The 1,132,818-nt window shown below is 34.6% G+C and overlaps 23 protein-coding genes, 5 long non-coding RNA genes and 1 other non-coding gene across 57 annotated transcripts; 18 read left to right on the top strand and 11 right to left on the bottom strand.

Annotated features, from left to right (window-relative positions):
- The first annotated feature begins 4,084 nt into the window (after nucleotides 1-4,084).
- Nucleotides 4,085-12,488, top strand: pink (WD40 repeat domain-containing protein pink). Of its 2 annotated transcripts, XM_065359004.1 has the most exons (7): nucleotides 4,085-4,262; nucleotides 4,350-4,457; nucleotides 4,530-4,640; nucleotides 4,719-4,961; nucleotides 5,038-7,886; nucleotides 7,979-8,090; nucleotides 11,013-12,488. In XM_065359004.1, the coding sequence occupies exons 2-7, from the start codon at nucleotides 4,362-4,364 to the stop codon at nucleotides 11,292-11,294; spliced, it is 3,693 nt and encodes a 1,230-aa protein (XP_065215076.1). In that variant the 5' UTR covers nucleotides 4,085-4,262; nucleotides 4,350-4,361; the 3' UTR covers nucleotides 11,295-12,488. The 2 variants fall into 2 exon arrangements, with proteins under 2 accessions (XP_065215076.1, XP_065215075.1); XM_065359003.1 differs by having other exon boundaries at nucleotides 4,085-4,457.
- Nucleotides 12,457-21,147, top strand: LOC135841811 (uncharacterized). Of its 2 annotated transcripts, none has more exons than XM_065359007.1 (4): nucleotides 12,457-12,593; nucleotides 18,632-20,320; nucleotides 20,476-20,658; nucleotides 20,763-21,147. In XM_065359007.1, the coding sequence occupies exons 1-4, from the start codon at nucleotides 12,543-12,545 to the stop codon at nucleotides 21,069-21,071; spliced, it is 2,232 nt and encodes a 743-aa protein (XP_065215079.1). In that variant the 5' UTR covers nucleotides 12,457-12,542; the 3' UTR covers nucleotides 21,072-21,147. The 2 variants fall into 2 exon arrangements, with proteins under 2 accessions (XP_065215079.1, XP_065215078.1); XM_065359006.1 differs by having other exon boundaries at nucleotides 20,736-21,147.
- Nucleotides 21,148-23,692: 2,545 nt separating this feature from the next.
- LOC135841813 (MIP18 family protein galla-1-like) lies at nucleotides 23,693-25,159 on the bottom strand. The gene is made up of 4 exons (XM_065359010.1): nucleotides 24,867-25,159; nucleotides 24,679-24,758; nucleotides 24,399-24,582; nucleotides 23,693-24,315 (listed from the first exon to the last, which is right to left on the bottom strand). Exons 1-4 carry the CDS (start codon nucleotides 25,021-25,023, stop codon nucleotides 24,218-24,220), a joined length of 519 nt encoding a protein of 172 aa, XP_065215082.1. The 5' UTR covers nucleotides 25,024-25,159; the 3' UTR covers nucleotides 23,693-24,217.
- Nucleotides 25,160-25,249: 90 nt separating this feature from the next.
- On the top strand, nucleotides 25,250-27,425 carry LOC135841812 (alpha-methylacyl-CoA racemase-like). Of its 2 annotated transcripts, none has more exons than XM_065359009.1 (6): nucleotides 25,250-25,613; nucleotides 25,690-25,825; nucleotides 25,883-26,026; nucleotides 26,130-26,367; nucleotides 26,467-26,677; nucleotides 26,819-27,425. In XM_065359009.1, exons 1-6 carry the CDS (start codon nucleotides 25,506-25,508, stop codon nucleotides 27,110-27,112), a joined length of 1,131 nt encoding a protein of 376 aa, XP_065215081.1. In that variant the 5' UTR covers nucleotides 25,250-25,505; the 3' UTR covers nucleotides 27,113-27,425. The 2 variants fall into 2 exon arrangements, with proteins under 2 accessions (XP_065215081.1, XP_065215080.1); XM_065359008.1 differs by having other exon boundaries at nucleotides 26,112-26,367.
- Nucleotides 27,426-61,790: 34,365 nt separating this feature from the next.
- LOC135841803 (uncharacterized) lies at nucleotides 61,791-68,741 on the top strand. Its single transcript, XR_010557998.1, has 4 exons — nucleotides 61,791-62,135; nucleotides 62,386-66,704; nucleotides 66,987-67,082; nucleotides 67,158-68,741. It is a non-coding gene; the product is annotated as an uncharacterized LOC135841803 (long non-coding RNA).
- A 14,682-nt stretch (nucleotides 68,742-83,423) lies between these two features.
- LOC135841788 (uncharacterized) lies at nucleotides 83,424-365,645 on the top strand. 3 transcript variants are annotated; one of them, XM_065358976.1, is made up of 9 exons: nucleotides 83,424-83,775; nucleotides 133,368-133,450; nucleotides 195,344-195,593; nucleotides 259,511-259,555; nucleotides 266,779-266,893; nucleotides 347,769-348,632; nucleotides 353,916-354,306; nucleotides 360,954-361,138; nucleotides 364,198-365,645. In XM_065358976.1, exons 6-9 carry the CDS (start codon nucleotides 347,990-347,992, stop codon nucleotides 364,545-364,547), a joined length of 1,569 nt encoding a protein of 522 aa, XP_065215048.1. In that variant the 5' UTR covers nucleotides 83,424-83,775; nucleotides 133,368-133,450; nucleotides 195,344-195,593; nucleotides 259,511-259,555; nucleotides 266,779-266,893; nucleotides 347,769-347,989; the 3' UTR covers nucleotides 364,548-365,645. The 3 variants fall into 3 exon arrangements, with proteins under 3 accessions (XP_065215048.1, XP_065215049.1, XP_065215047.1); XM_065358977.1 differs by lacking the exon at nucleotides 266,779-266,893 and having other exon boundaries at nucleotides 353,940-354,306; XM_065358975.1 differs by lacking the exon at nucleotides 266,779-266,893.
- On the top strand, nucleotides 185,523-188,222 carry LOC135840628 (uncharacterized protein K02A2.6-like). The gene has a single exon (XM_065357252.1). It carries the CDS (start codon nucleotides 185,523-185,525, stop codon nucleotides 188,220-188,222), a length of 2,700 nt encoding a protein of 899 aa, XP_065213324.1.
- Nucleotides 188,261-189,709, top strand: LOC135840627 (uncharacterized protein K02A2.6-like). The gene has a single exon (XM_065357251.1). It carries the CDS (start codon nucleotides 188,261-188,263, stop codon nucleotides 189,707-189,709), a length of 1,449 nt encoding a protein of 482 aa, XP_065213323.1.
- Nucleotides 365,575-368,236, bottom strand: LOC135840626 (pseudouridine-5'-phosphate glycosidase-like). The gene is made up of 9 exons (XM_065357250.1): nucleotides 367,792-368,236; nucleotides 367,569-367,709; nucleotides 367,412-367,487; nucleotides 367,187-367,329; nucleotides 366,869-367,070; nucleotides 366,649-366,780; nucleotides 366,495-366,573; nucleotides 366,324-366,405; nucleotides 365,575-365,736 (listed from the first exon to the last, which is right to left on the bottom strand). Exons 1-9 carry the CDS (start codon nucleotides 367,969-367,971, stop codon nucleotides 365,575-365,577), a joined length of 1,197 nt encoding a protein of 398 aa, XP_065213322.1. The 5' UTR covers nucleotides 367,972-368,236.
- A 233-nt stretch (nucleotides 368,237-368,469) lies between these two features.
- Kap3 (kinesin associated protein 3) lies at nucleotides 368,470-371,693 on the bottom strand. The gene has a single exon (XM_065358972.1). It carries the CDS (start codon nucleotides 371,428-371,430, stop codon nucleotides 368,812-368,814), a length of 2,619 nt encoding a protein of 872 aa, XP_065215044.1. The 5' UTR covers nucleotides 371,431-371,693; the 3' UTR covers nucleotides 368,470-368,811.
- A 512-nt stretch (nucleotides 371,694-372,205) lies between these two features.
- ebi lies at nucleotides 372,206-375,435 on the top strand. The gene is made up of 11 exons (XM_065358978.1): nucleotides 372,206-372,440; nucleotides 372,579-372,724; nucleotides 373,245-373,368; nucleotides 373,438-373,606; nucleotides 373,682-373,823; nucleotides 373,896-374,057; nucleotides 374,140-374,322; nucleotides 374,398-374,600; nucleotides 374,674-374,839; nucleotides 374,916-375,017; nucleotides 375,091-375,435. Exons 1-11 carry the CDS (start codon nucleotides 372,383-372,385, stop codon nucleotides 375,115-375,117), a joined length of 1,482 nt encoding a protein of 493 aa, XP_065215050.1. The 5' UTR covers nucleotides 372,206-372,382; the 3' UTR covers nucleotides 375,118-375,435.
- A 294-nt stretch (nucleotides 375,436-375,729) lies between these two features.
- RpL30 (ribosomal protein L30) lies at nucleotides 375,730-376,622 on the bottom strand. The gene is made up of 3 exons (XM_065358918.1): nucleotides 376,462-376,622; nucleotides 376,199-376,344; nucleotides 375,730-375,945 (listed from the first exon to the last, which is right to left on the bottom strand). Exons 1-3 carry the CDS (start codon nucleotides 376,480-376,482, stop codon nucleotides 375,768-375,770), a joined length of 345 nt encoding a protein of 114 aa, XP_065214990.1. The 5' UTR covers nucleotides 376,483-376,622; the 3' UTR covers nucleotides 375,730-375,767.
- A 344-nt stretch (nucleotides 376,623-376,966) lies between these two features.
- Nucleotides 376,967-401,402, top strand: Ythdf (YTH domain-containing family protein). Of its 2 annotated transcripts, XM_065358974.1 has the most exons (5): nucleotides 376,967-377,419; nucleotides 377,612-377,676; nucleotides 377,871-379,643; nucleotides 394,854-394,946; nucleotides 395,025-401,402. In XM_065358974.1, exons 1-5 carry the CDS (start codon nucleotides 377,389-377,391, stop codon nucleotides 395,148-395,150), a joined length of 2,088 nt encoding a protein of 695 aa, XP_065215046.1. In that variant the 5' UTR covers nucleotides 376,967-377,388; the 3' UTR covers nucleotides 395,151-401,402. The 2 variants fall into 2 exon arrangements, with proteins under 2 accessions (XP_065215046.1, XP_065215045.1); XM_065358973.1 differs by having other exon boundaries at nucleotides 376,970-377,419; nucleotides 394,854-401,402.
- A 7,352-nt stretch (nucleotides 401,403-408,754) lies between these two features.
- Nucleotides 408,755-409,872, top strand: LOC135841754 (uncharacterized). The gene is made up of 3 exons (XR_010557995.1): nucleotides 408,755-409,085; nucleotides 409,194-409,293; nucleotides 409,372-409,872. It is a non-coding gene; the product is annotated as an uncharacterized LOC135841754 (long non-coding RNA).
- A 238-nt stretch (nucleotides 409,873-410,110) lies between these two features.
- Nucleotides 410,111-437,042, bottom strand: LOC135841753 (MYND-type zinc finger-containing chromatin reader ZMYND8-like). Of its 13 annotated transcripts, none has more exons than XR_010557992.1 (19): nucleotides 436,887-437,042; nucleotides 436,628-436,751; nucleotides 436,351-436,421; nucleotides 435,503-435,575; nucleotides 434,707-434,797; nucleotides 431,259-432,171; nucleotides 431,000-431,178; nucleotides 428,564-428,648; nucleotides 427,698-427,878; nucleotides 420,790-420,923; nucleotides 420,592-420,707; nucleotides 420,048-420,144; nucleotides 415,712-417,508; nucleotides 415,475-415,628; nucleotides 415,185-415,381; nucleotides 412,791-412,880; nucleotides 412,104-412,280; nucleotides 411,729-411,811; nucleotides 411,097-411,234 (listed from the first exon to the last, which is right to left on the bottom strand). XR_010557992.1 is itself a non-coding variant. In XM_065358909.1 (18 exons), exons 6-18 carry the CDS (start codon nucleotides 432,084-432,086, stop codon nucleotides 411,034-411,036), a joined length of 4,233 nt encoding a protein of 1,410 aa, XP_065214981.1. In that variant the 5' UTR covers nucleotides 432,087-432,171; nucleotides 434,707-434,797; nucleotides 435,503-435,575; nucleotides 436,351-436,421; nucleotides 436,628-436,751; nucleotides 436,887-437,042; the 3' UTR covers nucleotides 410,111-411,033. The 13 variants fall into 13 exon arrangements, 10 of the variants coding, with proteins under 10 accessions (XP_065214981.1, XP_065214972.1, XP_065214982.1 ...); XR_010557993.1 differs by having other exon boundaries at nucleotides 411,099-411,234; nucleotides 411,702-411,811; XM_065358909.1 differs by lacking the exon at nucleotides 411,729-411,811 and having other exon boundaries at nucleotides 410,111-411,234; nucleotides 420,790-420,920.
- A 1,159-nt stretch (nucleotides 437,043-438,201) lies between these two features.
- Nucleotides 438,202-439,958, top strand: LOC135841752 (uncharacterized). 2 transcript variants are annotated; one of them, XM_065358899.1, is made up of 5 exons: nucleotides 438,202-438,916; nucleotides 438,999-439,106; nucleotides 439,190-439,337; nucleotides 439,419-439,528; nucleotides 439,862-439,958. In XM_065358899.1, the coding sequence occupies exons 1-4, from the start codon at nucleotides 438,406-438,408 to the stop codon at nucleotides 439,510-439,512; spliced, it is 861 nt and encodes a 286-aa protein (XP_065214971.1). In that variant the 5' UTR covers nucleotides 438,202-438,405; the 3' UTR covers nucleotides 439,513-439,528; nucleotides 439,862-439,958. The 2 variants fall into 2 exon arrangements, with proteins under 2 accessions (XP_065214971.1, XP_065214970.1); XM_065358898.1 differs by lacking the exon at nucleotides 439,862-439,958 and having other exon boundaries at nucleotides 438,203-438,916; nucleotides 439,419-439,720.
- LOC135841751 (uncharacterized) lies at nucleotides 439,864-650,823 on the top strand. Of its 2 annotated transcripts, none has more exons than XM_065358897.1 (22): nucleotides 439,864-439,958; nucleotides 479,380-479,636; nucleotides 524,379-524,542; nucleotides 537,692-537,824; nucleotides 569,557-569,748; nucleotides 618,283-618,809; nucleotides 619,978-620,144; nucleotides 623,514-623,668; nucleotides 623,809-623,905; nucleotides 633,530-633,626; nucleotides 633,939-634,133; nucleotides 634,240-634,323; nucleotides 634,435-634,611; nucleotides 638,048-638,207; nucleotides 638,306-638,455; nucleotides 638,617-638,929; nucleotides 639,113-639,305; nucleotides 643,275-643,446; nucleotides 643,592-643,684; nucleotides 643,831-644,008; nucleotides 644,113-644,124; nucleotides 644,208-650,823. In XM_065358897.1, the coding sequence occupies exons 2-22, from the start codon at nucleotides 479,411-479,413 to the stop codon at nucleotides 644,935-644,937; spliced, it is 4,215 nt and encodes a 1,404-aa protein (XP_065214969.1). In that variant the 5' UTR covers nucleotides 439,864-439,958; nucleotides 479,380-479,410; the 3' UTR covers nucleotides 644,938-650,823. The 2 variants fall into 2 exon arrangements, with proteins under 2 accessions (XP_065214969.1, XP_065214968.1); XM_065358896.1 differs by lacking the exon at nucleotides 439,864-439,958 and adding an exon at nucleotides 440,832-441,162.
- Nucleotides 590,645-599,814, bottom strand: LOC135841724 (uncharacterized). Its single transcript, XM_065358856.1, has 5 exons — nucleotides 592,807-599,814; nucleotides 592,610-592,723; nucleotides 592,380-592,521; nucleotides 592,084-592,251; nucleotides 590,645-591,954 (listed from the first exon to the last, which is right to left on the bottom strand). Exon 1 carries the CDS (start codon nucleotides 599,722-599,724, stop codon nucleotides 593,485-593,487), a length of 6,240 nt encoding a protein of 2,079 aa, XP_065214928.1. The 5' UTR covers nucleotides 599,725-599,814; the 3' UTR covers nucleotides 590,645-591,954; nucleotides 592,084-592,251; nucleotides 592,380-592,521; nucleotides 592,610-592,723; nucleotides 592,807-593,484.
- On the bottom strand, nucleotides 599,858-612,355 carry LOC135841725 (uncharacterized). Its single transcript, XR_010557989.1, has 4 exons — nucleotides 612,084-612,355; nucleotides 611,896-612,011; nucleotides 601,846-601,888; nucleotides 599,858-601,770 (listed from the first exon to the last, which is right to left on the bottom strand). It is a non-coding gene; the product is annotated as an uncharacterized LOC135841725 (long non-coding RNA).
- Nucleotides 650,824-653,242: 2,419 nt separating the features above from the next.
- On the bottom strand, nucleotides 653,243-1,060,109 carry LOC135841720 (acetylcholine receptor subunit alpha-like). 4 transcript variants are annotated; one of them, XM_065358853.1, is made up of 13 exons: nucleotides 1,059,937-1,060,109; nucleotides 960,080-960,288; nucleotides 824,470-824,514; nucleotides 817,192-817,301; nucleotides 760,577-760,757; nucleotides 709,696-709,811; nucleotides 704,224-704,392; nucleotides 682,267-682,403; nucleotides 672,682-672,828; nucleotides 667,558-667,728; nucleotides 660,413-660,659; nucleotides 659,415-659,562; nucleotides 653,243-659,156 (listed from the first exon to the last, which is right to left on the bottom strand). In XM_065358853.1, exons 2-13 carry the CDS (start codon nucleotides 960,275-960,277, stop codon nucleotides 659,131-659,133), a joined length of 1,695 nt encoding a protein of 564 aa, XP_065214925.1. In that variant the 5' UTR covers nucleotides 960,278-960,288; nucleotides 1,059,937-1,060,109; the 3' UTR covers nucleotides 653,243-659,130. The 4 variants fall into 4 exon arrangements, with proteins under 4 accessions (XP_065214925.1, XP_065214926.1, XP_065214924.1 ...); XM_065358854.1 differs by lacking the exon at nucleotides 760,577-760,757 and adding an exon at nucleotides 777,165-777,345 and having other exon boundaries at nucleotides 667,561-667,728; nucleotides 1,059,937-1,060,108; XM_065358852.1 differs by lacking the exon at nucleotides 760,577-760,757 and adding an exon at nucleotides 770,948-771,128 and having other exon boundaries at nucleotides 1,059,937-1,060,108.
- LOC135838765 (putative uncharacterized protein DDB_G0292636) lies at nucleotides 664,169-666,133 on the bottom strand. The gene is made up of 2 exons (XM_065354521.1): nucleotides 666,044-666,133; nucleotides 664,169-665,128 (listed from the first exon to the last, which is right to left on the bottom strand). Exons 1-2 carry the CDS (start codon nucleotides 666,131-666,133, stop codon nucleotides 664,817-664,819), a joined length of 402 nt encoding a protein of 133 aa, XP_065210593.1. The 3' UTR covers nucleotides 664,169-664,816.
- LOC135841722 (uncharacterized) lies at nucleotides 831,886-833,736 on the bottom strand. 3 transcript variants are annotated; one of them, XR_010557986.1, is made up of 6 exons: nucleotides 833,288-833,720; nucleotides 833,114-833,188; nucleotides 832,861-832,989; nucleotides 832,646-832,764; nucleotides 832,377-832,497; nucleotides 831,886-832,234 (listed from the first exon to the last, which is right to left on the bottom strand). It is a non-coding gene; the product is annotated as an uncharacterized LOC135841722 (long non-coding RNA). The 3 variants fall into 3 exon arrangements; XR_010557987.1 differs by having other exon boundaries at nucleotides 831,886-832,497; nucleotides 833,074-833,188; nucleotides 833,288-833,736; XR_010557985.1 differs by having other exon boundaries at nucleotides 831,886-832,497; nucleotides 833,288-833,721.
- Nucleotides 842,954-845,214, bottom strand: LOC135840529 (uncharacterized). Its single transcript, XM_065357124.1, has 3 exons — nucleotides 844,162-845,214; nucleotides 843,721-844,023; nucleotides 842,954-843,374 (listed from the first exon to the last, which is right to left on the bottom strand). Exons 1-3 carry the CDS (start codon nucleotides 845,015-845,017, stop codon nucleotides 843,355-843,357), a joined length of 1,179 nt encoding a protein of 392 aa, XP_065213196.1. The 5' UTR covers nucleotides 845,018-845,214; the 3' UTR covers nucleotides 842,954-843,354.
- On the top strand, nucleotides 852,274-861,756 carry LOC135841713 (uncharacterized). 3 transcript variants are annotated; one of them, XR_010557984.1, is made up of 4 exons: nucleotides 852,274-852,522; nucleotides 853,224-858,307; nucleotides 859,073-860,380; nucleotides 860,874-861,756. XR_010557984.1 is itself a non-coding variant. In XM_065358841.1 (2 exons), exons 1-2 carry the CDS (start codon nucleotides 858,283-858,285, stop codon nucleotides 859,597-859,599), a joined length of 552 nt encoding a protein of 183 aa, XP_065214913.1. In that variant the 5' UTR covers nucleotides 857,602-858,282; the 3' UTR covers nucleotides 859,600-859,765. The 3 variants fall into 3 exon arrangements, 1 of the variants encoding a protein (XP_065214913.1); XR_010557983.1 differs by having other exon boundaries at nucleotides 852,277-852,522; nucleotides 859,053-860,384; XM_065358841.1 differs by lacking the exons at nucleotides 852,274-852,522; nucleotides 860,874-861,756 and having other exon boundaries at nucleotides 857,602-858,307; nucleotides 859,073-859,765.
- LOC135841712 (uncharacterized) lies at nucleotides 865,773-871,825 on the top strand. Its single transcript, XR_010557982.1, has 2 exons — nucleotides 865,773-866,621; nucleotides 871,024-871,825. It is a non-coding gene; the product is annotated as an uncharacterized LOC135841712 (long non-coding RNA).
- Nucleotides 915,854-929,845, top strand: LOC135841709 (uncharacterized). Of its 2 annotated transcripts, XM_065358837.1 has the most exons (11): nucleotides 915,855-916,593; nucleotides 921,344-922,128; nucleotides 922,527-922,733; nucleotides 922,821-922,996; nucleotides 923,129-923,420; nucleotides 923,499-923,644; nucleotides 925,447-926,277; nucleotides 926,347-926,469; nucleotides 927,461-927,583; nucleotides 927,649-927,765; nucleotides 927,835-929,845. In XM_065358837.1, exons 1-11 carry the CDS (start codon nucleotides 916,525-916,527, stop codon nucleotides 928,077-928,079), a joined length of 3,114 nt encoding a protein of 1,037 aa, XP_065214909.1. In that variant the 5' UTR covers nucleotides 915,855-916,524; the 3' UTR covers nucleotides 928,080-929,845. The 2 variants fall into 2 exon arrangements, with proteins under 2 accessions (XP_065214907.1, XP_065214909.1); XM_065358835.1 differs by having other exon boundaries at nucleotides 915,854-916,593; nucleotides 925,447-926,469.
- Nucleotides 931,458-931,532, top strand: TRNAA-GGC (transfer RNA alanine (anticodon GGC)). Its single transcript has one exon. It is a non-coding gene; the product is annotated as a tRNA-Ala (tRNA).
- Nucleotides 945,861-950,301, top strand: LOC135841707 (uncharacterized). Its single transcript, XM_065358833.1, has 3 exons — nucleotides 945,861-946,046; nucleotides 946,562-946,692; nucleotides 948,551-950,301. The coding sequence occupies exons 1-3, from the start codon at nucleotides 946,004-946,006 to the stop codon at nucleotides 949,073-949,075; spliced, it is 699 nt and encodes a 232-aa protein (XP_065214905.1). The 5' UTR covers nucleotides 945,861-946,003; the 3' UTR covers nucleotides 949,076-950,301.
- LOC135841706 (uncharacterized) lies at nucleotides 951,767-957,834 on the top strand. The gene is made up of 3 exons (XM_065358832.1): nucleotides 951,767-951,988; nucleotides 952,498-952,628; nucleotides 957,204-957,834. The coding sequence occupies exons 1-3, from the start codon at nucleotides 951,946-951,948 to the stop codon at nucleotides 957,741-957,743; spliced, it is 714 nt and encodes a 237-aa protein (XP_065214904.1). The 5' UTR covers nucleotides 951,767-951,945; the 3' UTR covers nucleotides 957,744-957,834.
- Nucleotides 1,060,110-1,132,818: the final 72,709 nt, after the last annotated feature.

The following is a 1,132,818-nucleotide window of genomic DNA, read 5'->3' as shown; positions in this document are numbered from 1 at the left end:
TCATCGTCTTTAAAATGGGCGTTTATCGAAAGCTCTACATGCAACCGTTCAAAAGTTGTAGAAGTTTAAAGTTGCGAAAACAATGCAAAAACCAACCGCGGATGGTAAGTATTGAACTTTGAACTAGAATTACTCAAAATTTTCAACGAACACATAGGTATATTAATACAGCAAAACGTTCGTTATTTTATCCTTTTTTAAATGGGTCTTTACCGAAAGCTCTACCTTCTACCGTTCAAAAATTCTTGAAGATCAAAGTTGCGGAAAATGTTCTACAATCAACACTAAGTGACTGATAACAGTGATAACACAATTTGAACACTTTCCGCAACTTTGATCTTCAAGAATTTTTGAACGGTAGAAGGTAGAGCTTTCGGTAAAGACCCATTTAAAAAAGGATAAAATAACGAACGTTTTGCTGTATTAATATACCTATGTGTTCGTTGAAAATTTTGAGTAATTCTAGTTCAAAGTTCAATACTTACCATCCGCGGTTGGTTTTTGCATTGTTTTCGCAACTTTAAACTTCTACAACTTTTGAACGGTTGCATGTAGAGCTTTCGATAAACGCCCATTTTAAAGACGATGAAATTACGAACATTTTGATATATTAAAATACCTGTGTGTTCACTGAAGATTTTGAGTATTTTTAGTTTAAAATTGACACATATAGTATGAAAAAATCGGTTAATAGAAGTATTCATAAAATCGTCAATTTTTCGCGAAATAACAAAAATTTAACATCAATCGATAGGAAATTTCATTGTCTTTAGCTTGAAACTACTTAAAAATTCACCTGAACCCGCGAACAATCGAAAAAATTGCATTTTTTACTCGTAAGATTGTATACATACATACGCTTTGATGTTGTTTACATCCGTTGTGTCGAACCAAAATGGCGTATGCGTATACTTCCCTAATCTAGAACTTTAGTCTCTCCAACAGCCAGAAGCCAATTACAGGAGAGACCAATTATAACTAAGGGAGAATAAAAACTGAATATCGTTTTATAAAAAAGAAAAAGACAAGTAAAAGTAAAACATTAATAAATGGTGATTCATAAAGAGAAGAAAAAACAAAGAAAAAAAAAGAAAAAAAGAAAAATGAAATCAACCAGGAAAATAAAAAGCAATAACAAGGTGGCTCACAAGTAACTCAAAGGCCTGAGCGCTGTTTTGTGACGTCATCGCTAAGAGGGTTACTTACGTATCTATTGTATCTAAAATACACTATGATATGAATGAAAAATACACTCGAACGAATTAATTCCTGTGAAAATTTTTATTTTTCATATTTTATTCACATGAATAATGAATTTAAGATCACTAAGGAATGATTTAAATGAAAAAAAAATGAAAAAATGAGGTGATAAACAACACTGTTTTTCAACATTAAAGATGAAAGTTATGCATAGACATGACAAAATTATACCTTCTGGAAGATATTACAAAACTCACTGGTGAAATATAATGAATAATTGTCGAATTTGTCCAAATCCCACTAAATTAAAATGATATTAACTCTAATTCCAATGTGTGTATTCCATTTCCATTTTCAACTACAGGTAAAAAACCACAGGACAGATAACTGTTTAGTTTCTTCAGCAGTGATATGATCGATAAAAACAATTTCTCTGCTTTTGCTGACCAACTTGAGTGATAAAATTGATGATTCGAACACTTTCAGCAAATTGGTTTGAGATTTTGATGGTTTCTTGATCAGATATCCATTATAGTTGGATGGTTGTATTCACTATGCAGGTTTCCAGGTTTAAAACTCATTGTAGATTTTATGGTGCACTATTCATTTTCACTGCAACATTATTCAAGTAAAACACAGGCACTAGTACACATCAGTTTTCATTTTTATTCACTTCACAAGATATCTACACATCCAAATCACACAACAGTCACAACACAAACAGATCGCGAAAAATTCACTTTAGTACAAAAATAAATGTAATCCAACACCACCAGTAGATGAAAACAACAATATTTCATCACTGTACCACATTTTAGAACGAATTTAATTAATTAGTTATCATTTTAATAACTTTTTCAACGAAAGTTTTACTCAATTTCACGAATTCGCCATTTAATCATACGTTAAAATTCAAATGGTAAACACAATCGAGTCCCCTTAAGGTGTGACGTCAGAAGGTGATAACGATTCAGCGCTCAGGCCTTTTACTAGCTGTTTTCTTTTCGCATACTCCGAGTAACTCCAGTAAAAACGAGGTGTCGATTCCTGACATTTTTGCACTTGCACTGTAGCGTAAATGTGAAAATGTCAGGAATCGATACCTCGTTTTTACTCGGAGTTACTCGGAGTATGCGAAAAGAAAACGGCTAGTATAGGTGGTATTGGTAACTCCCAATGCACCCATTCCCCTACTCCCATGCCCTCGGCTCCTCACCCCACGCCTGAACAGGGCTGTTAATACGAAACGAAACGAAACGAAAGACACGAAACGAAACGGAAAATTTTCCCTTTGGACACGAAACGAGACACAAAACGAAACGAATCAAAAAAATTACACGAAACGAAACGTTATAACGAAACGAATCATTTCTGTTTCTTCCATTTTTGATTTTTCATTGCAAGTTTTTTTGTAAATTTTGACCAAATTTTGTCAAATTCACTCAAATTTCATCCATTTAGAGCCTCTAGAGGGGTTCTCTTCTTCATTTATTAATGAAAATGTCCGCTTTTCTCACTTTTTTGGCTGAAACGAAACGAAACGAAACGACACGAAACGAAATGATACCACTTTTATGGAACGAAACGAAACGGTATAACGAAACAGTTTGGTTCAAAGAGCTCAACCGAAACGAAACGATACGTTTACGTTTCGTGTCCAACAGCCCTGCGCCTGAAGGCTGACCTACCCATACTAAAAATTTCAGCATCTTCTGCACACCTACACAGAAAATCATCTGAGATGCCCATGACGTTATTCATAGGAGACACCTTCATCCTAGATGTATGGTAATTGCTCAAGGAGTCTAGAATGGATTTTGGGGCCCAAAAATTAATTTTTCCCAAAAGGTTACTATCCTTTTATATTACCATGGATATTGGATAACATCATATAGGAACATCAGTGCGATTATTTCTCTCCTTTTTTCTAACGACTTGATTTCAAATCCTTCTAACCGTTCTTTTTGAGTCAAGTCATGAGGATAATATTCAAAAGTCTTCAAATATAGGTATTTTAGAAATCTGTTTTGAATAGTTATAGGTTATAGTTCTTTTATAAATTTTTTGGTAGATATGAGGAAACCAGACTAGTAAGTATACCAAACTCAAGGATTGATCTTATGTACCTAGTTATACCGAATTCATAAAAAAGAGTACCTATAATCGCCCTCGTTTCGCTCGGGAAAAAACTTCCAAAATTGATACCTAAACAAAATTTTGACAACAGGAAAAAAATTTCAACTTTTCGCAACGTAGACTGTTGAGTGGATCTGGATATTAAGGAATATTTTTCTAATTTATTTCTATTTTTTATTTTTTGATTTGAGAAAGAAAAATAATGAAATATCCATAATATTCCTTATTTTATTTTCCTCCAATTTTATTTTTGAAATAAATAAACCCTTCGGTTGCCTACTTGGCTACTCGCAAGTTACTCTGTTTTCAAAGCTTTTTTATGCGAAAAATAATTGATAATTTCAAAAAATCGCTACATACGCGGCTAGATAAAGGAATCAACGTCGTATTAAAACAAACTCCATTGAAATCGGTTCAAAATTCGCGGAGTAATTACTAGTTATTAGTCTAATTAGGTGAAGTTGAACGAATCAAACCTACTGATGACGTCACCTAGTTCCTTAACGTCACACTGCTTCAGTTTGTATAATTTTAATTATTATTGTTGAAAAATGCTTTTTAAAAATCTTCTAGAACTAATTTTATTACATGAAACATTCTTAAGAATTGAGCGTTTTAAAAAATGATGAATAAATCATAACTAGAGCTGAAACTTGAGGGGAATTTTTTAAAATTTTGAAAAATTACTCTCTTTCATCAACTGAAACTGAAACCGTAGAGGAGATCAGATTTGTTTTTGTTTGTTTGCATGCACAACTATTGATAAAAAAAGTCATATGTTTCAAAGTGGTTGAAATTTTTTCAATAATTTTAAATTAAATTTCAGTTTTGAAATCATCTTATATTATTTTCGAACATGTCTTCGTGAAATATAGGAGTTCCTCAATCCTCACAAAGTAAACCGAAACCCGAAGAAGTTACTACAAGTAAATGCTTCATAGAATTTTCAAGTTGACTTTTTCTTATCAAGTACATCCGATGTGTTATGTGTTTGGGTCCAAATACTTTTCAAGATATCGTTTAACATGGCTGTGAACCAAAAACAAGAAGTAATTCTGTTGCATACAGAGAATCACAAGAATACTTTTTATTTACCTCTGAAGAGAAGTGAACGAATCAAGGTACGTTAGAATAACTCTTTTCCATCTTGTGATCGCTGATCTATCTATATGAAATGTTCATTTTTGATGCAGTACACTTGCTTCACGGTATCGAAGAATTATATCGTGTTTGGAGCTACCAGCGGAGGTCTATATGCATTCAAAAGAAATCCTTGCAGCTTTTGGCAGCTAATCCCTAGCAAAGTAAACGCCTACTTCAAATCTTCAAATATCGTTGTATCATTATCACAGTTTTTTTGTGATGAAATTCTATCTTTTTAGGAAAGCGCTGTCACTCATGTATCTATTTCATCTTCGGAGAATTTTATTGCTTTCTCGACCAACAAAGGCATCTTGTGTATTTTGGAACTGAACGAGATCAACTGCGGTAAACTAGTTATACGATCTGATGATCTGAGCGATTCGGAGATTTCAACTTTATGTTGGACAGATGATAACAACAAACCTACTCTTTATGTGGGTGACAGTACCGGACGAGTTTCGTTCTTAAAACTATCTTTTCTGGTACGTTCGATGCGTTGTATTTTTACTATCACTCTACATTTTGATCCGAGTAACTTGTACGTTGTTTTTTTTTCAGAGTAAAAACATTCTTCACCTGCCTACCACTATTTTCATGACTCTGGATTCGAAAATCATACAGTTATGTTGGCTTAGCGATTTCCTTCTCGTTTCTACGTTATCGAGATGTTATTTATGTGATACGGTCAAAGAGCAATTTAAACAGATCGGTCACCAATTACGTGACGGTATGTACGGCGCGTGTTTCACGAAAAATGCCAACAATATTAGAATTTTCTGCGCTCGACCAGGATCCAGATTATGGGAAGTAAATCTCGATGCTGTCGTCCATAGCACTCATCAGTTCAAACAGCAGTTGGCCATACCTCCATCTTCGTTCATCTCAGTCTACGAAGAACCGAGAATCATCGGTAAAGAGCAGAATAAAACCGAATGGTCGGCTCAGTCGTTCAATTTCATCAAACTGTACGATTTACTAGGCCGATATATATTCACGTATAAAAAAGACGGAATATATATTCTGAACGTCGACATGGCCAACATATTATTTTGGAGTAATTTCTTCACAGATATTGTCGACGTTCAGTGTATCTCTAACAATATCTTTTTATGGACTGCTCAAGGAGATCTACACGAGCTGGTTTTATTACCGGTGGAAAAGTGTCTGCTGAGCTTATACTTGAAGAAACAATACTCCTTATGCGTCGATGTAATTTGCTCGCACTTCGATCGATTAACGCAAGAAGAACCGCTGGCAACATTACATCCTTTACGTGACTTCGAATACCCTGAAATAGATTCGGAAAAGTGTGAAATTTTTCAAAACTTCAAACAGAAATTGAAATCTATTCCCATCCAAGGCGTCGAATTGAGTTCCGGTATTTATATGGTGAATAACGCGCATTTATCCAGTCGCCTGTTGGACGATAATCGTTTACAATCGACGCACAAGCATCGCTCTCTGAACAGATGCGATTCCGAAGAAAGTCGTCAACGATCTCACAGTTTACCTTCGAATTTGAAAAAGACACACGAAAACGATACGAAATCCAGCACTTTTACAATCTCTTCGTTCGCTCAAGATTTGCAAGCTTCCGAAAACCTATACTTGGAAATGGGCTTATACAGTTCGCCTTATTTGACGTTAGCATCTTACGAAATACTTCAAGATAGCTTCGCCGAGTTGGGAGCCAGTTTTTCGGAAAAATTCACCGAAAGCTCTAAACACCTGAAGGAGAAATGGCAGCTGTTTGAAAATAAACTAAATTCTCTTCGTAATAAAAAGCCAGACGAAAATAATCTTCTTCGGGATCGTCTCATGAGCCAATACGGTGATATGAAAGGAGATCGTACTGACGATGACGACGAACCAATCGTAGAAGTACGTAAAAAGAAAACCGTCCAAGTGGAATTTGATTTCTCTCAGATAATCGATAAATGTAACGAAATAGACGAAAATTCGCCGGATGTCGATTCGGATAAAGTCATTAATTTACTCAATACCATTATCGAGGAATTTTTCAAAGTATCCGAGAGGCTGGGATTCGATGTAAATTCGTCGTATTCGTGTTTTCCTTTCAACTCGATGCCAGATAAGGAAGTTGTCAAACTCAAAAAGGTTTTCAAGACTTTCTTCGCTAAGAATAATCTGCTCGATTGGTTCGACAGTAGATCGTTTCCTCTACAAATCGATAATGTGAATTGGGTCGAGAAGCATCCTTCGTTACTCAGACAGATATTTACAGCCGATGATTTGAAACTAGATTACCTGCTTAGCAAAGTGTTAGCAATATTCTCCGAACTTCTAAACGTTTCGTCGATATTGGAAATGATCAAATCGTTCGAATTATCCTGTTATTATTTATCATTCTGCTACATTATAAAATATTATCAAAACGGAGACGTTCGACTGGAGAGGAATAACCATACGAAAACGAAAAACAATCAGTGGCCTTTACCGGTATATTTGAACGCTATGTTATTAATGATCAGCGTAGATCAATGGGAAGCATTTTACGAAATGGGATTGAAAAATAACATCGACGCTTGCGACGTTGCCTACATGATGTTACATCTAGAAGCCAACATAATGGATAGCGGTGATAAATATAAAGAAATTTGTCTAACGTATATCCAAAGACTTTGTCTAAAGGATACCAGCTGTTTGAAGAATATCAGCATCGTGTACCTCGCCATCAAACTGTTCGTTTACTTGAATGAGAAATTCGAATCGTGCTGCGCCTCGTGCTGGTTCCTACTTCCTCAGCAAACATGCAGAGTGAAATTCCTTCCATTAGGTCATCTGTTGATGGCTCATATTTGGAGTATTTTCGAGGATCAATATCTAAGCGTGACCCATTCCAACGTAACGAAACAATTATTACCTTACGAATCGTTGTTATTTTTCGAAAGATTAGTCAACGAAAGAGAATACGAACCTTTATCCAATATATGCTACAAAAATGCAGACAAATGTGTTCACGCTGTTTGTGAAAACCTGAAAACATACGTCCAAGATATTTCTGCGGATAACCTTCGTTCTTTGTTATTATTATTCCATCTTATATGCAGCCTATGCCATCGTATCCCTGAATTATGGAAATATCTACCGTCCTTGCAAAGAAATAGTAAATTGAAGCTGTTCCACGTGCAACATTTCTTGCAATTGGGAATGATCGAAGAGATCGAATCGTATTTCGAGATACTTACGGTCGAAGATGCGCAGAAAATATTGACCATGAATGCTAGCCTCGGTAATGGTATTTGTCTGAATTGCGGTAGTAAAATGCCCAGCTGTGGGATCCTATCGTGGAATAAATTAGCTGTATTCATACTGAAACGAATAAATGTCAGAAACACTCTGAAAATATTGAGCGAATTTTCTGAAAATATTCAATTAGATAAAAGGTGAGATATAATAAAAACATATTTTCGTTTTGAACGACGAATTACTCAGATTTTGTAAATTAATAATTCTGAATGTATTTTTTTAATTTCAGTTTTTATCGATCAGCGATTTTAACGTCTGTACCTGGCATTGGTAACGAATTAAGGGACCAAGTTCTGGCTTCTGTTGGCGATCATTTTGACGTGAATCGCGTTTCATTGGACGTAAGTTTTACTAATTGACTTTTGAAATTTGCAGGGATTGTACTCAAATCTTTCTCAAAAAATTTAACTTTAGTAACCAAAAAAGCCGGAAAAAGTAACCAAAAAAAATGTTGATGTAAAAAAAAAGTGGCAACCAAAAAACTTCAATGCCTTACAAAACATTACATCCTATTTCAGATTACAAAAAAAAAAAAAAGTACCTATATAACGAAAATTTTGATAGCAGTTTTTTCAAAAAACACAGAAAAAAACATCAAAATTCGAATACAAACCATTTTTGATAAAGAAAAAAAAACTAGCAAAAGCTCAAAACAGATACCTAATTTATCAAAATTTCGAAAGCAAACTACTCGTAGATCAAAATACAAAAAGAACGTATGAGAAAAATTTTGGATTCCGGAAACATAATCGAAAAATGTGTTGAACTACTGAAAAAATTAAAAGAAGAGATCAAACTCAAAAATACCAATCGTAAAATAGCAGAAATGTTGACATGAGCAAGGATTTGAGGGGGAAAAAATGATTCTAGTGTTAAGAAATAATAAACAATAATTTTTGAAAAAACTTTCATAAGAAAGAAGAATCAGTTTAGATCGGGAAACTTATTAAAATAAACAAGAAAAAAAGGAACGGTGGAGGAGAGGAGAGGAGAGAGCAATCCAAATTTGGAAAAAATGTGATGTGTGAAAATCATTTTAAAACTTAGCATACAAAAAAGTGTACATGCCTTCAAAATGAAAAAAAAAACTCCATCAAAACTGTCGAAAATTGACACGATTCAAAAAAAAAATGGAAAAAAGATGACAAAATTATTGAAATTTAGAGAAAATGACCAAAACAGGAAACAGAGCAAAGATCAAGATCTGGAAAGAAAGAAAATTAATCGAAAAATAATGTTGAAAAACCTCTTCGTGATCTTCTTTTAATAAATCAAAATCGCGAAATTCAAAATAACCAAAAAACAGAGTTTCTTCAAAATTTCAAAAGTTGAAAAAAATCACGAGGATTCCAGAATAAAAATTCGATTAGAAGTAGAAAAACTCCACTAAAAAAATTAGGGTAAAAAGCATTAAAATTCAAGAAAAAACATTGCAACAATTGAAAACAAAATTATTTACGAAATTCAACGATAAAATTGCGAAAACTTGACAAAAATTTATACACAAGAGAAAAACACGAAAATTCGGGGAAAATCGTCAAAAAATTAAAAAATAAAATCTACGAGAATTCAACAGAATAAGACTTGAAAAAAAATCAAGAAATCCTCAAAAAAATTATAAATAACATCATCAAGTCTCAAAGTCCAAAAAACTCTCAAAAACTCAAAAAAAAATCTGTAAACGGGAGAATTCCTCAAAAATTTAAGCAGAAAAAATTACCAAACTTTGGGGCTAAATTAGGAGAAAATTTTATAAAAAAATTCAAGAAAAAACGTTTCGCCGAAATTACGAACAAAAATTTGGACAGAAAAACGAATCAATAAAATTCAAAACAAAATTATGCAAAATGATGGAAATAGAAAATTCTCGAAAATACAATTCAGCAAAAATCATTAGGTGAGAATTCAGAACAGAGAACTCGCGAGAATTAAAATTAGGTATAAATTCGGAAATAAATCGATAAATTTTTGAGAAAAATTTTGTAGCAAAACTGAAGAGAATTCAACAGAGAAAAATAATTCGAACTTGAAAAAAAAAACTGTTCAAAGAGATAGGAAATCCGGAGGACCTTCCCTCATAACTGGAAGGGAAGAGGAAAAGAGAGAGAGGGATCAACGAATGAAACATATCAAGATGCAGAAAAGTCCACCACAAAAGGTGAAAATAAAAAATAATAATTTCATCAAATCTTGAAAAAGCTTCCCTTCTTTCTCGAAAAAAAATCGAAATTTACAGGAAATTATGATTTTTGGAAGAAGAAAAATCACAATTCTACAAAAAAGTGAGCCAAAAAAAATCACTTGTTTTTTCAAAGCACAAAACTCAAAAAAAACTGTCGAAATAAAAAAAATGCAGTCAAAATTCAGGCAAAAAAATGACCACAATTTAGAACAAAAACCACAGAATCGTGTGAAAATTCAAAGTTGAAAAGATGAGTCAAAACTGTAGAAACTTTGCCAAAATTTGAAAATAGAAAAAAAGGAAATTCTGAGAAAATCGTTGAAAAACTCGAAAAAACAGAACTCGCGAAAATTCAGAAAAATCATACCCGTTAGAATAGGGAAAAATGTACAAAAATTCAAAAGAAAACTCACCAAATCAGCGAAGAAAAAAATTCACAAAATTCAAAAAAAGCCATCGAATCAAAATTAGGAGAAATCCCCACTATTTGAGCAATAAAATCACACAAGCTAGAGGGAAAATTTTTATGAAAAAATCACGAGAATTCAAGGTGATAAAATTGGGAAAAAATTCAGGCGAAAGTCTTCATCAAAATTCAGAGCAAAATCATGGAAAAATTATTTTGGAAAAAAATCACCACCAAAATTCAAGATGTGAAAATCAATCAAAACAGGAGAAAATCCACTAAAAACCATCGAGAAATTCAAAAATATATGTACCTGTTGAAATTAAAAACCCCCTAAGTACATAGGTACATTTCAAAAAAAAAATCATCAAAATAAAGTTTTGAAAAAAAAAAGGAAATTGGTGAAAGATTTCGGAAAAAGTAACTTTTAGTAACCAACATTATTAAAAAGTAACCATAAGTTACTATTAGTAACTTTAGTAAGAAGTAACCGAGTACAATCCCTGAATTTGAAATCAGATTTATTTTATTCTGGAATATCATCTCGATCTCCTAGAGTTAAAAATTTTCATCACTATTCATTTAGATGTCAAGATGCTAGCCCTATTTTTATTTTTTTTTCGAAGAATTATCTTTAATGATGACCTAATGTTATGCTTATTTCATTAAATAAAGGTCCACGAACAGCTCAGCGAAGCTTTGAAAAAGGATAAATTGGAGAAAGCACTGAAAATCAGACCATCGAATGCCAACCATTGGGGAATTTCTATAAACGTCGATGATACCAATCAAGCGATTTGTTACTGCTGCTCATTACCATTATTCTCGCAATCACTTATCAAAGAAGATAACGGTGGCATCATGGTGTTCTCGTGTAATCACACATATCATACCGTATGTTTGAAAAACAAAGATTGCACTGCCATATGTTTAGTTTGCGATAGATTTTTACGCTAGACTATTTACTTATAATAAAGACACGATCGGTGTATCGATTTGTAATATTTCGAATGCCATTCCACTAGTCATCATATGTACAAGCTATAAATATAATAAAAAGTAATCGGTACTTACGATATTATGATAGGTTCATAATATATTATTATCTTAATATGTGTGTACTTCATACGTTGAATATTTTCGTTGGTTATTTTACATAATTTTGTGTTGTTTTTTTTTTACCCATCGTCTTAAAAACAAGTTACCTATCTCCTCTTCTTTCTGTATATTTTAATTTTTTTTATCATTTTTATCATGTTTTAACGCTTCTTTTTCGGCGCATTTATCGTTACGAATTCGTGGTATACGTTGCTTCCAATAATTTTATTATTTTTTATTTTTATTTAGTTACTATTTCAATTTTCTGTATAATTTTATTTTTCTATTTCAATTTTCTGTATAATTTTATTTTTTGTAACTAGTCAACTGCGCGTCTCTCGTATGAGCTCAAACCACCTTGTACACTGTGTGCCTTCGTGATAACAAAATTTTGATTTTTGTAAATTCGTCTACTCGTTTATTTTATATACCGTTCATTCGTTCTCATCGGGTAAGATTTTTCGGCTTACGTAACACGGCGGCGCGATTTCACCTAGAAATTGTTCACGGCGATTGTTTATTACGTGGAAAAATTGTTTTTAAAATTCAAACACATAGGCATATTGATCATGATGGAAAATGTTTGTGAGAGAGCTTGTTTGTTCAAGTGCTGCAATAACGTTCGTACATGAGTCGTCAGAGTATTGCGTTGATTCGAGCAATATTCAGAACTGAATCACATGCGATATCCTGGGTGGGGTTAAAAGGGGGTACAAAGGGGAATCTGGAGGTAAAAAAATTGAACTTTCCAATCACTGGAAAAAGCATGTCTGTATTGAACATGTTGTGATGTTGAGAGTATTTTCACTATTATTTTTTAATATAATATTTTGTCGTTTCTCTTCTCGTTGTTTTGTTGTTTATTTTACTTTTTTTTTTTTTGTACCGAAAAGAATTTTTCCGTGTTATATATTAACTTGATGTGAAACCTAGTGATAGTACCTATACGTAACGTACGTATTGTATGTATGTAATTAAGTGACAAAAGCAAATAAGTAACGCAGATGTTTCTGTTTGTTTTAAAATGGTAAATTATAAATGGGATGTATATGATTTTAGTTTGAAATTCATTTCGTTAAGTTTATTCATTCGATCAACTCATTCAAAATGTACAAGTTTATTGTTTTTGTGGTTTGCGTTTCATGTTACTGGAACCAGGTACGTCATTTTTGAACATTCCGGTGTACTATTTTGTTATTCTATATACCGCTTTTTCTTCGACGATTTCTTCAATAAATGTGTCTGAGATGATTCGAACGAATTGATTATTATTTTTTTTTTTTGTAAATGGAAAAGCACAAATTATTGTTGGTAAAGTTTAGATTTTAAATAATAAATCGTAAGAAGCCTTTGATGGTTTGAATGTGGTTTTGGAAAAATTCAGGTAGTATTTTTCAAATTTAGTTTTCTTTAGAAGCTTTTCGAGTTTTATATTTTTGGTATTTCTTTCCTCTTTTATCAAATGGTTCATGTTACCAAGGGCTCTCTATACAGCCAGTCCATTATTTTTATCAAAAAGGCAATACACAATTATATGTATCTCTCATTAATGGCGTTAAAAAAATCGCATGCAGAATGAATCTTTCAAATCTCATTTCAAATGACGTAATAAACCCGCCAACTGCTCATTCAATCAAAAATATTCGAGGAATAATACGAGTATTATTCAGGGCTCAATTTGACAAAAAACGACGTCTGCTCGCTGATTCTGTCGAAAGCAATTTTATGAAATTGTTCCTCAACATGTCCTCTACAACGTGGTCATCTTCAATTTTTGTTTGGAACAACAACTGTTGAGCTTGAAAGTTCAAAAAAACGTTCTCAAAATCCGTTTTTTTGATTTTCTATCGGAATTTACAAAGATACGTTGAAAAGTAGGTACGTATAATAACAAGACGTGTTTCGAATTAAATTTGCTTTCAAAAGACCAGTATCACAACCAATTTCCTACCCCCTCCCCCGATTTTGTATAAGGCCCACCGCCTTCTTGCCATATCCACCACTCAATTTTGGATTTTTCCCCCGCTAGTTACAAAATTACACTTTTCTATAATACCTAAAGAATTGATTAATGGTTGAAAATAGGGTACTCGTATAATTTACATGCCAATCATTTCTCGATTTTTGCTGAATTTTCAAAACTTCAAATTTGGCTCGTTTTCCATGAAAAAATATCGTAAGTTTGATCAGATTAACCAGGGAAAGTTGAAATTTAATTTATACTCCACTCTCGATTAGTCATGATCTCGAACCATTTGTGATCCCTCCAGAAAATTTTTGGACTCTGGTTTTCTAAAACATGGTATCTAATGGATTTTTTTTTTTTGAAAAATCACTACTTTTTTCACTACCTGTCTTCAACCAAATTTTTGGAAAACTCTCCACGCAACCCCTCCCCTCCCTCCCAACACAGAAAAATTTGAAAAATCAAATTTTTTTCAAATTTTTCACAGGTAAAATTTTTTTCAAATTTTTCACAGGAAAATTTTTTTCAAATTTTTCACAGGAAAATTTTCAAAAAATTAAATTGAAAGAAAATTTGTACACAAAGGATTTCTTAATTTCGATCAATTTTTTCAATAATTTGAAGGTTTTTGTTGCGCGTTCAATTTTTTCCCCATTTTTTCACTACCTTTTTGACTGAATTCATTACTTTTTTCAATACTCTCCCTACCCATTTTTAAAATCACTACATTTTCACTACTTTCACTACCTGTTAGATATCCTGTATTTTGAGAAAAAAATGACGCCAAAGTGAACTTGAACGGTTTTTAGACCACTTTTTAGAAAATCTGAAATTCCCAAAATATACTCAAAGCCTTCACAACAGCCTGAAACCACCTACAATTGAATCAGCAAATTGGAAATGGAGTACTAAGTTGATTTCATTTCATTTCAACAACTCAATTGGATAAAATGTTGTGGAAATTTCAATTTTCGAAAATCTGCTACGGTGCTTAGGAACTACCACTCAAAATGGTTGGAAACCGTTTCCAATCGATTTGGAGGGTCGAAAACGGGGCACACACCAAATTTCAGGTTCTTTGGTCTATTTGGTAAAATTTTGTTTTTTCTTTTTTCATTTTTGACCCAAGTTTGGCTTCTTAAAAATTCATTAAAAATCAAAATCGTTTGTAAACTTGAAAATTTCATTTACATTACTCATGATAAGAAAGTACACACTTTCGCCCCTTCTATGCGGGGCGAAAAGCCCTCTTTTCATCCCGGCACTTTCGACCCGCGTCAACTAAACACGTACAGAAGTTTTCCACCCGCGTTAACCAAACACAAGCCGAAACCTATCGAAAAGATAACAAACGCGAGTAGGCTTACATGAGTAACACATTGTTATGAGATTATTGAGATTTTTCTGGGTTTTGCGTTAATCAAGCATTGAATTATTTTGTTGTTTGTGAAGTCAAAAGTGTGTGGTTATGGTCAGTTCTTTCGTCATGTGCATGTGCTGTGTTTGTTCGAATTTTGTTTGAATAACGATTTATTTATCTTACATATTTCATTACCCATGTAATTAAAATTAATAACTTGCACAATATTATACTCTGCATTCTGCAGAGACTCAAGACTCAACTGAATACCATGGTCCCCACATACTAGCAGCGACGAATGCGTATACTTTCTTATAATTCGTAATGTAAAATATCTTACATTATAAGGTGTGAGAGTGAACTTTTTAACGACGAGTAAATTTTGCTTCACTCGCCTTCGGCTCGATCAGCAAACTTTTGCTACCTCACTCGCTTCGCTCGTTCGGTAGCAGTTACTTCCCTCACCTTCGGTTCGTTCAGTAAACTCGTCCACTTCACTCGCCTTCGGCTCGCTCAGTGAACAATACTCGTCGTTAAAACGTCCACTTTCGCCCCTTATGGTGTAATATACTATTACTGTTTCCAAATTCGTATTCAGAAAATCAAATTACCTCAATTCAAACCAGACGGACAATTATTTCAGCTGTTTTCAAATTCCACGATTTTAGTTTTTTTTTTTTTTTTGATTTGCCATTGAAAATAAAAGGTCACAGGTGTGGAAATGACTTACGTACCTTTTCTCGTAAGGATTATAAAATTAAGCTTACTTATATTCTCACGCGAGTTCATGTTCTATACTTTATGGAAGGAAATTTGTACTCACCTGAAACAAAGAAAAATTAAGGTGGATTAGTTAGTTATAAAATTACTAATCTATCAACAAATACATACATTAAAATAATAATGGTCGAAGGCCATTAAAGCAAAAATTCTGATGATCTCGACGTTTAATTAAGCGACAGAAATGAACATTCACAAATTAAGTTCGAGATAAAAATTTCAAAATTGATTGTAAAAATCGCTCAAAACTATCAAAAATTTGAGAAAATGTCTCATTTGGGTAGAATTTTGCATAGATTGCTGAAGTGCTTGGATTATTGAAAAATACCAAGAATTAATCGGAAAATTCTCAAAATTGAATGATGATTTGTCAAATCTGCAGAAAGTGTCATAAAATTTGTCAAACTGCCCCCCTCCCCTCAGTAATTGAAAATTTCCAGAAGTCGATCGATTACGGTATTTAGTAACGGAATTTTTTTTAGAAAAAAATCACCACTTTTTTCAACCAAATTTTCAGAAAGCTCTCCACTTGACCCCCCCCCCCCTCCACACACACACAAACACGAAAATTACCTAACGATGAGAAAAAAATTCACAGGAAAATTTTCAAAAAAATTGAAATTTGAAGAAAATTTGTATATGAAATATTTTTTTATTTCAATCAAAATTATACATCTATTTAAAAAAACAAAACAATACAAATGAATCTAAATAATCCCTTTTTTCTACATAACCCCCTTTTCAAGAAAAAACCATTGTTGGACCCCCAAATGATTTTGGCTCTCTTGCATGGAGCCCCTCAAATTTGGGAAAAATAAAAAAAATATTACTACAAATTGATGTCTAGAAATTTTTTGAAAATTTTTTAGTTATGTGCAGAATCTTTCTGAATAAGCATTTTTTCAAGAAAAACCTTCCCCCCGGTCTCCCAAATCATGTTGGTTACCTTTAAAGCCCTCAAAGTTGAAAAAAAAACAAGAAATTACAAATTCATATCTCCACAAATTTTTTAATAATGTTTCATTTCTGAGCAGAGTACTTTTAGATAACCACTTTTTCAAGAAAAGCACCCTTTTGACCCTTTTGTCCTCCAAATGATGGGGGTCCATTTTTATGAGACCCCCAAAATTGAAGAATATTGAGAAAGATGAAAATTGATGTCTATAGGTATAGGTACTCGTAATTGGGTGAACATTTTTCATCTCTGTGCAGAATGCTTCTAGATAATTCTTTTTTCTAGAAAAACCTTTTCTCAGTCCCCTTTGTAATTCTCACCACCTACATAGATGATAGAGATCCACAAAGTTGATTTTTTTTTTTTTGGAATGGAGGTGAAGACTCCTCTGCAAAGATATGTAGTTTCAAGTCATGGAGGATATGGTTTTTTTTTGCTTTAAACTTGAAAATTTAATCTCATTGATGGGGATTCTTGAAGATGTTTTTCAAGTTTTCAAGTCTTACATTACAAAATATCAGAACGTCATTAGTCTTCTGTGAAAATTTGACACGAGTTGATTTTATTACAAAACGTTCGCTTCAATGTTTCTCAAAGTCAAAATTCAGAAATTAGTCCTTTTTCTACAAGTTTTTAAAAGTCTGACATAGGTAGTGCTTTTCTGATGAAGATCGACCAAATCCAAGGATTAGAATATGGGGGAAAAAATGTAGCTTAACTAATAATATTCATCTTTTTTCGTTTTCTGGGGAAGGAGACATAGACAAGTTCTACCTTTTCATTATGTAGACAGGTCATAAAATATTTAACAGTATTTTTAATGAAAATGGACCAAATTCAAGGATAATGATGTGAAAAAAAGTAAAAATTTCAATTTTTCTGATTTCTTTTGTATTTTGAGATGGGGGAGGGGGAGGGAGAGGCGTGCTCCCTAGCACGACTCATTTTTACTAACGTGATTGAAGAAGTTTTTCTCGTGAAACCCGACAACAATTTAGGGCGTCATCAAATATTTTTTCACTAGTACCTATGTAGGCATATGAGCTCTCCTCTAATAATCCACGGTTAGTCTTGGGTGGAGATAGGGGGCTAAAATTGGTATATACTTAGGTTGATTTTACGTAAGTAGGGACTCAACTGAGGTGTTAGAACTAGAAAGTTCACAATTTTAAAAATTTTGCCTGATACTTCGATTTATACCTATGGGAAGATTGGGGGGCCCACCGGCACGACCTTTTTTCACCCGGGGCCTGAAATTTTCAGGGTATTATTTGCTCACCCGAGGTCATGTTTTTGGGGGGCGAGAGCGAAAAAAATCGATTTTTTTTTCACCATACAAATAAGGAACCACCCTAAGGTATATGTAATTTGCTAATAAACTTTTCATTTTCACAGAACAATCCTAGTTTCGACTATTTCTATGCCTTAATCAACAACCAAATTTCAGCATTATTGAATGAAAACAAACAATTTTTATGAAAGTTATTTTCAATTGTCCCTGAAGTCAAATACTGGAAACTTGGGAACAGGGGTGGGTCCTATGGAATCGAGGGGGAGGAGAGGAAATTGGTTGTGATACAGGTCTTTTGAAAGGAAAAATTCTAAACACTTTTTGTTATCATACTTTTCAATGTATCTATCTCTGTAAATTTCGACAGAAAATTTGTTTTTTGTACGACCAATGGGTGACGAGATAGACGGATTTTCAAGTTAGGGGGTGGATCCTCGGAAAAAGGGGAGGGAAAAAAGGGAATCTCGGCTAAATTTTTTGTATCATAAAATTGCTTTCGGCAGAATTGGCGAGCGGATGACCAATTGAGACCTGACTATGTATCCTATGACGTCATACTATAAACCGTACTTACCTTCACTATTACAGTTTTCCATCGCCATAATCAAGGCCATTTTTTACATTTTTATTTTACAGAATAAACAAAAATCTCATATCGAATCGAAATCTCTAACCTTTTACATGTGTAGTACAGTCTTTTTAGGCCTGAACCATAAAAAAAGACAATAAATCTGAATTCTCTTAATCACTGCCTTCTGATTATTTGCTGTTTTTTAGACTTTATTTGACTTTGGCTCAAGGCCCTACCATAAATATCCTAGCTTTAATAAATATCCTTTTTCAGAATAATGCTTATGTAATACCCAATGCAGGAAATGCTGCAGGATACGGGGCAGATAATTCGGTGAGCGATCACCAGCTTGATAAAAAAAATCCACAATCGTTTTTCCCAGACTTTCCCTTTGATTCGGTTCCACAGTCGCTTAACACCAATGACGCGCTTTTCCCAGCTAATTTACCCCAATTTGGAATGCAATTCGCCACCAATGGCTTACAATCTGGTTTATCCACCGGGTACAATGTACCATTCCAAAGCGGTAACATGCTCGATCCGGGTGGAAATCAATTCCGCGATATAGGCCAAGATATGTTTAATCAGCCTTTGCCACCGAACGGAGTAGTGACTGGAACGATGCAGTCGATGAGTCAGGCAGGCAATCAACAGCCTGTTTTTAAAACAGAAACTTTCAATATTACTCCGGATGGGCAACAAGTATACGAGAATAATAGATTGGTCGAGGAATCTCTACGCAATCCAACACTGCAGACTCCGATGACACCTCAAGGCACACCTCAGAATTTATCCGGTGGAGTTCAGAATGTAACTCCTCAAGGGCCAAGTGCTACCGGAACTCAGCCAAATACCAACACTGTTCAGCAACCAATAACTTCGTCGACTCAGCTGAATCCAAATCCTACTAATCCTAATTATTCGTCGCAAGTTCAACAACCTGTTATGCCTTCTTTGCAAAACCAACAACCAACTTATCCTTCTCAAATGCCACAACCTGGTAGTAATCTTATGCCACAAATGCAACAACCTGGTAGTAATTTTATGCCACAAATGCAACAACCTGGTAATCCTATGCCTCAAATCCAACAACCAGGTAACCCCATGCCTCAAATCCAACAATCAGGTAATCCTATATCTCAAGCACCTCATCAACCTGGCTATCAAAACCAGCCCAATCCTGTACTGAAAGTGTCATCCACCGGTGCAAACACGAGCACATTTATTAGCTCCACAAATGGCCAACCTCCCCAGATGGCACAAAATGGAGGCGCTTATAATTATAATTACGATTCGACTCAACCTCAGCCAGAGAGCGGAGGTTATTTCGCAACTGGCGGATATACTCCGAATATGAACGACCCTAATCAAGGAACCTACCTTTACACTCAAGGATCATTCCCAACGCAACCAAATCCCAATGTTCAATCTTCCAATCCTTTTATTCCTACCACCAATCAAAATAACCCAGGAATGAATCAACAAATCCCTGGAAGATTCAATCAACCAATGTTTAATCCCAACCCTAGCAATCCCAATTATAGACAAGGTCTTCAAAATCAACAATTACCGCATCAGCTACCTTTGTTCAACAATCAGCAATACAATACTCAACCCGGCCATTTCTCAATTCCCGGTCAAATTCACCAAAATATCAATCGACTGAATGGTCAATTAAGTTCGTTAGGTATGCCTCATGTTGATCCGTCAGCTGTGGTAGCACCTATGACGCAATTCATGCAAACATTCCCAACGTTGGTACGTAATGCAGCCAATCAAGGATTACAAATATCGAAAATGCCATTCGATATGTTGAACGCTGCATTAGATGCATTTAATACCGATTTAAGTAACGTACGAGTAAACGAATTCGTACAGATACCCACCGAAGGCGGTAGAGCTATTGTAAATAGTATCGAAGAGATGATAAATCAATTTCAAAGAAATTTACAATCGTATCAGGTAATCCCTTTCCATGATGTAGGATGTTTGTGGTTTTAACCCATATTGTTTTGAAAATTTAGTAAAAATACGAGTTTGAAAAATGTCACTTCATTGTTGCCATCAATAGTATACCTACCTCTATCTATAATACTAATTGTTGCGCAATTTTTCAGGTACCTGGGTCTGGGTTAGCTCGTAGATCACCAGAGCCATGGATGCAGTTGCCAAATTTCGATACGAGCCAAATGAGTCAATATTATAACAGCATTCCATTCGGTACAGCTCAGGAAAAACTCAATACCATGAAAAGCGACATCCTCAGTAAAATACAAACACCAACGTTTTCTCAATTGAATGTAAGATTTTATTTTTTTACACTCTCATTCCTATTTCACGTTGATGAAACCATTCTGAGTTGTGATTTTTCCAACAGCCTTTTAACTACTTCTCCCAACCACAGATGCCACAAATGCAAATACCTCAGATGCCGAAAATGCAAATGCCTCAGATGCCAAAGATTCCACAATCCTCCAATGGTGAACCGGTAGTTAAAATGTACAGCTCTTCTGTATCAGAAAGTACCTCATCTTCTTCTAAAAATGGCGGTCCTCCAGAAGTATCCTATCAAGCAGCTGGTTCTAAGTACGACTACGATTCAACCAAAGAAAATCCAGTTGAATCAGATTTAGTTGCCATGAAAGGATACACTCCAGATGCAAGTGACCCGAATGCAGGAAATTACGAGGCATATGAGAATTCGTATCCATGAAGCGATGAATGAATTAATTGTAGAAATGTAAGATTTACTACGTAATGGTTTAAAAATTAAACAAACTTGAAATTTAGCTTATTCAATTATAATATCTACCTATTTGTAACTTGGAATGTTCGCGGGGAGCGGGGGAGAGGAAGGATTTAATGGACAGTACATGGACACAAATTTCAAGTACCTGCTGCCTATCTACTTTTTTATGTGGGGAATGTTTTCAAAAAAGTAAAACGTCAACATATAACTGCTGAAAACTGTTCTTGACAAAAGCTCAACTAAATGCTCTGAAGTTATCTATACCTATACTCTACTCGTCCCTCTGTTTTTCGACCCAGCTCAGCTCATCCCAAGTCACAAAAATCTGACGGTTTCCAGATACTCGAAATACCTATTGCAACCAATTACAGCGTTGTAGGTACCTATGTTTCATAGCTGTTTATCTATGTTGAACATGCTACCTGTTATCATAGTTAAGAATTAGTGTTAATTAGATTTAATAAAGACGGAATGAATGAAAAAAATTTCGGAATTTTTATTTGCATGGCACATTTTTCCAGGCTCAGGAGTGAATCAAATGCTCAAATTGATCAAGTCTGATTTTCCCAAAAACAGCATAGGTCGTTCTTACAAGGGAACCTAATAAGACCGCGATTTCTGGAAAGAGCATAGTCTAAAACCCCCAAAACCATATTTTCAGCAGCCCAAGTTCATTTTTCGAATTTTGGTGAATTTTTGAAAATTCAAAATTGACTGTTTTTGGCAATTTATGCATTTTTTTAAAAAGTACGTAGGGTTACTTGATCATAGTAAAAATGGTCAAAATAAGTCCCAAAACTAATATCAATTACCCAAATCCAAATTTCACAATTTCCAGCCATTCTGCAGCCTCCAGCGCGATTTTCAATTTCTCCAGAATTTTGAATTTGCTCCGGAAGGCGTGAATATGAAGTTGGGCAGCTGGGCAGCTGAAAATCGAGTTGTGTATTATACTACATAGACCTGTTTAACGAGTTTATCCACATTTGAGCCGATTTTGGAAGTGACACCTCAAGAGTAGTTCTTTGACCAGTTTTTTTCAAAATTAAAAAATCCAAAAAAATCAAAAGTTTCCCATTTGCGTGGAAATTTTTGAAATTCATGCGAATCGCTGCATTTTGTCCATAAATTAAATAACTCCCCAAATCCCAATTTCGCCATTTCCAGCCATTCTGGAGCCTCCAGCGCGATTTTTCAATTTCTCCAGAATTTTGAATTTGCTCCAGAAGGCGTGAATATGAAAATGGGCAGTTAAAAATCGAGTTGTGTATTATACTGGACATGTTTAACGAGTTTATCCACATTTGAGCCGATTTTGGGAGTGACACCTCAAGAATAGTTTTTTGACCAACTTTTTTCAAAATTAAAAAATCAAAAAAATCAAAAGTTTCCCATTTGCGTGGAAAATTTTGAAATTCGCGCGAATCGCTGCATTTTGTCCAGAACTAACACTCCGAGGACAAATCTCACCATTTCCAGCCGTTTCGGAGCCTCCAGCGCGATAAACTTGATTTTTTAGATTTTCCAATTTTGAAAAAAACTGTTCAAAAAAACACTATTGAGGTGTCACCCTCAAAATCGGCTCAAATATGGATAAATTCGTTAAACAGGTCGAGTGTAATACACAACTCGATTCTAAGCTGCCCAACTCCATATTCACGCCTTCTGGAGCAAATTCAAAATTCTGGAGAAATTGAAAAATCACGCTGGAGGCTCCAGAATGGCTGGAAATGGTGAAATTTCGATTTGGATAATTGATATTAGTTTTGGGACTTATTTTGACCATTTTTACTAATCATGTACGTACTTATTAAAGAAAATTCATAAATCGCTAAAAACAGTCAATTTTGAATTTTCAAAAATTCGCCAAAATTCAAAAAATGAACTTGGGCAGCTAGAAATTTGGTTTTGGGGGTTTTAGACTAAGTATGCTTTTTCCAAAAATCGCGGTCCCGTTCAAATCGGAGTGCGACATCTCAAGAGGTTCCCTTGTTAGCTTCGTTCCTTCGGAATGCCAGCAATTACAAGTTTCTGGAGAATTGATAAAAAATCGCCGGAGGCTACAGAATGACTGGAATTGAAGTTTTACGAATTTCGAAAGTCGTAAATGAGTTAGGAACGCCATCTGAACCACTTCCCGAGAAAATTCCATTTTTCATCAATATTTTCTATTTTTGGTATTAAATAATTGTTAAATTTTAGGATTTTTTAATTTTTAAAAATTCGCCAAAAATTGAGAAATCAAATTCTGCACTTGAAATTTTGGATTTGGGGTCCTGAGGTGGTCCCTTTTCGATCTAGCCTTGATTCGTTCATTTTCGTTTCTGCCGGTTCAGGTAGTTTCTTAGTACTTCTGGTTTCTTGGTACCCACGATAATTTTTCACTAATAATGAGTTTAAAACTTAATTTGACGACTGATGAGTTTATAAATTAATATACCTTATACCGACACCATATTCAAAAAAATCAAAAATCCGATACCTAAATTTGAAAAATGAACTTTAGGTAGGTAGTAAATGTAATATTGTGGGTTCATTTGGTATAGTTTAATTGGATCGTTCTACATATTTCAAATAATAACCAGTTTTCGTCAATGAAATTATAATTTTTCTTTTGATTCCATTCACATTACAGACTTGAAGGCTTTACACAGTCATGAAAAATTGAAAACAAAAAACTACCTATCTTCACAGTTAACACACAAAAAAAAAAAAAAGAAAACATCGAATAGGGATGATAAATTTCTATTACCGTAATTTATATTTTCAATTTTGAAAACTTGCAAAAACTTCCAGAAAGTTACTGAAAATTTATATTTTTTCAAAATGAGGATGGACCAATTTTCATTCTACAAATAAATAATGAAAAAAAAAACACATAATTGCACAATATAGGTGGGTATGCACTTACTCATCAAAATTCAAAAATTAAAATTGAATACAAATTTTCAAGTTGAAAATAACTTGATTTCAGTTTAGAAAAAACAATAGATAAAAGTCAACAACGTATTTTAAATGATATAACCAGGTATAAGTTATTACAAAAATTAATTACAATGGTTTATCATTATCACAAATGAAAATGACACTCATTAGGTACATATAACAAATTACTCTTTTTCTTCGATACAATTTTCAACGATTTTCAGTAAATTGGGATTTTCCATGGCAGCTGCAACTCTTTCCTTATCGTTGACTTGTTTATTAACTGAAAAGCAAAACACCATGATTAGCTTTGATTGAACCAGAACTCAATACAATAATTATTTAATTTTCATCTCGATATCTTACTTTCATCTTCTGTCGAATGCGTGCCTTTCTTAACATAGATATCCAACTTATATCTTTCAGCCAGGTTTTTTTCTAATTTTACTCGTATACATAATCCAATCAACGTAGCCAAACTGCAGTGAGGTACAGTAGGAGTGAACTCTATTCGAATCAGTCGGGTGCTTTGCGTTGGTGTTTCAGTCACCTAATTTGTAATTTCATTCAATTACTTTCAGTGACTAGATTCTTCAGAGCAATGAGAAATCCAGTAATAATTAACCAAGCAATATTTTCAACATACATAGATATCTTCTTCATGAACCACTTCTAGATCTTCCAATGTTGCAGGTTTTTCTGGATCTTTAATGGTCTTGATGATGTCTGAAACAGTAGATATATGTACAATCAAAAGATTATACTCCATTCTTGTGAAAATATTCCACGCTAATATGCAGTTCAAGATTGGTGATACAATTGATATGTACAAACCATAAACTAATTCTTCGAGTGGAGTGACGTTACTTTTGTTTTCGTTAACATTTTTTCGATGAAATGAGAGAGCATTTTGGTCCAGTGTCCTATTTTCTATCATTTTCTTCGTCTTTTGAAGAAACAAATTGAACATGGTCAACAAGAGAAAAATCATTACATAATATATTCACTGCTCAATTCTTAAAACTAATACAAAATAACTGTGAAACAAACGCTTCTACTTTCTAAATTCTGAAACCATAAACCAAAACTACAACCACCTCTTGTTGTTATCACTATTCACAAAGGGTACTGATAAGAATTTTTGTTGTTTCCATTAGTTTCCATCTTGGCTACACTGTAAGATACTTGATAAGGATTTTTCTTATCTCTCTTTAAAAAAAAAAAAACTTTCAACTTTCAGGTAGCTAAAGTAGCTTCATTTTGCTCGATTTGAATAATTAATCGAGCTAAAAATCTTTATTGACTCATAACTCGCGATTATAAATTCAAATGAGTCGTTTAAATATAAAGTGTTCACTTGCAACGTTTATTTCATGTATAAACAGTATCGAAGGAAAGTTCTTCAGTTCATGAGGTTGCCCTAGAAACAATACTTGATTATTTCATTCATAAAATTCATCTCAGCGAAAAATTATGCCTTTGAAAGGAGTAAAAGTTATAGAATTGGCGGGGCTCGCTCCTGGGCCATTTTGTGGCAAAATTCTGCTTGATTTCGGAGCCACAGTTATCAAAGTGCACAAAGTAAGTTTTCTGCATCTTTATACTCCTAAAAATATCATCGAAAAATTCACAATTTAAACTTAAAATAATGTTTCAGATGGTCGAATCGATTCCAGATGTACTATCAAATGGAAAAAAGTCAGTTGGTGTCAATTTAAAGTCCAAAGAAGGCGCTGAAGTGTTCCAAAAATTGTGCGGTTCTGCTGATGTACTAATTGACCCATTTAGAAAAGGTTTCTATTGAATATAAATTTTTTTCAAATACCATTTTTTAAATCGGGTTTTTGTAGGTGTTTTGGAAAAACTGGGACTCGGACCCGAAGAATTGTTGCTGAAAAATCCAAAATTAATTGTCGCTCGGTTATCTGGATTTGGGCAAAATGGTCATTTTTCATCTATGGCTGGACACGACATAAATTATTTAGCTATAACAGGTACCTATGTGTGAGTTTAAAATATGCAGAAGAATAATTCCAAACTAAAGCTACAGTACGTACTATTATAATGATCATTAATTAGCATTCTGTTTCTTGTTAGGTTTATTATCTATGTACGGATGGCGAGGAAAACATCCGATACCTCCGAGTAATTTCTCAGAATTCGCCGGAGGCAGTTTAATTTGTGCATTGGGAATTTTACTAGCTTTGTTTGAAAGAACTAAAACTGGCACAGGTCAAGTGATAGATAGTAACATTACCGAAGGAATTTCGTACGTTGGTTCTTGGCTGATGAAATCTAAAAATACTTTTTTTGCGGAATCGCGTGGAAATAATCTGTACGTACTGATTCCTCAATGGTTCATTATTACCTACTAATACTTACATATTTATATTGTTGTACTAGACTCAAATTGAAAGTCATTTTTATAATGTAGGCTAGATGGTGGTACTCATTTTTACGACGTTTATGAAACTAAAGATGGAAAATTCATGGCTGTGGGAGCCTTAGAGCCACAATTTTATAACGAACTTATCGTTAAATTAGATTTTAGTCCGGAAGAGCTGCCTCAATTGGGAGATTTTGAAGAGAGTCGGATCAAACTTCAAAATAAATTCAAACAGAAAACGCAACAAGAATGGTGTGAAGTGAGTAATCTACGAGCTTTTTTTCATTTTCACACTTTTCAATATAGGTTTTCATTTTATTTCACCTGCTCCTTCAAATTAAAATTCATATCGTCGCCCAAATGTGAAAATAACGATAAATTTCATTTTTTCCCCCACTAGATCTTTGATTTATCTGATGCGTGTGTAACGCCCGTTTTGACGTTGGAAGAAGCATCGAAACATCGACATAATAGTGATAGAAAGTCCTTTCTTAGAGACTGCGATGGTGATATTATGCCACTTCCGGCTCCTAGGTTGCAAAAAAATCCGCCCACAATGGATAATTTTCAGTCACCTTCTCCTTTGGGGGAACATACTATCGAGGTTTTGTCCGAATTAGGATACTCGATCGATCAACTTCGGCTATTAGCTGCCAATGGTGTTATTTGGAATCAAGAAAGAAGTAAATATTGATCGTGTGATTCATCATTTATTCATTGTTATTTTTTTTTTCTTATTTTACGTTATTTTCATATTAATCGATGTTACATTGTTACTTATATTTTGTTTCAAATCATGGAAATATGTATTTGAAAGTATTTTTTGGTTCTGGGAAATGAAAAATAATGATGTACTTACTATGTATTCTTTGAATCACATTTCTTTGAATGGAAAAATTTTACTTTACCAACGATATGTAAATGCAACTAACTGTGATACAATCATGATATTTTTGTTCGCTTTTTCAAAAAAAAAAAAAAGGTTTTTATTAGTATGAAACTCGTTATTTATTGTTTCTATTTTCTCTTGAGAACAAACGCCTTCATTTTTCATGAGTTGTTCTTTGATACATACATTTAGTGTTATATCAATTTTTTCTGGAACTCTCAAAGTGCAGTCAGTTGATTTGCTGTCAGTAACCATCTTTTTCTGGTGGAAAGCAACATTTTTGAAATTAAACTGAATATCACTGGTCTCATTGAGTCTACTGTTTTAGAGCTTTCTCAATCCAACATTTCGTATTCGAGGTTAAGAAATTCACGAAGGTAAAAATCATGCTGTTTTTTAAGATCCTTTCTACTTTCTGTATCTATGTACTTCATGACTGTACAGCCCTGCTCCGAAAAATGTGATTATAATGGAAAAGGTTGAATCTAATATGAAGTCCCAGTTTTCTGGATCATTGAAAGAGGTAATTTGTGGTTCTCAAAATTTGTTTTATTCAAAATTTCTGATAATTTATTGATAAAATGTTGAGAGTATTGTAATGGTATAAAAAATGAGAAAAATGCAGATTTGAAGCGTTATCGTTCATGCGACATTTAAAAGAAATACAATTCAGTGAATCTCAACTCAATTGCATTTCAATTTCAGGTATCGTAGTAAAAATTTTTCTAAAAAAAGTGACTTTAGTGACTTTTAGCAGCGAAAAAAGTGACCAATTTTTTCTGTATTCCTGAGTTCAGGAGAGCAAAAAATCGTACAACAAAAGTAAAAAACGTTAATAAGAAATCGGCATTGTATTCAATTAAATCACAAACCGACATAATACCTATCTCACCTGAAAATCTTACTTTGTTCTCCCCAGCTCCACAGGAAAATCAGTTTTTTTTTGTTTTTTTGTTTTTTTTTTAAATGTAAAAACGAGTAGGTAGTTTATTTTTTTTGCTTTTAAAATTTTATATTTTGAATTTCGAGAGGCATAAAAACGATGTATTTTTGTAAGTTTATTTTCAAAGGCTTTCGAAAAGTACAAATTTGTGTTTTTTATAAAATTCTAAAAGTTGTTTAATGAAGAAAATTCGCATAAAATCCTTTGAAAATTAGTAAAAAAAAAAAAAGATAAATTTGATGAAAAACGATAAAAAGTGACTTTTTAGGAAGAAAAGTAACCAATAGTGACCTTTTGATGAAAAAAGTAAACAAAAGTGTCTTCTCGTGAAAAAGTGACCAAGTCACATAAAAAGTGACCCGCTACGATGCCTGCAATTTATAAACATTTCTAGATTAATTCTTGCAAATTCCATTCAAGTAAAGAATTTAAAAAAGTACGAGAAAAATTGAAAATTTTCAATTTTATTATAATGTGTAAAGAATGAGCAGAATTTTCTAAGAAAAAAAATAAATAGGCTATAAAATAGCCAATAAAATAAAAAAAGGACAAATATTTTACATTTTATACACAACCATATAAAAAATTAATTTTATTCAAGTAGAAATATTCAGTTCTCATTAAACATAATTGTTTTTAAAAAAATGGTTACATTGAATCCGAAAATCTGGAAATCATTACCCCAATAACATTATTCTAGATTAATTCTTGTCAGGCATCGTAGCCAAATTTTTCTAAAAAAAGTGACTTTAGTGACTTTCATCAGTGAAAAAAGTGACCAATTTTTTTAAAATTCTAGCATTCAGGAGAGCAAAAAATCGAAAAACAAAAAAACGTTCAATAATATCTCACCTAAAAACTATTACTTACTTTATTCTCCTGCCTGGCCCAACCGAAAAATCCAGTTTTTTTTAAAAAAATGTGAGAACGAGTAGGTAGTTCATTTTTTTATTTAAAAAATTTTAGAATTTTGATATTTTCTTGAAAGAAGTTGATTTTGAAAATGAAAAAAGATAGGCTTAATCGAGGACGAAAGCTCTAGAAAATTTGTATTTTGAGAGGCATAAAAACGATGTTTTTATGTGAGAAGTTTATTTTTTGTCTTTAGAACTTGATTTAAAAAAAAATAAATTTCCATCATTATTTTGAAAAAAAAAGAAGGGCAAAAGCTTTCGAAAATTGATGTTTCGAAAAATAAAAATTTGTGTTTTTAAAATTCTGAAATTGTAAAGAAAATTCGCATAAAATGCTTTAAAAATAGATAATTAGGATGAAAAACGATTTTTTTTTGTTTAAAAAACGAAAAAAAAATTCAAAAAAGCGACTTTTTTGGAAGAAAAGTGACCAATAGTGACTTTTTGATGAAAAAAGTAACCAAAAGTGACTTTTCATGAAAAAAGTAACTAAGTCACTATAAAAGTGACCCGCTACGATGCCTGTCTTGTAAATTACATTCAAGTGAAGAATGTAAAAAAGTTTGAGGAAAATTGAAAATTTTCAATTTTATTATAATGCGTAAAGAATGAGCAGAATTTTCCAAGAAAAAATAAATAGGCTATAAAATAGCCAATAAATAAAAAAAAGGACAAAAATTTTACATTTTATACACAACCGTACAAAAAAATTAATTTTATCTGAGGGAACGGTCAGAAGTGTTGGTTGCCGGTTGGACCGAGCGGTTGCCCACATGTAGCATATGAAGGGGCTACCTACACGGTATATTCACTTTTTCTGAAACGAGCCTTGTTTTGGAAATTCAGGGTTGCTAATGTTAAAAATTTAAATTTTTTCAATTTCGAAAATTTCAAATTTTTTCAAAACTGATTAGCGATTTGGATACAGGACATCATCAAGACGATCAAAAAATGTTATTCATACTTTTTGCCTAACTTTAGAACTGAAGGGGCTTCGTAAATTTGAAAAAATTTATTTTACCTTAAAAAATTAAATGAAGAACAGTACATTTTTTCAAATTTACGAAGCCCCTTCAGTTCTAGAGTTAGGCAAAAAGTATGAATAACATTTTTTGGTCGTCTTGATGTCCTCTATCCAAATCGCTTATCAGTTTTGAAAAAATTTAAATTTTCAACATTAGCAACCCTGAATTTCCAAAACAAGGCTCGTTTCAGAAAAAGTGAATATACTGTGTAGGTAGCCCCTTCATATGCTACATGTAGGCAACCGCTCGGTCCGACCGGCAACCAACACTTCTGACCATTCCTATAGAAATATTCAGTTCTCATTAAACATAATTGTTTTTAAAAAAATGGTTTTATTTTTTATTGAATCCGAAAATCTGGAAATCATTACCCCAATTAAGCTTTAAAATTCTTCAAAATTGCTCAAAAAATATTTCACCGTAATAGTTGAATTTTTTGAAAAAATTTTAACCTATTTTGTTAATTTGCATAACGAATTGAATCAAAAAAAAGAAGTTGATATTTTGTATTTAGCAATCGAGAAAACCTAATAAACTATATTTCACACCATTTTTTCAATTTTCAAGATTTTTTGGTGGGGGGGGGGGGGTGGGGCGTTGGAAGGGTCGAATTAAAAAAATGAGTTTGTATTTGTATTTAACGCTCTTGAAAACGTAAGAAATGATGTGTCGCATCACACTCTAATCTTCATTTTTTTACAGTTTGATCAAAATTTTGGAGTTCCGTAAACCTCCTCCCTCCCTCCACATACCTACACCCACATGGTTTTTTTGAATCTTATAACGAAACATTCAATCATTCATATTTGTAAATAAGCTCCAAAATTTGATAATTTTTGAAAATTGAGTTTTCAAAAAAGTTCATCTTTGAAAACTTTCAAATTTTGGAAAATATTTTCGAACTACTCCAATCAAACTGCCCCAAGGAGCATTGGAGGCCATATCATGTCCATTTTATAAGGAATCTACAGGAAAAAAACATGTCAAATCGGAGATTTTAATCTCAAAACGTGAGTGATTTTACATTGAATGACCATACCCCATAAATACACTATACAGTTGTCGATAAATTGTAGATAAGTACAAAATGGTTCAAAAGTGGACTTGGATTTCAATTTTCAACAGGTTAATGCTTTTTCAAATACTTGCCATCTTTCACAGACGAGGACCATTTTTTCTCAAACCAGGTTGGGCAGTAGTCAGAGTAAAAAAGCAAGATTTTTTCAGCAGTTTTTGAGAGCTCGTATTTTCTGTTTTTAAAAAATTTCCTGAGCTAAAATTTACTCTGAGGAAAATCGCGACTCGAAATGATATGGTTTCCATTTTTGATCAAAATACGTATTCCTGGCTCGCTTTCAAAGACAAAATAATCAAGTCATGCGCTCGTTCGTTGACAAAAATCATACCAACCATTAGGAAATTAAATTTCACAATTATCACAAAGTGAAATCTCCATTAATTAAGATAGGTTATCGTAAACAATCCCCGCAAACATTACTCGTACTCGTATGTACAAAATATCGTGCTACGAACCTAATACCTACTCGACCAAAGTTTCGAATAAAAATTATCATATTAAATTACTCGGCCTATTTACAACAATAACGTTATCCTCAAATACTACACGCTAATTGAATTGAAGTAACAAAAAGAGTTCGTTAAGGAAAATGTTAACATTTTGCAAATTGAGTGTTATGCTGAGTTGAAACTCTTTATGGAAATTATAACGTTGTGACTGTCTTTTGGCAACCCTTCGTTGGAAAAGAATAAACTTACATTAATGTCGCTTGTAAGACATAAGGCATAGTAAGGAAAAAGCAAGGCACGTTATCGTTAAGACGAGCAAGAAGAGAGAACAAGTATAAAGGGGTAACTACGGGGAATTTCTTAAGGAACCGCCCTGTCATAAATATTGGCAACCTAAAGCCTATCCTTTAACTCTCGAATGCTTCCACATTATGTTCTTCGTATTATAATCTTATCTTATCCTTTTCACAGAAGCGGTGCTTAATATTCATACACCTCTAAACGGCATTCCTTTCCGTATCGATTGTAATAAATTATTTATTTCGACTTTTTCGCCTTTACCTAATATTCCTTAATAATTTTACTGCGTCGGAATATTCAACTAAACGTATTAGGGTAGGTACTGGAATAGAGATTTTTTATGCCATGAACGTTTATAGCAATGAGGGATTCAATTGAAAACATACACTGCTGGCATTTTGTACCTTGATAAATACATGGTACTCCAACTCAGCTTGAAAAAATACCGCTGGCGGGGAATTGGGAATATTTCACTCATACTTTCTTTTTTGGAGATTTGGGTACTTAGAGGAAAACTCATTTCCTTACATTAAGAAGTATTTTGGACTGAATTTTGATAGAAATAACGAGGTAGGTATCCAGGTGAAACCTTCATTCACGTGATGCACCAAGCACTATCTACAATACGGGACTGCTGTCGTATATGATTACCAAACATTTTCAATGATAAATCATAGGAACTTCTCAGACTGGGTGAGATGAACTTTGTTATTGTTTGGTTTGGGGGGTATAATAATTGCTGGTTGCATGGTATTTTTTTGTCAAAACAAGTGCGGAGTGGTTTATTTACATTACATAATGTATGAATGATAACAATTTAAGAGAATTTTCTCAATACGTATTATAAATATTAGGTATTTATAGTAATATAATAATGAAACCACATCCAATTAGTCCGGCATATGACAATAGGAGTAATTGCACCACCCCCCCCCGCCGATCCTCCGGGACAACTTTTTTCTTAAAGGGGACATCCTAAGGAACATTTTAAAGCAAAGTTGCCAAAAAAAAGGCTGGCTTTACTTACAAAATGCGGCCATTTTGATTGACAGGTCAGACGAAATCGCAGATTTTGCGTTTTAACATAGGACTTGCACGAACTTTTTCAAACTTTACAAAGGTAGATCGAAAGATCATGCAAAAATTTATCACCTGTCAAAATTTCAAGTGCTAAAGTGGGTTTTTCGATTTTTGGTGAATTTTTGAAAATCCAATTTAGGCCAAAAATGAGGGAAAAAATCAAAATTTCACCAAATTGACCAAGAAAGCTGAAATTTGGGATACACCCTATTTTCGTCATGCCAAATCGATTGGAAACGGTTTCGACTCGTTTTGAGCAGTTCTGGAGCCTCCAGCAAATTTTCGAAACTTTAAATTTTCACGAAATTTCATCAAATGGAGATGGAAAGCTGAAATTTACTCTACAATTCAATTTCAACACCCTCTGAAGACGACTTCAGGTGGGTTCAAGTAATTTTAGGGCCTCCAGCGACTTTTTTTGAAAATTACTGGAGCCTCCAGCAGATTTTTGAAGCTTTAAATTTTCACAAAACTTCATCAAATAGAGATGGAATGCTGAAATTTACTCTACACTCCAATTTTAACACCCTCTGAAAACGACTTCTGGTTGATTTCAAGTCATTTTAGAGCCTCCAACGACGAACATTACTGGAGCCTCCAGTAGATTTTTGAAACTTGAAATTTCCCCAAAATTTTATCAAACCAAGATGGAGAGTTGAAATTCATTCTGCAAACTCATTTCAATACGCTACGAAGTTGACTGCTGGTGAATTTCAAGTCGTTTTGGTCCCTCCAGCAACGTTTTGAAAGGTTGTATGACTTTTTTTGGAAAATTGAAATTTCCTAAAAGTGGCTGGAAGCTTCAAAAGGCTCCAGTAATTTTCAAAAAAAGTCGCCGAAGGCCCTAAAAGTACTTGAACTCACCTGAAGTCGTCTTCAGAGGGTGTTAAAATTGGAGTGTAGAGTAAATTTCAGCTTTCCATCTCCATTTGATGAAAATTTTGTGAAAATTTAAAGCTTCAAAAATCACCAGAACCAGAAATAATCACATTGTCAGATGATTCAAAATCAGAGAAGTAATGTTGTTTTTCATAATTTTAATTTTATAATTTGTTCATTTTTTTTTTATTTTATTGTTAGTGAACAGATTCCCATGAGTACCAAGTCAATCATTGCTGAAAATCAGAATCTTACAAATGCTTTTCAAAAATTGAAAAAAACGTACGATTATCTCTACAATAAGGCTTTACAGGTCAGAGATCATAGAAATGATTTGAAAAACGAAAACAATAAATTGAAGGTGATTGTCCGACGATATCGCGCACATTTCAAGTCGTTGCAATTCAATTTGCAGAGTATTGCAAAAAAAATGAAATTGATTTTTCAAAAATTGAAAATGTTTGATTTTAGATAATTATAAACTTTATATTTTTTGAATAGTAAGTAATTTAATATAAGTATGGTTTCCTGATGAAAAAAAATTACAATACAACAATTACTGATGAAATATTTGAAAAATTGGTCAAAAATAAATTAAAATGAAGTAAAAATGCTAAAAATTTACAAAATGTAAAATTTTTGGTAAAATCGAATAAAATACATACTTACGAAAAGGGTTAAATTATGGAAAATCACGCATAACAAGTAATAACTTGGTTCGAAATTTTAATTTCATTATACTTTATCAAAAATTCCATTACCAATGGACAGATCAAATTTTAGACAAGGCATCTGCCACAATGGAATATGTTCTTTTTGATCAATTGGTTTATGTTTGTATAAATCTTTTAAAATCATGATCTAATTCTGTTTACTCCAATAGTTCGTTCCTGCTTTCCAACCATGTGGAATAATGCATTATTTTGTTTTTAAATAATTTTTGTTGTAATCTATAACATAGTGATGAAAATTTGAATTTTTGCAGGTCTAGTTACATGTTTTGAAATAAACATGTATTGTGATGAAAATACCTTCTCTTTTTCATATAATGCGGAGGTTTCTTTTAGTCTACATACACATCTGTTTATAATATACACATCGTTGTGTGATGAGCTGTAAAACAGGCACATAATTATGTAATAATTATTTGCAGGAAAAAGGATAGAATGAATGCTGTGTTTAGTAGGTATACCAGTATTTAACATTATTAAAATGCTGTGACATCTTTTCAGCCAGTTTGGGTAGGTATTGCAAATATTTTAATTGGAATGTACAATTCCGATAACTAAATTTTTGTGAAAATATTTATCATTACTGTTCAATATGCAAATTGTAGTTAAATTATAATGAATTTTCAATTACAGGTCTTGATTTGCAGGATCGCATTGTTGAGATGTTGTACTGACGTCGAATTCATGAGAAAATTCTTCAATTGTTTCTAAAAGTCATGGTTTTTCTAATTCTGATATAGTTACTACTTATCATTATTGAGTAAATTTAGCAATTTTTACCACAATTTCAACAATTGATGGCTGTCAAAAGTGTCAAAAGTAGCTGTATTGTGATGTGACGTGTTATCATTTTTGTCATTTTTTTTTCTTCAAAATAATCCTGCATCTAGCTATCTATACTAGAGAGAATTTTACCTTCATTTTTAAAAACTTCTAAAGGAATATTTTTACTGGTAAGTACCTTATTCATTTTATATTCATTCGTTTTTTTTTTTCAGAAATCGGAGAGGAGAAATTCGCTGTCAGTGTCACCGCGCACAATATGCTGATTGTTGGAGACGGGCACGCTGTGGGTCTAACTCGCTTCATTATACGAAAAGAAACGTACGCTGGAGATATTGATAATGAGACCCTGCGCTATGACATGTCGATCATCGATTTGATTGTGTTATTCGAAAAATTCAAACAAGCATCGAAACGCATAGCGGTTAAAGTGTGACATTATAAATTTGAAGAAAAATCAAAATCTCAACCTGAAGAACTGAAATCGATCACAAAACAAGTGGAATCAGAGTGGCTTACGAAGGAAGAGTACGATGCCATAAAAAAGAAGAAACGGGAAATAACGGAAGAATTAGGCCTAACACGTGACTACCGATGTACCTAGCAAATTATAATTTATTTTTGAAATTAATATAAATTTTGTAAATATTTTCACTTCTCAATTTTTCTATTTACAATTTCTGAATCGCTCAAATTAATGCATAGTTTTATACCTACTTGATTTTGATTCATAGGTATAGATAATGAAAAAAAAAACATAATTTTTTTCGCAGAACAAAAACCGAATTATTGAACCGTTTTAATCCAAAAAAAGAAAAAAAAAACCTGAAAACCGAACCAAAAACCCGGAAAATTTGTGAAACGTATTCAAGAACCAAATAAAAAACCTGAAAATTTTGTGAACTGAATTTCAGAACAAAATCAAAAAACCAAAAATTTGTGAACTGAATTCAAGAATAAAATCAAAAAACCAAAAAATTTGAGAACCGAAACAAAAAGAACACAAAAACCAAAACCCGAAAAGTTTTTTATTTTCATTTTGGACAAGGACAAAGGCTATTTTTGCAATGAGCTCGTCAATTGAGAAGGAAGTTTCAACACGTGTTCGGATACATCATATTAATGACCTTGAAAATAAATTAGACATATGTACGTATGAAAAGAATAAGTGATTTGGAGAAAGATAAAGAATTGTAATTATTTATTTTATCGCTATTAGGTAAAGTACCTAATTTTGTTTTTTTGATAAATTCATACCCAACAGATGTGATTGGATGCTTTGGGACCTCAATGAGGATTTTATAGATGTGTGTAAAGATAATGAATTATGATAAATTGTCTGAAGATCAAACAAAGCTGAAAAAAGAATGTGGCGATTTAGTTTCCCAATGTCGCAAACAAAATCAAGAAATAGAGGTATTAAAGAGCCTTCTTGAAATTTATAAAGTGCATGCACTGTGCATGTACAAAAAGTCCACAATGTTTTAATAAAGCTTGGCAATGGGTCCGCCCAAAGTTTGCAAAGGTTAGATGTGCATGAAGAAAATTACAGGAATTCAATAAAAATAAAGTCCACCCAAAATTTGCAGAGGTTGGATATGCAGGAAGAAAATTAATTGAACAAATAGATACCTAACTGAAATTTTCTTCAAGCATTACTATTATGCCATTATCAAAGTCTAGCTTTATTATCACAACATGGTTTTTTTGAGTGTGGATTTCATTTACGTTATTTTTTCTTATAAATTTAATTGTTTTTGAATTATTATGATATTGTTACGATATCTACGCTAGTGATTTCTGTTGAAAATTAGAATAGCAGAACTTGAAGGTAAGCTTGCAGCAGCTAAATCTACTGCAAAACAGAATTACACGAATCCAGCTACGATCCTTAATGATTCAATCGCATACAAAACTTGGCGTCAGATCATAACAAACGAAATGAAAGCCATGAGGTTGTATTTTCTTTTGGAAGAAAATTCGTAATATTGTAACACTTTAATGGCACTGAAATCGAACGATCGGAAGCGAGTGGTATTTCTTTAGGGTTAAAAAGTACCTTTTTTTTTTTGGCTATATTATGATCTAAAGTGGTAAACACTACATATCAAGGGATCAAACTTCGAACTTTGAATACTTGAAAACGGTGATAGCTAGAGCTTCGGAGAAGAAACGATTATGAAGAGGATGAAGTTTCACGTTGAAAATTTTTAGTAGGTAGGTACCTAATCCTTTGGAGGCTCTCTAGGTTCCCATGTTCAGGAAACAAATTGCTTTAATGGGTGTTAATAGAGTACCCTGCTCAATTGACCAAATCACAAAAAAGTTGAGCTTTCAAAGCAAAATCGTGTTGGAAAATGAAAGTTTTGAAAATGCTCAAATCTTTCATTTCCAACAAAATACCTAAATGAATATGAATTGGAAATTTTTTTCAAAAATAATTCAACACGAGTAAAGAACATTAAACAAAAGCATTTTTTGAAAATATTTTTATAGAATTAATGAGGAAAAAATCGTAATAACGGTAGTAAAAAAAGTCGTCATGGCAGTTCACAAGTTGAGCAAAAATAAAAACTTGATGAAAGAAATGCCTTCAACCAAAAAATGAAAAAAACAAAAATCTATGTCATTAAGAGAGGATTCTTCATTATGTCACAAAATTTTGCTGGAAATCGGACACAAATATGACAAAGTATTTGTTATCCCCACTACAAAGCTCGCAAATTCGCCAAATTTTGTGTCATATTTCGGCCGGATTCCCGACAAGATTTTTAGACTTGATAAAAAATCCTCTCTTAGCGGCATCGATTTTTCTTTTCTTCATTCTTCAAACAAAGGCATTTTTGCCAACAAGATTTGATTCTCACTGAAGTTATGAACTGCCAGATTTCCTTTTTTCAATCTTGTTTTTTTATATTTTTTCTAATTCATTTTTCATTTTCTTTTTTAAAGAGTGCTTTTATTCAATGTTTTTGACACATGTTTTTGATCCATTTTTTAAAAAAAAAATTCAGCATATATTCAATTTTTATGTTGGAAATGTCACATTTGTGCTTTTTGGAAGCTTTCATTTTCCAACAAAACTTTTCTTCAAAAGCTCAACTTTTTTGTGATTTGGCCAATTGGGCAAGGTGCCCTTATTACACTCATCAAAGAAATTCAATATGCTAACCCTACAACCTAGAGAACCTCCAAAGGGCTAATCTTGATTTCAATTTCTTTGAAGCCTAAACTAAAATTACTCAAAATTTTCAACGAACACATACATGTTGTTGGAAAAATTGGTCTCGTAACGTTAACGGTAACGATATTATTCGATAACTTTTTAGTTTTTATTTTTAATAAAAATAAATTTCATCTTCACGAGTTTGAAATTTTGTTGGTTACGAGTTATGTGAATTTTATCCTCTTTCGTAAAATCGCGTAATTGTTGGCTATTGATTTTTATGAGTTAGTTATAAGTTAAAATCGTTATGTACGTATTTGCGACGCGTTAATATTGATTTTGTCCTCGTGTAAGAAAGTTGTCGAGCTTTTGCTCAAGTCTATTCTTGTTTTGGTTCTTTGATCTGTTAGGTCAATGACCGAATAAAATAAATATTTTTTCATTTTATTGAAGTTGTTATGTTAGTCGAATTGTACGACGAAATTAATATTCTTGAGTCAGGTTTATCGATTTGTTCGATTCTCCGTACATGGTAGCGTGAGCGTAGTTCGAAAAAACGCTCTGTTTCGTAATTCGACGATCTGTGTCCTGTGTGGAATTTTCTGGCTTGTGTAGCTGCAGCGTACTGGTTCGTGTAGTGTTCGACGAAGTAAATGTCGACGGTCCTGTCCTATCTAAGGTCAGGCAAAGTGGTTAACAACGACGACGACGAAAGTGGCAATAGTTCTGCCAAGCGTAAATCGAGTGCTGAGTTTCGTGGTTTTTCTGAAAAAGAAGAATCACAACAAAGTATACCTAGGTCAAAAGGTAAAAGTAACGTAACGTTAAAGCACGTATCTGAGTCATCCGGTGATTCGGAAGCTGGTCCCAGTTCTGCAGGTTTTGGCGATTCGACATCTGACGATTCGGCGATCCCTGTTGATTCCGTTCCTCCTCCGTCTAATCCACCGTCTGGTCCTCCACCTCCTCCACCTCCTGGTCCATCCGACGACGACGAGTCCGACGATATCGATAGTAGCAACGACGAGTCCGACGTAGTTGTAGATCCGCGTAACGAGTCTTCGAGTAGTTCGTCCGACGAAAGTATGTTTGGAGCCCGTGACGTGCGCGTGCTGGAATCGATGGTCTTTCGAGGAACAGGCTTCGTGTCCTGGAAGAGAAAAATCAAAGTAATTCTCTCGGCCAAAGGACTACAAACCGCGATTTTACAAGTAAATACGTTATCGCCGCGTAAAAAAGCGAAAGCTCTCGAAATTTTAATTAGGCACGTAGCTGAGAACGTTTTCCGATTGGTCAAAGAGACAGAGGATCCGTACGTATTTTGGACCGAACTCAACTCCTTGTACCAAGCGGAAAACCAAGCAGCGATAATCGACTGTCGAACCAGAATTTCAAAGATTGTAATCGATTTGTACAAAAGTCCGAAGGAGTTCCTCGAAGCATTTTACACGTTGGTCAACGATATGGAAAGTCTCGATGTAAAGTTGACCGCTTCGGAGATCTATACGTATCTGATCAATGCCTTGGGGAATTCCCCCAGGTATGAGTCAGTGCGTATGACTGCTCGAGGATTAGTTCACGTTACAGCCGGAGATCCCAATCCAAAAGTAATTTCATCGTTACTTGTGAGTTTAGAAGATGCTTCGAAGAACCCTTCAACTTCGAAAGGTTCGACTAGTGCTGGGTCCGCGATGGCCGCCGCCGATCAGTCCGGTAACATTAAGCGTAATAAGAATAATCGTAATAAATTGCGTAATCGTAGTTAATACATGAAAATGTGCGAAATTTCATCCTCTTCACAATGGTTTTTTCCTCATTGTCAATTAGGTTGGTCAATGGTCAACTTATTTCTATGGTTTGCCATTCTTACCACCCAGTGAAGTGGAGGATGGCTTCACCGACCTAATTTCCATCGCACCTAATAATGAATGTCTGTTGTATGCTGACTAAATTATATTGAAGTATCTATTAGGTATATAGGAGAAGAAGCTGACGCTCCTTCCCTCCAGAAATTTGGGCAGAAACACCAGGAACCCGAAATAGGACGACCAACGTGGCTGAAACATTCCATCGGGCCTACAATGCTGATTTTTACAAAAATCATCCTTCCATTTGGATTGTGATCGAAATCCTTGAAGATATACAGGTGGAATTAGAACTAAAAATCACGAAAATTTGCCAAGGCATCGATGAAGAACAGGTGAAGCAGGATGCAGGAAAATGGAAGAAAATGGAGAAAATTTGGACTCAGTTACAGCAAAAGTTGATGTTACGATTTTGAAAAGTTGAGATTTAAAAAATACATATACATGTATTTACTCGAATAAAACGATTGATAAAAACTAAAAAAAAAAGTAAGTATTTTTCATATTTTTAAATAATGTAGTAGCCTTCAGAACCGGTATAATACCAACGTTCCTTATTAATGTTGAATTCAATTAGTGTTAATAAAATTGCCTAACTGGTTCGCCGCAAATACGAGTACCTACCTAGACCTATCTAGTACCCAACACCACGAGCTCATTTTCGCTACTGAAACTCAATGAGCTTTTTTTTTCAACAGGCTCACCTTCGTTAAAAAATTACAAAGGCTTGATTGAAACCTAAACCTTTTAAAAACGACCAACTCGAACACACAGGGTTTTTACCTCGACGAGCATTATTTTTCAACCGATAATTTCAAACGTTCGAAACAGACGCGAGTCGATTTTTTACCTCATCCGAAGTGAAAAAAAATACCCTCAAGGTGATTACCGTTAAGTAGTCTCATTTAAAACTTAATCTGCCACATTAACCAATGACACCATACCTATACCTACGAATTACAATCAAGATTCACAGTTTCAGGCAGCAGCGGCAAAAAATACCACCATTTCTCGAATCGATTTTCTGGTTACGATTTATCGTACAAGTCGGCAAATTTATATTTGATAAATAGGCCATAAATAAAGTCGCAGACTAGTTTGTATTCCGCAATAATAAAGCCGTCTATACTAAAATTGTTCTCGCTGAATTTAACTCGATATCAAAAATAATAGAAATGGGAATATAAACTGGTCAAGCGAACTGAAATACCATTCACTGGCAATGATTCAATATTGAATCAAATTCGGTTTACTTCCGTCATATCGAATATATTTATCCTCTTCCACGATGTAACGGTCATTTAAAAACAAACTACTCAACGCGCAGGAAAAAAAACACTTCCATTGTCGAAGGAATAGAAAATACAAGTAAGTATATCTTACGACGATATTTCGAGTCTCTGTTTTAATGTACAGGTATAGAGGTCATAATCTTCGATGAAAAATTTGCCAAAATACGAAAACCCTCTTATATAGTGAACATTTCGGCATTTCAAAATATCCTGCAACTTTTTTCTCTTTTTTTTTTCTTCCTTCTACGGATACCAGTAAAATGAAAGTATACAGTAACAACGGTATTAGACTTGTTAAAATAGCCCAAACAAAATAAAACCAACTAGTTTTTTTCCTTTCTCTCTCATTCTGCCTGGTTTCTAACCAAGATAAATGACGGAGTTTTTAGAACTTCGAGCCTGTGAAAAAATCACGCTCATTAATTCTTTTGCTCGATAGTGGACGTCGTTTTTTAGCCGAGAAGTTTTGATTTTTTTTCAACATTTGCGACGCCTTACGTCGCCCTATTACCTTGGCAGACATTTTTAAAACATTTGGTACCCCGGTACACTGCAGCACTGTACTTCGTCGAGTACTTTTCAAATAGGATATTTTTTCGCCTTCGTCGTATATTTATAAAAAGCTTTTCCAATTTAGCTTGGCATTTTTTTTTTTTTTTTTTTTGTAAATAACGTGTTTAGATGATAAAATTAAACGTTAAATGTCGCTTTTTGAATTTAATTCGAATTTTTTCCTTTTTCTAACAAGATGTCAACGTAGACTAGGGTAAAAAAAAATATAATCGCGTTTCTATTAGAAATTCTGTGCCTATGCTATGCTGTAGTTACCTCGTATAACCATGGCAGGGAGGGTTGTTACTTCTCATATTATAAAAAGATATCCCAACAAAGCGAATTATAAAATCGTCAATTAAACTGGAAAAATAAAGCAGAAATAATAATATAGCTTCATCGCGAGCAAATACAGCAATATCTTAGCTTTATATCCACATCCAGATTACATACGTTCGAAATGAAAATTAAATATACTCTAACACGTTGCCACCTATTCTTATCTAAATGCTGTTCGTATTGTACACAGCTATAAAAATCCTCATACGAGTACACGAAGCTGGGCGAGATGAAAAACCTAATAAAAACCATTCAAGTCACCTTTATTCGTATTTCGTAGATGCTACAGGGTGTTTCGGAAATCGTCTCATAAAATTCAACTGCAGGAAACGAACAAAAAACGTTATCATGACTGTTGCCTATCGTGTGAATCGAAAGAGCTGCGTAGGTACTTCACAAAACTAGAAATTTACTTATTTTGAAAAAACAAATCATAAAAAATAAGTAAGAAAATGCTTGAATCATTCAAATGATATCTAAAACCCATGGTAGGTACCTAACCTACTCAATAATTGGATGAATAAAAAATGTATGTAGCTGGGTGTCCCACACATTGTTCGGAAATGATTTTCCCTGACTTTTGCAGGTTTTCTAGACCAATTTCTCCAATTCTCCAGACCCTTGAAAAATAAATTACACATGCGATCGAGTGGTTGGGGGGGGGGGCAAATTTTTTCGAACATCATGAGCGCAAAATATCGTTAATAGGTCTACAGTTGGGCCCTTTTTTTCCAAGCACGACGCGACTGTGTGTTCAATGGGTGGCCCTTATTTGAACTTGGTGAGATTTTTTTTGTTCTTTAGTGGGACCCACTTCTTCTTACAAGGGAACCTCATGAGGTGTCCGTCTCCGATTTGAACGGGATCGCGATTTTTTGAAAGAGCATGGTCTAAAACCCCCAAAACCAAATTTTCAGCTGCCCAACTTCATATCTCGATATTTGGCGAACGTTTGAAAATTCAAAATTGACTGTTTTTGGTGATTTATACTTTTTTCAGAAAAGTACGTACATGATCAGTAAAAATGATCAAAATAAATCCTAAAACTGATATCATTTCTCCAAATCCAAATTTCGCCATTTCCAGCCATTCTGGAGCCTCCAGTGCGATTTTTCAATTTCTCCAGAATTTTGAATTTGCTCCAGAAGGCGTGAATATGCAGTTGGGCAGCTAAAAATCGAATTGTATATTACACTCGACCTGTTTAACGAGTTTATTCACATTTGAGCCGATTTTGAGAGTGAAACCTCAAGAGTGGTTTTTTGACCAGCTTTTTTCAAAATAAAAATATCCAAAAATTAAAAGGAGGCCCCAGAAAGGCTGGAAATGGCGAAATTCGCTCTCGTGGGGTTAATTAATGACAAAATACAGCGATTCGCGCAAATTTCAAAAATTTTCTCACAAACGAGAAATTTTTGATTTTTGGATATTTTTATTTTGAAAAAAAGCTGGTCAAAAAACCACTCTTGAGGTGTCCCCTCCAGAATCTGCTAAAAGGTGGATAAATTCGTTAAACAGGTCGAGTATAACATACAACTCGACTTTCAGCTGCCCAACTTCATATTAACGTCTTCTGAATTAAATTAAAAATTGTGGAGAAATTGAGAAATCGTACTGGAGGCTCCAGAAAGGCTGGAAATGGCGAAATTTGGATTTGGGGAAATAACATCAGTTTTGGGATTTATTTTGATCATTTTTACTGATCATGTACGTACTTTTTTGAAAAAAGTATAAATCACCAAAAACAGGCAATTTTGAATTTTCAAACGTTCGCCAAATATCGAGATATGAAGTTGGGCAGCTGAAAATTTGGTGTTGGGGGTTTTAGACCATGCTCTTTCAAAAAATCGCGGTCCCGTTCAAATCGGAGGCGGACACCTAAAGAGGTTCCCTTGTTAGTTCGGCATCACTCCATGAGAAAATAAGACATAAAAAGTGTTAACTCAAAGGGTTATTCCACACGTCAATTCAAACAACAAAATTTAATTTCAAATCCGATGACAATCATTTAAAACCGTGGAGAGGGGCAAAATTTCGCCCAACCAAAAAGTTGGAACCGGCGTTAAAGAAAGCAATACGCAAAATGCTAGCGAAAGGCATCATAAGACCATCACACTCTCCGTACATCAACACGGTGGTTCCAGTCATTAAAAGCAACGGTGATATCCGGCTATGCCTCGACGCCGATGAATTAAACAAATTCTTGTTAGTAATAAGGGGGGTCGGTGACTTTTTTAAAATGTCTTCTGAGGAAAGATCTTCCGAAGGGATGACCAATTGCGCAAATCGCAGCCCTCTAGCCGTTTTTTAAAGGCTGCTAGGGGGTGTCAAAGTTTTCAGTGAACTTGAAATATCATCCATTTCAGCAGTGGATTACTCGATAACCGCGATACCTACCAAAAAGGAAATTTTTCCAATACTTAGGGATTCTGGGTGAGCAAAAAAAACTGAAGGTGGTGTAGATGAGACGCAAACATCATACATATGATGCATTGACACCCTTCAAATCCCGTGCGTGAGAAGATGTCCGTTTTCTCAACAAGCAGCAGAAAAATCCCATAAAGGTTGGTGATTTTTCAGAAGCGGATATTGGTAAAATACTACATACCTATTTCTAGGGAAAATGAAATAAGCTTACGTATAAGACATAAGTATTTGTAAAATCTCTTTATAATGCTTTTGAAATTAATACAGTCCACTACTAAAAGTTAAATATTTTGTTCCTTGTGTATCTCCAAATTGGTCCTTCGGGCCGGATATGTCTTTACCTCCACCATCCAAAAATGGAGATCATCTCCAAGCAAATATAATCAGCGACGAAAGTGACATTTGATGGGTTGAAAAAGATAAAAACTGACAATGAGCCCCTCTCTGAACTACCTGAAATTATTGACAAAGAACTGAAAGAATTGCAGAATTTAAAAAAAAAAAAATCCCACACAAAATCAATCGACTGCAAATTGGATAACAACTTCGACTTGGAAGAACGAACTGAATTTCTGCAAATATACAAATATTTTCGTAATCATTTAATTGCCCATTGTACTCTCTAAATTTAAAGCAGTCAAATTTCACTGCTTAGCAGTCACGACATTTTGCCTTTTTAAAGCAGTAGTTTTTTTTACTGCAAAACAGTGAAAAATTACTGAATTGGTCAGTCAAAATGATTTTTCACTGTTTTGCAGTAAAAAAAACTACTGCTTTAAAAAGGCAAAATGTCGTGACTGCTAAGCAGTGAAATTGACTGTTTCAAATTTAGAGAGTACTTCGCTAAAAAAGATTCAAAATCAACAGACTTCGTGAACTTGACTTCCACAATCTGATCTGCCAAAATTCAACAGTGTACGGTGTACAAGGTACATGGATCAACTTTTGAAACATCTTTATGACAATGGTCCATAAAAAAACAAAAATATGACCAATCTTGAGAAGAACATTTCTCTGCATAATTGCCTTGAAGATGATGCGAAAGATCTTATAAAGAACATCGATATTAGTGAAAACAACTATCTCAGTACCTGGCGCATCATCAATAAACATTACAACTACCTATATCCGTTCCAACAATTGGCTTCTCACTTGTCAATAGGACAGAAAGAAGGACCCGAACTCGTGAAACCGCCAATTTACTCGTCATTTGAAGGTATGACACTTTGATGGCATTTTCTACGTGGAACATACCGAAACAGCCGAACTACCTACTACATAATCAACCTTTGATGGAACGTAAAGCTAGTCTTCATCAATTAATCTCAGTCTTCCAGCAGAACTTCACAGCATTCCAAAGTACCGTACAAGAAAATGAACTTGACTCAGTTTCTCAAGTTATGATATGGCTGTTCTTTACAAAAATGTCAAAAGAAGTAAGAACCAACTGGGAGAAAGAGCTGTCTTCAAAAAACAAATTCTATACATTCAACTAGTTCCTGGAATATATTTGTAGCTAGTATCATTAAACATGATAACGGTTTGTATACTGTAACTTTTAATTTAAAAATAAAAGGAGATCCTTACCAATAAACTCAGAATCAATATTTATTGCATATTTGTATAATGATTGCATAACTTTAAATCAGAGTACATATTATTTCACCCTGTATTTGTTTCATTAACAGGGAGCAGACTATAATACATTTTGAATATTAATACTCTCGCATCGATAAATCTCATCAAATCAATTAATTATAGTTTTGACCTAAGCTCATAATACAGTTGAAAATTCATATTTTCAATTTTCAAAACTTCAAAAGGAAAATGAACACTGTTCAAATATTGACAAGAAACTCGTACGTCAAAAACATTGCTTGAAGAAAAAAATTGGGAAGAAATTGGTAAATTGCAAAAAAATAAATCGCTTCCCGGAAATTCAGCTATAATTATGGATCAAATTCAATTTTCACGATTCAGTTTTTTTTTTTTTTGAATTGGATTCTTAATCGGATTCAGAATTGATTCGAAGATAACCTAAAGGAAGAAACGTTTTTTGAAATAACCTAAAAGAAGAAACGTTTTTTTAATTACCTATTTATCTTCAATTTTAGACGAATAAAAAAAGCTACACCCCAGCAAAAGGAGTACTTTATTTCATACTTGGAACGACATCCAGAAATGGTGACTCGGCGGTTCAAGATCAAACTTATGAAATATGTACAAGGAGGATCCGTGAAAATTCTAGGTATCGAGAAAGTAATATTTTAGAAGTAGTTTTGAATAACAGAAGTATCACAACATATCGTCAGGATATACAAATTCAATTTCCAGATAATTTTATTGAAATTAAAGATATATGTATACTTACTAGAAAGTACAGAAAAAACAGTATCAGTTATGGTTGTGATGAAAGATATTGGAGAAGAAATAAAATACAGTACTTGCTTGAAGATAGAATGTATAAGTATTTTCTATCCTACAAGTTAAATTTAGCGATTCTTTGGAAAAGTCCTCTAGCTTTTAAACTCAATCATGAAAAACCATTTAAATAAATGATCAAACAGATAATAATATTTTGCGAAGAGTTGGAAAGGGAACGGTCTGAAACCCTCAAACCAAAATTTTAGCAGTCCAAATCAATTTTTTGATTTTGGGTGAATTTTCAAAAAATCTAAATTAGCTATTTTTGATGATCTACATAAGTACACTTTTTTTAAAAAATCTACCTTCCTGATTTATTTATTTAAAATAATGTATGAAATATTAGTTCTGAAGCTAATATCAACTCCCCAAACCAAACTTCACCATTACAGATAATACAAGAGACTCCGGCGCGATTTTCTATTTTCCAGCTAGAAGGTTTAGAAATTAATTTGGATAGCTGAAGATCGAGGATTATTCTCGAATTCGAATTTATTCACATCGGAGCCAATTTCCAAGAGCTGGAGGCTTTAGAATGCCTTAGTTGGAAAATTCCCGAGTAAGGGTTGGTTTTAGATAAGATAGGCAATTTGGTAAGTCTACTTTTTTCATAATTTACAAAATCTGAAAATTCTTTTTATTCTTTATTCAAAAATTCGAATTTTTTGTTTTTTAAGCATTTTTAAAATTTCAAAACAGCAATAAACATTTTGTTCCACAAAATTATTCGCACAAATTTCATAAATTTCGTTATGAACAAAAAATTGTCAATTTTTGAATTTTTTTCCTGATAAATTGGTAAACAAAATTTGAAGTGTCCGCTTGGAAATAGACTCAAATATAGATACACGACAACTCGATTTTTAGCAATGCAAATTAATTTTCATACCTTCTGAAGAAATTCGAAAATCGTGTTGGATACTTCAGGAGGTTTGTAATGGTGAAAACTGGTTTGTAACAGTAATATCAGTCTCAGGACTGATTTTCATTTGATACGTAAAAAACAAACAAACAAATCACCGAAAAAGATCAAATAAAATTCTACTTTTAAAAATTCGTCGAAAATCGAAAAATTAATTTAGGTAGCTGAAGTTTTTAATATGAAGGTTTCAGACCATGCCGTTTCCAAAAATCGCGGTTTTGTTTCAAATCGAAGGGTAACATCTCAAGATGTTCCGTCCCTTGTCATCTGTAAAACCTTTTTCCAAAAATTATCAAAATTTTGATGATCATACGCTGAGGAAATTCGCTGTAATGAACAATACAAAAAAAATTGGACTACGCTTTGTATCAGCAAGATCTGAACGCGCTGTTGAACCTGAGCCCAATAAAAGCAGAAGAACCTGCGTGAAAATCGAGACTACTGCCGCGCCGGTAGAGGACAAAAAACTGCCCATGGCCCATGTCGGACTATTCGAAAGCATTGGTTATGCATGGTGCAAAGAACAGCTAGATCTGGGAAGGTGTTGAGGCTTGAAAGTAATATCTCATCTCCCTAGAAATTTTGGAAAACATTTATTGATCCCAAATTCATTCGAGAAATTAAAAAATCGTTAATGTTACAAGTGTAACAAGTTTGGGCATATGGCGTCGAGTTGTCGCTCTGCGGGCGGATCGTATCGCGAAAATTCGAACCCGCGTGGTCCCATTAATTGTTATCGATGTAATCGAGTAGGTCATATCGGGAAATAAATTAGACAAATGTAGAAATCATTTTTTAAAAAAATCAAAAAATGTCAATCCTATGAAAAAGTACTCATAGAAGAAGAATGCTTACTTCGGACTTCTGCACATGCAAGGTGTTCAATTGATTAAAATTATTACATCAATGAAGAAACCAATAAACCAGAAATAGTCTTGATTTAAATTTTAAAACTATATCAACAGTGGAACTGATGAATTCAATCAAATGTGCAAAGCTTATACGGGTGCTAGAAAGATGAGATAATGGCCAATGCGCAACTGCTACGCAATATTGGATCATTTGGCAGTAAACTCCAATATATATACACATGAATGTACTTCATTTGTTGAAGCTGGAAACAATAGCTCAACGAGTCTACCTAAAAGAACTAGCCTTTCAACTGGCAAAGAATCTTCACAAAACAAGCCTAGCAATTCCAAGAATGAGAGAAATTGTTTTAGAAAAATATTAAATGTCGAGAAGAAATAGGCATCATGATGACGATCAAGGTGGTTCAGATCAGTCTACATATCAATGACGACGAAAACAGAGATAAATAGACTGAAGCATTCAGTTGAAAACATGCAGATACAGGTTAACTCATCGCATACTGTGATAACAACTTCCACAGCATCAAGTAGCAAAAAATATAAACTTTCAAAAGCAAACAGGTCCATGCTCAGGGTGCCCATAAATTGAAAACCCCATTTGGTCAAAAAATTAAATTCGGGTTTTCATTAGCGCAATGTACGTATTTTCTACACACCAAGGCGACAAAAACATGATACAAATTTTTTGAAACTGGTTTATTAATTTGCAACCAGGTATCAAAAAAAAAAAACATAAATTAGAGATAGAGTAAAGACCCTGAAACAAAAGTTGGAAGATAATCACACAATTCTAATCACTTTTTGAAACCAGTTCATTGGTTCGCATTTACATAGCAACCAGTTTTTGACAATCACCAAAAAATTTGAGGTCGGTACAGGAAAAAGCTTGAAACCGACTGATTGACAAAAATGGTTCAATTTTTCATGCTCTATAACTTCTGTTTCAAGCTGTCAAATTCTTAGGTGATTATCAAAAACTGGTTGCTAAATATGAACCAATGAACTGGTTTGAAACTGTGAGTAGAAAGAATGTGTTATAATTTTTTAAAACCCAACAACTTTTGTTTAACGTCTGTTTCTATATCTCCAATTTTTGAGTATTTTATTTAACTGGCTGCAAATGAATTCACTGGTTTCAAAAAATTCATACCAAGTTTTTGTCATCTTAATATTGTGTATAAAGCATCTACAGTTGATGATAGGTGACTTGGTAATGTGAAGTGACAGTCATTGGCGTTCGTTGTTAAAATTAAAAAAATCATTGAAATCAAATGTAACCACACGTATACCGACCATATGTAAAAATAGACCGACTCACCAGAATCAGAAAAATTGTTGAAAGATTCGTCGATCACTGTCAAGAATGCTGCTCTCCAAGCAACTCAGTTACTGTCAACAAGATGCTTTGGCGCTTCAGAGGGCAATGCAAATTCAGGCAGTACATCCCAACAAAAAAACAAAGTAGTTACGGCATCAAAAATCATGTAAAGGCTTAACATGTTATAAATGCCACAAAAAAGGGCATATGGCGAGTAGTTGTAGGAACGACACAAACCCAAGGAACCCCATTGTCTGTTACTGCTGTAACCTAACGGGCCACATAGGCAAATTCTGTCCTAGGTTTGGCAACGAGGTGCAGAATAACAATGGTGGTGGTAACAATGGTGCTTCGTCGTCGTCTGGTACGTCGGGTAACGCTGGGCCTCGGCCGTCATTGGCTCTCGGTGCATCTTCGTTATACTCTGTATAATACAAGAATGATACAGATAGGCTTTCTGAGAAATCCAATTAGAGACTGGGAGGTGAAGCCTGATGAATGATGATGTGGAAGTATTAGAAGTGGAAGAAATCCTTAATGATGGAAGATGATGATGATGATACAATAACGTGGTGGTAGTAGAAGAAAATGACCAAGTTGAAGGTTGATAATTGTAAGTTGTACACATTCAAAATTCAAATATGTAATTGGCAAACCAAACATTCTTTTCAGATGAGGTAGTAATCAGTCCACCTCAATGGCACACACATGGCAACTGAGAAACAGTTTTCTGGAGCCGATGTTCTGGATATACCACATTAAAAAAATGCACCTTTGACAGTACCTCCGAGGTGGTGTGAAAATCTGTCTGGACTTGCACCTTTCACTGCATCTGCCAGAAGATGGTTCGATGAGCGTATACTGCCACGACTATTGCATCTGTGAGAACTGAATTCCAAATGAATATTTTGGCCAACTTCAAGTTATGTACAAGTGATCAGCTGATGAAATATTGAATGGAGACTTCCAGAAGAAATTACCTAAAACTGATGGCTCATTGTAAAACAACAAGGACACATTTGCAGACATTTTCAAGTTGAATTTTCTGGTTATACAGAAACTTCTCACTATATTCTCCTTCTTTGAGAGTGTTCCTTGAGGCGTAACGTTTTGATGAGACAGTTTTACTATTGATTATCTGTACCAGAATTCACAGACACTTTAAAGCAAACGAGCCAGTGTTATAGGCTCACTTCTCGCTAGACTGTGTTTCATATAACATGCAGTGTTTGTTAATTTGATTCAATATATGTAATTTTTCTTGCAAGTATTCTGTGTAATTGTTTTTTGTTTAATATCGCTGATTAAGTTTAATTAAAGGTACCTATTTCGGTGATTTGCCATCCTCGATTCGAAACACAGTACAGTTTCCTGCTTTTCAACCACTCCTCACATTCTTACATTCTTTTTGGAGCGTTTTCCATGTCACAACGTTTTTTAATTGACAATATAACATCAGATGAAGATAAGTATTTGGAAAAAGTGCTTTATCAAATTGTTGATTGCAGAGATTGAAGTTTTCTAATGTAATTTTGAAGATCATTACCTTAAAGGCAAATCTGTGTATGTCCAAAAAAAGTACAATTTTACACATCACTGATAAGGTTTGGATATGCTCGGAAGGAGTTGTTGAATCCTGATTGAACATCGGTTAGCTTTATGCATCTTTTGTGGTGCACTTCTACAGCACCTAGATGCAAATTTTCCAATTCACAGCATCTCAGAGTCTTATCAGTGACACATAAAAGCGATTTTTCTTTATGGACATACATGGAATTGCCTTTAAGATTGTTGGTAAAATGTTACACGTTTTTCATTTTATTTTATTACTAAAATGTATTTTTACCATATTAGGTAGGTACCCACCTGGATACTGCTACAAATATAAATTCAGTTACCTATGGTTACATAATATACATATGAATTCTCATGCACTAAAATTATTACTTCCTTTTTCCTAGAAAACATACTCCAATCCATCAATGAAATCAAATGTAAACTGGCTTTTGATGGTGAAATTGTGAAGAAGAATTCTGCAACAGAGATTAAGAAAGATACTGCTCCAATAATTGTGAAAAATAACAGCAAGATGATTGTATGGCGAAAAAAACTTCATCTTCCGATATACAACGAGAAGGACGTTGAAAAAGTGGACCAACTATTATATAATGATTCAACATTATAGAGAACAGTTTGTATAAGTAAAAGCGTATGACATGAGAGTTTCTGTATTGCACTTGGTTTTCCCTTTGTTTTGTAAATTTAGAACTATGATTTAGGAGTCAATGTTATTTTGGAGCTCATCAAGACATCAAAAGCTGGAGTCGAAAATTACATCCATTTTAATCGAAGTATTTCACGAAAAGTCAGCTCTAAAATTCAACATGACTGGAGATAAGGACAAGTTCTGTGTATTGGAAAGTTATTGTTGTCAGTGATAAACTCAAAAGGTGGCACAGTGGATTAGGTCACGTAAATTATTTTGATTTAAAACGTCTTAAAAATGAGAGGATATTGGATTTAGAAAATGTAAAATTTGATAGACTGAGGGCAGAAATTGCAGACTTAAAAAAGCACCTGATGGAGAAAAGCTTACGTACCAACAATCCTCCAACTATATTGACGAATTCGACTTCCTATAACGTTTGGAAAAATGTTTTGTACACGGAACTCGAAGCTTCAGATTTGTATTATGTAATCGAAGAAAATGACAGGTACACTACCTAATTTAAATGACTGTGATAAACTTAGGGTCGAAGCTACAGTGGTATCTGAAACCATGTTTCGCGAAGCTGTATGAAGTTTAATTTTTCTTAGTAATACGACTAGACCTGATATTTATGCTGTAAATGTTGTAAGTATAGGTATCAGCAAAACCCAAAATTGGAAGATTTGTTGAAAGTTGTTTATATTTTGAGAGTTGAAATAAAAAAAACATACAGGATGAACACCGGTGAAACAGTCTGCGGTTTCTGTTATGTAAACGAATTGTACCCTCATTGGCTGAGTGTCGGTACCGCCACAGGAATTGTGTACGGAGTTAAAGGAGTTGAAGCTGAAGGAAAAATTGATTGTTATGTATATAGTCGGGGAGCCCGCCTAAGGATCTATTGCACCCCCCCTCAATCCTCCAGGACAACTTTTTTCTTAAAGTGGGAGTCCTAAGGAACATTTATAACCTTGGTCTTCAAAAAAAAGTGGCCCAACTCACAAAATGGCGGCCATTTTTATTGACAGGTTAGCCAAAATTGCAGATTTTGCGTTCCAACATAAGACTTGCACAAAATTTTTTAAACTGAAAAAAGGTAGATTGAAAGATAAGGCAAAAATTTATCACTTGTCAAAATTTCAAGTGCTAAAGTGCCTTTTTCGATTTTTAGTGATTTATTGAAAATAGAATTTAGGCCAAAAATGAGGGAAAAACCAAAATTTTACCAAATTGACCTAGAATGCTGAAATTTGGGATATATCCTATTTTCGACCTGCCAGATCGATTGCAATTGTTTCAAACCGTTTTGAGCAGTTCTGGAGCCTCCAGCAGATTTTTGAAACTCGAAATTCCCACAAAATTTCATAAAAATATGGAGTTGGAAAGCCGAAATTCATTCTGCAAACTAATTTCAATACGCTACGAAGTCAACTGTAGGTGGATTTTAAGTCGTTTTGGAGCCTCCAGCGACTTTTTGAAAGTTACTGGAGCCTCCAGTAGATTTTTGAAATTTTTTGGAAAATTGAAGTTTCCAAAAAGTAGCTGGGAGCTTCAAAACCATTTGAACCCACCATGCAGTCGACTTCATATCATATTTCAATTAGTTTGCGAAGTAAATTTCAGCTTGCTAACTCCATTTTATAAAATGTTGTGGGAATTTCAAGTATCAAATATCTGGTGGAGATTCCAGTAATTTTCAAAAATTCGCTGGAGGCTCCAAAACGATTCAAAATTCACCTGCAGTTGACTTCGTAGCGTATTGAAATTAGTTTGCACTTTGCAGAATGAATTTCGGCTTTCCAACTCCATTTCATGAAATTTTGTGGGAATTTCGAGTTTCAAAAATCTGCTAGAGACTCCAGAACTGCTCAAAACGGTTCGAAACAATTTCCAATCGATTTGGCAGGTCGAAAATAGGATATATCCCAAATTTCGGCTTTCTACGTCAATTTGGTAAAATTTTGGTTTTTTCCCTCATTTTTAGACTTAATTTTATTTTCAAAAATTCACCAAAAATCGAAAAAAGCTCTTTAGCACTTGAAATTTTGACAAATGATCAACTTTTGCCTGATCGAAAGTCCTATGTTGGAACGCAAAATCTGCAATTTCGGCTGACCTGTCAATCAAAATGGCCGCCATTTTGTAAGTAGGGCCACCTTTTTTATTGAGGACAAGGGCTAAATATGTTCCTTAGGACTCCCCATTTATGAAAAAAGATGTTTCGGAGGATCGATGGGGGGGGGGGGCAATAGATCCTTCGGCGGGCTCCCCAACTAAGATACTTCGTTAGGAACGAATGAAGAAGAAGGTAAAATTAATGTAGTTTTGTAATATATTTGAATAGAGACATTATATCATAGGAGGCTGAATTTGTAAGCATAAGTAAGAATGGCGTGTATAGAAGTTGTAAGTATGAAAGAATTATGTAAAAGGATACTCAAAATTTTTATTATTCCGATGATGTATGAAGATAACAAAGCAGCTATCAAGATGGCGAAATACTAAGAGACCAACACTTTTAAGCACGTTGTAAAGTCGAGTTACCATTACATAAGGTATGAACTTTTGTCAATATCTCCCCCCTTCAGGGAAGGGGCCAAAGGGTCCAACAAATGTTGACAAAATTCACGTTGCTAGACTCATGTCTCCTCAATAGATAAATTTTGGGTGAATTCAAATATTTTTATTCAAAACCCGTTGAAATATGATCCCCCCCGAAAATGTGTTTTTCACCATTATGGGCAAGGGGGCGGGGCGGGAGAATTTTTTGTGACTCCAACATTTTTTATTTTAAAGGAACACAACAATGTTTCATCAAACTTTCAAAAATCCGAGGACAGGGACATTTCACCTATTTTACCCTGAAATCCTCTTCGTTGAAAGTCTTTCGGAGCAAGTGGAGATGCGAGTAGAGCTATTTATGATCATATTGACAAAAATCATGAAAATTTGTCGCTTCGATGTATCAACTGTTAAACTAACGAATCACCTTATTATGTATTTTCTCACAAGGGTATAGTTCGCATTAAAATTCAAGTATCACACTTTTTCGATATTCGTCGCGTACAAACTCGTATACTGTACACAGAAATATTCGCGACAATAAGCACACGACGAAAATGGTAAACATTTGACAATACGTTAAAGTTGAAATTCTTGTTGTAATTCTATAGCATAAGACGTTTTTGTGCATTGCTTGAAAACTACATCGCAACGTAAGCTGAAAAGTTGAAAGTTCTATGTGCTGTGTACCTACTTTATAGCAGACGAAAATACAAGAGAACAAAATAAGAATAGAGATTTGGTAAATTGTACATTTCAAATCACGATCACGAAACTGTTTTCGAATTAATTTCACTTCTATGTGTGTTTTTTATCCCAATTTTTCCCTACCTAGCTGTACGTTTATCTTGTTCGCAGGTAAAAGAAGGTAAAATAATACAAGTACGATAGCCCGACCCAGCATTAAAATCGTTGTCAACATTGTTTTACCTCGGTATAATTACGCTAGGAAAATTTAGCACTGAGTTTTGTGTGTATTCTCGCGTATTTTAACGTCGCACGATGTACCTAGTACCTACCTAGCTCTAATGTTTAAAAGAAATCGTATACAAAGATCAAGGTGCGACGAAGGAAATATAAATCCGGATTACATACAGTTCACAATCAACGTTATACTTACCGTCGTCGTTGTCATAGAGATAAAATTCTTCCAGCACTGGGGCGTGGTTCGTTAACGTGGAAAAAATTTTCCTACCCCTCTCCCCCTGTTCCAAAAAATATTCGAGAAATAAGCCCGTTTGGTAATTAATTTTTTGTTAAATGGTCAATATAATTACTACCCAGCGAGTGAGCTTTTCATCTACGTAGCTATACTTTCTCTCGTAAAACGTCATTTTTATTTTTCTAAACGAGATAACGTCGTTGTTGGCGAACGACAGTGACGAAATATCAACAGCAACAGATTTACTCTTTTCAAACAACTTTAACGAACACGACAGTTGCCAAAATACTACAAGATTAACATTAATTAACACACTCGGCATTGTCACGTTCGAAATATTTTCCCAAGTGATTAATGCAGCCAGCTAACGTGTGTTTTATTTACGATAATTCGTCTATTCGTCTCTCTCTCGCATTCTTCCTCATCATCTCGTCAAACATCCTACCAGTGTTGTATAAACATCTGTAGTATTTATGCTAAGCTCGAAACTATGGGAAAAAATGCCAATGTACCGGATCCAATTTGTAATTTCGAACGAAAAAAATTCAAGGATGATGCAATTAGCTCTGAAGAATTTTTCCAAGAGGCAGAGTAATGCTGTCATTATCTGCGCATACTGCATAAGCTCGAAAAAGCTTCACTTTTTTCTTTCATAATCTCGAAAATTGCTTTTTGAAAGCCATACGTGGGCTTCAGTTTGCTGGTATAGCGTCTAATGGTGGGAAACGAAGGCAATGGTAGAATTTTATGCTGACGCATCAATGTGCGATTAGGCGATTATTTGTCGAAATCAATTCTCAGATCCTAGAGTCCTATGTATCAAAGGAAAGTGAAAATAGTATGACCAGTTCGTCATTTTTCAACATCGTCTACCAAATCCAAGATGCTGAAGAAGAATTGCCACTTATTGGCTGTAATCAACATCAGTTGGAATTTTCCACACAGATAATGCAGTTTTATATCATTTGTAGGCTGCACATCATCGATAAAATATAGAGGATTTGGACCGAATTCAGCGGAGAGCTTTATTTTGAATTGAAAGTTCGTTAAAAAAATTATTAGCTCTAAAAGTACCCCCAGGACAGACAAATGGAGAGGTTACAATGATTTAGAAAGATTGGGCATGTTCTATCGTCATTCTACAGCGAACCATTCCGAAAATTTTGTAGATCTGGTTACAGGTGTGTGCAGAAATATTATAGAAAGGTAGGTAATGATGTGTATGTAAGACGTCTTGTAATGCATTCACCTCATATCTATTCATAATACTTATTGATGAATTCCAACGGGGCGAGAATTTTATAAAGGTAGGTATCCAGGTGAAACCTTCATTCACCTAATGCATCACCTACAAGCGTGGGAAAAGTATGGATTCTAAAAAAAATAATAACCCTATCATTTTTTTAATAGAAACTATAATATACTCATCCAACTCTAGTAGATTTCTTTATAAAATTTTGTCAAAGGAAATCATCGATATAAGTTCGTAGAAAAAATTATTGGTTATCCAATATCCATCCAAGCATGCAAACAAATGCATTTCTTATATTTTTATCTGATTTTTGTTAATTGATTAATTGTCTATGAACCCTCCTTGTGTGTTCTGCGGCTGAGTGCACCACATAGGCGCTGATTGCGAACACTTCAACATGTGGAGTCTTCGTAAGGAGTTTCTAGACAAAAATCGTCGTTGTCTATTCTGCGGTTCTGAATTTCCTCAGATGAAGACGATGAAATTGAAAACCTTTTATCGGCTTTAATAATGATCATAAATCAAACTCTGAGGCAGAAGTTGAATCTGAACAGTAAATTAATTTCATCAATTGAGTATTTCAAATTTTAATATTCATGGTAATATGTAATATATAAAATCCCCCCCCCCCATGTGACAACTTTGAAGAACTCATGACAGATGAAACAGACCTCATCCTGACAGAAGAAATCAAAGAGGAAGTTTCAACATGTGTTTGGACACATATGTACTATTATTGACCTTGAAAATGAATTGGACATAGCCATGAAAAGAATAAGTGATTTGGAAGAGGATAAAAATTGTAATTATTTATTTTATCGCTATTAGGTACCTAATTTTGTTTATCTTATAGATTTATACCCAATCGAGGTGATCGAATGCTCCAGGCTCTCAATGAGGATTTTGAAGACGTGTGTAAAGATTATGACAAATTGTGCGAAAATCAACAAAGCTGAAAAAAGAATACAGCGATTTAGTTTCTCAATTTCGCAAACAAAATCAAAAAATAGAGGCATTACAGAGCCTTCTTGAAATGTATAAAGAGCATGTCCAAAAGGTCCACGGTGTTTTAATAAAGTTTGACAATGAGTCCGCCTAAAGTTTGCAGAGGGTAGATATCCATGAAGAAAACTACAGGGATTCAATTGAACAAATACCTAACTGAAATTTTCTTCAAGCATTATACTATCCCATTATCAAGTCTTAAGTTCAATTATGTATTACAGCATGGTGAAAAAATCAATAAAAGAGAACAAAATACAAAGCATTATAAAAAGAAAAAGAATGAAAAGCCAAAAGTGATTGTGGAGCACTGTTGTTTTGGGATGAAAAAGGTAGACTGAAATCAAAATACTATCAACTAACAATAGGTACTGGCAAGTCCATTTAAAATACTTTGAGCGTGTTTATCACAACAATAGCGCGATCCGAACGGCCTGGGTTGAAACTAACTCTCATCAAAAATGCTCTGATTGGTTGGTTTATAACTGGTTTGAATCTCGCGCATCCGTGAAATCCAAATCAGCAAATCAGATGATTGTGGTAAAATTCAGTTTCACCCCAGGCCACTAGGAGGATTAAACACAATTTTTCAATGGAGTTGCCAGTGTTGTTAGTTGATAGCATTTGATGAAAAGGTGTTGTGGAGAGGGTCGAATTGACGTATAATTACTTAAATTAGATGCAGATTTTCACAATACATAACAATGATAGGTATTTTATAAAAGACTGTATAAGTTATAATAATTTATTCTCATTTTTGGCTATAGGTGTGACCGAAGGGTTTCAAACCATGATAAATGGTCCCTCTTTGGTTAAAGTTCAAGGATGTATTTATCATAGGGTGTTTGATTCAAGTTACTGCAGCTGAAATGGTGTAAACAGCACAGTATTATATATTGATGATGCAAAACAGTGACTGAAGACTGCTGAAGTTCAAAAATTGAACACCGATATAGTTAAAAATATTTATGATTATCTAATCTTGGTAAATCCATTAAAACCTACTTTATGAAGCAGTTGAGTTCGGAAAAAAGTGAAACAGCTAATGTTGTTTTTGAAAAAACAAATAGAAGGACTCATGGACCTGTTTTAGGGCCTAGGGGACCAACCAAAGTGTGGGAAAATTAAAAAATGATCCAAAGGTTGATCCAAAGGCAGACCTAAGAAAAATTGTCAATTTGGAAAAAAAACGAAAGGCAACCTCAATTTGTTTATTATTTAGATCCAGCATATGAAAGTTTGCAACATCCTTTATTATTTCCACATGCTTCTGCAGGGTGGTCAATTGATTTGCAAGATGTAAAAGGGGCTAAATTTCACAACATACGTATGTTAATGTTATATGATCTTAATAAGAAAACCCTTCCATCCGAGAAACCCGAATTTCCGAGATAACCAAAATTACCGCGGTCGTTGTCCTAACCAGCATTCGAGGAATAATAGAAACTATTGTAATGATAGGGTACTGTAAAATGGGTATGATCGACGTCCACCATTTTGGTTGTCTCACGTTGTTGTGTACAGTGAATGTTGTATAAGTGTGAGTAAATGTTACCCACACTTATACAACATTTACTATCGATGAATATACACAACGATGTGAGACAACCAAAATGGTGGACGTCGATCATACCAAATGTAGAGTACCCTAGTAATGATAGAGGATATTATTCCAAGAAAAACTGGCAGACGGATCGACGAAAACCCCCAAAAACCTTTTGGAAAAAGAAAGGAAATGGATACCAAGGCAAAAACTAAAAAGGACCCGAAAAACAAGCCACCCCAAAAAAAGGATCCGAAGACCGTTACCGACAATAAGAAATAAATGTTTCTTTTTCAGAGTTTGAGATGCCTGAAGACCTGATGAGTCTTTATCATGCTGGGATGATTACAGCCGAACAAATGATTGGATTAAAGAAGAAACGCGAAGACTTTCCCAACTACTCACCTGAAAAATCCAAAAATCATCCTGATAAATCTTATGATGACAGGTCAAGACATCGTAATTGTAGCTGCGACCATGACATTGATCGCTGTCAAACACGAAACTCACCAGATGGACGTGAAAATCGTTGTGAAACTCGTCGCTCACCGCACCCCCATGCTGATGACGTTCAAGTCTCCCACCAGCGAATCCCGATTAATGAAGTCACGCCGCCTGAAAGCGCGCTTAAAGCTCTCGACTTGAACCCGCCTGAGCCAATGGAGACCAGAGGCAGTGATCCATTTATGGATTTTATGATTTTGGAATTTCCGAAACTACCTATAAGCGAGATGAGCTCAAACGCTGTAGCCGAAGTCTATAACAAGGTTTACCAGCTGGAACACTGTTTGGCGTGCCTGAAAAAGAGGTTGGATCTACGTATTCAGATCATTGACGTCGAGAACGAAGCCGCCCGAGAACTGGTTCCGCTATTTCCGTCAAACGAGCCTATCCCCATTCCATTAATGGATGCGATTGGCTCAGTCATTCTGAATCACCCATCGGTTCCACCGCTGTCAAACTACCAAAGCTCGTCAAGCACAAAGTCGACACTGAAAAAGTGACAACCGACAAAGGCTGAGTTAAAGGAAGAGGAACCAGTCGGTGAAGAGATTCTACGAACTGAATCCTGATGAGGGAAAAACGCCGCTAAGAAAGTTCCAGAATAAACCATTTGACCCGCAGGCGATCGCGAAACCACAGAGTAAAGAAGAAGATGAACTGAAAAAACTCACAAAAAGTAATTATACTTAATTGAATGATGTTTTCCCATTGTTGTGTATGCCAATACTTATCCCCCCCTTTTATTAGGCATGTATTAGAAATGGATAAACATTTGATGCTGTTGAATAAAGTACGAGGGTTGACAATTTAAAAATGATACTTTTGCCATGGATTTTAGAAGTCAAGTTACATTTGTGATTTGAATTTAAATATGTACTGAATACACCTGTATTTCAGTAGCTTTCTCATATCAATACATCAACGAAGATGGAAAACGCATTCGAGATATGGAAGTGCGCTGTAATGGTATCACTCAAACCCATTTGATAAGAAGATCGACGTTTAGATACATTCTTAAAAAATTAAAGATAAATCCAAGCGGATACGTGTAATTATATGTGAATTATTCATCATCGTTATCGTTAGCAGATGTAACGATAATCAAGTGGTAAATCTACGCAAAGTTCTACGTTCAAAATTGTGGTTTCATGAAGAGGTATTCCAACTTATCCTTGAAAAAGTCCAATAATACCAGTGTAGAAAGAGTTGATGGTTTCAATGAGGTGACATTAAAGGTAAGTATCTATTTTTAGATAATCTGATCCAATTATTAGAAGAATATCAATAAGAAATCAAAATTATTGCCCGATCCGATTCGCTGAAATGATGAAACTAGACAGCCATTAATTACTCAATTTTACATTTCAAATTCCTCGAAATAAAAAAATTTATGGTTTTTTGAAAATTCATGATTGTCTGTAATGTAAACTATTTTTTTAATTTGTCTATTTGTTCTCAATTTTAATTTAAAACTCATTATTTTAGATTGTTTCCTTTAATTATTGTTTTCCCACGATGATCGTACGTGATTTCAAATGGAAAAATTCCTGGATAAGTGAGCGTTGCAGGGTGCCCTATGGTACCTTCAATCATAACGGTGGTGCATTCAAGACCCTATAGGGACATCTCAGCTGGATTCAAACCAGCATAGCTGCAGAATAAATGGTGTGGAATTAATATTTCAACTTGAAACCATTGAAAAATGTGGTCTAAATTACTATGAAATCACGCACCACTGCTATGAACATCGCAGCATTATGTAATTGGAAACAAGATACGCATATGACTCAAAAATGAAAATAATACCTTCGATGAAAACAACAACCTTAAAACGTGAAAATAAATTTTGATTTGTGAACTTGACCCATTTCACCTCTCTTTTTACGTATCCGTTGAAAAAGTTGAAAACGTCCTTTTCACTCGATGAAATGAACTCATCACAAAAAAACCAAAATTCGAAAAAATTTCCAGTTTCAATTTCAAACACCAAAAAAAAGTTTAAATTTATTCAGTTGTCTTTTTTGACCTCTTTCTGACGTATTCCATAAAAAAGTTGATAAAAATCACACTCATGGCAAAAAATAAAAATTTGTTTCCTTATTTTTTGAATTTTTTCGAATTTTGATTTTTTTTGTGATAAGTTTATGTAATCGAGTGAAAAGGGGGTTTTCAACTTTTTCAACGGATAAGTAAAAATAGTGGTCAAATGGGTCAACTTCACCAATCAAAACTTTTTTTAATGTTTTAAATCAAAAAATCGCATTTTTTTCAATAGACTTTACGAAATAATGCCATCTCAATTTCTTAATGTTGTTCAGCATGAAAAGTTGTCCATAAAATAATTTTTTCAGAATTTTTGAGAGTCGGAACGACCGACATGAAAACTACGTTTTGAAACTTTTCGAGTCAATGTTTCATACGAGAAAAAGTGGCAACACTGGTTTTTATGATATCACCAAAAAGCTTTTCAAAACCCCTAACTATTGGGAAAAGTTCCATTTTGGTAGGTATCGCGGTTATCCAGTGATCCACTGCTGAAATGGATGAATTTTAAGTCCACTGAAAACTTTGACACCCCCTAGCTGTCTTAAAAAAAGGGCTAGAGAGCTGCGATTTGCGCCTTTGGTCATTCCTTCAAAAGGTCTTTGCACAGGAAAAATTTCAAAAAAAAATCTCCGACCTCCCCCCTGCCACTTCTTGGTCGAATTGACGTGGAATGATTTGTAGGAAAGTAGGTATTTCAGTTTTATAATTTTTTTTTTCATTTTAAAGGCTTTTTAAAAAAATTTTCAAGCGTGTTTCAAGCAAAACTCTTGATTTTTTCACGACTTTGATGACCGTTAAGACACCCTGAACCATTTCGTAAAATGTATCTTTTCCATCTACAAGAATAACAAAGAAGAATGCATCCACACGATGCACTGGTTGCTCTAATGTTCGATTTTCGCTGCGAATAAACATCGTACGAACATATCTCCATTTTCTCGATTTAAAAAAACTCCTGCTCGAGAGCTCGAGTATTGTTGAAGAAAAACGAGTCTTGAAAATACACCATCGTTTATATAAAATCGTATACGTACACGTAACACAATGTATGCATATGCATTTCTCAACTATTTTATTGTATACTTTCAGAGAATTATTCTACAATACGTTATTTTATTTCGTCTTACGTTCACTTTGAAGTTTGTGTACTTTATAAAAGCTATAAAATTGCTGCTGGTAAACTGAAAATGTCATTTTTATTTGCAAACCACCCAGAAATACATTCACGAATAACGGTCTGTACGAGAAAATTTACAAACGTACACAATATTACGAGTATTAGCAGATAAAGTCCATACGATGTGTTGAAAGATGGTTTGAGAATCGACAGACGTAGAAAAAAATAGGAAAATGGAACATTGAGATGGATAAGTGAAATGCTGAGGAGGGGGGGGGGGGGTAAGAAATCTGAAAAATTTGACAGAATATGACAAATTTCAAAATTCTCATTGGTCAAACGACTCCAGTGAACTCCTTTTGTAAAAAAACCCACAATTTCAGAAGACTTCAATCCCTCTTCACAGCTCACTCAACCTTAGACACGTGAATTTTCACATTATACAAGGTGAATGCGCGCATATCATCACGAACAAAATGAGCTGAAAAGTATGGCACTTAAACCAGCAAAATACGCGATCATAACCTTAAAAATAATAACCACCGCAGAGCAAATAAACGAAAATTTTTATTCTTTTTCTAAAATATGCATAAACTAGCAAAGTACGTTATTTCGCTACACCAAACACCTCGTAAAATAGGTCGTTGATTTTTACGCCCTCGAAACCCATAATGTAAATTTACAAAAGACAAAAAAAAAATATCCTCAAAGAAATACTCACACTCGTACCCGCGAATAATTTTTTTTTATGGATTTTACGCTCGAAAAAATCTGTATTAGGTATACAAAAGCGATGGAATTTTCGTTCAGAATTAAAAACTTTTTTTTTCTTCATTCTTCATTTCGTTCAAATTTTTAAATATACGTCGAGTACTGGTATAACTAAGTATACCCAACAAACTCTCTTTTACTTAATAAGAGAGACGAAGAAGAGGAGGAAAACTGAGCCCGAAATTGGACGAATCAAAAAAGCAAAAGTCGTCTGGTTTTAAAGCTGCTAAAAAATTAATTAATAAAAAAGAAATGTTTGGAAGACGAAAGCGGCGGCAAATTCTCTATAGAAAGTTTTATGTATACTACTTCCTATTGATACCAAAAATTTATCGCGAAAGTACGAATAAAACTGACAAATGGAGAATTCCAATTCAGCTAAATGTAAGCTGCAGGCAATGCTTAAAGTCTTAGTTTCAGTTATAAAACTCGTATACACGAATAAAATCTGCTACTTAAGGGTTACGCAGAGGGACGCAGAGTACGCAGCATCAGTCGATGTTGAAATTTCTGTGTTTTTTGGATTTCACTACACAGCAGAAAATAATGCTGCACGAATGATATCTGTTGCGGTATAGGGTGGTATAATTATATGGAAAGATTACAGTTAGGGGAAATTCGCGCGGAAATAAGTTTTATTCGAGGGTGGTGACTTTTTAGAAGACAACGAAAGTTCATACGTTCAAATGTGCCGCAAGATTTATGTAGTACATGAGAAGTAAGCGATATAAAATAGCATCCCTAGAAAAATACACAAAATAAGCAACAGTTTTGAAAATTTTACAACACGGATTCATTAAAAACAGAGTAACATTTTCCAATTTCCAATTTCCAAAAAATAAAAAAATATATGCGCTAAGTGTTGAGGCGAATCGATTCGACATCTCATTTTTATTAAAACAGGTAAAATGTTTGTACCAAAAAATCTCACGTTAGAAAGATTTTGAGAATTTTTCGGTCGAATATTCAGTTTCTCTCCAGCTCCTTCCCCCTCTACCACGACAAAGGTTCAATTAATTTTTCGACAATTTCATGTAAAATAAAACTCGGCTCGCACCCCCCCCCCGCAAAAAAATGAAAATATTTCTCCTGAAAATTCAAAAATTCAAAATCCCTAAACAACTCTGAACGATTTCCGCAAAGCGAAGAATTCCTCTACTGAGGGAGAAATCCCCGCATCTGGCAACCCTGGCGTAGCCATGATTGTTCCTTGTTCCTTACATATATACAACCAATACAACCCTGAAAAGAAACCAGTTGATGTAGTAAGTAGCAAAGTTTTTCATTAAAAATATGGGTTGGCAATGTGAAATAGATGCATATGATTGGTGGAATGTTATCTCTCCAGTCCAACAACCAATCATGTGCTATCATTATTATCATTCACTGTGACCAACCAAAGTATTTTAGTAGAAAACTTTTTTACGGGTACTCGATATTTCTGGGCACCCTGTATGATAGGTGGAATGTTATCTCTCCAGTCCAAAAACCAATCATGTGCTATCATTATTATCATTCACTGTGACCAACCAAAGTATTTAATAGAAAACTTTTTTAGGGGTACTCGATATTTCTGGGCACCCCGTATAGTATAGTTTAGTGTAGTACCTAAGTTTTAGGTAAAAAATTGCGTTAAAACACCAACAATGGAATGTCTATTGATAAATTGTGTGTTTTCAGGCATTGTAAGCTAATAAAATTTCCAAAAAAAGAAAAAAAAATTTCATAAAATGTTGGCCCTTGCGCGACTCAATCCCTGGACTCACACGTCACATGATATACAGTCATCTTCGCCACGTGCTTAACCCACTGGGCCACGACGCTTCATGTGGAGAATGGGTTTATTTGTGCATATATTCTATATTTTTAGGTCTGGACTTATAAAATTTTCAACTTTTTGATTTTTTTTTTTTAATGTTACAAAGTATAGGTGTTTTTGAAAGTTGATAAAAATTATTCTGAGTACCATATGATGAATAGTTTTAGATACATTGAATAAGTGATTAATTTGGGTACCTATGTATGTAGTATGTAATACGAATATTAGGCACTTGAAAAAAAAACTCAGCTAAAATTTTGGTATAGTGTGATAATTTAAAAAAAATTAACATCTTTTTTGCCAAAATACCTGATAAAAATGTTACACCTGCAGGTTTATGGAGCAAAGTCCTTCAACAGCCTACAAAAAAATGATAGAGACATTACAATGATTTTAAGTATGCGGAGCCGAATTCCTATATTGTGCTTTGTAAGTTTCACATTTCTTTCCATATCTGTATCCAGTTGCAGAATTGTAATTATATTTTGTTTCAATGTCTTTCAGGAAGCGGTACAGATCGAATTGTCATGGTACCTCCGCATCCATCCGAAGCTGTATGCTATTTCTACATATGATGTATGATGTAAAGTTGTATGTTTGCAATTTTTCCCCGAATTTTATAATAAATAAGTAATGTTAAAAATTGTGAATGATTGATTCCAAGTTCTATGATTGTATTGACACACCAGACAAAATATTGTCAAAAAAGTTGCTGGTGATAGGTACACCTTGTTTGAAAACTTCAAAGTCCTTCAAAAGCCTACAAAAAACGATCTGAATTTGGAAACAAAATGTGTGTCAAATTTTTTTCTCACAAATCGTGTCATAAATACTCATGTCCTCAAATAAAAAACATGTTTATCTTTGATTTAAAAAAAAAAAAAAATGATTTTCACCGTAATTTTTATAAAATTTTCGCGAAATTCTTGTTTTTAAGGTAGTTACTATGGTTGACTACAAAAATTTTCATACTTAGTATTGTTGACTATGAAAATTTTTGTAGTTACTTTAGCTGACTATGAAAATTTTCATAGTTACTACAGTGGACTACAACTTACTATGTTGACCACAAAAATTTATCGTAGTAACTATAGTTCACTATAAAAATTTTCGTAGTTACTATAGTTGACTACAAAAATTTGCATAGTAACTATAGTTGACTTTAGTCAACCATAGTATTTTTCCATATGGGAGTCTAAAGATATTTTGTTAAAAATTTAATTTGTTGTTTGTTTATACTTATTTGTTCGGTTATACATATGGGGCTGTGCCAGGAGGAATTCTTTACTTTACATACATAGTTTTGCTTAAACTCAAATATCTCTGGCTATAAAGAAAATTGTAACTAAAAATTTTTAACTCTTTGTTTATTTTTACTCGGGTTCATTACTCCGAAAATGTTTGATACGATAACATTGTTATTTAACTCGTGATTATTGTTATATATCGAAGACAATTCAATTGTCAAATATTTTCATGTTTTGAAATTTTTTCATTTTTAAGTTGATAAAAAATTTCAATTCTTCGAGCTGTTATTCAAGTTCCACGTTATTTTACATATCTGTTAATGACGATTTATTCAGATTGTTATATGGTAGCAAGAGCTATGGTTATTTAGCTCGAAATTTAACTACGTTCGTTATTCTTTTGAAAAGTCGTCGATGTTAAGTTCAATTTTAGGCACGTCGTTGACCAAAACTAAAAAATATATTAATGTAAATTTCGTACGTCATCGAATTAAAATATAAATATAAGTATATTGCTTTCATTCTCGTCTGTAGATTTTTGTGAAATAGGTAGGTAATTAGGTATCGTTGTATTCTTGTATTATAGTCTCAAATTTGATTTTGAATTCTGATTCTGGTTATAATTTTTGATTCTCGTTCAAATTGGTCATTGTATTTTTTTCATTCTATTTTAGGTGTCTTTTAAGGAAAAGTCGTACCAAATAAGATCTAAAATTAAAATGTAATTCTTGTCTCGTTAATTCAATTTAGAAACTTACTCAGAAATATTTCTGAAACCCACCTTTAAATTTCAGGTACTGCTACTAATTTATTCCGATTCAAATATCTAATAATTTATTAAACTCGTTAAACTGAATTATTATTTTCTATTTATACATATTCACTTTGTATTTTTGTATTTATAATATTTTCATAAATAAAACCCTTTTTCTTTTCGTGTGAATGATTCTGTTATTTATGTTATCGATCGATTCAATTTCGTCTTATACTTATGTCGTTCTTTAATATTTAAAATTGAACTTTGATTCTTCTTCTGTGTTACTCTGATAGGGAAATTTTTGAAATGGTTATTTATTCAAAAATAACAAGAATAACGAATTGATAAATATATTATGAGAAAAGTTGAACACGTCAAAGTGTAACATAAGAAGAGAGAATTACGACTAAGAACTAAAAATAATGCAGTTAAACAAAAAGGTTTCTTAAATATTAATAATTAGCAACCAGCTATTTCCTATTTATCGAATATCCTTTATTTTATATTTCAACACTCCCTCGTCGACTGTATATAATATAATGGATGAATAATTCAACGTTGAAAAAATGATAAAATGTGACGGCTAGATTTTGGATGCAGAATCTGGGAAACCTTCTGCTCATGCGCCAAACATGACGCTTACGGTGCTGGTGGAGAGAGAGATGCTTTGGAGAGAGAGACGGTTTACTGGCTGAACATGGGTTGAACCGGGGAACCATCTCTCACTCCACCAGCGCCGTAAGCATCATGTTTCGCGCATGTGCAGAACGTTTCCAGGATTCTGCATCCAAAATGTGACCGTCATTTCCTGCGATTTGAATTATTCGTCCATTATATACGCCATACAGTCGACAGGAAAAGTAAGAAACAGAATTGTGTTACCACTACAGCTGATGAGGCAGAATATGTAGCTTTAGCTGACTGTTGTAAACAAATTGTGTTTTTGAAAGGATTGTATGAAAGACTGACTGGAAAAAAAGAACAAATTCCAATTGTTTGCGAAGATAATGAGGCTGTATCAACTTTAGTTAAATTGTCTAGGATAGGAAAATTGAGACATGTAGATGTTAAATATCATTTTATGAAAGAATTATTCGAATGGGTTTCAACCAAAGAGCAGGTAGCAGATTTTCTCTCGAAACCATTGGGAGAAAGTGACTGTATAAGATGCAGAGATAAATCTTTATTGTCTTGCAAATTGAAAGAAAATTAATCTTACTGAGTAATGTTTTATACGTTACTTTCCTTGTTTTCATTTTAAATTAGGTTCCTCCGATGATAGTTCTGATTCAGAAGAGCTGAATGAAAAATTTGGAAATCCTAATTCCTATTTATAACGAATGGACCCTATCGATGATGCATACGCTTTCGCCAACATTTTCGCCATCTTTCCGCCTTGATTGCAGCGAAAAGCAACGTTTTCGCTACGCTGAAGTCTGAACCAGTTAGGCGCTAACGAAATGTAGAGGATTCGCGATGGCTTTGTTAGCGGCGGCAGCAAATAGTGAAAAATTCGCGATCGCCAACTTGGTTTTTATTGCTGATTTAACAATAAAATTATCTCGCAGCGATTCGCCATGTATTCGTCACAAGTATTCGTCAACATTTGAGATGCGAGGTGACGTCAACATCCGGTTAGTCGCTGGTGTTACAGATAATCTATTAATAACTTCGCATTCTTCAACTGATTACCCAACTGTCGATGTGTCGAACTAGTTTTACAGTAGTTGTGACGAACATCCAGTGGTCAGTTCTGAAGTTGAGTTGATGCGAACGCGTGTTAAAAAATATGATTTTCGGATACATAGTGTTGATTTTTTATTTATATTTCAATCAGACTCAGTGTACTGTGCTATGGTGTAAAAGTGTAGTGCAAATGTGTGGTGTAAAAGTGTGTGGTGAAAGTAATTTTTGACAAAAAAAAATAAAATTGTGCATAGACCTACATGTTTTCCTCCAATTATCTACTCACAGAATAAACGTTTTGCCATGGCACCTCCTCCCTGGGCCAGCGGCTTCCCTACACCCTTTATGGAATCCCCTGGGTTTTCAGGTATTTAAAGGCAAGGTTAGGACTTTGAAAATTTTTGGTTTGAGTGGGACAAGTGCTTGTGAGTTGGACTAAGGGATTGCGTGAGGTTAGTGTGATGTGTACCTGTGTGGTATAGATTGTAGTGGTTGGTGATTTTTAATAAAATGAAAAAATGAAGAAAAAAAGTGTAATTTTGGGGGAATTTTTCCTAGCTAAACGAAAGCGAAATGTTCGCGAATCACTGATGATTTGTCAACAGTTCGCTAGCGGTTCGACAATCATTCGTAAGCGAATTCGCGAGTAATGCGCTACGTACTGAATCTGGGTGAAACGAATACATGGCGTTTCGTCAGCAAAATATAGGCGACTTTCTGAGACTGGTACGCCAGTGAATTCGTGTATGAAATATCGTCGATAGGGGAGGGAGTGCGTTCACCATATACATATAATGGACGAATAATTCAAATCGCAGGAAATGACGGTCACATTTTGGATGCAGAATCCTGGAAACGTTCTGCACATGCGCCAAACATGATGCTTATGGTGCTGGTGGAGTGAGAGACAGTTCCCCTGTTCAACTCATGTTCAACCAGTAAACTGTCTCTCTCTCCACCAGCACTGTAAGCATCATGTTTGACTCATGAGCAGAAGGTTTCCAGGATTCTGCATCCAAAATCTAGCAGTCACATTTTATCAATGTTGAATTATTTGTCCATTATACGTATATGGTCGACGACTTTTCCATGCAATTGTATTTCCCCAAAATTTAATTAAATACCCTGTAGTGGATTTTCGATCAACCAAATCCGATGCGTAACTCGCATCAACCATACATTTGATACCTTCAATTTTTGTGTTATAAATTAATCCCAAATTTGAAGTTTCAATTAGATAATTTAAAATTTTTCTTGCATTAACCCAGTCTTTCATTTGTGGATAGTCTTGATTTCTGCATAAGTAATTTGTAACTATAGAAATATTGGAATCGGATCCAGTACCATTAGCAATGTATAATAAGCTTCCCACTGCTACTCTGTATTTAAATCTTTCATATCCAGCAATAAAATCTTTCACTTTTTTTCAGCTCCGCAAACGCAGCTGTTGACCAGTGGCGAATCCAAGCCCAAAGGTGCAGTTCAATTAGAACGCATAAAGCTGCCCACATTTTCAGGCGAAAACATTACGGAGTGGCCTTCTTGGTGGGGACTGTATCATGTATCGGTCCATGGGGATCCTCAACCAATCTGGTGAGTATAGAGGCTTCAAAGTCTGGAAGCGCTTGTACAGCAAGGAACCATAAACGCAACGCTCGAAAGAAACTTTAAAGAAAGTCGCTCGAATTAAAAGCTGCAGCAAAATTCAATTCCGCGAAGAGGTGATAGTTCAACTCCTCTTCAAATCCCAAACCGTCTGTCGCCAAACCCCCTGTAACTCCATTGATTGCTGAAACAAATCCGTCAAACATTGAAATTCCGGGAAATTCGCCGAATACTGGTGCTGGTGAAGAAGAACGTCGAAACTGTAGTTGTAGCAGCAGCAGAAATCGTTCCAGCAGTCGTAGTAGTCGTAGTTTTCTAGTTCTTCGTGTGAATCGTCCAACAAATACGTAACCACTATGTCAAGTGATCAAAAAGAGCATAGCCTAGCTCAATTTAGAGTGGGCCATAATTATAATATGTTTAAAAAACGATTAACAATCACGTTACACGCTACAAAATTAGAAAAGTGCATTTTAACCCCCGCCAAATGCACAAATGAGCTTAAAGATAGAGCTTTCAATTTTATTTTTGAACGATTAGATGATTTGGTAGCTCAGTTAATCAAGATAGAACGCTGTCCCAAAGCCCGTTTAAAAGAACTCGATGATTTGTATGGTCAAATCGACGGAATCGCACTCATAGAGATATAGACCACTTTAAAACTTGTCACAATTATCTTGATGAAATCCAATTGTTGGTGAACAAATTGGAAGCTGCCGGAGTAATCGTTAGTGCCGCCGAAAACGGGTATAAAGGACGAAAAACTCTTCGCAGTAAGCCGGAGGATCCAGATTTGCTATCCTCCTTATTGAAAGATTTCAATGAGAGAAATAAGTCGTCGTTGAAAGAATGGTCGGTTACCTAGTCACTAAAGGGCGCAGCATTGGTAGTCCCTGGGCCCTCCAGGGAACAGGGAAAGAAAAACAACTTGTTGTCAAACTCATCCTTGGAAAATCATGAGAAAAAGGATAGGTCTAATCAGTGTTACAAATGCCGTAAAATAGGCCATATGGCAAATTCTTGTACAACCAAGTATGATGACACGAATGGCAATCCAAATGAGTTAATACGTTGTTATCGCTGCAATGGCCTCGAGTACTCCTAATTTCAATTATTACAGCGCAATCGGGATAACTCGGAAACTCCGAGGTATTTTTTCTTCAACTTCCATAAGACTCAAATTTACATAGTTAACTTGAAAACTACAATAAATCGAAGCAACTTTCACCCTTCAGCTTCGAGTTATCGCGATTCCACTGTATTTTTTTTACGAACTATAGTTGCAAAGATACTGTGTTTTCCGCAATCACTGTTCTATTCTCGGGTACAATAATGTGTTTCTTTTTCAGCTACAATCCCAATTCTCTGAAAATTCAAGCAGCGGATAAGATTTTAGAAAGAACATACTTATTGGTGGCGTTGGGTTGTCTATTATCCCTGGCCATATTATCCGTTCATCAATACCAATATCAATTGTAGATGATTTGATTCAGCGCGAAATGGAGAAATATTGGACTCCTTGTTGAGTAGACTGGGCTTTTTCTTATATTTATACTTATAAATTATTACGCATTTCCCCAATGAAAAAACATCGGAACCTTTTTTTGAGCCAAAAGCAACTCCATGTGTATGTGAATTCGTTTGCGTATGTGCTAAATGTGTAAGTTAACTTACACATGATATACTCACCTGTTCCACACATGTAATACAGACCTTGTGTAAGTGAACGCATAAGTACACGAACCAATTCACATATACCTGGATTTACTCTTCAGATGTAAACAGACGTTGTTGATTTTACCGTTTTTTTTTTTTTTTTTTTTTTTTTTTTCAGTCAACAACAAGTGGCACTGCGACGCAAAGTGGCTGACATCTAGCGGCGAACGCTCGAAATGCTGAAAACGGGTCCAGTTGTACAGAGAGCATAGGGAGAAATCGCGTTTTTTAATTTTTACGCAAAAACAGTAGGGTTTTTTACCAATTGTATAGGGCATTATTTGAAGGGAATTTAATTTCCGATTTTTTGGTGTAAAAAAAAATGAATTTCGACCATTTCCAACGCGACAAATTCAATTTTCGTGTAGCAATTTTCACCCGTTTTCAGAATTTCACAAAAAAATATATCGGTAAATCCAATTTTTTTAATTTTCTCAGTAATCAGCATTTTCTCCTCTTTACATTAATATAATCACCAGATTTTTAGCTTCAATACTCGCGGAGAAATTCAATTAAAAAGTTGTGAAATGCTGAAAAGGGGTGAAAGAAATTATCAAAATTCAATTTTTTTTACACCAAAAAATCGGAAATTAAATTCTCTTTAAATAATGCCCTATGCAATTGGTGAAAAACCCTACCGTTTTTGCGTAAAAATTAAAAAACGCGATTTCTTCCTATGCTCTCTGTACAAGTGGACCCGTTTTCAACTTTACGTTTCGGCGCGTAGCAGCGCGCTCTATGTATGCGTCGCACAGCCAAGTAACATACTTTACTCTCAATCCTGTGTGTCCCTACGTAGGGTGGAGTAGCCCCTCCCTTCACCCACAATACGCTTACCGCAACGATTATGAAGATTTAAATAACACAGGGCTAATGCCATTGAAATATTTTTATAATGGTTTTCAAAATGTGTAAGCTTTTTTCATCATTTGTGTGCTATTGGTAGTGTATGTGATTGTAATTGTAAACGAATGAAAACTATCGTTTTAATTTTAATATAGCATTCCGTCACAATCACGATCACATACATCATCAGCAAAATTTTAGTGAGTGTATGTAATCGTAAACGAATGCAATATTAGACTGGAAACGATAGTTTTCATTCGCTTGCTTTTTTTTACGTTTTGTTTTAATCACAATAAGAAATGCCAAGAAGAAGAGGAGTAAGTAAATGCAGATCAGATGTAATTGTTTAAAAAATTTTGAAAATTTACTGACATCATTTTTTATTTTTACGTAGAACGGAAGACCAGTCCCTTACAATGCAGTTGATAGGGTTAGAAACCCTACCCCCCCCCCCCCCCTGAAATAGATACACACATTCAGTTCCGCGAAAACCAAGTGCCGCGAGGCAACCTTTATTACGGTCAATAATTTTTAAGTTTCATATTTTTCAAAAAAATATGTTGTTTGTTTCTTACAACGTTTTTTAAATAAATTTAATAATTTTCTATTTTTACTTTTTTATCAATTTTCATAGATATATATATTTTTTTAAAAGTGGGCGGGACACTTTGGCCGGCCCCGGAAAGTATAGGACCCCCAAAGTGCCCCGCTTACTACTATTGTTAACTCAGAATCCCAGCCAAATGCGAATCTACCTTGGGATGATCTGCAGTTCTGCACCCCAGTTTATACAGACCTGACTTGAGTATTGTTGAGCTAGTAAATTTTTTGTAATATTTGCTACCAGGATCAGGTAGTACATTGGAAAATAAACAAATCTTATCATTACAAATTTTTGACCAGCTTTGAAATTGAAGGGGCTAGAAATATTTTGAGAGAAAAAATTGAGAAAAACGTGTTTTTGACATTGGGAATGAGCAGTACTTTGGAAAATAAACTTTGGTAATTATGAATTTGTGCCCAACTTTGAAATTAAAGCGGTCAGAAATATTATAAAAGAAAATAGGTACATTTTTAAAAGAAACAAATATTTCTGGCCCCTTATATTTCAAAATTATACAAAAATTCTAATGACAAAATTTGTTCATTTTTCAAAATAACTGCCCAATGCCCATTCCAAGGTCAAAAACACCTTATCTCAATTTTTCCTTTTAAAATGTTTCTAGCTCCTTCAATTTTAAAATTGGGCGAAAATTCATAATGACAAAATTTGTTTCTTTTCAAAAGTACCTATCTACTACCTGATCCCAAGGTCAAAAATACGTTTTTCGCGTTTTTTTTTCAAAGCTCCGTTGCTCCTTAAATTTTAAAGATAGGCAACTTGGGCATATGAATGACGTTTATTCAAGTCGTACTAGTTGATTCGTGGGTGTCACGTAAAGATTTGTCAATCTACGAAATTCCTGGTAAACAGATCGAAATTGTTGTGTTACCAGAAGGTTCAACGTCGTACATCCATCCTCTTGATGTTGGTTTTATGAGGTATTGGAAGGCCATGGTAAAAGCTTACACTGAACTGAAATTTTTACGAGATTAGCCCCAGGATACTGGATCAAGAAATGCCATCATTCATTTGAACAGTGCCATCCATAACCAGTTCATCGCTCCTTTGTTTCAACCCCTTTGGAAAGCGGTGTGACAAAATTCATTCGGATTTAGCATGGATGAAAATGAACAACCTTCATATTATGCAAGCCTCAACAAAATTTGTTTCGACCCAATTACGTATAATATTTGATACACAATGTGAGCACTCGAACATCAGATGCCATAACGTACCATTTATTCAGTGTGCAATTGTGCATGGTGCTGTAAATTTTTATGCACTGACCACTTCATCCCCCATTATCTCGCCTCTGTTCCAGTTGAGTCGGAACGTGTTGAGGAAGAGGATGAAGAGTCAGTCGATAATCCGGAACCACGAGCTGGGTAGTAGCCGAAATAATATGTAATATTTTATTCGAATTCGAAATCATGATTGTAAAATTAGGCTAATAAAATCTTTCAAAATTGAAAAATTTATAAAAATTCAAAAATTGACCAATTTTAAAAATTGAAGTGCTCAAAGTGTAGTAAGTAGGTACTTATCAAGCTGAACAAAAAAATTATTATTTAAAGTTGAACAAACTTTGCTAATCCAAACGAAGAAAAGTTCAAAGAACCTGAAGCCCCGATCTCAAAATCTTCTACGTAGAATTCAAAAACATTCAAGCAACACGCAACGAAATCGAGAACACACAACAGATGATCCAGCTAGCGATTTATTATATTGAAGAAGTCGACGCAAATTCTAAACGAGTTCAATTACCATGACGATAACCCTATTTTTTAATGGTCGAGCTGACCTTTTTTGTTCACCTTGAAGAGTACCACACTTTGGGCACTTCAATTTTTAAAATCAGTCAATTATTGATTTTTTACAAATTTTTGAAATTTTAAAATTTGAAAAAATGTCAGATTACGAAAAGTTGATAACAAGTTGCAAACGTGAGTTAGAAGAATTAAATGAAACAGAATTGAAAATTCAAGTGAAAAAACAGAGGTTAGAGTTAGAATTAAAAACTTTGGAAAGTAAACTATTTTAAAAAAGTAATCTTTTGAGAAATTAGAGATAAATTGAACTTTAGAAATTTTTATTGATAATTGATTCGGTTTTCTAACATTTCTTCTGGTTCAGCTTAATGAATTTTTTGGTTTTAGTTTATATAAATTTTAATAACTGACTAGTAGCATGGTTTAAGTGAATATTAATTTTAAATAAATTTAATTTTAATTATTGGTAAATATCAAAATTTTCAACGACATCAACATTTTTATTATTTAGTATTTTTTTAAATTATTGTTTTGAAACGAATGGTCACATCCCTATTATCTCTAGGTAATATTAATAATTACTGGTTGGTACATAATACTTTGTGATAAAGTGTTACCTATAACAGAGAAAAACATTTTTTTATGGTGTGATTGTGTGATATGAATATTATGCTTGTTTCTTTGAAGTTTAATTTTTGTTTTTTGGTAAAAAATGAGTGATTTTATAGCAAATTCTTCTGAAAGTTCAACATCAAGTATGAATTCAGTTTCAGAAAGTTCTTTGTCATCTTATATAGAACCCACATAATTCCGCATAAGAAAGGTAAACCCTTGTTAAAAGGAGAAAAAATCCTAATTTATAACCTATACGATGCATTTACTGAAATGAACCCAAGAAACACTGTAAAAGAAATAGTCAAAATGGTACGTGATAAATCAGGAGTTGGGGAAATGAGCGTCAACAAGATACTTAGAGAGAAAAAAATGTATAGTGATTTACAAGATGATATAATCAGTATAAAAAAGAAAAGTGCTTTTTTAGAGTTGAGTACCTCAGGACAGGATGGGATCCGAGAAATCGTACATGATTTCTTTATACGTAATGAAAACCCCACAATTAAAAATTAAAAAGATTTTACAAGAAGTTAATGATGAGATCCTTCCAAACTTCAAGCATAGATGTAGGAAACGAGATTGCCTAAAAACAACAGATGGCAACCTTTTGGAATGGAGACGGCAATATATTGAATCCATACGTCAATCAGATGAAACGTGGCTGAATGCTAATCACTCATTGAAAAAAAAATGGGATGAAGGCATTTGTCAAAGGTCTATCTACTGGTTTGAAAGATCCATCTGGTAAAGGAGGAAGGCTAATAATAAGTCATATAGGTAGTGAGGAGGGATTCCTTGAAGGCGGCCTATTGTGTTTTGAATCCAAAAAAATAGCAGTGACTACCACGACGATATGGATAGTGAAGTTTACGAAACTTGGTTTGCGGATATTTTGAATTTATTGGAAACAGGTAGTGTGGCGGTGCTTAATAATGCGCCGTACCACAGTAGAAAGGCCGAGAAAATTTCAAATACAAGTACAAAAAAGGACGATATTATTGCATGGCTGAAGTTGTATATAAAAAATGAATTAATTTACGTACGTGTATTTAGAAATTTACAACGACGATTTCGTATCAATTGGTAATCATCTTGGCTTAATGATTCTCAGTCTCAGATCAGGTGTTAAATATTTCTTTCTAATTAGAAGATAGGTATGAATTTTAGCAAATTTCGAATAGGTACAAATTTTCTTGTCTCTCGCTTCGTAACGTCTTCATGCTTCCGTTCTTATAAGGAAATTATATTTCGTGGCTAATAGGGATAATAGGTGTCAGGTTAATTAGGTATTATTCTCGGTAGATTTACAACTTACCAGAATCTCGTATTCTGAAAAACGTCTTTATATATTACAGGTTTCCGCCATGGGCAATGAACCCTTTCGATCTCGATACGACATGTTTGAGTTACGACTGAGTCGCGAGATATTTATATAATAATTATAGGTTAAATTTCTTTATATTCTATATAATAAATCCGCTTGTATTTCTCGTAATAAATGTTAGGTTCATTCGCTCTTAATTTTCAGCAAAACTGAAAAATAATTTTCAGTTTTGCTGAATATGAAAAGTAAAGGTATCTCCACACTAAACAACATAGGAAAATCACATGATTTTGGTAACAACAGCAGTATTTCGTATGGTAAATACGCATATTATTTCATTTCAAATTTAATAAATAAATGGCAGATATTTTATGTACTTTTCTACATTAAATAATGTAGAAATCTAGAAATAACTCTTTACAGTTCTTGAGTGGTTTACGTTTACTAGTTTTAAATTATTATTCGAAATGGACGACATATTCGACCAATTTATCCAGGAAGAAGAAGTGGAAGTGACTGTGCAAAAAAAAACTTATTGTAAGTGGGATATACCCCAGGAGAACCTTTTGCTAGAATTATATTCTACGAATTATGGATCCTTCGGACCAAAAAAAAGGTTCAAAAATAAAGAAAAATTTTATCAGTGTCTCACTGACGAGATAAATAAACTTAAAAATTATAATTTCAGTGTCGTTCAAGTAAGTAATTCATTTTATTTATTTATTTATCTTCGTATGTAGATGTACAAGTAGGTTACTCATCGTTTCTCTCCCCCCAGGTACGAAACAAAATTCAAAATTTCGAAGCCAAGTACAAAGCTCAAGTTGACAACGGCAACAGCACCGGAAGAGGAGCGTTATCTTTTGAATACTTTGAGTATGTACACATAAACCTATTTATTAGTCCGGCATATGACAATAGGAGTAATTGCACCCCCCCCCCCGCCGATCCTTCGGGACAACTTTTTTCTTAAAGGGGACATCCTAAGGAACATTTTAAAACAAACTTGACCTTACAAAATGGCGGCCATTTTGATTGACAGGTCAGCCGAAATCGCAGATTTTGCGTTTCAACATAGGACTTGCACGAACTTTTTCAAACTTTACAAAGGTAGATCGAAAGATCATGCAAAAACTCATCACCTGCCAAAATTTCAAGTGCTAAAGTGCGTTTTTCGATTTTTGGTGAATTTTTGAAAATTGAATTTAGGCCACAAATGAGGGAAAAAATCAAAATTTTACCAAATTGACCAAGAAAGCTGAAATTTGGGATATACCCTATTTTCGACATGCCAAATCGATTGGAAACGGTTTCAACCCGTATTGAGCAGTTCTGGAGCCTCCAGCAGATTTTTGAAACTCGAAATTCCCACAAAATTCCATCAAATTGGAGTTGTAAAGCTATAATTTATTCTAAAAACCAATTTCAATACGCTACGAAGTACTGCAGGTGAATTTCAAGTCGTTTTGGATCCTCCAGCGACTTTTTGAAAATTCCTGAAGCCTCCAGCAGATTTTTGAAGCTTTAAATTTTCGCAAAATTTCATCAGCACTCCACTTTTAACACCCTCTGAAGACGACTTCAAGTGGGTTCAAGTCATTTTAGGGCCTCCAGCGACTTTTTTGAAAATTACTGGAGCCTCCAGTAGATTTTTGAAACTTGAAATTTCCCCAACATTAATTTATCAAATGGAGTTAGCCAGCTGAAATTTACTTCGCAGACGACATGGTGGTTTCAAATGGTTTTGAAGTTTCCAGCTACTTTTAGGAAATTTCAATTTTCCAAAAAAACGTCATACAACCTTTCAAAAAGTTGCTGGAGGCTCCAAAACGACTTGAAATTCACCAGCAGTCAACTTCGTATCGTATTGAAATTAGTTTGCAGAATGAATTTCGACTCTCCATCTTAGTTTGATGATATTTTGGGGAAATTTCAAGTTTCAAAAATCTACTGGAGGCTCCAGTAATTTTCAAAAAAGTCGTTGGATGCTCTAAAATGACTTGAAATCCACCAGAAGTCGTTTTCAGAGGGTGTTAAAATTGGAGTGTAGAGTAAATTTCAGCTTTCCATCTCCATTTGATGAAATTTTGTGAAAATTTAAAGTTTCAAAAATCTGCTGGAGGCTTCAGGAATTTTCAAAAAGGCGCTGGAAGATCCAAAACGACTTGAAATTCACCTGCAGTACTTCGTAGCGTATTGAAATTGGTTTTTAGAATAAATTATAGCTTTACAACTCCAATTTGATGGTATTTTGTGCGGGAATTTCAAGTTTCAAAAATCTGCTGGAGGCTCCAGAACTGCTCAAAACGGGTTGAAACCGTTTCCAATCGATTTGGCATGTCGAAAATAGGGTATATCCCAAATTTCATCTTTCTTGGTCAATTTGGTAAAATTTTGATTTTTTCCCTCATTTTTGGCCTAAATTCAATTTTCAAAAATTCACCAAAAATCGAAAAACGCACTTCAGCATTTGAAATTTTGGCAGGTGATGAGTTTTTGCATGATCTTTCGATCTACCTTTGTAAAGTTTGAAAAATTTCGTGCAAGTCCTATGTTGAAACGCAAAATCTGCGATTTCGGCTGACCTGTCAATCAAAATGGCCGCCATTTTGTAAGTAAGACCAACTTTTTTTTTGGCAAGTTTGCTTTAAAATGTTCCTTAGGATGTCCCCTTTAAGAAAAATGTTGTCCCGGAGGATCGGCGGGGGGGGGGGGGGTGCAATTACTCCTATTGTCATATGCCGGACTTCTCATTTTTCAATTTGTTCCATTATTTGTAGGTACCTATCTCGTTCGTTGATTTGTCCTGTATATATCTATGTATATGTATTTTCGATTTTACTCTTGTCTAGTACCTACAGTACTAGTATCAGTTCTCGTTCTTGTGATTTAAATTACCGAATTCTCGTCATGTAGGTATCATTATGTGAGCATAAAAAAACATTATTCGTAGTTCCTACTTATTTGTTTATTTTTCAATTTTTTCCATTATTTATAGGTACCTATCCTATTTGTTGCTTTGCTCCTGTATATACTACATATATAGAATTCGCTCTTCTTGTATAGTAATATCAATTCGCGTTTGTTATTTAAATTACCAAACTTCTCTCCATGTAGATATTATATCATTATGTGAGTATTAAAAAAATGTCTCCCATATTATTGGAAATTTTTTTTCAATTTTTTTCAATAATTGTAGGTATCCTATTTATTGTTTTCGGACTGAGTATCCTACATCTCTAAAAAAAAAAAAAGATTGAATTCAATCTTTATTTTACTCATAGTTGCACATTTTATTAGTGGTGACGAACCTCGAGTGTTCTGTTTAGCGGAAGGAAGAATAAATATAATATGTACTTGGCAGCAGAATAGAAACTTTCAGTTGGAGCGTTATGCTTCTTATGTGGAACAGACTATAGGTACTTTTGAATTCGAATAAAAAAGTTCCGAATCGAAATACCGGACTTTAATGAAAATTCATGAAGCAAGGTCAATAAGAAATCATTGAAATGTGAGCTCGCTTGAAAATTAGAGCTCGAAGCTCCTCAAATTTCAAAGATAGGCTGCTCTATGTATTATAAAACTTTTTTGTTCGTCTTCGAAGGTTACAGTGGAATTCACACTGAAAATATTACTGCATGCTCTTGGGAAATCAATGCCCCATCACCTCTGTTGCCTGACAGATTTCAATCAATAAAATGTGATTTTCAGGGGGGGGGGGAGTCAAAATCTTCTCATTTCTGTTCACAACACGTAACCATCGAAGATGATCAGTTGATCACTTTTGACTATTCTTTTGTAAATTGAATTGTGGGCCACTTTTACAAGAAAAATCAATGAAATGTCATTTTGGAGAAGCACATGGCAAAAATTTGAATAACCTTAAATGCGAAATCGGGTCTTTTTCAAGTACTAAAATCACGGGTAATAACCTCTTTTCAATAGGACATCGATCTTCTCGCCATAATTCATTTGTTCAAAATTTCTACATATCTTAAAGGCTCAACATTTCGTAAATTTTTCGAAAAGTAACAAGGACACGAAATTCTCTCGTTAAAAAACATACACATTTCAACAATCTCATAAATTCCCCAACAATTGCCACAACTTTGAGAGATAATTTCCACTTTAAAAAGAAGAAACACCGCGAGTAGAAAATTTTCTCATCCTTCCTAGTACTAGATAAGTAATTTTCCTCATTCGACCAAGGTCAGCCGAGAAATAATAAATTCCGGCAAAGGAAATTTTTTACCTAATTACTAAATTTTGCTATTAAGCGAGGAACCATTAATCTTCCGGCCCGAGTTACCTTTTCGTTAAACTTTAAAAGTCACGACAAATTTTCGACTCGTAAACTCCCCCATCTCAAATTCGGATCTATTTAATCACTCTCATTTTCTCAACCACCCCCACACTTTCTTCGAATGATTATTTTTCTTTCAAATTATCACTAGCTGTCGATGATTATACGGCGTATAAATGACGTAATTATTTTATTTTTACCTTTCGATGAGAGGCTCAGGTTAAATTTAACCGTTTCTAGTCTTTATACAGCTGGCAACACTGCCGGCATATTTCGAGTTATGCTGCGCTCTCGTCTCGACGTTTTTCACGTTTCCCGCAGTTGATGCGCTGAAGACGTCAGCGATTCAAGTAAACCGCGCCAATTTCACCCAGTGAAAGCTTTTCAAGACTATTTCGAAAATTTTTTTACTGTGTCGGTGAAAATTTTTCGCGAATTGTTCGAAAACTTATTCGAGGAAAATTTTTTTTTCGCGAAGAATAATTTTTTTTCAAATAATTTTTTAACGTAATTTTTTCCACATCTTCCCCGGGGAGGATTTTATTTTCAGAGTTGAATTTTATTTTTTTTTTATTTTTTCAAATGTCATGTGTGTTTTAATTTAAGCCATGTGGTACCCTGTAACGTGAGAATAACTTCGTGTAACCGAGGTAAGATCATTTTACAGCTAGGTTTCTTCTATTGTGTTCTGTTTCTGGCTTCTGTTTACCTTTGCAAAGGTATATTTTTCATAATTATCGCACGTATAGTGCGCGGTTAAAGGTGAAAAGCGAGTAAGAAAACCCGCATAGTAGAGCAGGAGCTGATAACGAAACTAGCAGATTAGACAGCTCGGTGTTAATCCTTTAGAATTAACGTTCAAACACAAGGTACAGATTTAAAGTGCTTCGAAATCGTTTATGGAAACCCTAAAAGATCAGATAATTCGTTCATCGTTGCCTTATATTTCTTTTACAAGATGCATTAACACAATGCCCCAACTTAATCCTACCTGCTCACACACACCGAACCAATAGACTCGCATTTCAGACAAAAAGAGAAAAAAAATCACTATCCCAAATCCACCTTCTTTTCATGTTCGATAAATCCAATACAAAATACACGTTGAGAGGGGGGCTTATAAAGTACATACTCGTGTACTCACTCTAGTGAGTTATACGTGTAAGAAGAAAAAAAAACAATAAAAAACCAGCCGTATAAAAATACAATAATTCTGGCAATTTTTCCTATCAATATTTATACCTAAATGAAAAAATAAATATACACTTCTGTCGAATTATTCGCGTATTTTTATAGCATTTGGATTATTGCCGAATTTCAATTCTTTTTTACTCTCGTATTATACTGGTAAATTTTTTAAAACTCGAGTGCTTATTTTTCACCTCATCGTCACACTCTTTCCACGAATTCTCCAACCTTGCAACTCACAGCACACACTGGCTAAAAGTTTAACAATCTTACATTCAATTTTACATACATCAAACTCGTGCGAAAATTATCGTCGAAAAATTCGATCAGATGATGAGAAAAAAAACACGAGCTACGTAGCTCATTACTTGATGGAGTTTTTTACCCGACGAACATAAAAAAATTAATTTTTCGCCTTCTCGTGACATTCGAGGGAGGAAAAAACTCCTCGAAGTGGCAAATTCGGTTAGAAAATCCGGACGAAAATTATTGCAGCCGATTTTTCAACGTTGTCCTACGATAAAAGGATTAAATAAAAGGCCAGCACGAGGCAAAAGTAACACAACACGCTGAATAGGGATAGATAAGGCGAGGTCGATGCTGATTTTTTAAAATACATTTACACTTTTCACGCCATTTTCTCATTTTTAATTTAAATTTTCCAACGTAAATATTTTTATAAAGATTTCATACGTATTTTTCCGCCTTCTCTATCTGTTTTGAAACATCGTCAGTCGATGGTGTAGTGATGAGAATGGAAATATACCATTTTTAAAAATCTTCGACTTTTATCGTATAACGAGCTTTTACGTGAAAATATAAAAATACATTCGGTTCGCATCACCGTACCATACCATGGCTTTTAAACTCGCGAACCATTAAATTTATCAATACTTAAGGAATATTTATAGCTGAGAGAATTTTGTCAAAAATTAGAAGAAAAAAAATTATCGTTTAGCGAGTATAAAACTGCGGTAAGAGTTGAAGATAAACGCAGTTTACAACTTTTTTGGAAAAGTGCCTGAATTCAAAGGGTTGAAGAAAGCCCAACCGTATGTACTCTAACTTCCAAGAACACTCGAGTCAAGATCTACTACATAGTTCTCAAGGTCACAGAGAGCGTGAAAAATATCCATATTTAGACTAAAGTATTCCATAAGCCTTTGGCTACGAATAAGGCTAGGGGAGAAGAAGAAGGAACGAGCAGGAAATGCAGGAATAAATACACACGATTGAATCGCCAACCGAAACTTTAAACCAATTTAAGTACATCGGTAGGTACTTTCGATTCTTTACAAAGGCATTCGGTTATTTCTTTTATGGTTTCAAAAATCATATGTCTGGGTGGCTAATGTTTTAGACATTGTGAAGGACAGGGAACTGAAAGCAATGGGAGGCATTTTTCTTCTTTAAAAATTTGTAGGATTATTTCAAGAGGCGAGGCTAATTGAATTCGAAATTTTGATTCAAAATTTCACGTCATTTCACCCCGAAAAAAATTATTGATTCGAGTTGATGAAAATTGGGTTGAATAGTTGAAGAGGATAAGTGAGGATTATGAAAATCGAGAACTTTCTGTTTGAGAAAGGAGTGGAATTTAGATTCTTCAAGTTCATTTCAAAGTTTATCGTTCATCTCACTTTTTACTGATAATTTTTAAATTTTAGACTTCATTGTATCATGCATGAGAAAAAAGTTTTTGAAAAGTTTAATATTTTGCTTACATTATACAAATGAAAGACTGACAAAAAGGGGACGTCGGCGGTGGAGTCCCCCCCTTTTTCGAATCTCTTCATTTAAAGCAGTTTAGAATATTACTTGAATGAAAATTCAAAAAATTTATCGCCAGTTTTCTCATAAGAATTTTTGAAAGTTAGGAATACAACAGGAATTAGACTGAGAGAATTCCTAGGAAATTATTTACAACATTAAGAGCATTAATATTACAAACAATTGAGGGGTTCAAGGCATATGCAAAAGTGGGAGTAAATATTAACAACCGTGGCTCGGATACAGAGTGCAAAAAAATAACAGAACCTAATTTTCCTCCAGCCAGAAATATTAGTCAAATTGAAGCATAAAATCAACAAATTGTCTCATTTTTCTACAAAGTGAAAGTGATCCTAGGCCTATATTCATTTTTGACAGCTGTCCAAGAGTTTATTTTGCAGATGATGATTAGCTATCAATTTCCAAAATTTATAAAATTGTATGCTATTTATTGCATAATTATTAAGGAATCATTTTTTTTTTTTTGGTACCACTATGATGAGCAGTTACCCTCTCCAGAGGTTGAAATCACTCTCAATTTACTCCAACTGGTGAACTGGAGGTCTCCTTTACCTCGAATCAGAAAAAAACTAGTTCGCAAAACTTGTACAGGATACCCAAGATTTTTCAGATTTCCTTCTAGATCTTTCACATAAGAGGTACGCTAATGAATTTTTGTAGCACCAACTTGTACGCGTATCTGCATAAATTCAAAATCAGAAAAAAAACAATTTCGTTTGTTATACTGTTCAGTTTTTTTGGGGAAGGGCATGGGCAGGGCTGAAAATTAAACTCGAGAAGGAATGAAAAACAAGCAGAAATTTCATATCCGAAGAAATGAGTACACACAAGTTATCAATAGATTTCCAAAGTCACAGAGTAAAAAGGAGAAAATGAATTTATTTCAAAAGAGCGTGATCAAATTTTCATCCCTCAAACCTTATGGATTTTCCCTCCACTTCTACACCCCACCCCCAAAAAAATTGATGAAATTCCATAATTTTACATACATAGTTTCAAAAAAATAAAAATCAGGAAATCGCAAAAATATTTTGAATATTTCGAGGCCACTTCATTATTCACAAATTCTACATTATTCTTTGCTCAAACAATACAAAAAATAGTCAAAGATTAAAAAAAAAAATGAATGTTTACCAATCTATAATGTGAACATACATCTTCAAGCTCTGGTAAAGAAGCTATACCCACATTTTTTTCATAAAAAATGAGTATAATGGTCCTAGAATGAAATTATTTCCATAAATTCAGCGTATAAAATGACAAAAATTATATTTTTCACAGTCCTTTTTTTCAGATCCTACGTGTTACTTCATGGGCCCCGAAAATTCCTTAATTTTCACAGGTTTTCCAAAGAACTGCACATTAGAAGATAGATAAACATTAAGTGTCAATTTTTAAAAAAAATGAAATCTTCATGAATCGAAAAATTACCTCTCGTGCATCACCTGTTTTTTCAAAACAACAATTATCAATTTTTTCAAAAAAAAAAAACTCATAACTAACTTTTGCCCTTGGTTAATTCATCTTTCTCAGAAAGATTACGGCATAGCAAAGATAGAAATACTTCAAAAAAATATGGAAGAAAAACATCTGAAAAATTTTCTCAAAAAAAAATCGATTTGACAAAAAAAAAATTAAAAAACGAACAAAAAGTTGATCAAAATTATAGAAAGACGAAAAAAGTGAAAAAATGAATACCCTAGTACGCAAAGAGTAAAAAGTGTTCCATAAATTGAGAATTGAAATACTCTTTTTTATCAATTCTTTTTTTTTTAAATATTTTTTATTTTTTGTAAATTTTTTAACATGAAATAATGAGACCTCTATGTCATTTTTTGATGTTAAGAGCAATAAAATATACCACCAGGGAAATATATTTTCATTTTCCAAAGTACTTTTCAATTGAAGCAATCCTATTGGATTTCAGAATTCGATTCCAAAATAGGGTATCCCAGTCCAATAAATAAGACGACATGCAAAAGTAAGAAATCAGCAGACTTGTGCAGAAAATTTTCCCCAAGTGTTCTCAATTTTCATTGCGACGAAGAGGGGTAAAAATTTCCTATTCGAGACTAAATTACTTCAGGTTAACATTTTTTTGTTCTCAAAAAAAATTAAATTGATAAAAATTCAAAATTGAAATATGTACTCGTACTTTGCGGAAAATTTCTAATTTGAATCGAAAAAATGTGATATGTACTTGTACATAAATTATCACAAAAAGCAAGACTTTCGGTGGAGAATTCTCACATACGGGTCAATTTGGAAGGAAGGAAGGGGGCAAGATGAAAAATTGATTAAAAATTTATCCCAGTAACAACAATTTTATAATTTCAAAGAGAAAAAATTAAACAAAAAATTCCAAAATTTCGAATGGAAAATTTCAAAATGGAAGAGAATGAAAGTTGACAGAAATTAATTTTTTCGCAATTCTGGCAAAGAAGCTGAAAGTAAGATTTTTTGAGACAAATTCTTCCAAACTTGTAATTTTGTTGGAAAGGATTGGGGATTAATTCAATGCCTTTATAATTAATTTTAGACTAACCCTCACCCCCCCCCCATCACATTCTTGGCGGGATTTGCCACAAAAAATCTTGCTTTTAGATTTTTTGCCTAAATTGCAAAAAAAAAGTTCAATTTCTGTTCATTGCCATCCTTTCAAACTTCGAAATTTTCTATTCACTTGTTATTCTTTTGTGAAAATTTTGAGAATTTTTGTTTTTATTTTTTTCTCTTCAGAATTACAAGTTGAACCAACTGTTATTCTCTCACTAACAAAAAAATGTTACTCATAAAAACTCTAAAATCGTTTTAAAAAAAGGACAGAATAAAAGGGAAATTTCGAAGTTGGATTAAAAGAATGGGGAAAACGGGACTTTTTCGCAATTTTGTCAAACGGTAGGATTTTTTGAAAATCTATTTACATAAAAAAGGGACTTTTTTGATAACTATCCTTCTGTAAAACATGTACTTACATTTTTTTCAATATTTAGGGTACATCTTTCTCGTATATTAAGCTATGGAAAAAATTCATCAGAATGTCTCTCAGAAAGTGGTTACCTACCTTACTAAAAGCCACTCGCTATCTCTTCACATCTCATCGAATCAATAGCTCATTTCATTTTATATTATCACTATCATTTTTTTTCATTATACCTACCTCTACCTAACCTACACATAAAGCTCACTTCAGCCATTCAAATGATTCACGAAACATACTCCTCCCCTCACCAATCATTTCCATTCCCTCGCCCAAGAAGTCGCCTCACTACAATCATGCATGTTACAGATTTCACACGACAATAGTAAAATGTAATCAATCAGTAGGAAATTTCGGAAGGCAGACAACTAAACGAGTAAAAATGTGTTTTTGAATACCCGATGACACAGGTATAATAAATTGAGCGATATTTTCGCCAAAGGTTTCACTTTCATCCCGTTCCTATAATAAGACTGGAGTTATGTGAACTTTCAAATAAAAGAATATAAGGGGTTCGTCGTTGGGTCAAGGGAATTAAAAAATCGTGACGAGGATGAAATGAAGCGAATTTCCAGAAAAGAAAAAAAAATAAGACAGGGTCGTTAACCTACGTCAATGTCGTCGTAAGCATGGTCTTGTTACGTACCTTCTTTTACTTACATTAGCTTACATGATTCTCGAGCCAGCCAAGGGAAAAAAATTGTTATCCAAACAACACGTCTGCGATGCTTTTGAGCTCAAATGAACGCGATTTTGTACATAACGTCGAAGCCATCATAGAGGATGAACTTGGCCAATGACCTGAGACGATGAGGCAGATATTGATGGAGAAATAGTACGACGAGTATTTCGAGCCATTTACTCGGTATAGAGGGTAGGTATCGGTAATTCGGGTTATAAATTCGGTGTATACGAGAAGATGGCATAATAGAATAATTTTATCGGTTATTTACAACCTGACGACACGATATTAGACAATGTATTGGACTACTTCCAGGCCAATTGACGACTACGCGACGGTAATGGCTTATTATTGGTTATTTGTTATTTTTATTGAGGTATTTTTTTGGCCTTTTTTCTTTCTCGGGGGGAGGGTTTTATAGGTCACATTGTCAGTGTCCAATATCCGGCCGTTAGCCAATAGCTAACGTGTTTATTGATTCCCTCACGTGTAATAAACTAAGTCTCGTAGTACATAGAGAGGGGAGGGGGAGGAAAGTCGCCGAGAAGATAACTCAATGGAGGATTTGAAAAGCTTCACGGAAAACCTCAAACGCCGGCGAAATTACACGCCGACAAAGGAGCTGGAAAAAAACGACCGTGTTAACCACACAGGTTATTTGTTTCTAGTAAAGAAATATTTCACTATTTCGATGACGTCAAGCAAACTAAGCCCTGCAGCAAAATGCCCGTACCCCCGCAGCGCGTACAATAAATTCAACTCGCTTGAATAATGTGAGAAAGAAAATTAAGAAATGGAATTTTACACGTGCGAGAGGTGTGTGTAGTTTATGGGTTTATTGTGATGGTTTTTCTCTCTCACTCTCTCATTCGCTTTCTTTCTTCCTTTTCCTTTGGCATAGAATTACCTCGCATACTACGTAGGTAGGGTAAAGTATACACAATGTACACGTGCTTTTACATAAACGAGAAGGCGCTTTTACCAGAATTTGTCGTCTAAACCGAAACAAAGTAAACCACTGGGGCGTTTTGGTAATCCTTTTTAGTTTTTTTCCCCGTTAATAATTTCGAATAAATGCGAGATATTTAACGATATTAATTCAGAATATGATTCACACCGAGATGAACGTTTTGGATATAGTCCAGATTCAGCATATGTAATATCACATATGCCAGTAATTTTGTTCTGCTAAACGGTATCAATTTATAAAAATTATATAAAATTCTCGAGAACTTTATTTTCACTCGTACCAGTCCAGGAATTGTAAATGTGGAATTTCGAGATCAAAGTGAAATTTCAGCATCACCGCAAGCAACATATTCGTTCCGCGTTTAAACTTGAAAGCTACTCAGGAAAAATTATAGCTTTGGATATGCATGCTCCCATGAAGAAGTTAAGGGTGGGAAATTTTGAAAAAACCGTGGTTTATCTCCAGTCCCTACCCAATCTGTTTTGGGAAAAAATTGTTCAGTTGCAAAAGATATAGAATTTTAAAATTCAGCGTTGATCTAGACCATTGTGGAATCAAAATTCAAGACCATTTTCAGGGTACTACTGAGAAATTGAAAATTCGCAAGCCAATTTTTTTGGGGTAAATTTATATTTAGAAACAAATTTCTCCTCGAATATTTCGATTCACCTACTCATGTCAAAATAATAGAAAAATATAATTTCTGAAACCGAGGAAATATTTTGAAATACCCAGGTTGACAATTTTTTGGTCACTATTATTGATACTGAAAAATTGAGAAAAATAGTCTAAATTTTCTACATTTTTACAAGTTTTCAAAATTGGCAATAATGATGGAAAAATTGGCACCACTGTACATCAAAATCTTCTTGTTTCAAAAATTCTGATTTTTGATGTTTTGACATAATTAAACGCGCGATATTCGAAAATGATATATTTTTCAAACACAAATTTAAAAACATAATCAATTTGAAAATTCTCAAACGCTCAGTAGAATCAGAAAGGGGGTTTTGGATTTCAGAGGCAATGGCCCAAGTTGACATAGAATCTAGAATACTATGTTTTGAAATTAGGCTATTCTTCCCAAAATAAATTGGAAGGAACTGGAGCGAAAAAACTAGCTTTTTGAAAATTCATTTCTTTGAGATATTTTCTATCAGAATTCCTGTCCAAAAAACAGCATTTCTCTGACAATGGATGGTTGGAAGAGTGTGGCAAGGGACTGGAATGAGATAATTATTTAGGGTTTATTTTAGAAATTCTCCCTTCTATGAGATATTTGTTATCAGAGTTACTGTCCAAAAAAAGCATTTCTCTGACAATGGATGGTTAGAAGAGCATGGCAAAGGACTGAACTAACAGCCTAATCCAGTGGTCGGCTCGAAGTCCTGATATAACCCCACTAGATTTTTACTTTTGGGGTGAACTAAAAAGAATGGCTGGGTCATTAAAAAGCTAACAAGTAAACCGAACTATTTGAAATCATAAAAGAAGAAGCGTAAGTTTGCTTATTTGGTATTTCAAGCAGGAAGACTAGGAAGAGGATAGGTGAATATATGCACACCACATAATTTATTTATAAAATTAAGAAAATGCACTAGAGATCACAGGAAAAAACTGGAAGAGCTTCTTGAAGTGGCGTTTAACGTGATTTCTTTGAAAAGTAAGAACAGCAGTAAAAAAAACTTCATTAGCTATAAATACACTATCAGAAGTGGTACAGAAAGTAAGAAACAGTGAACAATTCACATTCTCACCCGGGTAAGAAACACAGGATTACACAGTGATTTTATGCTGTAATATTTCTAAATTGCCAGCCCTATCTACACTCTGAGCAAGGGTAACAATCTACCAGAAGCAGAAAAAAATAGCAACAAAAGCCTTGGAGAACCTAAAAGAAGAATGTTGTAAGGACTTCAGATTGCAATAACCTCCAAATGATGACAACCTGTAAGAAAAACTCGATCAGTAAAATCTGAAAGAAGAAGATATACAAAGTACTTAGTGTACTGACACAATAAATGAATAATGAATGAATGAATTCATGATTTTAGAGAAGTTGATTTAATAAATATGTATCTATTATTTCTTTTATCCTTCTTTTGACAAAAATGGTATTCAACCAATAAAGGACATTTGGGAACCTGAATCAGCACACAGATAAAGACCTCAAAATAAAATTGTGTGGGAATGATATCACCATCAAGATAGAGATAATCGAGCCAGTTAATCAAGCTGCTACTCTACAGGGTCTGGTGTAGGACAAATTAAGCCCCATGGACAAGAAACTGTAGTAAGACATGGTAAACCCTCTACTGACTTCCAGTGTATGCTTCAAGGCTAGATTGAAGGAGATCTGAACAGGTCATGAAAGAATGTATGTGAAGAAACGCTCGAGTAGTGAGACAACAGTAAAAGTGGCGCAATTTGGAATGTGTAAACTATCCACCAGAATGCAAATCATTTAGGTAGCTCTGGGTAATCTTTTACATGCAGCTTCGATGATTACAATGCAATTTAGTTGAAAGTGATTTAGAAATCTATTTGTGATGAGTAAGAGTGAGAAAGACAATTTTATGTATGAGAAGGCTCAGGCTGTTAGTGGAGTGGAGAGTAAGCAATGGCAAGCTGGGATTGATGAAGAATTACGAGTGATGGAAATAAAAGATGTGTGGTTCTCTAGTACACCGGAACAGTTGAAAAATTAAGATTATTCAATGATGGATAGTAAGAGGGTTTTAAAAAAGAAAATTGATACAAATGGGGTGGAGGGAGTTCGCATAGGGCCCTTAGTACACTCAACATGATAGTGATAGATTTCATGGGAGTCACTTTCAATGGATTAAAAACATTTATAAGCAATGTATATAGTGGAAAAGCATCTAACAACCACATTTTCACATCGGATTTAAAAAAGAAAATTGATACAAATGGGGTGGAGGGAGTTCGCATAGGGCCCTTAGTACACTCAACATGATAGTGATAGATTTCATGGGAGTCACTTTCAATGGATTAAAAACATTTATAAGCAATGTATATAGTGGAAAAGCATCTAACAACCACATTTTCACATCGGATTTATGAGGAAGTGGAGATGTGATCATGGCTGACAAAGGTTAAAGCATTGAAAAACAAGTTTGCAGAAGCAAATGCACACATAAATGATTCAATTTTGTTTCAAGAGTATTGTACATCACTGTAAGAGTTGTGGAATGACCGCAAACCTGACATCTCTTTGAGTACAGTTATTTGGTTCGGTAGCTAGGATGTACGTACTACGTATACCTACCTTTGGAAAAAAGAAGTAAAATGGATGAGAAATCAGAAGATTCAATTCATTTACAATGTATGAATGTAATTAGTGCTTACTGCTTAGTTGTAAAAACAAGTTTGCAGAAGCAAATGTACATATATGTAAGTGAGTCAATTTTGTTGTAAGAGTAGGTATTGTACAAACTCAACATCATGTTTGTACTATTGAACTAGCTGTGGGATTGCACTCACAGAGGTGGTGCATTTTTGTATACCTATGTAGATTCAACGCGTTAATAAGTATATGATTATTTGTTGTATGAGAATATTATAGTCGAGCATTTTAAGCTCATCTTGTTTTTGTTTCGTTATGTTGAACCTACGGGTCAACGAACCTATTTAAAAATAAATTTTTATTTTTATTTATCGAAATGTTTTATAGAGTTATTCAATTCGTTTAGTTCGACAACGTTTTGTAGTCAAGTTTATTCCAGTATTTGGGATATTCTGTTCCGCTGTAAGTTACTATACTTCATAATCCTGCACAATTAATCGCACACCAGAAGGAAAATGAAAAAAATTGAAAAACGAACTAAAGATAATGTTCAACAACAAAACTTGATAAATATTAATTAAAATATTGGTGATCTGATCTTAAGCATCAAAGTTGTGGAGCTACAGGTAGAAGCAGTGAAAATGTGTACAGACCCTCCTGTTGTAAATACTCCCACAGAATCTCAGGCTGATAAAGTTAGAGAAATCTTTAACAGGCCTGTGCCACAGTTTTGACCTCATGAACCACAACTAGGTATGCCCAAATACTTCCCAGAGTTCCCAAAACCTTGCATAAAAATTACAAAGTGATGTGGATCCACTTGAGTATTTGGTGACTAGAAACCCCTTCAGATTGTTCAAAGACATGAACGATTTATTTGAAAAATGGCAGGAAGTTGCTAGAAGACACAAGGACAATGAAAACAATTAATGATACACTTTTTTTCATGCATGTATGTGCGTCCATTGGTAATTGTTTTGTAATACAGTGAAAATCACGGTAACTGGAAATCTCCATTTAAAGGAAAGTGTTTCTTTTAGCTTTAAATTCCATTGAATGCCTGAGCAGCTAATCGTGATGGACAGGCAAAAAAAATAATAATTATGTACATTGGCATTCTGTAGTGTTTCATTAAGTAGGTATACAATCCTTCTTCAAATGAGCTTTGATCGACAAATTCCAATTTCATGTTGTACTGTACTTCATAATCCTGCACACTTGCACAGTCAGTCGCACACCAGAAAACAATGTCTATACAATCCTTCTTCAAATGAGCTTTGATCGACAAATTCCAATTTCATGTTGTACTGTACTTCATAATCCTGCATACTTGCACAGTCAGTCGCACACCAGAAAACAATGTTCAATTTTGTACTGTCCTTTATAATGCTGCACAGTTAGTCGCACATCAGAAGGAAAATGAAAAATCAAATTGAAAAATGAATTAAAAATAATGTTTAAAAACAAAATTAATCAAATATGAATTAGAAGAATTAATGATGGAATGATCAATAATATTGAAAAAATAATTATGTAATCACTTAAATCAGAGACCAAGGCTACTTGTATTTCATATTTTGAGAGTATACAGTAGAAAGCAGTGATCAAAGTTGAATTAGATGTGATGCAGATTAAGGATGATTTCTTTTCGGCAAAGCTCCATGATTTCAACACCAAAAACACTTGCCAAAAAAGATGCTGCAGATTCCTTCAAAGAAGTACTGAAAAATCCTGCAGATTTGTTGAAAAAGGTACCTGCTGATTCAACAAACAAGCAACCTCAAGATTTTGTTAGAAAAAGAAATCAGAATTCTAAAGTTGATTTAAAGTGGATTTTGTGTAAGAAAATCAACATTAATGGTGGTTGTTGTGGGAGGGAGGGAGGGGGGGGGGGGTGAAATTCAGAATTCGAATGACCTTTTTAGGAAGATCTCGAACCAGATGCCTTAATATCTTTGAATTGGCAATTTGGCCACAAATATTCCACATGTGTGTAGTGTAAGATAGGTATCTGCTTCACCAACCTAGAATTTGCAATGGGTATAAGGCTTTTCTGGTTCTTTGAGGGTATCAGGATCAACATAACTACGAGTTAAAAGAAGTTTATGACCAAACGCCAAAATAATCCCTTTATTCTGTCGATAGCTGATCTTGCAATGATACATACATCAATGGCAGCTTCAACACTTTTCATTAGAAATTACCTACACTTAATTGTTCTATTATGAAAAAAGTATTTTTGAATTGGTTTATTTTATTTTTCATTTTTAAAAATCTGAAAACAGTAAAAAAAGAAGTATGCAAACACTTCAAAACACAGCAGATTCTGCTTCAATTAGGCCACTGTCATCAAAATCCAAGACCATTTTTGCCATTCTACTGAGCAGTTAAAAATTTGCAAATTGCACACTTTGGGATAAATTTGTGTTTTGAAAAATTTTTTCTTCTAAAATATGTAGGTACCTATTTCACATTAATTAGGATACCAAAACATGAAAATATATCATAAGTTATTTGGAACTGAAGAAATATTGTGGAACGCAGTGCAGCCAATTTTCTGGTCATTATTGTTAATTTCAAAAAATCAAGTAAAACAGCCAAAAAAGATCTAGGTATTTTTTTGGATTCTTTGAAATTGGCGATAATTAACAAAAAAATTGGCACCACTGCGTTCCAAAATATTTCCCTAGATTTAGAAATAACATCTTTTCATGTTTTGACCTGATTACAATGCGAGATATCTGAGAAAAAAAAAAATTTTAAAACACAAATTTATCCAAAAAAAAGTAGGTAGGTCAAGGTACATAAGTGATGGGCAAATTCTCAACCGCTCAACCACTAAAAGTGGTCTTGGATTTCAATGGCAATGGCTTAGGTCGACGCAGATGTAATCGACAAATTCATTTTCCAATTTTACAATCGAAATACGAAAAATAGAACGAGCATCAGTGCAGCTGTATGGAAATGACATTGCAGGTGTACTCCTCTCTAGACAACGCTTGCCTGAATATGTTCGCCTTGGATTTTCTCAAAAATGTATTTCTGAATGACTTTCAACTCAAAATGAAAGTACACACTGAATTTGGTCAAAATCCTGTGACATTTTTTTTCACGATCCATACGCATAGATTCGAGGATTTTTTTTGTTGCCATAATTTTAATCCCAAAAAATTCATAGGTACGAAAGATGTCACTTAACGTCTATTTATACACCTATCTCTGGAATATATATGCTTGCGCATACCTAAATCCTTGTTTCGCAAATACCTTCCCTATATATTATTTTACTGGAATTATGTAATATGACATTCAAATTCCGTAACCATACCCTGCGTGTATAATTTAACGTGTAAATACATCCGTTTTATGCGAATAAGCATAGAAAAATAATGTGGAAAATAATTTCCACTCATTTGAAAATTCTAGCAACTACGTAATACATACATAAAACGTGGATAGGATGTAGTCGTACACCGAGTTTCCACGTAGGTATTTCCATCTGCCATGTCACACGTATTATACAATCGTGGGTTATAAAATATCCTAACCGTTTTAATATCTTTACCTGTGTTTTGTTACACAGACACTAAACAGACTGAAAAATCGTGTTTTCGTATGATTTTTTTTTAAATTTACAAGGACAGGGTGTTTCGAGAAAAAAACTCTCGGTCCAAAATGTCAAGAGGAATTTGACCAAATTTAGTGCAAACTTTCATTTTAAGTGGAAAGACTACCAAAAACACGTTGTAGCTTCGAAGGCGCTCTGAGGAAGGGAAATATGGGCTCTTATAGAGGAGGTATTTTCCAAAAAATCGTGTTTGTTTCGCTCTAGTATCTACTCAACCTGCTTTGGGAAAAATGGCCCCGTTCTAAACGATATAATTTGAGATTCTGCGTCCAGTTGGGTCATTCACATTTAAATCCAAGACTGAATGTAATTCCATTTCTGAATTCAAAGGGTTGAATTACATTCAAGTGCCACCAACAGCTTCAACTCCAAAAACAAAAATTCCGGAAAATCTCCAAAATGAGCGATTTAAAAATTTTTAACGCTCAGTAGAACCCTACGAGTATTCTTGTATTTTGATGGAAATGGCCTCGACCGATGAAGAAACTCAAAATACTGTCTTTTGGGACCGGAGAATTTTTCCCAGAACAGGTTCAGCAGGGAGTGGAGCGAAAAACCCACAATTATTTTGAAAATTCTTCATTTTTGAGAACTCGTATCTCCCCTTCAGGGACACCTCAAAACCTAAAATTTCTCATGAGTGACTTTCGAACTCAAAATGAAAGTATTCGCTGGTTTTGGTCAAAATCCTCCAACATATTTTTTGTCAGTGTACCCTTATACAAGTTAACATATTTCTGGTTTAAAAAATCAGAAAAGGGTACTCCTAGGTGAGGTAGGTGAAATGGCCATGTTCCCAGATTTGGAAAATCATGATGGATTATTGTTGGGTACCTCCAATAAAAATTTTCGAGCGGAATTTCCGTCCCCCAACCCACCCCCCCTTTGGGCAGTATATCCAAAAATGCGTTTTTTGCGAGAAAAATTCTGTATCCATGAGTTGTGGGGAGAAAATTCTAATACCACACGGAATGTGTAGGGGAACAGTGGGCCTTTCAACATGATTTTTTTAAACATTTTTTATCGAGTGGTGGGGGTAAAATTGACAAAAGTAAACTTTGAACCGCCAGAGCTCCGAATTGAAGGGTTGGGCACCAAAACTGTTTTCGCCAAAATGTGTCTTTTCACAAGTACTTTCTTCCTACCGATTTATAAAATTGAAATTTTGTCTGCAAAAGGCTCATAATTATTTGCAAAAAAAAAAAGGAAAAAAATGCGTTTTTCGCGTTTTTATTGTTTGCCAATTTACCCTAGAAAACGTGTTTAAAAGGTTGTCAAAACGCTCATCTACTGAAATTAGTAGGGATAATCATGAGCTCTGTAAATAAAAAAATACCAAAAAATTCAAATTGAGGTCAGAGCAATTCAGTTATAATTCTCACATTCTTTTCAATTTAAACACATTTCCACAATGCCATGGTGAAACAAAATCCTTCAAAATGAAAATATCGCAAGCCAAACTTACTAATAGTTACCAAGAATGGGCAAATTACCCAAAAATTGTTCAGAAGTCTAACTCAAATTCAGTCATTTCAGAAAATACAAATTTTGATTTCAATTTTAATTTTCAAAAATGATAACAAAACCTTTTTCAAATCCAAAAGGTACCATACAAGTCATCTAAAATTCGTTTTAGATCATGGATTGGTTCAAAATCAGATTTTTGTCCCAAAATCAAGACGTAATTTACACAATTATAGAAAAATCAGGTTAAAGTCTCGTGAAAGTGAATGAAAAAAAGTGATTCCAAAAATAATCGAATGATGAATTATACAATTTATATTTTACAATGGAAATTACAAACCATAAAAAATTGACCAACTTAATTCAAATTTCGCTTGACAATGAGGGGGAAAAATCAATTTTTTTAGCATTTTTGAAGGTCCTTTACCCATACTGAATAATTTGAAAAAAGTAGGTATACGTTGTGTATTTTACCTATCTCGTAGATTTGATAAACTTAGGCATCATTAAGAGAACTAGAAAAAATGAATAGAAAAGGAAATCGAGAGAAAAAATATAAGATTACAAACATTGATTTCAAAAATTGAAAAAGCAGCACTTTTTAGACAAATTCAGACAAACGTTAGCACATTTTCTTTTTGACAATTTTTTCAAGAGCTGTACATTCAGACTATTTTTTTCTGCTCATAACAAGATTTTACTGACCATTTCGGCGTAAATCAGAATTTTTTGGATAACTTGTTGAAAAAAAGTCTGCCCATAATATTTTGTAAAAAAAGTAGAACTTGAAGACAATTTTGACAAAAAGCAGGAGTTTTGGAAATTTTTGCTAAAAGCAAAAGTTTTTTTACAATATTCAATTTTATTTATTTCGGCAAAAGGCGTTTTTTTTTTTTTGATAACTAAGGTACAAAAAAATTCAGTTTGACAGAAGTTGGAATTTCTTAATAATTTTTTTTGAAAAGAAACTTCTGTACAATTTTGGTGAAAATGACACTTTTTCGACAATTATTTTGGCGATAACATTTTTTGAACGTTTTACCAAAAAACAGGTGCTGTTTTGACAAATTTTACAAAAAAAGTCAAGATTTTTTGATAATTTTGGCAAGAAATAGGTTTTTTTTTGGTTCATTTTTACAAAAAATATAAGGACTTTTCTGATAACGTCAGAAAAAAATCAAATGTATTTTCGACAGTTATGACTAAGAACAGTCAAAGAGTGCTTTTTCTCCCCACAACTCATGGATACAGAATTATTCTCGCAAAAAACTCGTTTTTTGGATATACTGACCTAGGGGGGGAGGTGGGTTGAGAGGGGCGAAAATTCCGCTCGAAAATTCTGTATCGGAGGTACCCAACAATAATCCATCATGATTTTCCAAATCTGGGAACAGGGCCATTTCACCTATCTTACCTGGGAATACCCTTTTATCAAAAAATTAAACAGCATACTGCATACTTGATAATATTATAAGAAGTTTTGTCAATTAATGAATTCTCCAAAGTTGATTATTTTGCAGTAAGTTTTTCTTGGAAGACTTTCTAGTTTCTTTTGGCAGAAAAAAATACTAAGTATATCCGGTCCAGGTCAGTGTACTGTACTGCTACAGCTCCTAATCTACCTACATCGTTCAAACATAAAATAGGCTATGCTTCGATTTAATTTTACTTTGGAACATTCGTGATGGTTTTACGTAAAATGATTCATATTTTATTACTAGGAAATTGGTGGTATCCTGAATCTCCTTTTTTTTCAACAATTCACTCTTTTTCACAAATACCAAAATAAATCTCTTAAATTCAAAACCCCCAAAAAACTATCCATCACAAAAACACACCTCTTCGCTAACAAAATCTCACCAATCACTCAACATTCTACCAACTAAGGTATAATCAAATAGTAATTACACAAGACGACGACGACGTTCAGACTTCAGACCGCGCCCAACTACACTCGAGAAGGCGACACGACGATGGAGAGAAGGCGGTCGCCACCATCACCATCCACAGCGCCACCTCATCGATCCTTCAAAGCGAACAAATTCCGTACAAATTAAGTTTCGAAAAGTGCCACCTCGGCGAAAATTTGAATTTCTCGAAAGCCTAATGAAACGCGGCGCGAGATAAACTCGGGCGCGCGAGATTATACCAAAACCTCAAAAATGTTCTAGCCGTGTATTGTGTGTGTATCTATAGAAAAAGTTTTCGTTATTCGAAACAAACAATATAAAAAGAAAAACACTTCTTCGCAGCTTTGCTATACGTACGAGTTTTTAATGGGACGCATCCGAAACTTTTCCTAATTTTTCTTTACTTTTGGAAATGCAAGAATCAGACTATAAAGAAGAATAAAACTCGATATAAAATAAAAAGAGAAACGCTTTGTCATTTAAAACTTTTCTCTGCACACTTTCAACAATAGTTGCGTTTTTTTTCTCAGTTTTCTCTTTTTGCCTTTTTTCTTACTTTTTTTTTCAGAGGGAAGAAATTTACTACTATTAGGGGTTTTTTACACGAAACTAAATTTTCCACGTATGGTGAAGGAAAATGAAGTGAAAAAAAACTTGAAAGGAATTGAATTTAATGTTATTACATCGTGAGTTTTTTCTTTCTTATTATAACCTCGATAATTGGAAAAATTACGTCGATAAATTTTCTTTCATTTTTAGAAAAATTGATTTTTCGAAAAAAAAAAAAAAAACTCAAAAGCTGTTCCAAAATATTTTCAAATACGATAAATGCCCACGTATTATTCGTATACCTATATTTTGTAATACATATTTTCTAATATTAGATATAGGTACGATGAGTTGAACCATGAATGACACAGCGAGCTTCATTTTTTTCCCTGCTTCATGAGCATACGAAGGTAGGTGTATGAGAAGAAAAAAAAAACATTATGGTTCAATTCACCGTGAAATTCGTCGCTGAAAAAATACAAAAAAGACCCTTTTTCCGCTTTAGGTACCTTGTACCTCATTATACCTATTTTTTTCCCATTTTTACGAATAAGGTTTTCAAGAGAAGAAGAGAAATTACATGCGACTAAATTATACACACATATTGTTTTTGTGTACCTACTTTTTTTTTTACATTGATTTGTAATGATCCGTTCTCTATACAAATACGTATAGGTACCTACTTATCTTCGAGATATTTATATTGTCAAGAAAACACGTGGTTGATTTCGAAAGCAATTCATACACACGAGTAGTTTGTTGACACGAAAATCGTTTTCTTGGCTGCGTTTTAATTTCATCAAATACCTAATTCGAAAAATACAACGTGTAGGTTTTAAACGCGTGAGCGCTGGTTATTGTAATGTGGCGCTTGATGGGATGAAATGTACATATTCGAGCGAGGGTGGTTTTATTTATACGATTTTATTTATTTTATATATATTTTTTTTAGGTTACGCGCGTTATTTATCGTAATATATAATTCTATACTGTATTTGGTCGTGTTTCATAGAACCGTAAGTCCGGCAGAATGTACAGCGACAGCAGTATAGACCTTTGAGAAAAAAGAGAGGATATTTGTATTTTTTTTTTCTCTTTCAAAAATAACACGAATAACCTCTTTCGCCTTTGACACAATGATAGAAATTCGTATAGTTTATGAAAGGAAACAAAAGATTTGTCATAGTACCGACGACCAGTTCCTTTTTTTAGATAAAATTTTGTAGCTCGAGGAGGATTTGCGATTGTTGAAATGTGTATAAGGCGAAATTGAGGCGATTTTTTTTTTTTTGTTACTTCTGGGCGTTTTCATCGTCCTTGAGTCGAGATCCCGAATTACCAACATGGATCATTTCAACATCGTTGGTCTACTTTTTTTTCTGCGGTAGATTTGAAGAAAAATAGAAGATGAGTGATGTGCCCGCGTTTTTTCTGGATGTCTGTTTCATTGAAGAGTATTATGTTTTGTTTGATTGTTTCAATTTGTGAAACAGAAATATTTTTTGCGGGACATGTTCGTTGTTTCTACTGAGAAAAAAAATCAAACAGGGAATCCACCAAAAAGGAGGAGTTGCGATGATGGATTGCTTCACTGTTGGCCACTCCAGTTTATCCAGACCACACCCTAGTCTTGGTACTGCTATCTTTTTGATCTTGAGTTGGTCGCATTTGGCAGCAAGTGCTTTCATAGTTATTACAAAGTCCTTGATTGACGGCTTATCATTGTACTGTTCTTTGGTGATGGCGTTAAGGATGTAATTTCCATCTTTTTTGAGTTCAACTACTTCACCAACTTTAGCACCCCTTGACCACAGAGTGTCTTGGTTGCCGAAGGCTTGTTTGAACAAGAGTGCAATGCCCTTGGACATCCTGAAGTCTCAGCTGACACAATGGACCAAGGCAAACTGTGGGTATTGCCTCATCAGATCATCCTCTAATTCCTCCAGGGTGAAGATCCCATTTGATTCTTAATGGTAACAACACTTATGTAAATAGGTAATTTAACCCTTCCAGCACCGTTCGGTGATGTGGTTGGTAACAATGACGTGGTCAAGGTGCCAAATAAGCCTTCCAGCTTCTTTGGCAACTGGACCAACTCGTAGTTCGTTTTCGCAAGTCTTCATGCTTCTAAGTTAATGTGTCCTTAAACAACGTGAGCTCAGGCTCACAGCTTAAGAGTTTTTTGTATAGTTTTAATTTATTGTTTAATTAGTGTTAACGTAAGTCCCCCCCAAATAAATATTCTGTTTATTCCACTAAAACTTCGAGTCAGTTAAGTGTGTCGTTTATGACAATAAACATTCGTTATTCATGAGTTGATGTATGATAATGTATTGAGTGTATTGTGTGTGTCAAATCCTAGCCGAGGTAAGTACTTAGCATATTCAGGTATACAAGTAGTGCACACAGTAATACAAAGTAGGTATGAACGAACGTACATACGTAGTTGACCGTGTTAAATTCTTGTCAAGTTTACATTGAAAACTGTGTTGGTGTTCATTTCTGTACGTACAATATTGATATATACGACTCTTTATTATTTCATCAATTTGGTCTCTATCTTTCCCCAGTTGGAGTGTTGGATTATCTTTTCTAGTTCCTTCTCAGCTTGTTTGAGAACTTTCTCCATCCCAGCCAGGGTTATTTGGCCCATCTGTAGGTAATCACTGTAGGGCAGTAGATGACCCACAGTGGCCCACCCAACTAGGCGGTAGATTCTCTCTTTTATCCCTCTTAGTACAAGGTACCACATTGTGGGTTGGTATACATGATGTGAAAATATCAGAGAGTAGGGATGGCCCAGTTCACCATCAGTGATCAACTGATCTATCGCCTTGTCAACTATGTTACACCATTGCCTTAGTTGCAAAACCTTGTATCTCCAACTCCAAGATCACACCTTGTGTAAACCATTCTTTTTACACTGTAGCGCTCTCTATTGGACTTTAATGCTCAACTAAAAGATAGATAACAGAGGGGGACCACCCTCTCCTACCTACCTTTTAGCTGAGCGTTCAAGTCCAATAGGGAGCGCTACAGTGCAAAAAGAATGGTTTACACAAGGTGTGATCTCAGAGTTGGAGATACAAGGTTTTGCAACTAAGGCGACGACATGTCACATTTTGGTTTTCAATATCAGCAAAGTGTTTACCAAGGATTGATTGTGGACTAATAGGATTGTCCAACCTTGGTTTTCACGTGTGTCTAAAAGTTGTTCTAACAAATAAGACACGTAAGGCCATTTTTTGGCCCCAGCTAGTTATCGACTAAACCACTCTTGAAATGTTGTAATAAATGCCTCAAATGCTAATCTGTGGTTAGTTAACCCAAAATTATCATTTTTTGAGCTCCAAGGGTTCCCAAAGTTGTGAATAAAAAAAGAATTTTAGGAACCACTGAGTATTATTTTCAAAACTTTATCAGCATCTGTTCGAGCACTATAAACAGTATAAACGTTATGCGATGAGCTTTTTCTATTTTTGACTGTACATGGATTTTTCCAGTCAAACCATAAGTGTATACGGATATGGAATTTACGTCACTTTCTCTAACGCATAGTCTCAAACACAATTTTTTTCAAAAGACAGAATTTGCAATGTAATTCTGTATTGCCTAGCGGCTAGCAAAGAGGAATTGAAGTTTAAAACGTCTGCAAAAGAACTGCAGAAGGAGCAAGGATTCATGGTAATCTGCATCAGTGAACTGGCAATGGGGAAGAAAGTAAAAACAGCACCATCAAAGACACGGATCGATTTGCAGACTATAGGTTGGAATCCATTGCAGCTAATGTTAATATTTCGTAAAATAAAAATAATTTTTTGGGTCAAAATTTTTCTATTTTCAAAAAGAACTGAACTAGAAAACATTCGAAATTCTAAAAAAGAGAATGAATGAAAATTTTCAAACCTCGATTTAAAAAATGGAAAAAGGACCATAGATGATTTTGGTGAGAAATGTGACTTCAAGTTATCATGCTTTGAAATATGGCTTAGAGAAATTGATGTTTTAGAAAAAGAATAACATTATCAGAATTTTTCCATTAGAAAATATGCGTTTTAGAGAAACTGACATTAGATAAATTTTCTATTGGAAAAAATGTGTTGGAGAAAAAGTCGCGGCACCCTTGGGGGGGGGGGGAGGTTCAATTTTTGAGAAATTTTGGAACCACCATTTTAAACCTACCCCATTGAGCCTCGCTAAAAAGATTTTTACAGTTCATTAATATCTTAAAGACCTCCAATACCTCCATCCTACCAAATTTTGAGCTCCATAAATTTTGTACAAGGTACTCGAGAATCCAATTATCCTAATTAATTAATTACTTAATGCGGTCTCCATGGATGAGAACAATATAGCCAAAGTGATAGGGTATCCGGGGGGGGGGGGGAAATTACTACATATTACTTTCGAGATTAAGAATTCCGTATCAATAAACGATTAAGTACAAAATAATACCAGGCAGCTGAGATGCACCGAACCGGGATGCGGAAGAATGATTAAATCAGAGCGTACCACTTTAGGCACCCCTAAAAAAGAGGTTCGTGTACATTTTTCAAATAAATTGAAGAATTTACATTTAAAATACACTAGTAAGAGCTCGATAATTATCCATTTGATTTTTCCTGTAACATTCAAAATTGAACTATTATGGGTCAAATTCCAAATTGCTCAAGATATGTACATATGTACTTAACGCTAAAAAAGGTTTTGAAAATGATACTCACGTGGTTCCTAAAATTTTTCTTTTATTTACAACTTTGGGAACCCTTGGAGCCCAAAAAATAATCAAATAGCTCAAGATATGTACTTAACGCTAAAAAAGGTTTTGAAAATGATACTCAGTGGTTCCTTAAATTTTTCTTTTATTTACAACTTTGGGAACCCTTGGAGCCCAAAAAATGATCAAATAGCTCAAGATAATATGTACTTAACGCTAAAAAAGGTTTTGAAAATGATACTCAGTGGTTCCTAAAATTTTTCTTTTATTTACAACTTTGGGAACCCTTGGAGCCCAAAAAATGATCATTTTGGGTCAACTAACCAAGGATTTGTATTTGAGGCATTTATTACATTTCAAGAGTGGTTGAGTCGATAACTAGCTAGGGCCAAAAAATGTCCTTATCGCAACTTCTCCTTTGATATAAAAGAGTTTTTTTCAGTACCCCCCCGGCCATTTTTCAAATGAAAAAAGCTGGTCTCCGAAAAAATTCACACTTTTTTATGAAGTTTTCGGCCAACTTCAATGACCTAAAAAAATAGTAGGAAATATGTACATACTCTGTAGTGAAGAAAGTATGAAAAAAATTGGAAACGTCATTTTTAATTCAATGAACTGAACATTAGATATTAATAAGAAGTACTCCAGATCATTGAATAATAATAATAATAAGAGATTTTTTTAAGCATTTAAAGTCGGGACGATTTTCAATGACCTTTTAATGACTTTTGGTAAGTAAGCATCGCGACTTTTTCACGACTTTCGCGATCTTTTCCCGACTTTCGCGACGTGTTACACACCCCGTCAAAGAAAAGGAACAAAATCAAGAGACTCTCCGGCAACATGCCCACTCTGCAATGGTGAACACCCTGCAAATTACAAAGGCTGCACTGTGTACAAAGAACTTTTAGAAGCCAAAGAAATATTCAATACTTAATTTAATCTGAAACGCATTCTGAAATAATGTGCCCAACTTCCCCCTTCTTTTCATGGTAATATTCAAGCATCAAGCAGATTTTTTGCTCAAAAAAGTTTAATTTTTCTCCTATAACCATAAGATTATTTTTTGAAGAGGGCTGAAGGACTTTTTGCAGGATGGCAGTGGAGAAATCTCCACTGTAGTGAGTTGAGAGATCATTCGTTTTTTATTTTTTGGCGAATTTTAGGAAATCAGATTGGAGTCTCACAAATGAGAAAAAAAATCAAAAATTTAATCAAAATTAATCTAAAAAAGTAAAATTTAGTAGGTATATTACTCTATTCTCAACCACCTAAATCGATTGGCGATGGTTTTGAACAATTTTTAGGAGCTCTGGAGTCTCCAACAAATTTTTTAAAGATGAAATCTTGACTAAATTTCACCCAGTGAAGTTGAAAAGCTAAAAAATTCATTTCATACCTTCATTTGAATATTCTGAGCGGGATGTAGATGATATTGAGCCGTTTTAGAGTCTGCAACGACTTTTCAAAAATTCCTATTTTTGAGGGGAAAAAAGTCCTAAAATCTGTCCAATTCAACTTCAACATGTATAATCGCAATTAATACTCGTTAGCGACCTATTTGACATATTACACACAATTTTTTCAAAATCCGTTTCTGTTGGTCAAATTCCGAACCGAATTTTCAACATTTTCAGCAATGAAATCGCAGCAGAAACTGATTATAGAAAAATTGTGTAAAATTGATCAAGTGGATCATCAACACACATCGAACACGTTTACAGGGGTCGTAGTTCATTTCGACAGAGTTCATCAAGGCATTTTGAAAAACTGGAATTTTCAAAATATGAATTCAGGCTCCTGAACAGCTTGAAATCATCTCCAATCGACTCAGAATGTCGAAATTGACACGTAAAGTGAATTTCAATTTTCCAGATTGATCGAGTGAGATTTCAACTTTCAGAAATCTGATGGACAGGAAGTTCCAGAACTGCTCTAAACTGTTCAAAATGGTTTTCAATCGAACTGGTAGGAGAAGAGGAGGAGGTGAGATTGAAAATAGAGCACATAGGTACCTACCTAATTTCAAATTTCAAATTTAGAAGTCAAATTGATAAAATTTCGATTTTTTACCGTTTTTGGACCAAATTTGATTCTCAAAAATCCATTTTTTTTTTTTGAGAAAGATCTATTTAGGGCCACTTATGCTTACTTTCGAACTTACATCGACAGAGAAGGAATGACGAACAATTTAAGGACAGTAATTCCTTTCAAAAAGAAAACACGTATTTCTAAATGTAGTACTGGCAGACCTAGCGACGAGGCTAAAGAAGTGAGAGAGAGATTTGCTACATACTGTGACAAACATCGAATAAGATGGCCCAGGAATGGAGTCAATTTACATGGCTGCTTAAGCAAATGTTTGCATCATAGATGAATTTTTGTACTAATTTGTAAATAAAAGTAAATAAAAAACTCGAGAGTTCAATTTTGACGTCTTGAGCTGAGCTTGAGCAAAATATTCAAAAAAGATACGGTTTGTCATCATTATTTTTCACGTGCTTTGTTCTTTTTTTTCAAATATAAATTTCTAACATGAATTCTTTACATCGTTTAAAAACTGGAGAAAATTTAAAAAAAAATGCAAAGAAAACATGCGAAAAATAGAATCGAACGCCCCCAGAGAGTTAATTCAAATCCGATAGAGACTTTGGACGATGCAGAGTTTTTATCACGTTACCTTTTTGCAAAAAATAATAAGTACCTATTTAAATTAGAAATTAATTTCTTCAAAAATAATTATAAATTTTAAAAACACGAATCTGCACTTTAACAGAAAATATAAACATGATGAGAGTTGGCAAGTTTCAGAGTGAAAATGTTCTTGAATTTGAACAGATAGTTCGAGGTTTACAAGAATTCAAAAATTTTCCAAGCTGGAAGAAAACATGTCATTAAACTTTGGAAACGACCTGCGCCAAAATAATGTTTCTTAGAAAAATTGCACATTTGAGTGTTGGAGAAAATATTGCACACGAGTAAGTAGGTATTTGAGAATTAAAAATGCCTGAAATACATAAGTTTGGTGCTGTATGGGGTACCCAAGGGCTGAAGGACCATGAAATGAATTGTGGTCAGATGAAGGGTGCAGTGGTATTTTGTAGGTGATGTACTTACTCTTATTCTACCTACGAAGAATTGCTGTGCAATGCCCTCAAACAAACGTGACGAAGATTTCTTCAATCAATATCCAACTCTTCTATCCCCCTATCGAAACCTTGATCAGAGTTTCAAAACCTTTGAAGAATATTCATGATTTCGAGAAAATATGCCATGTTTTTGGAAAAAAATCCAACCTTTTGACTTTTCCAGTGCTTTTGGAGAATGCATAAAAATCTAAATTTTTCCATAAAACATCATTAATTTTTTCGAAATTTCAAACATTTTTTTGAAACATTGAAGTTCTGCCAAAGGGAGAGGGTGGGTTTTGATAATACAGACTAAAAAATCTTCACCACATTTTCTAGAGGTAATTTCACAATAATAATTGTTTGTTACGCCCCGTCAAATTTCATAAAAAGTTGAACAACGCCTATCTTGGTACAAAAAAGTGATAGTAGAGGCCGACGCCCTGTGAGACTGTGAACTGTTGCTTTCATAGTTTCATTCTATCATTTTGTTCATCAGTTGCATCTGCGTGATCTTTACTTTATTAAAGTTTTATGTACCTATTATTCTTGCGAGTGATTTATTTCTAAGCTGCTGTGAAGACGTGAAAACACGTTGGTAAGTTTCATAAAAATCTGTTTAAAAAATGTATTTTTGAGAACTGTTAATGAAAAATATGTAAGTTTTCGAAGTGTAAAGTGATACCTGAGGTATCAGAATTTTAAATCAGTTGAGCAGATGCATGCATATTCATCTAGCACTGAAAAAACACCATTTCAACGCGACACAATAATTATAATTCAAAAATTATAAGAAAAATTGACTGATTATAGCACGAAATAAGGCAAAAAATACGTGTCCAGTTCCAAATAAGATTTGATGCTTATTCCAACTAAAATTGAAAAAAAAATACAACTTTGAACTTACTGAACTTCAAGAAGGAACATGCAGAATAATAACCCAAGCGGATGAAAAATAATCCACCAAATAACATACCTGAAATTTAAAAACAAATCAACAAATTACAATAAAGCAGGTACACAAACATATAAAAAAATTGAATCAAAAATTCACTCAAATCGACACTTGGCATTTTACACTAAAACAATAACGAGATTTCAGCTCTCTCAACCAGGGCTGGTGAACAGAACACTAAGTTATGAATCAAAGATTAACACTAAAAATTTCCTCTGAACGTTACCCGAATAGAACGATTCAACATTCTGAACAAAAGAACAATATACTCAAATTTTTCACTATATCTCATGTTTCAGACTTCATTTATTTTATGATACCATGTTTCGTTTTGTCTTTCAAAGACTCAATTTTCAAAGTAGAAAACTTTCTATTATGAGAATCAATCATGAAAGTGAAGAAAAAACGAATGCAAAAGTGAAAATAGAACAGAACCAATTCAACGCGAACGGTTCAGGCATGAAATCCACTACATAATTTTTTTTTAGTGACTTTAGTGACTGAAAAATAGCAAAAAAGTGACCAAAAATTTGAAAAAGTGACCAAAATTTTGATGAATAAGAGTAAAGTATATATTATGTTAGTCGGGGGGGGGGGCAAATAAGAATATATTGCACCCCCCCTCCGGAGTCGATCCTCCGGGACACCTTTTTCTTCAAAGGGGGAGTCCTTAGGAACATTTCTAGCCCTTGTCCTAAAAAAAGTAGCCCTAGTTACAAGCAAAAATTTCACCTGTCAAAATTTCAAGTGCTAAAGTACCTTTTTCGATTTTTGGTCGACCTGCCAAATCGAATGGAAACCGTTTCAAACCGTTTTGAGCCGTTCTGGAGCCTCCAGCAGATTTTTGAAACTCGAAATTTCCACAAAATTTCATCAAATGGAGTTGGAAAGCCGAAATTAATTTTGCTAACTAATTTCAATACGCTATGAAGTCGACTTCAGGTAAATTTCAAGTTGTTTTGGAGCCTCCAGAAATTTTTTGAAAATTACTGGAGCCTCCAGTAGATTTTTGAAATTTGAAATTTCTCCAAAATTTCATCAAACGGGGTTAGAAACGCCACGAAACCTTTCAAAAAGTCACTGGAGGCTCCAAAATTACTTGAATTCACCTTAAGTCGTCTTCAGAGGGTGTTGAAATTGGATTGCATAGTTAATTTCAGCTTTCCATCTCCATTTTGATGAAATTTTAGGGAAATTTCAAGTTTCAAAAATTTACTGGAGGCTCCAGTAATTTTTAAAAAAATTGCTGGAGGCTCTAAAACGTCTTGAAATTTACCTGCAGTCGACTTCAAAGCGTATTGAAATTAGTTTGCAGCAATAATTTTGGCTTTCCAACTCCATTTGATGAAATTTTGTGGGAATTTCGAGTTTCAAAAATCTGCTGGAGGCTCCAGAACTGCTCAAAACGGTTTGAAACAGTTTCCATTCGATTTGGCAGGTCGACCAAAAATCGAAAAAGGTACTTTAGCACTTGAAGTTTTGACAGGTGATGAAATTTTGCCTGCTCTTTCGATCTACCTTTGTACGGTTTAAAAATTTTTATGCTAGTCCGATGTTGGAACGCAAAATCTGCGATTTCGGCTGACCTGTCAATCAAAATGGCCGCCATTTTCACGTTTCAGACTTCATTTTGTCGATACCATGTTTCGTTTTCTCTTTCAAAAGCTCAATTTTTAAAATAAAAAACTTTCAATTATGAGAATCAATCATGATTAGTGAAGAAAAAATTACTGCAAAAGTGAGAACAGAACAGAACCAAATTAACTCGAACAAAACAAAATGATTCAAAATCAATTTGAACAAAACCACAACAAGACAATCGTTTCGTTCACCAGCCCTGCTCTCAACATCATCAACACCTACATAGATTCGACTCGTACAAGTTTCTCGATAATATTCAAAATACGAAGCAGTAAAAAGTGTAATATTTTACCAAATTGATTTTTACACAGTTGAAATATACGACTGAAATTTCAAACTGCCCGTCTTTATAAAAACATTGGCCGCGACATTTGCAGAAGACATCATAAAATTTTTATACCATTCGATAAAACGTCGGTTGGCCATAAACTATGTCTAGAATTGGATGTCATTTCGCGTAACATTTATAAAAATATACTTTTTATCAAACGATACTCGCGAAATTACGATGAAAAAAAATTTATGCCCGAAAATGAGCGTAAAAACATGGACGAGGAAAAGGGGTAGGGGGGTAAACGTTTCATTAATGATTGAGAAATATCCCAAGATACGATCTAGATATAGGCAAGCTATTTGTACACAATTCCAATACCTATATATATTCCTTATTCACAGAGTTATGTATATTTGGGGGAAAAAAATTTAATAATGAATAAAAAACAGCCCTGAGAAGAATTCATCTGGAAGCCTGAGAAATCCGTCATCTAAAAAATTAAACGATTATTCGAGCCCGAATTGTGGAGTATAAAAAACAATGTTATTTTTTAATTTTTATATTTGTTGCGTGTGCTATATACTTATATTCTCTGCACATATAATACGTCTATACAGCAATATTTCGAAACACAGCGTAAAAGAATAAAGAGAAGGGTGGAGGGGGGGGGGGGAGAAACGAAAGAATTTAAGTTTTTTCCTTCAATTTTTCGTTTATTAAATTACGTCGTATAAAATTTTCAAACTTTCGCTTTTATTTTTTTTTACGACTACGCGATGATAAGGGTTGAAGGAAAGACGACGAACGTTACCATACACATACGATAGGAAAATTCAGCCCACAAGAGGGATGGGGACGGGGGGGGGCTTCTAGATTATGAAAAAGCCACCACCACCACAGCACACAGCACCTTTGTCGAACAATCGAGTACGATTTCCAAGTGAAAAAAAGCTTTCTGTTCTTAGTACCATTAATTCGTTTTCTCTCTTTCTCTCTTCTTCTTTTTTTTACCCTATTGATTCGGCCAAGTTATAAATATGTATTGAATATAACTTTGTACGCGAAGGTTTCTGAATCGTTTTAAAAGAAAAGGTTTCCAAAGGCAGCCGATAATAAAGAATGTCGGATTGAAGAATGTTCTTAATAAATTCCCAATACCTAATGCAGGCCTTTTTTTTTCACTATTCTTTATCTGTAATGAAATTCGTATATAGGATTAAAAAACAAACATACAAATCGAAACCGAACCGAGCGAACTCGACGTGACGTATACGCAAGAATAAAAATCTAAATAATAAGCCGTATAGCAATCGATGTGAAAAAATTAGATTGGAAAATTTTTTCCTCTATCGTTACGTCGTCGTAGTCGTCGTCATTGTGATTAAGGCTACGTATAGCATGAGTCACTTTCCCCAGCCCCTGGTTCTTCAGCAGTCCTCTTTTTTTTTTTATCGAAATTTACTCGTAAACGAGTTTCCAACATAGTAGAAAATTCCCAATCATACACCCACATTTTGAGGGTAATTTTTTCATCGTCTAGACATACGTATTACCAATCAAACGTTTGAATTTTACATTAGAATCCAATTTCTCGTATATTGTTTCAACAAATAGTACGTATAACCCTAGGAGCAGTTCGTAGCACTTTGATCCCTTTATGGATGTGCGTGCACGTGTTTTTTTTTTGTTTTTCGCACCACGACTAATGAAGGAGTGAAAAATTTATTATCTTGGAATATTCTCAATCAACCGAACCCAGCTTGTGTAGGTACCTGCAGTTTTACGTATGTACATCATTTATGTATCAGGGCCAAACGTGCCTCGTGTCTCTGCTATATACTGCAGGATGAGAGGCGATAACTTCACCATTTTAATCTAACCAGTGACCAACACAATGGCCTTACTCGATTGAGTTTTCAAAACACCCTACACGTCTATGTCTAATTTACGAACCTGGCACGAAAAATGTACGACCTATCATCGTGAATTTTGCTCGAATTCACTTTATACGAGTACCTACGTAGAGTCGAGCGATTTTCCACTATTTTTGAATTTAATTTGAAAGCTTTCTTATTGCGGTCCGAGGCTTCGGGGGCTTTAAAAATGGTAAATTTAGAATTACAATTCATTGTGTGAGGTTTATACTCGTACGTATACGTATAGAAGATCCAAATGGCTAGAACAAAAATTAACCATAATAAATCTTGGTTAAATTACCGCCGCGCCATTTCTCGCTGGTTTAAAGGCTAAAATGTGTCCCGCGGTTAGCCACAGTTTACCATCGATGTTGAAAACTTTTTAATAAACAACGATTCGACCACCGGTCACAATTTTAATTTTACAGTGTGTGTGCCTGTGCGAGTGTGTGGTGAGATGTTTAACGTGTTGTTGTTGCTGCTGCTGCTGGGAAAAAAGTTCACGCGGTTATACGATTTCGATCGAAATAACACGCATTCCTTCGTCGTTTATTCGCGTAGAAAACGACGTTTTGCCGAGTACTTTTGGACTTTTTGGTTGGAATCGTACGAATTCTTAAGCTGACCCCTACAAGTACAACTCTCTCTTGCAAAAACCGACATCAGTCTTAGAAAAATTCAAAGCGTTTTTAATGAGTTTTTTTGGGGAAGAGGGGAAAGGGGAGATCATCGAGAAACAGTTTTATTTTGTGATTTTTGATCGATGAAAATTCAAAAAATTTATGAATCGAGATTTGCTGACTTTCATCTTCAATTTTGATGGAATTTTTATAAAAACAAACCAAGATTATAAAAATTGGTATTTTTTTTAAAAAAAATTTCCAACAATTTTTCAATAGTTGAGAGTCTAGAAGTCAAATACACAAAAAAAAAAATAATATTATGTTTTTGGAAAAATTAGAAAACAAACATAATTTTGCGAGTGCATATTCTTTATTCAAAGTCAAAATTTAGTCGATACCTATTTGTTGTGATGTAAGGTTAAGAAACGAATAAATAAATGGCTAAGCCAATGCTCATATTTGTCGTCACAATATTTGCGACTCAAATAAAACAATGTTATTGTTGATGGAGTTATTTTTCGAGTTGTTTTAGAGTATTCGAGTATGTTTGATTCGAGTACGGCCATTTTCCCATCATGGTAGCAGAGCGTGGTTTTTGGTTTCGATCCAGTTCTCTGGTTTTCGACGAATGAGTACAGTTCTTTCGTATTTACTCGTACGTTCGGGCAAAGTAGTATAAAACGACGACGATGTATGTAGTGTAAGATCCGGCAAAAGGAGAAAAACCTTTTTGTAAAAAATCAGACGACGGCGACGTATGTACCTATAAGTAGTGTAAATCCGGTAGAAGGCGAGAACCTTTGTATCAAAAATCAGATGAGAGTAGTGTAAATCCGGTAGAAGGAGAGAACCTTTATACTTATCAAAAATCAAACAATGAAAGTAGAGCGAATCTGATAGAAGGACAGAACCTTTGCATGAAAAATCAGAGGATGAGAGTTAGTGTGAATCTGGTAAAAGCCGAAAAAGTAAGAACGATAGTAGGTATGAGTGTAATATTTTTGAGTAATGATAATGTTGAAAACTTCAGATTTGGATACAACCGGTTACGCCTAAGAAAAACAGTTAAGTATGTGAATATGTTGCCCATATTCAATATTGAAGGGGCAAAATACGATTTTCAAAATCTGAGAGCCAAAATCCAATTTCAACCATGGGGGTTGGTACTGGTAGTACTTCGAAAAATGAACGAAATTATGTAACATGGCTTTTTGCCTGACTTGCAAAGGGGCTATGAATGATTTTTAATTTTAAAAAATTATGATGAAAAAAAATTATCATAACAAATGTTTATTTTCTATACTTTTTCCATCCGAGATTTTTTGAAATTAAAAATCATTCATAGCTCCTCCAATTTGCAAGTTCGGTAAAGAAAGATGAATGATGATCAGGGATGAAAAGCAAGCCGAAAGCTTAAAGCCGAAAGCTGAAAGCTAAGCAGATTTTCACACTAAACCAAAAGCTAAAAGTTTGCAAGTTTAATTTTTCCCAAGCCAAAAGCTACCCAAAAGTTTCATTTTTTTTGGCTTTTCAAAGGCTTTGGTTATCTTCCAGAGTCGTTAGAACGAATTCCTTATCCAATTTTTTTGGCGGTTGTCGATTGAAATTCCTTTTTGGTTATCGAATTGTTGTCTACGCTTCTTGTTGAATAGTAAAAATTTGGTTATCTGCGTAAGTTGAAATAATTTAATTGTTTGGAGAACTTTTAATTTCCATCACCTATCTATTAGAAAAGTTGTAACAATTTAAATTATAAATTATCATTTTTTAGATAATGATAAAAATAAAAGATCTAAAAATTGGTCTTCAACCATAAAAATCGGTGTTCTCCGAGCTATGGTCACTCAAACGAATTTCACGAAATTTTCTTCTCAAATTAAACCTAATACACAATTTGTAATTAAAAATGGAATTATAAGTCAGAACTCATATAAAAAAAATATGATGGAAATAATGTTTAATTCCTTAACAACATTGACAACGATTACGCCAGGTACAAAAAAAAACTATTTTTTAAAAATAAATATCAGTTAAGTAGGTATCATTATTTTTAAATATCACTAGTTTTTTTTCAAATTTACCTACTTTTTTAACAGCTACGATCATAGAACACGAACCATTAATTAAAATTGGAGATCTGCCTCAAAGGGAAGATATAGTTGTAGCGGTGTTAGGAATCGTAAGATCAATAGAATCGAAAACTGTAATGGTATCGGGAAGTCAAAAAGAATTGACAGAAATAACCTTACAAGACGAGTCAGCGCAAGTAAACGTTTCCATATGGGACTTGTCCCTAATAAAATTCAGCAAAGACGACACGATTGGTATAGAAAGTGGTGAATTGCACCTTTTTGATTTACTGTAAAATTTTAAAAATCATCAAAACTTTTCTAGATTAAGGTGCAAATGGTTAAAAAATTTCACTGTTGCTTTGTTTAAATCTGTTTGTAGTTAACGTCTGATAAGACAGGAGCAAACTCACTATATAGAGCCATTGTTTCTGCAAACATCCTCCTTAGAATGTCATTTGGAGTAATACAGGGTGTCCGGAGAGTGGATGGAAATACCTACTTCAGATTTGGACACAAATCGGTACCACTAAAAAAAAGGTCATGTGAAGGTGTGGCCTGTATCTTCAAAATTGAGCGGGGCAAAATACGTTTTCAAAATCTAAGAGTCGAAATCCAATTTTGACCATGGGGGTTGGTAGTAATTTGAAAAATGAACAAAGTTATCTATGTATTATGACTTTTCACCTAAGTTGCAAATTGGAGGGACTACAAATGATTTTTAATTTTAAAAACGGCGATAGAAAAAATGAATGCAAAAATGAATAATATACGTCAAAAAATAAACAAATTTTGTTAAGCTAATTTTTTTCTAATTCTAAAATTTAGGAAGTTTTTGAATCTCGACAACTTTCGATTTGCTAAAATTTTCATTAAATTTACAATTTTCGAGTTTCAAAAACTTTTTGAATTTCAGAGTGAGAAAAAAATTATCATAACAAAATTTGTTTATTTTATATTTTTTCCATCGGGATTTTAATTAAAAATCATTCATAGCTCCTTCAATTTACAAGTTAGGTAAAAAGCAATGATAGAATATTTTGTTCATTTTTCAAAGTACATATGTACTACCAACTCCAACTCCCATGGTCAAAATTGGATTTTAGCTCTTAAGATTTTGAAAACGTATTTTGCCGCTTCAATTTTAAAGATTGGCAACACCTTCACACGCTTTTTTTCTTGTTGATACCTGGTTATATTCAAATATGAAGTATTGCCGTTTACTCACCGGACACCCTGTAGAAGAATTCCACCCAACATCGGGAAAAGCTGTAGAAGGATCCACAATTAGCATAGGAGGAGAAGAGAAAAAATTAAAGATAAACAAAGATTTGGACAACACTGACACCTTGCAGGTGATAAAAGACAAACCAATAATGCAGTCTGATCCGAAAACAAGCAAAAAGAAAGCCATAATAAATAACAACAGCAGAGGGGGGCCTTCGAGATACTGTGGACAGAGGATGCCACTAAATTCAACGAGTGCTCAAGTCCACAATTCTTTCTGTTAATGCACTATTGCTTTTTTTTTTTTCAAGTAAAGAACAAAGAAAATTAATGGGAGCAGAAGATCCAAGTAGAATGGAATCATTGTTCCTAGAGATTTGCAAATACGCTTTCCTCGCGTCGCTATGAAGAGAGTTAAAACTCGGCGAATGTCCTATCTTTTATAGTGAGAAATATTTCAATTATCCAGAATGGAGCATGCAATTATTAGTAAAAATGAGTCCGTATAGCGTGAAACTGCATTTTGCCGTACTATATGGCACCTAGATTGAAGGAAGGAATTTTCATCACTTCTTCACCATGAATGCTAATGGAGATGTTTAATGCCGCATCGACAACTCTTGGGTTGTGTTGTACTAGGTAAATCAAGAGAATGGATTGGGTTACCCTAAGATCCTCTGATGACTCCATGACAAGAATTGCCGTTGCAGACAGTTTTCCCTCGAGATTCGACCAGCAAATGATTTAAATTTATTAAATTGCGCAGCATTATCAAAAGTGATCTTATTAAGCATGTTTATCCCCGCAAAAAGACGATGAAAAATAATTTCAAAAAACTGTACATATACTTTCAACAAGTTCAAGATGAATAGCTCGGACAGATCGTGAAAGGAGCTTCTGTATCACAATTCAAATTCAAGCCAAACCTGCACCTGCCAAACCGAATAGGCGCAGAAATGAAGATTCGAATTGGAGTGTCAAATGTGAAGAGACTTTATAGAATAGAGAGGAACCCTCATAAGAGGCCGGGTATCAAAGATGAAGTACAAGTGGAAGATGATGGGAAGAACCCGTGGAATGCAATGAATTGTCACCTAGAAGAAACGTTGCTGAAAGAACGATGCCTATATAGCTGAAGAAAAGAAATATTTGCTGAGAATTAGAAATCCAAACAATCCGTTTGCACCACCTCCAGAAGAAGATGCTACATTTCCGAAGAAAATACACAAGAAAAATATTCTGCAGAAAAAAGTAATATTTTCAATCATATTCTAAGTACATATATTAGTGTTGATTTTACTAATATTTACAAAGGAATGAACTAATCAAATCAAAGCAATGATGTAGGAAGTTTGGAAACAGAGGCTTTCGAGTAGCCAACAATAACTATAGATAAAACTAACAAAATTCAACTTGATACTTCTCAACTTGGCCCTTTCGAGGTTCTCATAGTTTGAGTGAGCCCAAATTGAAGATCTGGTGATTTCATCATAAAGCATCACTCCAAGATTACAAAACAGAAAAAAATCATCTTAAAAAAATGTTTACGTCGGTGTCGGAAATGAGGAAATTTGAAAAAAGTTTATGCTTATTTGCGACCAAAAAATGTGCAATGGAATGAAAAAGGGGTGTAAATTATAAAGTAACGGCAACTAAAAATAGAAATTGTAAGAACTGCCCTGCACGTTACACCAGGAAAAGGCTGCACGACCAACACGTCGAACTCCGCCACCCAGAATGGATTTCAAACACCCGGTGCGATGGTGAGTTCTATATCAGATGCGATTTATGTCGCCGGCTGTACGGTAGAAAGGATACTTACATGAGGCACCGGGCAAAAAGACATCAAGATGATAACCGGGAGATCCATGAACGCCATGTAGCGATGCACTCAACGTGCGTACCATGTTACCAATATCTAGAGTAGGTACTTGGATGGCCATCTGGTAAAAAATGCATCAATGCGAAGTACTGTTGCCAAGAGGTTTCTTTCCATAGATTGAAAAATAGCATCAGAAATCTAAAGGCAACAGCTTTTTGGTACCTAGGCTAGGTACTTGATTAAATTATTTAGAAATGAAAATATACCTACAAGAAATGGTAATTTATCTAGTGATTTCTGAGGCCAAAACATAGCTGTTGTTTGAATAAAATTTTCAGTCAACACGTAGAGTCGATAACTGAGTCGGAAATCAGACATGAAATCCAATCTACCTATGTAAATCTCAGCCATAAAATCATCAGGTGAACCTGGAAATGCCTGATTTGCAATCCAATAATCCATTCCACGAGCTGTCTGAAAATCTCACTCAAACAACAGCGATGTAATGTATTGGCCTTAGAAATCACCAAGATTAATAACATGTTTCGAGTTTTTTTGGTTTGAGAATAGGATTACAAAAAAAATAAGTTTTTGGATTTTCGACGTGATTTTGCAATTTATTGAAAAAAACTACCTTGGCAACATAAACTCAAATTTAATTTATTCATTTTTCACCAGATGCATATTCCACGTTCTCTGGATATTGGTAACTTTAAAAAATGTGACTCCCCCTTTTTTGGCGTTTTCATCTATTTTTCCCCCTGAAAATTCATTAAGTAGGTATTGTAAAATGTTTTCAAAATATCTGATAAGCTCTATTTTTATTGGCGTTACTTTATGATGCACTCACTTTTTTTCATTCCATTACACGTTTTTCTGGTTGAATAAAATATAAACAAGAACTTGTTTTTCAAATTTTCTCTTTTCCAACTTTTCAACCTTTATTATTAGCTACCTACTTCATTAATCAATGAAACTTCTCGAAAATAAACTTCATTCGCGCATTAGACTGTAAAAATCAACATCATCATTTGACGTGAATAATTTTTATAATAATAATTATAAAAAACAAAACAGACCAGTCAACCATTGTGTTTTTTCCAACTTGGAAAATAATTACTCTAAATTTCTTTTCGCCTGAGAACAATTTTTTTCGTATATTTGACTAAATTATCGTTTCAATTTACATAAGCTAATTCAAAGTAAATTAAGTCGTTCGCATCGTTAAGTACATTTTTGAAATTAACTAAAATAAAACGAACTAAAAACAGGAAAGAATGCAAAAAAATGCAAAAAAAAACTTGGCAAATTATCCAATTCATCGCTCCTGTTTCAGTCAGTAGTGATACGACAAACAGCTGAGAAGCTTTTTTTTCCTTTTCGTTTGATTTAACGTTAATCTTCGGGGAATAAGAAATACGTAGGTACTCCGGTAACGATCATTTTTTAAATTTATTTTTATTACACCGAGAGCTATTTTTCATTTCTTAGATGTTCTTTTATCCTCGAGTAACCGATTGTACGAGTATCTAAGAATAAAAATTCCGAAACGTGGAATACGCGCCCCTCGTATTTTAAGTAGATGTATAATCAAGGTAGTAACCTTATAGCTGGCGAGAAAGCAAATCATACGGCTCAATTAACCAATTAAATAGTTCGCTTAATTCCTCGAAACTACCCGCATTATAAATTACGCAGCCCTTTAAGAAATTATCGAAGGAGATTTAACCTAGAGCTAGGTGGCCGGAGGGGGCAAAAGGGAAGACTATAACCAAGGACAAAATCTTACCGTGTAAAAGTTTTCGAAAAGTTTTTTTTTTCGCGATAAAAAAAAACCATTATACGTTATATTTTCATCGGAAGGAATATAAATGTTCTTACTATACGGTTTGATGATTTTGCGAGTATTGTTTTTTATTGACTTTAACGGCGCGACTGTACTTTTGCAGGATTATGTGAAAGGTGAGCGGGTTAGAGGGTAAGGGGAGGGGTTTGTTTATTCCTTATTCAATGCCAGTTCGCAGTGAACGAGCTTATTTCAACAAATCAATCAGACAATTATATTCATCCATCAGTTGTTCGGTTGTACGAATGTCTTGTTGTCTGCGTGTACGAATCGGCGATGTTTGAAAATACAGTAAAAAATTTCAGCCCAATTTTTTCCTCGTCGTAAACATCGATGGAAATAAATTCGGTGCCAAAAATGTTTCGTAGAATGTTAAATCTATATAAATGGCGCGAGAATTAACGTAAATTTTTCACGTCCATCAAAAATTCACCATGTACGTTCGAATACGCGAAAGCTACACGAGTATACTACAGAGCACGAGCTTTTTACATATAAAATACAGTACACACGGCGAAGCTATTGTAATTTTTTGTTAATATACAAAGAAGAGTCTTTTAAATCCTCTCGAGAGTCCATACCGTGTACTGGATTACTTGGAATTCGAATTCAACTTTACAAAGTACCATAGTACCAGATAGATATACACACGAATACGAGTAATGTTTTATTTATCCGTTTGTCCTTTTATAAAATTATCTCGTTTGTTCAGTTTCCACTTGGAAATGGACTCTGTTTGCCTTCGTTGCTAAAGCTATAGTCGTAGGCTGTATGTTTTGATAATTTCTTTCTTTGATCTGAACACTGGTAGACCGACAAAGCGAAGCAATAACCTATTTGTTGATGAAATTTCTTCGTAGGTATTTAGAAATTTTTCCTGAAAATTCAAGATTTTTAGTTTTAGCGAAGGAGTTGAATAAATGAAAATTGTGCAAAGTATTACAATCTTTCACCATAAATGGAGTGTCAGAATTTTAAATACGAGTAGTTGATAAAATGTGTCTGAAAACATTGGATGTTCAAAATTAAGTGTGTCCCAAACGCAGGACACGTGCTGAATATTTTCCAAAAAAAAAGTACATAACTTAAAAGTAACAAACAAAATCCAAAAAGTAACCAAAAAACTTTCAAAATCTGAGAACATGAAAAATTTTATTAAAACATCAACAAATTCAGCAAAAAGCAGGACCTTTGGCAATTACTGACTCATAAATGATGACCTTTTCCAATTTTTTGTAGAGGGTAAGACTATTTGTATTTTGCAATTTTTTGGGGATAAAGCACGACTTATGACAATTTTTTGACATCAGAGCAAGAATTTTTGGCTCTTACGCAGTTTTTGGGAAATACTTGAGAATTTGTAACAACAGATCCCTGTAAACAAGGAAGATATTGAAAAAACTGCTATAACTACTCCTTTTGGACTTTTTGAATTTCCATTCATGCCTTTTGGGTTACGTAATGCAGCTCAAACCTTTCAACGTTTTATGCATGAACATTGAACTTACTAGGGGCCTGGATTTTCTTTTTGTACACATCGATGATATTATTGTGGCTTCTTCATCTGAAAGCAAACATCTCAAATATCTGGAAATTTTATTCAAACGGCTCGAGGAATATGGTGTTACTATCAATGTTGCAAAATGTTGTTTTGGTGTACCGTTGGTGAAATTTTTAGGTCATGAAATTTCTGCCGAAGGTATACATCCTTTGAAAGAAAAAGTTGAAGTTATTTCAAATTTTTCAATTCCTACCCGAGTTGATCAATTGAGAAATTTTCTAGGAATGATAAACTATTATCATCGCTTTATTCCTTCTATGGCTGAAATCCAGATTCCATTGCAAAAACATGTTGCTGGAAGTAGGAAAAATGACAAATCACCCATTGTTTGGAATAAAGATTCAGACATTGCTTTTCAAAAATTAAAATCAGCTTTAATTTCCGAAGTGTTACTGGGACATTGCTCTCCCAATGCTCCTTTATCTATTATGGTAGACGCCTCTGACATTGGAATAGGTGGTGTTCTGCACCAACACATTGATGGTAAAATTCTACCGTTAGCATTTTTCTCCAGAAAATTATCATCCTCTCAACTAAATTACAGTGTTTATGATAAAGAATTGTTAGCAATATATGAGACTATTAGACATTTTCGTTATATGCTAGAGGGTAGAGAATTTCAAATTTTTACAGATCATAAACCATTAATTTTCGCATTTCAACAGAAATTGGAAAAAGCGTCACCTCGTCAACTGAGACAACTTGATTTTATATCTCAATTCTCTACCGATATTCGCCATGTATCAGGAGAAAAGAATGTCGTAGCAGATACATTGTCTAGAATTGAAACTATTTCTCTATCCAATAAATTTGGTTTGGATATTATTGCAAAAGAACAAAAGACTGATGTTGAACTGTCTTCTTTTTTAAAATCTGAAAATAAAACTTCTTTAAAATTAGCTGCTATTCCGATTTCAGATTCTATTTCTGTTTATGTTGATTCTTCAACAGGAATTGATAGACCATTCATTCCCAAATCTCTTCGTTATGAAATATTCTTAGCTTTTCATGGTATAAGTCATCCTGGTAGTCGTGTAACAAAAGGTTTAATATCTAAACGATATGTGAATCGGTGGGTGCAGAAAGGGAACAAGTCCATTTTCGCACTTTTCAGGAATAACAAAAAACTGATTTATTTGAAAATCAAAAATTTTTGGTAAACATGCTTAAGGTCATTGAAAGAGGACCCCAAGACACAATTTTTAGCACTGTTTAGAAAAAAAAATATTCTCGTGTGCCGGCGCTGTTGCTGCCTAAACAAATGGGACTTAGACCCTTTCTGCACCCAATCGACAAAATTTTTTTTGAAATTGCTCGGGCACGAATGGGGCTTGATTCTACATCTAAGTACATCATTTAGACTGCTATCTCGTTTAAATTGACCAAAAACCCCTTGAGTTCTAAGACTTTTTGCCGAAGTTGGTAATTTTTTCATCATTTTTCAGTTCAGAGATTAACTTAAATTTCAAAAAATGGTCTTCTCAAAAATGTTAGTTATGTTTCAAGGAATTTAAAAAATTTTACAAAAAAGTCATAAATGCGGAACCGCCCTTTTTCTGCGCCCAAATACCACTTTCCCGGCAGTTTTGCGGAAATCTGACAAAACCAGTCGATCCGCCGTACTTTGAAACCCCTATATCCGTGAAAAAAAAAATTTCCAAAAATGTGACTTGTTCCCTTTCTGCACCCACCGATTCATGTATGGCCTTCAATGAGTAAAGATTTAACAAAATGGACTAAGGAATGCCTATCCTGTCAAAAATCTAAAATTTTTAAACATAATCACAGCCCTTTTGGAGAATTCCCTATTACTTCAGAACGATTCGATCATATTCATATCGACCTGATAAAAGTAACTCCATGTAAAGGAAACTCGTATTGTCTTACTATAATTGATCGTTTTTCCCGTTGGCCTGAAGTTATTCCAATTCAAATCAAGAAGCAGAAACAGTTGCTTCAGCTTTATTACAGGGTTGGATTTCGAGATTTGGTTGTCCTTTAAATATCACTACTGATCAAGGTAGACAGTTTTAATCGAAATTGTTTCATGCTTTGGCTCAGCTTTTAGGTATCAAGTTGATAAGAACATCTTCTTATCATCCTATTGCAAATGGCTTAATTGAAAGATTTCATCGTGGACTCAAAGATTCTATCAAATGTGTTGACTCAAAAAATTGGATTGATGCTTTACCCCTCATTTTATTAGGATTGCGCTCTTCTATAAAAGCAGACACTAATGTTAGTCCTGTTGAAATGGTTTAATTCTTTTAGCAAACAAATAAATCTTATTATAGGTAGCAATTTTTAGAAAAAAAAAGTGAAGACTTTTTAGCATTTTTGAGGAAAACAGCAAGACTTTTCAACAATAATTTGATAAAAACAAAATTTTTGTCAATTTTTGGCAAAAAGAAAGACTTTTTGGGAAACTGAATCACTTTTTTGGAAATCGTTGCCGAGACAGTGGGTCATTTTCGTAACTTTTTGGCAAATAGCCAATAGGTGAATTTTTCAACGAAAACGTAGACAAAAAAAGACACTTTGACAATTTCTGCAAAAATGCAGGACTTTTGCAATTTTCGACAAGGTGAGACTTTCGGTCAATTTTTTGGAAACAAATTGTGACATTTGGAAAAGTAGATCCATGATTTGGAAGAATTGAATTTTTGAATATATTTTTTAAAAAAAAGGTAAAATAAGACCTTGATACTTTTAGCAAACAACAAAATTTTTCATTAAAAAAGTGAGGATCACTCCATCCCTCAACCTCTCCAAATTCTCAACTGTCACGAACCCAATTGCATTCCTCTTCTAAACGAAAATTCAGTAACAAATTGCCAAAATTTGAAAAGTCAACTATAATGAAGGTAAATCCGTCATGTCAACACTTCCAAGGTCCATTGAAAAAAAAAACGGTTCGAAATATCCGTATTAAGTAGAACTTCAGATACCTTGTTCGTACAGTATAATGAAAATCATATCGAGGGATTCGACTAAAGCCATCATATTTTCCATCACCTTTTCGTCGGCTTGATAAATGCGTTGGTGAAAATTTCACTCGAATAAGTCGACAAGAAAAAGGTTAGGTAACTTGGTATTCAAAGTTTGTCGTCGAATTGGAAAATCAACTCGTATGTTGCAGGCGTGTTGGGTGATAACCTTATATTGTAATATTAACTTTTTTGGCAAATGAAAAATTATGAACGAAGGGTGCCTATATAAGAAGTTTGTAAATTTATAAACATCTGCTTCGAAAGTAACCCGGCTAAAGACGATTTAAGCGACAGTTCTTTCGCAGAATACAAATTCGTCTCTCGTATGCGTGTATGTTTGGTATGGAGAGACGTTACTCTACCTCTTGCGGTTCGAATCAAGTTTAGAGAAAGATGAGGAAAGGGGGAAAAAAGTAATTTTTTCAAGTACTCGGTGCATTCTACTGTAGGTACCTTACCTACATAATATACACATAGGCCACTCTACACTCTACAGAGTAAAAATCATACACTAGAAATTGGCCTAGTGCCAAGAAAAATACACAACGTTTTATTCTAATTGGTAATTACTTTGTAATACGTAGGTAATTACCAGTTTGCCAAGCTGATTACATTTCGAAATATATTAAACGCCGAAGCGTGAACGTAAACTTTAGCAAGTTTTGATTCTTCTTATCGGTAGGTAGGTATACGAGAGAAATGAATTATTCATGTTGGCAGAAATAAAAAAGTCTCAATTTGCGTATCATTTAAAATAGTTTTCTATTTAGGCCGAGCCGAGCAGAGCCACGTTAGGTATGTCAACACGCCTATGCAAATTCAACTTTTAAACGAATAAAATGCAACTTGCTTCGCGTCGCGTGGTAAATATTGATAATTTTCAACAATAGCGAAAAAGTTGGATGTCATTTTTTTCGAGCAAAAAAGTACTCGATTTTTTCTGTAAAATGAGTATAAAAGGGTTGAGGTGTTCGGTGCCTTTGTGATGCAAATACAAACTGATTGTTATCTTTTCGTTGCTGCAGTGCCTTCGACGACAAAGTTATTCATTGAATTGCTGTAGCAAAAAAACCGATGGCGATGGCGGCGTTTGTTTTTAATCATCGTTTTCTCCGTGTGTTTTTTTTTGTTTGCGTGTCATTGCTCCTGGTGATTCGAAAATGTGATATTTTTTCGTATATATTTGGTGGCTGTGGAAAGATTTCTTTCAATTGTGGATTCTGGAAAGATCTGAGAGGGCACTACTCTGTCTGAGGAAGTCTCCAGTCAAGAAAAGTGGCATAGAATTGGCAATAGGCTATGTAGTGCTGGGAACATACGTAGGATGAGATGTAGAGTCGGTAATCTCCGAAAGTAGTAGAGACATTCGATTTCTAGCTGCCCAAATCAATTTGAGCAATGTCTTTTTTAAAAAATTTTTTATTCTATTGAAAAGATTTCAAAAATGTACTAAAAGTTCAAAAATATCTACATTAATATTTTCTAATAAAAAAATAAAAAATAAAAAAAAGGGCGGACAAAATCCCTTTCCTTATTTTTTGTATCTATATATTAGACAGAATTTTATCATTTTTTTCACGAATTAAGTTATAATAAAGTGTAAGGCTTTTGTCCGCCCTTTTTTTTATTTTTTATTTTTTTATTAGAAAATATTAATGTAGATTTTTCTAAACATAACAAATTTGAATCATATATTTTCATCAATCAAATTATAAAAATTGTTTTATTTTCTTTGACAGTGAATTCATCATTTATGCAGTCATTATTTTACTGAATTATAAAAATCCATATTCTCATAATTAAATAATTTTATAATGCCTTAAATGGCGGGGTCACACTCTCTTTATATTAGTAAATTTTATATTGAAATTTTTATTTTATTTCAATTTTTTTTTTTTGATATTGTTTTTCAGATTATTTCTATTTTTAGAATACTTAAATGTTTCCAAAGTGGGTGGGCGGGGGTTGGAATTCTTTTCCAAAGATTTTTTGTGGATATCAGTCATTTTTTTAAATGAAGTAGTAAGCACATGTGTATAATTCAGTAACGTTAATTCGCATTTAATCACATTCATTTTTTGGGAATACGGATGCTTTAAGGTAGTTCGGAAAATTCTGAAAAAATTTATATTGTGATCAATTTAATTTACTTGTTTAGTAATCAGTTTTTCTGTCTCACTTTTTCGCTCTTTTGTTTTATCATACAACGTTTTGAGAAATGCTTAGAAAATGAGAAATACTCGGCTGCGAATTTGTACCCCTCTAATAAACAAAATTGTTATCAAATTGTTATCAAATCATATATGGGGAATGAAAATACGCCTTGTGCTTTTATTTTTAACAAATAAAAGAAAATAAAGCATTTATTTATTTTTAAATAAAACAGGGCAATTCTACACTGTTTGAAGTGTATTCAACTAAAATTCCATTATAATTGGTGCAATATTCGAAGCTGCAGGTATGTCTAAAGTGCGGTCAAAAATGGGAAATCATTACCAACAATATTTCGAAAATCAAGTACTTCTTTAGACAAATGTACATCTACGAATATGGCACCAATAAGGCTGAAATTTGAATCAAATATACTTCGAATATCGCAGAAGTGCCTTTTCGTATTCTTAAACCTGTAAGTATTCATTTTTGGTAGTATTTTTAATTAGTACAGTGATGATTTCTTTCAAAATTGGTCATTTCTTACAATCTTTAAACATGTCTAAAATTTTAAGTAATTGAATTACAAAACTGATTTTTTGGAGGAATATCCCGATGTGCAAGCGTGTCCGTAAAAATCGGACACAACAGTATACAAATCCAGTAAAACGGACATTTTGTGTCTGTTTTCAGAACAATACCCATTATGTTGTGAAAAACAGACACAATGTGGCTGCGGAACGTTCACAATGTGACCGCCTGCTGATGGAATGGTTGCCTATACGAGTACCATGCTACATGGTACGAGTATAGTAATGTCAAATGTATAAGTTGCAGATTGTTTTCGTGTTACTATTAGTGAAGTGAAATAGCCGGGGGGGGGGGGAAGAAGATTCAAAGAGGGGAGTATAGGCCTACCAGCTAAACTTTGAATATTCAAAATTAGTCGGCAAAATAGTCAATTTGCCAACAAAATCATCAATGTACCCTAAAAATTTTTAGGTAGGTATGTTTTGTAGGCCTCGAGCTTTAGCCCTCGCGTTGCTTGAGCTAAATTGTTGTTTTCAATTTTTCAAATGGTGCTTGAAAGTTGAAAAGTATTTTACTTCATACTTTTTAAATTGTCCATGGTGAAACAATGGCTTTTCACATAAAAATAACAAATTTTCAAAAGCTTTTGCCCTCGCTTTGCTCGGATCAATTTCATTTTCTTCTTCACGCTTAAAATTTCAAGAAACCAAAATTTTAAAAATGTCAAGATCAGGAAAACTGAATTCTTACATTAAAATTGATGTTGTTCCAGTTACAAATTGAAGAAACTTACGAGTATAATTGAATTTGAAAAACGTGGAGATCAGAAAAATAGATGTTCTAAATTTAAATTGATGTTCATTTCCGTAATCACAAGAGAAATTACCAAAAATTTTGTTTTTTTTTGTGTCTAAAAACCTGGTCCCTTACACACCACTGCTGTTCAGCACACTATAATTTTAATTTTTGTCAGATCACCCATAATTTTATTTTTTTTATTTTTCCAAAAAATAGTTCATCCTCATAAACTCATCACACACTGCTCAAACACGCATCAATAAATTTGAAAAATTATTCGCTGCACATTCATATTTTGGGGGGAATAAATAAGTCAAAATTGATGAAAAAAAATTATCTCCTTTAATGAGGCTCGATTGGCATATATGCACAATTTGGTACCTATTTCTAAACCTTCACTAGTGGTGTACTCCTGTAAATGAAGTTATGAAACATCCCTTACGCGCGGGGTAGAGGAGACTAGCATCAACCAAACTATTTAAATAAGTAGGTATACATCCAAGAGAAAGTAGAGATGCAGAGCAGAGAAAACCGGTTCTGTCACTATACATTTCTGTGCAACTACCCTAAACAGTTTATAGTACAGGCCAGGTTTTGGGATGGAATTCACCTTATTGTTATTGTAGTCCCACACAAAAGAATATTTTCTTTTGTTAGGCTACATAATGAGAACTACTGTGGTGAAATATTTTGCCTACACGTATATGCATTAGGAGAAACACAAAAAACGGACACAATGTGTCTGAAAAAAACCGGTTTAAACAGACACAAGCAGTCACAAATCCGCAGACACAGCAGACACATTGTGTCGACGTTTTTGCACATCGGGATGTAATTGATGATAGTGAAGAGATTTTTGATGTTTTAAACAAATTTTGAAAATTTTTAAGGGGCAAAAAAGGGGGGTGGAGGGTCAATTTTCAAAAATTTTCAAATTCTTTTGTTTTATTCCGTAATGGATGGTAAATCAAAGCCACATTTCAAATTTCAGAAAATTTGGTTCGGCCAATCTTTCTATCTTCAAGTGAGTGTGTAAAATGAAGTTTACCAAAATAACTACAAAAATGGTATTTTTAACTTGCAATTATTCATCAGAGAAAAATGGTTCTTATGTATTCTAAAAGTTTTTTAAAAAATAAGAAAAACGGTGTTCTTACTTTTTAAAATAAATGTATAGTTTCTGAAAAAATTACATTGGCGTAATGCTTCAATAGTGTCCCAAATAATTTGAGAATATAACTCCGCGGTGTTGCCCTCGACCGAGGGAGGGCGGGGGGCAACACTACCGCGTCACCTGATGTACGCAAGTAGTCTATCTTGTGAATTGAAGTCCAGCCACGTGCTGCACAAAACTAGAAATTTACCAATTTTGAAAGATTCATCAAAAATTAAAGAAATGTTTGAATCATTCAAATAATGCCAAAAACCTATATAGTACTCGGAGTGGACGAACAAAAAATGTTATTATGACAAATTGCCTATTTTCGAAATTGAAGGGACAAACTTGATCCAAAATTTCCAAATTTGTTGTGCCCTAGATTTTGAAAATTTTGAATTTTCAAATTGTGTTTTTTGCACCTTCAATTTTGAAGATAGGCGATTTGTCACAACTTTTTTTGTACGTCCACTCAAATACTTTGAGTTACTAGAGTGTCCAGAATAATCCAAACATTTTTTCCATTTTTTGACAAATTGTTCAAAATTGGCGTAATTTCTTCAATTCACAGATGGTAAGAAAATCTTCAATAACCCATAGTGCTCAAATGGACCTACAAAAAAGTTATTATGACCAATTGCCTATCTTCAGTGTTGTCAGTTTAAAACAGACAGTGTTTAAAACAAAATTCTGTTTAAAATATTTTTTTTTGTTTTAAACAAGTTTTTTTTCAACTCCAATTTTTTTTTCAATTTCTCGTTGAAAAAGTAGTGAAATTGAAGGAACTGAATTTTTAGATTTTCATTCTTCTTCCTATACTTTTTTTCAAAGGCAAATTTTGTGTTTTGATTTCAATTTTTTAATATTTCTTGAGACTTATAGCTATTTTATGACGTCGCATCTTAAAAATTGATGACTGGATAACATATATTTGAAAAACAATCCAAAACAAACGAATTTGTGTTAAAAACGTGTTTAAAACACGATTAAAACACATGAGGATCCAGCAGTTTAAAGCATGGAAATTTTGGGTCAAGTTTGCCCCTTCAATTACGAAGGTAGGCAATTTGTCATAAAAACATTTTTTTTGTTCGTCCACTCGAGTACTATGGGTTTTGGGCATTATTTGAATGATTCAAACATTTCTTCAATTTTGATGTATGTATCTTTCAAAATTGATAAATTTCTAGTTTTACGCAGCACGTGGCTCCTTAAATTCACAAGATAGACTACTTGTGTAGATATAATGAATTTTGTTCGTCTCGCCGAGTACTATCACCACACGCCAGCTTTTCGATCGAAGTTGGAACACCCTGTATAGGTGTATACAATCCACTACTTAGTTGAAATCTTCGAGTATATTGAAAGCTTCTTCAGTTTTCTGGACAATACTACTCGAGTTGACATTTCTCATATGACTTAACGCTGAATCAAGTAAATAGTTGAGGGTTTTAAACTGAGTGCAACAATTTTGAATAAAGGCTGAATTACAGCTGTTGGGCGGAAAACATCGAAGATTTTCACATTCATATCGACCAGATGCCGAATTTCCACAATATTCCAGAAGAAATTGGTACTGTCTTCGTAGATGTAAACGGTCCCTATCATGATCCAAGATACTACGAAAGGTCGGTCGAGCAAATACGTGAAAATTATGTACCAATCCCTATATCAATGGCGAAAAACTGCAACATGAATCAGCCAATCACAGCTGTATTATGCGAGAGGAGTACTGGTTCAGGTTCAGGTTCAGGTTCAGGTTCAGACTCAACCTGTTAAGTAATTCATTCCCTTCGGCCAAGCGACTTCCATCTCTTTAAACCATGTGGGACCTGCCCCCTCCCCCCTCCCGAGAATTGTTGAAATTCACAAAAAATAGATAAAATACTCGTACTACTTACATTTATAAGAATCAGGTGGGGAATAATTTGTTTTTTTTTTTCAAATCAACATGATTCATACACTTGACATGAAAATCCACAAAATCACAAAAAAATCAAGTATGTAGTATTCACTGAAATTTTGCCAAAACGGCATAAAACGTCGTTAAAGTCGTTTAAAATGGCATACAAACCATTGAAAATCGACGAAATATCAATCACGTAATTTGCGCAAAAATCAGCCTTCGTATTCTCTTGCCACCACTTGAACCAAAAAGGTTACCTATTCGAATCTGAGCTGCGTAGGAGTGCACAGATCCACACGAAACCATCCATTTACCTTTCTAAGACCCAGCAAAGCTCCACCTTTCAATATGTAAAATTTCGAAAACAAATAAACCCAATACCTATCTATACAAGAAAACGAGAAAGAATAAAAAAATCCTCGCAATACCATTACTAATCACAGGCATTTTTGATATTTACAGAACACTGACAACTCGACGCGGATAACAAGATATGGTAAAAAATGGCGATGGCGTACCGGCAAAAAGCGAAGCATAGCGCAAAGGTAAACAAAATTTCGATCATTTCAACAATTTTTTACCCTCTTACCAGCACAAACAAAACCGTTCGTCGGCAAAGAGAGCATCACTCATATTTCTCGTTCGAGCAAACACCACCAACAGCAAAGCAACATGGAATCGACACGTAGAATCCTACGGTAGATTTTTCCGCTCACTCGGGTCGGGGTCGTCGTTGTCGCACCACCAGACATTTTTTTATAACTCAACCCACGTCAAGTTTTCATTTTTCACTGAACGTTTCATTTTACTAATACAACACGTATTCGTATACTATAGTCGCCTGTATTGTATACCCAAGTCAGATGGGAAAAAAGTACCCTGGTCGAGTAACCTAATACGCGTTTCGAGTATAGAAATAATGAATCAAAGGAACATGTCATCGGCAGCTTTTTTTTTTGCACAAAGATGCGTCGCTTCGCTCATGTGTACACGTTGGGTTACGCGATATAGAAACATTTTCGAGTGGATTGTTCTTTTTGTCACCAGATTACGTCAGCGTATTCGAATTATATATCTATGTAAGAAAAATAAATCTTTTAGAGTTCTTCAAGCTCTCGTGATAGAAAACCTTTAGATGTAAGTTTCAAAATCCTATATCTGTACTTTTTCCCTCTTTTTCTTTCTTTCTACATTCTTTATCTCGAAAAAGTAAATAAAATTCGCGGTAATACTTTGCTTCATAAGCGATGAAATTCGTCAATATAAAACCTTTACATTTTACAAGGTAGGTATTGATTTAATGCGCCAGGAAATGCTTTCGAATTGGATTTACCAACTTATATAACTCGTACACGCGTAAAAGAATATTAAACATATTCCTTGAAAGGATGTTCGCTATATTTTCAGCCGAACCAAGGTTCGCGTCTCGTTTCATTTTCCATACTTTAATAATAACAGCAACAACGAATGTGCTGAAGATGAAATCTACGATTCTATTTCTATATAGGTACCCTACCTTCCAGAGGCTGTATCATTACTGACTTGTGGAATGCTCGACCATCATACGTCGGAAATATTCGGTTATCGCGAGTCAGTTTTGACAGCGTGAATTTCAACTACCTACATAAGTATTTCAAATATCGACTCATCTGTACCTATAAGAGGAGTTAAAGTCATGCGTACTATGTTATTCGTATCAATTTTTTGACTGATGGCAAAGTTATATGAAAGATGCCATCGTATTCTTGAAAACCCCCACTTATATGAAATATCTACGTAGGTACCGTATGTGAACGCGAAGAATAAGATTGATGCTATTTCATTATACCTACAGGGTGTTCTTGTTAGAGGTGTTGAATAATTCGTATGCAAATAAAACAACTCTAGAGTAATGGAGGAATTCGCAATAATTCGAACGACTGTAGAATTCCGCAACAAATTCATATCTGGACGTGGACCATTCACAGACTTTGGAGAGTTGAGATGGACCGAATTAAATTAGATTAACCATACCTATTTTAAATGTAATTTATTTTTCCTATTTCAAATTCAATTCGATTCAATTTATTTTCAATTGATTCGATTCGTTCATGATTTTCAATTCTAATTCCATTCAACATAATTCAGTTTCAATCTAATTAATTTTATTTTAGATTCAATGCCATCCAATTTTCAGTTAATTTATGATGTAAATCGTCAATAGGGCTGGTGCATCATCATTCGTCACTCACCAAAATCCATGAATTGTTCAGGTCCAGTAATTAATTTTATTTTAAATTCAATGCTATCCAATTTTCAGTTAATTTATGATGTAAATCGTCAATAGGGCGGTGCATCATCATTCGTCACTCACCAAAATCCATGAATTGTCCAGGTCCAGGTATGAGTTTGTTGCGGAAATCTACAGTCGTTTAAATTTAAATTAAATCAGTTTTTTACGTTCATTTTTATTAAAAATTAAAAATAAATGAATCAAGATTGCAACTGAATTATGTTAAATTGAATTAGAATTAAAAATTATGAACAAATCGAATCATTAGAAAATAAATTAAATCGATTTAAATTGAAATACGTAAATTAAATTAGAGTAAAAATAGATTATTTTTTACGTTCATTTTTGTTTTCAACCTGAAAGTTACATACAAAGGTAGTGGTGACTGAAGGAGAGAAGAGTCAAGTTGAAAGATTTCTAGTGTGGAATTCTTCAAAGGCCCTAGGCAGGAGGTGAAACTTATGTGATCAAAAATCGAAAATAGTTTTCAATTTTATTCTGAGGAGGGTCATTCCACGTCAATTGCACCAAGAAGTGGTAGGGGGTTCGGCGATTTTTTTGAAATTTTTCCTGTGGAAAGACCTTCCGAAGGGATGACCAATGGCGCAAATCGCAGCCCTCTGGCCCATTTTTAAAGGCAGCCAGGGGGGTGTCAAAGTTTTCAGTGAACCTAACATATCATCCATTTCAGTAGTAATAATAGAACATTTTCCCATAGTTAGGGACTTTGAAAGGCTTTTTGGAGATATCATAAAAATCAGTGTTGCCACCTTTTTTCGTACAAAAAATTGGCTCAAAATGTTTCGAAACGTAGTTTTCATATCGTTCCGACTCTCAAAAATTCTGAAAAACATATATTACGGATAACTTTTCATGCTGCACAACATATTAAAAAATTAGGATGGTAACATGCTGCAAAGTTGATTTTAAAAAATTAAAAGTTTGCGAAAAAATGTGATTTTTTGATTCAAAACATGAAAAAAAGTTTTGATTGGTGAAGTTGACCCCTTTGACATCTATTTTTACGTATCTGTTGAAAAAGTTGAAAAAACCCTTTCACGCGATGAAATGAACTCCTTACAAAAAAATCAAAACTCGAAAAAATTCAATTTTCAATTTCAAACATCAAAATAAGTTTTAATTTATTCAGTTGTCTTATTTTGACCTCTTTCTGACGTATTTTCATGAAAAAGTTGATGAAAATTACACTCACAAAAAAAAAATGAATAAAAATTCGTTCATTTTTTGAATTTACTCAGAATTTTGATTTTTTTTTTGTGATGAGTTCATTTCATCGAGTGAAAGAGGTTTTTCAACTTTTTCAACAGATACGTAAAAATAGATGTCAAAGGGGTCAACTTCATCATTCAAAAGTTTTTTTCATGTTTTAAATAAAAAAATTGAATTTTTTCGCAAAGTTTAAATTTTTAAAAATCATTTTTGCAACATGTTACCATCCCAATTTTTTAATATGTTGTGCAGCATGAAAAGTTGTCCATAATATATTTTTTTCAGAATTTTTGAGAGTCGGAACGATATGAAAACTACATTTCGAAACTTTTTGAGCTAATTGTTTGAACGGAAAAAAGTGGCAACACTGATTTTTATGATAACAGATATCTCCTAAAATATCTCCAAAAAGCCTTTCAAACCCCCTAATTATTGGAAAATGTTCCATTTTGGTAGGTACCGCGGTTATCGAGTAATCCACTGCTGAAATGGAGCGACACCCCCTGGCTGCCTTTAAAAATGGGCCAGAGGGCTGCGATTCGGTAGGTCTTTCCACAGGAAAAATTTCAAAAAAATGAATCGAAATTTTGGAGGGGAAAAGTGGGGGGAAGGGTGAGAGATGTCATATTGGCCTGGAGAAAATTTCAAGGACTTTCGAGCAAAATCTCGGAAGTCGTTCAACCTTTGGGAATAGTAGCAACCGCCACTACCCCACCTCCACCCAAGTGAAGAATAAACAACTGGCGCGCGGTTATTTATTTATTTCGCTATTGACTATCAATTTTCTCAATTATGTAAGTGAATTTAAACTTTATTTTTTCGTTTAAAATTTTTTCACGCGTTTTTATCGTTCGTAAAATTAAACGTAAATATGAATCCGGAAAATTTTTCATTCACTCCGATTACCAACTCGAACGCAACTCCTAGTGTAAATCTAGAGAACCTACCGGACGAACATGGGAATTTTCAAGATTAGGAGAGGTAACGTGGTCCACGTGTACGGTTCAGGACAATATGATGTCTCTTGTGTTCTTCCGAGCTTTCTCCCATGCGAATTATTCGTATGGATTAAAGTTCAGGGGGGCATATGAGAGATGTCATATTGGCCTGGACTGTATATGTGACATTATACAAATCATTGGCTAGTACACTTGTCTTGTTTACAAAGCTGAGCTCATCATTATGTCTTTCAAGCCGGCACCATTAACATAATCGCGTTAATATTGAATCAATTCTAATTTCTACAGTTAATACATTTAGGGTCGACATGATTTTATTTTATAATAATTGTTTGTTTTGTTTTATTTAATAAGTGAAACCTTTTCTCGCATTTGCGATTAATAAATAATATTTCGACTCTATATTTACCGGATTCGTTTATTACAATCAGTGACTTATTATTCTCGTGTAGGCCTACTTGATTTTGAGCTGATTACATGATATACAAGTGAATACTTGATAGTGTGGAATTATATTCTATTCATCAGGGAAAACGTATCATCACGTATACATCAGGTATATTCTCAGAATAAACTTATCAAGGGGCTGTTGATTTTTTTGGGAAAAGCCCTTATGCATATGTACACTTTGGTTCAAGTTTGAAAAAAATCGACCCAGTCAATCCTGAGAAAAAAATTGAAAACGATTTTCGATTTTTGAGGAATTACTCAAGAACCACTCAGAGTTGAAGTCTGGTACACACGTTCCAATATATTTGACAAACTCTCGATTTGTCAAATCAAATTGAATTTAATCAAACATATTTGGTTGTGTGGACGCTCTGATGATGTCTTTCTCAAATTTTGAACGTTTTGTTGATCGGAGACACCATAGACACCAACTCTGAGAATAATTCTGAAAATAAAAATAATTTCTATTTTCAGAATTGGTGTCATCGATCAACAAAACGTTGAAAATTTGAAAAAAAAAACTTGGATTATCAGAGCGTTTACATGATCTAATTATTTGACTTTCCATGCAACCAAATATATTTTGATAAATTTTATCAATTTGACCAATCTGGTTTGTCAAATATATTGGATCGTGTGTACCAGGCTTGAGGTCCAAGACTTGGGGAAAATACTCATCTTGGGGGAACCTATACATCACATAAGTTTCACCTCCGAAGGTGACAGGGGCCGCTCGACCACACTTATCTGCCTAGGGCCTTTTATTAGAGAAATAGTTGGCTATGTTGATAGTTGAAGTTGTTGACGCGCATATCTTACAATCTTACGATAATAAACATTCATTCTATGACTGTCCACAATTGAGTAAACTTCTTTTCTTGTAATATAAATGTTGATGTGGTAGCAGAGAATTTTTAAAGACATTTATTTAAAATAAAAATGGCTCGAACGAGAACAGGCGATGCGGCAACGGCGGCTGCTGGTACTGCTGGTACTGCTGGTAATTCGGAGGTTATGCAACAGGAGATTTTAAGTCTCAGGCAGATTGTCCAACAATTGCAATCGCGACTCCTCGAAAATGCAGCAACTACAAATCGTATTAATAACCCTCCGACAATTTTAACAAGTAACATTAGTTATAGTTTATGGCGTAATATCGTAGTTAACGAACTGAAAGCGGCTGGTCTGTATATATTAGAGAAATAGTTGGCTATGTTGATAGTTGAAGTTGTTGACGCGCATATCTTACAATCTTACGATAATAAACATTCATTCTATGACTGTCCACAATTGAGTAAACTTCTTTTCTTGTAATATAAATGTTGATGCCTTTCATTGGTACTATCTTTTCAAACCTCACCGGAGCATGTCTGTCTTGTGCCTGATCATATCCCTGCGTTACTCGCACCATAGAACAAAAGCTCCGGGATTGACGACAGAAATGTCACTGTGGACAATACCGATACGGCATCGGATCAGTCGTTCGTAGATGCACCGGAATCTCCACAAAACCATCCTCGTCCAACTGCTAGCAATCTGTTCTACAGTAGCAAGGACAATACGCTACGATGGAACATTCGCCCATTTCCTGCAGACCAGGATACCAAAGAAAATTGCAACTCACAAACTCTTGCACGTGAACTTGTATATCATTACGCTAGAAGTCGATTGGCGGTTCAACAAACGCCTCCTGATGTTAAAGATGTAAGAATCAATTCCCGAAGAGGCAGGAAGACCCCGAAGAAGCTTGGCCAGCTCGAAGTCCTGATATGATGCCAATGGACTTCAGTGTTTGAAGCTATCTATTTGAAATCTGTTCCATGCTGCTTGTGACGCTCTCCGAGCAGACGAAGAATGTTATTTGATGTGATGACCATTTGGAGTGGATTCTTCTTGAGTTAACTCTTTGTAAGTTGCTCATACATTCAAACCTTCCCAACATGAAAATGAACTTATCTTTCAGCAGTTCTTGGTTGTCTACAGAATAATAGTTATCCGCTATGGCATTAAAAATTTGTGAAAATACTTCATTGATCGGCATAACGTCTTCATGACGAGATTTTCACGAATTTCTCGAATTACGAATGAAGCAATAGGACCCGCCGAACTATGTTTCAACAACGATGGGGGCCATTTTGAAAGTTATTTATGAATGTTATCATCTTGAAACTTTCAAAAATAAAAGTTTGATTTCTAATAGGTGTGTCTTTTTGATATAAAACAGATGAAATGAAATTTTCAATGATGACGAAATGCCTAATTTGGAAATTGAAGGGGCTACGACCACATTTTCAATTTTAAAAAAATCAGGAGGAAAATCAATAGCGGAAATGGATTCTACATTCAAAATTGATCAAATTTTGTTCTCTTCAATTTTTGGCTCAGATCAAAATTGGAGGAGCTACGCGACATTCAAAGTATGAGAAATTTCAAAAGTTGCTCAACGTTTTAGAATAATTTATTGTACTTTAAAATTTGTCGCATAGATCCTTCAATGTTGACTTACGGAAAAAATCGCAGAGAACAAAATTTGATCAATTTCGAATGTGGAATCCATTTTTGCTATTGATTTTTTCTTCGAATTTTTTTTAAAATTCTAAATGTGGTCATAACTCCTTCAATTTTCAAGTTGACCAAACATTTGTACGGACAAAATTTGCTCAGTTTTCAAATACCAGTTCCTACCATAAAAATTTTCATATTAGGTATCTGTTTTTCCCTGGACACCGGTAGAAAAATTATACAAACGTAATGACGCCCCTGAAGAAGAGGATGGTCAGGAAACCGATAATGCATACACAATTCGAAACATCTCTGGGAGGATGAACCTTTCGACTGGCAGTCTGGCACTTCCGAAGCCGTGCACTCGCCGCTGTAAGCAAGACGGAGCTGAATTCACATTATGCAGCAAAGTGCATCAGCGTTTTACGGTGATTGCAACAAGCTCTTCGGAGAATAGTCAAGTGTTGAAGAAGAAACACTTCAACTGGCCAACGAGGGTCTATACTTCGGGAATGGGATGATGAAAGTAGAAGATTTCTGGTCAGACTACAGTCAGAAGAAATGCAAGTGATTGCTCAAACAAAATTTTTATTCATTTTTTTTATTTTTCATTCAAATCAGAAACGATGACTTTTTTGGAAACGAATTATCATTTTGGAATTTCACAAAATTCCAAAAAAAAAATCCTCGAGAAAGTCATAATTTGTGGTCTGATCAACGAAGCAAAAAGCCAGCAATTTCTACGAGACATTTTCAACAATTTTTATAATAATTATTAAAAAATTCATTTTTGCCATTTTTTAAGCTATAGCAGGAGGTATCGCTCGACAAGCACCAGCGATTTGTTACATGTATTACCCCAGAACCAATTGTCCCTCTGACAATTAAATGCCAGTTAGCCAATCAGGTGTGAATTTTAAAATAAAAGAACTATTGAAAGAAAAAGTTATGTATGTAAGAATGTAAGTACCAGAAAAACATCGTTGGTTAGGTCGTATTCATAAAAGTTTCAACAAGAGCAATTTGGCCAACCATAATTGTTCGTCGAACACAGAACGAAATGGTCGTTCAATTGTTCGAGCTGCCCGAAAGTTGGACAATACCAGATGATACTGAATTTATCGATACTTATAGTGCGGTTCGAAAATGAGAAAATCGGACCACAGAAAAGTCACATCATGGAGAACACATTGAAATGGAAAAAAAGATCATTCTGATCGCACAATGTCTCCCAATCGCGCATGAGTTTTCAATTTTTCAAAAATGGCGAGAACAAATTTTTCAAAGATTGTAAAAATTGCAAAAAAATTATTCTGACAAAATTTCATTTTTTTTTCTTTTACATTTAAACCAGAAATTATGACCATTTCAAAAACGAAACATTATTTAGGAATTTCACAAAAATTTCAAAAAAAAAATGATTTCCCTTCAAGAAAGTAATAATTTTTGGACTGATCAATAAAGTAAAAAGCTCACAATTTTATCTGAGCCGTTTTCAAGAATTTTCATCAATTTAAAAAAATTCATTTCTGCCATTTTTAAGCTGTAGCAGGAGGCATCGCTCTGCAAGCACCAGCGACTTCTTACCTATCGACGCAGAACCAGTGGTTCCTCTGCCCATTTAACGTCAGTTAGCCATTTGTCGAGCTCCTGTTGAGATTAATGAGAAGAAAAACTCACATTCGTGAGGATCATAATATTCAAAATTAAGCCGAATTCTCTGTTTCCAGAGTTTGTTGAACTTCAAGTTCAAAATATTTACATCGTGAATTTTACCGGTTCACGTTAAAATAAAATTCTTCAATTTTTTTTGTTATTCGTTTTGTCGATTAATTCGACTGTATTAGATGAATTTCGGGTCATTCCACCTCGACTCAACCTACGTTTTTGAGTCATATCCTTCGATTTTGCTCAATTTTTTTTTACAAAATCTACCCACTCAATAGGTAAGTAAGAACCTAAGAAACCCGCAATCAGTTTGGTCCCAGCCCCCTCAGGGGGTGGGTGGGTGTCGCGAATTGCGATTAATTTAATTTAATTTAATTTAAATAAAAATAAAATATTTCGAATATTGAATATATTTGGCTGTATTTTGTAGGTAAGTTTAAATGTTTTGTTTATAGTTATTGTTTGGCCACTTCAAACTTTTATCATTTAAATTGCTAAAATTATTGTTTACATTCCACTGTGAATATTGAACTGAGAAACATCTCAAATTATAATCTATTGAAGTAATAATGAATATTATTTCAGATTTAATCTTATTACAATTTTTCTTAGTGGGGAAGGGGCTTCCATTAGTTTCACATTGTCTCGAGGTACTCAACTTCAGCAGCGCATTCCTCCAAAGCTATGATACTTCCATCTAAACCGATTTCACAGTTAGAAAGGGCATTACAGTTAGAAAGGGCATTGCATTTTGAACTTTTCAAGCATTTTGAAATTTTCAAAAGTTCAAAGCTGAACTTTCAAATTTCAAATTCAAATTTTACAATGGTGCTGTAAATGGGAGCTACCATTTAAAATTATTAAAAAAATTCCAAAGATGTACATTTCGATGCTTTTTCGAAATATTCAATTTTTGAGATGGGGCCTTTCAATGGAGGGGAGCACCCCCTCCCCCAAATTTAGGTGAAATTTTCAAAAAAAAACTTAGGGCATGTGATATATCGAATTGTATGTTTTTGATGAGGCTGGACACGAATATGATGTCAGATTTTCAATTGGACCCATCCACGACCCCCCCACCTCCATAAGGGGGGTAACCTGAAAAAAAAGTAGTTTCATACGGGTGACACATTGTTTCATGTGTCACCCGAACGGAAAAAATTAAAATTTCACTAAATTGACCTATAAAGCTGAATTTAGCACAACAAACAAATTGATCGTAAACTGTTTGAAAACGTATTGTTTTTTGAATATACGTTAAGTTATTTGCCTATGGAAAGTTTCTTGGAAAGTCTCTATAAGAATATTAAATCTTATGAATTGTACTTTGACTGCAGTTTTTCGTTTATAAAAATAGAAAACCGTTAGTGTTACATTTTTTAACCATTTTTATTTCCAGAAAGATGCGAACAGTGGAATTTGATAACATGGGTCATGGAATTGAGATAAATTTCGAAGCTCCAAAAGAGACAATTTATATTTCAAATCAAAATACCAACTTGATAATTTATGTATTCCTGTACAATCTCGACGCATTTTAAAATTCTATTTCCTAATCGGTTTTCAGGTGATAAATTTCCGGTAAATTTATATTTACTTTTTTTAAAAAAATCGAATCAACTTTTTTCGAGCAGAAATTCCATTTGAATTAAAATTAAAATGTATGGTAAGTAGGTACATATGCGGTATACCCATTCGACGAAATTTAAGTTTCAATTGAAGTTAATGTAATGTCATCTCTTTGAAAGCTTACCTATTTTATACTCCACAGAGGCACCTTCGGAGCTAAATAATAATTCCCTTAAAATTGCAAGAAATGCTCTAAAACGGAACAATATTCTCTAACGATATGAGTATTTTTTCAGGGGGAAAATCATCTACGATTTTAATGATACGAGTTATGATTTTTTCATTGAAAATCAGTTGAATTTGAAATTTTAGAACATTATTTTTCCTGTAAATTCGATCCTAATGGTCGGTGGTTCGATGCCACGGTGCCTACTAAATACATATAGCTGGTTACCTTGGAATGAAAATTCTATTACTGTACTTCAATTTTTTCGTTCATCATTGTATTGAATTTTCGTTTTAATAGTTTGCAAAAGGTACAATCTTCAAAGTACATTTGTACAAAATTCCAGCGTGATTCGTGCCCTATTTAAAGCTGTAGCTTTGTTTAAAGAAACGTTTTCGATATCGCTAAACACGAATATAGCCTTGGTTTTTCAAATTGACCCCACCCATGGCTCCAAAAACCTTCCCCAATGAGTAAAAGTCCAAAAAAATTGTTGGGAGTCGTGGATGGGGTCAAATCAAAAATCTGATGTCATATTCGTGTTCACTGTTCAGCGTCACCAAAAACATGCTATTCCATGTGTCGAACGAACAAAACACTTTTTGAACTTTTACCCCTTTTGGGGAGGTACTAGGGACCGTGGATGGGGTCCAATCAAAAATCTGACGTCGTATTCGTGTTCAGCGTCACTAAAAACATACAATTCAATGTATCACATGTCCCAGCTGTTTTTTTTGTTGAAAATTTTGCCCAAATTTAGGGGAGGGGGTGCTCTCCCTCCATTAAAAGATCCCATCTCGAAAATTGAATATTTCGAAAAAACATCAAAAGTTACATCTATGGGAATTTTTTCAGAATTTTAAATGGTAGTTTCCACTTACAGCGCTATTTAAAATTTGAACCTTCAATTTGAAAGTTCAACTTTCAACTTTTAAAAATTTCAAAAAGCTTAAAAAGTTCAGAATGCAATGCTTTTTCGAACTGTGAAATCAGCTTTGATCAAAGTACATATCATAGCTTTGGAGGAATGCGATGCTGGAGTTTAGTACCTCGAGACAATGTGAAAATAATAAGAGCCCTCCCCCACCCCCCTGAAAGAGCCGGACCCAAACTGATTCCGGGTTTCTTACTTATTGAGTCGGTAGATATTGTAAAAAAAAATTGAGCGAAATCGAAAGCATGACTCTCAAAATCGTATTTTTTTGGTCGAGTTGACAATGAATGACCCTTTCCTGACATGGTAGCAGAGCTCAGGCTTTAATTTTTTTTACGTATTTTCGAGAGCCAATATGCTGTCAAGAATTTCGAGAATTATCGGAGATTCGCGAAAGGTTTTTGGGTTTCCACTAATGCAACGAATTTTTCGTTGTTGGAGAAGCGATAGCATTTTATTAAATTATTATTGAAAAATGACTCGAACAAGAACTGGCGATGCGGCTTCAACGGCGAGTGCTGGAAATTCCGAGGCATTACAGCAGGAAATTTCGAGTCTTCGACAAATCATTCAGCAACTGCAGTCGCGTCTTGAAAATACGAGTACGTCAACAACGAATCGTATTTCGGTACCTGTTCTAACGATGGTGTAAATGTTTGTGACGACAAGTCCGAATGGTTCTTCTGGTATTTTTATGCGAAAGTAACGACAATTAGGTGCTCAGTAGAACCTTACAAGCGGTCTTGGATATTGATAAAAATAGCCAATAGGTCGACAAAGTCGATACAGATTCTCAAATTTTTTCTCAAAGTAGGTTAGGTCAAGGCTAAAGTGAGAATATCATCAATTTCAACAAAAATACCCTCTCTTCGAAGGCACACGTTTCCCTTTCGGGAGTACCATGAAACTAAACTTCTATCTGGATAACTTTCAACTCACAATAGGTAAAGATTTCCGCTAAATTAGGTCGAAATCCTGCGAATTTTTTTTCTTAGCACATACGAGTATCAAGTAGTCCTCTCCTCCTCTTGCAAAAAAATCCAAATCGATGAAAAATAAAAATAAAAACACACCAGAACACGATATCATGAAAGAGGTAACATCTTCAAAGAATGCACTTCATTGTTGATGGTGTTGTTCATTTCTCAATAAAACGAAAAGCGAAGAATAATCGAGTGTTTATTCTCCAGAGAGAGACTCAAAGAGAAGAAATAATTCCATCACAAATGAAACACAACTCGAAATATAATTGCGATCGGGAAAAATACTCGGGAGAAATAATCGAAAACGGTAGCAAAAAAAAAAAAAAACGTGGGTGAACTTTGTTTAAATTCGTGTTAGCGACGACGAGTAGGTACGATAAAATAAAAGAATTTTCAAGTTCACCGTGCAGAATAATAGGTAAACAATATCACACAACTTATCCTATTTGCATTTCCATCAAACCTACTATAGTAGTATAGTTCGTCTCGCTTGCTCGATGTATAATCCCAACATATTATGAACTTTAAACAACATCTTTTTTCCTACTCGAGAGTCGTCGGCACAGGTTGAACTTTAAAAAACGTTAAGGATTCTGGAAAAATTACGTAATCAATTCGAAAGCACGTACGGTATATTCTTTCGGAGAAGAAAACTCCCATCATAATTATTTTTCTTTGTTAAAAAAAAGGAAAGTCGTTTAAAATTACGCCAATTACTTCGACGTCACGAAGTACCTTAAATTCATTTTATATAGACGAACGTCTTAATTTTTCACTCAACGAGGTACGAAGCGGAGCAAAAAAATGATAAAATAACTAGCAAAGTTATAATTTGCAGCATAAAAACATATAAGAAAGGTTACCAACACTCGTAAAAAAAAACTTCTTAATCAGCAAGAAAATTAACTTTTACTGATTACTTTAACGTTTTTATATCGATAATTTCTTTTCTTTTTTTTTCTTTTTACAACGAGTCGAGTACGTATTATTACGTGCAATTTTTTCATCATCTCTCTCGCTTTCCACCTTGAATTTTTTATTATTCGAGAAAACTTGAAAAAATTCTTTTGTGAAAAGAATTGATTTTTTTCTCGCTAAATATCGTTTTATTATTTTATTCGCATCTTGAAGAAGCAGATTATAAAATAATCCTGTACAACGCGTGGAATATTCTCTATTATAAAGGAAACTACGGAGTAGGGAGGTGGAAGGTGGTGGGGGAAACATCGACGGTATAACCAACAACGCGACAGTCGTGTTTAGACGTTCGTCGAGGTATAACGTACGCGCCAATGCATTCTGTAAAATGTTCTTATAGTATAGAGGTATATAAAACCCCTTCTTTAAAAAATAATACGACGACGAGTTCGTCATTAATTCATTCGATTCGCAATCATCCGTGGTTGATAATTTAAACAGATTTTGTCGAGTTATAAAAACACTTTTCAATTTCCCACGCTCCGCTCGCTTGAGCTCGATGCGATGTAACGGTTTCTCGAAATTACACCATCGTTTCGAAAAATAATTCATTAGCGAGCGGTCGGAGTTGGAAATTATTTTTACATCGTTGTTGGGGGCCTCGATGATAAGATTTTCTCATTTCTGTATATACGAATAAAAAGATGACAAGAGTACTTTGAACTTCGAAGCGAAAGGGTTTCCATCTTTATTAGTTTTGAGCGCTTTATCGAGAACCACGAGTTTAAAAATTTGCCATCGGAAACCATCTCTTGGTAAAATGTACTTGTACTGTATTTTCGTTTTCGCGCATCTCGTCGTCTAAAACGACGTTGAAGTCGAATTCCAGTAAACGAATTAAATTTTAATAACGTAAACAATGTCTGACACGTGAAGAGCGAGCGTTTCATTACGCTGACGGCTTCATATCGACGAGCTTTTTCTTCATTTTAAATACATACGAGATGAATAGTTAATGGTAAGATAAACATCAACAAGCAAATGTAGGTATATAGGAGGTTCGGTGTGTTCGAATTTTATTCTTTTCGATAACATTTCGCTGTCAAAATACCTAGTCCCTTATATTTCGTATTTTAGTACATGAAATTTTCAATCGGTTAAAAATAACGACGATAGTTTTCTTTCTCGGTATTGGGAAACTCTATTCTAATGTAGGTAGGTATTTCATACTTTTAAATAACCGATCTGTTGGATTTGAGGACGAGCGAAAAATTCCTGGGATGGATAATAATTTCTAGTTTTTAATAAGTAGCATCAAAGTACTTACATACATAACCCTACATTTATGTTGAGGATGCATTTTCTTTTTAAAAAAGTCAAGAGGTCAAAATCATTCATCTTCCTCGTCTCAAAAATTGAACATTTCAACCTAAATTTTGTTTGGCTTGAAAAAATCTTGATCAACCCCCCCCCCCCCATTTCGATATTTTTCAAAGAATTAATCAAATAAAAAATTTTAATTTTTCACCAACTTTGCCAGATGTTGTCAGAAACTTACTCAGAATGTCAAATTCTGAACCATTATTTAAATTTCAGGTGGTCGTAATAACAGAGGAAATTAGATAGTTCTGGAAGAACCAAATCCGCTAAAATTCGAAATAAATGTATTACTTAGATTACTCGTCGGTCGTTTTGAGTATATAATAAAAATATGTATTTTCTATTATCTAATATTAATAATATTTGTTTAAAATAAACTGTGTTTTCTCTCGTGTTGAATTCACTGTTAATTTATCGATATATTGTGTGTAAAAGAGATTCGATTATCGAAATCGAAATTGAAATTATAAACTCGTATATGAATTTTTGTTAGGTCTCGTAGGGAAAATTTCTCTTCCAAAATCATCAACAAATCTAGAAATGAGCCTTTTGGGGCAACTTCAAAGAGAAAAGGTAGTTTTGAGAAATTTGTATTGCAAAAATTGACGATTTCGGATTTTTAAAAATGATTTGAGACTTTCCAAATTTGTCAAAAAGGACACTAACTTTTCATTTCGTCTCTTCGGATTCGCCTACTACCTGCCCTAATAATGAATTCGAAAGGTTGAATTATGACAGGATTAAATTCTCAACTGTCGAAGTTGATAATAATACCTACTGAAGCGATTTGAAAATTGCTGAAGCAAAGTTAGCTTTCGCCAGAGACTCCAGATGGACTCAAAAATGGTAGCAATCGATTCAGGCGGTCGACTTTAATAGATTTGTAAACCGAGTATCGGATTGTTATCTCTTTATTTTTATTCTTTTTTAACTGGTTACACTTCTTTTTCAGCTTTACTGTTACAAAAAGCCCTTCCTTTGACAAAAATTTTCCAAGTCTCGCTTTGTGCCAAAACAGCAAAAAGTTACAGATTTTATCAAAATTGATGAAAAATGTCGTAAAAAGTAACGAGATGTGAGCAAAACAGTTTACTCCAAAAAAAAAAAAAAAAAAAAAAAAAAATGCCAAAAAAGCCAGAATATTTCATTTGAAAAAGTGAAACAAACTATGGCAATCACTGGCAAAAAAATGACACTTTTTCTGCATTTTTGCCAGATTTGTGAGCCTTTTCGGAACTTTTTGGCAATCAGCAATTCTTTCAAACACTTTATGGCATTTAAGTAGGTATTTTAGGAAAATTCATTACTTACAAAATGTAAACATGGACTTTTTCGCAATCAATGGCGAGAAAATGATACTCATTCCAAATTTTGGTCAGAAAAGTGCATGAGACCATTTTGGAACTTTGAGATAGGCAATAAAGCATGACTTCAGCAATTTCCAACATAAAAGTGAGAATTTTTGGCAATTTTTGGCAAAAAAAGCGAAATTTTGGAAATTTTTGGCAAAAAAGCGAAATTTTGACAATTTTTGCAAAAGAGGGGGCTTTTTTAGGTACGTTTTGGAAAAATATAATTTTTTTAGAATTTTTGGAAAAAATTATGAGAGGTGTCATATTGGCCTGGTCTGTATACGTGATATTATACAAATCATTGGCTAGTAAACTTGAGAATCAGCTTTGTAAACAATACACTTGTCTTGTTTACAAAGCTGAACTCGTCATTATGTATTTCCGAGCCGGCATTAGAGGTCATAATCGCGTTAATCAGTATTACATACCAATTCTTCGGTTAATTCTATTCAGGTTAAAACGACAATTCTTCTTAAAAGATTGTCGTCTTTATTCTCTTATTTTTATAATAAGTTTTTATCGATTCTATAATCATAATAAACAATTTCAACCGTTTTGTGACCAATTGTTTATTACTTCGCGACTTATTACATTTACGATGACGTTTCCTTGTGTACTTGGGTGAGCTGTTTACGGTGAAACGATAGTTCTTCGTAGAGAGGGATTACAATCCATCTCCAACACAAATACTTAGGATCACATAGACCTCAGGTACATTACAAGAGTTAATCTATCATTTTGGCGCCCAACGATCAGTGCTTTTCCTTTTCGCAACATTTGTTACAAAATTAAGAAAAAACTCAACTGCAGAATATTTTTTGATTACACCTGTAATCGAAAATATTGATAATCAAAATTTTTCAAGAAAATTACTCGAATTTTGAACTCGTTTCAGAATTACTTCAACTCTTTGAGATTTATTTTTCAATTACTTGTAATCGAATAGATCTCACTGCATACCTTTTCGCAGAAGAATTTCAAGGACTTTCGAGTGATATCTCGGAGGTCATTCCACCCTTGGGTCTAGTTGCAACCGCCACTACCCCACCTCCACCCAAACGAAGAATAGACTACTGGACGCGGTTATTTATTTATTCGTTATTTACTGGAGAAATTCTCGATTACGTAAGTAAATTTCAACTTTATTTTATCGTGTGAAATTTTTCTATCGATTTTTTCCGTTCGTATTTACAATCACGATCATGAATGGTGAAAATATACCCGTTACTCCGATTACAAATTCGACCATTATACCCAGTGTAAATCCGGAAAACTTGGCTGACGAGCATGGAAACTTTCAGGATTATTTTGGGAATTATCCAACCCAAAATAAAGAAAATCACGATCCCATGTTAATGGATCACGTACATACATCCGGTCCAGTTACGATTTAGTGTTTATACCTACTAATAAAAAATCGTCTCGTAAAGCTGCTTTTAAACCTAGCTTAATCCCAACTAGTCTCATAATTGACACGGGTTCTTCAATTGTAGAAGGGGATGTGTCCGTAACTGTAGCCGACATCGTTAAATCTACCGTGGTAGAATACAAATTTAAATCATCCGACACAGATGTATCGGATAGTGCGGCGAACCCAGGTAGGCGTGCAGTGCGGTTAGCAGCGAGTTGAAGAGCTTCCTCATCGAGTGTGAGTTTCTCCTTTTTGTGAGAGAGACGTGGAGATGATCGAACGGGAGATTTCTTGCTCTTCGATTTCTTTGATGATTTCTTCAGAATGTTTGCATCTGGAGCTTTGAAATCTTGATTTGACGAAACAGATGTTTTGTCAACATTGCGTTTGGTACGGGATTTCGATGAGCTTCTGGACGAGTTCTTTGACGAAGCATTTGTCAATGTAAGGTTGAGAGCATCGTGTGAGCTTGCAGATTTTAACTCCTCGACAGCTGTGGAGATTTTATCCGAATTTGCTTCAACTGCTGCGATGAAGTTGATGGCTCTCGCAACCATGTTTTGTGTGTTTTCGATGTCGCGATCGCTGGTTAGGATTACTTCTTTGAATGCGGACATCTTGTGAAAATCGAGTGCTCCAGTTTTGTCAAAATGTCTGTTGAATGATTTCACGAATGCATGTGGGAAAAATTTCTTGGAATCGTCGAAATAATATATTCCCGCCGATTTTACTGTTAACGCGTCAATTCCCACCGATTTACCTTTAGGAGCAGAAGGTGCGGCTCCCTGTACGATTTGTGGTGGATTTCTGGCCATATTTTGGACTGTGGTCTTGACGTAATTTAAATCATTGCACATGCGTTCGCTGTTTTGGTTGATTCGTTGAACTTTATCACCATACTTATTGTCCAAATGAACAATATCAGCCGATAAAGCGATCTTTACATTCTCGACATTCGTATCCGTAATGGTTTGGTGGTCTTTGATTTCCTTAATCTCAGCGGTATTGTTTGATAGGATTGTACATTGCTCGCTTACCATCTGGTTCACGTCGCTATGCCATCCGTCTATATTTTTCATGAAGTCGGAGTTGTTTCGTAACTGAACTTGAGCGTCTTCGTAAAGTTAGGATTCTGGAACAGCCACAGCATCCACTCTCATCAATGACTCCACACAAATCACCAAATAATAGCAGACACTGAGGAGCCCAGTCTCCAAAGGTAGAAAAAGTGGTCGAAGACATTGGCTAGCACTTGCAGTCAAGTTGATGAATAAAAAAAATTTTGACACAGTATCGTCAGCATTTGCTGGCGAGATAACTACCTCTTCACGAACGTCATCGAGTGAAGATAAATGATAGATTAACTCTTGTAATGTACCTGAGGTCTATGTGATCCTAAGTATTTGTGTTGGAGATGGATTGTAATCCCTCTCTACGAAGAACTATCGTTTCACCATAAACAGCTCACCCAAGTACACAAGGAAACGTCATCGTAAATGTAATAAGTCGCGAAGTAATAAACAATTGGTCACAAAACGGTTGAAATTGTTTATTATGATTATAGAATCGATAAAAACTTATTATAAAAATAAGAGAATAAAGACGACAATCTTTAGAAAAAGAAGTTTTCACTAAGAGGCTGGTTAATGTAAGTTGAAAGTATTCAGAGCGGCTCGACTTGCACCATCGCCGCTATAAAAATTAACTTCGACAAACTCTATTCACGTAGCGATTACCACCACACCGTAAGCTGGTGGAAAAGCAGCCACAAACCCAGGGGTGCTAACCTTAATTATTTTAATTAAGGTTATGGTTTCACTCCAATTTTTTTGTTGACATTTTTCGGTTTTGATTTCGGTTTCGGTTTTGAAATTCAAAATTTCGGTTTCAGTTTGGGTTTTGGTTTTACTCACAAAAATTCCGGTTTTGGTTTCGGTTTTCGGTTTTTTTGGGTTTTACATATTTTTTAAAAAAATTTCTTTGCAACCCAAACAGCAACACCCAAGGTTCATTATATTTATCAATTTCCCTGGATTTCGACTTTCGAGTCTCAAAAGTCAAAAATTAGAAAAAATCTCCCCAAAAAAATTTAAAAAACCGAAAAAAACCCAAAAGAAAACCTTAAAAAACCGAAAAAAACCCAAACTGAAAACCGAAAAAAACCTAAATAAATTATATCGGTTTAGGTTTCGGTTTCACTCACGCTGCTTCATTATTTTCGTTCTGGTTTTTTACGGTTTTTAAAAAACCTATGAAATTTCGGTTTTTGTTTTCAGTTAGGGTTTGAAAATGGCTAAAATTAGGTTCTTGTTTGGGTTTTGGTTACGGTTTTCGGTTTTTTGCGGTTACGGTTAGCACCCCTGGTGTGACCATCGAATTTTCTACATCAACCATCTCAACTTATATCCGGACAAAAATCTGTAAATATCATCATGGGTTTTTCCCAAAATTGTAAATATTTTTGAATTTATTTTTTTCGAAATGTTATCGTTGTGTATATTTTTTTTTAGAATTTGTTCCCATTTTTTCGACATTCTACCCTACGTAACAAGGAAATCATAAAGGCACGAGCGGACAATCTACAACGGCAAATGACGCAAATGGATGCGAATTGGAAATGTAAACTGGAGACGATGGACCAACAATTAAAGTGGTACCGTGAACAATTTAGAATCACCAACGAAGAGTTACGAAGATACAGGCAATCTGACCGAACTCCAGCCGACTTGTTCAGACTGGAAAACATCGATTTCGACACAACTGTATCGACTTTGACAGCTCAATCTGTGGCTACGTATTCACCATCGGTCAACTCAGTGATTACAAATGTAACCACTGCAACACCGATACAGACTCCTGCCTCCGTCAGTTTTTCATTCGCCAATATTTCGACTACCACTATCGCATTGTCATCTACACCGATTTGCTCGACATTATCAGTAAGTACACCGCCTGGTATTCGAGCACTAACCGAGATTCCACCGGCAAACCACTCGATGCAAGATCGACCACAGCCATCTGCAGCGATGAATTGTTTCTGGAATCCGCAGGCTCCGTCTGAGCGCTTACAAGCTCAGTTTCGATCATCAAATGGCACGACTAAGTTCCTGTTTAACGCAAGACAGCAGGTTTGCCAACGTACTCCCAACGCCACCAGCTCCGACACCGACTGTTCCGAAAGCGACCGAAACTGTAGCTGCGACATCTGTCGCAATTACTAATGTAACATCCTCAGTCTCGACAAGCAAAACAACGTCGACGACCAAGACGACATCCACCGCTACGTCAAAAACCACGACTAAAACGACGATACCGTCCAAATCATCTCCGTCATTATCGAAGAAAACAACAGCAACCTACCATAAATCATCAGCTGCTAAGTCGACGTCCCAGAGAAATGTACAGCAGGCAGTCAGGTGACTATCGTCGTGACTCACCATTAGATGGTCAATACCCGGAAACTCGTCACCCTGGGTATGATCGACGACGGATAAATTCAGGCGCGTATCAATCCAGCTACGATAATAGATACATTGCTAACAGATCGAGAGAATCTTCGTCAAGAAATTCCAACAACCAATCGCGAAGTTCACCAGCGCCGACTGCTAGACAAACAACGCCACAGAGAACGTTAAATAACACTACGTCTTCGGGCACGCCGTCGCCTAATAAGCAAGTCAAAGTGCGCGGTACGCACGCAAATATTCAGAAGTATCGAAATAGATATCTAATCCGTTTTGGCGCCGAATCAACTGAATTGGCGCTATGGCACTCAAACAACTCGTACCCGCTCCAGTTTACAGCAATCGCTCGTGAAATTGGAGTAGAAAAATTCGCCGTGAGTATCACCGCACACAACATGCCGATTGTGGGAGACGGACACGCCGTTGGCCTAACCCGATTCATCATTTGCAAAGAGACATATGCTGGAGACATCGACAATGAAACATTGCGTCACGATATGTCGATTATCGATCTAATTGTGCTTTTTGAGAAGTTTAAAAAAGCATCAAAGCGAATTATGGTCTCGATCGGAAATTATGATGTATTTATGAGGATGCCAATCGACATCTTCAGAAAACATTTTACTACTTTCCTGAACACGCTGATGTCATACGGTGTAGAAGAAATCTTATTCCTACCATTAATAAAATACCCGGAACAGGACGCCCGTTTCTTCGATGAAGTTACAGATGTAATTTCAAGTAATTGGGACAATTTATCGAATGGATCGATGAAAGTCAAAGCAAATTCCCAAAAAACATGCCCCAATTGGAACGTGTACGAGTTAATGTGATGGGACCTTTCTACGCTGAAGAGTACTATGAACAACAGGCTCAATTTATTCGAGAAAATTACGTTCCGGTGCCCATAAATATGTCGAAAAAACACGGTCTTAAGCAACCACCGTACCAAAATATTCCTCCAACCATGGCGTCACACTTTGGAATTCAACCGACCGAAAATACCGAAAATTCCGTCAGTTAAGAACTAGAAGCGAAAATCGACGCTCGCGTGGAAAGTTTATTTTCAAATGAACCTGTGACTACCTTCGAACCGAAGCCTGTCAATGAACAAATACCGACGTCAAACCAGCCGACACTCGCCACTGAGCCGACATCATCGATCCCTACAGTCGTAGAATCTATGATAATCTCGCCAATACAATTGTGTCTGACGTCGACATGGAAGAAAATATTCATACCGAATCATATGATTCGAACATGGAAACTGAATACGTAAACCCGCTCGATTTGTCCTCCGGCTCCTTACCTCAAGACATCCATCGTGAAAAAGAGCTGGAAGGAATGAAACTCATAAACGAGAACCAAAGCGCAATCGATGTCGAGATTTCATCTGAAACCTCGAGCAACAACGAAGAAAATCTTGAAAATTCAAGACAATCATTCGACCACGATATGCGCAACCGGTTACACCTGTCCTATCTTGAGCAAAAATATTTGAACAAAACGCAACAGGACATCAAAAACACACAAAACATGGTTGCGAGAGCCATCGACTTCATCGCAGCAGTCGAAATATTGGCGAATGAAAAACTGACGGAGGCAGGAGTCTGTATCAGTGTTGCAGTGGTTACATTTGTAATCACTGAGTATGTTTCTCTGGGTGTAGAAGAGGTTTTCGGCACAGATGTACCGTCTGCCTTTCTACGATCGGCGGAACATTTTTCATGTCTTGTACAGTCATCTCGGAAATCGTGATTTTCTTTTGAAGATTCTCTGCGATTGCGTGATTCCGCTTCACGACGATGACATGACTTGTCATCTCCTGAAAGTACTCCGCCGAAGTTTTCTCCTTGGAGCGACTGCGGTTTGAAGAATTCGAACGATGATCGCCTTTGTAGTTTTCATTGCGGCTCGAATACGTACGTTGTTCGTCTTTACTACGATCATTGGAGCCCGTTGGTTTGGAGTTGCCATCGGTTTTAGTAGCTGTGGCGTACGAATTGGAATTTGATTTCATCGATGATGACGATTTAGATTTTTCACCGGACATCATAGATTTTGTTCGGTCAAGTTTCGGCGAACTAGAAGTTTTGGGTTTTTTGAGCTTTGTATTATCGGTACTTTTTGGAGTTGGCTTCGGCGACATTTTTGGTGATGAATGTACCGATGTCGTAGAGGTGGACGTCGACTTAGCAGCATGATGATTTATGGTAGGTTGCTGTTGTTTTCTTCGATAATGACGGAGATGATTTGGACGGTATCGTCGTTTTAGTCGTGGTTTTTGACGTAGCGGTGGATGTCGTCTTGGTCGTCGACGTTGTTTTGCTTGTCGAGACTGAGGATGTTACATTAGTAATTGCGACAGATGTCGCAGCTACAGTTTCGGTCGCTTTCGGAACAGTCGGTGTCGGAGCTGGTGGCGTTGGGAGTACGTTGGCAAACCTGCTGTCTTGCGTTAAACAGGAACTTAGTCGTGCCATTTGATGATCGAAACTGAGCTTGTAAGCGCTCAGACGGAGCCTGCGGATTCCAGAAACAATTCATCGCTGCAGATGGCTGTGGTCGATCTTGCATCGAGTGGTTTGCCGGTGGAATCTCGGTTAGTGCTCGAATACCAGGCGGTGTACTTACTGATAATGTCGAGCAAATCGGTGTAGATGACAATGCGATAGTGGTAGTCGAAATATTGGCGAATGAAAAACTGACGGAGGCAGGAGTCTGTATCGGTGTTGCAGTGGTTACATTTGTAATCACTGAGTTGACCGATGGTGAATACGTAGCCACAGATTGAGCTGTCAAAGTCGATACAGTTGTGTCGAAATCGATGTTTTCCAGTCTGAACAAGTCGGCTGGAGTTCGGTCAGATTGCCTGTATCTTCGTAACTCTTCGTTGGTGATTCTAAATTGTTCACGGTACCACTTTAATTGTTGGTCCATCGTCTCCAGTTTACATTTCCAATTCGCATCCATTTGCGTCATTTGCCGTTGTAGATTGTCCGCTCGTGCCTTTATGATTTCCTTGTTACGTAGGGTAGAATGTCGAAAAAATGGGAACAAATTCTAAAAAAAAATATACACAACGATAACATTTCGAAAAAAATAAATTCAAAAATATTTACAATTTTGGGAAAAACCCATGATGATATTTACAGATTTTTGTCCGGATATAAGTTGAGATGGTTGATGTAGAAAATTCGATGGTGGTTTGTGGCTGCTTTTCCACCAGCTTACGGTGTGGTGGTAATCGCTACGTGAATAGAGTTTGTCGAAGTTAATTTTTATAGCGGCGATGGTGCAAGTCGAGCCGCTCTGAATACTTTCAACTTACATTAACCAGCCTCTTAGTGAAAACTTCTTTTTCTAAAGATTGTCGTCTTTATTCTCTTATTTTTATAATAAGTTTTTATCGATTCTATAATCATAATAAACAATTTCAACCGTTTTGTGACCAATTGTTTATTACTTCGCGACTTATTACATTTACGATGATGTTTCCTTGTGTACTTGGGTGAGCTGTTTATGGTGAAACGATAGTTCTTCGTAGAGAGGGATTACAATCCATCTCCAACACAAATACTTAGGATCACATAGACCTCAGGTACATTACAAGAGTTAATCTATCAATTAAACTTTACTTACAGCAATTTTCAGTGAAAATTGAGACTTTTTTTTGCAATTTTTGTAATTTTTTGACAATTTTTGCAAAAGAGAGGGCTTTTTGAGGTACCTACGTTGTGGAAAAATTGAATTTTTTTAGAATTTTTGGCAACAAATAAAACTTGAGCAACTTTTAGTAAAAATTGAGACCTTTTTTTTCAATTTTTGGCATTTTTAGGCAAAATAGTAATTTTTGCACCAATTTGGCACAAGACGAGAATGCTGTCAATTTTTGGCAAGAAGTGAGATTTTTTGGAAATTACTGGCAAAGTTTTTGTTTTCATTTTTTTGGAATCAAGGAGCTGGTTTGAAAAAGTATCAATGTCAGAACTGAAATCGACACTTGAAAAAAAAAAATAATCAGCAGATTAGTGAAAGTTCGCAGCCACGTTTTGACAACACAATTGTAATTTGAATAGTATGTACAAACAGACCCTACAAATATGACAAATTCTGATTTTTTTTTCAAGTGTCAAGTTTCGTTGTGACATTGGGCACTTTTTAAAATCACCCTTCAATTTTTGAGGGAAAAGTGACTTTTCTGAGAAAATGTTGGAAAAAAGCAAGACGTTAAATTCTGGCACAAAATCAAGGCTCCTGATGGAAATATTTGACAACATTGCCAGACTTTTGACCTATGTATTTCTCAGTAAGAAAAGTCTTATTTGAAACTTTTTATGAAGAAACGACATTTTCAACAATTTGTGGCAAGAAACGACACTTTTCATCAATTTTGATAAAATCTGTAACTTTTTGCTGTTTTGGCAGAAAGCGAGACTTGGAAAATGTTTGTCAAAGGAAGGGCTTTGTAACAGTAAAGCTGAAAAAGAAAAAAGAATAAAAATAAAGAGATAACAATCCGATACTCGGTTTACAAATGTATCAAAGTCGACCGCCTGAATCGATTGCTATGTACCATTTTTGAGTCCATCTGGAGTCTTTGGCGAAAGTCAACTTTGCTTCAGCAATTTTCAAATCGCTTCAGAAGATATTATTATCAACTTCGACAGTTGAGAATTTAATCCTGTCATAATTCAACCTTTCGAATTGATTATTAGGGCAGGTAGATGGCGAATCCGAAAAGAAAAGTTAGTGTCCTTTTTGACAAATTTGGAAAGTCTCAAATCATTTTTTAAAAAATCCAAAATCGTCAATTTTTGCAATACAAATTTCTCAAAACTACCTTTTCACTTTGAAGTTGCCCCAAAAGGTACCTACATTTCTAGATTTGTTGTAAAAATTGATGATTTTGGAAGTTTTTTTTTTCAAGTTTGAGATTTTTCAAATAGCAAAAAAATACATATTTTGTACTGCAAGAGTTCAAAAGGAGCTAAGTGACATTTTCAGGAAAAAAAAATGAGTTAGAGGTGTCATGGTAAACTTCTACTAGGCCTCCACATTCCCAACTTATCAAAGTCTCCAATACCTACTTCCTAATACTTAGTTCAAAATTCGCTCTAAAAGTTGCGTTGGTGCTGAATTGTGGTTACGAATCGAGAAGTCGAATCCAACGAATGTTTCGTTCAGTTTCAGTTCTCAGTTCTGAAGAGAACTTCAGTAATGTGTCTTTTCTTAAATGAAAAATCGGGAAATTTGATCGAGTTGAAACAATGGTAAAGTTTTTTTTTTAAAAAAAAGGTATAAAATAATAACTCAATAATTAAAAATTTAAGATATTCAATAGGAAAGAAAATGAAGGTTTCCTCATTTGGCCAACGTTTCAACGTCCCAAAGAAACGAACGAAAATACAAATTTTGGTAATATGATATAGAATTTTAAAATTACACTATTTTAAAAAAATTATAAATCATCTAGGTACCTATTGGCTATTAATTAATATTTCCAATTTTTATATAGCATTTTATAATGAAAATTCATTCAGTGGAACGTCTACTCCACAAAAAAGTACCCAATTAAATTCGAATACGTGTGGAAATTCTTCAAAACAACCTAGCACCTCCAATAAAATTCAATTTGTCCAAGATGCGATATCCGAACAGTTTAAAATCGAATCCAAGATATTAGAATTAGAGAATGAACTAGATTTTTCAAGAAGGAAAGAAATCCGAATAAAAACAGAAATTGAAAGATTTCAAAACAATTTGTAAGAAAATTGTTGGATATTGACGAATAAAAATTCGTAGACAGGGGCAAATTACATTATTTTGAAATTTGAAACTGAAAACGATTTATGAATGATCACAGGAGGGGGTAAATACCAAAAAAATGAACAAAATTTCCACAAAATTATGACTTTTTGCACAACTTGCAAATCAAAGAGGATACGAATAGATTTTGGAAAAAAAATATACATCGCAAGTTGAAAAATTACCCAAAAAACTGATATTATTACGTTGAAAACTGAATAAATTTCGTTAACACAATTTTCGTTAATTTCAAATCGTGGCAACAAATTGAGCAACAAAACTTGTCCAGTTTTGAACGTACCCAATTCATTTTTTGGTCATTTTTACTGTACTAATATCCATCCCAGCCAATCTGGCCAAAAATGGCTTTCAAGGACAAACTTTTAGAAATGTTATTTGCCCATTCAAGCCATCCACTCACTGGACAGTGGACACCCTGTATAGAACGGTTTTTTTAGGAGACCAATCATTACCAAACATCTTTTCTCAACACCAAACAAATGTTTTTTGTTGATAAGTACTGGCTTCATACTTCCCATTCTGCTTGAGCACCTCTACTAGACAACACCTCTCACTCTTCAACACTGAAACAAACCTCGCAATCAAGCTTAAAACCTAATCTTCTTAAAACCACGTCCACGTCCATCATTATTCAGCACAACAACTATACGAAAAGTCACAGATGGAAAAGCCGCAGCAATCTCAACACTCGTCTAACTGTTCCCACTTCCCACTTCTCACCTCTCAACACCACAACGAACTCATCTCTGCATGATAATTTCACGTCAGCATTCAATTTACTCGAATGAGAAACATTACGTATTCAAAATATCGCATTAATATAAACAGACGACAAATGGCGAAATGTAAAATTGTCACGGATTTAATGGATATTAAAAAAGCAATCGGATATTTACACAATGTACTCGCGAGAGTAAAAACCTATACATACCGAAGAAGCAATAATGATGAACGAGATTGTTTAAAAATTTAGAATGAATTTTCGTCGTTGTTGTCGTCGTTGTGGAAATATTTGTACAACGATATTAATAGGGTATGTGAAATACGTGCATCGAATGTTTATAGTCTACTATATCTACTATAAGTTGAAAAATCCAAATTTCATATCGTTCAACAGCACAGACAAACGATTGAAAAATATTTTTTTCGAAATAAAAAAGCGAAAAACGCCAAACAACGTGTTTGAAAAAAAATACCAATAACGAAATAAAAAAATATAGTCGAGAATTTAATTGAAATACAATCCTATTTGTAACTTTCAAATCGTCAACTTCATTCGATTCGTTTCGATGCGATGGTATTTTTCGCATGCGTAAAATTTTCAAACAAAGCGACATTGATGGACTCTGCGTTCAAAAAAAATATACTTTGATCGAGAGAGGAATTTCATAACATGGCTTAGTGACCCAGAACAAAAATACATCGGACGTGAATTCTCTTTAAAATAAATTGTTTTTCGTAACATTCTATATCTTTTTTGGCCGAATCTCGAAAAATATCCAGACTTTTATAATTGTCGAACAACAAAAGAAAAAGCAAATGAAATTTTCATTTTTTTCCCTTTCTCTCTCCAAGACGAATTCTCTGCACTCTGCTGTTCTTCATTCGATGATGGTGGAAAATACACAGTCGATTTTCTCGTCAGCTAACAGCCGCAATAAACAACATAACGATGAGAAGATCGATAAATGGAAACACAGATGATAACGGAGCTCATTAAACGAATTTATCACTGGAAACGATAATAAGACGAATAATTTCAAAGTAGGCGAAATACGCAATCAAACTTTAATCCGAAATAGTTGCAATTTTAGATACAATTCTCGAAACTTTATTGAAGTAGTTAAATCTTACGACGTCAGTGTTGATTCTTCTCTTTCATTTATTTGATAGATTTTTACCCAAGTTCGATACAACCTCGAAATGGGATTTATTTTTAGTTTACAGGGTTTTCCAAACCGTAACATAAGATGTAATGTAACCTGATAAAGTTGAGGAAAAATGAGCCCAATTGAGGCAACTGCCTTCGTCAATTTGGCTTTCAAAATCTTTTATCAGGATGTTTACCAAAATTTTATGCTGAAAAATCGCGAATTTTCACGACCTTTCTTTCGCGATCTTTTTCTTTGCGATTTTTTTCGCGATCTTTCTCTTTGCGAATTTTTTTCGCGATCTTTTTCTTTACATTTTTTTTTTCGCGATCTTTCTCTTTGCGATTTTTTTCGCGATCTTTCTCTTTGCGATTTTTTTCGCGATCTTTCTCTTTGCGATTTTTTTCGCGATCTTTTTCTTTGCGATTTTTTTTCGCGATCTTTCTCTTTGCGATCTTTTCCTTCGCGATCTTTTTTTGCGACCTTTTTCCGCAAACGTTTTTCGCGACTTTTTTCAGTACCCTCTCTCTTTAGAATGAGGACGATGAGTCGACTCGCGAATCAAACGAATTCGATGACCCAATAAAACACCACAAAATTGCCACAAATCTACGTGAAAATAAACCCTCATCGATAATACATTTCTCGTTAAAATTCATTTCTCTATCTCGAGTACTCCATAAGACAATCTCTCGTTACAAAAAACTGCGAGTTAATTTGACGAGGCAAAATTTCACCCCCGCCTCCGCCTTTCGTCTTCTCCTCGGACGATAACACATTTATTCAGCATTTTGCACCGTTCTAAATGTAAACGCTTGGTTATTAAAATTTTCTACTAAATTGAGAAACGAGTTAAATTAAGCACGAATTTACAAGAAGAAGGAAGTCTCGCTTATAATCCTTTTTTCTAGTACATTTTTTCCTCTCCGTTTTCACATCGTTTAGCGTGCGGCGCTGCGGCGTCGCGTCGAACGCGGAAACGCGCGGGCACTTAAATTCAGTCGCCATTATTCCGCCAAGTCGAGCCGAGAGAAAATGAAAAATTTTACATAGAATTTATTTACGATAAGCGTTTAGTTACTTCGCTATACGACGATGCCGCGTTCCGTTATACGAAATCATCTGCGTGTTGGAAATCATTTTGAAAGATAATTAAATTTCCAGATAATATCGAACGCGCGGCAAAGCTACAGCAGTAATGGTAAAAGGTGAATTAAAACTGTCACAACGTCACATCGTCGTCGTTCTATATTCCTAAGACTCTATCCTCTAGCTTTTTTATGTAGAAATATTTTCGCAAATTTTAACGACACAACGTTAACGAGTTTCGAAATTTTCTTCTCTTAAACGACAATTCAACTTTTACTTTTTTCTAAATTTTATTTCATTTACGCCGGTATAACTTACTCGCTGAAATACCCTTAGTAGCCCTTTAAAAACCTCTTTAAACTTTTTCAGCTTTTTTTTACACCTTTTTATTTTTTAATAACTCGAGTAGATAATAAAAACTTTCGCGATATTGAATATTTACCAGAAGCGAAAAAGATTCAGTTTTAATTTACTTTTTATTTTCAGTTTCCGTTGAAGTGTAACGAAGTGGTCAGCTGATCACTTCAATATTTGGGTTTACTAGCAGACAATATTGATTATTTAGTCATTGGAAAACTTCTTTTATGGACGAATAAAAAATTTTATTATGACAAATTATCCATCTTGAAAATTGAAGAGGCAAACTTGATTCAAAATTTCCAAAGTTATGCCTTGGAATTTGAAAAATATGAATTTTCAAATTGTGCCTGCTTCTTCAATATTGAAGATGAACAATTTTTCATAATTACTTTTTTTGTTCGCCCACTCAAATACTACGAGTTAGAGAAGTCACTTGAATGATTCAAACATTTTCTCAATTGATGTTGTTTGAATGAGACTTTCAAACAGTATACCTGGAATGGATTACTGAGTCGGAAATCAGGCATAAAATCTAATTCAGGTAATGAAAAATAGACAATGGATAATTTACATTTCAACTTGATGAATATTTTTCCATGTCTGAGATTTAGATTAGATTTCATGTCTGACTTTCGACTCAGTAATCAACTCAGCGACCTCCACATATTTTCTGAAAAAATTCAAACAACAGCAATGTTTTGGCCACTGGAATCACGAGATAAATTACTTTCTTTTTTTGTGAATTTTAATTTCTAAATAATTGAACTAGGTATGGTACCTACCAAAAATGTTGTTTTTGGATTATGGCAATATTTTTCACATTGGAGGGCAATATTGAATTCTAAGTCCCAGAAAACATATGTTTTGATGCATCACAACTTCTCATAAGGCCATATTTAGTGAATTTATTGACATTCCTCTTACTCCCCACCCCCCCAAATGAAAATTTTGAAAAATTTTGGAGCCTAAAAATCATTTAAGCCTTAGAGCATTCTGTTAAACTGCTTAAAAATAATTTTTAACCTTATTTCATAGCTTTCTATGAGAATTTACCTCAAAAACATGAAATTTGCCAACTTTTCTCCCCCTTGGACCCTGCAGTCTGGCGAGGCTTTGGCAGCACTTAAAGGGTCGGCACAACAATGTATTCGGATTCAGCGCGAAAAATTCTATAATTAGGCACCAATTTGAGCTATCAGTTTTCTCAGCCGTAAATTCAAAAAAAATTGTGAACTTTCGAGCTTTCAGTAGCTTGAAAGCCACAACTGCAGATTGGCAGACTGAGTGTATTCAAAATAGGGGTGGGTATATTCACTTTTTTGATCAGCCCCGGTTTCAGTTATTTCGATGCAATCGCAGTAGGTATAGTTCTTGGACTATCAGGATGGACGGAGACCATCGTTTTGAGTTGAAGCCTTGAAAGTAGCATGGGAAAAATTTCAGCTCCGGAAGTGTCCTGGAAGTGAAGAAAAGAGTTCAGCTCTCAACGAGATGAAATTTTCGATTTTTTTTCTACTCCTACCAACCAGAACCAGTTTTTAAAAAAATGATCCAACTCCAAGAAATAGTACGAATCTATTTCAGTTTCTGAGTCAACCTAATCAATCGCCGTAAAAATTCAAGACCACTTCAGGGTTCTATTGAGTGGTTGAAAATTTTGAAATCGCTTTATAAGAGATTGAGAAAATTCTTGTTCGAAAATACTTTTTTCTCGAATATTACTGATTAATTACCTTTTCCGCAAAACATCGAAAGATCTCATTACAGAATCTAGGGGAATATTTTGGAATGCTGTGGTGTCATTTTTTTAGTCAGCATCCAAAAAATTAAGTAATATGGTCGAAAACTAACTCATCACATTTTTTCGAATAGTTGAAATTGGCAACAATGGCCAAAAAATTGATGGGGATGCAGCTCAATTCCAAAATACTTCTTTAGTTTCAAAAAAAGTTCAATTCGATGTTGAGGCATAATAATTATTATTAACGCATAATATTTGAAAAGAAAATATTCTCAAAACACGAATTTACAAACCCAAAAATTAATGATTTTTTCAACCGCTCCGTTGAACCCTAAAAATGGTGTAAGACTTTGACAAAAATGGCCTAGGTCAACGCAAAATTTCAAATGTTTTTCGGACCAGAAAGAATAAAGGTACCATTTTACATGAATATGATCGACTCACTCTGGACATACCTTCTTCATGGGTAGAGTCGGCGATGGATTATTAGCGATTAGGTACAGTGGACATTCACGGAAGGGAAGCAGGAATGCAAACCTGAGTTTTGTCCTAAATTCAAGGTAAAATTTAGATACGGACTCGCGATGATTTCCAAGACTCCCAAAAGTCCCAAACAGTATTTTCCAAGTAGTTACATACACACTACAACCACACGCCTCAACAAAAACCAAAACAACGCGGATTGGGCAAAATTTCTCGAACCAGAGGAAAACATGCTCCAGCAGGCCGGCTATACTGCTGCTGCAAGACTCCGAGACTCCGAGTAATCTCAGATACGAGTGCTACTAGTGCTACTGAAACAAGATAGCCTTGAACCCAGCAAATATAGAGGACAAAAAGTTTTTAATTTCAAACCTGGTAAGGAACATTCAAAACCTTGAAGACAGCGTTGAATTTTGTCCTAGAAAGAAAATAGAACCTGCTATTCCCAAAGCAATTCAAAAAATGTTAGCTGAAGGGATAATCTGACCATCCCATTCACCATACATAAACACTGTTGTACCAGTAATAAAAAAAAAAACAAGACAGACGTCTCTGTTTTGATGCTGATGAACTCAATCAAGTCCTAATTAATGTCTTGACTGAGCCAAATGCCATCAAAGAAGATGTAATCTTTGACAAAGCAGGAGACAAGTTCTTCTGCACATTGGATTTTACTGCCCGTTTTTGGCAACTTATATTTTATGGAGCTTCTAGTGAATTCACGGCTTTCCAAGTATGTGGTCAAGTTTATGAATTCACTCGTCTTCCATATGGACTAAAAATGTCCAGGGGTGAATTTGTCCACATGATAAACCAAGTCATTGCAAACGAGAAAGGTATCTTTAAATTCCTGAACGATATATAAGTATCTGGTACAACCTTTTGAGAGACTCTGGATAGGTTGAAGAGGGTTTTTCTAAAAATTCGAGAACGGTTTATGGTTAAATTCTACAAAAACTCAATTTTTTCATATGAAGACTGACCATCTTGGGTACGTCATTTCCAATCAAGGCATCAGAAAGCAAGAGCGACAAGATCAAGAAGCTATGGAAAAATTGGAGAAAAAGCACATCAAATCACAAGTCATGAGGAAGAAATCATGAGATGTCAGGCAAGCTCTAAAAACAGCTCATAAAACGACAATGAAAGATTTGCACCCTTACACGTTGGTATTTCAAGTAGGTACAAACAAAGGTTTTCTTATCATCAAAAGAAACTAGAAAATCACATCGGGAATACAATTTTCATCATCATCGCTTGTGCTGTTCTTCACAATATTGCCATTTTCCAAAAACGCCCAGAAGAGATTGAGGTTGATGATGAGGATCAACCTCCGATCAACCTCCATTCCAAGCTCAGTTGAATAATGAGCATATACCAGCTTCTGCTATTGGTAGTGCTATTAGAAGTGCATTTATTTGTTCAAATTTCACGTAATTAGTTTTGTGATAGGGTCAACCTCAATTTTCCATTTAACAATTCATCAAAATTAGTATCATAGGAATGAATTATGATCGTTCAAAGGATCAATTTTTCGTTAAAAGTCAAAATGAAATCGACTCAGAATTTAATGTTACTCAGCGCAAACCTCCAAGTTTTGCTGCTTCGATTTATGATTCTTTGGGATTCTTCAATCCTTGTAGACCTAAATTACACTGAGAGAACTAATCAGTAAAAATTACTGTAAAATTTAGTAAAGTTGCCCTCTGATTACCTTTTTTGTAGAATTTACTAAATTTTATAGAATACATGTTGCTGAAAAACGTAGTAGAAAAAGTAGGTACTTTTTACTACATTTTTTAGTAGTAAGTATGTACTATAAAATGTAGGAAATAGCTAATATAAAAAATGACCAGTGGTCTCCTTTACTAAATTTTACAGTACCTAATTTATATCAAAATAATTTTTCTCAGTGATATACTTATTTATACAGGAGTGTTGTAGACCCAAATACAATTGGAATGAACCATAAGTCCGAATTTAGTCGCCAAATGGCTCAAAATTAACAATAGTACAGGAATTTTAGGTGAAATGAGAGGATTTATTCGGACTAATTCCTACAAAAGGTTTTTTTGCGGGATACTGTAGGGGAAGGGGTCCTATTTAACATACTAAAAGTCTCACCCCGTACCCCGCGTGCGTCGCGTGCTAGAGCGTGAAAAGTGTCACGCCGCGGCGTTTTTTGCGATTTTCTCGCGAGGGGTTGATTTTACGTCGAAAATAGCTTTATTTTTGTGTTCTATGTCAAATTTCCGATCTAGTGATATGTCAACTGTATTTCTAGCCCCAAGGGGGGTGGAGCTAGAACCATTCAAAAAAAGGGGGTTTCCTGAAAAATACATAAAGACTATAGGGGCCTAAGAGGGGTGAAATGGTCCCCAAAAGCGTTCGAGTTGATATTAGCATAGAAGATGGGTACCATTGAGAAACTTCCGCGTGAAAAATTTCAGATCCACGCCACCTCCCCTTTTTTGGGAACCCCCCTTTTCTAAAAGTTCAATAACACTTTTCTCGGCCCCATTTTACCAGATTTTGAAAATTTTTCAGTATGTTATGTATATTCTTAGTAGGTATCCCCACAAAAAATTTCAACCTCCTCCCCCCATATTTACCCCTCAAAATGATGTAAAAATGTGTTTTAGGGAGGGTTGGGGTAAAATGGGAATTTTGGGGAAAATAACTAAGTATCAATGAGTAGGGTGTCGTTTTCTTATGATTCGATACCGCTGAACACGAATATGATGTCAGATTTTTTGCTAGATTTCTCTAGCCCTCTCCAGAGCACTTGACCCCCTCAATTTTTACTATTGTTAGAAAGCATAAAATAAGTTGAAAAACGCCATTTTGAGGGGAAAATATGAGGGGAGGGGGTTGAAATTTTTTGTGGGGATACCTACTAAGGATATACATAACATACTGAAAAATTTTCAAAATCGGGTAAAATGGGGCCGAGAAAAGTGTTATTGAACTTTTAGAAAAGGGGGGTTCCCAAAAAAGGGGAGGTGGCGTGGATCTGAAATTTTTCACGCGGAAGTTTTTCAATGGTACCCATCTTCTATGCTAATATCAACTCGAACGCTTTTGGGGACCATTTCACCCCTCTTAGGCCCCTATAGTCTTTATGTATTTTTCAGGAAACCCCCTTTTTTTGAATGGTTCTAGCTCCACCCCCCTTGGGGCTAGAAATACAGTTGACATATCACTAGATCGGAAATTTGACGTAGAACACAAAAATAAAGCTATTTTCGACGTAAAATCAACCCCTCGCGAGAAAATCGCAAAAAACGCCGCGGCGTGACACTTTTTACGCTCAAGCACGCGACGCACGCGGGGTACGGGGTGAGACTTTTAGTATGTTAAATAGGACCCCTTCCCCTACAGTATCCCGCAAAAAAACCTTTTGTAGGAATTAGTCCGAATAAAAATCTTAAAATTCCTGTACTACAAAGAATATTATTAGAAATTTCAAAAAAAAAATAATTCCTCATGGATATTCTAATTTCAAAATTTCCAATTCAATTTTTTCTTCGCATATTTTTTGTGATGCGTCGAAAGATGCATGCTTGTTTAGCTTTTCTTTGTTATGAAGATGAATTAGGAAATTTTGGTTCTTCAATATTTTTTTCAAAATTGAAGACCGAGTAAAAAAAGTGCAAGTTGCTGTTTTCTGTGCATAAGGGTAATCCTCTAGTGAAGCCAGTGATGATTGTGAGCAGTACAGGGTACATTAAGAAACAACACAACTGGAACTGGATCAACCAGTCAAGCAATAATAATTCTGAAGTAGGTACTTGTAATCCCTCCGATCTACTACACAATTGACAACAGAAAAGTTAGAGTAGTAGATACCTATCTTTTTTGATGGGGGATTATAAACCATCTTTGGAGTTAATATTTACACTTAATAATCAATATTATCCGCGAGTAAAATTACCAGCTTGATATAACGTAATATGGAGTGAAAGATTATTGACGGTGAAATCTTAAATCAAGAAACGAACACAATCTACCTACCCTGTGTTATTCCCAGTGGGCCAAGCCTCCAGGAAGAAGTCTTATACAAATTTCTTCAGGTATATGTACATCGTGAAAAAAAATCTTCAAAAGTTTCAGTAGGTATCCCATCAATAGGATATCACACACAACACATTAACCCATTTATTGATTCGTTAAAGGTACAAAATCTACTTTCACAGTCTTGTTTCAATGAACCAAATCAAGCATCATTTATAGTTCATGTATGGGCACTAAGTATATGTATATACCCTAACGTGGCGCTAAGAAAGAAAAAAATAACGCGCCAAGAATTATTTATAGAATTTGTGTAATCAATTTTCGGTCATTAATTTAAAACAACTGACAGAGTTTGTATTAATATTTATGAAAAGTTTATGCGTCGCGGTTTTTACTAGCGCGATTAAGATTATATTAACGGTGCGTCGCCGGGCTGGTGGATGAGGAAAGGCGTGAGTAAAGGGTGCGAAGAGCGTGATGCCTTCGACGCTCTGCTGTCGCGTCGTTGATATGAAAAATTCGTAAGGTCGTATTCGAAAGAGTTCTTTTCCGAGTCATTATTCAAGAGCATTTCCCTTCCTCCAAGGAGGTTTGATTTTCAAGTGTTGATGAGTGAAAACTATGTACATGTTAGGTACCAAGTCCGAAATTGTACAATTCGGGGATAGTATGTACAGCCAATTTTGTACCATCTCCGAAGTGTCCGGACCAAGCGTGAATATTACTTTTTCATCGGGCTTTGTTCGTACCATGCCCGGAGGGTCCGGACAAAGTGTTTGACTTGGTACAATTTGTGTTGTGCAAAGTCCGATATAAATAAGTTTTATAATGAAGGAATTCGAATTTCATGCCTTTATCCAAAAATTCAAACCTTGACATTTTATTCAAGTACAAAACGAAGGCGTTTTATTTTTTGATTTATAAATTTTCAAAAGCTTTTGCACTCGCATTTACATATTTTATTATTCCAAAACTGAAATTTTTTTAAATTTATTTTTCAAATTTTTCAAATCTTCAAACCAGAAAAATTATTTTTTTGCATCTAAAAATAGTAAGTAGTAGGTACCTATAGGGATAAGCCAATTATTTAGTTCTTGAATTAGGAATTTTCGAGAGCTTCTGCCCTCGCTTCGCACAGTTTCATCAAAATCGGTTCAACCGTTCCTGAGAAATAATTTTTTTTAAAGTTCAATTTTAAATGAATTCGTGTGCCAAGTCATTACTTAAATACTTAAGTATACTCGTACATATGCAAAAAATCCGAATAAGGTGAATTTGCACATAAAATTTAATCACTCGGCAACGGCTGAACTGATTTCGATGAAACTTGAAATCTCACTAGGTTTGCTCGATTCCTATCACGTACATGAATAAATTCGTTCGCGAATGAGTCACTAATACGAATCAAATCGTTCGTGAATGATTCACAAACAAATGTCAATTCGTTCGCGAATGATTCAGAAAAAGTAATTCAATTCGTTCGTGAATGATTCATCGAAACTTGAGTAAATGAATCGATTCGTTCGCGAACGATTCACTTGTATGATTCGATTAGTTCGCGAATGATTCATCGAAAATTGAGTAAATGAATCGATTCGTTCGCGAACGATTCACTTGTATGATTCGATTAGTTCGCGAACGAGTCACTTGTACAAATCGATTCGTTCACGAACGAGTCACTTATACGAATCAGTTCGTTCGCGAATGAATGTTTAAATAAAAGTGAATCAATTCGTTCGTAAGAAATTTTTATTTTACGAAAACTCGGTCTTCTCACGCTCAATGCGTGAGTTTTTTTTTCTTGAGAAATGAGCATAGCAATATTTGAATCTTTAAAAATGCTCTCTATAACACAAAGATTTTTCCATCAATTTTAATCCTCCCACAAGCAATCACCTTCAAACATTTGCAGTTTGAATAACCATCTGAAGTCGCATGCCTTGTTTTTCTTCAAAAATTTCTTTTTTTACACAAACTTATTTCATTTTAGCTCATCTTTTTTTCTATTTTCAAAAATGCTTGTTATCAATATTTTCATCTTGAAATATCAGATGCCTCAGAAGGCTTGATTTTGATTTATAATGCTATTCGGTGTCATAAATCGAAAAATAGTCAATTCAAGGTTTATTGCCATTTGTGACATGAATACTTTCTGAATGTGCGATTTCCCGCAAATTTTGAGTTCTAGGCAGCAACCGACCTCACTCAGTTTAAAGCACTTCAAATTTTATCCGTCAGTTTGTCTCATAGCCGAAAGGGTTAAAAATTCCCCAAAAATCAACAAATTAATTTCAGCACCCGAAAATTTTGCTGAGGTGTATTTTAGAGTCATCTTTAAATTTCCTTTTATTCGGTTCAATATTTATGGAATAAAGGGATGTAAAATTCGAATTCATTCATTATAAAACTACATTTCGGACTTTGCACAACACAAATTGTACCAAGTCGAACACTTTGTCCGGACCCTCCGGGCATGGTACAAACCAAGTCCGACGAAAAAATAATATTCGCGCTTGGTCCGGACACTTCGCAGATGGTACAAAATTGGCTGTACCAACCCCGAATTGTACAATTTCGGACTTGGTACCTAACATACATAAAATGACACAGAAAAACTTAACATTAGAAACAACTAATCCCATTGTCTTTTAGTTTGTTTGTTTTTTTGGAAAGTGGAGCAGGAGGGATTTGAAAAAAAAGCTGTGAGACGATGTCAGAGAGACTGTAATAAAATCTTGGTTTTCTGATTGAAGGCTTCAGTTGTTGACGTGTTTCAAATTTTAATGCACAAATCACAATAAAAATCAAGGTATCTTCAATTTTTTTTTTCGATGTTTTTATGATCAAAATATTATTTTAAAAAAAGAGAGGATTTTTTGGGGATTTTTCATTGCAATCTTAGTAAGTTTCAAGATATAAAATCAGGTAAACATGGACATTAGTGCCAGAAAACCAAAATTCATCCTAAGCTCTTTTGACATCACCACTTTTTTTTTTTTTGGAACTCTCCCTCAACTTAACAAAAAAAAAATCAAATGTAATGGACTTTGATGTTTAAAAATTGAAAAAAAAAAAATGGATAATTGCTGCGATTTTTTGAGACTTGTAATCTGCTTTTAAAAGACAAATACATTGGATATTCAAGCTCAGAAAGGAAAAGGACCACAGACAAAAATGATTTTACCAAGAGACGAAAAAATCAACAGCAGTATCACAGTACCTATGAAAGAGCTTTTGCAGTTACCTCAAACATGGAAAAAGAGGGAATCTAGAGAGGCACGTAATTGCATTTCCGCTGCAAATGTTCCCATATACTGGATTGAAGAATTCCAACTCATTAAATACTGCTGAAGAATTAATTCTTCTAGAATTGCCTCGCAGATTAGGAGATTCTGCAAGGCATGGTTGAGCTTGTACATATAGCAGTCTGAGAATGCGTCACTAGAGCATTCTGAAGAGGAGTACTTTGCACAGATGCAACGGATGATGCACCATCAGCTGCAAAGTGTGGTTAAGTAAATCAAAAAGTACGAGCTGCAAGGCACCAATGACTTCGACCAGATCACAGTGATCATAGTTTTATTCAAACTTCCCGAAGAATTTATTAACTCCAAACTTAGATCACAATTCAACATCCTGGCAAAATTTTTATATTGCATAGCAGTTAGCAATGCTACATTTAATGACTGCTCATAAAAGAACACTAGACTTATATTCTAATTCTCACAGTTCCTTGAGTTGCGTGGATATGACACTGTGTTTGATGAATACTTTTCCATCCATGTGATTGTTGCTCCATCATATTCAACATCCAGTAAAATCAAGTTTACCTTCAAAATCACCAAACTGTCCCAATTTGGTCTTGACTATAGTGATCGGAGTAATAGGTACTTCAACCATGGTGATGGGAAAATTTATCATGCGAAATTTGTAGTGCCCAATTCATCTTGTGAAAATTAATAGTGCAAAATTGATAGCAAGGGAAATTGACAGCGCGAAATTAATAGCACAAAATTCAGGTTTTATCACAAATATGCACCTAACACAAAAATTAATCAATTGAGATCATAGTCTCTGCTAGAGTAGAAATTTTAGGTAGGTAGGTACACAGATGCCTTAGTAGGAAAAACTTGAAGCTCAAAAATTGACATCTGCTATCTAATCACAACTTCAACAGACAGTAACTTTTTATTGATTATAATATTGACTACTACGGTATCTGAGTATACCTACACCTACCTAAAATTTTTACTCTGGCAAAGACTATGATCTCAAATCTCAATTGATTCATTGTAGTGTTATTTGTGATAAATGCTAAATTTTGTACTATTGATTTCACGCTATCAATTTACCTTGCTATCAATTTCGTGCTATTAATTTTCCGCAGTATTAATTTTCACACAATGAATTTCGCACTACGAATTTTGCTCGATGAATTTTTCTAAAACCTTCAACCATATTAGGTAGGTCCAAATGATCCTGAAATTCCGTTCGACGATCATGCAATCATCAACAATAGTGCTACAAAACAATGCTGAAATTCTTTTGAATGATCAATCATCAAACATCGCACTTCCAAATAATTTAGCAATTTCTTCCAATGATCAGCCCGAATCTTCCAACCCTGAACAATTTTTTGGGGAGGAGTCTGATTCATTTTCTCAACTGAGGCAACGTAGCTGGCAAGGATGCCTTTAAAGAAAATTTTGTGAAATGGTACATCGAATGTGAAGTAACCAGAAGTACAGCGAATCGTTTACTTAGAATTCTCAGGGAAATTAAAACTTTGGAAACTGTCAAAAAATTACCAAAGGACATACAAACTCTTCTTCTGGAGCAGGAATCGTCAAAAAATGAAATTGAAAAAATGCATGATGGACGCCAATGTAGAAAATTCATTGGTACTAGTAAATTGATCTGCCCTGAAGAAATCACCGAAATTCAACGTTCTGTAAATGTGGATGGGTTGTCATTTGTTCAAGAGTTCGACAATGCAAGTATGACCTATTTTGGGACATGTAAACGTCAATGCAGTCGACAATGTATGAAACGTTATCAAGGCATTTTGGGATGTTTTCAATTTAACGTCTCTTAGAGAAAGACACGCAGCGATTAATAAACCGAAGAAAGGATCCGTTTCATGCGACTCTGTACGGTCAAGCGACGCAGTTAAAAGAACAGCTGCAAGTCGCACGAATAGTAGAAATCAATGATGTGTACTCCAAATTGGAGTCTTCAAATGGCCGAAATTTGGTTAGAGACATCGTCAACTATGCTAGCATTCTGCCTTTTGAAATTGTTAATAGTGTAGGTTTATGGATTGTATAGGTCAGGTTAGGTTTGTATTGGCCTCCCTGAATCGGTGATATTGTGCTGATTAAAGAATCATCATCTCCTCGTAATCACTGGCCTACGGGAAAGAACCTGAAAATGTTCGATTTTTCTAAAGGATTATATTTACGAAATAAACGATATGCCAACAAATGGAATTTATTTCATGGACACCCCCATCCCATACAGTCCGGACCTCGAGCCTTCTGATTTTCATCTTTTTGGACCCCTGAAGGAAAACGTGAATGAAGAAAAGTATGAAACCGACAAAAGATTGCAAGCTGAGGTAAAAACCTCTTTAGTGAAGAATGTACACTTTTTTGAAGAGAGAATTTTCAAACTCAAAAAAGGCGGGAAAAATGTATCGAAATCAGTGGTTGAATACGTTTAAAAATAGGTAATACATATGTGTAGATTCTAGTGTTTAGTGATGTATTCAGTTTTTGGATAAATGAATTTGTTTAACTTCTAGAAAGTTTTGTAGGTTAAATTTGGGACATCCCTTGTATAAAGTACAACTACACAGGATGTTCCAGAAATCGTCTGCCAAAATTCAACTGTAGATACAATCATGTTAGATAGTACTCGAGGAGACGACGAACAAAAAACGTTATTACGACTGGTTGCTTATCTTGTGAATTGAAGGGGCCACGTGATTCTCAAAACTCAAAATTTACTAATAATTTTGAAAAAATAACTCTGATTCAAAATTTCCAAATTTGGGATGCTTCGAATTCGGAGGATTTCAATTTTCTAAGTTGTGTTTGTACCTTCAATTTTAAAAATGGGTAATTTGTCATTGCAACATTTATTGTTTGCCCACTCGTGTACTATGGGTTATTGAAGTCAATTAAATGAAGCAAACATTTTCTCACAATCTGTGAATTGAGAAGTTACACCATTATTGGAAAAAAATTCACCAATTTTGATAAATTCGCCAAAATTGAGATCATTCGACTTCTCTAACTTGTCGTACATATTTGAATAGATGAACAAAAAAAGTAATAATTATGAAAAATTGTTAATCTTTAACATTGAAGGGGCAAACAGAATTTGAAAATGCAAAATTATAAAAATCTAAAGCACAAAACAGGGAAATTTTGAATCAAATTTACTCCTTCAACTTTGACGATGATGATTTTTTTTTCAAAATTGTAAATTTTGAGATTCACGAAGCACGTGGCTCTTTCAATTCACAAGATAAGGAACTGGAGAACGAAGGACCAGAAGACTCATGTGACGCATCCTGCGTGAGGATTGGGGAAAAAAATTACGCCTCGTTTTCATTTTATCTCTTCCTAAATTTAGAATCAATTACTTATAAAATTACCAATCCTTCATTCTGTCCAATTTTTGACCGCCTCATCGAGTACTATCCATAGTTGAAATTTGGAAGACGATTTCCAAAATACCCTGTATGTTGATCAAAGTCTGATAATAATGCATTCTGATTCCGCACAATGAGACGTGCTTTTAGACTCTCAAGGACACTGAAGTTAGCATCACAAGGTTGTCTGTCCATCTGACCATTTACGGTCATTGACCTACCTGTGTAGCCTCTCATGGTTATCTGTCTATCAGTGTACTTCGAAAAAAGTCTACATTTGATTAGAAACTAGACAAAACATCGACACGAGCATGATGGTACATATACTCAAGTGAGAAAAGTTGAAGTTATATTCACCATATTGAAATATTCCCAATAGGCCATGGAGAGGAAAAAACTACCGACGTTTGCACATTTGGCCTTTTCGTATTTTTTGGTTTGAAAAATTAAACCATACCGTAAGTTTAAACGGATTGAATCAAGCAATCTAGCATGAGGGGCTTGAAAAAGGAAACGTTTAAAAGCATACACATGAAAACTCGACGACGACACGATGTGATGTGAAGAGGAGGAGGAAGAGGGGCACACTGAAAAAGCAGCCACGATACCGATTCGAATTCCATTCGCAATGTCGAACCACCCGTAACGTTTTTATAGGCTGTAAATGTTGCATGGAGATGAAAAATAGTTAATGAAATTATAATTTAAAATTTCATTGGAAACCATAACGCTTTGCGATAAGCACGAGGCTCGAGAACGAGATGGAGGAGTTAAAATAGCTTATTAACTCGATGTGTTTCGGATTAATAAAACGAAACTTTGCTATGTTTTGTTATATAAACAACGTTTCGCAGTTGTTGATGGTTTAATTTTGAAAAGCTCGTTAAATTTAGAAATACTACAATATATACGTATACGAGATCGTATCGTCGTGTCAACGAGATAAACGCGATGATTATAGGTACCTTTGCTGCTGTTATTGTACATATTTTGCCAGACCAGGTGATCTTGAAATATTGAATGTTTACAAGGAATAAATTATTCAACAGAATGGAGGGGATGTCTTGGTCCGATTTCGAAAATTTAAAGGTTGTTCAAAGAACTCGAATCGGAAAATGATGGGAATAGTTCATCGGTACAATAACTTCTTGCAAAACGAGTGTGAAAATCGATTTCTATATCGAAGTCGACGCCGAGCCTCGGATCGATTGTAACCAAATTCGAACCGATCTAGAGTTGAAATTCGCTCCAGAAGGCGTTTCAATCAACATCAAACATCAGCAGCCAAAAATTCAATCATACATATTATCATGAATTCGACAATTTGAATCGATTCGGGAACGTACCTACCTTTTAGGGCTCTACTGGAGTTAGGGTACTGAGAGTCTTCAAATTGCAAATCGCTCATTTTTGGATAAATTTCTATTTTTAAAACTTTTTTTCTTGGCAAATATTTCCCATTAATTACGTCAAAATAATAAGAAAAGATCATTTCTGAAACTGGGGAAATATTTTAGATCGCAGTGGTGCCAATTTCTGGATAATGTCTGCAATTTCAAAAAAAAATTCATGTGTAAGTTCTCGGCTATTTTTTCGATTTTTTGAAATTGGCAAAAATGATCCAAAAATTGACACTCACTGCTGCGATCCAAAATACTTCCCCAGTTTCAGAAATGATTTGCAAATATTCTGACATAACTAATGGGAAATATTCGCCGAGAAAAAATTTTCAAAATACGAATTCATCTAAAAATGTACGATTTGCAATTTGAAGACTCTCAGTACCCTATATCGGTGCAAGCATTGTTATAACACTTGGCCCATCATTTATCATTGGAGATGAAATATGATGTAATATACTCGTACATGCGATATGGAAGTCCTTCCGACAAATTGGAAATCAACTGCACAAGTTGGTTGTTACACCTTTGAATAGTATAAGTATGGCAACCTCAGTACAAAATATACATATTAACGTACCATAGCTAAGAAAGAAATGTTGATAGAATGTAGAAGGATCGGAAATGTCGACGTGAAAAATAATAAAAAAATAATGTAAAATTACATGTACTTATGCACTTTGTTTATCAAAGTGAAGATTCGAGTTTTTAAACCTCCCTTACCCATTCTGTACTCATAACTCCATCCTTTTAAGAAAATGCCTTGCAAAGACTGTAAAGATGATCTCATTGAGGCACCAGATGAACCACTTGACCTTGTCAAGGGTATGGTTGTGACTGTATATAATTGGCCATAAGCCAATGTTATTATCTTTAGGAGATGTTGACTCTTCTGAGTGTTGGACGAAACTGACTGGGAAAGCCACTAAAGGCCTCGAAGTAACCAATAAAAGTGGGAGGAGAGAACTAGTTCCACCTCTACCAACTACATATTAACCATGCAGGTGTTATTTATGCAAACCCCAAACCTGTAGAAAGAAGAGCAAATAGACCGAACGAAGCGAGGGCAAAAGCTTTTAAAAATATGTAATTCAAGTTCTAAAAAAGTCGACAAATGAGCTCTTTCCTACAAAATTTTTCATGGATGGAGAATCGGATTTTCCACTTTTTTATATTGTTCACTACCTCTCAAGCAAAATTGCTGAAAATAACTACTTTTTCACTACCTTGTAGACACCCTGACAGCCCTCTCTCGTTAACCTTCAACTATCGACATAAGCGGTCTCCGTATCCATCCCACCAAATAACTACAATTTATTCTCAAAGATACGAATGCCCACCTTCTCGGGTGATCATAAGGCATGGCGCAACTACTGGGACACGTTCTGTAGTGCTGTCCACAACGTCGATTCGTTAACTCCAGTACAAAAGTATCACCATTTAGTAGCAACTCTCGAAGGCGATGCGAAATTGACGATCGAAGGTCTTGAAATAACCGATATTAATTATTCGAAAGCGGTTGATATGCTTACGCTGAAATACAGCGATAAAGAAACCCTGTCATATTGCACACTATACATTGAAAATCACGAAAACCTTGTCGAGAAAAAGCCAAAAAATATAAAAATTACTTTTTCTACACCACATAAAGACCAAAATTTAAAATACACTCCCAAAAGGCATATATGCTAATTGCATAACCAATCTGAGCTGAAATTCTTCGGGAAAAAAAACTCCCTCTACCCCTCTCCAGCCACTTACAAAATTCATCAAAATCATCGATTCCAAACGTGTTCCTTTTGCAACGAAAAACGAAAACAAGATCGAATACTTTCGATGGTTGATTTACGTCACACGGGCGTGTTTTACACCATCTTATAGCAATTCTCCAGCGAGAATTGAGAGACGCGTAGCTTACGCACGCACGTGGAAAAGCATTGACAATTTGATAGGTTTTATGGAAATTTTTTGATGGTACACCAGGGCTGTGAGAAGTCACGTAAGTGAAGCGTTTCCGCATAAATATATATCTACGTATATCTATACTAAAATACTAATTTTCATATCTTTATACGAGTAAGGTACGAGGGGAAAGTGTTATGAAAAATTTCCGAAAATATTTCCAGCAAGTATTCCATTTCGGGGAATTGGAGCGGTAACAGATGGGCATTTATATTCGCGAGTCGAAATGTTTTCTAATGCGAATCGAGTGGTGGGAAGTTCTCACTCGGGGAGAGATGAAGGGAGTAAGAAGCGTTGAAAAAAATACCTCAAAAACGCCTTTGAATCTTTGTTCAATAAATTGCCTATACTTATGTACAATTTTGAGATAATTTGATGGAAAATTGCACAAAATATCGTTAAATGATCAACTCGTACGTGATGTAGTCGACGTTTAATTTACCACGAGTATCGAAATGAGGCATCGAGCTCTTGTGGAAAGTGGGGGGGGGGGGTTCGAATTCGAATTATACGAGTGCGAAATATCAACAGTGACGTCACACGTCATAATACATTAAACGAGACAAATTCTCTCATAGCTGGGTATAGTAATACACGGCTTAATGGATACCACATGCATTTCAATTTGATATGGTGTGATTTGATGTGACATCATCGCTATAATGTCTCAGCGCGATAGACTCGCACTCGGCGTGCCGTACGTTATTACAGGCAACTAATGTACTTTATTTTTAATCCGTCTTCGTGCCAAATTTCAAGGCTTCCAGTATACGAGCACGACGAGTAGAAATGATCGCAGCACGCTGCTTCTGGTACACGGTACATACATGCTACATGGTCTAGATATCCGTAACACATACGGATGCATTTTACAAATGACGTCACCGAACCAGGCAACGTGTTCTAATTACGTCATAGTTGCGACGTTCTTCTCTTTTTTTCATTTCTGACTACAATAGAAATGAAAATACCGAATGTTGCCAGAAACACACTCGAACACGAATATTTTGTATAAGTAAGAGGAGAAATACGTTAGTCAAGGTTCGTAGCGTACTCCCTCTGCTCGTACCAAGAATTTAACCATGAAAACGTCCTTTTTCTCACAATTTGGACACGGTAATGAAAAACAAAAATGCTAATGAGCAGTTTTTTTCCTCGTATCTTCGTTAGAGAGAAAGTGAAAGAAAAATTTATAACAGAAATCCGTTTGTTTAAAATTGATTTTTTTTTCTCATCGAATGCCTATTCTTGAGATTCACGCTACACAAAAGCTTTCGTCGCTCGTAAGCTCTTTGATTTAAAGTATTAAAATTCCGTTTCTTCGAGTGCCCTTACCTACTCTTCCCACCACGCTCGTGTCTCGTTTCGTTGTGAAGTTTGGCTTCTCTCATACCTACTTGAAATACAAATTCAGCGTACTTTAAAATGCGATTTTAAAGCTCGATGGCATTGAATTATTAGTATGTTTTCTTTAGCTCGCTCTCTCTCTCCGTGCGTGATGCAGAAATGAATGCAAAATCGATTCATTTATTATACGATGAGGGGTTTTGGAAAGAAAAAAATTCTCCAGCTCGGTTTTAAAACACTAATCGGCGTATTATTTCGAATGGTAGTATTACGAGACGTGCAGCTTTTACCTAAATCATTTATCATAACCACTAGAAAATCATTTAACGCAGCGATTCAACCTCGAAGAAAAATTTCATCGAAGATATTATAGCTATACGTAGACGTATTGTACATACAGTATATCCGACTAACAGTATATGTATAATATGATAGACAACCAACACGATAAAGAATGCTTTATTACCGGGCAAGCGTAACATGAATTATTTATTTATCCGTTCCGTTTAATTCACCAAAGAATATTTAAGTTCTACTATGATATAGCTGCAGCTATGTAGCGAAAATTTTTACATCTATGAGGAAAGTCATTCATTTGTTACATGGAAAATATTATGCATGAACCATTTACTTAATATGTCTAAATCTTCCGAAGAGAAAAATGAGTAATACGAAGATACATGCTCAATTGCTCGCTATGTTTTGTACCGAGTATCCTTTCCTCGAGTTGTATCGTATTTTTCAGGTAGAATTTTATGTTACTTATCTGTGCATATATTATGGGTATCAATTTCAAGTTACACTTCCTAGTCGTACTGACTGACTGGGGAGAGGGACTGAAGGCTGAATCCGAATTCAGTATCATATTCATAAGCAGAGCTAGGATACCTATTCTTTTTTCAAAAAAACTTAAGTAAATATGGGGGAAAAATCCCTCAAAAATGGGCCATTCCACGTCAAATAATAAATCCAACTGGGTATGTAAGTATAAATCGTCGTCTTCGACCAAGACTTTTTCAAGATATTCAGGTTTAAAATCCTGTTCCTTTAATTTTCATCTTTAAGTACATAATTATTAATACCCATTATCTTTTTGTGATGGAAGTTGTAAAAACTGAACCAAATAAATAAAATTGATTGATTGATTAAATTTGACCAAAAAGTGGTAAGGGGGAGGGGATCGTTTATTTTTTTTGAAATTTTTCCTGCGGATAGACCTTTTGAAGGGATGACCAATGGAGCAAATCGCAGCCTTCTAGCCCTGTTTTAAAGGTAGTCAGGGAGGGGGGTCGAAGTGTTCAGTGAACTTGCAGAAATATTATCCATTTCAACAGTGGATAACTCGATAACCGCGATACCTACCACAATGGAATTTTTTCCAATAGTTAGGGGTTTTGAAAGGCTTTTGGGTGATATCATGAAAATCAGTGTTGTCACGAGCGAATTGAAAAAGCAAACGAATTTCAATTTTTTTGCAATGGTGTGATTTTTGTTGAGAAAATGAAAGTTTCGCTTTTATTTTCGAGCAAAATTTTGTTCTGTTTCTGATCAACATAAAAAGAAATTAATGGCGGCGTCAATTTGATAGGCGTTATAAAATAAGAAAATAGTTGGCCACTAATTTTTCAAAATTTTTCAATGTTTTCATACGTTTTTCCAGTAGTTTTGTTTTGTTTATGCGTTCACGCGTTATTAATCGTATTCGAGTAGTATGTCAGCATATTGATGCTCAAAATTTGTACGATCGTTAGGTCTCAGTACCGGCGATTTTTTCAAAACGTGATTCAATTCACGATAAATATAGGTTGTTATTTTTACTGTTTTTCTTCGAGTTGTAGTTTATTGTGACGTCTGCATTTATGGACGTATTTTTCCTACAATTTTCATCAATTTTTTCATGAAATACGTGAGAAAGAAGTCAAAATAAGACAAACTGAATAAATTCAAACTTTTTCTGATGTTTGGATTTGAAAATTGAATTTTTTCGAATTTTAGCATTTTTTCAGAATTTTTGAGAGTCGAAACGATATGAAAACTACATCGAGCCAATTTTTCGTACGAAAAAAAGTGTCAACAGCATCTATTTCCATACATTATTAGAGAGCTTTAATATCAAAGAGCCTTTCAAAACCCCTAACCAGTTATCGAGTCATCCACTGCTGAAATGGATGATATTTCAAGTTCACCGAAAACTTTGAACCCCCTAGCAGCCTTTAAAAAAGGGCTAGAGGGCTGCGATTTGCGCCATTGGTCATCCCTTTAAAAAGTCTTCCCACAGGAAAAATTTCAAAAAAATCGCCAAACCCCCCTCACCACTTCTTGGTCGAATTGACGTGGAATGAGTCAAATGCCAAAAATCCTTCAAAACGTAACAATATTGTCAAACGATATGGGTGTTGTTTTACAGAAAAAACCATCTTCTAAATGAACGTTTTTACCCTAATTTTTCTTATGAATAATTGTGGAAAAAATGAAAAATTAGCCCAGTACAGTACAAAAATTTCAAATTAGACAAATCCCCCCCCCCAATGTGGAAAATTTTCTAAAAACATGAAAAATTCCCTTATCAATGCTCAAATATGCTCTAACAAAGTACGCTCACCTTACTGGGAATTATATGAATCATGGAGATGATTGACAAATTCTCTATCTCCTACCCATGCACACAAAAAACATGCTTTAGCATAAAAATCCGAGCTCATCAATTCATCTCACTTCGTAACGTGATAAACAGAGCTCGAATTTTTAGGCTGGAGCATATTGCTGTATGTATGTGTACAATCGTACATATAGGGGGATAGGGAATTTTTCAAATATTTTCACGATTCATAAAATGAGCACAAGATAGAGCATATTTTACTATAAAATCATAAAAAAAGCATATTTAGGCATTAATAAGGGTATTTTTCGCGTTTGTAGAGAATGTTATAGGTTTTTAGGGAATATTTTGCCTAATTTCAAATTTTTCCATCATATTTCTCTACTCTTTCATTTTTTTTCTCGCAAAGTGTAACAGTACTTTGGGTGCTCGGATGATTTCAGACGCTCATACGTATAATATACATTCATAGGACACAAAACTTGCAAGTACATATACTTTTCCAATGCGTTTACATGTTCTTTGTTCAGCATTGAAAGTAGTAGAACTTTTTTACAAATTGAGATAAAGAGGTGGGGTTTGCGGTATCAAAAAGGTCACGCTTTTTGTATTTAAGGCAACCGATAAAAATGATATGTTATGAGGAAAAGATGAGTCGCTGTTCGCTCAGGATGGTACGCTAAATTAACGTAATCAACACGTGTGAGCCGAGGAAAACCCGCACGCTGCGATGGAAATTCGGTCTCAAAGGCGCTTCTCTGTGAACATCTGGGCAGGCATGATCGGATCTTGATTATTCGGCCCTCATAGCTTATTACCTGATCGTATGAATGGAGCTAGATACTTGGAATTTCTCACCGCCAACATACCAGGGTATATCATGGAGTCGATGCCATTAACTATGCGAAATATTTTCATTGTTTCTTTCTGATTTTCTATGACCACTTCCTTTCCTCCTGATTTCATATTTTGGAATTTTTAACCCATAGTTAGTGTTAAAGAGCCCTTGTGCACATCCTGCAAAGGCAATACAGAGCACTTTGCTCATACCCTCTACTGGCGTTGAAGAGCCCTCGTGCTCAGCTTGCGAAGGCATTATAGAGAACTTTGCTCTACCCTCTAGAGGGTGTTGAAGAGCACTCGTCTCAACTTTCGAACAATTTTTAATTAACTGATGGTTTTTGACGAGATTTGATACCAGTAATTTGTTTTTTTTACGCAACTCTGAGGTAGAGATGGAAGAATTTTTTTTGGTTTCCTGCAAATAAGCATCATTGTTTGTTTTCTTGAATTCGTCAAGATTTTCTCAATTGTGAATCTTGAATAGTACGAATCAATCAGCAGCTTCTGCACTGGCAGATTTTCTAAAAAATTTAACCGCTGAACCTTGGAGCTGAGGAATGAAAGCTTCAAACAAACACAATATTTTTGAATAGAGTGAGATATAACGATGGAATTTGATCCACTAGAAAGTACAAACTCTTCTCTTACAGGAACCTAACCATAACTGTCCTAAAGAGAGAGTATTTACAAAAACTGAAAAAATTGATAATTTTCTAAGCCATAAAAAAAATATTGTGGAAAAATAGTAGGCCGTGGACTCAACCCTCGTTTTCCTAACTATAGGTTCACAATTTTTAAAAATGTCAAGACTCCTGTTTTCAGGAATAAATTACCGTATTAGTAGGTACATTCGTTCGAGAAGTCACAAATTAGCAGCAATTTTTCACATTTAAAAAAAATCTTTTACACCATTGGAAAATGTAATATATTATTATCGCGATAGAGCGCATTAGCGCTACGATTATTGGCATCACCGCCTAATCATGTAAATAAAGATGACTAGCAAATTGTAAATACGTTAATAAATGAATATCGTTCGTTATGTTCGTGTAATTAATTCAATACATAATATTGGCGACGAGAAATGGTGAAAAAGAAGAAACATGGACGAGAAGCAGCTAAAGTCGTTTATTGCAGCAATGCAAAAATCACACGAAGAATCAACACAAAAACTTATCAATGAATTGAAAACGCAATTTCAAGCTCAGCCTCAGCCGTCTGCTTCCGGTACCAGTGATCAAATTACCAGATTCGAAAAGTTTAACAGTAAGGTAGAAGTATTTACCTCTTATATCGAAAGGTTCAAGAATCATCTCAAGTTAATCAATCTAACAGATACTGTTAAACAAGCGAGTTTATTATGTGAATCAATCGGAGCTGAGCACTACAATCAGCTAGCGGCGTTTCTCGGTCCTGAAAAGCGAATCGATACACTTCAATTCGAAGATCTTATCAGTAAATTTACCAACCTCCTTCAATCGAAGAAAAGTCCAGTATTGGCTCAACATCAATTCTTTCAATGTTACCAGTCTGAGAACCAATCAATCGCCGAATATGTGGCCCAGCTTCAAAAGGCACTAATTGAATGTGACTTTCATGTTATGTGCAAATGTCCAACGCCAAAGAAGCTCTCTATCTCCGATTCGTTTCTCAGACCACAATTTATTCGGGGAATTCGCGATAATGCGATAAGAGCCGAACTACTCAAGCTGAATAAGACTGAATTCAACGACTATGTTACCAAAGCTATGACATTAGAATCTTCAAAAATCGAATCAAAAACGCTCGCGGAGAATCAGTCAAATTCAACTCCAAGTACCAGTACTCAATCAACTACCAGTGAATCGGTAAATAAACTCCATCAGCACCAGTCTAGACAACGCAGCAACGATCGCAATTCTAAACGTTCGACTTATCGTAGTAATTTGCGGCCTTCAAATTATCATCAAACTCGTTCTAAATCTAACTCTGATTATCGAAGGAAGAAAGTTAATTTCCGAGAATTGGGTATCGATCAGTGTTGTCTCCGATGCGGATATGATAACCACCTGGTAAGAGATTGCAAACACCCAGCAGAAAAGTTCAAGTGCGATCTCTGTTCAAAAACCGGACACGTAAAGAAGGTTTGCATCAGCTCGTTGATAAGAGAGCACCATAAAAAGAAATCAGAATCAAATGTCTCGTACGTTGCATCCGATGACGATGATACTATCTACTCTATCTACTCAATTCACTCAATCCACGATGGTGAAAAACGAATAATGATACCTGTGCAAATCAACGGTAAAAAGTGCACTCTCGAATGCGATACAGGCAGTAAAAAAACGCTTGTTTTGGTTCAATGGTTCAAAAAGCTCAAACTCAAGGAAAAACTCCAGCAAGATAATACTGTTTTTCGTGATTTTACTCAGAATATTTTCAGACCCTTGGGGTATTGCAACGTTAAAGTAAAATACAAAGATCGAGAGATAAATGAAAAGATGTACGTTACTGACAAATCAACATCGTCTGTAATTGGCCTTAATTGGTTACTACCTCTCAAGATTGTTCAGATCGATGATATTCAACTCTTACCTGATGAATCCGTAGATAAACCAGAAACTCAACAAATCATCAACGAATTAAAAGCACAGTTCCCTGATGTATTCGAGCCATCAATTGGAAAGGTAGCCGACTTCACAGCACGGTACGAATTGAAAGAAGGCACTATTCCAATCTATCGACCAGCTAAAAAAGTACCTTATGCTTTATTACCTAAAATTGATAAAGCTATCGATAATTACGTTCGTCAAGGTATCTTTACACAAGTAGAAACATCTGAATGGGGTACACCAGCTGTTTATACAGAGAAACGCGATGGTTCGATTCGTATTTGCGGTAACTACAAAATTACTATCAATGATCGAGTTCAAGATGTAAGGTATACTATTCCTCCTGTTCAAGAAGTTTTCATGAAACTTAAAAATGGCAAATATTACTGTAAAGTTGATATTCGTGATGCATACCTGCACTTATTAGTAGACGATCTGACTGCCAGAATTCAAGCTTTAACAACACATCGAGGTGTTTTTATTGTTCATCGACTGTTTTTTGGTGGAAAACCAGCACCTTCAATTTTCCACGAATTCATCAAACAAATAGTACAAGATCTAGAAGGCACCGAAGCATACTTTGATGATATAATTGTCGAAGGTGAAACTATCGAAGAGTGCCGAGAACGATTATTCAAATTATTTCGAAAACTTCAAGAAAAGAATCTACACGTTAATGAGAAGAAATGTGTGTTCTTTAGTACTCGCATCGAATATCTGGGTCACATTATCACATCTGAAGGTATCGCTAAATCACCTGAAAAAGTCAAAGCTATCAAGCAGGCACCCACACCAAAAACCATTCGAGAACTTCGTAGCTTTCTTGGAATGGTAAATCATTATCATAAATTTATCGACGATGCTGCAACGTTATTGAAACCTCTGAACGAATTACAAGAAAAAGAACGTGATTACAAGTGGACCAACGACTGTGAAAATTCGTTCAACGCAGCTAAAGAAATTCTTGCCAGTGATCAAGTACTAGTTCCGTATAATATCAATCTACCAGTCATACTAGAAACTGACGCAAGTCCTGTGGGAATTTCTGCGATCCTATCTCACAGCTATCCAGATGGAACAAATCGACCTATCGAATACGCATCCAGAACACTATCGAAAACCGAATCGAGATACTCCCAAATAGATCGAGAAGCCCATACTGCCGGAAATTTACGTTTATTGTTGATAATAAACCTCTTCAGCAAATTCTGAATCCTGCCAAAGAACTACCTGCGTTTACCAGATCAAGAATGCTACGTTATGCTGTATATTTATCACAATTCGAATATAATATCGTACACAGATCTGCCAAACTGCACGAACATGTCGATTATTTGTCCAGAGCACCTATAGAATGTTATCCTGTCAACGTTATTGATGAGTGTACGTTTCTTCAAGATCAGCTCATCGATAATATCAGTCTAATATCAACTGTCGAAAATGCCATATCCAGAGATCAACTTCAAAACGAAACCAAAAACGATCCAGAATTATCCAAATTGATACAAGAATTACAAAGTGGCTCAAACAAGGACAGTGAATATTCGTTGAACGATGGTATAATTTTCTACAAGAATCGTATCATGATACCAAAATCGCTCCAATCAAAAATTTTATCAGAATTACATGGTGTTCACTCTGGTATCGTTAAAATGAAGCAAGTGGCTCGAAATTACGTTTTTTGGCGTAATATCAATAATGACATCGAACAAATCGTTAAAAGCTGTAAAGATTGCGCGGACATTGCTAAAAATCCGCCTAAAGCGCCTATCCACCAGTGGGAAAATGCGACCAGACCTTTTCAACGTATACACATCGACTATGCTGAATACAAAAACCAGCATATCTTCATAATATTTGACGCTAAAACAAAGTGGATAGAAGCCTACTATTCTAAAACGTATCCGAATAGCAAGAAGACAATCGATTTTTTGCGCGAATTCTTCAGCAGGTTTGGCCTTTGTGAAAATCTGGTGAGCGATAACGCTGCTATTTTCAAATCATCCGAGTTTATGTCATTTACAAAAGCCAATGGCATTCGTCAAATATTCAGCGCTCCTAATCATCCCGCCACAAATGGATTGGCAGAGCGGGGTGTCCAGATAATAAAACACAAGCTCAAGAAAATGTCTAATATCAATGTACCTGTGAAGGAGAAACTAGTCTCTATTCTATCGAATTATCGATATGCTCCGATCAACGGACAAGAATCTCCTGCCGAATTGGTTCTTGGATACAAACCGATCACCTGGTTTGAAACCTTGAAGCCCAGAGTCGCGCCTAAGGTATCCTCGAAACCAATCTTAAAAATTCGAGAATTTAACGTGGGTGAAAGAGTACAGAGTCGAAATTATTACGGTTCTGCTCAATGGCAATATGGCACCATCATCCAGCGTATAGGAAAATTACACTATATTGTTAAATTAGACAATAATCGAGAAATCAAAAGGCATATCGATCAGCTACGAAAAACGAGCGTAAAGAAAGTTGCGTTTGAAGATACGATTCCTATTGTGGGTAGATCTACTCATCGGCAGCCAGAACAAACATCCGATACTGCTGCAGAGAATCCAGCTGCTACCCAGATACAACCTGAGTCAGCAACTGCTGAACATCCAACTCGACCTACTGTGGTTGTACCTCGACAATCAACTAGGCAACATAGGCCTAACGTGCGTAGTGATTACGTATATTACTAATCGATTATTATCCTTACGCAAAAATACGTAGGGGTGAATGCAATATATTATTATTGCGATAGAGCGCATTAGCGCTACGATTATTGGCATCACCGCCTAATCATGCAAATAAAGATGACTAGCAAATTGTAAATACGTTAATAAATGAATATCGTTCGTTATGTTCGTGTAATTAATTCAATACATAATAGAAAATATGTTCAAAATCTTCATATTTTTCTAAGCAGCATTACGTAAAGCATACAAAAAATAAGAAAAATAATGCTGAAATTGAAAACTCTCGAATGATGAACCCAAATAGGGAAAAAATGGAGGGTTCGATTTGAAAACCCGAAATTGTTTCCACTGCCCTTCATGGCTTTTGGCAGCGCGGCGTTTGCAAGGCGAAACATGATGATACCTGTCGTGAACGAGGAGGTCATGTGACGTCACGTTCGAGTTATCGATATAGTTATCGATGTATACTGTAAGCCAACAAAGTTCATTAAAGTATAAAAACGTGAAGAATGAAGTTATTTAATTGAGAGACTGCGCTTCGAACAGCCCTCGCCGAGATCGCCGGCACGCTCAACAGCCGGCCGCTCACGTACGTCGGAGCCGATGAAACAGAAGAAGTGATCACGCCAAACCACTTCCTCAAAACTTACTTCATTCCCGAAGATGAGTCGCGTGCCGCGCTGGACCGCTTCTGGAAACAAGCGTTCGAAGCATCAAGCCAGTTCTGGAAAATCTGGCGAACTATTTACCTTCAATGGTTACAAAACCATTATCGCGCCGCTGATAATCGCCGAACGAGTATGCAACAACCAGCGGTCGGAGATATGGTCATCATAGTGGACAAACTACGCAAGCGGAACCAGTGGCAGCTCGCATACCTACATCGAGCAGCTCTGTGTCAGCGAAGACGGCGAAATCCGAGGAGCTCGGGTACGAACTAAAAATGGAGTTATCAACCGCCCTCTTTGCGAACTCTGTCCGCTCGAAACGAATATCCGCATCACATCAAATGCGGATGACCCGCCTGACGCAGTCGATTATACGCCGGAGATTCCAATCGCCGATGCCGACGATTGGTCTGAGATGGAGATAGAAGTTGAAGAGATCGAAGACGACGACGCCGATGACGCCGTACATACTACGCACGAAGACGACGACGCCGAAGACGGATTCAGAGGGTTCGGTAATCCGTAATCCGGCGCATTTTATTTCGATGAAAAAATTTATTTTTTAAGATGTAAATTTTTTCTCTTTTTTTTCTCCCTCGGGAGTGTCGTGAACGAGGAGGTCATGTGACGTCACGTTCGAGTTATTGATATAGTTATCGATGTATACTGTAAGCCAACAAAGTTCATTAAAGTATAAAAACGTGAAGAATGAAGTTATTTAATTGATTTTCGTAATTATTAATCGCTATAATTATTCGACAAAGTGTTCTGGGCCATTTACGCGACCCAGAAAATACCTACGTGTACGTATCATACTCAACGTTCAGATTCAAAACCAACGGTGAATCGAGCTTATCAAATTTTCGAGATAAGTCTACCCCTGCATCGCTCGTATCGATACAGATGATGATCAAACCACCTACTGTAACAAGACGTCTCAATTTTCCTATCCACATTGTAACATTGATACTAATCCGCAAGCAGTTCTATCAACTGCGAGGTTACGAAGTGAATTAATGAAGAAATTACAACGCTACTGATACCACTGCGAGGTTTCATATTCCCAAAACGGATTCAACTTTGAATGAACAGCCTGCTTATAGAAAACTTCGAGGTGTTTATTCGCTTTCAACGTGTAAGCTAATAAAACAATACAACTTGACTCTCGATTTATGAAAAAATTCATTTTTTTTTCTTCATGAAGAAGGGATTTATTAAAATAAAATAGGTTCGTAACTTCAAACTAAAATTAACATCCACCAAAAATTGAACAAAATTTACGTAAAAGGAACGGCCACCACCTCCAAAAATTTCACCAGTTTTTTTTTCCTTTTCTATTTTTAAATTGAGAAAAAAACCACACACCACACAAAGACAGAATTTTCGACGTTGACGAATTAGGTAATGAAGCAGGGCGGAGATGAACAGCTTGATAAAACATTTGGAATCGCTGTTCTGTACAAATTTCACCCTACCATGAAGTTGAAAGATAACGAAAAACAGTCGAATGGTTTGCACGACCGATTATAACAAAATTCAATTACCATCGCGAACTCGGTGGAATTTGATTTTCAATAAATTTCACTTCGATGAACACAGTGATCATTTTGCAAGTTTGTATAGAATTTAGTCGACACGACAAATCTATTGATTTGCAAATAAGCATACCCGCAGTACGAGTACATATGTATTTCAAATAATGCGACGAATTTGTAAAAAGATAATATGGAAATATATACACATACGAATAAGTTTAACATATGCATTTTTTTGAATAGTGTTGTCAGATTAGATCTCTTGAGAAATTCCAATCGTCACCAACATGCAACATGCTTTCATGAATACTCGAAATAACTTACTTATATATTCTCTCAAGTGCAGATATGTCTATCTATTACTCCAAAAGTGAAAATTTGAACTCACCTAAAACAAGTAAGAAAAACAATATTGTGGGATAAGCGATTTTGATTAGGTAATCATATCTTAACTTGAATACAGAGATCTGTTCATGCACATTGCACATCAATACCAAAAGTTCAACATAAAACAACAATAATTTCCATCACAATTCACAGTATTTCGGTCAATAATTGAGCTTATTTCTAATCCAGTCCCAATTAAAATAATGAAAACAGCTTCTGACGAACACATCCATCTTCTCAAAATTCGCACAAAATGAGAAGGATGCTCAAAGGGTGTTGGGGGGAGGGGTGAGCCATTTTAGAAGTTAAGGGTGGGTCGCGTTCGTGAAAAAACGTTAGGAGGATTTCGACCAAACTCAGCGATAAAAACCTTTATTATTCCGAGTTGGAAGCCAGAAAAAATTTAGCTCTGAAGGTGCTCTCTGAGGGGGAAAATGGGTCCACAAAGTGAAAATTTACAAAAAAATCGTAGGGTTTTCGCTCTAGCTTCTACCTAACCATTTCATGGAGAAATTGCAGTATTCAAAAAAATAGTTTTTGAGATTCTATGTCGACCTAGGCCATCTCCATCAAAATCCAAGATCATTTTCAAGATTCCCTGAGCAGTTTAAGTTTGCAAATCGCGTATTTCTGGGTGAATTCGTACTTTGAAAATATTCTCAACTCATTGTCAAACATTTCGCATCAATTATTCCGAAACATCATAACATATAATGTACTTACCTAGGTAATTTCTGACAATTTTTTTGGTAATTTTTGCAAATTTCAAGAATTGAGAAAAACAGCCAAAAACTTGCTGCATTTATTTTTCAATTTTTTTTTTAAATTGGCAATAAAGAATTGAAAAATTGGCACTGCTATTTTTTCAAAATATTTTCGCAGCTTCAGAAATTATCTGTCTTGATGTTTTGACTTCGAGACTTAAATTATTTTCAAAACACGAAATTCATCTTGAAGTAAGCAATTTGTAAAATTTTCACCCGCTCAGGGCCATATCACAGAACACAACTTATGCTTGACTCAACTATGAGTTTTTCTCAAGTCATAAGTAAAATTCGCTATCATAGAACAGAAGTAATAAACAAAAGTCAAGTTGAAGATTTTCTTTTACTGGTATCATAGAACCAATGTAAGTTTTCTGTAGCATGCAACGTTGCCAGTAAAAATAAAGCTGCAAGAACCTGTAATGACCAATCAAACTGGAAATTGAATTTTTTTAAATATCTGTGGTTAGTTCGAACTTTTGAGTGAAATTGTTCGTTTATACCTATTTTCTGTTGTAGTGCAGATTCGTGTTTTTAAAATTGATATGATTTTTCAAAAAATTAATTTCTAATTTAAATAGATAGATACTTATTATTTTTTCATTTTTGAAACAAGGTATTATTTGTACCTACATGTAACATGGATAGTAAAAATAAAAAAAGTAAGTACAACAAAAATATGTTTTGCTGTTTCTTTTTCCTTTCAGAAGGTAGCATATCAGATATTTTCGTCATCGTCACTTTTAATGTACCTATTATTTTAGTTACTTTTGGAAAATTTAAAAAAGAACAGAAACGCAACTACACAGAAGAAGAAAAATGTGTATTGAACAATCTATGTAATTCGTAAGAAGCCTATAATCTGTAGCAGAGCTACACAAAAAGCTGGGAACCAGCAAGAGAAGCGGAAGGCGTGATAACAATATACAAAACGAAATTACTTTAATAATATATTAAGCTCAAGCTGAGCTTAAGACGTCAAATTTGACCTCTCAGTTTTTTCTATTCGAAATAGTTTTCAAGTTGGAAAAAATCCATCTATGATACAAAAATTTGCTTAAGCAGCCGTATTAGTCTGAAAGTAAGCATAAGTAACGTTCTGTGATATGGCCCACAATGGAACCCAAAAAGTGGTTTTGAATCTCAAATACTATTGCTCAGAAGTACATTATTTTTCCAAAAATTGGTTGAGCTAAAGCAAGAAAATCGCGAATTCTTCGAAAATGCCTCCTCTTTGAGGACCCCTTAACTCCTTCCAGGGGCTCCTTCAGCACCAAAGTTTTTACTACACATAATTTGGTCAGCATTTTCCTACATAGCATTTCATAAGATTCGAGGAATGAGTAGGTAGATATTGCTTTTTCCAGCAGCAAAATTAATCAAATCAACAAATTTTTTTCAAAACATAAAAATTCATTCCGGTACAAATTCGAATAACATGCCTGATGGAGAAATGGAACGTGGTACTTCACTAGATAGTCAATAATCAAGTGCCCGAAGTGCCTTCTGTTCTCGAAAATAAACTCCTAAATTATGGCTCTTCCAAAAACGAACAACTGTCCCTGAATTTGGACATTTTTCACTACGCAAACGCATCGTAAAATGTTTTTCAAACACTCATTTTTCCAAATTTTCAAAGAAGTACAAGAAAAGGAAATCAAATTATAGATCTACTTATCATCATTATTTCCAGTTTTTAGGGGTTCCACGAATGTCATTTTTTTTCAAAATTCCAGATAAGAATAAGTTGTCCTCAAATTTACGATTGAAAGTTGAAAGGGATTTTTGAAAAAAAATATGGGATGATGCAAATAAGAAACTTGAAGAAAAAATTTTGAGCATCTGACTCAAACACTTTTATCCATTTTTAGAATTCCCAATTTTGAAGTTGACAAAAAAATGAAAAAAATTACTGTTTGTTTTTTATTAGAATTTCTGTAAGTTTCGCAATTTTTCCACTTCTTGAGAGAGTAATCGGAAACAAAAATGTTTCCCATGATCTTTTGAAATTCATCTAAAAGTTTTCGAATTGTCCCTCTTAACATTTCAAAAGAGAAAAAGTGGCAAAGACAACTCCATCTATTTCAGACTCATAAAAAAAATCGAAAATAAAATATCGTGTCTGATGGTCTTTTACAATGAAACTGGTCATATTTTACGCCCCTCCCTTGGTGAAAATGCTGTCAAAAATAATTTTTTCTCATACTTATTCAACTGTGGAAAATCTCAAAAAAATATATAAATCAAAAATTAATCCATAAATTGTGTAAATTCTGCTTTCAGGTACCATAACAAGGGACACGATACAGATAAAAAAATGGCAACACCGCCAATAACACCATCATCATTCCATCATTTCTTCACCGAGCTCGCAACACTATCAACGATACTCAGAGCTCGATGAAGTAATACCTACGTGATCACCAATGAACATTAAGGCTGTGATGTAAATTCTAACCACCTCTAAAACACCGATTACCTGCATACGAATTCCTCCTGGCGCAGAACCCGCTCTCGACGATTTAGCATCCGAGTAAGTACCAAACACACATACTACACCGTATTACAATTTAGATTAATGATCTGCTTCTTCAATGAGGGGGGTAATATTTTCTCAACGTTAAAGAGTTCACAAAGCAGTAACTTAGACAAATTATCAGATCGTAGCCGACGTTGTTATTACATGAGGACGACGACAAAAAAACGGGAAAGCAAAAAACTTCACCAGACAAGAACAATCAAGCCTCTCTAGTTCGTTTTTAATTAACAATCTCGGCGATTACGTAATTAAAAACTTTTACCCGAAACAAAGATTCGCTCATCCTTGAAAAAGATCGAAAAATAGCTTCAAATTTAAGTCAACACCCTTTCCCTAAACTCTTATACCCATAACTGGGTTGAAGAAGAAAAAAAAACACACCACTTTACCACAACCTGGGCTATACGCTGCATCGCCGCCAACATTGTAATACAAACCGTAAATTACGTTAAAATATGTATTTCGCTTTAAGAGGTGTTTATAATTATGTAAAATGGGGTGAAAAAAAATTCTAATTAACCACTAACGTCCACAGAATGATTTATGTACTCGTACGGGTGAAAACGTTAACGTTTAGAATTTTCCATATTACGAGGGTGGTTTTTCAGCCACTTCTTTCTCATCCTTTTTCAGCATCTCTTCTCTTCCTCTCTTTCTCTCTCTGCTGAACACTTCATCTGTATGTCTGTGTAGTTTTACTATATATGCTGGCACGTTATTCAACACATGACTACCGCAAGCCAAAACGTTATAATGTTTTGATTTGTTTGTGAAATTATTAGTCTACGAGGCACGTTACAAGATGGCGCGTCCGCGTCATTTCCACCATATACGTAACGTACAGTACAGTACAGTATACACGAATACGTGTAAATGATTAGATAAACATTGTCGGCAACGTGAACTTTTTATACGTATGATTTATTATTATATTTGAAACGTTTCCAGCTCTAATTCTCATTCATGTTCGTCTGTACAGTCGTTGTATGTAGTTATATATCTCTTTATCCCTTCTACTTACTACTCGTACGTCTGCGAATTGTACATTCAAAAGCACTCTCGGCACAATACCCTCGGCCTCGTTTCCTAAACGTAGAATAATCATTTCAGTTATCTCGGCAGATGGCAATTATCTTTAATTTTTTCACTTCTCTCATACCAATTACAAGCGTCGAGCTTGATTTACTACGTTCGCGAGTCTGCGATACCATCTCACACCTACTGCGAACATGACAGATAGCTGAAAATTTTCACACAAACGTATATAGCTATAGCTCTAAATTTTGGCATCACTGGGCTCCTCAAGTTCATGTTCGCAGCGGGGTATAAACGCTAAAGTATACATAAGCAGAACCGTATCGTATCGTAATGGTTAATATAAAGAAGATACCGCGTCAATTTTCCGGCTAACGCTATATAAACGTTTTTATTATGCATTATGCTAAACCAACTCCTACGTGCAATTATATGTACGTATCCAGCAACTTTTAGGAACAAATTTTCAATGAAATGAGAATAACGAGCGACGACGACAACGTCGAGAATTAAATGGATAATTCGTATAGAAGCGCGAGGCTTGTTGGTTGTCAGTGCAGCCATAATGCGCGGGATGAATTTTTAATTTTGGAAAATCACGACAAACTCTTTTAGACTATAATCCATATACACGAAAAAGTGCTCAGAAAAGTGCAATTTTGAAATTTTTACCCCGCACAGCGGGGAGGGGGTGGACCCTCGGACATGTGATTTTGGGGACATGGTGTAATTTTTTCCTTGAAACCCCGCACAACTGCATTCTATGGCACTTTGAATGCAATTTTTATGCATTTTGGCCATTTTTGATGATAAAATGGCTCTAATGTCCAGGATATTTGTTTGTTTTTTTTCTCGTTTTTATTATTACATCATCTGATTTCTTTTCATTTATATATTTTTTTCATCTTTCATTTTTGTTCCAATTTTTTATTCATTTTTCTGTTTTTTTTTTTTGTTTGTATATTACATATACCTATGTATTTTTCATTGTTGTTCCATATTTTTTGTTTATATTTTTCCTCATTTTTCTTATTTTTCTGTTTTATTTCATTATATCTAATTTTTTTATCTTTCATATTTGTTCCAATTTTCATATTTCTTTGTGTTTTTTCGAGTATTTTGTTTTATTACAAGCGTCACACTGTTACATAAATCATCATAATTATACAGACGCGTAAAGTGCAACGTGTTCAATTTTATAGTTAGCTTTATGGAGGGAGGGGGCAAAACTCCACCGAGGAGGTCTAAATGAAAAATGATAGCAATTTTCAAGCTCAGCGCGAAATTTTATACAATTTTGATAGGTCATGTTCAAGTTTTCAAATCTATGTTCAAACATACTCTTCAAAGTGGAGGGGAGGATCGATTTCATGCCAAAATGTAAGGTTAGTTGATCCTGAAAAACGGAAAATTCACAATGAACGTATGAAATTACAGAAACGAAAACGCCATAGTGATATTTTTAGTTTAGAAGCACATCGTAAAAGGTCTAATTCATCTAAAAAGAAACGTTTGATGGATTCACAAAAATTGAAAATCCATACAAGAAATGCAAAGAAATACCTAAAACATCATTTTGAAAATAATGTTATACATACGTAAAACAGAAACACTTGAAACAAGTTAGAAATAATGAAATAATTATTAAGATTGAGAAATCAAGAAAATTTGAAAGGAAAAAGGTTTCGAAGTAGTTTGTATATAATATGAATACAAATTATTAAAAAATGACAATTTTTGTAGAATTCACAAAAGAACTTCATGTTTTTAAATTTTCCATTTCGTTGCAAGTTTTTGTTTGCAGAATTTTTATTTCTTATTTGGGGGTAGTGAGGATGACCATTTTTTTGTGGTTTTCAATATTTTGAAGGTCTTTTTTGTGTAGTTTTTTGTTCGCATCTTTATTCAGATATTGCAGCTGGCTCACGTATCATTGTGTGATTTTGAAATTGAAAACGAACGATTATCCGAAGAACTCCGAATCGCTAAAATCACCAAATCGACGATCATTTCGGAAAAACTCGACAGTTGGTTCAATGTAAATCCGCAGAAGGATGTTATAGCTGTAACATCCACGGTACCAACTTACGTTACGAGTTCAAATCCAACGGTATCTACTACAATGAATCAGAAAGCTCCTTCACCATCCATCGTTTCGGTTTTGTAGATCGATTTGGATATTCCGCCAATTATACCTATTTGTATACTTTATATTGTGGTCATTTGTGGTTTAAATGATCAATCAAGCTTTATACTTTTGAACTGTGCGTTCAACCGAGAATGTGACCACTTTTTTTTGTGTACCTAACTGGTCGCCTTAAGGTTGGATTTTATCATGTAATAAAACTAGGGCGAATTGTGAAACAAAAGTGAGGAGAATTTGGACCAAATTCAGCAAAGATCTTCATTCTAAGTTGAAAGTACCTCAGGAAATTATTTAGCTCTGGAGGTGTCTCTGTATAGGGATGTGGTAAAAATCCTCAAAGAAAAGATGCTTTCGAAAAAATTCGTGATTTTTTCACTCCAGCCCCTTTCCAACCTGTTTTGGGAAACACAACCCAGTACAAAAACATATCATTTGAGATTCTGTGTCAACCTAGGTCATATAGTCATCAAAATCCAAGCCACTTTTATGGTTCCACTGAGTGGTTGAAAATTTGCAAATCGCTCTTTTTTGGGCAAATTGATGTTCTGAAAATTTCTTCTTCTCAAATATTCCGCATTAATTTAACATTAACTACACATCGAAAGATATCATTTCTGAAACTGGGGAAATGGTTTGCAACGCAGTGGTGCCAATTTTTCGGTTATTATTGCCAATTTCAAAAAATCGAAAAAAATTGTCAAAAATCTACCAAACCAATTTTTCTGGCAGCATCAAATTGGCACCACTGCGTTTCAAAATTTCTCTTCAGTTTCATCTTTCGATGTGTAAGTATGGCTCAATTTGATGCGAAATATTTAAGAAAAACAAATTTTCAAAGTACGAATTCACCCAAAAATAAGCGATTAGCAAATTTTCAACCTCTCAGTAGATTAAGTGGATTTGGATTTTGATGATGGAAATCGATCTAGGTCGACACAGAATTTCAAATACTATGTTTTTGAACTGGACCATTCTTCACAATATTGTTGGGTATAAGTAAGCTAGAGCAAAAAAATACTACGATTTTTAGACAATTATTTCATTGAGAATCCATATCTCATTTCCAGAGGCACTTCTAGAGCTATTTTTTTCTGACTATCAAGTTGAAATGAAGATCATCACTTTTGATGCGATTGCTCAATTTTTTTATATATTTTTTTTGGGTATACAAATTGGACATATACCAAATGAAATTGTATTCGCGCGGTACAATGACATAATCGAAGTTTGTGTGGACCTTGCTTTAAAAAATGGGAATAAGAGAGATTACGCGAAACCATGAACCAAGGAGATGAGATTGATATGCTCAAAATCAAAGGTTTACACGACATGTCTGGATACATCGTCATGTGTGAAATTTGTTTTTCAAAAAATGGAAAGAAAGGAGATTGAGCGAACAGCCAAAGGAGATGAAATGACGATTAGAATTCCAGTTTGGAGTGAACTGCCCCATTTGCTGAAAGCAATGTGAAGACATTTACAATGTCTCCATGATGAAGATGTTGGTTTTTTGTTTGTTTTTTTTTCAAAGAATTATTATGATGTATTAAGTATTTATTTCGTGTTAAATTTCTATACCTACGTTTTTTCATAAGTTTCATTTTTTTGTATTCATTTTTCGATTTCAAAAAAACATTTTCATAAAATAATTTGCTTTTGTATTCTAGATGAGTACTGTTTTTCTTGACAATTTCGTCATAGAATTTTTGAAATTGTATAATTAATACAAATATAGAATATACAGTGTGACACAAAAGTAGTGCCCGGTGGCTTTTATTTCCAAGTGGAAAGAGCTAGCGAGATGAATGAAGCAGCGCTGAGTAGGGAAAAATAAGGGCATTTAAAAGTGACCTTGAAAATTTCAGACCCATGCACAGGGTGTCCACAAATTGAAAAAAAAAATTCCCAAAAATTGCAGATAGAGAAAAAAGCTTGAAACAAAAGTTGTAAAGCGTGAAAAATCACACAAATCTGTTAAATCACATTTTGAAACCGGTTCACTGGTTCGCATTTAGCAAACAGTTTTTGACAATCACAGTTGGGGATGGAGAAAAAAGCTTGAAACAAAAGTTGTGGAGTTTAAAAAATTGAATCTTTTTCGCTGATCAGATTTTGAAAATAGCTAATTAATTTGCAACCCAATATCTTTTCGATGGCTTGCTGCGAATTGATAAACTGGTTTCAAATCTGATTAGCAAACATAGTTTAGCAACCAGTTTTTGACAATCACCTAAAAATTGGAGATAGAGAAAAATGCTTGAAACAAAAGTTGAAGAACGTGAACAATTCAACCATTTTCGCAAATCGGATTTTGAAACCGGTTCATTAATTTGCAACCAGACATCAAAAATTACCTAAAAATTGGAGATCAAGAAAAAAGCTTGAAATAAAAGTTGTGGGGCATGAAAAATCGAATTAGTGAACCGGTTTCAAAATCCGATCAGTGAAAATGGTTCAATTTTTCACGCTCTACAACTTTTGTTATAAGCATTTTCCTCCATCTTTAATTTTTAGGTGATTGTCAAGAACTGGTTGCCAAATGCGAACCAATGAACCGGTTTCAAAATTCGATTTAACAGAATTTTGTAGATAATTTTTCACGCCCTACAACTTTTGTTTCAAACTTTTTTTTCGATCTCCAATTTTAGGTAATTTTTGATAACTGGTTGCAAATTGACGAACCGGTTTCAAAATCTCATCAGCGAAAATGGTTCAATTTTTCACGCTCTACAACTTTTGTCTCAGCCTTTTCCCTCTATCTCCAATTTTTAGATGATTGTCAAAAACTGATTGCTAAATGCGAACCAATGAACCGGTTTCAAAATGTGATTAGACAGAATTGTGTAATTTTTCACCCTCTACAAGTTTTGTTCTAAGCTTTTTTCTCCATCTACAATTTTTGGATATTTTTTGTTGACTGCTTGCAAAATAAAGAACTGGTTTTGAAAAAAATCATATCACGTTTTTGTCGCCTTGGTGCGTAGAATACATTGTGCCAATAAAAACAAGTTTGAATTTTTCGACCAAAACGGTTTTTCAATTTGTGGACCCCTGTGCATGGGCGTGAAATTTTCATTTCCACTCAGAAATAAAAGCTACCGTGCACTACTTTTGTGTGATACTGTATGTCTTGACGCAAATACAGCGAGTCAAAATAGAATAATTTTGTATTAAAAACTAAAATAAATAAATTTTACAATGGAAATGTAAACATGGTCGAATTTTTATGAATTGAACCGTGTTTACATTCCCGATGTATTTTTTTGGGAGTGAGAGGCGGGGGGGGGGCGGGTCAATACAAAAGATTCTTTGTAACTCACTGCATTCGCCTCCAGGCAGTACATTTCAAGTACCTATACCAAAATAATGGAACATTCAAAATCATAAAAAATCGATTCAAAATCTCATTTCAGAAGCTTTGGACTCACTTTTTGGAATAGAAAATTTCCAAAATATCAACTCATGCCAAAACATCTAAATTGCAAATGAAAATGAACTAATTTCTGCACCCTCTGTTCTTTTCAACCTCATAAGGTCACACAACTCGTAACCATACGACGTCATCAAAACGATCGAAAACGACGAATATTTTCATCAATTTTCACTACACAGAACACATCCCACGACGACGGCGAAACTATGATAAGAAGCACTTTCACCCCCATGCCCCTTCGTCGATGGCAATTCGTGGTAGTAATACGTGAAATTCCAATACAGACACGTATACACAGAGAGCTCAGAGCAGCACCGAAGGTGGTACGGGATTTGATTAACGCGTAATTAACGAGTGGCAGGTCTGGTAAATATTCATTAATGGTTTTATGGATAAAGATACCCCAATATCTGACACATTTCTCGACAATTTGAAATGGGCTAAATATTCGCATTCGTATAGCTAGCAGCTAGGTGCAGGGTGCCTCTAACCCTGTTTTGAAAGCTTGACGTCGGCTATATTATGGTGCTGCCGCCAGCGCGGCGGTGTAGAAATAGGCTTTATTAATATATATTTTCACCGTTTTCGCGGTTATGTACCGCATTGTCAAGGTCGTCGTCTCGCTGCTATAGATGTTAATTAAAATATTTTTCCAAAAAGCGTTCGGCTGCTAGACACACGTTGGTCGACGTGAACTCAAACGTGCGTTAGTTATTCGAGAAATCTAGCGTAAAAATTTTAAACGGCATTAATAAATCAAACGAGGCAATCACGAAAGAGACGAGGGGTTCAAAACGCAACGTGGAGTGATGCCAATATAGGCCGATGTCATTTTATTTTTTCTCTGCAACTTTCCTCGCGTATAATTTTAGATGTTAGTTTTAAAATTAACCGATGCTAGGTGATGAGCCAAGACAAGTATCGGTCAAGGTTGGACAATACTTGGACAAATTTCATTTCCCGCCAAAATAGTATATCGTAGGTATTGCTACCTTAACTACTTATATAACTGACACCATCGGTATATAGCTCAGCACGTATACACATTGTACGTATTACGAACGTGCTAAAAATATGAGCGAGTATTTCGCTATACAGAGATGTTCTACGTTATCATCTTATCAATATATCGAGCTAATTTTCATATTATGAAAACAGACGAGGCGACATCCCTGGTACCAGATGAAATTTCATTTCACATCCAGCTCCGGCAGTATAAAAAATAACGTATGAGACAATTGTTGGCGTGAGTACACATTTGAAATGTGACATTTTAACGTCACTATGTATGGGAAATTTCGATCATTTTATTATTACGTCGACATTCAACACGATGGCAAATTCAATGCTATGTACAGCACGAGTGTCAACATTTTGAATTTGATGCGATTTTATTGTACTGTACACGAACGACTCGACGATCTCGATACCATTTATGCGAATTTTTATACACCCCGAGCGACATAGTTATAGAACTAATTTTCGATGTGTTTTCCTTTCTGATACAACAAGCGAGTGAGTTGCAAGATGAAGCTGCGAGACATTTTTTATTGATTTTTAGGCTGGGTTTTGAGACGAGACAAAAGACGTGTAATAATTCGGATTAGGATGCAAATTGTTTTGGGGGGGGGGGCAGTAGAAGTCACTGTATGAATTTCAGGGTCGATCGAATAAAAAGTTGAATGAGGGTGAAGTCCTCTCAGCAAGGAAAGTTTCAAATTATGGGAATGTTTTTTGGTTTTCAACATGATAATGAAATGTTAACGCTAGAAACTCTGTAGGATTTTTCCAAGTTTGAGAAAGTTTGAGAAAATGTTATGCAGTCGTTTCGACACAACGATGTGTTGACGCTTTGATTTCCCAAAAGCTAGGGATCGTTCATCAAGAAATACCGAATTACCAGAAATCAACCAAAAAACACCAAATAATTAAGGAATTTACCAAAAATTACCCAAATACTACAGATTCATCAAAAATTACCAAATTACCAAAAACTTAGCAACAATTACATTATAATCAAAAATTGACCAAAAATTGGCAAATTACCCAGTAATTTAAAGAAAATTACCAATTAACCCAATTGCTAGAAATTTACAAAAAAATTACCCAAATACCAAGAATTTACGAAAAGTTACCAAATTATAAAGAATCAACCAAAAAGTAAACATTATCCAATTACCAAAAATTGACCAAATGAATTTTCAAACTAAATTTTGTAAAAATTTCATCGCTAAAGATCTCCTATCAATAGTTCGTCTTCTTGGAATACTCATATCAGGATCGAAAATTTACCCAGTAATTCACTAAAATTTAATTTACACAAATACTAAAACTTCACCTAAAATTACCACATTACCAAAAAAGGAGCAAAAATTACACAACCATCAAAATTTACCAATTCAACGATTATCAAAAACTGACCAAAAATTACCAAATTACCAGAAACGTAGCAAAAATTGACCACAAATTACCATATTACCAAAAAGGTAGAGCAAATCACGTAGTTATCAAAAATTACCAAAAACGTAGCAAAAAATACGTAAAATCATCAAAAATTTATCGTGGCAAAAATTACATTATTAATCAATAAAAATTGACCAAAAATTACCAAATTACCAAAAATGTAGCAAAAGTTACATATTCATCAAAAATTTATCGTAGTAGAAATTACGTAATTATCAAAAATTGATCAAAAACTACCAAATTACCAAAAATGTAGCAAAAATTATGATAATTATCAAAAATTGACCAAAAATTACCAAATTACCAACAAGGTAGCAAAAATTACGTAGTTATCAAAAATTTATCAAAAATTACCAAATGACCAAAAACGTAGCAAAAATTACGTAATCATCAAAAATTGACCAAAAATTGTCAAATTACCAGAAACGTAGCAAAAATTACGCAGTTGATCAGAAATTCATCAAAAATTACCAAATTATCAAAAACGTAGTAAAAATTACGTGATAATTGAAAATTTATTGCAGCAAAAATTACGTAATTATCAAACATTCATCATAGCAAAAATTACATAATTATCAAAAATTGACCAAACATTACGTAAACATCAAAAATTTATCGTAGCAGAAATTACGTAATTATCAAAAATTGATCAAAAACTACCAAATTACCAAAAAAGTAGCAAAAATTATGTAATTATCAAAAGTTGACCAAAAATTACCAAATTACCAAAAACGTAGCAAACATTACATAATTATCAAAAATTTTCCAAACATTACCCAATTACCAAAAATTTACCAGTAGGTAATTTACTAAAAGTGACCAATGTACCAAATTATCCATTAATTTACCAAAAATGACCACTTTGCCAGTAATTTACCATAAATCACCAAATTACCGAAATTAACTGAAAATGACCTGAAATTTACTAAAAATTATCAGTAATTGACCAGAAATTACCAGTAATTCACCTCTAGTTTCTAGCAATCCATCACAAATGGCTGAATGGATTACTAGATGACCAGAAATTAAGAAATTATTCATCAGAAGTCATTCGTAGTCTATATTAGGAATTACTAGTAATTTACCGGAAAGTGTCCGAATTTTACAGAAAATTACTAGTGATTCGCTGGAAATTACCAGTAATTTAAAATATCTGCTCAGAAAAATGTTTCACTTTTTGTCACGACGTCATGAGTCTTTTAAGAAAAAAACAGACCTCAATCACTCCTCTCCCTTCTGAAAGTGTAATTCGTTACTTCGTTTGGTCCTCTGTCAGGAATTTTGCAAATACATACATAGATCGCAAAAATTCACGGATTTCTCATCATTTTTATGACACTTTACAACCATTGAAAATTCTATATGAGGGAGAACTAATCCTGGATTTCTGCTCAGTGAGTTGGAATACTCAAATTGCCAAATTTTTTACAAGCATTTCTAATCAAATAGACAAAAATCAATATTTAAAAAAATTTCTTCACACACTCATCAAAAAAAAAAAATTCAAAAAACTCGTATCTACTTTATAAAAAAAATGAATTTTAAAATTTTCATTAAAATGATCCAGAAAAAAGAGTTTATTGGTGTACATTTAATGTGTTGAGAACGAATCCAGCGTTAGTTTTTCCAGAACAGAATTTTTTGTGATGGGAACCCCCCCACCAAAAAAAAAGCTGATAGAGATCTTAATTTTGACAACTTATTCCTCACAAAATCCCAAGTTAAGGACTAAAAGCAGCATTGATTTTCAAAATCGATAGTTCAGGGAGGTTCGGAAGATTCCATCGCATTTTTTGGAACGAGGCTGAAAGGAAAAGTGATAGAGGAATTCACATATGTAGGTAAAACTGTATCCAAAAGAGGCTAAAAGCATGTTTCCCTTCAAAATAGGCTCCTTCTATGAAGATGATTTCTCGCAACAAGGAAAATTTCAGTTCCATAAAAACTTGATTTAGGTACTCTTGAAAAGCTGATTCTTTAAAATGTACCTTATCACTAATGAAAGTTAAGGGAAAAAAATACAGAAACTTTCAACCAAGGTCTAAAAACCGCTGGCTGACCCAACCCATAGACCAAACTACTCGCAAAGTTACCATCTCGAAATGTGCTACCGAAATAGACGGAACAAATACTGAATTTTTGATGAATTCAGTCGCAAAGCGAAGTCGGAGAAAATATCGAGACACGATTTTGCGAATCAACGTTCAACGGTGGTTTTTAAATTCCGACCGAAACATCTTCAACTAATTTTCTTGGCGAAAAGTTACTCGAAAATTTCACCATTTCATGCTCGATAAATTCGCCTCTGGTAAGCATTCGACCCCTGTACACGTCTTTCGTACGAGTATACCTAAGTATAGCGTACCCTTAAAATGTACGAATATTTCCCCGTAGATAAGGCTTTATTGCAATTTTATTGTTGGTAGCTTTTTGGCGATATTGGTTTTTGTGATCTCTATTAAAGAGTTGGTCGGTGTGTTGATGTTACCTACACTTGGCATTTGGCCGTTTCACGTTGCCTCGAAACACCGAACAGGGCGCTTTTTATTTACTTTTTCACGACAAACAAGTCGTGTACCTGTTGTGGAATTTAATATATGTTGGGTTACGAATGTAAATACGATTTCATTTTTGTATACTTTGCACATCTCGTGGTTAAAGTTTTTTTTTTTTCGTTGACTGAAAAATAGGTACTCGCATTCTTTCTTTGAGCACGTTACACGGTTTGTTGGATGAGATCTGAAAGCCTATATGATATGCGGATTGGATAACTCGGTTACGGTGGTTTTTTTTCCACTACTTGATGAATTTCCAAGTACAAGTTTTTTTGGTGTTATGATTCGAGTGCCGTGAAGCGAAGCTTAGATCTGAAAGATTCGCATAAGTACACAATTTTTAAATTTTTAAATCATCCTTTAAAATAATGTTCATCGCACAAAAAACGAATAAAAGATAACAGAAAAATGGGAGCGAAAAATTGAGCAAGCAGTACACTCAAAATTACCTACAACGAAATTTTTCATTTCCCATACTGTATTTTGAACCCGGTAGATAAACGAAAACACATTTCCAGCTTATTGATATTCTAGTCAGGAAAAAAAAGAACTCGTTTTAATCCTAAAAGTTCCGAGAAATAATCGACGATCGTATTGTTTTGTAAAAATTATCGATCGTTTGTTGAATAACCAATTAATGCTTATAGGTAATCCATTCAAAAGCCTATAAAAGTCGCGAATATTCATTTCCCAAGATGCAGACACGCCGCCATAAATAATAAACTAACCTCTGGTCTGTTTCGAGAAGGGAAAGACATTGTTAAGATTTATTAACGCGAGAAGAAGGTAATCTGCGTTGAAAAAAAAGTTACTTTGTTGTAATTCTGGTGTATAATTTCCTCGAAGTGCGGTATGAATTTTGAGTCGATTTTGTCTCGTGGTTAACGCAAAACTAAGCGAGAGAAACTGAGTCGATCAAAGCAGCAGGAAATTGAGACAATTTTTATTACATTTGGAGTCAGTTATGTTGAAATTTGGGATTTTCTGCTCTGCCTCAATACTCCATCTTCTCAAGATCTGGTTTCAAAATTTCAAGTTTTTAAAATTAGTACCTAAGCATGACAAAATGTCAGAAAATAATTTCTTTAAGTTTTGCATAGCAATTTATTATTTCTTCAATTCCATGGAGGAGTTTTTGGAATGATGTTTTCCTGCGGAGACGGATAGACGGTGTTGAATTGGTTTTTTGATAACGATACCGATCGGATCAAAAGCTCAAAGCTAACGAACTGATGAAATTGGCGAATTGAGTTTTTTTTATGGTGTAGTGTTTCATTTTCGAGGTCCTCCTATCTTCTTTTTCTCTCTAAGATCTATTTCCTTCCTAGTTTCCTTAACCCTACCTATGTTCGTAATTATTAAGATCTCATTCAAAAAGAGAGAATGTCAGATCTGAATAATCAATTTTCTTTGATAATTAATATATACCTATCAATTTTTTCTCATAGCACAAAACCGTGTTCAATTTGAAAAATTTATCGAAACTCTAAGGAAATTACCTAAATCAATATTTGCTTCGTCCCAAAATTGAAAAATCTGACCTGGCTGATGCCGACCATAATCTGTAAATGGTCATTCGATCCTCTTTCAAAAACATTTCAAAAATTGATGCCACCAAAAATGACAAAAACATGTTCGAAACTTTTCATTGTGAGCTGCAAGCTATACAGCAGCAAATTCAAGATCGATCTTCAAAAAGAGAACATACTTTGGTACAATTTATTATTAAATTATATTACGATGAGTCGATGCATGTCTGAAGATGATCAACAATTATTTTATAAGTATTTAGATGCTGTTGATTATGCATTAGAATTACCAGAAAGTATAGATGAAATCGACGACGATGTTAAAACTTCCTAATGGGTTTTGTATGAATTAATTTACGAACGAGTTAAAAATGATATTTTCAAAAAACCTATACCCCCCAATTTTGAATGCATTGTACATACATATGTATTAATAAATCTATTACTTAATAGTGTGTATCTCCTGTGATGGCCATGCTAAATGTTGTATAGCATGTGCTAAACAAATCACTGAAATATGTCCCTTTTGTCAAGAGCCCTCTATTATGGCTGATAAACCATCTAGTCTTATTTGTTTGTCAATATTAATGTAACTTCAACCATAATATTTTTTTGAATGCTCGATATTATTGTCATTAAAGTACTATTCATATTCATCATAATGGTTGGAAGAGCAAAACAACCTACAATTAACAACGATTCTGGTACTTTGGGCCAAGGAGATGCTTATACATTAGCTCACGTGTTGAAAAAGGTTCAGATGTGGGTAACTGGTCGTCGTATACACATGCGTAAAAACCTGTTAGCTATGGTAAACAAATACAGGGAAATGGTCCAGACACATCGACGCGTTGCGTACTGGATTACATGGTTCAACTGTTTTGACTGAGAATACACCATGAATAAATCTAATAAACAACTCTATAAGGTTAAAGCTACCAAATTGGAAATTAAAATTTTATAACAGAAATTAAACCTCTCAAAGTTCAATTTTTAGAGGAAAATATCACTAAGCTATATGATAAATTAAATGATATATCCAAGTACCAATTCAACGATCTAAAATGTGCCAGAATGAATTGCAAAAATTCCGTCTACTTTTCATCCTCCATCAGAGAAAAAAGAGATTGAAATAAATCAGGGCAAAGTTTAACAATATGCTCTTAAAGAAAGGAATGCAATTGAAGACATAGATGAAACTATTGAAGATGACGAGGTGGTACAGAAAAACAATATAACTAAGAAAATGGTTCTAATGAAGAGATTAGATGATGGATCATTAGTACCATATCTTCCTGACTTGTTATTCTACGACACAGTAGACTATTTACACTATGCTTACAGTTGAGCTTATATTCAAAACTTATGTACTATCACCCTAACTTGGCTCATTACACATGCAAAGATATGCAATACTTGCATTGTATGCAAAGTCAACGAAAATTATAAGAATCATAAGGTACTTGAATATGGCCAAATCAAAGCCTTTACATGTGTGAGCTTAACATCACATTGAGTTTGTGTGGTTTCAAATAAAAAGAGAAGTTAGATCTTTAAATATAACAGGCGATTTTTCATTTGTAAAATTGCATGATGCTACTTGAAGCAGTGTAGATAATGTGAAGTCTAGTGACACGAGAAAGTACTTGGATCACGTCATAAAATTGGAAAATAAATACTTACTGGGAAACTAATTAATAAGATGGAAATCAAAATAGATGAAGTGATTATTCATTTGCATGATGAAGTTAACAGTGATATTGATGATGATCTCTCTGCTGGAGAATCATCGAATGAAAGTGATGAATCTGATTTAGCTTGTTCTCTGGGTGATTCAAATTGATATGAAATTACATTCTCCTAGATAATATTGTAAAGAAACGTGTTAATCACAAATTTCAAAAATTGTTTACTCACATTAAATTAAATAGAAAATTCAAACCAGATTGATATGTACTTCAAAAATCAGTATCCTCTTTCAAATCAATAATTCCTATTGAAATTTTTATAAAGGTTCTCCAAATATAATTTTCATTGCCAGGTATTTTAATTTTTTATAATTTATTACATATAAATCAATTTTACAAATTCTCCTGATGATTCAAGCACCCTACATGACTGCTAGCGAGTTACCGAGGGTCTTCTTTCAATGGACAGACAATATGTTAAGCCGCCATTTAATATACTATAATATGTATGCACATTTAAATCTTATGAAGTTTTGAAAGGTACTACAAACTATAAGGATTGGAATAACATGGTTAGTCTGGAGTTACGTGCGGCAAATCTGCATCCGTTTAATGAGTCCAATTGTGGTATGAGTATAAACATTTCTATTTAGAGATGAATGATGTTAGATGTACAAGTAGTGCAGTACTTACGTGCTTCAGTAAGTCAGTATAGATTAGTAAACATATATGTATTATCGATTGTGGATGCGTTTAAAATCTTTGAAGAACTTTGTAAACTTTTTGCTGAAAACGATCATCTACATGATAATGTACTAGAGCCCATATTCTCTGATATAAATTAGGATATGACATCCATAGGTATATTGCAGATTTTGAACGTTCAATTGAAGACTATAGGAGTATTGGTACAATTTGTCCGGGTATAGGAGCCAAAATCTCCTTTTTTCTCTTTTTTTTTCTGCGGTAACCTCGTTGCCTACTGAGACTGCAAATTTAGACTTTGTTAAAAAGAAATTTAAATCTGCTGTGTATCAAAGGTATTAGGTACATACATTGACGGGTCCGCTAACTTTCAGATTGAAAGTTCAAATTTCAAAATTGCACTGTAAGTGGGAGCTACCATTTAAAATTCTGAAAAAATTCCCATAGATGTACCTTTTGATGTTTTTTTTGAAATATTTACGTTTCGAGATGGGATCTCCCAATGGAGGGGGAGCACCCCCACCCCCAATTTGGGGTAAAACTTTCGGAAAAAAATCTGGGGCATGTGATTTATTGAATTGTATGTTTTTGGTAACACTGAACACGACTGTGACGTTGGATTTTTGATTGGACCCCATCCACGTATAATTAAGGGAAATGATTTCCACTCTGAAACGTCATATCCTCTTGAAAATTTCTTTTTCAGATAATACAGTTCATTCAATCTATGTATGTTTGATTCGTGATTGCCTTTTTTTAGTGTATGTTCGCCTTTTACCTGTCTATTTGATTTTTCTAATGTTTTTTTTTATTGTGTTTGTCTGTTTATTTTTCATAATATTTTTCATCTTTTATTTTATCTGCCACAATGGACATGACTGATTATTCTACAGAAATATTTGTAAACAGAGTGAGAATAAATCAGCTAGAAAATAAAAGGGTTTCTGTTCAAACGAGACCAACCATAAATCATTCAACTGGAAGAGAACCACCTAGTCTGCAGAAATCAACAGATTAATATCTTCAACAGAAACTTCCAAGTCCTCAGTGATGAAATTGCTAATCTAAAAGTTTGTCAAAATGAAATGCTTTAAAAACTCACTCACATACTCAAGTAAAGAAAGTCAATAAATTGAAAGGACGATTGGAGAGAAAGATGGCTACACTCATGAGGGAGATATACCATCATCATCATATTCCTCAACCAATCACGGAAATTAAACAAGAACCAATGGAAATTCAGCCTCCGGAAGTCTGAAAGGACAGAAGAGAAAATTAACAATAAATCTAGCAGAGCATGATAATAAAAAACCACAATTATCCTGATCCTAATTAGTTTTATTCTTTATTTTTATTCTTGAAATGTTATTCATTCATTTTTGTACCAGTTTTATTCTTTATTTTTATTCTCGAAAATTTTATTTGTTTTTATATTCTACCTATTTTATTTTCATCAGTTTTTTAATCTCAAACTTTAAAAAAAAATTTCTTCAAATATTTTTTCTATTGCCACCACTCATGTTGTTTTTTTTATTAGCTTATTATTGTAAATAATATTGTGTCTACTTTGTAATTTTTGATACCTTAATCAATACGCAAATTTCAATACGTGTGCAAATGAACAGTTTTACTCGCAAGATTCTAATTTTGTTAATTTTTTATTTTTGTAAATAATTTGGTTCAAATCATGGATTTTGATACTTGAATTGGTACATAATGAAATCCAAATATTTTTATAATTATCCAACTGAGAAAGTATGCAAATAATTCCGATTTTATTCTTCTTTTACTTTATGTTTTTCTCTATTATTTTCTAATTTCGTTGATTTTTAATTTTTGTAAATAATTTGGTTCAAATCATAGATTTTGATATGTACTTGAATTAGACATAATGAAATCCAAATATTTTTATAATTATCCAACTGAGTTCCAATTTCATTCTTTTTTTGATTTTTGTAAATAATTTTGTTCAATTCATGGTTTTTCATACTTTAAATTGGTACATAATGCATTCCAAATATTTTTATAAATATCCAAATGAGTAATTATAAACAAATAATTACAATTTCATTTTTTTTAAATTTACTTACCTATTTCTGTTTTTTTTTATTTTGTAATTGTAAATACCTAATTATGTATACTTTGTAATTTTTTAGATTTCAATTGGTACCTACGTAATTTTTAATACAATGTGTTCTATTTGTTTATTCTTACCTATACTAGTTTCATTCGATCTTTCATTTTTTTTTTAAATGAAACTTTTTTCAATTACCTTCACCCCCCCCTGCCCGATGAATGTTATGATTGTTATGTTACACACTTATTTCGTGATACATATTTTATATTACCTTATTACTTATTACTAATGTTATGTAATTTCATCACTCCGACTATTTTCCTATTTCGTAACTCTTTCCTATTTTTTCCTTTTTACTTTTGCCGACTCCAAAGTTCGTTCTATCCTTTTTCCTATTCATTTTTTCCATATAACCGCATGTGTCGTTTTCTATTGATAACAGTATCATCAAAATTACTACTCGTGATTCACGTCACTTTTACACATTATTCTCACCAAAATAATGGCAAAAATTTCAACCAACACCGTTGTAATACTCTCGAACAAACAGGGCGAATATTTGCTCTGAAAATTTACACTCATACTTGAGATATTTCTGCTCGCGAAACCATACAAATATCATTAAAATTGATGTATGATGGAAAGGTCGAAGGTATAGCAGAGGGTAAAGCTCTCTATTACGAGTATCATAACACTTTTTATCTTCGAATAACAGATGCTCGTGTATACTACGCGACTTTGCTAACATACTATAAACGATGTGATTCATTGAATGCGATTTTTAACAATTGGCTATTGTTTTTAAAGGTTAAACGAAACTTTTAGCAATGTCTAAGCGCCGCGATTGTTCATTTATAGCGCACGATAAGGTACGAGTAGGTAGCTGCTGGTGGCAAATACATATTATAAACGGTTTTTGAATTCTTCGCTACATAGGGTTAAGTTTACATAGGGTTCGTCTCCTTGTACAATAAAGTAGGTATGGAAAAGACGCACACAGCTTGCTCGATACATATAACCACATGTGTACTGTGTGGTGTTCACCACGCGAGAAAATATAAAGGCGATGGTAATTTTTCCTACTTCGGTCTCCGGGGTATTTAAATATTATAGTAAAGTTGTTTAGCAAGGTTCAATTATGCTTGCATAAATTTAGCTAAAATGTAGGTACGTCTACGTATACGTGGGACAAGTTATTACCGAGATGGAAAGTTCATCGGAAGATGTTACACTTGCAGTTTATCCTTTTGATGTATAAAATGTACAATTTGAATTGTAACATTTTCTTTAGACAAGGGTTTTGAAATTCAAATAACGCAGGCACTGCCATAGCAGGCAGGGTAGGGATACGACCGCCATATTACATAGTGAAAAATATAACTCGAATAATGTTACATAAATTGTATTCAAATCGAGATGAAATTTGCATTTTTTCCCCCCTTCTTTTTGTACAGTAATCTGTAAACGCCTCCGCGCAATCGAAGGAATATTTTTAATTAAAAATTATATTCGTCATTTTTATTCGCCTAACAAGCAGTGTATCAAGAGCCCTTTGGTAAGATTTTGATCATTTTTTTTTTTAATCACCTATCTTAACGTCATCAAAATCCCCGCTCGTGTGACTCGAATCTCAAACGAATTATTGCTCAAATAGAATTTTTCAAAATGAATTTTCCACTATTTGAGAATGTTTCTAATTAACGTCCGCCCTTCTTCGTCGGGTCGTAAAAGAGGAGAAAAAATTTCATAACATATTTTCTCGTTCCAAGATAAATATCGAATTGCCCCGAAGCTGTGCAGCGATTCTTACTCGCCCGAATAATCTTAAATAAGATTAAATATTTACGAAGCGTTAATAACGTTCTCTATTTTTTTCCCATTTCTGCAACCGTGAAACGAGCAACATGGTTTTCTTTAATTATCGAATGTATCCGAAGCCTAAACGAATTTCAAATGTAATGAACTTTATATGGACATAGGTAAAAGTGGTTTTAATTTCACCACTTGAGATAATCCCAGTTTTCATCAGAGGTTTCGCTCGGTTCGTGTATCTGGCTCTCTGTATTATATGTACCTCTATCTAGACCCATATACACGTTTTCGAATGAGTATACGGACCCAGATTAAACGGATTTTCGAATAATTAAACGAGGCTACAGAGTACTGGATTCGTTAAATATTTCCAATAATGACGTAGTCCATTGACACCCTCTATATACGAGTATACGTTCTCCACCAGGTAAATATTTATACGCCATGATTCACAGGTAATGCGGGGAAGTTGATTTATTCTATTTGTTTCCATAATATATCCAGTTTCCAAAAAAAAAAATTGATAAAAAAAACGATATGCTTTATTAAATAGAATTTATCTAAATTTTTCCTGTTTTATTCAGCTGTCCGGTTGATTGATACGATGATATAAATATTTCAAAGCATCATGCCAAATGCCAACTCGGCATAAATATCAATTAATTTCAAACGTACAAAAGGCGCCGAAGATACGTATTTTATCGATGTTTTTTTCATTATTAAAAACCAAATTGGTGATGGGGGAGGGGGAGGGAGGTTAATTTGAAACAAGCCAGAATGATGAGCTGATTTGCAGGATATTGCTGTAATATTTAAAATTCGACCGAATGAATTTATTTTTCAAATGATGGAATTCATTTCGGATCTTTTTGAATTTCACTTTGAGTAAAAGAATACTCGACTATTCGAGGTATTTTTTTTCCTTCGTCTTCTCGTTAAGATATTTATTTTTTTTCATCGTTTGAAATTTTTCTCATCTTTAAATCAGTTTACTGTTGTGCTTTGATCTTGTGACGTGAGAGTTGCTTGGAACAACCGTCTGCATTATTTAGAAATAGGTCACTTCGTTAAGATACAATGAAGACTTTGTAATGGGTTTCCTCCACTTTGTCGTTGGTTACGAGTTTTTATCCAAAAATCGAATATTTTGACGAAGAAAGTTGTAAAAAAAACCATAAGATCCTCATTTTTCAGAATATTTCGGTGAATGTTTTTCACAATCAACTCCAAAATATCCAAATTATTTCTAATGACCAAAGATGCCAAAAGGACTCGTCGAAATCCTGCAAGTCGAGAAGCTTTCTTAGCAACTTCTCACCACAATCTATCGTCGACTTCTCTCAGCAGGTATTTAAATTCGAGAATTCAGCATTCGACGTTTAATGGCTAAAGATATTGTGGTTTATAAGACTCGAGTTTTAGAACAAGTTGAATGTCGAACAACAGTACCTAATAAAATTCTACACCGATGTAATTGTACAATAATTAAAACTTATGAAGGATAACTCGATCGGTTCTACTAGGTGACTAATTTTAAACCTAGTTTGATTCTAAAACGCTGAAATACGAATGCATGATTTTGGTTTGCATCTTTGTAAGTTTATTCGACTTTGTAGTAATATCAAGTTTTAAATACTTCTCGCGTACTTCACAACATTGAAACGTTGCATTTTATATAAAGGGTAGGTATACTAGGTAGGTAATGATAAATGTAAATGTAGAGTTGGAATTTCGCAACATTATAGTGTACTATTTTCTCACTCAATTATATTCTCAACTTTGCCCACTTACAAGTACCTTCCGCAGTAATTGCGGTAATATTTTTATTCAAGCATCATCGAGAATCCTTTCATAGCGTTTAGCTCTCATACGTACAGATTAGAAAATTAGTACAGAAGCAGGGAATTTTTCGTGTAGAAATTTTTCGATGATGAAACTACAGGATACAGCTATGTATGTAGTTACATTTGAACGAAGATCGATTTTCATTGCTTCTTCCGAACAGGAGAACAATTTTTTCTGCATTTTTTTTCTCTTTGTTAGGTACCAACGCGATAAAATAAAGCATCCGTTCGGGTTTTATGGTATAAAATTGAAGTTGATTGATGAGTGGAGTATATTGGTCGTTTTCTCGTGTATTTACGATGTTGTATTGCCGCGTTGTTTAGGTAATGGGAGACAATAATTTTAAAAATACCTGATTACAAAATCAGCAATTTTTTTTCGTCTAAGTTGATTGGTTATAAATTGCGAAATAATTGAGGAGTGTACTCGGCGAGGTATGAAATTACAATTTTTTTTTCATCAAAGATATAGGACAGGTAGATAGGTTCATTATACAAGTGTTTTCAGATTAACCAATTTCATCGTGGTTTATTTCAGTTGTTGAAAATTCAAATTCAAATTCTTAATTGTAGTCGACAGCTTTCGCTGTATTACAATGTCAGGGCAGTACAAACAAAAATTTAGGTAGGTATTAATAGATATAAATAAACAAAGTACATGCCATTTGGAAATATGTTACAAGTAAGATTTAGGTAAAAAAAATAAAAATAAAAAATATAGAAAAACAATACAAAATAAACTTGAAGAACTGCTATCCATCTAGCTGCAGCATTTCTTCAACACTGTAGAACGCATATCTCTGTAACCAATTTTTAAGTTTATTTTTGAAATGTTTCTTTGATGGTATATTTTTTAAATCCTGTGGTATTTTATTATAAATTTTTGAGGCTATAAAATCAACGTTGTTTTGCATGATTTTTGTTCTTAAATTTTCACCAATTGCCAAATTTTTAAATCGTGTTTCATAGGAGTGGGAAGGTACCTTTAGGTTAATTATTCCATTCTTTATCATAATACACAGCGGAAATTAATACAACTACAGAATCCCCCCCCCCCCGCCAGATCCAATTGGAAACCTTTTCAAGTATTACCGGGTGACCAAGAATAAGGGATTTCGATGTTATCAAAAAGGAGAGAAAATTCCCAGTATGAAAATTATAAAATTAAATAATCATGTAAGAAATGGGCGTTTGAGTGACTGTTTCAATGAAACACGAAATAATCTTTCATTTTGCATCGAAACAATAATTCGAAAGCACTTTTTCTCGATTGTTATTCCATTTTTTAATTTTTACTTAGGGAAATTTTTTCCCCTTTTTGGCTTATCAGAACATATCAAAACCCATTATTCTTGGTCACCCGGTGCACTAGGCAACCATTTTGAACTTTCCTTATCACTCGCATTTAGGCTGGAGCAAATTTATAAATGAGATCCAAAATGAACTGAATAATACGCCTACATCATTTGGTTTCAAGCCCAATGAGGCTTGGTTTATTCCAGATACGATATGTCCAAATTTTCCTCAACAAATGATAACATTGAATTTTAGACACAAACTAGCAATGTTACGTGACCAAAATGAAAATAAACAAATGGAATTTATAACAATAGAAGAATGTCGAAGTCGCAAGCTCAAAATATTTGACGTCCCACCCAAAGAGCAGGAAGTTTTTATTCATAAGAATAGTTATGCTAGAATCACTACCTACCGCGCCTGTTCTCAAAATGGTTCACCAGAAGCCATAGCTGGAATAGGTATTTGCTTCTAGCCAGGATCACCCGCCAACATATTAGATAGAACTGTTAGCAAGGAATTTCAAGTTACGAACAATTACGCTGAACTAATGGTGTCCAATACCATCTCAATATGGAAGGCAAATAATTGGAAAAACTCTCGCAACAAGCCAGTTCACCTCGCTGAACTATTTCAACGCATTCTTGCAATCAGATAAGAATATGAAGAAGTAGAATTCCAGCACGTGCATGCACACAAAGTTGAGTATACCAATATAATTGCCAATTTCTTAGCGAAAAAAGCGGTATATACGAGTGAATGGCAAGAAGACAAAAATGATAACAAGTCTGATTGTTGAGTCGTGGAAGCTTTTATCAGAGAAAAAATGCGCCAAAAGTGTATTGAAGAAGAATACTGCTTTAATAAAGCTCACTTAGATCTGACATACTTACCTTCAACCTGGCGATATGGTATTAATGACAAACCATAAGTAATCCAGTTTTGAAAAGAAAACTGCATCAAAATTCTATCAGAAGAAAACATAATGCTAGGAGACTTCAATTACTAAGACAGAAGTAATTCCAGGACAGACAACAAACAACAGAGGTACTCTGTTTGAAGATTTCATCATTGAATCCGGTCTGCTGCTGCACAACACCACAACCCCAACATGGAGTAAATGTAGCTGAAAGCCTCTAGTGTAACTTTTTTTTTTTTCAAAGTTACAGAAAATAATCTGACGTTGCCTCTTTGAAAGTTGCCGCCAACTTTGAGGAACACTCATTAATTCACTTTTTCAGCCATGAATCAAAATTGATCCATAAATAGTGAAAATTTGAGGTCCAGTAATGAATGATCAACATGTTCAATGATGATATCGTGTAATTTGAGGCAGAAGAAAAATTTTAAAATTCATTTTGTGAAACAACAACCAGATTGTGAAGTTTCTTCCACTTTTTGAACCAGGTTTGTTTGTTTGAAAGTGACAAGTCTGTCGCATTGCTCCATCCCTCATCCTTCAAATGTGTTATTTTTCCTCAAAGTTCTTAGTTCCATCTTCAGACAAGATGAAAGTTCATTAATGGACCTCAAATTTCCACTATTTATGGATGGATTTTGATTCATGGTTGAAAACGTGAATTATTGAGTGTTCCTCAAAGTTGGCGGCAACTTTCAAAGAGGCAACATCAGATTATTTTCTGTAACTTTAAAACAAAAAAACTTACAGTACCTATATGCAGCACGTGACATTCAGTCGCCAAATGCCAAAATGGAATCGAAAAGATTTATCATGCAAAACACAAACCAAAAAAAATAGTAGAACGATTAGTGGAAGTATTTTACGAATTACCTCAAACTAAAGTAAAAAAGCAGAGCGATTTCTTTTTCAAATTTATCGTTGTTGAAATTTGTTTTAAAAAATGTGTCGTAATTTAACATTTGTGTTTTCAGAACGTATGAGTGCGGCGTATGTAACAGGCGGTATCTTACTTTCGGAGCAGTTCAGCACCACCTTCGCACGGCTCACCGAAGATCGGAGTCGTTTAAGTGCAGGATCCTAGGTTGCGAGTATACCTGCACAAAGCCAGCAGAGCACGCTAAACATTGCCACACAGTGTGTATTCGAAAACTCAGCTTCTTCCAATTCTCTTCAAAGAATTAAGGAACAAGGACGCATTGAGGTATGATGTGAATGCCAAAGTGGTGGAAGACTGCGGGACAGCACGCGGACTTGTTGTAAAAATAGTATCATCTGCGGAATGGTTACAAAAATTGGACGCAGTCTGCTTTGACAAGCTTACAGAGGACTGCGTAACGCGAATGACGACATTCCAGGACGAAGACACTTTGGCGTCGCGTCGGTGAAAAAGTTCAAGTTGATACACGGTGATCATTTGGACCATATTATGCTGCACGCCGTTAACTCGTACAATCAATGGACTGATGAAATAGAAAATGTCCAAATCTCGAATATACCAAGTATGGCTTCCAAAATTCTTTAACACAAGGCACTCTTCAGCATGATCGGTAATCCGCAGGCCACTTTGCTCGAAAGAAGAACCGAATTCAATGACAAGGCGCATGTTAACGTTAGCCGTCGTCGTGTGCCATAGATTTGAAAACATGGAAGAAAATGAATTAACTCGTGGTTATATTTTTAGTTTATTTGTAAATGTCCGTGGTTTCGTTTTCATGATTGACTTTCCTGCAACGCGGTTCTCTTCATTAATCCTTTCAAGGTTCTTGTAGTTTAAGTGAACTCAAATTGAAGATCTGGTGAGTTGATCATAATGTATCACTCTGAAGTTACAAAAAACAAATAAAAAAAAATCATTCACGTCGGAAAAGAGTAATTTTGAAGAGAAAAAAATTGCTCATTTGCAACCAAAAACATGATACCTAAACTAATAAATTTTCCAGGGAAGAAATAGGTAAATAAAAACACAAAAAAAAAGGGCAAGCCGTACTTCCAAAAGTTACCAATATCCAATGTTTGAAAAATGGCATCGAAACAACATTTTTGGTACCTAATTCAATTATTAGGAAATGAAAATTAACAAAAAATGGCAATTTATCTGATGGTTTCTGAGGCCAAAACTTTTCTGTAGTATGAATGAAATTTTCAGAAGACAAGTAGGAGAGTCGATAACTGAGCTGGAAATCAGACATGAGATCTACTCAACCTAAATCTCAGCCATGAAAAAATATGGTCTATTTTCCATTCATTTTTCATTAGCTAAATAGGATTTTATGCCTGAGTTGCGATTCAGTAATTCATTCCACGTGCTTTCCAAAAATCTCATTCAAAACAACATTAATGTAAAGTATTGGCCTCAGAATAATCACCAGATTAATTACATTTTCGAATTTTTTTAGTTTGAGAAGAGGATTACAAAAAAATTGGTTTTTGGATTTTTGAAGTGATTTTGCAACTTGGCAACATGAATTCAAATTTCATTTATTCATTTTTCACCAGACGCCCATTCCACGTTCTCTGGATATTGATAACTTGAGGAAATGTGACTTACCCTTTCTTGGCATTTTTTATAATTTATTTCTTTCCCTGAAAATTCATTAGTATCATTTTTTTGAAATCATCCGGTAATTCCTACATATTTTTAGTTGTCGCTTATTAATAAACAAAACCTTTTTTTTTTTCAAATTTCCTCTGATTCACTGTGAAAATTTTTTTCAGAGATGATTTTTGTTTTGTTTTGTAACCTTGGAGTGATGCCTTATGATAAATTCACCAGGTTTTCAATTTGGGTTCATCCAAATGAGAACCTTGAAAGGGTTAAATTGAACATGATAAAAATTAACGCAGGATTATTTGTATATTTTTTTTTTAGCATCAACAGCTCTGTTTCATGACTCAAATATGTATTGGTACGTATTCTGGGCCTTAATTGGAACAGATCAAGAATTGTGTCGAGTCTGGCCGCGTTGATTTACAATCCACTCGTTTGGTAAATCTGTATGTACGTACTTAAAACCCGAGCTCTAGCATCAGAACTGCTGGAAAGAGAAATACGAATGGAATGAGCAATTAAACGCTGAAATGGATGAATCTAGTATTTTTGTTTTTTTTTTTTCACACCGCGGCACCGCAACAAAATGGAAATGATGACACAACAGGAATCCGAGGTAATAGAAACAACAACGAAGATTCCCAAGCAGTGAACGGACCAACGGAGATATGATAAGTGCATTTGGCTAAATTGACAAGCTATTTGATAGTAGCAATAGCAGCATTTTGAAGTCAGACCGTAGTCATGGAAAACTACTGCGTGAAGCAGTTTCAAAAAAATCGAAACATCACGAATCATGGGAGAAATCTTTACCTGTACTGTCATCCATATCGTTCAAACAAAAGAAAAGAGTTTCAGTACCTCAACCAGTGAAAAACTGTGGCTATACCTGCATAAGAGGTGAATTATTAGAAAATCGTTTTTGAATTATTAGGTAAGTACCTTGACAAGAAACGTTGAATATCTACACAGTGCGGCGAAAGGTAAAAATCTCGACAACGATGAAGAAAGTGTAAACGACATTGTAGTAAGCTATTATGTCTCCGAGTGTATGATGAACGAGAACACTATATAATAGATGTGGTTTGGCTGAGTTTTATGGATTTGTGGTACTTGAAATGGGAAGCAAAACCAAAAAGAATATACAAAGACGGTTTGAAAGTGCTCAAAACAGCTAGAAACCATTTCCAATTGATTCGGCGGGTTATATTATTAGGACACATATCAATTTTTAGCGTTCTACGGTCGTTAATTCGGTGAAATTTTGATTTTTTTTCAATTTTGGGCCCAAGTTATATTTTTAAAAATTCACCAGAAGTGGATAAATTATCTTGAGCATCTGAAAAAAGCCAGGTTATTTATGAAGGTGTGGATTTATCTTCAAAATTGAAGGGGCAAAATACGTTTTCAAAATCCAAGAGCCAAATCCAATTTTGACCATGGGGGTCGGTAGTACTTTGAAAAATGAACAAAATTACCTAATAATACTTTTTGCCTAACTTGCAAATTGAAGGGGCTACAAATGATTTTCAATTTCAAAACATCGCGATGAAAAAAATGAATACGGAAATGAATACTACGTCAAAAAATCAACAAATGTCATAATTTTAAATTTGAAAACAATTTCATCAAATTTACAATTTTCGAGCTTCAAAAACTCCTTAAATTTTAGAGTGAAAAAAAAAATGATTGCAACAAAATTTGTTTATTTTTTGACGTTGTATTCATTTCCGCATTAATTTTTTTCAACGCGATTTTTTGAAATCAAAAATCATTTTCAGCTCATTCAATTTGCAAGTTGGACAAACAGTCATAATAGGTAATTTGGTTCATTTTTCAAAGTTACACCGACCCTCATCGCGTCGTCAAATTGAATTACCCGCTTGTACCTAAATCTGAAGTATTGACAATTTTCTCGACACGAAGAACAAAATATTCATTTTCAAATTAAATGATAGATACGTAAAAATTAGTGACGAACTAATAGTCAGTTATGGAACCAAATGTTTTGATCAAACTTAAATCTCCGTTATCAAACAGTAAAGTGAACAAACAGTATTTTTACATTATGTGCTTTGACGGTGATAGTATAAAAATGAATTACAGTTGTTGACCATAATAAGTATGTTCGACCAAATTCAAACGAACTGTTGGTACTCCCTGAAATCGAGTTTCAAAACTTTGCTGGAGGCTTCGGAAGTACTCAAAACAGCTAGAAACTATTTCCAATTTTGTGTTGAAAACTAAAACGTTTTGCCACTACGTTACCTTAACCCTTAGGAGGTTCTCTACGTTCCCATATTCGGGAAACAAATTGCTTAAATGGGTGTAAATAGAGTATCCTGCCCAATTGACCAAATCTCAAAAAAGTTGAGCTTTTAAAGAAAAATCATGTTGGAAAATGAAAGTTTCGAAAAACCTCAAAACCTTCATTTCCAACAAAACAAATAAATAGATATAAATTGAAAATTTTTCTCAAAAATAATTCAACAACACGAGTAAAAAACATTAAACAAAACTCAAAAGCACTTTTTGAAAATATTTTCAAAGAATTAACTAGGAAAGATTTTTTTTTCATATTTTTCCCAATTCAACAATTTTTTTTAAAAAAAGAGTGCTTTTGTTCAATGTTTTTTACACGTGTTTTTGATCCATTTTTTAAAAAAAATTCTGCGTAAATATTCAATTTTTTGTTGGAAATGCCATATTTGTGCTTCTTGGAAACTTTCATTCTCCAACAAAACTATTTATCGAAAGCTCATTTTTTTTGTGATTTGGCCAATTGAGCAAAACGCCTTATCACACTCATCAAAGCAATTGAATTTTCTAACCCGACAACCTAGTGAACCTCTAAAGGGTTAAGAAGGCTCGTTCATCATGTGAAATAATTGAGTCGAAAAAAAATTGCAGCAATAATGCTTTTGTTTGTCTGTCTATTGCGTTATTTTGATCAATTTAATCAGGAAATGCAGTCGTCTTCAAATTGGTGTAATTGAAAAAAACATCACCGTTTCCATCAACCAGCTAAAAAAGTGTTATTTTTCCTGTGAAATTGATTTCTTGAAATTTGTCAACTTTTTCTGGTTTAATATTTTTTTGATTTTTATTCATGAATCAAACGTTTTTCAAAATTTTTAGTCACATTAATTGTTGGAAGTGGAGGTCATTTCAATCTCATTTTTGTTTAATTTCGGTTTCAAAATTATAATGACCCGTCGAGACCAAAATTGGACGACTAGAATAATGTCATTTCATCATAATGGATTTAATTACAGAAATTTTACTTTTGGATTTGTCGGATTCGACTGAAAATTTCATTTTTGGTTATATTTCGTTATTTAAGTATCTTGCTCAAAAATATTCGGAATAGATATCCCTCGTAGGTATTTTTCTTCGAATCTCGATAAAGCTCGTTTCTCTTTAAATGTTTTCACTGATGCGTCTAAGTCTGCTTACGCTTGCGCCGCCTATTTATGTTTTTATGACAATTTTGGAAATTTCGGATCTGCGTTATGTTTCTCAAAGATGCGGGTAAAACCGATCAAGAAACAATCTGCGGTGAAGGTATGTTTATTCAAGTTGATATAGGAAAATGAATTCATCAAAGAATAAGAAACGAAAGACTAATGTTATAAAGTCGCCTGCTTCGTCGACTTGTACAATTGTAAGTATATATTAAGAATTGTCCTTTTCGCTAGGGTTCCCAAATCACGTGGTTCGTTTACTGCTTTCTTCCGCGTGCATTATTCGAAAGTTTTCTAAATTTCTTTCCCGTGGGTTATTCATCCCTTCGGATCTATCGTCGTTTCTTGGTTTATTTCTTCCTTCTCATAATCTGCCATAATTTTATTATATGAGTAGTATATGGGTGTAAGTACCTTGTACAAATATTTTTCAATTGTTAGTGCTCAAAAAACTTATATTACGCATCGCGTGATCATTTGTGTTTTGTGTATCAAATACGTGAAGAAAATATCGCCTGCGTGCATTTTTCATTCGCAACGAATTTTTGGCCAAGTTTCTTGGAGACACCTTCATTTTCAAGTGAAAGTTGGCCAGAAAAATTCTACATCTGAAGGTGTCCCTGGAGCAGTGATGTGGGCCCTAGGAAGGATTTTGAAGAAAAATTAATATGTAAAAATTGCAATGCTTTCGATTGTTCGTGGGTTTGGGTGAACTTTTACATATGTAACCTCAAATTAAAGACAATGAGATTCCCTATCGATAGATGTTAAATTTTCATCATTTTGCGAAAAAATAACGATTTTATGTTCGGAATTTTATCCTCTTTGAAATGGGGTTTCACCGAAAGCTCTACATGCAACCGTTCAAAAGTTCTCGAAGTTTAAAGTTGCAAACACCACTTGCGGGCTGCGAGTATTGAACTTTGAACTACTCGTAAAATTACTCAAAATTTTCAGTGTACACAGTAGGTATTTTAATACAGAAAAATGTTCAAAACCATTTCAAAGAGGTTAAACTTACGAACATCTTGCTTTATTGAAATATCTATGTGTTCGCTGAAAATTGTGAGTATTTTTAGTTCAAAGTTAAATACTTATCGTCCGTAACTAATTTTTGTCTTGTTTTTGCAATTTCAATTTTTGAGAATTTTTAAACAGTAAACGGTAGAGCTTTGAGTAAAGAAGGCATCTTGAAGAAGATAAAATTACAAACATTCTGCTTCATTAAAACACATAAATGTGCTCGCTGAAAATTTATAGAGTACTTTGAGTTTAAAGTTGACATAGCTGGTATGCAAAAATCGGTAAATAGAAGCAGGTGAGGTATGTTTTCACGTAGTAAAATCGTTATTTTTATGGGAAATTATAAAAATTCAACATCAATCGAAAGGGAATTTCATTGTCTTCAATTTTGAGACGAATTAGAAGTTCACCCGAACCCGCAAACAATCGAAAAAATTCCATTTTTAGGTTATCAAAGCACCTCTCATATGATAAAGTATGGATGACCAATGACCTAACATTCATCTGAAACATGAGTTTTTGCCTGCTTGCAAGAAATCTCCAAAGAAACTAAATTTCTTGATCTTCGATCATTGAAATCGGTACTATCTAGAGATACCCATGGTTTTTACAACAGCTTGCCTCATTAGGTGTTGATAATTTTTGTTTAAAAATGTTAGAGATCTTTATCGACTATTGTTTGTTCGATGATTAATATCAGCTCATTTACGTCATACTTTTGTGTCTGTGGGTGGCTTGAAACTAAATACTCTCGAGGCTCAAATGAAATAATTTTTTGCCTGCTGCATTTTTTGACTGTTTTGCTCGAGCCAGATAACATCAAGTGTATTCGATTCTTTAGTGACTCATGTTCTGGCCAAAATAAGAATTACAGTGCAATGTTGGCACTCATGAATTTTAGTTTTCAAAATGACGTTCATTACAAATGGTATTTTCCAGTTAAAGGACACTCTTACATTTCCGCAGGATTAGCAGGTTTTTTTTTGCAAAATGATTGCACAGTTCGATGTGGGAGGTCTCAAAGTTGAAGAATCAAAAAAAAATTTTGATTCGATGGTCGTTAGTCAGTATTGAAAATCGACCCTTCCGTAAGTACAGGGTCATTCAAAAAATACCGTACAACTTCAAACGCACGTTATAAAACGCCGATCTCTTGGCAGCACTGAATTCCTTGAAGAATTTCATTTTTAAAACACTCCCCACAAAGTTAGTTTGGTATAAACGTTCGGCTGCCAGAACAATTTTTGTAAAAAAGTACATTTTTAAAAATTCACTTTTTGTTAAATTTTATGGAGAGGGTGTTCATTTCGGGTCTCTCTGGCTTCTTTCCAGTTTCCACACGGACAGTTGAACTTTTTCAAAAAACTTTCTTGTCCAGTACCCAAGCTTTCGATTTTCAAAAGTTGTGACGTGATAAAAATGAGCTTTTGCGTAAATTTTTCATAAAAAATGTACTTTTTTACAAAAATCGTTCTGGCAGCCGAACCTTTATACCAAACTGACTTTTTAGGGAGTGTTTTAAAAATGAAATTCATCAAGGAATTCAGTGCTGCCAAGAGATCGGCGTTTTATAACGCGCGTTTGAAGTTGTACAGTTTTTTTGAATGACCCTGTACTATAATAACTATAGATACCAATACTTAATGGATTAAGTGCAGATTGATATTACTATTGGGATAGAGACACCCAAATAAAAGCATGGGAATATTGTAGAAACAATTTCGTCGAATGTCAAAACGAAGAAGCCCTTGCCAAAAAAATAATTAAAATGAGCGAATACGTACCTAACATGACCACAAGCGGAAACTCACAATCAATCGACGAATTTATAGAAAAGGTGAAAGAAAGCCTCGTTGACGAGACAGTTTGGAAAATGTAGCCTAATAGAACGTACGCATGAACATCATCTGCTAGCGAACAGAAATCAGCAAACGAGGGAACTTAATCCGAATTCACTAAATCACGTAGATAAAACACTGATATAGAAAAATTGATAACAATTGAAGAAACAGAAACTGCAAACTTATCCAAATAAAATGGAAATCATAATGATAACTAGACAGCTAAGCAAAGCTTAGCTGCAAAGTGTGCGTAGCTAGCTGCCTTTTCTACAGCTATAACCGTTATTACATCTAGGTAGTGCATAAGTGAATCAACCATGTCACAGTGATGAGAATTTTTGAAACTCTCACTGCTTCAAAATAATAATTGTTTTTCAGTGTTTTCATATTTTCCAAATTACAATAGGTATTTCAGAATAATTTATAAGCTTGTATTGCTTCTAAATTAAGAAATTTCTAGTTGTTTTTCATAGTTTGCATTGTTTTAAAATTTACAAAATTTCAAATCGATTTCCCGAATTCCCCATTGCTACAATTTCATAAAGTTTTCAATAAATTTTCAGAATTTTGCATTGCTGCTGAGTTAGGAAATTTGCAATCAATTTTTAGAATTCACATTGCCTCTAAATAGTCAAATTTTGAATAATTTTTCAGAATTCTTATTGTCTTTAAATTAAAAAATTTCAAATTCAATTTTCAAGTTCATATTGTCCACAAATTGTAAAACGTTTACTCAATTTTTGGAATTCACATTGCCTCCAATTTTTCAGAATTCTCATCTTCTTCATAAATATTACAATACTTATTTCATATAATTTTCAAGTTCACATTATCAGCAACTTACAGAACTTTTAATCAATTTTTGGAATTCTCAGCGTCTCTAAATACAAATTTTCATATTATTTTTTTTAGAATTTCCATTGTCTTCAAATTTATAAATTTTCAAACCAATTTTCAGAACTTGCTTTTTATTCTAAATTAAGAATTAAATCTTATAAAATACCTATGTTAAGAATTTTCATTGCCTATTACACGAAAAAATATGGGTAATTTTTACAAAAAAATTCAACTAAATACTCACAATTAAGTACCAGATCCCATTCAATCATTTTTACTGTAATCGTATAGTAAAACTTATCATTTTAATAAATTTTGCTATAGGTACCAATAGTAAAAATCATTTTGTTTTAATAATTTTTACTAAATCATGATAATAACAATTACATGTTTCAATTGTACAAAAATTAGTTTAATTTCTCATTTTGAAGTAATTTTTAAATTATAAGTAAAAAGTTGAAAATTATTCATGTCAAGTAATTCTTACTTTATACTTATGGTTATAGGTAGACAAAAAATTAATGAAATTGATTTTTAGTTAGCAAATGATATCATAATTCATAACTCAGTTTCAGCATTATTTTTGCCCCATTACCATGTACTACATAGTAACTCCAAAGCATTTACCTATCCAATTTTCCTACGAAAAATCCATCACCTACCTACTTACCTCACGGGGATTCGAACCTGGGTCCCTAAATTTCCTATTCCTACCTACATGCCCTAACCACTCAGCCACAACTTTGCTACGAGGGTTCGGGCATTAAAATAATATATTTGTTTGGTAAACGCCCCACCAAACCACGCCCACTTGGAATTTACAGCTAACAGACTGGGGGTGTAACAGGGTACAATGAAACACAGCTGGTGATGGAATAGACTGGGGGTATAGCAGGGTACAATGAGCGGCAGGTGTTCTACAAGTCCCCTTTTCCCTTTTTTAGGATTTAATGCATTAAAATAATGAACTAAAATTGCAATTACTCAGCAATTACTCATCCGAATTGAATGAAAATTAATCTATTCCCTCCGCCTTAATGATTCTCAAATGGTGTCCAATAGGTACAAAAAACGGTTGGATAGCTCAAGAGAACATTCAGTTCCAATAAAATTTCATTTCTCAAAGCGAAACCAATAGTGTGCTACGCACACTAAAAATCAAGGTTTCAATCCGCAGCTGATGCAACAAGTTGATCACAAGAAAATCCACCCCCTCACCCTTAAAAAAGATTTTCTTTGAAAAAAGTGTACTAGCTGTACTTACTGCTGAATAGAAACTGTGAAAAAATCCGTTTCTTGGGTTGTACATGTGTACATAATTGTTGCATATTTCATTATATTCATTTTATTAAATTTGAGTAATAATTAAAATTAATTTTCAAATTTATGACTTGATGTGATTCAAAACTATGAAAGATCAAACTAGTGATGTTTTGATCATTTTCAAAGACATATCCTTGTAAGGGCACTATAAGAGGAGGTATACTGGTCCATCATTTTCTTGCCAAAGCGTATTTTTTATAACTACGTACTTACCCCAAAACGATGACATTTACAAAAGTTTTACAAGAGTCCCTTTCTTTTGTAGAAAATGTAAAAATATGACCAACTTGGCGAAAATTTTGAAATCTCATGCAGTAGAATCTAAGATATTGAAAAAATTATGAAAAATAATTATGTTTTCGCATTTTTTTCAAAAATGAAAAAACCCAGATTCTACAGCATGAAATTTCAAGATTTTTGCAAAATTGGTCATATTTTGTCTTTTCAACAAAAAAGGACTCTTGTAAAATTTTTGCGAATGTCATGGTTTTCAAGATATAAAAAATACGCTTTCGCAAGAAAATGGCGAACCATTCTCATACGATTTTCCACAAAACTACAAGGATATGTTCAGTTGGGATCATGAAAAATTACTTAAACAATCATGTTTGATTTTTTTTCGAATCTAATGCAGAATTTCAACCTTTCTCTCTTGATAAGTCATTTGGTATGCAATGTTGAGATCACGATGACATCCACTTCAGAGGACAAAATTGAAATCATTGATATTTGTGAGTTCGACGACGAGGTCCTGTTCAGTTTATCTTCTTCTTTTGGGGAGTGGGGCAAAATACGTAGTCCTTTTGGCCCCTCCCAATATTTAACCTGAAATTAGAAGAACCATCTTTGTACGAGTAAATGTCTCGAAATTTATCACAAAATCCATTCTCTGCAACATTTTCTAGACCAAGTGTACGTACAGACAACATCAGAATACATTCTGTTCGAAATACACCATCCATTAACATCATTGTTCCCATGCATGTTAACTAAATTGCATAATACAGCGCCGTAAATACGAAACAAACGCATTAAAAGGCACTAATGTATGCAACTCAATTAATACCAACGATCGTAAGCTACGCCATGCGCCACCATTTTAATATTCGCGCAGCGAAACCATCGTAATCTCAAGTAAAACTCGATCAGCAAGGAACGAAGGAACGAACGAACGAACGAACGAACGAACGTAAACTTATACGAGCGTAATAAAGGCGCAACAGAAAATCAAAAAAATACATCTCGCAGCCTTTCGATATAGACCCAGCAACAAAACTTCCTGTTTACCCAAAAACCGTTCGTAGATAGAATCGCGAAATAGTACGAGTACACGTATAGGAAAAAGAAAAATATATTTTCCATAAAAACCGCTCGCTAACCGCAATTGCTGCCGCCGCCGTTGTCATCCCTGCGACCTCAAAATACTACGCATCGAATTCTGTTGTAGTATTTTTCAATCTTCGACTTTCAGCCAAGACATCACATATACGAGAAACGAATTTATAAAACTATTTGCAGTAATTTTATTTGGCTAAAATGGCAAATAATAGGCAATAATGTCGATTTTATTACACCCTATACCCGTAATAGCCGAGAACATCAGCGCGCATTTAATAGCGAGTCAATTAAGATGAACAACCCGACGCGATTTCAATTGATTTGTAAATTTTTTAATCGGACCGGAAAATAGCGCCGATGAGAAAAAATACCCCGATGTAACTTTCAACATTTTACACCGCACATGATCAAATTTTCAACGGATCCGTTTCAAGGTCGTCTTTTAAAGAATTTATTTTACCATCGTCGTTGTGTGTAAAAACCGCATCCTCGTATGTACCACATTTGGTGAAAATTCTTATAAATAATTCAACCCGAGCGGCATTGCGAAGAAAAGGCGATTTAAAACCATCGGAAATTCGAAACCGTACACGCAATTCCGAATTTGTAAAAATACGATAGGGGAAGAAAAAAGAAACATCGCGACAACGTGAAACTTTACGTTGGAATTATCTACTCGAGCAGAATGTGTCCAGTAAGAGTTTTTTAGGGTTATATTTTCATTTGTCAATTTTTCAAGTTCACTTGTGCATATCTGAGAAAGTTTTTCATGGAAAATATCATTCTCTAGTGCATAGTTCAATTTCTGTAACCTATCTGATGAGCTGATTTGAATACAAATAGCCAGATTTCAGCTCACCCATCCATTAAAACCCAAAAAACAAGATTTTGAAAATCGGAAGACCAAAAATGAAAATTTTCAAAACCATATTTGAAAATTATATCAATTCCTCCCTCCGCTGTAACTGTAAGAACGAGATTGTGAAAATCGGAGGACCAAAAATGAAAATTTTCAGAACCATTTTTTGACCATTTTTGACAATTATTACATCCATTGCCCCCCCCACCACTCCCCTCAATTGAAACTAGAAGGACGAGATTTTGAAAATCAGAGGGCCAAAAATGAAAATTTTAGAACCATTTTCGACAATTATATCAATTCCTCCCTCCATTGAAACTGTATGAACGAGATTTTGAGAATCGGAGGACCAAAAATGAAAATTTTCAGAACCATTTTTTGACCATTTTCAAGAAATCTAAAGAGAATCTGTCCGCCGTCTGTATTCTTTGGTTGAAGTTTGTTCAAAGAAAATACGATGGAAAAGTTATCCATTCCGTAAAAATAAAATTCATCATGAACTTCAACGTCAGTTCAATCTAAAATTTGATGAAAATGATACGTATTTTGAGATGTTCAGGTCAGTTATCTAATTCAGATCTCGAAGACGATGAAAAATCACGTTGGAGTTTCTCATACATTACTAGAATTGAGAAAAACATTTTGGGTTCCAAAAGGTCGTTCTACAGTGTACAAAATATTACAAAAATGCAAAAATTGTCGATTTTATGGTGGAAAAAGGTATTCATATCCAGATTCAGCACCTTTACCGAAAGAACGAGTTACTCAAAGTTGTCCATTTTCTGGTAAAGGTATTAGATACTTTTGGTCCATTATACTCGTATATTGAAAAAGATAATATGTACATAGTACAATTAAGGTATTCGGTTGTATATTTACGTGTATGACAACGTGAGCTGTTCATGTAGAATTATTAGTCAATATGACTAATTACAAATTTTCATTAGTATTGAGAACATTTTTCGCTTTGAGAGGTGTACCTTCCCTTATTGTGACTGATGACTCAGCTCAGTGTAAATTAGTCAAATCAATGTTAGATGACATTCCAAAAAATTGTCATCCCAATGGTAAAAATGAAAACTCAACTTCGAAAGATTGGAAATTCATTCCAGAGCTATCTCCTTGGCACGGAGGTTTCTATGAACGTTTCATTGGTATGGTAAAAAATTGCCTCAAAAAATCTTTCATCAAAGTGTTATTATCTTACACACAAATGCAAACTGTTAAAGCTGAAATCGCTTTCGTATTAAATTCTCAACCTTTAGTGTATCTTGGTGAGGAAGACAGGAATGTACATAATTTCTCCCAATGATCTCTTAAATTTAAGATTGGTTTCTTTACCAAATATTGATATTGAGAGTTATGGAAAAGGTCAAATAGGTTACTTGATGAGTTCTGGTATCATTAGCATCACCAGTAGCTTTCAAATTTACACGAAGAAATGATTATATTGTGAAGAAAAAGGGTTTCGATGTTATTTCTAAAATAATTAGTGATATAGTTTTAGTTAAAGGTGAGAAAAAGTTTACTCCGATGGGTGAAAGGAAAATTGAAAAGATTATTGATATAAATGTAAGCACTGATGGTAAAATTACATCAGTATTAGTAGAAACCAAAAAATTGAAACTTACACACCCTATCAATAGGGTAAGCTTTATCCATTGGAAACTTCCTAAATTGTATTGTAATTTTTATTCAACTTTGCGTCAGGAATGTCACGAATGCGAGAAATAGCTATGTTTTCGTTTTATCAAACTTTGTTATGATTAGTTTATTATATAATTGAAAGCAAAACATTAAAATGTACCTACTTGCTATGAATCAAAGCTAATTTATACAGGCATTTTAAACCCCTCCATTAAAACTAAAAGAATGAGATTTTGAAAATCGGAGGACCAAAAATGAAAATTTTCAAAACCATTTTTTGACAATTTTTGACAATTGCATAATATCAACTGCCCCCCCCCCCCCAACATCAATTGAAACTAAAAGAATGAAATTTTGAGAAATCGGAAAACCAAAAATGAAAATTGTAGAACCATTTTTGACAATAATATCAATTTTTCGCTCCATTCAAACTGTAAGAACGAGATTTTGAAAATCGAAGGACCAAAAATGAAAATTTTCAGAACAATTTTTTGACCATTTTTGACATTTGCATAATACATATATCAATTGCCCCCCCCCCTCACACCAATTGAAACTAAAAAAACGAGATTCTGAAAATCGGAGGACCAAAAATGAAAATTTTCAAAACCATTTTTTGATCATTTTTGACAGCATAATACATACATATATCAATTGCCCCCCACACCAATTGAAACTAAAAACGAGATTTTGAAAATCGGAGGACCAAATATGAAAATTTTCAGAACCATTTTTTGACTATTTTTGACAATTACGTATATTAATTGCCCTTCTCCCCATTGAAACTAAAAGAACGAGACTCTAAAAATGAGGAAACAAAAAATGAAACTTCAAAAAATTTTGAAACCATTTCTGACAAATTATAGGTACATACATTAATTGATCATCACGAAAGTTTTTTCCAATCCATAATCATTTTTTTCCTTTTTTCTTTCGGAGGAAAACTTCCATTTCCTACTTTTTCTCTTACTTCAATGACAGAGCTCTTCCTCAGACATTCGAGAAAACTATTTCCATCGAGCTGATTCTCACATACATTTATTTCCTCGTACACGACTTAAATAATTTCAGCCTATTGAAACAGGCGCTTTGGAGAGGCGAAAAAAAAAGCTCGAGAATATGATAATTTTATGGGTCAAGTATTCGTGGCACTTTCCGTTTCTTCTTTTGCAAAGCTATTTTATACTTAAATATCGAGTTTATCGAAGCGATGAAAGATCTGCTAAAGTAAAACTTTCAAAGCAACTAGTGAAAGTTTTAGGGTTTTTATTTTCGTTCTCTTTCTGCTTCGTTTTCGCTTTCTTTCCGCGCAAACGTTTCTTCTTTGTTCGTCAATATTAAAAAATGATTAATGAATATTCTAATACGGAAGTTGCGAAGGTATAGGTAAGCGAGATAATCAAAGATTCGAAGATGCGCTTTATCCGCGTGACGAAGAAAATAAACACGTTTCGATTTTAAGACCTAAATGAATACTTGATGAGGTGAAAATTAAACAAGATTGTGGTAATGAAAAATTCTTCACTGTGTGGAACAAAAAACAACAAAAAACCAACGAACAACGATACCTAGTTGAAAATTGTATAGATCGAGTCGGGGTTCGCCAAACTACTAGAATAAGGTCTATCGCTATACTTCAGCTTTAATCTCGAGTAATAAACTTTTCCCAGTACTACAGGGATTGTAGTAGGATATTATACATAGGTTTTTTATCAAATTGTTGGGAGATATCTATCTGCGGAGGCAGTTTCAAATTAGGTAGGTTTTTCGCTGAAATTAGCCTTATTTCGGATATTATACGGTGGTGTTATAATTCCTCGGTGAGATGATTTCTTGATATTACTCTTGATTATACGAGAATATTCATTTTTCAAGTTTGCAACGAGAAGGTTAATTTGAGCGTAAAATTATTTCTCGAGTTCGTAAATAATGTTTGAGTTCAGGTGTAGTGGGGTTTTTATTTTCTTACCACGTTCTCTTGCAAATATTTTCCGTTTGTTTTGAAATATGCGATTTTGCATTCTATTCTTTTTATAATTAGTTTTCTTAGGGGGAAAGGAAGGTAGGGAATAATTGATTATCAATAGTTCATTAGATGAGTGAATTCTGCTAAAAAAAAAAACAATCTCTCAATATTGTTATTTCGATTCTTGGAATCATTTGAGAATTTATTGGGCCTATGACCCTTCTCAGGGGGCAGATATTCTGACTGATTCAATTTCCCCAAATTTTCCCAGTTGACATTTTCAGTTTCGCAAATATCGGTATCGGTGACATATAAGTATAGTCCAATTAAAATGAACTCGAAGCCCAGAGGTTGATTCATTCGTAGGTATATGTTACATTTAAATGAACATTTTACGTTCATCGTTATAGTTCATAATGTTCGTGACTTGTCACTATTCCCATTGTAACGATGAATTTGAAATTTTCAAGGTTGATGGGTAGTTTATTAGCTTTAAATACCGACTAACCGCACGAGCAAACTATCAATGTTTTCGTGCATGTCAACAGGATTAGCAAAGCAAGTAGGAAACGATTACACTAAAATGCACACAAATAAGATAACCAGTGTACATTTAACATTTTGCAAAAGAGTAAAATAGCTCTCAAATTTATTCAGTTTATCGATGTATGTACGTATAAAGGGTGGTTATTTTTTATAATAAATACCCAGATAATAACTCATTGTTTAAGATTATAACACGTCGTTGTGTTACACGTTTGTATAGTTTTTGAAGGGCTTCAATTCATTGATTGAACAATATACGCGGTCTAGTTTATGTAAAAAGGTGTGAAGTAAAGCTTGTCAGTATTGGTGAACTCGTTTTTCCATCGGTTTGTGTAATTATTACACCATTACATGAGATAAAAAGTGGAAATTAGCCATTGTAGGTAGGTTGATTATCGCCGAGAGCTTTAGCCTGCAGGTTTTTCCTCGTTCAATCGATGCGACCGGTGCGATGGCCCAACGATTAAAAATGAGAAAATTTTTCCATTCAACTCGCGTCCAGACAATATATATTCGACAGCAATTAACGTGTACATTTTTTAACAGGGTTAATCGAAATGCCATTTATCTAATGATGGTGTTTCGGAGGGTTTGTTTTTAATAAATTATGCGTTAGGGGTTTTGTATACCTGGGAGGGTTTTCATCTCATACACGTTCAACTACACACAATGGTGATTTTAAACATGTACCAGTTTATTTTTGATTGTAGATTTTTTTTCTGTTTGTACATACGATTGGAATGAAACAGGATGGCCATTTTTTTTTTTTTCATTTCGAGAAACAAATTGATTTATTTTTGGAATTGGAATGTGGATATTCGTACGCTAGATATTCAGTTTTTTTTTGTATTTTCGCCCCAAAATGTGCGCAAAATGAAAGGAAAATATAATGTTTTTAACAAAAAATGATCTAGGTACTTAAAATTTATGTAAGTTCAAGTAAGTAGTATCAACTCAAACTTGGAGCAAGATCTTCTATATATTAAACCCTTTGGAGGTTCTCTAGGTCCGGTTGTAGGGTTAGCAAATTGAATTGTTTTGATGAGTGTGATAGGGCGCCTTGCCCAATTGGCCAAATCAAAAAAAATAAGCTTTCGATAAAAAGTTTTGTTGGAAAATGAAAGTTTTCAAAAAGTACAAATGAGACATTTCTAACAAAAAAATTGAATATATGCAGTGAACAAAAGCACTCTTTAAAAAAAAAAAAAGTGAATTGGAAAAAATATAAAAAAACAAGATTGAAAATGGTCATCTGGCAGTTCACAAATTCAGCGAGAATCAAATCTTGTTGGCAAAAATGCCTTTGTTTAAAAATTGAAGAAAAGAAAAATCTATGTTGCTAAGAGAGGATTTTCTATCAAGTCTTGAAATCGTGTCGGAAATGGGCCTGAAATATGACACAAAATTTGACGAAATTGCGAGCTTTGTTACGTGAGTAACTAGTAATAAAAACTTTTTTTGCTTTGATTCACGAGATGTAGCATAGCATTTTCTTTCATTTTGTGAAAAAATGAGTATTTAATCACTTATAATCGAATGTTGGAATATGAAGATGAACATAGAGAGAAATAGTGGGGAAAAAAACGCAAAATCCATAGCGTAAACGAAATGACAGACTGAACCCGTAGATGAATTTTTATTTCTGTTTACTTCTATCACTATTTCACTCTATGTTCATCTTCATATTCCAACATCCAATTGAGTGGTAAAATATCTACTTATTCCTTTTCAAAATGGAAGAAAATTCTATGTCACATCTCGTGCTTCAAGGCAAAAATGTTTTCATTATTAGTTACCCTTACACTGAGTGTGCGTAACTGTGTTCCCCCCAAATCAATTTTTTAAAAATTTCAAAGCGTCATAGTTACTGCACTCCTCACATAATGTCTGTTAAAGCCTTCCTTTTCAATCTTACAAATCATGTAGTCCAGTACACTTCGATAAAGTATTGCACATTTGTCAATACATATAGAGGCATTAAAAGAATATTCAGTCCATTTTATTCTGGACTAAGAAAATTTGTCTTATTATGTTGTCAAGTGAGACATCGACAAATGTGTGGGTTTTGTGAGCAATTTGTAATTTTTTTTTTTTTTAATACGCTCAGTAAGTGTTATTAATTCGGCTTTGTATACTTAGGTATTGTTTGATAGAAAGTAATCATAATATAAATTTATCGGGGCATCCCTTGACTTGCCACACTAATAATTATGGAGAAACAGATCTACTTTTTCTAGCAAATTTAAAGCCATATTATCCATTAATTAGAAATATTTTGTTTAATATATATAAAATAAGGCCAATTAATCATTATATAAGTATAATTACGAATGTATTGGAAAACTCTGATATTGACATTTTAAATACATATGCAGTAGGACGCGATATTTACCGCCTATCAACCCCACTCCCTGGTACAACAGGCCAGATGGGTTCATGGCACAAAATAGAGTTTTGTCCGCACCACTGCCACAACAACAGAATACCCCAGCACCAGCTGGCTAGAGCTGTAGTTTATTGTCTATTGGTTATTTTTGTCTGATTACACGTTTTTGCATAAATTTTTTATTTTTTTGTAACCAGACTGCGAGTACAATACAAACTTGAAGGAAAACAGTTTGAAGTTCACGAAAATTGCTATAATGACGAAGATGAAAATTAAGAAATACATTTAATGAAGGTTTTACTGCAATGTATAAGTACATATCAAGCTGATGTACCAATCAATAGCTACATATCATGTGAATGTCTAAAATCAAAACAAGATTTACAGGTAATTATAAATATGAAGAAACCAATAATTGGAAAACTTTGGGATGATTTGAGTAATTTGGTAAAACGCCTCAATTTACCAAATGAATACATCTGTAAAATACTGTTTGGGATATTTTAGAATTGATAAAATGCCACCAACATGTATGTTAAACGGATTATTTTCATTGATCCAATTCCTCCTGAAATCTCAGAATTGAATGACTATGAAAAATTACTTACTTATTCAAAGAGCAAAAGCTTTTCAAGTTGCAACCAAAATGGGAACAGTTTCTAGACAAAACAATCCAACAAGTAATCTCAATACAAAAGTTATTGGGAGAACATTCCATTTACCATTACCATTAAACAAAACTTTAAAAAGATTGCCAAAACCAGAAGAATGCTTGATTCATGCTTTGAAACTAATGATTTACAGTTATTGGGATTTATTCTGAAAATGGCATAATAATAATTTTTTAAGCATAATTACCTAATGAAGAAAACGAATCCGCATATGACAAACATGAATGTGAAGTCAATTAAAGAAGAACAACAAAAGCAAGAAAAGTAAGTGCTGAGGATTTAATCCTCCGAGAACAATTTTGTGTAAATAGGGATGTGATCATTATGGAAATAAAAACATTGACTCACATACGTCTAGAAACACAGCAATTTTTCACATTTCTTTACAGAAGTTTCTAATACATGTTCATTGTTTGCAGCAGCTTTTAGAGACCTTTTGAGATATAGGATTCGTTTTCACATTGAAGAATATAACACTGGAAAAATGAAAGCTTCAGCATCCATGCCATTCAGAATGTTCTTCTACTGGATCGAAGAGTTCCACTTACGGCTAGCCATAGAGCTTCCAAGAGCCAGAATATCGATTAGAGGCGATCAGAAGAAGGCTAAGATCATATCTTCATTGAGCGCTTCAAACCTTCAAGGATTTGGGAAGATCTATAACAAGCAGCCAGCAGGCAACTCAAGACGCCACAAAATTTAATGAATGCTTCAGTGCAGATGGATTTGGTCTACTTCACTGAACCTTGTTCTATCCAAAAGTGAGAAGATCAGTAGGTATTGGATAATGACAATTTTTCAAAAATTGAAAGGCAGATGAAAAATATTGAAATACCTTAATAAAATTTGAACAGTAGGTAATCAATTTTTCAACTTTTTTTTTCTCAGCCAATGATTGTTTTAGGGAACAGAACAAACAACTCATTTTAAAAAAATGTTAAAAACTAATTTTATTTATTAAGTAAGTTTAAATCTGTTTGATGAACAATCAACAATAAAGATCGGAGTATTACAGTCAATGGTGACATAAGCCTAAAGAAGTCACTATTTTTCAATTATGGATATGGAGAATACACCAGCCGGTACCAAGATGGTGGGTTCATAGCACAATATGGTGTTGAAACGACATCCACGAGACTACAGGAAAAAAATTCAGCAGATGACTTCTATAGCATAGCAAAGGCTAAAGAACAACCCCATAGGTGCTCAAATACACAATATTAGGAGGCTGTGGCGTGTGTCAATTACAACTCTGACAAAAGACCTGGCACAACACCTCAGATTCTTTTCCTTTCTGATGGCGGTGGTTGTCCATGGGCCCCAATGCAGTGTCATTTGGAAGAGACAAGCCTGAGAAAGAGGCTATTAACACAGACTGAACAAGATGTAGGCGATGAGAGACATCTAAACATGAATGTTGAATACCACCTTCGTATTCTTTGACGGCAGTTTCACCCCCTGGCCAAATACTCAAAATGAAAAAATTTCAACGAATCAACACCAACACTTCCAGTAACACCAAATAGATGAGGAATACAAATCAAATTACTTATGCTTATGCTGCTGAATTTCAATCTTTTTTGCAGGATTATAATCAGATCTGCCAAATTTAATAAGATTCAATTCGCCCATCACATCCTTTTAAAAAAAATGTTCAGGATATGTAAAGCCTGGTACACACGGATCCAATATATTTGACAAACCAGGTTTGTCAAATTGGATGAAATTTATCACATATATTTGGTTACATGGAAAGTCATATATATTAGATCATGTAAACGCTCTGATAATCTCATTTTTTTTTCTTCAAATTTTCAACGTTTTGTTGATTGGTGACACCAATTCTGAAAATAGAAATTATTTATATTCTCAGAATTATCTTCAGAGTTGGTGTCTATGGTGTCTCCGATCAACAAAACGTTAAAAATTTGAGAAAGACTTACATCTTTAGAGTGTTCACACAACCAAATATATTTGATAAATTCAATTTGACAAATCGAGTTTGTCAAATATATTGCATCATGTGTACAAGGCTTAAAGCCTGGTACACACGTTCCAATATATTTGACAAACCAGACTGGTCAAATAGAATAAAATTTATAAAAATATATTTGGTTGCATGGAAATTGGAAAGTCAAATATATTGGATCATGTAAACGCTCTGATGATCTAAGTTTTTTCCCCAAATTTTCAACGTTTTGTTGATCGGTGACACCAATTCTGAAAATAGAAATTATTTATATTTTCAGAACTATTTTCAGAGTTAGTGTCTATGGTGTCTGTCTATGGTGTCTCCGATCAACAAAACGTTAAAAATTTGAAACAGACATCATCAGAGCGTCCACACAACCAAATATGTCTGATTAAATTCAATTTGATTTGACAAATCGAGTTTGTCAAATATATTGGAACGTCTGTACCAGGCTTCAGTATAATTGTCTACATTTGCATTTGCAAAGATACATACTTCATTTCTTGAATTACAAATACAGGGTTTGCCATTTTGACAATCCGTTTGCAGAAAAATCTACGGAGTGACATGACATATTAAATAAGTGGATCGAGAGCATGCCGGATGCATCTAATCTGGGGCAGCTAGTAATCCAGCAAACAGAAACACCAAGGACAATTTTCCATTACGTAAAGAGGAGCAACAGATCTGCCCTTGGAAAGAAAGTTTCAACATAATTATGTGAACTCAGAAAAGAATAACTTGATAGCATTGGAAATATTGAATTTTGCAGATTCAAAAATCAATCATGACCAGACCGGCAGACCATCCCAAATGACAAATTGAATTCATTAATTTCAAATGTTCTTTCAAAGTATTTGTTTTTTGAAAGTGTTAATAAATTTAATACCTAGTCAATTTTTAAAAAAAGTGTTTTGTATTTCATCTCTTCTTACACTCTGACTCACTACAAATCCAAAATGCACAACAGTCTCCAAAAATCACATACAAGAAGAAATGTTCTAAAATAATAGAAGCATGCAAAAAACGCGAATTTTTTCCAACATGAAAAAGGAGTAAGAGTAGAAAAAAATCCATCTGGTGAAATTGCGCTCGCGTAATCTATTTGACAGCTCCGAGTTTATAACTTTATTAAGATATTTCGGGTATTTTTGTGAGCTCACATTATAGTATGAAAGGCGGTTTGTATTGCAATAATGGAGGAAATCCGACTGATGTAGAATTTTCGCCTGGTTCGAATAACAATAGCGAGCAAAAAGAGAGCTTTATAACCATACATTATGGTATTTGAAAACAAATAGGCCCAAGATGCGGCGAAGCTTATGTGCTCGTTAATAAAGAAACTGTAACAATCGCATTCATCTCATTGAAAGACATTCACCCACGTCAAGAGCTGTTCGCGAGGTAGAAAAATGTATTCCGCTAATATGTTTTACGTAAGGGGGAAAATTGAAGTAATGCGTTGGAGGGAAAACCTCAGCTTCGTGAAATCTTTTCATGTTTGCACCAGGACGTTGAAGGTAGGTACTAATAATTACATTTGAAGAAAAAAACATACGTTCTAAAAACATAGCATAGGAGAATAGAGAACCTATAAGGCTGATACTTTCAGCTATCTCTTCTACCCTGCCATTCATCAAAAAAGTCCCACAGCATGATTGACTAATTCTAAGAATGAATTTATGAACATCATCATCGCAATTTGTGTGAATGAATCTCAAGAGCAATTTGTGATAAAAAATCTTGAGCATTTGAAATTTCCAAGAAATTAATTTCTTTATGGAAAGGAATGATTTTTTTAGAGGAGGGGGGCGTAAAAATATTAGTTTTTTTCGACCAAGTAAAATCTATATTCATTCAAATTCTCTCAGTAAGTAAGTTCATTTAATTTATTCGAATAATAATCTTCAATATCGGATCAGTTGGATATTTGAAGAGATGATTTATACACGACTGGAGGAGCGTTGAAATAGTAAAGTTGTTTTTATTAGGGCGTCTTTTGGGCGTAACGTTATTTCGTTTTACTTTCGATAACAATGTTTAGAAGTTAATTTTCTATTAGTTTATGTTTACAATATTGATTTATATCGGCTAAAGGGAAACATTTTGCCTTCAATGAGCCTATTTTTGGGTTGACAATTGAGCGGGAGATGTCAAGTGTCGAATGAGGTTTCTTTTTTGCTAGCTTTTCAAGTATTTACCAAAGCGTTTTCAAGTACACGTCGCGTCGCGTCGTCGTCGTCATCGTCGTCTTTTGAAAACTCTTGTAAAGCGAAACATTAACACGCAGCGTAGGTAGAGGTAATAGGTATTCTCAACAAGACGGTGCGGTGCGGTGCAGGTAGGTAGTATACAGCAGGGAATACGGAAGAACTAATTTCTACACTATCAAAAGAGGAGACAGGCATGCAATTCAAAGCGAACGAAACGAAAACCATCAACCAAGAAAATATTGTAGTTACATAGACAGATGAAACGCAAAAATTCTGGACAGTATGTGACAGCTAATCGATATCTTTAAAGCGTTTGTTATTGCTGAATGGTGAAAAAAAAAAGAAAACGAACGCGATTGTTAATTTAATTTTTCTGCCCGAGCGCTGGTACGATTTCGAAAATTATTTACTTTTTCCGCAACCCAGCCTTTTTAATTATCGAATTTTATTTCGGCGGTGAATTTTTTTCCCCTTTGATGTTCCCTGATGTAATTTTTACACGGCGTGTTTACTTTCTAAGAGGTAAACATTTTATACCCTTGCGTTGTCGAGTTGATTTATTCGTTTAATTAAATATTCTTTTTGTTAGACGACGATGACGAAGGTACGAGTATCTTTTTTCCGACTTGTGCTCTTTTTGCTGCTTCGTGTCGATTGACGTTTAGTTGTGCCTACAAAAATGTAGCTCTGTCTGTACGTAATCTAAGGACTCTTTACAAGTTTATTTTGTGACCCCGCAATCCGGGTGGTTATTCCAGCATCCATAAAATAATGACTTCACGAATTTGTTACAACTTCAGCGAGGCTGGGGTAAAATATTTTGAAAATTAGTCATTCAAACAATCTTACATTAAAAACTACCCATAGTTGCCCCCCCCCCCACAAATCAAGCCTTCTAGGTGTCCCGAAATTTTTACAAATATTCTAGCAAGACATTTTTTGATATTTTTCTCCACAAAGGTACATACGATTTTAAGATGCACCCTCTTCTCTCCGCTCCACTTTGCCCATTTCATCATTTTATTCATAGGAACGAGAGAATTGTCAAAAAAATATAACAAGGTTCGTTCAGTTCATTGAAATCCGGAATCGAAGGCATTTTTGTAGTTTTTGGACTACTTTTATGAAATGCAAAATTTTCATTTCTTTCCTTACTCAAGATTTCTTAAAACTATCTCATCGTTTTTGAACAATCGTTTTTCACAAAATTTGAAAAAAAATCAAGTGAACCAAGCAAAGGTCAAAAGAAAATTTGTGATTTGAAAAAAGCTTTTTTTGTATTTTCTTGAATCTAAATGGCAAAAAATTTGAGAAAACCAGAGGAGAAAATTCGCAATTTTGAATGAATTGCGCATCTTTTTTTACAACTTGAGCAATCAACTGTTATAGGTATTCCCAAAAAAATTTAGAATTTCAAGTTGGTTGCTAAAATACTGAAAAAGATGCACAATTCATTTAAAATCGAGATTTTTCCAAAAATTTTCTCACATTTTGTATCATAATAGTAAAAGAAAATTCACTAAGCGAATTTCCAAGTTTCAAAGTTACAATACGGTCATTGGCCAAGTTTTGAGGACACCGATTTTTTAGAAATTTTCGTGTCTTGTGAAGAAATTTCTACACTATTTTCGTACTGGTAAACACTCAGAAAATTAGAGGAAATTGGAGGAAATTAATTTTCACACAGAACATTTACTTTTTTTGCATATGCATAGGGGACCAAAATACTTTTTGGGTGAATTATCGTTATTTTTTCATTATCACTGCAATGAAAATTTGTATATCACTATCATCAATCACTTTCGGTTTTGAAAAAAATATTTTAGTTTACACATGACAGGATTCGACAACACTTTGTACGATTTGTTCCTCGACCAGAACCATGATTTCCCCCAAGATGATGAGGAAGAAAGACTGGGTTGTCAAAGATAAATGTAGAAGAAGATGACGTTCAAGATGCAGACGAAATGAACATATCGATTACAAGAAGTATGTCGCGGAAGAAAAATTGGGTTGTCAAAGATATATGTAGAAGAAGATGACGTTCAAGACGCCGACGAAATGAACACATCGATTACAGGAAGTATGTCGGAGCAACACCTAAATTGAAGGAGCAAGGGTGTGTGGATTTTCGAAAATCCAATTTTCGGCCATGGATTCTGGCATAATTTTCATAGACCAACAAAGAAAGATCTCTGACAAAATTGCCTATCTTTAAAATTAAATGCGCGAAGGCAACCACATTTCGCAAAGAGTTTTTTTTTGTGATTTCCTCAAAATTTTCAAAAATTGAATTTTTCTTAATTTTGAAGGTGAATTCTTGTGCAACTTTTCAAGACGAACAAAAAATGTTCTTTCGTGATATTGTCTAACTTTGAAATTTTATTGAAAGAGCTAACAGTAGTTTACAGGGCAACAAGTTGCTTTTATATGTAGGTATAATACGCAGGCGAAGTTATAGGGCTCCAAATGAAGATATAGGGGTCATTGGAAAAGAAAAAACTCTCTCCTTATTTTCAAGCTTTATATTGCAAAGATCTTTTCAAAAAGTACAACTTTTCATCATCAGGCAGTACTTTTAGAAAAGATCTTTGCAATATAAAGCTTAAAAATAAGGAGAGAGTTTTTTCTTTTCCCATTATTGGACTCCTTAGTTTTGGTTCATCCTTTACCTACATAGGGGTCATTCAAATCGAAAAACCAAGAGTATATTTTTTGTATTCAGCACCCTCAAAAATATTCTTTTTGATAGTTCACACGACTTTTGTGAATATTTTCACATTTTGGCACCAATTAAGGAGCTTTGTAGGGCTTGGAAGAGGTCAGATCGAAAAAATAAGGTCATATTCGTACTCAGCGTCCTCGAAAACATAATATTTGATATATCACTCGATTTTTTCAATTTTTCAAAAATTTTCCCCCATTTTGAGGCCTTAGGGCCCCTTTTTTGGGCCAAAACCTGGAAATTTTGATATGATCGTGCGACATATCGAATAGTATGTTTTTGAATGCGCTGAATACGAATCTGGCCTTAGTTTTTTGATCTGACCACTTTTAGGCCCCTCGTGCCCCCTCAATTTAGGTTAACGCTCCGAAAAAGTGTCTCAAGTCGTGCAGCATGTCAAATTGCACTTTTCTTAATGCGATGAACACAAAATATAATGTTATTTTTTCGATTCGACTACTTCCAAGCTGAGAGTTTTCAAGTTTGAGTGAATTCGAAAGTTGTAACTTCGAAAATCTCAGTGTTTTTGATCCGATTTGATACAGAATGGCCCTGGGAAGGTTTCCACACTTAGATCCCTGGGATTTCAGTCCTTGAATAGGGTTATAGGATGCTGCCTAAAAAAATCCAGTAAGGCGACCAACAGTTGGGGTGCTTCCGCAGTACAGTACCTAATGATTGTAATGACTTGCTTTTCCCAACTGTTCTTCGTGTATTTCCAAAAATTTTCCAACTCTGACAGAGAGCTAAGGCAGCTGACTCTTCTCCTTCACCTCCCCTTAAATTTACCTCTGCCCACTACGCATACTTTTGAACAGAAAAAAAACAGCATATTCAGCTAAAAAAAAGTACTACCTACATTTTCAACACACACACACGAATACAAATTACTTTCAAATCCATCGAATCTGTCGATTAAATTTTCTCCATCACGAATTTTTTTTCACCAAGCTGAAATAAACGCTTAATTTAGAGCCTGAATAGATGCCATTTTATACCGAAGTTAGTTTTTTTTTTTTTGGTTCCGAGACGACAAAGGTTAGGTTAGCTACAGTATACGTATTAGGTCCTGTAAGAGTATTTATAGAAAAAGCTCTCAACAACAAAAAAAAAAGAAAAACCTCGTCTCGGGTATGATGAGCACAGAAGGTTGTGACGGCCATATCAATAGCGTATTACGAACTGTATAGGGTCATTAATGTATAGAAAGAAATAGTTGGCCTTTTCATAGCCATTCAGGCTTACGCTACACAACCTTTCACATCGCTACGCTGTTTTCGTTTTATAAATAGAAGCATTATTAGAATTTCGTAATAATTTCTAATTACGTTTGGTGAAGTTTCCAATTAAATATTAATCGTTTGAAATTGCAGGCGTTGTATAGTACCTTTAAATCGTAACTATCGTCGAAAGGTAATCGTAATTTCGAATACAAAATATAGGTAGGTAAGGTACATACTACGAGCTCACAGCACTTTGTTCACAGTAAATATTTTTCGATTATATCAATGTGTAGAACTGTACACAACGCAACGTGCTTTTCGCGTGAGAAGAAAAATGTAATGAAATTTTCTTTGGAAATGTTACTGTAGGTATTGAATTTACCTATCTACCTAGCTACCTACCTACCTACCTATATTCGTTGTATACGAATTGAAGGCTTCGTTCTCGCTTCGCTTCGATGAAAAGAGGGTAGAAAAACGAAATTAAACATCCGTTTGGATATACGAGAACACCACTCTACGGAGCTGAGAGAGCGAAGAGTGAAAAAAAGTTACATCTGTATGAAGCTTAGGCGAAAAAACGACTTTAATAAAGGTATTTTTCTTGTACCAACGTAAGTTAATATTATTGGAAAAACTCGAGGTGTGTGTAAAAATTGAAAATCATTTCCATTAATTTCTGCTTTTCTTCGTTTCGAATGTTTATGCAATTTACGTAGCAGTCGGTATAAAGCCAAACTTTCCATTCGGAATAAATTTCAAATTCAAATCGCGACGAAAATAAAAAATAAAAATATTTAAATACTTTATAAAATTTCAATCTCACTGCATAGCACTCTCGAACTCGGCGTATACAAAATCAAAACTCAAAACGTGTCCAAATACAGATTTTACCGCTTTCTCGAAGAATTTCCCCTTCCTTTAACATTTTGTTAAGAATATTTATCCGCGAAATTTTACCCCATTTGTAAAATAGGTACACTTCCTTACGAGGACCGGGTTTTCGCTGGAAATAATTCTGATTGTTTTTATTTCCGTAATGCTAAATAAATTAGTCGAGCGAAAGGCTGTAAAAAGAGTTGCCTTTTTATATACGTACGTTGGTATAGTACAAGAGGCCGCTACGTTGGTAGATATTTTAGGTAATTTATTAGGGCATTTTGCGGCGTGAGAATAAGGTTTTTTGTATTCCCTGGATACGGTTGTGTGTACATGTAAGTGTGTGGATTACAGGTGAATTATCGTCGCTTTTGTATTAGTGAGCACTTGAAGATTTGCAAAATGTTTTGGCTATTTTACGTATAAGGTGAACTCGCCAGCGTTTGGTACTTTTCCATGGTTAAAATGCCTGTTTAGTGTTTACTTGCGGGTGAAAATCGAGCTCGTTGCCTATATTATCGTATTTCATGGCAAATGTAGGGATAAGCAGGGGGGAGTAAAACGGTATAAAAGAGTATACTGAATACCTACCTACCAAAAGAGTATGAAACTAGAAGAGGATTTCTCAAAATGAATTCACGGTATTAAAAAAATTTTTATCTAGAGATCGTTACCAACTCGAGTGAGGTTGAAAAGGAATAAAAATTGATATAATCGTAATCGCTTTATAGACTCTGTCATCCTCAATGGGAAGCTGTGCCCTTGACACAGTATCCTTCAAATTGAGTACCATCTATCAGAAAAACGACGTAATATGTAACCTTATCGATAGTACGACATCGAACTGGTATTTTTTTTCATCTCTTACTCGGCGTTTTCGAATTCGCTTGTGTTCTTTTTCGCTCTCTCGGTCTCTCTCTTATCTAATATTTTCAATGGTAGCGCGCATTGATGCGACATTTGATCATAAATCAGCCCGACTGAAACGTTGAGGGAGTTAGAAATGGAAATGTTTTAGGTTGTTAACTCAAAATAAACTGCTAAATTCAGATTGATATGTTTTTGTCGCTATTGCGAACGACGCGTAGATGTAGAAATCCGTTTTACAAGCGAGAATTTGTCAGATTTTTCACGTCGAACTCGCTAACATGTTTAAACTTTTATCGCGAAAGCTGTAATACTGAGACTTGCGAATTTCAAGTGTGATAGGTGTATCTGTACTACAGATATGGCGGATGACTTATTCATTTTTTTTTCGTTTCCGGTATCGATACTTTTAAAGCTCGGTGATTCGAAATAAGATGATAGAGAAATGAGTAATGTTATTTCATATTTATTTCAAGAATATTTCCCTTTTAAATTACCGAAGAATCACTGTCAAAAGTCAAATTTTTTTAAACAAACCAGCCTCTCAGCGCATTTGAAGTGGTGATTATTAAAAACATCAAGTTTTGCTTCATCAAAACATGACCTGAATTCGAACATAGAGATATCGTCTTTCGAGAAGCCTGAATTTTCTTAATCAATTTCGTATTGGGCACTTGGCTTTTTTTTCTTTGAATCAAAAAATCATAATCCCCCCCCCCCCCCTAACATGATGAATGATTTTCAATGCATTTTTTTTTCAATTGCCACTCCACTAATCGATAAGTTTATAATTTTGAGAAACTTTTTCGGCAGGCATTTCTTTCATATCCATTTTTACTTGGCCACCGAACCGAAAAGTAACGGCCATTAGTAGTGCTTTGGAAGTTGAAAAATATTTCTTTCATCAGTTACCAAATATATGGCATGAGAACAAATAATGATGTAAAGGTTTGACACCCGCAGAACACAAGGAAACTTTTCTTTCCACTTTCTCGTTAAAATATTTTTTCACTCGGATGATAAAGGACTCGTTCAGGCGAAAGAGATATTGAATGTACACATAGAGTACAGACTTATAAAAATACTGCATCCGTGTATTTCCAAGTGGTTAAGGAAAATAAAATCCAAATTCGACAGCTATATCGGTTCTATTCTAAAACGCGTAAGGAAAATGTAACTAATTTGTTAACTTCGAGTGTGTGTGACAGAAATTGTCGTAAATGGGTACACGTATAGCAGGTAAATCTACCTATATGTACTCGTAATGTACCTCTACCTAGTACCTACCTATGTACACTAGTAGTGTAGATCGAGGGAAAAAAGTCGATGATTTTGATAAAATTGTGCGGAGACAGTTGAAAATTACCACCAAAAAATTGTAGCTCCGCATGCTCTTCTGGAGAGGAGATTTTGAGCCTCAAAGAGGAGACATTTTCGAAGAAATCGTTGAAAAAAAAAGTCCAGTCTCAAATAAAAAAGTATTTGAGGTTCTGCGTCGATTTCTACGGAGCGGTTGAAAATGATTGACAAATGGCTTATCTTTGGATAAATTTGCATTTGAATTTTTTTTCCTCCAATATTTCGCATTAATTAACAAAAATCTCCGAATGAATTATTTCTGAAAATGGAGAAATATTTTGGAACATAGTGACGCCCATTTTTCAATCATTTTTGCTAATTTCAAAAAATCGAAAAAATGTCATATGTTTTTGCCTTTTACTTCATTTTTTTGAAACTGGCAAAACTGATCAAAAATTGGCACCACTGTGTTCCAAAATATTTCCCTACTTTCAAGAATGACATCTTCAATATTTTGGCATACAATTGATGCGAAATATTTGCCAAAAAAAATTTCAAAACACAAATTCATCCAAAAATTAAGCGTTTACAAATTCACAACTGCTCAGTAGACCCCTTAAAGTGGTCTATTTCGACTTTCTTATGGCGCTGCAAGAGGTTGTCAAGGACGCAGTAGGGGGGGGGGGCGTCAAAGCACTAGCACTATAGGAGTCGACGATATGTATTTACAATGCGGAGAAACCTTGTGGAAATCCACACCGAGAGTCAATTAGGACAGAGATCGCGAAGACGACGAATCGACGAATTGACGAATCTTCCACTGACCGAAAGTTCTTCCAGTACATCCATCAGATGACGACGACGACGACGACAACGGAGATGGTAGCCAAAAAGTGCTGGCCGGATATCCAAAAAACAATAGTAAGAACGTTCTTTAAACTACAAACATCGACAATCTCTACAATAAAGAAGTAGACAGCGACACAGTTGCCAAAAAAAATCAACCGCCGATCTCTGCGGATTTTTTAAGCCATGTATGATCAGACCGCACTATATGCATACAGTATGACACAAAAGTAGTGCCCGGTGGCTTTAATTTCCAAGTGAAAAGAGCTAGCGAGAGGAATGAAGCGGCGCGGCGTTGAATAGGAAAAAATAAGGGCTTTCAAAACAAAAGTGACCTTTACATATTCAGACCTATAGTTACTCAGGGTGTTCACAAATTGAAAAACCGGTTTGGTGAAAAAATTCAAACTGGTTTTAATTGGCGCAATGTATTGGCTTTTAACGATAATCATGATATAAATAAAGCATTAAGTGGTTGTATTGCTCCCCACGATCGCATGCGGTACAGTACTGGGCAAGTGATAGGATGTTTAAAACGTGGTCTTAATTGGAATCGTAATATTTTCCTGCATTACGAACCTGATCGGACAGTACGACAAGGACTACATTAAGCGTGAAAAATTGAACAGTGTTTGCTGATCGGAGTTTGAAACCAGTTACCATAAATTAACCAAAAATTGAAGATAGAGAAAAAAGCTTGAAACAAAAGTTGCTAAGCGTGAAAAATTGAACTGTTATCGCTGATCGGATACTCGCTGCCATTACTCCACAAATGCTTCGCCAGGAAGGACGTGAATGGAAACGAAGATTGCTCAAGTGTCGAGATGTCGGTGGCATACAAATTGAACCAATGGGACACAACCACGACAGCGATTCAGATGATTAAAAAAATATTACATATTAATTAATTGTTATTTAATTTTTCAATGTCAAATAAGTTTTCGTACGGTTGAAATGTCAGTGCTGATACGACGAGTCGAAGAACCGGAGAACATACGAATTAGTCGAATCGAGTTGTCGCAGCAGCTGCAGTCGGCGCGAGTTGTCAGATTCAATTTTTTTTAGTTTTCTCACTGCCATTACTCCACAAATATAATCGAACTTCGATGATAAACCTAAACATTAATTTTATATTCTCACACATGTTGTCTGATGGAAAATTGATATCAGAAGGATGTGTATATTCTTGGAATCAAAGATCGGAAAAAACAGAACTTACAGCAAACAAAATGCAAGGCAGGAGCCATTACCATGGAAAATCCAAACAATCAACTCGTTGTTATCAAAGGTACTAGCCCGTCAAGAGGACGAATCAACTGGATGTTCTTGTAATATTGAAAAATTAATCAACTCATTTTGTAATTAAATTAATTTTAGGGTAAGTCTTTCAGGTAAATGGAAAAATAACGGCTTTCAAAAGCGACCTTGAAAATTCCAGGCCCATTCACAGGGTGTCCACAAATTGAAAAACTGGTTTGGTCAAAAAATTCAAACCGGTTTTCATTGGCGCAATGTACTTTACACACTAAGGCAACAAAACCGTGATATGAATTTTTTGAAATCGGTTCATTAAAATGCACCCAGTTGACAAAAAATACCCAAAAATTGTAGATACAGAAAAAAGCTTGAAACAAAAGTTGTAGAGTGTGAAAAATTACACAACTCTGTCAAATCATATTTCGAAACCGGTTCATTGGTTCGCATTTAGCAACCCGTTTTTGACAATCGCTTAAAAATTGGAGATAGAGAAAAAAACGGATGATTCGTTCGAACGAGAACAGAAACAGCAGCATGTTTTCTCATTCTCATGTTATGAATAGAGCAAAAGCAGCTCCCACAAAATTATCAAGAGCGAAGTACTATGGTGGTAGAGACAACCAATTGTACACGGTAATTCAATACCTAGAATTATTCAACAACATATAGATTTTCGCGAAATGAACGTTCCAAGAGGGAATCCATTCTTTGTTCGCTCCAATAAAATTTGATTACTTTAATGACAAACATAAACAAAATGAAAGTATCACCAGGGGTAACAGATCTGCTATTCACCGTACTCGAAGAAGTAATTTGTAGAACGTGAAAAATATTGAAACTGGCTAATTAATTTGCAACCATTGTAACTTTCGATTACTTGCTGTGAATTGATTAGGTAAGCGGTTTCAAAATCTGATTAGTGAAAACAGTTCATTTTTTCACGCCTTACAACTTCTGTTTCAAATTTTTTTCTCAATCTCCAATTTTTAGGTGACTGTCAAAAACTGGTTGCTAAATGCGAATTAATGAACCAGTTTCAAAATGTAATTACCCAGAATTCTGTTATTTTTCCCACTCTACAACTTTTGTTTCGAGCTTTTTTCTCTTTCTTCAATTTTTAGGTGACTGTTAAAAACTGGTTGCTAAGTGCGAACTAATGAACCGGGTTCAAAATGTGACTGAACAGTGTGTTATTTTTTTTCACACTCTACAACTTTTGTTCCAGGCTTTTTTCATTTTCAAATTTTTACATCGTCATAAAACTGAACTAAAATTACCTGAAATCAAAACTTATCACATATTATGTTTACAAGGTATTTCACTAAATCATCATGTTTGAACTAGAAAAAAAATTCCATGAAAAATTCCAATAAAAATTTATGGCTATTAAAAACAGGCTTTTATTCTAGAACATTTTTTTTTTTGGTATTTGTTTATTTTCAAATTTTTACATCGTCCGTTTTCATGCTAACAGAACTTTTAAAACATTTTCCATCTTTGTTGATTGAAGCGCTTAAAAATTTCGATTTACATTATTCTTTTGCGAAGCATTCTATATCAAGTAACTTGGAATTAGGAATTCAACCCATTGACGTAAGTTTAATTGCGTTAGTTAACATTTATTCAAAATAAAAAATTATAACCTATTCGCTATTTCACTTCAGGTAATAATGGAAAAAAATCATCGAATGATAAATGAAATATTGATAGCAGCGTCTGCCAACGTTAAACAAACGGTTTTGGTCACCGCAGTTGTACACAAAATTGGTTCACCGAGGCAAAATAAACGTGAATGTGTATTGGTAGATGAGAGTGGAGTAATCACGCTTAAAGAATGGAAAACTGAAAATGGAGAATTTTCACAAATGGTCGAAAATCAAGTTGTTTCGCTCGAAGTTGGTACAAGGGAATATAAAAGGGAACCATTACTGCACTTTAATTTCAGAGGTGGGTCATTCCATGTCAACTTAACCAAAAAAAGCTGATTTTGAAAGTCATAGTTTTCGATTCCGCTCAAATTTTTTTTACAATATGTATATACCCATTCAGTAAGTAAGAACCCCGCAATTAATTTGGTCCCACCCCCTCAGGGGGTGGGTTGGGGGGGCTTCCATTATTTTCACATTGTCTCGAGGTACTCAACTTCAGCAGCACATTCCTCCAAAACTATGATACATTGATCAGAACTGGTTTCACAGTTCGAAAGAGCATTGCATTTAGAACTTTTTAGGCATTTTGAAAGTTTCAAAAGTTGAAAGTTCAAAATCGCGCTGTAAGTGAGAGCTACCATTTAAAATTTTGAAAAAATTTCCATAGATGTACCTTTTAATGTTTTTTCGAAATATTCAAGTTTCGAGATGGGATCTCTTAAGGGAGGGGAAGCACCCCACCACCAATTTCGGGCGAAACTTTCGAAAGAAAATCTGGGGCATGTGATATATTGAATTCAATGTTTTTAGTGACGCTGAACACGAATATGACGTCAGATTTTTGATAGGACCCCATCCATAGCCCCCCAGCACCTCCCCAAAGAAGGTATAAGTTCAAAAGTGTTTTGTACGTGCGACACGTGGAATAGTATGTTTTTGGTGACATTTTTTTGGACTTTTACCTATTGGGGGGAGGTTCTGGAGGCCATGGGTGAGATCAGTTTCAAAAACTAAGGCAATATTCGTGTTGAGTGATATCGAAAACATATTATTTCATGTGTCACACGGATGTAATCCTTTTACTCCATGTGTCGCACGTACAAAACACTTTTTTCGAACTATTACCTCTTTTGGGGAGGTGCTGGGGACCGTGGATGGGGTCCAATCAAAAATCTGACGTCATATTCGTATTCAGCGTCACCAAAAACATACAATTCGATACGTCACATGCCCCAGATTTTCTTTCGAAAGTTTCGCTCAAAATTGGCGGTGGGGTGCTCCCCCTCCCTTGAGAGATTTCATCTCGAAACTTGAATATTTCGAAAAAGCATTAAGTAACAGGTACATTTATGGCAATTTTTTCGAAATTTTAAATCGTAGCTCTCACTTACAGTACCATTTAGAAATTTGATTTTTCAATTTGGAAGTTCAACTTTCAACTTTTGAAAATTTCAAAATGCTCACAAAGTTCTAAATGCAATGCCCTTTCGACCTGTGAAACCAGTTTTGATCAAAGTATCATAGTTTTGGAGGAATGCGCTGCTGAAGTTGAGTACCTCGAGAAAATGTGGAAATAATGGGAGCCCCCCACCTGTCCCTTAAGGGCGCTGGGACCAAACTAATTGCGGGGTTCTTACTTACTGGATGGGTATAGTATATTGTAAAAAAAAATTGAGCGAAATCGAAAGAAATGACTCAAAAACGTTGGTTGAGTTGTTATGGAATGACCGAGGTAGAAAAAAATTAATCCAGAGTTCTTCAATTGGAACAATGGTAACTGATATTTCAAACACTTTTTTCAATTGGGAAATGAAATCTATTATTGTTTTGATATTTTCATTTGATTATTCTTTTGAAAATGTCAGTGGATCAACTTCATTCAAATACAGCGCATTAATTATTAATCTTTTTTTCATTATTTTTGAAATCTAAAACCTCAAATCGCATATTTCGAAGGGAACAGGACAATGTTGGAATCGCATGATCCAACGTTATGATACCAGAGAAAAAATTAGGCCAGCTACAGATATTGTTTTCTTGACATGATGACATTGATCAAAATGTACCCTGGCATCCAAATCAATAATTGTAGAAAATTTAGAAGCTGCCCAATGAGAGTTAATAAACTTAAAAAGAGCCAAACCATCTCAAGAAACTGAAAACAGAGAAGAAGCAAAACCATACATCTAGGTACATACCTATCACTCAAAGCATTTTCTCTCACAATGTTCCTAATAAAAAAAAAAAAACAGGAAAAAAGTAGAAACCTTGTTAGGATTCTGGGAAACCCAACCGCAGCTTATGCAAAAATTCGAAGGTATATACTTGAACCATTCGATATAAAAGCGTCTATCTAGCAAATTTTCATTTTTTTTTTTTGTTCTAAAAATTTTGTAATATTACAAACAATGGTATGCTGATTAAAAACCATTGTGCACTGATAACATACAATACCCTGGGGTCTGTTTCATTTTAATATCTTTGTGCTGATTACGCGAATGTACCTACATAAATATTGCACGAAATTTCGTAACGAGTATTTTGCTGGAATTTTTTTACTATTGTGAATATTTTCTTCACATAGTAAAATCTACAATGAGTTGACTATACTTTTTTTTTATACATTATCAATGTGTAGGATGAAGTACCTTACCTATACGCGTAAAATGATCATTATAATCTAGCTAGCTATTTGCTTCGATGATCAATTGAACCTAGTTAAAATAGATTTTCAAAGGCGAAAGTTTCCTTCCTCTATCTACGATAATAAAACCTTCACGAAGAGTTTTTTCTCCCTCACAACATGACAAAAGCTCATTTGGTTGACAATTTCTATAAAAACAAAACAACACAGCGAACGATGTAGTCAAATTAACATGAATTTCAACCCCAGCGAGCGCAGCAAGCTTTCTTTGGCAATCTACATTATTAGTTAGTTGCCAAAATCGAACATAATGTTAATTAAACATCGTCTGACATGCAGTTGTTTTTCCAATTTAAATACTACGAATGTCATTTATGTTTTTTAATTTGCGTTTCTCTAATAGCCTGTAAAAGAGCTAATTCTCACTTCCAGATCGCATGCGATGATCGCGGTCATTGATAACATGGTGTAAAATATCGCGTGACCGGACTTTTAATTTCCTTTATGTAACCCATATTTATTTCGTAATTGTAAAAAAGAAAACAAAAAACCGAGAAAAAAAACGAAACGGAGAAAAAATTCAATTAGATGTAATTGTTTAGTTGAAGTTTTAACGATGGGAGTCGAATCAAACGACGATAGAGTATTTTGTAACGTTGACGAAAAGCAACAAAGTACTACGTATCCTCTGTTGTGGTTTATAGAGCGAGCGAAAAGTTGCATTCGCGACAGCTGAGCTTTTATATTTTACGGTGTACCTTTGCTTTGAATACCATAAAAAGAAAATTAGCTTCAATAAAAGCGACGAAATTTCTTTATTACCCAATCATGTCAGGTTGCAAGGTCAAAATGCGGTCCGTAAAAACGAAATTATTGCCGGTAAGTGAAAGTCATTAAAAGTGTCGAGCCGATATAGCTTGCCGCAGGCGATCGTGTGCGTACTGTTAAGTGTAAAATAGTAAAAATAAGAAATATACTAGCCATAATTATGAATTTTTTATCGATTTTAAAAAATACGACTCTATGCGAGAGAGTATACGTATAAGTATAGGAAGAACACGCGTTATAAAAAAAAAGGGCACAGGGTAAAGGGTCAAATTTGCCACTTTATTGGGTTCACCTCCTGAGAGAAATAACACTTTGTATAGTTTTTATTTTCAATTCCAACTTTGCAACTTGAACCTCTCCCGGCTGCGGTAATTTCGTACCCGAATAGCTCCTAAGGATAGAAATTTAACCGCGCCTTATCCTGCCCAGCTTTTGCACCATACACATTCGTCGTAATAAGAAACAAAAGTAAACGTATATAATCCAGGTACGATTCTCATTTTAGAATTTACAGCCACACGAGGTTTCACATATAAAAGTCTTACGTTATATAGGTACGTGCTGTATTGTTTATACTTGACGGAGATTTTGATATTTTATCCGGCTATATGGTCTGGTGACGGTGGCAAAAAAAAATATCCACAATATCAGACGTGTATCTTTTTTATGGTTGCACGTTTTTTTTTCTCGACTTTTCTTCACCCTTCGATGAACTCGTTTAAATTTTCAATTCGATACTTCGTCCGACTCTCGCTTCAGTATACTACGTATATGATGGTTTATACATGTCGAGAGTTCACTCTTGATCCCCGAGACTAAACGTGCGATGAATTTACTTAGTCGAGTGTTGATGCTCTATTCTCGCAGGCCTATGGTATGGGATATCTAATGCGAGCTACCAAATATGAAATCTTTATTGATTTCTAACCGTAAAATGTGCTGCATTGAAAAGTACACATGGTCGTAATTGAGATTTTGTTAACTTTTCCGGGCCCATTTTATCGAAACGAATAATCCGGATTAAATAGATTTTCAATATCGCGAATGTGGAAATTACTAGGGAGTTTTTTTTTCAAATTCACCATTTTTTTACTATTTTCTTTTTTTTATTAAATTTCAAGAGCTCGATGAAAATTCAATTCCCACCCCCTCCCCCCCAAATACCAAACAAATTACAACAAAAATCACACGAAAAAATTGAGAAATAAGGGACAAATTTTTTGAATTATTGTAATTTTCATGAAAAATGAATCATTTTTGGAATTATTTCAAATCATAAAACGAAATTTGTGATCTCGAGGCTTTTCTTTGGTTCAACTTCGTTGTTTATTTTCTCTCTCATCGCGATTCAGTGACAAAGCCAAAATTTAACTTATTAACGAAAATCAATTTTAAATCATATCGGTCTTTCATGAATAAATTGTCAAAAATTTCAAAGTCGACGAACAGGCCTCTTCGACGATTTCGAGTGTTGACAATGTTAGATAGTAAAGGACTGATCACTGCCGTCATGACTCTAAAAATATTGATATACTTTATTTCTTTTCTTTTGCAGATTCAACAGATGGGACGGTTACATCGAAACTGAGCAGAAATAATGGTGAGTTTGTTTTGCTTTTTAACTAATTGTTAGAATAAAAAAAGAAGCAAGTCATTCAGTGATTCATATCATGAAAAACAAAATGAATAGCTTTCCATACAAGTTATCAGAATTATAGAAACAGAAAAAAAAGCTTAGTACGTACTATACGTACTTTTTTGAGTAAATGAAAATAAAAAAAAACCGCGACGATGACAATGCATGAGGGGTGAGGGGGAAAGGAAGTGGGGTTTACTGTAATTTCCGTGAACCGGATCAACTGATAAGGTCTTCCTCCAAAATTATCAACGTTGAGATTCAACAGCTGACGGAAAAAAAGTAAAATTGATTTTCACGTTCACTTATGAGTGAGAAAATTCTGCGAATTGTTCAAAATCAAAATTCATGGGCTACTTTTTCCCACATAAATCACATAAGTTACATCTATTGTAATTTTTTGTAACTATTTTTTCAAATCATCATACAATTAGTATTGAATATTTTTTCGTTTTCTTCCTCTTTCTTCTTCTTATTTTTTCCTCCCTCTAACACTCTTGTTTTTCAATAAGTTTTTTTTGGTACTACAGTAAGTATTTTTTTTATGACGACCAACAATAATTTCAGAAAAGACCTCCAATTTCAATGCTGCCTCTATACCTATTTATTTCGTTTTAAAAAAAAAATTCATCGCGATTCGTTTCTTTTTTCCTGTACTTCTTGTCTGTTTCATTTTCTATTTTTCTTACACTTCGAAAAAAAATCACAAAACTCCCAGACAAAAAAATCATGACTTTTTCATGGCCTATTTTCTACATATTTTATACCGCATGAAAACACCCGCCCCCCAACCGAAAAAAATTAAAAACAAGTTAAAACTGCGAAGAAATTGAACAGGGTGAAATTTTTTACATAATAAAAAATTAGGCATTTCAGTTTTTTCATTTTCCTGTTTTGTTTTCAATTTTCAATTTTTCAATTTTTTTCAAATTTTCAATTTTTTCAACTTTTTTTAAAATTTTTTTTCTATTTTTTTTTTCAAAGCAATTATTTTTTTATTTTATGGGCATTTTAAAAAATTCTTTTTTCATGACTTTCATGACCGTTACACTCTGAAAATGAAGTGGGCCGTGATCAAAAATTGAAAGGAATGTTGCGGAAGGTTAGGTGCAATTACTGCTAGTATTGAATATGTTCAATGTTTGTGGAAAATACACGTAGGATTGAGTTCTATGAACATGGTGTCGTTTTCAAATGAATTGAACCTATTTACCTATGTACTTGATTTCTCTACAATTTTTCTGTGATGTTAAAATTTTTAGTATTGTGAGCAACAGAATTTGTTAAAAAAAGGAGAATTCGATTCGGTGCCTTTGTTGGGGAATGAGGGCTTGAAAAAGAAAAGGAAAGGGGCGATGAATGAAATTTCATAACAAAGTTTCTCCAATTTGACTTTTCACGTGCGTCTTCATTTTCAAATTTCATTTTGGAGATCTACATCATCGTTTTGGCGAAAGCGAGTCTTCGCTCAAATTCTTTTTTACTCTCAAATACATGCATATATCAAGGCCATAATTTTTCGAGCCAACCCTTGACATTAAAATTTTTGAACGTCCGTTAAACTTTCCTAGGATAGAGCATTAGAGGGTCAATTTTTTTGAGCAGTATCCAACAATTCCACTACATTACCTCGGAGTTCTGGCAGATTGAATATTTCAAAACTTTTGACGAAAGTATAGTGAGAAAGTAATGAAACATTGGATTTTCTCACGCAGTCGATGACAGAGCCCTCAATTGACCAAATACACCACAAATACTGTACACAAGGCGAGTAAACGAGCCTCGAGAGTGTGTTTTGAATGAGTTTCTCACTAATTATAGGTACTGCTGAGGCGGTATTTTTTGAGAGCTGAAACTTGTGGAACATAAAAGACCATAGCCGAAATACGTGCAATTACATTGTTTCGTTCACTTTTTAGGATTATATTTTGTTTCCAAAGAAGAAAAGGTGTTTGTTCGCCAAACTGAGCTAGAGTAGGTAATTAGTAGATTGTTGACGTGTGTAGCCTGTAAAGACCACACACTTTCTGGGCAAACTACTCGGAAATAGTGCAAAAGTTGACCATTGGAATAGAGTTTTCAAAGCAAAGGTTAATCGATATTTTTAAAACAAAAATAGGTTTCGTTTCTTTTGGAAGCTGATAAATGAAAAAGTTGAATTGAGATTCTGGAACTTTCGAATTATTTTGAGAATTTTCGCTTCAAAACCAAGTTACCTATTTTTCAAAAGTTGTCAATTAGCTCAATCGTTTCAATGAAAATTTTGTTCCAATTTTTTCCCTGCAAAAATGTCGAAAAAATTAAGGTGTTCTTGGAAGAAACACTTTTTTCAATTTTCAGTTTTTTCTCTTTTTTTTCTAGATTTAGGCATCTCGAATGATTTTACTGGAATTTTCTCCTCAAAAAAATCGAAAAAGTTTATAAATAAATTCGAGAATTTTTTTTCGGAAAAAACACCACTTCTTTAATAATTTTACACTTTTTTTCAATTTCTAATCTTTTCTATTTTCTTTCTAGATTTAGGCGTCTTGAATGATTTTATTGGAATTTCCTCCTCCAAAAAATCAAAAAAGTTCAAAAAATTTAAACAATTCTTTAGTAATTTTTTTTTCATTTTTTCATCTTTTATTTCTTTTCTTTTTTAATGTTTCAAAATTGTGGATCAAGAAAATGTAGGTACCCTGAATCTTTCAAGACATGTCTGTAGTTTTTGCTCTTACATTTTTTGTAAAACGAAGCAGAAAACATACCTTTTTTCGGGAGGGGGGAGGGGGGCATGGAAAAGGGTCGTACCGAAATACAAGAAATTTGTACGTCAACATGGAAGTCTCGTACCTACGTTTCGTATACAAAATTTCAAGACAAAAATAATAACGGTATCATTTTTAAAAATACATATCCGTAGTTATTTCTAGTATACGAAATATTCCAGACAATCGAATGAATATTTTAATGTTTGGGAAGTCTTTATGAAAAGCGGTTTTCAACAAGCCATTTGAACTTTATGTTTGACATCAGCTGTCTGGCTATTGTAATGGTAATTAATTATTTGGTAATCACGCGAACCGTTTCATTGATTGAAAAGTAAATAAAGGTACGAGTTTAGATTCGCGTTTTCCCTAGGCTACCATAATTAGCCATTGAAACGTAACGCAGATATTTTCAACGGCGATTAATTACAATAAAAGAGGTATTTTTTCCTCTCGTGAGAGGTGAAGTAGGTACGAGTACCTACACTTATATGTATCAAAGCTATCGTGTTGGGTATAGCGCTTTGAAAATGGATACATTCGGGTACCTATAGGTAAACGTGAGGCTGTATGATAAAGGTTAAATTCGAGAAATCATTTTAAAATTGGTACACTAGATTTTGCTTTTCCTATTAAATCGAAAATGTAAGCACCTTTTTGTTTTTACCAAAATAAAGGAGAATTCGATTCTTTCATCAGTCGTGCTTCAAATATAAGTATGTTTTCAGACTAACAAATAAAATTCACTACACGAGCGACGTCATTAAATCGTTGACATGTACTTATTTGAAATGTAATAACGACTTTATTTCGTAGCAAAAAAAATATGTACAAAAATATGGCACGAAAGCTCGTAGATACCTTTGACAATTCATTTTCTCAGCTTTCGAGTTGTTTAATATTTTTGTATATTACACGAAGAAATTTTAATGAAAAAATTCAGTCGTGTTTTACGTTGACAACACACCTTGAGAATCTGAGAGTTAATTTCTGCACGTGAATTGTAATTTCACAAATACTAGAGAGGGTTTCCTACCATTAATTGCATTTCTTTTCCGATACTCGAATGTAAAAAATTTCATAAGTTTTTCTCAATCTATCGCCTTCATTTTCAACTAATCTTTTCGTGTTTCGCAGTGCTGTGCAAATGAACGAGCAAAATGAGTTGTTCTATCTTTCCGTTTGTTTGAAGCGGGGTTGTAATTGATTGAAATTTCGAGGAAAAGTTTTCACAAAGTGGAAAAAATCAAATTCTTAATTTACATCGGGCCTGGTTGTAATGTGAAATCGTCCAAGATGATGTAATTGGCGCCATAGAAATGAGAAAAATATGTAAAATAGAAGCCTGGTATTTAGTCTGTAGTTTTTGATTAATGATGTTTTGATACATTTTATATTAAAAGGAAAACAGAAACATTTAGAATCGTTTAAATAATAACCCCGAGTACGTTGTACATTTCACTTTTTAATTAGGTTCTTGCAATTAATCTCGAAGAATAAAGAAATAGAGGAAATGTGTAGTTCACATTATGATGTATTTTGATAAAGTTGTTTCAAAGATACTTCAGTGGTTTAAGATTCAAAGAATTCGAGAAAGTTGCACGTTTCAATTCTACTACAAATAACGATGCATTGAGGTTTCGTCCTTATTCAAATATTCTTGAAAACAAATCAGGGAAGTATTTTCTCACACAGCAGGACTGCATAAGTTAAATACTTCCACGATGTGTGAGGGCAAGGGTTCTATTCAAGAATTAGTCAAGAATTAGAAACATCTCCAAGTACAGTTCTATAATTGTATAGAAATGTAAGAAAATGGGTACAAGGGAATTATTCTGATATCTCCATAACGATCCAATACAAAATTCCATCAAAAACAACTAACTACATACGAGTTTATGTAGTTTCAAATTTTTAGATTTTGCGAGGAAAATGATGTACAGGTGTAGAAGTTAAGCTTCTATACCATTCAAGACAATCGTATTTCGTAGCCTATAAATTATTTCATCGATAATTTCTCCATTGGTCAATTGGTCATGTCAATTGCCATCCTGATTCAATTTGAATTTCACTCGTCTTTACCCAAGTTTGAAATTCGAACAAATGAAAAGACGGTTATCTTGGTTATTCATGAACACCGAATAACGGGGATAAAAGTGCAAAAGTAAGCATTGATTGTGTACAAAGTTCGGTCCGTCCTGGTACTCGGGCTAGCCAACTACCCTTTGAATAAATTTCATACCGACAAGAAAGTTTACAACGGTGATGTTCTGTTGTGAAGCTAGAGAAACGGACCAACGTTTCTATGTTTTATAACCGCATTCTTGCAGGCTAAACTTTATCAACGATGAATTCTCAAAGTTGATGTTTTCCATTTGCAATATGCCATTGCCACGTTGTCGAGCTGAAGCTTATGCAACTGTGCACGACGATGCGATATTGTATTTTTATTTTCGTCAAAGAATACACCTCATCGCTACAGTGTATTGTATTTGTTTACATACAAGATGACGTTATGTGTGCACACAGTAAACACAACGACGATGATGCGGTTTTCTTGTTTTCTATGTACAAGAACTTATGCTGCTTTCAAGAAAACCATTAAGCTCGTTTGTACAAAACCGTCGCTCGTTTTTGCTCACTCGACGTAGCGGTTTAAATTTCGACGTAAAAAAAGAGCCGAAAAAAAATATACGCTTAATAGAGGTGCCTAATGCACGACGTATATATACCGCAGTTGATAAGGAAAAATAACCCTAAATGTATCAATTTCTCGTATTTCATTGACCAAAAACCACCTCTATACCTAGAAGGCAGAAAAATACCCTGTTGTGGCGTAACACCCAACGACTCGACGACGAGGAAATTACGACGATGAAATAATTTTCAAAAGTCACGAAAGCAGTGATTACTCGCGAGGCTCTTTAATGATATTTCAACGAAATGCGATTGTCAACGATAAATTTCTTTAAAAAAGATAAAACTTGATGGAAGATGGATATGAATCATTGTTGGAGAGCGAAATAAAGCGTAATAAATGCCTGCCGGCGATAATGTTTTTCCACGTTTCGCGTTTATACGCGAAATTAGCTGCGTATTTCACTGCGGTAAATTATTATTTACGGGATAATGGTTGAAATTAATACGCCTTTTGAAGTTCGCTTTTTTTTTCGAACTGATGGGCGGATTTTTTGCAGGTTTTAAAAAATTCCAAAATGATGGAAATTGCGAGAGGAGGCTGAATTTATTCGTGTGAATAAATAGCGAAGCGTGAAAATTATCGAAGTATTGGTCTTCGATTTGAAATAATGCTGAACAAGCACCAGGTATTCAGAATACTTGATTGCGCTTTAAATTGAAGATGAAAATAATATGATTTATACCATATTATTATGGAAAATTCATAAAATTATTTTATGCTGAGGAAGCATGGAGAATTGGAGATGTTGATAGAAACCAGAACGAACAAGGTATCCATCATGATTTTTCGAAACTGGACAGCCTCAATGAATTGCATCTCTCTGTAGAATTGTTGAAAATTCCATTTCGTCCTATAAACTGACTCGTGAAAAAATTACCAAAAAGGATTGAAATTTCATTTAAAAAATTAATCATCTTTTTTTTTGTAAAAAATTTCAATTTTCTGATTTTTAAAAATTATTTTTTTTTATTCATTTGGCTGTATTTTTTTTTATGTTGAATATTTTGAATTTTTTTTTTCTTAACTCATTTTTATTTCGCTTTCACGTTTTTTTATTTCAATTATTTAATTTCTTATTATGTTTATACTACAGTATTTTTGTTTAGTTGATAATTAAATTTTTTTTCTCAACTTGTAATCCTATTATATTTTACTGTGATTTCATTTCATTTCTGTGAACGTTAATTGAACATTTTAACACGCTGAATTTTTAAACTTTTTTATATAAATTCCAAAAATTATTCAAATGGCGAAATCATTTTTTTTTTTTTTGAATTTCAATTTGTCCAAACTGCCAAACAAAGTGAAACTAGCTATACTTGAATATACCAGTTCGTCTTTCGATTCCGAAACCATTACAATGCTATCACTGCTTCAAATTTGGTCATTCTGCCAAATTCTGCAAATTGAAAAAACCTCTCTGTGGGAACTGTGGAGAACCAAAACACGACTTTAAAAAGCTCATTTATAATGATGATAAAAATTCACAAAAAAAAAATAAATGAAAAAGTTGAATCTGTGGGTTTCAATAGTACCATTTATAATGGTAATTGAAAATATAATTTCAACTTTTTACAAATGTCAATTGTGAAAATTTATCGTTTCGTTTTTATATAATTTTGTAATCGTAATTTTGTAAATATGAGCAGAGCGGCAGATTAAATGTTAGAGCTGAATAAAGGTAAAAATTCATGCTATTCTCTGAAATTTTGAATGCTGATTTTTTAATATTTCAGCTGGTAGAGGGGTATCCGGAGCTCTATGATAAAACTGAACAAAAGCATAAAGATAAAACCCACATATCCAATGTTTGGAAGTTGATTTCTGCATTATTGGAATCAAAAATTGACCGTAAGTTTTAATAACTGCGTTTTTTTCCTTCGTGATTAAAAAATGTAATTATTGAATAATCTGCGAGCAGCACTTGGTTTTTTTTTTTTTATGAGTAGTGCTACACCCATTATTAGTGTTGACAAGCACAAGACTTCATTACTAACTTTCATTGTATAAAAAGCACTGCGAAGTTGGAAAAAAGGACTGAAAGTTGAAAAAGCACTCAAGATATCAGTGATAAGAATTTTATGCATTCCGATTGGTTATGGCCAATTACAATGCACCAATAAGCTTTCATTTTGATAACTTTTCAATTACCATTATAAATAGCTCTTTTCAGTTTCAATTACTGGGCATAAGCGTTTCATTGAAAAATAAATTTTCAATTACCATTATAAAAGAGCCTAAAACTAAATGCGAAAAGCCTCCTCAATGTATCAACTGTACAGAACATCATCCTAGCTGGTTTAGATTCTGCAGATTCATTTTTTCATTAAGTAAGTATTTTTTTTATTTTCATTTTTTTTTAACAAAGGGGTTAAGAACTTTATCGGAGGTTTCATCAATCATCACGACTCGAGGAAGCAAATTTTGATATTTTCCACGAAAAGAATCTGAAATGTATATGTACAGTCTTTATATTCTTGCTCACATTGCTCAACAATCACAGGGTCCAATTCAAGAGTAAACACCAAATATTATGTTACATATGAGAGAGGACAGAGTCTCTGGATAAGGCTAGATTAGTGTAGCACTAAATCAGACGTCATACTCGTCTTCTCAAAGTCCAATTCATTTGAAAACGACAACATTATTAGATCAAGGTAGCTTTAATTGAAAAATAGGGCCCAGGAAGGTGCTATAGATTGATCAATGACTAAATCTAACATCTCATACGTGGTAAAATAGTTCGATTCCTATATGAAATGGACACCTCGTTTATCAGAAGCAATATTTTCCACGCGAATCCATTTTCATTCTATTCATCCACAACGTTTCTCAAATTTTTGACCACAGCTCACCCTACACTTTTCTTGAAGAAGAATAAACACGATCGCAAGTTTTTGAGGAGTTGAATACACTTTTTTTTTCTTTTAATATCACTCGCATTTTCGAGCCGAACTACCAGCGGATTTCAAAAACGCCATTTTGAAAACAAATTGCGAAAGGGCGAGTGATTTTCTAGGAGAATGACCCGCATGGGTAATTGGGTATCTACAAGATGGGAATCAACATTTTATCAAAACGACTTAGAAAGCAGAAGTTTGGGGAGCATTCCATTTTTCGACCTTTGAATCGATTGGAAATGGTTATGAACCGTTTTGAGCCGCTTTGGTCTTTTGTCCAGTGGAATTTGTAAATTTGACACTTCCACACAATTTTACCAAATGATGTTGGAAAGATGAAATTTACTCTGAACCCTAATTTCAAAAAGTTGATAAAAAACTTGTTCAATTGTATTTTTTTTATGGTTACATTAAAATCAAATTCAAAAGAAATTACTTATACTTGATTATATTTTTTTTTCAAAATCAAACTGAGAATTTATTAAATAAAAAATTATTTTGAAAAATTTATAATGACTCTGGTTTTCATCAATGCTATTTTTATACATATATTTTTTTTCAAAAAATGACGATTTTTCTAAAAGAAGTCGATTGGAAGTGGGTTTAGTAAGCCGTTTAGGAGCCTCCAGCGATATTTTGGAAATATCAGTTTTCTTCCCCTTCAATAATTGTTACACGCAAAAAAAAAAAAAAGAATTACTCATCATTTTATTAACTACATCAGTTTTGTTCGGTTCTTGAAAAATTTGGTGTTCGTAGGCTACAAAGTGTTAGAATTAGGGCATCGTCTTCAGTCGATTCAGCATGTTGAAATTAAGGTACAGAGTAAATCGAAGCTTTCCAACTTGAAATTATGATGAAATTTCAATTTTCAAAAAACCAGCGGAGGTTCCAGAACTGCTCAGAATGGTTCGAAACAGTTTTCGATCGATTAGTGGGGGTCGGGGCAAGTGAGAGATCATGGTATAGACCAATTTTCAGCTTTCTAGGTCGATTTGATAAAATTTTGGCTGGAGATGAATTCTTATACGCTATTTTGATCTGGCTTTACACGTTCGAAAAATTTGTTGGCAGTTTGGAACCACCACTAAAAAAAAAACGAAACAAAGCTTTCAGATTTGGAATACGCGAATGTTTAAAAAAATCACATAATTCCAAATTTTATCCAAAATGCATACGTTGGAGTAAAAAAAAATAGTTGAATAATTCATTCATAAGTTATTGTTACTGCAATTTCAGAAAATGGGACATAACTCAAGACTTGGATAGGGGTGGGGGAGGGGTAGGAATTTAAAATTTTCCTCATCGAGGCTCTCATCAACCACAACAGTTCAAGAAATTGAAACGAGTCAATATTAAATAGGTAATAATAGTTGAAAAGTACGAAATTCCGAAAAATTCTATTTTCAGGCATTTTTGATGTTGACCTCTAAAATTGACCACTGTCCGGTAGAAGAAGGAAGCTCTCGGTGGAATCTGGCACCAAAAACGAATTCAACGAACTAAAAAACCCCATCTCCCAAATTCCTCCAAATTCGAAGGTTCTTTTATTGAAAAAGATGCACATCGTATTTACGGCAAACTGGTTAGGCAATTTTATTAACGTCTGTGTTGCTCAACGAGTAAAATAATGGAATGATTTTGTTGCTCGATGTTCTAAACACCTCGTGTCGATAATATAGCCTTCGCAGCGTTTATTCAATACAAAACGAACTCATTTTCGAAACACAAAAGCGAACCGGATGAAAAAAATTATACCCACAGCATCGTTTATACATATACGAGTACTCGAAAGTTGCACTAAAAACAGCATACGCCTGCTGTTTGTTTCGGTTTCGGTGTATTAAGTTTGAGCTAAAAGGCTATAAATTAGATAGCTTTTTCCGCAAAAGAGTAATAGAGATGCATATACGTACAACACTGTTATAACAATTTGGATATAATCCAAATGGATAAAATGTTGAGTATGGTAACTTACACATTCGCGGCAATACAGTCGGCAACAATCGTGCAACGAATTCCCCCCCCCCCCCCCCAAATAACATACGCGCGTGCAATATACACATCGAATCGAGATGAATTTATGAATAATAAGCGTAAGATATTACGTATATTATACGAGTGACTTATTCGTAAGAAATGAATTCTTTCTTTTTATAAATTTTTTCCTCCGTATACTGGAAACAATTTATACGAATGAAGATGGTTTATTGTTATTAGAAATATGGTGGCCAAATGCCGTCATGTAGGGCGCGTTCAAAGCCAAAATATTGCTCTCTTATTAACATTTCACATGGCATCTTTAATTTCCATACGATGACGATATGAGGAAAAATTTTTCACATACTCGACGAGTATAATATTATAGGAATATACACTATGTTTGTGGGATGCAAACTAAACTACGTCGTGAACATGACATCGGTACAGAAGGAGTTGTTTCCAGTTATAAACTTCTGACACTTGGGTGAAATGTAGACTCCGTTTTGAACGCGTCTAGATTCGCGAAGAAATGAACTTTTATGTAAATCTCTGCCATATACGTATGTACATACTTATGTTTCCGCAAAGAGTCTATACCGCTTTCGAAAATTCCAAGTTCGCGACTTTTCTTTCGCGACATTTTTAAACATTTTTTTCGCGACTTTTTTCAATTTTTTTTTTAGGTTATTTCAATTTTTAAAAAGTATTTTTTTGGGACATCAGTGTCTAAGAACCGAAATTCAAAGCTTCGTATTTTCATTTTTTTTCATTTTGATACTTTTTTGCATTTTCAAAATTAAATTTCGTATCACACCCTACCTATAGTCCACCCTCCCCCCCCCCCAAAAAAACCAAAATTATTCTAAGAATACAAATCTTTTTCTTTCACAAAAATTGACTTTATAACTTACAGTTGATCTATCCAGACTCGTTTGAATTTTGAAAAATTAATTTAAACACAACTAAGTTCTAAAGTCAAGTGAAGAATAACAAGGGTTGATTCAAAGGGTAAAATTTTCACCAATTCTACTTCATTTCCCAACAATTTCGACCTCGTGTACATAATGCAACTTCCTAAAACAGATATTCGTATATCTGGACTATCTGGTAGGCTATTGAACCAGCGCAGAAACCGATCCTTGCCATCTGATAAAACACAACAAAAGCTTTCCGAGAACGGAAAGCGTATTTTCCACAATTTTCTACGTAATGACCCTACATAGACACAACAGATAGTTTAAATTGCCAAGACCTGGTATAGGAAAGTTTTCAATATCGTGTAGTTGCTTCACAAACGTGTGCATAAAATAAGAGCAAGAAAAAGTTCACCACTCACGTAAACCATCTAGAAAAAAAAAGCGATAAAAATATCGTTATTGAACTCGTGTACGATGTACATTGCCTATATACCAGTGGCGGGCAGTCGATACGAAAAGAAAAGCGAAAAAAATAAGGGTATCCGAACACGTTTAATTTTTCACCAATCCCGATCTCAGAGTAGAAATCCTATCGCTATTCGCGATAAAATGTCTCGCGTTTTAGCAACTTGCAAGAAAAATAAAAACTTGGCGAAGTTGGTTTGTTCGACGATCGAGTGAGCGGTTTCTCTTCGTCTACTGGCTCTATAACGTATTCGGATGGAAAATTTCTAACGAACAAGCTGCTCTGTTGTTTTCACTTCTCAGCAGTGAGTTTCTGTGTTTAACAAGCTAGCTCGTTTTGTGTAATACTTCAAGTTTTGCGCCAACATCTGTATCTGATGTGATTAAAAGTCGCCAATCAATTTGTTGCCTTCGTCAAGGTGAATGAATAACGAACGAATTTTCTCGTCGATGAAAAATTTCGCCGCGTGATACGTAGGTAGGTGGGTGGGTAGGTAGGTAGGTAGGTACGATAAACGAGTCGAGGGAAAGCATTTTCTTCGCAGCAAAAGAGAAACCCTCATTTTGAACGAGTTAATCGCACGAGATGCGGTGACACTCATGTTGCGAGAGTTTTTATTGTTCAAAAACTGCGCTGCGTCTATTACCGGTGCGAAGAAGAGGTATTCGCACAGACGAGAGCGCTTAAGGGCACCTTCTTAATGGTCGCTATAAGTACCTTTTACTTGTTTCACGTGTAACCTTAAATTATTATTGCGTGTGGAAGTACACACATTTTACGGGATACGCTTCACGTAATTAAACCTCTCCTTGTTGAAATTATAATAAACTGTCACGAGTTGCAACCTTAAAAAGGACGATCAACCTTTAAAAACAGTTGCAAAAGTCCAAAATAAAAGTGTGAGAAGTCAACCTGATATAAATTTGGGAGTAAAAAAAGGCTCGGTTAACAAAAAAAAATTGATGAAATCTACAACATGTTATACGTATTCACAAATACTCGGCTAAACCACTAATTCAGCAGTAGAACTCATTGATTTAATAATATCTTTCATTAATAAATTACTTGAGTTATTAGTACAGGAGATTCAAATCAAAGAAGAGCCGAACCGGAAGAAAATTTTAACACACTAGGTTTTTTGAGGTCATCATATCATAGATGTCCTTGAAAACGTTCAAAATTCGCTCATCCCTACCCTCTTTTTAAAAGCTGATTGGGACGCCCTTTCTCCAAAAAGATATCACATTTAAAATTTTTGGAAGAAATCGACATCAAAAGGGCGCCATCATCAGAAAGGTATTGCTAAATTTTAGTAATGTAATCGAATTAGGGACTACAATGAAGATTTTTTCATTTTTCGATCAGTTTTGATCCTCAAAAAAAAAAATAACAGTGAAATTTCACTGCTTAGCAGTCAAGACATTTTTGTCTTTTTAAAAGCAGTAGTCTTTTACTGCAAAACAGTGAAAAATCTATTGAATTGGTCAGTAAAAAAAAATCATTATTGACTGAATAATTCAATAGATTTTTTACTGTTTTGAAGTCAAAAACTACTGCTTTTAAAAAGGCAAAATGCTTAGCAGTGAAATTTCTCTGTTTCAAATTTAGAGAGTATGTAATCATGGCAAAAAATTCACGCACTTATTTTTGTGCGGAGAATTCTCTCTTCTCCCTCAGAATGTTACAGCGCCATGGGACAGTCCTAGATCAGTCGCCCTTACTCGGCTTCAGGCAGACTGGCGTGCTATTAAATGTAACAAAGATGCCCTTCTGGACAATCACACACGGAAAAAAAAAGTATAGATAATTTTTACTATTTCAAACAGTAACCGGATCCCATTCAAAAATATTGTGATTTTTACTATGAGATTAGTAAATTTTAAAAATCACTATTATTTTTGAATGGGATCCGGTTACTGTACTAAAATAGTAATTTTTATTATTTTTTTTTTCCGTGCAGTTGCTGATTCTTTTAGTGAAGTAAGTAACTTAGATGGTGATATTTTCTGTCAATCTTGATCAATTTATTGTAATGGGGTACCCTGCCCAATTGGCCAAATCACTCAGAAGTTGGGCTTTCGAATGAAAATTATTTCAGAAACTGAAGTATTTGAAAAATTTCAGAGATCTTTTACTTGTAGACGAGAAGCCGAGGAACGCGAAAGACGAGAAGTCGAGGAACGCGAACGACGAGAACGGGAAGCCCAACAGCTGGGAATACTGCCCAAGATTCCGTACAAGCAGAACGGGCAGTATACGCTGGACGAAGTAAGATCCGGAGTAAAAAAAATAAAATATTCGATGGATGCTGCGGGACGTCGGGTTCAACGACTCACGTGCCGCTTTGAGAAAAGTAGCTGAACTCGGTTTTTAAGCACATCAGCACTGTGCGGTGACTTCTAACAATAAGTATCTGTAATATGCGAGTCATTAGGGTTGCAACCCTAAAGGAGATCTAACAAGCATACGGCACCGGAAATATCTTCAATCGATATCATCAAGCAACTCAAAACCATATGTCTCTAAATTCTAATGTTGTATGCTGATAGAGCTCAAGGAATAATGCGGGAGCAGGAACTGTTGATGGTTGTCACATACACCATCACGCTGTGTAAGCTAGGCACATGTACGCAACCATTCGTGAACAAAATCATCAATGGGATGTCTAATGATCTAAACATTGATATAACGTAAGACCAGGAGCAAATAGCCAGATGCTGAAATATGTACATGCCGAACTATACAAACAATATGGAGCAGGCATGACTGTAGTTAGGCAGTTATTACTGAAGGACTTCTTGAATTTTTCGGCAGGGGTAAATGCTGTTAATGATGACCCATATTAAGATTATAATACAGACCTTGGAGCAGCAAGACCAACTAAATTCAAAAACCTATTGTAGGTATGTATCCAAACATTGACCCAGGTTCAAGGAGAGAAGACCATCATGAGATATGGTGGAAGACCCAAGGCTGCCAAAAATCAGTCACAGCTAGAAGAACTTATATGTGCTTACCAAGAAAGATATGCCAATGGAGCTGTGGTGATACATGAAGATAGCACACAGCTAAGGTTAATACATTGATGGGACGATTGAAGACCTGAGCATTACATCCAACTCAAACTTAAATTTGTGATATAGATGTTATAATTATGCTAACTCACCCCAAAGGTGACACAAGAGGAAATACACTGACAAAATTTTTTGACCCCCAGCGCATTTTTTCAGGGGTGAGGAGCCAAAATGTGTTTTTCAAAGTTCAATTTCCAGTTTTTGCCAAGTTTTTTACATCAATTCTTAATGGTGAGGGAAAGTCCCTGAAATTTTTTGACCATTTTCACCAAATTGTGGATCAGTGCACGAAGCAACAGCACCTCTTACTGATATCTAGAAGTTTACATACTTAAAAACGTATCTCACGGGTGACTGACGCCGCTCTGTTGTTAGGGAAAGTTACTACAGGGTGTCTACCAAAATTTAATTTTCAAAAATAGCGACTTTTAGCGACTTTTTTTCGCGACTTTTAGCGACTTTTTTTCAGTTAAAAGTACCTCCCCCCCCCAAAAAAAAAAATTTCCAAATCGCCATTAACTAAAAATAAGAAAAGTTTTTAAAATTTGAAGTTTGGACAATTTATAGCGACTTTTTGGTATTTTTGGCGAAAATCGCGACCTTTTCGCGACTTTAGCGCCCTATTTTCAAAATCGCGACTTTTCGCGACTTTTAACGCTATAGCGACCTGGTAGACACCCTGTTACAACTGTAGAATCTCAGTATCCGATCGCAATTCAGAAGCTGACTATGAAGTACAGCGACATAGAAGCTTTAAAGGCGGCATATTATTATGGTAGGTTGAATGACAAATATGACGCATGGTCAGTTTTCATTTTTTTTTGACAACATTGCACCGACTCAAACTTGTTGAAACTTTCATGGTATAATTTAGACTAAATAACGCATTTAATAATAAAAAAAAAAATAGCGACTTGTATAGAACAAATAATCGACCAATGCAAGAAATTGACGGAAAATTTCAAGAGAACAGACCTCAACGAAAAGTTGCCAAAGGCGCTTAAGCAAGAAGTGCAAACCAGGTGGAATTCAAAACATGATTTATTGATGTCAATTGAACAAAATTTCAAGGCTGCCCAGAAAATTTTAAAGGAAGCGGGAGAGAGCCATTTTCGAAACTTCTTTACAAAATGGCTTTCAATGAAAAATAGTCAAAAAATTTTGAAAAAATTTCAGGGGCTTCGCCTCATCCTTAAGAATTGATATTAAAAAAATGTGAAATTTTCATCTACATTTGGCAAAAAACTGGACATCAAACTTTGAAAAACACATTTTGGCCCGTACCCCTCATGAAAAAAATGTGCTGGTGTGTATTTTTTCATCATGGGTCACCTTTGGGGCGAGTTTAGTCAAAATACACCTCTGGGCCCAAAACAGTGCCTTATTCTCCTATACCTTTCAATGCTAAAAAATCTTAATATTATTGTCAGCGTTGGTATTTCAAAAATTTAAAACGTCTGTAACGTTGTTGTACTTCAACACCACAGAGTCCTGCTCCGTATCAAGCAGCCTGTGCTCTGACGAACCCCAAGCTCACCGATGCCGGCTGCAATAACATTCCATATCCAATACAGTGAAGAAAATGTACCTCGGGGCAATCGATTCTACAACCAATTGGACAACCTAATAACCCTGATGCTCCAAATAAATAGTTTCCGAAATGCACCAGTAAGTTCTGCACTCAGGAAATATGGACTTACAATTCATTGGAGAATCTTCAACCACAATAACTCACTATGTAACCAAATATCAGACAAAGCCTGAGAGTAGCTATAATAAAGATATTTTCTCAGACCTAATTTACAAACATCAAGATCCAAATTCTAATAAATCATTGGGCACCAATTTGTGGAATATTGGCTTACAAGGTTTGAACCATAGAGAATGTGGAGCTTTGAAAGCAGCTGACACTTTGTTGGGAAATGCGTTGTATGGTACAGGTGAGAATACAAACGTCAGATATGTAAATGTATACATGAATCGTCAAAGGATGATTAAGAATATAAAATGTATGAAAAAACTGAATTAGGATTCAACAGAAATTTACTTATTATGTGCAAGAATGAGTGTCTTGTTGTGCTTCAATAAGACTTTTCGCATAAAGCGGGTTGCCAATTGGTTTGCCTGATCGTCATCAATTTGATGGACATTCCTAAATTTCATATTTTGAGCAATTTTCACAAATTGTTTTTGAAATTTATACCTTTTATTTAGCTTTTTCTTCAATTTTAAACACAGTTAAACCCTGTGATAGAAACAGATCCGCTCTTTGTCGAGGATCAAAGTCATTTCATTAGCTTCTTTAAGCCTCATTGAAGAGAGGAACTTTTCCCATTACAGGGTTCAACAGTGTTTAAAATTGAAGAAAAAATTGAATAAAAGCTATAAATATTGATAACACCATGTGAAAATCACTCAAAATATGAAGAAGACGTCATAGCAAAAAGGACATATGTGAAAAAGTTGTATTTTGAAAAAAAGCTATTTGAGAGTTTCTGTGCTTGTGAATGTACTACACTCTTCACAAGCACACAAACTCTCAAATAGCTTTTTTTCAAAATACAACTTTTTCACATATGTCCTTTTTGCTATGACGTCAGGTCGTAGTAAATCAACTAACCTTTTCAAATTTTTTGTAGGAAGAATTACGAATGCGATTATTGTGGTGAATCGTCGTTTACCCAGGGCAAAGAATTGAGTGATCATATGCAAGAAAAGCACAAAGGTCACCGGTATGAACTGTTATGTGACAAGAAACCGTGCAACAAAATACTCGCTGATAAGAATGTCCATCAAATTGACAATGTCCAGGCAAACTGATAGGCAACCCACTTTACGTGAATAGCCTTATAGGGTACCCTGCCTAGTGTCCAATTGGTCAAATCGTACCAATTCCACAAGAATAACATTAGTTACTGATGAGGTGACAACAATAGATTCCTCATTGATGGGCCTGGTGGTACTGGTAAAACATTTTAAACAAATGTTTTGCTTTATTCTGAAAAAATTATGGATTTGAGGCAGCTGCATGGACTGGAATAGCAGCAACTTTACTTCCCAATGGCCATACTGTACACAGCACTTTCAAACTTCCAATAAATTTCAATGAAACAGCTACATGTATCTGGTATTAAAATGAATACTAAACAAGCAGATTTTTTGAAACCCATCAAACTAATCATATGGGATGAAGCCTCAATGGCTTAAAAATGTGCATGAATAAATTACTATTCGTTGGAAAAGTAAATCGTGCATTGTATGGTTTCCCAACTGCCCCTAAATGTTGGAACGAGTTGTTAAATCAGTTCTTGCTTTCACTGGGTTTCATTCGAAGCGAACGCGACCCATGTGTGTACTTTAAACTCTCAAATGGTAAAATTGTAATTATTATTGTACACATCGATGAAATTCTCGAAGTGTTCGGTTTCAAACCTGGTCCCTTGGCAATGACATCTATGGTACCCATTGGCGATCAAGACGATGATGAAAATGTAAAAAATAATTATCCCATTGAATTTATGTATGTTGCTTTGAAATTTAAATATCAAAAAGGGATTGTGTAATGGAACAAGATTAATTGTGACTAAATCACACCAGCATATGTTGCAATAACTGGTCAGAATGCAAATACAACTGTTTTGATTCCGAGAATAGATCTTATTCCAAGTGATAACACATTACCATTTACATTTAAAAGACATCAATTTCCAGTAATTCCCGTATTTGCCATGACAATTAATAAAAGCCAATGTCAAACTTTTAAAAATGTTGGTGTATATTTAAAGGAACCTGTATTTAGTCACGGACAATTGTATACAGCTGTGTCATGAATTAAAAATAAAAATAAATTAAATCATCATTATATTAAGTATCTGTTTATGTCATAAACAACCAAATATTTATTTTTTAAATTTTTGTTCAAGATTTTGTGCATGATGAAACAAATTTTCATCCACACGTTTTAGGTAGAGATTTTGGCCAAACATTACCAGTAGTACCTAGACACTTTGTGAGGTATCGAATAATAATTTTCAATATAAAAGTTTCCACGTCAAAATGTGGTGCTTTTTGGTGTTTTGGAATGAATTTTCGCTACCTATTTCGTGTTACCGCCGTTACCGGTGTCACATAGAATAATTTTTATGCTGTTTTGTTAATTCTCACTTTTTCGTAGCTAGACATGCAATTGTGACAAACTGTATAAAATTCTCTCCTCTTGGGGAATACTTTCAACTCATGAGATAACTACATACATATTAACATGGGTACAGATACAAGTACAAAAATGTGCAAGAATTAACAGATTACTTAGGTACTAAAAGTTGGAAATGGAGAAATACCTACATAACCAGTCAGTAGGTACAACATACAGGGTGCCCAGAAATATCGAGTACCCCTAAAAAAGTTTTCTACTAAAATACTTTGGTTGGTCACAGTGAATGATAATAATGATAGCACATGATTGGTTGTTGGACTGGAGCGATAATATTCCACCAATCATATGCATCTATTTCACGTTGCCAACCTATATTTTTAATGAAAAACTTTCTTTGGGGTACTCGATATTTCTGAGCACCCTGTACAGCAGTAAGAAAGGTATTGACCATACAAAATAGATTGGGGAAGGGTTAGAAAGAAATGAGTAGGACTACATTTTCATCAAAAATTTCTGCCCTTTGAAAATCCATCAACTTTTATCCCCAGATCGTCTCTGTAGTAGTGATATTTTCATTTTTAGTATGAATTTTTCCGAAATTTTAATTCCTATACATAAATATTTCAATCATACCTACTGCTGACTACAGCAAGTATATACATTCGTTCAAGTGATACATACAAGTTACTTCACATAAATTAGAAACCGGGCTAAATTAAATTATTTCCAGTGTAATCGATTCCAATAGGTAATTGTTTGTTAACATAATATTCATTATTAATTCCGTATTTATCATAATACCGCGCCATAAATTACAGGTTCTGAATTAACCTCATCGATGCGGCTATTTTAATAAAACATGATTTAGGATACGCTTACAAACGTACATCTATCGATTTTTCTCTACGTGGTAGATACATATACACTTATACAGCAACAAATAGAGCACATGCCTTGAAAACTTTCAACTTATAGACAAAGAGGTTCGCAACACCAACGGATACGTCCTTACATGAAAAATGTACGGAATTTTAAACATTATCGCTCCACATTGCCTTACTCGTGTACAAAGATGGTCGAAATTTCGCCGTCTAAGAAGAACCGAGGCCGAGGGGGAGAGAACTCGAGAAAAGGATGGCAACTTTAATACACGTCGTTGCAAGCAACACCCCGAGCACCAAGAGTTTAGCAAAGGTGAAGGGTCAAATGGGGAAAACTTAGCATAAACCAAGGTAAATCTGTCAAGCTTGCGTTCGACATTCGCAATTCTCTCCGTGTAATTTACGATCAGCCGTTGATACTTTTAGAAATCACCATTCGTCAAATCTTTTATAAAATAATGAAAACTTACGCCTAAAAAAAAGCTAATTTTTCAAAAACACTCGTCTCTGGAACGAAAGAAAGAGAGAAAAAAAAGGCAAAAAACCGAAAGAGAGAAAACAATTCGTACAAACGTTTTCTTTTCTTCTTTTTTTCAAGACATACCGCGTGAGCGAGTTATTACCGACCATAATATTGGAACGACGGGAGGTAGGTAGAAGGGGTATAAAAGTTTTTACGCTTAAAAGGTTGAAAAACTTGAGAATTCCACGAAATTGGCCAACACGGGTATGAGTGGCGTAGACTGCGAAGCTTCGCCTTGCTAAATTAATGCCACCAACGCCAGAAATAATGCTAGGCGAGTAGTAAAATATAAAAATTCACTTTATTAAAGCAAAAATAGCGTAATAAAAGGCATTAAAATCTTCTTTAAAAAGTGATACTTTCGTCTCAACTTCCCCTCGAACCTTATCCCGTTCCATCCGAATCGTTAATTCCATTCCAGTCTCGCGCGCGCCAACACTCGAAACAGCATCGTGATGGCTTTAAAAATTGCGCCACCTTGTTTTTTTTTCCTCCTTTTTCTAATACTGTACTATATAAACCTTCGAGTATCAAATAAAACGATGAAAAACGCCTTCCACATATTTTAACAACCACTGTCACGTCGACGTTTTGGAAACCTACGCGCTAGTTCCATTATTTCCACAAATACTCATTACGGTATTAAAATTTACACTTCAAATATGAAATATTTAACTAGTATTTTTTTGGCTTCGGCCGCCAAAACAACCACGATGCGTATTTACCAGCAAAGGCGAAATGTATACAGGAAAAAACCTAATTCTTTTTTAAACTCGTGCCCAAAACTTTCGCAAATCGAGTGGAATGTATAAAATTAAAAATATGCGGATGAAATTTTTTTTTACTATTTTGCGAGAGGAAAATTTTTTTTCTAAATAACCTTCAAATCGCGAGCGAAATTCGGTCGCGAATGAATACAAATTTTATCCCGAGATAGAAAAAAACAAAATGTTTTCGAGGCTGTTTTTTTTTTTTACAGAAATCTCCATTATCTCGTGTGCTTATCTGGTGGGTGAAAACTTCGCCGGATTTATTTGTAATAGGTATTGTATTCAACGGTGAAATCACTGCGAGTAGGTGGCTGCTGCTTTACGGATGTAAATACCTTGTTAATTTCATAAAATTTTCAGTTTTCGGAAATCTGTATTACCTATCTACTTGATGACAACTTATGAAACAGTTTCCCAGAATTTCCGAAATGGCAAAAAAATAAGATATGCATTGTAACGAAGCTCACAACTCGATTCAAAATTCAAAATTTATCAAATTCGGTGATTCACGTTCTTCTAAAAAAAAATTTGCATCTATATTAGGCATTTCACTCAGAAAAAAGATGAAAATTAGTCTCGAAACTCAACTCAACTCCTCCAACCCGAATTTCATAATTTTCGGTCATGCAGGATCCTTGACACGATTTCGTTCTCCTCCAGGACTGGAAAAAATGAAGAAAAAAAAACAGATTTTCTGTTTGCAGGAAAATGCATGAAATTTGTATGAAATGATCGCATCTTTTCTAAAATCAACCTCTATGAATCCGAATTTAGCCATTTCGAGTATTTCTGGAGCCTCCAGCGCGATTCTACGTTTCTCAAGAAATTCAAAATTTTTCCAGAAGGCGTAAAAATTAATTTGGGGTGCTGAAAATCGAGTTGTGGCTTGCTATCAATCTGTTTAGAGTGTTTATCTATTCTTATTTGAGACGATTTCCAGGCAGACCTCACGAGGGTATTTTGTGACCATCAATTCTCATTAAAATACGCTGGTCAAAAAAACGCACTGGAGGTGTCCGCCAGGAAATTGGGCCAAATTCGAGAATAAGCCACAACTCGATTTTTAGCTGTCCAAATTCGTTTTCAAGCCTTTTAGAGAAATCGAAAATCACACTGGAGACTCCAGAATAACTCGAAATGTAGAAATTTTGATTTGGGAGATTGGTTTCAGAGGGACACAGTCAATTCGTGCAAATTTCAAACATTTTCCTACAATTAGAAATTTTTCATTTTTGAGTTTTTTCAAATCCGTTAAATAGGTCAATAATAAGCCACAAATTGATTTTTGACTGTCCCAATCAGATTCTTCTATCCATCTGGCTTACTGTATAGATTCAAATTTTTCAAAAAAAAACAAATTGCTGGAAACAGTCGACACTGAAGTTTGAAAAATTCGTCAAAAATCGAAAAATCAGTAAGGTAAAGTACCAGTTTTGGATCACCTTTTTCAAAAAATTCTGTAGGGCGTAAATTTCAACATTTTTCAAATTTTGTCATCTACGCTTGTAAAAGGAACCTTCTTCCACAAAATATTGGAAAACAAAATTTTCATTTGAAACTGGAGTCTGGGGGGCTGTTTTTGCAACCCTCTGAAATAACCATAACCTGCGGTTTTTTCACCAAATCGTAAAATTATACTCATGCATCGATTGAAGGTAGCTTATAACAACCTATCACTGGGAAAAATTTCAATGTTTCATGCATAAAAAGTTACAGGGAAAAAATCCAAGACCCAAAAAGTACCAATTGCGGATCAAAAATTTCCGATCCATGAACGGGCCTTTATAAATGAAGGAAGCAGTTTAATGGTAATTTTTTAAAAAAATTTCTAACTCAAGGTTATATTTGTCTAAACCAAACTTACGTATAGCTTTACTGATTTTTATATTCTTACCTATTGTATTTTATTTGAAATTATTTGAGAGAGTAGCTAAAAATTCAATGAAAAAAATGAGTACCACTCGCGGATCGAAAATTTAAGGGCCCAGTTGCGGATCAAAAATAAATTCACGAAATTTCAATCAAATGCGAATGATTATCATTGCACATCATCAAACGATAAGTTATAGCCTGGGTTTGATATGCAATGCATTGACATTAATTTGGCAAATTATTCATGAATTTGATCATGTTGGAACAAATGCCTATCAAATGGTTCACTCACATTCTCCACTCATAAATCATTAAAATTTTCAAAGAAAGGCACTGCTCACTTCTCATTGAATTAATTTTTCAGAAAAAAATAGCACATTTTATACTTTTTTTTGAATTTTTGAAATTACACATCAAAATTTTTACCCAAAATTTTTCACACAATAATCAATTATTATTTTTTCCACGCCCAAAAAACTTTTTTATGTTGAATTTGTAGTTTTTGTGTTGTACGGATGTCACAGAAAAATATGTCGTTTCGTATTTTCATTTTTCACAATTTGAAACGCCACAAAACGAAGATCCATAACTGGGTACAGGATCTGCAACTGGACTTTACCTTATGGGCGGCAGAAATTTTTGTTACAAATCACCATCCCATCCCGTTCGTTCAGTCGGATGGTCGAAAAAAAACGTTCCAGAATTTCAGAGAGGGAGAGGGGGGATGGGGTCATGGGGTGTTTATCCTTCACGAATCTCACATACGTCTCGAGGTATCGGTTACGCAGAACGATTATTCTGCGATTAATATGCGTTCGTACTCTCGCTTTCGAATAAGATATTATCTGTAAAATTCAAATTTCGCGTTTTAATTCGCAATTAGAATAGAAATAAGAAATTATCGTCGTTACTTAGCGTAGGTTGGTTAATTTCAGCATGGAGCGGGGGGTTAACCATCCCGTGAATCATTCTAAACCCGAGGTAAAGGTACCAGCAGTAGACAGGACGAAGAAAGAGGAACGAAATGGAAATGTGACGAGAATTTTCACGTACGAAAATGAGGTAAATTTAGACGACTGCGTTTCCACCAGGTATACGCGTATTTTCCAGCAGTTATTGTTTTCGTATTACGAATTAAAAGTTAATAGCGTACGAATTCGTCTGCACAATGTCGCCGTCGCGTACACGATATTTAATGTGCGACAGCTTGAAAATACGCTCGAGGTTGCTAATTTGAGCTCTTTTTTCGTTATTGTTGTTTTCGTTTTTTTTAGTGCCTACGAAAACGCAAGCAACGATTGTATTTTTTTCGCGTATTGTTTGATAAATTAGTGACGATAAAACCTGCCATGTGGCTACGTGGGTGGAATTATGAAAGTGGAAGGTTTGCTGAATGTGCGAATGTCGTCGTGGTAGTCGTCGTATGTGAGCTGTGTTGCTTTGAAAAGCTTGTATTTTTACGAATCATTGCGACATAATGTGTACGGGATTTTTTTTTTTACAGTTGGTACTAATTAAACGTACACTAATTCGCAGAAATGAGATCTCTCGAAATGAATAAAAAAATTCGAGTAGTCGAAATTACAAGAATTTTTTTTTTCAAAAATCCTTCATTTGCAGCAACAAGTGAAGGGTGAAGAATCTCAATAACATAAAAACCAAAATTTCACATCGAACATCAAGCGACGAGTACTTCCCAAAGAAACGAATATCGTAATCCATTTTTCAATAGGCTAAATCCTCCTTTGAAAAAATCCATTCGAGGGATGATTTAGTACAGGATGATACCTATAATTCGAAGGAAGTTTTCAAAAGTCTGTTCTCCAACAATACGTAGCTCGAGTCGGGCATGTTTTTTCCCTAATCTACCTACACTGCGAGTATACGAGAAACGACACACACAAACAGAAAGTATTTATCTGCCGAATCGAGCTATCGTGTTTGATTTATTACCGCAGTCTTCAAACAACATACGTTACTTTACGCTTCGAGATTATAAACTTTATTTGACCATAAATATAATTTTTTTCCCTTGGTAAAAACCAAAATAATCCCATCTCGAGAATAATTCTCGTATCACGATGAAAACATCAATTATTATGAAAACCCCTCGCGAACAAATTTTTTAGCATTTGGTGAAAATTCGTTCATGATTCGAAATAAGGGGGAAAAAATACAAGTTATTTTTCGCCATATGTAATACGATATAGCGAAGAACAACGTGGGTATTACGCTCGAATAAAAGAGTTTCTCACTATGAAATTGCTTGACCAAGGAAAAATGCAGCGGGTTTATTAGGTCCTTCGCGTAAAAATTACGATCCATATTCTACGTAGCTAACCCTTGCGTTATACTGCTACACGTAGTTTCGGCCATTTTATACATGGCTTGAAATTTATGAAAACTTTTATCGCTTAGTTTCAACTTTGTAAAATTGCCCATTCGAAATTTATTCGAATTTTCTTTCATTTTTTCTCGTCCGTTTTATACATTTGGAAGAATTCTAATAGCCGCTGCTAGTTTGCGCTACGTTCTTCTATGGTTTTACTATTTCCAACGAATTCCATCAGCGACGTGGAAAAATTTCATCAAATATTCAGTCTTCGGATTAACGTAATTTTTATTTCGTTGCATTACTCCCGGCAGTAACTTGACTACGCCGTAGTGAAAAAAATTGAAAGAAGGCATCTACGTAATCTAAAATCTCGAAATTTTGGGCCCCCGTACAGAAATGTAGATTCGAGTCGGCGATCCAAAATTTTTCTGATAGGTTTTGACACCATCCCATTACATTTTTTTTCAAACCAAAGATTATTCACTGAGGTGGGCCATTTTTACTTTTTTTCGAATTTTAACGAATCTTATCCAATACAGTGTAGGAAAAATTTCAAAATTTTTTGGTAAATGTTCAACTCATTCCCCCTTTACTTGAGCTCAAAGTTTAGATGATTGAACAAATATTTGAGGATTCTCTCATTTGAATGAAATGAACTTTGAACTCTTCTAAATGGCATAAAAGCGGTTGCATTAGAGTACTTGAGATGTCAAGAGACCACCTGAACTGAAAACATTTTTTTTTTCAATAAAATTATTGATTCGAACCAACGATCAACAAATATGCGTATCAAGAACCATCTCGAATCATCAACAAACGCTCGCATTGATGAAGTGAAGTTAGTAGCTGAACGTGCGTAAGAAGATTCGCAGATTCAACTTCAGAATAATTCCAAATTCATGAAAAATATTGACGAATGGCACGGCGACATGAACCAGATGGTGAATGAGCAATGTACTATTTTGTCAAACAACACAGCAGACATCGCTGCCATTAAAAATCAACAAGTAATCAGTGACATGAACCTGGTAAACGCGAAGGAGACTCTCGCAGCTGATATTGCCCAATTGGACAATAAATACAGCGACAAAGTCCAACGTATCAATCACAATAGCGAACGAATGTGCAACGATCTGAACTACGTGAAAACCTTATGGTTCACAATCTTTCAAGAAATCCACCCAACCACGGAGGGAGTGTCACGTGGTCTACGTGTACAGTTCGGGACAATAGGTATCACTCGTGTTCTTCCGAGCTTTCTCCCGTTCGAATATTTCTTACGGATTAAAGATGCCCCTCGTTTCAGGATAAGATAATGGAATCGGCACTTTTTTTAAATTTTGACCGAAACTCACCCAAAATGTTAATTTTGATGTAATACCATCCCAAAAACTTTTTGAGTCAACCCACAACTGTAACCCGAGGAATATGCCCATACATGCTCAAAATTAAAAATTCTAGTTCTATGGAGTGTAGGGGGGAGGAGGAATCCAAAAATTTCGAAAACTTTCATAAAATATAGACTAGGTAGTTAAATGCGATGTTGAATTTTTTTTCAAAAAAAAATTTCATGTTTAGGGATTTTAGGGGGATAAGAACTGGGCATGCTCGAATGCGAGTCAAAAAGGAGACCAACAAGGAGACCTCTGTTAAGGTGTCCCAGTTTGGAGTACGTCCGACACACTATCGTCTGTGTGAAGGGGTGAACTACCCCCTGAGCGAAAATCCAGTATGGCACAATCTCTAGGACCACTCACTCACATTATAATGTCAATACGGGAGAAGAAATCCGATATTCGTGACAGGGGGGAGGGGTTGAAAATTTCGAAAATTCGTAGTAAAAAACGGGGAGAGTCACCTCTGCGAAATTCATTCAGAAATTTAGTTACCATAGGTACATTTTTTGTGGAGCTCAAAAATCGGCGCAACATGCTCAAAACAATCAAAATTTTGCAAAAAATATTACGAAAATGAAAAGCTTAAGTATTTTTTTTTTAAATTTTCATTTAAATTTAAAATTTCGTCGCGATACGTTTTGTATTTATTTTAATAAAGTGCATCGTCTTGTTAATTTTTCTTATTTTTAAAACATTTTTGTTCTTGTTGTACCATGATGTTTTAATTAGCATTCATGCGTAATTTTTTCTATTCTATTTCTTTTCTCTATTCTTTCTTCTCGTACTGTATTAAATTTTTCCAAATTCTTCGAATCTGTATCCAATTAACATAAATTTTTCTAATCCATGCTCCAGATGACTACGCTAGATTTGGACCACTGGACGAATACAGTTGTTTCAAGTTCGAAAGCTTTTTGAAATTGAACGTTTCGATAACGTATCTAAACGTTTTGAGGTGTATTTAAAAATAAGTTAATTTTTCGTTATTAATTATTGAGTCGGTATTGCCGACATTTTGACGACATATTCCCAACATGGTAGCCAGAGCGTGGTTAATTCCACGATTTTTTACGATATTACAATTCTAGACGAGAGCTGAAGACGAAAACGAAAATGGTCGAGAAGCTTCAAGCGGTAACGACGACGATAAATCAGCTCAATTTTACGAGTACGATCGAGGGTCATCACGAGCTGCGAGAAACAAACGCAGAAACGAAAAGAAATGGTTGTCGCAAGAACTTAAAAAAAATTACTCAAAGAATGTCAGTTCCAACTGAAGCTGCTTTTAAGATGAGAGCCATTGGGAAAGATGCATCATCTGTCAAAGCGGCAGGATGGTGCAAAGCTGGTGCTCATAGCAAAAAATGAGAAAAAGATCGTTTTTTGCAAGATTTTGATTTTTTTTGAGCATGTTGCACCGAGATAAAGCTTCACAAAAAACATTATATATCTGAGGGTGTACCTAACTAAATTTCTGAACAAATTTCGCAGAGGTGGCCCTCCCCGTTTTTTCCTACGAATTTTTGAAACTTCCAACCCTCCCAAAAAAACTCCTGAATATGGAATTTTTTTTCAAATTCCACATACGCACCTACCTAATGACAATAATACTCTATGAAAGTTTCAAAAATTTTTGGACCACCCTCACTGTAGACGAAAAAATTGAATTTTGAGCACGTATGGGCACATTTCTCAGGTTGCAGTGGAAGGAGGGGTCCACTCAAAATTTTTTGCGACGGTTTTACATCAAAACCAACATTTTTGGAGAGTTTTGTCAAAATTGGATAATGCGCCGATTTCACTATCTTATCCTGAAAGGGTATTTTGCTAAGATGTATATTAATGAAGATGAAATACTGAAGGAGTTTGGTATTACACAAAAGTATAATAAGCAGAAGGATGTAGCCTACCAATTTATATAGCTGTATAGTGTATGTCTTGTGAATGTTTGAAACCACTCAGTGATCTTTCTACAATATCTAGATTGAAAAAACCAATAATTATTGAATGTGACCTATGGGAAGAGTTCACTAATTGGGTGAAATTTAATAAGTTGGTCTCTGAGTATACATCGTATTAGTGAAACGTAAAATGAAACGATGGTTCTAAATTTTTTGTAATTTTATTAATCATCTCAATGTTTGTAGTTTGTGGAACATCAGAAAATGGACCAAGAACACTTCGAATTATATTAAATTTTGTTAAGAACATCGCAATGTACATATATGTAAAAATTGATTGGGTTATTGTGTCAAAGCAAACTACTACCTACCTGTCTAATGAAGATAAGCTTCTTGTTGAAGCAACACTAGAAAAGATTACAACTTTGAATCAATATGAAAAAGTGCTGATTCAGAGAGCAAAAGCATTTCAAGTTGTTATATAGACGGGAACAGTATCTGGACAGAATAAACCTTCTAATACTTTATACCAAAAATTGATAGGTAGAACATTTCATTTACCATTGCCACTTGAAGAAACTTTGAAGAAATTGCCTAAACCTGAACAGTGTTTGGTATCTAACCAAGAGCTTTACATATTATTAAGGGGAATGCAAACAAATCATTGAAAAATGTGGGAAAGTTCGGTGAGTTTAACAAAAGTGCGCAAAGCTTCAATATTTCTGAGATATAATAACAATTTGTATAAAGACAGCAATTATAAAAAATCAATCCGCCCTAGCGGATTTTCTCTCAATTTTTAAAATACAGGTTTTTTTTAGCGACTCACCTTTATTGTGAAAATTGAAGAAGTTCACTTCAACATTTCATCTAGAAGATACTTTTAATCAATTAATCAATTACAATTCCCAAATTGTCCCAAAAATTATAGGGGGGCTAATGCTTGAGATAAACACTAAGCAAAATCAACTACTTAAAAATCTGTGTTCAAGAATTAATAAGAATGCAAAGCAGAAGAAAAATATGAGTTTTGCATTGCATTAATGAACCCATTACTCAAACCACTCCAAGTTTCAGAAAAAATGAAAACCCACAAAAGAAAAGATGGCTGTCCAGTGAGAGGTCAGCGTAACTTTAGATTTGGATACAACCGCGGGTACTACTAAAAAAGAATGTTGGATGATGTTGCCTATATTTAAATTCTAAGGGACAAATTGCGTTCTTTGAAACATTGAAACTAATAGCTAAAATTCATTCTTGACCTCAGAAGTGATTTTTTAGAACATTAAAAACAAAACAAAATCACATATTATGAATTTTAGCCCAACTTGCAAATTGAAGGGGATATGAATGAAATTTCGATATCAAAAAATGGTAATACGAAAAATTATACCTCAAAAATGAATAGTAGATAGGTACATCAAAAAGAGAACAAATTTTGTCAAGATCGATTTCTTTTCACCTCAGAAATTTAAAAAGATTCAAGAGCTTGAAAGTTGATCAATTCACGAAAATGCCATTAAATTGTAAATTTCAAAATTCTAAATGCTTTAGAAATTTTAGAGTCGGAAAACATTGATCATAAGAAAATTTGTTCATTTTCAGACGTAGGTACCTACCTACTATTCATTTCCGCGTCATTTTTTCTTTGTTTTTATTTGAAATTAAAATTAATTTAGCCCCTTCAATTCACGATTTGGGCAAAAGGTTACAAGATGTGATTTTGTTTAGTTTTCATGTTCTAATACCACTCCTGAAATCAAAAAATAATTTTGACCTCTAGTTTCAAAGAACGCAATTTGCCTTTCAAATCCAAAGATAGGCAACATCTTCACGTAACATTTTTTTCAATGGTCAACGGTTGTATCCAAAAATCTCAAGTTTGCACCACCACTCCCCGGACACTCTGTATTTGTTTTGGTGCACAGTCTGTTGCTTATCACATCACGCACCAGTACATGAATTAGCCAGACAAACCAGTTCAGAAGAGGAGGACGAGAAACTGAAGGAAGCACAACACCGCATGAATCGTCGGAGAATCCAAGAGGTAGTTTTACAGAGTCTCTCGAATAACGCATGCTGTATACCTTTTTTCATCAGTGGGGCATCAAAATTCATGAAAATATTTTAACAAAATCACAACATTTCCAGGCGAGAGCTTCATTTCTCGAGTAACTTTGTCGTTTGTCTCACTTGTAATAAGCTCGATGTTTTTGCGTTCCATCTTTCTTCAGGACTACCTGTCCACGTGTTGAGGACGCTCAAGCAGACTTTACCATCGTTGTATAGATAAGGATTGAATCTAATTGAGCCTCTGCCCGTTGTTTCCAAGTTGACCAGCATTGGATTGATGGAAACACCTTTACTTATCTTTTTTTTTTTTTGCTTTTAACAAGATCTGAAACTGCAGCAATAGCTACAGGTTCATACTGTAGTGTTGCTTTGAGATAACCTCCGGATATGACTTTTTCAAGTTGAGCAACCGAAAGTCGAACAGTTTCTGTTACCAGTACTCGGCGAAACCAGAATGTTTTGATTTGGGTGAAAATGCCACGATCATTTTCTTTTTTGAGTCACCGAACCAAGTTCTTCAAATCTTCAAATTATCGACAACTTATTACATTCACATTAGTGAAAATTGTCGAAATGTATTTTTTTTTTTTTTGAAGTTACACATCACACGACTATAGTTACATCCAAATTAAAGTAATGTAGTTTTCAAAAAAGGCACTCTTCATCGAGTAAATAAAACCATCATTAAAAAATGGCACAAAACAGCATCCGCCGAACAGGATGTTCCCAATTATAAAATCCACAGCTCGACTCTATCGAGTATTTTCCCCCTCGAACCACGCTAAATTATGCTGGTATAGTGAGAGGAAAACCCGCGTTGAAAAAATTGATCGACGAGTTAATTCGAACAGTATATTATTGCGAGGAGTGTATTTAATTAAATTTCCTTTGTTTTGTCTATGCCTTATGGTGCCATGGAAAAAAGGCTTCTCTCTCGCATACAGCAAACTAAAACCAAACGTGTTAATCTGTGTGTTCGTAGGTTTAGCTACATACAAGTGCGGTATATTCGTATCAAAAGGGTAAAAAATTAATGTACGGCGGTTTTCGCTGATAAATTATGACTTATTCGAATTAGCCGATCGGTTGAGCACATTTTCAGCGGCCTAGAGAGCGCGAGAGATGGAGAGGCGGAGGGGCCAAAGAGAGAGTTTAGTTCTGTGTGTAAGTTTTGTAAATTAATTCGATCGAAGCGCGTTCTAACGATTAATGTTTTGAATATTGGTAAAGAGTAGACGAGTATTTGCAGTGTATTATGGGCGAATTGGTCGTCGTCGTTGGCGATTTAATATAATTTCATTTGATTTCGTTCACTGGACCGAAATTTTGCTAACCGGAGCATACCGTAATACGATATTGTTTCACGCCGTTAAAGCCGAAATTCTTTTGTTACTGTTCGCAGCCGCTGACCGGAAAAAGGGGTTAAAAAATTGCGGTATTTTAAGCAAGAAATTCACTCGATACGCGTCACGGGGGCGGACGAAATCTCTTCTTTGCTGTATAGCTCGAGTACCCCGTTGAGGAAATTTTAATAGCGAGAAATTCGACGAATGGTGCGAATAATCGAAGGCGTTAGGTTCGAGGTGTTTTTTTTTCACCCTTTCATTTTATTCGGCCGATTAGATTCGTCTGCGCCTCTGTGATGATTTTTTAATGCTATTTTCGTTGCGCACGTGTTGATTGATTAGAATAATTCCAAAGGTAACGACATGTAAATGGATTTCGGTACGAATAACTATACCAAGATTGGCGCAAAACGACTACTATAATCCGATGATGGAAATTGAACGAGTGCGAGAGAAAAACCAAAGCTAAACCCGATGAAAAGCTGGGGAAAAAATGAAAGAAAGGTGGAAATAAAACACACAGCGACATGAAAGCTCGTCGACAAGTCGACGTTTTTCATATTTTATACCTTAATTATATCTTTTGTTAATTCGAAGGCGGTTCGACGCGACACTTCGTACGCCAACGATTTATTTTAATTTGGATTTCGGCTTTCGGCTTTCGCGTGATTCCATCCGCAACCGTAGAACATATTATTTAAGAATTTTAAAAGATAGGGGAAAACTTTTAACGTATATATTTTCTTAATAAATAATTTTTAGTTAATATTTTATTTCGTTATCGTGATTCGTGACAAACATGCGACATTTCGTTGAAAGTAAATTTGTAATGATTTATTGCATTCGTGCAAAAAGCCTACGACATTTATAAACGCGCACGTGTTAACAAAAGGGCTCGCATTTAATGCTCTTTTTCTCTTTTCGCTCGTACAAATATTTTATAATCATCAACATAGCTCGTGTTCTGTTGACCTGGCATAATCATCATCCCCGATGATTAATTTCGCATTAATTTGTCATCGAAGCCGCAGTTGGAAAAACTCTTCCGAGAATGAATCAACTTTTCAGTCGATTCGACTCATTTTGAAAAGAGTCGAAATATGTCCACTCAACTTTTTCAAAATTGAGAAAAAAATTTGGACTCTACGTTGATAACTCTCTTCATGATTCTTTCACAACACGTTTTCAATTGAGAGGCTTCATGGAAAACGGGCCTTGATCAATTTTTTTGCATTGATTTTCACAAAGTTCAAAATATAGACTTAAACATTTTTCTATACTAAGCAAACATTTTCCAATTCGATTTTTTTCATGGAGGAACACTTCAATATCACTGAATATGGATTGGTAGAATTCATTTAAAAAATAATTTTAAATACATTTAGAATTGTAAAAATAAAAACTATAAAAAAAAAACAAATAAAAATTGAGAGAACAAGATGTCCAACAAAATTTCAAAATGAAAAAAAAAGACTTTAGAAAGACTTTCAGCAGGTCATTTTTCGAGCACTTATGGAATTTTTTGAGGGGGGGGGGGTCAAAATTTACATTCAAGTTTTTAATGTTTGCTTTTCTGATGATTTCAAACACCTTATGATTTTATTTAAACGATTAGACGCCAAAAATATAACGTTTCACTCCAATTTTTCGTTTTATTTTCTCCTTATCAATTTTAAAAATTGATGAATATCACATCATGTTCGATTAAAAATAAAAACTCAAATTCTTTTATTTTGATTATAAATATTTCATATTCTTATTTGCTTCATTTGAATAGTTTTTCTGTTGAACAATTGAAAATGGAAATAGAAAACCAAACAATCTTGAATGAAGCGAGGCCAAAAGCTTTCAAAAATTCAATCATGTTTTCAGAAGTAAAAATAAAAAGTTTCTTCATGGAGAGAGAAGTTTATTTTTCTGATTCAAACTTTGAACATATCTTGAATTTGAACAATAATGCTTCTATGCGGGAAAATAAGATGCAAATAGCCCGAGCGAAACGAGGGCAAAAGCTCTGAAAAATGTGTAATTCAAAATACAAAAAAGTCGACAAATGAGCCCTTTTCTACAAGTTCAAAATTCCGGAAAAAAAGGACTTTTGGATAAAATTGTTGAAAAACAGGATACTAAAAGGACAAAAAGGTGTCATAGACCAAAAAAAGGACTTTTGTAGGATATGTAGGATAAACAGGAGTGTTAGATACCCTGAAGAAGTGTTTGTGATGTGACGTCACTTTAATTTTTTCTAATTGTGTGTGAATTCACAACAAAAATCTAATGCAAAAAGAACGTTGAAAATTGTAAAAATTGCAATTTCGAAACGTGATAAAAAACTTTCAAATTTGAAAATTGAAGTTGGATATTTGCCTTTTTAATTGAAATAAATATAAAAAATGAGTGATCCAGAACTCAGTGATAGTGAAGATGAATTGTGGGACCCGATCAAGCCACCCGAAATTCAATTTTTATTGCTGAATGGAGAAGGTAAAGTTGAACTGCTGGTTGAACTTTCAAGTTCTAATATTGCTTTGAAAAACTAGCAACACTGAATTCACCCTCCAAAACGAGTTTCTATGGACCCACAAACTGGAGCAGGGTGACCATTTTTCTGGGCATTTTTATCATAATTTTTTAATACTTACCCCATACTTTGATCAAAGTAGCGCCGGGGGGGGGGGGTAATTTTTTTCATACGTTTCTCGTAACACTGGATACCTACTTCTTCGGATATAAAAAACAGCTGAATCATGAATAACCTTTTTAATTTGAAAAAAAAAAATTCAATGCAAAAAACTCTTAAAACTTTGAGATATATTAATTTCATAATGTGCATGAAGAAACACAAACAGAACTAGTATTCATGCATTCAACTTGAAAATAACAAAACAAACTTCAAACATGAGAAAAAAAACTTCAAGACCTCGATTTTGGTACTTTTCTTCGAGTACATGAAGAAAAAAAGAACGAATATTCGAATTCAACTTTGAAATAACCCAAAATTATAACGATGTTACGAAATCATCAAGATTACTTTACCTACTAAATCAACTTCCTAATTTCTAAATCTAAATTTTCGACCTCATTTTGAGCATTGGCAAGTGCGTTTGGAAAAAATCGTCCAAATGAAGCAAATCTTTCAAATTATATTATGTAATTGATTGTTTTTTCAAAATTTCAAGGATTGTGCGAGGAAATTACAAAATTCCATGACTTTTACAGATTAAACTTTTCTGATTTTTCCTGGTTTTCCAGATTTTCCAGAGAATGGACACCCTGTGGAGAATGTTCCAAATTTGGCACCATTTGCAGTTCTCAAGTTGACCCAGCTCAAACTTTACAATATCCCAATTTTCTTCAATACTTTGAGCACCCTTGTCTCTCCCGCAAAAGCACTTCAGAAACTGCGATTTTCACCGGTTCATCGTCATCTTCTCTCGTCCTCTCGTAAAGATGTATCCACAAAAAAAAAAAGAAAAAAAATCGTACATCCCAAATTTAGAAGAAAGAGTCAACTATTTAAAAAAAGAACTCTTAGCCCAAGCCTGATCAGAGCTCATAAATCAAAACATGCTTAATGAGTAGGTATGGTTTCGTGATATTTTCGATAAAAAGAAAAAAATGAAGGGCGAAACTTGAACCAATAGGTAAGCCTTTCGATGAACTATTATCAAAGAAATTGATCAAACGAGATTAAATTCGTCATTAAAGGTCCAACAAGCGAAGAGATAGTCATCGAAGCATATTATACTCGTAATAATCTTTCCACGTAGGTACATTTAATGTCACGCCAATCCACCTAAGGGAGGCTGAAAAGGCGGTAGGTATGGCCTTACACTAACACATATAGTCAAGAGTACATTATACATTGTTAAGTAGGGTAAATTTGGCGATCATTGGCGGTTAGAAAACGTAATTTACTTCAACATTTTCGAATTCGTCGACGACGACGTAATAACGAAAACGATTAAAAGCAGACCATGTACCGTAGGTATACCTGAGAGGCGCGGCGATGGATAGCGTGGAGCTAGTGCAGCGCTAATTTATGCTCACTGGTTTGTGTATACGATATACACACAGAGTACGATAGGTAGAGGTAATAGGTATACATTTACCTACGTACACCATACTCGTACCTTACCCTTAGCTTATTCTACCAAATCAAACTCAAATTGGCACCGTTCGATAAACGCGCGGCGCGCGAGAGATGAACTTGGAGGGCAACACGGTTAGGTGTAAGTCATTAATTACTTACAAAGTGGGCCTAATAAACGAGTGTTATGTTGTGCTCGCGTAGCTATCTAGCCTGCCTGCCTGTCTACCTATTCTGGTCGTAAATATCAAACGCCATCGGCGTATGGCGAACGATACGTTAGTGTAAATAATGAACTTGCCATGGGAGCTCCATTAGCTAGTTGTGAATTTTTAATTGATAATCTCCCCCGTCAAATGTTGTAGCTCCGACATGTACTGTACGGCCGAGTGCTCTGAAAACCACGCCAGTTTAAGTTTACACCGTATGGTTTTTGCTGTGAACTAGTACAACCTTTTGTCTTGGACAAGGTTACGTACTCGTGCGGATAGCACTATTTTCAAGTAAGGGAGTCGATTGTGATTTATCGAGCAATAAGCCTAGCTTTTGAAGCACAAGTATGAGTATTCGCGTACATTTTTAAATACAACATCCGACATGACACCGTCGAATGTATCGATCAAAATGAACAAATTCTCGATTGCAATCCTATTCAAGGAGGTATCATTCATCACCTGCAACAGCAACGAGTAATCAAGTCATAAATGTAACCATTCACAAAGATGCGGAATTTTTTCACTTTATCAACGGCACAGTATAAATACATACATACAACGAATACGACTACATTCAAAGAAGAAGAATACATTAATTTGTTTTACGTAAAGCTATATCTAAGAACGTTTGGCAAAGTGAAGAAAATTCAAGCGAGGATATGGTATCAAAAAGTTGTGTACGTATACGATGTACAGAATATTGCCCCGGTGAGAATTCATAAACTGAAAGTGATGACACTGTTATGGTTCTATTGCGTGAAAATACTTATCACTACACCAACTCGTCGACGTCGTTATACATAAACGTAAATGTGGTTGAGAGCTTGTTGCAGATTTTGAAATTTCATTTTTTATGAAAATGAAGCTACGAATTTGTATGGTTTGGTAATTCACAGACATGCAGAAAAATGAACCTCATCAATTTCACCGAATTGCAGTAAATGACTGAAAGCCTATCAAGCTTTAGTATCACCTCCCACTGGAAGAGGAGGGAGATTTCTGGGAGCAGGCTCTTGTACTGGGTGATTATTCTTATAAAAAGGAAAACAAAATTACTGCTGCAACAGAAATTCTCCCAAAAATGTGCTTCAGTTTTTAGGCAAATGAGTCATGGATCATTAAATAACGAGGTATGATACCTTTCAGCACTTTGCACCTTATCATCAAATTGTAAACCAAACATCCAATTTACACTTCGCTGCCATGTATTTCTCCTTCTAATAAACTCATTTTATAAGATTTTACATTCGTCTCAGTTACTACTTGCTACTATTGCAAAATGATTTATCAGCGACATTTGTTGTGAGTTGAGCAGAAGTACCTATACCTATTTGTGATATTCACGTTGAGCCTGGCTGGGTCATACAGTCAATGAATGAGCACTTGTTATAAACTTATGGAGTAAGTAATATCAGCTCAGTAATTCAGATCTCGCATTGGCAGTTTTTTTTGACAACTTTAGCCAAAATGTAGTTACATTTTAAGAAAAAATTGTCAGATAATTTTTAAAATATCTATTTAAATTATTTTTTTGATATTATTAGAATAAATTCTACATTTAATCCAACAGATGTCTATTTGATGGGTTTGTATGATGAAATTCAACCAGTTAATCCTGAAATAATTCATGGTAAATACATACATATTTGCAAATTTTACTTAATCGAAATTCAGTTGTGCTCTGCACATCATTCATAAAACGTACTATGTATCATGCATTGTTCTCATTCATGATTTGAATATTCAAAACTAGCGACAAGGATGACAAATGTCTAACAATAAGCAATTTTGCTGATACATATGACAAACACCTTAATTATTATAGTATACTGAAAGTATTACCTTCTGTATAAATATTTCTTTGAAAGCAAGTAGGTACATAAGTATAAGGGCAGCGCGGCCTATTGCTTACAAGAGCTAAGTCAAGCCAAATATGTAATAGCAATAGCTGACATACAGATATGCGACATCTGCCTGAGAACCAATGCCCATTGTAATTTGTTCTAATTATATTGTTTTCAATTATTTATAGGTTCAATATTTTTCAATTATTAATTTAATTATAAGTACTAAAAGTATTACCTTATACAGAAATACTTCATCGAAAGCGAATACAAGGGCAACGCAGCCTATTGCTGCTAATAAGAACTAAATATAGCCAAAGACATAACAACTGACAAACACATAAACGACATCTGCCTGAGAACCAATGCCCATTGTTCCTATTTGTTATAATTATTTTGTTTTAATTGTTAGGTTCAATATTTTCAAATTTCTAATTTGATTTATTTTATAAAAGAAATAGAAGTATCAATTTACACAATAACAGCAGTGCAGTTGATAAGAAAGAGCACATTTTCCAAGTAATGTATGAAATCATTATGAAAAATTACAGGAACCCAAGGCCCCTTCAATGGGTTGAAGTGGCCCAGACGAGTCAAGATTTTCATGCGTGAACGGTTTCATAAAAAAATCAAAGGACAGTCTAATGCAAAAATACAACCTCAATATTCAAGACTGTGGCCTTTACATTCATCCAGAACACAACTTTATTGGTGCCTCTCCAGACCAGATGACATAGTAGACGACAATACAATCTTGGAAATAAAGTGTCCATCTGGCGCCAATCTTCATTTGCTAATTGATTATGATTTCATGTCAAGTCAATAACATGTTATTTGAGAAGAAAATGTTTGTTAAACTTTTGAAGTAAGGAGCTCGCCATACAGAAGAATATCTAAATGCATGATTGTGCAAGAGGTGATTGCGGCCAAAAAAATTAAATGCCTTGGTCACAACGGATGGCTGGACCCTGAGGATAAATGGCACTACCAGATCCAAGCACAACTGAAGGTAACTGGCAAGGAGCAGTGTCTCCTTGTTATCAAGGACCCCCCCCCCAAAGAAAGCTCACAGCTGGGGGTTGCAGCCAAGGGGTGGAGCCTATTAGTATTAATATGTATAAAGCTTATCATTAGAAAGAAAGTTACAAATTGCAAACAATACTAGCAATGCAGTCCAAGATTGAAAAACTCTATACACCAAGGTTCCTGATCACTCTCAACCCAGTTTACCAAGAGTATGCAAGAATATTCAAGCAGAAAATAATTGTAAGATCATGTACTACCATCCCATCAAATAGCTGAGGGGCAGGGCCAAAGTACTGCCCCGCCACAAACAGACTCATTAGAATTACTTATTATAAGAAACATGCAATTGAATCTAATTGCTCCTTAGGGGGGGGGGTGTAATATTTGTATGTAGTTGCTAAAAAATTAAATTGCAACAATTTGCCACAATAACCAAAACACTAGGCAGAAACTAACAGTGATTCCTACTCCAGGCGTATCAAACAAATGACAATCCTACTACATAGATGAATGGTTTAGTAAGTAATGCAATCACTAGTAATTATCGTGGAGGTCTGTTGGATCGAGATATCATTACTTTTTTGTTCTTTCCATAAGCTCAAGTTGGTACAACCATGAGATGATTTCACTCGACCTCGTGCATTGACTGTACTTTATGTTGATTTTTGGGATGAATAAAATGTGAATAAATGTGTTCTCGCGTCTATTCAATCCCTCAAGTTCTAACAACAACAGTTCAAACAATTGTTCAAGGTTAATAAACAATCGTGCTGTTAATGTTACTTTCCATAGAGTGTACATGTAGGGTTGCTCTAATAACTTGTACCATGGTAAGAAAAATCAATGTTCACATGCTGATTTGAATGCTGTATTTGAAAAGATCAGTTATTCAGATTTACATACTACTGATGATTGGAAAGAAATAGGTATGAAATTACAGGCACAGATTTAATCATGTATTCGAACCAATTAGATTATCCATTCAGCAAACGGCCGAGGCGATGAACTACCTGAATTTTCTCCTGACTGGCTATACTAAATTCTTGCTAGATCGGCATTTTGGATTAGATGAACTACCTGAACTTTCTCCTGACTGGCTATACTAAATTCTTGCTAGATCGGCATTTCGGATTATTCAAGTCAAAATGTGCCTTCATCAACATCCGATACCCATGAAGATCTCATCAACTGTGTGAAAACATCATCGTTTAACAGCCATAATGAAGCTGTCTTCGCCAATGATGTTATTTGGTATGACTGGGCTGACTATTTTAAAAATTACTACAAACCTCTGATTGAAGTCACTATGTATCATCATCATCACTTCGTAATTTGCTCAAAGGGTCTGGTTAAATCAGAAGCGTTTGTGGATAGTGATATCAAACAGAATTCAACTTATTAAAAAACGCTGTAATTGTTCTCCCGGCTAATCTTTGGAAAGACCTACGTGACACTTACGCTGTATTTGAAGTAACCATGTCTTATGAATTTAACAAACAGAAAGAGTGTATCTAACTTGCGAAAATTATCGAAGTCAATGACGTTATATACATTTGTATTCAATAATTTATGAAGTTTGGTTCATGATAACTAATAAGTCCAAGTCAGATGACCTGACCTAGCACTTCAATCAAGAACTACCCGTTAAGAAGACATCTCACAATTTGAAGTTGGAGTAGCTAACAAAAAGTTGGATTTTCGTAGTTGGAGTTATAAAAAGTTGCAATAATCTTTTACTCCAACTTCAAAGACACACAGTTTTGAAACTGAAGCCTCATTTATAATGGTAATTGGAAAACATGAAATAAAATAATTGATCTGTCATTTTTCAATGAAACTGTTTACAATCAAATCAGTAGTTGAAATTTCTGTGATTTTTCATTGAAAAGTTGGAATATTTCAACTTATCAATTACTTTTGGTAGTTTTTCAATTACCATTATAATTATAAAGGAGCCTCAAGAGTGTCCTACGAAAATTCCATGTAAAGAAATATGTGAAGAATCTAATTCTCTTTGTTTGTGATGAGATCACTCTCATCAGGTTTTTATTAGGAAGACACAGTTCGTCAGGTGTAGGTAAATGCGTACAACTAAAAGACTGGAAATTTTCTCATGTTTTCTTTAGTCAACTTTTGTGCGCTTTTGTGAACTATTGAACATTTTTTTTTTTTGGTACAAACACACCAAAATTTTCCTCAAGTGTAGGACTTTCACCCACAATAATTTTTTTTTCAAAATTTTTCATAATTTGCTCCCTACAGCATCCTTGTTTTCGCAATTTTTGAAGATGAAAGAAAACATTCTGCGATTTGCGGTCCGGATCATTGGAAAAAGTGTTAAATTTCATGTAAAAATATCCAATAAAATAAAACGAAAAAAGATTTTTCGGACGTCAGGTACCTTTTTGTAGACCGGGTCACCTATGTCGTTCTACTTTTAGAATCGCGTTAAAATCTCAATCTCGACAAAAAATAAAAAACATTCAATCGTTCATGTATCATCATTGATTTTTTACTCGATGGTACATATCATAATAAAATCCCTCAACCGTCCATAATGAAGCAAAATAAGAACGAATAACTTGAAAAGTCAGCAAAAATAAATATTTTTCTTCGAATATTAAATCAAGATATTGAGAAATTTTTCACAAAGCATGAAAGATACCACTAACAGCAAACTATGAAGGAAGCGATGAAAAAATAAATAACTTCAAACTTTTATCAACTTTTCTACTCGATGGTGATGTATTTGGTGAAACCAGCGCGTTAAACGTGCGAATGAAACGTTGAACATATGTGATTTTTTTTTTAAAGCAAAATGTTGTTAGGGTGGGTTAGGTTATGTTAACGTTGAAATTAATGCTATAGCCTTTAAACGCGTAAAAATACGAGTAGGTAACTCGTACGCGAGATATTTTGTCATGCTCATCGTAGCTTTTGGATTTATTACGTCTAGCCAAGCTGGAAAAAAAGTATGAGAATAGAGGGTTCTATACTACATAGTATGCAACGAGCAGCTAACGACGACTTTTTTTTTCCTCTCAGGTCTTTTATAAAAGCACATCTATTATACGCGATTTGTTTAAACGTGCTCGAATGACTGTGTAGGATTTTCGTGGAAAAGTCGAATTTTGGAAATTGAATATCTCGTCGAGCCTATAATAGGTACACATACTTACTCGAACAATCGAATGTTAATTGAGTCGCGTTTCTGATTAGATACGCGTAAAAGATGTCACGTCGAGTTATCACATTCGTCGATATTATCAAACAGCCGTTGGAAAATTTTCTAAAGCATTTTCGCCAACATAATTAAACCATAATACGACGTATTGAAAACGAATAAAAGCGTCTTGTATCCCCTCCTGCTGTTCTATGCAAATCCAATACTCGAGGGTATTTTTTCAAAATCGACGAAATCTTTCACGGTTCAACGCGACGATATCAAAGAACGAAAATAAACTTGAAAAATTCTATTCTTCGAATGTCATCGTCATTCGCACGAATTAAATCATTTCGGAACTTCGTTCGATTTTGGAATTAATTTTGGGTTGAAATTATACCCATAATTTTTACGAATTCGGTCTACAGTAATAAGAATATAGATAGGCTGTGTGTATTACGCTTCTGGCTGAATTTTCAAATTTTCTGACATCTTTCGAAAATACTCATCTTGTTTCAAGGTGGATTGTAATTTGAACCGTTTTAGGTTTAGTTGAGACGTTCAAGTACGAAACTTATTCGAATTCTCTGAATATACGAGCACCATCTGCTTGAATAATTTCACAGAGAGTCGCATAACGCGAATTTTTCCGGATAAATTTCTAGATTTGTTCGAGACAATTTAATATTCTGTTTTCGGAATGATTTTAAAATGTAAATATGAAGTAGTCAACTTCTGAATAAATACCTCGAGTTTCGTTACATTCTGGAAATTTAGTATTTTCGTGTAAGCGAAATGTTTTTTTTTTTTTTTGGGAGGAGTTTCAATACTGATTAAATGGGCTTGAATTAGCAACTAGAAAATTTCACATTTCCAAGCTTCCATAGAGAGTGAGATTCAGGGCTTTGAAAAGTGGACCATTTTGTAAACTTCTTTAAATTTTTATCACCACATTGGGGTTCAAAAAAAAAACATCACCCTTAATCTCTCAAAAAAGTAAACAAAAACTCGAAATTAATCCAAATTATGAAATCAGATTATAACGTAGGTACCTAAATTTTAGCAACTCGTATACGACCTCATTGAGTAAAATTTCGTGTAAATTCCAACTCTCAGAAATCAGCTGGAGGCTCCACGACTACTCAAAATGATTCACAACCTTGAGAGAAATCCTGATACGAAAAAAAAGGTTGACGAATTTCTCATTTCCATCAAACCGATCTATTTTATACCGGACACCTCGCACCATGCTGAATTATTCAGCCAAACGTAATAACATAAAATACCACTTTCTCTCTCTCTGTCGCCTTCATTTTCAAACACAATCCACTTTCTTCATACGCCCTGAAAATGAACATAATCAGTAATATTACATCTATTATGGTATTAACGAGACTCCAGGGCGGATATTCCTACGCGACGATAAATTTTTCCCCCAATAAAAGAATTCGTTATTTTGCGTTCCGTAAGCGTCCGAGTCGGACATTTTTCTGGTTACGACTTTGGCATTTTCGCATAAGTAGGTATTTCGAGTATTTACTGGAAAAGTAAAAATTTTAATTATCCGAGACATTATCGTTATTCGTGGTTATATTAGCATTTTAATGGAATAAATTAGGAATTTTTTTACTCGGATATTTTTCATATAGTTTGAAGTATTAAAAAAGAAAAATATTTCGCCAAGTTTTATGAATTATGGTGAGAGGCACATTTCTTGGCGAACATTACAGAATGGGTATTCAAATGGATATTTTTTGTTCTGGTATTTTTTTTTGTCGCTGTATCAGCGGTTTTAGTAGGCTTGTAATTGTGTTTAGTCACGCTATCGACGATCACAATATGGTGTTTTTACCTTGTTAGATGGTTTTGATACGAGTGATAAATTGGCCTAATACGTATAAGAAAATCACCCGACGACGACGCCGATACCACGTAGGAGTAGTACTCGGTATATAAAGATGGCTTACGAGCAAAATTTCAGATTACCTAAGTACCTTTTGACCTTATTTTTGGAGCGATAGCGAACTCATGTATTAGGAATTTGCGGTATTGAAAATACGCCTAGAGATACTTCGACGATGATATTCGACTTACTAGGGAAGTAACATAACTGTCCCCCGGGGTTTCAAACGATATGTTGCCTATCTTGTAGCTCTTGGTGCCAATAGTACACGGTAATAATGCCAGGTGCCCGTTTTGATTACAAGTCCAGGAATATGAGGTTGAATGTTGAAAATTTTACCATGTATTTTAAATGGGAGAAATAATTTTTTTATTAAAAACGTAAACTGCCATGATCAACGGATGGAACTCGATGAGAGAAACAAAAAATGTTATTTAAACTTTTTGTGTAGCTCCACTTTTGAAGAAGTTAGGGAGCATTGAAGATCAGAACTAAAAATTTGATATGCAAATTTTATTTATGTAATTTTTTTTTAACCCACCATCCGTCGCATGCGGGGATTCCCCACATATGACATATTTGTTTGTCGTGAGGCATTTAGTATGCAACCATATTTACTTTGCTGTAAAACTGATTGCCTAGCCTCGATATTGAAGGAGTTTTTCTGTATTTTTCACACGTTGGTACAAAATCAGTAGGTAGATAGATATCAGCCTATTAGGTAGGTATCATTACTTCCCTGCTTTTCGAAAGGTGCCTACCTGAGTACCTGCATGGTGTCGTATGCTTTAAAATATTAAAATTGCCAAGTAAAATTACAAATTACTTATTTGTCTTTTATTTCATATCTATTGATGATAATAGAGAAATCCTCATTTTTGTTTAAACATCTCCACAGAAATGTCAATAACACCAATCTCACGTAAAAATATATTATTACACCTGCTTTCCACAGTTGATGAACAGCATCAAAATTTAAACGTTGAATTAAATGAAAAAGAAAAAAAACTCGCCAATGCCATGAACCAAACGTTAGTGTTGGCTGAACAAGATGTGTTCGACGATGTGGAAACTCAAGAATGGTTGGCATTTCAGGATGAAGATGTTGATACAGACTTCGACTCCGAGGTACGCTACAGACCTCAGAATTTTAACGACGAGTTTGATTACGATTATATTAAAAAAGTCGTCGAATGGGTCGAACAAAATCCAAATGCTTCTTTCGAAAGAATACGACACCATTTCCGAAGAATAAAGGACAAAAATTACATTCGACGATTTCGAGAATATTATCAAAGACACGGCTCCAATCAATCCAAATTTCGAGAAGTAAATGAGTATGTTTTCAATCGATTTTCCGAAGCACGACGTAACGATTTTGAAGTTCATGACCGCGATTTGCGCCTCTGGGCGCTTGAGAAGGCCGACGAATTGGAACTGCCAAGAGATTCTTTTAGTGCTTCGCATAATTGGATCGCTAGGTTCAAGAAGAGTCAGAAGATTGTTTCACGAAAGATCACAAAATTCGCTACGTTAGCACAATCACAGAATTTTCACCAAATTGAAGAAGCAGGTATCGCATTTCATTTGGAACTTAACGACAATATTATACCCAATTTTAGTCCTAATCAAATTTGGAATTTCGATCAAAGCGGGATTCAATATGAAAACCATGGTGGTAGGACGCTCTCCTTTAAAGGTCTAAAAGACGTTGAAGCGAGGACAATGAGTGCAAATTCGTTGACTCACTCCTACACAATCACGCCTGTGGTGACCATGAACGGCGTTCTCTTGTCCCCCCTTTCTATTTGCTTACAGGAGCCTTCAGGGAGGTTTGGATCCACAGTTGAACAGAGGTTGTTGAGACCAAATAATATGCATGTGGTCTGTTCAACTTCTGGAAAAATGACGAAAGAGCTTATGATAGATTTCAAGAATAATGTTTTAAGTCGGATGATCGGGGAAAAAGCGTGTATAATTAAAGATTCATGGACGGGGCAAAAAGATCAAAATATTTTCCAAATTCCAGGTAAAGAAGTCGTCATACGAACACTCCCTGAAGGCTCGACAAAAATTTTACAACCTTTAGATCTTTCGGGGTTTATGGAGTGGAAAAACTTCATAAAAAGATTTTCGCAAAAAGTAATCATGGATGGGATGGATATAGCACTTCACGATCGTAATAACATAATTTTGCTGAATAGTTTAATTCTAAATCAATTCCAGTCCCCAAAGTTTCATTCGATTTTCAAAGCAGGTTGGAGAAAGGGGGGATTTAATGTGGAAGTCCCCGAAAAATACCCCAGTTTAAAAGAAATAAATTTCAATTTTATAAAAAATAAATGCGATGTCTGCGATTCGACGAGGCCATTTTTACAATGTTCATACTGTGAAAATGTATTGTGTATCACTTGTTTTTATAATAATCAACACATGCACACCTAACACAAATGAAAATTATAATCGCGAGAATAAAAATTTACATGAAAGTTGATTTTATAATTATTTTTCACTTATGTAAGTTTTGGATTAAAAAACACAAAACAATCCCTTCAATAATGAGATTAGGCAAAAAATGATGATATGGCTTTTGTTCATAGAGACTTGTGCTACCCACTCATAGAATGATAGAAACAAATTACCCTGATATCTATCTACCTACTGATTTTGTACCAACGTGTGAAAAATACAGAAAAACTCCTTCAATATCGAGGCTAGGCAATCAGTTTTACAGCAAAGTAAATATGGTTGCATACTAAATGCCTCACGACAAACAAATATGTCATATGTGGGGAATCCCCGCATGCGACGGATGGTGGGTTAAAAAAAAATTACATAAATAAAATTTGCATATCAAATTTTTAGTTCTGATCTTCAATGCTCCCTAACTTCTTCAAAAGTGGAGCTACACAAAAAGTTTAAATAACATTTTTTGTTTCTATCATCGAGTTCCATCCGTTGATCATGGCAGTTTACGTTTTTAATAAAAAAATTATTTCTCCCATTTAAAATACATGGTAAAATTTTCAACATTCAACCTCATATTCCTGGACTTGTAATCAAAACGGGCACCTGGCATTATTACCGTGTACTATTGGCACCAAGAGCTACAAGATAGGCAACATTTCGTTTGAAACCCCGGGGGACAGTTATGTTACTTCCCTAGTTAGACGCCTCCTTGTTCGCCCTATAGCTGATACAAGTGGAACTGCAATCTCGTAAAAATTACCGGATAATTTTCTTCCCCCAAAAAAAAAATATAGATACGAGTTGGGATTGCGAGCGAAAAGAATGTCGAAGAGATTGAATGAAGTAAAAGAGCTTATGGAGAGTGTAATAAAATTACAACTTTACATTCCACGCGCTCTAAAAGATTATGGTATAATTTAACGAACTTGTTGCCAGCAATCGTGTAATGATGGTTTATTCTCCAGTCGTTGATGTATTTTTTTTCCTCAACGCGGAATACTTATTCGCGTATTAAAATGTTATTTTAGGGTTCGTGATTTTTTTTGTACACTTTAATTCAACCACCTACACCTACACGTTCATTTCGGTGCAAGAAAAATGACTTTTGTCAGTACGAGAGAGAAACAAATTGGAAGTGATGTAGTTTTCATTTTTTTCTTCGCGTTTTTCCTTTTCCCTCAAGTATAACGGTGAAAAATTCATAAGAAACCAACCGAACGTCGCGTCTTGTATACATCATAGCTATAAGTTTATACACTCGCAGAGGTGATAAATTTGGCGTTGTTTTTCTGTTCTTTATGGTATGAATAAGGAGATGCTGCATATAGAGCGGGTAATTGTCGTGTTTATTTATTTAGTCATTGAAATGTATCGGTAAATGCGAGATGTTTTACAAGAATAATTCTCTCTGCGTGAATGAGATGTATTTCCTAGACGTTATTTTCGTAAGCGAGTATTTTTTCTCTCTCGAATTCGTCCATATTACGGGCTATTGGAAATGATTTTTTTTATACTTTCCTATTCCTATTTTCGATTAAGGAAATGGATTTGTTGAGATGCTTGTGAGAAGAATGAGAGGAGGGAGTGATCATCCACCAGTCGATTATTTTCAATAATCAAATCAATAAACTCGAAAATGCCCGAAATGCTAGCTCAAGTAACACAACAACAGACTTCAGGAATATTTCCCGTCCCAAAGTATCAATTGAATTGAAAAAATGAAAAAGGATGACCTGTTGATGACTTTTGGATGATCGAATTTCCACTTTTGGACGACCTTTTTGAAAAATCACGTAGGTTCGAAATGCAACTTTGATGGTTTAATTTTATAGATTTTTTTTCTAACTGATCGCTGGAAAAATGAAGAAAATACGAGTCCATCACGTCAGGATGTCTCAATTTCAAGATGATGACACCATCATAGCTGAAATTCATAGAATTTTTGATAATTTTCAGGTGATTTTTATGAAAAGTGTCCGGTTTTTATCCTGCTCTCTGTGATTTATTTTTCAAGATCTCATTCCATTTCAATATCAGATCAATTTTACGTAATTGTCCATAAATTTTTTTCCATAATTGAGCATTTTGCAATATTTGACCCATTTTTAAAATGTTTCATCAATTTTCAGCCAATTTAAACAATTTATATGGCATTCCAATAAATTTTAAAGCAATTGCTAATTTTACACCAACTTATGGTGAATTTCAGTAACTGGGGGGGGGGGTCAATTCAACAATCATATTTTCATGATACTTTCTACATTCCTGATGAAACATCTTTCAATTTCAAGAATATTTGACCAGTGTTCGATAGTCGCGTTCAATTTTTGGTGAAAAGGAGGACTTTGATGACCTGGTAGACACCTTGGGTTCATGTTTGGCTCGATTTATTCGAAAAAAGATCCACCTGGTCGATTCCAGAGATGATAAACAAAGGCCATGAAGCCATCCTCCGATACAATATGTACAAAGGAGGAGTCGATTCAGTGGATAAATTGATTAGCACATACATGTGTAAGTAGGGGAACTATAGACTGATCGCGGTCGCAGTGATCAGAATGATTACAGTCGTAATGAAAAGTATGATAAGTATGATAAGAATGTTCGACAGCCGTTGAAACCGTTCAATCAACTATGCTATCGATGTAAAAAGCCGGGTCATCGTGCCTTCAAATGTACGCTGGGCCAATGTTGCGACCGCGATCAGACTTATCTTCCTCACAACGATTTCGACGATCAATTTCGTTGTAGGAATATGGTTTAAACTTTCTTTCGTTACGATTCTCTTTCTTCTTTACATCTTTACTTCTAGTTGAATCGGCGTTATCTTTTATTCGATTAAAGACATTCTATCTCCCGTTCTTTCTCAAACTCACGATACAACTTTTTTGCCTCCTTGTAAGTAGCGTTCTTTTTACGCCTGAAGCTATCCCAGATCGATGATGGAGACTTGGGTGGCAGACCCATCACAAAAATATCGCGCGTCATTCGTTCCGAAATTTGCTCACCTGAGCTATTATACCGCTTTATAATTTTCTCGAACTTACTAATATTCTCAGTAACCGATTTCTCTTTGTCTACCTGCCAGAAAGAAAGGTCAATCCAGGCACTGATTGCCTCGGCATCCGTACTCGGTCTCCTGTATTCAGTCAACTCTTTCATTATCTCACGAGACGTAGTCAAGCCATCTACCAGCTTTAAATGATCTAAATCGAGACGAGCCGTGATGATAGACTTCGCCAGACTTGCTCTGGGTACCTTATCTTCCAATTTAACAAAAGGAATCGAAGAAACTGTTATTGATCTTGATACAGATATTGATGTTTTGAAATCCAAGTCAGATAGCGAGGAAAGTTCAGCTAATTTAATGTTACATGGAGAAGCTATGACTATCGATTTTCATTCAACAATAGATGTGAAAGAAGCTCTTTCTGGTCCTGATGCTGGAAAGTGGAGAGCGGCTATGAAAGAAGAGTATGATTTTATTAAAGGAAGTGATGTCATCAAACTTGTAGATAGAAAACCAGGAATGAATGTCATAGGTAGTAAATGGACGCTCACATTCCTGAAAAAAAAATTGCCTGAAGTATTCTGAAAGCAGAAGCTCTACGCTCAGAGATTTAGCATTCAGCCTTGTCAAGAATTATGCAAGATCTCGCATAAATGTTGACTAGAAAAGAGCGACGACGATGAAAAACCGAATCTACGAATTGTTTTTCGATACATCGACGAGCCGAGACCAGCCCTTGCAGCCATTGAGAAGGAAAGGGGACGGTTTTTCTGTCCTCCACGTTTGAACAGAAAAACAAGAACTATAGATGTAATCGATTTGTGAGATCATGTGAGCCGCGCTGACCATACGATTGTGTATTGCTCTCTATGCTGTGCAAGAAGAAATTCGATTTAGTTGTTTTTGTTGGTTCGAAATTGTAACTTCCGAAATAATTAATAGGTATGTAAATGATGAGTCAAAATGCTTGTTTGAAATCTTGAATCGCGATAAAGAAAACTCGAGCAGAACTTGAATAAAAATATTTGCCAAGCCGACTGAGTAAGTAATATGAGTGTGTATGAGAAATTGAGTACCTATACTACCATCGAGTGTCTTGAATTACAAGGATTATAGCAGAATCAAAAATTTATACCAACAGCCATATATTTCAAAGGTTAGTCTATCGTAGAGTCGTTTTTTTGAATAATTTTCATATTCGTCTCCATTATTTAAATCTTTTCTTTCTTTATTCGAAATTGTCTTCGTCAATTTCGTTTACCAACATCTTTAGTAGTATCCAAATTTGTTTTGAACAATGTTTTAATCTTAGATTTGTTTTATCAAATGTAACCATTCAACACGTAAAACAAACATTTATTATCGAAGTATTTGCCATTTTAGAAAGTTATTAAAATTATGCCAGTTCATGTCGTTGACAGAGGATTGCTCCATTTTAAAATACACTTGAAATTATTCTCAACAAGTTGAATACCCTATGTTTATGCTAATTTTGTAATGATGGTAAAATTGATGATTCCGAAATTATCAAAAAATTGGCGAAATCAACTTGTTGGGAATACTTTCAAGTGTAACGTTTTAAAATTACAATGAATTTCATTGATTAGTGTTGAAGCAATGCTATGTTAACTACATCAACTCGCATAATTTAGGTAATTTTCTAAAATGGTAAACAGTTTGATAAAAATTTTTTCTTTAGACGTTGAATGGTTTCATTTGCAAGAACAAACTTCAAATTGAAATATTGTGCAAAACAAATTTGGTAAATACACAATCGTTCGATTTATACCTAGCAGAATCAAAAATTTATACCAACAGCCATATACGCTGGACTTCATCTTTAAAACAATAACTGCCATTTTTTAACTTGAAATCAAAAATCACTAACTTGAAATTATGTTTCACTGAACTTGTTTCTATATTGCTGATTTAGAAAAAGTCGTCAAAGTTATGCCAGGTGATGTTGTCCACAGCAGCTAGTGCAAATGGTGGGTATCTTCCATTTTTGACGAATTGAATAATTGAACATACGTCCTTCGCAAAACTTGAAATTTATGAATTTTCAAAAAAAAAAAAAATCATCAAAAATGAGGAAATGTTTGAATTATTGAAATGATGCCCGTAGGCGTAGCCCATAGCGTACTCGAGTGGACGAACAAAAAATGGCATTATGGCAAATGTACTCGAGTACAATGGGTTTAGTATGTGCATCATTTAATATGATTCGATCATTTTCTTATTTTCGATGATTTTTTGAAAATTCGCACATTGGAGTTTTGCGAAGCTCGCGTACTCACGTAGCTCCTTCAATTCACAAGATAGTTGAATCGGCCAAAGCTAAAAGCTCTTCGGTGTTGCGTCTTATTCGGGAATCTTCGACTCCCAAAGAATTTATGGACGACCTGAACGAGCGCTATGCAGCAGAGAACAACACTACAATTAATTGAAGCTCGAACAAAACTTTCGAAACTATGTGTCGACCAATTCAAATCAGGAAAAGAATTCCTCGTCAATGAGAATTATTAGCTAAAAACAACAATAATACATAGAATGAGAAGCACTAACTTCAGGGCTGCGGAACAAAAACAGCTGTTGTTGAAGTTGTGCGTAGACTTCAGTGATGTTCTGGAGAATAAAAAAAAAATGGATGCGACCACGAATACAGATAAAAGCGAAGCTTGGGGGACGCAGTTCAGAAAAAAAGAATCCTTCCGAGAAAAATACTACGAGATGTTGAAAGGAAGCTCAGGAAAGATCTTTTGTCGATGAAAAGAAGCAGATATGCGGTACTGGAGGTGGACCTTTGTTTTCAAGCCACCAAAGAACTACTCTAAAGAAGAGCAAATCTTGCTCGATATAATTCGTCTCAGTGCAGAAAGGTTGCCGAATTGGTATGGTACAGATAAAAGTAGTGAAACTGGTTCGTTAATTTGCAACCAGTTACCAAAAATACCCCAAAAATTGGAGATAGAGAAAAAAGCTTGAAACAAAAATTTACTGTAGGATTTGAAAAATTACACAATTCTGGCGTATCACATTTTGAAACCAGTTCATTGGTTCGCATTCAGCAACCAGTTGTCAAAAATCACCCAAAAATCAGAGATATTGAAACAAAAGTTGAAAAGCGTGAAAAATTGAACCATTTTTACCAATCAAATTTTGAAACCAACCAGTTCATTAAATTACAACCAGTTATCAAAAATTACCCAAAAATTGGAGATGGACAACGCCATTACTCCACAAACGCTTCGCCAGGTACGACGTGAATGAAAACGAAGATTGGTCAAATGCAGAGATGTCGGTGGCGTACAAATTGAACCCATGGGACATAACGCGAACACTGATTCAGATGATGATTGAATTATTACATTTGTTATTTATTTCTAAAATGTCTAATAAATTTTGTTTAATTTTTTCTCAGTAAAGTCGAATTACGTGATAATTATCGATAATTGAAGTGATCAGTAAGTTATAATGTTGATCAGCAAACCGGATTCAAAACTCTAATCACACAGGATTGTGTAATTTAATTTTCCATATCCTACAACTTTTTTCTCAAGCTTTTTGCTCTATCTTCAAGTTTTAGGTAATTTTTTATGACTGTTGGCAAATTAATTAAATCTGATTAGTGAGAATAGTTCGAATTTTCACAGTCTATAACTTTTGTTTCAAGCTTTTTTCTCCATCACAATTTTTGGGTAATTTACGATAACTGGTTGCAAATTAATAAACTGGTTTCAAATTCAAAATTTGATTAGCAAAAATGGTTTCATTTTTCACGCTCTCTAAGTTTTGTTTCAAGCTATTTTTCTATCACCAATTTTTGGGTAATTTTTGTTAACTGGTTGCTATTTAATGAACTGGTTGGTTTCAAAATTCGATTAGTGAAAATGTGTCAATTTTTCACGCTTTCCAACTTTTGTTTCAATATCTGTAATTTTTAGGTAATTTTTGACAACTGGTTGCTAAATGCGAACCAATGAACTGGTTTCAAAATGTGATACGCCAGAATTGTGTAATTTTTCAAATCCTATAGTAAATTTTTGTATCAAGCTTTTTTCTCTATCTCAAATTTTCGGGGTATTTTTGGTAACTGGTTGCAAATTAACGAACCAGTTTCAAAAAATTCATGTCACGTTTTTGTCGCCTTGGCATGTAGAATACATTGCGCCAATAAAAAACAGTTCGAATTTTTTGACCAAACCGGTTTTTCAATTTGTGAACACTTTGAGTATAGGCCTGAAAATTTCAAGGTCACTTTTGAAAGCCCTTATTTTTTTCCCCTACTCAACGCCGCTTCGTTCATCTCGCTAGCTCTTTCCACTTAGAAATAAAAGCCACCGAACACTACTTTTATGTCATACTATATATCGCACGTAAAAAAAATTTCGGTTTACTGCTCAAATCCGTTCGCGAATTACATATGGATCACTCGGAATGAACCATTTGGAACTCTCCATTCCATATTTTAAGTTATAGAATGAAATTATAACATCACACAAAAATGTCATCTAAAATCTTGAACTAATGATATTTGTAAGTGATAAAAATTCCACCAATAAAAAATATTATGTACATATTTCAAATGAGAAACGCATAATGCGCTATAACCCAGTTAATTGACTCTTTGGTTACAGAATGTATCCGACGGATAACTAACCAATCCATTTAACCAGGTATTGAGAAACCGGTCCTCAGGCTTGCCTTCTTTTAGCTCAATTGATATCTATATCTTAATGGAAAAATTTCAAAAACATTCCTTTCGACACCAGTATCATAAAAAACTTGACACGTGTCGACGAAAAATAAGTAGTCAAAAAACACAGGCTCACCTACACTCACCATCGAACCCGGGAAAAAAGCAATTTTACGCAGAAATCAATTGGCTACAGCATAAAAATTTTTCTACCTTCGTGCGATTCGCCAATTGACTCGTGTTAACAATTGAATTCGTAAATTTTCCGACAGGTAAAATCATAAGCTCGAGTTGCACACGCAGTAAGTAATTTTTTTTTTTTTTTTGCTAAACTTCCAATGCCACTGCTGTTGTAATTTTTGAAATAAATGACATTATTTGACCGGAAACAGATGACAGAATGGAATTAGCAGTGGAAAAAATGCTTTTATGTGGTTTCATCGGATATATATTTTTTGTATAATACTTGAAAGCGAATTCGTATCACATCTGTGTTCTATCTGTGTGTAGTACATATATAGTAATAATAATGTATCGTCAAGTCTGGTCACCCCTTTGAAATGAACCCGTTTTTAGTAGATACCTAATGTGAGTGAAAAAATACAGCTACTATGTGAAACTGAACTTGAGTCATTCGGTCTGAAATGAAATTAGCTGATAGTTAGTTGGTTTGAAAGGACGCATTATCATTGTTTACGTTTCAGCTCACGAAATTCGTTATCTGATTAAGGACGAAAGGAGCTTTTTGAAGGGTGTAGTACGTTGTACGTCCGTCGTCATACGTATGTATATGTAGGCGTGTTTGTGTACGTATTTTTTATATACCTTTTTTTTCTGTCTCTCTTTACGCCGCTGAGGTACTCTTTTAACGATACACAGTATTATCGAACAGGGATCTACGTTTGAAAAAAAAAAATGCTGAAAATATTCTCTATTGGGAAATTGTTTCACGTGCTGAGTGAATCAGCCATACAGACGAAACGAATACGTATAGGTACAAAATTTTCACACTACAAAATCACTACACGAAAGGTTCGCTTTTTTTATTACCGAGAAAGGAAGAAAAGAAGGGAGAAAAAAACACACAGAGGCGAAGTAAGTCTATCGCTAGTAATTTCCTTAATGGAATAATACGCGCGGATTTGTCGGCCGAGTTGAAATTTATTAGCGTTGTTTTTTCTTGCACGTCGTTGACGACCGACTCAACCCGACCATGGTACGCGAAAAGGACGAATTAGTACGTAGATATTGATGCTAATAGCTCGCCCAGTGATTAAAGCTTAATTGAAAACTTTTTTTAAAAAGTTTTTTCGTTAATTGGATACCTTCTATATGCACCTCTACAACACCTAGCTGGCTATAGCAAAAGTGGTCTACACAGAACAGGTATAAAAGTTGCTTATTAAAATACTAGGTAACTAGGTACCTACCTACTCGTGATAGGAAGGTATGAAAGGGGACGGGGGAGGGGGGGACACCACATCGCGAAGCTGACGTCGTCGTCGTCGTCATACGAACGTGGCGGCGCTCGCAGCACCTCCCGTGTTTAATAAATGAAATTTTGACAGCTTTCAAGGAAGTAAAAAGTATTTTCAAAGGTAACTTTTCTATCCCTTTTCGGTGCGCGGTGCTTCAAGCATGGCAGAGACGCGGTGTGTATGAATATTGTATAGGTATAAAATGCAAAAATTACCGCTAAACTTTGTTTTTCTTTGCTTCGCCATGATTTATGAATTAATTTCAATGTGTCTGTTGTTGTACGAGTATACCTAAAACCTACTACGTTGTTCGATGCTTTTTCCTCTCGTGTCTATTCGCGCGGGTACCTACTTTGTAATTTACTATGGTTTTAAAATGTAAGCAATAAAGTTTACAACTCGGTTTCCTTTTAATCAACTTTTTAGGTGGCTTTTTTCTCCATCGCCATCGTCATCGGTCGTGGGGCGATTTTTATATTTGTTCTAACGACCCTTCAATTTGATTGGAAAAACGCGTGAAACCGTAACTGCCAACTCGACGATTCGATATAATCTGCGGAGAAAAAAATTAGGTACCTAATCGTATCTTTCGGGTGGAAACATAGAGGCGAGAAGTGCGGAGGTGTATGAAGAGAATGAACTGGTAAATTGAGTTTATAGCTCCGTAGAGTGTAAAAAGTTGCACAAATATACCGAAATTTTCCAACTCTCGCGAGTATTAGATGACAGGTGAATGCGATACAGGAAGTAAATGAAACTGGAGAAGCGTGTAGTTCGGCTTGTAATGAAGCTAGACGGTTGATATGTTGGTGGCGTGCAATTTTCCATCGTTTTATTATACGGTAGCTACTAGCTAAAGCTAACGCTATACCTACGATTCTTCTTGCCGCGCGGATGCGAGCTTATATATTTGGTAGGTAGCGTAAAAACGCGTAATTGAGTTTTATCACCTGATGTTGAAGGTGAATTTGCGAACAAGCGTGTGATCCTATATAAAAACGTGAATAAAATTCCGATGTGGGGAATGGAATTTCTAGGGATCTGGTGTTTTTTGAGGGGTGAGGGGGTAGTGAGAGAAGGGGTTGATATGCATACTCGTGAAATTGACTCGGAAGTATCAGGCATGAAACAGATCCGAAAAGTTTCGAACATGAAACGTGTAATTTCAACGCGAGTTGTTTTTTGTATGAGGGTAAAACTTCAACAGATGAAAGACATATTTTCAAAAATGAAAAAAACCGTCAACGATATTGAAAAGAAAGCATTACAAAATTACGACCCTTTGACGACATCAATTCAAAAAAGAACCAACTCGATACAGGAGACGGAAATTCGTACTACCCATTTTTAAACGCTTGTCAATAGGCAACAGGGCTAGCTTTCTCGAAGATAACTAAGCTGATAGCTGAGTCAATGCCACCTGAAAACGAAAACTGACAAGATAATAGAAATGAACAGCTCTATTATCTCCAAAATAGTTGTTTATCGTACCTGAATAAAAACCTGCGCAAATCGCAACACTGCACCATAAAGATCACTGGACTGGAATTATGAACTTTCGTTATTAAAGTTGACGAATTCGTTATGATTCGTGAACTCACTTTGGTTAATAATTTTCCTCCTAATTCGTTAATTTTTCTTTTTGATCGGCGGTATTTCTGAGATTTCCTTGGAAAATGATTAGAGATATTCATGTTTTTTTGATAAGATTTTCAACGTTTCTTAGTGATTTTGAAATTTGAATTGAATAATTTGAAAAAATTCACGATCTAAAAAAAATGTCTTTCCGGTTTCAATCAAGTGTCTGAATGGTTTGAATACCTACAAATCGTAACCGAACAGGCTGTTTTCTAGATCTTGAAGAGGTTCAATTCAAGGACCAAGTTAAATTAAGCAAAGCCACCTTCCATGGCCTTTGTCGCCGTCTTCTCCGAGGTAATGTACATGTCAGAACTACCTGCCAAGCACTTTCTCTCGAACTGAAGGTACGACAATCAAATCCGAAGATTTATCAATTGATGAAATGTGATTTCATTAGCATATTTGACTTATTATCAGGTCATAAGCTACACTTCGCTTTCTGGCACAAGGAGGCTATCAACTAAGCGTAGGTAAAATCTCACGTAAACCTTAAGAGACTGAACGAAAAGTATTTTTATGGTTGTTTCAAACTATAGGTACCTACATTGCCCATCAGTGAATGGTATACTCTCGATTGTTTATTTAAATTAGATATGTAATTGTCTACAATTTTTTCAAGCTTTAATTTTTTTTTTTTTAGCACAGTCTGTGTCGCTTGCCGATCAATTTTCAATTTACGATATTGTTTTTGGGGGTAGCAATGGTTGCTTTTGAGGACCCCCGAATGTTTGAAAATGATGACGAAATTAGTGTTAATAATGAAGACTTCGATGACAACGATAACACGATCGATGAAATATCAGAAGATAATATGTCAGAAGATGATACGTCAGAAGACGATATGACAGATGCTGATTCTGAAGATTTCGATTCTGAAAATAAAATTAATTTTGAAACTGAAAAATTAACAGATGTTTTGAATGTGGATTTTTCAGAAAATCATTAGGCGGTGTAAATTCGCGTTGATTTCTTTTGACCTCGTTATATTTAATTCGTTTCCATTTTATTTATTAGTTTTGGTTTAGTTAAAATTGTTTATTACGCAAATATAAGTTCTGTTGACGTTCGTTATCGTTCATTAAATGATTGTTGTTGTGATTTTAATGGTTCGATTGGTTCAAACACGAATATAGACAAACAAAATTACACCATTTTACAAGAAAATCACAAAAAAAAACCACAGATCTAACAGAGAAATTAAATATTTTTCATAAGACGAGGGAAATTAATGAAAGTGAGTTGACGAATCATAAATAACGGGTTCTTTAACTTTAACGAAAGTTCATAATCCCGCAGTCCTGATCCATCAAAACATTCGGGAAAGATTTCAATTTAACATTTACGAGTTTGTGGGTGAAAGAAAAACACGTAACGACTTTTGGGCAAAAAAAATTGCAATAAGTAGGTAAATTTTCACTGTACAAACTAACCAAAACATTGTGTTTTGCTATTTTTTCGACCCATACTCCAAGATTGAATTTTACCCCACTCTGACAGTAAAACAAGGGATAGAGGAATTATTGTTCCTAAAATGCAATAAACATATTCAAAATATATACAGGAATTGTTAATTATTTTATGTTCGAATTCGAAAAAGCGGCGAACTTACCAGCGGTACAAGATACAGGTAAATCAATTATACGATCCATTTTTTTTTTTTCAAAATTATGTATCTCGTAAACTACCTATAATATACATATTAGCTATTAAAAAGCTGTAGTAGGATCAATGGATCAATGTTGATGAACACCGTAAGGGCTGAAGATGACAGCTGGCTTGTGAAAATGTTTTCAAATCTGAACAAATGGTTTCAAAGTCAAGAATTCTAAAAATTTTCAAGCTCGAAGAAAAATCGAGTCGTTGTGGAACATGCATTCGGACAACTAAAACAACGTTTTCGACAACTATACCACATACGGCTTCGAAATTATCAACGAATTGTGAAAATAATCTATGCGTGTTGCATACTTCATAACTTAGCAGATAAAGAACTCTCTAAATTTGAAACAGTCAATTTCACTGCTTAGCAGTCACGACATTTTGCCTTTTTAAAGCAGTAGTTTTTTTTTACTGCAAAACAGTGAAAAATTACTGAATTGGTCAGTAAAAAATCATTTTGACTGACCAATTCAGTAATTTTTCACTGTTTTGCAGTAAAAAAAAAACTACTGCTTTAAAAAGGCAAAATGTCGTGACTGCTAAGCAGTGAAATTTGACTGCTTTAAATTTAGAGAGAAGATCTGAAGCATTTAGACAATTCCCTTCACAAAAATATTTTCTGACAGCCCTTTTATCAAACGTTTCCATTTTTTCTACGTGCCTAATCACTTTCCATCTCCTCTGATTTTTCATCAAAACTGGTCAAACAGTATCGGAGAAATGAGAAAGGGTTTGAGGGAGTTCCCTCATTTGAAAGTTTAATTTTCATCGCCTCATCAAATAGCAATAAACTGGTTTATTCTGACTATAAAATGGGATTCTGAAAATCTTATCTCAAAAGATGGATTTCAATTCGTATCCTAAGGCCTCTCTTTCTCTTATAAAAATATGGAAAACCAAGAGTACATAGATGCAGTTCCGTCGAGTGAAGGCTGCGCCAAAAAGAAAGTGGGCACAGCTTCAAGCTCGGATTGCCGGTATTTTTAGTCAATGGGACGCCTACAGGAACGAAAAAAACGAATTAGTCTACCTTCACACTTGATCGCATAATTTCAAGTTGTATGTAATATGATGTACCATACCTCATTCTATTAAATTTTCAGATTCATAAATTCGGGGGAAATACTATTCGGGAAAACATACGAGTAATAATCCCAAACGAAAAAATTGAAATAAAATAAAAACTCTTCCCACTTGAAAAATTCAAATTATATGTACATTTGTTCCACTACGATGCATTTTGAACTCCGAAAGACTTCTAGAGAGGGAAGCAAGTGACCCCTTCAAAATTGTCAGAGGGGGCCCTCCTCTCACAATTTTGATAGTTCCCTACTCTCTAAATTTGCAGTCACGACATTTTGCCTTCTTAAAAGCAGCAGTTTTTTACTGCAAAACAGTGAAAAATCTACTGAATTAGTCAGTGAAAATAATTTTGACTGACTAACTGTTTTGCTGTAAAAAACTACTGCTTTTAAGAAGGCAAAAATGTCGTGACGCTGAGCAGTGAAATTTCACTGTTTCAAATTTGGAGAGTGGTTTCCCCTGAAAATTCTTCCAGGATCAAAATGTACACATGGGTACTCGGAGTTTTCAAAATGAAAATATGTAGTTTCAATGTTCAACTCGTTCGATGTTCTTATATTGGAATCCCATACGAGAACTCTCTAAATTTGAAGCAGTGAAATTTCACTGCTTAGCAGTCACGACATTTTGGCTTCTTAAAAGCAGTAGTTTTTTACTGCAAAACAGTAAAAAATTTACTGAATTGATCAGTAAAAATGATTTTTACTGACAAATTCAGTAGATTTTTCACTGTTTTGCAGCAGTAAAAAACTACTGCTTTTAAGAAGCCAAAATGTCTTGACTGCTAAGCAGTGACATTTCACTGTTTCAAATTTAGAGAGTACGCAAACGATTCCATGGATGCAAAAGAAAATACAAATGATTTCACAGTTTCCATTAAAAGAAGAGAGGTCTTGGGACACAAGTTGAAATCAATCTTTTGTGGTGAATTTTTCAGAATTTGATTTTTTAGTCAAATGAACTGACAGATTAACAATGGAAATAGCCAACGTCTGGTCCCCACAAACGACTGAGATTTTTAACCCCTTCCGTGCACGTCCCATGGTACATATCCATCGTATATTGACGCATTACGGGGCCACCATGGCGGACTTAAACCCAATCACGAGACGCTCGGGGATCATCGCCGCTAAAAACAAAGTACAGAGGTTTTTTCATAACAATAGTGAAAATTGAAGTTATTGCGAAAAACTAACTCCTAAAGAAGCGTTGAGATACTTGCAAATGAATAATATGTATTCAGGAAACATTCGATGATGATGATCATGAAAATTCAGTAATCCACAAATGCCATCGCAGCTACCGAGACAACCATCAACTCTAAAACCAGCCCATGAAAGTCTCACTCAAATTAGCAAATGACAACGAAGCGAACTCTCTATAGAAAGTTACCTTGGATAAAATTTCATTAAAAGCTCACAGCAAACCGAAAACTCTCAAACAAAAAATAATTGCAAATTTATTCGCATGATATAAAAACCTTTTATGAAACATGAGCGAAAAAAATCTCGAGAATATTTCCACAATTCGCATCAATTGTTGCACCACCGGGGGGTCGAATTTCGATGGGCGATATTGTTGGTATCTTAATCGTCTCTCGATATAGGAGAAGATAAACTTACACAATGTAAACTTACTGCAAAGTAAAATTTAAAATTTAAATTCCAATCGGATAATGGCATTATTGCGTGGTTGGGTTTAAAATTGATTCGATTTTCACGACTGAATTTCAAACTACTTGTTTTATATTTGCGTCCAAATTTGTATTCATATAACGTTTGTTATAACCAAGTCACGAATATATTTTACATTTTCTAAGGTTGTGGCAATATCGGTTTTCATGCCTTTTAGTGATGGCTTTACTATAATTTTACTCCTCCAAGCAATACGAAAACAGATTCAATGAGTGTAAAGTGAACGACCTATATGAACGAATTGCCGTTGTTTCCAAATACAATACGTATTACGACTGAAAAAACGCGCAGCGAACACCAATTTTCTTTCAGTTATTTGGCGATGTGTGTTAATTCTTTTTTTTTACCCTTAAGTGCAGTTCTGTAAAAGAAGGGGCTACATTCAGTATGTTTATTTAAAATTTAAAAAAAAATTGGTATTTCTGAAATACATACATGAACATTTCATTGCAGAAGATTCAATGAGAGAAGAAAGAGTGACTTGAACAGATTATTTCTTGAGCTGCTAAAGAGCGTATTCACTCAATTTTTTTAGCATCATGAGTTTGTTTTTTTTAGAAAAAAAAAGTTGTACCATTTCTTCAATAAAAAACTAATATAAATTTGGAATTCTCAATTTGAAAAAAAAAAATTGGAGAGTGGATTCGAAAAAAGTTGTGGGGAGGTCTCAAAAGAATGTGGGAAAAATTCGGGGTCTCCAAATTTCATGATCAATTTTCTACTGTGGGTTACATATTTCAAAATTTACGTGGAAGTTCTTTCAAAAAGACATTTTTTGGTGATAATTGGTCATACGATATTCATACCTACTTGGAAGTAAGAAATCAATTTTTGACATTTTTTTTCACCTCTTTTCAAGTTGAAGTGAAGAAATTAAAAAACTGTTTTTATACATCTGAGTGGATATTAATATAATCAGTTATCACAAAAAAAAATCGATCCTAAATTTTGAAATTTGACACCACTAAGTAGAAAAGTGATGGAAAAGTTGAAGACCCAAAATTTTTCCCATAGCCTTCACAGGTCCCACAAAACTTTTTTTTGGATTCCTGCCTTCAATTTTCCAAAAAAAAAAGTCGAAGATGGTCCAGGGTTCAGCCTAAGACACAATCTTTTCTCTAGAGAAAAATGGAAAATGAGAGTTTTCCATAGAAGCAGTGAGTTCGGAAATGATTTTGACAATATCCTGCGAATTTTTTTTGTAGTACCTATTAACTGATGAATGTCTTCACCCATACAATTTCATGCACGTCCAGCACTCACTCACTACAGACCATGCTCGAAGAGAAAAGATCAGTGAATAGGCGCTCAAAAATTAGAACATCAATCGGTTAATACTTTATACCGATGAATCTCAGTTTACTAGACATGGCGTATCTAACATCCACAATGAACATTTGATTTTCAGCCCCCTCCTGTAATCTCCCCTTTCTTTGGCACACCCCCCTTACATTTGGAACTTATTCACACATACTCGAGTCTTATTTTAATTATCAAGAAATTTTTGAACAATCTCTTACATCATATGGAGTGACGAGGCTGCGTTCACCCACCATGGTTTCGTTAACGTTCACAACGATCATCTATGGGCATATGAGAACCCCCACGGAGTTGAAGTTGCATCGTCCCAATTCCGATTCAAGGTGAATGTTTGGCCGCAGTGCTGAATAATCAACTGATTGACCCTTACATATTCGAACAATCCACAGAAGAGATTGAAAACTCCAGATCTACGACTCAGGCATATTGAAAAATCAAAGTTGAATCAAAAATAGAGGTTGAAAAACCCAGATCTGAGGCACAAGCATATTGAAAAATTAAAGTTGAAATAAAACTACATAATATGTCAAACATGTTTTCAAACTATGGTGAGGTTCCAAGATATTCATTATTTATCATAAAGGATAACAATTCTTTCAAATTCCTTAAGCTATATTGAATCTAACACTTCTAGAAGAAAGGAATGAATCGATATAAAGTAATGGGAACTGGGAAGTGTTGTGAATGTACCTGTAGATGTACCAGATAATGTATCAGTTTTCGTAAGATCATTTGATGAAACTAGAGTCATTCCAATTGTATTGAAATAAAGGGAACCTCATAAATCAATTCAGAACCACTTGGACAATATTTATTACTTGATACATACATATCAACAATATGCTATTGAGAACATGTAATGGAGCGCTTGCCCACAGAATGGCTGCTGTTACAGATTATTTGAATCAATGGTTTGAAGGAAGATGCTTCTGTTATAACAGTCCTTACTGTGGATGGACAGCCCCATCTCCGGATTTAACACAGATGGACTTTTCAGCATGGGGGTACTTGAAGTCAGTCACTTGTGTATCAGGAAGATCATGAAACTAGACAACAGCTACTAGAAAGCATTAACCAGCAGAATGAAGAGATATAGCACATCAAATGAAAAATGATGTGATAGGACAAGTGCAAATGTGTTCCCAAAAAGGGGGGTGACTATTTTGAAAATTCACTGTAGGTAACCAATTACACTAGGCAACGGCTTATTTGTGTTCTAGTTGAAAATGGGCTTAATCGATAGTTTAGACCCTAAAACAAAAAACAGAGTGGGGTTTCTTAATTTGAGTTGTTTTTGTAGTCAGTTGCCCTATTTCACGAGCTTGTGCTGACATCAGAATTATGTTTTTAAAAAAAAGGTCATATTTAGATTCTATGCACTACTTTGAAAATCAAAAATCGGGGAAAGATGTTTACTTAAAAAAGTGAGTAAAATCCGAATATGACCATGTTTTTTTTTTTTTTTTGAAACGTAATACTGATGTCGCCACAAACTCATGAAATAGGGCAAAAACGGTCATTTTTGCAATTTCGATCATCTCTGCTGACCACAAAAACAACTCAAACTGAAAAATCCCACTCCATTTTTTGTTTTAGGGTTCAAACTATCGATTAAGCCCATTTTCAACCCAAACACAAAAAAAGGTCAAACATTGTTGCCTACTGTTATCAAAAACTAAACAACCAACATCTGATAACCTTGTGGCTGGCACATATAAGACAGCAAGTAGACAATGCTCCAATAGATTCGTACATTGTTGATTTAGAATATAGACTAAATTAAGTATAAATTTTGCTAGACATTGGCTATTGGCACTGACCGCAAAGTGGATGACATCTAGCGGCGAACGCTCGAAATGCTGAAGACTGGTCCAGTTGTACAGAGAGCATAGGGAGAAATCGCGTTTTTTAATTTTTACGCAAAAACAGTAGGGTTTTTTACCAATTCAGGGTGTCTAACAAAATCTCTCCGAAGAAATGCAGTACTTTTACAGTACCTTTTGTATTACCTTATTTTTTTAAATCCAGTTTACACCAACCCCCCCCCACCCACCCAAGAAAAAAAATTTTTGAACAGGTTGGAATTTGTCGATAAAAATTTACAAGTATTAATTTAACAAGTGTTGCCATCTTTTGAGGTACAAAATGAACATTTTTTTTTCAATTTTCACCGATTAATTCATTTTGAGGTTTTTAAAAAATTTCAAATCAATGATTCTGAGAAAAAATACAGTACTTTTCAGGCAAAATGCAGTACTTTGCAGTACTTGCAGTACCGAGGATTTCAATGCAGTACTTTTACAGTACTTGCAGTACCTGCAGTACCTGTTAGACACCCTTCAATTGTATAGGGCATTATTTAAAGGGAATTTAATTTCCGATTTTTTTGTATAAAAAAAATGAACTTCGACGATTTACAACGCGACAAATTCAGTTTTCATGTAACAATTTTCACCCGTTTTCAGAATTTCACAAAAAAATATATCGGTAAATCCCAATTTTTTTAATGTTCTCAGTAATCAGCATTTTCTCCTCTTTACATTAATATAATCACCAGATTTTTAGCTTCAATACTCGCGGAGAAATTCAATTAAAAAGTTGTGAAATGCTGAAAGCGGGTGAAAGAAGTTATCGAAATTCAATTTTTTTTACACCAAAAAATCGGAAATTAAATTCTCTGAAAATAATGTTTCATACATAATAACAAAAAACCCTACTGTTTTTGCGTAAAAATTAAAAAACGTGATTTTTCTCTATGCTCTCTGTACAACTGGACCCGTTTTCAACTTTACGTTTCGGCGCGTAGCAGCGCGCTCTATGCATTGATTTTTAACGTATACAGATAATCCGTATAATGGTTTTAAAACGAACAGCTCGTATGGATCCGACCACATTGCCGCGCTACAGTCACTGGATCCGACAGAACAACGTTCGGATGCAGCGTACTTCATTTCTAGTGTGAAAGATGGCGCTTATGAGGAAGTGAATTTGTATGAGTGTGTAAACGTGTAATACTATTCTTTGTAGTGGTGTCTGGTGATGTACCTATATCGTGTATGTGTAGCGAGCTGGCAAAATATAATGCGAATGAATAGACCATTGAATACTATGGTGAAGGCTATGAGGGTGTAAAATGCCAAAAGAAAAGGACATTGATCTCCGCACTCCGGAGGAGAAAAGGCAGACGATCTTTTTCAATTCGTCATTTATCATAGGCTCCAATTACATTTCACTGTCTACTCTGTCATATGTAAGGTACAATCCCGACCAAGAAACTAATGTAATTTTTTTTGGACCAGACAAAGCTAGCTCTAAAAAACATGCAAAAATATCGTCACCGAAAATTCAAGGTGCTGAAGTTAATTTTTCAATTCTTGGTAAATTTTTGAATATGAAATTTGAGCTGAAAATGAAAAAATAAAAACAAAATCGTCAAAACGACCGGAAGTGAGTTCGAGCCGTTTTGAGCAGTTCTGGAGCCTCTAACAAATCTGAAATTCAAAATTTCACACTGTAGGTACCCTAATTGTATGTAAATTGCTGTCAACGGGTTGGGGGGGGAGGTGCTTTCAAACCGTTTTGGAGGCTGCAGCAGCATTCTAGAAATTTGAATTTTTCAAATTTTCTCTCAGCCTACGTACAAAATTGCTGGACAATAAAAATAGTATGATTTTTGAAGTACCTAGGTGACTGATCGTGCCAATGTTGGAAATTACGGTGCATAATCAGTCAAGTGGAGACGAACAAGCATCAAATTGAGCGTAAGTGGTGTTCAAGTTTATTTGGGCATAACAGATTACATTGCGTATTACTTCATGTGGGGGGGGGGGGTGGACCAAAACCCACTCAAAGAGAAGTTAAAAAGTTGGTAACTTTTCAAAAATTGATCAGAGTTTCTTCATAATTGTCAAATTTTACGTTTCGGTAAAATACCTATTTTTCGAAAAAATTGAAGAATAATTGTATTATTGTCTATACAAGAATAGGTAAATTTTATCAATTTGACAACTGCGGTGAAATTTTTCCAAAAAATTTGAAAAAACTGTTGACAAAGTTGACCAAAATTTTAAAAAATTGTCCAAACGTCGAGGAAAAAGGTTAAAAATTGATAACATTTAAAAAAATCGTAAAATAAAGTCTGCAAATTTATGAATTTGAAAAGCTAAATTTTATAATTTGAAAATGAAAGGAAACTGGAAAATTCGGTTGGTTGGAAATATTACTGAAGTAGGCAAAGCAGCTGAAATTATATAAATTTTCAAAAGCTTCTACCTCTACTTCGCTCAGTCTCGTTTGTTTATCTTATGTATTCTAAATTGAAATTTCTATAAATCCATCATTCAAGTTGAAAAATATTGAATTTCGAGAACATGAAGTTTTTGGATTTAAAAAAAAAAATCGTTGTTTTTTACTTCTCAAAATGCAAATTTCCAAGCGCATTCGCCCTCGCTTCGCTCGGGTCTTTTCAGTTTTCATTTTCGAATTCGAAATTTAAAAAAAATCTTATCAAAGTTGGTTATGGTTAAAATTTATCTACATATGATACGAGTATATAAAATTCCAACAGCTTTCATTTTGCCTTCTGCCCTCCATTGAGCCATATGAACAGTCTTTCTTCATCAAGAAAAGCACAATGAATTTTACCTTATCTTTGCTTCAGACAAATCTATTTTCGGACTCTTGAAAAAAATTATTAATGACTTTATATGTTGGTAAGTAATCATGGTGTGAAATCAGTCAAGTACACAATTAACAAGCACCAAATGCGAGCGTAAGTAGTATATAGTGCTGAACTTCACTTAGGCAGATTGCATTGCATATTAATAAATAACGGATTTTCCAAAAATTGCCAGAGCCACCAGAATCGGAGACAAAACTACTAGGATGTGTGGGGAGGAGGGGGTGGACCACCTCCAAAGTCCAAACTCGAAAAGTAGTCAAGAAGTCGGCAATTTTTCAAAAATTGATCACATTTCCATCCAAATAGTCAAATTTTACGTTTGGGTGAAATATATTTCTAACAAATTGAAGAATTATTAACATTAAAAAAAAAAAGAGGTAAATATTATAAATACAACTGCGGTAAAAATGGAAAACTTTTGCCAAATGTTTGAAAAATTTTCCAAACGTTGAGAAGAAAAATTGAAAATTGATTAAATTAAAAAAAAGTCGTCAATAATGTTGAAGTCTATACGAGTATATGAATTTGAAAATTGAGGAAAATTCAGTTGGTTGGAATTTGAAATACTTATTGCTGAAGTATGGGCAAAGTTGCTGAAATTACATGTATAGATTTGTAAAAGCTTCTGTCAGTTCTGTCTCTACTTCACTCGGCCTCGTTTGCTTTTTTTATGCATTCTAAAATGAAATTTTGAATATCATTTTTTTATTCTCGAAATACGAATTTTTGTTAGTTTGCCCGTTGCTTTTTTCTCTACATATTGGAATTTCTAAAAAATCATCATTCAAATTCTAATTTTGAAGCCAAAAAAATCATCCCATAGAAAATATCGTGTTTTTACTTCTTGAAACATGAATTTTTGAAAACGGAAATTTAAAATTTCTTCAAATCAAGGAGCACCTACTTACATAAGTATTTTCCGTAAAAATTTGGTCATTTTAATTTTATTCGGCAAAATTAGTTCTTTGTTTCTTATGCCAGTTGGCAAATTAGTGAAATTATTAGTTCTCAATTCTCATTCCAATTCTTTCATTTTAGAAAAGCAAAGTTAAAAATCATTACAAAGTATTTATATACAAGGAAAGTGAAAACTGGACAGATGTATGGAACAAGTTCTTATAACCACATTGAACAATACTATTGTCCGCACCCCCGTCATGCTCTCTCCTAATAGTTCGAGACGACTGTAGGAATACTGTTTTGAAAAAACTACACTGGCGAGTGGACGAGTGCATTCTCGGCTGCACATTGCTATTGTTGTAATCTGTAATGATGGAAACGCTAAACAGAGTTCGTTTAAAATAAATCTTATTTTCAGAATGATAAAAAAATACCAAACGAGCTAGCAGCGATGTCTCGTTGTCGGATCCACAACTACTTAACTGTTTGGTTTGGATCCCTTTGGACGGGCTATCTGTATACGTTAAAAATCAATGCTCTATGTATCCGTCGCACAGCCAATATTGGTTTTTCTAATCTCGCACCAGCACTTTAGAGCCATTACACACCGCCATAGGCATAGAACAAGAACAGAGAACTGAAAGAAATGAAACAGGAGGCCGCGGCATACCTGTAATTTATATAAACTCGGTAAAGGTTATCTTACCAAGATAAGAAATCCGCAACTGCAACAATTACCTCCTCCACCGACTGGCTTTACGGAAGCGGAAGAACGATTTCGTCGGTCGGTGGGGGGCGGGGGGGAAGCTCCACTACAGAACGCAGCGGCGAGACATCCACGACAAGGAACAATGTCCTCAGCAGAATGGCACTGTTCTACGATCCATGTGGAATGTGGCTTCCTGTTTATGTTCTTTTTTGTTCAAATCTTTTTCATAATCTTAATTTCATACGAATATACATATTTTAACGATAAAATTCGTGTTTCTTTTCAATTTAAATCTGTTTTAGTGTTTTATAATTTCATTGACAGTCTTGTTCTTGTCAGACAACTTCAACTTGGTTTTCAAAATTCCGAACTTTACAAAATAAGTAGATACTTGTAAAGAGAAAAACTGTGATGATACTTTTGAAAATTTGAAATCAATTTTGAAGAAATAAATAAATCAGAAATGTAAAACTCTGATAGAAATATAAAAATTGAAATATCGAATCAGATTTCGCAAGTGCTCACCAGCTCACCGCACATTTAAACCCAAGAATATTATAAGTATCAGTTCGAAGAAGAAATCGTTACCATTTTGTCAATGCTACTGTATTTTTCGACAGTCAAGTGTCAAGTTCTCAAGTTTCATTTTATTCCAAAGATGAAAGAACAAAAATAATAATGTCCATGTCTAATGTCGAGTCGTCGAGTCGAGTGTTATGTTGAATGTTTTTCGATTGTTTCAAATTTCAATAAAAAAAAATAATACGTAAAAGTTAATTTAATATTCGAATATAATAATCAAAATTTTAAATCTCGTCAACAGAAACAGGGAATTAGTTATTTCATTGATTTTTTACGTATACAGATAGTCCATGTCATTGATTTTTAACGTATACAGATAGCCCGTCCAAAGGGATCCAAACCAAACAGTTAAGTAGTTGTGGATCCGACAACGAGACATCGCTGCTAGCTCGTTTGGTATTTTTTTATCATTCTGAACTTAAGATTTCGTTTAAACGTTCTCCGTTTAGCGTTACAGATTACAACAATGCACTCGTCCACTCGCTGGTGTAGTTTTTTCAAAACAGTATGGTGTAGTTTTTTCAAAACAGTATTCATACAGTATCGAACTATTAGGAGAGAGCATGACGGGGGTGCGGACAATAGTATTGTTCAATGTGGTTAAGAACTTGTTCCATTCATCTGTCCAGTTTTCACTTTCCTTGTATACAAATACTTTGTAATGATTTTTAACTTTGCTTTTCTAAAATGAAAGAATTGGAATGAGAATTGAGAACTAATAATTTGCCAACTGGCATAAGAAACAAAGAACCAATTTTGCCGAATAAAATCAAAATGACAAAAATTTTTACGGAAAATATTTATGTAGGTGCTCCTTGATTTGAAGAAATTTTAAATTTCCGTTTTCAAAAATTCATGTTTCAAGAAGTAAAAACACGATATTTTCTATGGGATGATTTTTTTGGCTTCAAAATTAGAATTTGAATGATGATTTTTTAGAAATTCCAATATGTAGAGAAAAAAGCAACGGGCAAACTATCAAAAATTCGTATTTCGAGAATAAAAAAAAAAAATGATATTCAAAATTTCATTTTAGAATGCATAAGAAAAGTAAACGAGGCCGAGCGAAGTAGAGACAGAAGCTTTTACAAATCTATATGTACATGTAATTTCAGCAGCTTTGCCTACTTCAGCAATAAGTATTTCAAATTCCAACCAACTGAATTTTTCTCAATTTTCAAATTCATATACTCGTATAGACTTCAACATTATTGACGATTTTTTTTTTTTAATTTAATCAATTTTCAATTTTTCTTCTCAACGTTTGGAAAATTTTTCAAACTTTTGGCAAAAGTTTTCCATTTTTACCGCAGTTGTATTCATAAGATTTACCTCTTTTTTTTTTTATTGTTAATAATTCTTCAATTTGACGTAAAATTTGACTATTTGGATGGAAATGTGATCAATTTTTGAAAAATTGCCGACTTTTTACTACTTTTCGAGTTGGTGGTGGTTCACCCCCTCCTCCCCACACATCCTAGTAGTTTCGTCTCCGATTCTGGTGGCTCCGGCAATTTTTGGAAAATCCGTTATTTATTAATTAATATGCAATGCAATCTGCCCAAATGATAAATGAAGTTCAGCACTATATACTACTTACGCTCGCGTTTGGTGCTTGTTAATTGTCTACTTGACTGATTTCACACCATAATTACTTACCAACATTCGCGATCAGTCACCCAGTTCAAAACCATAAATTAAGGTACCGTGTAAATTTAAGCTTTTCTTCTTCATAAGGTTAAAATTTATATAAACTTCAAATTTCAAAAATTTGCTTGAGGCTTCATAACTTCTCAAAATGGCTCAAACCCACTTCCAGTATTACGTATGAAGAGCGCCGTAATAAAACGAATTGACAAGTAAAAAAAATGTATTAGGTACATAAGTTGGAAACAAGAACAAGAATTTTACGTAAAAAATGACAAGTACATAATTAGATTAACACCGATGTATGTGCTATGTAAAACTAAATAATATTAGGTATATCAACATTGCTAAATTTATCAACATTTTCACATTCTACCCACTACGCTCTTTCTAAAAATCGTGACCTTGTTCAAATCATAGTGGTCTATCTACAGTAGAGAGGTGCTCCCGAGTTCTATCTACAGTTGAATTTTCGGCAGGTGATTGATTACCAGAATACCTTGAATTACTATTCCCTTAGTTTTCCCATTTTTTGAAGTTAGAATTATGAAAAAGTATCCATAAAAACATGTTTCTTCAATTTTTTAAAAAAAGAAAACAGAAGTTTAAAAAGTTTTTGTTCTAAACACACGATCTTTTGTACATGTATGATTTTCTAAGCTCCAATTCATTTTCAACGTGCCCTCAGGATACCCTGTAATTTGATAATTTTTTCCACGTATTCTGAAACCTGAATATTTTCAAAATCCGAGATTTCAAAGACCTATTCACTCAGTGATGAGATGTCAAAATTGTATTTTTTTCTCACTTGATTTTTAAATGCGCAAAATTTTCTACTTTTTCTCACAAAAATTCATGACACTTTTTCCCTTGGTTTTTTCATTTTTTTTAAAATCAAAATAACGAAAAAGTAATCATAAAAACACATGTTTTCGATTTTTAAAAAAAAACAAAATGTAAGGGAAAAAATGAAGAAATCACAATTACTGATTTTTAAAATATTTAGTAGGTATTAAAAATTATCTTTTTTTTTTTTTTTAATGATACAGTAAAACTATTTCAAAATCTCAAAATTTTTTCACTTTTTCACTTTTGTGGTTGAATTTTTATAAATTATTCAAAATTTTCATTGAATATTTCAACTCATTTCATTTTGATATGACAAATTAGACCTTTTCAAAAAACAATAAAATTATAGCATTCAGCATTCAATTTTTGGCTCAAAATTGTTAGAAAATGCTCAACAAATGTTTTCATTGGGATATTCGAATTTTTCACATACTTGTAACTTATTTTGATATGTCATATGAAGAGTCCATGGAATGAACCAGGCAAGTCACTTTTTTAAACTTTTGTGTTACGACGTTTTCCGTTTTGAAGTATCAGAATGCTCCAATTTTGTAGTGAATTTGAATTTCATCAAAGTAATGACTGGAAATACATCACACAACATTCCACAAACACAACTTAAGGCATAGTAAAAAAAAAATGAAGATAAACGCCAGTCACGAGTTGAAAAGTCACTCTTTTCGTGAAAAAATCAAGCAAAAAATTGAAAAATTGATGTTTTGCAACAACGTGAATTTGATGAAAATCGATTATTATGATGATATGTAGGTATAATAAAAAATTTTAACACGCTAAATAATTAATTATGTTAAAATATTCTTCCTTTCGCCTCACATTTGGTCTAAATTCATTTCTCTCCTCTCCTCTTTTTTTAAAGACCATTTTAACCACAAAAAAATCGATTTTTTTTCAAAATTTAATTGGACTACATTTTTTACTCCTCCGTGTGAATTAATTCGACCCTAAATTCATTTTGAAAAAAATTGACTTAAGTACCTACCTATGTACATATTTGAACTTTTTGGAAAATTTCATTTTGTTTTCATAGCTCACATGGCATCCTTTCTGAAAACATCCAATGAAGGCATAACCAAAAATTTACGATCAAAATTCTTCAAAAACGGTCAAAAACCATTCAGTCTAAAAACCTTTTTATAATGACCGCAACTTTTCACGTTTTTTTTCACAGCAAAAATTTCAAAGTGCTTTTTTACGGCGAAAAAAAATTAATCTTACTTTGCCTTACTTTTTTCCGTAGTATTAATCGTAAAAAGCTACGGCAAAGTAGAATTAATTTTACTTTGCCATAAAAAAAAACACTTTGAAAATTTGTCTACAACTGTTCTACGTTTTTTCTCTAGCTTTCTACTGTCATTATAAAAAGAGCTTAAATATTTGAATTTCGTACTAATTTTTAATCTATTTTGATCAGTCACATGACCATAATGTCATTTTCCTTTGTTTTTCAAAATTAAAAATACAAAAAAATACGTACCTAGGTACCTACTTATTAAAACACATTTCATCAATTTCAATTTTTTCCAAGGCAAACAGTAAGGGAAAAAATGAAGAAGTCAGAATTACCTACTGATTTTAAAATATTGGCATAAAAAAAATGACCGTTTTTTTTTTAAATAATAGAGTAAAACTGCTCAAAATCTCGAAACTTTTTCACTTTTTTTATTCAAATTTTCACAAATTGTTCAAAATTTTCAATTTGTTTATTTTATTAGCCTTATCAATGGCGTTTTGTTTTTTAGTGGCATCAAAAATTTTTATGCGTAGCGCGAAGTCCAAGATTGCCAAACGATGCTTTGTACAATCATCAGACCCCAGCCATGACATAATCGTTTCATCTTTTTTGATAATGGTCGACATCTTCTCTCTCAATTTTTTTTTATGGGATAACAAAACGAATTTTTGTTGAAAAATATCCATCACATGACTAAAAACGTAGGTGTATATTTCTGCTGGATATAATAGTCCCACAAAAGTACCATCTTCGTTTTTAGTACATGTGATATTATCATATGTTTTTTCAACAATGAGTTGGTTATAAGGTGTCTCTTCTGGAAAACTAGCCACCAGATTGCTCAAACACGTTTTACAATCCACTTTATTAACAACCGATCTAATTACAGCTCCGGCAAAGTAAGTAATTGAGCATTTTTCCAATGTAATTTTTTCAACTGGAAGACTAGAAACATTGACACCCCTCTCCCCCGCTTCAAGATTCTCTATCCTTTCCACCAACTCAATTGCACTTGTAACATCCACATCCATGTTCTCTGTTTCAAAATCTCCTGTTCCTTCCACCCCCCCACCCCCACTCACAATTACATTTTCAGTATCGTCATTCAGAACCACATTTTCCATACTGCTAACCTCTCCCCCTTCACCATCAATTACATTTTCATTATCGTCTTTCAGAACCACATTTTCCACACTGCCTACCTCTCCCCCTTCACCATTGTTTACAGCAGTTGCATCATTATTATTTATAACCACATTTTCCACTCCTTCCACCACCTCACCACTCATACTTTTTGAAACTTTCTTTAACCAATCAAAATCAATGAACTTCCCTCCATCAGGCTCGCAATTTCCATTTGTTTTGAAGTCATTGTACATAAACCAAGTATATTCACTTCGAAAAGAAGTTCGAAGTGTACGGGCTGTAGGATTTCGATTATAGCCACCATTCTGTCGAAAAATAGAAAAAAGATTTTCCAATGCATCCTGATTTAGTTTACTGGTGCATAAATATTTTATTTCTTGGTTTTTGTTCTCATCATTGAACAGTAATAAAATTGCTCGAATGGTTTGAACCATTCCTTTAAAGCAAGGTGGTTGATACTCAGTATTTTTTTCATCTGAGTGCAGAATTTTCTTCAATTTTTTAAAATATTTTACACCAGATTTCAAGGTGCGCTTAGCTTTTCCTGTACTTCGCAATGCTCGACGATAGGGATTTTTATCCAAAGGGTGCCGACTGTTTAAAGAATCAAAAAGATTATCAACAAATCCTACGAATTCTGCTGTATTTTCTGCAGTTGAGCTTTTCAGCTCACCTGATTTAAAACAAACCCGAATCACAGATGAAACACTCTGACTCAATGTTTGCACTGCTCTTTTTACACTCATTTTTTGAAATGGCCCTGGTGCTACATGACTATCAGTTAATTTTGTAAGTGCATTTGATTTACGATTAGGCTTATTAATATTATAAACCTGCCTGATATCGGAAAAACGAATGAGTCCCTTATCATTTATGTAACTTCCATTTAGAAGATTGTTTCTTAGATTCTTAATGAGGTGAGGGACATCGTAAAGAGCATAAATCTTGTGATCCTCCACATTAAAATATGGTTTTTTCATGGTAACGCCTAATAACTTGAAGGCCCCTTGATTATTTGTGCCCTGGTCACATACTACACCCTTTACTATGAGACCAGCTGCAAATAATTTTTTAATAGCTGCGGTAACAATATTCCTCAAATTGCCTTTATTCACACCTTTTTCTGAAAGAAAATATGCGATTGGAATTTTCCAACTTTCATAAATACCTCTCACCATCAGAACTAAGGCCTGTTTAGCTCTCTTTTTTTTCCTTCCAAATTCACCAAGATCTTCATATCCTTCGATGTAATCACCAAATTTATTATACTCAAGGTGATTTTTGATTGTCATTTCATCGAATAGTAAAACACATGCTTTTTTTGTATAAAGATGTCCATGAAATTTTTGTTTAATACCATCAAATAACTTACTTTGTAAACCTGGGGCCAAATCAATTTTACCAAGCCATTTATGGACAGTTGACGAAGCGGGAAGAACTATTCCCAAATTTCTCAATAATTTGTAGGTGGTAGGAGATTTATAGTACAATTTTAATGAAAGTTTCTTCTCATCCACGTTCCAAGGACGTTTCTTTGTTTTAAATTGCATTTTAACCAGCGTTTTTGAGCTTTCTGATTTAAGTTTGTGGGTTTCAATCATAGTATTAACGTTCCTCAAAAGTTTGAGTGATTTTATGTTATTTTTGAAACGATATATTTTATGATACTGTGTACGTACCAATGCCTTCTGCTGTTTTAAATCGATTTTCAATTTTTTTTTTCGCGGAGTATCTTTTTCATCTACAAAATTCAATCGACATCGGCGGCGTTTTCTGGGCATGGGTGATGGCATATTAATAATTTTTTGAATAAGAGATTGTGTAGCTGTGCCATGTTGAGCAGTATTGTTGACGGAATGATTATCCAGAGAATAGTAATTGAGCAGTAAAATCAACTGAATTACTTTGAAGCATATCATTGAGTACAGCAGCATTATCTCGAAAAGCACCATTTGTATAGATGAGATAATAGATGACTTCTGAAATACAAGTATAACATTTCATTCATGATAGATCATTCGCCATACACAATTGAATATATTTTAGGCAACAAAGATAGGTACCTACCGAACAGTTATGCTGATTATTGTTTGCAGATGGTTCGGAAGTTAATGAATCAGGGCAATGCATTCGAGAAGGATTAATATTTACAGAAGATTGGGTTGGAGACGAAGTATCAATCAAATTATTTTGGGGAGGAAGAATAGAGTTGTTGCAATCAAACAAATTATTTAGGGGAAGACTTGAGTTACTTTCATTAAAGGAATAATTTTGATGAACAACAAAATTATCAGAATAATGTAGAGGAATGGCAGTCTTGATGAGACCCTTTTTTTTGTCATTCTTATTCATGAAGTCAGACTCCTTGAAGTGGTTGTGACATACCCTGCGATTATAAAGTTCTGTTCCACTAAGGGAGGTCAATTTTATGTTCCCTGTAAAACAAACAACATCATTATGGATTGTTCATCTTGTACATCGATCTTCAATCACAAATGGTTTCGCAGCACGTTGAAAGTTGAATAATTTCAACCTGTGTAACTACTCAATTTTTTGGAATAAAAATTGAAATAGGTACCTACTTATTTGTACATATGTACTAAACATTTTTTGAAAATCTGTTCTTGAAAGTTTGAGTACCTACCTACCTACCTACCTACCTACCTACCTACCTACCTAAAGACTGGTTACATGTGCCAAGCCCTGTGTGCCCCAAAAAGGGGGCCATTATTTTGAAAAAATGTGAAAAGTCGTGTAATATATCGAATGGTATGTTTTCGAGGATACTGAACCCGAATATGAACTTCTTTTCTGTTCACGATTCCTCGAAACCTCCGTAGGTAACTATATCTTCTAATCGGGATAAATAGGTTTCAAATTTTCTGATTTCTGTAGTTCTAATACGATCGCGCGGTATACTTAAATGAATTTTTAATTATACATTCTGTGGTAAAATTTCACGCTGAACACTTTTTGTTCTCTTCAATTTCCACCATTTGCCATAATTTTTGGAGAAAAACGTAAAAAACGTGTTTTTTTTAGCTTTCCAGCTTGACCCACCACTCCAAGTGGCCAGGCGATGATTTCTATTGGGTCATTCCACGCCAAATCGGCGGTAAGAAAATCGGTTCATTTGGAGAGGCTGTAGCCTTGTCAACGAAAATTTCAGCATGAAAATTCATCATCAATTCGTTGACAAATTATTGCGAGTGAGGGAAATTTTTTACAAATGTTTGTCTACACATTGGTAAAATATCTCAAAAATGAAAAATTTTCATTTTTTAGGTTTCTGGTGGTATTTTTGCAATGTGTCAAACTTGTGATTTTTTTTCTCGAAAATGAAAAAAAAATGCCGGTGCAATTTTTTGATATGTTATTCTACGTAAAAACGACTAAAACTGAGAATTTTTACTGGGGGACAATACATCACGGGTACATTTAAATTGCAAGTTTTTAAATCGATTTTTTTAGGTTTTTGAAAGAGACAACACTGATTTTGGCATAATTTGTCGATTAGTCACTTGAAGTACTACAATTAGAAAAAAAGTTCAAAATTCTATACCACGTACAACCGGAGCAATTTGCAACTGAAATTTTCCATTTTCGGCTATTTTGGAAAAATTTAAAACTCCACAGCTCCGCCAAAAAAATCGAAAAAATGTCCGGTTTGCGTCATTCGCCTGATTTTGAAAAGAATCGAAGAACTCTTTTACAAAAATCCGCCGATTTGGCATGGAATGACCCATAAAAACTGGACTCAAATTTACGTATTTGACGAAAAAATCGTTTTTGGTATGTTTTTTTGTTCCGGAGTAATGTCGATTCAAAGGTTTCTTTTGTTTCCCTTTCTCCCCCCCCACCATTCGATGAAAAAATCTGAAAAAGTTCAGGGAGGTACCACTATGTATCCTCCAACTGTATTCGTTCACAGAAACCCATAATTATTTTTTTAGAGTACTAAACATACCCATTGAGTTTTATCAGAATCCGAAGTTGAGGGCATTTTGCCTGTCTTAATGGGGGGGGGGGTATCCTTTTATTTACCTAAGTAGGTACTACATATGACAAAGTTTCAATTTTCAATTTTTGAGTATTCTCAAACAAAATTTTGAATATCATTTGAATTTCTTTTAGGGAGAGCAGTATCGCTAAAAACGAGCATTGGCACATTGCAACAAACAAAAAAAAAATCAAACAAAAATTGGCCACTCCGAAATGAAATTTTAACGGGGAGTCACGGGTGTGATTCATTTTTAATCACAAAGTGGAGTATGGTTTTCCAAGTAGCGAAAAAATTTTTGAACTAACTAAAGATAGGTATGAAACTTGACATTTCCATAAATTTTCATCAAATGAAATTGGAAAGCTACATTTCACTCTCACTCTACACCTTAATTTCAACATACTCAATGGAATGGAGATGATTGCATGCAGCCTCGAGCGACATTTCGGAAATTTCAGTTTGTCAAAAAAACCCATAAAATGTGTCCACATCCACTTTAGTATGCAATTGATACTCGCTGATGACCCACTTGCAATAGGGTGTAAACTGTAAAAATAGGCTAGTTTCAAACTGTAACACACTGATTTTGGAAAAATGGCACGCAGTCGATCAAGCGGGTCAAATCGCGAGCAGGCGTGCTTAAGTTGGTATTGACTGGTTTTATGGTGTTTTTTTGAAAAAACAGTAAATTCCAAAAAGTCGTTGAAAGCTGCAAAGTGGCTTAAAAACTTATTTTCAGCCAATTCTGCTCAAGTCAAAATTGTAACTGACAACAGTGAATTTCGACTTTTCAAATTTACTGGACGCTCCATGAACTGCTCAGAACCATTCAAAAACGTTTCCAATCGATTTAGGGGATCGAAAATATAATCCATTCTAAATTACGTATTTCTAGGCCAAGTAGTTGAAAATTTCATTTTTTTATTTGATTTGATTTTCAAAAATTCATCAAAAATCGAAAAATGCACTTAATCACGTGAAATTTTGGCTATTGCATGTTCTTTCGACCTGGTTTTGTCCAACAGCTTCAAATTTTCAAAACAATTGTAGGTGTAGGTATTTTATGGGTAACCCGTCAAAATTTAAAAAAAAAAGTCGAATTGATAAGTAGATAGATAGGTATACGAGTATGTATAGTAATATGTAGGAGTAGGTACCCTATTCAAAGAAATAATTAATTGTAAATAAGCTCAATTTTGGTCTGTAGGTACTCATACTTTTGTTAAAATTAAACCCACAACAACAACAAACAACAAAATTTAAAAATTCAATGTGAACCAACTTTTAGTTTACCGCGATTTAATTTTATAAATTACTAGGTATGTAATTTCTTGATCACTTAAGTATATTGATGAAAAAAACTAAACTTACCTGAATTAGCAACCCATTGTACAGCTCTGTTTTCCTCTCTCGGAAAGCGAAAAAAAACCAAGTCGTCATCATTCCGTTTTGACTTTCCACAACCAAAAAATTCACACTTATTACCAGACATTTCACAAAATTCGCATTTTTAAGAAAACCATTTGAATAAGTTACGCGGACGAAAATTGAAAAAGGAATGAGAAGAACCTGAGAAGCGAGCTGTTATTTATACATTTACATAATTGAGGTATCCATGCAAAAAAATCACTTTTTCTAAAGGCCTTATTGAGAAGTTCAAGAACTTTTTCGTTGACTGTTGCTGAAAAGAAATGCATTATGTTTGCTCGCAAAACGATATTATTGTTTTCTTCCTTTTATAAAAACTATTGTCCACAAATAAGGTACATGTTCACCTGAGTGATGAACTTTTCCTGGAAGATCGTATTTATGTATGTACAAATAATAGCGGCTTTCCTTTTTTAAAAAATATGACCGCATTTCACCTTTTTAAAATTGAGTTTCCAAGTACTGCTTGTCGCATACCTATCTTATTAATGGATTTTATTCTTTAAAGCTATATAGTTTAGAATGACGAAATCGTATTGTTTAAGAATAAACGTCACATCAAGCAAAAAAAGAAAACTACCAGACAATTGATACATCTGGGTCAACTACCCCGTTAGGTACTAACAATATCATTGAAAGATTTATAAGTAGGGGATATTGAAGTAAAATAAGGTTCGGCAAAAAATATTTGCAAAATAGCATTGACAGTGAATTTTTAACATAATTAATCTTATTAGGACGTTGTCGAGTCTTAGAGTGAGAAGAATATAGTCTTCAGGATGTCAACAAAACAAACAATGCGCGTAGGTACTGTATTCAACTTGAAAGGGAACCTCTCTTTTCCAGGTATTCACATTCGATTTGATTTAGACTGAAAGTTTTGTAAAGAGCATGGTTTGAAACACACATAATTAAAATTTCAGCTGCAGAAATTGATTTGTAAATTTTTGGAGAATCGCCAAAATTCAAAATTGACCATCCTCGTGAATGATTTATGCTAAGTCAGTTAGTTGATTAATTCAGTCAGTAAATAAATTTCTAAAATGTGCCTTTTCTTTTTTATTACCTGTCCTAAACAAATAAAATGTGCCTGAAAGATATGTAGGTACTTAAATGTTTAAAACAACAAAATCTGCAGCCGATTTTACGTTTATAAAGTCATTAATAATTTTTTTCAAGAGTCCGAAAATAGATTTGTCTGAAGCAAAGATAAGGTAAAATTCATTGTGCTTTTCTTGAGGAAGAAAGACTGTTCATATGGCTCAATGGAGGGCAGAAGGCAAAATGAAAGCTGTTGGAATTTTATATACTCGTATCATATGTAGATAAAATTTTAACCATAACCAACTTTGATAAGATTTTTTTTAAATTTCGAATTCGAAAATGAAAAGTGAAAAGACCCGAGCGAACTGCGAAGCGAGGGCGAATGCGCTTGGAAATTTGTATTTTGAGAAGTAAAAAACAACGACTTTTTTGAAATCCAAAAACTCCATGTTCTCGAAATTCAATATTTTTTAATTTGAATGATGGATTTATAGAAATTTCAATTTAGAATACATAAGATAAACAAACGAGACTGAACGAAGTGGAGGCAGAAGCTTTTGAAAATTTATATAGGCCTAATTTCAGCTGCTTTGCCTACTTCAGTAATATTTCCAACCAACCAAATTTTCCAGTTTCCTATTCCTTTCATTTTCAAATTATAAAATTCAGCTTTTCAAATTCATAAATTTGCAGACTTCATTTTACGATTTTTTTAAAAATTTAATCAATTTTTAATCTTTTTCCTCGGCCTTTGGACAATTTTTTAAAATTTTGGTCAACTTTGTCAACAGTTTTTTCAAATTTTTTGGAAAAATTTCACCGCAGTTGTCAAATTGATAAGATTTACCTATTCTTGCATAGACAATAATACAATTATTCTTCAATTTTTTCGAAAAATAGGTATTTTACCCAAACGTAAAATTTGACAATTATGAAGAAACTCTGAACAATTTAGGAAAAGTTACCAACTTTTTAACTACTCTTTGAGTGGGTTTTGGTCCACCCCCCTCCCCCCCACAGGAAGTAATACGCAATGTAATGTGTTATGCCCAAATAAACTTGAACACCACTTACGCTCGATTTGGTGCTTGTTTGTCTCCACTTGACTGATTACGCACTGTAATTTCCAACATTGGCACGATCAGTCACCTAGGTACTTCAAAATCATACTATTTTTATTGTCCAGCAATTTTGTACGTAGGCTGAGAGAAAATTTGAAAAATTCGAATTTCTAGAATGCTGCTGCAGCCTCCAAAACGGTTTGAAAGCACCCCCCCCCACCCCGTCGACAGCAATTTACAATTAGAGGGTACAGTGTGAAATTTTGAATTTCAGATTCGTTAGATGCTCCAGAACTGCTCAAAACGGCTCGAACTCACTTCCGGTCGTTTTGACGATTTTGTTTTTATTTTTTCATTTTCAGCTCAAATTTCATATTCAAAAATTTACCAAGAATTGAAAAATGAACTTCAGCACCTTGAATTTTCGGTGACGATATTTTTGCATGTTTTTTAGAGCTAGCTTTGTCTGGTCCAAAAAAAATTACATCAGTTTCTTGGTCGGGATTGTACCTTTCTTGTAAGACTAACCTATACATATGACAGAGTAGACAGTGAAATGTAATTGGAACCATGATAAATGACGAATTGAAAAAGATCGTCTGCCTTTTCTCCTCCGGAGTGCGGAGATCAATGTCCTTTTCTTTTGGCATTTTACACCCTCATAGCCTTCACCATAGTATTCAATGGTCTATTCATTCGCATTATATTTTGCCAGCTCGCTACACATACACGATATAGAACATCACCAGACACCACTACAAAGAATAGTATTACACGTTTACACACTCATACAAATTCACTTCCTCATAAGCGCCATCTTTCACACTAGAAATGAAGTACGCTGCATCCGAACGTTGTTCTGTCGGATCCAGCGACTGTAGCGCGGCAATGTGGTCGGATCCATACGAGCTGTTCGTTTTAAAACCATTATACGGATTATCTGTATACGTTAAAAATCAATGGTCCATGTAATGGTTTTAAAACGAACAGCCCTTATGCATCCGACCACATTGCCGCGCTACAGTCGCTGCATCCAACAGAACAATCTTCGGATGCAGCATACTTCAGATCTAGTGCGAAAGATGGCGTTTTTGAAAAAGTGAATTTGTGTGAGTGTGTGAATGTGTAAAGATATTCTCTGTAGTGGTGACTGCCGTGTGGTGTTTAAGTGTAGCGAGTAGACAAAAACGATGTACCTATACCTAAATGAATAGACCATTGCGAATACATTGCGTGCCATGGGTAGGAGATGAGGGTGTAGTAAATGCAGGGTCGACGATGCTACAGAGTACAGAACATTGTTCTCCAGAGGTGGGAAAAATACAAAAGGCAGAAGATCTCTTTCGTTTTACTGTTATCATCTTACACAGAAATTAGTAACCTAATTTGTAAAACACTTATGTTAACAATCAAGTCTTGCAAGGGAGATGCAATTCCGACTCAGGAACTGACGAATTTTGTGTAAAAATACCGGCACCAAAAATTCCAGGTACGAGAGTGCATTTTTTGATTTTTGGTGAATTTTTGAAAATCAAATTTGGACTGAAAATTAAAAAAATAACAACAAAATTCACCAAATTAACCTAGAAAGCTGAAATTGACCTAATATATTATTTACTCGTATGACTCGTCGAACCAACTGGAAGCGGCTTCGAGCCGATTCGAGCAGTTCTGGAGCCTCTAGCAAAGTTTTGAAATTCTAAATGTCTATAAATTCTAACATTATGAAGAAGGAAAGCTGAAATTTACATTATACCGTAATTGTATGTAAATTGCTGGGTGGAATGGTGGTGCTGTGCTTTTGAACAGTTTTGAAGGCTCCAGCACTCCAGCAGCATTTTGGAAATTCGAATTTTCCAAATTTTCAATTAGGTTACATATAAAAGTGCTGAACAAAAAATAGATGGTATTGATTACTGGATTTTCCAAAAGTCGCTGGAGCCTCCAGAATCAAGAGACAAAACTACCGTGGGGAGAGGTGAGGGAGGGCCACTACCCACTCAAAAACTAGTCAAAATGTCGACAATTTTTCAAAAATTGATCACAATACGTTTGGGTAAAATATTCCGAAAAAATTGAAGAATTATTGACTACAAAAATCGGTAAATCTTTTAATTTCGACAACTGCGGTTAATTTTTCCAAAAAATTTGAAAAATTCTCTATAAAAATCCTCAAATTTCATGATTTTGACGAAGTTTTGCAAAAATTTTGAAAAATTGTCCAAATGTTGAGAAGAAAGTTCAAGAATTGGCTGAATTTTTTTTTTAACTTCAAATGTTGTAGTCGGCAAATTCATGAATTTAAACATCATTCTGAATTTGATAATATGAAAATTAAAGAAAATTCAATAGGTTGGAAATTTTGCTGAAGTAGGTAGAGATGTTGAAATTACGTAAATTTTTAAAAGCTTCTGCCTCTACTTCACAAGAAAATGAAGTTTTTGGATAAAAAACATTGTTTTTTACTTATCAAAATACTAATTTTCAAAAGCCTTCGCCCTCGCTTCGCTCGGGCATCTTCGATTTTGTTTTTCGAATTTGAATTAAAAGAAAACTATAAGTCATTATTTTGAATTTTAAAATTTTGAAGTGAAAAAAATGTACGCGAATTTCAGCTTTCCATCTTCGTATTCTGAAGTTTAGTTATAATATAATATGCAATTTCTAGTTTTTCAAAGATTTGTTGGAAACTCCAGTAACTCCTTTAAGAAGTTCAAAACTGTTTCTAATCGATTAGGCAGGCCATACCATTAGGGTATAGGCACTGGTACCTTAAAATTCAGCTCTCTCGGGTAATTTGATTTCTTCTATTTTGATCAAGCCCTTTAATTTTCAAAAATTCATCAAAAATCGAAAAATGCATTTCAGCCCTTGAAATTTTGAGTGGTGGTGTGGTATATTTTGGAATGCTTCTTCAATGTAGCTTTAACGGGTTCAAAATTACGTTCTTCCAGTTATGGATACATCCCTTGTTAGTGTTAATCCTTCAATTTCAACTTCTCAAACTTTTTTCTTGAACTAGTGTGACCCAAAGTTGGTTATGGTTATTTCACGATGAAATAAAAAATTCCAATAGCTTTCATCCCCCCTCCCCACGCCTGCCATTTTTCACTTCTCCAAAAGATGTCTGCGGTGACATTTATGCAAAAAATTTTAAAAATTTACATCAAAAATCAAATTTTATGATTTTGATGAAGTTTTGCCAAAATTTTGAAAAATTGTCAAATGTTGAGAAGAAAGTTTAAAAATTGACCTAATTTTTGAAAAAAAATTGTCAAATGTTGAAGTTGACAAATTTATGAATTTAATTGAAATTTCTAAAAATCGATAATTCAAATTAACAAGTATTGAATTTTGAGAAAATGAAGTTTTGAATACAAAACATTGTTTTTTAATTCTCAATATACGAATTTTCGAAAGTATTCACCCTCGCTTCGTTTGGGCCCATTCGTTTTTCCTTTTCAAATAAATTTTTAAAAGAAACATTCATTCAAGGTCTAAAATCGTGAAGGAACAACGTAATATCCTCAAACAATAAATATAGTTTTTTTATTCTGAAAATACGAATTTTCGATACTTATAGCATTGCTTGCTTGCTTTTTTTCTCTTTTGAAATTTCTGAAAAAACCCTTTCATTCACATTCTAATTTTGAAGCCAAAAAATTTCTCACATAATTACCTATATAGTTTTTTACTTTTTGAAACACAAATTTTTGAAAGCCTATGTCTTCACTTCGCTCAGATAGGTACCTACTCCTATATTTATATCTCTTTTCCAAAATGAAAGGCCAAAAATTAGAAGAAAGTGTAAACTGAACAGACAGATGGGACAAATTCTTAACCACATCGAACAACAGGTACTCTCTATTGTCCGCAGCTCCGCACCCCCCCGTCATGCTCTCTCCTAACCATTCAAGTCGCTGTCGTTCGAGATGTACTCTTCTGAATGTTGTTTTAAAAAAAATACCCTGGATGCATTATGTATTCATTCTCGGATGCATATTGCTATTGTTGTAATTCCTAATGATGAAAACGCTAAAAAGAGAACGTTTAAAAGAAATCTTATGTTTAGAATGATGAAAAAGTACCAATGGACATCGCAGCGATGTCTAGTAGTCGGATGCATAACTATTTAACTGTTATGTTTGGATCCATTTGAACGGGCTATCTGTATACGTAAAAAATCAATGGTTATTTTGCTGTCCGTGGATTAGTGATGGAAGTGGGGGTGCTGCTGGTGTTTCCGTTTACTGTTCACAAGCATCAATTCCTGAGACATGCGCAGATGCGTTTGTTTCTAATTTGAAATCCACAGAGTTGACGACAAAACCAGTGGCCTTAGTTTGCATCAGAGTAGTTGTCTAGGTTAACTAAAAGGTCGATGGGTGAAACCGGTTCATCAATTTGCAACCAGTTATTTTCACACTCTACGACTTTTGTTTCGACCTTTTCTTCTACCTACAATTTCGAGGTATTTTTTGTTAACTGGTTGTAAATTATTGAACCGGTTTCAAAAAATTCATATCACGTTTTTGTCGCCTTAGTGTGTAGAATACATTGCGCTAATGAAAACCAGTTCGAATTTTTTGACCAATTTGTGGACATCCTGTGTATGGGTCTGAAATTTTCCAGATCACTTTTGAAAGCCCTTATTTCTCTCTCTACTCAACGCCACTTCATTTATCTCGCTAGCTCTTTCCACTTGAAAAAAAAATCACCGAGCACGACTTTTGTGTCATACTATATATTGCTTCTACACGGGCACCTCCAGAGCTAAAAAAATTTCTCAAGAGAGTTTCAGCTCAAAAATAACATTTCCATTGAATTTGGTCAAATCCTGCCACACTTTTCTTCTCATCCAGCCAATGGGTGTATTTGAAATCAAATTTGTACAGAAAATATACTCATTTCTTTTCCAATATCATATAATGTTCCATGTGGGGTGAAATTTCTCTCCGATCTTTCGAGATGTAGGGTATTTTGTAAAACATTCACCACCGAAAACTTTTCCAATAACTTTATACTTGGGATAGGAGACACGGTTGTGGTCGGTGACACTCAACACACACTATACGTACATATGTAATTACGTATTCACGCGATAATACGCTAAGTATACGCTACAGGGACATCAACGACGCTTGTAACAGACTGGGTGTCATTAATTTAACTCATTAAGCAAATAAGCTGATCCTTTACTACTCAGTTATTCGGTTAATCCGTATAGGCATATTTGACCATACGAAGATGAAGTTGCCTTACACAGTATTGGTCTCGTGTAATAACACCAAGATTATCATTTCATCGATATAGCCAGATAGCCAGGGTATATGAGTATATACTTAGCATATACAACTACATCCCTTGCATATTTATTATATTATGATATGGTCATTTCGACCCTTATAATTTGATGATTCTGGTATACGTAGTATACATACTATAACGGAAATCTGTACTATGTACATAATATTTCGTACATCCTATAATGATACATCTTTGACTATATAGCTCGTTACCTCTGTTTTCATGATTACAGGTTACCCGATCGTCATCATCTCGGAAACGATAAAGTGCTGATTTTTGCTCATCGGCCTCTACTCTCTGGCCATCTCGACCATCTCCCATCATCTTTCTCTTTCTGCACTCTGGGTTAAAACCACGTGAACACCACAACGGAAGGCTGGGCGAACGCGGCGAAGCGTCTTCACTTGGCGTGCCCGCAACCAACACTCATCACACCCATCAGCGAGGCCACCAATGATGACAGTGATGCTTATCCGACGACATTTGAGAAGAACCGCCGCCACCACAGCCACTACAACGACGACAGCCACTTCTTCAGCCAGTTATTACGCACAACCGCAATATCCGGCCCATCCGTTGAAATTTCGAATGAATTACTCGTCGCCTACCAGGGCTATGCGTTATTATCGTATTTGGATTTATACGTGCAATGCCGTCCTATTTGTTTGCGTAATCGGTTTCATAATCGTCGCTTGTAAAGTAATCGTGGCCGATCCGCGCCGAACCCTTATACCGGACTTCAACCTCACCCATCCCAGTTTACTATACGCTTATTTCGCGCTCATTATGCAAAGCGGTTTCCTACAATTGGTCGGCTGCTTAGGTGCTAGAAATCTAAACGAGCGTCTCCTAAACGTTTATTGGTGCTTATTACTGTTACTATTAATCGGCGACGTGTTACTGGGCCTATTTTGGGTACACCATTTCGAATATATCGTTACGCAAGTGCGTCCCGTGCTCAAGAATCGATTTCGCGCGCAATACGGTTCGGACAGCGAGTTCACCGAATTATGGGACATGGTGCAACGTAACGATCAATGTTGCGGAGTCGAAAACTACAAAGATTTTTATCAAAATTATTCCTTCGTTAATTGGGGTAAGTATCACCTTCGTTATGTATACCTAGACCTACCTACGCCAATTTCTAATTAGTCTACCTTGACAATAATCATCGGCAACGTACCCCAAAAAACATCACAGTCACAGTCGTCGTGTCGTATATAGCTCTCTCATAAATAAACCAGGGTCGTATCTCTCTCAAAGATATAATTTTAGTATACAGCCAGGCGACAAGTCTACCTCTACATAGTCGAGCTAATTAATGCCTCGTCCAGCTCGCAACCCGTCCTCGTCTCCTTTTAATTACAACACATAGACTTTTTTGTCGCCTGTGTACCAGAGAGTTAGCTTTAAGGATACCTTTGGCTCTTTACCTATACAACATAGCACGTCACTCGTCGTGTAAATTTTCCGCCTTTCGAAGCCGAACGACGCCATTCTCAGGTATTAGTCGAATGCTTTTTCATGTCCAAAAGACCTTGCAGCCTTTTACCAACATACTATACTACTACGCAACAATGATTAAGAACACAACATTTTTCACGCTTCGTAACACATACAAAACGTCAAACTAAACACTCGCCATATCTTCCTTACACCGAAAAAGCCATTTCACAAGGGTGTGTTACAAACGGCAGTATTCGTATGCTGAGACTCGTACTACATATAAGGCGACGTAGCGTAGCATACACACACAAAAAAAAAAGACAAGAAAAACAAGCGTCAAGGGCTCAAAAACAACATACAACTTACACCATGCTACCTTTCATTCAGCCTCTCTGTACAAAACTATACTCTTCGCCTTCTCACCCTGCCGCGACTCTATTCGGATTTAAATGCCAGAAAAACGGCAAATTGTTGATTTCGCCGCAATTTCTTTCTCTCGGAGAGGAAAAAAAATAGGCTAACAACAAAAGAAAAATATTATAAAAATGCACAACAAATGTCGACCTTCTTTGAGAATAAAAATCACTATGATTATTCGCATGGAATTCTGTCGGCGAAATAAAATGAAACAAAAACAGCGTCTCCGAATACATCAACATGACGGGTGAATTTTCCAAATTAGTGAAAACGACGAATGCGAATACAACATCGACAAGGCCAGAAATACTCGTATAGTAGAAAAAATCAAATTTTTTCAATTTCTTGAAAAATTACGTTCATTCCAGGATGGATTTTTGAGTTTTGGTCTAGAAGTTGAGCATTTTTAAATTCATTTTTCAATTTTTTTGCGAATTTCCAAAAATTTAATGTAGTCTCATTTCTTATGAACAAATCAAAATAATCAAATTGACCATCAAGGCTCACAAATTGGTCCATATCTTATGAAAAAAATCAAAATTTAATCAAATTGACATTCAAGGTTTAAATTGGTTCATTTCTCATGAAAAAAAATCAAAATTTAATCAAATTGAAATTCGAGGCTCAAATTGGTTCATTTCTCATTTAAAAAATCAAAATTTAATCAAATTGACAATCCAGGTTTAAATTGATGTATTTTTTCTCATGAAAAAAAATCAAAATTCAATCAAATTGGCATTCGAGGCTCACATTGGTCCATTTCTTATAAAAAAAATTAAAATTTAATCAAATTGACATTCAAGGCTCAAATTGGTTCATTTCTCATTTAAAAAAATCAAAATTTAATCAAATTGACAATCAAAGTTCAAATTGGTGAATTTCTCATGAAAAAAATCAAAATTCAATCAAATTGGCATTCGAGGCTCACATTGGTCCATTTCTTATAAAAATATCAAAATTTAATAAAATTGACAATCAAGGCTCAATTTGTTTCGTACCCTGTTTCCGATCTCCCAAATCGATTGGTTATGGTTTCGAACTGTTCTGGAACCTCCAACGGATTTCAGGATCTTCAGTTGTAAAAAAAAAAAAAAAAATGAATAAAATAAATACATTAAAAATCTGATCAAATTGACATTCAAGGTTCAAATTTGTTTCGTACCCTGTTTTGCGACCTCTCAAGTCGATTGGTGATGGTATCGAACCGTTCTGGAACCTCCAAAACGGACTTCAGGATCTCCAGTTGTCGAAAAAACGCTGTAAGTAAGCTGAAAATGGAATTCAGACCTACAAAATTGGATTCACCTACTGGATTTACCTTCTTCGTAATTCTATCGATCGATTTGGACGAATATTTTCAAAATCTTTTCGTGCCAATGCAAATTTGTAATTTTATAATGCAATATTTTTTCAAAAAATAATTGCAAAAAGGAATTTTAAATTTCAACCTGCACTAAGAGATTTTGACAATAGGGTACGTACCTAAATCGATCGAAAGGGTCACAAAAATGGTGAATCCGAGTTTATAGGTCCTGAATTTCATTTACACCTTTCTTTCAGTGTTTTTTTTTCTCAACAACAACTGCAGAATTCGAAAATTCACTTAAATCTCCAGAACGGCTTGAAACCTTCAATAATGTACTCGAGATAGCGGAAAATGGAGTACAAACTAAATTCAGAGAGTCCAATTCACTTTAAGGAAAGAAAAAAATTATTCAAACTTTTCAACTTGAAAAACAGCCAAAAAGTAACAAAACTGTAAGAAAAAGTAGCCAAACGTGACCAAAAACTGTCAAAAGTACCCAAAATAATTCATTTTTTCCATTTAAGAGAACAAAATTTCAACTATTCGTGAATTAAATTTTCGTCCCTCCCTGCCTTCGTCAGAGTAAAAAAAAAGGCTCATTTAAGGGGGGGGGGGAGGCGAAAAGCCTGAAACAGATATGCCGAATATACAAAATATAAGGAGTTGACTTTCAAAGTGGCCTTTCTAAAAAAAGTTTCAATTTCTTTGGCATCGGCATAGTGCTGAACCACACTTACAATCGTGTAGTCCTGACCAGAGCCCTTCCTGTGCAGGACTATACGGATGGAAGTGCGATTCGGCACTTTGGTAAAAGCTTTGAAAAACTGATGATTCGAAAAGTTCAACGTCATTGTAGATGCGAGAAGTTGATTTTATCGCTTTTACATTTTCAAATTTCAAGAATAAGAATTACGTAGTTTTCGGGAAATCGTAATTTTTCAAACGTATAACAACATCCTGCTTAATTTGTACCTTAGGTGGCCATTTTCCAAATTTTGAACTTTTCTGGCAATTTTTCTTCAAATTTTGAGTCAAAATATTGAAAAAAGTAAACAAAAGTTACTTCACTTAGAAACCTTATTAGAGAAAATACATAATATCAACTTTTAGGAACCAATAATGGAAAAAGTAACCTCGTTACAGGCTCTCTGCAAATTTTATGTCAATCTGATCAAGTTTTGTTTCTTCCCAAAATAAGTGAACCAAATTTAATTAGAATTTTCAGAAATTCGTCCAAAATTCGGAGTTCTCATTTTAATGCTGCAAAACTAGAAAAAAACACAGTTGATAGAAAAGTTGCCAATCTAAAAAATTGAAGGGAAAATACAGGGGTCGGCATAAGTTAGTATTCCGATTTGCACAAACGAAAATTTTTTCAAATGAAAATGATTTTTTTTTTCTGTAGTGACATAGCGGGGGAAAAAACTATTATTACCAAAGTGTTGGTGGGACTTCCACGAACACAACGCACTACCTACAAGACCTTCTATCTACCCATTACACACAACAGGGTGTTAAAAAGAACGCATCAGTTTTCGAATAGGAATACTAACTTATGCCGACCCCTGTATTAACGCTTCTTCAAACAATTTTCGAACAAAAATATTTTCAGCCGTGGGAAGGGTGGTACAGCAGAGCTAAAAAAAAAAGAAAAAAAATCATGCTGGATTCAAAAAAATTCAAAATACGTACATAATTATTAAAAAGTTGAAAATACTGCAATCGTAGAAGAGTAATTTGAAATTTCCAGCGCATAGGTACCTATTTTCAGTCACATCAACTGTGATCATAAAATATCTCAAAATTTACCCACTCAGCCACTGTCCTTTTTTTATGAATCAAGGCTTTCCAGAAATGAATCTTGACACACAAATTCATCCTGACTTCAACCAGTAAAATGACAGAGAAAAGTACAAAACCCTAAATATTATCAATTACCTATCATTGATCAAATGAGTGGGAAGGAGGGAGGAGGAAACTCCTAGGCCAATAGTACGGGTCGTTAGATATTGTTATGTTTAATAAAAATCCATGATTCAAATTAAATCAATGTCTCCAAATAACAATCAAAAAAAAAAAAAAAAAAAAGTAGAGATCAGTACAAAAAATTAGTTACTCTTTGAAAATGATATTATCTATGCCTCATTGATCCACCCTAGAAAGCTTTTTGAATCGAGAATCATCACATTTGATCTTGAAAACAATGCACCTTACGCGAATTAGATAAGACGAAAGTTCGATAGGTATCATTTTGACCACGAATACTGAAAAAGTGTACAAAACAAACCATCCAAATACACTATCAAAACACCATCTCGTACATCGACCACAATAGTCGATTCCGACACTCGCATGAAATCCTACAAAAGAAAAACATTTCTGCACTCGAAGAAAGGCAACAACCACGAAAATAATTTTACAAGTGTTCTTACGAGTACAATACAAGCGTTGCAAAATAATAAAAAGACTCGGATCTCGCCAAAAAACGAGACGAAGACGAAAGAAATTCCACCAGCATCTCCCTTGCCTTGAATTCATCTTACCACTTCCTCGAATTACTTTTAAATAAAATCCCGCTGCAACATCTGCGACCACTTTTAATTACGAGCTATGCTCGATAACAAGACAAAACTGCTGCAAAAAAAAAACGCTCGCTACTTTTAATTTCTTTAATAATAGCACATCGAAATCGTTGTTGAAAAACTCGAATAGTGGCGAAGGGAAAAAGAACAAACGTATTTATTCCCTACAAGCTGGCAATCTCTTTGAATGGTTGACAACTTGACGAGTCGAAATATCCCATCGGGGGATACTTTTATAAAAATTAAAAACAGTTCATCGCGGTATTAGCATTATACTTTCGAGCTAACGACGACTTGACGAAAAAAAGCACCCATTTCTTAGGTCAAATGAAAGGGTTTTGGTTGAGTACCGTGCTCAGAGAGATGCAAAAGAACAGTCAATTTATACTTTTACGTGATATGCGTTTGTAATTGTGGTTAACTCATTTGGAAATTGGTTTTTAAAAATAAAAATGGAAATCTGAGAAAAAAATACTGTTCTAAAATGATGGCATTTTTTTTTACGAGACTTTAAAATTTGATATTTCACAATCGTATTTAATGTCTGACTGAATAATCTTACATCTCTGCGCGCTGTATTCCAGTAAATATAAGAGTATTATTAAGAGAATTCGATTAAAATTTAAAGTTACAGTTACCTCGTCGTCAACAGATGAAGATCTGCTGTCACCAACCGCCTTGCTGCCAGCCAGTTGCTGCGGAGGTCTATCAGTCAGACAAGTGACGACGTTAAAACCGCCGGAAGCTCGTCGCAATCTAATATTTTCGACGACGACAACCTCGAGCACAACGGTACCTCCACTGCCACCAATATTCTCCACAGCCGAATCGATATCGGTTACAGATTTTATAATAACTGATGGCATCAGAATAAGGTGTTCCAGAGATGACGAAGTATTCTATACGACAGGATGCGAAAAACGACTACTGACGTGGTTACGTTCCAGTCTAGATATATTATTCGTATTAGGTTACTGCGTTATATCGTTCCTTAAATTATGCTTCCTCGGTATTTTACGGTAAGCATGTTTTATAATACTCATTAGTATTTAAATTGATTATTTAATTTAAATTTCACCTTCCACTTTCAATAATATTTGGTGAGGAAATTTTCAAAAAATGGAATAATATTTGAGCAAAATATTGTAAAGGAGGAAATGAGTGAAGTGAGCAAGGTGGGAGCGGGGCGACAAACAAAATATACACGAATAGGTACGTACGTATTTTAAAACTTCTTCGTCGTTTCCTCCGAACGAAAGTATATGCAACCCATTTCACGCAATAGTATAAAAATAACTGCAGGCAAATCATCGAAGGCAGAACAAAAAATGTTTCGCTTAAACGAGCTCATTTACTACGCAACGAAATCAAACTTCAAGTTATCGGAAAATACAACGACACTACCAACATTTCACCCGAAATTGAATCACAATGTGAAGAAGTGATGGAAATATGTACATTTTCAAAGAAAATTCTACATTAAAAATCATAAACAATCGTTGACTTACCTTCTCAAGTTTCCTTATTCTTACAACAGAAATTAATTGTACTCACCTGAAATAAAAAACAAAACAATGTCGATTAGTACATAGTTATTTGACAAATTGACAGTTACTCGTATATGAAAATATCTAGAGCATAATTATGCTTCTTATACATAGAAAAGTAAATATCATACGTACAAACTCTTCTCCGTTTTATTAGTTGGGATTCAACTTCGTAAATATGCTACGAACGTATTTTTAAATGCATCAATACAACCAAATTAAAGTAAAAAATGGACGAAAATGAAATTACATACTCTAAGTTACGCGTATTTAAAAATTGAACGTCACAACGATGAAAAAAAAAAGTTACTTTATAACAACGAAAACGTAATTTAGACTGGCTCAATTGGCGGCCGAATATTTTTGTTTCTTAGAATAATGTGCTTCAAAACCACATGGCGGCTACTTTTTTTTTTTTTTTTTTCAACAGGTTATTTAGATCAATTTTTTAAATTTTCCAGTCTCTTCAAAAATATCAACTGAACTCAAAATAGCGAGAAGAGAAGGCTTTGAAATTATTCAAGCCGGAACTATTTGAGGCTTAAAATGTTTCCTCTTTTGAAGAGAATTTAAAAAAGTGAAAAAAATAAGATATAAAATTTAAGTTTATTGAGGAAATGAAAAAACAAAACTCAAAATTTTGGCCCAAAACAGGACTTTGAATGGCACTTGAGGTAGAAAAAAAAACTTTTTGGCAGTTTTGGCAAATAAATGAAATTTTTTTGAACATTTTTGCAGTCAAACAACACTTCTTTTGGCAATTTTAGCAAAAAAACAAAACTCTTTTGGCCAAAATGAGACCTTTTTGACAATTTGAACAAAAATTAGGTTGACTTTTCGGTAATTTTGGCAAAAATAAAAGCTCTGTTGGCAATTTTGGTAAAAAAAAGATTTTTTTTCATCATCTAAACAGAAATCAAGGTTTTTTATGACATTTTAGAAAGAAAACAAAGACTTTTTGACAAATGTGGCAAAAATGAACCTGTCTGACAGTTTTGGCAACAGAAAACAAGACCTTTAGGGCAATTATGGGAAACAACAGAACTTTTCATGAGTAATTTTGAAAAAAAAGACTTTTTTTGACAAAAAATGGGACTTTTTGAACAAATAAATGTAACTATCAGATAATTTTAATAAAAACTGAGAACTCTTTTCAACGACTTCGGCAAAAAACCAGGACTTCTTGGACGCCTGAAGAAAAATCAATACCTTTCGGATATTCAAGCAAAAAGCAGAGTATTTCTCGATATTTTTGATAGAAATTAGGAGGTTTTGCCAATTTTGGCAAAAAAATATAGTTTCTTACAATTTTGAAAAAAATAGTGATTTCTTACAGCATCAACAGAAAGAGGGGGAGGGCGAATTACCATCTCCTGGTGTGAAGAAATAATAATAACAAAAATTTCCGAGAGGCGAAGGAATTTTTTTTCTTTAAAAATGAAATAAAATCCACCATATTACATAATTCTTGATCAATATACGCATACATAGATGATTTTATCAAATTCTTCGATTTTGGAATGGAAATTTTTCAACGTTTATGCCATTTCCATGACTTTTCATGGAGGATGAAATTTTCTCATTTTTACAGGTTTTCTCCCCGATTAGCGCAATGGCAATTCTAAAATTGCCATTTGTCACTTTTTTGGCAAATGGTTGGCAAATTGAAAATGGAATAATTTTGCCAATACTTTTGCCTAGCTTTTGCCAATATTTTGACATTATTGGCAAAAGAGTGGTGAAACTTGGATTAAAATGGAAAACATGACAAAATTGCCAACAATGGCACTTCTGAGAATCGCTGCAGAACAGATGACACTCTGTTTATGCTAGTTTTGACAAAAATTTGCCAACATTGACAAAACCGTGGCAAAAAAACTATTTTTTCAGAAAAAAAATCATATACTTGAATGAGTTTTGAACAAAAAATGTTGAATTCACCTAAAATATCCAGAGAAGACATGAGTCTAGCCACAGGAATTTTTTCAACAATTTTTGACCTCGCAGGGGAGAGATATTGACAAAAGAAAATTTTAAACCCCCACAGGCCCACATCTCCAAACTTAATTCAAGCACACAAAATTTTTTTCTTCCAAGAATATACGTGCATGAGTAGGTCTAGGTACTACCTACATATAAATTTGAAATTGAAATTTTTTTCAATTTTTTTCTCCAAGTGGGTAATCTTTAAGAACTTGAAAAACACTCAAAAATGTGTTTTGTGTGTCGTGACACCTTCAAAAAAAGCGAAATGTACTGCCAGTGATGTGATGTAGGTTTGAAATTTTGCGTGAAGGCCTCTAAAAGTAGTAGAATATCAAACAACTTCTTGAATACCTCAATTTGAGCCAATAGACACCCCCTCTGGCCCCTCCCCCAATTTTGGGCGAAAGTAGATTAACAATATGGGTATGGTTATCACATGAATCGAACCCACTGCATACGAATATGAAGTTAGATTTGCAGTTGACTTTCCTAAGGGCCACATTGAGGAAGGAGGTTGCCCAAAAATTGAATTTTTCGTGAAAAATGCTTCATTGTAGCGCTATTTACGCCTTGATCGGAAAGGTTGCATGGAATAAATACGCCATAATGAAGCATTTTCACAAAAAAAATCAATTTTTGGGCAATCCCTTCCCTTCCCAATGAATTCAAAATTCTTTGATCAAAACTTGTTGAAAGAATGACTTTTTCTTTTAAAAAATCGTTTTTTTGCCATTGTGGACAAGGGGATGGGGCGAGGGAAATTTTTTTGGGTCCGACATTGTTTTTAAAGGTACCCAACAATGTTTCATCAAAATTTAAAAAATCCGAGGGCAGGGCATATCACTTAGTTCACCCAGTAGTACCCTTAAATGAAAATTTAAAACATTACAACGCAATGACAAACAAATATATTCTTTTAAAGCCCTTTCCCTAATAGTGTAGGCATAGTCTAGTGGTTAGGGCATTTGGTTAGGAATCGTAGGGACCCAGGTTCGAATCCCCGTTAGGTAGGTAAATATTTCAGGGATTTTTCGTAGGAAGAGTTGAGCTGAAAAAATACTTCGAAGTGTATACATGACAGATCGCAAAACAAAAATCAGAATTGCACCTTCCAACCCCCTCATTTTAATTTTTGAAAATTGAGTTCTGAAATATAATCGCCAAAAAACTGCCACCAAATGGTAAAAATAATAATGCCAAAAAACCGCCATTACTTTGCCATTCAATGTCAAAGACCAACCTTTTGCCATAATGGCAAAGCTGTAATACTGCACGCTCATTGGCTGGAGCTTTGCCATACGCTAACCATTTTTTTGCCATTAGTACACTTTTTGGCAATGGCAAAATAATTTGCCATCAGCGCTAATCGGGTCATGTGTGGCCAACCTGCATGAGAAATGTAGATGAGTAGGAAAAAATTGATTCTGAAAATGCTTACAGAATAAGTTGAACTAGATTTTTATTCTGTAATAAATAATAATATTTAAAAACTGAATTAATGATGGAAATATTACGAAAATTCTTCAATTATGAGCGTACTTATAATGTGTGAAAATTCGTACATCGTTTTACTCCTATAGTTAATGAGGTGAAATACCTCAGAACTTGACTGAAGAAAACAAAAATTTTAACCGAAATGAAGGTATACTGAAGGTACTCACGTACCAATCAAGAACTGGAGGCAGCCCCCCCAATTGAATTTCAGTTTGCAAAAATTTATACTGTCTTTCAGAGACGTGATTTTTCCTAAATTTTTCCAATTTTCTAGACCAACGTTTTCAATTTACCACTTTTCTAAAATTATTGAAAACATCGAAAATTCACCTCACTCATTTAATTTCATTGATTTAATACTCTGAATGATTAATAGTCAGGAAACAGTATAAGGCCATTAAAAACGCGCAAAGACTTAGGAGGGAATAAGAGGGATTTGAAATGTCCCAAAAAACTGATGTTGAATGGAATTTCAGTTCAAAAAAAATGTACATATTTCGAGTTGAAAAATTGTGAAAAAATTTGGGAGCATTCAAACTTCCTTCCACATTCACATCCGATTTCGAATCTAATCATGTCCCAAATCAGAATATTTTATATTTTGATTCATAAAGTATATATGCTCTGGAATTGACAAATTCGAATCTTCCTCAAGAAAACACTATTGCAACTGTCTAGGAAGAAAACCCCATGTGTGAAATATCTCATCCAATATTTCAATAATTTTATGTCGGTAATTCATAGCGAATTCTAAAAATTCGAAGATGCAACAAATCGACAACAATATTGAAATTAGACACTTAGACAGTTCTTAAAATACCTACAACAAAATTGAAAACCAAACCTATTCCTTTTGGATAGAAAATCTTAAACTTCCTTCCAAATTCATGAAACATTCTTTCTTCCCTCCACTGTATTCCAATCAATATTTCCTTCATCGTTTTATTCTTTATTGAAAGTGAATGTTTTCCCTGAAAAAAAATTCTTTACCCAGTTTTAATATTATTCGGACGCGAATAATAAATTCAATATTAAATTTGAACGTTCTTTTTTAGATTAGTCGATTTTTTTGCCACTCGTTGAAGGTTTTTTTTTCGCCTTCAAACACGGAACTATGCTTTTTACATACCGTTGCGTAGAGCAAACGAGCTCGACGACAGTTTTTTCGGTTGAAAATCAAATTTTTGCAGTTTTTACGAGCCTTTGGCGATATAAGCGTACTATGTAGTGTGTATAGTGTTATATACGAAGAGAATTGCCATCAGCGTTTCGAAACAAAATACTAGAATGGGTCATAAAGATGTAGACGAGAAAAAAAAAACTTATTTCTTTACATGGAGATTTGAATGTCGTCACGAAAATATGTATAAAGGTAATGGGTATATTGGGTACCTAAATCACGCAGTTAGGGAATATTTTTCACTCTTTTCGCTGTTACACATACGAATAATATGTGCCTGTGTACGTAAAACGGCGTGAATATTTGTGCTCGAGATTCGAGCAAAGCGTTGATATTATTCGCCTTTGGTGATAATTAATGGTTTAGGTATCTGTTTGTATGTTTATATACTGATGGTTTAGAGATATACTTATGTAAGTGTAGTAGCTAGAGCTACGTGCATCTTACGGGGGTAATTTTGGCCCGGTATCGCGAAGTATAATATTTTCTACCAATTATAATCTCGGTAGACGTGTATTCCTCGCGAGTAATGTAAAAGGTCCGCCGCCCGGAACAAAGCGAAGGAAACGTTTATTTATTGAGCTCGTAGCACACGAATGTGTATACTATAATACACCTCGTTACCGAATGTGGCTTCTCCATTCATAGATGTGTATGTGTAAGAGTGTACAGTATACATACATATCGATTGTACGTCATAACCGAGTCGAAATGAATTTACGTATGTCGGCGAGCACGTAAGACTTTATTCGATGACGTATGAAGGTTTCTATTCCACCCTGTTTTCTCCTCCCTTCATGGAAGTACATTATTTCAAATGATAGAAATAGCTTATAGTGCTATGTTTCAAGTTTCTATTTGAATTTTTGGTGGTTTTTCTTCCGAGTTTGAAATAAGACTGTGAGGAAGGGTTGTACTCGAGTCTTTTGTATAAACGTACATTGATTTGCATAGGAATATGTACGTCGAAATTCGATGGAATACACGACTAACGTGACCTGAAGTGAAAAGGAAGGGAGGTTTCGTTAAGATTGGTAGTGAATCTCGTGAGGTGAGGATTCAAATACGAAAATATCAAGAAATATGATAAAGATTGATTATATCCCATTCATTGAACAGTTGCATTGATGAGCTATCAGAAAAAAATAATGGAATTTGTGGTCAAAGCGATTTAAATAAGAAAATCAAAAATTAGCGGATGAAAGAAACACTTTTCATGGGAAATTGATATCAGAGGCAGACAAAATTTTCTTCCCATTTTTCGGTTTTTTTGGTCAGATTCGAAGGTTAAGTTAAATTGAAGTAAAGCAAAGCTTGAGCTGGAAGCATGAAATCTAAACCATCAATTCTCATACTAGTCTAAAAAATAATCCTTTAAATTTATATAAATACCGAGGTATAGTACCTACTTCATTTTCAAGTATACATAAACGATTAACCACGCCATGAAACTTTACAGGTATGAAATACGAGAAATGATACAAAAAATTAAGATTTTACAAAGTGAGCAACACAATAATGCAGAATGTCAAGATACTTCGTTATCAGGAGCTCAGAAATTCCAACAGATACGTCGATACGACCATAATGGTAGTGTAATGGGAGTAGCACAACCCCTACTCGAACGGCATAACATGGATGCAGGTAAATTACGCTTACGTACTTCAAAACCTCTTAAAATATTGTCAGGTAACTCTGTTTAGAATTTAAACTGAATTTGTAATCACAGCAGAGGTCTCAAGAGAGCTCGAAAAAATCACAAAATGTCATTTGACTATTTTTTCCAAGGCGAAGATGGGAGTCAAAATTTTTTTCTTTGTAATTTTTCAATGTCATCGAATATTTTACAATTTTCTTGAGAGGGAGGGAGATATTTTCTCAATTTCGATTTTTCGTTCCTGAAAAATTCAATCATTTTGTACATTTCTCATGGGTTTGTTTTTAAAAAATGTTACAATTTACTTTCTGAAAATTACTTCCAAAAAAGGGACCCGAACGTGTTTTTTCCCAACTTTTCTGTTGTAATTTTCAATCACTGAAGTAGGAACTTCTAAACAGTTTGTAAATAGAGGGTTTCGCGATTAAGTTTTTTGAAATTGAATGAAGAAATGGAATAGTAGGATTAGCAGGCTTGAAGTTTCAAAAAAAGTAGCCAAAAACGTCATTAAACACAAGCAAACTATTTCAATACAGAAAAAATTACAAAAAAAAAAAAAAAAATTGAAAAACATTTTGTCTAAATTTAAAGTGAAAAAAAACAGAACATTCTAATTCAAATCCGAACAAAAAACTTCGATTGAGATTTACACAATTTCAGTAGCAAAAGACAAAGTTTTTTGTGGGCTTTTAGGATTTTGTTGCAAAAAAGCACTAATTATGTATTGAAACTTTTGGCGAAAAACGAGATCTTTTGGCAGTTTTGATAAACCGCAAATTTTTTTACTATATTTGGGTGAAAAATCGAAATTTTCTAGTAATTTTTGGAAGTAAAGTGACTTTTTGGCAAATTGTTTGAAAAGTAAGACTGACAAATTCAGCAAAAAATAGAACTTTCAAGCAATTTTTGGCAAAAATCAGAGCTTTTTGACAGAGTATGAAAATGAGCTAGACTTTGGAGCAATTATTTTCAACAAAATGAAACTTTATGGAAATTTTTTTGCAAAAATGAGACAATTTTTAAAATTTTTTACAAAAAATGTTTTTTAAGCAAAACTTTTATAATTTTACGAAACTCCAGCTTTTTAGCAACTTTTGGCAATGATCGAAAATTTTAGGAGATTCCCTTTAGATGAATTTTCTTAGTAACAATATTGAAAAAAAATTATTTTAGCAATTTCGATTTTTGAAAGAGTAATTTTAGTAGTCAACATTTGGAAAAAGTGACCAAGAGAGTTACTTTTAGTGATTTATGGTAACTTGGTTAATGGTTACCTACTTGAAAAATAACTCAGTGCGAGCTTTGATTAGATAGGTAATCTAGCAAGATTGAGACCAAATTATATTCAATCTACAAAATGAGATGATTACCAAAATAATTCGTAACAAAGTTCTAGAAATGACCACTTTTCTTCACTTTCACCCGCTTTTAAAAATAATCTACAAACAAAAAAATTCAAATAAAAATCAAATATAAAATACTAAATTACCATAAAAAATGTTTCATCTTGCTTAGTTCACTGAGAAAATTTTTACCAGGCAGAACAAATTTCCTCCAAAATTTTATATTATGAAATGTCCTTCGGGGAGGATGGGGGATTATAAATTACTACAATTCAATTTCTAAAGCAGTTGGGCAGAAAATATAGCCAGAAATCTACTTCGAAACCACACCCGCTCCAATTAAACTTTCGAAGTCAAAAAATAAAACGAAACTAGAAAAATCTACTCGCGTAGAATGTAGCAAAGACAATATAGAACCATAATGTTTAGAACTCGCTGAGAATCTCATTTTCAAATGTCACATAGTTTTGAAATTTTATTAAAATACTTTCCTGACCTTATCGCAGCAGAAAATATAGTAAAATGATACGACCGCTTTAATGATAATAGCTTTCCTCGTGAATAGGGCGAAAATTAAGAAGGGAACTAATTAACACGAAGTTACTCGTTATTTTACAGAAATCAGCAACTCGATACGAAATTTTTTCTGTCGTAATCCACACATGCAAAAAAAAAAAAAAAAAAAAATACAATTTCAAACCAGTGAACCTAAAATGTTCCTTCTGTATATTCAAGTAATTTTCTTTCCTCTCGAGATGGGCATTATTTCAATATTATTTTGATTAATTCAACTCTTCAGTCCCTGTTCGCCTTTAGTAGGACAACTTCACTCGAGCTCTAAAGTACATACACGGATATTCCAATTCCACAAGCATATTATTTTTTATACAAGGGAAATTTTAAAAAGAAAACAAGGTTCGCAAAAACTATTACAAAAAATATACGATAGCGATACCTAATCCCCAACAATGAAAAACATTAATGAATTTACTTTCAAAGTCCAAAAACTTTATGCGGAATTTCCGCTTTGGAATATTTTTTAGAAAATTAATTTCTTCTCCTTCTCTCTAAGGAGAAAAATACAAATAAAAATATACAAACAAGCACCCGTTTTCTTTTGTTGGTGAAAAACTTGAATATCTACGGATTACTGTTCGTTATGAAATTGAATTCGACCATAACAGTGCATCGTGTTGAGAAAATAAAAGCAGTAAAATTCTAATAATATTGTATTTCATACCGGAAATATGGTTTGTGTGGCGCGGTAAAGTATCGTATTTTAATTGAAATTTATAAAATAAATTGTCATTCGAGTTGAATAAATCTCAATTACAAGTAGAACCTGAGCAAAAAGTGTAAAAAATTTCAGATTTTCAAAAATCAACAATCATTTGGAGTTATTTAGCTTTTTGAAATCGTTATTCAATAAGGAAACTTTTTACAGACAAAAGCTACTTGACCAAAAAAATCCTAGTACGTCAGTTCTAAATACCCTTCCACCTTCTCTCCCTCCCGTTCACCAATCTCTCTGCGACAATTTGTATTCTCAATATTATTCAACTCATTTTCAAGAGTTACAAAAATCTCAGAAGGCTACGAGAAGGAGCTAGAAATTGAGATTTTACTTCCTGATTTTAAATACACCGATTCCATCAATTTTTCAATCCCACCATCAATAATACGTGTCTCATCTCTGATTATAGATTCGACGCACAGTATGGATCGCGAAAACAGTTTGGCAGACGACGCCGAACTTTCGGCCACTTCGCCTCTGCTAATGCCGATGGAAAAACGTTCATCTCAAGAGAACATTGACTCTTTCCAAACAACACCAGCTCACCTGAATCTAACAAATCACCAAAGACATTTATCTTTACTAAACGCCGACACCGGTAACGATTCGGATACCAACAGCCATTGCGCGCTGATAATTCCGGACGAAGCTCGAGCGAAACGAGCTCAAAGGTCTTCGAACGGTAACAACAACTACGAATTACACGAGTTACAAGATTTAGACAGGATAAAAACCAGCAGAAACAGGAATAAGATTTGACTACGGCGATGCATCGCATTATGGGTAAAGCCCGACGAAGAATGCGTTAACTTTCCATTCGACATTACTAGATCCGAGTCAGAAGGTGACTATTGAACTACCTACCTACGCATCTAGGTAAATTCCTCCTCGATTTTAATTATAAATATATTCGTTGTATTTGTGTAATATAATTACGAAAAAACAATTTTTAATTTTAATGTTTTGTTTTATTTTTGTTAATTTTTTTTGCCCTTGAAAAAAAATTGTTCTCGACTGTTTATTTCTTCCAATGGTACGATACGAAACCTCTCTCTCTTCAAGTCACCGCAGCAAAAAATCGATTTTAGGCGACAATACCTACATAGTCGTAAAAAAAATGAAAAGCATTTCCCTGTTGTGCAAATTATAAACAATAACATTGACGATTCGAAAATATTACGAGTTTACGTTCATTAAAAATGTTGGCAATTTGAGTAAGTTTATAATTGTTTTATGAGTAGTTGGTCGTATTGAAAAATTTCGAAAACTTGATCCAAACTAATTTCTAATCGAGGCTTCATGATTAAAATGATCAAAGGAAAAATACAATACCACGAATTGAAAAAAAAACCTATCACATAACGAAATTTTTCAACGAAAAGCTTCCCCTAAAGTGAAAAAGTTGAATGAAATGAGCAAAAGCAAAATAAAATAAATGACGATGTGGAGCAAACCAGGCTGTTTGAAAAATTGACTGACATTCCCCAAAAAACGTGAGAATTAGACTAACACCAACTGAAAACCAGTTTTTATCTGTCTCTAATGAAGTAAAAACTTTCGTCATAGCGCAAAGGTCAGATACCTACTAAAATTATTTTTAAATGTTTCGAATTAGTTTCGAAACATCAAATGATTACCTATCAGGTTTCACACGAAGGGAAATGAAATGAACGGTTCGAAACAATAATTAACGCTAATCAAATACATAAAAATTCCCAATATACGGTGTAAGAATATTTCGTACAACTGAATATAATACGCTTTTCACAGACAATTGTGTTAAATGTTAATTTGTTATCATGTATTCTTTTTTGTCTTTGTTTATGTTGATAAATGAAAATAAATTATGTAGATAAAGTGTATTATTACCATCGTGTAAACCAAGTCCTACCTGCAAAGGTTCATCAGGACGAACAAGGATATCCATATTTGATCCGCCGATAACAACCTACGATAAAACGAAACAAATACCACATTAGTCTGTAATATCAATAAACATTTCACATTTCAATACCCAATTCTAATCTCGTATTTAGCCAAATTTTTCCAAAAAAAGTAACTTTAGATAGCGACCAAAAAAATCCCGAAAAAGTGATAAAACGCGAGTAGAGAAAAATGACCCCTCCCCCCTCCACACCAAAAAAGAACGATTTAGATTTTTCTGGTTTCTACTTTCAAAAAGTTGAACTATTTAGCAAGTTTGTTATATTTTCTGTAAAAAAAATTTAAAAAAAAGAGACAATCTGTAGCCTTTTACTTAAAAATACGAAATTTTTGTAAGTTTTTGAAAAAGTAAGAATTTTTGATAATTGTGAACGAAAAGCAAAACTTTACTAATTTTCAGCAATGAACGAGTCTCACTGGGAATTTTGACAATGTGCTAATTTATTGCTATTTTTGCCAAAAGTAACTTTCAGAAAATCAAAAATTGTTTTTAGTAAGTTACGTAACTATAGTTAGGTAAATAGGTACCTATAGTTGAAAAGTAACGGAGTACGAGCCCTAAAAAAATCAGAAAAAATGACAATTTTTTACCACTTTCTTCGAAGGAAAATTCTTTGGGATGTCGACCGCACGAGTAGAATATTTTCTATGAGAATTTGTAGAACCAGATGATCTGAAAACACGACGACTTGTAACAAACAATTCAAACGTATTTATAAGCAATAAGCTCGGTTAAAAAAAAATCCACTGAAATATATTTACGATTGGAGAAATTTCTTCTCTTTCAAAGCGACTGCAATTTTACTCCCAACTACGGCGTTATTCTTGATAAGGGCGATATCTGTAAAAAATAAAGGTACCGTTATTAAATCTGTCACAAACTCTTTCATGAAAATTTCAGCGAAAATATACTCACTTGAATCTAAAGATCTGCCTTCGGTAATTTTACTCACTTCGCCGAGAATAAACGGAGTGATCGTTTTGCCCGATAAACCTTTCTCTTTAGAACATTTCAAAGCATTCTCTATAGCGTTTTGAATACTTTGCTCTTTGAAAAAGATACACGAGATTTTAGATTATTGATACAAATTACACAAAGAGGGAAAAAAACGTTAACGTAAGTTGAAAATACAAACCATTCAACGAATATTGTTCCGGAATAGGTACACCCAACAAAATACCAGATTCTAATCCTAGCTTCTTAACGTTGTATAATAATTCAGCAGCTTGAAGCGGAGTAGTGACATTGTACACACTTTGGTGACCACTTTTGCGAGTATAAAATGCGGGGAAATCTTTCGAATCATCGTACGTAACAACACAAACACCAAGAGTTTCCTGAAACCGTTCCTAATTAGCTTAATATGCTAACAAATGAGTTGATCGAGTTGGTAAACGACATGCATTAGGGAATAGATCTGCAATTAGTCTAATGTAGGTATCTGTTCAATTACCAAATATTCCAATGTACGACTGATGTCTAGAATCGATTTTATGCCACTGGAAACAACCATGATAGGACTACGAGATAATTCCATCAAATCAGCGCTGATATCCATACTTTCCGTTACATCGCGATGAACTCCGCCAATACCACCTGTTGAAATTAACGATTGAAAATACAGCTTGGACAGTTGTATTACATAACATTCGACGAATGAAGTGATTCGAATTCATACCTGTTACAAAGACATCAATTCCGACCAGTTTGGATACAACCAGAGTGCCAGCAACCGTAGTACCACCGCATAGACCCTGAAAATGGTCAAAGATCATCGTTACCAAACTCATACATCACCTATATTTCGAATTAGATCAAAAATGAATTCAACTTACACGACTAATTGCTACGGGGAAATCTCTTCTAGATATTTTGATACTTTCGGTATCCGACGAAGCTAAGACGGCCAATGATTGCTCATCCAATCCTACTTTAATGCGACCATTCATTACTCCAATTGTCGCAGGAACTGAACCCTGTAGAAAATTACGAATTCGAGTTGCAATTCACTCAAAATACAGAACACATGGAGTATTACGTAATAAAATTATCGTTTACCTGTTCTTTAACGAGTTCTTCGACAGCAAGAGCTGTCTGTAAATTTATCGGATATGGCATGCCATGAGTAAGAATGGTGGTTTCCAACGCGACCACCGGTCTATTTTCAGCCAAAGCTGTAGCTACCGGTTTAGCTACATCTATCAACGAATGACAAAATCGTTTCATATGTTGAAACATTTTAATATTTTTAATAAAATTACAACGAATAATTCAGAAAAACCCGACAAGAAACTCGAACGTAACAAAAGGAAGACGCGAACTCGAACAATGGCGGCGAAATGAATGAAACCTTTGTAGATTGTTCACATTTCCAGTCAACAAGCCAGCAACCAGTGCTAACCAATCAACCCCCACCAAATACAGTAGCCATATATGATAGCCAATCAGATTTCATCTTTCATCAAAAGCAGGATAGAACTTGATTTTATTCGATCAAAATGATCGAGATAATATTTGGCGGTATTTTCAAATTGTAAAATCATTTTTTGATGATTTTTTTTGAAGTTGATTTATTTATCATCTATGATTTCATTCAAAATTCAATTTTTCATCGGTCGTTGAATTTTAATCAGATTATTTTCGACTTTTTAGCAATTGAATTGAACTTATAGGTCTTTCTGTTCTTCCTGTCACACTGTGATAGATTAAAAGCATTGAATGAATGCAACAAATGGAATGAATGAAAAGCACAAGCAATCATATTTTTAATTTTAAAACATGAACAATAACACTATTAATGCAATGGTTAGTAAAACAAATAAAATAGGTATATAATTTATCGAATATGACTTTCAATACTGCATAATAACAATGTTAACAAAGCACCAGGAAAAAATGTGAATAAGTACTCAAGTTTTATTATAAAACCAATTGCAATAAATTTCAAAGAACGAAAACATTTACTTCAAAATCATAATCAAAGGAAAACAAAAAAATGGTTAACATAAAATAATTATCTATTAGCTAATTAGATAAATCAACGTATGACTAGTCATATAAAAATAAATATTTTTGGTTTTAAATTTCGATACCGCCGTTATCAGTGAATATTAAATTACTAAGACCTTCTCTAGAATCGAACTTATCATAATAAGGTGACCGTTTACGAGTGAATTCTAAATCGAAATCAGCATCGCTGTTATATTCACTAATAGACTGGCTACTTTCTTCCGAATTCATCGGATTGGAAATAACTTCAACACTTCCATCTACACTTAGGGACAAATGAGAGCCAGACTGGAACATAAGAGATTGCTGGAATAAATCGTAATGAGGTAAAGCATCGTCGTCGTTGCCATCGCTGAATGTTTTATCGAATGCACCGGTGTTCATCATTTGATTTTGAATCATTTCCAACCAATTGGAATTATGCCACTGGAATTTTTCCAACTTGACACGTTCGGTCCACGTATCATCGAAATCTTTGATAATATCGAGACAGGCGCGACAGATTTTACGAATATTTGGATTATTATCGTGCAGCAAATCGATAAAGTAGAGCGGTGCGTCTGTTTTCTTCGTGACGAAATCTCGAGTCAGCGGATGTTGCAGAACTTGGTAGAAAACGAATATAATTTGTAACACGACCTCGTCGTCTTCTTGTTTATCTTTGATGTGGTTTATCAACAACGAGAGTATTTTCTTTTGGAATAAGGAATCCGCCATTGTCTCATCATAAGCGACTGTTCCAAGCAAGATGAGTATTTCTAATCTTATATCGTCGGTTACGTAATCCAGATCGGTGAAACATTTCTCAATTATGGGGAAAAGCTGGAATTTCTCAAATAATGCGTGGTAATCGACATCGACGGTAGATAAATTCGCTAAGAAGCCGATACATTCGCTGGCGAATTCTTTATTGGAACGGATATACATCTTGATGGATTTAGCTATTTCCGGCGCATAAATCTCGAACATGTGTTTGGTATTGGCGTGAGAGACGATATTGCGAGCTATCTTCATGAAAATTGGATCTCTCGTGTTGAATGCTTTCTCCATAATAGTGCTGATGCATCGATAATCACACAGCGCTTCTGCGTTTTTATTATTCAAGGCTAAATTTACGCATAAAGCTTTGAATATAGGATCGCTACCGACTTCTTGATCTAAAACCATGTTAATAATGACGTTCATACTGTCTGTGTAAGCGAACATTGATTTGACACGATCATCCATCGTGAAATGATACAACAATCCGAGTATATATTTACGATTCTTCGTAGTTCGATATTTTTCTGCCATGTTGACCAACTCGGAAAGAAATCCGACCCGAATCATGTGCTCGGATAGTTTTCGATCGAAAGATAAATTAAACATTAACGGCAACAAGTTATTCAACAACGGATTATCTTCTTTCGACGATAGCATCAGCAATCGAGGTAACTTTTCGATAATGTCCATCGAAGCCATAGCATCTTTATTCTCTTTGTACACGGATAATTTCTGCAAAAACCTCACCACTACACAAAGCAACTGAATTGATTTTCTATCCAATGCTTGAACCAGTAACGTAACAATATTACGTCGGCGCATTTTATCTTGAATTTTCTCGTTTTCCGAAATATGCAACAGTAAGGAAAAACAAACGGTGAATAGTTGATCTTGTTTTTTAGCGATTACTTCAATTCGTTGAGGATTCTTTTCAGGTTTCAGGTGATCAGTAATTGAGACTGAATTCGGTATCAACGCCGAGTATCTTCGATTCTCTTCGTTCAATTTTAGATCGTCTTTTTTGTCATCGATCGCTAAGGAGTACCGCCGATTACTTTTAACTGGTATTTGACTTCTAACTTTTTGCGAATCTGGCGATACAGCAGATTTCACGCTACGTGGAACGGGTAACCTTGAACGAAATAGTTTACTTTTATCGGCTGATTCTTCCTTTGGTGTTTCAGCGCCGTTTTTCAGATCTTCGTATTTGTTCAACTCGTGAGTAATTATTTCGATGCAGAGAGAACCGATTTTCTGCTGGAGTAAGATGTGATGAAATATGCTATACTCGGAAAAACTTTGAAAAATGTTCACCAAATTGATGCTCAGATCTAAATTCTTTTTCCAATCTTCTCGTAGAACTCGATATAGTACACTTAATAACGATTCGTTTTTGGTTAATTCGTCTAAATTGGAACTATCTTTGCATAGTTGTAATATCAATCCGGAACCTTTTATTTTATCGGTCATTTCTTCGTAAAGTAATTCTATGTAGTTCTCCAAATCCAATAAATTAGCTTTTTCTTCCGTTTTACTCGCAGGTGGTTCATCGAAAGAAGAAGAATCTACGCTTTCGGTACTTTTTACTGATATAGAAGATGCACACTGACGTCTATACTGTAAATATCTCAACAGATGTTGAACTTCGTCCAGCTTCGAAGGATGAATTAGTTTACATTTGTTGATTACGTCTTTGGCTAGGGCAGCGCAATTGGTGGCCGGATTCAAGCTATGGAATCGAATCAGTTTTTGGCATTTCTTTTGGTCTCCAATCATGGGTTGGCCATCGTCACCCAAGATGAAAGCTTCAACTTCGTAATTAACGATTAGACAATTTTCGGTAGGGTGAATATCAACTGTACCAGTTTTCACTTTCTTCTTGATGTATCTTGCTTCGCCAGCGGGCATTGTGAAGTTTTTCGACATTGATCTTCGGAAGAAATTGTAATTGATAAGCGATGAATGCTTAACAGATGGCCATCAGGAATGGGAATGTCTTCGCGAATTTTGATTCAATAACAAAGCTAAGAGCACTTTTGGTTAGTTTGAAGAGTATTCAACTTGTAACAAGACAATTAAATAGTGATTGAAATAAAAACTTCGATAAAACACGCAAAATTAAATTGAATTCGATAACAAAATTAATTATTTTTCATTTCAGTTTTTGATCAGATTTTGTAATGACAACAACAACGATTGATACAAATCAACTGGATGAAGCTAATTTTTTTCATTTTCGTGGTTCATCCAGAAGAACATCTCAGACATTTTTTAAAACAGATTTTTAAAAATTTAAAACAGTAAAATGAATAATTTTCAAATGATTGAATTTTTAATTTAATTTTTCAATGAAATAAATGAATTAATTTACTATAAATACGCCCATTTTATAAAAAATGGTGAAATAATAATCATAAAAAACCGTTCTTCAGTTTCAAAAAGCCCAAAACTTGTAAAATCACTTCGGTGGAATTTTGCATAGATATGAACCCTAAACTGGATCGGCTGCTTACATTTAAAATGTACAGGAAAAAGTGAAGCCAAAAAATCAGCCAATCGCAAATCGTGTATTTCTCCGGAGGTGAATGCAAGATATCTACGGAGGGCGTGGCTTATCTCCGGAGGTGAATAGAATTTTTGCTTCACGAGCTTCCGATCCAGTTTAGGGTTCATATCTATGGAATTTTGTTTTGTTTTCACTCCCACTTTTGTACTAAAAAAAAATAATGGTGTATCAACTTTGAACTTTTCGTTTAAAAATTCTATCATGTTTTAGTTCGCTTTTAAAAGTTTAAATGCCTTTAATATCATTTTATAAAGGTCCGTTTTGAAGAAAGCTAGGCTCTGAGAAAACTTAATCATAAATCAACGTAACAAGATGAGTTTTTCCAGCGATGAGGTGAACTTCCTGGTGTACAGATATCTTCAAGAATCAGGTAAGCCGGATTCATTTTTAGTGAAAAAGCTTGAAAATCTTGTTTTTTGGTCGCATTTGTATGTAGCCACGTTTTAGAATGACAATATTACGTAACGTTCATGCGATTGCAAGTCGATAATGGTTCATATTATTCCAGGTTTTAAACATTCAGCGTATACATTTGGAATCGAATCACACATCTCTCAATCCAATATAAACGGAAGTTTGGTCCCTCCAGCGGCATTGATTAGCATTTTACAGAAAGGTCTCCAGTACACTGAAGCAGAGATTTGTATAGGAGAGGTTAGTTGAGAATTTAATTAATGAACGTGTTTGTAAACTGTACCACTTACTTGTTAATACAAGTAGAGAGTAATTACTCCGATAGATATGACACCGACCAGAATGAATACGCTTAACGAGTCGCTAGTATTGAATTTGACAGTCATTTGTGGCCCGAATTTTTCAACGCACGTGCTAAGATTGCTTATCTGCGTGTAATTAATGTAAACAGATTTTTTATAAGGATGTCTTAACATACTGTTGTTTGAAATCTGGCCGTTGTCTGGAGTGAAATTTCCTAGAGGAACTTTTCCAATGGTGATGGCTTCGTCGACGTATATTAAAGTTGCTATCATCAACGAACTAGATATCAACGCAGTAATAATACCGACGTGAATGAAAAATACATCCGACATATTTCTAATTTTATTCGCACGTTATGATGTGGTTTATATAAAATATGTTTTACGACCGCATGACTCAATACTCATAGCCAACAATTTCTTAAAATGTGTTTCATATACTTGAACTCGTGTTTCAGGATGGATCCGAGCAAAGACTCACGGAAGGATTATCTCTTATTGATGCAGTTATGCCCGATGTTGTCTCAAATAGATCGAACCATGTGGTCAAAGTAAAATCCGAAGGAGACATGCAAGTCGATGGTAACTTTTATTCTGTATTTTATGGTTTAAAAAAACTATGAACGTCTGATCAGCAGTTTTGTTTCGCAGAACCGATCAATGCAGCTCCTGTTGTTCCTGCAGCTACACACAGCGTTAATGAACCTGATATCGACAGCAGTTTAGAAATTCCGGCCAGCCGCTCGGTTGTACTGAAAGGACACGAATCTGAAGTATTTATTTGTGCATGGAATCCAACTAGCGACTTGCTAGCTTCAGGGTTAGTTCTGAGTGTGTAGACTGATTATTAGTCGAATTCGCTCAATACGAAATCTAATATTGTATTCGTTTTTAGTTCTGGCGATAGCACGGCTCGCTTATGGGATATGACGAACACAACAGTGCCTCTAGGACATCAGCAAATTTTAAGACATTGTATTCAAAAAGGTGGAACTGAAGTTCCCAGTAACAAAGATGTCACTTCGCTTGATTGGAATGTACGTTTTAATGGCAATGTCAACGTAAGTTTAATCAAAGTGAATCGTTACTGAAATGATTTTTTGTTTCAGTGTGACGGCACTTTGCTCGCTACCGGATCTTATGATGGTTATGCTAGAATTTGGAAAACAGATGGAACCTTATCGAGTACTTTGGGACAACATAAAGGACCTATTTTTGCTCTGAAGTGGAATAAACGAGGAAATTATATACTTAGTGCGGGTGTTGATAAAGTATGAATCTCGATACAGCGTACAATATTTATCTGAATTTTTGTCATTCATTGTATCATAATTATTATTTCTTTTCGAAAAGACAACCATCATTTGGGACGCAGCTTCTGGAAAATGCACGCAACAATTTTCGTTTCATTCGGCTCCAGCTTTAGATGTAGATTGGCAATCGAATAATAGTTTCGCATCTTGCAGTACAGATCAATGCATTCACGTCTGCAAATTAGGAGTTGATAAACCCATCAAATCATTCCAAGGACACACGGTTTGAAATTTTCACTTTCTGTTTTCGAGTTTTATTAACAAACCAAACTGATCATCTATTTATAATTTTAATTAGAATGAAGTTAATGCTATCAAATGGGATCCTCAAGGACTACTATTAGCTTCTTGTTCCGATGATATGACCTTAAAAATTTGGTCGATGAATCAAGAAGATTGTGTACATGATTTACAAGCGCACAGCAAGGAAATATATACCATCAAGTGGAGTCCTACTGGCCCTGGAACGAATAATCCCAATATGAATCTGATTCTTGCTAGGTTAGTTGATCATCCTTTCGATTAAGAACCATTGTTTCGGTTTGATATGTAATATTATTGTTTCTGCGTGTAGCGCATCGTTTGATTCAACGGTACGATTATGGGATGTAGAAAGAGGAGCGTGTATTCATACACTAACGAAACACACCGAACCAGTGTACAGTGTGGCTTTTTCGCCTGATGGTAAATTTTTGGCTTCTGGCAGTTTTGATAAATGTGTGCATATTTGGTCTACTCAGGTACCTACTTTAGTTTTCTTTCGTTAGCTAAAATTAAAGAAATGATTCTGATTAATAAAGGATTAAATATTTACAGAGTGGACAACTGGTTCATAGTTATAAAGGAACTGGCGGTATCTTCGAAGTATGCTGGAATTCTAGAGGAGATAAAGTTGGAGCTAGTGCTTCCGATGGAAGTGTAAGTATATTCAACTTTCCTTCGTTGATATTTTTTATTCATTCGCAAATTACAATGTATCATTTTCTTTCAGGTGTTCGTACTGGATTTGAAGAAATAATGTGCAATTTTCTACAAAACGCGGTCTCTGATGTATTACACTGCATTAATTTAATTCGTGCTTTTTCCTATACGAACTAGGTCAAAGTTGTAAAAATGTTCGAAGCAGGATATATTGATGTTGAGCCTTCACGATGATATTTTATTTGGGTCCGGGGGTTATAGTAAATTTTGTATATTTTTTATCGTAACGTGTTTTTTTACTTACTGTTTTTTCACTAATGTAGTGTAAAGCTTCTTAGACCTGTTCTATTTATGACTGTAAAATTTTGACTATTTTAAATGTATTGATTACAAAATAAATTATGTGAAATTTTAAGATTTCTTGATCCAATGGTCTCCAAGTTTAGCAGAAATAGAAATTTAAAACAGTCGCAGCAATTTATCGAAATTTGGCTCAAAAAGGTTCGATTCATTTGTCTTTCAAACCCCAAGATGATCAGCTCAATAATCATTACATATGAGTTCGAATCAAGAGTCAAACCAGAACACTGATAGACGATATACCAATTCAATTCCGATACATGTGATAAAACAAGAAGCTCGCATAAATCACGAGAAAGATCGAATGTTCTTTACGATACGTCTATGTACTAAAATAACAACAACAGAGTTTAAATAATAGTTTATTAAAAATCATAACACATTGAATTACGAATGAGCATCAGGAGGGATAGATCTGATAATATCAGAATCTCCTGGATCCGTCACGGACAAAGTACTGACACGGAAATATTTACCGCAGGCAGTTCCCAATTCGATATTGTTACCGGAATAATGATGAACTCCAGTCTTGGCCAACATAGCGTAATACTCGATTTCAGATTTCCTGTAAAAACCAAGCACATTTTAACAACTCGAATATACAAATACGATGCATATAATTAAAACAAGTTACATCATAGATCTGAAGTTCTCGATACGAGTAGGCGACACATTAGCAGTAGCACGATATACTCAAATGACATCTTTACACGACGCAGAATCGTGTATCATGAAAAAGTACAATTCGAGACTACTCCATAGGTCCCCTTTATCAAAAAAAAAATTATACCGAGGGGTATCCTACTTCTCAGTCTCACCTTAGTGGAGGTGTGTTATTGGAAATAATAACTAATTTCGCTTTTCCTTGTCTAAGCGTTTTCAAAGTTTGCTTGAATCCTAAAACGCATTTTCCCGACTTCATTACCAACTGAAGTCTGGTGTTGATGCTTTCCATCGCCTTTTTCTGAAAACATAAAAGATTTACGGTGACATGAGTATCGTATTGGGACGATTGGTCATCACATTGCATGGAAGTCGACTTGAAACACGAATAAATTATTGAGATATTGGAAACACTTACCGATTTCTTTTGAACAGCCATGTTAAGGTTGTGGATTTGTTTTTCTTATAAATAAAACTTGTAAAAATGCGAAGGATTTCACCAACAAACGCACAAAAGCTACGACTTGGCGATGAAATTAGAAAAGTTCCGATCGTGAAAGAAAATTTTTACAACGTGCATCTTGAGCTTTTTGTTATCTGGAAAATGAAAACATTTTCAAGTTTGATAAAAATAAGGTGTGAAAATTTTTCGGTCGAGTGACATGATTTTGAACATTTTTTTAACATATTTTTTTTCAAATAACCCTCGATTTGATGAGAATATTAATTAAAATTAAGAATGTAGTTAATGTTGATTCATATATCATGGTAATATAATCAACATTCGATGAAAATTGTTTGAAATAAATGATTTAACATAATTAATACCTGCACGTCAAATTTTCAAATATGGCGCAGATCGTGATCAGACAACAACGCGAATACCAATCGTTCGAATAAACAAAACGCGACCTTACGTTTTCTGTGCTCGGTTCCGTTCTGTGAAATTTCTGCGCTGGAGATTGATTTTCGACCAATTACGCAGAACAACAGAAGTTGACGTTATACTAATCTTAGAAATTTTTGTTCTTATTCGTGGTTTTTGGATGATAATGTCGGATTAAAGTTGATTTTTCGTTGCATTAACTGATTGAATTTTATAAATCGGACTGTAATAGCCGATTTCCTATAATTTCGGGATCGCGGTAATAATCGGTAGTGTCACTGAACTGATTTTCTTTTCGTTGCACTAATCGTGTTGCTAAAGTTTTTTTTTGTCAATTTTATCAAAGCAGGTGTGTCAATAATCTGTTCGATTGCGCGTTAACGAACTTCTCGGTCCATAAAAACCCTATTAAAACATTTACACATTGAAAGTGCTATTAATATTGTGTATGTGTCTTAAATGCAGCGAGTAAAAGGACACGGAAATCAAGGTAAATATTGCCCTATAGTGTTGATTTTCTAATCGCACAATGATCTTAATTGCGTCGAAAATATCGGCTCGATAGCGATGATGGTGTATCATTAAACTAGTCATTAGTTTGATTGTGAAACGTGTGAAAAAAACGATATAGATTTATATATATTTTCGTACATGGCGTTAATATTTGTCGATTTTTCTTTAGGTGGTGTACGAAATGGAACAGAAAACAGCGAACATGAAAACGTGAATAATTGGGCAGCTCATCAAGTATGTTTTGTGTATTTATTGCAATTTAAAAACAAAGTACATAATGTACGTCTTAATCGAACAATTGTCTGTTTTGAATATTGTTAGCATTGTTGATTGTCGAGTTGAGGTCGTTTACCCCGATGATATTGGCATGATTAGCAAGGTTGTTTTCGTTTCTTATGGTAACAATACGCCGATGTTTTTGTTTTCAGAACTACAACGCTGCTCCAAATGGGTCTCTAACGGTCGCTTCGTACTCTATGTCAAATTACTATGGAGCTTCATATCCTTACCCGGCTTATTGTGTAGGAGATGGCGCTAGTGCTTGGCCAAATAATGAAGGTATTACTTACGTGAGCGATTATAACGGACAAATGGCTCCGGCTGAAGCCGCTTACGGTATGGAGGGTATGTTCGGGGCAGCGTACACGGCTCCTTTTGCACAAACGCCGGCCCCAAACGCTACCTCGTTCAATTATTTCCCCGCTAATGCGGAATATCAAGCATGGGAGACGAGCGCTTCGCTACCTCCTATGGCGGACAAACAGTACCAAGAGTATTATAGGGAGAATTTATACGATACGACGAAAGCGATGAAAGGATTAGATCAACGATTGCACAATTTAGATATAAACGCGGATACAAATTCGAACAAAATGCTGGACCCGTCCAAGTACTGCTACGGCGTTGTGAAACCAGACCCTTATACGAATTCGGTTCCGCAAGTCGTCGAAAAGAAAACCACCTGGGCTTCAATCGCGAAACAGCCAGCTAAACCGATGCCGCAAACGAGCAGCAGCGGTACGAAGAAAAAAGGACCCGGTATGCCGCCTCCGCCGATCGTTCCGGGACGTCACAATATCGATTTGAATACTTGGGAAGTGAAGAATAACAATGTTTCGAAACCTCCGGTAGCTCAAGCGCCTCCGCCTCCTCCTACAGTCAATTCTCTCGCTAAACCGATCTGGAACGGCCCGATCATCAGTCCGGAACCGCCGTCCGAGCCGGTCATGCATATGCCCCCGAATACATCGGCTCCGCCGCCGCTACTTCCGTGTACCTCAGCACCACCACCGCCGTTAGCTCAAAAAATTTACGCCACTAGTGTGATAACGAATAGACCTCCGCCTCAGGCGCTGCCAGCCACCGTGTACCAGGCACCGCCACCGCCCCAGCAGCAACAGCAGCAGCTGCCGCCCCAGCCGCAGCCGCCGCAACAATCGGTAGCCAAACCGCCCGTATCAACGTCACCGCCTCAAAGACAAACGTCAACGTCGCCGGTACCGCCGCCGTCGGTGGCGTCTTCGACGTCGTCGTCGTCGTCGCCCTCTTCGTCCGCCGTGTCGCCGCATTCGGTTGTCGATAAACTAAGAGATAAAAATAATTACAATCCATCCGAGCTAGAGTTACCACCCAAAGGTACCCGTTTCTTTGTAATTAAATCGTATTCCGAAGACGACGTGCATCGTTCGATCAAATACGAAATTTGGTGTTCGACCGAGCACGGTAATAAACGTTTGGACGACGCGTTCAATGATCAAAAAGCCGTCAACGGTGCCGTGTATCTTTTCTTTTCGGTCAACGGTTCGGGACATTTTTGCGGCGTAGCGCGTATGATATCGGCTGTCGATTACGGAGCGTCTAGCTCCGTCTGGGCACAAGATAAGTGGAAAGGACAGTTCAGAGTACGTTGGATTTACGTCAAAGACGTACCGAACGGTCAATTAAGACATATACGCTTGGAGAACAACGAAAACAAACCGGTAACTAACTCAAGAGATACTCAAGAAGTGCACTACGATAAAGGCGTCAACGTTTTGAAAATCATACACTCGTATTCGCACACCACCTCGATATTCGACGATTTTACGCACTACGAGAAACGCCAAGAAGAAGGAGATTGTATTAAAAGAGCGCCGCCACCTCCTCTCCATCAACCGCCCCATAGGAATAACGCTTTCAATACGAGGAGCTCTCAGAATAAGGTAATTTTCATCTCAATTTGCGATATTTTTATCTTTGTATTTAGATGAATCTCTCAAGATTAAGAGGATTCAATATATCAGAATTTGGTCCATTTTAAAGATGGATTTTCATGACCTATTGAAATATGTAGTTTTGGGTACACTGAAGTCGAGCTTTATCGCAATTTTCAAGCTGTACACTTTTCAAGTGAGCTTTACTTACGACAACTTGGACAAACGTATTTCTTATTCTGGCTTTTAAGCGGAAACCCTCTCTTCTCGCAGGCTGCGCAAGTGTTTTCTTCTTCAGATTGCTGATAATCTGCGTTTCGAGATGTCATCGAGTTGATATCGAAATGAGATCGTTTTCAATAATCCGCCCCTAGCTGAATAAGTTTCGAGAGTTTTTTAATTGCCGAGCTTTCTCAATACTTTTTTCACGACGACGAGAAATCACCGAAAAATAGATTAACATTTTTTATATACCTACCTATTTTACTTTAAATGTTTCGAAGGGGAAAATTCCACTACGTTGTCTGTTTCCAGTCACCTTCGTTGTTCTGGATTTTGCGTAGGTTGGTGTTTCTGTAGGCTGTTAATTCAACAAACGAATTTGACTGTATTTTTCTTCATTATTACTACCCATTTTCAACGTTTTTATTCATTTTCCTCATCATCTTCGCTCTAAAATTGTAACACCTCTAGTCTCGACCAATATTTATTTAGGTGTAGAAAGAATCCCTTCTATAATGAGAAATAAATACTCGTATTTCGATCGTCGATAACTAGGGAAACGATGATTCCGTGTGAATATTTCGATTTTGCTCGAATTTTTCACAATTATCTCGAAAAAAAAATTTCCGCGCGATAACGTCGTAATAATCACATAAACGGTGGATTGTATTTGCACGAGATTGTTTACCCTAGAAATTAAATTAGAAAATATCAGTTCTGTAATCTAACTTAGATAAATTCTACTAATATTCTCCAATCGGACTGATAACTACGTAATTAGATAAGGATGCACATTTGCATTGAAGATTTATATGCTTACGTACGAATATTAAGGTTTATTCAAGATTGTGGGTAGCCAAGCGAACGGAAGATTGTAATGAACTTTCTTTTCATAGTTTGAAACTAATTTTTGATTCCTTTTGATGTGAATAGGTGCTCATGAGTCATGAGCCATGACTTGTAAAATTGTAATTCAACTCAAAGTCCAAGAAAACACAAAAAAATTGTATTTTGAAAGAAAAATTCAAAAATTTTTCTTTGAAGTGAAAAGTTTTGAAAAATTCTAAAATAATTTTGTGAAGTAACAACTGAACTGTTTCAAGAATCATCCTTGGTGAAAAAAATCACAATTTATGAATTGAGTAGTTGATTGAATGTAAGTAGATTCTGAAATATCCAACAAGTTTTGAAACGCCAAATGAATTTGACCCCACAAATTTGAAGACATGAAGTCAATTCTGTGTTGTGATGAGTCTAAAAAATTAAAAAATTGGGAAAATGATCGTTCTAACGAAAAATGGATATCTTTATAAATTACTTGAGTCCACTTATATGTATGTTCTGAATGGCCAAGACCAGATCTCGTACAAGTTATCAAAGTTACTTTTAAAAAAAAAATTTCAAATTTTCCTAGCCTCACATTCTGCCAAAAATTGCAAAAAGTGTCGCTGTTTTTCATATTTTTCCAAAAAGTTTTCTTGCCAAAAATGCTAAACATTGTGGTCTTTTTAGCGGAAAATTCAAAAAAATTCGTGTTTTTTTTTCAAAAATCGCAATATATGTACTCGTATCTCATTTTTTGTCAAATTTGCCGAAAAGTCTTGTTTCTAGCCAATAAATGCCAAAAATTGCCGTCTTTTTGGCAAATAATGCTCACTTTTTTGCCAAATCGTTGTGAAAAAATTTTGATTTTTTCCACAAAAATTGTGAAAAAACAATAACATCACTATTTTGCTAATAATTGTCTAAAAGTCTGGCTTTCTGCAATAAAAGTTGGAAAAAAATCCTCGTTTTTTCATCAGAATCGCAAAAAAGTCTTGTCTTAATTTTTTTTTAGAAAGTTTCGACCTTTTGAAAAAACTTGCTAGCAAGTTTTGCTTTTTACGAAAATTTTCACTGCTCGCGTTTAACCAAAAACAGCAAAAAGTTTCGCCATTTATCACAATTCCCATAAAATTTCGTTTTTTACTGAAAGTTTTGCACAAATTTTCAGTTTTTTGCCAAAAATGTCAAAAAGTTTGACTTTTCTTCCAAAAATTTCCAAAAACCTCTCTTTTTTGACAAAAAATGTAAAAATACAGTATCACTTTTTTGCTAATATTTGTCAAAAAATCCAGCTTTTTGCTAAAAATTGTGAAAATCTCGATTGAGTTTCATCATCAGGGTATGTACTAACAGATAGTGAAAGCAGTGAAAAAGTAGTGATTTTAAGCAAAAAGGTAGTGAAAAAATGTAAAAATTCAAACGCGCTACAAAAACCTTCAAATCATTGAAAAAAAAGTTAATTTTCGATGAAATTAAAAAATACTTTGTAGACAATAATAATCTTTCAATTTCAATTTTTTTGAAAATTTTCCTGTGAAAAATTTGAGTTTGTTTATTTTTGTGAGAGTTTTCTGGAAATTGGGTTGAGAAAAGTAGTGATTTTTTTCAAAAAAAAAATCCGTTAGATATCATGATCATAAGATTTCAATTGGAACGTTTTGTTTCACTTTTTTTTCTGCATTTAATTTAATTTTAAAAAGTTTTTTTTATTTTTTTGTGATTTTTTTCTATTTTTTTTCGGTTACTTTTTCGTACTTTCTTGTTTACTTCAGTGGTTTTTTTGGAAAAAAAAATTATGTACGAGCCCTGCAGAAAACGATTTTTGGAAAAATGGTCTGTAATCCATAAGTGAGTCTCTGAAAAGCTGCAATATCGTTTATACCTAATAATGTAATAATAATAAAGTTCATTTGGCCAGTTTTTATAGCATTTTTTTTTTAATCAGGAATTTTCAAAATATGGCCGAAGGCTCCAGAGTGGCTTGAAACCACTTTCAATCAAATCAGAATGTTAAAATTAGGTAATTGTCGAAAGTAAAGTTTGGCTTTCCATTTTTATTTGGTGACATTTTGTGGAAATTTCAACTTTCGAAAATCTACTGGAGGTTCTAGAACTGTTCAAAACGGAACGAAACTGTTTCCAATTGATTTTGTATGTCAAAAATTGGATTATTGAGTCAATTTTATGACTTTTATTTTTTTTGAATTCTTGACCCGAAAACGTTCATAAATTCTCCAAAATTCGAAAAATATACACTTCCTTCATGAAATTTTGACTGGTGGTGTATTTTTAGTAATGCTAGCTCTTTCGTTTTAGCTTTCTCCGATCCAAAATTTTTTTTGCTGATTGGGATACCTTCATGTTGAGCAAAATAGGCCACTTCTACATTGTTTATAGTACTCGAATTACATACGTACAAGTGCTTTCTCGACTCTGTTCAAGTCACTAAAAATTTCATCGAAAATACAAGGAAATGTAAAATTCGCGTGTAATTTAATGACGCCGTTTTTGGAATCGAAATAATTATGTACTCACTGTCAATAATTTATCGGTAATTTTATCGTTCGAATATTTTAAATTCGAAATCAATTTTTTTCAACGTTATGTTATTTGATAGTAGGTCAGTTTTGGGATATTTTTCACGTTGGAAATTTCGTTCAAATCAGTCATCATGACATTTATGACTCATCGCTGATCGAATTGATAGACCACCTCGATGAAATACGAAATTTTATCAGTTGACTGTTGACAACGTTGGCTGATCGCGATTGGTGCAAATTTTACAAAATTACTTGTATACTTTCTCGTCACGTAATAGTCTCATTTTGGCACGTAGTTCTGGGAAATTCGCCCGATAATCAAATGTACTCGTACAATAACCTCCTTTTACGTTACACGCGTAGATAGTGCGAAAAAGACGATGATAGCGCAGAATTACGTATAAATGTCGATGATTTTATAACGCAAATATGTACTCATCGTCGTCCTGTACGTGTTGAGCCCATTGCGAAGAAATTATGTAGTATGTGCCCAGAAAGGGGGGACAGAGGAGGGCTGCGTGTGCGTGTTTGGAATCTCGTAGGTAGGACTGATTTTTTTTTCAAAAACGCGACAAACCCACGCCCACGTATGTACTTTTGGAGGGATGAAGGAAAAATAAATTGGAATAGGCCCGGATCGGTGGTTATATGCTCGTGCGGTAGGTTTTTTCCATGTTTTTCTGTCATCGATCCCAAGAGTGTACTCTTGAGGCGAAAAATTGACTGGTTTGTGATGATTACTCGTATGAAGCGAACATTGATCAAGAGTTGAAATGAAAACGAAACGGAATCGAATGAGCATTGAGCACTGTGCAATGTGCGGCGATCAATTAATTATGATGTAATTGATGGTGATAGCTATATCGCCTTTACTTTCGCTGCGTTTTGTTTCGGATGATTACAATGTTTGTACGGTACGTGTCGCTGTCGCGAAGTCAGCTTGACACTCGGCCTGGTTGTTGGTTGGTAAATTTATTTATTTGTGAAAATGAAAAACTGGAAATTTTTCTCGTTTTTATTTATATTTTTGAGAAAGATAGCGAGGTTTCTCATTATTATTAACACGTGTACGTTGTAATATCGATTCGGCTATGACGTGCTGTATTTTTTCTTCTTTCAAATGTTCCACCACTGCAGCGGTATGTCTCTCTACCGTAGCTTACGTATAAATATCGTCGTATGTAATAAATTTACTCGACGATGGAATGAGAATGGGATGCAGAAACATTCAACTCGAGCATCGAACTGGCTTCTGGATCGTTTTCTCGTATATACTTACCTACCTTTTTACTCGATGTATGTGTGGTGGTACGTATACTCAGATGGATGTTTCATTAAACAACGTCACGTCTCGTTGCGTTGTTTAAATTGAAATGAGATAATTTCATAAAATGATGATCGATTGAATGGGAAAAAAAGCCACGAAACACGAGCGAATGGAAAATTAGAGAAATTTGATGGCGAGTTTGAAATGAAATGTAGTATTCACGTAGGTGTGCACGTATGTGTATTTTCAGAATACTCGGTCGGTGGATTTGCTAGCGACGATTTTTATCGATTTATTCGAAGTTTTAAAATTTTGATATTGGTATTGGAGAGGAAAAAAATGTTGCTGGAGTTCGAAAGTGGCCCTTATTTGATTAATGGTCGAGATTTTTTCTGAAAAAAAATATCTCAAGCTAAGAGTAAATCTTCGGGAAGTGAATTTCCCTCGAACTTATTCATTTTAAGCTTTTTGAAAATTTCAATTTTCCGAAATTTGCTTGTGGAGGTTCTAGGATTTTTCAAAACGGTTCGAAACACTCCCCGGAAAACGTGGGTCGAAAGTAGGTCACGTTCCAAATTTCTATATCAATTTTGGTAAAATTTTGATATTTTTCCACTTTGGCTCAAATTTGATTTTCAAAAATCCTGCAGAAATCGAAAAATCCACTCGAGCACTTTTTGGGCGATGATGTATTTTTGCATGCTCTTTCAATTTAGATTTGTTCGTTTCAATTTTTTTTTTCGGTTTGATACGTACCTCTCTTGTCAGTCTATAATATTTTACTTCGACGTTTGTACAAGTATTCTATAGTAGGAGGGGGGGGGGGGAGGGAGGAATTCGTACAGGATTTCTCAAAATTTGAATGAAGCTTTGTGTAAATTCAGGGCTCGTACTCGGTTACTGTTCTAAAGTTTTGGTTACTAAAGTTACTTTTTTTTTTTTTTTACAAATTTTTATTTTATTTTTTCGTGTTTTTTGAGAGAAAACAATAAAACATATTGATAATTTTACTAATTAGTAGATAAGTAAATAGGCCTACATAATTTGCGAATGTGTAGGTACACTTTTTATCTTTTTTTAACTGGCTGCCGCGTACCCTTACAAAGACATGTCTTTTACTAAAATAATTGACAAAGTCTCGCTTTCTGCCAAAATTGCCAAGAATAGTTGAAAAACTCGCCTTTGATCAAAATTACCAAACAATCTTGTTTCTGCAAAAAAATGAAAATTTCGCTTTTTTATCTAAAAATATTGAAAAAAGTAACACACATGTCAAAAGTTTCACTTTTTCTCCATAAATTGAAAAAAAATGTCTCTGTTTTTGATAAAAACTGCGAAAAAGACGTACCTAGGGTATAATTACTTGTTGGTTCATAATTCCTAAAAAAAAAAAAAAAAAAAAAACTAAAATAAAGTACCAACCGCTGTTTGCTACAGAATAGTGATAGTGGATCTTGTTTTCTGCCAAGAATTGGATGTGAAAATTCTCGCTTTCCAGCAAAATGACGAAATCTCATTTTTTTAGCAGAAGTTTCCAAAAAAAAAAAAAGAAAAATTGAATTACGAAAAAATATTCAATTTTTTTGCCAGTTATGCTACTTTTTGTTGAAATTGTCAAATTCTCGATATGAGACGAAAATGTTCGCTTTTTGGCAAAACTGCTGAAGATTTTCTTCTTTTTTTTCGAACATTTACTCAAAATGTCTGTCTATTTTGCCTGAAATTGCTAAATAGTGTCACTTCTTTGTAATTAATTTTCAAAAAGACCTTTTTGATACTTTTAAAATTTCAAAAAGTCTTGCTTTTTGCAAAAAATTACAAAAATTCTCTTTTTTTAAAAATTACCCGCTTTTTTAAAAAAAAGTTCCAAAAGCCTTACTTTTTTCCAAAAATTGTCTCGAAATCTGGCTTTTTCGTCAGAAATTGCCAAAAAGCCCTTTCTTTTGCTAAAATTGTAAATTCTCGTTTTTTGTCGAAATTTTTTCATTTATTTTGGCAGAAATCGCAAAAATTTTGATTTGGTTGTCAAAAATTGTCAAAAAGACATCGCTTTTTTGTCAAGTTCCACAATAGTTACATTTTTTATTTCAATTCGTACTTCTCGATGTTTTTTGTTTTGTTGTTGACGTTTTTTTTTGGGGGGGGGGAGGTGTACTTTGTATGTGTTCGAACATAGGACTTGCACAACATTTTTCAAACTGTACAAAGGTAGATCGAAAGATCAAGCAACAATTTATCACCTGTCAAAATTTCAAGTGCTAAAGTGCGTTTTTCGATTTTTGGTGAATTTTTGAAAATCAAATTTAGGTCAAAAATGAGGAAAAAAATCAAAATTTTACCAAATTGACCAAGAAAGCAGAAATTTGAGACATATCCTATTTTCGACATGCCAAATCGATTGGAAACTGTTTCAAACCGTTTTGAGCAGTTCTGGAGCCTCCAGCAGATTTTTGAAACTCGAAATTCCCACAAAATTTCATCAAATGGAGTTGGATAGCCGAAATTTACTCTGCAAACTAATTTCAACACGCTACGAAGTCAGCTGCAGGGGGATTTCAAGTCATTTTAAAGCATCCAGCGATTTTTTGAAAATTACTGGAGCCTCCAGTAGATTTTTAAAACTTTAAATTTCCTAAAAATTTCATCAAACGGAGATGGAAAGTCGAAATTCCTTCTGCAAACTAATTTCAATACGCTACGAAGTCGTCTGCTGGTGGATTTCAAGTCGTTCTGGAGCTTCCAGCGACTTTTTGAGAGGTCGTATGGTATTTTTTGGAAAATTGAAATTTCCAAAAAATAGCTGGAAGCTTCAAAATCATTTAAAACCATATGAAACCACCATGTAGTCGACTCTGGAGGCTCCAGTAATTTTCAAAAAGTCGCTGGAGGCTCCAAAATGATTTGAACCCACCTGAAGTCGTCTTCAGAGGGTATTAAAATTGGAGTGTAGAGTAAATTTAAGCTTTCCATCTCCATTTGATAAAATTTTGTGAAAATTTAAAGTTTAAAAAATCTGCTGGAGGCTTTAGGAATTTCTAAAAAGTCGCTGGAGGCTCCAAAACGACTTGAAATTCATCTGCAGTACTTCGTAACGTAATGAAATTAGTTTGCAGAATAAATTTCAGCTTTCCAACTCCATTTTGATGAAATTTTGTCGGAATTTCGAGTTTCAAAAATCTGCTGGAGGCTCTAGAACTGCTCAAAACGGTTTGAAACAGTTTCCAATCGATTTGGCATGTCGAAAATAGGGTGTATTCCAAATTTCAGCTTTCTTGGTCAATCTGGTAAAATTTTGATTTTTCCCCTCATTTTTGCCCTAAATTTGATTTTCAAAAATTCATCAAATATCGAAAAATGCACTTAAGCACTTGAAATTTTGACAGGTGATGAAGTTTTGCTTGATCTTTCGATCTACCTTTGTGCAGTTTGAAAAATGTTGTGCAAGTCCTATGTTGGAATGCAAAATCTGCGATTTCGGCTGACCTGTCAATCAAAATGGCCGCCATTTTGTAAGTAGGGCCACTTTTTTTTAGTACAAAAGCTAGAAATGTTCCTTAAGACTCCCCCTTTGAGAAAAAAGTTGTCCCGGAGGATCGACGGGGGGGGGGGGGGGTTGCAATATATCCTTAAGCGGGCTCTCCGACTAAATATCTGATTTAAGTTAGATTTTTCAACGTTTTCATCCAAAAAAAAAAAACATGTCCTAAGCATTGTTGTCCTGCTTTAGTCAAAAGCACATCTATATAGAGTCAGATTTAAGGGGACAGTGAAGGTTGAATATATTTTTATTCCCCTTCTTTGAAGTATCTCTCTAGTCAGATCTACTCATATAGAGATGTAATCGTAAAATTAGATTAGAATGATATTTAAAAAATTCTAATCTCCTCGCTATTATGCTAGTTGTTCTTCCCTATTCCCAGTTCTGTGCATACTATAATAAGTTTACCTTGAAAAATCATTCTGGTGGATACGTCAATGCCCCGGCTCTCCTGCTGAAGGAACGGTTCTCATATTTGAGCCTGAATTATTTTACTTACTTCGTAGACGAAGAAATTTTCTATACCTACAATATCCTTGAAAATTTTCTCTATGTACTCGTAGTTGAATTTTACTGGTAGGTATATTTCTTGCATTCTGACCAGTGGTACGATGGTACGTAATTTTCACGGCCGAATTAACGGGATATTTGTTCTCGTGCTGTGTACATTTTACGAGTACTTATTGCAGTACATGTTTAGTACATAGATACAATATTTTAAAGCAGCTGATTTTTTTTCTCTCATTTTTATTTCATATAGGCGCTCTTCAATTGTGAACGCTAATTGAGTAGCGAGCGCAGAATTGTACGATAGGAGAGGGTAAAGCAGAAGGGACAATTTATAGATGAGAACGATACGTTTACATACAATGGGGCGAGTTGTGGTGGTAATTTTATTTTTCATTTCATTTTTTCTCCTAATTAAATTATTCGACTGTATTCGGCCGTTCGTCCTTGTGTGATTTTTTTTTCGTCTCTTTTTTCGCCGTCGTCATTTTTTTTCTCGTGTTTTGTCGGTGGAAATTCACCGCAGACGTCATTGATTTTTTTTTCTGGTCGCTTTTGTTTTTGGTATATAGGTATAATACGATACTTATAGGAATTTCAAAATAACGAGAAAGAATCTTTTTTTAAGGCGAAATAAATTGATAAAATTTTTCCTCCGACGGTATCCGAGCATTTTGACTTGTTTTCAAGATACGACGACTACGAGTGTATGAGACGATTCGATGTTAGATAGAGTAAAATTGGCGTATTTTTTACGCTTTTAGCTTGCTTTTTTTTCTCTCGCGCGATAATATTATAATATAAATATAGAAATTGAGGAAAACGATGAATCGAATGTTTCATCGTTCGAAACAGAAGCATTTTCAAAATCATCCGAGCGAAAATAAACTCGCATAAAAAATTGTAGCCTGTCGATGTGTAAGGAAGCGAGTAGCTTTTTGAGTTGAAAAACAGAAAAAAATTCCGCAGAAATTATTGTTAGTGGGTGTTACGTCTTTTTTGGGGGGTTAGTTTTTTAATATTCGGGCGAATAAACCAGGCAGATGAAAATGTTTGATGTAGGCAGAAAAATATGTAAGTACTTATAGGTGTGTATTTTAAATCGAATAGGAAGTGATAACGTTTAAAAATAGCCTTCGCAATTCCTATGCCTTTTTTTCCCTCTCACTTTAAGTATGATAAAAATGAAAAGAATTGAAGAGGAAAACATTTATAATGAAATTCGAACAGTGTGGAAAATATTTTGATGAAAAAAAATAGAAGATGACGTGCGACATTTTTCGTGCCGCTCTGGACGATTTTATTAAACTCGGAAGCGACGACGATACGAACTACGAAGTGCAAAAGTAGCCTATAAAGACTACGTTAAAGGCCAAATTATTACGAAAACCGACACGAAATTGGGTAGTGTGAATTCTTTTTTATCGACGTTGTTGTTATTTTTCAATTCGACGACGAACGCGTAAACAAATAGCTCGAACAATTGATGGAAACGTTGAAAGTTGCGTGTTTTTTGCAACGTCGTCGTCGACTCGACTCGTCGATGGCGTTCTATGCGAATGTTTTGGAGTATTTAGGTACTTACACCTTGAACTACGGTTAGCTTTGAGGCCAGTGTTGACTATAAAAATTAACGAAATGCGCGTCTGAATATATGGTACAATAGGTAATATCGTTATTTATGAGAAATCGCCTTTTTCGCGATGTAGAATGCAGCGAATACACGTAGATGTATGTACTATTAGTTATTTATATGTGAGCTAAACGATGGATAGCCGATTTTGGTGGCCGAGGTCGTTGGAAATACGTACGGCGACTAAGAGACAGAAATCACTTCGAATGTGTAGTTTTATCAAATAATTTACCTATAAATACCTACCTGTGTAAAATATTCCAAGTTCTCGAGTTCTTATATGTAGTCTTTGTCGATTTTTTATGTGGAAATGCGTGAATGTTGCCTCGAAATGTTGAAAGAGGTTCTTCATAGGTTTAGTACGAAAATATGGAATAATTTGAAGAACTTTGTTTTTCACCATTTGATCAAATAGGTTACGGAAGGGGGTGGGGTAGTTCTCATTTCTTTTGAAGATCATTTCGAAATTCTTCTAATTTGATTTGACGTCCTGAGAGTAATTTAGCGAATGAATTTGAAAAAAAAATGATATGGGATGATTCAAAGGAAACACCACAAAGCGAATTTCACAAAAAAAAATATCGAAGTCGTTGAATATTTTGAGGGAAAAAAAAATCAGAAATCAGTGATCATTTTGACAAAGTAGCACTCTTTATAATCATCTCGGAGAATATATTGAGAATGAGAACCATCGCGTTTTTGACCACTTGGGAATGGTTCATGACGATAAAATTTGACCAAAGTTGGGTAAAACCACAAAAAATATTGAAAAAGTGATTCGACTTATTTTCACAAATTAATGATTCGATAACTGCGAATCCAAAATGATTGATTCTGCGAAGTGATTCGAATATTTTTGATTTAATATGTTGTCACTCAGCAGGGTGTCTACAGGGTAGTGAAAGTAGTGAAAAGGTAGTGATTTTGAAAATCGGCAGTGAAAGCAGTGAAAACGTAGTGATTTTCAGCAATTTTGCTGGAAAGGTTGTGAAAAAATCAATTTTCCACACATGAAAAATATGTATTTTGTAGAAGAGGGCTCATTTATGGACTTTGTTTTAACTTGAATTTCACATTTTCGAGAGCTTTTGCAAATGAAAAACTTATTGTTCAAATTCAAGAAATGTTCAAAGTTTGAATCGCTTCACTCAGTCTTGTTTGCTACTTTTTAAATTTCGAATTTTTTAAAACATAAAAAAAAATCATCGTTCGAATTTTGAAATTTCGAAACAAAATAATGAACTTCTTATAAGTAACTCATCACACAAAAAACATGAGTTTTATGCCTCTCGAAGTACTGATTTTCGAGAGCTTTTGCCTTCGCTTCGCCAGGGCCAGTTTGTTTCTCTTTCCCATAATTAAAAAATTCCAGACTTGAAGGAGAAATCAACAATTCCAAGTGTTTAAAAAACGTCCTGCTAAAAGTTCTGCTGAAGTCTTGATTTTTTTATTTTGAAATTTTGGCGTTGACACCCCGAAAAAAAGAGGAAAAAATCGTACTTGTGGGGGGAGGGGTTGAAAATATTTTAGAAAGTGATCATTTTTTTTGAAAGATATAGTGAAGAAGTAGTGAAAAGGTATTGATTTTCGGCCAACAAATTCCTGTAGACTGCACCCATGTTGTGTTTTATCAGTAGAAAATGCCATAAATATTGAATCCTACTACTCCATCTTTGTATTTGTGAATTATAATCTTCAAGCGGTGCTCCCATTTCTTCCTTCCTTTTTAATATCGTTTACTCTCTAAATTTGAAACAGTGAAATTTCACTGCTTAGCAGTCACGACATTTTGCCTTTTTAAAAACAGTAGTTTTTTACTGCAAAACAGTGAAAAATCTACTGAATTGGTCAGTAAAAAATCATTTTGACTGACCAATTCAGTAGATTTTCTACTGTTTTTCAGTCAAAAACTACTGTTTTTAAAAAGGAAAAATGTCGTGACTGCTAAGCAGTGAAATTTCAGTTTCAAATTTAGAGAGTAAATAATGCACAGAATGCCAAAAAATGTGATAAAAAATAAACTAATAGGTATATGTAATAAATTATAATGGCAGAAGTCGAAAGTAAATTTGAATGATCTCGACGTACATGCAAAAAATGAATATCTCAACATACTTGGATAAAGTACGAGAATAAAAACTGTAAAATGAGTGTCAAAATCACTCAGGTTACCAAAAAAGTATAGAATATCAGTGAAAGATCAAAATATGTTTCAACAGCAGGGAAAAGTTTTACATACCTAAATCGCTGAAATTATTGAAGATTTTCAAAAACTCAATCCATTATTTTTGAAAAATTAAATAATCAAAAATGCAGAAAGTATGATGAAAATTATTGTTAAATTGACCTCTCAGGTATTGAAAGTCACCATAAATTGATGAAAAATCAATATATTTGGGGGGGGGCCTTGCTTATCCTGCTAATCCTGCTTCTGTCCTGCTTTTAATCGGAATTGTTGTACTTCTTTGCAATCAGATTATTTTCAATTATTTATTTCCCTTCATTTTGGAATTTTTGAATTTTAAAAAAAATTTCACCATCTAAGTGATGAAAAAAATTTTGTGCAAAAATAGTCTTTTGCTGATGAAAAAATACAAAAATTCTCGGATTTAAGCACATATTGGTCATTCTTTGGACACCCTGTTGGAGAACAAAAATGGTTTTTTTTTACAGCGAGAGTTTTGCTTTTTATATAAAGTAATTTTCGATGAATGAATTCGCATTTTTTTTTTTTTTTAGGATACTTACGTTGAAAAAATGTGATGATAATTTCATAAAAACGTTTAAAACAAGTTGAAAAATTTGAGAAATGAAAAATTCAGATGCTGAAAATATTTTCCATACCTTCACACCCCCCTCCTACCTTGAAAAAAAATGAATAAGATGTATTGGAATATCCCATAACACTGGAAAAGTGAAAAAATTAGGTGTAAAATTTCAACCCATTTCCTCTTTTCTCCCCAAAAAGTTATAAAGTGCTTACAGAATGCCCCGCCAATGAAAAATTGACGTGGTAAAGACATTTTCGACGCTACCTTCCCCCCTCTATCTTCCCACCAAAAACCTCAAGATGTCCATAGACATTTAAAAAACAAAAAATTAAAGTGCTGTAAATTGCTGGAACCCCCCCCCCCTTCCACTAATACAAAAAGTCATAATTTTCATTTTAAAATTTTGTTAGATACCTTATTGCTTTCAAATTTTGTTTAATTTCAAAAACCCACTCAAAATTAACGAAAAATTGACGTATCATTGAAAAAATATCGCAAAATGCTCAAAATTTTGAAAAAAATATGTCATAATTTGGGAAAGATTGATCAAATAATTATGTAATAAGTATCGAATTAGAATGAAATTGTGAAAAAATCACATAAAGTACCGAATAAAAACTATAACGACTTCAGATCTAAAAACAACCGAAACTTGATGAAATTGGTCAAAATTTGGGTAAAATATTGCCAAATTCGCCTCGATTACTAAAAAATGATTGAATGTTCTCAAAATGGCTTGAAAATTTGTCGAATCGACTTTTCAGTTATTGAAATTCACCAAAACTGATGAAAAAAATCAGCATAATCGAAAATTTGTTGAAATACAAATTAGAAAGTACATTAAAATGACTGAAATTTGAATAAAATATCGTAAAAATTCCCAAATATCGAACGAAATTACTCAAATTGTATGAAATTTTGCTAAAATTACGTGAAGTATGGCAAAAAACCGTAAAATTGACAGAAAAATAGGAAAAAATTCACAATGATTTGATGAAAAACGAAATTAGCAAAGTTAAAAAGACATAAAAACGATTAAAAATGGCCATAAATATCTCAAACTCGTTAAAATTGCATAGATTTGTAAAACAGTACCAATAAAATTATGGAAACAATCATCAAAGTGGAATAGAATAATAACTGAAATTTTCCAAAAATTGATGAAATTTTAATAAAGTTGAAGTGAATTTAGCATCAATCGCTCGAAATATACGTAATTAACTTATTCGAAGTTGACGAAGAATCTCAAAATTCGTGAATGGATTCATCTCGTGAGCTCCTCCCCCTCTCCCATACCAAAAAACTTTGATTTTTTTCGAGGTGAGCATTGCGAAGAGAAGAGAAAGAAGGGGGCCAGATCAAGAAATGAATTCGAGGTTTGAATTCATTCAGCAACACGAGCAACACTAAAAACCAGCAAGTTTTGATCCAGTTGTTTCCACCGATTTATAATTTTTTTTTTCGGTGCTCTTTGTCAAGCTAGAGGGCTTGTATCAAAAAAGTAAATTATACTTACAATTAGTTTTTGAAAATTCAGCAAACTTTTAGGTCACATAGATTATTGATTTTTGGATCCCATTATAAATCTCAATCGAATATTAGTTGGGGGGGGGGGGGTCAGATCCCTTAATTTTTATTACGAGTAATTCCCCCAATTTTCTGAGAGAAAACAAATTTTGTAGCTTACCTTTGAAATAATCAGATTCAGTTCGCTGATTTTGACAAAAAAAAAAGGAATTAGATGCTTGGCTTTATTTTGTCTAAAATTAATATCGAGAAAATATCTGCATTATTGTACTTAGAGTATATTTTAGTAATTTTATTTTCCAGTTGTATATTATGTTACTTTGTTTTTTTATTTTGTTTTTTGGCAAGAAAAAAAGGTATTAATTCGCGATAATTAATTCTGATTCCAGGATCGAGACGGTCGAGACGGTCGAGATGGTCGAGATAGTCGAGATGGTCGAGATAGTCGAGATGGTCGAGATGGTCGAGATGGTCGAGACGGCAGCGGCAGTAATAATTACAATTCGAATCATAACCGTCGCGGCGGCGGCAGCGGTCGAGACGGTCGCGATCGAGATGGTCGAGATGGTCGCGATGGTCGGGATGGTCGAGACGGCGGCATGGGCCGCGACGACCGCGGTGGTCGTAATAACAATGGCAATAATTTCACTAACCACAGGAACCAATGGAACTCATTACGATCGTAGTTTAATTAATATTGTACAATAGATATTTGTTTTTCTTATTTCCCGCGACCTGCCCCTGTCACTGTCCCTCTTCCCCCTCCCCCCTCGATTCCCCTTCGACGCACTATTTATTGTCGCCGATAGTCGTTCAAAAAAAAAAAGAAAAACATATTGTTTTATGATATGTGAATGAAAATTTAGCACGGCTGGGTGACGATTGCAGTGTTGTTCGAAATTCGAACGCAACACGGTTTTCGTATCGAAAATTGAATCATCGTCTTATATTATATATTTTTTTTTTACAATACGTAAGTATTTTATGGTAGGGCGAGTGTTAAGCTGATTTTTTTTTAGTTTGGTGTGAAATTTAATATTTATTTGTGTACTCTTCTTCGATTTATTTTTTTAATGGAATTTTTTCTCTCGCATTTAACATATCGTTGTGTGTGTGTGTTTGTGTGTAAATTTTGCCCCAATTATTATTTTTTTTTGAAAAAAAAGGATATTTAACGAAAACTGAATAATTTTTATACAAGTGGAGTTTTAACGAGTAATTTTTTTGTTGTTGTTTTTATACGATGGTCAAATTTTATTAATTCTACTCTTTTTTTTTTTAATCGATGATTTTTATACGCGTGATGAGATTTTGCTGTTTACCCCTGACCCTTCCCTCCTTCCCAAAATCGATTCGATTCTGTTTGTATTTTGGTACGTACCTTTGAATAGATTTTGTGAATTACGAAGTACAAAATATTTTGGTATAAAAACGTTTGCTATATTATATCTTTGGATTTAAGTACATGCGAAGTATAAGGATGTATTTTTATAAGAGGAGGGTTCATTGATTCGAGCGAAATTACCGGCGAGATGAATTGCGTAGGTAGGTACGCGAATTACGAATTATATGCAATTGTATATTGTACACTGTTGTTACGAGAGGTGGTTTGATTTCCTGTGCGGAAATTTGTGAATAATTGTGTTCGAATCGAAGTCTCAATACGATATACGAGTACGTAGGTAGTTAGATACTACATAGAAGGATCGCTTGAGCGAAGAGCGAAGATTAACGACCGCGTGTAATATGCGGTTGCATGACATAATGTCAGAAAATCGTCAGCTTTTTTGGAAATACTGTAGAGAAATAGCGGATACGTGGGATGGACATTGGACAGCGGGGCGTTGAACTGTTCAGTTGCGAAATGTAAACCGATAGAAAAATTTTTCAGTACTCTTTTGTTTCACGATGGCCTACTTTGATGGGATTTTTTGATGATAGGCTCAGCAGGGTTTGGTCGATGAGAAGTTTAATTAGCAGTTTGTTGATGTTACTGTGTTTTTTTTTTGGGGCATTATTGGTTTAAATTTACGAGAGAATTACGTGTTTGGATTATGTAGGATTTGGTGTGGTAGTTTTTTTTTTTTTGGATGTGTTCATCGATCTCTATGGGACAACGGTTTTTCGTCACGTGTTCGTTGTTCGTTCAAAATTTGGTATATTTTTGCTAAAAATTGAAAATCGATACAAAATTGATTGAATTTTGACGTCTCATCTCAAAATTGAATAATATTCGAGCTCAATTGAAGAAAAACCGACGTTTTTCGATGAAATTAAATCATTTCTGATAGGTGGGGGGGGGGGACAAAACCAATATTGTTTTTTACAAATCGAAAAAATTTGTATTTTTTGACAATTTCTAATATTATCGATTTCAAGTCGCGAACGTGGTTCAAAATCGATCGAATAATTTTCGATTGGACCGATTTTTAACGACGTTGATTATGCAAGAAAAGGATATTTTTGATGAAATTGATCTCATTTTTAGCTCCGTGATTTCGATTATTATAGAATATAGATTGTTTTCGGCTCATGAAATCGATTTTCTGAACGCAGAATCCGAGAAGTCGATATTTTTGATGAAATTGATGTATCAATTTTTGGCATAGTGATATCGACTCATATTGATCCAATGATCCTATTCAATCAATTAAATCGATATATCGAATGGAAATATCACAAAGTCGATATTTTTTGATCGATTTTCATAGCGCACATCTGTGAAAAAACAGTATTTTTGATGAGATCGATTTATCGATTTTCAACTCCCATGATTTCGACTAAAATCGATTAGGTATATTCGATCCATAAAACATATATCGAATAAAAAATCGCAAATATCAATATTTTCCTAGATAATTTTTATGCAGCATTTGAAAAATTTGTATTTTTAATGAAAATCATTTATCGATTTCTAGTCATATGATTTTGACTGATATCGATCATATTCGATCCATAAAATCGATATATTATATCGAATGGAAATATCGCGAACGGCAAAGCCGATATTTTTCTGATCCATTTTTTTTCAGCACACGTGAAAAATTGATATTTTTGTTTTGATGAATTCGATTTATCGATTTTCAACTCCATGATTTCGACTAAAATCGATTATATTCGATCCATAACACATGTATATCGAATTTTAAAAAATCGCAAATATCGATATTGTCCTGCTCGATTTTTACCACTGCATTGAAAAAATTTGTATTTTTGATGAAACTCATTTATCGACTTCTAGTAGTTCTAGTCTCCTGATTTTGACTGATATCAATCATAATCGATTCTTAAAATCGATACATCGAATGAAAATATAGCAAGGTCGATATTTTTCTGTTCAATTTTTACAGCACACGTGAAAAAAAAATGATATTTTTGATGAAATCGATTTATCACATTTTCAACTCCATGATTTCGACTGAAATCGATTATATTCGATCCTTGAAATGTATATATCGATTAGAAATAGCGAATATCGATATTTTCCCAATCGATTTTAATGCCACCTGTAGAAAATTTGTACTTCTGATGAAAATCATAATATCGACTTCTCGTCCCATGATTTTGACAGATATCGACCATATTCGATCTATGAAATCGATATATCGAATGAAAATATCACAGTTCGATATTTTTCTGATCAATTTTTACATCACACTTGGAAAATTGGTATTTTTGATGAAATTGAGGTATCGATTTTTAGCTCTTTAATTTCGATTAAAATCGATTTTATTCGATCTCTGAAACATAATATATCGAATAAAAAAAATCGCAAATATCGATATTTTCGCAAGCAATGTTTACACCGCACCTGAAAAATTTTGTATTTTTGATAAAATTCATTTATCGTTTTCTAGTTCCATGATTTCGATTAATATCGATTATATTCGATCCATAAAATCGATATATCGAATGAAAAAATTGTGAAGTCGATATTTTTCTGATGGAGTTTTAACAATGTACGACGTGAAAAATGTATGCTTTAGATGAAATTGATTTTATAGATTTTGACTAATATATCGATTATTTTCGATCCTTGAAATCGATACGTCGAATGAAGAAATAACGATGTCGATATTTTCTAGTCAATTTTTTTCTTTTCTCAAAATTTAATTTGAGCCTGATTCCGATGTAAATCGACTGTTTTTCAAATTGATTAAATCGATCTATGTACCTGTACCATTATGCATGTAGGTAGATCGACTTCGAACACAATTTCGAACCCGCGAATCGATTTTTATCACATTCTACAAGATCATTTTAATTTTTCATTTTGTTGTTTTCGTTCAAACCCAGCGTGGTAATTTTCCTACCCAGTCTCATTCTTAAATTTGTAGCTCACACGTTATCGAAACATCGATTATCGATTTGATAAATCTACTACGTTTGTGATATTTTTCAACATTTTGGTTTCAGAGTAAACGATGCGATTCAAATAGCCTATGAAGTGACGAACGTGTCACTGTTTTCACTGCCCCATTTTCATTTGAAAATCAACGTATCGAATTATCGATTTTATCAAAATTCTCGCAATTTAAACTCGTTTTCACTTTTCAAGTCCTAAAAAGTATTGATCATGATTTTTTTTCTTTCGAAAAATGTCATTTCATCGATGGAAATTCAAACATATTGAGAGAAAGAGGAGGTAATTTTTTTCTAAATTACCGAAGAAGAAAATTAGGTACAACGATCGAAACTCGTCTTGAAAAAAATTTCGTCTCTTGAGAAAAGTTGTCTTTTTTGTTGTTTTATAATTTAATTGGAATTTTTTTGTGTTCATGAAATATCTTCATTTCAAAGAGAAAACGAAAGCTCATAAATTCTGCGTCTTTTTTTTTCCTTCGAAAAAATACCTCTAGCGTTGTACTCGAAAATCCTTGAAAAATTTCAAACTACGCGAATTTTTCGAACTGGATTTTTTTTCATCGTTATCGTGTTTTTCATCCTTTACGGATGGAAGCCATCGTGAAATGACGATACGTGTACCAATCTCATTTACTTGTACATTTGACCTCATTTATTTTGGAAAATGTGATCTCAAAATTTTTCAAATTACATAAATACCTTAGTTTTTTTCTCGATGTTTTAAAGGAATAATTCTCTTGCTCGGTGTAAAAAAAAATTACAAATACAGCGTTCTAATGGAATAAAAATGCATATTTTTTTTTTTTTGTAATGAAGATTTGATTACATTTAACGGATAACTTTTTATTTATTTATTTTTTTTAAATGAAGATTTGATCATATTTCAACGGATAACTTTTTAATTTATTTTTATAAAAATGAATATTTGATCATATTTCAACGGATAACTTTTTAAATTTAATTCTTGTTTTCCTCGAATCGTAACTCCTCCCTTACTTAGTACATTTTGTTAAATGTGTACGCACACGCTTTTTATTATAGTATTCGGTGTAGTGTTAATTATTATAATTCCCTTACCCCACCTTTATGTTTTTCCAAATATATACCTATAAACTGTGGCCATGTGACTCGCTAATTTATATATATTTTTTATTCTCGTTCGATTTTTAATTACTGTAAATTCTAATTCGACCATTTTTTTGACTGATGTTTCGCGTAATTAATTTTTTTTTCTAATGTAAACGTGAAGTTTTTAAAGCATTTGCCCTGTTGTATAACCTGTTCATACATCTACCGATGTCTGATACTGTCATTTTTTAAAAAAATTATTCTATGTAATACTTATTTATTTTTTTTTTTCACATACGTAATGCGTAATAGCTCTTAAATGGCGTGAAAATTTCGTTATTAAGTAAGCTTTTTTTCCTTTTTTTTTTTTTTTTTTTGAATTCTATGTATTTTAATAATGAATTTCTTATAACAATTTTTCTTTTTTTTTCTTCTTCTTTCATTTTCTTGTTATGTATTCTTGTAAAATATTGTGATAGAAACTACGAATTTTTTATTTCCTCCGCCGTTTCTTATTTTTTTTTCTTCTTTGAAATTTTTTTTGTAGAACGTAATGTTTTGTGTGATTTTTATATTTAAAAAAAAAATTGAGAACGTTCGAGATGTTTTTAACAATAAGAATTTATTTGATCGAGAAATACTCGCGTTCTCAAATACCAAAAAGTTCTGAGAACTATGAAACTGCTAAATACCAATACCATTTAATTTCTTTTTTTTTTCATTGTATATAAGAAAGTAACCATAAAAGACGTCGAATTAACGAAATATATACTTTTTTTTTGAAATTTTTTTTCTCGAATGACCATATTTACTGTGTAATTTTACGTATATAATAATAATACTACCTATATACCTGTATGTTTAGTAGAAATATTTAATTTTTGATTGTGATAAAGGGTTTGTTTATTTTTTATTTTTCATTCATTATTGTTTACGTACTTCTTAATGTTTTACACTGGCATTTGTATAAATAATGAGTAGAAGCACCCGTTAAATAATTGTTTGAGAGTTACGCGATTCGTTATTCAACATTTTTTCCCCCGATTTCTTATATTCGGCCAACCGCGTGTGGTTCGTTGTGTGTGTGTTTTATGTCGTAAGTTTTTATTATTTACCTATGATACTATAATTTTTACAATGGAGAAACAAAACAAGGAAATACATCGTATTGTATTGTATCGTTTACGTATAAATTGAAGCGAATTAACGTATTCGTAGCGTAGTTTAATATTTTACATGTATGTTTAAAGAGAGAGAAAAAAAATTGGTTTGAAAAGAAAAACAAAAGTATAAAATTGATGGAAAAAATCGTGTGATTAACAGTTTTATCATTTTACGTGTCTTAGAGTAAATTTTTTTTTTCGTATTAGCTTGTATACGCAATTAGTTTTTAAACATTTTTATTTTTAGTTGATCGGGTATCATTTTTTTTCATACTACTTCATCGTTTTGTTAATTATATGTATTTTAGAAATCACTTGAAATAAATGATATTTTTTAATGAACTTGCGTGGTTATTTTTACTCGGGGAATGAACGAGGGGATGGGTGAAGGGAGTTGTTAGAATTTAGTTGGTAAATGTTTTGAGATATTTTAAGCTATTTTTACCGTCTTAATAGTTCTCTTTTTATTTTTCGTCTATTCGTTTAATAGTTGAAGGAATGAAACTGGATGGTAAATTACATAAATACAGTATTTCAGCAACTACATACATGACTACTTACAGAGTAGTTCCTTTTGTATTCCTCATTTCTCCCTCTCTCACGTCCTGATGATCAGAATAGTGAAGTGAGGTAGCTGAACTGACGTTGAATAAACCAGAAAATTCAAATACTCGTAAGTGGTGCCAAATCATTCGCGAGCGATTTTTTTCACCCACGAGGGAAGTATCCCAATCAGCATCCACTTGAATTTTTAAATCAGACCAATCGGCATCGAAATAGAACCACAAAATACACCAACGACGAAATTTTCAAGTCTTCTGTCTAGCTTTCCAAGATCATTGACTTTGGATCGCTGCTTCGGTGAGAAATTACGACTACACATCATTTCACAAACTACAAGTCCAATAGCAAAATGAACGTCATTTTCGTGCTGAGAGAACTCAAATTGGTAAAACAACGTGAGTATATTGTAACACTGAAAAATATGCAAAATTCGAATCACCCTTTTGGCCCATTTTTGAGCCCAAAAATGAGTCATTTCTGAGAGTGGGGTGCGCTATGGCGAGAGAATTTGACTCCGGAAATGAGCTCAAACATTGACTCGCTGACTCAGAGACACCAGGTCATAGACCTGTCTGTCTAGCTTCTGAAGGTCGTTTGTCTTATTGTCATTTGTCTGACCGCAAAAGGTCATTGACCTGTCTGTGTGACTCATGTCTGGCTTTCTGAAGGCTGTCTGGCTTCCTGTCCGGCTCCTCCGGCCTAAAAAGGTTACTGACCTGTCTGTCTGGATGCCCAAAGCCGTCTGGTTTCCAGTCTGACCTCCTCAGGTCATTAACCTGTCTGTCTATCTTTCAAGGTCACTGGCCCGTCTGTCTGACTTTCTGAAGGTCATCTGGTTTCCGGTCTGGCCTCCCAAGGTCATTGATCATTCTATGTGGCTCCTGAATGGCCATCTGGCTTCCTGTCTGGCTTTCCAAGACTGTTGACCGGTCTGTCTGACTTTCTGACGAAGGCCATCTGGGTTCTTGCCTGGCCTCCTCAGGTCATTGACCTGTCTGTTTGGTTTCCTGTCTTAATTTCTTAAGGTTACTGACCCATCTGTCTGGCTCTTGAAGGCCGTTTGACTTCCTGTCTGGCTTTCCAAGGTCATTGACCCGTCTATCTGGCTTCCGAAGGCCGTCTGGCTTCCAGACATGTCTTCGAAGTAGGGACTACTAACATTACCGAAGGGTATTCCGGGTTAAGATAGGTGAAATGGCCCTGTTCCCAGATTTGGAAAATCATGATGTATTATTGTTGGGTACCTCCAATAAAAATTTTCGAGCGGAATTTCCGCCCCCCCCCCACCCACCCCCCCTCGGTCAGTATAGCCAAAAAACGCGTTTTTTGCGAGAAAAATTCGGTATCCATGAGCTGTGGGGAGAAAATTCTGGTACCACGTGGAATGTGTAGGGGAAGCCTGGGCCTTTCAACACGATTTTTTTCAAAAATTTTTATCATAGTGGTGGGGGTAAAATTGACAAAAGAAAACTTTGAACCGCCACAGCTCCGAATTGAAGGGTTGGGCACCAAAACTGTTTTCGCCAAAATATGTCTTTTTGCATGTTGTACTTTCTTCCTGCCAATCCATAAAATTGAAATTTTGTCTGCAAAAGGCTCATATTTGCAAAAAACACTAAAAAATACACGTTTTTCGTGTTTTTTGCAAAATTATGCAAAATATGCGAAAAATGCATAGAACAAAAAATGTTGAGCGTCAAATTTTACTCTAGAAAACGTGTTCTAAAGGTTGTCAAAACACTCATCTACTGAAGTTAGCAAGAATGGTAATCATGAGATCTGTGAATGAAAAAATACAAACAAAATTCAAATTGAAGTCACAAAGTCTTTTCAATAATTTAAACACGCTTCCGCAAAGTTAGGTGAAAAAAATCCTTCAAAATGAAAATATCACAAGTCAAACTTACAAAAATTTACCAAGAATGGGCAAATTACCCAACAATTGTTCAATAATCTAACTCAAAATCAGTAATTGCAGATGATACTTTAGATTTCAATTTCAATTTTCAAAAATTTAAACCAAATCTTTTTCAAATCCAAAAGATACCATACACGCATGTTCAACAAATCTTACCAAAATTCAAAAACTTTGAAAAAAATCCTAAAATTGTACTAAAAAACTCATCTAAAATTCATTCTAGATCATAGATGGGTTCAAAATCAGATTATTGTCCCAAAATCAAGAGGTAATTTACGCGATTATAGAAAAATCAGATTAATGTCTCAAGAAAGTGAATGAAAAAAAGTGATTCCAAAAATAACCAAATGATGAATTAAGTATGCAATTTATATTTTTCAATGGAAATTATAAACCATAAAAAAATTGACCAACTTGATCCAAATTTGGTTTGACAATGAGAGGGAAAAAATTTCCTAGTTTTTCTTGAAATGCTCTATTTCAATTTTTTTTCAAAAATGTGCAAAAAGCGGATAAATTTTTGTATTTTTGGAGCTATAGCTGCAATTTTACCTATTTTTTACCCTAAAACTTGGGTGTGGTCACTACCAGGATGGATGTGCATGATTTGTGAGGATTATTGAATGCCAAAAAAGGTTTCAAAACCCCAGTGACGCTCAATGATGATTGGGAACGTGCTGGAGTGTTTCAAAATTTTCACAATTTTACAATTTTACCAGAAAGAAACTGGCCAGCCAGACTTATAATCGAGGGGGAATGGAAAAGAAAAAACTCTCTCCTTATTTTAAGCTTTATATTGAAAAGATCTTTTCAAATAGTACAACCTTTCATCATCAGGTAAGAGCACTAATAAAAAATGTTACCAATGACCAATTGCCTGTCTTCAAAATTGAAGGGGCAAGCACAAATTCAAAATTCAAATTTGGGGCACTCAAAATTTAGAAATTTTGAATCAGGTTTGCCCCTTCATGGCCTTCAATTTTGAAGATAGGCAATTGGTCACAATAACATTTTTTGTTCGTCCACTCGAGTACTATGGGTTAGGGGCATCATTTAAATGATTCAAACATTTTCTTATTTTTGATGAATTTGTCAAAATTGGTAAATTTCCGGTTTTGCGGAGCACGTAGCGCCTTCATTTTACAAGATAGACAACTTATCATAATAACGTTTTTTGTTCGTCTCCTCGAGTACTATCTACCTTTGAATTAAACCAGACGACTCCGGATTCATCCTGTATACTAGCTTGGCAAAATTTAGTCCTGAATTGTGTGCTATTTGTAGTTGTTGGCTATTTCTAGTACAATGACTATATTGAGGGGTATGTAATTTTACTATGCCCTTCTTCGCAATTTGGGCTATCAGATACTTATATGTAAGTCTAAGCAGGGTAAATCTCCATAAAATACAATTGAAATTCACTCAAACCAATTTGATTCTCTTCTACTACTTAAGTTATAATTTCAAGAAACCTACCTATGGTTGAATTTGAAAAATGTTGAGATCAGAAAAACTGAATTCTTCTATTAAAGTTTATGTTCTATGTACTTTTCAATTTCAAGTCCCATATTTTCAAAAACATTTGCCCTCATTTCACTCTGACCAATTTGGTTCTTTTCTTCACACTTATAATTTCACGAAACCATTGATGAAATTTCAAAAAAGTTGAGATTAGAAAAAAAAACTACACTTACAAACTTTTCAAAACTTTTGCCCTCGCTTTGCTTCGATCAATTTGGTTCTCTTTCTGCAAAATCTAGTACAATTTTAAGAAATCTATGATTGAGTTTGAAAATTGTTAAGATCAAAAAACCGAAATCTTTCATTAAAATTGATGTTATTCTAGTTTTCAAATCATAAATTTTTCAAAACTTTTTCCCCTGGCTTCGCTCAGGCCATTCAAAATGCTACCTTGTAAATTTTCAAGAATATGAAAATCAAACAGAAAAGTTCCAGAAATGCTCATAATACTCAAAACATGTGAAAAATGCAAATTTTTAATTTTTCTTCTGAACAGAAAAACATAGCTTTTCAATCTATTGGTGTATTGCGTGGTTGCAGCTTGCATTTCTTATGTGAAGGGTCATTCCACGTCAATTGGACCAAGAAGTGGTAGGTGGGTTCAGCGATTTTTTGGAAATTTTTTGTGGAAAAACCTTCCGAAGGGATGACCAATGGCGCAAATTCCAGCCCTCTGGCCCATTTTTAACGGCAGCCAGTGGGTGTCAAAGTTTTCAGTGAACCTAAAATATCATCTATTTCAGCAGTGAATTACTCGATAACCGCGATACCTACCAAAATGGAACTTTTCCTCCTAGTTAGAGGTTTTGAAAGGCTTTTTGGTGATATCGTAAAAATCAGTGTTGCCACTTTTTTTCGTACAAAAAATTAGCTCAAACTGAAAAAAATATTTTATGGACAACTAATCATGCTGAACAACATATCAAAAAATTGGGATGGTAACTTGTCGCAAAGTCGATTTAAAAAAATTTAAAGTTTGCGAAAAAATGTGATTTTTTGATTTAAAACATGAAAAAAAGTTTTGATTGGTAAATAAAGTAATATATACAAAACACAAGTAGGCCATCTCCCGTATTCCACCCTCGTTCAAAACCTACGCTGATTATAGTTATTTGGTACAGCGCTAGTATCGCATAAATACCGACTCAACCAAGAAAACAGTCTCAGAAACATGGAGAAAATACAGTTTTTTCAATTTTTCTCGGGAATGAAGAGGTTTAGGAAAATTTTTGTGTAGACTTAAATTAAAGAGGATAAAATTCTCGATCGATTGGTACTAATTTTTTTAAATTTTGAAGAAAAATGACGATTTTCACATTTTTTTAATGGATAAATTTTCGCGTATATCAACTTTGAATTAAATTTACTCGAAATTTTGATCGAGGACATAGGTATTTTAATGCATCAAAATGTTCAGATTTTCATCCTCTTTCTAATGGTTTTTTACCGAAAGCTGTAGCGTTCGCCGTTCAAAAGTTTCGAAAGCTCAAAGTTGCAAGTAGTACCCTTTCGTGATAAAAATCAAACTTTGAATTAAATTTACTCGAAATTTTGATCGAGGACATAGGTATTTGAGGTGAGGGAGTTGGTTTTAATTTTAAAAGCTCGAAATTCGACAATACAAAAAAAAACATGAAAACCGGTATGTCTTCGATCAAAATTTCAAGTAAATTGTATTTAACTACAAAAAAACATGAAAAACCATATTTTTTCAAGAGTATTGCAACTTTGAGCTTTTATAAGTTTTTTTCTATGGCGCGGACAACTTTCAAACAACCTCCATCTTGTTCAGATTTCAACGTAGATCATTTTCCTTACCTCAAATACCTATGTCCTCGATCAAAATTTCGAGTAAATTGTATTTAATGACAAAAAAATACGAAAAAACCATATTTTTTCAAGAGTCTTTCAACTTTGAGCTTTTATAAGTTTTTTTCTATGGCGCGGCAAACTTTCAAACAACCTCCATCTTGTTCAGATTTTAACGTAGATCATTTTCCTTACCTCAAATACCTATGTCCTCGATCAAAATTTCGAGTAAATTGTATTTAACGACAAAAAAATACGAAAAAACCATATTTTTTCAAGAGTATTGCAACTTTGAGCTTTTATAAGTTTTTTTCTATGGCGCGGACAACTTTCAAACAACCTCCATCTTGTTCAGATTTTAACGTAGATCATTTTCCTTACCTCAAATACCTATGTCCTCGATCAAAATTTCGAGTAAATTGCATTTAAACACAAAAAAACACTATTTTTTCAAGAGTTTTTCAACTTTGAGCTTTTATAACTTTTTTTCTACAGCGCGGACAACTTTCAAACCAACTTCATCTCGTAGAGAATTCAACGTAGATCATTTTCCTTAGCTCAAATACCTATGTCCTCGATCAACATTTCGAGTAAATTTAATTCAAAGTTTGATTTTTATCACGAAAGGGTACTACTTGCAACTTTGAGCTTTCGAAACTTTTGAACGGCGAACGCTACAGCTTTCGGTAAAAAACCATTAGAAAGAGGATGAAAATCTGAACATTTTGATGCATTAAAATACCTATGTCCTCGATCAAAATTTCGAGTAAATTTAATTCAAAGTTGATATACGCGAAAATTTATCCATTAAAAAAATGTGAAAATCGTCATTTTTCTTCAAAATTTAAAAAAATTAGTACCAATCGATCGAGAATTTTATCCTCTTTAATTTAAGTCTACACAAAAATTTTCCTAAACCTCTTCATTCCCGAGAAAAATTGAAAAAACTGTATTTTCTCCATGTTTCTGAGACTGTTTTCTTGGTTGAGTCGGTATTTATGCGATACTAGCGCTGTACCAAATAACTATAATCGGAACAGGCATACCTCAACCCCCCCGCAAACGGAGTTGGCCTACTTGTGTTTTGTATATATTACTTTATTGGTAAAGTTGACCCATTTGACTCCTATTTTTATGTATCTGTTGAAAAAGTTGAAAACCCCCTCTCACTCAATAAAGTGAACTCATCACAAAAAGATTAAAATTAGAAAAAATTAAATTTTCAATTCCAAACATCAAAAAAAGTTTAAATTTATACAGTTGTCCCATTTTGACCTTTTTCTGACGTATTTCACGAAAAAGTTGATAAAAATCACACTCACAGCAAAAAAATTGAAATTTGTTTATTTTCTGAATTTTTTCGAATTTTGATTTTTTTGTGATGAGTTAATTTCACCGAGTGAAGGGGATTTTCCAACTTTTTCAACGGATACCTTACGTAAAAATAGGGGTCAAATGGGTCAACTTTACCAATCAAAACTTTGTTTCATGTTTTAAATCAAAAAATCACATTTTTTCGCAAACTTTAAATTTTTTAAATCGACTTTGCGACAAGTTACCATCCCAATTTTTTGATATATTGTTCAGCATGATTAGTTGTCCATTAATATATTTTTTCAGAATTTTTGAGAGTCGGAACGATATAAAAATTACTTTTTGAAACTTTTTGAGCTAATTTTTTGTACAAAAAAAAGTGGCAACACTGATTTTTACGATATAACCAAAAAGCCTTTCAAAACCTCTAACTAGGGGAAAAAGTTCCATTTCTGTAGGTATCGCGGTTACGCGGTTATCGAGTAATTCACTGCTGAAATGGATGATATTTTAGGTTCACTGAAAACTTTGACACCCCCTGGCTGCCGTTAAAAATGGGCTGGGGGGCTGCAATTTGCGCCATTGGTCATCCCTTCGGAAGGTCTTTCCACAGGAAAAATTTCAAAAAAATCGCCGAACCCACCTAAGTACCACTTCTTGGTCAAGTTGACGTGGAATGACCCTGAAACGAAATTGAATTTCGACAACGCATTCGTCCGCCATATTGGTTCGAACTAATTATTGTGATCACTGATCAGGTGATGAGTTTGAGTTTAATTTTATGATTGTTGAAAATATTCCAGGTTCTTAGTGACTTAAAGTACAACCTTACAAACCCTGAAAACATTCAAAAATATTACCCAAGTACCTATAGATAGATCTGCATATAATTGTTGAAGGTAAGATGAATTGACAATTTCGAGTTCAGTCTTTCATGCATAACTAGGTATATTGATTTCTCATCAAGATGTAAAAGCGGTATCACAATTATTAATTTTGTGTTATAGAATTTCAAAAATGAACAAAGAAGATGATAAATCGTCAGATAGAGCTAGCTCAAGCTCATCATTATCCAAAGATCTTAATCAGCTTCGGCTTCAAAAGAAAGTTTGTAATTTTTATTTTAATTTTGCATTCACCTTTACTCACTGAATGTTTTACATGATTCTGTCATTGCAATTTCAGGAAAAAAAGAAATCCAGACTTGACGAACGTGATTTGAAGAATTACAATAAATATCGAGGCTACGCTGAAATGATGGCGGCAAGGAAGAAAATGGACGACAATGACGACATAATTCTGTCATTGCAATTTCAGGAAAAAGATAATTCCAGATTTAGCGAACGTGAATTGAAGAATTTACGTAAATACCAAGGCTACGCTCAAATGATGGCGGCAAGAAAGAAAATGAACGAATACTGACGAATGTAAAATGGGTTTTCATTAGTAGTATGTAAATTTATTCTTTGCAATTATGAATTAGTGTGGTCCCATCCAAGTTACGAAGTTTTTAAAAAATGTTATCATTATAAGTGCATTGTATTTTTAATGAGGTGGTCTCACTTTTAGAATATTTTCAATTCTCATCGCTGCGGATTTTATTCATATTATGCTCAAGAAGCTGGTCTCAATTTTCACAATTTTTTCGTTTACCACCTTATCAGAAAATAAAAAAAGCTAATTTTACTTGTGTTATTTTTTTGCAATTAAGCATTGCCTATGAAAAATAATATTTTTTACTCATTACTGACTTCCAAAAATCAAGAGTGTAAAAACGTTAACTACTCTCAGCGTATCATTTTTCTGCTTAGAACTGAAATAAGAATAAAAATGGTTAGTGTTTCATGAATACATGAAGATGATAAATGATTTTCGCGCTCATTAAAAAACCCTCCACATAAATAAATAAACCACAGAAACAAAATAATTCGACAATTTCAAAATTTATTATTTTTTTACAAAATTTTTATCAAAAAAAAAAAAAAAAAACGCAATCAATATTTTCTTCTACACATGTTCATACAACGGACGCTTAATTTTAAGTATAAAAAACATTACTAAAAAAAGGAGGAAAATACTTCAACTTTATCTTAAAACATAACGTGAAAATATAAATGCTATCACAACAATCGACAGAAAAAAATAACACGTCGTACAGGAAAAAATGCAAAAATTATTCGGAACGATTCCGCGTGCAAATTTTCAACACGTACTCTCGTTCGAATATTACAAACAACGGCTTTAAAAGGAGAAAAATGTCAAACATAAACAATGAAAAAAAAAATTGAACGGCGACGACGTTACAGTATAGAACAATGATTAAATAATTAAGCAGTAGGAAAAACATAACGCAGCAGTCATCGTTTTCAAAACAAAACGATTCAACAACACTACTGTTGTATCAAACATTATTTTGACCACAAAAAAAAACAAAGAAGCGGCGTTACTGTAGCAATCTCAAAAGTATATAAATTTTACTCTCGAGATAGTCTCAAGTTCGCCTTCGCCTTCTTTTTACATAAATACTCGGTAAGTAATCAAGCGTAATAATCGAATATAATAAAAATAAAATCGAGGAAAAAAATACAGCATCAGGTACAATAATACCATAATAAATTAAACTTTCCGTTTTTTATCATTACTAAATTAACAAAAAGAAAGAAAGGAAGAAAAAAAAGAACAAAACAACAAAATAAATACTGCTTACAAAAAAAGAAAGGAGAAAAATAAGAAGAATAAATTAGCATCAACGTTATCTATCCGTTTATGTTACGTAAAAATCACGGGGGAAAAAAATGGATAATATCAAAATACGAGTCGAGTCGTCTTCTCGAATCAAAACATTTATTACTTATGGAATTGCTGTTGAGCTTGTCGAACGAAAGGATGCACATTAACTGATCCGATCATCGTGCTTCTTAAGGGTGTCCCTGACGAGCTGATGTTTTGATACGAGTTATCTATCAATGTTGCCGTGACAGCTGGTGTCGACGATGGAAATACTGACGGCGAACAAGTCACTGTAGCTGTTACTCGAGGTAATAAAGGCTGCAACAGGATACAAAAAAAAATCCAGTTCAGAAAATTTTTCAAAAAAAAAAAAAACACTTCAGTAACCAAAAAACAAGTTTAAAAAAATTAACTAAAAAGTTACAAGATGTTAGTAAAACATTACAATGAATAAACAAATCACAAAAAAACAGAACATTAAAAATACAAAAAAAGCATTTTTTGGCAATCACTGGTGAAAAATTCCAATTTTTTTCTAATTGTTGTTAGAAAAGTGAGACTATTTTCCATGCTTAGGTAATAAAGCAACACTTCCAGGCAATTTTTGACACAAAAGAAAGCGACATTTTTCGCTAATTTTTGGTAAAAAAGTTCACCTTTTTGGAATTAATTACAATTTTTTCCCACCTTGGCTCATCAAAACGTATCAAACCCCCTTATTATTGGACACCCGGTAACGCTGATAAGGACATGCAAGAAGTTGAAAAATAATAAAACGTGAATACTTTGGTAAATTATTCATTTCTTGATACCTATTTATGAACATTTTATCCTTTGCAAACGATGACAGGAAACATCTACAGGGTGTCTAAAAAGCAACCCCTTATTTTTTCCCCTAAAAAAAGTACAAATACATAACTTTAGTAACCAAAAAATAATCAAAAATTGACACGGTCAACAAACATTCAAACGCAAAAAAAAATCACACAAAAAACCACAACTTTTCGCTTCTCGTAGATGAAATATAAAAATGGAACTAGATAGAAACTTTTTTTCTCACGAAGTAAGACCCGGATTGGGAAAAATTGAATTTCAGAAAATTATTTATCAACAAAGTAACAACCAGTTCCATTAATTACCATCATTTCATCCTTACGATCGTAAATTCTCTCAAATTCTGTACTCACCCTAGGAGCAGATTTCGAAGCGTTGCTCTTATGTTGTACTTTCGTCACGCCGTTACTTCTAGACGTCGAAGTCACACTGCTGGAATTCTGGTACGCGTACGTCGGCGTAGTCATCTTATCGTATCCGTTCATCATACTCTTATATTCGTTTATCGCCTCATTTTGCATCATTATTCTCTGTAAAAATTCGTAAAAGAAAAAAAAATCAATTAATAATCGCGAACCGAGCTCTCATTATTTTAATTTAAATACTCGAACTATACAAGAATATCCGATCTACACGGCGATTTTTTACCGATGAAAAAAATGTCGGCTCTTTGATGGCCGAATTATTGAAGGACGACCGGTTAAAAAATTGACAAGAAAAGAAACCCGTATAAGAAAAAGTATATACAACTATAGAAAGGGTACCCGTACATAATATCTATACGTATTTTTTAACGCATCCAAACAACGACAACAATTTATTTTTCGAGACCCTTTTCCAACACATCACAACACCCCGGCCATTAATCCGTGTAAGTCATAGCGTAATATTGCAATTCTCGCATTTGAATTTCCGGCCTAACCTGTAGTACGAGATTCGGATGCATTAAAATTGTAAAAAAAAAAAAATTCAAAATAATTTTTCCATCATAGATAGTAAGAAGTATATCTAAGGTAGACTTAGCAGATGTCGACACTTACCGGAGGCTCATTCTCACTGCATTCGGCTGCTTTTCGTTTAACGTTAACGTCGTTTTTACAGACGTGCATGTGTTGATTCCAATGTTCTTTCTGTAAAATTTGAAAAAAAATTATAGTTATAGCAATACCTACGTATTTTAAAGTTATTTTCTAGTAAAAATTATTGGTTAATTTTTTGGTAAAAATTGTGGGAAAACTTTTCAAGTGAAGATTATTGGACAATTACTCTCAGTGAAAATTATTGGAAATTTTTTTGAGTAGATTTCAGCGAAATTTATTGGTTAAATTTTTAAAGTAAAAATTCTTGGTCAATTTTTTGGGTGAAAACATTATTGGTCAATTTGTCGGTACAAATATTATTGAGAAATTTTTTGGGAGAAAATTGAGCTTATTGGTCAATTTTTTTTGGTAAAAATTATTGGGTGATAGGGTGATTTTTCAGTGAAAATTATTCGTCAACTTTTTGATGGAAATTATTGGTCAATATCTTGGTAACAATTATTGGTCAATTTTCCAGAAAAAATTATTGGTCAGTTTGTCAGAAAAATTATTTATTGGAATACTGAAAAAGTTATTGGTTAATTTTTTGGGTGAAAATATTATTGGTTAATTTCTTGGTGAAAATTATTGGTCAATTTTTGGGAAAAAATTATTGGTCAATTTTTCAGAAACAATTAATGGTCAATTTGTCAGAAAAATTATTGATTGGAACACTGAAAAAGTTATTGTTCAATTTTTTAGGTGAAAATATTATTGGTTAATTTGTTGGTGAAAATTATTGTAAAACTTTTGGGTGAAAATTGAGCTTAATGCTCAATATCTTGGTGAAAATTATTGGTCAATTTTTTGGAAAAAATTATTGGTGACCATTTTGTTGGAAAAAATTATTGGTCAATTTTTCAGAAACAACTAATGGTCAGTTTGTCAGAAAAATTATTGATTTGGAACACTAAAAAAGTTATTGGTCAATTTTTTGAGTGAAAATATTATTGGTTAATTTGTTGGTGAAAATTATTGTAAAACTTTTGGGTGAAAATTGAGCTTGATGCTCAATTTCTTGGTGAAAATTATTGGACAATTTTTTGGAAAAAATTATTGGTCAATTTTCCAGAAAAAATTATTGATTGGAACACTGAAAAAGTTATTGGCCAATTTTTTGGGTGAAAATTGAGCTTATTGGTCCATTTTTTGGTAAAAATTAAAGGAAGACTGGATGATTTTTCAGTGAAAATTGTTGGTCAATTTTTCAGAAGAAAAATCAATTTTTTGGGTGAAAATGAGTATTATTGGTCAATTTTCTTAGTGAAAAATTATTGTGAAACTTTTGGGTGAAAATTGAGCTTCTTAGTCAATTTTTTGTTAATTGATCAATTCTTCAGAAAAAATTATTGATCAATTGTCAATTTTTTATGAAAATCATTGGTTGATTTTTTGGAAAAAATTACTGGTCAATTTTTTGGGTGAAAATATTATTGGTCAATTTCTTGGTGAAAATCAACAATTGTAAAAGTTTTGGATGGAAATTGAGCTTACTGGTAAATTTTTCGACGAAAATTATTGGTCCATTTTTTGGTAAAAATTATTGGACGATTGGGTGATTTTTCAGTGAAAATTGTTGATCAATTTTTGGAAAAAAAATCTTGGTCTTTCTCTTACAGAAAAAATTATTGATCAATTTTTTGGGTGAAAATAGTCAATTTTTTGGTGAAAATTATTAGTCAATTTTTTGTTGAAAATTATTGGACGATTGTGTGCCATTTTAGTGAAAAAAATCATTGGTCGATTTTTCAGAAACAATAATTATTGGTCAATTTTTTGGATGAAAATATTATTTGTCAATTTCTTGGTAAAAATTAAGTATGGTAGAACTTCTGGGTGAAAATTAAGCTTATTGGTGAATTTTTCGGTGAAAATTATTGGTCAATTTTTTGGTAAAAATTATTGGAATATTGGGTGATTTTTCAGTGAAAATTGTTGGTCAATTTATGGGGAAAAAATGTTGGCCACTTTATGGAAAAAATTATTGGCCAATTTTTTGGGTGAAAATATTATTGGTCAATTTCTTGGTAAAAATTAAGTATTGTAAAGGGAAATTTTTCTGAAAACCTCGTAGGTAAAGGTATTTGCAGTTTTAGCTTCCAAATTTGTCATGACTCATGTTCAAGCATTTTTTTTTTTCAATAGACACTTCATACACTAAAATTGATATTTCTCGAAACAAAAAAAGAGCAAGTTTAGCAAGTTAAATTAATATGGACTCTGAGAGAACAGAAAACTGAAAAAAAGAAAAAGACCAACAGGTGTTCTGTCATCTTTCTTGATGCGAATTGGGAGGGGAAGTCATGTTCTGAAACAAACATTCTAAAATCGAGTAATCTAAAAACAAAACCTCACCTGGCATTCAAAATCACAGTACGCCGTATTCCAGCAACAATAATAATTAGCGCTTTTCTGACAATTTGAACACCACTGTTTAGATTTGGCCTCTTTGACAGCTTGTTCTTTTTCTTTCTCGAATTTCAATCTCTCGTGTGCTAAATCGTATTTCTTCTGAGCTAAACTGGCCGCTCTTAATTCAGCAATTTGTACTTCTACATTGAAAGTAAAAAAAAAATAAATAAATTATTAGAACACAACTCCACATCAAATTCATTTTTCTAAAAAAGAGTGGTAGAAAATCTAACCATAATCTCGTTTAATTTCGTCGACTATCATATCGTGGCTTTTCTTCATACTTTCTATTTCTTTTTGTAGCAGTATAACCTTAGCTCTGAGATCTCCTTTACCGGAAACTTTATCCAAAGCGTCTTCCATAGCTCTACGACTGTTGTTAATTAACTGAAAAAAGAAAAAAACACAGTATTAAATTATTTGCTCCGATACTCGATCTAAACGTTTTCTATTCCCAACCTATCACTTACTTCAGACATAAACTGAGCCATAATATCGCCAGTACCATTTTGGCCGAAAATCGGAGCCTTCGGAGTTACTTTGGGCGACTGAACGACCAGTATATTAGATCTAGGAGGCATCGCTGTACCATTAACGGCGGCATTTCCGTTAACTATTCTTTGCTGTTGAGCTGTCGTCGTGAACATTCTGATCGGAGTAGGCGCCGGATGCACCGGATGCGCCGGATGAGTCGGAGCCGGAGCGATTCTCACCGGTTTCGGAATAGGAATAGCGTGAGTAACCGTTTGCGTTGTCGAATCACTCGAGGTGGCGCTGGTAGTGACGACGAACGGCTTAGGAGCCTGTTTCGGTTTCTGGACGATCTGCGGTTTAGTTGAAACCGAAACCGCCGTCGATGCGTTTTCGACTACGTTATTTGTTTGGTTATTGATCAAAGATATGGTGACATTTTCGGTTATGTTCACAGTGCGACAGTTGGTATCGTTTTTAGATTTTTTAGTCGTTTCGGTCACAGCTGCGTCGGCTTCTTCGATTAGAGATCTTTTACGATGAGTCACCTCGGGCGTACTCTTCGGTAAAATAGGTTTATTTACGGTTACTCTAGTCGGTGCTTGAGGAGGAGGAGGAGGAGGCGGTGGAACTATTTGTTTGATGAAAACTGGTTCTTCGTTATGAGGCGATGGATCGATATCGACCGGTTCGTCTTTCACGTTATCCAAACTAAAGTCGTGATCGTTCGCAGCTTGTACGGTCACTTTGGCTGTATCTTTTTTCGACGACGAAATAGGAGCTAATGGAGGAGCTTGCAACGTAGCTATGTTCTTCACCGATATCACATTCTTCGGTCTAGAATCTATCGATTTCATACTGCGAATCATCTCCATCTTGGTATCGGTTATTTTACGAGTCAGTTGACCGGTGCTACTGGTAATACCCAAATTCGCGATAGCCTTCACGGTAGCTAACGAAGTAGCCACCAAACCAGGCACAGGTTTAGGAGCAATCGGTACCGGTGTCCTGACGCTCTTTTCTGCCGGCACCATCGCATTAATCGTCTCGAGTTTCTTAACCGAGACCAGCTGTCGTTTAGCCGAGTCGCTTTTCTGCGACGCTGTCTCGCTAGCAGAGGTACTTTTGGTCGTCGATCTCGACGAGTCGCTTTCTTCAGCCTCTGTATCGACATTATCGCGAGTTCTAGTGCTACAGTCACTGTCGCCCGAATCTGGCTGCGTTTTCTTAGCAGTTTGATCGTCGTTTCCGACGGATGTCGCGCCCGAATCATCTTCGTTCGTGCTTTTCGATTCTTCGCCAGCTGAAACGGGGTCGTCGAGCGATACAGAGATGCTCGATTCGTCATCAGTTGACTTCGATGCTTCGCTAGCCGAATCGTTTGCCAGACTCGCGGTCTTTCTTGGAATCACAACGTCGCTGCAAGGTTCTACCTTGGCCGTGATCAATTTGCTTTCGGATAGCGGCGATTTACCTCTAGGAGTAGGAGTCGATTTACCTCTAAGAGTAGGAGTCGATTTACCGCTCGCAGGAGGTGTCGATTTACCACTTGCGGAAGACGTCGTCGACGAAGTGGATTCGTTAAACAGCGTTTTCGGTTTGATGGCGGTTTTGCTGCGTTGATCGACGTGCGTCGCAGCTGGTTTTGAACCGGAAATCGGTTTGTTCGGATTGTAATACGGTAACATTTGTTGCAGCTGTTCTAATTCCTCGTTTGGATTATAAGGTACCTTGTATTCTGGGTAAACGAACGTGCCGTATTTCTCTTTCAGCTTTTTTATATGTTTCTCGATTTCCTGCGGAAAATTAAAAAAAAAAAAAACAAATTATTACAATGTGCTTATTTGATGTGGTAAAAAATACGATCAACGCGACGTAATGATTGAATTCTACAAAAAAAAAAAAAAAAAAAAAAAAAAATGGACACTGGAATGATAATTTAGGGATTGTCCTCAAATGTTTCTCAAAAAAAGTAACTTAAGTAACCAAAAAAAAATGTTAAACGTAAAAAAAAGTGGCAACCAAAAAAACGTCAATGCATATACAAAACATTACATTTTATTTTAGATAACAAAAACAAAAAGTAACTAAAATTTCGATAGCAGTTTTTTAAAAAAACAAAAAAAAACATCAAAATTCGAATAAAAACCATTTTTGAAAAAAAAAACTAGCAAAATCTCAAAACAGATAATTATCAACATTTCGAAAGTAATGCTACTCGTCAGTGTTGAAAAAAAAACGTTTTTTTTTAAAAAAGACAAAACAAACGGTTTTTTTTGTTTAAAACGTTTTTTTTGTTTAAAACAGAGTTTTAAACTGCCGGATTCTCATGTGTTTTAAACGTGTTTTAAACATGTTTTAAACGTGTTTTAAACACGTTTTTAACACAAATTCATTTGTTTTGGATTCAGTTTTTCAAATATACGTCATCCAGTCATCAACTGTTGAGATGCAACGTCGTAAAATAGCTATAAGGCTCCAGAAATATTAAAAAATTGAAATCAAAACACAAAATTTGCCTTCAAAAAAAAGTATAGGAAGAAAAATGAAAATCTAAAAATTCAATTCCTTCAATTTCACTACTTTTTCAACGAAAAATTGAAAAAAAACGTGTTTTTTTTTAGGAAATTAGAGTTGAAAAAAAACTTGTTTAAAACAAAAAAAACCATTTTAAACAGAATTTTGTTTTAAACATGGTCCGTTTTTTTCTCGACGTTTAAAACACTGTTTTAAACGTTTTAAACACACAGCACCGTTTTAAACTGACAACACTGCTACTCGTGGATCAAAACGCAAAAAGAAAGCATGAAAAAAATATTGGATTCTGGAAACCTATCAAAAAATGTGTTTACTGTTTACCTACTGAAAAAATTAAACTATAATTTGTAAAAAAAAATTCCCTAAATGAAAACAATTATTTTAGAACGGAAAACTTATCAAAATCAACATGTAAAGGTGGCGGGGAAGGGGGAGATTGCAATCCAAATGTGGAAAAAGTGATTTTAAAAATTTGAATACAAAAAATGTACCTTGCTTCAGTCCCCCATCAAAACTGTCAAAAATTGACACAATTTTAAAAAATGGACAAAATCGACAAAAAGTTGAAAAAAATCATAAGGATTTCAGAATAAAAATTTGATTAAAAGTAGAAATACTCCACCGGAAAAATTAAGAATAAACATCTCAAGAATCCAAAAAAAAAAAAATCCCGAAATGTAACGATAAAATTGCGAAAACTTCACAAAAATTTAGACACTAAAAAAAACACAAAAATTCGGGGAAAATCGTCAAAAAATTGGAAAATAAAATGTATGAGAATTTAAAAGAATATAACTTGAAAAAAATCAAGAAATCCTCATAAAAATTCTAAATAAAACCATCAAGTCTCAAAGTCCAAAAAAACTCTCAAAAACTCTCAAAAATCTGCAAACAGGGGAATTTCGCAAAAATTTAAGCAGAAAAATTTTATAAAAAATCTCGAAAATTCAAGAAAAAAGGTTTCGTCGAAAATTAAGAACAAAAATTCAGGCAGAAAAACGAATCCATAAAATTCAAAACAAAATTATAAAAATTCTGAAAATTTCCAGAAAATCATTAAAAAACTTGAAAAAATAGAACTTGCAAAAATTCAAAAAAAACTCACAAAATCGACGAAAAAAAATTCAAAAAATCCAAAAAAAACATCGAACCGAAATAAGGAGATATCATGACTATTTGGCCAATAAAATCACACAAACTCGAGGGGAAATTTTTATGAAAAAATCACCAGAATTCAAGGTGAAAAAATTCGGCAAAAATTCAGTCGAAAAAAATCATTTTAGAAATAAATCACCACCAAAATTCAAGATGTAAAAATCAATTAAAACAGGAGAAAATTCACTAAAAACCATCGAGAAATTCAAAAATAATAATAGCCCTACCTGTCGAAATTAGAAAACCCCTAAGTACATTTCAAAAGAAAAAATCATCAAAACTTAAGAGATGAAATTCGTAACGCTGAAAAAGCTGTGATGCCATTTAAATAAAAGCAAGGTTTTTTCGAAGAATTTTGGATAAAATGCTGAAAAAAAAGGAAATTTGTGAAAAAACTCGGAAAAAGTAACTTTTAGTGACCAACATTTTTAAAAAGTTACCAAAAGTTACTATTAGTAACTTTAGTACGTTGGTTACTTAAAACATAACCCAGTATACAATCCCTGTAATTTTCAAGATAATAAAATTCGAAATTATTAACTTCATAAATTTTAGATGATTCGATGTTCATCAAAAGTAATAACATTTTTTTCGAAAAATTTCAATATTTTTACAAAAAAAGACACCATTAAAAATATTTACCTGAATTCCTTCATCTAAATTGCCTCCTGGTTTTATTTTCGAGATCATAGGAGATACTTTCGAGTAAAGGTAGCAATCCTTCAAAGGTACCCAAGCTCTGTAACAAACGATAAATAAATTCATTAATACACAAATCTGAATAAAAATTCCCCAAAAATCTCATCTATCAATATTTCTTAGGTATCATCACTCGAGATGATAATTCAACGCTAGGAAATTTGCTGAGAGGAAAATAAAAGGAACGAGAGTCACGTTCCAACTTCCAAGCATTATTGCCAAATTTACCAACGACCAGATAATTTAAAACGATTTTTTTCTTTTTTTTTGGCACAGAACCGCACACGCTTCTCAATAATAAAAACACGTTGTTCTGTGTGTAAGTAATTCCCCGTAAGACATAAAAATACCCTCGATATCTTCATTCTACCGCAATTAAACACACGCATTTCACCGGTCACAGCATAGGTCAAGTTTAGCGATTTTTTACTCATCATATAACGAATACGTAAATCATCAACTGTGCGTAGTTTTCAGCAATACGTACTTGTCATGGGCTCCGAAAAATCGACAATCGACATTTTCGTCTTTACATTTCAACGCCTTCGCGGGCCATGGTGGATATCCTTTCAGTCGGGCCCAAATCAGCAAATGAGGTCTTTTCTGTAACACAAAATCGACATCTCGATGAAAATTATTGATCGAATATGAACGAGTGTTTATCCAGAATGCTTGTTGTACTTACACATGCTTCGATGAACCAGGTATCTTTACGAACTAATAAATTGTAATAACATTCGGCGCACGTTTCGATCTCGTATACTTCGCGTTTGCACACTTTTAGCAAGTTTTTCGCCACGTTGGTAATTTTCGAAACTTCTGCGACATAATAAAAATATATTATAATTTAAAAGTCCTTTTTTTCTATTTTTTTACAAGAATAATCAACTATAAAGTTATTCTATTTTTTCCAATTGAAAAAAAACCGTGCTGAACTGTCGTTTTGTAAACCGGTAGGAGGTTGGATAGAACTTGACTTACTAGTACTCGGTATTCACAATACTCTTACTTATTCATGTCATTAAATAATAATTCATTTTTTCACTCCTTTACACACAATACGTACCAAACTAATTTAAAGTACCTACAAATTGATCACGAATACAAAATAGCCCTTCCGCATCAACGTCCCATAAGCTACAACAAACTGAATAGGAGATACGATTGGTACAGAATGCCTATTTTAATGAACTAAGTGAAACCTTCAATCCAGTGTTACCACCACAACCATCACTTGACGCGATGGTGGCCATATCTATAATACTATAAAGGAAAGTCCCCTTTTTTTGTAATGGGTAAACTCAAAACTTGCCGAACCAAAAATTCTGAATTTTTATCCATAAGAACGCCTGTAAGCTGGAGATGGTTTATAGCAATAAAAAATTTGAAAAAGTTCAAAAGGACAATTGTTATAAAGCTTCAAAGTTGAAAAAAATGACGACTTTTTTGGACTTTGCGGAGGTGAAACCAGTTTGCGGAGAGACGAGGTAAAATTTCGTTGCAAAGCGAGTGTATTACGTTGCATTGAGGGTAGGTGCTGGCAGTGGGGTGGTTTCAAGTGTAGTAGATGTAGTAGGAGTATCAGGTTGTGAAATATCATCTCTACACACTCCAGGGTTAAAAAGTCCTTTTTTTTCTTGGCTATATGGTCTAAAGTGGTAACACTACATCCCATGTTGAGACAAAGACCTGACTGCGGCAAGTTAAACCGAACAGGGATAGAAACTTTGAATACCTACTTGAAAACGGTGATAGCTAAAACTTCGGGGAAAGAGGATGAAATAAACTAGAGGCACATTTCAGAACAGACGAACAGACTTTGAGAAAATTGCATTCAAAACTACTCAAAAATGCTTCAAAAAACAAATTAAAAAAGATGAAATTTTCAAACTTTTTTACAATTTTTATTTATTTTTTGGATCATCAAATTTAAATTAAGATTAGTCAAAATTTTCAGTAAGTAGGTAGTAGGTACACGGATGTTTTAAACTGTTCGGAATCAAAATTTTTATTTTCCTTTTTTTTTTTCTTGAGAGCTGTAGCTTTGATTCTGTAAACTCAGAGGAAATACTTTACCACTTGAAACTTAGACAACACCTAAGTGCACACTGAAAATTTTTGGTAATTTCAAATTCAAAGTTTGATTTCTACTCTAATTACACAACTTTGAACTTGAATAGCTTTTGAATGAAAAAAGTAGCAATGCAACTTTCAGTAGTATGTAAATTTTGAATAATCTTGATTTCAACGTCATTATAGTTTAAACTAAAATTATTTAAAATTAACGAAACACCAATTTATGAATTTTAAAAGCCCAAAAATGAGGAAATATAACTCTCTAAGAAACAAAATTTGACGTTTTTAAGTAAAATTTTGCTCCAAATGCCAGTAAAAATTGAAAAAAAAATCAAAAAATTTCTAAATTGTATTCCTTTTTTAGAATATTCAGAGGCACATTTCAGAACAGAAAAAGAGACGTTGAGAATATTGCATTCAAAACCACTCAAAAATGCTTTGAAATGAATTAAAATTGCTTGAAATTTTCAGTGAACACCTCAGCGTATTGCCACCTTAAGGATGCTTCATCACGCGGTTTGCCCACTTTTTCTAATTTTAAACTCACATCATGCGTCAGAGGAAAAACGAAAGTGAAGGAATATAAGAAATGCAGAATAGGTACCTACTTTAATACTTAAAACTAAACAACACTTGAAAGCACACTGTGAAAATTTCTGGTAGTTTTTTCAAAGTTTGATTTTTACTCTGCAGGATTATTAATTAATCAGGTAGGTAGGTATACCTACAATTTTGAACGTGTAACTTTTGAACGATAATGTATGTACGTCAGACTCTCTGAAAAGAGGAAATTTTTGATAAATTCAATTTTAAATTGACTCATATCATTTTATGCACGTACTTGAGTTTTCAATTTTTCAGTTTGGAAACTGTTCTAATGGTTCAGCGATGTTCGGAGATAAAACTATGAGGAATGGGGAACTTTCAGGAACTAGAGTTGACCCCTGGAGTGGGGAGAGTTTAAGTTGAAAATTACAGAAAGGTCATTTTTTTTTTGGAGGGGCATTACTGGCATTACCTACATCAGGTGAAATGTGAAATAAGATAATTACCAAACAATTTTTTATTCATTCATACTTATGTAAATAAAATCTCTCCAATAAAAATTTCAAACTTCGAAGAATGAAAATGAAAAAAAGAATTGAAAACGGTAATTGACCAATTTTATCATTTTTAGCCAAATTTCTGTTCAAAAATTATGTCTATTCCGGGAGTGCCGACTTTGGAAAAAAGACTGGGGAGTAAAATTTTTGATATTTTGCAAGTTTTTGAGCTCAAAATAACTAGATGATTCACGACGTGTCAAATTTTATGTAGGTAGGTAGGTTATAGGTACATACTTGAATTTTCAATTTTTCAGCCTGGAAACTGTTCATAGTTCAGACGTTCAGAAATAAAACTTGAGGAATGGAGTACTTTCAGGAACTATAGATGACCCCTGAAGTGGAGAGGGTCAAAGGTTCAAATTACAGAAAGGTCTTTTTTTTTGGAGGGGCATTAGTGTCATTACCCACATTAGGTGGAATACGACGACAATTACCAAACAATTTTTTATTTACTCATAAATGAATAAAAAAAAAATGCAGCCCCATCTTTCCACTCCACCCGTCCGAAGGACGGGTATTTTCTGCTTGTCTACGATAACAGTCGCGAGTCTGTTTTTCAAAAGAATATCCCCACGTTTTGTTTCAAGTCACGAATTCGATACCTAACTAGGAAGGTTGAAAAGCATACGTTGAAATGTGCACAACACGTGAAGACCCAGTCACACACCGAGGAACATACAATAGATACAAAAAGTCATCACGAAAGATAACAATGAATAGTAATAATAATGTACCTATTTGTTGAGTTCTTCGAAACATCTTTTTGAACCGAATAATTTTAAAGAATTTGATTTGACCATATTTTTCAATTTTACATTTGGAAAGTCTTTATCTCGATGTTCCCCAGTTCAATTGTTCACCCTTTTTACACATACGCGTGAAAGATCAACACATGGTGAGAAATTCCAGCGAATAGAGAGGCAACGAAGTTCCACGAATCAGTCCCTACATTACATATTAGGAGTATTGTTGGTTCTCAGCGACAAAATCACCTATTGGTTGACTACTTACTGCCTCAAGGCATCACGATGTCACTTAACCATCTCCACTTCTTCAGACTCGAATTCCAATACTCACCATGCGAAGTTTTCAACGCACTCGTCTCCTCCAACCCTACCCCTTACCTGTTTTGGAACCCTATGTTTGCCCTCTCAAGTCTTCCACCTCTTCAACACTCAAAACTCCATCTCTCTTGATCAACTTTTCTTTCAAAATAAACCTTCAAAGTTCCTCTACAAGAGAATAAAACTCTCTCTCAACTGTACTGACTGCTGAGGAGACAAATAAAACCCATTTCGATTTGAAATTTGCCATTCAAGTTCGAAAATGTCTATTCCATTTAAGAAACTGGTAATGGAACCTTTGGAGACGTTCGTCTTCGATTTGAAGTGATCGCGAGTTTTGGGAGAAGCATGGTCCAGGTCTCGTACTCAATTTTTTTTTCCAAAAAAAAGTGTACTTTAGTAACCAATAAAAAAAGGTAATCAAAAACTTACAAAACTTGTTCCAGACATCTAAATGCAGAAAACAATAATTACAAAAAATTGAAAACTTTTTGACTAAATTCAATGTAAAAAAAATTACAGTTTTGCAATTTCAGCAAAAAGTAGGACTTTTGGACAAACGTTAGCGAAAAAGTGATACATTTTTACAATTTTTGCCAAAAAGGTGAGACTGTTTCGCAACTTTTTGATAAAAAGCCGAATCTGGAACACTTTTTGGAAACTTTTCAGCAGAAAAGTGAGACGTAGGCGATTTATGGAGGAAAATAATTTTTTTTGCAAGTTTGACTAAGTATACATAGCGAGACTTTTCAGAAATTCTGGTTTAAAAAAAGACGATAATTTTTCCAATTGTTGGCAAAAAGCGAGACGTTTTGGCAATTATTGGCAAAAAGTTATGCTTTTTTGCAATTTCTGACAAAAAGAGCGAGGCTTTTACAGAACTATTTGGGAATGAATCACGAGAGTTTTAGGCAGTTTCAGGTTTCAAAAATGAGAATTTTTTGCAAATATTTCGCCAAAAAGACCATTTTTAGCAATTTTTGGCAAGAAATTAGATTTTTTGGCGAAGACCAAAAGCGAGATTTTATCAATTTTTCGTAGAAAACGAGACTTGGACAATTTTAATTTTTGAACAGTTTTTTAAAAAAATAACCAACAGTTACTTTTAGTAATCTTATTCACGTTTTTTGAAAAAATATACTAAAAATGACGAAAAGTGATCCTGAAAATACTATCAACTTTCCCAAACCAAAATTTCACTGTTTTGGGTCACCCTGGACTCTCCAGCGCGATTTTTTATTCATCCAGTATCAATTATCATTAAAAATATACTGGCCAAAAAATACTCTCGAGAGATATCCGTCTGAAAATTGTCTCAAAAGTGGACTAGGTAAAGCCAAAATTCGATTTTTAGCTGCTAAAATTAATTTCAGCGCCTTCTGGAAAAAAATTTTGAAATTCTGGAAACATCAAAAATCACACTGGAGGCTCCAGAATAACTCAAAGTGATGAGATTCGGATTGCGAAGGAGAGGAGGGTTAATTTTAGACACGAAACAGCCATTCGAATAAAATTTTAAAAGTATTCCCCACGAACAGAACATTTTCAGAGTTGGTACTGCTGGAATCAAAAATCAAAAATCCGCCTTTTTTCATGATTGTGTAGCTTTTTGCACATTTTTCGGAATTTGCTCTTTGATAATTGAATTCAAAAAGAGCAGGGAACACTTTTTAGTCCAGGTTAAAAAGGGGGGGGTGAGCTTTTAAAAATTTACAAGTTGATGAGTACAAAAACATCATTTTCAATACAAGAAGTTTCAACCCCAAAATTTCATGGTTTTTAATTTTTTTGAATGAAATTTCACACATTCTTTCGTTATTTCGTACTACATAGAAAACAAAATCAATTTTCGCGCCCACTGGAGAAATTAAAATTTTGCTGGGGCTGGAAGCTCCAAAATTACTCAAAATGGTGAAATTCGATTTAGGGAAATCATAATTAACGTATTAATTTGAGGACCAATTTTAATCCTTTTTACTGAATAAATGTTTGGAAAATAATCTAAATCGCCGAAAATAGCCAATTTTGGATTTGCAAAAATTGAGAAATCAATTTGGGCTGCTGAAATTTTGGTCATGTAGGTTTCACATTATGCTTTTTCCAAAAATCTTGGTCCTGTTCAAATCAAAAGCGATTCCCTCGTAACATTATTCATGCAGCTGTATTAAAATTGCCATGTGAGGTGTCAGTCTCAATGTAGAAAATCCACATGTCTTCTGCTCAACAGAGAAGCAGCCTCAGAATGAATCTGGTATTCTTGTAAGTCGGTCTGAAATCTTCAATAAAGTTTGATTTTCTCTAGTTCGCTGGCTCGATCATCAAAAATAATTCCAATACATATCAAATCAGTTTGTAGGAACTGTGCTTCATTTTTTGTAATTTTTGCAAAAATTCACCAAAAATTGAGAAATTAATTCGGGCTGCTAAAATTTTGGTTACGGAGGTTTCACATAATTCTTTCCAAAAATCTTGGTCATTTCGATTTTCTTTAGTTCGCTGGCTCGATTATCAAAAGGAATTCCGATACATATCAAATCAGGTTGGAGGAGCTGTGCTTCATTTTTTGTAATTTTTGCAATTTGGGAGAGAAAAATCAGAATCCATGAGTACTTTGAAACAATTAGAAAGCAGCTGATAAAAACCACAGCTGAATTTTTCACTTCTGCAATTTTTTTCGAGATCGTCTTTCGTTTTTCTGGCAGATGTTTTTCTTCTAAAATTCGAAATTACAACAAAACCAAAATAGGATGAACCAAAATATTAAAAATGCCTTAAATTTTTTACCAAAATGAAAAATTTACAAAGATTTTCCAACAGAGCATGATAAAGATTATTTTTCAAAATATTTACGCTCATTTTCTAAATAAAAATGTGAAAAAAAAAATTATAAATAGCCAATAGGTCTGGTATATCTGATGATCCTTTTTGATTTGAAATAGAGATAAAAATAAAGATTCCTCAATTTACTCCATTTTTATTTTTTCGATCTCAATTCAAAACCATCGAAATGCACCCCTCCCTATTCCAAAACATCATTTCGAATGCAACGCTTATCTCAACCAGATTAAAACCACCTACAATCACCTTCCAGTAAAAACCAGTTTCACAAAAGAACATCCCCTAACATACCCTCTTTCAACACATCCGGATTACAATGCAAATACACACGAAGCGTATTACCACACGTCACATCCTGTGATGACGACAGTTCAGCAAACACCGCACGTGTTGCACATGAATAACAAGATCACCTTGATAAGGTGCCACAGCAATATCACTAATCTATTATTCGGTCAAAAATGCACCAGGGAATGTCGCTCGGTTAGAACTGCTGGTAGTCGACTTACTCGTATTAAAAACAATGGAATTATGCACGATCCACTTCATATCGGCCAAAAACGCTTCCGTACATCCGTAAACTTTATTTGTGACGTTTTCACCCAAGATGGACAAATCCATCGGGTACACGACGTATTCTCTGTAGTGAGGAAATTCTTTCGTATCCACTGGTCCGTAAAAATAATGCGCCTGAAAAATACAAACAAACAACAATGAGAACAAAAAAAGAATCTAACTCAACTAACTCAAGTACCGATATTTCGTAATCAATATGAGAAAAAATTATTTTCCCTGTCTCTGCCATTACGATACCTCCCTCTCCCCCTGGCATTCATTTCGATACAAATTACAACCAGGTATAAATGAGTAAATTTCACGTGCATTACAAAGACAGATTGCACAACGGTATAAATCTTCACTTTCTCCACACACACAGACAACAGTTGTAGTAGAAATCTCGCCGTCGTAACGCTTTACGCCTAATAACATCGCGTAGGCCGGCTCATAGCCATGCAATGTTGCCAAATATTTTGCTAACGAAATTCTCTGCTGTTTATCTGATATCTATGTATTCTGAATGTTCCTTCGGCTGACTCGAGCTCGATGTCGATTACTATACAGTACTTCAGTATTTCGTTAACTTTAGCTCGGCTGCGTAGTGCTGCGGTATTCCATTTTTCTTCCTACTTCATCGCGATTCCCTTTCTCTTTCTTTCAAATTATATTATTCATTGTATTCGACGCACGGCGTGAATTATTTACGCGACGTTGTTGGCGGCGTGGCGGCGGCGACGGTGTTGTAAATTATTTATCTAACCAAGTATAACATATAGTATAACTTAAGCAACTACGTCGCAGCTGTCTCGATACTTACATCTTTTTGGTTTTTTAGTATTTCCAATACGTGTTTGAGTAAGACGCATAATTGATCTAAATTAACAGCTTGCATAACTGGAGATCTGTAAATACAAAAAAAAAAAAGTGGTAAAAAATCATCGACGTTATGATATAAAGTAAATTATTAAAATCATTAAAGCGTAGAAATCTACACGCATCGATGCCCTACCCTTCACCCCCACCATTGACAGGCTCATCCTGATATTGACAGTGTTATTCGAATAGAGAAGCTTTCAAAACATGATGATTGTTTGAAAATCATAATGACGAGTTTCATCGAAGAGGATTGATTTTAATGTAAGTCAAATAACATAACAATAGATGAAGTTGCATTTGAAATACAAGCCAGGAATAGCTACAAAAAAAATACAGACTCGAGTTAAGAGAGAATGGTTCTATACTTATTCGAAAAAAAAAAATCAGAAAAAATAATAAAAAATACGAAGGAAGGAAGCTATAAAAATAGAATCTTCATAAAATTAGATTTTTTCCCCATCAGAAAATTAATTAGTTAATCAAGAGCGATCAGTGCTATCACTTTTCCTTCTCCTTTACTATTTCCACTGTTTTCTGGTGATAAGAGTCAGCCTAAACAGATTTCAAGAACTGAACGTCTTGTGATACAGATTAATTTAGAGAAGTCCTAATCGTTTTCTGTTTATCGAAAAATCCAGGAATAATTTTCAAAAATTTAGGTACCTGCTAAAAAAAAAATGGAAAATGAAACGAAAACTTTACTCGATATTTTATTGACTAAAATTTTATCGACTGGCCAAAATAAGATAGAAAATGAAGAGATTGACATTTCCTCCTGCCTACTTAAAATCTTTTGGCATTCAATAATTACAAAAAAAAAAGCTAGGGAAAAAATCAATCAGAATGAAACCAAGCTAGTAGATCGAAAGAGCATGTTTTAAAACACCCCATAACAAAAATTTCAGACGTTGAAAGTTCATTTTTGGCTTCTTGTCGAATTTTTGAAAATTTAAAAAATTCAAAAAAATCATTTCAAGGGGCAATTTTCAAGCTTTTTCGTAAAAATGATTTTTTTTTGAACAAAACGAACCAGTGTGAATGTGAATAAATCCTCCAATTCTACTTTCACACATCAACAACATACTAATTCTGGAGCATTCTGACGTCTACAATAATATTTCTATTTTCTCCAAAAATTTCAAATCACTCTGGAAAAGCCAAAAATGAACCTAAATTAAAAAATTGTCTTTAAAGAACTTTTTTGATTTTTTAAAAAGTTCTTCGAACTTTCAAAAATGAACTTGCCCCTTGACATTTTGGTTACAGGGAGTTTTTAGATACGCCTTTTCGATCTAGCTTGATTTTCTTCAAATCGGAGAGTGCAAGTTAGAATTTTTTTGATTTTGTAAAAATTCTTCTAACATCCAAAAATGAACTTTGTCTTTATCCTTGAAATTTTGGTTACAGGGCTTTTTAGACACGCCCTCTCGATCTGGCTGGATTTCGTTCAAATCGGAGAGTGCAAGTTCGAAAGGTTCCTTCGTTAAAGCAGAAAGTTTTGCGATATCAATTTCTCAATTGTTAAGAAAGGTCACTAAAACCTATTTGGAGAACAAGCGATTGTTATAAATATCTCGGAAAAACATTTCAACGACGCAATTTATCGATTTTCAAAGTTTGAAGGGGTTACTGATACGATTTCTTCGAATTTTAGACGACAAAAAATTTACAAAACTGCACACAGAAGACGTGAACCGCAATTCTTTGAAAAAAAAACACGAGTTCCAACATGATATAGGTCTTGACCTTTCAGAAAGACATTCATCATTCGAAAAAATAATTTTCACTTTTTTCTTCAAATTATCACGCGGCATTCAAAAATTTCCCAGAAATACGATTCAACAAATTGACAAAATTTCCACAAATCAATACAGATTAGGAATCGAAAAACAAGTCAAACGACCCACTTAATTCCGCCAGTTGAAAGATCAGCCAACAATTCGCTTATTCGCCACGATTTCAAATCAAATCACGATTTTTACAACAAAAAAAATAAAAAAATACCCACATGATGGAAATTTTTTGGCAGCTTCGACGATGACGTTCGAATGAATAAAAATAATAACCTCCGGTGATATCAGTTTATCAAAAATTAACCTTATCCTACAGATAGAATTTTTCATTATACGGGAGGGAAAATAACCTTCACACAGTGAAATCGAAAATTTTAAAAATACGTCTCCAAAAATTCTCAACGAATATCCAAAATTCTATTCAATTTCCAATTTCAACCAATAAGCATTGATTTTGCTCAACCATCAGAAAACAGTATTCTACGAAAATAACAGCCAATGATGGTGAGAGCGAATATAAAAGGGTCGTCGTGGTATTGCATTCTATTAACGATTATTTTGTGCGCGCGCAAATTATCGCGTACCTCGTATTAACATTATCAGCTTTCAGTATGGCCGAACATTCCGGGCAATGGAAATTACCAATATCGGCGACTTGCTGCGTAAGGCATCTCGAATGATACACACGAGGGCAAGCGATACATTTAAGCGAATTCGAGCCATCCTTATGACAAATCCAACAGAAATTATCAATCATCGAAACCTGAAACACGAAAATCCATTAAAAAAGTTCAACACGTTCGTCAAAAGGGGCGCCATCACCGCTAAAAAATAAACCCACACCTCGTTACATGTTGCTGAAAGTTTTCTCACCGATCGTGTACTCCTAACGGACGACGTTTCGGATACGTTATCATCGGACGAAGCGGATGACTGGTCTTTTATTTTAGACTCATCGGTAGATTTATCATCGACAGAGTCGTTTATCGTACTATCTATTTCCGATTCTGTTTTAATTTCGTCGTCGAGCTTTTTACTAGTATTATGTACTTTGCGGCGTTTCTTGTATCCGATCATAATAGGAGGTTGCCTCTTTTTAGGTTTCTTCTTAAGAGAACGTATCTTGGAATCGTTTTCATTTTCGGCGATCGACGACGATACGTCGGATACGTCCATTTCGTCGGCTAACGAATCGTCATTAAGATCATTCAAATCGCCAATGGAACCGTTACTAGCGTTGGATTTCGTCTCGTTGTCTTTATTACTATCGGAATCTTTATCGCTGGATGCTGGATCTATTTCCATCATTTCGGCGAGTTGTTGCTCTACTCGAGTGTCAGATAGAGACTCGACGGCCGGTTCGGGAGTATTTGAGACGGCTGGAGTGCTCTTCTTAGGAGTAACGAGTTTTTGATCTGGTTCAGTGGTCGTTTCGATAACGATGTTTTCGATATTAGCTGCGTTGGATTTCGGCGTAGAAATACTCGGAGTAGTACTGGCCTTTGAAACCGAAGACGAATTGGATTCGGCTTCGTTGACGTCATTTTTCTTTGTGTCTGCTGGCGTACCCTTGGCAGAAGCGTCGTCATTGTCTGATTTTGAAATATTTACAGGTTTCGGCGTAGCTTCGTCGATTGATTTGTTCTTTTCATTTTCACCAATGGCAGCCATCGGGCTGACGTTGGATTTAACCGAAGTATCGGGCTCGTCCGCCAGTGTGATGACGGTTATCCGGTCAATCTATTTTTCGCCAAATCTGTCAACAGAAATTCGGAGGTATTAATTTTACATAATTGAGAGATCAATAAATTAGTATTTTATACAAATAATATGTTTAATTGCACCCTTAAAAAAAGAAGGGAGATTTAAATGGAACAGAATAGTAAGATGAGTTAGTTCTAGTACTTTAAAAAAATATTTAAACTCGAAATCGAAATTATTTTCATTACATGAAGTTACTGAAACCACGTAGTTTGAAAACTGGCAACACTGATTTCCAAGTAACCCCTAAAAAAACCAGAAAGTTCAACAAAATACGTCTTAAATTGAAAGTAAATTCATTTCTCGGTCTATCGCCATTCAATCACTCTTTTCATTCGAGCCATCTCCACTGAAAGAACGATATGCAAACGAATAATTCATGAGTCAACAAATTTCCGAGCTAAATTTTAATCTAAGCGTATCGTATTACCAACAGTTCGCAAGAACAATCATCGATTCTCCCAGACAGATATACGATACGAAAAATATGCAATGTTATCATCATCAAGTTTTATCAATCTGAACGCTTGGCATTACAAAATCCTCTGACCGATACGTTAATTAGAAAGCATTCGTCGGACTAGCTGAACAAATAAAGAAAAAAAAACACACACCGAATTCCTCCTATCAAGGTTACGCATCGCGCATAGTAAAAGTAAACGAGCCATTATAAATTCACGTATTTAGCATAGCTGAGCAATTCACATCATTCGCAAGCCTTCCGGGTACAAATCAATTGTAAAAATGAAAATTTCTTCGAAAACGTATCCGCGTAAAGCTCTCAGTACCATGTTGAAATCACTCATCGGAAAAACGACGTAATAAAATGACGAAACTGGTCTTCGCGCAATGAACAGGGTAAAAAGCCCAAAAGAAACCTACACGAGCTAAAATGGTACTCGAACCAGTTTTCCAAAACCACTACTCAATAACTCAGACCTAGTGAACAAAAGAAAACAACAATACACAGCAAAACATACGTACAAATGTGATGGAAAAAAATACCATACCTAGCAAACGATACCAACAAATGGTAACTCAGCACCATCCACCCTTACAAAAAGAAATCGCTGATTCATTCGATCGATGGAGACGTTGAAAAAGCACGCGAATTTCACAAACGATCACATGAAACGGCGCGACGACGGTGAACTCGACATTATCATGCAACTCGGGAGTAAACTTGTTAAAAGAATGAAAAAATCAACCGGGATACGAAGTGATAGAGAATCTGCAGAGAACGGCCAAGGTACACGGTATTGGGCCACCAGCTGTACAGTACGAACTCGCAATGTGACGACGAGCATTAAAATGCGACGTTGCCGATACGCGCAACGCCGTTCTCTTCTTGCTCCGCGACCCCAGAAGCCAGAATCCGACTGCCGAGCTCGAACGTCTATACAAATTATCGTGCATGTTGCATTACCACCGTCTCACCGGCGGCGACCGGGACCGGGTCGCCGCGTCCGCTCTTTACGCCATCCACCACCGTTCCGCCAAAACCTGTAATTCTTTACTAGTTTCTCGGCACGAATGCTCCTTTTTTCGTATCAAATGGTTACACTGATTACGCCCATCGCATCGTTTCTCTTTATTGTATAACTGAATACTGAAATAATGACCGATTGGTATCTCGATGTCGATTGCGACTACGACTATGACTGCGACCGCGGCAGTGACTGCCACACTGCTACTGCCAGTTAACAATTCCAAGGAAAAAATTCCTTGACGAAATGATAAATATATAGAAGGGTGTTACGTACTACTACGATACGATGTAAAAATAGAAGTGACATAAAATTCGTTAGCCAGCTAATTGACGCGTCAAATTAACCAACGAACGAACGAAAAAAAAATCGTCAAAATTTTATCATATCGAACATATGTTACAAACACAGCGTTCGTTTACTTGCGAAGAAATTAGCGGCAGTTGAAAACAATCCCGATGTTTAGGGTGACTCAAAGATGACCTCGAAACGACAAAAAAATCCCATCGAGAATTATCAGCTCTTCGAATATGAAATCATCGATAGTTAGGGATAAAAAAACCCAAACGTCAACTAGATTCAATCTTGAAACAAACGCGATAAATCCAAAGCATCGAACGAAGAACTTCGCTACATAAAAAGGATAAATAAACCAACGTTAATCCTGCAACAAACCCGCTCAAAAATTTCATTAGCTTCGTACAGGTGTTTTTTTTTTTTTCAAAAGTGGATCTGATCTGAACAGAATAAAAAATTAACAATTACTTCAACCAGAGACGAACGAGCGGTAATAAAACACTCAATGAGATTCTTTAAGTTACGCGTAGGCCTTCGAAAACCGGTTCTCAGAGGTACGAAACTGTTTCGAATGAGATTACTATTCGGATAAACACCAATCGCGTACTGTAATTGAGCATTCTTCCATATTTGTACTCTCATTACCGAAGGAATTAAGCTATTTATATACGACAAGCCAAATTTCCATCGCGTTCCTTTGGAAAGAAATCAGATAAATACACCAAACTCCATTAATCGATACTCACATACGATACTTTCAACTCGTCGATAAATCCGAATCAGGGGATCGTGAACGGGAACAAAAAATCCATCATTTAATAAATTTCAAACCACATCCTGTTGACAAATTTTTCAAAAATTATTAACTCGGTGTAAATTTTTGAAATTCAGATATCATCGCTATAACGTAAAATTAATTTTTATCGGAATATTCATCAGATAAAAATTTCTAATGACCATGAAACAAACAGTAAAATATTCGAACAAGCGAAATACAGACATGAAAAATTAATATTTCCGTTAAGAAAGTAACCTACGACGATAATACAAGCATATTTTTTACTCGACAGCTGTACCTATCACTTAAGGCGAACTGCAAAACGTGTCCAACTATTTACCATTACCAGTTGCTTCGAATCATTTAAAGTGAAATGAAAAAATAATCGTGTCGACTAGATTCTATTATTGTAATACTAAGAATGGATACGTTCGTAGGTACGTTTCATTCTCACATTAAGGTACTAATTCCAATTTATTAACTTTTCTTTCAAAAAAAACGAAACCTACAAACCGGTTTAAAATATTTTCATAATCAAAAAATGGTAAATTTACTTAGTCATCATTCATCCACATGACAATTCAAAAATGAAATAAATTTGTAACGCGGTATCGCAACTTCGCATATGAAACAAAGGTGACGGTTTCGTTTCCACGAATAAATATGGTTAATTTATCAGCATCCTTAATACCGTAGAATTAAACGTACTACCAACGTAGGTACTGTTGTCATTATCGCAATAAACCGCAGAAAATTACACGTACCGATGATAATCGTTACAAATGCGCACTTTCCCACCAATACTAATCTTGATCACAAAACACGTCGTCCTGAATTCTGAAAAAAAAGAGAAAAATATTTCACATTATTGAAAAATTTTGTTTTCTCCTTCGATAGTACATTACATAATACCTACTTAACTGATAATATAATTAGATCGACTACACATTATGATGCAAACAGATTCACACACAAGCAAACAAGCATTATTCGTTTAGTCACGCTTAATACCTTACCGGTGAATCATTATTCTAAGAATTACCGAATCAAATTTTGTACACGAATTTTATCGGGGAGTCCCGTCTCTCGAGGGTTGATAATGAATTCAACACACGGCAATAATCTGAATAAAACAATCGCGATATAAAAGAGAAATCACGACGAATATACCGCCGCTTTTATGTTTAAATCGTGAGCCTACCGAACGGCTATTTGTGTAATAACGCGTAAAAGTAAAGTATGGGATAAGAAAAAAGAGAAAGAACAAGTACGAATACTACCAATGCAATAACATTGAGGCCGGCAATATAGAGGACAAGAAGAAAATACTCAATTCTCTATTCTCATTGGATGATCGAAATAACAACGTTCAAACATGGTTCAGTTCAACGGGAAGTCAAAGATGGCGGGGGTTTACTAGGGTATAAGCAGTGTTACCACGATGAATTCGCCTAATAGTTCCCTCTTCGGTTAACATTTCAAAATACTACACAGAAATCAATAATTCGTTATACAACGTCTTCATTAACGTTCCATATTAGAATAAATAATAATTATTAATTTAAAAATAGAAAACTAAATCAATCAAACCGTGTAAATTAAAAATACACACCTAATGAAACAGATGGGATACGCGATGACGTTTGATCAATGTGTCGATGACGAACGACCAAATACAGAAATCTGAAAAAAAAATCATCGTTAAATTAACATATGTACACAACAAATGTCATATAATTATAATTAAGTTGAATATTCCAATATCAAATTCTCATAAATTATACCACGCGAAGCGATACGAACTGCTTTACATAAGATAAAGACGAACACATTCACAGATTTACATTCTAAAATCACACCACATGAAATACATAGGTAAGTGATCATACTTGATTTTAGCGACAGGTATCGATGAATACACCAATGTACCGAGTCAAACAATAAATAAAGATGTATCCGAATTAAACGTACGACTTCCGAAATTCTGTAGACACCATACTGTACTCTTGAAACCTAAAATACACACAGCACTAGTTAGAAATACCGTTACATGAACAAACGTAATGATAACAATGAAATCTAGGTGTTCTAACATACTAAATAAGAATACCATCAGAAATAAGCATTTAAATATGAATAATTACTTACCAAGATGTAATTAATAGCTCGAATAGCAATTTCTGTAATCTGTAATAAGTTAATCAGTTATTAAAATGAAGAAACTGAAGAAGAAATATGTAACACATGCGACTTGGAAAGTTGTTTTGCCAGTGACGCCAGTGTTACCACTCGAGCATTCAGGTTAGCGAATTATCACGAAGACGATTTTAGAATTGGATTATCGACGCTGAATGATGCTGCGTAATTGAATCTTGTTCTTAATTTAGATCGATTCGACGTAAAATTAAAGCGATTGTTATCTTGCAATTGAAGGAATCAATATATCTTACGCTTCACACAACCCATAGCTGTCCAGTGATTGGAAGTCGAGAATTCGTGAACTGAATTCCAATTCCTTGATATTCGTCGTTTGACTAATTTATTCAGAAATTCATCGCTTTTCCTCATCGATATAAAAGAACACTTGAGTGGCAAGAAGATTATGATGATTGCCTACTTCTTCTAATCGATCAACTGCAATAATTTACTATTGAGGTTGTGGTTGTTAATTTTATACTGTTAGTACTCGGAACATTTTCCTACTCGAAGCTATCTCTTCTTATTTTCGATGAATTTACATAACTACTTGAGAAATTGACGATCAATTAATTTATGAATCATTTTAAACGTTCCGATATCAATTAACTTAACTATGTAGTGTTTGTAAATCTAAATTATGGACATTATGGGAAAGTGAAATGAATTATTGCCCTTCTGATTGTGAGCTGTTCTAATATTCTGAGCGGAACAGCGCGTATTCGGGCAATACAAACATCAAATTGTTTGCTTTCTAGATTGAAATGTAAATTAATGCAAATTTTGCAGGTTCATCTTCATCATAAATTGTCATTTCATCGCACAAAATGAAACTGTACGAGTAAGTCAGGACGTCAGGAGCTCACAAGAAGAAGATGAAGTCGATGAAACTTTTGAAGTTTTAAGTTTTGAAAATACCTATATCTTTCATTGAAGAAAATGTCATCTCTATTTTAGTATTTTTATTTTAATCTGTCATGCAGCAATGGACAGCGAATCCATTAAGCCATGGATTCCTAAAACGTGCCGTTGCTCAGAGAAGAATTGAAAAAAATTACAGAAAGAAAATTGAAGAATTGAACAATCATGAAATTTGAAATTTTTTTTCGTTTTTAAAAAAAATGAAAAATTGCAACGAATTGAATTCACCATACTTATCATAAGAATCGTTCAATTTGCTTCCGCTTTCTTATAAAATGCCTCAAAAAATTCGAAAAAGCAAGCGATTATTTTCAAATCGCCTGCTAAAAGCCAAATATCCGAGCAAAATTTTTCAAAATTTCGCAGAAAAACAAAAAATTCAAAAATTCAAAAGTGAAATAAATTCGTGATTTTGATAAAACGTTCACGATTTAATCAATTTTTCAATAATTATTTCAAAGTAATGTGATTATTTACCATCCAAATCAGTTAAATCCATCTGCAGATATCTCATGATCTGTAACTGAACGGTAAGATCTCATCCTGCATCATGTTACCGCGAAATATCAATCGTCAAAATTCATCGCCGCAGTTATCACGTCCCAGAATGAAAGGAAAAACACCAGCCGCAGCCGGACGATCGAAAACACCGCCACCGAAATTCGCCACTCCTTTGGTACCAGCTGCTGGAAGCGACGAACCTCCAAGATCGTTCACTTTACCTAGAAATCCATCGAAAAAACGAACTTCATCTCCTGAACGTTCCACTTCCACTTCCAGTAAATCAACGTCGGCGTCGTCGAAATATTGCATCAAAGAGGTTACGATGGATACGAAATACAATCTGTACTGTCAAGCTAATCTAATAGCTTTGCATTCGAAATCGGTGCGAGAACGGAATGAAAACAAAATGATCCAGGAAATGGTCAAATTGGAAACTAATTTACTCGATATGGATGAAAAAATGTCCGCTTTGGATACAAATTTAGAGAAAAAACAATTCTATGAAAAAGCTCGGTTCAATTTGCAAGAAGAAATCAGAAGCTATGAAAGAATTATTAGTAAGCAATGGTATTCGTACTTATCGTTCAAAATAATTATATTCGGTGATGAGTATTAATACAGATAATCACTTATTTTCAGATGAAATTGATGAAGATAAACTCGACGAATACATTCGTGTTTTAGAGCAAGATCTGGGAAATGTGCAATTGAAAAACTTTGATTTACCTAAAAGTGAAGAAGAAGCGAGTATGGTCTATTCTAATATTCTGAATTACACTCTCATAAAGTTTCTAAAAATTTGTATCATTGATAATTAAATATTTTTACAGAAGAAATATTGGAATCTTTGCAAGAAATAGATAAGAACTTGGATCAGATTTCCGAAGTGGAGAAGAAAGTATTGCCTTTTACTCAGCTGCATTCCTCTTGGTTGGAAGTTAAACGAAATGTTCAGAAAGAAAAGGAACTAGAGAGCACGTGAGTGTTTCTTTAATTGACTTTCACGATTTTCGAATTTCATTAACGTGTTTTTAATTTACACGAATATTTTTTTTCCAGATGCGAAAAAGATTTGAAATTGGCGGAAAAATTAGTTTACGATCTGTGCTTCGAAAAATCCGTAGAATTCCAGAATATTTCTAAGGCCGCGTAGTAAAAGTAATTCTAAGGTATTTTACACTTTCTCTCTTTGCTACCTTTTGCTGTTATATGTTGTGATCTTTTGTAATTTTGTAAGATGGTTTATTCTAAGAAAATTTTATTACGATGTACATATTTGAAACATTGAACATTTTTAATGCTCAAGTAAATTTCAGTCTTTTAAGACATTATTTTATGTTACATACAATATTCGAGACCAATTATGTCGTTTGCTTAAAGTGGTTGATGATTCATAACTCTTATAGTCGTTGAAATTTTTTTTAAAATTGCGAATATGTCTTTTTTCTACCTTAATAATGTTTTAAACCGTTTTTCTTTTTTGTTTTTCTGCGGTTTTTTAGGAGCTCAACGAAGTCAAGTTACTGTACACGAAAACTAAAAATTCTAAGAACGTTTTTCGGCTGCCAACGCTGATCATCTTATGGTCAGTTTCTAAAAGTATGTTTCATTATTTTATATTCTTGGTGGGGAGGGAAATGTCTGATTTTGAAAATAATTTTTTGTTCTGATTTATTTGCATTGTAGTTTAAAATTTGACGAATGTTTATCGATATTCTCTGAAGCTCGATCTGGTAGTTTTGAGCTGTTCAGTGGTCTGAATCAGTAAAATTCTATTTGATGAGCTCTAATTTAATTCGCAGCATCTACGAACTCTAGAATATTCTCGTGACTTGTTCGATCGATTCAGACAAGTTTCAGAAATCTTTCGATTGAACTCACTTTGCAATGGAATGTTTCAGTGAGCCATCCATGCTGACTGTGCAGTGAGCACGTCCAATCGGACTTTTTAAATGACTTCGCTCATGAATTGTTATGAAAATTGGAAATCGAATGTTTGTTTTCACGAGGGGGTAATCCAGTGGGCTTTTACCATGAATGATCGCTTCATTAAAATGACTAAATTGATGAGTCTAGGTCTAGAGGGATCGATTTGGATCAAAATATAGTCAGTTATGAGGAGATCTGTAATGAATTTACATGCTAAATTTAATTTTATCTTATCTTATCGTGCTTATTACTCTGTCAAAAATTAAGAGTACGAATTTAGCCATCTAAAAATAAATCAGATTCGGATCATTAACTTTCTTAGAACACTTCCGATAAAGATTTTCTAACCTAATCATACAAATTATTCAAATTTTTCCTGTCACATTTCTGGCTAATTAACCAATTTTAATTTCGAATTTTGTATTTTTTCAACAATTTAAATATGTATCTGTATTTTGGATTTCTGGTGTTTCGTGTTTTTTTTTTTTTTTTTTTGAACAACTTCATCCCTCATATTCGTTAAAGAGTCGAACCGCCTCTTTGTTTGCCAAAAAACCGAACGAGGAAAGCGAGATAAACTGCAATAGATTTGAAACTGTGGTGTAATGATCATTAGGGCGCGCAATTTTGTTTTTTTTTTAGGGGCGGGGGTAGGTGCACGCATCAACAAAAACTATTTACTCGGTGTAACTCCCAGAGAGCGTGCTCGTGTATTGCATGCAAACTTTGCACGTTCGAACTTAACGGTTTTTCAGTGAGCTTTCAACTTTCTTGCCAACTTCGTGTGTTTTCGTTTGTTAAAATACGGTACCTATTCGAAATTTCGGCAGATTTTTTTTCTCAACTCGAATCCCAAAATACCCTTGAGACTTAGGTGAGTAAACGTTGAGACATTCTGTCGAATAATATGTTCGATTAAGGGGTGACATTTTTTCAGCCTATCGATATTGAAGTTACGAGGATTAAATTTTCCTCAATTTTACGCAGATTTTTGGAATTAGTCTTTATTTTTAATCGAGTGAAAATAGATATTGAAAAACTCGAATTTTTTGCTTTATTATTTTAATTCGAATTGATACAGTTTGATTAGATAATGAGCTTACGTGAAAAAATATTATTGTGTACATAATTTGTGAAAAAAAAAATTGGAAGAGTAAGTGAATTTTTTCCCTTTTGAGAATTGCGATCAAGCAATTTTAAAAATTTGGAAATTGAATAATAAGGCATAATATGGAGCTTTGTGAACGAAGCTTTTAAAAATTGAGTTGATGTCTATTGAGGAATCATTCGATCAACTTTACCCTTCCAGAAAACCATCAAGTGTTGTTCGAGGGTGTACTTGTACTCAACTATCGAGACCGAACTCAGAATGATGGTCTGAACGTACAATTTTCATCCAAGAAATTACATTCATAAAAGAAGAGAATTTGCAGAGTCAATCTACTCCGAAAAAAAAAATTCAAAACTCAATTAAAAGTGTACGAATACTTGAAAAAATACCTAGCTTTTGTATAAAACATCAAACTTTTTTTCTAAAAGTGAAATTGCCAAATTTGTAAATTTAGAAACGAATTTCTGCCTATAAGTATGAAGACAGGATGTATATATATATTTTTTTTTTTCTAAATGCCCTTTCAAATATTCCATCTCTGCTTTGTATTGTATTAAAACTACCTTATCCTCAAGAGTATTGAAGAAAAAAAATACTACTACTAAAAAAATTGAACGCTAATAAAAAATTCTGCCCCATAACAATAAATTAAACAGGTCTTGCGAGGTTTTTAAATACGTATTATTTACCAGGTAACATGTTACAAAAGTAATAAAAGGTATCTAAGAACCTACAAAAATCATATAAAGCGATAAATTCCGCTGTCTAAATGCATAGGCATAAAAACAAACCGGATTCTACTACTACTATGTACCTGTACCTACCAACCTATAAAATATTTTCCTTCAGTTGGTTCATCTGTTATAGGTATAGAGGTACGTTCATTTTCACAACCTAAAACCTTTTTTCCCCAAAAGGATCCATCAAAGTTTACTGTACTCCGGTCACGTAATGATTTCTTCTTCTGTTTAATAAATACGATCTATATTGTTTCATTTTACACCAATTGAAAAATTTCGCAGTTCATTAGTTCATCTTATTGCGACTTTTGAACATTTTTCCGAGTATCTGTAAGATTGAAATTTCAGATTGTATCTTCGTTTATATCATTTTAATGAATTTTTACTCCCATTACGAGGTTATTGAACGCAGGTAATTTTTGAAAATAAAAAAAAAGGTGAAATAATTTCTAATGGTCGAATTAACCTTGATTCTTGATTCCTGGCTCTAGCTATCCAATTCAGTTGGAACGAAATCTCTGCAATAATTAATTCAATGTATCGAAAAATCATCATTAATCTGGATGTTGGCTCCTCTTTCCCCCCTACTTCACATAACTTTTTCATGTAATTGTGTGGTATTAAAATTGTTGATATAATGAGATGAGAATAAATGAAAACAAAATTCTAACCTAAACAAAAATTATACACGAAATGTTATTAAACAAAATATAAAAGAAAATCAATAAGTATACAATACAAAAGCGAGCTTTTAAAAGGTTTGTGTTTTTTTTTTTTTTTTTTTTTTTTTTGGTTCTATTCAATCGAAGTTTCTCTTTGAGTACTTTTTGCCTTCGCTGAAGTCATACTATGTTCGTGTTTCGTTAATGTGTTCTAATTTTGGGAAACGAAAGTTCTCTGTCATGTTTTTTCAATGTTGGCTGGATCTTTCATAATTGGGCTTTACATGTTTGTTCGCTTCTATCTCCATTATTTTGGTACCTACATATATAAATACAAAATCCATAATGCAATCAGAAATGTACTTAATTATTTATCCATACGAGTAAGTAAATTACTTATGAATTCTTCGATCGACTCAGCATGATGTAATTTAAGTGTAAAGTAAATTTCAGTTATCCAACTTCGTTAGGTAAAATGTTGTGGAATTTGACCATTTCAAAAATCTACTGGATGCTCAAAAACGGTTCGAAACCGTTTCCAATCAATTTCAGCTTTCTGAGTAAATTTGGTAAAATTTCATTATTTTTTTTTGCAGTTTTGGCCTCAGTTTGATTTTAAAAATTCCAAAAAATCAAAAAATGTACTTTGCCACCTGAAATTTTGACTTGTGATGTACTTTCGCATGCTTTTTTGATTCAGCTGTGTCAGGTACTAAAAATTTTTTGCTGATTGGAATATCTCCTTTGTGAGGAAATGATAATTAAAAAACGCTCTCGTGGTGTCAGTGTCCCCTTGAAAATTGGAACAACTGAACATAGACTCGTTAAACAGGCTGAGAATAAACCACAATTTGGATTATCAGCTGCCTAAATTAATTTCCACGCCTTCTAGGGGAATCGAAAATCGCACTGGAGGCTTCAGAATGACTCGAAAGAGTCAAGTTCGGATCCGGGAGGTTTGTTTTAGACAAGATACCTACAGCAATTCCGTTTCGCACTAAATTGGCTCAAATTTGGATAAACTCGTTAAACATGTTCAAAAAGGGCTATAACTCGATCTTTAGTTACCCAAATTAATTTCCTTGCTTACTGGAGAAATTCAAAAATTCTGGTAAAAAAGAAAATTGCACTAGAGGTTCCACACCTACATATCTCAATCAATCTAGACAAATTTTTCATGACTGATCCAAAAAAATCTCGACAGAGGGGACTTTTTGGACAAAATATAGCGATTGGTACAAATTTCGAAAATTTCTCCGCAAATGGAAAACTTTTGATTTTTTGGGAAGTTTTATTATGAAAAAAGCTGGTCAAAAAACCACTCTTGAGGTGTCCTCTCCAAAATGGGCTCAAATGTGGATAAACTCGTTAAACAGGTTGAGTATAACACACAACTCAATTTTTAGCTCCCCAACTTCATATTCATGCCTTCTGGAGCCTATTGAAAATTCTGGAGAAATTGAAAAATCGCGCTGGAGGCTCCAGAATGGCTGGAAATGACAAAATTTGCTCTCATAGGGTTAATTCATGATAAAATACAGCGATTGGCGTAAATTTCAAAAATTTCTCCGTAAATGGGAAACTTTTGATTTTACGGATATTTTTATTATGGAAAAAGCTGGTCAAAAAATCACTCTTGAGGTGTCACTCCCAAAATCGACTCGAATATGGATAAACTCGTTAAACAGGTCGAGTATAACACACAACCCGATTTTCAGTTGACCAACTTCATATTAACGCCTTTATAGGAGCAAATTCAAAATTCTGGAGAAATTGAAAATCACACTGGAGGCTCCAGAATGGCTGTAAATGGCAAAAGTGGGCTGATAGGGTTAGTTCATGACAAAATACAGCGATTGGCGCAAATTTCAAAAATTTCTCCACAAATGGGAAACTTTTGATTTTTTGGAAATTTTTATTATGAAAAAAGCTGGTCAAAAAATCACTCTTGAGGTGTCACTCCCAAAATCGACTCGAATATGGATAAACTCGTTAAACAGGTCGAGTATAACACACAGCTCGATTTTAAGCTCCCCATCTTCATATTCACGTCTTTTGGAGCATATTCAAAATTCTGGAGAAATTGAAAAATTGCGCCGGAGGCTCCAGAATGGCTGGAAATGGCGAAATTCGTCCTCGGGGGGTTAAATCTGGACAATGTGCAGCGATTCGTGCAAATTTCTAAAATTTTCACGCAAAAGGGAAACTTTTGATTTTTTGGATATTTTTATTAAGTTATGAAAAAAGCTGGTCAAAAAATCACTCTTGAGGTGTCCCTCCCAAACTCGGCTCAAATGTGGATAAATTCGTTAAACAGGTCGAGAATAACACACGACTCGATTTTCAACTGCCCAACTTCATGTTCACGGCTTCTGGAGCAAATTAAAAATACTGGAGAAATTGAAAAATCCCGCTGGAGACTCCAGAATGGCTGGAAATGGTGAAATTTGGATTTAGGGAATTGATATCAGTTTTAGGACTTATTTTGGTCATTTTTACTGATCAAGTACGTAATTTTTTGAAAAAAGCATAAATCATCAAACACAGTCAATTTTGAATTCTCAAACGTTTGCCAAAAATTCGAGATATGAAGTTGAGCAGCTGAAAATTTGATTTTGAGGGTTTTAGACCATGCTCTTTCCAAAAATCGCGGTCCCGGAGGCAGACACCTTGAGAGATTCCTAGAGAGGCCCAGCTATCCAATGACACATTTCGGGATTTTTAGGCATTGTTTTAAAACAATTTAGACTCCAAAAAGTACCTGTACGTATTCTCACTTTTAGTGAAGTGTGCAAAAGTTGGGCCTCTTCATGTAATTTCAATGCAAATAAAAACAGATTATGGCCAATTGGTCATCTTATTTTTTCATATTATGCATTTTTTGTGGTAGGTATTTTGGAAAATTAAAAACCCACAATTTTTTGTTGGGGCAGCTTGAATTTTTTTTTGAGCAGTGTTCTACGTTTTGAAATGATAACCGTAAATTATTATTTTGTCTTTATTTTACTGGACGCACGGGTGTAATTTTTCGATCGAGTGTCTACATTTCTGTTGAAGCATCGAGGCTTAGGTATATTTGAAATTTTATTATTGATTCGTATTATTTAAAACGATAATAAAACCGTGTAATTCGATACTATCGTTGGAAAAAATGGATCCAAGATGAAGTTATACGTTACACAAGGCGATTCGTTATACAGGGTTGCGAAAGTGTCCAGCAACGAAATGGGTAGCCTATAGATTTTCTGAGTAAAAAAATCTTATCACAAAACTACTAGAAAATTTTTAACTAGACGCGTTAAAAAAGAAGTTTTAACTGGAGTTCTTGATTGAATTATTGATGAAAAAGCTCTATCGTTGTATTTCTTTTAAACTGTCTATATCATTTTAATGATTCAACTTTTTCTAATCCAGATAAACAACATCAATAAAAATGAAAACGTTACGTAAACTATACGATACGTTTCCCTGAAATTTTCGTCTTCTCGTCCGTTTTCCCAACGTACCAGTATAAGAATACTACCCTGTTCCAAGTTTAAATTTAAGTTCTTCATCATATGTGAACATTTTACGACTTGGTTGCTTCGGAATTCATTAGTTTATTCTCGGTTCGTGCGGCCACCGCGCCGGGGCGAAATTGCAACGTTGGAATATTTTAAATAAAAAGCTGACATTGAAAATTTGCCCTCGTATAGGCTTCGTGGTGCATTTGTTATCTAGTACTATGTTTCTCGCCACAACTCGTGAAATTTACGCCATTTATTTTTAAAAAAATTTAATCGTCGACATCTCGCATACTTCATAATTTCTTCGCGGTTTTCAGGGGTGGGGGGGGGTGAAAAATAGGCTTTGTCATCGAACAAACGCTCGTTAAAATTAGTTCTTTGGCCGCATAAATTGTATTTTCACACTTTGTTTTGTTTGCGGAGAACTTTGTACGCTAATGTGGCTCGGTTGCGTAAATACCCGAAATTCTTGTCTCAGTTTCACCCTGAAAAATAACTATACAACATTCGAGTTATATGTAGCCGGCAACATTAATTTTATTTTAATAAATTTCCTCCCGAGTGCATTTTGAATACGTAATTTTATCGTTGAAAAAACAAATTGTACTCGAGTTTTATTAACAAAGAGCTTATTTGTGTACTACATGTACCTAAATATCTTCCGTTACCGTACAACATGCGAAATAAACGCGCGAGCTATGATTCATTTTATAAATAACAAATGCGAATTTTATCGTTCACATATGCGATATTGCAACACGATGTAATATAATTTTTACTTAAAAAATAAAAACGCCTCGTGCAGGTTTTTTTCCCTCTCACCCTATACGTGAAGTATTGACCAATTGCATTTTTAGGCGAGTACACATTTTGTAGAAATTGTGCAAGTTGTCGACATATTGTGGAGATTTATAAGTATAGACCTGCCGCTCAACCCTTTTGTATTTCAAGGCAGTTTTCGTACAAGCTGATTCGAAAGTTTTCCGAGTTTGGCGATACATCGACAAGGCTACTTTTGTGAAACATTTCTTCGAATTTGTTTACATTTTTCATCAAAAAGGCGACTAAACGTTCTACGGATTCAGTAGGGTGGTCGCCCCCCCCCACACAAAAAACGGTCGAAGGATTTGGACCAAAAGTTACTCAGAAGAAATTTTAGCTTTAGAGGTGCCCCTGAAGGGGAGAAATAAACCTTTGAAGAGGGGACATTTTCGAGAAAATCGTGTTTTTTTTCATAAATATTTCGCATTTTTTAAGCAAAAATATTGAATGATGTCATCCCTAAAACTGAAGAAATGTTTTGGAACGCAGTTGTGCCAATTTTTTAATAATTATGCCAATTTCAAAAACTCGAAAAAATTCCATAATTTTTGGGATTTTTTGAAACTGAAAAAAAAAATACTTAACTAAAAAATTGGCACTACTATGATGTACTTATGTTCCAAAATACTTATTTTTCCAGTTTCAGGAAATATCTTTCAATATTTTGGCATAATTAATGCGAGATATTTGCCGAGAAAAAAATTTCAAAATTAATCCAAAAATAAGTGATTCGCGAGTTTTTCAATCGTTTATAGAACAGAACCCTATAAAATGGTCTTGGATTTTGACAACAACAGCATAGATCGACGCAGAATCTCATATACTCTCATTTGGGACTGGGTGATTTTTTCCAAAACAGCTTTGGTAGCGACAGAAGCGAAAAACACAATTTTTTCGAAAATGTTCTCTCTTTGAGGGTCCATTTCTCCCTTCCAAGGGCATCTCCAGAGCTAAAAAAATTTCTGAGTGACTTTCAACTCCCAATGAAGGTCTCTGCTGAATTTGGTCGAAATCCGCCGATTTTTTTCTGGGGGAGGGTAGGAGGGGGGGGGTGATCCACCTTAATACTAGGTTTAGAAAAGGTGTCCATATGGTCAACAGCTAGTATCACATTAGATGTACCTATACAAACACAAAAATGAATGCACTATGGTTTGAGATTACGCTTCCAAATACATCATACACTGGATTATGAAGAACATCGATGATGAAGTTTACTTCGAGTGAGAGACTACCTAGAAAATTGAACAGACAGCTGAGCCAAGACTCTTTAAAGTGGAGTAATTTTTTCAAAATTTTGTTTTTTTCATTTTTGGATACTATACCCTGTGCAGAACCCCAATCGTTAGCCCCTCTCCTGACAAATGTTCATTGAGTTTGTCAGCCTCAGCCTCTTAAAGTCGTTGACTTGAAACTCAATACAACTTTTAATTCTCTGTAAACGATTTGAGATTGGTGGATTACAAAGCTCAGCAGGTCTGAATACCCAGATTATCTCACTTAATACGGTCATTTTGATCAAATTGTCAAATCGATTTCACTTCATTTGATTTTCTCAAACGACCACTAAAAAAAGAGTGAATAAAAAGTTTAATTTTGAAAATTTCATTAGAAAGATCGCAAAGAAAACGTTTATTGGGTTGCTTCAACCCGAGAACGAATCTGTTTAGAAACTCGAATCGCATATTTTTAAGGGGAAGGGGAGGGTTTTGTACTGTGAAAGTCCCTGAAATAGGCAAAACCCCCTTTTTAAAAAAATTACTTGACTTCACTTGGAAAACCCGTGGCTGAGCCCCCTGTTCAGCTTGTGAACTTGGAATTTTTTTCAGTAATCTCCCACTCAAAGTAAATTTTTTGCCAATTTTCTTCGAAATTCAAAATATGCTTTTTCACTCCACTCTGATTTATCAGATCCTTTTTTTTCCCAATTTTTATTCTGTTTTGAAGTTCTCTTAAAATATACAAACTTTGTATTCGAATCGAACCGTTTTTAAAACGCACTCATGTAATAAAAATGCACACTTTTTGTTGAAATTTCTCAAAAGAAACCACTTTTATGCTTTTTGGGTCGGGGGCCCGCATAAGGATCAATTGCACCCCCTGCTGATCCTCCGGGATTACTTTTCTCCTAAAGGGGGAGTCCTAAGGAACATTTCTAGCCATTGTCCTAAAAAAAACATGACCCTACTGACAAAATGGCGGCCATTTTGATTGACAGGTCATCCGAAATCGCAGATTTTGCGTTCCAACATAGGACTTATACGAAATTATTTAAACCTTACGAAGGTAGATTGAAAGAGCAGGCAAAAATTTATCATCTGACAAAATTTCAAGCGCTTAGGTAAGTGTTTTTTTCGATTTCTGGTGAATTTTTGAAAATCAAATTACAAGGCCAAAAATCAGGAAAAAAATCAAAATCTCACCAAATTGAACTAGAAAGATGAAATTTGGGATATGCCCTATTTTCGACCTGCCAAATCGATTGGAAACTGTTTCAGATCGTTTAGAGTAAGTAGTTCTGGAGCCTCCAGCAGATTTTTGAAACTCGAAATTCCCACAAAATTTTATCAAATGGAGTTGAAAAGACGAAATTCATTCTGCAAACTAATTTAAATACGATACGAAGTCGACTGCAGGTGGATTTCAAGTCGTTTTGGAGTCTCCAGCGACTTCTTGAAAATAACTGGAGCCTCCAGTAGATTTCTAAAACTTGAAATTTTCACAAAATTTCATCAAATGGAGATGAAAAGCGGAAATTTAATCTGCACTCCAAGTTTAGCACTCTCTGAAGACGACTTCAAGTTGGATTCAAGTCATTTTGGAGCCTCCAGCGACTTTTTGAAAATTCGTGGGGTCTCCAGCAGATTTTTGAAGCTTGAAATTTCAGCAAAATTTCATCAAATGAAGTAGGAAAACCGAAATATTTTACTATGAATTTCAATTTTAAAACCTACGCATTCCTTAAGACGGTGCATTTGACCTTATTTACAATTCTTGCGATTAAGACAAGAGTTGGAAACCAAATGGTCTAAGACTTTGGTGGTAAGTAGTAGATAGTCTGAGTAACCTTCCATCAAATTTTTGTCCATTTTGGTTGGATATGATTAGGAGTACCTATCAGACTTCGGAAAAAATTGCGCTGTCTTAGGGCAGGGTCCCATATTCCAGTTCGAAACATATTTCATACTTATTTGAAAATTTAAATAATTCACCTTTTCGCCTCGATTTGAATAGAAAGATGAGATTCAGTCAACACCTATTTTTGGGTTTTGAAGCCTCCTGCGCCTTTTATAAAACTTCAGTTTTTTTTTTTTTAAATTCCACAAAATCTGTTCGAGTGGACTCTAGCACGTACTGTGCAGACTGAATTTCAGCTTTCTACATAACTCCATTTGATGAAATTTTGCTGAAATTTCAAGTTTCAAAAATTTGCTGGAGACTCCAGGAATTTTCAAAAAGTCGCTGGAGGCTCCAAAATGAATTGAATCCAACAGAAGTCGTCTTCAGAGAGTGCTAAAATTGGAGTGCAGAGTAAATTTCCGCTTTTCATCTCCAATTGATGAAATTTTGTGAACAAGTTTTAAAAATCTGCTGGAGCCTCCAGAACTACTCTAAACGATCTGAAACAGTTTCCAATCGATTTGGCAGGTCAAAAATAGAGCATATCGTCTCAAATTTCATCTTTCTAGGTGAATTTGGAAAGATTTTGATTTTTTCCTTCGTTTTTGGCATTAATTTGATTATCAAAAATTCACCAAAAATTGAAAAAAGAACTTAAGCACTCGAAATTTTGTCAGATGATAAATTTTTTCCTGCTCTTTCAATCTACCTTTGATTTTTTTTTATTTTTGGAGAATTTTCGAAAATCAAAAAGGAACTAATTTTCAGCAGTTTTTCAAAATAAATACCCCTCTCCCCCCTCCCCAAAAATACCACAAATAATTATCAAAAATACTCAAATTTGGACTTTTAAAAATTCTCGAAAAATCAATTCGGGTGACTGAAATTTTACTCTCCCTAAAAATCCTTGTCTTGTTCAAATCGAAGGTGGATACCTCAAATGCTTCTTTTGTAGGCTGTTATGTAAAAGGAAAATTTTAAGGGCTTCGTTCAGTGTCAAGTTCAAAGCGCTGAGCCTAAATCTCAGGAGTTGTCCAAAATTTTGTAGAGGATTTGGTATCAGATATGATCATCCAGCTAAATAGTTACCTAACTGAAACGTTTTCTCCTGGTCTTTTTTTTGTTTTAAGTCTGATCGAATAACTCAAAAATTTGTCCTCGTTGCATAATCGCACTTCTTATCCTCGAAAGGGAAGGTGGATCTGTTCTGAATCACCCTGTAGGCGTATTAGGCATAATTTTGAAACAAGGCTGAGTACTCGTACATTAATTAATAAAAACAGAAAGATATCCTCGCGAAGGTAATTTTCAATACTCAATAACGAAACAACGCCAAGTGCATACATCCGAATCATATATTTTACCTTTAGTTACTTCCACCTGATGTGGTATAATTCGCATTCATTTTCATTAATCCCCTTTAGGTGTTGAATGTATACTAGACCTACGAAAGGAGCTTTTGCCATTTATACCTACATATGCCATGCCTACCTACTTACATGAATTACTCGTGTAAGTATATTCGCTCATCAATCTCTTAATGAGATACTGATCTAGTTGATATGATAATGAATACGAATGGTGTGATAGATGGAATATCGATATCAACCAGTATGAAAAGGTAGAGAGATACCTCAACACACATTCGAGCTTTCCCATAAAACGTACGTAATTCGCATTTCATAAAATATAAAGTTGTTACTACGTAGGTTTAAACAATTTCAAACATATACGAAAGAACGCTCAAGTTTCCTCGTATAGTAAAGGAAAACATACCAACAATTTTTTGTTGCTGAAGAAATGACCTTGTTTGGATAATATCAAGACAAATGTGAAATCTGGAAATGACATTACCACAACCTACGAAACTAAAGGTTTACATTTTTTTCGGGTATCAATTGCAGATGAAGTGTTTCTTTATGGTATATTTCGGACTGTTTTCAAGCTTATACGTTGTGTAGTTATGTTGCAGCTTGCACCCAAAAAATCAAATGGGCGGATTCGAGAAAAAAAATGGTATTTTTTTCAAACTAAACGAATTTTATGGCTTTTCCAACTAAGTCGTTGAAAATATCAAAGTCACTTTTTTTCATATACCTACGAAATTTAGCCTCTGTAAAATTAACTTTTCGTAACGTGTAGAAAGGTATAGGAAAAAAACTAGAGTATCTACTTACTTATTAAATTAGGTAATATTTTATAATATTAATAACACGTTATAAGGCTGGGCCAGTGGGCCTACTACTTCACTACCGAATTTTTATACACTTTTTGGAACAGCACGAACGAAACATTCTATCGGATATTTATCAACTTTGTTGCTCAACAAATCATACCCTCTTCAACGTCCTTCGGTGCGATATAATTTCAACACGTGAAATGATGTATGATGTGAATTATTTTTCCTCAAGACGCTATTTAATTTCATTCTTCTCTCTACTTCTTATGGTATACTGTAACCCTGAACGGCTTTTATTGGTTCGAAGCTTTCCATTATAGCTCAAAAGACTTGGCCGTCAGCCATATTTTAGAAAACCGCACGAAATTATGATTCGGATACTTTCTTTTAATCATATTACACCACTGCACTATTTTATATCTGGGTAGGTATCAAAAACCAGAATGGATTTTCTTCCTTTTTCATCAATTAAATTTCAAAACGGGTTTCAAGTATTTGTATAGGTAACTGGCTGGTACGTTGGTACCTACCTATGTATTTCATTGATTCATTATCGTGTCAAATTGTCGTGTAAGAGTTTGATTGCTATAGCAAGTTTGCTATATAAAGTCTGTGAGAAGAATTTTCTTACGAATTACGTACACAATACACATGGTTGTATCTCGTAGTACCTACTCGTAGTTTTACCTCGCAGCTTGTATTTTACCAAAAGAATACCGTTCATTTGTGAGAAGAAATGCTAATAAATTTTCCACTTATTTGTTCCTTTCGTTGTAGAAGAGCAACTTTTCGTTTGTTTTTTATTGCTCGCAAATTGTTACCTTGAAAGTTGAAAGTTGGAGTACTCAGCTAGGTATCCATATACGTGAAGAAAAATTCAACCACAATTATTACAAAAACTCTATCCCGAGTTCCGTGAGCCCGACCTTCCGACCGAGTTAATCGTAAATGAAAAGAAATTGTTAAAATAACGTTTGTAAGGTACGAGTATTCAATTTCAACTCCTCGTAAAGCTTTAAGCTGCAACCATGGTTTGAATTATTTTTACATTCGTCTTTGTGTAAACTTCAAGTGTAAATACGAGTATTACGAGGAGTTACTATACTCGTACTTTACAACATCGGTGATTTAGAGAGTTTATTACGAACTGAGCTTATTTTACTCGTTATGAAGCCATTTTTCAATTCCTGGCCTTTATGTATCCATAATTGTTTCAAACAGAGATAAAGTACGTAAACCGAATAAGAGCAAATCTAATAATGAGAATGCTGTAGGGTATATTCGTGCAGGGGCAGGGAATGTCATTGTCACAGGTCTGACTCTGTGAATTTCCAGCATTGTGGTTTTGTGGTCGATATTGCCAGAAATTCCTATACAAATATCACCAGGCCAGCAAACCATTTTGATACTAATATTAATAAAGAATTCCAATCTGCAATGATGTTATCTTTCCAAAAACTTTAGAAATAAAATAAAAGTTATCGAAAAAGGAAATACCGATTTATTTTCGGTACTCGAGTTTTTATTTATTATTTTTCTCACGAATTTATGAACCTTTACGTAATCTATTATATATTTTCATTCGGCAACTTTTCCATTTTCGCAACAAGTTTATAGTACGACTACGCGATACTCGTCTAATAATTTTAACCTTTTTATCAATTTCAATATTTCAATAAAGTTTCTACTTTAGTGTTGGTCGATCTAGATACCTTTAGGTGGTCGTTTAATTAATGAACGCGTATCTAGTAATTTAGAATTGCCTGTAAAGTTTATAAAAATTTCGAAATTTCGCGAACTGTACATGAATATTTTATGAATTTTAGTTTACCATACTTTTATCGAGTTGATGACTTGATGTTTGATGGATTCGATGAGTGTGCTTTTTACTACCTAATGTGTAGTTTCGTTAATAATTGTGTGTGTATTTTGACCTTGAATCACCTTGAATTCTTGAAATTTCAGCTATTCGAGTTGATATTTCAAAATTTATGGTTTTAAATTTTCACTCCAGCGAGTCCTCTCTCTATCGGTAATTTTTCTTCAACGTAACTTTGGAGGGGGAGGGGAGGGTTAATTTGGAGGATTGAGTTGAAAAAAAATCCAATTATGAAGGAGTCTCTGAATGAAAATTTAAAACCACGATGATGTTGTAACGTCTTCAAAATAATTAGATCTCTTTCAATGAAATTGCCAATAATCTATGATTAATTTCATTTTTTCCCAATTTTTTAATTTTATAAATTGACATTTTCATTTTTTACAGTTGAAGTTTTTTATACTTACTCAACTTTATTAAAAGAAAAAAAACACTCATTTTTTAAAAAAATTTTCACGAAAACAATTTTGTTTGTTTTATATTGAAACAATCCGAAATTAACAAATTCCAGGTTAATTTTGTTGAATTTGAGATGATTTTTACGTATTTTTAGTAAAAATTAAATACAGATAGATTCCCCTATCAAATGTCTACTTACCCTACAAATGGAAAATTTTGGAAAATTAAAATACCAGATAGCCTCGAAGAAACTCTCACACTTAATTTCCATGTAAAGCAGGTAGCATTTTATTCCATTGGAAAAAAAATCAATCTAAAGTAAAAATTAACCCTTCGAAGACGACGACGAGGAAACTGGAATAATAAACTATGGAAAAATCCGATTGGAAAAAAACAAAAAGGAAATAATAAAGTTGCGGAAAACGAAACGAAGATTTGTTTTTTCTCCTTAATTTTTGTCATTACCGAGTTCAGAAATTTGAAATCGTCGAAGGAAAAATACTTGAGGAAAAAATTTATCCACTTTTCGTATAACTATTCGTGCCGATGAATAAAAAATTGAAAACTTGTAAATTTAGTTTCGTTTAAATTACATGCAGCGTATAACTCCAGGTACGAGTACAAGTGAGACATGTTTTAAGCATCTGGGAAAAAGTGCCTAAATACGTAAGATCTGCTTTCTTACGTACAGGTACCTACCTACCTAAACCTAAGTATAAAGAGAGACGAAAAATTCAACTTTTAAAAACTTTTGCTGCTTCAACGAGCACCTATTTTTTAACTAAAAAGTTTTCCACTTATTTTTATCTAGTTGCGGTTTACAAACCGACAATTTGATAATTTAAACGAGAAGTTGGTCAGATATACTGAGGCATTTTATGGATTAGGATCATCCATCTACTAAATTCCGCTCACAAAAATACAGTAATATTTTAACCAGTTCTTTGATTTACTTTTTTTTTCAACCGACGAATCTATGCTTCGAGTTTCATTATATCTCGAGTCCTAAACGAATATCTAAAATATGTCGCTTTTTTGCCTTTTTTTTTACCCTCGCGTTAAAATATTTTCATTTCCCGCCAGAATTTAATTTATTTCACAGCGTTTATAGGTACGCTCGTTTTTTACTTCATTTCTTTCGCTACCTTCATCGAAATTTCTATCAAATTGTAGGTGTCAGAAATGAAAGTGTTTTGGGAATAGGTATTTCGTAAAGTTAATGATTGCATCGTATAACGTTTTGGTATAATTCCTTCAAAGGAAATTGTCGTAGGTGTTTTACTTTTTTAAATGTTTCATTCACGTTTTGGTGCCCTTTCACTTTCTCTTTTTTGCTCGAGTGGTGAAGCAACGAAGTCATTGATTCTAATTCAGGAAAAATTAGCTTTGGTTTTATTTTTCCCTAGGTATTTTTGCTCTCCTGGGATGTTTTAATTATTTTAAAATTATTCCGCTCTCCAGGAAATGCGTCTCAATGTCTCATTTTTCGAGTGTTTTCAAACAAAATAAGTGACTATTTTATGTACTTAATCGTAGTGATTGTTGTTTACTCGAAAATTCTTTCAGCAAATTGTGTTTTGAAAAACTAAAATTTAGGGATGAAACTATATCAAAAGATCATGCAAACTTTCAGATGCTAAAGCTTATTTTTACATTCGTGATGAACTTTTGAAATTCGAGCATCAAAAAATACAAAAAAAAAATCAAACTCCGAAGTGAAATAGAAAGCTTTCGACCTTCCTTCCTCAAATCAATTGAAAACTATTTCGAACAACTTTGAGCATTTCTAAAACCTCCAGCAGATTTTTGAAAGTTGAAATTCTTTTTGCACCCCAATTTAAACATGCTGAGCCAATTGTAGGCGGTTTCAAGCCATTCTAGAGCATCCAGGCAAATTTTAGAAATTACATATTCTTAAACAGTGCGTTAAAAAATTGCCCAAATCAACTTCTGCAAGTACAACCACAGTTGGTGCTTGTTTGTGACCCTATTGACCGATTACACATAAGTTTTCCAAAACTGTTTTTTTTTTTTTGAAAAAAATTCCAAATACTTGGTCTAACTTTTTTTTTCAAAATTGCCCGTAAATTTTACGTTTTCTTCCTAAAATGGTCCAAAATGCTGACTTTTTCCAAAAATTGCTATAAAGTCTCGTTTTTTTTTACCTAGATGCATAAAACTTGTGAAAAAGTACAATTGAAGGGTTCCTTTCCAAGTCGGCCTAAGTCCATTTTTTTCGTTTCGAGAAAAACACAAATAAGTGTTTTTCTCGCCCTTCCGCTTCAATAATAAATGATGTGATTATATGGTTGTGAAGCTTGATCTTTCTGCTTTAAAGTACCGTATTGGTATTTTTTTAATTTTGCGTATTTTCAGCTCCAGAGCGCGTCAAACAGTCAGAAAAAGTGGACTTAGGCCCATTTGGAATTATCTGATGTTAAAAATTTCGAAAAAGAGCTGAAAACGCGTTTTTTCAAAAAAAAATTCACGAATCATTAATTTAATACATTTCTGAAACAATTTCATTCGAAGCACCTTCAAATTTCGTCTCTCGAAAATCGTTGAAAAACTTGAAAAAAAAACCGGCACAACCGCACTTGTATACAAATTCTTAAAAAATGTATGATTTAGGCCACTTTGGAATAATCAGCTGTTTTTTCGAGCCGGCAAAACAGCGCTCCTGAGCGAAAAAAGTAACGCCAGGTGTTGGGACAAGGTGATAAAGGTGTTAACCGACCTGTTCCAGCAGATGGCGCTGCTAACTCAAAAATGATAAAAATGGACTTAGGCCGACTTGGAAAGGAACCCTTCAATTGTCAAAAAGTTCTGCTGTTTGACCAAATTGTCGTAATCTTGCTTTTTACCAAAAAATGACTCAAATTCTCGCTTTTTGCTGAAGTTTCTAGAAATTCTCAAATTCTTGGATAATTTTCACTAGAATTGGGATAAGTTTTTTTTTTGTTATTAAGTAGGTATCTAATGCTTTTTGCCAACTTTCTTAAAGTCTCATTTTCTTGACAAAAAATCTATAAAAATTGTCGATTTTTTGCAAAAAATTCCAAATGGTTTGAATCTTGCGGATGCGCGAGATTCAAACCAGTTATAAAACAACCAATCGGAGCATTTTTGATAGGAGTTAGTTTTAACCCAGGCCATTCAGATCGCGCTATTGTTGAGACAAAAACGCTCAATGTATTTTAAATGGAGTTGCCAGTTTTGTTAGAATCAGTCAAAATTCAAAGCACTGAAACACTGTTCACAACACAGCTGTTCGACTGGCAACTGGAGCCCTCAGAACTACTCCTAATACACTTATTATACCAAGAAGCATCTGAAATCCTCCCCTCTATACGATCAAAACTCATCCTTTCTAAATTTTTCATTTACCTTAAGACTGTTGACTATCTTCCTCTCACCGCGCTGTATATTTAAAAATTGATTCCAATCTCCCATATGCGTATGACTCATATCTCCATAAAGCCTCTTCGATTCTAAACTCCATTCAGCTGTCCTACTAAAACTAAGAAAAATACGTATTCTCTCATTTGACCCATCATTACTTGAACACACTCAACTCAACATTCAAGTCATCAATAACTTTATTGCTCAGTATAATGATTTCATTTTGTTTTACATCGATGGGTTGAAATTGGTGGATCGTTGTGGTTGTTTGGTCATTTGTAATAGCAAGGTATTGCGATTTCCACTTCCATATTTGTTCAGTATTCTTTCATGTGAACTGTACACACTACAGCTGAAAATGGTACTAGCTGACAGAGGGTAATTACTGTACCCGTATCGTAAATTCTCGCTTCTCACTAGTAGCAGGTAGCGAGTTGAAAAAATGTCGCACCAGTTCACGATATAACTAGTAGCGCATTGAATGCGTAGCCAGTGTACTGGCATGACATCATCATTGTCATCAATCATGTCAAACGTCAATCACACATACGAACGACAGGTGTTGAAGCATAACTCCTCCCACTTACGCATCATCAAATTTTGGGAGGCGTGCGCAGACCAAGTGTGAAAACATTCAGGTTGTACTCGCTATACACTACTATCTATATCCGAATCAACCCGATACAACCACTAGCGGGTTTAGCCAGTATTTTAACCAGATACCGGTTAGTGGGTAGTGTAACTGTTTTCAGCTCTAGTACACACTATACTTACATCTTTGAACATGGCAATTGGGAGCAGACTCAACAAAGTTGTGATCTTCACAGATTAACTAAATTCAATCTCTCAACTAAGATCTAAATTTAAGCAACAATTGACACAGAGATCTCATCTCATCTCTCCAGTGTGACATGGACCATACGACCATAGCCTGGTTTCCAGCCCACTCAGGAATTTTGGGAAATGAAACAGCAGACTTAGCAGCAAAGCAGTCACTAAAGATTTCACCTGCACCAGAAACACCCATCCCTGTGTCTGATGTGATGAAAGCCATTTGTTTGCGGTTAATTCCCAGCCAAAGTCACACCACCAACATTCAAGATTTGCCTAAGAAGCAGGCTTCCAAAAATCCAACCTCCTTTCATAAATGTAACAGTATAAAATAACGCGTGCCTCTAGCCTTGTAGCTGTACACGGCATGGTGACCAACCAACATGTAACAGGTAAAAATTGTTTTACAATGATATGAAAACTTGCAGAAAATAATATGAATGTACAGTAAAAGCCACTTATCATTATAACATGTTAATATTATAAATTATTGCTTTATGTAATTAAAATCGTTCAGTCCCATCTTTTATATCTCATAACATTGAAATTCCATTGGTTATTGTAATTAGAACACCGGATAATGTTATAATTTTAAACTAATTTTAATGCGTTTTTTTGCGTTTCTATTAAAATGTTTTCAACAATTTTCACACAGTTTTTGCCAAATTTTTCTGAAATTTCAGACGTTTTTTTTTGATTGAGATCATTTTTAATAGGTACTTACTTTTTTCATAACTTTTTGAAGTTTCAACCTATTTTCAACACTTTTTCTCTTAATTTTTGCGAAATTTTAGTTCAATGACTACATAAAAAATTGATCATGTAAAAATTTCTGAAAAAAATTCACTTTTTTCAATCTGGATGTGCTATAAGTCGCTTAATGTTATTAAATTGGGCTGGGACAAACGTTATAACATCAAGCGGCTTTTATTGTACTAGAATTCAAAAAATCTTTTAATCTGGGTAGGTACCTCCTTATTGCTTTTCTTGTGAGGTATGTATATTTTCTCTCATTTCATGAAAGAAATCATGCCTTTAAAAATCAACTCTTTACCCGAACCTCGTCTTGAAATACCTAATTCCCAAGCTAATTTACATCACGAAATTCACAAAAATACCCACACGTTGCACCGTCAAAGTGCTAACTTGGCGACAAATTTTTCACCTTGATTGAACACCCATTAAGTTCATTCGTACCAACCAATTTGGTAATGTTTTATCATCTCTCTTAAAGCGAGAATATTCGAGCTATACGGTATATAACTCTAAAATATCGAGGCAATACAACGTACCTAACACGCGAAATCAAAATGAATTTCAAAAAAGCGTGAAAACCACAAATCGCAGTCGACGAAATAGTTTTGCGGTTTTGGGACATTACGAAAACCGAAGAGACAAGTCACGGATCATTTGTTCAAAAGAATGGAAAAAAATTTCAACGCCGAAAAAGAAAAACGATATTCTTCAATCTTCACGAATGATGGAATTCCGTTCGTAAAAAGAAAGCAAAAACTATCTTGAAAATCGAAAATATGAATGCAACGAAAAGAGAATGGTTTTTTAATTTTTTTTTTTCGTCGTTCCTCGTGTAATACTTTTTATTCTATTTTTACCATATCTACGTTTTATATTTATTTAAAAAATTGTATGTACTATACGATATAACCAACATTTATGAATAAAAAGTACCAGTAACGAGGCAAAACGAGAAATTTCGATTATAAAAAATTACCAACGAGTAAATCTTATTAGGTACGTGATATATCACGAATGTATACGCGGGGTATTCTAATAATAAGAATGTTTATTTTTCACCATGCTGTACTTATTTATACGTACCTGCCTTACTATATCTCGTGGATCAAAAAATCTCATAAAGTCGTCATTTTTTTTCACGCATACTTCTTTTCAATTTATCTCTTATTTCAATGTGTGACACTTTTCGCCAATTTTTGCCGCACGTATCATTACCGAGTATTTTCTTTATTCGTTCGATGCGAGATTTTTTTTTCTTCTTCTTTATATATCAAGAACAATTTAAACTGATTGCGGTACGTGTGTCAAACTGGCGGAGAATTTTGAAATGTTTTATTTTATTTTTTAACGACGTATTTGAAAAATATTTTGCAAAATGGTTGAAACGAAAGTGTCACGGTTTTGTAACGTATCGTAAAAAATTTTCTATATGTTTTAACTCAACATCCACCCTATACACGAGCAAGTTTTTAACGACGTATTTTGGAAAACAATAATTGCCCAAATTTAAACGATAGTCTTATATGCCGAAGATGGTTTAAAAATGGCGGGAAAATATAGAAAAAATTTCAATGTTTCACATATTCGAACAGAATCATGTTCCTTTGAATGGTATCGCACCCGTGGAAAATAATTTTCGCATATTTTTATTTTTCAAGGAGTACGAGTACCTATTCGTTTCATTCTTATGCCTCCCTCGTTTATAAAAATGTAAATTTCTAGGCTTTCGTGGAAAAAATTTCAATTTTGCCATGAAAATTTGCTCATTTTGCGAGAAATTACCAAAACTTCGATGTAAATTGTCGAAAAAATTGATTTTTCTTTCACGAAACGTTCACAATAGAAAGTCTATAAATAAGTCGAGAAATTTTAACCCAATTTTCTTTATACTTGATCTGAAATACTGAAACAAGATCAAGTTTCGCTCGAATATTGAATTTTTAGTTTATAAATAACCATATACATAATGTGGGGGTATAAAGCATGCTATAAGTAAGTACACCCTCGACCATATGTTTTCGACTAAATTCAATATAAACGCAATACACTAACCGATATTGGTTGATCAATCTTAGTCATGTGTGCTTATCCATATTACCTTCTTCGGGGGGATTTTTAAAGCTTACCGAGTTCCATTTACTTATACTTTCACACACATAGAGCTGCTTTTATAGCCATCGAAATAAATATTTGTCCAACTAGGTTAATTCGAGCTGTCAAATTATCCTTTTAAAAGTGCACCGATGCTGTCTATTTCATCTCACATTTAAAATTAGGCGATACCTGAGCAAAAAAAGTTAGCTAAGTTGATCAATTTCTTACCAAACGTCATTCTTTATTAACGTGCTTTGAGTTTAACTCCGATCGATTGTTTGTTTAAATTTTTAATTAAAATTCCACACATTGAAAAGTGTTGGTAATTTATTAAAAATTTATCCGAGCTGGATGAGAGGAGCCAGAAAAAAAAAGTCGAATTAAAGAAGACGCCGAGCCGAGTAAATATAAAGTGACAGGTACAAGTTACAAGGTAAAAAATACGTAATTATCATTTTCAACGACTCGACATCGATCGAAGAGTAATTTGACGATATTTTTAAACTCGTGGAAAAAACTTTACGATGAAAGTTTTCTATTTTTTTTTTGTTTTTTCGTTCATTCTGATTAACGATAGTGAAAAAATAACTATCGCCATTTATTTTACAAACAATTGATGAAAACGTATTGTGCTGCGGTAATTAAGGTCTCGTTTTTTTTTTTTTTTTCAATGCTCGCGTTTACCTATATTTTATAGGAAGATTAATTATCGTGATCTTGTAACCTTGATTGGTTTTATTTTCGGCTCGGTAAATTAATTATATTTGATTTTTATCTAATTCCAACAATTTATACAGTTTTTTTTTTCTAGAAATGTTCTAAATTGAACTTCGGGCTTGTGGAGGTAAATTTATAATAGGTACCTATTTTCGAGGTTTTGTTCAAATACCTAATCTGAAAAAAAAAACTGCGTACCAAAGCATACCTCTGGTGTACAAAAATAGAAAAATCATTCTGTTTTAATTTTATCGTCGATTTTTTTTTCTAGTAAATATTATTTTGAAGTTATGAAAAAGCATAACTTGGCAATACTTTTAACGTCTCTAGATGCATAATGAATTCATTCGTATTCATTTATTTAAAACCTATATTATTTTGGTAAGGTTTATACTTATGTACATTTTTGTTATGAAAAATATCTTCGCGAGCATATATAACTTTGTACTATATACATAGTTTTTGTACCAAACTTGCAAGAATTATTTGTGTATTCGAGTCGCAAATTTACGGATATAAAGTTTACATTTAATGAAAATTTCGCCTTTGGTTATAAAAGCCTGCTTCATTAAGTTAACTTTCGTTTCCTCATCCGGCTTCATTTCACTTTTCACTTTTCCACTTGACGTATTCCCAGTACACCTATATGCGCGCCAGGCACCGTGTGTGGTTTAAAATAAACTAACGAAGTGAATTATCAAAATTAACGACACCTCGTGCTGATATTTTTTTGCACTCAGGAGATTCTGCAAAAGACGACGAGAAAGATGATGCGATAAAAATTACACAGTCGGTGTAAACGGGTTGGAAAATTTTATTCAAATAAGCTAAAACCAACGTTATGTATTGTTCTTTGCGTGGAGTTTTTTCACTCGATGTTTGTGTATTTTCATCTGCGAGTTGTTTTGGTGTTTGTGAATTAAAATCATAACTAGGTGGTCTGGTATATTCTATTTCAGTGCGGTGAGTGTAATTTTCTACCTGATTGTTGCTTGCAAATGCTTATCTGTGGTTACAAATTCGTTGTGAAATTTGGTTTATATGTAGAATGGTGCATATTTTTCTATATCTCTCGTGTGTGCTGAGCTCTTTTTCTAGTTCCTAAAATCAAAGCGAAAGTTCATTTTTCAATTTTTGGCAAATTTTTGAAAATTTGAAAAAAATACATTATTGTGATTACATACGTAGTGTTTGATTCCTCTAAAATGTGAACTTTGATTTTGAACGCATCAGAGGTTTGCTCCCTCAGATGGTGTAATATCTTCATCCGCACATAACTAAGCACATATCACCTTGGTAAAGTTTAATTGTAACTGCGATGTTGAACAAAGTTACCATCTTAGATCTATCACAATTCTCTATATGAGAGGCGTTTCGCGATATGGGCCCTTGTGGCGATTCGATGTTTTTTTTATTGGCGATTCTGACTTACTTTTTCACGAGAAATCAAATGGTGCAATCAGATTTCGCCTATCTCATCAACCTTCTCGTATTGAAAATTATTTGACCATGAATACTCAAAAACTCACATTTTTGGGCAATCAAAAACAAAGTTTTTGATTGATTTTTTTTATTTAAAAAAAAATGTCGATGGAAAAATTATTTTATTGTTGTTACCTATGTAAAATTTCATGACGAATCCGAATTTCTCAGTATTTTTTTGCGGGGTAGTCTGTAACATTGTGTAAATTTGGCTGTTCACCACAAGGTCCCTTTTCTAAATCACGGATATCAGGCGATGATGAACGAGTTTCGTCAAAATTTCCCATCCAACCTATGGGCAAGACAACACTGCACCCGAAAATTGAAAAAAAATCAAATAAATCAAAGCGATTTGATGTTTTCTTTCTCCTAAAAAATTTGAAATATCGCCACAAGGGACCTTATCGCAAAACCCCTCTCATATGCTACATATCCTATATTAATATAAAAAAAAACAATTTAAAAAAATGTTGAGGACGTCTTCACATCTACAACTGGTCTGATACAGCTGCATTGGCTTAATAAAGTGCAGCATACTCAGTGTTGGAATCGTCACTATCCTCTGCCACTGATAACGCGTTTATTGATGCAGTTGGCTCTGTGCTGGAACGTTTTGATTTGGCGTTTTTGGGTCAACTTTACCTGAGCTCAGGCAGCACTGCTGATAATGACCATTTTCGCCACAGCTTTGACATGTGTTTTGGGCAGCTGGGCATTTTACATCGAATTTGTGACATTTACACTTTACAGCCACAATGAATACAGTATTTTGAAGTGTCAATTATCATCATCGCATTGTTCTGTATGGAGGGGAGTACTTTGTGTAGAGTTGATGTTTCCATTTCAGCTGATGAGGTGATGATTGATGAGCGTTGTAGTTGAGCTGACTCAAGTAGATTGGCTGTTTTTACAACATCACTAAATGTAGCATGTTCATCTGGATGTTGGGCAAAAAATTTTTTGAGCATTGATGAGTTGTTTATGCCAACTAGAAATTGATCTCACAACCTTTCATCCAATGTCATTCTGAATTTACACGGCAGGCACCGCTTTTGAACATAGGTTTTCAACGAATTGAGAGATATTTTGCATATTTTTCTGGTGGGTTGACCGAATTTTACTTGCTCTGACAGATAGTTGTATGGTAGTACATAGTAAGAGTCAAGGAAGAGCACTATTTTGTCTTAAGTTGAATCTATCACTGGCGTTGGATCGAAATGATCACTTACCATGTGGTAATAGTCGAGACCAACACTTTTTAGTAATAAATTTTGCTTTGCATCAAGTTTGTCATCTAAGCCTTGCTAGTTGATTTCGAGCTCAAACCTTTGTTTGACTAGAAACGTAGTATAAAGCCAGCAAATGGTGTTTCTTCGAATGTTAGTGTCCTTGCCCATACGGAAAAAAACCATGGTTAACTATAAGGTAAAGTGGGGTAATTCCGATAGCAAGCCCTAGCTTTGTTGCATAACACATTTTGTCACAACTGATGAAGAAAGTAGGTAGTTTTAGTGCTGACCTATACCCATTAATGATCAGATGGTCCTTCTGCTCCGTTTTGTCAAGTCTGTGCAGTATTCAAAATCTGAATGCACAAAACCTTTGCCGAAAAAACAGTGCATTTTTGAAACTTGTTTTTATCGTTCAAAACTTGTTGAAGTGTCAGTACCTCTTTAGATTTTGCTTTTATAATTATTTTTTTGGTGCTAATGAATTGTTAAACATGTCGATGTCGATTGTCTTTCATGCTGGGGGTAATTCCGATAGCCCTAGCAAAATTGCCCTGTGATGTTTTTTTCTCTGTTTTGATGTAGTATTTTTTGGGGGGGGGGGTTCGAAATTATCAAAGAAAAACATCAAAAGGGTGCTTTTTTCTCTAGTTAGTCTAGTTTTCAAAAATTATGCCACAAAAATGCATATTTGTAAAAATTTTGTAATTTTTGTTCTAATGATTCAATTTACATGAAATAAAAACCTACGTATACAATAAATGGTATACCTATTTCAACATAACTGGCTCGGAATTACCCCAGGAGAATTACTTTCCTTAAAAAACTCGTTATCGGAATTACCCCAAAAATGGGATAATTCCAATAACTCGACCTTCCAAAATGTTTTTTCAATTACATGTATGAAGCATCCACACAAATCACTCTTCAATATAATCAATGTGTAGCTGAAAGACGTAGGAATAAAGTTGTTTCATAATTTTTGTAAATTTTGCCTCAAAATGTACAGTAAACCCAAAAAATGAGAAATTGCTAAAATTTTGAATTTTGTCATCGAAATTACCCCACCTTACCTTGGTCAACTATAGTTACTATAAACATTTTTGTAGTCAACTACATATAGTAAGTCATAGTCAACTATAGTAAGTCATAGTCAACTATAGTAAGTCATAGTCAACTATAGTAACTATGAAAATTTTCATGGTCCACTATAGTTACATACCATGACAAATTTGTGCCACAAATTGCGATAAAAGGGTCGAAAATGAACTAAACTCCTTTTTACTTTGATTATAAGTAGTTCATATATCTATTGAAAACCTTCTCAATCTTAAATTTCAGAGTATGTTATAATTGAATCGGTGAGAACAGAAAGGGGCTAAGTCCATTTTCGCACTTTTCAGGAATAACAAAAAACTGATTTATTTGAAAATGAAAAATTGCTGGTAAACATGCTCAAGGTCATTGAAAGAGGACCCCAAGACACAATTTTTAGCACTGCTTAGAAAAAAATATTCAGGTGCGCCGGTGCTGTTGCTGCCTAAACAAATGGGACTTAGACCCTTTCTGCACTCAATCGCCAAAATTTCCCTTGAAATTGCTCGGGCACGAATGGAGCTTGATTCTACATCTAAGTGCATCACTTAGACTGCTATCTCGTTTAAATTGACCAAAAACCCCTTGAGTTATAAGACTTTTTGCCGAAATTGTTAATTTTTTCGTCTTTTTTCAGTACAGAGATGAACTTGGCTTTCAAAAAATGGTCTTCTCAAAAATGTTAGTTATTTTTCAAGGAATTCAAAAAAATCATCAAAAAAGTCATAAATGCGGATCCGCCCCTTTTCTGCACCCAAATACCACTTTCCCGCCAGTTTTGCGGAAATCTGACATCACCGGTCGATCCGCCGTACTTTAAAACCCCTATATCCGTGAAAAAAAAATCCGAAAATGTGACTTGGTCCCTTTCTGTTCTCACTAATTTAATTATTTTTGCAAAAAAAATCATAGAAAATTGAAATTTTCAAAAATAATGGTTGATTGATTTGATTCAAAAACCTATCTCATCTACTTCGTATACCCACGAGTACGAAGTACGAAGCGCAGATACCCCTTTCGAGATCCAGTATAATTTCCTTCCATTCACAACTCTGTGTTGATTCTACTCCAGCCAACTTGGCTGAATACGAATATGTCATTATTTTCATGATCTAGGTCTTATAGTATAGGTATTTCCACTCGAAATGTATATCACAAACAGTGTTCTTTCTGAAATGACAACCCATTCAACTCTCAGGTTAAGCCACAGTTCATTTCGCAGCCGCGATAGAGAAGTTTCTCAAAACCAAACATCGCTTCCGTTTGAGCCACCATATTTCAGTTTTCTAAAAGCTATGTGTCCTTCCAAGTCGAACTGGAATGAACGTTTAATTTAAAACACCCAGACTTAACCCAGTTACCCACATTATGTATTCCAATAATACCTATAACTGTCATTGAATCTGCTGCACTACGACGACGATGAATAACGCAAACGAAACTAATTTCAACAACCGCTACTGTTCGCTGATCCAAAAGTTACCGATGAAATCCATATCGTGTGAGAGAAATTTAATTTCAAATGACACTCGCCCAGTTTACGAGGATAATTTCAACGTGTATACGGTTTTACAGGCATTTTGGATTAACGAGAAGCTAACTTTATTCTCGCTGAAGTCTGTTTTAAAATTATTACCAGGGTTGGTTGGAGATTGGAGATTTCTCCTGCATTTGGTCTTAAACTCAATTACCTAGCTTTCGTATTTAAAATGAACTAAACAAAGTGCTAATAAGTTCGAGGTAAAAATTATACGTATTTAATCTATTCACAATTCGCGAGTATTTTGGTGATAGGTATTGATAGGTAAATCTGATTAATTAAATACACTGTTACAACTCGAAACTGGAGATCGGAACTCGTCACTCGTCTCTTAATATTAAACATTTTTAGGGAGGAGGTCTTTAAATTCTGAATTTTTGAACGTTTTAATTTCTACTTTTTGGTCTTCCGATTTCAACCGAAATACTTTTTTATGAATGCTGAACTCGAGAGGCCACCATATCAAAATTTGTAGAAAATCTAGCATGTACATTTATATTTTCATTTTTTCACGTTACCTAGTGATCTGAATGTGTTTCATTTTGGGTTTTTGGTACCTTGAGCAATGAGAATATCCCCCTTGATTTTGATTAAATTCTAAAAAAAATAATGTGGCATATTGTTGGTTATGTTTTTGATTTAGTACCAAACAAGGAGAAATTGAAAGAGCACCTCAAAATAGATCACTAGAAAAAATTTCAAGGGTTGGAATTTATTTTAAGATTTGTGGAAAATTTTTGATAATTCAAATTTGACACATTTCTCATCTACAAGGGTATCTGATTGGTAGTGAAAGTAACAAAAGTACTGAAAAAGTAGTGAATTTAGTCAAACAAGTAGTGATAATTTTTTTGGGGGGGTTTTATAATTACAAGATTATTACACCCGAGAAGGGGCGGAGGTTAGATTTGGTTTGTGAGGTTGGTGTTTTTTATTAGGGTGGTGAATTTTTGTATTTCAGAGGGTTTGTTAGGGATAGGTGGGTTTTCATTTATCTGTAGTGAAAGTCTGTTTTGCTTTAGTTGAGGGCAGTTAAAAAGTATGTGTTTGGATGTGGGTTCGTTTCTGCAGAATTGGCATGGGGGTTTTGGTTCTTTAAAAAATTCATTAATGTGTTATAGTCGGAAACGGATAGATTACTTAAGGGCGAGAAGGAAATGTTTGATTTCGTACTCAGTGAGGTTTGGAATTATTCCTTACGTGGGGAATAATTACCTATTGCCAGCTAGCTCAGAAGGCTGTAACCTATCATTTCAACCATACACATTCAATGTTCATAGTCTTCAATAAAAACGCTGTTTTACTTAAACTATGTATTTACACTATTTACAAATCGTCATAAACATACATCGTGTGCAATTATGTTTTCACATAGCATTTGACTGAATGATATTTGGAGACGTAAATAACTTAACTCTACCTATAGTGAGAAAGTCTGCTAAGAGATATCTAATTTTTAAGAGAATTATAACTTCGCCCATGCCACTCGCAGGTGGAATAGTGCGTGAAAAACATATCGATGGTCCGACGCCATTTAGCGTTAACTCCAATTCCCAAAATTTTACAGGAGAGCTTGTTGAAGTTTTCAAATCGAGATATTTTCTACAAATATGTATTAATTGCCCCCGTGTAGGGACGGGTCAAGAATATCCTTATGGTACCCTCTGCCTGTCGTAAAAGGCGACTAAAAGAGGACCAGGCAAGCGCGGAGGCCTAGATAGCAGCCCTATCACCGTGATATATCTGGCATGGCTGGTAACCAAGTCAGACGAAAATCAACCTCACTCAAAACTCGCAAACAACAGGAAACGGATGGAACTATGGGATCCCAGGCGGAGGTGAACCCCTGGTTAAAATAAAAACGCACGATAACGAAAGGAAATACAAATTCGGAAACTGGAATGTAAGAGGATATGCAGCCAAGGAAGCAGAAATAAACGGAATTCTAAGCAGCAGAAATATAGACTTTGCCGTGATGTCTGAAACAAAGAAGAAAGGAAGTGGAACAATCGAATCTGGAAATTACATCGTTATCTACAGTGGAGTCGACAAGAAAGCCAGAGCTGCAGGCGGAGTGATGTTACACATACATAATAAACACCGCGAAAACATCGACTCATACAACATATGGCATGAAAGAATTGTATCAGCAAGGATGAGATTGAAAAAAGACTTTCTTACAATAATCGGAGTATATGCACCAGAAGAGGGAAGAGAGGAACAAAGCGAAGAGTTCTACGAGCAACTACAGAAGGCAGTACAAGCAGTAAATCCAGAAGATAAATTGGTAATAGCAGGAGACTTGAATGCTCAGGTAGGAGATAAGCGTGTAAAGACAGTAACTGGTATGTATGGAACAGAAGGAATGAATACAAATGGGAAAAGACTGATAGATTTTTGCACTTTCAACGGATTAAGAATCATGAACACATTCTACCAACACAAGAAAGATCACAAGATGACATGGAGCAATACAAGAGGACAAAGCTCAATGATCGACCATTTCATAGCCAATGAAAATGCCGCAAAGAAATTCTTGGATGTAAGAACATACAGAGGCCTAGAAATAGGCACTGACCATCATTTTGTTCAAGGAGTAATGAGAATGGAAACAACAAGAATACCAGCAAGGAAAAATGAAAAGAAGATCAACACAAGAGCCCTGGATGACCCAACCAACCAATGGCTGTACCAAAGATGGATGAACATCATTAGTCAAGAGATACCAGCAAGCCAGGACATAGAAGAAGAATGGAAAAATATCAAATCCATTGTGACAAAAGCGGCAAAAGAAAGCTTAGGAATGGTTCCTTGCAGAATTGGGGCAAAGCGAATAAAGAATTGGGACAACGAAATCCAAGAACTCATACAAAAGAAAAGACAGGCATTCAGAAAATTCATGAGCACAAAAAGCGAGGTTGATGGTGAAGAATATCGAAAACAGTCGGCAAAAGTCAAGAGAAAGTCCAGGAAATTACAGAGAGAGAGCTGGGAAAATTTCATCACATTCCTGGAGCATGACACATACAAGTTACGGCCAAAGGTGTACAAGATCATAAGAAGAATTGACACAAATTTTAACGAAAGAGTGGGTTTGCCAAAGATTAAAATCAATGATGCAAAGGAATATTTTGAAGAACTCTGGAGTGATGAAAATGCACAAGATACAAAGATAGAAGATGAAATTGGAGAAATAGAAGACAGAATTTCAATTAAAGAGCTTCAAGAAGCTTTGAGAACAGCAAAAAATGCAAAAGCTCCAGGAGAAGATGGCATACCAACAGAATTGTACAAATATGCAAGTGGCGAATTTAAAAGAAGACTTCTGGAATTCCTGAATAGGATGTACCAAGAAGAAAAAGTACCTGAAGATTTCAAAACAGCAATTGTAATACCACTGTTCAAGAAAGGCGATATGTCAAACCTGAAAAACTACCGAGGAATAAGTCTACTCAACACCTGCTACAAGATATATGCAAAAATACTGGCAAAACGACTGGCAGAGCATGCAGAAGAAAAGCTGTCAGAAAGTCAAAACGGATTTAGAAAAGGAAGATCATGCACTGATGCAAGTTATACAGTAAAACTACTGATGGAAAAACGGATCGAATACAACCTAGAAACACACATGTGCTTTATAGACCTGGAAAAAGCATATGATAGGGTTAATAGAAAAAAACTGTTTGAAGTCCTAAAAGATGAAGAGATAACATATAAAATGCGAAAAGTGATAAACAGCATATATAAGAACACTAGAATAAGAGTACGAATTGGAAATAAACTCTCAGAACAAGCAGAAATAAACAGAGGAGTTCGCCAGGGATGCCCACTGTCTTGTGTTTTATTCAACATGTACATGGATCACATGGTAAAAGAATGGCAGAAAATGAAGCCAAAAGGAATCAAGACAGACAGAAGACAAGAAATATCAAAAGTATTATTCGCAGATGATCAAGCAGTACTAGCCGAAACAGAAGATGACCTACAGAGATCAATGTATAACTTAACAAAGACATCAGAAAAGTATGATATGAGAATATCTTCAGAGAAAACAAAAACAATGGCCTTCAAAGGAAAGGAGCCAGTAAGAAGCAAGATTGTAATAAATGGAAAAATCATTGAACAGGTCAACAATTTCAAATACCTGGGAAACACGATATCATACCAGGGAGAAGTAGATGTTGGTGAAAAGATTGCAAAGTTCCTGAGAGTCACAGGACTGATAAATAGGACCCTGAGAAGCAGTAAGGTGCGAAAAGAAACAAGATTGAAGGTGTACAATACCCTAGCAATACCAATGATGACGTATGGAAGCGAGGTATGGGCACTGAAGAAATCTGATAAAAGAAGAATAACGGCAGCAGAGATGAAGTTCATGAGGAGAACAGCAGGGGTGACTCTCAGAGACAGAGTCCCATCCGAGAAAATAACAGCAGATCTCGGAGTGAAGCCAGTCATGAAGAAGATAAAACAGTATAGGAAAGATTGGAGAAATCATGTCAAAAGGATGGAGGAAACAAGATCACCAAAACAGGTCCTCCAATATACACCAACGGGGAAGAGAAGCAGAGGGAGACCAAGGAGGAAACTCACGGATACCTCAGGCTCATCCTCAACAGGTTCCACACCGCAGCAGACAGGCCAATAGGCCTACCGCTTATAAGGAAACGACGACGATGTATTAATTGAAAAACTGAAAATCCCGTTTCTAGTTTGAAGTGTTGGGAAGGGAATTCTAATGCTACCAACACTGTTAAGGCATTTTTCAGGGAAATAAGAGCGAAAAACAATGAAGGTGTTGTCATGATTCCAAAATAATGAGCTGTGATTGGTTGAAATGAAATCATTTAACGTTAACTCCAGAAGTTGAGAATCATTTGACGTTAACTCCACGAATTGGTGGATTATGGTTGGACAGTTCTTCATTTTAAGGGGATTTGATGTCAGAATTTCTAAAAACCAGTGGTACCACTGGATCGGGCGTGAAATTTCCCTTAAGAATTGACCAAAAAGTGATTTTTGAAAAAAATTGGATTTAACGCTAAATGGCGTCGGACCATCGATATACCTATAAGACACCTGATTACATTACGAGGTATTCATCTAATTAAGGTCGTTGCACTAGACATTTTAGTCAGACGTACAATGACACAAAAACTTATTAATAAATAGTATACACATATTACTACTTACAGAACACTATACGCTTTTTCCATCTCTATCTGTGGCCTTACCAATAATAAAGGCATCGATGGAAATTAACTAAACGAGACTGCACGTAGCACTTTGCATAATCCGAATATGCCGCGGAACATAACGAACTACCAAAATAGGCACTATTTCCGATCATGACGAGATCGATTAAATATATTAAAACGAATTAGATTACCTCGCTAGAAGAGGGTACAAACAACCATAGCTCGACCGATAGCCTCCCTTTTTGGGGAGGCATTTACACGATCAATTATATTAACAGGCGACTAGGAACCAACAAGCGCGCATTTGCCGAAACCAAGTATGATAATTAATAAACTATCGAAACGATGCAATTAATTCATTGCTGCGAAAAAGATACTACTTTAGAGATGCACGCGAAAAGCATGACGTTGCATTATGCCTAAAGAAAATATAAACTGAGGATTTCTCTGAAGAAATCGTTAATATAGAGAGTACATGGCAGCGAGATCCATCCCCTAAAGAGTGGTGGTATATGCGTAATTTTGTGAAAATTGCTATGTACAAGTACAAAGCTCATAAATAATTATCTTAAACCCTATCTACGATCATAAATGTCATCACGACGCGAGCCGCGAGATCATTGATTAATTGACCTGTCACAGGGGGTGGAATGCCGCCACATACGTTGCTAACTAAAAGACACCATAAATCTGTCATTCTATCGTCCTTGTCGCGAACTCCTTAATATAGGGGGTTCGGACAACGACCTGACGTCATGTACGTAAAGTACAGAAGAATGCAAGATTTCTATTTTTCTAAATAATTTACACACGTTCCCAATATTTTCAATATAAGGGGTCAGTAAAATATGCACTACCTTCGGCAGTGGGGCCAATCTGCCCTATGTCAAATGTATTCATTTGTATTGTTTTTTCTTCATAATTTTGATTGAAAATGAAAAATACTTTGCATACAATTTTTTTCTCAATTTCAATTTTTTTGAAAATTTTTCTGTGAAAAATTGGACTTTGTTAATCAGGGTGTCCATTCTCCTGGAAAGCCTGGGAAAATCAGGGAAAAGTCTAGGGATTTCGTAATTTTTACACAAAATCCCTGAAATTTTGAAAAACGTTATTTTTTACTTCTCAATGCACAAATTTTTGAAGACTTTTGCCCTCGCTTCGCTCGAGCTTGTTTTCTTTTCTTTTGCGAAATCAAGATGGAAATTTATTTTTAAAAATCAAGTTTTAAAGTCAAAAAATAATCTTTTCTAAAAAAAAACAACATTTTTATGTCTCTCGAAGTACAAATTTTCAAGAGCTTTCAAAATCAACTTCCTTCAAAAAAACATCATTCAGATTCTAAAATTGTAAAAACCAAAAAACCAAAAAAATAAACTCTTCGTCTTCACTATAAAAAAACATCGTTTTTACGCATCTCGAAAAACAAATTTTTCTTGAAATGAATATTTCCAAAAGCTCTCAACTCAATTTGAAGAAAAACTTATGAAAAAAATTATCCCACCCCCCCCCTCCCCGACAACTTCACTTAATTAAAGTAAAAAAATGATCTGGGAAACCTGAAGAAGTCTAGCGCAGTCAATATGCAATTTGACCCAAACATAATTACAAACAAAGGTTTTTTTGGTGAATATTGTCTAGGGTGGTGTGCTGAACAACATACTAAAAGTCCCCGCCCCTACCCCATGAGCTAACCCCCCCCCACAGTGGATCAAAGCCCCCCAAAATCAGTTTTTCATCAAGAACTCCTGAAATATTGAATTTTGAGTAAAATGAGCCCAGTGATCATTTCATCTCCTCCCCAATACCTATCAAATGAGCTATCGAGCAACTCCCTAGCCTCAAGGGGGTGGCGCTACGACCCCTCAAAGTGATCTGATTTCAATAATTTTACATATTATGATTTGGGACTTGTAACCTGTTCTAATTGATAAAATGAAGTTAAACTGGGGGAATGGGATTCTATTGAGAGCTAGAGTTGACCTCTAGAGTGGGGAGGGTCAAAGTTGAAAATTACAGAAAGGTCATTTTTTTGGAGGAGCATAACATGACCCCAAATGGATGAAAAGGGTCCAAAATCATACCATCGGACAGTACCCTATCTGTGATCAACATATCCAAATTTTAGCTTCCTAGGTTATCCCCACTCCTTTTAAGATGGAAAAACCCGAAAATAGGGGCAAAATAAGGGGATTTTTAGCTTAATTCCGCTTTAAATGGGGTGGGTATGACCTAGGAAGCTGACATTTGGATATGTTGATCACAGATAGGATACTGTCCGTTGGTATGATTTTGGACCCTTTTCATCCATTTGGGGTCATGTTATGCCCCTCCAAAAAAATGACCTTTCTGTAATTTTCAACTTTGACCCTCCCCACTCCAGAGGTCAACTCTAGCTCTCAAAAAAATCAGATTCCCCAAGTTTGACTTCATTTTATCAATTAGAACAGGTTACAAGTCCCAAATCATAAAATGTAAAATTATTGAAATCAGATCACTTTGAGGGGTCGTAGCGTCACCCCCTTGAGGCTAGAGAGTTGGTCGATAGCTCATTTGATAGGTATTGGGGAGGATATGAAATTATCACTGGGCTCATTTTACTCAAAATTCAATATTTCAGGAGTTCTTGATGAAAAACTGATTTTGGGGGACTTTGATCCACTGTGTGGGGGGGTTATCTCGTGGGGTAGGGGCGGGGACTTTTAGTATGTTGTTCAGCACACCACCCTAGACAATATTCAGCAAAAAAACCTTTGTTTGCAATTATTTTTGGGTTCGCCCATTTTTTTCTGCAATTTTCCTGGGCTATCAGGGAAAATGACTAGCCAAAAATAATGGACCCTCTGTTGATTTTTTTGTATGTGTGAAGGGGAGGGAGGTCGAGTGGAGAGCTTTCTGAAAATTTGGTTGAAAAAAGGTACTTAGTGAAAAAGGAGTGATTTTTTCAAAAAAATTCCATTAGATACCATGTCTAAAGAAAAACCAAAATTCAATCAAATTAACATAAAAAGCTGAAATTTCGTTTGCTTGCTTCGAATTTTTGAGTTTTTCCCCTCCAAAAATAAACTTTTACTCTACTCCCAGTGTTTTTTGAAAACTAAATGGTTTGGAAAATCCGCCACAGGCTTCAAAACGGTTCAAAACCCTCACTAATCGACTCAGGAGATCAAAAATAGGATACAAACCAAATTTCAGCCTTTTTTGTTATGGTTGATCAAATTTTGATTTTTTTCATGAGAAAGAAACCAAATTGGAGTTTTTAAAAAATCCTAAAAAATCGAAAAATGAATTTCAGAATTTGAAATTTTTGCTCTTGGTGTATTTTGAGCCTTTGAGGTCCTATTTCGATTCCTTTCTGTCTGGTTTAGAAATTTTGTTCCAGTTGGGATACTTCCTTTATCAGAAGGTCCACAGCAATAAGACATAAAATTACAGAAAATATGAGAATTTCAGGTTTTTCAGAGATGCTGATTTCGAATTTTCTCTCTTTTTTTCATTTCAGGATGTCATGTCCTCGCGAAAAGTCTTCCTATTTCACAAAGTTGAAAACTTTGCGTCCTGTTCTCAGCTGACCAAATTCTTTTTCGTAAATTCGAAAAGCCATTTTGAAATTTTTTCTCAGAATTACAGCCTGATGTTTTAATTTTCCTTCTTTCGTATTTATTTTCGAATTTTAATCCTATGACCAATTGACCAAGCTGGCAAGTTGGAGTGTTAGTAAAAAATCCAAGTACACATGTTCAAGATTGATTCGAAACAATTTATTTGTCGCCTTGTTTTTAAATTCTTACGCCCATTTCCTGGCTATATCTTTGCGCCTTATCAAATAAAATGAATTCGCCTACTTTGCATTCTGTTTTTACGTTTTCTTATATTTTTTTTATCTCGACAGGATTAATGTTACCGTAGACAAAGCGCAGATTTTTTCCTCGAAATGCAAAAAAACCTAGAGAAAAACTCATTTGAAATAAAAACTTTTGAAAAACTTCGAACGGTTGGAACGAAATTTGTATCAACTATCAAAAGCTGTCTAGGCTCTAAAAAAAAATAGTATAAAGACATCTTGTAATGTCGCGTGTTCATGTATAAATGTAAACTTACAATGAACAAGAACCAAGTGAAAGATAGAAAAAGACAACGATCGTTTTGCATTTATCAAAACATCGTGAAAAGCGAGCGAAAAAAAAATGAACTTGAAACAAAATACAAAATACCATACAGAAAACTTATTCCTAGTGAATTTTTTCCAAACAACCGTAAACTCGTGAAACTTATCGAAAATGATTTTAATGCATTATTTTAAAGAAATATTGTAATACCACGACAACCGAATAGATGACGGTTTACGTAAAACGCAACTAGAGGCGAAAAAAACATCTCAGACCTTGAAAGTGCGTTTTTCCCTTTGCCACAAATTCGCCATAAAAATAGCTTCTCTTATAGGCTGATTTACATTTAGGCTAGAAAAAGTTTCGGTTTTCGTTTTATATACGTACGAGTACATTGGGAACTCGTCGATGACAAAATAAGAGTTGCTTCGAACTGATTGCTTTTATTGGAGCGTACCAGATTTATCTTCGTAAAACCAGGAAGGGTGGAAAAGTTTTTGTCACTGAATCTGCTTGTTATCGTGTCGCTCTCGTACAGGGCTTTGTTCTTAATTACTAATCTGCAGGCTAAATGAGCCTATATTTAGCGTTCAAAGAGAACGTATCGAATCACATAGATATCGAAATGAAAAACCCTTCTATGCTGCATGTTACTTTTATAAATTTCACATTTGCTTTGTTATTGAAATTCGTTCGTCAATGTTCGTCGAACAAGAAATTGATAATAAATTTACACGTAGGTACCTACTCGTAGACCTATCTTCGTGTACGTTTTGTACATGATATAAAAGCGAATCTACCTGTATGTGATGATCTTGGGGTTCGAGAACGACGATGAAAAAAAAAGTAAAAATAATTAAATTAACGAAACGTGTACACTATGCAAAGGTTCAAACGTATAAATGTCATTTATTTCATCTCTCGCGTTTAACACACCCTTACCCTAGAAGAAAATTGCTAATAGTTGTGAAAAATTTTCGTTTTATTTTTCACTATAACGAACCCCTTTCGCATTCGCGATATTAATTTGCCGCCATTTGTTTCTCGAATCCATTTGCGAGTGTACTATTTTTACGTTTAAAAGGTCGACGCGATTATTAAACAGGCGTTTTTAAAATTTACAAGCGTGAAATGTTGTTAAAATGCGGGCCAACCGCGGATTAATTTTTGCAAAGGTCAGATTTTCGTCCCGAGTTGAATATAGATTAAACTATCGTATTAGTATTATACTTTGCCAGCCGATGGATATAATCGAGGATTATAATTTTAGTAATTTGCAAATTATATATTCCCTCTGAATGCGATACGAACATCGAATCCGGCATACTGTTTAATGATTTAAAGATGATTCGTCGTCGTCGCAGCACTCTCGGAACGTGTTCGCTAAAAACACCACATAGTTAATTTTTACTCCTCGACATATTCGCGGCTGCTCGACTCAACTTTTCGTAGGATTCGCGACTCGAATTAATCCCCGAGCTTTTGTTTCCATTTATGATATGCAGACGTATATTGTACGAATGTTTGGCGGCGTAATCGTGTTTTTAGATGTTAACATATTGATTAGGTGCATCTTACGTAACTGCGTAGATATACGTAAGATTCGCGAACGAAAAGACCACGTGAAGATAATTTTATATTTACGTTTCGAAAATGAAAATATCTAAAATAGAACCGTTCTTTGTTGTCAGTTTCGTTTAAAACATAATAAAATCATTTTCCAGTTTACTTTAACCGAAGATATAACCCTTTTGACGTCGGAGTAGATACTCGAAAAAGTTATAATTGAAAAAAGAATTTTATAGAAATTCGTGAAAGTTTTTTTCTTCTTATTCTTTTTCTATGCATGGTGGAAAAAAAATTTGACTTTACTTTTGAACTTGAGCTGCAAAATCTACAACATGGTAAGGTTTCTTCGTAGGTAAATAGGTAGGTATTCTGTGGCTTAGATACCTACCTATGCTTGTATGTAGATATGACTTTAGAAATTTTTCAGACAAACGTATCCAATTTTACACTCCTTATTCAGTTTTAAAAGACTTTAGGCGTTATTTTCTGATTGTATAATCTACGATATAAAATACTTCGAAACTTTTTTGTTCCAAATGAAAAATCATCCTCACTCATTAGATTAGATTTACATTTTGAATTTTTTGTGTTTTTTCAGCAATCGTCGAAGTTTTCTCTAATTGTAACGATGGTCGTTTGTTTGTTTTACAGAATTCGCGTATTCAAAGGACATTTCCATTCTATGGCTCAAATTATCGAATTGTTTCTCGAAATGGGAATAGTGCTCGCCCTGAGTTTCGTAGTTTCTCATCAAAGAAGTGCGCCGACTAATCTGCGACGTCAAAAAATCGTCGTCTTATTACAAGAAATATGTTTCTTACCGGTTTACGTGAATGCAGAAGATTTCGAGGAAAAATTTGCCAACGAGTTTTCTTCAGATTTTGAGATCGTGTTTCTCAATAAGCCAGGTAAGCGAATTACAATTTAAATAATTATGGTGGGGGTATTTCATCGTTCTGTTGGAGCGTTTTATGTTTTGATTAGGTGCTTATAGTATTGGAAAGGGGATTGATTCAAATCGATGTATAAATAGAACAAATTGGAATAATTCTTACCAGGAACACATTTTTAGACTAATTTAATGGTTCATATCACTTACGATAATGATAAAGAAGTTCCACACGAAAGTAGTATCGATTTATCAAAGTAATAAAAAATATCAATGCCATATTTACGGCAAACCAGTTATGCAAATCTATTAACATCAAACATTACAATTGTTCTATTCTCACATAAACTCGATCCAAAAATGAAGTTCGTGCTACAATTTCGTTCATTTTTTTGCTCGTTTCTCGTGATTATGGAGGGGGGAAGGTAATTTTTACACATTTAAAATTTTTTTGCAACTGTCCAACTTTGAAGGCCCGTGTAGCCTCAAGACTAATTTGAACTCGAAGTAATTCATGTTTGCTGAATTTTATAAAAATGAGAGATTTCAAATCAATATTTAAAATTTAAGAAGTTTCAAGTTGAACTTTCTAAGATCACGATACAAGTTCAATTTTTTCAAACCACTTCGAAAACAAAAAAACGTTTTTGAAAAATAATGTGAAAAAATACAGGGAAGAGCTTTTTTCGCTTTCTTTCCCGGAAAATAATTTCAAAACAGAGGTACCAATCAATTACCTTGGATCAGCAAGACATTAGACCCTAATCTTGATAAATGGCTATTTCAGAAATAATGGCCGATTTTGAATATTATTCTAGGCAGAGGGAGTGCCTATTTGAACTGTTATAAGTTTTAACACATACGTTGAACTTTAATGTGCCACATCTTCTTAACCAGATCGGGGACCCCATAATTTTATGGTACCATTTTATAGAGATTATCATCCTCTTTCCAATGGCATAAATTTTTTTTAAATCCTCAAAATTCTTCATGGAGAAATGTACGATTTTACGAGATGAAAAAGGTAGGTAGCTCACTTTGGGTCACTTTTTTGTCAACATTAAACTTCGACTCGCTGTAACTTTTAAAGCAGATCGACGATACCATGATTTTATGACATCATTTTGTGCAGCATTTTATCAGCTTTCCAATGATGTAATATTTTTTGAAATCCTCATTGTTTTTCATCGAGTAAATTGCATTTTTGTGCGATGAAAAAGCATAAAAACAGGTAAAATAGCATTTATTTTGGAAAAAAATTATAGAAATTAATTTTTGAAAGTACTGTCAAGTAGAAATTTTCGAGCCCTACAAAATGATACCAAAATCGGAAAAATTCAGTTGATAGTTCGAACGTGAATGCGATTTTGCTATTCCAGCGCTTTGATTTTTCCCAAAAATTACAACATCAAATTGGTAGCTTGATTTGGTCACTTTTTTGTCAACCATAGACTTTGATTCGCCGTAACTTTCAAACAAGATCGACGACCCAAACTTTTTATGGCATTATTTTGTGCAGAATTTCATCGGCTTTCCAATGATGTAAAGTTTTTGCAAATTCTCGAAATTTTTCATCGAGAAATTTGCAATTTTTCAAGACGAAAACGGTGATTTTGGGCTATTTTGAACTTTGACCCCTCAGAACTTTTAAACCAGATCGGGGACCTAAACATTTTATCGCGTTATTTTGTGCAGATTTTTATGGGCTTTCCAATGATGTAATATTTTTTTGAAATCCTCATTGTTTTTCATCGAGTAAATTGCATTTTTGTGAGATGAAAAAGCATAAAAACAGGTAAAATAGCATTTATTTTGGAAAAAAATTAGTTTCATTAATTTTTGAAAGTACTGTCAAGTAGGAATTTTTGAGCCCTACAAAATGATACCAAAAACTGAAAAATTTGTCTGGTAGTTCGTTTATAAATATAATTTTTCCATTCCAGAGCTTCAATTTTTCAAATTTTTCGAAATCCTCAAAATTCTTCTGGGTGAAGATTGCAATTTACAAGCTAAAAGTTCATTGAGGAAAAATTATGTGTAGGTACACATTTTTCTCCATAAATGGAAGTATGTGCATACAATAGAAGAGTTGATCAGTACTTACAAGGGAACCTCTTGAGGTGTCCGCCTCCGATTTGAACGGGACCGCGATGTTTGGAAAGAGCATGTTCTAAAACCCCCAAACCCAAATTTTCAGCTGCCCAAGTTCATTTTTCGATTTTTGGCGAATTTTTTTAAAATTCAAAATTGACTATATTGGTTATTCAGGCTTTTTTAAAAAAAAAGTACGTACTTGATCAGTAAAAATGTTCAAAATAAGTCCTAAAACTGATATTAACACCTCAAATCCAAATTTCGCCATTTCCAACCATTCTGGAGCCTCCAGCGCTATTTTTCAATTTCTCCAGAATCTTCAATTTGCTCCAGAAGGCGTGAATATGAAGTTGGGCAGCTAAAAATCGAGTTGTGTGTTATACTCGACCTGTTTAACGAATTTATCCACATTTGAGTCGATTTTGGAAGGGGCACCTCAAAAGTGGTTTTTTGACCAGCTTTTTTCATAATAAAAATATCCAAAAATTAAAAGGAGGCCCAAGAAAGGCGGAAATGGCGAAATTCGCTCTCGTGGGGTTAAAAGGAACTAAATACCAGGTATGGAAATACGCCATTTTCGGTTATAGATTTCGTAGTTTTGACGGTGATGTGTTTTTTTCATTTCAGTCATATAATGAAATGGAATCAAAAAAATGGTGGGAAAATGTTTATTTTGTGTATTAAAATGAATATGAAGTAAAAAAATAACGTAAATTGGCGGTATTATTAATAAATTGAGTCCTTAAAAAATTTTTTTTATAACCAAAGATGACGTATTTCCATACCTGGTATTTAGTTCTTTAGTTCACGATATTTCTGTCCACCGTGTAGGTGAAGATGATAGTAGTGACGTATCAACATCTCATGATCTGATAATTCTAAATTTGATTTTGTTCCTGATATCGATAAAGTTGAAAATATTAAATGTGACTTAATTGTATGGAAAAAGTCTAATAATAGGTAAGTACTTAGGTACTATTGATCAACTTTGGATATTCTCTACCAGGCTGCGTCAAATCTCAGAAAAACCGTAAAAGAACTCCTCTTCCCCATTAACTAGTTAACTAGTAAGTACTTACTTCAACGTAAAATTTTGTAAATTTCACTCTTACCTACGACACTGTCACAATACCGCCATCATTCACTTCTTTCAACGAATTACATCCGAGGTGGAGTTATCTGTTGATCGTTTTGACACATCTTAACGTCCGTCAGTCACTGCAATGCAGACAAATTGTTTTAAAGTTAGCACATTGAAGTACACGTCGGTTCAGAATATAGCCACAAAGCTTGATTTAATTTCACACTTATCCGTTGAAATTTACGTTAATTTCACCGGTCGGTCCCGTGTTTGCCGCGACTTTAAAACTTTCCTCGTGAATTAAGTAATTCGCTTATTCGGCAAGTTTAAGTTTTGACGCGGGTATATTTGCGAATAGCTTTCATTTCCATGGAGGTAAACATTTAACGTAAAGTAGTTAAATTTACAATACTACCCGTTACAATGCGCTTTGATCAACTTTCTGGGCCAATTCGAGCTCAGCAAAATAACACAAACGGTGAAAGAAATCTTAATCGTGTTGTTAACGAATGAAATGAAATCGTGAAAATATCTCCAATACACTACCTAATCACTATTCAGTTAATTTTCTTCTAACTATTATTGCCTATTTGTACACTAATAAAAGTAATTAGTATTGGCGAGTAAGTATAATAAAAAGTAGACCCTGTAATGACACGCCTAGCTACTTATAAATATTTTTTTTAGTCTTTTTTTTTCTATACTTATATATACGTTATGCTAAAGCAATTTAATTTATCGTTGCCATGGATACATGGAAAGGATAATCCGGAAAAATGTACTTTTTTATTTTTCAATTTTTGCCTTCTCTCATGCACATATAGTGCATTTCTCAGCAAAATCTTTAACTACATTCGAATGGATTTGAAATTGCGAGTATATTCTTTACAACTACCGAGCCACTCGAGCTGGTTCTTTATTGTGTATCATTGCTAAACTTTGCCTACCTTCTGGAACCTTATTCGGTTATTTGAATTTTTTATCCCAAAAACATCTCCTTCTCCGTTATACCTACTTACTATAAGCCCGTACTTTTTTTGCTACGACGAGGTAAAGGAGCAAAAAAAAAAAAAAAAGAAAGAAAAAGGAAAGAAACCGCCTAAATAATTATTCAACGTGGTACGCGCTAAAAAGTTGGGGTGAAATTAAAAATTTACAATTAACATTTCTTTTTAATGACTTGCTAGTAATCAAGAGCAAACTGCTTTCTCGTTATAACCTTCTACTACTTCCTTTAAGCGTATTAATTAGGTATTTGCATTGTATTAGGTTGAATTTTTTTTTTAGGAGTAAATGATGTTTAGCGTTTTATTTACTCGTTCTGAAGGGACGAAGGGGTGAGGACATTTTTTACTATAACTACTTCGCTCGCATATCTGGCTAAAGCTACCTATCGTATTAAATGGCATAAATTTTCTATCAACTTAACCCTATGCTTACCATAAAATACCTGCCTATGAGTGTAACAAATGATGCTAATTTAAATCGAACACTTAACTTCCTCCTGAGATGCGTAAAACTGCTGCATTGCCAGAGCTTCTTACACGAAACAATTTTGTACGACGTAAATCTGCAGCTCGGTGAGCGCCCGAAAGACTTTGCAAGACGATAAACTATGCTACATAAGGTAGCTATTTATCACTCTACCGATACACTCGATTTTACCGTAATTCTGACGAAATATCCTTTGATCGTGCCGGCTTCGTTATTGAAACCAAAATGCCATAGTGTACAAAATAATGTAAAGCTACGTGATTAAAAAGCTTCCCTAGTTCGTGGTCAGTGTTGTTTCCATATTTACTCAATGTACCCGGTACTGTCTATAGTAGCTCGAGTAGACGTAAAATTTCCCTGTGGCAGTTCACGTTGTCATTGTGTTGGTTTTTATTTTGTTTTTTAGCTTATTTTATCGAAAGATTGTTATAAAATCCTTAAATTTTTTTGGTTGAACATGTTTCCCAGATTTAAAATTGAAGAAGAAACGCATTGCAGTAAAAAAGTAGAACAAATTTATGACCATGGAGTGAATAGTTTTTACATTTGTTTTTCATTTTTAAAGATGGGGAAGGTCTTCAATTTAGTGGTCAAATGGTGCGCCTCTTCGGCTTCTTCAGAGCCCCAAATTACTTGTGAAAAATTTTCCCATAAAATTTTAGTTCAATGAGAAGAAAATACTTGAGTAGCAAGTACGTAGTTCTAGAAGTTGACAGAATAAAGAAGGTATCTGCACGAGAAAAGTTCGTTCTACAGGTACTTACCTAGACCTACTATTCCACAATAAAATTTACCCAGTTCATTTCCTTATCTTGGTACATACATAAGTAATTTAAAAAAATCATCGCATAAGATAGCTCAGTCAAAATGCAATTTGACCCAAACATAATTGGGATCAAAAGTTTTTTTGGTGAATATTGTCTAGGGTGGTATGCTGAACAACATACTAAAAGTCCCTGCCCCTACCCCACAAGCTACCCCCCCCCCCACCCAGTGGATCAAATCTCCCCCAAAATCAGTTTTTTGTCAAGAACTCCTGAAATATTGAATTTTGACTACCTATTTTGAGTAAAATGAGCTCAGTGATCATTTCATCTCCTCTCCAATACCTATCACATGAGCTATCGATCAACTCCCTAGCCCCAAGGGGGGTGGCGCTACGACCCCTCAAAGTGACGTGATTTCAATAATTTTACATTTTATGACTAGGGACTTGTAACCTGTTCTAATTGATAAAATGAAGTCAAACTTGGGGAATGGGATTCTTTTGGGAGCTACAGTTGACCTCTGGAGTGGGGAGGGTCAAAGTTGAAAATTACAGAAAGGTCATTTTTTTGGAGGGGCATAAGTAACATGACCCCAAATGGATGAAAAGGGTCCAAAATCATACCATCGGACAGTATCCTATCTGTGATCAACATATCCAAATTTCAGCTTCCTTGGTCATCCCCACCCCATTTAAAGCTGAATTAAGGTGAAAATCCCCTTATTTTGCCCCTATTTTCGGTTTTTTTCCATCTTAAAAGGATTGGGGATGACCTAGGAAGCTGAAATTTGGATATGTTGATCACAATGGAAATACTGTCTGATAGTATGATTTTCGACCCTTTTCATCCATTTGGGGCCATGTTATGCCCCTCCAAAAACATGACCTTCCTGTAATTTTCAACTTTGACCCTCCCCACTCCAGAGGTCAACTGTAACCCCAAAAGAATCCCATTCCCCAACTTCGACTTCATTTTATCAATTAGAACAGGTAACAAATCCCAAGTCATAAAATGTAGAATTATTAAAATCACGTCACTTTGAGGGGTCGTGGCGCCACCCCCTTGAGGTTAGGGAGTTGGTTGATAGGTGTCATTTGATAGGTATTGGAGAGAAGATGAAATGATCACTGAGCTCATTTTACTCAAAATTCAATATTTCAGGAGTTCTTGACAAAAAACTGATTTTATGGGGATTTGATCCACTGTGGGGGGGGGGAGCTCGTGGGTTAGGGATGGGGACTTCCAGTATGTTGTTCAGCATACCACCCTAGACAATATTCACCAAAAAAACCTTTGATCGCGATGTTTGGGTTCACCTACTTTTTTCTGCTATTTGACTGGGCTAAAGAGCTCTTTTTTGTTTTTTTTTCTTGGTGTATCAAAAGGGTGCAATTTATCGTTACTTTAAAAAAGGGGGTAAGCACGATAACAGTAGTGGGTTATCACGATAATTAAGTATTCACGATGAAAAAGAGGATTGCACAATACGTAAAAAAGTGTATGTCACAATAAGAAAGTGTATTGCACGATTTCTTAAAAAACGAACGATAAATTAGGTGGTATCCACGATATATACGATAGTAAGAACAATCAAAAATAAACAATTTCCACGAGAAGTTTTTGACAGAATAAACGATAAATAAGTGATGTCCACGATGAATAAGGATAAATGAACAACAAAAAGTATAAGATTTTTGCGAGTGAATAAAAAATGAAGTGTTCTAGTAGGTACCTATTTCAATGAAGCTTTACGAGATAACGCCTGACGACCTCGTTTATGTTTTTGACCCAATGGGATGGATTTTGCTGCCAAGGGAGAGTTGAAATTCGGCAAATTTTCACCTGAGCCTAATACTTTTTCTCGAAATGTCTCGATTCTCCCCTAATTGGACTTGGAAAAATCAATTATGAAAAATTCTATTTTTTTACCTATTCGATGGCCTTTACACCCCCCCTCTTTCTGGGACCCCATTTGGGTTTCAATCGATTATATATTTCCCGTATCAAAATACGATAGATGTTTTCGTGTGACGTAATATTTCTTTCGCAAGAGGTAAAAGGAGAACACAAATTTGAGCCTTTGAAAATATCCAAGGGTATGTGCATTATACGGGTTTAGCTCATGCCACATGTTGATAGAACACTTCACCCTTATTACTTACAGAATCAGATAACCATCGATGAAATGTTTACATCTTTTTCTCGAATTCCATTTACTGCAGAAATATTCCATTGTTTAATTTTGTCGATGGTATTTCTCGTACCTGGGGCAAAAGTTACGATAAATAGCTAAAAATAAGACGCATTTCGATAATAGGAAAATTTTACCAAGTGGAATTGCACCAGCATGTTACATCTTTTATAACTTGTAAGTGATCAGTTCAGAAATATGTATAAACAGTGCTCGAAAGACCATGGGTTTTTTCTTACCTATTTTGAACTTGAGTTGTGATTTTTTCTATTTCTAAAACCTATCACCATCCTAAAAATGAAAAAAAATCCACAACTCATTCCGCAACTTTTACGTCTGGTTTTTGACACAGAATAGCTCAAAAAAATCCACCATCTGTTCCTGCCCAAGGATTCAATTTGTCACCTTGAATTAAAGTATAAAAAAAAAAGAGAAAAACAATCATAGCAAGTGAAGAAAAGAAGGTACGTATAACCCGATAAAACAGTAATAAAAATATCCCTTACAAGAGGATGAGAGGAAGAAGGCAGCGATGAAGAAATAATAAAAACCTCGCCGCGTATTACACCGCAAAATGACAGCGGACTTGTTATTTATGACCTCGATGAGAAGAAAAATGGACTTTGAAATCAATTCATCAAAAATAAAGACCTTTCGATGATTTTTTTCCTTTCTTACTCGGCGCGCGGTCAAAACATCCAACTGAAAATGTTTCGCTTTAACAAATTACACATGTTAGCGAATGTCGAAAATCAACTTCCAGCCCATAAATCGCGTATCCCTCCCTGCGACTTCCATTACCATAATGTAAAAGATGAAAAATTCAATATAACAAACTCGTCTAATTGTATATTAATGCGGATATAGAGAAATGTACGCCGCCCTCGCTGTTTCCTTTTGCTTTCGTGCGATGCTATATGTACGCGCAGGGCTTTAATCGTATTCGATAATTTGTTAACGACAATGTGGAATTTCCCGAAAGCCTTAAATAAGACAGCATAATAAATGATGTATCAAACGAAATACGTATTAGACGTAACTATTCGATGGGTAAAAACGTTGAATTATTCATAATTTTTACTAGTTCAAAGTTTTAAAAATGAATTAACCGGCCTGAAAGGTGTATCTGTATACAAAACCCTACCTTCGCCTAATTAATCTCTCCGCAATGTTAAACCGTTTCAATGAATCTGTTATCAGCGATTTTACTATGCTTTAATTTCCCTGCCTCTGCCTACCTTTGTCCTGACGCCTTACGGCGGTATCTCATTAAAAATTAACACGTCCAGTCGCAAAGGCAGAGTTTTTCTTTCATTTTTTCTACCCCGAAAACAGGCGGTATCGTATCCGCCGAATGGAAAATTTTTACTGCGTTTTTAATTTATGAAGGTTAGCATACGAATATGTGACGACATGTCTGCTTAAATGTATTTAGTAGTATTTTTGCCTAACTGCTACATACCTATTTGTACATTTGTGCAGCCTTATTGAATTTTTTATCATTTTAACCGCCGTGGCTGGAAGAATATTGCTGAAGATATTTCACAACGAACCAAATCTGGCTATGACCAGGGGAAGCTGGAGCATTTTTGATGAAAATTTTTAATGAAAATTTCTTTCGAGTGATAATGGTCTATCTCATTCAGGTCAACTAAGTTGAGTGAGTTTGAAAAAAAGAAGTTATAGGTACGAACAAAAACAAACTGAAGATATACTTGCAGTTGCAAGTCAGTGAAGCAAAAATGTATGAGTTTCAATTGCGAAGAAAGTGATTTGATCAACGAAAAGGAGGAAAGATTCGCAGCCACAAAAAATGACTACCTATTTGTACCTATGTACAACTACATAAAACTGATTGTCAAAATGTTAGGACATTTTTTCAAATGTTTCAATTTAATGAATAGAAAAGCTAACATTTTTATCCAAGCCAGCATTTTTTCGGGTCAAATTTTTTTTATTTTCAAAGAAGATTTGAAAAAATGCAAAAAAATCAAAATTTTGAAAGAAGAGAAAAAAAATGAAAAATTGATAGAATGAGGCTTGGGAAGTTTGTATGGTGGTTTAGTCATATTGTTCCTTAAATCAAAATTTTGAAAGAAGAGAAAAAAAATGAAAAATTGATAGAGTGAGACTTGGGAAATTTGTAACTTATGGTGGTTTAGTCAATAATTTTTTTTAAATTTTTTTTTTTATTTTATTTTACAATTTAGGTCTCTCCAACAGCTAAAGCCAATTACAGGAGAGACCATTTATAATTAAAGAGATAAGACTATGATTTGCTCCAGAGAAACAAGTTTGAGAAATACAAAAATACAAAAGCGAGCAAAAAGGAGAAAAAAACAAAAGAAATATTTATAAAATGTAGTTCTTCCTATCTAAAAGAGAAGGTAAGAAATAAGCAAAAAGGTATAACACTAAACAGAAGAAATACTTATAAAAAACAAAAAACAAAAAAAAAACCATAGAAAACCAAAGGAAAAGATACAGAATATGAAATGGTTCACAAACAGCCCCCATTGCACCCCCACTCCTACTCCTATGCCATCCTCACCGCACGCTTGAAAGCAGATCTACCCATACTAAAAATATCAGCATCTGCACACCTACAGAGGAAAGCGTCAGAGATACCCATGACATTGTTCATAGGAGATACCTTCATCCTAAATGTGTTGTAATTGGTTAAGGAGAATATTTTTTTCTGCCTGGAGTGGATTTTTGGGGCCCAGAAATTAATTTTTCCCAAAAGGTTACTGTCATTTATGTTGCAGTGGATGAGATCATATAGAAACAATAATGCAATTGTTTCTCTTCTTTTTTCCAACAGATCCACTTCAAACCCTTCCAAAAGCTCTTTTCGTGATAGGTCATAAGGATAATACTCAAAAATCTTTAGATATAGGTATTTCAAAAATCTAGTTTGAATTTTTAGAGAAGGAATCACATATGGCAAACCGGAGAATGGCCAGACGATTGGACCCAGTCAACTTACATCACTTTGTACAAGAAAGGCTCACCAGAGAACTGTGAAAATTATCACACCATAATTACCTTACCTTGTCCTGGATAAAACCAGTAACCCTATGCACAGTCATTCAAAAATACCAAATAAATACACAAGATCGATGAAATACTATTACTAGTGATTTATTCTGAGTTAAGAACAACTTAAAAATACACGTAAAGATAAATCAATATAAAATAATTGTAAGATTATTTTATAATGGATACAAGCCTTTGCTCACATCTTACAACTTGCGTTAATGAATAGAAAACTCTTAATAATAATGTCAAGTATTAGCTTAAGTATTATTAATTAATAATTAGCGATGAAGTAATGTAAAATTAATATGACATGGTTATTAGGTTATGTCTTTTGTCTAAGTCTTATACTTATAGGTGTAGATATGAGAGATCGACACCTATAGGGAAAAAGTGCATCAATTAAACTAAGTAAGTAAGCATATTTCACTACTTACTGGACACTGTACTTATCTTCTGTCTCTTTTGGGGACTCTACTCCATTGACTTTTTAGATATGGACTGCTAGTGGTACATAAGCCAATGGTCTTGAACATAGTTCATCGGTTAGTTGAGGTTTGGCTTCTGTGTATGCTGGAATCTGAAAAATGACGTCGTACCAGGTGACGATGTTATACCTTCCGCACCTCCGTGTAACTGTACCTGGGTGGTATAACGTCATAACAGAGCTGGCGCATGCGCAGATTGCAATCCTCGACTTACTATGTTCAAGACAATAGCCGTATGTTAAGCTTATGGGTTGCTAGCAGTCCATATCTAAAAATTCAATGCTCTACTCAGGCTAAGAGCATCAACAGAATGGATTACACAAAGTCCTGATTATTTGAGAGATACAAGTACTTCTAATGACTGGTAGATCGTAGAAATATCCAATGTTCCATAATTAATAAATATAATATTATAAACCACATTAAATTGCACAAATTATCCACTTAGACAGTGAGCTAAGTCAGGTAGGAGGGATAGAGGGGAAAAACTCCGTTGCCTTTACATCTGTGTATTGACAAGGAACCAGCCACCACAAGTAACCAAAACCAAGTGAAGTTGATGGTTAGAGATACGATGCACAAACCTTCGAGCTACGAGCCACCGGTCTATAAATAGTTCCCCATGTTACCATACTTCTAGTCTATAATGTAGATTATTTTAGTAACCACTAGGGCGATTAAGGCATTATTTCCTCATATCAAAATGAAGCACTTTACGTTCAAAAATGATTAAAAATAGGGAGATGGACCAGGACCTCTTTCATAACTTTGGGAAAAATTTTTTTTTTTTAAATTTATTTATTAAGAGCCATTTACAGCAACTTAGGCTAGGGGCTCTATAGACAAACTTATGATTAGGGTATAATACATGTTAAGAAATAAAGTTACAATCAATACAATGAGATGGACTATCTGGTTTTTTTTTTGTAGAGTATAGAAATTTGATGACATTGTCTATATGAGTGGGTTCATCAGAAAGGAGGACTTGCGAAGTTGGTTGGAATTTAGAAGTCTGGAGTATTCATTAGTGAAAAAGTAGAATTCTTCGAATTTTGCAAAAAAAAATACTTATCATGAATTATTTTTTGAAAAAAACCTATTTTTGTGAGATAGGTAATATTTGAGATTTCATTTTGATCTTTTTGCTAAAATATTATTGCTATTTTGGCTCTGAGTTTTCTTAAAATGATATATATCTATATGGAACTTGCTTACTATCCGAGACCCGGTACATCGTACTGACGATCCGAGGCCCGCGTCTTTGACACTTAAAAAAATTTAAAAGAGTGCCTAGTAAATTCGTTCGCGCATGCGCCTTGCTAGCGGCTATCAAGCCTGGTCTAGAGCCGTTGGTGCGATCTCCAAGGAGTGATTTATACAGGAATGACGCGAGTATGAAGTTTCTGTGTGGGGTGAAGTAAGGTAAGCTGTATATACTGTAGGTATGATACCTACTTTGTGAGTCCCAGACAAAAATTTGTCTATAGCATCCCTGAAGTGTGTACATCATGAAAATATAGTTTTTAATAGGAAAACGTTCCGAGACCCGCTAATGGGCCTCGGAACGTCGCGTCGGGTCTCGGATAGTCGATGTCACTTCCAGAAACGGGCCTGTATAAGCTGTAGCAAGCCTGTATAGATATATATACAGGTAGTTTTTGGGTGTCATTGGAGTTCATTCGTGTAATTTTTTTCACGTAGAAAAAATAAGGTAACTAGGTACCTACTAAAAGGGATCGAAAAATTTCGAAATGGCGTTAAAATTAAACTTCCACCCCCCCCTCTCCTTACACAATTGGTGAAGTTTGCGAATTTTGAAAAATGCTATTTGCATTCATTATTTATTAAATTCTTTTAATTTATCAAACTTTTTCGTCGTTAAAGGGAAGATGGAAAGCTTGAACAATACAGATGACGAGAATATTTATCATATGTTTTATAGCTGTTTGACAACTAGTTTTCATTGTCTTTACGACTGTGAAACTAAAGAAAATCGCATTAACACCGAACACCGAATTCAAGTTACAAGTTGTGTATTCTTTTTCCATTCAGAAACTTTTTTAATTTCCTCAATCAACTTTTACCTCATCTTCGAATGCTTCGTTGTAACGCTTTTGGAAAAATATTTTTCATTCGAAAGTGTGAACAAAGTTACCAGTACCTATAGGTACATACTTACTTATTTACTTTAATGCTTTAATGCGTATCATTAGTTAGATATTCCAAATTAAAAAAAAAAAAAAACTCCCACTTTTTATTCAAAAATCACCAAAAATTTTAATTTCCTTAATTTTGTTCGTTTTGAGCTTCCTGGTCTATAATTTCTGATTTATTACGTACTTCCGTTGTTTATTTATTTATTTTGGGTGAAATATTTGCGGAAACCTTTTCATCGATTGTTTTATTTTTGTTTTTGTTCTTTCGTGCATTATGAGGGCTCCTTTCTTATTTAAGACTTATTTTCTTTCACGTGGTGTAATCTCGACGAGGAACTAAAAACATTGCAAATTAAATTGCTCGAGGTAAACAAACTATGTAAATGAAAATCAGATTTCAATGAAGTGAAGATGTGCCTTTTTTTCTCCTCTTCACCTTATGTCTTTATTTTAAAATAACCGTGTGAAGGTAAACCAACCTCTTGGTTGTTTACTTTTAATAAAGGAAAAAATTATGCATCAACGCATTAGGGTTGTTTTAAAAATACACATTTAATTACTTACAATTTTATTTTTTCGTTTTACGTTAGTCGAAAACGTTAATAATTAATTTTTCGCGTTCTCTAATTAAAATGTTTATCGTTTGACCTCTTGTTGGGTGAAATTTTTTTATTTTTATGGACATGGTTGAAAGTAATCAAATGTGTGTTCCACGCCACAAGCGTTACGCTGTCTGGAAACTTTGATAAAGTAGGTAATTATTATTAAACATTGATAGAATTTTAAAAAGAAGTTGATCATTTTGAAATTGGCTAGAGGTGGTTTTAATACGAGTACCAGTAAGTACTTATGTTTTCGAATAAAATATCTGTCTGGAAGATGATTATGAGGTTGAAAAAAACATAAGTTCATCTTACCTAAATCAGAACATCAGTTCAAATTTACTGTTTTCCCCATTAAAATGGCAATTTAAAAAAATTTAAAATCTTAAAAACAACCTCACGATTTATCAGGCTCGATTTTAAGTGGTATCAGCTCAAGAGTTGTCATCCAGCGATAAAAATTTTTAATCGTCACCCACGTTTATTAAAATGAATGAAAAATTATTCATACGAAAGATATCATCGAAAACAAAGAAAACGAAATTCTGCGAAGAATTCGATTCAGAATAAACGTTTGTTGTCAAAGTAAATAAAAGTTGACGGAAGAATAAGTGATTGATGTCATTGTACTAACTATGCTGTGCGCTAGATGTACATAAAGAATTTAAATTCGTCGAAAAGTCAATTTACATGAAAGTTGAAGAAATTTAAAACGTGAGTTGATATTCTCTAAACTTTTTTAAACACTCGCTAAGTACAGTTGATTTATCTCGTTAGCGAATATCGCGATGTTTTTTTTCACCAGGTAACTTGTAACTTTCACTACACTACGTAAACAGCAAACACGTACCTTTATTTTTTTCCTCGCCCTAATTCCTTTTTATTTATTTTTTCATCCCATACAGTATGAGGCCTACTCTGAAAGTAATTAGTGAAAAATATAAATCAACTTACTATACTGTCGACTCTCCAAACAAGTTCGAATAAAGAACTCATTCGCGTATGTTCGAAAACTGAGAAAAAATTTTTTTTCCAAAACTTTTCAACATTTTTTATCGATAAGAACAGATTAAAAAATTGTGAAATTCCGCGGAACGGTAAACAGAAATAAACGTTTACATAAATTTTAATCAAAACTTTTTAATAAGATTTAAAGCGGAGTTTTAAAATTGTGATTTTAATTTTTTTTCTCTCTCGTTTCGTTTTTTTTTCACTTTTTTTTTGAAAAAAAGAACTGAACTGTGCGAAATTCCTTCTTGAATTTTAGAATTTTATTTGATAACTCGTCATTGTTTGGGAGGACTTTAGACCTTGCGAATTAATTTCAAATTATCGCGGGAATAAATAGCTCGAGAAGTATTTGCGAATGTTTTTTTTCCTCCTTTTCTCTCGGTGAATTTATTTTTTCAGATTACCTTATTGCGTTGGTTTTAATCTGAAGCGGTGAAATTCGTTATTCTACGGGCACCTAATGAGATTAATTAAAAATCCGATTAGCCTAACGTACGAGTAGTATAATGAAAAATGGAAAAAGACCATCAAATGTGCTGTGTAGTTTTTCTGTTGCAAAATCCTTATTAGGTAGTAGGTACCTTACCTACCCGTCTGTCTGTACTCGAGACACACACTGGACTGTAAAGTTTTGATATTGCTTTAAATTACGACTACGAGTATACCTAATACGAGTACGTATGCAGAGAGGAATTAATTTTTTTTTCAACTTGTACGTTTATGTGTCTTATTTTTATAGTCTGAAAGTTTGTGTAGATGAATACGTTGTTTTTTTTCATGCATTGATGTACTCGTAGGAATGAGAAAGATTAGTTTTTGGAGAACTAAATGACCATCCTCATTAATTGTTGGTTGATGTGAAAAAAAACCATATCGTTACTCCTCTTACTGGGACGTATTGATGTACAAGCTACATAAGCATTATAGGCAACTGCCAAGGGTGGCAGATTTTAAAAAAAAACATGTTTGGAAAATTATGGGAATTTGGATGTTTGTATAGGCACAATTTTCCAAAATTCACCACCGTTCTCTTGAATCAAAACACTGTTTTTCCTTACCTTTTTTCTCCAAAAATTGACTCAAGAAAGATGTAAAGGGTAGGGCTACGAGTGCAATTAATGTGTGAGTTGGTAGGAAGACCTAAAATTCTATTTTGTCCATTTTGAAGAAATTATTCTAAGACTGTGGCTGAGGATTCAGTCAGGGCGACTCAATCCATCCTCTACTATTAGTGGGGAGGGGGGGGTCGCTTAAGGATCTTTACCCCCCCCCCCGGGGTTGATCCACCGGTGCAACATTGAACTTAGTTTTTATGTAGAATGAAGTTCGTGTTTTTCTAACTGCATTTGATGAAATTTCGTGGAAATTCAAGTTTCAAAAATCTGCTGGAGACTCCAGTAATTTTCAAAAAGTCGCTGAAGGCTCCAAAACGACTTGAAATCCACCTGCAGTCAACTTCGTAGCGTATTAAATTAGTTTGCAGAACGAATTTCGGCTTCCAATTCCATTTGATGAAATTTTGTAGGGATTTCAAGTTTCAAAAATCTTCTGGAGGCTCCAGAACTACTCGAAACGGTTTGAAACAGTTTCCTATCGATTTGGCAGGTCGAAAATAGAGTATATCACAAATTTCAGCTTTCTAGGTCAATTTGGTAAAATTTTGATTTTTTCCAACATTGATTTTCAAAAATTCACCAAAAATCGAAAAAGGCACTTAAGCACTTGAAATTTTTACAAATGATTTTTTTCAAAATAATTATGTTGATAGGTGCTTATTGAGCAGCCTATGGATCGTTTTTGGTGCTTACTGCGTATTTCTGGGAGTTCCAGCCCAAAAAATAATTTTTGACCAATTTATAAATTTCAAAAAATGTGAAAAAAGTCAAATCAGTGTTTAACACCCGTGTTTGTGAAAGACATTCTTTAAAACCAGTGTTTGAAACAGACACTGTTTAAAATCAGTGTTTGTGCCAGACACTAGTTGGTTAAAACCGGCGTTTGTGACAGACACTGTTTAAAAGCAGTGTTTGTGACAGACACTGCTTACACAGTTTAAAACCAGTGTTTGAAACAGACACTGTTTAAAACCAGTGGTTGTGACAGACACTAGTTGGTTAAAACCGGTGTTTGTGACAGACACTGTTTAAAACCAGTGTTTGTGACAGACATTGTTTAAAACTGGTGTTTGAGACAGACACTGTTTACACTGTTCCAAAGCAGTGTTTGTGCCCGGGGCTTTGAAAAAACATTGCAGTAAGCAACACTGTTTAAAACCCGTGTTTGTGACAGACACTGTTTAAAATCCGTGTTTGAAACAGACACTGCTTACATGGTTTAAAACCAGTGTTTGTGACAGACATTCTTTAAAACCAGTGTTTGAAACAGACACTGTTTAAAATCAGTGTTTGTGACAGACACTGTTTGAAACCAGTGTTTGTGACAGACACTAGTTGGTTAAAACCGGTGTTTGTGACAGACACTGTTTACACTGTTCCAAAGCAGTGTTTGTGCCCGGGGCTTTGAAAAAACATTGCCGTAAGCAACACTGTTTAAAACCAGTGTTTGTGACAGACCCCGTTTAAACCCCATGTTTGTGACAGACACTGTTTAAAATCCGTGTTTGAAACAGACCCTGCTTACACGGTGTAAAACCAGTGTTTGTGACAGACATTCTTTAAAACCAGTGTTTGAAACAGACACTGTTTAAAATCAGTGTTTGTGACAGACACTGTTTGAAACCAGTGTTTGTGACAGACACTAGTTGGTTAAAACTGGTGTTTGTGACAGACACTGTTTAAAACCCGTGTTTGTGACAGACACTGCTTACACAGTTTAAAACCAGTGTTTGAAACAGACACTGTTTTAAATCCAGTGGTTGTGACAGACACTGTTTAAAACCAGTGTTTGTTACAGACACTATTTAAAACCAGTGTTTGTGACAGACATTCCTTAAAACCAGTGTTTGAAACAGACACTGTTTAAAAGCAGTGTTTGTGACAGACACTAGTTGGTTAAAACTGGTGTTTGTGACAGACACTAATTGGTTAAAACCAGTGTTTGTGACAGACACTGTTTAAAACCAGTGTTTGTGACAGACACTGTTTAAAATCAGGGTTTGTGACAGACACTGCTTACACAGTTTAAAACCAGTGTTTCCAGTGGTTGTGACAGACACTGTTTAAAACCAGTGTTTGTTACAGACACTATTTAAAATCAGGGTTTGTGACAGACACTGTTCAAAACCAGTGTTTGTGACAGACACTAGTTGGTTAAAACTGGTGTTTGTGACAGACATTTTTCAAAACCAGTGTTTGTGACAGACATTTTTCAAAACCAGTGTTTGAAACAGACACTGTTTAAAACCGATGGTTGTTACAGACACTATTTAAAATCAGGGTTTGTGACAGTCACTGTTCAAAACCAGTGTTTGTGACAGACACTAGTTGGTTAAAACCGGTGTTTGTGACAGAAACTGTTGAAAACCAGTGTTTGTGACAGACACTGTTTAAAACCAGTGTTTGTGACAGACACTGCTTACACAGTTTAAAACCAGTGTTTGAAACAGACACTGTTTAAAACCAGTGGTTGTGACAGACACTGTTTAAAACCAGTGTTTGTTACAGACACTATTTAAAATCAGGGTTTGTGACAGACACTGTTTAAAACCAGTGTTTGTGACAGATAGTGTTTGAAACCCGTGCTTGAAACAGACACTGTTTGTCAAATCTTCATGAAAGATAGGTTTACTTATCAATTTGCCAAAAATTCATGGTAGCTACCTAAACCAATCAAGAGGGTGCCATGACCTTGCTCAAATCCCCATCCACAAGAGGGATTTGGAATTTCCGGAAGGAGAAAGTTGAAAAGTCGTTGGAGGCTCCAGAATGGTCTAAAACTAGTAATTCTCGATGCATGGGACTTGAGAATTGAATTGAAGATATTGTTCACATTGCTTCACTTTGAAAAAAAAAATTAAAATTTGAAAATTGCCAGTAACACAAATTTTTATTTTTTTTAATTTTTAAAATTTCAAAAACTCTGTTAAAAAACCAATAATAAACTTCACAATTTAAAATTTTGCATCGCTCATGATGAAACATTCGTTTCGATTTTTCATTTCTGTAAACGTCGCGTCGTTCACTTTTTCCCAGCGATCCTCGTCTCGATATTCACTCGCTGGACACCCTGTATACGTATAACTGTACAAATTACTCTAGAGACGAAGGATTTCTAAATTTTCTGGGCGTGAATTGTCCATCTAACTCGCACAGTATATCACAAGTCTCGAATAAAAATGTATTTTACTCCATATATCTAACTTGTTAACTTTCAATTTGGGCGAATTTTTCATTTTGTCAATAATACACCGCATTCTTTGTAGTACAATGTAATGATACACGATCAGAATAAAACAATTTGAAATTTCGCTCATAAAAGTAATAAATTCGGCGAGCCATTCGTACGATCATAATTTGAAAATATAAAACTCGATAAGCATCAAGTGGACAGAAAAAATATAACTTCCGGAGGTTCGTATAGCATAGAACGAATCCGGCGAACAGGGTAAACGATGGTTTATGATGTAATAAAAGAATACAACGAATATGAGCGGCTACCATTATAAAGGACGCATTTATCAACCGAACTGGTCAACGTAGTAACGTATGTTGGCGTTAAAAAGGCAAAAATCCTTAACATACGCGCCCGCCTCTGTCAACATCATCGTATCGCGGTACAGCAGAGTAGGATAGTGTAGGTACTATTTTTCACTTACACATACAGTGATACTCATCGTATTATCCGGTTGAAGTTTTTCGCATAATTCAGATGAGTTATAATGTACGATAGAGGAGAGTGCGAGTGAGTTGTTTTGACGTAACGTCACTTAAAGGTAACATTTTGAATTGTTTGAGTGTTTCTAAAAAATTAACTTTTTTTTTGATGCAATCTCGCTGTATTTGAAATAGAGCTATTTTGCCACCGCTCTGCATGAATCTACTCGTACCATATACAAAATGGTAAGTTTGATCTCTTTTAAAAGGTCCGCCATATCATAAATTTGACACACGTCTTGATTCGCGTTATATATTTTACTCTAGCATCATTTTATATGTAGCTACGTGTGTACAACATGCTATAAAACTATTCGTAATATTACCGAATGGGTTTTAAAAAATGCAAGAAATTTTTCATCAGTATACTGCCAAGTGCCAAGCCAAGCCAACTCTTTCACTAGCAAATGTTACAAAACAATAATTATTATCGCCATGCTCACATAATATAAATTCTTTTTTCAAAATCGACCCTCACATCGTACCTTCTCGTTGAGCTTATCGCATGTCATAACATTTGTTTCAAGGTTTAACCTCCAGTCTTGTTTGTACTAGTATCGATGAATTTACGCAGTACAAACAAAGAAAAATCTATTATACGAAGATCGCACAACTATAGAAATAAATAACGTAGATATGTTTCTCTGTAAATCATTAATCAACTGTTACAAGAGTTTCCCCATCGTGTGGTGTTTCACTAGTGAATGTCTTGGATGTTCTTTTCTTACATTTTCTGCTGGTATATACCCGAAAGGATGACCTGAAATTATAATTAATAAACTATACGTCGCTTTTGCTGTCGTCGCATTCGTTTTTATTAATTCTAAAACGACAATTTTAACTGCTAAAGGATTAATTTTTTTATACTTTGATCCTGCGGGTAATTTGAAATTATTGTTTTTTTTTTTTTACTAGGCTCGCGTGTTCGGCGTAAGTTTTTAATTTTTATGTTCATAGGTCGCCGTTTTTATGCCTGAAGAAATGAAGTAAAAAAATTTCAGACTTTGTCTCTAAATTTTATTTTTGGTTGGAATTTTTTTTATTAGGGAGATCGATTAGTGAAATTCTTGATAATTTTTTAACATATTTTTCTCACAAAAGTTATGACTTTAAATTTTTTTTTTTTTCACTGACGCTGAAATCCTAATTAAGTAAAGAAGGGTAAGCTTCTCGACACAATTTTTTTCAGATTTTTTCTTCCAATTTCAATTTTTTTTGAAAATTTTCCTGTGAAAAATTTGACTTTGTTAATTTTTTTTGTTTGTGTGTGCGAAAGGGGAGTCGAGTGGAGAGCTTTCTGAAAATTTGGTTGAAAAAAATAGTGAAAAAAGTAGTGATTTTTTTCAAAAAAAAAAAAAAAAAATCGGTTACTAGATAGGTATGTAGTAAGTACCATGATCAACTCCTGGTAATTTTCAATTATTGGAAGGGGGGTCAATTTGACAAATTTTATGACACATTCTGCACTTTTGACTGATCATCATTCAATTTTGAGAACTTTCGATTAATTGTTAGTATTTTTCAATAATTTAAGCAGTCTGTACAAAATTTTACCCAAATGAGAAATTTTCTCAAATCTTTGTTGTTTTCTAATGGTCCATCAATTTTTGATATTTTTAAGTGATATTCGCCGTCAATTTTACAATTTTTATGATACTTTATTTTGTGAATATTTATTTCTGGCTCTGTATTAAACGTGGACATCGTCCAAATTTTTAATTTGGCCTTCGAAAATTATTATTTCATATTATATATATATTTGTTGATTGATCAATAATTTTATGACTAACTAATCCTTCTTAATTTTTCTTTGTTTCAGGTGAGTACAAATTTCCTTCCAAAAATGATAGAATATGAACTCGCATATGAGAATGAGTAAGTAGTTTTATAATCTTTATGAGAAAAGTTACATAAGTCACCTGAGACCTTTTTTATAGTTTTTGCGCTGGTCGCGAAAAACTATATTGTTTTCTCCAAAATCAGTCTCCACACTCCATGAAATTCACGAATTTTACACTTCTAGCCGAAAGCCAAAAGCCAATTAGCGTACAGTATTTGAATAGATAACCAATCAGAGAAAAGCGTTTCTGTAAAACCAATCAGCGATCAGTATTCGTAATAACCGATTGCGAGACTAAATTTTATAAACTGCGACAAATTACATTTTCAATATTTTCATATTTTTTTGTACGTTTAAATGAAATTAACACGATGAAAGTTGAAACACAGAATTTATTGTTGTCAAAGTTATTTCTTATTTCTTTTAGTAAATTTTATCAATTTGTAAAGGTCCCTTTTTATTTTTTTCATATTCCAAACGACGATGATACAAAACGCCAAACGGCGAAGTTGAGAACAAAAAATTCAAAATTCCCTTCTCAAGTTCTCAGTTCTCACTAAAAAACAGTAGCAATTCGCATTTTTTCCCTGCCTGACAGGTGTATATTTTTGAAAAATCTCTTTCCTCATTTCTTAACAGCACCGAGGCAATAATTTAATTTTACTCCCTAGTTGAATAAACTACTTATTTCTCATAAAAAGAAACACAAAACGCAATAAGGCAAAAACTATCTTGGACCAGCGGGTACGCTGGTCTCTTGTTCAATGTCAAATCGAAAAAAAAATCCAAAATCTCGGAATTTTAAAATCAGCTAAAATAATTGTCCATCAGGTTTGAATGTCAATCAAAATGGCTGCCATTTTGTGAGTATGGCCAATTTTTTTTGGCAAGCTTGCTTTAAAATGTCACCTATGAGACTCTTACAAGAATAAAGTTGTGCCAGAAGAATGGCGGGGAAGGGGAGGGATACAATCGCTCCATTATCTCTTATTCCGCATTAATACTCACTTTTAGCTAATGATGTTAATAAAATTGCATAACCAGTTTGCCGTAAATACGAAAAAAACGACGTTGAAATCTAGCGTTCCGAATGAGAAAAATGCAGAAGTGTAGGAATTTTTTAGGTCCTCGATTTTGTTTTTACTCGAGGGGGGGAGAGGTCGATTTTTGGGATTTCAAAAATTGTGATAGTGGTATATTTATTCTGAAATTAATTTGTTGGATATTACTTTTGAATAAGAACCAAAAATGAACTTCAACATTTGAAATTTAGGTTTACGAAAGTTTCAAGGACATGCTCTTTCGATTTTTTTTTTTAGATAAAATGGATTACACATTTTTGTTTTATTGACATTTCCAACAAATTCAATTTCGGTCTTTCCTAGCGTGTTGAAATAAGAGTTCTGAGTTGATTGTGGCTTTTCAACTCCATTTGGTGGCATTTTGTGGAAATTTCCAATTTCTAAAATCTGCTGGAGTCTTCATGAACTGCTCAAAATCGTTTGAAACAGTTTTCTATCGATTTGGCAGGTCCAAAATGGGGCCCATATCCCAAAAATTAATCTTTCTGGGTCAATTTGGTGGAATTTTGATTTTCCTCTCTTACTTATTTTTGGCTTTTTAAATTTTTTTACAAATTGACCAAAAAATGCATTTTAGCTTCTGAAATCTTGTCTGATAACGTATTTTTGCGAGCTATTTCGATTTAGCTTTGTCCTATTGAGACTGTCGGTTGAGATTGATTTCAGCTCAGTGGCCACTTTTGGATCTAATTAATCGTATAAGATGCATTTTTTTTTGAAAGTTATCGCTTTTGACTTTTTCATTCTTGAAAATTTTATTGACAATCCCCCCCCCGCCCCTCCCGGAAATCTTGACAATTGATCTGAAATGACAAACGAGTAAAATAAAACACTGGAGCTTCAATAAATACGAGTATATCCATTGAACTTATACGTACCTACCTAATAATAAGAGTGCATCAACATAGTTAATTTCACGTCATTATTCACGGCTCAAAAGAAAATAAAAATGAAGACAACGACCATCTCGTTGAAGAGAATGAATAAAGCAGGTACGAGCTGAGCGACATGAAACATACAACTCGTGTATCTCTGAATTAAGTGTACTCGAGTTGAATAAATTGTTTTGTAGAGCACAAAAGATCGCAATGTTACGAGGTATTACCTTGCTCCTATTTAATTAGCCAACTTATACTACGCTCCAGTTAAATGAATTGATCTAATGCAAATGTCTCCTCGCTGTCATTACAACGAATTGTATAAAATGCTCTAGTGGATTAACCCCCTTTGACCGTTTCGTTGTCTCCATGATTCAACTTTTTATTGCATCTAGCTATAGCGAGGTAATCCTTTAGAATTCAATTACTGATTTTTTTTTTATAGGTACCGGAGTAATATGTACAAGTAAAATAATGACTGATATATGACGAATGTGCTCGACTTTTATTGATGAACTGTAGGTACTTGTTTTTTTTTTCGTCTGAGCTGGCAAAGTGCTAAGAATATTTTACTGGTGCATATTAAAAGTAATTTTTACAACCAGTCGTCATCATCACCAATCGAGCCAAGATTTCTTACGTTGAAAAGGTCCATTTTATAATTCTTGAAAAATTAAGGGTACATTTTCAACGATTTTTGACAGACGAATTTGATTTGAAACTTATTTTCAGAAACCTAGTTTGCAGTTTTCAGTATTCTATGTTCTGATTAGTATAAAAAAATTTGAAATACTTTTGCACTTGAAAAAACTTAAACTTTCGAAGAGTTGAATTTCAAGGACAATGAACCAAAAAACTTTGGTTTCGGGTAATCATTGTGTTCAGAATATTGTCGATTCGGAATTTTGACTAGGAAAAAAAAATCAGTATTGGAAATAATTTGGCAACCTATTAAACCTATTAAAATAAACTGATAATGGAATACAAGATGAAAATTTGTATTTCGCATCGACTCGAGGCAAAAGTTACAACGGATATTCGTTTATATTTTGCAAAAAGCAATAATAAGAATAAGCTGAAAAATAAACACGTAGTATTCAAAAAGCCTAAAAGAGGAGGAAGTTGGGAGAGAATGAATTGGGCAGGAGCAGAGACAGGAATACGTAGAGTAAACAATCGACGCTGTAACGGAGGACGGCGACCTTGCGAATAACATGAGCTAATCTTGAATTCACAACCGAGTCTGAACACTTTTGGGGATTGAATAGCCTGATGTATTCCCTTATGGTGAATTTGCGTTTAAAGTAGAACCGCATTTGAAAACACTATTGCGGTTATAGTCTGATAACTCTATAATCCGCTCATTATTATAATAAATTTAACCACGACGTGGTTTTCTTTAAATATTGACTACATCTCTGCGAGAAGAATACTCGGTGAGCGCTGGATGGTAATGCGTTTTAATTTGTGTTACAAAAGATAACTTCGACAAACTTAGTCGCGAGAGATTATTAAATCTCAAGTACAGTGATATGTAGATGGTTAAATTGAAACACTTTTATCGAAGCTAAATCATGAAAGATGATAGTTAATTACTCGAAACTACGCGAATTCGAAGTATTTTGCATCAAATTGTGGGTAGGTAGGTAGGTAGGTAGGTAGGTAGATAGGTATGTAGGTAGATAGGTAGGTAGGTAGGTAGGTAGGTAGGTAGGTAGGTAGGTAGGTACCACATGTACAAAAATTCGCTAACATTTTACAGAAATTCATCTCTTGTATAGATAGTTTCATACATTTTTAGCTTTTTTTCTTTATCTCAATAAAAATTCCTAAAGAGAATACCTTTACGTTAAAATTATTAAAGGTAATAGTGAGCAAATTCTGCACTCTGTAAAAGTGTCAAAAAGAGTTGGCAAATATTTCAAAAATTAAAAAGCATCTTCGGTATGAAAATAATTTTTATTTTCAACATCGACGCTTTTCGAACGTTTTAAAGTTTTGTCAAATTTTTTGGCGAAGCCTAGCATTAAAACAACTAATGCGTTTTTCTCGTAAAAGTGTTTTTAACGACGAAAATTTTCAATTGCGCTATATTCAAATAAGTATGGAGAATTTTTACAACGTTTATTTTTCGGTGACTTTTTTTTTTCATTCTCTTTTTGCATAGCATCAAAAAGCCTGTGCCAGTTTAAAGGGTATTTCTTTTCTTTTCTTTCTTTTTAGCTCGTATTTGTAAAATAGTGGTTTTCGTAATGCAACAAATACTTACAAGAAACGTTAAGGATATTCGGCTTAGGGTAAATATTTTTACGAGGGACATTGTAACGGAATACGATACAGTGTTTTCTTTCGTTTCGATTTTTCCTCGATTGACCAATTCTCAAAAAGCTAGAAAGGATTAGAATTCAAGTATCACGCTAAAACATAAGATAGCAAGGGACCATATTTGCCAGTGAATCGTTGTCGCCTGTTGGGAAATCTCTCTTTTTTCTTTTGTTTCGTTTTTCTTTTTTCTTTTTTTTTTCATCTCGCAAATGAATACTAAACGTCTGATATATCTGGTATCTTCTAAAAGGTTTGCAAATTCAATTATTTTAAAGAACCTTACACAGGCTTACACTTGAAATAAAATTATCGAAAAATTGATATCTATGGAGTTTGGATTCATTCGTGACGTTGCTGAACTGAAAAAAGAAGCTGACAAGGCGAGGCAGTTTCCGTGTTTCATTGAAATCGCGAATGCTTCATGAAAAATTAATACAATGAATGATTCATTGGCAATTGATTAATAGGTTCGTCAATTCATTCGTGAACAATTCACCAAAAATAAATTGAACAAATTGAGTCGTTCGCGAATGATTCACGAAAAATAATTCAATAAATTGAGTCATTCTCGGCTAATTTATCAACTATATTCGTTCGCGAATGATTTACTAACAATTGATAAATTCGTTCGTGAATGATTTACCTAAAAATAATCATATGAATTGATTCGTTCGCCAATGATTCATTATTTATGAATCAATTCGTTCGCAAATAATTCACAAAAAATATTTCAATTCGTTCGTGAACGATTCACTAAAAATTGAGTGAATGAATCGATTCGTTCGCGAACGAGTCATTTATACGAATCAATTCGTTCGCGAATGATTTACTAACAATTGATAAATTTGTTCATGAATGATTTACCTAAAAATAATCATATGAATTGATTCGTTCGCCAATGATTCATTATTTATAAATCAATTCGTTCGCTAATAATTCACAAAAAATATTTCAATTCGTTCGTGAACGATTCACTAAAAATTGAGTGAATGAATCGATTCGTTCGCGAACGAGTCATTTATACGAATTAATTCGTTCGCGAATGATTCATCAAAAATTGAGTAAATGAATCGATTCGTTCGCGAACGAGTCACTCATACGAATCTATTCGTTCGCGAACGAGTCACTCATACGAATCTATTCGTTCGCGAATGATTCATCCAAAATTGAGTGAATGAATCGATTCGTTCGCGAATGATTCATCAAAAATTGAGTGAATGAATCGATTCGTTCGCGAACGAGTCACTCATACGAATCAATTCGTTCGCGAATGATTCACTAAAAATTATTCAATTTGTTCGCGAATGATTCATCAAAAATTGAGTAAATGAATCGATTCGTTCGCGAACGAGTCCCTCATACGAATCTATTCGTTCGCGAACGAGTCCCTTATACGAATCTATTCGTTCGCGAATGATTCATCAAAAATTGAGTAAATGAATCGATTCGTTTTCGAACGAGTCACTTATACGAATCAATTCGTTCGCGAATGATTCAGTAACTATTAATTAACTCGTTCGCGAGTGATTCACCTAAAATCAATCAATTTGTTCAATCGCCGATCGTTTGTAAATGATTCTATTCGATTGTAAACAAATCAATTGCTGCATAAGTGTTTCAAAAAAAGCGAATCAATTCGTTCGCAAAATATTTTTATTTAGAGAAAAGTCGGCCATCTCACGCTAAATGCGTGAGTGTTTTTTTTAGTGCACCCCACTTTAGGCACCCCTAAAAAAGTGTTTATGCATATTTTTTCAAATAAATTGAATAATTCTCATTTGAAATACAGTAACATGTGCTCGATGATTTTTCATTTGATTTTTCCTGTAACTTTCATAATTTTGGGTCAAGTTCTGAGATTTTACTTCGTTGGAATCGTGAAATCACATTTTTTTATCTGGACTCCTCCTTTTATTTTGGATTGAATGCAACTCGTCGAAAGAGATTTTTGTTTTTCAACTTTTTTCGAATTTGAATCAAGCCTAAAAAAGCAGGAATGAAAATCCTTAAAATGAAACTTCAGCTTTTGGCTTTTAGCTTGAAATTTCAAAATTGAAATTTTTGGCTTTAGCTTTCGGCTATCTCGATTTTTAAGGCTTGCTTTAGCCAAACTTTCGGCTTCCAATGGCTTTCCCTTATATTTTCAATTTAACAGCTTTCAGCTATATTTCATTAAGCTTTTGGCTTTAAGCGTTTGACTTTAAACTTTTAGCTGATATGCCATCAATTTACAACAAAAGGGAATTACAAATTAGATCAGGTACATTGATTTCATAATTAGTGATAGTGGAGAAAATTCATTGCTAGAATTATTTTCTTTTTTTTTGATTTCACTAAATCGCATTAAAATAAAATTGAATGCAATTTTTTTCATTTTTTTGTTTCTTCTGAATTTAGAGAATTCAATTCTGCAAAAAAGCCTTTGAAAAAAGCCAAAAGAATGAAACTTTTGGCTAGCTTTTGGCTCGGAAAAAATGAAACTTGCAAACTTTAAGCTTTTGGCTAAGTGCAAAAATCTGCTCGGCTTTCAGCTTTCGGCTTTAAGCTTTCGGCTAGCTATTCATCCCTGAAAAAAAGCATGGGGGTGGAAGAGGAATGTTGATTGAAAATTTTTAATTTTTTTTACGTTTTATTGAGGTAATTTTAACATAAAAAGTTTGAAAAACGACCCAGCACATTATACTTTTGACCGATGCAATGAAAAGTAATGTAAAAAGGTAATCCCCCAAAGGGGTGAGCCAACACTGTAAAGTGAGGAAGGTGATTCGAGGAAGAAACGTTGAAAATAAAATGACACTTCTTGGAATTTGCAACAGATTCGTGATAAGGACATTTTTTCTCATACTTATTTATAAAAGAAAACCACCTGTCTTAAGTTCGTTCTCGTCGAATGAAAATATTCTGGTAAAGGTCTCAAAATTGTCAACTACAGAATTTGTCATAATAATGGGGAATTTTTTTTTTTTGAAAAAAACAACGGTTCAAGCGAACAATGCACTACTTTTATGAGTAAAATTCTGTAAATTTATATTTCATTTAGCTTTTTTTCGAGGAATACAATGGAGTTATTTTTCTTTCTTTTTTTTTTTCTTGAAAGATACTCTCGTATCTTCAGCTACGTTTTAATACTATTTTAATGGTGCCAAATTGGCTCGATTTTTCAGCGAGTAGGTAATTTAGCTTTCATGTTGGATATTGACCTTTTGAAAATATTCCAGAGAAAATTTGTCAAATATGGTATATCTAATATGCCCTTTTTAGCCTACCTATTGATAAAATAATTAAAATTGTATAAAATGAAATTTGTACCTACCTAGGTAAGTATTATAATTATTTTCCACTTTGATTTGGAAAATAATTTTCTCCAGGCAAAAAAATCTTTATACTAAAACTTATATAAAAACAATTGCGAAAAGAACCGCCATAATGATGAAAATTTTTCACCATTATTAAAATTCTGTTTTTTTTCAAGAATTTCGCGAAAAAAAAACCACCAAAAATGAGTTTTTTAATGTAATGCTCTATAAACCGCGAGCTCAGCAGCAAATATGAATTAATGTTTATCTAAGCTCCATACGTTATGGTTTCTCATGCGAAATTTTTTCGTCATTAGACTAAGCCTATTTGATGATTTTATAGTTTAGTTATTTATGAGCCGAGCGAGTATAGACCAACATTATTAATTATTGAAATCTAAGGTCTTTGCACTTACTCTGCAACAATTTATCATTCAGTTGAAAGGAAACTACATAGATGAACCACGGGGCAGCAAAACGAGGAGGAAAAAAATACCAGAATTTACTATACTTTGCGAATACATGGGATAAATTTTCGGTCTAACAAGTCTGTTGAAATTTATTGTTCGAAATTGATTACGTATTAATTCTATCGTATTTTTCAGGAAGAAAGTCATCTCGTCGATGAGATGAAGTTAGTAATAAAACGAAACGTTTACGAAATTAGCGTAAAATAACTCGATTTGTTAAAGAAGAAAACTCAACCTGGCGTAAATTCTCACCCTTATATACGAAGTTCATTTTTCTGCTTAAATAATCATAAACAAAACTAAAACGTCAAAAAGTCTGTCAAATTAAATATCTGGAGTCTTTCATCGATGAAAAATTCCGCCGAATGATATAATTTTGATTAAATAAGTACTGAAAGTTAGGTCGGCGAAGTTTTACGTGAAAAATATGAACCGTTTTAATAAATACGACGCAACATAAAAACGCTACAATGATTTTATTTTTGCAAAAAAAAAAAAAAAAAGGAAAAAACGTATTAACTATGCATTATGATAGCGATTTCGTTTTTCTTTTCCACTTTTTCTTCGTTTTGGAAAACGGAAAAAAACATTTGATAGAATCCATCATTTTTTCCGCTCTTTAATGCTTCTGTTTTAGGGGTAGACAGTTTTCAACGCTTAGCAAGATTAAGGTTTGTCAGCATTCATATTAATGCCGAAATAAATGTAGCCGCCATCGATTTTAAATTTCTGTGATGAAACGAAAGAGTTCCTTTCCTTTTTTTTTTTTTGAGCTAGGAGTATGGGGAGATTGAGTCGTATATCTTTGTGAAAGACCGAAACGTATCTTTTTTTACTTGTAATCGTATTATCGTAAGGTATTGCCGAGTATAACATTCGTTTAACATGTAAAGAAGTAAGCAGTGTGTAAAGAAGCTTTGTCACAAGCTTCGTATAAAGATTTCCAACTCAAAAGCATAAGAAATGAAAACCAAACTTAGATCCGAGATTGTACGCGACAAATTAAATACAATTACTCGACCGAGTTCTGGTTCGAAAAACGCGCTTAGAGTATTACGAATTTCGGCTTTTGTCGTCTCCATCGTACGAATGATTCACTGTTCTTGACTACATTGCAATCGGACTGAAGCGTTATTTGAGGTGCTGGTGAATTGAAATTCTATTTGCTTGCTTATCTTTCACATTGGCTCTCTTTTTTTCCTATTCTATTCCTTCTTCTTTTGCGCGCCTTAATAAAATATCAGATGGTGGATTTTTCAAAAAGACCACGCAATCGAGTGTTTTTCGCCTTTTGTTATACATTTTTCCCCTTTTGAGTTGAAATTTCCTTTTTAGGCTTTTGAACTGATGAAATCATTCTGAAAAGTGCTTATTTTACTGGTATTAGAAAAATACCGGAATTAAATTTAGATTTCACAAAGTGTTCTCAATTCTATCATTTTCCTAAAAAAAACACAAAAAAAGGTTTGGAAATCATTCAAAATGGTACAAAAATTCATTCTATGTTTGTTCAAGTCATCTGTATATGTGAATAAAATTCAGGATTTCAATACTCATTTTGCATTATCTGATTTCAAAACGCTATTAAATCGACTGCAGGTGGTTTCAAGTCGTTTTGGAGCCTCCAGCAACTTTTTAGAATTTCCTGGAGCCTCCAGTAGATTTGAAATTTCCACTAAATTTTACCAAATGCGGTTGGAAAGTCAAAATTCACTCTGCAATCTGATTTCAAAACAATATTAAAGATTTTATGGCGTTTTCAAAGAAAACTGGTATTTCCTGAGGAAATTTCTTCAAAAATCTACTGAAGGCTCCAGAACTGCTGTAAATGGTTCAGAACCGTTTTAAATCGATTTATTTATTTATTTATTTATTTATTTATGGGTGCCATATACAGCTACTAAGGCTAGAGACACCACCACATTTAAATTTGGTACATGTTACATTACAAATTATAAATTATAGATTATTACTGAATTTATAATATAGGCATACAAGTATTAAATTATAGTTTTTGTCTTAATCCCGTGATAATTCAGTTCATTATTTATTGCGATTGGATCATCTGATAGAATAGTACTTATTTGATTGGAATCTAGAAAGAGAGAGCGAGCATGTTGGAAAATGGGACAGTGTATGAGTATGTGAGGAACATTTAGAGGAACATTGCAAGTGGAACACAGGAGGAGGTTGTTTAGGAATAGGTATTGATGGGTGAGTAAGGAGTGTCCAGTTTGAAGGCGTGTTAGTATTACTTCTGAACGACAGTTGGGTTGTTCAGATGTTTTCCAGAATGATGTAGTGTTTTTAATACTTTTTAATTTATTTGTGCTAGGAATTTGGGACCAGTAGGAGTGGAACTCATCAAACATGATCTTTTTTGCATGTAATTTCAAGTCAGAAAGAGGAACTGGTATGATTGCCATAGGTAGATTTTCGAAAGCCTGTTTAGCAATTTTGTCAGTTGTTTCATTACCTTTTATTTGAGAGTGTGAAGGGATCCAACATAACACTAAATTTTGAAGCTGAGGAGTGGGCTGAAGAAGATCTATAGTTTCTTGAGAGATGGGATGGGAGTTTTGGGTGATAAACCAAGCAATTCCTCTGAGAAATGTTAGAGCTGAAACTCAAATAAGAATCTACGTACAATATGCTGGCATGGCTAATGCTGCTGTATGGAAGTGAAACATGGACAATGAGAAAGGATATAAAAAGGGAAATATATAATCGCATGACAGAAAAGGGTGTTTGAACGACAACAGCAAACGACAATAAATGCTGTGGTAGCGACAACTTAGGTCTTTACAACGACAGGTTTTTAACGACAAAATAATAAGTCAGCACAACTATTTTTACAAGTAATTATGAATCACGACATCTCCTCCCTCCAAAAAAGCATGTCTAAGGGACAGAATAAAATTTTAAACGACAGAACAATGTACGACTAATTTCATATCAGAAAATACACGAAAAAGCGATAAATGAAATATTGGTTTGGGAAGCTAGCAAAAATGATTGAAAATTGGTCCAAAATTACTGCAGAAACTGTGTGACAATTTTCAAATGTAAAATGTGAGCTTCCTATGGACTTATTGAGATTGCAATTTGCACAATAATACCTATACCTTTGTGTTCTATGATAATGAGAATGTGTCAATTTTTCCAAAAAATTTTCAAAAACATGGCGTATGACATAGAAGTTGAAGGACATTTGGGGTATAAAATCAAATGTACACCAATGAAAGGGGGATTAAAAATATCAATACCAAATATAAAATCTGAGGGAGGTGATGCCTGCATGAACCAAAAAAAAATCATGCTAAAACCGTTGAGAAATTTGCTGTGTACCTACACAAAATTTACCACTTTTTGAGAATTATCCACTTATCAAGTTATCATTTTATGAAAATTTCTATTTTTTTTTTCATTTTATTTGATTTGTAACTTTTTTGGTAAAAATAGGCGCGTTGATGGATTAAAATGAAAATAAAAATAGATGTGTTAACAGATATTTCTGTCGTGATTTTTTTTTACTATTGTCGTTCAATTTTTTATTTGTTGTGGTCCTGACATTTTTTATCTGTCGTGCAAATATATGATTGTCGTTTAATTTCTTTTTTGGCCGGGCAATTCTTTTATTTGTCGGGCCTGTCGTTTCGACCACCTTTTCTGTCGTGCGATTCACCTATTCTGTTGTAACGATAAATCATACCCATATAAAAAGCACAGTAACCTCAGCGCAAATGAGATTCATGTAGCCATGGTAGGATACATGAGACACGATAGGAAAAGGAATGAAGACATCCTGAAGGAGTTAGGAGCAGAGCCAATCATCGGGCAGGTGAAAGATTACAGAAAGAAATGACAAAAACACATTGATAGAATGCCTGACGAATGGTCCTCTCGAAAAGTCAAAGAATACACTCCAACTGGCAGGAGGAGCGGAGGAAGACCAAAGAAACAAACTTTACCATTTCCAGCCATTCTGAAGTCTCCAGTGTGATTTTCAATTTCTCCAGAAGGTGTGAATATGAAGTTGGGCAGCTAAAAATAGAGTTGTGTGTTATACTCGACCTGTTTAACTAAGGCACTATAGCTTCACTCAGGTGAAATCGGTCGCCCGGTCGCCCATCTTTGGTGCAAAATAACAATTGAATTTCATGAAATGTCACAGTGACATCACTTGACGGACAGCAGTGCTGTGCTGTGATTGGCTGAAATCATTAATTTTGCACCAAAGATGGCCGACCGATTTCACCTGAGTGAAGCTATAGTGCCTTAGTTTAACGAGTTTATCTACATTTCAGCCGATTTTGGGAGTGACAACGAGTGTTTTTTTGACCAGCCTTTTTCATAATAAAAATATCCAAAAAATCAAAAGTTTCACGTTTACGATGAAATTTTTTAAATTTGCGCGAATCGCTGTACTTTGTCCAGATTTAACCCCCGGAGGCCGAATTTCGCCATTTCCAGGCATTCTGGAGCCTCCAGTGCCATTTTCAATTTCTCCAGACTTTTGAATTTGCTCCAGAAGGCGTGAATTTAAAGTTGGATAGCTAAAAATCGAGGGTTTTAGACCATGCTCTTTCCAAAAATCACGGTGCCGTTCAAATCAGAGGGTCACACCTTAAGAAGTTCCCTTGTGTGTGAGATGCTTATGACATGATGTGACGTGACCTTCAGTGAACAAAATTCCAGCTCAAATGAAATTGACACGTTTTGAAAATTATCTCGTAATTGCGTTGATGGTTTAAAGACATGACGTGCACTTGAATGCGCATTACCTCAACATAACCGCAAATAAACTTACGCCGAAAGTTCCCAACAGAGATTTTCCTACATTCAAACAGACAAAAATTAGAAACTTACCATATTATTCTCGACAGTAACTCCACAAAAAATGAATAATTTTTACATAACCAGTGTTGAAGAACTGTCGTCGATGTTTTATCTTTTTCTCGTTCAACTAAAAAGCTTTTTTGGTGGAATCTTCTTTGAGTAGGTACTCGTATAAAGTGCGTGCTGGTATTTTAGAGACGAAATTTTTTTCTTTTTTTTTGAAAATGATAAGGCGTTTAAATAACGTTTAAAAGAATGAAATAGCGCCGTTAAAACATTTCATATAGTACGTTTAATACGCCATAAACTTTGCCTGCTCTCTGTTTAACGTTTCAGTTAACTTTCATCATTCCACAAAATCTCTAAAATGAGCGTAACAGCCGAAGCAGAGTGCATTTCGTATATTTCAGCCCGTACAAAATACCTACCCTACCTATGTATGTGTGTCTTTTACAGGTAAAGCAATTGAAAACCTCTGAAAGATAAGCTTATAATAGAATTTTCGACGGTGTCGACGGAGTATTATAGGGCCTAAATTCACATCCAACCATTTAGTCGATAAATTTCATCCCAATTGCATACCACCGGCGAAATTATTAAAGCTATTTTAAGTCTTGAAACATCTGTTGCCATATTCCAAGTTGGTAGGTACTACATTATTATCTACCCAAATTATATCGCCTTATACGTCGTATACATTCCAGCACTTACACATATAAAAATTTTTATGTATCATCGAGTCGTTGACTTATTCCTAGTCTCGTGTTATTTTCGCAACTTTTCGTGTACAAATTTCAAAAAATAAATTTAGGCATTGATTTATCGGTTTCTTTGTCCACGATGACATGTCTATATACGAAGAAAGAATGAAACGAGAACGAGGGTTAAATTAATGGATTCGACGACTCGTACATTTGAAAAAAAATTTATAGTTCGGAGCGATTACAATATTTGTAAATTATTGAAGAATTTGTCTTAATTTGTAGCCGGCTAAATTTTATCGTCGAGAATAAAAGAAAATTTAAAAGCCTAGAACGCATTTCAACAGCAACACACTCGGCTCAGCGCATCTAAAAGCTCGTCCGGCTTGTACAGATCGCACGAGTAGTTTCGTACCGAATTAGACATTAAATAAAATTAACGATAAGTAAAAAATATTTCGCAGCTTTCCATTTGCCGATTAAATTTTCGCAGACGTTGTACGTACTATAAAACGCAACGTGAAAATTTCACCAAATTTTAAAACCCCCATTTGACAAATGTCCCCCCCCCCCTCATCGCATCTGATGCGGTACTTGGTGTTTTTGAAAATGCTAAAATGCTCGAGAATTTGATGACGAAGCAGCAACAACGACGAGGCGAGAAAATTTCTACGATGTTAAATCAACGCACAGAACGCAAATCAACGACGATTATTTTTGCCTGGTAATTGATGTACATAGTAGTCGCGTCGTTATTATAAATTGTCATTTTAACAAATTAAAAGCTCGCAGTCAGGGTTGTAATTTATGATAATGAAAATGTGCAGTTACCATATCAAATAGCAGTTTAGATAGGTGACACGAATGCGTGAAAACTAACAAACGCAAATAAATCTGACACGTTTTCCTGTTATACTTACTTGTGAAAAGCTTTTAACAAAACTTTAAAGTAAACTTTTCCAATGATACTTTGTTGCCGAGCAGATCTTATAATTTTCAAATGATCCTTAACGTTGTTGTTGGTTTCAAAGTGTTGAATATTTTAAAAGCGCGTCGCCGCGTTTTCCAGACGTATTTTAGAGTTATTTAATCAAAGCTGGCGTTTGTGACAATTAATTAAGAATCGTTTATACATACCAATGCGAACTTTTGCGAAAGGTTTTCGTTTCGTACTTTCACGCTAATTGCGTTTTGTTTGCGATTTTCCAATGCGTGTGATGATGTAAATAAATTCTATACCGATGTAGTTAGGATTTGGTTTGATACCTAAATCTAGGTTCTTTCAGTACCGGTTTTGTGTACATTTTCTTAATATGAAAGGGTATTCCCACAGGTAAATTAGGCGAAATGGCCCTGTTCCCAGATTTGGAAAATTGTGATGAAAAAATCTCAACTTTTATGAAAATTACCAAAAAGTCCTGTTTTTTGAGAAAATTATCAAAAAATATATTTTTTTTGACGTTATCAAAAAAGTCCTAAATTTTTTACAGAAATGACCAAAAAAACTTTGTTAGCAGCCAAAATTTCAAAAATTCTTGCTTTTGCCAAAATTACCCTAACAAGAGAACTACCTGAACCGGCAGAAACGAAAATGATTATTTTTCACAGATATTTCACATTAATTACGCCAAAATGTTGAATGATACATACTATTCCCGAAGCTGTAAAAATATTTTGGAAGTTGGAACGCAGTTGTGTCAGCTTTGTGGTCATTATCACCAATTTCAAAAAAGAGGAGTATCGATAAGGCCATTTTTTGGCACCAGACAGTTTCGACTTGACCACTCCTAAAAATGTTGTGATGAATGTCCCACATATGTACAAATCCGTGGTTACTTAACCCAAAATGGACATTTTTGAGCTGGCTCCAGGTGTTCCCAAAGTTGTGAATAAAAAATAAAGAATTTCAAGAACCACTGAGTAGTATTTCCAACAACTTTTTTAGTGTGCAGTATCTGTTTGAACCAGCAACCACATATAAACGTAATACGAGGTGATTTTCCTGTTTTTGGGGACGGGTTAATTTTTGGAGAATTTTGGAACCACTATTTAGAACCTACCCCTTCATAGGTACTGCCGAACTATTTGGAATTAAACATGCATTATCGCTTATCACCAACATTCATCAATCATATTTCCTGATGCATGTCAACTCTCTTAGTTCTTTACAGACAATTGACAACACGGAAAATGAAAACAACGATCCACTTGTTGACCAAATTCACTATCTAATACATACATATATTAACATTTCAATAAAAAGTTGTCACATTTCTCTGGATCCCCAGCCATAAGGCACTAACTTCCAATGAACAGGCTGATGAACTGGCGAAACAAGCAACAGAAATGTTGATCACCAAATAATTAGGTAAAACCATCGACATTTTAGTTTAACCTAGACTGCTACTCATACGCAAAATAACTCCACTGGTTTTGTCGCCAACTCCGAGTAATAAACAAATGCAACAGCACATGCGCCAACAACTAATGATGTAAGTGTGTGTGCGCATATCTGTATATTGCTGATAGTAGTTGAGTGATCTGTTATCATAAAGGTAAAAAAAAAGGAACCTTTTAGCGAAAAGTTGTTAAATAGGAAAAATTAACTCTTGCTTCTCAGTTTTTACTATTTATTAGTGCAAAGCTTTTCAAACACCAAGTGTTCATCATCAGGCTTAAATCACTATTGAACAAGATAACCAAGTCTACAAGCTTATATACTAGTGTACAAGGGTGTTGTCGTGTGGAAGAGGGTGTGGTTGCAGGTGAGGATGTGGTAGGAGTCATGTCTTCAAGTTTAGTTTTAATAACAGAAAGTAAGATATTTTCTAAGGGTTTCAAGTCATTATTTAGTAAATTTGTTTTGTTTTTCTTCATGGCTATTGCTTCCCTAATGTTTAATTGAGATGGTTCATCTATTTTTTGTATGAGGTTCAAGTTTTCAAAGCAAGTAGTGTGGTTGGTTGGTACGAGAGCTGAAAACAGTTACGCTACCCGCTAACTGGTATCTGGTGAAAATACTGGCCAAATCCGCTAGTGGCTGGTATTGGGTTGATTAGGGTGTAGATAGTAGAGTATAGCGAGTACAACCCGATTGATTTTGAACTTAGTCTGCGCACGCACTCCAAAACTTGATAATGAGTAAGTGGGAGGAGTTACACTTTGACACCTGTCGTTCGTATGAGTGATTGACGTTTGACAGTGTTTGATGACAAATACTATCAACTGACAATACTGGCAACTCCATTTAAAATACATTGAGCATGTTTGTCGCGGTAATAGCGCGATCTGAATGGCCTAGGTAAAAACAAACTCTTATCAAAAATGCGTCCGCAAAATTTAAATAAACAAATCAGATGCTTGGGGTAGTTGTGGTAAGATTTAGTTTCACCCTAGGCCGCTAGGAGGCTGAAACACATTTTTCGATGGAGTTGGCAGTATTGTCAGTTGATAGTATTTGTTGATGACAACGACGACATCATGCTGGTGCACCAGCAACACATTGAACTCACTACAAGTTATAATGTGAACTGGTGTGAAATTTTTTCAACTCTCTACAAGCTACTAGCGAGAAGCGAGAATTTACAGTACGGGTACAGTAGTTATCCGCTGTCAGCGAGTACCATTTTCAGCTCTAGTTGGTACCTACTCAAAAATCCAATTTTCCAATTTTCCATAATTTCAATAATTTGGGAACCCCTGGACAACTAGAAACCTGTGATTAGCACCAAACGTCACGTTTTGAGCTATATATTCAATTATCTAGATGAAAAAGTTCAATTAAGGTAAAGTGGGGTAATTCTGATATGGGGTAATTCCGATAGCAAGCCCTAGCTTTGTTGCAAAACACATTTTGGCACAAATGATGAAGAAAGTAGGTAGTTTTAGTGCTAGGTACACCCATTAATGATCAGATGGTCCATCTGCTCCGTTTTGTCAAGTCTGTGCAGTGTTCAAAATCTGAATGCCCAAAACCTTTGCCGCAAAAACAGTGCATTTTTGAAACTTGTTTTTATCCTTCAAAACTTGTTGAAAAATTCTGTTTAGAAGTTGAAATTAGATGGATACGCGTTAAAGTGTCAGTACCTCTTTTGATTTTGCTTTTATAATTATTTGTTTGGTGGTATTGAATTATTAAACATGTCGATCATTTTTCATGCCGCGGGGTAATTCTGATAGTCCTAGCAAAATTGCCCTGTAATGTTTTTTTCTCTGTTTTGGTGTAGTATTGTTTTTTTGGGGGGGGGGGGGTCGAAATTATCAACGAACACCCTCAAAAGGTGGCTTTTTTCTCTAGTTAGTCTAGTTTTCAAAAATTATGCCTCAAAAATGCATATTTGTAAAAAAATTTTAATTTTTGTTCTAATGATTCAATTTACATGAAATAAAAACTCAAGTATGCAATAAATGGTATATTTCAACATTACTGGCTCGGAATTACCCCAGGAGAATTACTTTCCTTATAAAACTCATTATCAGAATTACCCCAAAAATGGGGTAATTCCGATAACTCGACCTTCCAAAATGTTTTTTCAATGTATGAAGCCTCCGCACAAATCACTCTTCAATATAGTCAATGTGTAGCTGAAGGATGTAGGAATAAAGTTGTTTCATCATTTTTGCCCCAAAATGTACAGGAAATCCAAAAAATGAGAAGTTGCTAAAATTTTGAATTTTGCCATCGGAATTACCCCACTTTACCTTAATAAGCTCCCTGAGATGTTACTTCGTTGAAAACCTTCGCAAAAACGTTAAAATCACGTCTTCACGATTTCAACGAAGTAAAATTTCAGAATTCGACCCAAAAAAGCTCAATAATTATGTTTGGTAGTAAATGGAGCGGAAAAACTACGATTTTTTCTAAAATACTCCCTTTTTTTTAGGAGGTACTTAACAACAATCCATCATAATCTTCTAAATCTAGGAACAGGGCCATTTCGCCTATTTCACCTGGGAACACCCTTTATACGTAGGTACCTCGACAATTAAAGATTTAGTTTACATACGAGAATGAATCAGTTTATTTATTGAAATTGGCGCAGAATTATTTTTAGAAACTCGAAAATTATTCAATTCCTTATTCGAAGTTCATATACATAGGAAGTTTTCGGTATAAATTCCAAACAGTCATTAGGGTGGATAAATTTTCCAATTATTACAACGCATTAAATAATACTTACTAAAGAACTTGGGTGTTAAAAGTTGGACAGTTGGATCGGTTGGAAAAGCCAATTACGTGTATAAATTTTACTCGATATAGAGTATCGAAATAAAAACAAAACTATATCCTTGAATAAAACTCGGCCGCGAGACTGAAATTTAATTAAAAACTTGTTCGATAAGGACGATTCACGCTGCAGCGAATAAGAAAAATGTCAAAATCAATCGACGAAAGAGAAATAAGAAAATAAAAAAACCTTTAATATTTCTCAGCTCGATCGAAATTAAGCATCGGGAAGATTGCAAATTTGCACTCGATATAATTTCAAGCTTCACTAACGAATACGAAGGAAAAGGCAAAGACACGAAGGCTGTAAAACGAAGACGAATTTAGCGAATAGGCGCAAACCATTCTATAAAAGGCAAATTCATTAAGTTTTATTTGCCAAAAAAATTATAAAGAAAAGATAGTTACGAGTAGGTATATTTATTCGTTCGAATGAGAAATTTCACAAAATCCAGAGAATTTTCTTTGAGAATAAAATTTTCGTCGAGAAAATCCTCTCAAATGGGACGTTTAATAATTAAAGTAAACAAAAAAAAACCTGCCTATATTTACATTCGACTGGCAAGAGGTACTACGTAAAAATTGGACATTTTTGCTTTTGAACTTCAAGGTTATACCAACTCAGATTCTATTTGCTTTTTACGCACATCCAACGAGTTGAATGAAATCTCCATCTCGAGCATCAATTAATTAGACAATTAAAACGTGTCAATTTACTACCGTTACTCGTCGATAAAAATGTAAAATTTCCACGGTATTTTCAATTTTCGTCGAATAAAGAAATGCTGTTTTTTATGCTAGTTTTTCAAGGCGATATCTAGTAGTAGTACATTGCGAAATGGTAATGAGGAAAAATGTGGCGGAAAAATGGCGAAAATGACGAGCACCGTGACATATCAGACAAGTTTGACAAGCTATTAAAAAAATTTCAATGTTCTCTCTATTCAACGAGATTTTTGAAGATGACCTTGACGCGTAAATTATGTGAAAAACTCAATTTCATCCCAACGATAGGAATATGTTGTAGGAAAAACATTTACGAGATGGGCGAGCCGAAACCGAAGCCTAAACCAGTGAAATCGTCGCCCAAAAATTTTATTTCTATAGTAAAATACCGTGAAATTATTCCGAAACTATTGTTTTTCCGATGTTTTATTTATACCCGTAAACCGAAGTGATATGAAAAATGAATAAGAGGATTTTCTTGTTTACTATATCCATATAAAAAGGTTTATAGTGTGATTTTTTCCCATACTAAGCGAGCGTCATAGCTCATCGTTTCAATCGAATAATATGATTATTTTTAACCAGCTTATTTCTCGTCCTTGGGTCTTCATGCGATGCGTCTGAGCTATTAAACTTGAAGAGTCTACCTATATTTATTTAACCTTCAAGATTTGAACTAACCTAACCAAACATATTAAAAGGAAGTTGAGGATTGCTTTATTTACAGCTTCAAATTCAATTTTGAAACATAACGCATGATTCAAGATTTTAAATTTTTTTTAAAAAACAACAACAACAATTAAATTAAAAAGCTACACGACTAAAAACTTTAAGCAAAAGTAAACCAGTACGTACATCTATAGGTAGCTTACGTAAATGGCGCATAAAAGTTGGAAATTAATTATACAATTTTACGAGACGAATTTAAAATTTTCCAGAAGTCAAATAAGTTCAACTAGGTACTCGAAAACACTTTACAGTTTATGGATTCATCGAGTGGTTTTCAAATTTGTATTATTCATCGAGATTTTTTCGCTCGTTCATAAACGATAAACTTTCCTTGAAGTTTGATATTTCGATATTTTCCACTTTGAATAAACGAATCCATATTTTTCGATGCAAAAACTTTTTACCTAATATTTATACGAGAATTTTTATATACCTGTACGATAGATGCTTAGTATAAGTAAGGTCTACTTTTTATGAAGTCATTTAATGTGGGTGATGGCTGAATTCAATACCTATTTTAAAAATAAAAATTCTAAAGAAAGAATCTATCTAAAATGTTAACCGAAGGTCATCGATCTCTTTCAATTTCTGCATGTGAATAAAGGTCATCAAACGATGACAAATGGATTACTTAAACAAAATACGGAATGATTTTTATAAAAGTGGAGTAGGTATTTGACCATTGAAGCAATTTTTGACTTTTTCGCCTTGAATATTTCGAATTTGCTTAAAATCAGAGTCGATTGTTTCTGGAATTAATGTTTTCATTGTAAGTAGATTTAGAAATACTCGCAAAAATGAGAGTTGGAAGAGAAAACTGTTTTCGAATAAAATGTATTTTTTTAAATTTCCAGTAAGGTCTACGCAATAAAAAATAAAAAAAAACGGGAAATACATCTCATTATGTTTAATTATGACCAACAGTTTTTTGTGTGAATACCTATCAAGGATATACATAACTTCCAGAAGAATTTTCAAAATCGGTTGAAATGGGGCTGAGAAAAGTGCTACTGAAATTTCAAAAAAGGGGGATTCCGCAAAAAGGGGAGGGGGTGTGGATCTGAAATTTTTTGCGCAGAGGTTTCTCTATGGTACCCACCTTTCATGTTAAACGCTTTTGGGGACCATTTCACCCCTCTTAGGCGCCTATAGCCCTTATGTATTTTTTGGGGAACCCCCCTTTTTTGAATGGTTGTGGTTCCACCCCCCTTGGGGGTAGAAAGAAAGTTGATATATCACTAGATCGGAAATTTGACGTAGATTCTTATCCGACCACCTATTTCTCGCTAAAATGCAATGCGGGGGAGAAAATTGCAAAAAACTGGTTTTGGGGGGCTTAGATCCACAATAGGGGAGAACGCACACCAGGGACGACCGGGGACTCATCGGATTCGTGTTCAGCACAAAAAAATGGACCAGTATACCAAAATTCAGCTTTCTCCCCCATTTTTCCCAATGGAATGCTATTTTTCCTGGACTACTGTGAAAAATAAAAATTTTCAAAAGACGAATTTATTCAAAAATAAGCGATTTGCAAATTTTCAACATCTGAATAGAACCCGTTTAGTGATTTGGGACTGGGCTATTTTTCCCAAAGCAGGTTGAGTAGTGACAGGAGCGAAAAAACTTGAATTTTTTGAAAATGCCCCATTTTTGAAGGCCCAATTTTCCCCTTCAAGGGCACCTCCAGAGCTAAAATTGTTTCTGGGTCACTTTCAACTCAAAATGAAGATCTCTGTTAAATGAAAATCCGCCAACTGGGAAAATGGACCACTCGCAAACAACTTATTTCGCTTTAATTATGGTAAATCATCGAGGAAATCTGGAAGTTCAATGGACCCGTTGCCCTTGCGGGGGGGGGGGGTGTTCGAATCAGAAAATTTAACAAAATGTCACAAGATGAAAGCATTTAAAAAAATTGTGATTACAATTTTGAGGCTGCTCACCCTCTTAGTTTTGCGAATCCCATCATGAAAACTTTATTGTTGTAATACCTATCTTAAAAATTTATGAGTCCTGGATTTGTTTTTCAATTTTAAATTATGGCTCCAAAATTTGGCAAACTCTTAAAAGTTGAGCTTTGAACCTTTTGAGTTTCTGGCATAAATTATTAAAATTACTACCATTGAAGCGTTGCAATCAGATTTTCTCCATGTTGTAATACTCCTGAGCAATTGTATTTCATAGTTGGACATTATGACAAAAAATTTCAACAGCTGAAAAAAATCGCCCCACTTGCTTAAAGGGGAGATGGAGGTCCAATGATGGCGATTTGCCTTTTTCCCCCCAGTACATACATAGAATAAGGAACCAGTATATAGGCTTGATTTGAATTCGTATCATCTGCTTTGAGAAAAAAAAAATGGAATACAAACACTCTCAGCACACATAAAAAAAAGTAGACGACCATAAAAGGCCTATTATATCGTTACTATTTAAAATTTCATCCCCGCCGAGGAAAAAAATAAACCAACAAAATTCCCAAACGAACCCAAACTGCCGGATTTTCGTAGTGTAATTTTATCGTTGGTATATTTCAACAGCAGTTTACTCTATCAATCTATCGGGGTAGAATTCAGTTAAATGCGAATATGAGATGTAAATTGGTTTCATAAACATTACCATAGCTTGTTATTTCATCTTATATTTTTTTATTTCTTTGCCAACCTCTTTCATAGGTAGTACTACTTTCGCGCTTGAAGTGCTTTTAAATTCTATTCGAGACGTTATGTTTTTATTTATTTAATGATTCGTTACTAGGGGTTGTGATTTTATGCGTAGGTTTATGTGTATTTTTGCTCTTTAAACAAGAATATACTATATAGAGAGGTATTTATTATTTACTCGTCTAAGTATTTCCGCCCTCTAAATCGAGACTTTTTTTCTTTTCCAGATATGTGCAACGATAGTTTTTTAATATTGCCTATGCTGGTTCGAGAAATCGAAGATCAAAGGACATTAGCCGTTGTAGGAACTACTGAACCGTTTCTCTGCGGAATTATATCGAAACTCGTTGATATTAATAATAAATTATTCGTCGCTTGGAACTGTCCAGAAGTGAGTACCGTGATTAATAATTCATTTCTTTTTAAATTAGCTTATCGGTGAGTTTGGATAAAATCAATGCATAACTAATAATAATGTGATAAAGTGTCGATGAAATTTTAGATTTCGGTTTCGAAGGGATTGAACAAGGTAGTTTGGTTAAAAATGAATTTTTTAGATCGTAATTTAAAATTGGGTATTGATACCTCGAGAAACCTCAAGTTTTTACGCATATTCTGTATTTCCATCAATTCGTGTAATTATTTCAATTCACTTATAGAAAAATACAACGTAAATTATAATATGTACTTGGGGGAAAAAATTCATTAAAAAAGCTCTCGAAATAATTTCTTCAATAACAAACACGTCTAAAAAGAAATTCCCAATTAAGCCAAACTCAATAACATCTGATTAGGAAGACTCGAATCTCGAAACTCGTGCACTCGTAGTATTTGCGGCGCACGTATATGCAATTTTATTAACACGACCAAGTTTCCGTTGATCAGGAGCACGAGTTAGGCAATTAAGTACTCGAGTTGTCTGAACAACGACGATGTTCCAATTTAAATGAGCCTCTCATATAGGTATGTAATTCATTATGTTTGGTTTGCCTAGATATACTAAGAAAAATATCTTCATACATTCGCAAACTCGCAGTATATCGTTAAAAAAATAACCACTCCACCACTGGAATTAAAACGTAATTAAACGTATACGACTTCAGTACACCATAAGGAAAAAAAGCACAAATTTTGTAGCTCTAATACCTCGCTTGCGTAATTTTTTCGAAAGAAATTAAATATTAATTTTCGTAACTAGAAACACTAAAAACTAGTACACGCAAAAGGCACTCGATACTGTAAAAAACTGATCCCCTGGTGGAAAATTTTAGAATAAAATTATTCGTGCAAAATAGCTCATATACGAGAATAAATTTATACACTGAAAAGTCCTCGATCAAAACGCCAAACGAATATAAAACGGAAAATGCTTATTTACTCGAGTTTAATCGTTTGCCTCTCTATTTTATAATGTATAATATCTTGACATGGCAATTTTCACCACTTATGTAGAATGTTGAGTCGTACTAAAATGACGCTTGAATTATTGTTTTTAGAGCAATTTTCAGACGTTTCTATTTTCGTTAGTCTTTGTTTTAAAATACCAACTTTTGTTTACTTTAGAAAACACTGGCGGCGTAATGTACCTACTCGTGAATTTAATTCGACAAAGTATTATTTGAATTATTTCAATACTTGTACGTCGTTGTAGTCGATGTGATGTGTTCGTGGTAGGCATATTGAAAGAATTGAAATACACCTACGACGCGTGTATCTTTCCAAAGCATGTTGCACAATATAGCTGCGGTTAGTTCTGAATCGAACAGATTTCGATTATTTTTTTTGACGTGTTTTAAAGTTGGAAGGACTTATTATGAATATTGTCGCACGGTTTTGATCATTGTCGAGAAGATGTCTGTTTAGAATCTTGACAATTCGGTTGTGTCGAGTTGTTTCCATCATAATATTCTGCCAGTGAAAACATGGCAGGTTTACACGAGTTGTTCGGACTGTCATGAGTCGAACAAACACCGAGTAAGCCTCTGGAATCTTTTCGTGGGAGGAAAATGAGAGTACCAAAATTTCGATTTTTAAATTATTATAAATTTTCAATGCTGGAAACTAGACCAAAATGACACTTACTCGTAAAGGGAGAAAATTGATTTCCAGCAAAAAATCTAAATTTTCTAAAAAAGCCTAACAAATTTGGTTAGGTACCAAAATTTTTTTAAATTTTCTAATGGCTCCACTTCTTCTAAAAATGAAAAATGGGGGTATGAATATTGAATAATATCAATAAGTGAATAATATACAAAAGTATTCACTTTTTTATTTTTTCCCGACTGGTTACACTTCTTTTGAGGGTTACGCTCACCAAGCCCTGCCTGTGGCTAAAATTGTCGAACGTCTCGTTTTCTGCAAAAAAGGCAAAAAGTCTTGGCTTTTGTCAAAATTGCCAAAAATGGCTGACAATTTTCGTTTGCTTGCAAAAAATTTCAAATGTTTTATTTTTTTCCAAAAACTGCACAAAAGGTTCGTTTTGTTTCCAACAATTGTCAAAAGCTTTACTTTTTCCCAAAAGTTGTCATTGTCTTGCTTTTTGTCAACATTTTTCTGAAAAAAAAACTTTTTTACCAAAAAAATTGCAAAAAAGTCTCTCTTTTTTGACGAAAATTGCCAAAAATGTATCTTTATTTTGCCAGTAATTTACAAAAAATATTGACAATAATTTTCGCTTTTTACCTGATTTCTGAAAAATCAAGCTTTTTTAGTCTTAAACATTAAAACAGCCGTTCTTTTTTACATAATGTTTTTTGCTCCAGGAATTTTTTCAAAATTTTGCGTGACGCTGATCCGTCAACGCTAGTATTTTTGAAAACATAAAAAAAAATTAGTTGACAAGGCTGAGGCCATGCTTATGAGCGGTAAGCGGTGAGCGATGAGCGTTGAGCGGTGAGCGGAATTTTAAATACATTATTTCTTATGAGCTTGGCCATACTAGTGCCGCTTAGCGGTGAGCGGAATGACAGACGCTTACCGCTTAGCGGCAAAAACAGAAAAGTTTGTTTTTTCCGCTCGCGTTTTCGATCATTCCTGAGCGGTGGCCGATGTCATGTGCTTTTTTTTGTAATTAGTGTCGATTTTTTTCGGTTTTTTGATATTGAAATTATGCTGTTGATTATCAGATGTTCTTAGACATTGAAAATTCAAAAAATTTTACCAAAAATTATTTTGTTTCATTTTTATAAGTTGTGCATGATTGAAGAAAATGATGTTTCTGAACTAAAAACTGATCAGTTTTCTGGCACAACAACTTGATTCAACAAAATAATAATTTTATCGTGATGAATGACTGATAATTAGTGAGTTTTAAAATGTGAACAAACAAACCGTAGCAATTCAATTGATAATTCTTTCAGTTGAGGTGTTTTACATCCCTTTTCTCATTTTCACTTCACAACTGAAAAGAAATTTTGCAGTTTGGAGACTTTTTCCACATCACTCACACTATTTTAAAGCTTTTTATATGCTGGACTTTCAAAAAATTGGAAGAAAATCAATGGATTTTTGATTAAGTACATATTTAGTCTGACTTTTAAGAACCAATGAAAATTTCTAACATTTCAATACTACACATGATGGATTTATGGACTTTCAAAAAGATCATAAATTAGTACTGGGGGTTACAGCCCATTGACCGGGTCTCTAATACAAGTACATATATAGTTCTAACTATAATCCAAAGGCTTGCTTCTCCAAAGCCTCCAAGGGCCATGAGGGTGCAGCAGCTGGATTGCTTCAATGTTGATGTGCATGGCTGTGTAGTGTGTAGGCGCTTCTCATGGGCATCTGCATAACATTTGCGTACTTCATCCACATAGGAAATACTCAAATCTGCACGGATATCGTCATTACGTGAGAATCTGCATGCATTCACGATCATTCCCAGTACAACATTTTGCCTTCTCTGTATCACCTGGCAATTAAACCTTTTTGCACCACCCCAAAGCACCAGGCTACATGTCCAGATAGGTAGGATAATGTGCTTGTAGACCAGGATTTTGCAGCTCACGTCAGGTCCAGTTCCGAGTGCCTTCCAATTAGCCAATATAGTTGCCGCACCTTTTTCTTCATCTGGTTGGACTTCATTTTCACATGGACTTTCCACGATAATCTGGAGTCCAAGTGCATTAACAGGTATTGGCTTGCCTGCAAGATAAACCCTCATTGAGCTGTTGGCACGACGAAGAGTGAAGAGCACGTGCCTCGACTTTTGATGATTCAAGGCAATCCTCCACTTTCTTGTCCAATTGTAAATTTTTTCTAGTGACTTTTGCAGTACTCTGTTGGCACTGCTCTGGTCTCTGCTCACAGCCAAGACTGCAGTATTTTCTGCAAACGTTGCTGTGGTAGTAGTATCATCAGTAGGGAGATCTTGAGTATATAGCAGGTATAGGAGGGGGCTGAGTAGTGAGTACACTACTTTGTGGTACTCCCACCTGGATCTCGCCAAATTGTGACAAGGCCTCTTCATGACTGACTCTAAATCGCCTCTCCTTCAAGTATGACTCAATCAGTCGACAAAGGTTGCCTGGAAGAATTTTTGATAACTTGTAAATCAGTCCTTTGTGCCAGACTGTATCAAATGCCTTTGCACATCCAAAAACACCACCAAGCATAACTTTTTCTCCTCCAACACATTTTCAATTATATGTAGTAACTAACTACCTGATGAACCTGATCAATGGTCAAGTGTCTTTTCCTGAATCCAAACTGGTGGAGGGGTAGATTTTCACCAACCAAAGGAAGCATTCTTTTAATCAATATTTTTTCAAATACTTTTCAAGAGTTGAGATTGGCTTATAAGATTTTACATCATCAGCACTGGAAGGGGAGAATTTAAAGAGATCCGGATGTCCTGGACATGAGAAGAAGAAGATTAGAACAGGAATGAACGTCACTTCTGTCAAAAAACCAAAATTTTTCTTAATTTTAATTTGCCAAAATTTTTTTTTCAAAATTACAAAATAAAAACGCAGAAAAGGGTGGGGATAGGGGGTCAAAAATTTATAGGTAATTTTTCCTCATCACGAAACATGATCTTCGCCCTTCTTCTGCTGGAGGTGGACCCTTTCGAAAAAGTTTAACATGTGCAAAATTTTTGAAAACTTTCATGTGTAGGTATAGAATTTCTGAAGTTGAGTGATTTTGATTTTTAGAAAATTTATAATTATGTTCTTTTACTCTTTAATTATTTTTGGGAAAAATTATGGGAGAAAATCAAACATTTTTTTACCCCATCTTGTATTCCTGAAACTAATACGTGTTTTAATTTATCAGCTTTTCAGCAAGATGAACGCGCAGAACTTACCTAAACCAAAGACAAGTTCGTCTCTCTTTGGCAATGTTTCAATACCTTTATTAATCCGATGAACTGAGAAAACGAGTTTTCAAAGAGGTTGAAAAGTTCATTTATAACGAAATGAATAATTTTATTTCATTTTTATCGGCGTATTTATAAAAATATTACCTTAAAATTAATTTGTCCGTCAAGACGTTTCTTTTCAGTGGGAAAAAATTTAACGAGGAAAAATTAGGCCATTTTGCGTGTAAACGAATTACGATTTTGTTTCGCGAAGTGAATTGAATTTAACAGCGACGTGGCTGAACAAATTAAAAAAAATTAATTACTCGAGACATTAAGAAAAAAAAAAACTTTTAATTTCAAATTGTATTTTAATCTTTTTCGAATAAAAACATAATTTGAAAAAAAGCAAAACAGGGGCGAAGTTTGGATAAAGAATGATTGCCATTTCGGAATTAAGTCGACTTTGAACTTCAACTAGGACGAGTCGCTTGTCGTCGGTCGTCTTTAAGTCTATGAGATACTTTTTGGACGATTTGTTGATTTTGGACATTTAACCGTCTCGGTTTCCTTCCTCGAGTCTTGAGATACCGAATTTGGTCTATCTAGGGTAGTCGGACTGTGCGACTGGACGATGAATTTAAATCACACCTACGCCCAAAGTTCGTATTTAAAACACAAATCTTCGATACGACCGAACAAAAGCGTACAAATATAAATTAAGGGCAAAAAGTCATTAAAAACAATTCCGAGCTGTATTGCCTTTTAAAACGGTAAACGGTAAAAGTTTGCGGATTCGAGTTACTGTTATACTTATAAGTAAATTGGGAGGAGCCGGAGGGAGTCGAACGGAGTCTGTTGATGGGTATGGTAATATTTTGTTCTCGTTTTAGTTGTAAATTCGAATGGTTTGTAGTGTCGAGTGCGCCACTGTCGTTGCAACGCACTCTAGCTTGCTAGTTACGATGTCTAGTTCGAATTGTTGTTGTTATGATCGTTTTTAATATGTAATTATACTCGAATTATATACAGTCCACTGTTCGTGTTGAATTATTTCAAATTTTCTATTCGAATATTGAGTAATTATTTCGCGAATAAATAAACATGGTCCTTCGGGCCGGATATAATTCCGGATAAATTGTGTAGTTCGCGAAGTAAAATTCATAAAATTCGTAAAATTCGTAAATTTCGTTCGTTATGTTCGAAATAAAATTCGTTGTAATTGTGCAATTTCGTTGATTGTGCAAAAAATTCGATTGGTTCGTATTCGTATTCGTAATTGTATTCGTTGATTTTAACGTTCGTTGAAAAATGGGTGAATCTGCTGCTGAAAAACAGCAGAGACTTGCTCGAGAAAAAGCTGCTAAAGACAAGGCTGAATATGAAAGGGCTGTCAACAGCAAACGAAGACTGCTCCATGCCTGCGAACGGGATAAAGGCCATTTGCAAGCTCTGGTTGAGCAAACGGTATCGAATGAAATGGTATGTCAACTTGAAGTATTCATTGATTCGTGGAGGAAAAATTTGATCGAATTAGAAGCTGTCGATGAAGTTTTGTTCAAAAATGTTGGTACTAGTTTAACTGCCGACGAAATCTTTGAGAAAGAAAAGGAAATCATGAAGGATCGTGATGACCTACTTTATGAACTTAATTTAATCGTTGCTCGAGCTAAAACGTTCGCGGAATCATTGAAGCCTCCAATTGCTAGCAGTACTCCTTCTCGTCGATCTGGTCCAAATACTTCATTTTCGGATCCAGGTTTTGGGTTTTCTCCAACTATTCGATTGAACGATATTCCTCTACCAAAGTTCGATGGTAATTATGGTGAATTTATTGATTGGTTCAACGAATTTTCGAGTACAATTGATAAAAATGAAGCCTATGACGACTATCAAAAATTGTATTTGTTGAAAAGATGTATGGTTGGTAAAGCAGTCGAATCGATGAAGGACGTTGGTACTGAGGGAAAGCTGTATAAACCTACGTTGCAAGGTTTATATAAATCGTTCTTCAATCTCAGGCGAATAATTGCTGAACATTTCGTCAATATCGTTGATCTTCCTGCGATTAAAAACACAAACATTCGAGAAAGTGTCGAGAAATTAAAACGATGTCTACGTGGGTTGAATGCTGCTGGATTAGATACAAATTCGATTTCGCCGATGGTTACGTTTTTAACTGCTCGAAAATTGCCAGACAAGCTGAGAATGGATTGGGACACAAGTAACCACGATTATTCTGTGTACCCCTCGTTCGAATCACTTGCATCGTTCCTGATAAACAGAAGCTTCGCTTATGAAACTGCCAATCTAGGTGAACCAAAAGAAAAAACCAACTCGTCACCTCCTGGTAAACAAAACAAGTCGTCTGAAAAATCGAACCAAGGTGACAAAAAGTCGTTAGCAGCAGCTGTGAAACAACCTTGTAACATCAAATGCATCGTGTGTGGTGATCCACATTTTTTAAACCAATGTAAAGTGTTTGGTGGAAAAACTGTCAACGAACGTTTTAGTATTGTCAAAGGAAATCGATTGTGCCTGAAATGTTTCAATCCTTTTCATGGCATAAGCGCTTGTAAAAGGCCAAATTGCTCCAAGTGCCAAGGGGCTCATAATGTTCTGCTCCATCGTGAATATGTTGCACCTTCGTCACTCAACTCCAGTGCTGAAACCAATTCGAATTTGTCGTCGCAGCAGTCAAATAATTCGACCAATGATCAAACTGGAACAACCTCAACGACTATGTGCGCCACTTCATCAGCTCGGAAATGCGTATTGTTATCAACTGCGGTGGTTAAGGTAATTTGTGGAAATAAAATCGAATTAGCTCGAGTATTGTTTGATCAGGGGTCTGAAATTAGTTTGGTTAGTAGGGAGTTTTGTGTTCGAACGAAATTACCTATGTTTAAAAGTGAAAACGAAACGTCTCTAGTAGGCATAAATAACACTTCGACTAAATTGAATTCGTCAGTTCGTTGTGTTTTGAAATCTCGTTTTTCTGAGTTTTCTATTGCTATTGATGCCGAAGTAATTGGTAAAATTCCATGTAATGTTAATCGTAATGATGTAAAACCTATTATTGATAAGTTTTCACTTGAATTCGCGGAAAATTTCGAATTACCTTACGATAATGTAGACATATTGTTAGGTAGTGAATATGTAGAATTTATTTTAGGTGAACAACGTCGTTTTGTCGAAGGTATTTGCTTGCGTGATTCTCAATTCGGAGTTGTAATTTCTGGTTCCCATTCGAATTCGAAATCTGCCTTTTTTGTTCAGCAGAATCCTTTTTGTGGTTTTTCTAATGTGGAGTTGTCTCGTCAGTTTGATCGGTTTATGAAAATTGATGAAGTTTCTGATGAAAAAACTTTGCATGATGAAAAGATTGCCGAATTCGAGTTAATCAACAAGCATTTCGAAGATACAGTTGAAATTGACCCTGAGTCAAAACGTTTCGTTATTTCGTTGCCTTTGAAACCAACTGTAAATTTATTGAAAGGTTCGTTTTCGAAAGCAAAATCAATATTTCTGAGGTCAGAAAAACGTTTGTCTGATGTTGACAAAAAGGCATACGACGACATTTTTGATGAATATTCGAAGCTAGGTCACATGCAGGTAATTTCGAATGTACCAAGACCGGATGCGTATTTTATCCCGCATCATTTGGTCACAAAAATTTCACCTGGTTCTGTAAATTATCGTATTGTTTATAACGCATCTTGTAAGGATGAATCTGGTACTTCGTTAAATGACCACCTGTATGCTGGTCCAGTTATTCAAAAAGATCTCTTTTCTCATTGTATTCGTTTTCGCGAATTTATTTGGGCAATTTGTGCTGATATTTTTCGCATGTACCGTTCGATTTTGGTACATAAAGATGATCGTAAATTTCAATCTATTGTTGGTAGGTTTGAAAGAGGAGAGATTAGTATTGCTGAACTGACCACTCTGGTGAATGGTATAGGTCCAGCTGCGTGGATAGCTACGAAATGTTTGGAAAAAACTGCCGAATTTACTCGATATTTCCGGCCAATAGCGGCTGATTCGATCGCGAAAGAGTTTTACATGGATAATTGGATGTCCGGAGCTCGCAAAATTGAAGATTTGATTGAGTTACAGAAAGCTGTACATTTTTCTCTCGCAAAATATGGGTTCAATTTGACCAAATATCAAAGTAACTCGCCTGAAGTTCTTTTGACACTCGATTCGTCACTTGTAGAACCCTTGAAAACAAAAATAATTGGTGGTACCGATTTTGTGTATGTTTTAGGGCTAATTTGGTCTCCAGAAACTGATTCGTTGAGTATCAATGTAAAAATTGATGAACTCCCTGAAATCATCACAAAACGTGTAATGCTTAGTGATACTTCTAAGCTATTCGATATTTTGGGTATTTTGGCACCTGTTTCGGTGAGAGCCAAATTAATTTTGAAGGAGCTTTGGTTAGAGGGGAGAACTTGGGACGAACCTGTGTCAGATGAACTGAAAGATGCATTTTTAGCCTACAGGGCTGATTTGCAATTACTTGATCGATTTTCTATACCTCGTTGTTTGTATCTTCGTGTAGAATACCCCGAAAATTGTATTCGCCAGCTTGTTATTTTTGCTGATGCGTCTACAAAAGCCTACACTAGTGTCGTTTATTTTCGTTCGATTGATCAAAATGGTCAAATAAAAGTTGCGTTTGTATGTTCGAAGGTGCGAGTTGCGCCAGCAAAGAAAACGCTACATATTCATCGTCTTGAACTTATGGCCGCTGAGTTAGCTTCAATTTTGGGGAAGCGTATTGCAGGAGAATTGAAAATTGAAGCAGGGAACGTCTTGTATTTTTCCGATTCTCAGGTAGTACTTTCGTGGCTGAAACTAGATCCGCTAAAACTCAAAATTTTTGTCTGTAATCGTGTGAAAAATATTGGTAAAAATTCGAATTTGCAAAACTGGTACTATGTACCTACCAAAGAAAATCCAGCGGATCTAGGTACTCGAGGTATTTCGGCTAATGAATTTTTTGAACAAAAATTGTGGGTTTTTGGGCCAACGTGGCTCAACAATTCTGATGAATTTGAAAAAATAACCTCTTGTACATTCGATTTAGTACGTGAGATACCTGAATTAACCAAAGTAGGTATGGCTATTTTTATCAAGGATGAAATATTCCTACCTATTTTGAGCCATGGTTTATCTTGGTATAAAATTATTTCGGTTGTTGCTTTTGTTCGTAGATTTATTTTTAGATTACGATCTGAACGGCTAAAAACGATAGCCAATCCAAACCGTAAAGATAGGATATGTGATCGTAAGTTAGTAGGTATCAAGCTGATCCTACCACTAGTTATTCCATTAGAAACGTGTGAACGCAATGACGCGTTTATTACTCTTGTTAAACATGTTCAACGAGAACATTTTCAAATTGAAATTGAGTGCTTATCTTCAAGTGAAGATAGTCACGTAGATAAGAAAAGTAAGTTGTTCGAATTAGCTCCGTTTCTCGATCCAAATGGTATTATGCGAGATGCAGGCCGCTTATCAGCTGCTGCATTATCGTATGAAAGCAAGTTTCCAATTCTGGTTGATGCCAGGTCTAAATTTGTCGAACGTTATATTGAACATTTGCATCGAGCAAATTATCATGCCTCTCGTTTGTATGTGTTGAACGTATTTCGTACACGTTTCTATGCAATTGGTAACGTTATTACAGTTATCAAAAAGGTAATTCGTAAATGTGTTTTATGCACACGTATTCGAGGTGAAACTTTGCGCCAATTTATGGCAGATTTGCCAAGGAGTCGAGTTGAAATAGGTAGACCTTTTGCTAAGATAGGTGTTGATTTAACTGGTGCAATCAATGTAAAATGCACTGCACATCGTGCTGGTAAAATTAACAAGGTTTATCTTGCGTTTTTTGTTTGCTTCGTGACACGTGGTGTTCACATAGAGATTGTCGAAGACCTTACGGCTGATGCGTTTTTAAATACTCTCGAACGTTTTATTTATAGGCGCGGATTGCCTAAGGCAATCTACTCGGACAATGCTACGAATTTTATTGGTGTTCGTAGGTTTTTAGAACAGAGCAAACTCGAACGTTTTTTGAGTGAACATTTGGTTGAATGGCATACAATTGCACCTCGCAGTCCTCACCAAGGTGGAATTTGGGAGGCTGCAGTAAAATCTGGTAAGAAAATACTCGAAAAGGCTATTGGTAGCCAAGTTTTGAACATTTTAGAACTCTCAACGATCGCTACAAAAGTAGAGGGTATTTTGAACTCTCGCCCTATTTCATATCGACGTGAAAATAGTCTCATTGAACCTATCACACCTGCCCATTTTCTAATAGGTACGGCGTTGATGGAACTTCCGATTGTTGAGGAGTCTAGAACTGTGAACTTACGTAATCGTTATCGCTTATGGACAAGCGTTGTAAATACGTTCTGGTCGTTTTGGAGAAAAGATTATCTCAATCACCTTCGTTGTAGATATAAGTGGAAAGTTGAGGAACATAATGTTGAGATCGATGATGTTGTTCTTTTCCGTTCGAATAATGAAGGTATATTTCAATGGCCTATGGCCATAGTCATTGACGTTTTCCCAGACGAGTCAGGTCTTGTTCGAAATGTAGAATTGAGGTTTGCAAATGGAAGTACTCGAAAAACTTCTGTTCAGAATCTTATTTTACTACCTGTTAAGGATGATTTGTAAAATTTTTTGTAACTCTCGAATTTGTAAATTTTTCTCCTGATTTGTAATTTTTTTTCTCGTAACTCGTAATTATGTCAATGTATCATGTAATATGATTAAATTTATGATTGATTATTGTCAATTGTTAACTTGTTGATAATTTAAGTTGTTTAGATTAATTAAAAATAAGGTGTACCTTATTTTTGAGGGGAGGATGTTGATGGGTATGGTAATATTTTGTTCTCGTTTTAGTTGTAAATTCGAATGGTTTGTAGTGTCGAGTGCGCCACTGTCGTTGCAACGCACTCTAGCTTGCTAGTTACGATGTCTAGTTCGAATTGTTGTTGTTATGATCGTTTTTAATATGTAATTATACTCGAATTATATACAGTCCACTGTTCGTGTTGAATTATTTCAAATTTTCTATTCGAATATTGAGTAATTATTTCGCGAATAAATAAACAGAGTCATCATAAAATACAGCTATCCAGTTTAAAATAAGACAATCGATTTTTGGTTTGTTTTTTGGGCCTTTCTGTTGTATTTATACTATACTGAATTGTGGTGTTCTAAATAAAACCTTCCAGAGTGAAGTTCAATCCGTGAAAAAGTTCGAGGCATTTGGCTGGATTCTATAAATTTTTATTCCACTTGAACTGCTTTTAGTTGGTCAAACTGAGACGGGTTTTTCATTTTTTTTTTACCCTCTTTATACATGTATTTTCGAGGTATTAAGTAGGTATACGTGGGTCGTGGGTATTCACATACATATATTTCGATAGTTTAAAAAAAACACATATGTGGGCTACATTTAAGAAGTGCTTTTCTCAACATTTTTTTTTTTTGTAAATCTTGATTCTAGAGTGATAGGATGAGGGGGGGGGGGGGGGGGTCTCACAAAAAATTGAATGATGGTTCATCAATTTTTTGAATTTATTTTGCATGCGCCTAGAGACTATCAAATGGCGATGAAAAATTGCGACTCTATTTGATGCCTCTCCAGGGTCAAAAAAGTGCATTTTCAGGCTATTTTACCATGCTCTTTGTTTTTTGGGGAGCAGGGAGTAAAAAAATTCGTTAAATAAATTTCAGAATAACCGCATTTTAAAACCAAATAACACTACAAAGCAACTTCCCTGCTTTTTTCCCTCCCTACAATATAAAATGTAGCTTAAGCTTGTCCGATTGAAAATCAAACTGTTTGCGAGTATTCTATCCGCACGACCGACCATGCAGTCTAATTAAAAGCTAACATATTTTTGGCATACCAGATCAGTCAGCGTAATTGAGTTATTAGCCAAGCTGTCTGTATACGAGCGAAGTGATTTTAAAATATTCATCGTTTCGAACGAATGAGATCGATGCAATTTACGCGGTTTTATCGAAACCGAGCTGGTAAATTGAATTATCCGCTGGTATAATAGTCGTATATTTATTTTACCCCGCATCGTGGTCATATCTTCTTGATTTTCTACATACAACGTATATTACCTATACCTATATGCATACCTCTCTACCTATCCATTTTCCGCACTTTAATAAGTTTTTAATTATTTACAGAGCGATAGTACGGAAAAAGCACCAGCTAAATCATACACTGTCCAAATGTTACCAGCAATTAGAGACGTCGTGGAAGCTGTGTTCTCATTGTTTAAACATTTCAGATGGAAACACGCTGCTATTGTGTCTGTCGGTAAGTACACAATACACATAGACTGCATCCCCAACCTAGTATGAAAAAAAATTAATTAAAACATCGAAACGCGCGCCAACCTTTCATCGGCAAACTCTTGGCCGCGATGTTTATTTTCCCTTGTGAACTTTTTTTTTTCATTTTGTAATTCAGGACGCGTTGATATGTTCACTTTAAACAACCAGAAACACGTCTAATCGCAAATTATTAACTTGCTACCGTAGGTACCCAAAGGCGGGCACTTAAGTACATGAGAGTATCTGTGTATTCGTGTACCATTAAACCGTTCAAACGAATCCTTTTTTTTTTTTTTTTTTTTTTGGTCGGTGCTCTTTTTATAAGACCGAATTGCAAACTTTTCTACGTATAATTCGTGAGTGTGCTGTACTCGGGGTACTTGAGGTTTTATTTTTCTTTCTTTTGGTCTGCTTTTTTTCCCTTCTTTATTTTTTAAACGAGTTCTAAAGACCGCATACTATAAATCATCGTATCGTTTCCTATAAAAAAGCGATATTTTGTAACTTCGTATTCGATAAATTAGCGCGTTTTAATGGCGGATTTTTTTCCTCTTTTTGTATTAGGAGAATGTTGCTCTTGATTTTTTTCGTCTTAAGTTTTGGTCTTGAAGATTTGTGAGGGGAGTGAGGGGAAAGGAGGGCGCTTATTTGGGTCTGAAAACACCCACTGATTGAAAACTGTGTTTGCCTCAACCACAGGTCCTTACTTTGGTCTGAAAACACCCATCTAATTGAAACAGTGTTTGTCACAACACGTCTTTCTTTGGTCTGAAAATACCCACTGATAGAAACAGTGTTTGTCTCAACCACAACCACAGATACTTTCTTGGGTCAGAAAACACCCACTGATAGAAATTGTGTCGGACTCAACCACAGGTCCTTACTTGGGTCTGAAAACGCCCACTGATTGAAACAGTGTCTGTCTCAAACACAGGTCCTAATATGGGTCTGAGCACACCCACAGATTGAAACAGTGTCTGACTCAACCACAAGTCTTTACTTAGGTCTGAAAACACCCACTGATTGAAACAGTGTCTGACCCAACCACTGGTGTTTTCACTTCTGATTGTTTGATTTTGGCAAAGAATGAATGGAAGAAAGAAAAAAAGAACAGACGAAAAGATGAAAAGACTAGTGATGGGATATTATCAATATTTCGGGATATCGATATCATCAAAATATCAAAGGTCTCATTCTCATATCGATATACAAATAGTAGGTATGTATATTGGAAGTTTTTGACATTGGTTCATAAAAAGACCATAAAACAGCTGATTTTTCATGAAAAGAGAAACTAAATCAACTCTAAGCTGTTTCTATTCCTCATTCTTTGCTTTTTCAGTATCTAGCTACCTATTTGGCGCTTTAAACTTTAAAGACGTAATGATGAGTCATTGATGATGTAATGTCAACATTTCACCATCCTACAGATATGCCCCATGGCTACCATTAATAGCAGCAATAGTCAATATTTTACCCTACTGGAGTCTGGAAATGCTCAAAAAGAGCAAAAAAACACCGCGCACAATTCATTTACAGAATTTTTGTTTAATGTTTCAAAAATTTTCCGATATATCGGATATTGGATTTTTCATATCGATAAATATCGGTACACTCTCATATTGATATATATTGATATACTATAGTCCGTTCCAAATAAGAAGTGCAAACTGCAACCACGCAATACACCAAGAGGCGTGATGTTCCGGGGAACTGACAGGGAGGTAAACAGCTTTACGCAGCAATGAAAAGAAAACCGGTTATCAATTTCGTTGGTTTAGCATAGTGCTCAACCTTGCTTGTTCGTGTGGACCCTATGTTTTGCTCCTTAAAAAAGTTTGCACTTCTTATTTGGAACGGACTATATATTGATAATATCCCACCACTAGAAAAGACTAAAAGATGAAAAAAGATGAAAAGACAAAAGATGAAACAACAAAATGACAAATTGACGAAATGATAGTAAGATGGAAAGACTAGGTGCATAAATGAATGAATGAATGAATGCATGAATTGAAAAAAATAAAAGAGATAGAAATGAAGTGAAATTCCAGTATTGAAATATTGAAATAAAATATGTATAATGAAATTTCAGTATTTGTGTCATTCCGCAGGTAATGGACCCATTTGGTCAATATTGAGTTATGGGTGGGGGGGGGGGGGTGAAGTAGACCTCCGGAGCAATCATATGAGCTGGATAGAAGCCCAAAAAGTGCAAAAAAAACTAAAAATAAAATCCATAATTAAAAATTTGAAAAGCTCAACTTTTGAGAAAATCTCCTTCAAAGTTTTTTTTTCTGGAAAAAGCTGAAATTTCATGTAATCCCAAAACCTTTATACATAAAATTAAAGATTATTGTTTCTGATGTCAAATATTACTACCCACCTGCAATAGCGATTTTTTTTACTCAATCTTTTCATGTTTATGAGTATTTTAAGCCTGAAAAACAATGATTAATAAATTAAAATTTTGCGTAAAAAATTCATTACTCTGTTCAAAAGCAAAAAAAAAATTATTAAATTACATTTTCTGTCAAAATTCAACTTGTAAAAATAAAATTGTTAAAAAATCTTTTTGAACTCTTCCCGAGGTGCGATTTGAACCCATACCTCCTGCTCCGCACACCATCACTATTACCACATGGCTAACACTGCATCTAGGTAAAATGTATTTTTGAATGGTATACGTGTTGCCACTGGTGACTAGGTGCAGTATAATTCGGAGGATATTTTTTTGGAAGTCTTTGGAAATGAATTTACCGCGAAAAAAAACAAAATTGACCAAATGGACCCTTTTTGGAAAAACTCAAGTTCCATTTTTTCCGCTTGGGGCGCACCTGCGGCCTTGATACTTTAATACGCGATAGTCGGATATGTTCTACGTACATCGAAATCCATCAAAACCTCAATTATTGATTCTCTTGACTTTTTCACTAAAAACATGATTATCTCGATAAATAGAAACGACCAAATGGGCCCATTCAGCTAAGGGAGCAAACCCCAACAGAAAACCATGGTGGAAGGCAACGGGAAACCAACACCATTATATCTCCCTAGAATTATATGGACATCAATTCAGCAATGACCCTAAGTCTCCATCAAGCTGATCCTCATCCGCCAAGGCAGCCGGATAGGGTGCTAAGAATATGGGGAGTTAAAACAAGGCAGAACAACATCAACGTCGCAACCTGGAATGTGAGAACTTTGTACAGAATTGGAAAACTTGCTAATGTAGTTATGGAAGCCAAGAGTTTACAAATCAACGTATTATAGGAATAAGTAAGACCCAATGGACTCTGAAACAGAAGTACGTTTTAAGAGGTACGGCTAAACGTTGATATACGTGTGAATGTACGTGTATACGTGCGCGCGAGTGGGGGGGTTGTTTTTGACCCTGTTTAGCAACATGTAAATCGTTAAAAAACGCATTTCGGCAAGCTGTTCCGGTGGACGCTTGGCTATGGTAACGGAGCTCTGTGCAGTAGGTGTGGGTTCAATTCCCACGTCGGGCAGAAATTTTTTCAAAATTTTTTTTCGTGATTTTTATTTTTACGAGTTCAATTTTTACAGAAAATTCAATTTAATTATTTTTTTATTTTTTTTTGCCATAAATTTTTTTTCAAGTGTATTTTATTAATATTATTTTTTGCGAATAGTATGCCGAATTAGGCGAGGCGAAGCCGAGCCGTTTGTTTATTTTCGTAGTGATATCCCCTTGGTATGAAGCGAAAAAGGTGACACACCGACATCCCCTTGGAATAAAGCGAAAACAGCGGTTGTATATAAAAAACTGTACTCACCGAGGCCGAAGGCCGAGGGAAGTTAACAGACATAGTATGAACAACAAAGCGACCCGCGCAACCGAGTCGAAGCCGAGGTGAGCGGACACAACGCCCCCCAACACTAAACACAGCCGTTCCTCTTAAAACGGACTGCTCTGGAAACGGTAGAAACCGGGTAGATAAGAATTACAAAATGATCTACGCTGGAAAAGACACACACGAACTAGGTGTAGGTATATTAATACATACCAGAATCAGCGTAAAATCAGTGCCATAATTCCAAAATCAGAGAGGATAATATTTGTGAGATTGGAGGTCAAGCCGAAACCAATCTTGATAATTCAAGTTTAAGAAATTAAATCATGGATTGGAATGGCAAAAAGCACCTTTAACAACCTAGCCAGTGTGCTGGGAAATTGAACGATGAGTCTAGTGAAATTTTTTTTTTAAATTATGTTTTTCCATTGCTTGTTGGTTTTTATAAATTTTTGAAATATTGAATTTGAAGTACACACTGTGTTCGTCTAAACCAAAGTCCATACTTGGGTGTGAACACACCCACTGGTTGAAACCGTGTCTGACTCAACCACTGGTGTTTTCAATGCAGATTGTTTGATTTTGGCTAGAAAGTGAAGTTGATCTTGTGTTGATTTTTCAAACATTTTGAAATAAGTACTTATATTGAGTTTGAAAAGCATACTGCGTTTGTCTCAACCACTGGTCCATACTTGGGTCTGAACACAAGCACTGATTGAAAAAGTGTCTGTTCCAAACACAGGTCCTAACTTGGGTCTGAAAACACCCACTGATTAAAACAGTGTCTGTCTCAACCACAGTTGTTTTTAATTCTGATTGTTTGATTTTGACCTGAATGTGGAGTAGGTTTCATATTTGTTTCTGAAATTTTTGGAAGTATTGAATTTGAGATTCTCACTGTGTTTGTCTCAACCACAGGTCCTCACTTGGGTCTGAACACACCCACTGATTGAAACGGTGTCTTGTCTCAATAATTTTAAAAAATGCCTTTCCCCACTAAGAAATATAAATTGCATAAATTGACTTATTTTCATCAATTTTACTCCTGACTACATTAGCGAAAGTCTTAAATGCTTAAAAATACATCGTACGTCGTATCAAAAAATAATTCGCATTCGCCCAAGCCCAAGATTACTCGCCTACATTTTGCCATTTTTTTCTCTTTATTTTTAAAAAATAATATCCATAGTATTCGATATACCTACATGAAATAAAACCAATTACTTTTCGACACGGTACACTTAAAATAATTAGCTTACTTCGCTAATGACTTCATTTACGACGTGGTATCACATTGTCACATAGGTTTAAATCGACGCGAGACAATTTCGACGTGGCGAACTACGTTTATCTCATTAATCAAGCCTTTTTCGGTAATTGTGTTGGTTTTCAAAAGGTATATGAAGAAGGAAAAAGCTTCAAACGTTTCCTGTAAAAACATCGGTATGTGCTAAAAACGATTTGAAACGCGTGTACTCGTACATTCGACGAAACGATGATTCGAGCCAGGGGATTAGAGCGAATGGTAGCTTATTGGCTAATAGAGAGAATTTTTTACTCGTTTCCAACAAATACCCATCGAGCTATATAGGTAGATGGTTTGGGTAAAATGTATCCAGAATCAGCAAGGCGGGTGGAACCAATGTACATAAATTTAAGGCGAGAAATTTCATCGGTTCGTGCAATAAAGGCGAAGCTCTTCCATTACATTAAATTTATCAAAAGATTAAATTGAAATTTTAATAAAGGTGTTGAAAAGAAAAACCAAGGAAAAGAAAACACGCGCGAACATTGCTATGGGTAAAAATTCGCCAAGTTATTTCAAAAGCTACCATTTCCTCGGAAAAAAGTCGGTAGGTATTTCCTTTCCGGTGGAAAAAATTTCCCCTTGTATGTAATGCAATTCGGATCCGCCGGCCAGACAAGATGGTCGTATTGAGTTTCGAGTAGAGAAAACATTAATTAAAATCTGACAGTAGTGAACGTAATTGCAAATAATAGCGAACAGCCGTCAGTTATATCGAAGATAATATTGGAAAATTGAAAATGGCGCTGGCGACTTGTTTTGAAATGACGTAAATACCACTCACCTTTTTATGTTTTTTTTCTCTTCCTTTCTTTTTCTCTTTCAATCGAAACATTTGATTTTTTTCAGACCTAGTCGTTGTCGCCGTCTCTATTCGATATATAAAAATCACGATTTAAACGTACATCGGAATATATTCGGTATTAGTTGACACAATGGCTACTTTAGAAAAAGAAACTCTTGTCAAAATATCGTCGCGAGGAAGAAAAAATGAAAAAACATATACCCTAAATCTTCGCTATATACGAAGAAACTCGTGTTGTAATTTCGCCCAGCCGATAACCCGCTCCATCTTGAGCTGTATGCTCGTATTTTAACTTTTCGTAATTTTTCGGGTAGTCGAAAAAAAAACCTAACCCGTGGTTTGCGTATGTATCAGTCGTGTTATATGTGGCGACAGACTGTTGTGTCATCATCAATAAAGGGGTGAAAAAAGAACAAGGCGAGGCGAGGAAAAAGAGAGAAAAAGGTGTTTTGATATTTCTTTCACCGCAGCACACACTCGGCTGACAAGTATTCCGCGTTAAGAAAAATTATTCCTATTCACCGGTCGTGCATTTCTTTGGTAGACGAAAAAGTCGACTACGTGATGCGGTCGTTGAATCGAATGATTAATTTTAACTCATTCTAGTCGTGTTACGTTTGAAATTAATTTCACCTACGTCGCGTCGTCGTTTGCCTAAAATGACGTGGTCGTTTTAAAGGCTATGTACGTGAGTATAAAAGTCGAATACCGAGGTAATAAAAGTATATAAACTGATAATCAATCGTTGACGGTATCGTCGTCGTTGTAATTGAAATTTAATTCGAATACTTCGCTCCGAGCTTTAAGGCGATGGGCATCGAGCCAAAAAATCTAGGTGTCTGGGTACCATTTCATCCTTTTGAACTCGCTCGCCACCGATCACAACTCTTTTCAATTGTTGGCCGGTTTCAAAAGTCATCTTCGATGAGGTCGTCGTAAATTTTTAAAATTACTTTTAAATGCGATCTAGACCCAAGATTTGTACGGGAAAAAGGTCTCGAAAATGTTCTTTTCTGCGTTTACGTGAAAAAATAAGTGATTTCGACTTGAAGGTGACTGAGGCCTGGATATTGGAACTTTTTTTTGTTTTTTCTTCTTCTCGTTTGCAAACTTCTACTTTGCCAATTTTTTTTTTTTTTTGTTGATAAGTTATGGATGTTATGTTGCACCTAAAATGAATTTAGAATACCTACTTCATAATCAGCCTTGAAAGTTTAATCAAATCGAAGCTCATAAAAATCTGAAATCACATTCAAGCACTCGGTGCCCTCGAAAATCTTGTGAAATAATGTATCACACTTCATTTTCAGTTTTTTAGAATTTTGAAAGTGTATACGTATTATTTGAAAAAGAACTGATATTTCAATTCAGCGCTCTTAATAAAAAAAATATATATATAAAAAAATCAAAGACACTCGATATTTTAATATTTTAATTTACATTGAAGGATGCAGAAATAAGGGGGAAAAGGTCACCATTTTTTTTTGGACATCTTCGGGATTGATTTTTTTTATGGGTGACTTTTAGCTCAAATGAAAACTTCGTTGAGGTGTTTTTTAATTTTTGGACTAGTATTACTTCAAAAGCTAACAGCAGGTGGAAATTTTTTTTTTGATGATTTTAGTATGTGTTGAATATGGCCTTTCATCGCCATCTTGGAATTTCTTATTGGCTTTGAAAATCTTTGTGTTGAAATTTCGGGTATAAATTGTTATAATTTTACGAATTGTTTTCAACTCAAAATGAAACCCTCATAGGCGACCAATCGGCTCCAAAAGTAACAATGCACCCATTATTTATAAAATAAAAATTATCAATTAGCCGTAAACTTATTTTCCTCGTGCAAGTCAATCTAATATTGTCATTCGATATCAACAACTGAGCTTTAACTGCTACGAAAATGGAATTTATTCGTCATAAGTTGGGTTATGGGAAGACTTGAATCGTTATATTTAACGACGCCGTAAGAATATTACAAGTATATTATGTATACAGCATGTAGATAGATATCTACGTAATAAACGTATTAAAGTGCATCGACTCCACATCCATGTAAAAAATATTGAAAACTTGATTGGCCATGTTTTACGTAATTAATTTACGAAGGTTGGTTTCGGTTAAATTACCCGTGTGAAAATTTCTAAAGGATTTACCTCGCTATTCGTGGATATATCTGTAAATTGGAAATTGTTTAGATTTACTCGAGGATTTATCTACGTGTACGTTTTATATTTTACCAAATTGTTGGTACGATTTGTTCAAAGTTGCATGGGCTTTTTAAATTGTTGCCGTATAGTTGTAGTCGACCTTTATAGGCGCGTCCAACGTTGGCCAATTTTTTGCACGTGTGAACGTCGAATCCGCTACGATATATATTTTCGTAATCTGACTTTATTATCGTGTTGGGTTTCTTGTTTTTGTTTTGAATTTGTAAATACGTATAAACAGGACGTTGGTTTCTTCGCAGTTTCGGTTCATTTAGGAAACTTTTTTTTTTTTTTGAAAATACCTAACCTACGTAGTATTTGCATTGTTTGTACGAGTAGATTCAAGAGTAAATCGCTAAAAAAAAAAAGAAAGGAAAATGACAAAATATTTTGATCAAATTTTGTGGAAAGCATTTGGAGTGGTTTTTTTTGACATGGATATGTTTTTTTGGCCAGGTGTCTGTTCAACATTTTTATCACGCTCACTTTTGAAAGTATTGAAAAAAAAATGGTTGAATTCTTCATTTACTATGTTGGACTCTTAAAAACAAAAACAACAAATTGGGCCGAGGGTCTGTCCATAATTTCAAAGACCTGATCTGCGTGACGCTAAATTTAAGACACTATCTTTTGAAAACGTAGGAAAAGTCCTACTGAGTTTATGACAATAGATAGGTATCAGAATTTTGTGAACTTGAAAAACAATCTCGGAAAAATTTTGACATTATATGCCAGACTTGTTTTTTTTTGACTTGAATGAACTCGAAAGCAATTGAGATGAATTCTTGACTCTGATTGGCTGACAAACGACCTTGTGAAGCGAAATAGGGAGTCAATGACCTCAAAAATCTAGACAGGTGGGTCAAAAGCCAGACAGGCGGACTGGCGACCTTGAGAAGCCAGACAGACGGGCCAACAACCGTGAGACTCCAAACAAACAGACAGACCGCCTCAAAAAGTAAGATAGACGGGTCAATGACCCCAGAAGACCAGACAGGCAACCGCAAGACCTTGAGAAGCCGGGCACGCGGATCAATAATAGGTATCAATAAACTAAACAAGCAGACCGACAACCTTAAGAACCCAGATAGGTGGGTCAATGACCTCAAAAGGTCATTCAGGTGGACAAATAACCTTCAGAGGTCAGACAGAGGGGTTAATGATTTTGAGAATCTAGACAGATAGACGTGTCAATGACCTCCTAAAGCCAGACAGATGATCAGACGACCTTGAGAAGCCAGACAGACGGGTCAATGACCTCAAAAGACCATAGAGGCAACCGCACGACTTTGAGAAGCCGGTTAGACAAGCAGACAGAAGACTTTAAGAAGCAAGATAGGTGGGTCAATGACCTCAAAAGGTCAATCAGGTGGACAGGCAACCTTTAGAAGCCAGACGAAAGGGTCAACGATTTTGGTAATCCAGACAGATAAACGGGTCAATGACTTCAAAAGGCCAGACAAACAAGCAGACAACCTTGAGAAGCCTGAAAGATGGGTCAATGACCTCAAAAGGCCAGACAGGCACGTGGACAGCCTTGAGGGGCTAAACAATTTTCCTCAAAACAGTTTGGGCGGGGGCTAGAGTGAAAAATCCACAATATTTTCGTAAATACTTTCTCTTTGAGAGCTCATAAGTATCTTCCAGCTTCCTCCAGGGTTTACCTACGGGTTTAAAATTTTTCCTGATTAACTTTCGACTGAAAATGAAGGTTTCCATTCAATTTTGTTAAAATTCTTCTATTTTTTCTTGACGATCCATCCCAGTGTACCTACGGATGTGGTAATTAAAATTAAATTACCCACTCCCTCCTAGAATCATTTGTAAGGGGATCAAGTTTCCCTCTTCTTCAACCAAGTAAAAAAATTTGAATCTTTTCAAATTGACTAATCTGAAATCCAACGTTAGTTTTAAGCATTTTTGGAACAAATTAGTTGAAATTATTGCACAATTCTACGAGTAAGTAATCGAAATCAAAAAATAAATAAAAAAAATTCACATCACCAACACGGTCACTTGACTCGAACGATATTAATCGATTTTTCCCATTACACGAATAATACCACCACATAAACGCAGCGAAATCCTTAGCTTAAATATTTTATTAAAAAGATTGAAAAAACAATAGTAGCACACAAATCGTTGGTATCCTGGTAATAAATTTCGACTCGAATTTCAGTGTGTTTACCCTGCTCGCCGCCGAGTACGCTTCGTTAATGACGAACGATTCGCTCTATTACGACGGCGAAGCCGAGCATTAGATAAAATACACGACCAACCGAGATACAAGCTGGTAAAAAGTTGTAATTTTAAGTCGAATTTCAAACAGAATGGTTGGTTTGTTGTTCTTAACTTGGGAGATTTGATACACGATGGAAAATTTTTCGTTTGCAAGTTCAAAGCTGTACGGTGAGGCAACCGACGACGACGAGCGACGTTTGCCATTCAGCACATGCGAAAAACCAAGGACAAGGCGACGAAGGTGAAATTTGTACAAAAAGAACGAGTAAAATATCCTACGCAAAAATATTTTCTTAACCATGTGAGAAAATATTGATGAAGCGAATCAAATAATATTTGAACAAATGTACTCAGTTGGGATTATGAAGTTGTGATATTTCGAACGTGTCGTATGCGGTTGGCTGTGTGATCGCTTCATCAGCCCGAGAAAACTTGCCTTTTGTGTATGGCACTGATAGATCTATATACGAGCAACGTGCTCTTAAACGAAGCAAAAGTAAACCATTTTAATCACCTTGGCATCTCTCACACATATTTGTTGCAAGCCTATCTAACTAAACCAAACACTTCTATCGAATAAATACCCAGCTACGCAAAAATAGGTATAATTAGCGGGGGTGCATTTTCACTCCTTGCATATTTACACCCGTCTTGTGTATTAAATTGGCTAAGTAATGCAAACACAAGGCATCAACGAGACGAATATACGTAGGTACGAGTACAGTCTAATGCATTACATTAGAAGATTAAAACGACGTTGAATTTTAATTTAGAAAAACCGCACTACGTGAGTGAGAAAACACCGCCGCGCCGAGCGTTTTTAATAAATAAAAAAGTAAACAATACCAACGTATTAGGTAGTTTCTCTCGTTCAGACTCATTTCAAACGAACAACATAGCGGCTTAAGTGAAACAAATTCCTCGAAATTTCGCAAACGTGTGACTCGTGTATATATACAGGGTACACCGTACACAGTTGAACAAACGCGAATATTTTATACATTTTTTTGAAATATTAAACGTTGCGAATAAAAAGTAAAAACCTTCCCTAAATAAGCGAATTTTCGCTACAATGATGTCACGTTAACTTTCCATCCACCTGAATATTTAATCGCAGACGATGATGAAAGTTGCTTGTATGACCCACAATCATTTCAAATGCATTTCTTGCTTTTTTAACTGCAGTGGTCTGAACTGATTTTCTGAATTTCACTCCACGAATTAAAAAAAAAAAAAAAACAGACCTTAGAAAAAAATGATGTTCCTTCGTATAGTGAAGAGAACTCGAAATTAAGGATAATTTTTTTGGCTTACCTACTAACTAGGAAGCTTTTTGAACTGGCATACTTCGATCTGTATAACGTAACCAAGCTAAATCGAAAAAGCATGTCCTAAAACCTGCACCAACAAAATTTCAAGTGCTAATGTTAACTTTTTTGGGACGAATTTTTGAAAATTTAAAAAATTAGAAAAGTTGTTCAAATAATTTTTGGTTACTTTTTTGAAATTCTGGTCAAGTTCTATAGATAATTTTTTGAAAACATTTCAAAAGTTCAATTTTTTTCAAATCTTGGCTCAACTTTTTGAGAGAAGAAAAAGAAAAAAATATTGATAATATTTCGTTTTGTTCCAAAAATGCTAAAAATGATCGTTTTTTTCGAAAAATTCCAAAAAGTATCATCCTTTTTGTAAAATTTATCCAAAATTCTTGCTTTTCTGTCAGAAATTACCAAAAATGCTCGTCTTGATTTTTGCCCGAAATGCAAAAAAAAAACTCAGTTTTTGGCCAATAATTTCCAAAAAGACCAGTTTTTTTGTCGAAAATTTGTCACTAATTTTCACTTTTTATCAAAAATTTTCAATAATTCTCATTTTTTTGGTGAAAATAGCTAAAAACACCTGCCTTTTGCTAACATTGACAAAATGTAGCAAAAATTCTCACTTTTAGTCAAAATTGCCAAAAAATTTTATTTTTCACTAAAGAATATTGTATAGAAGTCTTATTCTTCTACAAAAATGTGAAGAAAGTCCCACTTTTTGTTAAAATTTGTAGTCTTGCTTTTTGTCTAAAATTCCCAAAAATTTTCTTTTCTTCGCTGTTTTTGTCCATAAAGTTGCCAAAAAGCACAGTCTTCTGCTAGAAATTCTCACTTTTTCCTCAAAAAGTTTTATTTTTTGCCAAATTATCAAAGTCTTGCTTATAACTAAGAATTTACCCAAAGTTTTCACTTCTTCGCCAAAAATTGCAAATAAATCTCACTTTTTTACTGAAATTTTTGAAAAAGGTCTCACTTTTATCCAAAAAATGCCCAAATCTCGCCATTTTACCAGAAATTGCCAAATATTCTCACTTTTTTTGGTAAAAACAGTCATGAAGTTCAACTTTTCTTTTCTCAGCAAAAATTGACAAAGTAAGTATGGCCTGTACCTTTTTTGACAAAAATTGCGAACTAGTGTAACTTTTTCAAATTTTTTGTCAACAATTTTCAAAAAGTCCTGCTTTTTGCAGAAATAGGTAAAATCTCAATCACGTTTTATTTTATTTGCATTAAAATGTTTTGCTCACGTTTTGTTACTATTTTGTTAATTTTCCAAACTTTTTTGGGAACTTTAGAAAAAATTGAATACACGAGCCCTGCCCGAATCGAAAACAATCTCAATTGGACCTTTCTGGAGCCTTCTGTGGGTTTGGAGATTCCTTCAGAAATTTCAAATCGCTCTAGAAAAATTAAAAATCAACTTTAACCCTTTCGTTAAGAAGGATTTCAGAAAAGGTTCTCTTTTTTTGATATTGGAAAAGTTTTGTATTGACAAGCATTAAAGAAGCTGAGACCCCTTACCCTCGAACACCCCTTTGGCTACGAGACTGGTACCTACTTGTTTTGAGTTTGGCAATTGTGTCCTTAATAAGTACCCATTTTTTCACGATTTCATTTTTTTCCCTCGCCAACAACACTGTTGGTCTGATCAGATTTTTTTGGACACCTTCATGTTTATGATAAATTTTTTATCATTTTTTTTGGGGGGCTTATTGGATGTTCGCCTATACGAGGAAATGTATTTTAACTGGCAGAAAATTGTTCAGACTTAGTTAGTTTAAACCGGATGAAGAGAAATCGAAAGAGTGTCCAATGATGCACCATCAGATCACTACTAATTTACATAGGTGCTGAATTTCATTTTTCGATTTTCGACGAATTTTATGAATTCAAAAGTTCTTTTTCATGAAGGGGAAGTCCTAAGGAACATTTGTAGCCCTAAATCGCAGATTTTGCGTTCCAATATATGAATTGCACGAAATTTTTTAAACCGTACAAAGGTAGATCAAAAGATCAGGCAAAAATTCATCACCTGTCAAAATTTCAAATGCTAAAGTGCCTCTTTCGATTTTTGGTGAATTTTTGAAAATCAAATTTAGGCCAAAAATGAGGGAAAAAATCAAAATTTCACCAAGTTGACCAAGGAAGCTGAAATTTGGTATATACCTTATTTTCTACACGCCAAATCGATTGGAAACGGTTTCAAACTGTTTTGAGCAGTTCTGGAGCCTCCAGCAGATTTTTGAAACTCGAAATTCTCACAAAATTTCATTAAATGGAGTTGGAAAGCTGAAATTCATTCTGCAAAGTAGTTTCAATACGCTACGAAGTCGACTTCAGGTGAATTTTAAGTCATTTTGGAGCCTCCAGCGACTTTTTGAAAATTACTGAAACCTCCAGTAGATTTTTGAAACTCGAAATTCCCACAACATTTTATCAAATGGAGTTAGAAAGCTGAAATTTACTTCGCAAACTAATGCATATAATTTAAATACGATATAAACTCGACTGCATGAAGGTTTTATCCAAAATTTTCTTCAGGGATTCTTAAAAAAAAAACAACAAAAAAACAAATAAATAGAAAATCTTGTCTTTTATAAATGCATCAACATGAAAATCTGCAGAAAAAGCATCGTTGGATAAAACAATTACAAACACCCCCCTCTCCCCCCAAAAAGGTGAAATGGACCTTTCCTCGAGTTTTAAAAATAACCAGTGAAATATTGAAGACCCAATTTTTTCTTAAATTGGGATAGGTATCAGTATCTTCTAAGGGCTAGAGTTTTTCAAAAAAAAAAATCCATGAGATCTGAAAATGTGTGATTGGGAACCTAAAACTCGAGAGATCTTTTTTCTAAATTTTATTACTAAAAATTAAATTTTTAGAAAAAAAAAACAGGTCATTCGATTTTTTCATCAATTTTATGCCATTTTAGAACTTGGTATTGTCTAAAATTCCAACCCTCACGTGAACCCAAGTTTTCCATTATACATATAAGACAGTTCGATATCCTCCATTTTTTGGAATACGAAAATTAAATTTTTTCATGCTCGTGTCACAAAAAAAGAAAAAATGTATTTTGAAAAAAAAAGTACCAATATCAATCCCGTACCTGAAACAGTTTCAGCATTTTTCAATTTTTCAATTCAAACTCAGGCAATACAGCACCCCCTTCGGGGTAAAAAAAAAAGGGTCACTCAATAAACATCTCACTCATTCACCTCGAATCCACCCGGAATAAAATTCGCGTTTCAATTAATAAACGCAATTGGCAATTCTATTTCGATCCTTTCATCCGCTTGTATAGTAATTCCAATCGCGTGCTTTGGATTTCGTTCTTCGAATCTCGACAAAAACATTCATTTCCGTCGAGGGGAGAAAAAAACACCTATATAAAAAGAAGGGTTAAAACGTGCTTGCATAAATATAAAAGATTCGGCTTTGTCATTTTTTTCGACTTTGCTCCAAGACATAGTTGAAATCCGGTCGCAAACAATGACAGTCAACAATATCGCGCTTCGTGTAAAGCTTTTAAAACTACGTAAAAAAACAATAGAAACGGAAAAATTGAATTACAAAGTGTATTCAATGTTGCATTCGTACAGGAAAAAAAAATTAAAAGCTTTTTGCGTAAAAGAGGAGGGGGAGGCAGGGTACGTTTTCTTATAAGCAATTTGGAACGGAACACGGGTTTCGAAAAGTTTTTCAGATGAAAAAAAAAACCACTTAACACCGAAAAACAACAACATTTTCATTAAATCGTTTATTCGGCCATTGAAAACAAAACAAATAGGTTTAGCGGTTTCTATAATGATTGGTTTTGTTTAATGTATGTATTAATGCTTGTACAAATGGTCGAAAGAGGATTTCGTTAATTTTACTCGTTTCGGTTCACCCATGCGAAGAATTTTTCGCAAATTAATCGACTGAAAAATACTCCGATGTATATTTTGGGTTTCCTATATTTTTATGTGTGTTAATTTGTTTATGAAATTCGTACTTACCCCGATTATTTCCCCACCTTGATATATTTTTTTATCGCGAGAATAAAAATTATCGCTGCCAGTGTGGTAATTTGGTAAACGATTACCTCTCTACATATTCTTCGGTGTATTTTTTTGCAGATTAGTAACAGTTTTTTTTTTCACTTCACGAGACGTCTAATGCAAATGCATTTTTTTTATCCGCAAACTATTTTTCATAAGTGTCAAAAAAAATGTCCACACCTTGCAAAATTGAAAATACCGACGTCATTGAAAATGCATTAAGTTACTTACTACGTCAATTTTGCATTATTTCTCGTCCATTTTTTGCCCCCATTCCTCAATAATCAAGAACCTTCGCATTTGCTTTACGATCTGCGTATTTTCCAAAAGATATCCTACCTTATTTGAAAAGATCTCGCAAACCGTCGCCTCTCTGTCGTTGCGTTTCTCGTCTTGGAGAGAAATAAAATTCTCGAAATATTAGAATTCCATTCGAATGTACATATATTTGTTGATCTACTGAACCATGACGCGTTTTAAACTCGAACCAGTACGCTGGAATATATCAAATCCTCGGTAGGCCTTTACAAAAGGATCATTTCGGCTGATTCGCGTCTTATACATATTAGACAAAGTAACACTTCGTTACGTTTTACTCTCTTTGTAACTTATATCATAATCAATTTACATACGTAGAAATTTCACCATCGAAGCGTTTAAAATCACTGCCAAGTGCCTTTGTTGCCTGTTTCACTCGAAATCACAATAAACCTTTAAAGGATACGTAAAATTCAACAACCGTAGGGGATACATCTTGCTCGGTAAGTTGGCATAACATATATTTAAAATCCCTTAACGACTTTTATTATACGTGTATAGTAAAAGTACATACAACTGTGACGAAGCTGCTAAAAATAGGTATCAGTTGTCGAAACAAAATGTTGCAAGTTGCTAAAATATACTTACGTACAATATGAGCATTTCTAGTTCAAGTACATATACACATATAAGCGTTATATTGTATTATGTCCTTTATACTTACAACAATACGACGACTATACGACGTAAACTTTTCTTATATATACTTGCTCTTTGGTAAATGGAATATAACTTGGACAAATGTTTACTCCAAGTATACGAAATACGAATACTTACACGGTTGTGTATATAAATGAAAAACGTTGGTACTTTGTTAATATCACATCTCTTCGATACACCGCCAGTTTACTAATAATCCTTGAATTTTGTTGCGAGAAAAATATCGTACAAGCTCGCTTTATCTATAATCACCGATACATTATCCAATAAGAAGCCAGGCCACATAAGGGGGGCAAAAAAAAGGGTTGAGTTTGGCAAAAAGTAAGTTTCCTTGTAAACGCGATGGCAGACCCGGTAACTGAATAAATTTATATATGGAAAGGCATTTCACGATATTTTTCCAACTTTGGAAAATTTTTGCTCAAGTGTTACTTAAATACCCCAGGGTACATATTGTCAGCGCAACTTCGTCAGCGAAAAGTTTCAACTTTCAATTACCGAGTTCATTTTTAGTTTACGAAATCCAATATTTTTTTTTCTAGCTGCGAGATATCATTGTTGTTGGGGAAGTTTGTTTGGCTCAGTTGTGAGTTTCGAAATCGTTTTATATGTGTGTAGGTTTTTGAATAATTATGAGTTGAGGTTATTTTGTGTGTGATTTTTTTTGGTTCTGTGTAAAAAAAAAAATGCAATATTGATTGTGAAAATAGCGTGAATTCGCAATGAACTGCAAGAGGGGTGGGGGTAAATGCAGTGTAAGAAAATGTTAAGATCACTTTAAAGATGGCGAGACTTTTTCGAAAAAAACACGATTCAATTTTTGGTTAAAAATTTAAAAAATAGACTCATCCATTACCTTTATAAAACCAATTTAAAAAAAAAATGATTACTTTTAAAGTCGTTTACTTGGTCACTGGTCATTTTTTTTGTTTAAATTCTTTCTACGTCGATTTTCAAATTAATTACTCGTAGTTCTTTATTAATGGTTCCCTCGTTTCCAAAACTTTTGAGATGAAAGCCTCCAACTCCGGTGTACTTCAAAGAATGCGATGGCATAAATTAGTCAGCCGAAGAGTTACTTATTCGTTTTCTGCGCGACTTCAAAGCTATGGTAATGCTACAAATTTCTCACCTTGTGGTGAAAAAAATTCCTCGAGAGTTTAGAGGATTTTAAGCAGCCTATCTTATCAACTTCGGTTTGTGAGAGGCGATCGTGTTCACCGTTCAAGATTACCCTACTCTACCCCCTCACTATCACATCCCTGTCATTAACAAGGTCATCATTTCTGATAACACTTTGCAGTTGATCAACAACGCTCTCGAAGTAACGTTTCGCGATATGTAGATTTTGATATCTGATTTTTGACGTATGTATTTACTGCAAACTGGTTATGCAATTTTATTAACACATAAGTACATATTAATGCGTGAATGAGTAGAATAATAGGAGTAGGAGATCAAACTGAAGTAAGGCTATATTGTCCTAAGCTTACTTCTCTTACACAAAGGGACGAAACTAAAGGATTTATTTTGGGATGGGGAGGGAGTGTGCAACCGAATATAAGGTAACCTGACCAGTAGTTGACCATAGTTTTAGTGGAAGTCTTCTAAAAATGTAGCTATCATTTTGAAACAAAACAACTTGGGGCGATGAGCGAAGCACCATACGACCACTTTTTCATTATATTATTCGTAGCCAAGCTTGAATAACTTAATTTGTTGTTTCTTCAAGGTCAAAAAGTAAAATAGCTAGTAGTTGATCACAAAAATCCAGTAGTTGATCATGATTTTGTCCAATAGTTGATCACTTGATAAATGTTATTTGAATAAAAGAAAAGGGCGGATACGCACAGAGAGTGAAATATGAGTGTGAATAACTGGGGTCAAGGTGAATTCAGAGGCATTTTAATGAATTTAAGTTGTTATTTTAATTTTATTTTGAATAGATATTAGGAAAATTATGAATATTTTTAGACTAGGGAAAGTAGTGAGTGAAAATAGGTATGAAGGATTGACATTATTGGAATAATGGGATGGGTAAATAGGAAGAAATGAAACCTACCTATCAACATAACATTAAGCTCTACAAATTATTCACGATGATAGTATCCGAGTGAACAATTTATATACCAAAAGAGAGGGGAGAAATATACACTATTTACAAAATAGGCAGAGCCTATGAAAAACAAGCATGTTGAGGACTTGTCCTAATTATATAATTCGAATTGTAATTTTCTAAAATTACTCACATTTCAAACTCACGGTAGAAACAAGATGGTACTGTCATATAAAATCTACACCAAGATTATCTATTGAATTAATTAGGTCCTACAAGTCCTTACATGGACTATCTTAATTGGAACTTAATTTCAAAACCATTAACTAGATCATATAATTAAATTTCAATGATTTTTCTTGTCTACTAGATGATCAGTGGTGAATTTATCCACAAATTTTGTGATTTTTAAAATTTCAAATGCACAGTTAGTATTGCTGATCTTTTCTCTTTTGAAACATAATAAAGGTTTTTCAAATGTTTGTTTTTACTATGTGGTAAAACAATTATTCTGATAGCACTTCACTAAAAAAAAATGTCTTAAAAATGGCACTATCTTTGAAATTACTTGGACATGGACATTTAAACGCACTAAAATTCATGATACATATGAAAAACAATCAAATAAGTTGGTGAAACTACATAGTAAGAACATGGTTTAGAATATATCTGTCAACATTTTGTGAAGCTAGTTTCCAAATACTTTCAATACTGAACATTTTTCATGCAATGTGATCAACTACTGGTTGCTGATCATCTACTGGGCAGGTTACCTTATGACGACCAATATGAGAAAAAAATGACAAGAGTGGTCCATATGTAGCATCACATCAATTTCCTAGCACATTGGCTACCAGTGTTGCGGAGCGGAATGAATTTCGTTCCTGGTTCAGGGTTCGGCTCCGGCATAAAAAATAATTCTGTTCCGGTTTCTTATATCGTTCCGCTCAGACTTTTCTTTTTTGTTTTAGAGAAGGTTGCATTCAAAATATGTCAGAATTTTCGTATCCGGAGCAAAAATTGAAGTTGAAATACCCAAAATTTTGAAAAATGGTTGAATTCAGAGTGTTTTAATGAAATTTAAAGTCCATCTCACATAAAAGAAGCACCAAAAACACCTAATGAAATTTGGAAGGTTTTACTAGGTGTTTTGACTGTTCAGGATTTGAATTTTTATGAGCTGAAAATGGTCCATTTCCTATCATTTACCATGTCTTTTTATAATTTTCTGGTTTATGGAGGTAAAATTTCAGCAAAAACACATGTTGTTCATACTACAGTCTTGCAAAACGTTCATTAAAGGTCAAAAAATGTTGTGAGGTCGGAGCATTAAAAACCCATATTTTTATTCCAGTTCGGTTCCGGTTTCTCTCCAGTAAATTTTTTGTAAGTTGCTCCAGGTTCTGTTCGGCTCTGCAAAAATTCTCCCAAAAGTTAGTGGTTTAGCATTCCGGTTCGTTCCAGTTTGGTTCCGCTCCGCAACACTGTTGGCTACGTTATTAAAGTCACTTTTTGCCATTCCAAACCGTGATTTAATTTCTTTATGATATCTACCATCTTTTGTTTATCAGCACTCCAAGGTATCTGAATTTACATTTTCAATTTCTTGGGTTCCAATGTTGATTTTGACCTCTTCAGGTTCGGTGTCTCCTTTTGTAAATCTCATCACCTTAGTCCTGCCTGCGTTTATTTTCATTCCATATTTTAATCCAGTACTGTTGATTTGGTTGATCACTTTGTCGTTTCGACGTTTGCGTAAATTATTTCATTTATTCTATTGCCGTTGATCTTGAATCCCATTTGTTCAATTCGTGCTTCTCTCATTATTTCTTCTGCATACACGTTAAACAACCTAGGTGAGAGAGGGCATCCTTGTCTCACACCTCCCTTTATACCACATCCATTCTCCAAGTACTCAGTTCCAAACTTGATGTTTGCGCTCTGCTCCCAGTACAGGTTCTTGATTATTTGCAGGTCTTTGTCATCGATATTGTATTTCTTCAGGATCTCCAACATCCTCTCATGGTTGACACAATCAAATGCTTTCTCATAATCGACGAAGCAAGCAATGATTTCCCTGTTTGCATTCAGTGCTCTTTGAATGATCACTTTCAGCAGGGCAATTGTGTCTCTTGTCCCTTTTTTTTGCACAAAGCCATATTGTGTTTTGCTTAGATTTTCATCTATTTTCTTTTCAATTCTGGCATTTATGATGGATAGTAGTAGCTTCGGTGCGTGGCTCATTAATGCGATGGTTCTATATTATTCAGAGCATTTTTGCGAGTTGTTCTTCTTTGGTATTGGTACAAAGTTTACTGCTTTGAAGTCCTTAGGCAGCGTACCTTCATCATATATTTCATTTATAATCTTCAGCAGCTCCTTTTCATACTCCGGTTTTAGATGTTTAATCAAGTGTACTGGTATGAGATCTTCCCCCACTGCTTTGTGGTTTCTGGCTCTTTTCACCGTGTTTCTCAGCTCCCACATTTCAATTCGTGGTGCCTCCTCTGTAGCTGAAACTTCCATTTGAGCCGGATGTGTGTCATCCTCATCTCCATACACTTCTTGTATGTAGCTGATCCAGACCTCTTCTGTGTCTTGATACATAAATTATGAAAAAACATAATGGAAAAAATGAGTTAAAATTAGCGAAAAATTTTGTTAAGAGTGCTATAAAAATTTTTGCGTGCCCTTTGAATTATAGTAGGTATACCTAGTACGACGTATCCATAATTTCTAGATATTCAACTTTCAGGCACCTTTACCTCTGATAATTTCTCCATTGGGGGGAGAGGAGGCAAGGCTCAGTATTCCTTCGCATTGCCTACTTAAATTTCAATTGAAATTATTTCATGGAATTTCATACAATTCAGCTATAAATATAATACTCCCAAGTTCCTAGTCTATTCCCTGTTACAGAGTAATAATAGTGTATATTTCGAGTACTTGCGTTCATTGCTACTTGCACGTGTAGTTATTATTGCGTAAATCTATAGGGAATGCGTTGAACATTTTGAATTTTTTTCAACTGCGAAATACATTTTTTAAACCTCATAACTCCATTTTTACATAAACTGTAAGTCGTTTCATGTACAGCACGAGCCTAATATGAATAATTTTCAGTCGCTTTTACATCATGTTAATAAGATGTATGATCTTAATAAACGTAGTAAAATGATATTTTGCGAATTGTTGAATGGTAATTTATCAGCTCGAGTATAAATATTGTAATTCATCGAGCAGGGTATTTTTTTTCATCGCCGAATTAGAATTACATTCGCGAATTATCGAAATATATGCCTGAATTCTGAATTAACGTGCTTAATGCCTATTCGAAGACAGAATTGAGAAAAAATATCTATATGCGCTGCAATATCTAGAATTTTATAAGCTTTTAAAAATTAAGATAATTTTCGGTGGTTTGAAACGGTGAGCGAGTAACTTATCCTACTCGTACGTATCATGTAGAGGCTGGTTTTCCGATTACGCTGCTTTGAGATTATTCCAATCCATTAATAAAAAATCTATATATGCGTATTCGCAAAATGCGAACGCTTTTACACAATTAAATACGACTTCGCTGCCATATAATTTGCAAGTGGAATAAAAAGTTATTCGTCATGTCGATGTGATTTTACAATTCAAACTTAAAGTGCCATTGCGTATGTGTAGGTACACAAGAGATGAAAAAAAAATACGACCTGGATCTTTGAATATTGCATTTCTGATGGCTGAACACATAAAAAGAAGTAGTTACTAGGTGACAATAAGATGATAGAGTGCTTTAAAAATACAGTACTCGTAAAGCAGGCAATCTTTATAAGCAGGTATTTTCCAATTGAAATCTATGCGGTATGGTTTTTTGTTTAACCGCTTTCGGCTATATCGCTTTTAACCTGCTTATATATTCGTGCGTGTTGAGTCGCTCGAACACTTCTGAAGAACATTTCATGTGCGAATGTTTTGGTGGATAGAGCGACGAGTGCGAGGAGCTGTTTAACCGCATGTAATATTTTATTACGTTGGAAGCTTCTTCGTTCGGTGTATTAAAAATATACCAAGTAAAAAAATATGTGCTATAAGCCAACTGGGATGAAAAATTTTTATACTATGGAGTTTCGTTATTCGCATTAAATTTTCACTTCGGCGTTACAAGGCTGCAGCGAAATTAATTTAGCCCGGCTGTGTCTGCTGACTGCGTATCTTCGAGTGTACTACTGTTGAAAACATGTGCATACTCGAGTCTTTCAACAGTTTATTCATCCTTTTTAACCGCATATTACGCTGGCGTAGCATTGTAGGGTATGTACTAATTTTGAGCCTCGAGTTCAAGTCATCGGAGAATAGGTAACATGCGTAGCACGAAATAGTCCGGACAATTAGAACTATTTACAGCACTCAGTTCCGACATTATGGCACTTCTTTTCCCCCCTTACCCCATTTTTAAAAGAAAAATGAGTAGGTAATGCTGGTGAAATGACAGCTCTATCTATGCAGTCAAAATCTGTGAACATTCACCTGGAAGGATATAGCATCAATAGAGCCGTTTAAAGCACTCAGGGTCATTGACCTGTGTTTAGGAGTTTTTGAGGTCACTGATTTACCAAGTCCAATCTTTCATAGTAGTCTGTGTAGTCTCTTGAAGTCATTGGCCTGTCTGTCTGGCCTCTCAAGGCTATCGGTTCACCCATCAGACCTCTCTGTGAGGTCACTGACCTACCTGTCTAGAATCTCAAAGTTGTCTGTGTGCCTATTTGGCTTTCCAAGATCGTCTGTCTGCCTGCCTGGTTTCTTATAAGGTCATTGACCCATCTGTCTAGCTTTTCGAGGGCGTCTGTCTAGTCTCTCTGGGTCATTGACCTGTCTGTATGGTCTTTCAAGGTCGTCTGTCCACCTGTCTGGTCTTCTAAGGCCAATGACCCATATGTCATCTGGCATCACAAGGTTGTTTACCTGTCTGACCTGTGAAGTTCATTGACCCACCTGTCTAGTTTTTCCAGGACGTCTGTCTAGTATCTTAGGGTCATTGACCTGTCTGTATGGCCTTTCAAGGTCGTCTGTCCACCTGTCTGGTCTTCTAAGGCCAATGACCCATATGTCCGGCATCACAAGGTTGTTTACCTGTCTGACCTGTGAAGGTCATTGACCCACCTGTTTGGCTTCTCAAGGTTTTCTGTCTCCTTGTCTGGTCTTTTGAGGTCATTGATCCGTCTGTCTGATTTCTCAAGGTCATCTGCCGCCTATCTGGTCCTTTGAGGTCATTGACCCATCTGCATAGCTTCTCAAGGTCGGGTATGTCTGTTTGTCTGTCTATATCTGTCTGTATTTCTGGTCTCTTTAGGTCATTGATCCACGTGTCTGGTGTTGACTGTCTATCTGGTCCTTCAAGGTGTAATTTGAATGCCAGCAAACTTCAAATGTTGATTTGAAATAAAAATTCATTATAATTTTGTAATACGAAGGCAATCAATGCAAATTCCAAAAATTGATTTGATTTTTCGTCGTTCAGAGGCCATATGCAAGTACCAAAAATAATGATTTGAAGTTTTGTGATTCTGAGGTCATGCAAGCTCCGAAATTCAATTCGAAATATCGTAATTTAAAAGTCATGCAAAGTACAAAAATTGATAACATGGCTTGAAGGACTGGAGAAAATTTTTCTCAAACAAGGTAATACATAATTATGCAGAAAAAGTTTTGAGATGGAGCTACCAGTACCACTTATTTTTAGATAGGGGAAAAATGGACGAAAGGGAATTATTTTCCCACCCGAGGTAACCGCTCTACAAGATAACTGCCCTGACTGGTGAACATCTGAACGATGAATACGCTTTAATCCTTTTTTAACAACCTATCCTAAAACTACGATTCGCGCTTACGTAGCATAATTTCACGGATATCAGTCGGTCACCCAAAACAAACAACACAGGGAAATAATTTCGCGGTTACATATTTGATAAAACTAATGTTAAATGAAATTTTCTCTTTAACGAATTGAAATTCGTAATAAAGATGATCGTTACGAAGCTAAGTAATATTAGTTCCAAGTGATTACCTTCAAACCGGGACTAATGCTAGCACAAAAGTTCGGTGTAAGTTGAATTATATTTTTGTTAGCTATTTCCCTTGTTTCGAGGAAATTATTTTAAACAAGACGGAAATTATATCGTCTGGCGTTGTTTTCGCGACTTCATACAGTCGATATTTACTCAGCATGGCAACTACGAGTATAAGGGCGAGTTTTCGAATAATGTTTTAAACAATAATTGAACTCGGAACACTGTGCGCGTACATTCAAATGAAAAAAATCTCCAGATGGAACGCCTACAGCATAAATAATGTCTATAGCCCATTTCAAAGTAAGTTTGCAATTTAAACAAAAAAAAAAAAAAAAAAAAGGACCTATTTCAATAGGTACAACCGCGTCGAATACCCACAGAAAAAAATGGCGTTGGTGAAAAAAGAAAGGTAACATGAAAATGAAAGTCAAGAGATATTTGATGAAAATGAAAACAAATTAAAGTTGCGAATGAATGCTGAATAAATTAATAAATGAATAAATTTCATTATATTTTCTTATTAGGTTATGAAGTTAATGTAAAAAAATGGAATTGAAAATTAACATTAAAAGATTCCATTTTAATATTACGTTCGACCCAGGTATACCTTGGTCTGTGTTTTAAACGTCAAATTCTGACCCTTTTCTATAAACCGTCGACATTTTTTTTATTAAGAAAAAAAATTATTCGATTGAACGCATAAATCTGTAAGTATCGCGTCAGCGAGTCGTATACAGATGAAAATTTTTCTCGTACTGAAATTCTAACAATTTGCAAGAACAAAGTCGAATCGTCCTAAATTCCAAACCTAATCGATTCGAAATGTCTCAAATGAAAAAATATTACACTTCGAACGTTAACTAATCTTAAAGAGAAAACTTAGCTGCTCGTGTTGCTGTACCAAAAGTTACATAATGAAAATTAAATTATACTCTGGATCCTCGAATGAAACTATTTCAACAACGACGTAACCAGTGTTTGTTTGAAAAATTTCATTTTTTCATTTCGTCTCGTGTTGTAATATGTAGATAATAATACACTCGATTTATTATTACCAAAAAAAATTCCAAATGAATGTCGTATTAAATTTTATATTACATCTATGCACAATATAATCAGGTCTATACGCGTGAATTGCATCAGAGTCTATATTTTATTGTCACAGTATCAATAAGAATCTAAATAGACTGTATGAAATTTTAATGAACCTCGATGAAACCAGGCATTAAAATTTAAACGCGATTAATTAAAACGACATTAACATTATTACCGAAGCGTGTACGTATCTTATGTTAAACAAATATACGCGAACACTCGAAAACCCTAACCTAATGACGAGCACGTTTAAGTGTACTTGTTTGATCCTTCTAGTAAGAGAGGCTTTTATCGGTTTGCCATATTGAGAGCTATAAAAAGGTGCCTAATCAATTTACAACGATAAATACTTATAGGTGAATAGCTGAAGTGGTGCCAATATTTTACACTACGCCATTTCTGTGTTCTACTTCTGTAGAAATTATTTATTTTAATAAAAAATGCTTGGTGCGGATGGAATGTGATAAAACACATAACTTATTACCTGTTGGTTTCACCGATTAACTCGAGCAATTATTTGAAAAAGGTCGTCTTTTGTTGCTAGTACAATTTAAACTTATAACATCTCAATTATAATAACTTAACTATTTGAATTTCATTTCAGATTTAAACTTATTTTTTCTTTAATCCTTAAAACTTAGATTTAATGAAATTATCCTTTGGACTGATTCCCAAGTTGTCCTTCATTGGATAAATAGTACTCGATTACTTCCTATCTTTGTAGAAAGTAGGATAAAGGGAATCAAATTGTCTTCTGAAAATCCTGCCGACTTGGCAACCGAAGGAAAATCAATTAATGATTTAAATTCACTCTGGTTGCATGGCCCCAATTGGATTGTTTTCCCAAGGCATGTTTGGCTTACTGAAAATTTTGAAATTCCATAACCTTCCCTATTAGCCTAACTTCAGAAATTAATTTCAATATTTCTCATTCACCTGTTCCTACAAACGATGTCGATGAGAATGTTTCTTCTATTTTAGACATTAATAATTTTTCTTCAATTCAAAAATTTTTTAGAATACTCGCTTACATGTGCCGTTTTATTAATAATTGCTGAAATTCGGAAAGATCACGTGTTATCTGACAACTGACGAATTAAAACACGCTGAACTGCAGTATGAATTAGAGATGTATTTACGAAACTTCATTGTTATTGATAAGGGAAATGTTGGATTTAATTTATTTTGTGATTATAATGGTATCATTTGCTGTTGTGGACTGTGGTCGTTTTCAAAATTTGCAAATTGTAACCGCGTAGCACTGACAAGATCGTCAGTGGCATTAATAAAAATATCGACATTATTTTACATGATTGTTGATTGAAGAAAGTCATAACATTATCCACAAGGGGGATCTAACTACATTTACAATAACTGATTAAAAATTGACATCATATGGTCGTCATTGCTGTGTACATTTGTACCTACAGTCATGTGCAAAATTTTGATATATTGTAGATAGCTATAGCTGAAAACAGTACTCGCTGACAGTGGGTAACTACTGTACCCATACTGTCAATTCTCGCTTCTCGCTAGCAGCTCGTAGCTGGTTGAAGAAATTGCACATCGGTTCACATTATAACTAGTAGCACATTGAATGTGTAGCCGGCATACCGGCATGACATCATCATTGTCATCAATCATGTCAAACATCAATCACACAGATGAAAAACAGGTGTCAAAGCGTAACTCCTCCCACATACGCATTATCAAATTTTGGGGTGCGTGCGCAGACCAAGTGCGAAAACATTCAGGTCGTGCTCGCTATACACTACTATCTATGTATACCCGAATCAACTCAATACAACCACTAGCGGGTTTAGCCGGTATTTTAACCAGATACCAGTTAGCGGGTAGCGTAACCATTTTCAGCTCTAGTAGATACCTTTGTAGACCTTATGATCAATATCAAAATTCAGGTCGTCTTGTTGATCCAAAGTTTATGTCGACTATAAGATTGACAAATGCATCTACAAAATTTTGACCTTGTATAATTAGTTTTGCCAATCTAACAATTGTCATCAACTTTGGCATCGGCAAGACAACCCAAATTTCGATATCGATTATAGGGTCTACAAAAGTATCTACAAAATGTCATCATTGAGTAGATATGTACTTCTGTACATCTTGTAATCAACATCAACCTTCTGGTTAATATTGATGAGAAAGTTGATGTCAATTACAAGATCTATAAAATATTTTTAGAAATTTTGAAGTGTTGCCGACTCATTTGTCACTGTTTGAGTTGACAACACAATAAGAAAAAATTTTTAAGTCCAGAATAAGATGGACAGAATATTCTTTTAAGGCCTCTCCACTCAACAGTGGCAGTGGTCTAGTGGTTAGAGAACACGTCAGAAGTGAGTAGGACAGCTGGGATCTGAGTTCAATCCTTACCCAGGACAGATTTTTTTCTTTCAAAAAATTTTTTTAGGGTGTAATATAATTGAGGAGCTGGATATCAAAACGCCGTAAGTCCATTTTGCAAAATTTTCAGAAATGAGGAAAAACTGTGGGGGGGGGGGGGGTTCGGGGGAGTCGAAGGGGGTCAAATGTGGTATCAGAGGAAAGGGGAAGTCACCATGACCTCAAAACATGAAAGTGCCCAAATTTTTGAGAACCGGGGGGAACGTGGGAAGGGGGAGAAAAAAAGTTACTGCGTTTTGATCTGAAAAAGACAGTTACTGCGTTTTGATCTGAAACTTGCTCAGGGCTTGAAAACCGGATAGATATCGCTCTCGGTTTTTGGTTTCGGTTTTATGTTTTTTGAAAAAGTAAAGGTTTCGGTTTTGGTTTTGGTTTAGGTTTTTTGAAATATTATCTCTCTCGTTCCGGTTTTGCTGGAACGGTTTGATTTCAAAAGAGTCGGTTTCGGTTTTGGTTTTGGTTTTTTCCTTTTTTCTCCATTTTTTAGAGGGAAGAAGGCCAAGAAAGTGATCACTTTTTCAAAAACTTTGTGTATGTGACTAGAAAGCGGCACTTTGGTAGTGCCAAATTTGTCAACTTTTTCATTTTTCAGGCCTTTTCACCTTTAGCATCAGTTTTCAGGACTTTTTACTTTAATTTTACCAAAAATGCAGGCTAATTACCTGAAAAATTCCAAAACCAAAACCAATTCAGTTTTCAATCGGTTACGCTCTCGGTTTTGGTTTTGAATTTGAGAAATAAACGCTCCCGGTTTAGGTTTTGGTTTTAGTTGTGGGAAAATAACGCTCCTGGTTTCGGTTTCGGTTTTGAGCGATTTTAATCAGTTTTTGGGGGTTTTGGTTTCGGTTTGCAAGCCCTGAACTTGCTACAAAAATCACGCACATTTTATATCAAAACGCAGTAAATACACCGGCACTCTCTTACTAAAATAAAAACAGATGGGTAGAGAACCATTTTAATGATTATTATCTATTAAATAGTAAAAAAAATATTCAAAATTAAAGCGCCGTTTGCCATAGTGACTGAGTCATGACACAAGATTTTGTTTTTTATGTTCAGGCCAAGTGTGATTATGATTGTTGATTGAACAATATGTTGGAAATTTTTTAAAAGTCTGTAGTTTCATTACCAACAGTAACCACCTTCTGAAATCAATGTTTACCAACCTTAAAACACAAAAAACGCTAAAAATAGTGTAGTTACTGCGTTTTGAAGAAAAATTGCTGGTTTTTACTGCGTTTTGAAGTAAATCTCAACTTTGAGTGGGATTTTCGAGGTGAAGCACGGCGGATGGATTTACGACGATGGCTGCAATCGATTCCCCGTTGAATTTTACATAGGAAAACACTCTTATCTCAATTTTCATAAAAATGGACTTACGGCGTTTTGATATCCAGCTCCTCAATTTTACTTTAATCAAAAAAAGCGTTTTGGGCACATTTCGCACATTTTCAATCAAAATTCACCTCTTTTACACTCGAAAAAATGACACCAATGTGGAGACCTTGTTGAGACAAAAAATTAAGGGAGGGGACAGTCGATTTTGATATCAACTTCACACTCGTCATGTATCAACATTGGTGTTGACAAGTGACAGATTAGAGATCTCATCTTTTCCATCGACTTTGGCTCCGCTTGTGCTCCGTGGGAAGGGGATATTCTCAGTAGATGGTAGTATTTTTTCACCTACCAGATGCATGGAATGTGCTCAAATTCGAAATATTATGTATATGTTTTTAAGACATTTTGAACAATCCTATGCATGCATTTTCTGTCAATTATGTTGTATAGTTTTCAAAAAAAAAAAAAAAATGGTTTAATGAAATTTGTTGTTGTTTTTTTTGGTAAAAAATCCAACAATCCTTAAAACTGTATTTTTTCGAAAACATATTCAACGTATTGACAAATGCATGCATAGAATTGTTCGAAATGTCTTAAAAAACATATATTTCAAAGAGCTCATTCCATGCATCCGTGGCTCTGAATAATTATATTAAAATTTGTTCCATAAGACCAATGTAAAATAATGCATTTTGGTTATGCTATGAAAAAGTTTGGTGTACCTACCTATTGAGAATATCCCCTCAAGTTATGATCTTAAATTTCCAAAACTATTACCTCGAGATCATGATTTAGTAAAAGTATTACTTATGTATGAATATTCACATTAAATACTTCCACGCGTGAGAGTTTCACATATTTTATTGATAATTCTTCATGAATATTGGATCGAAAATGGTAGACAAGCTGTAATGAAAGTGTTGAACGAATGTGTCAACTGCCGAAGAGTTGATGGTGGTCTGTTTATCGTACCTGATCTTCCTCCTTTTTTATAACATCTCAATTAGTAATTAACTAGGTACCTATTTGAATTTTATCTCAGGTTTAAACTTCCCATTTAAAAAATGTTTAAATTTGATGCACAGCCTCTTCACTTTTTCTATGTTTTGATTCTTCGTAGTTTCAAAGCTTTCCCAAAGCACATCTCGTTGAAAATTCGGTTATTCCTATGCCCCCGCAGAAACCTAGCAAAACATTTCTTTCCTTATATTTTATTTAAGTACAACCAAAAGAATTTTCAGTCTCGATAGTCGATTGGAAAATATGTCAAATAAGAATCGGCGAACAATTCCATATACAGTAGGTATGATCGGGAAGAGAAAATGAATTTATCAAAAACGTCAACTGTCGTAACTCGAATTCACAGCAACACTTGATAATTTTTTTCTCGTTTTTCATACGCAGATGAAACTTTTCTCCGGCTGAGCTGTGAAAATACAAATTTATTTCGTCGCGTTCGTTCTCGATTCGAGTGAATTTTTTTTTGGCCTGTTTATTGGTTCGGTTCGGTTCAATTCGTGTGTACTCTGTTTAAATCACAGGAAGGGAAATGAGATAGCATGGAAAAGCTTTCAAATTAGTTGAATAATTTAATCGACGGATTCTGGAAATGGCAGTAGCCGAGTAGCTTCGGGCTCGATTTAATTTAGAAATCTATTAATTGTTAGTAAACTTGGTGTGAAATCAAATTACCGTCGAAATGTGGGCAAATAGTTGATGCGAGGGTATAAGGTATACTTGTCTTATGGATGGATGCTAATTTTGGTCAAGGTTCTTATGTAGAAAAAAAACTGAATTTATTTGATTTCAAAAATAGGAATTATTCGAGTGGCCTTGAAAGTGACAAGAAAATGTGTTCAAGGTTTAGTTGTAGTACTTTTTTTTTCAGGAGTTGGTTTTTAAATCCAGGCTCAATATTGGTTCCTGAGTCTTACTCACCATTACTTCTTTATTCACACACCTCTTTTTAAATTCATTTTGATCTTGAAAAATTTTTGTTTTGATTTTTTTTTACAGAAAACGGAGCATGGTGGACCGAAATGGGATCGCGATTTGAATACGTGTTGAGTGATAGAAATGTTTCGTTATCGAACAACGCATTTATCATATTACCAGCGACATCGACCGAGGTATTCATAAAACGTCAAATACAACAGTTGATGGCGATATTCAAGCTGAGAGCTGGCGCTAAAACCAACCTTGATGGAGGTAAGCTCTCTTTTTAAATTTTATGAACTATGAAATTATTAACGCCTGGTACCTTTTGACTCGATATCCGCCGTGAAATTTCATCCAACAATACAATATATGCACGTTATTTTTTTCTATCACCTAAATTTTTTACACTTGTATATTTTTTCGCTCGTCGCGTCGCCCTATCGTTCGTGTCGATATTTAATTGCATTTCCTATCACGCGGCGGTGTAGTTTTCCAAGTGCCAATAATGTCATTTGTTTCGTCGAACCAAATAACCAGAAAATAAAATATAGGTACTTTTGGATTTTGGCGAAAGTATAGAACACACCAACCTGCTTGTAAATTAAATCCGGAGACGCAATAAACGATACGATTCTTTTTAGATTTAATTTCCTAATAGATTTCGTTAGTAGTTTTACCTCGTTCTCGACGGCCTTTAGTACGCAAGTGTTGAAGAAATGTTATTAAAGTTTGCTTGAAATAATGACTATACCGGGTGTCCCTAAAGTCTGACGATGTTTCTCTCTGCAGGTGGTAATTAGACAACTTTTGCCGGTATGTGTATCATGAAAAAACTTGGGTTAGGTAGTTCAGGCTGAGCTTTGTGACAAGCGTGATGAGCCTGGGGAATTTGAGATGCGAGTTTACTTTGTTTAAGGTTTTTTCCTTTTGAGGCGAAAAATTAATGGTGGTGTTTAATCAGGTGGAATGAATGTAGACTTTTTTGAGGAATTGGCGAAAGTAGACAAATTTCAGGTAAGTTCCTTGAAAAAATTTACATCTACTTATCGCAGTGATGTTGAAATTAAAAAAAAAGAACACACGCATTTAGCGTCAGAAGACCGACTTTTTTTAAAATAAAAATTGTTTACGAACGAAATTGATTCACTTTTTTTGAAACATTTTTACAGCAATTGATCTGATAAATTGATTGATTTCTTGGTGGATAATTCGATTGATTTGTAGGCGAATCATTCGCGAACGAGTTGATCAATAGTTACTAAATTATTCGCGAACGAATTGATTCGTATAAGTGACTCGTTCGCGAACGAATCGATTCGTACAGGTGACTCGTTCGCGAACGAATCGATTCGTACAAGTAACTCGTTCGCGAACGAATCGATTCATTTACTCAATTTTTGATGAATCATTCACGAACGAATTGATTCGTATTAGTGATTCATTCGCGAGCGAATCGATTCGTATTAGTGACTCATTTGCGAACGAATCGATTCGTTTGCTCAATTTTTTGTGAATCCTTCACGATCGGATTGAATTATTTTTTGTGAATCATTCGCGAACGAATGGATTTGTATAAGTGAATCATTCGCGAACGAATTCATTTATATAAGTGAATCAATCGCGAACGAATTGATTGGTATGAGTGATTCGTTCGCGAACGAATCGATTCGAATGAATCACTTCGTATAAGTGACTCGTTCGCGAACGAATCGATTCGTATAAGTGACTGGTTCGCGCACGAATCGATTCGTATAAGTGACTCATTCGTGAACGAATTGATTCATAAATTAAAGAATTGATCAATTCGTTGCCGTTGGCGAATGGTTATTTCAAAAAATTGATCAATTCGTTCATGAGTGATTCATCAAAAGTTGAGAGTCGTATTAGTACTTTGTAGGAATCGTGCAGGCCTAGTGAGATTTCAAATTTGATCAAAATTGGTTCAGCCATTTTCTAGATACTTAATGAGTTTTAAAAAATCGCGAAAAAAAAAATGTTGTCGCTCGATAAACTTGGAAGCTTTGAGCTTTTGGAACTTGATGATGATGGTGAAATGTCCGGCTAGTTAGAGTACGTGCAATTTATATATGCGGGTGACGCGCGCATCCAACGTAAGCGGGAACCAACGAGAAGCCCATGTTGGCATATTCGGCTGCTGACTCGGGGCTCTCGTTGGTTCCCGCTTACGTTGGATGCGCGCGTCACCCGCATATATAAATTGCACGTACTCTAGTAGCCTAGTTTTGAAATTTCAAATTTGATCAAAATCGGTTCAGCCGTTCCTGAGAAATTTAATTTTTTAATGAATTTTGTGCATAGTCACCCCATGAAAATTTCAAAAAGCTCAACTTCGTTTGCGATTACACGCGAAAGCTACGAACTTTTGGATCATAGTGAAAGTTCGACATCATAGGAATGGTGATGGAATTTTTGGTAAATCATTCGGGAATGAATTGATCAATTGCTAGTGAATCATTCGCGAACGAATATTGTTGGTGAATCATTTGCGCATGGATCGATTCATTGAATTTATTTTTTGTGAATCATTCGCGAACGAATTGATCAATTGCTAGTGAATCATTCGCGAACGAATTGATCAATTGCTAGTGAATCATTCGCGAACGAATATTGTTGGTGAATCATTCGCGCATGGGTCGATTCATTGAATTAATTTTTCTGAATCATTCGCGAACGACTCGATTTACTCATTTTATTTTTGGTACCTAAATCATTCGCGAACGAATCGAATTGTTTAATCATTTTTTCTTGGTGAATCATTCGCGAGCGTGTTAATGAATCATTCGCGGACAAATGGATTCATTAAATTAATTTTTACGATTTATTTAATCAATTTTTGGTGAATCATTCGCGAACGAATCGAATTATTTAATTAATTTTTGATAAATTATACAAGAACGAATTGATCAATTGTTGATGAATCATTCGCGATAGAATTGACAAAAGAATTGATCAATTCTTCATGAATCATTCTCGAATGAATAGCTTCATTTAAATAATTTCTGGAGAATCGTTCGCGAATGAATTGAATAATTATTATCGAGTACAAAATTGATCCTTCTATATTCGAAATAAGAAAATCGATAAATATTTCATTTCCAGGTCTTTCCACAGGAAAAATTTCAAAAAAATCGCCGACCCCCTACCACTTCTTGGTCGAATGGCATTGAATTTGACTGAGTGCACTGCTACATAAGCGGCAACTCGGCAACTTAGCAACTTCGTTTCGCGTCAGTGGAACGAAAATGATAAGAAGTTGCTCGGTTATTGGCTGGAACTAGCAACCAAATCAAAATTTTTTGATTTGGTTGCCAAGTTGCCAGTTGCTGGTTGCTAGTTGCTGCTTATGTAGATGTCGACTGAAAAACAGACAACAGAAAAACCTCTTACACAAAAGTACAAACTCTCTTAAAAAACACCCACGTTTTGAGTGATATTCTTGTTCTGCTTCCTTCTTCCTCATTTCTTTTTTATATTAGCTACAATTAAAATAAATCGAAGGAAAAAAGAGAAGAATAATTCAAACCTATATTATTACGAATTGCTATTTATATTCTCACACATTCGCATCCGTGAAAGTTGGAAACTGATAATTGAAAAATTTTAATTTAATTCGTATACTTAAAATTCAGAACTTGGGGATACGCATCACGACGAGATTAAAATCTAAACATTTCACCAAATTAAATTAAAACTTTTCGCCATCCGAAACGAACCAACGAACAAACGAAGGCAATCTGGAAAATATACATACGAAAAACTGCCCTACCCAACCCCTGCTCACCTTCAGCAAGCTGCGAATTCCAATTTAAAATGCAATCATTCCGATTGTATATCAAACAGCAGCTAGCAAAAAACAAGTATTAATTCGACACGCTATACGATATTCGTACAATCGCAATCAGTTAATTCCACGCCGATATACTTCGATACGATGTTATTTAAAATCACCATAAATGACATATAGACGAAGGTACGTGCGAGTACATCGAGTGAAATTTCAGGATATTACATTCATTCAAAAACGTAGTAGGTATACGGTGTACGTACGAAAACTTCATTAATTCCTTGACGTATGTGGTATTTTTTTCCCCCATCGATGATGAATAAGACACACAAACGCGAGAGATATTTTATTTCCCATTTCTTTTCCTTCTTTTTTTTTCACTCTTCGTAAGTTTATTTTTATCATCGAGCCGCGAAAGATGAATAGCGGTGTTTTATCTATAACTGTGTCATTTTCGAAAATCGCCAGAAAAATAAAGGTACTCGCGAAACTTGAAAATCAAACTGATACGATTGTAACGAAAGTAGGAAAAAGTCACATTTGAACAGGTTGCGTCATTTGTTTTCTTCGTCAAAGTTTTAAAATTTATTTTATCGATTTGTCGTCTATGTGTGAGAAAAATGAAAGTCCAAGTACAAAAGCTTCTAGTTGTGCGATAAAGCCGAATAAGTACAGTGTGACTCCAAAGTCGAGTGACTCGCAAGAGAGATAGGAACTCGATCACGTAAAGTAATCAAAATCACCTTCTTCAAAATTCATTAGCACTTCCTCACGTTTCATAGAAGTTTGATCATGTTTAACAATCTAATAAAAAATACCGCTTAATCCAAGTTCAGTAAAATTGAAAAAAAGGTGAAGGAAAAATTCGCCAATTTACACCTGAAAATAAATCCAACCGCATTAACCGCAGAAAGACAGACGCTATTACAAAAATTAAAAAGAGATGAAAAAGTCCAAGAATAAGGAAAAACAAACATTGGATTTGAAACTAACGTCGGTCGGTCGGCTACAAAATAAAACATAATATCGAGATTTACGATGGGAAAAAATATCCATTACTTGGACTGCACCCGGAGATTACATACTCGAAAAAAAAGGGTCTACTTTCCATCTTTATTATTATTTCGGCGAATATTTTAAATTTTCGAAATGACCTTTATTTTAACGATATATGCGAATGGTGGAAGATTTAGAGATTTTTTTTTACTCTCTATCGTCTGAAACTTAAACATAAATTCTGTGTTGGCGAACTGATAGAAAATTCAATTTGGCTATAAAAACATTTCGCAGCGAAACGTGTGCGCTGGTGTTATACGAGTACACAAAATCAACAGGAAGATGGTTCAGTTTTTTCGTCTCGTCCTAATATTTTCAAGCTGCCAAGTACGTACATAAAAATAGACCAGGTTTTTTTTTCGCACACCACGTACAAAAGCAGTTAATAACCGATCCTTCGGGTATAGAGGGGTTGAATTTGTAGATGCTCCACTATTTGTTCTGGTAATAATAAATATGATTGATAAGAAGAATAATTCCACGTGAATTGTGGAAATTATTTTGTTTACACCTGATCCGGCTTTTGTAGGTGAGCGAAGACGTGTGTTTTACGTACGAGTAGCTTGCCGAGTTTCCGGATGTAATATGTAGCTTAGAATTTTTTGTATAACTGATTTTAATTATTTGGGGGGGGGGGGGATTTAAAATGCAAATCCATTAGTGATCTATGTGTGAAAATATTTGTTGTTCGAGGTGTAATTTTCAGTAAGCGTTAACGGTTTATGGGAAGTTGTATGGATGATTTGATTCACTACTGATTCGATATTCTTAATAAGTGAGATGAAAAAAAAATTTCAATAGAAAGGATATTCTAACAGGATGGTAATTTCAATACTTGTAAGTAAACACTTGTGGCTTCAAATTTTTCACAAGTACGTACCGGGTTCACTCACAGAAAGTATATCTCGCAAGGTCAGGAAAAGGAATTCAGTGCTCATCTATAGGTCAATTTATATTGTGACTGGAGTAAATGATATGTGTGGAAATTAATGTATTTTCTCCATGAGGTTCTTGCATAAATCAACAAACCACATCTGTTTGTAATTTTTACCCCTAATTTCAACCCAAGTACGAATCAGAAATTAAGCCAGTTCTCTCTCAACCTATAGAACATGAGTGATTATTTCGTTATCTGATAAGTATAGATACGCTTTAATTGCAAATATTGGTCCGAAAATTATCAATGAGTTGGAGGTCCCAGATTAGCTAGAAGTGGGAGAGTTTAAATAATGCTAACTCACTATAGACACATTCTCGATTCTTCTCTAAATAAAAACACATTTCAACGCCTTTCAATGCGATTTTATTGAAGATAATTATACCAAGCAGAGATATGTACATATAAAATAATTATACGATTATTCTACATATAATGTCATACAAGCAAAGGCACGCATGACGCCGACTTGCATCAAAAAATCATACACTAACAAATATGCTAATTATTTATTAGGTGTGAAAACTACGTAAAACATGGTACATATATTTATGTTTTTTTACAAAAAGGTTAAAATAGGTATCGTCTATACATGGACCGGACCAAAAAACTGGACCAATGACCGTGACTGGGATTTTTACTTTCAAAACATTGAAACTTCAAAAGAAATTCAATCACAATGGAAATTTATTCGAAATAGGCATCTAAAATGGCATTATAAATTTGAAAAATTGGACATAACTGAGGTCCAAACCGCGGTCATTGATCCGATTTTTTTAGAAAGGTCTTCGGTCTCAGTCTGTCCGTGTTATTTTTTCTGAAAAGGGTCATCTGTTCGGTTAATACCGGCCCAGTCCACTTGGTCTTGTGTGCATTTTTGGGTTCATTTTTCAACTCATCTAATGTGTTAGGAAGCTTTTTTCTTTCTGAAAAATGAAGACCGTTTTTTGGACCTGGGCTGACCCATAACCACGATGAAACTTTCTGGTCAGGACCACACCGAACCGACCTACAAAGACAAAGAATGGAAAACAGAATGACCGGACCAGACCGTTTGAAAGCTCCAAACTAGGACCTTGATTTTAGAGCAACTGCAAAACCTGAGCGGTCCTACAAGCCTGGATGGGCGAATGCTACCCAGGTGTATATTTCAATACAGTAGTCCCCGCTTAATGTAGTCGTGGTTAATAGAATAATTTGGATAATGGAATCGAAATGGGTTGGAACAGAACGCTTGCATCTTCTTACATGCAAATGTAATCGCTTATTGTAGTGAAAAATAGCATTGAGTTTGGTTAATAGAATTGAATTGATTAATCTTCAAAAGTTGGAGAAAATCACAGAAATTTGACATCATTTAACAAAAAGTGGATGAAAAAGTCATATTTCACAAAATGGAGATGATTTTGTAAGAGTGAAAATTGGCAAAAAAAAAGATGAAATTTTTGTGAAATTTTGGAAAAATTGTCCAAAAAAGTGTTCAAAACATATTAAAAGACTAAATGTACCTAAACAACCAAAAAAATACTGAAATCGGCTCCTAAAAGCATCAAAAAGTTATGAAATTTCAACAGAATTTGGAATTTTACATGTTTTTATCCTGCATCTTTCTCTGGTTTATAGAATGAAACATACAGTTTCCCAACTCGATTCTAATAAATAAGTACCTAAGAGTAAAAAATTGGAAATTTTTTTGTGAAAATGATGGAAATTATGCTGAAGGCAGTTCAAGTCTATTTATAACCAGGGGAAAGCCCAAATATGAGTAGGACACTAGTTTTCCCAGTTTTCCTGTAAGAAGAATTGACGCTTTTGAAATGTGGGTATGGCGCAGGATGTTGAGGATACCATACACTGCGCACCGAACAAATGCATCAATTGTGGAACAACTGCAAGAACCAACCAGGCTGAAAAAATATGTGAAACAAGGATAATGAGATATTTTGGACACATAGCCAGAAGAGGACCGGAAAACATTGAAAAAGGAATTCTCTTTGGCAAGGTCCCCGGAACAAGAGGGAGAGGAAGATCTCCAACAAGGTGGACTGATATAGTCCGGAAAATAGTTGGTTCGGCCACACTAGCTCAAGACAGAGAGGAGTGGCGGTTGTTGTTGGGGGCACACTAGTCGCTTGCGACTATGACGTTGATGATGATGAATATGTTAGGTACCAAGTCCGAAATTGTACAATTCGGGGTTGGTACAGCCAATTTTGTACCATCTCCAAAGTGTCCGGACCAAGCGTGAATATTACTTTTTCATCGGGCTTTGTTTGTACCATGCCCGGAGGGTCCGGACAAAGTGTTCAACTTTGTACAATTTGTGTTGTGCAAAGTCCGATTTAAAGTTTTATAATGAATGATTTTGAATTTTATGCTTTTTCTATACTGTCGTATTGTTATAGTTGAAAAATAATCAATACCCCTCCCTCCCTCGCCGCTAAAAAGGACCCCCAACGCACAAATTTAAAATTGTGTATATTATATTGATTATAATTTTAAAAATTGAATAGCATCAATACGAATAAAATAAGTTAATGCTGTGGGTCTTGAGCCTTGTGCATTCTTCTAATTTCAGCTGATATTTTACCTATAAAAATTTCAATTTCCGAAATGAAAAAAATCAGCCCTAGCAAAGCTCTCAAAAATTGAGAGATGCAAAATTTTGAAACGAAAAACGATTAGCTAAGGTGAAGCGGGGGCAAAACCTATCTAGAATTTAGAATTCTAGGATTAAATATCATTTTTTTTAGTCTTGTTCCCTGAAGAAAAAATATCAATTCCAGAATAATGAAAAAACTGGCCCTAGAGCGAAGTGAGGTCAGAAGCTCTCAAAAATTCATAATTCAAGAACTAAATAATAGGCCTAGGTATCTTTGTAGACGTAAAAATATAATTTTTCTGGTTTCAAAATTTTAAAAATTTATAATTCTACGATTAAAAAATCATTTTTTTTAGTCTTGTTCTCTGAAGAAAAAATGCCAATTTCAGAATAGTGAAGAAACTTTGACCCTAGTGCGAAGCGAGGACAGATGCTCTCAAAAATTTCTAATTCAAGAACTAAATAATTGGCCTATAGGTACATACCTATATTTTTAGATGCAAAAAGATAATTTTTCTGGTTTTAAGATTTTAAAAATTTGAAAAATTTTGAAAAAATTTCAGTTTTGGAATAAAAAATTTGGTAAATGCGAGTGCAAAATGCTTTTGAAAATTTATAAATCAAAAAATAAAACACCTTCGTTTTGGACTTGATTAAAATGTCAAGGTTTGATTGTTTAAATAATAATAAAGGCATGAAATTGGAATTCCTTCTCTCTAAATTTAAAGCAGTCAAATTTCACTGCTTAGCAGTCACCACATTTTGCCTTTTTAAAGCAGTAGTTTTTTTTGGGAAATATATAATCAAACGACAAAAAAGGTGGTTAGCACGATAACCACTTGCACGATAAAACGTGGCTTGGTAACGGTAGTTTTGGTGGTAAGCACAGCATTTTTCAACCATTAAAAAAGGTTGTTAGCCCGATAATTTTCATTGATAAACACGATATTTTTCATTGATCAGCACAATATTTTTCATTGACAAAAGAAAACGCTGGCACACAGTGGGACAGATTCATTTTTTAGGGTGTCATAAAATCATATTTCAGAAATAAATGCAAATTTGGACGTCAGAGGCGCTGAATTCATTTTTGTCGTTATTTTGGTTCGAATCCTTAAATGGGGGCCCCAGGAGGAGGGTTCAAAGGGATAAATATTTTGGATAAGTCGAGTGGCGGGGTATTGATATGTACGTCTTTTGGACTCCAGAATTCATTTTTCACGTTATTTTGGTTCGAAACCCAAATGGGACCCCAGGAGGGGGTGCAAAGGGGTAAATTTATGAAAAAGTCGAGTAGGGTGTTGATATATGTACGTTTTTTGTGCTCCGAATAAGTAAAAAAAATATAATTTTTCGTAATTTCATTGAAAATTTGTGATTTTTCCAAGTCCAATTAGGGGAGAATCGGGACATTTCGAGAAAAAGTATCAGGCTCAGGGGAAAATTTACCGAATTTCAACTCTTCCTTGGCAGCAAAATCCGTCCCATTGGGTCAAAAACATAAACGAGGTCGCCCGGCATTATCTCGTAAAGCTTTACTGAAATAGATACCTACTAGAACACTTAATTTTTATTCACTCGAAAAAATCTTATACTTTTTGTCGTTAATTTACTCTTATTTATCGTGGAAATCACTTATTTATCGTTCATTTTGTCAAAAACTTCTCGTGGAAATTGTTTATTTTTTATTGTTCTTACTATCATATATATCGTGGATACCACCTAATTTATCGTTCGTTTTTTAAGAAATCGTGCAATGCATTTTTTTACTGTGAAATACACTTTTTTATCGTGCAATCCTCTTTTTCATCGTGAATACTTATTTATCGTGATAACCCACTACTGTTATCGTGCTAACCCCCTTTTTTAAAGTAACGATAAATTGCACCCGTTTTTTTTACTGCAAAACAATGAAAAATTACTGAATTGGTCAGTCAAAATGATTTTTTACTGTCCAATTCAGTAATTTTTCACTGTTTTGCACTAAAAAAAACTACTGCTTTAAAAAGGCAAAATGTCGTGACTGCTAAGCAGTGAAATTGACTGTTTCAAATTTAGAGAGATTCATTATAAAACTTTATATCGGACTTTGCACAACATTAATTGTACCAAGTCGAACACTTTGTCCGGACGCTCCGGGCATGGTACGAACAAAGCCCGATGAAAAAATAATATTCACACTTGGTCCGGGCACTTCGGAGATGGTACAAAATTGGCTGTACCATCCCCGAATTGTACAATTTCGGACTTGGTAGGGGAGAGACGCCAAATATGGAATGTTGCCTAATATGGAATGCGACAATATCTCAAATGTTTACCATCGAAATCTACCGGTGATGGTCAGAATCGATTAAGCTAGTGAAATAACCAGGCTATACAAGTTTTGGTGGTGATCCGTAAAGTTATCTGTGTTTAATTGACAAAAATGTGATTTGATAAAAAAAAAATTTCCCGTGAAAAATTTTGAATTCAAAAATTTTAGCAGAAAATTGTGCGAAAACATTTGTATGAAGATAGCTTCTAGAGGTGAAAAGTGGGTACTTTCAGAATATTTCATCAGTTTTTCTCGAAAGCTGCAAATAAAAAAGTTATGATCGTTTTTTATTCAGATTCTTTGGGTAGCCTATTATGGAATATGTTGTGTTTCTTATTTTTTAAGTATTCTTTCGATCACACATGTTCAAAACGTTAGTAATTATGCATCTTAGACGTATTTTAGGTCTCAAGTCGAATAAATTCGATTAAATACGTAATTTTATCCATTAATTTTTGAAAAAAAATTTCCTTTCAAAGTCAGATAATTTCACGTTTTAAATCGATTAAAATGTTAGTTTTATCAACAGTGAACATAGCTTTACATTATTATTGGATTTCAGGTCGAATACATTCGGTTAACCACATCATTTTTACCAATATTTTTTGAAAAAAAAAACCATTCCATATTTGGAGACCATTTTTTCAAAGTCCGAAAATGACACTTTCTACAAAATGGGGAGTGGGGGGAAAAGTTTTTGGTTTTGAGAACTGAGCTTTTAGGGGGTGAAACTAGAGGGTTGCAGCTACCCATTGGTTGTTTGAGATCGCCCTTAAGTTGATTTGGGGCTGAGCAATCTCAATTTTAAAGATGGCCTTCCATATTTGGCGTCTCTCCCCTACCTAACAAATATACATCGATACTGTAATTTACAGACGTGCTATGTCTTATTCATAACAAAAGGACATAGCACGTCTGTGTATTACAGTATCGACATACAAACTGGATTATTCCCGATGTCTGGATTAATCAGGAGGTTCTCAAAAATACCATAATTATAGTCTGTTCCAAATAAGAAGTGCAAACTTTTTTAAGGAGCAAAACATAGGGTCCACACGAACAAGCAAGGTTGAGCTGAGCACTATGCTAAACCAACAAAATTGATAACTGGTTTGCTTTTCATTGCTGCATAAAGTGGTTTACCTCCCCGTCAGTTCCCAGGAACATCACGCCTCTTGGTGTATTGCTCGGTTGCAACTTGCACTTCTTATTTAGAACGGACTATAATAAACAAAATTATTAACATGTTAGGAAAACACATTAGCCACGCTAGAAGTGAGCAAAAGCTCATTGCACTTACTTATACATTTATTGTGTAACACATCACCGTTTTGACGAGGAACTAACTATTGTGAAATCATAAGACTAAGTGAGGATATACTAGGTCAAGAACCTCAATATATGTAGGCCTATATGTAGGCTACGATCATTCGGTGGGAACGAATGACCGCCTCATAGATCGTATATTTTGAAGGGAGACCCTACAGTTATAACTAAGATCTTTGAGGTTATCGATCCTACTACATATCTTTTAGGAGGTTACCACGTTACCATACTTCCAGTATATGTGTATAAAGCGCAGACTCTGCTAGAAAAACGTGTATAGAAGCATCTCTTAAGGGGAAATTACAAGAATAACTACCAGGTGGTGAGAGCATTCCTGCTCATCACAAATTTCTGGTTCATTTGCCCCCCCTCTCACCAATAAGAAACCATTCGCTACAAAACTGATGGTTATCCTACCAAAAAGTTAGAAAAAATCGTCAAAAACAGCTTTTTTGAATTTTTCAAATTCTCAAAATTTGACAAATAATCAAAAATGAATTTCACCCCTTACAATTTAGACAAGAGAGGAGGTTTCAGGGCATGCTCTTTCAATCCATCTTGGTTTCGTTTCATTCAGCGAATGCCACTTCAAAAAGATTATTCGCTCGTAAAAAAAATCCAGCTTCTATATTTCAATCTTCAGGTCAACTTTTATAATGGAAAATTTCTGAGCAAAGTTCACCGGGTTGAAAAGTAGTTACATTAAGAAGAAATCACGGTAATAGGATATTTTTAGTAAATTTTTTGCGAAAGTGAAAAACACGACACCGTTGCTCGTCGCCAAGTATAAACCCTTCAATTTAACGCGGAATACGTGATTTCATTATGAGAAAATGATACAGCTTCGACGCCACTGATAACAATAGATACTTGATAAAACGTCGCGTACCATTTGATGCTTTTCAACGTGAATGTAAAAATGCGTCGAGTTTTGAACTGAATCCGATGCACAAATAACGCGTACCACTTTCTGCGTAGGTAGGTAAATGTACGGTAGGGTACCCAGGTACTCGTACATTGAGAGGACGTTTCATTTCATTTCACATACCTATTTATACGTATAGGTACCTTCGATGTAGGATATGTTTATCATCGTTCGACACATTGTTTTGTACAAATACGAGAGGTACGCTATAAATACCAGGCTTGTTTGCAATGTAAATTTTTTAATTAACCGAGAATCGATATTGGCTGCATTACGTGATATTTGAGCAGTGGTGAGCGAGTTTATGAAATGCAAATATTCAGCGATGCGTTAATAGTGAATTTAAAATCAATGGTGCATATGAGATAAGACCGTTGGGTTACAAAGAGTAAATCTTCTCATCCTTTTGTACGGTGCAAATCTTCGTTGGGGAAGTATTTCATTTGAAATTCTAAAATTACCTTAGAAGTGAGCAAAGTACACTTTGAATGGGGGAACTTTTCTCACCAAAGATATTCTTCTCGATGGTATTCGTAATTCATCAGGTTATTGTATTCAGTAGTTTTACTCGCGATCGCGGTGTGTTTTATTTATTTTATTTGGGAAATCGTCAATTTATTGGAACTATTAAATTCATCATACGTATGTAGGTAGGTATCAAATCCACGTTGATGATGGTAACTGAAATATATCCAAGTAAACGATGCTGGACTAGACTATAATATCAACCTATTGTACCCCTAACCGTAGAAAATATACGAGTCTGTCGAGTCAAATGGTAGCAAAATGTTATTACATATTTTACCCGTAAAAAAATTTTCGCTACGAAACTTTTTTTTTATTACTTTTACGAAATTTTTAACAATTGTGATACTCGATGATACTGATGCTCGCGTAAAACGTTCCAACGTTAATTTTTTCTTTCTTTTTTTTTCAAAGTAATATTTTTGTGCATTTTTTCGTCGCGAATTTTTTATGAATTCGGGTAATTTTTCCCGCTGAAATGCTCGTCTGCTTTTTATACCCAATTTTCATCCCAAAAGATTAACTGTTTATAGACGCCAATTACTTTTTTTTTCGTCGTCTACGCGATGAAGTGGGTACCGGTTAGAGAGGTTCAAAGGGTTCGGATATTTTGTCAAAGGGAACGAGGTTTTTTCTATTTGTTTGAACGTAAGTTAGGTAGTAGGTAGGCTTACGTGTGAGTCAATTTTCATATTTTTAGGTTGGATGGTAAATTTTTGTATCATGCGGATAGACTTTTGACGTTTATAGCGAAACTCTATCGACGTGTAATTTTAAACTTCAATTTTTTCAGCTTTGGCGAATAATATTTACTTTCATTTTTTCCCGAACTGGTAAAAGTGAAAAAATTATGGTAATTTTTGTCATTATGTTTAGTTCTTCAGGTTTCGAGTGCCTACTATTCTAAATTATCGAATTTTGTAGCAGCTCGGCTAAAAATGGAGATAAGGACGTTTTAAATCATAGATATGTATTTTGCTTGAAAATTGATAATGAAGCGTCATTGATTGGAATTCTACTGGATTTTTTTGAAGCTCCAAAGTAAAATATCGTCCACATTTTTCAAATTGAAGAAAAAATATTCAAAATACCAACTACATACAAATTACCATAATTATTGATGAATTTCAGCTTCAGTGTTCAATAGACTGAATCGTTATTATTATTTTTTTCCAATTGATGGAGCCTATCAAAATATTGGGCTATGGCCCAATGACCTCAAAAATATAAAGGAAAAATATCAAATTTTTAAATCAATATACCAGTAAGCCTCCCGTCCTCCAGCGAGAGCTCAAAGTATAAAAGAAAATTGCAATACAATAAACATTCCAACTGAAATCTAATAATAAAGCTTGATTAAGATTTTGATAATTTTAGTAAAAATCAGAACTTTTTGGGCAATTAATATGATTGAAAAAATGATACTTTTTCAAATTTTTGTGATAAAAGTGAGACTTTTTTCCAATTTTTGGAAATAAAGCAAGAGTACAGCAAGACTTTTTGGCAATTTCAGGTGAAAAGCAAAGTGTTGACAATATTAATAAAAGACAGAGCTCTTTTGCAAAAAAAACAAAACTTTTAAATGGCGACACGTTTAAACAATGTTTTAGAAAGAAATTGAGATTTTTTAGCAATTTGATAGAAAGTGAGATTTGTCAGTTTTTGACACAAAGCGAGACTTTTTGAAAATTCCTTATTGGCAAAGTAGAGATATTTTTAGCAACTTTTTGGTATGAAGGTGACTTTTGAGGAAATTTTAGCAAAAAGCGAGACTTGACAAATACAGCAGAAAAGCAGGGCTTTTTAACAGGGCTTTTTAAAAATTTTTGACAACTAATTTTTGAAAGGAAAAAATACCCAAATGAATGTTCAAAATAGATTTTAATAGAGACAGTGGCCATACAACAACATTCCAACTTGACAAAATCATTAAAAACATTTTTTAACTTTCGATCCTGATTTTTTAATTTTGAGTGATGTGAAATCTTGAAACTTCTAAGCATTTCAACACAATTTTCTACTCTGCTTTTTTGCAAATAGAGTCATGAAATCTGTGGGAAACTGCAATGATTGATGGAGACTCACTCGGAGGTCATTTTTGGGCTGGATTCTGGGCCAGGTAGGTGGATTCTGGGCCAGGAAGTGTGCCAGAAGTATCAAAATGGCCCAAAGTCTGGCCTTTGCATCTACTAATGTAGCTAACGTTTTTTTTTTGTAATTTTTTGTGAAATTACGAGTAAGCAATGTTTTGGTAAATGACTGGTAAATTTTTGTTTAATTTCTAATGATTTTTTGGTTAGTTCCTGGTACGTCATTTCTGGCCAGAACTTTTCATACAGTACTGTACAATATTGTAGGTATTTGTACATGTACAATCATCAACTCACGAGCATTTGTTCTAGTATTAGGGATCAACAACAAGTATAATAGGTAAAGGTATATTTTCCGAAGTCAAAGTGTTGCTCAAAGACACATTCAGTACGAAAAATACAAACCAAGCACTTCTATCAGCTTCAACAAACACAGTACTCGTATCACATGCTGCAGTTCGAAATATACAATACGATCCGAACGTAACAGGCTTGTACACTATATCGAATGAAATGCCATTTAAAACGAAAAACGAATAAGAAAATGTCAGTCTATAGACCAGCGAAGTTTGATTAAACGTGAATTGCAATTCTTACGTTACCTACCGTATGAAAATTACCCTTCAAAAGGGATGAATTTTCAATCACATGCATTCCATCTGACATCTGTATTTGGCAGTTGAAATACTCGTATAGGTACCTACCGCTACGAATGAAAATCTTCGGTGAGAAAAGCTCTCTCAAAAGAAACACCTCGAGGCTATTCGAGTAGGCCAACGAATGCTACGTATAAATAGAAGAGTAAAATTTATGCACATTTACCACCCACTGACCATTTATAATTCCCATTTATCTCGGGAACTGTAGGTAGGACGCGAAACATGGTAAGATGAAAGTTCACTCGTGCGAAATGTTCTCAAGTTCATGGCCACATTTTTAATTATATTAGTGTAAAATGCTCTGCACTGTCAGACGATAAAGAAATATGCATTTTTTTTTCTGTATAGATAGGTATTAGGTACCTTAGTTAGTCGACCTTTGGGAAAAAATTGACGTACCGTGCCCGATACTTGTTTTGGTTGTACGTCGACCTCAATGAAGCGTACTTTATGGACCATAACGTGTAAAGGAAAACCCTCACGTGTACTTATTTACATTCGTGTCGAAAAGAAACCCGCCATGTAAACGTGCTAATGCAACAGTTATTGTAACTTTATCGCGTGGATATTTTTCTTTATCACAGCTTAATCGTTTTCGAATGGGAAGCTTCGTCGCTCAATACGTATTATAGCGATCTAGTATACTACCTGTACCTACATAGTTGTTGAATGTGTTTACTTTTTGGAACCGGTGAGAAGTTGAAGGAGAACGACGTTATTGCCTAAAATGTGGTTGCTAACGTAGGTTCTTATATGTACGTAGACGTACTACTATACATAGATTTTATTGCTAAGAGTGCTGCGTGCAATGAGTTCTGTGCTGCGAAAAAATTCTCCTTTTGTGAAATGGAATTGATATTAAGCTATGTTGGGGAATAAATAGAGAGGTGAAATATTCCGCTTTACAATACGAAAATTTCGTAAAATTTGAAAATACTCGTGGTATTTTTCACGTGTTGCCGTTGGTAAATCTTTGTGAATTTGCTTCCATAAGTTTTTAAAATCTCGACAAAAGTTATGGTAGATATGGGTGGATTGAAGGAACCAAAAATCGAACGTATGAAAACGCCAAAATACTTATTGTTAGAACGGAAAATAAGGCGAAAGCCAAAAGTTTTTCCAGTGATCATACCATCGTGCAAAAGTAAAACAGGATCGCGATTTTTGAAAAAATCATGGTCTAAAAACCACTCCTGCTGTTTGCCAAAATGTTCAAAAAATCCTGTGGCCAAAATTGACAAAAATTCTTTATTTTGCCAAAATTATCCTAAAAATTCCTGTTTTTTTCCAAATCTTTGTCAGAATTAATTTTTTTTTGCCAAAATACTCGTAAATAAAATTATTGTAAAAAAACTTCTGCTTTTATGTAGCCAAAATCTTGAAAAATTCTGCTTTTTGTCAAAATTGTCAGCAAGTTCTACTTTTTTGACGAAATATTATAGGCAAAGACCCTTTTTTTAACAAGTTATCCAAAAAATTCTTTTCTATGCCGAAAATGGTCAATAAAATCTTGTTGTTGGCCAAAATAGTCTAAAAGTACAAATTTTGCAAAAATTGTCAAAAAGTTCAAACGTTTGTTATGTCTTATGTCTGCTTATCACATCTATAGATAAGATACACAACGTATATTTTTTTCAGAATGTTTAGTAGGTCCGGGTAAAGGACTTTCAAAAATGCTAAAAAAAAATATTTTTTCAAACGATTCAATTGTCCCTTTTGATGGGTTAATTTTAACCGAAAATATTTTTCCTTTCACTGTCAACCCAAATTTGGATTAAGCTGGTCAATTTTTTTATGGTTTGTAATTTCCATTGAAAAATATAAATAGTATAATCTATCATTCAGCTATTTTTGGAATCACTTTTTTTCATTCGCTTTCATCTGATTTTGAATCAATCCATGATCTAGAACGAAGTTTACATGACTGTGTGTGTGTGTATGGTACTTTTTGGATTTGAAAAAGATTTTGTTTAAATTTTTAAAGATTGGAATTGAAATTTGTATTCTCTGCAATCACTAATTCTGAGTTGGACTTTTGAACAATTTTTGGGTAATTTGCTCATTCTTGGTAACTTTTTGTAAGTTTGACTTGCAATATTTTCATTTTGAAGGATTCTTTTTCACCAAGCAATAAGCATTGTGGAAATGTGTTCAAATTGAAAAGAATGTGAGAATTGTAACTGAACTGTTCTGACTTCAATTTGAATTTTTTGATATTTTTTTATTCACAGATCTCTAAAATTACTTACTTACAATTGTCACTAACTTCAGTAGATGAGCGTTTTGACAAAGTTTCTACGTCTTTGTATTTATTTTTCCTAAAAGGAGTGACAGATAACGCCACAATGCAGTGTTGGGGCGCTATCTGTGGTGGAAATGTTGTTCTAGAGTTTTGGAAAAAATTGACACCGTGGCTCTATCTATGCAAAGTTGATGGAACTAGAATAATTTCAAAACTGCACACCAGCGCTATCCAGGGCTGTAAGGTAATTTATGTTGGTAAATTACGGCGGTATTTTACCATATTTTACCAAAAGTTTATTACCATATTTTTCCATAAATTACCAAAAAGCCAAATTAACACTTTTTTAGCCAAATTTTTGTAAAAAATGATGGCTATTGCGGTAGGCCCAACTTTGGATAAAAAGGTCGGAGGTCAAAAATTTTGATAGTTCTCGACGTTTTGAGCTCAGACTAGACGATTCCCGGTGTGTCAGTTTTTATATATATATTTATATGTTTATATGTTTATATGTTTATGTATATAGAAGTTTCACCGAAACTTGAATTTTTTACTTTTTTGATCAAGAGACGTTCTAATGAATGAAATGAGATGAAACTTGGAGAATAGGGTTCTTTTGGGAGCTAGAGTTGACCCCTGCAGTGGGGAGGGTCAAAGTTAAAAATTACAGAAAGGTCATTTTTTTGGAGGGGCACAATATGGCCCCAAATGAACGAAAAAGGTCCAGAATCATACCATAGGTCAGTACCTCCATTATGATCAACATATCCAAATTTCAGCTCCCTAGGTCATCCCCACCCCATTTTAAGTGAGTAAAACCACATTTTACCCCTATTTTTGACCCCCTCTCCCCTAAAATTGACCTTAGGAGTCCAAATTTTCAGCATACAATGAGAGGGAGCCCCTTGTGTGCTTTTCGCAGGTTTCAACCTTCCAACCCCATTTGACCCCTCTCCAGGGTCAAAAAAGTGGATTTTTGCGTGTTTTTTCACATTTAGCCAAGCCTAGAGCCCCTCCAAATTGACCTAGAGGGTCCAAATTTTCACAGTACATTGGGAGGATGTACCCGAAGTGCCTTTTGCAGGTTTCAACCTTCCAACCCCATTTGACCTCTCTCCAGGGTCAAAAAAGTGGATTTTTTCATCCATTTCACGTGTTTTTTTGAAAATTTCAACATTTAGCCAAGCCTACAGCCCCTCCAAATTGACCTAGAGGGTCCAAATTTTTACAGTACAATGGGAGGATGTACCCGAAGTGCCTTTTGCATGTTTCAACCGTCCAACCCCATTTTTACAGAAAGGTCATTTTTTTGGAGGGACATAATATGACCCCAAATGGATGAAAAGAGTCCAAATTCATACCATTGGTCAGTACCCCTATTGTGATCAACATATCCAAATTTCAGCTTCCTAGGTCATCCCCACTCCATTTTAGTTGGAAAAAACCACATTTTACCCCTATTTTTGACCCCCTCACCCCTAAAATTGAGCTAGGGGATCCAAATTCTCAGCATACAATAAGAAGGTGCCCCTTGAATGCTTTTTGCAGGATTCAACCTTCCAACCTCATTTGACCCCTCTCCAGGGTCAAAAAAGTGGATTTTTGCGTGTTTTTTGACATTTAGCCAGACCTACAGCCCCTCCAAATTGACCTAGAGGATCCAAATTTTCACAGTACATTGGGAGGGTGTACCCGAAGTGCCTTTCGCAGGTTTAAACCTTCCAACCCCATTTGACTCCTCTCCAGGGACAAAAAAGTGGATTTTTTTCATCGATTTTACGTGTTTTTTGAAAATTTTGACCTTTAGCCAAGCCTACAGCCCCTCCAAATTGACCTAGGTGGCTCAAATTTTCACAGTACAGTTGGAGGATGTACCCGAAGTGCCTTTTGCCAGTTTCAACCTTCCACCCCCATTTGACCTGTTTCAGGGTCAAGACAGGTTTTTTACCACATTTTTTGAAGGAGGAAGAAGAGAGTTGGGTGAAGCCCGAGGGGGGTGCAGCCGCGAATATAGGAAGGAAACAGCGGAAGAAGAGAGTTGGGTGAAGCACAAAAAAGTGGATTTTTTTCATTGATTTTACGTGTTTTTTTGAAAATTTCAACATTTAGCCAAGCCTACAGCCCCTCCAAATTGACCTAGAGGGTCCAAATTTTCACAGTACAATGGGAGGATGTACCCGAAGTGCCTTTTGCATGTTTAAACCTTCCAACCCCATTTTTACAGAAAGGTCATTTTTTTGGAGGGGCATAATATGACCCCAAAAAGATGAAAAGAGTCCAAAATTATACCATTGGTCAGTACTCCCATTGTGATCAACATATCGAAATTTCCGTTTCCTAGGTCATCCCCACTCTGATTATGGTGGGAAAACCCACATTTGACCCCTATTTTTGACCCCCTCACCCCTAAAATTGACCTTAGGAGTCCAAATTTTCAGCATACAATGAGAGGGTGCCCCTTGAGTGCTTTTTGTAGGTTTCAACCTTCCAACCCCATTTGACCTCTCTCCAGGTTCAAAAAAGTGGATTTTGGCGTGTTTTCAGCCAAATTTTTGTCAAAAATGATGGCTATAGCGGTAGGCCCAACTTTGCATAAAAAGGGCAGGGGTCAAAAATTTTGACAGTTCTCAAGGTTTTGACCTATGAACATTTATGGTATCTTGTGAACAGATTTTTATTGGGTACTGTTATTTACATTGATATCTTTGATAATACATATTTTCATCCAGCAAACAATTTACAGAACATTTTGAAGCAACTTCAAAATTTGTTAAAACAAGGATGAACTATAAGTATTGTATTTTAATACCACAAATAAGAATAGTAGGAATAATTATTGCAATAGTATTCTTCACCCTAAAGTGGCTCAGACAAGATTACAAACATTTATTCATTAGATAATGAAATGTTGAAATTTTATCACAAACAGTAAGTATTATGATTATTTTAATGTCATTTTTTGCATCAAAATTATTAATAAAATTATTGTTGATAAAATTATTGATTATTGTTCTGTTTCAATACTACATACAAATACATACAAAATAGTTCTTCTAAAAGTACTTTTCAAACTAAAATGATTCACAGGACTATGCAAACTACATCAGGCAACAAATATTCATTCATTATGGTAACATGATGCAATTATATTGCAAATGAGAATAAGCTAGGCTACTACCAATACTTAGTTTTGGATACAAGGAGTTGTCCTAAGCTAGAAATTAATCTCTCACCCCTCCCAGGTGAACCATAGTTCATTTTTCTCCATCTGATGAGAGTAAATACACAATGTTTATTTATAGCATGATAATATTTGAACTATACAGATCAGTTTGATATTTTTAATAAAGTAACTTATGATTAGTTAATTTCAGTGTAATCATCTGATATCAGTAATGGATATTGAATGAATATCCTGAAACCTATGCTAACCTACTAGTGAATAAGATAAACATCCAACATCCAACACTCAATCATGGATACAAAGAGTTAACATAATCTATAAGTTGACATTAGCCTTGAATCAATTCATCACCTCTCCTAGGTGAGTGATCAGTTGAATTTTTATCAACTGATATGTCCTACCCACAAATCACAAAGATCTTCACTTAACATAGTTATAGTTTAATTCTAATGACCCAGTACTTATTTTCTATACTGAATACTCCAAATCTGAATACACAATTCAATTTTCACTAAATCAGAATACATGGGTTGATTTATACTGTACTAATTTTAAGGTAAACCAATTTCTTACGCCCAATACTCAAAATTTAAATGTCAGGTTGGCTAAATCCAAGTAAATACATAACTTAATTTCTACTGATTCTGAGATACATAAAAAGCAAGTCATTTTTTTCATGGTTATACACTACAGTAGGTATATTCTTTCATCCAAGTGTCATCTAAAGGAAAGTATTCAGAGATGTTATCCTATAAATCTGCATCATTGATAACTGTTCACAGGAGAAGGCTTAACTGGTCATTCCAATCTTCTACAAACAAAATGAAATAATATGAATGATTTGCATTAACATGAAAAGTACATACATGAATGGTTGCTGCAATAGTGATGGCTATTATGTTTTATGTAATAACTAAATAAATGCATTCCGAAGACTTACATGACATAAGAATTGTATGGGAAGAGATAAGCAACTGATACAGGTGTTTTCTAGAATAATTTGTGTCTATAGTTTTTCTTCTTGAAAGGTTTTCTCTAGTAAATGTTGAATGAATGATTTTATAGAACATTTTTTCCAGCAGAAGGTTCATCTAGCCATTTCAATCTCCTACAAACAAAATTAAGTAATGTATGTCAACATGAACAGTAGGTACATACATGAATGATTGCCACAATAGTGATGGCTACATATTATATTCAATGTAATAACTAAATAAATGTATTCTGAAGACTTACTTGGCATAAGAATTGTATGGGCAGAGATAAGCAAGTGATACTGGTGTTATTTTTTGTTTGATAATTTATGTCTATGATTGTTCTCCTTGAAAGGTTTTCTCCAGCAAGTGTTGAATGAATAACTTAACTGTAGAATATTTTCCTGTGAAAAATTAAATTGGTATTTAGATATAATTTTATGAATAGCACACACTCATACAAACATCCTATTGAAGAATGATTTTACATACTTGTAGTTTCAACTGACCCATTTCTTTGTTATCTTCATTATAGGCCAAACAATTATTGTTGAAAATTGAAATTACGGGGTGTCAAAATGAATTACAATATATTATCAGTATCACCTATGAACAAAGGAAAAAAAAACATTGAAAATTCAACCATCAAGAAACTTTACCTATCCAATTCAATATTGATACACACTTACCTGAATTAAAATGGCCTTTTTTTGGATTAGTCAGTTGTTCCATATTTTTGTTTAAAGTCCACTTGGAATCAGACAAATGGATGATGAATGAATCATAAACTGAAATTATACCACCACATCTGTAGTTTTCAATGTTTGTTTCCACATAAAAATTTCAAATATTGTGTGAAGTGATTATATCAACAAAAATCATGTTCGAATGTTATTTATTTTGTCAAAGAAATTTTTAATTCATGTCATCACAAGATTGGTGATTGAAACAAGGGGCAGGGGACAAAATTAAAGAAGAACATCGTTGGAACAATATTTCACAGAAGGAAAAGAGAAGGAAAAAAGAAAAAGAAACAAAGGGGGGAGAGGAATGATTCCAAATGGAATGTGAAACAGTGTGATTGGAATGATCAAATTTCATCCAAATTAGAGATGAAATAGAACAGAATCACATTACTCTATATTAGACTAATAATGATGGTTCATACACAATCACAATGCAATATGATTGAAATAATGCACAACATTTCAGTTCATATTCCATTAGGCCAAACATGAGTACACTAATAAGAAATTTATTTAAAAATGTTATCCATAATTTACTATTTTGATTTAAATTTTTTTTCAATTTGCAGTAATTCTCTCTTCATTTATTTGAAGTTTAAATATCAAATTAAATACATACTGCTAATGGCTAACTCTTTCATACATCAACATATAAGTATTTTGACATGATGTTGATAATTTACATTGTTTCAGTTCACAGTCATTAGCAATTATCCATTGATTATTGTGTAAAATATGACAGTAGTAGTGACCTTTGTTATCTAATTCATTTCCACTTCCAATATGATATATAATAGAGGTAAGTTTATATTTGTATTTGTTGATTGTCAGCAATTCTTTTGAAATTTCATGCAAATTACATTTCATATCAATATTACGATTAGAATCATTTACCATGTACACAAATATTACATCTCCACAGTGGTTTATGGATTGATTTTCTTCACAATTTCCACAAGAATTACATTTCTGACATTTTATTGATTCATCTTTAAACCATTTTGTTTTTGCAAATTTTTGTTTAATCAATTCACTTACTGAGGAAATTAATTCAGGTGAATTTTTATTTTTTCTTTTACTTGAAGATGGCTGATTATTATTGTTCAGGAGAAAGAAATATGGTATTAGTGCATTGCTGTAAGTAGACTTCTTCAGTTTGAATTTACATGAAGTATTGGTACATCTTATGTCTTGATCTATTGTAACCATACAAGTGGTTTGCAAGTAGTGATATACCTGTAATATATGTGTAAAATACTGGTAACAATCTTGTTGTATACTACGATTTGTGTACTCAAATACATTACCAGTTTTACTATCTACTTCTTGCCTAATGGAGTATGAACTTAAAATTTGTTTTTTATTTTGTTCATATTGCATAGTGATTGTGTACAAAGCATCATTTTCAGTCTGATTTAAAGTAGTGGGATTCTGTTTTATTTCTTCTCTGACATAATCATTATGTATTAAACATTGCACAATTGAATTACTATAACATGAAGTAGCATCATTGTTTTCAAATTTATTCAGTATACCAGTAAAAAGATCACCAGAGTTATCAATTTTTCTTGTTGTATGAATAGATGAGGGTTTATTTTTTCCAGCCTTGAGTGAATCATTTTGATCATCATTAATAATAACTAATTCATCATTGATTTCAATTACTTTTGTAGGTTGATTCACACCTGACTTTGTTCTACTTCTCGTTTTTGTGATTTCAAATTCATTATTCTGTTTTTCAGAAACTTGCATAGGATGCTCACCACAAATACTTTCTTCAACAACAGAAGTGTTGTTTAAATTGTTTGTTGTTTCAACATCATTTTGATTGGATGTGCTTTCAATAAAGGACTGCATTTCTGATTCATTAACAATTATTGTATTTATTGGTTTATGATGACCAAAATAATTTTCATAATAATAACTAAAACAATTATCAAAGTTTTTAACAAAACATAAATCAATTTTTGTGTTGAAGTTGGTGGATGATTTTCCTTTAATATTTTCATGAAATCCAAATTTATTCAAATCTTGGAAAATTTCACTGTTTGAATGTTCATTGAAATTTGTATTGAAATCACCAACAATCATTATTTTATCATTGCTTTTATTACATAAGGTTTGCAACATTTGCCTAAATTCCTGTCTAATACAAGAGTAACTTGTTTTTGGTGAAATGTATAATCCACAAAGGATAAACTCATTATTTATGTTTACAGCTGCTATGTTGCATGAAATGTTTTTAGAACACTGATTAAATTCGTAAATGATGTGATAATCTGAAATAAAATCTGATTTTGCACAAATTATTAAGCCATATGGTTTTCTAATCAATGAAATGTTATCTTTCCTATACAATACTTTGAAATTTGAAATACTGAATTCATCTGTTGCAAGATACCAAGTTTCGGCAATAATAAGTATTTTGGCAGTAATGAAATTGGAATCAGCACAAAGGTCTAAATAATGTTTATTCAATGATTGAATATTCCAGTAAACAACAGTAGAATAGGTCATGTAGTCTTGAATGAATTTCAAATTGAGTTGTACAGATCGTTTTTCAAATAATTCTTTCATTGCAATAGTTACTTTATTAGTTTTAGCAGGAGGTTTTGGTGCTATAAATTTACCTTGAATAAATAATCCATCAAGGGAAGTTACACGACTGCAAGCAACATATAAGCCATTTCGAGTTAATTTGTCCATATCAATCACAATTTGGTTATATGTTGAACCTTGACTTTTATGCACAGTAATTGCTTCAGCTGGAGTTAGTGGAAATTGTCGTCTAGTCATATCAAACTTCTTTTGAACCAGTAAAGGTCTCACAATTTTTTGAATCGGAGTCCAATTTAGAGGTATATTTTTCTTCTGCATATATTCTCTAGCTTCACTTCGTGCATGTTTGCCTACATTTTCATTATCAAATAACATCCATACTCCTGGAAGTTCTGAATCAACTTTTTTTAAAGTACCAATTACACCATTTGTTAGTCCATCTTCTGTATTCACATTATTTGTAACCATATAATGAAAATCAACTGCCAATGATATACTATATGGCAAACCATAGGCGCTTGATAATTTCATATCTTTTGCAGTAGCCATCAATTTTTCAGCAGTATCTTTAGAAATGATTGATTGATTATTTTTATTGATTCTGTCAATTGCAATAATCTCTTCTTTATCTGCATTTTCCAAACATTTATTGTTGAATGCATCCACAGCATTATTTGTTTTGAATAAATGTAGACAGTTGTTTGGTTTTTGAAGTGTTTTTTTATTTATCTGTCTACTCTGAAACATTTGTATATCATCTTTATTGAGACAACCTCTAGCTAAACGATTCAATGCTTCAGCATATGTAAAATCATCTTTTTGCCTCATAATTTCTGTCAATTCAAACACTTTGAATTTTTCCCATAATTTATTACCAGCTAATACCGCATAAGGATTATTTTTTGGACATTCAAAAATATAACCATCTGCTACAGGAGATAATTGATTGAAATCTCCAAATAGTATGACACTTATACCTCCAAAATCTTCATTTGATTTGAATATCTGTTTTAGTCTGGAATCAATTTGATGGAATATTTTTGTGCCTACCATTGAAATTTCATCTATAATTATCAATTTCAAATCACGTAATTTTGAGTAAACTTTGTTACAAGTATTATCAGACATTGCTGACAAATCATTGGCATTTTGATTTAAGGGTACTATAAAAGCTGAGTGCAATGTTATTCCAGTTATGTTGAAAGCAGCTTTTCCAGTAGGAGCTGTTAATAAAATTTGTAAATTGTCCAACACTGTTGCATTCAAGTTATGATAATAATGTAACATGGATTGTTGGATAGCTTGAATTAATCTGCTTTTGCCAACTCCTGCTCCACCCAAAACAATTTCATAAATTGGATTATTTTTATTAGAAGCAATTTTAAAATGATTCAAACAATGTAACATGTATTTTCGTTGCTTATCATTCAAACTTCTCATCAAATTATAATATTCATCATCATTCAATCTATGAGGAATTGGAAATAATGCAATACTATTTTTATTTTGTTCATATGAAGTATGGTCGTTTTTACCATTATTTTTACTAGTTATCTCCAAAGCTATATCAGCTTCTAATTCATCATCATACAACATTTCATATTCAGGAGCTACAACATCTGTATCATTGTCATTTTGTAAATCATCTTCATCATTTTGACATTGCTTCTCTGCTTCATCAATTAGGGTGAGAATGTTTTTTTTATTTTTGAATTGATAAATATATTTTTTTCTGTTGTTGTTTATGACATCGATATATTTATTATACAATTCTTCGCAATTTACATCCAATAATTCTTTTTTCTCATTTCTCCAGGGATAAAACAGCATCAGTTGCTCTCTATAAAAATTTGGAGGATCAACTTCTTGATTGAAATTAACATATCGTATGATAGAACGTTTGGTTTTCTTTTTATGGTTAAGTTGAAAACTTTCACTCATTGCTTCCTCTTCTTCAGAATTTTGATCATTTTCATTGTCAGAGTTATTATTAATAGGCTGAACATCGTCAACGTTTTCATCATCAGTGTTTTCAACATCTGAACATGCTTGCTTCTTGTTCATTAATTTCTGCTTTTTGTTTACAGTAGTATACTCTGCTGTGAAATCTGCCAAACATACATTTTCAAGAGCACTTGATCTATCACTGTAGTATGACAGTTTTTCTGTACAATAAATATCAGTGGAACCATTAGGCAATTTTTCCAATTGTTTTCTCGATTTAACAACCCTTACTCTTCTGTCAGGATGACTAGTGTTTATAAAAGTACAACTTTTGGAAGATTCGGAAATGTGCATACTGAGACAATAATAAACAGCTTCTTGGGCACTCATTTCACTTGCATTGATAAATTTATTTGCTACTGCCTTCAATTTTTCCTTTAATGAAACATTGCCTCGTTTTTCAATATCTTTCATCACATCATACATGAGTTTAGAAATTCCTTTCGTACTCTTATTGATATAATTGCAAACATATTGCACACAAGCATATGTATCTGTTATAAACTGTACATCTATGTTTGCTTGATGCAACTCAAGTATATCCTTGTTGTACCCATTTATTTTCATCTGGCGAGGAAGCCTCTTTAAAAACACAGTTGTTGTGTGTAAAGATGATCTAATAATCATGATGTACTCATTGATATCCATTATTTCATTTTTACTGAAAAATTCTTCAATTGTATCATCTGGTGGCTGTCTAAAAACACTGTTTAAGTAATGCCTGATTTTATTGTATTTTTTTATGTAATTTTTTTTCAATTCTTTATCAAAATCCTTTGGTAATGGCTCTAAAATTCTAGTTTCAGGCATTGGCATGTATGGTATATTAAATCTGCATAATCGCATACCATTCAACATTCTTTCACATGTGCGAGTATGTTTATGTATTTGATAAGAAAGCAAGGTTTTATCAATATCCTGATCATCGCATGTTAGATATTTATCAATAAATTTGATGCAATTTTGAATGCTTATTTCATCATTACAATCATAAATTGGAGCATCATTTAACCAAAGTAAAGTATGGACATGAGGTGAACCTCTATGCTGGAATTCAGTTCTAATGTAGTAATCTCTTACATTATGTTCATCAAAAATACCATTTTTATTTTTCAATAATCTAAACATTTCCCTTACTCTGTGTTCAAAATACCGTGCACATGTCACAGGGTCTGTGTTAATCAAACGAACACGTTCAATATAATTTAGTTGTTCTGCCTCATCTTCAGTAATTGTTTCATTGTCGACTACTTTTTTCAATATTACCAATAATGGTAACCATCTGGTTTCTGCAGCAGATAAAGTTAAGAACAAAAGAGCTGGTCCTAGTTGTCTGATCATAGCGAATAATTCCTTTTTTTTTTCTTCAAAAAATGCTGGGTTTCCTCTATCATTTTTGAAAACTCTGAAACCTTCATCATGAAGTATCAATTCTCTAATAAAATTTTCATCCAATAAGTTTTCTTTACTATACTGTTTTTGATTTTTAAATTTTCTCATTTGAAATCCTATGCAACCAGATATTCTCAAAATTCTTATTTTCAAAGCACAGTACAATAATTTCATCACATTTGCACAACGCCTATCTGACCTCATAATTTCACTTTTCACAATTTCATGGTACTTCAAGTGTTTGACTGGTTGACGTATATTACCTCCATAAATTTTTATGAATGTCATTTCCTCTGCATTTGGATCAAGTATTAATGATATGGGTGTTTTATCCTCACCAGGTGCGAAAATTAATGCTTGGTTATCTTGTAGTAATGTTTCCTGTTCAGTAATATGAATTGGTCCTCCTCCATTATCATTATCATCATCATCATCATCATCAGAGCAGTTTTCATTGGGATGAGCATTCACTGTTTCATCATCCTGTAGTACATTACTTGGATTTTCAGCTTGTAAGCTATTGTTATTCACATTTATATCTGTTTGTAGAATGTTTGATGCATTTTCTTCTGAGACTGCAACATCCATCAAATTATTGTCAATTCCATTTTCTTGTTCAGAATTTGCAATTTGAACTAAATTCGAGTTGATATTTAAATCCTTATCTAAATTCACCTCAACATTGCACAATTTGTATACCTCACAATTTTGTAAACATTTCAATGCATCAAATATATGAACAGGTGAAACAGTTTCAAACATAACATTTGATTTATGGGATTTCCTCTTCTTTAATACAATTGGAATGACTCTAGTTTCTTCAAATGATCTTGGTAAGACTGATACATTATCCGGGACATCCACAGGTACATTCACAACACTTCCCATCACTTTATATTGATTCATTCCAACTTTGAAAATTTTAATAAATGGTAATCTAGTAGCCAGAAATCGTTCTTCTAAAGGTGTTAAATTTAATACAGCTTCAGGAATTGTAAAGAATCTCAACCCTTCATGATATAATGAATATCTTGGAATTTCACCAGTTTTCACTGCCCGAAAACATGTTTGACATAATTTTACTCTATCACAATCAGTATTCCAAGTCATCTTAATAAAATCTGTAGGAAATTTTGATACGTATACATCATTTAAATCTAATGATTTTATACTTTGTTTGAAAAATAAACGATCACAAGATGAACAGATTTGATCCGGGCCAAATTTTATTCTATGTTCATATTGTTCAAACATTTTAAATTTTTTTGCATATAATTTCTTAGATCTACTTCTTTGTGTTTGTTCTCTTTGCTTGCTTTTAAATTTCATTTCCCCTAACTGTTGTCTCACTTTCATTCTATATAATTTTAATTTCTTACAATAATTACTTCTGAAAACTGGATCAGAAATAATTTTCCTTTTAATGTACTGACTTTGTCTTCTATTATGAGCACTTCGTAAGCCAGGACGTGTGAGACGATTCTGTTGACAACGTTTTTGCATTTCATTATGGATCTTTCGTTTTTGTAAATTCAGCAAACGAACTTTTTGATTGTATCTGAGTATTTCAATATGTTTCAGTCTAAACACTGGGTTTTTTAGTCTCTCTTTTTGATTCAATTTTGATTTTTCAATATGCTTGCTCCTCAGATCTGGGTTTTTCAACCTCTCTTTTTGATATAACTTCAATTTTTCAAGATGTTTGAGCCTCAGATCTGGATTTTTCAACCTCTCTTTTCGATTAAACTTTGATTTTTCAATATGCTTGCACCTCAGATCTGGGGTTTTCAACCTCTCTTTTTGATATAACTTCAATTTTTCAAGATGTTTGAGCCTCAGATCTGGGTTTTTCAACCTCTCTTCTCGATTAAACTTCGATTTTTCAATATGCTTGCACCTCAGATCTGGGGTTTTCAACCTCTCTTTTTGATATAACTTCAATTTTTCAAGATGTTTGAGCCTCAGATCTGGGTTTTTCAACCTCTCTTCTCGATTAAACTTTGATTTTTCAATATGCTTGCACCTCAGATCTGGGTTTTTCAACCTTTCTTTTTGATTTAACTTATTTTTTTCAATATGCTTCTGTCTAAGATCTGGATTTTTCAATCTCTTTTGTTGATTAATTTTCAATTTCTCAAGATGACTTGTTCTCAAGCTATCATCCTTCATGCATTCTTTCTGATGATATTTCTTATACAATTCAAATTTTTCATGAGTAGTAGAATCATTCTGAAATCTCAATTTCCTTGCTTTTAATATACTTTCAATACGTTTTCTATATTTTTGTGCATCTTTTTTCAAATCTATATATTTTTTTCTACAGCGTTCTTTCTCTTTTTGTTTTGTATCATGAATTTTCAAAGATGAAAACATGTTGGAAGTTGATTCTATTTGTGCAATTGATGTTAATACCGGATTAATGTCTAGTTTTGGTAAAGTAATAGAAGATCTAGAACTAATGGATGTAGACACATTTTGCTGTGGCACATGACTCAATGTGTTTTGTTCAGTACTTATGTTATAATGTGGAATAATAATACTAAAACTTTTCATACTTTCAATCAACTTTATTAACTCATTGGATTGTGAAATATTTACATTTGTAATAGATTGAGAAAGATATTCAATCTCATTATTCTCATTTTTTTGGTTTACAACCTTGTGTTTTTTTATATCATGCACAGTGGTTGAATCCACATTAACATAATTACTTGAATTTGTTTCAAGATTGCATCTAGTTAGCAATTTTTCATTTGTATTTATTTCAAGATTGCATCTATTTGGCACATCTTGTTTTGAACATTTTTCAAGATTGCATCTAGTTGGCAAATCTTTGTTCATTTTTTTATGATTGCATCTATTTGGCAAATCATTATTGGAGCATTTCTTCACATTGTGGGATGCTCTCTTCTGTTCACGCATCCTTCGGGTCCTTGAAACCATCTTGAAGACCTGCAACAAAAAAAATTAAAAAAAATGAATTACAAGAGAAATGCAAAAAAATAATAAAACAACACAAATACTCACGAAAAATGACCCAAAAAAGTGATTCAAAAAACGACAAGGAAATCTGTGAACAAAAAAAAGAAAAATTGCTATTGTATTACCTTAGAAATTTGCTATAAAAAAAATTGTAATGAAGAAACATTATTGAAAAATTCACATCAAAACAAAAAAAATGTTTTACTTGCTTTAGGTATCTATCTACATCAAGCTCCAGCACAAGAAAACAAATTAATTTTATTCCTACATGAGATTTTTACACCAAGAGAATGTAATCAAACTTTATTCTGTTGTTAATAAATGTTGCTCTCAATCATCTCAGTCCTCAAGACACTAATATGAAAATGGAGAAAAAATTCTACAGAATAGTCAATTATTACATGCCACATTTGATATCAAGATTTTTCTAAAAAAGCTCAGAAATTATGTTTGAGAAAATATTTTATTTTCTCATGAAATTTGAACCTACTTTGATCATATTAGAACCAGGGAAAAAATGTATAGAACCACATTTCTGAAAATTTACAAAATATTATAAACCAAGCTTGGGTTGAACATTTCACACAATTCCTCACAATTCCTCAAAAAACCTGTTTGAGAAAATGTTTGATTTTTCCCAGATGATTTCATGTTGGTTCATCTTCCTTTAAAATTATATTTCACAAGAATGTTAAAAAATGCTTTCTAAACAGTTCTCAAGTTTTTTTAAATTTTCAAAAATTTTCCTAAAGTTCAAAAGTGAATTGAAAAATCATAAATTTTGTTACTACAGTTTTAGAACATCTGATGCGCCAAGTGAAAAAGTACCTATGTGCCTACAATAGGACGCAAAATTAAATTTTTCAAGAGAGCCAAAAATGGAAAATTCCTCAAAATTTTCAATTTTTTTGCGAAAATTGATGGCATAATTCTTTTGCCAGGTCTGGACCAAAACTGATACAGATTCAGTGACAGACTGCAGCTGTATAATACAAAACATCTGCGACCAGAAAAGGCTCACTTATAACTGTCAAAAGTCCTGCTTTTTGTTAAAACTATTAATTAGATTGTCGGCTTAACATTTTGCTAACAATTGACAAGAAGTTTTGTTATTTTAACCATAAAATTGTAAAAAAAATTTGAACTCAGAATTTTAAAAAAATGCTCAAAGACTCATTCATAACTATATCTGATTTTCTCTCAAAAATTCAACTTGAATTTGTTAACAAATCGTGGCGAAATTTCAAACTACATAATTTCATAATCACAGAGTACATTTTTACAAAATTGAGAAAAATAAAACACAATTTTTGGTCGCAAAATTCTTTAAACATGTATACAAAATATACTTGTTGTGCAATTTTTCGCAATCTCATTTCCTTCTATTAATAACCAATAACTAATGTAAATAGTGCACATAAGCAAATTAACTATAGAGCATTTACAAAATTGCTGCATACCCTAGCGCCTGTGTGAAGGGAGGACAACTTCACCGATGCTACTATAGATGCATACGTTTTTTCATGTGAAAAAAAATCAATTTTTCCGATTGTTCATGAGTTTGGATGACCTTTGGTGTGGACTCAAATTAAAGACAATGAAATTCTCTGTCGACTGATATTAAATTTATACCATTTCGCGTAAAAATAACGATTTTATGAATAGGTACTTCTACTTTACTGATTTTTGAATACTACATACTTACTTACGTACGTACGTCATCTTTAAACTAAAAATACTCGAAATTTTCAATGAGCACATAACTATGTGTTTTGAATGATTAAAATGTTCAGAATTTCATTCTCATTATAATGAGTTTTTCCCAAAAGCTCTACCTTTTACTGTTCAAAAGTTCTTGAAGCTTTACATAAGTTGCAAAAACCAGCTGCGGGCAGTAATTATTGAACTTTGAACTGAAGCGTCGGCGAAGTTGTCCTCCCTTCGTACAGGCAGAGGGTAAACTATCCCGCACAGCGCTGATATGACAATGCTCCTAAGTATATGGTGGATTTTTTCCCCTCTCAAAACGTTGTCGTCACACAGTGGACTGGATGGCTAAAAAAGGCGCGCATGCCACATTATAACATAACTATGGCTGAAATCAAAATAGTTATTGGTGATGATGGGATATTTTTCGACGTAGAATTCGATTTTTTGGTTATTTTTGTTCTTGCTTCCCAAGGGGGGCTGGTGTGTCCCTCAAAATTTGAAAAAATTGAACAAAATTGATATGGGTGTCATAATCTTGGTATTTTTCGACATAGAATTCAATTTTTTGTTTATTTTTTTTCTTGCTCCCCCAGGGGGGCTGGTGCGTCCCTCAAAATTTGAAAAAATCGAACAAAATTGATAATGAGTGTGAGAACTGAAATGGCGTGTAAACGAAACATCTCAACAGAAGAGAAGGAAATGTGTATTTTATACGATTAAATTACACAATTGTAGGTATCTTCTCCGTGTGATATCGACTTCAAAATGACAGGAAATGATACGTTTAATCGAATGGTGAGTTTTTCAGCAAAAAAATTGGGTTAGTGTATCTCAGGGTGTCCACTCATTTCTGGAAATAATTTTCCATGACTTTTCCAGGTTTTCCAGACCAATTTTTCCATTTTTCCAGACCATTTTTTTTCAATTTTCTATGCTTAACATATACTTCAATTAAACAAGAAGTTTCTCAGGGGGGGGGGGTTGATTTTTTTTCATAGGTTTCTCTTCGAACTGGATACTTTTTCGGATATAAAAAAACAACTAAACTTTAATTCAGGGTGTCTAACAAAATTTTAGAATGAGAACGTTGGACTTGAGTAGGACTTTTAAAAGGACTTTCAGCAGGTCATTTTTTGAGCACTTATGGAATTTTTTGAGGGGGGGGGGGTCAAAATTTACATCCAAGTACTTAGCTAAATTTTTGTAAAAATGTAAGATTTTATTCGAATTTTTCAATTTTAACAAGGAAAAAAACAAAACTCAAAGTTATTGGCGATGAATTTTTAAAAATTAACAATCAATTTTTCAAAATTGATGAATATCGCATCATGTTTGCTTGAATTCAAATTCAAGTCGAATTCTTCAATTTCGATTGTATTACTATTTAATTCAAAATTTTGAAATTTGAATACTTAGTCATTCTTTGATGAAAAATTTAAAAGGGAAAAAGAAAAGCAAATGCGCCTGAGCAAAGCGAGGTCAAAAGCTCTCAAAAATTAGTATTCCAGAAGGCATAAAAACGATAGAATTCGAATGATATAGTTTTTTAAATCCCAAATGAAAAGAGAAAAGCAAACGAGCCCGAGTGAAGCGAGGGCAAAAGCTCTCGAAAATCAGTATTTTGAGAGGCATAAAAACGACGGTTTTTTGGGTGATGAGTTATTAGTTTGTTTCAAAATTTTAAAATTTGAATGATTGTTTTATTTGGAAAATTTGAAATTGAAAAAAGAATAGTAAGTAAACGGATCCGAGTGAAGCGAGGGCAATTTCATTATTTTTGTTTCAAAATTTTGAAATTCGAATGATGATTATTTTTTTTTTTGAAAATTCAATCTTGAAAAAGAAAAGCAAACAAGCTTGAGTGAAGCGAGGCAAAAGCTCTCAAAAATTCAATAATATTTTGAGAAGTAAAAACAAAAGGTTTCTTTATGCAGGGAGGAGTTTATTTTTCTGATTTAAACTTTAAACATTTCTTGAATTTAAACAATAAGCTTTGTACGAGGGAAAAGAAGATCAAATAGCCTGAGCGAGGCGAGGGCAAAAGCTCTCATTAATGTGTAATTCAAAATCTAAAAAAGTCGACAAATGAGCCCTTATCTACAAAGTAATGTTTGAAATTCCGTTAAAAGGGGAAAAAATAGAAAATTTGAAAAAAAGTGTTATTGAAAAAAAAGTAAGTAAGACTTTTGGATAAAATTATTGAAAAATAGGACTTTGGTGGAACTAATAGGACCAGTAGGACCTGTGAGACACCTTGTAATTATAACCTTTTTAAATTAAAAATGAATAAATAAAAAATGCATCAAGTTTGGCCAATTGATAGGTACAATATTCATATGACTAATGAAAATAATCCTTTCAATTCCTTCTTGGATTTTTAGTGGGCCAAGCGAAGCGAGGTAGAGAACTTTTGAATATTTTCATTTGTAGAGATGCCTAAAAACATTTTTTTTTCGAATGTGAAGAGTTTAAAAAAGAAAAGAAAACAAGCCCAAGCGAAGCGAGGGCAAAAGCTTTTGAAAATTTGTACCTACTTTGAGAAGTAAAAAATAAAGTTTTCCTTTCATCACGGGTCCTTATCTAAAATTTGCAATTGATCGCTTTTTCAAAATTCCAGGGATTTTGCGTGAAAATTACGAAATTCCCTGACTTTTCCAGGTTTTCCAGTCTTGTGGACACCCTGTATCTGGTTCGCGAAAAAAATTACCCAGGAGGTGAAAGGGGTTTAGTCTGGAACATGGCAATTGGAATAATCGCCCCCCCCAACCGACGCGACGATCCTCTGAGATGACCTTTTTGCTTAAACGGGAAATCCTAAGAAACATTTCAAAGCAAACGTGCATGCCCAAAAAAAAGTTGACCCTATCAACAAAATGACGGCCATTTTGATTGACAGGTCAGCCGAAATCGCAAATTTTTTTTCCATCATATAGGACTCGCTAGAAATTTTTGAACTGGACCAAGCTACATCGAAAGACCATGAAAAAATTCACCACCAATCAAAATTTCAAGTGTTTAAACACTTTAAACGCATTTTTCGATTTTTGGTGAATTTTTGAAAATCAAATTAAAGCCAAAACAGAAAAAAAATCAAAATTTTACCAGATTGAACTGGAAAGCTGAAATTTTGGATATTGACTATTGTCAACCTGCCAAATCGACGTTTTGAGCAGTTCTGGAGCCTTCAACAGGTTTTTGAAATTTGAAATTACCGGTTTCATATGTTTTCAAGAGTGCTGGAAACAAATATCGACTCTCATTCTTTCCATTCAATCCACGCTAATGTCCCTTCTTTTCCCCAAATTTCTTGAAAAATGAAAAAATTGAGTAAAATGAATATTGACCAGCCCCTACTCCATTTCCTGAAAATTGAAAAAATTGCAGGACATTTCTCCAGGTTTTCTTGGGAAGCTGAATACGAAAACCGATCAATTTGTTTTTATTAGAATTGAAAATTTGAAGAAAAAAAACATTAAGCATACATTTTTACTCATCATTACGAAATTTTTGTGATAAGATTTGCCAAACCGAAAGTGGGCTGCCATGCAATTGCGCCAAATATACCCTGAATTGCACCGAGTAAAAAAATAAGCATACCAGCAATTGCGCCACATAAAGAAATGTGTTCATGGGGAATTGCGCCAATCAAAAGAACGAATCTTCCCGACCCTTTGCTCACAGTATGGACTGTCAGAATCGTAATTTTGGTGTAGTTGAAAAATTCGTTCTTAAAATTAGGTGTAGACGTAAGTACATATTAGGGGCATGAGGTACTGGTACTTATTGCCACTATATTTTCCACTTTTTATAAACATAAATTTTTGCAGTCTAAAGACATCGTTTTTTTTTACTTTTCGAAACAAGCTATGTTCTCGCTTCGTTCAGACCTGTTTGCTTTTCATTTTCAAAATTGAAACTTTCAAAAACTCAACATTTAAATTCTAATAAGTTTTCAACAATTACATTGTTTTTCACTTCTTTAAATACGAATTTTTGAACACTTTTGACCTCGTTTCACTCAGACCAATTCCAATTCCTACCTCTTTCCCAAACTAAAAAATTTCATATTCAAAACTTCCATAAGTTCAAAAATTAAAATTGCAATTTTTTAATAAGCTTTAATGTGAGTGAGTATTATATATCAATTGGTAAAATTATCGTTTCATCTCCTACTTCATTTTAGAAATGCATCATTTTATTCGACGAAATTGGCATTTTTTCCTCATACCGATCGGAAAATTTTCAGTCACCCTCCCCCACCCCCTCCCAAAAAACCTCTAATTTTGTTCCTGTTTGTTGGACTTCCTTTTTGCGACATTAGGAGGTAACTAGAAGATTCTGGAGTGGATGAATAGATAACTTATGCGACTGAACGATTCATTCATATCTTGCTCGTTTCGCATTTTCTTAACTTGGCGCAATTGCCAGTATACTTTTTTGAATACCCGGAGCAATTCCAGGTACACGATTTTAGTGATTTGGCGCAATTGCAGGGCTCCCTCAAAAGTGAGGGAGAAGATATGAACCCTGGAGCACCAAAGTTTGGGTCAAAACGTAAGAAAAAATCAGCCAATTGATTTGAAACTTGGTCTGAAGGTAAAGATACAGTGAGAAATCACTCAGCATTTTTTCAATTTTTTTTGGCCCCAAGAAGGACTTTGGAAGTCCACTTTGAAAACTTAAAATAAATCAATAATTGTGAAGGTTCCTCCAAAATCTAGAAAAAAAAACGAAAAAATTATTTTTACATGTTCAGTCTACGTATTTTCTATCATTGGTAATTTTTTTAGAATTTTTTGACAGGTGGCCGCTGCTCTATGGCCATAAAATCATTAGGAAATGTGTTTTTCCACATTTTTCTGTTTTATAATTTTAAAGATAAATTGGACAGCACCATTTTGGTTTTTGAGAACCCCCAACACTCCTTCTGAGTGACCTACACAGCTAAAAGTCATATCCAGACCAACATCAACTTAAAATTCATCATCAATTTCAGCAAAATTATAAATCTAACTTTGATTTTTTTCTACTCATTTTCATTTCGTCAGATGTGATTATTTTCAAATTTGAAAAAAACCATAATTTTTAGTGAACAGTGAAAAAAGGTACATTTTTTGGTGTGGGGGGGGGGCGTAGGATGTGACCAATAACCATCATCGATGAAAAAAACAATTTGAATTTTTTGGGTACCCAAAAATGCACCAAAGCTCAAAAAATGCATTTTAGGACCTGAAATTTTGGCAGATGATGTAGTTTTGCATGCTCTTTCAATTCAGCTTCGTTCGGTTCAAAAATTATTCTGCCAGTTGGGATAACTCTCTTATCAGTAAAAGAACAGAATTTTCAAGTTTGGGGGGAAAAAACATTCGAGATCAGCATTTTCAAATAATGAACCTATAGAAATTTTAATCCTTAGCCTGATTGAGATGTTTACATTCAATCACAAACTAAAGAATTCTTAATCCTTCATTGGCAATTTTTTTGTGTACCTCCCCGAAATAGGTCCTCATTTCGATGAAAAATAGATATAATAAATACCACCAAAAACCCACCTTTTTTTGAAGGGGAGATTTTGAAAATTCTGAAGTTTTTTGTTCCTTTCATGGCACATCAAAGGGATTTCAATAAATTGATGTCAAATTTCATTTCAGAACAGTAGTTCAGAAAAATATAGAATTTTCGATGATTTGAAGTTGAACACACAGGCCTATACTTACTCACAAGTCACAATTAGTTCAATTTTTTTGAAGTGATGCAAATTGGTTACCTGCATTAACATTTTTTTCAAAAGTTGAATTTGTTAAAGCAAAATGTTAGGCAAGGTGACATCTTTTTTTTTGAATACACGTTCTCTGAATTGAACAAACCAAGCTAGATCAAGATCATTATTAGGATATCCTAGAACCCCTGTAGCCAAAATTCCTTGTACCTACTTGAGCATATTTCTGAATTTTTGGTGCGACTAAAGCCTTCAATTCAACTCCCACACATCAAGACCCAGACAGTTTTGCAGCATTCTGGAGCCTCCAGCGATTTTTTGATCTTCTCCAGGAATTTCAAATTGCTCTGGAGTAGCCAAAAATCAACTTCAAGCACTCGTAACATTGATCTGTGCCAACTGAACGTCCCCTTGACCGTTTTAGGTGGTTATCGCAAAATTCTACGAATTGAATTCAACAATGAACTTTTGACCAATTTTAAACTTCCAGAAAAAGTGAAAATATCCAATTTTCAGAGAACATAATATTATGTCACTAAAATGACCGAAATTGAATTGGGTGCCTATAATAAGCATCGTTTCAAGTTACAAGTGCTAGAGTTCATTTTTAGCACTTTCGGAACGATTTGGAATTTCTGGAGGAAATTGAAAAATCGCTGGAGGCACCAGAGTGGCCCAAAAATAAAGAAATTACCCACTTTGTTCAAGCTGCTCGAAAAAATTCATATTTCATGAAAAAGTTCAAAAATTATTCTCAAAATCAGTTTTCTCAAACTTTGAAAATTTTTAAAACTTCGCCAAAAATCTCAAAAAATGAACTTCAGATACACTGAAATTTGAATTCCAAGTGTTTCAGCTGTTTCAGGTCTTGCTCTTTCCATCTAGCTCCGTTTCATTCAAATCTGAGCCCCGGTTCAAAAGCTAACATAGTAAAGATTCCGAAAAAAAGGGTGGCCGGTACAATGTTACGAAACGTCAAATACACCAACACAACAATACGAAAGCTACATTAACTTATCCTTAAAGTGTAACGACACTTTGGGTGTTCGGGTCCATTCAGGGGTGTACGTAGATAGCCGAAGTGTACTTGGTTATTTCATGAACTTGTTATCAAATTATCACTCATTTCATGTTACTAAATTACTCATCCATCCTTGAAAAAATGAAATAAATTTGATATTACAGCCTGTGTTTAGTGTTATTGACAAATCAAAGCGATGTACTGAATATTCGAAAACTTTTGCCGTCCAATTTTCTGCTTGAAGTGACATTGACATTGCCAATTCAACTTACAAATAACTAAGTCACTGAGTTGTTATTATTACATACGTAACTCTCAATATTCCAGTGTTTTTATCGAGTAATTAATTATGTAGGTATCATCAAACTTTGATTTCAAAATAGAAGTACCTATTTAATATGTATGTCGTATGCAGTCGTATCGTATGCAAATGCAATAAATCTACAGGACGCAGGAGAAAAGTTATCAAAACCGGCAGTCTTCTCCTTTTTGTATGAAATACTAAGAGTGAAAAACAATACAACATTTAGCGTGCATTAAATCATTTTCTCATCTCCATACTCGTCAAAAAGTGCTTTTAGTTTTCTGGTACCAAATTATTCAATGTCCTTTCTGATCGAAAACCACTTTTACCGTAAAGTTGAGTATACTTGATATTCTATTTTTGAATTGAATAACTTCAACAAACGACTTTAAGATACTCAACTGGTGCTTCAGTTTTGATTACTTGTCTCCCAAGTTGTCAAATGTTGACCAAATGTTTTTATTAATTTGAAATTAGATTAGTTTGATTCAGATTCGCAATCCTAAAAATAATTAAACAAGTTCGCGAAATAACTAAGTACACTTCGGCTATCTACGTACACCCACGAATGGACCCGAACACCCAAAGTGTCGTTACACTTTAAGGATAAATACATTATTCGTAAATCATACCGTTGTTAAAATTCAATCATGCTAAAAATAACTACAATGCCGGTAACGCCACACCATTAAAAATTCACACGCAAAAATCAAAACAACCATGTTCAGAACGATGACGCGGGGAGTTCCGAATCAGAGACAAGAACAGGTGTACCAGGTGTACCTGTCTAAGTCTAAAGTGTACTTTTACTTTCTCTGCCGGTTAGGCGGTTACCATACTCCTCTACGAATCTATTGATGTTGGATTATTTGATTTTTCAAGCACATAATATTGATATCAAACACATGGGAATAATATTTTCATCGAGGACGAGATGAATTAAAGACAAGTATGAGGTACAAGGGATCGGAATATCTCAATTGAACCTGAACCGAAACCGAGTGAAACTAGTTGAAACACATTGGCAACCCAATCACACAATCAGCACGTTAATTAACACGTAAAATATCCCACGCAATAATTAATTTGACGATAAAAGTAGTTGAACTCGATACTTTGAACATACCAGGATGCTATTCGACTCTACGAATTAGAATCTCTTCGAAACACGTTCTTATTCACACACTCACACACATCAATGCATCATCAGATGCAGATAGACTACACAAACAAACATGGTGACCACGTTATTACTCCTCTTTCTATCACACAAAACGAAACACCGTATTTCGAATTAATATTACACCAAAGGAGAGTAAATAATTAAACACCAATAATTACCTGGTAAAATCCGGAAATATGTAATCCAATGTAGGTATAAATCACTGCAGCAAAGCACAATAAAGAGCGTAACGTCAATTACAAAACGATTTCAATTTCAGGCACAGCTACTACTCCTATTACAATACAAATTACAATTACCATAGGTATAAACGTGTATAAATAACAATAAGATTATTCTTTTTTACCTCAGGTATATGAAATGAATTTTATACACACAATGTAGAAGATTTACGTATGTAGTAAACGCACACCGGTCACAGGCGTAAGTAGTAAACGCACACCGGTCACAGGCACAAGATTCTCGTTTATTCGATAATACGACGAACAAATTCTCTAATTTGTTAATTAATCCGAATTCTCGCGAAACAATAAACTTCGATACGAATTAAAAATCAAACAAAATGAGTAAAATTCGAATAAAATACACCAAAATACATCAACGTTTCTCGAACAAGACGATCAAATAGCGCAGAAGGAAACACGTTACCGGCGCGGCATGCGTGGTGCGTGTTGAGGAGTGAGAAGAGTAGAGTAGTGCGCATTCAATTCAGTGGTTCCCAACGTGTGTGTGCAACGTTGAACGTAGCGACTAGTGTTGTCTTCGGAATGTCGCGTCGTGTCGCCGTCGTTATTTTAATTTTTAATTAATCCTTCTGTAGTAATTATTACTATTATTAAATTATTTAAATTTTAAACGCGGATATGTTCGAGGTTTGGATGGTTGAAACTTGAAATAGCGACAAGGATATTATTGATACCTTTACCTACATTGAATTGATGAATGAGGTAAATGAATGCAACTTTTTGATAGATTAGTATCAACTTGAAGGGTTTTCATTTTCGTTGAAAATATTCCATTCAGGGCTGCGATTATGAACTTTCGTTACAGTTAACGAATTCGTTAACTCGCATATTTTTTCTGTGACCTTTCGTTAACTTTTCGTTAAGCCATGTTAAGTTTACGTGAGAAAATATCTCTCGTTAAGTTAACGAATAGTTAACGAATTCGTTAACTGTAACGAAAGTTCATAATCGCAGGCCAGATGAATCAGGTAGGTATGTAGTTGTTATTTTCACATTCATCGAACTCGCGACCGAACAAATTGCATAAAAAAGCGAGGAATCTCGTTCTGTTTTCTTTGTTCGATCACAATCATTTGTTTCCGACTTTCCGGTGTTATGATAATTGATATGACTGATGACTGTTACGTAGGTATGATGATGATTGATTGATGAAGACGAAGAGTATGTGATATTAAAATTAATTAGTACTTACGAAGCTGATCAGAGCCGATTGATTTTAAAATTGAATAAAATTATTAATCAATATTTCCGCATTGTTTGAAATAGTTTATCACTCGTTCAAAATTTTCAATACCTGAATTAGAGGATAACTTTCAACTGTTCTCATTTAATTTAATGTACCAAAATACGAGTAAGTAGATGAAGAATACTCACATGCTGCAAAAAGAAAACTGTAAGAAACGAATTCTATTTTACGAGTACCTACTGAGTCGCAATTAGCAAAATAATCCTCTTAGATTTTGAAGATCTCTTCAGTTTGTTCTCCGTAAATCAAAATTGTTTGTTGAAAGTTATCCTCGAGTTTCTGGTCACAATGGTCAACTGATCATTCTTATGAATATTGTATAACAGTCATAACACACATTAAACATCTATTATTGATCATCATCTGGCGGTGACTAGGACTAAGTACTTTAGGTTTGTTAATTTGTATCATATCGGCGTAACAAACGTCAGTTATTATTTCTTGAAAAATGAAAATTAAAACTGAATAAATCGCCCAAGCTTTACTGTAACTCAACATTTTACATATACATTGACATTTCTCAAAGCCATAGTCATAATCATTCGTAATCAATGACTAAATTGAAAATTTATGATCTCGATCGTAATTTTAATTTTATAATGAAATGATAGTCAAATAGTCGATGTCGATACTAGTGTTGAAAACTCGGAGTCCGGACTTGGAAAAATATTCCAGCGACCCTCGATTTGTTTCGAGCGAATATGAATCATAAATGAACGACGCGAGTTCGATGAATGTGAAAATAACAACTACGGATGAATCATGCATGCAGGAACAATGTGAGATTATAGCATATTATAGTATAGATGTTGTCAATTATTGTCATTTATGGCCATATTTTCTTTTACTCTGCACAATTAACACTTTGTAAAATTTATGGAAATTTCAATATTTATTTTTTAAATCCAACAATCAAATTTTTAAAAACATCAACAGTTTCAATCAAACAATGTTTTTATTTGTGTCAGAATCTTTTAGAATCGAAATATTTCCATTTCTAAAATGAAAACTAGGAAAAATTAAAAACTAGGAACTAGGAAGCTAAGGCAAGCTTATCTACATACATAGGTATATACAAGAATGTGAAGCATTTAAGTAGGTAAATTCTTCATTTTCAAGATACACAATTTCTTAGAAAGCTTTCCCATTACTTACTAGCAAGGGTGCGAGTAGTTTAAGAGCCCTCGATGTTTCTGGCACAAAAATTTGGCTCTTACGTAGCGGCAGACTGCTACGGCTTTTTTTTCATCTTTCCTTCATAAATTTCCAAATTTCCATGAAAATTTATGATTTGAAAGTTACCAAAAATTTTCCCCATAAATTTCCAAAAAACGTTCATGGAAAATTTTCTATAATCTCTAATAAGTAATAACACCTAGAAGGCTAAAACAGATGAAAATTTACTTCAGAGGCAAGTCAGAAGTTCAGAACTTCGAAGTCAAACTCAGTCAAACTACAAAAAATAACTCTTCATATCCAAATTAGTAAAATATCGTAAATACTGTAAAATACCGTATTTTACTGTATTTTACCACCATATTTTATCAGCGAATAAATTATGGTAATTTAACAGCCCTGGCGCTATCCATTCGGACCAGTCTCTCACGTAGAGGGCGCTAGTGTGCCTATTGTTCTAGAGTTCAGCCGGGGCTTTTTTCTCAACCCTTTCTTATCAGTCGTATTTTACCAAAACATTGGATTTACGAGTTAAAAATGAAAATATGATTTGGTCATGATTAATATGTGATAATAATCGTAAAAATAATGTACATCAAATTATTTTTTCAGTTTTAACTCTCGAAATTAATGCTTTTGTAAACGTTGATAAGAAAAGCCCCATCTGAGAAACGTAAAAATTTGCCAGCTCACTAGCGCCCTCTATGTAGTGCCCGGTCCGAATACGAAGTTATTGAAACTAGATTAAAATTATCTTCAAACGTACAAGTGACGCTATCTATAAGAATTTATTGGAACTACAAACTTTTTCAAATGATACAAGTGGTGCTATCTATAAGAAGAGAAAAGAACTATCTATGTAGTGTTCTTTTTATTCTTGTTTTTCTTTTTCTTTTCCTTCTCTTTCAGCTTGAGTCTTCTTCCAAACCATTTTTTTTCTTTGAAAAACTATTTTTTTTCTTTGAAAAACTATTTTTTTCAGAGGGAAAGCTTCTCCCTTTTCCACAGGGAATATTCTCCCTCACAGAATTATAATTGATATTTTGGTTTTTGAACAAATTTAAAACTGTTCACCTGGGGACAATGTCGCATTTAAAAATTGTTGGCCAGGGGGGGATGAACATTGAACATGGCAAAAAAGCACGCGAAAAACGCGTAATCTTTAGGGTTTCTTGCAAATATGAGCCTTTTGCAGACATAATTTTAATTTTATGGATTAGTAGGAAGAAAGTGTGTCCTTGTAAAAAGACACATTTTAGAGAAAACAGTTTTTGTGATCAGCCCTTGAGTCCGAAGCTGTGGCGGTTCAAAGTTTTCTTTGATCAATTTTACACCCATCACAATGATAGAAAATTTTGAAAAAAATTGTGTTCAAAGGCCCATGCTTCCCCTACACATTCCGTATGTACCAGAATTTTCTCCCCACTACTCATGGATACCGAATTTTTCTCGCAAAAACACGTTTTTTGGCTATACTGTCCAAGAAGGGTGGGTATGAGGGGCGGAAATTCCGCTCGAAATTTTTTTTGGAGGTACCCAACAATAATGCATCATAATTTTCAAACTCTGGGAACAGGGCCGTTTGGCTTATTTTACCTGGGAATACCCTTTGTGTCTCGCAAGTTGAAAATTTTTTTTGAAAACTAGCATTCACAGGACATTCTAAAGTCTCGAGTGAGTAATCAGTTTTCTCAAAAAATTCCAAACTGTCCTGGAAATATTCAGATCGTTTTCAGTGAAATTGTATTCTCTCTGAGATGAAAAAAAGGTCCAGCAAGAAACTGTCTACTTAACATGCTTGAATATCCTTTATTTCATACCTTCATCTACATGATTACTGTAGAACCGAAGTGAATTTACTCGCAAATGCTTCAGGTTAGCGACCTCAATTTCATCAAGGAGCAGGAGACCTACACTAGTAAAGAGTTTAGGTTGCTTTTTATCGGATTTAAATCTGGTCTTAGGCATTAGCCGAAAAAATAGAGAAAAAAATTCTCCCTCGAGATCGTTTTACTAACGTAAGACGTTATCAATTCTAAGCGATGGCCGACGCAAAAAAAACTACGAGCCTGAAAAGTTTATCCTGTAAGAAGAAATCTCTTTCGAAATTTCCGTGTAATAAAAATGTACTCGCGGTAATCCATAAAAAATATAAATTTCATCATCGTAACATACTCACTCTATTTTCTTTCCTTTTTTTTTTTGTTCAAAATGAAAAATACAAAAAAATAAAGATACTTTATCGTTCTCTCATCTCTAGGATAGGAGATGGCAATTCCTCTGGTATAATTTATCCAAATTAACCAAACTGCCATTCTAATTGCTCGGTCATTTAAAAAAACTTATACGATTTAATTGGTTGCAATAAAAGAAAATATTTTTCATCTTGTCATGTACGGTACGATGCAGCGATGGGTCTCGGATCCCAGCTTGTATTTTTCCGATGCAAATTTATTCATCGTGAAACTTAATTCGATATACTTAACGATTGGAGATCCTTTTGCGTGAAAAGCATCGCGCGTTGTAATCTCTTCTTCGTTGAGTATTTCGTAAATAGGATATGTAAATTAGTCGTTAGGTTATAAAGCAAATTAAGGACGTATTTTCGTAAGGCCCTGGCCAGCGAATAGCAAAAGTGGCCAAGATTATTTGTTATCGTTATGCCTGCTCTGTGCTCTTTTTATGTACTTACGAGTACCTACGTTCAAAATTCCAACATTCTTTGTGTACCTACTTTTGCCGAAGCTGAATACTACCCACACTTTGGTTAAATACTCGTACATAAAGTTTTATTATTGTCTTACCGAAACGAATAAAACAACAACAAAAATATCCCGAGATAAAAACAGCTCCGCGGAATTTTTCGTCTTTTCGTCGTTGAATTTCCCTACAATGCTTTTCCGGGCCGATTTGTTCCTATAGTTTCGTACAATTCTGTACAGTGAATTCGTGTCCCAATTAAATAGTATTTTTTATTACGAAAAAATACCCTACTTACGCTCTACCCAATAAATTATTTTATGCCAAATCTCGCGATTATTCGGTTCGCTGTAAATTTATGTACTTATATTCCCTATCTTGTTCATTTGTCATTTTCGTGGAGTCTGTATAAATTTGTGAATAGTTAATCGCGATAAGTTCATTAATTTGTTTTCATAAGTTGCTCACGTTGAGATTAGATATTCATTTATGATAAGTTTGAATTTCGCTGAAAGTCAATTTACTAAAGTTTTCTACCAAAATGAAATACGATGGCACGACGATTACCTATGAGAAAATTAGTCAAAAGTTTCCTTAAAGGAGATTAAGATATTTATATTTTTATTCTATGTTCTTTCGTCTAATATTAAAATTGCACGCCAAAAAAGAGCCAAAAAAATTGCCAGTAATTTAAAATACGAAAATTGCGAGTAATTGACTAGAAATTACCAGTAATTTTAGAAAAAAAATTCGAAAATTCACCAGAAATCGAAAAATTGAACTTGGGCTATTCGAGTGTTTGTAACGTGCTTTTTGATGGATCATGAAGGTTTCCTTGTCAGCAAGAGTCCACTGAACTTTACTTTCTACCTCGATAAAATCTCAACGATTTGCATTTCACATTATCTAATTTATATTCGCTCAACACCGAGATGTCAAAAGTTTTCTGCTCGTTTTTTTTTTGCGCATTTAGAATTCAAATAACACGCTCGACAAAGAATTTAAAAAATACATCTCAGAGTATAATTTTCACAACGAATATTAATTCGGTTAAATCTTATTTATTAATAGAGAACCTCATCGCGAGCTGTGTTTAAGCAAGAAAAATGTAATTTCAGTTAATTAAATTTTTCACACTTTTTTTCTCTACTTGTATTTTGTTTTTCGTTATGTTTCAGCGTTAATTCTGTGCGTTTCCGAACACTCGCTGGTGTTTTGGAAAATTCTGCGAGTCCTCGGCGAGCTACAAATCTCCGTACCAGTGTTAATTATGCGACTGTCTTCCAGTTTTTACTTTTATCAATATACCTTCGAGCGTAATTTTATGCTCGAGAATCGTTTATACCAAATGACCAATTACGATAGCAACTACGAAGAAAATTTTAGCAATAGTAATTACAGTAGTCATAATAATACTACCTTTAAAAGGTACATCGATAAGACTGATATTTTAAACGCGCTTGTAAATAATACTACGTCGAGTAATCAAGATGATCAGCTGAGGTACAATCGAAGTGACACTAACGATGAGCAAATTCAACGTTATAAAAATATTAGCGATTTTGAAGAGTTCAAGTTAAACGTACTCAAATCACCGTTTTTTCGACATCGACGCAATAACCTTCAGAATTTCACCAACGAGTTGGAATCGATGAAGCATTTATTGTTGCTATTGTCGCCGCATTATACGTACCATTTATCCAAGGTAAGAAGTTTTTTTGAATTTTTTTTTTCACGCTTTGATTTATATGCAGGTGGGTAATCCTTTTTCTTTCTTTTTTTTCTTTTTTTTGGATTGTATTATTTGTATTTGCTGTGTAGACGTAGAGGTATATACATGAGTGAGTTATTTACCACACACGTGGGTAAACTCATTGCTACGTATATAGCTGGGAGCGATTTACCTTTTATGTACATATTAGTAATCCGTGAATATTGATAGTTTTCAATTTACGTTTCTGGCAGAATAAATTGAGTAGATTTTTTTTTCTGCGGTTAGGTGAAAGAATAAGAAAACAAATCGAAATTGATAAACGTTTTGAAATTTATGTGTTTTTAAAGTAACGTCGAAGTTAAGAATCAGCTGGCTTGAAAAACAAAAAAAAATAAATACATGAGAAAAAATCTGATCTGAGATGGCTATTCCCATGAATTTTTTAGAGAAGCAGTTGCTTCAGTTTCAAATGTTGTTGACCTTTCCTTTGAAATAGAAACGTTTTATAATCAAATACTTGCGTACCTATTACGTTGTTGAGGAGTCTTGGATTCAAATAAAAGTGTAAGTGACGATTCGAACAGGCCCTGTACTAAAATGCTGTCTCTAAAATGAAAGATGCACCACATGCAGTTGAAAATTATTTTAAAATTCAAAAAAATGCCTGGAAACTTTCAAAAAAATTTAAGATCAACTTTTTTCATACGTTTTGAAATATAGAGACTTACTTGAAAATTCAGATCCGTAGACTATCAAGTTTCAAAAAATGGGATACTTCGTTATTGATTCAAATTTGAAATTTATTTTTGAAAATTTGAGAGTTTCAGCTACTTTAACTCAGGTGCATAAGTGAAGATCAAAATTTTGATTCCGGTGACCATCATTTCAATCCTTCTACTACATAGTTGATTGAAAAGATTTTTAGATGATAGTCTATTCAAATATGGAGTATTTCTGTTGTACCAAGTTGAATAACATAAATTTTGGATTCCAATTCAAATTACACATTTTTAAAATTTTTGAAATTGAATAATGCTTTACTTACTTTTTTAAAAAGGAATTGCATTTTGAAAGTTTTCATGTACTTTACTCGTATCTATAGTGGAAACGTTTGTACAATATTTTTAGTTTAATTTTTTATTCTTTTTTTTTTGTTCAGGATTCTTTCTTGGGACTGATCAAAACGTCGAGTAATTTAATTAGAAATAAATCAGCTGTGAATTCTACAAGAACATCGAAGAGTACATTTTCCAATGATTGTTTTTTGCTCTCTGATATAACCAACGGTTCAACTCGTGAGATTTTATACCTTCATAAATCAAATAGGTAAGTAAAAATTTATTCCTGGTCCCCATTCGACTGCAGGTCCACATCAGGGATTTTTTTTTCAAAACAATAAAATAAGTTGGTTATCCTGCATCCCTTGAACAAAGCATTGCAATTATATGTTGCGAACCTACATTTTTTGTGAAAATTCCCTGAGGGGGCTCGCATTCAAAGGTACTTTCCCATGGTTCTTTGCTTTGTTTGGACCATCTTTTACTACATCTGAGTAGTTTGCTTCTTTGGGGATCGACTTCTCACGTTGTTGTTGTTTATTTAATTAATTTTTTGAACCAGAAGAGAGTCGGAAAGAATGAAAAATTTGGGTTTCTTGTATGAATAGCCAAGTTCTGAACGTTTTCCAATTAGAATCTGTTTTTTTTTTCAATCTGTAAGTCAATTTAGTTTTTTGAGAGGAGTTGGAGGAGAGGAAAATGTAAATTACTCTGTTAATTTGCTTCTTTAGGGATCGACTTCTCACGTCGCGTTGTTGTTGTTTATTTAATTAATTTTTTGAACCAGAAGAGAATCGGAAAGAATGAAAAATTTGGGTTTCTTGTATGAATAGCCAAGTTCTGAACGTTTTCCAATTAGAATCTGTTTTTTTCCCAATCTGTAAGTCAATTTTGTTTTTTGAAAGGAGTAGGAGGAGAGGGAAATGTAAATAACTCTGTTTATCATTCATTTTGAATCAGTTAAATTGAATCAAATTGAAAATTGAATTTTCACATTTTCTTAGAACGTTCTCGAATTGTCTCACAGAAATGCCCAAATTTTCAAGAACTTTCGGCCTCACAAAATACTTCACCAGACCAAATTTCAAAATTCTAATTTTCATTTTTGGGCAAATTTTTGAAATCTTAAACTCTGTTTTCAAAGCTGAAGTCCGAAACCGAAATTCGGTTCATGCAATCGCATTTCTGACTTTCCAACTAGATTGGGAGTGCTTTCCACGTACCTTTGTGGGGGTCTTTTGTGAATTTTTTGATTTTCTGGATTACAAAAAATCACATATAAGAAGGGCTTAAATGAACTTTGGCACCCATACATATAACTTAATTTACAATTTTTGTCATCTCCTTTGATTGATTTAAGCCCAAATTTTCGAAATCCGTTTTCTCCAACTCAAATTTAATTTAAATTTAAAAGGTGGGTATTTTTTTTAAATTAGGAAGGTCTTAAAATGTCCTTTTAAAAATGTTTTCTGCTGGTTGGATACCTCCCATGATTAGAGATTGGTTTTTATCATAAGTTACATACTTAAACCTGGTAGTCAAAAGAACCCAGAATTTAAAAAAATCTCATTGTAAAAATTCCTGGTAGGTAAGTACCTACTTAATACTTATAAATTTTTCAATCAGTAACCAGATCATCTGATACGACTTTTTAATACCCTCTGGTGCTTCATCCATTTTCAAAATGTTAAGAAATTTGTAAAAATCAGAGGTCAAAGGTAGGAAAAGAGTCGTAGGCTACGGCAGCGTAAAAAGTGAATTCAGGGGTACTTTTCATATTTTTGAAGAGATGAAAAGTGGTTTGAAAATTCTAATTTTGAAAACCCCTCCAAAACGAATTTTTAGCTAATGAAAATGTTTGAGGTACAGGGACTCCCTCTGCAAAAATTTGAAAATTTTCTTTTTCTCGATATCTCTTTGAGAACTTTAGCTTGACTCAAAATTGAGAAAACGTAGGTGGAATTTCTGGCATCCACTTTTTTCCTATCTGCTTGACCTTGGCAGCACTTGAATTTTGGCAGACCTAAGTGATAAGATTTAGTCGAAATATCCTGCAATTTGACGAATATTTTTTGCTTCTTGAAAAGAATAGGAGGAGATTGAAAAATCGAAACTTTTAAGAAGTACATTTAGAGCCTCCTTTGAATGTACATATCGAATTTCAGCCTCTCTACTCAACTTTTGGTTTTTGAGATTTCGGATAATGAGATTTTAGATTGTGAGATTTCACATTTCAGATTTTGAGATTTGTGATTTTGAACTTTTAGATTTTGACATTTTGAATTATGAGATTTCAGATTTTTAGATTTCTGATTTTGAGATTATGGTTTTTGAGATTTCAGTTTTTAAGATTTCAGATTTTTATATTTGAGGATTAGATTTGAGATTTTGAACTTTTTGATTTGAGATTTAAGATTTCAGTTTTTGAGCTTTTGTATTTTGAGATTTTGGAATTTGAGATTTAAAATTTTAATATTTCAGATTTTGAGCTTATTTTGGATTTTGAGATTTCGGATTATAACGATCTCAGATTTTGAGATTTCAGAATTTGAGATTTTGAATTTTTGGATTTTGACATTTTGGATTATGAGATTTCAGATAAGGGAAATGCTTAGCAAAAATAAGAAATATTCAGTCGCTAAATGAAAGCTCAAAGTTAAGATTGTTCAAAATAATGCAATTTTGATTTTTTGGACTCAAACTAAAAAATTTTGATTTCTAAATGTTTCAATGACGTATCTACGCATCATGAGGAATATTTTAAAACAAAAATGAGTGAATGAAATCGGTCCTGCAGTGGGAGAGGCTCACTGACTGGAACAATATTTTCAAAATTCTTTTCATATAGGTATGTACTATAAAGATGGTTGCTGAGATTCGGAAACAAAATTCAGAATTACTAAAATTTCACCTTTTTCGGATCTGAAAAGGGACAGAGAAGGGTTTAAAAGTTGAAATACCCAAAAAAACACAATCAGCATCTTCCAAATATGTGTATGTGGTAATTTTCAATCTCCGCGGTCAATTTTGAAGGGCTAATATTGAAAAAAAAATTAAAATCCATCAAAAAAATTGTGCAAACGTACTTATTTAGCCGAGGACGGTGGGGAGGGGAGGGGAGGGGAGGAGTGTATGTGAAAAGTTTGAATTATCCGAAGGCAAGGTGCATGCTAATCTTCAGTCCCCTGGGTGAATTCAGAGAGTGTACCTGAGAGCCTGGAACATTTTTTCAACCTCGAAATAACATTGCAGCAAATCCAGATTCCTCTCCTGATTTAGGTCATTGACTTTTGGATCGTGTTTCTACCTCTCTCCCCTCATCATTACTTCTTGAAAATTTGAACTTAAGTCAATTTCAAGTCAAGGTTATCGACCCTCGATTTTTTTCATTTTTGACTCCAAGAAGTATGCTGAATAAATCTGTTTTTTTCCGGATTTGATTTAATGCCCTCTCCTCTCCTTCTCTATTTTCTTAACCATACAAGAAATTGTATGCGTCTGCAAAAAAATCAGCGAAATCGCTCGTTATTTTTTGAGAAAAAACTTCAAAATTACAGTTACCTTTCAATTGGCTCGTTGTACTCTGCTTCAATTTATTCTCAGAATTGACATTAATTTTTTTATTTTCATTTTGCAGTTGTGATAATTGTACGAAAGATGCATACTTTCAAACAACGACGTTGATAAGAGATTCCGCAGATTGGTTCAGTCAGAAAATGGCGATGCATAGACAAGCAATATCGGATCCTTCGAGATGTAATAAGTTAATCTGCGATGAAACTTCGTCCTACAGTGAGTAAAAAATAGCGATGAATTTAAATTAGGGTACCTAAACACGGTTCAATCACCTTCACATCGTGTATAAAAAATACGAAAATTTCTATACATCTATTCGAGAATCTCATTTTAATAGTGAATTGAAAAATTTCCAGGTTTCTGGGAAGACTTATCGTTGGATTTGATATTATTAATACTGTTCGTGGTGGTAATTGTGGTTATTTTCACGTCATGCATAACGATGGTAGCTCGGTAAGTTTTTTTTTTCTGACGCATATAAAAGCATTATTTTTTTGCTCGTCTATTCGACATAGTACAACGAAGCACAAGCACTTGACTCTACCGCATATAACAATATAATTCCGAATCTGACGCCTATAAAATCCATAACTGCTTTGAATTTTCCTATTGAAAGTTTTATTTTTCTTCGAACATATAAAGCAATTAGGTATCAAGTTCGGGTGCTTTTTTTTTTTCAACGGCAACATTTTATATTATCGTATATTTTTTCACTCGAGTACATTCTGGTGACAACGCTAGTAAAAAAAATCTCGGGCGTTGTGTCAATGCGGAATGATTTTACGGTTATCCTCATTTTAATGGCATCAATCAAACGAGAAAAAACTCTCAAAAAAGGGGCAAACCTACCGCCATGAAATTTATATTGCGAAATTACGGCCAAATTATAGCACGACGCGTAAACTCGTCCGAATTTTTATAAACTCGCTATTTGCGAACTTTTTGACAAATCGAATTGTTAATCGTGAAAAGTGCGGCAAAATTTTGCTGATTCGGTTCACCATGTTTGGTGATCGTTGCCATTTTAAATTGCTTCGTTGGCGTTCGTACTGTACGCAATTTAATCGAATACGATGAGATGTTTTTTTTCTTTCTTTTTTCTATCTCGTCGTATACGATTCGGTATCTTTTCTATGTTGAAATGTCGAATTGGTAAAAGCGTCGAGTAATTTTTACGTCGTGTTTAACGTACGTAAGCTGTGCAAATTACAAATTAGCTCTCTTATATGAATATGTGTCATAAGCGATGCTCGTTTCTCGTCGTCGTAATTGTTTCATTGTTCGGACATGACCGTATAGTAGTCGTCGAAGCTCGTAGAGCTGTCCTCATCGTCGTCGTTAACGTTTACGATACGAGTATGAGTGTTTCGAAACCCGACCCTTAGCCACTTATGATGGTTGTGGTTGTCGATAGCTCGCAATGGTATACTTTATTCCTTTCTGTCTTTCTCAACGTGGCATAAGTATTTCCAAACCCGAAACACGAATTTGCTAGATAAAACATTCCGGATAATTGAATTTTTTCATTTACGCCTACGTTATGTACGCAGCGCAGCAACCATTTCCAAGGATTTGTGCCGAATAAATTGGCCATTTATGACGAAAATTTCGTACGGTTAGCGGAATAATGCGCTCGATGCTGTTTGATCGATTCGCAAATGATGGATTAATGAGGGATTTCAGTTTGTAGAAGGCTTTGCGTGCGGATATCGTGAATAGAATTTGTACAGGGTGGATAAATATGGTGTGGGTGGTTGCAGTGATGATGGAAGGATGAATAGAGGTCGTTCATTGGGTAGGCAGATGATAAGAAAGGACTTGCTAGGCGTCACTGGAGAAGTCTAAAACTCCAAAAAAAATTTGTTTATTTCTTTTGCTTCAAAATTTTAGAATTTGAATGATGAGTTTTGAAAAAATTTTATTTTGTGAATAACAGACCCGAATGAAGCGTGGCGGGACAATTTCCCCACTCCCCCACAAAAAGTGTAGTTTTCTAATTGAGAAAGCACGAAAAAGTAACCTAAAAGTAATTGAAAAGTGTAGCCAAGAATGTGACAAAATGCAATCAAAACGTGTTTACGTCACTGATTTAAATTGTGTGTGTTTCAAACACTGTTCCTAACTTGGGTCTGAGCACGCCCACTGATTGAAACAGTGTCTTGTTTCAAACACTGGTCCTAACTTGGGTCTGAGCACACCCACTGATTTGAACAGTGTTAGTTTCAAACACTGGTTGTCTGGTCCTAACTGGGGTCTGAACACAGCCACTGATTGAAACAGTGGCTGTGCCAAACACAGGTCCTTACTTGGGTCTGAACACACCCATTGATTGGAACAGTGTCTGTCTCAACTACAGGTCCTAACTTGAGTCTAAAAATAATTACTGATTTAAATGGTGTCTGTCTTAAACACATGTCCTTACTTGGGTCTGAGCATACCCACTGGTGTTTTCAATTGTGATTGTTTGATTTTGGCCAGAAAGTGAAGACTGAAAGTAAAGAGGGAAAGTAAAGATGAAAAGTCAGAAAAAAAAAGTTGGAAAGACAAAAATTTGAAAAGATGAAAAGTCAAAAAGACAAAAAGTTGAAAAGACAAAAAGTTGAAAAGACGTAAAGTCGAAAAGATGAGAAGTTGAATAGATGAAAAGATGAAAAGATGAAAAGTTGAAAAGACAAAAAGCAAGAAACACAAAATAATTTCAAATAAAAAATTTGATAATTTTAATAAAAATCTGATAGTTTTAAAAAAAAGAAATCAAGTACATTTTTTTGTGACAAAGGAAGAGGTCGTCAAAGCTATGAAGGAGATACTTGAAGAGATAAAAAAAAGTTAGGGCAAAAAGTCTGCAAAGTTATCACTGATAATGGTATCCAAGTCATTAGGGAAGCTTTGAACCATTTACTGCAATCCTATGCCATAAAATTTGGCCACATGACTAAATACAGTGGAATCGCAATACCTCGAACTCCATTAACTCGAAAACCCCTGTAACTATACGGTCTGTTTCTTCAACTCCCCATAAGACTCAATGCGAAATTCATCTCATTATCTCGAAAACTCCAATACCTCAAAGTCAACTCCTTTCCCTGCAGCTTCGAGTTATTGAGATTCCACTGTACAATCCACAATCCAGCTTAGTGGAAAGAATGATGAGAATTTTGGGTATTTTAGATCCCATTCTAACAAGTTTGACTTTGGATAAATTAAGCATACACGGACGTGAAAATTCAACTATTTATTCACACGATACAATTAGATAAAAATAGGTACAACGCGAGAGAAAGATAAAAACATATTAAAATGTACATCAGTACAAAGTATCGTAACGTAGCTAGCTACATACGCGGCTCGGCAACCAGTCCGAGCGACGCGCGCATCACGCAATTGGCGTAGGTATGATGCCGCTAGAGCTACGTAATATTAAGGCGCATGTGACGCAACCCATACGCCACAAGAATTATTGGTGATACATTGAGAGTCAAAATCCATCAAAATGCAGATGAATTCGATTACTCTCACCATGGGTGGCATAAATACGTCAAGTAAATTTATAGTAAAGCCCAATGAAGCCTAGGGCATAGCAGATGACATCATGCATGACTTACCAGCACCTATGCCCGTTATTAGCTGAGCTAACAGATAATGCACGCCATCTGTTAGCAGAATCAAAAAGCTGAAACTGGTTTGAGCGTCTATAGAGGTCAACACTGAGGAGCTCAGGGTCTCTAAACTACCCGGCTAGCTCCAAGGTGCTTGTGTAGATGTCACTAGTAAGCAATGGGAAACTACTAGTGGAAGCTCGAAAAATAAAATTTCCATGAGATACGTCATCAACGTGATAGAGGCAACACCAACATAAAGGATGTTAGCCCAAATACCCAATTCGGCATAAGGGTACGCGTTGATTTGTACGCAATACCACCACGTTATACGACTCAATGATTATGATGATGCTTGGCATAAATGCCAAATCAAATTGCAAAAACTTTGTGAGGAGCAGAGAGCCAACAATGTTCCCTCAATTACATCAGAAGAGGTGTTAAAAATCAAAATGGGTCCCAAAAAACTCATTGTTGATAAGAAAGGCTTTACATAGGTAGTGGTAGATGGCGCTTGTTCTCAAAATGGCGCAGAAGAAGCAATCTTGGGTATTGGAATCAGTTGGACACCCAGTGCTGAGTTCAATGTATCTGAAAGAATCACGCACCCTACCTATAAAAGCTTTACCTAATAACTTGGCACAAATCATTGCACTAATAATAGCAATGAAAGTCGCGCTCAAAAATGAAATAAAAAAGCTAAAAGTTTTCTCTGGCTCGAATTACCTCACCACAGCAGTGAATCACAATTTGAAAAGATGGATCGAAAATAACTGGAAAAATTTGGATACAAAATTCTCTCGGAAAATTAAAATATTTGGACTAAAATGTTTTTTAACCATTTTCGTTGCATTTTGAGCCCCAAAATCTGGAAATGTGTTTGAAATTTTTTGAAAAGGGCATCATGTGACCCATCAAAATAGGTTAAAAATTCGTCAAAAAACCAAAAAATTCCATTAAAAACTTTTTGAGCAGTTTTGAACAATTTTGAGCTTTAAAATATGGTCATGATTTTTGAGATTTTTGAAAGTGTCATGCGACCTTTAAAAATGGTTTAAAATTTCGCAATTTTAATTCAAATGTATTTTGATTAGGCTTAAATGTATAGCCTATTTTGAGAATTTTTGAAAAATTTTGAGCACCAAAATTGGGTTATTATTTTTGGAATTTTCAAATAAGTTCCCTAATCTATCCAAGATTTTTGAAATTTCTGTAAAAATGGGTAGGTATTTATTTATTGAATTCCAATTCTTCTGGTCTCCCATCTTTCTCTTTCATTTTAAAAAATAAATAAGAAATTGACTGTCCTCTTTAGAACTGAAAAAAAACTACCTATATTTTGCCAGTAAAACACATGAGCTAAAATTACACACTGTTGTTTATTTACCAACAACAATTCTCCAGGAAAATTCTAAATGGCTTTGTTTTTATGTAAACACGAGTCTGCTTGTAAGAAATAAGTCATATTGTAAGGGATGAATTTTCTTAAATAATACATACCAGCAGTTTATTCATCGTGTAGTAAAAATATGAAGTATAGCGTATACATGCAAACTATAAAATGTAATAAATTTAAAGGCGTTTTGAAACCGCGTAACCTCGCGTACCTACCATGTTTCCACGGTTAGAATTTATTGACCATATTTCGCCGATAATTGCTTCCTCGACGCATTTCGTACGACAGCTCGAATAATTGTGAAAATTGAGTCTGGGCAAAACACCGTCAAAATATGCGGTATTAATAATACCAAAAAAAGGAATTAAACTGCGACATCTTTTTAAATTCATTTATCGAATGGAATAAAAATAGCATAGCGAGCTTATAAATACGAGTAAGAACTCGGAATACTTTAACAAGCCTTTAAATCAGCTAATACCGGCGCGATTTAGTTACATAAATAAAATTTTTCAAAGTGTTGCCAACATAAAAATAAACTTAAAATTCTACACGGGTGCTGTTAAAACGCCAACGACGTGTCATGGAGAGAATTTAAAAATGTAGAAATTTCTCAGGGATCTAGCTACCTCCTCCCTCTCTTCTACTTTTTTACTTTCCTCCGATGTCCTTTCTTTTATATGGTCTGAACGATGAAATCTTCGTATACTCGTATACCCGGCCAAAGTGATTATAAAATATCACTAACCGGGTCGTAAACCGGCAACTTATCATTTTTTGCGAGCCTCGTAAAGTTTTTAACAATTTCTCAAGTGAGCGTTAAATATTTACGCGTGAATTTTTACGATTTTCAAATGTAATTGGCAAAAGTTTAAACGTACAAAGGTGGTTTATGAGGCAGCGAAATCAGTTCAACAAATCAATGTATACTTTTTATACGTTTTCCAAAAGGTTCGTTATTGTGGAACGAATCAAATTTGTCGTTAATATCGAATTCTTGGTACGATCATTCAATATCAATCAGCCTAAATACAAATTTTCTCGTCGCATTTCCGCGCAGTAATTTGAATAAAAACCGATGCCCCCGCCCCCGCCAACGTCGAATTTAAATTTCATTAAGAACACTTTTTTTTTTTTTTGGTGGAAGATTTGGCTGGTAAGTAATCGACGTCGATGTAGCGACACTATGAGCCAGTATACAATTATTAATCTGTTTTTCGTATATTTGGCGGCTTTTCTGTCGTCACGCCGCGCCGAGTAAATAAGGGTTATTCCAAGGTGCGGATGGGTTTTTTCTGTACCGCACTCTAGCCCGATTCAAATCCCCATTAGAAATTCTCATTTAAATCTTACCATATGATAAACCGTCTATGTAAATGAGATGACAGTTGGAAACGCGTCGACGTGTACGTTTGAAATATTAACAAATGAATAGTCTACGTCAGGGTCAACACGTTGTCGTCATCAGCGTCATGTACCTTATCGAATTCATAATTAATATTTGTCACATACGAGTACAACTGATGGAGTTCGCTATTAATGTTTTGTATAGTTGATGAATCATTTTAGTCCTTTAATGTAAAACAAAAGCGCCAAAAGGGTTAGTTCGGTTTCGTTGCTGGTGGGCTTTGTTGCTATGTTTTTTGTTTACGTAGGTGTGCTTTTTTTCTCACTTTGGTCGTTATGAGAGAAATTTGTGAGTGAAATGGTATGAGATGAGTATGAAGTTATTTATAATCATTTTTCAATTTCTATGTTTTCAGTAAACAAATTTTGTGATTTTAATTTTGGAAAATTTAGTTTTTTCTTGGTCGAGTTAGACATTAGAAATGATTTATATGAAAAGATAGTTTTCCTTGGCCTTACTAGTTTCGGAAGGAGAGGGGAACCCGTTGAAGGGTCAACTTTGACGGGCTAGACCGGTAGGTCAGTGACCTCGAGAGGCTTGACTGGTAGACAAATGACCTTGGGAAGCCAGGCAAATGAGTCAATGACCTTAAGAAACTGGACATGTATGCAGACGACCTTGAGAAACGGGGCAGGCACAGAAACGACCCTGAGATTCTAGACAGATCGGTTAACGACCTTCAGGGGCCAGGTAGGAAGACAGACGACCTTGAGAATCCAGACAGATGGGTCAATAACCTTGAGAGGCCAGCCAGACAGATAGGTCAGTGACCTTAATAAACTGGACAGACATGCGGACGACCTTGGAAGTCAGACAGGTACGCAAATGACCTTGATGGGCTAGACAAACCGATTAATGACCCTGAAAAGGTAGACAGTAATACACACAACCTTCAGAAGCCAGACATACGGGTTAATGACCTTGGAAGGGAAGATAGGAAGACAGACGGGTCGACAAACCCTTTAATTATCGTATTTTTGTGGGGAAAAATCACAAATAGGTGAGATATTGGAAAAAGGGTATAGGTGACATGACACCCTCTGCTCAATCTCAAGCACATTCACAACAGATTGCGAACAAAAAAAAATTACATATTATACACATACATAGTTGAAAAATGAGCAAAAATTTCATTTTTGGTTAAAGCTGGAGGTAGAATTTGTAGTTTTTATCGCATTTACGGCGAACTAGTTATGCAATTTTATTAACATCAATGAATGAATAAGTATCAAGTAGAAATACAGGGGATCGTGGTGAATGAAAAATAATTGATGAAATGATTTTTTGGTACTTATGGTTCGTTTTAACGTATAGTGAACATATCCGAGTCACAACATAATAGTCTCATACCTACACTGGGAAACAGGTGGGAGGGGAGGGGCTTGAAACTTTGAGAAAAGTGGAGATATTCTAAAGTCCGACGGGCTTGAATTGAAAATTACAAACGGTAAAAATTTGGAATTTTTTCGAGTTGGTGGATCCATAGAGGTGCTTTTCGGAGAGTGGATGAAAATCAGCGTTGCCACCATCTTTCTAATAATTAAAAATTAGCTGCATAAGTTGAAAAATTACATTTCTCATTGATGCTCAACAATTCCGAAAAAATTACCTCTAGTAGGTACAACTTTTTACGCTGATTAAGGTATCTGAAATTTGGAGTGACATCTTTTTAGTGCTCTGAATTTGAAAAATTTCAGAAATCACAATCTAAATACTAGGTACTTATTCCCAGGAATGGTTGAGATTGCGCAAAAATGACTTATTTTTACTAACATTAAGTATACCGTTAAAAAAAAAAAACTTGAATCAGTTTGGTTACACTCTGACATTTTGGTTTTTGAGATTTCTGATTTTGAGATTTGAATTTTTAGATTTGAGATAGGTACAGAGATTTCAGATTTTGAGCTTTTGGATCATGAAATTTCATATTTTCATATTTCAGATTTTGAGATTTAAGATTTTAAACTTTTGGATTTAGACATTTTGGATTAGGTATGAGATTTCAGGTTTTGAACTTTTTGATTTTGAGATTTCAGCTTTTGAGCCTTTGAATTTTGAGATTTCAGATTTTCCAATTTGAGAATTTTGAATTTTTGGTTTTTGAGGTTTCGCGATTATGAGATTTCAGATATTGAGTTGGATTAAGAGATTTCAGATTTTTAGATTTCTGATTCTGACATTTTGGTTTTTGAGATTTGAGATTTTTAGCTTTGATATTTGAGAATTTATATTTGATATTTAGATTTCAGATTTCAGTTTTTGAGCTTTTGAACTCTCCGATTTGATATATTGAGATTTGAGATTTTGAACTTTTAGATTTTGAGATTTCAGATTTTTAGATTTGATATTTTAGATTTCAGGTTTTGAACTTTTTGATTTTGAGGTTTTGGATTATGAGATTTCAGATTTTGAGATTTCAGATTTTCCAATTTGAGATTTTGAGATTTCAGATTTCGGATTACGAGACTTCAGATTTTGAGATTTCACAGTACAGATTTTGAGATTTTGAACTTTTGGATTTTTAGATTTCAGATTTTGAGGTTTTGGTTTTTAAGATTTTTAGAATTATTGATATTTTGATATTTGATTTTGAACTTTTTGATTTTGAGATTTCAGTTTTTGAGCTTTTGAAATATGAGATTATGGGCTCTCCGATTTCACATATTGAGATTTGAGATTTTGAACTTTTAGATTTTGATATTTCGGATTAGGAGATTTCACATTTCAGATTTTGAGATTTTGAACTTTTGGATATTGACATTTTGGATTTTTAGATTTTGGTTTGATATTTTGAAAATTGATAAGATTTAAATTTCAGATTTTGAACTTTTTGATTTTGTGATTTCATCTGCGCAACATATTTTTTAAGAACTAAATGAAAAAAGATGGGGTGACCCGGGGGGGGGGGGTTAAAATATTTTGAAAGGTAATGAAACAGTACCTAATTATTTTCGGTCAACAAGGTCCTGTAGACATCCTAATTCACCTGAAAATGTAGGTACCAAATGCATTAATTTTTCCATTTTTCATTTAAGTTTTATTAAAAAATTGAATCACGCTATTTTAGGAACACTTAACTCCTTTTAGGATGACCCATCAGACATACAATTTTATGTTCAGACTAATATCAATTCGAAATACTCCGTTCAAAAACATTGTCGTGCCAAGTCTTTTTATGAGACAAATGCAAAAAAAACAATTTTTTTTAGAGGTATACGAAATCCGTCTCCTTGATGGACAACGCTCCCCTCAGATCACAAGTCACAATCACTGTGTTAATCACATGATCACTATGCTAGAAAAATCTTTCATTAGAATTTTTTCTCTTCACTAATTTCGAAGTTCCAGGATTGTCGTATTTACGGCTAACTGGTTATGCAATTTTATTAACACTAATACATAGGGCAGGTGAGGTGGTACAAAGAAGAAAACCAAACATATTAATAAAATATAGCCCACATTTTTGTAGAAATTATAAAATATTGATACAATGCGGTAGAGTCTGGAGTGACTTCAATTTGTTGTACCAAATGGATGAAATATTGACACCAATGGCAATGGCCTGGGCGTGAAATTAGAAAGCTTTTTGTTAATTAAAACACCTCTAACGAAATTTATCCCGTATCAAGATAACACAATCGAGCGTTATTTACCTTAATTTTTAATCAATTTAGGAAACAGTATGTGAACAGACGCAGGATGAAAGATCCGTGTAAAATTCTACTCACTTCCGAAGACATCATATTTCCTCAAATTACCGAACCAAGACGGGTACGTTTGTTTTTTTTCGTATTATTTTCAACCTCTAGCTCGCCGCTGGTGTTCCTGCGTACAAGTACACCAAAAATAGAGAAAAAATATACCACGTTGAAACAATGTAGTAGGTAGATGGTTTCACGTCGAGCCAACGAAGATGGTGTCTACGTCTAAAGAGAGTAGGTAGACCTACACCAGTAGGTATTATAAGGGCGAGAAATCTGACTTTGCGTCGAGCTTCACGAGTAAAATGGGTGTTGTTTGGTTTTTGAAATTTTCATTAAGATAAATTAACTTTCGTTAAACGTGGCCGGGATCTCTCTGCAGGTGGAAGAAGGTATAGAAGCGATGTTATGTTGCTGGCTGCAACAATTACACGAATTCGGCGGACCGGAAGTAGATAAGCCGGATTTATTAAAAGGTCCAGACGATTCGGATAAATCGTTTCCTTTGAAACACGTTAACAGCTGTAATTCAGTCACAAAGCCGATCGCCTCCAATGAAATTAAAGCCAGATATAACGTAAGTTTTAAACCTAATTTCGAGTTTTGGTGCCATAGGTGTACGAGTACGAGTACTTTGTTTGAAAGCATTTTACACTGGTGTGTTTTTTTTCTCTATTGCGAAGGGTGATTTGGTTCAATTGAAGGATATTCCTGTTCACGATGGATCATTTGAATTACGCAGCAAGTCGTTAAACGTGTTGATGATGGTAAATATACATACCTACTCGCGAATCTACATACTCTTTCACCCTATCTACGAGTATAGTTCGTGGTTTAAGCGCTGTTATTAATACTATACATCGTATTCGCATTCGCAGATACATGGATTACGTCACGAAAACCTAAACCCATTGATTGGATTATTAGTGGATCCGGTGAGACCTGCTTTGGTATGGGAATACTGCAGTCGAGGCTCTCTGGAAGATGTGTTAATACAAGATGAAATTAAATTAGATTGGAGTTTCAGACTTTCGTTGCTGACTGATTTAGTTAGGGTAAATAGATAAGCTAAAATTACGTACCTACCTAATTATTTGTAGAGAATTAATCTAGTTTGATAAAAAGTGCTTTTTGAACAACATGCATCGAGTATATTAACGTGGATGTATTCGAACAAGGTATTTTACTAAACAAGAGGAGAAAATTATTGAAAATGTAGGTGAAAGTATATCGCATTATGTGATTGAGGATTCTTCAAAATACAAAATGAATGAAGTTGATTGCATTTTCCTCGACATTTTTTGAAAGCATTTTCTATGATGAGGAATATTTTGATAATATTAATGAACGCCCACTACTCCTATTACAAAACGTACGAAATGATTTTTTGTAGCATGTTTTCAAAAATACGACCGTCAATAAATCTCGTGAATCACTGAATCCAAAACGAAGCTCAATCTGAATCTAATCAAAATAAGTTTGAAAATTGCCATAAAAACTAAAAAATAAAAAAATTCTGTCAAGTGACTTTTTCAAAAAATTTTGAATTTTTTTTTAGGTCAAAACCATCTAAATACAAAATATTTTACATCAAGGTTGCCACATTGAAATTTCTGAATTATGGAACATAAAGTGATCAAAATTTTTTCTTTCAAAAAGTTTCAAAATGACGTAATAAAGATGAAATTTGGAAATTGCTCTAAATCTAAAATTTAGCATTCAAGTTTGTATCTTAGTAATGTACTTACCTTGTATGTATTTAAATTAAAACAAAAATTACTTTTTTAATATTTCCTTGAACATTAAAAAAATAGGTGCTTACCTACTTTGATTTTTTTTCTCAAAACACAGTGGCAAGGGAAGGGGTATGAAAATTAAGGACTTGAAACTTCAATTTAGCGTTCCCCCAAAGAAGGAATTACAAAAACGGCTCGCTTAAAAATAAACTAAACTAAATCCAAATTTCCCAAGTGTTGCCGAAGAATTCAACTAATTTTGTAAGTTAAAAATAATATTTCAAATTTCTTCCTACGAGTAAATTGGACTTGATTAGCCCAATTTTCAAATTTGAAACAAACCTAATCTGAATTTCTGCCTTGAACAAACTTGAGCAATTTTTGAACTTGAAAGAGACCCAAAGTCTCAATTTTTGCCAAAAGCAGAAACAAGTCTCTTATTTTCTCATAATTGGCAATAATTCTCTTTCTGATTTTTTTTTTTTTTTTTTTTTTTTTAATAAGATTTACAAAAAGCCTTATTTTTTTGCCAAAAATGACCCAAAAAATTGCTTTCTTGCCAAAAATTCTCTAAACGTCTCGCTTTTTTTTATCAAAAAATTTTAAAAAAGTATAATCTTTTCGACAAAAATTTCGAAAATGTATAATTTTTTGCCACGTTGGTATACCTGTCAAATAGTTCTACTTTTTATTAAAATTGTCAGTCTTGCTTTTTGCCATAAATAAATCAACAAAAATCTTGGATTTTTTTGAAAATTTTTTGAAAAATCTTCTTTTTTTTCAAAAATAACCCAAGAATTTCGTTTTTTTATCCTCAAAAACTTTGCCAAAAGTTTTACTTTTTCAACAACAGAGCGAAAAATACCGTTGTTTTCTTTCTGTCACTAATAATCTAGGCCATATACTTACCTGAACTAAAATCTTGTTTTTCGAAAAAAATTCTCGCTTTTTAGCAAAATTGCTCAAAGTATTTCTGTTTTTGCCTATAATTCTCAAAAATTCCTATTTTCCAATAAAAATTCTTATTTGTTCAAGAATTATAACAAAATAGATAAAAATTGTCTCACTTTTTCTAAAAGTAGTCCAAAAGTCTCAAATTTTTTTTTCAAAAATCGCAAAAATTCCATTTTTTTCAAAAATTGCAAAACAGTGCAATTTTTTTAAAAACGCCAAAAAAGTGCAATTTTTTAAAAATTGCAAAAAGTGCCAAAATCGCAAAAAGTGATATTTTTTCACAAATTCAAAAAAGTGCCATTTTTCACAAATTGCAAAAAGTGCCATTTTTCACAAATTGCAAAAAGTGCCATTTTTCACAAATTGCAAAAAGATGCCATTTTGTAAAAAGTGCCATTTTTTACAAATTGCAAAAGGTGTCATTTTACAAATTGTAAAAAGTGCCATTTTTACAAGTTGCAAAAGTGCCATTTTTTTAAAAAAAAGGTGCAAAAAACTGCCATTTTTTATCAATATGTTAAAAAGTCCTGTTTTTAGCCAACAATTGACAAGAGTTTTCGTTTTGTAGCAAAATTCCTTTAGAATAAAATGCATTCAAAAAAAATTAGCCAAAAATGTTGTTTTTTTAGCCGAACAGAAAGTTGCAAAAAGTTCTCTTAATTCTTGAACAAAAATTGCGAAAAAATATTGTTGTTTTTTCAACTAATCTTTTATTGAAGGAAGTCCTGTTTTTTGACAAAAATTCTTGCTTTTTAGTTAAGTACATAGAATTGCCAAAAAATCACTTTTTTCTAGAATTACCTTATACCCATAATGTCTCTCTATTGTTAGAAATTTTGAAAAACCATTACTTTTTTTGTCCAAAATCATAAAAAATTCGTGTTTTTTGGCAGAAAATGAACAAAATTTGTTGCTTATTACCAAATCACTTTTTTTTTGTGCTGAAAATTGCCATAAAAAGGTATACTTTTTTGCTAAAAAATTACTGAAAATGGTCACTTTTTGCAAATAATACCTACCAAAGTTTTATTTATATTTTTTTTTGCATAAAATGTGTAAAATTGCCAAAAATTGTACTTACAATTGATGTATTATAACTTCATCAGAAAGGAGGACTTGAAGTTAGTTTATAGAATTCAGGTGTCTGGAGCGTTTATTCTGGTAGGAAGGACAGTCTATTAGTAAATGAGCAATGTTTAGGGGGATGTTGCATTCTGGTTGACCAATTCTCAAATTTGAAATTAACTTAATTTACTTTGAATTTCTGCCTTAACCTTTGCTTTGATCAAAATTGGCCAACTTTTAAATTTAAACTGAGCTCAATCCAAATTCTTTCCTGGATCAAATCTAACAAATTTTTGAATGAAAACCAGATCTTATGAAAAATTTCTTGATACAAATTTACTCAATTTTCAAATTTAAAACAAACCTATGCAGTTTGCTTTGATGACCAAACCAAACTAATTTTTGAATTTCAAGCAAATCAAAATTTCTGTCTTTGCTCAAAAATCCAATCCATTTTCATATTCAGCCAAACCAAACCTAATCTACATTTTTGAGCTTGCCACACTTGAGATAGTTTTCAAATTCAGTCCTACCCTTATACAAAAAAATGAGGAACTCAAGCGTAGCTTAGTCTCTGAAGAAATATTATAAAACACCTTGCAAATTGTACGAAATAATTCCCTAACAATCCTCAGGAATAAATTGAATTTTTTTTTTGAAAACATAATTTTTACCAACCGATTTCCATAGGTGGACTTACCTCCAGTATTTATTCACTCATTTCGTAATATTACAGGGTATGAAATATCTACATTCCTGCCCGTACCGCATACACGGAACGTTATCATCGAGGAATTGCGTAATAGACGCAAGATGGGTATTAAAAATAACGGATTACTGTCTGACCGAATTCAACGAAGCTCAAAATGTTACAAGCATTAATAAAACTGCCAGAGGTATAAAATGCGAAATCGACCTAACAAGAATGGCGCATTCTTATCCAAAAACCAACGTCGTCGTCTCACCGTATAGTACATGCTAACTTGTTTCGCAGATTTATTATGGACTGCTCCTGAACTTCTACGGAATGAAAGTTTAATGAGAAGAGGTACGCAACAAGGTGATGTTTACAGTTTCGCTATAGTCATGCAAGAAGTCGTCGTTCGAGGGGAGCCGTTCTGTATGCTTTCGTTATCACCAGAAGGTACGAATTTTAACCGTTTATAATGAACTTGTTGATGAAGTTTTACCCCCATCCCTTCTCCCCTCGCCACCCGGGCCCGAGCCGCGGTTCCAACTACAAAACCCTATACTTATGATGACTATACCTAAGCGATTTATTTCTCTATCTACGTTTACTTGCAGATATTATTGAAAAATTAAAAAAGCCTCCGCCTCTAATAAGACCGTCCGTTAGTAAAGGCGCCGCTCCACCGGAAGCGATAAATATTATGCGCCAATGCTGGGCCGAGCAACCTGAAAAACGACCGGACTTCAATGCTATATACGATTTGTTTAAAACTTTAAATCACGGCAGGAAGATAAATTTCGTCGATACCATGTTTCAAATGTTGGAAAAGTATTCGAATAATTTAGAGGATTTGATACGAGAACGTACCGAACAGTTGGATATGGAGAAGAAGAAAACCGAACAGTTGCTGAATCGTATGTTACCAAAGTAAGTATTTCGATCGTATGTAGTAGACACTTCCTGTTTTTCATATCTAGTAGTATTTGCTGGCATGAAAACGCACTTACACCTACTTAATAATTTATGCATATGTTAATGTCAAGTCAAGGTCTTGGGATGCAGTTTATGCTATTTGAAAATTACTCACATTGCTCTGGAATTTTATTGCAGTTCTGTTGCTGATAAACTCAAACTCGGTATGCCAGTTGATCCCGAAGAGTTCAGCGAAGTTACCATTTATTTCTCAGATATCGTAGGATTCACTACTATATCGGCGTATTCGACTCCTTTTGAAGTTGTCGATTTACTCAACGACTTGTATACCTGTTTCGATGCGACGATCAATGCTTATAATGTGTATAAGGTGAGTGTAAATTTTTATTGTTTTCCAATTTGGAGAAATTCTGGTTCTCCGAAAATTCTTAAAAACTCGTTGTAGGTTTTAAAAAAGGCTAAATTGTGACTGTTTTTGCGGTAGGAGAACATTTTGGTCACACCAAATGATATTTTGCCAAAAAAACAATTTTTATGATTGCCTTTATTAAAAACTTTTTTTTTCATTTTTTCTAAAATTTACAAATTGGTCAAAAATTTACTCTTGAACTAAGAACTTTTTCCAAATGTTGAATAAAAAAACCATGACATTTTTCGAATTTTTGATAAAAACTGTGAGTACCTTAGAGTCAAACCCAGAATTCTCCAAATTTTTGAAAAATGAGATTATGGTCGTTTTGGGTACAGTTAGTCGATAAGCATCGATTGCCATTCTCCGTTTTTACCAATCTGACATAATGACGCAGTCAGCGAGGTCCAAAGTACCGGGTCCGAGTCCAATTCCGAAAAAAGTCCAAAATTTTCAAAAATGAGATTATGGTTGTTTTGGGTACAGTTAGTAGGTACGCATCAATTGCCATTCTACATTTTACCCCATTCGATGCCACGATGGTGAGGGGGTCCAAAGTCCCGGGTTCAAGTCAAACTTTGAAAAAAATACTTCAAAAAAAATTTTTTTTATTCCAGTCGACTGTAAACAACCCTGAGATACTTTCAACAGACTTGAATCTAGAATTATCCCTCATTTTATCATGTATTTTTGACATTTTTTTTGATTATTTTACAGACTTGGAGTCAAAACCAGAATTCTCCAAAATGGTATCGTGAATTACTGCTATGGAAAGACTTGAAAAAAAATTTTTTTCGTCAATTCGATTGTTACCCAAAGCACTATTTATAGACGAGATTAGAAACCTGCTACTACTGATACCAACCTTCTAGCAGTTTTTTGTGTTTTTCTCAAAATGACGAAAAGTGGAGAATTCTGGGTTTGACTCTAAGGTACTCCTGTGACTTATTCATTAAAAATCTGAAAAAAATCAAAAATTTTTGACTCTCTCTCATAAAAATCAAATTTTTTTCAAACTAGCAAATATTCGAACTTTTTTGAATTTTTAGGGGGGAAAAAATCAGAATTTTTTTCAAACTTTGATAAAAATTATCCTAAATTAGGTCTTATCCTATTTTTTAATACTTCTGAAAAAAAATCAGGCCGATTTCAAAATTAAGACTCTTTTTGAATTTCTGTAACAAAACTAGGACTTTTCTTCAATTCTGGGCTAAAAAGTCAGGACTTCAAATGTCTGACAAAAATCGATTTTTTATTGAAACTGAAAAAAAATCAAAACTTTTTACTGACAAAAACCTGAACTTACTTTAATTTTTGGCAAAAAATCAAGACTTGTTAAAATCTTTCGGTTCGAAATCGAGATAAAATTTGGGATCAAAAAAAAATTTTCACGGTTAGAATCTGGACTTTTATCAATTTCTGGGAAAAAATCAGTGACTTTTTAAAATCTCTGATTAGAAAATGAAAATTTTTTCAAATTTTTGACAAAAATCAGGATTTTACTGAAATTTTGATAAAATCAGGATTTTCTTGAATACTTATTGCAAAAACCCGAGACTTTTTTTCGCATTTCTGACAAAAATCAGAACTGTTTTCGAACTCTGGCGGAGAAGTCGAGAGTTTCTCTATCTAACAAAAATCATAACTCCAGTGAAATCCAGAAAATAATCAGGACCTTCTTGACTCTGGTAAAAAACCGAAGCTCTTTTAAATTTCTGCAGGCAAAAAATCTTGGCTTTCTTAAAAAATCGACTAAAATGAGGACTTTTTTTCAATTTCTGGCAAAAAATCAGAATTTTTTAAAATCTCTGGTTAGAAAATGAAAACTTTTTCATATTTCTGGCAAAAATCAAGAATTTTTCAAAATAATAAAAAAATCATGATTTTATTCTTGAATCTTGCAAAAACCAAGACTTTTTTTGAAATGTTGACAAAAAGGGCAAAAAATGAGAACATTGTTTGCAATTTTGACAATAAGTATACATTTGATTTTGATTTGTACATATTTGGTAGGTTTTTGAAAGCTGCATTCTAACTGCGTTTTCCGAAAGTGTGAATTTTTTAGCCTCCTGTAATGGAACTAATGATTTTATGAGTGGTGAGGGGGAGGGGCTGGTATCCTAATTCAACTCAATACCTGCGAGGGGAATCAACATTCAATTTTAAGGATATCCGCTAGGTGAATTCTTGTATGGAAAACTGTTTTCAAACGATACCTATAACTATGATCTTTGTTAAAACCTCCTTTCTTTGAATGAGCAATTGAGCATAGCTCCACTCCCCTTTGGGCAAATGTAATCAATAAAATAGTGATCTAATAGGAAATTCTCCGTAGAATAATAAGTTTAATTTGACAATTTTTCCACGATGATTAATATTTGAGGACATACAGGCCAAGAAACAAATTGGGGGGCTTAGATCCACAATAGGAGAGAACCCCCATCCTCAACACGAAGACCTCAAATTCGCGTTTAGTTCTTGAAAATGGATCAATATGCCAAAATTCAGCTTTTTACCTCATTTTTCCCAATCATCCTCTTTTTTCGGCTAATTTTCCTGGACTACAACTCGATTTTGAGCTGTCCAAGTAAATATTCACGCTTTCTGAAGCAGATTCAAAATTCTGGAGAAATTGAATATCACACTGGAGGCTTCACAATGGCTCGAAACGATGAAATTCGGTTTCGAAGTGTTGATTAGAATATTAGTTTCAGGACTAATTTCCATCATTTCTACTGATCTACTTATAGTTCCTACTTATTTTTTATTATTTTTTTAAAAACATAAACCACTAAAAAATGATCAATTTTTAATTTTTAAAAATTCGCCAAAAATCGAAAAACGAATTTAGTCAGCTGAAATTTTGGATTGGGGGAGGGGGTTCAGACCATGCTCTTTCCAAAAATCGCTGTCCTGTTCAAATTGGAGGAGGACACTTTCAAGTGGTTCCGTTATCAGGCAAATTTTTGTTCTCGTAATATCCTATTTAGCATTTAATTTTGAACTGAAGAATTTCTACACTGTGGGGAGGGTGGAGTGGGGGGGGGTTATCTACAATTTTTATTACTTACATCTTAGCGCAGTAATAATGCATTTTTCGCAAAAAATCTAATTTTTGGGCAACCTTTCTCCCCAAGTATGGCCCTTGAGAGGGTCCAACTGCAAATCAAACTTCATATTCGTGTTCAGTGAGTTCGATTCATACGATAACGATACCCATATTGGCACTTTTCTTTCGCCCCAAAATTGGGGAAGGGGGTGTTTATGGCCCCAAAATTAGGTTTTAAAGAAGTTGTTTGATTTTCTATTGTTTTTGGAAGCCCGAATGCAAAATTGCAGAATTATATCAATGGCAGTATCGCTCCTTTTCGTGGATATTTTTGAGTGTTTTTTGAGTTTTTGAAGATAGCCCACCTGGAGGCAAAATTTGAAAAAATACCATTTATAGTACCTATACTCACGCAAGTATATTATTTTTGAAGAAAAAAAATTATGTACTAGAATTAAGTTTGGAGGTATGGTGTTTTCAAATTTTCTTTTGTCAATATCTCCCCCCCAGGGGGGGCCAAAAATGTTAGAAAAAATTCACATTGCTAGACTCATGTCTCCTCTATATATTTTGGGTTAATTCACAATTTTTTATTCAAAACTCGTTGAAGTATGATTTTTTTTCCAGAAAGAAGCGTTTTTTCGACATTGTGGGCAAGGGGGTGGGAGGAGGAAATTTTTTTGACTCCGACGTTTTTTAAAAGGTACTCAACAATGTTCCATTAAAATTTTAAAAATCCGAGGACATGGACATTCACCTATTTTACTGGCGGGGATATACTTTCAATATTCGTTTTAAGATGCTCTTCAAATTAGGCTCATTGGGGAAAGTTTCGGTTTAATTTTAATTCCAAATCCGAGTTAAAAATACGATTTTTTCAGGTTGAAACGATTGGAGATGCTTACATGGTGGTTGGTGGGTTACCTGTGCGAATTGCTGATCATTCAGATCAAATAGCGACGATGGCGTTAGACTTATTGCATCAAAGTGGTCAATTCAAAATTAGGCATTTGCCTCTGACACCTTTAAGATTACGTATTGGATTGCATACAGGTGGGTACTTTTTTTAAACTGATTTGCGAAAGTTTAAATACTTAGATAATATTTACCTCTATGCCCTCTGTGGGAAATCGCCTGCATTTAATTAGACATATTTAAATGTAAGTAATTACCAATATTATGTATTGTCCTTCTACAGGGCCATGTTGTGCCGGTGTCGTTGGATTAACCATGCCTCGATATTGTTTATTCGGAGATACAGTAAATACAGCTTCCAGGCTCGAATCTACTGGTACGAATAACGCTCTCTACACCAACACTGTGTCCTCGCAGTTTAACTTTATTCGTATAGATGGCAACCTAGATGTCTATAGTTACTCGAGTTTTTTCATGATAGATGGAGTAATGTTCGTGATTGTTTGTTTTTTGGAAAAATAGGTTCACCCGGTAGAATACATATCTCGGAGACAACCAAACTGAAGCTGGATTTAGTGGGTAAATACAGATTAGAATACAGAGGCGAAACCGAGCTCAAAGGCAAAGGGAAAATGCCCACGTATTGGTTACTCGGCAAAGAAGGATTCGATAAAGACATCCCTGTACCTCCTCCAGTCACGTAAGTACCTACTACCTACTTATATACTTATTTGATTTATTTTCATTTTAAAAAAATTCGTCGACCTAAAAATTGATTAATTTTTTTATTTTTTATTTTAACAGGGATAATCACGGGTACGTATTTGATATGAATTCAGTTTTCTGCTTCTATAATTAAAAAATTTGGAAAATGAAATTCATTATGTACGATGTTTCAGCCTGGATGAAGAACTAATCAAATCATCTCGAGAATACCGCTACCAAAAGCTCGCCAACTGCGGTAAACTACCCTCCGAAAGCAGCATAGAAGCCGAATTACCTCCAGCTACCAGCGGCAAACAGCTCGTGATGCAGAAATCCTTAGATAGCGGTCTTTTCACCGACAGCGGTTCATCCTTCGGCCACGGGCACAAATCCTGGAACGCCAGACGTCAGATGACTTTCGATTCATCCGATCGAAACGAATACTATCGTCATGCCATTTCATTCGAACAAAAAATGAAACATATCCCAGAAGCGAACGGTAAACTTCTAAATTCCGGTACCAATTCACCGTATTCATCTTCCGACAAGAATATCGATCTAGTCGGAGTATCTTTCGTGAATAAAAATCTCGCATCTGGATCGTCCAAGGTTAAAAAGCACAACGCCCCGAATGAAAACGATCTAAGCACCCCGTACAACTATTACCGTTGTTTGCCACCTAATGAGAATCCTTCCTCGGGCGGTAAATTCGTATCGAAATTTCTCAAACGTCAGTTCAGCGTGGATAAATCCGACGATGCTGCTATTGTTCTGCAAGAGGTGCCTATTACCAAGACTAGTAAACTTTTTAAGCAAAATTCAGCCGGTCATGACGGCGATAAGACTGAAAAAACGCAGGTTTACAGGTTCAATAATAATAGCATATTGCCCTCGTTGTCCATTTCTTCGGAATCGTTGACCTGAGAAGTTGAGAGATGGCTGTAAGGTACATGGAGATCTTTTGGTGACGTGTTTCGTGATCCGTTTTGGGGTATTTGTCGATCGTTGAGTTTTTTTAGAGGTTATTTTTCTCATAAAATTGGGGTTGAATTTTTTAGAAATTTATTCCATGGAAAATTGATTTTTTTCGTGGTTGATAATAATAGGACATTCCATGTCAAATCATCGAATTTTTAAATATTTTCTGTATGAGTAGACCTTGATAATTGAGACAGATGTCGAATGGCGCAAAACTGTAGTTCTCAAGTTGCATTTTCAGGAGAGATATGGGTACTCAAAGTTTTGAGGAAAATAGGGATATTGTAAAGTTCAGGAGGGCCAACTTGAACACCTACAGTTGTTGCAAATTTGGAACTGTTCCCATTTTGTGGGTTTATTAAAAAACGTTTTTTTTTTTTTTTTTGAAGATGTGATGAAAATAAGTAATACCACCTTTTTAAGCTTCAAAAATTGGCTGAAAAAGTTGAAAAATGGTATTTTTTTCATCGCATCTTTGCTTAAAAATTCTGAAAAAATTACCTCAAGCACAACTTTAAAAATTCCAATGACAACGAGAAAATATTATTTTTTGTATAAAAGATTGCATGTGCAGATTGGCTCATTTTCATCAATTCTATATTACTACCTATATTTTTTTAAAACGTTTTTTTTTTTGAATAAAATTGATGAAAATGAGCCAATTTAGGTAGATACATAATTTATCTTTTAAGAAATAAATTGCACTTTCATTTCTTTTAATCTTTGGAAATTTTTGAGCATGGGAGCGTTTTTCATGAACCCATGAACTGGAATAAGTTCAAAATTTGCACCATTTGTATGTAGTTTTCAAGTTAACCCCACTCGAACTTTACAATACATACCTATCGCTATTTTCCTCAAAGCTTTGAGCACCCCTATTTCTCCTGCAAATATACGCTTGAGAAGGGTTGGGCAAGGAGTTGTTTTTTCAACATGTAAATTTGACCGTAAGTTGACTCTTTGTTTGATTCTTCTCAAAAACTTTCAAAGAGTCTGGTTAAACTCCCTTCGCGCTTTTTAACATATTTCAACTCTCTATAAATCATATTTTCGCACTTGATTATTAAAAACGTGTGTGATCAAAAGTTTAACGCCCCAGAGTAATCCGGCGAGTAAATTTCAATTATTTTCAAGCAAAAAGTACCTAAACTAGAAAAATAGTTTATCATATTTGTATTATGTATTTGAAAAAAAAATTGAAGTTGAATGTAAGTCAGTAGCATATGGATCACTTGGGCACACTAAGGGCAAAATCGTTCCTTTGGGTCGAGCAAACGATTCTTATTAGTCAAAGTGAATCACTCAGTGAACGACTTCAAAGTGCAAAGTGAACCACTTAGTGGAACGACTTCAAAGTGCAAAGTGAATCACTTAGTGAACGACTTCGAAGTGAATCACTTGGTGAACGACATCAAAGTGAATCACTTGGTGAACGACTTCAAAGCGAATCACTTAGTGAACGACTTCAAAGTGAATCACTTAGTGAACGACTTCAAAGTGAATCTCTTAATGAACGACTTCAAAGTGATTAAAGTTGATCACTTAGTGAACGACTTTAAAGTGAATTATTTGGCGAACGACTTTGTGAGTGAATTGAATATGAATATGTATCGTTTGCTCAAACCAAAGGAACGACTTTGCCCTTCTGAAATTTTTCCCATTTTCTTCTCTTGAATTGTTTAGCTCACAAGGAATAATATTCACGTCACAACAATGAACAAATACAGCAGGGCAGGGTTTTAGATTTCAAAAAATTTTACAATATTTTAAAATAGAAAAAATTTTTTAAAAAAGTAATTTTTGATAAAAAAATAAAATTTTTACGTTTTTGTATAAAAAATTTACGTGTTGATGTAAAGAGCAAAAGCACAAAAATTTCGAAAATTTATTCTTTAATTTTGGAATTTGAGAGGGGGTGGGGGTGGGATAGAAGCATCTCCTTTCAGTGTAAAAATTCAGAAATTGACAAATTTTCAGAATAAATTTTCAAAAACACAAAAACTAAAAAAAGGATCAAAAATTTACAAAAATGCATTTTCCATACTACGTACTTACTCTTAGTCCAGTAGTTTTCCAAACTAAACATTTTTTCTGTTGGAAAATTTAATGTAGCATGAAAATGACAAACGTTTTTATGCTGCAATGGAAATTCCGAAAAATTCTGAAAACAATTTTTTCAAAATCAAAAATCCCCACTCGTTTGACCCTGTTTCATTCCCTTACAAACCTGTTTAAGTTGCAATAAAAAAAAGAAAAATTGAACGATTTTTTTGAAGCATTAAATTTTCCTTTGCGGTTCTTAGAACATCTTTAGGGCGTTGAAAAATCAAATTTGAATTTATTTTCGAATTTGGTGCTTCAAAAGTACGAGATTCGATGGCATTGATGAATAAGTTTTAAAAATTGGGTAAAAAAGTTGAAAAAATGAAAATTTGAATTCCTTGAAAGGAGCCATAGATTCAGAGTTGGATTCTTTTCAATTTTTTGTGTGTGTGTGTGTTTTTTTTAGAGTGTTTAGGCAAGATTAGTACACTTTTTTTTTAAAGAGTTGAGTTGTAATTCTCTTCAAAACAAGTTGAATCTAAGTACTGAAGAGTTGATTAATTTTCAAAAAGAATTTGGTTAACCCTTGGTCTACCCTCGAGAAAAATTTTTAAAAAAATCCGACCTGAAATGCAAAAAGTTTGAGGATTTGACGTGAAATGACCCTAATTCACGAATAATTCAACGATGAACCCTCTAATTCACGTAACCCCTTATATTGGGTCACTGTAGGAGTATATTTATGTAAGATGAGTTGTCTATCGACTCGTTTGAAGGGACCATAATCAGTTATATATCACCTTGTATGTGGGATCCAGGTGAAGTTTGTGTAATTATTTTTATTTATTATTATGTATGTATTTGTTCTGTTTTCTGAGTAACTAATTTTGAATTGTATTTCTTGTTGATTTTTTTTCTCGGTGTGAGTACCTATTTTCGACTGTCTTCTCTATAACGTAGATGTTCCTATATTATGTCGTTTGGCCTACAAATTATACCTACTTTTTTTTTTAAAAAAAATGTGTGTACAATAATTAGATGCATTTATTTATAATTACTTACTTGTCGGTAATTTTTCCTTTCATTTTCCTTTTTCTATTAACAATTAGCTCGTAAGTCGTAATAATTTTGTAAAAATAAGTTGTATGTATGTGTTTCGAGTCGACCATTACTACGTAAGGATTAGCTTTCTAAGAAAGTAATAGATATCTACCTAAGTATTCGGGGTGTTGAAAAAATATACTTTTTGTATTACAATATTTAAGAACCTATTTAGTCAAAATTACCTTCCTACTTGGGTTTCAGAGTACATATTAAATGCAAAATAAATGATTTCAATGAAACGTCACAGTGACGTCACTTGACGGACAGCTGCGCTGTGATTGGCTGATAGCGCGTTATCACAAGTTCACAACTAAGGGCCATATTTATAGACGATACTTAGCAATTGCTTGGCCAAGTAGCGGATTTCTTTTCAATTTTTCTAGCAAATAACTTAAAAATTTCACATTTTTGAATTGATATATGAATACTTCAGGATCCAATCTCTCAATTTAATGATAGATCCACTTTTAGAAATTCAATCATGACTGGAAAATTAACTTTGAAAATCATTACTTAGCCAAGCAATTGCTAAGTATCGTCTATAAAATATGGCCCTAAATTAGCATTACGTTAAGTGGGCCTGCGACCTAGCTTGTTTTTTTTTTTTTTTTAATGAAAATGAAATTTACCTAGGTATTTGAAGATAATTTTGAAATAATAAGCAGGATCTCTAATAATAACAATAGAAAATAACACGAAAAATGTCATTTTGATTGTGAAAATAACACAATGATAGTAAATTAGCTTTTTTTATTTTCTGATAAAATTGATAAACGAAAAAGTGTGAAAATTGAGACCAGCTTCAGCTTGTTATGATATAATAAGAATATGAATAATATTCGCAGCGATGAGAATTGAAAATATTCTAAGAGTGAGACTAGCTCCACCTCATTAAAAATACAATGTACACACTACACACTTAGTGATAACATTTTTTTAAAAACTTCGTAACTTGGACCACACTAATTGCAGAGAATAAATTTACATACTTACTACGTACTAATGATAACCCATTTTACATAACGAGAATAATTCTTCAGAAAATTTAATCGATTAAAGTTATCATCGCTGTCGTTATTTTATAAATGTCTAAATCAAATGTTGAACTGCTGGATCATTCGTCAGCATTCGTCCATTTTCTTTCTCAATGACTTCTCCATATGAACGTAGGCTCGGTATTGTAAATATTGTTTCTGCACTTCCCTATTCTCTCTCATTCGCTCCTCCATATGAGCGTAGGTTTGTAATCTATTGAATAGTTTCTCCTTTTCACGTTCGTCAAGTTCATGTTTAGGATTTTGTTTTTCCTGAAATTGCAATGACAGAATCATGTAAAGCATTCAACGAGTAATAAAGGTGAACGCAACATTACGTAAAATAAAAATTTCAAACTTTGTTTTGAAGCTGAAGCCGAAGAAGATCTTCGGATAATGACGAGCTAACTCTATCATCTGATGATTTGATATCTTGTTTGTTCATTTTTTAAATTCTAGAACACAAAATTAATAGTTGTCATACCGCTTTTACATCTTGATGAGAAATCAATAGTTATGCACGTAATAAGACTGAACTCGAAATTGTCAATTCATCTTACCTTCAATAGATAATTATATTATGCAGAATCCACTTCGGTGATATTTTTGAATGTTTTCAGGGTTTGTAAAGTCACTATTAAGAACTTGGAATATTTTCAACAATTATAAAATTAAACTCAAACTCATCACCTGATCACATTTTACCATTATGATTCTATTCTAGTATGTAGATTAGTTGATTACAGGAATAGGAATCTGGAATGTTTAGGGCAGGTTTCTCAACGCTACCAGGCTTAACGCTATCAGGCTATCAGCCAATCACAACGCAGCTGTTTGTCAAGTGACGTCACTGTGACCTTTCATTGAACACGTTTATTGTCGAATACTAATATGTATTTTTTATGTACCTATTATGTGTATTAATCTATCTTGTTTCGATGTATGTATATAATTTAAAATAGGTCTTTTATCACTAAATCAAGGCTGTAAAATTTTTTATCACCTTTCTCCTTATTGATTTATTATTTATGTGTAAGTACCTCTTATTACTGAATGAATGAAAATTATGTAAATGCGCTTGTACGAAGTTACGTTTTTAGTTGTCCTAGGTTTTGTCAGACAATACGTGCTATAAATTTGAAATTCGTTTGGTATTTTTTTATACTTTCTGTAGATTTTTTTTTTACATCGATGCAGTTAATTTTTAAAAAAATGCATTTTATTCGAGTTTCTGATAGGAGTATTTTTCTTGTGTATATAGGTAGATACTAGACTAGATACTCGAGTACAATAATAATGATGATATATATATTTTTTTTTTCGAATAATGAATTTTAAAGCAATTATTACAAAAATGATGACCCAATGTTGTAAAATTAATTCAAACAGCACAAACATCATTTTTACAAATTGGAAGGTTTATAGGCGCATTGGATCGAGTTACTCATTTTCATTTTTTCTTCGCTTCTAAACTTTGAGTACTTACCTAACCTTAATGGTAATAGCCAAGCGAATCTTTTGTTCCACCTGTAATTGCTTAAATTACTTACTTACCTTTCGTTGTAGTGAATAGAAACCTTGTCTGTATTTTCCATCTGTATGTACCTACGAAACAACAGTAGGCTAATTTTATTAAAACATTTATTTTGTTTTTGTTCGATTCATTTCCTCTTCTAAGTGTTGAAAACAAATTCATCGTTCACTATAACTTCCACAGCGCAGTCTTCTCTTAAAAATGGCTCAAAATCAGCGAAGAAAGGTCATTAAAATATGGAACAAATCGAATGGAGTTTTCTAATAAGGGGGTTTTTCGAGACGACGAATTCATTTCTGACCTGGGCGAAACTTTGGGAAGTGTGGGCAAAAACTTCAGTTCTCGCTTCACTCAAGCCTGTTAGTTTTTTTTTTTCTAAATCAAACTTTCTAAAAATCCATTATTCAAACTCAAAATAAATGTTTAAATCCAAAACTAAACTCCTCTCATTAAAAAAAATATTTTTTCACTTCTGGAAAAATGAAATTTTGAGAGTTTTTGCCTTCACTTTGTTCTTGCTTTTTTGCTTTTCGTTCTCGGAACTGAAATTTTAGGTATTTTAAAAAAATCGTTCAAATTCTGGAATTTTCAAGCTAAAAAAATCAACCTCCTTCCATAAAAAACAATTGTTCTTTCATTTATCAAAATATAATTTTTTTTGTTACAAAATTGAAAATTCTATGTTTGAAGTTTCTTAAAATTAAAAAATTAAAACGAAAATTTTTTTATAAGCTATAAAAGGCTATAAAATATAACCTAATTAATACCTACAAAGTATATTAGTTGGCAAAATAGTCTTCTCATCTTTTATTTCACATTAAAAAACTCACTATCTTATCTTTACTCTGCAAAATTGGTACATATTTTTTGTTCTCATAAGTATCAGTCGGAAAATTGTTGGATGATCACCCCTCCCCCTCCTAATCAGTTGCCATTCGAGGTCAATTATTTCCTCCCCTCTCCTCCTGCATCTATTTATAGTTTCAGAGCAAAACTAATACCAAATTTGTTCTGAGGAAATCCAAAAAGACATTAGTTGAAAACCTCACACAACATGAAAATTGAAAGTTCACTTTGAAGTGTTGCATCCCCCTTCAGAACCTCTTTTTTGTATGTATTTTAAGACAAAATTAACATCAAATTCGTGTTGGAGAGGTTCGAAAGCATACGGTTTGGTACCTCATTTGTCATTAAACCTCAATCTTTTGTCAAATTCGTATTGGGGAGGTTCAAAAACATGTTTTGATACCTCATTTACCATTCAAGCTCAATTTCTGATTTCATACCCTCCCCTCCCCCAATTACGTTTGGTTTTCGAGCCGAAATTACATCAAATTCGTACTGAGGAGGTTCAAAAACATGTACTTTGATACCTCGTAAGACAATTTTATACTCATTTTTAATTTTTTCCTCTCCTCCTATCGAAGTTCTGCTTGAATGACGTGTGAAAATCGCCTCAAAAATAAGTTCACCGCCTTTGAGAACCTTTCAGAAAAAAATTTGGAAGTTTTCCATCAAGATTTACAATTTTTCACTTTATATTACTTACTCGTTCACCTAAAAAAAAAAAAAAAAAAAAAAACGATAAAATAATTGATTTAATTAGGAAAATAATTTTTGCCCCTCATTTTGAATAGATATGCAACCCATTCGACCAAGCAAACCTCGCGAAAACGTCTCAAAACGGGTTCTAGAATAGCCAATGTTATTAGGAGAATAGAAGGTATTAGCAGGTCTCTATAAATCCCATTTGGAAGCAGTTCGCCTTAATAGACTCGAGATATGCAACTCATTTGACACGCTCGAAGTGAAGAAAACGGTCCAGTTTGGTTGAAAAAGCATGTTGTGGTATTAGGAGAATATAAGAAATTAGGAGGTAAAAAGGTATAAATATCGAACTGGGCTTAGTAGTTCGTTAGTATTCTAATAGATGGCAGCTCGCATATAGACTTGAAATTCCAATTGAGCCAAAGTAGTTTATTGAGCTGAGTTAGTCATCAGCATAGAGTGGTACTTACCTTTTCGATTTCACTTGATCAATTAATTAATTGATTTATTAATCGTAATTGATTATTTTAATCGATACGAAAAATGAAAATATGGAAAAGCTGAGTAAAGTGTCGTAGGGTAGGTTTTTAAACTCGTAAGAATTGATTTTTGGGCTTCTTTTGTTTCAAAAACCCTCCGAAGTCCGATATCAAAGTAATGCATTTTTGAATTTATTTAATAAAATATATGAAATCGATTTATTAATCGTAATTAATTATTTTTGCAAATGCAAAGGCGATGTTGAGTAAAGTGTACTAGGGTAGATCTTAGGAACCGTAGAATACATTTTTGGATCTCGTTTGTTTCGAAAACAATTTTATTTCGAGATGGTAAATTTTTTTAGATCAAGCTTTCAATTTTTGTGAGTAAAACAAACGTTCCGATTACTCGATTGTGATTATTGATGATTGATAAATTCAAATTGCAGCTTCATTGTTTTTTTTTTAAAAAAAAACATTCACATTACGCATTGAAATAAACATCTAGATAGAAAAAACAGAACATTTTATTGTTTTCACACATAGGTAAGTAAGTTTACTAACATTTCGCATATTATTCTAGTAATACATAAATCGTTTATTTTAACAAATTCGGTTCATATCTAAATGAACCATAAAGGTACACTGCTATCACATAAAATGTTCAGGTCAAATCCTATTCAAATAATAATTCTACCGTATAAAAAAAAGGACCACCTTATTGACTATAGGTATTATAATTCTATAAAATGTATTTCAAACATTATTAACAATATCAAAGTAGGTACTAATAAACATGACGTGTATATTTTTGCTATAAAAAAATTCATGAGCTGTGGAAAATATCCGTCAAATTACCAAAAGTGACGTACATCGAAGTCTATAATTGGTGAAAAAGTTCTCCAATTTATGAATTTATTTACCACCGTTTATCTATTTATGTTTTTCAAATTTTTATTTCTTAATTAAAAAAAAAAAAAAAAAAAACTCTCATTAATGCTCGATTATTTAATTAATATTTAATGATCGCTTTATTTAATTCGATGTACTTTGGTATTTGAATCCGATCAAAGAACACATTTGTTTTTTTTTTGTCAATTCTTTGAAACTGAATATTTAAAATGAATACGTACAAATGATAACATATATAAAAAAATAATAATATTAATAATATAAACAAACCAAAAAGGTAACATATTGTCAATATTTTTCTCTAATACTTTTTACATGCGATTCAGGTAGGTTTGTTAATTGTTTTGATTTCCTTATTTAGAAAATTCAACAAATTAGGTAGGTAGGTACATTGTACATTTATTACACGATCATTTACACTTTTTACAATTATCATATGCTCCATTTTAAATGTAGTATTTTACATTGTGATTTATCAGGTGAATTATTGAAACCACTCAGGCTACAAAAATCATTATTTATGACGATTTTTTTTTTTTTTTTTTAATAACGTACACTTATTTACACGAATTCTTTAACTCGATTGGATATTTATTCATCAAGCTGAGTGTTTCATTCTGAAATGTCAACAGCAACCCAACAAAATTTGCATTAAGAGTCAAATCATTAGTGAATGGTTTTTGAAAAAATTCGTGGGTTGATAATTTCACACAAAATAAGGTGCTGGATTTCGATTGAAACACTCAATAAGAAAAAATTTAAAAATGATTAATCATTTTTCATCATTTTAAATTTGATGTTTTAAAAAACTGTACTCGACAGTTACATTTTATTTTAATATTACAAACCTACCCTTTCAACTTCGCAGATCATATTATTCACCGGGTATTGCGACGATAAAAAAAAATAAAAAAAATACAGGGAAACAGGGTAAAAATGGTAATGACGATTATAATACATACCAATAAAACAACCTATATTATGCGAGAACTTGTCATCATTCGTTATAACGATACGTATTTAAAATATCAGATAATAATGATATGTACTCAACTTATTAAACACACCGTTATCCAGTTATAAAAAAAAAATTGTTCTCGATTTTCGGCGTGTATTCTCGATTACCTTCGCATTACCCGGTGAAGAACGTGAATAAATGCAAGTAATTCAGCACTTCTGGCATAACAATAGATAGAGCATTTTTGATGATAAATTTGCATTATACACGAAAAAAAACAAAAAAAAATACCATACAAACTCGTTAAACATAGTAATAAAATACAATTGCTTATAAGTAAATAATGGCAGTAAAAAATTACATTAATAAAAGGCTTCGGGACTGGCATTATTTTATTTAAATTTTGTTTCGTTGGACCACGATATACTGATAAAATGAAAAAAAATATATTATACATTGGCTAAAATTTCTACTCAAGTATTTCTTATTTAATTTTTTTTTGTTTAAGTAACGAGCAAGTTGAAAATCACAGCCATAATCTAGGATGTTTTTTTTTCTTCTACGTTTAGCTATAATAATAAAAGATGATTCGTCGTGATTATTTTGAAAATTCACATTGCGATCATCTGGTAGAAAATTTACGTAAAAAATTCACTCGAGAATTATGTAAATAGGCTAAATATTTAAATAAATTGGTTTTATCTCTGGTACGACCACAAATTGTGGTATTGCTGTATGATTTTGGTGCGAAACTTGTCATATTATATACCTGTTGAGAATTTTCACCAGCCATAGGGGGGTATCATTTCTATCATTTTATCGAATCATTTTAGCTGATTAGAGTGAAGAAAATGGAAACAGGAAGCAGGATAGTTCCACTTTTTTTTTTTTTTTTTTTTTTTTTTTGAAAATATTTGGGCGAAATTCATAATTATTTATTGAGCAAACAACGGTTTTGAATTTTTGAATTTTTATCTAATCAAGGGAATAAAACGTTTATTAATATTCTACCATTAGTTCGTTTTTTGTTTTTTATTTTTCTTTTATTTTGGATCATTTTAAGAAGGATTTTTATGCAATGTATGGTAAGTTAGTAGGTACTATACTTGATTGATTTATCGTTATTTTTATTTGCTTGTTTAACTTTGGAATTTTTATAATCAAGTGTTTTAATTTTTGTTTAGAGTTTTTTCGTTAAAATTATTTACGCGTGAATGAGCAGGTTAAGTTGCAATGACGTGGAAAGAATTCTCAGCCCTTGCTTCAGTCCCTTCATTTTATAATGATTTTTTATTCAAGAGTGTAACAATTTGAAATTTTTTTTTTTTGATGTTTGAAAACTGAATTATTTGAAAATTTGATCTTTTATTTAATAAAAATTGATTTTTTTTTTTTAAATTGAAAAATGATTTAGAAACTAGTTGAGGAGCTTCATGGAAAAGAGGTCTTAGTCAATTTTTTCACTGATTTTTACAAGTTGAAATAGACTAACAAATTTTTTCTATTAGCAAACATTTTCCAATTCTTTTTTTTTCATACATAGAAGAACCATTCAATATCACTGAATATGGTGGAATTAATCAATAAAATAATTTTAAATTGTATTCAGAATTGTAAGAATGAAAAAAAAAAAAAAATTGACTAAGACCCCTTTTCCAAGGAACCCCTCAATTATTTAAGAGAAAAAATAATCCAGTTGAAATCATTTTCAATTTTTTACAAAAACTGATCAACCAGGTTTTTTTTTGGATTCACTGACAACTAGTTTGAAAGCAAGGAACCGGTTCAAAAAATGAACATTTGTTTGAACCGCTTTTAAATGCAATTCCCAAAATGGCAAAATACATACAAAATAAGAAGGCATCGTGTTCTTTGTTTTAATTTTTCAAAACAAAATTCTAGAGCATGAAATTTCTCATCTAAAAGTGTGATTCAGTTTCTTTAAGAAGGCTCACCAAAAATTTAAAAGCACAACTTCCTTGGACAGTTTTCCAGAGGAACATTGAACGGACAATTAGTTTTGATCACCTGGCGAGAAGACTTCCCTTCCCCCCTTTCTGTGTAACTGTCAACTGTCAAGTCATAACTGTCTCATAATTCTTACGCAAGTTCAGTAGGTATGATAATTTTATTTAATTTTTAAATTAAAAAAAAAATCATCTCAGACGGATTAAATTTTTTTAAAAATTATTTTTTGAAAAAAATTCATGTTAAAGAACATTTAACCCATCAGCATCTTTAATTAAAAAATAAATAGGTACAAAGTTGCTTTTTTTTTAAGACAGACTTTTGGAATAGATCCTGATTACTAGAATTTGAGAAATGCCCAGATCTGAGTAGATCTATTCAGATCCAGTCAGATCCAATCAAGTCAAGTTTCCCCTATAGGATCTGATCAGATCTGAACAGATTCAATTCCACCAAAACGTATGAAAAAAATTGGTAATGAACAGCCATTGAGGAAATACAAGTTCAGTCCACACCACGAAATGAGGCTTTTCAAGTGAAATTTACACCTTCTCACTTCCTAACATTAAAATTTCCTTGAAAACCCCATTTCAATTTGATTTTACTGATTAGGTAAGTATTTAAATTGATTGTTTATTTATCCACATCTGTTTAGTAATCATTTAATTTTACAGAATTATCAGTAGTGAGAGGGGGAAACGAGAAGTTGGTTTGCAGCAGAATTTCATGTCATTTAAACAAAAAATGTAGGACCTTTTAAAAATAAGAATAGGTTGATTTTATTCAAGTTTTCTACAAAGTATTGAAAACAATTAATAGGTAGGAAAATATTCTCTTTTCATCCACTTGGGTACCTAATCCAAATTTTTTTATCGACGTTAAAAAAAGACCAAGTTGGCTAAAAACAAATCTTGTAAAAGTTTCAGTCTCTAGCATTTCACTTTGGTTAGTTAAATACTTTTCAACTTCGAAAATGCAAATGTTTGAAAATTGTCATAAATTTAAACAAAATGAAGGAGGATTAATTTCATTCAAGAAAAAAAATCAAGAGAAAATTTTCATCTTCAGGTATTTTTTTTTTTTTTTTGTCAGGAATGGGTACATAAGGAAATATCTTTACTTTTTTTTTAAAAACATTTTTCATGTTTTTGAAATACCAATTGTAGGAAAAAAATTCAGAAATTTATCATCAAATCTTTTGATGGGAGCATTGCAGATATTTTTAGCTTTAAATCACCGTTCAAATTACTTTTAAACATGCAAAAATTTATGGTTTTATGTTTTTCTAATGAAGATAATTATATTCAATTGTTTTTCCAAACAAAATTGATCACAATAAGTAGTTATGTATCTAAATAACTTTTAGATATCCTCAATTTTAATATGAATTTTAAATTTTCTTTTTACTTTCAACTTAGTTTATTTTCAAGAATTTATTTTTATTTATTTTTTATATATTAAGTGATTCAACGTCTCAATGAATGAGCCGTTATAATCACAAGTTAGTCTATAGGAATTAAATCACCAAATTAATTTTTGAAAATTAGGTGTGATGAATTAAACTTACAAATAATTAGTTGGGTAAAGTTGCACGTTGAAAATCATTTTTAAAATAAAATTTAAGTGTTTGGTGTTCTGATTGAGATATTAGGTAACTCAACTGATAATAAAGCAACTCAAACTATACAACCGTAAATCGATTTGCCGGCCTTGAAAATCGAGGAATGTTTTTTTTTTTTTTTTTTTTTTTTTTAATTTTAGTTCAACTGCAAAGTTGGAGAGACTAAGTACGTATTCATTATTGACTGGAATTTTAAAATTTCTTTAAAAATGTCAATTTTGACATCAACAAAATACACATAATATGAACATAATTTTTTTTGTCGTGAGCATCCAGAGTTCACAGTCACACACAACAAAGTACCTTGACATCTTTGCTCCTTCAATTTCCAGATTTGGCAAATAGGTACCTAGTTTGAGTTCTTACTACATTACCAGGCAAATTATTCGAATTATTTGTCTTTATTCATTTTTTTAATAAATAATTATTGTTCTTATTTAACTTTAAATGTTTAACTTTTTTATATAGGATTCAGTTTATTTTTTAGAACTTTAGGTAGGTATAGAACTATGGAAAGCCCAAGTTAAATTTTGTAAATCTCAAATGATCGATTCATATCTCACCATCCCCCTATATACGATTTCGAATCCAGAAACCCACCCCATTCAACTCAAATCACCGCCAAACTTATCGAAAAATCCTCCCCTCGCACCATTTTCTTCGACCTAATCAGCGAAAAAAACCTCATATAAAAAAATCACTCACGTTCAAAAACTTGCTTAAAACGTTCGTATATAAAAAATCCTATCGAATTTACGTACGATCCGACGACGTTGCAACGACAAGTCACAAAAAAAAACACATAACTAAAAAAAAAATTCGTACAGCACAACACAAAGGCAGGTAAAAAATAAAATATTTTCAACTTGGAAGAACAAATGGTATCCTTGGTGTTTTGTCAAGTATACGCGCGGAGACATGACGATACCGTCAATTCTTCAAGACCGTTGAAAGTACGAATTCGCTGAAACGTAAAAAGAAGAAAACATCTATTAAAGTGCATCGATAAAAATTATGCCACCATTTGCAATATTCACGGACGATTAAATTCTTTCGCCCGAAAGTGGATTGATGCTGAACAATACATGAATATGACCAGTTGGTAGAAAAATAAGTACCTTCTCGCGTAATACCTATGTCCTATATATAGAGGTACGTACCGGTAATGCTACTACAGATGATCAGAATAGAAGAAAAATTCAAACAAAAGTATTATACTTACAGTATTTCTTATCTATCGGCATTCTATCGTCGTATAGTGTAGGCGCTTGTAGAATAATTCCAGCCGTGCCAGCTAAAACTGCTAATGTAAAAATCCATAAAAACAGTCTGTCCAATACCATGGCTACATATTTCCAATCTTCTTTAACCTATATACGAGATAAAAATTTACATATAATAACGTTTGAGGTTGCGGTGCTGTGTGCGTTTTGATGCTCGTTGAATCAACTATAATATTATAAGGATTACTACTGCCTTTAAATCACTGTTCGGATGTTTTCCTCGAGTTGATCGTACGAAGGTATACCGTGTGGTTTATATTTTTTCATATAATTTTCGCGAAAACAAAGACCAAAAAACCCATGTGCTTTTCGAAAGATTCCAAAATTCAAATCGGTATTTATACAGGGTGTCCGGGGAGTGGTGGTACAAACTTCAGATTTGGATACAACCAGGTAACTATATGACTAAGAAAAAAGGTTATGTGAAAGTGTGTGGCCCATCTTCAAAACTGAAGGAGCAAAAAACGTTTTCAAAATGTAAGAGCCAAAATCCAATTTTGAGCAAGGGGTCGATGGGACTTTGAAAAATGAACAAAATTACCTATTATGACTTTTTGCCCAATTTGGGATTGAAGAGGCTACGAATAATTTTTAATTTCGACAATTCGTGATGAAAAAAATAAATGCGGAAATGAAAACTACATAAAAAAATAAACAAATTTTGTGTCGATCATTTTTTTTCCAACTCTAAAATTTAACTGCAAAGGAACTGCTGGTAGGGCTGAAAACCCCAAACTCTTGTCAGAAGACACATCTGAGCTGATATCTGATCGTAAATGCCAAATTTTAGCCCTTATATTGGGCAATTTGTAAAACTCAGAACGTGAAATAAAACTGCGAACCTCTGAAAGAAAGGGCCTCAAAATCCCACTTTCCCATACTCGAAAAGACAGGGGAAATTGTTGAAAAATAGTAACAACTCGATCGGCTCACTCACCTTGGTAGAATCCTCCAACATTTTGGTGTGTTCGGCGATAAGCCTGACGCAGAAGCACGACCTATGCATGGCTGGTGGACATGACGAATGTAAAAAGCCCGGATTATTCATGACCGGGCTTTTATTATCATCGTCGGTAACGTTAGCATCGGACGGCGAAAGCTCCTGTGATAAAAGACTACCGAATGTGACCGCCGAAGGGCCATGTATCTGACAACTGCTACTGAACTGCATTCCTTCCGCTAAGCTGAAAATCATAATAAGATTGCGTCAACGAGCACGTCCTCCTCCGCCAGTACCCGACTCATACGTATGAGTTTGCCTTTTCTGCCATATATGTATAGGAGTATAAGCTAAACCTATGTAGTGTGTACTAACGCTACACAATCATTAATTTAAAACAACGTCTAGTAAATATCAAAGTCACGAGAGTGTAAAGTATTCGTGTTAACAACGCGCCACCGGTATTCATTTTCACCCTCATAAACCGTCCTCCTTGTTCGTATGGTATACGTAAGTTGCGTATACCTACACATTGCATCGTGTACCTTGTGTGTACCATAAGGTGAAGAGTATAGTTTTTAATATTTTAGCCCAATTGTACTTTTAAAGTAGGTGTAGGTGCATTAATAGTGAGTCTTTTGTGCAATGCACAACTATAAAATTGCAAACAAGTTTACGAAATGTTGAAAAATAAAAAGACACACTAAGGTGATTTTACCGACTTTGCCGGAAACGGAAAAGTAAGGTATTGTATTTGTCATGATGGTTGAGGATTTGGGTGGGGGTGGGTTTTCTTGACGTTTTGGAGTGTGCTGATCACGATAAGACATATGGCGCAAAACGAGATAAGTTTATATATATGGAACTTGCTTACTATCCGAGACCCGGTACATCGTACTGACGATCCGAGGCCCGCGTCTTTGACACTTAGAAAAATTTTAAAGAGTGCCTGGTAAATTCGTTCGCGCATGCGCCTTGCTAGCGGCTATCAAGCCTGGTCTAGAGCCGTTGGTGCGATCTCCAAGGAGTGATTTATAAAGGAATGACGCGAGTATGAAGTTTCTGTGTGGGGTGAAGTAAGGTAAGCTGTATATACTGTAGGTATGATACCTACTTTGTGAGTCCCAGACAAAAATTTGTCAATAGCATCCCTGAAGTGTGTACATCATGAAAATATAGTTTTTAATAGGAAAACGTTCCGAGACCCGCTAACGGGCCTCGGAACGTCGCGTCGGGTCTCGGATAGTCGATGTCACTTCCAGAAACGGGCCTGTATAAGCTGTAGCAAGCCTGTATGTATATATTTATTTATTTATATATTTATATATCAATTTATGTATAAATTTGTGTCACGCTGAACTCAAAAGCTCCGAACTTTAAGTCGAAACTGATGATGGCAAAATATTGCTTTGATACTGAACTAGAGAAATTTTTAATTTGGTCGAAATCGGTTCAGCCGTTTACGAGATATGAACGTTTAAGTGTGTTTCAACGTTATGGATAAGCAGAAATTTGTGTAAACCCTTATATCTCGCAAACGGCTCACCCCCAACAAACAGATGGGGTGGTTAGGGTGTGTAGGTTTCAGATTGGTACGTCGAAGGTCGGGTGTTCGAATCCCGCGCGAGTCAAGAGGAGAAAATTTTTTGTTGATTTTTTTGTTAATTTTTTTGTTAATTTTATCCGTCCAAAATTTTTTTGCCATGAAAAATCAAAATTTTTCAAAAATTTCTAGTGTAATTTTTGTTTTAACAAAAAACATTAAGTTTTTGGTAAATAGCCAGTAAATTTTGATAATTTTTTTTTTTTTTTGTTAATTAATAGTAATTTTTAGTAAATAAAATGATTAGTTATTTTTGGTGAATTACTAGTAATTAAAGTTGGTCGAAAATTTTGGTAAATTGCTTGGGTAATTTTTGGTAAATTAGTAAAAACCTTTGACAGTAAATTACTGGGGTGATTAAAATTCGGTAAAAAATTGGTAAATTAGTGAGGAAATGTCTCGTAAATTACTGAGGTGAATGTTGGTAAATTGCTGGGGTAATTTTTGGTAAAATGGAAAATTGGTAAATTAGTGGGTAATGTCTGGTAAATTACTGAGGTAAATGTTAGTAAATTGCTGGGGTAATTTTTGGTAAATTCGTAAATTTTGGTAAAGTCGTAAATTTTGGTAAATTAATAAATTTGGGTAAATTTGTAAATTTTGGTAAATCGGTAAATTTGGGTAAATCGGTAAATTTGGGTAAATCGGCAAATTTGGGTAAATTGGTAAATTTAGGTAAATTTTGGTAAATAGGTAAATTTTGGTAAATTGGTAAATTTTAGTAAATTGGTAAATTTTGGTAAATTGGTAAATGTTGGTAAAATGGTAAATTTTGGTAAATTGATAAATTTTGATAAATTCGTAAATTTTAGTGAATTGGTAAATTTTGGTAAATCAGTAAATTTTGGTAAATCGGTAAATTTTGGTAAATTGGTAAATTTTGGTAAATTGGTAAATTTTGGTAAATTGGTGAATTTTGGTAAATTGGTAAATGTTGGTAAATTGGTAAATTTCAGTAAACAGCTAAATTTCAATTCTGGATAAAAATTAAGCCATTAAAAACCTCTAAATTTTGGTAAATCGGTAAATTTAGGTAAATTGGTAAATTTTGGTAAATAGGTAAATTTTGGTAAATTGGTAAATTTTGGTAAATTGGTAAATTTTGGTAAATTGGTAAATTTTGGTAAATTGGTAAATTGGTAAATTTCGGTAAATAGGTAAATTTCGGTAAATAGGTAAATTTCAGTAAATACGTAAATTTCGGTAAATAGGTAAATTGGTAAATTTTGGTAAATTGATAAATTTTGGTAAATTGGTAAATTTTGGTAAATAGCTAAATTTCGGTAAATTGGTAAATTTTGGTAATAATTTTGTTTTTTGTCAACAATTTTCCTGATATATTATTCCACTTGTAATATGACGGTTACGTCTTCATGAGTACGCTAATTATTATTTGAAAATCAATTTCATAAAAGTGTAATATGATGGCTACTTATGATTGACTATTTTATTTTGTCGATATTTTCGACTTTTCATATTCATTAAATCGGTAAATTTGGGTACTTCCGCGCATTTTGAAAAATTGGTAAATTTTTAAGTAATGTCTGGTAAATTACTGAGATAAATGTTGGTAAATTACTGGTGTATATTTAGAGCAAAGTCGGTTGATCTTGCGAACTGCGCAAGATGTTTTTTACCATTTTTTTCATCATGGTAGTCGTCGGATCCGAAGATCTAATTATTTGGTTTAAGTACACTTTAATAATTATGCAGAGAGAAATTGCTCCGAGATTCATTAGAGGAATTTGACCAGGGTGTTGGTTGTTGGACAAAGTGAGAAAGGGGATGGGGTTCAACGTTCCCAAAATATTCAAAATTAGTTGAGTGGGTATTTCAACCTCCAGAAATGATTTTGACGATATAAGACGCGGTGATGAAGAGAGGTTAGTTACCCAAAAATTTCAAAAACCACAAAATAAAGTCCTGCTGCAAAACTTTGTGAATTTGCGAACTGAAATAAACATTCAGATCATGAGACATGGAGAGCACTTAACCTGAAGAATTACAAATGGTTTAAAAAATATGCTCCTGGCGCTAAACCCTTCACATCCATTCACCCATTTCACCCATTTTAAACACAAATGACCAATTCTAAACCATAAATTTGTCACCTAAGTAATCAGTTCAGTTCGTTCCTTCTTCGTAGTATATGCTCCTGGCGCAAAACCCGCCACAACTTTTTCAACCCATTCGAATTTACTCCGAAAATGGTGCTCCTGGCGCTGAACCCGAGTCAACTTTTTCACTCATTTCTCAACTTGAATGCTCAAATTTGATCATCATTTCATAATCCAGGTTCCAATTTCTGTTCAGAATGTGTTCCTGGTGCAAAAACTGTCACAACTTTTCTACCCATATGGACACAAAATCTTTTTGACTTATTTTCAGTCTTTTCAGTCTTTTGGTCTTTTTGTCCTTCTCATCTTTCTTGTCTTTCTGGTCTTTTTCATCCTTCTCATCTTTTTCATCCTTCTAGTCTTTCTTGTCTTTCTCGTCTTTCTCATCTTACTCGCCTTTCTCGTGTTTCTCATCTTTCTCGTGTTTCTTGTCTTTCTCATCTTTCTCGTCTTTCTCCTGTTTCTTGTGTTTCTCGTGTTTCTTGTGTTTCTCATGTTTCTCATGTTTCTTGTGTATGTTGTCTTTCTCATATTTCTCATAATATTTCTCATCTTTCTCATCTTTCTCATCTTTCCCATCTTTCTCGTGTCCTTCTCATCTTTCTTGTCTTTCTGGTCTTTTTCATCCTTCTCATCTTTTTCATCCTTCTCGTCTTTCTTGTCTTTCTCATCTTTCTCATCTTACTCGCCTTTCTCGTGTTTCTCATCTTTCTCGTGTGTCTTGTCTTTCTCATCTTTCTCGTGTTTCTTGTGTTTCTCATGTTTCTCGTGTTTCTTGTCTTTCTCATCTTTCTCGTCTTTCTCCTGTTTCTTGTGTTTCTTGTGTTTCTCATGTTTCTCGTGTTTCTTGTCTTTCTCATATTTCTCATAATATTTCTCATCTTTCCCATCTTTCTCATCTTTCTCGTCTTTCTCGTCTTTCTCGTATTTCTCATCTTTCTCGTCTTTCTCGTCTTTCTTGTCTTTCTCATCTCTCTCATCCTCCTTGTCTTTCTAGTCTTTCTCATCTTTCCAGGCTTTCTCATCTTTCTTGTCATTTTGTCTTCTTGTCGTTTCATCGTTTTGTCTTTCCATCTTTTCATCTTTTTGCAAATAACCAATTTTAATGCCCAATTTGACCCAATAAATTCAAATTTCCTTCAGAAGGTACTCCTGGCGCTAAACCCGCCTCAACATTTTCACTCATTACTGAACTTGAATAATCAGATTTGATCATTATCATGCATCATCCCAGTTCCAATTTCTGTTTCAAATATGCTCCTGGCGCAAAAACCATCACAACTTTTCAACTCACATTGGTACAAATGACCAATTTTTACGCTCTACTTGACCCAAAACATCCGAAATTCCCACTGGAAGTTGCTCCTGGCGCAGAACCTGCCTAAACCTTCAACTCGATTTCTCAACTTGAATGGTCAAGTTTCAATCATTATTTTGCTAGATGGACTGCAATTTCCTGCTTCACACATGTTTCTGGAGCAAACTCCATCACAATTTTCTTTCTTCTTTATGGTCTGAAAATTCCAAATTTCCATCCAAATTGCTCCTGGCGCAGGACCCACCTTGATATTTTCACTCATTTTCAACCGTTATCGGCACTTTTGATCACTACTTACTTCCTTTACCAGATTCCAATTCTTCCTTTGAATATGCTCCTGGCACAAAAACTGTGACACATTTTTCATTCTTTTTACAGTAAATTACAAATTTTTGCTTGCAATTTCAAACACACAAAAAATGAATCTCATTGTCAGCTCAAAAATGCCTCACCAAGTCCACCTTAAGCTTTTCACTCATTTTAAATTTTATTGGCCAAGTTTGATAATTTATATTATTTCGTTGGTCAAGTTCCAATTCCTGCTTTAAATATGCTCCTGGCGCAAAACCCGTCACAACTTATTTACTCACCATATTAGCACAAACTTTCAATTCCAAGCGTTCTTTGACCCAATTAATCTGTATTTTTGGCACTAAACCAGCTTCAACATTTTCAACCATCACCTTAACTCGAATGAGTACGTTTAATCATTATTTTTTTCGACACGTTCCAGTTCCTGATCTGCAAATGCTCCTGGCGCAAAATCCTCTACCATACAACTTTTTCATCCTGATGCAGTTTATCAATTTTTTTTCTCATAATTTGACTTTAGAAATGAAGATTTCTATTTAAAAGTGCTCCTGGCGCAGAATCCCCCTCAAAGTTTTCACACATTTTCAACTAAATAGCTTGAAATTTTGACATCACAATTTTTAGTTTCGTTTTTTATTTGCGTTTTCTTGGTTTGGTGCTTACCCTTTTTGGTTTCATTTCCATTTTTAACATGAATGGTCAATTTTGATCCTTATTTTAGTAATCAAGCTTCTAATTCTGGGATTGAATGTGCTCCTGGCGCACAAACCGCCATATCTTTTTCGCTCATCTTCAACATGATTACTAATTTTTACTCGTTGTTTTACCACTAAAATTTCGGAATTTTGATCTGAAATGGGCTCCTGGCGCAAAATCCGTTTCAACTGTATTGCCTTTTTTTTGAAAAAAAAAAAATGATAAAATAAACACACACTTTACAAAGGGGAAATTTTAAAAATTCGTCTCTCGTCGCCCATTTTTGTGCCAATTCTGGCATTCATTTCTTTGCTCCTAAAACCAGAAAATATCCGCATGAAAAATTTGAAACTAGATATTTTTTTTTCAAATTAGTTTGGGTAGGAGCTAGAGCGGAAAAAACACGATTTTTGCGACAATGTTCCCTTTCCAAGGGTCCATATCTCCCTTTCAGAAGCACCTCTAGAGCTAACTTTTTTTTTTCAAGTGACTTTCCGTTCAAAATGAAGGTCTCCGTTGAGCTTGGTCGTAATCCTCCAGCATGTTATTTTTTCTTTACGTGATCCCTTAAAGGTACGTATTTGTACTTACATCTTACATAGGTCTAATCTATCTAATAAAGCTCATTTATACTTCACTTCGGAAATATCAAAACGTCTTTGATGATACGAGTGAAAATCATAATCATTCTACAATTTCATTCATATAAAAATTCAATCGTTTGATAGTTTTTCTCCTTACAAAAAAAATCATGTAAGAGACTACTTTCGACAAATTTTTCCAAAAAAAAAAAAAAAAAAAAAAAACTGATGCCAAATGAAAAAATAGTGTCTACAGGATGGAAAAACCAAAACGTCACCATTATGATGGAAAACGTGACCGCTTATCACAAGGTTATAGAATGAAAAGAAAAAAAAACGACTTTTCCGGTCAAAAGACACCATATACCAACGATACAAAACAGCAGGCCAACGAATACATCGCACGCTGCCAAAAAAGCAATTAAAATGTAAAACCGGCCCGATATTTCCGACATGAACGACGAGCTTGGCAATTTACGAGTAATCTAAAAATACAAATATAAATCTTTTCTGACCACCTCATCGGTGAAATGTCTTCTCGTGATGAAGTAGTTCTCAATCGCCTATTCAACACATTTATGAATTCGTCATTTTTCGCCACAACCGTATTGTTATCTGAATGCTTCAGCTGAAAAAAGCACGGATGTATATCGCGATTTTTCAGCACTAACGAACCGGCGTTGAATCTGAAAAAGAGAAAAAAATATATTATATACTCGCGTATTGTTCGATTTACACTATACGTATAATGATGAAAATCGTTTCGAGATCGAGGTTTCGTTTCCAAGCCGAGTTTCCTGTTTCTTTTTCTGTAGTTATAACGAAGGGTGCTCATTTATCAATACAGACGAGTACACAGATATCGCACCATTTTACATATTAATAGGTTTATATGTAGGTAGGTATACGTGTGTAGAACGAGTTGAAAACCACGCACTCTACACCACTATGTAGGTATGTAGGTAGTAGAAAGGCGCAGATAGTGTGTTTTTTTCTATCTCCACTATAGTCGTGTACGTTTATTTGTTAGATAATCGAAACATCAATGAAAAAGGCAAGATTAAAATAACCTGAAGGGTATATAGATTAAGTTCATTCTAGTATACCGAAGTTACCCGAGGGTAAACAAAATATAAAGAGAAATAAAATCCAAAGTATTCGCCTTAACTTTCTCCCAAACTTGGTACGAGCACATGGGCCTACGTTGAAAATCTGTTTACCGATGGAAACTTTTGTCAAGGCGTTCGAAATTAATTTCACCTTTTTTTTACCTCTTTTTTTTTGCACATTTAGTGCGAAAATGAGTTGAAACAAGAAAATCCGATGAAAACATTTTTATGCAGGTAGTTTCATTTGTTTGAAGTGGATTTTCTTTGTTGATTATATTCGTTGATTATAAATCGCAGACACGTATCAAGGATTTTGGCTCTAGGGGGCTAGAAATTATTATATCGTCTTGAAAGACAAAGAGATACAGATATACCTAACTGATTTATTTATTTATTTTTTCAAAATTAGACAAACATTTGAAGGTTAAAATTATAAAATGATGGGTCTTGAAAAGAGTACAAATTCATTACTCGATAAAGGAGGAGACGGAGAGGGGAGGGGGGGTGATGGATGGAGGAAAGAAAATCGACAATTTTTTTAGTATGATACATAGGTATGTATGTATTTCAAATTCATGTTTTTTCACAGTTTGGGCTTCACTTTTGAGATAAAAAAAAACTCAGCGAAGTGAAAGCTCTAATTTTTTTTAAATTCAAGTTTTAGTAGGTAAACTTCTGAGCAAGTGAGAACAATTTTGATTTCATAGGTACCTAAGGGAAATACGTTTCATCAGAAAAAAAATACTTCATAAAATCCAGAACGAGTTAAAAATTGTACTTTGGCATCAATTTTGAAGTGTGTTTGAATTTATTTCATACTTATAGGATGTGATCGTGCCATTTTGGATTTTTTGAATTCAAAAATTGGTTTCAGAAACGTCTTTTAGAATTTAAAAATGATTTTTTTTTTCGCTCAAACACAATAATTTGTACACAAAAAATGATAATTCGAGTGCATTATAATTTTCAAACAGAGTTAATTTCAATCATTTAGATAAGTATGGTTTTTATAAATTTTTAATAAAAAAGAAAATTATTTTTTCATCAGTTCTGAAAACCATTCCACTAAATATTTTTCAAGTATCCAAGTGATATAAGCCTGTTTTCAGTTGTTTTGTGTACTTTTTGAGGCTCTAACAAATTCCTAATAGCGATTATGTGATTTTACTTAGGTATCTACTCATTAATTTATTTTATGATTTCTATAAAATTTCATCTAATTTCACTAGAAAGCTGAAATGTGACTTGCATCACACTTTCAACCTTTCAAATTGATCGAATGCGATTTTGTGTGGTTCTAGAACTACCTAGACATTTGTTAGGAATTAAAAATTCCAGTTTGCCAGATAAAAATTAAAAAAAAATTTAAAATGTAAAAATTTGAAAGATGCTTAAGATTGCTGGAATTTCTATACTCAATATGTACTGGAAGTTACAGAACTACTGCAAACTTCCTCGAATCGATTTTCGAGCTTGAAAAACTTGTAGTTTATACAAAATTTCAGCTTTCTCGTAGATCTGGTTTAATTAGGTAGGTACGACTTTGTAGGAATCATGATTTTCGACAAATTTGCTGAATACTCAACCCTGTTTTTAACGATTGAAAAGGGAGAAGGGGGAGAGAGTGCAAGCACGAAGTACATACTTTTCGGTTTCATCAGCTCGATATCTACAGTAAAATTTACGTTTTGCTACATTTTTGGTCTAAAAATGATTTTGAAAATTTCTTAAAAATTTTTGTAAATTGACTATGAACTCTGAAATCTTGACTGTTGAGATATTTTTGATCTAGTTTTGTTCAGATTTAGAATTTTTCTGTCGGTTGGGATAGATACTTTTCAAGTTAGAGCAGTGAACCAGTGAACCACCCTTTGTCTTTCACAACTCAAATCGAGCTGAAATTAGGCTCAATCTTGAGAAACCGAAATATGATTATTTGATTTTTTTGGAATTTTTGAAAGTAGCACAAATTGCACTTTGCTGGATTAATTTCTCACAAAAAGAGTGAATTTGGAAGTAAAAGTCCGAAAATTTACTTGCACATTGAAATCAGCCCCTTGAAACAATAATCTACTATCACTTCTGAGACGATTTGGAGCCCCCAGCAAAAATTAATTCTCCTTTAGCACACCAGAAACGTTATCATTCTTCATTATAAACTTCGATTCTAATTTATAGGTTGCAGATCTGCTAAAAATTCGTAGGTTATCACTCGTACCTTACTAAATTAATTTTACAAGAAATAGGGCTTCTTATAACGTTCGATGAAGGCCCAGAATGGCTAAAAAATGGCCCCAATCGACAAAGAAGGAAACGGGTGAGGGATTAAATTTGGCGTAAAATTCGATTTTTATACGTTTTTTTCCATATTTGCTCTTTTTGAAAAAAAAACTACCGAAAACAAATCTCAAAATTTTTTCAAAAATTGAAAAGTCAACTTCAACAGCTCAAAATTCATTTTGGAAGACTTTAGACTTGTATTGGGCCATGTTCATTCTACCGGGTTCAGCCTCTTCAATAATTTCAAAAAAAAGTATTTTCCAATTTTTGGTGAATTTAAAAAAAAAATTAAATTTTGTCCAAAAAGCTAGAAATCTGAAACTTAATACGTAAGTATCGTATTTTAGATCTTTCGAATCGAATGTAAAGTTTTCAAGCTATTTTTAGCAGTTCGTGAAGCTTCCAGCAGATTTTTGGTAGCTGAGATTTTCACAAAATTTTACCCATCTAATAAATTGGGTAATCTGAAATTCACCCATAGATTCTATTTCAAACAATCTGAGTTTATTAGAGGTAAGTAGTTTAAAATTGCTCTGAAGCTTACAGAAGGATTTTGAAAATTTCATCATTCAAAAAAATGCTGAAATGCACCCACCTAAGTAGATATGTGTGGTTTTGCGCTGACAGAAACTGATTTCGTAGAAAAGATGTTTAATTATAGCTAAGTGAGTCATAAACAAACACCAATTGTACAAAATAATATAAGTGCCTAAACTGATTTGTAAATATTTCAAGTTGTTTTTTTAGGGGGGGGGAGGAGCTGGAATTTTCAAAACTTCGCAGGAACCTCCAGATCGACTCGAAAATGCCTTCAATTGGCTCAGAATGTTGAATATAGAGTGTAATGTGAATTTAAGCTTACTTAATTCATCGAGAAAAGTTTTGTGAAAATTTCAACTTCCAGATTTTTTTTGGATAGGCTACAGAATTGATGAAAATGATTTAATACTATTTCAAATTGATGGGGGAGGAGAATGTAGGGTATACCTATTCGTCGCAAAGTTTCAGCATTCTAGTTCAATTCAGTAACATTTTGATTTTTTCACATTTTCTTCTGAATTTTAATTTTCAAAAATTCACCAAACCCTATAAAATGAACCTGAGCATCTGAATATTCCACTTCTGAAATTTCTAAACTCCCCCCCTCCCCTCCCCCCAAAAAACATAAAAATGTGTACTCATTGTAAATACAGAGGTATTCAAAAAATTGGAATGTCTACCAAGAAAAGAATTGCTCGATCCAAGGAAAATGTAAAGGAACATAAATTCATAATGCCCAAACGATTTGCAGAAATTTCAAGTTTTTTTTCTTTTTTTTGGAAACTGGAATTTTTAAAATGTTGCAGGAACCTTCCAATGGGCTCGAAACTGTCTCCAATTGACTCAGCATGCTAAATATAGGTAAGTACCTAGGGTTTAATGTGAAATTCATCAGGATTTCAAATTTATGGGGAAGGAGGAGGAGGAGGGTAATGTAAGTTACCTTTATGTAAAGTTTCAGCATACTAAGTAAGTCAAATTTTGATTTTTTCACAGTTTCGGCTGACATTTGATTTTGTAAAATTCACCAAAAACTGTAAAATGAACTTTAGCATCTAAAATTTTTACTTGGAGGGTATTTATGCACTCTCTGGAAATCATTCATATTCTACTTCTGAAATGTCTCAACCCTCCCCCCTTCCTCGAAAAAAAACATAAAAATTCGTACTCATTGAAAAAATACTTAGGCCTATATCTATTCAAAAAATTGGAATCTATCAAGGAAAGAATTTCTCGATCCAAGCAAATGCAAAGGAACGTAAATTCATGGTTTGTTGGTTGCCTACATTGCTGATGGAAGGAGTTAACGCTGAGATGGGACACCCTGTATGCGTATTTCTAACGCAAATTTTCATCTGCGACACTCTCGTACGAAATTTCAAATTGATTAAATATTTCAAATACTTTCGCTTCCTTTCTAAATTAGTTTTCGAAAAAAAAATTCAGCTTTTTTTGTTTTACTATATATAAAATCAACACCGCAATGGCGGCGAAATTTCCATTAGAATTATTTTCAGCGGCGGGATAATGCACGGTCGGTCCACCATTTCACTTACACTCGTTTCAAAATGAATATATTTGACAGCAGAACGGCTCTAAGCGTAATTGATGACTATTGGTACGAGTATCAATTTGGTAATGAGTGCGAACTGTGAAAGCCAAAGCCAGAGCCAACCGAGACCAATCATTGATTACACATATTGTACTTACTTGTTCGGTTCGAAACGATATTGAGGCCTTTTCATGACCAGCAGCTTGGGTAATATGTGAATAAAAACTCGTTTAACCCACGGTGCCATTTTGTGTGTTTGCGGCGAACGAAAATGAACATTTAGGACGACAACGGTCACGCATATGCTGAAAGGTAAATACAACAAAATAACGATTAGATATTTCAACAATAAACGAGCACACCTCTACACAGCAGCAGGCACATAGAATCATTAAACGTGAAAATTTCTTTAATGTAATTAACAACGTTTTAAAAGCTCGCTCTGTTCTTTTTTTTTAGCTGGTTGCTTCCTTTACCGGACGACTTAACCGCAACGTAACCGAGCCATTAGTTGAATGATGCTGATGAGGATGGTAAAAAGAGAAAAGAGCGGGTATCTTAAACAGGTGCTTAATTTTCGTAATTGTTTCGACGAAATTAACTCGAATGCTTAATCTGTTCGACGCTCTAAAATGCTACCATTTCTCATTAGAATATAAAACAAAAAGAGCTGCGACCAAAGTGAGATTAAAAATCTGCCACAGAACACGCGTTCGTAAGCTTTTTTCCAACCGTAAAAAAAAAAAAGAAAGATCAGACACAGAAAGATGTATCGAGAGACTATGCGAGAGTGAGAGGAATACGCAAAAACGCTGAAATCGTTATGAAAAATTCATTCGAATGAAATAATTGGAAAATATAATTTAAAATTACGAATGAAATTCGTCGTAGTGTTTGACGTTTTTGACAAATAGTCAAACCGCAAAAATTTTTGCCTTTACCAGCTAACGACCTAGTCTCGATTGTAAAATTCATTTATTTTAACTCGGCCATCGCCGTGGTACTGTACGCGCCAATAATTTCGACGAAAAATTACACACATATAGTTGTTCGATTTCGAGTAATTTTTTTTCACCATCGTTGAACGAAACTTTTGATTTGCCGACGAATAAATCAAGGCGAAAATGCGACGCGACGCTTTTGCTGTCGTATAATTTATACCTTTAAAATCGCCAATTTATCTGTTCGTATAATTTACACGAATTGCTTTAGACAGCCTCGATGACGTGACTTTTAATAAAATTTACCGACGGATGGGGTTTTTTCCTCGGTCTTTGCTGATTTTTCAGTTTGATATTACATATGTAAAGGTACCTTGGTAGCTGTCTGACATAAATAGACTAAACTCTTCAACGTCCCAGACTAATTCAAAAGATGAGAGTTTTGATTTTGTAAATTTTCGTAGATAACTGCTGAATTTTTACAAAATGAATTCAACAAAAAATCAGACAAATTCAATACCTAATTTTCCTTGGTCTGAATTAAAAATGAAAAATTCTTCGAAATATATGACTCATTGTATTTCAAAGTGAAATTCGATTGAAGAATTAACATTTAGGAATACATTAGGTACCTACCTGCTAACAAAATTTAATCAACTGAGAAGGCTTTAAAGATTACCCAAGCTCAATTATTCTGGAAGGGGGGGGATTTTAAATGAAAGTTACCTATATGCAGTTTAATTCTTTAAGCTCGGTAAACATTTTAAAATCGAAAAAATTGTATGTTGATTGAAAATTGATCATTCAATCATTCACATTTGACAAAATTTATAAAATATCAGGTAAGAATTTTGAATAAAATGAGCAAACATTGTCTTAGCATATTCTAGCAATGCCTGTTGGTATCCTGTATTGAAACTGGGGGCATTTGAGAGCTTCCAAGGGGGTATGTCAAAGCATTAAGAACATATTCCACTTCAGGACATTCGAAAAAATGCTAAATTTCACATACCTATTGTAGAATATATGTATGTACTATTTCAAATTTTTTAAAGCATTGGCCCAAAGTAAAGGGATACTGAGAGACAAGGAATATTTCAGGTCGAAAAAAGAGAATTAAAGTCACTTTTAAAGCATTTGAAAACAAACCATTCGACGCGTATCGAACATTTTTATCAATTTCTCCAAGTTTTGTCATTAAAAAAGAAATTCTGAGTAGGTACTTAGTACTTACATACGAGTAGAAGACGTCAGATCGAAAAATGGAGTTATGTTCGTGTTTAGCAGCTTCAAAATATGATTCTTTTATATTTCTTTTTCGAATTTTTCCCCGAATTAGAAAGAGAAGAGAAGAGAAGAGAAGAGAAGAGAAGAGAAGAGAAGAGAAGAGAAGAGAAGAGAAGAGACTTTTTCTAATACTTAGGTGTAGACTTTGGAAATTCAATACTTCAAATTAACGTACGAGTAGATACCTATAATTATCAACTAGGTACGATATGATGGGATTTTTTCAGGATTTTTAATACTGCGCCGGGGTTAGGAGTTTGATTTTCAAACTTGAACATCTTTGATCTTTTTAGAATTTGTTGAACAAGATTCCCAGAAATCAGGTAAAATTTTGTTGTTGTTATTGGGTAGTCGAGCTTAGCAAGAAATGTCAACAAAATTATGAAAACTCCAACACAATACATACATATTTTTGAAAACTTCAAGTTTTTCCACAACTCTCTACCCCTTTTTACGATATAAATCGTAATTTAGAGTAAAAAGCAGATTCATGGATCTAAAAAAATACATTTCAATTAAGTAACAATAATTCTGCAAATTTTCTCTCCCCTTCATTGACCTAGATTCATAATCTGGGGCTCAAATTACCCCCATCAAAAAATATCTGGGGCTTGAAAACATTAAAAAAATTTCAGAAACAAAACAAAACACCCCCTTCCCCCTCTTCACACCATTTCTAATTTAGGATCAATGCAATTCAATATAATGGAATTTTGAAGCAAAGAATAGGTACATTTTTGTGGGCGACGCGATAAGTTCAAAATTAATAAAATGAAGGTAAAAGTCTGGAATTTGGTTTATGCTTCATCTTTGATCTCCTAAATCAATTATTGAGGATTTTTGAAACCTCCATGGAAAAATTTTCAAAAAGAGGCCCAAAAATAAATTCAGCATCTTTTCAACGCAGGAAATGAAAAAATCTGTTTGAGGCTTCAATTTCAGAGATAAAAAATATTGGACCCTGCTAAACTAAAACGTCTCCTTATTTCTATCTAAATTTCATCAAATTTTGATATTCGCACTAAATCTGATTTTTTTTTCAATTCGTCAAAAATTTTAAAGTGAAATTCGACATTTTTTTAAACACAAGAAAAACAAAAAATCTGCTGGAGACTCTGAAATGGTGCAAAACCAACATCAATAAATTTTATAAGTCAAAAATTAGATCTGTATAAAACAAGCAACACTTTTCCATCTCAATTTCATCAAATTTTTATTGTTACCCCCCCCCCCCCCCACCTCTAAAATTTGGACTAAATTTGAATTTTTTGAAACTCGTCAAAAGTAAAAGGAAATGAAATTCAGGTCTTGAAATTTGGCTTGGTTGAGTTTTTTTTTGGATGATTCTTTCAATTTTTGCTTGTTCGAAATAAATTTCTGCGTTTTAAAACCAAAAATGGGGCTTAAAGGGAATATCGAACTGATATTTGAAAAAAAAACTGAATAATTTTGGTATCAAAATGTCTTTTTTTAAGAGGATGATTTCCTTTTTGATAATCACTTGATCCAAAATTTCAAAATACTAGGTTCGTGGAGAAAAACAAATTGAAAATTTTGACAATGATATCAAAATGTTAGGTTTTCGAGAACCCTCTTTAAAATGGTGTTAATAAAATTGCATACCTACTCGATTCGCAATGAATATTTGATTTTTCTGAGAAGTCATTTCATGTCAAAAGATTCAGGTATTTCAATTTTATTTTAAAATTTTTTTGTGAAGTTCTCACAATTTGGAAAGAAAGAAACCCTCTTTCATTGTCCCCTATTACCCTCTTGCGACAGGTCGGTGTTTTTTAGTGTGCGTAGCACACTATTGGTTTCGCTTTGAGAAATGAAATTTTATTGGAACTGAATGTTCTCTTAAGCTATCCAACCGTTTTTTGTACCTATTGGACACCATTTGAGAATCATTAAGACGGAGGGAATAGATTAATTTTCATTCAATTCGGATGGGTAGTTGCTGAGTAATTGCAATTTTAGTTCATTATTTTAATGCATTAAATCCTAAAAAAGGGAAAAGGGGACTTGTAGAACACCTGCCGCTCATTGTACCCTGCTATACCCCCAGTCTATTCCATCACCAGCTGTGTTTCATTGTACCCTGTTACACCCCCAGTCTGTTAGCTGTAAATTCCAAGTGGGAGTGGTTTGGTGGGGCGTTTACCAAACAAATATATTATTTTAATGCCGTAACCCTCGTAGCGAAGTGGTGGCTGAGTGGTTAGGGCATGTAGGTAGGAATAGGAAATTTAGGGACCCAGGTTCGAATCCCCGTGAGGTAAGTAGGTAGGTGACAGATTTTTCGTAGGAAAATTGGATAGGTAAATGCTTCGGAGTTACCTATGTAGTAGGTACATGATAATGGGGTAAAAATAATGCTGAAATTGAGTTATGAATTATGATAGCATTTGCTAACTAAAAATTCATTTCATTAATTTTTTGTCTACCTATAGCCATAAGTATAGTAAGAATTACCTTGACATGAATAATTTTCAACTTTTTACTTATAATTTAAAAATTACTTCAAAATGAGTAATTAAACTAATTTTTGTACAATTGAAACATGTAATTTTTATTATCATGATTTAGTAAAAATTATTAAAACAAAACGATTTTTACTATTGGTACCTATAGCAAAATTTATTAAAATGATAAGTTTTACTATACGATTACAGTAAAAATTATTGAATGGGATCTGGTACTTAATTATGAGTATTTAGTTGAATTTTTTTGTAAAAATTACCCATATTTTTTTCGTGTAATAGGCAATGCAAATTCTTAACATAGGTATTTTATAAGATTTAATTCTTAATTTAGAATGAAAAGCAAGTTCTGAAAATGTGAAAATTGGTTTGAAAATTTATAAAGGGTACCCCCCGATAAGATAGGCAAAATGCCCTTAACCTCGGATTTCGATGAAACCCACAGGGTATGTTTAGTACCCCCAAAAAATAATTTTGGGCCCATAACCCGCTCCCCACCCCACCCCCCTCAGGCAGGGGGGCCAAAAAACGCGTTTTTCGGGGGGAAAATTCTGCATCAGCGAGTAATTGAGATAAATTTATTCTGTAAACGAATATAGTTAGAGGATACATGGGGGTACCTCCCTGAATTTTTTCAGAATTTTTCATCGCATGGGGGGAGAAGGAGAGACAAAAGAAAACTTTAAATCGACATTACTCCGGAACGAAAAAACATACCAAAACGATTTTTTCGTCAAATATGTATTTTCAGGTCTACTTTCTATTGAAATTATCACCCGGCCATTTGGAGTGGTGGGTCAAGCTCAAAAGCTCAAAAAACTCTCAAAAAACCACGTTTTTTACGTTTTTCTCCAAAAATATGGACAAATGGCCGAAATCGAAGAGAACCAGGTTGTTCAGCGTGAAATTTTACCTCAGAATGTGTAATTGAAAATTCATTTATACCGCGCGATCGTACGGCAAAATTACACGCGCAGAAGTATTTTTGCTTATACAATACATATTGTATGTATCAAGATAGCTGAAAGGGCATTCCTGAGTAAAATAGGTGAAATGCCCCTGCCCTCAGATTTCTGAAACTTTGATGAAACATCGTTGGGTACCTTTAAAAAAAATGTTGGAGCCAAAAAAATTCCCCCACCCCACCTCCCTTGCTCACAATAGCGAAAAAACGTTTTTTGGGGAGAGAGATCATGCTTTCAACGAGTTTTGAAAAAAAAGGGGAAGATATTGACAAAAGAAAATTTGAAACTGCCGTCTCTTCAAACCCAATTCAAGCACATGATTTTTTTTCAAAAATATATCAGCATGGGTATTATAATTGGTATTTTTTTTTTCAAATTTTCCCTCCAGGTGGGCGATCTTCAAAAACTCAAAAAACACTTAAAATTGTGTTTTTTGGATCACGGCACCATAAAAAAAAGCGATCTGTAATTTTGCATTCTGGCCTCCAAAAACAATAGAAAACCAACTAACTTCTTGAAACTCCAATTTTTGGGCCATAGGCACCCCCTCTCACAAATTTTGGGGCGAAAGTAGATTGACAATATGGGTATCGTTATCATATGAATCGAACTCGCTGAACACGAATATGAAGTTTGATTTGCTCTTGGATCCTCCTAACGGTCACATTGTGGAGAGGGATTGCCCAAAAATTAGATTTTTTGAAAAAAATGCTTCATTATAGCGCAATTAACGCCATGCAACTTCTTAATCAAGATTTTCTTGAATTACAAGTATTTTTCTAGTACCTACATAGTATCTAACTCAAAACTATCAGAAAGGTTTCTTTTTGGTGTCGACCATTAAATTTGTATGTGAGTTATCTACCGCAAGTACATTGAAAACACAATAAGTATACCTACCTAGTAGATTGGGGGGATCGCGAAATAATGGGGGAAAAAAATGTAAATTTTTATCAATTACAGCAAAAATCGTAATTTTGAGTTGAAAGTTGTACCTACAGAAAAATTCTAGCTCTAGAAGTGCCCCTAAAAGGAAAACATGGGCCCTTACAGTTGGGGGTATTTTCGAAAAAACCGTGTTTTTTCATTGTAACCCCTGTATAGGTACCCAATTTGTTTTGAGAAAAATGACGACCCACTCCCAAATGAAATTATTTGAGATTCTGCATCCATTCTATGCTATTATTTTTAATTGTTATTGGCAATTTCGAAAAATTACTCATAATTTAGGATTTTTTGCAATTTTTCTCGATTTTTGAAACCTAAAATATTGGCGTCACTGCGTTCCAAAATATTTCTCAGTTTCAGAAAAATATCTTTCAATGTTTTTTCTTTATTATAGCGAAACATTTGCGAAGAAAATATTTTCAAAACACCAACTACTAATACCCCTTCCCCCCAAAAACGATTTGCAAATTTTCAATCGCTCAGTAGAACTCTAAAAGTGCACTTGAATTTTGACGGCAATAGCATAGATCGACGCAGAATCTCAAATATGTATGTACTTTCATTATACTGTCTCCTCCATATATTTTGAGTGAATACAAAACAATTTTTTTTTTTCAAAACTCGTTGAAGCATGATCCCTCTCCCCAAAAAACGTTTTTTCGCTATTGTGAGCAAGGGAGGTGGGGTGGGGGAATTTTTTTGGCTCCAACATTTTTTTTAAAGGTACCCAACGATGTTTCATCAAAGTTTCAGAAATCTGAGGGCAGGGGCATTTCACCTATTTTACTCAGGAATGCCCTTTCAGCTATCTTGATACATACAATATGTATTGTATAAGCAAAAATACTTCTGCGCGTGTAATTTTGCCGTACGATCGCGCGGTATAAATGAATTTTCAATTACACATTCTGAGGTAAAATTTCACGCTGAACAACCTGGTTCTCTTCGATTTCGGCCATTTGTCCATATTTTTGGAGAAAAACGTGGTTTTTTGAGAGTTTTTTGAGCTTTTGAGCTTGACCCACCACTCCAAATGGCCGGGTGATAATTTCAATAGAAAGTAGACCTGAAAATACATATTTGACGAAAAAATCGTTTTGGTATGTTTTTTCGTTCCGGAGTAATGTCGATTTAAAGTTTTCTTTTGTCCCTCCTTCTCCCCCCATGCGATGAAAAATTCTGAAAAAATTCAGGGAGGTACCCCCATGTATCCTCTAACTATATTCGTTTACAGAATTTTATCTCAATTACTCGCTGATGCAGAATTTTCCCCCCGAAAAACGCGTTTTTTGGCCCCCCTGCCTGAGGGTGGTGGGGTGGGGAGCGGGTTATGGGCCCAAAATTATTTTTTGGGGGTACTAAACATACCCTGTGAGTTTCATCGAAATCCGAGATTAAGGGCATTTTGCCTATCTTATCGGGGGGTACCCTTTGAAGACAATGGAAATTCTAAAAAAAATAATAAATGAAAATTTGTATTTAGAGACGCTAAGAATTCCAAAAATTGATTAAAAGTTCTGTAAGTTGCAGATAATGTGAACTTGAAAATTATATGAAATAAGTATTGTAATATTTATGAAGAAGATGAGAATTCTGAAAAATTGGAGGCAATGTGAATTCCAAAAATTGAGTAAACGTTTTACAATTTGTGGAAAATATGAACTTGAAAATTGAATTTGAAATTTTTTAATTTAAAGACAATAAGAATTCTGAAAAATTATTCAAAATTTGACTATTTAGAGGCAATGTGAATTCTAAAAATTGATTGCAAATTTCCTAACTCAGCAGCAATGCAAAATTCTGAAAATTTATTGAAAACTTTATGAAATTGTAGCGATGGGGAATTCGGGAAATCGATTTGAAATTTTGTAAATTTTAAAACAATGCAAACTATGAAAAACAACTTGAAATTTCTTAATTTAGAAGCAATACAAGCTTATAAATTATTCTGAAATACCTATTGTAATTTGGAAAATATGAAAACACTGAAAAACAATTATTATTTTGAAGCAGTGAGAGTTTCAAAAATTCTCATCACTGTGACATGGTTGATTCACTTATGCACTACCTAGATGCAATAACGGTTATAGCTGTAGAAAAGGCAGCTAGCTACGCACACTTTGCAGCTAAGCTTTGCTTAGCTGTCTAGTTTATTCAGCAGTTGCTCGTGATGATAATGCCAGATCTTAGAACTTTGGAAAAATTAATTTCGTATTTCGTGCTCTCAAAAATACGTCACATGATATTTGACATTTTTTAAATGTTGTGACCAAAATTTTGAGACTTTGTACTACATAGTCCGCATGGTTTTTCGAATCCCGTCACGAAAAGTTCACAGTTGTAAATATTATAAAAATGTATTCCTTCTGGATTTTTTTCAAGTTTTTAAATTAAAGCTATCGAAAATTGAGCTTTCAAAATAGCTCAACTTTGAAGTTTTGAAATTTTTGGCAAATATTTCTGAAACTATTCTTTTGTAGTTCTAATCTTATTACTTTAATTTTCGGAGATCCTGTTTCAAATAATTATGATCAAAAAAAAAAATTATCTGGAAATTCCCTTAATAAATCCTAATTGGGAAGTTTGGAAATTATTTTTCTAAAAATTGGACTGATAAAAAAAGACATTTACGCCTGATTTTTTTACTTTATTCTTCTCACGAATATTTTCAAAATTCACCCTTTGGATTACCCACTCTGAAGCCTAAGAGTAATTTGGCGGCCCAAACACGTAATTAAAATTTCACCCTTATAGGCACATAAATCTTATCAATGCGGTGTACCATTTACACATACGACGAGAACGCAGTTCCACGCAACAAAGGAACAATTCAATTCCAAAGCTTTAAGTTTTCTCGTACTTTGACACAACGTAAAAGTTATTACCAAACAATATCGAAGCCAGGCGCCGAAAGTAATTTTCATAATTGAAACAAGCAATGGGACAAAAAAGTGAAATTGGCTCGGTTTTACTTTGACACATATATTCACACGTATGGTACAACGCCAAAGCTCGACGGTAGAAAACTTTCTTAATATTTGCATTTCTTTTGAAAATTACTGCTGGTACTTGTAGTATTTCTATAATAAAATAATCGTATTACACATAAATCAACTCACCTGATCGATACCAATATCATAGCGAATATTAGATATTTTCCCAGCAACGGTATCACTAGCGAAGTTGGCGGAATGATTTCCACAACCAGTAAAAAGAACACGTGGAGACTAATGAGAATCGATATTGATAACGTAACCTGAAACAGTAATAATTTGTTTGATTACTTTGTTGGCAATGAATCTACGTATAAATACAACTGCTAAGTTTAAAGGTTTTAATTCTTTTAAATTCTAATAGATTAATCGAGGTAGGCGTATTTTTTTGCCTGCTGCAAATGATGTAATTTATGCAGACATTTGTATAAATGTATAGGTAGGTAGGTACAATGTAAGATTAACACCATCTTTACTACGTCATCTTACCCCTACTTCTATTCGAGAGTTTTTTCCCCAACCGAATGAGAAAAAATACACACAAAAATCCACCAATCTACTGAAATATAAGTTTTGTTTTGGCAACAATACGAGCAAGATTTATGGGCTAGCTGAATACAGGCTTACGATTACGAGGAACACTGAGTCGACGTTTACTCGGTCGTATCGAAGTATTCGACGAACAGTGCCATAAAATCGTTTCTTTTATTCTTAAAAATATTCCTACTGCGGAAATTATCGTTTCCATTTCGTTCGAAATTTATCGCCTGTTTTGCTCGTCTTAATGTCGTTGATATTTATTCGAATATATGAAAATTTTTCGCCATTGTATAGGCAGTTAATTTGCCAATTCTGGTTTCTTTTATTTACGACCAATGAGGAATTTGAGAATTTTCTTACTAAGTAATCTTCCACCAAATATAGACGGTCGTTTGGAAATTTTTTCCATCATTGGGTAGCACAGTAGCACACATGTAATAAACTCGTTCGCATTGGTATTCTCGTTTATCATGCCGAATTTATGGATGCTTCGTCGTTATTATTATACCAACAAAAAATGTATGTAAAATATGCAAGGAAGATTGAGATTTATCGTATGAGATATCAAAGAGCAAAGAGCAGGTGCCTTTGCTGTGTATAATATTTTGAAATTTGGAATTTTATTACTTTCATTAGATAATTAGCTACATGTATGTAGGTTCATTTTATTTAGAAAATCAGATACTAAAAATTTAAGTTCAAGAAATCTTTTTGAGCCAACATTCAAAAATCGAAAAAATTTCGTAACTTTTTACATATTTTTCTTGATTTTTTGAAATTTGCACTATTGCCTTCCAAAATATTTCCCCTGCAGCTTCAAAAATGATATCTTTCAACATTTTGGCATAACTAATGCGAAATACTCATATTTGTGAAGAAAAATCTTCAAAACATGAATTTATCAAAAAATAAGTGAGTTGAAAATTTTTAACCACTCGGTAGAACCCTAAAAGTAAGTAGCCTAGGATTTTGACGGCAATAATACATCTCGTAGATCGACACAGAATCTCAAATATTTTCATTTGGTACAGAGTCATTTTTCACAAAACAGGTTGGGTAGCGACATGAGCGAAAAAACAACGATTTTTTCGAAAATTCCCTCTCTTTGAAGACCCACATCTCCCTTCCGAGGGAAACTCCAGAGCTAAAATTTCTTCTGAGTAATTTTCAACTCAAAATGAAAGTCTCTACAGAATTTTGTCAAAATCCGTTGACGTTTTTCTTGGACGATCTATCCTAATAAAAGATCTCTAAAAATTGAGACCAAAACAAGTAGTTAAAATAATTGTCTCATTGGCTTATTTTACGAGCAGGGCCGAAAAACTTGAACATTCGTATAAATTGACTGATCGGTAGAGAAATTTCGAACTCACGAGGGCCCTCGCAAGAGGAGATGGAGGAGGTTTGTGAACAATAGTTTCTGAAAATAATGAAAATTAAGTTGAAGCATTTGTAAAATTGAATGAAAAAAATGGGAAAAATCTTCCAAAAATCGTCTGTTTAATTCTCGAGTTCAAAAGAAGGATTTTATCAGTTTTCAAAATAAAATCAGTATCTAAGTACATTACATATAGTCAGGGAGCCCGAACTGAAAAAATGTACGAGGGGGGTTGAAATTGGGGACCCGGCCCAAAAGTTACTATATGTAGTCCTCTTTCCAGAAATGCCACTCTGGCAATTCGCAGGTGGGGCTTTTAAGCACAGCGAAAGCTCAAAGTTCACAATTTTTATGAACTTTCAACTTGGAAAGTTTTATGGCTGAAACCGGGGGATTCTTATAGGATTTTTCACGCTGAATCCAAATATGCCGGTCTGCCAACCCCTAAGTGACCCCAAAGGGGTGCCAGAGTGGGTTAAAGGGGTAAAAATCGCAAAAAATGCTGTAGTTTTTCAATGAATTTTCGTAAAAATCAAATAGATGACAAAAAGTGGCGAATTCTTGAAGAATTTTTCGCGCTGAATCCAAATATGTCAGTCTGCTAACCCCTAAGTGCCTCCAAAGGGGTGCCAGACTACTTTAAAGGAGTGAAAAAGGCAAAATATTGAGGTTTTTCACATCTTAGGCGCATAAACATAGCATTATTTGGTACCTAATTATTTTATTCGAATGTGGTTTGCGAACATCATTTTTGAAAACAGCGTAAAATTCTTGTAGACATCCATACGCGAGGTGCCCCAAAAAAATTGTCAACCCTCTCCCCTCATATTTACCCCTCGAAATGGCTTTTTTCAACTTATTTTATGATTTTTAACAATGTAGATTTCGCGAGGTACATTTAAGAAGCACGTTTTTTGGATGTATTTTCAACTCTAGAACATCATATATTTTTTCAAAATTTTTGTTTTGATGGGACGCGATGAAAAATTGATATAATAAGTCGTAGAGGGGGTAAAATAGGAATTTCGTGGAAAATAATTGAGTAAGTAGGGTGTCATTTCCGCATGATTCAATACCGTTGAGCACGAATATGACCTCAGATTTTCGGATAGTTTACACGCATCTAATATCCTCCAGAGCCTTCAACCCCCCCCCCCCCGCTTCAATTTTTGCTATTTTTGAAATAGTTACTTTAAGATTTTGTTTTACACTCACATAGCCCTTCCAGAGCCTCATCTCGCTCCTCAATTTCCATTATTTTCAACATGGAGCTACTTTTACAATATTGGCGTCGTTTTCATATGAACCGAACTCCCTGAACGCAAAGATGACGTCAGAATTCGTTTTAGTTTAACCCAGCACATCCGGAGCCTTGGCTCCTTTCTAAATTTCGACTATTTTTGAAGTTAAGCTACATAGGTACTTTTACAACATATGGTATCGTTGTGATCCGAACCGATTCTCCTGAAAACGAAATGGCGTTGAATTTCGTGTTATACTCATCAAAAAGTCCTGTCTGAACCTCAACCTAATGCTCGATTTCTATTATATAGTTTTGAAGTAGAGCAAATATACATCCAAAAAACGTGCTTCTTAAATGTACCTCGCGAAATCTACATTGTTAAAAATCATAAAATAAGTTGAAAAAAGCCATTTCGAGGGGTAAATATGAGGGGAGAGGGTTGACAATTTTTTTGGGGCACCTCGCGTATGGATGTCTACAAAAATTTTACGCTGTTTTCAAAAATGATGTTCGCAAACCACATTCGAATAAAATAATTAGGTACCAAATAATGCTATGTTTATGCGCCTAAGATGTGAAAAACCTCAATATTTTGCCTTTTTCACTCCTTTAAAGTAGTCTGGCACCCCTTTGGAGGCACTTAGGGGTTAGCAGACTGACATATTTGGATTCAGCGCGAAAAATTCTTCAAGAATTCGCCACTTTTTGTCATCTATTTGATTTTTACGAAAATTCATTGAAAAACTACAGCATTTTTTGCGATTTTTACCCCTTTAACCCACTCTGGCACCCCTTTGGGGTCACTTAGGGGTTGGCAGACCGGCATATTTGGATTCAGCGTGAAAAATCCTATAAGAATCCCCCGGTTTCAGCCATAAAACTTTCCAAGTTGAAAGTTCATAAAAATTGTGAACTTTGAGCTTTCGCTGTGCTTAAAAGCCCCACCTGCGAATTGCCAGAGTGGCATTTCTGGAAAGAGGACTACATATAGTAACTTTTGGGCCGGGTCCCCAATTTCAACCCCCCTCGTACATTTTTTCAGGTTGGGCTCCTGGACTAATACATACTTTTGCACGATTTTTTATCATACAGCTACACTTTTTTCTGACTTACTTCCCTCAGTTCCCTAGCTGTTTTATTGAAACATTCCAAGAATAATCACTCAAATTTTATGATTGCTTTTGAATTTACGATTTAACTAAATAAATTGATACTTATTTTTTCATTTTAAAAAAATCACCTATATATTTCAAACTTTTTGAGTAAAAGTTATGTTTTTTTTTGGTATTAATTTTTAAAAAAAACACAAAGTTGACTTTTATTTTTAATTTAGTCCTTTCGTCCTTTCTTCCTTTTCGTTCTTTCGTCCTATTGTCTTTCCGTCTTTTCGCCCTTTTGTCTTTTCGTCTTTTCGTCCTTTCTTCATTTTGTCATTTTGTCATTTTGTCACTTTATCTTTTCATCTTTTCGCCCTTTCGTCATTTTGTCATTTCATCTTCTCGTCTTTTTGTCCTTTCGTCTTTTTGTCTTTTTGTCATTTCTTCATTTCGTCATTTCGTCATTTTGTCACTTTATCTTTTCATCTTTTCATATTTTTGTCCTTTCATCATTTTGTCATTTCACCTTCTCATCTTTTCGTCCTTTCATCATTTCGTCTTTTTGTCCTTTGGTCCTTTCATCCTCTCTTCATCTTGTCATTACATCATTTTTGTCATTTTGTCTTTTTGTCAATTTGTCATTTCATCTTCTTGTCTTTTCATCCTTTCGTCTTTTTGTCTTTGTGTCCTTTCGTTTTTTTGTCCTTTCGTCTTTTTGTCTTTTTATCCTTTCATCCTTTCATCATTTTGTCCTTTTACCTTTTTGTTGTTTTGTCTTTTTGTCTTTTCATCCTTTCATCTTTTCGACCTTTTTTCATTTTGTCATTTCGTCATTACAACATTTTGTCATTTCGTCATTTTGTCATTTCATCTTCTCGTCTTTTTGTCTTTTCATTCTTTCATCATTTTGTCTTTTCGTCCTTTCATCATTTCTTCATTTCATCTTTTCGTCATTTTGTCACATTTTTGTCTTTTTGTCCTTTTGTGTTTTCATCTTTTCACCTTTTTGTCTATTACATCTTTTTGTCTTTCCTTTTTGGTCTTTTCCTTGGTTCTTTCTTTCTTTCTTTCTTTCTTTCTTTCTAGGTGTGTTCAGACCCACGTTGGGTCCTGTGTTTGATACAGACACTGTTTCAATCAGTGTGTGTGTTCAGACCCGAGTTAGGACCTGTGTACTTTTAAAAACCAACAATAAGCAATCAAAAAACATCATTTTTTAAAAACTTTTCAAAATTTTCATTTGAACTCTCAAACATCTTTCATTGGAAACCAATATTGATGCAGAACTGGACAGAATACTTAACTGAACACTGAAATGAACTGAATGCTGAACAGAAGTGAATGCTGAAGTGAACTGGATAGAATACAGAATAGAACTGAACTGAACTGAATACTTGACTAAATTACTCAATGTTTTTTTGATTATTTAATTTTGTTATTGATTTTTTTTTAGATAAGTACATATTATCGCACCTCGGGAGTAATAAGGTCACATCTCAAAAAAAATTGATTTTGATCTTTTTTCATTTTTGGGGTTTGTATGACCCCCCTCAACCAAAAATTACACTTTGAGTTGGGTACATCATCTAGATCTTGTAAAAAACGCAAATGGCCTAACTCAAAATCTCAACAACATTGCAAGTTGTTTGGAGTTATAAGGGCACATCTCAAAAAACTCCACCTTTTTTGAGCAAATTTCGTACATACAAAGTGTTAACAAATAGTTTTGATTGTTTTGAATGTTTGTCAGTTAGAAATAGTCACAAGAAGTGCATTTTTTATTGGTTTGTACCAAATGGAAACATTTTTTTAAATTTATCACTTTTCAGAAAAATGAACTTGCACATATCATGAAATTTTAGTTTTTTGAGAAAAACTCAAAAACTAAGCACTTTAGAAAAAAACTAGCGACATTATGTCGATTGGAAATTTAATTCTCTACAACTTTGTTATCTTGAAATTTTTTTTGGACGCTTCCTTTCGCCTCCACATCAACTTTAATGAAAGGTTATAACTCAAAATGTTTTCCAAACATTGAAATATTTCCTCTTTAAAATTTTATTTTTCAAAGTGTTCTTATGCTAAATGAAGGTAGGATACCAGATCTTTAAAATGAGGTGCAATTGATTCCTCACAATTAATTATAAGTTGATAAAAATAATGAATCAAGTTTAAAAAAAAAAGAAAATCACTCTCCTGTAAAATTTCACTTTTTTGAGATGTGACCTTATAACTCCCGAGGTGCGTTATATACTGTATAATTTTTTTAAAAAGTCATTTTTTGATATTTTTAAAAATTTATTTTTGATGATTTTTAACCATCTAAAGTAAGTAAACTTGATTCGCTTTTATAGTCGTATTATGAACTTTCAAACACCCATAATAAAAAAATTATTTTTTGAAGAATTTTTTTTTACTTTTTTCATGGTAAAACATAGAATTGTTGTAAACTAAGTATCCTATAAAAAAAATGCATAAAACCAAATAGCAGAGCTTAAAATTGTGTATCTGCAAAACACTAGATTGATTTCTCTGTAGGATGCTTCGTTCAATGAATATTTTCCAAGAAACAAGTAGAACCTCGAGGATATTTTTGTATGTACCTACTAAGTACCTACGTAGGTACCTACTTTTTAACATAAACATTGATTATGAGAAAAATAAGCATCCCAGAAATGTTCAAAGGACTTTTATGATAAGAAATTGTATTTCATCCAATGTTTTTATCATCTTCAAAATTAAAAGAGATAATATTATATCGATTTGAAAAACAAAAAATTTAAAAAAAAATCTCGAAATCTTAAATACCTAATGTGTAGGTATCTATTTTTGGACTCTGAATTTTTCAAAAATAGTATTTTTGCCATAATTTGCTCCTACGAATCTGATTGCTTCTGTATGAAATACTCGTCACTCGTCTCTTTTATTCGCACTGCTAAGGCTATGCGAATAAAATTGAAATTTTCTCCGCGCAAGTACTTATAATTCGACTTCAGCTTTCATTTTCTTTTTCTTTAGTTATTTTATTTCCATAGCGAAACATCTTTCATTTGGCCCTTTCATTGTTCTTTTTACTCCGTAAGTTTTGTGAGAAAAATAATCAACACCGATCACGTTTCCTTTGCGCAAACAAAGCCTGAGACAAAACAGAAAAATGACGACTGTCATTTTAACAAAGTCGACAATTTATTTGGTAATTGAGAGTCATCATAACACACAGCAACTTTTCTCTGGGTCTTTTCAACTCGCGGCTTTGTAACTCGTAGTTTTGAAAATAATACTCAACTTCGTACTCGAAATTAAAATCAACTTTAATGTTGCCAGTGTATAAAATTAGATGACTTGTTTATGCTAGGGATTTCGTATAGTATAAGTATCAAATTCTAATCTAGATTGTGCAATGTCGAGTAGACGCGCAAATCAGGAAAAATAGAAAAAAACTAGAAAACATGTCGATTTTTCACGCTTTATTTAGAATATTATCAATACCCGAACGTTTCGGCACACTTGTTGCCTTCTTCAGCGGAGTAACTAGACTGAAAGTATACACAATTATGCAGGTACAGAACAGAGATGAAACGTAGTACAAGATAAACTAGAATAAAGAGACTAGAATAGACAGGAAACACCCCAAAACAACTTAACCAATAACAAGACGATAAATTTTGTTAAAATTCGCCAAATCCGTCCTAAAATTAATCGCATTTTTTGTCTGATTGATGAAAATACATTCGAGAATGCGTCTTTTGAGAGTGTTTTTTTCAAAAGCTAGGATTTTAGTATTATCGAAGTCAAAATTATGCCCTGTCATTTTCGAATGTTCGCAAAGAGCCGTAGACGTTTTAGAATTGCGTACATCATATTTGTGCCTATACAGACGATTAGATAGGTAGGTCCCTGTCTCACCAATGTAAACACTTTCACATTGAGTACATTTTATAGAGTAAACTACATTACTACATTTGAGTTTATCATTACTATCTTTGAGTCTAGAATAGAATTTAAATTTATTACTATTGCAATTTTTGGCCGCAATTTTGGTGGTATCAGTATTCACGATGTGTTTAATTCTATTAAAATACCTACCTATATATGGTATGGAGAAATATTTAATTCTAGGTTTATCACTGATATTATCTGCATACTGAGTATTCTGATTAAAATTATGGTACACATATTCGAAAATCTGTTTAGCTATAACTTTAGGGAAATTGTTATCCTTAAGAATATTCAGAAACTGAGCCTTAATATCAGTATGAAATTTAGGAGATGTGAGTCTCAACATCCGACTGAGGAGATTTTTCGCAGTATTAAGCTTGTAGTGTTTAGGCTGAAATGACAGATAATTAATCATACGATGTGATTTGGTGGGTTTCCTGTAATACTTGGTTGAAAATTTATTGTCTTCCATGTTTTTTTGGACAGTGAAGTCCAAAAAATTGATACAATTGTTTTGCTCAGTTTCTAAAGTAAATTTAACACGAGTATGTATAGAATTTAAGAAATCTAAGACAGAGTTGATTTCATTTTCATTAATAATCATAAAACTATCATCAACATATTTTGTGCAGTATTTAATAGTCTGCTGATTGAACTCATTACATAGCTTAATAAAAATGTCATCCAGTACGAATTCAGCTAATATAGGTGACAGAGGGCTTCCCATAGGTAGACCATCAATTTGGAGATAGATCTTGTTTTTAAAACTGAAATAGCTGCCTTCGTAGCATAATTCGACCAGAGTAAGAAAATGAGCTTCTGTGAGATCTGATAATTTAGAAATATCCACCCATCTGTTTTTTATGGATTCAACAACCAAGGTCTTAGGTACAGAGGTGAAAAGAGACACAACATCGAATGATACCAGCTTCTCTGATGCATTAAACGTCAACTTTTTGAGCATTTCAATAACCTCATCTGAATTTTTACAATTCCACTTCGGATCTCGTACCTGTTTTAATATTTTGGAAAGGAATTTAGCAAGATTGTAGGTAGGTGAGTCGTTGAATGCTACTATGGGTCGCAATGGTACATCTGGTTTGTGAATTTTGGGTAAGCCATAAATTTTTGGTGCAATCGCATTTGTAGTAGTTACTGATTTCCTTTGATCATCGCTGATGAATCCTGCTTTTTTTAATTCACTGGTAAATTTCGTGATTTTTCTCTGGATACGTTCAGATGGGTCTTTATTGGTCAGTTTGTAGGTCTCTGTGTCGTTGATGAGTAAAGTCATTTTTTCCTCATATTCAGTGTGCTTCATAATTACACATTTTGAAGACTTGTCTGCTTCCAGAACACACAACCCAGCGTGATTTTTGAAGAACTCTTGTGTGATTAATGAACATTCAGTCAAGTAGGCATGAAAAATGCTGTAATTCGTCGGAAGTTTGTAGTATTTTTTAATTAGGTCCGTAACTTTAAGTTTTTCTTCTTCATTTCCGGTTGCTCTCGTCTTACGAAAAAAATATTCGATGTCAGTGATCATACGTTCTTTTTTAATACGAACACTTTCAAAAGTAAATTTAGGTCCAAAATGTAGCAAATATTCAGTCTCTTTAGGTAGTTTTATGTCCGTCAGATTCACTACATTAAAATCCTGTACAGTAGGGATCCACTTTTCGATGAGTTTATTTAATTTGCGATCTTTCTGTATTTTTAATCTGGTTTTAGTTTTTATGGTGATGTGGTCTATGTATTTCATAATAAACTCAAATAGCTTATCATTGGTTACTTTTTTGGAAATTTTATTCAGTAAAGCTGTTTTTTGAAGATCACCTCGTCACGCGTAATAATTCCATTATTTTTCAAAATCAGGAAAAAGGAAACAAAAGGGAAAAAACCAAGGTTGAAGTAATTTTATAAATTAACACGAAACACAAACTTTCACACTACGAAAGTTGGATGTACATATGTACTCGTACTCGTATATACCTAAGCTCGATGAAATTCGCCAACTGTCATATAGTTTTGTTCGCGACTTCATATACAAAAGATTACCATCACTCAAAGTCTAGCTAGTTTTTTACCGCTTATCACCGCAATTATCGCGGTGCCCTTTACAAAACCTAACACGCCAAGTTAAATTGTAAACTTAAACGTTACCTGACACAAAGCATGCGTACCATCAATCATAAACATATACCCGACAGCTCAAGAAACCAGCTCGCAACATACCTTTTCTCGCACAAAATTCACATTACGTACCTACGTAGGTACCGAAAACGTTTACACCGAGGTTGTTTTTTTTTTTCGTTTTCATTTCACTTTACGAGAATAAGTACCGAGCTTACACACTTTATTGTCTGCAAATTGAATAAAATAGCGAAAGTAGTCGTACATGTGTATGTATAGGTGCCCTGCCTACCTCTATACTTTTGTAGAGATAGGTGTACACGATGTTGAGCAAAAAATCAAGTCAAAAGAGAGCTATCTTTTTAAGTGGTTTAGAGGGGGAAAAAGAACAAGATTTTACACAGAAACTCGTAATAACATTTTATGTATCTAAAAGGATACACAGACAAGATCCTTAAGTGGTTTCGTCTATATTTTCCTACCAGCATATTCACTTTTAATACGTATCATACGAATTTCAAACGGCAACCATTTCCATTTTCCGACAGTGTCCGTTCGTATAAGCCACTTACATTCGTTTTTATGTCGTGTAAGCGTCGTATTAACAATTTATCCTTCGTCAGATTGAAACAGAGCTGATTGCATATTGTGCAGACAGACAGAGGGTACAGTTGGCGAATGCTCGAAGCAAAGTGAGTTAAATTTTTTCGGCATATTTTATTCGAGTTTCAGAACGATTTTTGGTGTTTCCAAAATTGGTAGGTTTTGTGTTCTCTCTTCTCTAAAAAACCTCTCCGAGTCTCCGAGATCCAAAATGCATCATTCTCGATGGAACAAATACATGTAGATATATTTCAAGTTTTCAAAGTAAAAACATTTTTTTTTTTTTTTGCTACTCTAGAGTATCTATTTGAACAATCATTCAATATGGATTGATAATTTTTCAGAGCCAATTCATCATTTTGATTTTATTTATTTATTTTTTTAAAGGTGTTTGTAATTACTTGATTATTACACCCGTTGTGTGAGATTTAAATCGAGTTGGTAAGGTCAAGTTTTTTGATTAGGTCTAAGAATTTTTTAATTTCGGAAGGATCATCTGGTATGAATAGGGATCTTTCATCTACGTATTTGTAGGGATAGTCTGTGCTGATGTAAGGAAGGACAGTGAAATAGTAAGTGTTGGACAGATATAAGTTCTGACAGGCAGAACTGGCATGTGGGTTTTGGGGCCTTTTCATAGAGGTGATTGTGTGTGATTTTTGTGTGACCAATTCTCAATCTGGTTATAATGATTCCTTCAAATGTATTTAGTTGAGATACCCTATTGACAAAATTATGCATAAAAACAGGCGTGTAGATGCGTAATGCGTGAATTTGAACTTTTTTCAAAAAAACACATGCGATTCAGCCTGCGAATAGCATGCGTAAAAGTAATGTTAAAGCATGTAAAATAAAAGAAAAATTTAAAAGAACTTGTGCCCTGGGTGGGATATTGAACCTGGGACCAGCGGTTCTTATTTTTCCGTGTTACCTAGCCCACTCTGGGCCACTCCACAGCTTGTGAAGAGTGAAGTTATTTCCGCATAAATGCTTGTGCATTGTGAACTTATTAAATTTTTAAATTTTTCTCCCAAGTCCAAAAAATGTGCAAACATTTATGGGGAAATAACTCCACCCTTTGCAAGCAGTGAAGTGGCCGAGTGGGTTAGGTAATGCTGAAAAATAGAAACTGTGGGTCCCTGGTTCAATCCCTGCCCGGGGCAAATTTTTTTTCAATTTTTATTTCATTTTACATGCTTTAACTTTACTTTTACACATGATATTCGCAGGCTGAATCACGTGCTTTTTTTGAAAAAAGTCCAAATTCACACATGCTTGTGCTATGCATAAAAGCATGCGTTTTAGCATGCTATTGCATAATTTTTGTCAATAGGGATAGGTTTTTCCATGGCTGAGTAGTTTTTTTTTGTGGTGAAATTGAGCTTGTTTCATGTTTGGAGGGACCAAAAGTTTTGCCATTTCTTAAGTGTGTTTTGGGTGAAGATAGATTTAAGGTTATCAGCTGTGATAAATGTGAGAGGAGAAAGAGTAGTGGCAGATTTTGCATTCTCATCTACAATGTCATTTCCTCTGATTCCAACATGGCTGGGTGCATACCTACCAGAGTCCTGCACAGTGTAGTTAAAACTTTAAAAGTTAGGTATCTGCGTTAGTTGCGCGTCAGGTGCAGTAAGCTACCAAATATAACTCATCCAAAAGCAGTTATAAGCTGAACGATTATTCTAACCTAACTTGTAGTTAGAATAACTACGCTACCTGCAGTTATACCACGTTCTTATCAGAAATGTAATGTTCGATTCTGTCTTATCTGTTTGATGAGTCACCAAAATGTATTGATGAGACACCAGAGAACAAAATGAGGTTAACATACGTGACCGTCCACAATAAAACCAACCATCCGTCGCAATAATCGAAAAATGTTTTTTTGCCTATTTTTGGGCTCTAAATGGTTCAGAGAATAAAAATTCGCAAAATTTTTTTTTCGATTTTTTGCGATGGATGGTTGGTTTTATTGCAGACGGTCACATATGGTTATTATCCTAACTTACCCCTGGTTGCGCACGCTGACAAAAGTAACTGCAGTTAGTAACCTGTAGTTAGATTAGCCAATAGCCCGGGCAGTTATCCGGCTACTTTAACTATACCATGCAAGACTCTGGTACATACATAAACTGGATGGAGAAGTTTGAATTTTGTAAATCAAATAGAGTTTTATGAATATTTTGAATTAGGGGGTGGTCAGAAAATACATTTTGAATAGCAGTTAGTGAGCTGAGGGAATCATTCTAAATTAAGAAAGACTTCATTCTGATTCATAAGTGAATATGAAGAGTCCAGGGAAAGAACCAGGTAAGTCACTTTTTTTCAAAAATGAGTTTAGGGTTGAATTAAATTCACATTGAGGAGTAGAAAAATGTAGTCCATTTACATTTTGAAAAAAATCGATTTTTCGTGGTTAAAATGGCCTTTAAAAAAAAGAGGAGAAGAGAAAAATGAGCCGAGACGAAATGTGAGGTGACAGGAAGAAAATTTCAACATCGACAACTATTTAGAATACAAAAATTTTTCATTATGTCATCATAATAATCGATTTTCATCGAATTCAAGTTGTTGCAAAACACTGGTTTTTCAATTTTTTGCTTGATTTTTTCACGAAAACAGTGACTTTTCAAGTCGTGACTGGCGCATCTCTTCATTTTTTTCCTACAATGCCTCAAGTTGTGTTTGTGGGATGTTGTGTGATGTATTTCCAGTCATTACCTTGATGAAATTCAAATTCGCTACAAAATTGGAGCCTTCTGATACTTCAAAACGCCGTAACTCAGAAGTTTGAAAAAGTGACTTACCTGGTTCTTTCCCTAGACTCTTCATACAGGGGTCGGCATAAGTTAGTATTCCGATTTGCACGAACGAAAATTTTTTCAAATGAAAATTAATTTTTTTTCTAATATTGACATAGCGGGGGAAAAAGTATTATTACCAAAGTGTTGGTGGGACTTCCACGAACACAACGCACTACCTACAAGACCTTCTATCTACTCATTACATACAACAGGGTGTTAAAAAGAACGCATCAGTTTTCGAATAGGAATACTAACTTATGCCGACCACTGTATATCACAGAGGCAGTGGAAAATAGCTGTGAGTTCGGTAGTGTAGATTGAAAAGGAGTTATGGATTTTAAAATTTGAAATTTTATCATTAATAGCTTAGGCATACCCTGAATGAAGTGTTGGTATTTTTGATCCATCTGTAAAGCAGAGATTGAATTTTTTGTATTCTGATAAGAGTTCCAAGATAGTTTTGTTTTATTACTAGTGGACAGTGACTATTTTTTGAGTAGTTAATAAGTTGTGTATTGACTTGAGGAGGTTTGAGGAGCCAAGGGGGATACAATATTGAATTTTGGATGAGTGTTTTAGGATTGATTTGAAGATCATTCAACATTGTGATGAAATTAGAAATGGGTCCTTCTATATGATCAAAATGTTGGGGGTTGGGTGAGTTAATTGAGTTTTGGAGTGGATGGGAAGGGTTGGTGGATGCATTTGAGATGAATTTGTTTGTTATAAGAGTTCTTCTAAGATCTGGGGTAATTCTGCTGTTTCACAATAAATGCTATCTATTGGAGAAGAATAGAGGGCTCCTATACAGATCCTTAGGGCTGACTTGAATTGTTTTCAAGATATTAGAAGTCTTATTTGAGATATTCGCAAAACATGGGCTTCCATACTCTGATTTTACTTTTAGGAAATGAGGAGTCCAATTTAGTTTTCTATCAAAAGTTAAGCCAAGAAATTTAGTAGTGGTTTTGAATTCTAAGGAGTGTCCTTTGAAGTTGAGAATGAGATCTGGAGGAATCTTATTTTTTTTTGGTGAAATGTATACAGTGAGTTTTTGACTCTGAGAAGGTTAGACCATTAGAATCTGCCCATGATTCAATTTTTTCAGGGGTTTCTAGGATTACTTGAAGAACTGGTTGAATATTACTTGAATGAAAGGAAATGTTTATATCATCAGCAAAGATTCTCAGAGAAATGGGTCTAGAAACAACAGTGGAAATGTCATCAATCTGCAAAAGTATAAATAAAACTGTGCTAAAAACTGAACCTTGAGGGACTCCATTTTCAATTTCAAAACATTCTGAGTATGTATTGTTAACTCTCACTCTCAAAGTACGGTTTGTTAAGAAATTCTGAATAAAGTAGGACAAATCGCACCTCGGGAGTAATAAGGTCACATCTCAAAAAAAATTGATTTTGATGTTTTTGCATTTTTGGGGTTTGTATGACCCCCCTCAACCAAAAATTACACTTTGAGTTGGGTACATCATCTGGATCTTGTAAAAAACGCAAATGGCCTAACTCAAAATCTCAACAACATTGCAAGTTGTTTGGAGTTATAAGGGCACATCTCAAAAAACTCCACCTTTTTTGAGCAAATTTCGTACATACAAAATGTTAACAAATAGGTTTGATTGTTTTGAATGTTTGTCAGTTAGAAATAGTCACAAGGAGTGCATTTTTTATTGGTTTGTACCAAATGGAAATTTTTTTTAAATTGATCACTTTTCAGAAAAATGAATTTGCACATATCATGAAATTTTAGTTTTTTGAGAAAAACTCAAAAACTAAGCACTTTAGAAAAAAACTAACGACATTAGGTCGATTGGAAATTTAATTCTCTACAACTTTGTTATCATGAAATTTTTTTTTGGACGCTTCCTTTCGCCTCCACATCAACTTTAATGAAAGGTTCTAACTCAAAATGTTTTCCAAACATTGAAATATTTCGTCTTTAAGATTTTATTTTTCAAAGTGTTCTTATGCTAAATGAAGGTAGGATACCAGATCTTTAAAATGAGGTGCTATTGATTCCTCACAATTAATTATAAGTTGATAAAAATAATGAATCAAGTTTAAAAAAAAAAAGAAAATCACCCTCCTGTAAAATTTCACTTTTTTGAGATGTGACCTTATAACTCCCGAGGTGCGATTAAATGTCCTCTAATTCCAATGGAATGTAATTTTTGGAGAATTTTATAATGCCAATGCCAGGCTTTATCAAATGCCTTTTCAAGATCAAAAAAGACTGAAAGAACACTTTCTTTATTCATGGAAGGTGATTTGATGTTTAATTAATTTTTCAAAGAATCGTGATTTTTTCTCAGTTGAACTGTTGCAGCATCATTAAGGGCATCGATAAAAAAAAAATTTTTCACCGACTTAAAAACACCTATACATTGTGGTGTAAAATGTCTTACTTACTTCTAATCAACTTACGAATCGAAAAAATAATCATAAAATATTCAATTTATAAACAAGCAATTACCGAAGTAGGTACCTGCTTGAATATTCAATAAACGTGGTTATACATTTAGCATTCTCGCGAAGATGTTGTACGTAGATACAACATATTTTCTCGTGCGACAATGTCGTACACAAATTGCGAATTTATTTATCGCTTGTTTTTAGCTTAATCAAAGACACAAGCGCGAAAAATCAATATCGTTTGTGTCATTTAACAAAGTAACTTTATGGTTTATTTAAACAAGGATTAATGTAAAATAAACTACAGCAAATAAAGTTGGTCGGTAAAAAGGTTCGACGAATAGTACGTGTGCTTCGAATGAACAACTTTTAAAGCATTCAAACTTTATACGACTTGGCGTGAAATTCCTAAAGCATCTCCTTATAGTTCTTTGCGGCGGATTTTTTCCTCGTCGTGGAATTATCATTGTTGTTAAGTGGCGTGAAACAAAGACACGAAAGCGTTTAAGTGAAATAAAACTTTGGGATAAGTCGAGCCGGCGCGGTGGCGTGATGATGAATTTATCACTGCGAAATTATCGCACTTTAAACTTCGTCGTTGATCTCTTATCAATCGAAAACATACGCTGGGTTGAATCGACCTTTCGTTGTTGTGTAGGTTGTAGGTAGTTAACTATAGAGATTGTGTACTGTGTAGATTAAAACATTCGACGAGGCTTCTATGAAAACATTAGGTATTTTTAATCGTACGAGCTCTCGATCTGCTGACGATGGTCGGCTAAACAAAACACCAGAAATAAAACTTTTTTCATTGAGTACAAGCCTATACCTAATTCGATCGAGTTTGTTTACTCATTGACTGTGCCGAATTACGGTTTAGATTTATTCAAAACGATAACTATTTAGGAAAACAAACGTTTTAAGCGAAATGGTCAAAAACACACGAGAAGTTAATTAAAGTGTACTTGGTAATTTACTCCTTCAATCGTCTCGAATTTATTGCAAATCGATTTGCATACTAAGCGAAGTTTTCTAAACAGACCTTTTGTAAGCTTCGAATGATAAATGACCGTTGACGTTTTTTTTTCTCTTTTGCTCTCTGGCTCTCTCTTTCGAACAGACGACTTGAAAAGAATCCGTTTATCTAAATAAACCTGGCGAAAAAATATCGCGGTTGAAAATTTCCTCGTATTTGCACGTTGAAAAGCGATTCGTTATGGTGTAATTTATTCCTGTCCTGCCATTTGTAGGTATTACGCCGAGTAAAGCTAAACCGACCAAAATGTTGGCTGAATTTATCAGCCAAGACGAAAGTCCGAGAAGTTATGTGGCAGGTTGCGAATCTTTGGGCAAATTTCACGTCAAAGTATTTAAAAGTACCTACATAGAAGCCGGTAGATAAGCATTTTTAAACGGAACGAGATGCATGATTTGCAAATGGATTTTTGCAATGGGCCTTCGATTAGAAAAAAAAAGATCATAGCTACATAATGTAGTCATCAAACAATGACGAATGACGCAAACCGGACATTTCTTCGATTTTTTTGGGGAGCTATGGGGCTTCAAAGTTCTTCAAAAATGGCCGAAAATGGAAAATTTCAGTTACCTACAAATAGCTTCATTTGTATGTGGTCAAATACTATGACTAACAATACTGGCAACTCCATTTAAAATACATTGAGCGTTTTTGTCGCAACAATAGCGCGATCTGAACGGCCTGGATTGAAACTAACTCTTATCAAAAATGCTCTGATTGGTTGGTTTATAACTGGTTTGAACTTTGAATCTTGTGCGTCTGCGAGATTCGAATCAGCAAATCAGATGCTTGTGCTAAGATTTAGTTCCACCCCAGGCCGCTAGGAGGATAAAACACAATTTTTCAATGGAGTTACCAGTATTGTCAGTTAATAGTATTTGACGTGGAATAGAATTTTGAACTTTTTTTCAAATTGTAGTACTGTGAGCGAGTGATTGACAAATGCAACGAATGCTGTCAAAATCAGTGTTGCCACTTTCAAAAACCTAAAAAATCTATTTAAAAACTTATAATTGAAGGACCTGATGGAATTGAACTGGAAGAAGGGCTAATTCGGAAAAACATAGTTTTGAGAAAAACGAGTTTCAAGTTTTACTTTTGTTGCCAATTAAAAACTACTCAACATATTGATTTGAAGTAGGTGTTCTTTTTTTATTTGAAGTATCAGCAACAAGTATTGACCATCACCAGTCAACGAATTCATCCACATCTTTGAAAAAAATGAGATTTAAAAACTCGCGTCAGAGGCCCTTCTTCCATAAGTTGATTTTGATTTTCATTAACTTCATCTTTTAACGTGATTAAATTGAAAACTAAGCATTATAGGAGAAAACTAACGACATTATGTCGATTGGAAATTTAATTCTCTACAACTTTTTGTATTTGAAATTTTTGAAAGATGCTTCATTTTGCCTCCAGATCAATTTTTATGAAACTGTAACACGTATCTACAGTATGGCTATACGCCGATTGAGCTGTTTTATTCAAAGAGATATGAATAAAACATCATGTAGCTTGCTCTAGGAACAAGACCATGAACTAAAACTCACACCTAAGGTAACCAAGACTTCAAGGAACTCAAATCACCAAAATGTGGAAAAAGGTTCTCCAGCCAAGGAGGGACGTTTTCCACCGGGACCTTCAATTTAAATCATTATGTCCAAGAGTTAAAATTCTGAAAAAATTCTCAGTTCTAGCCCTTTTTATGTAGAATAACATTAACATACCAAAACATTGGACAGACATTTTTTTTTTTCATTTTTGAGAAAAAAAATTACAAGTTTAGCACTTATTGCAAAAATACTATCAAGAACCTAAAAAATGGCAATGTTTGCATTTTGAGATATTTTACCCAAACATGTGAATCCCCCTCCCCCCAGGCCACACCCTCCAATTTGTCAACTAATTGACAAGAAATACCATTTTTTGTGCTTTAATTTTATGAGTGAAACATTGAAAAAATTTTGCTGCTGCTGTACTACCTTTACACTCAGTGGCATAGTGGAATGAGCCACGGTTTTCTGAACAAGAGATCATAGGTTTGAATCGTGCCACAGAGCTCCAAGCACCAGAACAGCAGAGATAACAGAAATGCACACAATCTGTCGCTGATATCTAAAAGCTGTAACTGGTTTGAGCACCTATACGTAGCTAATTACTGAACTCAGGGTTATAAAAAAAAAACAGTAGGATATGGAACCCCAATGATGACGTACTGCCTCAGTTGCCTCACACTCTGATCTGACGGTTGTTACAGAAAGACTGCAAATTGCTAGTGATGACATTCAGTTCACTCATTGATAGAAAAATGATGCGTGAAAATCAACAATGGCAAATCTGAACATGTAATATTTTTTAATCGAAACATGAGTTACACAGCTATATGTATTTCTAAATGAGCAAATAATACCAGAAAAACCAAGCGTGAAGTATCTTGGTATGAACCTAGCCAGAAAACTTACATGGAGAATCCATATTGAAAAGAAACAAGATGAAGTCAACCTAAAGCTGTGTAATATGTCATGCCTACTGAGTAAGAAAACATCGCTTCAGAATAAGCTGTTGATTTATACAACAAAATCATTAAACCAATTTGGACCTACAGAGCACCCTTCTAGGGTACAGCTTGAAAAAATACAGCGATGCCAGAATAAATGGCTGCATAAAGTCACCTGTGCACCTGGTACGTTCACAATTATCAAATCCATTGGGACCTCTATAGACACAGAGTGTGATAGAAGAAATTTGTAAACTTGCAATAAGATACCACCAGCAACTACCAGACCACCCAAACACTGAAGCAAGACAGCCAGTAGATGCACCACAAATTCAACGATTGAAACGATGTAAAACACAGGACCTAATACTATAACTTTGAAAACTACTTTAGATAGGTGGCAATTGCTAGGAAAAGTAAGTAATCAAATGTCTATGACAATGATGATCTAGATAATCAAATGCACACATACCTCAAAGCATTACGTTTGGCGCAAATTGCAGGTTTCTAGTTTTCCAGGGGTTCCCAAAATATTAAAATTACAAAAAATTGGAAAATTGGATTTTTGACTTTTGAGTACCAGCAGAAAATTTTATTGAGCTCAAAATTCTAGCGGGGTTCAAAGGGGCAGGTTCACAGTGGTGGTTCCAAAATTTCCAAAAATTAACCCCCCCCCATTTCTGCCCCAGAGAGTTGAAAATAGGAAATTATCTCGCATAGGTACCTAACGTTTATCGGGTTCAAATAGATATTTGAATGGTGCTATTCAAGAAGGTCCTATCGACCGATAGGACCTTTTTGAGAAGTTCATGAAATTTGAATCTCTGACATTGTCTGCACACAATGGTGCAAACCGCAGCGCACTGTGTGGTGTTTTTCACAAACAGCAGCCATATGAAGTTGGTGAGGCCGTTCGAATCCGATGTCCTTTTTTTTGCCCGACCCCTTGGGGGAGGGGGAGTGGGGTGCGACGGAAATCAAATTTTGTAAAAATGAAAAAAATCGAGTGATTCTGAATTTAATTTTTTCCTCAAGAGTTGGTGTTTTAAACTTGTAAATTACGTACCTAACAAGTTGTCTGAACTATTTCATGTTTTTGGTGGGTTTGAGAAGGAATAAAATCGATTTTTAGGTGGAATAACCGCAAGAAGGTCCTGTCGTTTCAAGAAGGTCCTATCAAGGTCTCTTTTGTAAAGCGCTCTCATGGAAATATTGGCGATGGGAAAAAAATTACTACGCAGGAAATAAATAGTGGAATGATGCTTCTGTTCAACAAAAAAAAACCGGAGCTCGCTATATTATTGTACTTAAACCAAAATAGCAAAACACTGAAATATAAAAATGTGTTTTTCTCAAAACCAGTTTTTTGGCGATAGGACCTTCTTGAATAGCACCATTCATTTTACGCTAAAGCAATTTTTAAAAATAAAACTCAGTGGTTCCTAAAATTCTATTTTTATTAACAACTTTGGGAACCCCTGGAGCCTAAAAAATGGTTATTTCGGGTTAACTAACCACAGATTCGTAGTTGGGACATTTATTACAACATTTTAAGAATGATCGAGTCGATAACTGTCTGGTGCCAAAAAATGGCCTCATCAATACTAGGTACATACATGATCTGATTTTTAAAAAAAATCCTAGACCCATCGTGTAAAAATCCGCCGATTTGGTTCGGAATGGCCGAAAACGAAAATGTGTTGAAAATTATTGAGAGCTGATAAAACATCAAAAAATGATTGAGAAAAGTTGGGGTAAAAAATGTCTGAAGTGATGGAAAAATGGAGGCAAAGGTTTTGACAGCTTTTCAAAAAACCCAATCTGGCCAAACGAAAAACATCACTCTAATCAATCTTCACAGCATAAATGTTTTATAAATAACATTGCATATTTAGGAGTTTTTTCTAGGCATTTTGGAGCTTCCAGCAAAGATTACATTCTTTTAGACGTTTTTGCATTTTTTCTAGTAAGATGCGCCTCAGAAATAAATGAGCGGATGCGAAATTTGTTGAAGGTTTTTCTAACATGCTCTTTTCATTTGTTGAAGTTCTTTTTTTTAATTTCAAAAATTCCATTTTTGTAAAAATTCGATTAAATGAAAAAAAAATATTTCGATATCGATTTCAAAATCATTTAATTCATGGAACCAAAACACTCAAAACTATCCCATCTCACCTTCATTTTTAACCAAAAAAATCTCTCCTTTTCCACGAATCATTTCCTCATTGTATAAAATCACTTAAAGGAGAATAAAAAACCACGCAAACATGTGGATGAATATACTACACTAGACACTTACTCGATAAAAATAAAACACCACGATGGCGTTATATCACTTATAAATACGTTATTACGGGTAATATATATTCAAAATTTTTTCACCTACCTTTTCTCCACTATCCGATGGAAGATAGAACGTTAAAACAGTCAAAAATGATATTCCCATACAAGGTATGATAATATTTACGGTGTAGAATAACGTCTTTCTTCGCATGGTGATGTTGAACGTGATATCCAAATACGGCTCATCGCAACACGTGTAATACTTTTCGTTTCTGTAAAACGACAGACAGAGAAAGAGAATGAAAAAACGCACATTTACGCGAGAGTGAAAGGAAAAAAAAAATGAATGAAATTTTATATTCATGACTAGTTTGAAATATTTTTGACACGATTCTGTCAGATTTCGTATTCGTTTAACTATAAAATTACGCAGAACGCTATGAAACGTAATGTTACCGAACGTAGGTTGAATTCCATGGCTCGACCTTTTTCACCCTTCTGCGTAATAAGGTACCAGATTTTCCTCATTCGAACCTGCACACGATGAAAATTTTTTTTCCACCCAGTTAAAAATCGAGGTAATTTTTCTAGCCAGTGAGTTAACACTGTTTAAACTCTCGTCTCTATAATACATCTGCATAATTAATAAAATTAACTTCCAAAGTACATAGAGAATTTAATCACATCGTCGCGTCGACTCTTTCAAAATCAAACCAAAAAAAAAACGAGAGGTTTAGAGTAGGTGTGGGTGATTTTATAATGAAAAATAAATCATCGATACAGCGTCGACGTAAAAATCACCTAGTCAACTCGAGGTACCTAACCTAAAAGTATCAAGACTGATGTAAATTTCTCACCATAAGACTTCAAAAAAGAATGATTGTTATTTGTTATCAAAGTTTGCAACTTTTATACATGTAAACGCCACATGATTCACAAGTGCTCGAATGAAGGAGTCGCCTTTATTCCCACAGGAGGATGAAAACTTTTTGAATAGCTAAAATTTAAAAAGTCTTACACCTTATACTCCGACAGGATACCCGAAATGTCCGCCTTCGAGTAAAATTCACCCTGGAGAACGTTTTCTTATTTCATCGCTCTTCTTTTATCATACCTTCTGCGCTCTGCGAGCCTTTTCATACCCACTATTCACATCGTTAAAATTTATAAACGTATTCCATATATATATTTTGGTGGTACAACTCGTGCAGTAAATCTCGAGAGATTAATTATACCCCAATTTATAACTCGGCCAGTGTGGCGTATAAAACGTGTGTTTGGTTTGAATGTCAACTCGACGTGTATTGATACACCTGTTGATGTAGTGTGCCCAGAGCAATTAATATTTTTGCGTTTTTTTTTTCGTAGTTAGTTGGTAGCTTTTGATGTCGAACTATTTGTTGAAGTTGATGGGTAATTTAATATCTGATTTGGAGATGGACTGAGAAAAAATATCCAAATGACGTCACAAAAAAAGACCAACATCCTTGAATATAGCTACTTATGTACATCAATTTTTTAGCCAGCATATTTAATGAATCATGGAAAAAAAATGAGACACTGAAAGTAGTTTAATTGAAAATTTGGCGTCATATTCGTATTCCGGAGGTTCGATTTGTGATACCAATATAGCCCATAAATATTCATTCTTGACCCAAAAATTGGGAAACAAGTGGGGAGGGGGGAGAGGAAGCACACTGCAGTTTATTATCAGGAGCCCAAACGGTTTCTCATTTCTTGATGATTGTCTAATAATCTATGAATTAAAACAGGGCCAAACAAAAACAAACAATAGCTCCATCTGTAAAATCCTCTCGTGTTGTTGGATTTTAAAAAACTGAATTATTTACGGCGAACCCGGTATGCAATTCATTCGACATGCAAGTGAAGATGAAGCTGCTGAATCATACTAGGCGTAATGGCCCAGTTTTTTTTGCTCTCTTTGGTTTTTTAACCCCTCCCCCCCACCAAGAATTTTGTACAAAAATAAGCCACCAATCGATCTGAAAACCATATACCTAAGTATTTTTTGTGCTTCTTTTGGAACACGGTGCCTTTTGAAAAGCTTCATTTTCTATTAAATAATCATGGTTAAGAAGACTTCGAAAAATGTGATACGAATTTTAGTCGATTTATAAAAAGTGTGTTTTGATTTTAAGGATTAGACGCGAATCGAGAACTTTCACAGCAAATTTTGACTAATTCCGTTCACGAAAAATTTCCCAAAAATAGTTTCTTGTGAAAAAAAAAACGTGTTTATTTCTGGAGCACCAGAAATTTTGAAGCTCAAAGTTACCTCTATTACATTTTTTCGATGAAAGTTCGAGCAATTAATCTATACAAACTCTCAATTTATCATTTTAATATTTTTCAAGCAATGAAAGAGAGGAAAAGGACGTTGAAAAATTTGTGGAATTAAACTACTTACTGAATTTTTATTATGAAATGATGACATAAGAATGTACAATTTTGAAAAAAAAATAAGATATTGGAATCGAAATGTAGATTTTTGAAGACGAGATGCTAATTTTGATTTTATTACTTCCCCCTCCCCTCTGAAAGCAATCTTACCAACAAGAGAATCTTTCGGACTAATACTCTCTGATTTGAACGAAATAAAACTACTAGTACATCCAAAGAACATACGTCTTGAAACCCTCATAACCAAAATTTTAAAACTGAAGTTCATTTTTGAATTTTTGGAGAATTTTAATTTTTAATAAATACTATTTAAAGAAGTGGATTGAGCAGTTGTTTTTATGGTAATTTTTTTGACTTTTTCATAATTTCTTTGCCTTATTTTTTATTTGGTTTGGATAAGATGGATCAGTGTGAATAATTTCTTGAATTTTAAAACGTATCAAAAATGATATGGAGATACTTCAAAATCATTAAAGCAAAGTTTGATGAAATTTTGTGAAAAATGCACAAAACATCATAAGACATAATATTAAAAACTACATAGTTATTGACTTGAATTATTTTTTTTGGTATGGTTTTACATTCACTCTAATATTTTGGGTGAGTTTCGTCAAAATTGGAGTAAGGGCGGATTTCACTATCTTATTCTGAAAGGTTCTTTAACAATTCTTTACTCAATTTTCATCGATTTTCACAAACATTCTCTGAAATTTTACTTTTTTTTGTAATTAGAATTGCACGTATTACACATCAAAATGCTCCGTAATTTCTAAAAATGTTGACCAAAGTTGCATACAAGCCTTGCTCGCTGATTAGTTTTTAAATTTTTCTAGAATTTACAAATCGGTCTAAAAATCAACTTTTGAACTTCAGCTTCGGAATTTCACGATCGAAAGTTATTGACACTCGAGTTCATTTTTGGTCTTTCCAGAGCAATGTGAAATTTTTGGAGAAGATTGTGAACTGACTGGAAACTTTAAATAGGTAGCTTAAAATGCAGTTCTTTCAATATCAACTCAAGTTACAGATGATCAAGTTCATTTTTGACCCTTTCGAGATCAATTTGGAATTTTTGCAGAAGACTGAAAACTCGCCATGAGGATTCAAAATAGGTGTCCTATAACTGGCAGTGTTCGAAATGAGTGGGGGGAGGGGGGTAGGTTGAAATAAAGCACCTATAATTTTAATGGCATTGGTGTAAAAAGAAGTTCTTTCAGTCTTGTTTGGATTTGTTCAAATCGACGAGTGTCAGTTCTAAAAGTACCCCAGTAAGTTAAAGATGAGAGATGGTACAAAAATTAAAATGTTTTTGAGGGAGTTTATTCAAGCAGACCAAAAAATAACCCCTTCAAGGGCAGCAATGCCCTCGATAACTCACATTTTGATACCACATTAAGTATATTTTTCGGGGGGTGGATTTTTTCAACTACCCAACTTCCTTTATTGAGACTCGTTACGCGTTGTTAGGTCAACCTGGTTATCAAAAATGTGATAGGTGCCTTCGGCAATACATTTTTTTGGAAAAGTCGAAAATCCAAAATTTGAAATAACACATCTATACGAGGCTGGAATTTTTACCAGCTCTTCTCAGAGGCTTGAAAAGAAGAAATTACTTTTTTCAGATCCAAATTCCAAATTTAGGCCCCCCATTAGGGGGAAGGCCTCCTTTTCAAACCCCTTGGGGAGGTGTCCTAGGGGACTGAAATTGAGAATGGCTTCCTTCTAGACCATAAAAAAGAGCTCCTCCAATTTTCAGAATTTTTCGTTTATTATTCGCAGTTTTGATTTTCCGAAAATCCTGAAAAAACGACTCCAAAAGTCTTCTCGATTTCTTATGAAAAGTCGAAAATCCGAAATTTTGAAATAATGTAGCTACGAGACTGAAATTTTGACCAGCATTTCTCTGAGGCTTGAAAAGAAAAAATTAATATTTCCAGTCCCAAATTACAAATTTAGCTTTCCCTTAGGGGGCCCTCTTTTTTTGAACCCCTTCGGTGAGGGGGTCCTAGGGGTCTGAAATTGAGAACGGCTTCCTTCTAAACCCTAAAGATGAGCTCCTCCAATTTTCAGAATTTTTCCTTCATTATTCGCAGTTTTGATTTTTCGAAAATTCTGAGGTCGAAAATCTAAAATTTGAAATAATGTAGCTACGAAGCTGAAATTTTTACCAGCTTTTCTCCAGGGCTTGAAAAGAAAAAATTAATTTTTCCAGACCCAAATTACAAATTGTTTTATTAAAAATTCGAGATCTCAAAAAATATCCACAAAGTTGAATGATCCACGTTTAAAATTTCAAGGACAAATTTTCAAATATTGTTTTCCTTACATTGACACATAAAACCAGCTAAAATTTTTCCAACCCATCAAGAAGCATATCTTTCGAATGTGTCATTAGAAAAAATAAAAATATTGGGAAAACAATATGTTCTTCGAAACTGAATACACGAAGGCCATTAAAACACTATAAAATATGTACCATCGATAACTCGAGACTCTGACCACAGCATAGAACATAATTCTCATATCGTAAAATATTTTATCAAAATGACATGACGTAAAAAATTCGAACGTCGTAAAATCTACTGCTCGTTTAATAATGACTCGATAGTGACAAAAGTACATAGCTCTGTGAAAATATTTTCAAAAATACGACAGCATACAAAGGAGGAGAAAATACTTTTTACGTACGATATGATCGATGAAAAAATACACGAAAAATTCGTAAGAAGAATTTGACAGAAAGTATAGTTGCATTCGCGAATAAAAAAGTAGATACAGTGACGGTTTTAGTTTCCGAAGGAATCCATACTTTCATTACTCTCAGCTCCCGAAACAAATTCGAAGAGAGTAGAAAGCAGGTTATAAAATTACAAAATTATTTTTTAATTAAAAAGTTGAAGAAAATGAATGAAAAATAATGGTTGAATTTACGCAACCCTTTTTTAAAACAGTTTTTCAATATTTTCTAATAACTTTTTTTTTTTTTTTAATATTTCCAAACCCAAACTTGTAGAATAGAATTAAAAATCGATCACCTATTTTTTTTTGTTTTTTTTTTGTTTCAACTTTTTGGGGATAGTACTAAAATCAGATCTCACTTTCGGAGGAGGACGAGAGTCTAAAAATAATACATTTTAAACTAAAAAGTACCAACCTGACTGCTGGAACTTCCAATATGTCCCATTCGACTGACATGTAAAACTCCGACAAGTCCACGCCGACATCCACAATATTTGAATCTTGTTTCTCATCCATATGTCGTAAATCTACCTATAAAATTAAATTCGTTTAAGGTATTTTTGCAATAACACAAACGTTAGGTAAATTGAAACTCGTACTCACGGACACCTGTGGAAGTACTGGCTCAGTACTGTGAGTAGATCAGATCAAAACTTAATACATGGATACAATCTTAAAAATAGGTGAGCTCGAATTGAAAAAAATAAATCTACTCCTTAGGTTGTAATTCGAGTTGAAACAGATTCATGATCGTTCAAACGACCAATTTAATTGCGGTCCAACTTTCGAGGAACGAATAACTCATAGAAAACAATCAAGTTCTTCGAGAAAAAAATGGCAATCCATTGCCACATACCATCACAGGTAAGTAAAGGTACATTTTGTGACAACAAATTACCTCAATTAGTTACCCACAAAACCCATCCGACCCTTCTTGCTTCCTTTCTCAATTACACATATCGATCAGATTTGTAGCAGCCTACCCAATTCATCGCATTAACCCTTCTCACTACCTCCTGTTTTAATTCCTGTTCAAAATTCAAACACGTCCGACAAAAACGTTCGCGAAAAAAAAAAAAGAAAGCTTGTTAAAATAATTAAAAAAATACACACGTAATACATAAATTTAAGTACGCTTTTCGTAATGTAACAAAGATTAACTACCAAACGAGAACAGAAACAGGCTAGATTAGTCGTTCTTGAAGATTTATACAACCAACAGACAGATCGTAAATTAAGTAATCTCAAATAAGCGTAAAAATTTAGCCGTTGGTGCGAAAATTTCCGCCACCTCGGGCCCATAATTATAAAATAACTTTTTCCCTGTAACAATTACATTCACCTTTGAAAACGACCTCTTCGCCTCTTCGATAGACTTTTATACACGAGCATCATAATACGACGATTTAGATTTTCAAGCAGTCGTAAAATTGATACTAGGCCACTCGAATATAGATAAAAACAAAAGTTTATCGAATAAAAATTCACCACATTCGAAAATTTCTTCTCGTGTCAATAACGTTGTTCCTTTATTTACTATCGAGTAAGTATAATAAATAATACATATATTTCATCGTAAATTATTTTTATCGGTTTCAAAAATAAATAAAAATAGCTTATTTAAAAATGTTCAACTTTTTAATGCCATTTTACTGGATTTCGCAAAATATCGCGATTCGCTAAATATTTCATTTTCGAGAGAAAAGAGGACTCGAGTGGGCTACCTTTAAACTGCTGACGAATCATTTCCCATTTAATTTCTCATTTTCGAACTAAATAAATAAGTAGGTATAATAAAACGTGGCGTACAAAAGCGTAGGTTGTGTAGGTAGGTACGTTGTACATAAATACCATACGTCTTGTTGTGGAATTGGCTCCAATCTGTGTCTATAGAGCTTTTAATTTTACCAAAATAGCCGCGCGGTTTAACGGTAGAACTTTTTCGAGTATTTTGACAAATTACTTTCTATTTGTTCGATGAGGAAATTTTTCAACAAATTTTCCTCAATTACGAGTACGGTGTCTTACTTTGGGTTAGACTGTGGTGGATAACTAGCATTAAATTTATTTTCCCCCGCAGCGAAATCATCGCTAATGGGATGTCAATGCTTTTTTCAACGCGAATGTTATATATTTCGAGTAATTTTTCTATCTATGAGTTGATAGGAGAGGGTAAAGAGTAAAAGTATTAAAGGAGAAAATTTTCAATTTCGTAGAAATTAAGAAGAAAGAAAATAGGAATGGGAGTTATTTGGGAAGAAAGAGAGGCTAGTTTTTCAAATTACTTTGGTCGAAAGAGCTGAGGTAATAAGTGGAGTGGATTTTTTGTGATTAATTTTCAATATTTTTCACTTCAAAACTATTTACTGAACTACCTACCTTATTTTATGGCAAACATCGGATTCAATTTAACAAAGTAAGAGTGGCCTGTACATAAGTCAAAAACATCTTCTCTAAAATGTTCTCTTGTAAGGAATACTTAACAAAAGAAGTATCCCAACTGGCACACACATTTTTGAACCGAACAAAAGAAAATCGAAGAGGACCCCAAAATATACCTTCCTCCATAATTTCAGACTCTGAAATTCATTTTTCGATTTTTGGTGAATTTTCAAAAATTTGAAGGATGAGTTGCATTGAGGCCAGTTTTGTGCCCTCCCACTGTGCATTTTGGCGAAAATGGCCAAAAACGATTGCACATGGTCCCACTTGAAAAAATTGGCCACTGGTTTTCCCCAAAAAATCATCAGAGGGATACCAACGACCTTTTCTGTGGTCAAGGTCTGATATTTATGTTTTTGAAATTTCAAAAAAATCAATTTCACAACCTTTCCGTTGAGCTCCAATTTTTAAAAGATTCAATTTGTGTCTCTACAACCAGTTGTGCTGGTATCAAAAAATTCGATTTCCATTTTTTCAATTTTTAATATTTTAGGAACTCCTGAAAAGATAGAAATACACGTAGTTTGTGGCAAACATGTTGTTTTGTAGTGGTTAACACTGACTCTGACTTACTCTTCCACAAATGGTTTGGAGTAAGCTCACATCCACCCTTCCTAGTACAAACCTAGTCAAGGATTTACCATTACATTGGCGCCCAACATGGGTTTCTTACATCGACCTTGCAGCTTATTCAGTTCGCTTTATGTTCACTTCTTAATAGACCAACTGTGCAATGGTAATGAAATGGCACCAACATCTCACCACTACTAACACAAAGGTTTACACGAAGTGTAATGTACTGGGTTTGGGAATGGAAATAGTCATGCGCCGGTTACCCTAGGTTACCCGCTCGGAGAGAGGGGAAGATAATCAACACAAACCAGATGACGCGCCTCCTCTCGCCTCCTCTTCTTAAGTCGCACATGCGCACTCCCATTCCCAAACCCAGTACATTAGACTTCGTGTAAAACGTTGTGTTAGTAGTGGTGAGATGTTGGTGCCATTTCGTTACGTTAGAATCCATATACACAATTGGTCTATTAGAGGAGGCAACAAGATTATTTACAAGGTCGATGGTTTCTTAGTACGAACCTAGTCAATGCTTACCACTACATTGGGCACCAATGTAGTGGTAAGCACTGACTCTGACTTACTCTCAGGCCTGGACCCACCCACCGAGTTACTGAGAGAATCTCGGTAGGCTGCAACGTATTTGGGCCGATGAGGTGAAAACTGGGCCGCTTAAAAAATTTCTGAATGAATTTTTATGCTCAGTGTCCTGCACTTTAAAAAAGGGTAGAAAAAAATTTGGCTGATTAATTGAGGAGCCCAAAATCAGGGGGCTAAAATGGGATATCTTGGTAGACCATGTGTTCTATGGGTCCGGCCCTGCTTACTCTTCCACAAATGGGTTGGAGTTGACTCGCGTCCACCCTTCCTAGTATGAACCTAGTCAGGGATTTACCACACACTCTATCAACAGTAAAGAAGACAACAAAATATTCCTTTCACAGGTTCATTGCACAATTATACTCAATTACAATCAATAGCATCAGTCCCTGCCATACATCGGATTACAACCTGGTACAAGAACAACTTAACTTATAACTTCTGCTCTCTATGCGACCATCAGAAAACTGCGAAGCAGACATTGCTGTCCATTTGGTTGTCGTCAGCTCTGGACAAACTAATTCATCCAGAGCGTGCTGCTACGCAGTGCTACCTGTGACAGAGGGCATAAAGTTCCCTGCTATGCCGAGTAATTGTGATCCGCAAATACCCTCTACAGTTTGTAGACGTATTGTGAGCAGTAGGTATTTGATTCAGAATTCATGAATTCATGTTTGAGAATCCCTGAAAAAGTTTGAATTTTTTTCAATACGTCCCTTTACCCTGAAAAAGGTCAATGACCCCAATGACCCTTTTCATTACTTCATTGCAGTTGTTCTCAATACCAATTCACAATTGACATTTTTCTTCCAAATACAGTGATTCCAAAAATTTTCAAAGTTTTAGCTTTAGTGGGATGGTACCACCCCCAAAGGTTTACAAAAGGAGCTATATGCAGTAGTTTTTGGCTGTTTTCACCAAAATTCTTTGGAAGGGGGGGCACAAAACTACCATTTATTGTCACTCATTCCTTTGGAGTAAATAAATTATTATTTTTTAAATCAACATTCCAGAAAATTAACCTGGAAATCTGAAATTTGGTTTGCATTCTATTTTTGACCCACCGAGAGCATTGGTGACGGTTTCAAACTGTCCTGAAGCCTCAAACGGATTTTCAATTTCTCCAGTTTTCAAAAAAATGATCAATTTAGTAGATACGCATTTTCAAAATCTTTTTGTGCCGGTTCAAATCCAAATTTTTTTCCGGTGATCATTTTTGAACAAAAAAAAAAAAAATGGAAATTTTCAAGAATTATAAACTCTGAAACTCAGCTGGAGGCTCCATAACGATTCAGAACCGTTACCAATGGACTTGGCAGGTCGAAAATAAGGTTCAAACTCAAACTAAAATTCAGATTTTTTTGTTCACATGGTTCGCAAACGAAGATTTTTTAGTTTTTTTCAAAAATAATTCATCTGGAGAAATTTTTTGATTTCATTTTCCTTCGTTTTTTCAAAAACTGGAGAAATTGAAAAACCGCTGGAGGTTCCAGAATGGTTTGAAACCGTCACCAATGAACTTGAGAGGTCGAAAATATGGTATAGACCAAATTCTAGCTTTCTAATTCAATTTGCTAAAATTTTGATTTTTTTTTTCTAATTCATTCAGCCCAAATTTGAATTTTCAAAAATTTGTCAAAAATCGAAAAATAAATTTCAACACTTTACATTTTGGATTAAGATACATTTCAGAGTCCTTTTTTGATTGTCTTTTGTTTGGGCCGAAAATTTGCGTGCCAGTTGGGATAATTTCTATGTTAGACGAGTAGAAAAATCATAAATTTTTAGGAAAAAATTCAAATTCATTAGGTATTGCAAAGTACAATTTGCTCAGTTCCCAAAAAAATGAGTTGAAAAACGTAGTACTCTTCATCCTTTTAAAATCAAAAAAATCATTGAATTTGAAGAGAATTATATTTTTTGGGGTTGGAATATTTGTATCTCAATAACTAGAAATTATGGAAAAATTGACTGAAAATTAAATACCTACCTAATTCACATTTTACTGCAATGAGAAATTTTTCGCCTCACATTATTTCCCACAAATCTCTTGATATTTTTTTTTTTTCAAAACTTGAAATACTACCTACTTACCTAGTAGGTACCTACGTAAACGTATTATAAAAAGATTCTCCTGCTGTAAACAACGAATTTTTCCAAGCCACACTTTTTTCTTTTTCAGGGGCTCCTAAATTACTGAAAATGAAGAAACGTTAATGAAAATAAAAGATTGGATTGAGAGACGATTTTTGGTCAAAAATGGGAAAAAAGAACAAAAAAAAGAAGGTAAAATTGGAATAAAAAAAACTTGGTGTGGCTTTTTCACTAATTTTCAATTCCATCTATAGTAAATATAAGAACCAAATGTAAAACATTAGTTGAACAGATTGATTATCAAGATCGTAATGAATGTTTATTTACATAACGCGATTCGAGAAGTTACAACCGAAAGAACACCAATGCTAAATAGCCAATAATATGTGACGCTACATATACATCCCCCCTTTAAAATAAATAATGAATAAATTATTAGATATTATAATACAACTGATTTCTTAAAAAAACTTAAGTTTAGGAACGATCTGAATTACATAAATAAGCTGGCTTTAAACGATCTACAGAAACATTAACATGTTTACCTTTAATCAAAATTTCAAAATTTTTATCATTTTTTTTAACAACTTTGAAAGGTCCTAAATAAGGTTGTTGAAATGAAGTTTTTACTTCACCAGGAAGACGTAGAGTAGTACCATAAATCATTTCAGCTGGGCAAGTGTTCAAGTCTTCTTTGATAGAACAGCGAAGCCCTAATAAAATTGATGGAAGAAGTTCTACCCAATTATTAGTATATTTGCATTTAATGGCTTGTTTCAAAGTTCTATGAAACCGTTCTATAAGACCATTGGAGGATGGATGAAAAGCTGTAGTGTGGATAACTTTGGTACCCATTAAACATGCTAAAGATCGAAAAAGGTTAGATTCAAACTGACGACCTTGATCAGTAGTGATTTTCAATGGAATGCCAAATCTACAGAACCAACCTTGAAATAATGTTTTTGCAACCGTCTCAGCAGTTTGATCTTTAATTGGAAAAACTTCAGGCCAATGAGAAAAACGATCAATTGCTGTTAAACAATATCTAAAGCCATCGCATGAAGGTAAGGGTCCAACCAAGTCAATATGAATATGATGAAAACGTTCTGACAATACAGGAAAATTGGACAATTCTGTTCGAGTATGCTTATGAATTTTTGACCTTTGACATGAAATACATTGTCTTACCCAATGATTAATATCTTTATTGATACTGGGCCAAACATAACGTTGAGATATAATTTTACGTGAAGCTCTAACACCAGGATGGTTTAAATTATGAAAAGTGTCAAAAATTTTACGGCGAAACAGAAGTGGAACAAAAGGCCTATAACGACCTGTAGAAATATCACAATATAGTGTTTTTTCTGAATCATGTAAAGTACATGGGACAAGAGTTAGAGAAGATTTTGAATTATTTTCCAACAAGCTTCGAAATTCAACATCATTAGCTTGAGCAATTGCTAATTCTGTATAATTAATCACATCAGGTGTTGTAATTGTTTCAATTCTTGAAAGAGCATCAGCGACAACATTATTTTGACCAGATATATGACGAATATCTGTGGAAAATTGTGATATAAAGTCCAACTGTCGCAACTGACGAGGAGAAGCCTTACTTAGTTTTTGATGAAATACATATGTTAAAGGTTTGTGATCAGTGAATATATAGAAATTCCTGCCTTCTAATAAATATCGAAAGTGTTTAATTGTTTCAAAAATAGCCAACAATTCCTTGTCATAAACACTATAGTTGAGTTGAGAAGGGGATAGTTTTCTAGAGAAAAATGCTAAAGGTTGCCAATTATTATCAACAAGCTGTTGAATTACTCCTCCAATACCAAACTCTGAGGCATCCACCATGATTGATAACTCAGCATCAGGAGATTGATGGACCAATAATACTTTAGAAGCTAAACCAAGTTTCAATTTCTGAAATGCATCATCTAAAATATCATTCCATTGAATGAGAGATCTATCATTTTTCCTACGACCAGCAATTAATTTCTGTAAAGGAATTTGTAATTCTGCCATATGAGGTATAAATCGATTATAGTAATTAACTATACCTAAAAAACTACGTAGTTGATCAACTCTAGTCGGAATAGGATAATTTGAGATGATTTCAATTTTATCTTTCAAAGGTTTCATTCCATCAGGTGAAATTTCATGACCTAAAAACTTTACAATAGAAGCACCAAAACAACATTTTGCTACATTTATAGTAACGCCATAATCCTGTAAACGTTTGAATAGTATTTCTAAATGCCGTAAATGTTCACTTTCAGAGGTAGATGCCACAATAATATCGTCAATGTAAACAAAAACGAAGTCTAAATCTCGGGTAAGCTCATGCATAAATCTTTGAAATGTTTGAGCAGCATTACGTAAGCCAAAAGGCATGAAAGGGAATTCAAACAACCCAAATGGGGTGGTGATGGCAGTTTTCTCAATATCTGCTTCGTTAACAGGTATTTGTTGATAAGCTCTGTAGCGGGAAACCTAGTAAAATTCAAATTTGCGTATTTACCAAAAATAGTAATTTTTGGTTGGGAATTTTTAGAAGTATAGAAATATAGACTAATCTATACCACTTTGCCTGTTCTGGATATCTTTTTAAGCACTGGGATGTGATCAATTAATAGCTTGTAAATTATAAGGTGATATCTCTTGCAATCTGATAACTAGCTCATAGAAACCTCAGGGTCGTGATAGATTGCAGACAGATTTAAAATTTGTTTTGGTACTACATAATAATAATTATACAGAGTTGGGCTCATTTTTATAAGATGAATTTCTATAAGATGTCTTCATATGGTCGAAATTAGCAACGACTGCTGGGAAATTAGTCGAAAATCAAGATTTTCGACTTTTATACTTACGACTTGATATCATTATAAGATGAAAATATTTCGACGATTCGATGTTCAAAATGATCATTTTGAACATTTGTTATGTTTACACGAATTATACACTCAAACTAACTATGATAGGAATAAATCAAGAACACACAAATAACTTCGTAACACACGATCTAATTGGTTTGAAACGCATCGCAATACCAATTCTTGCTCACCATTTAAGGGAGGAAATTGAAGGTTATTTGACTATTTCGTGGAAAAAATAGATTTTGGAAAACTTAGGTCAATAACACGGGAAACTTATCAGAATAAACCTAGGACTGTTGTGAACTCGGGATACTTAGGTCAATAACACGGGAAACTTATCAGAATAAAACTTAGGTCAATAAACTTAGGTCAATAACACGAGGATGCTTAGGTCAATAAGGAAATAATAAAGGAAAAGGAAAATAATAAGACGAACTCCACAATAAATTTACGAAGGTGATCTGAGAACGTAAAGAAAACACCAACGACCCCCTGGGGAACACACACGTCTGGAATTTGGATTGCAATTCCTCATTGGGCTGGTCCATTATAAGCTGCGATACTATAAGATGAGAGGTCGAATGCATCAACTTGATCTGGAAATTTTACTAAGTCCAGAGAACTGAAACTTAGTAAAATTATTGGCGTCGAAAAGAACCGGAACGGAACGGCCTGCTGTGTTGGGAGCTAGTCCCAAGCACAGCTCTGGACACGACAGCATATAAAACAACACAGGAACCAATATTGCCGACTGCTACTTGCCCATGAGTGTAGGTGCCTCTCCCCGGGGTCAATAGCTAATCGGGAGTCTTATTGTAACCTTGGACAAGAACTAAACAACAGTTGAAAGCTGAATGGGAACTGAACAAAAGCTGAATGAGAACCGAACAAAAGCCAAACAAGAACTGACGTTTTGATGTTTTTTAGATCGCTTGTTAACAATATATGAATCTTTAGGAAAGGATAGGAAAAGTAGGGGTAAGTTGTGCGCGCGCCGAATGTCGTGATTGGCTATAGCGTTACCCCCAGAAATAGTAGGAACGAATAGGAAGTCGATTGAGTGACGCAATATTTGCATACGATTGCATCATACACGGAAATCTGATGTAATATTTCCGAAGATTGCGTCATCTTTTATTAGGTAGGTAAATCGACTGGATAGGTAGGCAAGGAGGTCGACGGGGTCAATATACAATCGAGTGGTCATTAAAATCGCGTAATATTTCGACATCTCAGGGATCCGCAAAATATTTCTTCGTGTATCGAGGGAGAAAAATAACAGTGAATTTTCTCCCAAGTATAAGTTGATAGATTTTGGCGTGATATTTTCTCCCACGTAGTCGGCATAAAACGTATATAATTCCATGGTTTTGAGGTCGATGTTTTCTCCCAGTGTAGGTGGAAGAAAAGTGATATTTTTCTCCCAGTATAAGATGAAATATTACGTTTTCTCCCAGTATAGGTGGTTGATTACTAACAGCTTTCTGTCACCGTATATGGGAGAAATTAATTTGTTTTCTCCCAGTATAGGCGACTTAAATGTGATAATTTTCTCCCATTACAGCTCTTACCAGATCAATTGTAGAAAAAATTGATTTGCCATACAGAAGACTGGAACAATCCTGAGCATGAGGTAAAGGATATCTATCTGGTTTAGTTTTTTTGTTGAGATTCCGATAATCACCGCAAGGTCTCCAAGAATTATTCTTCTTTGCAACCATGTGTAAAGGACTTGCCCAAGAACCTTTTGAAGGACGACAGATACCTAATTTAATCAAAGAGTCAAAAGTTTCCTTTGCCACTTTGAACTTGGCTGAATTTAATCGTCTGGGGGCGCAAAAAACAGGAGGACCTCTAGTTTCAATGAAATGAACTGTTGAATGTTTTACTTTTGAAGAATCCAAAAAACGTTCTTGAGTAATTGAGTGGTACTTTTTCAACAGTTCTGAATAAGGTGATTTTTGAGAAAGAGTAGAAATATGAGAAATGTTAGATTCAAATATTTTCCCTTTAGATGAACATTTAGTAGTTAAATCAATAATTTGATTACCTCGAAGATCAAGTAAGAGACCGAAATTATAAATAAAATCTGCACCAATAATGGGAGTATTAATATCAGCAATTTGAAATTCCCATTGGAAAATTTTTTGAAGATTAAGACTAACACGAATTGATTTAGTACCATATGTCTTAATTTCCGAATCATTTGCACCATACAATTTAAGCGAACTTAAAGTTAATTTATTTTTATCAAAAAAATTTGATGGTAAAATCGAAACGTCCGCTCCAGGATCAATCAAAAAATTAATTTTTGTAATAGGATCTACAATAAATAGGCGACGTTTTTTAGAAACAACGCAAGCCGTCGCATCTACACGCTGTTTATCTAGTTTTCCGAAAAAGAAATTGAAGTACCTTTTTTCTTCTGTACAAAATTACAAGGTGGTACACATCGATTCGCTTTGGATCTAAATTTTGCATGATACCAACAAAGATCTTTGTTACCGCTATTACCTGGAGTTGGACTTCTATGACGTAAATTCACATAAGAACGTGATCGAGAATTTGAACGTGAACGTGAAGAGCTTTTTGAATTGTTGATCCGAAGTAATTTATCCAATTTTGATTCCAGCGAACTCATTCTGCTTTCCAGTTCAGATTCTTGTTTAGAAACTGCAAGAATGTTATTTTTTTTAAAACCTGGAATACCTCCGATTTGATCAGCCAACTTGCCCAGTTCAGTCAAATTTTCGTTTTTAGAAATTAGAACTGCTTGAATGTGAGGGTCTAATTTCTGTAACCATAATGTTTTTAATAGAGAATTCGAAATATTCGATCCAGCCAGTTCTTTCATATTTTTCAATATTTGTGATGGTTTTGAATCATCATTGGAATTGGTTTGAAGTAACTTACGAGCAAGCTCGTCTTCACTGTCAGCAAATGACTCGATTAATCTTGTTTTCAAAGTTTCATATTTACCTTGATTAGGCGGATTGAGAACAATATCACTTACTGCATTTAGAATTTCGCTTTCAATATGTCCTACAACGGTGTTGTATTTTGTAAGATCAGAAACAATATTTGCATTCGAAAACTGCGACTCTATTTGCGCAAACCATAATCTGGGATTGATCTTCCAAAACGGAGGACATTTAATGGCGACTCTTGCAACATGCAATTGTTGTTGATCATTTGCGTCTTCGAATACTTCTCCGTCACCAGGCATTTTATTTTGAATCGGGGTCACCAAATATAGTAAATATAAGAACCAAATGTAAAACATTAGTAATGAACAGATTGATTATCAAGATCGTAATGAATGTTTATTTACATAACGCGATTCGAGAAGTTACAACCGAAAGAACACCAATGCTAAATAGCCAATAATATGTGACGCTACACATCGATTACTTATGATCAAACGAAAGATGAAATACAAGACAAACAATCAGAAAACAAAACTAAACTGCAACAATAAACAAAACCAGTCACCAAAATAATCCAAAACTGCGAAGAGAAAACGAGACACCTCTCAACATAATCTCAATATCAGTAAATATTTAATTCGCTCGGACGGAAATTAATATCGATACCGCAGAATCCATATTATTGTTATAATCCAACAAGCCTGAAGCTCAGTTCGGTATCAGGACCAAGCTGCCATCAACGTAGTACTAGTATAAAATCAATTCGCGAAAATTAATTAAACTATTAACTCGTTTACGGTACATGTGGTCTAAACGCTGTGATGAAGAAACCAATGAGAAATAATAGCAAGTGGGAGGTATATCACAGCAGCAAGAAATTGCACCAAGACACACGCAGGGGCAAAAACATCTTCTTCAATGACCGTTAACGAAGTCGAAGCCAAATCGGTTATATCAATTGTACAATTTGATTTAATCTTCGCAAGTCGAAGCCAAATCGGTTATATCAATTGTACAATTTGATTTAATCTTCGCTTATTTGAATTCAGACTGAGACAAACGAGAGTTTGGAAACATATTGCGAAAAAAGGGGATAACAAAACGCAGCTGTGAAATTACTCCTTATATATTATATACTCCGTCATTTTGAATCGAACACCGAACCAAAAAAGAGACCGAAATTAAATCGGTTAAATTTTGAATTTTTCATTTCATGCAAATACGAGTATCTATCTACGTAGTGTACAGTAAACGTCGTATCTTCTGCTATACAATGATGCAGAGAATCGTCGAAAAAGATAACTCTGTATACTATACCACGAGACGGCGAAGTTACAGAATTAATTTTTATATTTGGTTTTTCTTCTTTTTGCTTCCACTGTCTCTGTTTCGTGCTGCGTTGCGCGCCGTATTAAATTGAAAACCGACGAATAATTCACATTAGTCGATCCATAAATTCGCTTCTTATATTTTTTTCCAACTCGAAACTTGAGTAATAAAAAGTTGGAAATTTCTTTCATTCTGACTTAACAACGCAGATTTATGCGGCAAGTATTCTTTTGTTTTATTTACAGCGTAAAAAAAATAATACACGGTGGTGTATCGCGATTCGCGCAAACGAATACGCCACCAGAGAAGCTATCGTCTAAATCAATTTTAACGTTAACGGTTTACACGTCGAATTCGACGAGAGAAGAAAAGGTACCTATACGAATCGGCACGATATGTGAAAAGTAAAGCAAGAAAACATCGTCGAACCATATCTGCAAAGTACCATACACCTTTAAAAATCGCGAAACGATGAAAAAAACTACACACTGGGACTCCTTGGAATAATAAATGTTAGCAATATTTGACGTAGGTATACACGCTCCTATCGCTGTTATATGCGGTATATAGGTACACAATTGCAGCTTTCTTCACGAGCCCCCCTTCCCTCAACCCCAATTCCAAAGCTTCGCTCGACAGAAGATATTCGTCGCGTACAATACAATCATGTAACCGACGCCAATTTATAAAGCTTTTAAAGTATCAATTATTAGTAACGCAATAAACTTCTCGAATATCCAACTTTTCCATATAAACGTGAAACGTGCACTCGTTTAAGTTTACTTTTGCCAAGCCGAGCCGAGTTCCACCACCGCGTACAGCAACACCGACCCCCTGCCCCCCACCCCCGACCACGACGACAGTCTCGGGAAGTAATAAAAGCTGCGCTAGACGTTCGATGTTGACTTTTGCGATATAGCTTTTGAACTGCCTGCCTTTTCATCAAGCAACTTATCATTATTCTGTCATCCGCAATATGTAACTTAATGTCGTCGTCTGTATGGCCGACCTAATCGCGCCAAAAGCCGCTATTAAATTCTACGAGATGTGAAAAATACTCATACAGTAACTATAGGCGCTCTCTGTTTACAAATATCTCGTACTAATTGTCGATTAAAAATCTCTACGTACGCGAATTAGTCGAGCTAGGTTGATGATTTGTGCGAAAGTATCTAATTTTTCGGTATTTTTTTCATGTTTTTTTTTTTTGGGGGGGGGGGGTGTGTGATGAGAAGGCCTTTTAACAATCTAGGATGCAACCCTTATTAACAAGGAGATCATTTTGGTTTGAAAAAAATCAGCTGCCCGATGAAAAGATTGAGGATTCCAGAAGGTTTTGAATTCTCCAAAATGACTCAAACATTGCATTAATAATTGATGAATAAATCAAATTGCTAGATTCTGTAGAATTTTGAAGAGTGAATTTTGTCTGATTTTACAATACCTAGTTGATAACTTTTAAGAACTTGCACCAAAATTCCATTCAATTTCAGACATCATGCTACACTTTTGCAAACGTGAAAAAAATTACTACCTAATCTTCGGAATTTTAACTTGCATTAAACTGGACTTGATAAGAACTTGAAATAAAATTGATAAATTGCCTAGAGGCCACATAGGTAAACATATGACCTTGAGACACCAGACAGACAGGTCAATGACCTCAAAAGGTTAGACAGGCAGATAGACAGCCTTGAGAAGCCCGATTGCAAACAGGTCAATGCCCTCAAAAGACCAGACATGCCGATAGACGACCTTGAGAACAGCAGAAATACGGGTCAATGACCCCAAAATGCCGGGTTGGGAGACCGACGGAGTCAATGACCTTGAGAGTTCTGACAGGCAAGCGGGGCAATGAAATTAAAAGGCCAATGGACACATATGTGACCTTGAGAAGCCAAAGAGCCTGGTCAATGACTTCAAAAGGTCAGGTGGGCAGACAGACGGAGTCAATGACCTTGAGAGTCCTGACAGGCAAGCGTGTCAATGAAATCAAAAGGTCAATGGGCACACAGGTGACCTTGAGAGTCCTTACAGACAAGCGTGTCAATGAAATTAAAAGGCCAAGTGGCACACAGGTGACCTTGAGAAGCCAAACAGCCTGGTCAATGACCTCAAAGGGCCAGACAGGCAGACATCTACGACCTTGGAGTCCAGACAGATGGGTCAATGACCTTGAGAGTCCTGGCAGACGACATTGAAAAATCAGACAGACGGGTCAATGACCTTGATAATTCAGTCAGGTGATCTTGAGAAGTCTGAGAGATGGGTCAATGACCTTAAAAGATTGACAGACAGACATCTACGACCTTGAGAGTCCAGACAGGCGGATCAATGACCTTGAGAGTGCTGGCAGATGACATTGAAAAATCAGACAGAAGGGTCAATGCCCTTGAGAATCCAGTCAGGTGACCTTGAGAAGTCTGAGAGACGGGTCAATAGAGCGGAAACCTGGTCCGGATAATCAGACCAGATCTGATTAGATCAAATTTTGGTTCAACGATCCACGTCCCGCGTCCGTACAGAAATATCTCTCACCAGGCCGGAGCCGGGCGTCAGGCTGCGAAATATATCCGCATAAAGCTCGGGCTTGGTTCGGATCAAACTGAAAACCCGATTCGGATGATCGTATCTGATCGAGCATAAAGTCAACTTGACGAGAAAAGATATTCATGATTTAAAATACTGTCCTCGGAGGAGAAGTTCCAAGAGCCAGCATCGCATCGGATTCGGTCGGTGTTGGTACATTTGATTGCCAACAATTTGAATAAACTTCGCTATCACGAACTATACGCTCATCGACGATTTATGTATTCAGCTCGTCTACATAACAAATCTGACACCCAATAAGCATTTCGACGATAAAAATTCTGTTTACATAAAACATATCCGAATCGCGCGCGCAAATTCAGTCTGAACAGACAACGACGTGGTTTTGAATTCATCATCGTGTTGTCACGAATTCGCCCTTTTATTACTTTACAATATAAGATGTCGCTATTTTATTGCTTTTAAAAATAACCTTCCCTTTACTCCTCTTTCGTCTCGTTTGTCAGCGTTTCTTTTTTTTTCACTCAGCAAATTTCAAATGTTACAAGATTTTCGAGTTTTTGAAAAATATACACGTTCGTTATTACGCGATTGAATTACTATTATTGGGACTTTTTTCTATATTATCGAATTTATTACCTATTGTTTCGTCAATGTTCTTCGATTACAGAGAAAGGAAATCTTTCGAGTATTTGCAGAGAGTAGAGGTAGAGGTAGAGGTAGAGGAAGTATCGGTCACGTACTTCATTGGTAAAGAAAATTGACTGCGTTCTTTAATCTACTAAAAAGATAATTTTGTGAAATGATCAATGAATGGCAAAATGTCCGATTAGTCTTCGAAAGAAAAAATTACTCTACGTCAGAGTATTTTTTTTACAGCAAATTTTCAATGCCTTTCTTCTTTGAAAAGTTAGGGGCCATTCCCGTCAATCCGACCAAAAAGTGATAAGGGGGGAGTAGCGATTTTTTTGAAATTTTTCTTGTGGAAAGACCTTTTGAATGGATGACCAATGGCGCAAATCGCAGCCCTCTAGCCCCTTTTCAAAGGCTCCTAGGGGGTGTCAAAGTTATAAGTGAACATAAAATATCATTTATTTCAACAGTGGATAACTCGATAACCACGATACCTACCAAAATGGAACTTGTTCCAATAGGTTAAGGGTTTTGAAAGGCTTTTTGGTGATATCATACAAATCAGTGTTGCCACTTTTTTTTGTATAAAAAATTAGCTACATTATGGACAACTTTTCATGCTGAACAACATATTGAAAAATTGTTATGGCATTATTTTGTAAAGCCGATTTAAAAAATTGAAAGTTTGCGAAAAAATTCGATTTTTTTATTTAAAACATGAAAAAAGGGTTTGATTGGCGAAGACAACCCGTTTGACCTCTATTTTTATGTATCCGTTGAGAAAGTTGAAGAAACTATTTCACTTGATGAAATAAATTCATCACAAAAAAATCCAGATTCAAAAAAATTCGAAAAAGAAACAAATTTTAATTTTTTTGCTATGAGTGTAATTTTTATCAACTTTTTTACAAAATACGTTAGAAAAAGGTCAAAATAAGACAACTGAATATATTTAAAGTTTTTTTGGTGTTTGGAATTGAAAACTAATTTTTTTCAAATTTTGATTTTTTTTGGGATGGTTTTATTTCATTGAGTGAAAGGGTTTTTTCAATATTTCAACAGATATGTAATAATAGGAATCAAATGGGTCAACTTCGCCAATCAAAACTTGTTTTTATGTTTTAAATCAAAAAATCATATTCTTTCCCGCAAACTTTAAATTTTTTAAAATCGACTTTATGAAACAATGCCCAACCATTTTTTTTTTGACCAACCAATTGGAGGTCCTACACGGAGCTTCCTTTATGCAGATGACTTGGAGCTCACAGCACAGTGTAACACATTTATAGAGGTGGAAGACACGCTGAATCAGCCAATAAAAGAACTCGATGAATACTATATAGCTAACCACCTGAGGCCAAACCCATCCAAGACAGAAACCCGTTTGTTCCACCTATAGACACTGGAACTACAAGATGCACAACTGCCAATCACAGCGGTAAGGGGAATCATGTAAAAATTTGTGAAACGTTTTTCCAAACAGTCCCTGTAGAGGCGCTGATTGTCATTTCCCTACTGGACAACGCGGGTATTGACGCGGCAGGGGGAAGTATTTGTGAGCAATAGTTTCAGTGGTTTACTCGCTAGAGACGCTGATCATCATTTCCCAGTTTTCCCTACTGGGCAACGCGGGTGTTGGTGCAGTAAAGGGAATGGGATAACTTTTTACCAGATCCCCTAACGTCTGCCCCACCAGTTGTTCACCTTGTAGTTCCAGCGTCTATAGTTCCACCTGCAAAACTGTGAGGCCAAGAGACAGCTCAACATCCAATGGGGAAACACTGCACTGAATCACAACAACCACCCCAACTATCTAGGAGTGACACTGGATAGATCACTCACCTACCAGTAACACTGTGAAAATACCAAAATGAATGTGGCTGCTAGAACAAACCTGAACCAAAAGCTGGTAGGTAGCAGATGGGGAGCTACACCACAGGTCCTGCATACATCTGTTCTAGCACTGTGTTATTCAGTTGCAGAATACTTTTGCCCAGAATGGGGACAATTAACACACGCTAAAAAAGTGGATGTACCCCTGAATGAACCCTGTTGATTGGAGACAGGGTGCCTCAGACCAACTCCACTCACAGCTCTGCATTGTCTTGCAGGGATTGCACTACCAGAGGTACATAGGGAGGTGGCCTCCAGAACAGAAAAACTAAAGCAACACAACCTCCTACACCCCATGTATGGCTACAATGAATTAGTATTGACTGTGAAGACGCGCCAGCCAAGCAAAAGCGAGGCTGCATGATCAAGTATCCGAACACAGCAGGAGCTAACTAGTAGTGAGATCTGGCCTATCAAGGACACACAGTGTCTATAGGTGTGTGGGCCAGGCATGCTGCCCTGACTTGCAAATCATCGAACCAGCAAAGAAGATACCAGCAGCAAAGCGGACAAAGAGGAAGCCAAGCTAGCACCTGACAACACCAAATCCGAAGATGACATCAAGCAGTGAAGCGGACAAAGAGGAAGCGGAGCTTGCAGAAACCCCAATCGTGACAATACCACCGGATGAGTCAAACACCAGCAAAGAGGATGCCAGCAGTGGAGTGGACTAAGAGGAAACCGAGCTGCCAAAAACCAGACAGTAGAAGTTACCTTTTAGTTTTTAAGTTATGAAGAAGAATGTTATCTTTTATGTTACTAAAGTTAAGTTAAGTTGTAAATAAGAAGAGTGGCGATGATCCATAGTTAACGATTGAAAAGTGTCGATTATAAGGTGACTTTGATGCAGCCAAACTGGACCAGGCAATTGACTATGAGGGGATGAAGTTCCTAGAATACTGGGGCAAGAAGGGAATTTAGATAGTCAACCAGACAAGAGAAAAAAAAACAATTTTTTAATATGTTGTTCAGCATGAGAAGTTGTCCATAATATACCTACTTCTATTTTTTCAGAATTTTTGAGAGTTAGAATGGTAGGAAAACTACGTTTGGAAACTTTTCGAGCTAATTTTTTATGCAAAAAAAGTGGCTACACTGATTTTTATGATACATATCACTAAAAAGCCTTTCAAAACCTTCAACTATTGAGAAAAGATGAAAAAGATCCATTTTAGAAATTATCCTGGTTATTGAGTGCTCCACTGCTGAAATGGATGATATTTCAAGTTCACTGAAAACTTTGATAACCCCTAGCAACCTATAAAAAAGGCTTGAGGGCCACATTTTGCGTCATTGGTCATCCCTTTAAAAGGTCTTTTCCACAGGGGAAAATTTCAAAAAAATCGGACACCCCCCCCTTACCTCTTCTTAGTTGAATTGATCCTAAGAATACCTACACAATTTCTAAAATTTTTCGTGAGTTGAAGCAATCTTTTTAAAATTATAAAAACGCTACATTTTTTTTCAAAACGACTACCTACTTTCTTTTTCAGCAAACTTCCAATCAAAATTCCCACTCACATTAATTCATTTCATTCTCTAATCTCATTAAAAAGACTCAAATTCCTCGAAATCACTTTCGCATTACACCAACTTGAAAAAAAAATGTTACCATCGTTAAAAAAAAAATAAATACCCACCTAGATTAGTGATACAAAAACCAAAACACAATTACAAAAATTAATTAACGCATACCTCGTAGTCAATCAACCCCGATACCACGGGCTGTTTTCTTTCAATCGAAATAATCGAGTGGAATTTGACGAGATTAAAGTTCATAATTCGGTTATCTCATCAAGCGGTCAATTTGAAAGAAGGAAAAAGCTACGAACTCGCTTTTGGGCTCAGGCTCAAAGCAGCGTCGAGATATGCTTTTGTGCTGAAAAACAGGCTTATATAGTTGGGTACATTTTGTAGCACATCTAAAGAGTCGAATATAAGGCGCGTAATCAAGTGTTATTAATATGATGATACGGTAGTTGTAGGTAAAGTATTCGAACATTCGCACAAGTTGGAAGTATGCAGGCTAAGTATGCAGCTGAGCGTCTCTCTATTCGTGCGTAAAAGAGGTTATTTAATGGCAATGAAATTTCAAAGTAAACAACGCACCGGCATCTCCATTCTCCAGCATCTCTTTAGAACATTGAAAATCACTCGGCCACGATACCAAAACGGACAAGTTGAGTAAATTGTTTTGCATTTGTATCAGTGTACGTTTATTCCCTGGCGAATGGACCAAATAATATAAGGACGATTGCTTATAAGCTGCGGGTAGCCACCTATATGTATAGGACAAACCGTAAATTATTTTTGTACTTTGTCCCGGATAGAATGAGATAATTCATCGATATAGTCGAATGCTTTTGTTGAAATGCTGCGAACGGGCGATAGACGACCTTGAAAACTAGGTATGTACATGCAACGGTAACCCTTTTTCGGTTTGGGAAAAAATATACGATTTTACCATTGGCGTTGGATTATTTTATTTGGGTATACGAAGGTGGATGGTGGCGCGAGCCGAGCGGAGCGTTTTTAATCGTAAGCTAAAGAAAAAGGCCGCCTGTTCTTTTTCGCGAAGTGAGAAAAAGGCTCTCGCTCTCGCTCTCGGTATAGCGAATAAATCAGCCGAAAATATCGGTCCGGTTAACCGTGTAAATAAGGGTTCTTGAAACAAGCTCGTGCACAACAGAGGTGGAGGAAGACACATGGCAGTCCAAGCAGAACAATAAGTTTGGAAGTTTTCCTTTCAACGCGAAAAGCCCCTTTCTGTTTACTAGATTCGTGCCCTCCGATCTGCGAAGATAGAGCTCGATAATTTATGAAAGGAGTTGGAAAGTCTTTTGTTTTTGTAGAAAACCATTATAGCGGATTAATAGCGAACTTGTCCATTAGTAATTTATTTTGAAAAACGTCCGCGCTATACCTCTTCATTTTATTGTTTTATATATTTTTGTCTGCTGCGCTGCCGGCGGCTGCAGAGGGCGCTGCGACGCGAGCAGAGCGTAGCTTCTGCTCCAGCAGCTCGAATACACGATGAATTTTGACAACGAGACGAGCGCTACGGAGGTATATTATACTTTTTTTTCCACTCGGTATAAACCTTGGTCTGATTTATGACTTGAAAAAAAAAACGAAAAAAAAAAAAGAATCGAGTATTTAAAGATTATCCTAACTAGGGGTTTTTATAACTTTTCCGTGAAAAAAGCCATAGGAAATGGACTTTTCGTGCTTTAAATTTCTCCTTTTTAATTTCACCGCAAGAAAAGCCGGCCGGTAATACAAAAGGTACCGTGTGCGATGCAATACACGTCGAGTGTTTATGATTTTTCGCAGCTCATAAATTAAAAGTGGAAAAAAAACTTGATGGGTGAATTTTTAAATTCGGACTATGGTATTTTTTTCCTGGATTAAATCTGCTGTACGTGTTTGGTGGGTACTTTTTTCATGACAGTGACGCTGACTTTTGGGCTATTCTGTTTGGAAAGTGTGAGTTACGAGAACTCTTTAGCATCCTAGTCGAGTTGCTGACCTTGAACTTTTGGAGATGTGGGCAGAATTTGCCAACCATAGGGAAACATTTTCATATCGTATGCCAAATTTGATGACCTCTGAATGATTCTAAATTTGATTCTCTACAATTTCGATCACCTATTATCAATTTTTTCTCGAAGGATTTCATTCTCGAAAAAAATTTATTATCAAGCAGATATTATTATGTTTTTCAAAAATGAGAGTATTTCAGAGCATCACAGTTTGCCTTCCTTTTCCCCCAAAAAATTTTGAAATTTGGTAGAGGACTTTATTTTGAGTTGAAAGTCACCCAGAAACAATTTTAACCCCCGAGGTGCACCTGGAGGGAAAATATAACTCCACAAATCCTATGCTATTGCTACCAATTTTTTATTGAAAATTTACAAATCGACTATTTTTGCATATAAATTTGTGTTTTGAAAATATTTTCTCCTCTATTAAGTAGTTTTTTTCGTACCCAATTCAAAACATGAAAAAATGTACTTACTTTCCAAAACTGTGAGAGGGATATTTTAAGATAGGTACACTGTGCCAATTTTTTGATCACTGATGCCAATTTCAGAAAATCGAGGTGAAATTGGAAATGATTGAAAATTGGTGCCATGCCACTGTATTCTCAAATATTTCTCAAGTTTCAAGAATGGAGGAGAAAAATTTCGAAATTAAGTAACAAATCGAACGATCGTCCAAAAATGCACCATCGTGTCAAATCTTGAATTCTAAATTTCGTTTTCTAATTTTTGACAAATTTTTAAAAATTCAATGAGTTATTTTCCATGAAAAAAGTCAGAATTTGATTTAAATTGTGGCAATTTTGGATGCTGAATTTCGTTTTCTGACTTTTGAAGATTTTCTATCAAAAAAAAAATCAGAATTTGATCAAAATTGTGACAGAAAATCTAACTCGAGAAATTCTGAAGCCTTCAGGGTAAAATTTACCACTTGCTTCCTAGTTTTTGAAAAAATTGTATAAAGAGGGCAAAATCAAATTCAAACTCGGATTTACTCTTTTTGTGACCTATTTGATGGATTTCAACTCAAATTTTTGAAATCCAATTCTGCTAATTCACATTCAACAATTTCTTCAAAATTTTGGGGTGTTTGAGAGAGATGAAAAATTCCTCGTTTATTTATACGTAAACGTGTCAACATTTAGTTTACATAAAACCCTATTTTTGGCCCTCAAATTAACTGGTGATGAATTCGAGTGATTCTGAAGCTCTCAGTTGTTTCAAAAACTACATCAGTTGGCTTATTGGGAAATGGATTTGAACGCAGGCAAAAAGAGTTTTATGAATAATTTAATATACAACAAATACGATACAAGGGCTCACAAAACCTGTATTTTGAAATTTTTTCTAAAACTCAGAAGTCCAAAAATCTTCTGTACACTGCAAGCTCGACCAAAACATTTCAAAACTATCACCAATCGATTCAAAAGGTCAATAATTTAGTCTGCAAAGAAAATCTCCAGTTGAGACGTTTATTGAAGAAGGATTTTTTTTACGAAAAATAGTCAATAATCACTAGAGAAAATTTCAAATTCAGATCAGCAGATATAGATTTTGGAAATTTGTGCCTAAATTGATCAAAAGAACCATAAGGACAGTAAATTCAAATTAATTGGCACCGACTCCCAATTTAGCCCCTTTTATGACAATCTTTCTTAAATTTGAGAATTCCAAAAATCCACCGAAGGCTCTATGAACGACTCGAAACTACCATTCGTTGATTCTGTGGGTAAATGCAGAGTGCAAAAAAATACATCAGCGGCCTAAAATTTCAGACGGTCAAGAGCATCTTTCTATTTTTAGTGGATTTTTGCCTGAAAAGTGAAAAAATCAAAATTTTACCAAATTGACCTAGAAAGCTGAAATTTGGCCTCTGGTTTATTTTCAATTCTCCAAATCGATTGGAAACTCTTTCGAGCTGTTTTAAAAAATTCTGGAGCCTCATGGTAGATTTTGTAAAGTTTAAATTTCTAAAAAATTTTACTATGTAAATGAAATTGAAAAGCTAAAATTCACTCTAGCATATACCTCAATTTCAAGACGCCAAGTCAACTGGAGACGATTTCAAGCCTTTATTAAGTCTCTAGAAACATTTTGGAAAATCCAGTTCTGAAAAAAATGGCGTATTTCCGGTGAAATGGTCCATAATCTCATTAAAAAGTTCCAAATACGTGCTAAAGTCAATTTGGACAGATTTTATGGCGTTTTTTGGAGAACTGGAATCTCCAAAATGTCACCGAAAGGCCCGAAACGTATTGAAACCACCTCCAGTCGACTCAGCATGTTGAAATTAGGGTAAATACGGTGAATTTTAGCTTTCTAACTTCATTGTACAAAATGCTGTAGAAATTCGAAATTTCAAAAATCTGTTGGAGGCTTCAAAACTACCAACTCAAAACGGTTCAAAACCATTTCCAAGTGATTCGAGCTACATAATACTCCAAATTGCAGCTTTCTTAGTCAATTTGGTGATGTTTTTATTTTTTTACCCATTTTGGGGGGGAAGGGGGGAGGTGTTTCCTTATAATTGCAAGATTATAGGGAAATTTGATTTTCAAAAATTCACCAAAAATCAAAAAATTCCTTCAAGGGTCTAAAATTTGGGCTAGTGAAAGGCGATAATATTTTTTGCAAGCTGTTTCGATCAAATTCTGTCCGATTCAAAAACTTTGTGCCTATTTGAATAACTTTCTTGTCACTTTATTTTCATTATTTTTTTTCAATCCGAAATTTAATAATTTCCAATTTCCCACTGCTAAATGAAAATTTTGAATTTTTCCAAGTACATAAATATGTACAATTACTACCACGTAAAATGCAACTGAGAACGTATTCATAAAGTTACTCCTTCTTTTCAAATACCCACCTATAGTGCATATTTAATTTAGAAATTAGAACGAAACTCGAGTAAACACAACTTTAAAAGAAAGAATATAGTTCAATTAGACTAAAAATTCGCAACGAAGTCAACTTATTAGGCAGGTAACTTGGTAGACTACATGTTAATCTTGGTAACGATTTTAGGTTAAACTTTACCAGTAGGTAAAGTTACGATTACAGTACGTTTTTCGGGGGTATATAGCTGAGAGCAGGATGAAAGGTGGATAGTGCGTAGAAAGGTTAAACGAAGAGAGAAAGAGAGAGAGAGAGAGAGAGAGAAAAAAAAACTTTGCAGATTGTTAGAACGCGTGGAGGTACCTACTACTACCTAGACCTAGTACATATAATCAATTATGCAGAGAAGTTAACGCGATAAACTTACACGAGTGAGATTTTTGGTTGTATGGGTAATTTTTCGTTGTCTCGAGACCTTCGAGGTTTAAAACGTTTTATACAAAGCGATGATTTTTAGCTCAAGATACGTAGGTATGTTACATCGAGACAGTATATATATATTTTGAGTATACAAGTGAAAATCTTAAATCTATACGAAGCAATTGAAAGAACTTGTGCACAATGGAATCTGCACACATACAAAGGCCAGCCAATGAAAGGAGTAGAGACGAAAAAGAGAAAATACATTCGCGTAGTATATCATACTTCACGAATTGAACACGCTATTTGAAAATTATACTTACGACTCAGTTGGGAAATAGTGCGGGAAATTCGTTTTAAATTTATGTCATCTTATTATCGCGCCCATATGTAGCTATTTTCGAAAGGGTAGGTAGGTAGTACCAAGTAGCTGTAAGAGTGTAAGAATATACTTTTATATTAGTACTATACGTATACATGTTGGCAAGAAGGTACTTTGATTTCACCCAGAGAAGTTATCACGTGTCTTAGAATTACGCATATGTTACAAAGTTATAGGAATCATTTTAGTATAGAGAGAACTCGATTCAACGTCGTCTCTCTCCGGGGAATTGATACTCTTTTGTTAACAATAAGGTAGCAAAGTTTATAAGACATTGATATTTTATTAGGCTTTTTTATCGGATTACTCGGGTGGTATTCTGTTAACGTAGTATAAAGATACCTAATAAATAAAATACCGAGGTTCAAATAACGCGTGCAATACGTGCTGCATATGAGTAGGTATTAGGTTCAAGATACGACACTTTTTTCCATATCGAAATTTCGAGTTTTACTTAGCTGTGTTGAGGGTGAGATTTTTCGGGTGTGAAAAGCTAAAAATGGTGAAAAGTGACTTGATGATTTTCAAGGGTGAATTTGTGGATACTTACATACCTACTTGCTTTTTTTCAGTATTTAAAATTAGATATTCTTAAAGTCCTAAAAAAAATTGAAGAAAAAAGAACATAGAAAAATCAAATACAATTGTTCAAAAATAAATTAATTAAAAAAAATATTTCAAAATTGACCTGTATTTTTTTGAGGGAGTGAGGGAGGGGAGGAAGGAAGGGAGGGGAGGGAGGAAGGGAGGGAAGGAGGGAGGGAGAGAGAGGGAGTAGAGATCCAGAAATAGAGAATTTGGCTCATATTTTTGCAGCCCAAAAAATTCAGTTGGCGTTTTGTAGATATAGGTTTAACAAGTCAGCAAAAAGTTGGTAGGTATTTTGGATTTTAGTAGTCAAACGATAAAGATGGAGAAGGAGGAGGAGAGGAAGGGAAATCTAAGAACCTCAATTTTCAAAATACCTCCGGCCCAAAATTTTTTTACATGTTGGTACTGGGCACTCCTCTCACTCCAAACATATGCCTATAAATGTTCACTTCAGCTTACTAGTTGCATAATGGGTTGCTAGTGCCCCTTGAGTGTGATTTTTGGACAATTTTAGCGCAAAAGTGGGGGCCCAAGTCATATCCATGGTATAAGAGAGTTCGTTCCAGGCCCATTAGGCCAAATTTTACAAAAAACGGCTTGCACAATATGGCGTTGTCGAATTTTTAAAGTCGTGCTCGCCTCCAATTTCGAGTACAAAATTAACCGTCGTAGAATTACTTTAAAGTGACCATGCGACCTATCAAAATAGGTTGAAATTTCGCAAAAAATTCAAATATTTCGATGAAATTATTTTTTGAAGCGTTTTTGAGCAATTTTGAGCCCAAAATTGGGTCATCATTTTTGGGATGTTTGAACAAATGTGATGCGATATATCAAAATGCGTTGAAATTTTGCCAGAAATTCAAATATTTCGATGGAAATGTATTTTGCGTGTTTTTGAAGAATTTTGAGCCCCGAAGTCGAGTAAAGATTTTCGGAATTTTTGAAACAGTTTCATGGGATTTGTTTGTCTCCATATTGTACTTAAAGCTACCATTTTTCAAAACTGCTCAAAAAAGTTTTTGATAGAAATTTTAAATCTTCTGTAAAAATTTCAACTCATTTTGATAGATTGCATGAAACGTTCTCAAAAATCTGGAGAACACTTTTCAAAAATGCTCCAATACATTTTCATTGATATATTTGAATTTCTGGCGAAATTTTAACACATTTTGATAGGTTGCATGGAACTTTTTCAAAAATCCCAAAAATCATAACCCAACTTCGAGGCTTCTCAAATTCCTCAAAAATGAGCAAAACATATTTTCCTTAGAATACTTGAATTTCTGGCGAAATTTTAACACATTTTGATAGGTCGCATGCAACTTTTTCAAAAATCCCAAAAATCATGACCCCCTTTCAAGGCGCAAAATTCCTCAAAACTGCGCAAAACTCATTCTCATCGAGATATTTGCATTTCCGGCAAAATTTTAACACATTTTGATAGGTCACATGAAACGTTTTCAAAAATTCCAAAAATCATAACCCAATTGAGGGGCTCAAAATTCCTCAAGAATGCGCAAAATACATTTTTGTTGAGATATTTAAATTTCTGGCGAAATTTAAACACATTTGGATAGGTCACATAAAACGTTTTCAAAAATCCCAAATATCATGACCCAATGTTCGAGGCTCAAAATTCCTCAAAAATGTGCAAAACACATTTTCATCAAGATATTTGAATTATTGGTAAAATTTAACACATTTTGATAGGTCGCATGAAACTTTTTCCAAAAATCTCAAAAATCATCACCCAATTTTGGGGCTCAAAATTGCTCAAAATTGCGTAAAATACATTTTCGTTGAGATATTTGAATTTATGGCGAAATTTAAACACATTTTATTGAGTCACATGAAACTTTTTCAAAAATCCCAAAAATCATGTCCCAATAATTTTCAGGCTCAAAATTATTCAAAAATGCTCCAAATACGTTTTCATCTAAATATTTGAATTTCTAGCAAAATTTTAATCTATTTTGATAGGTCGCAAGGTCACTTTCCACAACTATTCATTTTTACTCAAAACTAGAGGTGGGGCCGACTCTAAAATTCGACTATACTCCATTGTGTTACCTGTTTTTCGCAAAATTTGGCATAATGAACCTGAAACAAACTCCTTTATGCCATAAATATAAATTTTTTGGGACCCCTAGTTACCTAGTGATGCCTGCGTAACAATCATTGTGCAAGAGGAAAACAGATATAAACACCTATTCAGAGTGAGGGGAGTATCCAGTCCTAATTTGTAAAAAAAGTTGTGCCCAAACCATTTTAAAAATCGATAGTATTTGGGCTCAACCCCCCCCCCCCTTTCATTGTGCAAGTATAAAAATCCAAAATACGTTTTTTCTGACTAGTTATAGACCCATATCCACGAAAAACTAACTGCATTTTTCAGGCTGCAAAAAAGTAAGCCAAGTCTTGGCCCTTTTTTCCATTTGGACTGTAGACTAATCTAGGAATTAAAAAAACTCATATCATAAGTGCCTATGTTATAAACGAGCATACTTGAGATAGCCTTAGAATCAGAGGGACAGTTAACCATTCGAAATTTTTGGCTCAGATTATAGTGAAAATTGTGAGTTTGAAAACAGCACGTTCCAAAACTTACACCACAATAAAGAAAATTTAAAAATCCTTCAAAAATTGCAACATTTAATTTCTGTGATTTTTTTTCCATTAAAAAGAAGCAGCGTTTGGAACACATTTTCTTTTTCAAAAATTCAAATCATATGTACTTATCTAATTAATATCTAATCAAAACTATTCAATAAAATTCACTTTCTGAAAAATAGCCTATTAATAAAAATAGACCTTATAAAATAATCCGCACTTACCTTAAAAAATGATTAAAACTCTATAATACATATTTAAACTTACATTATCAAATATGTACAAAAAAACCACACATTTTATATTACACACCTATATTATAAAAATACACACACTAAACGTCTAGATAAAACCACACACACACACACACACACGCGCAAATTATGGCTGATGGTCTATTTTCGAAAAATCGACTCATTCAAAAAGAACATAGCCCATCAACCATAACCAATAGGTACTCTACATAAAGCACTTATATGAAGCCGACATCTACCCAAAATGCTACCAAAAAAAAAATTACACACAAAACACACACACGTCAATGTAATAGGAAAAGGTATAAAATTCGCTTTTTTTCCAAAATTATATTCTCTAAATTTCATCCGATCCTATACCTACGCCTAAAAAAAAAAAACAACAAGAACAAAATCAACGGGGTGAAAATTTTATACGATGGGATAAACACCGTAAAATACCACATCATTCGTACACTACCATATTTCGCCATTACCAAGCGTATATGTACATGAAGCTGGTAAATGACTAAATTAATCAAAAGATTTGAAACAATAATAATGAAAAAAAGGGGGGAATTCATCGGAGCGAATTTTTAAATTTAGTTTCACCGCGTACCTATTCGTTGCGGTGTGATACCATCAAAATGCAGGTTATTTTTCACGGTGAAAATTACGTTTTTTTTTTCTGTTCACGTATCTCATTGATCATATCATATACTCGTATATCGGAGTTGAAAAATGAAAAGAAAAAGAAAATGCATGGAATAGAGAATGAATGGTACAAGTATCTAGGTTTTTCGAGACATTTTTTCATTACGTATTGTAGATAGCTTTAAATTAGACTCGATACTTGGTGTAGACAGTGCCCATTAAAATATATTAATAGAAATTACTTCGTCTTTTTTTTCCACTACCTAGTTTCTCTTTTGAAGCGCATATCAAAAGAAAATATCCATGTCAATTACTCTCGTCGTCATCGATATTTGCCCAGAATGAATATTTTATACTTATTTACGATGAAAACTCGCTATATACTTATAGCTTTTTACGACAACAATTTCATCAAAAAGCAGATTTCTTACTAATTATGTATACGAATAACTTTGAAAATTCATTTTCTTCGATAAACCGCACCGTTAAAGGTAGGTAAGTACTTAGGTACGTAAAAGATTGTAATCACGTAAAAAATGACTCGACTGTGGTTTTTTTTTCGCTTTAGAATTACTCCGAAGAAATTTACTTTGAAGGGTACTAGCAACTCTTTATGGTGAGCTATGAAACTCGACGTTAAAATTTCTTCCTAAGTAAACATCAAGCAGATGACAAGAAAAGCTTATTCTTGTAACCTCGAAATTCTAAATCTGTTGAGTGTTTGTTGTGGTAAAAGTAGACCTCAATTGAAATGTAGGTATAGAGTAGGTGGTACACTACTTTTCTTCGTCTTGTTTTATCGTCAAAGGGTTACATTCATTGGAGAATTCTCATCAGCTTCGCTCGAGTATATAATAAAATATACTCGAATTTAAACGTGTATTTTCTCTAGAGCGACACATTCGAGCTTAGGATAAAAATTCCCAGACTTGAGAGTAATGAAAATAAAGTTAGTCGAGCCTTTTAAAAGGGTGTACCGAGAAGGACTGTGTAAATTTAAGTGGCCGAATTAAAACCATTAGGTATTTGAAGTGATGACGATGAAGTGATGAAGTTTCAAAAATTTAAATATTTTTTGATAAAAAATATAGATTCTGGGGTGACGAATTTTTGGTTTTCGTTCTTATTTTAATTTATTTTTTGTACTTGAGGGTTTATTCTTTTGAGTTTTCATCAAGTTGAACTTGTTGAAGTCGTATTTTGGCAGTAAATCAGTTTTCTGATTTCAATTTTCATATTCAGTGATGCCACTTGCCAGATTTTCAGTTTCGATTTTAGTCACAATCAACAGGAAGGTATTGAGGAAAAAAGTTGGATTTTTTTTTTTTTTTGTAACAAGGCACTATCAAAACATTATTGGGGGGGGGGGGTGTTTTATTTGATGAAATTTGACTATTTTTTGTTTTTGTGAAAGTTTCTGAAAACACATCGAAAATTAATCTAATAGAGATCATGACCTGAAAATCAGGGTTTGTCCCCTTTTCACTTCTTTTCCTGAACTTATCGTTGAAAGAGTTCCTGGTGGTTTTTAGAGATTTTAGAAGAACCCACCAACTAAAATTTCAAGAGCTGAATTTAATTTATTCAAAATTTTGACACACTTTCATGACCTCAATGCTCGAAAAAATACCAAAAAAATTGATCGAATTGAAGTACCTAAGTATAAATTAGCTACCTAAGTATTTGATTTTCATTGAGCATGTTTTGGATCTTTTTCCATTGCCTGAAGTGAATGATATGAGCAGGTTCAAAGTCATTCTTGGAGCAGTAAGGAAGCACAATTTCACGAGATTTTTAGGCAGGGAATTAGCTCTTTTTAAAAGCTTCAAAGTTAGTGGAAAAAAATTATAAATCCATTTCGAAGAAATTTTATTGAGGAAGAAAGTTTGAGAATAGACCCAGGGTTTTCATTATACCCCCCTCCCCTCTTGAATTTAGTCATTGAGGAAATGGGAATAATTTTTGGGACCCTAAGAAAAATCCGCCCATTTCAAAAATTGAATTTTTTATTCAAAAAACATGTTTGGCACATTTTTATAATTTTTTTTGTCATTCAAAAAAAATACTGTTTCATTAAAAGAAACGAAAAAAATAAGCAAAAAATAGAGCCAAACTAAATTTTGAAAAATTGAAAAAAGAGACGATGAAAAAACAAGATTTGATATAATTGAGATAAAAATCTGAAATTTGAGTCTCATTATATTTTTAAATCCTTTGCATCACCTGCTTGAATTCAATTACTGGGAAGAGGGTGTGGAAGAGGGTGACAACGAGTCGTCCATGGAGCCTTAAAAACCACCACCAACCAAAATTTCAAGATCTGACTTTAATTAACACAAATTTTGGTATATTTTTATGATTTTTGGGCTCGTGAAAAATGAAAAAAAAATAATGAAATTGAGGTATTGAAGCTAAAATTTGAGTTTTATGGAGTTTTCAGAAAATATCACCTCTCGAAATTTCAAAAAAGCTGAATTTTAGTATTTTTAAAAAAATGATTTCAAGGCTTGTGAAAAATACCTACTTACTTAAATTCAATAAATTGGGATGTTGAATCTAAAATTCGTGTTTCATTATATTTTACTCGTAGATCGCCTGCCTGGAGATAGGAATCGATTGTCGAGACGTTTTAAATCATTTTTGGACCTCTTACTAAACTTATCAGAAAATGCAACCAGGAAAAATTTCAGAAGTTGAATTTTTTCTGTTCGAATTTTCACACATTCAAAATTTTTTAAAAATAGTTTGAATAATAACAAAAATTGATCTAGTGATGAAAGGCTAAAATTTGAATATAATTTGTTACTTTGACTCTCTCCCATCACTTGAATAATTTATGGCTTTGGGATGGGAAAGGGTGGAAACGAGTCGCACGTCATGGAGCCATCATAAAATACCATCAAACGACAATTCAAATTTTGGTAGGTTTGTATAATTTCAGGGCTCAGGGCTCATGAAAAATACCAAAATTTATTAAATTGAGGTATTAAAATTGATAAATAGGTTTCATTTTGGGTTTTAGACTCCCTGCTCCAAGCCTGAATCGATTGGCTCGAGGGAGTTTGAGCCATTTTTGAAGCCTTCAAAAAATATCAAGTTGAATTTAATTTTTTTCCAAATTTTAAACAATATAACTGCCTCACCACCTCCTCCTCGTCTTAAAACTTCAAGAAGGATTCCAGTTCGTTGTTGGGAAAAATCATACCTATCCTTGACATGTTAATATGTATAACCCAATGATGCTCCTTCAAAATGATAAAATATGCAATAAAATTAAGTAGGTACAATCGTATGCAACACCAATTGGCTACATGCTCCTTAAACTAACTCGATATCGCTTCATCACCCAGTATTTGAACTTCTGCATGCATTTTAACATGCAAAAAACTATATACAAAACATTTTAATATGTAGATAAGCACGTGCCATAAGCATTTCGAGCATCAGTATGAAAAAAATAAATAAAATCTAGAACAACAGGCTATTCTCATAGATTGTAAATGGGAGTGAAAATGCTTGTCCATAAGCTCCAGCGTGAAAAAATTCTCAAATTTGTCTTACTTCCATAGAGACAATTTTCAGACGAAAGGGAATATTAAAAAGTCAACTCTGGCCCAAAAAAGAAAAAAAAGACGAATGGAAAAAAATATAGGCTATACTCGAAAAAAGGTTGGCAATTTACAACAATATTACCGAGAAACGCTTCATCGAACAATTCAACTCGAATGAAACTTGTTAAAAAGAGGATTGCAGCAGTCGACTCGAAGGATGCTTAAAATATCTACGTAGGTTTTTTTTCTTCTTTTTAATAATAACCTAGCAGACCTATCAAATATTCGAACGAATACCAGGAAATTAACTTTTTAATGAATGGGATTGAAAGATAATTGCAAAGGGAGCAGTCGTATTTAACAAATGCTTTCAATTAAGTATCATCGTTTTACCAATTACGAAATGAATTATCGTTTTGAATCTTGAATCGTCAGCATTCCGCCAACATCTCTCGTCTGACAATGTTCGGATAAAATTTCAAAATTTCTAATCGCCTGTATTATTAAAATAATACTTTTCACCGTCTACAGCCGCCAAAAACTTATCAACTTTTTAGCCAGAGTTTTGAACTGGATATAGAATGATATCTCTGTTATCAAAATGATTAACAACGCATCGTAGTTACTCGTAACGTTGTTCAATCTTTCAGAAATTTTCGAATCAACTCCTCGCGTACTCGCAGCAGAGCAGCGAAGAGCGAAGTTTAAAATGATGTATAGCTTTGGGAACTAAACGAATGGCAAGTTTTTAAACTCGAGTAAGTATAGTAATGCGTTTTCATTTTGGACCAAATTTCAACTTCTATTTCGAGTAATGATAGCAGTTGCAAAAATATAACTGCGTGTAATGTGAGCCAATGTTGTATTTTTTTCCGTCTATGTATGTAGCTTTATCGCTTACCTGAAAAAGGAGGGGCCCTCGATAAACCCAAATTACTATCTCATTGTCTACGTATAATATGTGTGTTAATACATGCCACATTTAAACTATACCTACTACGTATAAAATACTCATCAACAGCACATACGTATAAGTCGATGCTCAATCGAGCAAAAATCAAGTATGTAAGTACTTTTAATGCTATTTATTATTTATCAAACTCAACATTACAAAGCTATTTACATATTGTACAAGTTCTTTATTTAGCTTTATGGTATTAAATATGAAAATTTATAAAGTAGTGTTATAGCCAGTGGTGCACTCACAATTTTCGATTAAAACGAACTTGACACCTATGATGATGTAGGTAAGTGAAGATGAAAAAAGATTCAATCATTTACTTTTGATACTTAAGTATATCTTCCCAAAATTAAATTTCAGGTAGAACTTGCAAAGAAAATTACTCACAAAATCGCCTTAGTTCATCTTAAAAATATGGTTTTTCCTAAATATCTCCTAAAATAAAGGTTTTAGGCAAAAAATGCATTCATTAAATTTTATTCTTCGTTATATTTTATCAACAGGCTATTAAATGAAAGGGTTAATTATCAACCAAAGTTCACTGAAAGGTGGCAAAATGAGATACCTGATCAATTTAATATGTAGGTAGAGATACCTACTACGAGTACCTATGTTTCTTTTGAATGCACCACTGACGATTAATTATTTCATATCATATAAATTTTAAAAATAACTCTGAATTTAAATTGAAAGTGAATTTTATTGATGGTTGTTTAATAATGCTAATGATAGAATTGAATATAGGTAGGGCAAATGATCGACGACGAGGATAAAAGATCTCGACAGTTCAGAGTCCAAATCCAAAAAATCCTAAAGGAAGGATTTTTACTGTCCTGAGTAACATACTAAAAATCCGCATTCTAAGACAGTGAATGTCGCCCATTCGAAGAACGAGACATCTCCAAAAATATGACTCTTGAAGGAAAATATCTACTTACACAAAATTTTCATCACAGTAGGTTGAAGTTATCATTTTAAATCAAAAGCATATTGTTACGCAGATGAACGTTCTCGAATCTTGAGGACTATTCATAATTCAAATAGAAAAGGTGAATTAGATGAATTTGACCAAAATTATCGTGAAAATTGGTGATCGGGGCAATGTTAGATTCGTGCACAGGGTGTGGAAATACCTCGATCAGATACAACAGATAACACACCTTTCACGACAATTTTGGATGAATTTATCAATTTCACTTTTTTTTGTTTGAATAATAATCGAACAATCAGTCTTCAATATTCAAAGAAATTTATCTGTGTGAAAATTCGTCTAAAATAAAAATAGATAAGAATCTTGTTTGTTGGAAATTTTATATTGGAGCAATTTTATTTTTGGAAAGATCTCACCTAAAGTGTGGCTCCATGGATGGTACTAATAAATCCTAGCAAGAAATCATGACCAAATGACCTTCATAAGATGCAGAAAAAAATTCAAATATTTTGGGCAACGTTTGACAGCTCCACCTCCTTCTCCCTCCATCGTTCGAACTACAAGTTTTAAAATTTAAAAAAATTCAAGTGTTCAAAATTCATTTTGTCAAGTTCAAAACTTCTCAAAATATAATTCGTTTCCTTCAAGTGAGTGGTAAAATTAGATTTGAACAACTGATTTCTATTCAGTAGATTAATTTTATTCATTCAGGTTTTCATATTGTAGATAAAATTAGTAAATAAGGCTAAATTAAAGGCAATGTTGCCAAAATAAACAAAACGCAGAAAAAAAATGTTTGGGGTGAAATAAAAAAGTCTGGTGAAAATCACGAGCTCGATTATCTAAACTTAACCTTGACCACCAGGATGGGTGGATTTTGACCTTTTTCGGAAAACTGGGGGGGGGGGAGGATTCGTAAAAAAAAGCGGTAAGGTGGAGTCAAAAACCATGGAAGACATTTTCAGTTTCTGATTCGAATACTCATTTTCCTGTCCAATTTCTCAATTTCAAACTTTTTATAAAATTCAAATTTTGTATGAACAAATATCATTTTAGTAGGTATTTCCGGATTGTCGTACAGTGTGAGGAGGAGGAGGAGGAGGAGGAGGAGGAGGGGGGAATTTTTCTATGCTAATAAAAATATGAAGTTTCTTGGCCAATTTTTTCAATCTCTTGAGAAATGTTTATAGATGATGCTCATTAATATATCACCAACATTTTTTTCCTTCAAGGCGTATAAAAAAATTTTTGTTCAAAAATTAGAAAAAAATAATAAATTTTAGTAACCAAAACGTTGAAAAAGTAACCAAAAGTGATTTTCCTCTGATTAAGTAAAAATAACAGTCCTTTCCAAAATTACTTGAATTGACGTTTTCTTAGCAAATTTCAACCGAAATTGCAACTTCCTTACAGGGGAAGGTAAGTAAAGTACGTACCTATCCAAGCTATCAGAAAATTTAGAGTTCAGTTCAGACAAAACTAGAACTAGATTGAAAAACAAAAACATGCCAGTCAAAATATAACAGACTCGAGATAATTTTTTGAATTTTGGTGAATTTTCAAAAGTAAAATTCGAGAAAAAAGACAAAAAATCAAAATCTTACTCGACTAACCCAGAACGACTCTGAAAATTGAGATGTAGGTACTTTATTTTTGACCACCTCTCATTTCCTTCAAGACTATAAGAGGTTTCGAGCTGATTTGAGCAGTTTGGGAGCGTACAGTAAATTTTGAAAAATTCCAATTTCCACATTTTTTAAGCCTACCTAAGAGAAAGCTGTAAGTTTTTGTATGTCACATTTTCAACCTCCCAGATGCATTGGAGAGTTTTGAGCGACACTGTAGGTCCTTTATTACGAGTATATTTTCAGGAATTATGATTCAACTGTAGTTGGTTTATATCACTTTGGAGCCTCCAGTGATATGTACCTACCTATTTGGAAATTCCAGTTTTCTAATTATGAAATGGTCAGAAAAATGAATGTTTCCAAATCGGTAAAAATCAATCTTGAAAAATTAATGGCTTATTTCCAATCGACTCAGAAGGTCGAAAAAATGGCAGTCATTCACCAACTTTTAGCCATCTAGTTCAGTAGATGGGATTTTGACTAAAAATTACGAATTTTAATCACGTTTTACTTTGATAATTCTATAAAAATTATTTTGTGGACTCCGTTATATTTTGAAATTACAAATGAAAATGAAAACTTTTTGATTTGTTCATAATTTTGAACAGGAAGCAGTGTTGCCAATGCACATTATCTAACTCATTTGACGAATAATTTCACGGAATAATTTTTCTCAAACAATAAAAAGCACTTGGATATTTCAATGGGAATAAAGTTTTACTTATAATTTCTTTGATTTACAGCCTTTACCAAATAATTCCTTCAGTTAGTAAGGTACGTTCCAAAAAAATCCTCAAAATGAGGGGGGATTCTCCGTTCCTTACGATAAAAGAAATACATTTTTCAATCGGATCGGATCTAATCCAACCCCATATTCGTTATACAAATACCTACCAACTTGAATTAATTGAAATAGGCTCAGAGTCGCAGAACACATATAAGCAGGTATACGTATTTTAAGTAGGTACCCATGTGTTGGCATTAAAGTGTAAACAACCCTTACTACATGTCATTTTGAAATATCGCCCTTTACGCATTTTCGCCCAAATATTAGGAAAAAAATTCGCTCACAAAAGAGTAGTAGTACCTGCGAGGATATCGTAAATTACGAAATTTCCATCAAAACGCGCCTATAAATTTATAACACGATGACAAAATTATATAAAACCGTAATCGAATTCGTTGGGAAATAATCGCGTTTGCGAGCTGCCGAAAAATGCCACATCTTGATAAATATGGCGAATAATGCGACGAGAGGGAAAAAATAATCGAATTATTCGAGCATCATAAATTGAACTTTTTTTTTCTTCAACATTATTTGACAATTTGTGAAATACTGTCTTATACGATAGGTAGAGGTATACGTAGTTACTCGAGTCTGAATGGGTATTCGCGATTTAAAAGAACTCGTGCTTTTTGCCATTTCGAGTAATTTTTTAAAATAACGACCATGTAGGTGGAGGTAGGTAGATATCTTTCGAGGTGGACTTTTTTTTATCGATGTTTGAGATATTTTGCTTTTAGAGGGTGTTTTTTATCGTACCTATGATTTTAGCTCGGAAGGTATTTAAAATTAAATACGAGTGTATTCGATAACTCGAGGTGAGCTGAATCTTTTTCCAGATCATTTTGGAATAGGTAGGTAATCGATGAAATAATTTCAACAAATTTTCAATTTAAACTCGAGATAATTTCAGTACAAAATTACCGTTTAGTTGGTTTTTAATTTAACAAGTTCTTTATCTAGGATCTAACGACGATAAACGAATTTAGCCGGGTAAAATTAAATATTAAGCTTTGAACTCGGCCACGTTGTCTTGAAAAATGAATTTTAATATTTACCCAGCAGCGTTAGTCTGTTTTACAACCAACGTTATTGGCGCAAAATGGACATTACGCGATGACCTAATAAACGAAGCAAAATTAAAATACGGGGGCAAAGTAAACACAATCGATGTCTGAATTATCAGCAGCAGTAATTAAATATGCCGGCAATCAAATCTATCTGATGCAAATTTTTATAAAAATTTTGATTAAATTTTTATTCACTTTTAGCTTGTATATTCGACGGATCCTTTTTGTATCCTGAGAAAAAGGAGTGGATTAATTTTACAGGGTATCGAAACAGCTTTTTCCCAAAATGAAGACCTCTACCCCTTCATCTTCTTACGTAGATACTCGAATTTAAAAGGTCAATAAATTTTTTATTTTTACCCAACGCTGGAGTTTTGTAATTTGAAGACAATTTTTGTTCACACGGGGACTCTCAGTTTAATTCTAGAGAAACACGAAGAAAAAAATTTCCACGAAATGATTAATATTCATCTCACTCAAATTTCCTTTTAAACGAGTAAGTGGGTATAATTCTACCAAAGATTCTATTCCAATTCCATATAACGAGGAAATCCCCCAACATTAAAAATTTCCACTTCATTCAAATCGAACCAAATATAGGCATAATCGAAGATATCCTGGGTAAAAGGATACATAACCGCATCATCGATTACTGTCACGAAATAATTAACAAATTACACGGAAAAAAACTCGCGCGCGAATCGTCGTCTCGCAGTCTTCTATAGAAGAAAAAAGCAGCTACGAAATTTTTGCGAAGAAAATAAAATGACGAGCGAATTTAAATGATACTATGAATTTACTTTCACTGGTGGTGCTACGCTTAATAAAAGACGAAGAAAAAAAAAGAACAGATAGCGAAAAGAAAGAGAGGCATGAAATAGTACAAGGAAAAATGCAAAGAAATATTATCTTAGCAATAATATAAAAAATGAACTCTTTTATCATATAGAGGTACTTTTTCTTTGAAATAAATCCCAAGTTATTATTACGGAAAAACTTTACACAAGATTTTTTTGCCCGAGTATTTTTCCTCCCAATGTATCTCTTAAGCGGAACAAATTTATCTTTAGATCTTACGTTGTCATCTTGGAATAAATTTTATTACTTGGCCTTGTTTAAAACATAAAGAGGGATCTGTTTATCGTGTATATTTTAATTATGACATCGATCCGCCATTTATATTGAAGTGTTTCGGGTTAATAGGGATACTTGAGTAAGATTTCGGGAGGAGGGAGACGATAAAAATAATGTTTTTTATGTTCAACCGGCATGTTGAGGATGTTTTTGTAAAGGTAATTGATCCTGATTGAGGATGGGTCTAAGAAAGGGAACACGAACAATTTCAACTTTCCTGAAATTTATTCATTCATTCATAAGTATAACATTCAATTCGATAAAATTATGACTTTTTGTATTTTTTTGGAGCCTTCGATTTTTTTTTAAATTTAAAAATGAACTGAAAGCCCTAAATTTTGACTCTCGAGAGGGTCTTTGTGCAGACCCAAAATGTTCCTACTGATTCAGATATCTTTCTTATCAGGAAAATCTGCTCTTAATTGAAACCAACAGAAGCCTGCCGAACATGGGGTTGTGGAATTTTTCGGATAAATTGGGTGAATCAAATACAAATATTTTAGCGAACAAATTGAGTCACTTTTTTTGAAACGTTTATATAGCAATTGATTTGTTTACAATCGAATCGAATCATTTACGAACGATTGGTGATTAAATAAATTGATCTGTCTACTAGCGAAGTGAATCGAATCGAATCGATTAATTCACATCCGATTGCCGATTGAACAAATTGATTGATTTCTAAGTGAATCATTCGCGAACGAATTGATTCATTTACTTAATTTTTGGTGAATCGTTCACGAACGAATTGAATAATTTTTGGTGAATCATTCGCGAACGAATTGATTAATAGTTAGTGAATCATTCGCGAACAAACTGAATTTTTCAGTGAATCATTCACGAACGAATTGAATAATTTTTGGTGAATCATTTGCGAATGAATTGATTCGTATACGGTATAAGTGACTCGTTCGCGAACGAATTGAATTTTTCAGTGAATCATTCGCGAACGAATTGATTCGTATTAATGACTCGTTCGCGAACGAACTGATTTGTATAAACGACTCGTTCGCGAACTGAATGATTGGTATGAGTGACTCCTTCGCGAACGAATCGATTCGTATAAGTGACTCGTTCGTGAACGAATCGATTCAATCTTGTACTTAGTGAATCATTCACGAACGAATTGAATAATTTTTTGTGAATCATTCGCGAACGAATTGATTCATAAATTTTTGGTGAATCATTCACGAACGAATTCATAAATTTTTGGTGAATCATTCGCGAACGAATTGAATAATTTTTTAGTGAATCATTCGCAAACGAATTGATTTGTATAAGTGACTTCTTCGCGAACGAATCGATTCATTCACTCAAATTTTGGTGAATCATTCACTCAATTTTTGGTGAATCATTCACGAACGAATTAAATAATTTTTGGTAAATCATTCGATAAGTGACTCGTTCGCGAACGAATCGATTCAATTATGTACTTAGTAAATCATTCACGAACGAATTGAATGATTTTTGGTGAATCATTCGTGAACGAATTGATTCGTATCAATGACTCGTTCGCGAACGAACTGATTCGTATAAACGACTCGTTCGCGAACTGAATGATTTGTATAAGTGACTCGTTCGCGAACGAATCGATTCGTATAAGTGACTTGTTCGCGAACGAATCGATTCAATCTTGTACTTAGTGAATCATTCACGAACGAATTGATTTGTATAAGTGACTTCTTCGCGAACAAATCGATTCATTCACTCAAATTTTGGTGAATCATTCACTCAATTTTTGGTGAATCATTCACGAACGAATTAAACAATTTTTGGTAAATCATTCGATAAGGGACTCGTTCGCGAACGAATCGATTCAATTATGTACTTAGTAAATCATTCACGAACGAATTGAATAATTTTTGGTGAATCATTCGTGAACGAATTGATTCGTATAAGTGACTCGTTCGCGAATGAATCGATTCATTTAGTCATGTTTTGGTGAATTGTTCACGAACAAATTGATTAATAGGTGGTGAATCATTCACGAACGAATTGAATAATTTTTGGTGAATCATTCGCGAACAAATGGATTCGTATAAGTGAATCGTTCGCGAAGGAATCCATTCATTTACTCAATTTTTGGTGAATCATTCGCGAACGAATCGATTAATTTACTCAATTTTTGGTGAATCATTCACGAACGAATTAATTCATAAATTAAAGAATTGATCAATTCGTTGGCGAATGATTCGCTAAAGATGAATCTATTCGTTCGCGAATGGTTCTTTCAAAAAATTGATCTATTCGTTCATGAATGATTCTTTTAAATGAAATAATACTCTTACGAATAATTCACTGAAAAATGAATCAATTTATTCGTAAACAATTAGTTTGAAAACAGATCAACATGTTAATAAAGGATTCGTTAGGAATGGTGAAGGCTTTGTGAGATTTCAAGTTTAATCGAATTGTTACTGAATCATTCGCGAACTAATTGATTACTGAGTTTTCTAAAGAAAAGTCATCCAAAATGATGAATAAAATTTTAAAAATCGCTCATAAACTTAAAAATGAAAACCAATATATTTTTAAAAAAATTTAAAGCTTCATACATACGATATGAATCTGAGAATCAGAGATACCCCCCCCCCTCCAAACTCACAGAAAATATTCATAACACCCTTCCAAACACTTTTACTTGGGTAAAAAATGATCACGATCACGTGACAACATTATCACCTCATCCAACTACATATTTCTAAATTCACGACAAACGTAAACAATCATCCCACATGGGAGGTTTCATTTTACACGCGTTTTATTCAACACCTCAAGCTGGCGAAACTTTTATCGGCGCGTTTTAATCGAAACAACGTCATGTGAAATTTGTTTAAGTTTGCCAGGCAATCTTAATCGGGCCGTAGACATTTTACCTTCCTTATATTCAGCCAAGTGAAAGTAAAACTTGATACGCAGCCAAAAAAGAGAAACCTGGAGGAAAAAAAAAGCTTGGGCAAAGTGCGTAAACGTGAACTTTTGTTGTATAAAATCGCGTATACTATACGTACACACTATATAGACTGAACCGATACTCTATCTTTTGCTCGCATTTCGCTATACGTGTTGTAGGTACGAGGTACTGGGTGCTTTCAACGCACCTACACAGATAGGCTGGATTTACACGTAAAACTTGAAAGCTACTTGAAGCGTGACACATTTGATAAAAACCGACAACTTTTTCTCGTATTCGCGCGCTCGGAGCAAGGGCATGGTATGCCAGAACGAAGCAAGTTCGCTGTCTAATATATTCTTCATTTTTCAACCTTATAAAGCGCGTCAATTTGTACGAAATGACGTGTCGTCGTCATCGCGAAACGTTTCTTTATTTCTTGTGTAGTCTTTTGAAATATCGCGAGACGTGTGTTTTTCGTCTTGTTGCTGTTTACCTACACGTATTATTGCGATAATTTGCCAAAAAAGAAAAAAAATGTATCTGAAGTTTGGGGTTCTTACATTGGGAACCACTAGGATGAGTATAGAAATCAAACTGAACAAATGACTATTAGATCGTAAGAGGAGCTCAAAAAATTTTCATTTTCAAATTTTTAAAACAGGCTCAAGTTCATTTTAGAATTTTTGCATTTTTTGAAAATTTTTGAAAAACTGGAAATTAATTTAACGAGGTGAAATTTTCAAGATCTTATCAAATGGGTGCCCTTTAAATAGACCCTGATTTTTTTATTTTAGGTAACCAGATAATTAAATTTATTAAACGTAAAATATTTCTTTCCTCTTTGTACCCCATTTAAATCACTTTTCACATTTACACCCGATGATTTTTTTCTCTCCGGTCGAGGTTTACTTTGAAATTCAGAAATTCAATGATGAGCTCTGAACACACGTAAAACAAATGTAGTATGAGAGGCCGAAGCTTTTAATTTTTTGCACGAATTAAGGGAGCAGTCCTTTCAGGAGGCTTTTTGCGACCACTGTTTCAATAAGGTCGCTGCTAAACGTCAACAACAAGTTGGCTGTGTAGCATTGCGATCTAATTTATGCCGGTAAGACCGTCGAGCTCGGAGCACCAGTCCTGGTGGAATTTAAAATTAACGAATAAACGTTGGTTTGTATAATAAAATTCGGCTGTTTCAAAAAGGGTCTAAGTTTCTTTTAAATAGCCCGTAAGTTGGAGTATACACTTCAACAAGAGCAAATGAGCAACGCATATCGCTCGTACTTATGTGATGGAACATCCTAATCTGAATGAGGACAACTCTCTTGGGATTTTCTGGATGGATTTATCTCAGATATTAGGTACCTATCTATAAAATTGGAATGAATAGGAACGATTAAATATTTGTTTTAATTATTTCACTGTCACTCGTATAGATATAGGATAGGTACAAGAGGTCACATATTATTACTACGGGTAATTTTGAAACAGAAGAAATATTTTCAAGACTCAAAAGAGAAAACGTATTCAGCTGAAGGACATTTTTTTGGTTCGGAGGGGAAAAGTCAATTGGCAGCTGGAGGTTCAAAACCTTCATTTTTCAAGTTGGCGACGGTTTTTCTCCGAATTTGATGAAAATCCTCGGGGTTGGAAATTTTATTTTTTCAAAAATAAGATCTCAAAAACACGATGAAATTTTTGAACGAATTTCGGTTCTTTTACCAAAACAACAGCTCTCCAACTGTATCTTGATTTATCCCTTTTGAGTAAGCTAAGGCAAGGCATATAAAAATATTATGCTCGGACAATTTAGGATAATTCCTCTCAAAACTATAAGATTAGCAAAGGCTTTACGGATGAATATGCTCACAAAAAATCCACAGAAAATAGAAATTCCAGTTCTGCGAATTACTGAACCGATTTTGATAAAATTTGAAATTTCACAACAGTTTTTTATAACTCATTACCCACCTAGAAATAGAAAACGGCGAAACCGATTTCGATGAAACTTGAAATCTCACAAAGCCTCCCCCATCACTAACGAATCGTTTATCAACAAGTTGATCTGTTTTCAAACGAATTGTTTATGTATAAATTGATTCATTTCTCAGTGAATTGTTTGTGAAAGTATTAATTCATTTAAGGTAATCATTAATGAACGAACTGATCAATTCTTTAATTTATGAATCAATTCGTTCGCGAATGATTCACCAAAAACTATTCAATTCGTTCCCGAATGATTTACCAAAAATTATTAAATTCGTTCGTGAATGATTCACCGAGTAAATCGATTCGTTCGCGGACGAGTCACTTATACGAATCGATTCGTTCGCGAACGAGTCACTTATACGAATCAGTTCGTTCGTGAACGAGTCACTAATACAAAACAAATTCGTTCGCGAATGATTTACCAAAAATTATTCAATTCGTTCGTGAATGATTCACCAAAAAATTGAATGAATGATTCACCAAAAATTGAGTGAATGATTCACCAAAATTTGAGTGAATGAATCGATTCGTTCGCGAATGATTCAGTAAAAAATTATTCAATTTGTTCGCGAATGATTCACCAAAAATTTATGAATCAATTCGTTCGCGAATGATTTACCAAAAATTATTCAATTCGTTCGTGAATGATTCCCCAAAAATTGAGTGAATGATTCACCAAAATTTCAGTGAATGAATCGATTCGTTCGCGAAGTAGTCACTTATACAAATCAATTCGTTCGCGAATGATTCACCAAAAATTATTCAATTCGCTCGTGAATGATTCACCAAAAATTGAGTAAATGAATCGATTCGTTCGTGAATGATTCACTAAAAATTTATGAATCAATTCGTTCGCAAATGATTCACCAAAAATTATTCAATTCGTTCGTGAATGATTCACCTAGTACATAATTGAATCGATTCGTTCGCGAACGAGTCACTTATACGAATCAATTTGTTCGCGAATGATTTACCAAAAATTATTCAATTCGTTCGTGAATGATTCACCAAAAATTGAGAAAATGAATCGATTCGTTCGCAATGGAGTCACTTATACAAATCAATTCGTTCGCGAATGATTCACTAAAAAATTATTCAATTCATTCGCGAATGATTGATTCACCAAAAATTAATCAATTCGTTCGTGAATGATTTACTAAAAATTTATGAATGAATTCTTTCGCGAATGATTCACCTAAAATTATTCAATTCGATCGCGAATGATTCACTCAAAAACTATTCAATTCGTTCGTGAATGATTCACTCAAAAATTATTCAATTCGTTCGTGAATGATTCATCACTAAAAACTGAATATTTCGTTCGCGAATGATTCACCTAGAAATCAATCAACTTGTTCAGTAACCAATCGGTTGTGATTGTGAATGATTCGATTCGATTCACTTCGCTTGAAAACAGATCAATTTCTGTACAATTGTTTCACAAAAACTGAATCAATCTTAAATTAATTGCTCCGTTTGCAAATGATTCACAAATGATTCGAATTGATTGTAAACAAATCAATTAGCTGAACAAATGTTTCAAAAAAAAAGTGAATCAGTACGTTCGTATAAAAGATTTTGAAAAACAATTTAGCAGCAAATCGAATTTGATGAAAAACAAAAATTGAAAACAAATCAAGGATAATTTCTTGAGCAATTTGAAAAGTTCTGAGCTCATGGATTTCATCAATTTCAGTGCAACTTCAAAAATCCATCTAAATAATTTTGAGCTCAAAAGTCACATAGATTTCTAGCAATTTTTTTCATCATCTTCTGGTTCAACACTCAGGAAATGCGTAATATTCACTAAAGTTAAAATTATCAAAAAAAAAATCAGTCGCCAAAAAAAAATATACTCTATGTTTTTGATTTCTCAAAAACTTTCTAGCTTGCGACCGAACTAGCCCACACAGCCTTAAAAAAAATCGCACGTTCATCACGAAAATAAAAAAAAAATCTTTCTCACAACATCCAGCCTATCTGCGAATGTCAAAATTCCACTCGTATACACAATGACGACGACGACGCGAACGAGAAAGTTTAAAAGCGGATATTCAAAATTTATTCGCGCGCGAGTTGAAAATTTCTTGGAAAAGTCGACGTTTAAGTTCCATTAACGCGCGTAAACTTTCGTTCAGTAATCAAATCATGCACACGAACACATTCTCTACTGTTACCAATTAACCGGAACGCTTTTATTTACTACACGAATACCATTCGAACGCAATACGCGTAGCTTGCAATTTAACCCATTCAAATTCTCTCTATTTTTACCCAGTACCTACCAGACAGAGAAGAATATAGAGAAAGAAAAACACAACGAGAATTCGAACAAGGATGAAACAGGGGGTGGTTGAATTTATATACGCAGCGTTCTCAAGGTAACGCTGCTAATCTGCCCACCGCGTATGCAATTTATGCCGCTGAAATAATCAAAATTTCCACTTTGTACGCCGAAAAATCCCTTTTTATTCGTCGATTAACTCGTACCTTCGGTGGAGCGTTTTTCTCAACCGGGTTAACTGCGAAATAATGATAAAGCGGCTTTCCATCACATTGGCATTGGCAAAAATAATCTCAAACATGGTTTTCTTTTACACATCATCGACGTTTTTCTTCGAAATTTAGAATTCACTTTTTCGACAACGTGAAAGCATATTTTATACCTTTTCCTATTTCTTGGAAATAAGAAAAAAATAAAAACAAAACCACACCACAAAAAAAACCACATAACTGCTCGAGTTGGTTATGTTTCATTTCGGACACGAAAAAAAAAGAGAGAAAATTAAACAAATTCTTAAACTACCATACAGTAAAAATTATCGTGTTAAAAAAATGTCTAAGTATACAAACACACAGTATATTATAAAACAGCACACTTCAAGGCAAAAGTTTTTCAACACTGAAAAAAACCACGTCACACAAGGCAGCTTTCGTCTACCATCGCCCAAACTAAAATGGAAAATTTTTTCAAAGGTACGAGTATTGTGTACAGGATTGATGTGATTTTTTTAAAGGATTGGGTAGGTAGTTGAACCTATTTAACGCGATGTAGGTAAATAGTATTTTCTGAAAATCGAGATTATAAGGAAGCTATAATAGAAAAATAGCTCTCATTTTGCTCAGGTTTTGCACTTCTATCAAAGAATGGTCGATCCTAATGAGTTGGGTAAGTTAATTCGTAAAAACTCGTGTATATGTGTACTTTCATAGGTACGTGGTTTTGTTGTTTTGCAATTTTTACTTAAATACTTAATCATCACAATCGAGTGTATCTACCTTTGACTCGATATTGAAACGTAAATTTAATGTTCGTAAATAGAGCTCCAAACCATGGCACATGAATTGGATCAGCAATTGAATTGGTATTTGTGTTTCGAAAAACCTATCAATTCGAGCCAATATAAGAGTTTAATTGAAAATACAGTAGTCTGTCTACACAAATTGTAAAACCAAATCTGTAGTACATACATCAATGTTTTTTTTTTAGTTCATCTGTTGAACCATGAATAGGTAAACAAGACATCCAACCTACCTTCCCGGTTGTTATGTACCCAAAAATAAAGGCAGGTAATTCTAATTCAGAGCTCGTTGTACTCGTATTATCTGTCTTTTTTTATGCAGTCAAATAAAAGGAACTGAAAAGGAATTACTTCGATTTGGTGCAAAGCCACAGATGTTTTGGTATTCGTCTTTTTCATTAATTTTCATTCAATACGATAATTATTTGTGATGAGAAAGTCTTACAAGTTTCCAAACAGGATTATTGTTAGGTAGATATTTAATTTACAAAACATTTCATCCAACGAGAATCCAGCAAATTATTGATTAAAATGGGTTCTGATTGAGTGATTGACAGAATTTAATTTTCTTTTTAGTTTATTTTCAAGTATCAAGCACAAAATTGAACTCTACGCTTGTTTCTTTCATTAATTTATTTTTTTACAACATCAAATTCTCAATTACAAATTTACAAACGTGACAAACTCATTAGGAAATGCTGAAGAAATTCGAAAATTTAATTCTCAAGATATTTTGTAAAAATTAACTTGAGTAAAATAGGAGCCTTTTGACCCAAGAACAGTGAAAAAAAAGTGTAGATGGAAACTTCATCAAATTTGCAGTAGCGAAATCCGAACTCAAAATAAAATATTGCAATTAAAACTGAAATAAAATCTTCGCAGCTCCTTTCAATTCTGCAACAAAATTTTTTCCACTCTGATGATATTTTGTAATGTCTTGCCTAGTTTGAAGAATACTAATACTACAAAAAAAATTTCAGGCACATTTCCAAAGAAAAGTTAAAAATTGACAAAAAAATTCCTTTTGTGATCTATTTCAAAAAAGAAACCGAGCCTTCTGCTCCTTCCCAAATTAAAAATTAAAAGCCATAAAAGTAGACAAAGAGGTTTTGAAAAATGGAAACAGTTCTAGTGTTTAAAAGTTCTGCAACTTTTAAAATTTTCTCTACAATGAGCTCTTCAACTTATCTGTTTTCTTTATTACATTTTGTTACATTTTTGTTGAACTTTTGTTATATTTTTATGAATTTTGCTATACTTTTGTTGAGATTATTTTGATGTTATATTTTTGTTATTTGTTAATTTAATTTCTGTTGTTGGATTGTTGACGTTAAGAAGGACAATGATGCTGCTGGACGTCATAAAATAAAACTTTTGATGATGATGAACACGAAGTTGTTTTGGAAAATTTTCAACTCACAACAAATGAAGAAGAGGAAATTTATTTTTTATGTGATAAAAAACTTCAAAAACTTTTAATTTTTGACAATTTTTTTTCAAAATTTTGATTGAAATTAAACTGTTTTTGGTTCATGAGGAAGAAATTCAAAATTTTCTGGCTTATTAACTAATCTTGAAATAATTTTAAGAAAAGACTCGAGCGCTTATTTTGAAATAAGTGAGGGACGGGAGGTGAGAAAAAAGCACTGAAGGGTAGATCCTAAAAAATACAAATTAATATTTTGAAATCGGGGACCAAACTGATATCAATCATTTGTAAATTACAGTAATTTTCTGGAAATAATTATGCTGGTATTTTCCTGTAAATTATAGATAATGTTTGGCAAATAAATTGGCAATTTTTGATACTTTGGTGGAAATTTTTGGTAGGTAAATTACTGACAATTTTTGATGAATTTTTGTTCCACACAGTAACTGTTTATATTATTCATAATTGGTAATTTCTGGTATATTCCTGGTAATTTCTGGTAAATTACTGATAATTTCTGGTAAATTACTGATAATTTCTGGTAAATTACTGGTAATTTCTGGTGAATTACAGGTAATTTCCGGTGAATTACATATAATTTCCGGTAAATTACTGGTAATTCCCGGTAAATTACTGGTAATTCCCGGTAAATTACTGGTAATTCCTGGTAATTTTAGGTATATTGCTGGCAATTACCAGGTAATGTTTGGAAATTTTGTGGTTAATTCCCTTCAGAAAATTCTTGTAAATTACTAGTAAATTTCTGGCAATTTTTGATAAATTTTTGGCAATTTTGAGAGTGTTTGTTGTAATTTGTGGTAAATTACTCTCTATTAAGTCTTGTAAAACAGGCACTGGAAGTTTCTAGTAAAATACAGGTAATTTCTTGGTAAATCACTGGTATTTTCTGGTGAATTACAGGTAATTTTTGGAAAACTACAGGTAATTTTTGTCAAAAATCGGTAATTTTTGGTAAATTACTAGTAATTTCTGGTAAATATTTGGCAATTTTGAGTAGGTTTAGTAATTTTAGGGAGATTACTAGTAATTTTTGGTAAATTTCCAATAGTTTTTTGGGAAATTGCATAGGAAATTTTTGGAAAATTTCTGATGACTTTGGGTACATTCCATGATAATTTTCAATAATTTTTTGAGGTGATTTTTTTTGGTAATTACCTAATGGGATATTTCTGGAAATCTTTTGTGAATTTTGGTAAATTACTGGTTATTTCCCAAATTTGCATCTATTTCTACCAGTAGGTATGTATTTTGGTTTATAGGCAGTTTGTGAAGAAACGACCAATTTCTGACAATGGGTCGAGTTGAGCAGAAGTAAACTTTTAAATATAAAAATCAGACTTTTGAGAACTTGGAAAAAAATTATTGAATGAATTAGATACCTACTAATAATATGATCTCAATTTCTCAAAAATAATGTGTGGAATTTACTGGCTTTAAATTGCTATGTTGATCAACTTTTTACTTCAATTTTTTTTTTTTTTAAATCAATCTTGAAGACTTTCATGCCTTCTGGAGGGGGGGGGTGGTCTTGAGATTCCGTTTTCATAATTTGTTCGCTGAAAAATAAGCATGTAGCAAAAGAGAATCTTCATTCTTCGTTGTAATTTTTTTTTTGAACAGTCGCTTCTAATTTTTAAATATACTCATCATGAAGAATATTGAGCTCTAAATTTGGAACTTTAACCTCGAGTTTTTCCAATTTCAAGGAAAATTTTTGAATTGACATGCTTTGCCCAAAGTTCAACCAGTCTTTTTGAATTTAGTAACTCCAATTCAGAAACTGAGACCAACCATATTATTTCTGTGTTTACGTACATACGAAGGTCAATGCTTCTATAAAACACCTCAGCAATATATTACACGAGTTTTTACGAGAAACTACCCCTCGTACGTATAGATAGCTTATTTTGAATGACTGATGCGATGAACGAACGCATGGTAATAAAAACAAATAAAACGAGTAGGTATTCGAATATTCACGTAGGTATTGTGTACCACGTACCACCTAAAACGCTAATTGTGATCTGCGAATTACAGACTTTTACAACAATACACGTGTTAGTTTTACGATAAACCATAAAAATGAGCTCGTAATGATATTCTCGCGATTCGTCGTCGTGTAAAACACATGTAAAAGTACGAGTACCTACAGTCCTACACCTATATATCAGCACGATTATACGAGATTGTGGCTCGAATGGCCATATAGTAAACGAGACAAAGAGGGATGATCGCGTTCTCAATTCTCATTGCACTGGAGTCTGGAGACAATCAGGATAGAACCGAAAAAAAGGTAAGTATAAGGTAAAGAGTATAAAAAGATAAAGAAACAGATGTATGTAGTATACGGGCGACTAAACAACAGGAAGCAATTAGGGCCTAATTAGGCGTGTTAAATGGTCACCTTAAACCCGTCATACGTCCAACTGCCTAATTTCAAAATACACGTTTGCACATCGTACGGAAAATACTCGACGTCAATGGCACACGAAGACTTATATATGGTAGGCGGCTGCCACATTACTAAACCCGTGTAGTATACGGTAGCTTTCGTCATTAACGTTACTTCGTAATTGCCGTCTGCGCTATAAACATAGTACACAGGCACAAATGCTATTATCATTTCAAAAGGTGTAACGTTCAACGTTATTATCGTGTAACGATATTAAGTCACTGGATATATGCCAACTGTAAAACTTTGCACCTCTTTTTAATTGTTGTTGTGTGTCGAAAACGTTGCGTCGTCTTGGTCGATGATGATATCGTGTATCATCCAAGATACCCGATTCTAGAGGGGGCATGGGGCATATGAGCACCTCTTCAATCAAGAAATTCAATCCGATACTATATACGTTTGAGTTATCGAAAGCTTTCGTTTGTCGAGCAAATGGAACGTTTTCGACACATATCGAATTAGCGAGATGATTCAATTTTCCAAGAAGTAAGAACCCTTCCTTCGCTTCTCAACATCTATTTCCAGGACTATAATTCTCAAAGTTGTTTTAGTCGCTGAGAAAATAATTCCGCCGTTTGTATTCTCAAAATAAGCGCAAAATAAATCGCATCAATCAGAACGAAAGAATTTTCATTTTTTGAGAATTTATTATTTCCTCAGGTAATATAGTACATTACCATTTCGTGTTCACTTTAGTCATTTACATGTCTCTAGTAAAGAAGTAAGTACCTATCTCGCCAGCGTTTTTTCCCCCTTTTCCATCCCATTTTATTAATGCACCAGTCTTCGGTAAAATATAGAAAGGATATGCAGTTGATTTAAAATTCTAAAACGTATTCTAAGCGAATATTCTACAAATCACTTTTATCACTTCGGACTGTAAACTTAATTCTGATTCGATAAGTTTTCTTTTCTCAGCTTAGCTCGTGGTACATTTTTATGTTCCATTTCAATGAATATGTTCAACTTTTTCTCATTTTTACTGCCGATTGGGGAAATACCCAGCAAGTCGTTATGTGCGCTTTTTTTTTTTTTTTATTTTATAAAACAATGATAAACTTTCTCAAAAGAATGCTTTTTCGCAGACCTTCTTTTTCTTTCAAATTCGTAACTGATGTTTAATCAACTCATTACCCCGCGGTGAAAACTTGCATTACAAGGTAGATTCGCACAAATCCATTCCGAATGTCATTTTATTCGTTTCGCATTAAGTATAAGGGAAAGAAAGAAAATCTCTAAAAATTTAATTCGATAAAAAAAGAAAGTAAGACGAAGAAAAGTATAGGCAAGAAGCTATCGCTATAAATAAAACAACATTTTGAATCATTTCCAACCGGAAAAACAAACCAATAAAATTCGGCTCAGAATCATTGAATTGTTAAACGAATTCAGTTGTGAAAAGGGAAAGAGAGCCATACGATATGAAGTATTAAACTGTGAAAGAAACGTTTGTAAAAATTTTGTTTATATGGCTTACCGACGAACTCACTCACTGTAACGAGGAGAATTGGTAAAATTGAAAAAATGCGCTACATCGACAGGTTCCCATTAAATATACGACAGCAGACATTCGTTGAAAATGGAATCTCTTAAATTCCAAACGACACACGACGGGATTTCCACAGCCAGCCATGCGCACGGATCATTAAACACAGATTATGATTGCCTTAACGGACATATTTTTAAAAACAAAGTTGATTTTTTTTATTATTTATTTTTGGGATGGGTTGGTTGTTGGTTTTGTCTTTTTTGGTGGAAGGAGGACGGATTTAGACGCTGGTTTGATTGGTGTTTGGCTATGAGTTTGGTGAGATTAGTCGTTTGTTTATGAGTGTTGCGTGGAATCAACAGGTTGTTTGCAGGTGAGATATGAGTTGCCATAAGGTTGTGTAATGATAGCCAAAATTCAATAACGAGAAGTTGAATGGAATAATATTTCAATTCCGATGGAATCCTGAACCTGATAATAAAATGTTTTTGCAATTTGAAGTTTGATGAGGCCACGACAAGAAATCAGGCTAACATTTTCATGGATTCGTGGTCCTTTTGGCTTTTTAAAGAAGACCTTCCGATCATTTTTGAAAAGATCAATCATTTTTAACGATCGAAATCCAAAATAAATTGATCCAAGATATCGATTTTAGAAAAAATAAATAAAATAAAAAAATAACAATCGATCGATCACAATGAAATCAAAAATAAATGAAATAGATTTTTAAAAGATATTTTTCTGGGAATAAAAATAGATTTTTGAAAAATTTTTGCCAAATAAAAAAAATGACGAAAAAAAGCAAAATACTTAATACCTATCTAATAAAGACCATAATCGATAACATGAGACTAAGAATTATAAAAAGAATCGATTTTTGGCTTTAGATCAATCTATTTTAGATGATGATCGACCTTTGAAAGTGAATGCTACCTATTTGTAGGCTAAAATTGATGTTTGATCTTAAAAATGATCAATCATGTGATTTCGAAAGTTGAAAATGAATCGATTCTTGTGGTTCGATTAATCGATTTTCGATCTAAAAGTACATTTTCGAGGGAAAAAATGATTTTTCATCTTGAAAAAGATCGATTATACAGAATCGAAAGTCGATATTAAATCGATTTTTGTGTTTTGATCAATCGATTTTCGAAAATAATCGAATTTTAATCGAGACGTCTATTTTAGAAGAAGAAATTAATTTCTTATTATGAAAACGATCCATCAAACAAAATAGAAACTCGATAATAAATCAATTTTTGAATGTAAAGTCTGATTATGAAGTTCATTTTTTTTAATTTCGAGAATTGATTTAAAACATCATCTATGTATCATATTATATTCAAGAAATGATCATATGAAATCGAAAGTCGAATATACGCGACTTTCGTAATTCGATTATTCGGTTATTGGTAATGATCAATTTCTGATAATCTGATCATCAATAAGTTTATTTTTGAGGAGAAAACGTAGTTTTTCCTTTCGAAAACAATCGATTAGGTATATGAAATCAAAAATGATTCGATTTTCGTGATTCGATTATTCGATTATCGTTAATGATGAATTTCTGATCATGAAGTCTATTTTTGAGAGGGAAAACACGGTTTCAATTTCAAGAACATTCAATCGTGTGAAATGGAAAATCGAAAATGAATCGATTTTTGTGTTTCGATGAATCGATTTTTGCTAACAATCAATTTCTGATCCAATAGTCAATTTTGGAGGAGGAAGCATCGTTTTTCATTTAAAAAATAATCGATCATATGAAATCGAAAATCGATTCATTTTCGATTTTCGATAGTTCGATTATCAGTAGTCACTAATTTCTGATCGAGAAGCTTATTTTTAGAGGGGAAAAACATGGTATTGACTTCAAGAATATTCAACTGTGTGATAGAAAATCGAAAATGAATCGACTTTTGTGTTTCGATAAATCGATTTTTTTCTATCCATCGATTTCTGATCCAAAAGTCTATTTTTGAGGAGAAAAAGTTGTTTTTCATTTCGAAAACCATCGATAATACGAAACTGAAAATCTAAAATGAATCGACTTTTGTGCTTCGATAAATCGATTTTTGCAAACAATCGATTTTTGATCTAAAAGTCTATTTTTGAGGAGAAAACGTCGTTTTTCATTATTCAATCGTGTGAATTAGAAAATCGAAAATGATTCGATTTTTGCTAACAAATGATTTTTGATCCGAAAGTCTATTTTTGAGGAGAAAACATAGTTTTACATTTCGAAAACAATATATATCATATGAAATCGAAAGATTCGATTATTCGATTTCACTAATTTCTGATCAAGAAGTCTATTTTTGAAGGAAAAAACATAATTTTCATTTTAAGAACATTCAATCGTGTGAAACAGAAAATCGAAAATGAAATCGATTTTTATGTTTTGATAAATCGATTTTTGCTAACAATCGATTTCTGATCCGAAAGTCCGTTTTTGAAGAGAAAACGTAGTTTTTCATTTCGAATACAATCGATCATAAGTATGAAATCGAAAATCGAAAATGAATCGATTTTCGAGATTCGATTATTCGATTATAAGCAGTCACTAATTTCTGATCAAGAAGTCTATTTTTGAGGGGAAAGAACATGGTTTCACTTCAAAAACCATCAATAGAAATAGAAAATCAAAGATGAATCGATTTCTGTGTTTCGATAAATCGATTTTCAGAAACAATCAATTTCTGATTAAAAAGTTTATTTTTGAGGAAAAAATGTGATTTTTCATTTTGAAATTGTGTTTGATTATCTGAGATCAAAATCGATTTTTGATAATGATCGAGTTGTAACTGGGAATTCTATTTTTGAGGATATAGGACTTACCTATTTTTCATTTTGAATACGACCGATGATTACGATCGCGAAAAGCTAACGAAGTAGAAATGAAAAATTTTGTGGTATCAAAAATGACAGTTTTTACAAAAAGTAGAAGATAATTAATTTAATCTAAAAATTAAAAAATTGCCTCACAAATTGATTTTTGTTTGCAAAAGCTGACACCATTAATCTATAGCGGAAATGTTTCGTGAGACGAAAAGAGGGGATCAGAATGAAATTTTGGCTAACATCGTATGTACCACAAATCACTTCTTACTTGATAGGAACCTCTACCAAAGAAACCTAGTTTCATCGAAGATCTTACAGACTGTTGTATTTACGGCAAACTGGTTATGCAATTTTATTAACATCTAAGATTTGTACTAAGCTGAACCCAATACCTTAAATTTATTGAATCATCTCGCTATTCTTGATAAAAGTTGATACCTCATTTTAAATCTACGTAGGTACCTAGGTAGGTAATTATTTCTTACAAATATCAATTAAAATACGTTACACAGTAAACATTAACGATACATCCTATATTATCAATGACCCAAAATACACATAAATAATATAATAACAAGAAGCATCGGCAAATATGTCCAGTAAAATAATAATAATAAAAAATAAATAAATAAATAATAAAATACCACCATGTACCCAATTCTTCGTTTCTCAGTAGGTACTTAAATCACGTTACCTACGAAAGCGTTTTAACCTAAACATAAACATTGCCATATAGCAAGTGCCATACCTCATAAAAATGAATTCTTTCAACCAAAAATAATTTCACGCGTATTATGTACCTCGCATTCGTCTAATTTATCAAAACAAAGAGCTCGCGAGTAAAAAAAAAAAATGCACTAAATATTTCGCAACGGCCGAAAAAAAAGTTATTGTTACTCTTCCAACTGTGCAAAATGCAACATTTCTCTTAACAATATTTTTCACATTATTTTTATTTGGCGAGAAAAAAAATTCGTTTGCTTAAACACTTTTTTACAACAAAATTTATATACGTTCGAATTACAGAAGAAAAAAAAAGCAAAACTAGATGAAACTTGGGTAATATTTTTCAAGCGTTTGTACGTGAATTAGTACTATAACGATCTTCCTCATTTGACACCCTTTTTTAAAATGAAAATTCGCATTTTGCAACTATTTTAATCTAAATTCTTCGCGCAGTAACTAACGCATTTACCTATAGGTATGGTTTTTTTTGGTGAAATAAACACCATAATTCTAGCAAAATGCATTTTGATATGCACACACATTTTAATAAATAAACGCACGCGATAAAAGCTCTAAATTCTAAAATGAAATTATTCCAGTCTCGAGATGAAAACTTTAACGGGTCATGGTCGATTGGCGTATTCCAATTTATCGAATTACCATCGAGTGAACGTTTTCGCAGACATTTGAATCAAATTTAAATGCATTTCTTAACGACCAAATTACAAATTAAACAAATCTTACGTCAAACTTTTTAAACCCAAGTTTGTTTTTTTTTAAAAAGGAAGAAGAAAATACACAACTTTTTAAAAATCGACTCGAATTGAATACCGAATCATAAAATAAAAACCTCGAAAAAAGTTTTTCAATTAGTACCGAACACTTATGTCTCCTATTGGATAATTTTTTCCAATCGTATATTGATTAAAAATACCGAATATTATTTATTCGAGTACATTCGAACATCGTTTCCAAAAGTTTTAATTTCCCTGCGCAAATAAGGTTAACGATGATTTTCAAAAATAAAAAAAAATCTTCATCTTCTGACTTCCATTTTCGCGTACAAGTTTTAAAAACAAACGAGGCTTTTAAACTTTTCATTGTTGTTGATTTTATTTAAGTACGTAGTTGTAAAGAACTGCGTTCTTTTCCTCGTTCTTTTTTTCTGAACGTGATTCGAAGTTGAAGCATTTATGGAAAAAAAAGGCTCACTAGGTACTTACCTGGCTCGTATGCAAAAGCTCAACTGAACTTTATTGGTATTAATTAAGCGATTATAAATAAACTACCTTTTTTTTTTAATGTGAATGTGGCTAATCCGTACTTAATTTATGTGTATCTAACTACACTGGATTAAGTCGTGTGATTGGTTCACTACTTTATGGTGTAGATGACTGTGTTGATGATGGAAATCACTTATCTATCTATCTCTTTAATGTGAAATTTTGTTCTATCAAGGTTGGTTGGAGGAGTTGTATTTTTATACTTTAATCGTACTATCAAAAATAATGATTACCTAAGACTCGAATCAGAGGTAAGCTTAATTGAGATTTCATGATTAAAAAATAAATAAAATATCGCCATCGGATTCAGAACAGTTTTTTTTCATAGTTTTTGAGAGTAAGTAGGTGATAAATCAATTTTGTGATTCAATCAAAGTTTTAGGACGGGACGTGAAATTTCCTATCGACAAAGTCCAGTAAATTGATTCTCATTTTGAAAAACAGAGAAAAAAATTGACAATGGAAAAAAACTTGATTTCATTTTCGGAATTCATCACAAAATGGAACAAAATTTACGCCATGAAAACAACAGAAGGTTTTTAAAAGTTGAAAAATGTCGACTTGAATGTCAGTACTTAAGGTACCAACTTTAAATTATTTTTCTCTGATCTTCACCTACTACATATTTGAATTCCAAATAAGGTTTGTAGAACAAAAAGTGGTCAATTTTTAATTCTTTACAAATTTTACACAAATATGAACTTTTAGTAGGGATTTTTGAGTCACCCTATAAAAGTAAAAGGGTGGATCATGAAAAAAAGATGTTGAAGGATTTAAACCAAATTCAATTAAGACCTCGATTCTGAGTATACTACACAGAAAAAAATTCAGCTCTGGGGGTGCACCTAGAGGGAAAATAGGGGTTCTCAAAGAGGAGAAATTTTCAAAAAATCGTGTTTTTTTTCTCGCTCTAACCCCTAGCAACCTGTTTTTGGAAAAATGGCTCACTTCTGAAAGATAGTAGAGTCATTAGAGATTCTGCGCCGACCTATATCATTGTAATAAAAACATCCAAGACCACTTTGGGGGGTTCCACTGGCGGTTAATAATTTACAAATCGCTTATTTTGGGGTAAATTCGTGTTCTGAAAATTCTTTCATTCCAAATACATATTTCACATTAATTAATTATGGGTCAAAACATCGAGTGATTTCATTTCTTAAAATGAGTAAATAACCTTCTTTTGGAACGTAGTGATGCCAATTTTTTTGGCCATTATTGCCAATTTCAAAAAATCGAGAAAAGCAATCAAAACCTTGTAAAATTTTCTCAGTTTTTTGAAATTGTCAATGACCAAAAAAAAATAATCACTGCGTTCCAAAATATTTTATTAATTTTTAGAAAATGATACCTCTCGATCTTTCGACCTAATTAATGTAAAATATTTTGAAAAGAAAGAACTTTCAGAACACGAATTTACTCGAAAATGAGCCATTTGCAAAGGACGAGTTGCGATAAAGCCATTTTTTGGGACCATACAGTTAACAACTGAACCACTCTTAAAACGTAAAATATTATAATAAATGTCCCAAATACGAATCTGTGGTTAGTTGACCCAAAATGACTATTTTTTTACCTCCAGGGGTTCCCAAAGTTGTGAATAAAAATTTTTTTAAAAGAATCACTGAGTATTATATTCAAAACCTCTTTTAGCGTAAACATCTGTTTGGACCCGATAAACGTTCTGCGAGGTGATTTTCCTATTTTCGACCCACGAGGGCAGAGAAATTGGAGGTGTTTTGATTTTTGTAAAATTTTGGAACCACAATTTTGAACCTACCCATTTGAACCTCGCTGAGAAGCTTTATACAGTTTATTAGTATCCGAAAGTTCTTCATCCTACCAAATTTCGAGCTCAATAAAATTTTCAGCTGATGCTCAAAACCCCAATTTTCCAATTTTTAGTAATTTTAATATTTTGGGAACCCCTGGAAAACTAGAAACCTGCGATTTGCGCCAAACTTAACGTTCTGAGGTTTCTATTCAATTATCTAGATGAAAAAAGTTTAATTGATCTCCCTGTATATTCGTAATTTTGAACTCTTTTTTTAGAGCACCCACTTTAGGCACCCCTAAAAAAGACGTTTGTGCATATTTTTTCCAAATAAATTGAAGAATTTACATTTGAAACACACTAGCAAGTGCTCGATAATTTTGCATTTGATTTTTCCTGTAAGTTTCAAAATTGAGCCATTTTGGGTTAAATTCTGAGATTTTACTTCGTTGAAATCGTGATTTTATACAGTTTTTTGGAGTTGGGACATTTTTACCAAAACAGAGCAAAAACCTGCACAATTTTTTCGAAAATGTGCTCTCATATCTCCTCTCCAGGAACATCTCCAAAGCTAAAACTTTTTCTGAGTAACTTTCAACTCAACATGAAGGTTTCTACTTAATTTTGCACATAAATTGAACTCAAATGTACCACGAATTTCAAATGAATCTCAAATTGTTTCAAGCATTTTTAAATTTTAGTCAGTTTTTCAAAAAAAAAAAAAGAACTGGTTTAATCAAGTAAGTAATATAAATAGGTAAATGAGACGAGATGATTTAGACCAGATTTCTAAAATGTGTAGACTGCTACCTTGAATAGTATTCAAAATACGTGTCACTATAATTGATTCAAATAACGAAGAAAACACTCCTAAAGTTGAAATATATAAATTCTACTGAACGTTTCACAATCTACCAGATTTTACACATATAAAAGCACATTTTTAAGAAAAATCAAAGTACTTTAATTATCTCGAGATGTTCGTTTATTTAAACCAACAATGGCGGGCATTTTGATTTAATTCGTTATATGCAATTTCATTTATGTACATTTCAGCGAATAAAGAATTAACCTTACATAAATATTCAAACAGCGCACACACACAAGCTGCAGCAGTCATCATCAAGCGCCAGAAAAATAATATAAAGAAAGATAGATAGATAGATAGATAGATAGATAGATAGATAGATAGATAGATAAGATAGGTATATCTAATAAATAAGAAAAAAAAACACCACACACAAAACATTTCAATGGTACCAGGCTGCTGATAATACTGATGTAAATGTACCTAATATCTAAATATGTATTCAAGCCACACACAGCATAAAACAGAGATACCTAGTTGAGATTTTTCAGCATCTTCGTAGTCTTATTAAAGGTTTACCAATGATTGGATATGTTATGTGTGAGGTTAAGCCTTTTACATGTACTTAGGTAAGATGAATCGTCGACAAATGCAGTCGAAGAAAAATTTCTCAAGTTTTCCAACGAAGCTCGAATACAAAAATTACCTTCAGTGATGCTGAAAAATTTCAATAGGTATGTAAGTGTATATTTTTTGCTCTATGTTCTTCCCAAAGTCAGTAAACAAAAATTCGTATGATTAAAAAAAAAAAATCTTAAAAAGCGAGGAAAGTAAAACAGAAAATTATGAGTACATAAAGCTGAGGAAAAAAACGATGCCACCAGAAGTGTAGATCTCAATACATATCTGTTTTGAATTCCTTTCCTTCCTCTTCCAACCACTTGTTGATTGACAATAAACTTCGAATAACCTGATACAATTTTTTTTTCAAGCATGCAATTTTTTTAAAACTAACATTTGAACAATTTTCGAATTTTGAATTTATTTAAAAATAAAATCATCGAGATCAATTGCAGGAAATTTTTAAGATAAAAAACGTTCAAATTTTTTAGCCAAAATTTACATACGCTTTTAGCATCACTGAAAACTTTTTCATCCAGGTTCAGTGGAAAAACCGATAGAAATTTCGTTCAATTCACCACGAGCTCTAAATATTGAAACATAAATACCTAAGTAAAAATGTCATTCCGTGGGTAGGTATCGCTACAACTAAGTATATTTACATATTGTGGGTTGATACGAGTATAATTTGTTTGGTGCTAACCGAAATTACGTGTTTTTGTACATCTAATTAAGTATTTGTAGTGTAGGTATGCAATTCGACGTCTAAATCACGTACCTTATACCCATCATATGTCCAACTACCGAATTTCAGAAAACAAGTTTGTTCGTCAAAGGGGAAAAATTCTACATCGATTTCGCAAGACGATTTCAATATAGCGGGTGGCTTCCATTGAACTAAACCGTGATGGTAAATTGTCGCTTTTGTCGCCATTCTCACGTCGAAAAAGCCATCCGCACTAGAAACAAGAATGAGTAAAAATCATCACTACTCTTCTTGCATACAAATGTACATGAGCCTACAGTGCATTTCTATAAAAGTGATAAGTAGATATTAAAATAATGGTGCCCAAAAGTATACGAGGTAATCAACGTATTAGTTTCTCATCTTCTCACCGTCGAGTTTTTCAAAGTCATCGCGTTTTTATTTTATTTTTTCCAATCATTAGTAAACAACGAATAGGTAATCATCGAATTATCATTATTTTTTTTACGTGTATGGCCGGAAATATATTTTAAAAAATGATAATTTTTCGCTCGAGAGAAATTTTCAACGAGTTTTGTTTGCGTTTTTGTTTAACCTAACGCAATCAATTAGGAAAAACAGCATGCTTTATCTACCTATACAGTCAAACATTTTCAGCTAAAACTACATCATTATCTACTTCAGCGTATACTACGAAATCAATCAATAATATTATAAAGGGCTACTCAATCATCATGCGAAACAACAACAGCATTTTATCTACAGTAAGTTCATAAATGAATATTGGGGTTTGAGGAAACCTTGCGACCATTAAGTATTGACAGTTAGTCAGTTACGTGATTGAATCATTATCCAATGCTGATTATCAGAAGTGAAAATACAAATCAATCTCAGCAGGCCACAGATCGTATATATTTTACCTATACCTCACTCAACTGCTCAAACTTTGACTCACATAAGAAAAAATTCTAATTAAACTAACTTGTTGATAAATGGCTTACTTTATGTACTTTTGTAAACTACATAAAGAGTATGAAAACCAAACGACATTCTCCCTTTTTTGTTACAAGCACAAAAAGGTTTCTACTTTCTTTATAGTTTTTCGTCGTATAAACGAGATTTTTATATGGTCTTTCTTCCTTTTAATAACTGCGTTTTTTTTCTCCTTCTTTGTGAGAATATAACAGTTTCACAAATCCTCACAAAGATTCGTAAACATTTTATCGCTTTAGGAATAGGTGTTTCATGTTGACATTCGCATAGACCCTCGACGCGTATAGGCTTGTATACATTTTATACCTATGGATATACGAGTACGTACATATGAAAACTGTCGTCAATATTTTCCAGCCAAGAAAAGGTCTAGTACCTTTAAAATGAATATTTTTCCCCTTCTAGAAAATTGTATATTTAAGATTTGGAATTTTGCATGGATTTGTTTTTAGAATGAAAAGTGATCTAGGTAGATAAATAAGATAGGTAATTGAATACCTATCTATGAAGAAATGATAGGAAATTGTACAAAATCAGTCTTGTAAACCTGAATGTATTCATCAAATACTTACTCAAGTCAAGTCCTTCTGAGAAGACTGGATTAGCCAATGGGGTAGACGAAAAGGGCGATTGCTTTTCTCCAAGTAAAATGGAGGTTGTCTTTTGGGAGTTTGAATTTCTCAATCATCCATGTCAAATCTTTTTTCACCTTTTTCAATTGTGTGCCATCGCAGAAGATTTTCCCTCCCTCCCTCCCTCCCTCCCTCCCTCCCTCCCTCCCTCCCTCCCTCCCTTCCTTCCTTCCTTCCATTGGAATAGAAAGCTAAAATTTGACATGTACACTGGGTGGGGCGGGGGAGGGGGTGAAAAAAGATATCCTGGATTTTGACAAACATTGGCAGGGAAGCTTACTTTGAGTGGAGGAGACTATTCAGGAAAGTTGTGAACCTTGGATCCCAGCAGTACATACAAAAGTCTGAGATGTAGGGGTCCTCAAAATACATTGGGGTCATTTTTCATTGAAAAAATGTGGCGTTTTCACCATTTTTGAGACCTGTCATCTGAGCAAAACACCGGCCATCCCCGATTCCCCTCTTTCTTTAAAAGGTGTGATATGAGATTCTGAATTTTGAAGCTGTCCGACTCATTGGCTTCAAAATTTAATGCCAATTGGTGGATCATAAAAGTTTAGGTTTCTTATCCATTTTATTATACTACTTTTCATCCATTAAAACTTCTTTTCAGGAAAAACGCAAGCTAAATTCGTGCTCAGCAGGTTGAAATATACCGATTTACCATTTTAATATGAATATTTCGATCAAATTATAAAAATAAAATTCACTTTTCTCGATTCGATTTTTTCAAACATAAACTAAACTTGAATGAAAAAACACGAATTCTGAAAATGTTATCAAAAATGATAACAAATCACAAAAATAACAAAAAGCCACGTCTTTTCAAAAATGGCCTTACTCTGAGGATTTCTAGCACAACCCTTTGTATGGATAGAGGACTAAAAATTCTTCTGGGTGATCAATGATCATCAACTCAAAGCAAACTTTCTCACCAATTGTCACCAAAATCCAGGGCATATTTTTTTTCACTCCGCTCTAATGTACTTACATAGATATATTTTTCAGAGAATACCGTTGAACATTTTGACTCTCTCAATATTGATAAAGTTCTTCCTTTCAGGTCAGAATTTTTTTTAAATGCCAAAATATGTCAATAAAGTTGAAAAATGTTTTTAAAAAAATCAATACATCAAAACTCTTGTTTGTGAGCCCAAAATTTTCTAAATTCTCTTTTTAAGATAAAACGTTTGTTGGGCCTCCAATTAATGTTGGCTTTCTTTTACGGAGCCCCTCAAATTTGGAGGAAAATAAATAAAATAAAAAAAATTGATGTGTGTGGACATTTTTTAAAAATTGGACAGAATCTTTCTAAATTATCATTATTTTCAAGAAAAAACCTTCGTTGGGTCCCCAATTCATATTGGCTTTTTTTTACGAAACCCCTCAAATTTAGAGGAAAATTTTTAAAAAATAAAAAAATTGATGTCTGAGAAAATTTTTTGAAAATTGGGCAGAATCTTTCTAAATTATCACAATTTTCAAGTAAAAACCTTTCTTGGGTCCCCAATTGATGTTGGGCTTTCTTTTACAGAGCTCCTCAAATTTAGAGGAAAATTTTAAAAAAATAAAAAAATTGATGTCTGAGAAAATTTTCTGAAAATTTTCTGAAAATTGGGCAGAATCTTTCTAAATTATCACAATTTTCAAGAAAAAACCTTCGTTGGGTCCCCAATTTGATGTTGGCTTTCTTTTATGGAGCCCCTCCAAATTTGGAGAAAAATAAAAAAAAATATAAAAAATTGATGTCTGTGGAATTTTTTTGAAAATTTCTCATTTGTGGGCAGAATCTTTCTAAATAATCACCATTTTTAAGAAAAACATTCTCCCAGTCTTCCAAATAATGTCGGATTGGATCCCTAATGAAAAACCCATCAAAGTTGAAAAAAATCAACAAAAAAATTGAGTACCTACCTAGGTAATACTTTTAAATATAAGTTTTAAAATAATCGCATATTCAAGAAAAACCCTCCCTTGGTTCTTCAAAATGATGTTGGTTCTCCTTGTACATAAAAATTAAAAACCCTTAAAGTTGAAAAATATTAAAAAAGATGAAAGATCGGATGTCTGCAGGTATAAATTAGGTGAGCATTTGAACATTTTTCATTTCGGAGCAAAATACTTACCTACTTCTAGATAAATCTTTTTTCGAGAAAAACCTTCCCTCGGTCCCCAACAAAGGTTGCCATCTACACAGAGACCTCCAAATTTGAAAAAAATGAAGAAAAAAAGTAAACAAATTGATACATATATTTTTTTTCTCAATTCAATCTGTTTTCAGAGTTTTTTTTTTTTTTTTTTTTTTTTTTTTAATAAGTTCTCTTTAAGAAGAAACCTTCTTACTAGTTTGATGTTTCATTTTCATTATGGCTGTTGGCAATTAACGCCGAAAATGACTACTTAATCAGTGAAATCAATCCCTTGGTCTCTCAAGCAATAATCTTGCCTTGTTCAGTTGTTCAACCCACTACATGCAAATTATCAACCCATTCGATCAGTTAAAATCAAAATTGAAAAATCAAGCTAACTTACTTAATACCTACATAATATGGCATTCATTTTCAACAGGTCAAAAATCATCTTTACATAGAAACTTAGACAGTGGGGGGGGGTGTCTAAAATATTAAATAGTGTTTTTTTGAAGAAGATGGACCAAATATGAGTAGTATTAAAATAAAAATAAAATAAAAATATGAAAATATTCATTTTTTTCATTTTTTGAAGATCTGAGGGGGAGGGAGCTTCATGGCACGACTCATATTTGCTAACATGATGGTTGACGACATTTTTCTCGGTGTTGACAAACATTTTTTTCACAAGTGGACAAAAATAAGAGCTCTCCCCTCTAATCCACAGATTAATCATGTGTTGAGATAGGGGGCAAAAATTAGTATGCAGAAGTTGATCTTACCTAAGTGAGGACTTGACTGACAATGAGATGTTGGAATCAGAAAGTTCACAATTTTAAAACTTTTTTCTGATACTTCGATTTGTTCATATTTTGTAAAATTGGGGGGGGGGGTCACCACCCCACTTATTTTTCCCCGAATGGGACTGAAAATTTCATGGAGTGATTTTCTCACCCGAGGTAATAACTTTGGAGGAGGAGGGGGGTGGAAGCGGGAAAATGTATTTTTTTTGTTTTTTATTTCGAGAATTGATTTCAGCTCACACCACACGAGATTATTTAAACAGACCTTCAATTCATTCAAGAAGCACACTTCATGGTTATATGCAGGTACTTTCATTTTTGAAACTTGAAAATTTTTTCACCCAAGTAGCTCGTTGCATTTCTCCATCACATCGTCATAAAGTATTCAAAAATAATGAATTTTAATAAATCACAGAGTCATAATTTCTTTGTCTCTCTAACATTAAAACACGATTTTGAAAAAAAAAACACACACAAAAAGGAATATGAAAGAAAAATATACATATTTCACAACTGAAAAACACTTGATAAAAAGAGAATCGCATCGGATTACTTTGAGACCTGCTGGTTGAACTTGCATATTCTCATATCAAAGAAAAAATGTTGGTACAAGCGACGAAAGTACCTACATAATACCTAAGCTACTTTGGCATACCTATTTCGTCGCATTGTAACGCTCCCTGCTTATAAGTAGGCTTATCTGCTCACGAATTTAAGAAATATTCATACTAAAATAAGTAGTTTTCTTATCAAAGAAATCATCGGTCTCGAAGAATAAGTGATTTTTTAATAATTTAAAAAAAATATAGGCTGCGTATATATATATATGTTCGATAAGTAAGACGTAAAGTATACATACCTACGTTTATTGAAAATTCTCTAATGTAATCGACAAAAGAGGCGAAACTATTATTTTTCAAGAAATTATATTAGCAGAATAGGTATGGTATTGGTAAAAAAAAAAAAGAAAGGCGCCTTCAAAGTATAAATATACGTTCGTATCCATTTGATTGAAAATTCAAAGTACGTTTATTTTCGAACCATATACATCTTATATGTATAAAAGGAGTGGAGAAGGAGATGGGAGAGTCATACAAAAATACGCAACACAAAAGAAAAAAAAACCACTACAAAAACTCCGAAACGTAGGAAAATAAGGTAGGTACATGTACGATATAAGGCCAACATTTGCAATAAGCAAATCAGAAAATAAGCTCATACCATAGGAGGCTTTTTATGTAGGCACATACCTATCTAATATAAGGCTGGTTTTACTGTGTACAAAAAGCATAACGTTATATCAAGAAAATATAGGAAGCTTGACAAGCTATACGATACATAATACGATGGAATATATGGCCTAAAACCTTAATAATCAACTACATCCGCTGACGATATTTATCGAAATGATGCGATTAAATTACCGAGCATATAAAAGTGATGGCTATATATATATGGGGGTAGGTAAGTAAGTAATAATCGAGAGAACAATATACTACATAGTATATGGTATGGGTACTTTGATTTTCCTTAATGGAATCTCGTGTGTATTTGAAAACAGTATTTATAGTTATAAGTAATAAAATGCGGATCGAGAATGAAGCCGAATCGTGTGCCAGTGTATGTTTTAAAATTATACAGATATAGGAAAATATACGAGTAAAACAAGAGCGCGCAATTTCTTCGCATGTTATAACACGGATACGCGGAAAGAAAGACATTTAATCCCTACCTTATATCCGTCATAAGTCCAACTTCCGAACTTCAAAGAACATGTTTGCTCATCGAATGGAAAATATTCTACGTCTATTTCACAAGAAGATTTGAATATAGCCGGCGGTTTCCATTCTACTAAGCCATGGTGATATATAGTCGCTTTGGTCTCTATTTTCACCTCAAAGAATCCATCAGCACTGCAAACAAGTTCATCACAGAAATAGCTTTTTAATTAACACTGAATTTGCGATGATCTAATTACATAAGGGTATTTAGAGCTCCCCCTCCTCATCGTGGTATCGCAATTTCAAAATAATCTAATTACCACAATATATTCGATCATCTCTCTCTCAGTCAAAATCTCAGCCCTTGAAAATTGTACGAGATACGAGATAATTTTGGGGCGTTTTTCGATGCTCATTCCGTGTACATATATAGCTAATGGACGAAGAGATGAGATTGTTTAATGATAATCGAAAATCTGTTCGTTAAATTGAACCGAACCGAATTGTACAGAGCAGACGAGACTAACTCGAGCGTAATTTCTCATCAGTTTGTTGTTTGACATCCATCGTTATATGGACGATTCGTTTGGCTGGCATGGGCCCATTGTAATGGCGGCCATTTTAAAAAGAATTGATAATTACCGTATAGGTTATTTGCAAGTTAAATTTACCGTTTGTGTGGCGTATACGAGAGGCTTATTTGCCTACGTTGTTGTGTATTTACATATGTAGGCTAATTTTATACCCGCAGTACGACACCTCGCTCCCTTTTACCGTCCTCCCCTGCATGTAGGTATATGAGAGAGCAGAATGCATGAGACATGTACTTCGAATTACGATAGACGGACAGACAATTGAGCTAGTCAGTGACACGATTAAGCATATCCTGCATACTCGTATGCACCTATTGCTGAGGATGCAGTTTGATTCGATGTTTCTTAAAATTTACTACTAAAAACGTAAGACACCCAAGCTATAATTTCAGATCGAAAAGTTCACAAGGTTCCGTTATTGTAAAATTACGAAAATGCAGCAGTCTTACTCTTGACTTAGGTACGTTTAATCTTTTCTACCTTCTAATCGAACTATACTTTTTATCTACTTGGCTTGCAAGCCTTCAAATGGGAATGAAAATAAAGATAGGGAAACGTCTTCGTTTTGTTCAATAGGTGCCTTAAATGTACTTTGGTTGTGTCTTAAGCTTTAAATTATCTACGATTATCATTTTTGTACTGGTGGGGTGGCTTAAAAATACTTGCCAAGTGTCACTTTCAACTAGAAACTAGGCAGCATATATCACACTGTGGTGGATACGGTTGCCTAGCTTCTAAACCACAGGCGCCATGGTAGTTCTGCATTTTTTTTTTCAAAGCAAGTGAGTGAATGCATTTTAAAAGGCCAAATGCTCTGCTCCAAAAAATACCAATTCTGATCACATTTTATTGATAGTGATGTTTTGAAGCCCAATTTTGATGTCAGTGAGGGAAACTGTGTTTTTATGGACCACATACTGTTCAAGAAAAAAAAAATACCGAAAATTGCAATAGGACAAATGCAACGTGGGAATTTTATATTTTGATCATATTTTATAATTACGTTTTAAGGACCACTTTCATTAGTATGAGTAAGAAAAATTACATTTTTCAAAAATAATAACCCCTTTAAAAATATTTTTTGTTTTTTCAATTTTAAGAATGGGGCCTCCTATTTTGATGGTAGCTGAAACATAAACAAAATAAACTGTTCTCAAAATTGCAGGTGCATCATTACATTTTTAATGTTTTATGGCATTTTTTTTGTTAAAAACTAGAAGTTCAAACAATTTTATCATCTTTCACTTACATAAAAATTGCCTCAAAACGTAAAGATAGATCGGATGTAATCAAAATACAGGGAGACCAAAAAGTTTGTCTGTATTTTCAAAAAAAAAAAAAAAAAAAAGGTCCATGCAGGTAGAATTGTTTGCCAGTCTGTTGCCTGCTGAAAAAAATGTTTTTTTTTTCAACTTGAGGGTAGCTGAAAATCGGTTTCCATTTTCAAAAAAAATCCAAATGGACTTTTTGGCCACCCTGTAGGCATACGATTCTCGAAATTGTAGTCGCAAATTGCACTTTTTGAGGATTTATATGTTTTTTTTTTGTTTTTTGAAAAATTAGGGTCTCAAAAATACACATTTTCTTAGTCAAGTCGACAGGACCAAGAAAAAAATTCTCAAAATTGCTTGTAGCAGCGCAATCTCTGAACTTTTTGAGGATTTTAGCATTTTTTTTGAGAAAATTTGGGGTCTCAAAAATACATTTTTCCCTCTCAGTCATGTGGAAATGGAGTTCACTACACGAGGGGTAGTTATTAGTTGAAATATGATTAAAGTGAAAAGAGAAGGTTTCATTTTTTTTTTGGTTGCAAAATTGGAGCTTTAAAATTTGCAAATATGTAGGAAATGGGCTCTAAAACGAGATGGTAAATGGTATGACTATAATAAAAATATTCTCAGAGTTGCTACCACTTCAAGGTTTTAGGGTTTTTTTAAAGTAAAATTTGGATCCATGCTCAAAAATTTGATTTTGCGAGTTATGTGTCGAAAAAGGGTTTCAAAATGTATTAGCTGCTGAAAATTTAATCCTGTCATTAGCTCGAAATTTGAAATCGATTAGAACAGGTGAATCGCAAAATGCCTGTAATTTTAAAGAGAATGGTTATTCCACGACTTTTTGAACTGAGGTTTCGTCCAGCTTTTTAAAAAATGAGATTTTCAAATCGTCTACTACGATTTCTGATTCACAAGAAAATAATTGATTCAGAAGGTTGTATTCATGACAGCTTTATATGTATTTATTTGTGAAAAGCTTTTCCTATTCCTGACTCGTACAGGGATCTATGATTTGATATAAATTTTTGTATTGCTCATTATTTATGTAATTTATTTACCCAATGTTTGAGTTTTGAACAATTTGTTACAAAATCGGGAAATTTTGGAGTTGAAAAAAAATTGAGATCTCTAATTCGCAAAAAGAAATACACTTTTTAACCTATTCTCCTTGGATTTGCGATCCATCGTGGCCTTATATAATTGATATATACCTACATTACCCGAAGCGAGGAAAATATCACCTATATTTCGAAAAACCCTTCAATTAGTACCATACTTTGTGATATAAGTATGCATTTTTATTTGTCGTTTTTACTACTTCTCTTGTCGAGAGCCTGAACGTAGTATAATGGTAGGCATAATTAACATCGAATAATTTTCCCCATATAGGTACTGGAACAAAGCAAAGGCAACGCAACGTGCAGCTTACACTTGCATGGCATCGGTATACATAAGCTGCGAACACACTACACTGTGATATGATTTAAATTTCTATTCAACTTACTATTTTCATTATACCGCAAATGCAGCGAATATCAAAATAGGTACACGTTCGTTTCACGATATACCATCAGAACCGCATATGCATTTGTATGTCATTTTCATTCTCAATATGCAACATTGAAGACCGAAGTGAAAATTTTACATTGGAGGTATTCGCTTTAGGTATACGTGTAACCATCGTAGGTACATGGTCTTTTTTTTTGTAAATGTCACGATATTTTGGAAGGGTTTATTCACCTCAAATTATACGAGTAAATAGAACGTCCAAATGTTTAGAATTTTCAAAATCTTCAAGAAATTCATTTTACAATTAGGTTGTCCATTTAAATCGAGTGCTCTATAGAGTATTCACAAAATTCCAGTATACTACCTCAATCTAATCAACGTTTTTATTTCATGAGAACATTTTTCAAAAATTAAAACTCTGAGTTCAGCATCAAAAATTTTATCTGGTGATGTGCCTAGATTTCGATTTTCTCGTAATTTTTTTTTGTTTTAGCTTCATATTTTTCCATTGGTTGGAAATGTTGGAATGACATCTCTCTTACTAATGTTACTACTTCAATAACAGAAAAGTTTTCAAAAATCCAGCTCGAAGAATTTTCTAAACATTATGAACAAGATGCAGAATAACGAGATATTGTTACCAAAGCGAAGCGAAAGAGGCAAAAAATCACGCAGCTCAGCTAGAAAACAAAGCATATTATTCGGTATATTCTTCTTATCTTTGGGCACGAGGAAGGAAAAGAGAAGATATCTATGAAAACAACCAGAACCAGTTTCACACTTCACCAAAATTGTTGTTGGTCTCACAACCTTAAATTCTATCATGTAATACAAGTTGCCTAATTTGAAAAACTCAGGAGTTGAACAAAGGTGAATGATCATGAACACCAACAAAACCAAGCTCGATTGAAAGAACGTAATTATTCTAAAATATTCATTAACAGAATTTCAAAAGTTCAAGTTCATTTTGGAATTTTTCGGTCAATTTTCGAGAGTTCAAAAAACTTGAAAAGCTCATTCATAATAGGTTTTCAACTTTTTTCATTCAAAAAAACTTAATATGTAAGTACCTACTAGAAAATATGTAATTCGTAAATTACTAGAAAATTATCAGTTATGCCTATTTACCAGAAAATCACTACAGATTAACCAGAAATTATCAATAATTTACCAAAATTTTACCATAAATATCGGTAATTTACTAAAAATTATCAGTGATTTGCCTATAATTACTAGCAATTTAGTAAAATGAAAATTATCACGAACTTACTAAAAATTTACCTGTAATTTACCAGAAAACTACCAGTGATTTACCAGAAAATCATCAGTAATTTACGAAAAACATTACCAGTAATCTACCAAAAAATTTACCAAAAAAATTACCAAAAACTCACCAAAAATGATCCAGTAATTCACCAGAAAATTGTTAATGATTAACCAGAAAAAGTACCAGTGGTTTACCAAAAAATAACCAGAATTTACCAAAAATATATGCACCAACAATTTAAATCCAGTAATTTACTAAAAAATTGAAAGAAATTTACTAAAAAATTACCAGTTATGTACCAAAAAATACCTATGATTTGCAAAAAAAAAAAAATACCAGTAAATAACCAAAAATGTACCAGGAATCCAGGAATTTACCAATAAATGACTCAAATGACCTGTAATTTACCAAAAAATGACCAGTAATTTCTCAAAAAAAATGACCAGTAATTTACCGAGGAATTACTGGGAATTTACCAAAAAATAAGCAGGAATTTACCAAAAAATTACCAACATATGACAAAAAAATATTAGGAAATTAGTGAATTTGCCAAAAAATTACCAGTAATTTACCAAGAAATTGCCAAAATTTTCTCAAAAAAACTGCAAGTAATTTACCCAGAAATTACCAGTAATTTCTCAACTACCAGTAATTTGCCAAGAAATTACCAGTATTTACCAAGAAATTACCAGTAGATTACCAAGAAATTATCAGTGTTTTACCAAGAAATTACTAGTAATTTACCAAGAAATTACCAGTAATTTACCAAGAAATTACCAGTAATTTACCAAGAAATTACCAGTAATTTACCAAGAAATTACCAGTAATTTACCAAGAAATTACCAGTAATTTACCAATATTTACCAGTAATTTACCAAAATTTATCACAAAAATAACCAGTAGTTTACCAAAAAATTACCAGTAATTTACCAAAAATTGTCAGTAATTTACATAAAAATCACATAACAATAATTTACCAAGAATTACTAGAAATTCACCAAAAAATATCTATGTGATTCTCCAAAAATTTACCAGAAATGAACTCTTGCCCAAAATCCATCAATAAACTCCAATATGTGAAATTTTATTTTTGTTGGAGCTTTCAAGACATGTTCTTACAAGCGAGCTTGGTTCTATCAAAATCTGACTCAGAGTTATTGGGTTTGAGTGATTTCGATTGCTAGAAAACTATCACTTGAAAATATTTCAAACTAATAAATATGAACTCAGTGGTCAAATCAAGAAGAAAATTATCGTTGAAATTGAATACATATTAAGCTACTTTAAACAAAATTTGGGAAAATGAGTAAGTAGTTCATTGAAAACAGCTTTTTTTGCAAGCATAATTCTGGCCCATCAATTTTGAGGTCAAGCAAACATGCATAAATATGAGCTCAAGATAAGTTGCCTATGTGTTACTATGAAGGGAAATTATTCTTGAGACAGTGTACACGTGTACACCCTGTGTATTTGGTAGGTACTTTAAATCACAAAGATCTACATATATTATTTGTAGGTACCTATTTGATATGTACTTTCAATTTTACATTCCGTGAGTACATATAATGTACATTTTGATTTCAGATAAAAAATGAAACCAGCAAATTCAACACAGAAAACTGAATCGATTGTACCTAATTCGAGAAACAACAATTTTTCCACAACATAATCACCTCGTTCGTATTTGGCGTACAAATGACCAAAATGTAGAATAAAAATGAAACCAGCTGGAAAAATAAATGGAAGACATCGAATGACAGCGTAAATTCAAAATACCCAATAGCGAAAACATACGCGATGATACGTTTATTACGGAAGTAATAACACGCTAAATAGACAAGATGCAGAAAGGAGAAAAGGGTAAAAACGTACTACGTACCTACGTATTCTATGCGCGACTTTGTTGTTATATTGTCGCGAAATAGCTTCTTTTTTTTATATTCAAGTTGCATACAGTAGTCTAGCATTTTGACCGCACAAGGTTTACCATAGTTATTTACCGAATAAAGGCGGATGAGAGATGAGGGATGATGACGACGATGAGAGTAATAAGAGTAAACAGAGTATTAAATCGTTGGTTAATACGAGCTCTCTAAAGTGGAATTTTTCATTTTACGTTTTAATTTTTCGCTTGCGGTAATACATAAGTGGAAGCGAGGATACGAGGGGGTGAAAAGAATACGCCTGCGGTGATACAAGTACCTATATATGTAGTATACGTTGCGTCGCACTCCGTGCAAAGTGCACCTCACCTCGGTATTAAAAGAGACTGTAATAATTTTAAAATACGGAAACATTTTGATGATGTGGTAGCACACAGTTCACCGCAGCATCCAAACTAGTTAAAAAGTCCTCGCCGAAGACACCGCATTAGACGCCTCTATATTGGACACAATTTACCGCAGCAACACATAAACACCATCCAGTTGCAGTGTACTCGTATCAGAATATAACTAAAAGTAACCTGGCTTATTTTACGGATTAGGAGGCCATCTCGAATTCTCGACCGACACCTTTTCGCTTATAACGTTGTGTTTGTACTCGCTCTTAATTCATTTTCGACATAGAATACTAACTTGTGCTTTCCCTCCTTATATACCTAAGAATGGTCTAGCCGACAAATCCGACTAAGTTAATTTAAACGCTTTATTAACTCTTCGTTCTTATGTACCGAAACTTGCTATGGTAGGTACCGTGAATGTAGAGTAGTTTTAGCAAAGGGTTTGAGTCTTAGGTAAAATGGCCTTAAATCTTGGCTCGCTAAGTGAATATGGCTGAGCTGTATAGTACTGCTGGCAAAGCACTTAGGTTTCTACTTCAAATCATTCGGGTACTGCAAATGGGTTGACTTTGTGCTTCATGTGTGACCACAAACAGGAAATAGTCTGTAGATTTTGTTCAAGAAATCGAGGCTATTTCATAAAAAATCTACAAATTTGTAAGCTAAAGTCAGGATTATCTCAATTGACAGATACTTTGGTGGATGAAAAAAATCCCAACAAAAACTTTCACTAAAATGCCATCAAAACCGTGTAGAATTTTTTTCATAATTTGACTTTTCCCCTTCCTTCATGTCTGGCAAAAGGTCGAGATTTTGACGTTTAGAAAAACAGAAGGTCAAAATGATTGAAATGAATGCTTTTATGTCAAAAAACGTGCTATTTTTATACTTCTTTCAAGAGTGCATAAAAGTTTTAAATTTCAGTGCTTTTTTTCTTCAATTTATTCAAAAAACTTGCTTCACAAATTTTGACTCTCTTCATTTTTTTCATCATCAAGTAAATATGTATTACTAATAATTTATTTTTCTAAAAAAAGTGTCTTTTTTTGTATACCTAATAGAAAAATGTTTCTGAATTTCACCTTTTTCACCTCAAAAGCCAATTTAAATGAAAAAATGAAAATTTGATGGAAAAAAAACGAAGAGAAAAAAATTGTAGACCATAAAAATTCTTACAGGGCGTAAAGCGTGAAATATTTTTTTGAGACGCTTTGCTTTTGAGATATTTTGAAAAAAAAATTCAGGAAGTTTCACTCGAATCAATTATTTTTGAAGAGAAGGTTTACCTACTTTTTGCTGAATTTCCTAATCTAATATAATTGAAAAATTTATTTCAGGGGGTATGATTGTTCTGTGGCTTTTTAAATGACTCGCCTGTAAAGTTTGTTAATTGAGAATTCATTCTTTTTTTCAATTTTTTATACCTTTTTAAAAATGGTTTCAGTCTTTTAAAAAAGTAAAATGCTACAATTTTTTAACATTTTATCAACGAATTTTCATCATTTTCTCTCATACGATATTACGTATTTTGATAAAAATATTTTTTTCAAGAATTTGTTTGATATTTTTTTTGTTTTATTATATTTTTAGGATTAAAGAGACACTAAATGGATTCAATGAGCACCCTAAAATCACGAGATCAATTTTGCATTTCAATCCCCCCCTAATATCTTTTACCGAAAACAAGCTCATCATATTGTGAGAAAAATGAGTATGATAAAGCTCCCTTGAGATTTCTCTCAACTCTGACACAGAAAAAAATTCATTTTCTATTATTTTTTCTTTTTGAATTTCTAAACTTTGAATTCTTTGTGAGCACAATTCCAGCCATTTTCAATGTCTCAAACAATTAAAAAAAATGTTTTACAGCTGAAAAAATAGATACTAAAAAAAAAAAATGCGGAACTCTTTACAAAACATTTTTAATAATTTTCATTCATCTTTAAAATAGTGAAATCTTGAAACAATCACGAAAATAAAATTTTTATGGCTCTAAAAATGAAAATCAGCCTTGAAAAGTTGCCTGTGATGTTTCGTTGAATCATGATGGGTGGCGGATGTTCTATTGTTCTATCATCGCCACTATTTCAAGGTCAAATCTTCTGAAGCTTTTAGAAAACTTGCCAAAAACATGTAGGTACATCAACAAGAGAGGTAAGTATCTCAACGATCAGAAAACTTTTTCAACTAAACAAAGCAAAACTTCAGATGCTGGAGTCTATTTTTAGATTTTTGTAAAATTTCCGAAAATCAAATTTTAAAAAAAATTAAAATTTTTCTATACTAACCTAAAAAGCTGAAATTTGGTATGTAGTGAATTTTTGAGCCTCTGAATCGATTGGGAATAGTTTCGACCCAATCTGAGCCATCCTGAAGCCTCCAGTAGGTTTGTGAAAATTGAAATAACCATAAAATTGTATCCAAATGAAATCGAAAAGTTGAAATTCAATTGTATCCTTCAATTTTAACATGCTGAATAGATTAGAGGTGGGTTCAAGCCGATCTCGAACCGTTAGCTACATATTTAGGGAATTCCAGATTCTCAAACTTGCCATAAAGACTGTCCGAATGAACATTATCACGCATAAACGTGATTGGTACTTGTCAACTAGTGACTCACTCATAACAAATTGCACATGATTTTTCCAAAATTTATTTCTGTCAGTTTGAAGGGGGGTCACTGAAAAGCACCAACTGCGTTTCTACGTAGATATTCAAGTTGATTTAAACAGTTTTTATGACATTTTTTTAAAATCAGGAATTTTTAAAATATTGCTAGAGGCTACAGAACACCTGGAAACCACCTCTAATCGACTCATGTTGAGACCAGGACTAGAACATAAAGTAAATTTCAGCTTCCCAAATTCGTGGGGTGAAATTTTGTGGAAATTTTAAGTTTCAAAAATTTTCTGGAGGCTCCAGAACTTCCGAAAACGGTCCTAAACTATTTCCGATCATTTGGGGTGGGGGTGAGGGGTTGAAAATGAGATATTCTATGCCAAATTTTAAATTTTAAGATGATTTGATGAGATTCAATTTTTTTTTGCATTTTAGCCCAGGTTGGATTTTTAGAAAATTCGTCAAAAATCCAAAAATTCACTTTTTAGCTGCGGAGATGTATTTTTTCAAGCTGTTTCAATCCAATTTCACCTGTTTTAAACATTTTTCTGTCGGTTGGGACATTTCCCTCTTTAAATTCAAAGATTACTTTTCAACCAAAGTTGGATTGTAAACTGGAAACTATTTTTTGTTTTCAAATCTAATTCAATGTATGTACTTTAATTGAGGATTGCTGTAGAGTAGAAAAACAACATGAAAAATTTTCTAGGAAGACAGTGATGGAGTGGCAAAAAATTCTGCAAAGGTGTGTTTCGATGTTTTGAGGAAGATGTGTTTGAACATAAAAAACAAATGTGAATGTCTTGATAAAATCTGAAAAACAGAACATTTTGAATTCAGAATTCATCACTCCAAAAATTCGATCACTTCTCAAATTTCTCGATCGGTCAATCGATCACGAGTATACATAAAGATATCCATACGTGAATACCTACAAGAAGACGATATCATACACTTTCTCATTTTTTTATCACCTCGTTCAAAAGTTGATTTATAAACGAAATTGGCGAATCTTTCAAACCTAGTTGGGTAATTTTCTGGAAAAGACAGCACATAGGATATACAGACGTACCTACGTATAGGATATCTATTCGTTTTATTTTTCTTTCAGCTTTACGAGGAAGGTTTTAAAACAGCTTTCTGCAGCGTTCTTAATGCCATTTATAAGCAACACCGATTTCCACACATTTATTCCACGGACACGTGAAATAATATTTTTGTTTCAGGCGACACGAAAACTCTCCGATTCTTTTCAAACAGAAGTAGAGAAAAAATCATGGAAAAGGCAACCCCCTCTAGCACACAATTTATACCGTACAAATATGCAGTAATTGATTTGACATTTCTAAATGTACGATGGTTTATTCCACAATCCTATATAGCCTGGAACTTGGTTAATTTGCAGTACCCTGAGCTAGCGGGCATTTAAGATCTGTTAATCTACGAGTACATTACGACGAGATGGGGTTAGTAGAAATACGTGTGGGCCTATATAGACAAAATAATACCGCAATCGTGAGTTAATTTCCACGCCAATAATTACCGTCTCCAAGAATGTTTACCGACCGATGGTTAATTAAGTGTAAATAATAACCAGTGACGTTTCGCAACACCCAACTTGAAGCTCGTTCCAAATAGCCGATACATTCGATCAGCCAATTGAACATCCCCAAGTATCGTTAAAGAGGCAATAAAAACACCACTCTGACTGGGGTACGATGCGAGCACTTAATGATACCAACCAAACGAGATTGACCATCGCTGCGAGAAAAAAAGGGGCATGAAAAAAATTGGGCTCATTATGACCCCAGCATAGGCTGATAAAATCAAATATTAAGACTTAAACGTAGGTACTATAGCAAAAGGTACTCGGATCGGTGTAGAAGTCTCTGAACAACACAGCAGATATATCCTTCATCAACTTAATGTCATCGTAATGACATCATGGCCTGGTTTATGTGATGGATTAGTCAGCTAGCTCGAGAAGAAGGAAAAAAGAAGGTAATTTCACGCTGATAAAAATTCATTACGTGTTGGCAACTTTACCTACTTCATTATATCGGACCGTTTTTCTTATTATTTCTCATTTTTCAGAAAATTCTAAACGATGCTTTATCATCTCTATATAAGGTAGGTATACGTATAGGTCAATTTATTAGTTCGGATGATCAATCCTTTCATTATTATATACAAAGTTGAAGAATTCCTGTAGGATGATGAAAAAGTTACAACGCAGTTCGGGTAAGTTTACGTCGAATTTAGAAGATTACGAGTTGAAAAGCATTTTTCGAATTTTGGCGGATTTCTCAAAATTAAATTAGCGTAAAAAATACGAGAAAATTAATTTTTAGCTTTTCAGCTTTTTTTTGGTGAAATTTTGTGAAAATTTCAACATTTAAAACTGCTTTGGAGGCTGTAGAACTGCTCAAAACGGTTTGCAAATATTTCCAGTCGATTTGGAGGGTCAAAAAATAAATAGGGTAAATAGATACTAAATTTCAGCTTTCTAGGTAAATTTGATAAAATTTCAATTTTTCTTCATTTTTGTGCCAAACATTTTAAAAAATTCATCAAAAATCAAAAAATGCCTCTCAGCTCTTGAAATTTGTGCTCTTTCGATTCAACTTTGCCAGGTTCAAATAATTATCTACCCTTTCTTGGTTGGTGTAAATTTTTAATCTGTCAACAAATTTTTGATTAGACACTCGTTTCAGGAATCAAAACACAACAACACCCCTATCCCTACGATGGATGCTACGAAGCACCTATCATCACATAAACAGCAGTAATCTGTACAATGGCAGCCAGAAACTCGAGCTAAGCGAATTAATAATTCAAAACGGGTTTGTGAAAATTTGAATATAACTTCATTTAAAACATAAATTAAAATCTACTTAACATTTACTTTATAGCTCCTTTTCTGAGGTCTAATTACATTTTGTTCGGCTTAACTCTTTTCACCATTAACCCGAAGCTGAATTCTGTCATGGCTCATTAAACGCATGAGAGAAAAAAATCCATTGTGAAACTTTTATAGCCGCTCGTTTTCACGTAGGTAGGCAAAAATTTTCGAAAAAATATATAATTTTATCGCCTTTTTCTTACTCGGCGAGATGCTTGCATAAGAATGGGTATTTCAACGAGGCATTTTTTTCCTCGGCGAAAATTTTTTAAAACTGCAGGAATATTTGCAGACGATTGACTGCTCGTGCGAGTATATAGTGCGCATTATGTCGCTGCCTTGTTGCATCAAAAAAAAAATATACGAGACTAAAAAGTTGTATGTAGGTATAGTGTTTCCAGAGTAAGTACACCTCGATTTGAAAATTTTTACGCTACAAATGAAACGTGTCTACCATTTAGCACGTCTTCTTTCTTTACAGATATAGAGTAGTTCTAGGTATATTATCTACACAATGCTACACACGACAAAAAAAAAAAAAAAAACGAAAAAAGAAAAGAAATGATAATTGAAATTCCGCAAAAGTGCAAAACATTCTATGTTGAAAGCTCTCCCGCGTAAAATCAAAATTTTTTTCCACGCCTGTGAAGATAAAAGAAATATTTTAAGCTTGAAATTACACACGCTAGATACGGGCGAAACGTTCGAATAGAAAAATTGCTACGCGTACGCGTAATTTACGTATATGGTAATTTAATTCAAAAAATGTTTTTCAAAAGAAGTACAGAAGAAAAAAAATGCCGAGTCGTGTTTTTTTATATAATCTTTTTGATTCTTCTACTGTACACGAAAGCGCTATAAAAAGATATACTTCCTACGACTACCTACCTATTTCTCTGAAATGTGTAAAAGCCATGAGAAAAATCCGATTCGTCAACGCTTTTTTTTTCACATCGTTGAATTAATTTGGACATTTGGAAATTGTTTTCGCTCTCGATGAAAACCTTAGGTACCTGGAATTGGAATGTTTTATCTTATAGTTTTTGTCCTTTTTCGTTTTTTTATGAGGGGTATCAATCCATATTCTATCGCGGTATCTTTGTTCGTATCTCGTGTATTTCAAATTATCCAATAGTCTATTAGGTACATGGCTATGGCTATCAGGTGATTGCTCATTGGTGGATGTGTGCCCATTTTTTCTAGGAAGGAATTTTCTACACAGAAGTTGGTAGTTGATACGATGTGTTTTCAATGAGATATAGGTATTTCGTTCCATTTTCGCATTTGGAGGGGGAAAACGATAGTTTTGAAATATTTATTTGAACAATAAATAGGATTATCATTCAATTTTGCATCAAAATTTGAAGAAAATTATTTATCAAGAAGGGAAGTTTGAAAATCCCTAAAATCCAAATAAAACCAAATGTACTTATCCTAAGGTACCAAAAAGTATCATGTCAACGGCTTATTCTAAATGAAATCCAACTAAAAATTAAGCTTGTCTCTCGATTTCATCAACATTGATTTTATGAGTTTCACGTGAGGGTTTTTGTAAAATTACTTCATTCCAAATAAATAAGTAGGTACCTACGTAATTCAAGTTTCGTTATTTTCACTAAACAGCATTACCCATTGAGAATTTCTGGTCATGAGCTTATTCTCGACCTATTTATTCCGTTGTAACTGATACTGAGATCAGCGATGAGAAGGAAACTAAAAGCATGCAAATGCGAAAGTAAAGTGCACTTTCTACATCGAAGTCATCACCTCTTACACCGAAATCAACGCCGAAAAATTTGCCAAAATCATCGAATAGTTCCTTGTTTGGGAATGACGAGTTTGATGATGCTAACAAGAATCCCAATGATGATATTCAAGATATGATTCCGTGCGCAATACAGACTTGACTAAATCGCATTTGCAATGTGACCAAGATCAATCAAAATCTCTGATTCTCAACAATCTCGCTAATTGCGTTGAAATCAAGATTTATCAGGCTGAATTTGAAACTTCACCAAAGTCGTATGCAGAAGCTGTTTGAAGCCAAGGTCGTTCCAAATGGAAAAACGCTATGGATACCTCAAAGAAATTAATAGTTGCTAACGACGCACCGAATCCAGGTTCTAGACCTTGGGGGAAAGTTAACAACATCAATATGTCTGATGTTTCCTATCAATCAGCAGCAGACGAGCTGCTTTAGGTACCTTATTGACAAAAATTGTGTGTACAACATGCTGAAATGCATGCTTTTTTGCATATCACACCCATGTGTGAATTTGGACATTTTCAAAAAATCGCATGCTATTCAGCTTTCAGCCAGTGAATAGCACGCTTAAAAGTAAACTAAAAGTATGTACAAAATGTGTGGAAATTTTAGCAGAAAAATTGCTCATAACTCACAGGCAATACTATCTACTGATTAATTGTGAATTTTAAGACATTCCAATACCTAGATAATTTTTAAAAAAAAATAAAAAAAAAATTGAAAAATTTCTGCCGTGTGCAGGGATTGATCCCCAGTTACTGCGTTGTGTGGCCGCTTCACTCACTCAGCCATCTTGCAGCTTATTAGAATAGAGGTTATTTTTGCATAAATGTTATCAATTTTTGGACTTGGAAAAATTTTTACTCACTGTTGCATTTTAGAAAATACTTGGTTGCTAGATTGTTTCTGTTTGATTGTGAAATGCAAAAATGCGCATTTTTAACACGATAATGCACGCTTTTACACCAGTCCAAAATCATGCATTGTTACGCATGCTTTTAAGCATAATTTTGTCAATAGGGTATGTCACCAGAGACACATCAGCTGTCTGAAATGCACAATTCGTCACTTGTCCAGTACAATTGATAGACTGCTAGAATGTTCCAGCAATGCTGAATTTACTGGATGTTTTAGTACGTTTCACTCAACAGCTGGCATACCCATTGAAAATGCTGATGTGGTGATATTATGGATCAATAAACAACAGCAGTTGGTAGCTGACTAGAGTTGCATATCCTAGCTGATCGCCACTAGTGAAGCATCTTTGACCTGGACCAAATTTGAGAAAACATGATCACCTATCATTTATTGTGATCACAGTTTTGCTGTTAATTATAGCTCGATAATTCTCGAATTAGGGGAAGTGTTGAAAATAATGTAGAAATCTTGTCATTGCCTGTAATCGTTTATTTTGCCATTATTACAGGTAATTCTTTGAACTATTGAGATACATTGTATTTGTCAAGTCATTTAAAATTTGAATCTTGACTTTGTATTATTCTACCTGTGATCTCTGATATTCTAAGTAATTATGTCATATTTGTATCACGCTAATGTTCGTAATAATGCGATTTTCTATCTTCTTTATTTTAATGTGCATATTTTGTACCGTGTAAATATTATGTTTAAATACATTTTTTATTTTAAAGGGCGCATTGTATTTCAATATTATTCACATCTCAATTGCATTTTTTTGATCAGAATGTTTTTAATGATAAGTAGGTAGATACGTAAGTATGTACTAGAGCTAAAAATGGTACTCGCTAACAGCGGGTAACTACTGTACTGGTATCGTAAATTTTCACTTCTCGCTATAGTAGCGGGTAGCAAGTTGAAAAAATGTCACACTGGTTCACGATATAACTAGTAGCGCATTGAATGTGTATCCGGTGTACCGGCATGACATCATTGTCATCAATCATGTCAAACGTCAATCACACATACAAACGACAGGTGTCAAAGCGTAACTCCTCCCACTTATGCATTATCAAATTTTGGGGTGTGTGCGCAGACCAAGTGCGAAAACATTTGGGTTGTACTTGCTATATGCTACTACTCATATCTATATCCGAATCAACCCGATACAACCACTAGCGGGTTTAACCAGTATTTTAACCAGATACTGGTTAGCGGGTAGCGTAACCGTTTTCAGCTCTAATAAGTACTAAAGCCCGGAACGATGTTGTTAGTGATGTAGTTATAACGGCTATCGCATGGCTTAAAAGTGATACCTACCTGTTAGTAATCAGTATCTCAAAATGAAACCCAACCCTGTTAGTTGTTACAATCGGTTTTTATAAAACAATCATCTCAGTATCGCTTACTCATCGCTTAGCCTGGTCAACGAAATCCTTATCTGCTGTATAAATGCATGAATGGTTGTGCAAGCTTTATGCAGTGATATGAGCATGGTGTGTGTATATGTGTGTCAGTATACAAAAGTGATACCGATAGCAATACCAACAACATTCTTTCAAATAAACTTGTTAGAAAACAATGTGATTATTATGCTGATAAGAAAAACCTGTTACTAACAGTGTCATTAACAACTTCTAAGCGATGTTGTTGTAACAACTAACGACATCGTTCCAGGCTTTAATAAGTACCTAAGTGAATGTCGGTCAAAAAACACTTTTGAGGCGTCCACCTGTAAAATGGCCCAAATGTTGGCGAGGTCATTGAATAGGTATGTTGAGCATCAGCCACAGGTAGTTTTTTACCCACCCGAATTGATTTTCACCCCTCCTGGAGAAATTTTAAAATTCTGGAGGAATATAAAATCACGCTGGAAGCGCAGAATGACTCAAAATGGTTAAATTCAGATTTTGGAGTTTGATATAGTCATTTGCATAAATTTCAAGAATTTCCATCAAATGATTTCTTGAATTTTTTCCTCATAAATATTGTGGTCCAAATTGTACTTGAGGTGTACGCCTGAAAATCGGCTTAAGGCGAGAATTAGCCTCAAATTATTCATTTTTAGCAGCCCATGAGCCCAACCACGCCTTCTGGATAAATCTTAAAATTCTGGAGAAATCTAAGATCATACTGGAGGCTTCCAGAGCAGCCAGAAATGGTGAAGTTCGGTTCAAATAAGTTGATGTTACTTAGTTTGAGAGGACTGATTTTCATCATTTTTACTGGATAAGTAAGGCATAAGTATTGAATTTTCAAATATTCTCCAAAATTTGAAAAATTAATATTTGGGCTACTAAAATTTTGGTTACGGAGGTTTCAGACCATGTTCGTTCCAAAAATCGTAGCCATGTTTAAATCAAAGATGCACCTTTGAATTTTTCCTTGAAAAAAACTCTTCCTCGCATTCCCAACAAAATCCATGTTTCTGCTCTCTGCTCAGTATTCATGGATCTCATGAAACGATTTTGAGGGGGTAAAAAATTCCTGGGAGTACTAATACAAAAAAAAAATCAACCACAACTAGTTCATAAAATCGCGCAACACGAAAAACTATTCCCCAAACTACACTTTCGTATAGCTTTTTTTTCCTATACAAAGCTCTCTCGTAGATAAAAAAATTCTAAATTACCTTTTATAAGTTATTTTATAATGTAATAAAGTTTTAATATAGCGGATAGTAAAAATCTCCCTTTTAATATTTTGCTCGGTGGTTTAAAAAAAAATTGCTAATCCTTATTTTACGGCTTGTATAAATGATAGTGGTTTTTGTAATGTACTGTACAATAACGACGACGACGCATATATAGAGGTACCTAGGATGTATTTATACATAAAATGAGAAAAATTCGTCTCTTTATGAGCTCCCAGCCGTACGACGGGATGTCTGAAATATTCGATAGTGGGCTTCGGTCCTGCTAAATAGTACCGCCAATGGATTAAATGAAAGACGTGCTTCTCGTTTCACTGCTCGTTCCCCAAGAAATTAAAATTAATCTAATGGTTTGCAAGTTGGGAATTCCTTTAACAATCTCATTTTCCCTATTCTTTTTTGAATTATATTTCTTTGTAATTTGTATTTTTTTTTCTTCCTTTTTTTACTCTATGTTTACGTAGAACTGGGAAATAAATAAATTTAATTAGAGTATCAGACTGTGTAAAGCCTGATGAACTTTTAACCTTCTCGTTTTTCTGCCGTACCTACTTATACCATTAAAATGAAACCAAAAGACTTGATTAATAACCTTGAAGACCCACCTGCGTTTGTGTAATTATGAGAAGGAAAAAAATCAATTATTGTCAAAAATAAACTAGTTTTATTAAACATTAACGCGGGTGGAGCGTATTGCGCGAGAAGTAATTAAAAATTTAACATCTTTTATCCTTAATTTTTTCTCTCTTTCTATCACTATTTTTTTTAAAAGAAACGTTAAAAACTTTTTTTCTTCCTCCAAATGCCTCGTTTATATGTACAATCTCATCCTATGTATTTGGCAATTAATGGAAAATTCCTTCTCGATTTTTACAGCTCCGGGCGAAGTTTATTTTCTTTCTAAATTCATTATTGGTGTACTTTGATTTTTTTCAACGTTGAAATTTCGTTCGAGCTTTTTTGAGTAAGCTGTGTTCATATCGAGTAAGATTAATGAAATGTGTTTTAGGTAGGTATATGTGTTATCGAGATTTATTTTAACGTGACGCGATGAAAATTCTAATTTAATCTCTTCTTCTATCAGCGAATCGTATAACTTTGTATGCATAATTTGCAAACGTAAGCTGAAAACATCCCACGCACCGAATCAAGCTATAAAAAAATTACAAGCCAGATCATCAACGAATTTTATCCGATTACTTCGCAACTTCTCGTCAATCCAAAAGCTATATAAAGGAATTGTCGTTTAATCAAATTACACTCGTACCTTTTGTCCTCGTCGCTACCTCGATGATGCTGATCGATGTGAAAGATTTATCGCGAAATTAAAATTAATGCTCGACCTATCTATATGAACTAAAACCACTCTGGCGAGGAAATAATTCATCTTAATCCGGGCTACGGTTCGAAAAATGGCGCTATTTACATTTTTCATCGAGCTTTTGAACAATAAAATTTCTCGTCTTTGTCAATTACCTGCGTAAGACACAGAGCAAGAATGAATATAAAAAAACGACATCCTACGCGAACGCAAGCTCCACTGTATTCGCTTCACTCGAAACAATGCCGCGTTAAAGTTCAACTTCGTTATCTCGAAATTGAGATATGAAATGAGAAGCGGTGAGAGGCAGCGAGAAAGGGGGCAGAGGACTAGAAATGCTGAAACGTACTGCAAGACGACAAGGAAAAAAAATTAAAGGGGAATTTGTACGATGCTATGCTATGCAATAATCTACCCAAGTAGGTATAGAGTGTTGCAAAAGAAATATTACAAACCTTCATGGGTAAAACAATTGGTAAAAATTCATACTACATGTAAACTCGTAATTTTCATTGGAACTAAATTTTCGCAGAAATCAATTTTCTACCATTCAAAAAAAATTTCTAGTACCTTTGAAAATTCTGAATGAGGACCTCAAGAAATTGAACATCCCATATTACTTTGTTATTACGTCAAAATACTACGCCTACCAAAATGTCCATCTTCATTCACCATTCGAAAAAAAAATCAATCCTTTTCACCGTAGGTAAGCCATTTGGCAGTCGACAAAACAAACGCATAACCTACCCATGGTACATCAATTCTCAAACCGACACGTCAAATGTATGGCTTTTGTCACTGGCGAATTGAAACTCGACACGAAATCATGCTCGATTTGGGCAAAACAAACGATGAAAAATTAACGGTTATCATCGCCAACCAAGGTGTAGATTTAATGTCAGTGTCAGGTGACACGAGAACGAACCGTCTTTAACCTAATATCCGACATGTACCTACCTACTCGCACAAGCACGAGGAATGGGATGGCGCGGTGGCGACGGCTAAAACAGAGATTTCTATCGTACAATTAACAGCGAGTGAATTTCATTTAACGCATTTCGCAACATCAAGACCCAATCTTTATCATTTTCCACTTATACAAGATATGCCTACCTACCTACCTCGTACTCGTACATCGTGTGCTAAAGCTGCGGCATGGTAGTAAGGTGGATGGTGTAAGCCGCTCTGGCAAATTAATTATACCTAGTCGTGTCAACAACAGATGAATATTTTGATAGTCTGCCTACAGTTATGGGAATTCGCTCGCTGTAAAGTTTTCTTCCTTTTTTCCAGCGCTCGTTTTCGTATTATCTGCGTAACACGTACCTCCACCTACGTTCATTGCTCTGGCCTTTACTTCATCAAAAACGAGATTTGCCTATCGCTGCTTCGCGTTTACTTCCCAGTTTTGAAATGTTTCACCTTGAGTGATACCGTGGCGTTCTGTGTGCAGGGCTATCCTTTTTTTTTTTTTTGTACAGCATTGTGTTTCCTAAATCGTAATGTAGGTAGTATACTAGCAAACGTTGAGCTAACTTTTCCACCTGTGTCAGTGAAATATAAAAATAGTGTTCTCTTTTTCTCGTTTAGATTTTTTCATCTGTCTTTCTGCTCTTAAACTTCATTTGAGAGGAGTCGTTGTCTAAAAAAAAAATGACATTAATTTTATACGTGTCAGTATAATAACGCTTGAAATGAGTAAAACACACCAAAAATTTCATCCATTCAACTCGAAAACAAAATTAAAATAAATTACAAATCAACTGAAACGTAGCCAAATCATGTTCCAAAACGTTTCTGGAAACTTCCAAGAGTGTAATTGGATAAGCAGTTGTTTATCGTGAGATGATTTTGAAAAGAGAAAGTTATTACGTCACGATGGTGACAAGAAGTCAATCTAAAAACGCACCAAAAGACAACATTTCAGAGACTGAAATACATTTTTTGATTTTTGGTCAAATTCTGAGAATTCTAATTTATTTTTAATAAAAAAAAAATCAAAATTACTCGCATTAAATTTTGGTTAAAAAAAACTCACGTAAGATTGATGAATCTATTTTGAACTGCCCTAAAATCAGTCGGTCCAAGTTTTTAGTTGCTTATGGTGCGTCCTGTGGTTCCTTTTTTGATCACACTATCATAGACGATTTCAATTAAACGTCACAATGACGTCACTTGATGGACAGCTGCAATGTGATTGGCTGATGGTAAAGCGACAATTGTTCGAAAACGCTTTTGACAACATTTTTGGCCCTAAATTAGCATTATGTTAAATGGGGAATTTGAAATCTATAATTGGTGAATCATTCGCGAACGAATTGATTCGTATAATAGACTCATTCGCGATCGAATCAATTAATTCACTCATTTTTTAGTGAATCATTCACAAATGAATTGAATAATTCTTTGTGTATCATTCGCGAACGAATTGATTCGTATAAGTGACTCCTTCGCGAACGAAATAATTCATAAAATAGAAAATAAATATAGGGAGAAACCTTGTATGATTTTTGGGTCTTTTTCAACGCAGAATCCGAATGCGTTTTCCTTATTTCTTTACAGATTTCAAATTCCTCATTTAACGTCATGCTAATTTAGGGACAAAAATGTTATTGATAACGGGATCAGCCAATCACAGCACAGCTGTTCGTCAAGTGACGTCACTGTAATGTTTCATTAAAATCGTCTATTATTTGTATTACCAAGTTTTTTACTGTAGAAGTATTGCTCCTGGCTCAGGACTCCCTTCTCTCAGCTCTCTCTTTCTTTCCCCCTCCACATCCCGGTTCCAACAGAGCCGATAATTTTCTCTATACTTCCTGTTTCTTTTCCTCCCAATTTGTTAAAATTCTGATTTTTTTTTGCAAAAAATAGACCAATTTTTAATTTTTTTAATTTCGTTAACAATCAAAAAATTTAATCCAATATCAAAAATTTTTATTGACGGTGTATTTTTGAACGTTTTTTTGATTTTTTTTTCATTTTATTCTCCGAATTGGAAATTACACGTGGTTTTCATTAAATTTCTAGATGATACCTATTTGCAAATATGTGGGCAATTTTTTTTCATCAGAAATCAAAATTCAATCAATTATGATACAGGAAAAGGTGAAAGGATCAAAGAAAGGATTTTGCACTTTTCGAGCAGTATCTTGATACAGGGTCAAAAATTACGAGAAATGAAAATGGGGGATTCTGCGCCAGGAGTGATTGTTGAGAAAAACTGGTGTAAGATAAATGAATGAAGTTCGGACTTCCCTAAAATCAGTCAGCTCAAGTTTTATTGGCTACTTATGGAGCCTTCTATGGTTTATTTTTTCGAATCACACGATCATTATTACCAGGTTTTTTATTGAAAAAAATATATATTGTTCCTGGCGTAAAACTCGCCTCTCTCAGTTCTCTTTCTTTTCCCCTTCACAGTCCGATCCAAATGGAGCAAGCAACTCTCATTGTATGCACTTCCTGTTCTTTTTACTCCCAATTTGATAACATTTTGAATTTTTAAAAAATAGGTCAACTTTTTATTTTTAAAAATTTGTCAAAAATCAAAAAATTCAGTCCAATGTCAAAAATTTTTCTTAATGATGAATTTTTGAATATTCTCCTAATTTTTCATCGTTGGGTTCAGAAATTGAAATTTATACGTGTTTTTCATTAAACTTCCGATAAAAATTCAAATGGGATTTTGCGCAAGAAGTGATGGTTGGAAAAAAACTGACGTAAGATTAATGAATCTATTTTGGACTGCCCTAATTAGTCGGTAAAAATTTTTAGCTGCTGATGTAACCTCCTGCGGTTGATTTTTAGACCACACGATCATTATTACTCAGTTTTTTATTGAAAAAAATATTGCTCCTGGCGCAGAACTCACCTCTCTCAGTTCTCTTTCTTTCCCCCTCCACACCCCGATCCAAATGGAGCGAAGACCTCTCAATGTACCTCCTGTTCCTTTTCCTCCCAATTTGATCAAATTCTGATTTTTTTGCAAAAAATTTGTCATTTTTTGATTTTTCAAAATTCGTTAAAAATCAAAAAATTTTCTTGGTGGCAGATTTTTGAATATTTTTTTGATTTTTCTTTGTTTGGTTCAGGAATTGAAATTCGTACGTGTTTTCCATTAAATTTCTGATTAAATTTCAAATGGGATTCTGCTCCAAGAGTGATGGTTTAAAAACAAACTGACGACGTAAGATTATTGAATATATTTTGGGCTGCCCTAAAATCAGTCAGTCCAAGTTTTTAACTGCTTATGGAGCCTCTTGCGGTTGATTTTTTTGATCACACGATCATTATTACCAAGTTTTTTGTTGTAGAAATGTTGCTCCTGGCGCAGAACTCACCTATCTCAGTACTTTTTCTTTTCCCCTCCACACCCCGATACCAATGGAGCGAGGCACTCGCACAATATGTAGTTCAAGTTCTTTTTCCTCCCAATTTGATCAAATTCTGATTTTTTTCGCAAAAAATAGGTCATTTTTTGATTTTTCAAAATTTGTTAAAAATCAAAAAATTCAGTCCAATGTCAGATATTTTTCTTAGTAGGTACTTAGTGTAAGTATTTTTGAACATGCTTTTGATTTTTCTTCATTCGGTTCAAAAATTAAAATTCGAACGTGTTTTTCATTAAATTTCTAATACCTAATAGTAACTGCAATAGGGCCAATTTTTCATCAAAATTTAAGGTGGAAGGATCAAAGAAAGGATTTTGCACTTTTGCAGAACTATCGTAAGATGGAGCAGAAAATTATGAGAAATGAGAATGAGGGATTCTGCGCTAGGAGTGATTAATGAACTCATCGATGATTTTGAATCGATTTCCAAACGATCTTGAGATAATATTTTGAATTTGAAGGGATCTCCTGATGCTTTCAAACATGCACATTGGAAGAGACTGCAAAACTTGATTGAGGCTCTCTTTGACATCTCATTTTTTTGGTATTTTTCCTTCGGTATGAGCATGGAAAAATTATCGTGGCAGTTTTTTTAGACCAATGAAAGAAACTATCAAAAAAATTGAGTAAATTCAAAGCACCCAACTTCATTTTCAGTTCTAGTTGATACGGAATATTGAAAAATGTATTCGTTTAAGGCCCAAGTGGACAGCTATTGCGTGATTTTGGAGAGAAGGTGATCTCTCATAAACGAAGAAAGAATCAAAAGTCATCGAAGCGAGATTTTCTCGTGATCTTACATATTTCATGCAATTTAAACTCCAGTAAGTCGTACTTATTCTAACAAAATAAAATATTGAAACCAAACGTGCGAATAATAAGAAGTAAACAATCATCCACCAACACCATAAATGTTAATACATTTGCATAATCAATTCGCCGTAAAAACACATTCGGGATATTACGAGAGCTCGGAAGGCGACAGCGACAGCGACACCGACACGTTAAACATTCACATAAGCGGTTCGCTGTAAATATGATAATTTTTGGAAGCATAGTTTTGACATTTTTCACATAGGTACGCGGGACGTATCACATCTCCGACGAGTAAAAATAAACCGTATCAAGTTTCACTCGAGCTTAATTTTCGTCGTGTGTTGCGAACACGGTGGTGTAGATATACGCGTACGTGAGAAAATAGCATTCCAACTTTGCTATGAGTAAAATAGCTTACTAGTGACACGACACGTATACGTATTAATTTGGGCAAAAAAATTCTCTTCCGTAAACCATTAGATGAAAACTTTCACGAGCAAACTTGATTTATTGCAAAGTATTATTTTAAGAGTTGCTGCTGCCAAAACGAGGTAAAAAAAAAAATTAAAACTATAACAGCGTAGAACAGGTAGGTAGTCAAACTTCGATAAAATTGCGACACGACTTCTCTACAGAAGAAATGATTTTTCCCAACTTTCGCATCGTCTTTAAAGTCTTGAGAGGAGAAATTTTCGAATCGAAATAATTTCTATATTATTTAGTATAACGAGACAGAGCTTGAGTATTTTTAGCCGAATGAGTATACAGTATAGCTCACATTGCAACGCAACAAGTTGCCTTTTCAATTCAATGCTGTAGATAAAATTTGGGTCAAATATGATCCTCGTGCTTCGTAAAGAATTACCGCAAAGGATTTCTAACAAATCGTATTTTTTTTCTACTTTTTACGCTTTCGGCAATTATAACGAGAGCCTTGATTCTTATAGTACCAATTTCTTTCTTTCTCATCCCTTGCAGTCGTTTCAAAATATTACATGATTTTGACCTCGACACAGCGCCTCGAGCTTTTATACTTCATATTGCCAACTAACGTGAGTCTTTCTTTAAACCAACCAGCAATAGACAAATGATAAATGCGACACTGACTCTAGAGGTTTCTCAAACGGGACACTACGCAGTGAAAATTATTATAAACGCATCAATAACAATACCGGATAAAAAAAAGCGAAAAAATCACATTAGAAACGTCAAGCGGAAAAATATACATTACAAATTGTCATCATAAATCAAGATGCAGTCGTGTTTGAGGCGACCAAATTTCCAGAAAAATAACTTACCAAGTTGGTGGTATTGCGAGTATAGCTGGGTTTCGAGTCATACATAAGTTTTATTTGATATAAATATCCTGCAAGGTGGGGTGACTTGAATGATTTTTTTTCATTTCGTTTTCTTTTCTCTAACTAAAGTTTGAGAGAATAAAAATTGAGTTCTCGCATCAAAAATAATAGGTAGTTACTCTGTATTCTTGTAGAATAAATCTTTTAATACAGTCCACAAAGTTATCAATATTTTTATGGTCCTCTACGAACCTGATAAAATCAGTTGCAATGTCCGAACCTGCTAATGACAACAACGACGACGTTTTTCTCGATGATGACATTTTAACCAACGATGATGGGACAAGTAGTTCCTCGACTTCAACCTCAACTTCAACAAATATAAATAATCGAAACATATCGAACATCTTACTCAGCAATCTTCAAAAGCTTGACATTGGTTCAGTTATACCAATACCTGAAATCATCGATGCGGAACTGCGTGACATACACGATTTGAAAATCAAATTCGATGAGGTCACCAGAAATTTATTAGCACACACCGGTGAAGATGATAGCATTGAAAATACTCGATCCAACTTCAATGCAGAATATCGAAATATAAGAAATTTGCTAATTCAGAAAAAGCACGACCATCTTCAAGATTTAAAATTACCTAAGCTCAATATACCAGAATTTGATGGCGATGATAAAGATTGGCTAAACTTTCAAAATGTATATGTGAAAAACATCCACAACAATACTAAGATTCCGCCTGAAAGAAAACACAGTTATTTGTCAACTCTATTAAAAGGAAAAGCTCTTGATTTAATTAAGAATTTAACCATCTCCGAACTAAATTATGAAAAAGCGTGGAACATCATCTTATTGCATTACAATGATCCGAAAAAGCAGTTGTCGCCACATTTAAAATCTCTCAATGTACACTCGCTGATGGATCACAAAAAAGTTACGCTGAAAACTTTAATTGCGAATTATCAGCAGCATTACGCTGCGCTGTCATCAATCATCGAAGAAAACCAGAATGAACCCAGCTTCGATCCTGTTAGTCAAATTTTGATTTCCATCTTCACTGAAAAAATTCCATATCAACTACGAAAAGACTGGGAAAAAGAAAGCTCCAATTCGAAAAAGTTTCATACATTTGGAGAATTTCTAAATTACATGAATCAACAAGCTGATGCGTCTGAACAAGCTTCGACATCTAACCATCAACCATCACCAAACGCTGTGGCTGGTGGAAGATGCTTTGTTGCAACAGTTACTGATGGCACAACACCACCACAAACGTCGTATTGTCAATATTGTAAAATGTCGACAGATCATTATATTCAAAAGTGCAATAAGTTTTTGGATCTACAACCTGAGCAACGAAATACCTTCATTCGTAAATAACAGCCCTGCGCAAGGTGTTTTCAACAAAAAATGTAATCCTCAGCAGTGTCAATGATTCAAGTGTAAGGTATGTTCTCTTAACCAAATAATGTTGTTTTACTTGAAATCCCCTCCCCCAATCCAAAATCCAAGCATCATAATGAACATAAAAAAACATCTGGTATTCCCTATTCCTAGATTGTGCCAAATAAAAACTTGCTGGAAGAAATGCTTTTAGTCCAACAATTTTTTTTAAATATGCAGGTTGTAAAGAGAGGATTTTTCAAGTTATGAAATCCTGTCCGAAATTGGACCGAAATGTGACACAAAGTTTGGCGAAACGATTTGCACTGGTGAAAAACCACTCGTTGTAAATTTAGTTGGGTTTGGGTATCTCGATGTCGACCAAACGAGAGGGAAATTTCACCCTCACTCAAGAACGAGATTAGAGTAGAAAAAAAGTGAGATTTTAATTTCACCGTTTTTCGGTGTGACTTTTGTCCATCCGCCGGTAATGATGGTACACGATCGGATATATGCGAGGTTAAACGAGCACCGTGGTTAATTATGAAAATTTTTCTTTTCACGAGTAAAATGGGGATGGCGCGACCGCATTTTGGTTGATTGCGAATTCATCGCAGTGTACCTTTTGTGGTAAATGACCACGACGACGATACTTCGTCATCGTTCTTTCAACACGGTCGTTTAAACCAACGATACTTTGCCGTGCTGCTGTAGCTATTATGCCGACATTTTGTTGGTTTTTCTCGTCTTTATTCCTTCCGGCTTATTTTCTGCTTTCTTAGTGTTTTTGTTATACGAGGTTCCTTCGGCTTCGCTAATTCTTTACTCTTTTTTTGTGCGTGTCTCTCTCTCTCTTTCTTCGATTTAGGCTGCGGTGGTACATGGTACAGGGTTGGTAAATGTTGATGATGAGAATTTCATAGAATTTCGAATCTACTGCCAAAGTGGATAAAGATTACCAACGTGGTGTATTGTGCAGAGAAAGGATACCTATCTGAGCTTGGTGGCTTTTCTCGTTCGAAGCTATCGAATGGGTAGAATTATTTTCAAGTAAGAGGCAAATAGGTGAGCGAAATTATCGACAATTTTAGTGGTTATTTTCAAGTTTCAGTTTCAATTCACTTTAGATACAATGTTGCTAAAAAAGAAAAAAAATCCAATAAGAACAGTTTATAGAATTTTTTAAATTATGCTATAGACTGATGATCAAAGTAAGTGACCAGATTCCTTCTCAAAATTATTGATTTAAATTTCTGATACCTATGTGTGAGGGAAGGCTTGAAAATGGTTTAAAGAGTACCTACACTTTTTAAAAGCCAACTTGATCCATCTACTGCCAAAGGGTCACCAGCCCTGATCATTGGTTCTCATGAGTGAGTTCTACAATATTGATTTATTCAAAACGAGAATTAAATCTGAAAATTTATCATTCAACTGCCACAAAATGACAAAAAACAGCGGAAAAGTCTAGAATTGTATCAAAAAACCAATCATTCTCAAGATCTTCCCAAAATAAACCCAATTTTTTGATTTTCAACCAACTTGATATAATCTCTTACACGATGGGTGTAATAATCATGTAATTATACGCAAACACCAAAAAAATCCGGTATTCTTGCGATAGTTCAGCTGAATTTTAGTTACTTTTCAATCACCTTGAAATTTTAAATTTTAAATTTTTCATGAAAAGTCTATCTACTAAAAAAAAATTAGCTTTGAAAAATTCTTTTTTGCGTCTTGAAAATTCGTTTGGAAATCTCAAATTCGAATTCAGCGAGTTAAACTGTCCCGAAAGGTTCTTTTTCCAAATCACGAATTTTTCATCAATTTTTTCAAAGTTCGATTTTTTCTCCTGGAATTTTCATGAAAATTTCAGATTTTGCAGTATTCAAAAAGGATCTTTAAAATTAAGCTGAATCATCACAAAAATAGTGAAAATGAAAATAGGTAATTTATCTTGCTGAATTCAAAAAAAATCCATGGAATTTAACAGGAAATGGCCTCATTATACGAGAAAGCTTTTCTGGGACGCTAATTCTGATCCTGAAATCCATTTAATGATATGAAGATTGAGCTCCCATCGAGAGAATATTCGGTCCAAAATTTCGAGAAATGCTACTCGAGTATGGAATTATTGGATTTTTAGGGCGCTGATTTTAATTCTGAAATTTGACATCAAGAATGAGTCTCTCAGAAAGCAGCTGGACGTAAAATTTTGAAGGATGGAATCAATTTTGATTTTTAGTGAAATGGATACCAGAATCAGAATCAGAGCCCTTGAAAAGGAGCGTTTCAATACCCAATTACCCATATTGCATTTTTCAAAATTTTCGGCATCGAGTCTTTCTTTGAGGCTCCAAGAATGTTGAATGTTGATTTTGAGATCAAACTGATTTCTCAGTCAGTCAGATTCAGTGCCTTGGAAAACCAATTTTATACTTACTCATATACAGGACTTTTTTGTGGGAGAGCATGAAGGAAAGTTCAAAAATGTCGGAAAATTGTCATAAAAACTGAAAAAATGAAAACTTTAAAAAAATAAAAAATAAGTAAATTTTAGTAACTTTTTCAAACAATTTTGATTTTTTTTTGAATCAGAATTATTCAAATTACAAAATCTATCAAGGTTGTCACATTGAAAATTTTGAATTATGGAACATTATTAGGTAAGTACTTGAAGAGCAAAAAAGTGTACTTACTCAACATTTTTCATTTCAAAAAAGTTCAACATTTTTTTAAACGACAAAAAAATAATTTAGGTACTTCGATTTTTTCTCAATAGGGGGGGGGGGATGAAAATTAGGGACTTGAAACTTCAATTGAACGTCCCCCCCCCCCAAGAAGGAAATACAAAAGAAGGCCTGCTCACATCACTTTTAGATGAATGAATTTACTCGTATTTAATTTTTCCTCCTTATTTTATTGGTCAATACTTCAAAAACCTCCTTTCACCCCCCCCCCCTCTCCACCTTAAAAAAATGAAAAATATGAGGAACATTGAAAACACTTTGAAACACATATTTGAAGGTAAACTCGTTGGCGTTTTTTCCCCCAGTAAGTGGAATTTTTGAGTAATCGTAAGACCATTTTATTCAAAAAAATAATGCGTAGGTAAATATTTTTTTTGTATTCATAAAAAACAAAAGGAAAAAAACACAAAATTCACTTTTGAAAATTAAAAAAAAATATATTTTCAAGCAGTGGTATTTAACAAAATTCTATTTTTTTGCTATTTATTATTCATGAATTCTTTAAAACTAAAAAAGAAAAAAGTAATAAAAAATGAGAAAAAAATTGGCAAAATTTGAGAAATCGAAGCAAATTTACATAGTCTTTTTGTTTCGTGAAAAATTGGGTCAAATATTCAATTGAAAATGCAAAAGTAGGTGGATACATATTATAATCTGATTGAAAAAGTGATATTTTGTTTGAGTAGCAAAAATACATTTTCAAATTGAGAAATAAAATAAAGCATGAAAAATCCAAAAATTTTGAAAACAAAAGTGGGAGGATGATAAAAAAGGAAACAATTAAATTTTATAACAATTTCGGAAACAATTGGTATTCCGGATGAGGTACAGAATGATATTTTAAATTGAAAAAAAACAGGTTTTTATGCTTCAAAATAACTGGAAAATTAAAATTGAAAAAAAAATCATAAAAAGCATGGACAATGTAAAAGTATGCGCAGAAAACACGTCGATTATTCCTCTTTCAACAAAATAATTATAGACTCAACAGATGGGATCTTGCATATACCTGTCTATGTTGAGATATTTTGAGCACACAAAATTCAAAAAGTTGTGTTTGTATTTCTAAGTAAGGAAATTGATCAACTTTCCTTTAATAAGTTTTACTCTGCTGATTATTGATAACTATTGCTTGTATTACTTTCCTCACAAGTCAACTCAACAAGATAGCTGAAAAATTTTCGAAGTTTCTTCCACATAACTCATTCTCAAAGTCACATTTTTACATTTTTTGGACGTAATCGCTTAATTTTTAGCCTTATGAGAAAGTGAATTTTCAAAATCGTATTTTTTTCAACCTTACCTATCAATTATTATCAAAGTCAAGACAAATATTTTCAATCACTCTTTCGCTCTTTCTTTCGTACAAGTAAACATCCAAACTTACCTATGCAATACCCCCCCCCCCCCCGATTTCACGTTTTCGTATACCTAATATTCCTCGATAAGCCAACCAATTGGTCGCCACTTCCTGCTTAGCTGAAAGAAATCCTTCATTTTGATACGAAACGCAAGTTAACATTGACATCGACGTCGCTCGTCGCCGTTGTCAATATCTGTACAAAGTATTCGCTTACGCCAAACCACACTAAAAGGATCATTCATTCGAAATAACTCAATCAGCGAACAAGTATTAGGTTGAAATGTACGTTATAAACGGTGCCAAATAGCTCATCCGAGCTGCCCTATCAGCTAACAAATCTTCAACGATGATACTTGCCAAATAAACAATTAAAAACATCCAATGTACGAAACTCGTATAGCTTCGGGCGACCAATTACAAAGGTTATATTTCTACGTCGTCGTCGTTCGTCGTTCCTCGTTACTCGACGTCGTAACTCACTACGAAACTGTGTTCGTCGTTGACTCGTTGTCCGAAGAAACATATTTTATAACATACCTAGCTTTTATGCTCAGATATCAGATCTAAATTTGATAATGAAATATTAAAACAGTCATTTACACGAATATGATGATGAAGAAGAAGAAGAAGAAGAAGAAGGAGAAAAAAAGCATCATCTTTTTCATTCGTATAAACAAAAGCACAGTCCAAGTAATGAAATGCCTGCCGGTAACACGTTACGTAGTATACGAGTAGGGTATGCCTATTACCTACCTATAGTGCCTACTTATGTATATACCATGCTATGCAATCTTGCGCTCGATAAATCATTCATAAGTTCGCATTTTATAACTTTTTTTCCCTCTTTCTCTCACGTGCTGCTGTAGGAGTTATACAGCTACTATCTATGCTTTTAATTATTGCGGCTCGGTGGCGATAGCGCATCGTTATGGGGTAAGTGCGGCTCGTCGCATCGTACTCATTGATTTATTAGCGCGTTTGTGAAAGATATTATCACAAAGATGCGGTTTCCGATATATGTATAGCGCCTATTATCAGCATACGAACGCGAACGTTGGTACGTTTCCGTCGCGCATACGAAATCCACATACATGCTTCCTTTTTAAATTAATTTCATCGGGTAAATTCTACGTATATCTTTAATGTGTACGTCTATACGTAATTTTACTTGCATGTCACATGGAAAGAAATCAATGAGAAATGAAATACCCTCATGTTTTTGTATGTGTTTTATGGGCAAGGAGGAGTTATCTAGACCGAGGGGAAAATTTTTCAATCAAATGAAGCTGGATTGAAAAAAAAAGTGCTAAAAAATTTATCACCAGTCAAAATTCCAGATGCTTGAGTACATTTTTAGCCAAATTTTTGAAAAAATGATGGCTATTGCAGTATAGGCTCGACAGATTAAATACGTCTTATATTTTTTATATGTTTTCAGCTCAACATTTTATGACTTGGAACCTGTTCTAATTGATCAAATAAAGTCAAACTTGGGGAATAGGGTTTTCTTGGAAATCATATTCGACCCCCGGAGTGGGGAGGGTCAAAGTTGAAAATTCCAGAAAGTTCATTTTTTTTGAAGGGGTATATTTTGGCTCCAAATGAATGAAAAGGGTCCAAAATTATATCATTGGTAACTACTGCCCCTGCAATCAACATACCCAAATTTCAGCTTCCTAGGTCATCCCCATCTCAATTTAAGGTGGAAAAATCTTATTTTACTCCTATTATTGACCCCTCCACACCCCTAAAATTGACCTAGAGGGCCTAAATTTTCATCATACAATGGGAGGGTGTCACTTGAGTGCTTTTTGCAGGTTTAAACCTTCCAATCCGATTAGACCTATTTTCAGGGTCAAAAAAAGTTGATTTTGGGCTATTTTAGGTGTTTTTTCATACGTTTAGAAAAGCCATAGCACCTCCAAATTGACCTACAGGGTCCACAATTTTTACAGTACAATGAGAGGATATGCTTAAAGTGCCTGTTGCAGGTTTCAACCTTCAGATCTCATTTGACACCGTTCCAGGATCAAAAAAGTGGATTTTTGGGCTATTTTACGTGTTTTTCGAAATTTAGGAGAACCGTAGCACCTCCAAATTGACCTACATGGTCCACAATTTTTACAGTACAATGAGAGGATATGCTTAAAGTGCCTGTTGCAGGTTTCAACCTTCAGAACTCATTTGACCTCTTTCCAGGATCAAAAAAGTGGATTTTTTGGCTATTTTTACGTGTTTTTCGACATTTAGGAGAACCTGCAGCATCTTCAAATTGACCTAGAGAGTCCAAATTTTTACAGTACAATAAGAGGATGTGTCTGAAGTGAATATTGTAGGTTTCAACCTTCCAACCCCATTTGACCTCTTACTGGGGTCAAAAAAGTAGATTTGTGGGCTACTTTACGTGTTTTTTGACGTTTAGGAAAGCCTGCAGCATCTTGAAATTGACCTAGAGAGTCCAAATTTTTACAGTACAATAAGAGGATATGTCTGAAGTGCCTGTTGCAGGTTTCAACCTTCAGACCTCATTTGACACCGTTCCAGGATCAAAAAAGCGGATTTTTGGGCTATTTTACGTGTTTTTCGACATTTAGGAGAACCTGCAGCATCTTCAAATTGACCTAGAGAGTCCATATTTTTACAGTACAATAAGAGGATATGTCTGAAGTGCTTATTGTAGGTTTCAACCTTCCAACCCCATTTGACCTCTTACTGGGATCAAAAAAAGTGGATTTTTGGACTACTTAATGTGTTTTTTGACGTTTAGGAAAACCTGCAGCATCTTCAAATTGACCTAGAGAGTCCAAATTTTTACAGTACAATAAGAGGATATGTCTGAAGTGCCTGTTGCAGGTTTCAACCTTCAGACCTCATTTGACCCCTTTCCAGGATCAAAAAAGTGGATTTTTGGGCTATTTTTACGTGTTTTTCGACATTTAGGAGAACCTGCAGCACCTTCAAATTGACCTAGAGAGTCCGTATTTTTACAGTACAATAAGAGGATATATCTGAAGTGCATATTGTAGGTTTCAACCTTCCAACCCCATTTGACCTCTTACTGGGATCAAAAAAGTTGATTTTTGGGCTACTTTACGTGTTTTTTGACGTTTAGGAAAGCCTGCAGCATCTTGAAATTGACCTAGAGAGTCCAAATTTTCACAGTGCAATAAGAGGATGTGTCTGAAGTGCCTTTTGCAGGTTTCAACCTTCCAATCTCATTTGACCCCTTTAAAGGGTCAAAAAAGTGGATTTTTGGGCCATTTTACGCGTTTTTTCAACTTTTAGGAAATCCTGCAATCCCTCCAAATTGACCCACAGGACCTAAAATTTTTACAGTACAATCAGAAGATGTACCTGAAGTGTCTTTTGTACGTGTTAAAGAAAAGAAGGAAAGAGGGCCTAGAAACATTGAAATTGCTTCTTACAAATTCCCAATAGTTTCAACTCATACTTATTAGAAAACGAAATTAGTTGACAGTCCATGTTAGGAATGTGGTCTATCTTTATTCTATTTTTGATGTTACATACCTACATTGAGAATACTTATCAGCTACAAAGAAAACAGAACTCAAAAGATACTGCTATATAGTATATATTACTGTTCGAAAAAGAAAGATATGGCTATCCTTACAGTGAAAAATATTACATGGGGTCCTATCCTGTTTCAATATTGCGAATTCTTCGTTGATTAATTTAATAATCCACAATAGATACACCTATACATACCTACGATGAAAATTTATTAGAAAAATTCTATTGCTTTGATCGATTCAATCAAAGCTTGGAATTCACTATAGAGGAAACCAAAGCACAAATATGTGTCACATCTGATATGTTTTTCTTGCCATTGGTTGAGCATCGGCAGTCAGAACACAAACCTATAAATGTATAATTATCAATTAAAAGAACTAAGCCGGCCAATGCAAAGGGCAATATTTTTGCTTCAAATGTACACACAGAAAACACACTGGCAACATGACAGTCTCAGTGTATAGTTAGTTGGATATTTACAACGATGTATCTACGTATACCGATATATAGTTAAATTTTCTTTCATTGCTGGCGGAAAAAAAAAGCACACATATATACACAAAGAACGGCACTTGGGGCATAAATAAAAGGCAGTAAAACCCTCTTGAGGATTTACGGCGTAGCACCGGTTTTAACCCAATATATCGTTAAAAAGATACTGATGGCAGAAAGGGTTCAAACGATGGTTACTTTTTTCTGCGGTCTTTTTTTTTTTTTTTTTTTAAATAACGCCACGCAGACACCTCGTAGTATTCGAATGTTTAAACATTCGCACGAAAATATATTCGCTTCTTATGATCTCTGGTAATAAATTTCTGAGGGGTAAAAGTTTGCCTGTGTGAAAAATTCCACGGTCCGTTTAATAGTTTATGAAAAACGTTGCTCGACGTGATGCTCATCGTCGCTATATTATACGTAGGTAATCTAGGAGAGTGGTGAGGTTATAGTATAACGTTATAAAAATGTTTATTACTTGCCAACCGATGCAATTAAATTTAATATCGGTTGTAGGTACAGAGAAATATGTTAATATACATTATTATACGTGATTCTTTCCGCAATGTGTAAGTAGCCTTTAATTTTTGTCCCTGAATTTAATTTTGATTGTAATAGCTTACTTATTTCAAAAAAAAAAAAAAAAAAAAAAAAAAAAAAAACACATTTTCTCCTGAAATGATCCAGAAATGAGAAAATTCTCGAAGAAAACAGAAAACTTCGGAGAATCACGTGATCCTCAAAGGGTACTGAAGTACATTTTTCGATTTTTGGTGTATTTTAGAAAATCAAATAATATGGGCCATCCAAAAATGAACTCAATGTAATTTTTTGCCACCATTTTTTTCACAAAATTTTCGTTTTTTTATCCATTTTGAGACTCGCGTGTTTCAACTAATCGCAAACTATTGCAATATTTTATGCCTTCCAAAATATTTGACAACCATGGTATCTATTTTTGCCTATTTTACAAGTTAATTGCCATATAAATTGACCATATAGACTACATAGGGATGAATTTATAGCATTCTCACGCTCCTATAAACAAACTGAAAATTGATTCCCCCCCTCCCCCACAAAAAACACGTGCCTGTTTCTTTCGATTTCCAACAAGTAGTCAATTTTTTAAAAACAGTAGGTTTAGATCTACGAACTGACGTAACGTACTTCATCTCTTAATTTTGACACATTTTGAAAATTTCAATTTGGCTCATGAATATGTGAAATTTTGATCTCATCGAGGTATGGAAAGGTACTGATTGAATTGGCATCTTATTTTTGACCTTCTAAATTGATTCAAGGTAAAGTTCGAGCTGCGGTGAAGCTTTTAGCAGATTTTTGAATTTACTGGTATGGGAAAGTTTCCTAAAAATTACCCAAAATAAATCTCAGCAACCCCTACAAACTCGGAATAATTTCAATCTGGATTCCTCAGATCAAATTGAGACAATTTTCTAAAATTCATAATTATCTTTCTTCGACAACTGAGTTGGAAAAAAATAGATCTAAGTAAGTAGATTGAAATGGATAGAAATATATTTTGAAAACTTGAGCCAGAATTAGAAGTAGATACCTACTTATAGTTTTCATACAGGTTGTTCTCGTAGAGTAGATTTTCATTTTTTTTTTTTTTTAATGCAAATAAATGATATATTTTTTTAAACAGTGAGTTTGAAAATTATCACTCCTGAAATCTGCCTCCTCTCTCTATAAGCAGCTGCCTATACTGCTATTCACATAAATAAGTCCCTGATTGATCACAGAGCACAAGAAAATACAACACATTCAATTCCAAAAAAATTTGGAATCAAAACTGAAAACTGAAATAAAAAAATTTTTAACTAAAAACTAATATTGGAACTGATATTATTTCATCCTTTACTCAAAGACAGTAAATTTTCAATAAATTCAGCTTTTTGGAATATCTCGGTGTTTTTTATTTGTACTTTTTGAAGGAGAAGAGAGAAGAAGCTGAAGAGTGGTGTTATTCATTTTTAACCTCAAAATGATTTCAAAAATTTCCAAGGTATAAAAAATTACCACTTTTTTTATCGTTTTAAAGTTTCAAATCCTATGAGGTTTGAGGAATAAAATTTTTGGTAGATTTATTCAAACTTATTTGGCTAATTTATCAAAATTTGAGCGAATGAATGGAAAAACAATCAGCCCCTAGAACTTGATTTTCTTCTTAGGTGCTTTTTAGACATATGTCCCAATCTATATATGTACTTAGTTGTCAATGAATTCCAATTATTAGATATTATTCGCAATTTTTTATTGTAGCAAAGAAGGTATGGAAAAAAGGGAGATTGAAGAGAGGGAGGGAGGAAGAGAGAGGAAGGGTTCAAAATTCGAGAGCTGAAGTACTAAACAAGCACGATAAACTTCATGAATTTTGCTCTCTTCGAGTAAGCATCTATTTCTTCGAAGCCTTCGATGATTCCGTCTCATAGACCGAAAGAAGAGTTCTTATTGTTCGTCCAGCCCCCCCCCCCAATAATAAAAAAATGAAAAATTTACAAAATAAGTCAACTCACGAAATTGTAAATAGATTAGAAAAATATGTACAGCATGTTTTCAGCAAATAAGAGTATAAGTATGGATCTACATGCAAAATTAAGAACCTGGAAACTCCTATTTCACCCATTTCCCTCCCTCTTTGATTTTCAAATTATTCTGAATTGATCCTAAAAAATTTTGGATCAATAGGCAGCAATTTTTTTTAATTTATTTATCACCATCCAGACTTTTAGCACAAATTCAACCGTGAACGAATAATATAAACTTCTACCTTCCTTTGTCAAAGTTAGGAGGCAGTAAAATTACATCTTTCCTCTCTCTCCATACTTCATCCTTTCCAGATGAAAAACTTACACAAATCTTCCAACACCACCGCGACATCGATTAACATACCAATAATATAGCAAGGCATAGAGAAACCCCTACCTACGTTGTCGATTCGAAATGTAAAAAAAATTCATTACTTTTACCGCTGCTTCCAGACAAGTTTTACTTGGCGGAATAAAAACATCGCCGCCACAACTTTGTAAACTGTTACAGAGAAAAAAAAAGAAGAAAAAAAACTCGTTCGAGCTTCAAATTGATGTGAATACCAACAAAACTTGGTAGAAAAGTTTTGACATGTAACTATAATTTTTATTCGGGTCATAGGGTTTTTTTCTTCCTTCTTTCTACGTACCTAAACCTATATAGTTATACTCTAGCATGAAAAAATTAGTCCTCGTAAAAAAGAAACCAGCATCACTTCGAAGACTGTACACCTATTGAATAATTACGTCTGGTTTGGTAGGTACCTATACTTGAATGAAAAACGTCAAATCCAAATCCACCCTTTCGGAAAGCGTATTCATCATTAAATTACGCCGTTCAAATGATTCGTGTTTTTCGACGAGACGATCTTGTGAAAAAAAACAAACGACATTTCTCGACGATTTACTCTTACACGCAGTCCTACATGATGTAAAATGTACACGGTACAAAATTCATTTACACACACCAAGGTATTGGTATGTAGATGTATAGCTATACAACCATCTCATCTCATCTCGTATCGCATCGCATTTCGCGTTTATTATGACCATAAATATATTCATGATTTGGAATACTATACGTACAGTATACACCCCCAAAACATATGAAAAGTAGCAAATGAATATTCATCAGCTTCAACGACAAACACAATAAGGTACATATGAACTCGACTCCTTACTCTACAAACTTTAAAAAGATTAAGCTACATTAAACAAATTCAAAAGCGTTACTATACAAAAGCAGAACAAACGAAGAAGAAAAAGTCGTAAAAAATGACAAAAAATTTAAACAACAAATCTAAAAGCGTCTCAATAATTAATTTAACAACGCAAGCGCCAGCGTTTACATTATATTTTCCAATGAATACTATACATCTACTGAAAAGCTTAAGTATTTTTTTTAATGATAATTATTTTAATGATGAAAATTTTAAACGTCGAAATTTTATTATTTTTTTACGTAGAATAATTTAAACGCGATTTTTAGTTTAATTTTTATCGAAGTATTTTTTAAATGTGCTTCTCTTCGCTACACTCCTGATTATTGTGAATTTTTGTAGACACAGCGTCATGCAATAGAATTAAAAAAAAAAACAATATCATCAGTGAGAATGATGCGAGGTGAAAAATTAATACCTACGTGGTATTTCTGCCAGTGTATTCTTTCGAATAATTAACTCCACCGTATACCTATAGTTCGAACAATAATACATATTTTAACGTGTGTAAACCGTGCGAACTCAGATGTAGGGAGGTAAATCGTTATTTGAAAGAAACCCAAACATAAAACCACACAGGAGTTCATCGATTCGAGGGAGGAAAAAAATTCTTTCACCTAGCGTTATTCGCCTTTGATGTTATCGATAGAATAGATTAATAATGCATTTTTTGCGCCAAAGCGTTGTGTATGTATTATATACCTAAACCAGCACGCAGAAAATTATACAGTAATTTCGCGTATACACATATCTAGATACGCTCGAATAATTTATAACTGATCGACGATATACACGTATGAACTTAACGTAAGGTAGGTAGCCTTATATACACATACAAACATCTCGGAGACTTAATTTTCTAGGTGTATTTTGAACGCACGTAATATTAAGAGAGTATCTTTTGTGCAATAATTTTTCATATAACTTGTGATACTCGTAGTAAAGCTCGTATTTATGATACACGAGTATGTGTATTACTTATTCGTATACCGTTCTATCGTCTCTCTCACACTCCTAACATACAACTTTTCCACATAATACATACGTATGGTAGCTACATTCCTAACACATAGAATAGGTAAACCTAATATATAGTGTATTAAAAGTTTAACAAAAGCTTACTTGTTATAGAGGACGATATCAGGTCTCCAAATATGATCGGATGGCACATGGAGCATTTGCACGCCTCCGTATTCTTTAGGCTCCCATCTTAGTTTATAGTCGTACCACGACTGAAACATAAAATCGAGTATAGCAAATTAATAAAGAAGTCGAGGGAAAAAGAATGAAAGAAATAGTAGGTAGGTACATCGTGTATATCGCATTGGGGACTCGAAACAAAACTTTTATTCGCCAGCTCATCATCATCGCATCGTCGTCGTCGTCCGTCGTCGGTGTACAAAATATTACACGAGGTTCAAAAATCATGCCTTATAAGAATGGCTTTCTTGCACCATGCCATGGATAGAATTGGTACGGAGAGGATGAGAGACCGGGCAGGCAACTAGGCAAAAATGAAAAGTTACAACCAACCGTTCAGATACACAAACTTGTCATATTTTCCGACGCGAAATTAAAACTGAACAGTGACATGGCTAAAAGCTATTTCCAAACCGAGCCTTATGCCTTACCTTACCTTTCTGCTAAGTATAAATATATAGCAACTATACTGATGCAGTGGAAACGTGTAATGAAAAATTCCTAATCCGAAAACATCAACTTTTCAATGCGATAGTTCTTCAAAAACTTTCCGGTATGATGCTATCTCTCTTACGTATACTTAAGCTCGTGTTTGCAATTCGAGGAAGTAAAGTGAACCGAACAACGTGTAAATTGGGATAATTTTTTCTGTACGTTTTACCGAAAAAATTCCTAACAATATACATACAAGGAGTATGTTTCCAAAAAAATGTAAGTATTTGAGGCAGGTAACTTAGTGGAGGGGAAGGGGGCTTGGAAAGTGAACACGACCTGGTGAAAAAAATTGATATTATAAAACCGTGGCTTTGAGTTATTTGTAAGAAATTGGGTTATTAATTCTAATCAAAATAAATATCCAAAAAAAATGCTTAAAAAATGCTCCTGACCACCTGTTCACACTCCTGAACACTCCCAAACACCGAATTTTCAACTCCGAGGGGTCCATCATTGAGGAGCCACAAACCCCCAAATATCGTGAAAATTGCGGTTTTTAGGGGTTTTGGGGGGTTTGTGGCTCCTCAATTATGGACCCCTCGGAGTTGAAAATTCGTCAAAACACTTTAAAAGTTGTTTCCACTATTGCTTTTTATGGTCCAAACGATCAATTTCAAAGAAATTCGGTCAAAACTGAAGTTTTACGTTTTTCACATGTAAAATCCTGCATTAATTCCCATAAGGACGTTGAGCGGGCCCGAGGCACCGGTTAATCTTTACGGATTGGGCTGAAATTTTTTTTTATGAATTTCCTACACCTAAAGCCGCTAAAGGAAAAAAATGGGTGGGTGAGACAGTGAACATTTAACAAAAAAAGTTTTGCTGTGTAAATGTGGACAACCCTAGTTCACACCCCTGAACACTCCCAAACAACCCTGAACACTCCCAAACATCCCCGAACACTCCAGAACACCCCCCCCCCCCTTGGCCACGTGTTCACACCCCTGAACACTCCCAAACAACCCCGAACACTCCAGAACACCCCTGACCACCGGTTCACACCCCTGAACACTCCCAAACAACCCCAAACACTCCAGAACACCCCTGACCACCTGTTCACACTCCTGAACACTCCCAAACACCCCCCAACACTCCAGAACACCCTTGACCACGTGTTCACACCCCCGAACACTCGACACTCCCAAACAACCCCGAACACTCCAGAACTTCCCTGACCACCTGTTCACAGCCTTGAACACTCCCAAACAACCCCGAACACTCCAGAACACCCCTGACCACCTGTTCACACTCCTGAAAACTCCCAAACACCCCCCAACACTCCAGAACACCCTTGACCACGTGTTCACACCCCCGAACACTCGACACTCCCAAACAACCCCGAACACTCCAGAACTTCCCTGACCACCTGTTCACACCCCTGAACACTCCCAAACACCCCCGAACACTACCAAACACTCCTTGTGTGATTACTACCTAATCTACAACCCTACACAAATAAGTGGTTCTTAACCTGTTGTCAATATCACAAAAAAAAACCACCCTTAAAACTGTAGATGATGTGATATGTACGTATCTGGCTCCAAATAGCACACAACATGAATAAATCTATGAAAAAAAAATTAAAAAATGAAAAGTAGACCATCCCAATAACCAAGCCTAAAAAAGGAGATAAATTTTCGAAATTTTACTGAAAATCCTTAATACATACAAAAGAACCACTTGAGATGTCCACCTCCTGCTTAAATGAAAATGAATAGGTAGGTATCTATTTTAAAACTAACATGATCTGAAATCTTCGTCACTGAAATTTCAGCCATATGAAAGTAAGGCACCCATTTTGACAAATTCTTTAAAATCCGAAAATGAAGTTTCAATTTTTTTAGATAACTTTTCAGTTGAAAAAAAGGCCAATTAGTGGCTAAAACTATGAGATTGACTCCTCCACTGGTGTATTCCAGCATCTCCTGCAATTCTGGAACCTCCAGTGTGATTTTTGATTGGTTCAGAATTCTTCAATTTATCTAATTTATACCCATAGGTACATACAAAGCGTGAAAATCAATTTGGGCAGCTGAAAAACGAATTTTGACTTAGGTATTCCCAACCACTTCAACGAGTTCATTCTCAAATGCAGATAATTTGCAGGCGAATTTCAGAAAAAAATTCAAAGAAATACATTGACCTGTCTGTCCGGCTCTTGAGGGCCGTCTGTCATCCAGTTTGCCCTCTGAAGGTCATTGACCTGTGTGTGTGGCTTTTGAGAGCCGCCTGGAGTCCTTTCTGGGCTCTTACGTATGGTCATTGACCTGGCTGTTTGGTTTTGGTTTTTGAGGACTGTCTGGAGTACTGTCTGGCCTCTGAAGGTCATTGACCTCTCTGTTTGATTTTTTTATAGGTTGTCTAGGGTCCCGTTTGGCCTCTTGAGCTCATTGACCTTGCTTTTTAGCTATTGAGGGATGTCTGGAGTCCTATCTGGTCCCTTGAGGTCATTGCCCTGTCTGTCTGGCTTTTGAAGGTTCTCTGGCGTCCTGTCTGGCCTCGTGAGGTTAGTGACCTCGGCTATAGGACATTTGCGCACACCTATTGTTTGAAGAAGAAAATTGTAGGACATTTGCGCACAATTTTATAACAATAGGACGAGAAATGATTAATGGATTTTTTCGGAAAACAGGACATTTGCGCACAATGTTTATTTTATGTCAGGGGTTTCCAAAATGTTGTGACCAAAATAATCACCCCACTACCAATCAAACTACAATCGATTGGTCTTTAACCTTCCACAAGGATTGGTGAGGGGGGTGCTTGATTTTTCAAGTAACACACAACTGAATCATACATTTGATAAACGAATTTGGACGTGCGATATATCGAATAGTATGCACTTATTTTCTGGTTCTAACGCCTCAAAGCCACTCTGTGTCCCAAAAAGAAGACTAAAATTTTGAAAAATTATTGTGAAAAGTCGTGTGATACTATGGAACGGTATATTTTCGAGGTCGCTGAGAACGAATATGAATGAACTTATTTTTTGGGTCCAACCCCTCAATGTCCCTCTGTGCCTTAAAAAAAACAAAATTTTGAAAAATCGTGAAAAAGTTGAGGGATATATCGAATGGTATGTTTTCGAGGTCGCTGAGTACGAATATGAACTTATTTTTTGAGCCCAGCCCCTCAATGTCCCTCTGTGCCTTAAAAAAATAGCCAACATTTTGAAAAATCGTGAAAAAGTCGAGTGATATATCGAATGGTACGTTTTCGAGGTCACTGAGTACGAATATGAACTTATTTTTCTATTTCAATGCTGGCTTAAATAAAATATTCCTTCGTTTGGGAACCATTGACAAAAATTTATTAAATGTGCGCAAATGTCCCTTGTTTGACAGGTGTGCGCAAGTGTCCTACACCTTTTCAAACGAAAGGGAAAGTGTGCGCAAATGTCTTCTTACCGTGACCTCACTGTGCGGCTTATAAAGGGTGCCTGCGGCGTCATATCTGATCTTCAAAGGTCATTGACCTGTGAGGCGGACTTCTAAAGGCCGTCTGGAGTTGTGTTTTGCGTCTTGAGGTCATTGACCTCACTGTTCGACTTATGAAGGGTGCCTGCGGGGTCATGTCTGATCTTAAAATGTCATTCACCTGTGAGGTGGGCTTCTAAAGTGCGTCTGTAGTTGTGTGTGGCCCATTGAGGTCAGTGACCTGACCGCCTGGCTCTTGAAGACCGTCCGAAGTCGTGTCTGGCCTTCCAAGGTCATTGACCTGTCTGTCTGGTTTCTGAAGGCCATCTGTCGTCCGGTTCTACCTCCCAAGGTCGTTGACCTGTATTTCTGACTTCTGAAGGCCGACGCGCGTGGGGTCTTGTCTGGGCTTCTAAGGCCAGAAATGAAGAAATGAAAATTTTTTAAATTTTTGACTTCTATTTCTTTCAAAAAATAATTGAAATGATTTCGAATCGTCTTAAGCAGCTCTGGAGTTAGTGAGAGTTAGGCTCAAAGGGGTCGAACTTAATTATCTATAGGGTAAGTATATTAATCTCACAGCATTTTTCCAAAAATTTCAATTGTTTTCAAAATGTTACTGGAGATTTAAGAATGGTTTAAGATCACGTCCAGTCAATTTAATTGGCGGAAAAAAGGAGTATTTTATAAATCAAATTCCAGTACAAAAATTTCCAGTGCGTATGGAAACTCCAGAACTGTTCGAAACGTCACAAAACCATTTTCCAACAATTTATGGGGCAAAAATGCTATGAAACGCAAATAATGTTGGTTTTCCAACTATAGGGTTTGTTAAATTTTTGATTTTTTCGCTCCTATATTGCCCCGAATTTAATCATTAAAACTTCTGAAAAAAAGTAGAACACATGTCAATTTTTTCACGCTATACTTCGAATATTATCAATAAACAGTACGTTTCGTCGGCACACTCGTTGCCTTCTTCAGCGGTAGAAACAAGACTGAAAGTATTACACAATTACGCAAAGTACAGAACGGAGATCTTCTCAAGAATTCGAAAAATGAACTTGACTGGAAATTTTTCTACCCCTTTACGAACGTATCTAATTTTGTGAATAGATTTTCTCTGCAAAATTCCAATCTCAAAAACAAAATTCTACTTCTCTCTCAAATTTTATTTTTAATACCTAATGTTTTTGAGGAACCTACATATTATTTTAATTTTCACTAAGTAGTTCAGTGGCAAAATGTATTTTTTAAGCAATAAACGGCAAATCATGATAAAGCTATGAAATTTGGTATGATGAACAAGGACACCAAAAGGAAATTTTTGAGCCCGGGAGCCCATCGCCAAGTCCCATAGGAAGGGAAGGAGGGTGATTGGGGGGGGGGGGGGGGGTTCAACCCCCATTTTTCAAAATGGGGCTATCGACGCGATATTGGTATCAATTCCATATGATTGAACCCCGCTGAGTTCGAAAATACCATTACTTTCAAAATCTGAGGAAGAGGCATGCCTCAAATTTGAGATTTTCTGAGTGAAGTTTTTGCATTTTTCTCAGAAATACCCCAAAATTACAGTTTTTCAACCCTAGACGACACGCTGACCTTCCATCGGCATTTTTATGGTCATTTTCGGATACTACAGGTCAATTACAATGCGAATCGACCATCAATACTTTCGCATACCTCTACCGCGAGTGCACAGAGGGGACAAAAGTGGTTAAAAATTGACAGTTTTTCGGCATTTTCTTACAAAAATCACGGTTTTTGAACTGTGCACCGGACACAATTGGCGGAAGAAGGTTCTAATGGTGATTTTCGAATTCTACAGATCAAATACTATCGAATAAGGCTCAGAGCCACTTTTTACACTCCTCTAGGGAGGAAAGAGAGGGGGTCGAATTTGACTCTCATCTTGCTTATGTTGAATTAATTTTAGAAATGTAATTAATATAAGTATACATTTGCTTACCATCGTGATAATAATGTTTGTATCGATGTTTTTCGTACCGCCGAACCCAAATTTTCAATTATTTTTTCGACTCCAGCCACCGGGGGGGGGGGGGGGGCACCATATGAGGGGTGGGTCCATTTTTCACGAAAAATCGACATGTATATCAAAATGTAGGTTTTTGAGGGCGCTGATTTCAAAAATGCTATCGATTTTTTATTTTGGTGCAATCCAAGGGGATGATACTGCGTTCAAGGGGTGCGGATGAAATTTTTCACAAAAAATCGACTTGTATATCAAAATGTAAGTTTTCGAGGACGCTGATTTCAAAAGTGCTATTGATTTTTCATTTGGGTCCAACCCAAGGGGATGATACTGAATTCAAGGGGTGGGGATGAAATTTTTTGCAAAAAATCAATTTGTATATCAAAATTGTAACTTTTCGAGGACGCTGATTTCAAAAATGCTATCGATTTTTCATTAGGGCCCAACCCAAGGGGATGATACTGCATTCAAATCATGAATAAAAGTTTTGACTGGTGAAGTTGACCCATTTGACCACTATTTTTACGTATCCGTTGAAAAAGTTGAAAACCCCCCTTCACTCCATGAAATAAACTCATCCCATAAAATGAAAATTCTGAGTGAATTGAAAAAATAAACGAATTTTAATTTTTTGCTATGAGTGTGATTTTTATCAACTTTTTCACGGAATACGTAGAAATAGAGGTCAAATAGGTCAACTTCACCAGTCAAGACTTTTTTTTATGTTTCAAATCAAAAAATCGCATTATTCACAAACTTTCAATTTTTTTAAATCGACTTACGATGTAATGCCATCCCAATTTTTTAATATGTTCGTTCTCGAAAACCTACATTTTGATATACATGTCGATTTTTTGTGAAAAATTTCATCCGCACCCCTTGAACGCAGTATCATCCCCTTGGGTTGGACCCAAATGAAATGGGCTCCCGGGCTCAAAAATTTCCTTTTGGTGTCCTTGTTCATCATACCAAATTTCATAGCTTTATCATGATTTGCCGCTTACTTACAGTTTGCCACTGCACTAATCAATTCTAATTATACATGATCACTCAGATCATAAAAATAATGAATTAAAAAAAAAAATACAAAAAAAATATTTGATTAAATTTTGAATTCTTTCTGAAAAGGTTAAATATTCATCAAAAAATGTTCAATTTTTCCGTTGTCTTGTTGAGGTTATTTAGCCATAATTTCTCAACAGGTCTCATAAAATTTCAAAAAACCTGAAAAACTACTTTACCTATCCTATATCTTAGAAATACAAATAGGTAGTCGTAATTTCAAGAACGTACCTGTTCGACCCATAAATTGGTGGTCATTATTTGGTTCTTCAAGTTCTGCAAACAAAAGTAAAAACAAATATTAATTTAATTAAAATGAATTGAAATAGGCTATAAATAAAAAAATTGATAGAAAATGAGAACATATCTAGGTGTATATGTATTCAAGTTACACGATGTCAACTCAACGTATAAGAATGGGAATAAATTAAAGACATAAAGAGTAGCAAACTTGGAACGTATGTCACCTATAAAACAAAATTCAAATGACTGCATAAAGAAAACAACAACATGCTATGAGACAAATGTTTCGAAATAGACACAACTTTTCAAGTTGGTTTTTCTTTTTTCAAAATATTTTCAAAAGTTCGTACTCGTAAGGCTAAAAAATTAGACTTTCTAACGATACGCAAACATTTTCTCGAAAAAAATTATGAGTTTGACTAAACTGTTTTCTATGTTTTTGAAACATGAAAGATGATATTGTGCTGTATACACATGTGTGAATAATTACATTACAATTTTTACATACAAGACCTAGTTCGCGTAGTTTCGCAAAAAACTTCCTTCAAGGATGAAAATTTACTAGAAAAGTAAGCTTCTCTGAAATAAGAAACTTTTCAACACCAAACTCCAATAGCTCAATATTTTTGACATTTATTCTGTAAGTATCCATTTCCATAGGCAATTCAGGGGGTGGGATATTTTTAATTCAAACCAGTACAAAATAATGCACAATAATTTCAAGATATTATCCCCCCCTGTTCTTGTCTCTTTCTAAAATCACTTTTGCGTCACTGAAGATTGATTTCAAACTCAATGTTTTCATTAACAATGCTCAAGCAGAACCAGAAGTTAAATGCCTCGAATTGAATACTTGCGTTTAATATTTCACCGCAAGGTACGAATTTCGCTTCGTTCGATGTACGTTGCAGGTAGATATCGCCTTTATACGAGTCGAAAATTCCTGCACCGAAATATTTCCTGCAAATAGGTTTAAGTATTTCATCGTTATCAGAGTACTACACGTTTCAATTGCAAGCGCATGCAATTTAGGATTATTTCCTCGCCTCAGGTATCCGATACGTCAACGACAATTGCAATTATTCGCATTCATTAAACAATACCTATTAGCAATCAAATTATGCATAGATCAACGAACCGCCACGCCGACAAAACCACATTGAAATATTCTCTTCGTAAATCCTATTCCCATTTAAATTAACCACAAACTATTCGAATAACGTAACGCGCAGATGAGCTGCACGTATTTATTCATTATGCTGTCGAAAATCACAGGAAAAATGTACAAGTGAGGAGATGTTTCGCATTAAAAATCAAATTTAGTTTTAGAATTTAAAAAAATTTAATTTTACCTACTTGAAAAATGAGTTACCTTTGTACATTTTTTCAATTATGGGTCCTTGGCTCCCTCCTTATAAGAATGTATTTCGACCTTAGGCTATCCGACTAAGTAATAATTTTGTCTCGTTTAAAATCCTCTACGAGTAAATATTTTTTCGCAATCGTTCCAACAAGTAATTAAATTATTTTTCGTCGAGGAGAAAAAAAGTCACTTGGATGCTTCTGAAATTTAAATTTCGAATTTATACGTCGCAAACTCCCGGTAAGTAATAAAATTTTGAAAAATATTACCAACCGCTTGCATCCCTCTTTAGATATTCTAAATGCAGGAAATTATTCACGAGTTGGTTGTTTTTTATGGCGTGTTCCATAAAAACCAACTCGAGCATTTTAAAACTATACAAGATACGATGATGAACATTAATTTCAGATTTTTTTCCCTTTTCTCATATCACGTGTGGTAAATATGGTGGAAATATGTAAGCTTAGTTGTGTCGTTTTAAACGTTCACTTGCACGTATTGCTTCCTCGACCTCGTTCTGTTGTACGATTTTGGTTTGATATTCTCGAAACCTATTCCCAAAGTGATAATTTCATACGAAATGATAACCTCGAGTCGTTTAATTGCTCGTATACAAATTAAATACATATGCTTATGCACATTCCAGTCACTGGTATCCGCAATTAATACTCATTTTATTATCACGTCGAGTCGAGATGAACACATTATCGAGATTTTGCTCGATTGTATTTGTATGTTCGATGTTCATTGCTGAAATTTCTAAACCAGCAGAATTCTTCGTACGAACTCTAGAAAAAAATTGCCTTCAAATCATATGTAGCGAAGATCGAGGTGACAGTTTTAACGAAGGCATAGCAAATTTATAGGTACCAAATTAAAAATTTAGGGTATGCTGTGAGCCAATTTTGATAATGTCACGGGGACTTAGGCAATTACACTGTTACACCTTTAAAGCACATAGTACACATACATTGTGATCGCAGGCACGAGGCTAGGAAGCAAGGTGGCAGCTGTAGCATTCCAGGGTTAGTTCCAGGGAGTTCCGTTCTAGGGGTAGTTCCCAAGGTATCATGGAGCAAGGTCGGGTGTAAGAGAGAGAGAGAGAGATATCCGCTAACACCCCCTCCCAACCGACCGGGCAAAATGATAACAAGAACAGAACTTTCACTTTTTAGAGCCACGCAACACAGAGATAAAAATCTCTTCTTGCTACTCTGTTTACGAAGTTACCTTTGAAAGACAAACGACTCAGAGACTAGTCTCTTCTTCGTAGCAGTAAATCAAGTATCACAGAGACAAAAAAAATCTCTTCTATACTTAATTGCAAGTAAACTTTGAACTTTTGTACAACATTTATTTTATTCACGTAAGTAAGTAATCTCAGGGAATGTAAAACTCTTATCATAAACGTAAGTACACAAATACGTTCGCGAATGGAATACATACTATAATACAAGGGAGACCGGTCTTACATCTATCTTTTGAATGCGTTTTGGTTCACGAATTACAAGAACCGCAGCAGTTTATCTCTACAAGAACGGAAAGGTTCTTGTAGTAGAGCTTTTGTCAAGATATCAGCTAGTTGGTTCACTGAGCTGACTTGCTCAACTTTCATTAAGTTTTGGTTGATATATTCACGTATTTTTAAGTAGCGAATTTCAATATGTTTTAGTCTACCTTTACCAACACTATTGTATGCCTGTTGTAAGGCAGCAAAATTATCTTCGTAAACAGTGACTGGGAATACGTTTAGATCGAGGGTTTCTTTTGTTAAATGTCCTATAAATAGGATATCGAGTGTTGCTTCATTTAAAGCAATAAACTCCGCTTCGCAGGTATGCTGGGCAATACATTTTTGGAGTCTTGAGCTCCAAGCGATGGGTGTACCACATAAACGAACTATGAAACCAGTGGTAGATTTTCGAGTAGAAATATCACCAGCATGGTCGGCATCTACAAATGCATCAATTAAACCTGCTGGATTTAATGATGAAAAAGTTTCATTTACTTGCTTCGGACAAGATATTCCCAAACCTGGTGTTTCTTTTAGGTAATGAAGAATTCTCTGTGCCAAAGTCCAGTGTAATGGAGTTGGATTCGTTTGAAAGCGAGCTAAATAGTTCACTGCAAAGTTTACATCTAGGCGAGTATAATTTGTAAGGTACATAAGAGCTCCTAAAAGTTGTCTGTAGGGAAACGTTTTACCATTTAATTCTATCACTTTTACGTCATTATGAGCAGAAATTGGCGGCATAGGAATACAAGACCATTTTAATTCATGCAAACTAGACTGATAGAATTTTTCAATTATCGAGTTAGTATAAGAAGTTTGATGCAAAAAGAGAAAATTTTCGCGTTTTTCTACTTCAATACCTACAAACATTTTTGGAAAACCTAAATTTTTCGTTTCAAAACGTTTTGATAAAATGTCAATAAATTCATCAATTGCTTGAGAATTATTTCCAGTTACTAGAAAATCATCAATGTAAATAATTAACATAATAAAATGTTTTCCAATCATTTTTGTATAAATACAGGGTTCACGAGGGTTACAAATAAAACCACAAGAAATTAAAAATTCATGAAGTGTTCGATTAAAACATTTAGGCGCAATAGCGAGCCCATAAAGGGCTTTATAAAGTTTACAAACCAATTTTTTACGATCAACATTTAGTCCTAAAGGGATAGACACATATTTTACTCTGTCAATTTTTCCATTTAAAAACGCATTTACCAGATCAAGTTGAACTACTTTCCAACCAAACAGTGATACAATAGAGAAAAACCATCGAATTGTTGCAGTGGAAGGTGTAGGGGAGGCGGTATCTTGTTTCAGATACTTTTCTTTATCTCTACAACCAACTACTACGAGTCTAGCTTTATACACTCCGTTTTTCTTTACAGTGAATACCCATTTTAAAGGTAGAATTTGTATATTATTGGGTCTTGGTACAATATCCCAGACCTCATATTTACTCATAGCATCTAGTTCTTTTTGAATAGCTGGGTTCCAATTTTTAGCATCAGATCCGTTAACTGCTTGATTATAAGTTAGATTTTGGATCTGATGAGCTGTAAACATTCTCTTATCATACTGGCCAAAGTGATCATATAAAATTTTTAATGAGTTGACACAAATTTTATCGTCATCTTCATCCCAGTTGTAATCAATGGTGGTGACCTCTTCTTGTGCTTCATCTGTATCACTATCAGTTTCAAGTGTTTCGAGTGAAGTAGTAGAGGTCGCATCAGTTGCTTGGGTATCATCTACGTTTTCGTTTACATCTACATTTACGTGTACATTTGATGGAATGTTGAGAGGCGAAGGTGTAGAACTTCCCCCTCCATTCCCGGCATCATCTAAGTTATTAAAAAGTTGCAATACTTTACCTGACATTTGATCATTTACTGGAAAATCATCTTTGAAAAGAAAATTTTCCTGAACAGCTATACTACAGACATTTTCAGTTTTATGAGTTTGAGGATCAAAAATTATATAACCTGTGTTTGTGTAACCAACTAGGTAAGTAGAGTTTGATTTTTCATCAAACTTTTTACCCTTTGCCAAAGTTTCATCTAAATTTTCAACTCTAGAGCCAAAAATTTTGAGTTCTTTCAAGTCAGGTCGTTTATTATATACTTTTTCGAAAGGAGTGATAAAATTAAGTCCAGCATGAGGAGTCCTATTATAGAGCCAGCACGCAGCATCTACAGCTAGGCCCCAGAAATTTGCCGGCATGCCAGCCTCGCAAAGTAAAGCTCTAGCACGTTCACATAGAGTTCGGTGTGACCTTTCAACTAGACCATTATGTTCGTGACAGTATGGTTCTGAGAAGTCTAGCCTAACATCAAATTTATCGAGCACTTCGCGAGTGGCTTTGCAATCGAATTCCTTACCATTATCACAACGTAATAAATTGAATTGTCCAGGATTCGGATATAATGCTCGGAGCTCACGATAAGCTTCATGTAAGAAATTAGGAGTTTCACTTTTAGATTTCATAATGAAGATTTGTAAAAAACGTGAGTAGTCATCAATTACAGATAAAATATACCTATTCTTTTTGACAAATGTAGGTGGTGAGATTTCACCAATAATATCAGCATGCAGAATTTCGCCTACTCTTTTTGCTCTTTCCCTATCTTTTGAAAATACTTTTCTCGTCAGTTTGGACTTTGCACAAACCTGACAGTCATTTATAGTGGTAGTAGCAATAAGATCGTCTACACCATCAGTTACACCTTTTAATTTATGCATATAATCACTTGAGATATGGCCCATTCTTTTGTGCCAAATAATACCTTGAAGTTTCAATTTCTCAATTTGCTGTGGAGTTAATAATCGTCTACGTGCTCTTAATTTATTTCGATTAATTTTATTGTCTGTTAGGGGGAAATACTACGTTACCTCCGGTGAGGGGTAGATTTCCACTGTCTCGCCCCCAGGGGGTACTACGACAATCCCAACAATATACACGGGGACTTATACGTCAATAAACCAATGAAGAGGCATAGCACTGTTCATACAATATTTATTCACATACAAGTAAAATGGTCACCTAGTCATACAGGTGACACGATACAATACGGTGGTATTCTTCTGCTGAGCGTCGTATATAAACGTAGAGGCCAGCGTTAAAGCTCTGCTACGTCAATAAGATAATATACAACTGCACAGAGGCAGGAGCTTTCGGCAGGGTCTACCTCTGGATGGAACGAATCCACCAGAGGGCGCTAAACCAGTTAGCTTACCCCCAGCCTGGGCATAATTACCCCACTAGGTAGGTAACTAGGAGTCCCTAGTCCCCACTACATATGCCCCGGGGTCCGCGGCTGGCACGGCCCTAAGGCCACGTCTAGTCACGAAGCCCCAAAAGTGGACCAAAAGGCCACTCCGTAGTGGACCAGGGACTCTCCTGCCCCGCCTCGCTGACTTGAGGTGGTCGCTTAAACTGCGTCAAGGCCCTACCTAAGACGCTCAGCTAAGTACGTTACAAAATTCGCGGCTTAAAAATACACAAACTACAGCTACGAATTACAAACAATTCACAAAATTGTACAAGGAATTTACACAAATACAAAATTCAATCTTACACACAAGATGTAGCTGCAATTAGACGCCGCTCTCTGGCTCCAGGATGCTCTGCTCCTTGGACCATGGACCAACTGGAACATGACCAGACCTGTGAAAGAACTTGCGACAATCGACACTACGTAAGTAGCTACGACTAATCTACGTCATTTTCTCTGCTTTCAGACACATCTGAGCCAAACTGACGACAACCAGGTCATCGACCTTCGACCCAGCATCCTCAAGACAGATTTCAGGTATACGTCATCTTTCTATTTGATGACTAATTCGTATAATTAATTCACCTGTCTTGTTGTCTACAGGTACCTGAATGTCTCGTCGCATGGTTCTAAGTCCAGACTGTCAATGTCTATCAACATTTGCTGACTTTCACCGACGTCAAGATCTGCGACAATTACTGCGCCAGGGTTCACTGACCTCTCACGGGAAGTAACACTTTACACCCTTTCTTTGACCAGTAATTAAGAATGAATTACTTTGTGTGTTTTCTCTTCACAGGTCTACGGCAAATTCTCACGTCAATGGTCTCATTCACCTCGCATTCCAGAGTGTCTTTGCATTGAAATAAACTGGAGTCAACTTTGGCCAGAATTTATTTCTGCATGTAACGCATACGTATTATAAATGCAACGACAAAACACATTACATTTATCACGAAAAAACAATTTTCAAAGGCAACGACAAAAGACAAATTTTTCGAGTGTAAGCTCACTTCATGGCTCATTTTTCGACACAAAATTTTCACCAAGTTCTAAATACTTGGCAAAAACAATCTTTCGTCATTACAAAAAATTTTCTCGATCAAAGCAAAAGACAATAAACACTTTGAATAATGAAAGTACAAAATGTTTCAGCTACGACAAACTAGAACAAAAATTTTCGACAAAAAAAAAAAATGGAAAATAGGCACAATTTATGGCACTTAAAATTTGTTCCAAGTAGCTTAGGAAAAAACATTACAAAACAAAAACATTATTAGGAAAAAATAACATTTCAAAAATAACAGTATAATATTAGGAACTTTGACCCTTTACAAAAAAAAATCAAAGCAATACCAAAAATAAAAATAAACAAAAACTAACGACAAGAAATTCCCAAAAGGCACACGTACTGGCCTTTTGCCTCGAATCAAAAGCAGCATTTTTACAAAGACGAGCTTACGGTGTCGTCTCCGTTTTCGAGGTGAATTTTCTGTCTGCGCAAAATTAACAAAATATTAGACAAAAATATGCGCATGCGACACTTTCGACAATTGGCATACAAAAACGCGAAATACATCCGACTCTGTCGGCGGTTCTCTGCGACAGAAAAAGAAAAACAACAGGTTGGAGCGTGTAAACCACTTCTGGCTCGCTACCACTAATGGCAATTTATACGACAAAAGCAAAAAAAAAATTTTCAGCTGCTTAGCTTTGCAACTTTTTAACTAGAGCTTTTTACCTCCTTATTCTTCGCCATCCATTTTCGTCCAGCTCCACTGCGTCGTCATTATCGGGATCTCTTTCGGGGTTCATGACAAATCTTTTTAGAAAGCGATAGTAAAAGTCACTTATGGTCACGGCTACGACAGTATACATAAGCAATTAAACGTACGTAATGAACGTGCTTAAAACATAGGCGACAGGTATGCAACGAACAATCAAGGCATATGCATAGAAATAAAAATGCAACATGATAATAAAATAATGCCAAACTGATTTAAAATTTACCTTATGTCACACTATGTCAGAAAAGATGATGCTATCACCAACCAAAACCGTCAATTCGCAATACTATCGCCAAACCAAAGTCGCCAAATTACAGCCAATTGCGACCACGTTCTCAAACACTGCATCGTAAAACACATGACAAGTGAGTACATGACATAGCACCACTGCATCGAAAATGCATAATAAAAGGGTTGAAAATATTTGTAAAAATTTACCTCACTTGTCTAGCAGGATATTGAACTAAGTATTAGCCTATCTCTAGGCCTACCGCGACATATTTGGCAATTTTGCCACAATCCAAAAAATACACCAATTCACTGACCACTATGCCAGAAAATATTGCGCTGCACAATGACACAAAAGAGCATTAATTGATGCGAATCATAGACAAATCAACGGACAACAAAGAAAGTAAAAAATGCACCCACGTGGATGTTTAAAACTTAGCCAGGCCAAGGTGCAACTTACTCAAAAAATGCGGCCTCCAATGAGCTTACGACGACAAACAGCGACTAGAATCGCGCAGCATAATTCATTACGGCTCTAGGTATTAAAAAACAATTACCAATTACTTGAAAATTCGAGCCAACTACAGAGTAAAAGATATACACGCGACAAAAAGTAACTCGAAAGCCATCTTACCAAATTATAACAAGTCGTACGCGGAAATGCGGCCAATTTCACAGCAAAACGCGTATTCTTTCGCAAAACTTTACCTGCGAATACTTCGACACAATTTTTGGGGCTTAAATGACATGAATTCGCAAAAAATGCAGTACTTTTATCTACAACACGTTGAAAAAATGCCCACAAATTACCAAATTACAACGAACTTGCCATACTGTGCAATATTGAGCTAAACAAGCAGCAAACAATGATCAAAACGTCTGCCCAACGTTTCACTTCGTTGGTCCATTGTTATCCAGCGGCACAGTTCGTGGAGGCTCGTCAAACACCCCCACGACCTGCCCTAACGTTGTTGATAGCGAGGCAGGTTTCTATCACCCCGCGGACCGCGCCTACACGCTTGGCTACGTTGTGGTGTGGCAGTTTCGTTGCATTGCAACGTCACTGCCTTGTTCTGATGCATTTCCGAGAAACAAAAGTAGGTCTGCGACATTGGAAGGCCTTATAATTAGGTTAAAATGTATTTCAGTCGCCTGAATAAAATACTGCGACCAAAACATCGATTAAAATATTGGTTACAATAAATAAAACTTTAAAACTATGTACAAAAAATTAAAATACCATTGCCAAGCAATGATAGGAGATTTCTGCGACTGAAAAACTTGAATACAGAAAAAGACTTCAACACCACGCCAAATTTGAACGAAAAATGAACTGAAAAATCAGTCACACTCTTCCATCACCTCGTCATATTTTTCCACATAGTTTTCGTACATAACAACGAACATGATACGTTGGTAAGTTACCAATTTTTCCATAGCAATGAAATTGGCAGTTTTCTTCTTACGCCTCCTATCACTAGTGGGAGGTGGGCTTTTATCATCGTCAGCTTTTTTAACTGGAATTTTCTTCGTGCGATTTCTTTCTTTATTTTTCAACTTGGCATCTTTGATCAACTTTTTACCATCGTCAGGCACACCTGTTGACCTAATAATGCACTTCTCAATCTTTTTATTTTCTTTTTCGTCCAAACTGCGTCTGGCATGTTTTTTCAGCCTTTGAAACTCCAGCAGTTTTTTATCTCTATTTTCAGCAGTCAACTCTTGCTCTTTTTTACGGAGCTCGCGAGCCAACTGCCGAGCCGCTCGCTCAGCAACCTGATTGGGCACCTCCGGGTCAACTACGTCTACGTCATCGTCCTCTCTGACCTCGTCAATTTCATGCCTTTCGACCAGTTTTGGAGTGACTCTCTCTTTGATTTTTTCAATCAGAGGTCTTGTGTCTGATTTTGATTGCAATTTAGGGTCACTTTTTAGCTTCTCCTGTTGTTCAAGGCTTAAATACAACGTCATTTGCCTTGCATTCACTATCTGTTCATCTGCGTCATTTGCGACACTTTTCACACGATAGGCATTGTCACCTACATGCTTCATTACAATGTAGGGCCCAAACCGTTTTGGGAACAATTTTTTAGACACACCCTTATCGTATGAACTTTGGCGGTGTTCTGTCAGCATGACAAATTCACCTTCCTGATAACAGATAGGATCGCCTTTGAGCTTGTAAAAAGCGACTTCATCTTTTGCACGTTGCATTTTACGCTTTTCGCGTATAAAAGAGAGTAACGCCTGTTGGTCAGTCATCTCATCAACCCTAAGGTCAATGAGCTCTTGCGTATAAACGGCCTTGCGAGCCAGTTTATCTGCGGCATGATTATTTCGGTCAAAGCTTCTCGCTGGCGTATGTTTAAGTTCAAAGCTTTCAAATTTCTCCTTGAGCTCCAAAATTTCCTGGAAAATTTCTTTGTGTACTACTGGCTTTCTGTCAGCATTTTTCCAGTTGTTTATTTTCCATTTAGCCACGTTGAAATTTATGGCCGTCGTCAAATAGCAGGAGTCAGAGAAAATTTTGCCTTTTCTAACGCCAATTTTGAGCATCAGCTTCATAGCTGTACTCAACGCAATCGCCTCCGCGAGGTTATTCGTATTCCGGTATCTTGGGTGACTAATCCGCTCAGATATGTTGAAGTCACCTGAGGGAGTCCAAGCCACTCCAATGCCAGCAATGGCGTCACTGGAGCCATTGTTGGAGCAAGCTCCATCTACAGCAGCCCAGTGGTAGCCATCTTCGTCCTTAATCAGTTTAGCCAAGTCAATGGGTTTTTCCATAAACTCAGCACTGGTGACAGAATTAGGATTTTTGTCAAGCTGCTCCTGCTGCAGCTTTTTGAGCAGGAATTGAGGGTTCAATTTAGCAGGCTTGACAGGCAACTGAGCAGCGAATTCGTCTTCGATGCCCCATACGTCATTGGGTTTGACCCCCAACTCCGTAGGGGTGTTGTTAATTTCAGACTCAATTCTTTCGACATACTTGTGCCACCCATGATGGGTGTACTCGTCATCCTCTGCGTCATTGTTGAGTTTAACTCTCAACCTGTCGCCAATTATTCTCATCGTACGCTCGACAAGTGATGACTGGGGGTTATAGGTGGTAGTATGACCCACTTTGACATCGTGACTTTTTAACATGTCATTCCAGTCAGCACTTCTGAACTGAGTCCCATTGTCAGTTATTACCTTTCTGACCTTATGACCTGCGGCTTCAATATCAAGCAGTACCATTTCCATGGCTTCGACAACTTCGTCAGCTGGAATTTTTTCCAGTGGAAGAATCCACACTTTTCCAGTGAAGACACACTTCGCCACAAAGAGGTACTTCGGCTCACCAGCCTTATTGGCTATCGGACCGCAAAGGTCAGCTGAAATAACATCGGCAATCGTAAAAGCTTCAATCTGAGAGAATTGGAGCCTCTTTTTCTCACTGTAGCCCTTATTAGATCTGCAAGTTATGCACTCACTAGTGATTATTCTCGTGATTTTCGTGATATTTGGAGAATAATAAAACCGCTTGAACACAGCTTCCAACTTATGAGCGCCAATATGCCCATACATCTCATGTAGGTACACAATTGTGTCTCTGAACAGCTCATTCGGCATAACTGGTATTCTGGAGCCATCCATGAACTTTCGATACAAAACTTCAAGTCCATTTTCTCTAACTACGGCATACTTCGCCATTAATTTCTTTTTAGAGTCAAGTTGTTTGGCGTTCATATCGAGTTCATTAGCGCACAACTTACGCCTTATCTTGGTACACATTCTATCTTTCTCTTGGAAAATGTCAATGCGCCTAAGGTGTTCTATTATTTCATCTTTGACAAGTTCAACGAATGTGACCTTTTGTGGCACCATATTAGTCCAGCTGGTGTCATACAACGTCAATTCAGGAGCCTGAACGCCATACCACGCACCTCTGACCTTATGCTTAAGGTCATAAATGAGTTCGTAGCAATTCAGCTCCGTGATCCAGCCAGCTGCCTTGCGATGCACTTTGGCTAAAGTGCTGAACTTGTGGACAACTGACTGGAGATCACATCTGACATGTATACGACTACCGTGTAGCCATAGCTGGAGTTTATCTACGGCACGTACCAGTGAGTACATCTCACGCTCAATCAGAGTGTAGTTTTTCTGATGAGGCTTGAAGGAACTACTTGTGAACATAATGACTTTATCTACGCCATCTACGTTCTGATACAAACAGCCATTCATCGAGTCATCTGTGGCATACGTGTCTAAGTGCAAGTCAACACCTTTGACAGGTGCCATAATTTTGAATTCTCGAGAGAATTCCACTGTCAACTTGTCAACTGCGTCTTCTTGCTCCTTGCCCCAGATAAATGGCACTCCCTTCCTCGTCAAATCGTAAAGTGGCTTTACGATATCTTGGTAGCCTTCGATAAAACGGCTATAAATGCCAGTTAATCCAATTAACTGCAACACCTCACGAACATTACCTAGCTTTACTTTGCCAGTACGTGAGTTGGTCTTTTTCTTAATATGCGCCAAGTAACCATCAATCTTCTTACTTTGCTTTGCAATGGTACCAGTTGACAAATTGTACCCAAGATGGTCTGTAGACTTGACGAAAAACTTGCACTTATTCGGATTCAATCTGAGTCCATAGGTGCGCAAAATGTCAAATATCAGGATGAGTAACCTCAGCATTTCTTGGAAGGTCAGTGACCTCAAGAGCAAATCATCGACATACTTCGTCACTCCGGCAATATCAGGTATTATGGTGTTTATCATCTTAACAAATTCAGCTGAGCTAATTTTCAAGCCATATGGCAGCCTAACGAACTGATAGGTTCTGCCATCAACCTGAAATCCACAATACTTACGTGATTTTTTACTCAACACCAGCTGCCAAAAGGCAGTCACAAAATCAAGTGAAGAGAAAAACTTTGCCAAACCGTCTGTCGTAATGATACGATCCAACAGACCAGCAGTGTTGTAATTGGTTTCCAACAGTGGATTAAGCTCGACAGGATTAAGGCACAATCTCACACTGCCATCTTTTTTCTCATTTGGCACCAACGGGTTGATATACGTGGTGTCAGATGGCTCTGCGACACCTAACTCAATCATCTCAAAAAGAGCTCTTCTGATTTTATCAAGCTGCTTGTTCGAGGGGTTGTAGTTAGGACCGTGAAATTTGCGTATGTTTTCGGGGTCAATGAACTGTAACTCGACCTCCGGACCTGTATACTTGCCAGGATAGCGACTGAAAATGTCACCAAACTCAAGAAGTTCCCTGAGTGCTTCGTCAGATTCAGCTTTGGTGATTCGGCCTTCTCTCACTGCCTCGCCTAAAAATCTTTTGAGATTTTTCTCAAAAATTTCAGCTCCGTCATCTTTAGGCAGCCCTTCTTTACGAAAGAAGTTGGCAAGGTCAGCTCGAGCCACAATTTCAGTACATTTAGCAACGTCATCGCCAATTATTTCAGTGTCTTTCGAATACAGTTCTTCGTCTTTGTATTCGCCTCTTTTGGCAAAAGCTAGTTCTTCAGTCAATTTAGTGCCAGGTGGCTTACAAGTGGCCTTACCTGCATCTACGTCAATCGAAATTTTCAGCTTTTCCAACGACAGTTGCCCCAGTAACATTATTCTATTGTTACCAGGCATAACGAAGAATGGCACTTTCAACTTATGCCTGCCAAATTTCAATGGCAACACAAGCACTTTCTGCCAAGTTCTAACGACACGGTTATCAGCTAAACGACACTGCATAACTTTCTTCAAAAAAATGAAATCAATTTTATCACGATAATTCTTTATTAAATTATTGGCAGACACTTCGCTTATAATATTAGGGGTTGCCCCAGAATCGAGCTGAGTATACAACATAATATGGGCAAATCTTAGAGGTACAATACAGGTCTTAGATTTATCCAAATTCTCAATTTGGCTCCTCAGGAGAGGATCTATTGTCTCTAAGTCAGTCCGCCTTTCGTCAATGATGTCACTTTTCAGCGGATTAGTCGCCTGGTTGACATCTTCGGGTTTCTTGGCATCCAGTTGTGCACTCACTTTTTGTGCATTTGGCTGGGTGCTATCTGACGACACTTGATCAGCAGGTACAATCACTGGTTCATCCTTCCGCTCCTCTTGTCTCTTTTTCCACGCCTCGCAGGCGGCTACGGCTTTCTTGTGCCATTCAGGTGTCAGCCTGACATCTAGAGATGCCAATTCTTGGATTACTTTGGCAACAGATCGAGTAGCTGCGTCTTCTGGCATCTTTGACTTAGTCATCTCAGTCTCTTTACGATTAGTGACCAAGTAGTGTGCACCACTTTCTCCGTCAGTGACAACTTCGGCTTCGACATTTATGGTTTTTATGACACGTATGTCATCGCGATCAAAGACAGATTTTTTAACTTTGAACACGTGGTTATGGCATTTTTCGAGTTCAAAAAACAGCTCTTCTTTGCCTTTTTCATTAGGCACATAACCAACAGCCTTCTTCTTAAACTTGTTGCCACGTGGCACCATGTTGCCATCGCCGTCAGGCTGAAATTTCAGCCTTCCATCGTCAACTTTCGCCAATCTGACAAAAACTGCGGCAGGTGACCACCAAAGGGTGACAGAGCGATTATTGCACACTTCTTCGTAGATTCTACGCCAGGCAAAGTAACGCTTTGCTGAGACCATTTTTTGGCCTTTGGAGCGAGGATAAATCATCGGAAACAGAAGTTTAATGACCTTTACGCCTTTGCCTCTCAGCGCCACAATGACACTTCGAAGCAAACGCCTCAAATGATTGTCACGAAGGTTGCCATGGTTGAGCTCGTAGGTGCCCAATGACAACATGACTTTGTCCTTCGTAAACACACGTTTCTTTATGTGTTCGAGCACTGTAGCAATGGTACAGTGGCCACTGATCTTTTCACCGTCAAATTTAGGTAATTCATCTTCACCGTCGTGTTTTGGTCGATTTTCTCTGATGTATTGGGCGAAAGCATCGCCAATTATGTCAAATTCGGGATAGGGGAGCTCCGGGTCAGGGGGAGCTGTGGCGGTTACGCCTGCGTCTGACTGTCGTTTAAAGACTCGTCTGAATCGTATTCAGACGTGTCAGAAGCATCTGACATTAAATCATCAGAGTTTATTTCAGCTCCAGGATCTAAGTCAACGTATTCTGCGTCAGCTTGGTTGACTCTACCGCCATCTTTCCCTTTCTCACGTCTGGAATCCCTTTTACGATCATCATCTTTATTCTTGGATCCAGATCCGGAGGCACCTTGATCATTATTGCGCTTATCGCGTCTATCATCGCGATTTCTATCGTCTTTGCGCTTGTGATCATCTTTATTCTTACGATCATCGTTCTTCTTGGGTGCCCCAGTGGCACCACGATCGTCATTACTACGTCTATCACGTCGTGTGTCACTTGAGGCACGTCTGTCGTCATAAGATGCCGATCTACCGCCATTTTTCTTGCTATAGCCAGATTTGCGATTGTCATCAGACTGACTTTTCTGATCATAGGTATGTTTCTGCGTCGCTGAGGAGGACCTCTGCCTGTAACGATTGTGGAACTCTTCGTTCTTCGTAAGTTCAATTAAGCGCCTAGCGAACAGCAAGATGCTATTGCGCTCAGCACTCGTCACTCGGCACTGCAACATTTCATGCAATTTTTGGTAAACTGCATTAATGATCGTCCACTCAGTTGCTTCGACATTCGACAATACTCTAATCCATCTCAAAGCGATCGACGCCATATTAACGGATGAGTAGGCAGGTATGGTTAATGACCTGACATGAGTCATGGCATTTTCCTGCCTTTGCTGACTCCATGTTGTCTGCAAAAATGACCTACGCAACTCTACGTAATTCTTGATCGAAGTACTGCTCATCAGCCAGGTGGCAGCTGACGAGTGGGTGACTAACTTTCGGAACATACTGCAATAAAGCGACTCCGACGCCTGCATGCTATCCATAGCCTCTTCGAATTGGCGTACGAATAAATGCGGCTCGTATTGCATACTCTCATTGTACTCGATACTTAAGGCAGTCAACGTCTGCAATCTCAACGGTGTATAGCCGGCTGCATAATCGATATTGTCGTTTAATGGCTCAAATGCCAATCGCATGCCAAGCTCGACATATTGATTCACTTCATGATCAATAGCAACTTGTTGCTGTTGCTCCGGCTGCGGCACACTGCGCCGTGTTACATCTGAGCTACGACCTGACGACATTTGGGGGGGCTGAGACTGTTGAGGTCTCGCCGTAGGTCCATGTTGCCACCTTTCTGGTATGTCGTTCCACACAGAGTGGCTATTCGTACCAAATTGGCGGGCATCGGGTGGCTGCGCGATGTTCTCTGGTATATTGCTCATGTTACTTACATGAGTACGCGGTTGAGATCGTGATCTCTCTTCGTCATTTCGCGTAAGGCGCGCGAGCCTATTTTCTAAGTCAACGATTCGCTGGTTCATAACTTGCATGAGACCAGCTTCTCTGATTCTCGCTTCTCGCTCAGCTCTAAGCTCATTCGCGAGGTTCGAGACATTATTCATCGTCTGAGTCAAATTGTCGCCATGATTACACTGAGCAATAGTCAGCTGATCCCTTAGCTGGTCATGACGAGTCCTCCATGTTTGTCCGACCTCTCTTAAAGCACTCATCTGTTGTTGAGTAACTTGGTTCAACGTATTATGAACATCACCTAAGTCGCCACGCGTCTGAGACAAATATGCTTCGACATTTTCGACCCTGTTGCTGATCAACTCGCAGTTGTCACGTAACGAAGGAATACTTTCGTCAACATAAGCCTCTAGCGACACATTCGGTTGTCTATTTTGCACACGAACTAGTTGGTACTCAACTGACTGTTGCACGGGCCTAAAGTCATACGTACGCCATTCGCGCTGTTGTGCATTTGTGGCACTCGGCACCACGCGTGTGTTGACGTTTGCACCTGCGACAGCTTGTGTATTCGTCTGTGTATACACAGGAGGAGGTCCGACCGAAGAGGGCGGAGGGGGTTCGTCTCTGACATAAGCGGGAGGAGGGTCAGCTTCCCTCAAATTACGAAACGCTGGAAGAGTGCCAATTGGCACCTCTCTGGTATTGATATGCTGAGGAATGACTCTAGAGTTGTCAACTCCCAGCTCACGTGAGCGTTGTGAGATTTCGCGTATCACTTCAGCTTCCAAATCTGAGTCAGAGTCATCTTCGACAATTGGTCTATTATTTGGCTCAGGGTTCGTATTTGAGCCATTCGTGAATGAAATAGACCTTGGGTCACCAATCATACGATCTAGTGCACTGGGTGCACGACTGGTTTGACCATTAGACAAGCGACTGCTTGTCGACACATTCAGGTTTGGTTGGTCACCTGGCACCTGGGTGTCAGTCTGACCACGACTAATCGATGTGTTGTTAACCGAATTAGAGCTTTCTACTCGTCTGAAGCCCATTGCTTGTCCATCGTTGGTACTCTGGTGGTTTTGAGCACCTGTGTTCGAGTTTCCAGACACGACAAGATTGGACAGAGCTTGCTCCATGTCCAAGCTCGCCTGATCTGCGTCTAACTGCGACTGTACTTGCCCCGAGTCCGCCAGATTTCTCACAGAGTCAGAATTATTATTCCTGCGTCTGTGAAAAGTATCGTGTAACCTTTCGTTACAAGCTACCGCGGCAGATCTTTGGACTCGAGGTATCTGCGACGAGGTAGGACTATTCGAACGAGTATTGCTGGCATTTGAGCCAATGCTACGTCTATACTCAGTCAACTGATCTAAATTGGTATTATTTTGTACTCCAGGTTGCCTACCGCGCCCTGCGGCACCGTTAGCGGCGTTGCCACTCATAGCAACTGGAACACTACGACAAATTCAGGTAGGTTAGTGCTGTATAGGGGTCCGTGACCTCCTACACCACTTTCGTTGCAGGAAAAAACCTGCACGCGACAGTCACCTGGGTGTCAGTTGACACACAAGTGAAAAACACTACTTAACGTTATAACACTTTAAAACGAACGTTGACACTCGCGGAAATCGATCACATCGCGAGAAACGAACAAATAACGTAATAAAAAACACAATAAAATAAGTAAGCACTGACTGACCTGCGTAAACGTGTGGTTTGCTGGAAAAATCAATTTCCAGGAGACCCCAACCGCGTTGGTGCGCCAATGTTAGGGGGAAATACTACGTTACCTCCGGTGAGGGGTAGATTTCCACTGTCTCGCCCCCAGGGGGTACTACGACAATCCCAACAATATACACGGGGACTTATACGTCAATAAACCAATGAAGAGGCATAGCACTGTTCATACAATATTTATTCACATACAAGTAAAATGGTCACCTAGTCATACAGGTGACACGATACAATACGGTGGTATTCTTCTGCTGAGCGTCGTATATAAACGTAGAGGCCAGCGTTAAAGCTCTGCTACGTCAATAAGATAATATACAACTGCACAGAGGCAGGAGCTTTCGGCAGGGTCTACCTCTGGATGGAACGAATCCACCAGAGGGCGCTAAACCAGTTAGCTTACCCCCAGCCTGGGCATAATTACCCCACTAGGTAGGTAACTAGGAGTCCCTAGTCCCCACTACATGTCATTTTTTGTAACAACGTTTTTAGAATTATTACAAGTATCATCTAAATCATCTGATAAAATATGCGCTTCCAGTTTGAAAACGTCTGCTCGGACTTTTAGCAAGGTCACTTTTCGTTTCTCTTGTCTGGAAAAAATATAACCACTATTAGAGTTTAGGACAAAGTAAGTTTTCAAGCTTTCGTTGAACTTTTTAACACTTATCACATTATCAGTTGAACTTGGTACGTATTGTACATTTTCAAGTTCAATAAACATTTGTTTATCACCAAAGGTAAGTAATAATTTAAGAACCCCTGCACCAAGTGAAGCGCAATCCTCGTGAGACACGGAGGTGGTCACTGATTTAGGCGAAGGGTATGCTTTATAATTAATTAAGGAGTTCACATTCGAGACAATATGGTGACTTGAGCAAGAATCAGTCAAGAAAACATCGATGGGCAAATTATCAGTATTTATAGAATGAAAATTACCATTTTTACGAGGGGGTTTGGAACAATCTTTTGCTTCATGCCCGTAGCCGTGGCAGTTGAAACACAGACGTCCAGGATTGACACATGTCTCAGCTGTGTGGAAGTATTCGCTGCATTTTGAGCATTGTACAGCTCTTTTCTCATCTGGGCTCATGGATTTCAGTTTTAGTATTTGCTCATCTGTATATTTTCTCTTAGGCGGAGGTTGCACTGAACCAGTATTTCTCTTGTCGTCAGTGTGCCTCTTAGTAGAGGGAGCACCGGACGAATCGTTCGAGGATCTTTTTCTTTTATCTTTATCGTCTGTACAAATTACATTAACAAATATATCATTAATCGAATTATCAAGAACCGAAGATAAATCATTTACATTAGCGTTTAGTAATTTATCATTTGCATTATTTACATTTTCGTATATATTAATAACATCCGACTCATTACCTGAAGGTTTAGCAAGAGGTTGGCGAGGTATTGATTTGTGTTCTAATTGCAAGAAACCATCCTTAACAGTTTGGAACTCTGGCATGTCCGTGAGCGAGGCGATGTTATTATAAAAAGAAAAGTAAATTGTTTTCGGATCGTATATACCACTAATCTTGTTGAGAAACATCGAGGTAATAAACTCCTGATTAAAAGTAGTGCCCATTTGAGTGAAATCTTCAATGCAGTTCTCGAAGTCCGTAGCAAAACGTACTGGGTCATATCCAGGTTTAAAATAGACTCTGGCAAGGCGATTGTTCAGCTGTACATAATCCCTCATACGTGTGGTAGAGTAAGTTTTACTCAGTAAGTTGAAGGCATCGCATGCCGATTTCAAATTCTGGATGAGGTATGTGTTGGAACGAGAGAGTGAAGCTTGCAATACTTGCAAAGTTTGAGCGTTTAACACGTCGCGCCTACCTTGTGAGATATTCACAGCCTGTCCACCATCAGTTTTAATAAACGGAAGAAGCATTAATGCTTCCAGGCTCAATTCTAATTTAATTTTCCAGGATTTAAAATTCTTGTAGCCCTGCAATTTCTCCGATTCATGGAATGATGGAATAATAAACGGAGGCGTGCGGTAGGCCTTGTCCAGCTCCGCGAGCCTGCTCTCTTCAGTATTAGTATTAGTAACATTTGGTAGTACTAATTTACCCGATTGAATTAATGACACGAGAGTAGAAAATTGACCTGTAACCATCTGACGAATTTGTTCTTCTGACATTATAGGCGTTGCATTTGGCGGTGGTTGAACTGGCTGATCATTTTTTTCATTATTTGCTGCACCTGCACCTCCGGACCGCGTGTTCGGCATTTTAACGGTTTTTATTCAACGAGAATTTTACAATTTTTCACTTTTTTTATTAATTAACGACTGTACGTTATTGAATGTACGATTTTTCTTTTAAAAAAAATATAAAAACAGAGAGAAAAATAAATAAAACCACATTAAGTAAGTCATTAATGCATTAATGTCACGGGGACTTAGGCAATTACACTGTTACACCTTTAAAGCACATAGTACACATACATTGTGATCGCAGGCACGAGGCTAGGAAGCAAGGTGGCAGCTGTAGCATTCCAGGGTTAGTTCCAGGGAGTTCCGTTCTAGGGGTAGTTCCCAAGGTATCATGGAGCAAGGTCGGGTGTAAGAGAGAGAGAGAGAGATATCCGCTAACAGATAAGACCAGCTCCAGTGAAAAAAGCAAAAAGCAAGTGCACAAAATTCGCCAACCTAAAAGTACCTAATGAAATTCGCCATCCATTAAGAAACAATTCTTAATTGATACCGTAACTTAATCTAACAAACTTCACAATAACCGCCGCATCTATTCAAAATACTCATTAGAATGGTCTCCAGTGTTTTGTTGTTTTTTTTTTCACGATTTGCCTTTACGCCTTCTATTCGCTGGACAAAGACGAAGACGAAGAAAACGAGGTGCATTCTTGTCATTTATACCTTTTTGCACAAACGAGAAAGTTTTCTTCATTATTCTAACAGAGAGTAAAACAAAGTTCAAACTGTTTCCATTAATAAACACCGAGGTTTCTCTTTTATTTTTTTTCTTTCTACGCGTCGGCCTTATATTTTCTATAAGCCAGATAAAATGCCAAGTGTCGGGGTAGGTGTATTGTAATTAAAATGCGAAGAAGTTTAATTGGCGTGATTTTAATAAAAGTTGAAATTTTTTATGCTGGAGATGGCGAAAAATATATCTAAGATGAAAAAATGGGGGAAAAACTAGAATTATTTAAATTTACTTAGATAGACTATACCATAGTGAAGCTGTGCTGGATTTTTTCGACAGATTCTGGTATCGCTGTAGGTAGGTAAGGTACCTAATGGTGAATTAAAAGAAAATTATTTTTCTGGAGCACAATTCGGAATGAATGTCTGAATGAGTTTTTTGTTTTCTGAAGGGGAAAAGTCATTGAAATGCTATGTTGTTGTTTGTGTTGCAAATTGAATCAGAAATTTTTAGGTACGATGAATATTGCAGAATTGAACTTTGTGTTTATCATCAAGAATGGTTTCCTAACGTAACTGACAGAAAAAATTTTGAAACAGGCACAGAAAAAAAAATCCAAAAATATAGGTATGGTATTGTCCTCCAGCCCTCATTTTAAGTGACATTTCGACCTTCAAAATCGATTGGTGGCGGTATCAAATCTTTTAGGAGCCTTCGGCGAATTTTATGAATTTTTCTATTTTTAGAAAAAGTGCTATAAAAAGGGCTGAAATGAAAGTCAGCTTCTATAAACATCGATGCATTGTCTTTAAGACACGTTTTATCGAATTGGGAACAATTTTTTAAAATCAGTAATTGTCGGTTCAAATCCAAAATAGGTATTCTCAACCAATGGATACATTCATTCAGCACCAATAAACTCGGTCGTGTTTTTATGGCTAGACCCTCCTTCCATTCTTAAAAAAATCGATCTCTCCTTAATATGCTCGAAAAATCTAAAATCAAAAATCAACCGATTACAAACATAAATTTTCGAAGAAAAAAACGTAATTTTGGTCCACACTTTCAAACAGAAGAAAGATTAAGTGTGAAACGATCAATCGCTATGATTGAGAGCAAAAATCAAAAAATCGATTTTTGAAAGATTATTCTTCGAGAGGAAAAACTAAATTTTGATGATGACAAACATTGAGTTTTGACCACAATCGATCATACATAACATTAAAAATTGGAGAAAAAATCGATTTTTGATCGAAAATTCAATGTTATCGAGGCTAAAATCGATTTTTTTTATCAAGAAAATGATCGATAATATGAGATGAAAAATCGAAAATGAATCGATCTTTTGATTCGATTAATCGATTTCGATAATGATTGATTTCTGATCAAAAATTCCAATGTGATCGAGGCTAAAATCGACTTTTTTATCAAGAAAATTATCGATAATATGAGATGAAAAATCGAGAATGAATCGATCTTTTGATTCGATTAATCGATTTCGATTATGATCGATTTTTGATATGTAATAATACATCGATTTTTGATCGAAATTCCAATGTGATCGAGGCTGAAATCGATTTTTTTATCAAGAAAATGATCGATAATATGAAATGAAAAATCTAAAATGAATCGATCTTTTGATTAGATTAATCGATGTTTGATTATGATCGATCTTTGATAATAATCGATTTTTGATCAAAAATTCCAATGTGATCGAGGCTAAAATCGATTTTTTTGTAAAAAAAAATGATCGACAATATGAGATGAAAATCGAAAGTGAATCGATCTTTCGATTCGATTAATCGATTTTGATTATGATCGATTTTTGATAAAAAATTCCAGTGTGATCGAGGCTAAAATCGATTTTTTCATTAAGAAAATGATCGATAATATGGGATGAAAAATCGAAAATGAATCGATCTTTCGATTCCATTAATCGATTTTGATTGTGATCACTGATCAATTTTTGATAACAATCGATTTTTAATCGAAAATTCCAATGTGATCGAGGCTGAAATCGATTTTTTATCAAGAAAATGATCGATAATATGAGATGAAAAATCGAAAATGAATCGATCTTTCGATTTGATTAATCGGTGTTTGTTTATGATCGATTTTTTTATCGAGAAGTCTGTTTTTGAAGCTAATAACTGATTTCTCATTTCAAAACTGATCGATCATAATGAAATTTAAAATCAAAAATGAATCGATTTTTTGGATTCGATTATTTGATTTTTGATTATGATGAATTTTTTATCGGAAAGTTTTTTTTGGGAACTAAAATCGATTTTTCATTCAGAAATGATCGATCATGTGATATCGGAAATCGAAAATGAATCTATTATCGATGTTCAAATAGTCGATTTTCGTTAGAAAAGGATGCATGTTTGATTGGTAGATAAGTTTATTTTTGACTTGAGGCCAAGATTTATTTTTCATTTTGAACACAATCGATTGTAATTATGTGGTGAAATATCTCAAATGAATTGATTTTCGATCACGATCAATTCTTGATCGAGATGTTCATTTCTGATCAGTGAATGCATACTTACATAGGAAATTTTATTCTCTACAATTTCAATACTACGAATTTTTTTGCAGGATGATTACTTTTACTGCAATTAAAAATCTTACTTGCCTATGTTGAAAAAAGTGAAAAATTCATGCTTTCAAAATTGAACTTTGAACGCTCATAGCATCAAGCATGGCAAAAAATGAATGAAATGGGCCCATTATGGTCTCATTTTCGGCAGAATTTCTTCTAGTATCTGCCTATTCTTCTTACTTATACATACCTACATTTTATTGTTTTTTTTTTTTTTTTTTTTTTTTTTTTTCTAATGAACTACTGAAAATTTTAAAAACATTACCAATCGACTCAAGGGATCAGAAGTAGGATAATAAACTAAGTGTCGGCTCTCTATCTCTAAGTTGTAAAATTTTGAGTTTTTTCATAGAAAACAGACGAAATTTGAATTTTTTAATTCAATAAAGTTATAGGTATCAAAGATTAGATTTTTCTACAAAAATTGCAACCTTACCCAATTTGAAGAACTGATGGGTGAAATATCGATCGAAAAATTTTATCACAAGAGGTGTAAACTACGTAAAAAGACCTTTGACTTATGATTAGTTTCAAAATCCCAGCCGAGGGTCAATTGATCATTTCTTAACAGATTATGCTCTCCAATTCAAAAATTGTTGCTTCATTCAAAATATGTCCTAAAAGGCTGAAACTGAACCGAAACCTAATATTATTAGTTATTACCTATTGTCTGGCGTACTTAATGTATATGTACTTACTTACTTACCATAGGTGCCAAATAGTCGCGAAGAAAAAGGAATATGAAACAAAATAGAGATTAAAATTCACGATTTGAGTATAACTTTTTGAAAATCCTGTCGACTTCGAGAGACATTCAAAAGTTCAGAAAGTTATCAAGTAATTCAACGAACAATAAGATGATAAAATAAAAGCACATTAGTGAGGAACAATTACGTAATATCGAAATTGAATGAAATTTTAATCGTTCATAATTATTCCAAGGTATTTAAACTTTTATTCCAAAAGTAAGCAGGTGCCTATAGTTAATCACATCTCAAAAAATACCTCTCAATCTGTTGTAGGAATAAACTCGACGAATCAAGCACATCGCATAGGCTTCGGTATATAGGTATTTCATTTTTTATTCCTCACATTAAGGCTATAGGTTGGATAGGTAGGCTTTCATCTCCTCCCATTATTGTTATTTTTAGTCGAGTACCTAAATAGATTTTTGATGTTTGGTTTTTTTTTTTTTTGATGAGCTCAACTTTCGCACACTTTGGTAAATACCTACGTATAGATAAGTATAGCAAATTTTCAAGCAGCTTAATTTAATTTCGGCATAAACTTTTTCTCCAACGTGACAGAACTATTTAATGGAATTATTTATTAAATCTCAGGTATTGAATTTTATATGAGTGAATCATACAAATGGACGCTGAGAAAAGTTTCGCTACATAGTTTGAAAAGATTTTAGAGAATTTCGGATCGGAATTTCTTTTACTTGTAAATTATGTTTGCTTATGTATTTTTGAAGATGTATAGCTTTAATATATTATGGATTACCTACACGTTATACTCGTACTCGTATAGCTCATACTATAGGTTAGGCACCTAGCTAGACGTAGGTACCTATACTTTTTATATTCAACTATGAAATTTTTCTTCTTCAGACTTTCATAATACTTATATAGACGGATAAAGAAAAACGATTCTAGCGAAGATAAACAGCTTAAAGGGAACCGATTGCGAGTTTTCGTTTATCGACGAACACCATGCTGTAAAATGACGCACAGGGCACACAGCATTCGCAAACAAGATTTGTTAAAGAAATGTACCAAGTAATTGAAATTATTTGGCGGAAATTTAATTAAATTGCCGTCGTATTGAAAAACAAACCTAACCTTTCGACGATTAAATCGATAAAATTGACTAAAAAAAAAACAAAACCTCCCCCAGGCAGTAAAATTTGGCAATTTTTTTTCTCATAGGGCTGAAAATTGTAGCTCTTTATACACACAACAGTAGATAGGTATATTCAAGAGGTATAAAAAGCTTTTCCGCATCACTTGCCGAGTATTCGAGACGAAGAACGAGACGAATTTGCCATTGTTAAACGTTTCAAGATCAATGTTTTTTTATCCTTGAATACAGACTGGCACGAAAGTTTCGTCTGCTGTCGCACGTTTATTAAAAGCGCAACGATTTTTTTTTTTCATCAACTGCAGTCTATATTCTTTTCGATACAGAGTCGAAAAAAAATTCTTTTGACGTTGAATAAACACAACTCGTTGTAAGCTTTTTTTAATATTGTCCTTTTTCGCCCCTTTCTCCTTATAACTTGGCAGAGGCGGTATTGTCGGCTTGTTGTAAGTATACACTATATGAAAGTAGGTACACAATTCAGAGCTGTGTGCCAGTAGCTTTATACTTACTATGGTGAAAGGAAAAATACTAGCAACAAAGACACGTAAAAAAAAAGGGTAAATGCTCGTCCTGAGTATCTACCCACCTAGCAGCCTTAGATTTATACCAGATCTTTAGTTTAGTACTTGATTTTTATACTCGTTTTTATATGTTTATTTAGCTAGGTTGAAGTTCGTGTGTTCCGGTGTACCCCCACACGTTCAACGAAATAGGTATAGTACCTAGTCTATACCCCACGTTGTGCCAAATGCATGAAAAAAAAATACTGCTCGGTGTTCATTGTAAGTGGTAAAGTGGATTTTAAAAATTTATTATACCTCTAAATCGTACTCCACGTTGTACGTCACCTCGCCTCGTATAGTTCGCGAAAAATAGAACCATTTTACTGCTGCGAAATCATAGAACAAGATGATTTTGAAATCATAAATTTCAACCAGCAAATGCACCAGGTACCTTTGCGTGCTAGATAAAGGTCTTCGCGACAGCGAAAAATAAACAACGCTATCTTAGCAAATGTTTATTCGTTTTAGGTACGAGTACGAGTACCCATCTCTACGTACTACACTCGTGGCGAAGATGTTATTTTAAATGGAGTAGATAACAAATTAATCAACGCTCTGTAGCTGTAGATTCGTCGTCGTAAATATATTTACGAGTATGTTAGCTCTTTTGTGTATACATTGCCATTTAAGCACCCGTAATACCAGATGCATTCGCTGTATGCAGCACATATGTTTAACTTATGCAATGTTGGCTCTTTTAACGTAGGTACCACTTACCTATCGTCAAATAGACCTAGACGTATCTTCATCGTAGGGTGTCAAAGGGCGAAATTTATCACGTGGGTACGTGATGCAGGGAGTCTAGATTACGAATTCACATACAGACTGAGAGCGATTCTTATTTTGTTTTGAAGATTGCATCCGATTTTCAATGTTTGAAATTTTACTAATTCAGAGGGTATTGTTTTAATGGACGGATGAATGAATGAATAGACGTCTAAGAAAGTACTAGATTTTAAAGAAATTCAACTTACAAACATATCTATTTTTGGAAATGGTTTTTGAAAAGCTGATTCCACTCCACGATAGCTCACAGTAACACGAATGTCATTTTTCTACTTATATCTACCTATTAATGAAGATGAGTTTCAATTACAATACGAGTTTATAAATAATGAACAGCGATAATGTAATCATAATGATAAATTTTTCTTGAATCAGCAGAAAAGCTGTTCGCTTGATGATACGAAAAAGACCAGCATAATCAGCGTAATAATTAACAGGTTACGTAAACGCAACTACAACTAAGTCTCGTATGTAAACAATTTTACCGGAGTCAGTTTTTCATTTTAATTTACAATACATACTTCCAAAACCTCTTCATTTTTGTGCAGCCAAAGTACTCAATTTTGAAACGAAATGTTCTTTATTATTTAATTTTTTTTAAAATGAGATCCAATGCAATGAATCTGAAATTAGCTTACCTATTATGTAGTTGGTATAAGTTTGGAATTGTTGAGCGATTTTAAGGGAAACGTAACTCGTAAGACTTCTAGTTAAACGGACAAGAAAACAAAACACATTCTCTATGATAAAATTGACGTAGGTACCTAGTCCATTTACATCGAGCAACAGGCATTTAATAAATATGACCAATGTCCATTTCTTATATCAATAGTGCTAATTCATTACGTAGATACCTATGTTCTTTTATTCAATAAAACATGCGTGCGCAGACTGATTCTAATAATGCACTATATTTTTTCACGAGGCGACAGTGATAAGCTATGAATTGTGATTGATTATTGTACCTCTACACACCTTATTCTCATATTCTCTGGTGATTATCAACGAAATCAAATTTTCAGTTCACTGAGTAAGTTCTTAACCTCAATCCTTGTATTTTTAAATGTTTATAATTTTATTACTGTAGTTACCTAGATACTTGAGTAGGTATGTACTTGTTTAAGAATTTTCTTGATTATTACGAGTAAATTTTGAAGAAAAAAAAGGTGTGGCACAGTAGTCTTCAGTAAGTGATTCATGAGCTGGAAGTTCTTAGTGAAAGTATCTTTATACTAATGTTAGAAAATGCGAAATTATGAACCTGCTTAAGGTTAAGCTTTAAAAGTTTTTACCTCGTCCGAATTATTTCAGACAAATATTGGATCTTGTAAGACGCAAAATGAATTCAAATGTTCAGAAAGTACCTACTGAGTACTGGTAAAAATGTAAGCAAGCTTTAGGTACCTATTTACGCGTACTTTGTTCATAGTTTGAGACTAACTATTTTGGTCTAATAATGTTGTGAACCACTGTTGAAATTCGCGAGCTAATGCCTAAGGTGTCTATCTACATATAATGATAAGATGGCGAAACTCACTATATAGGTAGGTACACATACACAAACTAAACAATAAAATACCTAAATAAAGAATAATTTCGTAGATGTGAAATAGTTTGCTCGTATATAATAAACAGCTCAATTTTGTTCACAAAGTATAACTGTTAACTACGAGGTATTTTATTCCTATTTGATTTCTCATAAATGATATCAATAAATTATGTCTGTTTCAGAATTGCGATTAAATACAGATTTTACGAAAAAAGACAAAGATAATTATTATTATCAATCTCAAATTTAGATAACAAATGATATTCAGCAGTGATGAAGGTCATTCTGCATATGTTTGTATCATTATTTGTCTTACTACCTCGAATCATCATTGGACACATAGTTACAATTGAAGTGCCCCAAGATGTAAGGAGCTCAGTGACGTCAAATACACCATCAAATCCATGGGCATCAATGTGGCGCGATACAACAACTGAAAACCCACGGACTCCATGGAGATCAAAATGGCGCTTAAGGAGGAATACTGAAGCATCATCGACTTCATGGACACCAACATGGCGCCCAAGAATGACTCCTGAAACACTATCGACTCAATGGACACCAACATGGCACCCAAGAACAACTACTGAAACACCATCAACTCCATGGATACCAACATGGCGCCCAAGAACGACTACTGAAACATCATCGACTCCATGGACATCAACATGGCGCCCAAGAACGACTACTGAAACACCATCGACTCCATGGACATCAACATGGCGCCCAAGAACGACTCCTGAAACACCAACGACTCCATCGGGGCCAACGTGGAGCCCAACGGCAGTGTCAACAACTAAACCACCATCGACTCCTGAAACACCATCGACTCCTTCGGGGCCAACGACAACTAAACCACCATCGACTCCTGAAACACCATCGACTCCATCGGGGCCAACATGGAGCCCAACGGCAGCGTCAACAACTGAACCACCATCAACATCAGCTACACCAACGACTACCACCAAAAGACCCTCTTGTGGACCTAATCACGATTATGCATTGAAAGGATATGTAGGAGATGTGTTTTTCACAGGTGATACTAGTGAAGGTGTCATATGCTACATTGCTCTGGATGTATCCAATAGTTTGTCGCCAAATCTAAATATGTTATATCATGCCAGTTTATCTCATTCACTCTGTGATTTTGCTGTCAATGGAGGGGGAAAAGGGTCGTTTCTTGAATTATGGGGTATTTTTGACAAATTAAGAGGAATTCCAGTAGTTGTTGGAATGCAATGGCCAAGTGATAATGTTCATTTCCCATGTATTCAATTCCAGTGATTGAAAAATAATATGCCAGCTTAATGACAACGTTGGATACATTTTTTTTGTACATAGCTGATCACTTGATGCCTGTTATTAGGGTGGATCGCAAAAAAAAATAGTCAGCGGATCTTCCAAATTCATCAAGGTGTTTGCTGAATTTGGTCAAAATCCATGGATTTTGTTTTTTTTGGGAGGAGGGATCCACTTTACGGGTTTATATGTATACCTATTAGGGTGGTCCTTATTTACATGGTCGAAAATTTGTTTTGCAATTTTTTTGATTCCTCCCCCCAAAGTTGTTCCCTTATATGAGAAAATAAATCCCTGAAAATTTTAGTCGGATCGGATAATATTAACCCGTGCCGCAGAGCATCTGAAATTTTAGAACTGATAGAGCGCGTAGACGTTGTATTTTCCACGAGAGCTGCGCGGCGTTGTTAATGTTTTCCCCGACACGCATATTCCATAGTCCTGTATTCGGCTGGATGCAGTAAAAAAAATTTTTTTCCACAAAAAGGTCTTCTTTGGCACCTAAATAAAGATTCTGGAGTATAATCAGCATCGGAAAATATTTTGAGGTGATTGAGGAACAATTTCTAAAAAATGCTCAAAATTGACATGAAAAAATTCCAACAATTTTTGATTTTGATAATGTAATTCCAAAAAAAGGATACCAAACGATGTCAAAATAAATCCCAAACTGGTGTTACCAATTTTGGATTGCTCACCTCTTACAGCTATTACTTACATAGTCCCAATAATATTTTGTTCATTATAAAAAATGTAAAAAGGACATAGCCTTTTGGAATGATTTCGACAAGTATCACCCCTGTGAGCTATCAAGGAGCAATCCTAAAAACTACGGTTGATTATCTTTTTTAAAAACAATTAAAGTTTAATAATAATACCCAAGTTTATAATTTTTAAATTAAATTTTAACAAAGAAATATTGTTTAAAAAATCAATTTTTTTAATATACCTGGGAAAGTATTTCAATTTTTATATTATTTTTTTTTTTAAATAAACGAAATTATTGGTATCACTGGTTTGGGGTTTATTTTGACATAGTTTGATATCCTTTTTTGGTATTACATTTTCAAAATCAAAAATTGTTGGAATTTTCCCATGTTGATTTTGAGCATTTTTTAGAAATTATTCCTCAATCACCTCAAAATATTTTCCGATACCGATTATACTTCAGAATCTTTATTTAGGTGCCAAAGAAGACCTTTTTGTGGAAAATTTTTTTTTTACTGCATCCAGCCGAATACAGGACTATGGAATATGCGTGTCGGGGAAAACATTAACAACGCCGCGCAGCTCTCGTGGAAAATACAACGTCTACGCGCTCTATCAGTTCTAAAATTTCAGATGCTCTGCGGCACGGGTTAATATTATCCGATCCGACTAAAATTTTCAGGGATTTATTTTCTCATATAAGGGAACAACTTTGGGGGGAGGAATCAAAAAAATTTGAAAATGTGAAAATAAGGACCACCCTAATACCTATACTTAATTGATAAAAATACTCAACCTATGTTTGTTGTTTCATAAAAGTGAGCCATTTCAACACAATCATGTAGATGGGTATTGTTTTTGTGAAAAAATACATCCATGTAGGCCAATTTTTAATCCGAAGACTCATGTAGCCTGTAAGTACCTACATAATCAATTCATATGTAGTTTTGAAAGCCATACGCTCACGTACATAATACTTTATTGCAACTGTTATTAGAGATAAGTAGGTACATACATTCTGTGTTTTTAATTTCAATACAAAATTGGTATACTTAGAGTGAAATATATTTTTATAACTTTATAAATACCTGGTCAGTTAAAATTCAAAACAAAATTGCTTTTTAAACTCTGTTGTTTGTATTCTTATTGCGAAATGCTATCTACACTTGGCCATTTTTTCGACGTAACTTTCAAGAATGAAATGATTCATCTTCAAAATTGAAGGAGCTAAGAGAGCACAGCTATTAGTAGCCCACTGAAAAATTTTAGAGCCTGTAGCTTCTTCAAATTTCAACATTAGTAGTACCATTCCATGCCAAATCGGCGGATTTTTACACGAGGGGTCTGATTTTTTTCAAAAACAGGTCATATGTAGAGGTCATAAAAGATTACGAATGACGCAAACCTGACATTTTTTCGATTTTTTTGGTGGAGCTGTGGGGCTTCAAAGTTCTCCAAAATGACCGAAAATGGAACATTTCAGTTGCAAATTTTATGTAGAATTTCATATCAAAAAATTAGACTGGCAATTTTTTTCATTTTCGAGAAAAACATTGAAAGTTTTACACTTTTAAGTGCAAAAATACCATCAGAAACCTAAAAATTGAAAATTTTTGCACTTTTGAGATATTTTACCAATGTGTAGGCGAACATGAGAGAAAAAACTCCCCCTCCAATTTTTCAACGAATCGACGAGAAATGCCATTTTTCGTGCTATAATTTTAAGAGTGAAATATATTGAAAAATTTTCGCAGTCGTCTTAAACAAAAGCAGAAACCTAAAACATGAATATTTTAGCACTTTTTAAATATTTCACCAATTGCACTAAAAGTAATCTCGTCAATATGGGCTTTCTCGTCAATTCATTGACAAATACATTGACAAATACAGGAGGGAGAAGAGATTTTTTCACATGTCCATCTACATATTGGTAAAATATCTAAAAGTGCAAACATTGTACCGGGAGGGGATGCGCCCGCAGCTTCCACCTAAAGGGAAGTTGTGCTCCGGAGGAAGTGGTATCACTGCCAATGGAAAGTTCCGTGGAAAGTTCCATAAGGCAGAGACATCTATTGGACTTGGTCCAAGGACCACTTCCGACATTGTAACATGGGCAGAGCCAACAGTTTAAGTATAGCCGTACTCGCGTATAGTTAATATTTATCTTGTGCTAGGGAAATCGTTTTAGGCCTTGTGCCATGTACATTTATTGTCTCTTTGTTTTAGCATTATAATTGTACTTTACTCGTTAAATACAATTTAATGCAAGTGCGCACCTCCGGTGATTTATTTATTTATTTCGAGTCGCATCGCGATACAATTTCTTTCTGATCTCGTTAGTCAGAGCTAGAATATAGGTCTCCTGTATTCACCCATGTGGTTTTGGTCAAAGACTCTTCTTTCTCAAAGTAGAAGTCACCCCCGGACTCCACAACATTTTCATTTCTTAGATTTCTGATGGTATTTTTGCATTCAAGTGTACCTACCAAAAACTTTTAATTTTTTTTTCTCGAAAATAAAAAAAAAAATACCAGTCTATTTTTTTGATATGACATTCTACATACATAAAAAGGACAAAAACTGAGAATTTTTCAGAATTTTTACTCATCGAGATCATGGTTATATTTAAAATATAAGTTTTTAAATCGATTTTTCCGGTTTTTGAAAGTGGCAACACTGAAATTTTCCATTTTTCAGTCATTTTAAAGAACTTTGAAACACCACAGCTCCGTCAAAAAAAATCGGAAAAAATGTCCGGTTTGCGTCATGCGTCATCGTTAGATGACCTTTGATTTTGAAAAAAATCGAAGACCTCCTCGTGCAAAAACCCGCCGATTTGGCACGGAATGACCCGGTACAATTAGAATTGTTCAGTGATTTTAGGGGGAAAATAGTTAACTCGTAAGACTCCTCGTTAAACCAAAACCAACAAGAAAAAAAACGTTCTTTATACCATAATATTTGACGTAGGTTAGGTACCTAATTATATTTATACCCAGCAACAAGTATTTTAAAAATAATTACGATCAATGTCCATTTCTTATCTTCAATAGTGCTAATTCATCGCAAATGAAGTTCTTTTAGTCAATAAAACATGCACGCGCAGACTGATTCTAATTAAGTATAAGTACCTATGTACTTTATTTTTTCACGAGGCAGCAGTGGTAAGTTATAAATTGTGATTGATTATTGTTCCTCTACACACCTTGTTCTCACATTCTCGTATGGTAATCAATGAAATCCATTTTCACTTCACCGAGTAAGTTTTTAACCTCCCTTTATTTTTAAATGTTTAGGTATAATTACTGTACTTGTAGCTACCTAGATTCTTGAGTAGGTATGTATTTTGTTTGAGAATTTACTTGATAACTTTTGGATACAAAAAGTGGAACTGTAGTCTTCAGCAGGTAATAATTTCATACTTACAGATAAGTAGGTGCCTACTAGAATTTCCTAGTGATGGTATTTTTACTTTATTATTAGAAGAAACGAAATTATGATCCTACCTAGAAGATTAAAGTTTTCAAAGTTTTTACCTCGTTGTTAAAAATTATTTGAGAGAAATATTAGATCTGGTAAATTCCAATCACAATCCAAAGGTTCAGAAATACTGATTTCTAGTAAGAATGTAAGAAAGCTTAGGTATACCTACCCTTTTTAATGTGTTCAAGTTCATAGTTAGGGACTAACTATTTTGTTCTAATATATTGCGAATTACTGTTGAAATTCACGCCCTAATCCCTACTGTCTGTCCACAACGATAAGACTGCAAAACTCATTAGGTACGTGAACTAAAAAAATAAATAAGCTATACTCGTGGATATGAGCTGCTCAATTTTTTTTTGTAAGAGTGAACTGTTAACTAGATAGGTATTTAATTTCTTTTTGTAATTTTAGGTAGGTATAACAAGAAATTTCTAAAATAAATTGACTGATCGTGAGATTGTTTTGTCTTATAAAATACTAACTTTCGCATTTTGATGCCAAATAAATGATATCAATAGGTAAATGATTTCTGTTTCAGAATTGCCATCGAATATACAGATTTTGCGAAAAAAGGCAAAGATACCTTATCGACCTTCAACAGTGATGAAGGTCATGCAGCATATGTTTGTACCATTATTTTTCATCTTACTACCTCAAATCATCGCAACAGTATCATCATCAACAACAACAACATCTGCACCAACGACTACCACCAAAAGACCTACTCCTACTTGTGGACCTAATCACGATTATGTATTGAAAGGATATGTAGACGATGTGTTTTATAATGGTGATACAGGTGGAGGTGTCATATGTTACATTGCTATGCGTACGCGCGGTAGTCTGTCGCCGAATTTAAATAAGTTATATCACGCTTGCTCGTCTCAATCACTCTGTGATTATGCTGACAGAGAAAAGGAAAGAGGGCGGCAACCCGAATTATGGGGTATTTTTGACGAAATAAGAGGAATTCCAGTAGTTGTGGGAATGCGAAGACCGGATGATGTTGCTCATTTCCCATGTATTCAGCATAAAAATACTCAATCCGAGAATGTTGTTAAATAAAAGTGATACTGTTTTAACATAAGTATACTATAGGTTATTGTAGGTATAGTATGTACAATTATTATTATTAAAGATAAGTATATATTTTGCACTTCCAATTCCAATACAAATAGGGTTAAATATTTTTATAGATTTGATATCCAGTAAAGTTAAAATTCATAACGAATGTTTGTACTCTTATTGCCATACGTTATCCTGCAACTTGACCATTTTTTCTACATAACTTTCAAGAACGAAATTATCAATCGACTTCGATATTTTTTACCAACATAAATTTTGAGATCCAATGCATCGAGCCACAATTATTAGAACAATTTTGGATTATTCGGTGACGTGAGAAAAGAAGTTATTCGTATATCTTCTCGTTAAGCTGACAAAAATCCATGTGATGAAATTGCTGAAGTTACAATATATGTATAAACTACTAAAAACTTACACCTATGCCAGGCTATATCTAATTCTAAAAAATATATAGGTACAGGTACCTATACCTAACCAATGTCCACTTCTTATCTTCAACAAAAAACTAGTTAATAGTACATGTTTATTGTTCTGCTAAAATAATTTAATAAAACATGCGTGCGTAGGTTGATTCAAATAATGCGATTTAATTTTTGCTTTTTCATCAGAAATACCCGTGTTAAACGTTATACCAACAACGTACCGTACGTATTATTCTCCGTCTACTGTGTTCGATGAACGTATCTACCTGCCTAATGCTTACTTTTCAGCCTTCTTATACGGGATAGTTATTAATGAAAACAATTTTTCAAATTACTGAGTAGGTAAGTTTTTAACCTCTTTTTATTTTCAAACTATTGTTGTGTTGTTTTTTTTTTTTTTTTTTCATTTTTTACTAATTTCACTGTTGAGTTTTCAAAAAAATATCGAGTAACTCGGCAGTCCTCGGTAAGACGAATGCTTATTGGAAGAATAAAGAATTTCTAGACATTGTACCATAACTAATGTTAGCAGATTCTAAATTACTTATATGAATTACAAGCCAGAAAAATTAGAAAATATTTGATAAGAATAAGGAATAATTCAATTCCATGGATGTGATAGAGGACTATACGACTTACTCAATTTTGCTTGCAAGAGTGAACTATTAACCTATCTTTATCCTTATTCGATTCTCATCCATTCACTCACGTGTGATTCTGTAATTTTATTCCGAACATATTATGAATGTTTTATCACATGAAATAACCTACTAGCTCCATGTTACCCACCAAACAATACCAATAAATGATAGGCTGTGATGTCTGTTTCAGAATTATTATCATCGTAGATTTTTCGAAAAAAAGCACAGCGATGAGCGTCAACTTAGTTCTGTTTGTATCATCATTCATCTTACTTCCAAATATCATCGCTGGAAGGTCAATCACAATCACTATTGACATACCCCGAGAGTCATGGGTCGCAACGAGCCAAGAGTCAACTAGTAAACCACCATCGACAACTCCGCCAACAACCCCCAGTGAAAGACCCTCTTGTGGACCTAATTACGATTATATTCTGAAAGGATTCGTAGACAATGTATTTTTCACGGGTAATTCCGATGAAGGTGTCGTGTGTCACATTGCTCTGAGTATTTCCAATACTTCATCGCAAAGTGTAGATAAAGATAAGTTATACCATGCTTGTTTTTCTCGTTCGCTCTGTGACCATGCTGAAAAAGAAATGGAACTCAGATTGGGTCAACGACACATGGGTGAACTTCAATTTTGGGGTATCCATGACAAATTTAGAAGAATTCCAGTAGTTGTCGGAATGCAATGGGACAATTCCGACGCTCATTTTCCGTGTTAATTACAACAATTAAAAATGCACAGCAGCTTAGTTAGAGTTACATAAATTTATTTTTTTATTTTTTGTTCAAGTGCACAATACGTATACTTAATCGCTTTTATGTCAGCTTTTACACTTGAATATTTACGTAGGTACGAGTATCAAGTAAGACCAATCCATGTTCGAAGTAACTTTTGAAATTTAGTAGGTATACTATAGGTTATAGGTATAGGTAGTACAAAATACTTATTACGAGTATTAAAGATAAATATGTAACACATTTTGTACTTCCAATTCCAATACAAATAGGGTGAAATATTTCTATAAATTTGATATCCAGTAAAGTTGCAATTATTCATAACCAAATATTTGTTCTCTTATTGCCGTACGTTATCCTACACTTGACCATTTTTTCTAGATACAAATAACTTTCAAGAACGAAATTATCAATCGATTTTGATATTTTTACAAACAAGAATTTTGAGACCTAATGCGACGAACCTCAATTATTAGATACAACAATTTTGGAGTATTCGGTGACGTAGTAGTTATAAACTGACAAAAATCCATGTGATAAAAATGAAGTGATAAACTGCTATACCTACAACAACTCCAGACTACATCTAATTCTAAAATTATGATCAATGACCACTTCTTATCTTCAACGAAACTAGTTTATTATGTACCCTTATGTATGTTCATTGTTCTCCTAAAATCATTTACTTAATGAAACATGCGTGCGCAGGCTAATTAAAATAATAATGGGGTTTAATTTTTGCTTTTTCATCGAAAGACCCGTGTTCTTCACCAATGTGCTTGATGAACGTATACCTACCTACATTCCAGCCTGCTTATACATATACAGGTAATCATTAATGAAAACAAGTTTTCAAATTACCGAATAAGTTTTTAACCTATTTTTAATATTTTTCAATTGTTACCTAAGAGTCTTTTTTTTCATTTTTTACTAATTTGTCTGTTGAGTTTTCAAAAAAATATCGAGTGACTCGTTAGTTTATTGGAAGATGTAACGAATTTCTGGAGATTGTACCGTACGACTAATGTTAGCAGATTCTAAATTATGAATCTACTCCTATGATTAAAGTTTACTTCCTTATAAGCCAGAAAATATTTTTGATAAGAATAAGGAATAATTTCATGGATTTGATAGTGCATTAAGTATAGGTACAGCTTACTCAATTTTGTTTGCAAATGTGAGCTGTTACCTATCTTATTCCTCTCTTATTGACTCTCATCTATTCACTCACGTGTGATTTTGTAATTGTATTCCAAACAGATGCCGAGTGTTTGATCACATGAAATAGCTACCAACTCCATAGTCCATAAATGTTTCCCACCAAACGATACCAATAAATCATAGGCTGTGATATCTGTTTCAGAATTATTGTCATCGTAGATTTTGCGGGAAAAAAATCAAAGATTCTTCGACCCGAAATCTGGTAAATAATATTCAGCAACGATGGAGGTCAAATTACTTCTGTTAGTATCATTATTCATCTTACTTCGAAATATCATCGCTGGAATGTCAAGCATTTTTGACGTACTCGGGGTCAGAACGACGCAAACGTCAACTATTGAACCATCATCGACAACCGTACCAACAACCGTACCAACAACTGTACCAACCACCACCGAAAGACCCTCTTGTGGACCTAATCACGATTATATTCTACAAGGAGAAGTAGAAAATGTATTTTTCACGGGTAATTCTGATGAAGGTGTCGTGTGTTACATTGCTCCCAAGCGTGTAATACGTATTTATCCTACTTCATCGCCAAATCTACGAGTAAATGAGTTATACCATGCCTGTTTTTCTCGTTCGCTCTGTGACCATGCTGAAAAAATGAAGGAACACGAAAATCGCGAAAAGCGTCGTCTTCAATTTTGGGGTACCTATGACAAACTTAGAAGAATTCCAGTACTTGTCGGAATGCAATGGGCAAATACCTACGCTTATTTCCCGTGTTAATTCCAGCAATTAAAAATACCTACAGCACTAGGGTGTCCGATGAGTGGTGGTACAAACTTCAGATTTGGATATAACCGGGTACGACTAAGAAAAAACGTTAGATGAACAGGTTGCCTATCTTGAAAATTGAAGGGGCAAAATTACATTTTAATAATAAACAAATAAAATGAAAATTTTGATGGTGGGAACTGGTAGTACTTTGAAAACTGAGTAAATTTTGTCCTTACAAATTTTTGCCTAACTTGAAAATTGAAGGGGCTATGACCACATTTAGAATAAAAAAAGACTCGAAGAAAAATCAATAGCGAAAATGGATTCTACATTCAAAATTGATCAAATTTCATTCTCTTCAATTTTGGCCCAGATCAAAATTGGAGGAGCTACGCGACATTCAAAGTATGAGAAATTTCAAGGGTTGCTCAATTTTTTTAAAATTTCTTCTACTTTAAATGTCGCGTAGATCCTTCAATTTTGACATACGGAAAAAATTGAAGAGAACAAAATTTGATCAATTTTGAATGCAGAATCCATTTTCGCTATTGATTTTTTCTTCGAGTCTTTTTTTATTCTAAGTGTGGTTATAGCCCCTTCAATTTTCAAGTTAGGCAAAAATTTGTGAGGACAAAATTTGCTCAGTTTTCAAAGTACTACCGGTACCCACCATCAAAATTTTCATTTTATTTGTTTTTTTAATAAAATGTAATTTTTCCCCTTCAATTTTCAAGATAGGCAACCTGTTCATCCAACGTTTTTTCTTAGTCGTACCCGGTTGTATCCAAATCTGAAGTTTGTACCACCACTCACCGGACACTCTGTAGAGTAACTTAAATAATTTTTTTGAATTTTTTGTTCAAGTGCATAGTACTTAAATACTTATAAATATGTACTTAATCACTTTTATGACAACAGCTTTCACATTTGAATACTTATTTACGTATAAAGTAAGACGAATCCATGCTCGCAGTCACTTACGAAATTTAGTACTTCTATGTATTTATATTATTGTTAGTACCTACTTGTTTGAAAGTGCATTGCATACCTAGCCACAGGTACAATAATAAGTATGATAAAATATTCTCAAGTTTTTTTTTTTTTTCACGTAAAGTTATAATTTATTTGTTTTAAGCTTCGCTGTTCGTAATTCTTACTTCCACATATTTTTCTAAATTTGAACATTAATTTCGACGCAACTTCCAAGAACGAAATAGTCCACGTTCAAAATTGAAAGATCTATAGCTAAGGAACCCACCTATTGTCAGCTTAATTCAAAATTCTAGAGCTAATAGTTTCTTCAAAAAACATTGGTAGGTTATTTTGTTTTAGAACTTTCTTTTTACTGGATTATTTATAGGTGTAGGTAGGTACCTAACTAGACACAGACTAAGGTTAGACTGAGAAGTTTCATTTTCAAATTTTTCTAAATTGATGCATTATCAACTCTGTTATCAATTCTTGTAAAAAGTATGGAAAAATATTCATGGATCCATACTCAAACCACATGTAGAAATATTGGTGGATACCATTGTGGATACATACGTAATATTTTTGTATTTGGTTCAGTTCCCAAAAATTAGGAAAGCAGTAGGTTTCATTTGCATCTTACAGAATGTTACGAGTTAAAAGTAAGTATCTTACAATCCAAACCCAACAAACTTACTTTTTCTAGCCATGCGAGGATAAGGCAACCTATGCACTCGACGTATTCTCTGTCTATTCAGAGTAATTCTAAAATTTACAATTCCAGTTCTTTATTCTATACAGAAACACATCTGTCTATCATTAATCATTCCGGTATTCGTCTTATACTGTCCTGCAGCCCTGCACCTTAATGTACTTGCCATTTCCACGTTTTTCCAAAAAATCACAAATGGGTATTGTATTTCTTCGTTTCGTCGAATTTCTATTGTCTTATCTATCTACTCGTATACCCTGTTGTAAATGAATTCAATGTATAGTGAATAGGTACTTTATTTGACCACGAAATACAAGTATATTCTCTCCCATAGCGTTTTGCAAAATTAGGCACGTATCTTATTGATGGTGAAACTAGTTTTGTTTTTGTTTCACTATGTTCTCAGTAAATGTTTCACACAATAACATCCCTAAATGGACCAGTTAAAATTATCCTTTTCCTCTTGCTTCTTCTTTCCTCTAGTATGAATGTTGGTTTTAAACTTGGATCAGATTTAGATTTATGTTAGCCAGTTCGCCAGTTGCCTTCACTTCTTACTTTTCGTGCTCAGGCGTTAGTTCATTTCGTTAAGCATATTTCACTTTTTCTCGATTTTTTTTCATAAATAATTGGTGCAATTGTCCAATACTTATTTTAAATACCTACTCAGTGTTTGTTATTTGAACGATTTTTTTTTTTTTTTGAATTTGGTGAGTTTTTATTACAAATATTTACATATTATGTAGGTACATATTTCTAAAGATTTTTTTTTGTTTTTTAAATTAAGATAATGAGGTTTTTGAACAGAAAAGATGTTTGCACTTTGGTGATAATTTAAATTTTGGATAGGTAGGTATTTCTGAAAGGATTCTTTTGCTTGACGAATTATTTTTGAAATTAGGGAACCTGTATCGGAGCAATTAAAATTTCAAAAACGGAGAGTAAAAATTCTTGATGTTTCAAAACATTTGAAATAATTTAATTTCGTAAAATTCAAGCGCAAATTCTAAGTAGTTCTATTTATCAACACTAATAAAAAATTCTCGATCGCATTGCCTACTTAGAACTTACAGTGTGTTGAAAAATTTGAGGAACTATGTACATATGGAACAAAAACGATTGAAAAATAATGATTTTTGAAATGTTTGAAAATTCGTGAAAATTTTGTCTTACAATAAATTGTCATCTCGACTAAAATCTGATACCTTGTGAGGTGCCCTGTAGGCCACTCCATTTGAAAAGTATAATTTAAATTAATAAATGAATCAATTTCTCATCTACAAACGAAACTAGTTAACTGTGTAGATACGTTTGCGCGCGCAGGCTGATTTAAAACAACGCGTCTAATTTTAGAAAAGTACCTACTTCTACACGAGTAGATAAAATCACGTAACACAAACACAAAACACAATCTGCATCTGCTTTGTCGCAGCTACAGCCTACTATTTTATCAAGCGCGTCGATTTTGATAATAACCGCAACTTCAGTAGCTAAATGTGCTTGTCGATTTAACGTACTAAGTAAGTGTTTTTGCATAATATCGACGAAAACTGGTTATCAACTGACTGAGTAAGTTTTGAACAGTTTTTTCATTCAAATTTTTAGGTACTTTTTTGATTAAGTAGATACCTAGTAGGCCTACACAATGTATTTTTTGAAAACATGTGAACATGAAACTGTAGAATTCAACAGTTTATTATCAAAATGAAAAACAATCTTGAAATAATACATAAATCTGCGAATATTATCCTTTAGCTGTCTACTTGAAAATTAGTTGAACAAAAATGTTTTATTTCGAATGTAATCATTCGTGAACTCGAATTTTTCTAAAATACCTTCTCCTTCTTATTACACGAAAAATCGTATAAGTACTCGTATTTTGTGAAAATGTTGGGAACTCGTACCTATTCGGTTGTTTAATGAGTGGCGAACCAATATTGGAATTCGCAAGCTATACAATCTGTCCACATAAAAATTGCAAAAACCACTCACACTTATCTACACTTTAACGCGAACTGAAAAATCATTGATAAGGAATAATTTCATAGTTATGTATTTGACCATAACGTGCTTAGTTTTACTTTGAAATGCGATGCGAATTACTACTGCTTTCATTCCCCTCTTGGATTCTTGCTCATACGCTCACGTGTAATTTTTATAATACATACGTATTATTCCAGACAGACGCTGGGTGTTTTATGCGTTTGATTTACGTAACATATGGTCTCTTCCATTCGACTAGTTTCTACTCCTCCTCAATTTTCGGCATCTTGTGTCTGTTATGTCGAGTTAAAACCATATTATTCCACTCTTTTTGTCTTCTAAATTACTTAACTCGAAACCTATAAGTAGGTGTCATTCATACCTATCTAGAAAAACGAAAAAAATTTCATAGAACCAGCGTGTAGCGCGTCTTATAAATATCAAAAATGCACTCTCCAATTAAAATGAAATCAATTTTAAGCTACCTGTAGATCGAAAAAGCATGTCGTAAAACTCCGTAATTAAAATTTCAGTGGCTTAAGTTCAATTTTGTATTTCTGATAGTAATGTGAGTTCAAAAATGAATTTCTGACCAATTTTCAGGTAAATTTTGAAAAAAGTGAAAAAAATCAAATTTTAAAAGAAGATAGTTACCTGTATGTACGAGTAGATGCACATAAATGTATAACTAAAACAATCCAGAGGGCATCTAAATGAGCACCGATCAGAATTATAAGCGCTAATCACTTCATTTTTCACCTTGCTAGAACGATTTGAAATTTTTCACCATCTTTTAACTATCATTAAATAAACATTTCTACACAATTTTACCCCCCTCATTTTTTCTTCAACTTTTTTGTGCTATTCAGAGAACGTCACGTTTGAACACTGGCGTGACATTTGTTAATTTCAAAGCAATCACAAACACCAAAAAAGGCAAAAGTTCTCCAAAATTTATATCAATTTAAAAAATAAATAACTCAACATTACCTACCATTATATTTTTGATTCAGAATTTGATTCTCTGGCCTTAGCACGTTTTGAATTCGAACAGTAACTAATTTTTTGCAGATTTCAGTACTAAACAAAAAAACAAAATTGGTCCCAACAAAGGAAGGAGAAAGTTTTCAAAAATTCAATACCTAATCGAAAAATTGTATAGAATTATTTTTTAGGCAAGAAGTCGATTTTGGGAGTACTTGACATTTCCTAAATTCAATCTGTAATTTTTTAATAAGTTCAGAAAAGAAAACCATTGGCCCGAGCGAAGCCAGGGCAAACGATTTCGAATGTTTATAATTTAAAAAAAAAACTTAGGTCACTTTTGACGTAAAAAATTAATTTTTCTCAGCTGTAACATTTTTTCAAATTGGAACAATAATTTTTCAGAAATTTAAATTCTAGAATAGAAAATAAAAATGACCGGAGCGAAGCGAGAAAAAAGCTTCGAAAAACGTGGGGTGAGATTCGAGATACAAAACAACGTTCTTTTTTTATGAGAAACCCCACTTTTTTGACCATCTTTGATAATTCTGAAAGTTAAGTCAAAAATCTCACTTTTAATGTACTTAAAATAACCTAAAAAAAAATAAATGATGCACGTACGAAGCGAGGGCGAAAGTTTTTGAAAATTCATCAGTATAATTTGTAAAAAAGAAAGGATTCAGACGTACGTATTCAGCGTTGAAAATATACTTTTCAAATTTTCACAATCAATTCCGATAAGATTATGAAAATAGAAAAAAATTAATGAAATAAAAAAATCACAATTTTACTGCATTTTCCCCCCACTTTTACGCAATTTTTCTCTTTTTTATAGGGTACGTATACAATTATAATTTTTTTTCAAGACGAGGTAAAACCATAAAAATAAGGACCTAAAAAGGACTTTTTGAGAAAAAAGGACTTTTAAGGACCATGATTGAAAAAAGGGACCAATTGAGATGTCTGCGAGTCCGATGACAGGGTGTCTAACAAAATTTCAAAATGAAAAAACAGGACTTTTATAGGGCTTCTAGCAGGACTTTCAGCAGGTCATTTTTCCAGCATTACTGTGGAATTTTGTAATGTATGGGGGGGGGGGTCAAAATTTATATTCAAGTTTTTAGCGACAGGAATTTTAACGGAACTTTCAACAGGACAGTTTTTGAACACTTGGTATTTTTCAAGAAGGGGAGGCATGCAGTGGGCGAGGCAAAACTTTACATTCAAATTTTTCGCTTATCCAATGTCTTCAAACATCCCAAGATTATTTTCAAGCAAGCGTACGTCGAAAAGGTAATTTTATCATTACAATTTTTGATGTATTTAGGTTCTTGTCAATGTAATGAAATTTGGTGAATAAAAAACTTGTTTCAAAATAACAAATTTTTAAAAAATGTAAAAAAATTAATGGAAAATTTGGAAAAAAGCACAAATTTTTCGAATGTTTTGCTTCAAAATTTTGAAATTTAAATTATGATTTTTTTGAAAATTTAAAATTGGAAATGAAAAGTTAACGAGCCCGAGCGAAGCGAGGGCAAAAGCTTTAGAAATTCAGTATTTTGAGAGGTATAAAAACGATGTTTTTTGAGTGATAAGTTACTTATATTATTTTGCTACAAAATCTTAAAATTTAAATGATGATTCAACACCCCAATTCAACAAAAAGAAAAGAAAAATTCAAACTTGAAAAAGAAAAGCAAACAAACCTGAGTGAAGCAAGGCTAAGCTAAAAGTTTTCAAAAAATTCATGTTTTGCTGAGAAGTAAAAAGAAATCGGTAATTTGGTAAAGAAGGAGGAGTTTATCTTTCTGATTCAAACTTTGAACATTTCTTGAATTTGAACAATAAGTTACATATTGGGAAAAGTAAAAGCAAATAGCCCGAGCGAAGCGAGGGCAGAAGCTCTATTCAAGTTCTACAAAAGTCGACAAATCATCTCTTTTCTACAAGTTCGAAATTCCGGAAAGAAAGGGGGGAAAATTGAAAATTTGAAAAAGTCATATTGGAAAAAAATAGGACTTTTGGATAAAATTGTTGAAAAATAGGACACTAAAAGGACAAAAAGGTGTCATAGGCAAATAAAAGGACTTTTATAGGATATATAGGATAAATAGGAGTGTTAGACACCCTAGATGATCTTGTAAGGATACATCAGACGAAATCGTGTCGCAAAAATCACTCGTTATATTATTACCTTCTTTGGAAATCAATTTTTTTTCACTTTTTCTGGAATTTACAAATTAGTCGAAAACTAACAATTTTTGTACTGCAACAGCCAGAATCTTGCAGAAATCTCTTAAAGCAGTCAAAAATGTGTCTAATGAGCACCAATCAAAGTTATAACAGCCAAAGTTCATTTTTAGCCCCTTCAAAGCAATTTGAAATTTCTGGAGAAGATTAAAAAATCGCTAGAGGTCCCATGAATGGCTCAACGCTCAAAACTGGTAGTTGATGCGTGGTAATTGAATTCCTTATTGACGAAGAATTATTCACATTCGTTCATTTGAAAAAGTTTGAAAATCACCCTTCCTCAAACAGGTTTTTTGAAGTTTGTAAATTTTCAAAAATTTATCAAAAATCTAAAACTGAACTTAACTCTAGTCATATGTACTCTCCATTCTGGTAGAAAATGATGGAAATTCAAGTGTAGAAAATTTCTGAAAGTAGCAAACAATGGTTATAGATTCTTTTCTCATGAATTAATACTGCACTTTTACCTGTTGAGGATATTTTTTGTATTTTTTGATGGGGGAGGGGGGCAAAGAACTTGAAGACAGCTTATCACTCATACCGAAGGGAGCTCCGTTCAATGCAAAAGCAGTAAGTAGGCTTAGATAAACTTGTTTCGCTAAATGTGGTATTTTTCTTTGGAATTTTCTCGACTGCGGCTAGAAAAAATTTGTCAATTTTATATATGAACACACAAAATAGATAGGTACCAAACCAACTCCGTCTGCTGCCTATTACGTACTAAACGATATCAATAAAATTGCATCTGTTTCAGAATTAGAATATCTTGTCAACTTCAAATCTCTTGTGACTAATATTCAGCAGCGATGAACGTCATGTTATATGTACATGCGTTTGTATCAATATGGGTTATCTTTTTTTCACAAATTACCGCTGAAAAAACAGTCACGATTGAAGTTCCCAGAGAGCAGTGGTACTACGTAACGACGCCTACAACACCATCACCAAACTACACAACAACAGCACCAACAACACCAACAACACCAGTAACAACACCATCAACACCAGTAACAACACCATCAACACCATCAACACCATCAACGACAACCACCGAAAAACCATCTTGCGGCCCCGTGTACGAACACATATTGAAAGGATGGGTAGAAAATATATTCTATACGGGTCATTCTGATGACGGAATTGTGTGTTATATTGCTGTCATTGATGAATCATCGCCGCTAAATTTGGTATATCATGCGAGTTTTTCTCGTTTACTGTGCGATCGTGCTGAATTTGAGAGCATAAACAGTCGTAGAACTGAATTATGGAGCATCTCTGATAAAGTAAGAGGGATTCCAGTAGCTGTTGGAATACAGCGCGCTGGCTGGCAAGGTGTTTTCCGTTGTAATATTTAAATTCTGTCGAATGATATTGTCACCAGAGAAAAAAAATAATTTTTCCTATCAAGTATACAGGTACATGTTACTTAGGTATATTCACCGAAGACAATACGATTATCATTTTAGCCCATTATTTCATTATTCTTTAATACTTTATTTGCAAACTTTCTTTGTAAATTATAAAACTTTTCCATCATTAAAAATTATTTTATCCAACATTTTTTTTATTTCAATTAATTTTTATGTACATTTGATCGACTTTCAAGCACTTTTGAGAAGGTGTTTTCTGCAATTTTTTCGCACTTTAAATGATGTTAGATATCCAAAATTTTGCAATTTTCTCAAAAAACTTTTTAAATTCACCATGGAATGGCTAAAATCTAAAAAATTAATTTGAGAGAAAAAAAACATTTAACCAAGTTCACGCAGAAGGTAAATCAGATAATAAAACAAAAAACCCTATAGCTCGCAACTTTCGAATAAAATACGATCTTTTTCTTTCCTTTCAGTGTATACACTATACATCGAATATCGCGAGACCATGAGAAAATACATAATAGAAAAAAAATCGCCTACGAATTTCTTCATCTTGATTTTTTTCCCTATTCCAAATCCGGATTAAATTCCAACCGTTGAGCGTATAGAAGCCGTAAAATCACGGTTTCAAAAACTTATACTTTGCTAAAGAACTGTACAACGTAAAAGCATAAGCATTTACCGAAAGTTCGAAAGTTACTGAATCGGAGCTGCAACTAAACTTTTAGTCCAGATTAGTTGGAGAACTCATTTCTTCGTCAAATTGTTTTTGATATCCTCTTATGCCTTTCGCAGATTCTAAAATTAAGTCAACATATGCGGGTAATGCGAAATATTTTTTTGCTCGATGAAGTGGAGGGGGAGAGAGGATACCGAGGCAAGAATATTCCCTGTATGCATCGCATCGTTAGGATGAGCAGAGTACGTATTAAAGTATATATCTCTAGGATAATGTATCGTTTCGAAATAGATATACAATACTCTACAATACATATAGAATTATAGAATAGGTATAAGTAAGTACATACTACAGCTAGGATAGTTCCATTTGATACGAAAAATATGTACGCGTACCTTACCTACCATACTAAACGAGACTTTTGTTACATTGTATTCGCATTGTTGAATTTCGGATTTACCATAGCTTTCCTCTTTAAATTTCCAATTGATGAGTTAGGTACCTTTTCATGGAATAAATTATTCGCCACGAATGTAGAATTAAAATTTCATTACATTGAATAAAAAATGAAAACATCACAACGTTTGTACGATTACCTATTCGGGAAAAAATACCTTGCTGGATTGTTTAGATTAATTCGTTCGCATGAATTTACAGCTGCAAACCCATAGCTAGCTGTATGTGATTCCTACATAGGTACGTTGATTAAATCATAATTCGTTCATTTTTTCCCAATTAAAAAAAAGTGAATTATTTCAATTCCGAATCACGTGGAATAAGTTGGGTACCTAGTCGATTTGATTTTAATTAGATACGTTAAATATGCGTTTAGGTTCGGATGGTTTATTTAGCAGGAATTTCAGTGTGAGAGATTTCTGGTGAATTTATGATTGAATCTGGCAAAAAAAATAAAGCTAACGGATAAAGTATGTGTTCTGGTAAAAAAACAATGCAAAAATATTTTTTAAAAAAATGGTCAGAAAATCTTAAATTCACGACATATAAATCAACGAGAAGAGGGGGGGGGGAGTGGATAAAAGTCTCGTCATAAATCTGTTCCCATTAAATATACTGGGTGTTCTGGAACCAATGTTGAATATTTTGCCTGGCAATATGTACAGCAATCCACAGTACATGCGTGTAAATTAGGTTGCCTACATGCTCTAAAAATTGAAGGGACGAAGGGACAAAGTCATGGGCTATTTTATTAATTGGTTCTTCAAAGTTTTACCAAGTTGTTGATTTTGAAAGAAGCATAAAAAGTTCTTTTACATTTTTAATCCCATCTTAAAAATTGAAAGAGCTCTGGTTGATTGAAATTTTCAAAGTGCTCAAATACCTTTAATTTTGAACGTAGAAAAAATATGAAAATAACTTTCTTTGTAGGTTACCTTGAGTAGAACAAGTTGAGTGATATTTATTTATTTTTTGTCTAAAAGTAAAATTATTGAAGACGCTGGAAAATTTTAAAAATTCAAAAACCCTTAAAAGTTTGCTTTCTTCAATTTTTCAAAAATTTAGTTAGATACATTGAATTGATAGTTCGGGAAAAATTAATGCAACCCAACTTGTAGAACTTTAAATACCTACTCTACAAGAAGCGATGTTTGTATTTTGCCTCAGCCTGGAATTGAAGATGCTAATTTTGTCCGAACTCCAAATTCAAGGTGCCAACACTTTTGGAAAATTAAAAAAAGTAAAATCAGAATCTGCTCTTGAATTTTTTAAATTCTGTAGCCCCTTCAATTTTGAGTTGGGTCGAAGAGTGAATGCAATTTTATCTGTAAGATTTTGAATGCACTACAAAAAAAAAATCATGTTCACATCTAGCTTATGTTTGAAGTTCAAAGCCATAGAGCATTTGGAAAACTTCGATCTATCACAGCTCCTTCAATTTTGAAGATATGCTGAAATTGAACAAAACCTTTTTAATGCTTCGTTTGTGATTCTGTAACATGACGTGATCCAATTCAGTTTATCAGTGATATTGAAGGAATTAGTATGTAATGTTGAAGAATTAACACAAAATAGCTCCCATCTTTGCCCCTTCAGTTTCATGGTCATCGACCCATTTCACACTTCGTTAGTTAGGGTTGTTATAAATTAGGCAAAATACCTAATTGGTGAATTTGTTTGAATGTCATAAAAATAGTTCAAATTATAACTGCAAATTGCCAAATTGCAAAAATGCTCACTCATCAAAAAAAAATTGTTGAAAATTACGAGAAACTGCAGATCGATTATCAAATGAATTTCTCATTTATTTGGCATAAAAAAAACTAGAAAACGACCGAAACTTATTAAAATGTCTCAAAATTTGAGCAAATCCTTGCCAAAAGTCACCTCAATAATTATAGAAAACCAATGAAATATTCATTACAGAAAAAGTTGTCAAACTTGTAAAAAGTTCATAATTACATATAAAAATGGTCAAAATGAATTCTCAGTCGTCGAAAATTACCTTAAATCGATCAAAAAAAATCAGCATAGTTGAGCAAACTTTGCAAAACTTGCTTGAAAATTTGCCTAAAGGACGTGAAAATGAGTAAAAATGACTCAAATTTGAGTGAAATATCGAAGATGCTGAAATAGTGAAACAAATGGTACAAAATTACAACAATTGCTCGAATATTGTCAAAATTGAAAAAAAAAATGTAAAAAGTAAGGATGAAGTAGGTATAGGTATAGGTATAGTACAGAAAAACTGTACAATTGGCACAAAAATGACCAAAAAATTGATGAAATTCTGACAAATTCAGCAAAAATTGCATAAAATAATGACCAATAATTGCGCCAAAATAATAATATCTTGAAATAACAAAATGTCGTAAAAATTGCATGTAAATTATTGTGAATTACGAGGGGGAAAATGTTGCAGAATTTGGATCAAGTTCAGCGGAGACCTTGATTTTGAGTTGAACCTGAATGTCACCAAGAAAATTGTTTAATGTCGGAGGTGTTCCTTAAGGAAAGAAAATATGTGTATTCAAATCAGAGGGCATTTTCAAAAAAATCCTGGGTTTTCACTCCAGCTCTTACCTGATTTGTTCCAGGGAAAATGGTCTGGATTTAAAAAATAGTATTTGAGATTCTACGTTGACTGAGGCCATTGCCATAGAAATCCAAGACCAAGGCTTCTACTGAGCGTTTGAAAATTTTCAAATCGCCTATTTTATAGGGTTAATTCGTGCTTTGAAAATACATTTTATTCTCTAATATTTCACATTGATTATGCCAAAACATAGAAAAAGTGGTTTCTGAAACTGGGGAAATATTTTGGAATACAGTGGTGCTAATTTATTGTTCATTATTGCCAATTTCAAAAAATCGAGTAAAAGATTAAAAACTTGTCAATTTTTTGTGGTATTAAAAAAATAATAGGCACCACTGCATTGTACGTACTCAAGATTCAAAATGAAATATATATTCGAGGTAAAATATCGGTCGAATCGGTATAAATATCCTACACGATTTTTTCGAGAGTTCTGTCGACAATTTCACTAAGAAACCCCCCCCCCTCCATCTTTACTCGGGCAAATGTTCTCCATCATGTATTTTTCCCGCCACTTCACACGTACCTACTGTATACTGTGCAATACGTTCCACTGCAGCAGAATTTAACAGCATGTTTTTTATCGTGTTGGAAAAAATGTACGTACTCGTATAGGCAGTTAGGGCACCTACATAAAGCACTCGGTATGCCGACGTGATGAGGCGGAAGATTACGTGCACTCAATTTGGACTCATCAAAAAGCAATTAAAACTGAAAAACGATTCGGCTTTAACGTTTTAAGCAAACAACGTGCGGTATAACGGCGCAGTCAAATGACTCGATAAATTTCACGTATCTTTGAAAAATTTTATTTTCCACTGCTCGGGGAAATTTTAAAACTGCTATTAATCACGGTACACGTTTCTCGTACTCGTATTTTCGAATACGAGTACACATAGCTAGAGCCAGAGCCCGTATACATAACTCAAAAAGTTGAGGCAATTTTTTACCTATGTACTATTTTCTATTTTTGCCAGCATACAGGTCGTCTGGTCGCGTTGTCCTGTGTTTATAAAAAAAAGGTCGACTCTCTACAGAATGCACCCCTGTGGAGTATACACGTATAGCTTCACGTAGAGCGAGAAATACCTACCTACGATTATTATTATCCACGATTCCGTTCTATCTGGCCCTATATTCGCGTATTATTAAAAAAAAAATAGGGGCTGATTTGCGAACGGGTGTTGTGAACCAGAGCCCAGAAAAAAGTCAAAAAAACAACATTGTACTAAATTGGTCACCCATTCGAAATCTATACACGCGTGGTTTTTTTTAGCCGGCGACAGTTTTCCTTTCATGTAATTCTCTCTCGCTCTCTCGGCGTCGGAATATTTTCTAAATGAATAATGATACGGCACCGTCCTCGTTCGAAAAGCATAACCCGTAGAGCAAAAAAAAAACTGATAAGGAAGACAAACTGTCTATCTTATCGGCTAAAGTATCTATCGTTTTGTGAAAAAAAAAATAAAAAATAAATAAATAAAAGAAGAAAAAAATGATGAATTGATCGATACACGATGCATAAAGATGATAGATTGATGACAGAGTCAAATGTTATTCGCAATTCATTGTTTATATAGAGCAAGAGAGAGGACAGTTTTTGGCGTCCAAGTTTTCCTGTAATTTTTTTCCTTCTTCGTGTCTTGGTAAGTAAAAAAAAAAGTGGATGTTGTGACAAGCTGAGATGATTTTTTCGGGTTGAATTTTCTTTGTGTTGTAATTTTACAACGATGATAAGATTTGCAAACTTTTCAGATATTTGAACGTGTAATATCATTTTTGTGGTGTTCACAATGTATATTTTTTTGTCAGACATAGTCTCAGGAAGAAAAGAATGTAAAATTTTATTTATTGAGACATAAAAGAAGTTCAATTTGAGACGAGACGATATAGGCTTCAAAAATTCGAATATGAAAATGAAGTTGTGTACAGAGGTGTGACAAAGTGATACATGGGGGAGGGGATAATTTTCCAAACTTATTATCCCAGCCTCCCTCCCTTCAGTATTTTCTTTTTGTTGATAGTCAGAATTGAAAACAACTGATTGTGAGATTTGGTTGAGACAGAGACTGTTCTCAATCGGTGAGTGTTTTTGCTTTTTTGCTTTTTCGTCTTTTCGTCTATTCGTCTATTCGTCTTCGTCTATTCGTCTTTTCGTCTATTCGTCTATTCGTCTTTTCGTCTTTTCGTCTATTCGTCTATTCGTCTATTCGTCTATTCGTCTCTTTTCGTCTTTTCGTCTCTTTTCATCTCTTTTCGTCTCTTTTCGTCTATTCGTCTATTCGTCTATTCGTCTCTTCGTCTTTTCGTCTTTTCGTCTATTCGTCTATTCGTCTATTCGTCTATTCGTCTATTCGTCTATTCGTCTATTCGTCTCTTTTCGTCTATTCGTCTCTTTTCGTCTTTTTGTCTTTTCGTCTTTTCGTCTTTTCGTCTCTTTTCGTCTTTTCGTCTCTTTTCGTCTTTTCGTCTTTTCGTCTTTTCGTCTTTTCGTCTTTTTCATCATCTTTTCATATTTTTGTCATCTTTTCGTCATCTTTTTGTCTTTTTGTCTTTTTGTCATCTTTTCGTCTTTTTGTCTTTTCATCTTTTCGTCTTTTCGTCTTTTCATCTTTTCATTTTTGATTTGAGAAGTTAATGAAAACTTTTGAATATTTATAACTTATGTAGCGAGTAAAAACCCATGGTTTTTGGTACCTAGTTCTTTGATTTCCACTGCTTACACAATTTCTTCCCAACATTCCCGAATTCCCAACGTTTTCCAGCTCACCCAATTTTTATCAACCCGAACTTTTCGTCTAGATTTTTCTGTTTGAGTGGGAGGTGGGATTGAGAGGCATACCCCCTCCCGTTGAGTACGACTCTGGCAGTGTGCTTATTTCAATTTTTTGGAGCTCAAAATGAACGCTAGGGTAGTCCTTACTCTAATGCAAGAATGACAGAAACTAATCTAAATCCATAAATTCTTGGGGGAAAATGTCAATAATGCGATTCTCATGTTGAAAAAGAATATTAGGAAGGTATTTTACCTACATTGAGTAAAATTCTTCGCACCTACTTTATTTTTGGAATAAATTGATGGAAACTCGCGCAAAATGTCACGAATTCTGAGTTTTTAAGAGACCAAAAAAAAAAAAAAAAAAAGAATAAAGTTGCTCTGCACAAATTGTAATTTTTATGCCCCTTTCCCCCTTCTACGTGTACATTAAATCAGCCTGAGCTTCGGATATCTACGCGATAATGACGAAGGAAAAAGTTACCTACAAACCTATAAACGTACCTATGAAAAAAAAAGTTGTAAAATCACGACGCTTTTCCAAGTTTTTGAAACTTTCGAAACGACGTGCCGTTTATTAAATTTGTAACTGTGTAGTTTATTCTCAATCAAGAGCAATTATTTTGATCAAATATTCATGTGTAAATGTTTCAAACAGTTTAGTTCGGTGTGGTGGTTCCTTTTACCTACCCTGTTAAATATTCCCAAAACGAACCGACAAAAAAATACCGAGTTTTATACGTAGGTACTCAACGTATAGATACGTACATTCATTCCGCGAGATGGTTTGATGCATTAAAGAATCATTCGCAGACTTGTGTTTGAAAAAATTGAAATGGGATTTGTTAAAAATACTACTCTCTGGAGTATTTAACAACGACGAGTTATACTTTCGAGCGACTGCTCATATACTATGTTTTTTTTCTCTCTCGTATGAATCGGTTTAATGTCGTGTTTTTATTATGCTCCGTTTGATTTTTTTTTCGTCATTTTTTTTTTACTGCTCGCTTTCATTTTCGCACATCGTTCGTCGCCTTCGCTCTATGCGTACCATATAGTCATCAGGGTGTTCTCTTTTTATTGCTCGCGCTTTTGTTTAATATGTTGTTATGTACGGTCTGATGCTTCTTCATATTTACTTTATACGTATCCGCGACTTTCTCCGGATCGTATGTGGGTAAAAAATTTGGTTAGTAGGAAATACAAATAAAAAGCTTTACCTTTGGCTAATGTTTCGTTGTCGTTGGTGCTGCTGCCCGCGTCTCATCTCGCTCTTGTCGCGAGTTCTAAGTACGTATTTATTTTTCAAAAGAATGTACGTACTTGGGAATTTTTGCAAGTGTATAGTATGAGTGTAGGTATTTCTATTATTTAAGTTTTTCTTTCAACCTTTTTTTTTTTATTTTTCTCTTCTTTGAACCTACACAACTTTATCGTTTGTAAGGAGATGCGTGCATTTTCTTTTCATTTATATGTTGGCAGGTTTAAATGTGGCGATGTTATGCACGTATCTGTGTACCTATCTGCAATTTGCCAGCATTATGTAATTTATCAACGTGCGTACGTCTACGTACTTATTCGCATAGATGAGAATAAATTTACCGTCATCGTCTGTTGTCAACGTATTATGTGTAGGGTTCCGGACTCGTGACAAGTAAATGTATCCCATTAAATTTTGGATGTTTTGCTAGATAGGTCTAGAGGTACCAACACATCTTTATATGTGAGAATTCCGGAAAAATATACAATAAAACATATTTTTACATTACAAATAATATTTTTGTCTCGTGAAATTATTCTCAGGTTCCGTCTTCTGCCTTTCTATCTCTACCCATGAGAAGCTCTGACTTTGTTTTAAAAAGAAGTTCAATGCCCTCGAGTTGCTTTTACCATTTACCACACAATTGTCTATGCTTCCAGAAATCGAGAAAATGGGGTCCTTTTCTATTTTTGTGGTATGACGAAAATATATAATTATGTATCTATTTGTTATGTTTGAGAATGATGTTTGCATATACTCTCTTGCCATTCTCCCCTGGATTCTGCAATAGATAATCTTCAATCATCAATAATCAAATGTTGTCATTGGTATGAAAAATGGAAGGTGAAACCGAATGCTGATAACGGCCACAAGTAAATTCAAACACAGCGAACCCTATCTGTACAGAATACAACTCTTAATTGAAAAGAAGATGCTGTAAGATATTTAGGAGTCCTCTATACCAAATTGAACTTCAACAAGCATATCCAAGCAAAGTTGACTTCAGCCTACAACAGACTTCGTCTTCTATATCCAGTATCCACTCATCAATCATAAATAAAAATTTGCACTGCAGCTTTTCTTGATGTAAGCCAAGCTTTTGATCACGTATGGCATGCTGGTCTCTTACAAGGAAGTGTATGGAGCCCAACATTACATCTTCTCTACATGGGTGACATCCCTTTGACATGGGAATGTGATGTCAAAATGGTGACATTTGTAGGTGACATTTTTACTGACAACACTGCAATATTACCACACAAGATTTTGATCCAGATGTTGCAAAATGGACAAATCACAAAACAACTTGAACACAATGAACGAATGGTGTCATGTGTTAAACTTGGAGAATCAAAATCAATAGTGAAAAATCGAGCAACATCCTTTTAACTAGAAGAAAAGTTGAAACAACTCGCTCAGTAATGTTTAATATTTGTACATAAATAACGATGAAATACTTCGAACTAACGTCATCAAATATCTGGGATTAGGGTAAAGTGCCCTATTGTCGACCACCTAGTTTATTTTTGGAATTATGAGACCTGTAATTGACGTAGCTGCGCGCACAATGGCTTAAATGATAGCCACATACCTCTAGTTTAATGCCATAAAGCCACTAAACCTAAAACCCCCCCACAAATTTTTTATGACGTTTTTTCCAAAAACAGAGAAAATTGAAAATCGCAAAAATGGTGTCCTAATTCCGACCACCCCAAAAAAAATTGAAAAAAAGAAGGTAAATAATATGTCAACATCGTTGTTTATTAATTGAAATGACACAAATAGAAAGGCAATTAATTATTTAAGCAAAGGGGAACAAATATTCAATTTTTTTACATTTTTCTGACCCCGCATCACAAATCTCATGTCCCCATTAGAAACACTTGGAAACTGTTTGGACGCCTTTAGATACCCACATTCTCGTTTTCTTACAGCTTTTACAGCTTTGTTCATTGCATCAGCACACCATTTTTTACGTTATGGCGTTTTTTTCAAAAATCCAAAAAAATAAAAATTTCAAGTATATAGCTAAATCATTGCTGGTCGGAATTAGGGCACCCTATGAAAATAAATTTGATGTAAAATTTATGCAACTTACCTTTAATCAATCCAAAAATTAATTATCACCTTTTATTCATAAAACTATGAACTTTTAAAATTAATCGGAGCTTTTTTAAGGAAGAATCACAAATTTACGCAACAGGCGATTGAAGTTGCCGGAAAAGTTCATTTTCACTTTTTGAATTTCGTTTTTTGGCTATAATTTTGCGAGTTTTGGGTTTTGGGTTGTAATTTTGGTCTTAATCATTTTATCTGTGAAAAATACATAAGAACACATTTTTTCCCGGATAGTTGAAGCATTATTGGATGAGATATGCTGGTGGTCGGATTTAGGCACCTGGTCGGCAATAGGGCACTTTACCCTTACACCTTGATAACTATCTCACATGGAGAGATCGTGTTCTGAAGAAGAGAACTCAACTCGACAAAAAACTCAAATCCCTTTATTGCCCGTACAACAATGACCATGGTAATTTTGATGTGAATGTCGACCCATCCACATCCGTCACTTTTGGATGCCACATGTAGATGTGAATTTTGACCCTATGTCGAGCCAATTGTTGATGCAATTGTCAACTAATGATGATCGGCATTTATGTCAACAATTGGCTCTACACAGGGTTGAAATTTACATCGACATATAGGATCCAAATGTGACGGATGTGGATGGATCGACATTGGCATCAAAATTTACGCCGACCTCCCACTACATAAAGTTATGAAATTTTAGTTTCAAAATTGAAATTTTTTTCCAAAAATGATTTCTTTTAGGTAGCCATTGCTCGTGCTGAAAGCAGCATCGACGCGGAAGCCACCTCCAAGAACTACAGACAGAAAGTCTGTGCAATCTAGCAGTTGATCATTAAATTCTTTATATTGAGAAAGGTGCAATACTTTACCTATGAGTATTGAGTACTAAACTAATACATTTTCATGTCGACAACATGTCGATGTGAATGTTGATGTGAAATTCAACATCAACAATTACATCCGCAATATCAATGTAATTTTCCAAATTTGAAAAATCTTTGAAAATTTGGTCGATGTTGATATACCTATTTGTTGTGGACAATCAACTTTCACATTGACATAACATCGACAACTCCAAACTAGGGAAAAGTGAATATTTTTATCAATGCCATTAAAAATTTGTTTTCCTCTTCAAGATAGGTAATATTTTTAAATGTGTATCAAACTTTTAAACACTAAAACAGAAATTTCAATTCTGAAAAATTGGTCGACACAGTTGTAGATGCAAATTTTGAGCATCAAAATCAACATCTACAGGTTGAGATGGTATGTCGAGGTATCAGAAATAATGAAAAAAAATCGGAAATTAGAAGATTCCTATTAAATAACTAATTGGTCACTTTTCCATCATTATGTTGGAAAAAAACTGTAGTCAATGCAAATGTCGACGTCGACAATTGTTGTATGGGAGCAATGTTGACTTCAAGCTACAAAATTTTTTGTTTAAAAATCCCACAACTTTTCAAAATATGTTCAAAAATCCATCAAGATTGCCTAAAATTTTTTTAAATTTTAAATTTTACCAATTTTTTTTTTTTGCTTTTGCGATTGTATTTTCATCATTTTACTCTGCTTTTTCACATTGTATTGAACATTTTTTTATACTCATCAGCTTATAGCAAATTCTATCTAAAATCTTCAAAAATCCAGTTTTACAAGGTCTATGGCCAATTCTGGAAGATAGAAGGCTGATTACAAACCACCAATTCGGCTTTTGATCGAAACACAATACTACGATTCAGCAAGTACAATGGCAGCTGGTCTCTTAATGAAACTTGAAAACCATCTGAGATAGAAAATTTAGAGTCAAATAAGACGACGCTTTCTCTGATTTCAGAACAATCCGAGCAGGAGTACCACAAGGAAGTGCATTGAGCCCAATATTATATCTTCTCTACACTGGTGACATCCCTTTGACATGCGAATGTGATGTTGTAATGGCAACATTTGCTGACAACACAGCAATTACCTCACAAGATTTCGATCCAGATGTTGCAATGGGCAAATTACAAAACAACTTAAATGCAATAAATGAATGGTGTTAAACTTGGAGAATCAAAATCAATAGTGAAAAATTGAGCTGCATCCTTTTTACCAGAAGTAAAGTTGAAACAACTCTCTCACTAATGTTTAATAACGATGAAATGCTTCGAATAAACGTCGTCAAAAATCTGGGAATTACACCTTGATAAGTGATAACCATCTCACATGGAGAGATCATATTCTGAAGAAGAGAACTCAACTTCATAAAAAAAAACTCAAATCGAAATCACTTTACTTTGGTTGTATGGTAGGCTATTGAACTATGGGGTTCAGCTAGTGAATCCAATATCCTGATTATTGAAAGATTTCAGAACAAAATTCCAAGAAAACTTATAAACGTGCCGCGGTATGTGAAGAACAGCAAAATTCTCAAAGATTTGGAAATACCTAGTGTGAAATCAACAATATCCATAAGAAGTAACATCTATCAAGAAAGAATTTCTAACCACACAGTGTATTAGTAAAAAATCTTATGAATTGTGATGAAGAAAAATAATTACCGTTTGTGTAGATGTCATGTATTGCACCTACCAGTGAGATTTAAATCTTAATTTCATGCAAGCTGAATGTTACTATTTTGTAACACATTGTTTTTCTTTTTGTTCCTTCAAACAAATAAATGAATAATTTTCTTGCCATTTAGTTAGTTGCTCCTGATTCAACTGACAATCCTGAATCTTTGATCGTAGAGATTGAGAAAACATTGTTTTGATTCAATTTGATAAGAATAAGCCATGGGGATTGAATTCGCGTACTTCGGGAAACTGGTTATGCAATTTTATTAACACCTTTGAAATACTGCAATTCTCATACAATTGAGATTTGAAGGCGAAACAACACCAGACTGATGATTTTGCTGAGTATGATTTTGATGTAAATCATCACTTTTTGCATTGATTGGAATAATGTTGTAATTCTCTCGATGTAACCCCCTCCCCTCCTCCTCATCCTCCTCCTCCTCACAACTCTTAACAAGCTTCTAAACGTTGGCTTTTAAAAAAAGGAAAATTCGTACGAGCGATGCATCGTGTACACTACGTTTTTCCCAACGCCGAATTCAAACATTGGAATTTTTTATTTTAAAACACCTATCCTTTTTAGCTCCTTTTCCTTTTATTTTTTAAAAAACTCAGAAAAAATTACCAATTTACACTCCTTTCGAGAAACAAGAAATGTGACAACGCGAGAAAGGACCAAATGCGAAAGCATTAGGTAGGTAGGTACATAAGATAATGTATCTAGTTGACGCAATTATCCAAGTTGTGAAAAGTTTCTCAAGTATGCCAGAGTATCCTTTAAGCACACGAAGATTCGATATCGACCCACGTTCCCAATCAAATGGTACTTTCTGACTATACAGTGTTCGGAGATTATTACCTGTAATGCTGTTTTCGTGAAACTTGGTCTAAGCGAGAAGACGACGAGCTATACCTGCATCGAACAGTTTTTACAATTTTTCCGGTATGGGTATGTGTATCTTCGTCATTTTAACGTAGAAGGAAAAAAAACTGGGTATAGTTCGATTGGGAAGAATTTTTACACTAACATGTTTTGTTCATTACTCGTTGAATAATATATAAGTTCGGGGGATTTACAAATCCCTGTTCGATTTTGTCACGTATTATTCAAACCGTTTTCCGTTTATATTTCACTCAAAAGTGGTTTGTTTCGTCGTTTCGTTACTTCCTATCCTTCGTGATACCTACGTGGTGTGTACGAGAAAAAGTATACTAACGAAATACGTACATATACTCTAAAGCTGCAACTAAAACTTACGTTATACGAGTACTAGATTTGTCATTAGCAATGAGAACGAAAAACCAACACCAGGGTTTGCGCGCTGGCACCGAATATGGCGTGTTCAGCTTTTGTGTCATCGTTGTCTCCATTCGTTAAGCTGGTTGCGGTTGTTAAGTTAAATTTTCATTGGCACTTTTGCTCGAGTAATTTGAAAATTACCTTAATGTTTTCATTATCTCGTGTAATTGTGTTATAACTATCCGCTACCGAGTTGGTTTTTATAGCGAAATTCGTCCTTGTTTCTCGACTGGATGTATACTGACTTTATGTACTTATTACAGAGTTGTTCGAATACTCTGCTGCTGTGTATGGGTGTACCCAGACCCTGCTTCTATGTACGTACGTTTTCCGATGCAATTTATAAACGTCTTAGTTCCGAAATCACGTTCAAGTTCTGCGAAATTACATCCTATTTTGTTTGCTATTTATTACGGATAATGAGGTTACCAACGCGTAGCTTTCGTCATATTTTACTCCTTTTGTATAAAATTATTTCAAATTGTGGACTACCTAATCGATGAATTATTAAATTCGATTACAACTAAATAGGCAAAATGCCAATTCTGCATTTTGTAATTAGATGTTTTCATTTCAAAGTGAATTTGCCTATAATTAGGTATGTTGAAAATTTGTTTCAACACAATTATTTTTGATAAGTACCTATGTTGACATTGACAAGCAAGGTATTCCAACTGGCAGAATTTTTTTTAAACTGGACGAAGCTAAATGGAAAGAGCATGCTAAAGTAAATTGCCAGCTAAAACTTCAAGAACTAAAGTGCATTTTTGAATTTCTGTTGAATACAAAATCTTATGAGCAAGGAAAGAACGAAATTAAAAATTTTGCACGTAATTTGTGTTAAATTTTTTAAATGCAAAAAAAAGTCCGGAACCTCCAAAAATATGCTTTTGGAGTTTAGTAAAATATTTAAAAAAGAATAAGTGATATTTAAAAAAAGGCTGAATCTCGAAAACAGTCAGCAAATTTCGACCAAATTCAGCAGAGACTTTCATTATTCAGAGTTGGAAGTTTCTCAGAAAAAAATGTTAGCTCTGGAGGTGCCTTTGGAGGGAAGAAATGGACCCTCAAAGAGAGATCATTTTCGAAAAATTGTAGCTTTTTCGCTGGTGTCGCTGCCTAAGCTGTTTTCAGAAAAATGGGCAAGTCTCACATGAAAATATTTTGAGATTCTGCGACGATCTATTTTTTTTAAGAAAAAAAATGTAACTGAAAACTTATAAAATTTTTTTGATTAAGAATGATATCTTTCAAAATTTTAGCATATTTAATGCGGAATATCTGCGAAGGAAAAATTTTCAAAACACGAATTTGTTAAAAAAATAAGCGATTTGCAAATTTTCAATCATCCAGTGGAACCCTAAAAGTGGTCTTGGAATTTGAAGGCAATAGCATAGATTTTCGCAGAATCTTAGATACTCTATTTCGGACAGGGCTATTTTTCCCAAAACAGGTTGGGTATCGACAGGAGCGAAAAAAACACGATTTTTTCGAAAATGCTTCCTCTTTCAGGCCCCATTTCTCTCCTCCAGGGGCATCTCACCCGGGGCTAAAAAAATTGCTGATCGACTTTTAACTTTAAAACGAAGGTCTTTTGGCCAAAATCCATCGACTTTTTTTGGCATGATCTTTCAACTTATTTGACGTTTTCCTTTCAAACATTTTTCTGCTAGTTGGGATTCCTCTCTCATTAGTTTTCGATCTCAGCCCTTCTTTTAAAAAAAGAACAACTACTTTTGTGCCATAATTTCTCTCCAAAAAATTTTTGAGGAGTAAAATCATCCACGGTGCCTCTACATATTAATATTGGCCTTCTTCATTATTGAGCCTCTCAACGATGAAAAATTGTAAGAGAAATGTGTCCAAAACGTTTTCAAATGCATTCTGTTTGTGTATTTAAATTATTACTCTAAATGTAATACCATTTCAAAGAAAAAATCTCTTCCTTTGGTGGGATCTGGGGATAGTTTTTCATTCCAACATGAATTATATTGTGGTAAAAAACGAGGATAAGAGATTCTAGATATAATTCTAATTTTTCAGAAGCTATCGTCAGATAGTTTTTCAAATTCCCTACCTTTGAATAATTTAAATTAATTGATAGAAAAATTCGAAACAGAGAGTGGCTTTATCCCAAGTGAAAAAAAAGGTAGGTAAATTCATCATTTATGTTGAAATTGAGGTCGATGGGAGAAGGTTGAATTGTCCAACTCTAGGGGATTTCAAATTTATCCGAAAAAAATCGTGCAGGACCATGTTTAAAAAAGAAGTTCATATGAAATTCGTTTTGTGCCTGTTTCCAATAAACACAAGAAGCATCTCAATCAGCAGATAATTTTCGAGATCAAACAAAAAAAAAAAATCAAAAGAGAATGAAAACATCGACACCAAACCAAATTTCAGATACCTTTTGAATATCATTTTTACATTTTTGATGAATTTATTTCCATGAGGGAAATCACAGTTTTGAGCCCATTTAGAGCATTCAGCTGATTTTTGTATTCTCTAGAGATGAAAACATGCTGAATCCCATTTTGGCATTTTCTATGAATTTTTTAAAACAGAAACAATCTAAAAATCTACGAAATGAAGTCTTCAAGAGAACACAAAACAATTACCAATTGATTCAAGAGATCAAGAGTAAGACATGAACCATTGATTAATCTTGATTCTTTTTATACTTAGTAAATACTGCGTCAAAAAAAAAAAAAATAAACATTTTTCAAATCAAAAAAATTAGTTGCTCTATGGTTTATATTCAACTCTCATTAAAAATTATGCTATATTTCGGAACACCCGGTACCTACATAGCAACTTCGGCTCTATCAGTAAAAAATCTACAATTTATTTCTTCCTCAAAGCAATTAAATTTGAATCCGATGAAATCTTGAAAGCCTAAATTCAAACCAGGCCACAATTTACGACAGTCATTCGGTGTGTAATTTTGCAAAAGCCATCTCAAAGATGTACAAATTGCGCTTAAGATTCGGCTCAGGTCATTTATTTATCATTTACACGATACTAATGCGGTTACTACGAGTATTATGGTTATATTCGTAATAATATTATAAGTGAGACGCTCACTTCGTAGAACAAAAATCGATAAATGATAGTCTAGATTTCATTCATTCGGTGTTTCAACATTCAACACACATGTTTTCATTCGTTGAAAACTTGAAAATAAAATTCTTCAACTATGAGTTGATTTCGATTAGGGGGGGGGGGATATTCAAACAAAAAAAATGCCAATACCTACCTATTCAACAATACGGTCCTGCTTTCTCAGAGAGCATTAAATCACCCACCAACAGTTTACTTAACCCTTTGACTTCTTCTTTTTTTAAACCAACAAACACCTTAATTACTGGAATTCATTTTATTACCTAACATCTGCATCTGGCAAGTTTGGCTATCTTCCTATCATTTGCAAAATGCATGTTGCCAGTTTCTTACAGGTAATTAAAAGGGACTAAACCAATGGCATTCATTCGTAGATCTAGGAACACGTTAAATATTTGACGAATTTTAACCTCGCAAAGGAATTATCATAAGTCATCGAAAACTGAATGTTATTCACATTTTGTCGCTCTTTACCCATTATCCTATATACTAAAATGATGTCGGTTTTTTTGTTCCCACGAGATCTCAGCAAGTACTCAACCGATTTTCATAAATGACCCCTCAATAGAAAGCCTGTGAAGTGTAGATTTGCAGGCTACTCTTGAAAGTTAGAAAAGTTTGGCCAAAAGTTCAAAAAGCTCGAGAAATCATTTCGGCCAATCACAACGCAGCATTCGATGTCAGTTTTTTTATTCCCATGAGATCTCAGTAAGTACTTGACCAATTTTCATAAAAGACCCCTCAATAGAAAGCTTGTGAAGTGTAGATTTTCAGGCTACTCTTAAAAGTTTGAAAAGTTTGGCCAAAAGCTCAAAAACCTCGAGAAACCATTTCAGCCAATCATAACGCAGCATTTGGCGATTAGAATGATGTTGGTTTTTTTGTTCCGAAAAGTTCAAAAAATTTGACTAAATGTTCAAAAAGCTCAAGAAACCATTTTGGCCAATCACAACGCAGCATTCAGCAAAGTTTTTTTGATTCCACGAGACCAGTGATGGGGTGATTAACAAAAAAAATTAATTGAGTTCAATTGGGGCAATTCTCCCGAAAAATCGTGATTCGCGATTCAATTTTTGTTATTTTTGCTACCTACTGCTGACTAGAAATTAAGTTTTGATGCAAAATGAAATCAAAAAATATTTCGGACAAATTTTTGTGACGTTTTTCAAAAAACAGAAGCAAAGCGGATTGAAATGGCCTGCAATTCACTTCGGAGTAATGTTAAAAATGGAATGTTAACTGAATTTTTGTCTTTCCTCAAGCAGAGGCTAAAGGATAATATTTCAAATTTTCAAAGAAGTATGAAATCGATGGACAAAAATATATTTGAGACTGGAATACACTAATTTTGAAACAAATAACTGGAACCTTATCTGCTATGAAAATCCAAATTATTTTCAACTTCAAGGTTCGTGCTAATGTAATGAAACGGGGCGAATAAAAAACTTTTTTCAATATAAAAATTTTTCAAAAAATATACATGCATACTTACAAAAATTTTATGGAAAACTTGAACGATATTTAGGGGGGAAAATATACCAATTATTCGAAATGAAACGTCGAGTTTTAATGTAATTTTGATTTCTCCTTCAAGTCTGGAATTTTTCAATTGCGGATAAGAAAAACAAACCGGCCCTGACGAAGCGAGGGCAAAAGCTCTCAAAAATCAGTATTTTGAGAGGTATTTTGAAAAACTCAAAATTGAAAAAAAAACGAGCCTGAGCAAAGCGAGGGCAAAAAGCTTTCAAAATCACGTTTTGAGAAGTACGAGTAATAATAAAAGTTTCTTCATGCAGGGAGAAGAGCAAATAGCTCTCAAAAGTGTGTAATTCAAGCTCTAAAAAAGTCAACAAATGAGATCTTTTCTACAGAATGAAGATTGAGAAAAAGGAACGCATTTAAATTTTTCATTTTTTCACACCTTTTCAACAAAATTTACTACTTTTTCACCACTTATCCTATATACTAAAATGATGTCGGTTTTTTTGTTCCCACGAGATCTCAGCAAGTACTCAACCGATTTTCATAAATGACCCCTCAATAGAAAGCCTGTGAAGTGTAGATTTGCAGGCTACTCTTGAAAGTTAGAAAAGTTTGGCCAAAAGTTCAAAAAGCTCGAGAAATCATTTCGGCCAATCACAACGCAGCATTCGATGTCAGTTTTTTTATTCCCATGAGATCTCAGTAAGTACTTGACCAATTTTCATAAAAGACCCCTCAATAGAAAGCTTGTGAAGTGTAGATTTTCAGGCTACTCTTAAAAGTTTGAAAAGTTTGGCCAAAAGCTCAAAAACCTCGAGAAACCATTTCAGCCAATCATAACGCAGCATTTGGCGATTAGAATGATGTTGTTTTTTTTGTTCCGATGAGACCTCAGTATGTACTCAACCAATTTTCATAAAAGGCCCCTCAATAGAAAGCTTGTGAAATGTAGGTATGCAGGTTATTCTTGAAAGTTCGAAAGGTTTGGCCAAAAGCTCAAAAAGCTTGAGAAATCATTTCGGCCAATCACAACGTAGCATTTGGCAATTATAATTCCCACGAGATCTCAATAAGTACTCAACGGATTTTCATAAAAGACACCTCAATAGAAAGCTTGTGAAGTGTAGATATGCAGGCTATTATTAAAAGTTCAAAAAATTTGACTAAATGTTCAAAAAGCTCAAGAAACCATTTTGGCCAATCACAACGCAGCATTCAGCAAAGTTTTTTTGATTCCACGAGACCAGTGATGGGGTGATTAACAAAAAAAATTAATTGAGTTCAATTGGGGCAATTCTCCCGAAAAATCGTGATTCGCGATTCAATTTTTGTTATTTTTGCTACCTACTGCTGACTAGAAATTAAGTTTTGATGCAAAATGAAATCAAAAAATATTTCGGACAAATTTTTGTGACGTTTTTCAAAAAACAGAAGCAAAGCGGATTGAAATGGCCTGCAATTCACTTCGGAGTAATGTTAAAAATGGAATGTTAACTGAATTTTTGTCTTTCCTCAAGCAGAGGCTAAAGGATAATATTTCAAATTTTCAAAGAAGTATGAAATCGATGGACAAAAATATATTTGAGACTGGAATACACTAATTTTGAAACAAATAACTGGAACCTTATCTGCTATGAAAATCCAAATTATTTTCAACTTCAAGGTTCGTGCTAATGTAATGAAACGGGGCGAATAAAAAACTTTTTTCAATATAAAAATTTTTCAAAAAATATACATGCATACTTACAAAAATTTTATGGAAAACTTGAACGATATTTAGGGGGGAAAATATACCAATTATTCGAAATGAAACGTCGAGTTTTAATGTAATTTTGATTTCTCCTTCAAGTCTGGAATTTTTCAATTGCGGATAAGAAAAACAAACCGGCCCTGACGAAGCGAGGGCAAAAGCTCTCAAAAATCAGTATTTTGAGAGGTATTTTGAAAAACTCAAAATTGAAAAAAAAACGAGCCTGAGCAAAGCGAGGGCAAAAAGCTTTCAAAATCACGTTTTGAGAAGTACGAGTAATAATAAAAGTTTCTTCATGCAGGGAGAAGAGCAAATAGCTCTCAAAAGTGTGTAATTCAAGCTCTAAAAAAGTCAACAAATGAGATCTTTTCTACAGAATGAAGATTGAGAAAAAGGAACGCATTTAAATTTTTCATTTTTTCACACCTTTTCAACAAAATTTACTACTTTTTCACCACTTATCCTATATACTAAAATGATGTCGGTTTTTTTGTTCCCACGAGATCTCAGCAAGTACTCAACCGATTTTCATAAATGACCCCTCAATAGAAAGCCTGTGAAGTGTAGATTTGCAGGCTACTCTTGAAAGTTAGAAAAGTTTGGCCAAAAGTTCAAAAAGCTCGAGAAATCATTTCGGCCAATCACAACGCAGCATTCGATGTCAGTTTTTTTATTCCCATGAGATCTCAGTAAGTACTTGACCAATTTTCATAAAAGACCCCTCAATAGAAAGCTTGTGAAGTGTAGATTTTCAGGCTACTCTTAAAAGTTTGAAAAGTTTGGCCAAAAGCTCAAAAACCTCGAGAAACCATTTCAGCCAATCATAACGCAGCATTTGGCGATTAGAATGATGTTGTTTTTTTTGTTCCGATGAGACCTCAGTATGTACTCAACCAATTTTCATAAAAGGCCCCTCAATAGAAAGCTTGTGAAATGTAGGTATGCAGGTTATTCTTGAAAGTTCGAAAGGTTTGGCCAAAAGCTCAAAAAGCTTGAGAAATCATTTCGGCCAATCACAACGTAGCATTTGGCAATTATAATTCCCACGAGATCTCAATAAGTACTCAACGGATTTTCATAAAAGACACCTCAATAGAAAGCTTGTGAAGTGTAGATATGCAGGCTATTATTAAAAGTTCAAAAAATTTGACTAAATGTTCAAAAAGCTCAAGAAACCATTTTGGCCAATCACAACGCAGCATTCAGCAAAGTTTTTTTGATTCCACGAGACCAGTGATGGGGTGATTAACAAAAAAAATTAATTGAGTTCAATTGGGGCAATTCTCCCGAAAAATCGTGATTCGCGATTCAATTTTTGTTATTTTTGCTACCTACTGCTGACTAGAAATTAAGTTTTGATGCAAAATGAAATCAAAAAATATTTCGGACAAATTTTTGTGACGTTTTTCAAAAAACAGAAGCAAAGCGGATTGAAATGGCCTGCAATTCACTTCGGAGTAATGTTAAAAATGGAATGTTAACTGAATTTTTGTCTTTCCTCAAGCAAAGGCTAAAGGATAATATTTCAAATTTTCAAAGAAGTATGAAATCGATGGACAAAAATATATTTGAGACTGGAATACACTAATTTTGAAACAAATAACTGGAACCTTATCTGCTATGAAAATCCAAATTATTTTCAACTTCAAGGTTCGTGCTAATGTAATGAAACGGGGCGAATAAAAAACTTTTTTCAATATAAAAATTTTTCAAAAAATATACATGCATACTTACAAAAATTTTATGGAAAACTTGAACGATATTTAGGGGGGAAAATATACCAATTATTCGAAATGAAACGTCGAGTTTTAATGTAATTTTGATTTCTCCTTCAAGTCTGGAATTTTTCAATTGCGGATAAGAAAAACAAACCGGCCCTGACGAAGCGAGGGCAAAAGCTCTCAAAAATCAGTATTTTGAGAGGTATTTTGAAAAACTCAAAATTGAAAAAAAAACGAGCCTGAGCAAAGCGAGGGCAAAAAGCTTTCAAAATCACGTTTTGAGAAGTACGAGTAATAATAAAAGTTTCTTCATGCAGGGAGAAGAGCAAATAGCTCTCAAAAGTGTGTAATTCAAGCTCTAAAAAAGTCAACAAATGAGATCTTTTCTACAGAATGAAGATTGAGAAAAAGGAACGCATTTAAATTTTTCATTTTTTCACACCTTTTCAACAAAATTTACTACTTTTTCACCACTTATCCTATATACTAAAATGATGTCGGTTTTTTTGTTCCCACGAGATCTCAGCAAGTACTCAACCGATTTTCATAAATGACCCCTCAATAGAAAGCCTGTGAAGTGTAGATTTGCAGGCTACTCTTGAAAGTTAGAAAAGTTTGGCCAAAAGTTCAAAAAGCTCGAGAAATCATTTCGGCCAATCACAACGCAGCATTCGATGTCAGTTTTTTTATTCCCATGAGATCTCAGTAAGTACTTGACCAATTTTCATAAAAGACCCCTCAATAGAAAGCTTGTGAAGTGTAGATTTTCAGGCTACTCTTAAAAGTTTGAAAAGTTTGGCCAAAAGCTCAAAAACCTCGAGAAACCATTTCAGCCAATCATAACGCAGCATTTGGCGATTAGAATGATGTTGTTTTTTTTGTTCCGATGAGACCTCAGTATGTACTCAACCAATTTTCATAAAAGGCCCCTCAATAGAAAGCTTGTGAAATGTAGGTATGCAGGTTATTCTTGAAAGTTCGAAAGGTTTGGCCAAAAGCTCAAAAAGCTTGAGAAATCATTTCGGCCAATCACAACGTAGCATTTGGCAATTATAATTCCCACGAGATCTCAATAAGTACTCAACGGATTTTCATAAAAGACACCTCAATAGAAAGCTTGTGAAGTGTAGATATGCAGGCTATTATTAAAAGTTCAAAAAATTTGACTAAATGTTCAAAAAGCTCAAGAAACCATTTTGGCCAATCACAACGCAGCATTCAGCAAAGTTTTTTTGATTCCACGAGACCAGTGATGGGGTGATTAACAAAAAAAATTAATTGAGTTCAATTGGGGCAATTCTCCCGAAAAATCGTGATTCGCGATTCAATTTTTGTTATTTTTGCTACCTACTGCTGACTAGAAATTAAGTTTTGATGCAAAATGAAATCAAAAAATATTTCGGACAAATTTTTGTGACGTTTTTCAAAAAACAGAAGCAAAGCGGATTGAAATGGCCTGCAATTCACTTCGGAGTAATGTTAAAAATGGAATGTTAACTGAATTTTTGTCTTTCCTCAAGCAGAGGCTAAAGGATAATATTTCAAATTTTCAAAGAAGTATGAAATCGATGGACAAAAATATATTTGAGACTGGAATACACTAATTTTGAAACAAATAACTGGAACCTTATCTGCTATGAAAATCCAAATTATTTTCAACTTCAAGGTTCGTGCTAATGTAATGAAACGGGGCGAATAAAAAACTTTTTTCAATATAAAAATTTTTCAAAAAATATACATGCATACTTACAAAAATTTTATGGAAAACTTGAACGATATTTAGGGGGGAAAATATACCAATTATTCGAAATGAAACGTCGAGTTTTAATGTAATTTTGATTTCTCCTTCAAGTCTGGAATTTTTCAATTGCGGATAAGAAAAACAAACCGGCCCTGACGAAGCGAGGGCAAAAGCTCTCAAAAATCAGTATTTTGAGAGGTATTTTGAAAAACTCAAAATTGAAAAAAAAACGAGCCTGAGCAAAGCGAGGGCAAAAAGCTTTCAAAATCACGTTTTGAGAAGTACGAGTAATAATAAAAGTTTCTTCATGCAGGGAGAAGAGCAAATAGCTCTCAAAAGTGTGTAATTCAAGCTCTAAAAAAGTCAACAAATGAGATCTTTTCTACAGAATGAAGATTGAGAAAAAGGAACGCATTTAAATTTTTCATTTTTTCACACCTTTTCAACAAAATTTACTACTTTTTCACCACTTATCCTATATACTAAAATGATGTCGGTTTTTTTGTTCCCACGAGATCTCAGCAAGTACTCAACCGATTTTCATAAATGACCCCTCAATAGAAAGCCTGTGAAGTGTAGATTTGCAGGCTACTCTTGAAAGTTAGAAAAGTTTGGCCAAAAGTTCAAAAAGCTCGAGAAATCATTTCGGCCAATCACAACGCAGCATTCGATGTCAGTTTTTTTATTCCCATGAGATCTCAGTAAGTACTTGACCAATTTTCATAAAAGACCCCTCAATAGAAAGCTTGTGAAGTGTAGATTTTCAGGCTACTCTTAAAAGTTTGAAAAGTTTGGCCAAAAGCTCAAAAACCTCGAGAAACCATTTCAGCCAATCATAACGCAGCATTTGGCGATTAGAATGATGTTGTTTTTTTTGTTCCGATGAGACCTCAGTATGTACTCAACCAATTTTCATAAAAGGCCCCTCAATAGAAAGCTTGTGAAATGTAGGTATGCAGGTTATTCTTGAAAGTTCGAAAGGTTTGGCCAAAAGCTCAAAAAGCTTGAGAAATCATTTCGGCCAATCACAACGTAGCATTTGGCAATTATAATTCCCACGAGATCTCAATAAGTACTCAACGGATTTTCATAAAAGACACCTCAATAGAAAGCTTGTGAAGTGTAGATATGCAGGCTATTATTAAAAGTTCAAAAAATTTGACTAAATGTTCAAAAAGCTCAAGAAACCATTTTGGCCAATCACAACGCAGCATTCAGCAAAGTTTTTTTGATTCCACGAGACCAGTGATGGGGTGATTAACAAAAAAAATTAATTGAGTTCAATTGGGGCAATTCTCCCGAAAAATCGTGATTCGCGATTCAATTTTTGTTATTTTTGCTACCTACTGCTGACTAGAAATTAAGTTTTGATGCAAAATGAAATCAAAAAATATTTCGGACAAATTTTTGTGACGTTTTTCAAAAAACAGAAGCAAAGCGGATTGAAATGGCCTGCAATTCACTTCGGAGTAATGTTAAAAATGGAATGTTAACTGAATTTTTGTCTTTCCTCAAGCAAAGGCTAAAGGATAATATTTCAAATTTTCAAAGAAGTATGAAATCGATGGACAAAAATATATTTGAGACTGGAATACACTAATTTTGAAACAAATAACTGGAACCTTATCTGCTATGAAAATCCAAATTATTTTCAACTTCAAGGTTCGTGCTAATGTAATGAAACGGGGCGAATAAAAAACTTTTTTCAATATAAAAATTTTTCAAAAAATATACATGCATACTTACAAAAATTTTATGGAAAACTTGAACGATATTTAGGGGGGAAAATATACCAATTATTCGAAATGAAACGTCGAGTTTTAATGTAATTTTGATTTCTCCTTCAAGTCTGGAATTTTTCAATTGCGGATAAGAAAAACAAACCGGCCCTGACGAAGCGAGGGCAAAAGCTCTCAAAAATCAGTATTTTGAGAGGTATTTTGAAAAACTCAAAATTGAAAAAAAAACGAGCCTGAGCAAAGCGAGGGCAAAAAGCTTTCAAAATCACGTTTTGAGAAGTACGAGTAATAATAAAAGTTTCTTCATGCAGGGAGAAGAGCAAATAGCTCTCAAAAGTGTGTAATTCAAGCTCTAAAAAAGTCAACAAATGAGATCTTTTCTACAGAATGAAGATTGAGAAAAAGGAACGCATTTAAATTTTTCATTTTTTCACACCTTTTCAACAAAATTTACTACTTTTTCACCACTTTCACTACTTGTTAGATACCCTGTAAGTACTTAACCAATTTTCATAAAAGACCCCTCAATACGAAGCTTGCGAATGTGTAGTTAGATATTCAGGCTATTATTAAAAGTTCGAAAAAGGTCAAAAGTTCAAAAAGCTCAAGAAACTATTTCGGCCAATTACAGCGCTGCATTCAGCAAAGTTTTTTTGATTCTATGAGATTTCAGTACTCTCAAAATTTGAAACAGTGAAATTTCACTGCTTAGCAGTCACGACATTTTGCCTTCTTAAAAGCAGTAGTTTTTTACTGCAAGACAGTGAAAAATCTACTGAATTGTCCAGTAAAAATAATTTTGACTGACTAATTCAGTAGATTTTCTACTGTTTTGCAGTAAAAAACTACTGCTTTTAAGAAGGCAAAATGTCGTGACTGCTAAGCAGTGAAATTTCACTGTTTCAAATTTAGAGAGTAAGTACTCAACCGATTTTCATAAAAGATCACTCAATAGAAAGCTTGTGAAGCATTGATTTGCGGGGTATTCTTGAAAGTTTTAAAAGTTGGTCAAAAAACTCAAAAAGGCCGAGAAACAATGCGGCCAATCACAACGCGCCATTTAGCAAGTAGTCCATCAGCGTTGGTGGCCGAACAGGTTAAGGCGACGGACAAATTATTGATCTCGAGTTCAACTCCTAATTTTACCAGCTCAAAAAGCTTGACACTACTTTTATTAATTGTTGATCTCCAAACAACATTTTAAATCGCAAAGCTTTAATTTTTTGGTAAGTACTACTTTTTAAAAGAATATCAAAATGCTCAATCAGCTTGATATTGCTAAACACACAATTACATTTCTCATAATTTTCAAATTTTATACTTCCACGCTCTAGGAGAACCGCGCAGTATGCGCGGTTTTAACGGGTTTTCTAGTTGATACTATCTGAGCGTTGTTTTCTTGCCATTGCCGCCACCGTCGAGCCTTTTAGAATGTTTGATGCGACCGTAGTAGTAGTAGTAGTAGTAGTAGTAACAATCTACAGGAGTAATTATCTGTGAAAATGACTTCTCCTCGCTTGGCTAAAAGACGTAAGGGATTAGAATGAAATTTATGTTAATGAAGCCTAAATGGCTGCACTGGTTTAATTATTCGACGCCTACGTCCTCCTCGTCTGTGAAAAGTTTCCTTCTTATGTACCGCAATCGACAATCGAGGTGCTAAATTAAGACGTTAATGTTCCAATGATAACTTTGACAAGTTTACAGAAAGGTACGAGGATTTTTTTATCGTCAACTAGAAGTGGTCAAATTGTGAAACTACAATTTCAGGTAGGTAGTGAACTGATATCATTATTCAAATTTAATAATTTTTTTTCGATTTCAAACCCAGCAATCTCTAAAAACCCTGCCTATTCGAACAGAACTCATCGACCTAAAAGAAAAAAGTTGTATCCCTCATTTTAATAAATCTAACATCCAGTTCTGCTTTCCCATAAATAACTCATCGATCGCGAAACATTCCCAGTATTTCCATAATCTAGAATAAATACAACTTCGCGACGACCTGGCCATAAGCCAATATATACCAAGACTAGTACAACCAGGGGAAATAGTCCAAAGGCCATTTTTCTTTCAAATGTAACAAATCTAGTAAAAATCCCTCCAAAAAATACCCTTAATTCCACAGCCGAAAAAAAAAAAAACTCTAAAATATAAAATCTTTGAAAATTTACTTCGCGAATTTGCAAAACAACACAAAACTACGTATAGTACTTGGCACTAAATCAAACACGAGTTGAAAATTCGATACGTTGGTACAAGCTAATCGAATTTACAAAATTTCGTTTCTCTTGGGCTAAAGAATTTTCCATCAGCGAAATTGTACGAGATGAAATTCACACCGGGGGTTATTTTAATTCGCCTTAACACACACATGTTCGCAACTTTGTTCGCGAATTGTGTACGAAGTGCGAGATGGAGAAAAATTAAAACTCGCCTTTTTCGTCGACTGTACCTATAAATGTGTAAGGTTGCGACTTGTACTACTGTTGGTATTAAACGCTATACAGAGTAGTGAATTATCCGATTAGCAAAAGGTTTTCAGCGGTTTCTGATTTATTACACCCGGAAAATAGTCCATTTAGCTGGTAATTTAACCTTTCGACATTGTGTGGTAAATCAACGATGAATATACATTTCGCAGACGCGAATATCCGCCGACGAATTACCTTTTTTTGGACGTTTTCGTACCTACGATTAAAATTAGGTAGGTACCTGATGACTCGATTGTCGGTACCTAATTGATTGCAGTTGTTTTATGTGAATGATTTTCTTTGAAATTAAGCGTGTGAGAAATTTTGAAAGGTTGTAAAATGACTCACCCGAATTCATTTTTAAATAGACTACATATTTTCGTTTTACAACGGTAACGGAAATCCGTACTCACCTGAAACAAATAAAAATCATAAATCGATGATTAGTTCATTGCAGGATCACTATGTAAATGAAAACATAATACAGCATTCAATATAATTATGTATGTACTTGAAAAGATGTCGACATCTATTCCTACACAGGAGAGGGTGCCTTTTTCTGTAGAGGTACTGTAGTTATGTCCATTTTGAAAAAAGATACGACATTTCAAACCAAACATAAAAGTGATAATTTCGAATCAAAATCGTTCGTTTTTTGTTTCTATGTATCTCTACTCACAAAACCCTTCAGGGTGTCCATCCACTTCTGGAAACAATTTTCCCTGACTTTTCTAGGTTTTCCATGCCAATTTCTCCAATTTTCCAGATTCTTGAAAAATGAATTACACATGTTTTCAGGTGGTAGGGGGGAGGGGGTGTCAAATTTTTTCGAACATCATTAGCTCCAAATATCGTTAATAGATCTACAGTTGTGTCCTTTTTTTCAAGCATGACTGCTTGCCAAACGGGGTGGCCCTTATTTAAACTTGATGGGAACATTTTTTTTTTTGGTTTTTTAGTGGGAAAAATCAAGATTTTAACGTGCTGAGCTCAATAGATGGTATCAAAATTTTTAAAAAGAGAGGTGTTCTGTTAAAAGAACAAAAATTGTATTAATAATTCACATTCAAGCATAAATACTATGGAAGAACATCATTTTTCAAAAACTTGAAATTTTTATTTGAACCCTCAAACATATTTCATTGGAACTTGAAACGAATGATGAACTGGACAGAATACTGAACAGAATACTGAACTGAATTGAATGCTGAACTAAATACTGAACGGAATACTGAAATTTTATTTTATTTTATTTCAATACTCCAGTTTTTCTGTCTTTTCATCCTTCTGCTCTAGCGAAAGAATACCAATGGTTTTCAAAATACCATAGGTTATCAATGGTTCATCATCGTGGTTCCTTATCCTTTACAGGACATTGGAAATCACATTTTTGTGATACCCTAACAGGGTGAGGCGAATGACTATGCCACTGCGATTATTCTAGGGAATCGACATTGTTTTGAGCTTTCACATAGTAGTTTCCCATTGCTTTCTACGCTATCTACAAAGTAGCTCATACATCACTAGCCAGGTTTTTACAACCCTGAGTTCCATAATCATCACTACCTATAGTTGCTCAAACCAGTTACCTACAGCTTTTTGATACCGGCAACAGATTGCATGCATTTCTGTTTCCTCTGCTGTTCTGGTGCTTGGGGCTTAACATGTAATAGATGTTAAATGCACTACAATGTATACATTACAGGTTAACTCCTGCGTCTCTAGCGGGATTTGAACCCACAACCTCTTGTTCAGAAAGCCGTGGCTCAACCCACTATGCCACCAAGCGTCTATCAATGGTTAACCAATGGTAAACCATATGACAAGAATACCTATTGGGTTTTTGAAACTATTGGTATTTTTTCACATGGGTATCTTTTCGTCTTTCCATCAGTCTGTCTTTTCATCTTTCGGTCTTTCGGTATTTTTGTCTAATCATCTATTAGTCTTTTGACTTCTTTTTGTTGTTTCATCTTTTTGTCGTTTTGTCTTTTTGTCTTGCCCAAGCAAAGCAAGGACAAAAGCTCTGGAAAATCTACAATTCCAAAAAAAGGACGACTTTAAGAAGAAAATATATTTTTTTAATGTGAACATTACCTACTCAAATTTAATCAATAGTTTTTTGAAATTCCAGGGCTCGTATAGTTTTTTTTTCAGAAAAAATGACTTATTCAGTACCCTAAAACGCTCAAAGAAGTAACCGATGATAATCAACAATTCTAAACAAAAGAAATTTCACTTTTTTAACTATGCCAACACTGCTTTACAATCTATGAACATTTCATTGCCACAATTTTTTCACTGGTTACCCTCAATTCTACCACCTTGGGAAGAACTAAAGATAAAGATTGACTTCACCTCATTACAAAATTTTGGGGAAAACCAACATAGTGATGTAATTAAAAGTAGCCTATCAAGAACTGATACACAATTACCAAAATTGTGTCAAAATATTCATTTATGGATCAAAATATGGCTCATTTGTTGAATGTGCAGTACTCAGTGACTGATAACTTTGATGTTATTCGTTATTCACTACCATCATTCTACTCTATTCTCTCTGCTGAATTATTTGCAATCAAATTAGCAGTTCAACAAACTTCAAGCATGCAAAATGAATCTCTCATTCTTACTGATTCAGCCAGCGCACTTTGCTGCCTATTGGATCCGCATCATCATTCTCAACATCCACTCGCCAAAGAAATAATCTCTCATTTGATTTCATTACCTATTGGTCATGTTACACTGGCATGGAGGATTTCTGGACACAACAAATCAGTTGATAAGATGGCAAAAGAAGCAGCCTCACTTCAGCCAGTACCAAACAATCATACCAGTCCATAGTATTGATTTTAAAACTATGGTGAAAAACCAGTTGTAACTTTTTGCTTTCAATTGAAATATAAAACTGAAACTCGATAGAAATTTGTTTGATTTCTGCAAAAAACAGGACATTTTGGCAATTTCTTTTTCCAATGGTTGCCAAAAGAGTTGAACTACAAAGTATTTGGCAAAATTTTGATTGAAAAAAAGTGATTTTTTTGGTGATTTTAGAACAAAAATTGAGAATTTTTGCGATTTCTGGTAATGAACAGAGGGTTGAATTTGAAAAAGTTGTGCTTTCCAAAAAAAATTGATCCTTTGCAGAAATTAAAAAATATTTTTTTTTTTTAGTTGCTAAAATTGTGAAAAAGTTTTGTTTTCCAAGTTCAAATTTTCAAAAAGTTTTCAAAGTCTTTCTTTTGTCCAGAATTACTAAATACATTTTGCTCTATACAAAATTTCCAAAAATTCTGTTTTTTTTTTTTGAAAAAAAAAAATCTTCCATGTTTTTTTTGTGAAATTCCAAAAAAATAGTCCAATTTTTTTATAGCTAAAATCGTTTTGATTTTCTGGTCAAAACCCCCGAAAAGATCTTGCTTTTCATCGAAACTATCAAAAAATCTCGGTGTTTTTTGCCAAAATAACTGCTATATACCTATACTACTATAGTTCTAAAATCAAAAGAAGTAGAAATCATTTTTTTCTCACGACTGAATTTGCAGCTGAAGGACACTTTAGTTACAAACAAACTTTCAACCTTTTGCAGGTAGTTTGCAGGTTAATGTGTTCACTGTTCAGAAACGATAATTGTGCCTGAATCTATCAAAAAGGCAACAAAAATGAGTATAATTTAAGCTCATAGGTAAGCATTGAATTTCATTTTGACATATTTTATGATATGACAATAATTATTTTTCTATTAGATACTGAAAAATCCAAAAATATACTTTTCAAAAATTACCGGAAAATGTGATCAGATATTTTTAAAGTAGTCGTACCTGGTCTAATTTCCTTGGCATATTGAGAGCAATTTCCGACACACAGAAGCACTCAACAACTGAAAATTTTCACCAAATTCACAAAAATTGATTCGAGAGATCAAAAATCTCGTGAAAACTGAAATTTAGCTTTTTACCTTTTGATTTTCATCATGCATGCAAAAAGCCGCAATAAATGTTGAAAAAATGCACCAAAAATTGAAAAAAGAAATTCAACATCTAAAATTTGGGCTATAGGTAAGTAGTGATAAATTTTTACGATTTTTTGATTTTTCGTTCTCCCGTCCAAGAATTTTCCACCCATTCGAAATCCTTTTCTGGTAAATGTAAGTTTACTACAAATAAAAAAATTAGACCCTCCTCTCCAATCGAACCCCAATCAAATTTAAATTCAATAATTTTTTTAAAAACTCACAAACGATAATCTGATCATCGCGCACAGAAGTCGTCTCCTATCACAAAGCACAACAATTTCTCTCCACTTAATTTTAATTCACTGCCATAAATTTACACAAAATTCTCCGCTATACCTACAAAGTTTTCAAAATGCTACAAAACTTTCTCCTTACTCGTATATACGAGATAAACATCTAAGTGAAGTAAGTATAAGCTATGGTATGTAAGAAGAACGCGGAGTATTTTGCCTAGGCCTTTTTACGCACATTTCCATCGCAAATCACCGAGTAAAATTTTATAATAATTTGAGTAAAATTTCGATAGGTATCTCTACCACGAATGCCAACGAAAAACTGATACTTTAAACCTCGGTAAAGTTTGATTACGTGCAACACCGCATACAATATAATAAGTACCTACCAAAGACGATGAGACGAATAAAAGTGAAACTATACACGAGTATAGCACGTCGGGTCGTACTGCAGCTAGCTATATACATAGTAGGTAGAGAAATTCTCGACTTATTTTCCACAACAATATGACGAGAGAAAGAGAGAAACACTTGAAAGAATGAAGCCTCCGTAGCAGTAAGTACATAACATCATTTAAATAATCTCCTCTGTTATCCTACTAGGTCGTGACAATAAGGAAAAAACCGTAACCTCGTAAAAACCATCTTTCTTTATAGTATAAAGCACCTAACAGCATCGAAACGAGATATTGTTGTAGCGTAACTCTTACTTATATGTGATCAGAATCGAACATCGAACGTGGTATTTTTTATAATCGTTTTAATTTGATTGCGTTTGTGGTTTTTACAAGAGAGGTAACTCTCGCTAGACGAAAAATATTTTTGGATCCTGAAAAAAAATGTCGAAAGAGCTTTTAAAAATGCACCAGAAGAAAAATTTCAAAGCCGAGTTTTATTTTTGGAATTTCGCAGAATTTTTAAAAATGTGATAGAATTTTGCTCAAAAGGACCAATTTGGTTTTTTGAAGTTAACAGTTTTCAAAAAATGCAACAAATAAGGGACCAAATGAAATTAAATGAGCATGAATTCGAATTCATCTTTCTTGTATGTATTATCTCTTCGATCGATGCAGACATAATTAAATCACCAGAAGCATTGAAATGTCCTCAATCCCCCCCCTCTGCTGGCAAATGGCATCTTAGCTGTCTCGAAAAATTCTCACGAAAAAGGTCTCACAAAGATGCATGCGAAATCGTACCCACAGTCTACACATATTATAGAGACTAAAGCCTGGGCGAAATCTGTCTGGGTAAATCGCATCTCTCATGGTTTCGGCTTCGCCTACCGCTGATACAACATTATACACAATATTATTCGCCCATCCGGTTCCTGTCTCGGAGTAATTACGAAAAGTTTTCGCTAATTTATAGGATCGCACTCGTGGGGGTTTTAACAAAGTAGCTGCTACACCGGAAACCTGGTTTTGATTTACGAGCCGAGGCTCTAAAAAGGGAAAAGCTTAAGAGAAAACTTTACCAAGAGAAAATTTCAAGCGTCTTCGTTTCGGCATTCGGCGGCGAGTCGCTGTTCGGCGCGCTGCGTTGTCGATGTGCGAATTATAATCGAGCTTATGGGATGCTGCAAGTGTGAGGGAAAGTGGTAGGGTGAATTTGCGCCGTTCACAAGTGGACGTTCGAATTTGAATAAACAGAGAGAGAGAGGGATGATATTTACTTGTAATTTCATAAATGGCGGTAACTTTTATGCAGTGCTTCAGTAGGTTCTCAAGTTAATAAGTCCCTATAGCGTCATGAAGACCGACTACGACCCGATCGTGTGAGCTTATGGTCCAGGATACTATGGGCAGCTCTCGAAAGGGGTATCTTTGAAATTTTTAGTCTGATTTGAATAGAAAGTTGCCATTTGATAGCGATTAAAACTGTTCTAAAGCCATAGCAGGGTAAAATGAGAGGTGATTAGATCAAATAAATTTTCTGAAAACTTGAGCCCGTCATCACAATCCTACCACCATGTGAACTTGAAAAAATTGAATTTTCAAAATTTCAGCCCAAATGGTACGAAATTTGGCATGCAAACGTAAAGTGAAGGTTCTCTGTGCAAAGGTCTCCAATTTTTTAAAATTTTTCTCAACTTTAAAATTAATGTTGAAAATTTGAAAACACATAGATAACCCTTAAGACCTCGGTTATGAGTCGAAAAAAAATATTTTTAGCAAAATTTTTCCAAAGAATATTGTAAGTCCTCACTCTCGCCAATTTTCACAACTTTTTGAGTAGCATTTCCTCGCTTTAGGGTCGTTCATTTGTGCCAAATTGAAGTTTGAAAAAAAAAATTGATTCTAATACTTAAAAATGACACTCACTAGGAAAAAATACGTCATCAAATTGTATCTTCGAATATGAGTTTTCAAAAATCTTTTGGCATCTCTCATATTTTGAAATTTTTTGGTATGGAGGGGAGGGGGGGGTGATTTTTGAAATATTGGCCCATAAAATAATGAGAAAAAATTAAATCAATTTCAATCCATCAAAAAAGTGATTATGGTAAGGTATAAAATTAGTTTTCGAAGGCACTGAATCTGATTGTGAAATCAGTTTATTCCCAAAATCGAAATTGAGCCTCCTGGAGCGTCAGAGAAAGGCGGTATGCCCGAAATTTGAAAAATTCGAAACCTATGGATATTGAAATGCACCTTCTCAAGGTCACTGATTATGATTCTGGAATCCATTTGACTTAAAAATCAAAACTATTCACGTTCAGCTGCTTTCTGAGAGAATCATTCTTGATGTCAAATACCTATTCAAATAAGAAGAAGTCTCTTTTCTTTTACTGACCTATAATTGACCTGTTTTCTAATGCATCTAACGTACGAAAAATTCGTGCCCAGCCTGGGAATCGAACCCAGGCCCTCCGGATTGCCGGTCCAAACAGGTCAATTATAGGTCAGTAAAAGAAAAGAGACTTCTTCTTATTTGAATTATCTCCTGGCCTAAAAGTAATTTCCTTGCAGGTTGCCTACCTGTACTTAGTAGGATTTGTGTATTCGGCACATACAAAAAAAAACATCTTGCGCAGTAGGCAAGATTAACCGACTTTGCTCTGTTATACAGGAAAATAAACAAATTTACCGAAGTTTACTGATTTACCAAAATTTACCAATTTACCAAAATTTAGCTATTTACCGAAATTTACCAATTTACCGAAATTTACCAATTTACCAAAGTTTACCGATTTACCAAAATTTATAAATTTACCAAAATTTACCAATTTACCAAAATTTAGCTATTTACCGAAATTTACCAATTTACCGAAATTTAGCTATTTACCGAAATTTACCAATTTACCGAAATTTACCAATTTACCAAAATTTACCAATTTACCAAAGTTTACCGATTTACCAAAGTTTACCGATTTACCAAAATTTATCAATTTACCAAAATTTACCAATTTACCAAAATTTACCAATTTACCAAAATTTACCAATTTACCAAAATATACCAATTTACCAAAATTTACCAATTTACCAAAATATACCAATTTACCAAAATTTACCAACTTACCAAAATTCACGAATTTACCAAAAATTACCCCAGCAATTTACTAACATTCACCTCAGTAATTTACCAGACATTACCCAATAATTTACCAATTTTACCGAATTTTTCCATTTTACCAAAAATTACCCCAGCAATTTACCAACATTCGCCTCAGTAATTTACCAGACATTTCTTCACTAATTTACCAATTTTTTACCAAATTTTAATTACCCTAGTAATTTACTGCCAAAGGTTTTTACCAATTTACCAAAAATTACCCAAGCAATTTACCAAAATTTCCGACCAACTTTAATTACGAGTAATTCACCAAAAATAACTACCTAATCATTTTATTTACTAAAAATTACTATTAATTCACCAAAAAAAAACCAAAATTATCAAAATTTACTGGCTATTTACCAAAAACTTAATGTTTTTTGTTAAAACAAAAATTACACTAGAAATTTTTGAAAAATTTTGATTTTTTATGGCAAAAAAATTTTGGACGGATAAAATTAACAAAAAAATTAACAAAAAAAATCAACAAAAAATTTTCTCCTCTTGACTCCCGCGGGATTCGAACACCCAACCTCCGGCGCACCAATCCGCAACCTACACACCCTAACCACCCCGTCTCTTTGTTGGGGGTGAGCCGTTTGCGAGATATAAGGGTTTACACAAATTTCAGCTTATCCATAACGTTGAAACACACTTAAACGTTCATATCTCGTAAACGGCTGAATCGATTTCGACCAAATTAAAAATTTCTCTAGTTCAGTATCAAAGCAATATTTTGCCATCATCAGTTTCGACTTAAAGTTCGGAGCTTTTGAGTTCAGCGTGACACAAATTTATACATAAATTGATATACCTATAAATAAATAAATAAATAAATAAATATATATATATATAGGTTTAGAGTTCCTTCCGAGTGGCCCATGCAACGGGTTAATTTTACTATACATCTGGCCCAGCCAACAATCTGGCCCAGGTCCAGTTTGTAGAATGCATATCTTACATACAAAGTGGACCACATTCTGAGGGGTGAAGGGAAAACCGTCTGTTCTCATACCCTGTTGGTAACGTATACTTTGAACCATTGCCGGCAGATGGCATAGTATGTAATAAGTACTATTTCTTCACTATCCTGTTCCCTTAGTGCAAGGATCAACGCAAAGCTGTATATTATTCTGCCTTTAAGAATGCATAGCCAAGAATTTTTAGGCATTTTCAAGCGCTTTCCTCAGATATTTTCTATTTTAACTTGTATCAAGCAAGAATATAAAAAATGAAGTTACGAAAATATCTAGAATGACGGCAAGCGTGAGAGAACCGATTAACTTTTTATCCAAGTATTATTTAAAGATGAGAAACTTATTTTCAGTTATTACGAATAATTCAATTGGACCCATAGTTAGCTTGATGACTAACCAACAAAAATTCTTCTGAAATTCCAAATTGAAATGTTATAGACTTGAAAACAACCTAACCCTGTGAACCATTGCACCGAGATCAATTTTAGTTATCATACATTTTTCGATGTAAATGTAATAAATCACCAATGAAAATCATGAAAAAATCATATTCATGTGATTTCGATGAAAAACATCTGTTAATGAAATAGGTCCTTGCATCATACGATATCTGATAAATAATGGTTGGTTTGGGAATTTTCATTCCGCTATTGTGATGGATCACATTATTCAGTATTTTGTGATTTTTCAGCAAACATTATTTTTTTGAAACAATTCATTTAGTATTTAATCCGTTAATATTTTTCCATTAGGTACATATTATTTGAAGGTGAGAAAATTGGAAACATAACACACAGTATTTGATAGCATCCATGTACTCGAAAACAATATAACTTTCTTAAACTCGCCACAGGGTATACAATTTCATGCAGTTATTACACATTTTTTGATTGCACCCATAGTTGGCTAAATAAAATTGACCAACAATTTTTTTCTAATTCAAAATTTAAATTTCAAGATTCGAGAATAGTCTGACCTGTAGAATATGACGCGGAGAACAATTTCAGTTATCATAAATTTTTCGATCAAAAGCGTTGTAGGCTTAATAAATGACCAACAGACATGATGAAGAAATGATACCCAAATTTTGTGAAATTCGAATTTATCGTGGGTCAGAAAAATCTAGCTATTTGGAAAAATAACTGAAAATCGTGGAATTATCAGTCTGATTTTATCGATCTTGAGCTCATTAGAAAGATAATTTCATCAGCCCTTTAACGATGCATAATGATTCAGGTTTTGCTCAAACCTATGCACTTTGAAAAAAAAATAAACCTCAAAAATGAATATTGTTTCGCATGAATGTTCAAAGTATTGGTTCAGATTTTGAAAAATACAGTTGACTGATGAAAAAATTAAATTTTTTTACCCCGTTCATTCTCATATATCTTACTTTCTGATTCAATCACCAAATTTCAGTCAGCTGTGTTGATTTGAACTCAATATAAACCCAAAAAACACAGTTTTTAGTTGGATTTTCGGCAACGCGAAGAATATTCAGATCGAGTGTACTGACTATACCAGGCTTTAATTCGCTCCGTAAAAATGGAGGGAAAACCGTAAAAATGTCTTTTTTTAGGGTTATTATAAAGTGAGCAAACTGAAATTCGGTAAATGAACGTGTCTATGCTTTATTGATGATGATGTGAAATTTTTTTTCAAAAAAATTAAATTCAGCGGTGTAGGGGTTGATTCTACGACGAACTTGATGAGGGGGGGGGGTGGTTTGGTCATATTTAGGCCGGAAGTGGGTTCAAATTCGAGATCAGCATGCTCGATTTAGTAGGAAACTACTCTCATTTTCGTTTATTTCGTGATGTCTCGCTCAAAACTGACGAATTTTGAATTTTTCTCAACACCTTTTTTGCCTATATTTCGAGTAAAGGGTTGGTACAATCGAAAAAAGTGTAATAACTAAAGTTATTCGGCGTATCGAGCACTAAAAGGACATGTAGGCTTAAAATGTAAACTACCTACTCGTTCATCCTACCAAAGTGGATAGGAAGTAAAATCCAGTAAGTAGGTAATTCGCATTTGAAACCTCCGTGCCCTTGTAGTGCTCGATACGCTCAACAACTTTAGTTATTACACTTTTTTCGATCGCACCAACCATTGACTCGAAATAGAGCAGAAAAAATTTTTGAAAAATCCAGAATTCCTCTGTTTTTAGTGCTAAATTACGAGATAATCAAAATTGAAATTGGTTTCCTACTAATTCGAGCATGCTGAACTCGAATTTACACTCAATTTCATCCCAAATATCACCGAAGAACCCCCCTCGTCAAAGTTGTCGTTAAATTAATCCCCACACAGCCAAAATTGATTTTTACGGGGAAAAATTTTACAGCTGCAATAATACTGTACCAACACATCAATTCACCAAATTTCAGTCAGCTGTGTTGATTTGAACCCGATATAAACCCAAAAAACACAGTTTTTAGTTGGATTTTCGGCAACGCGAAGAATATTTAGGTCGAGTGTACTGACTATACTAGGCTTTAATTCGCTCCGTAAAAATGGAGGGAAAACCGTAAAAATGTCATTTTTTGGGGTTATTATAAAGTGAGCAAACTGAAATTCGGTAAATGAACGTGTCTATGCTTTATTGATGATGATGTGAAATTTTTTTTCAAAAAAATTAAATTCAGCGGTGTAGGGGTTGATTCTACGACGAACTTGATGAGGGGGGGGGGTGGTTTGGTCATATTTAGGCCGGAAGTGGGTTCAAATTCGAGATCAGCATGCTCGATTTAGTAGGAAACTACTCTCATTTTCGTTTATTTCGTGATGTCTCGCTCAAAACTGACAAATTTTGAATTTTTCTCAACACCTTTTTTGCCTATATTTCGAGTAAAGGGTTGGTACAATCGAAAAAAGTGTAATAACTAAAGTTATTCGGCGTATCGAGCACTAAAAGGACATGTAGGCTTAAAATGTAAACTACCTACTCATTCATCCTACCAAAGTGGATAGGAAGTAGAATCAAGTAAGTAGGTAATTCGCATTTGAAACCTCCGTGCCCTTGTAGTGCTCGATATGCTCAACAACTTTAGTTATTACACTTTTTTCGATCGCACCAACCATTGACTCGAAATAGAGCAGAAAATTTTTTTGAAAAATCCAGAATTCCTCAGTTTTTAGTGCTAAATTACGAGATAATCAAAATTGAATTGGTTTCCTACTAATTCGAGCATGCTGAACTAGAATTTAGACTAAATTTCATCCCAAATATGACCGAAGAACCCCCCCTCGTCAAAGTTGTCTTTAAATTAATCCCCACACAGCCAAAATTGATTTTTACGGGGAAAAATTTTACAGCTGCAATAATACTGTACCAACACATCAATTCACCAAATTTCAGTCAGCTGTGTTGATTTGAACCCGATATAAACCCAAAAAACACAGTTTTTAGTTGGATTTTCGGCAACGCGAAGAATATTTAGGTCGAGTGTACTGACTATACTAGGCTTTAATTCGCTCCGTAAAAATGGAGGGAAAATCGTAAAAATGTCATTTTTTGGGGTTATTATAAAGTGAGCAAACTGAAATTCGGTAAATGAACGTGTCTATGCTTTATTGGTGATGATGTGAAATTTTTTTTCAAAAAAATAATTTCAGCGGTGTAGGGGTTGATTCTACGACGAACTTGATGAGGGGGGGGTGGTTTGGTCATACTTGAGCCGGAACTGGGTTCAAATTCGAGACCAGCATGCTCGTTTTTGTAGAAACCTACCTCATTTTTGATTATTTCGTAATATTCAGTGTTTTTAAGCAGAGGTATACATTGTTCAATTTTTTTGATAATAGGTATTACTCGTATAATAATATGAAAAAATAAATGAAAGGAAAAAATGCTTGTAACGTTGTGTAAGTTTATTATAGATACATATTTAATGAGTTACGAATACTACTCTCTGCTCTTGGTTTTCGACATGATTTGTTTCGATAAGGGTATGTGCACTAATGTTTTTGTGATATGCGTCTGACGTGATTTTTTCTGTCAAGATGCGAATTACGTCAATAATGATGTACCAAGTACCTACCCATTTCTTCAACCAAAAAGAAAAAAAAAGATGATTTTTCTCGCTACCCGCCATGATAACGGGATTTCGTAATATGCGTCCAGGGTGTAACAATGGACATAAAAGCGGGAAAGCAGACGCGACAGGCAATACCATGATGTCGAGATTCTTACTACCGCGATCGCGTCAATGATCTCCGTATTTTGGCACCTTCCCTTCTCTCCTCTCCTTGAAACAGTTTACTCGTTGTCCTGCTTTCTCTATCCTCTTTTCTGTTGTCTCCGCCGCCTATACTGTCCTTTCTCGTTTCTGCTGTGCCTTTTGGTGATAGATAGCTTTTAGCTCATCTTCGTTTCCTGTACAATTACGTGAATGCACGCATCTAAGGGTTGCCTCGGCCTTTTGTTTTCCCCGACTTACGAATGACCACGATACGCTCGGGCCTATCTGTCTACCACTGCGGACAACAAAGTACCCGCAACGATAATGTTGAGTCGAAGAGACAGCATCGCGAGCGAGCTCCGCAGAACCTAGAATTTTGTTTTGTATTCAGCTGTAGAGAGATCATATTTTTTTTTTCTTTAGTGCTACATCATCAAAGAATTTCTTTTCTTTAAACTAATGTACACAGATACATGTTCAATATACACCCTATAGTATTATTGTAGGGATACGATGAAAAAAAAATTCGTGTTTTATAAACCCAGGGACAGTCGCGTATTTTTTATCGCTTTCCTGTCCATTGTTATATCCTGGGCTGTCCTTCCCTCCTTCCCTCCCATGCGATTCATATTGCAGTAGGTAAAAGTAAACGTCACTTTTTTCTTTCGCTCTCTAATGGTATTCACGCAAAGCGGCGAAGCCAAAGCGCTTCGGTACCTTTTTTTTTCACCTCTGAAATTGTTTACTTGGGCTACCATACCTAGAGGCTAGAAAGTTGGTTTACGCTTCGAGATGCCTTAGTTACCAAGATGTCATCACGAGAAGAAAGGAAAAAAGCGACAACGACAATGTGATTCCGTTTGTACTACCAAACTAAAAGTTGGATACTCACAGCGATGCCGCGTGGAAAATGATACTGAAATGCAGTTTTCAACGCGATTACAAGTGTTTCATATTTTTAATGACGAATATCTCATCGACTACGCCGTTATAAACATTTTGTTATCTACGTAACATTTTTCCAGATACTTTTTAAATGATTCTCATGAAACATGAATACTTTGACTTTTGTTGAAAAGGATACTGAAAGCTACATTCTATTTATAGAACTTCGTGTATAGTTATTAATACCTTTGAAAAAAATCTTCTACTCACAAGGGAGCTACCCATGGTCTGACAAGCCAATCAAAAAAAATGTTTCACAGGCGGATAGCATCAAAAAATAAAATTTTAGCTGCTGAAGTTGATGGAGCGAAAAGTTACGGGGGTTTGAATATCGAAAAATCACAACAATAATACACAAAAATACACTGAAAAAAGTATAAAAATTGAAATCATTCGGCACCCTATTCGCTTCAGCAGCAAATTTTTTGGTCACGATCTACCATCGATATATGACGCCTTATGGTGGACAAATCGCCGCTATCTGCGAGTAAGACCTTGGGGGTGAAATTTTACCCACCCCCCCCCTTATTTTGGGAGAAACTTTCGAAAATCTGGGGCATGTGATATATCGAATCGAATGGTTTTGGTGACGCTGAACACGAATATGACGTCAGATTTTTGATTTGACCCCATCCACGGTCCCCAGCACCTCCCTCAGGGGAGTAAAACTGCAAAAAAGTGTTTCATTCGTGCGACACATGAAGTAGTATGTTTTTTGTGATGCTGAATACGAATATGACGTCAGATTTTTGATTGGACAGGTCGCTGCGATCCGTGTGTAACACCTTGGGGATGAATTTTTCACTTAAGTATTGAAAAAAAAAAAAACATGAAAGATCAAATTCTACTTCCTATCCACTTTGGTAGGATGAATGAATAGGTAGTTTACATTTTAAGCCCACATGTCCTGTTAGTGCTCGAAACGCCGAACAACTTTAGTTATTACACTTTTTTCGATTGTACCAACCCTTTACTCGAAATAGAGCCAAAAAAAATGTTGAGAAAAATTCAAAATTCGTCAGTTTTGAGCGAGACATCACGAAATAAACGAAAATGAGAGTAGTTTCCTACTAAATCGAGCATGCTGATCTCGAATTTGAACCCACTTCCGGCCTAAATATGACCAAACCACCCCCCCCTCATCAAGTTCGTCGTAAAATCATCCCCTACACCGCTGAATTTAATTTTTTTGAAAAAAAATTTCACATCATCATCAATAAAGCATAGACACGTTCATTTACCGAATTTCAGTTTGCTCACTTTATAATAACCCCAAAAAATGACATTTTTACGGTTTTCCCTCCATTTTTACGGAGCGAATTAAAGCCTAGTATAGTCAGTACACTCGACCTAAATATTCTTCGCGTTGCCGAAAATCCAACTAAAAACTGTGTTTTTTGGGTTTATATCGGGTTCAAATCAACGCAGCTGACTGAAATTTGGTGAATTGATGTGTTGGTACAGTATTATTGCAGCTGTAAAATTTTTCCCCGTAAAAATCAATTTTGGCTGTGTGGGGATTAATTTAACGACAACTTTGACGAGGGGGGGTTCTTCGGTGATATTTGGGATGAAATTTAGTCTAAATTCGAGTTCAGCATGCTCGAATTAGTAGGAAACCAATTCAATTTTGATTATCTCGTAATTTAGCACTAAAAACAGAGGAATTCTGGATTTTTCAAAAAAATTTTCTGCTCTATTTCGAGTCAATGGTTGGTGCGATCGAAAAAAGTGTAATAACTAAAGTTGTTGAGCATATCGAGCACTACAAGGGCACGGAGGTTTCAAATGCGAATTACCTACTTACTTGATTCTACTTCCTATCCACTTTGGTAGGATGAATGAGTAGGTAGTTTACATTTTAAGCCTACATGTCCTTTTAGTGCTCGATACGCCGAATAACTTTAGTTATTACACTTTTTTCGATTGTACCAACCCTTTACTCGAAATATAGGCAAAAAAGGTGTTGAGAAAAATTCAAAATTCGTCAGTTTTGAGCGAGACATCACGAAATAAACGAAAATGAGAGTAGTTTCCTACTAAATCGAGCATGCTGATCTCGAATTTGAACCCACTTCCGGCCTAAATATGACCAAACCACCCCTCCTCATCAAGTTCGTCGTAGAATCAACCCCTACACCGCTGAAATTAATTTTTTTGAAAAAAAATTTCACATCATCATCAATAAAGCATAGACACGTTCATTTACCGAATTTCAGTTTGCTCACTTTATAATAACCCCAAAAAATGACATTTGTTCGGTTTTCCCTCCATTTTTACGGAGCGAATTAAAGCCTAGTATAGTCAGTACACTCGATCTAAATATTCTTCGCGTTGCCGAAAATCCAACTAAAAACTGTGTTTTTTGGGTTTATATTGAGTTCAAATCAACACAGCTGACTGTAATTTGGTGAATTGATGTGTTGGTACAGTATTATTGCAGCTGTAAAATTTTTCCCCGTAAAAATCAATTTTGGCTGCGTGGGGATTAATTTAACGACAACTTTGACGAGGGGGGTTCTTCGGTCATATTTGTAATGAACTTTCATCCTACGAAAGTGGATAGGAAGTAGAATTTCATCTTTCATGTTTTTATTTTTTTTAATAAGTGAAAAATTCATCCCCAAGGTGTTACACACGGATCGCAGCGACCTGTCCAACCCCCCGTCAACTTCAGCAGCTGAAAATTTGGTTCATAACGTATTTTTTGATGCTCTATCCGCCTGTGAAAATTTTTTTTCGATCGGCTTGTCAGACCTTGGATAGCTCCCTTGTCAGAATTCCTATAACCAATCTTGAAACTTCCTCTATATCAGCCATACACACAAGGTCCATCCTTGTAAAAAACAAGGGTGACTTTCTCTTTGTCGTCGTCTTCTTTCTTTTTCTTTATTTTCAAAGGTTTATTTTCAAAGGATCAAGATCTTCACGCTATCGACATGAGACTCGATAGATACCCATCGCATTCGTTGGATACCTGTTGCTGTGATAACGTAATTTTCCTGTCTGTTATACTTTCATGTGCACTTGTTAAATTTCAAAACTGATTTTTTTTTCATCGAGATAAAAACTTATTGTTTTCATATTTTTTGGTGATAAGTGTTTAATAATCTTGTACTGAATTCCGCGATTAAAATTATTTATGCATTGTTTATATGTGTCGTCGAGATAAAAACTGATTTTTGTGGTGATAAGTGTTGAATTCCATTAATTAAAATTAATCATGGAGAAGGAGGATATTTCATCAGAAACCGCTGGAACCGCTGGTACCGCTAAAACCACTGGCAAGAGGGTGAGTACATTAATAATTTTATTTATTAAATTCCATTGAAAAAAAAAACTCCCTTTGGAATTTGAGTTTCAAGGTCACGTTTGATTTAAATTTTTTTCAAATTACGAATATACATGAAATACTTATAATTCCTACAAAAGGGTACATTGTAATTTTCACATTTGTTACTAGCTTTGTTTTGAAAATTTTTATTCAATGGGGCATATTATTATCCCCGTTATTGGAGGGTAGCTTTTTTGACAAAAATTGAAAAACTCAGTGATGTATAGTTAATTACATTTTTGAGACTAGTCAGGGTGTCTAACAGGTCCTACTGGTCCTATTAGTCCTACTAAAGTCCTACTTTTTCTCAAAAGTCCTTTTAGTCCTACTTTTCAACAATGTTATCCAAATGTCCTACTTTTTTTTCAATGAGACTTTGTCTAATTTTCAATTTTCCCCCTTTTTTCTGGAATTTTGTAAAAAAGAGCTCATTTTTCAACTTTTTAAATTTTGAATTACACGTTTTTGAGAGCTTTTGCAATTTTGAAATTTCGAAGCAAAATAATAAATTTTTTATAAAGAACTCATTACACAAAAAAGACATCGTTCTTATACCTCTCAAAATACTGATTTTCGAGTTGTAATTTTAGATTTTTCAAAAAAAATATCATTCGAATTCTATCGTTCTTATGCCTCCTGGAATACTAATTTTCGAGAGCTTTTGCCCTCGCTTTGCTCCGGCCCATTTGATTTTCGTTTTACATTTTCAATTTTTCAACAAGAAATAACTAATCGAATTTCAAAATTTTGGAGCAAATGAAATATTTACAATCGAAATTAAAGAATTCGAGTTGAATTTGATTTTAAGCGAACATGATTATTGTGATATTCATAAATTTTTAAAGTGTTTGAAGACATAATTTTTAAAAAAATTTGGCTAAAAACTTGAATGTAAATTTTGACCCCCCCTCCCCATCTTAAAAAATTCCACGAGTGCTTGAAAAATGACCTGCTGAAAGTCCTGCCAAAAGTCCTACTAAAGTCCTACTTTTTCATTTTAAAATTTTGTTAGACACCCTGCTAGTGATACGAATTTTCACTTGATTTTTTATTTCATAATTTGTTTCAAACACATTATTTGACCTGAAATTCTTTGATGTAGTTTTTCTCCATCAGACTTCTCATTCGCCAAACAATTTCGAAAAATTGAAAAAAATCAAAGCGACTGAGTTTTGAAAAGAAATGATGAATCATCACTGTGTCCAATATTAAAAACTAATTTTACGCCTGAAACGTGTTTTTCACCTTGTGTCCTCCGATTTTGTACCTTTTTTTTTTGAATTAGTTTCTTCAAATTTTTTCATTAGAAACCTATCAAAATTTCTCTCGACCCGTGAGGGGGAGATGGTTGCGAGGGGGCTTCATTACCATATTTTGGGGAACGATATCATGAGGTCGGTAAAAGTTGGAGTAAATCTGTTTCATCAGTATTAAATTTGAAGGGAGCTTCATAATTACGCGTAAAAATGTTGAAATATTATGGAAGTTGGGCTTTTTTCTGAAAGCTGTACTTTTCAAGATTTGAAAAATCACAAAGATACCCATGTGTTTAGAAAAGTTTTTACAAACGATGATTTTTCGATCTGGGACTTGGAAACTTAAGTGGGTACTGGAGGGCCCCCAAATTTTGGTCAAATTTTGGGAAGAATTTCAAAATTAAGTGGTATATCGTTTGTAATGTTTTCAAGGGTGCTGATTACAAATTTCAACTTCATTTTTTGGTAGAACCCCCCAATGTCCATCTACTGACCCCCAAATTTGGGCAAAAACTGAAAATTCATTTGGCATATCCTTAGCTACATTCTCGCGGGCGTGCACAGTGACTCGGATTGCGAAAAAAGGCGCGCATGGCGTTTTACAGCCAAACTATGACCATATCAAAAGTTAAAAGTAGTGATTTCGGAGTAATTTTCAACGAGGAATTCGAATCCGATGTCCTTTTTTTTCGCCAGACCCCTTGGGGGGGGCACCAAAATCAAATTTTGTAAAAATGAAAAAAAAATTGAGTGACATGTCAAAATATAGGTTTTTTGGGTCGAGAAACACAAATCTGAGGTCTTTTCTCCCCTCAGACCCCTTGGGGGCTCTTGGGGAGGTGCTACCAAAATCAAATTTTGTAAAAATTGAAAAAAACGAGTGATATGTTAAAATATAGGGTTTTTGGGTCGAGAAACGCGAATCTGAGGTACTTTTTTTCTTCAGTCCCCTCGAGGGCTCTTGGGGAGGTGCTACCGAAATCAAATTTTGTAAAAATAGAAAAAAATCGAGTGATAGGTAAAAATATAGGTTTTTTGGGTCGATAAACACAAATCTGAGGTCTTTTTTCCCCTCAGACCCCTTGGGGGCTCTTGGGGAGGTGCTACCAAAATCAAATTTTGTAAAAATTGAAAAAAAACGAGTGATATCTTAAAATATATGGGGTTTTGGGTCGAGAAACGCGAATCTGAGGTACTTTTTTTCTTCAGTCCCCTCGAGGGCTTTGGGGAGGAGCTACCGAAATCAAATTTTGTAAAAATAGAAAAAAATCGAGTGATAGGTAAAAATATAGGTTTTTTGGGTCGAGAAACACGAATCTGAAGTCCTTTTTTTCATTCAGCTCCTAAGGGAGGTGTCACCGAAATCAAATTTTGAAAAAATCACAAAAATTTGAGGAGATTATCAAAATTTAGATTTTTTTGGTTTAGGGTTTTTATTAGTCAGTTTTTCAATTATTAGACCCGATATCTTCGGTTATTTTGTATCATTACTAGAAGAATCGCGCTTAGTCGCACCGTAAGGAACCACACCCAAATTCTACACTTTTTAACACACATTTTCCCGCAATCGCGATTTTGAAGGGAGTTGAATGAAAAAACTTATGCCATATTCAATTACAATTATTTCGCGTTAATTTAGTTTAAATGTAGTCGCGTTTGAGATGAGATATCCCAAGAATGGTAGCACCTTTCCAAGGACCCCCGAGGGGTCTGAGGGAAGAAAGGACCTCAAATTCGTGTTCCTCGGCCCAAAAACCCAATATTTTGACATATCACTCGATTTTTTTCATTTTTACAAAATTTGATTTTGGTACCACCCCCAAGGGGTCTGGCGAAAAACAAGGACATCGGATTCGAATTTCTCGTTGAAAAATACTACGGAATCACTACTTTCAACTTTTGATATGGTCATAGTTTAGCTGTAAAACGCCATGCGCGCGTTTTTTCGCAATCCGAGTCACTGTGGGACGTTGATTTTGAATTTGAACTCAGTTTCTTGATATACCTCTTCCCCTCCCTCTCCCCTCCCATTGCCACGTACCAACCCCCGAATTTGTATTTTCTGAAAATCCATCAATTCAGAGTTCAAGAGTGGTCGCGTTATCTTAAATACGCGGCAGCCCCCCCCCCCATGACCACTTGAAGAAAACATTAAAATTGGAAATTTTTCTTCTTATTCTGCTCTACAACGTTTGCTTGAAACCTTTTTTTGAATTTTGTACTGCAAATAAGTTACGACTCGACAAAGTGGTGACATTATCAAAAGAGGGTCCACCCCCTACTTTGAGGTGAGGGGGTCAATTAAGTATTTTTCTCATTCTACATACTAATTGGAAGTAATTCGTGAGAATATTGTTTCTGAAATTCATAATAGGACAATTTTTACGTAATTTCTTTATTCTGAATCCTCCATAACCAAATCTTAATTTCAAAATTCGCGGGGAATCGCTGCATTTTTTCCAAAATTTACACCCCCCCCCCCTAATCAAAATTTCACCATTTCCACCCGTTTTGGAGCCTCCAGCGCGATTTTTCAATTTCTCCAGAATTTCGAATTTGCTCCAGAAGGCGTGAATGTAATGTTGGACAGCTAAAAATCAAGTTGTGTATTATACTCGACCTGTTTAACGAGTTTATCCACATTTCCGCCGATTTTGGGAGTACAACCTCAAGAATTTGATTTTTTGGAATTTTTAATTTTGAAAAAAGCTCATCAAAAAACCACTCTTGAAGTGTCGCTCTCAAAATCGGCTGAAATAAGGATAAACTCGTTGAGCAGGTCGATTGTAATAGATACACACACGATTTTTAGCTGCCCAAATTCGTATTCACGCCTAAAATTCTGGAGAAATTGGATAATCGGGCTGGAGGCTCCAAGACGGCTGGAAATGGTGAAATTTGGATCCGGGGGGGGGGGGGTATTTTTGGACAAAATACAGCGATTCACGCGTAGGTATTTCAAAAATTTCCACACCAACTGGAAACTTTTGATTTTTTGGAATTTTTGATTTTGAAAAAAGCTGATGAAAAAACCGTGGCTGGAAATTTCGAAATTGGGATTTGGGTAGTTAATATTAGTTTTGGGACTTATTTTGACCGTTTTTACTTATCAATTACGTACTTTTTAAAAAAAACATAAATCGCCAAATACAGTCAATTTTGAATTTTCAAAGGATCGCCAAAAATCAAAAAATGAACTTGAGCAGCTGAAAATTTGGTTTTGGGGGTTTTAGATGGTGCTCTTACCAAAAATCGCGATGTCCCGTTCAAATCAAAGTGTGTCACTTCAAGAGGTTCCCGAGCATTAAAAAAAATATCGAATTGGGTACCTATGTAACAATGTGACCCACCTAAATTGTCCGATGAAAATTTTGTAACTGAACCACTTTAATGACTTCCCATGTTTTCATTTTTAATGATTGAGAAAAATTGACATTTTTTTCTTATTCTAGGTAAGAAAAGAGAACATCTGTTTCTTCTGCAAGGGTGCAATGAAGCGTCCTTTGAGGCATTTCCAGCAGAAGCACAGTAAGGAAGCACCAGTTATTGCCATAATGAATATAGAAGACCCCATAAAGAAGAAAGCAGCTACTGCCAAGTTAATCGCCGCTGGCAACTGGCAGCACAACGAGGTTGTGTTGAAAACCATGGAGGGGGACTTGGTCCTCAAAAAGAAGGATTCCAAGGTAGTACCAGTTGAGGAGTTAGTTCCCTGTGCGTATTGCAAGCAGATGTATCGCAGCGCTTCCCTGTTCAAGCACAGCAACCGATGTGCTGAAAATGTCGAAAAAAAAAAAGGCGATGCACTGCACCAAGCCCGCCAGATTCTTCCGTTGCATGCATCAGGCGCCTCCAGGAAGACCCAGGAATATGTTTTAAAGCGATTACGCCAGGATGATGTTAGAGAAGTAATCATGGCGGATAAATTTATCCTTACCATGGCCAACCTTTTAGTTGAAGGTTGCTTCAGCAATCCCAACTACAAAAATCTGCGAGCGCGAGTTCGAGCATTTGGCAGATTCCTGCTTGCAGGAAGGACTGTCACCCAGCGGCCCAACATGTCTTTCCAAGAGCTGCTCATAGATCTCCATGAGCACCTCCTTCCCATCATGGAATTATACACAAAGGATTTCAAGTTTTATAATAATACCGATTCCCTCCACGCCGATCTGCTTCGAGCATACGAGGAACTGTTTACCAGTTGCGAGGCAGATGACGTGGAGAAGCTTTGGGAAAAGTAAGTTGAATAATTTTTGTGGGACCACATTTTGATCAGTTAACTAATCATGAATTCTCATTTTTTTGTAGTGAGTGTAATTTTTATCAACTTTTTCATGAGATATGTCAGAAATAGGTCAAAATAAGACAACTGAATAAATTTAAACTTTTTTGATGTTTGAAATTGAAAATTGAATTTTTTTCGAATTTTGATTTTGTTGTGAGGAGTTCATTTCATTAAGTGAAAGGTTTTTTTTTCAATTTTTTCTACAGATACGTAAAAATAGGGGTCAAATGGGTCAATTTTACCTATCAAAACTTTTTTTCATGTTTTAAATAAAAAAATCGCATTTTTTCTCAAAATATGATTTTTAATTAATTCTGATTTTTATATTAATTTTAATTTAATTTTTTTAGAGCCCGGCGTCGATTCCAACACAAATATAGAATAATAATCAGAAAAAAAATTACCTACTACAAAAACAATAGTGAGAGGTATCGTGAAACAGAGATACCCACCCAAAAGGAGTTCCTGAGCCTATATGAATTTGTAACCAAAAGATTACAAGAAGCGTTAAAAAATAAGGATTCCGACGATTACCATGATTACCAGGAGTTATGCAAGTAAGTAAATGAAAAACAATAAGAATATTTTTTTATCATTATCACTATTTGTACCTATTGTTCAAAACTGTCTTATTTTTATTACAGGTACACCATCGTAAAAATCACTATGCATAACTACAGGCGGGGCAATGAAGTCGCCCAAATGACTTTAGAAAATTATGCTCATAAATCGAAGTACGACCCCTCCAAGTATGAGGGGGTAGAAATGGGGGCTTTTGAAAAGACGTTGGGAAAAGCGATGGAACTGGTTAAATTGAAAGGTAAGTACTTGGTTTATTAATAGGTAGGTACATATAAATAACAATGTTTTAGGCCTGCGAAGATCACATATTTCTCTCATAAAATGTAATTTTTTGGGGAGTTTTACGAGTAAATTTTTCACTTATTTTCAGGAAAAAGTGCCCAACATCCCACGGTTACTGCGTTACTGTCCCCTATGGATATTCAGGCTGTGGAGGCTGTGTTGGAGATGAGAAAATTCCATATAGGATCCAAAAGTCGCAATATTCATGTTTTTGCGACTAAAGGATATGCTCTTGAGCACACAGAAGGGCCAAGGTCAATAAAGAGTGTTGTAGAAGAAGCAGGCTTTAAAAAAGAGAAATGCTTCGTTGCAACCAATTTTCGGAAATTTTGCGCCACTTGGCTGAGCTGGAAAGATATTCCAGACCAACAAAGAAACGTGTAAGTTGAATGTTTTATTGAACCTCAGTGTAGTTATTTGCGTAGAACTTTTTTGTGCTGATCCCACATGTTTCACAGGATATATGAACATCTTGGTCACACTGAACGAATCCACAAAGCAGCTTACCGAACAAATGCTGATATGGCAAAAACTACGATTGTCCCAGCAGAGCTTTTCAAGACGATTTTCAAAATAGACGTGCCGAATGATATTACCGAATATGGTAAGCTTGATAAGTACCTACCAATACATTTGTCAAGTTAAAACTGCGAAGTATAGAAAATATATTTTTTGCACACAGTTTCTGACAAGCTTAAACCGTACCCCCCCCCCCCCCCCATTAAGATAGGCGAAATGCCATCAACCTCTCGGATTTTGATATAACTCACAGGGTATGTTCAGTACACTGAATTGGGTCTACTTCCTATAGAAATTATCATTCGGGCATTTGGAGTGGTGGGTCAAGCTGAAAAGCTCCAAAAACGCAAAAAACCACTTTATTACGTTTTTCTCCAAAATTATGGACAAATGGCGGAAATTGGAGAGAGCGAAAGTTGTTCAGCGTGAAATTTTAGGAAAAAATCGTTTTGGTATGTTTTTTCGTTTCGGAGACGTGTCGATTTAAACTTTTCTTTTGTTCCTCCTTCTCACCCCTATGCGATGAAAAATTCTGAAAAGAAATCAGGGAGTTACCCCCATGTATCCTCTTACCATATTCGTTTACAGAAAAAATTTATCTCTGAAAAAAACGTTTTTGCTCCTCCCCCCCCCCGCTGAGGGTGGTGGGGTGGGGTGGGGCACGGGCCATGCGCCCAAAATTAATTTTTCAGTCTACTAAACATACCCTGGGCCATTCCACGCCAAATCGGCGGATTTTTGAACGAGGGATCTTCAATAATAAGTGTAAAACTTGTATTTTTTTTTCTCGAAAATGAACAAAAATGCCAGTCTAATTTTCTGATTATGTTATTCTACATGAAAAGGACTAAAACTGAGAATTCTTCAGAATTTTTACTTGCCGAAATCGTGGCTGTATTTAAATTATAAGTTTTTAAAACGATTTTTTTAGTTTTTTGAAAGTGACTACACTGATTTTGACATCGTTCGTCGATTACCTTTTCAAAGTACATAATATGTACAATTTCGAAAAAAAATCAAAATTCCATACCACGTACATACAACCAGAGCAATTTGCAACTGAAATTTTTCATGTTTGGCCATTTTGATAAACTTTAAAGCCCCACAGCTCCGCCAAAAAAAATCGAAAAAACATCCGGTTTCCATCATTCGTTGTCGTTTAATGACTTCTAAACATGATCTGATTTTGAAAAAAATTGCAGACCCCTCGCGCAAAAATCCGCCGATTTCGCGTGGATGGAATGACCTCCTCTCAGTTATACCGAAATCCGAGGTTGAGGGCATTTCGATTATCTTAATGGGGGGGGGGCCTACCCTTTTCTCGTATGAGATAATTTCTTGCAAACGAAATTTTTTCGCTAGCGAAAGTTATGTAAAATTCACTAATATGACAAATTAATTTAGGAAGTTTTATGAATTTTTGGAAATGTAAAAAAATGTTGAATGTCATAAACCTTGAATTTTGTTGAAAATAGGTCCGAAAGTTTCCTAATACACTTTTGGATAATGTGATTTTTCAAAATTTCATTTGACTTGTATAATTGTTTAAAGTAAACAAAAAACATTAACATACGTTAAAATTTTTCGTGCAGAGGAGACTTTTCATTTTTAACAATTTCGCAGTTCATGAATGATTTTTTCAAGATTTTTTGCATCAAGAAATTCCAAAAAAAAAAAAAAATGTAATGACATGTTGATATAATTATGTATTGTCCAAAAACAGCTCATTATAGCAATTGTCCCACACCGCAAAATTCCTCACGCGCAGTTTCGCAAGCCGAAACTGTTCACAAAGGACAGTTGCTCACAAGTGAGAATTGCTCGTGAGGAATTGCGCTAGGGGAGTTGTCTGAATACCCTTTTTTTGATTCATTATTGTTTTTACAGAGGCTCAAGAACTTATTTACCAAAAAATGGCTGGATTTTATACGTCAGATGAAAAATTCCCAGAAGAAGAACCAACTGACAACTTACCTTCAACTTCAAGTGATGCGCTAAATGAAAAATTCCCAGAAGAAGAACCAACTGACAACTTACGTTCAAGTTCGAGTGAAGAAACTTCTATTTCTCCCCCCGAAGCTGCTGTCATCCCTCAACATCAAGTTTCTCCAATTTCACACCTCCAAACTGCTACATCATCCTACTCAGCAGATTCTTCTACCAATTATCAGATCTCCTCAAAGTTCACTGTGGAAACTGATATTACTTCTTCGTGCTTTCGTGCTCCTTCTCCCGAACATCAGGTTATTCCAAATTCGACCACACAAACTTCATCTATCTCCCATTTTGAACAACCTTCCTTTCCATATCCAGAATCTTCAAACCTACCCATTCCTATCTCAAATTTTACTGTATTACCATCCACTGCACCCCTCTTTGAATATCCTCATTCTCTCTCAGGTATCCCCTTATCCAATCACCTTCAACCTCTACATCCTTTGAAAGATTTTTCTATCATATTAAATCAACTTCCTCCCTGTACACTTACTCCATTGCTCCCAGTGTCCCCTTATTCATCGTCGTCTACTTTGTCTGAATTGCCTATTCCAATACCAAAAACGCCATCTGCAAATAACAGTCCTGCAGTTGTCGGGGAAAATCCCATTACGTTGCAAACCCTAAGAAAAAGACTGTTCTCTGACAGAATTGAAGATAATGAAAATCCTGACAGTGGTGACAGTAGCACTAATGAAGAGGACTGCGATGAGTATCTTTCAAGTGATGATATTTTCCCGACATCGCTCTCTCCCCTTTCTTGCAGAACTTGTATTAATACACTTTTTTCAGATAAAACTGCTCCATCGCCTGCTGAACAGTCGACCATGAAAACGCCAACAAAAGCACAACAGAACACGACGCAGAATAAATTTAAAACGCGAAATTTAGAAACCCCCGTAAAAAACCTTACTAGTAAGTTTAATATTGGTGGGGTCATTCCATGCCAAATCGGTGTATTTTTGAACGAGGGTTCTTGAATTTTTTTCAAAATCAGATCATGTGTACAGGTCATCAAACGATGACGAATAACGCAAACCGGACATTTTTTCGTTTTTTTTTGACGGAGCTGTGGCGCTTCAAATTTCTCCAAAATGGCTGAAAATGGAAAATTTCAGTTGCAAATTGCTCCGGTTGTACGAGATATAGAATTTTGACCCCCCCCCCCCCTCCGCCAAATTTGTCAACGGCGGCGAAATTTTTTCAATATATTTCACTCTTAAAATGAAATTATAGCACGAAAAATGTCATTTCTCGTCAAAACGTTGAAAAATTGGGGGTGGAGGGGGATTTTTTTCACATATTCGTCTACACATTGGTAAAATATCTCTAAAATGAAAATTTTTAAATTTTTTAGGTTTCTGATGGTATTCTTGCAATAAGTGTAATAAAACTTGTATTTTTTTTCTCGAAAAAGAACGATATCGTCAGTACAATTTTTTGATATGTTATTCTACATAAAAAGGACTAAAACTGAGAATTTTTTCTGAATTTTTACAGGGGGAGAACACGGTTATATTTGAGTTATAAGTTTTTAAATCAATTTTTTTAGGTTTTTGAAACTGACAACATTGATTTTGATATTATTCGTCGATTACCCTTTCAAAGTACTACAATTTCAAAAAAAGTTCAAAATTCTATACCTCGTACAACCGGAGCAATTTGCAACTGAAATTTTTAATTTTTGGCCATTTTGGAAAACTTTGAAGCGCCACGTTCAGTCAAAAACAAAAAAGAAAAAATGTCCGGTTTGCGTCATTCGTCATTGTTTGATGACCTCTAAACATGATCTGATTTTGAAAAAAATCCCAAGAACCCTCGTGCAAAAATACGCCGATTTGGTATGGAATGACCTTGATTCTATTTTTTGAGCCGAAACTTCCGTTTTTAAATTTTTTTTTTTCAGATAAAACTTCTCCATCGCATGCTAAACAGCCGACCATGAAAACGCCAACAAAAGCACCACAGAACACGACACCAAATAAATTAAAAAAACGAAAATTAGAATCCACCGTAAAAAATCTTACTTGTAAGTTTAGTATTCGTTCTATTTTTTGAGCCAAAAGTTCCGTTTTTAAAATTTTCTTTTTTCAGGTACAACTTCTCCATCGCCTGCTAAACAGTCGACCATGAAAACGTCAACAAAAACAAAATCAACACCAAAGAAAAATAAAAAAAGAAAATTTGAAAGCCCAGTCAAAAACCCAAGCAGTAAGTTTACAACTGGTTCTATTTTTTAAGCAAAAACCTCAATTTTTGAAATTTCCTGATAATTTGCAGGTAAGAGTTCTTGGCCAGATCCAATAAAAGAAATTCTGGCTAAAGAATTTTACTGGGAGTTATCTGAAAAGCAGCCAATAGATGGACATAAGCTGCACAGAGTGCGATCCCAGATTGGAAAACAATTCCCCTACTTCACTCCCACCACTCCAACGATAAGAACATTTGTGAGCTGCAATTTCAAGCGCACGAAAACGTTCGGGAAGTTCATGGACAAGGCAAGGAGGTCACTTAAGTTAGATTAATTTTTAGTTATACTGGCTAAGTGCCTAGAGAAGACAAACTGGACGTTTTCACCTGCAAAAATTCAAATTTTTTGTATTTGTATAGAAGCATTGTTTTTGAAAATTTCTGATTATTCAACATTTCTGCTTCCAATTCCCCCTTCCAAAATTTGTTCAAACCACATTCATAGCCATTCTGGAGCTTCCAGCACAATTTTTATTCTTTCCAGAAATAGAATTTCAAAAATTCAAAATTACTATATTACTTGTACAGAAGGTGTGGAAATCAATTTGGACAACTAAAAATTGTGGTGTAGATACATACCTGAAAATCTGCTCAATTAAGGAAACATATCAAAAATAAGCCTCGATTTTTGACCCTTCAAATTAAAAAAAAATTTAATTGAGGAAATCGCTCCCTATTCATTCACAACTAGAGATTTTGTTAATTTTCTGTCACTAACAAAATCGCTCTTCTAGGTGGTCGACAAGAAACTCTTGTGTTGAGCATGTAACACTTGTACGTTGCTCCCAATTAATGAGTAATGCCTAGCTTCATTACTTCAATTGGTGGTCGACAAGAGACTGCACTAATTTCTTTCTTTTCTCTGAAATTAAATTTTGTAGTCGCTCTCCTAGATGGTTGTTATTTCATTTGTCTTTCGCTTTGAATTAGCAATATCAGATCAACAGCAAGGTATCCATGTGTAAACTGTAATGTGCATGATTTACATAGCATGAATGCCGAAAAAAACCTTGTTGGAGATCTGCATTTCTATTTTTTTAAAAAAAAAACCGATCTACCCGATGCTAGCGATGGTCAAACAATATTCAATTTTTTTTTAATTTTTTTTTTCTAAGATTACGTACTTACCTATCAAAAAACTTCCAATTTTCAAAATTTTTCATTCCCAAAATTTTTAATTATTTTTTTTAGATATCTTTCATTCAAAGGGTGATATGCGTATTTGCGTGGACCTCATTTTGTAAAAGTTGGAATTGGCCACCTCCTCTCCCCCCACCCCCCTTAAATTTGTTATGTAAGACGTGCTGGTAGCCCCTTAAGGTTGAAGATTTTTTTAAAAATTGAATTTTAAATTTTTTTTTGTTTCTGAGCCAGAATTTTTCTAAATAATCCTATTTTCAAGAATAAAGTTTTCCCGGTTCTTCAAACCATAAGCTTTTTTTCAAGAAAATCCCCCCCCCCCAATTCTCCCAAATGATGTTGGTTTCCTTGTAAAGCCCTTCAAAGTCGAAAAAATCAACAAAAAAATTATAATTCATATCTGTACAAATTTTTTGAAAATGTTTCATTTCTGGGAAGAGTACTTTGAAAATTTTTCCATTTATTGAGAAAGCATATCCAGTATGTAAGTTAGAGATTTTATAACCATCAGTAAAGCATGAACTGAATTCTGTGTAATTTGATATGAGTCATATAAATTTAGAAACGAACTTGACGAAAATTTCAAAGTTCGCCAAACTGGTTGACTTTCTAGATTAAAACTAAACATAATGTAAATACAATTGCAGCATTTCTGAAAATAAAATCGGATTTATATCCACTTTTTTTCTAAAAAAATTAGATATTTACTTTGTAAGACTGATTATTTTTATTGAATATTTTGTTAATTTTTCTTTTGTTAAAACTTTTATAAATATACTGAAGAAAAAAGTATCGTACTTGGAATTTATTTATCAGTTGCAAAACGAGCGATTTATTTATTTTTGGAACAACATAAACACTTACCTACCTACCTACACAGATTGTTGTTGCACCTTTTAAGGGCACCAGTAATTCCAAAGCGTTACAACAAGAAATTTTGAGCCTGGAAAATACTACAAATACAAATATGTAGTATTACCAATCCTAGTTACGGCCTGTGGAGAAATACATATAGTATTCAACGGACTGCTCCGGTTCTAAATTAACGGTGGCACGACGCGTGAAAGCGGTGTACGCTCTGTAATATGGGTAATACATACAAATACACAACGTGAAAAATGAAAATGGTTGCTTATCTTAGTTCCCCCTCGGTTTTTGGCTCAGATGGAAATGGTTTTGAGTGAGAATATAAGTGTTTGAGGTAAGGAAAATAATCTACATTAAATTCTCTGCGAGATGAAGTAGTTTTGAAAGGTATTTGCAAAATAGAAAACAAGTTATAAAAACTCAAAAGCCTCAAAGTGTTGTAAAACTTACAAAAAAAAAAGTTTTTTCAGTTCTCAACATTTTAAATAAAATTTACTCGAAAAATCGAAATTTTGAGTGAGGACATGGATGTTTCAGATGGGAAAAATTATAAAATTCTCTACGAAATGTAGTAAGTTTGAAAGTTAAAACAAGTTATAAAAGCTCAAAGTTGTGAACTTTTGATAAAAAATTGTGTTTTTTTTTGCAAAATTTTGAATAAACTTTACTCAAAAGATTGAAATTTTGAGTGAGGACATAGGTATGTATTTGAGATGAGGAAAATTATCAACGTTAAATTCTCTACAAAACGTAGCGAGTTCAAAAATTATCCTCGTTACAGAGAACGAGTTATAAAAGCTAAAATTTATAAAACTCTTGGAAATAATTGTTTTTTCGTATTTAAATAAAATTTACTGAGCGAGGGTATAGGTAGGTACATATTTGAGGAAAGGAAAATATTCCGCTTCAAACTCTCTACAAGATGAAGTACCTAGGTTTGAATATTAATCGTAATAATTTTAATAACAATCGTCGCGGACGTGGAAATTATTCTGGTCATTAACCTCGCGGTAAATTCAATAATTTTGAGTCATCAGGAACAGTTTTTAAGCCGGTATGCTATCATGGCGGAAAACTAGACCATGTTTTGAAAAACTGTTATTCCAAAGAATGGATTTGCTACCATCGTCTTCAATTAAGCAATCACGACGCTCGGATATGCAGACGTTCCAGAACAAACTGACACAATTAAAAAACGCCATCCCTTAAAATCAATGAATGCAACCATTATAACGTATCGAAATGCTTTTACAATTATTCCAATTTGTAAAAGCAGTGACATCTAGCATATAATAGCTTAAACACTACTAGCTGATACATGTATTCTGTCAAACTTGAGGTATATGTGGACCAGGCGTCCACATTCACGGATTCGTGCACAGATTTGGGCCACATGTCAGGATCTTTACGCATATATATATATAAACTTATCTCGTTTGGCGCCATAGGTCTTATCGTGATCAGCACACTTCAATTCGTCAAGAAAACCCACCCCCATCCAAATCCTCAACCATCATGACAAATACAATACCTTACTTTTCCGTTTCACGGCAAAGTCGGTAAAACCTCCGATGTACCTAGTCTTTGTACTGGTCTCGGAAACGTACCTTGTTTGATAATGCATCTAAAACGGCGATTAATCTCGTTGCCTCAGTGGTGTAGTGGAATGCACGCTGGACCGGCAATCCGGAGGGCCTGGGTTCGATTCCCAGGCTGGGCACGAATTTTTCGTACGTTAGATGCATTAGAAAACAGGTCAATTATAGGTCAGTAAAAGAAAAGAGACTTCTTCTTATTTGAATTATCTCCTGGCCTAAAAGTAATTTCCTTGCAGGTTGCCTACCTGTACTTAGTCAAATACCTAGATTTCAGAATTAGATCAGCGCCCTAAAAAACCCATATAGGCCTAATTCCATACTCGTATAGTATTTTTCGAAGTTTTTGGACCCAAGCCTCCCTCGATGGGAGCTTAATCTTGATATCAAGTGAATTTCAGAATCAGAATCAGGAACCCATGACAAGCTTTTCTGAATAATGAGGCCATTTCTTGTTAAATTTCAATCTGACACACCGTAGGATGGCTCCTTCCGTTCAAATTTCTTTTCTAATGCCATAACTATTTGAATTCAGCGAAACAAATTACTTTCATTTTCACTACTTTTGAAATGATTCAGCAAAATTTTGAAAATTCCTTTTCAATACTGAAAAATCTGACATTTTCAAGAAAACTCCAGGGGAAAAAATTGAACTTTGAAAAAGTTGAGAAAAAATGGGTGATTGTGAAAAAATACATTTTTGAGACAGTTTAGCTCGCTGAATTTGAATCAGAGATTTGCAAATAAACTTTCAAGATGCAAAAGTGAATTTTTCAGAACTCAATTTTTTAGTAGATTGATTTTTCATAAAAAAATTTCAAATTTCGATATGATTGAAGACTGGCTAAAATTTAGCTTAACTATCTCAAAAATATAGAAAATTTTGGTATTTCAACTCTTTGAATCCAAATGTGGCGATGAAAAAAAAAAACAACAAAAAATTAACTGAATAAAGGTGTCCCTGGGAAGGAAAAAATGCTGTTGAAACCCACTTTTTATACTTTTTAGGTTGATTCCACCATCTGAAAAGTGCTGGAAATAGATATGAAAGTGGGGAATATACAACGGAGGTATTCCAAAGAACAGACAAATTTCTGAACTGGACAAAGCTAAATCAAAAGTGCGTATAAAATTACATCACCACCAAAATTTCAAGAGCTAAAGTTAAATTTTTGATTTTTGGTGAATTTTTAAAAACAAAATGTGCGGAAGAAATGTGAAAAAAATCAAATTTTTATCGAATTTGCTCATATAAAGATGAAATTTGGTAAGTACGTGTCATATTCTTGATCCCTCAAATCGTTTGTAAATGGTTTTGAATGGTTTTGAGCAGGTCATCGGAGCCTCTCCAGCAGATTTAAAAATGTTCTGTTGTTGGTCAAGCAGGTCACTAACAAGCACCAATCGCATTTATTTGAATTCAAGTTGAATATGACAGATTTAATGGCATTTTAGAGAATATTTTTGATATTGGAGTACGAAATGAATTTTAGCTTTCTTACTTCATCATTGGATGAAATCTTGTGGAAAGTTCTGCTTTCAAAAATCTGATTGATGCTCCAGATCAACTCATAAACAGTTCGAAATTGTTTCCAATTAATTTGAGAAGTAAAAAAAATGCTACAGTCAAATGTCAGATTTCTAGGTCAACTATATAGATAAAATTTTCACTTTTTAAAATTTTGACCAATTTTTCAAAAATTCATCAAAAATTGAAAGATGTTCTCAGCAATTGAAATTGTGGCCATTATTCGTATATTCTTCCGATTTAGCTTAATTCGGTTCAAAGATCAAAGAGTCCCTCATAGAAATGTTGGCGAAAAATGAAATTTTCACCAGCGCTCAATCAGCCACATAATAGTCCAGGAAAATTAGATGAAAAAAAAGGGTCATTGGGAAAAGTGAGGTAGAAAGCTGAATTTTGGTATACAGGTCCATTTTTTGGTGCTGAACACGAATCCGATGAGTCCCCGGTCGTCCCTGGTGAGCTTTCTCCCCTATTGTGGATCTAAGCCCCCCAAAACCAGTTTTTTGCAATTTTCTCCCCCGCATTGCATTTTAGCGAAAAATGAGGTTAGACACAAGAATCTACGTCAAATTTCCGATCTAGTGACATATCAACTTTTCTTCTACCCTCAAGGGGGTTGGAACCACAACCATTCAAAAAAGGGGGGTTCCCTGAAAAATACAAAACGTCTATAGGCGCCTAAGAGGGGTGAAATGGTCCCCGACAGTGTTCGAGTTGATATTAGCATGAAAAGTGGGTACCATAGAGAAACCTCCGCGCAAAAAATTTTAGATCCACACCCCCTCCCCTTTTTGCGGAACCCTCCTTTTTTGAAATTTCAGTATCACTTTCCTCAGCCCCATTACAACCGATTTTGAAAATTTTTCTGGAGGTTATGTATATGCTTGATAGGTAACCCCACAAAAATTTTCAACCCCCTCCCCTCATATTTACCCCCCAAAATGGCGTTTTTTTCATTTTTTTAGGCCTATTAACAATCAAGATTGCGAGGTAAAATTTTGTAAACACGTTTTTTGGATGTATTTTTGGCCCCCAAACATCATATACTATATTAGAAATTTTTGCTTTGGTGCGCCGTGGTAAAAACTTGAAATAATGTATCGTAGGGGGGTGGGGGGTGAAATGGCAATTTGGAAAAAAACAACTATCAATGAGTAGGGTATCGTTTTCATATGATTCGATACCGCTGAGCACGAATATGACCTCCGATTTTTTGCTACACTCACCTACCCCTCTCCAGAGCCCCTCAGCCCCCTCAATTTTCACGATTTTCGAAATATAGTTATTTTGATGATGTTGGTGTCGTTTTCATATGATTCGACACCGCTGAGCACGAATACGACCTCCGATTTTTTGTTACACTCACCTACCCCTCTCCAGAGCCCCTCAGCCCCCTCAATTTTCACGATTTCCGAAATATAGTTATTTTGATGATGTTGGTGTCGTTTTCATATGATTCGATACCGCTGAGCACGAATATGACCTCAGATTTTCTGCTACAATCACCTACCCCTCTCCAGAGTCCCTCAGCCCCCTCATTTTTCACGATTTTCGAAAGAAAATGACGATTACAACTATTCCAGCGACGAAAGTTATACCACAGATGATGACATTAGTGATGATGACGATTAAGTGAATCACAAATTAACATTCTTTACTTTTTTTTATAAGTATTTCGTTACCATATTTTTTTCTTTTGATTTTTTATGTAGGTAGTCATTGAATTATAAAATACATACTCATACATACTCAAGTTACAGTTATCATGAATAATTACCTATTATGCCACATATGCTCCGCATACCTATACAGTCCAGTACACATACAGATTGTTACGTTTTCTGCGTGGAAAAAAATTGAAGGGTCCACCCCCTCGAGGGGGAGCCATGTGCTGTAGCTCATTCTACGAGAAATTTTATGTACAATAACAATGAACTTATGTAATTTTCCCATAGCAATGAAACCAACATCACCAAAATAACTTTATTTCGAAAATCGTGAAAATTGAGGGGGCTGAGGGGCTCTGGAGAGGGGTAGGTGAGTGTAGCAAAAAATCGGAGGTCATATTCGTGCTCAGCGGTATCGAATCATATGAAAACGATACCCTACTCATTGATAGTTGTTTTTTTCCAAATTGCCATTTCACCCCCCACCCCCCTACGATACATTATTTCAAGTTTTTACCACGGCGCACCAAAGCAAAAATTTCTAATATAGTATATGATGTTTGGGGGCCAAAAATACATCCAAAAAACGTGTTTACAAAATTTTACCTCGCAATCTTGATTGTTAATAGGCCTAAAAAAATGAAAAAAACGCCATTTTGGGGGGTAAATATGAGGGGAGGGGGTTGAAAATTTTTGTGGGGTTACCTATCAAGCATATACATAACCTCCAGAAAAATTTTCAAAATCGGTTGTAATGGGGCTGAGGAAAGTGATACTGAAATTTCAAAAAAGGAGGGTTCCGCAAAAAGGGGAGGGGGTGTGGATCTAAAATTTTTTGCGCGGAGGTTTCTCTATGGTACCCACTTTTCATGCTAATATCAACTCGAACACTGTCGGGGACCATTTCACCCCTCTTAGGCGCCTATAGACGTTTTGTATTTTTCAGGGAACCCCCCTTTTTTGAATGGTTGTGGTTCCAACCCCCTTGAGGGTAGAAGAAAAGTTGATATGTCACTAGATCGGAAATTTGACGTAGATTCTTGTGTCTAACCTCATTTTTCGCTAAAATGCAATGCGGGGGAGAAAATTGCAAAAAACTGGTTTTGGGGGGCTTAGATCCACAATAGGGGAGAAAGCTCACCAGGGACGACCGGGGACTCATCGGATTCGTGTTCAGCACCAAAAAATGGACCTGTATACCAAAATTCAGCTTTCTACCTCACTTTTCCCAATGGAATGTTATTTTTCCTGGACTATAAGGGTTATTTTAAAATCTTCAAAGTCGATTTCTGAGGACAAAATAAACCGAAAAAAATGAAAATTGAAAAAATTTGAAGGAATTTTAACTGAGAACTGCCAAATATCGTACAATTGACCGAGAAATTCCCTTATAGGTACCACCATAAACAGGACCTCGCTAAAAAAAAATTCAAAAACTACCCTTTAAAAATTCAATTTCAATTTCAAAGTTTAATTTTCAGTAAGTAGGTGGTACAGGTACCTATTTTATTTTAGCAGTTTCATCCCAAGTACCTACCCAGATAAATTTCTTTCCAAATTCAGTCCGAATCATTCCATAAAAAAATAAGTATTCCCATCGATGAAAAAATTTTCATTCTATTTTTACTTTTCTATTCTTTCAGTTGAGAATTTTTCCAAGTAGGCTTACGAATACGATGGCATGTACCTACTTCTTTCCGCTCGAGTACCTGAACACTCCATAACCACACACTGGACGAAAACATCGTAGGTAGTTAGGTAATAGGTATCTAGACCTACCTACAATTTTATCCGACGAAATCGATACCAAAAATAGTAATTTTTTATTTTCAATGAAAAGTGTGCAAGGCTAGTACCTCTTCAATGTACCATTAACAAAATTTATTTCGTTTTGTTATTACGAAAATTCCGATTAATTTTTTTTTCATGCTCGTGTAGAAGCAAAGAGGCTTATATATTTTCGATGACTTTTTTCTTCATAGTTATACTCTGCGTATCGGACGCAGAGGCCGTTACGTATGAATACTAATACGACCTATGTAGCTGGGTGTAGTGTACCTTAGCGCCAAACGCCGATACCGTATTAAAAGGACGATAAATTTTTTCAAAAGTGGAACGGAAAAAAGTCTCGTATTTTTTATTTCACGTATAATAAATGAAGGGGCGTTACCATTTCGGTATTTTTATTCGGATGGAAAAAAATTCTATTACCGAAAAGGGCCAAAAGGGATATCGTACGAATTGGTAATTATTATTTAATTTTGTATAGAGGTGAAATTTATTAGGTTCCTAACATAAGATTATCGAAATTGGCGATCTCTTATAATTTAATCAAATATGCTGCGTTTCGTAGATTTGATAAACAGCAATGGGGAGTAGGTAGGTACATCGAATTTACAATATGGTTCATGAAGTGTGCCTATACCTACTTATAGGCTGTCCAGTAAGCAGTTTCCAATCCTCTGCCTCGAGTAAGTATTTGTACATAAAGAATGAAGGCGATTCTTGAATTTTCAGCTTCAATTCGTAACGTACGAGTATTTCTCACATGGGAACATTATCTCTTGTTAGATAGGATTACATTAGGGTTCTATTTGTACGGTCGGTGTCGCGAGAATAAAGCGTGTAATTTTTGTTTACGACCATTTGGCTAAACTATACGTGTGGTACGTATCTACATCGGGTGCCTCGGTATCTTCTACCTAGTCAGCTCTACATGGTCAAAATCTCGTACAAAACCTTTTCCCCATATAAGTCGAAGTAGGTTAAGCCAATTTAACATTCATGTATAACCGATAGCTCGTGTACTTTTTTCTATCGCCTTATTATGCTTGTTTACAAGTAACAATGCTCTCTCAAAGTGAGCGACAATTTTAGATGCGATTTTTCTTACCCTCATTTTAAAGTCAGATAGAGAGCTTTTGTGTTTTATCACCGAACTCGACTCGAGGTCATTTTCAAGTCGGTTACTCCTTGTTTTCAAGGTATAATGGTGACGATCTGCATGCATTTTAGAGGGTGATTTGTTTGACAGATGGGGAAAGTAGTAAGTTTTGGTGAATGATAATAATGTGTAAATGTCAAAATAGTTTTGGAGCCAATTAGACAAGAGCACCCTTTGAATTGACTAAGAATTGACACTCTCTGATCTGAACGAAGCCAAATTAGATCAAAAGAGCATGTTCTAAGATCTCTGAAAAACCAAAATTTCAGGAGCAAAATCTCATGACTTTACTTCAACCTTTAAAACGTCGAAAACGTTCAGTTTTTGGCAGTTATTCACGGAGCCTCCAGCAAGTTTTCAATTTTCTCTCGAAATCTTACCTATTTTCGGTCTGTCGAGTTGTTTGGCGGTGGTTTTGAATCGTTCCCGAGCATTCAGCGAATTCTCGGATTTCCAGTTTTAGAAAAAAAAAAAAAAAAAAAAGTACCTATGTACTACCTAAACTGAAAATGAAATGTAGATTTTATGAACTGGGATTTTCCATCTTTGGCGAACTATTCGATCGATTTAGGAACTTATTTTTCAAAATCTTTGTGTACTAATTGGTTCAAATCTTAGGTATGTTTTTTCCAGTAATTATTTTTGAATTGAACAATTCGTCGTTCAATTACTTACACCTAAAAAAAAAAGCCGAACCAACACGAAACAGAAAAAAATTCAAACAGTACAAGCAATGAAGTACATATTAAAGATAAAATCCGACCATTTTGGAGCCGCAGCGAAATCTAAATTTTCTTTAGAAATTCCAGATTGCTGCCGAGAATTAAAAAATGAACACATAAACCGTTTTTTTTTCTTTAAATTTTTCAAGTTCGGAAAAATTCTCCACAAATTAAAAAATTAACTTCCATGAGAAAGTGTTGAAATTGTGTTGAAACTATGTGGAAACGGCCAAACAAAAATTAAAATCGCCGAAATTGATCAAAAAAAAAAAAAGAAAATGAAACAGTGTCAAAATAGTGAAAGATGATGCAAAAATTCTAACAATGCATTGATATCAAGGGAAATTTGGAAAAAGTAATAAATTTCAATATTACGAAACTCATCATCAAAAAACTTGTCAAAATTATGTAAAAACACTCAAAAAATCAAGATAGATTTCGCCAACCCTATTATTCGTTTCAAGAGGGTAGTGGACACCCCTTGAAGGGATAGAACATCATTTGAGAAAATTTAGAGCTCTCAGTCTGGATGTTAGAGCACCCTCTCTCCCCGTGACCCTTTCAAGGTCATTGACCCATGTGTCTGGACTCTCAAGGTCACTGGCCTACCTGACTAGCTTTCCAAGGTCGTCTGTCTACCTGTCTGTCTGGCCTCTAATGGTCATTAATAAGTTTCCCTGGTTGCCTGGGCTCTGAAGGTTGTATGTCGACCCGTCTGTCGGGGCTCCCGAAGTCACTGACTCATCTGTACAACCTCTGAAGGTCGTCTGTCTGTCTAGCCTCTTTAGGTCATTCACATGTCAGTATGGCTTTCCAAAGTCGTCTGTTGCCTGTAGTAATGTCATTAGGCCATCAGTCTGGGTTCTTAAGGTCACTGATCTACCTGCCTCACCTCTCATGGTTGTCTATTCACCTGTCTGGCCTCTTAAGGTCATTGACCCGTCTGTCTGGCTTTGAAAGGTTGTCTGTCTGTCTGGTCTCTAATGGTCATTAATAAGTTTCCCTGGTTGCCTGGGCTCTCAAGGTTGTCGACCCGTTTGTCAGGGCTCTCGAAGTCACTGACTCATCTGTACAACCTCTGAAGGTCGTCTGTCTGTCTGTCTGTCTGTCTGTCTGTCTGTCTATCTGTCTGTCTGTCTGTCTGTCTAGCCTCTTCAGGTCATTCACCTGTCAATATGGCTTTCCAAAGTCGTCTGTTGCCTGTAGTAATGTCATTAGGCCATCAGTCTGGGTTCTTAAGGTCACTGATCTACCTGCCTCACCTCTCATGGTTGTCTATTCAGCTGTCTGGCCTCTTAAGGTCATTGACCCGTCTGTCTGGCTTCGAAAGGTTGTCTGTCTGTCTGCCTCTTAAGGTCGTTTGTCCGTCTGTTGGACCTCTCGAGGATACTGACCCACCTGTTTAGCTTCTCAAAGTCGTCTGCGAGTCTGTCTAGTTACTCAAGGTTATCTGTCTGCCTGTCTAGCTTCTTAAAGTCATTGACTCATCTGTCAGGCTCTCCAAGGTTGTCTGTCTCTCTGTCTGGCCTCATAGTGAGGTCATTGACCCATGTGTCTGGACTCATCAGGTCACTGATTTACCAACCTAGCCTCATAAAGTCGTCTATTGGTCTGTTTGTTGATTTTTTAGCACAAGTAAGGCTGCCATGTCAACCTAATATGTAGTCGGGGAGCCCACATAAGGATCTATTGCACTCCCCCCTCGATCCCGTGGGACAAACTTCTTCTTAAAGGGGGAGTTCTAAGAAACATTTCTATCACTTATCTTCAAAAAAGTGGCCCTACTTACAAAATTGCGGCTATTTTGATTGTCAGTTCAGCCGAAATCACAGATTTTGCGTTCCAACATAAGACTTGCACGAAATTTTTAAAACCGTACAAAGGTAGATCGAAAGATCAGGCAAAAATTTATCACCTGTCAGAATTTCAAGTGGTAAAGAGCCTTTTTCGATTTTTGGTGAATTTTTAAAAATCAAATTTAGTGCAAAAATGAGGAAAAAATCAAAATTTCACCAAATTGACCAAAAAAGCTGAAATTTGGGATATACCCTATTTTCGACACGCCAAATTGAGTGAAAATAGTTTCAAATTGTTCTGAGCAGTTCTGGAGCCTCCAGTAGATTCTTGAAACATTGAAATTCCCACAAAATGTCATCAAATGGAGTTGGAAAGCCGAAATTCATTCTGCGAACTAATTTTAATACGCTGCGAAGTCAACTGCAGGTGGATTTTAAGTCGTTTTGGAGCCGCCAGCGACGTTTTGAAAATTACTGGAGCCTCCAGTAGATTTTTGAAACTGGAAATTTCCGAAAATTTCATCAAATGGAGATGGAAAGCCGAATTTTATTCTGCATACTAATTTCAATACGCTACGAAGTCGACTGTAAGTGGATTTCAAGTCGTTTTAAAGCCTCCAGCGACCTTTTGAAAGGTTGTATGGCGTTTTTTTGGAAAATTGAAATTTCCAAAAAGTAGCTGGAAGCTTCAAAATCATTTGAAACCACCATGCAGTCGACTTCATACAGTATTGAAATTAGTTTACGAAGTAAATTTCAGCTTGCTGGATCCATTTGATAAAATGTTGTGGGAATTCCAAGTTTCAAAAGTCTGGTGGAGACTCCAGTAATTTTCAAAAAGTCGCCGGAGGCTCCAAAACGACTTGAAATCCACCTGCAGTCGATTTCGTAGCATATTGAAATTAGTTCGCAGAATGAATTTCGGCTTTTCATCTTCATTGATGAAATTTTGAGAAATTTCAAGTTTCAAAAATCTGCGGGAGGCTCCAGAACTGCTCAAAACGGTTTGAACCAGTTTCCAATGGATTTGGCATGTCGAAAATAGGGTATATCCCAAATTTCAGCTTTTTTGGTCAATTTGGTAAAATTTTGATTTTTTTCCCTCATTATTGGCTAAGGGAAATGGAAGTGCTCTAATATCGAGTCTGAGTGCTTTAAACAGCTCTATCGATGATCTATCCTTCTAACCTAAGTTTTGCTGATTTTGGCTGATTACGTGCATAGGATCCTTTCAAGAAGGTTCCCACTTATCCAAAGCTGATAGAGCCGGCACAACATCTCGGTCAAAAAATCATTAACAATACTTCAACAAAATTTGCTAAAAATATGTGTAAAAGCGTTAAAATTATGTAAAAATGGTCGAGCAAGTAGGTACATACATAAAATCACTAAAAATCAACATAAAGTCATAAAACTTCATCAAAATTCAGTAAAACTACATGAAAAAGTGTTAAAAATACGTTAAAATTGTGTAGAAATGTTTTAGCTAATTAGGTAAAATACTTATTGAAATAATTACTAAAAACTAACAAAAAAAGGTGCAATTTCAAGGACCCAAAATGCATGAAAAAATATTGAAATTGTGTTAAGATGATACAAACCATCAAAATAGAATATTACATGCATCAATAAAACGACATAATATATAATTGGTCCTACGTAACAATCCTCGTAGTTGAAATTTCGATACTTCAGTCGACAAAATAAGTGTCTACCCACCATTACACAGCCTATGATAAATTAAACCAAACCATAGCCTTAACAGCAGTCACCCAGAGCTATACGAAAAGTCTCGACGAAATCGTAGTTACCTCTACTCGGTAAAAATGCACCCTTTGTTCTCCCACTGAATTCTCAATCGTTTTCATTGTAATTTAAATTATAACCGGGTTCACGGTGTGGTTTTCTCGCGTAAGTATTAATTTAATATAAAATCCGAAACCGTCTTGCCGTTTTGCAAAAGCGAATTCTGCAGCGTAAAGTTTTTCAATTTCTTTAACAAATAACGTTTCAAGGTATTCAATTGTAAGTTATATAGCAGCAGATTTAGCTACTACACTATAGATACCTACGAGTACGAGTATAAAACGAACGTGGCAACGTACAATTTTCTCTCATTCGGTGAATTAATTTCAACCAACTTGCGACTTTTTGTTTTCGAAGAAATGATACATATTACAATTATAGAATAGCGGCGTTTTCTGCTCTTCGTTGTGAAAATCTTTCATTTGTGGCTTTTTTCGCGGCGACAGTATGCCCTCTGCGATCCCGTTCACCTCAGCTCTAGCTTTTGTCGCGAGTCGTGTACAAAGCTGGGTAGGTATAGGATAGGTATACGAGAGAAGGGCGATGTATACCACGTAAATAACACCGCGTGTTACACCTTTTGTTTGAAACTTTTTTATGAGGTCTAGTTGAAAATTTAATTTTTTACGAATATAATAATTAAATTTAAGCGAGCCATCTTCTCTCGTCGTGTAATAACATTTCAAAGTTTCAGCTTTTTCATGTCGTAGTTGCTAAAACGCACCTGCAGCAGTGATATACTCGCAGACAGACGTGTTCGCTAAATGGTATAATTACTTTGTTCTATACATTATGCGCCCATTAAGTGTTACAATCTCTGACCTTGGGCTTGGCGCGCTAAACAACCGAATATCATGGTTCGCTGGGTTACCAAAAAAAAAAGAGTAAAAAATAAACGCCCTCTGTTTGGCGTGTATATTTTGAAAGCTCGCCTACGTCGATAGTACATTTATTTCACTATGGAAAGATCCTATTCTTCGAGATGTTCGCAAAAAGTGCTATTTAAAGAATGAAATAATTTTTTTCAATCGCTGTCTGTATGTTTGATTTATTCGTATATTTTACGAGGTTAATTTATAGCCGATGAAATTTCCAAATGTTCTGAAAGAATCGGCGTTTGAGTTTTATACGTAGGAAAAAAATCCTTGATTCGAGAAGCCTGGTTTTCCTTCTTTTTTTTTACGATTGCAGAACTCGAGAGGTACATATTAGAATCAGATTATTGGAAAAGTTACCTATTCGAGTAAATAAAACTGTCGACTTTTTTCGGCGCGATAAAATGGCTGAATGTGCGGGGTTACGGAATACCAAATGTGTGATTTTTTTATAACAAGCTATCAAAGTGGTGGTGAAAATGAAACGAATGTGGGTGATTCTGGAGCATCTACCTGATTTTTTGTTCATCCTTTTCTCCCTTTTTTAAAAATTTGACTTGATGTTTTCGAAATGCAAATATCTATCTGTCGAATTTTTCGACATGACCCGGTATTAAATTTTATGAAATGAATTTCTGAAATTAGTCATAATACAGTATGTGTAAAAAAGATCAAAAATAAGCATCCATAAATCATCGCAAAATGTTTCGAAAATTTCATAAGCTGAAGTGCCTTTTTCGATTATTGGTGAATTTTTGAAAATCGAATTTAAGCCGAAAATGAGGAGGAAAAATCAAAATTTTATCAAATTGACCAAGAAAGCTTGAATTTGGGATGTACCCTTGAGCAGTTCTCGAGCATTCAGCAGATTTTTGAAATTCGAAATTCCCACAAAATTTCATTGAATGGAGTTGGAAAGCCGAAATTCATTCTGCGAACTAATTTCAATACGCTACGAAGTCGACTGCAGGTGGATTTTAAATCGTTTTAGGGCTTCCAGCGACTTTTTAAAGGTTGTATGGCGGGGGTACCCTTTCGTGGGAATTTCGAGTTTCGAAAATTTTCTGGAGGCTCCAGAACTGCTAACAAATATTTGAAACAGTTTCTAATTGTCAGGTCGAAAATAGGGTAAATCCCAATTTTCAGCTGTCTCGGTCAATTTGGTAAAATTTTGATTTTTCCCCTCATTTTTGGCCTCAATTTGATTTTCATTACTGATATCATGAAAGTACGTTTTCCCACTCCTGCGTTGACGCACGAAAGCAGCTCTTTTATTGGCAACGCGAGAAGGTATTGTTCCGTGCATTTACGAGGACTGAAAAGTTACTTTTCGGTCCTAGGACTGAAATTAACTTGAAGTGCGCATGCGCGTACGGTCAGTGGCGTAGCCAGGATTTTCTCAAGGAGGGGGCAAAACCAGATTTTTAGGCATGAAAAATCGAAATGAGGGGTAATTTTGTGGAAATCTATTGTAATGTGTGGTGATTTCATGAAAATGAAGGCAAAATTACTGCTCGAGCGAAGCGAGAGCGAAAATTTTTGGAAAAAAATGGGTCCAAACAACGAAAAAACGTCCATTTTTGCATGTTTTCTTTCAAATTTTCGCTCTCAAAGGGGGGGGGGCATGGCCCCCTTCGCCCCCCCTTGGCTACGCCACTGCGTACGGTGATGAAAACGCATTTTCATGATATCACGTAATGAAAAATATCTTACAATCCAAGCACCGAAAGTGAGCGTTTTTATGTCGAGCAAATGTTTACGGACCGAGCCAAATTTCAAAAATTCACCAAAAATCGAAAAGAGCATTTTAGCACTCGAAACTTTGACAGGTGATGAAATTTTGCCTGATCTTTCTATCTACCTTTGTAAGGTTTGAAAAATTTCGTGCAAGTCTTATGTTGGAATGCAATGTACCTATACCTAGGTCAATTCTTGATCTTCTGGTACATTATAATTACGTGATATTCCAAGACTCGCGCTTTGTCCATTTTCACAACTTTTCAGGAAAGAGGAAAAACAGTTTCCCTTTAAACGGGTAAATTGGCTTTTTAGGCGAGTTTAGCACGTCTTTATTTGGGTGGATTTATGATGTAGGAGTGTAGGTAAGGTATACACTTCATCCACTAAATACTGCTGAAAAAAATTTCAATAAAAATGGACAAAGCGCATTTTGGAACATTAATTTTTTTTAAATTTTAGTGAATTGGCTATTTAGATGAGTTTAACACCTCATGATGTAGGAATGTGAGTTAATACTTCATCTACCAGCTACCACTGAAAAACGCACTTTGATAAAAATGGACAAAGCGAGTTTTGGAATATCCCTCTTCATATTGGTGTTTTCATCGAGTTCAGGAAATCCAAAATCGTGAGATGTGAATGAAATGGGAAGCCGAGTAGATTTTTCATTTTTTTAAATTGATTCTGGTCGTTGAATGACCACAGCTCTTCACGCGGCGTGGTCAAAAATTGGCTAAAACGGGTTATTATAACCCCTTAATTTTGATTTTAAAATCGACTGTGAGGATCCTTTGTGAAAACACATAAGGTCCCTTTTCATATGGAGTCGGCGCACTGATGTTCTCTGTGAAGGTCAAAACATCACGATCATGAGTTGAAATTTTCATCAAGTGCGAGGATTAATAAATTATGATTTCCTACACGTGTAGATTTGGATAACCTTGACGAAAAAGTACAGCTACCGTTTCTGATAAGGAATGAATATTTTTCTGCGATTGTAACGTTATGAACTACGAATAGGTACTAATGAAAAAAAAACTATATCCAACCGGCCTTAAATAATGCGGTACCTACAAAAAAAATATGAAGAACAAAAAATGACTGACCAGGGACCAAATAAGATGTCTCCAATTGGCATCGAATTGTATACCAACGACTAATCCACCTGCTAAATTTGTCTTTCAGAAATGTAGGCCGTCATGTCCAACATTCATATTAGACTCGTGATAAAGTAGCCACAGCGATATTAACTTTTCTCTCCCCGACGAATCTCAATTTCACTTAATTGAATTTTCAAAACTATGCTGCCTAATGCCTATCTAATCAGTTACATTGATCGAATCTGTTACTCGTATTCGTATGATTAAAGTTGAATACCGATGTTCAGCGTAGAGAGAGAGAGATTCGTGATACTTGTACATTCCGATTACCTCAACAGATTGCGGTCTCACTTACAAGCAATAGGAAGACATTCAAAGTGTTCTTGAAAATACATTCGTAGTCGTAGTGCAAAATAAAGATGACGCGTTTCTGTTTTAGAGTGCTCACAGTAATTCTCTGTGGTAAGTAGTTATTTCTATTTGCAATATTTTTTTAAAAAGCTTAGATAAATGACACCGGATGAGACCAGGGACCCAAGCGTCCTTTGAAAAAATTAAGTACATATCTAGCAAACTCCTTTACGGTATGGTACGTACCTACTACCTACCTAGAGTTAAAAATGAACCAGATACCTACGCAGTTACTTTTATCTGATACAGCGACGTGCTTTTGTATCTCATGAAGTAAATCAATTTGATGTTCTTACACAAGTACCTATGCATTTTTTATATGCACACCGGAGAAGATCACGAAAAAAATGTCAGAAGATTATGACCAAATTCAGTAGAGACTTTCATTTCAAATTGAGAGTAGCCCAGAAAAATTTTTAGTCCCACGTATGTCCCTGACTGAAGGGGAGATGTAGGTCCTCTAAAAAGAAGCATTTTTTAAAAAATAATTGTGGTTCTTTCTGTTCAGCTCCACTAAGTATAAGATTTCTATGGTAATAAATTAGCTACCCAATTTTATTCCACAGTCGACTATACAATTGCTGCAAATAAGGAGATTGGGAAAAAGACGCTCAATGACTTGGGTTACGATGAAGCCTGGGAGGAAATGTCTCCAATAAGACAAGCGATGGCCTTCGCAAAAGCCGACGAAAAAATAGTAAGATAAATAATGCTACACTAATATTATCTGGTATGCAAGTATGTTATGCCGAATTCGCACACTTTGCACACACTAAATAAAAACACGTTTTTGTTTCAATTTAGTGGATGCTAAAAAAAAATACTGAAATATTTTTGTTAACCCTTTCGGCTACGAGACAAACTGACGGATAAAACTTGAAGTGCTTTAAACTGAGTAAGGTCGGTTGCTGCACAAAACTCAAAATTTGCTGGAAATCGTACATTCAGAAAGTATTCATGTCACAAATGGCAAAAAACCTTAAATTGACTATTTTTCCATTTATGACACCGAATAGCATTATAAATCAAAATCAAGCCTTCTGAGGCATCTGATATTTCAATATGAAAATATTGATAACAAGCATTTTTGAAAATAGAAAAAAAGATGAGCTAAAATAAAATAAGTTTGCGTAAAAAAAGAAATTTTTTAAGAAAAACAAGGCTTGCGACTTCAGATGGTTATTCAAACTGCAAATGTTTGAAGGTGATTGCTTGTGGGAAGATTAAAATTGATGGAAAAATCTTTGTGTTATAGAGAGCATTTTTCGAAATTGTGAAAACCCATGTCATAAATCAACGCTAATTTTCAATGAAATTCTGAAAAATATGATGTAATTTTCATTTTGTGACACATACATCTCTCTTGAGGTGATTTGCTTGGATGAGTAAGTCACCTCAGAAGATTACTAGGTGAACTTTTGCAAGCATTTGAATTTTATGATGGATACTGTGTCATAAAGACTGCGCTCAATGAATTCATTATCTGTAAGATAACTTCTAAAAAGTAATTCCAGTAATTTCACAACATGATATACGAATTCTATTTTCATTATCTCACTATGACCAAACAGATTGAGGGCTGTATTATGACACTGTATATATCATAAAATTCAAATGCTCGCAAAAGTTCACCTAGTCATCTTCTGAGGTGACTTACTCACCCAAGCAAATCACCTCAAGAGAGATGTATGTGTCACAAAATGAAAATTACATCATATTTTTCAGAATTTCATTGAAAATTAGCGTTGATTTATGACATGGGTTTTCACAATTTCGAAAAATGCTCTCTATAACACAAAGATTTTTCCATCAATTTTAATCTTCCCACAAGCAATCACCTTCAAACATTTGCAGTTTGAATAACCATCTGAAGTCGCAAGCCTTGTTTTTCTTAAAAAATTTCTTTTTTTACGCAAACTTATTTTATTTTAGCTCATCTTTTTTTCTATTTTCAAAAATGCTTGTTATCAATATTTTCATATTGAAATATCAGATGCCTCAGAAGGCTTGATTTTGATTTATAATGCTATTCGGTGTCATAAATGGAAAAATAGTCAATTTAAGGTTTTTTGCCATTTGTGACATGAATACTTTCTGAATGTGCGATTTCCAGCAAATTTTGAGTTCTGTGCAGCAACCGACCTTACTCAGTTTAAAGCACTTCAAGTTTTATCCGTCAGTTTGTCTCGTAGCCGAAAGGGTTAAAAGTGCAAGTTTAGAGTTACACATAGGTACATACAATTTTTAAAAAATTACGTCACTATCTTTGTAGGTATCTGAAAAAGCAATTGGAAATTGGTGAATTTTTCATAATTTGTTGGTTAGGTATTATCCAACTCTTTGCAAAGTTAGCAACTTTTTGTTTTGAAACCGTTTTTCATTCTTTTTTTCAATTAGGTAGCAATTTTTCAAAATGAGATTTCTTGAATTACGTAACATCTTTTTGAGAGGGGACGATTCTAAATTTGTGACGTCCAGCTGAAATGGCTTGATTTTTTTTTTTTGATAAATGTGTTTAAATGATGACTTATTATTCGAAATATTAATAATTTTAGAAACGCTTGGAAGAGACGGTAATTCAAGTTGGCGTCGTAGATTTTATCCGTCGACTATTAGAGAATTTTATAATTAAATTTTGCAAACAAAATGATAAAGTAAAGCAAGCAGCCAATGCGCTAGATGATCCGGATGAAAATTTGATCCCCACTCGTCTCACCAGGGCGAGAGATGAAGGCCAAACCAAAGTTGAACGCGATTCCGCTAGAAGATACATTGAAACATTTAAGTTCGTATACCGCCAATTATTGGCAATTTTAGAAAACTATGACGAATCAGAGAACGAAGACATCGCGTTATTCAAGAAATCTTTGCGGAAGTACGGAATTCAAACAAATAAAGACGCTGCTTTGGCTGGAGCCATATTGAATTCCGAATTATCACACCGTATCCATAACGTAGACCTGGGAACAAACGTGAACTGGAACGACAAAGATGCGGTGATTGCTGGTTTAAAATTTTGGGGCATCGATGAAGCTAATGTTATCTCGGTAGCTTCAGCTCTACATGATTTACGACGATGATTTCCATTTCCGTTTTTATCTTTATTATTTTCATTTTGGCGTTGATATTGGATTATAGTGGGGTAGGTATGCAGATCAATTGAGACCTCGGGTGTTTTTGAAAATGAATAGGTAATGTTTTTTTGTGCAAAATTTAAATTATTCAAAATGACTTTTATGTTTTTTGATTTTTTTTTTCAATTGTGAATAAACTTGAAGATGCAGTCGACCGGTACGTGCGGCGGCATATCCCCGCGTGTTTCTTTTTAAAATAATCATTCAAAAAAATAAAATAGCCCAAAAATCGTCCTTTTTGACTCTGGAGAGATGAGGTCAAATATAGGGTTAGAAGGTTGAAATCAGAAAAAAAGCACTTGAGTGGCACCATCCCATTGTATGCTGGAGATTGTGGCTCCCTAGGTCAATTTTAGGGGCGAGGTGCGGTCGATGATCGGGTAAAATAGGGCTAAATTAAGGTTTTTTCCACCTTAAATAAGGTGAGGATGACCTAGGAATCTGAAATTTGGATATGTTGAATACAATGATGATACTCATCAATGGTATGATTTTGGACCCTTTTCATTTATTTGGGGCCAAATTATGCTTCTCCAAAAAAATTACCTTTCTGTAGTTTTCAACTTTGACCCTCCCAACTCCAGGGGTCAAATAAACCTCGCGAGAAAACTCTATTTCCCAAGTTTCACTTTATTTGATCAATAAAAATAGGTTCTAGGTCATAAAATGCGGTGCTGAAACTTACAAATACTTATATATGTGCTTGGCCTACCGGAATAGGTATCCCGTTTTTTTTTTCTTTTTTTTTTTACAAAACTTTGACTAAAAAATAAAAATTGAAAGAGGGGCACTTTGGTGAGATTTATAGACGTTTCTATAAAAGTTACAACCATGGCTTCTCGTTATGTTAATGTTATCTACTTAATAAAACTCAATCGTTCATTCATTCTTCATTAAATAGATTGTATCTTTCAATTCTTTCAATTTTGGGAACACATTCGGAATTTTAAACAACCAAAAAGCGCAAGTGGGTAAAAAGTAAGCTTCTACTAAAAAGCGCATCTGACCAAAAAAAAAAATCAAAAAAATCGAGAGAAAAGTGCATCTGGTATAGAGCCATTCTCCGTGTAGTTACATAAATAGATTAAGATATTATGTAGGTACATTTAATTATTGTACAGAGTTTTTCTATTTGTAAGTAGTATTTCGCATTAAATAAAGTTAAAGCTGAAGAGTTTGGTTTTTTATAGAAGAGAAAGGGTAATGAAAAAGTTAAAAAGTAACATTAGGTACCTATACCTACTTATGTACCTATAGTTCGTCCCACGTAGAACCTTATGGTTTCAACACATTAGCGAGTTTTAATTAGATGAGTTAGACGACTTTAAAGAATAAAGTCAATGAAAAACTAAAAATGTACATTTCACCAGAAAGAAGAACAAACTGTCAACGATAAAAATTGCTACCCATCAAGAATTTCAATTTTTCTTTTTTAGAGAGGTTAAAGACCAGTGTTTTGGACCTCAAGAACCAACTTTCGTTGGGTAATTTGAAAATCCCTGTTAGGGGCCGATTCGCCCTTTTTATCGCGCTATGCTCATTTGAATAAAAAAATGAAAAATCCGAGATTCGCAAAAAAATTTAAAAAATCGTGAATGGTTGGTAGGTATAGAAATTAATGTATGTACAAGCATTGGATGTAAGCTGGTCCACACGATCCAATTTTGAGCAATTTTCTCAATTTTCCTTTCAAATTGCTATTTTTTTTTTTTTTTTTTTGAATTCTTATTTACTGTCATGGATAATGAACTTTTTTTTTTTTCATTGATTCTGGTCGTTGAAGACCTCCTCATCACGTGACGTGGTCAAAAATTGTCCAAAACGGGCTATTAACGCCTTGATTTTGATTTTAAAATTGACTGTGTGGACTGTGGACCCTTTGCGTAAAAACACATAAATAGGGTAATCCAAAATATGCTCTCATTTGAGGTAAAATATTAAATATAAAATTCGATTTTTTGGAGTAAAATATTGCCAAAATATTCAAATTTCCTAAAAATATTCGAATTCAAAATGGTATCGTTTCATTCGTCTTGACAAGCACATTACAAAAATAGCTATATCGTTGGGTTTTGTTTCCTAAATTACACACATTATTCGAAAAATAGAACAAAATGTTTGAATTGAAATTGTATTTCGATAAATTGTGAAATATGCGGTAATTTTAGACGAAAATATTCAAATAGCAATCAAATATTTGAAAATATGCATTTCAAGACAAAATACCTATTCGAAAATATTTGAAATGAAATTGGACTTATTTGAAAAGAAATATGAAACATAAAATGATTTTGTTACATTTGTTATCGCAGTGCTACAAAAAAAACATTCAAAAAAATATATTGGGTTTCCCCACACATAAGGTCCCTTCTCTGCGAAGGATCATGAGTTGAGATTTTCATCAAGTGTTGAGGATTAATTAGGTATGTACTCCTACACGTGTAGATTTAAATGACATCGACAAGGAAGTATAGCTCCTGTTCTTGATAAGTGATAAGGAATAGGTATCGGTTACAGCGATATGGTAGCGATATTGATTTTGCTCTTTCCAACGAATTTAAAGAATTTCAATTTTACTTCGCAATGTTTGTAATTGAATTTACGAAACCATGCTGCCTATCTAATCAGTTACACTGATTGAATCAGTTATTATGATCCAAATTGAATACCGATGTACAGCATAGGGTTATATTATAGAGATTCGTGATACTTGTACATTCCGATTACTTCAACAGATTGCGGTCTCACTTACAAGCAATAGGAAGACATTCAAAGTGTTCTTGAAAATACATTCGTAGTCGTAGTGCAGAATAAAAATGACGCGTTTCAGTTTTAGAGTGCTCGCAGTAATTCTCTGTGGTGAGTAGTTATTTCTATTTGCAATATTTTTTTTAAAAGCTTAGATAAATGACACCGGATGAGACCAGGGACCCAAGCGTCCTTTAAAAAAAAATTTAGTATCTTGCAAAGTCCTTTACGATATGGTGACGTCAGAGGTATCCCAAAAAATAAATCAAAAGTATTCCAAGCGTATTCCAACATTTTGGATTAAACCTCCGCTTTCCCATATTAATTTGCTGATTTCTCAGTTCTCCGAGCATGGCTATCTAGGAAATTTTCTATGCAGCTGCTAGCGCTGAGAAACGTTTTCTAATCAGCCACATTAGGGAACATGGTATTATGAATTCTTATTACTAGACACTTATACTGATTGAAAGTACTATGAAGTACTACCCGAAAACCTAAAATAAAGAAAACCGATTTTTGGACGCTCAGGTCTCCAGTCTCACCATAGGTTACGTTATGCAATCGACGCGATGGCGTTTACCACCACGATTATAATGTAGGTACCTAATTTTATTCAACAGTCAACCGTATTATAGCTGATGATAAAAACACTCTGAAAAAGACGCTCAATGACTTGGATTTCGATAAAGACTGGGAGGAATTAACTCCGCTACAACAGGAGATGGCCTTCGTACGAGTCGGAGAAAAAATAGTAAGATAAATTCAACACTAATATCTGGTATACCTATCCACCTACGAGTACAAATGTTACGCCAAATTCGCGCACTTTACGTGGGTCAAAAGTGCCGGGATGAAAAGACTGCTTTTCGACCCGCATACTTAGTAGGAGCGAAAGCGTGTACTTTCTTATCATGAGTACCTAATGTAAAAACAGCTTCCAACTTCCGATCGCTTTTCAATTATGATTTATGACCAATCTTTGATCATGAATTTTATTTTTACGTGAATGTTGGATAATAGGTACTCGTACCTACCTATTTTGTATCTGAGAAAGCCATCGAAAATCGAGAACTTTTTTATACCTAATTTTCTGATTATTTTCCAACTCATTGCAAAATACCAACTTTTTATTTTAGAATACTTTTCTGTTTTTTGTTTTTTTTTTCAATTACCTAGGTTTAGCGATTTTTTAAGATGAGATTTCTTGAATTAACATCTTTTTGAGAGGGGAAAATTCTAAATTTGCGACGTCAAGACGAATGGGTCATTCCACATCAATTCGACCAAGAAGTAGTAGGGGGGGGGGGTCGGCGATTTTTTTGAAATTTATCCTGTGGAAAAACCTTCCAAAGAGATGACCAATGGCGCAAATCGCAGCCCTCTAGCCCTTTTTTAAAGACTGCTAGAGGGTGTCAAAGTTTTCAGTGAACTTAAAATATCAGCATCTATTTCAGCAGTGGATAACTCGATAACCACGATACCTACCAATATGTAACTTTCTCCAATAGCTGAGGGTTTTGAAAGGCTTGCTAGTGAAGCAGTACGTTTTAAGAGGAACGAGTGCATTTTTTCGGCAACCTTCGGATTCGTTCGGATCCAATTGCTATATTTCTGTAAAATTTTTGGATTGGAATACAAAAATAAAACATAATTATGTACTTATTACACCGAGAGAACTGTTAGTAGAAATTACTGTAAAATTTAGTAAAGTGGCCCTCTGGTCACCCCTTATGTAAAATTTACTACATTTTATAGTAAGTACATACAACTAAAAAATGTAGTAGAAAAAGTAATTTTTACTATATATCTTACAATTAGTAGTACGTACTATAAAACGTAGTAAATATGTACTACAAAAAAATGACCAGAGGTCTCCTTTGCCGTGTATAGATTCAGTTTCTTATTTTTTTATTTTTTGCTGTTTATAACCAAAATGAAAATGACTGGTAACTTCATGAACAAAGATGCGAGGAGAAAAATCTTAAAATTAATGAAACACTGAAATATGTGATGCTAACATTCACAAAAGTAAGTAGGTAATGTAAAATAATGAAAAAATACTAAATAGAATGCACCATGTTTAAGGTACCTAACCTAAAATAATAGTAAGAACAGTAAACTTGAGAGGAACTACAAATCATGAACAATTGAGATTTGAATTCAACATTCAGGAAAGTTTCATTCAATAGCAGAGAAAAAAAAGCAAGTCCAACGATGATACTCCGAACGAATCCGAAGGTTGCCGAAAAAATGCACTTGTTTCTCTTAAAATGTTAGTTAAAAGCAGCATTCTTTTCGCATTTACTTTTTACACTAGTGTAGCTTGGTGTATTACACTGGAATGAGTGGTGTACTCCACTCATGCACCACTCACATGAGTGTATGTGGCGGTGTAACATTTATTTGGTGATGTTTTTTTCATCCCATTTTTGTTATCATCATCACTTCCGATAGTTTGTAAATATAATGAAATAAGCTTTTTTACAATTTTCTCTCCATTTTACAACTTTTTATCAATAAATTAATTCACATTTGAACGCAAACGCAAACAATTATCATCAATAATCAATTCAATTTCAGTGCGCATGGTGTATGCACCAAGTACACCAATGCATTACACCAGAGTACGTACACCCGACTGAATAGAACACAAACTTGCCTGCACTAGTGTAAAAAAAATCTGATGCTACGCATCACAAACTTTCCAAACATTCCTCTATATCTGAGAACTACGCGAAATAACTGTAAAAATGTAAAATCGTAAAAATGAGAAACATCCCCCATTCCCATGGCGATGCGGCGTTTAATTATCACTTTGAAATAAAGCATAACTAATCGGACCACCGTGGGCCGCGCCGCGCCTTATGCGTTTCTCGTCCTGCAGTTGAACTAAAAAGAGACGAAAGTGTGTGATGTTTAATTGTTTACCATGTAAAGATTAATAAGCCTTGGCAAAAGTTGGAGTTGCTTTGGTTCATTTTTTACATTTCAAGGCCCATAAAACGAACTCCAAATTCTGTCTTTATCATACTTCCGACCACCTCCACAAATTTCAATGAGATATCATTAGGTCGCTTTTTATCGCGTGTACAGACATTTTTTGACACATACATACATTTCACTTCCTTTCCTTTATAACACAAGGCGTTTTTGTCTCCAATGTTTAGAATCATCCTATGAGTGTCTTCTTTTCAAAATCAGGCTTCTTGTGCAAGAATTAGTTAGAGCACATCCAAAGGAGACAAGTTTTATTCGGAGGTAAAAAGAAACTGTTTTCATTCTTTGAAATTACTAGTGGTGATTTTGGTGTTGACATGATGACACTAAAATGTATCCGTATAGGTATGTATATGGTCATTTTCACCTCCAGACAAAAATTGGTATTTAGACGTTTTAGAGTCCATAGATCACTATTTTGAGGATATACACGACAATACGTTTTCGCCTCCAATTTGGAGGCGAACAGGAGCGTATACATATGAAACGGAGGCGAAAAAGCCGCGCTTAAAAGATACATACGTACATACATACATGTATACACACATCATCTCAAAATTGTCAAAACAAACTTGTGTGAAGTCAAAATTCAAAAACGAGTGTAAATTCCAAGTTCATTTTCCGGCCGAAAACAATACTTTCCTATACATCGCGCTTCGCGCTGTTCGGAAAGTAAAAAGGAAAAGAACAAAAATCCTACACTTTCTACACCGTACACAAGTGCAGTAAAGGGTATAGCGGGTTAAGTATGATGATTCGGCCCTTGAAAGAGTTATTGACTGCTCCTAGCCTAAAAGGTCAACCATAATGAGAAAAAACTGTGATGAAAATTTTGGACCCCTAGGACAAGTATTTGGGGGGGGGGGGCTAAAATGTGTTTTTTTTTAAATTAATCTTCTCATTTTTCACCAAATGCTGATAAAAATTTCGCATTTTTTTAGATCGGTTCTAAAGAGTCTAAAGAACAAAACCAATTTAAGAAAAAAAATTAGGGCAATTTGGGGGGAGGGGGGTTCTGCCCTTTTAAAAATTTCAAACCGCCATTTTGTAATGAAGGGGTCAAAGTAACAATGGAATTGTTCTAGTCAAAACACTTGTAATTTATCCGTGCGAAAAGAACAAAGCAGAAATGTTACTGCTTTTCGAGCATATCATAAAAATCAGTGTTGCCACTTTTTATCTTACGAAAAATTGGGTCAAACATTTTCAAAATATAGTTTTCATGTCGTTTCGACCCTCAAAAATTCTGAAAAAAATATGATGGACAACTTTTCATGCTGAACAACATATAAAAAATTGGGATGGCATTATTTCGTAGTCTATTTTAAAAAATTAAAAATTTACAAAAAAAATACGATTCTTTGATTTGAAACATGAAAAAAAGTTTTGATTGGTGAAGTTGATCCATTTAATCCCTATTTTTACATATCCTTTGAAAAAGTTGAAAAATCACTTTAACTCGACGAAATGAAGAGTGATATTCCAAAACTCTCTTTGTCCATTTTTATCAAAGTGCGTTTTTCAGCGGTACCTGGTAGATGAAGTATTAACTCACATTCCTACATCATCAACCTACCAAAATGAGGTGTTTAACTCACCTAAATAGCCAATTCACTAAAATTAAAAAAAAAAATAATGTTCCAAAATGCGCTTTGTCCATTTTTATTGAAATTTTTTTCAACAGTATTTAGTGGATGAAGTGTATACCTTACCTACACTCCTACATCATAAATCCACCCAAATAAAGTGCTAAACTCGCCTAAAAAGCCAATTTACCCGTTTGAAGGGAAACTGTTTTTCCTCTTTCCGGAAAGGTTGTGAAAATGGACAAAGCGAGTTTTGGAATATCACTCTTCAAATGAACTCACATCACAAAAAAAAAAAACAAAATTCGAAAAAATTCAATTTTCAATTCCAAATATCAAAAAAAGTTAAAATTTATTCAGTCGTCTTATTTTGAGCTGTTTCTGACTCCAAGTATTTCATAAAAAATTTGATAAAAATTACACTCATAGAAAAAAAAAAAAAATTCGTTTATTTTTTGAATCTTTTCGAATTTTAATTTTTTTGTGATGAGTTTTGATATTTCAAGTTCACTGAAAACTTTGACACCCCCTTACAGCCTTTAAAAAGTGACTAGAGGTCTGCGATTTGCGCCATTGGTCATCTCTTTAAAAGGTCTTTCCACAGCAAAAATTTCAAAAAAATCGCCGACCCCCCTCCTTACCACTTCTTGGTCGAATTGACGTGGAACTATCCGAATGCGATTAAATGATGACATACTTACCTACTTAGTACTAATTATTATTCTAAATATTCATAATTATAGAAACGCTTGGAAGAAACCGTAATTGAAATTGGATCCGTAGATTACGTGCTTCGTTTATCGGAGAATTTCGTAGACAGATTTTGTAAAATGAACAGTAAGGTGAGTGCAGCTGCTGAGAAGGTGAAGAATCCTCCAGAAGCTGCTATTCCCCCTCGTCTCATCAGAGTGAGAGATGAAGCCAATACCCGCGCTGAACGCGAATCTGCCAGGAGACGCATTGAAACGTTTTACTTCATATACCGCCAATTTATGGCAATTTTAGAAAATAATGACGAATCAGAAAACCAAGATATCGCGGTATTTAAGAAATCGCTGAGCGAGTATGGCATTCGTACTAATGAAGACGCTGCTCTGGCTGGAGCCAAATTATACGCAGAATTAACACACCGGATTCATAACGAAAACCTGGAAAGAAAAGTGAGCTGGGATAACAAAGAAGCGGTGATTGCTGGTTTAAAATTTTGGGGCATCGGTGAAGCTAATGTTATCTCGGTAGCTGCAGCTCTACATGATTTACGAAGAATCCGAGGCACAATATAAATAGGTACCTAGAATTAAGATACATTAATTACTTTATAGAGTTTTCCTATTTTGTAAATAGTATTTCGCATTAAACAAAGTTGAACCTAAAGAGTTTGGTTTTTAATTGAAGAGGAAAGGGTAAGGAGAAAAGCTAAATAGTAAAAGTAGGCGTAGTCGGTCCACCTGTCTCGAAGGCATTGGACCCCAAATTTTCACCATTTTTGCTTCTTTAAACAAAGCTAGAGCTTCGAATAAGGCACCAATTATACTGGAATTTTGTTCAAAATATACGTATTTTGAACATCGTATGTAGTAGTGCCTTTTGATATTTGTACATTTTTATCTCCGGTTTTGTGTGATCGTACTTGCTGACAACATACTTACTCGTCATTTTTTCAAAATTTGTAATTTTTCAGCATCTTTAAACGCAGCTCAAGGTTGGTGCGATTAGGCTACAAATAGGGAAGTGCCTTTTGATATTTTTGTTCAGTTTTGTGAATTTTTGGGGCCCAAAAAGGAGGGGGCTACGGGGTAAATCTTTTACCTTTAGTCAGTAATTGATAACAAATCAAAGCTGTATTCCAAGTTTCATCAAAATTGGTTCGGCCAATCTTTCTAACTTTGAGTGAGATTTGAAGAAGAATTTCGCCAATGGCCAAAATGACAAAAAACATGTGTTTACAACTTCGCGAATTTTCATCTAAGTGTAAGTACAAAACCCGTTTTTATATATTTACATTTTGAAGGACTTTTGGGATAATAATGTATATATAATTTTGGTGACTATGTTGAAAAGTAAGGAAAAGACAGTAAATTTCAAATTTTCAAACCATTCTTGTCTATATTATTTATTAAGTAATAACATTTTTACACTCAAAAAGGACGTTATTTTATGAACCTACCTCGTACTTTAATTTTAAGATTTAGAGTCGATTGAAGCTTGTTTCAGACTGGAGTTATTTTGGGAAATTTTTATGATTATGACATCGTTTGAAATTCTGGAACATCTGAAATATGACTGACGGCTTCAGAACAGCTTAAAACCATTTTCAATCGACTTAGCTTGTTGAAACTAAGGTATCAAGATAATTTTAGCTTTGCAACTAGGTACATTGAGCAGCATTTTGAAGATATTTCAACTTCAGAATTTAACTGAAGGCTCCACAAATACCTACTCAAACGGATTCGAAACCATTTCCAATCAATTCGGTGGATCAAAAGTAGAGTTACCAAATTTCAGCTTTCTCGTTCAATTTAACAAAACTTTGATTTTTTCGAATTTTTCATTCTTTGGTTTTAAAAAATTCATCAATTTTTTTTAAAACATGCATTTTATCCCCTGAAATGTTGGCTAAAGAAGGGCTATATTTTTGAGTATGCTCTTTCGATTTAGCTTTATCCAGTTCAAAAAATGTTCAGCCGGTTTGGGATACCTTCCCTTCCCACCTCCCTTGTAAGTGCATAAATAGAAAACTGTCACAACAAATTGAAAATTTTTGTTGAAAATCGAAGAATAAACGTAGGAACCTGACGATAATATACGTATACGTAAGTAAGGTTCGTGTACATCAACGAGCTACACTTAGGTACATAAATGTTATCTTGGACAACGAAAAACTCGTAAAACTTTTGAAAATTAAACTCAACGTCGAAGTTATTCATTCCACATAGTTGTATGGTATTTTGCAAATACCGTACATACCGTTACCTACTTTTGGTCGAGTCGAGAAAATACGAATCATAAAAAAAAGAGAAATCTTTTTCTTTGCCAACTTTTACCACAAAGATATAAAATTTTCAATACAGTGTATCGTACATATGTGAAAACGAGGTCAAAATCGATACGAATATTGCAACATGGATATTTTACAGTGGAAATTATAGTATACAGGGTGTCCTAAAAAAAATGCTATAAGGTAAGTTATTTTTTGTAGGTAAGTATTCGTAGTTGAAAAGTAATGCGTGTTTGAGTTCTGAAAAATCTCTCAAAAAATATCAATTTTTCCCCTCTTAAATTGTTTAAAATTCATAAGATCGCACGATCAATCAAAAAATTTTCTCTCAATAATTTTTAATAAGTTTCAGTCAATTTTGAACGAGAATCGAATTTTTTTGAATTTTTTTTTTTTAGAATGATTTCTCATAATTCAAAATGATTTCTCATAATTCAAAGACGAGCAACTTCTCAACTAATCGAGAATTGCATCTAAATTTTTTCTCGACCATTCTGGAAATTAATCTCAATTTGCGTATCTCAAATCTGTTCTCACAGATGCACAAATACCACATTGTAATTAAATACCCATATACAAAATAATCTACAATACAGTAAATTAAAACAGAACTCTACTCACCACATCTATCAATTGCGATAATTTTAATTTAATGCAAACTCGCAATACATCGGAAGTATTCACTACCGGCCGAACGAGCTTATTGTAGTTTGATAAAAGGTCGTCGTAGAGACGCTTGGCGTCTGGATTGCCGGCGACGACTGGATGAACTGCCACCGCCCACAGCAGCCAACACCGTATCGTCTCACCAGTACCCATTCTGAGTACCCCTGCAAACATACCAACAAAATATTAGCCCCGTAAAGTTAATCTACGACTGCTGACGCAGCATTATCGAGGCATTTGTCGAAAAATCAAAGGTGCGATAAGTTTAGTCACATTTCTTAGGCTTTATACATAGGTACCTACGTAGATATTTTTCCTGGCACGTAAAAAAAAACACACACACGAGGAAAGAATGACACAAGTTGAACAAAATCTACATAGCATCATTTATCAAGACGTACGTCCACCACTAGGTAGGCAAATGCAACGGTCAAACACCCGTGATTAATGACAATCACTATTCCAGAGGCTGTATAGAGGCCACGATGACGTGAACATTGTCGTAACACACGTACTCGTACATTCTAACCTATACAACGATACGTAGACTAGGTCTAAAAAGGCACACCGCATACAGTACCAACATTAAAACAAAGATCAATCGATCTCAGATATATATAGGAAGATGAAAAGGGGGATGATTTCCTGTGTTATGGAAATTTTCCGCAGCTTTAGTTCTTAGTAACTTGAAAGTTGTAACTATGTAAATATCCGCGAGAGTTTTTTAATAAGCCAACACGCTATGTTAGCCTCTGAGAGAGCTGAGACAACGGAGAAGGAAGCACACACTTCTCAAAAACTACGCCAGTATTCTACGAATTCGCCATGTAAAGTATCTCTAAATCGATATGGAAAAGTTTTAACTATAGTACATATAAAAGTGTAGAGAACAGAATGGAGAACCGAGTCAAGGACTATTCACAGTAGTCCAAGGCCATAACAGTTAGTCTACCATCCCTCTAGAATTTTCTTCTTCGTCTTTATCGTTCGTATACTTATTTGTACGAATATTACACATAGTCGTACTCGTGTCTCGTACTAGTATATATACGAGTAAGTATAATGAAATAAATAAGCCATCTCGACTTCTTTACATCGCCGCACGTAAGTATATTTTTCAAACATTTCGTCCGCTGCAGCCTGCATTCGAGTTTCGGTTCGTCTGTAACTACAGTCGAAGCAAACAAAAGCAAATACATAATGTTTTCCTCATCTTTGTATTGTAGTACAAAACCCTTATATATGTACCTACCTACTATGTAGTATAGTATGTATTCGTTTGTTTCAGCGCCTATTTCGAGTATTCCAATTAATGGTAACATTCGCATTTGAGCCGACCGCAGCCGTCCTTTTAGCAGGCGATGTCGTGTTATTTGCGTTATAAACGTGTTGGCTCGGATAGTTAACAAGTTTTCGACGTTAGCGTTACTAACTTTGGTCTGTATCGAGGCAGCAGAATGCTCTGATGGTATAATCGACAACTTATTGAGGATGTAAATCGATTGTTGAAGATCGAATTTGATGAGCTACCGAAAAAAAACGCCCTAAGCAAGTTCAAAGGACTCACAAATGAAAATTTAATGGCATAAAACAAAGGAACAGTTCAGAAGCTCAAAGCTTCCTAGCTTATCGAGTGACAAAATTTTTTAAAACTCATTAGTCATTACCTAGAAAACGGCTGAACCGATTTCGAAGAAACTTGAAGTCTCACAAGGTCTCTCCACCATTCCTAAGAATCGATTATTAACAAGTTGGTCTGTTTTCAAACGAATTGTTTACGTATAAATTGATTCATTTCTCAGTGAATTGTTCGTGAGAATATCAATTCATTTTAGGGAATTATCAGGGCTTCAAACCCGAACGTTTTCGGGTACGGGTATCGGGTACGGGTACAGAAATTTTTTTCAGAGGATCGGGTACGGGTTTCGGGTACGGGTACAGAAAATTTTTCGGGTACGGGTATCGGGTACGGGTATGGGATTTTCTTCCATTTTCGCCATTTTTGATACAATTTTGATGAAATACCTGAAAAAATACCCGATCTATCGGGTATTCGGGTTCAAAATAGTTCAATCGGGTACGGGTTCGGGTACAGGTATTCCTTGTTTTATTTTTTCGGGTACGGGTACGGGTTCGGGTACAGAAATTTATGGATTTTTGTTCGGGTATTCGGGTATTCGGGTACGGGTACGGGTACGGGTTTGAAGCCCTGGGAATTATTCAAGAACGGATTTACATTCACGTACGAATAGATTGAATGATTCATTTTTAGCGAATCATTCGCCAACGAATTAATTATTTTTCAATAATTTATGAATCAATTCGTTCGCGAATGATTCACCGACAAATTATTCAATTCGTTCGTAACCGATTTACCAAAAATTAATGAAGTGAATCGATTCGATCGCAAACGAGTCACTCATACTAATCAATTCGTTCGTGAATGATTCATCAAAAAATTATTCAATTCGTTCGCGAACGAGTCACTTATACAAATCAATTCGTTCGCGAATGATTCATCAAAAAATTATTCAATTCGTTCACGAATGATTCACTAAAAAATAAAAATTGATTATTTCGTTCGCGAATGATTCACCAACAAATTATTCAATTCGTTCGTGACCGATTCACCAAAAATTAATTAAGTGAATCGATTCGATCGCGAACGAGTCACTCATACTAATCAATTCGCTCGCGAATGATTCATCAAAAATTATTCAATTCGTTCGCGAATGATTCAACAAAAAATTATTCAATTCGTTTGCAAGTGAATCGATTCATCCGCAACCGCAAACTAGTCACTTTTACAAATCAATTCGTTCGCGAATGATTCACTAAAAAATTTCAATTCGTTCGCGAATGATTCATAAAAAATTATTCAATTCGTTCGCGAATGATTCACCAAAAATTAATCAAGTGAATCGATTCGTCCGTGAACGAGTCACTTATACAAATCAATTCGTTCGCGAATGATTCACTAAAAAAATTTTCAACTCGTTCGCGAATGATTCAACAAAAAATTAATCAAATGATTCAACAAAAAATGGTTCAATTCGTTCACGAATGATTCACTAAAAAATAAAAATTGATTTCATTAAAAAATAAAAATTGATTATTTCGTTCGCGAACGATTCACTTGGAAATTAATCAATTTACTCAATTGATTCCCAAAAATTATTCGATTCGTTCGCGAATGATTCGCCGAAAATTATTCAATCCGTTCGCGAATGATTCACTAAAAATTGATTATTTCGTTCGCGAATGATTCACCTAGAAGTTAATGAATTTGTTCAATCGCTAATCGTTTGTGAATGATTCGATTCGCTTCGTTCCGTTTGAAAACAGATTCCACCACCACTCGATATCCTCCAATGTCATTTTTTGAGGGGGGGAGTCGGGAGGGGATCTATACCAAGGAATGTTTGAAAAAAGAATGGAGCTTTTGACGCTATTTTTTTATTACACATTTTTTCGATTTTTTTTGGCACAGCAATGGGGCGTCGAAGCTTTCCAAAATGGCCGAAAATGGAAAATTTCAGAAGCAAATTGCTTCGGTTGTACGTGGCATACAATTTTGGACATTTTTTTCAAATCGTAGTACTTTGAGAGGGTAATCAAGGAATGATATCAAAATCAGTGTGGCCACTTTCAAAAACCAAAAAAAAAATTATTCAAAAAGTTATAATTTAAATATAACCGTGATGTCCACGAGTTAAAATTCTGAAAAAATCTCGTTTTAGTCTTTTTTATGTAGAATTACAAATTAAAAAATTGGCTGGGCATTTTTTTTCATTTTCGAGAAAAAAAATTACAAGTTTGGCACATATGGCAAAAATGCCGTCGGAAATCTAAAAAATGAAAATGTTTACATTTCTGAGATATTTTACCAATGTGTAAACGAATTTTCTTAAAATGATTGTTTTTCATATAAAATGCCAATAACGTGAGAATTGTGTATACCTAAGTGATGTTTCGTCCATGAAGAGCATATACTAGCTGGTCGATGATGATTTGACTGAGCAGGGATTTTGGAATTAGCTGCCTTTACAACTAAATTTTCAAAAGGGGTACAGAGAAGTACCTGTGTGGGAACTGTGGGAAGGGTTTTTCGAAAACTTTTTGCCATCATTAAAATCAGCTGAATCTACTTTTAAGAGCAATTATTCTTCATTTTGTTCCTCAAACTGGCACCTATTCCAGAATGAAAAAAACAACGACAACCATTAAGGGTACATTTCCCCCTACCCCCCCATTTTGGGAGGGGTGGTAAAAAGCACCTAGAAGGATAGTGCTTGGTTAGTGCTGGTTAGTGCACGTATTGCCGACGTTAGTGCACGCCCCCTTCACCCCCATTTTTTAAAAAATATGTGGGGGGGTACAGGGAAACGTGGTACCCCCCCATTCGCGGAAGGGGGTTAAAAACCACCTAGAAGGATAGTGCTAGGTTAGTGCTGGATAGTGCACGCATTCCCGACGTTAGTGCACGCCCCCTTCAACCCAATTTTTTACCAAATTTGTGGGTGGGTACAGGGAAATGCTGTACCCCCCCCCCATTCACGGAAGGAGGTTAAAAACCACCTAGAAGGATAGTGCTAGGTTAGTGCTGGATAGTGCACGCATCCCCAACGTTAGTGCACGCTTTCTTCACCCCTTTTTAAAAAAAATTTGTGGGGGGGTACGGAGAAATGATTTACAAAAAAAGGGGAAGAACGTTGTTGAAAGGGTTAAAACCCACATAGTTCGATTCAGTTTCGTTAGTGCTGGTTAGTGCACACACTTATACAATTATTCCCCCTCCCCCTCCCTCAATATTAATTAAATGAATAATTTCACACCCTATGGCCCAGTAAAATGAGCATCGAATAGGGAAAATCAAAGTGGCAAGCTGATTTTCGGTACATTGGTCCATTTTGATGTCCTGAAAACGAATCCGAAAAGTCCCCCACTGTACCGAGTGAGCTCCCCCCTCCCCAACGGGGGTTTGGCCAAAATCTCGAATAGTACATATTGACTCTTGCGCAAAAATGGTTTTACAAAATGTTCTTCTACTTGTACGTCAAATTTCCCATCAGATGAGCCATTGATCAATTTCCCAGTCCCAAGGGGGGTGGACCTACAGCGTTTTGAACATAAGGGGGTTTGGGATAGCTTCATAACGTTGATCGTTAATATTGATCGTAATATTTTTAATCATTCAAAAATGGCATGATGGTGATTCACTTTGTTTTTTTGAGGTGCAGAGCGGACTACCAGTGTCACCCCTCCCACCTGCCCCTCACCATTTAGTAATTTGCCCATATAACGTACGTGAAGTGAATTGAAATGTACGAAAAAATGTAAAAATGTCGAATGGAATGTTAATACCAGTTTGAAACAGCAAACACCCATTTTAACGTAGAGTAATGAATTCTCCCCCTTAGTGGGTCCCAAGCCCCCTGCAGCTTTTTCCTATCCATCTTCTTTAATATGGGTCAAATTGGAAAAATTGGGCAATGGTTCTGTTCTGCTAGTAATTCATGTACATAATTTGCCATAAAATGAACCTTCCTTCATATTTCACACCTTTGAAGGGGGGGGGTGAACCTAAATCATTGATTACCTATTACCTACCTACCTTCTCGTTCTCACAATGAAATTTTCAATTCAATCGTAATTGGCAGCGCAAAACTGTGAAATTAGGTAATTATAAATTGAATCAGTGAGAACAGAAAGGGACCAAGTCACATTTTTGGAATTTTTTTTTCACGGATATAGGTGTTTCAAAGTACGGCGGATCGACTGGTGATGTCAGATTTCCGCAAAATTGCCGGGAAAGTGGTATTTGGGTGCAGAAAAAGGGAGGATCTGCATTTATGACTTTTTTGTAAAATTTTTTAAATTCCTTGAAAAATAACTAACATTTTTGAGAAGACCATTTTTTGAAATGTAAGTTAATCTCTGAACTGAAAAATGATGAAAAAATGAACAACTTCGGCAAAAATTTTTATACCTCAATGGGTTTTTGGTCAATTTAAACGAGATAGCAGTCTAAATGATGTACTTAGATGTAGAATCAAGCCCCATTCGTGCCCGAGCAATTTCAAAAGAAATTTTGTCGATTGGGTGCAGAAAGGGTCTAAGTCCCATTTGTTTAGGCAGCAACAGCGCCGGCGCACGTGAATATTTTTTTTCTAAACAATGCTAAAAATTGTGTCTTGGGGTCCTCTTTCAATGACCTTAAGCATGTTTACCAACAATTTTTGATTTTCAAATAAATCAGTTTTTTGTTATTCCTAAAAAGTGCGAAAATGGACTTACATAGCCCCTTTCTGTTCCCACCGATTCAATTATAAACACACAAAATCTAAAAAAAAGTATTCGCGACATTTTTTTTTCAGTTTCAGATTTCAACTTCAATAGGTATGTTTGCCTGAAAGTCCAATTTCAAGTTGAAGTTTTCAAATTTTATCACTGATTTGGAATCCCTTATGTAATTCTTCTAAAATTCCACAATCAGATTTGCTTCAAGTTCACAAGTCTTCAGAAATGAGAGTCTCCAAAGTTTGTTTATTTCACATAAAACCGAAAGTATGAAATGTGCAGATTAGGATTACAGTGATTTTCTATACCACTCCTCCCCTCCAAATTTTTAGAAGTTTGTGAAGAAAATGATTTTTTATTAGCAAGACTGCTATGGGAACACCTTTAAAAAAATGTACCTAAAGGGAATTTTCAGTTCAATGTTACAGAATCGGGACTTTTAGAAAAATTTGAGGAAGTGTGAGGGGAGGAGATGAGTCTTCAGCGAAGACACAAAATCACATTTTGCGAAAAAGTGTGTGAAAATCCGCTTGGGGAGGGATTGAAAAGTCATTGAAACACTTAAAAAATACATCTCGTAACAGGAGTCAAATAATTCGTCTGGTAAAACAACAATATAATCGATTTAATGATGATTAACTATCAACGTTATGAAGCTATCCCAAACCCCCTTATGTTCGAAACGCTGTAGGTCCACCCCCCTTGGGACTGGAAAATTGATCAATGGCTCATCTGATGGGAAATTTGACGTACAAGTAGAAGAACATTTTGTAAAACCATTTTTGTGCAAGAGTCAATATGTACTATTCGAGATTTTGGCCAAACCCCCGTTGGGGAGGGGGGAGCTCACTCGGTACAGTGGGGGACTTTTCGGATTCGTTTTCAGGACATCAAAATGGACCAATGTACCGAAAATCAGCTTGCCACTTTGATTTTCCCTATTCGATGCTCATTTTACTGGGCCATAGGGTGTGAAATTATTCATTTAATTAATATTGAGGGAGGGGGAGGGGGAATAATTGTATAAGTGTGTGCACTAACCAGCACTAACGAAACTGAATCGAACTATGTGGGTTTTAACCCTTTCAACAACGTTCTTCCCCTTTTTTTGTAAATCATTTCTCCGTACCCCCCCACAAATTTTTTTTAAAAAGGGGTGAAGAAAGTGTGCACTAACGTTGGGGATGCGTGCACTATCCAGCACTAACCTAGCACTATCCTTCTAGGTGGTTTTTAACCCCCTTCCGCGAATGGGGGGGTACCACGTTTCCCTGTACCCCCCCACATATTTTTTAAAAAATGGGGGTGAAGGGGGCGTGCACTAACGTCGGCAATACGTGCACTAACCAGCACTAACCAAGCACTATCCTTCTAGGTGCTTTTTACCACCCCTCCCAAAATGGGGGGGTAGGGGGAAATGTACCCAACAATCAATCCTCTTCGATCAGGAAACGTAAGAGAATTTATGGTTGAACTTATTTTTTCAAATTTTTTTGGTTTTTCTCCTCAGATACGTATGAGAATATTCTGTGACTGATCGTATCTTCAGCCATGTTTTTATCTATAGTTCAGCAAACATTGTCATGCCAAATGTGCCCTCGCATATCCATCGCATTACATGCTCTAATAAAGAACTGTTAAAAATTTATTGTACAACATTGTAAAAAGAAAAAAAAATTAAATTTTTACATTATACTTAGATATCTGTGATCTCTACAGTGGGAAAAGTTTAGGCGATTTTCTCGAATGTTTTTTCGCCGGCATCGACGTTTAACGCAATTCTGCGAAATTTTTTTCCTACCATATTTCTGAACCGAGCAAGTTTTTAAAAATATAAATCAAACAGGCGAAATAGTCGAAGAAATAATAAACGAGTTGTCGTAAATATGATATATCCTTGAGAACATACCACGAACGAGGTTGCTTTTTCTCTTTCTTTGAAATGCCTACGTCCTACGTCGACTCTGACGCCATCGTAGCTCCCCGCTGCGCGTAGATATTCGATTCGCAAACCTATGCGAAAATATAATTCTGTTTTTTAGTGATTTACTTATATATCCTTTGAGGCTTTTCGATACATTTGATGGATATGTGCTTTGATGCATTATTCGAGTGGTAATAATCTTTTAAAAGCATTTTTACCGCTACTGTATTTTCCATCTTGTATATACGAATTCTACCAGCATTAGGTACGCGTACTTGCTACTTGCCAAATGTTTAATTTTTTGCGGCTTGAAAAAAAAAGAACGAAATGGTATTTTTCTACGTGCTGCTAGGTGAATTTCAAATGCATGAGAATTTTATCCGCAAAAATGCCTTTTTTTCTATTGTACTAAAATCAAAAAAATTTCAATCGAATATTTGAATAGAAATTTGAATAGAGAATTGCGCCATTTTAAATGTGTAGGAGTAGGTAATAATAAGCTTTTTTTTCATCAAACGTTTCAATATGAGCTTTTTTCGTCATTATTATTATAATTCAAATTAACTTTACTGGTACCTACTCGAGATGTTCCTTTATAAAATTCTTGCTTTTTGTACGGATAAAAAAAACAAAACAAAACTTTGTGGATCAATTTTGTTTGTTATTTCGACAAAAGCGGAGAGAAAAACACTTGTCTGAGATATTATTAAAATTTAGTCATGTTTTGAGTCAGCTGAATTCGTTGTTTTTTTTCATATTCATTTACGAGAAACTTGACGTTGGAAAAAAATCAAGTACTTGGGCCTTTTTTCAAAGCCTTTAGCGAGTTTTGAAATTTCAAAGCTTTTTCGCTTTCAATATAGCTCAGTTTTGTTCAATTCGGAGAGCATGAGTTCAAAAGATTCCCTTATTGTCAGGATGATTTCATGTTTTGGTCATTTAAAAAAAAGTCAGAGGATGCTGAAACAACGAATATGGCAAAATTTAGTGTAAGTTTGGAAGCTGTTTGAAAAAAGTGGTTGTGGATAATTTTTTTCCCAAAAACTGTTTCTCATGGTTGACATTTTTCATAAACCAAACTTGGATTTTTGAAAATTCTCTACAGTCTAGGGGCCCGCATAAGGATTAATTGCACCCCCCCCCCGGTTGATTCTCTGGAACAACTTCTTTCTGAAAGAAGAAGTCCCAAGGAAAATTTCTAGCCCTTGCCCTAAAAAAAAGTGACCCTACTATCGCGGCCATTTTGATTGACAGATCAGTCGAAATCGCAGATTTTGCGTTCCAACATATTAGGACTTGCAAGAAATTTTCTAAGCCGTGCAACGGTAGATCGAAAGAGCAGGCAAAAATTTGTCATCTGTCAAAATTTCAAGTGCTCAAGTTCCGGTTTCGATTTTTGGTGAATTTTTGAAAATCAAATTTAATTCCAAAAATGAGAGGAAAAATCAAAATTTTCCCAAATTGACCTAGAAAGCTGACATTTGGGGTATATCCTGTTTTAGACCTTCCAAATCCATTAGAAACTGTTTCAACCCGTTTTGAGCAGTTCTGGAGCCTCCAGCAGATTTTTGAAACTTGAAATTCCCACAAAATTTCATAAAATAGAGTTGGAAAGCTGAAATTCATTCTGCAAACTAAATTAAATACGCTACGAAGTCGACTGCAGATGAATTTCAAGTCGTTTCGGAGCCTCCAGTGACTTTTTGAGAATTACTGGAGCCTCCGGTAGATTTTTGAAACTTGAAATTTCAACATAATTTCATCACATGGAGTTGGAAAGCCGAAATTAACTTCGCACATTAAGGCTATACGTTCTAAAGTTGATTCGGACAAATGTGGCATTTTTTAAAATACTGAAGTTTCCAAAAAGGCACAGAAGGCTCTGAAATGGATTGAAACTTCCTGCAATTCACTTCGGAATAAAGCCAAAAATAGGGTGCCAAGTGAATATCATCTTTCTACCTCAAATGGAGGCGGAAGGAAAGGTGAATTTTTTAAATTTTCAAATACGGACATCGATGCACAAAAATTTGTTTTAAATTTGAAAACACCGATGTTTAAAAAAATAGAGGCAAGTTAATTCATCGGTTATGAAAGTCATTATAACAATCACCAATCTCGAGCACACGTGATTTAGATTAATTGAACAGGTTTTATGACGTTTTTTGGAAAATTGAAATTTCCAAAAAGTAGCTGGAAGCTCCAAAAACACTTGAAACCACCTGCAGTCGACTTCATTAACGTATTAAAATTAGTTTGCGGAGTAAGTTTCAGCTTTCTAACCCCATTTGATAAATTGTTCTGAAAATTTCATATTTCAAAAATCTGCTGGAGACTCCAGTAATTTTCAAAAAGTCACTGGAAGCTTCAAAATGGCTCGAACCTACCTGAAGTTGTCTCCAGAGGGTATTAAAATTGGAGTGCAGAGTAAATTTTGGCTTTTCATCTCCATGTGATGGAATTTTGTGGGAATTTCAATATTTCAAAAATCTGCTGGAGGCTCCAGAACTGCTCAAAACGAGTTGAAACAATTTCCAATCTATTTGGTAGGTCTAAAATAGGGTATACCCCAAATTTCAGCTTTCTAGGTCAATTTGGTAAAGTTTTGATTTTTCCCTTAATTTTTGGCCCCAATTTGATTTTCAAAAATTCACTAAAAATCGAAAAAGGCACTTTCGCGCTTGAAATATTGACAGGAGATGAACTTTTTCCGGCTCTTTCGATTTACTTTTGTACGGTTTAAAAAATTTCTTGCAAGTCCTATATGTTGGAACGCAAAATCTGCGATTTCGGCTCACCTGTCAATCAAAATAGTCGCCATTTGTAAGAAGGGCCACTTTTTTTGAGGGCAAGGGATAGAAATGTTCCTTAGGATCCCCCCCCTCCTGAGAAAAAAACTGTCCCGGAGGATCGACGGGAGGGGGTGTAGTAGATCCTTATGCGGCTTTCCGACTATTATTCTGATTCGAATGATAAAATTTAACCCCTTAAATTTTTCATGTGGATTTATTTTTTAATTTCTTTCTGATATTTTTTCGCCTCAATCAAAAGTTTTTCTGGTGTTCGAAATACCGGCTTTCAATATTTTTGTATAAGATGATAATCACATATTTCACCCAACGTGAAACACTTATCTACAATTTGAAAACTTGCAAACCCTAAATCCACATGGGAAATACGAGTAGGTATGTACGTACCTATCCTTGTACTGAACTTCGAACTCATTCAATCCAATACTTCATCCAGATTAAATTCTGTTCCACAATTTCATTGGTTTCGTGATTGTGTAAAAATGCGCAGACGAGTACACCAGAACCTCATAAAAATTCCACGTATAGTGTTACAATGTCTCACCATCACACAGAATCGCAAATAATGAAAAATAAACAAAAAAATAATCAAATAATCAAATAAAAACCTCCGCAGCGCATCCAATCCATATTACCTATACATACGAGTTCATCGAAAACGACCCATGGTATGGTGTAGAGGCGAAGTGAGGGTGATAAAAACGCTAAATCGAATACAAAAATAACCCAACACGATAACCACGTAGGTATACTCAATAGGTACCTATAAAAATATCGTATCTGGACGAGATGAAAATATTTACACGCGAATTAAATTCGCAGTTACATTATTGCATTTCCATTGAAAAAAGAAGTAAAAAGTTGCTTTCGTTTTCAATGCATTGAACAAATACGTAGATTAGATAGGTAAGGTAACTAGGGAAACTAGGTACATGTATTTTCATCCAGAATATTAAATATATTTTATCATTTATAATACACATGCTTGAAATAAAACTGTAAACGAGCATTTCGAAAGATTTTTTTCAACATAACTTTGTTTCTTTTTCATTTTACTTTTTTTTTGTACGTATAAAAATGTTGCTCAGATTTGCTTACAACTTGGTGTAACTTTACACCCTTTTCCCTTCTGCTATCTGTTGTTTCGGAAACTCGATCGTATTAATTCAACAAAATATTCAGACGAGATCCAGCGTACAATGTCTTTTATTCTATTAAAAGCGCGAGTAAGTAAATTTGATTAGAATGGCGATTTTGTAAATGCAAACATGATAGAAGAAAATTTGTTTTTTCCTCATCCCTTCTCTCCTTCTGCGTTTCTCGCTTCTTTCATTCTCTTTACGACGATGGCGGTTGTGTACGCTTTCGCTTTGTCACCGAGCCATCGCATCGGTGTCGCGTGTATATTTTTTGCCACTAGAACAAGAGTATTGCTGCGCGAGAGCAAATGTTGATCGTCGAGTGGAATAGTTTTTGCCTGAAAATTTAAAGCATTTTGTATTCAGATCAGATTAAAAGTCATAAACGTTGCGCGTTGCTACGAAAGGACAAAAATTTTCAACTTTATTATCATGTAAATGATTGCAACGGTTTAAAAAAAAAGTAATATCTCGAAACATGGCAGCACAACAGGGCAACAGTATACCGTTTCGTTAAAACTTAGCATGCCGTTCAAAACATAATAGATACGAAAATAATAATAAAAAAATATGGCAACCGTGCCACCAACTTAAGCCCCGAATATGAAAAAGTTATTTTTTTTACTCTCGTGTCAGTCGAGACTCGTCGAGAGCGAGAGCAAACGGGTCTAAATCATTTATATTAAATTACTATATCTTAATCACCAGCATCTTTTTCCATGATGAAATGGATGTCATTCTGTGTACCTCTCTGAGTTATTTTTTTATTTTTTGAACACTTGGACGCTAGACGAGTATTCGTATTTGTCGCCGAAATACTACTAGTTGTATCATACTAAATTGTGAAATAATGAAATTAATAACTTTTATTTTCGTACATGGATAAAAGAAAAGACTCGTGTATTTCATTTTCTGACGTTTATTTAAATTTATTGGCATTGGACAAAGTGTAACTCGGCACTCGGGTGCAAATTTTTAATTAATGAATTATAAATAGGCTACTTAATTTGGCTCAGTCCCCCCAACAATGTATGCCATCCACATAGAGACCTCCAAAATTGAAATAATATATTGAAAAGATGCGAGGTAAAGTCTCCTCTCATTCTGCGAGGAAAGTTCAAAGTCATGTGTATATTTTTTTCTTTGAACCTAAAAATTCAATCTTACTGATAGGAATTCTAAACGATTTTTTCGTTTTCAAAACTCTTTGCATTACAAGATGTCATAACATCAATAAGTCTTCTGTGAAAATTTGACATAATTTCATTACATGCTGTTGAAAGTCAGACATAAGATCTAAACTTCTACTTCAATGTTTCTCAAAGTCAAAATGTCAGAAATTGGTACTTTCTCTGCAAGTTTTTAAAAGGCTGGCATGATGTGAATTTGTCGAAATTGTTCCAAGTTCTTCAAAGTCAGACAAATATACTTATTGTAAAAAATATTTGCTATAGGTAGTGATGATTTTTTTTCCAAACTTTCAAAATTCTAACATAGGGGTTATTTCACGTCAATTCGACCAAGAAGTGGTAAAGGAGGTCGGCGATTTTTTGAAATTTCTCCTGTGGAAAGACTTTCCGAGGGGTTGATCAATGGTGCAAATCGCAGCCCTCTAGCCCTTTTTTGAAGGCTGCTAGGGGGTGTCAAAGTTTTCAGTGAACTTGAAATATCATCCATTTCAGCACTGGATGACTCGATTAGGGAACCACCCAACAACAATCTACTGTTGTTGGCTTTATGTCTTTCCTTTCTTCAAATTCTTATGTAACATCTTTTACTGTCTATGTGGTTTTCACACTGGTGCTAAGGGTAGGTCATGCATAACTGGAATCGACGGTTACGACCCTCGTACCTTTCCGAAGGAGGAGACACAGTCCAAGTTGACCTGTAATGGGGCAGCTCGTCTTGGTGTGCCTTGTTTGGTGTGCATTGTGCTGGATCATCAGTGTGTGTACATCTACTCCTCCATTCCATCTCTCCGGGCAGCAGGCCCGGTCCCTTGGCTTCTGGTGTTATTCGGGGTTACGCATCGTCAAACCAGCGTGTCAGTTGACGGAGTCTGTCTTCGGGTTTCACACTGTTTGCCATTCGCATCCTGATGGCATGCTGATACGCAACAGAGGTCATTTGGGATTGGGACTCGTCGCTGTCCAGGTGGCCATTGTGGGGCTTAGGGAAGTCTCTCGTTGTTTTTGAAGCCTCTTGTTGTTTTTAGGTGAAGCCTCTCTGCCTCTCATCGTTGTTAAGTCTCCCATTGTTCTTATTTTGAAGTCTCTGGTTGTCTGAAGTATGTTGTTGTTTTTTGGGGGTCTCTTCTCCGGTACCCTAGGGAAGCATTCCCATGTGCGAAGTCTCTCGTTGTATTTATAAATATGTTGATGAGTTATGTTTATGTGTTATGTACTTAATTATATGCTATCTGATGTTGAACTGTTCCAGGTAGAACCACACTCTGCTGCAAACCTTGCTGTCCAGAGGCAAGACACCGTTCGTCGGTAGCCACCGAGTTTGGCCCGCTGCTGGGTGCCTCTACTAAGGGGCAGAAGTGAAATAAATAAAAAAATAAATTAAATAAAATTTTCGGCACCTTGTCCCTGGGCTGAGGATCCCTTGAGCGAGTTGTCCTCGCATGAGTTGTGGGTTTCAGGTTTTTGGGCTTGGGACTTTGGCCATGTTGGGTGAAGTGAGTGCGAGGTGGTCTGAGCGGCTGGTGAGGTTGGTGTTTAGGAGAAATGAGCAGTTTTGAAGTGCAGTATGATAGGAAAACTAAAAAAAAAAAAAAAAAAAAAAAAAAAGGCAGCAGGAAAGGTTACCAATTATAGGCCAATCTCATTAATCCCTACGCCGGCAAAACTGTTTGAAATTATGTTATATGGCAGACTATATCCTAAAATTAGGAATATTTGTATTTCAGCGAACCAGCATGGCTTTGTTAAGGGTAGATCAATCAACACAAATTTAATGAACTTTGTCGAATATAGTCTAAGCTCCCTGCAATATATACCTACAGATTTTAAAAAAGCATGTGATAGTGTCAGCCATAGGATACGGATTCAAAAACTAGCTAGACTTGGTTTCTCTAATGATTTGTGTAATTTGTTCTGGTCTTATCTTAATGGTAGAACCCAATATGTCTCTTACAAAAATAAAATATCTAGTATACACCCCTGTCCATCTGGTGTTCCTCGGGGCTCCAACTTGGGTCCCCTTTTCTTTCTTTTATTTGTAGATGACCTTCTATCTGTGATAGGTAATTCAGAAATAGAGCTATTCGCTGATGATGCTAAGATGAACAAGAAAATCCAAGATATAAAGGATTGTGAGAGTCTTCTAGCAGATTTGGATACGTTTGTAATATGGAGTATTGAGAACAAACTGCCCCTTAATATTTCTAAATGTGCAATAATGATATTTACATGAAAAAAAAAACTCTTTTGGAGTATAAGTACACAGTTGGCGGGGAAGAACTCTGTCACTTAACTACTGTTCAGGACCTGGGTATAAACCTTGATGTGGGACTTACTTTCAAATATCACACTAACACTGTGTTAGCAAAGGCAAAGGCAAGGAGGATGGCCTGTTTTGTAGTCAGAAATTCTGTGCACTTCAAGAGAATAAGTACACTCAAACTTCAAAGTCCTATACTTCTTCTTCACAAGGTCAATTCTGAAGTTTGGTGTACTAATTTAGTTCGCTCATACTGAAAAATTTATAAAAGAGCATGAAAAAATTCAAACTAGATTTTTGAAATACCTACCTATATTTTAAAGACTTTTGAATATTATCCTTATGAATTATCACAAAAAGAACTCTTAGAAGGGTTTGAAGTAGATCTGTTAGAATTAGAAAAAAGAAGAGAAATAATTGCATTATGTTTCTATATTATGATCTCATCCACTGCAACATAAATGATAGTAACATTTCAATTTCTGGGCCCCAAAAATTCACTCTAGGCAGAAAAAAATATTCTCCTTGAACAATTACGACACATTTAGGATGAAGGTATCTCCTATGAATAATGTCATGGATATCTCTGACGCTTTCCTCTATAGGTGTGCAGATGCTGATATCTTTAGTATGGGTAGGCGTGTGGTGGGGATGGCATGAGAGTAGGAGTGGGGGTGTAATGGGAGCTGTTTGTGAACCATTTTATATTCTGTATCTTATTTTCCTTTAGTATTCTATTTTTTTTTTTTTTTTGTATTTCTTCTGTTTGGTGTTATACTTTTTTGCTCATTTCTTACATTCTCTTTTAGATAAGAGGAACTACATCAGGGTTGTACAAAAACGTGTTTTTTTTAAAAAAAACAAAAAAAACGTTTTTTTTTTTGTTTAAAACGTTTTTTTTGTTTTAAAACAGTTTTTTTTACTTGTTTAAAACTATGTGTTTAAAACGCGTTTTAAACACGTTTAAAATGTGTTTTAAACACAAATACATTCGTTTTGGGTTCATCAGACATCAATTTTTAAGATGTGACGTCATAAATTAGCTATACAACTCAAGAAATATTGAAAAATTGGAATCAAAACACAAAATTTGTCTCTAAAAATACTGTTTGTTCAATTTCACCTTTTTTCAACAAGAAATTAAAAAAAAACGTGTTTTTTTTTAGGAAATTGGAGTTTAAAAAAAACACGTTTAAAACAAAAAAAACACTGTTTTAAACGGTTTTAAATGGCCTTTTTTGTTTAAAACATCGTTCTGTTTTTTTTCAGTTGTTTTAAACGTGTTTTAAACATGTTTAAAACATTTTTGTTTTAAACATGTACAACCCTGAACTACATTTATAAATGTTTCTTTTGTTTTTTTCTCCTTTTTGCTTACTTTTGTATTTTTGTATTTCTCAAACTTATGTTTCTATTGTTTCTCTTGAGCAAATTTTAGTGTAATCTCTTTAATTATAAGTGGTCTTTCCTGTAAGGTAAAGTGCCCAAATTCCACCCAGTGCCTAATTCCAACCACTTTCAATTTCTCATCCGTTGATAACGCTACCTAGCGGGTGTTTGTGAAATTATGTTGCTAAAGTGATTAAATGATGACGTACAAAACGCCAGCACCTGAAAGCCAAATGGAAAAAAATCATCGCCGAAAAACCACATTTCAAAATTGCCGGTTGCAAGGAAGCTCAGAGAAAAATACCGATGGAATTTTTTTAACGAAGTTTTTCGTCAAGTTTGATGAATATATCTTGAAAGTAGATAGTTTTCAACATATGTGCGGTATTCATTTGTAGGAACCACTCACGGAAGGCCCATTAATTTCACAATTTTCAAATCTCTGTGGGGGTCCTAATTCCAACCACCAGCAAGTACAACATGATAATTCATTTTCAAAAATTTTTAATACCCAGTAAATTAGTGGTAGGTAGGAGAAAAGAGCTGCCGTCATCATTGTTGAGTGAAATTAAGGCCTCTGAGGGAAAAAACGACGTCAGATACACCTCTTTTTACATAATGAATTTTTGAGTCTTTAAATTCAGGTATGATGGAGAATCTTGAAATTTTGTTTTTTACTGCCCTCAAATTTGCAAATCTCGGCATGCGACACTTTAATAATAAATGATGATTTAATTACTTTTGTATTTTAATCAATAAACTTTGTATTTTTTGCAATTTACGCTACTTTTTTTCATAGTAAAAATAGGTGGTTGGAATTAGGGGACCCAAAAATGAAAATTTGCGATTTGACACTTTTCACTAAAGTTCATTTTTTTTTTCTGGGGATGGTTTTTCCACAAGGTGACAATGCCAAATGAATTTTGAATAGTTACTTTATCAAATGGTTACACAACTTTTAAAAAAAATTCAAATTGAGATATCCGAAAATGCATTTAAAAAAAAGTGGTTGGAATTAGGGCACTTTACCTTAATTGACTTTTAGCTGTTGGAGAGACCTAAATTGTAAAATAAAAAATAAATACTTAAAATAAAACAATATTAAAAAAATTGGGATGGAGTTATTTCGTGAAGTCGATTTAAAAAAATTGAAAGTTGGCAAAAAATGTGATTTTTTGATTTAAAACATGAAAAAAAGTGTTGATTGGTGAAGTTGACCCATTTGATCCATTTGACCCATTTGACCCCTATTTTTACATACCCGTTGAAAAAGTTGAAAAAACTTTTTCACTCAATAAAATAAACCAAGCAAAAAAAATCAAAATTCGAAAAAATTCAATTTTCAATTCCTTTTGACATATTTCTTGATAAAAATGAAAGACACACTATTGGACTAGCAGAAGATCGAGACAGTGCAGTTCAGAACGACAAAAAAATATCAAACACGTCAAAATTCATAACGCAAGTCGGAACGAAACGAAACGTTATGTAGGCGAAATCAAATAAATAAACGTATTTTTTGCGTCATTAATATGGTGGAAACGTTTATAGCGCGAGCGACGGGATGAAATACCATGCAAAGCCAAACTGTACAGTATATTCTTAGTTATGACATAATGACTAGGTCATTACTCAGTTTTTATACTATTTCCGGCGATATTTTTTTCATTACTACTATCAAAGAGCGCCAGCTTAATAAAATAGTAAGCTTGAAAAATTAAGCTCATCCTATGCTTAAAGCCGACCTTCCCTTCAACGTTCGTCGCCCTCATCTTGTCGCTCGCGAAACGCAAATATTCGCCCCTATCATCTTATTCTCAACAGTATAACATTCAGATTACTCGTCGTTGCTGGTTTCGTCTTCTTCTCGGTTCCTCTCCGGCTCTCCCGGTTCACTTGCGATTCGCGGTACCATGAAAATTCCAAGGGTATCCTTCTGTTATACATTCTAGTCGTATTAAACTTTATGTAACAGATAAGCTCTCTTTACTCGCCGAGAATACTAAACTATAAGTTTTGTTCGAGCGCCAGCATTAAGATAGTATTTTTTCCTGTAGCAGAAAAAATCACAAATGCTCACCTTGTTTTAAGGGACCGGGTATGATATCGTCATGGCCACCGACAATACCACCGTACATATCCGCGGTTTAAATGAAAAACACGAAGAAAAAAACCCACCAGCTCCTAAATCACGTTTTAGCAGATAAATTCGCGCGTATTATTGCTACGTATATAAAAATGGTGGTTCACCAGCATTGTAAGTATTCCTTCGTTTGGAATTATATCAATGAAATAACCCTTTTCTTAAGAATGTATTTTCATCTGGTCTGGAGTATTTCCGGTCGACTTGCACTCACGTATTCTTGTATCGAATTTTCATCACATTACTACTCTTTCCAAAGATATAATTTCTTTAGGATGTAATCGAATAATCGAATAATGGAAATATGAAATTCGCGTCTTTAATTTAGATTTGCCAATCTTGGTATAGTATAGGATTGTGCGAAATACGTGCAAAAACGTATCGTCGTATACGCACCCATTGCAAAAATTACCAGATACCGACTTCTTAATGCATAAATTCTCCTTGTAAAGCTATAAAATTAATGCTACGACATTAATGATATCGGTATATTATAGACTAAAAACTTTCTTCTGTCTCTTTCATAACGCGTAAACTTCTTTTCATAAAGGGTGTATTTGTACGAGTAAGTTTTAATCATCTAAGGCTCTAATCGTTCACGAACTCTATTTTCACAAAGATAACTCGCGAAAGAAAATCCTCTCTTCTGCCTTTTTTTCCCTACTCGTTACTTTCTCTTCTCCTCGAGGCTCGAAATCAACGAATATGTGACGAGGTGAGAGCGAGGTACTAACGTAATAATAATAAACGCTGCTGAAAACGTCGTGTATACGATTTAAAAGGATTAAATCACCTTATTTCAGACCGTCAGACGTTTAATAGCTATACAAAATAAAATCGACGAAACATTCCATTTTAATTAGATAACGTCGTCGTCGTCGTCGTCGTCGTCGTACCGTATTCAACGCGACTATGTAACTATACCACGTGTTTCATGAACGCTTAACGCCTGTATAAATGGAGTTCCGCAACTTGTGTTGCAAAAGTGTGTTTGGTTGTCTACGTTACGCTGAGTCACGTGATGCTCATCACTGTGTCAAGCTGATTTTAAAATTTGAAAAATTTGGTAAATTCTTCATATCATATTGGACTTTTAAAAACTTGGGGAAAAATTATTTTTGAGAACTTTGAAAACATTGCAATGAAATTTTTGATTCCTAAAAAATACACCCCCCCCCCCAATTTGGACAAGACTTTCAAAAAATAATCTGAAGCTTGTGGTATATCGAATTGTATGTTTTTGGTGACGCTGAACACGAATATGACCTCAGATTTATGGTACAAAATGAAACAATTTTTTTGGACTTTTTACCCATTGGGAGAGATTCTGGGGGCCATGGATGAGGTCATTTTGAAAAAATAAGACTGTATTCGTATTCAGTGATATCGAAAACATACTATTTTATGTGTCACACGAACGAAACCATTTTTTCGACCGTTACCACCTTTGGGGAGGTGCATGCTGGGGGCCGGGTATGGGGTCCAATCAAAAATGTGACGTCATATTCGAGCTCAGTATCATCAAAAACATACAATTCGATATGTTACAAGCACCAGATTTGTTTTGAAAGTCTTGGCCAAATTTGGAGGAGGGGGTGCTCCCTGCTCCTGCTCCCCCTCCATTGAAAGGTTGAATCTCAAAAAATGAATATTTCAAAAAAAACATCAAGAGAAACATCTACGGAAATTTTTTCAGAATTTTAAATACTAGTCAACTTTCAACTTTTGAAAAGTTCAAAATATGTACTTGAAAAGTTCAAAATGCAATACCTACCCTTTCGAACTGTGAAATCAGTTTTGATCAAAGTATCATAGCTTTGGACATGCAAAAATAATTGGACCCGGGGGGGCTGAGGAAAGGTTTTTCTTGAATAAACAATCATCTAGAAGTATTCTGTTCAGAGATGAAAAATTTTCAATAATTTTTCATCTTTTTTGATATTTTTCAATTTTGGGGCTCATTTCTTTTGTTGATTTTTTTAGACTTTGAGAGGCTTTATAGGGAACCAACATGATTTAGGAGACCGGGGGAAAGTTTTTCTTGTAAAGGTTCTCACCTATAGAAAGATTCTGCCCATGAATGAAAAATTTTCAAAAAATTTCTACAGACATGAATGTTTTATATTTTTTTAATTTTTCCGAATTTGAGGTTGCGAGGGCTCTATACAACAGAGCTAATATCATTTGGGGGTCCAACAACGGTTTTTTTTTCTTGAAAAGGGGGTTATAGAACTATTCTAATGCGGAAGTAAGATACTTTCAAAAAACTTCCCCTAATTTTGATTTAGGTAGCCTGTTCTCATTTTTTGCGATTTTTTTCAATTTTGAGGTTGAAAAGAGGATCAAGTATTTAGAAAAATTCTGAAGCAGAAACAAAATTTAGATAGAACTTTTTTCTTTTTTTTTTGATTTTTTTTTTCAACTTAAGGGGCTACCAAAACCACTTTTTTTTACAGATAAGAGAAAAATTAAAAATATGGAATTATTTTCTTACCCAAGGTAACAGCTGTAGGAGGAGAGAGATGGAAAATTACAACTTTGCAAATGACATTTTCAACATGTTTCTTGCATGGAATATTAGGATGTATCGCGGATAAAAACCAGATTTTGATCGAATTCAGCGCAGACCTTCATTTTGAGTTGAAAGTTACTCAGAAATTTTTTCAACTCAGAAGATGCTTTTGGAGGGGATGGCTAATTTTTGATTAAATCGAGAGCTTCTTTTAATAGAGTCGACAAAATAACTGTGTTTTCTCTCAGACAGAATCTTGGCATTACTATGGATGTTCTTCACGTAGACATTTCAGAAATTTAGCTTATCTTTATCATCTCCATTGAATTCGGGTATGTTGAGCTTCGGTAATTTAAAGTCTTGAAGATGGCCATGTTTTTTCTGAATTAATGCATTTCTTATAGGTATTTCAATATACTTACTGCATTGAAGTTGGATCAAATATTTTCAATGTTATTGTCTTAACCAGAGCATGCTAATAAATTTCTGGTGACTTCATCAAATTTGATTTTCAAGTCGTGTATGTTGCGCAGTTCCGCATCGATGATTTCCAGGATTGGTATAACTGAATCAATGTCAAGCTTTCGAAGATCACTGAGTAAGGTGTTCAGTATGTTTTGATTATTTGTGTTCGTTGAAGTCAAAGTCAAGGATCTACTTATGCCATCATTATCAGTTAAAATGTCATCATTGAGAAAAACATCATCGTTGTCGTAGTCATTGGGAGAATTGCTGTGTATTTCAGCAGATTCAGACATTTTTACTGATTTTATCGGGCTCGGAGGACCATGAAAATAGTGATAACTGTGTGGACTGTATAATATGCTTTATTCTATGTATAAGTATACAGAGTGACTACCTAATGCGCCTTTATACATCTTTTTATAAAATTGCTTAGAAATAGGTAAATGTATAAGGATAATATGTATATCACATCTTAACCAAGGGAAATATGACACCTCAAAGAGGAGCATTTTTGAAAAAATTGTGCTTTTTTCACTCCTCTCGCTACCCAACCTGTTCTGGGGAAAGTGGCCTAGTCCCAAATGAAAGTATTTGGAATTCTGCAACAATCTGTTCCATGTATTATTGTCAAAATCCAAGATCACTTTTAGGGTTCTACTGAGCAGTTAAGAATTTGTAAATCGCAATTGTTTCGATAAATTCGTTTTTTTTTTAAATTTTTCTTCCGAAATATATCGCATTTATTATGTTAAAATATTAAAAGATATCATTCTTGAAACTGTGGAAATATTTTAGAATGCGGTGGTACCAATTTTTTGGCCATTATTGCCAATTTCCAATAATTGTGAAAAAATAAAAAAATAATTCTTTAAAAAATGTTGAAAATATAAAATTGAATGCCTGTATTTTTCTCATTTCGCTCAACAAACCGAGAAGCAACGATAAACCAGTGCGAAAATATTAAAAAAATATATTATCCATCGTTTTTAATTTTGATTACATTAGAAGCTTCTCTCGTTCTCTTTTTTTTTTTTTGCATCGAAGCTTTGATCGTTCGGTATTACCTCATAAATAAACGAAGCCGCAGTGTTAATAGGGATATAGTTATATTTTTAATGCAGCAAAATTAAAAGTAAACCGAGCTTTTGATTTGTTTACAATGTTTATACGAATTTTCCCCTTTTTTTTGCAGCCTGTTGTGTCCTAAATGCGAAAACTACTGATACCGTTTTGACAGCATAATAAGCTACAGCGAGCTCGCAAAAAATACACAAATTGGCATGTTCTCGTTGAAAACATTATCGCGCCAAAAGGTAACGCTTTTTTATGCGTTTGTGTTTTAATATTTCCCATCGAAAAATACAATCAACAAAATTGTATACTTTTTACCCTTACTACTACGTAACGTTCTATACCTACTAAAGTTATCGCAACTTGCCTGTTTTTAGTGTCTATTTTTGTTTTTTTCTGTCCCTGTTGTCTACGTGGTATAAATGAACGAGAACGACTAAATGTATGTACTTGTGTATATTTTGAACTCGCGGAGGATTTTTTTTTTATTTTTTATTTTTAAAGGTAATTGCGCCGTTATTTTTTTTTACGTTTACGCAATACTAGGTCGGTTATTCATTTGTATCGTGTGGATGATTCGAGAGGAAAGTTTTGGATAGTTGTGTTTTTACTCTTTGTCGAGCGGTTTTTGTTTTTTTGAGAGCGTGTAAGTACATAGTTTTGTATTCTAGATTATTGCTCGTATAATCGTATTAAATTACCGATAAAAGAATAAGTATTAGAAATAAAATACTTCGTTGGGAAGAGTGAGAGAACCTCTAAAAAAAATTTTTATGAAAATGAACGTTCGAGAAAGTCGTCAAAATTCGATGTCAAAGATTAAGAAATTTTATTATAGACTGTATTTTTTAAACGACTTAGGCGCAGGCGATTTTATCGACAGAATCAATAGAGCAAGTACTTATTTGTAATTCGGTAGGAAGTGATTTGGAAAAAGTCAATAGTAAAAAAAGTGACCAATTTTCATCGGAGGTTGGTTAATAGATTCCCAAAACACAAAAACAGGATGAAAAACTTTAAAAATTTTCATTTTGAATCTATATTATACTCTTTTTGAAAAACTACATAAAAAGATTTTCTTTAGATTCAACGAACCTTGAGATACTATAAGAATCAGTCATTTCGAAAACCCCATTCTGAACCTTTTTAAAATTTTTCAGGAAATGAAAAAAACTGTTTGTGCGCTTTATTTTCATGGTATAACAGTAAACTTGTGCAGTAATCGATAGGTCTTATGATTACAAATATTTCTGTACCTTTACCAGAACTTGAAGTTTTGTAGGCTGCGAGCAATTCCATTGTGAAATATGTGGAGTTATGGGGTTTTCGAAATGACTTTTTTTTAAAACCTGAAAAGTGACACGTAATCCTAGAAAATCCAGTAACTACAATACCCAAAATGATTGAGTATGGATTTTCATTCATTTATTGAAGTTATACCTGCAATCTACGACTCAATTAATATAATGTAATAAAGAAGCAACAAAAATGTTATCCATTTCACGGCATAAATTAAAAAATTGAATTACGTTGATGTTCATGAAATTAATGTTCTTTGTTTGTCTTATAAAAAAATGATTTCAAAAACCCTGTAAATGCAGGAGTTATGGGGTTTTCGAAATGACAAACGCTGAAATATGCACTTTTGAGCTACCTTCCAACTTTATCCGATAGAGCTCGCAAAGCACCATCAGAATCAGTGAAAAACATAAAAACCCCTTAAATGGTGATTTATGGGGTTTTCGAAATGACTGATTCATAAGTAAGCTTTTTAAGTTCGACAACTTCGTAAAAAATAATTGCAAATGCACAAAAATCAAGGGGCTCTACCCACAGCCGCCCTCCCATGGTTAGTTTTGGAATGAATATAGTCGCTTTACTGGTCCATCAAAGAGAAATCATAAAAAATTGAGCGAAATCAGAATTGATAAGGAATGCCTTTTGAAGAATAAACTCGTGGATTTACGGCAAACTGGTTATGCAATTTTATTAACATCTCCGAAATATCGCTGTGTAATTGAGATTCGAAGGCAAAACGAACATTAGTCTAGACAGATGCTGGACCAACAAGGTTTTGATCCAGAATTATAACTATAACTATTTACGTTACAAATTCGAAACACTGGACGTTCAAAATGGAAATCCCAATGGAAAGAGACACCTAGCTCTTCTCAATTTTTGAATACTGCGAAAATAACCTAGGTAGGTATTAATTTTTACCAGAAAAAATTACTAATAAAAATATAGAGATAAAAGTCTGAAACTTGGATTATAAGCTGTAATCGATCCTCCGAATCGATTTCCATCATTTTTGAGACCAGCTGGAGCCACTAGTAAAATTTGAATTTTCTCCAGCAATTTAAAATTGAATCGAGCCAATTTTGGGAACGTCTGCCCTCTCCCCTCTGGAAGACCCACCCAGCCAAAATTCATTTTAGACTATATCAGCTTAAAATAATATACGAGTATGTATACTAATACATCCTGAATTGCAATTTTAGAGAGATTTAAAACATTTCAATTTTTCACCTGAGACAAAAGCATTTTTCCAAATTGAGAAAAATCTTACTTCTTGATGAAAATGAATTAAAAAATCGAAGATTTTAGACTTGAGTATTTATTTTAATGATTAGCCCTCTTCATTTTATTCATTCAAGTATATCTGGTTGTTTTCATCCTCCTCCACCAAAAAAATATGAATATGTTCATTTTTTGTGAAACCTTTTTTTTTCAGTTGTTCTCATTTTTTTTTTTTTTTTTTTTTCATAATTATTAGTCTTTAGTCATTAATTTATACAGTGAATCACCATGACCTACTGTGCAAGAAAGTATAATTATTCGTCGTCCTAGTTGTAAAAGCTCGTATCTCCAACTCTGAGATCACACCTTGTGTAAACCATTCTTTTTGCACTGTAGCACTTCCTATTGGACTTAAATGCTCAACTAAAAGATAGGTAACAGAGGGGGACCACCCAGGGCTGTTAAATTACCGTAATTTATTCGCTGGTAAAATACGGCGGTAAAATACGGTAAAATACGGTATTTTAGGGTATTTATGGTATTTTACTAATTTGGATATGAAGAGTTATTTTTTGTAGTTTGACTTTGAAGTTCTGAACTTCTGACCTGCCTTTGAAGTAAATTTTCATCTGTTTTAGGTGTTATTAAAGATTATAGAAAATTTTCCACAAATATTTTTTGGAAATTTATGGGGAAAATTTTTGGTAACTTTCAAATCATGAATTTCCATGGAAATTTATAAATTTATGAAAGAAAAATGAAAAAAAGTGTTAATTTGGCTTTTTGGTACATTATGGTAAAATACGGTAATAAACTTTTGGTAAAATACCGTAAAATACGGTAAAATACCGCCGTAATTTACCAACATAAATTACCTTACAGCCCTGGGACCACCCTATCTTACCTACCTTTTAGTTGAGCATTCAAGTTCGATAGGGTGCGCTACAGTGCAAAAAGAACGGTTTACACAAGGTGTGATCTCAGAGTTGGAGATACGAGCTTTTACAACTAGGACAACGAATGAAGTCTCACCCAGGATCACAATTTCACCACCATCATTAAATCTATGCTCAGTAACAGGATGTTCTATATAACCCACATGGGAAAGTCCAGTAGATGGAGTAGGCAAAAAAATGGACTGCCACAGGGGAGTGTTCTTGCCCCAATCCTATTCAATATATACACGAATGACCAGCTAATCGGAGACCAGACCAGACACTTCCTGTATGCAGATGATCTAGCAGCAACTGCTCAGGGGGATATATGCATAGAAGTACAAGAAATGTTGCAGGAAGCCCTGAACAGACTACAGACCTACTATGTGGATAATGCCCTCAGACCAAATCCATCCAAAACTCAAGTATGTAGCTTCCACCTGAAGAATGCAAAGGCAAAATGCACATTGAAGCTGGTGTGGGGAGGAGTGCAGCTGGAGAACTGTGAAAATCCCAAGTACCTAGGAATCATGATAGATCGAACCCTCGAATATAAGAGATACTGTGAGAACACAAAAATGAAGGTGGAAGCAAGAAACAACTTACTTCGGAAACTAGTATCAACTAGATGGGGAGCGAAGCCAAAGCCACTGAGGACAACAGCCATGGCACTGTGCTACTCTACAGCAGAGTATGGATGCGCTGCCTGGGGGCGATCAGCACATGTTAAGAAGATTGACGCTGCTCTCAACACCATGAGAATTGTTTCTGGCTGTCTCAGACCAACCAGTGTTAAAACACCTACCAAGAATATGCGGCATTGTACCCCCTGGGATAAGATGGTGTGTGGCGGTGGATGTAGAGAGGATGAAAAAAGAACAAAACCCCCACTATGTTATGTTTAACCAAAAGGAGGTGACCCTAAGGATGAAGTCCAGGAGGAGTTTTATGAAGGAGACCCATGTGATGAAAGTGGATCCAGTGGAGGGGAGAGACAAAAAATGGTCGGATCTGGAAAAGGCTACATGTAACGAGAACCTGGCAAATGGACATGAACTGCAATTCCAGTACATTTCCCCGAATCGATTCCCCCAAATATGTTTTTGCCCGACTACCAAAATCCCAAATAATAAAATCCCAAATCAATTATCCCAAATGACTTTTGTTCTGTTTTATGATCCCAAATGCCAAAATCCTGAATTATAAACACCCAAAATTAAAAATCCCGAATATGGTAACATCTTCAGTGGATTATAATCTTTTAATTTTTCTCTGTCAAAACTGTCCTATATTTGAGAAAAAAAAGTCCTAGCAATTTTTAAACAAGAAATCCTCTTTTGAATGCATCATTCAGGAGGGGTTGGGGGGGGAGAGAAGTAAGTATGATAAAAATTGAAAATTTGATGGGATGAAGTGAAGGAGATGTGTGTTTTTCATTATAAGTTATGAACAATCCAAAAAATTGAAAAAATGCATTCAAATTTGAAAATTATTGAAGTTTTTAATGAATTTGATAGATAAAAAAAGTGAGAGCGTGATAAAACCCAAGAACATGGTCTTTCTCTAACTCGATTTTTTTTAAATTCAATAAATCTACCAGAGAAGCAAGATGTTGAGAGGAGGTGGAGGAAGAGGGTAACGTCGTCAGTTCAATCAATTATTATTAATGATCCAAAAAATCAAAAAAAAACTTACTCTTAATGTACAAAAAATTTTCAAAATTTTCGATAGGTCTTTTGCAATGAAAATTCTTAGATATTTTGTCAAACTTTTGTCATTCGGGGAAATGATGTTCGGGTATATGGATTTGGGAAAATATTTTTTGGGTGTTTGGCAGACGGAATTTTAGTTTTCAGGTTGATGGATTCGGGGAAATGGACGGTAACCTGAACTGCCGTATGTAGAGTGGCTTGCCCTGAACCAGATCCGAGCTGGATGCGCCCAGATGGCAGTAAACCTTACTAGATGGGGCATTCAGGATGATGTGAAGTGTCCGGATTGCGGACAAAAACAGAATGATGACCACCTCCTCGTATGTGGCACAAGCACTGCAGCACTGCATACACTAGAGAGGAGCTGTGGGGAGAAATGAACAAACGCACAGAGACCTGATGCAGAGATGGAAGGGGAGAATTCAAAGAGATCCGAATGTCCCGGACAGGAAAAGAAGAAAAATTTTTTATTATCATTATTTTTTTGTAAATTTCCGTGTCCAATTTTTAACAAAAATATACGTATGTAGTAGTTGAATTTTTAAAAATTTGCTGTGAGGGACCTACTGCATCTATTTTCAAAATTTTTCCACCGAAATGTAGGGTTTAGTAGTGAAAAAAAAATTCTCCAATTTTCAGAACACACTTCGGTAACGAAAAAAAGTGTGCAACTGTCCAGGTTATCCATCTTTTCCCCAAATTATAAATAAAATTCAATTAAAAATCAGCAAAGAAGAACAATAAAAAGAACAATAAAAAAAATTCCGAAGAAACCTGACTATACCTACACGATATCTTTTAATTTTATCAACTTTCCCTTTTCTTTCCTCCAACATATGTAATTATAATACGCCTATTAAAAATTCATTTGTTTGTCGCATCATTTCGGATGAATTTCGTACAGCAATGAGCAGCCTTCGTGGTATGAAAACGGCGCTGTTGTTATTGTTGTTGTTATTGCGTGATAAGGTGAAAAACCCCATGTACTACATAGGTACATACGTGTACATTGATGATTGTAAATTCGCTAAAATGTCGATATACTAGACGTACCCGTATATGCATCCATCATTTACGACGTGATGGCAAATGAATAGCGATGACATCCGACATTTTATAATACACGTAATGGTACAGCACGGGAGACGCGCGTTACCCTTGTGTAAGAATTTTCTATGTACGCACAAGCTCGACGACGACGATGGAGGTATTTTACGCTTTAATAATTTTGATAAACGGTACACGACAGCGTCTGTGTTCGTTCGCTTTCACAGCAGAAGTATGTACATATTCTTCTCGTTCTCTTTCTAAATGAAATATTCGATTATCGAATTCTAATTTCGAACTTGTTAAGAACGTGGTATCCATATCTAGCTATGCCAGGGAACATCTGTGAATTCTAGTATTTTACATCGTTTCAAAGGTGTATAAAATTTATGTTAATAGGGTTCAGTTTGGCAAAAGGTACCTACCTGCCTAAAACTGTAACTTTGGAAAACGAATTTTTGCAGCTTTAATTCGAAAGTATGCCTATGCTTAAATATTCTCATGACTATCTTAGTATTCCAAATAATTATAAAATTGAGCTTCAAATTTCAATAAGAATAAAATCAAATAGTCTTTTTATAGTTTGGTATTCCTCTCCCATCTTCAGTTATGCATAATTTTCGCGTGACTTATCACATGTTGCTTTCATATTACACGGAAAATCTGTGCGGAAAATACGTTATATACCTGCAATGAAAGCTCAACGTAGCGTACTTCGTACGCAAATTTCCCCACAAAATGGTTTCTTTGGTCAAGGAAACGTATATACATATAAAGTGAAATGATACGCGACGAGGACGACGTATAGGTACATTTACCTACCTGTTTAATGCATTACCACACACACTACAAACCTGCCTCCGGTCTCGCACCTACTCGTACTACTGTCCTTTGTAGTTTGATAAACAAATCATGCTCGTGTTAAGTTGCATTTGTGAATAATGCTTGTCGGAAACGCAAACGTGGTTTTAAACGACGTGCATGTAAAGGCAATGCACCTGATGAACGCGTAACCCCTTGGCAACTATGTATATCAAAGTGAAATGAACTAATCTTGTAAGCCAAATGTTACCTGATGTCGTCGTCTCTGTAACAGTTTTTAATTTCAAGGAAATTACTATTGTCGCGTTGCTACGCTGATGACTGATGATGTGGGGTAAATTTATGTACAGAGTGGTTCAAAATACATACAAGTTGAACTCTCCAACTGGGAGCTAGATAACGTATACTTATACGAGAGAATTTCGTGGTGATACACTCGCTGATTTTTCAAATTTTTAAATGGAGTAGAAACGAGGGAGCTGTAACCTAATTTCAGGCTCTTGTTCATTTTTAGATTTTTGGCAAATTTTTGAAAATTCAAAAAATTCAAAAAAAAACATTTTATAAGGGTGATTAATAGACTTTTTCTTGGAATATTCTGAAGTGTCTTGCAATTTTTAAAATTTTCTCCAAAAATTCCAAATCGCTCTGTATGGACCAAAAATGAATTTTGGAACCAATAACTTTGGTCGGTGCTTATTGGACATTCTCTCGACCTTGGAGTGGAACTGATTTTGAATTTTAGATCTGAGTTCTGATTATAATTTTCCCAGCATAATTTTTCTCTACTGATTCCTCCTCATTATTTTTGAGATAGCAATTCTTTCATGCCCAAGATATTGAGTAGGTACCAATATGACGTCACATATACATGAATATTGAATACCTACACTCAAAATAAAACCGTTTTTGGTCGCTGACGATAAACATGCTCTTGTCAGAAAAATACGCCATAAGATTAAAACCTGAACAGCAACAACAACATGAAAAAAAACCAACCTCTTCAAAACATTCTCGTCAAATATATCAATCCCAGGAGCATACTTGAAATAAAGGAAGCTAAAATACAAAAAAAGACAATATCTAGCCTACTAGTCACAAGGGGTATTTTTTTTGACCACGTCATCGAATACTTGACGAATACAGCGTAGGTCTATGTAGGTATTATGTATATGTCTACCATACTTATCTACACTACTTCGCTTTCGCATTCTCAATAAAAAGCACCTTAAGCAAACTCGAATGAAAAATCCGAACGAATACAAGTACGAGTACGCGATACATTGGAATGAAAACGACAAAAAATCGGTCGCTTTGATTTTCGGCTCGTTGCGAAACTCGTACAGAAGATAAGTGCTGGCTTGGAAATTTTTCCTTTCATTTTTGGCGCGTTTCAAAAATTGTGTGAAAGGTGTAATGGCGAAATCTCACATACTTTCGTGTGAGTATCATCCTATAAAAAGAAGATTGATTCATTTTGCGAGAAATAATAGGATAAGGAGTCTCGCCTTGTCCAATTTATTCTGTCGATAAATTGCCATTGCCATACTGTCGTCTTGCACGAGAACGAGACGCTGTTCACGCTGATAGCATGAGAGGGGCTTACTAATAAAATCGATATGGTAACGTGCCGAAGAGTCTGAGGAATTACGAAGCGGTTGAAACTTGTCGTGGTTTTTACTTGAATTTCTTTTCGACTGTGTATACCGAAGTGTTCTACGTTTTTGTCTGCGAGTTGTTTGTAATTAATGTTCGAGTAGGTGGTTGCTTTTGAGATGAGACGGGGAAATGACAGATGAAAAAATGTTTAATTTTCTGGAATTTTTTTTAAATTTAGAATTTTTCAAAAATTTGAATTTCAGTTTTATTTTTAATGAAAAATTGTGGAAAATTCGACATGCAATTTTTTTTATATATCATCTCAATAGAATAGCGGCATTCTTTCGTCTCAGATGAATGAAAATTTTCTGAAAGAATTGTTCCACGAAAGAAAATATTTTTTTGGCTTCTTGAAAAACGAATAAAATAAAACTGTAAAAATCGATTTTCGGATTAAGCTAACAATCGTCTCTCATTTTTCAAAAATGATCGAAATTTTGAAATTTTTGACACCGTACTACATTATGTACTTGATTTTTGAAGAAAAAAAGAGTCCATAATGCTCTCCTTGGTACCTGTAAAATGAGCCTTAATTCATTCTTAATTGAAGGGAAAGAGGATTCATTTGAAGATGAGTAAAAATGAAAAATTCCAGGTTCAAAACTTGCTTACCTTCTGATCTCATTTTTATTTTCGACTAAGTACATAATATTTTACTCATGGTAGAAAATTGAATCTCACCTGAAACAAAAATGAAAAAGAAAAACAAAATGTAATAATAATCATCAAACAATTTAATCAATTAATATTGTTGAAACTTGTCAGATTTGTAAATGAACAAAATATTAGGATAAAATTACTTGTATCAAAGTAGGTAGTCTCAAATTCATAATGCAGGATATGTATTTAAAGGTTTTCATTCAGATCTCTCCTTAATTTCTAGGTACCATTTGAAAGTGTTTCCTCTTTCAAAGATTGTGCATTCCAAAATTTAAAAATCCAAATATACTTATTTCAACGAAAACGTTTTTTAGCATTCTTAAATTTGTTGATAATACGCAAAAAAAGCTTTGATAGAAATTAATGAAGTTTGAGCTAAAAATTCTTTGAAAGAGCTCGAAAAAAATCTTGATAGAAACTATTGATTTTCTGTCAAAATTTTACCCAATTTTGATAGATCATGTGATACTTTTTCAAAAACTTCAAAAATCAATACCACACCGTGAGCTTAAAATTCTTTAATAACACTCAAAAAAAATTTCATTAAAATGTTTGGCTTTCTTGCGAAATTATGGCCCATTTTGATAGGTCACGCATTTCAAAAAATTTTGCTCGTCAAGACTCAAATTTGTGCTCAAAATTTTTCAAAAGAGCTTCAAAGAAGTTTTGATAGAAATTTTTGATTTTTTCCCAAAATTTTAATCCATTTTGATACATTACGCGATATTTTTTCGGAAATTTTGAACATCAAGAAGCCCATTGTGTGCTTAAAATTCTTCAAAAATACTCAAGAAAAAATTTTTATTGAAATATATTTGAATTTCTTGTGAATTTTTGGGTTAAAGTTCTTGAAAAGTACTGAAAAAGAAAATTTTGATTTCCTTCTAAGATTTTAAATCAGAATTTTGATAGGTCACGGGACATTTGTATCAAAATTCTCAAAACTTATGACCCAATTTTGGGGTCAAACTTTTAGAAATGCTCAATAAACATTTCCCTCGAAATATAGGTAGGTACCTGAATTTCAGGTACAAAATTCATTTACAAAAGTAATGACACAATTTCGGGCTCAAAAATTATTCAAAAGTACTCAATCAAAGTTTTGATAGAAAATTCTGATTTTCTGCTTTTCAAAATTCTAAAAACTAGAAGCTAATTTCGTGCTCAAAGTTCTTTAGAAATGCTCAAAACGCATTTTCTTTGAAATATTCAAGTTTTATGCAAAAATTTTAAATCGTTTAACGATAGTTGCAAGCCATTTTTTTTTTAAATCTCAAAAAAAATAACACAATTTGGGGCTCAAAATTCGTCAAATGTGTTGAACAAAGTGATGATGAAAAATTTTGGTTTTCAGCTGAAATTTGATGAGTCAAATGATACTTTTTAAAAAATCCTGAAACTCGTGGCTCAGGTTTTGGATTGAACATTTTTCAAAAATGTTCAAAAAACGTTCTCGTTGAAATCTTTGAATTTCTCGAAAATTTTTAATCTATTTTGATTGGTCGCAAGGTCACTTTTGAATGATTCTACGATTAATTTTTTCCCAAAATTTATTGTGCAACTGGTCAACTTTAATGGGAGTGTCCAGTACTGACCAGTGAAAAAAATTTTGGGGCTCGGATCATTCTAAGAATCCGATTTACAAAAACCCGATCGAATTTTTCGCCCCGCAAAAGTTTTACTTTTTGAAAAGATCTTTGCAATAAAAAGCATTAAAAATAAGGAGAGAGTTTTTTCTTTTCCAATTATTGGACTCCTTAGTTTTGGTTCATCCTTTACCTATTTCCAGTTGAACTTAACAGCTTCATTTGCCATGAAAAAATTTAAATTTTATCAAATTGAGGCGAAAAGTTGAAATTTGTTTAAACGTACTCTATTTTTGATCTCCCAAATGGGTTGATTGAAGCTTAGAATCATTCTGGGGCCTCAAGCGAATTGTCTGATTTTACAGATTTCAAAAAAGTGCAATTACAATATTGAATGAATAATTTGAAATCTCCAGCAAACAAGAAGGTTTTTCTAGTTTTCTGTGGCGAATGAATAATTCAGCACTAGAAATTTTGGCAATTTCGTCGCTATTTCAGCACCACATAATATGAAAAATCTCAAGCAACATTTGTACCAAAAAAATTAATAGATACACCAAAACGACATAAATACATGGTTTGATGACAATTCAAATCATCGTATTTAATCAGTCTATTTTCCAATTTAAAGCAATATTTTACACTAGCCACTCAGCACACAATTCTCAAGACAGAAAATATTAAACATCTAACCCCCTCTCTGTACCTCGTCCTCCCTATACATTTATACATTTATACAATTTAAATAACATCGATGAATGTTGTACTCTCAGAATGGCGTACTTATAAAATCGCAACGCTAACTTTATAGCATAATTGAGATAAACGACGCTTATTTGGGCGGCGTGGCGGCGGCTGGCACTAATAACCAACTTTTTCAATGGATGTTGAACGAGAAATACTAAAGTTGGCGCGAGTTGTAGCCTAACATGCGACGTAGTATACAATTCTTAGAAGCTGTACTCGAACAATGTTGCGGTAAACATTCGTAAAGATACGTATTCGAAAAAGTTTTTGTATAAATAGGTACCTGCTACTGTGGCACATATAATATTTAATAATAATATGCATAAAAAATTCTACGGTTTTTCAGGGTATTATTATTCAAAACTAAATTAGCATTCCTTCATTAATTCTTCAATTTAATAACTTACAATGCAATCATATACGCTTAAGATTCTAGGTATTTCAACAATTACTAGACCTATTCGTAGTATAGACAATCACGTCGAAAACAATCCATTTAAAATGTAACAACATCACTCGTAACTCGTAACTACACAAAAGTCCTACAAACTTACAAACCATTAAATCGTCAACTTATTAAGATTTTACCAAACCACTGTGCGCCAACTACCAATTAACCTCTCGACTTAATACCTCTGAAACAACTCAAATCTTGCCAATGGGATCCCCTGCGCAGCTTTCCATTTAAAACTAATTACCCGAGCGTACCTCGAACCGATATTATCGTGTATATCGTCACATATTCATAAACTTTAATGAAGCTATTACACCAGCGACATACAGCGAGAATATACCCCAACCCCAAGCCTCACTCAGTCCTTCGTCAGTTTACCAGCATACGAGAAAAACGCAACATGTACAAAAATACTCCAGCTCCAATCGAAGTTTCTTTCCAACACGTACAAAATTCATCCATATTATCTCTTATATAACTATTAAATTTGACACGTTTGTTGATTGAAATTCGACCCCGATAGCTTGCGTTATTATTGGTACGAGAGAGAAAGAGTAGGTATAGAGTAGATCAGTTAAAACCCAATCACTTTCTCGGACCTCTTTTCAATTTTCTCCACCATACGTTACGTTCGTTTTCCCTCCTCTTTCGACGCGACTCTCTGATATCGATACTGGATGCTTTGGTGCGTTTTCTTATTGTTTTGTTCGTGCTGACCAAGTCTTTTGTGTATACCACTGTTCGGTCAGCAATTCAATATACGTTTACGTTTTCATCTTCGTTTAAGAATTGATATTTTAACGTTAATTGATCCACTTGGTTTCGTTCTATAAAAATTTAATAATTTTGTCGAGTCGTGAGAAATTTTTAAACTTTTGTTCGATAGACTGGTTATTAGTAATTAAGGGTAAGATGGAATTTGTACGAAGGTATTGGTTGACCTCGTAGAAACCCTCGCCTTATTCTGTAACAATAAAACTGCACTAGACCTGTGGAATTGAGTCTCCTACAGATCAAATGAAAATATTACTTTGAGTTCAATTGGCCGAAAACTAAAGAGGTGCGAGGGAGAAGATAATATGATGGTGGTGAAGAAAGGGAAGGGGGTGTTGGAAAGTAAATAAATCGCTTTGGAAGGAAATATTTTGGAATACAATGTGTAGTCCCAATTTTTCAGTCATTACTTATTGCTCATTTTGAAAAACCAAACAAATTTATGAAATGTTTGGCTTTTTTTGAGATTGGCAATAGATACCAATAATGATTGAAAAACTGTCACCACTGCGTAACAAAATATTCCCTTAATTTTGGAAATTGTCATCATCATCAACATTTTATTACTTTTCCAAGCAATTGCTATCCAAAGTAATTTTCAAATTTATAGTAAGTATTAGGTCATGTGTTTTACATCATTTTAATCATCCAATTTGCAGTGCATCCATTAGCTGTCTTGCTTTGGGGTTTGGGTGGTTTGGTAGTCTCTGGTGGTATCTTACCTATTGCAAATTTACAAATTTCTTCTATCACACTGTGTTTCTTGGGTCCCAATGGATTTAATCATTGCAAACATACCAGGGTGCACAGGTGACTTTACACAGCCATTTATTCTGGCATCACTATATTTTTTCAATGTTACTTTTTTTTAGCTATCCCCCAGAAGGGTGCTCTGTAGGTTCAAATAGGTTTAAAGGTTGTTTTATAAATCAACAGCTTATTCTGAAGTTATGTTTTCTTACTCAGTAGCAACAACATATCACGCAGTTGACATCCTTTTCAGGTTTTAACATAATGCGAAATATTTGAGAAAAAAATATATTTGAAACACGTATTCAGATTAGACTTATTATCTATATAAAAACCGGTCCGATATTTAAGCGAGTTATAAATTTTCATCCGCTCAGTAGAACCCAAAAAGTGGTTTTTGATTTTGACAACAATGGATTTTGTCAGCACAGAAACCCAGGGGAGGACCAGGGTAGTGATGGGCGATTATTAATCGATTAATTGGCCTGAAAACTAATTGTTTGATGATTATTATTTTTCTTTTGATTATTCAATAATTTTTTTTATAGGGTACCTACTTGGTGTAAATTTCAACACAATCTTAAAAAGGATAATTTTCAAAACCATGAAAACAGAAATATCAACCAATCTATCTTATATTTTTAAAATTTATTAAAATATTTTAAAAAACACTTTTCATCACGAATTGTTGCGAACACCTTTGTATGTCAAGCCAGTGAATTATGCAATTTCTGCATATGAGGTATTTGCACAGATTTGTTTGCCACACTTCCAGGTTTTCCTCCAGGCAGGTTTGGCACTGATTTACCATTATTTCAGGGAACACTGCCCCTTTGGGTCATGCTCCCCTTCTATAAAGGTGGCAGTCACATCCCACTCCCCTAAGGGCATCACATTCGGATTCTGCTGAAAGTGGAGGCGATATAGCGCACTTATTACAGTTTCAACATCAGATTCATCACTTGATTCGTCGCTGGATTCATTGCTTGAATCATTCATGTTGATAATTGATATCCACATCAACACCACTAATAACACCCCCATCAATGATGTGTGGTGCATCATTGATGATGGGTATATTATCAACTGTTTTCAAGTCATCGTCATCCAAATCAATCACAATAACTATAGGCCTGTCATCATCATACAAATCAATCAAAATTACTTCAGGCCAGTCATACTGATCACTATACATCTTGATACCAAAAAATGGTTAGAAAACTGGTGATCATTGTTAAATATGTGATGATCATTGTATCAGAAATTCAATTTTCTTCAAAACTAAACGAAATAATTGATAAAAATGAATTTTTCTTATTTTAAAGTAATTAAAAATCAAAAAAAAAATCTTTTCATTTTTCAAATTGACATATCTCGCGTAATGTTGATTAAATTAAGTATAACAAAAATGTGCAGAGGACCTTTTTTTGTAGAAAATTGAATTTCCTACCCAAGGATAATCTCATTTTTAACACTCTCACCGCCACGTGTGCCGTACGGCACACGCCGCAATTTTGTCCATGCGTCATGAGAAGAACAGCGCATGGTCGAGGCTCTGTTACATCGCCTCCGTACTATAGCATACAGAGGCAACGTAAAAACGCCTCGACCATGTGCGGTACCGAACATATGGCCTGAACACGATTTTTGTAATTTTTTGCTTTTTAGCGTCGGCAGTGAAAGTGTTAAAAAATATCTTCAAAATTGAAATATTCACAAATGTTTTCAACAAAAACTCACATTGGAAAAAGTAGATAAAATCTTAGAAGTAGCAAAAATTTCAAATGGACACCTTGAAAAAAGTAGATAAGATCTGGAAGCAGAAAATTTCAAACAGGCACCTTGAAAATGAAGCACTGAGAATGCACTGAGAAGTGAGAACTGAAGCAAACCTTCTCAATTTCATACTGACCACTGCGTAAAACCCAACTATTTCACAGCTTGCTTTAAAATTGAAAAAAAAACTGCTACCAGAGTACCTCATACCATTCTTTTTTTGAAAAAGAATACATTCTCAAATCATTCAGTGCAGTCTCAAATACTAATGGAAACACCTTAAGTATTGAAAAGTCTAGACAGGGGTTGCTTTTAGTACAATAAGACATTTGTTATTGAACACACAGGTATACCTATGCTAAGTATGTTATAGATACATGTATAATGCTTTCTAAATGCACAAATGCTGGCGCAGAGGATAATAATTTGTCAAGTTGAAATTTTTTCACACCAATGTAGTGAAAAAATCAATGATGATGTGGCGGGCTGATGTCTAGTCATGTGAGCTCATTTTTACACGCTCCTGATACTTACAAGGATTGATACTTGCCAAAGATAAATCATGAGTCAGAACAAAACTTCACCTGTACACCTGTAGGTATAAAATGTTCCTCTGTGCTTTAGCTACAAAATGCAACAAACTGCCTTTCATTATCTGTTTCTGCACTACCACTGTGACTCATTTTGTAAGAAAAAAACAATGAAAATTTGAAAAATTATTGGTAAACAAATCAGTAGGGTAAATGCGCTCCATTAGATCTTTACAACTCACATCCAATTTCAGCACCACCTCTTGAAATGTTGCAAAAGTTGTCATTTCTTGTGCCTATTGCATAGGATAGACTTGCAGTTTGCAGCAATATGTAACTACAATGTCGGATCAAAAAGTTCCCGGTTGACACCCATAGTAAAAATATACCAATTCTACTCTAGGACTATAGCCCATGTAGTCCATTGGACTATGTAGTGCATGCTTGATGGACTATAGTCCTGACATGAAACTGGTGTGAAAATCTGTATTTTTCAGTGGAAATTACCATTCAGGCCACCACTAGTCTTGACCATAGCTTCAGGCTGTAGTCACATAACCCATAAAAGCTGCACAAGTCTAGGCTGGACTACAGTCTAGAGTAGACAGTAGACTATTACACTAGTCACCCCCCTTCCAACTTGACCGCATGAGTATATGTATATGTATTTCTGCAACAGTATTATTTAAAGAATGGTGAAAAATGACAGCACATGAAAAGTGTTATTATGTAGCCCATACTAGATAAACCTCCGACTTTTTGCAGTCCATCTTGACAATTTGCGGCCAAGTACCGGGCTGTAAAAAGTCTATCTTGTTTTCGCCCATTACAAACATTCAAAACAAGCCAAGGCAGCATGCGTATGAGGCAAAACACCACTAAAAGCCTGCATTATCCGATTTTATGAACTTGGCTTCACTTGCACAAACTATTCAAATTCCTCACCTCCGCAGAAGTCTATGAAAATTCTTTTTTGACAATTATTTTTTAGTAAATTTCAAATTTGAACAAGAAAAGAAAATTGGCCTTGGCGAAGCGAAGAAAAAAGTTCTTGAAAATTTATTAATCAAATACTGAAATAGCTGTAATTACATTCTAAAACTGAATCTGTGAAACTGAAATCTTGGTAACTAGTCGAACTACACAGTTTTGGTTTAATTCAAATCAGAGAGTGCCAATTCCAAAAGTTCTCTTGCGTAGTAACACGAAAATCCAAACTACGGCGTGAGTTTAATAGGACACGAGGACACCCTGTATGTGTAGGTATCGTCGGTCTCGCCATACAAATATTCGTTATCTTCTTATTTCATATAACTACCCACATAATTCGTATCACTGCAGCCATTAAAGGACGTCGACTACGACCACTAATTTCAACCTATAGTCGTATTATCATTTCACGCGTATAAAAAGCCTCTCGTTTAATCGGCTTATCAATATTCAAATTCGAAATGCCTCTAGGTACCTATCAATCGATATATCAATTACAATAGCTAATCATTCATTTGTAATAGTAGGTAGGTATTTGGTTATTAACCGAAGATTTTACCTCAACTTCGCTAACTCGCTCAACTATAGGCCCTTTTTTCACTCCGTTTGCGAATCGAAATACCTACGTGAATATAAATACTATAGAGCTGTTTTATTTCCAGTACATTTGATTTTTTAAAGGCGATTTCGCGTATATTTTTTATCGAGCCTGAGCTGCAGTTTACGCTTCGAATCGAAATTTCGCCGTTGTAATTCATAACGCGAGTAGGTATCATAGGCAAATGTTGTTCGGTCAAATACGTACGTGTGCAGTACGTTTCATAAATTCATGCAGACTTTTACAGTCGAAAGGATATTTTACTTGGGAAAAGTGGAGAATGAGAGAAAAAAAACACACGCCATTAATCAAGACATCCAGCTAGCGATAATTTTTCGTTTACGAAGTAATTTCTTCGCGGCAATAAATTAAATAAATTAGATTTTCAACACGGTGCGCACCAAACTGGCTCGTAAATAAGGCGAAAAAACGAAATAAATGTAAAGGAAACAAGCCAATTGTACGTATATATCAAGCTCTATTTAGTGGTTAAACTGTTTCGTGTGTACGAAATGTGTGCTAAATAAGCTTTTGAAACTGTCAATGATACGAGTACATACGAGTATAGGTATTAAGTTAACTATGTAAGAAGTATTGTAAACAGATTCAAAATGTCCGAGACGATGGATGAATTTTTTTTCTTCGACGAAATTTTGACTGAAAATTTCGTTTATGGGCCTATACTTGCGAGTAAATTGAAAGAAAATTCGATTGGGTCTATCGTCAAGAGACAAAATGTGAAGGAGAAGAAGTTGATTAGGTCACGTTGGCGTTGAATTATGCCTTCTCGAGAGAAGACAGGGTTATGAAGATGAAATGAAAAATTTATTGCGACATCAATTTTAAATTTTATCGTTTCAAATTCATCGTTTTTTTGTTTTTATTTCGTAGTTTTTGAAATTATGGAATTTTTAAATGCTCAGAACCTCCTAATATTTTTTTGCAGTGCTTCCGACTTGAAACTCTATGATTATTTTAAGAACTATGAAAATTCTCAACTCCATCTAAATTTTCCCCCATAATTGAGTAAAAAGCAAAGAACTGGACAGGTGAGAAAAAATTCTCACCATTTTCTTACACCTGTTGACCTTTTGACTGTCAGAGCGCGAAAATCACCCGGGCCTTTTTCTTTTCCTTATCTGACGATTAAGAAAAGGCGAAATAAGTAAAGTGAAGATATCGCGTAATCCTTTAGAAACGTCACGTATTCGCCACTCTAGACTGGAGACCGGAGCTGCCCGCAAAATGGCTCGTTTTTCATTGAAATTTTCGTCACGATTTTATACTTTTTCCGTTTTCTCATCTGGCAGTATCTGTGCAGCGCGATGCGATGCTTATTAGTTTCCGTTTCTCGTCTTTTTTCTCCGATTCGTTGATAATTTTTCTCAAAGGTTTTCCGTTAATTGATTAATGTGATTGGATAGAGTTGAATTCGATAATGCACGCAGATTGCTCGAAAGAAAAGCCCAAAGGCTTATCAACTTCACAAAAAGATGCCGAGAATACCTATACCATATTCAATTTGATAAATGAGTTCACGGTGTGAACAATACCAAAAGTGGTTTATCCTTCGGAAATTTTTTTTTCTTTGAAAGGGAAGGATGAAGAGTGAGTGGTGCTTTTGTATCAGAGATACCCACTCGTGTATATCTACGTATATTGCGACAATATTTTCGAAAAGATGATACTTTGGTCTACGTTTATTAAAAAATTGAGAAAAATTCATACTTAGATTTAATGCGTCTATTTAATTTTTGATATGACTCATAAACAATGTACGAGAGGTTAGATTTATAAAATTAAAAAAAATATTAATGAATTCTTCACTAATTTTTCTTATAGGTAGCTATTAATTGGAGAGCCCGCTTAAGGATCTATTGCACCCCCCCCCCTCCCGGTCGATCCTTCGGGACAAGTTTTTTCTCGAAGGGGGATGTCCTAAGGAACATTTCTAGCCCTTGTCCTAAAAAAAATGTGGCCCTACTCACAAAATGGCGGCCATTTTGATTGACAGGTCAACCGAAATCAAAGATTTGGCGTTCTAACATAGGACTTATTGCACGGAATTTTTTTAGACCGTACAAAGGTAGCTCGAAAAATCAGACAAACATTTATCACCAGTGAAAATTTCAAGTGCTTAAGTGCCTTTTTCGATTTTTGGTGAATTTTTGAAAATCAAATTAAGTCCAAAAATGAGGGTAAAAATCAAAATTTTACCAAACTGACCAAGAAAGCTGAAATTCGAGATATAGCCTATTTTCGACACGCCAAATCGATTGGAAGCTGTTTCAGACCGTTTAGAGTAGTTCTGGAGCCTCCAAGCAGATTTTTGAAATTTGAAATTCCCACAAAATGTCATCAAAAATGGAGTTAGAAAGCCGAAATTCAATCTGCAAACTAATTTCAATACGCTACGAAGTCAAATGCAGGCGGATTTCAAGTTGTTTTGGAGCATCCGGCGACTTTTTGAAAATGACTTGAGCAACCAGTAGATTTTTGAAACTATAAATTTCCTAAAATTTCATCAAATGGAGATAGAAAGCCGAAATTCACTCTGCAAACTTATTTGAATACCTTACGCTACGAAGTCGGCTGCTGGTGGGTTTAAAGTCGTTTTGGAGCCATCAGCGACTTTTTGAATGGTTATATGGCATTTTTTGGAAAATTAAAATTTCCAAGAAGTAGCTGGAAGCTTGAAAACCATTTGAAACCACCATGCAGTCGATTTCACATCGTATTTAAATTAGTTTGCGAAGTAAATTTCAGCTTGCTAACTCCATTTGATAAAATGTTGTGGGAATCTCAAGTTTCAAAAATCTGCTGGAGACTCCAGTAATTTTCAAAAAGTCGCTGGAGGCTCCAAAACGACTTGAAATCCGCCTGTAGCCGACGTTGTAGCGTATTGAAATTAGTTTGCAGAATGAATTTCAGCTTTCCAGCTCCATTTGATGAAATTTTGAGAAATTTCGAGTTTCAAAAATCTGCTGGAGGCTCCAGAACTGCTGAAAACGGTTTGAACCAGTTTCCAATCGATTTGGCATGTCGAAAATAAGGTATATTCCAAATTTCAGCTTTCTTGGTCAATTTGGTAAAATTTTGATTTTTACCCTCATTTTTGGACTAAATTTGATTTTCAAAAATTCACCAAAAATCGAAAAATGCACTTTAGCACTTGAAATTTTGACAGGTGATAAATGTTTGCCTGATCTTTCGATCTACCTTCGTACGGTTTAAAAAATTTCGTGCAAGTCCTATGTTGGAACGTAAAATCTGCGATTTCGGCTGACCTGTCAATCAAAATGGCCGCCATTTTGTTAGTGGGGCTACTTTTTTTTGAGGACAAGGGCTAGAAATGTTCCTTAGGACTCCGCATTTAAGAAAAAAGTTGTCCTGGAGGATCGACGGGGGGGAGTGCAATGGATCCTTATACGGGCTCCCCGACTAAATACATTCTTCTGCAAAAAATGCTTGCTTGCTTGTTCAAAAAAAAAAAATCCACCCAACCAAAAAAAACTTGTATTATTGTTGGCACTTGCAAAGGAAGTATTCCAACCGGCATGCATGACAATTTTTGAACCAGACAAAAGCGAATCTAAAGATGATCCTAAAATATACCACCAGTCAATATTTTAGGTGCTGGAAGTCATTTTTCAAATTTTCAGCGATTTTTTGAAAATTTGAATTTGGGCCATAATAAAAAAATTAAATTTTAGCAAACTGACCTAGAAAGCTGGAAGTTGGTTTATTTCCTATTTTTGAATTCTTGAGTTGATTGGTGATGGTTTCAAACCATTCTGGAGCCTTCGACGGATTCTCATGTTTTTTTCATTTTTTAAAAAATTGAAGTAAACACGGAGAAAATTTTGGATTTAAAGTGGCACAGGAATATTTTACTTAATGATAGATTCCTAAACCGATCGTAAGAGTTGCAAAGATGGTAAATCAGAGTTTATAGATGCTGAATTTCATTTTCACCCCATATAACAGCGTTTTTTTTTTCGAAAACTGGAGAAACCGAAAATTCGCTGCAGGCTCCAGAATCGTTCGAAACCATCACTAATCGACTCAGGAGGTCAAAAATAGAGAATAAATCAAATTTCTGCTTTGTAGACCAATTTGTTGAAATTTAGATTTTTTCGTAGAGAAAGAATAATCATTTCTTTTCACTCTGGGAGAAGATTCAAAGAACATCCAAAACTTTTTTTTGAAAATTTTCCTTGTGATGAAAAAACTGTTCTGGTCTCATTGTAGAAAACCTGAAAACCCACAGCAAATAGATATTCCATCAAGCATTAAAGTATTAGATAGGTACCTTAGGTCTAATGCGCACAGTACGAGAATAAAAGCTTCTTCTATAAGAATACCTCGACAATGCAACGACAGCAATGCTACGTTATTGATTCAGTTGACTCTATAGTACAATATGTTAATGAAATTTCGCCAAGTTTTCGCAAGACAGCTGGTATGATACGGTACTTAATACTTATAGACTTACGCTATCCCATCCATTGGCATCATCGTTTGATTTTGACGTTTAAATAAGAAAAGAGATTAGCGCTCGGCATTAACGCACGTATCTCACATATAGAATAATGTGTTAGCATGCCCGGATTAAAATATACGTTATATTAAAGTAAAAAGCCCCGATCACACGATGTCGTCGCGTCTTGTCGCCCTTAAAAGCTTTCACGTGCTGAACATACCGTTGAAAAAGTTATTTGCGAACGCTAATTTCGCGATACGAACGAAATTTAATTAAAGTTGTTCTTTTCGAAGAAATTAGAAATTCAAGTAGCCTTCGTTTCGTTTTGCGAAAGCTTATTTCTTTCGAATGAAAATGTATTCGGGTGAACGACACATTTCGCAACCCGGAACTCTGTTACAGTAACGTACGAAAGTCAAGAGTTACCTTTTTGGGAAATTTGCAAATGCATCGAAAAGCTTTCTACGTGAGTATGTAGATGGATATAGGAAAGAAAGATGTGTGTAAGCAGAAGTACCTACACATAATATGTAGTAACTTGCAGGCAAATATACCCATCAGTGAAATAAATTGTAAACAATTTACGTAGGTAGGTATCCTACCTTATTGTGCATGCAATCTGCACATGTACCTATACTAATTTACGAAGGGGCATGGCAATGCATCAGGTTGAAAATCTAATTATTTGAGATAAGATGAAATTCGTGTCTGCAATTGCGACTGCGAATGTGGTTACACGAGCTTTGACGATAGATACGATACTGGATACGAACTGTTTGTTTGAGCTGATGTGTTATATGGAGTGAAAATTTCGTTTCGCCGGTTCCGTGAACCGATACGTCAACGTATATGGCGTTAAGATAAAAAGTCGAGCTTTTGTCGTTACATTGTGACGTGCCTCTCTTCCTTTCTCGCTCACTGTCTGTGCAGATCAATGCGTATTACAAAAGGGGAAAACTTTAATTGAACGACAGAATAAGTGAATTGCACGACAGAAAAATCCCACGACGAAATCGTGTTTGTGAACGACATTGATTTAACGACAGTTTTGGTCATTAAAACGACAGTATTGAACGACAGACTTCGAACGACAAGCATAGAAAATTCACGCCGCGAAAAAGGGAATGCACGACGAACATGGAAAAGCCCGACGAAATTATTTCAATTGCCCGACGACGCAAATTTTTCACCTGTCGTTTAATTAATGAACATGAATGGGGCAGTATTTGTGAATAAAATTTGACTTTTTGCAATGAAAATAAAATCGAAAGCTACGATTTAAAAATTTGAAAAAAATTGCAGCGAAAACAGTTTTTAATGTCATTTTTTACTTACAAGGTACCTACCTAATTATCAAATAGGAATTTCAATCGAAATTCAAAACAATTTCATATCAAAATAGCACAATGTGGCTGAATTTATTTTGAAGTTTCGAATTTTGCGCTACCACCCCCTCCGCCCCCAATATGTTCAATTTTGTCGGAAAATAGATGCTTACACGTTTCAGTTTTTTCTTTTTTTTTTCAAAAAAAAAAGAACAGTAGGTAACAAATATAAAGGGAGTGGAAGCCAACAAAAATTGCAAAAAAATTCTCAAGTGTGAATAAAAGCTACTTTAAGGACTCCTAGTGCCTCTCATCTTGGTTTTTAATTTTCCAATTTAAAAAAAAATGATCGTTGGAGAAAATTTTGGATTTGAACCGGCTCAAAAAGAATTTAAAGATATATAGGTACCTAATGTGCCTTTATAAATGCTGAATTTAATTTTTACCTTTTTTTAGCTTTAGGAAGTTTTTATTGGAAAATCCACTGGAGGGGGAGGCTTCAGATTGGTTCGAAACCAACACCAACCGTTCTTGGAAATTTTAGTTTTGTGAATAAATTCGTCGCTTTTATCATTATGTCGTCGTTCATTTCCTAAAGTCGTCGATGCATTTCATTCAATTTGTCGGGCATACGCTGGCGTTCACTTGATTTTTTTGGCGTGCACTTGAATTTTTGTTGTCGTGCAATGGTTGAAAACGGTTTCCGTCGTTAAAAAAGTGGTTTTGGTCGTTAGCATCTGTCGTGCAAAACACTTTTTTTTGGTCGTTCAAATCATTTAATCTGTCGTGCCGATAAATGCCACCCTTACAAAAGACAGCTGACCAATTTTGATTGGTCTTGGTCAGTGATTTCTGTTCATTCAAATCAAGACTCCTTATGCGATGAGGTGTGCTGAACGAGATGAGGGCGGGTTTGACTAAAAGTTGAAAATTTTTGGGAAAAGTTGGATGAATTGGAAAAAATTGGGAAATTTGAGTATACTGTTGGAAAGAAGTTGTGTAATCTGGGAAAATCAAAAAATTACCAAAAACCATGGATTTTTACTTCTTGAATTATAAATTTTCAACAGCTTTCGCCCAACGCTTCGCTCGAGCCAGATTTTTTTTTTTCTTTTCCTTTTTATGACCAAAAGTTTGAGAGAAAAAAAAATAACTTTCATATCAAAAATAGTAGATATTGTTTTATGAAAATTTTCAACAAAAAAAATCCAACGGATTCCAATCAAAACTGCCGGAAAGTCCCAACTTTTTCTAAAATATCAAAAAATGTCATATTTTTCGCCGAAAATTCAAAGTCGGTTCTTTTTGAAAATTTTCGAGAACTTTTGTACTCGTCTCACTCGGGCCGCGAGTGGCTGTAGACCTATTTTACCTAAAACTATTCAAGTCATTCTGGAGTCTCCAACGTGATTTTCATTTTCTCTAGAATTTTCAAAATTTCTCCAGAAAGTGTGGAAATCAATTTTAGCAGCTAAACATCGAGTTATGGTTTAGTTTTATCTTATTAAAAGAGTATTATTCACATTTGACTCGACTTCCATGCGAACATCTCAAGTGCATTTGTTTGAAAAACATTAAATTTATTAATGAGCGGAAAAAAATTCAAAAAACCAAAAATTTTATGTTCGTACGGAAATTATTGAAATTCGCACGAATGACGGAGTCTTTTCTAAAACTCACCCAGAGTTAAATTTTCATCATTTCGAGTGATCCTGGAGCCCTTGCCATGATTTTCGATTCCTCCACCATGATAAAGTTTTTCCAGAAGGTTTGGAAATTGATTTGGGAGGCTATAAAATTGAGGTATGGCTTATTTTTGACCTATTTAATGAGTTCATCTACTTTTGGCACGATTCCCAGGAGGACTCCTCAAGTGCATTTTTTTGACCAGCATATTTTTTATGTTAACTGGAGAATGTTGGTCAAAGAAAAATCTGCCTAGAAATAGGCTGGAATACAAACAAACTCTTCAAAAAGTCGAAAATAATCCACAGCTCGATTTCTAGCTGCCCAGATTAATTTCCGAGCTTTTTGGAGAAATCCAGAAAATTTCGGAGAAATCGCAGAAGGCTCCAGAATGGCCTTAAATTAGTTTCAGGGACAAATTTCATGATTTTTATCGAAGAAATAGGTACCTACTTACATTTTTTTTAGGCATATGACCTCCAAAAATAGGTAGTTACACAGTTTTCAACTGTCTAAAAAACAGAATGGAAGAATTCTATTGAAATTAGGTACTCTTAAGCAGGTGAATTTTATCATTCAGGGAAAACATTTTTTCGCCCAAAGCCTCTAAAATTAATTAATGAATACAAATATCACAAAGGTTCGATAAATATGGCTTAAATCACCAAATTCTTCCTTCACCCTCTCCACACTTCTGGAAAACCTGAAAAAGTTAGGGAAGTCAGGGAATTTCAGATATTTCGACAATTTCCCCTCAAAAGTATAAGGGAATTTTTTGAAAATTTTCATATAAAATATTTTGACACATATTTGTAACTACACATATGACTTTTGCTGAGTTTGTTGTTTTTGCTATTATTATTATTCATTCAGGCATTGAATTCAACAAAAGAATTTCCAAGTATGTACCTATTAGAAAACCTACTTACTCATTTTCATCTTCAGTTATTTTTAGTGGTAAAAATTTGACACTCACCTGAAACAAAAAGAAACAGAACAAACAATTAGAAATCGATTTGTTAAATATTGATCTGGAGTAAAATTATACATTCATTATCAAATTCATTTCGGTAGGTTATTACATAGGTTTAGGTACCATAGGTACATGAACAAAAATTTCAATATTTACGTAGTAAAATTATCTTTCAACACCATAAATCTACATGAATCAAGTTTTTATATTGAATTTGTATTGAAATTTCAATGCAGAGGAGACAAATATTTTCCAAATTTACAAGACCTGATAGAATTTTGAAGAAAAAAAATCATTCATATCTCAAAAAATATTTCAATGCTTCAATTTGTTTTTTCCCTTTTCCCTTACGAAAGAAAGTATGCCCCTAAATCAGTTGGAAAATGTTTTACCCAGTGATGGAAAAATTTTAGAAACACTAAAAAATACACCTTCAGATGTCCGATGAAACATTGAACTGAATTTCATTTTCCAATACGTAGGTAATTGGAAAAGTTTTCAGAATTCAAATTGGGACAATTTCTTATAAAAATACCAACATTTAATTAAACCAACAAATACGATATTTTGTAGCTTCTATTAATGTTGAATTAAACATTCTGCAAACTCTTTTGATCAACTTTGGACATAATTCTCCAAAAAAAAAAATTCCTGCATGTTTAAACCAATTCTACATATTTTTAGCTAGTTAAAAAAAAAATCAAAAACTAATAGACCAGTTAAAAATCCATTGAAAACTTCAAAACAACCCTACACTATTAGAAAATGATCCGTGAAATCAAAACCAAAGCACGAACAAAATTTCAGCTCTTCATTTTGATTTGATCAAATTGTAATTTTTTCATGAAAAAAATAAGTCGTAGGTCCTATGTAAGTAAATTTCAAAAAATCTTTCAAAAACTTACTTACATTTTTTTAGTATTTTTCGAATCTCCGTTCAATTTACAGGTACGTCGGATAAATCTAAACATCTGGCATCTTTTTTTTTTTTTTTTTGAAAATACTTCACTTATAAATACGTAAATCGCGTAAAAACGGCGGTAAAAAGTATAAACGTATCGGATGGTAGTAAGTTATTAAGAAAAACGACCACTTGATCGTACACTAGTTTCACGCGCTCAGAATAGAGTGGCGGCGCACCGATTTCAAAGACCAAGTTGCAAACAGCAAGCCGCATCATTGAAAAGTTTTTTTTTTTTTTTTTTCTAAAAAGGCTGAAAAGTTTTATCAGCTAAAATGTAAGTATTCTTTAGACAGCTTCGCGTATCATTAATGCCAGAAAAAGCGAGACAGAATGAGATGGTGAGGGGAAAAAAAGTTTTTTAGTCGTGGATTTCATCAGGTACCTACGTACTATAGTAGGTATACCGAGCGTAATACGAGCTACGTAGTTAGTATAGTCGTACCTTCCTGTGTACATTAAAATGTATATCCAAATATATACCCCCAAGTCTATGTAAGCTACTTTGTAATATATGCCGAAAAGTTGAGTAATAATTTCAGCAATGAACAAAATTTAATGAATTACTCGGGGAGATATAATTCTCCATTAAATTCCAGATATTACCCAGCTATGTACTATCTGTAGATATTTAGTCATTCAAGGGATGTACGTACTTTTCTACTTGTACCTATACTCGCACGTATACATAGGTAGGTATACATATTCAACCATGAGACAAAGTGAGTGGGAGAAAAAGGAGACGAAATATTAGATACGTACTACGTAGCTATTACTTAGGTAGTAGGTGTACTATATTATTTTGTATATACCTTATTATCGTGTATAAGTTAGCGTATGACAAGTTGAATAAATTTTACAACTCGTTCTATACTCGCTCGTACTTATCTTTTAATAAGAGATTTACTACACATTTTAATACAAAATACATAATATACACTACCCAAAATGAGACTACATATACACAAACGATTGTACAAGAGTGCATACAAATGTACCTACGAGGTACTTTGGGAAATGAGCAGAATTTCGTTAAACTTATTACATTCGACTAACATCGGTGAATTAGCGAAATAATTCGCCCATTTATGCGGTAAATTTAACGTGGTTTGCTTTTCAACCATTTTAACACATTTTATCCCCTGTTGTTTTATTTCTTTTTCTATTAAATTGACTTTTATTGGTTTTTGTTTAGGTATTTCACTCGATTATACGTACGTACAATATCTGCCACGAGCGGTATCGTATATGCCACTACCTACGTCGTTGTGGAAGTTGTATAAACAAAAAGTCAATTACCAATGTTACTGTATGTACCTATAATATTATTGTACAGCTACATGCGAATTGAACGTACGACAATGCTGCCTTTTTTTCCATCCTCTGTGAGTTACATGACAATTTGATTTGAATAAGCTGGGATGAATTTACATTCGATGATGGATATTTTTTTCAATGTAGGTATGTAATTGGTGAAGGTTTAGGGTACGAGAGGGTAGGGAAGGGAAGAGAAGTAATTTTTACTGACTTTCAAGCTGACAATGTCAATCAATGCAAATAAATCGAAAATAAAACATCAATGAACTAGTTATTTGAATTTATTATACATTTCGATATAGATTGTCTCATTCGAATACAGTTCTGAATTAAAAAAAATAGGAAGGTAATAGTCCGGCATATGACAATAGGAGTAATTGTACCCCCCCCCCCCAACCACCACCACCACCAATCCTCTGGAGCAACTTTTTTCTCAAAGGGGAAATTCCAAGGAACATTTCAAAGTAAACTTGCCCAAGAAAAAGTTGGTACTACGTACTAACAAAATGGCGGCCATTTTGATTGATGGGTTATGCCGAAATCGCAGATTTTGCTATCCAACATAACGTATTATGTAAGAATCACACGAAATTTTTCGAACTGACAGAGCTGGATTGATAAAGCATGCAAAAATTCATCATTAGGCAAAATTTCAAGTGCTTAAGTGTATTTTTGCAAATTTTGTTGAATTTTTGAGCATTTAATTTAAGCCAAAAATGAGGGAAAAAATCGAAATTTTACCAAATCGACCAAGAAAGCTGAAATTTGAGATAATACCATCTTTCCAACTTGTCAAATCAATATGAAGTTGAAAATCCAAAATTTTATAGCTGCACTTCAACTTAAACACGTTATTAAGTCGGCTGCTGGTAAGCTTATTAGGTCATTTTGGAGCCTCCAGCAAATTTTGAAAATTCTTGGAGCCTCCAGTAGATTTTTGAAAATTGAAATTGGGTGGCATTTATCGGCACGACAGATTAAATGATTTGAACGACCAAAAAAAAGTGTTTTGCACGACAGATGCTAACGACCAAAACCACTTTTTTAACGACGGAAACCGTTTTCAACCATTGCACGACAACAAAAATTCAAGTGCACGCCAAAAAAATCAAGTGAACGCCAGCGTATGCCCGACAAATTGAATGAAATGCATCGACGACTTTAGGAAATGAACGACGACATAATGATAAAAGCGACGAATTTATTCACAAAACTAAAATTTCCAAGAACGGTTGGTGTTGGTTTCGAACCAATCTGAAGCCTCCCCCTCCAGTGGATTTTCCAATAAAAACTTCCTAAAGCTAAAAAAAAAGTCGTAGCAGTCTGCCGCTACGTAAGAGCCAAATTTTTGTGCCAGAAACATTGAGGGCTCTTGAGCTACTCGCACCCTCGCTTCGCTCCTGTGCTTCGCCTACATTTGGGGAGACATTGTCCCCCCTGAACCCCCCATGGGCTTCGCCCAAATCACTCCTTTCGCAATTTCGTTCTTATGTTAGCGGGAGCACTTCGGATACATCCTCCCATTGTACTGTGAAAATTTGAACCCTCTAGGTCAATTTGGAGGGGCTATAGGCTTTCCTAAACGTCAAAAAACCACATTTGACCCTGGAAAGAGGTCAAATAGGGTTGGAAAGTTGAAACCTGCAAAAGGCAGTTCGGGTACCTCTTCCCATTGTACTGTGAAAATTCGGGCCCTCTAGGTCAATTTGGAGGGTCTGTAGGCTTGGCTAAACGTCAACATTTTCAAAAAACACGTAAAATGGATGAAAAATCCACTTTTTTTTACCCTGCAGAGGGGTCAAATGGGGTTGGAAAGTTGAAACCTGCAAAAGGCACTTCCGGTACATCCTCTCCCAATATACTGTGAAAATTTGGACCCTCTAGGTCAATTTGGAAGGGCTGTAGGCTTGGCTAAAGGTCAAAATTTTCAAAAAACAAGTAAAATTGTGAAAATTTGGACCCTCTAGGTCAATTTGGAGGGGCTGTAGGTTTGGCTAAACGTCAAAAAACACGCAAAACCCCACTTTTTTGACCCTGGAGAGGAGTCAAATGGGGTTGGAAGGTTGAATCCTGCAAAAAGCACTCAAGGGACACCCTCTCATTGCATGCTGAAAATTTGGACCCCCCCTAGGTCAATTTTAGGGGCGAGGGGGTCAAAAATAGGGGTAAAATGTGTTTTTTCTCGCCTAAAATTGGGTGGGGATGACCTAGGAAGCTGAAATTTGGATATGTTGATCACAATGGAGGTACTGACCTATGGTATGATTTTGGACCCTTTTCGTTTATTTGGGGCCTTAGTATGCCCCTCCAAAAAATTACCTTTCTGTTATCTTCAACTTTGGCCCTCCCCACTGAAGGGATCAATTCTAGCTCCCAAAAGAACCCTATTCTCCAAGTTTTATCCCATTTCATTCATTAGAACGTCTCTTGTTTGAAAAAGTAAAAAATTCAAGTTTCGGTGAAACTTCAATTTGGCTAAAAAAAAATACCTCACTTTACATTTTAATTTTTAAAATGAAAGTCAAAAATATTCTTCTTGTATTGATCTCTTTTTTTGGAATTCAATTGAAAAAATTTTTTTATGTAAATTTGAGATTGATTTTTTTTTTGTTTTCATTCTTATTCTTTTCAGAATTTGGAAAAAGTACGTTTTCAAAATAGAATGCTTTAAAATTGTAATTTTTAAAATGAAAAAAATTCAGTTTCAATTTTCTTACAAACCCATTTAAAATGTTTAAAATTATCTTGCATTGATTTTTTTTTTTTTAGTCGATTGAAAACATTTCAAGACTAATAGTAAGTAATGGGAAAGCTTTCTAAAAAATTGTGTATCTTGAAAATGAAGAATTTACCTAAATGCTTCACATTCTTGTATAATACATATGTATGTAGACAAGCTTGCCTTAGCTTCCTAGTTTTTAATTTTTCCTAGTTCTCATTTTAGAAATGGAAATATTTTGATTCTAAAAAATTCTGACACAAATAAAAACATTGTTTGATTGAAACTGTTGATGTTTTTAAAAATTTGATTGTTGGATTTAAAAAATAAATATTGAAATTTCCATAAATTTTACTAAGTGTTAATTGTGCAGAGAAAATATGACCATAAATGACAATAATTGACAACATCTATAGCTATACTATAATATGCTATAATCTTACATTGTTCCTGCATGCATGATTCATCTGAATGGAATATTTTCAACGAAAATGAAAACCCTTCAAGTTGATACTAATCTATTAAAAAGTTGCATTCATTCACCTCATTCATCAAATTATTCAATGTAGGTAAAGGTATCAATAATATCCTCGTCGCTATTTCAAGTTTCAACCATCCAAACCTCGAACGTATCCGCATTTAAAATTTAAATAATTTAATAATAGTAACTACTACAGAACGATCAATTAAAAATTAAAATAAGTAACCTGACCACGAGTCCACGACTGACGGCGATACGACGCGACATTCCGACAACGCTAGTCGCTAACTCGCTATGTTCAACGTTGCGCTTGCACGTTGGGAACCACTGAATTGAATGCGCACTACTCTTCTCACTCCTCAACACGCACCACGCATGCCGCGCCGGTAACGTGTTTCCTTCTACGCTATTTGATCGTCTTGTTCGAGAAAAGTTGATGTATTTTGGTGTATTTTATTCGAATTTTACTCATTTTGTTTGATTTTTAATTCGTATCGAAGTTTATTGTTTCGCGAGAATTCGAATTAATTAACGAATTAGAGAATTTGTTCGTCGTATTATCGAATATACGAGTATCTTGTGCCTGTGACCGGTGTGCGTTTACTACTTACGCCTGTGACCGGTGTGCGTTTACTATTTACGTAAATCTTCTACGTTGTGTGTGTATAAAATTCACTTCATATACCTGAGAAGTAAAAAAGAATAATCTTATTGTTATTTATACACGTTTATCTTTATACCTATTGTAATTGTAATTTGTATTGTAATAGGAGTAGTAGCTGTTCGGGAAATTGAAATCGTTTTGTAATTGACGTTACGCTTTTTATTGTGCTTTGCTGCATTGCTGCGGTGATTTACCTACATTGGATTACATATTTCCGGATTTTACCAGGTAATTATTGGTGTTTAATTATTTACTCCCCTTTGGTGTAATATTAATTCGAAATACGGTGTTTCGTTTTGTGTGACAGAAGTAGGAGTAATAACATGGTCACCATGTTTGTTTGTGTAGTCTATCTGCATTGATGTGAGTGTGTGAATAAGAACGTATTGTTTCGAAGAGATTCTAATTCGTAAAGTCGAATAGCATCCTGGTATGTTCAAAGTATCGAGTTCAACAATTTTTGTCGTCGAATTAATTATTGCGTGGGATATTTTACGTGTTAATTAACGTGTTGATTGTGTGATTGGGATTGGGTTACCAATGTGTTTCAACGTTTTTCACTCGGTTTCGGTTCAGTTCAGGTTCAATTGAGATATTCCGATCCCTTGTACCTCATACTTGTGTTTAATTCATCTCGTCCTCGATGAAAATATTATTCCCATGTGTTTGATATCAATATTATGTGCTTGAAAAATCAAATAATCCAACATCAAATATCAATAGATTCGTAGAGGAGTAACTGGCAGAGAAAGTTAAAGTACACTTTAGACAGGTACACCTGGTAACCTGTTCTCATCTCCGATTCAGAACTCCCCGCGTCATTGTTCCGAATCCGAACACCCTTGTTTTGATTTTTTCGTGTGATTGTTTAATGGTGTGGCGTTACTAGGGCTCTATATAAACCAGGTGAGCGCATCCACCATTTTGTTCCCTGAAGTGATAACGAACCAGTAATTATGCATACAATTTCTTATGTAAAAAATGCAATTTTAAATTGTTCGCGAGTTTGGGTGAACTGTTATGCAGTCTTAAATTAAAGACAATAAAATTCCCTATCGATTGATGTTAAATTTTGATCATTTCGCGTAAAAATAACGATTGTATGAATATTTCTATTTTACTGATTTTTGCATACTACGTACGTCATCTTTAAAGTAAAAATACTCGAAATTTTCAGTGGACACATAGGTATTTTATTACAGTAAAATGTTCGTTATTTTATCCTCTTTAAAATGAGCTATTACCGAAAGCTCTACATGCAACCGTTCAAAAGTTTTCGAAGTTGAAAGTTGCGAAAATCAGCTGCGGGCAGTAAGTATTTGACTTTGAACAGTTTTGAACAAATTTTACTCAAAATTTCCAACGGACACATGGATATTTTAATACAGCAAAATGTTCGTAATTTTATCGTCTTTAAAATGAGCTTATAACGAAAGTTCTACCTCTCATCGTTCAAAAGATCTTGAAGATCAAAGTTGCGGAAAGTAAAATACTGATCAAAACTAAGTGACTGATAACAGTGATAACACAATTTGACCACTTTCCGCAACTTTGAACTTCAAAAACTTTTGAACGGTTGAAGGTAGAGCTTTCGGTAAACAACCATTTTAAAAAGGATACAATTACGAACATTTTGATGTATTAAAATACCTACGTGTCCACTGAAAATTTCGAGTAATATTAGTTCAAAGTTCAGTACTTACTATCCGCAGCTTGTTTTCCCAACTTTCAACTTCGAAAACTTTTGAACGGTTGCATGTAGAGCTTTCGGTAATAACTCATTTTAAAGAGGATAAAATAACGAACATTTTGCTGTATTAAAATACCTATGCGTCCACTGAAAATTTCGAGTATTTTTAGTTTAAAGACGACGTACGTAGTACGCAGAAATCAGTAAAATTGAAGTATTCATAAAGTCGTTATTTTTTCATGAAATGATCAAAATTTAACATCGATCGATAGGAAATTTTATTGTCTTTAATTTGAGACTACACGTAAGTTCACCCGGACTCGCGAACTATCGAGAAAATTGCATTTTTTACGTGAGAAATTGTATGCATACTTACTAGTCCGTTATCACTCAGGGAACAAAATGGCCGATGCGCTCACCCACTTTATATAGAGCCTTAGCGTTACCGGCATTGTAGTTATTTTTAGCATGATTGAATTTTAACAACGACCGTATGATTTACGAATAATGTTGGTTTTGTATTGTTGTGTTATTGGTGTATTTGACGTTTCGTAACATTGTACCGGGCACCCTTTTTTCGGAATATTTACTATAGAGCATTGTCATACAGCGCTGTGCGGGATAGTTTACCCTAGCGCCTGAACCGCGAGAGGACAACTTCGCCGACGTTACTATAGATGCGTATGACTTTTCATGTAAAAAATACAATTTTTTCGATTGTACTCGAGTTCGGGTGAATTTTTACGTAGTCTCAAATTAAAGACAATAAAATTCTGTATCGATTGATGTTAAATTTTCATCATTTCGCGTAAAAATAACGATTTTATGAATACTTCGATTTTACTGATTTTTGAATACTAAGTACGTCATCTTCAAACTAAAAATACTCGAAATTTTCAATGAGCACATATGTGTTTTGAATGATTAAAATATTCAGAATTCCATCCTCTTTAAAATGAGTTTTTTCCGAAAGCTCTACCTTTTGCCGTTCAAAAGTTTTCGAAGCTTTAAGTTGCAAAAACCAGCTGCGGGCAGTAATTATTGAACTTTCTACTGAAATTAATCGAAATTTTCAGTGAACACACAGGTATTTTAATACAGCGAAATGTTCGTAATTTCATCTTCTTTAAAATGGGGGTTTCCAAAAGCTCTGCCATTTACCGTTCATAAGTTCTCGAAGCTTGAAGTCGCAAAAACAAGGCGAAAACCAGCTGTGAGAAGGAAGGTATTGAATTTTGAACTGAAATTAATCGAAATTTTCAGCAAACACGTAGATATTTTAATGCAGCAAAATGTTTGTAATTTTATCCTTTTTAAAATGGATTTGTATCCAAAGCTCTATCTTTTACCATTCAAAAGCTCTTGAAGATCAAAGTTGCCGAAAGTGGTCAAATTCAAAATTGTATCATCAATATCAGTTTGCTTTTTGGTATTGATCATGTGATAACTTTGGCAACTTTGATCTTCAAGAACTTTTGAGCAGTAAAAGGCAGAGCTTTTGGGAAACCCCATTTTTATAAAGAAGATGAAATTACAAACATTTCGCTGTATTAAAATACCTATGTGTTCACTGAAAATTTCGATTAATTTCAGTTCAAAGTTCAATAATTATACTGCCCGCAACTGGTTTTTGCAACTTAAAGCTTCGAAAACTTTTGAACGGCAAAAGGTAGAGCTTTCGGAAAAAACTCATTTTAAAGAGGATGGAATTCTGAATATTTTAATCATTCAAAACACATATGTGCTCATTGAAAATTTCGAGTATTTTTAGTTTGAAGATGACGTACTTAGTATTCAAAAATCAGTAAAATCGAAGTATTCATAAAATCGTTATTTTTACGCGAAATGATGAAAATTTAACATCAATCGATACAGAATTTTATTGTCTTTAATTTGAGACTACGTAAAAATTCACCCGAACTCGAGTACAATTGAAAAAATTGTATTTTTTACATGAAAAGTCATACGCATCTATAGTAACGTCGGCGAAGTTGTCCTCTCGCGGTTCAGGCGCTAGGGTATGCAGCAATTTTGTAAATGCTCTATGGAAGCTTTTGAACCGGGGCTCAGATTTGAATGAAACCGAGCTAGATGGAAAGAGCAAGACCTAAAACAGCTGAAACACCTGCAATTCAAATTTCAGTATCTGAAGTTCATTTTTTGAGATTTTTGGCGAAGTTTTAAAAATTTTCAAACTTGGAGAAAACTGATTTTGAGAATAATTTTTGAACTTTTTCATGAAATATGAATTTTTTCGAGCAGCTTGAACAAAAGTGGGTAATTTCTTCATTTTTGGGCCACTCTGGAGCCTCCAGCAATTTTTCAATTTCCTCCAGAAATTCCAAATCGTTCTGAAAGTGCTAAAAATGAACTCTAGCACAATGTAACTTGAAACGATGCTTATTATAGGCACCCAATTTAATTTCGGTCATTTTAGTGACATAATATGTTCTCTGAAAATTGGATATTTTCACTTTTTCTGGAATTTTCAAATTAGTCAAAAGTTCATTGTTGAATTCAATTCGTAGAATTTCGCGATAACCACCTAAAACGGTTAAGGGGACGTTCAGTTGGCACAGATCAATGTTACGAGAAAGAAGTATATTTTTGGCAACTCCAGAGCGATTTGAAATTCTTGGAAAAAATCAAAAAAAAAGCTGGAGGCTCCAGAATGCTGCAAAACTGTCTGGGTCTTGATGTGTGGGAGTTGAATTGAAGGCTTTAGTCGCATTGGTTCACTTTACTCGTAAAAATGTATGCTTACTTCATGAAAAAGCTTGAAAATTGACCTTGAAACAGCATTCTTGAATTGTTTAAATTTTCAAGAAGCCAAAAATTCATAAATATGCTCAAGTAGGTACAAGGAATTTTGGCTACAGGGGTTCTAGGACATCCTATGATCTTGATCTAGCTTGGTTTGTTCAATTCAGAGAACGTGTATTCAAAAAAAAAAAAAATGTCACCTTGCCTAACATTTTGCTTTAATGAATTCAACTTTTGAAAAAAATGTTAATGCAGGTAACCAATTGCATCACTTCAAAAAAATTGAACTAATTGTGATTTGTGAGTAAGTATTTAGGCATGTGTGTTCAACTTCAAATCATCGAAAATTCTATATTTTTCTGAACTACTGTTCTGAAATGAAATTTGACGTCAATTTATTGAAATCCCTTTGATGTGCCACGAAAGGAATAAAAAACTTCAGAATTTTCAAAATCTCCCCTTCAAAAAAAGGTGGGTTTTTGTTGGCATTTATTATATCTATTTTTCATCGAAATGAGGACCTATTTCGGGGAGGTACACAAAAAAATTGCCAATGAAGGATTAAGAATTCTTTACTTCGTGATTGAATGTAAACATCTCAATCAGGCTAAGGATTAAAATTTCTATAGGTTCATTATTTGAAAATGCTGATCTCGAATGTTTCCCCCCCCCAAACTTGAAAATTCTGTTCTTTTACTGATAAGAGAGTTATCCCAACTGGCAGAATAATTTTTGAACCGGGCGAAGCTGAATTGAAAAAGCATGCAAAAATACATCATCTGCCAAAATTTCAGGTCCTAAAATGCATTTTTTTGAGCTTTGGTGAATTTTTGGGTACCCAAAGAATTCAAATTGTTTTTGTTTTTTTTCATCGATGATGGTTATTGGTCACATCCAACCCCCGCCCCCACACCACACCAAAAAATGTACCTTTTTTCACTTTTCACTAAAAATTATGTTTTTTTTTCAAATTTGAAAATAATCACATCTGACGAAATGAAAATGAGTAGAAAAAAATCAAAGTTAGATTTATAATTTTGCTGAAATTGATGATGAATTTCAAGTTGATGTTGGTCTGGATATGACTTTTAGCTGTGTAGGTCACTCAGAAGGAGTGTCGGGGGTTCTCAAAAACCAAAATGGTGCTGTCAAATTTATCTTGAAAATTATAAAACAGAAAAATGTGGAAAAACACATTTCCTAATGATTTTATGGCCATAGAGCAGCGGCCACTTCTCAAAAAATTCTAAAAAAATTACCAATGATAGAAAATACGTAGACTGAAAATGTAAAAATAATTTTTTCGTTTTTTTCCTAGATTTTGGAGGAACCTTCACAATTATTGATTTATTTAAAGTTTTCAAAGTGGATTTCCGAAGTCGTTCTCGGTGCCAAAAAAAATTGAAAAAATTCTGAGTGATTATCCTCACTGTATCTTTACCTTCAGACCAAGTTTCAAATCAATTGGCTGATTTTTTCTTTTTGGTGCTCCAGGGTTCATATCTTCTCCCTCACTTTCAGTTTGGCAAATCTTATCACAAAAATTTCGTAATGATGAGTAAAAATGTATGATTAATGTTTTTTTTCTTCAAATTTTCAATTCTAATAAAAACAAATTAATCGGTTTTCGTATTCAGCTTCCCAAGAAAACCTGGAGAAATGTCGTGCAATTTTTTCAATTTTCAGGAAATGGAGTAGGGGCTGGTCAATATTAATTTTACTCAATTTTTTCATTTTTCAAGAAATTTGGGGAAAAGAGGGGACATGAGCGTGGATTGAATGGAAAGAATGAGAGTCGATATTTGTATCCAGCACTCTTGAAAACATATGAAACTGGTAATTTCAAATTTCAAAAACCTGTTGAAGGCCCCAGATCTGCTCAAAACGTCGATTTGGCAAGTTGACAATAGTCAATATCCAAAATTTCAGTTTTCCAGTTCAATTTGATAAAATTTTGATTTTTTTTCTCTGTTTTGGCTTAAATTTGATTTTCAAAAATTCACCAAAAATCGAAAATACGCCAGGAAATTCAATAATCAGGCACCTTAATGTTATGTGCAAAAAATTGAATTTTCTCGTAATTTTTATCAAAAAAGTGAAGATCCTTGGGTATTTTTTGAAAAAAAAATTCTAAAATGAAAATAAAAAAAAACACTCACGCATTACCTATACGTAAGTGAAAAGACTGACTTTTTATCAAATAGAAAACTTTTACAAATGAATTGATTAACTTTATGTGAAACATTTGTGCATGAACGAATTTGTTTATAAGATAGAAGATTCGAATCGAATCATTTAAAAACGATTGGTGATTGGTGAATGAATAGCACAAATATTCGCACATGCGTGTTAGCGTGTTTAAAACCGAAATTCTACAAGTCGGGATTTTGAATCACCTAAAAACGTCACAATCAAAGTGGTTGGAAGTTGCAAAGTAGCGAACAAAATTCAAAAAAATCTCGAAAACACTAAGAGAAAATCCTCAAAAGTTGATAACGAATTATCATTATATTCCACTTCCCTTTTCTTCCATAGGTACAGAAATTATAGAATTGAGATATTTATTTTGATATAGTCAAAAAAAACATTCAATTTTAAAAATTCTGTAAAAGATGTCAGTTTTTATTCATTTTTTTTCAACTTTATGGGTTCATATCAAAGTATGGATATTTTCGAGCATAAAAAATCGTTGATTCCATTTTTTCAAAAATATTGTAGTTTCTATCCGGCTCATCATAAAAAAAATCATTTTTTTGGTATTTTTGGGGTTTAAGTTCTTCTTTAAAAAAACGTTTTCAAGAACATTTGAAAATATCACATTCCTGAGGTACCATGGCATGTAAGGAAAAATAACCATAAAAAATTTTCTGTCCCAACATACCACATTCAAAAAATAATTGCTATACTTACAAAGTTGCATACCTATGTATGTACCTGCTATGTTCCATTTTTTTTTTTTTTTTTTTTTTTTTTAGGACACATTTCGAGGTTAAAAGAAATACAAATTCTAAAATCGGTTTCAGCGAGTCGAAAAACCTCCCCATTTTAAATTTTTGTCGAATTTTTTGAAATTTCATGTTTTGGATTTCCCCTTTTGAGCGCTTATTTCGAGGTTAAGGGGAATACGACTGCTAAAATCGACTTCAGCGATATCAGAAATTTTACTTATTTCCCTTTAAAATTATTCAATTTTTGGCCGCTATTTTTTTTTGTTCCAGACAACAGTGAATTTGCCCACATTTCTACTGAAATTTTAAATTCATCTAAGTTTTAAATTCATGATTAAATGTTATTGGAATACAAAAATTTGGTGTGATTGTGTAACTAAACGATCGATCTTTATATGTATTTGAACGAAAAATAATTAACTATGATCTGATGATAGATAAAATTTGCGTTTAGGGTATAGGCAAGTATCTTATTTTATTTTATACCCTGTACTCCCCTCGTTCTGATGCAGTACATGCAACGGAATCGTATTGACGTGACTTAGAGAAAAATCAACTTATCAGCAACCTACACACACTGAGAACAAAAGTCTCATAGAGTTTTGTATTTTTACTAGAGGTTACTGATTTTTTAAAAAATTGATTTATAAGTTGAAACTAGATGCTAATAGTGGAAGGATCATAAACAGATCTGTAATTTATAGAATTTGTGAGTGTGTTTTGAAATCAAAGTGATTGTATAAATTTACTTCATGATGAAGAAGATTAAAGTGAAATATTTTCCAATAGAGGAGCATGATTTAAAGTAATTTTTAGAAGTTTCAATCAATATAAAATTGGTTAGGTATCAAAAGGAAAGAATTTTCAGAGGTTCGTCAAAAATACAAAGCTCAATTCCTGAAAAAGGATCCTGTAAGGTGATTTTTGTGAATTGAAATGGGCTTCTGAGTGATTTTGTAAAATATTTTAATTTGCAAGTACCTTCTTGAAAACCGGTATTTAAAGAAATATAAAAACGTTGTTTTTGTGTGTTGAGTTACCTACTTGTTAGAAGTTTTCAATTTTATTTGAAAATTTTAGATTTTGTATGATTAATTTTTTTTTTGTTGAAAACTTTAAAATTGAAAAATAAAAGCAAACTGGCCCAGGCAAAGCGAGGACAAAAGCTTTCAAAAATTATTGTATCGAGAGCTATAAGAACGATGTTTTCTTGTGTGAAGAATCAGGAGTTTATTATTTTGCTTAAAAATTTTGAAATTTGAATGATGATTTAGAAAAAAAATTCAAACTTGAAAAATAAAAGCTAACGAGCCCGTGTCTAAGTTTTTGAACATTATTTAAATTTTACTATGACTTGTTAATGTAGATTAAAATTTTGCGGGGGAATCAGATATTATTAATTATTATGAACATGTCTTCTGAGCATTTTTGAAAAATGTAGAGTTCAAAATTGGGTCATGATTTTTGAAATGTTTGAAATAGGTGTAATATCGTCGTCCTCGTAGTTGGGCTCCTTTACAGGAGATAGCATATATTTCCATCTATATTAGCTGGTATTTAGTGTATCTAATCGTTTCTTTCTATGACTCATCTAAATTGGTGTAGATTTCGTAGGGTAGCAGATAATTCTCGCAAATATGTTTTTGGAATATTTTTGACAAATTTTGGAGATCAGAATTAGAGCCTACCAAGGGAACGCCTAACAAAGGGACTTTTCAAACTCCTACTCTCCGATTTGAATAAAACCAAGCTAGTTTGAAACCATAGTAACAAAATTTCCAATTTTACAGTTCATTTTTGGACTTTTGGAAAATTTTTAAAAATCTAAACAAAGTCATGAAAACTATTCAGAAGAGGTCATTCCATGTCAAACCGGCGGATTTTTGCACGAGGGGTCTTCGATTTTTTTCAAATTCAGATCATGTGTACAGGTTATCAAAGGATGACGAATGACGCAAACCAGACATTTTTTTCAATTTTTTTGACGGAGCTGTAACACTTGAAAATTCTCCAAAATGCCTGAAAATGAAAAATTTCAGTTGCAAATTGCTCCGGTTGTACGTGGTATAGAATTTTGATTTGTTTTTCAAATTGTACTACTTTGAGAGGGTAATCGACAAATAATGTCCAAATCAGTGTTGCCACTTTCAAAAACCTAGCAAAATCGGTTTAAAAACTTCTAATTTAAATATAATCAGGATGTCCCCAAGTAAAAATTCTGAAAAAATTCTCACTTTTAGTTTTTTAGTCGTCTTTATGTAGAATGAAATATCAAAAAATTGGAGGGGCATTTTTTCATTTTCGAGAAAAAAAATTACCTACCCACAAGTTTTATTTTTATTGCAAAAGGACCATCAGAAACCTAAAAAATGAAAACTTGCATTTTTGAAATATTTCACCAACGTGTAGAGGAATATGTGAAAAAAATCTCCCTCCCCCAATTTGTCAATGTCAACAGGGGCAACATTTTTTCAATGTATCTTACCCTTAAAAAAATTGTAGCACGAAAAATGGCATTTCTCATCAACTTGGTGAAAAATTGGGGGGGAGGGGAATTTTTTTCACATATTCGTCTACACATTGGTAAAATATTTCGAAAATGCAAAAATTTTCACTTTTTAGGTTTCTGAGGGTACTTTTGAAATAAAAATAAAACTTGTAATTTTTTTCTCGAAAACAAAAAAAATGCCCCTCCAATTTTTTGATATGTTATTCTACATAAAAACGACTAAAACTGAGAATTTTTCAGAATTTTTACTTGGGGACATCGTGATTATAATTAAATTAGGAGTTTTTAAACCGATTTTTTTAGGTTTTTGAAAGTGACAACACTGATTTGGACATTATTCGTCGATTACCCTCTCAAAGTAGTACAATTTGAAAAAAAATTCAAAATTCTATACCGCGTATCTACAACTGGAGCAATTTGCAACTGAAATTTTCTATTTTTGGCCATTTTGGAGAACTTTGAAGCATTACAGCTCCGTCAAAAAAAATTGAAAAAATGTCCGGTTTGCGTCATTTGTCATCGTTTGATAACCTCTACACATGATTTGAATTTGAAAAAAATTGAAGACCCCTAGTGCAAAAATCTGCCGATTTGGCATGGAATGACCCAAGTCGATTTTTTAACTTTCTTACTAAATATAATTTTTTCGACCAAGGTGAATCAATACTTAATAAAAAATAAGTCCTTCAATTCAATTCTCACTTACTCACCAATAACTAACAGTTTTACTTCTACAAACTTTCTAATTTTTTGGGGGGATTTTGAAAGGAAGTGTACGCAATGTGAGCTAGCAAAATACTTACGGTGAATGTTGCGAGAAAATCTAGGTATTATTTTTGAGAAAAAAAATTTGAGTTATAATTTTTTGATTTCTCAGAAATGTGCCTCCCACTGCCTGTTGATTGTGGTTGAAATTTTAGGAAATAGGTAATAAGATACTGTCACAATCATGTTTTTCGAGCAAGTTTGTTTAATTTCAAGATTAATAATTCTTTGAAATTTTGAAAATATGCCTCACAATCCATCAATACAAGTTGAAAATTATTTAGGAAATGAAATTGCTCGAAATCTTATTTAGGAAATGAAATTGCTCGAAATCGCTCAATGTGTTGTTTCCAGAAAATGATCTTATAAGGTGATTTTTGTGGATTCAAATGAGCTTCTGAGCAATTTCGCATAATATTTACATTTGCGAGTACCTTCTCTAAAATCAGTAATTCAAGTGGTGAAAAAACGATTGAAATATTTGTCAACATTTCCAAATTCACTGGAGGCTCCAAAAAGACCAAATTACGATTATTTACAAGTCCTATGATTGTGTCAACACACTAAACGAAATATTGCTGAAAAAAGGTCGCTCCTGCTGTATTATCTTCTTAGTTTTAATTTCCTCACACTTTCCCTAGAATTTTCAAATTGATTAAAAATTTAGTTTTGAGCTTACTATTCTAGGATTCCAAGGTAACCATTAAAACAATCAAAGGGGTGCCCAATACACACCAACTAAAGTTACATGTTTCATAGTTTATTTCACAGTTTTCCAGTAAAATTTGAAATTTCAGGAATTTTTTTTTTAATTTGCTGGAGGCGCTATAATGGTCCAAAATGACTGGTAGCGCGTGTGAGAGAGTTGAATTGAAGGATTTATTCATATTGGTTGACTTTGATAATTAAAACTGTACTCACTTCATTAAAAAATTGAAATTGCCTTCAAATCAGTGTTTTTTTCATTTACTTTTTCACATTTTCAAAAATATAACAGAGGTCCAAAAGTGAACATTAAAATCTGAATTTTTATTTACAGATTTTTGGAACATGCTCCAATGGTTTTCATTCAAATCTGAGAGTGTGCATTTGAAAGGCTCCCTTGTAAAATTCAGTCATTACTATTAAAATTTCTGGAAGAAAATGGTCATGTATTTTAAAACGAATTTTGAGTTTAAAATTAGGTTATGATTTTTTAAATTTTCATAAATGCGCCTTAAGACTTATCATATGGAAAAAAAATCAAACATTTTCACAAACAGGTTTTTTGAGGATTTGTGTGAAATGTTCAACCCAAGCTTGGTTTATAATTTTGTAAATTTACAGAAATGTGTTTCTGGAGGTTTTTTGCCTGGTTCTGATACGATCAAAGTAGGTTCAAATTTCATGAGAAAATAAAATATTTTCTCAAACACAATTTCTGAGCTTTTTTGGAAAAATCTTGATATCAAATGTGGCAGGTAATTGAGTATTCTGTAAATATTTTTCTCCATTTTCATATCAGTGTCTTGAGTACTGAGATGCTTGAGAGCAACATTTATTAACTACAGAATAAAGTTTGATTACATTCTCTTGGTGTAAAAATCTCATGTAGGAATGAAATTCATTTGTTTTCTTGTGCTTGAGCTTGAAGTAGATACCTAAAGCAAGTGAAATTATTTTTTTTGTTTTGATGTGAATTTTGTTCATAACAAATTTCCAAGGTAATACTATAGCAATTTTTCTTTTTTTGTTCACAGATTTCCTTGTTGTTTTTTGATTCACTTTTTTGGGTCATTTTTTGTGAGTATTTGTGTTGTTTTATTTTTATTTTTGCATTTCTCTTATAATTTGTTTTTTTTTTTGGTTGCAGGTCTTCAAGATGGTTTCCAGCACCCGAAAGATGCGTGAACAGAAGAGAGCATCCTACAATCTCAAGAAATGCTCCAATAATGATTTGCCAAATAGATGCAATCATAAAAAAATGAACAAAGATTTGCCAAATAGATGCAATCTTAAAAAATGTTCAAAAAAAGATTTGCCAAATAGATGCAATCTTGAAATAAATACAAATGAAAAATTGCCAACTAGATGCAATCTTGAAACAAATTCAAGTAATTATGTTAATGTGGAATCAACCACTGTGGATGATATTAAAAAACACAAGGTTGTAAACCAAAAAAATGTGAACAGTGAGATTGAATATCTTTCTCAATCTATTACAAATGTTAATATTTCACAATCCAATGAGTTGATAAATTTGATCGCAAGTATGAAAAGTTTTAGTATTATTATTCCACATTATAAAACAAGTAATGAACAAAACGCATTGAGCCATGTGTCACAGCAAAATGTGTCTACATCTATTAGTTCTACATCTTCTATTACTGTACCAAAACTGGAAATTAATCCAGTATTACCATCAATTGCACAAGTAGAATCAACCTCTAACATGTTTTCATCTTTGAAAATTCATGATACAAAACAGAAAGAGAAAGAACGTTGTAGAAAAAAATATACAGATTTGAAAAAAGACGCACAAAAATATAGAAAACGTATTGAAAGTATATTGAAAGCAAGGAAATTGAGATTTCAGAATGATTCTACTACTCATGAAAAATTCAAATTGTATAAGAAATATCATCAGAAAGAATGCATGAAAGATGATGACTTCAAAAAAAGTCATCTTGAGAAATTGAAAATGAATCAACAAAAGAGATTGAAAAATCCTGATTTATGACTCAAGCATATTGAAAAATTGAAGTTGAATCAACAAAAGAGATTGAAAAATCCTGATTTACGACTCAAGCACATTGAAAAAGTGAAGTTGAATCAAAAAGAGAGGTTGAAAAACCCAGATCTGAGGTGCAAGCATATTGAAAAATCAAAGTTTAATCGAACAGAGAGGTTGAAAAACCCAAATCTGAGACTCAAACATCTTGAAAAATCGAAGTTATATCAGAAAGAGAGGTTGAAAAACCCAGATCTGAGGCTTAAGCATATCGAAAAATTAAAGTTGAATCAAAAAGAGAGGTTGAAAAACCCACATCTGAGGCTCAAGCATATTGAAAAATCAAAATTGAATCAAAAAGAGAGATTGAAAAACCCTGAATTTAGACGGAAACATATTGAAATACTCAGATACAATCAAAAAGTTCGTTTGCTGAATTTACAAAAGAGAAAGATTCATAATGAAATGCAAAAACGTTTTCAGCAAAATCGTCTCACACGTCCTGGCTTGAGAAGTGCTCATAATAGAAGGCAAAGTCAGCACATTAAAAGGAAAATTATTTCTGATCCAGTTTTCAAGAGTAATTATTATAATAAATTGAAAATATATAGAATGAAAGTGAGACAACAGTTGGGGGAACTCGAATTTAAAAAAAAACAAAGAAAACAAACACAAAAAAGTAGATCTAAGAAATTATATGGAAAAAAATTGAAAATGTTTGAACAATATGAAAGCAATATAAAATTTGGCCCAGATCAAATCTGTTCATCATGTGATCGGTTGTTTTTCAAACAAAGTATAAAATCTTTAGATCTAAGTGATGTATGTATATCAAAATTTTCTACTGATTTCATTAATATGATTTGGAATACTGATTGTGATAGAGTAAAATTATGTCAAACATGTTTTCGGGCAGTGAAAATTGGTGAAATTCCAAGATATTCATTGTACTATAAAGGGTTGAGATTCTTTCCAATTCCTGAAGCTGTATTGAATTTAACACCTTTAGAAGAACGATTTCTGGCTACTAGATTACCATTTATTAAAATTTTCAAAGTTGGAATGAATCAATATAAAGTGATGGGAAGTGTTGTGAATGTACCTGTGGATGTCCCAGATAATGTATCAGTTTTGCCAAGATCATTTGAAGAAACTAGAGTCATTCCAATTGTATTAAAGAAGAGGAAATCCCATAAATCAAATGTTATGTTTGAAACAGTGTCACCTGTTCATATATTTGATGCATTGAAATGTTTACAAAATTGTGAGGTATACAAATTGTGCAATGTTGAGGTGAATTTAGATAAGGATTTGAATATCAACTCAAATTTAGTTCAAATTGCAAATTCTGAACAAGAAAATGGAATTGAGAATAATTTGATAGATGTTGCCGTCACAGAAGAAAATGCATCAAACATTCTTCAAATGGATATAAATGTGAATAACAATAGCTTACAAGCTGAAAATCCAACTAATGTACTACAGGATGATGAAACAGTAAATGCTCATCCCAATGACAACTGCTCTGATGGTGATGATGATGATGATGATAATGATAATGATAATGGAGAAGGACCAATTCATATTACTGAACAGGAAACATTACTACAAGATAACCAAGCATTAATTTTCGCACCTGGTGAGGATAAAACACCCATATCATTAATACTTGATCCAAATGCAGAGGAAATGACATTCATAAAAATTTATGGAGGTAATGTACGTCAACCAGTCAAACACTTGAAGTATCATGAAATTGTGAAAAGTGAAATTATGAGGTCAGATAGGCGTTGTGCAGTTGTGATGAAGTTGTTGTACTGTGCATTGAAAATAAGAATTTTGAGAATATCTGGTTGCATAGGATTTCAAATGAGAAAATTTAAAAATCAAAAACAGTATAGTAAAGAAAACTTATTGGATGAAGATTTTATTAGAGAATTGATGCTCCATGATGAAGGTTTCAGAGTTTTCAAAAATGATAGAGGAAACCCAGCATTTTTTGAAGAAAAAAAAAAGGAATTATTTGCTATGATCAGACAACTAGGACCAGCTCTTTTGTTCTTAACTTTATCTGCTGCAGAAACCAGATGGTTACCATTATTGGTGATATTGAAAAAAGTAGTTGACAATGAAACAATTACTGAAGATGAGGCAGAACAACTAAATTATATTGAACGTGTTCGTTTGATTAACACAGACCCTGTGACATGTGCGCGGTATTTTGAACACAGAGTAAGGGAAATGTTCAGATTATTGAAAAATAAAAATGGTATTTTTGATAAATATAATGTAAGAGATTACTATATTAGAACTGAATTTCAGCATAGAGGTTCACCTCATGTCCATACTTTACTTTGGTTAAATGATGCTCCAATTTATGATTGTAATGATGAAATAAGCATTCAAAATTGCATCAACTTTATTGATAAATATCTAACATGCGATGATCAGGATATTGATAAAACCTTGCTTTCCTATCAAATACATAAACATACTCGCACATGTGAAAGAATGTTGAATGGTATGAGATTATGCAGATTTAATATACCATACATGCCAATGCCTGAAACTAGAATTTTAGAGCCATTACCAAAGGATTTTGATAAAGAATTGAAAAAAAATTACATAAAAAAATACAATAAAATCAGGCATTACTTGAACAGTGTTTTTAGACAGCCACCAGATGATACAATTGAAGAATTTTTCAATAAAAATGAAATAGTGGATATCAATGAGTACATCATGATAATTAGATCATCTTTGCACACAACAACTGTGTTTTTAAAGAGACTTCCTCGCCAGATGAAAATAAATGGGTACAACAAGGATATACTTGAGTTACATCAAGCAAACATAGATGTACAGTTTATAACAGATACATATGCTTGTGTGCAATATGTTTGCAATTATATCAATAAGAGTACAAAAGGAATTTCTAAACTCATGTATGATGTGATGAAAGATATTGAAAAACAGGGAAATGTTTCATTAAAGGAAAAATTGAAGGCAGTAGCGAATAAATTTATCAATGCAAGTGAAATGAGTGCCCAAGAAGCTGTTTATTATTGTCTTAGTATGCATATTTCTGAATCTTCCAAAAGTTGTACTTTTATAAACACTAGTCATCCTGACAGAAGAGTAAGGGTTGTTAAATCAAGAAAACAATTGGAAAAATTGCCTAATGGTTCCACTGATATTTATTGTACAGAAAAACTGTCATACTACAGTGATAGATCAAGTGCTCTTGAAAATGTATGTTTGGCAGATTTCACGGCAGAGTATACTACTGTAAACAAAAAGCAGAAATCAATGAACAAGAAGCATGCATGTTCAGATGTTGAAAACATTGATGATGAAAACGTTGACGATGTTCAACCTATTAATAATAACTCTGACAATGAAAACGATCAAAGCTCTGAAGAAGAGGAAGCAATGCCTGAAAGTTTTCAACTTGACCATAAAAAGAAAACCAAACGTTCTATCATACGATATGTAAATTTCAATCAAGAAGTTGATCCTACAAATTTTTATAGAGAGCAACTGATGTTGTTTTATCCCTGGAGAAATGAGAAAAAAGAATTACTGGATGTAAATTGCGAAGAATTATATAATAAATATATCGATGTCATAAACAACAACAGAAAAAAATATATTTATCAATTCAAAAATAAAAAAAACATTCTCACCCTAATTGATGAAGCAGAGAAGCAATGTCAAAATGATGAAGATGATTTCCAAAATGACAATGATACAGATGTTGTAGCTGCTGAATATGAAATGTTATATGATGATGAATTAGAAGCTGATATAGCTTTGGAGATAACTAGTAAAAATAATGGTAAAAATGACCATACTTCGTATGAACAAAATAAAAATAGTATTGCATTATTTCCAATTCCTCATAGATTGAATGATGATGAATATTATAATTTAATGAGAAGTTTGAATGATAAGCAACGAAAATACATGTTACATTGTTTGAATCATTTTAAAATTGCTTCTAATAATCCAATTTATGAAATTGTTTTGGGTGGAGCAGGAGTTGGCAAAAGCAGATTAATTCAAGCTATCCAACAATCCATGTTACATTATTATCATAACTTGAATGCAACAGTGTTGGACAATTTACAAATTTTATTAACAGCTCCTACTGGAAAAGCTGCTTTCAACATAACTGGAATAACATTGCACTCAGCTTTTATAGTACCCTTGAATCAAAATGCCAATGATTTGTCAGCAATGTCTGATAATACTTGTAACAAAGTTTACTCAAAATTACGTGATTTGAAATTGATAATTATAGATGAAATTTCAATGGTAGGCACAAAAATATTCCATCAAATTGATTCCAGACTAAAACAGATATTCAAATCAAATGAAGATTTTGGAGGTATAAGTGTCATACTATTTGGAGATTTCAATCAATTATCTCCTGTAGCAGATGGTTACATTTTTGAATGTCCAAAAAATAATCCTTATGCGGTATTAGCTGGTAATAAATTATGGCAAAAATTCAAAGTGTTTGAATTGACAGAAATTATGAGGCAAAAAGATGATTTTACATATGCTGAAGCATTGAATCGTTTAGCTAGAGGTTGTCTCAATAAAGATGATATACAAATGTTTCAGAGTAGACAGATATGTAAAAAAACACTTCAAAAACCAAACAACTGTCTACATTTATTCAAAACAAATAATGCTGTGGATGCATTCAACAATAAATGTTTGGAAAATGCAGATAAAGAAGAGATTATTGCAATTGACAGAATCAATAAAAATAATCAATCAATCATTTCTAAAGAAACTGCTGAAAAATTGATAGCTACTGCAAAAGATATGAAATTATCAAGCGCCTATGGTTTGCCATATAGTATTTCATTGGCAGTTGATTTTCATTATATGGTTACAAATAATGTGAATACAGAAGATGGACTAACAAATGGTGTAATTGGTACTTTAAAAAAAGTTGATTCAGAACTACCAGGGGTATGGATGTTATTTGATAATGAAAATGTAGGCAAACATGCACGAAGTGAAGCTAGAGAATACATGCAGAAGAAAAATATACCTCTAAATTGGACTCCAATTCAAAAAATTGTGAGACCTTTACTGGTTCAAAAGAAGTTTGATATGACTAGACGACAATTTCCACTAACTCCAGCTGAAGCAATTACTGTGCATAAAAGTCAGGGTTCAACATATAATCAAATTGTGATTGATATGGACAAATTAACTCGAAATGGCTTATATGTTGCTTGCAGTCGTGTAACTTCCCTTAATGGATTATTTATTCAAGGTAAATTTATACCACCTAAACCTCCTGCTAAAACTAATAAAGTAACTATTGCAATGAAAGAATTATTTGAAAAACGATCTGTACAACTCAATTTGAAATTTATTCAAGACTACACGACCTATTGTACTGTTGTTTACTGGAATATTCAATCATTGAATAAACATTATTTAGACCTTTGTGCTGATTCCAATTTCATTACTGCCAAAATACTTATTATTGCTGAAACTTGGTATCTTGCAACAGATGAATTCAGTATTTCAAATTTCAAAGTATTGTATAGGAAAGATAACATTTCATTGATTAGAAAACCATACGGCTTAATAATTTGTGCAAAATCAGATTTTATTTCAGATTATCACATCATTTACGAATTTAATCAGTGTTCTAAAAACATTTCATGCAACATAGCAGCTGTATACATAAATAATCAGTTTATCCTTTGTGGATTATACATTTCACCAAAAACAAGTTATTCTTGTATTAGACAGGAATTTAGGCAAATGTTGCAAACCATATGTAACACAAGGAATGATAAAATAATGATTGTTGGTGATTTTAATACAAATTTCAATGAACAATCAAACAGTGAAATCTTCCAAGATTTGAATAAATTTGGATTTCATGAAAATATTGAAGGAAAATCATCCACCAACTTCAACACAAAAATTGATTTATGTTTTGTGAGAAACTTTGATAATTGTTTCAGTTATTATTATGAAAATTATTTTGGTCATCATAAACCAATAAATACAATAATTGTCAATGAATCAGAAATGCAGTCCTTCATTGAAAACACATCAAATCAGAATGGCATTGAAACAGCAAACAATTTAAACAACACTTCTGTTGTTGAAGAAAGTATTTGTGATGAGCATCCTATGCAAGTTTCTGAAAAACAGAATAATGAATTTGAAACCACAAAAACAAGAAGTAGAAGAAAATCTAGTGTGAATCAACCTGCAAAAGCAATTGAAATCAATGATGAATCAGTTATTATTAATGATAATCAAAGTGATTTACTCAAAGCACAAAAAAATAAACCCTCATCTACACATACAACAAGAAAAATTGATAACTCAGGTGATCTTTTTTCTGGTGTATTGAATAAATTTGAAAACGAAGATGCCACTTCATGTTATAGTAATTCAATTGTGCAATGTTTAGTACATAATGATTATGTTAGAGAAGAAATTAAGCGGAATCCCACTACTTTAAATCAGACTAAAAATGATGCTTTGTACACAATCACTATGCAATATGAACAAAATAAAAAACAAATTTTAAGTTCATACTCCATTAGGCAGGAAGTAGATAGTAAAACTGACAATGTATTTGATTACTCAAATTGTAGTATACAACAAGATTGTTACCAGTATTTTACACATATATTAGATGTATATTACTACTTGCAAACCACCTGTATGGTTACAATAGATCAAGAAGTAAAGTGTACCAATAATTCATGTAAATTCAAAGTAAAGGAGTCTATTCACAGAAATGCACTTATACCATATTTCTTCCTCCTCAACAATGATAATCAGCCATCTTCAAGTAGAAGAAAAAATAAAAATTCACCTGAATTAATTTCCTCAGTAAGTGATTTGATTAAACAAAAATTTGCAAAAACAAAATGGTTTAAAGATGAGTCAATAAAATGTCAGAAATGTAATTCTTGTGGTAATTGTGAGGAAAATCAATCCATAAAACACTGTGGAGACGTAATATTTGTGTACATGGTAAATGATTCTAATCGTAATATAGATATGAAATGTAATTTGCATGAAATTTCAAAAGAATTGCTGACAATCAACAAATACAAATATAAACTTACCTCCATTATTTATCATATTGGAAGTGGAAACGAATCAGACAACAAAGGTCACTACTACTGTCATATTTTACACAATAATCAATGGATAATTGCTAATGACAGTGAACTAAGACAATGTAAATTATCACCAGCATGTCAAAATACTTACATGTTAATGTATGAAAGAGTTAGCCATTAGCAGTATATATTTGATTTGATATCTAAACTTCAAATAAATCAAGAGAGAATTGCTGCAAATTGAAAAAATTTAAATCAAAATAGTAAATAGTGCACAACATTTTGAAATAAAGTGGGATTCTGTTCTATTTCATCTCTAATTTAGATGAGAGGTGATTCATAGTTCATTTCTTATAGTCTTCTATCTTTCTCTGAAATTGAGAGAAACTTGTCATTTCATATGAAATTTATGTTTAAATTGAATAAAATTGTGATTTTTATTTGATAATTCTGATCACATTATTTCACATTCCACTTGGAATCATTCTTCTCCCCCTTTTGTTTCTTTTTCTTATTGTTTCCTTCTCTTTTCCTTCTCTGATATATTGTTCTGATGATGTTCTTCTTTAATTTTGTCCCCTGCCCCTTGTTTCAATCATCAATCTTGTGTTGATATGAATTTAAAATTTATTTGACAAAATAAATAACATTTAAACATGATTTTATTGATTTTAATGACTTCATACAGTATTGGAAATTTCTATGTGGAAACAAACATTTGAAACTACAAATGTGGTAGTGTAATTTTAGTTTATGATTCATTCATCAACCATTTGTTCATCCATTTGTCTGATTCTGAGTGGACTTGAAAAAAAAATGGAACAACTGACCAAGACTAATCCAAAAGAAGGCCATTTCAATTCAGGTAAGTGTATCAATATTGAGTTAGGTAGTTGAAATCTCTTGGCTGTTGAATTTTATTTGGTTTTTCTCTCTTGTTCATAGGTGATGCTGATAATCTATCATAATTCATTTTGATGCCCAGTAATTTGAATTTTCAATGATAATTGTTTGTAATGAAGATAACAAAGAAATGGGTCTGTTAAAATTTTCTACAAGTATGTAAATTCTTCCTTCAATTATATGTTTACATGATTGTTATTCATGAAATTACATCTAAATACCAATTGAATTTTTCACAGGAAAATGTTCTGTAGTATTCATTCAACACTTATGGAGAAAAATGATAGATGTGAATTATCAACAAAAAAAAAACACCAGCATCAGTTGCTTATCTCTGTCCATACAATTCTTATGTCAAGTAAGTCTTCAGAATGCTTTTATTTAGTAACCACATAAAACATAATAGCCATCACTATTGCAGTAATCATTCATGTATGTGCTTTTCATGTTGATATAATTTGCATGTTGATACTTACCAATCATTTATATTATTTTATTTTGTTTGTAACATGTGTATATACTTTTCATGTTAATGCAACTCATCATTTATATTATTTCATTTTGTTTGTAGAAAATTGAAATGGCCAGATAAGCCTTCTCCTGTGAACAGTTATCAAAGCTGCAGATTTAAAGAATAGTTTTTTCCAAGTACTTTCCTTCATATGACACTTGGATGATAGAATATACCTGCTGTAGCATATAATCATGAAAAAAATGGCTTTCTTTTTATATAATTCAGAATCAGTAGAAATGAAGTTATGTATTTACTTAAATTTAGCCAACGTATTCAAATTTTGAGTAGTGGGTATAAGAAATAAGTTTACCTTAAAAGTAGAATAAATCAAGCAATGTATTCAGATTTAGTGAAAATTGAATTTGTATTTAGATTTGTAGCATTAGGTATAAAAAAAATAGGTTCTGGGTCATTAGAGTTATGTTATGTGAAGATCTTTGTGATTTGTGGGTGGCACATATCAGTTGATAAAAATTTGACCGATCACTCACCCAGGAATGGTGAGGAATTGATTCAAGGCCAATGTCAACTTATAGATCATGTTAACTCTTTGTATCCAAGATTGAGTATTGGGTGTTGGATGTTCATCTTGTTCACTAGTAGGTTAGCATAGGTATCAGGATATTCATTCAATTTTCATTACTGATATCCAATGACTACACTGAGATTATTAACTGATCATAAGTTATTTTATTTAAAAAATGAAATTGATCTGTATAGTTCTCATGTTATCATAAACATTTTGTATTTACTCTGATCAGATAGAGAAAGATGAACTATCACTCACCTGGGAGGAGTGAAAGATTGATTTTTAACTTTGGACAACTTGTTTCTAGAAGTGAGTGTTGGATACTTGTTTGCTTTGTCTACTGTTTAGTAGCTTAGCTAGTTAGCTTGGTGCTCTGTTGTAATTTGCATAATCTCTACAAATAATTTTGATGTAAAGAAGGACATCACTATAATTTTCATTCTGATTTGTAATAGATATAACGGCATCATGTTACCATAATGAATAATAAATATTTGTTGTCTGATGTAATTTGCATATGCCCGTGAATCATTTTATTTTGGAAAGCACTTTTAGAACAACCATTTTATATGTATTTGTAGTTATGAAAAAAAAAATTGTCAATAATTTTATTAATAATTTTGATGCAAAGAATAGCATTAGAATAATCAGAATTTATTTATTTGTGATAAAATTGCAACATGTTATCATCTAATGAATAAATGTTTGTAATCTGAAATAATTTGCAAAGTTGTCTGAGCCATTTTAGTGAGAAGAATACTATTAGAATAATTAGTATTCCAATTTGTATGTAGTTAGTATCAAAATAGGATATTGTCCGTCCACCATAGCTTGAGCTGAATTGTGTCAGTTGCATTTTATGGAAGCCAAAAAGGAATAACAGAAGGGTTTCCCAAATTGATTAGCTTTTATCTTGATTTATTTAAATAAATCTTTTTCCAGCCAATCAGCCATAAATAAACATGCGAAATAAACATAGCCAATAATTTTTACTCTCTAAAAAATTTTGGGAACCAAAAAAATTTGGAAAAATTCATGAAAAATTTGTTGGAATTCCGCTTATGCAAATGACACAATTCAGCTCAAGCTATGTTATATGGACAATACTTACTATTCATCCTTGTATTAACAATTTTTGAAGTTGCTTCAAAATGTTGTGCAAATTAGTTTGCTGGGTGATGATATTATCACTGATATCAATTTAAATAACAGTAGGTACCTAATAAAAATCAATTCACAGGATACCATAAATGTCCAAATCCACTTTTTTGACCCTGGAGAGGGGTCAAATGGGGTTGGAAGGTTGAAACCTGCAAAAGGCACTTTGGGTACATCCTCCCAATGTACTGTGAAAATTTTGACCCTGTAGGTCAATTTGGAGGGACTGTAGGTGTGGCTAAACATCAAAAAAACATGCAAAAATCCACTTTTTGGACTCTGGAGAGGGGTCAAATGAGGTTGGAAGGTTGAAACCTGCAAAAGGCACTTCCGGTACATCCTCCCAATGTTTTGTGGAAATTTGGACCCTCAAGATCAATTTGGAGGGGCTGTAGGCATCGCTAAACGTCATAAATTTTCAAAAAACACGTAAAATGGATGAAAAAGTCCACTTTTTGGATCCTGGAGAGGGGTCAAATGGGGTTGGAAGGTTGAAACCTGCAAAAGGCACTTTGGATACATCCTCCCAATGTTTTGTGGAAATTTGGACCCTCAAAGTCAATTTAGAGGGGCTGTAGGCTTGGCTAAATGTCAAATTTTTTAAAAAAACACGTAAAATTGATGAAAAAATCCACTTTTTTGACTCTGGAAAGGGGTCAAATGGGGTTGGAAGGTTGAAACCTACAAAAGGCACTTCGGGTACATCCTCCCAATGTACTGTGAAAATTTTAACCCTCTAGGTCAATTTGGAGGGGCTGTAGGTGTAGCTAAACATAAAAAAACATGCAAAAATCCACTTTTTGGACCCTGGAGAGGGGTCAAATGGGGTTGGAAGGTTGAAACCTGCAAAAGGCACTTCCTGTACATCCTCCCATTACACTGTGAAAATTTGGACCATCTAGGTCAATTTGGAGGGGCTGTAGGCTTGGCTAAACATCAACATTTTCAAAAAAACGTGTAAAATCAATGAAAAAATCCACTTTTTTGTCTCTTGAGAGGGGTCAAATGGGGTTGGAAGGTTGAAACCTGCAAAAGGCACTTCGGGTACATCCTCCCAATGTACTGTGAAAATTTGGACCCTCTAGGTCAATTTGGAGGGGCTGTAGGCTTGGCTAAACGTCAAAAAACACGCAAAAATCCACTTTTTTGACCCTGGAGAGGGGTCAAATGGGGTTGGAAGGTTGCAACCTGCAAAAATCACTCAAGGGGCACCCTCTCATTGTATGCTGAAAATTTGGACCCCCTAGGTCATTTTTAGGGGTGAGGGGGTCAAAAATAGGGGTAAAATGTGGTTTTTCTCACCTAAAATGGAGTGGGGATGACCTAGAAAGCTGAAATTTGGATATGTTGATCACAATAGAGGTACTGACCTATGGTATGATTTTGGACCCTTTTCGTTCATTTGGGGCCATATTATGCTCCTCCAAAAAAATGACCTTTCTGTAATTTTCAACTTTGACCCTCCCCACTGCAGGGGTCAACTCTAGCTCTCAAAGGAACTCTATTCTCCAAGTTTCATCTCATTTCATTCATTAGAACGTCTCTTGATTGAAAAGGTTGAAAATTCAAGTTTCGGTGAAACTTCTATATATATAAATAAACCTATATATAAATATACATATAAAAACTGACACACCGGGAATCGTCTAGTTTGAGCTCAAAACGTCGAGAACTATCAAAATTTTTGACCCCTGACCTTTTTATCCAAAGTTGGGCCTACCGCAATAGCCATCATTTTTTACAAAAATTTGGCTAAAAAGGTAAAAATTAAATTCAGCATTTATAAAGGCACATTAGGTACCTATATATCTTTAAATTCTTTTTGAGCCGGTTCAAATCCAAAATTTTCTCCAACGATCATTTTTTTTTAAATTGGAAAATTAAAAACCAAGATGAGAGGCACTAGGAGTCCTTAAAGTAGCTTTTATTCACACTTGAGAATTTTTTTGCAATTTTTGTTGGCTTCCACTCCCTTTATATTTGTTACCTACTGTTCTTTTTTTTTTGAAAAAAAAAAGAAAAAACTGAAACGTGTAAGCATCTATTTTCCGACAAAATTGAACATATTGGGGGCGGAGGGGGTGGTAGCGCAAAATTCGAAACTTCAAAATAAATTCAGCCACATTGTGCTATTTTGATATGAAATTGTTTTGAATTTCGATTGAAATTCCTATTTGATAATTAGGTAGGTACCTTGTAAGTAAAAAATGACATTAAAAACTGTTTTCGCTGCAATTTTTTTCAAATTTTTAAATCGTAGCTTTCGATTTTATTTTCATTGCAAAAAGTCAAATTTTATTCACAAATACTGCCCCATTCATGTTCATTAATTAAACGACAGGTGAAAAATTTGCGTCGTCGGGCAATTGAAATAATTTCGTCGGGCTTTTCCATGTTCGTCGTGCATTCCCTTTTTCGCGGCGTGAATTTTCTATGCTTGTCGTTCGAAGTCTGTCGTTCAATACTGTCGTTTTAATGACCAAAACTGTCGTTAAATCAATGTCGTTCACAAACACGATTTCGTCGTGGGATTTTTCTGTCGTGCAATTCACTTATTCTGTCGTTCAATTAAAGTTTTCCCATTGAAATTTCCACAAAATTCCTTCGAATGAAGTTGAAAATCCGAAATTCTTGCTGCACTTTAACTTAAACACGTTATCAAGTCGGCTTCTGTTGAACTTGGGTCATTTTGGAGCCTCCGGCAACTTTTCGAAAATTCTTGGAGCCTCCAGTAGATTTTTGAAACTTGAAATTTCCACAACACTTCATCAAAATGCAGTTGAAAAGCTAAAACTCATTCTGTAAACTAATTGTAATACGCTATAGAGTCGACTGCAAGTAGATGTTCAGTCGTTTTGGTCTTTGGGCCAGCTTTTTGCCAAGTTTGCTTGAAAATGTTTCTTAGAATATTCTCTTTAAGAACAAAGTTGTCCTAGGGGATTGGAGAAAAGGTGGAATTATTCCTATTGTCATATGCTGGACCATAAATGAAATTTCCAATAATTGCGCAATATACGTAATGAAAATTCATTCATTTTTGGGTCTTAAATGTTCTTTTGCAATTTGCAAAAATCGACGACAGTTCAGTTTTTAAATATATGTCAAATCAAAAAACTATACAATTTCCAAATTTGTTGCCCTTTTATATTTTTCCATTAAATATATCCGAATATGTTTTAGGTATTTTAACATCTTTGTTCTCAGAAGAAGTAAACCTCACATTGTGTCAAATTTACAATTGGCTGTAAGTATAGCTTTATCACACTGAGGACCCGGTTTTGATTTTGTTTGTGATCTTTCTATGGTTGAAAATACAAGTAAGTATTATATTTCACCAATTTAAAGTGTATTTGATTTTACTTTTTACCTGAGCCTGACTTTTAAGAACTTGGATAAAATTGTTTGCTAAATTACTCGTCATTTCTGGTAAATAACAGGTAATATAGCTTCTGGTGAATTATACTGGTAATTTTTGGTAAGTATGTAAACCACATGGTAATTTTTGGTAAATTACAGAAAATTTTTGAAAAATCCGGAGCAATTTCTTGGCTAAAGACTGGTAATCTTTTTTGTAATTTATTGGTATTTTTTTGGTAAATTTTCGGAAATTATCTCGATAGGTACAGGTAATTGCTTCTCATCCCAAAGTAAGAATTAAGAAATTAATAATTTTGAAAAAAAAATCAAATTCCTAAAAGAAATTATAAACAAGATTGAAAATTCGAATTGATGTAGGTAGGTACCTATCTATTTTGCGTACAAGTCCTTGAGTTTTCTGAAATTAAAATTTTTTCTGCTGAAAAGTTGAAATGCTGTCTCGGTAACAGTATGCCTACCGAGGCCCTTTGTTGGTTCGCAAGTTTGTTGAGACCTATCGCGAACTTAGCCACCGAAAATGATGCCTATGATTTCCCTAAGTTGTAAGGAGACCTGTACCATACCTTTTGGCCCAGTCTGGATACTTAGGATGCAGCAAATTGTCCGTACCACTAGGCCCGTTCGAATTGCAAAGAGAGGGCGTAATATCTGTACATGCCACTAGGCTCGTTCAGATATTGGAACGAGTGCATTAAGTCCGTACCACGGGGCCCGTTCAAATCACAAGAGGTTGAGGAAAATATCCGTCCGTACCACGTGGCCCGTTCAGATGTGTAACTGAGAAAAAAGGAGAACTCAGCAGCCACTATACCTGGACCAGTAGGCCTGTGTATAGGTAAGCAAAGTCAGGAGAGAGAAGGAATAAAGGCATCGCGCCTGTACAACTACACATCATTGATTTTAGCGTATAGCAGATAGCCAGATCTATTGTTCTTTTCAGAGACATTTGAATTAGTACATGCATCTGAAATGTAGTCGTCGCTAGCATTCGTGTTTTACCTCGAATGCATCTGAGATGCATCCAAACACATCCAAACCCTTATAAACATTCTCTTTTTAGTTGTTGTGTGTTGTGGAAGTTAGGTCGGTAACCAAATGGAACAAAACTACTTCATTCTTCACCCTCCCCCAAACCTGTCTCGCCTATCTTACCCTGGCTTTGCCTTTTTTCATTCAACAATTGATAGAAAAGATCGTTTCATTGTGTAACAGTGTGTTTTGTTTAGTAAAAAAAGGAAAGTAGCAGTTAGGCGGCCTTTAGAATGTTTCCTACATATTTCAAATTTATTTTCAATGAACTAAGTTTATGTAAGCAAGGTAAAAAAGTAATCAAAAAGTGAGAGAATCATCAATAGATTAGTAAGTAGGTATTATTAAAATGGAAAATCTTACAAAAAAATTATTCATCAATATTTTTCCAGAATTATTGAATTTTTTGGGCAGCTAAAAATCGAGTTGATAAGTACTCAACCTACTTAGCGACTTTAATCAACATTACATTTAAGCCAGTTTCCAGGCAATCCAGGCGGACATCTCCACTGTAGTTTTTGAGCAGAATTTTCGTAAGGGAAATATTTAATTGAAAAATTTGAAGTTTCCTGTAAAAAAATGCGTGTGAAGTTTCCATCTGGAAATCGTCTCAAATGTGGATGAACTCATAAAACATGTTCAGTATCAACTATCAAGTCTATTTTTAACTGACCAAGATTATTAAGAAAATTCAAAACTCTAAAAAAATTGAAATTCATGCTGGAGGCTCCAGAATGGCTTGAAACGGTGAAATTCGGATTTGAGGGAGGTTAACATTAGTTTCAGGGCTAATTATCATCATTTTTGCTCGTTACATACGTATAGGTACTTTTTAAAAATCATAAATCACTGAAAATAATCAATTTTATATTCAAACATTTGCCAAAAAATTGAAAACTAAATTTGGGCACTGGGCAGCTAGAATTTTGGTTATGGGGATTTCAGAGTAGACTCTCCTCAAAAATTGCAATCGGGTTCACATCGAAGATGACACCTCGAGAAATTTCCTTGATAGGCAACTAGGTAGGTAGGTATTGAAACAAAAACCAAGTGCTAAAGTATGAACAAAAACACTCGAGCTAAAAAATAAAATTGCACCCCTCTCCATGCTTTCAGACAACTAAAGTCACTTTGAAAAAAAAAAAAAAATAGGTAAATAGTATAAAACAAATATTTTCGGAAGAGAAACAAAACACTCGAGCTACAAATTAAAATTACCTCCCACCTTCCTTCTCTCAGACAAACTACCTATGTTATTAATTTTGAAAAAATATTATTCATTTCAGGCTTTGAAATGTTCATTTTCAAAAATTTGGGTACTTACATTAATTTGATTTCAAACAGAAAGACTTTTCAAATTTTTTCAATTTTTTGCAAAAAGCATGACTTTTAAGAAAGCTAGATTTTTTCACAATTATTTTATAAAGAAATAAGATTTTCATGCAGTTCTTGACAAAAAATGAGAATTTTTTCGAAATTTTCCGACAAAAAAATGACAATTTTCAGAATTTGTTTGGCAAAGTCAACGAAAGGCATTACGTTTTCCGATTTTTGGCGGTAAGAAATTCTTACTTTGATGGTAGAATTTTTTTAGAGGTCACCAGACCAAGATTCAAGGTGGGTAATGGTGCATTTTCAATTTTTGGCGAATTTTTGATGATCAAATTTGATTAAAAATAGGCAAAAATGAAAATTTAAACTAATTGGCCTGAAAATTTGTGATTTAGTTGACATCTGACACACCCCCCCCCCCTAATTTAAAAGAGTTTGAAACCTCCATTTTCTGGACTAGTCTGCATTCACAAAACCTAGAAAAATTACTTTCTCAAAATTACAGCTTACAAGAGAACTTCTTGAGGTGTCACTCTCAGATTTGAACGGGACCGAGATTTTTGGAAAGATCATAGTCTAAAACCCCCAAAACCAAATTTTCAGCTGCCCAAGTTCATTTTTCGATTTTTGGCAAACGTTTGAAAATTCAAAATTGACTGTTAATGGTGATTTATGCTTTTTTTTTAAAAAAAAAAAAGTTCGTACATGATCCGTAAAAATGGGAAAATCAAGTCCAAAAACTAATATCAACTACTCAAATCTAAATTTTACCATTTCCAGCCGTTCTGGAGCTTCCAGCGCGATTTTTCGATTTCTCCAGAATTTTGAATTTCCTCCAGAAGGCGTGAATATGAAGTTGGGCAGCTAATAATCGAATTGTACATAATTATATTACACTCGACCTGTTTAACGAGTTAATCCACATTTGAGCCGATTTGAGAGTGACACCTCAAAAGTGTTTTTTTGACCAGCTTTTTTCAAAACTAACCCCCCAAATCAAAATTTTACCATTTCCAGCCGTTCTGGAGCCTCCAGCGCGATTTTTCAATTTCTCCAGAATTTTGAATTTACTTCAGTAGGTGTGAATATGAAATTGGGCAACTAAAAATCGATTCGTGTCACCTGTTCAACGAGTTTATCCACCTCACAAACGGTAAACTTTTGATTATTTTGATTTTTAAATTTTGAAAAAAGCTGGCCAAAAACCCACTTTTGAGGTGTCACTCTCAAAATCGGCTCAAATGTGAATAAAATCGTTTAACAGATCGAGTGTAATACACAACTCGTAAAGAGGTTCCCTTGTTAATGATTTCGATATGTAGATACGTCTTGCTCAGGACTTTTTTTTATGAAAATAGAAAAAATAGCTTCATGGACAATGTTGTGTCTAGTTGTATTTCACAAAAGATCGATGTTTTTTTTTATTGTGAGCATACTGTCTTTTGTTCTATTTCTTACGTTAGAGATCCGTGTTTGTAACTTGTGTGTGATTCGTATAGCAGGTAGAAAACGGTTGCATTCATCATTTAAAAAAAAAAGTAAAAAAAAAGGTTCAAGATGAGACACCATCTATCAACACTTCGAAGTACTTCTTACTCGTTGAGCTGGTGCTGTCGAATGCATCTCGACTGCAGCGCGGCGCTGTGTTCAGATGCATTGTAACGTTTCCAAAAAGAACAATAGGACTGGCTATCTGCTATACGCTAAAATCAATGCTACACATGTACCATGAGGCCCACAAGTAGTTGAGTGGGAGCGAGAGAGAAGAGAGAGAACGCGAGTCAAGAAAGCAACAGGAACACCAAGTTAACAAGAGAGATGTTATTTGGTTGTATGTATTTACAAGACTGGTTTCTAAGCTAGATACAGCTTTTATTTATATAAAAACCCTTATTTCTATTGACCAATAGAAAAGAATCTAGCCTGAAACCTTTTTTGATAACGTTGTTTTGTAATGTAGATTGTTAAACCAATCACATTACAGAAAACTGTATAAGAAAAAAGGTTCAGTTTAGGTATACTGGCCAGTATTCTTCACTACGTTACTACTTTGTGATACATATACAAAAAGAGCGATTTTAAAACGTGTATGTATCACTGTAGTATAAAGAGCGATTTTAAAACGTGTATGTATCACTGTAGTATGTAGAGGGTGGTTTGTGAATGCATCAGACTGGCGGGAGGACCGCTTTTAGATACCTGGAATGCCGTTAGGTCGAGTCAAACGTAATACAAAGGCATCTCGCATTGTCTGATGCGATCACAGATACCCCTACAGCTGCATGATTAAGTTTTCTGCGGCATTTATTTGCGACTCCTCCCCTGGCCCCTCCCCTAAGAAAGAATGTTCAAGTCATCTTTACTTATCAAGTACATAACTAGGTAAAATCAAAAAAAAAAAACACCTTAAAAAACACGGAAAAAATTGAAATTTGTGCTCCTTTAATCTCTCCATTTCATAATCAAATCATATTCCATATTGTTCATCTTTGGTTTCAATCATTCGATACACAAAAATAAATTCAACAATGAGAAAAAAACACATCCAACTACTACGAGTAAAACTGTACAAGTAAAGAGTTAACGAGAAAGACATAGATTACAAACTAATATCGTAAAAACCATCCTATGATTCGTGCTCTGCAGGTTACTCGCGAAATGAAAAAAAACCGTGGTTTTCTTAGCACAAATCTCGAATTAACCGCGAATCTACAACTTTTTTAATTTACACCGCAGGAAATGAAATTCATCAAAACCCCCAGTCAAGTAGTCAAGTTTTTCGATAAAAATAATAATTAAAGCGAATTCAAGTCGCTAGAGAGACAAATGAAATGAGAAAACAGGAAGCAGGAATCATAGCGAAGAGAAATCCAAATTGACAATAATTTTCAGTATCTTTGGCGCGAGAGTCCTTTTAATAAAAAATTAACGGCGTCGTTATACGAGTAGTTAGGTGGGTACTTATATAGCGCCACACGTACAAGTGTTACTCAAAGGGAACTCTCTCGATGTAACACGTTTGAAAATTCGCTGATTCGTATAAAGTAACAAGAGAAACCATATAACAAAAGTTCATTCATTACCATTAAATAGTCGTAAAAATTAACTAGAACAACACAGACGATTGATATAAATAACACCGACAAACTCTTAATTCGTGTTCCTTTCCTCTCACGTTAATTAGAAGCACTTTACACTCGCCTGGCAACGCGGAGAGTTTCGAAAACACGAAAAAAAAAACTTTCACACCATAGAACTTTGGACCTAGAATTAATTTTATTATCTCAGATACAGCTTTAAGGTACACGGTTAATGAAAAGCCTCGTAAATCTTTAACTCTCATTTGAAATAATTTTGCAGATAAATCTTTATGAAAAATTACCATCAGCGAGTTGTTCGTTATCAACGAGAAGGTACATCGGTAGAAAGTCTCCAGTTTATAGCGTGCAGTTTTCCCTTTCTTTTTCACTATCGCTGGAATATGCCTGCTAGGGTGATTCACATTTATACTGGCGGATTTTTCTCAACTTCAGGGGCCAAAAAAAAGATAAAAATTTTCTTATTCTATCGTACTTATTCCTGTTTTACAATTTTTCTCTCAAAATTTCGCGTTTTTTTCGGGGAAGGGGGAACAAAAGTTGAGAAAAAATCAATGAGTTCAATTTTTGATAAAACGTTCCTCATCTTCAAAAAAAGCCCTTCTAGGAATGCCCAAAAATTGCAGAAATCCAATACCCATCTGCAGAAATATATTTTCATCCTTGGGCGGAGAAAAAAATTGTTTCATCTAAGAATTAGTAGGCCATTTTTTCTTCAGAGATGAGCAATAATATTCGTCTTGTTAATTAATGTTCATCGCAACTCAGATGAGCTACTTTTCAAAATTCCAAACATTTTTTCCTTAATATAAAATTTTTCAATTCGAATCAAACAAAAGGAAAGAAAAAAATCAATCTGCACAGTTGATGAAAAACGAGCGAACCCATTTAACTATTCTAATAACCCTATATAAGAGCTGGAACGATTTTTCAAAAATTTAATTCCCACGAGATATTTCCTAACATGTCTTTTCTAGCAGCATTGTTCGCCACCAACAAACATAATGGATTCCGAACGAAATGAAAAACAACGCTATATTTAAAGCAGAAATAATGGATACAACTGAACCAAGTGACTGTTATTCAAGATACAATACGATGTTGTTATTGCTGGTGTTTTAGCTCAAAGAAATACACTACGCGTGTTACTCGTTCGTTGCAATTGTTATCTTTAATTCGGCTAATTTGTTTTGCGTTTTGAAAACTCGCTGTACAGAAAATTTTCAGTGTATTTTTATACTTGGTGCGCTTTTGTAATGTGCCATTTGCTATTGAGTCGACGATGCGATGACAATGTCCAGGAAGTGGCTTCCTAGTTACGCCTTTCGAATGGCGTGGTATGTTGTTTACGATACAGATGTGTAGAACTAATGGTATGTAATGATTTTTGCAGGATGATGTTGGAGAGTAGAATTGATTTTGAAGTTTTAATTTCATAAATATGTAAGCGCAAAAGTACCTTCTTATTTTAGATCACTTTGGGGTCATACCGGAGTAAAATTTAACCTAAATAAATCCAAGGTTATAGGTGCTGAATTTCATTTTCCCACCATTTACAGAATTTTACCTATCAAAAACTGGAGAATTCAAAAATCTGCTTGAGGCTCCAGCACGGTTCAAAATCATCACCAATCGACTTGGGAGGTCGAAAATTGGGGACAAACCAAATTTCACCATTTCTCCTTCACCTGTTCGCAAACGATAAATTTTTCATTTTTTCCAGAAATAGATACAATCCGTGGAAAAAATTTTGGATTTGAACCGTCGCAAAAATATTTTAAAAATGTGTGCCCAAATTGATCAAAAGGGTCACAAAGATGATAAATCCGAATTTATATGTGTTCAATTTTATTTTTACTTTGGTAAGGTACAGAATTTTTTTCAAACTGGAGAATCCAAAAATCTGCAGACTCTAGAACGGTTCAAAACTATTACCAATCCACTCGGGAAATCAAAGATGGAATAAGTACAATTCAAATTTTAGCCTTTCATGTCCATTTGATCAAATTTTGATTTTTTTCATGGGAAATGGACCTTTAAGTTTTAAAAAAATTGTAAAAAATCGAAAAATTAATTTCAGCAGCTGAAACTTTTGAGCTGTAGTCCTCTTTCGATTACCATTTGTCCGGTTCAAAAATAATGGGAAAACTTTAATTGAACGACAGAATAAGTGAATTGCACGACAGAAAAATCCCACGACGAAATCGTGTTTGTGAACGACATTGATTTAACGACAGTTTTGGTCATTAAAACGACAGTATTGAACGACAGACTTCGAACGACAAGCATAGAAAATTCACGCCGCGAAAAAGGGAATGCACGACGAACATGGAAAAGCCCGACGAAATTATTTCAATTGCCCGACGACGCAAATTTTTCACCTGTCGTTTAATTAATGAACATGAATGGGGCAGTATTTGTGAATAAAATTTGACTTTTTGCAATGAAAATAAAATCGAAAGCTACGATTTAAAAATTTGAAAAAAATTGCAGCGAAAACAGTTTTTAATGTCATTTTTTACTTACAAGGTACCTACCTAATTATCAAATAGGAATTTCAATCGAAATTCAAAACAATTTCATATCAAAATAGCACAATGTGGCTGAATTTATTTTGAAGTTTCGAATTTTGCGCTACCACCCCCTCCGCCCCCAATATGTTCAATTTTGTCGGAAAATAGATGCTTACACGTTTCAGTTTTTTCTTTTTTTTTTCAAAAAAAAAAGAACAGTAGGTAACAAATATAAAGGGAGTGGAAGCCAACAAAAATTGCAAAAAAATTCTCAAGTGTGAATAAAAGCTACTTTAAGGACTCCTAGTGCCTCTCATCTTGGTTTTTAATTTTCCAATTTAAAAAAAAATGATCGTTGGAGAAAATTTTGGATTTGAACCGGCTCAAAAAGAATTTAAAGATATATAGGTACCTAATGTGCCTTTATAAATGCTGAATTTAATTTTTACCTTTTTTTAGCTTTAGGAAGTTTTTATTGGAAAATCCACTGGAGGGGGAGGCTTCAGATTGGTTCGAAACCAACACCAACCGTTCTTGGAAATTTTAGTTTTGTGAATAAATTCGTCGCTTTTATCATTATGTCGTCGTTCATTTCCTAAAGTCGTCGATGCATTTCATTCAATTTGTCGGGCATACGCTGGCGTTCACTTGATTTTTTTGGCGTGCACTTGAATTTTTGTTGTCGTGCAATGGTTGAAAACGGTTTCCGTCGTTAAAAAAGTGGTTTTGGTCGTTAGCATCTGTCGTGCAAAACACTTTTTTTTGGTCGTTCAAATCATTTAATCTGTCGTGCCGATAAATGCCACCCAAAAATAATTATTGTAAGATTTTTCCTCTGTACGTTCATTTTTGACGCTTCAACAGCAATTTGAAATTTCTAAGGGTGAAATTAAAAATTTTCTGGATGGCTGAATGTTGTACCTAATCATACACAATAGTTCGTTTCGTTTGGTAGAAAGAATACTTCACGAAAATTGTCAAAATTTCCCCTTAATATATTTTCACCCTTATTAGAAAACCAACTGATTTTCACAATTTCGAGGCCATTTCATCTTCCTTCTTCCAATTCGCTCCAGCTATCTCATGTACAAAACACCAAATTCTGAGACTCTCATCTAAAATGGACCAAAAGTACATTGAAATGGGTTTTAGGAAAGAAGGAGAGCTAAAAAAAAAATGAAAATTGTTCACTTCAAAATCATGATTTTCAAACTCGTAAATATAAACAGATAAAATAAAAAAATTTTCTGAATTCGTTCTGATTGATTGTTACATTTTTCCAGTCTCCTCTAAAAAATCTATCATTGAAATTGAATATTTCATACAGGGTGTCCGGTGTCCCCCAGTGGTAGTACAAACTTCAGATTTGGGTATAACCCTTGATATAATCAAGGGGTATAACCGGGTATAAGTTTAAAAAAACGCAAGATAAACAAGTTGCCTATCTTGAAAATTGAAGGGGAAATAATACATTTTCAAAATCCAAGAGCCAAATTCCAATTTTAACCAGGAGGGGGGTAGCAGTACTTTGAAAAATGAACAAAATTACATACTTTGACTTCTTGCCTAATTTGCAAATTGAAGGGGCTACAAATGATTTTCAATTTCAAAAAAATCGTGATGAAAAAAATGAATGCGGAAATGAATACTACGTCAAAAAAATGAACAAATTCTCTCATGATCATTTTTTTTCTTATTCTAAAATTTATAAAGTTTTTGAAGCTCGACGATTTTCAATTTACTGAAAATTTCATTAAATTTACGATTTTTGAGCTTGAAAGACTTTTTAAATTTCAAAATAAAAAAAAAAAAAATAAACGTTACAAAATTTGTTCATTTTCTGACCTAAAATTCATTTCCACGCTCATTTTTTTGTCGCGATTTTTTGAAATTGAAAATCATTCGTAGCACCTTCAATTTGAAAGTTGGACAAAAAGTCATAATAAGTAGGTAATTTTGTTCATTTTTCGAAGTATTATATGTCTATGTACCTACTACCGACCCCCGTGGTCAAAATTGGGTTTTGGCTCTTAGATTTTGAAAAAGTATTTTGCCCCTTCAATTTTCAAAATGGGCAACTTGTTTAACTTACGTTTTTTTTACTCGTACTCGGTTATATCCAAATCTGAAGTTTGTACCACCACTCTCTGGACACCCTGTATAGGTATCTAGATTATTCCAACTTGGAAATCAATAAATAAAATATATATGAGTAGGTAAGCCAAAATGGAAAAGTTCAAAAACTCGTAAAAAAATCAATTTCATGAGCACAGTTTGGAAATGGTCACTTGAAAATTTCAAAATCTTATTAGTCAGTGAAAAATAATACAATTTTTTGCCCGTAGGTTCTCCTCTCATCACTGGAAACACATTCCAGAAAACATGAACAGCTTTTCTTAATTTGGTGAACGCAATGAAAAAATTCACTATAAAAACCACATTTTGGCCCCTTCTCCATAATATAATATGTATATGTATGTATTATAATTGCTCTGAAAGTCCAACATTTTTGTAAACATTTTTTCCCATCCTATCAACCTTTTGGGCTCAATTCTGCTTGAAAACCCCCTCAATGACTAATTCAACCACCTTCACTTGCTAATGCTACATCCTCAAAAATTCCAAAAAATGAACTCCATCCTCAAAATTTCATTCAACAGAGGTTTCAGGACATTCTCATTCGATCTAACTTAATTTCGTCGTTCAAATCGTAGTGTGTCAATTCAAGTAGTTCCTTTGTCAGTAAAAAGGAATAATACACTCAACGAGATATTTCCAATTTCCAGTTTTTTTTTTTCTTTCGCTGTCGATAACATAAAGAAGAAGAAAAAAAACGTGCTTCGAATTGATTCTCAAAAATAAGGGAATAATTTCATTAATTTTTTGCTTTATTTGCGACCTGATCTTTACAACACTTGGAGACAATCTCGTCGACTTTATCTTCTTTTTTTTTACTGCGCCTGGGATACGCCGCACTCGTATAACTATAATACACAGCGAGTTATAAAACACTAACCAATATTGCCCTTGACTTTTTACCGCGGAAAAATTCTAATGAGATGGCAACTCGACGTTCAAGTGTCGCAGAACAGACGTGATTTTTAATCAAAACCCATGTTTTTTCTCATTTCTTGAACTCGTTGCGCCGCATCATGCTGGCAAAAGTCTCAGCTTATTTACGTGTAATTTGAAACGTTAAAATATTCAGCGTACTTTGCAAATAAATTATGAGATTTCGCTCGCTAATTTTTGAATCGTTATTTCAACTCTGTGTACGAGAAGACGACGACCAGGACAAAATGAACGTTAATTGAAGACCGAGCGAGATACATGCTAAAAAAAAATAAGGCTTAAATATATTTTTTTTTAATATTCACGGTCGTTACCCAAACACCGAAATTTTTCTCGATAATTAAATTATAAATGGGTGATTCTGTTTTATACTAAGTATATTGTTTAAACGAGCTTTGATATAAAAAAAAGCCCTTTGGTTGGGACAAGCCAACAAGAGCTTAAGACACGTTTTTGCAGAAATACGAGTATAAAGGAAAGATGAAGGGAAAAAAGGCGAGCTTTTTGTATAATAGCGAGATTTTTACGACGAACCATAAAAATCATTTAGTTTTATTCGTATACGTTTGGCAATTGACTATGACATAAATGTACTGCTATTTGAAATATTCAAATATAACCCTTTTACCCTCTTCTTTTTTTTTTGTCAAAGAATTCCGCACATCGTAAAGACAGACGTAGAAAGCCATACGATGAAAATCCAAGTGCATGGCGTTTTCCTAGCCAGTCCCTTTATTCTTATGTAGGAGAGCGCCAGTGATAGCACACGATAATCACAATCTTTATGGCGTACTCTTTTAAACAATGCTAACAGTTATGCTTCTTTATAACGAAGGGTTACTTTCGAAAACACCAGTAATTGAAAAGAACGAGGTGAAATATGTTTTTTACTCTTTTACAGCGAAATAAAAAGCCGACGAAAAAGGTCGCGCAGTCGACATCGACAGACCCTTAGTGCCTCAACGTGTAAAATCGTATTGTTTGAAAACCAGGTAACTAAGTATGCAACAAAAGTTATATAATATGTTATAATGGTTGCATATTGATCAGATTGCAGACCCACAGGATGCAAAAAATTAAATGTTCATTTCTTGAAAAAAATAGGAAATGGTTTGGGGATGCTTTGCCAGGTGTAGTCAGAGCTACATAACTCAATTTGAAGAAGATCTTAGCTTGAAAAAAGGTTCTGAGATAGAGAACTTTTTTAAAAACACGTTAAAAATTTATAGAAATTTTCGGTTTTGTTTCGTATCTCAAAAAAAGTTTTTCTTGTCGTCTGATTTTTTTGGGGAATTTTAGAAAAAAGAGCTATCAAATTTTAGCTCAAAAGATGTTGATATGGGCTTAGGTTGAAAAATTCTTTGTAAGATTTATTTTCTTCAAGTCTTATTTTTTCTACTTTTCAATAATTCAGATCACTTTTTTCAGACAAGGGAACCTTTTGAAATCAAATTTTCCGAATTGAACGAAGCCCAAACTAGATCGAAAAAATATTTACTGAAACCTCTGTAAGTAGCCAAAATTTCAGATGGAAAAGTTCATTTATAGATTTTTGGTTTGGAAATTTAAGAAATTCAAGAAAGCTTTTTTGAAGAAGATTTTAAAACTTTTTCATGAAATATGAATTTTTTGGGCAATGTGAACCACCAATGCATATATGAATAATTTTTCCAATTCAACTCCCACACATCAACAAACATTAGTTGAAGACCATTCTGGAGACTCCAGCAATTTTCTGATTTTCTCCAGGAATTTCAAAACGCTCTGGAAGAACCAAACATGAACTTTGGCTCTTATATCTTTGGTCGGTGTTTATTGGACAGTTGGACAACCTCTTGACTGTTTTAGAGGCGCTTTTACCACAAAATCTCTACAATGTGAGTTCGAAAGTGAATTTTTGATCAATTTGTAAATTCCAAAAAAGAGCGGAAAAGTCAAATTTTCAAAGGTATGTAAAAAAAAAACGAACGAGAGAGCGCTCAATAAGCACCAACCAAAGTTGCAGGGGCTGAATATCGTTTGAAGGAAATCGAAAAATCGCTGGAGGCTTCAAAATTACTGAAAACAATCAGCTGAGAGTTGAATTGAAAGAATTATTCACATTGGTTCACATGACTCAAAAATTATATTTCATGAAGAAGTTTCAAAATTGTTCCCAGAAAAGTTCTTTTGAATTTTAAAAATTTTTAAATTGTCAGAAATTCTCCAAGAATCCACAAATTAATCTTCTTAGTGCCTGAAATTTTGGTTGTGGGGTTTGTGGGAAATGCCCCTTCGGTCGACTAGTAGCTTTGTTTCGTTCAAATCAGTAAGGGTGAGTTCTAAAAATACCTTACCATTCATTAGAATGCACAAATGTCAATTTTTCGTTAGAGTAGGTAACTTTAAATTTTCAGATTCGCCAATAAACTTATAGGGTACATCTTTGAAAACAATTTTTAAAATGAAAGAGGAAGTAAAATCTTTCATTGAAGATCATAAAAAAGCAACAACTCGAAGTTCCCGCAATCGATTAGAACAAGACCGTAGTTTTTGAAAAGAGCACGATCTGAAACTGCGATTTACAAAATTTCAGCTGCCCAAATTGATTTTTCAATTTCTGGCGAATTTTTGAAAATTCAAAATTAATCATTTTTGACGATTGTTTTTTTTTTTAAATCGAAGAATTTATTCGGTAAAAATGATTAAAATTACTGCTTAATTCCTCGAACCAAATTTCACTAATTTGGTCCAAAAATAATTCAAAAAATCCAAAATTTTCAGTTTGTAAGAAATTTTTTGAAATTTGCGAAATGAATGTTTCTTGCTTAAATCCAACCCCTTCCTTTCCCTTACCCCAATTTGATCATTTTAGGTCACATCTGGAGCCTACAGCGTGATTTTTATTTCTCCAGAATTTTCACAATTCTCCAAAATGGCGAAGAAATTGATTTGATGAGCTAAAAATCAAGTTGTGGCTTTCTTTTAACCTTTCTATAACGAAATCGTTCACATTTAAGCCAATTTCAAGGCACGACCCTACTGTTATTTCGATCAGCTTACAGTAGGTACTTGCCTAAGTGCCTATTCATAAGACTAAAAATTCGAAAAACGTTCAAAATTTTTTTGAGATATTTTTGAAATTGTCGCGAATGGCTGAATCTTTTCTAAACCGACCCGAAGAATCTGAAATTCGTAGAATTAAAAAGAATCTGTGGAATTCAACTCTTATGAAAAATTTGAAATCATCAGACCAAAATATGTTTTCATATTTTTGGTTGAAAATGTTTTCAAAGATTTCCTCTCTTGAATTAATTCAGTATTTCTCAAAAAGGGAGTCCTCACTCTCCTCTCCTTGTATCAAATTGAAAACCAACATTTACAGTCTACTCTTTCGATAAAAAGACGAAATAATTCAAAGAATCGAGTAAGTAATATAATTCGCAAATTCTCAGGTCCTTTTCAAAAAAATTTGTTTGAAGGAGATGAGGGGGGAGAACACACAGTTCACAGCTGTTGTGACCAATATTTTAGCTAGCTTGATTCATTTTTCAATTTTTAGCACATTTTTTGAAACTCAAAACACTGTTTTATATGAAATAGTCATTTTGAAAAAATGAATTAATTTTTTTTAAATAGAGTAACAATCACTTTTTCAAAAGAAAAAAAAATTGAACGAAATTTGTTCACTTGATATTAGTTTTTCATGAATCAAAATTCCTCATTTTCGAACCATCTTACAAGGAAACATCTCGAGATGGCTGTCTCTGATTTGAACAGCTGATTACAATTTTTGAAAAGACTACGATCTTGACGCTCCATGACCAAAATTTTAGCAACGCTGATTAATTTTCCATTTTTGGCGAATTTTTGACAATCCAAAATTTATTTTTTTTCTTGACTAATTAGCTATTTAAAAAATGTTTATTCGGTAAAAATGATGAAAATCCGTCCTAAAAATGATATCAACGCAACTTTAACGAATCTGCTCGCAATTTAAACCATTTATGGAACCTCCAGCGCGATTTCTCTAGTCTCCAGCATTTTTTAACATTTCTTCAGAAGGTGCGGAAATTAATTTACACAGTTTATAGTCGAGTTGTGAATATCTTCGAGTTCATTGAGAAGTTTATTTACGTTTGGGCTGATTCCCACTTCCCAGATCGACACGTCAAGTGATAGTACGTTAGAGGCTCCAGAATTAACAAAATGGAAGGAGGCTGATATAATTTTTATGCCTAGTTTTCATAATTTTCAGTAAATAAATGAATATTTTTTCAAAAAAATGTATATACGTGTATCTATACTACATATATAAATCGTCAAAAATGGCTGATTTGCCAGATTTTCATAAATTCTTCAAGAACCAAAAAATCAATTTTGGTGACTGAAATTTTGGAAATAGGGTTTTCAGATCATGCTCGTTTCAAATATCGTAGTCCTGTTCACATCAGAAGCGGACAATTCGAGTAGTACCCTATTATGAGATGTCACAAATTATCATGCATTTTCTTGTCGTACGTAAGTATCTAAGAAAACCAGTACCATGGGTAAATTTTTTCACTCTTGATTCTTTGAATTTTTTCTTCATCAATAAAAAGCATAATATTGTCATGTCTCGATTACGTATTTGAAGGACAGTGAGGACTTCCACTCAAAATATTTAAAGAGGCGACTATTTCAACTACTGCAAAAGAGGACGAAACAAATTCTAAAAAAAAAATCATTTTTAATCTAGAAATCAATTTCTCAATTTTTGCAATTTTTTTGAATTGTTCAAGTACCCACAACTTCTAGAACCACTTCCAGAATCTTGACCTTTTCAACCTGATAAAGAGAGGGAAAACGAAATTCTCAACATTTCCACGATTGAATTCTGTGCTACGATCTTAATCCTCTATTTTTCCAGCAAATCTCCTTTTTTCCCTCTAAATTTACGACAAACCTTCAAAAAAAAAAAAAAGAAGAATCAAGTGATTTTCCAAAAGAAAATAAATCCCCCCAAAAATATCAATTCTATAAAAAAAAAATTCTCAAACTTACGCATTGAATAAGCCAAACCAGTCACCGTGAAACTCACCATTCGCAAAGAACTTTACCAGCAACAAAAATTAGTTCTCAGTTGATATATCATGATCCTAGTTAGCCCTACACTAATATACTTTTTGAAAAACTTGAAAATTTCTCAAAACCAGTACACCGAACAAATCCCTCTGAAAATGCTGTAACTTTTCAAAAATTAGACAAACACGACGACGACGGTACACATAAATATGAAGATCCCAGATCCCAGGTTTAGAGTAAAAAACCGCCTATGCCAGCCAAGGCAAGTCGAGCCGAGCATCCGACGAATAATGATAACTTATCAAAACGCTAGAGAAAGAGAGAGAGGCAGATACGGTGGAGCAAGTACGAGTATAGAAGTATAACTACGTTAAGAAAGTTTGGAGCTTTTTAAAACAGTCGGTTAATGTCTGGCGGACTTGTACAAAGCCATAGAATTTAGTTTATCTATACGTTGAGAATAAAGAGTCCCAAAAATGCTGAAATGTGACAGCACATATCTTTTAACTCTTGAAATCTCAAGACTGTAACATTAAAAGTTTTCTAGCAACGAGTTCAGTACAGCACCGCAGAGAAAGCTCATCTAGACCGTACAACGGAATTGGAAGCTCGACCATTAAACCGAGCGAAAAAATAAAAAAACATAGTTATATTTTCTTTTTCGTTAAGTCCCATAGAGTCTCAAAAGCTATAAACTTTCACCTCGTAAGCGCCAAATGACGGAGTTATGAAGTTGATAAATGAACACGAAAGCAATTTATTAATCTTCTATGGCTCATGGCTGCCGCTGCCCTTCGGCGAAATAAATATTGGTCCGGTGTATTAACGCGGACATAGTGTTGGAAAAATTCCCTTTTTTTACATTATAAACTTTTTAAACTGTTTTTATAATATGTAATGTGGTAAAATAATGGAGAATTTTTTTAAGGATTAAATTTCGTTAATTATGACCGAAGATTGACTTATATCGAGATGATTTCTGCCTCCTTCAGTTTTCCATTTTTAAAAATATTTTTCGAAAATTAATTTTAGTTTTGAAAATTTTTGAAAAAAAATCGATAATTTTTTTTATTTTTTGATAAAATCGCCAATTTTTATACAATTTATTTTTTTTAAAATGAAAATGAAAAACAGGAGATTTTTTCAGAAATTGAAAATTGAACTCTAAACATAAAAAAGGCTACAATTTTACTAAATTTAAAACGAATAAAAAATATTTTGAAAATTACTATTAAAATTTATTTCACCAAAGTACTCTCGTATCGTTATCAACTTTCAAGCTTTCAAAAAAAAAAACATGCAAAATTTTCACCAAATTCAACTCTCGATATGACAAAAAAAAATAATAATGAAAAAATAAATTACCTGCGCTACAACGACACCTCCGGTGTTGGTAATTTTTTCGTGAAAATTTTCGTAATTTCGATACAAAAGTTACGCGACTCGCGGAAAATACAAATTTCGCGACTCGAAACCCGAACAACGAATGAGTCACGACAAAACCCGGCCCCTCGAATAGGGTAACTCTCTCGCACCTTAGGGGAACGTTTCATCATAGTTTAAATGGGAACAAACGGCGCTGCATTCATTCAACTGCGCATGATTTGTTCGCATTTTCCTCAATTTACTTTAAAAATGAAAAAAAAATGATAATACGTATGAAAAGCCAGCACCATGGACAGTCTACGTATAGTACAAAAATGTACTGCTATATTTTTTTAATCTAGCTTCAAAATTACTTGGGACACTTAAAGCCGGTTTAATTTTGACCGACGTTTTATGAAGGGGTAAAAAAACCGTAGAGGAGAAAAAAAAGGCTGAAATTTATTATCTCGCTATGCAATACACATTTTGATAAACTGTAAACATTTTTTTTCGCCTTAGCCTGTCTGCTTTTCGCCGCACCATTTGTAACGTGTTAATTTATGTGCAATGTTAATTACAAGTTGTACACTATATGTATGTAGAATACGATATCGCGTTGAAATTGCATACATTTTATTATTATATCGTTTGCATGCAGTTTGCATGCAGTGTGTATTGTGTACGGATATTCTCTCTGTATAGAAATTAACAACGTACCTATCTTGTAATTATTTTATAAACGAAATATCTTTATGGAATACTACCTATAATACTGTACATTTAATATAGACAACACATACTCACGTATATGTAGCTAGGTACCTAAAGGAAATTTCATTATTCCTATACAATTTCGATCTAAATATAAGTACTTGGTTATTATTACCTAGTCTACTAGTAAGTACAGGTGAACGTGCATTATGGAGTAATTATCCACCAAGGTACCTACATATGTATAGTGTCGTCTCATCTACACGATAATTAACTGACCATCTCTAATGTTGTAAACATTTGCATATCTAACATAATCGATGTCTAGGCAGCTTGCAATCGCATAAATACGAATAAAATTAGGTATTTACCTACTGAAGTATCATTTCATTTCTTCCTCCAGAATTTTTCGTCGCCGCACAAATTTAATTTATCTGCGATAAAGAGAGACGTCTTCGTTTCCAATTCACGATTTTTTTTTTGCAACCTTGAGTTTACTTGTATTTTTGTACGTCCCCACACGTAGGTAGAGAGGTACGCGCGTGTAATGAATTTATATCGTTAAGTTTTCGTTCGAGTTGTTTTTAGGGTGTTTTTTTTTTGGAATTTTTATTGCATTAAAGGTACATTTTTTTGGTTGAAAAAATGGAAATGGTTTGATTATTTTAATGATACCTAAGTAAGTACCTATATTAGTAAAAATTCAAGTTGAAAATTTGAAAAGGAAAACATATTAAGTATCCAGCCAGTCACTCTCAGTTGCTTTAATCCATTGTACCTACTGTTAGGAAAACTTTCACGACCCTTCCACTCCAACTGAGTTGAAATTTCACTCACTGATCGCATGAAAGGACATGTTATATTCGCACCTCAAATTCACATTTTCAGTTGTTAAAATTGATTTTTGAATTTTTGGTAAATTTTTGATAATGGCGAATCATTGGTCACTATACCTACCTAGGTACCTATTTTTTTTTCAAAGGTAGGTAAACACTGTAAGTAGGTACCTACTACTTAAAAATCCTAAAAAATGTTTCTACATAAAAGTTGACCAGTGGAGAAACAAAGCATTCTCAGCGGGAGAGGAGGGGGTGGGGTAAGAAAAATGAGTTTAAATCTGAAAGAAAATTCAAATATTAGTCACAAAATCATAATTGAGATGTTCATTTTTTCAATATTTACAGTGGAATAACTCATACAACCTAACAAACCAAAACAATAATTTGAGTCAATTTAGAATGAAATGCACAAGTGGCTAACAATAACTAACAGAAAAAATACGAAAAACATTTCAACTTACAAGTAACCAAAATATAACTGGGAAAATCATAATTTTATTTTACCTAATTTAATTGATTGCCAAAAATTACTTTAAAACTTACTTAAATCAAGTTCTAAGAGGTATTAATTATTGATCTAGTTATAATGATATGTACCGTTTTGATTTTAACGTTTGCTGAACGAATATTTCTGTCACTGCTAACATGGAGCTGATCAACTACACCTATTCTCCATTTTCCAATCAAAACATCCTCTTCCACTCCCAAACACCCCCCCCCCCCCGAACACCTCTGAGCACTCATGCACACTTATGAACACTCCCAAACACCCCTGAACACCTCAGTCAGAGCACTCGTGCACACCCCAAACACTCCCAAACAACCCCGAATATACCACTGAGCACTTGTACACACTCCCTGACACTCCCAAACACCCTCAAACACCTCTTAGCACTTGTGAATACCCCGAACACTCCCAAACACCCACGAACACCTCGGAGCACTCTTGAACACCACCAAACACTTCCAAACACGCCCGAGCACCTTTTTTTTTGTGGAAGGAGTGTTGTTGAAGCAAGCTTTAAACAAGTGACCCTGGCGAACATATGATCCCTCCTGAGATTTCTCACAAAACTTTGCACTCCTCACCCCCACACACGCCTCTCTGAAAAAAGCCATTCACACCATCACCACAAGCCCTACTTCTCACATCCCTGACAAATTAATACATTTCCACATTCATTTTTTTTCCATTGGCAAATATAAAAACATAACCGTGTAAACGTATGAACATGTAATCCTGTAAACGTGTCATCGTGTAAATGTGTCATCATGTAAACGTGTAATTGTGTAAACGTGTAATTGTGTAAATGTGTAATCGGGTAAACATGTAATCGGGTAAACATGTAATCGTGTAATTGTGTAAACATGTAGACACGTAAACGTGTAAACGTGTAACTGTGTAACCATGTAAATGTGTAACTGTTCGCACGATAATACCTACAAGGTATGGGCTATACGATGCAAAATATCAATTCCAGCTCAATTTCATTTTTCTAATGGTGAATTTTTCTGAAAATATTAACCTAATTTTTCAAAAAATGTTCAAAAAAAATTTGTGATTACGATGAACTGATAATAAAACACCAGAAGTTCAATTTCATTTTTTGTAGGTTAAGTCTGGAAAATCTGGGAGATTTTTATTCAGTCTATGAATAAAACGTTGAAGGTGGTTATGGGTAAGATGCCGCACGCTTTTTAATCTCGATTAATTTTTTTTCTACTCAATTTCAGGAAATGGTGATTAGACCAATCAAAAGGTATCCATATGAAATTTTGCTTACTCATAGGTGTCTTTTTGAATGGTGAACTTGTTCAATATTATGTAGATCATTATTTGAGTTCCAAAAGGTTAGTAATGTTAAAATTTTGATTACTAGCCTTCTTTTACTTCATTTCTTGCTGTTTTTTGGCTTGATTTTACAAATTGAAAGATTGCACGACTGCACGTATGCACGATTGCACGACTGCACATTTATACTACTTGATCATCATTTGACAAAGTAGTTATTGTAATTATGTAGGTATGAGTGTTTTTAAGAATTATTTATATTCAGGCCAGTAAGTAATGGCAAGTCTAGCCTATAGCTGGGTAGTAATCTACCTTCCAGAAGATGAAATTTTGCTTACTCATAGGTGTCTTTTTGAATGGTAAACTTGTTCAATATTATGTAGATCATTATTTGACTTCCAAAAGGTTAGTCATGTTAAATTTTGATTACTAAACTTCTTTCACTTCATTTCTTGCTGTTTTTTGGCTTGATTTTTCAAATTGACAGGTGTCTAATATCTGCAAAATTCTCTTGTCTGATTACAAGTTTGCCTTCCTACATGTTTTCCCATTTACACGTTTGCACGACTGCACGTTTGCAAGACTGCACGTTTGCACGACTGCACGTTTGCACGACTGCACGTTTGCACGACTGCACGTTTGCACGACTGCACGTTTGCACGACTGCACGTTTGCACAACTGCACGTTTGCACAACTGCACGTTTGCACAACTGCACATTTGCACGACTGCACATTTGCACGACTGCACATTTGCACGACTGCACATTTGCACATTTGCACTACTGCACATTTGCACGACTGCACATTTACACTACATGATCATCATTTGAATAAAATAAGTGGATCAAGTGCATATCTAATGAGTGAGCAAGTGTTTTATATTATGTATTTATTACTTGTTTGTCTTATCTTTAGTTTCAGAGATTGGATGTGTGATTTTATTAGTATTTTTTCTTTGGGAAATAAGCTGGAGTGTATCGTTACTATATCAAGGGGTACATTTTTTCACCTTTTGACTCTTGTTATTGTTGTGTTTTATTTTAATTTTGGTTTACTGTTAGGGTAAAAGCAGGTAATATGGGGTTGCTAGTAATACGGGGTACCCGCTTTTTTCGTATTCTGTGGGTGCTATCCAACAGGAAAAAATTTAGGGAGTGTTTTTAAATGATTCTAAGATGATCTGATCAGACCCGGAGGCGATTGGTCACGTGTACTCTTTTTTATTCGTCGGTGGTGACTTTTTCATGCAACCCCAAAACAAATACGTCAAGTTTTTTGAACGTTTTCGCGAAAAATACATATTTTTTTGAAATTTCAAGTAGAGTGTCGGAAAGAGCCATGATTTTACCATCTATTTCATACTTTACTTTTTCAGTGAGTCGTTTTTCTGAATTGAAAAAAAAATAGAACATTTTTGGCATTAAAATTTTCACATGCTGGTAATATGGGGTACCTTGTTTTTTTGCAGATTTTTGACATATTCTGAACCAAAACACTAACAAATGTAAAAATTATGAATAAAAATAATTTTTCCTGTTTGTTTTATTCGTTTATTTTCATTTTTACAAATACTTCATGTTATCTGCCATTTTTTGGTGAATTTTCAACAATTTTTTCGAAAAATCAAAAAATTATGAAAAAAATCATGGGAAACCATGGTCTGTGCATGAAATAAATGTAAAAACTGGAAAACATTTTTGTTTGGCTTTTCAAAGGTCATTTCATTGTAGTTTTTATTGGTACCCCATATTACCTGCACTTTTTCAAAAACGTCGATTTTGAACTTTTTTTTCAAAAAAAAATTAAAAATAGTAAAAATGATTTTTAGTGGCCACAATTTTTATCACAGATGGGTAAATGTTTGAATTTTCGAATGTCGCAAAAATTTTCATTTTTCATCAATTTCTCTCCATTCAGGAAGAGTTTGAACTTATGTACCCCATATTACCTGCACTTACCCTAGTTTTTGTTTTTATAATAAAGAACCAATAAATAGTGGCAAGTTGAGACTATAGATATGGGCATAATCATTCAGGGCAGTAAGTAATGGCAAGTCTAGCCCATAGCTGGGTAGTAATCTACCTTCCAGAAGATGAAATTTTGCTTACACATAGGTGTCTTTTTGAATGGTAAACTTGTTCAATATTATGTAGATCATTATTTGACTTCCAAAAGGTTAGTCATGTTAAATTTTGATTACTAAACTTCTTTCACTTCATTTCTTGCTGTTTTTTGGCTTGATTTTTCAAATTGACAGGTGTCTAATATCTGCAAAATTCTCTAGTCTGATTACAAGTTTGCCTTCCTACATGTTTGCCTGACTGCACGTTTGCACGACTGCACGTTTATGTTTGCCTGACTGCACGTTTGCACGACTGCACGTTTGCACGACTGCACGTTTGCACGACTGCACGTTTGCACGACTGCACGTTTGCACGACTGCACGTTTGCACGACTGCACGTTTGCACGACTGCACGTTTGCACGACTGCACGTTTGCACGACTGCACGTTTGCACGACTGCACGTTTGCACGACTGCACGTTTGCACGACTGCACGTTTGCACGACTGCACGTTTGCACGACTGCACGTTTGCACGACTGCACGTTTGCACGACTGCACGTTTGCACGACTGCACGTTTGCACGACTGCACGTTTGCACGACTGCACGTTTGCACGACTGCACGTTTGCACGACTGCACGTTTGCACGACTGCACGTTTGCACGACTGCACGTTTGCACGACTGCACGTTTGCACGACTGCACGTTTGCACGACTGCACGTTTGCACGACTGCACGTTTGCACGACTGCACGTTTGCACGACTGCAATTTTGCACGACTGCAATTTTGCACAACTGCACATTTGCACGACTGCACATTTGCACATTTGCACTACTGCACATTTGCACGACTGCACATTTACACTACATGATCATCATTTGACAAAGTAGTTATTGTAATTATGTAGGTATGAGTGTTTTTAAAAATTATTTATAGTACAATGAGTGCATTTTTAAATTGTTTTCATTTTAAATTTGCATCTTTGGTGTTTACAGGCTTCTGTCAGAATGACTTTGTATTTTCAGTGATAAGGTGAATAAAATAAGTGGATCAAGTGCATATCTAATGAGTGAGCAAGTGTTTTATATTATGTATTTATTACTTGTTTGTCTTATCTTTAGCTTCAGAGATTGGATGTGTGATTTTATTTGTATTTTTTTCTTTGGGAAATAAGCTGGAGTGTATCGTCACTATATCAAGGGGTACATTTTTTCACCTTTTGACTCTTGTTAATTGTTGTGTTTTATTTTAATTTTGGTTTACTGTTAGTTTACGTTTTTATAATAAAGAACCAATAAATAGTGGCAAGTTGAGACTATAGATATAGGCATAATCATTCAGGCCGGTAAGTAATGGCAAGTCTAGCCTATAGCTGGGCAGTAATCTACCTTCCAGAAGATGAAATTTTGCTTACTCATAGGTGTCTTTTTGAATGGTAAACTTGTTCAATATTATGTAGATCATTATTTGACTTCCAAAAGGTTAGTCATGTTAAATTTTGATTACTAAACTTCTTTCACTTCATTTCTTGCTGTTTTTTGGCTTGATTTTTCAAATTGACAGGTGTCTAATATCTGCAAATTTCTCTAGTCTGATTACAAGTTTGCCTTCCTACATGTTTGCCTGACTGCACGTTTGCACGACTGCACGTTTGCACGACTGCACGTTTGCACGACTGCACGTTTGCACGACTGCACGTTTGCACGACTGCACGTTTGCACGACTGCACGTTTGCACGACTGCACGTTTGCACGACTGCACGTTTGCACGACTGCACGTTTGCACGACTGCACGTTTGCACGACTGCACGTTTGCACGACTGCACGTTTGCACGACTGCACGTTTGCACGACTGCACGTTTGCACGACTGCACGTTTGCACGACTGCACGTTTGCACGACTGCACGTTTGCACGACTGCACGTTTGCACGACTGCACGTTTGCACGACTGCACGTTTGCACGACTGCACGTTTGCACGACTGCACGTTTGCACAACTACACAATTGCACAACTGCACATTTACACTCTATGATCATCATTTGACGAAGTAGTTATTGTAATTATGTAGGTATGAGTGTTTTTAAAAATTATTTATAGTACAATGAGTGCATTTTTAAATTGTTTTCATTTTAAATTTGCATCTTTGGTGTTTACAGGCTTCTGTCAGAATGACTTTGTATTTTCAGTGATAAGGTGAATAAAATAAGTGGATCAAGTGCATATCTAATGAGTGAGCAAGTGTTTTATATTATGTATTTATTACTTGTTTGTCTTATCTTTAGCTTCAGAGATTGGATGTGTGATTTTATTTGTATTTTTTCTTTGGGAAATAAGCTGGAGTGTATCGTCACTATATCAAGGGGTACATTTTTTCACCTTTTGACTCTTGTTATTGTTGTGTTTTATTTTAATTTTGGTTTACTGTTAGTTTACGTTTTTATAATAAAGAACCAATAAATAGCGGCAAGTTGAGACTATAGATATAGGCATAATCATTCAGGCCAGTTACCTTCCAGAAGATGAAATTTTGCTTACTCATAGGCGTCTTTTTGAATGGTAAACTTGTTCAATATTATGTAGATCATTATTTGACTTCCAAAAGGTTAGTCACGTTAAATTTTGATTACTAAACTTCTTTCACTTCATTTCTTGCTGTTTTTTGGCTTGATTTTTCAAATTGACAGGTGTCTAATATCTGCAAATTTCTCTAGTCTGATTACAAGTTTGCCTTCCTACATGTTTGCCTGACTGCACGTTTGCACGACTGCACGTTTGCACGACTGCACGTTTGCACGACTGCACGTTTGCACGACTGCACGTTTGCACGACTGCACGTTTGCACGACTGCACGTTTGCACGACTGCACGTTTGCACGACTGCACGTTTGCACGACTGCACGTTTGCACGACTGCACGTTTGCACGTTTGCACGACTGCACGACTGCATGTTTGCACGACTGCACGACTGCATGTTTGCACGACTGCACGACTGCACGTTTGCACGACTGCACGTTTGCACGACTGCACGTTTGCACGACTGCACGTTTGCACGACTGCACGTTTGCACGACTGCACGTTTGCACGACTGCACGTTTGCACGACTGCACGTTTGCACGACTGCACGTTTGCACGACTGCACGTTTGCACGACTGCACGTTTGCACGACTGCACGTTTGCACGACTGCACGTTTGCACGACTGCACGTTTGCACGACTGCACGTTTGCACGTTTGCACGACTGCACGTTTGCACGTTTGCACGACTGCACGTTTGCACGACTGCACGTTTGCACGACTGCACGTTTGCACGACTGCACGTTTGCACGACTGCACGTTTGCACGACTGCACGTTTGCACGACTGCACGTTTGCACGTTTGCACGACTGCACGACTGCATGTTTGCACGACTGCACAACTGCATGTTTGCACGACTGCATGTTTGCACGTTTGCACGACTGCACGTTTGCACGACTGCACGTTTGCACGACTGCACGTTTGCACGACTGCACGTTTGCACGACTGCACGTTTGCACGACTGCACGTTTGCACGACTGCACGTTTGCACGACTGCACGTTTGCACGACTGCACGTTTGCACGACTGCACGTTTGCACGACTGCACGTTTGCACGACTGCACGTTTGCACGACTGCACGTTTGCACGACTGCACGTTTGCACGACTGCACGTTTGCACGACTGCACGTTTGCACGACTGCACGTTTGCACGACTGCACGACTGCACGACTGCACGACTGCACGTTTGCACGACTGCACGTTTGCACGACTGCACGTTTGCACGACTGCACGTTTGCACGACTGCACGTTTGCACGACTGCACGTTTGCACGACTGCACGTTTGCACGACTGCACGTTTGCACGACTGCACGTTTGCACGACTGCACGTTTGCACGACTGCACGTTTGCACGACTGCACGTTTGCACGACTGCACGACTGCACGTTTGCACGACTGCACGTTTGCACGACTGCACGTTTGCACGACTGCACGTTTGCACGACTGCACGTTTGCACGACTGCACGTTTGCACGACTGCACGTTTGCACGACTGCACGTTTGCACGACTGCACGTTTGCACGACTGCACGTTTGCACGACTGCACGTTTGCACGACTGCACGTTTGCACGACTGCACGTTTGCACGACTGCACGTTTGCACGACTGCACGTTTGCACGACTGCACGTTTGCACGACTGCACGTTTGCACGACTGCACGTTTGCACGACTGCACGTTTGCACGACTGCACGTTTGCACGACTGCACGTTTGCACGACTGCACGTTTGCACGACTGCACGTTTGCACGACTGCACGTTTGCACGACTGCACGTTTGCACGACTGCACGTTTGCACGACTGCACGACTGCACGACTGCACGACTGCACGTTTGCACGACTGCATGTTTGCACGACTGCACGTTTGCACGACTGCACGTTTGCACGTTTGCACGACTGCACGACTGCATGTTTGCACGACTGCACGACTGCACGTTTGCACGACTGCACGTTTGCACGACTGCACGTTTGCACGACTGCACGTTTGCACGACTGCACGTTTGCACGACTGCACGTTTGCACGACTGCACGTTTGCACGACTGCACGTTTGCACGACTGCACGTTTGCACGACTGCACGTTTGCACGACTGCACGTTTGCACGACTGCACGTTTGCACGACTGCACGTTTGCACGACTGCACGTTTGCACGTTTGCACGACTGCACGTTTGCACGTTTGCACGACTGCACGTTTGCACGACTGCACGTTTGCACGACTGCACATTTGCACATTTGCACTACTGCACATTTGCACGACTGCACATTTACACTACATGATCATCATTTGACAAAGTAGTTATTGTAATTATGTAGGTATGAGTGTTTTTAAAAATTATTTTTAGTACAATGAGTGCATTTTTAAATTGTTTTCATTTTAAATTTGCATCTTTGGTGTTTACAGGCTTCTGTCAGAATGACTTTGTATTTTCAGTGATAAGGTGAATAAAATAAGTGGATCAAGTGCATATCTAATGAGTGAGCAAGTGTTTTATATTATGTATTTATTACTTGTTTGTCTTATCTTTAGTTTCAGAGATTGGATGTGTGATTTTATTTGTATTTTTTCTTTGGGAAATAAGGTGGAGTGTATCGTCACTATATCAAGGGGTACATTTTTTCACCTTTTGACTCTTGTTATTGTTGTGTTTTATTTTAATTTTGGTTTACTGTTAGTTTACGTTTTTATAATAAAGAACCAATAAATAGCGGCAAGTTGAGACTATAGATATAGGCATAATCATTCAGGCCAGTAAGTAATGGCAAGTCTAGCCTATAGCTGGGTAGTAATCTACCTTCCAGAAGATGAAATTTTGCTTACTCATAGGCGTCTTTTTGAATGGTAAACTTGTTCAATATTATGTAGATCATTATTTGACTTCCAAAAGGTTAGTCACGTTAAATTTTGATTACTAAACTTCTTTCACTTCATTTCTTGCTGTTTTTTGGCTTGATTTTTCAAATTGACAGGTGTCTAATATCTGCAAATTTCTCTAGTCTGATTACAAGTTTGCCTTCCTACATGTTTGCCTGACTGCACGTTTGCACGACTGCACGTTTGCACGACTGCACGTTTGCACGACTGCACGTTTGCACGACTGCACGTTTGCACGACTGCACGTTTGCACGACTGCACGTTTGCACGACTGCACGTTTGCACGACTGCACGTTTGCACGACTGCACGTTTGCACGACTGCACGTTTGCACGACTGCACGTTTGCACGACTGCACGTTTGCACGACTGCACGTTTGCACGACTGCACGTTTGCACGACTGCACGTTTGCACGACTGCACGTTTGCACGACTGCACGTTTGCACGACTGCACGTTTGCACGACTGCACGTTTGCACGACTGCACGTTTGCACGACTGCACGTTTGCACGACTGCACGTTTGCACGACTGCACGTTTGCACGACTGCACGTTTGCACGACTGCACGTTTGCACGACTGCACGTTTGCACGACTGCACGACTGCACGACTGCACGACTGCACGTTTGCACGACTGCATGTTTGCACGACTGCACGTTTGCACGACTGCACGTTTGCACGTTTGCACGACTGCACGACTGCATGTTTGCACGACTGCACGACTGCACGTTTGCACGACTGCACGTTTGCACGACTGCACGTTTGCACGACTGCACGTTTGCACGACTGCACGTTTGCACGACTGCACGTTTGCACGACTGCACGTTTGCACGACTGCACGTTTGCACGACTGCACGTTTGCACGACTGCACGTTTGCACGACTGCACGTTTGCACGACTGCACGTTTGCACGACTGCACGTTTGCACGACTGCACGTTTGCACGTTTGCACGACTGCACGTTTGCACGTTTGCACGACTGCACGTTTGCACGACTGCACGTTTGCACGACTGCACGTTTGCACGACTGCACGTTTGCACGACTGCACGTTTGCACGACTGCACGTTTGCACGACTGCACGTTTGCACGACTGCACGTTTGCACGACTGCACGTTTGCACGACTGCACGTTTGCACGACTGCACGTTTGCACGACTGCACGTTTGCACGACTGCACGTTTGCACGACTGCACGTTTGCACGACTGCACGTTTGCACGACTGCACGTTTGCACGACTGCACGTTTGCACGACTGCACGTTTGCACGACTGCACGTTTGCACGACTGCACGTTTGCACGACTGCACGTTTGCACGACTGCACGTTTGCACGACTGCACGTTTGCACGACTGCAATTTTGCACAACTGCACATTTGCACAACTGCACATTTGCACATTTGCACGACTGCACATTTGCACGACTGTACATTTACACTACATGATCATCATTTGACAAAGTAGTTATTGTAATTATGTAGGTATGAGTGTTTTTAAAAATTATTTTTAGTACAATGAGTGCATTTTTAAATTGTTTTCATTTTAAATTTGCATCTTTGGTGTTTACAGGCTTCTGTCAGAATGACTTTGTATTTTCAGTGATAAGGTGAATAAAATAAGTGGATCAAGTGCATATCTAATGAGTGAGCAAGTGTTTTATATTATGTATTTATTTATTACTTGTTTGTCTTATCTTTAGTTTCAGAGATTGGATGTGTGATTTTTTTGTATTTATTCTTTGGGAAATAAGCTGGAGTGTATCATCACTATATCAAGGGGTAGATTTTTTCACCTTTTGACTCTTGTTATTGTTGTGTTTTATTTTAATTTTGGTTTACTGTTAGTTTACGTTTTTATAATAAAGAACCAATAAATAGCGGCAAGTTGAGACTATAGATATAGGCATAATCATTCAGGCCAGTAAGTAATGGCAAGTCTAGCCTATAGCTGGGTAGTAATCTACCTTCCAGAAGATGAAATTTTGCTTACTCATAGGTGTCTTTTTGAATGGTAAACTTGTTCAATATTATGTAGATCATTATTTGACTTCCAAAAGGTTAGTCATGTTAAATTTTGATTACTAAACTTCTTTCACTTCATTTGTTGCTGTTTTTTGGCTTGATTTTTCAAATTGACAGGTGTCTAATATCTGCAAAATTCTCTTGTCTGATTACAAGTTTGCCTTCCTACATGTTTGCCTGACTGCACGTTTGCACGACTGCACGTTTGCACGACTGCACGTTTGCACGACTGCACGACTGCACGTTTGCACGACTGCACGTTTGCACGACTGCACGTATGCACGACTGCACGACTGCACGTTTGCACGACTGCACGTTTGCACGACTGCACGTTTGCACGACTGCACGTTTGCACGACTGCACGTTTGCACGTTTGCACGACTGCACGACTGCACGTTTGCACGACTGCACGTTTGCACGACTGCACGTTTGCACGACTGCACGTTTGCACGACTGCACGACTGCACGTTTGCACGTTTGCACGACTGCACGACTGCACGTTTGCACGACTGCACGTTTGCACGACTGCACGTTTGCACGACTGCACATTTGCACGACTGCACGTTTGCACGACTGCACGTTTGCACGACTGCACGTTTGCACGACTGTACGTTTGCACGACTGCACATTTGCACGACTGCACGTCTGCACGACTGCATGTTTGCACGACTGCATGTTTGCACGACTGCATGTTTGCACGACTGCATGTTTGCACGACTACACAATTGCACAACTGCACATTTACACTTTATGATCATCATTTGACGAAGTAGTTATTGTAATTATGTAGGTATGAGTGTTTTTAAAAATTATTTATAGTACAATGAGTGCATTTTTAAATTGTTTTCATTTTAAATTTGCATCTTTGGTGTTTACAGGCTTCTGTCAGAATGACTTTGTATTTTCAGTGATAAGGTGAATAAAATAAGTGGATCAAGTGCATATCTAATGAGTGAGCAAGTGTTTTATATTATGTAGTTATTACTTGTTTGTCTTATCTTTAGTTTCAGAGATTGGATGTGTGATTTTATTTGTATTTTTTCTTTGGGAAATAAGCTGGAATGTATCATCACTATATCAAGGGGTAGATTTTTTCACCTTTTGACTCTTGTTATTGTTGTGTTTTATTTTAATTTTGGTTTACTGTTAGTTTACGTTTTTATAATAAAGAACCAATAAATAGCGGCAAGTTGAGACTATAGATATAGGCATAATCATTCAGGCCAGTAAGTAATGGCAAGTCTAGCCTATAGCTGGGTAGTAATCTACCTTCCAGAAGATGAAATTTTGCTTACTCATAGGTGTCTTTTTGAATGGTAAACTTGTTCAATATTATGTAGATCATTATTTGACTTCCAAAAGGTTAGTCATGTTAAATTTTGATTACTAAACTTCTTTCACTTCATTTGTTGCTGTTTTTTGGCTTGATTTTTCAAATTGACAGGTGTCTAATATCTGCAAAATTCTCTTGTCTGATTACAAGTTTGCCTTCCTACATGTTTGCCTGACTGCACGTTTGCACGACTGCACGTTTGCCTGACTGCACGTTTGCACGACTGCACGTTTGCACGACTGCACGTTTGCACGACTGCACGTTTGCACGACTGCACGTTTGCACGACTGCACGTTTGCACGACTGCACGTTTGCACGACTGCACGTTTGCACGACTGCACGTTTGCACGACTGCACGTTTGCACGGCTGCACGTTTGCACGGCTGCACGTTTGCACGGCTGCACGTTTGCACGACTGCACGTTTGCACGACTGCACGTTTGCACGACTGCACGTTTGCACGACTGCACGTTTGCACGACTGCACGTTTGCACGACTGCACGTTTGCACGACTGCACGTTTGCACGACTGCACGTTTGCACGACTGCACGTTTGCACGACTGCACGTTTGCACGACTGCACGTTTGCACGACTGCACGTTTGCACGACTGCACGTTTGCACGACTGCACGTTTGCACGACTGCACGTTTGCACGACTGCACATCTGCACGACTGCACATTTGCACAACTGCACATTTGCACATTTGCACGACTGCACATTTGCACGACTGTACATTTACACTACATGATCATCATTTGACAAAGTAGTTATTGTAATTATGTAGGTATGAGTGTTTTTAAAAATTATTTTTAGTACAATGAGTGCATTTTTAAATTGTTTTCATTTTAAATTTGCATCTTTGGTGTTTACAGGCTTCTGTCAGAATGACTTTGTATTTTCAGTGATAAGGTGAATAAAATAAGTGGATCAAGTGCATATCTAATGAGTGAGCAAGTGTTTTATATTATGTATTTATTTATTACTTGTTTGTCTTATCTTTAGTTTCAGAGATTGGATGTGTGATTTTTTTGTATTTTTTCTTTGGGAAATAAGCTGGAGTGTATCATCACTATATCAAGGGGTAGATTTTTTCACCTTTTGACTCTTGTTATTGTTGTGTTTTATTTTAATTTTGGTTTACTGTTAGTTTACATTTTTATAATAAAGAACCAATAAATAGCGGCAAGTTGAGACTATAGATATAGGCATAATCATTCAGGCCAGTAAGTAATGGCAAGTCTAGCCTATAGCTGGGTAGTAATCTACCTTCCAGAAGATGAAATTTTGCTTACTCATAGGTGTCTTTTTGAATGGTAAACTTGTTCAATATTATGTAGATCATTATTTGACTTCCAAAAGGTTAGTCATGTTAAATTTTGATTACTAAACTTCTTTCACTTCATTTGTTGCTGTTTTTTGGCTTGATTTTTCAAATTGACAGGTGTCTAATATCTGCAAAATTCTCTTGTCTGATTACAAGTTTGCCTTCCTACATGTTTGCCTGACTGCACGTTTGCACGACTGCACGTTTGCACGACTGCACGTTTGCACGACTGCACGACTGCACGTTTGCACGACTGCACGTTTGCACGACTGCACGTATGCACGACTGCACGACTGCACGTTTGCACGACTGCACGTTTGCACGACTGCACGTTTGCACGACTGCACGTTTGCACGACTGCACGTTTGCACGTTTGCACGACTGCACGACTGCACGTTTGCACGACTGCACGTTTGCACGACTGCACGTTTGCACGACTGCACGTTTGCACGACTGCACGACTGCACGTTTGCACGTTTGCACGACTGCACGACTGCACGTTTGCACGACTGCACGTTTGCACGACTGCACGTTTGCACGACTGCACGTTTGCACGACTGCACGTTTGCACGACTGCACGTTTGCACGACTGCACGTTTGCACGACTGCACGTTTGCACGACTGCACGTTTGCACGACTGCACGTTTGCACGACTGCACGTTTGCACGACTGCACGTTTGCACGACTGCACGTTTGCACGACTGCACGTTTGCACGACTGCACGTTTGCACGACTGCACGTTTGCACGACTGCACGTTTGCACGACTGCACATCTGCACGACTGCACATTTGCACAACTGCACATTTGCACATTTGCACGACTGCACATTTGCACGACTGTACATTTACACTACATGATCATCATTTGACAAAGTAGTTATTGTAATTATGTAGGTATGAGTGTTTTTAAAAATTATTTTTAGTACAATGAGTGCATTTTTAAATTGTTTTCATTTTAAATTTGCATCTTTGGTGTTTACAGGCTTCTGTCAGAATGACTTTGTATTTTCAGTGATAAGGTGAATAAAATAAGTGGATCAAGTGCATATCTAATGAGTGAGCAAGTGTTTTATATTATGTATTTATTTATTACTTGTTTGTCTTATCTTTAGTTTCAGAGATTGGATGTGTGATTTTTTTGTATTTTTTCTTTGGGAAATAAGCTGGAGTGTATCATCACTATATCAAGGGGTAGATTTTTTCACCTTTTGACTCTTGTTATTGTTGTGTTTTATTTTAATTTTGGTTTACTGTTAGTTTACATTTTTATAATAAAGAACCAATAAATAGCGGCAAGTTGAGACTATAGATATAGGCATAATCATTCAGGCCAGTAAGTAATGGCAAGTCTAGCCTATAGCTGGGTAGTAATCTACCTTCCAGAAGATGAAATTTTGCTTACTCATAGGTGTCTTTTTGAATGGTAAACTTGTTCAATATTATGTAGATCATTATTTGACTTCCAAAAGGTTAGTCATGTTAAATTTTGATTACTAAACTTCTTTCACTTCATTTGTTGCTGTTTTTTGGCTTGATTTTTCAAATTGACAGGTGTCTAATATCTGCAAAATTCTCTTGTCTGATTACAATCTTGTCTGATTACAAGTTTGCCTTCCTACATGTTTGCCTGACTGCACGTTTGCACGACTGCACGTTTGCACGACTGCACGTTTGCACGACTGCACGACTGCACGTTTGCACGACTGCACGTTTGCACGACTGCACGTATGCACGACTGCACGACTGCACGTTTGCACGACTGCACGTTTGCACGACTGCACGTTTGCACGACTGCACGTTTGCACGACTGCACGTTTGCACGTTTGCACGACTGCACGACTGCACGTTTGCACGACTGCACGTTTGCACGACTGCACGTTTGCACGACTGCACGTTTGCACGACTGCACGACTGCACGTTTGCACGTTTGCACGACTGCACGACTGCACGTTTGCACGACTGCACGTTTGCACGACTGCACATTTGCACGACTGCACGTTTGCACGACTGCACGTTTGCACGACTGCACGTTTGCACGACTGTACGTTTGCACGACTGCACATTTGCACGACTGCACGTCTGCACGACTGCATGTTTGCACGACTGCATGTTTGCACGACTGCATGTTTGCACGACTGCATGTTTGCACGACTACACAATTGCACAACTGCACATTTACACTTTATGATCATCATTTGACGAAGTAGTTATTGTAATTATGTAGGTATGAGTGTTTTTAAAAATTATTTATAGTACAATGAGTGCATTTTTAAATTGTTTTCATTTTAAATTTGCATCTTTGGTGTTTACAGGCTTCTGTCAGAATGACTTTGTATTTTCAGTGATAAGGTGAATAAAATAAGTGGATCAAGTGCATATCTAATGAGTGAGCAAGTGTTTTATATTATGTAGTTATTACTTGTTTGTCTTATCTTTAGTTTCAGAGATTGGATGTGTGATTTTATTTGTATTTTTTCTTTGGGAAATAAGCTGGAATGTATCATCACTATATCAAGGGGTAGATTTTTTCACCTTTTGACTCTTGTTATTGTTGTGTTTTATTTTAATTTTGGTTTACTGTTAGTTTACGTTTTTATAATAAAGAACCAATAAATAGCGGCAAGTTGAGACTATAGATATAGGCATAATCATTCAGGCCAGTAAGTAATGGCAAGTCTAGCCTATAGCTGGGTAGTAATCTACCTTCCAGAAGATGAAATTTTGCTTACTCATAGGTGTCTTTTTGAATGGTAAACTTGTTCAATATTATGTAGATCATTATTTGACTTCCAAAAGGTTAGTCATGTTAAATTTTGATTACTAAACTTCTTTCACTTCATTTGTTGCTGTTTTTTGGCTTGATTTTTCAAATTGACAGGTGTCTAATATCTGCAAAATTCTCTTGTCTGATTACAAGTTTGCCTTCCTACATGTTTGCCTGACTGCACGTTTGCACGACTGCACGTTTGCACGACTGCACGTTTGCACGACTGCACGTTTGCACGACTGCACGTTTGCACGACTGCACGTTTGCACGACTGCACGTTTGCACGACTGCACGTTTGCACGACTGCACGTTTGCACGACTGCACGTTTGCACGACTGCACGTTTGCACGACTGCACGTTTGCACGACTGCACGTTTGCACGACTGCACGTTTGCACGGCTGCACGTTTGCCCGGCTGCACGTTTGCACGACTGCACGTTTGCACGACTGCACGTTTGCACGACTGCACGTTTGCACGACTGCACGTTTGCACGACTGCACGTTTGCACGACTGCACGTTTGCACGACTGCACGTTTGCACGACTGCACGTTTGCACGACTGCACGTTTGCACGACTGCACGTTTGCACGACTGCACGTTTGCACGACTGCACGTTTGCACGACTGCACATTTGCACGACTGCACGTTTGCACGACTGCACGTTTGCACGACTGCACGTTTGCACGACTGCACGTTTGCACGACTGCACGTTTGCACGACTGCACGTTTGCACGACTGCACGTTTGCACGACTGCACGTTTGCACGACTGCACGTTTGCACGACTGCACGTTTGCACGACTGCACGTTTGCACGACTGCACGTTTGCACGACTGCACGTTTGCACGACTGCACGTTTGCACGACTGCACGTTTGCACGACTGCACGTTTGCACGACTGCACGTTTGCACGACTGCACGTTTGCACGACTGCACGTTTGCACGACTGCACGTTTGCACGACTGCACGTTTGCACGACTGCACGTTTGCACGACTGCACGTTTGCACGACTGCACGTTTGCACGACTGCACATCTGCACGACTGCATGTTTGCACGACTGCATGTTTGCACGACTGCATGTTTGCACGACTGCATGTTTGCATGACTGCATGTTTGCACGACTACACAATTGCACAACTGCACATTTACACTTTATGATCATCATTTGACGAAGTAGTTATTGTAATTATGTAGGTATGAGTGTTTTTAAAAATTATTTATAGTACAATGAGTGCATTTTTAAATTGTTTTCATTTTAAATTTGCATCTTTGGTGTTTACAGGCTTCTGTCAGAATGACTTTGTATTTTCAGTGATAAGGTGAATAAAATAAGTGGATCAAGTGCATATCTAATGAGTGAGCAAGTGTTTTATATTAAGTATGTATTTATTACTTGTTTGTCTTATCTTTAGTTTCAGAGATTGGATTTGTGATTTTATTTGTATTTTTTCTTTGGGAAATAAGCTGGAGTGTATCATCACTATATCAAGGGGTAGATTTTTTCACCTTTTGACTCTTGTTATTGTTGTGTTTTATTTTAATTTTGGTTTACTGTTAGTTTACGTTTTTATAATAAAGAACCAATAAATAGCGGGAAGTTGAGACTATAGATATAGGCATAATCATTCAGGCCAGTAAGTAATGGCAAGTCTAGCCTATAGCTGGGTAGTAATCTACCTTCCAGAAGATGAAATTTTGCTTACTCATAGGTGTCTTTTTGAATGGTAAACTTGTTCAATATTATGTAGATCATTATTTGACTTCCAAAAGGTTAGTCATGTTAAATTTTGATTACTAAACTTCTTTCACTTCATTTGTTGCTGTTTTTTGGCTTGATTTTTCAAATTGACAGGTGTCTAATATCTGCAAAATTCTCTTGTGTGATTACAAGTTTGCCTTCCTACATGTTTGCCTGACTGCACGTTTGCACGACTGCACGTTTGCACGACTGCACGTTTGCACGACTGCACGTTTGCACGACTGCACGTTTGCACGACTGCACGTTTGCACGACTGCACGTTTGCACGACTGCACGTTTGCACGACTGCACGTTTGCACGACTGCACGTTTGCACGACTGCACGTTTGCACGACTGCACGTTTGCACGACTGCACGTTTGCACGACTGCACGTTTGCACGACTGCACGTTTGCACGACTGCACGTTTGCACGACTGCACGTTTGCACGACTGCACGTTTGCACGACTGCACGTTTGCACGACTGCACGTTTGCACGACTGCACGTTTGCACGACTGCACGTTTGCACGACTGCACGTTTGCACGACTGCACGTTTGCACGACTGCACGTTTGCACGTTTGCACGTTTGCACGACTGCACGTTTGCACGACTGCACGTTTGCACGACTGCACGTTTGCACGACTGCACGTTTGCACGACTGCACGACTGCACGTTTGCACGACTGCACGTTTGCACGACTGCACGACTGCACGTTTGCACGACTGCACGTTTGCACGACTGCACGTTTGCACGACTGCACGTTTGCACGACTGCACGTTTGCACGACTGCACAACTGCACATTTGCACGACTGCACGACTGCACGACTGCACGTTTGCACGACTGCACGTTTGCACGACTGCACGTTTGCACGACTGCACGTTTGCACGACTGCACGTTTGCACGACTGCACGTTTGCACGACTGCACGTTTGCACGACTGCACGTTTGCACGACTGCACGTTTGCACAACTGCATGTTTGCACGACTGCACGTTTGCACGACTGCACGTTTGCACGACTGCATGTTTGCACGACTACACAATTGCACAACTGCACATTTACACTACATGATCATCATTTGACAAAGTAGTTATTGTAATTATGTAGGTATGAGTGTTTTTAAAAATTATTTATAGTACAATGAGTGCATTTTTAAATTGTTTTCATTTTAAATTTGCATCTTTGGTGTTTACAGGCTTCTGTCAGAATGACTTTGTATTTTCAGTGATAAGGTGAATAAAATAAGTGGATCAAGTGCATATCTAATGAGTGAGCAAGTGTTTTATATTATGTATTTATTACTTGTTTGTCTTATCTTTAGCTTCAGAGATTGGATGTGTGATTTTATTTGTATTTTTTCTTTGGGAAATAAGCTGGAGTGTATCGTCACTATATCAAGGGGTACATTTTTTCACCTTTTGACTCTTGTTATTGTTGTGTTTTATTTTAATTTTGGTTTACTGTTAGTTTACGTTTTTATAATAAAGAACCAATAAATAGCGGCAAGTTGAGACTATAGATATAGGCATAATCATTCAGGCCAGTAAGTAATGGCAAGTCTAGCCTATAGCTGGGTAGTAATCTACCTTCCAGAAGATGAAATTTTGCTTACTCATAGGCGTCTTTTTGAATGGTAAACTTGTTCAATATTATGTAGATCATTATTTGACTTCCAAAAGGTTAGTCACGTTAAATTTTGATTACAAAAACTTCTTTCACTTCATTTCTTGCTGTTTTTTGGCTTGATTTTTCAAATTGACAGGTGTCTAATATCTGCAAATTTCTCTAGTCTGATTACAAGTTTGCCTTCCTACATGTTTGCCTGACTGCACGTTTGCACGACTGCACGTTTGCACTACTGCACGTTTGCACGACTGCACGTTTGCACGACTGCACGTTTGCACGACTGCACGTTTGCACGACTGCACGTTTGCACGACTGCACGTTTGCACGACTGCACGTTTGCACGACTGCACGTTTGCACGACTGCACGTTTGCACGACTGCACGTTTGCACGACTGCACGTTTGCACGACTGCACGTTTGCACGACTGCACGTTTGCACGACTGCACGTATGCACGACTGTGTTATGGGAAGGATTGCCCTACACACTCTACTAGTATTTCGTATCAGTCTTTCTTAGGAAAATACGTCGAAATACTGGTACACATTTATATGTACCACAAAGTACATTCTTTTTCCTCCCCTATGCTGGAAGCTGCGGTAATGTGTTAACTGCTAGTATAGGCATACGATCATTCATAAAAGGATCGTATTTTATTTAATTCACCCACACAAAGACGCACGCAATGATTCGTGTGTATATTGTAGGGGAAATGTCAACCGATCACCTGTCATGTTTATTTTAATGCGAGGGTGGAGACAGCTCACACACACAGACGCATTTTTATATGTATCTCGTAGGGGAAATAAGGGTTAAAACGTCACTCATACACACACATATGCACGGACGACTGTCCGTGTATATTTTCTTTATTAGTATGATGCAAATTTACCGATCACGTCTGGTTTGATAGATTGCGCATCGCGCATAAAGGGTTGTACCTGTTCCTCAATGCACCCTGTCTACATCCCTTACGACTATATAAAGCGATGCACAGGCATTGCTAGCTTGTTCTAAAGCAGTGACGAGTTCGCGACAAGTTGGTTTTAGTTCCGCGTAGGTGAGATGGTTTCGGCCAACTCATCTGATTATGATCGCATGAGCTCTTCCAGCTCATGTCATCCGATTCCTAATTGTACCACTTTCGGCGTGGAAATTTATAAGTCATTAACGTAATTGATTAAATCCGTTACCGTTGACCTTACAGAGGTGATTCGCGCAGTTATCGTACAGTTTCGATCAAACGCGAATTATCTGGTTTAATAGCTCGAAGATCTCTAAAAACAATGCTTAAAATAACTCTAAAGTAATCGGTATCAAAGAAACTTTCTAACATATTCTCAAACCCACGACCTATTTGTCACTCCTGGGAGGGTGGGATAGGAAAGTCCACGGTGATGCGTCATTTCGAGAATGGATACTTAGGACATAAGGGCCTTTTTCCGGTTGAATATTTCTCATAACGTAAAAATATTAATTAGTGTCGAATTGTAACGTTGTCGAATTTTACCTAATATAAATATCCTTACAACTAAGAGTGGAGAAACTCGCATCGCGTGTTTAATATTGCTAATAGTGAAAACTCATTTATTGTCTGTCTATTTAACATATACGAGCATATACTCGTACCTGTGTGTAGTTGATAGTAGATGTACAGAAATGTCTCTAGTACTTGAGCTAATTTGTAATAAAAATATCATTGAAAGGCGTAAGGTGTGTTTTTGTTCTAATTAGTATCAGGAAATATCGATATAGTTAAGTGAATGACACAATCTCTCCCACATTGAGCTAGTCTGGGATGAAGGCAAATATTCCCCACGTAAGGAATATTTCTAATCACTATCATAGAGAGGAAACTTCAATTCTTCCGCCTTACCGTAGTCATTCCCGTATTAATTATATCATATTTTGGCGCCCTGCACGTAAGGCATCTTCTAGTTTTGCATGAAACTAGCAGAAATAACCTAAGCTCTAACCCACCCATAGAAAACTAAAATTTTCATATTTTGTGTAAGTGCGAAAAAATGAGAATTTTTTCAGAGTCTTTTTCATGTATCGTGCATGAAAAAGATAATAGGAATAGTTTCAAAATTTTTTAGTAGTGTTTTAATCAGGTCATTTTTACGATCACGTAATATTTCTTGGACTTCGAATGATTGTCAAAGTACAGAGGAATATTATTGTGATTAGGGAAAAATCTCTCTCCGGTATATTTTTTCCATCTGAAAATCACGTAAGTTTAATTTTTCTATCTTCTTTTCAAAAGTGTTGACGATTCTGTGAAATACAAGTGCGAATTCGGATTGTATTTTATTCCGGTTCCGACATACCAACACCTCTCGAGGACTGTATGGCTAAATACCAACACCTCTTGAGGAATGCGTGGCTAAGTCGAAAAATTGGAATTTTGTGCAACTCCATTTTTTGCATTTTTATTCGCGGATGAAATCGATATTTTAAGAAAAATTCCGTGATTCGCGATAAAATACGTGACAATAATTCTATCTCATTAATTGACTCATAATTGATACTTTCAAAACCTTTCGTGAAAATCATCTTATCCAACAGAGAAACAGGGCACTCTCCCTGGCTGACTTGAAGTAATGGTCTATCTCTTAATGTGGATTTTTTTATAATCACGAAAGTCTTTTGCTGGTTATTAATTCGAGTCAAAATGAATTTAATCAACTTTCTTTCGGTTCTCGCATGCAATAAAAAATGCCTCTTAGAAAAATCATTTTATTCACAGAGAAACAGGGCACTCTCCCTGGCTGGCTTGAAGTAATGGCCTATCTCTTAATGTGAATAATTTATTATTCTAAGAGTCGTTAGTTTTTTCCTCGGAAAAAATGTAAAATTGCTTGCGATCACTGAAATATTGATTAAAGAGAAACGAAGGTTGAAAAATTTAAGTTTCTATTAGATAGAGTCAGGAACGTATTCGTTGCGAATCACACCAATCTTACCACCAAGATAGAAAAATAGTTAAAAATAAGGCCTATTCAAAAAACACCATAATTACAACTATTTCAACTAGAAAATTTGAACCATTAGTGTCTTCCTCACGAGTCATTAATAATTAGGTCCGATCTAACTTTTAGGCTAATTTCATTCTTTCCTTAAATTCCTTCCTTAAGTCGTAAATCCTCATTTATGGTGGCTTGACCGCCTACTTGAGATCATTTTCGACTATCCTTGCCTCTCAGAAAAATCATCTTATTCATAGAGAAACAGGGCACTCTCCCTGGCCGACCTGAAGTAATGGTCTATCTCTTAATGTGAATTTTTTATTATTCTGAGAGTCTAAAATTCTGTCCTTTCCTTGTTGAAAATCTTCATTTATGGTGGCCTGCCCGCCTACTTGAAGTAATTTTCGACTACATTTCCTAGTCAAAAGGCCCTCATTTATGGTGGCTTGACCGCCTACTTGAATAAGTTTTTTGACTATTTCTCACGAAAACACTCATTTATGGTGGCCTGCCCGCCTACTTGGGTAAGTTTTCGAAAACAAACTCTTTCCAAAAAATCTCTATCAAATATGTAAATAGCTAGTTTAGTTAGAAAAATGACTCGTGACTGAAATCTAAGCCAATCTCATAAATATAATTGCCTAACTAAAATCAATAGAGATTATTTTTAGACAATAAAAAATCTACACAAAAATAGGATGGTTCAAAGTCGTAGGCCAACGCTTTAAACAAATCTTATACAAAAAAAAATAGGTCTAAAAATAGTCTATTATCGACAAAAATCACAAATACATGTTTGTGAGAATTTTTTGAAAATGCAAAAAATTCAAGTTAGGAACATCTCTTGAACCATTAGGTCGTCATTCTCGAGTCATTAATATTTAGGTCAGACTGTAATTTATTTAGAATAATTATGACGTAATAAAAATAATTAGACTAGTAAATAACTCAACTTATCTCGGAAGTAGGAAACCCTCATGTATGGTGGCTTGACCGCCTACTTGAGATCGTTTTCGAAAAAGAGAACTTTTTATTACGATCCCGAATGGTTGATCTAAGTTAATAAAATGACTCGAGACTAAAAATTCAATTGATAAATAAGATAAAAATATAATAGTGTACTTAATTTATCAATTACGATCCTCTGGAAGTAGATCTAAGTTAGAAATCTAGTTTTATTTAATTAAAGAATACGATCCTTCCAGAGTTGATATAAGGCCTCTTAATTAATACCTAATTATCCTTACATAGAATATTTTTAGATCACGTTAAAAATAACATTAAAATTAGGATGGTTCAGAATTAATCATTTTCAATTAATCCTAAACAAAAAAAAAAAAAATAAGATCTGAAAATATTTTAATACCAACAAAAAAAAATATATAGGTGTTTGCCATTTCTTTCCATTTAATTGATTTCGTTGATGCGAAATACAATGCGTTAGAAAGGTCTAGACAACCACTTAGCAAAAAAAAAAGCAGGTAAAAATCGCGCGTCTCTTAATGGATTCGAGGGTGAAGATCCAACGATCTGTTGGCGACAGTGAGACTGTCTTAAAAATAGGTAAAGGAAAAAATGTGTCAATCATACTTCCATGTATTTGCATGGAACATGACGATCATTTAAATAATTAGGTCATTAAAATCAATCAAAATTAAGAGATACCAAAAAGACAGGGATTTTTTTTTTTTCATACACCCAACAAATATAGACGATTTTTAAATTACGTTGAGATTTATTTTAGAGTAATAATCGTCATATTTCGCGTAGCTCTGTGTTGAAAAATGATCCATTGTACTCGATCAGTTAAGTCACAAATCATTAATTCGAGCGCCTGTGCCCAAAAAATAAATTTTTTTTTAGTAGGTTTTTATGGCAACGAATGATTTTTTCATTCATTTCTTATGGACGACTGTCCATGAGAACATGATGAATAATGATCTCGTTTGCATTTTTCAAAATTGAGAAGATTTTTAACCCCAAAAATGCGCCAGTAACTTGGAACGCTTACGAGTTATGTGGCAAGTAGTTTTGATAACATTATAAGAAGAAAGGATCGAATGATGCAGCTCTATGCCTAACCGTGCCTGAGAATAGAAAGTTGTGCTTTTGATTAATCTTCTCTGGAGTATCAAAATTAGTTAAAACCTTTTTTTTGTGGTTCGCGATTAGTTAGATAAGAAAAAGGTTTTCGGTTCACGAAAACGAACTAGTGAAAAAATCCCCAAAACGCACCCAGAATAATTTTTTCATAAAGTAAGATATTAGAAAGGCTCAATAATACAGTAGCGTCTGTGTAATTGTCTTCAATTTTAATAGTCTCTTTATCAAAACTTATTCTAATTTTTCCCCCTTTTCTTTTTCGGCAATAATCAATTATTTTTGATAACCCTTAAATCTCTTCTCAATTTCCTTTTTATCAAAAGTAAGAAAAATATTTTTCAAAGGGGGAGAAAAACATGGCTTAGTACATGTTTTTAATAGCTTGAGAATAAGGTTCCCACGAGTCCGTATACCTCAGCTTCCCCGCCACCACCCCGGCAGATAGGATTATAAATTTTTTTTAAGTTTTAATCCATTTCGTCTAACAAAAGAAAAGGCACACGCTCATAGAAAAATACACAGGTTTTTTAGAATTTCTTAATTGAATTAAATAAGATACATGTATCGTGCATGCATCCATTAGCTAGACAATTAGACCTGTCAATCAAATAGAAATTCGCGACACAAAAGAAATGACATTTGCATTTCTTTTCATCGGTAATTGTATAGAGATATGTACTATACCTGTCAAGTACATATCAACCATTTTTTTTTACTTTTTAATCGAAATCAAATACAATGCAATGATTTTTTTTTACTTTTAATCGAAGTCTCTGGCACCACACTAAGTCTGGGAGAAAGGGTACAAGATCTGAAATTGTCCCCACCAACCCTTCGATAAGGGATGATCGCGAGATGACTATATAAGCCAAGCTAGATTATAACAAAAATTATATCTTGACTAGTTCTTGAGCTCTTCAGACTTTTCTTTTTCTCAAGCTCTTCTAAATTGTGGTAGCCAGCAGAAACTTAGAATTTTTTTTTTCTTGTATTCTCTCTCGCGTATATTTTTTTTTTTTTGAAATTCGAATTCTCATACTAAAACCAACATCGATTATTAATTGTGCGTTCGTGTATAATCCGAATTCGAATTAATTACTGCATGTGCATTCGTGTTTTTTCAATAAACTCATATCGTCGATATTACGTGAATTATTCTTCGAAAATTGTATGCCGTCTTCGTCTTCGTGACATTGCAATAATTTTCGAAAAATTCATCAATTTCCGAATTCGTACCTCGCGAAATCGTACTAATTGTGCTAATACCGTCGAAGTCCGTGTTAATTTTCGTAACATCCGAAATCGCATTCGCAAAATCGTAGATCGTATTGACAGACTTGCGCAAATTTGTCAAAATTCGTAAATTCGTGTCGTGGTCTAACTCGCGCAAATTTCATAAAGATCCGTGTCCAGTTGATCCAGTACTCGAATCCGAATTGATCCAGTCAAATATTGCAGTGCGATCCATGAATACTCCAGCTTTAAACACACGCAGTAAAGTGAGTAAAAATTCATCTAACCGCCAACTCCGAGATTCCGATAGATCAGTTCGTGAATCTAGACCCCAAGTTAACGTAATGATGGCGGAATTAAATGAAAATATTGAAAATAACCCCAGTGCTCCCAATGTCCCCAGTACTTCGACTAGCCAACAGGCTCAAACTCAAGGTCAAGGTTCTGAACATTCTTTCTTTAGTGATAAAACTCAAGTCTATGTTGGAGGAGACTCGTCTGACGATGAACTCTATCTAGTACCAGGTGATGAAGGGATAGGCACTCAAGAGAGTACCCAAGAGAGATTATGTCCATTCGACCAGGAAGCTTTGAGAGACACTACTGACGAGAAAGTTTATGCAATCTTTAAAAAGACATGGGACTGGAATGAGAAAATACATAAAAAAGTAAAGAAAAATCTTGAGAAACGAGACAAGGAAATTATCTCATTAGTGAAAAACTTAAATAAAGTCAGTGAAAATTCATTATACGTAAACGGAAAAATTTCTAACGTAGCGGTTGAATCTCATAAAAATCTGATGAAAGTTGGAGAGTGGATGGACGAATTGAACGATAAATTAAAAGCGACAAATGTAGCGATAGAAGAAACTAATAATGCCGCGAAAGAAAATTCGTTTGATATTAGGAAAATTTCGAGAACCATAGATAAAATTCATCTTGATAATGGGAAACGTGATGAAGGAAGCCTAAAAATGGTGAAAGAAATTAATGCTATTAAAGAAACAATACATCATAATCCACCCGCTCATGGCATAAAATCGAAATCGCTCGCGATCGACGCAGGATCCGTAAAGAACGCAGGGATTTCATTTACGGACGACCAATTACACTTTCCTCATGAATTTCTTGACGAATTCGATAATTACTTTACGGAAACCAACGCTCTTGAGGGGCATAAGATTCTCGCATTCAAAGGAGTGATTCAGACTATGACGAGAAACTCATTCCTTGAAACCGTTAGAAATGTTCAAACATATCCGGAAATGAAAGCGAAGTTTTTGGACTACTACTGGGACCGCAAGGCCCAGAATGAGGCATTAAAGGCGTGTAGATATGAATTCATATACAGTGAGGATCTGAAAGATATGGCGAATAAGATGGCAAGATGGGCTAGATCGCTCATACATCATCGCCATATGGATGATGAAGAGATCATCGACCTCCTGATAGGCAAAGCGCCAGAAGATTATCAAGTCAGATTGACTAGAGAAGGTCAGACGATGGAAGAGTTCTTAGAGAGATTAGCTAAGTTGACGAAAATCCAACGTGACCCGGATAATGAAGTACCGATAGTGTTTCGACGTCAATATAAACGCAGATACGATAACCAAATTATTGTGCCTCAAAACACACAGTTTGTAAATAAGTCGACTCAAACACCGCAAGTTCAGGCTGTACCGCCAGTTCAACGAAATCCGAACTTACCGATTCCACCAAACGATCAACTAATCGCTTTATGGAATTACATAAAAACGGCACAACCTAATTTCAAAGCCAACTTTAATCGTACTCCCGCGCAAACCGAAACATCTAATTTCACTCCAACAACAAAATCTGTACCAACTTATCCTACGATGGAAAAGCCGGAACAGAAAACGATACTTCAAAATCCTCAACAGCCAAAACCGACTACGACCTTTACACCTCAGAATACGAACCAAAAACCATTCACCATTGACAAAAACGGCAAAGTCTTTATAAACAAATTTCAACCTAAAACCGCGTCAACTATACCACCAGCTCCTATTCAAACTATACAATTTGATCCCGAGTTAAACGAATATGTTGTCATCGATACCCCTCAGGAAGAACCGACTGATCAAGTAGCGATGTGCAATTTGCTTAACACCATGTTTGAGGACTCGGAATCAGAAGTAGAAAGAGAGAGTCTCACAGCAGCACTTCAGTCTTTAAGGATGAACATCCCATCAGAATCAGATGAGAGTGAAGCCCAATGCTCGACAACGGGAAACGAGAGACACTAGGTGGCCTAGGGGCAACCCCTAGTGCCTACAAAGCCCCAATTGAAGCAGTAACCAAAAAATATATCTGGGTCGGCGATGGATTATCCCACTATATGGCAAAAGGCGAGATATCACCTGAGACAGAGCTACCAGAATATTTACGAGACCAACTTTCGTTTGAAGAAATCCTTCTTAGAGTAAAAAGAGCTAGATTCCCAAAGAAATCAAATTACATCTTATCAGCTGGCATGCTAGAATTTAACTACTCGCGAAAGCCGTACGCGGTAATTGAACTTCAATTAAGCCTAATAGTCCATGAATTGCTTGATAAGGATGCAGAAAGTATTATACTATTATTCCCTGTAATGAAACCCAGAAAAGAAGGAGAACAGGACATAAAGTTGAACCGGTATAAAGACATAAAGAATATTTACATACGTGTGGCAAATAGACCGAGAGTCACATTCTTGAAAATTCCATCGATGAAATTCTTATACACGGAGACTGCAATGGCAGGAGATAAAACCATAATAAGACCTACGATTGGGGCATCCGCGGAACTTAGACCAATTGAGCAAAAATTTCACCATAACACGACTTTAAATCGATACTTCATGGCAAATACTGAGTACATGGACGTCCGAGAGACAATTTTTTCTGAAATTGCCAAAGTCGAACTCGCACAACGAAAATTACAAACACCTCAATTGGCCCGCATTGAAACTATCAACTTTAATTCCAAAGAGGATATGGAGAGCTTTCGAGCGATAGCAACCAAAGATTTTCCCGACGAGTCACAAAGCGAGACACTCCGATGTAAGAAGAGAAATAATTCGATAACGAAAGAACATTGCAAGGAAATTAAACTAGCATCAGAATTATCACCTCAGGACCTCGGTGAAATACTAGTAGAACAATATAATCATCAATGGGTGCAACCGCCGATCTACATTGAATCCGAAAAAACTCAAAACCCAAAAAATAAAGGACTCAAATCGATCGACGCAATTGACAACACCTACTTCTGCAATGAGGAACCTGATCCTTCAACTTCTGCCCAAATAGTGACCCAGAAAACTAACGACCCAGCATGTGCTATCCCAGTGATAATAGGAAATAGGAGAGTCGCATTGCAATTGGATACTGGGGCACTTCCTAACGTTCTTTCTCGAGCTATGATTAAGACCTTCTTCGAGGAGGCACCACAATGGGTAAAATTCATCAAGTTGAAGAAGCAAGTTACCCTCAAATTAGCCGACAATTCGCTAATCCAATCAGCGACTCACATTGCCGAAATTCGTATGCTAATAGGGACACAATATATCAAAGTCCCATTCTACATCATCGATGCACCTGGTCAAACATTCATCATGGGGAGAATCTCCATGGATTATCTACAAATGACATTAGAAATACATAATCGACTCGCAAAATGCGAACCAACATTTTGCAAGAATTTCGTAGTCCCATTCTTACACCCCGACGAGTTTCAAAGTGCGCTAACGGTATTCGCATTGGATCTAGATGACGATGAGGATTTCGATACTTATTACGCCGATCCAATTGAAACGATATACACCTTAGCAGAGCAAGAAGTATTTGAAGAACAACAATTAGCCAAATCAATATACATAGAGAATTTACGAAATGACCTCAATGAGGCAGTTGAGAACGGATTCATCACGGAAGCACAAATGTGCACAGCGTTATTACATCTGAACCAATTTTGGGACATCTTCGACATGAATCCTGGAAAATATACTAAACATCAAGTTCACTTCAACTTCATTGAGGGAGACGAACACTTAAAACCATGGAGAGGTGAAAAGTTTCGTCCCAGTAAAAAACTCTTACCTGCTATACGAAAAGCGATCACAAAAATGCTCTTGCTTGGTATCATCCGTTACTCGCACTCTTGCTATATCAACACCATAGCACCCGTCGTAAAGAAAAATGGAGACATCAGATTATGTCTCGATGCCGACGAACTAAACAAATTTCTACGCAATGTCCTCACTGAACCTGACAAAATTTCCAGTTTGTTATACGATAATGCCGGAGATAAGTTCTTTTGCACCCTTGATTTCACCGCAGGGTTTTGGCAACTCGAACTTGATGAAAAATCGCGCAAATTCACTGCCTTTCAAGTAGAAGGTCAAGTTTACGAATTCAATCGGCTACCTTATGGTCTAAAGATATCATCAGGAGAATTTGTAAATATGATCAATCAAGTGATTGCTAGCGAAGATGGCATCACAAAATACGTTGATGACATAAAGATCTCTGGAACAACATTTGAAGAGACTCTTAAGAGAATTATAAAAGTTTTCACGGCAATAAGAACGAACGGTTTGAAATTAAATCCGACTAAGACGCAGTTCTTCAAGAACCGCGCAGACCATCTTGGCTTTGTGATTTCTGAAAAAGGAATTGGAAAACAGAGTGACAAGATCAAGAAACTCGAAGAATTCGAGAAGAAACATACAAAACGTGGAAAATTCTCTTTATCCAAGAAAAATGATATCTTGGCGTTAGTCGGCAACACTGGATTGTATAGAGACTTCATCCCAGAATATTCTCAAATTCTAAACCCGATATACGAATTAACCAAAGGCGACGCACCAGTAGAGTGGACTGAGATACAACAAAGTGCCTTTGAGAAACTGAAAGAGGAATTTAAGAAAGATTTTAAATTACAACAAGCACCAAAGAAAGGAGATCTGTATTTAGACACTCAACTTTCAACAGACGCGATGAACGGAGTTCTTTTTCATATGGTCAATGAAGAGAAACGAATCATCATGTTCATCTCGATCGCGTTTAAAGAACATCAAAAGAATTTCACACTTTTCGATCGTGAAATTATGTGTCTAGTGAAGTGTGTCCAAAAGCTGCAAATATGGCTGCATGGACGACTCACTCATGTCAGATCTAACCTTCTTCCGATAGTCAATCGATTCCGTGAAATCGCACAAACCCATTGAAAAGCAGCACATTGGATAACTGTCCTGAATTGTTATGACCTACGTTATGATATGAGTTTCTCCAATAAGACCCTGTACAAAGTGAGGGCACCTGAATTAGAAATCCATAACGTGGAAGTGTTAAAAGATACAGGATCTCCAATACTTGAACCAGATGAATTCCAATCAAACATGGAACCTTTTGAAGTGAAATTCATAGATGAGAACATCCCAGAGCTATATCAACATCTTGAGGATATCGCAAAATATCAGAGAGAAGATGGGACTTGCATGAAGCTCATTGAAAGTTTGGAGGAAAACATTCCTGCGAATAATAAGAAACAAAGGGATTCTCAAATGAATAAAAGATCAAAGTTTGAGCTATTTAGGAATAACAAAGGAGAGAGAATTCTCATGAGAAAATTAGAGAATGGTTCAAAAGTACCTTGCCTGCCAGATAAGCTATTTTTCGACACTGTAGACTATTTACATTGTGCGTATGGACACGTAGGGTCTAACAAGCTCGATGTGATATTCCGACGAATGTTTTATCATTGTAACTCCATGATGTACGTTCGCGAGATATGCAACATGTGTATAGTATGCAAGGTGAATAAAAATTACGCGAATCACAAGACTATCGAATATGCTCAAATAGAGGCCTACTCCATAGGTGATGTCTTATCAGTAGATCTGTATGGACCCCTACCAGCAAGGAGAAATGACCCTAAATATTTGCTAGTTGTAAAAGATATCTTTACAGGCCGAACTTGGCTAAGAACATTATATAACATCAAAAAGGCATCAGTATGCCAACAAATGATAACTGTGATACATGATATTGAAATGCATAAAGTCAGAATAAAGAAGATAATTACGGATAACGGTTCGCAATTTATCTCAAATTCTTGGTATAGTCTACTCGATACTCACCATATACAGGCAGCCCATACTAGCCCACATAATCCACAATCCTCATCGGTGGAACGTACAATGCGTTGTATCGGTGATAAGATTCGATTAAAAATTAACGAAACATATGATCCATCACGTTCGCACCTTGGGTGGCAAGAAGTCATCAATGAGATTGAAAACGAACTAAACAATACACCAACATCATTTGGGTTCAAACCCAATGAGGCATGGGGCATAGCCGACATCATTAGTCTACGAATCCCCACCGAATGCACAAAGTTCAGTTTCAAGAAAGAACTCAAGAAAATTCGTGAAAAAATAGCGAAGCGTGAACTCCCATCAGTCACTACTGAAAGATGTCTGGAGGAAGGATTAAACCTAGACATTGACCTCATTTTTGACCCCGACGGTTACGTACGCGTTACTGCGGACGGCGCTTGTTCAAAGAATGGAGATCCTAACGCTATCGCAGGAATAGGAATATGTTTCGCACCAGACTCTATTCTAAACATCTCTGAACGTATCACAAGTGCAGAATACCCAATTTCAAACAACTTAGCGGAATTAATTGCAATTCGTAATGCCTTGCAAATCCTCAAAGAAAATGAAATCCAAAAAGTAAAACTGCTCAGCGACTCAAATTACGCAATCAAAGCGCTCAACAATTCTTGCTCGATATGGCAAACAAACAATTGGAAGAATTCACGCAATAAGCCAGTTCATCATGAGCACTTATTCAAAGAAATCCTCGAATTGCGCAAGGAATTTGAAAGAGTGGAATTCATTCACGTATTTGCGAGAAAATATGAATTCACTAACATCATCGCGGATTCCTTGGCCAAGAAAGCAGTATATACAGTCGAACAAAGCACTTTGAAAATTGAGGAAATGACACCTCGGCAACTGGTAGAAACGTTCATCAGAGAAAAACGTAGACTCCAAAGAATTGAAGAGGAACATGCATTCAATAAAGCACATCCAGACCCAACATTTTTCCAACCAGGAGATTGGGTTCTCATGGCAAATCATAAACAATCCTCGGCTGTGAAAATGACCTCAGGAAAACTATATCAGAAGAAGACTGGTCCATTTATTGTAATTCAACGTAACGGTCACAACTACTATCTACTCAAACCAACCGATGATTCAGACATTGAAAGAGTTGCAAATATTCGTCAATTAACACTATTCATCACAAAAGATAACTTGGAACTATTACGAGACGAAAATTGTCTCAAATCAAAACTAGACTCACGAACGTTGGAACAAAAGATAAAAGATTTCCTCACTGATCATCAGAAAGATTCCGATGACGAAGAAGACGTCGATGAACCAATCGAATCTGATACAGACAATGAACCAGAGATCTCAATCAACAAAAATGATTTCAAGAAAGCATCCCAGGTAGTCCTAAAAGAGATTAACAAATCAGCACGAGAACAGCGTGCTGAAGCGCGAATGAGACAAGCCGAAAATATGTCACTTGACGATCGGATCCCACATGGCTCTACTATAGCTGACCCCTCAGCATCCACTTCAGCTGGGGCACAGGATGACACGATCCCCAGATCACAAAGAGGGAGGTTATTAAAAAAGACAGTTCCTTTTAGGTCTCAAGATTCTCAGGAAACCATCTTCACTGATGAAGAGAGTCAAGATGACTACCAAGATCAAAACGACGACTTATTTTACGACACTCCTGACTCACTCAGAAATCCCACAATTCCTGACAATACACCGGAAAATACTCAAGAAAATGCTCGAAATCAACAAGACACTCCACCGGATTCAGGAATAGCTGACACACAGGCGTCACAATCGCAAGAGACTAATGTAAGAGTACAAAGGACTGGGGCAAGAATTCAGCGACCCACCTCCTTCCCAACAGGGAGACGATCAGACCGAATTTCAGCCAAATTTGATTCTGCAACGCGATCCCTATCATTCGACACGAACGCGTTAGGAATCGAGCCAAACCTCTACAAAACACCAGTGGTACAGCTACACAAATTGACACCTGAGGATATAGAAAAATTTAAAAAGGATAACACCACCGCATCAAGCAGTGGTACGAACCTATGATAAAAGTAAATCAGCTATAAATACTCTAATTCGACCTAAAAAATTTTCCTATCTAAACTACATAAAAAACCACACAGTATGACATGTAAATTGCAACATTGTCCCATCGTGTCATACTGTGTAAAAACATCAAATAGGAGTCTATTATTAAGACAACAATTATTGTCTCGACCAGTGCGATTCACTAATTAACCTATTTGAACAAATTCCCTCCTCTAAATTTTTCGGAAATAAAGGCTTCAAAGGCACGTTACCTGTCCAAATTGACGAATTCACTTCGTCTGGCGCCTGACGTGGGTTACAAAACCATTCCGAGAAAAAATTCATACATGTCACATGTCTTCGGAGCTACGGGAACAAAAAACCAAAATTCATTTTGGAACAAAAAATTACAAAAAAATATCCCACCAAAAAATAACCCCTAAAATATATCTTCAAAAAATACACAATATGATATGTAAATTTCACATTGTCCCATCATATTGCACTGTGTAATCTAGTAAGTTAGATAGGAAAACGAAAATAAAAATAATATTAGGCAAAATAAAAAATTCAAATAAAAAACAAAAAAAAAAGTACTGCCCAATATTAACAAAAAAAAAAAAAAAAAAAAAAAAAATCGAATGCAAGAGTAAAATAAAAAATGAAAGTGAAAATATACACGCTTCGGTACGAGAAAGCAAGAGAGGTGTCAATAAACTTGTCAAAAATCATGTACTCGTAAATCACATCGCCTATTGCATGTGTCTTACTCTCACACCTATTTTTTGATAATTTCAAAAATGCCGCCCCTTTTGTACATTCAATACCGCATAGGCGGAAAAAACTAGAAAGTAAAAAAGATTTTTTTTTTTGCTTATACACGAGTCTATCCTTTTCTTTAAAAACAACGATGCGACAAAAGAAACCCCGCTGCCAGCTAGGTATCTGATCTAGTCCTGAACTAAACACGATTCGCTACACCTCACGCATCGTATACATACATGTACGATACATGAACGGCTTCCAGAGATCGACCGCGGTGATTTCTAAACACACCCCGTCACACATATTAACCTACTTACCTGTATTATACACACGACGAATTTTTTCTGTCAGTTAATCGTTATCCTTCCACCAAAAATTTTTCTTTGCATTGCCATAATTAGGTACTTTAAACCCATAGCATTGCTCCACGATGCAACATTATGGTAATGTCAACCCTTTCTTCTCTATTTTAAAATACTCCAAAACAGATACCGTCGCAATTCTCTATTTCAACACCCATAGTATTGTCCCAACACAGAAAGAAAATGCGACGACAAATTTTGTACTCCTTTCCGAATCTTAAATCATGATTATTATGTGATTGCATAAAAATCCGAATTATCTTCCATCCCATCCATCATCATAGTCATTCTAATTTCAAAACCATAGCATTGCCCCACGATGCAAAGAAAGATCATGATGATGGTAAAAATCCCCAACTAAATTTCAAATCATGGTCAGTACGCGAATGCGTAAAAATCATGATCAACTTCCTTTTCTAAAACCATACAATTATTATGTCGTAATGAACAAATCAAGCAATTACTTGAGATACCCATTCACGCACATAAGAATTATGCCAGCCCTTCAATGCGTAACTCGTTCGCAAATCGCATCATTAACCCTCCTACCCCCCGAGCAATCTTCAGCTCAACTGATATGTGATCCGTATTCACGACGACACATAGAAACCAAACCCCGTGCATATACATCACAGTTACATAGGTAAAACGAGCTAAAATATTTCCTTCCCTCTTCTCCTCCTCCTATAATCTTCTCCCAACACATTCACGTGTACACCATCCGCACATTCGAGATGGTAATGGCTCCAGATTCTGTCGCATCGCAAAATTTTAATAAATCTTGCGAAATAGATAGAACACCTGCATAAGTAAACCCTCACTCGTTTTCTCCTATTTCCAACCAACGGTTTTTTAAGATCTCTGACAGCTAAAGTCGCCAAGGTAAGCTATCAATCAATAGTGACCACTCTAGACCATCGTTTTATACATTAATTTAGAAAAGAGAGAGATAGAAAATCGTGAAGCAATAATTCTATGCCGAAAAGATATTATACAACATACATTGTATCGCATCTCGAAAACGACACCGCTACTTAGTGAATCTGGCCAGACCATTATAAAAAATACCTGTTCTAAAAAATAGCAACGCATAAACCACCACGACACATTCGCGAGCAGACGCATTAGCGATCCAGCCGCCAGGTAGTCGGGCAGGTGGCGCTTAGAAACTACCCTTCAGTTACCGATGCACACAAATGTATGCACCGAATGATTGATACGCGACCCATTAACCAAATAACGGTGACCGGTACGCAAATGCGGTAATAAATAATATTGCGAGCTAATTGTATTCTAAACAGATGTCTACTCATCGAGACAGAGATTTTTTTTTTCCATTTAGCCAGAATTCATACAAACTTTGTCGGTCCTTTCCACTTGCAAATTTTTTTTTGTTGTACCATTTAGATTTTTTTTTCTTTTTAAAAGAGACGCTTTCTTTTTCCTGTCACCTACCCCCAAAACATGTAAATAAGACGTAAATAAGCCCAGCCTCCTTAAGATCACGTAATAGCCAATACACCACTAAAAAGCCAATAATTGACTCGTAACTTACATCACAAAGGTTCTGTCTCAGCCCATTTTCGAAGAAATTTACCTCACCCCCTATATTATTACACGTAAATGTCCATTACACAGCCTAAGATCTATGCTTAGGTAGTGGGGACACTTTCCAACCCTGTAATAGTAAATCTCTTAGCTAAAAATATCAGCTAGAAGGATCGATTACTTCGAAACAAAAATTACTTGTGATGTGGACGAGATCAATGATTGTTGCTCCAGTTTAAGCTCTACAAAGTACCAAGGGTAAGTTTGCAATTGCAATCGTTGGTTATTTTTGAACTTAATCCAGGTGTTAACGTAAAGCTATATTAATGACACATACCTGTGTGCCATTAATCCCATATTGACTATTATTTTTTGAAATAAAATTCGCGTATTTAACTTTACCAAAAGCCATCATTTTTCGTTCTTCTTTTCCCATAATTTTGACTTCGATAACCATTTATCGCAATGACGACTTGTTTCGATATTATTTGTGAGGGATGCAAGCAACCCTTGTTGCAAGACGGCCCCCACAAATTTACGATGAGAGATTCACCTAATGCTACATCTTGTGGTCACTTATACCACTATGGGTGTATTTTCGCATTACGTATGAAATCGAATGAGGTCAATGAAGATGATTTGAGAGTAGCGAAGTGTGCAAAAGAAGACTGTAAAGAGATGATTAAGGCTTTGGACTACAGAGAAATTAAGTATTCTACTCGCGAAGTGAGAAACAGGGACGAAAGAATAAGCGAACTCGCAAATCAGTTGATACTTCAGCAGGATTACACAATCAGGATGGAGAATACTTTAATAGGCGAAAATTGTATATTGAGGAAACATATTGACGGACTCCGGAGTGAGCACGCCAATTTACAAGCCAGATATGACATGACTCTAAACAATGCGATCCATTCGGCCATAGGAAACATACGCACTAATCCGACTACAAACAATTACAATCCTAGATTCCCTCATCCATCTCAACCCATGCTAATACCTCTCTATCCGATGCAACCACTAATGCAAAATCCGATTCCCCCTCCTGCCAATAAACCCGTTCCGATATTACCAAAACCATCAAAAATAGTACTTCCAAACATGAAAATCTCACCTCAATTTCCTAGTTTTCCAACCCATAAAACAAGTGCATTCAACCCAACACCTATGATAACCGAATCGCATAGACCTGAGCCGTCGGCAACTCCGATTCCATACCCCGTGAATTCAATCCAGGTAGTGGAGAGTAGCTCACTCGTAAATGCGAATGAACAGAAGAATGAAGGAAAAAGGTCATACGAGATGATGAATGAGAATAGCGTGCCGAATTACCAATCTACGATCTGGAATCCCGCGTACTTTGCACGAGAAACAGATGTAGAAAAGGAATCTCAGGTAGCGAAAAGGCAAAAAATAGAAGACCCACCTCAGAAAGCTCGTTCATTGATAGAGAAAGCTATGTACCATCGTCGTTTCCAGAAACGATATGGAACAAGCTCGACAGAAATTCGACCATTTTTTCCGACCAATTCATACCCGAGAGGATATCTAGCGGCCTCGTACGAAAGTAGTAAGAATATCTATGCGGTAGCATTTTTTGCGTATAACATCCTGATATTAGGTGACGGCCATGCGTACGGCATAGCAAAATTCCTAATGACAGGCAAAAAATACACCGAACTGATAGATTCGAAATTATATCGACCTAACATGCTACTTATCGACCTCATCGAACATCTACAATCCCTTCATACGCTACCCGCAAGATTAATGTTGTCTATAGGACACTATGACACATATTCCGGTACACCCGCTAAAACTTTCGAAGATCAGCTTAGACAACTGTGTAAACTATTTCGAAAACGAGGTGTACAGGAACTAATCCTCCTTCCGCTAATTCCATACCCAGATAGAAATTCAGAAACCCTCACCAGCATATCTCAAATTTATGACCTATTCGGTGAAGGGATGACAGGTTTTCCCGTCACAAGAGCCGATCGTCATTTCCGATCAATAAGCCTAGACTCGATTCTCGTCAATAACCACGTCCCATGCATAAAAACAACAGCCTATGAGGAAATTATCAATAACCTCAGCCATCAATTCATTCCCGAAGTTCGTACGAAAGCGAAAGTTCAGAAAAATCAAAATGATTCAATAATAGATCTAACTACCAACACTCCAATAAGACGAGATAATCGTACTCCTATTCCCAAATTGAGAATCAGACGCACTGATTCGAAATCTTCACTGGAAGATAGCGAAACGTCTGATTCCTCTAGCCCGAAGTACGAAATTGAGGAAGTAAGCAGGATGCCTACTCCCTCTAAATCACCCGAAATAAAGAAAATGAATTACAAGGACGTAGGAAAATTCAGAATTCTACAACATTTACTCGGAATAGAGAAATTTCAATCAGAGAGAAAGTTGGAGAAAGTAGACGAATCTCAGCCTGAGGAAAAGTTAGAAAAAATAGACGAGTTAGAAAAATCGAATGAATCTCAGTCGAATGAGGAAGGAGAGAAAGCGCAAATATCTGTAGAAAATAGTGCAAGTAACACAAGTTCAGCTGTAATTGAAATAGAGGACGAAACATCAACCTCCAACACTGCATCAAATGAGTGTTTGATACAGCCATGTTCAGTACAGGTACATGAAAAATGTACAGAGAAATGTGAGAAAAAGCCTGACTCGACAGTACATCGTTTGCCATCTTTTAAATCTTGGACTGATGAGATGAAAACAGAATTGCGAACTGTAAAAATACTTCGTAATCGATCTATACCAGAGACGAGAAAATAGATAAATTCTCTGACACGAACACATATTTGTGCCAAAGAATAAATTTAAAAATTCTCTCGATCTCTCGTTGCTATAAATAAAATCGCCTTTCAGAATAAATGTTAATAATTTTTTTTTTTCTCTTCCATAGATGCACATGTACAATATATCAGAATAAATTTTAATCCCATATTTATCTGTTCTAGAAAGTACAAACCAAATACGATTGCTAAGAATCGATCAAGTTACAGATCAAATTAATCATCAAGAATAATTCAATCTTCAGATATTTGTTTTTCCAATAATGCGACGTGTACTTTTACTAATAATCGATATTCTCTCAAACTTAATTAGCTTCCTCACAGCACAAGCAAACAAAATAAAGTACATTTCGAAGAGACTCAAAGCACGTTCCAGAAGAAACCGAATCAATTTACGAGCCCGACAATAACACAAACATCTACTAATAAAACTCGATCTTTCACAGCAATAATCAAAATTTTCTTTACAGAAAATAATCAAAATTTTTTTTTAGCATAATGGATAACTTAATTTCAGATTTAATCAAACTTATTTCAGAAGTAATAGATTTTCTTGAATCTCAAAGGAACCTGAATTTAACCTTAATCAATTTAATTTCGGATCTTATGGAAAACGCTGCTTACAAATACAGTAATGAAAAGTAGGTAGGTATTTCAATAAAAATTTACTAATAATTTCTCCTCCACAGTGTAACCAGTAATAAACACTTCAAGACATCGCAGTCAAGAAGATGTCGGAAGGTCCCGTGGTACCGAGAGGCTCCCACCTCCCCCACGACGCTCCTGAACAAATATTCTGATACTATGTCAATGACGAAATTATTCCATCAACCAAAAACAACAATAGCCACCAAACCGACCCGAAATCAATTTTGCATTCATGAACAATTCATAATCATAAGATGTACTTTCGAATGATTTGAACTGATGTTATAATTTTATACCTGCATTTCTGAAATAATGTAATTTGATTCTGTATTCCACATGCATTTCGTATTTGTGTGCATCTGTTAATTGTAAGTTGTAAATACGTTGACCTAGAATTATGCAAAATTTTAATCGACAACGCAATTTAGGGCTAATTATAAGCAAAAATTTACAAAAATTTACAAAACGAGTGACAAATTTTGGATATAATTTTTAAGACAGCATAGCGTTTCAAATTTTGGTCTAATTTTATTCTTTTCTCGTCACCCACAACTTAACGTAAAATTTTTTTTTAATCAAAATTCTGGTATGACACAAAGAAACGCCTAAATTTAATTTTAACTAGAATTAGATGACGCATCCCGAAATTTTTTTTTACAAAAACAAAAGATACCGGAATTCTTGGCCGTCATACCATCTAAAAATCGAAATTCACAAAAACAAATTTCTACAACGATAGGCTAAATTATACGCAGTAACGACAAACCAACTTCGCTTAACGAATACACATCCATGTGTGTACTCAATCAAAATTGTTAGGATGATAGGTAAAAGTCTCTGTAGGATTTGACCCCCATATCTACGTATTATTTAGCTACTTACAAAATTTTAGAATTTTTTTTTCCTTCTCTTCACCAACCATCTCGAACTCTAAATTTATTCAAAAATCATTCCCACAAAAATCATTACCTTTTCGAACCTGTCTAACGATACCATCACAGACGACGTATCTTACAGGCATTGATCAGACATTTAACCTCTAATATCCTAGGAAATTGGTCGTTGGTGCGCTGATTGGTGTCTCTAAATGCGGAAGTGCTGGTGATATCACTCTTCACCTCAAAATTTCCCGCCTCCGAATTTTCTCTTGTTTTGACATAGGCATGTAATTGCATACTTGTGTGGCTAAATTAGACTGCAGATAACGCAGCAAAGTACGGAGGGGCAGTGGTACCTTCCAGTATAGGGTCAGGTAGAGGGGAAGAGGGGTGTAGAGCTGTAGGTCAATGACCTTTAGTGTCTTCCCATTTTTTCATGATCCGTGCTTTTCTGAGTGATCTTGGCTCTCTAAGTCAAAGCCACGAAGGGGCAATGTTATGGGAAGGATTGCCCTACACACTCTACTAGTATTTCGTATCAGTCTTTCTTAGGAAAATACGTCGAAATACTGGTACACATTTATATGTACCACAAAGTACATTCTTTTTCCTCCCCTATGCTGGAAGCTGCGGTAATGTGTTAACTGCTAGTATAGGCATACGATCATTCATAAAAGGATCGTATTTTATTTAATTCACCCACACAAAGACGCACGCAATGATTCGTGTGTATATTGTAGGGGAAATGTCAACCGATCACCTGTCATGTTTATTTTAATGCGAGGGTGGAGACAGCTCACACACACAGACGCATTTTTATATGTATCTCGTAGGGGAAATAAGGGTTAAAACGTCACTCATACACACACATATGCACGGACGACTGTCCATGTATATTTTCTTTATTAGTATGATGCAAATTTACCGATCACGTCTGGTTTGATAGATTGCGCATCGCGCATAAAGGGTTGTACCTGTTCCTCAATGCACCCTGTCTACATCCCTTACGACTATATAAAGCGATGCACAGGCATTGCTAGCTTGTTCTAAAGCAGTGACGAGTTCGCGACAAGTTGGTTTTAGTTCCGCGTAGGTGAGATGGTTTCGGCCAACTCATCTGATTATGATCGCATGAGCTCTTCCAGCTCATGTCATCCGATTCCTAATTGTACCACTTTCGGCGTGGAAATTTATAAGTCATTAACGTAATTGATTAAATCCGTTACCGTTGACCTTACAGAGGTGATTCGCGCAGTTATCGTACAGTTTCGATCAAACGCGAATTATCTGGTTTAATAGCTCGAAGATCTCTAAAAACAATGCTTAAAATAACTCTAAAGTAATCGGTATCAAAGAAACTTTCTAACATATTCTCAAACCCACGACCTATTTGTCACTCCTGGGAGGGTGGGATAGGAAAGTCCACGGTGATGCGTCATTTCGAGAATGGATACTTAGGACATAAGGGCCTTTTTCCGGTTGAATATTTCTCATAACGTAAAAATATTAATTAGTGTCGAATTGTAACGTTGTCGAATTTTACCTAATATAAATATCCTTACAACTAAGAGTGGAGAAACTCGCATCGCGTGTTTAATATTGCTAATAGTGAAAACTCATTTATTGTCTGTCTATTTAACATATACGAGCATATACTCGTACCTGTGTGTAGTTGATAGTAGATGTACAGAAATGTCTCTAGTACTTGAGCTAATTTGTAATAAAAATATCATTGAAAGGCGTAAGGTGTGTTTTTGTTCTAATTAGTATCAGGAAATATCGATATAGTTAAGTGAATGACACAATCTCTCCCACATTGAGCTAGTCTGGGATGAAGGCAAATATTCCCCACGTAAGGAATATTTCTAATCACTATCATAGAGAGGAAACTTCAATTCTTCCGCCTTACCGCGATCATTCGTATATTAATTATATCAACTGCACGACTGCACGTTTGCACGACTGCACGTTTGCATGACTGCACGTTTGCACGACTGCACGTTTGCACGACTGCACGTTTGCACGACTGCACGTTTGCACGACTGCACGTTTGCACGACTGCACGTTTGCACGACTGCACGTTTGCACGACTGCACGTTTGCACGACTGCACGTTTGCACGACTGCACGTTTGCACGACTGCACGTTTGCACGACTGCACGTTTGCACGACTGCACATTTGCACGACTGCACGTTTGCACGACTGCACGTTTGCACGACTGCACGACTGCACGTTTGCATGACTGCACATTTGCACGACTGCACGTTTGCACGACTGCAATTTTGCACAACTGCACATTTGCACGACTGCACATTTGCACATTTGCACGACTGCACATTTGCACGACTGCACATTTACACTACATGATCATCATTTGACAAAGTAGTTATTGTAATTATGTAGGTATGAGTGTTTTTAAAAATTATTTTTAGTACAATGAGTGCATTTTTAAATTGTTTTCATTTTAAATTTGCATCTTTGGTGTTTACAGGCTTCTGTCAGAATGACTTTGTATTTTCAGTGATAAGGTGAATAAAATAAGTGGATCAAGTGCATATCTAATGAGTGAGCAAGTGTTTTATATTATGTATTTATTACTTGTTTGTCTTATCTTTAGCTTCAGAGATTGGATGTGTGATTTTATTTGTATTTTTTCTTTGGGAAATAAGCTGGAGTGTATCGTCACTATATCAAGGGGTACATTTTTTCACCTTTTGACTCTTGTTATTGTTGTGTTTTATTTTAATTTTGGTTTACTGTTAGTTTACGTTTTTATAATAAAGAACCAATAAATAGCGGCAAGTTGAGACTATAGATATAGGCATAATCATTCAGGCCAGTAAGTAATGGCAAGTCTAGCCTATAGCTGGGTAGTAATCTACCTTCCAGAAGATGAAATTTTGCTTACTCATAGGCGTCTTTTTGAATGGTAAACTTGTTCAATATTATGTAGATCATTATTTGACTTCCAAAAGGTTAGTCACGTTAAATTTTGATTACTAAACTTCTTTCACTTCATTTCTTGCTGTTTTTTGGCTTGATTTTTCAAATTGACAGGTGTCTAATATCTGCAAATTTCTCTAGTCTGATTACAAGTTTGCCTTCCTACATGTTTGCCTGACTGCACGTTTGCACGACTGCACGTTTGCACGACTGCACGTTTGCACGACTGCACGTTTGCACGACTGCACGTTTGCACGACTGCACGTTTGCACGACTGCACGTTTGCACGACTGCACGTTTGCACGACTGCACGTTTGCACGACTGCACGTTTGCACGACTGCACGTTTGCACGACTGCACGTTTGCACGACTGCACGTTTGCACGACTGCACGTTTGCACGACTGCACGTTTGCACGACTGCACGTTTGCACGACTGCACGTTTGCACGACTGCACGTTTGCACGACTGCACGTTTGCACGACTGCACGTTTGCACGACTGCACGTTTGCACGACTGCACGTTTGCACGACTGCACGTTTGCACGACTGCACGTTTGCACGACTGCACGTTTGCACGACTGCACGTTTGCACGACTGCACGTTTGCACGTGATATAATTAATATGCGAATGACTGCAGTAAGGCGGAAGAATTGAAGTTTCCTCTACGTGATTGTGATTAGAAATATTCCTTACGTGGGGAATATTTGCCTTCATCCCAGACTAGCTCAATGTGGGAGAGATTGTGTCATTCACTTAACTATATCGATATTTCCTGATGCTAATTAGAACAAAAACACACCTTACGCCTTTCAATGATATTTTTATTACAAATTAGCTCAAGTACTAGAGACATTTCTGTACATTTACTATCAACTACACACAGGTACGAGTATATGCTCGTATATGTTAAATAGACAGACAATAAATGGGTTTTCACTATTAGCAATGTTAAACACGCGATGCGAGTTTCTCCACTCTTAGTTGTAAAAATATTTATATTAGGTAAAATTCGACAACGTTACAATTCGACACTAATTAATATTTTTACGTTATGAGAAATATTCAACCGGAAAAAGGCCCTTATGTCCTAAGTATCCATTCTCGAAATGACGCATCACCGTGGACTTTCCTATCCCACCCTCCCAGGAGTGACAGATAGGTCGTGGGTTTAAGAATATGTTAGAAAGTTTCATTGATACCGATTATTTTAGAGTTATTTTAAGAGTCGTTATTAGAAATATTCGAGTTATTAAACCAGATAATTCGCGTTTGATCGAAACTATACGACAACTGCGCGAATCACCTCTGTAAGGTCAACGGTAACGGATTTAATCAATTACGTTAATGACTTATAAATTTCCACGCCGAAAGTGGTACAATTAAGAATCGGATGACATGAGCTGGAAGAGCTCATGCGATCATAATCAGATGAATTGGCCGAAACCATCTCATCTATGCGGAACTAAAACCAACTTGTCGCGAACTCGTCAAAGTAATAGAACATCGTCCAAAGAGGACAATATCCAAAAACTAATGTTTTAGAACAAGCTAGCAATGCCTGTGCATCGCTTTATATAGACGTAAGGGATGTAGACAGGGTGCGCTGAGGAACAGGTACAACCCTTTATGCGCGATGCGCAATCTATCAAACCAGACGTGATCGGTAAATTTGCATCACACTAACAAAGAAAATATGCACGGACAGTCGTCCGTGCATATGTATGCGTATGAGTGACGTTTTAACCCTTATTTCCCCTACAAGAAACATATAAAAATGCGTCTGTGTGTGTGAGCTGTCTCCACCCTCGCATTAAAATAAACATGACAGGTGATCGGTTGACATTTCCCCTACAATATACACACGAATCATTGCGTGCGTCTTTGTGTGGGTGAATTAAATAAAATACGATCCTTTTATGAATGAACGTATGCCTAGACTAGCAGTTAACACATTACCGCAGCTTCCAGCATAGGGGAGGAAAAAGAATGTACTTTAAGGTACATATAAATGTGTACCAGTATTTCGACGTATTTTCCTAAGAAAGACTGATACGAAATACTAGTAGAGTATGTAGGGCAATCCTTCCCATAACATTGCCCCTTCGTGGCTTTGACTTAGAGAGCCAAGATCACTCAGAAAAGCACGGATCATGAAAAAATGGGAAGACATTAAAGGTCATTGACCTACAGCTCTACACCCCTCTTCCCCTCTACCTGACCCTATACTGGAAGGTACCACTGCCCCTCCGTACTTTGCTGCGTTATCTGCAGTCTAATTTAGCCACACAAGTATGCAATTACATGCCTATGTCAAAATAAAAGAAAATTCGGAGGCGGGAAATTTTGAGGTGAAGAGTGATATCACCAGCACTTCCGCATTTAGAGACACCGATCAGCGCACCAACGACCAATTTCCTAGGATATTAGAGGTTGAATGTCTGATCCATGCCTGTAAGATACGTCGTCTGTGATGGTATCGTTAGACAGGTTCGAAAAGGTAATGATTTTTGTGGGAATAATTTTTGAATAAATTTAGAGTTCGAGATGGTTGGTGAAATGGAAAAAAAAATTCTAAAATTTTGTAAGTAGCCAAATAATATGTAGATATTGGGGTCAAATCCTAAAGAGACTTTTACCTATCATCCTAACAATTTTGATTGAGTACACACATGGATGTGTATTCGTTAAGCGAAGTTGGTTTGTCGTTACTGCATATGATTTAGCCTATCGTTGTAGAAATTTGTTTTTGCGAATTTCGATTTTTAGAGGGTATGACGGCCAAGAATTCCGGTATCTTTTGTTTTTGTAAAAAAAAAAAAATTTCGGGATGCGTCATCTGATTCTAGTTAAAATTAAATTTAGGCGTTTCTTTGTGTCATACCATAATTTTGATTAAAAAAAAATTTACGTTAAGTTGTGAGTGACGAGAAAAGGATGAAATTAGATCGAAATTTGAAACGCTATGCTGTCTTAGAAATTAATTCCAAAATTTGTCACTTGTTTTGTAAATTTTTGTAAACTTTTGCTTATAATTAGCCCTAAATTGCGTTGTCGATTAAAATTTTGCATAATTCTAGGTCAACGTATTTACAACTTAAAATTAACAGATGCACACAAATACGAAATGCATGTGGAATACAGAATCAAATTACATTATTTCAGGAGTACAGGTATAAAATTATGACATCAGTTCAAATCATTCGAGAGTACATCTTATGATTATGAATTGTTCATGAATGCAAAATTGATTTCGGGTCGGTTCGGTGGCTATTGTTGTTTTTGGTTGGTGGAATAATTTCGTCGTCGACATAGTATCCAGAATATTTACTCAGGAGCGTCGTGGGGGAGGTGGGAGCCTCTCGGTACCACGGGACCTTCCGACATCTTCTTGACTGCGATGTCTTGAAGTGTTTATTACTGGTTACACTGTGGAGGAGAAATTATTAGTAAATTTTTATTGAAATACCTACCTACTTTTCATTACTGTATTTGTAAGCAGCGTTTTCCATAAGATCCGAAATTAAATTGATTAAGGTTAAATTCAGGTTCCTTTGAGATTCAAGAAAATCTATTACTTCTGAAATAAGTTTGATTAAATCTGAAATTAAGTTATCCATTATGCTAAAAAAAAATTTTGATTATTTTCTGTAAAGAAAATTTTGATTATTGCTGTGAAAGATCAAGTTTTATTAGTAGATGTCTATGTTATTGTCGGGCTCGTAAATTGATTCGGTTTCTTCTGGAACGTGCTTTGAGTTTCTTCGAAATGTACTTTATTTTGGTTGCTTGTGCTGTGAGAAAGCTAATTAAGTTTGAGAGAATATCAATTATTAGTAAAAGTACACGTCGCATTATTGGAAAAAAAATAATAATCTGAAAATTGAATTAGTCTTGATGATTAATTTAAGTTGATCTGAAACTTGATTGATTCTTAGCAATCGTATTTGGTTTGTGCTTTCTAGAACAGATAAAAATGGGATTAGAATCTAGTCTGATACACGTGCATCTAAAAAAAAAATATGATTAATGTCTAATTTGAAAGGCGATTTTATTTACAGCAACGAGAGATCGAGAGAAATTTTAAATTTATTCTTTGGCACAAATATGTGTTCGTGTCAGAGAATTTTATCTATTTTCTCGTCTCTGGTATGGATCGATTACGAAGTATTTTCACGGTTCGCAATTCTGTTTTCATTTCATCAGCCCAAGATTTAAAAGATGGCAAACGATGTACTGTCGAGTCAGGCTTTTTCTCACATTTCTCTGTACATTTTTCATGTACCTGTACTGAGCATGGCTGTATCAAACATTCATTTGATGCAGTGTTAGAGGTTGATGGTTCGTTCTCTATTTCAATTACAGTTGGACTTGTGTTACTTGCACTAGTTTCTACAGATATTTGTGCCTTCTCTCCTTCCTCATTCGGCTGAGATTTATTCGATTTTTCTGACTGGTCTATTTTTTCTAACTTTTCCTCAGGCTGAGATTCGTCTACTTTCTCCAACTTTCTCTCTGATTGAAACTTCTCTATTCCGAGTAAATGTTGTAGAATTCTGAATTTTCCTACGTCCTTGTAATTCATCTTCTTTATTTCGGGTGATTTAGAGGGAGTAGGCATCCTGCTTACTTCCTCAATTTCGTACTTCGGACTAGAGGAATCAGACGTTTCGCTATCTTCCAGTGAAGATTTCGAATCAGTGCGTCTGATTCTCAATTTGGGAATAGGAGTACCATTATCTCGTCTTATTGGAGTGTTGGTAGTTAGATCTATTATTGAATCATTTTGATTTTTCTGAACTTTCGCTTTCGTACGAACTTCGGGAATAAATTGATGGCTGAGGCTATTTATAATTTCCTCATAGGCTGCTGTTTTTATGCATGGGACGTGGTTATTGACGAGAATCGAGTCTAGGCTTATTGATCGGAAATGACGATCGGCTCTTGTGACGGGAAAACCTGTCATTCCTTCACCGAATAGGTCATAAATTTGAGATATGCTGTTAAGGGTTTCTGAATTTCTATCTGGGTATGTAATTAGCGGAAGGAGGATTAGTTCCTGTACACCTCGATTTCGAAATAGTTTACACAGTTGTCTAAGCTGATCTTCGAAAGTTTTAGCGGGTGTACCGGAATATGCGTCATAGTGTCCTATAGACAACATTAATCTTGCGGGTAGCGTATAAAGGGATTGTAGATGTTCGATGAGGTCGATAAGTAGCATGTTAGGTCGATATAATTTCGAATCTATGAGTTCGGTGTATTTTTTGCCTGCCATTAGGAATTTTGCTATGCCGTACGCATGGCCGTCACCTAATATCAGGATATTATACGCGAAAAATGCTACCGCATAGATATTCTTACTACTTTCGTATGAGGCCGCTAAGTATCCTCTCGGGTATGAGTTGGTAGGAAAAAATGGTCGAATCTCTATCGAACTTGTTCCATATCGTTTCTGGAAACGACGATGGTACATAGCTTTCTCTATCAATGAACGAGCTTTCTGAGGTGGGTCTTCTATTTTTTGCCTTTTCACTACCTGAGATTCACTTTCCTTTTCTACATCTGTTTCTCGTGCAAAGTACGCGGGATTCCAGATCGTAGATTGGTAATTCGGCATGCTATTCTCATTCATCATCTCGTACGACCTTTTTCCTTCATTCTTCTGTTCATTCGCATTTACGAGTGAGCTACTCTCCACTACCTGGATTGAATTCACGGGGTATGTAATCGGAGTTGCTGACGGCTCAGGTCTATGCGATTCGGTTATCATAGGTGTTGGGTTGAATGCACTTGTTTTATGGGTTGGAAAACTAGGAAATTGAGGTGAGATTTTCATGTTTGGAAGTACTATTTTCGATGGTTTTGGTAATATCGGAACGGGCTTATTGGCAGGAGGGGGAATCGGATTTTGCATTAGTGGTTGCATCGGATAGAGAGGTATTAGCATGGGTTGAGATGGATGAGAGAATCTAGGATTGTAATTATTTGTAGTCGGATTAGTGCGTATGTTTCCTATGGCCGAATGGATCGCATTGTTTAGAGTCATGTCATATCTGGCTTGTAAATTGGCGTGCTCACTCCGGAGTCCGTCAATATGTTTCCTCAATATACGATTTTCGCCTATTAAAGTATTCTCCATCCTGATTGTGTAATCCTGCTGAAGTATCAATTGGTTTGCGAGTTCGCTTATTCTTTCGTCCCTGTTTCTCACTTCGCGAGTAGAGTACTTAATTTCTCTATAGTCCAAAGCCTTAATCATCTCTTTACAGTCTTCTTTTGCACACTTCGCTACTCTCAAATCATCTTCATTGACCTCATTCGATTTCATACGTAATGCGAAAATACACCCATAGTGGTATAAGTGACCACAAGATGTAGCATTAGGTGAATCTCTCATCGTAAATTTGTGGGGGCCGTCTTGCAACAAGGGTTGCTTGCATCCCTCGCAAATAATATCGAAACAAGTCGTCATTGTGATAAATGGTTATCGAAGTCAAAAAATATGAAAAAGAATAACGAAAAATGATGGCTTTTGGTAAGATTAAATACGCGAATTTTATTTCAAAAAATAATAGTCAATATGGGATTAATGGCACACAGGTATGTGTCATTAATATAGCTTTACGTTAACACCTGGATTAAGTTCAAAAATAACCAACGATTGCAATTGCAAACTTACCCTTGGTACTTTGTAGAGCTTAAACTGGAGCAACAATCATCGATCTCGTCAACATCACAAGTAATTTTTGTTTCGAAGTAATCGATCCTTCTAGCAGATTTCTTAGCTAAGAGATTTACTATTACAGGGTTGGAAAGTGTCCCCACTACCTAAGCATAGATCTTAGGCTGTGTAATGGACATTTACGTGTAATAATATAGGGGGTGAGGTAAATTTCTTCGAAAATGGGCTGAGACAAAACCTTTGTGATGTAAGTTACGAATCAATTATTGGTTTTTTAGTGGTGTATTGGCTATTACGTGATCTTAAGGAGGCTGGGCTTATTTACGTCTTATTTACATGTTTGGGGGTAGGTGACAGGAGAAAGAAAGCGTCTCTTTTAAAGAGAAAAAAAAATCTAAATGGTATAACAAAAAAAAATTCGCAAGCGGAAAGGGCCGACAAAGTTTGTATGAATTCTGGCTAAATGGAAAAAAAAAATCTCTGTCTCGATGAGTAGACATCTGTTTAGAATACAATTAGCTCGTAATATTATTTATTACCGCATTTGCGTACCGGTCACCGTTATTTGGTTAATGGGTCGCGTGTCAATCATTCGGTGCATACATTTGTGTGCATCGGTAACTGAAGGGTAGTTTCTAAGCGCCACCTGCCCGACTACCTGGCGGCTGGATCGCTTATGCGTCTGCTCGCGAATGTGTCGTGGTGGTTTATGCGTTGCTATTTTTTAGAACAGGTATTTTTTTTTTTTATAATGGTCTGGCCAGATTCACTAAGTAGCGGTATCGTTTTCGAGATGCGATACAATGTATGTTGTATAATATCTTTTCGGCATTGAATTACTGCTTCACGATTTTCTATCTCTCTCTTTTCTAAATTAATGTATAACACGATGGTCTAGAGTGGTCACTATTGATTGATGGCTTACCTTTGGCGACTTTAACTGTCAGAGATCTTAAAAAACCGTTGGTTGGAAATAGGAGAAAAACGAGCGAGGGCTTGCTTATGCAGGTGTTCTATCTGTTTCGCAAGATTTATTAAAATTTTGCGATGCGACAGAATCTGGAGCCATTACCATCTCGAATGTGCGGATGGTGTACACGTGAATATGTTGGGAGAAGATTATAGGAGGAGGATGAGAGGGAAGGAAATATTTTAGCTCGTTTTACCTATATAGCTGTGATGTATATGCACGGGGTTTGATTTCTATGTGTCGTCGTGAATACGGATCACATATCAGTTGAGCTGAAGATTGCTCGGGGGGTAGAGGGGTTAATAATGCGATTTACGAACAAGTTACGCATTGAAGGATTGGAATAATTTTTATGTGCGTAAATGGGTATCTCAAGTAATTGCTTGATTTGTTCATTACGACGTAATAATTATATGGTTTTGGGAATAGAGAATGATCATGATTTTTACGCATTCGCGTACTAACCATGATTTGAAATTTAGTTGGGGATTTTTACCATCATCATGATCTTTCTTTGCATCGCGGGGCAATGCTATGGTTTTGATTAGAATGACTATGACGATGGATGGGATGGAAAATAATTCGGATTTTTATGCAATCACATAATAATCACGATTTAAGATTTGGAAAGGAGTACAAAATTTGTCGTCGCATTTTCTTTCTGTATTGGGACAATAAATAGAGAATTGCGACGGTATCTATTTCGGAGTGATTTTAAATAGAGAAGAAAGGGTTGATATTACCATAATATTGCATCGTGGGGCAATGCTATGGGTTTAAAGTATCTAATTATGGCAATGTCAAAAAAAAATTTTTTGGTGGACGGATAACCATTAACTGACAGAAAAAATTTGTCGTGTGTCTAATACAGGTAAGTAGGTTAATATGTGTGACGGGGTGTGTTAAAAATCACCGCGGTCGATCTCTGGAAGCCGTTCATGTATCGTACATGTATGTATACGATGCGTGAAGTGTAGCGAATCTTGTTTAGTTCGGGACTAAATCAGATACCTAGCTGGCAGCGGGGTTTCTTTTGTCGCATCGTTATTTTTAAAGAAAAGGATAGACTCGTGTGTATATATAAAAAAAAAAAAAAACTTTTTACTTTCTAGTTTTTTCCGCCTATGCGGTATTGAATGTACAAAAGGGGCGGCATTTTTAAAATTATCAAAAAATAGGTGTGAGAGTAAGACACATGCAATAAGCGATGTGATTTACGAGTACATGATTTTTGACAAGTTTGTTGACACCTCTCTTGCTTTCTCATACCGAAGCGTGTATGTTTTCACTTTCACTTTTTATTTTACTCTTGCATTCGATTTTTTTTTTGTTAATATTGGGCAGTATTTTTTTTTTTGTTTTTTGTTTGGGTTTTTTATTCTGCCTAATATTGTTTTTATTTTCCTATCTAACTTACTCGATTTTTGTTTTGTTTAATTACACAGTGCAATATGATGGGACAATGTGAAATTTACATATCATACTGTGTATTTTTGAAGATATGTTTAGGGGTTATTTTTTGGTGGGATATTTTTTTTTGTAATTTTTTGTTCCAAAATGAATTTTGGTTTTTTGTTCCCGTAGCTCCGAAGACATGTGACATGTATGAATTTTTCTCGGAATGGTTTTGTAACCCACGTCAGGCGCCAGACGAAGTGAATTCGTCAATTTGGACAGGTAACGTGCCTTTGAAGCCTTTATTTCCGAAAAATTTAGAGTAGGGAATTGATTCAAATAGGTTAATTAGTGAATCGAACTGGTCGAGACAATGATTGTTGTCTTAATGAGAGACTCCTATTTGAAGTTTTTACACAATATGACACGATGGGACAATGTTGAAATTTACGCATCATACTGTGTAGTTTTTTGTGTAGTTTAGATAGGAAATTTTTTATGTCGAATTTAGAGTATTTATAGCTGGTTTGATTTTATCATAGGTTCGTACCACTGCTTGATGCGGTGGTGTTATCCTTTTTTAATTTTTCTATATCCTCAGGTGTCAATTTATGTAGCTGTACCACTGGTGTCTTATAGAGGTTTGGTTCGATTCCTAGCGTGTTCGTGTCGAATGATAGGGATCGCGTTGCGGAATCAAATTTGGCTGAAATTCGGTCCGATCGTCTCCCTGTTGGGAAGGAGGTGGGTCGTTGAATTCTTGCCCCAGTCCTTTGTACTCTCGCATTGGTCTCTTGCGATTGTGACGCCTGTGTGTCAGCTATTCCTGAATCCGGTGGAGTGTTTTGAGCATTTTCTCGAGTATTTTCCGGTGTATTGTCAGGAATTGTGGGATTTCTGAGTGAGTCAGGAGTGTCGTAAAATAAGTCGTCGTTTTGATCTTGGTAGTCATCTTGACTCTCTTCATCAGTGAAGATGGTTTCCTGAGAATCTTGAGACCCAAAAGGAACTGTCTTTTTTAATAACCTCCCTCTTTGTGATCTGGGGATCGTGTCATCCTGTGCCCCAGCTGAAGTGGATGCTGAGGGGTCAGCTATAGTAGAGCCATGTGGGATCCGATCGTCAAGTGACATATTTTCGGCTTGTCTCATTCGCGCTTCAGCACGCTGTTCTCGTGCTGATTTGTTAATCTCTTTTAGGACTACCTGGGATGCTTTCTTGAAATCATTTTTGTTGATTGAGATCTCTGGTTCATTGTCTGTATCAGATTCGATTGGTTCATCGACGTCTTCTTCGTCATCCGAGTTTTTCTGATGATCAGTGAGGAAATCTTTTATCTTTTGTTCCAACGTCCGTGAGTCCAGTTTTGATTTGAGGCAATTTTCGTTTCGTAATAGTTCCAAGTTATCTTTTGTGATGAATAGTGTTAATTGACGAATATTTGCAACTCTTTCAATGTCTGAATCATCGGTTGGTTTGAGTAAATAGCAGTTATGACCGTTACGTTGAATTACAATAAATGGACCAGTCTTCTTCTGATACAGTTTTCCTGAGGTCATTTTCACAGCCGAGGATTGTTTATGATTTGCCATGAGAACCCAATCTCCTGGTTGGAAAAATGTTGGATCTGGATGTGCTTTATTGAATGCATGTTCCTCTTCAATTCTTTGGAGTCTACGTTTTTCTCTGATGAACGTTTCTACAAGTTGACGAGGTGTCATTTCCTCAATTTTCAAAGTGCTTTGTTCGACTGTATATACTGCTTTCTTGGCCAAGGAATCCGCGATGATGTTCGTGAATTCATATTTTCTCGCAAATACGTGAATGAATTCTACTCTTTCAAATTCCTTACGCAATTCGAGGATTTCTTTGAATAAGTGTTCGTGATGAACTGGCTTATTGCGTGAATTTTTCCAATTGTTTGTTTGCCATATCGAGCAAGAATTGTTGAGCGCTTTGATTGCGTAATTTGAGTCGCTGAGTAGTTTTACTTTTTGTATTTCATTTTCTTTGAGGACTTGCAAGGCATTACGAATTGCAATTAATTCCGCTAAGTTGTTTGAAATTGGGTACTCTGCACTTGTGATACGCTCAGAGATGTTTAAAATAGAGTCTGGTGCGAAACATATTCCTATTCCTGCGATAGCGTTGGGATCTCCATTCTTTGAACAAGCGCCGTCCGCAGTAACGCGTACGTAACCGTCGGGGTCAAAAATGAGGTCAATGTCTGGGTTTAATCCTTCCTCTAGACATCTTTCAGTAGTGACTGATGGGAGTTCACGCTTCGCTATTTTTTCACGAATTTTCTTGAGTTCTTTCTTGAAACTGAACTTTGTGCATTCGGTGGGGATTCGTAGACTAATAATGTCAGCTATGCCCCATGCCTCATTGGGTTTGAATCCAAATGATGTTGGTGTATTGTTTAGTTCGTTTTCAATCTCATTGATGACTTCTTGCCACCCAAGGTGTGAACGTGATGGATCATATGTTTCGTTAATTTTTAATCGAATCTTATCACGGATACAACGCATTGTACGTTCCACCGATGAGGATTGTGGATTATGTGGGCTAGTATGGGCTGCCTGTATATGGTGAGTATCGAGTAGACTATACCACGAATTTGAGATAAATTGCGAACCGTTATCCGTAATTATCTTCTTTATTCTTACTTTATGCATTTCAATGTCATGTATCACAGTTATCATTTGTTGGCATACTGATGCCTTTTTGATGTTATATAATGTTCTTAGCCAAGTTCGGCCTGTAAAGATATCTTTTACAACTAGCAAATATTTGGGGTCATTTCTCCTTGCTGGTAGGGGTCCGTACAGATCTACTGATAAGACATCACCTATTGAGTAGGCCTCTATTTGAGCATATTCGATAGTCTTGTGATTCGCGTAATTTTTATTCACCTTGCATACTATACACATGTTGCATATCTCTCGAACGTACATCATGGAGTTACAATGATAAAACATTCGTCGGAATATCACATCGAGTTTGTTAGACCCTACGTGTCCATACGCACAATGTAAATAGTCTACAGTGTCGAAAAATAGCTTATCTGGCAGGCAAGGTACTTTTGAACCATTCTCTAATTTTCTCATGAGAATTCTCTCTCCTTTGTTATTCCTAAATAATTCAAACTTTGATCTTTTATTCATTTGAGAATCCCTTTGTTTCTTATTATTCGCAGGAATGTTTTCCTCCAAACTTTCAATGAGCTTCATGCAAGTCCCATCTTCTCTCTGATATTTTGCGATATCCTCAAGATGTTGATATAGCTCTGGGATGTTCTCATCTATGAATTTCACTTCAAAAGGTTCCATATTCGATTGGAATTCATCTGGTTCAAGTGTTGGAGATCCTGTATCTTTTAACACTTCCACGTTATGGATTTCTAGTTCGGGTGCCCTCACTTTGTACAGGGTCTTATTGGAGAAACTCATATCATAACGTAGGTCATAACAATTCAGGACAGTTATCCAATGTGCTGCCTTTCGGTGGGTTTGCGCGATTTCACGGAATCGATTGACTATCGGTAGAAGGTTAGATCTGACGTGTGTGAGTCGTCCGTGTAGCCATATTTGCAGCTTTTGGACACATTTTACTAGACACATGATTTCACGATCAAAAAGTGTGAAATTCTTTTGATGTTCTTTAAACGCGATCGAAATGAACATGATGATCCGTTTTTCTTCGTTGACCATATGAAAGAGAACTCCGTTCATCGCGTCTGTTGAAAGTTGAGTGTCTAAATACAGATCTCCTTTCTTTGGTGCTTGTTGTAATTTAAAATCTTTCTTAAATTCCTCTTTCAATTTCTCAAAGGCACGTTGTTGTATTTCAGTCCACTCAACTGGTACGTCGCCTTTGGTTAATTCGTATATCGGGTTTACAATTTGAGAATATTCTGGGATGAAGTCTCTATACAATCCAGTGTTGCCAACTAATGCCAAGATATCATTTTTCTTGGATAAAGAGAATTTTCCACGTTTTGTATGTTTCTTCTCGAATTCTTCGAGTTTCTTGATCTTGTCACTTTGTTTTCCAATTCCTTTTTCGGAAATCACAAGGCCAAGATGGTCTGCGCGGTTCTTGAAGAACTGCGTCTTGGTCGGATTTAATTTCAAACCGTTCGTTCTTATTGCCGTGAAAACTTTTATAATTCTCTTAAGAGTCTCTTCAAATGTTGTTCCAGAGATCTTTATGTCATCAACGTATTTTGTGATGCCATCTTCGCTAGCAATCACTTGATTGATCATATTTACAAATTCTCCTGATGATATTTTCAGACCATAAGGTAACCGATTGAATTCGTAAACTTGACCTTCTACTTGGAAGGCAGTGAATTTGCGCGATTTTTCATCAAGTTCGAGTTGCCAAAACCCTGCGGTAAAGTCAAGGGTGCAAAAGAACTTGTCTCCAGCATTATCGTACAACAAACTGGAAATTTTGTCAGGTTCAGTGAGGACATTGCGTAGAAATTTGTTTAATTCATCAGCGTCGAGGCATAATCTTATGTCTCCATTTTTCTTTACGACGGGTGCTATGGTGTTGATATAGCAAGAGTGCGAGTAACGGATGATACCAAGCAAGAGCATTTTTGTGATCGCTTTTCGTATAGCAGGTAAGAGTTTTTTACTGGGACGAAACTTTTCACCTCTCCATGGTTTTAAGTGTTCGTCTCCCTCAATGAAGTTGAAGTGAACTTGATGTTTAGTATATTTTCCAGGATTCATGTCGAAGATGTCCCAAAATTGGTTCAGATGTAATAACGCTGTGCACATTTGTGCTTCCGTGATGAATCCGTTCTCAACTGCCTCATTGAGGTCATTTCGTAAATTCTCTATGTATATTGATTTGGCTAATTGTTGTTCTTCAAATACTTCTTGCTCTGCTAAGGTGTATATCGTTTCAATTGGATCGGCGTAATAAGTATCGAAATCCTCATCGTCATCTAGATCCAATGCGAATACCGTTAGCGCACTTTGAAACTCGTCGGGGTGTAAGAATGGGACTACGAAATTCTTGCAAAATGTTGGTTCGCATTTTGCGAGTCGATTATGTATTTCCAATGTCATTTGCAGATAATCCATGGAAATTCTCCCCATGATGAATGTTTGACCAGGTGCATCGATGATGTAGAATGGGACTTTGATGTACTGTGTTCCTATTAGCATACGAATTTCGACAATGTGAGTCGCTGATTGGATTAGCGAATTGTCGGCTAATTTGAGGGTAACTTGCTTCTTCAACTTGATGAATTTCACCCATTGTGGTGCCTCCTCGAGGAAGGTCTTAATCATGGCTCGAGAGAGAACGTTGGGAAGTGCCCCAGTATCCAATTGCAATGCAACTCTCCTATTTCCTATCATCACTGGGATAGCACATGCTGGATCATTAGTTTTCTGGGTCACTATTTGGGCAGAAGTTGAAGGATCAGGTTCCTCATTGCAGAGGTAGGTGTTGTCAATTGCGTCGATCGATTTGAGTCCTTTATTTTTTGGGTTTTGAGTTTTTTCGGGTTCAATGTAGATCGGCGGTTGCACCCATTGATGATTATATTGTTCTACTAGTATTTCACCTAGGTCCTGAGGTGATAATTCTGATGCTAGTTTAATTTCTTTGCAATGTTCTCTCGTTATCGAATTATTTCTCTTCTTACATCGGAGTGTCTCGCTTTGTGACTCGTCGGGAAAATCTTTGGTTGCTATCGCTCGAAAGCTCTCCATATCCTCTTTGGAATTAAAGTTGATAGTTTCAATGCGGGCCAATTGAGGTGTTTGTAATTTTCGTTGTGCGAGTTCGACTTTGGCAATTTCAGAAAAAATTGTCTCTCGGACGTCCATGTACTCAGTATTTGCCATGAAGTATCGATTTAAAGTCGTGTTGAGGTGGAATTTTTGCTCAATTGGTCTAAGTTCCGCGGATGCCCCAATTGTAGGTCTTATTATGGTTTTATCTCCTGCCATTGCGGTCTCAGTGTATAAGAATTTCATCGATGGAATTTTCAAGAATGTGACTCTCGGTCTATTCGCCACACGTATGTAAATATTTTTTATGTCTTTATACCGGTTCAACTTTATGTCCTGTTCTCCTTCTTTTCTGGGTTTCATTACAGGGAATAATAGTATAATACTTTCTGCATCCTTATCAAGCAATTCATGGACTATCAGGCTTAATTGAAGTTCAATTACCGCGTACGGTTTTCGCGAGTAGTTAAATTCTAGCATGCCCGCTGATAAGATGTAATTTGATTTCTTTGGGAATCTAGCTCTTTTTACTCTAAGGAGGATTTCTTCTAACGAAAGTTGGTCTCGTAAATATTCTGGTAATTCTGTTTCAGGTGATATCTCGCCTTTTGCCATATAATGGGATAATCCATCGCCGACCCAGATATATTTCTTGGTTATTGCTTCAATCGGGGCTTTGTAGGCACTAGGAGTTGCCCCTCGGCTACCTAGTGTCTCTCGTTTCCCGTAGTCGAGCATTGAGCTTCACTCTCGTCTGATTCTGATGGGATGTTCATCCTTAAAGACTGAAGTGCTGCTGTGAGACTCTCTCTTTCTACTTCTGATTCCGAGTCCTCAAACATGGTGTTAAGCAAATTGCACATCGCTACTTGATCAGTCGGTTCTTCCTGAGGGGTATCGATGACAACATATTCGTTTAGTTCGGGATCAAATTGTATAGTTTGAATAGGAGCTGGTGGTATAGTTGACGCGGTTTTAGGTTGAAATTTGTTTATAAAGACTTTGCCGTTTTTGTCAATGGCGAATGGTTTTTGGTTCGTATTCTGAGGTGAAAAGGTCGTAGTCGGTTTTGGCTGTTGAGGATTTTGAAGTATCGTTTTCTGTTCCGGCTTTTCCATCGTAGGATAAGTTGGTACAGATTTTGTTGTTGGAGTGAAATTAGATGTTTCGGTTTGCGCGGGAGTACGATTAAAGTTGGCTTTGAAATTAGGTTGTGCAGTTTTTATGTAATTCCATAAAGCGATTAGTTGATCGTTTGGTGGAATCGGTAAGTTCGGATTTCGTTGAACTGGCGGTACAGCCTGAACTTGCGGTGTTTGAGTCGACTTATTTACAAACTGTGTGTTTTGAGGCACAATAATTTGGTTATCGTATCTGCGTTTATATTGACGTCGAAACACTATCGGTACTTCATTATCCGGGTCACGTTGGATTTTCGTTAACTTAGCTAATCTCTCCAAGAACTCTTCCATCGTCTGACCTTCTCTAGTCAACCTGACTTGATAATCTTCTGGCGCTTTGCCTATCAGGAGGTCGATGATCTCTTCATCATCCATATGGCGATGATGTATGAGTGATCTAGCCCATCTCGCCATCTTATTCGCCATATCTTTCAGATCCTCACTGTATATGAATTCATATCTACACGCCTTTAATGCCTCATTCTGGGCCTTGCGGTCCCAGTAGTAGTCCAAAAACTTCGCTTTCATTTCCGGATATGTTTGAACATTTCTAACGGTTTCAAGGAATGAGTTTCTCGTTTTAGTCTGAATAACTCCTTTGAATGCGAGAATCTTATGCCCCTCAAGAGCGTTGGTTTCCATAAAATAATTATCGAATTCGTCAAGAAATTCATGAGGAAAGTGTAATTGGTCGTCCGTAAATGAAATCCCTGCATTCTTCACGGATCCTGCGTCGATCGCGAGCGATTTCGATTTTATGCCATGAGCGGGTGGATTATGACGTATTGTTTCTTTAATAGCATTAATTTCTTTCACCATTTTTAGACTTCCTTCATCACGTTTCCCATTATCAAGATGAATTTTATCTATGGTTCTCGAAATTTTCCTAATATCAAACGAGTTTTCTTTCGCGGCATTATTAGTTTCTTCTATCGCTACATTTGTCGCTTTTAATTTATCGTTCAATTCGTCCATCCACTCTCCAACTTTCATCAGATTTTTATGGGATTCAACCGCTACGTTAGAAATTTTTCCGTTTACGTATAATGAATTTTCACTGACTTTATTTAGGTTTTTCACTAATGAGATAATTTCCTTGTCTCGCTTCTCAAGATTTTTCTTCACTTTTTTATGTATTTTCTCATTCCAGTCCCATGTCTTTTTAAAGATTGCATAAACTTTCTCGTCAGTAGTGTCTCTCAAAGCTTCCTGGTCGAATGGACATAATCTTTCTTGGGTACTCTCTTGAGTGCCTATCCCTTCGTCACCTGGTACTAGATAGAGTTCATCGTCAGACGAGTCTCCTCCAACATAGACTTGAGTTTTATCACTAAAGAAAGAATGTTCAGAACCTTGACCTTGAGTTTGAGCCTGTTGGCTAGTCGAAGTGCTGGGGACATTAGGAGCACTGGGGTTAATTTCAATATTTTCATTTAATTCCGCCATCGTTACGTTAATTGGGGTCCTAGATTCACGAACTGATCTATCGGAATCTCGGAGTTGGCGGTTAGATGAATTTTTACTCACTTTACTGCGTGTGTTTAAAGCTGGAGTATTCATGGATCGCACTGCAATATTTGACTGGATCAATTCGGATTCGAGTACTGGATCAACTTGGTATGGATCCTTGTGAAATTTGCGTGAGTTGGACCACGACACGAATTTACGAATTTTGACAAATTTGCGCAAGTTTGTCAATACGATCTACGATTTTGCGAATGCGATTTCGGATGTTGCGAAAATTAACACGGACTTCAACGGTATTAGTGCAATTAGTACGATTTCGCAAGGTACGAATTCGGAAATTGATGAATTTTTCGAAAATTATTGCAATGTCACGAAGACGAAGACGGCATACAATTTTCGAAGAATAATTCACGTAATATCGACGATATGAGTTTATTGAAAAAACACGAATGCACATGCAGTAATTTAATTAATTCGAATTCGAATTATACACGAACGCACAATTAGATCGATGTTGGTTTTAGTATGAGAATTCGAATTTCATAGAAAATAAACGTAAGAGAAAATTTCTAAGTTTCTACTGGCTAGCACAATTTAGAAGAGCTTGAGAAAAAGAAAGGTCTGAAGAGCTCAAGAACTAGTCAAGATATAATTTTTGTTATGATCTAGCTTGGCTTATATAGTCATCTCGCGATCATCCCTTATCGAAGGGTTGGTGGGGACGATTTCAGATCTTATACCCTTTCTCCCAGACTTGGGGTGGTGCCAGAGACTTCGATTAAAAGTAAAAAAAATCATTGCATTGTATTTGATTTCGATTAAAAAGTAAAAAAAAATGGTTGATATGTGCTTGACAGGTATAGTACATATCTCTATACAATTACCGATGAAAAGAAATGCAAATGTCATTTCTTTTGTGTCGCGAATTTCTATTTGATTGACGGGTTTAATTGTCTAGCTAATGGATGCATGCACGATACATGTATCTATTTAATTCAATTTAGAAATTCTAAAAAACCTGTGTATTTTTCTGTGAGCGTGTGCCTTTTCTTTTGTTAGACGGAATGGATTAAAACTAAAAAAAAAATTTATAATCCTATCTGCCGGGGTGGTGGCGGGGAAGCTGAGGTGTACAGACTCGTGGGAACCTTATTCTCGAGCTATTAAAAACATGTACTGAGCCATGTTTTTCTCCCTTTCGGAAAAAAAAATATATTTTCTTACTTTTGATAAAAAGGAAATTGAGAAGAGATTTAAGGGTTATCAAAAATAATTGATTATCACCGAAAAAGAAAAAGGGGGGAAATTAGAATAAATTTTGATAAAGAGACTATTAAAATTGAAGACAATTACACAGACGCTACTGTATTATTGAACCTTTCTAATATCTTACTCTATGAAAAAATTATTCTGGGTGCGTTTTGGGGATTTTTTCACTAGTTCGTTTTCGTGAACCGAAAACCTTTTTCTTATCTAACTAATAGCGAACCACAAAAAAAGGTTTTGACTAATTTTGATACTCCAAAGAAGATTAATCAAAGCACAACTTTCTAATCTCAGGCACGGTTAGGCATAGAGCTGCATCATTCGATCCTTTCTTCTTATAATGTTATCAAAACTACTTGCCACATAACTCGTAAGCGTTCCAAGTTACTGGCGCATTTTTGGGGTTAAAAATCTTCTCAATTTTGAAAAATGCAGACGAGATCATTATTCATCATGTTTTTTTATGGACAGTCGTCCATAAGAAATGAATGAAAAAATCCTTCGTTGCCGTAAGACCTACTAAAAGTTTATTTTTTGGGCACAGGCGCTCGAATTAATGATTTGTGACTTAATTGATCGAATACAATGGATCATTTTTCAACACAGAACTCCGCGAAATATGACGATTATTACTCTAAAATAGATCTCAACGTAATCTAAAAATCGTCTATATTTGTTGGGTGTATGAAAAAAAAATCCTGTATTCTAAGTGCATCTTACGTTTGATTGATTTTAATGACCTAATTATTTAAATGATCGTCATGTTCCATGCAAATACATGGAAGTATGATTGACACATTTTTTTCCTTTACCTATTTTTAAGACAGTCTCACTGTCGCCAACAGATCGTTGGATCTTCACCCTCGAATCCATTAAGAGACACGCGATTTTTTACCTGCCTTTTTTTTTTTTGCTAAGTGGTTGTCTAGACCTTTCTAACGCATTGTATTTCGCATCAACGAAATCAATTAAATGGAAAGAAATGGCAAACACCTATATATTTTTTTTTGTTGGTATTAAAATATTTTCAGACCTATTTTTTTTGTTTAGGATTAATTGAAAATGATTAATTCTGAACCATCCTAATTTTTATGTTATTTTTACGTGATCTAAAAATATTCTATGTAAGGATAATTAGGTATTAATTAAGAGGCCTTATATCAACTCTGGAAGGATCGTATTTTTTAATTAAATAAACTAGGTTCCTAACTTAGATCTACTTCCAGAGGATCGTGTTTGATAAATTAAGTACACTATTATATTTCTATTTTATTAATTAAGTTTTTTAGTCTCAAGTCATTTTATTAACTTAGATCGACCATTTGGGATCGTAATAAAAAGTTCTCTTTTTTCGAAAACGATCTCAAGTAGGCGGTCAGGCCACCATACATGAGGGTTTCCTACTTCCGAGATATGTTGAGTGATTTACTAGCCTAATTATTTCTATAACGTCATAATTATTCTAAATAAATTACAGTCTGACCTAAATATTAATGACTCGAGAATGACGACCTAATGGTTCAAGAGATGTTCCTAACTTGAATTTTTTGCATTTTCAAAAAATTCTCACAAACATGTATTTGTGATTTTTGTTGATTATTGACTATTTTTAGACCTATTTTTTTTTTGTATAAGATTTGTTTAAAGCGTTGGCCTACGACTTTGAACCATCCTAATTTTGTGTAGATTTTTTATTGTCTAAAAATAATCTCTATTGATCTTAGTTAGGCAATTATATTTATGAGATTGGCTTAGATTTTAGTCACGAGTCATTTTTCTAACTAAATTGACTATTTACATACTTGATTGAGATTTTTAGGAAAAGGTTTGTTTTTCGAAAACTTACCCAAGTAGGCGGGCAGGCCACCATAAATGAGTGTCTTCGTGAGAAGTAGCCAAGAAACATACTCAAGTAGGCGGTCAAGCCACCATAAATGAGGGTTTTCTTGACTAAGAAAGTTAGTCGAAAATTAATCCAAGTAGGCGGGCAGGCCACCATAAATGGAGATTTTCAACAAGGAGAAAACGGAATTTTAGACTCTCAGAATAATAAAAAATTCACATTAAGAGATAGACCATTACTTCAGGTCAGCCAGGGAGAGTGCCCTGTTTCTCTGTGAATAAGATGATTTTTCTGAGAGGCAAGGATAGTCGAAAAATGATCTCAAGTAGGCGGTCAAGCCACCATAAATGAGGATTTACGACTTAAGGAAGGAATTTAAGGAAAGAATGAAATTAGTCTAAAAATTAGATCAGACCTAATTATTAATGACTCGTGAATAAGACACTAATGGTTCAAATCTTCTAGATGAAATAGTTATGATTATGGTGTTTTTAAGTAGGCCTATTTTTCTTAACTATTTTTCTATCTTGGTGGTAAGATTGGTGTGATTCGCAACGAATACGTTCCTGACTCTATATGAGAGAAACTTAGATTTTTCAACCCTCGTTTCTGTTTAATCAATATTTCAGTGATCGTAAGCAATTTTACATTTTTTCCGGGGAAAAAACTAACGACTCTTAGAATAATAATTTATTCACATTAAGAGATAGACCATTACTTCAAGTCAGCCAGGGAGAGTGCCCTGTTTCTCTGTGAATAAAATGATTTTTCTAAGAGGCATTTTTTATTGCATCCGAGAACCGAAAGAAAGTTGATTAAATTTATTTTGGCTCGAATTAATGACCAGCAAAAGATCTTTCGTGATTATAAAAAATCCACATTAAGAGATAGACCATTACTTCAAGTCAGCCAGGGAGAGTGCCCTGTTTCTCTGTTGGATAAGATGATTTTCACGAAAGGTTTTGAAAGTATCAATTATGAGCCAATTAATGAGATAGAATTATTGTCACGTATTTTATTGCGAACCACGGAATTTTTCTTAAAATGTCGATTTCATCCGCGAAAAAATGCAAAAAATGGAGTTGCACAAAATTCCAATTTTTCGACTTAGCCACGCATTCCTCAAGAGGTGTTGGTATTTAGCCATACAGTCCTCGAGAGGTGTTGGTATGTCGGAACCGGAATAAAATACAATCCGAATTCGCACTTGTATTTCACAGAATCGTCAACACTTTTGAAAAGAAGATAGAAAAATTAAACTTACGTGATTTTCAGGAAAGAGTAGATCTACGAGAGATTTTTCCCTAATCACATTAATATTTCTCTGTACTTTGACAACCATTCGAAGTCCAAGAAATACTATGTGATCGTAAAAATGACCTGATTAAAACACTACCAAAAATTTTGAAACTATTCCTATTTTCTTTTTCACGCACGGTACATGAAAAAGACTCTGAAAAAATTTTCATTTTTTCGCACTTACAAAAAATATGAAAATTTTAGTTTTCTATGGGTGGGTTAGAGCTTAGGTTATTTCTGCTAGTTTCATGCAAAACTAGAAGATGCCTTACGTGCAGGGCGCCAAAATATGATATAATTAATATGCGAATGACTGCAGTAAGGCGGAAGAATTGAAGTTTCCTCTACGTGATTGTGATTAGAAATATTCCTTACGTGGGGAATATTTGCCTTCATCCCAGACTAGCTCAATGTGGGAGAGATTGTGTCATTCACTTAACTATATCGATATTTCCTGATGCTAATTAGAACAAAAACACACCTTACGCCTTTCAATGATATTTTTATTACAAATTAGCTCAAGTACTAGAGACATTTCTGTACATTTACTATCAACTACACACAGGTACGAGTATATGCTCGTATATGTTAAATAGACAGACAATAAATGGGTTTTCACTATTAGCAATGTTAAACACGCGATGCGAGTTTCTCCACTCTTAGTTGTAAAAATATTTATATTAGGTAAAATTCGACAACGTTACAATTCGACACTAATTAATATTTTTACGTTATGAGAAATATTCAACCGGAAAAAGGCCCTTATGTCCTAAGTATCCATTCTCGAAATGACGCATCACCGTGGACTTTCCTATCCCACCCTCCCAGGAGTGACAGATAGGTCGTGGGTTTAAGAATATGTTAGAAAGTTTCATTGATACCGATTATTTTAGAGTTATTTTAAGAGTCGTTATTAGAAATATTCGAGTTATTAAACCAGATAATTCGCGTTTGATCGAAACTATACGACAACTGCGCGAATCACCTCTGTAAGGTCAACGGTAACGGATTTAATCAATTACGTTAATGACTTATAAATTTCCACGCCGAAAGTGGTACAATTAAGAATCGGATGACATGAGCTGGAAGAGCTCATGCGATCATAATCAGATGAATTGGCCGAAACCATCTCATCTATGCGGAACTAAAACCAACTTGTCGCGAACTCGTCAAAGTAATAGAACATCGTCCAAAGAGGACAATATCCAAAAACTAATGTTTTAGAACAAGCTAGCAATGCCTGTGCATCGCTTTATATAGACGTAAGGGATGTAGACAGGGTGCGCTGAGGAACAGGTACAACCCTTTATGCGCGATGCGCAATCTATCAAACCAGACGTGATCGGTAAATTTGCATCACACTAACAAAGAAAATATGCACGGACAGTCGTCCGTGCATATGTATGCGTATGAGTGACGTTTTAACCCTTATTTCCCCTACAAGAAACATATAAAAATGCGTCTGTGTGTGTGAGCTGTCTCCACCCTCGCATTAAAATAAACATGACAGGTGATCGGTTGACATTTCCCCTACAATATACACACGAATCATTGCGTGCGTCTTTGTGTGGGTGAATTAAATAAAATACGATCCTTTTATGAATGAACGTATGCCTAGACTAGCAGTTAACACATTACCGCAGCTTCCAGCATAGGGGAGGAAAAAGAATGTACTTTAAGGTACATATAAATGTGTACCAGTATTTCGACATATTTTCCTAAGAAAGACTGATACGAAATACTAGTAGAGTATGTAGGGCAATCCTTCCCATAACACACGTTTGCACGACTGCACGTTTGCACGACTGCACGTTTGCACGACTGCACGTTTACACGACTGCATGTTTGCACGACTGCACGACTGCACGTTTGCACGACTGCACGTTTGCACGACTGCACGTTTGCACGACTGCACGTTTGCACGACTGCACGTTTGCACGACTGCACGTTTGCACGACTGCACGTTTGCACAACTGCACGTTTGCACAACTGCACGTTTGCACGACTGCACGTTTGCACGACTGCACATTTGCACGACTGCAATTTTGCACAACTGCACATTTGCACGACTGCACATTTGCACATTTGCACGACTGCACATTTGCACGACTGCACATTTACACTACATGATCATCATTTGACAAAGTAGTTATTGTAATTATGTAGGTATGAGTGTTTTTAAAAATTATTTTTAGTACAATGAGTGCATTTTTAAATTGTTTTCATTTTAAATTTGCATCTTTGGTGTTTACAGGCTTCTGTCAGAATGACTTTGTATTTTCAGTGATAAGGTGAATAAAATAAGTGGATCAAGTGCATATCTAATGAGTGAGCAAGTGTTTTATATTATGTATTTATTACTTGTTTGTCTTATCTTTAGTTTCAGAGATTGGATGTGTGATTTTATTTGTATTTTTTCTTTGGGAAATAAGCTGGAGTGTATCATCACTATATCAAGGGGTAGATTTTTTCACCTTTTGACTCTTGTTATTGTTGTGTTTTATTTTAATTTTGGTTTACTGTTAGTTTACGTTTTTATAATAAAGAACCAATAAATAGCGGCAAGTTGAGACTATAGATATAGGCATAATCATTCAGGCCAGTAAGTAATGGCAAGTCTAGCCTATAGCTGGGTAGTAATCTACCTTCCAGAAGATGAAATTTTGCTTACTCATAGGTGTCTTTTTGAATGGTAAACTTGTTCAATATTATGTAGATCATTATTTGACTTCCAAAAGGTTAGTCATGTTAAATTTTGATTACTAAACTTCTTTCACTTCATTTGTTGCTGTTTTTTGGCTTGATTTTTCAAATTGACAGGTGTCTAATATCTGCAAAATTCTCTTGTCTGATTACAAGTTTGCCTTCCTACATGTTTGCCTGACTGCACGTTTGCACGACTGCACGTTTGCACGACTGCACGTTTGCACGACTGCACGTTTGCACGACTGCACGTTTGCACGACTGCACGTTTGCACGACTGCACGTTTGCACGACTGCACGTTTGCACGACTGCACGTTTGCACGACTGCACGTTTGCACGACTGCACGTTTGCACGACTGCACGTTTGCACGACTGCACGTTTGCACGACTGCACGTTTGCACGACTGCACGTTTGCACGACTGCACGTTTGCACGACTGCACGTTTGCACGACTGCACGTTTGCACGACTGCACGTTTGCACGACTGCACGTTTGCACGACTGCACGTTTGCACGACTGCACGTTTGCACGACTGCACGTTTGCACGACTGCACGTTTGCACGACTGCACGTTTGCACGACTGCACGTTTGCACGTTTGCACGACTGCACGTTTGCACGACTGCACGACTGCACGACTGCACGTTTGCACGACTGCACGTTTGCACGACTGCACGTTTGCACGACTGCACGTTTGCACGACTGCACGTTTGCACGACTGCACGTTTGCACGACTGCACGTTTGCACGACTGCACGTTTGCACGACTGCACGTCTGCACGACTGCACGTCTGCACGACTGCACGTTTGCACGACTGCACGTTTGCACGTTTGCACGACTGCACGTTTGCACGACTGCACGTTTGCACGACTGCACGTTTGCACGACTGCACGTTTGCACGACTGCACGTTTGCACGACTGCACGTTTGCACGACTGCACATTTGCACGACTGCAATTTTGCACGACTGCACATTTGCACATTTGCACGACTGCACATTTGCACGACTGCACATTTACACTACATGATCATCATTTGACAAAGTAGTTATTGTAATTATGTAGGTATGAGTGTTTTTAAAAATTATTTATAGTACAATGAGTGCATTTTTAAATTGTTTTCATTTTAAATTTGCATCTCTGGTGTTTACAGGCTTCTGTCAGAATGACTTTGTATTTTCAGTGATAAGGTGAATAAAATAAGTGGATCAAGTGCATATCTAATGAGTGAGCAAGTGTTTTATATTATGTATTTATTACTTGTTTGTCTTATCTTTAGCTTCAGAGATTGGATGTGTGATTTTATTTGTATTTTTTCTTTGGGAAATAAGCTGGAGTGTATCGTCACTATATCAAGGGGTACATTTTTTCACCTTTTGACTCTTGTTATTGTTTGCACGTTTGCACGACTTCACGTTTGCACGACTGCACGTTTGCACGACTGCACGTTTGCACGACTGCACGTTTGCACGACTGCACGTTTGCACGTTTGCACGACTGCACGACTGCACGTTTGCACGACTGCACGTTTGCACGACTGCACGTTTGCACGACTGCACGTTTGCACGACTGCACATTTGCACGACTGCACATTTGCACGACTGCACGTTTGCACGACTGCACGTTTGCACAACTGCACGTTTGCACGACTGCACGTTTGCACGACTGCACGTTTGCACGACTGCACGTTTGCACGACTGCACGTTTGCACGACTGCACGTTTGCACGACTGCACGTTTGCACGACTGCACGTTTGCACGACTGCACGTTTGCACGACTGCATGTTTGCACGACTGCATGTTTGCACGACTGCATGTTTGCACGACTGCATGTTTGCACGACTGCACATTTGCACGACTGCATGTTTGCACGACTACACAATTGCACAACTGCACATTTACACTTTATGATCATCATTTGACGAAGTAGTTATTGTAATTATGTAGGTATGAGTGTTTTTAAAAATTATTTATAGTACAATGAGTGCATTTTTAAATTGTTTTCATTTTAAATTTGCATCTTTGGTGTTTACAGGCTTCTGTCAGAATGACTTTGTATTTTCAGTGATAAGGTGAATAAAATAAGTGGATCAAGTGCATATCTAATGAGTGAGCAAGTGTTTTATATTATGTATTTATTACTTGTTTGTCTTATCTTTAGCTTCAGAGATTGGATGTGTGATTTTATTTGTATTTTTTTCTTTGGGAAATAAGCTGGAGTGTAT

The sequence above is a fragment of the Planococcus citri genome, chromosome 3 (genome assembly GCF_950023065.1).
Source record: "Planococcus citri chromosome 3, ihPlaCitr1.1, whole genome shotgun sequence".
Lineage (NCBI taxonomy): Eukaryota > Metazoa > Arthropoda > Insecta > Hemiptera > Pseudococcidae > Planococcus > Planococcus citri.
This window is presented reverse-complemented; position numbering and strand designations above follow the sequence as displayed.

Bases quoted from the DNA above. Each gene is read 5' to 3' on its own strand.
- pink (XM_065359004.1), top strand. From the start codon at position 4,362: ATGGCTGTGAACCAAAAACAAGAAGTAATTCTGTTGCATACAGAGAAT. The intron at 7,887-7,978 runs GTGAGATATAAT...TTTTAATTTCAG, and splicing joins AATATTCAATTAGATAAAAG to TTTTTATCGATCAGCGATTT. The intron at 8,091-11,012 runs GTAAGTTTTACT...CATTAAATAAAG, and splicing joins TGAATCGCGTTTCATTGGAC to GTCCACGAACAGCTCAGCGA.
- LOC135841811 (XM_065359006.1), top strand. From the start codon at position 12,543: ATGTACAAGTTTATTGTTTTTGTGGTTTGCGTTTCATGTTACTGGAAC. The intron at 12,594-18,631 runs GTACGTCATTTT...ATCCTTTTTCAG, and splicing joins TTTCATGTTACTGGAACCAG to AATAATGCTTATGTAATACC. The intron at 20,659-20,735 runs GTAAGATTTTAT...TTTTTCCAACAG, and splicing joins CAACGTTTTCTCAATTGAAT to CCTTTTAACTACTTCTCCCA.
- LOC135841813 (XM_065359010.1), bottom strand. From the start codon at position 25,023: ATGATTTTTCTCTTGTTGACCATGTTCAATTTGTTTCTTCAAAAGACG. The intron at 24,583-24,678 runs GTATGTTGAAAA...ATTACAAATTAG, and splicing joins TTCATGAAGAAGATATCTAT to GTGACTGAAACACCAACGCA. The intron at 24,316-24,398 runs GTAAGATATCGA...TTTGCTTTTCAG, and splicing joins GCATTCGACAGAAGATGAAA to TTAATAAACAAGTCAACGAT.
- LOC135841812 (XM_065359008.1), top strand. From the start codon at position 25,506: ATGCCTTTGAAAGGAGTAAAAGTTATAGAATTGGCGGGGCTCGCTCCT. The intron at 26,027-26,111 runs GTACCTATGTGT...ATCATTAATTAG, and splicing joins AAATTATTTAGCTATAACAG to CATTCTGTTTCTTGTTAGGT. The intron at 26,368-26,466 runs GTACGTACTGAT...TTTATAATGTAG, and splicing joins GAATCGCGTGGAAATAATCT to GCTAGATGGTGGTACTCATT.
- LOC135840628 (XM_065357252.1), top strand. From the start codon at position 185,523: ATGGACGAGAAGCAGCTAAAGTCGTTTATTGCAGCAATGCAAAAATCA.
- LOC135840627 (XM_065357251.1), top strand. From the start codon at position 188,261: ATGCTACGTTATGCTGTATATTTATCACAATTCGAATATAATATCGTA.
- LOC135841788 (XM_065358975.1), top strand. From the start codon at position 347,990: ATGATGACAGTGATGCTTATCCGACGACATTTGAGAAGAACCGCCGCC. The intron at 354,307-360,953 runs GTAAGCATGTTT...GAAACTTTACAG, and splicing joins TGCTTCCTCGGTATTTTACG to GTATGAAATACGAGAAATGA. The intron at 361,139-364,197 runs GTAAATTACGCT...CTCTGATTATAG, and splicing joins ACGGCATAACATGGATGCAG to ATTCGACGCACAGTATGGAT.
- LOC135840626 (XM_065357250.1), bottom strand. From the start codon at position 367,971: ATGTTTCAACATATGAAACGATTTTGTCATTCGTTGATAGATGTAGCT. The intron at 367,488-367,568 runs GTAAGTTGAATT...GACCATTTTCAG, and splicing joins TCCCCGTAGCAATTAGTCGT to GGTCTATGCGGTGGTACTAC. The intron at 366,781-366,868 runs GTTTGTATTTTC...TCTTTTTCAAAG, and splicing joins GGAACAATATTCGTTGAATG to AGCAAAGTATTCAAAACGCT.
- Kap3 (XM_065358972.1), bottom strand. From the start codon at position 371,430: ATGTCGAAAAACTTCACAATGCCCGCTGGCGAAGCAAGATACATCAAG.
- ebi (XM_065358978.1), top strand. From the start codon at position 372,383: ATGAGTTTTTCCAGCGATGAGGTGAACTTCCTGGTGTACAGATATCTT. The intron at 373,369-373,437 runs GTAACTTTTATT...TTTGTTTCGCAG, and splicing joins AGGAGACATGCAAGTCGATG to AACCGATCAATGCAGCTCCT. The intron at 374,323-374,397 runs GTTTGAAATTTT...AATTTTAATTAG, and splicing joins AATCATTCCAAGGACACACG to AATGAAGTTAATGCTATCAA.
- RpL30 (XM_065358918.1), bottom strand. From the start codon at position 376,482: ATGGCTGTTCAAAAGAAATCG. The intron at 376,345-376,461 runs GTAAGTGTTTCC...TTATGTTTTCAG, and splicing joins TGGCTGTTCAAAAGAAATCG to AAAAAGGCGATGGAAAGCAT. The intron at 375,946-376,198 runs GTGAGACTGAGA...TGGTTTTTACAG, and splicing joins AATAACACACCTCCACTAAG to GAAATCTGAAATCGAGTATT.
- Ythdf (XM_065358973.1), top strand. From the start codon at position 377,389: ATGCAGCGAGTAAAAGGACACGGAAATCAAG. The intron at 377,677-377,870 runs GTATGTTTTGTG...TTTTGTTTTCAG, and splicing joins ATAATTGGGCAGCTCATCAA to AACTACAACGCTGCTCCAAA. The intron at 379,644-394,853 runs GTAATTTTCATC...TTCTGATTCCAG, and splicing joins CGAGGAGCTCTCAGAATAAG to GATCGAGACGGTCGAGACGG.
- LOC135841753 (XM_065358900.1), bottom strand. From the start codon at position 432,086: ATGGCTGCCATTGGTGAAAATGAAAAGAACAAATCAATCGACGAAGCT. The intron at 415,629-415,711 runs GTAAGTGATAGG...TTCTTTTTTCAG, and splicing joins TGGCTCAGTTTATGTCTGAA to TTAATTAACAACAGTCGTAG. The intron at 411,235-412,103 runs GTGAGTACAGAA...ATCCTGTTGCAG, and splicing joins CTTCGAAATCTGCTCCTAGG to CCTTTATTACCTCGAGTAAC.
- LOC135841752 (XM_065358899.1), top strand. From the start codon at position 438,406: ATGTTACCGCGAAATATCAATCGTCAAAATTCATCGCCGCAGTTATCA. The intron at 439,107-439,189 runs GTATGGTCTATT...ATATTTTTACAG, and splicing joins TAAAAGTGAAGAAGAAGCGA to AAGAAATATTGGAATCTTTG. The intron at 439,338-439,418 runs GTGAGTGTTTCT...TTTTTTTTCCAG, and splicing joins GAAAAGGAACTAGAGAGCAC to ATGCGAAAAAGATTTGAAAT.
- LOC135841751 (XM_065358897.1), top strand. From the start codon at position 479,411: ATGGCTCAAATTATCGAATTGTTTCTCGAAATGGGAATAGTGCTCGCC. The intron at 623,906-633,529 runs GTAAGTTTTTTT...TAATCAATTTAG, and splicing joins TGCATAACGATGGTAGCTCG to GAAACAGTATGTGAACAGAC. The intron at 638,930-639,112 runs GTAAGTATTTCG...ATTTTATTGCAG, and splicing joins CTGAATCGTATGTTACCAAA to TTCTGTTGCTGATAAACTCA.
- LOC135841724 (XM_065358856.1), bottom strand. From the start codon at position 599,724: ATGAATCAATATAAAGTGATGGGAAGTGTTGTGAATGTACCTGTGGAT.
- LOC135838765 (XM_065354521.1), bottom strand. From the start codon at position 666,133: ATGGTTGAAAATGTTGAAGCTGGTTTAGTGCCAAAAATACAGATTAAT. The intron at 665,129-666,043 runs GTGAGTAAATAA...GAGAAAGACTAG, and splicing joins TGAAAGTTTGTGCTAATATG to AAAGACAAGGAGGATGAGAG.
- LOC135840529 (XM_065357124.1), bottom strand. From the start codon at position 845,017: ATGCCGAACACGCGGTCCGGAGGTGCAGGTGCAGCAAATAATGAAAAA. The intron at 844,024-844,161 runs GTAATGAGTCGG...TAATTTGTACAG, and splicing joins ACCTCTTGCTAAACCTTCAG to ACGATAAAGATAAAAGAAAA. The intron at 843,375-843,720 runs GTAATTTTCATT...TATTTTTTCCAG, and splicing joins CAAACCCCCTCGTAAAAATG to ACAAGAGAAACGAAAAGTGA.
- LOC135841713 (XM_065358841.1), top strand. From the start codon at position 858,283: ATGAAATCCATTTTCACTTCACCGA. The intron at 858,308-859,072 runs GTAAGTTTTTAA...TTTCTGTTTCAG, and splicing joins ATCCATTTTCACTTCACCGA to AATTGCCATCGAATATACAG.
- LOC135841709 (XM_065358835.1), top strand. From the start codon at position 916,525: ATGGAGAAGGAGGATATTTCATCAGAAACCGCTGGAACCGCTGGTACC. The intron at 916,594-921,343 runs GTGAGTACATTA...TTCTTATTCTAG, and splicing joins CTAAAACCACTGGCAAGAGG to GTAAGAAAAGAGAACATCTG. The intron at 923,421-923,498 runs GTAAGTTGAATG...CATGTTTCACAG, and splicing joins CCAGACCAACAAAGAAACGT to GATATATGAACATCTTGGTC.
- LOC135841707 (XM_065358833.1), top strand. From the start codon at position 946,004: ATGACGCGTTTCTGTTTTAGAGTGCTCACAGTAATTCTCTGTG. The intron at 946,047-946,561 runs GTAAGTAGTTAT...TTTATTCCACAG, and splicing joins GCTCACAGTAATTCTCTGTG to TCGACTATACAATTGCTGCA. The intron at 946,693-948,550 runs GTAAGATAAATA...TAATAATTTTAG, and splicing joins CAAAAGCCGACGAAAAAATA to AAACGCTTGGAAGAGACGGT.
- LOC135841706 (XM_065358832.1), top strand. From the start codon at position 951,946: ATGACGCGTTTCAGTTTTAGAGTGCTCGCAGTAATTCTCTGTG. The intron at 951,989-952,497 runs GTGAGTAGTTAT...TTTATTCAACAG, and splicing joins GCTCGCAGTAATTCTCTGTG to TCAACCGTATTATAGCTGAT. The intron at 952,629-957,203 runs GTAAGATAAATT...TCATAATTATAG, and splicing joins TACGAGTCGGAGAAAAAATA to AAACGCTTGGAAGAAACCGT.
- LOC135841720 (XM_065358853.1), bottom strand. From the start codon at position 960,277: ATGGGTACTGGTGAGACGATACGGTGTTGGCTGCTGTGGGCGGTGGCA. The intron at 682,404-704,223 runs GTAGGTGAAAAA...TTACTGTTTCAG, and splicing joins CATCGGATAGTGGAGAAAAG to GTTACGTTATCAATATCGAT. The intron at 667,729-672,681 runs GTAAGTACAATA...TCTCTTTTTCAG, and splicing joins TATCGTTTCGAACCGAACAA to ATTCAACGCCGGTTCGTTAG.